Source organism: Furipterus horrens, unplaced genomic scaffold (assembly GCF_987537825.1).
Source record: "Furipterus horrens unplaced genomic scaffold, mFurHor1.1.pri manual_scaffold_3, whole genome shotgun sequence".
NCBI classification, from domain to species: Eukaryota; Metazoa; Chordata; class Mammalia; order Chiroptera; family Furipteridae; genus Furipterus; species Furipterus horrens.
Window position 1 is genome coordinate 56,040,471 of NW_028327173.1, and position 1,056,436 is coordinate 57,096,906.

The following is a 1,056,436-nucleotide window of genomic DNA, read 5'->3' on the forward strand; positions in this document are numbered from 1 at the left end:
CATCCTTTCCCACAAGCTATCTTTCCTCAAAGGTTCTGTTCTTTAGATAAATAGCACTAAAGAGTGTTCACAGTGTCAGGAATTGAGGTGGATGAATTTACAAGCACTATCTTATTTAATTTTCACAAGGATGGATACTATTGTGTAAGCTAAGGATTAAAGAAACCTGATCAAGATCACCCAGCAAGAAAGTGCTAAGCAAGGTTGCCCACTAGAGTCTGCTGTGTTGTCTCCTAGTCCTGCAGACTTTCTGGAAAGAGAAATGATATGCTCTGCCAACCTTGCCTTCCCACCAGTCAGGTCCAGCCCCTCTTTGCTTAGAGCTTTGCTCCCACTTGGGCAGAGAGTTTACCATGTTATATTATTATGTATCTCTGATCTTTCTCACTTGACTGAAGCTGAGCCAATATTAGAGACCGTGAAAATCATTCTCTAGTCCCTGACTGGTCTTGTAGTATCTCAATAAAGACTTTATCTTCCAGTTAGTGGTAGCTTAAAAAGATATATTCTTCTAGTAGTAACTCAGTAAAAGTTTCTTGAATTAGTAAATGAATGAAATGTTAAGTTTTCCTGGTCCACAAAAGACCCTAAGCTAAAGCAGCAGTTTGAAATATACAGTCCTGATCAAGGAGTTCTTATGGAAAATTAGCAAGCAGCTCTCTGAAGCAGATGGAGAGGCTGGGGAAGGAGTAAAGAGCAGGGTGTGTTCCCTCTGGGCACTGAAAAGAGGAGCTTCCCTTGGGAGTGAGCCGGCAGTTCATCCTCAGTCTCAGACCCTCTTCCTAGGATTTGTCCTGCTCTCATCGCTCTGAATGTTCTCATCAAGAAAACACTAAATCCTTAAAAGCTTGGTTTCTGCCTTGTATTTGTGAGCCCATTTCATGATGTCACTGCCCCCAGCAGCTCACAGTGCTTATCTGACTCCATGTAGGAAAACTAGGCAGGGCTTCTAGCAAGTGAAACCTCTTTTGGGTTAATACTTTGGGCTCTGTTTTAAGATTTCTTTGACAGACCAAGTGGTAGAAATCTGTGTGTATACACAATGTTTTCTCCCTTCTTCTGCTGTGGGTGATGTTACTTTCCTTACAGAATTAACTCAGCTTCTTTTAGCAGGTTCTTACTTGGGAACTGGGCTTTCTTTGTTGATTTCCACTCAAAGACGGGCTGCTGAGAAGGGGTGGAGTGGACCCCAAACATTACTTCTTCCAGAGGCCTGCCTGTTAAGTAGAGCTGCTACATTCCTTTCTGTTCTAGCATGAGTTCAGGTTGTATGGTGAAAAATGGCCTCTCTGGATTTTCAAGTCTGTTCAGATGGAATCTAGTTACTGAAGTTGCAACAGAGTTCATTCAAATTCTAAACTTGTAGCAGGAAAGAGCAATGTCCTGTCTATGCATGTAGACACGCACACACACACACACACACACACACACACAGAGTATATACATATATAATCAATGTATACATATGAGAACGTATTTTCGTATACATATATTCTATTTGCTGTGTTTATATTTACACACATTTTCATAAATACATAAGGTTAAAGGACAAAAGAGAAATGCATTATATATACAAATACACACATATGTATATGTGCACGTGTGTACAAAAATATACAGTGTCAGGTTTATGATATCTTTGGTTAAATTAATAGGTTATTTGTGCTTTTATTAACGGAAAGTTATTAAAAAAATAAAGTCCACCGAGTTTTAAGCAGAGTGAAGCTTTTATCCTTAAACAGCCGAGGAAGAATTTCATTTGCTACTTTTGAAGAACCTTTTGATGATGCCTGTAGAGAGGCGAGTCCAAGCGCATTTAACTTTTTAAAACGTGTGAAATGTGTGCAAGTTTTCTTGACCTGTTAGAGGAAGCCGAATCAAGAAAAAAAGACCGCGCTCTTTCCCCAGCCTGCTGCTGACTTTGCATACACTGAACAACAGAACATTTTCAGAAATAAAAGAGAAAAGAAAAAGTAGCAAGAACCGATGGGCAGCCAGAGCCCGGGATGGCACGTGATTCGGGGGCGGGGCCTCGTGGGCCACCAGCCAGTGGACTGGACCGGGGGCGGGCCCGAGGCCCAGGGGGCGGGGCCTGTGTCCGTGCAGCTCGCTCCACGGTCCCCTTATTTGGATCTGCGGGAATGTGGGCTGGAGCGCTCCTGTCGCGGTACCAGCCTCTAGCCTGTCGCCCGGACTGCCCCTGACTCAGGCGCGCCCACTGCTCGGTGGCAGGAGGGTCAGCGGAGCGTCATGGCCTGCATCCTGAAGGTAAAGACTCGGGTCTGTGGCTCTGACGCGTGGTTGGCCAGCCCCCTACTGCTAAGAGGCACGGAGTCAGCCGCGGTCCCACTGCATCCTCATCTCAGTTGTCTTTTCCTGGCACTGATCTTCTTTTTGTTCCTTTGGCAAACGCTAATGGGGGAGATTCTGAAGCATGCTTCTTGCACAGCCTCTTTTCCCACCATTCCTGTCTGCTCGCGCCTGCATTGAAGGAGCTGCAGACTGTTGGCTCCAGGGGAAAGCAGGGCTGTGTGCCGAATAATGGGGATGGCAGGGAGGAGAGGGGTGCTCCCGCAGGTCCTGGGGATTTGTTGCCTGAGGCCTTTCAGGGGCCACGGAGAGAGGAGGAGTGGCAGTGTATGGGGTTATTGGTGGTGAGGGGTATAGCACTTTAAATGGGGGTAAGAGTGAGCAGAGGGGTGTTCTGCTGAACATTTGATCATGTGAAGACAAACTTCTGAGTTTACAGGTAGTCCCTTAGGAATGAGTTTTCTATGAGATCTGTTAGCTCTATGTACTATTAGCTCTACTTTGGAAAAGTTCACAGGTGGTGCATTTTTCCGTAGAGAATTTCAAACCCTCCTTGTGCTTATAAATTTGAACAACATGATTTTACTCCCTGTTAGAATCTGCTCAGCCATCCTGTCTTTGTTGAGTCTTCTTTCTCCAAGTCTGGGTTCTTAGCCTGGATTGAGCATCTTTTGGGGTTCACAGCCTTGTGGCATCAGGTGGGAGGAATTGGTGTGAGTGCCTCACTTGAGAACTTGACATCCCACAGGAAGAGGAGAACTTTACATCCCACAGGAAGAGAGTTTGTTTGTTTGTTTTGCACTACTGTTCCTACCCATGCCTAATCCAGCTCCTGAATGCATGAATCAAAAACATTCACAGCATGACAGTTTCTTGAGCCTTGAATGGAGAATGCAAAGGCCTATTTGTTCCAAACTTGGGGAAACTGGGTGTAACAGAGGGAAACACCAGAAAACAACATTTTTTAATTGTGTTATTGTGAAATAGTCTTTGTTAAGATGATTTGAAGCCATCTACTTGTGTTTTAGTTACCTCATCTAACATGCCTTGGTGTTAATGATGCAAATAAGAGACTAGTCTAGTAGAGTTTGTTTCCATTTCTTAGAGTAAAGGAGAGCAGATATATCCTCTGACTTTTCTGAGCTTCCTGTTTGGTTTTGAAACATTTTCTGGTACACAACAAATAGTCGCAAGATCAAGAGGAAATAATACATTGTTTTACAATATAGGATTTTTACATGGAAGACAACACAAGGACTGAACTATAAATATGAATCATCTCTACTATTTCTTGTTTTATTAGCTGAAAAGGAAGTTGAGTAGCATGCCATTTATTGTTCAGGCTGTCTTCTTTCCTTTTTGTTTCTTCCCTGCCTTACCTTGTACATATTCCAAACAGTTTTAGTGCACATTCCAAGCTACACATGAATTTGATCCAACCTTTCTAGCACCTCACACTGACCTCACAATTTGGGGCATATCTGAGTCTTCCTTATTATTCCTCCACTGAAACTATTCCGGGCTACCTATAGGTAACCTGCAACGAGCAAAGGCTTTGAACTCGGAAAGACCTTGGTCTGAATGCCGGCTCTGCCAGTTGCTACCTGTGTGACCTTGGACAAGTTTCTTAAATGTCTTTGAGTCTCAGTTACCTCAGTCTAAGATCAAAGTAATAACACCAACTCCACAGGGTTGTTGTGGAGATGAAATAAGATAGCATATGAAAAGTACTTTGTGGTACAGGCATTTAACATGTGCCATTTTCTCATACTTAATAATAACCACAGTTTAATTAATCTGTATACTCATCCCATCTCATATAACTCTTTTATTCTTACATCAAACCCTGCAAGGTGAATATCATTGTTTAAAACTCCATCTTACAAATGAAGAAGCTGAAGCTCCTGAGTTTAAGAGATTTGCCCAAGACAGCAGGGTTAAAGACAGAGTGAACCTGGAGTTAGACCCAAATCTGCCAACATTCCTTATACTTTAATGCTGTTCCCTGTTTTCCCAGGTGATAACTTTCTAAGATGTCTTTATACCATTTAGAGCCCTTACCACCTTTGAGAAACAAAGGGCCTTTGTGCAATGATGGTCTAGATCAGCAATTTTCAACATTTTTCATCTCATGGTACACATAAAATAATTACTAAAATTCTCCAGCACACCAAAAGGTATATGTTTTTGCCAATCTGACAAAAAATAGATATAATTTTGATTCATTCACACCAGACAGCTATTATTGTGTTGGCTATTGTCATTTTTTAATTTGACAATCTAACAGAAAAGAGTTCAGTACCCCTGACTAAATAATCAGGTATTGTATGTTTTAAAATTCTTGAATCACACTGGTTGGAAATTGCTGGTCTAGATGGTCTGTGGTGGGCCATTTCATGTTGTTGTCTTTGAAAGGCCATATTTGATGGAGTGGAGAGTCTGGAGACCTGGATTCAGTGTTAGCTTGATCTCCTGTGTATGGTTTTAAACAGTCACTGCAATTTGAAACCTCAATTTGCTTAGGTTGTAAAATGCAGATAATTATTGTAACTGCCTGATAAGGTTTTGTAAGGGTAAAATAATGGGCTTTTTTTTAAAACCAAAATTTCCCCCATATGCCAACCTTTGACTTGGCATCACGAGATGGATAAGCTATTGACTCCCTTCTCAAGTGGCATATGGTATGGTAAGGGGAATGGAAAAGTAAATGAATATTTATGTTACAACGTGCAGAATAACATAGTGGAAGGCATAATAGAAGCCTGGAGGGAGAGAGCCCTGAACACTCTCATTGGATGCTCAAGAGACAGGCTTCTCATTTAAGATATTGGAGCTCGGTTTTGAAGATCAAATAGTATTTACTGTGATGGAGCTTGGGTTTTACAAAGATAACTTTTGAGACAGTGCCACTTTTATTTTGTGGACAAAAATAGAATCATCTCAATAGATTTTTGAGGTAGACGTTATTATCTTTTACATTTGAGAAAACTATGTATAGACAGGTTGATTAAAGTCTCATTATTGCATACACAATAGCGACCCTAATGATGGGAACATCTGACTAGCTGAGAGGAGAACCCATGCTGTGGCAGCTAGGTGATGGTTTTTGGGGGGCATCCAGAATTATTCCCTCAAGGTATTGTGCATGGCCAGGGCCTGTTCTACCCATGCATAGAGCTGGTTCTCATAACAGAATGTTGATTACCTCAGTAATCATTTAACTGCGGAATTCATACCCACTCCACTTTGCATGGGCTGAGAAGTCAGGAATCTGTGGGTTTTGGTCATAGCTCCACCACTTACTAATTGTATAACCACAAATAAGTTTCTTGATTTCAATGCCTGGGTGCAGATGAACATGCGTCCCTCAAGTGGATTATTCTAGGGGTTGGATGAGAACATCTACATATTAGTAAGGATAGGCTAGTTATAGATGCAGTGAAAAAGTCTTATTAGTAGGCTCAGGGCGAGTACAAGAGGCAACCAATTGATGCTTCTCTCTCGCATCGATGTTTCTCTCCCTCTCTTCTCCTCTCTCTAAAAATAAATAAATCAAGTCTTTTATAAAAAAAAGTCTTAGTAGGTTCATTATTTGCCATGCTCTTGGTTAGGCAGCTCTCCTGGGTAACTGCCATTGTGAACAATCACATCAAGGACCGGTCTCCGTCCATGAAATCTGATAGACAAAGGAAATATTTAATTTGTATTTATTTGAGTAGCAGTGAAGTAAAACTTTTATATCAGTCATTTGTTTTCCTTCTTTTGTAAATTGCAGATAACTTCAAATTTTATATACTAAAACCCGTCCATATTTCCTTCTATGATTTCTACCTTGGATCAGCAGGTATTTTTTGAGTGTAGTATCTTGTAAACTTTCTGTATTTAACAAATATTTGGTGAGTTGTATTTAGTTTTATTTCCTATTCAGCACTGAAGTGAACACTGAGTGAACATATGGGCACAAGACACTTGTAAATCATTTCTGCTTCGGAGAAGATTACGGTTTTGCCAGGTTGTTGACACAAATGTGAAGCAGTTAGACAATAATGACTGGTGCCTGATGAAGTTACTGTTACCTTCTCTGCCAGGCACCTGTCCTTGTATAACATTTGTCTTGATTGATGGAAAATGGGATGAATGTTCATATCAAGTTATGAACTTGATATCTTCTCATTTATTCTTCCTTCCCCTAACCCAGACCTAATTTTTCATCACATCGCATCAATTCTATCTCAGGAGCATCTCTCAAATCTGTTCATTAATTTTTATTTTTTACTCCCTCTACCTTTCCCAGAGCCTAGTATTTGGTCTTTTGAAGCAGCCTCCTTTCCTTTAGGCTCCTCAGAATCTCACCCATCTTCCACATCACTCTCAGAGTGTTGTGCTGAAGTAGAGTGCTGATAAAAACATTTGTAGGCCTAAATGCTTGTCTTTGCTCCCCAACTGCTACGGGATAAACCAAACTATTTAGCTTGGCATTCAAGTTCCTTCAGAATCTGGCTCTGCCCAGGAACTGGCCTCACCACCTACTACTTACCCATGGTCCAGACACTTATCTAAACGTATCCCAAGTCTGTACATGTAGCATCTCCTTTCATGGCTCTGTGCCGTTGTAGCCTAGGAATTGAGAGCATGGTCTCTGATGTCAGACCACACTGTTTCAGCAGTGAGACCTCTGAGCCTCAGTTTCCACATCTGTGAAATAGAAGCAAAACTAATGCTTACTTCTTAAGTTTATGAGAAATAAATGAGCTAATTTAAATAGACTAGAACCTGGCATATGATAAGTCCCTGATGCTATTTAGCTGTGAGTTGTTATGCTACATGCAGTTTTCTCTGCAGGGAAATTCCCTTTCTGTTACTTTTCCTTTCCTGACAGAAATTCTACTCACCTTTTAATTCTTATTACAGTATCACATCTGTATTCAAGCCTTCTCCTGCTTCAGCAGGATTTCTTTGTGCTCCCATGGTCCTAGTTCTTATCTCTGTAGCAGTGTGTATTACCCTGTACTGTCAACTGTTTGGTTACATGCCAGCTCTTTTGTTTGACCATAACTCATAAAGGGCAGGGGCCTTCAGTAGGTCAATGATCAGCTAGTGTTTATGAAGCGTCAGTAAATGAATACTAGTCTTGCCTTAAGTAAGATAACAGACTCAATGAGGAGGCAAATCATTAAACTAGTAATTCCAAGTACACAAAATATTTTGAAAGGCATACCTAGTGATATGGGAGTATATGGATGGGGGTGTTGGTGGTTACCCAACTGAGCCTTGAGGCAGAAAAAGCCTTGTCTTGTGCAGCTTGGTATCAATATGAGCTAGCCTGGCTCTCGGTAAAGTGTTCCCTAAATGTTTGTTGAATGTATACACGGTGTTATTAAATTCTTTTGAAATGCCTATTATGGACATGGGCCTAACCTGTCCTCCTGTTTAAACAGCTGGATTCTTCATGAACATAGCATGGATTTTTCACTCTAACCTGCAGCAAGTCGATTAGAGTTTATCAGTTAATTTGGTCCTTGAGATCCTTCTCAGTTTGTTTTTTGTAGATCAGTTACTGCTCCTCAAATAAAATCTGGAACCTATTTGAAATCTAGGGAAAGGAGAAACAGAAGTGGACTTGAAGGAAGAATGAAGGGAAGAATAGTAGTGGCTTGTCTTTTTGTTGTTGTGATCATTTTGGTTCCTCCAGTGAATGGAAACAAAAAAGCAAAAGCAGAAAACAAAACAGAAAAACCAGCACCCACAACCACAGTTTCTGGTTCTCAAACTAGGAGGTCTCGAAGCGTTTGAAAATAATATGGCTTCACTGAGACTGACTGCAAAGCCACAGAGACCCCACAGGTACACACATTATAAGTCTGAAACTCTAAGAAAACCCCAGCAAGCAGAACAGACCAACCACTTTGTCTAATAAGTATTTTGTGACATTTCTTCCTGCTGCCCAAGAAATGCTGAAGTCTCAGTAGCTGCCTGGACTAATTCTCAGTCTTAATGGTGACAGAGCAGATGTTTTTGCAACCTCCGTTAGCACACCTTGGGGAATGGGTCGCTTGTGTTAAAGCAATGCTCTTTGGGCGAATTGATAACAGTAGCAATGATAATAGTTATTTATTGAATACCTAGAGTGTTCAGGCTGGGTGTCCTGTGCAAGTGCTTTACATGCATCATTTCATATAAACTTTTATTACTAATGAAGATACTGAGGTTCAGAGAAGGTGAGTAACTGACCCCAGGTCCTATGGTTAGCAAGTGGTGAAGATGAGGTTGACCCCAGCTCTGTGTGGTTCTGTACTGTGTCCTTTTCCTTCCGTGCCAATTCAGTGATTGTAGGGGCCTTCAGTTTATGTCACCGTCTACCCCTGCAGTACTCAGTCTAGACAGCTTTCCTAATATCCGCCTGGTGGGAATCACTTTTAGCTGTGTTGTCTTTATTTGTTCCTTTCTCAGTTTCCTTTGTGACAGAGGAACTAGCGGAAATAGAAGGGCCACAGAAACTGGAGAGATAAAGTTTTAATTCTGCCTCTAACTGAATAGCTCTTTGACCCTGGGTGAGTCACGCGACTCCGTCCTAACGCCTTGCCTAAAAGATGCACATGTGTCTTCGGGGAGTGGAGAGGGCTGGTAGAGACTTGGATTTACCCTGACCTTTAGGGTCCCTTCAAGGCTCTGGGAAGAGGCCCTGGTATTCTGTATTTACGACTTTATATTCATTTTCTTCAAGAGACCCACAAGTTGTATATGCTTCAGGCTCCCCAGCCTGGATCCCCCCTGGGGTGGTGTTGGAGTCCAGAAGAAATAATGCTTGTTAATGCACTTAGTAAAGCAGAATGCACTGTGCCCATATGGCAACATTATTATTAGTATTCTTAATAATTAAACAGCAGCTTGAATCCCGGAAATGTATCTTGGGGACTGGTGGGAGAAAGCAGGGTTTAGATTTGGGGAAAGCTGAGGGAAAGTTATGAAAGCTCCTCCGCAGGAGGAAGATGTCTGTTTGTTTGTGAGAATTTCACACATACTTGTGCCCAAGAGCTGGGAGGAAGATGAGTTGTTTTCTGTTTCCTGGCTTCAGGGAAAAGGAGAGGCCGGCATTTTTTTAATTGGAGAGGGTAGATTTACAAGTGCTACCTGAATCCCATTACTAAGAACTGCAGTTAGCTTCTGGCTATTAAGAGGCTCATTATTCCGTTTATGAATTATCCAGATCCTGTCTGTTCCTGGCCATTCTGATGTACACCATGTATGCATTTTACTGCCAATTAGCACCCCTGCCAGGGCTGGGAACGGGAGAGGAGCTAACCCCCAAACTGGTTCATTCCTCTCCTTGTTAGCAGCTCTGGCAGGGAGGTAGTTCTAAGGAAATGCCTCCTAGGATGAGGTGAAGGGGTGATCTGTGCTTTCACTCTTCTGTTTCTCAGCTCAAGGGTTGAGAGTAGGCTCTGGTTCTGATATTAAATGAATTTAAAGTCATTAAATCAGAGAGACCTTGGCCTAGGGTGTCCAGAGACTTCACTAAACAGCAGTGTCAGGGTCGGTAACATTCTCAGAGGGACCAGTTGCCCCACACTCTGAATCTCCTGGCCTGACTCTCATTTCCTGTGTGATGTGGTGGGGTGGGGGCTCACAACATCTGGAACTTGGGACAATTGGGGAACGTTAAGTCCTAAAGTGATTGCTCAGGCGCCAGGAAAAGAGGCATCCTTGTACTTGAGTCACTGTAGTGTTTGTGTAAAATAAAATGTGTGTGTCTCCCCATATGCATAGTGAATATAAATAGAAATATGCACTTACATTCATTCAATCCTATCTTTAGTATTTTCTCAGATTTGGAAAGTTTTGCATGTAAAACCCTTTTCTGGAAAGGACGTCTCTCAAATTTCAAAGGCTATTTTGTTTCGTAGTGAATTTATTAGCTGTGCATTTACCAGACGCAAAGGAAAAACTTATTTGGTCGGTTATGAAAAGCAGTATTTGCATCTTTCTTTGAGAATATCATGATCATAAGGGAATTGGAAATAAAATGTATATGTCCTACGTTGGGAATGAGTCGTGATGCAGGATTAAAATGGACGCAAGGAGCTCATCTTAGATTTTAGGACTGAAGTGAGCAAGTGACTGTCCTGGAACCATTTCCCCCCTTAGGACAAGTGGGGTACACACGAGCAGAGAGCAAGGCTACCACTCCTGGTGCCATTGATTGGTGTTCTTGGTCCCAACAATGCTCTGATCATTAAGGAGGGAGAAGTAGAAGTCTGTATTTGTGAAGGATTTGCCTTATCCATCAGGGGAAATGGTAACCAGGAAAGAAGGGCTGTCCTCCAGGGTGTGGGCAGTCAGAGGACTGCAGGGTGCAGAGGTCAGAGCTGGACTGATTCTGAGTCTGATTCTGTCTTTGTGACGAACATGAATGATGATAATAATACCTTTATTTAATGCTCTGTAGCAGTGCTGTCTAGTAGAACTATAATGCAGGCCACTTATGCATTTTTATATTTTCTAAGAGGCATATTAAAAGAAACAGGCAGAGTTTAATTAAACAATATTTTTACTTAACCCAATATATCCCAAACATTTTCATTTCAACATTTCCATATCAGAACGATTAATGGGCTATTTATATATTTTTTCATAAGTCTTCAAAACCCGGTGTATTTTTTGCCATGATAGCATATCTCAATTTGGATGCTAAATTTTCACCAGAAATACTTGATCTGTCATTGGAGTTTATAAAATTTACAGTAAAAAAAAAATAGATTCACATTCCCAAGTTGCTCTAAAGATGCTTAGAAGTTTTCTACGAGTTGAGTCAAGTATCGGTTTTTAATTGTAAAGTAAAATAAAATGAAATAAAAATGTGACACCAGCCATGTTTCAAGTGCTCAACAGCCACATGTGAGCAGCAGCTGCTGAACCGGACAGCGATTCATCCTCCTTATCAGAGGGGTTTGATAAACTTGGAGGCAATGAGAGCAGTGTAAGGGGGCGGAGGAAAGGATTGTCACGGGTAGGGAACAGGAGGGGAGGACACCTCTGTTGGTCAGATTCTTGGCAGCCAAAGGAAAGCAAATGACGGCTGATTAATGAGTGCTATAACCAAGGACCTATTGGAGCCTTTGATGAGCCTTTGAAATTTCATCTGAAAATGAAGTCCCAGGTTTTTCCATATCCTGAGCCTGGTTGGCCCCCCAGATGTTGAGCAGCTGTGAATTTTCCCAAGGGAGTGGTGCTTTGGTCTCAGTGTGGTAGTGTGAACTCCTGGAGGCTTTGAGGTCAGAGACAGACTTCATACACTTTTATTTGAGTCATTCTTTTGCTCCAGGAGGGTGATCACATATGGCAACAATTTCGATATCCAGAATAAACCACATGTCTTCTTTTAAGTCAAGAGAGTAAGGTAATGGAATTGCTTTGTATAGTTTGCTTTTTTTTTTAAACTGCTTATTTGGGCATATATAAACTCAGCAATATGCTAATAGATGTATGTGCAATGGTGCTTGGAGCAAATCAGTTTGTAAACCTGCAGCTCTGTTTTGCCTATATATCTGCATTGTATTCCTGCCCTGCTTTACCTAGTCTTCCTGGATCATAGAGCATTAGCATTTTTTCATGAGATGAACATTTCACTATAATAATGACAGCTTGCCAGATATTAATTAACTCACAAAATTTTATGTTGGGCATTATTACTTTCACCTGATAGATGAGGACATTGTAGTTCATATATTTCACAACTTTGCTAATGCAAAAAAATTGGGGGGTCCACAAACTGCAGCCCTTGGACCAAACATCCCTGCTGCCTGTTTATTTATAGCCCATGATTAAGAATTGGTTTTGCATTTTTAAATGGTTGAAAAAAATCAAAAGGAGAGTAAGATCGAATGACATGTGAACATGTATGAAATTCAAACTTCATTGTTCACAAATAAGGTTTTACTGGAACACAGCATACTTATTCATTTCCTATTGCTTGTGTCTGCATCCGTGCTGCAGTGGCAGAGTCGAGAAGGGGACATGTGGACTGTATGGCCCACAAAATAAATATATTTTATTTTTTATTGAATTCATTGGGGTGGCATTGGTTAATAAAATCATATAGGTTTCATGTGGACAGTTCTAGAATACATTATCTGTATATTGTATTGTGTGTTCATCACTCCAGGTCAAGTCTCCCTTCCATCACTGTTTATCCCCTTTTATGCCCTTTTCTAACTCCCCCTAGGTCTTCCCCTCTGGTAATCACCATACTATTGTTTATGGGTTTTTTATTTTTCCTTTTTCTTTTTCTTTTTCTTTTTGCTTAATCCCTTCTAAATATTTATCTCTTTACAAAGGAACCGAGCCAACCCCAGTGCTGGACCAGTTCTTTCAGTAGACTGTAGGAGCCAGGGTGAGGGGGCACTGCAGGGTTCCCCATGGGTGGCCAGCACTAGCCCTGATGCCCCACATTGTGAATGTAAAGGATGTTTATTGAGCATGGAGCCAAGAACTCTATGTGGAAGAAGAGACTGAAGCTTAGAGAGGAAAAAAAAAATTCCAAAGCTGCACAGTGGGGCTGGAATTCAGACTACAAAGTCTAGTCCCTAAGTCTGTTGCTTCTAACAGATACGCTGACCACAGTGCTGTTCAGCTTGAAATGTACCAGAATTTCCCCCCACACCCCTCAAGGCCTTGTTACACGGGAGATTGCTAAGCCCCACCCCTGGAGTTTATGATTCTCTTCGTCTGGGGTGGGGCCCAGGCTTCCAGGGCATGTCTGATGGTGCCCTCCATGGACCACATTCTGAGTAGTCCTGACATACTTCATCAGGCTCAATGAAAAGTTGTTGAGTTATGGAAGGCTTCAAGCCCATGCGCTCCCCAATTGACTGAAACAATAAGTCAATTTAGAAATTTAAGTCAAGTGCATTCTAATCGGCTCTTGAGCATTGTAATCATTTGGTTTCTGCCTCCATTGTTTTTCAGTTTTTCATTAAACCCAAGCTTTCTGATGTCACGGAGCTCAGGGCACCATGAGTGTTGAAATGCACGTGACTGTGTGCCCAGGAGGAAGGGCCTGGGGCTGAAACGAACCCCTCGTCAGTGGCATCCATCATGCATTCCTGGAATCTCATTTCTTTCAAATCAGTTTCAAAATCAGTTTTTGATGGTTTGTAAACCAGGAGTTTGGTCCCTCCTGATTGTATGTCAAACCCTTTCTTGTTCTATTGTCCCCCATTTCTCTGCTGGCTAACAAGGAGACCCGGGGGTGCAGGGAACAGCTTCTGTAGTCATACCACACTGCCTTTGGTTGCAAAAGTCAGTGCATTAGTGTTAGTTTACCATCTTAATTATTGGCTTAGGCAGTCAAATATTTAAAAAGTCATTATTTAAGGATTAGGAATGGGGAGAGCAAAGATTGGTGAAAGAGGATAGCTTTATTTTTTCATGTTGATGACTCATAGCCTTCTTGAGATTTTAGTATGTAACAAAAAGGATTAGAAACCTCTGGCATAAAGAAGAAAGTAAATCTCTGAAGTTTTCCCTCTTGCTATCTCCTTGCTCTCTATTTTTATGTTTTTATTTATTGTTCAGCCCATTTTTCTGACCCCCCCCCCCCATGTCTGGCCTCTGGGGCCCTTCCTTAACACAGGTGCCATAGGGATCGTTAGCTAGTCCGTCTAAAAGACCATAATCTCAGCCCTGTAGAAGGGAAGACTTACAGAACTCTGTCACCAAGTAGAGAAAGCCCTCTTGCAGAGGCCCAGGATGTAAGCTGTTTCACTAGGAATTCACAAAAATGTGGCTCATTTCTGTGCCTGGTGTAAAATTAGTGACATGGCCTTTATGACAGCCCAATGATATCCTGCACACCTTCCTCACCACGGCCTGAAGGCTGACTTTACTGCTTACTACCTGTGTTTTCTCTTTTATGGCTGACCTTCCTGACCTTGTTGTCCTCCTTTCCTCTTCTTGCATTTCTAGGAGAAAATTTATTTCCCAGAAATGGCAAATACCTGAACCATTGCCACCTTATGCCTGCTGCCTTATTTATTGTTCCTCTCATTCTTTCAGCTGGGTGTAAGAGAATCTCTCTCTCCTAACCTGGTTTATATCACTTAATTATTTGCTCCTTGGCTGGTTTAATGTGTATTTAATTCTACTATGCTGCTTAACCCCGGAAACCTGGTTGATGGCTTGAGCTGAGCCAAGATTTCTTCACATGACTTTTAACTTGTTGGTAAAATTTGTTTTCCTCTCACCCATCTTTGACCCTGGATATTGAAACCTTATTTAAGAAATGACAGACAAACCACATATTACTCCAAATTCCTGTATTAGAATGATTGAAACTCACTATGTATTCTTCTAGATTTGTATGGGTTAAAGGGGTCTGTGCTTGGCCTTTTTCTCTCTTCAGCAAATAAAGACTTGTGAAAAGGGAGTTTATTATCAAGCACTTGGAGAGAATTCAAGTATTGTAGGTGAGAGGAGGGGGCAAGGGAATGAAGGGAATTAAACGAAGCTTTATTTCTTCTTAAGGGAAGTTAGGGTCATATGAATAATAACATTAATTTTGACCATAGCGTACATTTACTGAGTGCTTCAAGGTATTGTGTTGGGGCTTTATATTTTTGTATTATCATTTAATCCTTACAAGCTCATAGGTAGATACTATTATAAATTCCTCATATAAGTGAGAAAATTAAGGCTTTTCTAATTAACCTCCCTAACATTGTACAGCTGTTAAAGGAAGGAGTAGGATTTGAAAGAAGATTAGTCAAAGTAAAATATACATATGTAATAGAATATATTCCTAGAATCATACATAGACAAACATTTGTAACTTGCCCACATTATTAATAACTTTTAATAAAATAACATTAGTACAGATTTTCTGGGCACTAACTTTATGGTTGGTACTGTCTTTAAGACATACACATGGTTTCCGCAATATTCAACAATTCTGTTAGAAAAATGCTGTTGCTACCATATCTATTTCACCTGTGAGGAAACTGAGGCTTAGAGAAACTTTTAAGTTTTTTGCCCAAGGTCCTGTGGTTAGTGAGTAGAAAGTTTGTGTGACCAATTTATTTTTATAATTATCATTATTAGTAGCTAACATTTACTATAATCAGTAAGGCCTAGGCACTATTTTCTGCACTTTACACTTATTAGCTCATTTAATCCCTAGTTTTCAAGATAAGGAAACTGAGGCACAGAGTGGTTAAAATTGCCAAACTATTTTTAGCAGTGGTGAGATTCCAATACAGGAGGTTTAGCTCTGATGTCTGTGTATGTACCAAATGTGCATATGGACAAAAACCGTGTTTTTTCCCATGTTGGTGGTTACCTCCTAGTGCAGCAAATCATTTGGGACTATTGGAATTCATTTTAATATGAAATTAACCCACTTCAAGGAGCTTGTGGAACTAAAAAAAAATTGCTTTATTAAAAATTTTTTTGCCTTTGAAGAATTTTGAATCGATCCCATTTGAGAAAGGCCCACATGGGTGTTCAGACCTGGTGAAATTAATTTCCTTGTGGAGGTGGTATTTGTATTTGAGCATGAGCTCATCATTCTGCCTGGGTGTTCTTCCTGCTGCCCCCCAGCACCGCCTCCCCCCCTGGGTAACTTCACAGGGCAGCCAGCGTGATCTTTTACAAAGTAAATCAGATTATGGCAGTTCCATGTCTAAACCTTTTGGTGGCTGGTGGTTTTCCAATTCATTTAAGACAAAATCTCAGTTCCTTTTTATGGCCCACAGTGGTCATGGTCTTGGTCCTGCTTATTCTTGACAGAGCATCTCCTGCACCTTGGTCCCCTGCTCATTTTTATTCCATCCAGTTCTTGAACCACGTCAGTTCATTTCTGTAGTGAGGCAGAGCTGTTTGTTTCCCCACCTGCCATACCTTGCTCCCATGTGCTTTTTGGCGCTATTTCTTCCTACCTGTCAGGTCCCAAATTAAAATTGATTGCCTCAGGCAGGTCCTTGCTGGTTGTGCCAATGAAATGTAGCTCCTCCTGATATCCCCTCTTATGCTTTCCTGCATATTGTGTGCATAGCCCTTTCTAATATGTGATCGCATGTGTATTTGTTTGTTTACCCATCAGTGAAAAGACTGAGGAGGTAAGGATCATGATTATTTTTTTCATCACTATGTACCTAGCATCTAGCACAGTGCAGTGAACAAAAAGATGAATGATTGAATGAATTCATTTCAGGCAGAAAGAATAGCCCATGCAAAGATATGGTGGCATGAAGCAACAGCTTATTTTTAAGTCCTTGTTAGTTTGTATTGCTAATGAAGACATGACTGGCTTTTAGAAGTTAAGGTTTTAAATAAGTCATAGAGTGTATTTAGCACCAGGGAATCTTAAGTCTCAGTTCTGACTGACTCCAAAATTGGTGCTCTTATCCCCAGCCCTGTTGTAGACATACCACTATCCTGTAGTCATGTCAGAATCATAGGTAGGAACAGAGAAGAGATCTCTTTTCTTACAGGCCTTAAATAGAAACATCTCTGGGGTCATTTTAACTGAAGCCCATCTTTCTATCTTGCGGTTGTTTCTCTAATTAAAGACATACTTTATTTTACTTAATATTTTTTTTTTTTGTGTGTGTGTGTGAAATAGTATAGATATCAGTCTTTTGTGAACTCAAAATTAAGTAGGAAGTTTGCTATTTGAAGGACCTTGTTGCTAAGTCCTTGATAAAGTAAAGAATTCCTCTGTAATTGAATATTAATGCCTTAGTTATAGTGTTTCATAATAATGCCAAAAGCTAATATTTTTCTGTTGTGTGCCAGGTGTTCTTATAAGCATTTCTTTTGGAATTTTCTAATCTGATCCTCACAACAGCCCTGCAAACTGGGTACTGTTATCCTGCCTTTTCACAGAGGAGGAAACAGATTCCTAGAGGCCAGATTAAGAGATGGCTTCCTGGTACAGGTGACATATGTGATCACAGGACCCATGTCTACAAGAGCCCCACACTTGATACAATGTTCTGCAGTTGCTGTCTAAAAATGCTTCATAATTTTAAAAAGGGGCTCAGCATTTTTGTCTTGCATAGCTGGTCCTGCCCTGGTGAGTTGTCCAAGGTCACTCAATGGTGTGCGGCAGGGTTGCGATTCAAATCCAGACTGCCTGGCTTTAAGCTTGCACTCTTTCATTTACGTTCTTTGGCTTCCTGTATCTCATATTCTTAAAGGAAGGCCCCTCCACCTTCTTTATCTCTAGGCCTGTCTTTAGAGACAGGAGGTGTGACTTATCTTTGTTGAATTCCTTGGATTTAGCTTTGCTTTTTGGGTTGAGTGATACGTATGGTTTCCAATTAGGTTTTGTAGGAAATCAGTAGGGAAGACTTGGATAGGGCAAGAATTGTATATTCTTACCGCTGTGAAAAATTATAGCCTAAAAATAAGCGAGAATTAAGTGGAAATGCTAAAACATTTGTTCTGTATAACTTCACTGGGAAAAAAAAAAGAAAGAGGAAGCTCTCAAGCATGTGGAAGGAAGGCAGTCCCTCAGCCCTGCTTATCTGCACGTGGCACTCTGTGGGCTGGTGACACTTAATTACCCCATACAGTTTTATGGACTGTTTTATGAGAAGCTGCTTTTTAGCCTTTCCTGGATTGCTGTAAAGGGAAATGTAGAAAGATAGGAGAGAATTTCCATCACGTTGGCAAAAAATCGTCCCTCATAATCTAACTGGGGCTAGAACCTGAGACTGCCTGAGTTCTGTCTCTGCATTCCCTGAGAACTTCCTATGAAGAGGCAGAGGTCAACAAGATACCAGAGCTGTGAGTTGGAAGGAGTAAGGACATGAGCATAGTCATCACAGGGGACCCAGGCTCTGACAGAGGCAGACATTGGCCCCAGGAGCCCCAGGGTAGCAGCTGACTATGTTAAGAGGAGTCAAAGAAGCTTAGGGGAGTTACCCAGTTGGGGAAGCGAGGAGAGTCGCAGACAAGAAAAAGTCCTAGGCAGAGGTAACAGTGAGGACAAAAGCGTGGAGCTGAGGGGATCATGGTCAGGGTGAACTGCCAGTCCTTGGCCCTGGCTCAAGTGTTGAAGATGATATGGATGAGGTAGATGGTGACCAAATACCAATGAATTTGTGTGCTAATTTAAGAATGCAGATTTGTAGCCTGAGGAATTAGGGGCAATGATGATAATAGCTAACATTTATTATAATCGTTTTTTTAAAGATTTTATTTATTTTACTTTTAGAGAGAGGGGAAGTGAGGGAGAAAGAGAGGAAGAGAAACAGTGATGTGCAAGAGATGCATCGATTGGTTGCCTCTTGCACGCCTCCAACTGGGGACCTGGCCCACAACCCAGTGACCTTAACGTTCCTTTTGATCCACGTGCCAGCACTCAATCCACTGAGCCACACCAGCCAGGGCAATAGCTAACATTTATTGAGGGCTTCTCCATAAGTTATAAACATCCATGTGGTCTCTGGTCACACTTACACCTGTAGGAGTCACACATGTGCACACCCAGTGATCATCTATTAGCACGTGAGATAGAGGAGGACTCTAGTCAGTTGGGGTCCTCATCCCATTGTTTTTAGCACTAGGATCTGCGGGGCAGTTAGCAAACCATTTTGAAACTTTGTTTCCCTGTTTCTAAATGAGGCAGAATAATCATATCTCCTCCTCTCTTTGTTGTCAAGACCAATGCGAAGGAAAATAATTTTTATTGTTTAAATAGTCTCTGGTGTAAGAAATTTTATTACTCTTTCTTTTTTTAATCACTCATGGCAACTTTATATATCATTTCAGTGTTGGAGAGGTCTAGGCAGACTGTGGTTAATTCGTTACCCTTTGGGGCAATTCCTTGCCAGGACGAGAGGTCAGGAGGGTGGGGAGGATAGCAGTTTTCTGCAGGTGCTCCTCGTGAGGTGTGATCTTGGACACCTCACATGATCTCTCTGAGCTTCAGGTTCCTCCTTGAAAATGAAGACAAAGCTGCCTGCTTGTAAGGACTATCGCGAAGAAGAAGATTTAATGAGATACTTGATGTAAAGTGCTTGGCACAAAGAAACTGTTCAATCAATGATAACTATTATTGTTTTTATTCCTGAAAAGAAAGGAGTTAGTATTCCAGTGTTGAGTAGTAGAGGAGTGAAGCCAAGAGCAAAAGAGATGATTATACAGTTTCCTTCCTCTCCCCTCAGTTGCACCCCCCAACCCCCATCTTCAACCTGTCTCCGCTCAGGGCTGAATGAAATTGGATGTCTGTAAATGTGGTGCCGTCTTTGCTATAGGGCCCTCAGATGTGCCCTTACAACACTCTGACAAATGCATCAAAACGTGAATTTGGAGGGGTGTTAGTTGAATTTTATAACCTTTCATCCCCTCATGTGCGGGGATGGTGCCCACTCTGCCTGGTGAACTCAGAGCTGGAGCCCCTTGGTGGGTGGCGGGTCCCGGGGTGGGGGGGCTTGGTTACCTAAGCGATGATTACCAATGCTGATGATAAAGGCGCTGTCACTGCTGCCTAATGCATGCAGAAGGGATGTATCAGGTGACAGGGGAGCTGGAAAGAAAACAATTTTCTCTTGAAATGAGTTAGATGCAGGTGCTAATTTCTTTCAGCTGCCAGTTAGTTTTCTGTTTTCAGGGAAAGAGGATGAAGATTAAACTTTAACTTTTGCCTGAAAAGACTCAGTTTGTGAACCTGGCAAGCCTCTTAAGAATAAAACAGTCCTGGCGCCGGACTGTTAGGCTTCTTGTCTTTTCAGCATCTTATTGCATTTATTTTACTGCTTTATGGGATTAGAAAATAGTCTCTGAAGGCCATTTCTTTAATGACTTGGAATATTAATGTGGAAAACTTGCTTGTTGGACAATACAGTGAATACTGTAGCTCTTGTCTCTAAGTGACTATTGGGTTCTTTCACTCCCCAAAGTCTTTTTTTAAAACGTTTTCTTTATTGTGCAAGATAATGCACATTAAGAAAAGTTTATGAAACAATTAAGTAGTCCAGTGGGTTATCATAAAGCGAATATGTTTATGCTTGTTACCAATTCCGAGGTGAAGACATTGCAGGTGTCCTGGAAGCCCTCCTTCTTCCCAGTCCTCCCTCTGTCACTCCCCCCAAAGAGACACTGTCTTGACTTTATAAAGAAAAGCAAAGAAGTTGTTCCTACAAGTTTTGTCGCCTAACTATATTGCTAAACATTGTGGTTTGGTTTTGTATCTGTTTGGAATTTCATATAGATGGAGTCATACAGTAAAGTTATGCTCTTCATTTTATTTAAACTCTTTCTGAGGTTAATCCCTGTGGTGATGTATAGCTGTCATTCATTTATTTTACTTGCTGTACTTTATTATTTGAATATACCACAGTTTGTTTATCCCCTTGACCATTGATACATATGTAGGGTGTTTTTGGGTTTAACTATTCTAAATAATGATGTTACGAGCACATAAATGTGCACTGATTGTGTGCCTGGGAGTGAAATTGATAGGGCATAAAACATGTATCTTCAGCCTTAATGATGTTAAAAGATCATTTTTTTAAAGTAAAATCATTGCTTTTATACAAGTATAAAATGAACAAGTGTCAGAGATTTTACTAAACTCATTAATTGATGAAGAAACCAATTGGATATTACAAATAGTTCAAAAAATAAAGGACATACACATATGTAGGCAACAAGGGATGCTGAAATGAATGTATGAGCAGATGCAAAATGAATCTATCCAAAGGCAATAATAATCCATTGCATTCTACTGGCACAATTAATTTGCATTTATAGGGACAAGAAGCATTTGTATTATTATCAGATTTATTCATTTATTCGTTTATTTATTTATTTTACAATTTAAAGAGTTGTAGAATAGCTCAAAAGCAATGAAAAGCAGGGTAACATGCAAGGGTACACTGGACTAGATACACAGTACTCTTTCTTTTCTTCCCTATTCGAAGTTTTTCATGATTTTTCCTGGCAGTAGGTAATACTACATTGTTTTCCAAAGTGATTGCTTCAGATGACTGTCTCACTAGAAGTGTAACTGAGTTTCTGCTGCTCCATATCCTGGATAATGGTTAGTATTGTCAGACTTAATTTTGGCTAGTTTGGGTAGGTGTTCATGGTATACCTTTGTGTTTTTAATTTGCATTTTTGTGGTTAAGAATTAGTTTGAGTATCTTTTCAGATAGTTATTGGCTATTTGACTATCCTCTTATGTGAACTGCCTGTTCTCATCTTGTTCCTATTGTTAAAAATTGTGTTACATGCCTTTTTTCCTTTTTTATTGGTTGGGATTGTTCATATATGTATTTTATATATCCTATATATTATATATTTTCCACTTATGGCTTGCCTGGCTTGCCTTGTCATTGTTTTTGTTTTCTTCGTCTCTTTTTTCTTGTTTATATGTGCAAGCAGGGAATCAGATTGTGTATATGTTTCAAAAGAGCACAAATTTAATCAATAGATTTTGTTTATTTATTTTCTATTGTATTTTTTCTTTTGCCTTTTCATTCTTTTACTGTGTCTTTTGATGGGCAAAACAATTTTTTGTTGTTGCTATTCTATTACAGTTGTCCCAATTTTCCCACTTTACTCTACCCTGCCTAGCCCCTGCCCCCGGCTCCCACAGTCAGTCCCTGCCCCGTTGTCCATGTCCATGGGTCATCCATACCTGTTCCCTGACTAGACCCTTCCCTTCTATGCTCCCTTACCCCACCCCTCCCCCCAGTCACTGTCAGTCTGTCCCTTGTTTTTATGCCTCTGGCTCTATTTTGCTCATTTGTTTTGTTCAATAGATTCCTCTTATAGGTGAGGTCATATGTTATTTGTCTTTTGCCGCCTGGCTTATTTCACTAAGCATAATACTCTCCAGTTCCATCCATGTTATCACAAAAGATAGAAGTTTCTTCTTTCTTTCTGCTGCATAGTATTCCATTGTGTGAATGTACCACAATTTTTTGATCCACTCCTTTACTGATGGCCACTTAGGCTGTTTCCAGCACTTGGCTCTTGCAAATAATGCTGCTATGAACATAGGGGCGCACGGGGTTCATTTGAATTGGTGTTTCTGGATTCGTCAGGTATAATCCCAGCAGCTGAAATGCTGGATCAAAAGGCAGTTCCATTTTTAGTTTTTTGAGGAAATTCCATACTGTTTTCCACAGTGGCTGCACCAGTCTGCATTCCCACCAGCGGTGCACTAGGGTTCCCTTTTCTCCACATCCTCGCCAGCACTTGTTTGTTGATTGTTAATGATGGCCATTCTGACTGGTATGAGGTGATAGATATCTCATTGTGGTTTTAAAGGTTCTTTGGCCATGTTTTATTTTTTAAAGTTTATTTCTAATTTTTAATTCTCTAAATTTTCCTGTTTTACAAGATTTTATTTAATTATTTTTAAAGAGAGGGGAAAGGAGGGAGAATGAGAGGGAAAGAAACATTAATGCGTGGTTGCCTCTTGTGCCCCTCCAACCGGGGAACTGGCCTGCAACCCAGGCATGTGCCCTGACTGGGAATTGAACCAGTGACCCTTTGGTTCACAAGCTGGTGCTTAATCCACTGCGTCACACCAGCCAAGGCACTTTGCCCATTTTTAACTTGGGTTGTTTGTTCCTGTTCAACAAATATATGAGCTCTTCATTTATTTTGGAGATCAATTCATTGTCCAAGTTATCATTGGCAAATATGTTTTCCCATATGCGTGGTTCTCTGTTCATTTTTATGATGGTTTCTTTGGCCTTGCAGAAGCTTTTTAATTTGATGTAGTTCCATTTGTTTATTTTTCACTTTATTTCACTTGCCCAGAGGATATATTGGTGAAAATATTGCTGTGTGGGATATCTGAAATTTTATTGCCTATGTTTTCCTCTAGGACTTTTATGGTGTCACGGCTTATGTTTAAGTCTTTTATCCATTTTGAGTATATTCTGGTGTGTGGTGTAAGTTGGTGGTCTGGTTTCTTTTTCTTGCATGTATCACTCCAGTTCTCCCAAAACTATTTGTTGAAGAGGCTATTTTTATTCTATTTTATGCTCCTGGGATGGGCAAATCAATTTTAATACAGCCCAGTTTATTATTATTTTTATTTTATAGTTAATGATTTTTAAAATCTCTTCTTAAGAAGTCTATCACCACCCTGATTTCTCAAAAATAATAACTTCTAGAAACTGTGTTATTCTGCTTTTTGAATTTAGATCTAAAAACCATTTAGTTTTTTTGTATGATGTAAAATAAAGTGTCTATTACCCCATCCCCATTATGGTATTTAAGTTTCTTGCCACCATTCATTAAAAAGGCTTCCTTTCACTCTGCTTGGCAGAGGCATGTTTGTCATCTACCAAATGTTCATATATGTTTGGGACTATTTCTGGGCTTTTAAAAATATTCTGTAGATTTGCTGGACTACTTTTACATGAGCACCACACCGTAGTGATTTTATAATAAGTTTTGTAATAAGTTTATTTCTGAGACAGCTATCTCTTCCACCTTGTTGAACCTCTTTTAAGGCTATTTTATCCCTTTTATAAAATTTCCTTTTGAATTTAAAATTAGCTCATCAATTTCACAAAAAATGTGAAATTTTATTTGTGTCTTTTAAAACTGAATTAAATACCCATAAATTTTATGGTATTTTATTTCTAGGTATTTATACAAGAGAAATGAAAACGTTTTAAAGCTCAACACCAAAAACCCCCCAAACAATCCAATTAAAAAAATGGGCAAAGGACCTGAATAGACACTTCTCTAAAGAGGACATACAGGTGGCCACTAGACATATGAAGAGATATTCAATGTTACTAATCATCAGAAAAATGCAAATAAAAACCACAATGAAATATCACTTCACACCAGTCAGAATGGCCATCATTAACAAATCAACAAACAAGTGCTGGTGAGGATGTGGAGAAAGGGGAGCCTTTTTTTTTTTTTTTTTTTGGAACGTGTGCTGAATGCTTATTGGCTTTTATTGATAGTTTCATCCCTAAACAATATACTGTTTTATTTGTCCATTTTTCAATTTACATACATGGAATCACACTTTGTGCATCTTCTGAGATTTTTCTCTCTTGCTCAACACCAGGGTTTTGAGATTGTTGGTATTGATGTGTCATTGGGACTTCTTTAGGGCAATGACATGGGCAGTCCTGGGACCGTTGGAGGCTATGCAGGCTGACATTCATAGATAGCAGGCTGACAGCGCTGAGGGGGGATATTGCAGGCTTCAGAAATTGAGCAAAATGGAAAAAGAGGAGAAAGAATTCATGGACACAGACCACAGTGTGGTGATTACGAGGAGGGAGGGCGGGAAAGAGGGTAAAAGGGGGATATGGTAATGGAAAAAATACAATAAAAAATAATGTAAAAAAAAGAAGAAACAAAAACATATGCCGCAAAGAATTATACATCCATATTTATGGCACTTTATTCATAATTGCTCCAAACTTGAAAGAACCAATATTTTTATATAATGTAAAACTACCAGACAATGAAAAGGAATGAAACCAGAAACAAAAGAATACATACAATGTGATTTCATTTAGAAATTTCGTGACAACCACAGCTACTCAATAGTGAAAAATATCAACAGTGGTTGACTAGAGTAGAGGGTATAGGAGATTGGGGCAGTGAGCTGCATAGAGGCACATGAGTGCTGACTGGGGTGGTGGTTACAGAGGTCATCAAACCATAACCTGAAAATGTGTGTCTTTAATGGTATGTATTGTGGCAACATTTCTCCCTTTTTTTTTCTTTGTTAAAAGACTCCATAACTTTATAGATCTTTTTGGGAAGAACTAACACACATGTTTACAAATTAAATCTTTTAATCTATGAATATTTTATATAGCTCCAAACATTATTGCCTTTAAATTCTCTTAGAAATATCTTGTTTTCTACATAGGAGATCTTCCACATCTTTTTAAGAATTATTCTTAGGCTTATTTGTAGATATTCTTGAGTATCTTTTTATGTTATTATGAAAGTTACTTTTTAAAGTTTCATTTTGTGTATAGTTTGTATATCAATATGCAGTTCATGTTTGTTTATTGATTTTATTTTTTCAACCAGCAATCTTTCTAAACTCACTAGTTGTCATTTATCTGTAAATCTTTTTAGATTTCTACATCCTTCATCATATCTGCTAAAAATGAATCTTTTATTTCTTCTTTTCTAAGTTTTTTATTTTTTCACTGTTCAAAGTTTATTTGGTGTTTTAGTTTGTATGACACTTGGATAGGTGGCCGCATTAAATATATGTAGACTTTTCATTTTACATTATATGGCAGTGTACACTAGTCTGATTCATATGGTACACAAAATAAGATCCTTAAGAACAGTTATGCCCAAGATATGCAATATTGGATTTGTATGTTGGATCCCAAGATAGGATTGACTGGAGGAAAAAAAGCTGGACTAGACATGTTGGGTAAAGGAACCACAAGTTCTATAGCACAGAGTGAACACACACCCTGTTTGAAGGGCACCTATAGTATGTGCAACATCGGCAGTACCTTTGAGGAGGTGGAACTATGTCACACTAACCAGGTTAGGACTACACAAGATAAGTACCATCAGCATCAGGAAGCAGATGCAGGGTTTTATGGACCATTATCATTTCTGTCTTCTATCTTTGGGAAACTGATGCTTTTAATCTCAGATCAGATAAAAGGGACAACATGCACAATCTCCAGCTAAAATCCCGTTGTAGCCTAGACAGTAAGGTGGTACAGCATTAGAAGACTTTAAAATTGCAGCTTCTTCTGGATCCCCCAAAGGGTATCTGCACTCTTCTTCAAAGGGGCCTCTTCCTCAGGTGTCAGGGTCACCTTCTCAACATTTGAGATTCCATTCTGCCCTAAGATGCAAGGAACACCAAGGAAGACATCTTCTTTTATTCTATACAGACCCCTGACCATGGTAGAAATTGGATGCACCCCCCTAAGATTCTTCATTATACTTTATAGTCCAACAGCCCAGGATGTGCATGCAGCCTTTCAGTTTCATCACCTCATAAGCACTGTCAACCACCTGTTTGTGAACTTGTTTCCACTCTTCCTTATCTGCATGAGTGCCTAAATCAGGGTGCAGAGTCTTCAGGGTGACACCGGCAACATTCACTCCACTCCACACAGGCACACTGGAGTCTCCATGCTCCCCAAGGACCCAACCATGACAGCTTAATTAATGCGTGAACTGCCAGCCTTTCCCCCATTCGATAACCGAACGGGGCTGCATCCAGATTGCAGCCACTTCCAATAACACAGTGTTGGGGAAAGCCGCTTATTTTCCAAGCCACATAGGCCAAGACAGCCACTGGATTGGAAACAATAAGCAATTTGCAGTTGGGACTGTGTTTTACAACATTAGGAAAGATGGATTTAAAGATGTTCACGTTACGCTGGACCAAATTCAGACGGCTTTCTCCCTCTTGTTGACGTGCCCCAGCTGTGACAATAATCAGCTTGGAGTTTGCAGTTATAGCATAGTTTTTGCCAGAGACAATTTTTGGTGTTCTAAGGAAAAGGCTGTCATGTTGGAGATCCATCATCTCTCCCTTTAATGTGTCTTCCATGACATCAACAAGAGCAAGTTCACCTGCCAAGTCCTTCATTAAGATACTGATGGCACAAGCCATGCAAACAGCACCAACCCCAGCGACTGTAATCTTATTCTGGGGGATTTGTTCTTCCTTAAGAAGATTCACAACCAACTGATCCTTGAGAGCTGCCTTATTGGACTTAGAACCAAAAGGAATCAGGTGTGCACGGCGGGATGGCGTCCATGGTGCGCAGAAATGGATCCGGGCTTGGCGGCAGTGGCGCGGGTTTTTTCTAAGTATTTTAATATACCTTTTTCTTATCTGATTGTACTGTCTCAGACCTTTAGTAAGATGTTGATTCCAAAGAGAAAGCTATCAACATTTCATCACATGTGTTAGGTTGGTATATTTTTTTAAAAGATAGAGTTGAATTATTCTTTTATTGCTATTTTGCTTATAATTTTTAATTATCAATGGATATTGAATTTTATTAAAGCTATTCTTGTATATGTTAAAATTATTATATGTATTTTCTTCTTAATTCTGTCAATGTGGTGAATAGCAATTTTAAAAAACGTTAAACAACCATGTGTTTCTGGTAAAAGCCTGATTGGTCAAAATGGAGTAGTCTTTTTACATATTGCTGTATTTAGTTTGCTAATGTTTTGTTTTGGTTTTTTACCTCTATGTTCATGAGTGAAATAGTCTTGAATATTTCCTTTCTCACAAAGACCATCTCATGTTTTGGTTTTCAGGGTTAGACTTAACATGATTAGGAAATGTTTTCTCTTTCTTTATTCCCTGGAGGTCTTTCAGTATTATCAACATTGCTTCTTTAAATTTCTGGCAGAATTTCTGAGTGAAGCTTTTAGGTGTTTTCTTTGTTTTAAAGTTTTAAATAATGCATTATAATTTTTTTAATAGCTTAAGACTTCAGATTTTCAGATGGTTAATTTTTGTGTGTGTGTGTGTGTGTGTGTAAGTTTTGGTGATGTGGTATTCTAGAACTTTGCCTCTTAACTAAATTTTCAAGGTTATTGGCATAAATTTGTCTATAATATCTTCTTATATAGTTACTATCTGGATGATGTGTAGAGATATCCCCTATTTTATTTTATTTTTCAACACTTCATGGGTTTATCCTCTGTATTGTATGTTTGTTTTTTCTTTACTTGTTTCTAGTCTTTGTCCATTTCCTTTCTTCTACTTCTTTTGATTTAAATTTGTTGATTTTTAAAGATGATTTCTTTAAATGGGATGCTTAGTTCACTGATTTTGAGCTTTAGTCCTATTGTAATATATATGTTTAAATAATAAATTTCCCTTTAAATACTGTTTTTGTTTCAATCCACAATTACATAAAATTATTTTATTATTCAATTAAAGGTATTTATTTGCAAAGATTCCTGAATGCCTGTGTTCATTGCTGCACTGTTCATGGTGGCCAAGACATGGAAACTACCAAAGTGTCCCTTGATAGATGATTGGATAAAGAAGATGTGGTACATATATACAATGGACTACTACTCAGCCATAATAAAAGATGAAATACTGCTATTTGCAACAATATGGATGGACCTTGAGAATATTATGCTAAGTGAAATAAGTCATTCAGGAAAAGCTGAAAAGCATATGATTTCACTCATATGTGGGATATAAAACTGAAACTAAGGCACAGATAACAGTATGGTGGTTACCAGAGGGAAGAGGGTATTGGTTAGTGAGGAAAACAGGGAGTCAAATATATAGTGACAGAAGAGGATCTGACTTTGGGTGGTGGGCCCACAGTACAGCATACAGATCATCTGTCACAGACGTGTATATTTGGAATCTATATAGTCTTATTAACCAATGTTAACCCAATACAGTTTTATTTAAAAATTGTTTTCTAAGTAAAATAAGAATATTTTTGAATTTCTGCTGGGGACTTTCTAGCTGTCATTTTGTTGTTGATTATTTAGCTTCGTTGTATTGTGAGCAAAGAACATATTCTGATTTCAGTACTTAAAAATGTGTTGAGAATTGTTTCGTTTCGTAACATATGGCCCATTTTTGTACATGCTTGCTATGTGCTTGAGAATAATGTGTATTTTCTAGTTGTTCTATTTGCTTATTTGGTCAAGTTTTCTGTTTATGCTCTTTAAATTTTCCATATCCTTACTGACTTCTTTTGTCTTATTTGTCCTATAGGTTTCTGAGAAAGGTATGTTCAAATTCTATACTATGATTGTATATCTGTCTTTTTTTTCCCTTCTTTTCTTTCAATTTTACCTTTGCATATTTTGGAACTACGTTATTACATACATAGCAATTTGAAGTTGTTCTATCTTCCTGGTGAATTGAAACTTCTGTTATTACAAAGTGATTCCATACACCTAATGAGAGTTTTTACTATAAAATACATTTTTTCCGATATTAGTAAAACCACACCAGCTTTCTTTTAGTTAGTATTATTTGCCTAGTAAAAAATTATAAAAAATAATCTTTTTAGTTCTCATATTTCTGTATCTTTATGTTTTAGATCTGCCTCTAATGTACAGCATATTGCCAGGTTTGACAACCTTTATCTTTTAATTAGAACTTTTAGGTCATTTATTTTTAATGTAATTACACACATAGTTGGTTTGAAATTTCCTATCATATTAAATGCTTCCTTTCAGTCTAGGTTGTTATATGTTCCTAATCACCCCCGCCTTCTTTTGAATTGAATTTGCCTTTTTATCATTCTACTTTTTCTTTCTATTAACCTTGAAGTTTTATTGTTATTTTGATGGTTATATTAGAGATCTTGGTATGCATTCTTGATTTAGGCCTCAGAATGCTTGAACGCGATTTATGTCTCTCTTAAGTCCTTGTTGTTGTGTATTTTACCTTGTACATTTTGAATGCCCAAGACATTATTATTGTTTACACAATTATTATTTATTTTCATGTACTTATGTATTTATTCTCATCTCTGCTTTTCATTTATCCTTATATAATCAATCTTCCATCTGGGATCACTTTCTTTTTGCCTGAAGAATAAATACCCTTTAGTATTTTCTTTATTGTAGGTCTACTAGTGATAAATTCTTTCAGTTTTTGTTTTTCTGAAATGTCTTTATTTCACCATCATTCTTAAGTATATTTTCTTAGGGCATAGAATTGTAGGCTGTCAATTATGTTCTTTCAACACTTTAAAGAATTCACTTACTTCTGGCTACCCCCCTTTTTTTCCTTTGGCAGATTTAAAATTTTTGGCTTGGTGGTTTTCATGAGTTTTATAATGTGCCTAGATGAAGTTTTCTTTTTATTTATTCTGCCTGGGCTTTCTAGGGCTGCTTGTCTTACTTAACTCCTGGCAAGGCCAGATGTGATTCTTTAGTTTTATGAAGTCCTCCGCTATAATCTTGTCAAGTATTGCTTTGCCCCATTCACTCTCCTCTCCTGCTTGGACTACAAGTACTTATATTTATATTATTAATTACATGGATTTAATTACCTTCTTGCTATTTTTAATGTGTTTTGTTCTCTATTTTTTTATTCTTTTATCTTCCTGGGATTCACTCTAGTTATTCTGACTATTAATTTCTGCTTTAGCTATATCTATTCTTTTAGAGTTAAATTGATTCATTAAGTTATTTAGTATTAGTTAATATATTTTTAGGTTTTAACTTTTCATTTGGTTCTGTTTTTGAGTTTCTCATATATCTTAATTTTCTAGGGCATTTGTAGTAGTTTACTAAATTACTCAAAACTAGATGGCCTAAAACAACAGAAAATAATTTTGTCACAGTTCTGTAATCTACAACCCTGAAATCAAAATATCATTGGGGTCACACTGCCTCTGGAGGCTCTGTTCCTTGGCTCTTTTGTCTTCTAGAGGCTATCAGAATTCCTGGTTTCGTGACCATATCTCTCTCTGTTCCGCTTCACACTGCATTCTCCTCTGTGTCTGTCTTAAAACTCCCTCTGCCACTGTCTTATGAGGCTACATGTGCTTGCTTTAGGGCTAACCTGGATAATCCAGGATAAACTTCTTTCAGCATCGTAATTTAGTCAGATCTTCTCCCATATTAGGCAATGTTCACTCTTTTGCCACATAAGGTAATATTCATGGGTCCCAGTGGTTAAAACATGGACATATCTTTTGAGGGGCCACTACACTATTCTATGGTGAAAGTCTTAACCTTATACTTCCTACACATAGTAAAACTTTTGACAAAAAGACTGTTGCAGAATATTCCAAAACTGGAGCCCTGTGGGTCTATTTCTATTTCTGTTGTGTCTGCTGGTTTTTATGTACATTTTATTTCTTTATGTGCTTGTTATTTTTAATTCTGTGTGAGACATTATATTTACACAGTTGTTTACAGATACAATTTGAAGCCAACGTTATCCAACCCTAGAAGGGATTTATGTTTGCTTCTGCAAGTACTTGGAATGTTGGCACTCTAGAAGCATCTTACTTCAGATTCAGAGATTAAGACGTTTGAAGTTCAGTTCTGGTCCTCTGCAAGGGCCTATTAGCTTTCTGTTCTCTCTTCCTGCTGGGTGCATGCAACCCTTTGGAGACCCTAATCCAAACAAATGGGTACGCTCATGCCTGTTTCCCCCATCCTCCACATACTGTGAACACAAGTCTCTATTTTTCTGGCCCCTCAGCTCATGCATAGAGAGAAAACAGTTCCAAGATGCCATCTGGATTGCCTTCCCTTTATCCTCACCTGACTCTTCTCCCCATTCCCCCGCCCCCCAATTTTGTTGGCTTTGGATGTTTTTAAGCATTAATAAAAATTTATTAATTTTTTATTTGACTTTGATGGGAAGGCTTATTTACCCTATTGGTTATTATTAGAAGCAGAAGTCTTCCTGCAGCTTTTCTCATCTATTTTAATTTTTTTACGAGGAGAAAGTTCAAACATCAAAAACAGTAGAGAAGAGTTCAAAGAATCCCTTCCCCACACCATCACCCAAATTCAATTATTGTCAAGATTTTATTATATTTGCTTGGACATTTCCATGACATATAAGAAGAGAAAGTTACAAAGCAGGGTTGTATTTCAGCCCCTAGCCATCCATTCATCTGAAGCCCAGCATCAGAGACCGGCATTCTGTCTTGTTCACTGCATGTCCTCAGCACTGGGCATAGAGTGGACCTGCCTTACACTCCAAGACCTGCTGTTGAATGAATGAAATTCTCTATAGACACATGGCCTGTCTGAAACTAGAAGAGTCCTTAGCCTCTCATAATGAAACCAATTTATAGATGGAGATACCAGGATCCTGAGATCTGAGATGTGCTCAAGGTCACACAAGAGCGTAACAGAGTTAGACCAAGGTCTTCGGTTTTTCCACTTGACTACACTCCCTCCTCACTGTGCTAGCTTGTTTAACCATCCCTTTTTCTTTTCTGATAACGCTAAAGTTTAAGAGCATTTCATTACAAGTGTGATGATATAATATGGCATTAAGACAGACAAGGCAAGTTTTATTGGCCATTACTACTTGCCTCAAGTGAGTGGCAAAGCCTTTGACCACTTGAGGCATATAGTAATAGCCCCATAAAATACATCCTGGACTGCTAGTGCTATTATCATCTGGCTATTACATTTCCTAAAATTATTGTACAAATACCACTTTAAACAATTTTCTTTAAAAAAAAACTAAAGTGGGGAGATTAGCCTTCTTCTATGAAAGACAATTCTTCACTTGCTGAAGAAAGCAGAATTGTCAGGTAACTAGGAAAGAGTAAGAGCTTTGGAGTCAGACTGACCTGCATTTAGATGTTTGCTTTGCTACTTTCTAGCTCTGTGGCCTTAGACAAGTTTCTTAACCTCTGTGAGCCTTAGTTTTCTCTTCCATTAAATAACAATAATAGGGGACTCCTACGAGCCCACAAGGAGGACCAGGAGTCCCCATTCCCCATTCCTCATTTCCCGTTCCCCATTCCCCTTGCTCCTACGAGCCCTTGAGTTGGTTTGGGAGCTGCCTCTCCCCTTCCCCCACTTTTCCCTCAATAAACCCACTGCCTAATCCAATACATAAATAAATAAATAAGTAAATAACAATAATAATGCTGTTTCTTAGAATCCATATGCATAAAACACTGAGCCCAGTGCCTTGAGCGAAGTAAGCAGTTAATAGTTCATATATTATTGTTATGATAATGATGAATGCAGATGAGATTTTTTCTTTTAATTAGTTTATTTGTAACATTAAAAAAATGGCTCAGAACACTAACAAATTTAAAATTTGTACTAATAAAAGAGCTAATATGGGTTGAATATTTGTTGTGTTCCAGGATAGGTAAGGAAATTCAAAAGTTAAATAATTTGGAATTTTCAAGCCGATAAGAGACAGAGCTCATATGGAGCCCAGTCTTCCGTTGTCTGTGATCTTAACTATTCTACTGCACTGCCTTGCTCCAGGAGTTGTCGCCAGCCTGATGGAAGGCTCTGCTGAAAGAGCACCGTACTAATTTGGAAGGTGGCAATTGTTAAGCAAAGGAGTCATACCAAAAGGGGTGTTGAGCCTATTTAAGTTAGTAACTGCCCCCTCCTCCAGCATTTTGCCACCTTTTTGCACACAAGATTAAATGATTAAAAATGAATTGTTCTCATATGTTTCATAGCAGCCTCTTAATTTGGGAGAGATGGGCCCTGACTGGCATTGACCCATCTTCTGAATACCACACTCCTTGAAGAGTGGTGGGCAGACTTCACCCAGGCCTTACTTGGTGCATAACACTTTTCCTGTCTGTGTTCATGAGGTCAGCCCTGGGCACGTGCCCTAAGTTGGCTGAGTCAGAGTTAAGCCCAGGACTTTTCTGTGATAGCTGGAGAAAGCAAAAATGTCTGTTTCTCATAATGGTTGGGGCTACCCTTGTGAGGCCTGGAACTGCTGCAGCTATTTTGCTCCCACGAGGGAAGCCAGCCTAAGGATGAAGCAGACATACAGAGGAGGTGAAAAAATTAAAGGGAGACTGAGCTGGAGTACTGATCAATCCATCTCTAAAGTGTGTCCTGCAGGCTTTTTTTTTTTTTTTTGTTATAGGAACTAATGCATTTCATTTGTTGCATAAGCCAGTTTAAGTTGGTTTTCCTGTTTCATGCACTTGAATTTATCCTAATTGATACAATTTCATTGTATACCTTTTCTATAATTTGGAATTTTCAGTAATAGAGATTGAAACCCCACATCAATAATTGCAATAAGTAACATTTAACTATTAAGGCAAAACTACAATACCTGTCAGAAAGCATTGTCCTCTCTGTTCCTGAGGGCCCTATAACCTCTTTAGATGTCATAGTATAATTTTAGATGTATTATATTATAGGTCTTCTTTGTAAGCCTGTCCCTTTCTGGTTTACCCAGTGATATGACATCTCTAACCTTCATTGTTCCCATCTGAAAATATAATAATAGTACCTACTTATTTTGGGATTATTAAGACAAATGAGCTGATTTATATAAAGTGTTTCTCCATAGAGTCTGTTACATAGTGAATGCTTAATAAGTGTTACTTACTGCTTTTATTGGTATTATTGTTGTATGTTTTGTACTTATTAGCAAATCATTTCCTTTCACAATAAATCTTTGTTTCCTCTCTAGTCTTTATCCCTTAAAAATGACCTGAACAACTGTTGATAAGGGCAAGAGGTACAAACAGAACAGTGTTGTGCTAAGTCATAAAATTACCTGTGAAACTCTTTGCCATTTCTCCTCCTGCTCTGTGCTTCCAGACATTGAGCTCTGTGAGTGAGTCTCAGCCTGTGCTTTGACCTCAGTGGTGTGTTTGGGTTGACTGTGTCCCTACTGTGATCTGTTGATGGCCTTGGAGGGCCCTGTGCAGGCAGTGGATGGCGCAGCCACGTTCCTCAAGAACTGAACTAGTTATGTTACCTGGGGGGGGTGAGGTAGAGCAACAGGAGCAAAACCCTTTATTTATTTATTTTTTTGAATTCAGCAAGAAGAAAAGTCCCAATAATTCACATACTAGGAACATTTATTTTTGGATGGGAGAGAGTGGACTTATTAACAATAGAAGCCTGAGATAAAGAATAGTGACTGAAATCAGTGTGCTGACATATATAAATAAATAAAATCGTGGCACTTCTGATGTCTTTTCTTCCCAGGCTTTCTGCCATTGTCATGGGAATGTGTTCATGCTACATTCACTCTGAAATAGGAACAGAAATATTCTTTCTCTTTGGCCAAGATTTGTACATTCTAAAGAGCCTGAAGTCAGTTTCTTGCTATCTTCCTGAGAAATTAACTTAGTCTTTCCTTCCTGTGAGCCCAAAGAGTAATCATCATATATTCCCCAGTCATGCATTCATGGAAAGAAACATGACCTCATTCAGGGTCTTCAACGACTGGGAAGGGTTAATTGGTCAAGGAGGGGTGTTTTCGAGGCCAGTTTGCAGCTGCAGCGTGTGCACATCTTTAATGCACATGGCCCCAGTCCCATGTTCCTGACTAAACTCCTCTGACTAATCCTGTGAGTGCAATCAATGGCTGAGAGAATAAAGACAGCCATGGCTAATTAAGTATTAATCAAGCACATTACTCTTTAAGTGCATTCTCATTTTATCTCACAGTGATCAATAACCCAATGATAGCTGTCCTGTTTTTATTGTCATTTCACTGATGAGTGAAGGGAGGCTTTGAGGGGTCACAGTCTTCGGAGCTAGAGGCAGCACCTAGTCCCAGACTGGTCTGACACTGGAGAACGCATTCTTAACCACTAGACCACTCTGTCTTGATACCTTGTAAGTGTCCTCGTGTGCACTGGTATCCTTGTTTTCTTATTATTCTTGATATGCAGAGGCTTTTTTCTGCTTGCTTGCTTTTGTTTCTAGTTCCCTCCTTATTAATCAGTATAGACCTGTTGTGACTGTGCCCTCTTTCCCTTTGTCTAACTCCCCAGCCCACCTCACGTTCAAAGGTAATCCTGTGAGTGGGCAGCATATATATATATATATATATATATATATATATATATATATATATATACTCACAGGAAGATGCAATGTGGAGAAAAACTGAAACTTCTATGGCAGGTCTGGGTTCTTCCCCCCCTTTTCCTTCCTTCTGCACCCCGATGTACTGCCTTTGTCCATTTGCTCTGAGGAACCCCAGCTATGTGATACACCACATTTCTTATTTAATCACATTCTTAATCTACAAATCAGCGCCTTCTCCATTATGAATGGATGGAACAGTGTTCAGCCAAGTTCTGTTTGCTGCTCCTCCCTGAAACTTTATAAGATGGTTAAAAATGATTTTAATATGACTACTACTACTACTACTACTACTACTACTAATAATAATAATAATAAAGAAACAGATGTAACTCTGCAGAACTACTCATGATCAAAAAGGTGTCCTAATCAAAGATAGTATCTTTACCTAGTCAGCCTTCTGAGCCCTGGAGTCTAGGGACTCTAAAACATTTTATGGGGAATTTGAATTCTTTGATTGAAATAAAGATCCTGGGAGGGAGGAAAAAGAAAATCTCAGTAATGATTAGGTATAGTGGGTTGGGTATTTACAAAAGTGTCAGTCATTTTGAAAAAAGGAATATTGTATTGATACAATGAGTTCTTAAATCTGTTGACCTCCTGTGTGTGTGAGAGAGAGAGAGAGAGAGAGAGAGAGAGAGAGAGAGAGAGAGAGAGCTATCTGAAGAAAATGAAATTTTCACAGCTAAAAGAAAGGAGTGTTTTCCTTTGGGGTTCCTTGTCCACAGCAGTATGACAGCCAATCAGAAAGCTGCCACACTGTGAGGAGTTTCATGGACTCTGTTTTCATGTTATTTAATTAGATGATTTATAGTTTCTGTGACAGGCCTGGTGCAGCCTTTGTGTTGCTGGGAGGACTCGTGCATAGCTTGCAGTCCCGGGACATGTGAAGGGGGCAACTGCTCCCAGCCCTCATTTGCTGTTATGGTTTCCGTTGTTGTCTTGGTATGTATGACTTTCATCAGCATTAACAAGTTAGCCAGTTACAAGAAAGTGAGTGTAGTTTTTGCTGGCTTCCACTCTGGTTGCACGGTCACGGCTCCCTCCCTGTTAAGAGTAATGGGAGAGTCCTCCAAAGAGCCGGGCATGGCATTTTCACGCAGAAAACCAAAGCCTTCTGTAAACCTACCTGAGGCAGGAAGGGCAGGAAAGCCAGGGGCCTTGTTATTAAGAGCTGTGACTTAATTGGCCAAAGGGGTTCATTTAGGTAAGAGCATTCTATAAGTTATTCTGGAATGTTCTGCCGAAAGGACGAAAAGCTAACTCCTGTCTCCGCCTTCCTGAGGTGTTGGGTAGCCCTGTCCACTGAGCAAGTGTGTCCTGCTTGGTGCCTGACTGTCTTGCTGTATAGCATTTTGGGGAAGCCAGATTCTGCCCTGGCCTGGCAGATCTGGTCTCAGGCTGAGCTGGGAGAGGCTGAGGCTGCATCTGTATTGCTTGCTCTTGGCATTACTGCCTGCCAGGGCACCATGCAGAGCCTGGGTTTTCAGGCCCACTTTGGGTGAAGTCATTCTTCCCTGAAAACGGAGATGGGAAATTTCTCCTGACATGCAGGAACTGACTGGAAGGGTAAGCAAAGCCTAGCTGGGAATAAGGCTGGGAGTCTGTTCTTTCAAACACAGGTTCAGGAAGGGATCATGTTGCTCTTACTTCTACAGTTTCCTCTACTAACAAATTATTAAGGTAAATTTCCACTGTAAAAAAATCATAGCCATTTGAAAGTATTTGAAACTGTGCTAGGTTATACATTTATTTTCAAAATTATAAGATAGACTGTGAGAAGACTAGGCAGTGAGCTGAGAATTATCTTTGAAGTTTAATTTGTTTGCTTGTGTATATCTAGATGAAAACCAATAGGGCTAGTCCTGCTCAGTTCTCCTCTCTCTACCTTTCTTCTACCCCAAAGGGCTCATTATAATTTCTTTTCATTCTTTTAGACCTCTTATATTCTTCACATCCTCTCCTCCCCTGGAATCTTGCCCTTAGGGAAAAATCTGATCTCGATTACCTACACTTTATAATCTTAATGTGAATGTAAACCTGGATATTGATATTCCCAGGGGGATTTGAATAATATCACTTATTGTGAACTAGAAGACTTTGCCTCCTTTATGAAGGAGGTAGAAACCGGTACTTAAATATATTTCAAAAATAAACTCAAAACTTATGTGCTTTGCCCTGTTTTTGAATTACCTGGATTAATACTATGACTGTTAATTTCAGAAGTGTGTATAAGCACTTTCTTGGGAGAGATGGAGACCTGGCAAAATGCAGACTTGAGTCTTGAAGGAACAGGCTGTGTAAACAAGTTGCAGTTACCTGCCAGTGGATGGTCTTGGAGTAACAGGGCTGCCAGATCATGGTCTTTGGTCCCTACAAATGCACTATATTCAAAGGAGAAAATATTATAATTTTAGTAGCTGATATCAGACTTCCATTTAGGAAGGGACCTGCCTTTGAGAAAAACACCGTGATAAGTCATTTGTAGTAGAGGGTATAACACTGAAAACATTAGTGTGTGGAGGCCCAAGACACAGATAGAGAATAGAATGGTTAATCTTTTGAATATGAGAAAGTAAAAGGAATTAGTATTTTGTTCAAACCTGGGCAGGAGTGGAGAAGAAAAAGGTGTACAGATGGGCGAAGAAGAGAAAGAGAATCTGGAAAGATGGTAAAAGACTGGTTCCTATGTGTTCTAAAAGGTCAAAAAGAAAACCCAAGAGATATTAGGAACTTAATGAGATTTTAATTTAGTTTGCTGTATGCTATCTAGATTGACCTACTAATCTTTAGTAACTATAATTTTATTCTTAAATGGTTTTTGAGCGGATTATTTTGCAGAAACTAAGGAAGGTTTTGAAATTTTGTTTCTTGACTAACATGAAGTCGAACAGAGATAGCAGGTACAGAAATAAAATCCTATAGGCGGAGTTTCACCGTGAGAGTACAGCTTCCCCAGAAACTGGCAGGTATCTTTGTGAGAGATTTTTGTTGGGAATGGAGTTAAAGGGTTCCTAGATCTTAAAAGGTAGATCAGATGGAGGAGTTTCCAACTGACTTTGTTATGGGGTCTCACCTACAAACCCAGAACTCTGATGAAATAATGGTAGATGAACAGTTTTAACACACGTGCAAGACCCTGCAAAAAAATCTGGAATGTATTCTTATATATGTATGTTCATTCATTTATTTATTTGTCCCAGAGAGAGAGGAAGAGAGGGAGAGGGAGAAAGAGAGAGAAAGAGAGAAACATCGAAGTGAGGGAGAAACATTGATTAAGTTGCCTCACTGATGCGCCCTGACCAGGGACCAAACCTGCAACCTAGGCAGGTGCCCTAACCGGAAACGGAGCTCACAACCTTTTGGTTCCTGGGATTATCCTCCAACCAACTGAGCCACACTGGTCTTTGAGATGTACCTTTGAGATAATGTGATGATGACCTCATCGAGTTCTCAACAGTGGTTCTTTTTTGGCCAGAGGTTATTTGACTGCTTCAGAGAGGTCTGGAAAACATAATTCCTTGGTTTCATCTGTGGTGGTTTGCAGCTCAGTGATCACTATCTTGCTCTGTTGTCTTCTGGAATTCCTGAGGGGAAATTCTGAGACAAACAACTGTTTTGTATGTAGAAGTTAGCTTTGAAGATGTCAAATTGAATTTCCATCATGGGACAGTATGCACTATCCAATCCTAGGTGGATAAAAAGTCTTTATATTTGATGCTTGCTCTGAAAAAATATAGGAAGCATGGACACGAAATGTTAGAGTAAGGGGCACCATTGTAGTGCTCATAGCATCCTATCCTGCACTTCTTCTTTATAGCACTTATCAACATTGAAATTCATTACTTGTATAGTTGGCTATCAATTACTTTCCTAGAACCGGGACTCTTTGTCCTGTACCATACTAGGAGTAGAGTAATCTAAACCCCTGATCAGTGGGATGAGGGGTGCCTATTTTCTGCTTTCTATTTTCTCTAGTTTTGTAGCTTCTACAATGAACCTCTTTTTCCTCTCATTATAAAATACAAATGGTAAGAAATTGGAGGGTGTGTAATTAAGTACTCTATATTACTTATAAGAGATAATATTTGTGTGGTTGAAGAAAATACCTAGCAAATAACTAGCAAAGATACTGACAGATTGAAGAGTGTATGTAGTTGCTGTTTCCTCTCTTGGATCTAAGAGCTTGATTAATAGAGGAGATAATCCCAGAGTCCCAAGTGTTCTGAGATCGAGGTAGCCTATGCCCACAACAGCAGCTAATTGACGTGACAGCTTTGTCTTCACTTAAAACAATGCCACAGTTCATATTTTGTCCTGTACTCATTAGAATTGGGTTTTGTTTTTTCAAGGAAAAAAAGTTAAACAGGACTGCCACTATAGGATCAGTTGTTAGATGTATTTATGTTTCAGGGTATATTTCCAGGCACTCCATGGTGAAAAGTTGGCTCTTGAAGCTTAGGCTTGATTTTTGTATTATTTCTGCATGTCAGTTATTTCAGTATGTCTCTAAGTAAACTGCGTAGCTACCCCTTGCCGCCAATGATTCATGACTGATTTGGGGTAGCTGTAATTTTTTCTGAAATGTCAGTTAGTGGGAAAAGAACTTAAATTTATTACATGCCAGTAGTATTCCAAGGCCACACTTCATGGTAAAACCACAGAAAGAGTCATTGACATTTAACGAGGCCGGTGGGTCTTAGGCAATGGTCGTTTGCTGATGAATCTTTTGATTTTAGATTAAAAGGAAACTTAATGTTTTGATGTCTTTGGTTTTCAGATGAGTGGCTAATAACTCGTTTTTGGAAAAGCATTGGGGATGGGAACATGTACTTGGCTTCTTCGCATGCAGAAATCCTGCTTCTTGGTGGACCACAGTTTGACTCTGTTTTCAGGGTTGCCTTGGTGTAACAAAGCGTCCCTTATGCCTCTAGGGTTTTCCTTGCCAGCCGTCACCTGCCAGTTGGTTGCTGTCTATGTAAGTGTTCTGAGTCAGAAAATGAGGTGTAAGAAATACTTTATTTGAATCTAGGCCACTCCTACCTTTTGGAGACCATTAAATTTGAAAGTTTAGGATTTGGCCTGGTTCACTAGTTGTTCTCCTTTCTTTTCCTACTCAGAAACATGCATTTAAATATTTTTGAGACTTTAGCATTGCAAGGCACTGTATGTGCTAGGCACTACGGAATTAGAATCAAACAGAAGGGTCAGGCTCTGCCTTCATTAAGTTTATAGTATGATACAAAAACAAAACAAAACAAAACAAAAAAAAAACACGTAAGTTTCAAAGCTGCACAGCCCTTGAACTGCAGTTATGATCAGTGTTCTGGTCTGGTCTGGGTGTCATGAAGAAGTCTAGATAGAAGACAGGCTGGGGAGGGGGGAGGTGGCTAGAGGAGAGTGATGGAGAGGATGGGTGGCTTTATTAGGAAAGGCCTCCCAGTGAGAAGGAGCGTCTATCCTTGTGGAGATGAAAAGAAAGTGCAGTGACTAGAGTTCATAGCGGAACGTGTGCCCTGGGTAGGAGGGCTCCTAGCAACACTGAGGAGTTTGGATTCTTTATGACCTAGTAGCTTTCTGTCCACTTAGGCGTCTGCCTCAGGAATGATGTGTAAAAGACACATAGTGTCTTATTAGTCTGTGGCTTGCCCACCACTCCTTTAGGCCCTCCCTGTTCTGGAAGCTACTTCCTTATTATGTGGTCTCCGTGGAGGCAGGCAGGCTGTATTAGGCTGCTGTGTGTCTCAGCCACAGATGATTGATCTAGGGGTTTTCTTATTTGATTCCTTGGGGTATTGGAAATGGAATTGAGAAAGAGAATTTTGTTTCTCTCCTGGTAGCTGGAAGAGAGAGGACTGACAACGTGGAGAACTCTTAGAGGCCATGTTCTGTCATGTGGTGCGAGGCATGGAAACAGCAATTCAGCAATTCCTCAGAGGGCATTTAATGTGAAATCAGAGCGGAGAACCTATTCCTGAGTCTTCCTTAAGGTCCAGGCACTGATTCTAGACTTTTCCCAACAGGTATCTTAGCCTTGGATTCCATGATATAATAGTATTCCTCTAAAAAAATCTCTACTCCTTCCTTTTTGTTCAAACTAGCCAGAGTTACTTTCTGTTCCTCATGTAAAATTACTTTTTCTATGTGTGCTGATATTTATAGACATATATTATAATTCTGCTTCAGGCCCATCTTCTGATTGTAAATGGGCCTCAAAACTTGTTAATTCACAGAAAGTCAATTATCCTTCAGTTTAGTTTGAGGATGCAAAGGAACAGGAGAAGTTAATTGCATCTCACATTTCCCAAGAATGATCCAAGGTAACTGCTGCATAAGCAGAAACACCTTTACAAGATAATTTATAGATTTGAGTGTAAAAACTTGAGAAGTAAAATTTTACCTGTAGCATCCTCTGTCATCTGAGTCTTTACAGCCTACTCTGATCTTATTTCTTTTTGATATAAACAGCATCAGTATTAGCATAAATAAAAATGTGGTTTATTTATGAGCATGACCAACTACATTTTCCTAATTCTGTCTTTGCTGCATCCCCAGCTCTTGGAGTGAGCAGTTTTGCTAATGGCAGCCTCACTCACTCTGGTCTGGCCTCTGGGCTGCTAATTTGAATGAACAGTCTCTGCCAACCACTGCTGAGATTTGAGAAAGTGCTAGCCTTAAAATAGGCAAATTCCATACAATTCCACACTGTGGTGTGATAACCAACTAGTCCAGTTACCTAGTTATAGGCCCCATGGATTCAGACTTAGTGGAAATCCCACCTCTGCTGGTCACAGGCTGGGTGACTTCAAGGTACCTAATCTTTCTAAATCTCAACTTCCTTATCAATAAAATGGCGGTAATAATAGGACTTACTGTATAGAGATATTATGGTTCAGTAAAATATTTATGAAGCCCATAGTAAGTTTGTAACTATTAGCAAGTATTATGGGAATTATTACGTAAATCACTTACCACAATGCCTAGAATTTGATAAATGCTATGGCTCTTTACTCTAAAAATGTACATATTCATGTCTTCAAAACTTCAGTGGATATCTCCCCTGACCCACCTGTCCCTGGAAAGCAGGTTAAGAATCCCTGACTTAATGTGACCTCTTATTTCATAGGCAGGGATTTTGAAACCCAGGAGAGTGGCAATTTCCCAAGGTCAGGCAGTGCCTGGCAGAGTTGGATCTTGAACTCAGGGACCTGTCTCTTAATTCAGTTCTGTACTCACTACATTGCCAGTTCATGTGCAGAAGAACTAGAGCATCCTGAAGCTAAACTGATATTTATATAGAAGGTGCATGTCATTTGTAAAAGATGTTAGAAGCCCTCACAAAACTTCAAACTTATAAATATGGGAATGTTTATATGGATCCTTGTTTATCCCAAGTCCTGTTTCTGTTAGGGATCATATGTTTCCTGTTCAAAGCCTTTTATAGTTTTACTGAGGTATCTTCTCTTGCTTGATGGCAAGTTTTCACCAGGAAGCTGCGTTTGTAATTGTGTCACAAGCGTTACTGCATCTAAGGACAAGGACGGAATTCTTTATTGCCAGAAAGATGTCGGGTCCCCAGAACCTCAATAACTTTCCCAAACGCCAGCTGAATCATCTCAAAGATCCAAATTTGTACTGCAGTGAAATTTCACACTAAAACATGTCACAGATCTTTGAATTGCTGTTCATAAATAATTGAAACAATGAGTGTGAAGTCCTTAAGTGCTAGATATTTACTGGATAACAACTCTGTTGTATTTGACATTGGTCAGACCACTGTGTTATATTTTAAAAGGACCATGGCCAAGAAGAATACTTATAGAACAAGAAGTAAGGATGGGAAGGAATCCTGAGAGTTTGGTTTTCTGAAGGAGGGTAAAGGAATTGGGTATATTTGCCCTTGAAGAGAGGTGAAAAAGAGTAATAAAATCTGCCTTAAAATATTTTAAGGTTGTCAGGAGAAGATGGAAGATTAGTTATTTTGTTATACTGGGTTTTTCATTGAGACATAATTTAAGCTATTTACTAAAAAATTTTAAGTGATACTTTAACAATAATAACTATAACAATAAAGGTAGCCACTTATTGGGCCTTTAATGAGTACTAAGTACTATGCTAAATGCCTTCTGGGGATTATAATCTTTATTTTATAGATGATGAATTTGAGATTTTCGCAGGTTTAGGAATTATCCCAAGGACATCTGTAAGTGGCGGGTCTACAGGACTCCAGAGCCTTGTGAAGAGGGAATGTGCCTCCCTCCAGGCAGATGAGAGGTGGTTCCCTGAGCACCACCCTGCCTACTTCCTCTCTACCTGGTGGTCCTAGAACAGAGCCAGCGCTCAGCAAGTGGTGGTGCAATGAATGAACAAATGAATCCTGCCTTTGGTGGGAGATTGGACTTCTCTACTGGTCTCTAAGACCCTTTAAAACTCATTAATTATTTAGCAGGAAATAAAATACATATCCACATCACTCTGCTGCTGGTTATGAGCTAGTCAGAGTGTGGCAGGTGGTGAGAGAGCGAGGGTGGGATGTTTTCCTAACAGCTCTGTTCTGGGAGGTCTGGTACTTCTCTGACAATTGTGGCCATTTGTTGCCCTTAGTGCGGCTGCCTGTGTTCTCTGGAGCTTGATGGGATGTGATGAGCTTTGTGGAGACAGAAGGTGTTAAGATGTCTCTGAAAAATGATTCTGATTGCCTTTGGATTAGAGATCGATTTATGGGAATGACAAAGGCTTTGTATTAGTGACACACTTTGAACACTCACACAAAATGTCTCCTTTGATCCTTGAGCTACAGAAAGAAGATATAACTCCTATTTTGCTAAAGACACTTAAGTTCAGAGAACTCAAGGTCATATGAAGTACCACTTCCTCTCTGAGCTACAGACTCAGTTGCTGTCTAGCTACTTGGTATTTCCATGAGGGTAGACGACAGGTACCTCAGATCCAGCATGACCTAACAGAGCTCCTGATTCCTGCTCCTTCTCTAGTGCCGTCTCAGTAAAGACATCACAGTGAACTTGGGTGTATTAGTTTCCTATTGCTGCTGTACAAATTGCCACCAGCTTAAAGCAACACAAGTTTGATTCCCTCACAGTTGTGGAGGTCAGAAGTCTGCAGTGGGTTGGCAGGGCTGTGTACATTTCTGGAGGCTGTACGGGAGAACCTGTTTCCTTCCATCTCCAGTGTTTAGAGGCTGCTCATAGTCCATTACTCCTGGCCCTGCATCACTGTGACCTCTGCTTTCAATGTTATGTCTCCTTTTCTGACTCTGACCCTTCTGCCTCCATCTCCCTTCTATAAGGACCCTTCAGATTATATTGGGCCGACCAAGATAATCCAGGAGAATCTCTCCATCCAAAGATCCTTAACTTACACCTGCAAATCCCCTTTGCCATAGAAGAGGACATGCTCACTGGTTTGGAGATTAGGAGATGGATGTTTGGGGGCCATTATTCTGCTTCCCACACCAAGTTCTAGGACCAAAACCACGGCCTTACCTCTGTTCTTCCACCTGGTCCATCAGCAGGTCCTCTCGGGATCGCTGCCATCACCCCCTCGCTCACACCCTCTCTCACCTGGACCACTGATGCTGAAGCCTCTCAGCTGGTCTCCATGCCTCCCCTCCCCACTGTAGCCAGAGTGGCCTTAAAAATGTTGTTAGATCACACTAGTACTCCACATATAAGCCCTCCAGGAGGTTCATATTTTACTCAGGAAAAAAAAAAAAAAATCCAAACCTCTTTCCTATCCGTTGGCCTTGCGTTTCTGACCTCCTCTCCTTTCTTGGCCTACGTACTCCGCTCCAGCCACGCTGCCTTCTTGCTGTTTCTTAAACATGCCTGGAACATGTCTCCCTCAGATTTCTCTGCCTGGCCTACTCCCTTCTTCTTTTGTATGTCTGCTCAAATTCTTTCTCCTCAGAACCGCCTTCCATGTCACCACCCTACCCGCCCTGATCCTCTCTGTCCTTTTGTCCTGTTTTATTTTTCCATTTCAGCATTTAGCACTCTTGACAATATATTGTGTGTGTGCAGGTCACGTGTGTGTGTGTGTAGAGCTTGTATGTGTATCATCTGCCTTTGTTGAAAGGGTAGTTCCATGAGGGCTGAGACTTTTGCATTTTCTCAGAACCTGGTATGGTGCCTTGTGCTTTGAAAGAACTTAGTAAATATATAAATGAAAGCTGGGCTTTAAATCCAGGTCTTCTGGTTCTGGATGGGGTATGTTCTCCCCCCATCCCCCCATGCTGTCTCTGCATAGGTGGATAAAGAAAAGTATGATTTTGTAACATCAGCAAAGGCTGTTTTCCTGGTACCTTTGGGTCACGTGTGTCCCCATGTATGCTGGGAGGTGGCTAGGTGGACAGGTGGATGGGAAGCACTGAGTTGTTTTACAGAGAATTTCTTCGGGTGAACCGAATGGCTCCTTGAGAGCCTCCTTCGCTGGCTCTGCTCCACTTGTAATTATGTGCGCACTTTATGTTACCCTCTCATTAGAGATGGTGACCCTGCAAGCGTGGTGTTTCCACACCCCAGAGTTACTCCCTGACTAAGCACAGATTTTCAGATAAGTTTAACCTGGGGGTGATTATGCTTGAGAAGAGTCACTTGACCCCAAAGCACCTCAAACATTCCCGTTGTGTGGGAGAGCTACAAAGGAGGTGCCTGAGCTCCAGGAACTCAGGAACAGATAGCATCAATTCCAGGCAGTTCAGCCAGGATTTACTGAGCATCCACTGTAAGCCAGGGACTGAGACACCTGCTGGCAACACCCAGAGCAAACAGCTCCAGTCCTTGCCCTGGAGGCGCTTGTGGTCACCTCAGTGCTGCTTAGGGTGTGGTCCATGGACCAGCATTGTCTGCATCACCTGGAAGGAAATTTGTTAGAAACTCCGAAGCTCAGGCCCCACCCCAGATCTCTGGAATCAAAAGCTGCAATTTCACAAGATCCCAGGTGATTCATCTGAACATTAAAAGAAGCAGCGCTGTAGGGAAAGTGACAAACACATAAGCAGATAGTTAGCATACACAGTAGCATTGCATTAAGAAGTGGGGAGAGTAGGAGCACCCCAGGGAGGACTGTCACATCTGAGTGAGTGTGTGACGCATCAGGGGTTGGGAAGCTGGCATTAAAAGGAAGAGTCAGCAGTATGAGGTAATAGCTGAGATAAGCCTTGAAGGAAGGAGTAGGGGTTTTTATAACAATAAGCGTGGCCACTACTTATTAAACACCCAAGAGTGTGTAATAGATGATCCTAATCACTAATATGCTTCTTAGCATGCTTCAGACCCAGTTCTACTCATTTTAATTTCTAATACACTTAGTTTACTACATTAACTCATTTTAATCCTCATAAGCCTCTGTGAGGTTGGCATGGTTATTCTCCCCATTTCTCAGATAAGGAAACTCACTTGCAGAGGTCAAGTTATTTGCACAAATTCAGACACCTTGCAAAGTCAGCAATGGGATTTGGATTTGTCTTCAAAGCCTGGTCTTTTAACTATATAAACACTACTCTGCTTATTTTCTAAGGTGTTTGTGCGCGTGCACGCGCGTGTGTGTGTGTGTGTGTGTGTGTGTGTGAGAGAGAGAGAGAGAGAGAGAGAGAGAGAGAGAGAGAGAGCTGGCTCACAGCTGTGTGTATTACCAGAGTATAAAATAGGTGGGGAAGGTAAGGGCATGTAGGAGAAAAGCGGCGGTGGTGGGGTGGGGTGGGGGTGGGGGGCGCAAGACTGCCTTCCTTTCCTATGTTGAGGTGTCAACATTTCACCCTGTTTGTTTCTCAGGGGTGAGTCTCTGGCTATCAACTTTGGGGGTTGTCTGAAGAGAAAAAGAATGTTTGTCGTTTCATAGGCAGCTGTGAGGTCTCAGAAGCTGGAGAAAGTGAAGCCAGCAAAATTGAGCTGGGCCCCTGACTGTGATGACCGGAGTGCCAGGTGGTCTTGAGCTGGGCGATTCCATTCATCTCCTGTCGGCCCTTCCTCCTTGGGGAGCCCGCCTTACTGCTGAGGAGATGAAGGGAGAGAGCTGGGAAGCCTGGTCCTATTTACATCCCCTTATGAGGAAATCACTCACACCCCTCCAAGGAGATGTGTACAGATGACTAAACGATGTTTGAGAAGTTCCAGATAGAAATCTTCCTAGATGGCATTGGCTGGGCCAGGGAGGAGCCTGTCTCCATGGGCAGGTTGCAGCCCTCCCCTGCCTGGCCTTGCATAGTGCAGCGCGTCCCTGGGTGGTGAGATGCGCGTCTCTGCCCACAGTGCATTAAGAAGCTGTACCAACTTATTCCTAACAGGCCCCCAGCTCTGATCTCCATTTCCCAGCAGCTGTCAGTTTCTGTCCTGCTCAGCAACGAGCATGAGGCCGGCCTGACCCCAACTTTTTTCCCTTTTTTGACAGCATTAAAAAAAAGCTCCCTCATTGTCTCAGTTTTCCTTCATCTGGATTTGACATCCTGCTTGCTACCTAGAACTTTTAGAGAGCACCTGTTGATCATATACTTCTTCAGGTTTTTTATTTGTTTACGATTTGGGGAAATGTCAAGTGTTTGTATACAAACTGTAAGCCTGCATTGTCCACACTGTAGCCACCAGCTCCATCTGGCCACTGAGTGCTTGACATGTGGCCTTTCTGAGTGAGGTGCGCTGGAGGGGCCACGTTCTCCCCGGATTTCAAAGACTTTGTACCAAAACACTAAAATATCTCATTAGAAGTTTTTTATATTGACTACTTAGTGAATGGTAATGTTTTGATAGATTAGATTAGATAAAGTACAATCAAAATTTAATTTCACCTGCTTATTTTTACTCTTTAATGTAACTACTAGAAAATTTTAAATTACAAATGTGGCTGACATCCGTGGCGTGCATTCTGTTTTTCTGGGAGACCCCTCTCAACCTGTTTGACGAGGAAGTGGCCAATAAGTGTTCTGTCTGCTGTAATCCATTCTTAGAGCTGAAGATCAAGTGAATTTTAATTCCATCCCCTAGGACTTTCCCTCCCCACCTCAGCCCTTGCCTTTGTGCTCCTGGGCCCAATTAAGCAGATCTCCTTCAGGTTTTAGGCACTGTGACTCCTGGTCACCAAGGCTGCTGGTCGATGCTTTGCCTCATCCGGCCTTTCTCTGGGACTCCTCAGCAGGGGCCTCTGGGTCAGCCAGCCCCAAATGTGAGTGACCTGACAGTTCTGACCTCAGCCCCTTGTACTCTCCTTGGATGATTCTGAATTTACATCTTCTGCCCCAACCCCTCTGCTGATGTCATTAACTCAGCTGCCTCCTGGATGATGGCTCTGGGTTGCTTGCGTGGCCTCAGTGGGACCCAGACTCTTCCTCATCCTTTGGTTGCTTTGGCTTGTTTTGTCTTCAAACCTTAGAGAATGGTGCTAATATCCATTCACTTCTCCAAGTCTGGTACTTAGGCAAACTGTCCTTGATGACACTCTTGCATTCCCCATGTCCAGTCTGTACCCAGGTTGTGTCTATTCTGCTGCTAAATTCTTTTGAGAGCACCCTCTCCCCTCTGTTAGGGACCTAGCTCAGGACTCCATCATCTCTCCATCTCGTTGGCCCCAGTTGCCCCATTCCCTTCCTCGTTGCCCCTAGTCTTGCTCTCCTCTAGGCCATTCTCTTTGGTATAGCCGTTATGATCTTCCTGGGACACAAAGCAAGTCCACATTCCTCTCCGTGTTGCCTGCAAGGATTTCCGTTTTCCGGCTTCTGCCAGTTCTTCAGCTTCATCTCTTGCTTTCTCTTCTCCAGCTCCAGCTCCCTGCTCACCAACCAAACCAGACTGCGTTAGTGCCTCACAGGACGGCCCTGCTGCCTTGCTTCCTCAGTTTAGTTTAGGTGCTCCATGGTGCTTCAGGCTTCCTCTACCACTGTCCTGACGATGGTGCTGGTCTGCCCTGTTGGTTTAAATGTCGCTCTCTGCCCTTCAGTGTGATTCCAAGAGATCAAGAGTCTTACCTTTCTGCTTTCTCAGCAATCACGAGGGCCTGTGTACTGTGTAACTCTATAAGAACTTCAGGAATCTGGGAGATGTGAAGGAACAGCAAATTCAGCTGTTAGAGGTGTTTGTAACATCGGACAGGAGGCGGAAGTGGGGCTTGTGTCCCTTGCTTGTGGGCGGGGTGGGAGCATGGCCACTAGGAGCTCTGCTGGCAGTGAGGACCAGTCACTGCTACTCACTGTGCTGTTGCTGGATCACGGGGAGGTGCCAGCTCCTGGTGACCGTTTACCCGCAACCAGCATGGCCAGAAGGGTAAATGTGGTAAAATATCTGGTGAGGGAAAGAGTTTAAATGTAACGACTCAGAAGAATTTGTGTGTGTGTGACTGTATGTGTATCCAGGGCTTTTATTTACCCGACCTGTTCTACCTGAGCTTTGTAAGACTCAGCAGCACATTTGGAACACCTTGACATTGAAATATACCTGAGACAAGATCTTTATGGGAGCCCTGCTCTTTTCCTTACCTGGAATACCTGGAAACCCTAAGAAGACATATTTCACTTCCAGACAATAGCAAGAAACAATGGCCAAGTGTGAGATTGAGGTAGTTACATTACAATGTGAAACATATGAAATGGGTTTATTTCTCACCACATTGTGTGTTTCATTGTCTCCTTGAAGGTGTGATTTAGAAGTATGCAGTGAGTTCTGTAATCATTTAGTACCCAGCCCGATCCGTTCACTTGCTTCTCAGCCACCGCCTCAGCTGGAAGACACAGGTGTCGTCCCACTGTATTTCTGGGCTGTGTCTGCACTGCATCGGCACTGTGTCCCACCCAGAGGGTCATGACTTTGGTAGGATCTGAGGATTTGAAAATGTTTAGGTACAGATACAGTGAAACAATGAAACACTGACAGCTTGTGTTCAGAATATGAATGGTGGCTTGGGGCTCAGATTCATATCAAATCCCATTCCACTTGCAATTCAAGGCTCTGGGGTCCGTCTGGAAGGAGCCATAAAACTTCCTTTGTCATCTTATTTTAGTACCTAGAATACCCTCAGAAGATCAAAAGCTAGCGGGTTTCTCTGTGCTAGGAAGGCATGTGTTTCCCATCAACACGCAGCACCCACTTTTGTAGCTGGGTTCAAAATCTCCTTGACTGCTTCTGGCATCTTCTCAACTTGTGCGGATTGGGGATGATATCTTTTTGCTTTTTTCTACCTTTTCTTTAGCCCCGAGATCTACTTTATCCTGATGCACTTTTATATAGCACTGTGTCCAAGCTATGGTATTCACTGACACCCACCACACCAGTCTCCTGCTTTTTATTCCCAGTGTCTCTGTCAGAATCCTAGTCAGATAGATTGATGGAGCCAATGAACAGGCCCTACTGAGAAGCCACATTCAGTTAGTGTAATTCTTCCTGCTGGTGTTGGAGACAGTGAGGCCCCCTGGGCTTCTGTCTGGAAATCTTATTGGATTTGCAAGACTTAAGTTAATATAGAACCCCTCAGGTAGAATTGGGTCTCATTTCTTTGCCTTGAAAGATGTTTTCGGAGGTCTGTCTCAAGAGTTTTGCTGATAAGGAAGTTACTTCTAATATTTCAAGAGGAACAGAACATGAAAAGTCTTCTATTTTTCCAATACTTTTTCTCCCTATGCCCTTCCATCTCTTTAGTGCTTTTTTAAAATGCCTCTCTGCTACATTTCTTTCCCTTTTGCTCTCACTAACTCATTAACTTTAGGCCCCTTTGTCAAATGGAATTAATTACTAACCATGCAACTTGGTAAGTGATGTCCTGGAGGGAAATGTCTTTCTTGTCCCCTGCTCCCCCTCCCCTTTGGTGAGTAATGAATGTCTCTTACACATATAAATGAATACATTGCATGATGAAATACTGTACATTTTTTTCCCTAAACAAATGATCATCTCCTTATTCACATAAAGATACTGTTCTATGATTGTTGCTCTGGGAAGCAACTTGTAATGGAAGAATGTGAGCCTTGGAGTCAGAAACATGAGTAGGAGGCCTCGCTCCACCTTTATTCTGAGAAAATAATGTCACTGCTCTATATTTGCGTAAACTTATCTGTAACATGGGGATAACAATATCTATCTTGCTACGTTATGTTAAGAATTTAAAAAGAGGGTACATCTTAAGTACCTAGCACCCAGTGGACACTCAAAAGGTAGTTCTACACAACTTCATCCAGTATCTGTTACATGTCTTGTCTTGGCCTTCTTGAAGCCGGGAGGCACGTGACCTTCATGCCTTCGCTAAACTGGATCCTGTACTTCCAAATCCCTGTTACGAAAAGAACAACAGAATCCAAAGTTCCTCAGTTCTGCAGTGATGCTTTTAAAAAGGACGTCTTGAGGTAGGAAATAGATTTCTGGAATCATCTTAAGATTTTTGTGTGCTCATTGAGCTAAACTATGTGAAATGCATGTCCTCAAAGATGGGGGTGGATGTGCAAGGGAGGAGGCTAGTGGCACAGAAGCCCAAGTAGAGTGGAGGGACCCAAACAGCTCCCTCAGGAGGGCTGAATGTACCTGGGGCTCGGGCTTTTAATCAAACGGAAAAGCCACCATGGGGCACCGGGCCATTAGAAAGACTTTATTGGCAGAGGAGTGATACTGTATCCACATCATCCAAGAAATAGGAGTTTCCTACTCTTTTAACAGATGCTGGTGAAGAGGTACCTGATAACTATTATGGACTGCATGTTCATGTTCAACCCAAATTTATATGTTGAAGCCTCAATCCTCAGAGTGATGGTATTTGGAGATGGGGCCTATGAGGGCGGGTAATTGGATCATGAGGGTGGAACCTTTATGGTAGTGTTTGGTCCGCTTATAAGGAGAGACATGGGGGTGTTTGTTCTCTCTCTCTCTCTCTCTCTCTCTCTCTCTCTCTCTCTCTCTGTCTGTCTTTGTCTCTTTCTCTGTCTCTTTTCTTGTCTTTCTGTCTCTTTGTTTTGCTCTGTTTATGTCTATCTTTTGTCTCTACCCCCGTCTCTGTCTGGGCCATGTGAAGATGCATCAAGAAGGTGGCGGTCTATGCTGCACGTTGATCTTGGACTTCCTGACCTCCAGACTGTGAGAAATAAATAAATGTTTGTATAAACCACCCAGTCTCTGGTATATTTATTATAGCAACCAGAACTGTCTAAGATAGTAATGTAACCAAAGGGAATAGGGCAAGAACGATGTTAGTCAAAAGGTAGACTTTGTTGCAGATCTGAAATGGAAATAAAGTCAAGGCTCAGTCTTTATTTATAATAAACTTTATGTGTTGCACAGGCTTTTCTGTTCTTATATTTTAGTGTCTGATGAAATAATAAACATGATGTGCTTATAGCAATACACTGTGGTCAACATTTTATATGGATCATCTCATTTATTCTTCACCATGATGCCGAGGAAGGCATCATCATCATCATCATCATTTTTATTTTCAGTAGCATCAAAAAGTTGTTACAAAAATTCTGCAAGGGCACTGCAGAGTTGGTAATATATCAGTGGTGTCAGTCTTCTGAGATGGCGCAGTGATGAGTGGGCTGAGTGCCCATTCAGGAAGGCGGTCTCCCGTTGGTGCCAGGAGCTATGGAATGTGTGCCTGGATGCCGTCCACACAAGGTAGGTGACCATGTGCCCACCCTCCAACTGTATTCATCACATCAGAACACACCTGCAGTCGTTACCTCATCTTTAAGTCCTTAACTGACCCAGCTTCCCCTTCTGTCATTCGGCCCGTGTCTTGGTCCCTGCCCTGCTTTATGTTGCCACATAGTGGTTATTGCTACCTGACATCATGTTATGTGCTGAGCAGGAAGGTCCAGCTAGAAGTCCCAGGTGAGGATTCCCACTGCATGAGGGATGGCAAAGAGTGGGACAGTGCCAACCGCCCTAGATGTGGGCCCACCCCAGAACCTCTGGGCTCCACATTCCCAAGGAGGACTTGGCACACGAAGTGCTGGCGGGAATCGCGCATTACTCAGAAAGGAGAAGTGATGTAGCGAGATCAGCATCTGTCGTGTGTGCTGTTCTCCCGTGACCGGCTGGCCCCAAGCCAGTGCCCCGGCCAGGCTTGTTGAGTGGCTTTTAAAGCTCGTTGTTGAGAAAGGCCCCCAGCGGAAGGTGGCTGCCAGAGGGCACCCGCTCCGTGCTGTCTCCAGTACCTGAAGAGGCCCACGAGCTGCTGTGCTTCGTCTTTATGAGAAGCCAGTGACTGAGGCTTCTATTTAACCTCTGGAACCCCCTGCTGACCCTGCTGGTGTCACTCTGACCACAGGAGAGGCAGTGAGGCTCCTGCTGTGACGGTGTTTCACCGGCAGCCCTGAGAAGGGCTCTCACCCAGAACTGTGTCCTGACAACCATCCATCTTCAGACAAACTGGCTCTCTCAGCAGCTCTCAGGTTTAATAACCACCTTTTACTAAATCAATAAAGTTTTGCTATTATAGAAGTAACATTTTCTTCAAAGAAAATTTGGAAAGGGAGGAAAACTTACTGTAGTATAACCTGACCTCCACGCACAGGTAGAATGGCTAAGAGCCTCGTGCGTTTCCTCCTCCTCTGTTTTATGTTGGGTATTTGTTTGCTCAAGTGCACAGAGCTGGACTGGTGTTACGGTTTTGCTTTTCAAACACAATATAGAAGTATTTTTCATGTTGTTACATGACTTGTTTTAAAATTAAACTACTATTGAGTATCTACTGTTATCACAGAAATGAATTAGGTGTTTCTATGTAAATTAACTCATTTACTACAGCATGCTGCTGAGGTGGACATTATTATTATCCCTGTTTTTCATTTAAGGAATTGAAGGCTTAGAAAACTTAGCAGATCATATAGCTAAAGAGGGCCAGAGTCAAAATTCATCTGACATAGCTGACGTCAAAAACCGACGTTCTTTTGATTGTGCATTTTAATGGCTGCGAATGTCCTATCTAATCGTACCATGCGTTGATTGAACACCAGGTGAGAGCTGCTTGCCCCCAAGACTGAATTTCTCCTTTCAGGGAGCTCTGTCTTCCAGGCCTAACCCAGCACACAGACTGAAGGTGGGAAGGCCGTTGCTTTCCTTCTCGACACAGGTTTCCACCGTGGGGACGCATAATTGATTCCAGGTGTCACATGTGTCCCCACTTGTGTTGTGGGGGAGTACCCCCCCCCCCCCAGCAATACTCTTGAAAGGCTTGGTTCCATTCAAGTTGTGGCCCTGGACAAGTTGTGCCCCAGGCCTCCCTGCTCTGGCCTCATTAAAGACCTCTGCTTGGGATGGGGGCCCTTGTGAGGTTAGGTGTTTGGTGCTGGCCTCTCAGGTAGTCTTCTGGAATCTGTGCTGCACAGGGCAGGGAAGCAGCAGCACCAACCACTAACAGGCTCAATGCAGCATTTTTAACACAAGTGCTTTATTTTGGACATTTATATCCTCCATTGTAAATAGCCAATAAAAAGAAAGCTACAGGCCATTTATAAATGCACTTCTGGAAACCAAATTCAGAGGTTCGCTACATGGCAGGAACTGAGTCAATAGCTGTTTTAGATGCATTTATTTCTATCGGGAGGCAAACTTTCCCCAAAGTAGCTTTGTTGTCAATACACTCTTTGTTCCTTGATGTACAGCTTACAAATAAATGACTTTATAGGACCTGCTAATGTGTGAGGGTTTTGAAATTAGTGCTAAATTTGCAGTCTGTAATATATCATCTAGTCTTCTTTGACAAATTCAATTTTAATCTCATTAAATTGTGTCTTCTATGCTTGTGTGTAGAGATCCCTAAGCTAATTCTATCCTCCTTGTTTTTCACAGGAGAAAAAAAATTGCCAAGGGATCTGTTCACCAAAGAGTGTGTATGTGTGTGCGTGTGAGTGTGCACACACACGCGCGTGCGAGTACGTGTATGTGTGTTAGATGAACAAGCCGCCAAAACATGCCTGGTAATAAATAGCTTTCACAGTTGGTTAAACATCAGACCTTGGGAGGCATCTGACCCCAAAATTATGTGACATCTTTGTGCATGCCAATTCCAGGAATCTTACTGTTGCTTAGAAAAGGTTTAGAATATTTGAGAAAAAAATTTTTCAGTCTTTTGGTTAGGATGACTTGGAATTGCAGTCATTGTTACTAATTTTTTGGTGAGATTTATTTTTTTCCCAAAGCTTACCAAATTTATGCATCTCAGAAATGGCAATTTTCATACAAATTCTAGTAGTGTTCCTAACCATCATTTATCCAGTGTCAGAGTCGGCTCAAGGTGCTGGAAACACAGTATCCCATTTAATCCTTACAGTAGCTTGTGAAGTGGATATTTTTTATTAGAAAGCCAAAACTCTGACAGGTTCGGTAATTTGGTTAAGAGTACCCAGCCAGGAAGTGACAGAGGAGGGACTTAAGGTGTCGTTTGCCTGCCTGGGGGCCTGTACTGTTGGCAGTCCCCTTTGCTGCCTGCTGCTCTTCCACCCTGCTTGCTTATGCACAGAGAAGGTAACTGTTTGGCTAAATGGCCACCTGACAGAAAGCTCTGTGTGTGAAGCTGGTCCTTTCTATTATACTGCATCTGTGTGGGAAGGCTGAGCATTTGCAGAGATTCTTGCTTCCGTTTTGGGCACCTTTAGCTGTTGGCTGCTGTATAGACCTGATGTTTGGGCAAGTTCTTGGGATCCACCCAATGGGCAGTAGAATGAAGATGAGAAGACTTTCTTTAACTTGATCTAAATAAAAATGCTCCAAAGTTGAGGTGTGTTGCTAGAAACATATTTCTGGGAGGCAGGTGATGAAGGTGAAAAGGCAGGAAATAATAGAGATGGGATACAAACAAATGTGATGAAAGTTCAGGACATTTTGTTGAAAGCGGAACTTCTAATTGGGCAGAATCACCACTCCCACCTCCACCTGCTCAAAAGATTTTATTTAATAAGCCTTTATGTGTCATCTTCAGTATTTAAGAAAAAGGTGTTACTGGCTTCCTTTCTATTAAGTTGCAGCGATGCCCCCACAAGGGAAATTGTGGGCAAACATGGGTTTCAAGATGTTGATTCTCTAGGCTGGAAATTCTTTTAAGGGATTCAGTCCCTTACCCAAAGCCAAAATGCTCGTCTAGTTCAGGAGAAAATGCCCATTTGAATGTGCTTTCCTTTCTCTCAGCTGCTGTGGCTCTGAATTCACTGGTACCCTAAGGAATCATATGCTAAATCCTAACCCCCAGCATGATGGTTTGGAAGGGGAGCCTTTGAAAGGTGATTCAGTCATGAAGAGAGAGCCCTCCTGAAGGGGATTAGTCCCTTTATAAAAGAGACTCCAGAGAGCGCCTTAGTCCCTTCACCAAATGAGGACACACTAAAAGACAGCCATTGATCAACTAGGACGTGGTCTCACTAGACACTGAATCTGCTTGGCACCTTGATCTTGAACTTTCTAGCTTCCAGAATTATAAAATATAAATTCCTGTTGTTTATAAGCTACTGGGTCTGTGATATTCTGTTATAGCAGCCTTAACGGACAAAGATATATACATACAAACCCACAAATAAGAACTTCACACACAGACACACACACAACTCTCAGACACATATACATATACTGCACTCTTACACTCATGTACACATACGCATAAAAACAAGTAGACCCATATAAACACACAAGTACATATACTGTCTCCTTGGTAGAAACACTCATTTGATGACAGTGGCTTCTTTTTCTATGCTTGCAGCTTTGATTCTTGGCCTCCATCCTTGCAAAAGCCAGACTGAAAGCTTTTCAACAGCTATTGCTTTTGTCCTGATAGCTATGTTTTGGTGACATAGATTCTCAGAGAGAGAGTGAGATGTATTAAAGGAAAAATGTCTCTAAGGAAGTCATAATCTTTCCCAAATACGTATTTGTCTAGTACCAGGTTTCTAGGCATAAAGTGGGTTAGTGAAATAAGCCCGCAGTCAAGAGAGTTCAGAGCTTGGGTTCTAATCTGGTTTTGTCACTAACCAGCAGGGCAAGGCAGTTGCGTTTTTAAACCTCAGATTCTTCTCCCGTAAAATGAGATGATGATCTCTAAGATTTTAGGTTTGTAATTCCGTAAATGTCTTTTCCCCAGTGCCAGAAGAAGTACAAAGCAGGACAGAATGGGAATAGCATGTGAATAAGCTCTAAATCTCTGCCTGTTTGGATCAGTCACCATCCCAGAACAATAAAATCTCTCACTTCCTCATGACTTGGCTCAGTGTTCATGTTAGATGTATGTCAATCATTGGTTTATTCATATGATGCCTCTCACCATGAAATCCAGGTTCTTGAACAATGTATTCAATAATTAGTCTAATTTTGGTTTTCTGACTGCAGAAGAAGATGTATCCCCTGCTTATTTCTTGTCTCAGCTCTTACTGATTTTGATGGTCAAAGGAATTAAATGATGCTTTGTGAAAGATATAGAGATCTTTTGAGCAGAGAGAAATTTTGGATCCCACCTATTTGGCATTTGGAGGGTATTTCATTAACAGTGTGGGCATTGCATGTCCCTTTTACGTTTGGCTGCCTTTGTAATACCACTGACAGGAGGAAGGCCTTTCTCTTGCCAGGTGAGGGGCAGAATAAAAGGAGTGACTTCAATATCTACCTGGAGTCTGATGTCCCTGGTGACCAGGTGGTCCCCTCCTTATTTTTCTGTCCTCAGCTCTAGCCATTCCTACAGATCATTGTATTCTTCAGCGTAGTGCTTGTCAGATTGTATGGAAATTGCGTCATTATTCCTGCCTCTTTCATAGAACTTTGAAGTTCTTGAGTACTCATCTTCTTTCTTATTGTATATTTGGTGACTTGCTTATAGTAGGTACTCCAATATTTCTTGACATAATTAATGACTTGAGTTAAGCCAGATGAAAGCAGGGATGGATGAGAACAGTTTTTGTTGCCTGGAGACTTGGTTTCAGAGCCCCATGCTGGGATGTCCCTGGCAGCTCCATCTATGAGCTGGCACCAGGGAGCTTGCCAGTCTCCTCTGTGGCAGCCTCAAGCACAGTCTTATTGAGCCACCCTGCATAGCCAGGGATTTCTATGGTGGAGACAAGTTCTAAGAGCTCTCTCATTCCTGGATTAGAGAGAGTTCCACTTGTCTAAACCCAGGGGAGAAGTGCATATGGATGTCTGTCTACGTCAGGACAGGCTGAGAGGGGGCCCCAGCCACTGGCATGCTGGATGGAGAGTATAACACTTCTTCCTGCTAACCCCAAAGCAAATCGCACCTCCTAGTGTCCCATGGCCCTTGGGAGGCTTGTGCTCAAGTCACCTGAAGACCTAGAGAATTCAGGTCAGAGGAGTGGAGTCAAGATCCAACAAAAGATAATGAGTTTTTTGTTTTATTTTTATTTTTAATTTTTAAGTGTGAAAGGCTAATGCTTGCCTTTCATGAACATGGTCAGCATCATGCTTGCTTGTGACAAAACAGACTAAAATACACTTTGGGATTTTTGTGATTTAAAGCATTTATTAAAATCCCTGTTATATGCCTAGTTTTATAACAGAGTATTGGGAGAAATAAATGATACACACAGCTCCCTGTCTGGAAATGAAAGGAACGAGAACAATTGTTTGAACATCTTAATTATGCTAGGCATTTTAGCATGTGCTTCATCCACTTCACAATAACCATGATTTGAGAATATATTCCTTCGTGTCTTCATGGGAGGGGCAGTGCGGTGTCTTCGGCTTTTTGAAATACACTTGCATTGCCCCTCCCATGAAGGTGTGGAGAAATATGCCCATGAGACAGCTAGAGTCTTTTCCAGTCAGCAACTGATCAAATGCCAGCGTTTCAGATTAGAAGGGCACCAGAATGTCTGAGAAAGGGATGTGTTAGGGGAGGATTCTTTAGAGCAGAGGAAGGAGAGTCCCTGCATCTTTGAGAATTAATATATTTGGCAGGAAGAGGAAACCGGGAAAGAGCAGGTACCCCTAAAAGCAAAGACACAAAGTGGGGTTATGTTGGGTAGGGTGGAGAAATTTCATCTTTGTTGGGACAGAGTTCAGGATGAGTTGAATTCCTTAAGGAAAAGATAAACTATTATAACAAAGATTTTTAAAAACAGTGGCTTAAGTCAAATAGAAATTTGCTCTCTTTCAGGTGTCATATCTGAGCCTCCATCAACCTGGCTAACACTGCCCCACCCCGGAGTCCCCTGAGACTCTGTCCCATCCAACTTACAGCTGTTAACAGTGGCTTTTCCATATGAATGGCTGGCCTTGGCTCATGCTTTACAAGTTCCTAAATCCTTTCAAACAAGCAACAGCTGGCCTCAGTGAGCTCTAGGCTCTGCACTATGAGTAGACAGCTTAGAATCACAGCTTGGCTTCACCTGGGAATCTCCAGACCCAGCACAAGTAGCAGCCATCTCAGGTTGCTTTATAGCTCATGCAGAGTGCACTGGGCAAAACACAGGTGGGGGCTGACCTTAGTCTGCACCACCTGGGAAACCCCAAGGCCTGCACACCCAGTGGACAGCTACAGACCATGTCAGAGCATGACCACCCTGCCCCTGCACAGCTGGTCCTCTGTGGAGGGCAGAGGTTGGTGGTCAGTGGTCATAGCCATTCCTTACAGCTGACTGGCTAAGTCCCTCCCATTGACCTGCCAACAGCAACTGAGGCTTAACAACAAGAGGAGGGTGTACTGAGCCCACACAAAGGGCAGACTTCGACTACCCAGCTTGGGTGCTAGTGGAGGCTGTGCCACTGGACCCTACAGGATACCAACTATATTAGTACATGCTACCAAGACATGGAGTCATAGCAGCTCTGCCTAATACATAGAAACAAATACAGGGAGGCTGCCAAAATGAGGAGACAAAGAAGCATGGCCCAAATGAAAGAGCAGATCAAAACTCCAGAAAAACAACTGAACAAAATGGAGATAAGCAATTTATAAGATGCAGAGTTTAAGACGCTGGTTATAAGGAAGCTGAAGGAACTTAGTGAGGACCTCAGTGGTATAAAAAAGATCTAGTCAGAAATAAAGGATACACTAATTTAAATAAAGAACAATTTACAGGGAATCAACAGTAGAGTGGATGAAGCCAAGAATCAAATCAATTATTTGGAACATAGGGAGCATAAAACAATCAGAACAAGAAGAAAAAAAAAAAAATCCAAAAGAACAAAGATAGTGTAAGCAGCCTCTGGGACAAGTGTTCCAACAGTCTCATCATAGAGGTGTCAGAAGTAGAAGACAAGAAATTGGAAATTATTTTTAAAAATAATGAAAGAAAACTTCTCTAATTTGGTGAAGGAAATAGACATGCAAGTCCAGGAAGCACAGACTCCCAAACAAGATGATGCAAAGAGGCCCACACCAAGACACATCATAATTAAAATGCCAAAGGTTGAAGATAAAAAGAGAATCTTAAAAATAGCAAGAAAAAAGCAGTTAGTTACCTGCAGGGGAGTTTCCATAAGACTGTTAGCTGATTTCTTTAAAGAAACTTTGTAGGCTTGAAGGAATTGGTGAGAAATATTCAAAGTCATGAAAAGCAGAGACCTGGAGCCAAGATTGTTCTATCTAGCAAAGCTATCATTTAGAATCGAAGGGTAGATAAAGTTCCTCCCAGACATGGAAAATACTAAAGGGAGTTCATCATCACCAAATCGTTATTATATGAAATGTCAAAGGGACTTAGAAAAAGAAGATAAAAACTATGAACAATAAAATGGCAAAAATACATATCTATCAACAACTGAATCTTAAAACCAAACTAAGCAAACAAGAATAGAGACAGAATCATGGATACAGAGAGTATTTTGATGGTTGCCAGATAGGAGGGATGGGAGAGAATGGGTGAGGAGGTGAGGGGATTAAGAAGTTCAAATAGGTAGTTAGAGAATAGCCATGGGGATGTAAAGTCCAGTATAGGAAAGGGAGTAGGCAAAGAACTTACACTCATGACCCATAGATATGAACAATGGTGTGGGGATTGCCAGAGGGAATGGGGGCTGCTGAGTGGAGCAGGGCAGAAGGGGAAAAATTGGGACAACTGTAATAGCGTAATCAATAAAACATAATTAAAAAAAGAGGGAGCAGCCAGCTTTGGGAGTCTTGTGAGTGCAATGGGCAGATCTCCCTGGCAGACGCCACACTCCACTGCCTCGATCACCTGACTCTACTTTATCCCAATTTTGCATCTATGTCAGGACCAGGTTGCTGCAAGGCACATCCGATCAGTTCACCTGAAGGATTAGGTCTGGGTACAGCATGTCTTTTATTTCTTAGGCTTTGTTCTGTTTGAAAATGTTGGCCTGGAGCCAGAGTAGGGAGAGGGCAAAGGAGGGATTCCTTTCTTATCATAAGGAAACTGGATGCCTAAGCTAGTGATATAGTGAGTTTATTTTTAAACCACTTTTTAGGAAAATTGAATTTATCTTGTTTACCCTTATGGGAAGGAACCTTGTTTTGCACTTAATGAAATGGATCTTGGCAGTAGAGGGTTTAAAACTAACTTTGGGTTTATTTAAAAAGTAGTCTTCTTACCACTAACTTGTTTTCAGTCTTACAAAGAGGAGGATTTTTACAGCGCTCATAGAAAAAGCAGTTTCTTTCCAGTTGTTTGACAGTCCCATTAGCAAACTCATTTGTCAAAGCCTTTTTTTAAAAATTTTACCAAGTCACGCGTGTGTGTGTCCATCTGCGTATATTTGAAATGGGGGTGTTTGGGACATGGCTGTATAGAAGCCTTACTACACCCATTTTTTCCTGTGATAAAAGATCATATCAGGAAGAGGACTTAAGAAGTGAAAAATATATAAATAGAGAGGTTTTGTTGGCATTTAATACCAACCAGTATGGCTATATGGCTATCCCCCCACCCCACCCCTTTATGGTGGAAGAGCTGTAGAAATGTTTTAAAGAATTCAAATATATTAAATCTCTTTGGCTCACTTCCATGTTGAGATAAGAGTTGTTGGGCGAAAATATTGTTACCTAATAGCCCTATTGAGTTATTATTTGAAAGGAAATGAAGACTGTCTTTGCTACTGAGTCAAGAGGGATCTAAGGCACCAAACGTGTGCTTGAGACAAAACTATGAATCCGATGTGTGATGAGGATTGTGGGGTCATCCAGGGCTTCGCTTTGAGAGGCAGTTTGGAGTTATGGAGAGAGGGCTCTGGAGGCAGACTGCCCGGCTTTAAAGCCTGTTGGCCACTTCTAGCTGGCTGACACTGCACCCATCACTAGCCTTTCTGCACTTCAGTCTCCTCATCTGTAAAACTGTGTAATGCCACGTAGCACAGTTGCCCTGAGAACTAAATGATTGCTGCCAATCATGTGCTTTGAGCTATGTCTACCATGTAGAAGTGCTCCGTAAGTGAACCAGGTTTTTAAGACAACAGCACTCATATTTTTCCTACTTCACCATGATCATAGCAGGCTACTGGGCACAGAAGGAGAGGGCCAGGAAGCACACTGCTTTCACCAGAGGAAAGAGGGAGGCCGCTCCCAGCTCAGAGGCCAAGGAAATGGGAGGAGGAAGGAGCAATCAGAACATCAAATGTCATATAAGCCAGAAACCATAACTGTCTTAACAAAGTATTAATTAGGAAAACAGATGTTAACCACTTGTAGTCAGGGCCTGTACCTTAATTGTTTTTACATTCACAGTGCTTGGCCCCTAGTTGGAGTTCAATAAATGCTGGAATGTGTTGGCTTGTTCCTTGTTCAGTCATTCATCAAATTTTTATTAAGTTTCTTTTCTGGACCAGGCACCGTGCTTGCAGCTTGCATTCAGCCCTGGTGGACGGAGCCCTCATTCCGTCTGGAGAGCGAGCCTGTGCTGTCTCCATTAGGAAAACTCTACTTTTTAAAAGTACACCCCTTCTTTCCCCCTCCCCACCCCCAGTTTTGTTAAGCAAATTTATGTATAATTCCTGATATCTTTATTTTTTGAAAATATGACATTGATGCTTTTTCCAAACATTGGTTACCAACAATGGTTTTGGGATCTCCTTGGCAAGTTGTGTAATTTAGAGGAAAACACATTTCTTCATGTCAGAAGACCCCCCTGGGTTTGAGTCTTAGGTCTGTAATGGGTTGGGTGGCCTTGGGCATATGCTGAGTTTCCAATATTTTTATTGAACGATGAGAAGGATGTTTATCTTGCAGTAGCTTCTCTAGAACATTCATGGTCCTAAGAATCATCTGGGTATTTATAAAAATACAAATCTTGAACCTCAACCAGACTAAGCTAAGAATCCCCCTTTTTATTTTTGTTAGAGGCTCCGAGTACAGAGCCTTGCATTACACCACACTATTATTACAATGTCATATTTCTCCTTTGCATTTCTTCTCCCTCATTTTGCACATATGCTTTTAGAACCTGAGCTTTCCAAGTCTTTCCACACAGAAGGGACCGCAATGGTTTTCCGGCAAATCCAGCAGGAATCATCAGGCCAGCTAAAAAATACAGCTCCGTTGCTCTCACCCAGGAAGGTATTCTCTTGCCTTGCTACCCAAAGAGGGTGGGATCAGCAGCGTGGGCACCATCGGGAATTGGTAGAAATGTGGACTCCTGGATGCCCCGCCTCCCGACTTACTGAATCAGAATCTGCATCTTAATAGGCCCCCCCAACCCCTGCCTTGTTACTGTACAAGTAGCATCAGTTGGTTGAACACCTCTGGGTCAAAATACTGTTCAGGTGTTGTTCTTAAATTGTGGTGATAATTAGTGACTTAAAACTGACTTCTGATTCAGGACCGCATGGCTGTTTAAACAGGTAAATATGCATTCCTGTTGTTATATGACATCCCAGATTTGATGGCATTTATGTGCTAGAGAGTAAATTCTATATGTGTTGGAAAATTAGATACATATGAATTATTTTTAATCTGTATATATTATCTCTGCTTTCTCAATAGCTTTTCCTGAAAGTGGGATCAGAAAAGAAATTTGTTAGGTTTTTTTCTTTTTCTTTCATTGTAGACTTACAAGTGATTGAGTCACAAATTTGCACGCTGGTTAGGAGGTGACATTGATAATCTACACTGGTCCTCTAAGACAACTTGGCAAATAAACATAAATGGCTTCCTAGGTCTTTGCTTTTTAAAACTTATTGCCATCTAAAAGTTTTAAAGGCAATTTAATAAATATAGACAACCCCCTTCAGCCAAAGGAGAAAGATGCTTGAATTATAGATGTTTGCGTGTGTGGACAAGCTGTGCTTTTCAGGATTAATGACTTAAGATGTTCTTTACCTTCCTAGCCTGATTAAACAAGGTTTAATTCCAAACAATGCTTTCTCCTTTTCGTGCTTCTTCAAAATTCACCATTCTTCTCTGTCCCTTCAGAATTGATTGCAGGGGTGATCGAGGATGCTGCCTGTCTAAAGCCCTAAACTTCTCTCTTTTTATGAAAGGAAGGTGATCCCTTTCTTAATTCCTTGTGTTCCTTGCTGTCAGATGGGAGGCTTTCAGAGGCGAGTTGGCATTCATTGCGCCTTCCTGGAAGGTGGCTCAGCCTTTGATGGAGATGTTCCTGAGGATTCTGAGGCAGCATCCTCATGGTGCGCTCCTGTCCTCCCTGACTTTGACAGCTCCTCCCTTTCCCTCCTGCCTGCACTTCTGTCCACTCCCTGTCAAGTGGTTGCCAGGGCCTGTCATTCACCAGCTTCTCCCTCCTTCAAAAAGCCATCTCTCATTCCAGTTTAAGGATTTTATTATTTTCCCCCGCGATCAACATTTCACAAAGATGGTACTGCAGGTAGTTTTTAAAAATAGATATTCTGTCGTCTCTCGAACTCTAAAAAAATTAATTGGTCAGGAAAGAGTAAAGAATGCTGACTTAGACAGAATTAAACATGGTTCTATTTGTTGGTTTAATCACAGGTCAACTCAGAACATTTAATATGCTGCCAGGTGGGGGCTGGGTTGTAGCGAGCCTCATTCCCAACTTTTTTTCCTGGAAGGACCCTCTTGGGAAGCAAGTGGCAATACCAGTGTTCAGTGAAATGCACTTTTCAGCCTCTTCCTGGGTATCTCTCCTGTGTACCTCTCTGTTCTGGGCTGTCTAGCGATCACATGTGTTGCTGAGAATTTAGTGTCCTCAAAATCATCCCGAATTAACCATTGTTACCAATAGCCAACTTCTACGGATCACTGACTTTTACTGCCAAGCCTTTTACAAGCATTTTTTTTTTTTCCAGGACAGTTACCTGTGAACTCAAGTTCAAATGCCTTAATTTGATATTCAAGACCGTGCGTGTTCTCGGACCCGCCAACTTGCAGCCACCCTTCCCTCTTCCTCAGCATTCAGTATCCTCCTCTGTGTTTGGTTTTTCTTTATATTCCATACACCTCCTAATACATCATTTACTCATTGATATGTTTGTTTTCTCTCAACTACCATGCAAGCTCCATAAGACTGGGATGTTTGTTTTGTCCAGGTACCTGCAGCAGTGTCTAGCAAGTAGTAGGTTGCTTATTAAATGTTTCAAATACAAGTTGCATTCAGTTCCATCTCCTCCCTGTGCTCAGTGTTGCTTCTCTGCACTTCCCTTGCGTTTGTTCATTCTTTTTTAGCTCATTGTCTTGATCTGTCCTCATCTCTTTACACCCTTCAGAGCTGAATTCTCTAAGTACCATTTCTTTCAAAGTCTTTTCTAATCACCACCCTTCCCTTAATGTAAGAGTCTCTCCCTTTGGAATGCTGTTGTTTGTACCTGTCTTCTCCGTAAGTACATTCTGCCTTGTGGCCTAGTGACTTTTAACTTGAAAACAGGATCATGGGGTATTCATGGTTCCCTCTCACATCGTTTTGGCATATGCTTAATCAATTTATAAATAAATGGAACAAACCCCACACTGTGTTTCCAGGGAAGTAAGCCCTGTTGGGTCCCACGTTGCACAGCGGGCTCTTCACGCATTTGTTCCTCACTTGAGCCCTGAAGGTGAATGCTTGAAGTCTTCAAGAGGCTGTTGATGGGAATTTTTATTCCTCCAAAGGGTTTTTTTTTTTCCTACAAGGCATTTCTTTGGTATGGAACAAAGCTTGGGCTGCAGAAATTTCAGCTTCTTATCGTGATAGGAGAGAACGATCTATGAATTCAGACATGGGAGGGCTGTGAGGGGCTCAGGGAATTTACTTTCTTTTGGGGTTTCATTTTTTCCCCTCTTTGGGCAAACAGCTTTGTGAGAAACTGTTTCAGTCCCCCCCCCCAATATCTTTATTTCTTTCTCTTTGTTATTTGCGTCCCCTTCCTTCCCTCAGAGGGCTTTCAGGTCCTCCCACCGTGCATAAAGCAATGTGGGGAAGCAGCAGTGCTCTTTCTACAAAGCACACGTTCTCAGCAGTGCTGGCGCCACATGTGTGTAAGGCTCCTGGGGCCGAGCCGCAGGAAAGTGTGTCACCCTTTCTGGTCCACTGCGTGGCTCCTGCCCCAGGTGGCCCAGGGGCAGCCAAGCCATATCTGTTCTCTTGCTCATAAACACTTTGTAACCCCCAGGCCCTTCCTAATACAGCTTTTCCATTTATTCGTACCTCATCACCTGAAATTTGTTCTGTTCCAAGGTGTGGATTAACCAAGTGAATAAACTTATGTCTATTTGGGAGGAAGGACAGCCGGAGCTTGGAACCAGGCTGACCTTCATCCCCAGGCTCTCCCAATAGTTGTGTAGCCAGAGTCAGTTTCCTTTTCTAAGCCTCTGTTTCCTCATCTGTGAAACGGGCATAATAACGCCTGCATCAGATCAGATAATTTACATAAAACTCGGAGCACAGAGTGACACCTGGTGCTCACTTTCGAAATGGCCAAGATCCTGCAGGTGCTGCTCTCTACTCTTCTGACCTAGGGTCTGAATTATTTTACCCTTGTGTGTTTGACACCTAATGGTCACATCATTTTTGTTTCAAAGAAAAAAATTCAAGATTTTGCCTTCATTAGCCAGTCAACAAAATTAACTGGGGAGCCGACCATGGTTGGTCTCACGTTCAGACATCTGAAAGACAGGGCTCACGCTGAAGGTCACTCTGTGGTGCAGCAGTGAGGAGTATATTCCGTGGGAGTCTGGCATTTCCTATTGGTCTATCGGCAGACTAAGCAAAGGAGGGCCTGGCGTGTCGGGGACACTTCCTGGAAGATATGGGGGAATTCTTAAATACAGACCCCCCCCCCCCAGAGAAGGAGGACAGCCTGCGTGTGGACTCCCCAGCAGTCATACTAGAAAGGGCTCTGCTGAGGAGAGCAGGGCTTCCTCAGTGGGACCGAGGTAAAGCCTGTGCCTTTCTGGGCTGCGTGTCCTTCTCTGCAGGAAGAGGAGATGGGCTAGATTGACTATAAGACCTCCAGGCACGGAAGATCCCATCTTCAGTTCAGTAAGGGCGTCTTCACTGTTCACCGCCGTGGGGGGTTAGCTGTCACCTCCAGTGCTTCTATGCGAAAGACATGATGCTTTCAAGTTGACCTCAACATTCCTCTTTTGTTCCTGCTTACTGTCTTCTTGAAAGGCGTCAGGTAAAGCCAACAGTGATGAATCAGGTTACCTCTTGCGCTAGCCATGTGAAGTCCCTGAGAGGGAGGTTTCCCTGTTTCCCTGCCTCAGTAGACTGTGGTGCCTCACGATAGCCCTTTTTCTTTTGACTATTTCCCATTTGCTGTCCTGGAATTTCCTTGAAGTTTTAGTATGTTCTCCTTTTGTCATGTCTTTCCTTTGTAATCAAAGATTTCCTGTAGAGAGTGCCAGTGTCTTGCAGCCTGCTGTGGACGACGGTGCTGCTGGAACAGGGTCCAGGCGCCTCTTGGGGTGGGACTGTGAACACTGCCTGTTGTGTGTGTGTGTACAGAGATCCAGGAACAGTATACACTCCCTGCTTGGTTCCCACCTCTGTTTTATCTGGATGATGACCATCATAGCAGTGTGGACCGAGTGCCAAGATGTCTTCAGAGGTGGTCTAACGGTGGTATGCATGTGCAGCAGGCTGGGGACCAAAGTGCTATTTCAGCAGATCTTTGTTGCATTTGAGCCTTTTTCTGCCAGGCTAGAGTGTCAATGGAGCTGGGTCTTTTTTCAGCTTTGTTATATGCCAGGCTGTAACTATGAACTTCCAACTACTCTGAAGAGGAGCAGTTGGGCCTTGAATCTTCAGCTACAACTCCCACTCAGCCTCCCTCACAACCTGATATTCTTGGTATTTGTGCCCCTTTCAAAGCGTGAGTAACACATCGGTGGTCCCTCTTATAGTGCGAGCGGGGAACTGAGGAAGTGGGACAGCAGCCCTACGTGCTGATGCAAAAGGGAGGTGGTTTAGGTCATCACCTTCTGCTCTGTTGGTGATTCCTTGGTGAGGACGACTAGGAGTTGGGAGGAGCTGCTGGAACTGCCTTGAGATGTTAGAGGGAAGATATGAAAGCCAGACTCTTAAAAGTTTGCATTTGGGTTTGTCCTGGAGAAAATTTCCTCCTTCCTACATCATAAGGATTAACCACATAAGGGTAGGCCATTTAAAAATGCTTAGTCCCTGATACAAAGGCATATAACTCCCCAGTTTGGGTTCCTACAGAAGCAAAATCTGAGAACAAGATCCCAGGGTATGTAGTTTCTATGGGATCCCAGCAAACACTGGTGGGGGAGTGGGGGATGAGACAAGAGAGGAAGAAAGTTGGCAGAGGGTCTGTTATCAAGCTGGTAATCCCTGTGGACAACTAGAATTCAATCCCACTGTAAAGCCTGGGATAGAGTGTAGCACAGGCATCTCCAAATTCTCCCACCTGAGAGGTGAAGGACCTGCTGGCCAGAGGTCAGGCTTAGGGTTGGAGGCGAGGCCTGTGGGCACTGGAGTGATAAAGGCCGGGGTAATGTGGGGGAACACCAGCAGCTCCTCTACATCTGTCATCCCATGTTCACCTTCTAAAGGATCCTAGACCTTTTCGTTACAGAGTGAATCCAAAATGCAGAGAGGCAACTGAGCCCCAAGGTCACAGAGTCAGTTCTTGAGATTCAAGGTCACAAGAATCCAGGTTTCCTGATTCTGGTTCTAGGGCTCTTTCCACTTGACTACTCAAGGCAGAAACTTAAAATTGTAATGATTTATGAAGCATCCTGCCCCTGATTCATGGAATGATATTTTGCTTTCCACTGTGGATTTGTTCTTTTTTTCTTGAGTGAAAAATTGTCAAAGGGATTAAGTCCTCTTTGGGAGCTAGAGAAAGCACAAAAAATGGCTGAGTGTGTAAATAAAGTCTCCCAGGAAGATCATATTTTTGAAGGTATTTATTATTCATGTCTTTTTGTCATTGTCATGTCTCAAGTGTTTACTTGGACTTCTAGCTCTTTGCTTTTCCAAGGACACGGCTGATCCTTTCTAGAAGAGCCTAACAGCCGTTGCCTTAACAATGGCTCATTACACTCCTGGTTATTTTAAGACACAAAGAAAATATTTATCACAGAAAAGCAGCTTCTAAGCATGTGTCCCCAGGTGTGATGAGGTTTGTGATGTGTCCACATCGCGCATTTGTGGAGCTCCTTAAGATGAACAGGTCAGGACTGTTTCTAAAGCATTGCGGTAGGTGAAGATGGGTTCTTTCTTAGATTCGGAAATGCCCACAAGCCTTTGGTGATGCTGAGAGTGAAGCATCTGTGTGATTCTCAAGGCTGAGCCCGAGGCTTCAACCAGCCTGTGCCAAAGGAGGGCGTGTGCTAAGGGTGTTGACCATAGCCTCTAGCAGAAACAGAAGATGCAGGCGGACCGAAAATGTTTAAATTGGAAATAAATGTCAGTGTATGACTCTGAATTCCTGAACTAGCTAGAAATTGACAAATTACTCTGAGCTTTGGTCAAAGGTTTCCAATCATGGACTAGCCAAGGACCACATCCACTGGAAACGTGGAAAAAAGGTTCAGAGGTTCCATCGATGCTTTCCCCAATTCTTGGATGCATGTTGGCTGTTGAATGATATCTTGATTTTCTTATTTATCTGAAGCCAAAGGTTCAAGTCCTGTTATGTGATCATTAGTAAACTTTCGAGACAGGGATCTTCATATTGCAAAAGCTCATCCAAGTTGTTGGTTAGGATTCCCAGAACGAAATTGATGGGTCTTATAGTATGCACATTTTTTAAGGTGTTGGATGCATCTGGTCTCCAGAAATGAGGAAACCATTTTTACACTCCCCTTTGTAATCATTTCTGGTGTCTCTTTCCTTAGATCTTGTTTAGTAATGGATCTGTCGTTCTTTTCATTTTGCCAGTGATAGGTGGGAAATAACACAACATTATTGCTTTAATTTGCCTCCCTTGACTACTGTTGTGGATGTTTTTCTGGTGGCTATTGCCTACTTGCATGTCATATGAAGTTGCCTGTATTTGAAGGACACCAGTACTGTAATGGTCCCCCTTCCCTGCCTTTCTCATTTTACTGCCAGAATAACCTCAGTAGGCAGCATGTCATTGCTTCTCCATGGCCCCTATATATCTACAGCCTGGCTAGAGAGTACCTGTGAGCCCCAGGGGAGATGGATCACCCCCTAGAGCTGCTTCCAGCTCAGGCCTCACCTTCTTGTGCATGTAAATTAGACCAAAGAGCAGCATCCAGCTAACAAACCCATTTGAAGGGGGGCGGGATTTCAATTAGGCATATTCCCCATTCACTTCAATAAAATCAAGAACGAGTCCAGGCAAGGAGATCCACTTCTTACTTCTTCAAGTCAACCTGTGTTTTGGTTGTTATAGCTTCTTCTGTGTTGCTAACTTATAATGAAAACTATATTTTGTTTAAAACAATAAATACGGCATTCTTTGAGTCACTTATTTTGCTTTTCATGAGGGGACAGCCATACTCTGTATCAGGCCAGTGACTCTGAGCCCCTGTCTGAAGATGTACCACGATGTTGGATCTGAAAGAAAGGTCTGGTAAAATCAGGAAGTCTTCCCTTTTTGGTCTAAAGCTGGGCCCCTTAGAAACGGGCCACTTTTTCTATTCAGTTATGTTCTTTAGGACCTTTTCTACTGCTTTAATGAGTTCGGTTGGTCTTTGTTTGGTGGTGTAAAGATGTCAGGGTGGCATGTTCAATGTTGAGAATGAGCTATAAACCCATGCAGGTGCTGAAGGGAAGCCAGACCTGCCCAGTCCACCTGAAAACTTGGCCATTTCTCTCAGGAATTTGCGTGTGCTCTGTGGGTTGACAGTTCTCTTTGAGCACCACCAAGATACTAAATGAGAAAACAGCAGGGACCAAAGACATGGTGACCAGCTCAGCAAGCGTTGAGCATGTTTCCACCCTGCATGCAGGGTTCTTTCTCTCCCACTAGAGGGCACTCTCGTCACTCTTACAGCAATAGGACCAGGGAAAAACTGGTGGTTTCTTAGCCGATGTCCCCAGAAGCGCACCGTGTTTAAGAAGCTACTTAGTGTCTCAGCTTCCACTCTCAAGGTGTGTTATGAAAGTAACAACACTTCCCAGCCCAGCCAGGTGTGGGGAAGATCAGTGTCTGGAAACTCCTGTTGTAAATTAAGCACAGTCCCTGCGTGTTTGTGTTTCCTTAATGAAATGTGATTGTAACCCGGAGGCTTCTTCACACTTCCAGGAGCAGATCCACCTTTGGAGGGCTGTGCATCCAGTCTGCTCTTCTCCGTGGCCCACCTGCTTTGATGTGGCTGCAGCACAGTCGTGCTGAGGTTGGGCAAGCGATCCCGCTCATTTCGGGGGAGCCCTGCAGAATGCCCTTGGTTGGTAAGGGTCAGCCTGACTAGAGATTTTCCATTTAGAGAGGACTTAAGACTTCAAGCAAGGGAAATACAAGCCACTCAATACTTCAGGGAATGCTACCGTTGAACAAATCCACTATTCTGACTTCTGGGGGTTCTAGGTCATGTGGCAGCCACCATGTGGGGTCCGTTCCTTTCAATTATAAGCATCTCTTTATTGAAATATTTACATTCCCACTAAGCTTCTCTTCTCTTTTTCTTCTTCTTCTTCTTCTTTTTTTTGGTCAGCTCTCCCAGTTCCTTTGCCTGAGAAGGTATGTATGCTTACCTGTCCTTATTTGTGAGTTGGGGGGTACCTGCTCCCTAAAAAGTCACCAGTATTCATTCCTAAAGCTACTGACAGTGCTATTCCTGTTGGGAGTACAGAGTCTGGGAGGGGCTGTTGCTTGGTGACTAGCAAAGTGACAGTTTATTTTCTGGGCCCGTGGACCTCAGTTTGCACAGAAGACTATAAAGGGCTCACTTAGCAAATCTTTCCCCCCTAGATCCATGAATACTGCTGCCACCATCATTACTAGCTAAAAATTATATAACATTACTGTGTGCCAGGCATGATTTATTTATTTTTCTTTGTTATAATAATCCTTATGTTTTAGAGCACTTTTAGATTCACAGAAAATTGCTGAAGACAATCAGTTTTTATATACCTTATACCCAGTTTCCCCTGTTCTCAACATCTCTGATTAGTACGGCACATCGGTTGCAATTAGTGAACCAATGGTGATACATTATTATTATCTAAAGTCCATATTTTTTTCAGTGTTCCTGAATTTTGACTTCATGTCATTTTTTCTGTTCCAGGAGCCCATCTGGGATACCACATTATATTAGTTGTCATGTTTCCGTGAGATCCTTTTGGTTGTGGCCATTTCCTAGATGTCCCTTGTTTTTGATGACCATGACAGTTTTGAGGAGTACTGGTCAGGTATTTTGTAGAATGCCCCTCTATTGATATTTAGCTGAGGTTTTTTTTCATGATTAGAATGGGATTTTGGAATTTGAGAGGTAGACCATGGAGATATAAGCATCATTCTCATCACATCGTATCAAGGGTCCATATGTCAACATGACTTACTGTGGTTGAAGTTGACCTTTATCACCCAGCTGGCAGATTTCTCTTCTGTCAAGCTACCCTGTTCTGTTTCCACACTGTGTTCTTAGAAGAATGTCACTATATTAAGGGCTAGGGGGTTATGCTCTGTCTCCTTAAGGAACTTGTCTCTTCTGCTCCAGGTATTTATTTATTCAGTTATTTATTTGTATCAGTATAGGCTCATGGATATTTACTTTATGCATCGGGTTATAACAAAATGCTACTTTTTAATTATGTTACTCAGATTGTTTCATCTTTGGCCACTGGAAACTTTCAATTGGCTCTTGGGTCCCTTTGGCATAGCCCCATGATTGCGATGTTGTTATTTTCTGGTACTACAAGATGCTCCAGGCCCAACTTGCATATCTCCTTCCCTAGTCCTAGAATCAGTCATTTCCCCAGGGAGCCCTGGTTCCTTTCATTGGAGAATAAATAGGATTAGAAACCAAGATCTGGGCTACAGGGGTACTTGTTGCTGCAGAGGTGCTGCTGCTTGGAGGCCTTTAGAGCTGACAGAGCAGGGAAATATATATGGGTATACTAAGTGATAAATATACCTACAGTTAACCCTTGACCAACATGAGTTTGAACTGCACAGGTTGACTTACACATGGATTTTTTTCAATTAATACCTGTACTGTTTCTGATCCTTGGTTGGGAGTCCACAGATGTGGAGAGCTACCTGTGCGCATTGATCTATGCCAGTTTATACAGAGGTCTTGAACATTCACAGATTTTGATATTGTAGGGGTTTCTGGAATGAACCTCCTGTGGATACTGAAGGACAACTATGTTTTGGGGTGTTACAACTTATATGTGTATTTTCAACTGCATGGAGAATGGCACCCCTAACCTCTGTGTTCAGGGGTCATCTGTATGGGTAACCATCTCTGTCTGAATTAAGCTAAATACGAGTTTATACTAACATCACCAACTTGAGTCCATTAATTATTACATGGATCATTATAGCCTCCTTCCTTGTTACCTGTAACCTCCTCCTTCAATAGTGATAAACTTGGCTCCTACCATCTGCCATGCGTTTGCTTAGTAATTCAATTCCGGTACGTGTGTATAGCAGTATCAGAATGGTTAAACCATACCCCCATGGAAAATAGCTCTATCAAAGAGAGTATAGTGCTTGTGTACAGTGTATTTTGCCTTTCATTACACATACTACTCTTTTTCAGAGTTACTAAGGTAGCACTTTTTTTTTCCTCCAGCCCCTTTATTGAGGTTGTTTCATACATTTGTAATTAGATAGTTTGGTCACAAATTAGATTGTTTTGGTCACATGCTGCATTTCATTCTGGGATTTCCTGAGTTTCTAAATGATTTTTTTTAAAAGTTTACATATATTAAGTTTCATTCTTTGTGCAGAAAATTTCATTGGGTTTTGCAGATGCCTAGTGTCATTATCCACCAATACAGTGTTACACAGAGTAGCTGGACCACCCTAGAAGTTCTCTGTGCTTTACCTAGTCACCTGTTTAACCCTCCTGTAGTCCCTGGCAATCACTGATTTTTTTTAAATGTCCCTTTCCCAGAATGTCATATACTTGGAATAATACAGTATGATGTCTTTGCAGACTGGCTTCTTTCACTTAGCAATGTGCACTTAAGATTTATTCATGTCTTTCATGGCTTGGTAGCTCATTTTTTTTTTTTTTTTACAAAGGCGTAATATTCCATTGTATGGATACACCCAAGTTGGTGTATTAATTTACCTATTTAGGGACATCTTGATTCCAATTAAGAATAAAGCTGCTATAATATTTGCACACAAGTTTTTGTGTAGACATAGTTCTCAGATCAGTTGAGTTAATACCTAGGAGTGTGATTGCTGGATTGTATGCTAAGACTATACAGTATTCCCTAACTGATAGGTGAAAATTCGTGAAGTAGGAACCTTACATTTATTTTAGTATTTATATATATTTTAAGGCTTTATAAACCCACCCCACACACTTATAAACTGTTCCCAATCCCTTATTAACCTTGCCCCCTGCCTTATTAACCTTTTCCACACTTTTATAAACACTACTTATGTTCTTAAACATATTTTACACTCTTAAACCCATGTAACTTTAACAACATACATATACAGTACCACAGAATCCCATATTATAGCGAAAAATACATAATAAATCATTAAATATAATACTTTAAAAAATCCCACGCTACAGTGAGGCCGTGAAAAGTGAACTGCAATATAGAGAGGGACTACTGAGTTTAGCTTTATAAGAAATTGCCAAGGTGCCTTCCAAACTAGCCATTCCATTTTACAGACGTACCAGGCAAGAATGAGAGTCCCTGTTGTTCCGATTTCTTGCTAGCAATTGGCATTATCAGCTTTTCTTAGGTTTTAGCAATTAGAATAGGTATGTAGTGGCATCCCATTGTTGTTATATTTTGTAATTCCCTAATGACAAATGGTGTTAAATGTTTTTTTTAATACACTTATTTGCCATCTATAATTCTTCTTTGATGACATTCCTGCTCAGATCCTGGCAAAATGGTACAGCCACTTTGGAAGACAGCCCTTTAAGGACATCTTGGTTGCTTCCAAGTTTTAGGAATTTAGAATAAAGCTGCTATAACATTGACATATAGGTTGGGCTTTTGTCCATTTTTAATTGGAATTCCTATTGTTAAGTTTTATGATCTCTTCATATACAAGTCCCTTGTCAGATATGTGTTTGCAAATATCTGAAAACTTCTGTGGCTTATTTTTTAAAATACTTTTAACAATGTCTTTTGCAGAGCAAAAGTTTTAAATTTTAATAAAGTCTAACTTAGATCATGTTTTTGGTGTTGTTTCTAAAAGCTTATCTCCAAACCCAATGTCATCTAGATTTTCTCTTTTGTTCTCTTCTAAAAGTTCTATAGTTTTATATTTTACATTTAGGTCTATAGTCCATTTTGAGTTAATTTTTGTGAGAGACATTTTTGTAAGAGACGTAAGATCTGTGTTTAGCTTCTTCTTTTTTCTTTTTTCTTCTTTTTTTTTTTTTGCATATGGATTGAATTACTCCTCTCTCAAAGGTCAGTTTGTGTGGCTCAGTTTCTGAAACATTGATCTATGTGCAATTTCTTTCACCAATACCATGCTGTTTTGATTACTGTAGTTTTACTGTAAGTTTAAAAATCAATGTGATTCCTCCAACCAACTTTGTTGTTCTGTATTCTTGTATTGACTATTCTGGTTCTTTGCTCCCAGCATGTTTTTAAGTCCTTTACATCTATTAAGTCATTTATTCCAGGCCCAAAGAAGTTAAGCAACGTTTATGAGGTCCCTTTATGCCTACAGTCTGGAGAGCAGAGTCAATGTAACAGAGCTAATAAATGGAGGAAGCAGGACTCAAATCTTGGCAATATGGCTGCAGAGGCTGGTCAAGACCACCTAGCAGATGGCCTCTGAGGGTGACGATGAAGAAATCTTTGTCTGAGGGGGGTTGCAGAGTTCTTGCTTTAATATCACAGCCTTGGGTTGACACCTGGCTCCACCAATGACAAGCCACAGGACCCTGGGCAAACATGAGTTCTAAAGTCACAGTCTTCACCTGTAACATATGAACATAGTAGACCCTTTAATGTTGTCTTGTAGGCTTACTAGACAATCCCCCTTCTCCGCAGTGATGGGCTGTTGGTGCAAGGTGCTTCTGCTTCCTGGCCACAGCAATGGATTGAGTCAGGACAGTTAACTTCTTTAGCCTAGAAATTTGAAACCCATAGAGTAGCCCTTGGCTAGAGGCAGCTTTATGCCTATAGTCACGATCCCTTCTCCAAGATGCCTAGAAGTCATAGAGCACTGGAGAGGGAATGGAAGAAATGATTTCTCTGTCCCGTAAGTGTAAGGTGTAAACCAAGTCAGCGCTTAGCAAGGATGTTATTAAAGGGGGATTCAAACATAGGTAAAGCTTCTGAATTAACAGACCTTAATGATTATTTGCAACCTTAAAGTTTTTCAATCTCACCAAGGTCACAGAGCTAGTGGCAACAGAGTGGGGCTGGCGTCGAGGTCTCCTGACCCCCTAACTCACTGCTTCCATGCCTGCTTCCAGTTACCTCACCTCCACATCCACATGCCAGTCTTTCACCAGGAACTGCAGAACAAATGACAGGTTCCCTGGAGGATGGAACAGATGCTGTGGACTTCCATTTAATGATTGGACTTTCAGAGGCTTTTCTCTCTGTTAATGACCACAGCAGAAAGATGCCTTACCTACTGTATTGAGATCTAAATTCATATAGCAGATGGGCTGACATTGATGTTCTACAGTGCATGTTGGGAAGATAATTCCTAATCTCTTGTGGAAAGAGGTGTCAAATTCAATTTTACTAAGGACCTGATCTGTAATTTGGCTCTTCCATCTCTGGCTCACCCTAGCAATGAGCCACATAATTTACCTTGAAGGGTCCACTTTTAATTTGGACACAGAGTATACAGATGCCAGTTTAACATAGCACCTAATGCTGAGTCTGTGCAATTCTATTGGTTTGCCATTCCTAAATGCTATTTAATTATAACAGTGTTCCATTAATGTTTTAATGAAATATTAATCAGGCTTTTGTCACAAACTCTTAGCTAAAGATCACAGTTGGTTAGAAAAAGATTTTGGAAATTGACATTTGCTAATGTCAATCGGACAAAGGCAGTTAACACTTAGCTTGGGAAACAGACCCAGAAAAAAAATATATTCAAAAACTGCTCCCAAATCCTCTCAAATTCCTTGTGTGTACATTATTATCCAAACTTAACATTTACCATGTAGTTTTGCTGCTCACCAGCTGTGTGGGTGGGCATGTTACTCAGCTTCTCTCAGCCTATTTCTTCATTGTAAAGCAGAGGTAGTAAACCTCAACTCATGGGGGTGATTGTGAGAATAAATAAGATAACCAATGTCAAGGTGCTCAGCCTCCTGCCTGGCATATGGCAGGTCCTCAGTAAATGTTTTGTTTGAATTTGTTGCCTGTACACTACCTATTGTCACCAGGTAAATCTCTCTGTACCATGAAATGTCATTTTATTCCTGCCTCGGTGCTTTTGTTTATGAGCAACAGGAGGGGACAGCCTAATGGTTAACAACATGTCTTTGGTGTTCAAGTACATTTAGCTGAAGTTCGACTTCTCTGTTTTGGGACATGGGTAAATAATTGACTTCTGTAAGACTTAGTTGCTCTGCTTGGTAAAATGGGGTGAATTAATGGTACCTACCTTACAAGGTAGTAATGAGGATTAAATGAGACAAGGCTGGTAAAAAGTCGAGATTACCATAAGTCAACTTATTGAGATCCTATCATGTATAAGTCCTGGAGGTAGACTGGTGAGCAAATTGGACAGTCCCTGCCCTCACAGAATGGCCAGCTTCAATGGATGTGTAGTTGACCCTAAACCACATGCACTTGAACTGCACAAGTCTACTTATACATGGCTATTTTTTCTTTAAATGTAGAGTTTCCTTTGTATTCACGGGTTTCCTATCTTCAGATTCAACCAAGTGCAGGTTGAAAACAGTAATTTTGATCCATAGTTGGAAATCTGTGGATACAAAGGGCCAACTATAATTAAGCTATACACAGATGTTCTACTGCATGAGGGTTGGTGCCTCTAACTCTCACTGTTCAAGGGTCAAATGTACAGAATGGGGTGAAAGTAGATGTACAGTTGTGAGTACACAAAACACAGAGTCTAGTCTTGTACTATTATTTATTAATTATTGCATTATTTCCATATGGACAACTGTAAACCAACGTTTTCTCCATCCTGTGTAACACTAGTAGTTAAAACTTTGAAGTAAGTAGTTACAAATAATTCAGGGGTGCAGAGTGTTTAAGAGAAGAATAAGTGCTACGGGAACAGTCAGCCAGGAAATCCATCTGGGTCTGGGGATCACTTAAGACTTCAGGGAGGACAGTGGTATTAAAGGTTGCTATGAAAGACAAAGAGAAGGTAACCAGATCCAGAGCTGGGAAAGACTGGTCCAGAAAGGGAACAATGTATATTTAATTAAAGTCCGAGCAGGAGAGTATGTGGCTGTGCGGCATGTTTTGAAGAGCTCAGAGACATCCAGATGAGTCAAGTATGTGCCCAGGAAACGGCAATTATTGTTTTTCTAGATTTCCTCACAGACTCCTGAATCCTTATTCAAAACTGGGGTACCCTCTTTAGTCTCATTTCTACCCTCTTTTGATGAAGCTTTCTTTAACCACCTCAGAACTGGTCCTGCTCTACTCTAAAAACCTATATCATTTTAGTCTGTGCTACTTATTCCAGTGCTTAATTATATCCTTAAAAAAATTGTTCCTAAGGTTTATGTATCTTTCTTCCATTATCCTGAAAGATGACTGAAAGTTCTTTGAGAGAAGAGTTTTGATTTCATATTATCTGGGTCTCCCAAAGGCTGAGCACAATGTTGACTGTAGGGTGATCAACAAATATGTAATGCTTGATGTTTGAAATAAGTCATCTAACTGAAAACTTACAGTGTACCCTGGACCACATGTTAGAGTCAGGAGGGTATATATTTTGAATCCAAATGGGTGGGTTGAACCCTGACTTTGTCATTTCCTATGTGTGTGATCTTAGACAATTTACTCTTTTTGAGTCTCAGTTGAATAAAAAATGAGACTCTGCCTATAGTTCACTGGCTGCTAAGAGTCACTTAATTTTCTTCACATTTTAACATTTTTGAAACTTGGATGTATCTTATAATGAATGACATTATGGTTTAATTGTCAGTGTTTTTTCTTTTTTGGTGGTCCTTAAAATAATGGTATGTTCTCCAGCCAGTGACACTTCGGGATTTGATGAAACTTACTTGTTAGGATTGTTGCGAAAATTCAAGATAATATGTGCAGTTCATCAGATACTGACCTGATTTTGCCATAACTGTTAAAAGGTAGCTGTACGTCCGGCCAAGATGGAGGCCTAGACAGACATGCTGCATCTCCCTCCACAACTAAGAAGGAATACAACTACCTTAAAACTAGAAACAACCAGAAGTTCCAAAAAATCAAACTACACGGACGTCCAGCAAACAAAGATATAAAGAAGAAATACTCATTCGGACAGGTAGGAGGGCCGGAGCCGGGGCAGAGAGGACACGGTGTGGTGGTGGCAGCAGCGGCAACAGCAGCAGGGTGGCAGAAAGCACGGTTACATGTTTTAAAAAGTCAGGAGGGACACCTGGGGAGCGTTCCCAGTCCCTCACCAGAGCAGCTCACTATCCCAGCACCGGAGAAAATCAAGCCTCATTGCTTTTGACTGTACAAACCAGTGGGGGTTGGGAAAGAGGCAGAAAGTGCTGGTCTCTTAGTAGAGTCCGCTTGTTAAAGGGCCCCCACGGACTTAGAACATCCGCAGACCCACCCACTCTGGGAATGATGGCCAGGGCAGCAGCTAGAGGGGCGCCAGTCCGGTGCGGAAGTGGGAGAAGTGCCTGGAAAAGGGGCGAGTGCTGGGCAAGTGGCATTGTTCCTTCTCAGACACTTCCCCCGCATCCAGCGCCACAACGTGGTGAAACAAGTTGCCCCTTACTGATGAATCCCTAAGGCTCTGCCCCTTACAATGTAGTAGGAGTGACAGCTCTCCCTGGGACACGGAAGCAAACAAACACAAGAGACTTCTGGCCAAGATGGAGGCCTAGAGTGACATGCTCCATTTCCCTCCACAACTAAGAAGGAATACAACTACTGCAAAACCAGCAATAACGAGAAGTTCCAGAAAATAAATGGAAGCCCAACATATGAAGTTAAAAAGAAGTGGTGCTCGTCCGGAGAGGTAGGAGGGGCGAGGCCGGGGAGAAGAGTTCAAGCTGTGATGTGCACAGCAGCAGCAGCAGCAGCAATGGAGGAAGGACAGCGGTAAGCACAGACACCCGTAGTTAAGGGGAGGTGGGAAGTGCCCGGGGAGCACCGCTGGCTGCAGACCAGACCCATCAGCTTGCGATTGCAAAGCCGGGGAAGGCAGACTTCCATTGCCTTGAACTGTGAGGCCCGGAGGGCATGGGAATGGAGGAGGAGGCTCCCGGTCTCTCAGCAGAGAGTGAACGGCAGGAATCCATCTTGGACCCCCACCCCCGCAGAAAATGCCACAGTGTGGTGAGATGGGTTACCCTGTTGTGACGGGTGCACAGGGCTCTGCCCTCTGTAGCATAGGAGGTGTGACAGCCCTGTCCAGGAAGCAAAGATAAACACAAAACGGCCAGGATGGCACAGATCATGATAGAGATCCCGGTGACGCAGCTGACCAGACAGCAAATATCTAATCTAATGAAGCAGCAGATAGGAAATCTTTCTGAGGCTCAATTCAGAGCTTTGCTTATAAAAATGCTTACAAACCTAACAAGACGGGAAAGGAATGAAAGCTAGTCCTGCTGAAATGAACAAAAACACATATGAAACTAGTGGTGAGGACAAGAAAACCAAGGATCAAATGAACGAATCGGAATATAGGGAAGGAACAGTCAACCAGTGCAGGAAGAGGAAACGAGAAGTGAGGAAAATGAGGAGATGCTCAGAAACTTATCGGACAGCTATAAGCAGACCAATATCTGAATCATAAGGTTGCCAGAAGGTGAAGAAGAAGAACTAGAAATCGAAAAATTATGTGAAAAGATAATGAAGCAGAACTTCCCTAACTCGGGGAAGGAAATAGACTTACAGGTCCAGGAAGCACAGAGAGTTCCAAAACAACTGGACCCAGGGAGAACCACACCAAGACACATTATAATCAAAATGTCAAAAATTAAGGATAAAGAAAGAATCTTAAAAGCAGCAAGAGAGAAGAAGAGAATTACATACAAAGGGGTCCCAATAAGACTCTCAGCTGATTTCTCAAAAGAAACTCTGCACGCGAGAAGGGACTGGCAAGAAATATTCAAAATAATGAAAAGCAAAATCCTACAACCATAATTACTCTATCCAGCAAAGCTGTCATTCAGAATAGAAGGGCAGAGAAAGTGCTTCCAGGACAAAGTAAAACTGAAGGAGTTCATCAGATCCAAACCACTGTTATATGAAATGTTAAAGGAACTTGTTTAGGAAAAGGAGGATCAAAACTATGAACATTAAAATGAAAACTGTATCACAACAACCAACAACAGAAGCTAGGAAATTGAAACAAAGGCAGACTAAGTAGGCAACGAGAGTGGGAAAAGAATTATAGGTATGGGGAACATTTTGGAGGGAGGTCAGTGGGAAGGGGGAAGGGGGAAAGGGAGGGAGATGGTACAGGAATTAAGAAACATAGTAGGAGGTAGTGGAGTAGACAGGAAGATGTTGAGAAGAACTATATGCACAACCAATGGACATGGAGTAAGGTGAGGACAACTTGAGGGAGGGGAGTCACTGGGTGGAGGGGAACAAAGGGAAAAGAAATTGGGACAGCTGTAACAGCATAATCAATAAAGCATATTAAAAAAAGAAGGTAGCTGTAGACTATAAAACCAGTCCTGTGACCCAGGACAAGCTGCCCCAATTAGAAACCGTTATGACCCATGCTTAGGAAAGCACACAGAAGTGCAAAGCCAGCACCCTTAGCCTTAATCCCTCTGAATGTATTAACATTGTTAAGGTTCATGGCAGAATGCTCGAGATGTTGATGTTCTCGTAACACCTTCCCCCACCCCCCCACCCCCCCCTAGCAATGCTCGGTCTCCTACTCAGGTTCTGAGCTAACTGAGAAATGAGGTGAAAGACCTGGCAGACAGAGAACCTAGTTCTAGGTTGGAGGGTGTGGTGTCTCTCTGTGGGTAAGCCAGCTCCCTGGTACTACACCCAGAATTACCTGTGCAATCACAGGTACACCGATAGGGAAGGAGTGGAGGGGCAAAGGAGCTCTTGGGGCTCGGAAGGTCGTTCACTCCAAGGATGGGGGAAGAGGGAGGGCCTGGAGGCTCACAGATCAGATCCTCACTCACACTCCAGGCCAGGAGAGGAACTCTGATTAGGCCCTGCCCAACTAAAGGAAACTTCTGGAATAGGGCAAAACTGCAAAGAGTAGGCTTTTAATAGATGGTAGCTATTAAGGGAAAGCATGGCAGATGATTCCAAAGTTGGCAAGTACTCTATTTTTACATTATTTACCCTGTAAGTAGACATTTAAAGTATTTATGTTTATCTAGGATTCCTAAGCTTTGGCTTCAGTTCTTAGCCCAGCCATCATTCACTTGGTGTGTTATACAATTCACAAATCTGGTGGATTAAAAAATTAATATGTCAGCAATTTTTGCATGCAATGTTTAAATACCTAACGCCCATAATAATAGAATGTGGCAAATGTAGGAATTGCTCTCATAATCTTAATGATTAAAAAATTAGCGTACATAAACAAATTAGGAAGGAGAAAGGATGTTAGTCAATGCCAAGACTGATTTTGTGAAATCAGGATGAAAAAAATAGATTTAATTGAAAAAATGCAGGCATCTATCTGCAAGGCTTTCAAAAATGCTGACAGTAGTAATAAATTGCATTGCCAGAGGGGGCAAGGGTGTTTTAAAAAGAAATTATTTCAGAAGTCCATATAAAGCCTTGGATTCTGTAAAGCCTGGGTTGCTACTGACCTGTCTGTATCTTCATTGGCCATGGGTTGGGAAGAGAGATCCTTAGTGCTGAGCATAAGCTGAGGATGTGGTTTGCACTGTACATAGTTTAGCTTTGTTTCTGTATCAGACAAGCTAGTTTAACTTACAAATGGAGTTTTGATACACTCAGGACTGTGAATAAGTATTGGTGAGGGTCTGTTAAAAGGCAGACAAACCACAGTAGCTCATTTCCTTTTATTGATCTGAACAGAAAGCATTGCTGTTGCATCTTATAAATTAAAATCCTCGATTCACAGAAGAATAGTCTGGTGCAATCTGGAAAGATGTTTTCATGGTCTCTCAGGAGTAAAGAATATGAATTTTTAAATATTCCTCAGGAATAATTTACATGATTTTAAGTGTTTTAAAGGCATCAGGGTGTACAGTATTTCTAATAGTAAAAGGAACAGTTAAATATTTTGGGAAATGTATTGCCAAGGATGGGGTATTTCTTTTGTTCTTAACCCAGTGAATATCCATTGAGGTTAATGTGTGTGTGTGTGTGTGTGTGTGTCTGCGCGCTCGTGCTGGGAGAGTGTTAATTAATAAAAATATTATATAGAGACAAGCTACAATCTCCCGTGTTCAGCCCCTCCACACTTACAACTGACAACTTCTACCTCCCACCCCTCTTGGCATATCTGTAGTGGAGCTATTGCTGTGACTGTTTTTACTGTTTGGCATTAAATTAAAAAAACCTTTTCCTAAGTAATTATAAAATATTTTAGTTAATTTAATGGTTAGTACAGTTTCTAACAGCATAGAGAGTCACAAAGAAAAAGGAAGTAGCTAATCACTTTACATTTTTGTGCATGTCTTTCTAATATTTTATTTTTAAACATATACACATACTATAAAATTATATATCAACTTTATTTAATTTGTATGTAAATATACATAAGTTAATATATTTATATATAATGTAATTTTTATATATATACATAAAACAAAAATTATAAAATATTAAATTGTATATATTCTGTAATGTATTATATGTTTTCTAGTCTACCTTTTTCTTTTACTTAGTAGTCTATGAAGTTTTTTTTCTGTCAATACATATATTTCTGTGATGTGCCACCTAATGGTATCCATATATTCCATTGCCTGGAAGCCCCATTATTTACTTTACAATCTGCTTTTACTGGGTGGGCATTTACTGTAATCAGTAAGTGAATGATTTTTCTGTGTTGTAAAAAGTGGCATCTTAAACATTTTTATGCACATCTGTCTTTGTGTACATCTTTGATTATGTCCTTTGTGTAGTTCTTAGTGGTTACACTTTTTTTTTAATTGAAGAATTTGGACATCATAACTAGAGTACCCTTCAGAGAGGCTGTAAACAGTTTACATTGCCTTGGAGAATTTTTGGAAGTGCACATTTTCCCATATCCTCTCCCACTGTATACTCTCATTCTTTTTATTTCATTTATGTCTTGGTTTGATCCATTTGCTTTGGATCCCTCGTGGTTAGCCACCATGATGGATATACCTTTGGGGTTGGCCTCACCAGGATGGGGACCCAGTTGGGAAAGGAGTGAAATGAAGGTCATTGGAGAAAACCCTGAGCCTTGTGAGAGAAGTACCAGAGGATGCGAGAGAGGATAAAAAAGAACAAACACACCAAAAAATCAGCCATTAAAAAAAAAAAAAAATTCCCCTAGGTTGATGCTTTTCCATGAAAAGAAGGAAGAAAAAAAAAATTTCCTCTAAGCTACGTCACCACTTGGCCACTGTTCCAGACCTCAGACTGTCCTACACTTTGGGTACATGTGGGTGAAATCATGCATGTGTGCTCTTTTAAGAAGGAAGAGCCGAATTGCAATTTTCAATATCGCTTTTCCAGAAGGAATACTTTGTAGGTTACTAACTTTGGGAACATAAATTATTTGGTCATTTGGGGCACTACTTATCCTTTTATTTTTCCAATTTGAACATTAACCAAGGCAATCTGAGCTTTGCCTTTTTTTCTCTTGGATAACTTAATTCTCCAATTATAAATAATGGTTATTTAATGTCTGTTAATTCTGTCACAGTTTAGGGTGAATTCTAATTAGCTATCTAAGATACGTGGTTTGTGGCTTGAAAAGTTTCCTAATGCCTTCCTGCCCTGGACTTAATGACTCAGAACCAAGAAAGACTGACACAGAGCTTCATTTGATGCTGGGGCTGCAACTGCTCCGGGGAGCAGCCCCTCCCTCTCACAGCCCTGCTGCTGGAAGAGCTATGCCTGTCTCAGCATGGGAGCTCACCGAAGGGCTCAGGATGCTCAGTTCTGGGAAGTCATAAGCACTGTTTTTCTGATGAAGTCCTAGTGCTTTAAAGATTTTAAATGTGGTTTTATGGGTAGTCATCTCCCAGATCCTTGTGAAAACAGCTCTAATCCTAATTAATGGTGTAACGTGATTTGGAGGAAGTACAGAAAGATGGCTGCAGTTTCCGATTCAAATTGGGCTAACTGTATTGATTAGTCACCCGTTGTCTTAGTCTGTCTAGGCTTCCATAACAAAGTACCATAGACTGAGTGGCTTGTAAACAACAGAAATTTATGTCGCATGGTTCTGGAAAATGGACGTCCGAGACCAGGGAGCCAGTGTGCTCATGTCCTGGTGAGGACCCTCTTCCAGTGTGTGTTCTGCTTTTTGTTGTGTCCTCACATGATGGACAAAGCTAGCTCTTTGGCTTCTCCTAAGGGCCCTAATTCAATTCATGACAGTGCCAGTATCACACTGGGGATGAGATTAATTTCAATGTGTAAATTTTTGTAGGATACAAACATTCAGTCCATAACACCCATCAGTAGTGGCATGTAAATACTTGAAGATTGAATACAACTTTGTGGAACCAAATAGCACATCTTTCCTGAGCACAATGTATTGGACTTATGCATGAGTTAAATCATAAAATAAATAAATAAGTGTGTGTATATGTGTGTGTATATATATATATATGTATGTATGTGTGTGTGTGTGTGTATATATATATATATATATATATATATATATATATATGTAGAGAGAGAGAGAGAGAGAACTAATTTTACTCTATATAAGAATGAAACCCTAAACAAAATACTTAAAGAATGGAGAGCTTTGCTGAGTAGAATTTTCTGATTAAGAGTTAAGCAGAGGAGGCATGGAGAGTTGTTTAATGGGTACACTTTTTTTTTTTTAATGTGTTTTATTGATTATAATATTACATTTGTGCCAATTTCCCTTCCCTCTGCTCCCCTCCACCCGGTGGCCCCCCTCCCTCCAGTTGTCCCTCCCTTTTAGATCATGTCCATTAGTTGTGCATACAGTTCTTCTCAACCTCTCTCTGTCTATTCCATTCCCTCCTACCATGATCCTTAATGCCTATATCATCTCCCTCCCTCTCCCCATTCCCCCTCCCTGTTGACCTCCCCCCAATATGTTCCCCGTACCTATAGTTCTTTTTCCACTCTCGTTGCCTGTTTAGTTTGCCTTTGTTTCAATTCCCTAGCTTCTGTTGTTTCTTGTGATGCAGTTTTCATTTTAGATTTCATTGTCTTGATCCTCCTTTTTCTAAACCAGTCCCTTTAACATCTCATATAACAGTGGTTTGGATCTAATGAACTCTTTCAGTTTTATTTTGTCCTGGAAACACTTTCTCTGTCCTTCTATTCTGAATGACAATTTCGCTGGATAGAGTATTCGTGGTTGTAGGTTTTGGATTTTCATTACTTTGAATATTTCTTGCCAGTCCCTTCTTGCCTGCAGGGTCTCCCTTGAGAAGTCAGCTGATAGTCTAATTGGGACCCCTTTGTACATGATTCTTTTCTTCTCTCTTGCTGCTTTTAAGATTCTCTCTTTATCTTTAATTTTTGACATTTTGATTATAATGTGTCTTGGAGTGGTTCTCCCTGGGTCCAGTTTTTTTGGAACTCTCTGTGCTTCCTGGACCTGTAAGTCTATTTCCTTCCCCAAGTCTGGGAAGTTCTCCTTTATTATATTTTCACTCAATTTTTCAAGTTCTAGTTCATCTTCCTCGCTCTCTGGCAAACCAATGATTCTTATGTTGGGCCTTTTATAGCTGTCCCAGAGGTTTCTGATCCTCTCATCGTTGCTTCCCATTTCCTCTCGCTGCATTGGTTGACTGCTTGTTCCTTCTCCATATTCCAGTTTGTTGAAATGAACTCTGGATTTTTTTCCCTCACCATCTGTCTCGTATGTGGTTTTGTTCCTTTCGTTATGAGTGTTTTTCGCTTCTTTCTCATCTTTTTCCAGATCTTTTGTGAATTCTGTAAGCCACCTGATAACAATGGCCCTGAACTGAGCCTCTGACAGGTTTCTTATCTGTTCATCTGTCAGGTTCTCCATCTGTTGCCTGGTGAGCTGTGCCACCGGGATTTCTATAGTTGTCTGCCTCATTTTGACAGATGCATTTTGTTTTCTTGGGCCGGCTGTCCAGGGCAGTGCCTGTGTACGCGTCACAAGTCAGCGACCGGCGCCTGTCTGCGACCTATTTCGCAGCCCTGTGGCGCTTTCTTTGGGGGCGGGGGTCCAAGATGGATTCACACAGTTATTCCGCTAGGAGACCGGGATCCGTCCTCCCGCCCCCCTGGGCCTCACCGTTCAAGGCGATGTGGTGGCTGCTTTCCCCAGCGTTGGGGTCGCGAGCTGCCGGGGGTTCGACTGCCTCCGGGCTTTTTCGCCGCCCCGCCGCTGACCGCAAACAGCGCTGCCCTCTTTAACTCTTACCTGCCCAAATGGCACCGCTGGTTTATAACTTCATATGTTGGGCTTCCGTGTAGTTTTATTTTCTGGAATTTCTAGTTATCCTTTGTTTTGAAGTAGTTGTATTCCTCTCTAGTTGTAGAGGGAGACCTAGCGCGTCCGTCTAAGCCTCCATCTTGGCCGGAAGTTCCTAATGGGTACACTTTCAGTTTTACAGGATGAAAAAAGTTTTGGAGATGGATGGTGGAGATGTTTGCACAGCAAAGTGAATGTTTTTAATAATATCACTGAGCCATATGCTTAAAAATGTCTAAGGGGGTAAATTTTATGTTATGTGTATTTTACCACAATTAAAAATAATTCAATGGGAGACTCTCGGAGAGCATTTGATCCGCATTTTAACATAGTAAATATGGGAGATTAAATATAATTGTATGTGTACTGGCTGTTTGAGGGTCATTATTCTGCACACAGTTCTCATTTTATAGGACCGTAGAGGGCAGAATGTGTTTTGGACCCAGGACATATTTGAGAAGAAGCTTAAAATGTCTTTATATTGTTGTGCATTTCTGTGATTCTCTTCTTCTTCTGAATGTGCAGAGAGAAAAATAATTTGGATCCCAGTTAATTGGGTTTTAATTTATCTGTGTTTTAAGTTCTGCAAGACAAGATCAGCTACCTGAGTAGGATTTCATCGTAACTGATCTTGTATGTTACTGCACAGGAGAAAATGAGTTTGAGTGCATTTTTCTTCCTCCCTGTGCTTTCCCTCAACCATGGTGCTTTGTGTTTTTGAGACTTACTGAATTTTTTGGAAGGTCACCTATGGGGCAGAGGAGAATTAATATTAAAATGCATTTAATAAATAAGCTGTCAGATGATTCCCTGAGATAGTGGAGCAGCTGAAAGTCTTTGTTCCTTTTTCTTTCAGATTGCTGCATACAGAGGGAATTGTGGTTAATATAGAGGCTCTCTTGGCATCTCCTAACAGGGCTTCAGTAATCATTTCTACGCCAGTGTTGCTCTACTGATTTCATTACTCTTTGAGTGACGGAGCAATTTTCTCACAGAATACATCCCCTCCCTGGGAAGAACGGAGCAAGGATAGTCATCTACCAGTGTAACAGTAGGAGAATAAAAAGAAAATTATAAATTCAGCCACAAAGGGCTGCACAACCAACCCTGTGTTGCTAGCACTTTGAGTGGGGTTTTGATGTTTGGTTTGAGTTGTCTGAATTATTTAATGCTAAACCTGTGGGATGTTATGAGGCTGTGATTTTGAACTCTGTGCCCTTCATAGGCTCTGCCTCAAAGCACTAATGCTGGAAGATTAAACATTAATTAAAGTGTCCAACAGGAGAACAAAGAGGATAAAGAAGAAGAAAAACATCTGGTCTCCCCACTAGGGAAAGTCATTTGTGAAAGAAAGGTCTTGTATTGGACTCTGGAGATGGATGTAATAGAGCTTCACTAGACCCAAGGGCATGAGTAATTTCTCGGGACAGTATTCTGCCTTTGACTCCTCAAAAAATAAACGGAAAACCTCAGCAGACGTTGGACCATCTAAGGGGCCCTAATGGTTTGGAGAGGAAGAAAAGAAAACCATGTTTAAGATACAGGTCATAAATGTCCTTGATGTTAATTGAGAAAACTTGGTGGTTTCCAAATTTGACTGAGCGCCTTTCCTTCCAGTAGATTCCAATTCCCATGGGCCTAGGAGTCTGTATTTCTAAGAGATTTCCTGGCTTGGTTTGAAAACTACTGGTCAAGGTCACTAGTTTAATTAAAATGACAGAGCGGGTTGTAGGACTGAGGAAAATTGCCAGAGAGAAAGAGGGAGAATACATTTTGAAACTCTTTGTTCAAATATCTGAGGAAGAGGAGTATGTAAATCAGTTCAAAGCAGAACGACTGATTGAATTGGGGGGCTTGAGGGGCAGTGTGAGACCTTTCCTAGGATCCCAGGGCCACAGGAGGGAAGAACCATGCTGAGAATGCAGATTTAGCCCTCACCCGTTGGCCTCCTGTGGTGGGTCATTTCCCTCTTCCCTGTCTTCCGCTGCCTCCTGCAGCCTCTTCAGGCTGTTTTATCCCTGTGTGTCAACTCTCCTGCGCTGGTTTGCCCCTTCAGCCACTTCTTCTGGCTCTGCTGTCCACTTTCTGCCTCAGTTCAGTGGGCTCGCATGTTACCTTCAGCACGGCGCCTGTCTGCTTCCTCCTGGTACCAGAATCTCCGCTTTTCATGCCCTTGCATTTGCTAAGATTAAACTTCTTGGAATCATTCTTAATGCCTTTCTGTCTGTCCCGCCCTACGTTTAAATAGTGAACCCTTTTAACTAAATGAAGAAGCATCTATTCTCTGTTATTCACATCTGGTCCAAGGCACCATCACCTGCTGCCTGGATCATTGCCACGTTCTCCTAACTGGCCTCACAGCTTCTGCCGTTGTTCTTCAAGTCCTTTCCCAACACGGCAGTCCTAACTCAGGTCCCTCCCTTTGCTCAGATGTCTTCTCTCTCCGAGTCAAAGCTGAAGACTTGACAGTGTCCTACAAGGCCCTCCATGGTGTGGTCTCTGCCTTGATCTCTCTTACCTCATCTCGGACTTACATGTCCCTTAGTCATTCTGCTCTGACCATAATTTCCTCCTTGCTCTTTCTCATTTAGCCCAGCAGCTTCTGCTTCGGGGCCACTGTCCTTGTTTCCTCTGCCTGAAGCAACTTTTAATGAAATAGTTATATGGTCTCCTCACTTTCTTCAGGCCTGACAATTATTTTTTGCCTTATAAGAGAGTCCATTCTGGATCAGCTTATGTAAAAATGGGTCCTCTTCATTCATTTCACATTTTACTTTACTTTTATCTTGCTTTATTTTTCTGCATAGCACATTTCACCACCTGACATTCTGCTTATGTGTTTTGTTTGTGTATTATTTACCAAGCGGTAATAAACATTTCAATGAAGCTCTGTGAGGTCAGGGCCTATATTTTGTTCACAGAAGATCCTAGTGTCTAGAACAGCACCCAGCACATGATAGGTATCCAGAAAGTATTTGTTGAATGAATATATTATTAGTAGATCTGGATTTTTGGTTCAGCTTTATCACTTATTAGTTGTGTGACATTCAGCATGTTGTATCTCAGAGTTCAGGTTTTCCTTATTTTAAAAATGAATAATAACTTCTATTTCTGGGAGTTGTTTTGCAGAATAGGACCGATGCTTCCGTTTTTCAACAAAGGTGTTAGATCAAGTTTGCACTACAAATCTAATAGCTATTATTATTATTGTTGTTATTGTTTTTAGCATTGATAGAGCTTTAAGACTGAATTTATTCAGGTATTGGTTGGATTTCAATGGCAGTAACATCCATGAACTGGCTCCAATCCTGTATAACTTTTCCAGAAGAGAAGCTTTGGTCACTTTTATTCCACTTCTCCTAAATGAGTATGGACCACCTGCTGATGGGTCCTGGGTTTTTGCTTGAATGATCTTTGTAGAAGGACTTTCACAATGAAAACTTTTGCACTGTTCTTAAGCAAGTGATTAGAATTAAATACAACTACAGATTGGAGAATGTTCTGTCTTTTTGATTACATAGGAGTGGTAAAGATTCATTTCTTGTCTTTTTATGTTTAATCAACATGCCGTATTTTATATGCTTTTATCTTCCATGTGTTAAGAAGATAATATCTATGGTAGCCAGCTTTTTCTTTTTCTTTTTTTTTTTTGACATTAGCCAGAAAATAAGTGAGTGCTCAGTTCTGTGAAGAGCATCATGCAGATAGTTAGCTTAGTAACGAGGCTTGGTATCATCCACACACTTATAATGTTAATAATTGCTAGCTATTAATATTGTAAATTTAGTTCAAATATTGTAAATGTCTGTTCTTCCAAGACTGAATTTTAAGATTAGAATTTAGAATTTACAAGTGTGTATAAATCATTTCAAACAGAAAAAGATGAATGCAAATCAGAGGCCAGCTGGAGGCAGATTTGCGTGATTATTTTAGTGCTATGACAAGCATGAACACTCAGAAATCTGAATCAGGATGCTTGCTTCTCATACCTGCAAGGCCACTGAATCTCTCTTATGATGTGGTCAAATGTCAGCCTGTGTTATCAGGAAATCCTCCTGATAAAAACAGTCCAGCATCAAACTCACTCTGCCTATTTGTTTTCTTTGTACGCTGGTCTTGAAGACTGAAATGGGATAAGCATTTTAAACTGTGGTGAACAATGCTTAGCACTTACATTGCTGGTGTTTCTTAGAACTGCTCTACAGTTTTTCAAAAGATAAATCATGCCATCTGATTATTGGCAATCATTTGTCCAATCACCATCAAAATGCAGAATGCCCTCTGTGTGCTGAGCAGCCACTCTTCACAGAGAATAGAAGAGAAACAACAAAGCCACTTTTTGCCAGTGAGTTTCAGCATCATCTTTTCTGCAGCATGAGACTAGTATCTGACTGATTGAGTCTTGTTGCCTGCTTGTTCTTCATACATGTACTAAACCCTTTAGTGCTATTCATAAAACTGTTCATAGTGATGGCTTCATAGGAGTTTCTTTTTTTTCAGAGACATGATTATCTGCTTTCAGTTTACCCTGTTGCACTTGAAGTGTGTGTATATGTTTTTGTATAAAATGTCCTCTGGCCTTTTGGGTAATTATTTTCATTTTAGTTACTCAAATGAATTACTGATTGAAAATAAACTTTGATGGTCATGTAGAATTAGAGATGATTCTGGTCTAAAAGGATAAGTAGGCAAGTATTTCTGAAAATTAATAAGGAAGGTTATTGCTCCACATAAACAAAGTAATTTTTTAGGAACAGAACACTTGATATATTGCTTGATGTTTCAATCTGGTATGGTATTTGAGGAGCATAAAGTTATAACATAGATTTTCATTTTAATGGGAGAGTTGTAATACCCTCATAATTTTTTTTACTTCTCATTAGTTTTTACAGCCTATGAATTACCTAAAACAACTTCAGTCATTTGAGTTTTGACTTGCCACTTATTTTCTTATGAGCAAAATTGTCATTTGAGAAATGGAGTCTGTATTTATGGTATTGGTGTCTAAGGCTAGACATGAGGACTGTTACAGAACATGCAGATGCTGCCACGTGTAATGCAGTTCTAATGCTGCCTCTTTAGGGTTCTGTTCAATATATGATTATGGAGAAGAATAGAGAGGAATAATAATGAAGTAGTAGTTACTGTCAATCTTGTGGTAATATAATGAGAATTTAGGAGACTTTTGTACATTGGTATAGCTCTACTATTTTAGACTTGTCTGGAGAACGTTTTTATTTTTTCCTCATCCAAGGACATTTTTTTCATTGCTTTTGGGTGGGGGGGAGAGGAAGGTAGAGGGAGAAACATCTATTTGAGAGAGAAAGATCGATTGGTTGCTTCTTGTACACAACCATACCAGGGATCATGTATGTCTGTACCGGGGATCAAACCCACAACCTTTCAGTTATGGGACAGTGCTCCAAACCACTGAGCCACACCTGCCAGAGCTGGAGAACTTTTTATATGATTTATTTTAAACTTTATTTCTACAGTTTGTTTGTTCTTTGTTATATTGTTACATTATTATTTATTTTTAAAAAATGGTCAGCACCACAAGACTTCAGGTCTTAATCTCATTTTTGTTGTTGCTGTTGTTAATTTCTACACTAAATTTCAGAAATGTCTTTTATTGGAGAAGTAGAGACAAATAATAAGTATGGTAGATATTTACTTCATGTACCTTATTGAATATATATGTTATATCTATGCTTTGGGAGGATAGAGACAAGTAATAACTATATGTGCATATATATGGTATGTAATGTGTTGTATATGTTATTGAAACCTCAGTTCATCGTGATATAGACATATAAATCAATATATGGTCTTATGTATGCAACCGTTGTATAATTATACCTATGGGTTTATGTGTTTTTTCTTGCCACTTCTCTCCCTCTTCACTGAGCTCTCATCCAAGCATCCCATTTTAATAACTATTTATATATTCTTCCATAACTTCCTTCCTTTAGCTCCTTTCTAGTTATTAACTGTGTTACATGATCATCCGTTAGGTGAGCCAAAAGCATCTCCACGGGAGTATTTCTCTGAAAAAAAAAAGTTTCTGCTTCATTTAGATAAGCTAGTTTATCCAGGTCACTAGAAATGAATTAGGAAATGTATGGTCAATCCAGAGAGTTCTAGCTCTTTTGAGTTTGCCTAGGACTAAAACTAGACACATAAAGTTGAATGTTGACCTTTTTGAGAAAGGTCATTAGGAGCAAATCAACTATGAGGCTCATCAGTAGGAACTGATCCTGTTTGGAATTGGACTGAAAATCAGAGCTCATTCTAAGGAGGTTATTGTGGCTGATCAGAGGATTTCTTGTCACCCAAAACAGATTGTATTGGCCTGGAGGGGATCTCCTTTAGATGTGGTTATCAATGTAGGAGAGGTGTTAGGGCCTTATTTTGAGTTAAACATTTTGCAGGTGAATATTTGCTCCAATTTTCTATCCATGCTCTCCAGCTGAGTATGGCCAAGTTCCTGTCTCTGATGAGGAATAATAATGATCGTGATCATGATCATGAGCTAAGGGCCAGTGGGTATCACCTCCTGACCATCAAATCCCCTCTTCCATACCAGTTATTTTAAAGGGATCATGTCTTTTAACCCTCTGCACAACCCCATGAGTTAGGTACTACCATTATCTCCACTTTATAGATGAGGAAACAGGATCAGAGAGGTAAAGTAACTTGCCCACATTTACCAGCCTAGTTCGTGGCAGAGCTGAGACTGCAGTGCTTCCTGACCCAACCCAATGCTGTCCGGTGCTTTTGCTTCTCTTGATGTCTGAGTTGGAGTTCAATTCAAAAAATACATGGATTACCTTTCCTGTGGGCTCACAGGCAACTATGACCAGTACCGAGGAATCAGAAATGACCAAGACACAGGCCTTGCTTGAAAAAGCTCACAGATGAGTGAGGAGACAGACACAGAAGTCATGTTAGTATAACATAACTGAGCATCACTAGAATGTAAGCTCCAGGAGAGGAGGCCTTTCCTTTACTTGTCTGTTTTGTTCCAAAGCACTTAAAAACAGTGCCTGGAGCATAGTTGGTGCTCAGTAAATATCCGTTCAATACATGCACAAACATGCCATGGAGGGAAGCATGTCTTGCCTTGGAAAGGTTTTTGTCTGCGCTCTTGCTGAGCCTTCCTCCTGGCTCCTGATCCCTGGGTGGTGGTGCCCCAAGCTCCTGGCATACCATGCTGCCCTTAACATTCATTCCATAAATGCTCTACGGAGCACATTCTGTGTTCCAGGAATTGCACTGGCATTAGGGACATTAAGGTGGATGGACCAGGCATGATCCCTGCCCTCATGGAGGAATACTATTATACTCAGTCAAACCAGATTCGACTCAGTTCCTCACCTGCACACGACCCTCTGACACCAACCATTCCTGTGTCACCAGCAGGACTGATTCTTAAGTGTCTGAGTGATAGAAAGGACCCATGTACTGCAACTTTTACTCAACCAGATTCCACACTCTATGAGTTTCTCCATAAAGACCTCCTGCCATGGATTCTCATACAATATTGACTTCTTTGTTCATATGGGAATTTCTGTGGTGGAAAGAAGCAGACAGTCAAAATAAACCATTGAGACTGGGAAGAGAAACCTCATTAACATGTCTGAGCCCTCTGCTATGTGCCAGGCAACGTTCTGGGGCATTTTCTCATTTATTTGATTCGCAGAGTAACCCTGAGAAGAAAGTCGTATTTTCTCTGTTTTTCCAGATGAGGCCCAGTGAGGCTAGTGGGGTGTCCAAGCTGAGAAAACCAGGGAGTGGTAGAGCTGGGATGAGGATGAAGCCCAGTCTCCCTGCAAACCTGCTTGTCTGCCATTGTGATGTGGTCTCGCGGCCCTGAGAAAAGATCGAGGAGTGCTGGAGAGTGAGCTTGCCTGGTGGTGCCTATTTATATCCATGCCCTGAAACTTGTACCTGTAGCTCATTACTGCAGTCCTCTGCTTTCGGCAACCTCACAGGGGGCCTTGCTTGTGTTCCTCTGTAGATTTATGAGCTTGTACATGGCACCTCCACTCCACGGAAGTCTTTAGAGTTCCCCAAGGATTCTCATAGTGATCACAATTATTTAGGTTCTAAATTACCCTTGTCCAGTTTTAAGCAGATGAGCAGTATTTTTGCCTTCTAAACAATGATTCCTGAGGCTTATTGCTGCAATAATATTACATTTAGTTTCCAAGGAAACTACATATTTATCCCTTCCTCCATCCCTCCCGCTTGCTTGCTCGAGGCTGAGTTTAAAAAAGAAAAACAAACTCAAAAGGTTGCCATTTTAACCTCCTGCTATTGTTAAAGTTTTAGTCCTGGCACCCATTTCTAAGAAATTCACTTTCTTTCTGATCTTTTTAATGTGTTGGATGCTTTTCTGCAGAATAGCCATGCATTCTAAATGGCACTGCAACAGATTACTCCCTTCATTATAACATAACAATACATGAGTGCACCACACTTCAGAGTCACAGCTATTTTAGCCACAATACTCTGGCTGTTGTACATACTGTAGTACCATTGTGAGGCCTGGGCCTAAAGCACAGGTTAGCCTATGATATCTTTGTATATTATACTCTCAGTATGCATGTGCATTCCAGTGAACTTACTGGACAGATTCTATAAATTTGCATTGTCCAAATAAATTAATTACTGGACCTAAACACTTTTTAATAGATTATACTACTGATGACTAAAAATATCTGTGGACATTGTATAAACCACGGAGTTCAGGCAGCCAGGTATACTATAAGAGACAACAAGTGTGTACTTATTCAAAAGCCCTCTGGGATGCTTTGTAATCATGCTGAGAGGCGGGGGTTAGCCACACAGTGTCATGGAAGGTTGACTTGCAGATCCATTGCTTAGGCATTTGAGCTCTGTTGATTGAAGACTTTCCTCACTCTTCGGTTTCCCACCCTGCACACACCCACCCACGCATCTTCCCTTGTAGCAAAGAGTGGTGAGCATCCTTGTGTTTGCAGAGACCCTCTCCTGGCAGTGTCTACAGGTCTGCAGGAGCTAACCTCTGACCTCTGTCCCAGAGATGCCTCAGGCCTCCATGCTGACCTGCATGCTCTGAGCTTCTGATAGGGATATATCTATATCTTAGTTTTCTTTTTTCTTTTTCCTTAAAATCACTCTGAAACTTAGCTCTTGAGGAATGTGGAACTTGGAATCTAATTTGTTTTCAGAATTGAGTAGTAATTAACAGTGCATGTGTAGATAGCAGTAGATTCAGAAACAATCTATATGTATTTTGTAGGAAAGGGCAAAAAGTGATTATTATCATATGTTTTGGAATGGGAAGAAATTAGCTTATATAGGATTAAATTGTGAGGACTGCTAAGAGATTTTTGTGTGGGGGAAACTGATTTTCTGTTTAAGCACCCAGACTGCCTGGGGTCTTACTGGGTATTGCTTCCGGTATGCAGCAGGTCCGGAGCCAGTTATTCTGAAAGAGGTGGATGGGGCCAAAAAGATGTAACACTTACCCCCACCCCCAAAGGAGAATGGGAAAGGGAGCTTCTTTAAGGGATCCTGGTGCCACCTGGATGTCTGCTTCTACAGAGGAATTTGTTCCTGAACAGGGAGCATATACTTTGTGCCCACCGTCATGTAGGTAAGCTCTTAAATTCTTTTCTTCCACCACCCCTGTGATAAGCCACAGGGTTTAGGACCCCTGAGACCAGCCATGGGCACATAGGGCCTTTCTGCTTCTTTTTCATCATTTCTGTATGCAGTCATTCTGAGCTTCTTAGTATCCCCTCTTTGATCTGGACCGAAGCCTACAGGACAGTAGGCAGTGGAGTAAGCTGTGGATGGACAGTGATTGTTGTGATGAAGGCAGTTAGAATTTTAAAATCTGAGACAAATACATCTTACATTGAGCAGTGAGTAGAATGACTAATTAGAGCTCAGAAGCCTGCACAGAGCAAATCCAACAATAGCAACAAAATAGTGCATATAGAGTTTGAATTGCCTTAGCTGTAAACGGGAACTCGAGCTTAATTTCCAATGAGATTTGTTCCCATATCCGACCCTATGTGGAGAGAAAGGCTCTTGGAGGAAGTACAGTAGTGCCAGTGGAAAACCAAAGGGCTGTGCTGCAGAGAGAGGTGGAGACCAGGTCCAGGTGCAGCTTGTGAGGGGCCTTATGGTTCAGATTGAGAAGTTGGAGCATCATCCTGAAGTCTTGAAGGGCCCTTAGAAAGCTGTTAGTGGGGACTGACATTGTGAGAACCCAGCCCTGAGCTTGGCTGGAGGCGTGGGTTTCTGGTCATTGGAATGCAGTCCAATGTGAATTCTGAGAGCTCAGTTATCACAGATCAAGGAAAGTTCATCTGCTGGATACTCTTCTTTATGAAAACCTCCTTATTTTACAGTAAAGCTTTAACATGCCTCATTTTAAGAAAACTCCTTAGTCTAATTGGTGATTAATGAAACAAAAGTTAAAGTAGCATACAAGGTCTGTCTAGCTATTGTTAATATAACAGCAATGGTTTGCATGACATTGATGTAACCTGGCAGCCAAGGAGAGCAGACTGGAATGTGCATGTGTGAACAATGGCGACTTCACTGTACTAGTCAGTGAGGGCGGTAGTTGTGTTGAGTGAGCATATGTACTGTGTGGCCACCACAGTCAAAATGGCTGAGTGAGTAGAGCAATGAATCTACATCAAATTTTGTGTTAAGCTTGAACATTCCTCTACATAAACTATTCGATGATGCACAAGGCTGCAGCTATGGGCAACTGGTGATTGGCAATTCATTACGACAACATGCCTGCTCATGCATCATGTCTCATGCAGAGATTTTTGGTTAAACATCAAATCACCAAGGTAACTCAGCCCCCCCAACAGCCCAGATCTGGTGCCCCGTGACTTTTGGCTTTTCCCAAAACTAAAATCACCTTTAAAAGGGAAGAGATTTCAGACTTAATGAGACTCAGGAAAATATGATGGGGCAACTGATGTCAATTGGGAGAACTGTGTGAGGTCTCAAGATGCCAACTTTGAAGGGGACTGAGGCATCATGGTCCTATGTACAATGTTTCTTGTGTATTTTATCTTCTTCAATAAATGTACATGGCTGGATACATTCTGGACAGACCTTGTATGACACTCATAACATTTCACCAATATAGTAATTGGTCCAGGAATGTTCTGTGATAGAGAGAGGACTCAAGGACTGTGCTATCTGTTGTTTGTGCTAATATACTGGAGGGTACCTTAGAATGAGAGTCAGGCTTAGAGATGGGAAGGAAAGATTTTCACAGAGCATTGCAAAATTGTTAGAAAAGTACATAGGACACCAAACTTTCAGCCTAGTAATTTCTTGCTGCTTTGAAATAGTTGTTATATCCTTTTTTGCAAGCTTTGGGACATATTCCCAGTGGATGAAAGGATTTTGCTTACGTTATATTGAAATATACAACAAGACAAGCCTAGCAAACAAAACAACATTTAAAAAGCCCACAAACATAATTAAAACTTTAGTGAGGTAATTTCTTACACATTTCAGCTAGAATATACGGAGATTTTTTTGCTTGTGGTCTTCAAGGGCTTCATAAATTTGACCTACCCTTGTTGATCAGATTTATAAAATAATGGTGTCATCACTTATTGAAAAAAGAGCAATTTCTTTGTGCACAGAAGCCTTCCCTTCATGAGATAAGACTTGTTAGCCATCCAGTACAAACCCTGGGACTGATAATGCTATTTGCCATTGTTCTTATGGATATATAAAGACACGAAATAAGGGTGTTAAGTTAAAAACTTAAAATAAGGGTGCTATATTTATTTGAAGCCACAGTGAAGGGAGTTTTCCCCTCGCAAAACATAAGTGAGTTGAGTCAGGCAGTTTCCCATCCCCAGAAGCCCATTAAAGAAAATGGATGTTAGTTCTAGTAAAGAAATAGTGGAAGTGAAACTAGGGTACAGAAACTTATGTCTCCAAGTGTGGCCTACAGACCAGTAGCATCAGCATCACCTGGAAACTTGTTAGAAATTCAGACTCTCTGACCTTCCCCAAGCCTTACTGAATCGCAATCTGTGTTCTACTATGCTCCTCAGTTGTTCTGTTTGTATATTCAAGTCGGGGAAACACTATACTTTCAAGAAGCTTGGCTGTGTAGAAAGTGAAATGGATGTGAAGAAAGTCCTAGCTAAACTTTATGGCATTTTTATTTTTAATTTGGACAAGCTTTGAGCATGTATATATGTACTTGTAGGAAGGATACCTTTTGGAAGAAGAGGGTAAAAAGAAAGAGTGGCTGAGGTCCCCGGGAAATAGGACAAGCTGAGGTGTAGGCACAGGTGGGGTATTAGGTTGAACTGAGTGAGTGAGACTTGTTCTTCTGAGATGAGAGGGAGGGAGGAAAGGATGGAGATGCGTATAAATATGCTTTATATTGAGGAAGAGTTAAGGAGGGACCTGGGAAAATTGAGAGTAGTCATGCTTCGCTTAACAACAGGGATACATTCTGAGCAAAACATCATTAGGTTATTTCTTCATTGTGCAAACATCGTAGAACACACTGACACAAACCTAGATGACAGCACCTACTGCACACCTAAGTTACCTGGTATAGCCTATTGCCCTGAGGCTACAAGCCTGTGCAGCATGTCACTGCACAAAATCACCTTTGATTAAGTCAGCCACAAGAGAACATGATGCAATTGAGAGGTGGTGAACACAGGATGTACCAGGCTGCAGCTGGCATACACAGCGTACAGATTTACAGCAAACTTTTATTAAGTAGAAAGAGTACACACTAAAATAACGATAAAAATAGAATATAGTAAATACATAAGCCAGTAACATAGTTGTTCATTATTATTATCAAATATTAAGCACTGTCCATAATCATGCGTGCGAGGCTTTCACATGGTTGGCAGCGCAGTAGGTTTACACCAGCATCATTACAAACGCAGGAGTGGTGTGCTTAACTATGACATTATGATGCCTATGATAGCAGCAGGCATTAGAAAATTTTCAGCTTTATTATAATCTTATGGGACCACCATTGTGTATACAGTCCATTGTTAAGTGGAATGTCATTATTTGGTGCATGAATGTCATAAAAAATGGTGACTTGCTTTCATTGGCGATGGAGATGAGGTCATTTTCTGAGAGCAAAGGGGCAGATGTGGTCACAGGACTTCAGGAAAGTGCAGGGGCCCTTGGAAAAACAGGTGAGAGTAAGGAGACCTGAATTATAGCTTACTTTGGCCACTTTCTTGGATAATTCAAAACACTTTCTAGATCTATATAATGGAAGAGTTACTCTAGATCTCTCTATATATTAGATTCCAGTGCTAAGCATTATATAACTAAAGAAATTAATATAATGCTGGTCTAAAATGTGAGACTGCCTTGACTGTATTAATACTTCCTTATTTTCAAAAAGTCAGAGTGCCTTTACATAGGAACTAAGTTTCTTCAAAGGCATGTATTCTTATGTGAGAGGTGGAGAATCTTGGGTACAGATACGTGACAAATTTCACCCATAGTCACGAAATGAGGTTGATAGCAGGATCTCTGCTGGCTCCCAGCTAGAGGTTTCTTCCACTGGACTATTTACATTTCACAATTTATCAAGAGCCTGCACTCTTCTTGACTTAGAAAAAGAATTTTTGAAGAGTCCTGCTCTTACAGAACATCTTTGGGGATGCTGAAGAGACACATACTTGAATATGTTATCTCCACGTACAGCCTCAGAGGTCCCGCTTCCATGGTCTCTGCCAACAAGAAATCATGGCTGCTTTTCGTCCTTTTGTTGGCTCCTTGTTTCTGGGGCCTTTGTTTGGGAAAAAGCTGTTTTGTTTCTTAGTCCAGGTGGTTAAAATATACTGCATTCACTGGAATATTCGTGGCTCTGTGCTTCTCAGCACTGTGGAACGTTTCTTCAGAGCTTTTCAATGCTTTTTCTCTTTGATCAGGAAAAACCACTTACAGCGAGACTGGAATCTCCTTTCATATACTCCCATGTGTCCTCGTTCTCACCTTCCAGCCTTTGCTTCTCTGAAGGGTCTGACCTTATGAATTAAATTCTTTCTGATTGTAACGTTAGTCAGATGAATTGGGGAACTGGAGACTTTTGTTTATTGATTCTTTATCTCCTGTTTTTTTGCATGTAAAGGTAATTTTTCAATTTTCCCAGAAGGTGATTCTCAGTAAACACTAAGCTTAAGACATTAGGATAAAAGCCAGAATAAACTAAGTTTAGAAGTGTCATATGAAAACTAGAAACAAATCTTTGTCCTTCGAGTGTAGCTTAAGTCAGATAGGAAAAAAAAATCTAATAAAGTAGCAGATTCTTCCAGTCTGTGTAAAATCCATAAAGGAAAGACAAGGTCCCTTCCCTTTAGGAATCTAGACTTGGAAGACTTCTCCTCATCCTTTGGTGAATGCATAAATTTTACTTTCTCAGATTCCTTTCTTAATGTCTCCTTCCCTTCCAGTCTGCATTAGGTTTCCCTTCTTCTGTCTTCTTTTAATGCTTTGACTTCCTTCACAACATTTGAAACAACTATAGTTACATATATTTTTGATCCCTTATCACTTCCCAGCCTCTAGGCTCCATGATGGCAGGAGCTTTGGTGACTGCAGTAGATACTAAATATTGTAAATTTTTTTGAATGAGTAATAATAATAGAGAATATTTATTGTGCTTACTATATACTAGAAACTGTGCTAAGTGATTTACCCATCTTATCTTATTAATCATTTGTCTTAGTCTGCTCAGGCTGCTGTAATAATATACCATAGGTTGGGTGGCTTAAACAACAGAAATTTGTTTTCTCTTTGCCCTGAAGAAGTTCAAGATAAAGTCTTGCAGATTTTTTTCTAGCTTGTGCCCTCTTCCTGCCTTAGAAGCAGCCATCTTCCTCCTGTATCCTCACATAGCAAGAGAGCGAGAACTAGCTCTGTCGTGTCTCTTCATATAAGGATGCTAATTCCATTGGAACAAGGCTGCAACATTGTGTCCTCATTTAACTTTATTCCCTTAATCCAAATACAGTCTCATTGATGTTTAAGGCTTCAACACGTGCATTTTAGGAGGATACATACCTCCTCTCGACAACCCTAGTGAAGCAGGCACTATGTTATCTCTGTCTTACAAATGAGAATGCTAAGGCTTAGAGCAAGGAGCTTTCCCAAGACCACACTAGTAGGTGAACTAGCCAGGCCACGGTCACAGGTCTTGTTTATTTGTTACAGAGCGAAACGGGGTTCTTTCCTGTGGTGCCTTGGTGTAAACACCACAACTAATATTGAGGAAAACAGGTCTTTATTTACAATATTCCAACCTGGGGAAGGGGCAGTGAGCACTTCAGCTCAGAGCCCTGTTCTCTCATGGGACCCAGCACTTCGCTTGCTCCCCAAAAGGCTAGAAATCAAAATCATGCCCAGATGTTCCCCATCTCTTATCTGTCAGCTCTCTTCTTCAGGATCTGGGGTACAATGCCACCAGCCTCCGTATAACAGTCCAGGAAAACATGTGCCATGTTGGCACTGGATCACGCATGGTTATCCCTCTCCCCTTTCAAAGCCTCATGGATCTCTTTCCTTCTAAAACCACATCGTGCCCTCCTGCCTCCTTACAAACCACATAGGTCTTTCCCCCAAATGGCTGCCACCTTCTTTTTAAGTCCCTGACTGCGTCCTGTGACACAGGGGGCAGCGTAACCAGTTCTGACCATTCACATAACCTTGTGCAGGCTCCCTATGCTCTTTCCGCTCCACTCTATGGTCAAAACCCCTCCCATCTCCTTGGGGCCTTGGAAGAACCAAAGCTATTTGCATAACTAAGGCACTAGCTACCAGCCATAGATATGCAAAGGAATCATGAAAGCTGCCCTCTTCCCCCACTCCTCAACCGCAGGCTCTGTGGAATTTTGGGGACCCTACTCTGTAACATATTGAGACTGGGCTTATCAAGTTGTAAATATCTGAACGATATGAAACTTACAGTGAGAGACTTGAGAATAAAAAGTGATTAGAGCTGGTGTGTGTAAGCCAGGGAAGACTTTTAGAAGAGAAGTAACCTGAGATACTGAGTAGGATCTTAAGGAACTATATGCAAGGAAGAAGCTTTATAGTCTAGTATAGTGCTTCTTATACCTTGTGTGTTAGGACCTCTTTACACTCTTAAAAAGTCTTGAGAACCACAAAAGGCTTTTGTTTAGGTGAGTTATATCTATTCATAGTTACAGTATTAGAAATAAAACCTGGGAAGATTTAAAGATATTAATTTATTTTACAGTAATAATAAACTCATTACGTTAAAGCAAATAATATATTTTTATGAGAAATAATTATACTTTTCAAAATAAAAAATTAGTAAGAATGGTAGCATTGATTTTTTTTTTTTTCAAATCTCTCTGATGTCTGTCTTATGAGAGAACAGCTGGATTCTCATACCTGCTTCTACATTCAATCTGTTTCTTGCAATCAGTCTGTTGCAGTATATTGTATTGGTTGAAGTTGATGAAGAAAATTAAGCCTTACACAGATATGCAGCTGGATGAGGGAGGAGTATTTGAATAGTCTTTCAGATGATTGTGGACATTCTGCTTTGTTACTACAGCAAAACTCCAAGTGGTGGTTTCTTAAAGATTAGTTGCAATGTGAAATCTGAAATCGAATCAATGAACTTTTCATATTCTGTTACATTAAAATCCATTGGGCTTGCTTGCATTTTGAATGGATTTTTTTCCCATGCGTGATTTTGTAACATCTTGTGCTGGTCATTTGAAAATACCGGTTCACTGAATTAATGGAGATCTTTCAAATGTTGACACATTTCATTACACAAGAGCCAAAATTACATTCCTTAATATCACCACTCAAATATCTTATCAGAAAAGACCCTGGCTGTGGAGCTTAGTTGGTTAGAGTGTCATCACAATATGCTAAGGTTGCAGGTTCAATCCCTGGTCAGGGCACGTACAAGCAGCAACCAATGAATGCATAAATAAGTGGAAAAACAAATTGATGTTTCTCTTTATTGCCTTTCTCTGTCTCTAAAATCAATACATAAAAATTAAAAAGAAAAGTCTTTAAGTACTAGAAAGCTCATGGTAGGAGACACAAGTTTTATAAAATGCAAATCTTCATTTGAAAACTGGACTTTTAATATTGGCATCAAATGTTGTAAGGTGTTTTGTTGAAGTGATAGGATCACTTCATTTGTTTTCAAGAAAATGTCTGCCCAATGTCCAAGTCTAAATACTCATACTTTGTTAGTTTTTCCTTTCAAGTAAAATTTGCATTCCATGAAAAAAGCAACTAGCTGAGCATGCAATCCAAATGGATACAGAAATGCTTTTTCTTTGTGCATTTTCCCCTTTCATCACATGGAATATTAAGTGGATATGTACTCAAGGTTTCATAAAATGAATGATTTTTACTGCTTCATTAAGAACACTTTTAATTGAAACCACTATTTATTTTCTTGTGAGTGCATGGCCTTGAGAAACACAGGGACTGCTAGTACATTTGGGTGCCCCAGCCTGAATTCACGCTAAGGCACTTTTACCTACCATTGCTTCTTTGGTGCCAATGTCAACAAAGTGTAAAAGGCAAATAAATGCACTTAGTATTTTTACAAAAAACAGTTCTGCCCTTTTAGTCCACAGTGGGGTCTCAGGGACTATGGCCTCCCTCCCAAGATCTGTGGACAGCATTTTGAGAACCGCTGGGCTAGAGGATTTATGTTTTGGGTTGAGTTTGATAGGGGAGCCAGGAGCAGGCATGCACTGGTTTGAGTATGATGTTCAAGGATTAGCAACTCTGGCGTGAGTGTGTGGTATAAGGGACACGGCGATCTTTAAATGAAGCTGGTGAGAGGGAGACAAGCTGTAGCAGAGTCCTAAAGCATAGAAGCTCAGATTCTGGGGTCATTCCTTCTCAAGGAAAATCAGGGGTTTCTGTAATTTGTAGGGATAGAACGATACTCTCCATGTGTTTCCTTATCTGTAGAATGGGAATGTAATAGGATTGTGTGCACTGAAGTATAAATAGCTTAGAGCAAGGTGTGGTACATAGTAGGACCAATAAATGTGTTGCTATTAGGAAAATGGAGTTTTGTTCTAGTTATAGGATGAATTAGGAATCTGTTCTCATATGTAAGCAGGTGGTAGAGTGCCCTGTAGGGCTTGTTAAATCACAGACTGCTAGATCCCACCCCAGGAGTTCTGATTAAGGGGGTCTGAGATGGGGCCATGAATTTATGTTTTCATCAAGATCCTGGGTGATGCTGATGCTGCTCTTCTGGATAGCTCACTGCCTGAAATACTGAATCAGAGGAATTCACTTGGTGTCCTTTTCTTTCCCAGTCACTCAGCAAGCCAATGCCTTTATTTAGAGATCATTGAATGGGAAGAGATGTCTATTTATTATTCTTGTTTCATTTGGTTCCTTTCATTTAACTTTGCCCACGAACTGAAAATTTCCCTGTGTTTTTGTGTGCTTATTTCTCTGAACCATAACCTGAGACAGTAACTGATTCAGTCATTCCTTTTTTTTTTTAATTTGCTTTGTTTCGGTGCACCTAATTGCTATTAAATCCAGATGACTGGATTCCAAAAATTCACCCAATTGTCAATGGTTTTACTCTCCAGCATGTTTTTCAACAGTTTGAAGCACACTGACTAATGCCACAGGATACTTTTGCTTTTTCTGAACTTGCCATAGATTATTTTTTAGGGGGCTTAGCAGTATAGATGAGGCTCCTCATTTTAAGGCTGCTGGTGAAGATGTGCTAAAGGAAGAGTGTTGATAGTTTGATGATACCAGTGATGTTTAACAAGTACAGGCATGCCAGTTGTGTGCAGTGCTTTGTGCTAAATGCTGAGAACCAAACAAAAGACAAGATAAGCATGAACTGGTCTGGTTCACTAATAAGTCAACAGGCAATTGTAAAATAGGGAAGAATAAAGAGCTGATTGGGCTGCGGAAGGCACCTCATTCATTGAGGGGGGCATGGAAGATTTTCAGGATAAAGTGCTATCAGAGTTGAAGCTTTAAAAGGGTCTTTGGATTAGTTAGGTAAAGAAAAGGGGCAAACAATATGAACAGATTTCTAGGCTGAATGAATAGTGTGTAGGAAGACCTGGATGAGTGTGAGAACACTGTGTCTGAGAAGTTGAACCAGGCTGGCTCACTGAGGTTAGGTCACGGGGCGGGGGTTGGGGGCAGTATAGAAGGTAGGAGGTCACAACGAGGTAGAAAGGTTAAGCAGAGCCCTCGTTGCCTTTTGTGTTTCTCAGCCTCAATGCTACTGAGATTTTGGGCCACATAATTCTTTGTTGGGATAGGGGATGGAAACTGTCCTGTCTTGGCCTCTTTCCCAGATGCCAGTGGCAACTCACCCTCCCCTGGTTGTGAGACTCAAAAATGTCTCCAGACATTGCCAAATGTCCCTTGGACGTGGTGAGTAAAATCACCCCAGATGAGAATCACTGTTACTGGGTTTTGTTTTTATAAGCAATAGAAGTCAGTTAATAGAATTTTATTCGGGTGCACAACAGGAACAGATTTATATCTTTGGACAGTCACTATGGTAGTAGCATGGAGAATGACGGGGATTTGACAGGACTGGGGACATAGGAACCTGTTAGGATACTGTCGCAGAAGTCTGGGTGGGAAATACCAGCCATCTGACCTAAGGTAGCGGCTGTAGGGATGGAGAGTGGCATACAGACTTGAGATATATTTCAGTGATAGGATTGATAGGCTCTGGTGGCTAAGTACATAGGAACAATGAGGGAAAGAGAGGAATCAAGGCCAGTTCAAGGCTTCTGGCTTGGACCCAAAAGAAGATAGTGGGGCTACTCACTGAGGAAGGGAGCATAGGAGAAGGACCAGTTTTATTTAGGAGGACCAGGAGAGGCTGGCTTAAATTTAGATGTGTCGAATTTGAGGTACCTTGTGAGAGCAAGTGGAGATTTTCATCTGTAGGTGGAGTTTTGGTTCTGGAATTTAGGAGACTGGTATAATTCAATCGATAATGAGGTGGAAGTTGAAACTCTGGGTGAGGTAGGCTAAGGGAAGGTGTATTGAATGTGACAACCAGAGAACTGAGGGCAGGGCCCGGCAAGAATAGGAGTGGCTGATGAAGGAAGGGGTCGTGGAGAGGAAAACCAGGAGGTAACTTCACCAGGACGGTTTAGAAGGGCTTAGGTCTGTGAAGAGGAGCAAACTTTGCATCCATGACTCAGAGTCCTGTCTTTTCTTCAGTGGATCCCAGATGTTCATTAGGGTCATTCTGCAGTGAGTGGAACCTTCAGCAGGTAGAAAGGTGTGCTGGTTATGGAGAGTGCCACGTTTACCCCCAGTATAACGCAAGCAGAAGCTCTGAATCTTTAACAGCCAGAGCTGAAGGCAGATGCTATGTCTGCAGCATTGATGCTGGCCCAGACTGCTGAATTATGTAGTGGGCTTTGTAAGGGAGACGAATCTCCCCAGCCAGAGAGCACTTGCCACTTCCTTAAAGAAAATTCTTTTTGAGTAATAGAACTGTGTTTCTCTTTCATAAAAACCACTCTTGATGAAACAGTAATAACTTTAATTTAGATTTGTGTAGCTATCACTGAAGGGTTATGATGTCCTATAACCAGTCTCCAAGATTAGCATTGTACAATATCATATGATTTCTTTTCCTGAGTGCTATGTATTCCAGATACCTGACCTTTGAAGGCACCAATATATTATTTACATGAAACTAAGATCCTGTGCCTTCCAAATGGCTGTGATTTATCATGACTATTTCAGAATTGGGTCCTGTGGCTATAAGCTAATTTAACTTGAAGGAAATTCTGTGCTATGTATGGTGTGCTGTGTAAAGCATGGATTTCATGCTTTAAAATTTCAGCAATAGTTTCAATGCTCGGTTAATTAAAATAAGATGCTTCATAACTTTTACCACATAGTATGGAATGCACTTGGTAGCTGTATTAGAATTAAAACCCCTAAAAGCTTTACATTTTCTGGTCTGGCAGTCATTGCTTTTCTAATTTACGTGTCCCATTTGCCATGAAGGAGTTGGGAAGTTGAGATTTACAGCCATCCCAACTGGGAGAGTTAAGATTGTTAATTAAATGAGAGCTTGTTTGTGTATTGAAATGGAAAACTGTGGCTGGACAAAATAACACTTGCGCTAAAATTGTAGAGGGTTATCTCCCAAACTTAGTTCAGTCAACCCTTTCCTGGTAATTCCACTTGCCCAACAATCCACGTGGTGCTATGGGAGAAACCAGTTTCGTACTTTAAATCTTTTAGCAATAACTTATTGGACCAGGACTAGGCTTTCATACCAAGCTATGCAAATAAGCCTCTGCATCTGGGACTTTGTAATTGGTTCTACCAGATTCCCTGTATGCCTTGTGAGTGGGGTTGTTTTCTGTTATGTAAATAGGGAAATTGAGAAAGCAGACCTGCAGAAATAGAAGAATAAAGGGAGAGAAGCCAAGGTATGCAATTGAGGGGAAGGACTCTCAGGCTTCCCTGGAGCATCTCAGTCCCTAGTTCCAGTAAATTCCCAAGATCCAGCTCATCCGTTCCTTTGGGGTCTCTTGAGGCCCCCTGTATTCTTCTAATAAATGACCAGGTGTGCTTAAACCAGCCCATGATTTTCTGCATATGGGAGCAATGAAATAGGCAACATTGCTTCAATTTCTATTTTCTGATTGGATAGTTATCATGCTCTGTTTATGTACTTTAAACAAGCTTTTTAATGAGTTAAATATTATTTGATGGCTTTAAGTTGAGCCAGTCTTTGGTTTAAATGTTACTGACATTTTTTGCAAAGTACAGCAATAAGCATAGGAAATGTAACAATTACAGAAGTTTGAAACCAGATTTTTAAAAAAATTTATTGTTTTTTTTTTCCATTACAGTTGTCCCACTTTTCCCCCATTGCTCACCACACCCCCCACCCACCCCCTCTCCCACAGTCCATCCCCACCCTGTTACCCTGTTGTCCGTGTCCATGGTCATTTATACTTGTTCCTTAACTAAACCCTCCCCCTTCTTTTCCCTCCTTTCACCCCCTCCCCACCCCCTGGTCACTGTCAGTCTGCTTCTTGTTTACTTGCCTCTGGTTCTGTTTTGCTCGTTTGTTTATGTTGTTCATTAGTGTCCTGTGTTAGGTGATATCATATGGTATTTTTCTTTCTCTGCCTGGCTTATTTCACTAAGCATAATTCTCTCTAGTTCCATCCATGTTGTCGCCAATGGCAGGAGTTCCTCCTTTTTTTCTGCTGCATAGTATTCCATTGTGTAATTCCATTCCAGTTTTTGATGCACTCATTTATTGATGGACACTTAGGCTGTTTCCAGCACTTGGTTGTTGTGAAATAATGCTGCTATGAACATAGGGGTGCATATGTTCTTTTGAATTGGTGTTTCAGGATTTTTCGGGTATAATCCTAGCATTGGAATGGCTGGCTCAAAAGGCAGTTCCACTTTTAGTTTTTTGAGGAAATTCCATACTGTTTTCCGTAGTGTCTGCCCCGGTCTGCATTCCCACCAACTGTGCACTAGGATTCCCGTTCCTCCACACCCTTACCAGCACTGTTTGTTGATTTGTTGATCATGGCAGTTCTGAGTGGTGTGAGGTGGTATCTTATTGTGACTTTAATTTGCATCTCTCTGATGGCTAGTGATGTTGAGCATTCTTTCATATGCCTGTGGACCCTCTGTATGTCCTCTTTGGTGAGGTGTTTGTTCAGGTCCTTTGCCCATTTTTAAATTGGGTTGTCTGTCTTCTTGGTGTTGAGTCTTATAGGTTCTTTATATATTTTGGAGATTAAACCCTTGTCTGAGGTATCATTGGCAAATATGTTTTCCCATATGGTTGGTTCTCTTTTCATCTTGCTGATGTTTTCTTTTGCTGAGCAGAAACTCTTTAGTTTGATGTAGTCTCATTTGTTTATTCTTTCCTTTATTTCCTTTGCTCTAGGAGATATGTCAGCAAAAATATTGCTACGTGGGATATTTGAGATTTTCCTGCCTATGTTTTGCTCTAGGATTTTTATGGTGTCACAGCTTACATTTAAGTCTTTGATCCATCTTGAGTTTATTCTGGTGTAGGGTGTAAGTTGGTGGTCTAGTTTCTTTTTTCTTTTTTTTTTTTTTTTTCATGTCCCTGTCCAGTTCTCCCAGCACCATTTGTTGAAGAGGCTATTTTCACTCCATTTTATGTTCCTTCCCCCTTTGTCAAATACTAGTTGTCCATACAGCCTAGGGTTTATTTCTGGACTCTCTATTCTGTTCCGTTGATTTATATGTTTGTTCTTATGCCAGTACCAGACTGTTTTAATTACAGTAGTAAAACCAGATTTTTAAAACTAAGGAAGGGTGTATGTGTGTGTGGAAATGATGGTTGGCTCCAGGTTTATGAATCCAAGCCTTTGAAAGTTTGATGTATGGACAAGGGAAAGGGAGTGCAGTCTCTCGGTGGTTAGGAGACACTTCGTTGGGTTGAGCAGTACACCGTTGAGATGAAAGGCTGATACTACACCTTCTCCAAAGAGACTTTGTTTCTCATTTTTTGGTCATATTTCTCTTTGTCCCTTGAAGTGAGTGCTTGGAGATCCCAGCCTAACTAGGACCCACTGATGTCCCAGTGTTTTTAATGATTGGAAAGAAGACTGCTCTTGCATCTTTGACATTTGAAGATTATTAATAATAAATATCTTCACTAAGTTCCTCTGTGTATAAGATTGTAATGCAAAAACAGAAGTGTCCCAATGATCTAGTGTGTTCCTTATTTATTATTCAAAAACTGAATAAATGTGGGGTTATATGTATGTATGTAAATGTATCGGGAAAAGGGAAATCTGGGAATTTGGACCAGGTATTGTTTAATGTAAATATGAGTAAGCAATATTTATAGGTTTTCCCTTGGAATAGTAAGAAGAAATATGTTTGCAAACATGGTGATAAAGAATTATACTTCTTGCCACGGCCAGTGTTGCTCAGTTGTTTGGGTGTCATCCTGCAAAAGGTTGCTGGTTCGATTCCTGGTTAGGGCACATGTGTGGGCTGCAGGTTTGGTCCCTGGTCGGGGCATGTATGGAAGCCAGCCAGTCGATGTTTCTTTCCCTTTCTTTCTCTCTCCCTTTCCCTCTTCCTAAAATTAAAAAAAAAAAAAAGAAAAAAAGATGTACTTCTTGATTCTGTTACTTTCTGGATCTTTGAATTTGAACAAGTTATTTAACTTTACAGAGTCGTAGGTTTTTCATCTTCATTCATTCATTCATTCATTCATTCATTCATTCATCAAATATGGTAGAATACTATGATGATCCAAAAAATTCTTCTTGAGTCTTATAGTCTACATTGCTTCTAAAGTTTTAGCATGCATCAAAATCACCTGCAGAGCTTGTTACCACAGATAACTGCACTACATGCTCAGATTTCTTATGTAGTAGCTCTGTGGTGGAGACTCAGAATTTGCATTTCTGGCAAGTTTCCAGATGATGCCGCCACTGCTAGTCCCTGAAGTGCACCGAGAGCTATCAGTCTAGTGCTTGCAGGCCCTAATGGGAGTTGTCAAATTCTAACTGTACAGTGTCACACAGAAGAGGGGTCTTGTGCTGCAGAAGAACATATAAACTTTGGGCGGTCAGGCAAGGCTTCCTGTGTGACTTGAGATGAAGAAAGAGTTGGGAATAAGTAGGTGAAGAAGGAATGAGACAGAAGTGGTTTCCAGGTAGAGGCTTTGAGGAGGGAACATGGAGTGTGCTGGAAATAGTTTAGCTCTAATCCTGAGAAGTAGGGACGTGGGGTTATGAGATAAAGCTGGGGGGAGGGAGGGGCCCATGCAGAGCCATCTTAAGGATTTAGTCCTTTGTTCACAGGGCAGTGGGAAAGCATTCATGTTTCTGCAGAGAGAGATGGGAGAAGGAAGCAGAGTGGAAGGCAGTGATGTGATCTATTTAGTGTTTTCAGACAAATCATTTTATCACTTGGCCGCAGTGCTGTGAACATGAATGTGGGCAGAAAGGAAAGAAGATGATGTCAATAATCCAGGTGAAAATTGATGGCACCTTTTAAAATAGGGTTAATAATACATAAGGTTGTTAAGATGAAGAAGTAATAGTAAGTATTAGATGCTCAATATTATCAGTAAGTATAATAATGTTAGCTGCTATTATAAATCATAAAAACAAACATTGTGAGGCCCCAAAGTTATCAAGGCCATGGAAAGGGCCTGAAATGTCATCCACAATTGAATTTTTAAGCTTCTCCTGTTCTACCCCAGCTAGAGTGGCCTTTGAAAAAGTGGCAGTGTGCAAAATGAAAACAAAACAAAAAAGACTCAGATATTAAATTTTTATATTCACACTGAGGTTGTGAAAGCAAAAGAGAATTCATCATTGAGATGGAAACTGAATTTATAGGTGGTTGTATGGCTAGTTGGCACTGATGACAATTGTTTGTAGTTTTCTTGTGTGTAGAAAAAAGTAATGGTTTCTTGGCTTAGGAAGCCAGGATATAAGTGGTAGGGGGAAAATAGCTGTTGAAAAAGGAAGACCCCAAAGAATAAACTATATTTCTGTGGAGCTGTTAAATTAAAAGAATAAGAGGGAACAAAAGTGGGTTGGGGACTTAGTGGTCTCAGAAGAAAGGAGGTATGGAAGGGCCTTTGGGCTGTGTCATTTGGGAATCTAACAGGAAGACAAGCAAAAGGTCAAGAATCAGTTCTTGGATGCAGACTGATATTTCCAGTTCATAATTACTAATAGCCCCATGTACACAGCATTTGGCATATGCAAAATATATTGGCAAATGCATTAGTAAAATTTAGCTATTCCAAGCTCTAGGAGTGTTGCGTTGGTAAAATAATGCTATTCCCATTTAAGAAAAGTAATTAACTGACTCAGCACTCTTTCTGGGTGAAGGGACTAGATGTCAGAGATATCCGTGAAGGACACAGATGATGGACCAGGGGCATTTTATAGCTCCCATGGAAGGATGACACCCAGAGAAGCAAAGCTATGCCTATACCTTTGTGTTTCATTTTAACTGGAAGGCAATGTTCTTTACCCAAAGAGCAGAGGAAAAGCATTGATATTTCTAAGGGGGTCCTCTAAAAGGGGGTGTGTGTGTGTACACATGCATGTACAATTAGTTCCAAGGCTTTGAAGTATTTATTGTGAACCTCTTCTGTGTAAGGGCTCTGAAAGGTCTTAGAGAGGATGCAGCTATGGGTGAAGCCCTGAGCTTTGCTTTTAGAAAGCTAGACATCAGATGAGAGGGAAGAGTGCCCCACCTGTACCCCAAGTCCTCCCTCCATTCTCTCCCAGTTACAGCCCCCAGGAAACTCCGTAGTAGGAAGTGATGGATGTGTATGGTGAAGTGCTGGAGAGGGGAGTAAAGGTGATACTTAGACAACATCAGACGGAAGGGTGAAGGACGAAGTGTCTGCAATCAGCGCTTGCCTATTTTCTGCTGATGAAACCAATCAGTCTTAGATGTTTAGATCAATTTTATTTTTCAATGAAAAATTGGCCCGTGGTCTTAAAAAATGCAGGCAAGTCATCTGTGTGTGGCTTTAGTGCATAACATTTTGAGGTATTGATTTATTAGGTATAAATTGATGTGGCCTTTGAGCCGTTGGTGTTCAATATGAAGATCTGAATGTTCTTCATTACATCTTAATTATGAAGAAATTGCCTGTCAAGGAAGGAAATACTTCCTGAGATAATCAGGTCTGCAACTTTATAGGTATTTAAATATGGTAACTTTCAACATATGATTAAAGTTTATTGATTTTGATTAATTGATGAGAAGTTGTAGAATCAGAGTTTAGGCTATTTTAAATGAGATTTTTATTATATATTGAAGTAAACTTAATAACAATCAACCATATGCAAGTGCTGCCCTAGGTCTTAGGGCACATGCCAAAGAAATATAACGTTGTTCTTGGCCTGGAGCACTTCAGAAAAATCTTGAGACCCAGGTGAAACTCAACTCATACTGGAAGCTACACTCATATCAATAGATGTGGCTCTCAGATCAATAAAGGGGGTACTTAGTTCAATGAAGGACACACTCAGATCAAAGAAAGGCACCCTAGGATTAATGAAAACATCCCTCAGATCAGGAGAGGTGTCTCTCTGATCAATAAATGAGGTAGTTAGATCAATAAAGGACACATTCAGATCAATGAAGGCAGCTCTCTGATCAATTAAATTAGAGTCTCTGGAGTTGGACCTAGGCAGCACTAGTTGGTAAAGCTCCCCAGGTGATTCCCCATGTGACAACTAGATCAAAGCTGTGAAGAGCTCTAAAAACTACCCAATATCAATTATATAAAACCTCTGAGGATTGGAGTGTGGTTAGTTAGTTTTACAGGCTCCCCAGGTAATTCTGATGCACATTGAGAATTTAAAACCAGTGGAATGCACCTTGCCCTCCAGAGGATTACAGTCAAATGAAGGGAAAAAAATGACTTATGTGTAAAACTATTGAGGAGAAGTCCATGAAAGTCCATGCTTGAATGTCAGAGATGAATAAAAGGCAAGGAGTGATAGGAAAATATAAGTAGTAAATACTTAATGATGAATAAAAACAATTTGTATTTAGCGTGTTGATTCAGATGGAAATTGTACTTTGAAAGTGTAGGAATTCTTGGAAATCCTTATTTCCATCATACATTTTCACCCTTTATTCTATATTAAAGATTAAGACCTGATCATCTTACCTGCTAGGATTACTCTAAATTCTAAAGTGATAGAGTTGGAATTGAGAACTGCCCCTTTAATTTGGTCCCTAAGCAAGTCTAGATTATGTAGAGGGGAGTAGGGTGGAGCCAGGTGCTCTGGGAGGGTGCCTGTCGGGGAGGAGTCCTTTTTATTCTACGTGGAGATGGGAGGAGGGGTATATGTGTGGGAGAGCTGTTGGCCTGGCTATTCAGGAGCACATTTCTCAAGTGTGCACTTCTCAGAATATTCCGTATCACAGGATATGCGTCTTAATGCTGTAATCAGGCACTAGTAGTCTTTTTCTATGGAGTATGGGGATGTTAACTTAATAGGACTTTCTGAATTTAAGTTTTACTCTCATAATCTTTTAGCCCTTTGGTAACTGCCACTGGTGGCTCTTAAGAAGACCGAGTGAGAGGTGGTAGAGGAGATTTCTCTGGATTTCCACAGCCAAAGCCTTGGAACCTTATTTAATATTAGTATCTTACCTCATAGGGTTCTTATGCAGAGTTAGGTGAATTGATATAACTAAATGTGCTTAGGACAATGCTGGGCACATGGTGAGCACTCAGTAAATGTTAGTAATTCTATAGCTTTCCCACTACTGCTATTACTCCCACCACTTATTTCCTGGGCCATGGGGCCCTTGAGGGCAGGCAAGATATCTTACTTGTCTTTATATGCCAGTCCCCTAGCACTGTGCTTGGCTCAGAATCAGCACTCATTCAATGTGGCATGAGGAAAGGATGAGCCAGCTTAGATCTGATTGGCCCAAAGCACCTGTGCAATTATTTTAAGTGTATTATATTAGCGTTTCAATGCTATTCTCCCTGAGTGAAGAGCTTCATGCTTTCCAAATGCTCCACCATGTTAACACTGTGGAGAATGACTGCTTTAGAAGAAAGGGCTTGTTGTTCACTCAGGGGTCCATGGTCTCCCTGGGCCTTCCTAATGGTGGACAGTCCACAACACCTCCCCGTCTACCTCCCTCCCTGCTCAGCATTCCCCAAAGCACAGGTTAGTCCTTGAATCATCATCACGCCCTATGGAAAATTGACCACAGGGCCAAAGGAGTGGTGGGTATGATAGCAGGAATGGGAGAGGGAGAGAACCTGGTAATGTGTCAGATAGACACATCAGAAGAGTCCCCTTTCAAAAGAGCCTCTTGTTCAGTCTCCTCTGACATCCTCTGAGGGGAAGTTAGTGTGCGTTTATGAATGGGACCCTTGCTGCCACTTTTATGTTATCAGGGAGGAGGGAAATCTACAACAGGGTTGAGAAATAATGAAAGTGCATATATTTTTTTCTCCCAAAGAAATCAAAAGTATTTCCACAGCTATATTTTCTGATGCTGCCAATTTTATGCTTCAAAGAATTGAGAATGAATACCTGGCAGTAAGTACTAAATCTGTGTGTGGTGACTGACAGATTAAGCACTAGGGACGTTAAAGGAGATTAGACAGTGGATCCCCAAACAGTGAATGTCAGTATTATTTTCCTTCATGGAATTGAATGAAGTTGCCTTTATGTTTCTCACCATATACAGTGCCATTATATTCTTCCAGTTTGGTTCTTACATTACTTCTCTCCTTAGAACCCCATTCACTTATTCAAATAGTGTTATAGAGGGGTGCGTGAAGAGGTGAAGGGATTAAGAAGTGCAAATAGGTAGTTACAGAATAGCCATAGAGATGTGAAGTACAGTATAGGAAATGGAGTAGCCAAAGAACTTATATGCATGATCCCTGGACATGAACAATGGTGTGGGGATTGCCTGAGGGAGTGGGGGTGCTGGGTGGAGGGGGACAAAGGGGGAAAAATTGGGACAACTGTAATAGCATAGTTAAAAAAAAAAACAAATAGTGTTTCTTGAACACCTTTCATGTTAGGGCTTGGCACTAGCTACTGAGGAAATGTAACAAAATGGGAGACATGGTCTTTGCACCTTAGTAGTGTATATATCAAGAAACAGAAAAAATGAGACCATAAAATGATCCCATGAGGCCTTGTGTGATGAAATTCTATGAAGCCACAGTGAAGGAATCCTTTGAAACGAGTCAGGGTAGAGCCCAGAAAATAATGCCACTTTTCAGGATGGGTGTAATTGTGTGTCATTTGTTGTCAGCCAGAAACAGCTGAGGGCTGGTGGCTTTTAATTCTCCTCCAGCCTGTGGAAGGTCATGGTGGTGGTAGAAGGAGCATGGTTATTAGAGCTATTGCTGGATTTGAATCCTGACCCTGCCACTTTCCAGTTGTAGGACTCTAGGCAGGTGACTTAATATTTCTGAGCAAAATTAAACACATCTGTGCTTTTCAGAGATGTGTAAGAAGTGACAGTAATACTCACAGCTAGCAAAGTGCTGGCATTTTGAAGGCACTCAATAGATGGTGATGGTTATTAGCAACAATCATAACAGTAAATACATTTCTATTGGGCCACCAAGTGCATACTTGAACGGTTACTTCCAGCAGAACAACTCCATTCACCTTGCTCAAGTTAACTTGTCTTTCTTTATGGTGATGTATTTTAACACTTTTCATTCTTCTAAATTAGAAGCATTAGACCAGCGGTTCTCAACCTGTGGGTCGCGACCCATTTGGGGGTCGAATGACCCTTTCACAGGGGTCGCCTAAGACCATCGGAAAACACATATATAATTACACATTGTTTTTGTGATTAATCACTATGCTTTAATTATGTTAAATTTGTAACAATGAAAATACATCCTGCATATCAGATATTTACATTACGATTCATAACAGTAGCAAAATTACAGTTATGAAGTAACAATGAAAATAATTTTATGGTTGGGGGTCACCACAACATGAGGAACTGTATTAAAGGGTCGTGGCATTAGGAAGGTTGAGAACCACTGCATTAGATAATATATTATGGAACCAAGCTTGCTTTCCTTGAGGAAGCAAAGTGTTGTTTATTTTTTATTCCTTTGACATTTCTTGAGAATTCCCAAAGAAGGAAGCCTCATGTGGTCCCCACCACATATAAGGATAGAGTTAACCCAATATTTGTGATGTCTGGCTCCTCTGTCTTTCAGTCATTTTAGTAGTAACTAGCAACAACTTACTCTTATTGAGTCACTGTGCTGAGTATTTTACATCATTAATGTCTTTTAATTCTCCTAACAGTTCTGTTTCTGTGAGGTAGATATTTAGCCCCATTTTACAAATTAAGAGACTCAGTTGTACAGCTGGCCAGTGAGTGGTAAGGTCAGATTTGAACTCTGGCAATCTTGTTCCAGAGCCTGTTCTTCTCTCTATGGTGCCTGGCTGCCCTGCCCTCCCACCTGACCCACTGAGCCTGAGGCTATACCACCTGGCTGTCTGCTCCCTCTGCTGCTGGGCATATGGGATGTAATACCATTTGGGAGGATAATGGTAAGCCCTCACAGCTACCTGCCCTCCTCCCCTTTCAAATAAATGCTAAAGAATAGATACTAAATTTATCTTCTCTCCGGTCTTGACTCCCCAGTACAAATTAGAGCATTTTCACCCTATGCTCTAATGCACATAATGTACTTTTATAAAACAACCTTGAACCTGTTTCATCAAGAGCAGTACTGTCTTTAGACCTGGGCAAGAGGTCCCAGGCCCTGAACCTTGTCCTTATGCTTCACAGGCACCTGCTTAATGCTTGGTTCCAGCCGCTCCCATGGAGTGAGTAGACCCCAGGGACAAGGAACTGGCTCTCTAGGAAACCACAGCACTCCTTCTATACCAAGAGGCTCCAGGGTCCCAGAACTCTCCACTGAGACAGCCCTTACACTATCACACGGCCTGTTGAGATCCTTTTTCCAGGGTCATCCTTGTGCAGGCTGACCTTGGGTCCCTAGAGGGAGCACTTCTAGGCCTCAGGCCACATGGGCAGTTACTGGGATGTTTCTGCAACTTACAGACTGTCCTGAGGATCATTAAGACAATGATTTCTATATCAAAGTGCTTTGCCAAAGGTAAGAGGATGTCTTCGTCTTTTTGGGCTACTATATCAAAATACCACAGACTGGTTAGCTTATAAACAATAGAAATTTATTTTTCATAGTTCAGAATGCTGGAAATTTGAGATCAGGGAACCGGTGTGGTTGAATGAGGGCCCTCTTCTGGGTCACAGACATCTCACTGTGTCCTCACATGGCCGAAGGGGAAGGGATCTCTCTGGAGCCTCTTTTATAAGAACACTAGTCGCCTTCATGAGGGCTCCACCTTCATGACTTAAGCACCTCACAAATGCCCTGCCTCCTAATACCTTCATCTTTAGGGGTTATGATTTCAGCATGTGAATTTGGAGGGACACAGACATTTAGCCACAGTAGATATTACACAAATGTAGCCATTCCGTCATGCTTCTTTGCACAGTGAAAGCTCACAAATATTGGTAAGACATTTAACTGGAGGTTTAGGATATGGAAGGATTAAGGTCTAGTGGGTCACAATCTCCTGGAAGCAGAACAGAGACTCACACCATGTGCCTCTGTTTTCCAGAGTCTGACTCTTACAGGGGAGTTGCGCCTTGGGATGGAATCTGAGGGATTTTACCCTAACTTTCAGAAGGAGGCATTCAGAGGACTTTTTAGTGTCAAGCTATTGAGTCAAACTCAATGGCTAAGAGTGGGCCCAAGTACAAGTTCACAGTATGTCGGTTGAGAAAGGCATGGGGTCTGGGCGCCCCTGTAACACATACCAGGGTTCTCTTTCCATTATGCTGATAGGATTTCTAAAGTGATGGTTGGTTTACTTTTTTTTAAACATTTGCTGCTGTAATTTTCTAGCCACATTGTACTTGGAGTAATATACATCATAAATGTTTTTCACATTAAAGTTCTCTTCCACTATTCCATAGGCATTCCCCTCCCTCCGCCCCCATATTTCTTTGGAGACAATTAATGCTGAAAAATATTTTATGGCATTTCTCTGTCTCTTTCTTTGGTGTTTTTTTTCTTGGCCCAGTTTTAAGTTTCTTTGGTCTCCAGAAACCATCTGTGCTTCCTCTTTAGAGATGAATTTATCTTTTGTACTTCTCAGAACTTTTCTCTTTAGTGGCTCATTTTGCGTATGTGCTGGAGCTTTCTTGGGTGTTTCATTATTTGACTTAGCAATTTTCAAAGATTTTTTAGAATTTGCTGGGCTGAGACTCTAACGTTCACTTGTTAAATTGCTAAGTTGCATTGTCTTGAGAGTAAGCTTGTGAGGTTGTGCCTATTTATTATGGCTGCTTCCACCCTGCGTCCATGGCACTTGGAGTACTTATGACATACATTGAGCTTATTCTGTGATTAAAGCATGAACTTTTTACTGTCTTGAGTACAGTGGCTCATGAGGCTTCCCAGACTCTGTCTTCTACATCAGATCATCTCATATGATTGTGCACATTGCATCTTGTGGAGTGTGCCAGGCCAAGGGACCAAGGGGCGGCTGACTGCCCGCCTGTACCTCCCTGGCTTCCCTGGCCACGCCTGGCACCAGGTGCTGAGCTGTACCCCCTGGGCGGAACCTTTTCCTCATATACACATAGATGTCTTGTGGGTTAGCAGCTCGTCTGCTCTAACGAGGTGGGTAAAAGGTGAAAGAGTACATGGTGGTGTTTCTCGTGGGGAATGGAGTTCTTCCTCTCCTGGAATCTTATGCTCCCCAACAGAGTGAAGTCATTAGAGGCCAAAACAAATTGCTTAAAAATTGTTAAAGAACCATTTGGCATCTGCTAGCATTTTACATGCTCTGGATGATTTATTGTGTTCCCTCAGTTACTCTTTACTTAGTGGGGAGTTTGTAGTCAGAGCTATAGATCTGATTTCACCCTGAGTGATTCCTGGAACGTTCTTGCCTGCTGAGTCGCACTCTCTGTAGAGAATTGCCACCCCTAAGTTATTGTCAAGCAGCCCAGCTATATTAAGATAACCCTGTCCTCAGGGGCTCTGACAAGCCAACCTCTATTTTGGTCAATGCCCAGAGCAGCCCCATGTACACCCGGGACTGCATGTTCTGGAAGTAAACAAGGTAGTGCCTTGGTGGCCTTTGCCATGCTGTCGTCTTGCCTGAGAGCTGTGGGCACCTTATGCTTTTTGTGTTTTTCCTCATGTGAACCATAAATACTCTTTCTCCGTCAAGTATGCTGAAGGGATAGTACACTTCCATTTAGCAAATATTTCCTGATGTTGCCTTTGTTCTGAGGTCTGTGACTTGGACCTCACCTATATTGAACTGAATTTGTTATCTGTTCGCCTGGGAACCTGTACTAATGTGGAGTGAGGCATTCTGTGTTCATTTTTATTAGTCTATCAGGACTGCCACAACAGAGTACCACAGACTGGGTGACTTAAACAACACAAGTTTATTTCTCACAATTCCGCAGACTAGATGTCTAAAACCAGCATGCCAGCAGGGGTTGTTTCTGGTGAGAACTCTCTCTGGCTTGCCGGTGGCTGCCCTCTCCCTGTGTCTTCACATGGCCTCTCCTTTGTATGTGCATTCCCGGAGTCTCTTCCTTTTCTTCTAAGGACACCAGTCCTAATGGATTAGGGCCTCACCCTTATGATCTCATTAAACCTTAATTAAAGGCCCTATGTCTAAATACAGTTACATTGGGCGTTAGAACTTCAACAGATGCATTATAGCGGGGCACAGTTTAGTCCATAATAACCCACACTCGCTAGACTTTCTCACTTAAACACATCCGGTAGCTATTAAAACATCAACATTTCAGTGATAACATTTCTGTCCATTTGGATTCATGCAACCATGAGAAAGACTTCATTTCTGTCCTCAAGAAAAACGCTCCATGCATGTACACTAATTACACATTGGATCTTGCCCCTTAGATAGGACCCTAATTGTTATATCCAAAAATCCAAGGCTCATTTTGGAAACTGGTCCCTTATGTTAAATATAGTGAAATGCTTCCAGACATTCTCATTTTGTTAAAATTGAATTGGTGTTTTCTGGACCATATATGTCTCGTAAGCAACATTTTCGAGGGCCCAAGAGGCTGGTACCCCCAGCCTGTGCTTGCAGTAATCATGTTGATTTTTAATCAACAGCCTTATTTTGGCAGCTTCTCTTTTTGGATCATTTGAAAAATTCTTCCTGGAGGGTTGGAGTTTAAATTCCCCAGTATTGGATCATAAAGGGGAGTTTGAGGCTTTAGTTTTCTGGGAAAAAAGCACCTGTCTAGTATGTAATATTAATGGGTAATTTTGTTAATGATGGTAATGAGGAGGATTTGAGTATTCACCCGATTCTCCAAATACTTAGGAAGTATCAAGACATTTTCCATGTCTACCATGCAATATTTAAGAAATTCAACTATTTTTTTTTTTTCTGGGGGAAAATGATTTCCATGAGAGAGGGTGTTTTTTCAGACCATTTTGAAATTCAGGTGTATAATAAAAAAAAATGCAAATTCTTTGGAGACTAATTCTGAAATGTTTCCATGTTGTTATAAGGAAGCTTCAGTGTAGTGAAATGAGGGCCACTTTCTTGGTTATGAATTTTCTGTTTGCACGATTTGTTCAGTTACTCAGTGGGTGAGCTAGTATCTGTGCATGCAAGTGGTGGGTCTAAGACACAGGTAGGGAGAGAGAAAGCAGCTGAGGCTTGTGTCGTGAAGTCCGGCCTGCTCGGTGCTGGAAACATTTGGTAAATAGTTAAATCGACTGCCGTGCTTGGAATGAATAAATGACTAAAGAAATGAATTAAGTGAATGACTTCATTAATTCAGGGTGGACTGTTTCACAAATAATTAAAACTAGTGGTAGTGCCAAAGACGTTGCTACTTGCTCCTCAAACCCCTGTCCTTTTTCCTCCTGGCACATGGCTGGAATTGCATTATCTCACTCTCTTGTTCAGTAGGGACACGGGGTTGAATTCTGGCCGATGGGGTTTGGCAGAAATGATATATGGCACTTCAAAACCTGGTTCCTAAAAATCTTCCTGCATGATCCTTCACATTATCCCTCTTGCATTATTCAACGACTGGGTGTGTAGGATGCAGTGAGGAAGCTAGGAGGTGCTGGAGACGTAGATGGAAGCATGCAGGGCCCCGAAACCCTGTACGGAGCGGAGCCCTCCTCAACCCACATGGGAATGCGATACGATCTGAGCAAGAAATCAATCTTTGTTGTATTTTAAGCCACCAAAATTTGTTTTTGAGGTTGTTAGAGTACCTCGTGTTAATTATAATAAAGATTTTTGATTCTCAGTATTATTATGCTCAAAAGTATTTGACCTGAAAGCAATGAATGCTGTAACCCGATGTACCAGTTTCTTCCCTATTAAAAATAGATTCCTTTTGCTCTATTTATTCCTAGTTGGTGTGGACGCACAGACCAAATGGGTGTTTGTTTGTCAGGGATCTTGTGAAGTCACTTGCACATTAAAACAGCATATAAACACACATTTTTTTTTTAGAGAGATGAGTAGTGCCAGGTGTTTATTATGTCTCTGAAACTTGTCCAGGAGTCTACTTTCCCTGGGTATAACCCAGCAGGTGAGAACATCTACCATCTGATGGAAGGAAGGAAGGAAGGAAGGCACCAATTCAGGTCCTTGTTCTTAATTGTGAAAACCCCACAAAGGGCAGAGCAAAGCACTTGAATCCCATAATGAACACTACCTAATTTGTTTTAGGTCTTAAGTGAATGCTTACTTTTTATGAATGTATGAATGGACTACTTGCCTTTCAGGATCATTCTGAAAGAAACCCAAGAAAAAGCAATAATCAGAAACCACAAGGAATGAGTTTATAAGCCCTTACCCCCCCACCTCCCAGAGAGGTAGTCATTTTATAACCTAGAGTCCTCTAGAGCTGTGTGGCCCAATAAGGCAGTCACTAGTGCTATGTGACTATTTAAATTAAATTAGCAATTTATTTCCTAAGTCACAGCCACCTTGCAAGTGTACAATGGCTAGTGGCTACCATACTGGATAGAGCAGATATAGAACATTTCCATCATTGCTGAAAGTTCTGTTGATAGCACTAGTATGGATAGTTACCTCTGATACTTTCATCTTGTTATGATGCAAACAAATTTCCAGATATTTTCACTTCTCATAAATACTGTTGAAAACAAGACAACAGACCCAAAATGGAGTCACTTATGCTAAGCCTCATGACCAAACCAAGACTTAATTACAGTTTCAGTTCTCCCAGATATGGGATGTTAAACCAATCAGTCACCTGATTAGTATTAAGCAATCTGCCTGAAAACCCCCTGCCATCCCCTAAAGGAAAGTAACCTTGCAATAAGCAACCTGCCCCCTCCCCCACCTCCACCCCCAGTAAATCTTCCTTGTTTCTGGTCTCTTCTGACTATAAAATCTTTTGCTTTATATATTGTAGCTTTTTGGAGTGCCTTTCTATCTGCTAGACTGGATGCTGCCCAAGTCATAAATTGCTGAATAAAGCCAATAAGATCTTAAAATTTACTCAGTTGAAGTTTTTTTAACTGCACTGTGCTGTTGTTTTTTTTTAAACCTTTATTTCTTTGTTATTGATTGATTCCAGAGAGAGGGAAAGGAAGGGCGAAAGAGAAGGAGAGAATCATTGATCAGTTGCCTCTCTCACGCACCCTGACCGGGGACTGAACCTGCAACCCGGGCATGTGCCCTGACCGGGAATGGAACCTGCGACCCTTCCATTTGCGGGATGATGCCCACCCAACTGAGTCTCTCTGGCCAGGGCAATGGCTGGGTGTTTTTTTTTTTTTTTTTAACACGCATGAGATGTTTTTAAGATTCTTGCGATATAATTTGTGGAAAAGGCACAAAAGAATGATTTTTGAGTACTTGTAAAAGGAAGTTATGATAATTAGGAACTATCAAGGGTTCACGAGTTAAGTTTTGACAGATTCATTTCATTTCCTTCTGTGACTGGCATAACAATCTAAGTTTCATGAAAGAAGGAATTTTTTAATCTCTTTTCTTCATTGCTGGGTTCTCAATATTTTCAGTACTTGGAGCACAGAAGGTGTTCAGTAAATATCTGTTGAATGATTATCAGGGAAATAAAATGGATGCAATTAATTTGGGTTCTCATGATAACTTTGAAGCAATGATTGCTGGGTAATAAGGCAGTTAGTTGGGTGAGTTGCTAATTAGTTAAATGATCATGAGAAGCCTCCGATGAAGAGAACATGAGACTTGAATCAGATATAAACCTACCTTCAATTCTTAGCTCTTTCACCTAACATGGGTAATCCCAGGCAGTGGTCTTACCTCCCTGAGTCACAGTCTCCTCATCTTCAGACTGGACATAATACTTACAATCGTACGGTTGTCGTGTGTATCAAATATGGCAATATAAACAGCTAGCATGAACATAACCTGGAAGGAGGTCTCTTAGCAGAATTTTACGGGTGAGTCTTCATTCTGGCCTAGCCAGTGTTTATATCTCTGACATTAATAGGGTATATTGATTGAATTTGTAGATGACCTAAGCTGAGGTAATAATCAGAATTCTAAGGGACTTGAGTAGACTGAAATTACAAGCTTACTAGAATCCTTTCAGGTTTAAGGAGAAATAATAATGATTTGTACTTGATTCAAAGAACAATTGCAACAGTAGTGAATAAGGATGTGTATGCCCTAAGTTCAGTGTGCAAACGGCCTTGGAGACATAAAAAAACAATCAGTGTCATGCAGCATGGGCCGTGGCTGCCAGGATTTAGTTTTAGCAATAGAAACAAGGCAACCAGAGCTGCACATTTGAACTCCTTGGACGTTAGATATGCTGATGGCTGGGTGATGGGCAAAGGTTCTGATCTCACTAGTGTGGGATGCAGCTTTGGCACTGGGGTTTTTCACTCTCCCCTTTCCCCTGCTCCCACCCCCAGCCAAGTTTGGGGACCACTGGGCTAGGCTGAGGGAGGCCTTGCCCTGGTACTTTATGTTTACACAGCCTATACCTGTTACATGGAAAAGGGCATGCTGCGTGAGGTGCTGAGCGCCCTGCTCAGGCTTGGGGTGTATTCAGGGAGGCGCCGCGATGGTGAGCGGACTGGCAGTGGGAACGTTCCCAGGGAAAGGGCGAAGGAAACAAAGCTGTTTCCTCGGAGAACCATCAGAAGAGGTTAGCAGTCTTGGACATTGCTTGCTTGGTCTTTCTGAGAATTCAGTTCCTCACTTTGCCATTTCGGGGGACAGAGAGAGCTTCACTGACTGAGCGGTAGCTTCTGGAGATGGATATAGAGCCGTACTTGCTGGCAGTGGTGTTTTCTGGGGACAGTGGGACCCCAGACTTTGGAGATTTACAGAGACCTCACATATTTTATTGTGGACTGACAGGGATACAAACATGCTGGTTGGTGGGTTCAACTGCCAGCAGATGTCCTTCATTCCTGACCTCACCTCCTGCTCTCTCACTTTCATCCTCTGCCTCAGCCAAGCTGGTCTCCTGGCTCTTCTCTGAGCGCTCCAAGCAGGTCTCCACTTCAGGGTCTCGCAGCTGCTCTACCTTCTTCCTGAAACGCTTCCTCCGGGTAGCTGCACACTTTGCTCTCACCTCCCTCAGGTCTTTTGGTCTTTGCTCAAGTTACAACGTCTCCCTCAACTCTGTACTCCTTCTAAAAAATATTTTCTCCACACCATCACCATCTGAAGTCTCCCCCACCTCTCTGTCTCTCTCCCTCTCTCTCTCTCTCTCTCTCTCTCTCTCTCTCTCTCTCTCACACACACACACACACAGACACACACACACACACACACACACACACAGACATTTGTATGTCTTTCTCTAAGAGATTTGTCTTGAGTGTGCCCTGAGGTGTCCTCAGTCCGAGAATAGTGCTGGGCTTTCAGAGGTTCCAAGAAATATTTGTTGTTGAAAAAAATCCCCGGAGTCATCCAGTTGTATGGAATCTCACCAATTACATCAGAATTTTCTTTTCTGGCCTGGATGAACTTCCTGAGAAGGAGGCCACGAGTGTGCCTCTTTGAAGGTTAAATTGAGGAGAATGGGTCGAATGACCACTTTCAAGTTTTTCTTTTCTCCTCCCACATCAAGTGGAAACAGCATCTTCTAAAACCAAAACTTTACTCACTGATTAGCAGTTTTCAGGAAACCATTGAATGAAATCCAATGTGGAAAGGAAATATGAAACTTGACTGCGGTGCAATTTGTTTTTTTCTGAACCACTTTGTGTACAGTAAAGGTCAGTAATGCACAGGAAGGCGAGGTTTAATTTCTTGAATGTGTAAAAATTAGTGCTTTGTCATCAATTACCGATGCAGGAGGACAAATACCAGCACATTAAGTTGTTCCTGCTCTATAAATTACAAATCTTGTTAGGAAAAAGAATTAGCCTCATCCCTTGTTATGTTAAAAATGCCAATTGATAAACAGTCAGCCTTGGGCATATATTAAAATGCTTGGATTGTACTAAAATAAATTCAGCCTTTTAAGATAACACCTCATTTTAATTTCATACATGATTAAATCTATCAATTTAAAGGTCTTTAAACATATAAGTTTGGAAATCATAATAGTACCCTTTAACTGCCTGTGGAGAAATATAAAAGTCTCCTTGCTTCTTTAATAACTTCCTCTATTGACAGAAAATTTTAAGAAATCCTCTGTTACTTTGTTTTGTGCTTTTGTGTATTGTTCTCAAGAAGAAGAAATTAAATTGTGATCCTAAATCCCTTTCATTTTTAGAAGTAGATTTTTCTTTTAATCATAGTCCAGAAGGAGGTTGTAATAGCTTTATGAATCAAATATTTTATGTCTATCATGGTAAGATAGTCTAAATTATTGTCCTATATCCTACAAAATCCCTTATATCCAGAAGAACTTCTGAAGTTTTTATTCTTAGCACACATGGTGCTGCCTCACTGCCAGCCAGGGTGCCTGCTTCTCAGCTCCCTTGTAGCTTGAAGGTCTCACTTCACAATGTAAGTGTGAAGAAACCTGAGGTTGGGGCTGGATATGGTTCTGACTGCCAACCAGGCGCACGGGGGTGGGGCTATCTTCAGGCAGAGCCGCACTGCAGCCTTTCTGGAAGCAGGAAGCCTCCATCCAGTTCAGAGACCTTGGAAGCTTGTCATCAAAATGCTCTTGGAGAGGAGACTCTGTCAACAAGAATTTTTTGAGTACCTTCTTCATATCAGAGTCTATGCTCAGGGCTAGGGGTATAGTGGTGTGGAAAGCAATACGTTCTATAAAATACCTGACCTAAAGAACTAACACAACATGTGCACATTACGTCTTTGAGATAAAGAGAAGCAGAACACCAGTTTCTGCAGAAAAAGATTATATATGTAATATATTCATATACATAGCAGTACTTTGGAAATATTTATTTACTTTTTGTTCTCCCACCTCCTTCCTCTCTCCCTTTTCTTCTTCCTCTCCTTTTCCCTTCTTTCCTCTCTCTCTTCCCTCCATTGATTCATTCATGCATCTTGATTTTTATTAGCTAAGTACTGTATTGCAGATGTAAGAATCAGAAAGGCCTATATTTGAATCCTTGCTCTGCCACTTTATAATAATATTGATATATTTGTTGTCACTACTACCATCCATTATCATTGTTGCTGTTTTCAATATAAACAAAAATTCCTGCTGCTACTTATATTCATTAGTTTCTGACCATAATAGGCACTAAGGAATTTGTATGGATTAAATCCTTAAAACAATCCTGTGATGTGGATAATATAATTTTTCCCATTTTTTTATGGCAAAGGAAACTGTGCCTTGATATTTTTTATGAAAGTTGCCCAAGGTCACATAGTAAGTAAAGGAACTGAATAGCTTTGTGATGGGAACTTTCTGTCTCGGAGACACTAATTCCTGTTGTGTGAGTGGCTTGGGATGATTCAGTGAGTTATGAACTGTTTCACATTTGCAGTTTGCTTCCTGGCACACGATAACATGCTAAGCTTTTATGTGGTAGATGGATGACCCTGCCTTGCCTTCACCTGTCTGTTTTTAAGATCGAATAATCTGCTTCCTTTCTTCTGTCTTCTTAGCTATTTCCTAGCCCTTTCTTAAGTTTGGGGCTTTGTTTTTCTCATTATCCTAGAAAACCCAGTGAAGCCTGAAGTAGCAAGAACTAATGAAATGTTTTCAATGTCCCATGTAACCCTTTGGCACATGCAGAGTGAGTACAGATCCAAGTCTCTGGGCTCTTAGATCTGAGGCCTTTGCCTGGTGCTTTCTCCTACGCTGTCTCTGCAGCTCAGCAGGTGCTGGGGGCCAAGTGGGTCTCCAAGGGCAGCCTTCCCCTGTACACAAAAAGAAACTCTCTCCAGATTCGTTACATGGGGGTTTTCTTGGTGACAGTGGGCCGCAAAGAGTGAATGGGAGTCCGGGTTTTGACCATATGTTGCTAAGTGCAATGTTGTAAGTGGTGAGGTAGCTGTGGGATTGGAAATGGTGGACATGTCAATAATTATTTGATGTGTGTGATTTTTTGTCTGTAACCATGGTACAAAGTGACCCATTTGACACATAGACTTTGCCTTCCCTAACCCAGTTAGAGTTCCTGTGTTAAGCAAGCTGGGATTGGGGAGCTGGAATCTGGAGAGTGGTCTGGATCTTGCTCTGGATTCCTGAGTTGCTGTGTGTCCCCACCCTGAGTCATTCCTGTGACTCATGATGGCTGTTGTAGGAAATGTACCTATCAGCAAATGAAGGGGAGGCTTAGTAGTAGTAGTCGTAAGCACCATTTTTGCTTGGAAATCTATAACAGCAAACTCTGCTAAAGTACAAGCATTTTTTCCCCCAATTTTCTCTTTGATATAATTTTAATTTCTGAGGGTTTTCTGGTTCACATTTCATAAAAGCTTACTTAATAGTCTGGTAAATTTTGTCAGAAGTTAGAGAGCAGGGTCAAACTTTATAGTATGGTTATAGACAATTTCTTGAAGAACGATCTTAATTTTATATTTTTGGGGAAACAGACAAAAAAGTTAATGTTGAGGGCATGCATATTATATAAGTAAATTCTTGTTGTTTATAGTTGTTCTTTAAATAATACATTTTATATGGAGTAAGAGTATCTTAGCAGTTTGTTTTATTTTAAGGTATCTCATGTCTGCATACGTGATTAAATGAGTAATGTATTCAATTTATTTAATATATAACTGCCTACCAGGTAATGGAGCTACTCAGGCCTTCTCAGAGGTAGGATCTCTTGGTGGATATACAAGGATACAGTAATCAGATGATTATAATTTAGGGGAGCCCTGGCTAGTGTGACTCAGTTGGTTGGAGCATCATCCCATAAACTGAAACATCACAGGTTTGATTCCTAGTCAGGGCTCATGCCTAGGTTGCAGGTTCGGTCCCCAGTTTAGGTGTGTATGAGATGCAACCAGTCAATGTTTCTCTCTCACATCAATGTTTCTCTCCCTCTCTCTCTTTCTTCCCTTTTCTCTAAAATCAATAAACATGTCCCCAGGTGAGGATTAAAAAAATATTTATAATTTAGGGAAAGGCACAGTGGGAGCACATAATAGGGTGCCTAACTCTGGCTTGGGTGGGTGTGGGGGTGCTGCGTGGTGGTGGCAGGGACTTCATCCCGGAAGAAGTAAGATTAAAGCCAGATCCTGAAACAGCGGTGATAGTTAACCTGGTGAAGCTGTTGGGCTAGGCTAGGGGATCTGGACTAAGGACCTAGCTCATGAAGATTCTTGGACCTGGGAGTAAGCCATGACATTATTGGGGTTTTCTTCTCAGAGATATTTTCAGGATAATTATTTCAGGTTATTCTTGATGGTGACATTTGCAGTTTCAAAAATATTGAATACGCTTCTTGGTGAATAACATCCCAGTCTCGACAGGTGCATAGTCTGATATGTCCAAATGTGGCACTTGTCACACAGGCAGTCCATTGCCCTTAGTTGAGGCAGAAACATGTTGAACATTTTATTCCCACCCAGTGGCCAGATTGGCTTTGGAGTGATTAGTACAGATTGGTGCAACCTGGGCTACAGATTTTCCTGCAGATGAGGCAGGAAATCCTTCAAAATTTGAAGTTCCAGGTCTGCTTCTAATAGAGGTGATGGGTGTGAGATGGAAGAGTAAATATCAGGAATCTCTCTTGTTTCTGATGCTCCCCAATTGAAAAAATTTAGCAGCACATGGATCATAGTTGTGGAGCCTAATATAATTATTTTCTCAAGAAACCTTAAAATTACAAAGTCATAGTGCATCATAAAATTATGTTTTATGGTGCAAAGATCCCTGGACTTGGGAAAAGTCCAAAGGGTTTGGTTTCTGCTTCCAACCAGATGCCCTGGGACCAATTATTTAATCACGTGTAATGAAGGTGCTGTTGCCATGTGCTACACCATGACATGGATTTGGCTGTATTAAGGGCTGCCATTTGAGATTAGACACCTTAAAATTCCATGGAACAACTGTGGCTCTCACCCAGCTCTAACCTCTTTCTGGTCTTCATAGCATCCCTCCCCCAGTACTCCACAAAAATACATTTTATCATATGTCATTCATATCACCTTCCACCCATCATTCTAAATCATAGTCCCTTGCCAAAGTGATTGAGAAATGAGAACCTGTTACCCCATTTCTGCCTGCCTGCCCTCTTTCTTTTCATTTCATTTCCCCAGCCATTCAACACAAAAGAGGAAAAAAGTATGATATGCATTTCTCATCAAACTTGAATGTAAACTTCGGAAAGATGGGCTTTGTTTCTGTTCGTTCCCTGTAATGAAGAATAGATTTCTCACTTAATTTACCTCAAGGGCAGAGATTATTGGTATCAGAGTTACCAAAATAAAAATACTTGGACTCAAGGAATATCACTGCTATTTCACACTTCCTGCAACATTTTATTATTCAGCTCTTGGTGTGAGCTTTGTGTTAAAAGAATGAACTTGCTTTTTTTTTCTTCTCTAATGTGGGTGATGAATAGGGGAATGATTGCTCTGTTGCTGGGTGACCACCCTGCTGAAGAGGAGGATTCTGAAAATATTCTTTTTATCCATGAGTGTTTTTTTCTTTCCATTTTTGACCTTAGCTCTTTCTGTAAGTGTTAACAATTAGGCATTTGAAATCTGCTTTTGGAAGTAACCAGGCCAGGCCAGAGCTTATGCAAATTCATGTTATTATCTTGCAGTTGGTCAATACGATTAAGAATCTGTGCAATGTTTTTTTTTTAAATATTGCAACAACTTTTTGTCTTCCAGTTATTAGGAACAAGAAAATGGTGTTTTCTGGAATATTATAACAGCTTTCTGTCCCCCTGACTCTACTAATTCACCTTTCCAGTCTGTCCTGCTTATTGATGCCAGGATAATATTTTTTCAAAAGAATTAGATTGTGTAAACATTCTGGATAAAAACGTCTCTAGCTTTAGGAATTCTTAACCTTGGGTCCAAAAAGTGCAATCAGGAAGTTGGTGAACTCTGAATTGGTATGCAAAATTTTATGTGTAGAGGATCCAAAATTTTGGTCAAAGTGTCCAAGGCATCCTTAATCCATTCTAGAATATCCTAACTTTTTATTGACAAAGACACCTGTCCAGCTTTATATGCAACCTCCTGCCATCATTGACCTACAGTGTTGTGCCGTACCTCACTGCCTTTGAACCTGATGTTCATTCTGCTTGTAATGTGCTTCTTGTAATGTTATTCTTGGCTTTGCCTGGTAAACTGCTATCTACCTTCAAGGTTTTACTCCAGGGCCATCCTCTCTGAAGAGACTTTATTTCCTTTGTCAGGAGCAAAAGGTTGCTCTCTCATCTCTCTGCCTCCTTTATAACATCATCACATTTCCCCACTAAATTTGAGGACAAGAAATGTATTTGTTCACCTATATATCCCCATCCTAGAGGACAGTGCTGGCCCAAAGTAAATGCTCATTAAATATTTGTTGAACAAATAGGCAAAAGTATAGAAGACACATTCTTTCTTTAGATGGAGTTAAAATAGACGTTACAGAGCCCGAGTGCTGGAATCAACATAGCTTTCCTGCAGGTTTATGTAATCTGGACATCAAGCTGCCTGTCCTCTGGATGAACTATCTTAGTCTCCTATATTAAATAATAATACATTGATTCTTTGTTCAGCACAACAGGTTGTATAATGGATTCTTCTAAGTTTATGAAATAAAGGATTTCTAGTGCTGGAGATTGATTTTGGTACTTATAAGCTTCTCAGTACATCTCCAAGGGGACAGAAAGCCTAGGCAGATGCAGTTTTTTCCTCCATCAGGCTGATAAGTCCTACATGACAAGATAGTCTTTGTCTCCTATGAAAATACTCTGTTTTCTCACCAAGTGCCTTTGGAAGGCATATGAATTCCTTATGAGAGAGATATCTGGTCCCCTGGAGATTCAGTTGATATTGTGGGCATTGGATGACAGCAGAGAACCCAGGAACACCAGCATGTTAACTGCCTCCCTCCCCCCTAATTCCATAGATGTCCACCTGGCATTACAGGGCAGAGGGCTACCTAAGCAGATGGCAGCTTCCTGATTTGTGCATCAGGAACATGGGTTGATCAGTGGCCAATACAGTGGCACTTGAATGCTCTTCTGAAGCCCTCTTTTCTTTTTATCTGAGAAACAGGGTGTCTACCTGCTAATTTTTGAGGCAAAGTCATTCTTATTTCAAAGTATATCTGATGTGATCAGAATCTACTCTGCTCAAAGCTTTCAAGGGCCTCTAAATTTCTGAAATGGGATTTAATCTGAACTTGAATCTTATGCCTTCTATCCAAAGAGAAACCCCTCCTCTGCCCCATGCCTGTTTGTGGATGCCAGAGATTTCATAATTAGAAATGCTTTATTTTAGCTTAAGTCTTGGTCCCCAGTGAAGAATGCATTATGCTTTTTAAGCAATGTGTGCATTAGTCTGAATAAGTCTTTTAGAAGTTCCTTTCCCGAAATTTGCCATTGGTAGAGGTGAGAAAGATTGCTGGAACAGACGTGAGGGGGAAAACAGACTCATTAAAGAGGAAAAGAACGCCCCCCCCTCCCCCCAGCATTCCAGGCCACCCGAGGGAGCCTGGCCTATGTCACGATTTATTCTGGAGGCATTCTCTAAAGGGCCATATGCTTCCCTGGATTTAGAGAGCCTAGTTAATGCTCTCTCATTTTGTAAGGAAATACTATTACTTAAAGAATAGCTTATGGAAAAGTGGGTAAATAGTTTGCTAATAAGTTGCATGCATCCATGAATTGCACAATGGAGTGAAAATGATGACAAATTGTAATGAGAGTGTTGTATGAGAACCCAAGATTTTAGCTTTCAAAGAAGCTGTTTTATTTTAAGAGGCACTTCCCCTTCCTCTACTCATACTAGGGCCCCAGTTTTTACTTCCTTGCCTCATTCTACCCCTCTTCACCTACCTACATAACAGCCACCCCAAATACTCCTAAGAATTTTCCTTTAACGTTATTTTTGTATTTAATCTTCGTGAAGGTTAATAAAGTCTTTGCTCTCTATGTAGTATAAAAGCATAACTGATGACTTTATTGGTACAAATATATTATGGCTGCTTTGACATTTATGTTTTCAGCTCTGATAGATGAATGATCCCAATGAAAGTAAATCAGTTGCACTCAGACCATGGGTATAAAACACCCCACTCTAGGATTTCTTCTTGTTTGGCAGATGGTGGAGGGTGAGAAATATTGAAATTTGACTTTATACTGTATGTTTCTTTTGAAGAAGAGGATTTACTTTGTTTTGTTTCCTGAAGTACACCTGTGATCAGTGTGTGTCCCGACACTTAGTGCCAAACCAGGGACCGATGTCTCCAGTTTGGGGACCTGTTTACTCTCAAGGGAGCTTAGGTGGCTTCCCCAGGTCTAGTTGAAATGACTTTTTTTTTTTTTCTTCTAGAGGGTTTCATTCAATTAAAAATAATTATAAATGTAGTTATGAAGCATCTTGTTCATGTTGGCAAATGGAATTTTATTGGAGTTCCAACAATTGGGAAGATCAGAGAGTAATTCCAGTTCCTGGGTTGGGTTTAACTGACTTTTGTGAGAAAAGAGAACGATTCGTATTTCTTTATCATGTAGAAAAGTGCAGGTGGGTTTTTGCTTTTGTTTTTTTCAAAAGTAATTTGAGTTGACAGTGGAAGTCAAAACAAAATGCAACAGGAAATGTCAGTTGGCAGTGCAAACTGACAGGTAAATTCAGCAAGTATATCCCTATTTTCTTTTCATTCTGTACCCTGGAATGCCCTTCTTTACTTTCCCTCCCTCCTCTATGTTCGGGATTGCTGTGACCTTGAGCAATCAAAACGGACACTGTCTGTAAATATCTAGTATGGCGGTGGTACTGGGGCTGAATGTCAACTTTACCCTTCCCAGAAAAATTAATTGTCTTCTCACTTGGAATGCCTGAGAACTTCAAGGTCAATTTCTCTTGTAGCATTTATCACATAGTATTAAAACTATTGTTTGTTTGTCTAGCTTAATTTCTCATTAGACAGTGAAGTCCTGAAGGCAGAGACTGTATTTACCCATCTTTGTGTCTTCATTACCACTTTGTTTCTTCATCAGTTGGTACCTAGTCCAGAGACAGCACTTAGTAAATATTTGCAAAATGAATTAAGATTGGAGAGGATATAATGCAAATGTGTCATACACCTGTAAGTATTTAAATCTCCTTTACTGGAAAGTATTTTAGCAGCCATTTAGTTTGTCACTCTGATATTGACTGGGTGAATTTCTGGCCTATATTTTAAAAATCTCTAGGTAAGAAAATTCCAAAGCTTTCCTGTTACTCTTTTTAAAAGTTCAGTTACAGTAACAATCAGCATCTACTAAGTAGCTAAGGCATTTCTAGTATCATTTGCTCTCATGTGACTATGTATATATCCAAGCGCTGCTACAGATTTGCAGCTATGACTGTACGGAAACCTTGGAAAATACTGTGCTGGGCAACTCGTAAAGAATGTGGTTTCTAGAATCTGTCTTGGGCGTGGGAGGGAAGCTATCTAAAACCTGAAAGTACTCATTAGTGGAACATATCATTTCATTACTTTTTAACAAAATGTATATTTGGAGGTAAACACAAATCAGCTATAATTAAGCTTCAGGCCCATGAGAATTGAGGTTAAGATGTCAAGGCAGAAAGATGCCTATTGTAGCAAAATACTTTTGTTCTAGAGGAGGATGAGTCGTGCTATTGAAACATTGCAAATAGACCATTTCCCAGAGATTTGCCTACCACTTAGGAGTTTTTAAGAACATTACAGTTTAGGAGTTCCAAGTTGTAAGCAAAGCCTTGTGGTTTCAGTAATACTATTAATCACATCATGACTCCTGAAGTTTCTAACATTCTCACTCTTGTGTTAACCTAAGAAGTTTATGGCACAAATCCCATTCTTTTCCTTACACACTTGTATTAACCAAGATAATCCATAGGTGGTCTGGTGACCTTGTAAACAGAGGTTTGGAACAAATGCATATGAAGCCCCCTTTCAAATTCATCTCTGTTCAACCTAATGTCCAACTGAATCTATCCTGTTTTCTTGTCTACCCTGTGCTTTGGGTCAAACCATACCAGTGCATTTAAAACGCTGTAGGCAGTGGGTCTCAGAACTCCAGAGGAACGATTAGTTCAGTCTTACAAATTATTTCTTAATTATCCATTCCCAGGGCATCCTAGTTGGTTTCCTTTGAGGAAAAATGTTATCTCTGTAAATGAGATGTGGTAAGAAAACATAAAATGTATAACTCTTTATATTTTAATTGAGAGTAAATTTAAATTCAAACCGTTTGCGGTCTATTAGTTTGTAAGTTTGAAATGAGGCAACATGAACAGTGGTTTCGGCCTGGTTAGGGAGAGAGCCCTATGCATTGATAGATATTTGAACAGAGAAGAAGGCAGCTTGGGGAAGGGAGCAGTCTTCAGAGATGCTTATCAGATTCAAATTAGACTCACCAGGGTAAGGGTCACTGCACCTCTACTGGATTTATTTAGGGCTCAGAGACTGAATATATAGAATGACAATATATAAAAATAGAACTATGACTCATGACCTGCCGAAGCTTGTTCAGGCTGTACCCCCTCATTTGCAATAAATAGCCCAGGCAGCCCACCTGCTGTAAATTGGACTTTGGGAATTAAGATGCTGTCTCTAGTAACAACTCAGGAAGATAAACGACTTCTTTAACAACCAGCTCCAAATGCCCAGGACTTGCTTCATGACTGACAACTTCCCTAATTCTTGCTCCCACTCTCAACTTAGTACCAATCAGAGAAAGCGAAAAATGCTCCCCTGATCAGACATACAGGATGTCTTATTTCTAGTTAGCCAGCCTCCAGCTCCCACTTACCAACCGACCTCCAGTCAGGGCACACCTGAAGCCCTTCCTTTTTTCCACGGTGAAGCTCTCCCTCTCCTTGTCCTGTCTTGAGTCTCTGCCAAAACACAAGTGACTGTGGCTGACTCCCTTGCTGCAGTAAGTTCTGAATTAATAACCTGTGCTTGCTCTCATTTGGTTGGTGTGCAGTATTCCCACAGGGCCTGGTTGGACAGGGAACAATATTGTCCAGGAGCACTTTTTAATTCCTGTAGGCGAGTGATTTACATGGATGCTGTTCCTTTGGGTACGTTAGCATTTCCTAGCTCTGAAGAAGGCTGTGGCCGGCCCAAGAGCGATGCACGTGGCTCCTAGTTGCCATTCTGTGTGTGGAAAGGGCAGAGCAGTAAAGCACATTACTAAATGTCAATGCATGCATTAGGTATTACTGTCTGATGGTCTACCCCATTCTCATGACACTGAACAGGGAGGAGCAGAGGGCCTCTTTGTGACAGAGATCAATTGCCAATGGCTTTTCTTCTAATGTTAAGGTATAAAGGAAAACCTTTTCAAATATTATCCTCAAAAGATTTGGAAATAAGAGATCTAAGCTTAGGGGGTCACCAAAGGGCTAGTACGGCTTACAGATGAGTTGGCTTAGAAGCTCCAACTTCCTCATACTCTTATTTGTACTGATAATAGGATCCTGTTCAAGTTATTCCTTTCTCTTTTTCTAATGAAAATTCAATGACGTTTCAACAATGACCTCTCCTTAAACCTTAAGAAGTACATATGAGTGTTAAGATGAAAAGTTGGAACAATTGCCTAAGAACACTTTGAAACCACAGATACCTTATTTTCTTATTGTATTTGGTTTCTTCTGCATTAATTTCATTATCTGTGTTCACTCTTTTATTGCTGTATTTAAAAATTGCAATTATGGAGCTTTAATAAGATGAAAGAAAAGAAAAATGCAAAAATACTTAAATGTTGTTCATGGTGGAACATCTACATTATTTTCAAATTATCTTTTATTTTATTAATTGAGCTTTTAGGCTCCTAGAGTAATATATTAGAGTCTAAGTATTTCTTGAAATAATTTAATTTTATGCTTTTATGATTAGGTAAACCTACTGAATTATATCAGTTTATCAAAAAAGTATGAGACCAGCATTATTAAATTTCATATTCTAGTTTTTGGTTTGAACTTTTTTTAAAAAATAATAACATTTATTTATTTGGTTGTTTACTTACTTATTTTTAGAGAGAGGGGTAAGGAGAAAGAGAGCAAGAGAAACATCACTGTGTGGTTGCCTCTCACTCGTGCCCCCAACTGGGGACCTGACATGCAACCTAGTCACATGCCCTGACTGGGAATCGAACCAGCGACACTTAGCTCACAGGCCGATGCTCAATCCACTGAACCACAGCAGCCAGGGCCTGGTTTGACCTTTTAAAAAGACTTTATTTAACCTCCTCTATATATGCAATATATGTTTATAATATATATCTTATATATTTAGATATACAAATACTGTGAGATATAGAGGCCTATTAGTAACTATGATCTGAAGAAAGGCATTGGAAAGATATCAGAATTAAGTACCATCAGTCAGTTGGCAAACATTTCTGGAATTCAAAGAACTGTAACTACAACAAAAAAACCAACAAACAATAATTGCCTTTTATTGAGTGCTTACTATATACTAGGCACTTACTCTAGTTACCGTAAGTGGCAGTTTCTTTGTGAAGACCATTGTAATAATTACATCATCACTTATGCATGCACGTTGCAATGAAATTTGATATGTACTTCTCCCCACTCTGCTCCGAGGGAGCAATCTATTTTTTCTATTCTTTGAATCTAGGATATCTTTGTGACTTTCTTTGACCAAGTGACTATGGTGGAATTCATGTTTTATACCTTGCAAGCCAAGGCCTCGACAGGACCCACTCTTGCTCTGTCATCCTCTTAGAACACAAAGGGCTTGGACGAAAAACCACATAGAGTGGGAGGTCCTGCCAGAGCCAGCACTAACCCCTTGATATGTGACAGAGGCCACATATTAGAGAAACAGGACCAAATAAAGATATTTATTATAAGAAATTAGCTTGTCCAGGTAGGGAGGCTAAGAAGCCCCGAGACTTGCAGTTTGCAAACTGGAGACCTAGGAGAGTGATGGTATAATTCCAGTCTGAGTTCAAAGCTCTGAGACCCAGGAGAGCCAGTGGCGTAAGTTCCAGTCCAAGGCTGAGTCCAAAAGCAGCAGAAGACTTGTGTGCAACTTGTGTGCAGTCAGAGTGAGCGATACTCAGTGTTTTGCTCAATATAGGCCTTCAGTGGATTGTATGCGGCCCAGCCACTCAGTCTACCAATCCAAATGTTAATCTCACCCAGAAACATCCTCACAGACACACCCAGATTAATGTTTATCAAATATATGGGATCTCATGTCCCAGTCATATTTTATTTGACACATAAAATAAACCATAACAGAGGCCCTCTTGAACAACCCAGGTCCAGTTGAGTCACCACATGGCTGCAGATGAGGCCCAGGCCAAATTGCTGTTCCACAGAACTGAGAGTCAAGAAGATAGTTGTTTTGTAATTTTTATTGTATTATTTTTTGTTTTTAACTGTGAGAAAATACACATAACATAAATTTACCATTTTTAAGTATACAGGTTAGTGGTGTTAAGTATCTTCATATTGCTATAAACCAATTTCCAGAACTTTTTATCTAGTGAATGCGAAGCTCTGTACTCATTAGAAACTCCCATTTCCCTTTCTCACCCATCTCAGGCCACTACCATTTTTTCTGTTTCTATGAGTTTGACTACTTTGAAAACCTCATGTAAGTGAAATCATGCAATATTTGATCTTGGGAAGTCTCGTAGCAGAGTCCAGCACTTTAACACAGCACAGTGTAGTTAGTACTTTACAAAAAACAATGCTCAGAATTGTTTCTATCTGTAGTGTTCTACACTGGACAGAGAGAAGCATAAATAACCACCAACACTGAAAAAATTATGACTCATTTAGTTAAAGGAAGTTCCCAAAATTGATGGTATTTATCTATCCTTCGGTGATTTTAGTCCATTAGGGCTGGTATAACAAAATGCCACAGATTGGGTGGTTTATAAACAACAAAAATTTATTTTTCACAGTAATGGAAGCTGGGAAGTCCAAGATGTATCATAGTATTTGGTGAGCGCACAGAGAGGAAGGGCCAGCTCTCTTCCTTTTATAAGTACACTAGTCCCATCATTAGGGCTCCACTCTCTCCCCCTAATTATCCCAAAGGCCCCACTCTCCAAATGCCATCAGACTAGGGATTCAACATGTGAATTTTTGGGGGACACAAACAAAGATTCCATAGCAGGGCAATATCTCTCCCAAGGAAAAAAATTATACTTTGTTCATGTGTAAACCACCGATATAAATGCAAAATGTAAACAGATTTACAGTATGTCTGCAATATTAAAATTTAATAGGGGCAATTAGAAAATATGTCTAAAAAGGCTCCTTGGGGAGGGCAATAATTTTTTTTAAGTCTAAGAAGTATTGCCATTTGGTGTTATTAGTTTTCTTAAATAGATGTGAAAATGTAAGTTGAGAGGTTCAATAATTTGTGAAGAACACAAAATGATTAGGTGGAAGAGCTGACTTAATCACAGGTCTGTGCACTGCCAAAACGTGTCCTTTTATTTATTGCATTGTGATGCCTTCTTTTTTAAAAAATATGCTTTATTGTTTATGCTATTACAGTTTTCCCAATTTCTTTTCCCTTTGTTCCCCTCCACCCAGTGATCCCCCTCCCTCCAGTTGTCGCTCCCCTTAGTCCATGCCCATTGGTTGTGCATATAGTTCTTCTCAACATCTTCCTGTCTACTCCACTCCCTCCTACTATGCTTCTTAATTCCTGTACCATCTCCCTCCCTTTCCCCTTCCCCCTTCCCACTGACCTCCCTCCAAATTGTTTCCCATACCTATAATTCTTTTCCCACTCTCGTTGCCTACTTAATCTGCCTTTGTTTTGATTCCCTAGCTTCTGTTGTTGGTTGTTGTGATACAGTTTTCATTTTAATGTTCATAGTTTTGATCTTCCTTTTCCTAAACAAGTTCCTTTAACATATCATATAACAGTGGTTTGGATCTGATGAACTCCTTCAGTTTTACTTTGTCCTGGAAGCACTTTCTCTGCCCTTCTATTCTGAATGACAGTTTTGCTGGACAGAGTAATCGTGATTGTAGGTCTTTGCTTTTCATTACTTTGAATATTTCTTGCCAGTCCCTTCTTGCCTGCAGAGTTTCTTTTGAGAAATCAGATGACAGTCTTATTGGGACCCCTTTGTATGTAATTCTCTTCTTCTCTATTGCTGCTTTTAAGATTCTCTCTTTATCCTTAATTTTTGACATTTTGATTATAATGTGTCTTGGTGTGGTTCTCCCTGGGTCCAGTTGTTTTGGAACTCTCTGTGCTTCCTGGATCTGTAAGTCTATTTCCTTCTCCGAGTTAGGGAAGTTCTTCTTTGTTATTTTTTTCACATAGTTTTTCAATTTCTAGTTCTTCTTCTTCACCTTCTGGCAGCCCTATGACTTGGATGTTGGCCTGCTTATAGCTGTCCAATAAGTTTCTGAGCCTCTCCTCATTTTCCTCACTTCTCGTTTCCTCTTTCTGCACTGGTTGACTGTTTGTTCCTTCCCTATATTCTGATTTGTTGATTTGATCCCTGGTTTTCTTGCCCTCACCACTAGTTTCATATGTGTTTTTGTTCATTTCAGCAGGACTAGCCTTCATTCCTTCCCCATCTTGTTTAAGATCTGCTGTTAGGTCTGTAAGCACTTTTATAAACAAAGCTCTGAACTGTGCCTCAGAAAGATTTCCTATCTGCTGCTTTGTTAGATTAGATATTTGCTGTCTGGTCAGCTGCATCACTGGGATCTCTATCACGATCTGTGCCGTCCTGACCATTTTGTGTTTACCTTTGCTTCCTGGGCAGGGCTGTCACACCTCCTACACTGTAGGGGGTGGAGCCCTGTGCACTCGTCACAACCGGGTGACCCGTCTCACCACACTGTGGCATTTTCTGTGCAGGGGTGGGGGGGGATAGGGGGTCCAAGATGGATTCCTGCCGTTCACTCTCTGCTGAGAGACCGGGAGCCTTCTCCTCCATCCCCACCTACTCCGGACCTCAAAGTATCAGGCAATGGAGGTCTGCCTTCCCCAGCTATGGAATCACAAGCTGACGGATCTGGTCTGCAGCCAGGCGTGCTGCCCAGGTGCTTCTCACCTCCCCTTAAATAAGGGTGTCTGTGCTTACCACTGTCTTGCCTCTGTCGCTGCTGCTGCTACTGCTGCTACTGCTGCGCACAGCACAGCTTGAACTCTCCTCTTCCGCTTCGCCCCTCCCACCTGTCCGGATGAACACCACTTCTTTATAACTTCATACGTTGGACTTCCACTTATTTTCTGGTACTTCTTGTTATTTCTGGTTTTGCAGTTGTTGTATTCCTTCTCAGTTGTGGAGGGAGATGGAATGTGTCAGTCTAGGGTTCCATCTTGGCCAGAAGTCTCCTGTATTTGTTGCTTCCGTGTCCCAGGGAGAGCTGTCGCTCCTGTCTGGATGAGTATTTCTTCTTTATATCTTTGTTTGCTGGCCTTCCATGCACTTTGGTTTTCTGGAACTTCTGGTTGTTTCTAGTTTTGAGGTAGTTGTATTCCTTCTTAATTGTGGAGGGAGACGCAGCATGTCTGTCTACGCCTCCATCTTGGCTGGAAGTTTTGTGATGCCTTCTTGCTGCTTGTTCTGATGGTGGGAAACAGCTCACCTTTCACCTCCTTCCTTCCCAGTTCCTCTGTATCCTCCCCTTGTGGTAGCCTATTTACTCCTAAACTGCTGTTTCCCTATCTGGGGTCCGAGACCTTACCTCCTTGGCTTCTTTGTTAGCCCAGGAGTGCTCCAGGAGAAATTTCAGCTGCTGGATTGCAAGAATGGGTATTTGCCTTTTAATGCCATGCTGAGAAATTAGCTCAAGGACTGTCTCTTTCCTGGTAGAATTTCAGGGTCTCTCCTAGTGGGAAGAAATTTGGAACTATGTGCATTGCAGACCCAGGCAAATCACAGCAGGAAGGCAGATCCTGTCACTAACCGAAGCCTGTATGCCACGTGTCTTCATCTGACCCTCTTGATTAGGAATCTCCTGATGCTTTTCTATAAACTAGGCTCTACACCTGAGTGTCTCTGTGTAGCAATTCCAAGAACATTCAGTCTTCAAAACACATTTTATAGTAAACAGAGGCAACCATGAGAAACACTTCTTGTTGCTTTTAAAGGTTGTTGCTTTGAAAGAATTGAATAGCCAGTCTTGGCTTTTTAACCAGGGTTTCTAGCATCAATTTATCAAGAGTGAGTAGATTTCTTTCTCTTCTTCCCAGAAGGCCCATGGAAGATGAGGAATATAAGCAATAATAGTAAATCGATCGAATTTACATTTAAAAGCTTCCTTCAGGAGAGCACACTGGAGGGCCCTACTTAGATAATCAGTTGCTAACACACCTTCCAAGTGTAGCCCAGGTCTGGTAAGAAGCAAGAAGGGTGGGCTTCAGCCTCTCCACAGAGATGCTAGGGATTAAACGTGAGGTAGCAGGGCCTGACACTTGCGCGCTCTTTGCGGGGGGCACCAAGAGTCAGTCCCTCAGCTGATGGTCTTTGGCTCTCAACAGAAAAGCAAAAACTGTTCAAAACTGTTACACAGAAGAGAAAAACTCACCCATGGATGCATGTCAAAGCCAAGGTTACTTTTCTAGAATAAGTAAACAGGTGTATCTCAGTTGATATAGTGATATAGTACATAAATTTTCATGCCTCATTTCCCCCATCTATAAAATGGGATTATCAGAATACCCACCTTATTAGTTTGCTGGAGCCGCTGTAACAAAATACCACAAATGTGACTTAAACAACAAAAATTTATTGTGTTACAGTTCTGGAGCCTAGAACCTTAGATCAAGGTATCAAGAGGGTGGTTCCTTCTGAGGGCTTTTGGTGGTTTACTGAAAGTCTTTGGTGTTCCTGATCTCTGTATACATCTTCACATGTGTTATCCATGTATGCATGTATGTATTTGAGTTTTCCCTCTTTATAAGGACACAAATAAGATTGAGTTATGAGCTCATCTTACTTCAATATAACTTCATCTTAATTTAACATATCTGCAATGACCCTTTTTCCAAATAACATTCTTAGGTACTGGAGTTTAGAATTTTAACATGAATTATTTTGGGAGGAACACAATTCAACCCATGACACCACCTCATAGGGTATTGTGTGGATTAAATTGCAATATTAAGTGCTATGTGAGGGTTTGCTCTAATTATTATTGGTAAGTAGACATCTTAAAGAATAACCATATAAATAGCCATCATTACTATTTGAGTACCTACTATGTGTCAGGGATTATATTGTTATAATTCATTTTAATCTTCATAGAAACCTTCAAAGTACATCCCTTTTCTTCAGTATCCCGAGTTTACAAATGGGTAAACTGATGCTTAGATAGGTGAAATGATTTTGATGTGGCTGAAACCTCACAACTTGTTTATGATTGTAAACAGGACTGTAATCTCAGCCTGCTCATGCAACACTTTGAATAATGGAACAATGTTTCAAAAATTTATAAACCCTTACCTGTTTTTGTATATAAATACAATTTTCCATATAATGGATTGAGTTTGCATAATTAAGGTTCTGCCATAATATTTTAGATATGAGGCTCAGCTGTTGCATAAAAAATGTTAAACAGATATATAAAATAGTCATTTTGATCTTGTCAATAATTTTTTTTAAATAGTGGCAGCTTCCTGCTTTAGTTAACATGCAGTGAACAGACTCCCCCATATGGTGTGAGTAGTCCTCAAATCACTGAAACCTGTGTCCTCCCTTCAGAGAGCTGTGGCCGAATTGGGGAGTGTACTGAGGGATGGGCCACTGGCTGGCTTGGAATTAGCTGGGCTGAGTGCAGTGGGGAAGAGTCAGATTGATGGCAGGGGAAGGGATGTGGAGAAGCTTACATGGAGTCAGTAAATCACTTCAGGTATCGTATTCTGAGGATACTCATTTTCAGTACAAGCATAAGGAGGTGAGGACCTATTTCACTTGTACCATTAGGCTTACTGAAGGGACCAGCCAACAAAGCTGAAAGGTTTGAGATACACTTATCTATATCAGCCCATGCCTGATTTCCAGAAATATAGTGGAAGTTAAATGGGTACCATAGGCATAGAATTATCAGGTAATCAATGTAAATGGAGGAAGAATTAATGATTCAGAGGGCATTTATTCCCCAGCCACCCTCCAGGACCCCTGACAAAATGAATGTTTCTGGAGATGGGGATGCTGCGTTTAGTGCTGTGTGCAAAATGAACATGGTATGGCCCCTGCTTTAGAAGAGCGAGGGGGAAGATGGATGCTTCCAACTTTCTTCTTCACTTGCCTGAATATAAAACAATTTCTGCGTTTGGGTGAATTATGTTGATGTTGATTAATGATAATGGAATAATATTATTTTTCATTTGTAAGATGCTTTTGACTTTCCAAAGTGCTTTGCCCTACTGTTTTCTTGCCAGACTGTCAGACAAGCATGGGTAGGGATGGGGCTGAGCTGAGGCCAGGACAAGCATGGGGCTCCCAGGAGCCTGGCCTGGCTGCCACACTTCCGAGGGCAGTAGCTCTCCTTTGCCATTTCTTCCTAGTCTGTGGTTTCTCTCCTTCCTCTCCATTTCTGCCCTATGCTTATGTTATTCTGGTCTTCCTTGCTGTTGCCTTGGAGTTCTCAACATATCACACTGTGCTCTTTGGAGCAGAGCTATTACAGAAATCTAATAAATAATAAATTTCAGTGCTCAGACAGATCAATAAAATGCATGATAAGAAGAGGCCATTACAGCAAATGAAAAATGCACAAGAGAATGCCCACAGCATGAGTCAGCCTTCAGCCAGGAGAAGCTCAGCCTCATGAAACTTCAAAGGCCAAATGGGCCATAATGTGGCATTGAGAAGCTTTTATTTTTTAGCTCATTCATAGACATTTGTTAAAGGTCTATCCCCTGCCATGCCCGGTGCTGGGCATTGGACATGCAGAGACATTCTCTATCCAGGAGCTCAACAATTTAGTCAAGGAGATAGGTGAAACAGTTATAGTTAATTGTAATGCAATGCTATTACCTCTGCAGACAATAAACAAAGATCTCTTGAGAGCTCAGAGGGAGAAGGAAGCAGCCATGCAGAGGAGGGGACAAGGGATTTCATTAAAGTGATGACATTGGACTTCAACTCTAAAGGATGGGTAGGATTTTTTTAGGTGGAAGAGTTGAAATAGATGAGATAGAATGTCTTCTAAGGGCAGCAAATAGATACACAAATGCTAGATTGTACATATACCGACACATCTAGAAACTTTTTTGTCTGTACTTTTTACAAAGCATGTCAAGTCTTTCTCAGTCTGGGTTAGTATAAATAATCAGCCTTATCTTTCCACTCAGTCTGCTCTAATATTTTGGATTTCTACTTTTTAAGAAAATGTAAGGCCAAGTAAGCACAAGATCAAGGAGACTTGGCCCCAAGGGTGTTGGCCTAGACCATCAGCTCTCTCCTGGGGTTTTCAGTTTGGCACCATAGAAGGAAGAATCTGAAGGGACTGATCCAGCCTTATTATCACCTTGGTCACCTGGAGGAAACACATAGAAGAGGGGGAATTTTTGCCTCAATGCTGCTCTTCTAACCTCCCAGTTTCCAAATACATGGTCCAAATCAGCACTGTGAACTTGACCTGTTAATAACAATACTCTTATTCCATGGGAGAGGGAGGAGGATGTAGAGATAGCAGCCTTCAATTCTCTTAGAAGGAAACGTCAATTTCCAACCACGGGACTGAGATGAGATGCAAGGAAGGCACAGTGCTAATGGAAGATTCTTCTATCAGTATCTTAATCTTTTTCTTCTGGATTCTATTTTCATCTACCTACTCTTTATTTCCATCTTCCTAGCACAGGGTTTTGTTCTCTGCCTCATCTCTTCCTTTCCCTATTAAAGTGGCCATTGATAAATTAGTTCTGGGTAAAGAGTTTACCCTTGAACAATGTGGGGGCATGGTCCCCTCTCAGTTGAAAATCCAAATATAACTTTTCATTTTTCCAAATTCAAAGTCTCTGTTTTTTTGGAAAATGATTTTGTTGAGTCCTTTCTGGCTAGACTTTTATGATAAATCTGTCAGCATAATACTCTTTTTAACCTTAAATCTATACAGGCTACTTATTCATAAATTCTTTTTATTTTTTTAAAATTTATTTTCACATATAACTGTCAAGTCTTTGCATCTGCAGATTCAACCAACCTGGGATGGAAAACAGTATTTTTATCATGGTTGGGAATGCTAAAATACTGTTTTCAATCTACCGTTGTCGGTTGAATCTGCAGATGTGAAACCTGGGGATAGAGACTACTAACTGAGTTTATTGAAAAACAAAACAAAACACTCAAGTGTAAGTGGACCCACACAGTTCAAACCCATGTTTTTCAAGGGTCAACTATATGCACTCTGGAGTCCGAGGTGGGTTCAAATCTAGGAACTATTACTGGTTTAGCTACATGACCTTGTGAATGTTATAAGCTCTCTGAGTCTTAGTTTCCTTAAATGTAAATCAAGCAATAAATTTAGATTTACTGGGAAGATGAAATAAAATAACATGTACAATATGTTACATAGTGCTTTGTAGTCCAGGCATTCCACACATGATAGCTCTGTTTGTTTCACTGTTAGTCCTTTATTAGCAGTGTGGTGTATGTACTGCAAAGAGCTTTAGATTGTGAGAGCATTCTCTCCAACAAGTGCTAGTTCTTGGGCAACTTATTTAACCTTGGCTAGTGTGCTGGGTTGCCCTCAGCCTGAGTCCCTGAACACCTGCTGAGCAGAGCAAATCGTCTACCACCATCACACACACACACACACACACACACACACACACACACACGCACGCACACTGAACTGGGCCACATTTAGAAATAAATGATTATTTTTGAGCCTTTTATTTTATTTTAGGTCTTTTTCTTCTGGCAGTTGCTTAGCCTACCTTAATACTGTTTTTTCTCCTTTTGTTTCCAAGTTTGACTGAAATGGCTAGAAAATCCCAAGCTGTGAAGCACGTTTGAAAGTGCACTGAACCTAAAAACAGAACTGGGTTTGAGACCTGGTTTGCACCTAGCAGCTATATGATCTTTTTATTTACTTATTCAACCCTCTCCTTTTTTTAAAAAAAAAAATTATTTTTATTGTTTTTCTATTACAATTATCCCACTTTTTCCCTCATTGCTACCCCCCACCCAACCCACCCCCTCTCCCAGAGTCGATCCTGACCCCGTTGTCCATGTTCATGGGTCATTTATATTAGTTCCTTTACTAAACCTTTCCCCTGCTTACCCAAAGGGATAATAGTCTAGGTAACTTTATTGGATCATTGAACTTCTTGGGTCTCAGATTATTTCCCTGTAAAATATGTCACCAGTTATAGTGAATATTAATTAGGATAATTCACATCATAACTTTAAATCTGTGAAGTCTTATAGAGCTTCACTGTCCAAAATGGTAGCCCCTTGCCATATGTTGCTATTGGATACTTGAAATATGACTAGTTTGAATGGAGGTATGCTCTAAAATATACACTGGATTTTGTATGCTTGCTACAGAAGTACGAAAAAAAAGAATGTTAAATGACTCAAAATTTTTAATGTTTGATTACATGTTAGAATAATGAAATTCTGGATATATTAGGTTAAACAAAATATATTACTGAAATTAATTTCTTTTTCATTTTTAATGTGGCTACTAGAAAATTCAAGATTACATATATGGCTCATATTACATTTCTGTTGGACAGTGCTGCTCTAAACATCAAAGTATTACTATTTAGTATAAGCGAACATCCTCTCATACCTCTGAATATGGGACCCGGGTAGCAAGGTTTCTATTAATGGAGATGATGGTTCTCATCTTGCAGGGCTTTTTCCGGGATTAAAAGCTGACATGGATTGTGCCTGCCATACCTTTGTTCAGCAGATGGTAGCTGCCCTAACTCTCCCACCTTTGCCTTTCATCCAAAAGCAGCTTCCACTATCACCTCCTGGCTTTGGATTTTCTTACTAAGCAAAACATTATTTTGTTTCCTCTTAAAAACCCTTCTAAAATGTATTGGCAATGTCAAAGATGAGACTTTTTGTTCTCCTTTACAGCCTTTTAATGTCAGCATCTCCCTACGAATGCAGTGATAACAGCTAACCTCTCTCTAGATCTAATCTAAGGAGACTGAGACCAATTCATTTCATTGGAATTAGGGAAATGGGTTTCAAGTCTAGCAATCCCTATTTAAAGGAGGGGGTAGAACTAAATGGCAATTATCATAAACCCAGAAACGTTTTATTTTTCTTTGCTTTTGGTTGAAGAGTTATAATGGACTGCCTACATGAAAAATATGTTTTCCAATACCGCTCTCTTGGAACCAGATACTTGTTTCCTCTTGTCTGTTGTCCTTTCCACTCTTCGCTCCTCTTTCCTCCTTCCTCTTCTCCCTTCCTTCCCAGTTCTCTGCTTTTCCCCTTCTCTCTTCCTTCCTTCTCTTTTATCTGTTCACAAAGGCAAAGATAGAAAGAAGATGACACCTTAGGAAGATTGAGAAACTGTCCCATTCGTGATCATTTGGAAACTAGGAGTTACTAAGATCCAAGACTAGTACATTTCTTTTCAAAGCATTGCTTTATTTTGTATTAACATGGCACTCAAGACACTCTTGAAGCCAGTGTTTCCTTCTTACTTCCTGGATGGAAACTGTTTCTGTTCTCACTTGAGGGAGTGTCCCTGAGAGATGCATGTATTCACAATTTTGTTCATTCTCTTCTTTCCTTCCTTCCTTCCTTCCTTCCTTTCTTCCTTCCTTCCTTCCTTCCTTCCTTCCTTCCTTCCTTCTGTCCTTCCTTCCATGCTTCCTTCCTTCCTTCCTTCCTTCCTTCCTTCTGTCCTTCCTTCTGTCCTTCCTTCCACGCTTCCTTCCTTCCTTCCTAAAATAATAGTTTTGAGAGATAATTCACTTACCATAAAATTAACCCTTCAAAGTGTACAATTCAATGGATTTTAGTATATTCAGAGCTGTGCAACCATCTCCACTACTTAATTTCTTCAATTATTCACCCCCGCTCTGAAAAAGTACTTATTCGTAATCACTTCCCATTCCCTCTTTGCTCAGGCCCTTGAAACTACTAATCTACTTTTTGTCTCTACTGATTTTCCTATTATAGACATTTTCTATAAATGGAATCATACAACATGTGTCCTTTTGTGACTGGCTTCTTTCACTCAGCCTAACATTTTTGAGGTTCATCCAAATTGAAGCTTGTGTGACTACCTTTTTCTTTTTATTGCCAAATATATTCCATTCTATGAATTTACCACGTTTGTGTATGCACATTCATCAGTTGTATTCACTTTTTGGCTATTATAAATAATGTTGCTATGAACATTTGTGTACAGGTTTTTGTGTGAACATGTTTTTAATTCTCTTGGGTATATATCTAGGAGTAGAGGTGCAGATCATGTGATAAGTTTATTTTGCTGAACTGTTTTCAAAAGTAGCTACATCATTCTACAATCGTACCAGAGATATTTGAGGGATACAATTTCTCTCCACCCTTCCCAGTACTTGTTATTGGTCATCTTTTTGATTTTCAGCTATTTTAGTGAGTGTGAAATGGTGTCTGCTGATCTTTGATTTGCATTTCTCTGATGATTAAGAATGTTGAGTACCATTTCATGTATTTATTATTATCTATTTGTGTATCTTCTTTGGAGATAGGACTTTCTGAATCCTTTTCCCATTTTGAAAACTGAGTTGTCTTTTTATCGTAGACCTGTAATAGTCTTTTATATATTCTGTGCACAAGTCCCTTATCAGAGATATGATTGGCAAGTATTTTCTCTCAGTTTATGGATTGTCTTTTCACTTTCTTAATGGTATCCTTTGAAGCACAAACTTTTAACTTTTGGTAAAGTTCATTTTGTTTTTAATTTTGTTGCTTGTGTTTTGAGTGTCATATCTAAGGAATTATGGCCTAATTAAGAGAAGTTTCTTTCTTTCGGGGCAAAACAACAACCGCAGCAGCAACATCAAACACAGAGATGGTTTATAATTTCTCCCCGGCCCTTGTCAGGCCTCAGTGGCTTTCAGACAAAGTTTTGGCTGCGCTTTCAAAGAATCGTTCAAGTCTTATTTCCCTAGCAGGCCGGTGGGGTGAGGAGAACACAGCTGCTAGGCATTTGGACTCCACGGCAATTGCCTTAATTGGACATTCCTCACCTCTTGAGTCGGACTTGTTAATGGCTTTTTAAGTGAGACGCACCAGCCAAGTGCATTAGGCTCCTTGGCAAGTCAATTCCTGCTCACTTGGAAGCGTTAATCCATGGAAAATAAGCAGAGGCCTTCAGCCAGGAGGAAACCTGAATTTCATTTGCGGAGGTGAGAAAGAAAGAGCTGTTGTCTGCAATCTCAGGAGCTTCCAAGTGCACTTTCAAGGGCTATCTGGGAGAACGGTCTTATCTAACTGCCCTCTCTCAGCCACACTTCTCCAGTTCAGCAAGCGTTTATTAGTGCCTGTCAAGCTTACGGGGGAGGTCTGCCGTGGTACCTGTTTTAAGGAGCTTCTACTTGGGAGGAATAAAAAATACACATGTGAAATATTCAGAAATAATTTGCTAATAATGTAAGATACTTTCCATCGACTCCCCAGTTTTGTGTGTCTGGCCTCAGTCAACCACTGTTCTCAGATTGTTCTCTTAGACACCAGTAGCCTACCAGTTGCCAAGTTTGATGAAATCCCACATCTGTGTTTATAGCCTTGACCTTTCTTCCGAGCTCCACTCTGAATTTCCACATGCCTGTCACAAATCTTTACGTAGGCGTCTTAGCAGTGCACATTTCACACATCTAAAATCGAACCTCTTCTCCCTCCTTTCTCACCTCTTCTGTCCTCACTAGTCTGCTCTGTTTTTTTTTTTATCATGACAAAACCACCTACTGTAATGACCATGTCCTCCCATTGCCACCCCCGCTTACCAGTTCTAGTCTGTTTATGTACCGTCCTTTCCAATCTTACTGTCTTCATTCAGATTTTGATGATCTCTTTACGGAACGTGTATAATATAAAGATACTCTATACCCAAGTTTTCCTCTAATTCTTTGTCTACATTTCTGCTAAGATTATGCTTTAAAACTATGAATCTCATCCTACCCGTACTTTGTTCACTCATCTTTAGTGACCCCCATAGCCCGGAGAAAAAATGTTTAAATTCTTTCTGCAGCTTGTGTAGACCTTTTAATTTTTGTCTCAACCTCCTTTTCTTAGCCGTATCTCCCATAGTTCTAAATTCCTCTTCTTTTTCTCATCCGCTCCACACCTTTGTCCACTCTCTTCCCTCTGCCTGGAGAGTTTTTCCTCTTTCATCTCAGCTGGGTGAACTTTAACTCACCCTTTAAGTTCCTATACCCAAAGTGAACTCTGGAAAGTCTTCCTTGAGACCCATGCAGCCTTGCATAGACTTCTGTTATGATTCTTATATGCCTGTGGCTGTTCTCAGATTCTCCTCTTGCTCCAAACCCCGACTCTTGCTCCCTCCAATGCATTCTTTAACCCCTTGCTGTCCTTTCTCTTTTTCTCAATCTCTCTCTATCCCAAAACTTTGCTTATAAACCTGTCAGCTCCTAGGTAAGTAGAAGGCATCTTGCCTGAGCACTTCCCATAGTGCCATTCAGAAGAGATGTTCAATAAAGTTCCAAATGAATGAATTTACTAACCCAGATGTATTTGTAACTACTTTCCTCAACCACTTAATGCCAAACATGTCCAAATTTCAAATTAGTCCACAGTATGGTTTAAGCACTTTTCATGTGCCAATTATTACTATTTTGGATGGTGGGGTGACTTATTATGGGGTGGGGGGAGGGCACAAAACCCAGAAAAACTAAGTGAGAGGAATTTAGTGATGCTGACTTGTCCGTGGAGGGCCAGGGGCCAAGCCTGGAGTGTCTCACCTGGTTCTGCACATGGTACAACAGCTTCTGTAACTGCTGTACGTAGTCCCATAGAGATGACTGTGGGACGGAGGCGGGGCGGGGGGCACTGTGGCATACTACATATGTGAACACTGGCTTCGGAGTCAGAAGGAATTTGAATCCAGGCTTCTAGAAGTTAGGTCATTGACCTAACTTCTCTGAACCTCAGTATCCACCACTGTGATATGAAACAAATATCCCCCTTCGAGGAATAACTAGAATAATATGTTTTGTGCTCAGCCAAGTGCTTGTATGTGGTTGTCAAATGGGAGCTATTTCATGTGTATGTTTGAAAGGGTATGGATGTGTTATTTGACTAGTCTGGAAAAAATATAGGTATTATTTCCAATATAGCTGACCTAGTGCCTTTGACCATGATCCCTTTTCTTAATTTCTTGGACCAGGAACCAGAGTCTCATTCCTGAATGCTACTGGTGCTGAAAAAGATGTGCAGTTAAAGCCAGCAAACTGAAATTGTACAAAGTGAAATTCTTCCTAGAATTTATATCCTTGGGGTTACTTAAATAGCAATGTCCAAGGCTGTAAGCTCAGCGGAGAAATGCTGTTATTGCATTTAAGAATCTCTTTTCTATAATATTAAGACATCTTGATTTAATTGGTAAGGTGCTCTATGATAGCATTCAATTTAAATAAGGTTTGTGGAATGGAGGATCATAAGGCAGCCTCTCATGGATTAAAGATTGCTGATGAAGTCTACCTTATTGCCATGTGTCAGAAATTAAATCACTATCTACTGTCATGAACCGATCGATTCAAAGTTCTTTCTGATGGTAGAATGCTAGTGGGGGGAAGTGGAGAAAGTGATGATACAAACTAAAATTTTACCACTTCTGTAATGTGCCGCTTACTTTGTGGTATTGGAAGTGCCCTGTGTCTTGCTATAGTGGAATATTATTAGCTGATATTTTCATATGAAATAAAATTATGGAGACACATACATGCTCACCCAAAGGGTAGAAATCTGAAGGAAATTTAATCTGAAGAAAAGAATAATTTTGTTCTTTAAAAAAATCCCAGGGGCCTTGGGGTCCTATGTTTAGAATTATTTCCAACTTAAACTTTCTTCTGCATTGTTCTTCCACCAGTAACTTGGTAACAAAGAATATGCCATATTCCCTTTCTGAAGAGGGAAGCAGAAATGAGTGTTTGCTGAGTTCTCTGAAGTCTTGGACAAAATCTACTGTCACTGATGTCTTTTGGCATGCCTGCAGATGGAGGAGCTCATTTAAAATGTGAAGCCTCTTACTAGTAAAGCTTCGCGTGAACCTGAACTGACATAGAATCAAAGCTTTTCTGAGAGCATGACAGAAAGAGATTGATTATGTCTACACACCAGGTGTCAAAAACGTTGTGAAGCATCAGACTTCTTAGTATAGTGTATGACTCTGCTGAAGTGTATCTGAAATGTGGTCCAATTGCAGAATTCTTTTACTGTTTCTTATTTAACATGGGATTTATTGGAGCATACCCTCTATGGAAAACTATTAATGCAATTATATTAACCCTGATCACCATGGTGACATGCAGCTAGAAGCTTGGCTGAAAACACTATAAGGCAGGCAAACCAGCATTACTTAGCACAGGCAGCCCCCACTTTGCAGAGAATTCTGAATTTCTTAGTTTTCAGTGTTCTTGCAGATGGCATGGGTTCTTGGGAAACTGCAGTCCCCTCTGCGCAGACTGCCATCTTCCAGCGGGAGTCCGTGGAGATGGGAGCCTATGGAAGGATAGTGCGTGCAGCACAGATCTTGGGGTCCCTCAAAGAATTCTCAAAGCCCTTCGGTGTCCAATCAGCAGTTAAAGGCAGAGTGGTGGTAAATGAGGTCGAAGGCCTCTGTGCATAAAGTCATGGTCTGGAAGGGGCTGTAAGTTTGGGTTCTCATTCTGTTCATTTTCTCAGTGACCTTGGTGAATGCCTTTATTTCTGTGTTTTTGCAGATAGAAGGGTTCATGCAAAATGGTCATGCAGAACCTAGATTATAAAATTTTGTAGAGAGGCTAACTATTTACCCTCTAGGATGTGATTTTCCTCTGTTCTTAGGACAGTTACTATTTCTAGGCATAAGTGGATCAGAGAATAGTACTCGAATGCTCTAAGGAGAAAACGAGCGTTAAGCTGGATATCTGTGTGCTTCGCGGCAATTAAGGGGGCTGCTGTGGAATTTGCAATTCACCCTTCATTAGGATGGCAAGGCTGTACCGTGCTGAGTTTTTGATTTTTCTCTCCTGTTCAGTTTGCTAGAACTCTCTTCTGTGATAGGAGAAAATGACAATTATCCCCCTCTTGTGTTGTTTCCATTTTTGGTAAGCAGTGGGCAGAGTTTACTTTGGATAAAATTTCAAGGGCTGTTTTTGTGGAAAATCATTTCTTCATGATAGTGGCAAAATGGTAGGGGAGAGACTGTAGTTGGCTTTTACTTCACCTGGTTCAACCATCTGCAAAGGCTAAGTTCAATGACAGTCATTGGGAGCGTCGTTATTGCTATAATCTGCTGTGAATTTCTGCCCTTCACACCACCTTAATGTTAAGTGAAGCTGTTCCTGCCCTATGCTGTTGACTGCTTCCCTGTCTCCATTTCGTCACCCTTCTCTCCTCTTACACCCATTGAATAGTTTGGGTTTGGGATGAATATAAACTATTTTAATGCATGATTAGCTTGAGCAAACTATAGTAAATTGATAAATTTCGTAGGAAAAAATAGTACACACTGAGGTCATCTGTATACAGATTTTGGATTATCTGCTCTTTTGTGTTATTTATGCTATGGTACTTTTCCATTAGTATAAATAAAAAGGAATCAATTGAATTTATGTCTGGAGAGAAATAAAACAGGATTGGGAATAAAATCTTGCAGAGGTAGCAAACTGACTTTGTAAAGCAGAATTCGGCACTTGTTTGTATTCTTTTAGGTTGGTAGAAATTTAAATTCAACTGCACTTAGATGGCTTTCCAGTGCAGTTTGCTACAGTCCCCACTGCTCCTTAATGTATGATACATTGCTTCATTGACACCTGCTCACTGAATGAATTTGAGTTGGCAACTTCTGATTAAAAGACTCATTCCTACTAGGAAGCCATGTGTGTTTATACAAAGCAATTACTCTTTCTGTCTGATATGGCAGGAAAGGATATCTGTACCAGAACGAATTAAAAACCAAAGTGGTTGAGAGAAAAGAATGACAGTGGCAAAAGGCAACAGTGGGGAGGGGAAAGAAGGGGAGTTGATATTCAATAGACATAATGTTTCAGTTAATGCAAGAGGATTAAATTTTAAAACTCTGTGGTACAACATTGTTAATGCCAGATGGTACACTTAACACATCATCGAGAGGGTAGATCTCATGTTAAGTGCTCTTATTTACTGCAAAAATAGAAAGAGCAATATATAAAAGTCAGGAAAATAATGATATAAGGAAAATTAAATAGAAATCAAATGCATTTACTTCTATGAGAACTTCTATAAAGGAAATGGAAAAAACATATAATGATACAATGCAAGATAGTATTAAAGAGTTTAACAAATATCTCTCAATGGTGAAACACACATGCTCAGTAAAGAACAATTAGGAGAAGCTATTAAGGGGTCCTAAGTTTAACTTTTTTAACAAAGTTGAGTAAAACTATAAGTACTTATAATATAAAACTTACAAATTAAAACTAATATTTTCAAGGTAAAAATTAAGGTACTTTAGTTTAAAAATATTTTTTTACTTTGCATACACTTGAGTTGTTATAACAAGTGTTAAATTACCATTGTAATTTGTAAAGAAAAAGAAAAAGGTAATCATGTCCCCTCCCTCCCGCCAATTCTGTTTCTTTGGAACAGCCATTGTTGAATAGATTGCCAGTCCATTCAGTTTTTAAAATTGTAGTAATTTTAAAAGACAATCTTCATGTAACAGAAGGCCGGCTATTTGGACTGTTCCTTAATCATAACAAAAAGAGACTAAACTCAGAGGCAGCAGGAGACCCCCATTATGGGTGCAGAGAGCAGCAGTGGAAAGGAAAGTTCTTGAACGAGTTGCTTTCCGAAGGGGTGGGTGTGTGTTCAAGTAGTTTCCTAAGTGGCGTCCTACGGCTTCCATGAATTTAAATTGTATCCACCAAAAAAGGAAGTGTTTAAAAATTAGAATTTGGAGGATAAATGTGAATAGGTTAAAGTTCTGTTTTTTGATTCTTTTTTTTTTTTTTTTTTTGAGGTAAGATTTAAAAATATATCCTTCACTGGTCTTTATTATGGGTTGACAGTGTGGCAGCAGGTGTCTCCAATGAAATGGTTTGGAGTACATCATAAAGTTCTGAAAACATAAAACTACTTGGGATTTCTTTTTAATCTCCGGGAGACTTGAGAAGACCAGTACTGTGTCAGTTATAAACAGGACACACTGAATAGTGATTTCACAGGAGTGGGAAGAATACCCCAGCCACCAAAGTTGAAATCAGAGTAATCTGTGGCATTCACAGTAGTCTGCATGTCCTGTCCATGTTCAGGGCTACTGATTATATTTCTCAAGAAACTGACAAAACCAAATGTCTGCCTGGCAATTGGTTTTGATGAATCTCTACGTCTCATCGAGGAGAAAATTTGACAGTTATCAAAAGCAGCTAGTTATTATGAGTGAGACAGGGAATTTTTTCATCTGTTGCAAGTATAGAACTATTAAGGGAGGCATCGCATCAACGTCATGTTTATAAAGAAGGTTTTAGAGCATATGGTCTAAACCCTCAATTTTTAAACATGACAGTTAATTTTCTTGGATGTTCAAAGTTATTTTAATACCTATATTACATAAATATGGCTTTTTTAATCACCAATCAAAATGCCTTGATATTTCTTAATTTAAAGAAATTCATTTTATAAGGATTACATTGCCAAGAAGTTATGCCCTGACACTAATGTGGCTTATTAGGGTGGTTCTGAAGCCTGCATGTGCATCTGAAGAACTGAGAGGGACTTGCTAAATACATGGTTGCCCAGGTCCCACCCATGCCTGGTGATTCTGATTTAGTAAATCAGGTTGGAGTCCAGGCACCTATATTTTCAACACGCCTCACGGGCAATTCTGAGCCGTAGTCTGGTTTGAAAAGCACTGCTTTAATTTGCATGTTGCTTTAGCTGTGCTCTTTAGCAACAGTAGCTTCTCATACCGCCTTGTGTATTCCATTAAATCTTTCCCCCATCGCTCTTTCATTGCCCTGCTTGAGTATCTCTCTGCTTCTGCTCTGACCTGACCTCTTGGCACGCATCCAGTGTTCGCTAATGAAAGCCAGTAGCTTCTAAAACGCGCCGAGATTCACAGGTGACATAAGCCAAGAAAGAATGACAGGTATTCTGCTGAATGATGGGGGAAAAAAATGGTTAGAAACCTAATGATGCTGTTATATTTTCTGCCCAGTATCTTTGCACTCTTGGGAGCTTTTCCTTACGTTAAATGGCATCTCATGCAGAATCCCACTCTGTACAGCAGGTGAACGGGGAGCTGCTCTGGCTGGGAGCCCTGCCCGTTTGGCCTTCTCTGCCTCAGACACTGGTATTCAGGCCCCTCTCATGAGCTGAAAACTGCTGTGACCTCTAAGCTTCTGTGTCCCATCTTAAAGCCATAAGCATATTACAGTGGATTTTTTATGCTTAAATTGTCTAATATAACTGACATGTTCTCAAAGTAAAATTGATCCGTAATTAAAATGATTCACATGTAATGTAAAAGTGTTTTCGTCGTAAACCCGTCTCCAACATTAATAGTACAATTCAGTTGTAAGATGAGGTGTTAAGTTTAATTTTTTTTGGAAAAAGATACTCACTTAATAAATATTTATTAAGTAGTTTCTAGGTCTGACACAATTCAGTTTAAAAAATCAGAGTGTACTCCTCATAAAATTGCATAATCTTTAAGTTGGAAGACCAGATAGTCTCATCAGATAGTTCTCAGTCAGGTCCTTACTTCTTTAGCTTTTTAAAGAAATGGGCACCATTATCATAGGCGGGTTTATGTCCAGATGATAATTCCAGAGCCATCAGGCCTTCAGGTGGCTCAGGAAGGAAATCAAGTTTCTCGTCATTTGAAGGCTCCCCTGGATGAAGTAATACTGGCAGAAGCAATGTAATCTGGAATGTCGACTTTTCAGAAGTTTGGAGTTTGCTGGAAAAATAAATGATCTCTGACTTAAACTTCTTTTGCATCCCTGCTATATATGTTACTGTAGGAGGGCTGAGTGAGTATGGTGGTGTAAGATGTGTTTTCAGCCCACAAAGGGCTTACACGTCTAGGTAGAAGTAAAGATCTGTCAATAAGAAAACACAATGAAGGGGTCAGACACAGATGCATAATGTGACTGAAGAAATAGAAAACACCTATTTATACAGTAAACATACAAAAACCGGCATGTTATTTTGAATAGACTTGCGATCCTCAAAATTCACTTCCTCCAGAATTTTCTAGTGAGGTGAGGGCATTAAAGATTTGGAAGCTCTTTCAAATGTGATGGGAATGTCTTATTTCTCTGAGAAGATTTATGTTCTCCCTGCCTTTTCAATCCAGTTTTCCTGTCTTGTATGCTATAAACAAATCCTTGTTCAGGAAAATAGAAGATGAATACGTGTTCTGAAAGAACATAAAATTGTGATGCTCTGCTGAAATGGCCGTGATTTCTTCTAGGAGATAAATATTAAATACGTAGGTGAGAAGCTTAGAATGAAATGTTTTGGTTAGCATTTGTTTACAGAAAAAAATCAGAAACAGTGGCAGCAATGGACATCACATATGGCAAAAGAAATAATACCAGCCACAGTAGGGAATAAGGACTTTAGAGACCTAAAGTGAAGTTGATGTAGTGGTTGAGAGTATGGGCTCGGAGGAGAGACTGCCTGAGTCTAAATCCGGCCTCATCACTGTCTGGAAATGGTAACATAACCTCTTCTCATCTGTTGAATGTGATAATACCTACCACCTGCAGTGTTGGGTAAAGCAGTCAGCATAGTGCCCGGCACCACCAACGGTCAATAATGTGAGCTGTTACCACTATCACCACCAGCACTTCCATCCTTCTCTAATAAAAAGTAAGCCCTTCTTTTTTGCATAAGCCCATAATTTAATACCAATGACTTCTTTTTAAAGTAGTTTAAAAGCAACAAGCACTCATAGGTATCCAGGGGGGAAATTGTAAGTAAAATGGGTGCTCTACCTATGTGGGGCTGACAGTCACACCTCTCTGCTAGAATATAAACACCAGTGCTGGTTGCACATACTCTGAAGCTGAATTTAATTAAATTTGGGCAGTAGCATTTTGCACTGTTGATAAGCTTTTAGTTGTTTGCTCTGATTTACAGAGCATCTGGGGTTGTCCAGAAATCTATAAATCTCTTTCCAAAAGTAAAGTTTGTCCTTTCTCTAGTTGCTCTGGAGCCTACAGTGGCGCTCCAGGGGGGAAATGGAGACTGGTCTGTCTGGCCCCGTTTCTTGCCCTCATTTTGCTTCTTTCTTTTTCCAACTGAAACGTGAATACTGGACTGCATTTATTGAGCTAATGACCTGATTCAGGGCCTTCGAACCCAAAGACCTGTGGATGATCTATGATCGTGGCAAGCAAGAAAACATGGAGGAACATACTTCCCATTGAAATAGTTCTCATTTTCAAATGTGGGAGGGAAGCCGAGCAGCTAGAGAGCACCATGCGGCTGCCTAACCAGAAAATGTTGAAATGGAAAAAAATGTTGGAACAGAAAATCAAATGTCACTTATTCATCAACCCACACTTTCGCAAGTACCTTCCTGGATGCCTTAATGTGTTCTTTGTGGTGGTGCCGGCCTTTTAAATGTCAATCTACAGAAGGATTTCTGTTTTTAGCAAAGGCTGATCTCTAAGGCAATTAGATAATAGTTAAAGTAATAGTCACCACTTATTGAGCATTTGCTGTGTGCCAGGACTGTGCTCAGTACTTTTTTTTTTTTTTACATTATCTCATTCGTTCAAGACAACATCCCTAGGAGTTGAGATATTAGTGTCATCCTTTTTTAGTTGAGGCAGCTGAGGTTTATAGATAAGTACTTTACTCAAGGTCACAGGTAATAAGTCGCAGAGATGGGATATGAACCTGGATCTGGCTGACTGCAAAGCTTGTGTTCTTAACCACTCTTCTATACTCGTTCATGTATGTTTCATGGGGTGCAGTTTCTGCTGAAAGGGTATTTTAGTTTGCAGATAAATCAGGACAGGCCTAAAGAAACTTAGGTACTGATTCATTAAATTTAATGTGTTCATCTCTCTCTTGTTCTCCTTGGGCGTATTTTTTTCATCTATCAAATTTTTTAGGGATTTAACCCTTTGATTGCCGTGCAATTCGAAATTTGGATCAACATGAGAAAAATTGTATCAATATATAAGCTGAGGTACAAAAAAAGAGAATACAACATAAAATAGGAATTATTCCATTGTTATTCTGCCCTGGCTGGTTTAGCTCAGTGGATTGAGCGTCGGCCTGCGAGCTAAGTGTCGCTGGTTCGATCTTCCAGTCAGGGTACATCAGAGAAGGAAAACTCTGACTCCAAAAAACCTCAGCTGCCTTGCGGCATACCTCGTCAGGGGAAAGGCTAGGGGAGTAAACCCCGACAGAAAATCCGGAGCCGGAGTCCCTAAGGCGGTTTGACGTTGTAGTCAACACCGGCAACTCCTGCGGCGCACCTGAAGCCAAGCTGTATCGACTCCGTCTTTCCCTTGGACCCTTCAGCTGCGAAGAGAGGGGGGGTCTGCTGCATGGGCAACAGCAGACCCTCCATATTACCCTGCCCAGGCTCTGTAGCTTCAGTGTCATCGCAAGATGTCTATTCAACATGGGAGGAGACAGATACCATGTCACTCCCGAGTCGGACTGCACAGCCATTCTCGGCGGTGCAGATAGACTCTTAAGAAGCTACACCATCGTCTCTCGAGACGGACGGCTGCCGACAACGATTCCATTGTTATTTACATTTATAGCCATCGCAAAAAGAGTCACTGGGAGCGATGCTGGCACTTTTGGTAAAATTTGTCAGTGTCGCTCACAGTGATGTTGGCACTCAAAGGGTTAAAAATTGAACAATGTACTATGAACATCCATTCAGGTTAATACATATGTGTCTATCTTTTAATGGCTGCATAATATGGTTTGGATATGCCATAAGTTATTGACTCATTCTTTTGTTGATGAGCATTCATGTTATTCCAGGTTTTTGCTAATTAGGTAAATTTTCCATTTGAAAGCTGCTGTTGTCAGCATCTCAGCTGCTGTGAGATAAAAATTGAGTATTGGCCGTGCTTGGACAATCAGGACATAGAATCCCTGTGGCAGAGTCGGTTTGACCCTGGTCCAAGTCCTGGACCTAGTACCCACCTGCTCTGAGACCTTAGACAAGCCCTTTAATTTCTCTAAGTCTCAGTTTTTTCATATGAAAAATGAGAGAAATCATATTATTCTCTCAAGGAATAACCCAAAGGACCAAGGAGCACTGTGTGCAGAGGGCTCTGCACAGAGCCAGCGTGGGGCCAGTGCTACACACCAGTGCCCAGCAGAAAGCCCTCTAACCACACCTGGGACGTCAGCTCTCTGAGGGCAGAATCATGCCATTCACCCATGGCCTGGCAGATAATAAAGGCTCAATGAATATTTGTTGTTCAGATTGTAAGGACATTGCCCGAGAGTGCCTCTGGCAGGGTTTCCCAGGAACAGCATTTTAGCTGACCAATTTGTTCCAGATCTGATCTTCAATCTTGTGAATATTGAAAAGGGTTATCTTCAATTACCCAGTTTGGTCTGTGCCACATGAAAGCTAAATTGGAAGAATGGCATAAGGGATATATGGCTTGAGTTGTTTGCCACTGTCAAATGTGTTTCCTTGGGTAGATTAGTTCATATCTCTTCCCCTTCAGTGACCATGTCCTCTTACTAGCATGGCATCTTCCTTGTATGACATTATGTTGATGAAATGGGCCCATGTGTGTAAGGTACTTACAGCAGTGTTTGGAACATAGCGAGTGCTCAGTAAATATGACATGCTGATATTATCATGTCTGATCTATCAACCAGAATAACCTATGTAGTATGCTTTTTATAGGGGCATCAAATCTTAAATCTCTGTATTTCTTAAGGGCTCTGTACCTCCCTTGTCACCTCCGCTGTCCTCCACCCTCATCTGGCTATTGGGGTTACTGGGAAACTGTATTGTATGATCAGAAGGTAGTTCAGTGAACATGGCGGCAACAAAGAAAGGAAATCATTTAGGCGTGTAAGACTGAGACTCTGGGAAAGTGACAAAATATTCATAACTCACAGTAGCGGTTACCTTTCTGATAATGGAACTGATTTAGTTTTCTCAGCTCCAGTGTCTCATTCTTTTGGGCACTGCTGGGTAAACACATTTTGCCCCATCAGAGCATCACGTTTCTAGTGCTCATTCCTGGTACTTGACATATTCTTTCTGTTGATGTGTTAGCATCTCATTAAACCAAAGTCAGAGTCACCCTTCTGTGGGTCTGGGAAGTGCTCTTTTTCTATCTTTTATTTGTTAATTGGCTTTTGTGCTTGAATGCCATCTTTCAATGGCATACCATTGCAATACCCTTGTTACTTTGGAACACACAGATACCATTGTGTACTCATGGAGCTGGAAGGATCCTCAAAGATCTCTTCTGTCCCCTCATTTTACAAATGAGGAAATTTACTTAAGTAACAGCCTGAAATACTATTAGAACAAGCAGAGAATGTTTCAGGAGGGAGTTGGGGCTAGCTCTAGGCAGCTGCATCAGCATAATAGTAGTAGCTTCAGTATTTCTTCATACGGCACTGAATTCATTTGTTATAATGAATCTATCTAGCTATATATATTATAGCCATCACATTACCTTCAGTAACTAGATAGGTGTTATTAGTTCAAACCTTTAAGACCCATGAAAATACTTTGGTTCACCAAGCACGTCTGCCATCTGCACTTAAGGAGATTCTTTGCTGAGTGGTAATTGCAGTAACTGCTGCCCTACTCATGTAATATTTTCTATTAAAATAATAATTTGTGCTTCAAATGTCTCTTTCTGTGAGTTGCTCAAAGTACTTTGCAGGACTCACTCATGTCAATCCATCCTTTGAGATGGGCTGCGAGATCACCTACGTGGAGCGGCTTATAGGAGGAGGTGGGGAGGAGTCCCAGGAGCTCTTAAAAGTCAAACCAAAACCTGATCTTGTCCCGACGTGATCTCTATTTATCACGTTAGAATAACAACTTAGGCGTTCAAAGATACTTCATATTTATTGAGTTAATTCCACATTAAACTCCTGAAATAGTGGCGGTAGATATTGCGTTCACTGATTAAAGGAAGATGAAGAAGTACTTTTGGGCCCTAAAAACACCAAACGAATGACTGATGAAACCATGGCCTATGCCTCTGTAACTGTTAATGCCAGTGCTTTTTCTACTAGACTATATTACTTAGGGATGTGTTTTCCTTGATAATGCAGTGGTGCATTGAAGGGCTGGCCTTTATCCCTCTGGATTACAAAAAATAAATTACTGAGTTCTCATTATATCAAGTAGCGCTTTCAGGACCATCAGGAGCCCATTTTCACATGCAAAAGAAAAAATGCAATGCCATTTTGCTCCAGGGGTACTCGTGTAAGTGATGTTTGAGTTCCACAACTGCTTTGAAGGGAAAATAAAAACAGCTGTTTTGGTTAGAGTAAGCCCAATTAAAAATTGATGTGGTGGTTTTCAATGAGTCATGTTTTCCTTTCTTTCTTTCTTTTTTTTTTAAATCACAATTCAATTTTTTGAGGTCAATTATGGCTGCATTGACCATCCAGGTTGCCTGGAGGCAGATTGTGGTGGCTGAGTGGGATGGTGATATTGGTCCAGTGTCATGCACAATAACCCAGCATTGTAACTGTCCTTAAACCATGACTGTGAGATTCAGTTGTAACACTTCACTTCAGCGCACAGACATTGCATTGCTGTCGTGTTGCTGCTGTTGTCCATGTTCCTTCTCCTTATGTTTCTCCTGTTTTTCCTGCTCCTCACATTGATAGGCCGAGAAAACCGAAGTGCCCACAAATGTAACCGTATTTCAGTGCCTCACCACAAATATATACTTTCATCAAAATTGAAGTAAAATAAGGCTGAAAATGGACACAGAGCGTTCTGTTTATTACCGCTTCTGTGGGTGTTCAGTGAGCTCACATCAGTGTGTTAAGAGCAGGGGTTTAGAAACACTTGAGAGGGATCCTGGCTCACTTAATTATCGGCTGTGTGACCTCGTTCAAGCCAGTTTCCTTATCTATGACATGAGGAGGCTAATTAATACTTGCCCCGCAAAGTAATTATAAAGATTATATAAAATGTGTACGAAATCTCAAGCTTAGGGCCTAGAATAGATATTTCTCAATAAGTGTAAGTATCTGTGTTTCTCAAATGATGCTGTGCTAGATATTACCTGTGGTACTTATGAAAGCTTCACGTGCTTGTGCTCACAGCCACCCCTCCTCCGAGGGTTTTGGTGCAGTAAGTCTGGGTAGAGCCCAGGAATCTGCAGTTTCACAGGCAGAAGGTCTAATGGTCGTAGTTGGCAGAAACAGGCTTGAGGTTCTAAGCAAATGGGCTCTGTAATGAGTTCTTCAGACCTGTCTGGGTTATGGTCAAATTCCCTCAATTTTTCTAAGAAGAAATTGTAACTTTCAGGGATCACTTAGCTTACTGCACATAGCTAGTAGTAGAAAATTGGATGCTGCGGGAATCATTTATTCATTCCCCGTATGTTTTCAGGCACCTTCTCTCTGGCAAACCCTCTCCTAGCTGCAGAGAATGCAATGACAGACAAAGCAGGCGTGGAGGAAGAGGGCATGAGATGAACACTTCCCTTTCCTGGGAGCCCAGGGCTCTTATTTCCCAGGACATTTCCTCCTCCGCATCAGGATGACTCCATATCAAGTAGATCTGTGGATCCTTTCAAGTCCCCACTGCCAGGACTTCTGCCCTTGTTCCAGAAAGATGTTGGGTCTTGAAGGAAGCTGACTCAGAGGAAGTAGAGCCTGAAGCCTCTCCTTTGTTGGGACCAGACCTTGGCTCCCTGGCTAAGACCTGATTGACTTGTTTTCCTGGGACAGCAGATGTGGCCTCCCGCCTGTGAAGGCAAGGCCCTCTAAAACCTAGAGGATGAGACTTCATTGCTTTTAGGGCCTAATCTAACAGCTGGCTCAATAGACGGCATCTCCAGTTCTCATCTTCCTGCTCTGTCTTGATGATGGCCACCCATCTGAGCTTCTGACTGCTACCCGCTGGGAGCAGAACAAACTTGTCATGTTGGGAACTCTCTGACCTCTCATTTCCTCTGCTCTTGAGACTTGTGTTAGCATCTGTGACCACCCACAATCTCAGGCTCAGCTGCTCTGTATGACAGTCACAGATGGCTCAGGGATGCATTTTCTTTGGGTCGAGTCCAATGCAAGGTCATGCTCAGGTCGCTGAGAGGTGGCACAGTGATTGGTGAGAGAACTGAGCTGGGAGCCAGCAATTCCAGCCTGAGGCTTCTGCTACAGCCTGCTCTCTGACCATGGCCAAGTCCCAAGTCTGTCTAGTGAATCCCAACCCTCTTTCCAGCTCTGGACTGCTGTGGGACAGTGTCGGGCAGTGGCTGTGTTAAGACCTGTGTTCTACATTCTGACCTCTTTGACTCAGGTTCCTGACCCCTTGACCTCAGTTGCCTCCTCCTGATTGTGGGTCCTCAAGGCCCGACTTCTTGATCATGACCCCTTGCTTGATGGACCCATGGAACTATCTGCCTCCTCCTTTCAGCTCATGCTGACTTCCTTTGGTCTACAGTCTGCTTTACTTTGGGTCTTGCTAGGCTGCCTGCTCTGTCCCTCCTTCCCATCCTGCCCAAGCTCTGTCCTGCCACTGGCAAAGTCAGACAAGGGAGAACTGCATTGCTCACGGTATTTGTTTGACTCTTTCCCACTGTGCTTCTCTGTTCCAGAGCGGAGCACCAGCGTTCCCCTCACTGTACTTTTACCGCCTTTTCTTCAGGACTCAAGTGAAAATAGGAAAAAGGTTCTGAAGGAAAATATGTCAGTAGTGAGGCTGAAATGAATCTGATCTTCGTAATTGTCAGATTTGAAAAATACACATATTTTCTGAAGAAAGTAAACTATTAATTATCACTTCTGTAAAATTGTTCATGGTCGGAGGCCCCAGAAAGGGATTTGCTTTACATGTGATATGCAAAGGAAATGAATTCATGGGAGCTGAGATCCCAGGTTTAAAATCAGCTCTTTGTGAACTGAAAGCAGCCAATATTCTGTAAATCCTCCCCAGACAGGGTTTCTTATAGAAATACTGGCAGGCTCTGTAATGACTGTGGCCACTTTGATATGAAGATGTAGTCAATACCTCATGAAAAATGATTTCAGCTTTCTACCTTCTGCAGTATAGAGAGGAGGGGAGGAAGTACTCGATGTTCTCATGTCCATCTGAGTCAGCGACCAAAATGCTTTATAATTTTTTAATTGATTCATCTGGAAAGAGTCCATTCCCTGAAGAACTCGCAGGTCTCCATTTATGTAGGGAAGAAGATTGTAGTCCTATCCCCATGGCTGCTTGAAATTCCATTATTGATGCGATGAGCTCATTGTTTCTTATTTTGATACAGATAGGATATTGAACTGAATAAAATGCCCAAAATATATCATTCTCCACTAATAAACTGAGAAGTAGTAGTGGTGCTGTTTGTTAATTCAAGATTTGTTTTGCTTCGCCAAATGGATTTGCCATTAATTTCACTCAGGCCACACGAAACTCTACATCAGCAACATACAGAAATGGTGGTGGGATGGTGCCGAATCGTTGCCAGAATTTGTCTTGATGGCGCTTGATACAGGGTAAGAGAGAGAGAAAGCCAAAGTGCCAGAGCCAGGAGGACAGTGACTGCCGCTGGGGCAGGACCCTTTCCTTTGTGGGCCCTGCCTGGTGCCCGTCAGCCTTCTCTTCAGATCCCACACCAAAAAAGCCAGGCAAGCCACGTACAAGCGATCAGATTTGAAGAGAGAGAAAGAAATTGAGTCCCAAAGTCTCAAAGCTGAGATACTTAGGCAGTAAACTCTAAGAGGCATTTTATTTTTGACTAGCTTAGTGTTTCCCATAGTTTGACAACACCCCAAATAAAGAAAATACTTCAGGGAGGAAAGTAGAGCTGCTGGAAATGAAGCGCAGTACCTGATGCCTGCATGAGCTAGACCCTCTTCTGCTGTTGTTTTGATGCTATTGTGTTTTTCTTTATATAGCCCGTGTGTGCTGCTCTGCCTCACTGTGATGTACTCCTCTTCCAAGGCCCAGCTGAGGGCTTCTTTGTCAGACACCTCTCACTCCAGCGACCCCCCTGATCACTTTGCCACCAATATCACCCATTTTGGCACTTCATGTTGCCTTGTAGTGCTGTCTCATGTTAATTTCTTCATGGGATTCAATGTTGTTTTTCACTAAAGGGAGAAAAATTACATAGCCTCAGTCTCAGACTCTAAGTAATGGTGAGCTGTGAAGAAACCAAAACCAGCTGAGTGCCTAGAATTGTGCAGCAGACGCTCTAGGTTCATTACCCTGTTCCTAGCGTTGCTTCTTTTCTCTCCCGTTCCTTCATGTTGTCTATCTCTTCCAGGCTTCTTTTTAGGAATTGGGTGGAGTATAAATAGCCTCCACATGCTAAGCCAGGGCTCAGCCAGGGATCCGTTCACACGGAATCTTGCAGCCCCCAGGTAGTTAATGAAATGACTCAGCCCAGGGAAGAGAGCACAGCCTGTTGCACCGCTCAAGGCCCTGGCGGTCACACTGGAATGGAGACAGGATACTGAGAAGGTAGGAAAATTCCCTGGCAATTGGAATACGGAAACGGAGACAAATAGCTGAACCCAATGGCCCAGCAATTTACAGCCAGATACAGAAGGTCACCTTCCTAGAGATAACATCTAGGCCTCAGTTGTACTTCAGCTCCAGGTGCAGAAAAGCAGCAAAACGAGGTGGGGGATGCCTGAGCCAACTGCAGTGACTAAGAACATCCTGCCCTGGCACTGACGGATCAGTGGAGACCATGACTCTGAAAAGATACACCTGCAGAACTGATGAATATTCAGCTGAAAAAAAACCCTCCCCTGAGACCTCCCCGAAGATTCCTGGCTACGAGAAAGAGGGGAGCAGCCAGCTCCATTCCCTTTCCCCTCTTCTTCCCTCACTTCTTCCTTCACAGGAACATGTCTCCTAAACACTAAGGCAATGGGCAGCTGTCAGCTTGTCCCAGGCTGATCCCCTGAACCTGCCCCCAAAGTCTCCTTTCCTTTGACTTCCTAGTGAGCTACAACGGCCCAGCCTAGGCTCTCCTGTTGCTTCTTCTGTGCTAAGCCCTTCCTGGTTTCTTTGTCCCCAGCTTTAATAAATGTATCCCTATAGTCACCTGGACTTGTGTTGTGAAATCTTTTCTATGAGAAGTCAAAGACCCACACACTACAGCTGGCCTTGGGCAGACCTGTTCAGGGCCGTGCTCCTGTCTGATAATGGAATGAGTGCTCATTTGTGCCAGATTTTTAGATTTTTCAAGGAAAGTCAGAAATCCAGTCTTAAGTGAACTTCACAGTCTTTGAACACAGGTAACTAATGAGTGTGTGTATAATATTATATATTACTATATAGTATCATAAATAAGTATAATATATATTTATATGTGTTTATATATATATATAGATATAGATATAGATATAGATATAGATATTCTGAATTCCTCCCCCCCCACCAAAAACAAATGTTTGACTGCCATATCTAGCATGTGCAGCACTGGTTTGCACTGTCTGCTTTAAAGTTTTATTTGATAGTTGGCTAGTTATGATGGGATTGACTATCAGACCGTCACTCTCAGTATGAGACCATGTATATTTGGTCAATTGCCAAGTGCCATTTGCTGATCAGCAAAAGCTGTTGGAGGATTCTGAAAGGAATAGAAAAAAAGGAAAGCTGGTTGCTTAGTCCTGAACTGACCCTGGCCTGTGTCATGTCCTCTGTGAATACAATCTTCAGAATCCAGGACCTTCCTAGTGAGCCGTCATCTCTCCCAGACCCTCACTACTTTAGAGCACTGTGACTTACAGGGGCCCCCAAGTGTCTGTGTGCTGAAGCCCAGTGAGACTGAGTTCCTCTCTTGGTCCTTCTGTAAATCATCACGTTAGAGCCATAGCCATGCTCCCCACTGGGAATCACTCTGAGGTTTTGTCTTCCTGGTAAGGGATTTAGGGGCACTGACATGGTGCCCCTCAGTCAAATGTTGGTGCCTGACCTACAGCTCATGCATGGGGAAAAGCCCTCAAGTGTTTCATAAATTAAAATTATTAAACTTACGTGGAGATTATGTACCTACTATTTCCTGTGAGTTTCAGAATATCTTATGGAGGAGGTATTTTTTTATAAAGTGCATTTGCTTGACACAGTGAAAAGTTGGCAGCCTTGGAATGGTTCCTCCCGTCTCTCATTATTTCTAGACTGTGTGGGTCTGTGCCACACCCTCAGTTAGTGACAGGTGGGAAGAGGATGGGAAGGATCAGAAGGACCCATAGCTCCAGGTGCAGGAAGAGCTTGTCCATCTCAGCGAAAGTGGTCACCTTTGCAAGGCAGCATGTCATCATTCAGTTCACGTTTGAAGGAGTTGTATTGCAAAGTTGTTGCAAGCAGCTCATGGATTTTTTGAGGGTGGGACAGGTTTGACCTTTTCTGGTCTTTGAAAGAGAATGTATCACTCTTGAGAAACAACAGATCTTATTGTCAGCATGTTTGAATTTAGCAAACAGACCTGGAGATGGCCCTGAGGGATGATGGGCTCAGAAAACATGGATGATTTCATGTAACTTTGACCTATTTCATATGAGCATCTCGGAGCCTGCTTTTGGGGACTGGCTGCCTTTCTTTTATGAAATGATTCTCATATTGATTCCTTACTCGATGGCTGTGGAAGAGAAGCCTCTCTCCTGTTTGAACTCATGTCTTTGTGGGCTGTTTTTATTAAAGGACTGATTTACTTATAACATGAAAATCTCCTCAGCCCTTGTTGATTTAGCAAGTGACTTCCTTGCTGAGAATTTTCTCAGCCGTAGAGTAGGTATAAAGTGGATTTCTATAATGGGAAAGGTTAGCAGACAGGATGCTGCATTCGTTTTGAAATGATGCTTAACTGATGTTATTTCTTGGGACCAGAAGAACTTATTCTAGGAGGGAGATAAATTATAAATTTATAATTATTCATAATTATTTATTGAGTACCCCCTCTGAACCTGGCTGTATTCCAGGTACTGGGACTATGGCAATCATTAAACGAAATAGGCAAAAAAGAAAAAAAATGTGTATCCTCAGTGATCTTATGCTCTACTATGACAAAATAGGCAAAAAGAAAACAAAACCCACACCATAGAGTTACATTATAATGTATGTGAGAAAGGGACAGTTCTCTGTGGAAAAATAGAACTAGATAAGGTTGTTTACAAGCATATAGGGATTGTTATTTAAAACAAGGTCATCAAAGTAGGTGTCCCTGATTAGGTGTCATTTGAGTGGCAGCTTTATTTATGATTTAACAACACTACTCTGGCTGCTTTACTGGGAAAAGACTCAGAAGAGCTAGAATGCAAACAGGGAGACCCATTAGGAAGCCACTGTAATAAGGGTGGCGAGAGATGCCTGTGGCTTGGGGCAGGGTGCTGGCGGTGGATGTGGTGACAAGTGGTCAGGTTCCAGTGTATTTTGAAGGTACAGTTAACATGGATTTCTGATGGATTGGAAAAATTTGTAAAGTTTGAATGGGCTTTAGGAATCATTTAGACCTCTTTTGAGGCCAAGTAGTGAACATCGGTGTGGGAAACTAGTTGAAGGACAGTAGGGGCTTTTAGGAACAGGATGCTATTCCCTACAACCAAAACAAACAAACAAACAAACAAATAAATAATAAAATAGTAATAATAAATAAAAAATAAAAAAAATTAAAATACACTGTGAGCCAAACTAAGTATATTTGCACAATAGCCCTGTGAACTTCCAAACTGCATCCTCTAATAGTGAAGTCCTTCATTTTATAGATGAGTGATCTAAGGTCCTAGGAAGTTCATTGAGTTTGTCCAAGGTCATTAAAGGCAGAATCAGGATCAGAGCCTCAGACTTCATCTGCGACTGAACCAGGAATAGCTTTTTCACTTTGATGTTACTCTCTGAGTGAGTGCCCACAGAATGGAATAATATATATTTTTTCCCACTGAGGCAGCATGCTGTATTAATTTTACTGTCCCTCTCATCTCCACCATTGAGTGTCATCTTAAACTTGCAAGCCCTTCCCTGTCGCAGCCACCCCCATATAATGTCCTTGGGAGTGACTGACCCAATGTGTCTGTTGAGGGGATGGGGTGGCTCTGCATCCTCAGTAGTTTGGTGGGCACTGCAGGGAGGGAAGAACAACAGAGAGAGCCTATAGGAAATGGGAACAGAAGGCTGTACTTTGGGCAGCGTGATGGATGGGTCAGAGCTTATTTACATAACAGATGGAAGAGGTAGGCATGGGAAGGCATGGGAAAGGAGAGGCTGTTTAAGAACTGTTGAAAGTATTCACTGTAGTTCTCCCAGTGTCAAGATGTCCATTGCATTCATAAACTTAAAAAAATTATAGACTTTTCTTTACAAAATAAATACATCCTGGTATATAGGATAATTTAATATATTTGATAAAGAAAGTGTTTTCAGGAAACGATGTTGAGAAAATGAGTTATCTGGGGAAACATCACGTCATATTTTCATCTCATATTATATACAGAAATAAAAATCTCCACGGATTAGAACTGAAATGAAAAAAATTCTTATAAATCTCTAAGGAAATTAACTGAATGCTTATTTAATCTCTGAATAAAGAAGTTTGAAGGTTTAAAAGCAAAGAAAAATAGGAAAAAAGTATATTTATCCCATAAAAAATTAAAATATGACCAGAAAGCTATTTACAATACATATCTGACAAAAGGTTACTAAACTTAATATAAAAAGGAAATATCCCAAACATCAAAAGATAATGGAGTTGAGAGGAAGAACTCACAATTCGCAAGAGAGGAAACACAAATGGCACGTAAACTTATGAGAAGAGGTATGACCTTCCTAGTAATCAAAGAGAAGGAAAACAAAACTAAAATGATACACCATTTTCTGTTAGTTAAATTGTTAAGGATTAAATAAAATTTTTAATACTTAAAGCTAGGAAATGAATATAGATTTGTTTGTACATTTCTGGTATAAATACTTCCTGGTATGTCAGTCTGGAAAGCAATATGCAACATGCATTGAGAACCTTAATGTATTAATATTCATTGATCCATTAATCTTACTTTTGAGACTTTATCCTAAAAAAGGAAAAGCTAAAATTGGAGCAAAGACTTACATCACAGCCTTATTTACATTAGTGAACAATTTGAAATGACCTAAATATCCATTCGAAATCTCCCAATATTCATATGCGGAATGATGTTCCTGGAAGTTTACTTCCCTATACACATAGTCCTTGTGCATGCTTGTGCTTTATATACTATGGAAGTAGATTGTTAAACATACCTGGTCACTTCCGAAGCCATAACTTCTTAATTCACTGGGAATATGCTATATAGCTCAGAGGTGAGAGTCCCACTTACCATGGAAACTTTGGAACATACATAAAACTAAAAAGAAGAAAAAGACCAGCCATAACCACAACATTCAAAGTCAGGCATAGTTAATATTTTAGTATTTTTCTTTTAAAACTTTGTTAAACATATTTCTAGTTAGAGGGGATTTTTACCTGGTTGTCATCTCTCAGTAATGAAAAACTTGAAACTGTGCATAGATTATATATGTGTGCACTTTTGATACATATATATTAAATATATGTATGCAAATTTTATTCTTATTTTCCAACTTAATACTGCACCCTGAACCTATTCCAACTCATATTAAATTTTTAAAATTTTTATAAAAGTTGTAATTTGCCTACAGCATTTTGAAAGCATACTCGCTGTGTAAACTGAAGTTGTATGACTCCACTGTGAAATCTGTCCCTGTGGCCCGGACGAACATGGGGCATCTTTCATGGGTTTGTCCCCAACCTCTTCCAACCTCCAGCAATTTAGGCATTTCACTTTGCTCAACCTTACCTCTGATCAGCCTCCTCCAGGTATTCATATTCTACATCAGGAATTCACAAGTAAGCAGTTTAAGGTCCTTCAGTGGACATGCGTTGAAGCCATTTCTGCAGCCCAAACTTCTTCAATCAATGAAAGCATGTAAAAAAGTTCTGTAGCCAGATGTTATTACATTCTAATATTATTCTGACATTATTTTTAAAATGCTAGCCCCAGTCTTCTTGTCTGATTGCTGATCTCTGAAGGAAACAGTAAATGCAAACATAGGCATTTTAAAGGAATGAGGGTGTTAAAGGGAATGCTTTCCCAGGCTGAGCTCTTTCTGTTTACTTGAAAAACTCATGGGATTTGACAATTGCAGGTAGAGATTTTCACCTACAGTTTGCTACTGTGACAGCAGAAGCACTATGTCCAACTTCATCTTGTGGTGAATTCAAACCTGGTGGAAGGCCATTGCTTCACTAGGAGATAGAAAAATGTTGCTCTCTGATAACACAATAAATGCATCCCTGAGGCATCTCTGCAGACTGAGAGGCTGACCTATGCTATATGGAGACAATGTTTCCAAGATGTGTTACGTGCAATTTCAGTTTCCTTGGCTTGTGATAGCTGTTCTTCTAGAAAGTTCATTGCTCAAATGCATTTCAGAAAATATTTGTAGCAGGACTTTAATATTCTAAGGTGCATATGAATCAGTAAGAATAGGTTGTAGCATAAACATTTCCTAACCCTGTATCAACATGAAACCTTTCTTCACAGAGACTAGTGTTTCCTAAAGCTTAATTTGGGAAATTCTATATTGGGGCTTTGTGGATATAGCAGATTGGAATCTTGATCTATAAACTCAGATATACAAGAAATAGTGCATTTTATTTTTTGAATATTAAATTTTGATTTTAAAGCACCTTTTCCTCCCAAGTAGCAGCAAGTGTGACCTTGGCCTGTCCCGAGGCTCTGTCCCCTACCTGTTAGTGTTCTGCCAAAGTTTGGGTCATTGCTCATTCGTCTATACTAGATGAGTTATTTCCTGTTGCAGACAGTGCCTAGAAGCCATCCTGAAGTCTTTTCTGGGCAATGCTTGAGTCACACTGCTGGAGATAGGGGTGATCTTTTTTTTCCCTCCCTGATTTTGTCTCTCTCTCTCTACACCCCAAAAGGTTTTTTCTGCCTTATTCTTGATTGTACCTAGTGTTAGTTTCTACAGTTTTATTTTATTTTTTGAGTGTGTTCTTAGTATTTAAGAAAAGTATCCCCTCAGCATTTGTATTTTTTCAAGAAGGGGATTTCTTGGCATCTATCAGGATGGTCCACAGCTGAGCCAACCTTCAGGATTGGTTTGTTCAGCAGTTCAACAATGTCATCAAGGTACCAGTTTTCTTCTTCTATATTGTGCTGACTGTGATATGATATTGATCCTATGATGTATTCCTTTGCTGGAGGAAAACAGCTAATGTGGTTCCAGGCTTTATGTTTAACATACCACATCCTCCAGAAGGAGAGAGAGACAGATGGCTTTGAGTAGCTTCTCAGAATCTGAAGAATCCTTTCCTGCGAATTACTTCCATCAAACCTCTCTCAACACCTTACTGGTCTTCATTAAATCTCACATGTTCACTAAAATTATTTTGAAATATTTAATACATGTAAAAGAATATATGTAGCATGTAAGATATATGAAGAATAATGTAATGCAAACCCATGTACCTACTTACCACCCAGCTTACAAAGAAAGTATTACCAGTTCTGTTGGAGGCCCCTTCTAGGCCTCCCTAGCTGTGCCTTCCACATTCATTACCAGAGGTCAGGTTTCTTTGTGTTTACTAATATCTTTTCTGTATAATTTTACTTATAGATACCCAAACAATATATTGTATAGTCTTGTGTGATTTTGAATTTTATATTAATGATATCATCCATGCATATTCTTCTGCAACTTGCCTTTTACATTCACATGGTTTATGAGATTTGTCTATGTTGATGAATGAATCTGTTTATTCATTTTCACTGTGATATAGCATTTCATTATGTAATTAAACCACAGTTTATTCATCTTTCTCCTGCTGATAGACCTTTACATTGGCTTCAGTTTGAGGCTGTCATGAATAATGCTGCCAAAAATATTTTATGCATTCTGGTGCCTGTGTGGAAGGGATTCGCAAAAGTACATATGTATTAATGACACTGCTGAATGAGATCATGAGCAATTTTTAATGTTACTAGGAATGCAAAATTATTTTTTGAAAGAGAATAAAATTATTTGCAACATGAGTAGAATATCACTCAACATCTTTTCTAGAGTCTTGATTTTATCAGAATTTTAAGTAGTTGACAAATTGGCCCAAAGAAATTGTGTTTGTGATTAAGTCAGTTTGCTTTTTTGACAAGTTAATTATGTTGAGGAGACATTTGTTTATTGGTATTTTTATTTCATCTTTTGTTAAGGATCTGTTCATGCCCTTTCCCCATTTTGCTTTTGGATTGTTATTCTCTTCTAAATTGACTTGAAGTTTCTATATATTCTGCTTACTACTCTAGCGTCAGTTATTTATGTTGCAATATCTTCTCCTAATTTGCAATTTATATTTTCACTTTTAAACATAATGTCTTTTAATAAATTTTAAAAAATGTTAAGATGGTTGAATCTATTAAACTATTCCTTATGATATATAGTTTGGTGTCTTATCATAAAAATGATTTCCTACTCCAACTTTATTTAAAAACATACAGAGACAGACACACACATGTGTTTAATTAACCTGGCATGAAGGAGGGGTCCTATTTCATTTACTTTCTGAATGTGGTGATTAATTATCTCAGCACCATTTATCTATCAAGTTTTCATGTGTGCGTAGATTCCTTTCTGGGCTTTCTGTTGGTTGCCCATTGGTCTGTTTGTCTGTCATTGTGTCAGTACCTCAGTCATTGACTTTAATACCTTTATAATAAGCTTTAAATCTGATTAAGCAAGTTCTTTCCACCTCTCATATCCCAAATCTTGTTCTTCAGAAATATCTTGGCCATTCTTGACCCTTGCTGTTCTCCATAAATTTTATAATTGGCTTGGAAATTTCCAATATTTTTAATTGAATTACATTAAAATTATAGACTTAGGGGAGAATTAACATCTTTGTAATTTTACAACAGTGAGTCTTTCTATGTCTTTATTCATGTCTTTACTTAGTTAGGTCTTTGTGTCTTTAGTTGCTATTATAGAGGGTGTCTTCCAATATCACGTTTTCTCCAGCTATTGCTGGGCATTTTTTTTTTCCAAGTAGAATTTAGTGTTTACATAAGACAAGAAGAGCCTTTGATCTGACAACTTCTACTTTTTGACCAGCCCAAATCCTTGAGCCAAAGAATGACAGAGTTTGCCTACCTACTTGAAAGGAGAAGATAGGAAAACATAAAGGCAGAACAATACAACTTAAAAGTAGTTTTAGTAAATTTGTCTGCCGCACCATATGACCTTATCACACCTCACCTTTTGTGGAAGGTTTATTTTAATGGCATGTAAGCCAAAGTTTCGAGAAGCCGTGTAATTTGCTCCAAGTCATGTAGCTAACATGTTTATGGCAAAGCCAGGATTTGAAATTAGGTGGGTTTTCACTCCAATGTGGTTGTATTAATCACATTATGCTTTCTTTCAGACAAAAAGAATATTCAGAATTTTTTTAGCACCAAGTACAGTGGCCAGAATGGGTAAATCCATTCTATAGCGCTATTTATGTGACACTCTGCCCACCCAAAGTCAGCAGAAGTCTGATAGCACTTTATCCTACTGCTCTTGTCACTGTTGCTGGCTGAGAGGGCAGCTGCTCCCCTGAAAAGTTTTTGCACACCTGAGGAAGCAGATAGCAGATATCACATCACAGCGTGCTTCCCCTGAACTGTATTTTGATGCACATAGCCATGCTGGGGAACAGATATTGTAAAGCAGAAGTGTGTGCGGTGTAGAGCCTTTTAATATTTTCTAAAACAGTCAGTGATTGAAAACTCCGATAACAACTCAAGTAGAAGCTTATGGCTGTGAAAATTCTCCTCTGTGGATTCGACTAGAAAAGATTCTCTGCTGAATATGGTCTGGATGCCTGAGCCCACTCTTCTTCGGTGAGAAAATTAGTGCAAGTCATCTTGCCATCTGTGATCCTCACGGGGGGAATCGTCTGCTGGAAGACACAGTTGTTACCAATCAACCCGCACTATCCAAGAGGCCTCCAGAGCTTCAGCAGTGTTGTCACAGAAGAACCGGAAGAAGGTGTCTTTTGTGGGAAAGAGATGTCAGTGTAAGAAACGTCCAAACCTGTAGGAATTTTTATGAAATAATTTGAGCCAAACTGACGACAATTGATGGGAAGCAAAATCTCAATGGACTGAGAAAATGCTCCAGAGAATGGCAGTTATGCACCTTATTTCATACATTACAAGCAAAGGAGGAGGTGGAAAGGGTTTCATGAAATCCATTGATGATAGATTAGGGTGGTCGGAGAAGGCAAAGAGGGGAAAATCTCTGGGATTGGATAAAAAGTAAAAGGAATAAACAGCATATTTCTTTTGTACTGGTGGGTATAGGATAGTTAACAGCCAAGAATTAACATGATAATGATAACAATAAGGGGATTTGTGGCTCCTACTCTAGTATGATAGTTGTGCTTTGAGGGGTCCAAAAAAATTATTTTAATACTTTGATATTCCAAAGGTTTGTTATCAGGTACATTATTGTAGATGAAAAAAAAAAAAAAAAAAAAGAACGGTCTCAGTTAAGGGGAAGATTGACTTTTGTTAGAGACAAATACTGCCCTAGGACATGATTGCCTGCCATGAGCTGCTTTTACTTCGGGAGTTTTCATTTCAGACCATCCTGTGTGGTTACTTGAGGTGTCTGGGTTTGTAAGGCCACCACGGAGACCTCCCCGGTGCTCTTCAGGTTTCCTTTGTGGCCTCTTTTTTGTCCACAGAGATGACTGGTGTTGTTGATAGCTTGTCAGCAGCAGGTGGTGTGATGGGAACTTGAGAGGCTGGGGTCAGCTGTGGCGCTTGGAGGACTGTCTGCCAGGGCCTTCAGCTCTGAGGCAGAAATGGTGTCCACAGAGGACATTGCTTCTGGCGGCCTCCCTGCTTTTTGGAGCCAGAGTGCGGCTCTAACATCTGTAGCAGGCGTGCTGACCTCGGGAGACGCCAAAAATGAAATATGAAGAATTAGGAAGAAAGGTGCCAAGACTTAATAGAGATCTTCTTCACAGATGTAATTTTAGATACACAGTACAGTTACAGGTTATTCAGCTGGAGCAATTCTAAATATTTTCCTATCATAAGGACAGAGCGGGTGCTCAGTGCACATGTTTTTCTGACTCTCGTCCTCTCTCTCTCTTGCCTCTCCCCTCACCCTGCTCCTTCTTTCCTCTGTCATTCTTCTTTTTGTTCCTCCCCCTCCACTTCTCCTTCTTTCCTCTTTTCTGTTGCTCCCTTCCTCCACCCTACCATTTCTTATGTTCTGAGCCAGTGATGCCGAAGTAGAAAGTTGGAAAAGATTTCAGAGCTTCTATTTATATTTGTTTTATTTCATCTGTTGTATATGTCTATTTTGTGTGTGAGTAAATTGAAGATATGTTCTTAAAAATATACTGCTAATGAAGTAAAGAAATACTGGAGATGGCAGTTTCAGATGTTTCTGTTTTCATCCTAGAACTAGTATGTCCTTTCCAGTTTTTATTGTTGGACTATATTTCTTATGTGGTCCTTTTAGTAGTTATTATTCAGGGCACATCAGAGAAGGAAAACTCTGACTCCAAAAAACCTCCGCTGCCTTGCGGCATACCTCTTCAGGGGAAAGGCTAAGGGAGTAAACCCCGACAGAAAATCCGGAGCCGGAGTCCCTAAGGCGGTTTGACATTGTAGTCAACACCGGCAACTCCTGCGGCGCACCTGAAGCCAAGCTGTATTGACTCCGTCTTTCCCTTGGACCCTTCAGCTGCGAAGAGAGGGGGGGTCTGCTGCATGGGCAACAGCAGACCCTCCATATCACCCTGCCCAGGCTCTGTAGCTTCAGCTTCGCTGGAGAGGACACTCCAGCGTCATCGCAAGATGTCGATTCAACACGGGAGGAGACAGATACCGTGTCACTCCCGAGTCGGACTGCACAGCCATTCTCGGCGGTGCAGATAGACTCTTAAGAAGCTACACCATCGTCTCTCGAGACGGACGGCTGCCGACGACGACGACGATTCTTGGTAAATGAATACCTAGCATGCCATTTTGGAAGCTAACTTCACAACTGTTTCAGTCAGGGGCAAGAACTGTCACCTTTTGTCAGCAAGTCTGTTTTTGCTGCCACTAGGGACAGAAGATCGAATTGCATGTACCATAGCTAGTGGCAGGAGCCTGTTCTTTGTACTATCACAAAGGATTCTTGTAATAATTAAGTGCAATAATGGACATGGAATTGAAAATTAAATAAGATTAGCTGTTACCACCATTAATATTACGTGCATGGTGTGGTTCAAAGATTTGGACTCAAATCAACTTCTGTTTAAATCTAAACTCAATTACTAGCTATGTAAATTTGGGTGAGGAACTTTATTCTATTTGAGCCTGTTTTCTGTGAAATGGGATCAATAATACCCATTTACAAGTTGGTCATAGAGACAAGTGAGATAATATATGAAGTCACCTAACACAGAATAGATGCTCAATGAATATTGCCTTCCTACTCACCCTGGTCTATTTCTTTGGCCCCATGGTATGTATATATGCATGTATGTACAGATCAAACATTGATCTAATGCTTACTTTGTGCCATGCACTGTTCTAAATTTGACTCTTCGATATCATAGTAACCCTTTGAGTACCTACCATTTTTACTTCATTTTGCAGATTGGAAAGCTAAAGCAGAGAGAGGTTTAATAACTTGCCCAGCACCACATGGCAGAACCACTAACTTGTGTGAAGACACCTTAATGGGAGCTTTATTTCCTTTTTAATTGAAGATATTATTACCTTGAGATAGTGCCTAGAAATCAATATAGATTTTTCTCTTGACTCTGCAAATTTTCTCTCTCAGAGGCCTTAGGAAAACACAAGAGGAAAGAAACGTATACCTAATTATGAGTTTATTTTCTGTATGAATGGAGTAAAGGGGTGAACGCATGCCGTTAAACACACTCTCCTTTGGTGCAGTCTGAGGGATGTCAGAGGGCAACCCCGGCAGCGTCTCAGAGCTGAAGCTGGCCAGACGGAGGTGCCTGCAGCCTTCTGGGGACAGTCGGTGCCAGCTCCTCCAGCAGCGCGCCTGCCTCCTCATCTGCACGGAGCGCACACAGTGTTCACAGGCCCACAGATGGCAATTCAAGTGGGGCCAAGTTTCCTGGGAAAAGTGTTAGAAAGTGAAACTTGGCCAACAGACAGCACCCTTCTGTTTAGCCAGACTCTGCAGCCGGATCCAGAGAATAATGACTACAAACTGGCCATGGTTTGGGTTTATTCAGCATCTTGTTCTCATTTCAAATGTTTGGTCCTTGGGAAGGCCCCAGACCTCACTTTGCCACTCAGTCATACTGTCTGTTTCGGGGTTTTCAAGGGAAATGTCTATTCATGTGGCTTCAATTTATTATTATTTAAGATCGCTAACATGTATTTAGGCATAAATGACAGTAAGGAAAGGGAGGAACAGACATATATCGAGGACATACTAAGTGCCAGGTGCCCATGCTAGCTTAAGTGATGACAGCAGAGCAGCAGAAATAACCTTCAAACTGAAACGGACAAGGTCGGAAAGAGTTAATGGAGAAATCTGAGGGCATGGAAATGAAAAAAAGCAGGAGCCATCTAAGTCTTTTTGATTCCAAAAGCCATGTCTTCAAGTCACCTGAGGTGATTAGACACAATGTATGATCACTTTGTGTGAGGAGACACAAATTATATTATGTGTGTTTCTCATCTTTTCTTCCCTTCCACTTGCTGCAGGAGTTCTGGCTTCACTGATTCAGTTCCTTTCCTTTCTTTGGTTCTGCCTTGAGAGATTGGCGATGTTAAACTTTGGAGTTGGATTTCAGGAGGAAGTGGGTGGGAGGGAGCAAGAGGCTTATGAACATATATACATATTCATAGCTGTATATGTATTTATATATATAAAGTTTTTATACATGACAAATACAATGACAATATAATGTGAGATTATGCCATAATTACTCTTTTTCTTATCTGTTTTAAACCCTTCGAGTTTATTATGAACATTTCTCACACCAAAATGTTTAAATCTACAATATCATTTTTATTTATTTATTTTTTAAAAGTTGAATTTATTAGGGTGATAAAACTATTAATCAATGTCAGTTCTGTACCACATCATCTGTATATTGTATTGTGACTTCACCACCCCAAGTCAAGTCCTGTCTAGTATACATTTGCCCTCCCCCTTACCATATTCTGTGTGACCCCACCTACCTTTCCCTCTGGTAATCACCATACATCATTTTTAATACTGGCTAAAACTCTATACTAAGTGTATGCCAATATTTGATTATTGGATATTTAGATTATTTCCAGTTTTTAGCTTTATCAACACTACTGCAGTGACATCTGGAAATTTTTTTTTTAATGGCACAGATTCCTATTTCTCAGGAGAAAGCTTTATTGTATTTTTTTATCTGTCAGAGGAATTACCTATGTTTTCAAACTAATTTCTTGAAGAGTAGAGTCATTCTTGTGGCAGTGTCTCATGGACACCCACCGTGAGGAACCCACAGAAGGAGCATTTGTTTCCATGGACTTGCCACCCCACTTCGGTGACCCATGACCTCCACAGTGCCCCAGAGCACCCAGGGCAGTGTGGTAAGTACCACTGAGCTCGGTGCTAGCTTTGTTGTTCTATGGCTGATGTTACATAGTACTGAAATCTGTTTTTCCCTTGAAAGGAGGAAAGTCCATTTTCTTTTTCTAACTCATATTGTGTTCTGATATACCCCTTTACCAGCTGAATTAATAATAATTTTTATTTTTACTTTTTATCTGCTTTTATATATTATAATAGAGCATTTATAGGTAAACAGACTCAGACATATGCAGGCAGTCTGGGGTAGAGCTCATTGAAGTATTATGTATGTCTGAGCAGGGACATGAGGTCCATTCAGTGATAATTGCCACATTAGCTCAGGGAAGGCACAAATCATCAGGACCTAGAAATCAAGAGTAAAAAGAAAATCCAACAGTCCTTCTCTGTGTCTTACTCCTTTTGATCTTCTGCGTCAAGTATGGCCTTGAAATGTTAACTATTCATCTGTTGTGATTTCAAATTATCATATATATATTTTTTTCTCATCAAAGCCCCATTCTTCCTATGTTTTCTATGTTTCTTCAATGATGCTAAGATAGGAGGAGGAAATAGGAATACAGGCATCAGCCTTACTGTTTTCACTGCAATTCTTTCATTTGTGCCCTCAAAGGTGAACCTCAGAGTGAGGGGATTCACAGCTAGATCATAAATAAATAGGTGACATCTTTTCTTCAGATGTTGGGGTTCCAACTGGAAATTTCACATATTCAGCCTAACTTATGGACTTCATGTGACCGTGCAAAAAGGAATCTTCATGAATATGTTATCAGAAACCCGATCTCTTTGTCATTTATCCTTTCTGTGTCCTTGCCTGTTGGAAGATGAGAATTTCCTCAGTGGTTCAAGCCAATGGAAATGTCAGGGAACTGAGTTAGATATGCATAGGATATTGAAAGGACAGAAATTTATGCTTATAAGTATTACCATTATTAGATTTATAATTTAAAATTTTTCCTCTAGTCTAAGGTAAGGTGAATTGTTGACAAGTCTCAGAGACCAGAAGAAAATTAGAAGGTAAATGTGTGTAGGTAACGCCAAAGGCTCAGAGAAGGAACTCTGTTAGCAAATAAAGGCAAATAGGAAGAGGACATTATTGATGCAAAAAACTTGCAAAAAGTAAGGGTTTGGGTCTAGAAATGGTCAGATTATCCTACTAAAAGTGAGAAATCTTTTGACAAGAGCACAGTGGACATAATTTTTATTCTGCTGGTGGGGGTAAGAAAAATAGATAGGAAAGTATGATTGAAGCAGGTAGGATTTAGTTGTTTTTCAAAACTTTAACAGGCAAAAAAAAAAAAGGCTTTTTTTTTTTTTTTTTTTTTTTTTTTTGTACCATTAGTAGCATTAAGATAAATTTAATGTGCTGGCTTCCTGGGATTTTTGCCTTTAATTTATAAGTTTTGCTGATAAAGAAGAAAATCAATTTTATTTTATTTTATTTCACAGGGAGATAGCAAAAAGCTTAGGGATTTATTTCGAGGGTAGAGGGCTTTTTAATTAGGACTATTATGGAAACAAGTTAAAGAACCAAATATTGAACCTGAAAACTATTTCTTGGAGGTAGAATGTGGAAGATGGTTAGTTTGGAGACAAATGATTAGGAAGGGTTCTTGTATGAGGTTTCTCAGTGATCAAATCCAGTTGTTCCCGATACATACCATGTGCCTGTCCTGCCAGACCTCAGAGCAGGCCGATCAAGCTTTATTATGCATGAGATGCTAAGGCATCCTCCAATGATGGCATGTGGAAGCTGTGTCACAACAGGGTTCCAGCACATGTTTGTGGATAGGGAGATAGATGGCCACATCCTGCCGCGTTCATCCAGCCAGTTCCCCCAGTGAGAGAGGCAGAAAACCAGGCAAGGACAGGAGCACAGGAGTCCAGCTTGGGGCTTCAGCTGCAACCCTGAGGCAGATGTCTGTGGACCAGACGGCCGCTTGGAGAACTCTTTGTGACTAGCCTGTAACCAAAGCCGCAGACACACATACTACGCTTCTTTCTCTCCTGAAGTTCTTACCAGAAACTTAGAGTTTTAGCATTCCGGCATAAGGACAAGAGTCACCATCTTAACCTGTGAGAAGTGAAAGAATGTGAGGAAACTGAACAACATGAGCCCCAAAGCTTAGAGCAGAGGTAGACGAAATGATCTAGCCTGCGCTCTTCTAGGCTGAGAAGGCAGGGCCAGTCCCCTGGTGGGAAAGGCGTGGTGTGTGTGTGCACATGCAGGCGTAGGTGTGTGGGGAGAGAAAGAGAGAGAGAGAGAGATGGGTAGAGGGGGAGATACTGACACTGAGGAGCAAAGCCCAAGGTCTCAGGCTCGCAGTGGTTTTAGGTATACACAAACATGTTTTTATTTTTTTAATCAGGAGGAAAAAATTGAATATAATACTGATGAATATATAATGATGGAACCATCCTGGATTATATTTGCCTCTATATTATTGCTGTCATTAACTGTTTATACAAGGAAGGAGCCCGTGAGGGTAACAAAGCCAAGGGCCCGTGAAAGTCCTAATGCAGCCCTGACTGACAAGAACCATTGTGGGAGAGGCACAGGGGCAGACAGGCGGAGCAGAGAGAGAAAGGTACAGGAAGATGAACTTGGAGTGTGTCATGCCCAGAGGGAGAGACAGGCAGATACTCACACGTGTACATGCACATAGAAATAGCCTGAAAGATGCAGAAAGAGTCAGGGAGAGTGAGAGACATAGACAGATATCACAGGGCGCATTCGTTAGAAGGTGGTAACGTTCAGCTTAGTCTGATTTCTTTTAGCCTCACGGGAGCAAAGGTGTCTAAAGAGTTACAGGCCTCTCTAACCATTCCTTTATCTCCAGCCACAGAGAATGAGGTGAGAGAGAAGGCCCTCTGTTATTCCCATGCCCCTCGGTACAGGCAGTCCCAAGAGAAAGGGTCTTACCGGTCTCTGGCCTTTACTTCGGCCTGCACTCCTCTGCAGGTGGAATGAGATGCAATGGCCTTTCCCGTCCTCCAAAAATTGTCTCTGCCATTGCTACAAAGCCACCAACCTCATGGCTGTGCTTAAGCCAAGGCAGCCAGGAGTTGCAAAATCAAGACTGGGTGAGGGCAGGAAGTGCCCCGGCTTGAGCTGTAGGACTACTGCCTTGATTGTGAATGCACTGAGAACGTGGGATAGTTGGAACATGGAGACCTTGTCACTTAATTCAAAGTCACACTGTTCCATTTCACTTCTATTGTCTCTGGAAAATAGGATTGGAGATTGTTTATAAAAAGGCTCAATAAGATAAATATCATTTAAAATGCCCTACAAGAAACCCCAGTGAAATGAAATAATTTACACTAAAAAGTATAATACTTCAAGCTGCTCTGAATTCTGGTCTTCTAATCTTGCCGGAGATGGTTGTAGGAAGAAATCAATAAGAAAAAAAGAGAGAGTGAGAAAAGTTATCAATCCAGACAAGCTCGTCCTTCCCACTTTTCAGGGCCGGAGAGGAAGCAATAGGCAGTGGGTATTTTGGAAAACACACCAGCCTTGAGGAGAAACTGCTCCTATGTCCTTGGCTGTGGAAAGTGTTTTTAGGTGGGAGTGATTTCTTATTTTGCACAAATGATCAGAGTGTGTGTCTGTTTGAAAATTCAGCCCCAGCCAATGTCCAACATCATTATGGAGATAATTTGGTCAGCTAAGAGAATAAGGGCAGTTGAAGTTATAATTTATGTTTGTTTTTTGCCAGTTGTGGGCTATTTTTCTGCCATTTGTTGACACCAACAGCAGAGTGCAGGATGGTGCATAAATCCCATCAAAAATGGAGTTCTGTGGTCACATTAAACTCAGTCCTCTCCCTGCCCTGCAAGCTCACAGAAATTACTTTGGCTTCATTTTTGTAAGCGTTGAAAGCTCATCTGTTTAGAAGAGGAATAGTTTATTTAGGATTAACTGGTAGCAGCAGGTTAATTGAAGACTGACTCCATCATCTCTAGCTGGAATCACACGCCTCCTAAAAGCAAGCCTGCTCTGTGATTGTCTTGTGAGAGATACACAATGATGCCCAAGGAATTTAAGCATTGTTAAAAGTGAGTCCATTGAGTGAATTTGTTCTTCTTCCACATTAAACAGATATAAACAACTACTTTCTTCTTTCCTGTATAGACACTTTTTATAATATAATAAAAAGGTGTTTTGCAAACAATAGTATAAGCTAACATGTTTCTAAGTGTGTCACGTTTTATTGTTATGACAAGCTTTGAGGTAGTGATACTGCTATTAACCCAGTTTTACAGATCAAGAAACTGAGGCACAGAGATGTTAAGTAACATATCCAAGGCCACACAGATTGTGAGCAGTGTTAGTAATTGGCCTGTGCTCTTAGTACCTACAGGCCACTGTCCTCTGAAGCAGCAGCACAGGCAATTACTACTTCAGCCCTCTGTTGGTAGATGTTTATTCATTATTTAACTGATGGGACAGCCTCATGTGCTAACCAGGATTTCTGTCTGCTACTTTTTAGCCTTTGGGCTGAGCTATGATTGTTGTCTAGAAGCTTTGGGGAAAAGGAAGGTATAAAATCATATGTAAGCTCGGAACTGAAATGTTGATTATTTTATCTTCTCCAGTTTTATATCTAATGATATATTTTTTTAAGTCCCATGGTCCAATTTCTGCTCTCAGAGTGACCAAAACAATGTTTCCCCTCACACCTCTTTATAGTTTTAATATGCACATTATAGATAGCAGACTGTGTCAGACCCCAGGCCCCCAGACATGCTGACCCATCAGTCACTCTGCGGGCCACAAGAAAGCACCTAGAATTGGAAGCGCTAGCCAGTCCTCCCCGCCAGGGAACAGGTCTAACAGAGGGACTGGCACGGCTGGCTATCAAGTCAGCCCTTACTGCTAAGAGATTCAGGTGGGTGGCTCACTCTGCAAACGCTACAGAAGCTCGGATGAGGAAGGAATCAGACCTGGTGAGGTGGGTGCGGTCTCTGAGGAGGGGCAGGGTGTGGGTTTGCTGGCAGTTGGAGAGGAGGTTGGACCCTCGAAAGTGGAGGGGACATAGATGACTGAAGAAAAGGAAATTTCACTTAGAGAGATGTGTGAGCAAGCCTCTGGGAGTATAAGATATAGGCAATAAGTAGAGTCAGGGAAGAGAGCACTGTTTTGGGAGTCCCAGATGATGAGGTTGGGAAGCTAGTAGCTGACATTGGCTTCCCTACAGGAAGCAGGAAAATGAACATGTTATACTTTGCGCATGGGTGCAGGGAGGTATCGGTTGAAAATCTGATTTTGTGTGTGGCGTGTGGAACCAGTCTTCACCCTCCAAAGTATGTCTCATACTCTTGGATGTTCTCATCTTGTCCAAGAAGCTATATTTTTAAGTGCCATGAACTCCAATAAAAACAGGGTTGTTTTTCCTCCACTTGTGTTCTTGAAGCCTTTGTGTACAGGGCTGTATGTTACTTGCACTGTGGTGTGTTACCTTTAATCTCAACCTCTATTTGCTCCCACACTTTGGAAAGGTGATAGTTTCATTTGGAGTAAACTCCATTGGTCTCTGTGAGGCAAGATATTTTTCTCAAGAGTTTTGGGACACATTTGCTCTGAGAGGCAGCATGAGCACAGTTGGAAGTCAGAACGGGTTAGGATTCTAGCTTTGACACTTACTAGTGTGGAACCTCTGGTAAGTACTTAACTTCTTTGTGCCTCTGATTTCCATCTGTTTTTGATTATTAAATATGTTAATTCAGGTCCGATGCTTGAAGTAGTACCTTGTACATAGTAAAGAATGCCTAGCTTAAATCATGCATTCTAAATAGATACATGCCCATGGAATGACTATCCCATTATTTATGTAGTCATTTCACCTTCTAGTAAAAACTTGTTATTTTAATTATTTTTTCATTTACCACAGTTAAGAGTGCTGCCTCTTTGTGCATGTGGATATATTTCTGTAGCTGCTCTTTGAAACAAATATTATTATCTCACAGCAAAGGAAACCTAGGCCTGAAGAGGCTTCACGGGCAAGTGAGTAGCAGGTCTAGGACTAGAGTCCAGGCCTTTTTGTTCCAAATTCAAGTTTGAAGGGTTTTCTTCCCTTCCCATTCCACAGCTAGTTCACATTCTCCCCAAATGGAAACATTTGAATTTTCTAATACAATTATGTGTCAGTTAATGATGGGTGTCCATTCTGAAGATGCGTTGTTAGGTGATTATGTCCTTGTGCGCACATTACAGAGTGCACTTCCGCAAACATAGGTGACATGAGCCTGCGACACACCGAGGCAGTGTGGTGTAGCCTCTTGCTCCTAGACTGAAAGCCTGTACAGCACGCTGCTGTCCTCAATACTGCAGGCAGCTGTAACACAGTGGTAAGCACTTGTGCATCTAAACATAAAAAAGGTACAGCACAGAGATGGTATAAAAGATGAACAATGGTACATTTGTGTAGGGCACTTACTATGCGTGGAACTCGGAGGGCCGGGAGTCGCTCGGGTGAGTCAGTGAGTGAGTGGTGAGTGAATGTGAAGGCCTAGGACGTCACTGTACACGACTGTAGACGTGACACACGCTGCCCCGCAAGCCCTCTCCCCGTTTCCTCCCAGCAGGGTCAGAAATAGAACATCGAAGTTGTCAGTGCTGCTTGGTGAACAGGGATGTGGGCTGGGCTGATTGGAAATATTGCGGAGCAACTGGCTGGGTAAGGTGGACGTCACCATAACAGTGACTGTCGAGAGCGAGTGAAAAGTAACCTGAGCATCAATAGAAATAAGAAATCAAGATGGAGAGAGGTAAAGGACAGAGATATTGTCATGGCAATGTGGCTTTGCCTACTGCATGTGGGAACAGTGGTCTGATTAAGAAACTTTGTGATATTAGTTAAAAAGAAGAAGAAGAAGAGAGTGTTTAACATTAGAGTGTGGAACCCAGGGCTTAATATTTTGACTTTGGAAGTTAGTTTTTGGTTCCACTGACCCAATCTGGCATAAAGAGCTCTCTCTGACATTGAATTGATAGAAAAAAAATTTTTATCTATGCTTTACGTTGTTACAACCTGAAAATATTTCCCAAGTACAGGGACAGGCTGACTGCACGCTACCACAGAAAGCTTTTACTAAGGTGGCAATAGCTGTTAATACCTGCTAAGGTAGCTCCTGTGGACCTGTGTCCTTGTACAAGATCTTAGGTCCTCAACAAAGAATTCATAGCCATGTACTGTGAAGCCATCAGGTTAGATCTGGGAGGGCTCTATCACCCTTGAATATATGGTGCAGAAGGGACAGGTTCCTCTGTGCTCAACAGGTCAGTGGTGACTGATTGGGATGTAATCTGTGCACTCAACATTGGGTTGCTGTGAGTAAGAGGAAATCTATTACCAAACCCCATGAATATTGCTCTTATTAGAGGAAAAAGAACTCCTCCTGAACCACATGTCCTTCCATTTCTTATTGGGAATTCAGTTCTGTTATAGTCTCATGGGACAGCCATTGTATATGCTGTCCCTCATTGACCTAAACATGATTGCAAAGCTCATGATGTACGTAGTAGCATTAGTATAGACACAACTGTCCAAACCTGTTGCTGCTTTTCTCACTTGTGATATTTCAATGGATCATCTCCTCTGTGTTCCCTGAAGGAAGGTGGCTTTTGGGAGGAGAACAGCTATATGTGAATAAAACATGGAAGGAGGAGGTTGCACAGAATGTCCGGCCTGCCCTGTGTACAAAGCTATTGTGCCAAAGCAGGCAGTTTTATCCACCCATGGATGAAATTTGAAAGCTCTGGCTGAGAAATCTCAGGATGAAGTAACACTTAAATTGTTGAGGATGAAGGTACTGTATGAAAGAGGCTGGAGAATTATAACCTATGGAATCTGGCTTATTTTGAGCAGGAAGGGAAGAGGCAAATGTTCTAATAGACTGTTTTACTTTAAAATTAAAAAACAAAAATTCCTGGGCCCTAGTAAAAGGTTACATTTCAGAGGACTCTGACCTCTTTGATGAGATTTCTTCAATGTATGTATTTTTTACAATGGCATATTAAAAGAGTTTCTTAATTAAAATCCCCCAGTACATCATTGGAGAAGATGCAGATCAAGATGGTTGGACCAGCCCTTTCTCCCCTGGCTGATTCAGGCTGATTCTGGCCTGGAGCCAGAATGCCACCTCCATCAGCTCCCACAGCCAAGGGGACTCCCCTGCAGCCCTTCCAAAGAGGGTGCCAGCTGGGGCGGATCCTGGCAGAGAGCACGGAGTCTGGCGAGCTCAACATGGCCTCACTGCCCCAGTCCATGTGGACGCTCCCTTGGACCCAATTAGCAGATTGCAAATGGCATCCAAGTGTGCTGCAACCAGCAAGTTTAAGAGGAATAACAGACATGAAAGAATCAGACGGGAGAGAACATGTTGGATCCTGAAGGAGCAAGTTGCTTGTCAAATATGTAACGAACTGGAACAAAGCCTTTTTTCTGAACACTGCTGTGATTCATTAGTTTGGTGAAAAGCACCAAAATTGCAAAAGAGAAAAGAAATACTTATTGTTCCTATGTTCAATATCTTATTTAATATAACTTTAAAAAAAGGATTTAATAGAAAAGGGAGGGCATCATTAATTTTAGAGTCTGCAAGAAATAAAAATGAAAAATGATCTGCTGATTAGTGATATGCAATTTTTTTCCTTGCATGTCTTCAATAATGTGTGAATGTCACATTACATAACACTTATAATGATTAAACCAGAAGATGAAATAAGATAGGATAGATCCTGTGTTCTCCCCTTGACTAGTGGACAACTCATCTAATCAATCTCTCTGAGCTTGCAGCCTTAAATTGAATAAGTAGTGTTATTGGGGGAGATTTATCACCATAAGACTTAGCAGCCACACTGAGGAAACCTTACAGTATTATTTTGAGAAGCCTCCAAGGTAATTCTTGGGATTTGTATTCATTGTAGCCTGTCACAAAACATCACCTGAACTGGTAATGAGTAGTGAATCTTCTCGGGAACTTGATATGCTGACAGCAACATTGAAAATGGGCAGTTGTTGGTGCCCCACCTCTTGGGAAGTTGAAGTATTCTCAGTCCTAATTTAAAATTATTTTTTTCAGAAATGGTGGCTTCATTATAATGGGAGATTATGCATGGATGGCACTGGGTCCCGAGAAATGCTCATGAGAAAACAGTGAGCTTTCGACGTCACAGGGGCAGCCCTACACAGAGCAGATATGAGGAGACCCTAATGAGTTGTTTGTTGAAAGGATGAATGAACTGGTAACCATTAGTTCTCTTTCCGTTTATCTACTCCCTGTGACTGAAGCTCTGGTACTTGGTATATAAGTACAATTAAGTAAGACTGGCTTACTTAATACAATTTTTAAAGGTAATACCCTGTCACACCTTGAACCAGTAGCCTGGAATAAAAGTTGAAAGGAGTTTTTTTTATGTTTCCCCCTCAGCTTTATTGAGGTATAATTGACACATATAACTGAATATATTTAGAGAGTATAAAAAGATGATTTGATAATATGCATACATTGTGAAATAATTATCACAAATAGGTTAATTAACACACCTATCACCTCACATAGTGGCTATTTGTGTGTGTGTGTGTGTATGTGTGAGAGAGAGAGAGATAAGAACACTGAAGATCTATTTTTTTAGAGGAAAGTTAAAGTATGTAATCCAGCATTACTAAATATAGCCACCATACAGTACTTTAGATCCCCAGAGTAGATTCATCTTATAACTTGCAGGCTTACATCCTTTGACCAGCGTCTTCCCATTTTGCCCATCCTCGGCCCCCGGGAACCACCATTCTGTTCTTGTTTTCGTAGTTTGACTTTTTAATTTCTTGGTTTTAGATTCTGCATTTAAGTGAAATAATACAGTATTTGTATGACTTATTTCACTTAGCATAATGTGTTCTAGGTTTATCTATGTTGTCACAAGGGGCAGAATTTCTTTCTTTCTCATGGCTGAAAGAAAGAAATTTTATTTATCTATTCATCTATTGATGGACTCTTTAAAAAAGGAGGTTTAACTTAACAAATCACTCAGTACAGGATTTCCCTTTAAAAGTCGTCAGTAACCCTTTCTGTGCCTACCTCTTCCTTTGGAGTGTTCACTTCCTTTCAAAGCAGCCCGTTGATTACTGGCCCATGAGCTCCTTGAGCATGAGTCTGTACCTGTCTCTGTAGCCCCACATCTTGATTATTCCTGAGGCATAGTAAACATCCTAGAAACACTTTCGGATACTTGAAACAAAGTTATTTGTAAGAAGTCAAAGTCTATCTCCCTGACCTTCCACTTGATAGACCTAGTTCTATCTTTTGCTCAAAACAATATGCCTTGTCTTTCTTCTATGTGATGATTTTGATGCTTAATCAATTCTCAGATATTGTCTGCTCCAGATTAATCTCTAGTTTCCTCGATTATTTCTTTTCTTTAGCAGCTGTGTCAGTCATTTTCAGCTTTCTGGTCACTGAAACCTAAGGCCTTTTTTCCTTCAACTCCTGTCCAACAAACATTTTCACCCATCTTTTATTGAAACAATGGCTTTTTTTAAAGCTGAATTTATGACCTATTCCACTTATCATTCTCAAATTTAATCACTAGTATTTACCCATCTTTCTACCTTATTGAGAGTTTTTCAAAATGCTGATTTTTGTCAACAATGTCATTGCCACAGTATTACATCTTTGTAGATCTCTCACCAAAGTCGGTGACAGAAAACTGTGAATACTTTGGTAGATACCCCTAGGGTTCTCTTTTCCCCCTAGGGTGGCAATAATCTATCATTTTCCCCTCTTGTGTGATCATTAGGCCTACACAAATTTTAGAGATAACTTTAGAAAATATTAAACATATTCACCCTCTCTACCAATTTTGCATATGAGAACACTTCTATGAGAGACCGTGGCCACCTACCTGGTTAGTAGAAAGACCCAGACTAGAACTAAGGCACACTGACAGCCAAGGCAGGTGTCTTTTTCTCTTTATCACACCTGTCACTTAAAAAATACACTTAAACTTTGTTATTAAAATGTCTATACCATCCAAAGCAATCTATCAATTCAACACAATTTCGGTCAAAATACCAAAGGTGTATTTTGATACACCTGCCAAAATGACTACCATCAATAAATCAACAAACAATAAGTGCTGGTGAAGATGTGGAGGAAAGGGAATCCTCCTGTACTGTTGGTGGAATGCAGACTGGTGCAGTCACTGTGAAAAACAGTATGGAGTTCCTCAAAAGTTAAAAATGGATCTGCCTTAATACCCAGTTATTTCAGTCTGGGAATTTATCTGAAGAAATCCAAAACATTAATTCAAAAAAATATATGCACCCCAATGTTAATTGCAATGTTATTTACAGTAGCCGAGATATGGAAGCATCCCAAGTGCCCATCAATAGACAAATGGATAAAAAAGGTGGTGGTACATATACAATGGAATACTACATGGCCATAAAAAAAGAATGAAATCTTACCATTTGTGACAGCATAGACTGAGAGATATTAAGCTCAATGAAATAAGTCAATCAGAGAAAGACAAATACCATATGATTTCACTTATATGTGGAATATAAAGAACAAAATAAATGAAAAACAAAATTGAAACAGACCCATAGACACAGAAGCAAACTGGTGATTGCCAAAGGGGTGCAGGCTGGTTGGGGGACTGGGTAAAAGAGGTAAAGGGATTATGAAGTACAGATTTGTGGGTGATATAAGCAAATTGTAGGGAATGTGGTTAGTGGTGTTATGATAGTTCTCTGTGGTGCTGGTTGGGGTGCTGGAGGATTTGGGGGAGCACAGTAAGGAGTGTATGACTATGTGGCTGCTGGGTTGTGCACCTGAAAGCAACAAAAATCAGATGGAAAAAATTTAAATAAAAAAATGAATGCATTTAAATATTTAAGAACAGTTTTAAATTTGCAGCAAAATGGAGCTGAAGGAACAATGATTTCCTATATACTCTCTGGCCCCACACATACATATTCTCCCTCACTTTTGACATCCCTCACCAGAATGGCACATTTGTTACAAATGATGGACCTACACTGATGCATCATTATCACACAGAGTCCATAGTTTACATTAGGGTTCACTCTTGGTGTTGTCATGCTATAAGTTTGAAGAGATTAATAATGACATGGATCCACCATTATAGTAACATGCAGAATAATTTCACTGCCCTAAAAATCCTCTATTCTTCACCTATTTATACCTCCCTCCCCCATCTCCTGGCAAAGACTGGTATTTATTTTTACTTTCTTCATTGTACACCTATTGTACAATAGGAATCATATTGTATGTAGCCTTTTCAGATTGGCCTCTTTTATTCAGTAATATGCATTTAAGTTTCCTCTATGTCTCTTTATGACTTGATAACTTCTTTCTTTTTAGTGCTGAATATTTCATTGTCTGGTTGTACAACACTGTATCCATCCACTCATCTACTGAAGGACATCTTGCTTCCAAGTTTTGGCAATTATGAATAAAGCTGCAATAAACATCCATGTGCAGATTTTGTGTGAACATAAGTTCTTAACTCCTTTGGGTAAATATCAGGGAGCATAATTGCTGGATCACATAATAAGAATATTTGTAAGAAATCACTGAACTATCTTCTGCAACTACCACTTTTCATATTTTCCTCCAGTTCAATACAAGAAATATCAAACATCTCATTGAAATCCCAACATATTGTGGAACATTTCCTAGTCTTTTACATGAAGGTCATATACTAATGTTAATTTGGAGATGAAGCAAAATGGTGGTCTTTTCCTCTTTCTTCTTCTAAGACCTTTGGTAACATTCTTCCTGTCTCTAAATATAAAACTTTAAAACACAGTATGATAGTGTTGCCTATCACTGGTGCATTATAGGTAGAAGTAAGCGTGTGTGTGTGTGTGTATGTGTATGAAAGAGGGATATGAGTGTGTGTGTGTGTGTGTGTGTGTGTGTGTGTGTGTATAGGTTGATGTACATTTGCTTTATACCATAATTAAGGAGTAGTAGAAACAGGATGATTTATTTATTGGTCAATGAAAACTTTTCACATAAAGGCAAACTTGTCACTTATGCACAATTATTTGGGGGGCATGTAGCCTTGCTTTGTGCTCACTAAGGGAACTCTATTTTTGATGAGGGACTCTACATTTGTTCAATGAAAAGAAAGTGGCTCTTTGCACCTTGCTAGCTGAATTGCTGAATTCTGCCACTGGTGTCATTGTCCTTATTTTTCAATATTTAAATACATGCAATGTAATGTCTTTACTGCCATTGTCAAAGAGCTTTTTTTCTTAAATCTCTTGAAACCCAGGATCAAAGAACACTTTCCTCTTAGGTGTATTTTATTATTGATTAGACTAGAACCAATCTGAGTTTTCAGAGTTAAAAAAACACTGAGAAACGGTTTCCCTTAGAAACTTCTTAGAACTTAACTTTAGTCCGAGAGTGTTGTTGTTTGTTTTTTTATAAACCTTTAAAATCTGTTGTTCCATCAAGACTATTTGTAGGGCAAAGGTTAGCCTCCGTATTGTTTAACTGCAGTCCAACAGAGGACTATCATATTGCACTTCTAATCAAAAAATAAATTGAACATAGTGGTAGGCTTACAGAAGGAGAGAGAATTAGATTTGATTAGATTAGCTTTAACCTGCCTGGAATAAAAACTGTCTGCCTTTCCTGTTATTTGTCAGTGTTTATAGCAGGTTTCGTCTACAATGCTTTCACTATTATTTCCAGGCGGTAAAAGGCAGTGAAGCAGAAAAGATACTCATAAATGTCAGAAAAGAGTAAGTTCTTTTTACATTTCAAGGGCTTTGAAGGTCGAGTTCAACCCATTTAAAGGAAGCAGAGAGATGGGTATATGGTAGCACATTGTTAGTTGGTATATTTAGGCATAGAATTTATGTGAAGTTAATGCACTTGTCTATTACTCTAAGAAAATGAATATCCTGGGAAGACTCTATTTATTTTATACATTGTGTTCACCTCCTTGAAGATAAAATAAGTCAAATTTCCATAACATGTGTGATGAGGAAGGAAGGATGTTCAGCTTGTCAAAACTGATCAGGTTATGGAGCACTGTGATTCTTTTTCTTGTTCCTCCTATTATAACTCAGTTCTTTTTCCTGGCAGCTTCCACACTCCATGATATGAAGGGGAAGAGCTCTGTTAAGAATTCTTGCAAACTAGTGAGAGAGGTGATTTTCCCTCTGGAAGCCTATATTGAGATGTTCTATTTTTTTCTTTTTCTTTATAAGGCTTTATTTTTTTTCCCACTAGGGACCCTGCACAATTATAGTTTAAAGCTACCAGAAATAGGTATGTTGTATGTTCTTCAGTATCAAAGAACTTCTTGAAGATTTTTCAAACTAAAGAGACCCAAAGGTTGTATTTCAAGGTGCTACTAGCATTGGTCTTTGTAGTTAAAAGATCTCAGAATGTTCTACCAAGTATACTATTCTTTGGAGATATTAAACTTTAGTACTATTACATTTGGGAAAAGGTAAGGTGTTTGAGTGTGTGTGTGTCTATGTGTGTTTCCACCTCTGCTGAATTGAGTCTCAGTAGTTACAAACTATTTCTTATGGTGTAGGATGAATAGAGAAAGGATAAGAGAAGTAGGAAGTGCAATAGATAGATGTTTACTGAGTACTCACTATATGCCACATATATAATGTATATTTTTTCAGTCCTCACTGTTACTATGAGAAGTGGTAGGTTACTATTCTCATTTTCCAGATTAGAGCTTCAGAGAGGTAAAGTTTACTTGTCTGGAGCAAACACGAGTTTCTTTAATGTTTATAGTTAGCTCAGTATTGAAGGCTCCAGAGAGGAGGAATTAGAGGAAAGAGAATGGAGAATAAAACCTGCAGATCAAAGCCAGTTTCTTGGTAAAGTGTATGGTGTGTGTGTGTGTGTGTGTGTGTGTGTGTGTGTTTGGGAGGGAGAAAATACACTTTTATGCATTAATATGCATTGAGAACTGTATATACCTATATGCTAAAAGTTTGAGTGTTCTCTTTTCTTTCTAAGGAAATGTCTTGGTCACCCCACTTAGGTCCCATTTGCTCCTACTTTCCTGGACTTCTTTTCTTTTATTATACTCTTTCCCCTTTGTTGTCAGTTTTCGATGCAAAAATCTCTGTTGATTTTCATGTATGGAAAATTAATCTCTCTCTTTGCTCTTACCCTCCATTTCTACACCATGCCTTATCTTAGAAACACAAAGTGTCCATGATAGCATTTTACGAGACAATGAGTTATGAAAGTGTATTCAAGAAAAGTTTGTTGAGTGCCACATGTGTGAGATATTATACTAGGATGATGTAGTGGCAACAAGAACAGACAGTTCCTGCCCTTATGGGATTTCTTCCCTAATGAGAAAGAGAACTGATCACTCGACATTTATAACACCACAATAAACACTACTTTGGTATTTATGAATGAAGGGCTTTTTATAGGCTTTATCAGAGTTAAACTTCATAAATCTGAGAGGAAGAAACTCTTATAATCTCCATTTGACAGTTTAGAACTCTGTAGATGGGAATGTTGTCCAATATGGAGCTGAGATTAGAATATAGTCTACCTATCCCCAAATCTTATTTTTGTTCACATTTCTTCTTAAAAATAACTGAAACAAAACATCAAGAGATAATACAAGCATCTTGATTTTTCACTTACACTGTTTTTTTCACCTGAAAGCCTCAGAGGCAAGTTATTATATTCATTTAATTTATTGATTCACCAACAGTTGTTAAGCACTTAATATGTGCCAAAGAATGAGTTTCAAGGACTAAGGATCCAAGATGTAATTCTTCCTTTAAGGCATTATAATTTATTGGAATAGATAGACATATAGCTAAATAAATATATGGCCAGGAAATAAACTATCCATAAGGTAAAAAGGCATCTTGATTGAATCTTGACATCACTACTTATTAGCAATTGCCCCAAGCAAATCATTTATCCCCTTTGACTAAGTTTCTTCAACTGTAAAATGGGGGATAAGAGTATTTACATGAATTGCAGTTGAAAGTATTAGAGGAAATGTGTTTAAAGATGCCAGGATAATTCCACACACATAGTATGTGCTCAACTAATGAGACTATAATTATAACATATATCTTTGTATAATATTTGTGATATGTCTATATCTATTTTATCTATCTGTTGAATACCTATTCATTTATGGACTCCATAAGAATCTAGGGACTGATTTCATGATCAGACAATAGAAAGGCTAGGGAATACCATGAGAGGAGGTGAAGCTTTCAGAGTCTGAAGACAGATTATTTTGGTTTGGTTTTGTTGGCTTTAATTTTTTTCCAGAACTGAAGTTTTGGGTAGAAGGAATTATACCAACATACGAAGCCATCAAAAAGCAGGAAGCCTCCCAAGAACCACAGGACACCTACAGTAGGTAAGATAAGACTACAGTAGGTAAGATAAGAATGCGGGGAGACTGAGAAACAGGCTGGACAAGTAGTCGGACATCAGATCATAAAGAGGCTTTTATGTCATGCTAAGCCACTTGGATTTTAACTTATCGCAGGCAACTTCCTCTTACCTAAATAGAAAATGATAAGCTGGAAATTAAAGCAGTTAAAACAACTTAACTTCGTTTAATTGCATGGAAAGAATAGGAAACCTTCCAAGAAATTTATCTGAAAAACCAAGACATGTTATATGTTGAACAAGAATCTTCCTGATTGTTGGACAGTGGTGAGGTGAGATTTCTGGTGTTCTACACCATTAGGAAGCATCTGAAACCAAGTCCTAGAAGGAGCACACAGCACTGAAATGTTACAGGCCCATGCACCCTGAGGCCATTTTTGTCCATTAAATGGCAAGTTCTAAAACAGCAGGGACAGGGCTCAGAGTGCCTGAACCCCAAAGAGAACACTTAACCGTTTTTCCTGAAAGTCAGCATAAATATTTGATAATGTCTCCCCGTCTGGGAAGGGGCCCTCCCTCTCTCAGTGGGAGTGGTACATGTTATCCTTAGCAGAACAAAATTATTTGTTTTCTTAAGTTTTTCTTTATGTCCTTGAGGTGAATTCTAAAAGCTCCTAAACTATTTTGATTTTGAATTCTCACAAAAGTATTTTTTTTCTTTCACAGTAATTCAATATAAAAGACAATAAAAGTGATATATTCAGAAGCATTCAGGACCTGCTATCAGTGTCACATAGGAATAAACTATCTTGCCACTTGCACATCTCACAGGAGAAAAGAATCACAATTCACATTTTGGAAATATTGCATGCGGTTGCCTCCGTTTTGCTTGCGTATTGTCTGCTCTGCTGAAAAGCAGATTTTTTTTTGCAGATAAAAGCTGCCCTGTCTTGCTGAACTGCTCATCTATTTTGCTCAGGGAGAAAAGCCTTTGTTAAAATCAAGAGCAAAGCCAGATTTGCGAAATAACAAAACGCAGGAAAATGTGAAAATATGCGAAGGCCATCAGCCAACTTCCTGCCATGGAAAATTACCTAACACATTCAGCAAATACTGTTTTCAAGTGAAGATCAATTATGTGTTTTCTAAGCACCTTATGAATGCATGGTTAGGTGCTTGAGAATAAATGAGGTGTGGCCGTAGGTGGTCTTGCCCTGTTGCTGAGTTCTGCTGGTGGATGCGCCTTTGAAGGACTCGAATAGGTCTCCCCAACTGTTCTCTGATGACTCATGTGTTGCCGAGGTTTGTGTACATGAGGCTTCTGGCTTGGCTGCTTTTGCCAATGGGAAAGTATGGGTGAATACGACAGATAACGAGTTTCTATTTTTCAAGAGCTCACAGTTTAGTAGGGAAAGAGATACTAAGCCCGCCATTGCAACAGTGAACAGAGATATACAGGGGAGGTTCTGTGTGTCGTGGGGTAAGCCCTTTAGGTGCTGTGAAAGTTCAGTCATCAGGACCTAATTCTACAGAAGAATAACTACCTAGGCTGGGTCTTGGGCACTAGAGCAGAAATTTTTAGTTGAAATGTTAAGATTTAGCATAAGTGTACTTCCCATCGACTAAATATGTTTCTAAAATTTGGAGAAATGGCTTTTTGTTTTCTCACAACTATTTATTGATAACTTCTTCCCTGGAACAGCCTTTGTATATAATGTTATGATTGTGTTTGCTGATTAAACCTGAATGTTTGGCTTATAGAATGAGCCAATAATCTTCAGAGAAATCTTCATTTTTATGCAGTCACATATAAAAAAAACATTTTGTTTTTGTTTTCTTATTTTAAGAAATGTGCATAGAAATGAAAAATTTCAGACTCTTATTGCTTTTAATTCAGGTTTTCAATAACTAACTCAGTGGACATTTAAATTATGAGTGCCAGGGCTTAGTGGCAAAAGTTTGACCAGGTGCATTAACACATCAGTGTCCATATATATATGGGAGATTGAACCTGATCTCATTCTGTACAACTGGGTAAAAAAAAAGAAAAAGAAAAATACGTGCTCTTCCTTTTAGACAAGGGTTAAAAAGAAATAATCTCTTTTGCTGCAAAGTTTTTCTCAGCAGGTACAAATAGGTGCAATCAGATAGGCTTTGGTAAGTGACAGCTACTAAGTACCAAGTTGAAAAATGACAAATTATCACCCCATTTCTATTTCTATTTCATAGACACTGGGCTCAATTTGTGACTGTCTGAAGGTACGCCTAACTCTGTGACAAGAAATGGCCCTGGACCCAGAGCAGAAACCAGGTACAGAGCTGTGCTGCAAACCTTCCTTGTAGTGACGCCAGCTCTGGCCAGTCAGGGTCCCTGGGTCATCACTATTGAGTCTTAGATTTGAGAGCCAGCTGGGATCCTAAAAGCATTCCATCATACAGATGAGGAAATCGAGGTCTAGAAGGGTAACAGTCTACCCTGTGGTCACATGGGTTATAAGATGTATCAAGACAGCCTCTGGCCTCAAGTTGTTAACTGTTTTGTGCAAGGGAGGTGATACACCAGGTTGCATGATTAGTACCACTACTGCCTGGAACATGGAGTTGAAAGGATTCTGAAGTTGCATCCTGACTTAGGGGAAAACAGTGCTGTGTTTGATCAGCAATGTTTGTGCGGGCATGGTGTGCTATGTGTGAATTTGATTGAATGATGAAGGTTGATTGGTAATCAAATAATTATCACATGATGTGATGTATGCTTTAGAATTAAGTGCTCTAAAGTCTTCCTGGAGAGTCAGGACCACTTCACAGAGGAGATGGCATTTGGATTTGACCTTAAAGAAAAAGTAGCAGTTTTCCTGACAAAGAAAGGAAAGAAGACATTTCTTGAAGGAAGAACACCTTGTGTAAGGGACATGATATGTGGAGATAAGAAGGAAGTTAATGACCTATTATTGCCTGCTGTGTGCTAGGCACTAAGATGGGTCTTTTGTGTAATAGCTCATTATTTGATTTTCATAGTGACTCTGTGATTTTACAGATGAAGTACAGGGACAAAGAAAGTTTAGATGCCTGAGGTCATATAGCTACTAAGTAGAACTGAGATTTTAATTATTGGGACTCCAAAAGTAACTTCAGTGGTAGCTACTCAGAGTGACAGTGTCGATGAGAAAGACTGGATTGGAGGTGGAGGATGTCATTGGTTTGGTTGGATTTGGACTACAGTAGTCAGTCACTCGATATATCGCGGGTCACTTATTGCGGCCTCACTGAATTGTGGGATTTTAAAAAATATTATATTTAACTATTAATCACAGATTTTTCGCTATATTGCATGATTTTGCAGTACTGTATATGTATGTTGTTAAAGTTACATGGGTTTAAGAGTGTAGAATAAATGTAAAGTTCCTACTTCACGGGGGGCTCTAGAACGTAATACCCATGATAAGTGAGGGAATACTGTATTGAATTGAGTTGCCTCTGGGCTATTTAAATAGAGGCGGCTAGTAGATTGTTAGAATATGGCACTAACTGATCTGGTTATGATAAAAATATGTCAAAGACTCACTGATAACAGTGTAAGTCTAGTATGTACATTTTTAGGCTTCTGCTTAACAGTGGAGATCTTTCTGCCTTTGCTATTCTAGCACAGGAGACTATAAGTAATAAACTAATATACTTTATGTTGCATGAGCAATTCAAATTACTGTCGATGCAATATTAAATCCAGAATTGATAGGAAAATGCTCTTACTTAGAAATTCAAGTGTTCTTGGCACAATGCTATTTATTATCACCATGAGACCTGTGCTATAGCAAAACTCTGCTTCTGTTCAGCAAAAGACTTTAATTTGTAAGCATTCCTCTGCCAAAGTTCAACTTTGACCTACGAGAGAACAGTGTTTATTCCTTGGAGAGATGCTGGGAGGTACCACAGTTGATGTTTGACCGTGGGGATGGGGTATGATATGCATGTGTATGCAGGGTCATCTAACCATCTTCAAAAAGGGAAGGTTTTTGTTTGTTTTGTTTTTATATTTGTGCAATCTCAACCAGAAAGTAAAGCCCCAAAGGGTTTTTATGTTAGTGAATTCCAATGTCATGGGCAACTCCAGGACTCCTTGTTATCTTTTCTTTATGGATTGTGATTATGCTTTCTTTAAGAGTATAGGATGAAGGATAGGTATCTAAAATAGTCCAGGCCTGACTCTCTTCGTTCCCTAGGATGATGATGAGGAGAATGACAATGACAGCAATGACTATTACTATGATGACAATACAGCCATATTTTATTGATTTTAAAATGTTTTCGCATTTTTTCGATCTCTGAGGTGTGTCTCATACTCAATACCACCTTATGGTTGCTGTTAGCCTGCAATAAAGTTAAATTCTTCCAGATAGGATTTGTGTTATTTCAGTGGTTACCTGGGGATGTTAGTCACCTGAGACCACTTCAAATTGAATTATTTACTGAGTTTTTTCTTAAATCACACTGATAGTGAGAACTTGTATCAAAAACCTTCTTGAGTACCTATATGTGTTTCAAATCTCAGGAGATTTTATTTTCCCTTTCTTCTTGCTGTGCCCTTCTGAATGCAAGCTTTATTTCTGGAATATGCTAACCTTAAGAGAGTAACATTTTGGTGTCTTAGCTTTCTTGCAGAGGCCTCTTTTTAGACTCTCCATCTTGTTTTTCTTATCATATTTAGAGTAATGGTGTGACTAACAATTCAGATATGTTAGATTTGATGAAATTCTGTAATGATAAATTTAATATTTACTGAGCACTTTCCCTTTGCCAAGCAAGCACTTGAAGGCTCTTTTTATCTAGCAACTCATTTAAACAGTCATATTAGCTGGTACTACTGTTGCCCCAATTTCGGGTAAAAAAACAGGCACAAAGAAGTTAAACAAGAACTTGTACCCAAGTTCACATATATTAACTCATTTAATGTAGCCTGACCAGTCTGAGTTGACTGATAGGCTGCTGCTGGCAATCTGTTTTCATTCCTGAAAAGTACTTGGCATAGTACCTGATACTTGCTGAGCACACAGCTCAGAAAATGGGCCATTGTCCTTATTAGAAGGACAGGGTACACTTTTGTTATCCATTTTTCATTCCCTGATGTAGGATTCTTGCTTTAAGTGTTATCTTCAGACAAGGGTTGGTTTTCTAAAAAAATACCAATTATTGTCTTTTCATTATGTCATATAAGGATATTGCTCCAACCAGGTTTACTACCATTCAGGTCTGCATATACTATCTATGAAGAACTTCAAAGCAATTCACAGTAAAACATCCAGTTTAGCAAATACTCTGCTTCTTCTTACTTCACTTTATATTCTCCATCCAATTCCTCTTCCTCCACCTCCTACCACAACCACATCAAATATACACAGAAATCTCCAACGGGGTGAATTAAGAGGAAAAAGAAAAGAGTAATTGGAGGGTTTCCCCCTTACAGAAAAATGTATTTTCCCTAATGATCCGGATCTGATTTTTTTTTGGATAATTTACTGTGTATGTTTAGGAGAGAATAAGTTTTAATTTCTCTATCCTTTTTTCTTTCTCTTCTTTACTATTTTTTTTCATTTCTTCCACCATTATTTACTGACTATCTTCTAAATTCAAGATACTGTATTTGATGTTCTCCTCAGAAGTATTTGTCACACTTTGTTCACATCCTCAAGAAATTTTTAAAGACAAAATTATAGGGGAATCTTTTTCTCCATCCCCCTCCTCCTTATCTCTTTCCCTCATCTTCCTTATTCACCCATCCTACCCCACAGAACCCCATTTCATGAACTGCAAACCAGGGAAGAAGAGAAGACATTGGGGAGGAAACATCATTTGATTTGAGTTAGATTTGAACTTGTATGGATGGGGACGGTAGAAAATAGCAGGGTGCCAGTGAGAAGCAGCCTGGACAAAGTCACAAAAACTAGGTAGCCAAGTGGCTTTGGAGAATGGTGAGAAGTCCAGCCTGAAACATGGGGGGCGGGGCATGAAGAGAGACAAAAAGTGAGACTGAAGCATTCAGCCTTCCCTTCTTACTTCACTGGTTATAGGGAAAATCATGTGAGTGATAGGTCTGAGTGTGCTTGGAAAGATTAATGCTGTTTAATGTAAGGTCATGTAGATTCACAGAAAAATAAGAGGTCCCAGTTGGTGTCATCATCATCGTCCTCAGCAATGCCATTCTCGTCATTGTCATGATACCCCCGGTAAGGACTACCCCCTTAATGACGAGGTGACCATATTTATCCTTACGCTCTACTTCAGTGCCTTGAACACCTCAGAAGTAAGAATTGGACTCTAAGAGACAAACTCATTTCTTTAAAAGTAAAAGATGCCAGCAGATGTTTGCAGAAAACAAACAAGGCCAACAAAGGTCAGGTGGTTGAGAACACAAGAAAAGCACATGGTCTGGTCATCTAAGTACCTTCATTGTCCCTGGTTAGTCTGTACCTCTCTTCCCTCAACAGAATGCTAGGGACACCGAGAGAGGACAACAAGGGGACTGGGACACATTTCTTCCTGTAGTACGAACATTTAATGGAAAAAAACTTTAGGGCCATCTGCCCCAATCTCTGATGTTCTCGTCATGCGCACCAGCTGTTTGGGCTATGTCACGTTATTTTCTACATCTCTTTGTAGGGCCACGTTGAGAGACTGCTTTCAGTGCCCTGCATGCTATATACTCAGTATCTATCTTTTATCTCTTTCTTGTGCTTCTGAAGAACTTTGATTTCTTTCTGCTATGTGAAAGGACATATGCTGAAGCAATTTGATGAAGATGTAGAGGCAAATGAGATAACACTGCTTTTATATAATTTTACAAAATAAAACAAACTCAGTGATGTAGCCATGATCATTTCATTTGATTCTGTAGCAGTTTAAAAGGCAAATCTGGCCAGGAAAACCTAAATCCCCTCTTCAAATAAAATAAGAAAAATACGCAGGTATATTAAAAATGTTTTTCATTATGGTTTTACAATAGATGTCAGAAAGTTCAGTGTAACTTCTTATCATGTCATCAGACAAACTCATAATTCTTATGTTTACTTGAACTTCTCTGTAATGTTTGCAGCTGTAGGAAGTGTCTGTTGGGAAAACATATCCTTGAGGAAAATTTGGGTACCTGTAATTTTTCCCTAGAGCTAGATTTTTGCATGGAATAACTTATGACATTTGTGCCCATGAGGGCTCTATTGCCTTGGTTTTTATTTGTTGGATTTGTGAATTCTTACTGGATTACACCCATATTTGAAAGCGACATGTTGATGAGGGCTTCCAAATCTTAATGTAGGTCACCATATAGATGGTGCTCTACCAGTTTTAACCTTAAGAAAAAATCAGAACCATCAACATTTTGCTGGTTAGCTGCATCTTCATTAAATGAAAGGATCATGGAATCGTGGAGCTGAGAAAGGAAGACAAACCCATTCTATCGTGTTGGTTCCTGCAACCTGCCTGCAATAAGACACCAAAATATTGAATGACAGAGGTCTCCTAATTTTTTTTTAGGAGAAGTGAAAGAATAATTGCATTATTTTCCCTGAGTTCTAACCAATGGTACCCTGTAGTTGTCTTTTTAATACTGGGAAGAAAGGCAAGTTTAGGCCAAATAAATTAAATTTGCCCACAAACTACTGATTTTGACGTAAATATAATTACCATGCTTCGGATCAGCCTCTTCACTTTCCAAATGAATTAAGTATTTTGTATATTGACAATATGTATTGCAAAATCTACTTCAGGGCTAATAACAGTTTTTAAAATTTATGAAGCCGTTTTATAAGAACATCCCCATTGGTATGAGTAACAATTAACAACTTACTTAATTCAGTCACTGGGACACAGGTTCCAGAGTTAGAATATCTGAATTCAATATCTGTATTTACTATGTCCTTGTTCTGTGACATAGGTCAAGTCACTCAATATTTCTATTGACACATCTCTATTTTTTGGGGGGTCTGGAAAATATGAATTACAGAAGTATTTCTTCAACTGATAGCATTCAAATATTTTCCGTTAAGACTGTGGTGATTATTTATACACATACACTCGGTCTGGACTTTATTCCTAGTGTCCCTATTAGTAGAAGAAAAGCTAACCTCTGAAAGCAACAGTTACACTTTTCATATTGATAATTTTATAGTGGTATGAAATAGGGATGTTTGATGAAGAGGTCATTGTTGCTATTGTCATTTTTTTCCCCTAAAGGGTTTTTTCCACCTCCCCATCCATTGAACACACCACTTCCAATGTGAGCTTTCCAAAATCAAGTCTGATGCCTAAGTCATTCTCGGAGTCTACAGTGTAAGTTCAGACTCTATGGCATGATATACAACTTTCCATAATCAGATCTCTTCTTGCCTCTCTAGCTCCACGTTGTCTACCTTCAAAGTCTGCTCTCAAAATCTGTTTCTTTTACCTTACCACATTTTCTCCATCAGCCTCCTGGATTCTGAAATGCTGCTTATTCTCCCATGTGGACCTTGTTAGGCATGCACTACTCTCTTCTTGATGACTTCAATAATTCTATCACCAGCTGTGGTATCTAAGACTACCCTTGAAAAATCCTGTATGGACGCTATCATTCTAGGACTGCCCACCTTTTTATTACCATCCTTTCCTTACCCTCCCAACAAGTGAGTGAGAGTTTTCCCATAGTTCAGTATAGTTTAATAAGCAGGATCCAAACACTTTGTTGATTAAATAGGTAGAACAAAACAAATAAAGACTTCATTTATATACTCTGAGCTTCACTGATTTATCCCGTACAAATGGAAAGTATCTTTATTGCATTCAAGGAGAACCAGACTTGGAGCTTGACCAATGACACAAGGTATAATTTCTTTGATTATACAATTTTTTACATGGGAGAAGAATTTATATTTGATAATGTCACAAATAGGCAATGGGTAAGGGCTCATCAGTGTGTGAAATGATTGAGCACTTATATAAATAATACATATGACAGCAAATGACTTCAGTCATTCAGTAATACTATTTAAATAGAAAAATACACATTTATACTGTTTTTTGTAAATATGAAAAAAACCAAAATCTAGCAACTGATTACATTATTAGTTAAAGACAGTGGTTATAGATGAACTCTGTGGTAGAAAAAATAAGACATACAAATGTAAATATAGCTGTCACGTTTGCTAGGTCCAAATTTATGCGATTATTTTCTCTCTAAATCATGAATTCTCTGTGGGTTTTATTTTGAAATAGGTATTTCTACTATAAGTCTGATAAATGATATTTCAACTCTAAAGAGCAAGAAACTGGAATGCCACATTTTTGATGCATATTTTTGCAGCACAGAGGGGACTAAATTCTAAATGTCTCAGCTTTAAAGGCCCCTTCAGACTTACCCAAAATGAAGAATCAGGAATGAGAAAGCTTTCCCCAAAGCAATTCATCAGATCTGTCCGGGCACAGTGACACCCTTTAAGAGCTTGTGTGGATAAGTTTCACTGAATAGTTCAAGGGTTTGCAGCTGCTTGGAATATTTGAGAGAAAGATACCTCCAAGTTCATATCATGCATCTACATGGACTGGCCAGTCCTTACCAGCTGGCTAATGTCCACCAAGGCTCTGATAATTAGTAGTTATACATAATGACAACATCTGGTTATTGTATGCACACTGTGTGCCTGGAACTATACTCTGCATTTTCTACATATTGTTTCATTGAATGTTCATGCTTTTGATGTTAGGGGAATGACTTACTAAGTTTATGTCAGTTGTTTTGCAGTATGAAAGTTCGTCAAGCTGAGTCTTCTATATTATGAACTTGACAAGTCCTTACTGTTATTTTCACTTACCTAATTTTTGGTTGTTGAATCTAGGGGATGCTCTGATTACTTCAATAGAAGCATCAGTGATCCCTTCCAGAGACAAACTGTTAGACACAGAACACATGTATAAACAAGTAGCATCTTCTAATTTGCTGAGTGTTGTTAAACTGAAAACAGTTACTAGAACAAGTCACTGAGGGAATAAACTTAAGTCAAACAATTGGAAGCAGGGCATTGTGGTGTGTTAAATGGCAATTTCCAATAAAATTATGTGATTGCTACATTTACATGTGGTCGGAAAGTGAAGAATATTCCAGAATGATAAAACATGGCACTTTTATACATTTATCGTTTTGTTATCTTAATGTAACATAGATAAGACAGATAATTGCATCTGAATTAATGTACCTGTCTTATGTTTTGTTTTATGATTTGAACCCTGTTGAATTCCCTAGCATTATGCCCGGCCACAGATAGTCTACATACTTTTCTTATCAGATGACTTTCAGGTTTCTGACCAAATTAAGGCCTTTCAAGATTCTGTGCCTTAGTCTATGCTGTTCCCCCTGCCTGGAATGCCCTTCCCATTTTCACTTGTCTAACTCCCCCTCCTCATTCTTCAGGACTCCATTTGAATACCACCTCCTCAGGTAAGCATTCCCTAAAATTGTTCATCACCCCTGATACATACTTCTTCTGGGCTGCCATAGCACCTGAGCATACCTCCTTATCTTATTTGATATGTGCATTCATATTTTTCCGTTTACTTGCCAGCTGCACTAGGTTGTGACTTTTTGGAAGCATAGTCTGTCTTTTTGGTTTTATTTCTGTTTTTCTGCACCTCACCAAGCCTACACAGAGTCTACACAAACTTAATGAGCAAGTGTGATTTGAAGGAGTGAATACATTCATATAAATCCTGCATATCAGTATTTTGTTGCTTCCCCAACGCACACTACTCTCTCTCTGTCTGTCTCTGTCTCTGTCTCTCTCTCTGAATTCTGGTGTGTTTAGACTTGGAAAAGTCTGTGGTTTTTGTTTTAACTGCTGAAGCTCAAGGTCATGATCTGGCAGAAGTGACTACTAGAAAACGCACATTCATGTTCAGTGCTGTCGTCCTGGCCACCTGGAGTACAGAATGTGCTTGAGTTATACTGTTTTGAGTGAAGTTTCAGGGCAGTTTTATATCCACACTATGAGGATGCATTCATGTTAAACAGGAATATGGAAGCATGAAGAAAAGTGAAGAATCAGGTCCGGACAACACAGCAGAAATTGGGCTGCAAGCCTGAGCTATGGAAGGAACACCTCTGCCCATTTCAGGTTCAAGCACAGAGGAGTCAGTATCTGGCTTCCGCTCTCCATTTGCTTGCCTCACCCTCTCTGTGCTTATTACTTGGTTCCCTTTTATAAGACATGGAGGCAGACATGTATTACTAGGGAGCAGGCTTTTATAGCTAAGATTTCATCCCATATTGAAGTTTCTCTCAAAATGATTGATTTATTTTCTTTTCATGTATGCATTATGTATGGGTTGCTGTGCATGATCAGACAATTCACAAAGGCTCTCCACACCTTTGTCCCCAAACCCCCAGCCATGCAGTGCAGTGTAACAGCCAAGAGAACCCGAGAGCCATGCTGGGCTCTGGAGTAGATAAAGGCACAAATCCCATCTGGGGCGCCTTCAAAGCAAGCTGCTGTTTTGTAACAAGCTACCAGATGGTGATAAAAAAAACGTTCTTACCTGTTTACTCAATGGGTGACTGGCCTCTCTGCTTTTATTTAGCCATCTGTTCTGGTCTATGTCCCTTTAAACTTGTAAGATCCATCACCTCATTTAAACTGTTACCTTGACACATTGCAACGTTGTGGACATAATGATTCCACGGAGGAGCGAATTAAAATGGTTTTTTTTTTTTTTTTTTCATGATTAGAAGCTTAAATGAGGTAAGGCTGTAGTAGTTAGTGGTGAGATAAGGGGTTTTGAAGAGGCAAAACTCAAGGGACTGTCAGGTGGTTGAAAAATTAGGCTGCTAGGCAGTGGGCTGGGACATTACAAAGCACTGGGGGTGAATAAGAGCCAAAAGTTCCTTTGGGGTTTCTGATTTCTGGGGTCTTATTCTTCTGCCCACAGAGACACTATAACCATGGGCCCAGAGAGGATACAGGGGCTAGATCCAGGTTTCTTTTCCCCTTTTGAGACATTTTATAAAGAGCAAAAAAATAAAATAAAAAGCTGATTACACCAGGAAGTGGTGAGCTAGCAATAACCTCAAAAATACGTAGTTACTCTCAGAAAGACATTTGGCTTCCCTTAAGTTTAAAGAAGAATCAGAAACCAAGCCCAACTTTATGGAGGAATATTTCATCATGTCTTCACCCTGGACATGAAGGCAGAGTTGTTCCTGATGTCTGCCGTCTGCTCCAAACTTGACCTTCCACCTGACTCCTTGACAGCTCCATGAGATGACCAACCAGTCCCTGAAAACTAGGATTTTGAAAGCCAAGGGCTTTATCTTGTTACTCTCTTATAGCATTTGTTTCTTTGAACTCTCTGGTGTTCCCTAATATGACCAGGACTGTTACAGTTACTGAGACTCAAAATACCAGGCATCTCTGAATTTTCTGGCTGCCAATTCTATCCAATCAGTAGCCAAGTTCTCTGCCTTTCACCTAAATGGAGCTTCTCGTGTCTTTTTCCACCTTTTTTATTCCCCCTGCCCCTGCTCTGTCCTAGCCAGTTGGAATAACCTCCTAAGTAGTTGCTGCCTACCTTTAGTTTCTCCCTGATCAAAGCATCTTAAATGCCAGTGTTTGATTATAACTTATAACACTTACCTTTTAAAAACTAAACAAAAGCCTCCTTTGGTGTACCATCACCTAGCAAACTCAATAGACTTTTCAGCTTGGTTTCTGAGACAGTCCATCAAGCTATCATTTGTGTATCTGGCCTTTTCTTTTTTTCTGTGCCCCAGTATGACAAAGTGCTATGTGATTAGGCATAACCCCGTGTTTCCTGCCTCTTTGCTCTGAGTCTTCCACCTAGAAAGCTCCTCTCACACATCTTTACTGATTAAAACTCATGGATTTTATCAAGCTCAGTCTCAAATACATCTCTGCTTTCACCCAGCCCAATCAGAGCAGTTGCTCATGGCAACACATTTAAGGGTGTGTTCTTATGCTGGTTGGCATGCATTTTTTCCTACCTTTATTGTTAGTTTTTTTTTTTGTTTTGTTTTTGTTTTTTAAGTCCTCACCCGAGGATATGTTCACTGCTTCTGAGAGAGAGAAAGAGAGAGAGAGAGAGAGAGAGAGAGAGAGAGAGAGAGAGAGAGAGAGAGAGAGAGAGAGAGAGAGAGAAAGGGAGAGAGAGACACACAGAGAGAAAGAGAGAGAGAGAGACTTGAAAAACATCATTCGGCTGCCTCCTGCGTAAATCTGAACTGGGGATTGAACCTGCAACCCAGGCATATGCCCAACTGGGGATCAAACCCACAACCTTTTGGTGTATGGGCCAATGCTTCAACCAACTTAGCCACTCAGCCAGGGCACTGTTAGCTTTTTAAATCTTACTTGTGCATATCCTATAGCACAGGTTAAAGTTTCCTGCATGTCAAGGGTGCTAGATAAAGACAGAGGATAATGATTGATAATGGGGCTTTGTCTATAAGAATGCAAAAAATTTATCCATTCATTCATTCACGCAAGTGCTTGTTGGATGCCTATAGGATAGTATGTAAGGTAGTGTATCGAGGACCTGGGATACAGACATCAGTATGACATAGCATAACCCAGCTCCCAAGGAACTCACAATTACTTGGAGGAAAAGTCACATAAATAATTATGTGGTGAAAAATATACAGTAGAAACACCTTCAAGGTATGGGAGTGGTAGGACTTCTTACCTCTAATAGAATAGATGTGTTGGGGGTGAAGAGATGATGGTGGAGAGGGAATGGAGCAGTTAGCAAGGGCTTCCTATAGTTGGGAATGTCTGTTTTGGGTTTTGAAAACTGAATAAGAGTTGTCAAGGAAGATAGGTAAGAAAGGGTAGGAGTGGAATGGAAAGATAATCTAAAAACAATGCTCTGCTTGCTCTCAGAAACTCAGCACACTAAGGCAACCTAGTCACCAAATAATTATTTTCTGTTTCCAAATAAAAATATCCCAAATGACAGCATCCTTTGATATGTTTGAAAGAGAAAGGGAGAGGAATAAAGGAATCTCTGTAACTGCTTTTGATTGAAAGTCACTCATTCATTTTTCTTCTCTCTTTTTAAAAATGTCTTATAGAGAAAGTCTGTGGTTGCAGTGAGCTTCATAGCAGCGTTTCTCTTCCTGCTGATCGTGCGCCTTGTGAATGAACTGAATTTCCCATTGCTACTAAACTGCTTTGGACAATCTGGTACGAAATGGGTACCGTTCTCCTACACCTTCAGGCGGCCCCTTCGAACTCACTATGGATACATCAATGTGAGGACGCAAGAGGTAAGACCTCAGAGGGTTAGCTGGGATTCAAGGGTATCCATGGTAACCGCTTTTCTTTAGGAACAAGACGACCTCCAATCACTGAACATACTCTCTGTGTCCCACCGAGCTTCTCGGTGTCCCTGACATTTTCTTTATTCTCATTCTTAGACATTTACTGACATATGTTCAAGTCTGCTGCCCTTCCTACATCAGATCTTCTGATTCACTGGCTTCATGTAGAGTTGAGGAAGCAATTACCTGTTTTCCTAGTGCTTTGTGGCTTAGCGTACATATCTTTCCATTTATTAACTCTGATCCGCAGTTACCAGCTAGAGAACTGGCCGGCTTTATTTCCTGGAGATCAGCTGGTTGGGGACAACTCTTTGTAGAATTGCAGAAAAGCATTTATACTTTTTAAAACACTATAATTCTTAGACCTGGAGCTAGAAAAGGCCAAGGTGATTTCAAAATTCTTCATTGGTTGCAGAGATAATAGTATTTAAAGGGTTTCCAAATTTAAAGGGGTTAAAATAATTTAAATTCTATAATCACAGAACCTCTAAATCTTTGTAGACAATTGATGATACAGAAGAGAATGGAGGCACATCGACAACTAGAAAGTGCACACTTCTGCAAGCAAGGGTTTGTTTCACAAAGTGAAGGGAAAAAATAATGAACCTCACAAAATGTATGAAGTATGAAGTGTATAGAAGTGGTTAATAAAAGCATTTTCACTGTTTGTTATACAGTCGGTTGAATGTGAGGTTAATATTCTTAGAGGCTAAGTCCAAGCCTGTTTGAAGTTGTTGGTAACAAACGTGCAAGTCTTCAGTATGTCTACATCACTGAGAGAGTTTTGGATCAGATCCCATTGAAGGGTCATTTCGTGAAGATACCAGAGAGGAGAGTTACACACAGAATGCTACTCCTGTTCAGAATTTTATTGTTGGCATCAGGAGGGGTGTTGAAAGCTGGCTTGGACCATCCCCTTTTGCAGGCAATATTATACCCAAGTCTTTGCATCTGGTTAGTGTGATTCCTTGAAAATGATTTCTGTGTCTGCAGGATTTACACACTTTTTATTAGACCTTTATAGTTTAAAAAAAGGCACTATTAATAACACTTAAATTCTTAGACGTCTTACTTGATGTTTGTCCTTTAATTGGCTTTAAGTTTTTTCGAAGTGTCCATTGCTTAAGTTTGTTGGCATGCCCTAATAAACTGATCAGTTGTATAAAAACGATCTGAAAGGAGTTTGTTTCACTCTCAAGTTTTGTTACTTTTATTTCTGGCTGTCATTTAATATTCTGTAACTCTGCTGGGTCGTGTTAATCACCTCACAAGTGCCTGTCACAGGCAGAAAGTGAAACATGCAGCTGAAGTGTTTCACAAATTACTCTCATGAGGGAAGTCCCACCAAAAATCAAGGACCCCTTCATTTGTTTAAATATTAATGAATTGAATTTTGGAGTGTTAATGGAAAAACTGACCTAGGGAGGCTGTTATTAAATAGCCATATTAACCAAGCTACCTTTCTTATTCTTTTGGTGCAGTTTTTAATACAATGTCTTTACTACAGGGTATTGATCATTATTTTGATTCTGCAGATGCTATTTCTTAAGAGGAACTATGAGAACTAGAAAGAGTTTTTTAGGCTTTAAAGGCACATGGCATGGTTTGAGTGAAAATTGGGATAACAATCTCAACAAGCAAGGTTATTATGAGGATTATATAAAACAGTGCATGAGGTGGCCAGTTTCAAATTGATGCTCAATGAATGAGTTTCTTTCACTTCTCCTATACTTATTAGTTATGACTTGAAGTGCTTGGTATGAATTGCACTAAAATACCAAAGTCCAGAATGACAGATTTTGTATTTACATTTTTAAAGAATCTGGATTCAAGGCAGTAAACATACAAGGGAGTTCGCAATCTCATTAAAAATCAAGGTTTTGCCACTTAAAGCCACAATGAGAAGAGTGGAAAAAAGCACAAAAAAAAGGTATATCACTGCACACCAAATACCAGACTGGCAAAAGATTAAGCTCTGATAATGCCAAGTGTTGGTGAGGATGTGGAACAACACGAACTCTTGTATACTGGTAGGTGGAGTATAAACTGGCACAGCCATTTTGGAAAAAGCAGCTTCCTGTTATTGCATAAAATTGAAGATCTATATATTCCATGCCCAGCATTCCCAGTCATCGATGCATTCAGTGAAATACACTCAGGAGCACAGGCATTGCTGGGCATGGGTGGCGTGTATGGTGACATTGTTCATAATCACCAGAACCTGGAAGCAACCCAAGTCCATCAGTAGGTGAATGGGTTAAAATTGTGCTACATGTACTAGAATACCATATAGCAATAAAAATGAAGAAATGGTTGATATCTGTGACAAGATGTATAAATCTTACATGATCATAATTTTGAGCAAGAGATGCAAAAATAAAAGAATACACAGAGTGTGATCCCTTTATAGATCACAGGAAGAAGCAAAACTAAATAATATTGGTTAGAGGCATATATAGGAGGTAAAACTAAAAAGGAATAAAAAGAAGTAAGGAAATTATTATCATATAAGCAACAAGAGAAGTTACTCTGAGAAAAATATTTGGTTTGTGAGCAGTGTGGATTCCTGGGATATCTCTTGATCCAGTTGAAAGTTACATGGGCGTACACATTCTAAATATTTTAAGTATACCTTTATGTTGTATTCACTTTTCTGCATGTCTATTTTATAATAAAAATTAAAAATATATTCTGAGCCCAGTAGAATATTTAATGACCAGAAATCACACAAAGCATTTCACCTAATTTAACAGCAAAAAATAACTAAAAAGAAGCAATGAGGCATTAAGCTAGCTAAAACAAACTAGGAATACTTGAAATATACAATTTCATTTTCTGCAAGGACTAGCAGATATGCAGCTAACCTATTCTAGCCTATGCATGATGGTGAGGCCCCATGTTGTAACAGGAGTGAGGTGATGATGAGCAGAAAATTTTGCATGGGGGTTGAAAAACAACATAACACCTAAATGAAATGATGGGTTTTCCTCCAACTCAAATAATTCTAGGCTAAATTGACAGGACAGTAAAACTTTGGGGGCTCTCTACTTCCCTCCTCATTGACTTTATTTTTTCTTTGCGAACCCCCACCCCCACCATTGGTCTTCACCAGATAATAGCTTCAAGTGCAGTCCTTCCCAGAGATAGCTGCATTAAATAAAATTTAGGAGGAAAATGTTTTTGAGAGCCAAAGTAATATAGCTAATATTATAGGTGGTGGATTTTATATTCTGGGGCCAATAGCTTCAATAGTGACCTTCAAACCTTGCTCCAAAGTCAGCCACACACTCCTATGTCCCTGTTCACCCTATGTGTATCAGAGAAGGGTTCATAGCCTTGCCTGAGCTGAATCAAGTGAACACTAAGCTGATCCATTTATTTTAAGGTCTTGGTTCTTGAAGTTTGCTCAGATGTTTTTCAGAAGAAAGCACATGCTTGCTAGAAACCAGCAGGCTTGCAAGAAACTTTTAAAACATGTAGACATGCATGCAATGATTTCCAGATCTAGAGTAGCTGCAAACACAATCATTGTTGATGGTAGTTTTACCAGCTGATGCTTCATCTGGACCAGGCATTGCTGTCACTAGACAAAGATTTTATGAGTGGAAACGTTTATAAGAAAAAAATGTTTCTCCATTACTGTCAAATACAAGGTGGGGGTGGAAATGGGGGTGGCTGAATTAGGTTGAAGATTTCATAGATGCAGTAGAGAGCTAGGTTGCTTGGGAGTAAAATGATTCTATGGTTATCTTTTTTAAAAAAATGAGATGAGTTCTGGCCCTTTGGTTTGACCCAAGTGGAAGACACGCAATCTCATGAATCTGTGACAGTCTGCCCTGAAGGCCTCACATATAGTAAATTGTATCTAGTTCAAGCTCAGCTTCATTTTATCAATTCTCCCAGTTTTTGAACGACCTGTTCCCAAGGGAAATACAAGAAGTAAAAACACAAGGAACACAGAAAAGAGAAACAGGTGAACTGGTTTGCATTTCACATTGCTACAGTAGTCTCTTCCTTCCGGGTCCAGACCCGTAAAAAGGAATATGTGGTGAAAATTATGAGGACTATTCTAGAGGAGTTAGAATGAAAAAATTAAAATACCTCTCCCTCTCTATGACAACTTAAATACAAGGCAGTTGGTGAGGTTGGCTCCCAGGCTTTGCCCTGTCTCTTTCCCTTTCTTAACCAGCATGGGTGAAGGTCCATATATTCGGGGAAGGGGAAGTCTTGAGAATCAGGGAAGCAACATGAGTACCAACTAATGGGATGAGTGCTGAAATCCTGAATTTTTTCTGGCCACAGAGCCCAGAATTCTTCATCAATACTATGTCTTAGCTAACAACAGCCATGAGGGACCATCAACACAAAGTTTGGACCAGGGGTGGTTTTGATTTTGCAACAGGGTCTACACTTCCCTTTGCTTCCCACCCCCATTAATTTCCTGACTCACTAGCTGCTCAGACTTGCCCTGCCAAGTCATTACTGCATTAATAATGCAACCCTCCATTTAAACATGACTAATTTTGGGGGACCGCACCTATAACATTAAGACAGAGTTACTGCATTATTGACTGACCTTAGACACAGTAAAAAGAAAGAAAAAAAATCTATGCTTAGCAATATCCTGTGAGTTCTGCTTTCTCCTTAACACAAATTTTAACTATTCATTTTAAAATAATTAATTGTAGTGGATAGAGAAGGTATAAACTACTGAAGTACTGCAGGGTTTTTTGTTCAAGGTGATCATTGTTTCTCCCTGTTGTGATCATGGCAATTTTTGAGGAAAGTGAGGAAATTAACTTCAGGTTAGCTTTTGTGTGTAGCTTCCACATCATGGAACCAGTTATCCTGTTGTTTTTGTTGTTGCTGTGAAGGGGGTGACCTGGTGTGAAGACATTGCTCAGAGCAAGTAACTTGCAACTTATCTGCAATAACCGCTAGATAAGAGAATCAAGCTCTGACACGCAATAGAATGCCACATGCACATCTTCTGATAATCAGTGGGGATGACAGATGTCTCCCTCAGATCTGATAAGAGACCCTTAACATGCTAGCGATGTGGAGGTTTTCTGGTATTTAGGGAAGAGTGACCTTTCAGATGGTCTTTAAACGTGCTAAGTGAAGCACAAGATTTCTAGAACATAGCAATCAAACTGTAGGGCTGGGTATTGATTTGCTTAATAATTTAATGAGGCCAAAACACACCTCTTTAAAAAATGAGAACGTTTTAAAGTAGACTAAATAAGAATACTTAGGATCAGTTGCTGTGACAGACAGGCCGCACAAGCCTAATTAAAGATGTGCATAACATATTGATGTTGCAATAGAATTTCCCAAATTGTGGTTATAGCCATAATTAAGGAACAGAGCTGACATGCTTGGCAATAAAAGCACACAATCCACACATTCAAATAAATGTCCACATGTGATTAAAGCTGACATGAATGGGTTTTTTATATTTGGGAAGTATAGGCTTTGGATTTTACATAAGTATACTGAGAACAATTATATGCAAATATATTTCAAAAGTTTAAAATTCATCAATTTGATTGTTAATTAAAAGCTGAATACTCACATTTGTATAATCGTAAAGCAAAAGAAATTTCAACTGTTAAATTGCTATAGAAAAGGAAACAACTAAATTAACATATAATAAAGATTACTTACTTGGCATGCGCATATTGGATTCATCATTTTTAAGATAATTTATCTTTTTCCTAAGTGTGAGGGCATATATTTGCTGAGTGGAGAAGAGACTGTTTTTCTCAGTCCAGTTGTGAAATAGCAACTTCCAAACAATGGCCTTATCCCAAGGCAGTCTGCGCCCTTGTGCCAAAGGAGAGGGATGGATATCACTGTGGGTTAAAACAATTTCAGAAACAGTTTGGCGGAGAGGTGAGACGTGTGGGAGAAGAATTTGGATGGGATAGAAAGAAGAGAAAAAACAGAGTTGGACATGTAGGAAAGGTTTAATTTTCCCTTGTTTCCTTCTAGGTTTTTTGACTGGTCTAATAATTAAATTGACGTAAGAGCGATTACCGGGAAAAAAACCAATCTGATTTCGTGTAGGACCCCTACAAAAATACAAGACTCAAAAGGCAGCCAGGCGATTGTGGCTTCTATACTACCCTGAGCTAAGGAAAGGAGTAGGAGTCTGGGGCTTCAGAGGAGAGGAAGGCAATTCACAAGGAAATAAGAAGAGCACACGTTTGGTATAATATACGAATGTTTCCCCTGCCAGGCAGATAGGTTTCTCAGATGAAAAAGTTTTAGCTCTGGTAATAGCTCTCTTCCCGGTACAGGCCCCCTTTCTAAAGTAAATCTCCCTTACCAAAAGGTAGCTTGTACCTTGTTCTCAAAGTTCCTCCTGTGTCTGTAGCTCCAAAGAATCCTTGTTCCAAAGAGGCACATCTTGCAGTGGCACATTCTGCTGCCCTTTCGGGAAAAGAGCAAAAGCAAAAGTTCAGAATACAAAGGCCTGTCCAGAAAGTATCCAGCCACGCACTATGGAAAATAGAGGCATTTACTGAAGAAGATACAAGAAACATTGTACATAGGACAGTGGCACCTCAGTCCCTTCAAAGTAGGCACCTTGGGACCTCACACAGTTCTTCCAGCATCTCTTCTACTTTTCAAAACACTGCAAAATTCTTTGTTGGAATCATCATCAGTTGCCTGTCATATTTTCCTGAATCTCATTGACAGTCTGAAATCTCTTCCCTTTCAAAGGTGATTTTAATTTTGGGAAAAGCCAGAAGTCGCAGGGCACCAAATCTGGGCTGTAGTGGTGCTAAGTCACGTGAGTGATTTGATGTTTCACAAAAAAAAAACTGCATGGGACGTGATGCATGAAGAGGAGCATTGTCATGATGAAGCTGCCAATCACCAGTTGCCCATAGCTGTGGCCATTTTTATCACATTGTATTTATCAACCGTCTCAACTGATGAAGAACACTGAGGTAGTGCTACTCATTAATTGTTTGGACTGCAGGGGCATACCCGTGACTGACACCACCTTCCCAATCAAAAAACAGTTAACATGGTCTTATTCTTGCTGTGATTTTGCTGCACCTTCTTCGGGTGTGGAGAACCAGGTGACTTCCATTGGGACAACTGGACCTTCATTTTCAGATTATAGCTATAGACCCACCATTGATCTCAGGTTATAACCTTCTTGAGGAAATTTGGTTTATTTGTAGTGGTTTGAATCAAGTCATTAGCAACTACAGCACAATGTTCTTTCCGCTCTGGTAGCAGATGCCATGGAATGAATTTTGCCATGACACTTTTCATGTCAAGATCCTCTTTCAAAATTTTGGACACAGTAGTTTTTGGAATTCCCAGATTAGCCTCTAGTAGTCTCTGATCTTTGTTGGTTACAGCCCTTACATGTTCAACATTCTCAGCTGTTCTGCTCATTGTAGGCCTTCTAGAACTGGATCACTTTCAACAGATTCTTGACCATCTTTGAAGCATTTGTATTACACTTTTATTTTTGCTGCAGTCACTGCATCATCCCCAAAAGTCTTCTGAATCATCTGAATTGTTTCTGCAGAGGAATGTTCAACGTAATGCAAAGTTTGATGCAGATTCATTGCTCTACTTGCTCAGTCATTTTGAATGTGACAACCACACAATACACATGCTCACTCAATGACCTCTACTGCCCCCACTGACTAGTACAGGGAGTCATCATTGTTCACACATGTACATTCCAGTCCACTCTCCTTGGCTGCCAGGTTACATTGATGTCACACAAACTGTTCTCATTATACTGACAATGGCTGGACTTTTCTGGACAGACCTCATATAAACTGTCCCTTTTCCTTCTGCTCCTACCACTCCCGGCAGGCTGGTGGTACTACACCCAAAGTCACAGTGAACTCCTGCCTGCACTGGTGGTCACCACTGCCTCACACTCCATTGTTTCATTTCTTACCTTTTGCTGGGCCCATTACCCTTTATTCTAATCTCTGGGCTCCTGGTTTTATTTAGCTGGTTATCCAGTCTTGGAGAGCTCTTACCTTGGTGTTGCTGACCTGAAAACTGCATAAGAGGCCAGGCCACTTATAATGCTTCCCTCTGTGTACCCCAACATGGAAGTGGCACCCCATGCCCAAGGGGCCCTGAGGCACTGCCACAAGAAAATCAGACATTTAGGGGTAATCAACTTACTCTGAGGTTTAGAGGACAGAATAGCATTGCTGGAAAGGGAAAAGCCATACTCATACTTGCAAAACAGTAATACATATTATATATATATATAGATAGATAGATAGATAGATAGATAGATATAGATAGATAGATATATAACATCTATCTATCTATCTATATATATATAGATATATAACATCTATCTATCTATATCTCCATATCCATGAACCAATGTATACAAATATACAGAAAATATATACATATGTACATATATACATGCATGCAGTATATATATATATATATATATATATATGCATGCTCACAGAACAATTTATACTTTCTTAAATATAAACATGCATAGGCTATATATCTATATACTATATTACATAATAAAATGGTTACTATATTTATAATTGGCCAGTTAGGTATATATAGTGCCTCTTGTGCTTGCCTACTCTCCACCATCCCTTTATTACAGAAACATTTGCTACCCTCATGACCGCAGGCTTGTGCAGAAGATTCAGGCTAGGGATTGGCCAAATGAGTGACTGGTCAGGAGGTGGGTGCATGGCCCAAGATGAGCCGTTCGGAACCCTTCCCAGATTTTATTGTTCTAAGTAATGCTGTGGGAAAGACCCTCTTTTCTTTAGCGGTGGAGTGTTGAGATGTGGTTCTCTGGGTGTCAGTGGCTGCGGTCCTGGGAGAGAATGAGACCAAGACACTGAGAGAGGCACTAAGCAGCTGCAGAGCCAAAGCGAGAGCCTGGGCAATCACGAAGCCAGTCTACCCCTCCCCCTGTGGTTTGGGTATAAGCCAGTAAATCTTCCTTTTTCATGTCTGCTGGTTCGAACTGTGTTTTGGTCGCTTGCCACCAAAAGAGTCCTAATGCATATGTACATTATACATTACAGTGATTTTATAACAACCATCATCTAACATTCTGAAACTCATCTTTAGACAAGGTGCTGCCTAGAGGATGAGAGGAACCACCTTTCTGAATCCGTACTTGAAAGCTACTGGGAGGTCAAGCATGGGAGGTCACATCTACCAGTCCACCAGCCGGCTCAGGTGTCCATAGAGATGCATGCTTTCTATCTTCCTGCAGAGGGACATATATTTGGGAAATTAGCTTATCTTTTGAAAAAAGAAGTAAAGATCTCAATTTTCCACATAAAGCCAGAAAAATGGCTAGACAAGACCGATAACTACTGAATGTCTAATCTTATTCAACTGATAAATCACATACTTTTTAATGTTTAATTATTCAGAAGAAATCTTCCCTATTGCTATGAGGTATCATCAGTCAAAATAGATTGATTTTTACTTTACAAATCATATTTGTTATTGATGAAAGATCCATTATCATAGTTTTCAGTGTAGTAATTGGTTCCCCAGGAAGATATAAGGGGATTTTATTCATTATAGAATCTCAGGTAGAAAAATGCATATTTACCAACTGTCATGTTAATACACATGACAGGGGCCTGTTAGAAATCCAAAAATCAAATTACCTCGTTTGAGACAAAGTAAAACAAAACAGAGCACCTACCAAAGAGCACTCTGATCTGAGAGTTGAAGATGATAGAATTAGTCCCCCAACCACCGATGGTAAGAGTTTTTGTTCAGCATTTCTAAAGTTCCAGTTAAATAACCTGACAGATTAGCTAGAACAAAACATTCATCAAGTGGCAGTCAGCATTCACTGTGAATATCAGTCAGTCACCAAATACTTACAAGTATTTGCTCTGTTCCAGATAATGAACTAAGGATTAGTAATGAACCAGTAATGAACCCCACTTTAAAGGAAAATTAAAATTGGGGTTCACCAAGGAGGAGAATGAGACAGACCTGCTTGCTAGTGTCCTGGAACAATACCACAGAGAGTGTGTTGACATTTCAGTATCACAGATTCATTCTGTTGTTGTTAAGAATAGTAAACATTCACGTAACTTGAATTAACAATTGTATCAAATGTCTAGGAGATAATTTGTTGCCAAGTAGGTGCGCCATCATATCGTGATTTGTCATTTTCAAGAGTAGGCTTACAAAGGCTTACTTATAGAAGAAAAATAGTCATTAAAGAATTTTTACCTCAAAATTAGCTATAAGCTTCTATATCAAATGTTATTCCACAAGGCCTGGTTAATTTAATATTGTGGCTTATAGAAATGTTTTAAGTAGTAAAAAGAAAATGAAATTAAAGAGTTCTGGTGTGGCAATATAGTGGTCTAAGATAACCTGACAGTTCTCTAGCTGTATAACACCAAGGCATGCGGGATAAAATAGGATATATGATTTAATGCCCACTTAGTTGGCCTTGTCAGAAACAAGGGAAATCTTCAGGCACCAGAAACTGAGAAGGTGTGGAAAGAGAAGTAAGCAACAAAGGTGATGGTGTGCTTTCCTGGGGTTTGTCAGTATCAGTAACTGAGGGGATGGGTAATGTCAACCCTTCAAGACAGAGTGCAAGGCCTGAGTTCAGCAAAGGCAGACAATGAGATACCTGCCCCACCACCAACCAATCAGACCTGCAGCTGAACTTTACAAGCTCTGCCCTAATGAAAGGGGATGCTAGGAAAGAAACCATGAAAACTGGCACAGTGAACAGATAAGGAAGATTATTTATATCTTTGGTCCTTGGATAACAACATTTCTCCTTGGAAATTAGAAATGCTAGATCTGTACCCTGGTGATGAGTTTGAATTTTACTACTTGCATTTTCTAGGAACCCAGCAAGCTGGGGAATCAACCAAAATTCTGGTCACTGGCTAGTGATAAACTGGGGCTAAAAGGACTGAAACTCCTCTGGCGGGTGTTCTCACAACCCGGACACAAGAGATTCTTATAATGCACCATGAAAAATTATAAAACTCAAGGAACGGTCTGTTTATTGTGGTTATTCTCATGCTTTGCTATAAAAATGCTTTACTATTACTGTTGGATTACAATGTGTTTGCTTATACCCAGCTGTGATGTTTCATAATACAACTGTACATTTGCTCTATTATCTTCTTAATTTGAAGAATTTCATGTTCCAAAATGTAACTGGTCCAAATGATTTGGGATAAAGGATCATTGAGTGAACCTGTGTGCTTAAACACTTCACATGTTATTATCTCTTTTGGTCCTTACAGACTGCGTACTATTTTACTGATTTAACTAATTTTTCAAGGCACCCAATTGGGGACTGTATTCCAGTGACTTCAGTTGTTCTGTGAGGGCAAAGGAAAATACCAAAACTATCTTGGTCAACAAGTTCCATTAAATGGTTTCATGGAGGGTTTGCCAGTTCATCAAATCAGAAAGTTCATTGGATCACATTTGTTGAATCCACTACGTGCTGAGCACTATGCTATGCTCTGGAATTGTAAAGAAGAAAACACTTTCTGTCTAAAAGTACAGAATAATTTTTCACAATGTTAAGTGATAGTAAGCAAGATAGAGAAGTATATGTAGAGGTTTATGTCAACTCTAAATGTAGACATAGAAGATTTGGAGAGAGTAGCTAAAGAAATTAAATGAAGTGGTCTATGTTTGGGTGGTAAATTTTAGGTGACTTTTCCCTTAAACATGTTTCCCAATTTTTCTTCAGTGAGTATCTATTACATTTATTACTAGAAAAATTACTAAAATTAAGTAGTTTATTTTAAAAATTATATCTGTGAACACTCCAGAGCTGTTTCCATCACCAAAAAATAAAAATAGAATTTAAAATGTCAAAACATATATTGTTTGGAGTTCTTTTATGTTCTCTTGGGCCTCCAAATGATAAGGCCCACCCACAACATGGAGGATATTCTGCTTTACTGAAAGTCTAAAGTGTTAGTCACATCCAGAAAACAACTTCACAGACACATTCAGAATGATGTTTGACTAAATAGCCAAGCATTATGGCCTAGCCAAGTTGACAAATAAATTAACCATAACAGTGTGTGTATAAGGCTTTTAATGAACCACTGAATTTGAAAATTTCTCACAAATACTCTATGGGTTATGTAAAATTATTTTCCCATATTGTATATGAAGAAATCAAGACTAGAACAGGTTATACGACTTGCTCCCAATCCCACTTGTTCAAAGTGGCAGGACAGAGCCTTGAAATCCAGACTTTGGAGCCCCAGGTTTTAGTAATATATTCAAGCACAGAAAAAAGAGCATCCGGTATCTTGACGCATTATTCTCCACACTGGCTCTGCTTCCTTTGCTCAGGGTTCAGCTGCCTGTATCTCTTATATGTGACTTAATCTTTATTGCTTTTGTTGAGTTGGGTGATGAGCTGAGATTTTACTTACTGGCACGAGCTGCTGTGAGCTGATTATGGTGTTGCAGTCCACATCTGGACTGAATACAGCAGTGAAGCTGGCCTCCTGACTTTTACTCTATTGTTCTGATAGTCATAACAACCACAGCACTACCATTCTTGCTATCTTGCTGATGAATTGGCCTCATATTTCTCTCTTTACATTTTTCAAAAGATACCGTGCTGTTTTAGGACTTACTTAAGCCTTGTTTCAAAAGCAGCGTGGTTGATGGCTGTTCTGCATCCCTGGCTACACTGAGCCTTTTAACCCTTATTCTTGAGCTAATATGCACTTTGAGTCGGGATGTATTCAGGATAGCCTTTCAGAGTGAAAATGTTGACTATCTCAGATTAAAGATCTAGTGGGATATGATAATATATTCTCTTGATTTTAAATTAGGTGGAAATACAATGATTGTCAGAAATCCACTGAGGATGAAAATGAGGGAGAGTTTTAGGTGTTGAGCCATATGCCAGATAGTCTGTGTGTTTCTTTCTTGAACATCTACTTTAGAAAAGCAAATGTGTCTTTGATATCTCTGGGAGCCACACGAATATGATGTGACTCCAACTGCCCTCATCATCTTCAGAATTTATTTATTTATTTATTTATTTATTTATTTATTTATTTATTTATTTATTTAATGCATTGGTCTGTGGTCAATTTGCTTATTTACATCTCGAAGCTGGCATGATCATCATAATTCTTTTTTTCATTAAATAAGCCGCTCTCAGGCTCTTGTTAGTATCCTCACTTAAGAGTCTGGGAATGGGGTCACCTAACAGGTCATTCAGCCCTTCGGTGAGGGGTGTGCCTATGTTAAAAAGTCTTATGCTGACAGAAACACGGGAATCATGGCAACAGAATTCATATTCACCATCTGAGCCACCTTGACATTTTCCTGCTGGTGGGAAGCTTTCTGTTGTTGTTGTTGTTTTCGCTTTTAACATAGCAGAATGCATCTTAAATTCTGTAGGCTATATAATCATGCCCATGAGCTTTCTCTTTTCAATGCATCTTGCCCTCATAACTAGTTTTCCCTGTAAGTGATGTTAAGTATGCAGAAAGCCAATTAGGAGATTCCACTTAGGATTCCTTCTCTTAACTGTGTCTCAGAACTTATGTGGTATAACTGCTAGAAAAATACATGAGGAGAAGAATAATGAATTCTAGAGTGGTCCTTCAGTATCTCAAATGTATGCCTCAGTTCAAGCTGACAAGCTTCTCTCTGCTATCTCTTCATGTAGAAAATCTACCCATTCCTCAAAGCCCTGCCCAAAGTCTGTTTGCCTTATTGATGATTTGCTAATTCTTCTTAGAAGTCACAGCTGGTTCTTATGAACCCTTACAGCATTTTTTTTATGGTAACTAATAATGCTAAACACTTGTAGTATGCTTTGCAAAAGTTATGGACATTATTCCATTTAATAAATAATTCTTTGAATTTGATAATACCCTACATTTTATCATGAGAGCATTAAACAAATGGAGCAAGGAGAAGTTAAATCATTTATTATATGCCACATAGCTGTCCTCTGTCTCCACCATTAAATCCTTTTTTTTGCCAGGTATATCCTATTGGTTTCAAGTCATCATCATTACAGCTAACCCTTATGGAAGACTCCTCTTTGTCAGGCATTCTTCTAAGTTGTTTATATGCAGCAGAAATACCTAACACCTCCTTGCCAGATACTCAGTTTTCAAAGCAACTCTATGCAATGGGTACCATTATTTTTCTGGAGTTTACAAATGAGTAATCTAATAAAAGTTGGAGAAGTTAAGTAACTTATTCAAGGTCAAATAACCCTAAGAAACTACTGGGAGCATCGTTGTCTTTCCATATTACACATCTGGTGTCGTGTCTAGTCAGTGAAAGTGCTGCAAAAACTCACCATTGCCAGACACCACCCTCCAGTCACCATTGCTACAGAAAGATTGAGCTCATCTCCTTCTGCACTTCAGGTATTTAAGGAGTGCATTCCATTGGCAGAGTCTAAATAGCATTTGAGACCTCAGTGGCAAGAAGCTTTGGGAAATGTAGTTAGCTTTTCAGCCCTTGCGACCCAGGACTGGGAAGAAAGAGCCCTGAAGTTAAAAATGGATACTGAATACCAATAGAAGATATCAGCATAACTATGATAATGGTGTGAGACTTGGCCACTCCTTTTGAGTAAGAGCCTGTTAAGATGGTCATTGAATATTTAGTCACTCATCAATGGGGGGAGATGAACAATGGCATAGTTTGATGTTAGCAAGAAAGATTGCATGTTTTTTTTTTTTTCAGATTTAATGTGTTTTATTGATTAAAATATTACATTTGTGCCAATTTCCCTTCCCTCTGCTCCCCTCCACCCGGTGGCCCCCCTCCCTCCAGTTGTCCCCCCCTTTTAGATTATGTCCATTAGTTGTGCATACAGTTCCTCCCAACCTCTCTCCGTCTATTCCATTCCCTCCTACCATGATCCCCAATTCCTATATCATCTCCCTCCCTCTCCCCACTCCCCCTCCCTGTTGACCTCCCCCCAATATGCTTCCCGTACCCACAGTTCCTTTTCCACTCTCGTTGCCTGTTTCGTTTGCCTTTGTTTCATCTCCCTAGCTTCTGTTTTTTAAACCAGTCCCTTTAACATCTCATATAACAGTGGTTTGGATCTAATGAACTCTTTCAGTTTTATTTTGTCCTGGAAACACTTTCTCTGTCCTTCTATTCTGAATGACAATATCGCTGGATAGAGTATTCGTGGTTGTAGGTTTTGGATTTTCATTACTTTGAATATTTCTTGCCAGTCCCTTCTTGCCTGTAGGGTTTCCCTTGAGAAGTCAGCTGATAGTCTAATTGGGACCCCTTTGTACAAAGATTGCATGTTAATGAGCAATGGAATACTGGACTGACAGAGGAATGGGTAGAGGTGATTAGGAGAAGTTTATTCTACATTTGATGAAAAATTAATCAGGCAAACAAATATCTGGAGAGCTATATCCAGATGCCTTCCGATTTACGGTCACCCAGTGCACATGCAACTATCCAAATGCTTTGTGGATCCTTCAATTTTTAGAGTGATGACTGAATAGACCCTTTGCTCTCCCTTTCCTGCTCAAATGCTAATGCATTGCTTCTTGTCCAGATCATCATGTCCTAAGTGTTCTGCAGCTTGTTTATTTAAATATTGGATGAATGGACATCAATTCCTTATCTGACCAATTGCTTGCAGGTTCCCCTTTTAGTAATGGCCCTAGCATGAAAATGCCCATCACGGTATTTCCCCCACTGTTTCCAACTGATTAGGGCAGAGTTTGCTCTGAGTGTCTGTCTCATGTGGGCCTTTGTTGGAAAAAGTGTCCATACTCCTTTTACGAGGAATAGATCTAAACATAGACATTTATGTACCAAGAAGAGTACTTAAACATTGCTAGCTAGTCATTACCTTGCTTTTCAGTGTAGTGTATCTTTTCCAATTATTCCTCTCTTTTTAGGAAGAAACTTGCCTAGAGCATCTCATGGTTTTTTCTCCTTCAAGTGTGCTTTCCTGAAGTTTCCTGCAAGACTGATTGGAACACAAGGATTTCAGTTCTGGCATCCTGCTAATCAGCTCAGATTTGTAGTCATTAGTGTTTGAAATTTTCTTGTACTCACAGTTTTCCTGACCCAGAGTTAATTCTGTGGGAGTGTATTAGTGTGGGCATGGTATATTCCACCAATTCAATGTTCTTTATGAAGCTTACCACGCTTAATGACAGAGGGATCCCCATAGGGAAAGTAAGGCATTTAGTAGGAGCTGAACCTGCTGGAATGCTCTTCCGCGGGTTTCATCACTGTTTTGCCAACAACTGGAGCCTGGATCCCATCAATTCCTCTTCGCTGAAGCCTTGCCATGTGGCATACTTTGTTTATCCAGTCATTTACTTTTTTTTTGTTTCCTGATTCATTAAAGAGACGTGAAAACATTTGGAAATGTTGGGACTCAGCAAACTGTTCCATTAATTTCCCTATGTCGGTCCCCATAGTGTTCAGATTGAGATAAGGTACTTACCTTCACTGAGCTCTAACCTGCCTTAGAACAGTAGATACCACTTCCTTGGAAAGAGATGAGCCCATGATGAGTCAGGTTTCGCCATGTTTAGGCTGTGCTACATGTTTCAGAGCTAATGACATTCCTTGAGAGAGTGGATAAGGTGGTTATAAGGTTAGAATTTTGTGTTATGAATCAATCCATGTACAGTTTTTAAGACCATTGGGTCTATAGTATCTGACATCTTCCCGTCTCTCAGCTCATCTCTCATTATACCCACTCCCCATGGTGCCCAATGCTTTGGCCATACTGAATCAGTTTGAATTACAAAATAACAATACATTTTATACCTTTTTGAATTTTCAAATGCTTACCCCTGCCTTCATTTACCTAGTGAACTACTCACCCTCTAGGCCTTTTCTGATTATCTGCATTTTCTTTGTGTGCTTGTATTTGTAGTATAGCTTCCACCTAGTCCCGTCAGAGCACCTGTAACCATTTATTCCCATTACTGTATGTAGAGCTGACTTCCTCTGCAAACTATGTGTGCTTTAGAGGTGGAATCCTCTTTATATCTCAAGTCCTTTACATTTCCTTTCTGCCAGTAGTGGTGCCTTTACTCAGAGAGAAGCACATCCAGAAATACTTTTAAAATGTGAGAATTTCAGTGTAGTATTTATTTCAGCCCTATCAGAAATACAAATGAGTTTGTCCAGAGATGTGGGTTTTCTCAATTATAATATATTCAGTAGGTAGGAATACTCAGCAAAATTTGCATTTTATAAAATCACAGGAAGAAAGACCAGTGATTGGAAGGTATGAAGGCAGATTTGATCTCAATATAAGTAATAACTTTCCGGGCATTAAAACGGTTCAAAATTGGAATGTGCTATCTTATCAAATAATGAGCTCTCAATGACTGAAACTATTCGTAATAAGACTCACAGGGATGCTATTAAATATATATTCTTATATTGGTTTGGAATAGGTGCTTGCCAAGATCCTTTCTAATCTTAGATTTTATTTTTATCTCTTTACTTCAGTTCAGATATCATTAACTTCTAATAATTGCCAAATTATGGAGTCAATATCTATCTATTTATCTAGGCCTTCATTTAAAATTTTTTATTAATCCAAGTCAATGGAAGAAATTATATTCTGCCTTACTTCCCAATTAATCTAGCTGTCCTCGTTTACCCATATTTTCTTTCACTCCTTGTTTATGTGTATCAAAAAATTCCTAAGACTTTTAGAAATATCTTTCAATTTGAGTTGACCATTACTTGAATGATAGGCCAGATGCAGTAGAAGATACAAAGAAGACATGGTAACAATTGTGATAGAGAACATTAATCAAGTGCTTACTGGCATTTTACATATATGAACACATTTGTTATGCATAACAATGCCACGTGGTAGGTACTCTTTTTCTATTTATAGGTTAGAATACTGAGGCACAGAGAGAATTAATTTACCCAACATCATGGAGTTACTAGGTGGAAGAACCCAAGCAATCTGATATAAAATATGAACCTGTAACCATTAAGCATTACTGACTCTTGATGAATAAATTTAATAAGATACTATATCTTACCTTCAAAGATGATTTTACATGGTAGAATTATGTGTTTATTTTTCAATAGACAAGGTAGACAGTTCTTGCTTTTACTTTTCCTAAAGATTCCTGCTTTTAAGCTTCTCTTTATTGTTGTTGCTTTGTAGGATTCTGGCAACGGCCAACTAAATCCATGTATGTTTAATCCATACCATTTCTGATTGGCTATCTAAAAATATATCTTCTGTTTGAACCCACAGGGATATAATTCTATCTTCATATTATGTTAATTATCCTCCACTGAGAACCCTCCATTCATATTTTGCCTTCGTGGGAAAGACAATAGTATACAATAATCCAGTGCCAAATTAACTTCTCCTATAAGTATACCCAAGTCCTTGGAAAGTATAATTTAGAGAAGCAATGTTCAAATCTGAATATGTATCAGCTTCACCTGAAGGATTAGGTAAAACACCAATTGTTGGGCCTCAACCTGAGTGTATCAGATACAGTGAATATGAAGTCAGTTTCAAAAGTCTGTATTTGTAACATATTCCCAGTTAAAGCTGCTGGTTCTAGCCCTGGGACCATACATTGAGAGGCTAGGCTTTTTAGAGGTTAGGCTTGGTCATAGGTATCACAGGTAAGTTTAGAAAGCTTCACAGATTATTCTAATGCATACCCAGGAGTTACACCTATTCATAGTATTACTCTAACTCTTTCAAAATGCTTGAGGTATTACCAGTCCTCTACTCGTGTTGTTTATTCTAGAGCACTGTATTTTTCACTATTTGATAAAATGTCTTCACATACAGTACTTGCTTCAAAAGATCATTTAGGAATAGAACTCTGCCTAAAATGTACCTTAGTAAAGACCAAGCAAGTGATTAATTGTGGCTTTTAATATCCCCTCTTCCAATTTATGTTTTCCAGTTACCATACGTGGCCCAGCACATAGTAGATGCTCAGGGATTTTTTAAAAATAAAAGAATATTTGACTAGGCTAGATTGAATGACCACATACCGCTAACCATGCCAGAATAACTTTTTTTTTTCTGATAAAAATTATTAATTTTATTGATCCAAAAGAGCCATGCCAAATTGTTTTCTTCTGCTGTTTTCATTTTTTTTTTTCCAAATTGGGCTCAGCCAGCAGTGCCACAGCTGAATGGACTGCAGAGATTTTAATAAGGGCTCCTATTTCTGAGAAGGATAATAAGCAAGTCTGGAGGGCAGGGTCAGACTCTCAAAGCCTGCCTGACATGGCAAAGATTGAAATGCAAAGGCAGGCTGAGAAAGCTGGGAGGAGGCTGCAATTTCTCACTGTGGATTTCCTCAGAGTGCCATTAGCTCACCAAGTAGAACACAGGGTAGATTGCATTTACATGAGGGAAGCAAGTTAGAGCTCAGTTCTCTTAATTTATTTTTCTGGCATCACTTCAATTATTTGTGGCAGTAATAGAACTTTGATCCAGAATATGTTTTTTAGTATTGTATTTCTTAGTATTGCAAGGCACAGAATATATCCTGTTTTTCCCTGATGATCGTCATGGATGGCCCTTAAATCTACCGGTAAGTGAATCCTAAAAAGGGGGTGTGGAGAGCTCCAGTTCCAAACAGCAGTTTTCTTTGTGGTGTAAATGAGGCTCTTGTATCCTTTACAGCAGGATACAATTGATCATGGACTTCAGCATATGGGACAGTTTACAACACAGTCCTATTCTAATTTGACCTTCACTAGAAATTTGTGAGATGATCATTGGGATATTAACCTTATTATATAGGTGATGAAACTGAGTCACCGCAAGTTTAAATGATTTATTCAAAATAAAACAGCCAGTGAGTTGTGAGGGCTGGGACGACCTCTCAGGTGTTCTCACCCCTACCTTCATGCCTGATGCAAGGCACTGCACTGCCCAGCACCTCTGTGAAGAGGCGCTACTCTTATTCCCACTTGACTGATGAGAAATATATGAGGCGGGGGAAAGGTAAGTGAGTTGGTCAAGGTCAAAGGCGAGCGTGAGAGATGATTCTGGAACCAGATCTCCTGAATTGAGGCAGAAACGCATCCCCTCTTTCCATACCAAATAGATCCCTTAGTTAGTCCCCTTCCCATTGGTCTGCTGCATGTTTGTGAACAGCAGCGGCTTTAACCCATAGCCAGGGCTTCCTCCAGATGAGCTCATGTGCTGCCAAGGCAGAGACCAGCAGGGCTCACTTCACAGGCCAAGGAGGACATCTGTATTTGCCTCTCAGCCCGGTTACTCAAATCTGCTCACAGCTGGAGGGTTGACAGGTCCACAGAGAGGCCACTGTCTGATCTCCAGACTCCCTCTCAGCCAATCCATCCCCTCCTCTTGCTTAAGCGGAGGATGGGCTGAACTCCCTTGGATGAGGAGTACAGTAATTCCCATGGTCCCCAGGCACCCTCTGTGTCAGCAGCTGGCTGCTCGCCCAGGCTCTGCAGGGCTCTGGAGTCTGGAGCCTGCTGGCCCAGAGGCGAGAGGGCTACCAGATGTGCATACTAGCAAATGGCAGGAGCTGCTGTGCAATTCCACTGGTACAGAAATAAGTTGGGAAATTATCTCTCCCACTGGCTTTGGAATCAGAGTAACTGAGGCAGCAAACAAACTTCTCTTTCTGTGTGAGATGGAACTGGTGTACTTCCGTTCAGGCCAAGAAGAAATCCAGTGGCGAGCTGTCTAAAGGGTGAATGAAGGGTTTAAAAGCAGGTTGTCCCTTGGCTGCTGGTTAGAATTGTGGAATCCAGGAACCTGCCCAGACCTCCTGAATTGAAATCTGCATTTTAACAAGATCTGCAGAGGGTTTGCCCACGTGTTTGAGAAACCCTGACCTAAACAATCCTCATGAGCCTGGGGAGGATTTCAGAGGCATGTGAGACACTTGGTGGCTATGACAGTTTCTCTGTACTTTTGTAGCATAACTTGGTCATGTTAAATGGGGGGATATTAATATTTTAGTACTGAGGATGGGGTAATATTAGTCCTCTGGGTATTTTCTGACCTGGAGTGACATTTCCAAAGGGCTGTGTGAAGTTGTACCTGTCCAGACAAGGACTTTGCAGCTGCAGGAGCGCCAGGAGGCTTCGGACCATGTGGTCCTCTGCGGAGCAGCTACTTACTACACTGTACCCTGCAGTCAGAAAAACACACAGCTGCCCTGCGCAGGTGGGCCACGCAGCTAATGGAGGAGGGGTGTACTGAAAATGATGTTGTGGCTATTAACATTTTTATGGGTGGACTGCTTTGCAAAGCTGAGGGAAAGTATTACTCTTCTAGGATTAATATATTTAACAAAAAGTCTGCCAGGAGAGGAGGCTTTTGCTGATAAATAGGATTTCGCTGTTGATTTATCTAGTAATGGAGACTTGAAATTACAGGAATCGATGTGTATGTGAAAGCTATTGTCATTTGGTTAATTATGTTTTGCCAGCATTATGCGGAAGCGCTTTATGCTTGGGGCAGTCAAATGTATTTCAGCCAGGATCCTGTATTATGAATGATGGGCTGTAATGGAGACAAAGGCAAAAGCACCTACAAAACTTTGATGTTTTCAGAGGCTTGACTTCCCTACCCCCTGCACTGGGGCAGTGGCGTTTAGGTCTTTTTCCTCTAGTTCAGTGGTTTTTCACTTGGGGTGATTTTGCACCACCCCATTACCTCCATGGACCATTCATGACTATCTGGAGATAGTTTGGTTGTCGTAACTGGTAGGGCGGCAGTGTGGGTGGATGCCAGGGATGATGCTGATGCTAAATATCCTATAATGCAGAGGACAGTTCTCACTCTCACTCACACAAAGAATTATTTGGCCCAAAGTATCAATAGTGCTAAGGTTGAGAAACTAGAGCACTCCTGCTTGGGATTCTGACCTGAAGAATTGGGACCAAGTCCGGATCCAGTTTGTCAACAGATCTAGAAATTAGGTCTTCAGGGGTTATAGTTGTTTGGATTATATGCTAGGGTAACCATCTAGGATGGGGTCTAGATGAGCGCATCATTGAAGAGGCTAGATGGTTTCCAGGGCATGGCACCAGTCTGTCGTTGGTACTTATGCTCTTATCAGGATCATTCTCAGCTTTCTTTTTTGTTGTTGTGACAGATCAGCTGTTGGTTTGGAAGGCCTAGCCTGCACTATAGTCTCAGCTCTGCTATTAAGTAATTGAGTGACCTTGAGCACGGGAACAGAATAACAGCCCCACAGATATCCTGGCACCTGTGAATACATTACCTTACATGCAGGACAAAGGGTACATGCAGATGCGATTAAGTCAAGGATCTTGCAGCAAGGAAATTATGTTGGAATATTGGTGGGGCTCCAAGTGATCACTAGGGTACTCTTAAGTGAAAGATGGAGACAGGAAAGGGTCAGAGATTTAAAGATACCATGCTGCTAGTTTTGAAGATGAAATAAAGTTGGAAGAAGGGACCGTTCACCAAAGAAAGTGGACCACCTCTAGAAGCTGGAAAAGGCAAGGAAACAAATTCTCCTCTAGAGTCTCCAGAGAGAACAGAGCCCTGTCAATACTTTGATTATAGCCCAATAAAGCTCATTTGCATTTATTTCCATAACTATCAGATAATGAATATGTGTTGTTTTAAGGTACAAAGTTTGTGGTAATTTGTTATAATAGCAATAGGAAACTAATATATTGAGGCAGACGTTTTTCCTCTTGATGTCCCACTGTAAAATGGACCTCACTCATTCATTCATTCAACAAGTATTTTTAAATTGCCTGTTATGTGCCAGACCCTATCTTAGCACTTGCGATAGAGCAGTGAACAACACAGACCAAGCCCTATTCCAATAGGTGACAAGAGATCAACAAACAACAAAAATATTGTGTATGTATGGATGATATATAAGTGATAAGTCCTATGAAGGAAAGTTAAAGCAGGTAAGGGAACTGGCGTCCCTGTTTATTTCTTAGGAGGTGTTCAGGAAAAGATTCTGTGATAAGGCGATTTTCAACAGAAATCCCAATCAAGGGAGAAAACTGTGGAGATATTCGAAGGAAGGATTTTCACAGCAGAGGAAAAGCAAGAACATGTGGCCTGAGCTAGCAGCTTTAGGGATTTAATGTACAGGGAGGGGCCAGTGTGGATAATGATAATAATAACTATACAAGGCTGTTGTGAGAATTCTGGGCAACATACGTGAAACACCTCGGTTTATTTAAAAGCCCTTTGCAAATATTAGCTATTATTATTGCTGTGGTCCCTTAAAGTATATTTGTGGGGCTGCCAAGTGACCCTGAAGGTAGCCTTCATTTTTTGTCTGTACAGAAGTGAAGAGGAAACATCTTTTGGCCCAAAGCCCTGGAAATGGGGCCCAGAAATAGCATTATTTTCCCAACATGGAGCTGATGGTGATTCTTTGTGCGTGTTTCAGTTGGCAAACCTTTCAGAGAGGGTGAGGACAGGTAAGATGGATGGCAGATTGTTGCCACTGGGCCAGCCTCACTTCTTATACCTGGGTGGTCCAGGAGGCCCACAGGCCAGGTGGGGCTCAGAGCATTCAATTCGTCTCTCACTTGAGTGCATGCCCTCCTGGGAGAGAAATCACAGAGGAATTTACAGATCTCAGCCCCTGCCTAGAAAGAAGCTGGTGAGACAGCCTTTGACAGCCTAGCCTGGCCAGTAGCTAATCCTCCAGGAGGAATCAAACTCTGTCGGAGGATGGAGTCGAAACACATCCAGATTCTTCTTTTTTCAAGTCAGATGGTGAAATGGTCTAGTTTTTATCAAAAGCTGAGAAAATTAAAATGCTTAAATGCTGCACATGGCATTGTCTTTGGGAACAGGGGCTGGGAGGTTTGAAGAAAGATCAGGGTGCAAGGCACCCAGAAGGCTCTCAGAGTCTAGGGCCGGCCTGTGTGCCTACACATTAGCATCTTTGGTTTAAGGGTTTTCCCCCAGTGCATTTTGAATCTCTAATCTCAATGACCAAAGCAAGGTCACAGGGATGTGTGAGGATCACATTCTTCTTTATGCTGAATGATACACTTGTAGCTGAAAGGCATCTCAGTCATTAATTTGATTGTCCTGTTAGATTTTTTTTTTCCTAAATGAGTTTCTCTAAGCTGTCTTTCTCTGCTTTTTGACAGATAAATGAAATAGCTTCAGAACTGAAAGATTAATGTGTGTGCTTTATCATCTGAGTGGGGAAGCTTTCTCTTTTTAGACACATAGTCACAAAAGTAAAGTGGCTATCCTCAGCCCTACCTCTCTTTCAGGGAAAGAACTGCTTTGATAAAAGCTGTACTTGGATGTGTTTGCTCTGCAGTCCAGAGGGACTCTCAGAGGAAAGGTCAAAGAAGGCTAAGCAAGGTGAGCAACTCCAACTCAGGAGGGATGAAAATAACAAGAGGGGGAGATCAGTGTGTGCTCCGTTCCATGGGAGCTGAATCTGTGTCCTCAAATGCTTGGGAAAGAAGTCCAAACCAGACAGAAACCAGGCATGCAGCCAGAAGGAGCAGCTAGGAAAACTCCCAGGAACCGTGGCCAGTCAACCAGTGAGACGCAGGCAGCTTCCCCTGTCCTTCAAGGTCAGAAAAAATTCCTACATTACTTTTCCTTTCTTATGCTCAACATCTAAAGCAAAAACCTACAGAATACAGAGGAGAAATGAGGACCAAATACATCCTCCTAGCTTTGAAGTGCTTTGATAGTCTTAGCCTTTTATTTTCTTAAAGCCTTGATGGTGTGTTAATGTCATGGAATAGCAGGGTTCCCTTGTATTATAGGACAAATATGCTAGTGAAAAAAATAATTGTTAAACAAGTTTTTACTGAAAGATTAAGGCCGCCTATGAGAATGGCTTCAGGTAGCAAATTCATTCAATTATTCATTAAAGAGTTGTTGTGCTTACCAAATGTCAAGCCCTGAGCTAAGCATTAGACATGGGGCAGGTGTAGGATAAGACCTCAGCCTGGGCCTCCTGGAAATCCTAACATAAATGGTGGGAAAGCAAACATATAAATACACAAATATGCAATTAAAGGACAAATTGTCTAAAGTGTTATGAAAGAAGCAGAGATGATATTTCGCTAGGGCGTTATGACTTGCAGGTGGATGACAAGGGACCCAACTTCGAGGATCCAAGGATGGCCTTCTGAGATTTTATCAGAGACCTGTGATAAAAGGGAGCCAGGTAATTGTTATAGGCCAGGAATGGAGCCAACTGCCATGCCAACTATTTTAGGGAGATGGGAAGGCCTGTGTTTACAAAAGGAGATATTGATTTATAGTCACAAGGCCTAGGAGGAGACTATGACCCTTCCCAGGTCCCCCTTCCTACCCTGCTCCTGCCTCCTGAAATTTATATTCCCCTTCCCGGCATTTCCCCCTAGCTACTACCAATATCTGACACACTCTCTAGTGTCTCCCACACTAGAATGTGAGCTCTATGAGAACCTGCATTTTGCCCATTTTATTTGCAATGGCTTTGTCTCCAGTGCCTAGAAGAGTAACTGGGTGTTTGGTGAATATCATTTTTTACTACGCTAAGCCATTTCTTTTTGTCCCTCGAGAGGAGTATGATATAGAAGAAATATCAAGAATTTTGCAAACTGCCACACCGTCACTATATCGCGTTTCACTTATTGCGGCCTCACTGTATCGCGAGATTTTAAAAAATATTATATTTAATTATTTATCGCAGATTTTTCGCTTTATCGCGGGATTCTGCGGTACTGTATATGTATGTTGTTAAAGTTACGTAGGTTTAGGAGTGTAGAATAAGTGTAAGATTCCTACTTCACAGGAGGGTCTGGAACGTAATACCCATGATAAGTGAGGGAATACTGTACTTTACAGGGCTGTTGTCAAATTTACATGAGAAGATGTGCCTAAAAAATGAGTTCCATGCTGGTATGTGATCCCTCGTCGTCGGCAGCCGTCCGTCTCGAGAGACGATGGTGTAGCTTCTTAAGTCTATCTGCACCTCCGAGAATGGCTGTGCAGTCCGACTCCGGAGTGACACGGTATCTGTCTCCTCCCGTGTTGAATCGACATCTTGCGATGAAGGTACAGAGCCTGGGCAGGGTGATATGGAGGGTCTGCTGTTGCCCATGCAGCAGACCCCCCCTCTCTTCGCAGCTGAAGGGTCCAAGGGAAAGACGGAGTCGATACAGCTTGGGTTCAGGTGCGCCGCAGGAGTTGCCGGTGTTGACTACAACGTCAAATCGCCTTAGGGACTCCGGCTCTGGATTTTCTGTCGGGGTTTACTCCCTTAGCCTTTCCCCTGAAGAGGTATGCGGCAAGGCAGCGGAGGTTTCTTGGAGTCAGAGTTTTCCTTCTCTGTGGTATGTGATAAGGACTGAGTAAATAGTCTCTTGCGGCTCCCCTTTTCCTCAGTGCGCTCAGTGACAGTGAGCGCTACAAACACTGTGAAGTAGGAGAAGGTAATACCTACTGTCCCTCCATTCCCTTGTTGGGTCCCCTCATCTCTTTCAGTGTCTTTCTCTGTCACACTCCTGAGCTCTAGCCTTTTATTGTGCCCGACCCAGCCCCACCTGTTTGTCATCCGAGGCCCTCAGGATCCTTGGCTTCTGTTTACAAGAGAGTCCTGCTAAGTCTGCAGCCAATTCATGCCAAGCCCGTAGTGGGCTAATGCCGTGCCAGGGCCAGGCCGCCCTCCTCACCGTGTGGGTCAGAGTAGGTGGCGCAGTCGGAGGTACCGTCCCCTGCTGCTGGGCTCAGCTTCCCGCTGCCGCCGTGACGAGACACTGCCACCGTGTGCCTCCGCCTGTGCCGTGTCTGTGCTCGCTGACCGGCCTCAGGTAAAGTCTGTTTGCATCCCTTTTCCTCAGAACAACGAAATCAGGCGTTCCCCCCTCATTCACGGGGGATGCGTGCAAAGATCCCTAGTGGCTGCCTGAAGCCACAGATAGCACTGAACCCTACATACAATATGCTTTTCCTATACGTACGTACCTATGATGAAGTTTAATTCATAGGCACAGTAAGAGATTAACAATAGAAACTAATAAAGCAGAAAAATACAAAAATTATAACAATATATTATAATAAAAGTTATGTGAATATGGTCTCTCAATACCAGAGGGAAGGGAGGATGGAGGAGGTAGAAGAGGGTGTAGGGGGGATAAATGGTGATGGAAGGAGACTTGACTTTGGATGGTGAGCACACACATAATATACAGATGATGTATTATAGAAACCTACACCTGAAACCGATATAATTTTATTAACCAATGTCACCCCAATAAATTTTTAAAAATACCTTTTTGTACTGTATTCACCCTCCTTGTGGTGATGTTAGTTACAGTGCCTACATGAGGCGCTGGGGCATTGTGATGTAGCATTCAGTTACTGTTAAGTGTTACAGTAGCACACGCATTGTGATACCACGACAGTCCCCCTGATAACGGACATGGCTAGTAAGTGACTAACGGTTGGGTAGTGCATACAGTGTGAACACTGGACAAAGGGTTGATTCACATTCCAGGCAGGATGGAGGGGTACGGTGAGAGATTTTATCACGCTACTCAGATTGACATGCAATTTAAACTTATGAACTGTTTATTTCTGGAACTCTCCATTTAATAGTTTCAGGCTGCTCTTGATCACAGGTGACTGAAACTGAAGAAAGTCAGACTGTGGATGAGGGGGCTACTGGTGTACAGAGGAGGGGAAAGAGCAAGGCTGGAGGTCAGAGCATAGAGAGAAGGCACAGTGTAGGAAAGAAAAGAGATAAGAGAATGAATGAAATAAGAGCAAAGGGGAACAGAGGCAGAGGGTAAATAAGCCTGTTACATGCTGGCAGGTCTTATACCCATAGAGCAGATGTTAACACCAAGGTCTGAAAATCCTAGCAGGATAATATTTCTACATTGGAATACTGTATCCAATGATAAAAGTAATAATACAGTAACATTTATTAAACACAAATACAATAACATTTATTAAACACCTGCATGTTCCTTTCAATTCAAGGCAAATCTTGTGATTCCTGTGCTCAGAAATTTTCAGACAGGTCTCATGTTACTCAGAGTAAAAACCAATAGCCTTGTGGGATATTCTCCCCAACCTCACCTCTCAGTATGATCCACTTCCCACCCCCATCTCTGAAAGGATTACCTCCCACTCTCGTCCTTGCTCTCACCATTCTGTTGACTTTGGCCTCCTTGCTATTGTTGATCAAATTGCCCTACCTTAGGGTCTTTGCACTGGCGTCATTTAGCCTAGAATGATCAGTTTCCCAGGTCCTCATGATTTTATCCTTACTTCCTTTGGGGCTCTTTTTTCTTCACTTCTTAAGCAAAAGTTCCCAGTGACAACCCCCTATAAAGTATCAACTTTCCATGGCTGTTACTTCCTCCTTCTATGCCTCTTCCTCACTTTGCTTAATATTCTTTATACTATTTATCACCTGCCACATAATATTATTTTGTGTCATTTGTCTTTTTAACTCTAGTAGATTTATGAGTACTACATCCTCACATTAGCCCTAAAAGATGGATACAATTTTTCATTACCCGTTGTACAAAAGAAAAACATTAAACTTATATCAGGTAAGTCAATTTTCTAAGGTCACCAATAGGAGGTAGTAAAGCCAGACTTCAAATAGAAATCTGCTGGTGTCCAGAGCTAATGCTATTAACCACTGTGTTAACTGGTTCCCCAAGGAATTTCCATACTGTCAAGGCACCTGCCCCACAGGGTAGATTAGCACAGTACCTGCTCATGGTGACAGTTCAATCAGCACTTAAAAAATTACTATCGTCATAATCATCATGGAATTTATTTACTACCTATATGCAGAGGAAATTTTGGTTGAAATGTTATCTGTTCATAAGTTCTCTGTTTATTTTTAAAGAGCTTCTAAATTTGGAAATAAAAAAAAATCATGACTGCATCTTTTTCCCCTGTTATACCAGAAGGGTTGTCTGACTCTGTCAGACAATATACTTTTGTTTAGCTTAATATGTATCATTGATTATAGTCAAGATTATAAAGTTGATTTTAAGATATAGACAGCTAAGAAGATGAAAATCACTATTGTCCAACAGACAGGCAAATGATTTCTAAGTAGAGAAGATAACCCCAAATATTAGGGGTTTACTTCTCTCAGGACCATTAAGCAGTTTGGGATATATATCTCAGAAATATAATTCCAGAAAAATTTTTGCCCATCCATCCATCCATCCATCCATCTACCTACCTATCTACCTACTGCCTGTCAGTTTTTTTATATTCTCTTTTAAATCAGCTTTATTGTCTTGCTGATTCCTTCATTAGTGATTTTAGTATAACTTTGGCATATGCCCCTTATTTGTATGAGAATAATTATGTCATGTATATATTATAATAGAATGATAATATGATGTAATATCATCTCCTAGCAAGGAATTGGTCATTTTCTACACTATTTAAATCCTATCAGCTGTCTAGTTCCTATGCTGCTACTCCTGATGAAATTAACTACTTAAATAGTTTACTGTACTTCTGCTTACTAGATATGAGGAAGGTATATCATAGTGGTTAGGAACCAGAGCTCTAGGGTCAGACTGCCTGGGTTTAAGCTCTTGCTCTGCCACATACTAGGCTCTGTGATTGTGATGGTTAATTTTACATGTCAACTGGACTGGGCCATGACATCCCCAAATATTTCATGAAACATTATTTTAGGTATGTCTGTGATGATGTTTCTGGATGAGAATAAACATTTGGATCAGTAACCCGAGTAAAGCACAGTGCCCTCCCCAGTGTTGGTAGGCCTCATCCAATCTACTGAAGGCCTGAACAGAATAAAGACTCGTTAAGAATTCTTTCTCTCTGCCTGACTGTCTTTGACCTTGAACATTGAGCTTTTCCTGCCTTTGAACTTAGATTCAGACTGGAACTTATACCATTACCTCTTCTGAGTCTCCAGCTTACTGACTCTAGATCCTGAATTTCTCAGCCAAAATAATCATGTGAGCCAATTCCTTACAATAAATTTCTCAATATATATCTATATGTGTGTCTGTATATCTATATCTGTCTATCTATCTATCTATCTATCTATCTATCTATCTGTCATCTAGTATCTGTCTACCCATCTTATTGGCTCTGTACCTCTAGAGAAGTCAGACAAATACAGTGATCTTGGACAAGTTGCAAAATAGGGTCATATTAGTACCTCTTATCTCACAAGATATTTTGAGGAGTAAATGAAGTAATGTGTACGAAATGCTTATCATGGTGTCTGGTACATGGTGTTTAACAAATATTAGTTATTAATATTAATAGTAATATTAGTTATGACTAACCCTGGCTGGTTTGGCTCAGTGGATTGAGCGTCGGCCTGCGAGCTAAGTGTCGCTGGTTCGATCTTCCAGTCAGGGCACATCAGAGAAGGAAAACTCTGACTCCAAAAAACCTCCGCTGCCTTGCGGCATACCTCTTCAGGGGAAAGGCTAAGGGAGTAAACCCCGACAGAAAATCCAGAGCCGGAGTCCCTAAGGCGGTTTGACGTTGTAGTCAACACCGGCAACTCCTGCGGCGCACCTGAAGCCAAGCTGTATTGACTCCGTCTTTCCCTTGGACCCTTCAGCTGCGAAGAGAGGGGGGGTCTGCTGCATGGGCAACAGCAGACCCTCCATATCACCCTGCCCAGGCTCTGTAGCTTCAGTTTCACTGGAGAGGACACTCCAGCGTCATCGCAAGATGTCGATTCAACACGGGAGGAGACAGATACCGTGTCACTCCCGAGTCGGACTGCACAGCCATTCTCGGCAGTGCAGATAGACTCTTAAGAAGCTACACCATCGTCTCTTGAGACTGACGGCTGCCGATATATATTAGTTATGACTGATATTTGATTTTCAATTTAGAAATTTATTAAAGAAAATGGAACTTCACAAATCTGTTGACAATGTTTAATTTTAATATTCTCTCTGCAATCCATGGCAGTGCTGGACAGCCTTTTTCCTATTTTTCCCTAGAAACCTACCAACTAGAAGCTCTGAAAACAAGTGTTTACATTAAAGGATATTTTATTCTTAGAGAACCCTACAAACCACAATGACCCATGCTAAATGCATTTGAAAAATGGCCTTTGTTATTTATCTTCTAACTTTCTACACTGTTACAGAGATAACTTATTCTTTAGCACTGACTCTCTAGTCTATAGTTTTAGTATCTTGTGAACTGACCCTATTGATTTGCCCTAAAAGTCTTATTTAAAGTGAGAGACCATCTGCGATGTTTGTACATTTCAGAATGTGGATGTATCTTTCTCAACAACTATTGCATTCTGGAGTCCTTTGTACATGAGAGCTGATGTGGAAAAGGCAACTGAACAGAGGTTGGCAAGCTTTCAGAGTGCTCTGCCAAGTCTCTACGTATTCACTCTAATTTAAGGTTTTCTGTGCCAGGAAGAACCTCCTCTCCTCCAAACCACTGGAGACCGAGAACTTCCAAGACAGAGTGAGGCTACAGAAATTGTACCATCTTCTGATAGTTTTTTTCAATTCTTTTTTCTTTTCTGAAAAACAAGAACTTTGAAAAACTTGGTATAAATTGTAATATTCAGGTAGAATTTTCATATGAAGTGGTTAGTGGACAATATTGGAGTTCTGAAAATTTTTGAAGCTTTTCATGAAATATGTTAATTTATACAAGCACAACTGTAGACATGCACAGTGTAATAATTTAGTAATCCATTAATTAAATTAATATTGAGCCCCTGTGGGTACAACTGGAGGAAGGGGGGTCACTGGGTGGAGGGGAACAAAGGGGAAAGAAATTAGAACAACTGTAACAGCATAATCAATAAAGCATGTTAAAAATAAATAAATAAATACTTTAAAAAATGCATGAATGCACAAACATACCAGAAGATTGTGTTAGAGAATTAGGATTTATACTATGCTATTTAAACTTCCAGAGATGGACTGGTGACAGCTTACTTTATAACATTTTAGCCGCTCTCTAAATACCAATTTGTTCACTTAGCAACAGTAATCAATAATTTAAAATTTTGATTTGCAGTTTGTTTTTATCTAATAATTAAAGTGATATAAAAATAATTTAGCCCCTGACTTTACATGGACAATACTTAATTTTTTAATATAATTAACATTTTTTATTTTATTTTATTTTTTCATCATCATTTATCTCCCCTATAACCTCTTCCACCTCCACCTACCCCCCGACCCCCTGCAAACACCACACTGTTGTCTGTGCCCATGAGTTCTCTCAGCTCTCTCTCTTTCTTTTTTTCTTCAATCCCTCTACCTCCCCCAACTCTGCCAGAGAAGTAAAAGAATGTATTTAAACTATCTAACATAGAGCCTGGATTGTAGCAGGTATTCAGTAATGAAAGCTATTAGTTTTAATCTTCTCTTTAAATTTTACAAAAGCAATAAATGTACTAGTAAACAATGGAATCATAACAGAAGAGTTGAAATAAAAAGCAAATCCTCCGCTGCTTCTGTTCTCCTGTTATATACTCCAGAAACTTAGCTTTTTAAATAATTCAGTTCTTTTGATAGTTGCTTATATAGTTTTAAATAATACAGGCACCGATGGAGATGCATCTGCCACTGTACTCTCATAGGGAAATTCTTTGCTGGGTCCATCTAGATTTCACCTTGGTCAGGAGTAATGCACCCTCATACCCTTTGTCAGATTGGGGGATCTTACAAGTGTCTTTGATTATTGAACACTAGACCAGTTGTCCAGAGAATGAATTGGTATGGGAGGAGTCCAAAGATGGGGATAGCACATCTTCCAGTCCCTTCTGACCTGATTTTTAGACCTCTGTGGGAGATGGCTTCCTTCCTGTCCCTGGAGGATGTCTCCCCTCCCCTCCCCTATCTTTCCCCCCTCCCCTCCCCTATCTTTTCCCCCTCCCTTCCCTTCCCTTCATAGTGTTGTCCTTTGCCTTCTTTCACATTTTTCTCCATGTTCAGGCTATTCAGCCTCTCCAGGAAGAAAAGCTCTGCAAATCTTAGTCTGGCTCTTTGATTCTGTTTAGCCCCATAATACAGACTGGGGCTTAGTGTGGAAGGAGACAAAAGATCTGGAGGAAAAAGCACAGAGAGCAACTAGATTAACATTTTGAGACAGAACCATCCTGCCTTATTTCCTTATTTACCATTCCTTGATTTCTCAATTTTAGACATTATTTATTGACGCCCCTCTATGAATAAGGGTGGTTTAGCTCATCTCTTTTCCCTACCTTTTTTTCTCCTTCTGTTCTCAAAGTTGTAGGCGTTATATTTGTATTTTGCTTCTTCCAGTAGTTTTCTTCTTAATTTTAAATACTAAGACTTCTGGTTTTTGTTCCGTCACCTTTAGGCAGCCGCTCTTGTCTCTCCACCAAGATGAGCATAGCAGCCCTCTGCCCTTGTGTCTTCTTTTATGCTGTCAGGTTGCTAATGTCCTGTTCTATAACTGTATTTAAAGTCCCCAAGTTTCATACGAAACTTGATTATAAAAGACTTGAAAGCCAGATAACAGGATTTATGTTATAATGTTGATTAGCAAGATTTGAAAATGGACTATATATTAGAGAATATTATTGTTTCACTATTAGATTTCCTGAATTTGGTAGTTATATTGTACTTACATAAAGGACTATCATATGTGCAGTATACATGCTAAAGGACCATTGTATTAATTTATATAAATAGTTTAGCAAAAATATGTATGTAGAAAGATAGGTAGATAAAGACATAAAGTCAGTGTGGCAAGATGTTAACAGCTACTGAACCCAGCAGCAGAGGATACACATGTTCATTCCCTTATTCATGTTGGTTTAAATTTTTTCAAAATAAAAATTTGAGAACAAAAATTACTAGTCCATTTCAAAGTCCAGAAATTTGAACCAGTTTAAAGTAGATTTATATATTGAATACTTATAAAATATAACAATATTAATGTATTGAATGCTTACAAAATATCCCTAGCAAAATATACCAACTATTGAACCCAGAAAGGAAATTTAAGCTTCATTTTTTTAAGTTATACCTACTGAGAGTTAATAAGATTAAGGAAAACACGAAAATGTCCTTTGAGTGACATATTTTAAAAGCATTAGTTTTGAATCAGATTTCTTCAGCTCAAGTTCAATTAATACTCTGATAAAAGGTTCATCAATAAGATAGGTGAATGTGTGAATCATCTCTTAGATTTTTAAACCAAGACAGGTTGAAAATAAACACATTTTACAGCATCTTAGATAAGCCTTCTACTATACCAACCCCGTGACATGGATTAAAATTATGATAATGGACCAAAAGTATTATTTTTATCTCATCTAAAAATGAAATACAGTGTCATAAAGCCTTTTAGTACTTCCACTAATATAGGGGCTGACAGTTGTAAAGCAAACACCAGGTTACTGAAGCTCTCCTAAGTATCATTACTCTGATATATGATCACACTATTTTAAACACCACATCTCAATTTTCTGACACATTTTTTACTTTTATAGTTCTAAGGATTTGCAGCATTACATTCTTGTCTAACTCCTTGCTCATGTGACTAAGAAAAGTGTTAAACTAAGTATGAAAGTTCAGAATGTAACTTAGCAGATTTTTGTCCTGGTTCATGCATATAGTATTTATTCTGGATGTACATGTCTATATTCATATGTGAGATTACTTTTTTGTGTATTAACTGTCAAGTTTTGGCTTTAGGTTTATGCTGGCTTTATAAAATCAGTTGGATAACTTTCTATCTTTTTGATCAGCTTGGGAACATTATGTAACATATCTTAAGTATTTTTTTGAATATTTGAAAGAATTTTTTTCTAAAGAAATGCATGGACTACAATTATTTTGGAAATATATCATTGATAACATTTTAAATTTTGTTCATGATTACTTGTACTGTTTTTAAGTCCTTAAGTACATTTAAAAAATTTATACATTCCCAGAAAACCTCCTTCTTATCTAAATTTTCCAATTTCTCAGTTTAAAGTATAGGTGGTGTTCTATGAAATATTTAAGTCTGTTTAATACCTATGTTTTTATATTATTTTTATAACTTTGTTTGCTTTGTGTTTTATTTTTAAATTTTCCATACTTACCCATTTTGTTCATTTTCTGTGAAACCAGCTCTTAGATTTATTAATTTGTACACTTTAGAATTTATTTATTGCTAATATTGTCTGTAGTTTTTCTAAGGATGTTTCACCCACAGAAGGGGTGAAAATTGATTCTGAGGAATTTCAGGTTGGGCAAAAGTTCTTTGATATTATATGATTTGTAGATGTTCAAAGGGCCACAGTATGTAGATAATAAACAGTCTATCTGTGGTATTAAAGTTTCATGTGGGTAGGAGTGCAATTAGAAAAGCATTGTCTAAACAGGCTACTTAGACAACAACGAAGAAAGCTTGAGAAACTTTGTTGTAAAGCTGTTTGAATATTGCCATCAATTATTTTATTTCCTTTTTTGATTTAATAGTTATTCAGGTGTTTTATCATCTGAATGTAAGCATAGTTTCTGTTTAAACAATAAATTATATATTCAGTACTGACATGCTCTTGTTGACATCATTCATGACATCAGTGTCATCAATACAGTTGTTTGGTCCTTGTCCTTGGCTGACCTCACTTTTCAACAGGGGACCCAGCTGGCTACTTTCTTCTTCCTTCTCACAGCATGAATGTTACTGGTCTCACAGGATTGGGTTAGTGCTCAAAGCTGGTTTTCCCTCTGTCTCACTGGGTATTTTCAGACTTGTTTGATTGCCTTTTCACCCCTGGCTCATACCTAATTATGGGAGTATAAAAAAGCTGAGCTTGGGTTCTCTTTTCTTCTCTATATCTCATTTCCAGGTAAACTTCACCAATTCCTTTGCCTAAAATCCTCTTGTATGACTTTATACCTCCAGCCCAGATGCCTTTCATGAGTTCCTAACTTGTATATCCCATTGCCTGCTTGATACCATACTTCCATGTGGCTGTATGATAATTATTTCAATTAGGTGCATGTTCACAGGAGAGTTTTCTCTGCACACCTGGTTTTTCCTATTCCTTCTCATCTCAGTAAATGGTATAGCCATTCACTCAACTTCATAAGCCAGAAACCTAAGAGGCATCCTAGAGATTTAACTGCCTGCGTCCCTCCCCATCCCATTCATCATCGTGCCAGCCAGTTATATCTCCAAACCTGTCCACTTCTCTTCATTTTCCTATTAATCTCTAATCCAGGCCAACACCAACTTTCACCACAGAGCTGCCAATGAGAGCTCTTAAAAATATAAATCAGATTACTTGGCTCTTCTTCTTAAAATCTCTATTGGCATTTTATTATAGTCAGAATAAATGCCAAGCTCCATATCATGGCCCATAAAGAACCCTGTCTACATCTCCCCTTCAGCCACACTGGCCTCGAGCACATGTCTCTGTCAGGGTTGCTGCTGGTTCCTCTATCTGGGCACTTTTCAGGCCTTGGTCTTCATGTGGCTGGCCATTCTTAACTGAAAAATCTCTACTCACTTGTCACTTCCTCAGAGAAGCCAGGCCTTCCCTTCTGGCCCTGTAACTAACAGTAGCCCCTCTGATTTAGTGGCTCTTGAGTTACCTGGTCCAGTTCTCTTTGTTTATTTTGAACCAGAATTATTATTGCAGATGATGGCTAAGGTTCCAGTTGGGTGGCTCCATTTGATTTTGGGCTGGGGTCAAGACGGAGCCAGTGGGGCAGGATGAGGTAGGAGGAGAGCATCTGGGTATGGACCTTAGAGCTGCAAGATGATGTTGGGCGCCAGGTGGTAGGTGTTGCCTGTACCCTTGGGCTTCATGTTTAGAGCATTCATGGTGTCATCATCTATCACCTTGGAGAACCTCCTAAGGCATTTATCTCCAAAGAGTGGCAAAAAAGAATTATCTAGTAATACATTGGTCTCCTTCCCTATTATGGGCTCATTCCCACTTACCAGTCACAGACAGTCACACGTGGACTGGAACCTCCTTGGCTGTAACAGCCTCATTCTGTTCCAAAAATACCACCACACGGGTGTTAGGACATCCCAGGGCAGAGGCACCTTCTTGATCTTGTACAGCTCTGTCAGATTCACTGTTCTTAGGCTTTCTTCAAACGGCACCAAGGACAGGATGGCATCTCGCACTTTGAAAGGGGCTGTGGCTGTGGAGGTGCTACAGAAATGTGGGTCCTCCCAAGTGTTCACCCTCCCCCTTCTTCTGGTTGCTGTCTGCTCCTGCTGTTGCTGCCACTGCAGACTCCCAGTGGCTGCCCCAGTGAGTACCAGGCCAGTTTGACAGTCCTGGGCTGCTTGGTTGACCCTGCCACTTCCAGTCCAGGCCTTGAGTCTTCAATCCACCCCGCCTACCCACAAAACTGCTGCCTATCTTATACATTGGTTTTAGAGTTTATTCTAGTTTTGAGTGGCTCTTTCTTTCTTATTGGCCTTCCACTTGTATCTTGTCAGCTCCATGAAATAAGGGACCTTGTTGTTTCATTTATAATGCATATACTAGAAGCACCTGTCCCACAATAGGTATTTGTGTGCGGTGGACTTGTGACTTAATTCTCACAGATTCAAATGATGAGTCTTAGGTTATTTGTGCTGAGGATATGTTGAATTTAGACATTTTTGTTGATTGATTGTTTCTTTAATTGTTGACATGATTATAGGTGTCCCCCATTTTCCCTCACCACCCCCTTTGCCCTCTTCCACCTGATTGGATAGTTTTTAAATCAGACCAGGTTTTATATATGTAAAACTTTATGGAATTTGGTGAGGTATGTGCCTGAGTGGATGGGTATATAGGTGAGAGGTTTCTTTTTTGTTTTCTTACAAATGATTAATAATACTTTGCCAGAGTTTCTCCAGAAAACCTCCATGAATGTTGGTTTGGGGTATGTATCCAGCACTGACAATCCTACATTTATCTATTACTGTCAGGTTGATTATTTACTTCTGATAGCTCTCCTGGTTTTTTAAAAATAATGGTCCCTTAAAACAAAGCTAAGCAAAGCAAAACAAAACAAAACAGTTTTTGTAGACTCATTGATGGAGAGAGAAAATTTAAGAGGTAAATATTAAATAATCGGAAATAATTTTTGGATGAAGAAGGCTAACTTTACTGGCTAAAACAGAATTTAAGAAGTAGAAATGAATCTAATTTAATTTAATGTTTTTAGCGTCTCCTGAGGGTGATTAGAATTGCCTGTGCTTTGGCTGTTTCCAAAACAATCACGTGAATGCTTTTTTGCTTAAGCTTAAAATGATTTGGGTTGATATAAAAAATTCTCTTCCTCCCCACCCCCTGATTGATTTCCTTCTGTGGTGGAGGTGCTGTGCTGTCAGACAGGAGCTTACGGCCAAGAAGATTGGATCAGTGATCAATATTTTAAAATAATCCTCTCATTTATTTATTTTCTAATTGGAGATTAATATATATTCACTGTAAAGGAATAAGATGGAAATTATGCTTGTTCCAAAGACAAATCCAGTTTAGTGTATTTCCTTTCCTGTCCTTTTTCTGATATATGGCCTTTTCTCTCTTCCACTGTGAGATATGCTTTGTGATTTCCCTTTGTGATAAAGAGAATGAATCTGCTGGCTCATTTCCTTTTATAGACTGCCACCTTCTCCACCAACCAAGGAAAAGTGTATTCGGATTTTGCTTGGGTTGCAGCAGTTTATGCTGGAAGAATTATAAAATGTAGAATCTGTAATCTGAATTTGGCCTACTCTGTATTGGAAAAAAATAGCTACCACCCCAGGCGGAGAGGAAACTACGCATCACCCAGAGAGCCAGTGCTCTGGATACATATTTCATGACCTGAGCGGAGGCTTTTCCAAGCTCAGAGTGCAGTATCATTCATTTCTTCTTTTAAACTACAAGATTATTTTTGGCTCTTTGTGTTGGCATGTAGGATTTCCCGTTACTGATCTGCATGAACCATTTATCAAGTCAAGGGTTTAATCTATCAAAGTCAGAATTTCTTTGTTCTGCCTCTCTCTGTGTTGCCGTCCCATATGGTCTTGTCTCGTGTGTGTATATTGTTGGCTTAAAGACGGTTATTTGGAATGCAAGGATTGATCATATTTCTCTGCTTTTGCAAAGCAATATATTATGGAGCTAAGTGATATTTTATCGGGAGTGATAATTATACTGTAAATCAATTTCGAGAACATTAGATTAAATCTCCAGACCTGCTCCTTTGCTAGTCTTCCTGGTTTTGTTCTTGCCAGTAGCTTCTACTTTTTCTTCTAACTCATTCTGAAAACCCAAATCTTCTTTGATTTCCTTCTCTCCCCTCTTGAGATATTTATTGAATTATCAAATTCTGTGGACTCTACCTCCTGTATACTTCTTGAGTCAATCCTTCCTTACCTTTATTTACCGGATTCTTGATGCTGTCTCTTGTCTTCTAAGAAGCAAGGCAGTCTGTTTAGAATGCTTTTGATGGGATCCAGATATAAAGGACAAAGCAAATTAAGTAATGCATTCAATAACACTGAGTACATGCCATGTGCCAAACCATTTTTAAACTCTAGAGATATAGTGGTGAACAATAGAGTAAAAGAAAAATTTTTTTATAAAGCTTACATTCTAGTGGGAAATAAGGGAGAGAGAGACAGAAAATAACATAAATAAGTATAGTATGGTATGTTGGATGTTGTTAAGTGCTATGAAGAAAAAATGAAGCAATGAAGGGACATAGGGAAAGCTGAGGTGGACAAGGAAGGCATAGATATAAAGCAGGTGATAGAGATGATAATGGAAGTGAATTAAAACTGAAAGGAGCATCATGAACAAAAACCATACAGCAAAAGCCATTCTAATTTTAACTTTTTCTTGGCTCTCCTATTCATGATGCCAAACCATGGTGATAATCTGTGCCTGAGCAAAATTCCACAAGAACCATTACCATAGTCATGAAGCCATGGTCCCTCTCTCTGAGGCACCCCTGTCGTAGGTCAGTGCTTTTAGTGAAACATTATTGAAATGTAAATATAGAAATTGTACTGACAATAAAAAGGAAGGAAAGAAGGGGGAGAGGGAGGAAGGAAGGAAGGAAGGAAGGAAGGAAGGAAGGAAGGAAGGAAGGGAGGGAGGGAGGGAAGGAAGGAAGGAAGGAAAAGAATTGTATCTGAGAGAAGGTGCTGAGGTTGATCCAAAGTGGCCTGACCTAATAGGTAACTCAAGGGGCGCTAGGTGGGACTTCCATGGCTCAGAGTGAGACACAAATGGGAATCATGAATAATATTTAGTGAACCCCCTTACTGCCAACAGAAAAACTCTAAAATCTTTAGCTTAATATTCACAGCCTTCCAACTACTAGTTTCCAGTTTTTCCCTAGTGCTTCTCGTCACACTCCAACACCATTTTCTGATTTCCTTCCTTGCTGCCTTTGTGAGTTTGTTTGTTTTAGCTGGAAGACCTTTCTCTACCATCTCACCAGTGTCTAAATTCTATCCACCCTACTGGACTCAGCTCAAATGTTTATTTTTCCATAAAAACATTAAAAATAATTATCTCCTCTTCTGAATGTTAATAACAAACAGCTTTTTTTTCTCCTGCATTTTGCATTATATTTACTTATTTATGAGTGTGCTTCCACATTTCTGTTAGACTTAATGCTCTTTGAGAGTGAGCTTCTGCTCTGACTGGTCCGTTTTCCTTCCCCGTGCCCAGCAAGTGCCCTGCAGAGATGAGGGAATGGTTAGCAAGGATGCTCAGTGACAGTGTCAAGGAAAATGCTGTCATACAGAGTGACTCCAGGTGAAGTTCCTGGAGATGGAAAAGTGGGAAATGCCTCACAGGCAAAAGACATGAGATGATTAGCTTGGGGAAGAAAAGTGTAATGAACAGTAATGATCGGCAAGTGTTTCAGTCTTCGTCTTTTCTTCTCCTCTCCTCCACCTTGTTCTCCTCCTTCTCCGTTTTTTACCTCCGTCCTTTTCTCTTTTTCTTTTAAAAAATTTACTGTTGTTCTATTACAGTTGTCACATTTTCCCCCCATTGTTCTCCCCTTCCCCGCTCACCCTATCCCCTCTCCCACAGTCAATCTGCACCCCATTGTCCATGTCCATGGGTCGTTCATACTAGTTCCTTGACTAGATTCTTCCCCTTCTTTCCCCCCTTCTCCACTCAGTCTTTTTTTTTTTTTTTTTTAAACTAAGCTTCTGGCAATATTCATCAGTGTTTACTACTTTTTTTTTTTCAAACATTTTCTTCCCTCTTTGTCCATGATATGTCATGATTCTTTTCATCTCTTTTATGGACTTCTCTTCTCCTACCTACTGTTTCAGTGTTAGAATCTAACCTCAGTCTTAGATACACTCTTCTTCTCATTTCTGATTTATTGATGCTTGTGGCTTCAGTTACACTCTACAGGGTGGAGAATCATTAAATTATATTTCTATTTCAGATGAGGCCTCTGAACCCCCAACTGTCCTCTCAACTTTTTTTTTTTAAGATGCCTAAAAGGCTCCTGAGACCCAACATGTCCAAGCAGAACTCATGATACCTTTTGTGCTCTTTATAGGCTTCCCATGTGCCCAACCCAGAATTCTAGAACTCAACCCTGATATCCCATCTTCCTTCACTCCTTATAGCCAATTCACTTCCAGGCTCTCAGTTTTTACCTCCTAGTGTAAGTCTAGAACCTGTTAGAGATAGACGGCTTTCAAGCCAGAGGACACCATCATCTCTCGCCCAGACTGCCCCAATAGCCTCTGACTGGGCTTCTCATATCTACATTTGCCCCTTCCATTCTGTTTTCTACAATTCTCTACCGTGACTAGAGGGATTTTTTTTTTTTTTTTTTTTTGAAATGCAGATTTTATGGCCTTATTTCTCTGGATAAGACCCTCAGTTATTACCTGTGCCTCCCCTACACTCCTACTGGATATGGCTCACAGGGCTCTGTTTTATGGGGCCCTCCCTGTCTCTCCAGCCTCATATCACACCATCCTCCCTTCTCCTTCCTTCAGTCCATCCTTTAAGCATGGAGGGCAAACTGTCTCTTCTAGTTGGGATGATCTTCTCTCCCTTTTTTACCTACCTATCCTTCGGATATTTCACTTCTCAGATCAATCATCCTTTCCTTGAGGAAGCATCTTCTGATCTTCCTGATTAGGTCAAATCCACTTTTAGAATCTCTTACAGCACCATGTTATAAAAACACATATAGGAATTATAATTTTACATTTATTGTTAATGATAATTGGGTCAAAGGTAGGAAAAAAGAATTTTAAGAAATAAAACAAGAGACTCTATGGGCCAGATTATGAAGAATTTAGTTTGTTAAGACATTTTAGACTTTTTCTTATAGACAGTGAAGAGCTATTAGATTATTTGAAGAGAAAAGAAGAAGATCACGTTTACATTTTATATGTTATTGTTTGAATTATGTCTCTCCACTCCTCACTCATGTATTGAAGTTCTAACCTCGTACTCAGAATGTGACCTTATTTGGAAGTAGAGTTATGATAGAATTAGTTATGATTAGGTCATATTGAAATAGGATGGTCCCCTACTCCAATATGACTAGTGTCCTTCTTTTTAAAAATGCCATGTGAAGAGACAGTCATGCACACAGGGAGAATGCCACGTGAAGGTTGGTGAAGGTTGGAGTTATGCTGCCACAGGTCAAGGAACCCCCAGAAGTTAGGAAAGGCACCTGGAGCAGATCCTTCCCTAGCTCCGTCACAGGGAGAGTGGCTTGGTCTCACCTTAAAATCACCACATTGATTTCAGACTCCCAGCCTGTAGAACCGAAAGACTATAAATTTCTGTTGTTTAAAGTCACTTAGTTTGTGGTACACTGTTAAAGCAGACCCAGCAAACAAAAATAGTAAGGATAAATCTGGCTGGGCTGTGGAGAAAGGTCTGGACATGTGCAAAACTGGATGAGGGGGGACGACTTGAGGCTCTTAAAAGAAGAAATGATAGGGACGACGGGAAAGGTTCAGAGCTAATCTGGGAGTAGAACTGACTAGGGTGGGTGAATGGCTGGACTTGGATTGTTGAGAGAAGAGAAGAGAAGGCTTGAGGAATTCTGGAGAATTTAAAGCCCCAATTATTGGTTGATGACTCCCACATATACTCTAGCTAGATTTGTTTCCAGTCTTCCAGATTCTCGTAATTAAATGCCAAGTCAGCTCCACTGAATTTCCCACAACCACTTGGATGAATGTTTAAATGAATGTATTCATTACTGGTAATTAATAAGATTTACCATATAAATGAAAGAGGAGAGACTTAATAATTGTATACTAAAGGGAGACATACTTTCATTTTATCTAAGAAAGAATTTTTGATCAACCAGAACTCCCCAAAATGGAATATATACTCTTGGAAGGTAAATTTTTATCTTCAATGTCTTTAAGTCTATGACTTCAGGCTATTTTTCTTTCTCTTTTGCATTCCTATAGTTCTTTGTTTATAGCTCTCATATTGTTCTTTTTACACTCTAATTATATAGAAGCCTAACTATCTTTCTCATTTTATTATGAGATCTCTAACAGCAGAATATGCTTTGTTCAATTTTCCAGGACCTGTAGCCTAAAACTAAGCTGTAAACATTTATAACTGCTGCTTTGTTGAGAATTAACAAGTTTTGACCCAATTTTAAATATTCTCTAACCCAGCTAGTTCTTTCTATAGTTTAAAAATAAATATACGTGCATACTTCCTTGCTTAATAATAAAATTACAAGATGTTGAGATGAAATATTTCTGGTAGCTAATCAATATTCCTGGTATCAATTATCCATGCTAGATTACATTAGACATTAATTTGATTCCATGCTCTGCAGTGTAAGGTATGTGTGTTGTGCAAAGACGTAATTGCTTGTGTTCATACATAATAAGTAGGTTGGGGAATTTGCCTGATGTTATATCTTAGCTATTAATAGTGAGCGTCAAATGTACATTTCAAGTTTAGAACCTCATTGGCCTTTTGGGAGTCAGCATCTCAATTTCAAGGAAATATTAAACCTTTCCTTTTATGTACCTCTGTTCATTTAATCCTGTCAAAATAGGAGCTTTTGTGTCTAAGAAAAAAGAGCTAGCGGCTAATTAAAGGACTCATGGTAAGGGTTTCATGGCTCTCTGATTTCTCTGCAAATGAGTGATGAATTAAATGTAAATGAGTCAGAAACGTACCTTATGTTTTTCCTTTAGTTATGGTAAAAAATACATAACATGAAATTTACTGTTTTAACCATTTTTACGTGTAACAGTTCAGTAATGTTAAGTACATTCATATTATTATGCAACATATCTGCAGAACTTTTTTATCCTGCAGAACCGATTCCCTATACCAGCTAAACAACTACTCCCCATCTCCCTGCCTCGCCAGCCCCTGGGAACCACCACTCTACTTCCTGTTTTTTGAATCTGACTACTTTAGATATCTCATGTCAGTAGAACCATACAGTGTTTGCTTTTTATGACTGGTTTACTTCACCTAACACAATGTCCTCTACATTCACCCATGTTGTGGTATGTGACAGGATTTCCTTTTAAGGCTGAATAATATTCCAGTGTATGCATATACCACATTTGGTTTACCCATTTCATGTGGCAATGGACATTTGGATTGCTTCCACCTCTTGGCATTCGTAATATTTTTAAACTAAGTGTATTTTAAAATATGAAGTTTCTAGATCAGACCTGTTTTTAATTTTTCCTATAAAAAAATAAATGAAGAACATTTTAGTACACTGGAAAAATTCTCAGAAATATTTGTTACTCTGACAAAAATGGTGTCAGATATTTCTAAAGACAGAAAAAAATATTGTGAAACCCAGTGTAAGGAATGTTTAAAGTTCTAAAAACAAGTTTTAGATGTTTTGTCAAATAGGTGCATAAATATGTAAAGGAATGACTTTTGAACTCCTGAAGGTTTGAGGAAACTGTAAAGAATTAAGACAAACCCATCATTTTAAAACACTTTTAAAATAAAATTCCTTTCCACACTTACTGAAGATAAAGCTGTTTTTTTAACACTACAGTGAGTAGAATCTTCTGTGATATCTTAAGTAATTCCACGGCCTAAGAATCTGTGGCTCAGAGGTTTGTGCCAGTGAAAATCAATGTGTCATCCACATAATTAAGATCTTTTCGAAAAAGAGTTCTCAAGAGTTTTGAGTATGTGTGTAAAAATAGGTCCTAGAATTCTTTTAAAATAATGACAAGCATAGCCTCCTCATTTTTCCATGTTCTGAAAATTGATAAACTAACAGAGCCATTTACACTCTCTAATTTTCTGAAAATTAAATTCATTAGTTTGATTCATGCTTATCATTCTGTGTCAACTGCATGGATGTATGCATCTGTAAATATATTCTTCTAATTTACTAGCTTTCTCTCAAGTCCTTTTATTATCCACAATCCCTGGCAAAACATATATGTTAGGTGTGAAATTACAGAATTGCCAGCATCAGAAAAAGCTATTGCCTTACTACTTCAGACTGAGTCTCTCTTGTTTCTCTTTTCACACTGGATGGTTTCTTTATTTTGAATTAACTTCTTGAATTCTTTTTATCTAAGCTGATTCATAATCCATCTTAAAATTCCTTATCCTTAGTCATGTTTTCTTTATAAATCAATCTGTGCGTGAAATATTCAATTTTTAACTCAGCTTAAGTTTATCCAATGTACCATTTTTGTTGTTGTTTTTAAAGAAGGCAAGAGATTTGTTAATTCAAGTCCATGATCTTTTTTTAAAAACCTAATCTGATTGACCCCTCCAAAATTCCTTTGTCCCTGACTTTTAATTTAGCTTCTAAAATAAATGATCAACTATTTATATTTTTAGACATTTGAAAGTAGTTCTTAAGTGGGAAAAAAAGCGTATAGTCTATTATGGCTGATTTCTGAATTTGTCAAAACATCATCTGTTTGCTTTTATTCACATAGGTTATCTACTTACCAAAAAGGTAAATTATACAAATAAAAATAAATTTAAGGATACAAGACTGCCGTATGTCATGAGCTTTCTCCCATTTTGAACATTTTACTTCACTGAGCAGTTCTAGGTCCTTTCTATCTGGCTTGATTCCCTCTATGTGATTGTAGATGAAAAATGATTAAACAGAAAGTTCCTACCATGCAAGTATCAGGGTACTCTGATGTCACAACTTGAAATCAGTCAAGAAATCACTTCTTCTTTAAGGTAAAGGTTGCCTCCTATCTCCCTGGTTTGGCAGAAAATACAAGTGTGGAAAACTCTAGCAGATAAATAGGACCATCACTAGGCATAAGATTTGGGAGCCAGCACTTTGTAGGCTCCGTAGAAATACAGTTAACTGAATATATGAGAGATCAAGAAATCTTTATTCTAAAGTGTTAAAAATTCTGACATAAGGAAGCAACCATTGTGGCAGACCAGTATTAGAAAATGATGATGCCTAATGTCCCTCTCTGAGGCAGAGCCTCAGGGGGACTGCAAAACCTGGACAAAGAAAGACAGAATAAGATAGAAATTCCACCAGAAGAGTACATCCCGTGAAGGATATGGGTAGTGCTAGCAGAAACATAGGGCTTGTCATTCAGGTAGTTTGTGCTTGTTAACTAAAGATTAACTATATATAAAATTAGCATTCTGTGGTATCAATCCAATCATTATTACTTTTTTTTCCTTTTCATGTATGTATACATTAAGTAAATATATATTGAAGACCCACACATGTCTCAGGCACTGACTTACAATGGTGAAAAGAACAGAGCTTTGCCCTCAAGAATCTTATAGGAAATGGGGTAGATGACAAGCAACAAAAGGACCCTGTGTCCTAAGCATAGTGCACTATGTGAACAGGAAGTGGGAGTATTTATCTCAATCCTCCTGGGCAAAGGAAATACAATTAACTAAGAGCAAAGGATGGGAGGATTATAGGAGGGTTGGGGTAAGGTTCCAGGCAGAAGCATGTACTAAATTTTAAATGGAGCCGAAGTTCAGTGAACTGTTTGTTGTCATTAGAAAACCCCCAAAGTGAAGGTCCTCTGCTCAGATATTATAGATAGTTCTCTGAACTGGATGAACGCCACATATGATTTCAGTCAAGAAATGATGGTGTGGCCAAACTGGGTGTGCCTCCCCTTCAGCATTTCCTTTAACAGGGCTTGTCCTATAGTTTGTCAGTTGCTGTATTTATTCTGCATGTTGCTAGAAATTTGAGGCCATAATCTAGAAACACAGTTTTGACCTCTTCTGTTCATTGTGCCACAGGGGCAATTGCTGCGTGTTTGACTTGCAAAGTGCACCATCATAGTGCACCTGCCGACTCATTCCATTTTGCTTTGCGTTGGTGTCCAATCCAACACCAGAACAATGCCGATGAAAGTTTACTGGAAAATACTCACCACTTTGCTGGCGCTCTCTGTGATCCAGTCCTGGGGCCAGCCAGTTTTTTTCAGCAAAGGTCCAGATAGTAAATATCTTAAGCTTTGCAGACCACACAGTCTCTTGTCACAACTAAACTCTGGCAACGGTAGCATGAAGTCAGCTATGGACAGCGTGCAAATGAACGAACATGGCTCTGTTCCAATAAAATTTGATTTGCAAACACAAGTGGTGGCCTGCAGCCTGCAGTCTGCAGTTTGTTGACCCCTGCACGAAAACAGTTCTCTAAGCCAGTGACCGGACCCTTCCACATACTGTTGCTGTGGCTTGGAATGCTCTGCCTCTCTCTCCACCTGGCTAGATTTTAGTTCTTCTTCAGCTCTCAGCATAGCAGTCATTCCTTCAAAGTAGCCCTCACTCCCAGAAATCCAGGTTGTATGCCCCTCATGCGCTCCCACAGCACTGTGTACCTTCCCCTCCAGGGCAAGACCGATTCCTAGTTGCCGGGGGACTTGTCTCTCCACTCCAGTCCATGCCAGACTGTGAGCTCCGTGACGGGGTGGGGGTGGGGGGGAAATCTGCTTGCTTTATGTCCTCTTTGTATCCCTGGTACCTAATACATAGTTCCTAGGACATAGGAGGGGCTTCATAAATATTTGTCAAATGATTAATGAATGAAGTTATTTATCCCTTTCTTGACTGTTAGAATTGTTGTTACAGAACCCCTGGGCTGCTCCAATTGAAAACAAACCCATGGGCTCTTCAGTTAGGGGCCCGATTGCCCGCTGCCAGAATTGTAACTCTCAATACCAGAGTTTAGTGAAAAGAAAAAGAATTGTTTATTTAACAGTTATATAGATTTAGTTATTTGCGGATTTCTGTTGTTAAGTCTTATGCTCTTTAAAACACCCATAAACACATATCCTTGCCTCCCCTCTAGCAAACCAGGCTAGTTTTAGAAAAGTTAGAGAAACCCTTTCCCTACTTTCCAAACACAGTTCAGCTTTACCAGTAGCTGCCAATCATTCAATCCTGATTGAGGAGACCTTGTCTGTGTTATGGGGTCCACCAGCTTTTAATCCAGAACCTCATGGATTCTCAGCCTCCTTGTAAACTGCATAGTTAGTCCTTTTGTAATCCACATGGTCAGTCTGTTCCTTTTCAAAGCAGCAAGGTATGTCCCTTCCTTAAAACTGCATTGTCAGTCCCAGTTAAATTCACATGATCAGCCTGTCCCAAGTTAAATCCGCACAGTCAGCCTCAGCCTCAGTCAAATCCGCACAGTCAGCCTGGCTAAAATGTCTGCCGCTTATTTTTCAATCCCTGACTACGTCCTCTGATGCAGTGGGTGCGGTAACCAGTTCTGACCATTCACAGAACCTCACGCAGGCTCTGTGTGCTTTCTCCATACCATCCCCTGGTCCAAGACCCCTCCCTTCTACCTGAGGCTTTGGATGCATTAAAGCCATTTTGCATAAAAAAGACACTAGCCACCAGCCTCAGGCATGTGGAGGCATTCTAAAAGCTGCTTCCTTTTCCCATCCCCCAGCCGCGAACTCTGGGGTTTTTTGGACTCCCGTTTCTGTAACATTCTCAGTCAAGAAGGTGAAATGTATTTATGAGCTAGGTCACCATTTTTAGTCTCGTCGTCGTCGTCGGCAGCCGTCCGTCTCGAGAGACGATGGTGTAGCTTCTTAAGAGTCTGTCTGCACCGCCGAGAATGGCTGTGCAGTCCGACTCGGGAGTGACATGGTATCTGTCTCCTCCCGTGTTGAATCGACATCTTGTGATGACGCTGAAGCTACAGAGCCTGGGCAGGGTGATATGGAGGGTCTGCTGTTGCCCATGCAGCAGACCCCCCCTCTCTTCGCAGCTGAAGGGTCCAAGGGAAAGACGGAGTCGATACAGCTTGGCTTCAGGTGCGCCGCAGGAGTTGCCGGTGTTGACTACAACGTCAAACCGCCTTAGGGACTCCGGCTCCAGATTTTCTGTCGGGGTTTACTCCCTTAGCCTTTCCCCTGAAGAGGTATGCCGCAAGGCAGCGGAGGTTTTTTGGAGTCAGAGTTTTCCTTCTCTGATGTGCCCTGACTGGAAGATCGAACCAGCGACACTTAGCTCGCAGGCCGACGCTCAATCCACTGAGCTAAACCAGCCAGGGCAAACCATTTTTAGTAACCATACTGTAACAAAGGGAATGTTAATATCTTGGTTGGAGTAGCATTCAGTGGGTTGTAGAAATCCACGGTTTTAGCCTTTCTTTTGCTAAGTGCCATTTGGGCAGTCTGTGACTGTTACAGAGCAAAGGGGGGTTCTTTCGTGTGGCGCCTTAGTGTAAAACCCAACAACTAGTGTCAAGGAAAACAGGTCTTTACTTACAGTATTCCAACCTGGGGAGGACAGTGAGCACTTCAGCTCAGAGCCCTGTTCTCCTACCCGATCCAGCACTTCCCTTGCTCCCCAAAAGGCTAGAAGCCAAAAACATGACCAGAAGTTCCCCATTCCTTATCTGTCAGCTGTTTCCTTCAGGATCTGAGGTACAATATCATCAGCCTCCGTATAACAGTCCAGGAAAACACGTGCTATGTTGCACTGGATCACACATGGTTCTCCCTTTGCCCTTTCAAAACCGCATGGGTGTTCTCCTCTGCCCTCCTTGCAAACCGCATGGATTTCCTCTCCTCTTCTCAAAACTGCATGGAGAACCCAGCTAAAATGTCTGCCGCCTATTTTTAAACCCCTGACTGCATCCTCTGACACAGTGGGTGTGGTAACCAGTTCTGACCATTCACAGAACCTTGCACAGGCTCTGTATGCTCTTTCTGCACCATTCCATGGTCAAACCCCTCCCATCTTCTTGGAGCCTTGGAAGAACCAAAGTCATTTGTGTAACAAAGACACTAGCCACTTGCCATAGTCATGCAAAGGAATCTTAAAAGCTGTTCCCTTTTCCCCATCCCCCAACCCTCAGGCTCTGGGGATTTTTGGAGACCCCCACTCTGTAACATGACCACTATGAGTTTTGTTCTCCTTTCTGTTCTCCCTTTGACTGCTGCTTTGTTGAAGTGGAAGACAGCACCTCTCTGCTCCCTCACTGTGTTACTTTTTTTTTTAGATGGGGTCCCAGAACTTGGCTGTCTGTTCTCCAGTGTCTTAGAGAACTTTTAGTAAACTATGTCTTTCCTTTTTAATATAGCTTATTATCTCCTAAAAGCAAATGAGTTTATTTAACTTATAAGACCAGCTTGGAAACACAACAGATATAATCAGAATAACTCTTCCTCCCACCAAGACCAAGTCTTTGTTACTGGGTCCAAATTGTGGGGCTCAGCCTTTGGAAGAATTATTTCCCAGGAAGCTCCTCTACTCCTTACAGACATACATCAAGGATCCCACCCTCCCAGTTTGTCAGCCTGCCCGTACATCTCTTTGAATCCTAACCAGAGCAAGCTGGGGCCTTGCCCACAGAAGAATCTCTTTCTTTCCTCTTCTGCTTACAGGAAGAACAACTAATAGCAATATTTCCATGGAACTCATAATGCACCAGGCATTTGCTATCTATAAGCTATTTGCAGATAGTACCTTATTTAACTTCTATGGCCATTTTATTTTACCAAAGAGGAAACTACAGCACAGAGAAATTAGCAACATTTCTCAAAGTCACACAGCTAGTAATTGCAGAGCTGGGAGTTGAACTTGGACAATCTGATGTCAGAACATTAACTCATGTCACTGATGCTGTGATCCCTCATTTCCCATCCTCAACTCCACCCCCTACCCCCCACCCAGTCCCTGTAGCATATTCAGCCTCCATTGTATCCACTTCCTTATTAGATCTCAGAAAATAGGAATAAAGGAGGGGTGGGAAACAAGTAAGGGTGCATGACTTACAGAAGGGGCTGAGGCTGGAGTGGCAGTGTGCAGAGACAACATTAGATGTTAGGCAATACTGTCTCTACCTTGGTGGGAAATTCCAAATCCAGGGAACTCTGAGCCTTGGAAATCATAAGAGAGAGGAGAACGCCCTTGAATGGCTGTGCTGCTTTCTCTTTTCAAAGAGCTAGCTTGGAACATTGGAAAGATGTTCTTACTCATTAAGTGTTTTTCACTGAGCCTAAAGTAGAGTTTTAGACACAAATAGATGTTTTCCTTAAAACTGAAATGACTGTGATATAATGTAGAGAATATAATTCTTGTTACTGTTTTTCCCAGTGACAATTCAGCAGACACCAAGCATGAGAAATGCAGCGACCCTGTTGGACAGGAACTCTCTTCATCTCTAGAATGGTGACACATGAAATGATTCTCACCATTGCGTATTGCAAATAAAGATTAGTAAATTAGTAATAATAAGCTCTCTTGTGACACAGATACTGGCCACTATGGGTCTGAAGGTATCAGATCCCAATTGTTTTGTGAAAACTGGCTTCATTCTAGGGTTACTTCAATTGGCATAAACATAACTCGGACACTTTTCAATGTAAAAAAAATTCTTTCTCCTTCCAAACTTTTGCCTTTCCATATCTTTATCTTCAGTGGCTAATTTTCATTTGGAAAGATCATTCCTTTTATAGGAGTATTCCCAGCCTAAAACATGCTTTAAAAAAAATTCTGTACAGCTGTACAATGTATTTGTGGGGTTTTTCTTGCATTTTTTGATGTTGTTTAATACAGCTGTCCCAACTTTCCGCCATTGCTCTCGCCTGCCCTGCCCAACCCCCTCTCCCACAGTCAGTTCCCCTTGTTGTCCACATCCGTGAGTCATTTATAAATATTTCTTGACTAGACGCTTTGCCTTCTTTCCTCCCTTCTTCCCATCCCTCCTATACTCTGGCCACTGTCAGTCTGTTCCTTGTTTCCATACCTCTGGTTCTATTTTGCTCATTTGTTTGTTTTTTCATGAGGTTCCTCTTATGGGTGAGATCATATGGTATTTATCTTTTGCTGCCTGTCTTATTTCTCTTAGCACAAAACTCTCCAGTTCCATTCATGCTGTCACAAAAGGCAGGAGTTCCTTCTTTCTTTCTGGTGCATAGTACTCCATTGTGTAAATGTACCACAGTTTTTTAATCCTCTCATCTACAGATGGGTACTTAGGCTGTTTCCAGCACTTGCCTATTCTGAATAGCACTGCTATGAACATAGGGGTGCATGGGTTATTTTGAATCGGGGTTTCAGGATTCTTCGGGTATAATCACAGCAGTGGACTTCTGGATCAAAAGGCCGTTCTACTTTTTTTTTTTTTTTTTTTTTTTTTTTTTTTGAGAAAATTCCATACTGTTTTCCACAGTGGCTGCACCAGTCTGCATTCCCACCAGTAGTGCACCAGGGTTCCCATTTCTTCACATCCTTACCAGCACCTGTTTGCTGATTTGTTAATGATGGCCATTCTGACTAGTGTGAAGTGGCATCTCATTGTGGTTTTAATTTGCATCTCTCTGATGATTAGTGATGTTGATAAAACATGCTCTTTTTGACTCTAGATCACCAAAAGTGACTTGTTTGTGGGCACCTGACATCAATATAGCAATAAATTGAGAAATCAAATTCTTTATTCTTCATTTTTCTAAAGTTATTGTGGATAAGGTGAACATCCTTTTTGGCTGCAGCAACTGATTTATATAGAAAATGGAAAATGTTTTTGGAATTTTTTTTTTCTCACTGATAAAGCTAGTGTTTTACTGTGCAGTGGATCCCTTCGTCTAGGCATCCATCCACACCTCCCGCACCCACCCATCCATCCATACATCTATCCATCCACCCATCTACCCATGCGGCCATCTACCCAGCTGTCCAATCTAAATTTTCAATTACCCTAATCCATTTTATCTTTTTTCTATTTATTACTTTTCCTCTTTGCACTTGTAACATCTACTGTTCCATACAAGTTACTTATTTTGTTTAATGTCTGTTCTATACTCTTGAATGTAAATTCTATTAGGTCAGAAATGCTAGTCTCTTTTGATTATAGCATATCCCCAGACTTAGGACAGTACCTGGCTGCAAGTAGTAATAAATGCAAGGAACATTTAGTGAATCTTTATTAGATAAATATTTATTTAACATCTAATACTTTTCAAAGTACTAGACTGAGAGCCAAAAAGGATCTAAAATAGAACAGATATAAATCGTATTTTCAAGAGATCCCAGGCTAATAAAGCCATTACCAAAATACAGGGTGTCCCCCAAAAATGTATACACACTTTAAATAATTATAAAATCAGAGTTTATTAAAATACATTTCATTTTCAAAATGTAATAGAATCCACAGACATTATTTAATTCTTTTGTCAATGCCTGTTTTCAACCTGATGTCCATTCTGGTCCCGGCACTGCTGACAGTGCGAAGCAATGGAATTGCAAACATCATGAAACAGCAAGGTGGGGCCCTCTACACTACGTATATATAGGAGATGGAAAGGCAAGTATTTCAGTTTGGAAGAGGCTGGGAGACCTGAAAAATAGTAATGGGAGATCTCTTTGGAAAGAGTAATTGGGTGAAATGATGGAGAATTTTGATGTCACTTGTTGGCAGTGCTGAGTCCAATGTTCTTTTTCTTTTATCTGAACCCCTTCATCTCCCCTCCATTATAACTTTTGAGTGACAATATTGCGTAATTTATGTTTTGGGGTTTAAGTCAGCAGTTGGTCCAGCTAGAGCCTGGAATGAATTTTGTGTGAAATGCAGATTTAATCTTTGATCTACATTTTGTAGGTCAACAGCCTCGAGTCACTAGGCAATAATTACAGGGCTTACAAGGATGATGTTCTTGAATAATTTACCTAATGCATTAGAAACAAACAAGCTTTCACCACTGAGCATCTCACTACCCCTGCTCCTACTTTGCAGTAACGAGCTAGGAATTGTTCCCACTTCCAAGAGACTGCTCTAAAGTCGATCTGGAGTATGCATTTCTACCTTCACAAGTGTTTCAGCCCTGCAGCTGTGTAATAACACATAGCATCATTTAGGGAGGACACCAGAAATGTGTTTTTATCTTGGCGTCTGAGCCTGCCGAGTGTGTCCTTGTTCCATAAGTGTACTTTGGCACCAGGAAGCGGAGACAGCAGCTTTCAAGTGATGAGAAGCAGGCTGATTAAGAGCTCTGCATGAGCAGACAGTACTAAAGCTGCTTGAATAGTCCTTGCCCAGCAGTTTGGGGGGTTTATTGCAAAAAATTACAATTTTGGATGTTTTGGTAGAATTTATCATTTTCTTCACTCCCAATTCCTTCTCCTCTAAGTTCCCTCTCAGTTAATGCCACCACTTTCCTGTCTTTCCAGGTATTCGGGTTTGAGACTTCAGTGGCACTAGGGAAAATGGTAATAACATATTTTATTTAAAATAATTTAAGTAATTTAATTGTTTACATTTTAAATTTAGTTAGCACTGACAGCCAGATCTAATTTCCATGGCATATGGGCATTTGTTCTTTCAGTTTGTTGTCCATTATTTTCACTGCCTACCTCTTGAATGCATTCTGAAATGTGAATAATATCAAATGCTACCATGAGTTGGTGATATAAGAGTGTCAGTTCTCACACTTTGCTGGATTTAGCGAAGCTACCTCTTCATAAAAGCCATCAGAGTCACTTTGCCAATGACTTCTCTGATCATACCAGCCAGGCATGCGTCTTGCCTTGTCTACCTTTCTATAATAATAAAATTGTTACAGGAATAGTGGTTTTGTACCACTATTCCAGCTCAAATGGCTATGGCTTTGAAGTGTTAGTTTGTTGATAGAGCTCAGGTTTGTGGCCAGGCAAACCTGTGTTTACATTATGACTCCGCTACCTATGGGGTAGCCTGGCTGGCGCATGTCACTTGAAATGACTAGGCCTGTTTTCTCACCTGCGAGATGGAAACAATAAGTAAATAAGATAATGTGTAAGGCACAGAGCATGGGGCCAATGAAAGTTATTACTGTTTTTTTTTTTTTTTTTAATTAAAATGGAAGATTCTCAAGGACAGAAGTTGCATCTTATACATCCTTGGAGGATAGTGTTTTCAGAGGGAATTGTGTGTGGGCTGCAGGTAAGATGTGAGCCTTGAACTGTGAAGGCTTTCTTTGCCTTTTACTATTTATTTTAGTGGATTTTCTTTAGTATTCTGCCTCCTGGTACAGAGGATGAGGAGAAGGCAATTTATATATTTATTTGCTTCAGGCAAGTCATTTTTTGTCTCTAGACCACGGGTATCCATTTGTAAGGATACATTCTGTGATAACAAAATGTTGCTTTGTTCTCCAAAAATCAAGCTACCACAAACAAATGTAGGCTTGACTGCCAAAAGCCCTTTCAAGAAAGAGGGTCCTGTAAATGTTTCCATTTCTCAAAAAGCATTCTAGAGCCTGAAAACTATAATTCCTTACCATTTCCCATCCCCAGCATTCTTCCTTTCTGGTGCCTGGAGAAGGTTGCCTTAAGACATGAAAGAAGGACAACTGTAATTGAATAACAAAAAATAAAATTAAAAAATAAAATAAAATAAAATAAAATTTGTCTGCAAAAAAAAAAGACATGAAAGAACACTCCAGAGTGCCCGGTTGGGTACCGGGGCCACCGCTGAATTCCTAAGCTCTTTCTGCTGTGATTTATGTAGCCTGTGGTTTGACTACCACCAGTAGCCAGAGAGAAGGAAAGCTCACACATTTTGCAGTGAGCCAACGTAAGAACTCTTTTGTCAAGGTAATAATAACACTTAGCACTTATACAGGGCTTTTTATCTTCAAAGGGCTTTCCAAACATTAGCTAATTAAGAAGTCTGCTCAATGTGCAGCAGCTGTTGAAAAAATAAATGGGATGCTTGGGTGTATTTTTAAAAAGGAGCAAAAACACGAGGACATCCTATATCAAGCAGCTGTGGCGCTCTAATTTGTTTGCTTCACCTGGTGGAATAGATCAGATGTTAAAATAGTCCTGCTGTGCCGATTACTAATGGTTAGGAATAAGGCAGAGCTTGCACGTAATGGAATATTGCAAGGGCTACAGAATATTTACCTGAAGAGGGAAAGCTTCATCTAACTTTTATTAAACTTTCATACTCACAGGGATGTGCAATACTAATGAAATAGACATCTGACCATGCAGACACAGATGCTCTAAAGAAACCACGGACATGAACATTCTCATTTGTATACTCAAACCCACTCAACAAATATGTATTGAGCACTGACTAGACATTGGAGATACACATTTAAAACTTACATGGGAACAATTTTTAAACAATCATGTATCTGTCATGGTATGTCATTTACTTACTGTACCTTAATTTTATACTAATAATGACATGCATGTGGATTCATGCACACACATAGCTGATTCAGTTAGCATGGTCTTTGTTGACACACACTGACAGAAATGAGCAAACATACCAGTGCACGGGCTAAGCTATGACTTTGGTTATGAAAACAAACTAACCAGAAAAATGCTTTTTATTGTGGTTTTGTGCAAGAGGCATTGGGAGGTGGCCAACTTTTCTTTTTCTCTTTCTTGTTTTTCAAAACAAAATTCATTCATCTAAACCTGCCATTCTGTTTAAAGTGTGCATTTGTGAGATTACAAATGTTACAGAGATGAGGGGAGGTGGAACATGGAGAGAAAAGGGAGAGGGATCATATGATGTTAAAATATGAGTGCCTGCTTTCCCCTCAGCATAAACACTGCGCTATTTATACATGTTTATACACCTGCAAGGCATATTAGAGCACCTTAGTTCTGTTGTACTCAAGGAGAAAGGGTAATTACCCTTTTTATTGAGCTTCTTGTCAAAATGGGGTTGTAAGAAAAATTAGTTCCTCATTCAAGGAGGACAAGTCATGGGAGAAATGGCAAGGGGTGAATAAAGAAGAGAGGGCATTCTAGATATTGAGAGCAAATTGAGAGGGAACACGTTCATAAAGTGGAGAAAAAATGTCTGCCGAAAATTATAAATAGGTTTACTTGTGCTAAGGAAAAGCTGTAAGTCTAGAGTAGAGTGAAATAGCAATGAGAAGTTGAGCAATGAAAATCCAGGGACATGGTCATGAAGACAGATGAGCAGCTGGTCAGCATCTGCCAAGTTGGATCCCAGGAGCCCAGGATCAAGGGTCATTTTTGAGGGTGTGAGTATGAGGTAGGACTGGTTAGAAATGGTTAAAAATATCAATTCAGTGATCACAGGCTCACCTTGGAGCATTCTTTATAATAGGAACAACTTGGAGACAAACTAAATTTCTGTTTTTTGTTGGATCATATTGTTCTGTAAAGAAAGGACTGATTAAATCAATAAGAATTTATTCATAGGATGGAGTACAGGGGCCTCTCTTAAAACAAGCTCTATCACTACTGGAAGCTCAAAAATAAACTGATAAAGCAGTGTGGGAAAATAAAAAGTGTATGTGGCATTCAAATTTGTGCAAAAACTCTACATAGGTGTGCCTTCACACACATTTCTATGTGGAGATAATATAGATTATCTCTGAAAGGATACATAAGAAAAAAGCCACAGTGGTTATTCCTGGGGAAGAGAATGGAGGAATTGGGAGACAGAAGTGGATGGGAGACTTCTTTCTCAGAGTATACTGTAGATTCATACCAGTTGTAAGAAATAATACAGAGATCCTATATACCCCTCACCCAGTTTCCTTCAATGGTAACATTTCGCTATTGGAGAAATATAGTTTAATGTCATAACCAGAAACTCACATGATCTAATCCACTGAGCTTATTCATATTTCAGTGGTTTTTCACGCACTTGTATGTGTGTGTGTTTATCACACGTAGAATTTCGCATTATCAATATCATAGGCAAGAACAGTTATATCACAAGGATCTCATTTATAGCCATAGCCACCTCTCTCCTTTGCTCCCCCTCCTTACTCCTGGCAACCACTAATCTGTTCTCTATATCTATAATTTGATTATTTTTAAGAATGTTGTATAAGTAGGATCATACAGTATGTAAGCCTTTTGAGACAAGCTTTTTAAACTCAGCATAACTCCCTCGAGATTTATCTAAATAATATTATGTATCTATTTTTATAGATAACATATTGTTGGATTGTTTCATCTTCTCTGCAAAAATCGCTGACTTTAGGTTGGTGTTGTTTGACCATTTATATGTGAGGTAATTATTGATATATTAGGCCTCAAGTCTGCCATATCATTATTTGTGTTGTGTTTTCTCCATTTTACATCCTTCTGTTTGTGTTTTCTCATCTTCCTGAGGGTCACTTGAACATTTTTTACGATTCTATATTTATTATTTATAATGTTTTTGAGTATATCACATTGTATATTTTTCTTAGAGGTTGCTCTTGGTATTACAATAAACATAAATTAACAAAGTCTGCTAATATCCTATTCCTTTTTTAGCTTTCAGGTAACTTTTATTGATTACAAGTTAAAATAAAATAAAACAAAACTTTCCCCACTAAACTGGCTGTGGTACTAGTTCCGACGTGGAGGAGGACACCATTTGGGTGTCCAAAAATTCACCTCAATTCAGAAACTCTGTATCTATTAGGAGATAGCATCAGGTTCCATAGGTTAAGAATTTAGTCCTACGAGACTCCCCCTCCTCCCCTCCCTGTCTTCAGAAGCCAGGAGTAAGCCCACGTTATTACCTGTGCTTCTAACTGACTGGCTATAGATTAGAAGTTCTTTGGAATATAGACACCAGTCACAAGTCCAGGTTGTTACCTGTACTCCTGACCAGTTGTCTATAATTTCCCACGACCTCCTACTTGGATTTGATCAATTTGCTAGTGTTGCCATAGAACTCAGAGAAACATTTTACTTATTGATTACAGGTTGATTAGGCAAGTATATAACCAGGAACTAGACAGAAAAGATGCATAGAGCAAGGTGTGAGGAAAGGGCACAGAGATTCCATGCCTTCACAGAGAGTGGCGTACCATTCCCCAAATCTCCACCAACCCTAATGTTCTCAGAACCCTATCTTCCTTGTTTGTTATAAAGGCTTCATTACATAGTCATGATTGATTAAATAATTAGCCGTTGGGGATTGATTCAACCTTCAGCCCTACTCCTCTCCCCAGAGGTCAAGTGTGGGACTGAGAGTTCTGAGCCACTAATGATATGGTTGATTGTCCTGGCAGCCAGCCCACATCTAAAGGTGAGGTCTCTAAGTCACCACATTAACATAACTTTGTTTAGTATCTAGTCCTTGGGTTTTTAGGGATCTGGCACTCATCACCTAGGGGACCTTGTTCCATTTCTTAAACTTTCTAAGACCCAAGTGTAAGAGGAAGTTAATAATGGAACCAATCTCTTAGAATTATTGTGAGGATTTGCTGAGAAAATATATGTCAAATCCTTAATGTCATGTCTGGCACATGACAAAAACTCCAACGAATTATTGCTATGCTATAACTGAACTTTCCTCTGAGCGCTTACCTGTGTACAGGGGTTTCAGGTGTACTGCGACATGTGTCATTCTTCAGGCTGTGGCTCACTCATTCAACTGCATGGATATCACCCTATTCCCACCTTTTCCCACTAAAACAAAATCATAAAACCATGTTTGGGGTGAAAAGGGCTCACTCCAGGCCTTTGGCTCATTTCTGTACCCTTAAATTGATGGTCTTGGTATGTGGTAGTAGCTGAATGTGAAAAAAGAGAGTGAAGAAAGTTGCATATGGATTCAAATGTTCTTATTTAAGGAGGATGAAAGGAAGATGTCAGAACTGATAGCATTGTCCCTAGCATTAAGTTACCTGATCATTTTTTTCCAGCCTTCCATGCATTCTGTTGACAGATCTTTTCATAGAATCTCTTGCAAAAAAATGCATGCTGTTTACTTACTTTATACAGGACCCAGAATGTTGTAAATGACTCTTAGAATTGCAGTTTTAGTGTTTTCTGTAGTATGAAAGATTGTCAAGGTCTATTGAATGCTACTTCACACAATCAGAATAGTCATTTTAGGTTATTCTAACCATGTAGAGATCACTTCCTTTTATTTCCCTTATTCTTTACATGATACCCAATTTTAATGGTGTAAAGAGTCGGTTTCATTTTCAGATCAGCAGAAAAATTATCACCAGACATAAGAATATTTTTCTTTCTTTGTGCCTCTTCCCTTCATGAGTACCAATCCTTTCTTTAAACAATTTCTGTCCATACATTTTTTTTCCAGGGATTTTTTTTCTGTGCATCTTGCCAATAGCCCTAACCCCATCTCACCCTTCACCAGACCTTGCTAAATCTCCCATAGTGAATTTGATTCCCAGATTAAAAGTTTGGACCCATCTCCCATTCTACCGATTAAACTGCAAGAGATTAAGACTAAGGGCAGTTTGGAGTCAACAAGAACTAAAAAGACTTGCAGCTGGTGGTACAGTACCATCTGTGCCTGTCAAACTGTGGCCAAGTAGTTTTACATGGTGGAGGAAGACAGAGAATCTAATAATGGCTTTTCGTTTGAGGTTACTGGGAGATGAGCCTGCCCTGGAGGAATATTAGAAGAACTGGTAGGCAGCTCATTTTCTTTGTAATGTATGACTCATCTCCCACAAAAACAGGCTTCTCCTGGCAAATGGTCAAATTTGACATGTGAGACTTTTGAGTGGCCTCCTGTGTGTGTCCTTTCTTTCCTCGCCCATCTGCAGAATTCAGTCTGTGCCAGGTGCCCAACATGGCATAGGGAAGTCATAGAGTCTTGAGAGGACATTAAAAAAAGTTCATACAACTTTCAGGAAACTTCTAAGAAGAAGTTTCCCTGGCTTTAGGTGATGGAGAAAAAGGATGATGGTAGAGAGTAGCACCAAAGAGAGGAAGGGGAAGGATTCTTCTGGCTGCATCCCAGGTGCTCCTGCACTGGGGAAAATTGTATTGGAAGAAGCAAAGAGATAAGGATTAAAGTATGACAACTAGGTCAAATCATTCAATATTAAGAAAAATAAATGAGAGGAAATGAGGGAGCAAGAAGTGTGTCAGATCAGCCACTTGAACTGGGAGAGGGAGAGACTTCTGAGAGAAAAGGGGACGGGCATAAGGGGATGGGGACATTCAATAGTGTTCTTAAAATGGGAAAGAGAGTTGAACAGACACTTCACAAAAGAGGATACTGAAATGAATAAAAGTGAAGAGATTATCAATCTCATTACCAATCAGGGCAATGAAAATTAAAACCACAGTGAGCCCTGGATAGTGTGATTCAGTTGATTTGAGCATCATTCTATATCTGAAAGGTTGCGGATTCAATTCCTGGTTAGGGCACATGCCTGAGTTGCACATTCCATCCCTGGTCCCAGTGCATGTGATCCCCAATCCATACACGTACAGGAGGCAACCAATCAATCTTTTTTTCTCTTATCAATGTTTCTCTCTCTCCCTCCTTCTCTTTCTAAAAGTAATGAAAAAAATGTCCTTGGTTGAGAGTAAAAAAAACAAAACAAAACAAAACAAAAAACCCACAATGTGCTTAAAATACTAGCAGAATGGCTAAACCAAAAATGACCAACAAAACCAAGTACTTACAAGGATATACAGGAATTGGAAATCTCTCACACTGCTGGTATAAACCCTTTGTGGTAAATTTTTATCACTATCTGTTACAATTGACATAGATATATTCTATAACCTAGCAATTCTATTTCTAGCTATATACTCCAACAGAAGCACTGAGCATCATGCACATCAGTGTCTGTAGCAGTTTTATTCATAATAGTCACATTTGTAAAGAAATAAAATGTCCATAAACAGTGAAATAAACTAAGTATATATTTACATGATGGAACACTATATAGCACTGAAAAAGAATGGAATGTGGGCAAGTCTCACAGAGGTAGTAACAAAAGAAATTAGATATTAAAAGCTATATACTCTTTGATTTTATTTATATAAAATTCAAAAGCAGACCAAGATAATTTATGTTCGAGAGAGTGGTTGCCTTTGGGGAGCACAGAAAGAGAGAGTAGTAATTGGAAAGGGTATGAGGGGTTTCTGAGGTTCTTAGAACCTATTTCATGAGTTTTGGTAGTAGTTATATATACATGACTAATCTGAAATAATCCATTAAGCTATACAATTATGATTTTTATCTTTTTCTGATTATATATTTCAATTAAAAAGTTTTTAAAGAAGAAAGTTGGATTTTGAACTAGATCTTATATATTTACCTGTTTACCTACCTACCTACCTATTTATTTATTTATTTTTGAGAGATCAAAATAAGATTAGAATTATTTTCAAATTATTGCATGGTTCAACTCTATTCCTTTTAATATGACATTGTCCCCAGACAATAAAGCACATGAGACTTAGGAGATTAACTTTCCTGTATAACATGCTTGGCTATTCATCTTTTCTCTTTCCATGTTCCTTCCTAGTGCTTTCAGAGTGTACACGTCTTCTGTCTAGTTCTCTTCTAGCAACACAGAGTCTAAGACTGACATTTAGACCATTCTGAGTCAGGACTGTCTTTGATTATATGAGATGTCTCTGCTGCTTCATCTGATGCTTGCTTATTCTGGATGATGAACAGGCATAGTACTTAGGCCATGATATGTTTTTAGTGCATTAGGGAGTAAATATAATAATAACTTGAATTCTGGGAAGTACTCAGAGGTGGAGTGGTGTGTAAAAATCACCAGACATTTTGGTTGAGCCGTGCAGGGCTTTTTATAGTGGGACCTAAAGGGAATAAAATACTGGGCAATGTGTTCAAAATTAGGGTATAAATGCTTAAGCATTCTTTTGTTCTGAGAGCTACAATGTCCAGAAATTATCCCTATGAAAGTATTTTTAAACTGGGTTTCTCAGAGCTTTTCAGTTGTAAGACTATCTACCTCCAGTGTGTCTGTCTAGCTATCTATGTATCTATGTATCTATATATCTATCTATGTATCTATCTATCTGCCTGTCTATGTATCCATCAATCAAAGGGAGGGTTGAGATGAGATAGCAGAATAGGCAGCTTTGGATCTATTTATTGGGTATCTACATAAGATTTTGTTTAAAAATAGTTTGAAATGCATAAAGAAAGACAACCACTTTTTAGAGTACTGTTAGTATCATGATAAAAGATTACTGGACACTAGGAAAATTTTGTGTATCAGACAATGTAACCCCAGGATAACCTCTGTGAGGGTCAAGCATTGGGAGAAACAGCACTTAAAATTTGGGGTTTGGAGTAGGACTCCCAGGAACATTACACTAAAAGATGCTCCTGAACTAAAAGTAAGCTAATTTGTAGGAATAATAACAGTAGTGAAATTTTATTGAGTAGTTACTATTATTTAGTAATGTTAGCTATTTTTATGCATTATTTAATCCTCACAAGAGCACACTGCTTGCAGACAGAATAGAATAGATGGTATCCGACTAACTCACTCACTAAGAAGCTGCATAAATTACTACTCGAAGGCATCAGAGTGTACCTGAAAGGACTAGAATTTGAGATGTCAAGACCACTGAGAAAAGGAAATGCATTGAGGTGAGCAGCCCTTCTTTGTTGCTATTCTCTGTGACGCCTTTGCAATGCATTAAAAGGAGTATAGGGGTCGAGCAGAAAATAGTGGCCTAGATCTTAACAGAAATTTTAGTGGAATCGGGAGACAAAAATTCATGTTCAAAAATGCCATGATAATGAAGGACCAAGATCACTGATAAAAGGGAACTAGAAATATCCGAGCCAGCTTTCTGCATGTGACTTTCTAGGAAGAATCTGTAGACTCCTACAATGTGCACAAGAGAAGCCAAGAAGAATGCAGTGGTTAAGAAGCCAATAGTCTAAGCAGGGATTTCAGCAATCCTATTGAACTGAAAAGGCAGGAATTGTGGTCCAGAGCTCCCCAGGGAGGGAGGATCCTGGCAAAAAAAAATGGCAAACTCTTATTTGAGACTAAAAAGAGCTATAGCAAGGGCATACTGGAAATAGACAATTCACTACTGTGCCTATGCTCTATATGCAGAAAAATAACCCTAAATGTAGGATGATTATATCCAAAGCCTATATAGCTTTTTACTTAAAATGTACCTTGGTCAATAGAAAGCTACCAGGCATGTCAGGAAACAGGACCAAATATCTGACTTTCAGAGAAAATAGAAATAAACTATAGGTTATTGATCTATTAAGATTATTGGATTTAAAGAACTATGATTAGCCCTGGCTGCTGTGGCTCAGTGGATTGAGCGTCGGCCTGCGAGCCAAGTGTTGCTGGTTTGATTCCCAGTCAGGGCACATGACTAGGTTGCACGTCAGGACCCCAGCTGGGGATGTGAGTGAGAGGCAACCACACAGGGAAAAAAAAAAAAAAAAGAACTATGATTGGTGCTGCAGGAAACCCAGATGCCTGAAGCCTGAGGCCGACACCCCCAGGTCCATGGGAGAAGAGGGGATCAGCTGTCCTCATTTTACAATAAAGATTTGGTCTAAAAAAAAAGAAAAAGAACTATGATTAATATGTTTAAGAAAATGTACATACAAACTGATTATTTCACAGCAGGACTCTGTAAACAAGGATCAAATGAACATCCTAGGACTGAAAAACATGAATTAAAAATGCAACAGATATGTTTACTATTGCCATTATAAGACATAAAAATAATTTCATGCTACCTGAATAGACATATTCAAATATCAGGACACAAAGAGGTTAAAAAATAAAAGAATGAAAAAAGAAATGCCATGTAAACACTAATTAAAAGGAAGAAGGTGTAGCTGTAGTAATATTAGACATTGTAGATTTTAAAGAAAGAAGTAACACTAAGAATGAAAAGAGACCATATCAATAGTGATAAAATGGACAATTTGACAGGAGTATCCAATAATCTAAAAAGATATGCACTTAACACAATGTTTAAAGCAAAAACTGACACAATTAAGAAGAAAAATGGATGCTCTGACAATCACAGTTGGACATTTTAATAGAGCATTCCCACTTTAGTTAGCATTAGCAGACAAAAATATAAGTATAGAGCAGATTTGAATAATACAGTTAACGAACTTGACCTAAATGACATACCTAGAACTCTGCACCCCAAAGCTGCAGAATACACATTCTTTTCAATTGAACATAAAACATTTAATAAAATTGATTACATACTAGTCAATAAAGTCTTTAAAAATTCAGTGGATTGAAATCACATGTAGTATTTCCTCTGATCACAGTTTAATTAGGTTATAAACCAATAACAAAAAGATAGCAAGAATATATACATATCCTATGACCCAGGAATTCCATTCCTGGATACCTAACACAAATGCGTACATTTGGCAGGAAAGGAAATATATACTAGTGTTCATGAAATTGAGAATAACCCTTTATCTATTAAGAGTGGAATAGAAAATTTTATGTTGTATAATCTATTCATGTAGTGGAATAATGAATGAACTTTTGGTATTCACAACAACATGGATGAGTCTCACAGATGTAATTGTGAACACACAAAACCAGACACAAAGAATGAATTCCGTGACATTCCATTTATAAATCCCAAAACAGGTAAAAATAAGCTATAATGATACTAGTCAGAATAGTGTTTTTTTTTACTGTATACATGTTGCATCTCATTAAAATGTTAAAAAAAAAACAAAAAAACAAACAAGCAAAAAACCCTCCAGATTAAAAAAAAAAATGCAGACCTGCTTTCTAGGTGAAAAAGGTGGGCAAACATTGCAAACAGGGAATTTTGTTGGTTTCCAGTCTGTATTTTCCATGAACCTTCCTCTACCTAGTAAACTGTGGCTTTTAATCTCTATTAGCATCTTGTCTTGTTTATTATGGAAATAAATATACTAGCTAATGGTATCATTTAATTGTCTCAGATCTTTTTCCCCCCATCATGTAGGACACATAAGGCAATATGATGTAGTGGTTAAAGACACAAATCCTGGTTTAACAGTTGGGCAAATCACTGAAACTCTGTGTTTAGTTTCCTGACTATGAAAGCAAGGTAACACGAATGCTTGTGTCATAGTGCTATTTGGAGAATTAAATGAACCAGTAATTATTTAAAACTATGCCTGGCGTAAAAGTCAGCACTCTATAAATGTTTGTGATTGTTAACGTCATTACCTTCGGCATCGCTTATATTTGTTTTAAGTCCCTCTAATACCTAGAACTGTACTGAGCAATCAGAAAGATGGGATTTCTGGACAACTGGGGGCAAAGATACTTTGGGAACTGACTGTGTTTTCTCTCTATGGATAAAGATGAGCTTACAATAATGACAAGTTTTGCTCATGAACAAGAAACTTAAAGAGAGCTGCATAAGCTAGGTGTTAAGAATAAGATAGAAGGAAGTAGTTTTCTACTGGCAGGACTGTACTACAACCCTGGAGAGTGACAAGAGTGGCTTAGCACTGTGCTGGGGAACCAAATGGTGAGTGCCAATGGGTGTACCGTCATCCCGTCCCTGTGCAGTCTCCTTGTTTCCACAGCATCCTTCATTCATGGCCAAAGAAGCTGGGGATTCTAGGAAGGATATGTGTATGTCATTTTGTGAAAATGTGTAAGCTACCTGAACTCTGAAAGCACACACACACACACACACACACACCACGTGTATATATATAAAAATTCACCTGCTTTTGAAAGTTGAATTTTGGAATAAATAAATAAATAATAGCTGTTATTTTGTCCTAAGTAAGTTCTAGCACTAAGCTACTTAGGAAATTTCAGACGTAAGGTTTTCTGTTGATTAAGGTCATAGTATATTCTTAAAATTGGCTTTTTGATCTGAGATGCTGTTTTTCACTCATTGCCAGATTATATATTATAGAATAGCATTTGCTATAAGTAGTCATATTTGATTTTCCCTAATAGGACATTGGGCAGCCTTTTCTAACCACCCCCTAAAAATCCATGAATGAACCAAGCCAGAAACAATAAAGCATTAGCCAGCTCATAGTGGACCTCTGGCCAGGTCTCCGGAGGACTCGGGACCAGAAGTCACAATTTCCTCCGGACTCCAGGCCTGCCTGAAGCTGTGGTGGGGAGTAGGAGGAGTCTTGCTCTGCCTCCCTTCTGTGCCAAGGCAGCTGGAGAAGCTTTTAATCCACTCTCTTTCAAACAGTTGCAAGCAAAGAAAAGATGTCATGGGACTATCCAGACTAGGACAGATAACACCCCTACTCTTTATAACGCACTTATTAATCCGTAGGAAGGAAGGGGAGAAACGGTCTTTGAACGGTCAGCTATCCGTGCACAGTAGTTGGAGGCTGAGCCCTTTTCAAATGTACTCGGAATAAAAATGAAACCCTACTACTTGTTTTGCCCATTAGATAGCATTATCTCCATGGAACGCCAATTCATATCTCTTTGTGCTGTGTGTGGTTCTCACATATGGGATTTTAATAACCTCCATGCTGTGCTATGAATTTATAAGCAGGGCTGATAGAGGAAAAGCACCACAGGACTTTATTTTTTCATTATTACTCTTTTGAAAAACAGGGCTTGCCTCATTTCTGTAAGGTGCTTCTGGCAGCACTGGCAATGTTGCAGCTAGAGGTATAGCTCTTAGTATGGAGAGAAATAAGCTCCTTATTTATTTGTTATCTGTTTTTTCGGACTTTCTTTCCCACCTGCATCCTGCCTTTAACCACCTCCATAATATCCTATGGCATTGTACTTGGAGCTTCAGTGAACCAGCTGCACAGAAATAGGCCATGTTCTGTAGCTCGGTAGTTCATCGTACATTCTGATTTTTTTCCTGCACATCGTTTTTAATGTGGTTGCATTTCTCCTCTGTGCAGTTCTGCACGTCCAAGGAGACTGTTCATTGCAGTGGGTAGGAAAGCAGGCTCTGTGGTCAACTTGTCCTGGTTGGGAATTTTGGCTCTGCTGTCTGATCTTAGAGAAATTATTTGGATTTTATCAACTCCTTCTTCCTATTTGGATGCAATGGTTAATTGCTATGTTATCTATGAGCTGTTTAGCACAATATTTGACAATATGTTTTTAGGAGTTGCTATTATTGTTATTATTCATTCAACATTTACTGATTGCTTGCTAGATGTCAGAGACTATTCTGCATGCTGGAGTAATACAAAGAGCAAAGCCATTTGTTTGTTTTTATAAAACTTACCATCTAATTATTAAATAACCTTTAAAGTTGCAGTGGAAAATTACACTTTGTACCTTTTTCCAATAACACTTAAAACTTACTCTTCTTTCCTCAATTAAATGTGGAGGTTAAATGAGTAAAAACCTACTGTACTTTTATACTTTATTTTCTGTTTTCAAATCCCTCTTCCATTTTCATGTTGTACCTATTTGGACTGACCTGCTTAAACAAGAATAATCCCATGATCCTGGCTTCTCCAGCTATAACCTTTTTATTACAAATTGCAATCTGTTTTACATTTAGTCCCTCTAACTCAATATGGTGCTTTATCTTAAATTTCATATTAGACTTCTTGGATGTTATAATAAAATGTAGGTTAAGAAAGCAAGTTTTGAAAAGTTCAAGAGAAGAAGGAACTCAGGGACTAAATCCTGACATATTGATACCAGGGAAGTCTGTACACCAGGGCCCCAGACTAGGAATCTGTTTATATGTGTTTTGACACATGGGTACACATGTGCTCATGTACACAGACATATATTTGTGTGATTTAGGCACCGACTACACTGGGTCTATTTTTATATGGTTTCCCAGTTCAGTAGGAATTGGTTAAATTGTATGTTGCACTGGTACCAGAAGTCTCCATGTTCTTGGAGATTCCGTATAATTTACTGAAGTCAAACAAATTTAAGTCTTATGTTATGAAAAATATAAGATTCTGTGCAAATAAAGTAGGACCCTACTGAGCATTAATATTGAGTAATGGTGCTAATACCGCTCTATCAGTAAACTACAGCTAAGTCCTTTAACCAGTGTGATATTTACAGTGCATTGAAATCTACTTCTATGCAATCAAAAATATTTATTAATACCTGCTTTGGGTCAGGCAACTTGTTAGTGTGATTGATATAGTGAATATCATAATTTTCTCTTCCTCTAAGAAACACAGTGATTAGTGGGAGATTCTGACAATAAATGAATAAGTGAATTAATAAATACACAATTATAATTAGAATAAGTGTCTCTGAAGGTACAGCCCTGTGAGTTGTGTATGTCTGGGCCTAATGGGGAGGACTTACTTTGACCTTGACTGAGTGATCAGGAAGGTTTCTTTGAGAAGATGATATTTTAAGCTGTGTTCCACATTATGAGAAAGTTCCTGCAAAAATGGGAAGTGGAATGGAGGGCAAAGTATTCTAGGAGAAAAGAAACAGAACGTCCCAAGTCCTGAGGCTGAGGCAAGAATATGGCATGGTCAGGAAACTGGAGGAACTAAGGTTGCTGGTTGACTATGACGGAGAGGGCCAGGGTCCAGGATTCCTGAAGCCACAGGCAGGGTTTGGATTTTCTTCTCCACACAGTGGGAACCTTGTTGATTTGGGGTTAACAGAAGTTAAAGCGGTCTCCTTAGGGTTTCTTCTCCCAAGGAATGCCAGAGGACAATGTCTTGCTTTCTGTAGTTAGGGTTTTGATTCAGTTACTTTCCTGGACTTCTAATGCCTTGTGAGAGTATGAGATGAGGATGCCAAAGCTTAGAATTTCCACGTTTGTTTTGAGCTAATTACCACAAATATGTTTTTAATTGACAGCTGTGTATTTTAGACACACTTCATTACATATATGTAACCTTTGAGATCACTTTTAATTCATCCTTTTAAAAAAAGTTTTCTATTAAGAAAGTATGGTACACATCAACGTTTTAATTACTTTCCTCTGGAAGATTTTTGTATTGGACACAATTTATCTATCAAGGAAGAAGTGAACAAATGGTCATACTTTAAGAAAATAATGCTCAAGTGTCAAACATCCCAAGGCATTTAGTATTCTGCTTCTACAGAATACTGTTTATATAGATTTTAGGTACCATTTATTAAAAATATATGTAATTTAATTTTTCATAATAAATAACAACTTAAAGCAGTTGGATAGTTGCTTTTTCCCCTGTCAATAATCTGCTAACCCTTCCTATCATTCTATAATACTGACCCTTAATCCAGCCTTACTCACAAACTTAGTTATATGTATGGTTCTGTTTCAATGGGTTTTGATAGATACCCCTGTGCTCATTTAGCTATAGAAATGATTTGTTATTTATGTTGCTTCATGATGGTTTTATTTCTGTTTTGTTTGTTTTGGTGGCAGCATCTTGTATTCTAACAAATATTTCTTCATTGGTATACATGGATTTTGGGCAAGTTGTTCCATATAAAAAAAGTTCACAGTTCTTTTTGCCACTCTATTCATCTCTTATTACTTAATTCCTAAGGTTTTTCTCTCTCACTTCTGAAAGGAGTTTACTGAATTAAATCTGTTGTAATGAGAGGGACTTTCTCCCCCCGGCATCTACATTATCGATACTTTATTGACTACCCAGCTTCTATAACACTAGTATCTTTCAAGTTCTAAAACTTTGCTAAGATTTGGTAAAGATTCTGCTACTGGTAATCAGCCTCTTAGCTAATGGAGCGTATGTTGAGTTAGGGAGGATGGTTCCCTCCCAAGGGCTTTTGGCTTCGAAGGCTCAGTGCTGCTCTGTGGCTTTGGCAGCCTCAGAGGGGCCCGGCTGCTGGGCACGGAAACCCTTGGAGCTTGCCAGGCCCAAACCACTGTGTTCCTCGCAGCTCTCTGGTGCCAGGACTCTGTGTGCCAAGAACACAGAAATCTGTGTTGAAAATAAACTGTTTTCTCTTGACTTTTTCTCTAGGAAGACTAGAAGAGGTTGAATCGGCAAGTGGTTACAAAATGATTTAGGACTTCATGTTGGAAGTTGACTCCTACAGTTTCATATAGAAAACAAAATAGGTACATTATTTGTGCTCTTCAAATCATTTTACTCCCAATTTTTAAACTGTCTATTAACTTTTTGAAGAGATTAATGTAATTGTGGCGGTGACAGTGTGAAAGGCCCCAGTTGAGTGTGTGTTAGGGGTGTGTGACAGGGGTGCTGATTATCTCAGTTTGCGATTGTATGTAAAGGAATGTGGGTAGTGCTGAAGAGATCAGTCGAAGATAAATTCACTGGCTAACAAAATGTTTTGCAGGATTATGTGTTTTGGACCCATAACATTGGAATTGCCTTTATTTACTTTATTCCAACCATTCCTATCTCTTCTTTTTCTTATTTACCCTAGATTTCTTTTTCAATTCTTTCCTGTTTTTCCTCCATTACATATTTTTCTCCATCCAGCTTTCATCAAAGGAAAAAAAATGTCTACTCAACCTAGCACAAGACTGAGATATGTATGTGGGATCCTATGAAAATAGGGCTTGACCTACTTAGAATAATTAGTATTGTTCTAAGAAGTTAGACTCTTGAAAAATTTGTAAAACTTGGAACACAGAAAATATTAAATTCATAGCACTTATGTAGCCTAACTTCATAAGCCTATTGCCTAATTATATATTTAAATTCCTTGATTCCTTTTAAACCTAAATTTCTCAACCTTGGCACTGTTGATTTTTTGGGCTGAATAATTCTTAGCTGTGAGGGACTTCGCTTTCCATTGAAGGATCTTTACGAGCATCCTTGGCTCCTACGGACTAGATGCCAGTAATACTCCCTCAACCGTAATAACCCAAAATGTCTCCAGACATTGTCAAATGTCCTCAGGGGAATCCCAGTTGAGACCCACTATTTTAAACCCAGGTTTTTGGACAAACAATGATATAAATCAATACATTAAAAGTAGTACTTAAAAAATATATACTGGATTTCTCCATTTTATCTCATTATTTCCAACAGCATTCAAATTCAAAAGCTGTTGCTCAGTGCTAGCAAAGTCTGAATGAATAGTAAGTAAACATCTTCCTTTTTATTAGATAAGATGTCCAGCAATGAAAATTGCTGGATTTAAAGAGCTTGTTAAGATGTATTATGTCAGATGAAAAGTGCTATTTTAATAACTCATTGTTATTCTTAGCATGGACCTTTTATTTTAGAAAAATGGATAATTATCATTTTGGCTTATCAGTTTCTCTCCATGAATACAAATAATTTGATAGACAGACAACCAAGAGAGATTTCATCAAATAATGAGTCTAATCAGTCATGGAGTAGAGTAAATTAGAGGTTAGACTTCCAGCTTGAGAGTTGTATCTCGGGGTTTGGTGGCAATGTCATCTCATTTATCCAGGATATTTTTGTTGATGGACCTAATAGTGCAGTTAGAAACCAGAGCACAGGTCAACTGGGTAGAAATAAAAGTCAAAATTCAGCTCAGAAAGCCACCGGCTATTCTGCATTTAACTTGCAGCTGGATAATTGCGAAAATACTTTCAAAGCGTAACTACAAGTCCTATGGTGGTTGTACTTAGCAGCTTCAATTTCTAGATAATGGCCCATTATTAATGTGGAAGGTGTTAGAAACTTTTCCAAGGGAAAAAATATTGGCCTGGAACCGTTCCCCTTTGTATCAATTATACACTTAACTGCCATCTGTGGTTACCCATACTGTGCATAAAACCTTACTCGTTTTCCAAAAAGGACTATCCAGAGCACTTTCTTTTTTTGAGAACAGTCTTCCTAATACTCAGCCAAAAAGTCCATTTTGAAATTAATTTTCTTTAAAAAAATTTTAATGTAAGCTATCTTTTTGTTTCTAAGAAACAAAGCCTAGTGCTGGGTTTGATTCAGTACTGTCTTCCTGTGGCTCAGAGGAGCCAGATAACAGTCAGTGGACTTTTCCAGGCCTTGGTTGTCTTTTGAAGCTTGCAGTTCAGTGTTAAGAAAAGATCATGATTATTACTTAGACTTCCTCTATGGGGCAGTGGGAGAACTTACATCTGAGAAATTATTCTCATCATGAGATAGAGGAATGATTTTATGCACAATTCATACTCTACATTCATGATCTAACCCACATAGAAGCATTTGCTTTGTGTATCCTTAAGCTGCATCTGACATTTTACCTCCTGGTGTTTTCTAAGTAGCATTTTTCTACCAAGCCAACTTGTGTGGAAAAAAAAAAAATGAAAGTAGCAAACATCCGATGCTCTGAAACATATTTAACTTTATTACCAACATCTTCTAAGAAAAATAACAAAGAGCTGAAGACAAAACAGAATGATTTTTCAAGTCCTGAAGGGAATCCTCACATGATACAATGCAGGAAATGAAAAGGTCTTATTTCCCCTTGTAATATGTGTGTATGTGTGCTTTTATTTATTAATCACATCATTTGTTATGGATACATCTCTTCTAACCTCTAAAGAGAGTGGATCCTGCTAACTAGGGTTTAGGCTGTGAGATTGATAATTGTGAGGATACAAGGTTGGGGAAACCAGGAAAAATATACTGCTTTATGAAGAAATGGAAAGAAAGAATCTGGGGTATGTCATTTAGAGGAAACGTAGGCCCAGAATGGGCAAGCCCTCTTTCATATCCCAAGTCATCTGCTAAATTTACATTGCCTACTAATGCTCAGTGGGGTGGCTTTCCTTTTGTGGTGAAGGAGGAATCGTGTTTAATTTTACTCACATTTGCCTTGGGGCAGAGACAGAGCTTGCTCACAGGTAACTAGGAAGTGAGCTGCAGAAGTTAAGAAAATAGAGTCAAGAAGTTGGGAAATCTATGCAAAAGTACCCAGCTAGAAAGTAGCAGAGAGGGATTTGAATGCAAGACTGATGAAAGAGCCAGAGCTTATTTGTATTGCACTCTGCTGCTAGAAACTGGCCTATTATAATTTTCTCAGATGGAAGTGAAATGTGACAAAATGTTGAAGGTTGACGGTATTGAAATTACTCTATACAAATATGTATTTTTATATACCAAATTTATATATTAAGCTTTCAGTGTCCTGGTATTAATAGCTTTCATTTTTAATTATGTCTTAATTGCTTAATCCGTATGGAAAAAAGTGGTTTATGCTTTTGGCACCAAAATGATTTAGAAATGATGTGGCCATGGTATGATAAACTTTTGATCTCCTCTAACAAGAAGTAAACATTTACTTGGAACAAGTCCCATGTTCTGACGTATCACCTATACTTTGCCTAAAATTAGCACTTTGTTGTTTATGGCATTTACACATACACATAAAACATTTTCATAAAAATTAGAACTACAAAAAGTATTTGGCTTTTCTCAGCTTCCCCTCTCTGCTCTACCTCCCAGATGAATTATATGGTATCAAAAATTATTTATTTTATGGTCAGGCCAGTCAATAATATATTCATATATAATTCATTGGCTTGTTAATTAGACCCTATGCTTCAGATCCATGGCTGTGGCTCTGAGCCCAGGTGTGAGGCAGGGAAGCTGTGGTGATGAGCAGTGTCTCAGCTGCAGTGGGGCCAGGACTCTTATAAGGTTCACATTTCCTTCAACCCATTTCTTCGTGGCCTATCAATAATCCTATTTTGTAAATGCAACAAAAATAAAAATTGGTTTACATTTTGGATTGGCTATGCTTTAACATTTTATGGCAATTGATCCGGTTTGACTTAGGGCCTTTTTTTTCAGCTTTAAAATATGTAAAGTTGGTATAATATCCAGTACTTGAAACATGTCCAAATTGCTCTTTATGAAATGATCCCATGAAGAGTTCTAAAGTCCAGTTAAATAGATTTTGAAGAAAACACTAAGAAAATCTGAAATCTGCTCTCAAAACCATGGCCAAAATGCACCATAGTTTTTCATAAAGCATTTTGATTCATTCATCCTGTGAATCATTATTTATTCATTGTCATCTTTTGGTCTTCTGAAGTCTGAGTGGAGTCTTAAGTTTGTCTAGTTTCTACAATCTTGGATTCTGGAAGGGTGGTAATTTTAGTTTTAGCTCTGCAGTCCTTTACATGGTCACAGGGACAGAGCATTTTAGAAAGCCACTTTATTAAAGCATTAAAATACTATGCGCTCTGTAATTTCATTTACTGGGTCAATAACCCATGATATCTAAAAGAAGATTTAAAATAGTTTAAAAATAATTATTCTAACAAGAAAAGAATTTCAAAAATTACCATAGCAATAAAGGAGAGACTCCAAAGCAAGTATAAATATTACTATATATTTAAATCTTAATATTGAATTCTTATAATTCAAGTGGTTTAGCTTGTCTAATAGTAGACCACAAGATCTTAGACCTTCAATGAACTTCAGAAAGCATCTAGTCCAAATGTAGAAATTCAAATATTTTTTTCTTAATAACACTTATAATTTAATACCTGGATTTACAGTGTATTGCAGTTCATTCTTATGTAAGGCACTCATTTGTCTTAAAGCATTAACAGATTTTTTTTGTTCAGTTTTTTTCTCTAGGTATTTGGCATTTTGCTTGCTATTGTGCATGAGATTTCTTTTAATTGCAGATTCATTTTTCCCCCCTGCGGCACTGTTGATAATTTTGTATATCCACATTGCAGCTGGCTACCATGTTTAAATTCTTCTATTAGTTCTAATAGTTTTCTATGGTCTGTTATATCTGCAAGGAAGACTATCATGTCTTCTGCAAATAATGATGATTTTTTCTTCTGTTCCAGTATTAATACCTTACCACACACCACATCTGGGCTCCAGCTATTACACTGAGTAGAATTCAAAGAACAATGGTGAAATAATAATGGAATCAGTGGCCACTCATGTCTTATTTCCAGTCCTAAAAGGGCTGTATCTAGTGCAGAGTTTCCAAACCATGTTCCAAACCATTATTTGATAAATGATAATCATTTTTCCTATTACAAATGACAATGAGTTTTCCAAATAATATTCTGTAACTCTGAATCAAACAAAATGACACAGACGTAAGTGAATAGCCTTTAGTATTTAGTATTCATTAGCAATCCCAAAGAGGGGAAGAACATACAGTATTTGACTTTTCCCAACATAGTTGTACAGAAAACACCATTTTTGAAAAAAGACTTAACTACCATTTTACAATACAAGATGTCTGTGCCACTCTGGGAGAGCACTGGTACGTGCAGTGCTGGTTTTGGTTTCAGAATGATAGTCCTTATCATGTTAAAAAATTATCCTTCATGTATCTTCAAGTAAGCAGGATAATGCTATAGTTTTTTGAAGCATTAGTGTAAAGTCCACACTCATGCCAGTTAGTGCATGAAACTTGCAGGTACTGTACATTCTTTTTAACACTTGGGATTGTCAAATATTTTAATTTCAGGCAACTTGGTAGATATATAGTAACAGCTCATTGCATTTTTCTTATTACTAATGATAAGCACTTTTTCTGATGCTTATTTGCCATTTAAATTTCTGTTATGTAAGAACAATCTTTTATCCATCTTTCTATTGCTTTGACTGGCTGCTGTCTTTTCTTATTGATTTGTAAGGCTTTATTATGTATTTCTTATATTATTTCATCACACACACACACACACACACACACACACACCCCTCCCTTACAGAGAGGGAGAAAAATGTCTGTGGCTGCCTTGTCACTCTCTTAATGTTGTTGTGAAGGACAGCCATTCTTAAATTTAATGTATTTCATCAATCTTTTCCCTTACTGTTAGTGCTTTTATGTCTTGCTTAAATTTTTTTTCCTTGTCTGATTTTATGCAAGTTTTCTCCTATATTTTCTTCATAATGCTTACTGTTTTGTCTTTTAGTTATAGGTTTTCAATTCCCCTGAAACAAATTTTATGTATATGTAAGGGACAACATTTACTTTTTTCCATGAGATTATCTAGTTCTTCCCATTTCACTTTCTTAAAAGCCTGATTTTTTGCTCCAGTACTCTGCTTGGCACTTTCATTACAAATTATTTGGGCTATTTAATGTGTCTATGGACCCATTAGTCTGTCTCTGTGCTAGTACCATCTTGTTCTTCTTCAGTGTGTATTACCTTAAGTAACCCTTTGCATTTTTACATAAATATAACAATCAGCTTTTAAACACCGACAGAAGAAATTTGTAGTGTTTTGAGATTTTGATTACAAGTACCTTGAATCTATAGGTCAATTTAAGACAATTTACATCTTTATTATATCATTAAGCTTTCTATTCCATGTACATGTTATATCTCTTCATTTGTGTAGCTTTTTAAAATGTTTACCAAAAAATTTTGATATTTTTCTCCACAGAGGTCTTGTGCATATTGTATTAGATTCATTCCTAGGTATTTCATATTTTGATGCAGTTATAAATTATATACTTAAATTTTTATTGTTGTTGATATATCAAAATACAGTTGATTTATATTCTGATTTGCATCTAGCAATCCTACTAATAAAAATATAACAAATTATATGTGGATTATTATAGACCATCATATCATCTGTGAATAATTATCTTTTTGTTTCTTCTTTCACTACCCGTATAGCTTTCATTTTTTCTCCATGCCTTATTGCACTGGCTGGGATCTTAGTGCATTGAATGACAATGGTGGTGGTGGAAATCATTGTTCTTATCAATTTTAAAGTGACAGTTTCCAACATTTTACTATTAAGTGTGAAGTACTACAATAATTGATACAGAATTTTTGTTTTGTAGAAACATTTTATTAGATTAAGGAAGCTCCCTACTTTCCCTTAACTGAGTTTTTAATCATTAGTTGATATTGAACTTCATCAATTTTTTCCGCACCTATTGAGATGATCATATGATCATTTGATTTTACTTTTGAAATTATCATGTGATTTTACTGTTAATATTGCAAAATACATTGATTTCTTTCCCTCCCAACATTTTATTTTTTAATTTTTTCTAATTAATTTTATCAGTGTGACATTGGTTATTAACATTATATAAGTTTCAAGTGTATAATTTGATGATACATCTTCTATACATTGTACTGAACGTTTACCACCCCAAGTCAAATCTTCTTTTGTCACCATACATTTGACCTCCTTTACTCTTTACTATCCAATTTTTTATTTTGAAAAACTTCATGGGTTCTAAGGTCATTAAACATCATTTTCATTATGAATAGCAGCCAACAGACAAATGATGAATATTTATATATCAGTATTTGGCATACATTTTCTAGAAAATGAAGTGAGGCTGTCACTTAAGGAAAATAGAAGTCAGCGTATTTCACTAGTGACAAAAATTGAACTTTCAAGTCAAAATTAGCATGTGTTTGACAAAGTTGTATTTGTCATCATCAGCTTTCCAGTTTCTCCAAACTTACAGGTTTTTCTGATGAGATCAGTGGCAATGTTATCTATAAGTGTGTTTAAAATACACACTAGAAATTTTCAACATTTAAAATAATTGTATGGCTCATTGGACTAACATTTTTCAAATGACCAATGTGTGATGTTACAAAATCATACATGAGTTAGAGATCCATGCAAAGCACAAGATAGAACAATGGATTCTAATGTAACAGTAGAACAGTTTATTGATATGATTTCAGATTTCGTAGTGCAAATAAACTTTAAGAAATTGCCACATGTCAAATTTTGGCATAGATTCAAAGAAAAATATATAAAATTATCTTCTTTTTCCCACTACATACCAGTGTGAAGTTGGTTTTCTTAAAATTTACTTTAATTGAAACAACCCACTACAAGAGAGTTAGAGCAAAAACAGATATAAAAATTCAGCAATTTTCAATTAAATATATTTGCAAAAATGAAATATAAATAATGCCACTCTTTTCACTATTTTGTGGGAAAAAGTTACTTGTCAATGTTAATATGAAATGGGCATGTTATTGTTATTTTTAAATGAATTAATGAGTATTTTTAAATTTTCTCATTTTCAATTTTTAATATGATAAATATTGACATATATTCAAATCACATAAACAAAAGATCACTGGAGTCCTCAATAATTTAAGAGTATAAATGGGACATGAGATCAAAATTTGAGAACTGCTCCCCTAGAAATAACAGTAGGCATCCTAAACTTAGGAAAATATGATATTATTTGGCACATTTACCCTCTTTCCATGACAGTGTAAGTAGCTTAAAATATTTTATCTTTATTTACCCCCACCCAGGTTAAGGTTGACCCTTGAACACTATAAGGGATTATGGCACCCCCCAACCCTATCCCGGTCTAAAATCCAACTATAACTTAAGTTGGCCTTTGGCATATGGGGATCCCAACCACCGATGGAAATGTTGTTTTTGATCAGTGATTCGTTGAATCCATGGGTGTGAAACCCACAGCTACAAAGTGCCAATTGTATGTTTATTGAAAAAAGTCCACCTATAAGTGAACCTGCACAGTTCAAACTCATATTATTTGAAAGCCAACTATTTTTGCTGTTATGGCAATTTTTGATTCTCTAAGTTCTTCTTTGTTTTTGTTTTATGAAGTTTCACTGTATGTTTAGATGTGGATTTGTTATTATTTATTTTTCCCGTGAGTCTCATCAACTGAGCTTTTTGATTTATGGACTCTCATAAGTTCTGGAAAGTTCCCAGTCATTGTCTTCTGTCCATTTCATCTGTCCTATCTTCTGGTATATCAAATAAATTTATTTTAGGCATTCTCATTGTATTCCCTCTGTCTCTGATTATACTTTGGAAAATATTTTATGTTTCATTCTGAACACTTGCTTTTATCTTCTAGTTCATTAATTCTCTTTAGCTCTGTCTAAATTGCTGTTAAATACATTCATTGATTTCTTCATTTTATCTATTATATTTATTATTTCCAGAGTTTCTAAGTGGTTCTTTTGCACATACGCTCCATCACTTTTTATAGTTTTCATTTCCATCAACATTTTCAGTTGGCTTTTATCTCCTTCAACACGGTAAACACAGTTGTTTTGGTGTGTGCCCTGTCATTCTGTCTGTAGGGTTCCTAAGGCACTGTTTCTGTTTGTTTTCTCTAATGGTGTTTTTTTTTTTCCCTTCAGATGTCTGGGTTTTTGGATTGTGTGTTGGGTATTGTACTTGAAAATTTATTTGTAGCAATACTTTGAGGCCTAGGATGATGCTATCTTCCTCTGAGAAGATTTTTTTTTTTTTTTTGCTCTCCATAAGTGTCCAAGGTCCTTAGAAGTTCAGGACTAGATAATGCAATTTTCAAAGTTGAGGTTTTCAGAGGCAACCTGTGTTGACATGAAAGAGGGTAATAGATTTTGCCACTGGTTTATTTCAGATGTATTCTTAGAATACATTTGAGGAGTCCTAGTCTAAAGTAGATGTTGATTTACCCATTTGGGGCTCTAGATTATGATTTTGATACTCCTAGGTCCTGGAGACAGCTCAACTACTTGTTCCAGAGCCACAAATGCCTCCAGGGCAAAGGCAGTTCTTAGTGTTGGTGAGCCTCCCTGAGTTCCCGACTTTCCCAGGTTGACAGGTCCTCACTATCTTGTTAGGTCTTGAATGATCTTAAAGAAATGGGTTTTAGATTGTTTTTAGCTCTTTCAGTTATCTTCCATGGGAAAGTTGGTCAGAATTTTTTTAATTAACATATTGAAGCAGACATTCCAATGCCAGTACTTTTTAACAATAATGAATTTGAATATCCTCTATATTTCGGTTTTGCATTTTCAAGCTAGAAGGAATGACAGACTACAGCTTCTTCCCTAAAATCTGTTCCAATTAGAATCACTGACCCTTAATTTAAAGCTTGATAAACCACATTTTTGCTACTTATTTCGAAGATAAACACGGTCTCAGGACATACAATGCAAACATTTCTCTCCCACTCTCCAATTAATGGACATAACCCCATTAAAATATTCATGTTTCCTTATCTCCTTTGTGTGCTCATTTTGCCATCATTGCCTTTCATTTTCAGCTTGACGTCCATGTTACTAGTGCCCATAATTATTTCTCAGTTTTGAACTTTCAGTACGCTGCTCACCACAATCTCCCGTCCTCAATCAGGCTGGCACACTCCTTTCTTCAGTCCTGCTTTGGTGCTCTTGAACCATCCTAGAAAGAATGCATAAGCTTTCAGTAGGCTAATCAAAAACCTATAATGGCCAGCTGTGGCGCAACTGGAAATCGTTTTCATTCTTGCTCAAGATATTCTCTTTCTCAAAAGTTAATCCCTCTCCTGAAGTCTGCTAACTTTACCTCTCAATATACCATCTCTAGACAGTTAACCCTTACTGCTGTAGAGAAATGTAAGGAAATCTGGAGTGAACTTTAATTGCAGTTCTCTCTTGTAAAGTCATCTGATTCTCCTCTGATTCTTAATTTTTTTTTTTATGTTTTTACTGTTTCATAGAAAGAGCTGTCTCTACCTTTTCAAAAGCTATCCATCCAGCTACCCAATATATTCTTTTCTGAAATAAAATTATTTTTATTTATTTCCTGTGTGTTCAATTAATCCTCATTTAATTTTTTATTTTATTATTGAATTGATTTGGCTGGATTTGGTTAATAAAATCATATAGTTTTCAAGTGTACAATTCTATAATATATCGTCTGCATTGTATGTTCACCATTCAGAGTCAAATCTTATTCCATTACCACTTATCCCTCCTTTACCCTCTTCTCCTTCCCGTCACCCCCTTTCCCTCTTATAATCCCCATACTGTTGTCTGTGTCTTTGAGTGTTTTTACTTAATCCCTTCATCTTTTTTTACCCAGCCCCCTAACGCCCCTGCCCTCTGACAGCTGTCAATCTGTTTTCTGTATCTATGGGTCTGTTTATTTTTTTTTAATTGCATTTATTGTGATGACACTGGTTAGTAAAATTATATAGGTTTCAGGTGTACAGTTCTATACTACATCATCTGTATATTGTTTTGTGTGCTCACCACCCCAAGTCAAGTCTCCTTCCATCACCTTTATCCTCTCTGTACCCTCTTCTACCAGCCCCCAACCCCTCTTTCCCTCTGGTAATCACCATACAGTTGTCTGTGTCTGTGAGGTTTTTGTTTCTTAATCCCTTCACCTTTTTCACTCAGCCCTCAGTCACATCCCCTCTGACAGCTGTAGATCTGTTCTCTGTCCCTGAGTCTGTTTCTATTTTGTTAGTTTATTTTGCTCACGAGGTTCCACATATAAGTGAGATCATATGGTATTTGTCTTTCTCTGGCTTACTTCACTTTACATAACGCTCTCCAGGTCCATCCATGCTAACTTTTCAGAGACTACCGATCCAACTATATTCTGAAATTATTGATGTCTCTTTTCCTTTGGTTTTCACTCCATTAGTGTGACATTCTCTCATATTCACAATCACTATATCTCCACCAATCCTTTCCTCTCAAACTAAAGCATCCTTCAGCCTTAAAAATAAAACAAGATTAAAATGTATTGAATGCATGTCAACAAATGTTCAATTTACCACAACCCTTATGTGCTGGCAGAAATTTCTCATGACACTTAAGAGGATTCATAAGGTAACATGATTTTCCTGGATCCCAAAGCAAATTCTAGTTAAAACATCCAGATGACCTCTAATGCTATTTAGTTAACAGTAACTTTGTGGGAAATAAAAATTCTCATGCTTGGTACTACATGCAAATTTCCAATATTTTCTCCATTTGCTCTCCATAACCTCTGACTTCTAGGGCTAATTTCATGTTGTTGAGTAGAGGGAATTCCCCTTTCTACCCTTCTTGAGTTCTTGTGGCTGGCTATTAATAAATCAGCAGAAGGCAGAATAACAGGAGAAAATCCCAAGTTTTGTTATATGTACACAGGAAGATTAAAATAATAATTCTCTGTGAGAGCACACTGTTTATGTATCTTTTAAATAAAGAAACAGTAAATTTCTGGAGGTTTGACAAGACAAAGGAAAATAGGTTTTGGGGTATATAGTAAGGAATTTAAGTACAATGTAGGCTTAGGGCAGTAAATTAGTAAAATTAACGAGAGCTTGTTTAAAAGGCTTCTCATCCCTGGATTCTTAAAATCCGGGATATAGCTGTCTCCTCCTTAGTCTGATTGTTCCTTAGCCGTTTTATAGACACTGAGGAGAGTCAGAGAGCTCTTCCCAGTCTTGCTACTTCTCGAGTGATTTTCATTAGAAATAATCAGCATGCCACTGTGGGATATTTGGGGGTGCTTGTCCTAGGCCCCAACAATGTGCCACTCACCAATGCGGTAGTATTTGAGGGGTAACTGGAAAGTTTCACTACCTGGGTATCTTTCTCACTCAGGACCCAAGGATACAAATTGACCATTTTGCTGCTTTTTCCTTTACCCGTGCATTATGAGCTCCACTCCTATTACCACTGATTCCTCTAAGACAATGTTTCTCAGTCCTAGATGCCCTTTGGAATCATGCGTGGAACTTACAAGAAAAATATTTATGTGCAGGTGCCTTCCTCATGAGCTGTCTGATTCATTTGGTCAGGAATAGAGTCCAGCCATTATAATTTTTTAAAAGGTCTGCTGGTCGTTGTACTGTGCAGCTGGTTGAGAACCATGTCCCTAGTTGAGTGACATGTTAAGATGCTAATACCATAGCATACATCAGTGTTTTCTCTTAGCTGGATGGTATCTTAGAACTCAGCCCTGAGCTCATCTTCCTGAAAGGAGAGGAAAGTAAGCTTGAGGAAAGTTAGTCACAGAATTAGTCAAATTTTATTATGACCTAATAGTGATAATGAAGTAGAATGACTTGTTATTCCAGTGCATGGGAGAAAACTCTTTCTTGGTTTAGGGAGACCCATTTTTTTGCCTTACAGTCCAGAGAAAGCAAACTGCTATTTTGGGCATGCTTACATGATTATACAAATCCATTTCTCTCAAGGAACTTTCAAATAAAGAGAACACATTATCTGTGGTAACCGAGAAGCACAGGTTTATGTTGCCTGTTTTAGAATTATTTCTTAACATTAACATTTTTATGTATCACCATATTAAGTTTTATGCTTGGATGTAATGCCACCAGGCAGGAATCAAGGTAAATGCCATATCCCAAATCCACAGAGAGTCAGAGCCAAACTATAGGTTATCAAATCTGTCTTTTTATGTGCTGTTATTTGTAGTGTGTGATTTATACACACTGCTTTTGAGAGCTGCACCAACTGAAAGTCGCTGGTTTGTGGAGGGGCAAAGAAGTACATTTACAAGCTGGCTTGGCTGAGCTGTGTTGATTTCTCCCTAAAACAGTCTTCACAATTCTTTGCTCACAGTTAGAGGTCTGCTGAAAGTGACTCCATATAGATGGAAACAGCTTGCTTAATCATTCCTGAAACACGGGAAAAATTAAAATACATTTTTTCTTTGTCAAGCAATAAAAACAATGCCAGATTGTTAATGCCTCTTTTGTACCTTTCACTTGAAAGACCTCAGAAGCACATCAAGGAGAATAAAGGCAAAATCTATTCCCCAATGGCATCATTATACATGTTGAAGCCTCTAAAACTAAAACTCTAAAGACATTCAGAAAGACTAGAGGAGTAAATGGCAGCCAACTGAAGAGCGTGTCTCTGGAGCTTTGTTCAAGCTGCTTTGTTCAAATCCATCCAAATTGGATGATGAAAAGCAAAGATCTCATTTGTTTCAACATTAAAGTAGTAAATTAGTGAGTGGTAAGTTAATTGTCCTGTAAAGTATTTAACATGCCAGGAGTACCCCATCCCCAGTATTTTAAATGGTATTCTTATGGTTGAAACAAAAGCAACCATTAGGGTTGTGTAAAACAATGTTTTTAATAATTTAAGCTGGTTCGATTCAAATGTGGTTTTTGTCCTGAAATATTTATTGAAGCTCCTGTTTTGATTTGAGATGAGAAAGTTGCATTTTAGACTTTAAGACATCAACTGGAAACTCATTTTCCATTTGGGGCTAAAGCAGGGAGGTAGATGAGCATATTCAGTGTTGTGTTTCACCCCTGGCTGTTTCTGTTTGCTTCCAGGGTATAGCATTAGCAGGTTTGGTTAAATTTTACTTGCGTTTTTGGTGACCTTTTCTAATCCTGACTGTTCATAATTTAATGTCTTGACCTTCGTTTTCTGTAGAGCCACCTCAGTGATAAATGCAAAGATTTAATAACTAGAACTAGTTGACAGGTGACCTTTCATACATGGCCATTTCTCTTTGTTGGGGAAACCACATTGTTTTGCAAGTTTTAATTCACAGATTTTAATTATCTATTCTATTGTCTGTAAGTTTTTTCACAAAGTAAAAAGTAAAGGTTAAATATTTCATTCTTCTTACTGATTAAAATGTAAAGTGCCTGGCAGTTTTCCCAATATATCATTCCAAAAGGATAGGGCAATTTGTCAGGTCCTTACCCACAGAAGAGAGGAGAGGAGCTTTCCAGAGTGGTTGGTAAGGAGGAGGATAATAAAAGTGGATAAGAGAGTGAGCTATTTCATCAGCTGGATGAGGGTAGCGAAGTTTGTGTACAGGTGTATTTGTTTGTGTGTGTATAAATTTAGAACAGAGAAACAGAAGAGTTCTTTAACTATATGTTTACTAATTTGAAAGGAAAAGTGACTACTCAACAAAAGTCAGAGTAATTGATCTGTTAGTTTAGGTCATTTTTCCTTTAAAAAAAAATAAGGCAAGAACCAATTGGATATGTCATGATAAATTGATTTCTAGGGTCTACACACAAATACCTAAACACAGAAAACTAAGGCTGACTTAAAATGCTGCAAACTATGAAAAAGCAATGAGAATATACACATCTTCCATCATGCCCACCCCCATTGTATCAGAGAATACAGGATTTTCTTGATTATCTTGTGCTCACATTCTTCAGCATTTTTGCAAATACTCATTTGTGCCAAATACTCATGCTTATAAGAAATAAAAATAAGAATGACCTATAGTATGAGCAGAGTATCTCAGTCAGCCAATGCCCTGGAGTTTTTATCCATATGGAGAGAACAATGTATGACTTACAGAATGACATGGCAATCTTAAGCAAACTTTGATTCCCAAGGACTTGAAAACAGCCATTGTGGGTTTCCAAAGTGAATTTACCTCAAGGAGGTTTATATGCAGGGAAGAGGTATTCCCTTTTGCCATGGAAATAAGGTTATTAAAACATTATCTGCCATGATCTTTTTTTTTTTTTTTTTTTAAGACATGGACTGTAACCATTTAATGCTTTAGAAAGAAAAAGAATTCACTGCTGTTGTAAAAAATATTTGAAAATCAAATTGAGTAAGATGCGAAGGAGAATTTTGAACCTAATAAAACTGGTCATGATTAGTTTATCTGAGACAGAAATTGCAGCCATATTACAAACTGAAAATATTAAGAAAAATGTATACATAATTTCTTATTTCATGGTAACACCATTGCCAGAAAGGACAGGTAAATCCCACTCACACACAAAGCCTAACATTCCTGAGGAGGCTTTCATCAACTTAAAAAGTTTTCTTATTTTGTTGAAATTCTTGGCCACCAGCATGTTTAGAAGCATTAATTTATAATTTAATACAAATAATTTTAATATAATACTAGATGAGATTTGAAGTATTTGCTTATATGTATACTAGGAGTAGTGCAAAATAATAATAAATAGTTTCGTTATCTCCCACTTAATAGTGATGTCAATGCATTTCATCAAACATAACATGCTCCTCTTTTGAACATGAACAATATCTAATGTCCACTGGACACCATGTTCATCTCAATTGCCTCAACACTATACTGGGAAATAAAAACTTAACTTTTGAAGAACTTATTATGAGAACTGAGTGGAATAATGTGTGACTGGTCCATAAGGGATGTTCATTCATATTTTTACCAATAAAAATAATACACTATACTTACACATCTCACTCACATTGCTTCTTTCCTTCCTCCCTCTCCCTGTGTGCCCCAGACAGGAAGATTCATTTTAGCAGAGAGAAAACTCGATTTTCAAGGCAGTCTCTTCAGCCTTTAAAATAGTACAATATATGAATTGAATCTAGTTGATCAGATACTGAGGTTAAAACTCCCACTGATTAGACTTCTAAAATTATTTTACCCTTCACAATGCTTTGCACAGAGCAGGTATTAAGTAAAAACTACATGGTTGTTTAATGGATGTCATCCAATTCTTAACTTTCCTCAAGCCGAGTGTTTATAACCAGATATGGAGGTCAGAGTTAGTATCTTTTTACAGAGAGAGAAAATACCCAAATCAAATATAGTGATGTTACCATAAAAAAAAAATCAATATTTTAGACTTCAAATGAAAATAAGTGTTTGGCATTTGTGGGCTTTCTTGTAACATGGACACAGTTGCTCAGACAGGCTTTGCTGTATATTTTCAGGGATCTCAGTTTATAGACACAACCCAAGCCCCACAAAAGCATTGGCTTGATGATATCTTGAATATATAAGAGAAAAAGGATTAAGAGGTCAAGTTTGTTTGTAATGAAAACAACAACAACAGAAATAAGGAAAAATCAATGAAAAAGGAGAATTTAGAATAAAGAGAGGGCTTGATAAAATAGAACCAGATAAATCTTCCCAAAAGCCTGAGAAAATCTAGGGCCTCAATCTAGAAAGAAACTGCTTACTGAGGTAGAACCGAGTGAGTGGAAGCACATGGAATGAATTCTCAAGCAAGGACCCCAAGTCAAATAATATAAATGAGTTCAAGAAATAGCAGTGCATGTTAACAAAGGAAGTTGAGATCTCAAGGTGCAAGGATAAAGCCAATAAAAGGAGCTGAGATAACCAGGAAGCGCAGCTCTTGGGTCAAACCATCTATTTGTGACTAGGTATTTCTTTCTTTTTCATCATAGCTTACTGTAGTTTGAAGGTGCCTTCAAATGTTAAAATGAGTCCCTTGGGCCTTAGCAAGCACCTGAAGCTTCAATTAAGATAAAGAATGTTTCAGTCATCTAGCCCTGCAGTCCTATCACACTGTAAGGATGGTTCCTCCAGGAAGTGGTAAATGGAGTAGTCACCACGTGCAGCCATGTTTCCTAGTACCTCATTCAGAAAGTCACAGCTAGGTAGGACTGTGACCAAGCAGTATGTAGAAGTTCCTTAAAATTCAGACCATGGTGGCAATACAGCCAAGTGAAGAGTATGAAAGAAAGAAGCAATTAAAAAATTATCATCTACCCTCCAAAGGCATTGCATTCATAGTGCTCTGCCCAATTACATATTTGTTACTTAAATAAAAGGATGTTGTTCCCATTGTTTGCCTCAAGATGTTAGTCAGCTGGTGACCCCATAATTGTCATGAAACAGATTGTGATATCTTTTTCTTTCTTTTTTTAAAATTTATTTATTGTTTTTCTATTAAAGTTGTCCCACCTTTCTCCCAGTGATATTCTTTTTTTTACTTTTATTTAACATTTAAAAAAAATTTTTTATTGTTTTTCAATCACAGTTGTCCCATTTTTTCTCCCTTTGCTCCCCACCACCCAGCCCACCCCTTCTCAGATTGTGATATCTTATTGATTACTTTCAGAGGTTACAACTGTCAAGTGAAACTAATATGATGATTCTTATTAATTTATAAATTAAGCCTTGTTACAGTAGGGCCAGCTAATTCTCTCTTGTGGCTGGGAAATCCAATGCAAATTGTTGCATTTTGCAGATCAGAATACATCAAAGGCATTTTCTTTGTATCTTCCTTCTTCTTTTTTAATTTTAAAAACTTTATGGAGTCCATACAATCCCCCAAGTGCTTTTATTATACAGTGAAGCAAGTTCTTGGAACAATAAATTGAATGTAACTTACCCACATCATGTGCATCTTGGTGACAAGTCCCATGCCATGGGACACACATGATTTAAATCAGGCATTGATTTGCATGGTTCCGAGTGAGTTTGGAGGACTCAGCTAAGTGTAATGGATGCTGTGCCCTACTGCAAATCGCCTGGCAGAACGAATATTGTGTTCTTCCTTATCATCCAAAAGATTGTAGGCTTCTAGATGCTTTGGGAAGGGTCTTAGAGCAATGCTTGATCTCAAGAGACACCTTCTTGGGCTTCCATTTGGTCATTAATAAAGTCTTCACCATGGCACCAACCTTCAGAACCCCATTTTCAAGTGTTCCAATATACGTACCTACCTTGAGTGAACCTATTCTAATCTGCTGCATTTAGTTCAGAAATCTTACTGTAGCAGGTGTGGTGGACAATCCTTTTGATAGCAGTTTTAACATACCTCATAAATGGACTGTGTGGCCTCTACAAGTCAAGGTTTTTTTTTATTTTTGTTTTTTTTGAATTCTTAATTTTGACATCTCAAATGACTTTCTCTGGCATATTTTATAAGTGTACAATGAAAACTAAATCAAAGAAATAAAGTTAAATTGATTTATAACTGTTAGCATTCAAAGTACAAGGGGAAGCACAAATATCTTCTTCAAAGCAGTTTTTTTTAATAGTAGAAAAAATCCGGTAACTAAATGCCCAACAGTAGGCAAACACTAATGGTATGCCCATGTAATGGAATATTGCATAGACATTAAAAATATCTCTAAGAACTATTTCTTGACGTGGAAAAGCTTAAGGTGTGAAATCAAATGACAACTCAAGGTTGCCAGACGTGTAGGAGGAAAATACAACAAAACATTGTAGCAATTATCAAGTGGTAGATATATGAAAGTTTTTCATTCTTTTATCCATTTTTTTTCAAGTTTCCCATAGCAAGTCCATATTACTTTAATAATTAGGAAAAATTTAAAGCAGTTTGTGTGGTCTCATTATGACCTTTGCTGTGGAAGTCTGTATTGAAGGCAACTCAAATCTAACAGGTCTGGGAATGAGCTCCTCTCTTCCTCCCCTGGTTTTGCTCCTCCTGAAGCCTTTGCTTTCTGAGCGCCAGTCTTCCAGTTGCTTAAGCTAAAAATTAGAAGTTATCCTTAATCGTCTTTCTCCCATATCTTACATCCCATCTACTGGCCAACCTAGGCAGCTTCTTGACCACCTCCCTGCTACCCAACCTGTTCTAAGGCACCAACTTATCTTGCCTCAGTTGTAGCAGGAGCCTGTTCTCTCATTTTCTGTCTTTGCCTTCTTTGTGTCAGTTTTCCACACAGTAGCCAAAGTTGTTAAACACAACTCACATCAGTCCCTCCTTTGCTCGGAGCCCCACAGTGGCGTTCCTAAGTTAAAGGCCCTCCGTAATGGCTCCCTTGTCATCTCTCTGGCCCTGGTGTGCTCGCTGTCCTCTATGCTCTGCCAGACTGGTCCTCTCCTCCCTTGGGGAGTTGGCAGTGACTTTAGCTTTTGCTTTTCAGAAATACCTTTTCCCCCAATATATCCCCACAGCCATCCTCTTCATTCAGGTCCTTCCTCAACTATCATTTTCCCCCTGAGGCCTTTACTGATTACTCTACCAACACACACACACACACACACACACTCTTCTTAAACCCCCTTTCTCACCATCTAACATATTATATACCATGTGGATTTACTTACTGCCTTTCTCCCCTTGAATATAAACCCTATGAGGGCAAGAATATTTGTTTAAAACTTTCATAGTGGAATCCCCAACCCCTAGAACAGTACCAGGTGCATAGTAGTTGCTCAGTAACTATGTTGGGTTCCAACCATTGATACAAAAAATTATCTGTTACAGCTGTGTGATAATTATCCTGGTGACTTTTTTGAGACACTTTTCCCACCAATATTTGACCTGTTGGTATGTTGATGTGTTTCTTTTAGACTGATTTTCTCTTTTCATCAAAATTAACCATCCTAGATGAGTTGGAAAAGTCCTTTTCTTACGCTAATATCAAGTTCAGTGTTCAGACTCCTAGTAAATTATTTTAATTTAATTGCTTTAATGGTAATTAACTACTATATATTGAGTTCCTATAGTATTCCAGGGACTTTTGGAGAGTGGGGTTGAAATGAAGACAAACATTGACTCTACTCTTACAGAATTTACTGTCTGGTGGACAGACATAATTAGGTGATTATGTCTGATTGTGGGAAGGGCCACTGACCAATAAGAACAATCAAAATCTAGAATCAAATGTCAGATATAAAATGTAGAATCTCATAGAAGGGAGATGAGAAAGATGTGTATCAAGAAAGCACATTGCTCTGTTATCACTGCCTTAAAAGATAGGGTGACTTTTCTCCATGTGGGAAGGAATCAGCAAAAGGGATTTACTTAGTTTTAGAGGAAAGAATCAGAGAATAATGGGAAAGGCAGTGTTTTCAAAGTGAGAAGATCTAGACTTGAATCTACCACTGCAACTTCAGTCTAGCAACAAGTCCTCAAAGCTGGTGCTCAACCTCCGTGAGTCTCTGTTACCTCATCAGTGTGAAAAAGGGAGGCTAGGGTGGTGGTTCGAGTAACTTTAGAGACTAGCTCTGCACATGCCTGCCCTGCGTTCATAAGAGAAGCCTTTCCGTATCCATCTAGAATAAACATAAACCCAAAGAAGCTCCAACCTGGGGATACAAAAAAAGTTCTTAAGGGTCTCTGTAATAATTTTGCCCACTTGAGACTTGTCTTGGGTAGTTCTGGATTGCTCAGTTTTCCATATTTCCGTCAACTGCTACATAACCATTCATGCATATAAGTAAAATATAGAATTGATGCCTGGATATATTCCTTTTGCCTTCTTTCTAGCCATCATCCTTATTAAAGAGATCAAATCTTTTCCTATTTCTTTATTTCATTTGAAATTACAGTTTTGAATGAAAAGTCATTACTTAGAGTGGAGAAAAAAAAACAATTTTTCTGTTTAAGTTTAAACCAACACATGAGGATAAAATTTAAAATTATTTCTTAATCATTTGTATTCACTTTTTTTAAAAAAAGCATTCCCTTAGCTTGATAACCTGTGACAGTCATTGTAGGGCTGTGTATACATTCAGATATTCCTATGCTCAGCAATTATACATAAGATCTGAGTTTTCTGTTTTCTCAGAGAAACTTGTTTGAATAGGTGAACCTCACTAATTTACACCCGCCCCCCCATCTTTTCTCTCTGTTTTTCAGCCTTTGCAACTGGACTGTGACCTTTGTGCTATAGTGTCAAACTCAGGTCAGATGGTTGGCCAGAAGGTGGGAAATGAGATAGATCAGTCCTCCTGCATTTGGAGAATGAACAATGCCCCCACCAAGGGCTACGAAGAAGATGTTGGGCGCATGACGATGATTCGAGTTGTGTCCCATACCAGCGTTCCTCTTTTGCTAAAAAACCCCGATTATTTTTTCAAGGAGGCAAACACTACTATTTATGTAATTTGGGGTCCTTTCCGGAATATGAGGAAAGATGGCAATGGCATCGTTTACAACATGTTGAAAAAGACTGTTGACGTCTATCCAAGTGCCCAAATTTATGTCACCACAGAGAAGCGCATGAGTTACTGTGATGGGATTTTTAAGAAGGAAACCGGGAAAGACAGGTGAGTCCTCTGAGAAGCAGCCTTATTGTTCTTTATGCTGAATCTTTGCTGAGTCTTTTAGTCAGCTATCAAATGAACAGAGTTATTTTTCAAACTGATTGCTGTGTGTTTTTGACTATTATGATGACTTGATGAGCCAGCAACTAGGTCCCATTAATTCCACCTACACCACCTTCTGTTCTCTCCATTTTGATTGGCTTGAGGCTCCAAAAATCACTGGATGCTTTCCCAGGATATCTTTAGCTTTGTTCTTATTTAGCTCAATTTGCTATTGATTAAATTGGACTTTAGCCAAAAATTTCTTAACATTTCTGTTTTGCAAGTGAGGGCAAAAATTTACCTGAGACCACAAAACAAACAGGCTATTGATTCTCTAATAAGATTGTGTAGCTTCATGCATGCATTTAATTCCTATGATTGCGAACACCAAAACTTGGTATTGAACATTTTAATCATATGGAAATTATGCATTACTTAAAATCATTAACTGTGGATTCTTAAAATGAGGTTTGAATACTATTTACTCAATTATTAAAAAATTTATTTGCATTTTTCATTGCATCCATTTTCCTATAGCATTTTCTAAACCACCCTTTCCGCGTCCTTTTCTTGCGCCCTGCTCCCCTCGTGTTTCCCTACTCCTTACTTCCCCTGTTTCCTCTTCACTCCTCTCATCGTCCACATAACTCTTTTGCCTGCCATTTTTTCTTTCCCCTTAGAAAGGTAATGAGTATATGGGAGAGAAGTGGAATTATACATCAATAGCTCTTAGTTCACATATCTAGTTCTAATAAAGAACTGTTGAAGGAAAATATTGAAAGTAATTGCTAAAGTTTTAACTTCGCTGTGAATTTTGCTAATTTATGTAATACTATGGATAAATTGACTATAATTCCAGTATTAACATTCTGATTCCTCAAAATGAGTACCGTTTTCTCTTCAATATTATCAAATGTAAACTTTTAACTATATTGGGGTATGTGCTTATAGGATGCAGTTTCTAATGGGTATAATTTCAATGCTGATAATTATTTTAAAATTTTATCTCCTATTGACAATGTGGGTTGAATTTAATGTTTTCTACTTCTGAGCACCAAAAACACACAGCTTCTAATGAGATGCAAGACAAATATAGCCATAATACTGTCCCCTTTTACTGTTAGAGTTAGCAAGAAGAATCCCAATGGTTAGATTTAAATCAATGTAGCATAAGCTGTTTACAGAGACAGGCAGTAGAGATAAAAGGAGAAGGCATATGCTTCAAAGAAGTAATCTTACATGTAACAGCATTCTACATAAATATGACCATTCTCCAGGGGCTTTGGAAATGTTTGGTCTTTCACTAGCCCAGAGCAATGCAATTAATTAGGCATATTTGTTTTTTTCATTAGTCACAATTAGCACTTGGGTATCCCCTAGTTATAACTATAAGTCCTAGAACCATTTGGGGTACTAGAGAAAAACTTAGCATGTCATATGTTTCTGTGTTTATATCTAATTGGCTGTTACTGTGAGCTTTCTGTGAGACAGCACTGTGACAGATGTGTGGATTGTACAAGAACTAGGAGAGAACAGTTTTGGGAGATGCATTTCTCTACTGGCTCTGATGAGGAGAAGAACTATTTGTATAGAAGGAAAAGCTCACCTGATAAAATTGATTTCCAAGTATCAGTCAATTGATAGAGTTACTAAAATAAATATAGGGGATAAAAAGCCAAACATTTTTGATACTTTCTTACTGTCTTCTTCATGAGTCTCATTCTTCTGTTTGCTTCCCTGAGTAATACAACCAGACTGAAGAAGATAACTGTGCTAGTGTTTTAGAAATGAGCAGAAGATATGGTTTTGGTAAAATCTAGTTTACAAAGATTGACCAAAATGACCTCAAAAGTTGCTGCCATCACTATGATTTAAATCTCTGTCCTAACTTTGGTTGTGCAGATTTTATTGTCTAAGGGTTTCATTGTTAAATTTCAAAAAAGAGTATTTTTTAATCTTTTTATAAAAGGAAATGTCAAACTCATAAAACAGAGAGACTAATAGTGTAATGAACCTCTGTATACCCACTGCTCAGATTGAATAACTATTAACTCATAGCCAACCTTATTTCATCTATACCAATAGCCACATTTTCCCTCTCCAAGGATTATTTTGAAGAAAATGCCAAGCGTCATACTATTTCATTTATAAATATTTTAGCATGTATCACAACACCTTTGGTCCTACATAAGAATCAGCAATGCTTCCTTCATGGCGTTATGTATTTAGTCTGTTTTCAAATCTCTCCAGTAATCTCATTAATATTTTTAACAGTTAATTTGAATCAGGATTAGCATTAAAGTCTATACATTGTTCCAATCAGGATTAGCATAAAGTCTGTAGATTGCAATTAATTGATATATCACCTATATTTCTCTGAATCTTGAGCTTCTCACCTCTCTTGCTCTATTATTTTTAAAAAAATAGTTATTTGTTCTAGAGAGCTTTCTTCAATGTAGATTTTGCTCATTGTGCCCCATGATATTCCTTTTATGTTGATATTTTTATATTGAGTCTTTATTATTAGCTTCAAGGTATTTTTTTCCCTCTAAGATCATTGGACCATTGGGTGATACTGCTATCAGGAGGAAGACTGTCTAGTTTTCTCTTTTTATGTAAGCTATCATTAATGATCATGTCTAGGCCCAATAGTTCATTGGAGGTTGCAGAATGGTGGTATTTCATCATTTCTGATATGCTTTATAAAGAGAAACTTGCCCTCATTAACCATTGGTTACCACGAGATAGTACCAATCCTTTTTATTGATCAACTTTAAGACATTGGCTCCCTAGCATCATTTAAAAGTGACCAATGAGTTTATTATTATTAATATTTACCTGCTGACTTATGTACTTGAACATATTTGTTATATTTCAATTCACTAAAATTATGTCCTTTTATTCAAATTATCCTATTTGGGGATGTGGGAATCTCTTCAAACTGACTTTTGAGTCCTTTTAAAATGTATTTAGTTGTCTTGAATAGCTTCTTTCCTTCCTGGTATGATAGGGTGTTTCACACTCTTCTTGTACATATCATGATACAAACGTGGATTCAGATCCTTCTCCTTTTAGTATTTAAGAGAGCACAATCTTGGTGCTACAGGTGCTTATTGAGACTGGCTTGCTCTTTGTTTCTTGGTCTTTTCATTTGACAGAGCTAATATATAAACAGCGTGTGCTGTGTATATTATTTAAAGATAAAATTATTCTAAGTTTAAACTGAAGCTTCTAATTCAAATTCAGAACTACCAGGTTTTTATTTACTGATCAATCTTACATCTTTTTTTTTTTTTTTTTTTTTTTTGCCATATTGACAACCATAGGTCCTAAAGACAACAACATAAATTACTGATCTGTTTTATCCCACAATACACACACAACAATCTTATGAGAATAACAGCACAATCTGAAATGTTATTACTGGAAGCATTTTCAGATAATTTTGCATCAAAGAAGACATTTTAATGGCAGGGAATCATGTGGGTCCATTAGCACAATTGTCTGTTGGTTATATCCTAACAAAAGTTGTAAATATTTTTCTCCTAAGTACATGAAAGTAAGTGGTATACATCATTGTAGGCATGAGGAAGTCAGGATGGAGGGATGCCTATTTAATTTAACATTAAATTAACAAAATATTTGTAAAGCAATTTTTATTTGCCTGTGCTTATGGGGACTTTTATCAAGGGCTCGTTTTTTCATCCAGTTTTTAATAAAGAGGTTATGTCAGCATTATGATGCATAAGTTATAGAATTTTTTAAAATTGTGTCTTTAGTAGTTAAGTGATTCATGATAGGTAAATTATTAAATGAAGTTTCTCAAAGAACGTCTTCAAATTGTCAAATCTTTTCTAAAAAAATTTTTTTAATGACGCTCCCTCATTTTCGGTGGGTGTCATTTTTATTTTTGTTTTAAGGTATTTCTCATTGAGAATACATGAAGTAGTATAAGAAATATGTGTTTTATTAAATTTCTTAGAGTGATTTTAAACCAACTCTTAGGCATATTAGAATACTTTTACAACCAAATGAAATTTAATTTATTTCTTATCAGTTACTGACTAAAATTATTTGGCTTCTTAATTAGAAAGTGTGACCTTGCTAGAAAGGCTGGGAGAAAAAAAAGGGAAGGCCATTTGCCTTTTCTTCCTTTATGTTCTGGGACCCAGTTTCCTTTGGAATTCTAGGTCCTTTGAGCAGTGTTCACTTTCATATTTTCACTTACAAACTATTTTTTTTTTCTGGGAAACAGCAACCTTCAACAAACCAAAAATCTTGGGAATTTAAGGTCTTATATTCAGAATAATCTGGGCCACAAAGGATCTCTGTTTCCCATTTGAATGATTGGTATACATATATAATATTAGCTTGCTGTCATTTACACATTTTCATTAATACATCTGAAGCCTGACATACCCTAGAAGTGCTGTGGGGCTGACAGTGTTACATGGTGCCACATTCAGCATTTGAAGAATATGATTTGTGCCTGGCACAAATGTTAACTCTCCTGGAGAAGTGACACAGCCAGTGTGAGATACTCTGCTCACCTCTGGGCAGGTAGGCAGTTGCAGCTTGCGTCCCACTTTAGAAGTATGTTGGCAAATGCATACACATTATTTAATCAAGTAGTAATTGAGAAACTATAGCCCCCATTAAAAGTGCAGAGCTAATACAGGGCTGATAAAGGTCCCTGAGCTGCCCTAAATAGGTCTTGATTAGCTGTCACCAATGTGGCTTCGCCTTCGGGGATCGGTGAAATTAATGAAAGCTAGTAGTACACACATCAGTGTTTCAAGATGTTATTGCTTCACGCACAGGTATGAGGAGTTAGAGAGTTACTTTTAAGGACCATTTAGGGAAAAAAATACATAAACGCCACTTTTAAAAAACACTGTCAAAATAGGAAAGTGATGGGAAAATACCAAGATGGCTACATGGCTAATCTTTGCCTGTGTGCTCCGTCCATTCCCACTCAGTCTTAAGGAGAGAAAAAGAAATCAGTGCTGTGTCATTTCCCTCTGCCTTCTGCTGGAGTCACTGCTGTCATCTGACATGGGTTTTAAGTGCAGCCTAGGTTTTGCTATCTGAGCTTGGACATTTTGAAAGTTTTTTGTGCCACTATGTGATCAACTTTAGGGATTAAATTGGCTCACATACCATAGGAGGCACACATGTAGTAGTTTCTAGAATGGGAAGAGTTTTCAAGCCTCTCCTGTGAGAATTTGGGAACTCGCCGAGTGCCCTCTGTTGGGGCACGTGGCAGGCAAGCTGCCTCAACGAAGGCAGTGCAGCAAGGTGGGGTGGCAAAAAAGGAACAAACAGCTGTGCTAGCCCAGGTCAGCCACAAGGCACAGAATCCTGCCTGGGTCACCCATAGAAGTAAACTTGCTTTACCTAGACTCTGAAAACAGAGATACCTGGTTATTTCTAATTCAGAATAAATAGGTACTTACCCCAGGGATGCCTGGACCAGGAGAAAATAGGCAAAGTACAATTTCTTGGATTGAAAAATAGACAGGACACTATTAAAAACAGTATTTTTCCCCTTTTTCTTTCTTTTGGAAGGCAGTCTTTGCAAATACAGCCTCTCAGCACCTCTCTGAGAGCAGCGTTGACATCCAGCAGATGTATTTGGCAGGAACAGTAAGTTCACATAGCAGTCATAGGCAGGCCCATAGGACTCCTGAGTCAAAAAGCGTAAGAAGGTATCCAGGGCTGTGTTTTCACGCTAACAGGCATTGGGAAACAGCAGTCTTCCTTTTTCCCATTATGCACAATGGCATCCCGTTACCTATATTAGGCTTCCTCTCTTAATACACGTGCACTGGAAATGAAAAATTCAATAATAAAGAGGAAAGAATCTAGTTTAATAATGAGAAGATGGCAAGGATGTTTGTCGTTTATCAAAGTATCAATACTAACCTGTCATGTGTTTAAAAACCCACACATGCACACACAAACACTATGCTCTATTTGAGAAGACAACTTAGTTTAGGATTAAAACAAGCAAAACACCTAAGATTCAGTGACTATATTTTAAATAAAAGGGAAGGCTGTGCAGATCCTGGCTGTAGAAATCAGGACGTGAACAACTAGTCTACTTAGGGAAATAACGTTCTCCTGGGCCTGAGAATGTGACCTGGCACAGTAGCTGGATACATAGCCAGGTTGTAGTGTGTAGAAAGAAAATCCCGAGAGACCCTTACGTTGAACATTTCCTCAATGGTAAGGCTTCAGAGCAAAACAAAGGATGTGAAACTCAAAGGCAAATCGACCTGAAATTAGAAGCCTCATTAGAATATGTTCATACTTTTAAAGTTTAGAAAAGGCTTTAAAGGTTTTTTCTCTTTTCTTTTCCTTTTTGCTTGCTTGTTTGTTCAAAGTCATGTGATTTACCTCTTTAGTTGATTTATTTCTCTGTAATTTAGATTTTTCCTCTCTTTTGATTTTTTAAAAATTGACCATTTCTCTCTCTCTCTCTCTCCCTCTCTCTCTCTCTCTCTCTTCACATTTATGTCAAAATTAAGAAAATTAAGACTAGTTATACACTTGTCCTTTAAAAATATGAACCAGGGGCAATCTCTTTCTCTTTTCCTTGATTCTTGCATGCCTTGATTCTTTTTAAAAAATATTTTATTTATTTATTTATTTAGAAAGAGGGGAAGTGAGGGAGAAAGAGAGAAAGAGAAACATTGCTGCGTGAGAGAGACATCCATGGGTTGCTTCTCCCCCTGACCAAGGACTGGGCCTGCAACCCAGGCATGTGCCCCAACCAGGAATCCAACTGGCGTCCTTCCACTTTGCAGATGACACCCAATTCACTGAGCCACACTGGTCAGGGCACCTGCCTCGATTCTTAAGATTTTGGTTGTTTTGAGAATTTTTATCCTATACTATGTCTTTCTTTTTATACTACAGTAGTTTTCAAAGTTGAATGTGCATACAGTCACCTGTTGATTCAGGCGATTTGGAGTGGAGCCTGAGAATTTGCATTTTGAACAAGTTCCCAGGACTGGCAAATGCTGTTAATCTCCAGATGATGCTTTGAATTGCGCTACTTTAGATTGCTTTGAATAAAGGGACAGGACAATAGTGCATTGTTCCTTAAACCAGAGAAATGCATAAGGGTAGCTATTTCCAATATAGTCTTTTGTTGTACCCTAATTTTGTCATTATGCCCTGTTCCTGGCCATTTAATTGTGGGCCCAGAAGTCCTTAAGAAATCAACAAGGGACTTATTTATCTTACTTTATCATTTTTATGTGTCCACTTCTCTCATTGGCAATACACTTCTTAAGGATAGGGACTGTGCCCATATTCATTTTATTCTCAGACATAAAAGAGGAGGGTTTGCCAACAAAGTACCAAATGTGTTGTTTACACCCAACTTCTTTCAGCTAAATGTCCCATGGACATTTTAGGTTTTCTTGAAATGGCCTCAGCAATAACTTTTTTTTCCCTCTTTCTTTTTTACCACCTACTCCTGGGCTAGTTTAGGCGGTCTTTGCCTCTTACCTGGGAAACTACTAATACAGTCCTGCCTCCATGCCTTTGCAGATTGGTCCCTCTGGCTAAACCGCACTCCCTCCCAGCACCATGCACATAAATGCACCTTTGTGACCAAATCAAATTTACCTCTTCCATGATGCCTTCTGCAAAATCTCTAGTTAGAGCTTTATTTTTTCTTCTCTGAAATCCATAGCGTTTGGACTTTTAAAAAATAAAAATCATTGTTCTCTGCCATGCATTATTGCTATTTATGTGTCTCCAGGTAGTTCATGGACTCTTTCAAGGAATACGAGCACTTATATATGTGTTTCCCCAGAACCTAATATAATGTCTAACTCTAACAGGTATTTAGTAAATATTTGATGGATGAATAAATAAATAAATGAGTAAATGAGTTAAAGAAATAATACCTGATAATTTTTTTAAGTCTACAACTCCCTTTCCCACCTGCGAATTTCAGAAAAGTTCCTCCAGTACTAGAGGTCACAGTAATACCAAACAAAGCAAGTTCTAGGATTGGATTTTGATGGAAAAGTTTCCACAGTTCTGCTCAGATAGACTACCCCTTGTTCTGTTTTACCAAAAGGTTGGCAAATCTATTACCTTCTGTAGAGATTTTGTGGACTGGGCACTGGGTTTTAATAAGTCACTGACAGAGCCATTCTTCAAATGCAGGTTTCCATTTTAGTTTCACTTCGATGGCAAATCAGGTTCCAAGATTTCACTCATAATTCTGTTAGCTGTCAGTTGCCTGGTGAAAAAACAATCTAAGCACCCCAACCCCAGGTTATACTCTTGGGCCTCAGGAAGCAAATACAAAAAAAAAAAAAAAGACATTGTGAAAGGCAGAAAACAAGACCCAAGTAAAGGAGAACTGATTGTTATCCAATGCTATCTTCTAATTGTCTCCAAGAAATCCTTTTCTTCTTTGTTAACGAATAAAGTAACTTACCTTAGTGAAAATACATTTAAATAACTTCATGATGAACATACATAAAAGGGAAAAAAAATGGTTGCAGTGTCTCCTAACCCACTGCATAAATAGTTGATGAATTTGTACATAGGCTTAGAGGAAAATTAATGAAAATGTTTTGACATAATTCAGATCATGCCACTCTTCTACTCAAAACCCTGAGAGAGTCCCTGTTTCCCTAAGAGTAAAAACACAGGTTTTTACAATGACTTTCAATGACTTCCAGACTGATCTGACCCTGTTTCCTCTAGGACCTTCATTTATTAAATCCTCGTTGTGTTCACTCTGCTCCAGCCACACTGACTCCTAGTTGTATCTCAAACACACTAGGCATGCTCCCTCCTTCAGACCTTTACATTACTCTGCTGGATCACCTGTCCTTCCCATATATCACATGATCCTCTCCATCAACTCCTTTAAGCCTTTGCTCATTTGTCACCCACTCAATGAGTCTACTGTGATACTACTTAATATTGAAATCTCCACTTCCCGTAATCAGCATTTCCAATTCTTTACCTTGTCCTACTCTTCTTTTCCCCCATAGCATCGTTTGCCTTCTAAGATTCCCCATAATATACTTATTGACTTTATCATTTGTTGTTTTTGTCTATCTCCCCCACTAGGATATGAGTTTCTTTTCTTTTTTTTTTTTTAAGTATATTTTTTTATCAGGTTCTTACAGTAGTCCCAATTTTTCCCCCTTTTTCTCCCCTCTGCCCAGTACCCCCCTTCCCTCCAGCAATCCCATCCGTCCTTAGTTCATGTCCATGGATCATGCATGTAAGTTCTTCGGCTTCACCCTTTCCTATGTTTTTCTTAACTTCCCCCTGTCTATTTTGTACCAACCAATTATGTTTCTTAATCCCTGCATCATTTCCCCTTTTCTCCCCCTTCCCCCTCCCAGCTGATAACCCTCCAAATGATCCCCATACCTATGATTCTGTTCCTATTCTGGTTTGCTTAGTTGGATTTTGTTTTTATTTTTTAGATTCAGTTGTTGATAGTTGTGACTTTGTTGTCATTTTAGTGTTCATAGTTTTTATCTTTTTTTCTTAAGTAAGTCTCTTTGACATTTCATACATTAATGGCTAGGTGATGATGAACTCTTTTAGCTTTACCTTGTCTGGGAAGCACTTCCTCTGCCCTTCCATTCTAAATGATAGTTTTGCTGCATAGAGTAATCTTGGTTGTAGGTCCTTGCTTTTCATCACATTGAATATTGCTTGCCAGTCCCTTGTTGTCTGCAAAGTTTCTTTTGAGAAATCAGCTGATAGTCTTATAGGCACCCCTTTGTAGGGAACTCTCCGCTTCTCTCTTGCTGCTTTTAGGATTCTCTCTTTATCTTTTACCTTTGGCATTTTAATCATGATGTGTCTTGATGTGGTCCCTTCTGGGTCCAGCTTGCCCAGGACTCTTTGTGCTTCCTGGACTTGTATGTCTAGTTTCTTTGCCAAAATTGGGAAATTTTCTTTCATTATTTTCTCACATAAGTTTTCAATTTCTTGCTCTTTATCTTCTCCTTCTGGCACCCCTATGGTTTGGATGTTGGCACGTTTAAAGTTGTCCCAGAGGTTCCTAAGTCTCTCCTCATTTTTTTCAATTCTTGTTTCCTCATTCTGTACTGATAGGCTGTTTTTTTCTTCCTTATGTTCCAAATCCTTGGTTTGAACCTTGGTTTCCTTCCCTTCACTATTGGTTTTGTGTGGCTTCTCCTTCGTTTCATTTGGCATAGCCTTCACTTCTTTCCTTATGCATTTGCCGTACTTAAACATATATGTCAGCCTGTGAGCATCTTTATCGCCAGTGTTTTGAACTCTTCATCTTTTAGGTTGGCTATCTCCTGGTTTGTTAGGTTGGCTATCTCCTCGTCACTTAGTTCTCCCACTGGGACCTTGATCCATTCCCCCTTTTGGGCCATACTTCTCTGTCTTCTCATCTTGACAGCCTCCTGTTTGTTTGCCTCTGTGTCTTAGGCGGAGCTGTCATTCCTGTTACATTGTAAGGGCCAGAGCCTTGGGTATTTGTCAGTACAGGGCAACCCGTTTCACCTTGTTGTGGCACGGTGTGTTGGGGAGGGGTCTGAAAGGAAACAATGCCTCTTGCTCAGCATTTGCCCCTTTTCCAGGCACTTCTCCCACTTCCATATGGGCCTGGTGCCTCTCTAGCTGTTGCCCTGACCATCGTTCCCATGGTCGGTGTGTCTGTGGATGTCCTAGGACTGTGGGGGCCCTTTAAACAAGCAGACTCTGCTGAGACCAGCAGTTTCTTCCTCCACCCCAACCCCCACTGGTTTGCACAGTCAAAAGCAATGAGGTTTGATTTTCCCTGGTGCTGGGACTGTGAGCTCTGTGGTCTGGTGAGGAGCTGGGAGTGCTCCCTAGGTGTCCCTCCTGATTTTAAAACATGTGACTGCACTTCCTGCCAGTCTGCTGCTGCCACCGCTCCTACTGCCACCACACTGCATCCTCTCTGCTCCGTCTCCACCCCTCCTACCTGTCTGGATGAGTATCTCTTCTTTATATATTTGTTTGACTTCCATGCAGCTCGATTTTCTGGAACTTCTCGTTGTCTCTAGTTTTGAGATAGTTGTATTCCTTCTTAGTTGTGGAGGGAGACGCTGTGTATTTAGGAAATGAGTTTCTTAAGGGAAGGGATCATTGTTTGTTTTTGTCACTGATATATATGTAGTGTATGACATGTAGTAGATATTTAATATTTTATGAATGAATGACCAAGAGATGAAGAAACAATTAGATAAATGATTCAGGCAAACATGTAAAAGTCATCTCAGTGGGTCCACCAAAGTAGCTGAAAAAGAAGAAAATGCATATGTTCAGAAACCATGCAGTTGAGGTAGGAGTTTAAGGCAATTTTTTCCTCTATTGTTATACCAAAAAAAAAAAAAAAAAAAAAAAACAGGATGACAACTCTTTCTCATAATCAAAGAGATCATCATGTCACTCAACTAACTGGTCTGACTCATTTTTATTATTTAGCACATGGACCCAGTTGTTTAAACAGAATTTACCAAATTAGCTAATTTTTTTTGTATCCAGCAGAAACAGAAAAAAATCTCTGACTCTTAGCTGGTTTGGTAGAGCAATGGTTTCCAAATATGAGCTTCTGTCAGAATCACTTTGAGGGCTGGTTAAACCACAAATTGCTGGGCCCAACGTGAGAGCTTCTGAGTTGGTGGTTTGGGGGCAAGGACCGAGGGTTAAATTTCTAACTGATTCCCAGGTAATGCTGTTGCTGCTGGTCCCGAGACCACACTTTGAGAACCACTGGGGCAAAGAAAGATTTGAACATACCAGGAGCTGTATTTAATTATTTTGAAAACATTTTGTTCTTTCATCTTTATACTATTGCTGAAGTGTTATATAAACATCTAAAATTATTTTAATTATGATTATTTTTTAATGGTGAGGAATTTTTAACCTCCCACAAAAACCTACTGCAGCTCTGTCATTTTATTTGCCACTTTCTTAAGATCTAGTTCCTTTATAATCATGCCAGATGGTGTTGCTCATTAGCTTATGAGGAAGTGATGCTTCATCATTCTAGACAGGGAGACAAATCATTCTGTTCTCTGATTTTGAGTCAAGAATCAACATTCGGATGTATGTTCAACCTACTATTTGCTTTACAATTTTGCTCATTAGGTATTTATTACCTTGAAAATATATGAGCTAGTCATTATTCCTCTGTCATGCATTTCTTTCAGATTATATTCATTGAAAGTTCATATTGGCACTGGTTGACAGTTGTCTTCATCACAGCATTGCCTCCACTAATATGTAATGTCTCTTTTGCCTGAATTTTCTGGGTGATGTGGTTATCTAGGAAGTATGTGCATACAATTAAGACACCGGATAATATTTCATTCTCTGACTCACCATGTTCTAAATGGATAACTGGAACAATCGGTATTACTCACTTGTGAAAAACAGTAAAACTTTAGGACAAAAAGTAACATGACCAGAGTCATCAAATTCTTTTACATTCATTATATGTTTTCCTTATAAAGACAGCAGAATGAGCGAAGCATATAATTTAATTAAAAGTATAAAACAAAACAAAACAAAACTTGAAAGACACTGGCAAGGTGATGGTGAAAGTTTTCCCATATGAAGTGGAGAACTGATTTGAATTCAGGATCTGTAAGAAACTAACATATTTAAGATATTTAATTCTTGCAGTGAAAACCACACTTTTAGACATTTCTAAATTTTACTAAAAGAATAAAGTTAGGGCTAGATAATTGATGCAAAGGCACTATTGCAGACATATATGTACCAGTCTCTTGATGTGAGTAGGTAGTTTATTTTCCAAAAAAATGCTCTATGCAGCTGAAATGTTAACCATGTCAAAATTTTTTTAAAATTGTTGTTGATTGGAGTGTAGGCAAAAGAGAAGCTTCTGGGAGAGGTTGTCAATCTATCTTAATTCTTCTACCTGGTAGAAGATTTTGACGACGAAATCTTTATTAACTAAGATAATATCCTTATGATGCAATAAGTATCCCACAGCATAGTTATATATATATGATTGTGAAGACATAGAAGTTTTGAAGATAAATGCAAAACAAATGATAGTTGCTTTTTCAAGGTGAATTTTCTACTATATATTCTATATTTCTACTACTTACATAGTGGCCCTGGCTGGTTTAGCTCAGTGGATTGAGCGTCGGCCTGCGAGCTAAGTGTCGCTGGTTCGATCTTCCAGTCAGGGCACATCAGAGAAGGAAAACTCTGATTCCAAAAAGCCTCCGCTGCCTTGCGGCATACCTCTTCAGGGGAAAGGCTAAGGGAGTAAACCCCGACAGAAAATCCGGAGCCGGAGTCCCTAAGGCGGTTTGACGTTGTAGTCAACACCGGCAACTCCTGCGGCGCACCTGAAGCCAAGCTGTATTGACTCCGTCTTTCCCTTGGACCCTTCAGCTGCGAAGAGAGGGGGGGTCTGCTGCATGGGCAACAGCAGACCCTCCATATCACCCTGCCCAGGCTCTGTAGCTTCAGTGTCATCGCAAGATGTCGATTCAACACAGGAGGAGACAGATACGATGTCACTCCCGAGTCAGACTGCACAGCCATTCTTGGCGGTGCAGATAGACTCTTAAGAAGCTACACCATCGTCTCTCGAGACGGACGGCTGCCGACGACGACGACGATTCTATATTTCTAATATGTTATGTAGTCCTAATGTGTTCATCATAAGAAGTACAGCTGAGTTTTCTTACATGTGCATTAACTTTTTTTCTGTCAATGGAACGAACTTCACTTATGCTTTGTGGTAATCATAATTAATGTGCCCTTTGTCTCCTTTTTATCTTTACTTCTCTCATAACTCCTCTGATAGCGCACCCTTCCACCTTCATTAGGAGAGATGAACTTTCCAAAGAGTGAACCTTTGGCCACTCTACCGCCTGGAAAGAGTTCCATAAAATATGTTAAAAACAGAAATGACTGCATGAGTCGTTCATTATGTTGTCCTTAGCAGGTGGATTCTTGCTGGGCAGAGAGCATATTTCTGATGTTTTTGCTGCCAAGCACATTGCAGGTATTTAATATATATTAAATAATAATAAGAATTTCATAATTACGATGAAGGTTTTTTAGAGTAAGCAGATGGTGCTGAATGAGAGCAGCCCATTATTTACAAGTATGACACACAGTGCTGGCAATTGTCTAGGAAACATGGCTCTCCCTTCAGATGCTGATGGTATGTTAAAGCAAACTTTTGTGACAAACAGCTTGGTCAATATTAGTTAATGTTTATGATAGAAACTGTGAATAGGGATGGACTTTGTGTGTATATGTCTCTACTTCTGCTCTTTTGATTATTGATATTGGCTTCAGTTGTAGAAGTATCTCTTCCTATTTGTTTCAAGGCAAGTTTTGGCAAATAAGTGTATATCTAATTTTATCCCATAGGCTCCCTCTTTGATTTGAATTATCATTATTGCTTGATTTCTAAAGAAGTTTTTCTTTCAAGTCCTTGGAGTATTTCTTTGTGGTTACTAAACCTAAGTGTGAACACCTCCATGATATTTGCAATGCTTATGTTAGTAGCTGAAACCTCAGTGGAACTAACGAGACTTAATTAGGCATTCCCAAAATACACATCATTTTATGATTTTGCAGATCATTCCAATGAAAATAACAGTCTAATTTCGTCGAGTCATGTAAATTATACTGAGAAGGATGATGAGAGGAGGTAATTCTCAGCTCTTCCAAGAAGTTAATTTTGTTGTCAGCACATCCACATTTCCAAAAATGACAAACCACAGGCAGAACTTTCTAGCATAAGTGAGATTTGGTGGTCATATACTATTTCCATGTCTAACGTCTGCCTTCTATATAAGATCTATGCAAATAGGGGCTTTCAAGGATGTAAAACTAGCAGCTTCCTCTCTTAGGAGCCCAGCGAACAGCTGCCATGCTTTCTCATAAAGTATAGAAAACATCCTGTTTACTAACATACGCCCACACACCCTCATCCACATACACTCATGCCAAGCTATTCCATTTAAGCAGAGCTTTTATGTTGGTTTGAGATGGGCAGCTTAGAAGTGTGGCATTGTTTAATTTTTTTTCCAAACATTTCACTTATTCTTTAAGCATATTCCCTGAGTGCTAACCAGGTGTCAGACAGTCTCCTACTCGTGGGAGATCCACTGATATTTGAAACATGTTCTCTAGTTTCATTGGGAACTCCTGAGAGGTTCTGGCATGTGCTGGCAGGTTCTTTGCATTGGTCTCACCACTATTTTTAATATTTATAAATCATGTTTGTCAGGCTGCCAGTAGGTAGGAAATGAAGGCAGCTAGGAAAACCTGCCAAGACAAAAAACTCTCAGAGTGAAATAAAAATATGTTGACCACTAGGATGTGTGGCAAACCAAGGTGTGTTCTTGAAGCAGCAAAAATAGGTATTGTGCGCAAGTACAGGCTTTACCTCACTGGCAGATGATCTGTGAACTAGATTTCACCTGTGCTCTCTACAAGCCCTGTTAAGAACTCACGACATGTGCTTTCCTACAACCTAGAATCTGCTTAGACCATAAGCTCATAAATATATGTGCATTAGCTTAAGTAAGGCTTATGGTAATATAGAAGAATTATCTTTCTATTTGAAAAGCATTCATTCTACAAGTCAATATGTCTGAGTCCCCCCAGATAGCTATATGATTTTTCTCCCTCATTTCTTTAAGTCTTGATTCAAATGTTGCCTTAGCAGAGAACATTTTCTTGACAACACCCTCTGCCTGCCCCCTCCCCGCTCTGCTTATCAAACTCTTGTCCTTTATGTCACTTGTCAAGGTCTGATATATTAAGTATTTTCTCTCTTCTTTCAACTCTGACTAAAATGTGATCTTTGTGAGAGCATTCCCCCCAGTGTTGTATTTCTTCCCCCTTAAACAGCACTGGACACAAAGATGGCACTCACTGCCCAGTTGTTGAGTGTATGACCTGAGGCTATTTGGAACAGTTTCTTCATTTAAGAAGCAACGTCAGTGAAGAACTATTAGGGTTGGAACAGAACTTAGAAATCTCTATCCCATTGTGTCCCAATGTTTTTCATAACAATATTTCTTTGTGCAATTTTACTCCTGTGCACTCGTGGAAATGGACAAGAGCATGGGGACTGCCTGCGGGGGGGGGGGGTGTGGCTGCGTGAAAGGGGACAGGGAGAAAATTGGGACCACTGCAATAGCATAAACAATAAAATATAATTTAAATTAAAAAAAAATGAATGGATAAACAAATTGTGATATATCCATATAATGGAATGCTAGTCAGCAATAAAAAGAAGCACGCTATCGTTATGTTCAGCAACAGAGATAGTGCTTACAATAATTTTGCTGAGTGAAAGAAGTCAGACAAAAAAAAGAATATGTACCGTGTATTGTATGTAATATCTGAGAAAATGTAAACTAATCTATAGTGAGAGAAAGCAGATTAGAAGAGTGGCTGCCTGAGGATTGAGACAGAGGAGGTAGAAGATTAGGAATAGATGAGAAACAGGCAGGATGAAATGGCGGGGGGCGGGGTGTCATTATCTTGACTGTGGTGATAGTTTCACAGGGATATACCTAAGGTATTTCAAACTTGCCAAATTATACATATTATATATGTGGAATGGCATGGACTGTAATTCAGTTATACCTAAGTAAGTTATTTTTAATCTAGAAAAATTGTTCACAGCCTTTTTTCCATCCCAACATACTCCCTCATTATTAACGAGACTATCTATGACAGTGATCTTAACCAAAGTAGAGAAGTATCCATGTACTTGGGCAAGCTTCTAATAAGGTAACTCTGATAGACCCCTTTCAGATAACTGGTCATTGTTTTAGAAAATAAGAGTTTCAGTAAAAAGATATACATTCTTCTTTGAAAACATTATGTTAAGTGAAAGATGCTAAACACAAAAGGTCACATATAAACAAATCTATAGAGACAGGATGTACATTAGTATTTGGCAATGACTTGGGGGATGGGGCATATGGAAGTAATAAAATCTTCTGGAATTAGATAGTGGTGATGACTGCGCTCTCTTGTGACTCTATGAAAAACCAATGAATTGTACATATTTAAAATAGCAAAACCCAGCAAAATGATGAATTTCATGAATTATATCTCTATTTTTAAGAATTTGGAGGGAATTAATACCGATGGAAGTTTCCAAGAGCTAGAAAGTCAGTTAAATAGTACCTGTGAAATTTATTACTTGTCATTAGATTTAAACTTTTTCTCAAAAAAAAAAAAAAAGCTAAAAAAACAAAAAGAAAGATGTGTTCTACATTTCTTTTTTTTAATTTTATTATTATTGTTTTCCTATTACAATTGTCCCACTTTTTTTCTTATTGCTACCCCCAACCCAGCCTACCCCATCTCGCACAGTTAATTCCGATCTCATTGTCCATGTTCATGGGTTATTTATATAAGTTCCTTTAGTAAACCCTTCCCCGACTTACCCCCTTCTCTTCCTCCCCCCTGATAACTGTCACTCTGTTCCCTGTTCAGTTTTGTTCATTTGTTTGTGTTGTTCCCTAGTCTCCTGTATTAGTTGATGTCATATGATATTTTTCTTTCACTACCTGGCTTATTTCACTAACCATAATTATCTCTAGTTCCTTCCATGCTGTTGCAAATGGCAGGAGCTCCTTCTTTCTTTCTCCTGCATAGTATTCCATTGTGTAAATGTACCACAGTTTTTTTGATCCACTCATCTACAGGTGGTCACTTAGGTTGTTTCCAGCACTTGGCTATTGTAAACAGCGCTGCTATGAACATAGGGGTGCATAGGTTATTTTGAATTGGGGTTTCAGGATTCTTTGGGTAAAATCCTAGCAGTGGAATTGCTGGTTCAAAAGGCAGTTCCATTTTTAGTTTTTTGAGGTAATTCCATACTGTTCTCCATAGTGGCTGCACCAGTCTGTATTCCCCACCAACAGTGCACTAGAGTTCCCGTTTCTCCACATCCTCGCCAGCACTTGTTGTTTGTTGATTTGTTGATGATGGCCATTCTGACTGGTGTAAAGTATTATCTCATTGTGGTTTTTATTTGCATCTCTCTGATGGCTAGTGATGTTGAGCATTCTTTCATATGCCTGTGGACCCTCTGTATATCCTCCTTGGAGAAGTGTTTGTTCAGGTCCTTTGTACATTTTTTAATTGGGCTGCCTGTCTTCTTGGTGTTGAGATACATAAATTCTTTATATATTCTGGATATCAATCCCTTATCTGATGTATTATTGGCAAATACATTTTCCCATATGGTTGCTTCCCTTTTCATCTTGCTGATGTTTTCTTTTGTTGAAAAGAAGCTCTTTGGTTTGGTGTATTCCCATTTGTTTATTTTTTCCTTTATTTCCTTTGCCTTAGGAGATGTATCAGTGAAAATATTGTTATGTGGGATATCTGAAATTTCCCTGCCTATTTTTTCCTCTAAGATTTTTATGGTGTCATATCTTACATTTAAGTCTTTAGTCTATCTTAGGTTTATTCTGGTGTATGGTATAAGTTGATGGTCTAGTTTCATTTTTTTGCACATCACTGTCCAGTTCTCCCAGCACCATTTGTTGAAGAGGCTTTCTCATTCCATTTTATGTTCCTTGCCCCTTTGTCTAATATTAGTTGACCATTGAGGCCTGGGTTTATTTCTGGGCTCTCTATTCTGTTACATTGTTCTATATGTCTGTTTTTATGCCAGTATTAGGCTGTTTTGATTACAGTGGCCTTATAGTTTGATATCAGGTATTCTGATTCCTCCTATTGCATTCTTCTGTCTCAAGATTGCTGTGGCTATTTGAGGTCCTTTTTGGTTCCATATAAATTTTTGAAGTATTTTTTCTAGATCTGTGAAATATGTCGCTGGTATTTTAATAGGGATTGCATTGAATTTATAAATTGCTTTGGTTAGTATGGGCATTTTAATGATGTTGATTCTTCCCATCCATGAACATGGTATATGCTTTCATTTATTTGTATCTTCCTTAATTTCTTTCTTCAGGGTTATGTAGTTTTCCGAGGTCTTTTACCTCTTTGGTTAAATTTATTCCTAGGTACTTTATTTATCTTGTTGCTAAAGTAAATGGGATTTTTTTCTAGTTTCTATCTCTGATATTTTATTGTTGGTATAAAGAAATGCCTTTGATTTTTGAATATTGACTTTGTACCCTGCTATTTTGCCAAATTCACTTATTAGGTTGAGTAGTTTTTTCATGGAGTCTATAGGGTTTTCTATGTATACTATCATGTCATCTGCAAATAGTGACAGTTTTACTTCTTCTTTTCCAATTTGGGTGCCTTTTATTTCTTTTTCTTGTCTGATTGCGGTGGCTAGAACTTCCAAGACTATTTTGAATAGGAGTGAAGAGAGTGGACATCCTTGTCTTGTTCCTGATTTCAGGGGGAATGCTTTCAGATTTTGTCCATTGATTATGATGTTGGCTTCGTGTTTCTTATATATGGCCTTTATTATGTTGAGGTATGCTCCCTGTATTCCCAGTTTACTGAGTGTTTTCATCATAAATGGGTGTTGTGCGTTATCAAATGCCTTTTCAGCATCTATTGATATAATCATGTGGTTTTTGTCTTTCATTTTGTTTATGTGGTGTATTACATTTATTGATTTGCAAATATTAAACCATCCTTGCATCCCTTGGATGAATCCCACTTGATCATGATGTATGATCTTTTTAATGTGTTGCTGGATCTGGTTTGCCAATATTTTGTTGAGGATTTTAACATCTATGTTCATCAAAGATATTGACCTGTAGTTTTCTTTCTTTGTTGTATCTTGACCTAGTTTTGGAATTAGAGTAATACTGACTTCATAAAAAAAGTTTGGGAGTCTTCCCTCTTGTTGGATTTTTTGGAATAGTTTGAGAAGGGTAGGTGTTAGTTCTTCCCTAAATGTTTTGTAAAAATCGCCTGTGAAGCCATCTGGTCCAGGGCTTTTGTGTGCCAGGAGTTTTTTTTTTTTTTTATTACTTTTTCAATTTCACTTTTTGTTATTGGTCTGTTCAGGCTTTCTGCTTCTTCTTGATTCAGTTTTGGAAGATTATATGTTTTTAGAAATTTGTCCATTTCATCTAGGTTGTGAAATTTCTTTCCATATAGTTTTTTTGTAGTAATTTCTTACAATTCTTTGCACTTCTGTGATATCAGTCGTGATTTCTCCTCTTTCATTTCTGATTTTGTTTATTTGGATTCTCTCTCTTTTTTTCTTGGTGAGCCTGGCTAAAGACTTGTCAATTTTGTTTATCTTTACAAAGAATCAACTCCTACTTTTGTTGATCTTTTGAATTGTTTGTTTAGTCTCTATGTTATTTAATTCTGCTCTGACCTCGATGATTTCCTTCCTTCTACTCGCTCTGGGCTTTGTTTGTTGCTGTTCTAGTTCTTGTAGCTGTAGGGTTAGATTTTTTTATTAGAGATTCTTCTATCCTTTTTAGGTAGGCCTGTATTGCTATAAAATTTCCTCTCAGGACTGCTTTTGCTGTGTCCCATAGGTTTTGGGCTGTTGTGTGCTCATTATCATTTGTTTTCAGAAACTTCTTGATTTCTTCCTTAATGTCATTGTTAACCCATTCATTATTTAATAGCATGATGTTCATTCTCCATGAGTTTGAATGTCTTTGAGCTTTTTCCTTGAGGTTGATTTCTAGTTTCAAGGCATTGTGACCTGAGAAGATGCTTGATACAATTTCAATTTTCTTGATTTTTTTGAGGGTTGTTTTGTGTCCTACCATGTCATCTATCTTTGAAAATGTCCCATTTGCATTTGAAAAGTATGTATATTTTGCTTCTTTGGGGTGAAAAGTTATATATATATATATATACAATTAAGTCCATTTGATCTAGAGTATTGTTCAATGCCTCAATATCCTTGGTGTTTCTTTGCTTCAAAGATCTGTCCATTGTTGACAATGGGGTATTAAAGTCCGCTACTATGAGTGTGTTGCTGTTGATATATTTTTTGTAGTCTTCTGATATTTTCCTTATATATTTCAGTGCACCTATGTTGGGTGCATTTATGTTTATCAGGGTTATATCTTTTTGATGGATTGTTCCCTTAAGTATTATAAAATGTGCTTCTTTGTCTCTTTTTGTAGCCTTTGCTATGAAATCTGTTTTGTTGGATATAAGTATTGCTACCCCAGCTTTTTTTTTCATGTCCATTTTCTTGGAATACTTTTTTCCATCCCTTCACTTTCAGTCTGTGTAAATCTTTTGTTTTGAGGTGTGTCTCTTGTACACAGCATATATGTGGGTCATATTTTCATATGCATTCCGCTACCCTATGTCTTTTGATTGGAGCATTTTATCCATTTACATTTAAGGTTATTATTGACAGGTATTTATTCATTTACCTTTGTACCTGTGTTCCTCTCCTTTTTTTTTTTTTTTCTTCTTCCTTTTCTTACAGCATTCTCTTTAGCATCTCTTGCAATGCTGGTTTGGTGGAGATGTATTCTTTTAGTCTTCCTTTATCTGGGAAACTCCTTATTTCACCTTCCATTTTGAAAAAGAGCCTTGCTGGGTAGAGTAGTCTTGGTTGTAGGCATTTGTTCTTCATTGTTTGAAATATTTTTTGGCATTCCCTTTTGGCTTGTAGTGTTTCTGTTTAGAAATAAGTTGGTAGTCTTATCGGAGCTCCCTTGTATGTTATTTGCTGTTTTTCTCTTGCTACTTTTAGGATTCTCTCTTTGTCTTTGAATGTTGCCACTTTAATTATGATGTGCCTTGGAGTAGGCTTTTTTGGGTTCATCTTCATTGGGACCCTCTGTGCTTCCTGAACTTGCATGACTTTTTCTCTCATGAAGTTAGGAAATTTTTCTGTCATTACTTTTTCAATCAGGTTTTCTATCCCTTGCTCCTCCTCATCTCCTTCTTGAATCCCTATGATTCTAATGTTGTTTCATCTCATGTTGTCCTGAGTTCTCTTAAACCTGCTTCATTCTTTTTTAGTCTTTTTCATTTTGTTGCATTTTTTGGGAATTTTTTTCTACCTCCTCCTCTAACTCACTGATCCGATCCTCTGCTTCATTTAGCCTGCTTTTGGTTGATTCTACTGTGTTCTTCAGTTCAGAAATTCTATTCTTAATTTTTCTGGTTCTTATTGATAGTTTCTATATCCTTTTTTTATGCTGGTGTAGTTCTCAGTGAGTTCCTTGTAGCTTCCCTGTAGTTCTTTGTAGTTTCCCTGGAGTTCTTTATAGTTCCCCTGGGGTTCATTGTAGTTTTCTTTGAGTTTGTCGAGTTCATTGAGCTTGCTCATTACTATTGTTTTGAATTCCCTGTCTGATAGCTTGTTTGCTTCTATTTAATCTATCCCTCCTTCTGGGAATTCCTCCTTTCTTTTTGGTGGAGTGTTGTTTCTGTTTGATGGGGTGTTATTCTGCCTTCCCATTTTGGGCACTGGTCTTGTTTCTGTTTCTTAGATTGATATGTTTTTATTTTCTGTCTTTATGGTGTGACCTTCTTGTATACAGTTGTTAAGCCTCCAGCTGAAGCCACTTGGAGGAGACCAGTCTGCTTTAGTGATTTCTCCAGTAGCACTTGGGATGATTCTGTACTCGGACCTAGTCTGCTGCTTTCCCAGCTCTTTCTCAAGAGCCAGCACCCAAAACTTAATACAAAGTGCCTCTAGTTCATTTCACTGTCCTTTGGCCTCAGCCAGAGGTGAGTGTATTCCCTCACGCAGGCCAGGGTTGGGTTGACGCGTTGCACACCTGGGCAGGCTGATCCAAAGCAGACTGGTTGTCCTCCTGTTCCGCTGGAGGGGGGAGGCCTCTGCGTGCTGGTGGGCAGGTTTGTTGTGGGCCTATTGGGGTGGCCGGTGAGTTAGTTTTGCACCCATTGGGGTGGGGCCACGGGCACCTGTGCACGGGGGAGGTGGGCGTCTGTGGCTGGTTGCTGGCGCATTGATTTTGTGCCTTTTGGGAAGGGCCCCAGGGGTGCCTGGGCACAGCGGCCAGGGAGTTGGTTGCGCGCTTGGGCGGGTGGATGGGGACACTTCTGTGTGCATGCTTGTGTGACCCAGGGGGTGAGTTGGGGAGTGAGTGAGTGCACTTCTGCGCCTGTGCTCTTCAAGAATCTCATCCCACCCCTAGTGTCTCCTCCCCTCTCTGCAAAAAACAAAAGAGAAAAAGAAAAAGGAAAAACACATTCATACACAGCAGTACACTGTTTCTTGCCTCTCAGAGCCAGATGCCACCTGGCCACTCCTGGCTCTGCCAGCGGGCAGATCCCCACTCTCCTCCCGATTCCCTTCTGGGGAAACAAGTGGTCACTGAAAAATCTTTGCATACTGCCAGCCACAGCTCAGAGAGCCAACCCAGTCAGAAATCCCATCTCATCCCTTTCTCCTCTGCTATCCTCACCAAACCGGTTGCTCCCAGACGGTCTTCTCTGATCCAGCAGCGCCAAGGCTCAACTCCTCCCAGTATCCAGATGTTAACTGAGATGTTCTGTCTGCAATTAGTCCAAACTACAGACAGGTCTCAGGAGCAAGCAAGCACAGCCTCCCCTCACTCCTCCGCCATATTCACAACTTACATTTCTTAAGTAGTATTTTCTCTATCTTTGTAAATCTGAGACAAATATAACTGCCATCATAAATTCTGATAACCAGAGAATATAATTCTAGCCAAAAAAAACTAAAACTGGATATGTCATTAGACTTTTGGGTATTTGATAAGTAAATTATTCTTATTTGGCTTTTGAAATTTTATGCGTAGCTCAAGAATCTCTGTTGCTATCTCCATTATCCCCCTGTGAAGAAATCTCATTGAGGAAACTCTAAAATGAGCCCAAAACACATCTCATGGGTGAGGAAACCTAAGACCAGTATAGAGGTAGAGACTTGATCAAGGTCACACCACTTATCACAATGAAGCTTCAGTTACAGGATCTTATGAATCCAAGGCTAGTGCCATGTTTACTTGTCCAGGAGACTTCCCCACCACTGAACTGAGCACCAGTTACATGTTTCTCAAATGTATTCCATGACCACCTGTTTCAGAATCTTATGAAGTGTCTTAATAAAAATACGATCACATAGCTCTGTGGACCCTGAACAATAAGAATCTCTGAGAACAGAACCTGGGCCTCTGACTATTAATCAGTTTTCCAACAGTGTCTTACTCATAGCAGTGCTTGAGGACCATATGATACTTCAAGGCCAAGTAACACAACCAGCTAAGGTCGGGTGTTTCCTAGGCTGTATTTCTAAGTCTGTGTGCATATTCCTGGACATCTTTCCAAGTCCACCAAATAATTTCAGCCTTCACACACAAAAAAGAAAAATAATGAGGGGATCAGTGAGTTCTCAGAAATCGTGATTAAAAGCAAAAACTAATAGATGTTATTATTGTTATTGTACTAGTTTTCAGCACCCAAATCACTGTCCAGTCCCATCTCCCCTTGCCTTTGTTTTAGTAAATGTCCCCCACTCTTCATCATCTTTGGGGATGAATCACACAGTTCATCCACATTTTACCTCCTGATGTAGAACCTTGAGATTGAACAGTTCAAAACCTTTCTCAGAAATGGCTTTGTGGGATGTTAATTTAATTCTCTGAATGGTGAAAACTGTTGAAGACATTTTTCAAAGGTTAGGCTATTGAATATTTCATGCCATGGTAACTGTTTTAGGAAAGAGAGACTAAAGGGCACAAAAATGAGGGAAAATATACTTGAGGAAACCTTAAAAACAGAACTTATGAGAATATTAATAAATTATTTTTCTCCATCTTGAAATGTCCTCGGGCATGTGGCGAATGAGCTGACTTCATGGTTGTAGTTTTGTTGTTCTTCCCATGTTGTTTTGCAATTCTCCCTGTGGCCATCATATTGATTTCAGCACTGTGGTCATCATTATAGGAAAATGAAGGCATTAATAACTTGGTCTCTATGGACAGATTGTAATAGAAAACCTTATAAATAATTACCTACTAATGGGAAAATTGAAAGTATGCACTGTATTATACTGGTCATAATATAACCATTAAAATTACAATTATGTGACAATGAAGTAACTCATTATGCATTAGTTTATCTTTACATAATGTTAATAGCTAATGAAAGTGTGACAATTACATCTAATTAAATTTAACAACATTTCTGCACTTCTTGTAGGACTACATTTTGCTCAAAACAGTGTATGTGGAGACAGTAGTGAAGCTGAAGTTCATCTCTGTTATGAGTTTTGAAACGTAACCATCAGTCCTATCAGAAACTTTAACTTCATGTCTTTTTGATAAATGAACTGGAAATGTAAGTTCTTACCTAGGGTATTTTTATTAAGAGGATTCCTGGACTGTTTCATTGGTATAATTAAAATACCCATTAGCCATTTCCCTCTCACAAATTTGTTGGGGGGAAGGGTGTCTCATTTATGTTTTATCTATAACCATAGACTTGTTATAGTAAATTTTCAAGTTAGAGGAGTTCATCCAGAGTTGGACTATAATGGCGGATGGGAGCAGGTCTTGGTCCTTTGCCATAGATTACAAAACGTGACCATTCTCCACATCCTATCTGTGTGGCTTTGGCCAAGTTTAAAACTCTCAAAGCTTCCATTTTCCCATGTATAAAGTAAGTCTGGAATAATGATATCTGCCTTCTGTACTTTAATGAGAATTAAAGTAAGTAATATTTATAAATTTCATAGGGCCTGGCACATGGTAAACATTGGTAAGTATCAGTTATTATTATAAATTATTTTATATCCATATTGTAATATCAAGAAAGCAATTAGTGTCACTTTTCCTCCCATCAATTTTAATGATTTAGGTAATCATTTAAACTTTGTTCCCTTCTTAAAAAAAAATCATTACATGTATCATATTGAAAATAGCATAGGGAACAAATGTCCCCAAAATGGAGTTTTGAGACCCTTGAGCTCTGAAAGGCATTGGCCAAGCCACCAGTACTTTCAGAATGGTGGTCAATGGGATTCCTGCCCAACCCTTTGCTAAAGTCATCAGTCTTGGGTTATTAGGAAGCATCAGGAGGCAGAGACTATTCAAGGAAATCCAGGTAGAAGTTGTCAGGCTTGGTCAGTTGCTACTATAATTCCAAGAATTTATGGCACTGGCCTTTATTTTTTCTTCTGTTCCCTTTATATTTTAAGCATAAATGAAATATTCCCTCTTGGAGAGGACTCATTCACTCCCAGAGTATCAACCATCAATATTACATGTTATCTCCATCTCTCTGGTATCAATTCTAAACGTTGGTCTCTAAAGTTAGGTTAGCTATTAGGCATTCTCTGTGTGTCAGAGTTTGTCTAAAACTTGGCTCACCTTTCTAAACCAAACTCTTATTGTGTTATCAAGACCACCATCTCTTGATTCATAAGATTGATTATAGTATTTTGTGCTTTATTTCTATATTAAGGTTCTCATCATCTCACGTCTAGACTATTAAAACTGTTCATCTATTGTTTCCTCTCTTTTGTCCTTTAAGTCACATTTTATACTTTTTTCCAGATTAATTATCCTAAATCACTTTTGCATTTCATTCACCTACCCACAAATCTTCGATGACTCTTCATTGTCTATAATATCTTTCATCTGACAGTCTTGTCCTGAGGATCTTGCCCAATCCACTCTTAAAGTTTTTCACCAACTAGTCCTTACAAATATTCTCTAGTCTAACCAAATGAGTCTGCTCATAATACACCACCCCCCATTACACTTTGAACTTTGAATCTTTGCTGACCCTGGTTTCTCATCTGAAATGTTCTTTCTTTTGTATTTTTGTCATATAAATTTGTTAAGGCACAGCTCAAGAGTCAACCCTGTCATGGAGCTGTCTCAACAACCCTGTTTACCTGTTGCTCTATAAATTCCTCAGGCATTTATTTTCCTGCCCTGGATCTTGCATGTTGTATAGACTGCTTTGGCTGTTTCTTATTTATATATCGTTCTGGCTGGCCAACAAGATTGGCAAGCTTGGAAGCCCCTCGAGGCTGTCTTGCATCTCTCTGAACAGAGGACTCTCTATATATATTAGGTCGTCAACCAATATTTGCTGATGAGAATGTCAAATTTGCAAGCACTCAGACACAATACTCAAAAGCCATTTTGCAACTACTGGAATCTGCCTAGGGCTGATTTCATACTTAAAAGTAATGTTTTCTGAGACTCCTTCTTATAGGAATCTTATCAAACCTCTTGGCAGAATTAAGCACAATCCCCTCTGCCCTAAATTCAAAGACCATTTGGGGGAAGTCTTCTCTTCACTGAGAGTTTACAGGAGAGGACAGACACTCAGGGATCAGGATCTCAGCCCTGGCAGCTCCTCTCCTGCTGAGGGCAGCTGTCTCAGTCTCCCATTATAGAAGGGCTTTAAGTTACCTTGTTTCACAAAGAGCAGGTGCTGTGTCAGCAGTAGCTGATGCTACTTAGCAGGCCCCAGAAACAGAAGCAGGTGAACAACGAGTGTGCTTGTTTAATGCTGTCACTCATTAACTAGATATGCTTGGATAAGTCACCTCCTACAGTCTCGAGTCTTTATTTCCTCTACTCTAAAATGGATGAAGAACTCCAACATTAAAATTTGATGATTTTTGTTTTTTTAATCAGAAGATCCCAACAAACTAAATTGCATTTGGTAAAAAACTAAAATACAAGGCAAATCCACTTGATTTTTTGTAGCTCCTCATTCCATAGAGGGAAATTCATTACACATTCTCTTCTCCAGTCTCTCTCTCTCTCTCTCTCTCTCTCTCTCTCTCACACACACACACACACACACACACACATACACAGACACACAATTCTCTATCAATTGTTTTTTTTCTCAGAAATCCCTTGCACACTGGGCTCTCCTCTGTGGAAAGAACTGCCAGTCAAGTAGGACATGGGAATAGGATAAGAAGCTGACTTTCTTTTAGAATGTTTTATTTGGTACACTGAAAAATTTCTGGCTGAAATATGTAGCTTGCTTGCCTTACCTGATTTTTTTCTTTTCTAATGGTGAGTGATTTACCTTACCTGACTTAGGGATACTGAATATATCTGGAAGTCTTTCCTTCACTTGTACTCTCTAAAATACTTTTGTTTAAAAAAATAAAACAAAGAAATTGAATGTTTCACAAACTTACACAGGTGGTCTTTGAGGGTGAAATATAGGGGGGCACATCTTCATTCTTGTGTTGCTTTTCTCCTTGTGGTGACACCCTTTGCCACCCTTACTGCCTTGTGTTCTCTGTCCTTCCTCCTGGTACCTGCTCGCTCTGCTTCTGTGTGTCTCTCTGTGTTCTTCCTCAGAGCTCTTGCCTCTGCTACTTATGCTTTTTAGTGTGTTGAGAAAAGCTGATTTGATCACTGTCTCTGCCCCTTTAAAAGCTTTCTCTGCCCTGTGTATCTTCTAGATTTCTGCTAATGCCATCATTCTTGCTGGGTTTTATTCTTGTTTTGCTTTCACTTTCCGTAAGTTATTTTTTAACTCTATGAGAGAAAAAGAAAGAGATTTTACCCTACCTCTTATTCCAGAATTTTCTTTCTGTTGCATTTTGTAACACAGATATGCAATATGTCTTTTCTCGGATATATATTTTAATTGAATTTTGGGGGGTGACATTGTTTCACAAAATCATACAGGTTTCAAGCGTACAACTCAATAAAACATCATCTGCACACTGCATCATGTGCCCATCACCCCAAGCAAAGTCTCTTTTCATCCCCATTTTCCCATCTTCACCCACCTCCACCTAGCCCTTACCCACCTTTCCCTCTGGCTATCACCACACTGTTGTCTGTATCTATATGTTATGGATATAGGCTTTTTTGGCTGATCCCTTCACCTTCTTTATGTCTTCAAGTCCAAAAGATTAGTCAAATTGGGGTTATTCATCATTTCTACTTTCTTCATGACAGTATTCTGTATTTTCTGAAATTATTTCATGGTACATATGTACAAATAGCTATAGTTAGAAAGAAATTGCAATGAAACTGTTTCCATTTTAGCTAGGAAAAATAATGTGTGCCTAGCTTTGGATCTTGTGTCTAGCTCTCCATCAAATGTCCTTTTCCTCATCTGTCTTTAGCACCAAGCACTGCTACAATGGCTGGCTGAGCTGGAGATGGACAGCAGTCCATGGGGATTGTGGAAGTGATCCTATGGTTAACAGGCACCTACAAGACTGCAAGTCATGGGTCACGTCTGTTGAATTCCCAAAGCTAGGCTCTTGCTGCCAGTTGTTCCTAAATGGAAGAAATGCAGGAAATAATACTGACTGCTTTCTGAAATCCAGCAACTTTAGTCTAGTATGGCAGTTATTTTTTAAAGCTGTTGATGCTAGGAGATAGAGGTGAGATGTGATGAGGCTTATTCATTATAATAGCATCACATTGTGATTACAGAGGGTTTTTCTTAATTTTACATTTTGTCTCTTTATTCATTCATTTAATTATGTCAGCATTCTTATCGATTGCTCTTATTGATTGCTACACGCTCATTTAAGTTGCATGGCGAGAGTGGCTACTTGCTCACTCCTCACAGATATCAACCTTGAAAAGCAAACCGTGTCAGGCCCCCAGAAACTAAGGTGGCAGGGGTCAGAGACAGAAAGTAGGTTCATTTGTACATGCCCATAAAATTGTTGCCACTCAGTGCGTACATGTAAACATAGGCATGGTATTTCATGACTATTAACTGTCCCATTCTAACCATTTTGGTCTTTCAGGATGTTAACTAGAACACTAGCCTCTATCCTAAGGAATCAACTCATGTAATACAACAAATCAGCATTTCATTTATTTACACAAAAAGCATTTACAGCACAGCTATGATATACTGAAAATCCTTCAGCCACAAGTAACATGTAAATATAAAGCTCTTCAAGCACCTAATCTAGTGAGGGATGCAGACATGTTAACAAATAAATGCAAAACAAGATTATAAAATAGTATTTTAGGAGAAGTAGCTATTTATAGGATATAGTAGAGAAGTTAAAGTTATAATAAACCATTTTTTATTGTCATGTGAACAAAATTGTCTTTGTATTGAATTCACTGCAATTGGTTGATAAATATGTACAACTGCATATATGAGCTGTCACTGGAAGATAACTTTTTATTGCCATTTTATATTCTGGTAATTCATATTTAGTACTCTTATTCACTTAGTTTCTCAATATCTCATTTTCCCTGTGTGCAAAGTTCAGTTAATAATTCATGTATTCAATATTCAAAAAGTATATAGGTTAGGGATATTTTTAAAATATGTTATATCAAAAAGTTGATTGAAAATGCCAAGTAAGGCTATGAATCTCTAAACAACTTGAGAATATATATATAATGAAAGATATTATAACTGTTATTATTAGCTTATGTATGGCAAAAACAGGTGATTAGATAAATATACACATATTATGGAAGACAGATTTATGAAATATGTGCATGTGGCAAACAGTGAGAAAAATCTAGTATCTTTTCTTTAAGAAATAAGAAACATTCTTATTCAGTCTCTAGAGCAAAAGTTAAAAGAAGTTTAGAGGTTCAATAGTTTCATGTTTTGTAGATCATAGATAATGATCTTCCTAAAAGGAGGGTAAGTGGATAAATCTAAAAATGTGAAGTGCATTGTTTGTGGCCCTGGTAATATTTTCCCTGAATAAAAATACTTTCCCTTAACTATAAACCCCATAAAATTACTATTTTCTCTTCTTGAAAAAGTAGATTCCATAATATTCTGGTCAGTATTTCAGTGTAGCTTGAAAATAAAATTAGTTGATGTATTCATGATAGTATTGGTTAGTTATTTCCCACTGATGATTGAATAGCTATAAATTTTGTCAGTTGACAACATACCTATTGCTTTATGCTTCACCCTTTTCTAAACCTCAAATTGGAGTGAAAACCAAAATGACTTTCTTTGTTTTTAAAACTACTTTAATTGAAATTTGAAATAGAATCTTTTGCATTACAGTATTTGACTGCAAAAAAGTATAAATTTTCTCTGTGTCAACATGCCATTTTCTAAATTTGCTTAAGCACATACTGCTAATAATCATATGAGACCAAGTTCCAAGCTAGATTATAGGACAGTTGATTGAGGATGGCAATAATCCTGAAGGACCTGATAGTCCATCAGAATGTCACATTTGGGTCAATAGGCTATGAGTTATAAAGTTAAGCCTAAAGAGATATTGTTTTCTTGTAGAATGAATTAAGCAGTGTCATTATTGAGCTGTCCTGAGTCATACTTTTTTCATTTAATGAGGACTATGTAATTCTTAAGAAATCTGGATCAACATTTTTCTGTTTTACCTGTTTGTGGTACCTCAGCCATTATTTTTTTAAAATAATTTATTTATTTGTTTGTTTATTTATTTATTTTTAGAGAGAAGGGATAGGAGAAAGAGAGGGAGAGAAACATCTCTGTGTGGTTGCCTCTCACTCATGCCCCTAACTGGGAACCTGACGTGCAACCTAGTCATGTGCCCCGACTGGGATCAGCCATTATTTAATACCTTAAGTATTGGAAATAAGCCCTTAAACAAAAATATAGTAGGTATATGAATGTGAACCTTTTTTTCCTCTTTTTTTAACCATTTAACACATGCTTGGCTTTGTACTAGACATTGTGCCAATTATGTTTCTTGCATTATCTTATTTTATCCTTATAATATCTTCAGGAGAAAAAATAGCATTCTCCCTACACACACAGACAGATAAGGGTATTGAGACACAGAGACATTATATACAATGCAAATTTATTTTGTCTAAGATGACTTGCAATACATTTGAGAATTTTTCTTAATTGTAAAAATTATTCCCATTTTGAAAACTGACACAAATATTGATTATGGCATCACTATTTTAAGAAAGTGAACAACTGCATATTCTATGAAGTTTTTCTCCAATCCCCAACCAGGAGGCATGATGAAAAGTGTACTCATGTTTTGACCAGAGTTTCAAAACATGAAATTCTGTTTTATGTTTCATGTGAGCACTAGGCTGACCTACTCTTGCTATTATAACACAGGGTACTTAAAACTTCCTTTACCCATAATCCCATGTGACTGTGCACCCATGCCAATAAAAAGTGCACTATCACAAAATAAGCAAAACTTTCTTCTCAATTCCTTTGTTTATTTTTTTTCAAGTCTCTACATCCTCAAGAAATAGACCTTATAAAATCAAGTCCAAAAGAGAATTCAAAAGCCCCACCTAGCAGAAAAGAGAGCACGTCCTTGGAAGTTGATTTTTTTAAATTCAGTTTTCTAGGTCTCAGAATACTGGCTCATGGCCCTCTGTCTGAAGCACAAGATTCTTTTTTCTTTTTTCTTTTTTTTTTTTACTGTTTTTAAAAATTATTTTTCAATTACAGTTGTCCCATTTTTCCCCCATTGCTCCCCCCAACCCAGCCCACCCCTTCTCCCACAGTCATATCGCACCCCATTGTCCATGTCCATGAGTCATTTATACTTGTTCTTTGACTAAACCCTTCCCTTACTTATCCCCCTTCTCTCTCTCCCCCTCCCCCCAAAAGTGTTATTCTGTTCTTTGTTCAATTTAGTTCATTTGTTTGTGTTGTTCCCTAGTTTCTTTTATCAGGTGATATCATATGGTATTTTTCTTTCATTTCCTGTCTTATTTCGCTAAGCATAATTCTCTCCAGTTCCTTCCATGTTGTCTCAAATGGCAGGAGCTCCTTCTTTCTTTCTACTACATAGTACTTAATGTGTAAATGTACCACTGTTTTTTGATCCACTCATCTACAAATGGGCACTTAGGCTGTTTCCAGCACTTAGCTATTGTAAACAGTGCTGCTATGAACATAGAGGTGCATAAGTTCTTTTGAATTGGGGTTTCAAGATTCTTCGGGTATAATCCTAGTAGTGGAGTCATTGGTTCAAAAGGCAGTTCCATTTTTAATCTTTTGAGGTAATTCCATACTGTTCTCCATAGTGGCTGCACCAGTCTGCATTCCCACCAACAGTGCAGTAGGGTTCCCGTTTCTCCACATCCTCGCCAGCACTTGTTGTTTGTTGATTTGTTGATGATGGCCATTCTGACTGGTGTAAAGTGTTATCTCATTGTGGTTTTTATTTGCATCTGTCTGATGGCTAGTGATGTTGAGCATTCTTTCATGTGTCTGTGGACCTTCTGTATATCATCCTTGGAGAAGTGTTTGTTCAGGTCTTTTGCCCATTTTTTAATTGGGCTGCCTGTCTTCTTGGTGTTGAGATGTGTAAGTTCTTTATATATTTTGGAGATCAATCCCTTGTCTGAGGTATCATTGGCAAATATGTTTTCCCATATGGTTGGTTTCCTTTTCATCTTGCTAATGTTTTCTTTTGCTGAGCAGAAGCTCTTTAGTTTGATGTAGTCCCATTTGTTTATTCCTTCCTTTATTTCCCTTGCATTAGGAGATATATCAGTGAAAATGTTGCTTCGCAGGATATCTGAAATTTTCCTGCCTATGTTTTCCTCTAGGGTTTTTATGGTGTCACTGCTTACATTTAAGTCTTTGATTCATCTTGAGTTTATTCTTGTGTGTGGTGTAAGTTGGTGATCTAGTTTCATTTTTATGCATGTCCCTGTTTAGTTCTCCCAGCACTATTTGTTGAAGAGGCTCTTCTCACTCCATTTTATGCTCCTTCCCCCTTTGTCAAATATTATGAAGCACAAGACTCTTAATTTGAGTAGCTCTGATATGTTTCATGTCATTGCCTCTCAGCAAACCTGTTCAGTGAGATTTTCTATCGTCTGATTGTTCCCACAAGCATATGTGCTTTTCTGCTTTCTGCGGTGAATTTGTTCACTGATAAATACATCACTGGCTTACTCTTAGTGTCCAATGAAGTCTTTTTTTTTAACTTGATGAATTACTTATTACAGAAAAATATAACTAATATATTTTATATAATATAACAATAAAATTAATATGATTTTACATTAATAATAAGATTGACTCATTTAGTTTCATTTTGTATTTTCTAAGTTTCTTAAAATCAATTCTAAGAATTTAGTTGGTAAGTAATAGGTTTTCAATAAGTATTTATTTAAAAAATTAATGTGAAAATTTAAAGACCTTAAAATTCTAAGTGTGACAAATGCTCAATCTAAACTAAATTTGCTTAAGGTAATTTATCTTCTTAATTTTTGAACCAAACCTTGATGCTAATTTTTCAAATATTGATGACTTGTGGCCGATTTATGAAGGCCTTATGATTTTTCTTAAGTAATCTTAATGTCATTAAATGAGATACTATCAAACAACATATTCTGAACTTTCTATTAAATCATTTAATTGCATTTACTTTCTGTAGACCTCTGCTTTTCTTCTTCTTAACATTCTTGCATAAAATTCACAGCTACAGCCTCAGTCCTCCTTATATAAAGAAGGGCAAAGTCTTTATATTCTCTCTCCTCTTTTATATTATTAACCAACCCATGCTCCAACAATACAATATTTTAAGCTTCTCTTCTTGTTTTTATGCTTATAAATGCTTTTTATTCATTGTGAATTCTGGATCCTACCTTGCTTCCCTTACACCTCTCCACTGGGCCAAATTAGGGGTTTCTTTGAAAAAGTGGAACCTCCTCTGTGAATTCTTCCTGCTATGGCCATACCAAGGCAAAGTGGGTCTGTCTTCCCTTTGGGCTTTCATACTTCCTGAGTACTGGTCAGATTGTAGAATGGAGTAGCTGTTTGAGTGGAAGTCTTTCTGATCAGCTAGAATGTGAACTTCCTTTTGAGCAAGGAACAGTTTTATTATTTCTGTAGCTGCCACACTGTGCTAAAAAAAATTTAACTTGGAAATCAGAAAAGTGGTGATAGGATGATGAGCTAAAGTCCCATGGCCCTTCTTCTTCTTTGAAATAAGACCCGATTGTTCCTTGCTAATATACCTTTCTTGAAGGCTGAGTGGATACTGACATGTTGTTTTTGGAAATGTCTGGAGGTTTTCCATTGTAACGTAGTAATTCTTCCATAGTAATTCTCCCATGGTAACTCTTCACCTAAACTGCTGGTTGAAGTAAGTGATCACCAAGGGAGGGCATGAAATGTCATATATTATTGATTTTCCTGTGACACCTGAGGGGAGAAGAGAGTTCTGGGAAATGGTGTAGTAAAGTCTTTGCAAAAGAGTTACTGTCAGAACTAAACTAAGCTGTTTCAAGAGACTCTTAACTCTCTCTCATATGTATAGCTTAAAATAAAACCTAATGTATAGAAATGAAAAAGAGAAGTTTGTTTTAAAAGGTTTGGGGTTTTGAAAATATGCTTTATGCTTTCAATTTCCTCTTATATGAGTCAGTAACTCTTCAGATTTAGGAGTGTTGAAGTTATTGCTGTAGGTTGAACAATGTGCTTTTACAAAAGTATACCGTCTCTGAAACTCTTATTTTCTCTCATCTACCAAATTTCATTTCTCTTCAGTTGCCGCTAAACCCATTTTTGCAATCAACTAAAGGTATGATAGCATACATGATATATTATGGAAATCTGCAAAGAGCTGTATTTTTCTTATTTGCATTCACGCAGTTAGTAACCATTAGTTAGGTGCCAACTAAATGTAAGACACAGTGCTAGACCCTGAAACTACAAAGGTAAATGCTAAAGAAAGCCTGTAACACATCAGACTATAACAGGCACCGATGGCCTAAACAAGTTACTGTGCAAGAAAAGAGGACAGAATTAATTCTGACTGATCGGAAGTAGCTTCTACATTACCAGCAGTGAGATAGAGGAACATCATTTAACCTCTGTGTGCCTCACTTTTCTGTAAATCGAGATAATAATACCCCCTTGTAGAAATTAATGGGGATTGAATTAGTGACTATGTTGTCAGTGCTAAGGACAATAGCTGATAGCCAGTATGTGCATAATAGAACATAAATCTGATTAGTTTCACAAAAAAATATTCTGAACCTTTTAGGAGGAAAGATGAGAAACGACTTCCCAGACAGAGGTAACAGTCTGAGTAAGAACAAAGTCATGGAAGTATGAAGTATGCGTCAGGGCTCCAGCGTTGCTAGAGCTATCTTTTAATGGGAAATATTGAGGAGATGTCTTGGAGACATAGTTAAGCACCAAATCAGAAGGAGCGTTTTATGACAGATCAAGAATTTCTGACTATGACATTTGTATTCTCAAAAATGAGCTTCATGGCAAAAAACAAACGAATTATGCTTCGTAAAAGAGATACAGCCAAAGATCCAAGTGGGGGTCACTAACTAACTGGTTACCACAGCAGCCCAAGTTAGAGACGATGTGACTAGGACAGGGACATGCTATCCTTGGGAAAGAACAAGAACCAGGACTTGAAAGTGGAGATTATACCAGGGACAAAATACCCACTACAGTATATTATTTTCCTTTTCTATAAAATAGAAGTGCACTTGATAAAATCTTATTGTTCTTCATCAAATTCTGTTTTAGATTTTTACCCTTAAACTACTCAGGAACATTATAGCCCCGTGTACAAAGTTAATGGAAATTTCAGACTTGTTTTTTATCATGAGAGTCCCTTTCTGGCAATAACTAGGTAGAGAAAATAAAAGATGGGACTTTTATTAGGAGTTACCACGTAGAAAGAGAAACAAGAAGCAACATGGACACCAATCCAAAGGAAATATGAGAGGATGTGAATGTGCTCAACCCAAAGGTTGAACAAAGGCATATGTACCTATAATTACTGTTTTGATGATAATGACTATCTTTGTTGAACCCTTGCTAAATGCCAGGCCCTGGGCCATGTTTTACATCACCTTATTTGATCATCTCAAAACCCTATGAGGCAGGTACAATTATTATCTTTATTTCTTCTAACAGAATGTGACCTTCATTCCAAGTGTGTATTTCTTTTTTAAAAATAGTTTATTTTTTTATTTTAGAGAGAAGGGAAGGAAAGGAGAAAGAAAAAGCCACAAACATCAATGTGAGAGGAAAACATCAAGTGGTTGCCTCTTGTACGCGCAACCCAGGCACATGTCCTGACTGGGAATTAAACCAGCGACCTTTCGCAGAATGGACACCCAACCAACAAAGCCACATCATCTGGGGCGCAATTTCTTTACTGTGTTTCTTTAATACTCAAAAATTTGAGTGGATACAACTCAACTCTTCCACTTTCATCAGATTCCTGGGGAATTCAGCCCTCATTTTTTCACACACAGATCTGGTGAGGAAGATCAAAATGGTCTCCTACTGTGTGTAAAATCTTTCCTCTTCTCCCTCTAAATTACAGGCTTTCTGCAACTTCCTTCTGTGATCTCTGATAGCTATAGCATTACCATTTTGATAACTCAATATTTCTTTTCCCTAAGCTCTCCATCTCTGAAGTCTTGAGTCCATATTTGATTCTAGAGCACCCGCACTTAGCTGTCCTATTCTGAGAACACCCAAAAACTACTGGCAAGGAAACACTATGAAAAGCTGAACAATTTCACACTGAGACAAGTAACATCATCCTTCATCAAGTCTGGTTCTTTCTTGGCCAATGCCACTGGTACACACCTTGGAAGGGTATGTTTCCCTGGATGTCAGTCTCAGTCTTCAAACCACTTAATTTCTCAACACCTCTTTGATGGTCTCTCACTCATCAGGTAATCAAAGCCTTTGTCACCCATTTATGCTCCAGTAAGTATTAATATGCAGATGCATTAAGCAAGTAGTGTGACTGAGAGGGAAAAACCTCAGCATCAGAATTAAGAGACTGGGACCTCTAACTCTGTGTCCTGGGTTTGGGAATGTAACGTCAATTATAGTTTTCGTTACATAAAATGAGTTGGTGTCTATTCCCCTCTATGATCTAATGATTCGTTAATTCTAAATTTTGCCACCTGGAGTTTATCTATAGAAAAACTGCATTCCAAGCTGATTTATTCCTCCTACTCCGATTATCTCTTCTACTAGTTGATGTGTACTTAGAGGCTACACACTAATTTTCACATTTCCACAAGCAAAACAGACACAAAGGTAAATTTGATATCCCCCAAATAATACAGTATATTCTCTAACCAAAAACAAGTGATTTTTTCTTCTTCTTTCTTTTGGAATAGTTCCATCTGTGTTTGCTTTCATTAGCACAGCACAATTCAGAATTTACTAGATTGGTTTTACTCCATGAATGTCTAAGAGGCAATCTGTCTGTGTTGTGGTATAATTCATCTCAGTATTTAGGGAACCATGGTGTGAACTGGAAAAAAAAAGTATTAGGTACTTCTTTTGGCTCAATCATCCAAGAACAAATTCTTACTTTTTTCATCTCTTCCCAACAACAGATCTGTTAACCAGTGAGAAACTCTAACGGTCACCTTAGCCAGACATTATTCTCACCCCACCCAGCAGGGGGCCTGACTTAGTGGACATCTTGATACTCCCCCTTTGGGGACCTCTGTTTTGATTTGCACCAAAAGAGCATGATCTCTAACCCAAATATTGTTTCTTTTTTCTCTTTAAATCACTGGCTCTCTGCAACTTTCTTCTGTGACCTCTTGACAGCTATAGCATTATAATTCTGATTACCCCAGACTTATCTTTCTTGAAGTCTTCTTCTCTAAAGTTTTGAGAGCATCGACTTGATTTTATTCCAGCACATTTACTGGTATACTTTTTAATTTTAAGTGTCTTGGGCAACCCAAACCAAAGGCAGACTTGTTATTAATTCGGACAGTTCCTGGAGAGGTTAAGGCAGTGTGAAACAACGTGGCCTTAAAGAGTGGGAGCTCTTATCAGTTCATTCAGTCTAGAACAGGGAGTGCTGTGCCTCCTGTCTGTAAGGTTCTGTTGTGGAGTGTAAGACAGGGCTTCTTCTTACAAGTGCTGGACAGGGCCAGGTGAATTATATCTCAGTGTGGCCCTCTGTGATCCCTAAACTTGCTTCCTCTTTTCTACCCCACTCCCACCAAAAATCCCTATATCAAAAAGGATCTTACTTTCTGTTTTTAATAGCTTTGGCTGTAGTGTGAGGGAGAAGGCACTTTAGTTTTCTTGGCCTTTTCAAGCTTTTAGAGTTGGATGATCTGTAAAAATTATTTTATAGATTTTGAAAGAAATGATTTGAAAATGAAGATATTATGATAGAAAGTAGCCTTCTGAACTTGTCTTATGCACTGTAAGAATGTCAGGCTCCCACCCAGGAAAGATAGCAAGAGAGTTATATTTCCTGTAAATACTGTTTACTCTTACTGTCTAGGAGACCCTATAATGGTTGCAATTTGGCATCTTAGCTGTGGAAGTGTAGAAAACAGTGTTTCCAATTATTTGTCAACACAAATTTTCAGTAGAGTAGTTTTATTAGAGAAGTTGAGACAGTGTTTCAGGTAACTGGAATTGACTTTCTACTTGTCACAGAAAGAGAAGCATAAAAGGATGACACCTTTTTGGAAAAGGAGGATTAACTTTTAATTTATGATGACTTGGCCAACTTTAGGCTTTCTTGTATTCCTTTCTCAGTGAGGCAATTGACAGCCACTTACATGGCATCCCATCTTTAACGGTCGTCTCTCCAAAAAGGATCAGATTATAGACCCTTAGAGTTAGATGACAGAATATTAGAAGATTCTTTCTCAATTCATTCATTTCCTGAGGCTGGAGGCGAAAATCTCCATATATGTTCTAAATGTTTTGCCAATTTTTTCAGATAGCTTCTACAACATTGGTTTTACCCATTTATGACCAATTTTTACTTGTTACCCATTCTGGGCCATGCATTCACTGTTCTAGGTACACAGTCTAGTTAGAGATAGGCAAGTTCATAAAACACTAATGAAACTGGAAAACTTTTAGGGCCCAGCTCATGAAAAGCTTCATATGCCATTCTAATTTTGAAAATAACAATTTTAAAAATCTCTGGCAGATAAAAATGGTAATAATGTTACCATACACTCATAAAAGACCTTTATTTTTCAAACTGTTTTCTTAGTTTTGAGTCCATTAGAGCTCTGTGTCCACCCTGTGAAGTATGGACAGGGGGTCTTCCTGACTTCTGATTACAGATAAGGGAAAGGAGGCTTGTCCAAGGTCACACAGCTAGTGAGCAACAGAGCAGCCAGGAGAACCCAGGCTGAGGATCCCTATGTCAAAGATAGTTCATTGTTCAGCCTCTGCTTCCACACTCTGCGTGCAGGTGGTAGTATTTCCCCCAACAACCTGTCTGTTCATGGGCAAGAGCTTATGTTATCTGAAGATGACTGAGTTGTCTCTCTACCCTAGGTAATTAATGCTCACCACAGTGGCTTCAACTCAATCAGTGCTCAGTAAATGACTTTCTGTGTGATGTAGTTTATGTTGTCTGGATTTTACATTATAAGTCTCCTTTATTTTTGTCCTTAGGGGAAAAGAAAGTTATAAAGAAAACCAATGAGGAGAAACTAGTTGACCAGCATGTAAGCAGAAATTAGTTTTTCTGATGCATCTTTGCCATCCTAAACACCTAGGGATGCCCTTACCTTACAGGGAGTGTCAAGTGCGTAAGATAGGGTTGGGGCTCTGGTAGGGTGTCACTCGTGTTAGTCATCCATTTCCACTGTTCCTTTTTCTCTGGGAAAATGAGCAGGGGAACAGCATCTAACAGTGAGCAGAGTCACAGCAGGAAGTAGTCCTGGGTTTCTTCTTAACCAGCTGGTGAGTGTTGTACCCTCTGTTTAGTTACACTTCATCAGGCCTCTCTTCCTCTCATCATCAGAACCCCTGAACTAACTTGGACCCCTCCCAGTCACCTTGAGCTCAGAAGATTTTGGTAATCAAACTACAATTCTTAAGCAATATTTTTTCAATTTCTCCACTTTGTTAATCAAAGGCATATAAAAATGTTAAGCAGAGCTGCTTATTTGTCAGAAATAACCAATACTGACTAGAGAAAATTAGTCCAAAGCAAGAAAACGTGATGACTGTAAGTTAGTATGTACAGGCTTAGCATTGGTACATCCAGAATGTCCATTAAGCTTTGTCAACAGTTGAAAATGGTTTTCCACCTTGGTGAGAACTTCAGAGATTCCTGAGAACCATTTAGGATGTGAGGTGGGAGCATCTCTTCCAGGAAGACTTCCCTGATGCCCATACTGGGCCAAGTATGTAAGAGAACTCTGCATTTAACAACCTCAGTTGTGTTCAAAGTGTGATCCCAGACCAGTACCACGAAGCATCATTGAGAGCATGTTAGAAATGAAATTATTGGGCCTCACTCCAGACCTAATAATCAGAAGCCCTGACATGGGGCTCTACAGTCTTTGTTGAAATCAGTCTTCCAAGAGATTCTGATGCACACTCAAGTTCGAGAATACCTACCTCATATTGGCAAACACATCATACAAAAACTTTCTGCTTCAATGCATGCCTCTGTACTGGGCTGGAAATTGTTTGACAATAGGGACCATTTGTCTTTGTATCCACATGATATACATGTTGTGTGTGTGTATGTGTGTGTGTCTATTTTCAAAAATGGGATCATACAATATATACTGTTGTAACTTGCTTTTATTTGCCCGCAACAATGTATCATGAATGTTCTTTCTTTTGGATACAGATATTTTGTAATATGGTATTTGATGACTGGGTAGTATCTTATTGTATTGGTTACATTAAAATTTCCTTAATTTGCTATTATTGAACAATATAGAGTTCTTTTTAAATTAATTTTTCTGAAAATAATGCAGACATATACTTAAAGATCTATTGAATGATAATAGTTCGCTCACTCCTCCCCATTGCTCATTCTTGCCTCTAGTAGTAGTCACTTCTTGCCCCTTTAGATGACGCTATTTATATCCATGTTTCTAAATAGCATACACATACTTCCCTGATGTCCCAATATTAGACATTTTCTATGAAGTTTCTGTGATGGCCAATGCGAATTTCTCTCTCATATCCTGACACACATTCTTTGCCCATGTTTCCAATATAGATTTATCATATATTTTAGTTAATGCAAAAGTTCAGCCTTTAAAACTGTAAATACTATTCACTGCAAAGCCAAAAAGTATGCTATCACTGTATTTCTTTTCTTGAAAAAAGAATTTTTTTTTTTTAGTGTTATTAGTCACTCTGTATTTTTACTTGCACAGTTTTCTAAATGGTTCATCAACACTGCCAGGTACTTGCCAATTTTTTCCCTAATATTCAGACATACTGCCTCATCGGGGCAAGTTGTTTTCCAGCCTCTTCCGTTGATGTCATTACAGGGTCCCTGCATCACCTTTGTTGTTGGACTTGTGGCTCCTAGATCCTGTCTTCCTCTTTCTTGGATAATGCCCCCATTTTGCTGGATCACATCTTCTAGAAGCTTCCTAAGAAAGAATGGATAAGAAAGATAAGTTTTTTGTATTATCGTCTGAAAGAATCTTATTCTACTCTCATGCTGGATTGATAATGTAGTTAAGTATAGAATTTAGCTGCAAAATCATTTTCTTAAGAATTTTGGAGAATTTCTTCATCATTTTCAAGTTGGAAAATCTGATTCTCTTGATTTTTCTGCTCCTTTGTGCCTGACCTGATTTTTTCTCATTAAAACTAAGAATTTCTCTTCATCACTGGAATTATGATATTTCAATGTGATATACTAAAGTATGGGTCTTTTTAAATGAATTGTGCTAAGCTTCAGTGCACAGTTTGAATATGGAGATTCTAGTTTTTCTCACAGTCTGGTAAATTTTCTTGAATTAGTTCTTTGATAATGCCCTACTTTTTTTTTTTTTTTCCAGTTGTCTTTGGAACTTCTTTTAATTTTCTATTAGATGGATTCTTTTCTCTAAGCTTCCCCCCCCCTAACTTTTATCTCTGTTCTTTTATTTTGCTTTCTGGAAGACTTACTTAAATGTATATTCCTGTCATTAACTTTTTAATATTCAGCTATTAATTTTTTTTATTTTCAAGAGTTCCTTTGCATTCTCAGAGTGCTTTGGTTTCATAACAACCTGTCCTTATTTTATAGATGCAATATCTTTTCTTATTTACAACATGTTATTACATTTTCTTCTGTTTCTTGCACATACTATGTATGCATATTGTTTTTTACCATTTCCTTATTTTCTGTTCGTTTTAATTTTTGGCTTTCATTTTGGAAGCTTGCCTCAATTATGGCAATCTTCTGCTGCTGATATATACTTAAGAATAAAGCAATGAGGTGACTTTAATATAATAAAATTATATAGGTTTAAGGTGCATAATTCTATAATACATCATAACCAATGTCACATCAATAAATTTAGTAAAACAAACAAATACATAAAATAATACATTCTTTCACTGTTAAAAATAGAGCAACAAATAAAGGCCAATAAAAAGTTGTGTTGTGTGGAGGGTTTTGTACACACTGTAATTTGGTCTTGGTTAGCCAGATTTTTTGGAGGATTCCTAGTTCAGTATATGTAGATTTTTACTCTAGAAAGATATTTTATTTCTTCAAGATATGCCCCAATCTGCTAGGGATAAAACCTTGGTTGCTAGGATGCTGAGGTCCTTGCCAGTCAGTGTGCAGGTTTGGAAGTTTTGGCTGTAAGGTCTTACTCACACTTTCCATTGTGTCTACTGCTCTCTTCACTTCTATTACTCCAGAGAGAACACGTTGCCTGCTCTCTCAGGGAAGATCAGAGTTGCATGATTATTCTCTAACTCCTGACTTTGAACCAAAAGTCCCTCCCTCTCTTAGCCCAGCATTTTGCTTTGCCTTTCAGGGTACCTTGGGTTCTTGGCCTGGCTGTTACTATCCCTGTACATAAAAAATTGCTTAAATTTTCAGAGCTTTCTTACCCTTCTCTATAAAATGATAGCCTCACAGGGGCGTAATAAGGATTGCATGTGACTAACTGTAAAGCATGATACAGTTCTGCAACAAGATTGTAACTTCTCTGCGTAGCACTAGCTGGGTTCCTCATGCTTTTCCACCAGCATGCCCATTGCTGCAGGTTTTGTATGGTTTGTGCAGTTTACAAAGTGCTTTTACACATTCCTAAAGGCAGTGGAGAATGAAGTTGCCCTTTCAGAGCCTGGAAGTTACTGAGAAATTTCTTTTAAGTCTCATATAATCTTAAAAATGCACGTAGTTGTTGCATCGTGCTCCATAATGTATCTGTTTTATAGGAAAGTAATGTTCCAAAATCCCTTGTTATGAAGTGAAACTGACAATTCAGGAAGATGTACCGTATTATTTCTGGGATTTATATACCTCCTAGCATGTCAGTAAATGCCCCTGTGAGTACACATACCTCTGCTTAAGTTGTACAGAAACAACCTCTGAACCATTATTTTTGAGAAATTTGGTTCCTTCTGTTTCTTGTTTCTAAAGTTAGATTTAAGATGCGCTGACAAATTAACATAGAGAAATACGGGAATAGAATGGAATTGATTGTGGACTGCAGAGGGGAGTAGCTTATTACAAGTATGTAACTATATTTGCTCCCCATTGCTACACAAAACAATAAAAATTGCCAGGGGAGTGAAGCAAATTAGCAGTGTTTCCATATTGCAGGGGAGAAAAGTGGTGAAACTGGGAGCAGCAATTATAGGCTATGCTCATTTAAATAAATATAGATAACAAAATTTGAACTGTGTCGAATTAAAATATACAAAGTCCATTTTAATTTTTTAATTCTCACCTGAGAATGTTTTATTGATTTTAGAGTGAAAGGAAGAGGTTGTGGGTGGAAGGAAAAGACCAATATGAGAGAGAAACCTCAATCAGTTGCCTCCCACATGTGCCTGGACTGGGGATTGAACCCTCAACCTAGGCATATGTGAACCTGCAACCCAGGCATGTGCCCTGACTGGGAATCAAACCCATAACCTCTTGGTTTACAAAATGACACTCCAACAAACTGAGCCACTCAGTCAGGGCCACAAAGTCTATTTTATTTCCTGTGGGCCCACTAGAAGGAATGGTGTATCCCATATTAATGATTTTAAAATGGAAAGATTGTCTGCTTCTATAGGTGTTTCAACGTTGTCAGTGCTGTGGGACACTTTCCATAATTTTCTCCCTTCCTCCATCTTCCTCAGCCCCTTACTCCTAAGTAAATAACCAGTGTAAGTGAAAACCATGCTCATACTTAGCAAACACAGTTTGGATGCAAAGCTTCTAGACCCCTTTCAAATATGTTTCTCCCCCTAAACACGTCCCTTAGCTCTATACAGAACTTTTGGAGCTGCCACGGCATGTGTGTGTATTAAAATACACATAATATGAAATTTATCATTTTAACTACTTTATAAAGTATACAATTCAGTGTTTAGTACATTTACAATGTGCAGGCCTACTATTTAGTTTCAGACCATTTTCATCACCCAAAAGGAAAAGCCATACCCATTAAATAGTTACTTTCCCTTCTCTCTTCCTCAGCCCCTGATAAAAGCTCATTAGTCTGCTTTCTGTATCTGTGAATTTGCTTATTCTGGATATTTCACATGAATGGAATCATATAATACATGGCCTTCTGTGTTTGGTTTTTTCCACTTAGCATCATGTGTTCAAGGTTCATTGACATTTAACACGTATATTTCATTCCTTTTTATGAGCAAATAATAATATTTTATTGTATGAATATACCACATTTTGCTTATCTATTCATCAGTTGATGGATATTTAAGTTGTTCCCACCTTTTGGCTATCATAAACAGTGTTGTTATGAACATTCTTGTACGAGGTTTTGTTTTTTTGAACACTGGTTTTCTGTTCTCTTGAATATATTCCTAGCCGTAGAATTGCTGGGTCAAAAGATAATAATTTTGTGTTTAACTTATTGAGGGAACACCAAATTGTTTTCTACAGTGACTGTACCATTTTACATTCCTACTAGCTATGTGGGCTCTAATCTTTCTCTCTCCTTGCCAACACTTGTTTGTTTATTTCTTTAAATAGCCATCCTAATCCATGTGAAGTGACAACTCACTGTGGGTTGGGTTTGCATTTCCATAAAAACTAATGAGATTGAGCAACATTTCATGTGCTTGTTGGCTATTTCTATATATTCTTTGGAGACATGTAAAATCTTTTTCCCATTTATGAATTGGATTGTTCATCTTTTTGTCATAATGTTTTAAGCATAAAACTTGAGGTAAATTGGAAGCTACTGGTTGGTTTCTTTTTTATTAGAAATCACACAACTTGTAAAAGTCTTAAGGGTAAATTTTGCTAAGTTCTCTGTCCACTATTCACTGAGAAGTCCTTTCTCATTTCTTTCCCTTTGATCATTGGTCCTCTGGCTCCATCTGTCAACCTTTGATTTCAGCAAATAAATCAGACACTGCAGAACCAAGTCGTCTTATTACATCTGAAGTTTCATCACTGTGGGTATCCAGGAGTCAGCAATGCCATCAAAGACAATTACTAAATGACTCTGACTTCATTATTCTTCATTTGCATTAGTAATTGCTCTAAGCAATAACATTGTTATAACCCAAAACAGCATCCTGATATTTTTCACTTATTTGATTTAATACATACAGATGGAGTCTTTTAAAGAGCATTTACTTTTCTTCTTCACATCTCTCAATGGAAACATGTAGCCTGATAATATGGATGAATTCCCTTTTAGATCTAGTGACTAAGTGGGAGTCAGAATTTCTGATTTTATTTGAGCATTTTGGGTAAATGGGTAAGAGTAGGAATGGTAGCAGATTTTACTGTGGCTGTGTTAGGCTTCTGTGAGCTTTAATCAGGTGAATAGTAGTAATGTCTTTTAAATGTCATAATTATTGAAGATCATAGCACAAAAAGATCCAACTTAGGATGTGGATTTAAATCTTGGAAGTCACGCCCTGGCTGGTGGCTTAGGTGGCTGGATTGATGTCCCGCACACCAAAAGGTTGCTAGTTCGATACTGGTCAGAGCACATGCCTGGGTTGAGGGTATGTTCCTCAGTTGAGGCTCATTACAGAAGGCAACCCATTCAATGTTTCTCTCTCACATCGATGTTTCTCTCTCTCTCTCCCTCCCTTTCTCTCTAAAAATCAATAAACATATCTTTGGGTGAGGATTTTTTTAAAATCCCAGCAGTCAAGGTTGGTCATTATCTTATTTAATCAGGCTCTGCTCTTTTTCTTTTCCCCTATAACATTGTTCTTTATGATACACTGTATCTGCTGGTACTTCATATCCTCTGTAGGTTTCTCTAGCTATGCAAAACACATAGAGATCAGTGATTGCTTATCATTTGAACCTTCATACAACTTTAATAAGCTGTGTTTTATATTTAAGTAGTTTCTCCCTCGGTGGTTGCTCATGGCAGACTTTGGAGTTCGATAGCTCTTCACTCCTTATTTTACATTTCATCTCAAAGTAATTATATGCTGTGCCCTTAAGTCTCAAAGGCATCAAAATATTTAAAATTACACGATTAAACACTTCAGATAACAATGTTAAAACTTCAGGAAAAAGCACTCCGAAGCAAGGTGCTTCATGCTGGAATCTTAATTCCATTTCCTTCTTCTCTAAAATCTTCTACTCAGAGTGGGCATCTGTCCTGCTTGCTACAAGTTCAAGGGGACCTGCCTTGAAAAGTCTGATCATTCATGATGCCATTTTGCAAGGGAGTTCTTGCCTCACCAGGTCCAAGAGGCGAACAGAATGATGACAGTGATAATGATCAAAGCAGTGGGCATGTCTTGGACAACCAGTGCTGTGCGAGGCTCCTTATTGTACATCACCATGTTTGAGCCTTACCACAATGCCACTGGGCGGGTGTTACTACCTTTTCATTTTACAGATGGAATGACTGGGGCTCAGAAGGTTGTTTAAGGTCATTCAGCTAATAAAACACAGAATAAGGAATTAGTCCCAGGTTTCCCTGATGGTGGTCTGGAAAAAGCACAATGAGTAAGTTCTTGGAGGTACCTAGCATGCTTGCTCTTTAGCATGAGCTCCTCTGGGCGATGTGCCTGACTTTCCCGGTCAGACTGGCTGCACAGACTCCTGTTTCCTCCGCACCCTGCTTCCTCCACAGAGTAATTACCTCCATACTTTTCTGTATCTTCCTGGACTGTTAACCTCTGGAGGGCATGGAAGCTGTGTCCTGCTTCAGGACACAACACAGAGCAGGAACTCAAAATTTGTGGAAGGCATAGTTGAATTAATGAGAAAAAAAAAAAGTGTGTGTGTGTGAGTGAATTGATTGTTTCCTGATCTTCTCGCAACTCTTAACATAAAATGGGCCCAGCTATCTCCATTGCTTCCTGGATAAATTACTCCATTATTTTTCTCTTTAGATTCTCCAGTCCCCATCATTTCTATTTTAGGCTGCTGTGTGCTTTCTTCTTTTCCACAATTGGCATTCTATATGCGCTAAGCCAAATCAAGCCTTTTAAAACTGGAGGTGTCTACCCATTAGTGAGTCTTGAAATTAATTTAGTGGGTGGCAGTCAGCATTTTTTTTAAAGAAATAAACAGACTAGGAAAGAATACAATTTATCAGCATGCACGGCACATAGAAAGACAGTTTTCATTTCAGATGAATGGATAAAAAGAGGATTCATGTGTATCAATAGTACTGATTAAATATCATACATTAAGACATGTTTTAAGCAGGGAAGCTGCCATTATGGCATTTATGGCAGTGTATTTCAAAATGTTTGGCCACTATCTACACTAAAAAATACATTTTACATTGTGACCCATTATACATCTGAGTGTGTACTAGATTGCTATGTGAAGTATGTTGCTTACTGTTTGAAATACATTGTCCTAAATGATATCCCCATGTATAACTTGTAGCCAAACGTCACTTGTCCTGCTTAAACAGTTCCTAGAGTTTTATATTTAGTCAGCTTTTGTAAAAATTATGGCCAAGATTTAGGAAATTTAATCCCAGTAAAATTATTTTAATATCGGTTAATCAAAAAAAAAAAAAAAAAAAAACCTACAGAAAATTTTAATAGAAAAAATATGAAGTTAAAAAAATTAATAGTGGAAGCTTAATTTTAAAGTTCACAGAATTCTTTCATTTTGTACTCTTCTTTAAATTTGGTTCTCCAAATGTTGCTTTAGGTAAATCATGGGGCCTCCATTTATGTCAGTCAATAGCATTAATATAGGATTTAAACTTGAACTTGCTGTGAGAGAGCCAAACTTTGCCGTGGAATGCGTTCATGTTCAGAGCTGCCTTGCACAGCTCAGTGGAGATAAGACAGTTTTTACTTCCCATGCCAAGCTTTTGCCACTTTGTATTTTCATATTTCTCTATGACTCTGCAGAGACAAGCTTTTGATCGGTTTAGTAGCAAATTGAAAATGTTATTCTTAGAAAAAAATCTAATACTGAAGTAAATACCCAAGCAATGCTGCTCTTCCTAAAACAAGTATTTGTTGAATGCTTACTCTGAGCTAGGCAATTTTTGGACAATAGGTTACTGAAATGAGCGAGATACAATCCCTGCTCTAAAGGAGCGTCTGGTCTAGGAAATTTCCCACCTTAGGACTTGGTTTCATCTTGCCTGGTTCTATGGGTAGACTGAAGATCCTCCCACTTGCCTGTCCCAGCCCACCTACACCCGTCACCGTGCTCTCTGTCCTGGGAGGTTGACCTATGTGGATGGCAGCCAAGGGCTCTCTTGCTGGTTGGCCTCATCAGAGGGAGGGAGGAGAGTGGGGTTGAAGTATTTATTGCCCCAGCTCCCTCCTTGCAAGGTGACTGCCGGGCTGGCTCTATGTGTTCCAGTGACCACGCTCCATCCTATTGTTTCTCCAGTCCCCAACTAGTACCAGGCTTGGGTTACAGCCCTTTCCACCATGGCTTCTCTACACCCTGACTACACCTTTGTAAATCCTCCCATTAGCATTGGGTACCTTGACTGAGCACCACTTTAACCCTCAACCTTTTCCTTTAAGACATCCAGTTCTCCTGACATACGCCATAGCTAATTTTTCAACATACAGAGTTGAAACAATTTCAAAAGACTTATGTATATTTATATGTTTCCAGGAAGCCATCTTATTAATCAATGTGGAAAGGCATTTAAAACCACAACCCCTGGTTCCTACAACTATGTTTTATATCTGCCCAATTGATACCTGGAAAGCTTCATAAATATTTGTTATTGTGGGTAATTGATGTTGATCATGACCCAGGAAGCAGTGTAGCCTTCATTGTTAATTACTTGGTTCACTAGGCTTCGTGGTAAATAATCCTGAGAGGAATAATCTTGAGGGAGAGTAAGAAATTACCACCTTGCTAACAAATTTGCCACGAGACCCTGTTTTGTGAGTCCTAGTTGAGCATTGCTACCTGTTCTTAGGATGAATGTAAAAGAATGAGGTAATAGTTTAAACCACTGGCAACTGCAATAGCAGAATCAGTGGCCACTTATTCATTGCTCATTGTATGCCAGGCATTGTACTGGACCAGCATCATATTAAATTCTCATCTTGCTTCATCATCACAGCTACTCTCTGATGGAGCTCTTAATTCCATTTTATAGACAAAGAAGCTGGGAGTTAAAGAGAATAAGTGACTTGTCCAGGATTGCACAGCTAGTTTCAGAACTAAAATTTGAACTTAACCTCATTTAACACAGAAGTTTTCTTTTTACTGTCTTATCTCATCTTCCAAAAGCCTCTTTGATTTTGTCACCAAGTTTGCCAAAGTGTTTGATCTCTTCAAAGTTTCAAATATTTGTTTAAATTAGGCATTCCATAAATTGCAGAGAAAAATCTGATTTGAATTAATCTCCTTCCCTTTCTGTGGTAAAAGAGTAGAGAGATGGAATTTGAGGGAGAATGAAGAAGACTAAATGAACTATATATTAGCAAAGAACCTGGGGAACCCTCGGGTGAATAATATTCGAACATTGACTTTTCAGCATTTTAAATATTGAGTCATTTTCCCTACAACCCAATGAAACTTTGTCCTGATGCCAAATTTTGAACTTATGGTGTCCTTGAAGAATGACAGGTTTTACCATTGACTGGCTCAGTCACTTCTATGTGGTTTTGGAACAACACTACCTACACTTTACTCCCTTGGAAGCAGGTATTTTCCAGAGTTTCTGCACTAAGATGAGGGACTGAGCCTAAAATAAAAAAGAAAACCAAGAAGTCTATCTAAAAACTGTCAGTATCATCACAATGGGGAGTTATGATGTTTTGACTTCAATGAAAAAGCAAAAGAAGGCAAGCCAGCTGGTTATAAGTTTAATTTATGAAAATAATACTACAGGCCTAAAGCATTCCAGAGTACAACCATTGATTCTTCTTTCTCGTTCCTTGGTGAGTCATTGCTATATTTGATATGGTGAACCTCAAATAGTCTTACTTTATCATTTAAATGTCTTATCAGCCATACAGGGAGAGCAACTGAGGAGTTGTACGCTTACTGGGAAGAGACAGGAGAGTGTTTTTCATTTCTTTAGGGAAAAGAAAATTACTTGGTTAACAGCTTTTCCCTGTTGGTAAGAATTGTTGTTCTTTTCCTCTTCTTTTTTGTTTCTACCACAACCTTGCATTTCCTCAGGTCAGTGTGAGGCACTGGGAAAAGGTAAATCATAATGTTCCGATCTATGGTTGTTCTTAACCTCTGGGATTATTTTCTTTAACATAGTTGTTGGAAAGTCAGCTGTTACCTGCCAGAAAATAAAACAATCAATTTTTCATCACAAGTTAAATAAACATTGAAAAATAAGCATTCTACAAGGACCATTAGCTTATGTATCACTGTAAAATATTTTATGAGTCTTGGTGTAAAGGGTGCTCATATAAAAAATAAATTGTGCCATAACAAACATTTCTTCCTGTCATGGTTTATAATAGCCCTAATATCAAATAAATCTAAGTTGAATAGTGTTAGTCTCCAGAAAAACTGACCTTCAGTTTCTAATAGGTGGGTTAAATCACTGTGATGATGACACAGTCTCGGATATAAAGAGATACAAACTTGTTTTAACTCCCTGGACATCTTTTATTTAGAAGAGGAGAGACGTCTCAGTGAACTGAATTGCTCTGTAGTGACCCATTATATTTATGTATCTGCTTATTCTGACTATCACTTCACACACATGCCAAGGAGAGTTCTGCCATAGTCCCCTAGGGATCTTCAGAGAGCAACCCATAGACATACATAGGTTAAAAACCATGAACAGTTACATCCATCAAATTAGAAGTAATTTTTAAAGTGTAATAATCTCTGCTGGTACAATATCAGTGAAAGTGCTGGACTCATATTGTATTGATAGCAACGTAATTGCTTTGAAAAGCATTTTGGCAATACATAAAGGTGTCCATATTTTTTGATACTATATTTGCACTTCTGGGAATTTAGCCTTAGAAAATCCTTTAGAATAATTTTTTTTAAAAAAAAGATGTTCATTGCAGATTTTTTTTTATGTTAGTGAACATTTAGAAACAACCCGAGGTACTCAACAATTGAGAAACTTTTATTCAATTTTTAAAAATTTATGTGCATTTATATATATATGAAGTCTAATTGGTGACATGTGAAATTTTATTATATAGGGCTCAGAGAAAAAATTCTGATTATGAGGATATAAAATTATTGGATACATAGAAAGTGGGATTTGGTAAAATGTGTTCAGATTTAGCTTTTAAATTTTATTTTAGTTTTGCAGTATTGTTTTGCCTTTAATAATAATTAAGGTCTAAAAGCTACTTGACTATGAAGATTAATATCAATGGAAAAGGTTGGTTATTTTTCTATTGGAACTTTGTTAAGTATATTGTAGTTGTTCACATGTAAACCTTTGAAGCTTGAAAGGGTCAAAGATTTTGGGAAATTAATATTTAAATGGTTATATTTAAGCAAAAATGAAACCAAGTATATAATAAACAGAAGAGTTAGACATCTTTCCATAATAATGAAACCTGCCATTCTTGTTCTTTTGGTGGTTTTAATGTTGGTACCTGGAGTGAAAGTTCTCATCAGATGATTTAGACAGAAGTCATTTTCTTCCACATGTTGCAGCAGTACAGCTTTGGCCATGACCTGGCAGTGTTTACTTGATACAAGGGGTTTGGGGAGGGAGCTCTAGTCCAAAGAACCACAGAACAGAAATAGAATATCCCTTCACAACTTGAATCAGACCTGAAGAACATCCATAGGAAAAAGCCTATTGAAATAACCTAAATACCCAACAGTAGAGGGTTGCTTCAATAAAGCATACTGTATATACAGAATGGACTATTAAGTGGGCACTGGAAGTAAAGTAGAAAAAAAAAACTTAATCTGAGTAAAGTCTACAGTAAAATCATGTGGGAAAAGGGAGATGCAAAACTATGCATAGACCATCACCCCAATTTTCAAACTCACTCATAAAAAAAATTAAAAGTTGTGAACTTGTCAATAGCGATCATCTGAATAGTGGGGTAATGGGTAATTAATTTTCTATTCATGTCCATGTTCTCCAATTTCTTTCTCCCTTCATTAGGAGAGTTGTTTGTAAAAAATTGTTTCTTAAATTGAGTTTAATACAGGCACTCAAATGCATATTGATTGAAATAATTTTGGAAAGAGGTAATATAAATTAAAATAAAATGAAATAAAATAAAATGCCATTTTGATTGCATCAATTGACTGAGAATCTACAGCAGTGTTCAGAAAAGGTTTTGTTTTTATGTAATTCCACCAGTAAGTAGCTGCATTGTCATGCCAGATATTAATATTCATGCATATGCAAGCTCTTGCTGAAGTTCTTATTTTATTCTGAAAAATTTGTTTTATTAGAATTATGTTATATATGAGATTCAATCAATTCTTCCTTCCTTCCTTCCTACCTTCCTTCCTTCCCTGCTTCCTTCCCTCCTCTCTCTTTTCCTCCTTTTATCCTTCTTCCTTTCAGTTCTACAATAGTAATCAGAGGAAGTGAGGATGAGTTTAGCCCAGTTTTTGCATTTGTGAAAAGTCTTGGGTTCACTAAATCTTTACAAAATGAAAGTAGCAAGCAGCAAAAACCCTCAGTTAAGTAATAGTTAACAACTAGATAAAGCTTTTACGCAACAAATACTTTAGTGCCTGTGATCTAAACAGCTCTTTCGGGCACATTGAGGAGGCTAATGTTATCCTTCTGGATTCATATAGTAAGAAACAAAAAGATCCCTTAGCCTTGAATCTTACTAAATAGAACAGCACACAAAAAGACAATGTATGTTTTGTTTGTGAATATATTGTGGGCAATTTGCCCCCAAATTTGCCAACTTCTCATCACTGAAAGACCAGCCCTGTAGTTAATGAAATGCTGTAAACTCTCAAGGCTACTGCCTTCACCCACCCCTCTGAAAGTATTGATAAATGAGGAGTTTAGTTATAATTCTGTTCCTGATCATTAGTCATTTTACCCAAAGATTTTATCTTTGCTTGTAGCACATGAGGCTCTAGACTCCTATCATTTGAGGTTGAGGGGCTATGGAATTTCAGGTCAAGAGTGTGTGGTGGACCAGTGTAGTTAATCATTAGGAAGGATTTCTAACTAATTTTACAGTAGCAAAAAAAAAAAAAAAACAAAACAAAACATGGAAATAGTTTTTAGTGGTTTTCAGTAAATAATTATGAAGTGGAAAGATGGAAGAAAGGAAGGTGGGGTAAAGAAGGAAGATAAATTTGTCATCAAACATGAAAAAAATAATAGTCTTTTCTTGACCACTTTATCAGCTGAGGAGGAAATGTTTGCTTTTCCTACCTTGGTAGTAGAAAAGAGAAAGCCTCACCAAAGGGTAACCTATTGATTATTACCATAGTATTAGCTAGGTAATGAAATAATGTTATTTATGCTAGAGACAATTTTTGCTTCTGTTTCTTTTAAACTACTGTGGTTATGTGTTACAAAAACTTAGATTGGGAGTTAGCCAGAAATGCTTTTTTCTTTTTTCCTAATAAAAGACTACCATTGAAAGACTTCTTTTTCCCTATTTATCGCTACCCTAATGCAACATACCTCCTTCTGTTTCCTCCTTCATGTCCTCATCATTTAATTTTTGTTACTTTTCTATAGATGTGAAGAATGACATCTAATAATACAAAATATCAGATTGCCCCAGGACCTAGCACAGTGTCTTGCATAGTATAGGCGCTCAGTAAATATTTAATGAATTCAATTCAGAACCCTGGGGAAAAGTCACAAATTTATCAAGTAATTCACAAAGAGACATATCCCTGGCAGCTAATCCAGTTAACTGTATGAAAGTAAGCTGAGTCCAGAGCATGTTTCAAATCACTTCTCATCTTATAAAATTTTTGTTTTGTGGCTGAAATACTTGTTTCCCAGTATGTTGATCAAATGTGACTTGGGCCAGAGAGAGTCGCAATAAATAACACCAGGAGGCTTATGAATGATGTATAAAGCCCACCAATTTAATGACAGGTAAGGCAGAGAAGAGCAATTACTTTATTTCAGAACAGCCAAAGTCTTGGTAATGTAATGCCACCATGGGAATACTGAGTGGCTGTGACCAGTTTGGAGTAAGTGCCTAGAATTTTAAAAGTTTGAAATGTTCTGACGGGTATTTGATTTTTGGGGCATTAATGGAGCCATTGCTTCAGGTAAGCACAAATGAAAATAGCCTCTCTTGCTTCTCTAGCATTTGCCCAGTGAAGGTTACCTGGGCCAACTGAATGACATTTACAGTATTAATCACATTTTACTTTCAGTGAAACTATACCTTTTTTAAAAATAGCGTTCTTCATGACTTGCTTTTTCCCTAAAGCCTAGGCTCTGCAGCAAATCAAATGATTTATTGAATTGCTACTGTGTGCCTAGAACTGATTCTCTGTCATTGACTTGATGGAAACATAGATCATAATATTATGGAGTGGAAATGACTCATAGTTCATAGGTGAAAGAGATTTTGAGTGAGACTAATTGACTGTTGGCATCTAGAGATGAGTAATGATATGGTTGATTGGCTAACCAAAGACTGGTCTCCTCTCATACTAGATCTATTTTATTTCTACATATAAAAACAATCAATCAGTTCTTTATTTCTTATATGCTTTATTGATTATGCTGTTACAGTTGTCCCAATTTCTTTTCCCTTTGTTCCCCTCCAACCAGTGATTCCCCTCCCTCTAGTAGTCCCCCCCCTTTAGTCCATGCCCATTGGTTGTGCATATAGTTCTTCTCAACATTTTCCTGTCTACTCCACTCCCTCCTACTATGCTTCTTAATTCCTGTACCATCTCCCTCCCTTTCCCCCCTTCCCCCTCCCCACGGACCTCCCCCCAAAATGTTCCCCATAACTATAATTCTTTTCCCACTCTCGCTGCCTACTTAGTTTGCCTTTGTTTTGATTCCCTAGGTTCTGTTGTTGGTTGTTGTGATACTGTTTTCATTTTAATTTCATAGTTTTAATCCTTTTTCTCCTAAACAAGTCCCTTTAGCATATCATATAACAGTGGTTTGGATCTGATGAACTCGTTCAGTTTTGCTTTGTCCTAGAAGCACTTTCTCTGTTCGTCTATTCTGAATGGCAGCTTTGCTGGATAGAATAATTGTGGTTGTAGGTTTTTGACTTTCATTACTTTGAATATTTCTTGCCAGTCCCTTCTTGCCTGCAGAGTTTCTTTTGAGAAATCAGCTGATAGTCTTATTGGGACCCCTTTGTATGTAATTCTCTTCTTCTCTCTTGCTGCTTTTAAGATTCTCTCTTTATTCTTAATTTTTGACATTTCGATTATAATGTGTTTTGGTGTGGTTCTCCCTGGGTCCAGTTTTTTTGGAACTCTCTATGCTTTCTGGACCTGTAAGTCTATTTCCTTCACCAAGTTAGGGAAGTTCTGCTTCATTATTTTTTCACGTAATTTTTCAATTTCTAGTTCTTCTTATTCACCTTCTGACAACCCTATGATTTGGATGTTGCACTTATAGCTGTCCCTTAGGTTTCTGAGCCTCTCCTCATTTTCTTCCCTTTTCGCTTTCTCTTTCTGCACCAGTTGACTGTTTGTTCCTTTCCTATGTTCCGGTTTGTTGATTTGGTCCTTGGTTTTCTTTCCCTCACCACTAGTTTTGTATGTGTTTTCATTCATTTCAGCAGGACTAGCCTTCATTCCTTCCCTGTCTTGTTTAAGATCTGCTGTCAGGTCTGTAAGCATTCATATAACCAAAGCTCTGAACTGTGCCTCAGAAAGATTTCCTATCTGCTGAGCTGTTAAATTAGATATTTGCTGTCTGGTCAGCTGCAACACTGGGATCTCTATCATGGTCTGTGCCATCCTGACAGTTTTGTGTTTACCTTTACTTTCTAGGCAGCGCTGTCACACCTCCTACACTATAGGGGGCAGAGCCCCATACACTCATCACTACTGGGTGATCCTTCTCACCACACTGTGGCATTTTGTGTTGGTGTGGTGGTCCAAGATGGATTCCTGCCGTTCACTTTCCACTGAGAGTCTGGGAGCCTCCTCCTCTGACCCTGACAGTCCAAGGCAATGGGGGTCTGCCTTCCCCGGTGTTGGAATCACGAGCTGACAGTTTTTGTCTGCAGCCGGGGGTGTTCCCCAGGAGCTTCTCGCCTCCCCTTAAATATGGGTGTCTGTGCTTACCACCATCCTTCCACCATCGCCACAGCTGCTGCCACCAGCCGCCAGCTTGACCTCTCTGCCCTTGCTTCGCCCCTCCTACCTGTCCGCTTGAGCACCACTTCTTTATAACTTCATACGTTGGACTTTAATGTAGTGTTATTTTCTAGAACTTCTGATTATTTCTGGTTTTGCGGTAGTTGTATTCCTTCTTAGTTGTGGAGGGAGATGGAGTGTGTCAGTTGAGGCCTCCATCTTGGCTGGAAGTCCGCGAGCAATGTTTAATGACCACCAATCTCTCAATTCTTATTCATTAAATAAAGTTCTTATTATATCATTCAGGATATTTTTCACTTGCAAGTTAAAAGAAAATTCCAGCCAAAAATAGCTTAAGTAAGTAGGGAAGTTACTATATCACAAACATGAAATACACTCTCTCCTGTGTCATCTCTATTTTCAAACAGGTTTTTCCCTCATGCTTACCCAAATCTAATAGGGCGACAAATCAAGGGATTTTTGTTTGTTTGTTTGTTTGTTTTTTCCTAAGAATTTGGACAGAAACTCAAGGCTTGATCCCTTGAGTCCAAGGTGGGTCACATGTCCATCTCAAAATTCATCACTAAGGTCATTGCCTTGCCTGGGTCACCTGCTCATTCTTGGAGCTCGTATCAGCTCCATACGAACTGGTCTAAGCATGAGACAGGGATGATTGGCTCAGGTTCTTTTACCAGAGGCAGAGGCTGGATGCTGTTAACAGATGGGAAATGTTCAGTATACTTACTAATAGTCAGGCGTTGTGCAGGTTGTTGAAACAGAGACAAATTAAAAGACTTCAGACCTTATCCAGGTGTCAGGTAATGAGCTGTCAAGTACAGAAAGTGAAATAGGGGAGACCATGTGAGAGAAAAGAAGGCTGCACAGTTCTGTATGACCTAATGATTGAAAGGGGTTTGGGGACATGGGAGAAAGGGAAATAAAATATTATGATGGAACTCTGGGAAATAATGTTGTGGGCAGCAATGTGTCTAGGTAAAGAACCGGGTTCTTGAGGAAAGTAAGTCCAGTTTACAGTTGTTATTTTTTAATGTGCTGGCACAGCTTCCATGTAGTGATGTTCCCTTTGCAGCTGAAGACACGGATCTGAAGCTGAGCGGCAAGTCAGAGCTGAAGCCTTTAGAGGTTTCAAACAAAAAATGCAACCAGGCCTCCTTCCCTTTTGTTTCATTCTAAGGGGTCTTTTCTCACTCCATTGTCCTGTACTTAGTAGCAAAGGTGGTGATATCAAGCAAAGGCAGAGAGGAGAAGGAGAAAACAGGGAGAGGACACACGTGGAGAGAGAAAGGCAACGTGGAATCCTGTGGGATTGCGCCTCATTTTAGTCACACCTCTTGGAAGGCTGCACTGACTAAGGAAAAATAAGGAACACAACATACACACTCAACTAAAATTATCACTGTTCAAAGGTTCTCCCTTTAAATAGACCCAAATGAAAATAAAAACCCTAACCTCAGCTTTTAAAATCATCATGAAAGGGCAAGAGATGTTCTCCTTTTACAGATTCTGCAGCCTTTGAAAAGGTACCCTTGTGCCCTGAGCAGGTTGGCTGATGTCTGTGTGTGCACACAGGGAGAGGCTGAGGATGCTGAGGTGGTGAGGTTTCTCCAGGCAGGCAATGTCACAATGTCCCATGCCACATTGTGGAATGTTCATAAAAAGAGTGAAAAATAAAATATACTGTCTGCCTTCTAAGGGAGACAGTATAGTGTAAAAGTTACATGCTCATGCTCTGTGGTCAACTAGAATGGCTTCAGATCCTTGTACTGTCACTTACTAATCTTGTGACCTCAGACACACTATTAACTCCTCTGAGCCTCAATTACTGCAGCTATAAAATGGGGAGAATACTGTCTACCTCAGGGGGTTGTTTAAAGAGTCAATGTGATACTGTGTGTGAAGCATTTAATCTGGTAAGAGCGCATAAGTGGTTCATACAGTCATTGAAATTACTGGTAATTTGGGGCTCTTATGTATTTGGACTATCATTGAGATGATTTTTCAGGAATATTTACAACATAAGGAAATGAGGTCTGAGTGCATTTTAGTTAATGATTTATATGTAACAAATGTTTTTAATATAATGATAAGTCATTTTATAATTTAAAACTATCATTATGGTTTCTCTCCCAGAGACAAATTCTGTTGTTTCACAAATCTTTGTAAACCTTAAAGCAAATCAAAGATGACGTGCTGGTTCCTCCTTATTTCAGAATTTTGAATGTAATAAAATAAGCAACGTTCTAATGTAAGGTTTAGCAACTTTTTAGCAACTTTTTCTGTGAAGAGCCAAATAAATACTTTTTCCTTTACAGGTCACATTTGATGGCTCTCTATCTCATATTTTTCTTTGTTAATGTTTACAATTGTTTTAAAATACACACACCACCTGGGTGGCGTGTCTCAGTGGATTCAGTGCTGGCCTGCAAACCAAAGGGTCGCCAGTTTGAATCCCAGTCAGGGCACATGCCTGGGTTGTGGGTCAGGTCCCCATTTGGAGACGTGTGAGAGGCAACCGCACATTGATGTTTCTCTCCCTCTCTTTCTCCCTCTTTTCCCTCCCTCTAAAAATAAACAAATAATATCTTTAAAAAATAAAAAATAAAATAAAATGTACACACCATTCTTTGCTCATACAAAAGAAAAGCCACTGGTTGAATCTGACCATAAGCTGTATTTTGCAGAGCCCTGTTCTAGTGTCAACTAGTGTTGTTTACTCTTAGGATACTTATGCCAGTAAGCGCTGAAAAAAGAAAATGAGAAAACGCATTAAGTAAACAACATGTAAGCAATTCTGATTCTGATTTGGATATATGAGTATTCTGGACTGAAGTCACACCATTCATCGCTGTCCTTGATGGCACAGGACCACTTTCGTTGAGATGCAATGAGGTTCGGTGTGACTTTGAGGACTGAGGACCATTGAGCACATTAGTTCTGAACAATATCCTTGTGCTTTGCACAAATTTCTTTCTCTTCCTCAGAGGAGCAGTTTAGATTCCGGGCTTTATGGCATCAGACATAAGCTGCCATTAAAATCCTAAAATGAAAATTTGCGTTGCCCTTTATGAAAATGAGCAGTTGGTCAGCCCCAGACGATTGCCGCCCTCAGATGTATTTGTGTTGTATACAATTAGCGTGAATATCCCTTCATGATAAGGGGTGTTTAGGATGTTTCCTACCACCTGTTGGGAGGGAAATGCTCGCCAGCACTGAGTGTTTCTCTCAGCCCCTGCACCTGCAGGTGTTCCTGTCTCTCTGTGGACTCAGGACAGAAACATCTTCCTGGAAGTCATGATCCAGGACTGCCTTGGTCTTTTCTTTTTTACTTCCTGTCCCAAGATGCTTCCCTGGAGACACTAGCAGAGTGTCTTTTTTCCCCTTCTTTGCCCCATTGTTCTGCCTACCTTTCTAATTTCCATTGACTACACAAAGAGAAAGGGGAGAAATTATTTTAAAACATCTAAGTACCCCAAAATATTTATCCCTTGACATGCTGAGAGCAGACTACGTTCTTATTTTTTAATACAACATGTTCCATGAGTTCTGTCCTTGATCACTTTTCTTCAGCGTTGTGAAACCTGTGGGCCTGTGACCAAGGACAATGTCTTTGAACCAGACTAATCCCTAGCACAGTCGACTCTCTTTGGAAGAAGGGCAGACTGGGAGGAGTGGTGGAATGGGAGCTGTGAGCTCCTTCGGCCCTACTGTGGATAATGACCTTTCCCTCCTAACTCCCTCTAGGTCTCGACAATCTGTGCAGTCCTGCATGTTTCATCTCCTAACCTAGTCTGATTCTATTCTGTTTGTCTGGTCATGGGCTAATTGCCATTGAGACTACATTGTGATCTGTAATTAGGCTGCAGACCCAGGGCTGTCACGTTCACCTCACAGGTGTCATCTTTATCATGCCATGGCAGTCAAAGCCTGTTTTGATTGGGACAGAGAAGTTCTTTTACTGGATGGAGACCATCTGTCCTGAGCTTTTGCAAACACATCCTGTTTTTTGTTATTGTTTGTTGGTTTTCTGGAGTGCCCTCTAGTTTATTTTCTAAGAACATTCTTTTGACTCCCAACCTGAACGAATGTTTGTCCTTTGTTTTAATGTATCTTGGCCTTTTTGTTCTGATTTATCAGTGAAATCGGCTTTTTTGACATATAGGCTTAGTGTCTCTCACCCATTCAGACAGAAAATAAGCTTTTATTAACCACAACAGAAAATGACATTTTTCCTCTTATAAAATCAACATACTCCTAGTATAATTATTTTTTCTAATCACGTGGCTCTAGGTTTTTTTTCCCTCTGGTTGACCTTCTTTATGATCAGATTTGTCACTGCAGCCCTTTCCTTAGTTCATTAATTTGTTATACCCTTTCCAGCATGGTAGCAATGTGCTTAAAATGGTATTTTGGAGACATAGAGTAGAACTGAAACACTGTCCACTTCACATATATCTTCACATCACTAGAAAAGGTTACTCCAGGAAGTAAGTTTTTGAGGGGTTATTGTAACATAGAGACAAAGTCCATATTCTTCCCTTTTCCCCAGACCTCTCATAGCCTCAGAGAGTCAAACAAGATCTTGGCTACGTATTGTCGCTTTCCTCTTGGCCTGAGCGGACTCTTCTGAGTATGTGTATGTCAACCCATTGTTTTTCAGATGTATCCCTTTCCTGGTCAATCCATCTGTAAAAAATTCATTTTTTTTTTTTTTTTTTACGTAACATATAGACCTGAAAGTAGTAAAGTTGTCTGTAGCTGTTGGTTAACAAAAGCAACAAAAATGACAGCTCCCATGACTGTAATTAAATGTGTGAAACTAACAAATGAAAATAATAGAGAAAGATATTTTTTTTACTTTGTCAGTCGTGTTGTGACATCAATTTGTATTAAATAATGAGAGTGAGAATTAGCAGATTTGCTTTTCATTATGGTGTAAATTAGCATTCAACCGCTGATCCAAAATAGATTTGCAAAACGTGACCGCTATCAATAACGACTTAGGTTCATTTTACCCAGATAAATTAGAATCTCCAGTGCTAACAAGCAGGACTTTTCTTCTATGTTTCTAGGGGGAAAAAAAAGATTAAAATAATAGCTATTTCTTACAACTGGATCTTGAGATTGGAAACAAATCATGTACATATGGCTTTCTATATCTGCTCTTAAAGTTTCCGTTAAGTGTAATCATGAATAAATACTTTATAAAACTAAGAAGATAAGATAGAATTCAAAAATAATGTTGGATAGACAAAAGTCACAAAATCATGGGTTTGAAAGATACCAAGATAGATGCTCATTCCCCTGCATAGAATTATTGTATCTCTAGCTGTTATCATACTTAATGATCTCCAAGGAAGGAGGAAGAAAAAGATCCTTCAGTATTCATCTTTAGGAGTCTCTTCAACCCTATCCTAAATACTATTTCTTCAAACTCTCTTTATAACTGTAAATTCTTATATGTGCGTATGACTTAAATAAGATATTTGTTAGATGTGATACAGGTGATGATAGCTTATAATTGCTATCCTTTTTATTGCCCTGCAAATATGATATATAACAATAATATCAACCACAATCACATCACCACATATTGAATATTTAAATGGGTTACTCTTTGTTTCCTTTTTAAAAATATTATTCTATTCCTTTTTTTTTAGTATTATTCTATTAGTATCTATTACTATTATTGATAAAGAAATAGAAATGTAGGAAAAGTAAGTAATTTGGTGAGTTCCACAGTTTATGAGGGAAAGAGTTTGAATTTAGACCATATACTCCAAAGCTTCACTCTTAACCTCCTGATCCTGCATCATTGTATTGTAACTATGAACCTAGTGAAAAACTCTGGGTAGATCCCCTGTGAGTTTTCTCATCTCTGGGTTAATTATTTCCAATTTCTAACATTTTGTCATAATGTCATGTTCTAGCATTAGTCCCTAATGGACATATATGGTATACCGTTAATTTAAAATCCACACACATCAAGAAAATTGGCCTAATTGGAGGAAATTAAGGTAGTTGCAATTTCCTGACCATTAAACATGAGAATATGTTGTTAGAGGAAGTTGTAGAATTTTCTCTTTTGAAAATCTGAAGGGAAAAAGCACAATTAAGGCTTTAATAAACTCTAATTTGGACGCCAATTTCCTGATTTTGTAAAATGAATGGTTTGGAGCAGGTGATCTTGGGTTTCTCCCAGACCTAACATCCTGAAAGTCTGTAACTTTAGGTAAAGATTGGATGTTTTAATGTTTCAAGGTCCTTTTTAGACTTCTGCTTTTATGCTTGAATGGGTCTTGGCTCTCTTTGATTTGGTTCCATATTCTTCAGTCTCTTTTAAAGGAAGATCTCATGTGCATTTAGAACTTCAACAATCACAGTTCATCAGTACTATGTGTTCCTTCTCCTATTTGATTAAGATTAAAAAACAAGATGATATTGCCTCATTGGGTAACATTTTAAAATGCATTGTGCATGTGACAGATTGAATCTTATAAATGCATGAAGCATGCTTATTTTAATATCTAAGCATACACAAAAGTTCTAGAAATATTTCACATGCAAATGTCTGGGGATCTGCGAGGGACTATAATAGAAACCCATATTCTGTGACTTCAAAGCCTTAGTTTCGACAACTAATCACTTGACTATTTCCAAATCAAATTTCTTCAAACAAACCAAAAGCATTTATCCTACCCAAGAGCCAAGTTCTGTGGCAAGTTTGACATTTCAAAATCAAGCTGCTTATTGAGATATTCATGCACTGAAAAGGGTACCCAGAATTTCTTTCAAGGGATGAGAAACACCTTTTTTCATGCTCCAATGACTCAGAAATTTGTCAAAGATAATTTTATCAAATTTTCTTCACACACACCAAAAAAAAAAAAAAAAAAACCCTCACCTTTTCAGTAAGAGCCAGCATTTGGAATTTCAGCCCAAGAGCTCTTTCATTTTCTCAAAGGTTATGAATCCCTGAGGTTTCATTCCTTTCAGAGCCATAATCTTGGTGTTGCTTCAAAGCTGTTAACAACAACACTGATTAAGAGCGGGGGGAAATGAGACAGTCCACATAAAAATATTAAATGACTTCACAGAGTAGGAATATTTTAAACATCATAGCATTTGTGGTGAGTAGAATAAAGTGCCCAATTTCCCAGGGAGCAGTGCAGAGCAGAAAAGAAAAGAACAATAATGATAAATAACTAACCTTTATCTAGGGCTTTCTGTGTTCAAGGAACCATGCCAATTCCTTCGCATGCATTGTTTTATTGAATCCACTCAACAACCCTCCAAGGACTTACTTTTGCTGTAGCATTTTTACCCATGAGGAAGCTGAGATTCAGAGAAATTGAATAACTTGACTGGAGTCACCTAGACAAAATCCAGACAGGGTTCATTCCAAGACTCTGTTCTTAATGGCTCAACTATGCTACTATCTTCTCTAAGACAGAAGTAGAACAGAAGCAAGGGTGGGATTCCAATGGACAGTTCTCCGGAACCCACATCACAGAGCCTATATGGGCTCATTCCGAGCCAAAGCTTAATAAATATTTGTTGAATGGATAACAGTATGATTGTCGTCGTCGGCAGCCGTCCGTCTCGAGAGACGATGGCGTAGCTTCCTGAGAGTCTATCTGCACCGCCGAGAATGGCTGTGCAGTCCGATTCGGGAGTGACAATCCCTGCCGCACTTGGTACAGGTGAAGGCAGATGGCTGTTGTTGCTGCTGCTGACGCTGCTTCCGCCTCGATCTTTTCTGGACCGCCTCCTCGTTGCACGCAGCCTCTGCGCGTGACGCACCTTGTCTGACCGCGAGCCTCCAGGCTAGGCGGTCGTCTGCTTGAACTTCCCATGTGTTGAGATTGATGGAGCATTGTGTCATGTCCTTTTTGCAGATGTCTTTGAACCGCAGTTTTGGGCGCCCTGTCATCCTCTTGCCTTCTGCTAGCTCGCCGTAGAGGAGGTCTTTGGGGATACGGCCTGCATCCATTCTTTTGACATGGCCGAGCCACCTGAGGCGTCTCTCGCTAAGAACTGCATGCAAACTGCTCACATTGGCTCGCTTCAGCACCTCGGTGTTGGGGACCTTATCCTGCCAGGCGACATGCAGGACGCGTCGCAGGCACCTCATGTGGAAGCTGTTGAGTTTCCTTTCGTGCCTTGCGTAGGTGGTCCACGTCTCGCTGCCATAGAGGAGAGTGCTGAGTATGCAGGCTTGGTAGATGCGCAGTCTGGTTTTCTCAGTGAGGCTGGAATTGTTCCACGCTCGCCGGTTCAGTCTGGCCATAACTGTGGCTGCCCTGGCGATTCTCCGGTTGACCTCCAAGTCGACTGACAGAGAGCTCGAGATGGTGGACCCGAGGTAAGTGAAGTCGTTGACAACCTCCAGGGTGTATCCGTCGATGGTGATGCATGGGGTAGTCCCTGTGCCTTGAGCCATAACATTTGTCTTCGTCAGGCTGATGGCTAGTCCGAACTCCTTGCATGTGTGGGAAAGGCAAGTGACTAGCTGCTGGAGTCCCTCTTCGGAGTGTGATGTCAAAGCTGCGTCGTCGGCGAAGAGCATCTCACGGATGAGCACCTCTTTGACTTTGGTCTTGGCTCGTAGACGGGCCAGGTTGTAGAGCTTGCCATCGGATCTGGTGTGAATGAAGACACCCTCGCTGCAGTCCTTAAAGGCGTATTGGAGGAGCATGGAGAAGAAGATTCCGAAAGTATGATTGAATGTAAGATAATTTACAGGTCATTCTGGCTCTTTAACAACTCCCTACCCCAATCATGTATTTGAGCCCATTCTAGTGTCTGTCAGTTGTGCACAATTCTGTAACACAACCTGGCTTTCACTTCCAGAACCAGTGCTGCACAAATTTGTGAAGAGAGCAAAATTCCTGTTTGGCATCCTCTGACCTTTCTCATTCTTAGCTGATGCTGATAGTTTCCAAGCACATGGTATCCTCTGTGCTGACTGTTTGCTGTCCAGAACTCAGCAAGTCCAGGAAAAACCCCATTAACAGACATTTTGTGATCATCTTCCTCCCGCTTTCTCTTCCTCCCAGTCAAATTTCAGACTTCCTGGAAACAATCATTATTTGCTTATCTGTCTTCCTCCTTTGAACAGGAGCAAGCAACATCATTATTATATTTCCAGTGCCCATGATGGTACTTTAAATAAAGCAGCTGTTTAGTCAACATTTGTTATCTAAATTAGTGAATGAATGGATGACTGTGTTCCATTGCAAATCTGGCTTATAAAGATTGCAGGTAATTGGATACTACTGCCATTAATAATTATTATAATAATGTACTTATTTATAGGTATTACTATAGAAAGCTTTATAGTTTCCAGAGATGTGTGTGTGTGTGTGTATAAAACTAGCATGTTATCCATTCATATGTACAATAAATATTTACTGAGTACCTAATATTCTACTGTATGCCAGGGCTGTTTTAGGTATGGAATATATTGCAGTTCACCATTACACAATTAAAATGCAACCTTTGATTTTTACAATCTCTTTAAATTGTTTTTGGAGAAGAGTTCTTTTCTTCTGCTCCTGGATGCAAATTCTAATAAGCTCTATAATTTCTCTGCTCACTCATGGGTAAAACAGTCATAGAATGCCTTGAAGTCACAAATACAATCTCAATTCAGTAACTGTGATTTCCAGTACTGTGGAATAATCAAAAGTCTGAACTTGAGTGAGCATTAAGCCTTCTCTCCTCCAGCTAGAACTCTGTAGTCAGGGAGGGGATCATGGGCTTAGACTCGCTCTCTACTCGTTCCTTTGTTGACCTCTTTTCTCACCTTTATATTTGCTGTTTCTTGATCCCCTCAACTCAGGACTGAGCACAGCCTGGGAGGGAAGTTAAGGGGGTAATACCTTAGCTTCACCAGTTCTTACTTGGCGGTTCATTCTGAGTTTGGCAGACAGTTCAAGATGATTTGTATGGCTAAGGAAGCTTCATGTGCCCTTCAGAGGTTCCCCACCGGGCTCCTTCTTCTGGGGACCCTTATCTTAAAAATGTGTCTCTATTCTAGTTTGTGATCTCTTGTGGCTCTTCTCTCAGCCCTTAGGAGCTGGATGTATACATCCTCAGTGTTAGCCTTCTAGGCTCTTTGTCCATATGACCCACATCTATCTGCTCCACGAGAAACATTCACATCCGTACCCTGACTAACTGGGAGTGTGGGCTGTTTAATCAGGGATTAATTAGGTATCAGTCTTCTCTATCTCCTGACCGGGAAACAGCCCACGGATCTCCTAGGGATCTTCTTGAGGATCCCTTACCAGACTTGGGGTAGAAGTGAGGAGGTGGAGATTCAATGAAGCAAGAGGTGTTTCTCCCTTGCACCACACTTTAGACCTTCTTGGATTCTCAAGTTGGAGGTTAAATTCTAGGACTGGGAGTCTTTTTTTTAATCTGCACATGCTGGGTTGGCCTTGGAAATTACCATCTATTTTATATTGTGATTTGTAGACACTGTAATTTTTAGCATAATGTTGTGTAGTATATGTGTTTGTGTTGTGAATGTGTGTATCTTAAGTACACTGAACACAACTTGTGGAATGTAATGATAAAGTTATTTTGTCACCACTGTCTAAAATATATTCAGTTCTCCTGCTCCTGGTTTGTAAACTTAGATATTCACCTGGTTTTTCTGATATTTCTTAAGTAATAAAAAATATTCTTATCACTTTAAGTAACACAATACTGTCACAATTTGGTACTATAATTGTCTAATTTCATGTAATAGTTAAACCTTCCAACTTTATTCAAAATTGCAGTGACTCTCTCCTCCTCATGGGCACACAGCCTGGAAATGTGATACATTTGGTTTCTTTTTTCTTCTTGCCCCTCTCTGCACTAGCTAGCTGTTATCGACCATTTGGAGTTGGAGCAAAGGGTAAGGAGAAAAGGCAAGCTTTTCACGGGCAGCTCTGAGATAAGGCAGCCTTGTGCCTCTGGGCCTAACCTGTATTAAAACTCTTTCTTCCATGGAATGCTTTCATGGGTTCTTTAGAATGCCCCTCCCACCCTTGGTTCTGGGCACCTCTAGCCTGCACAGTGCTTTTGATATACCAGATGGTGCATTTTCCTCTGACTGCTTCCTTACTCTTTCCATGAGGAACAAGGGGTGGGGTTGGGGGGTGTCTCACCTCCAGCTTCTGTTTTGTGAGTTTTCCCGTTTCAAGGCATATTGAACAGAATGGAGCTATCGCCACCTCATTATGATTCCCCTGTTTATATGGCCTATGTCTAATCTAAGGCACACACTCACAAGATTTGTCCCAAGAAACTCTGGGAAGCACTTCTGAGCCATTGTTGCCAGTGGAGGTTAGATGCCAATTCACTCCACAGCCTCAGCTGCAGGGAACAGGTACTACATTTCCAAGTGGTCCTGTCAAAGTCTCTTTTACCTGATTGGATCTGAAGGGGCAAGCACCCCCCTGGGGAAGAGACCTTCTAGCATAACTCTTGCTAAAGAAATTCCTCTCAAATATTTTCCTCTCTCAAACCTCTTATAGTATGTGAGGCTGACTTGCTTGAGACCAAGCAATTAGATTTAGTTGTCTACTTTTCAGGTCTTGAAGGTTGGTCTGTCTCAATAGTACCTTTGGTATCTGATATCTGTGAGAGCTGAGTGTTCAGTCAAAACTTTGAATTTAATATCCTGGTATAAATATACAGTCTGATATACACAACTATTCCATGGCATTTGCAGCATATATTATCATTCCTGTTTCACAGATGAGGAAACTAAGGTTCAGACAAATTAAGTAACCTTCACTGTGGCTAGTTAGGTTTTCTCACTCAATGATCTTTGCGCTTTCCCTGAAAATGAGTTAACTCATTGCCCTTCTAAATATGGACTGGAAGTTCAGTGAGTTAATGAACAAAAATAGTCTTAATTGGTAGTCCTACAGTCCTACAGTCACCAAGAGATCCTTATACCAAAATTTTTAAAAAGCACATAATGGCAAGTAGAATAAAATAGGTTTAATGATGCTGTAGAAAAGGTAGGCTTAGTTGAGAAAAATAGGCTTACATCAAAAAAGAAACAAAAGTAGCTAAAAATATGAGCACAGTAAAAATTATAAAAGAAAAATACATCATTTATTATTGCAAACAAAATGTCTGATTATTTGGTAATGAAAGCTAAATGGGGTTTGCCCACACTTGAAAGAAAACCAATTAGACATAATTATCAAGAATAATGAATTCCATCCATGCCCTAGGAAGTGTCTAAGGAAACCAAACACCCCTTCAGATTGTAATGCCATGGGGATGCACACAAGTAGTCATACAAACCTAACTTGGCCATGAAGAAATACATGGTGTAGGACTGCCCGGTGCATAGTATAAATGACTTTGGGAAGTTAGATAAATATGAAAGACTAATAAGCACCTGGGTTTGAGAAGTTTTTGAGTACTGCAGATCTCTTGTGGAATAATGTTAGTAACATCATTGGTAAGTCATATTTCATCCCCTGTTCTACCAACTAGCTTATTTTCCTGAAAGGAAGGGTCATCATCTCCTGGTGTTCTGGGATTGGGCCAGTCTATTTGTTTCTAACCCCACAACCTTATTTAGCGTGAGGGCTGGGCTTGTTGGCGGTGGGGGTGGTGATATGAAACAGAAAGTTGACATCATCTTTCTTCTGTTGATTTATTTTAAAGTAGCAGTAGACCCACTTTTATATATCATTTTACTGCCTATCAAGTTCAATTTTAGATCTCTTTTTTCAATTGCTTATATCATTCAACCCTTCAAAATTGAATACTGTCTTTGGAAGTAAAGAATATCTGTCATAAAACTTGTGCTGGAGTTTTTCAAGTAGGTGGAGAGACAGATGCTGCCCGGGGGGTTGGCATAGGTGGCAATACATGGGTTATAGGCACACCAAGCCTGGAGAAACTGATGGGGGGACGACAGTGCACAGCAACTTTTGGAGTGCGACTTTTAGGGCAAGGGAATTTAGAGGATACCAGAGTGGAAATGTGAACTTCGTATGAAAGACAAAAACTACAGCTGTAATCCCTTTGCTCCAGATTTTGCATTGTGATCTCAGATTCCTGATTCCTGATTTTGATGAACTGTTTCTCCAGGGTGCTCTGTTATTTGGAAATACACTTTTGTGAAATGTGAGCCTTCCTAGACTGTCCAAAGGGAATGGCTAGCTCTCTGTTTGAAATGAGATCACAGATATAGGTGTGTTTTCAGCAATTTAGAATAAGACAGTGCAAACATTAGGTTTGATTTCTCTATTTTTATTGTACAGTTTAGTCTTTTCAAAAGATGTTTAATATGTATTGATTTTTTCTCACATTATCATTTCAGCATTTGTATATAGGAAGAAGAGTGTTAAGTTCAGTCATTCAGAAATTTTTAAAATTGATAAAAACTAAGTTATCAAGAATCTCCATAATCTGAAAATGTTGTATATGTTCAGGGCCATTTTCTCAGAGCGTTGAGCAGGTTCATATAGATGTGCCACACCTTCCGATTTGTTTACCTTTCTCATTAGGGCTTCATTATCATCTCTGCCCAGGCCCTGAGTAGTGTTGGGTTGTGTCCATATCCTGGTAAGTCTCTGCAATTCTATGACGTTTTTAAAACAGTAGAATATCTGTCAAAATATCCTATTGTCTTATCAAAAGTTTGACTCAATCATGGTAGCAGAATTTCTAAACACATTCCTGGTGCCACTTTCCTAATACATTTCTTATTCATTTTGAGTGCTAAATGATATCTTGGATACATCTTATGCTTTTTAGAATCCACCTCATCTTAAATATCTAGCATCCCATTTCTGACATTCTACTAAGATTAAGTTGCTTTTCTTTCTTGGAGGATATGTTGGTCTTATCAAGTCACTTCAGCCTCTTAAATTACGTTTCTAATCCATTTGTTAATTTACAAATATTCAAGTTGTACATTTGTATATAATACAGCATTCTCCAGAGGGAAATGTGTGTGTGTGTGTGTGTGTGTGTGTGTGTGTGTATAAATAACTTGATAAATTGGCTTACTTGATTACAGAGGCTGACAAGTCCTGAGATCTGCAGTTGGCAACTGGAGACCCAGAAGAGGTGATGGTGTAGTTCTAGTCAAGTGATTTTCACCTGGTATGCTGTGGCACATTGGTGTGCCACAAGAATTTTTATAAGAGATCAAGAAGTGTATGTTTTAAAAATTCTTATGGAACATTGTTTAAACATTGCCATTCTAGTTCAAAGGCCTGTAGATTTGAGAACCAAGAAGAGCTGATATTGAATCCATAAGCAGGAAAAAAATATGTCTCCATTTAAGGCAGTCAGGCAGAAGTAGTTTCCTTTCGCTCATCAGATGGGTCTCTCTTTTTTCTTTTCAAACCTTCGACTGATTGGATGAAGCCCACCCGCATTGTGGAGTACAATCTACTTTCTTCAGTCTACAAATTCAAATGCCAATCTATTCAGAAAAACCTCACAGACAGACTCCGAATAATGTTTGAACAAATGTCTGGGCACCTTGTGTCCCAGTCAAGTTGACACACAAAATTAACCATCACTGAGTATATGAAGTCTGGGAAGTTTCCAGGCATGTGGTATGAAAAATAGAAACATTTATTGAAGAAGTTATGAGATACAAGAAACATTGTACGTAGGAAAATGACACCTCAGTCCCCTTTTAAAGTAGGCACCTTGGGACCTTGCACAGTTTTCCCTATCATCATCAGCTGCGCCATCGTATTTTCCCGAATCTCACCAAAGGTCTTAAATCCATTCCCTTCAAAGGTAATTTTAGTTTTGGGAAAAGGCAGAAGTTGCAGGGCACCAAATATGGGCTGTATGGGGATGAGTCCTGGGTGATTTGATGTTTTGCCAAAACACTCTGCATGAGATGTGATGTATGAGTGGGCATGTTGTCATGATGAAGCTGCCAATCACCAGTTGCTCATAGCTGTGGCCTTCTGAATCATCAGAATAGTTTCCACAGAGGAATGTTCAAGCTTAATGCAAAATTTCATGCAGATTAATTTCTCTACTTGCTCAATCATTTCAAATGTGATGGCCACACAGTACACATGCTCACTCAGCAGTGTCTACTGCCCCCACTGACTAGTCCAGTGAAGTTGTCATTGGTCACGCATGTGCATTCCAGTCCATTCTCCTTGGCTGCCAGGTTACTTCAATATTGTGCAAACCGTTTTCATTGTATTAACAATGGCTCGACTTTTTCCAGACAGACCTCATATGTATATAATGCGTGTCAGGTACACAACAGTACTAATTTAACATAACATTACTATTATTAGAAAATAAAATTATAAAGTTAATTTTACTATTATTAGAGAAGATTGCTGAAAACAGCAGTATATTTGTTGTAGTATTTTTGTATATGACCCTGGCTGGTTTGGCTCACTGGATTGAGCGTCGGCCTGCGAGCTAAGTGTCGCTGGTTCGATCTTCCAGTCAGGGCACATCAGAGAAGGAAAACTCTGACTCCAAAAAACCTCTGCTGCCTTGCGGCATACCTCTTCAGGGGAAAGGCTAAGGGAGTAAACCCCGACAGAAAATCCGGAGCCGGAGTCCCTAAGGCGGTTTGACGTTGTAGTCAACACCGGCAACTCCTGCGGCGCACCTGAAGCCAAGCTGTATTGACTCCGTCTTTCCCTTGGACCCTTCAGCTGCGAAGAGAGGGGGGGTCTGCTGCATGGGCAACAGCAGACCCTCCATATTACCCTGCCCAGGCTCTGTAGCTTCAGTTTCACTGGAGAGGACACTCCAGCGTCATCGCAAGATGTCGATTCAACACGGGAGGAGACAGATACCGTGTCACTCCCGAGTTAGACTGCACAGCCATTCTCGGCGGTGCAGATAGACTCTTAAGAAGCTACACCATCGTCTCTTGAGACGGACAGCTGCCAACGACGACGATTTTTGTATATGAAATAGATGCTTAAGGGAGGATATCTTATAGTGGTTGGGAAATATGCTTATGGCTGCCTTTGTAATTTCAAACAATGGTGTGAAAAGCCTTATGTGTTAGAGAAAGTAATGCTAAGAACTGTAATAATCAATGCCTAAATTTTTTTAGCTTAATAAAATGGTTATTTTTCATATCCTGGCTAACTCACCTTCAATGTGTAATATCCAGTTTCACAACCCTTCCATATGTTTAAGTTTATATTTTAAAATCATTATATATGTCACTTTGAAAATAAGAAGATATAAAGTTAACTCCAAAACTATACATTTAATAAATTACTGGATCCTATAAATTAAGCATTGCATAATCTTGGACAACACCCTGGCTGGTTTAGCTCAGTGGATTGAGCGTCGGCCTGCGAGCTAAGTGTCGCTGGTTCGATCTTCCAGTCAGGGTACATCAGAGAAGGAAAACTCTGACTCCAAAAAACCTCCGCTGCCTTGCGGCATACCTCTTCAGGGGAAAGGCTAAGGGAGTAAACCCCGACAGAAAATCCGGAGCCGGAGTCCCTAAGGCGGTTTGACGTTGTAGTCAACACCGACAACTCCTGCGGCGCTCCTGAACCCAAGCTGTATCGACTCCGTCTTTCCCTTGGACCCTTCAGCTGCGAAGAGAGGGGGGGTCTGCTGCATGGGCAACAGCAGACCCTCCATATTACCCTGCCCAGGCTCTGTAGCTTCAGCGTCATCGCATGATGTCGATTCAACACGGGAGGAGACAGATACCATGTCACTCCCGAGTCGGACTGCACAGCCATTCTCGGCGGTGCAGATAGACTCTTAAGAAGCTACACCATCGTCTCTCGAGACGGACGGCTGCCGACGACGACGAATCTTGGACAAATCGTTTTTCTTCACTGATGATCTTATATAGAACCCAGTGGGAAAAGACTGCAAGTTTAAATAGCAAATTAATCTCTCAAAGAATTGCGTTATTTTAGAGTCTTTCTTAACAGAAAACTTTGGAAATAAGGACTTGTTAGGCTGGTGTAGCAGAGGGAACCCTTCAGTTGAATTTTAGATTCAAGTACCAATTGTCCTCCACAAGCTGGAAATCTCGGCAAGTTAATTAACTACTCTGGGCCTCAGTTTCCTAATCTGAAACTTAGGATGTTGGCCACACTGATTTTTCTAAGATCACTTCTAAAAGAATTTTCAGTTATTTCAGTTGGACAATCATCTCCTTAGATTTGGCTTATACATGAAATCTTCTTGGAGGTGAGGGAAGGAAGTGTTAAGATGTGAAATGATTCCTCCATCCATATGAAATAGTCTCCCTGACTCTGACTCGCTGAGAAACACCCGTGGTTTGTATGAATGATGTTAAGGTCACAGGTCTCACTTACAGAGTATCAGCTGCTTGTTAGCCATAGTGTGCCAGAAACTGAGCTGGAAAAGCTGAGGCCAAAGGCAGTGCTGGAACTCCACCACTATCACAGAGAGTCACAGGGGACCCACACAAGGCATTCTGGCTTCCGGTTTGATCTGAGGTCTGGATGAGACATCCTTATTTGAATCTTCCTCCCCTGTTTCAATTTATTAGCATTGTATTTCTGAGCTCCACACAAAATGCATAGTTGCTCAAAAGAATTTGCAAGAACTGGTAGCAGGAGCACTTAGAACCATCCTGGCAGACCCTGCTATGCCATACATATACGGTAGTCCCTCTCTATATCACGGTTCACTTATCGCGGCCTCACTGTATCATGGGATTTTTAAAAATATTATATTTAATTACTTATCGCAGATTTTTCGCTATATTGTGGGATTTTGTGGTACTGTATACATATGTTGTTAAAGTTACATAGGTTTAAGAGTATAGAATAAATGTAAGGTTCCTACCCCGCGGGGGGGGGGGGGTCTAGAACGTAATACCCGCAATAAGTGAGGGAATACTGTACACATCCTTCTCAGGGAAGCATATAGACACTGCCTCAAAGCCTCCCCACCCACTGCCACTTGGCTACAGTCTCAGGAGAAGCCACCCATCTCAAGAGGTTTCTTTCCTGTGGAGAAAGAGGTGTAATTAAATTGTGTCCCTGCAGTAATGGTTCCTTAATGATGATGAGCCAAAACTAATTGTATTGATTGGTTTATTACTGGCTTAGGAGGCCCATCAAACAAATGGACTGAGACCGTTTCCATATTCTTATCTGTTGGGTAAATGAGAAACAAATGACCTCTCCATATGTCTGCATCTTGAAGTCACTGCCCTCTACAGCTGACTGCTCTGTGGCCTCGGGTGGGAGCTTTCCCCGATGCTGGGGCCATTCTGCTGCCCATCTTCTTCAGATGGGTGAAGGAACTGTAAAGTTTAGGATTTAATTAATTTATGGGGAGTTTTTTTAATGATTACAATTTGGAACCTTGCCAAAGGTGCCAGATGTAGCTGCTTTCTTCAGGAGACCTAGGCATGAGTATTTATAATCCTAATGTGGGATTCTCTGAGGAAGGGGTGGGGGGGGCTGTAATATCTGGAATGGCTAGAAGTGAGGAGGATTCAAAGCATGAACCAAACCCCATGAATTCAAAGAAAGGGAGTCTCCAGTTCCTGGTGGAGAGTGAGGCTTAACTGTGGGAAGTTTTGGAGGTTGAGAGGAGGGACAAAGGAAGGAAGTCTGTTGCCGGTATTACGTCTTTTGGATCTTCATGGTCTTGGGGAGAGGAGCCTACTGCCCAGTCCACTATCCTACAAATTAAGAGAAATGAAGAGGATTATAGGGGGCTCTGAAGAGATGCATAGTAAAGTTCAGAGTTGGGAAATTTTGCCTAGGTGTGGAAGAAAATAAACTAAATGGTTTTACTTAGCTTTAATATCATGAAGCCAAACCATGAATAGAAGGTTGACCTGTAACTATTCACTTTCATTAAGGTGAAGCAGATGAACTAAGCCTGGTCCTTAGAAAATATTTCAGGGGATATAAAAAGAAAACCAGCATTTATTGAGTTCAAGTTCACCTCTAGTTACTTTAAGTACCTTGCATGTATTATCATTCTTTCCCTCTCCTACCCCATCAGGTAGGTATTCATGTCCCATTTTAGAGAGGACTCTGATAGTTTAAGTAACTTGCCTAAAGGTGTCCATCTAAGCCCTGATTGGTGGGACTCAGTTGGTTGAGCATTGTACCTCAAAGAGTTCAATTCCCAGTCAGGGCACATGCCTAGGTTGTAGGTTCAGTACCCAGTCAGGGCCCATATGAGAGGTGACTGATTGATATTCCTCTTTCACATTAATGTTTCTCTCCCTCTCTTTCTCCCTCCCTTCTCCATCTCTAAATATTAATAAATAAAATCTTTTAAAAAATAAAGGTGCCCATATAGTGTTGGTAGCTTCAAAGCCAAAGCCATTCACATCAAAGCCATGATCTTAGGAGGTAAAAGCAGATCTCTCTCTCTTTTATATTTCCAGTAGAAGTCATGGGAGTTCCCTCCAGCACCCCTACATGGGCAATATTGAAGAGAATAACACTTTCTGTCTGTTTCTCAGTGCCCTTACTCGCCCCAAGGGAGGGCCACATCTGCAAGAAGACAATGTGGAGAGCCTGAGTGTCTTTGACCATGTTGGTCAAGGGCAAGACCACAACACAAACCTACCCAGGTCACCATCAGTCTGACCTTTCTCTTGTCACCTGTACACCATCCTGTTCTGCCCTACGGACCTTGCCCCGTATCTCACCCAGAAACAGGCCACACAGGAGCTGCTTCTAGCAGTCCAGCCAGGGCTCTGTCCTCTTGGTCTCTGCATTTCTGCTTGTATATGTTGGCTAAGTCAGAGGCATGTGGTCTGAACAGAAAGTGGTAGGGGCTCCTTCCACATTCCCCAGTCCTTTTTATCATCAATACACTGATGCTTTATTGTGATTACCAATTGGCTCATTCTTTCTATCCTCAATTGGTTAGAACCTCTAGGAGAGGAAGAGTGAGTGACTCAGCTTTTTCTTAACCACCAGTTTCTACTACTGACAAGACACATGGAAGAACTTTCTAATGTGAGGGTCATTAAGATGACCTGATAGGAAGCTACAGCGTCTGGGAATGTTCAGGGAGAGTCTTGAACCACAGGGGAAAGAAGTTTTAACAAAACCTCTCTCAGCCTTGCTTGACACCTATTAAGTGATCCTACAAATTTGCATTGTTTTTTTCTAATTCAAGGTTTTATTTTAGAGGAATTCATCTTCGAAAAAAACTTAATATTTTAACTTTCCATTTTCAGACCTAAACTACTTTGCCATTCATGTATACTGTGTAGGGTCAGAGTCACTGATAAACGTCACCTCATTCAATTCTCACAACCATGGAAAAAAACAGAGGGAGATTGAAGATAGTTTTCTTTGTATAAAGGAAGAAGTGTATTGGTTGTGTAAGTGATTTGCCCAAGGTCACTTGGCTGCTAAGTGGCTAGATTGAGACTCAGACAGCGTTCCTGTTTTCTGATACATTAACCAGCTGGCCTAAAACTGTAATAACACTTCACAACAGAAGGCATAAGAAAATCAATTAATAATTTGATTACATAAAAATATGTCTTCTGCATAACAACATTAATTCATTTAACAATGTAAAAATATAAATAAGAAATTGAGCAGTAATTTCCCCCTTTGACAAAGGATTAATTTCCATAATATAAAAGAAATTCTTTACATATCAATATGAAATACATAGACATCCAAAAACAAAATGGACAAAGAAGATATATAATTGTTCAATGACCATGAAAACATGCTTAAACTTATATGTGATTAAAGAAATAATCCAGGGTGGAGCAGTGGAGAGCAATGGGGGAAAATTGGGATAATTGTAATAGAACAACAATTAAAAAAAGAAATATATTAAAAAAAAAGAAATACCCTGGAGATATCACTTTTCACTAATTGGCAATAATTTAAAAGTTTGATCATGCATAACATTGGTGAGGATATGCGTGAAGCTCTTGGTGGGAGTATAATTTCAAACAGCTTTTCTGGAGGGCAGTTTGGCAATATTTATAACCTCTTAGTAGTGCTCATATATCTGGTAGAGGGTGAAAGTAGAATCCCATTACCAGAAATAAAGTATATATGAGGCCCAGAGGACATGTTGTTTGCTGTGTCCATTGGGTCACTTAACAAACAGAGGCCAACTCAGGTGAAAGTCAGGGAACCTCTGCTCTGATTTCCTTTTCTATGCCCTCTCTCTGCTTCTCTTTACCTGTTTCTCTCCCTTCCCAGCTGTTCTCTTTATCATTCTGGTCTTCTCCTGGATTTCCAACTCCTAGGCTGTCAATTCTATTAGGTCCCCTCCACTGGGGTCCTGTTTTGTCCTGGGCTTTAATGGAGGGTAAGAGACCCTATGGACTTAAGAGGAAAAATATGTAAGATCATAGAAATATCTCCCTTGATGATTTTGACCTCCCACTTATGGTGTAACTCAAATGTAGTATGCTAATAGAACCTCCCTCTTGGTGAGCAAAAGAGAAAATAAATAAGGATTAGAAAATTCCATTCAATGATAATATAAATTGACCCAGAAATTACACTTGGAGAAATTTATTCTGTAGGCATACTTGCAAAAGTACATGAAGATACATTTGAGGAAATTTAATCACAACTTTGTAATTGCAGAAGATAAAATACATAGACAACTGGCCAAATAAACCATGGTGCAGTGCATCTCTATTATGGAATACTAGCCAGGAGACCATTAAGAATGGGGTAGAGCTTCCATTACACTCTCACAGAAAGTCTCCTAGAATATAAAGCAAGCTCATATTCTCCAATGTAAAGGTTTTTAAAAAGACTTTGGCCAACTTAATTGTACATACTTAGAATTATAAGAAAAATTATCAAATGTCTGTGTATTTATTAATACATTATACATTCACATTTAAGATCACGTATACAAGTGTCGCTGGTTCGATTCCCAGTCAGGGCACATGACTAGGTTGCACGTCAGGTCCCCAGTTGGGGGCGTGAGTGAGAGACAACCACACAGTGATGTATCTCTCCTTCTCTTTCTCCTTTCCCCTCTCTCTAAAAATAAAATAAATAAACAAATAAATAAATAAGATCACATATAATACATTACTTTGGAAAATTTTCCACTGTTGCATATTTTTAATTAATATTTTTTAATATCTCACATGTATCTTTAACAGAAGTTTGACCAACTGGAGCTCCTTTCGGAGTCACTGACACATTTTTCAGCAGACATCTGACTTATTTCTAGCTGTTACTTGAGATGTAGCATTTGTTGTCTCACATAAGATGCTTTCACTAGAAAGTTTATCCCAAACCACAAGTACCCAACATCAGAAAAATCGCCTTATTTTCACTCATTCTGAAGAGATATGTGCAGGATTTCACATTATAACTAACTATTCTGTTGCTTTTTTAAAACCAGGACAATCATGAGAGGCTTTCTTTTCACCCAGCATAGGCAGACCACGGTGATGTCGCTTGTTAAATGATCCTTGAAAAGCTCCTTATACGATCTTGAGCTAGACATTTTGAATTCTTACCACCAGCAGTAAAGACTAATCTGTGATGTATTTCTTTGCCACCTTTTAATCAATTCTAACAGATAATCTCAATAAGCATCCAAAACTGCTTTTGATTGAGGATGTTTCAGGCTAATACATCTTTCCCAAACAACAATCTTTTGTTCAAAATCAAGTGATGAGGAAAACTTCCCAAAGATAAGTATCCTTCTTTCCTAAAGGATAATTTTGGTGAAATAACTTCACCTTTTCTTAGGCAACTATGAAATGTGTATAGGTGTGGAAAAATATCCAGGTGTATTTTGAAATAAAAGAACATGGTACAGAATTATATTTATAGTAACTGCATTTGTCCAAAATAAAAAGGCTGTACAGGTAAACTTTATAATTATATGTGACCACATATCCATAAATTATTTTAGGAATAATACAATTATCACAACCACAGGAAAAAAAAAAAAAAAAAAAAAAACAGAGGGAGATCGAAGGTAGTTCACTTTTAGGATGGTCGGGGAGGACCACAGGAGGAGGAGGAAACCACATACTTTTCTTTCTTGCCTTTATTCCAGTGGTCATTGACAGAATGCATTAAATAGAAATTAGTTTAAAATGCACTCCTTTCCCCTTTGCTTCCTCCTACAAGCCATTTCTTATTTGGAGTTTTGCTTGCTATTACCTTGAGCCAAATTAAACCACTGACCTCCCGGTGGAAAAGGCCAAAGCCTGTTCCACAATTCTCGCCTCTTTGCCATCCATTCTCTACTGTCAGCAATCACCAGAGCCCTGGTCGTGCTCCATCGTAACCTGTAAATCCCAATATATATAAATGTATCCAGGATGCCTTACAAGGCAAATGATTCAAAAGGCAAAGTCGTTATCCCAGGAGATTATATTCCAACTCACACAAAAACAGTCACCAGGAAAGAGTACATCTTTCTGTTTAGCTGAAACAGCAGGAGAAGAGATCAGTTGGGGAAAAGCTGACTGAGGGAGGAAACTTTTAAAAGATGAGTAAAGGAAAAGAAAAAAAAAAAGCTTGATGAATAAGCTAACTGCAGTTTTTCCAAATTAATGAAAGCAAAGATGGAGAAGCAGGATATCAAGACAGCTTAAGCCAGTAAGCCTCAGAGGAAAGAAAGAGGAACAAAGCTACAGGAAGGGACAGGGAAACCAGCGTTAATGAGTGCACACTATGCAACAGGAGCCTTCTTGCTTCAGCTCAGTACAAGAATCCCTGGCTAAGAGTAAATAAACAATAGAATTTTTTTCTACTATAACAACCAGTCTGGATATAGGCAGTCACTGGAATTAATTCCATCAATCAGTAAAGTCAGAGTTCCTCATGAGTTTAGCATCTTTGTGATGTTTTTCCCTGTGCCGCCCCCCATTGTTCCCACAACCTGCGACAGCTGCAGCAGTGTCTAGTATCACACCCTCCCAGAACCCACTCCATGCCTTGAGCTAGAGAGTTACGAAGGGCAGTGTTTCTCCACCTATGACTCCCTTGTCAGGGTAAACATATCTTGCTTAGTACCCCTAGCCATTTCCCCTCACATCTTATTGGCTGTAGATGTGTCACGTGCTTACCCTACTCCAGGCACTGCATCTGCATAGTTGAGATCAAGGGCTCTCTCTTATTGATAATTTTTCTGAAAGAAAAATTAGAGCTCTAATTTTAAAATTAGCAAGTAAGGAAAGGTGTTGTTCTTTGGAAGGGTGAGCCCCAATGTCTGCCATATTATTTAATCTTCTCAAATAACCTTTTGAGATATTATTATCACTTTTATTAGTTTGTTAGTACTGCCATAAAATGGACCACAAAGTAAGTGGATTAAATAACAGAAATTTATTGTCTCACAAGCCTGGAGGCTAGATGTTCAAGGCTTGGGCAGGGTTGATTCCTTTCTGAAGACTGTGAGGAAAGTATCTGTTCCAGGCATTTCTCCTTGGCTTTTAGATGGCTGACTTTCCCAAGTCTCTTCGTATTGTTCTCCTATGCATGTCAGTGTTCAAATTTCCCCTTTTCATAAGGACACTAGTGCAATTGGATTAGGGCCCACCCCAATGACCTCATTTTAGCTCGATTACCTCTGTAAAGAACTTATCTCCAAATAAGGTTATATTCTGAGGTTCCAGAGGTTAGCACTTAAACATATGAATTTTAGGAGGGCACAATTCAACCCGTAACACTATTGAATAGAAGTAATGAAGGCCAGTAGAAATTAGGTAACTTGCCCAAGACTGTATCTCCAAACCTAAGTCTGTTTTGTGACAAACTGGTGTTCTTTCTACCATAACACAGGAAACCAAAATTTAATATATGAAAAATAGAGGGAGTGAACAATATTGTAATGTTTCTAATGTTAATGGTAGAATGTAGGACTATTATATGGATATGTGAAAAAATACACATTTTCAGCTAAAATATTTGAATCAGTTTCCCAGTGTAGATATAGTTTAAGATAGAGCTGTAGGTCCAATAACATGAAACAGAGCACAGAGCCTAGAAGTTAAGAATACATTAAGCTTTATATACCAAAATAGATGAAGTCAGTAAAGAAATTCAAGAGGGGCAGAAGGAAAACCTAGCCCACCAAACACTATCAGCAAGCAAAATTTGCCCAAAGAAAAGCCATCCAATGGCACCTTGGTCACATCTGCAAAGACCCTTATTCCATGTAAGGTCACATTCTGAGTTTCTGGGTAGACATATTTTTGGAGGACCACAATTCAGCCTTCTAAATTATTGAATAAATATCTGAGGGAATAAGTGAATGAATAAAGTAGCTTCAGTGTTTAGTGTAAAGAACTGGTGTTAATATTACATGAGAGTAATCTGTATTTAAAAGTATATGGAACTATAAATGCAGATCAAACATACAGATAGCATAGGAAACCCAAGAACGGATGCTTAAAGAACATTTAGATGCTGTGTTGGGGGTAACACCATGGTATTTTGGGCCTTCACTGTGTGGAATCTTAGATTTGAAAGAACCTAATGTAACTTGTGGTTCAGCGGCATAATAGATAAGTCAGTGAAGTTTTACTGTTGCTGGAGTTACAGTATTTATGACTTGAGCTTCTCTAAACTATTAAGTACTACTATCTGTTAGCATTGATATTTGAAAAGACAGATTGTGGAAAGATGTTCTGATGTATGGAAACATTTTAATAAAATCACATCCACTGTCAATTTTTTTTTTCTAGCATACTTCAGGTGTGCCATTGGATAAAAGCTCAGAAGCTTCCAGTCCTTCTCTCCCATCTTGTAATTTCACATATGAGACTAAACATGGCCAGTGAGAAGGTGGGCTTCATAGGCATACTAAACAAAAAAGAATTCTCTATCAGGTAATATGGCTACATTCTTTTCCTGATATTTAGGAGAAACATTATTATTTTCAGTAGTGATGTGCTAATTAGCATATTTAGGCAAGAAATGGGCAGCCAAAACTATTATAGAAAAACTTGGAAATCCAGGTAATATGTCAGATAACATTTAGACATGTAATCAAACTAGGGCTTGTCCTACATCATCAATTATTGACACCACAGGGAGTCACTTTATAAATAGATCCAAGTACTTCACTTTATAAATAGGTCCAAGTACAACCTAGACTGAGGCACAAATCAACAAGACTCAGTCAGTCTAATTGGAGAATTTTATTTCCAAGAAGGCAAGGATTTCAATACGTTTAGATGTAGAATCACCTCTACATCTCTGGAGAAGCAGAACTAGTCCCTCTGGCTGTACATTGTTTGCGATGCAGTGTTGTCTATCAAAAGCACTGAAAATAGAGCTCAGAATGGAGGGCCTTAGGCTGCACTATCATGAATCTTTCACCTTTGCTAATCTTAACAATCAGAAATAATTTTACAAAGGACATATGGGGCAGCATATGCATGGGGGGAAGAGGCACCACTTAATTTCAGTGCCAGGTACAGCATTGATTTGACCGTTTGTACTCATCAGTAGCCGCTAACGGCAACCTCCTTGTTTAGCAGCAGTGGAAAACATGAAATATGTTCAGCTCCTACCTTGAGACATAATCATTACTTAATAATGTGTTGTATATAAAACATGGGGGTTTTATTGGGCACATCACATGCTAATAAACTGCAGGGTGTTGCTGAGGCTTCTGTGAGTTCAAGATGGTCTTTTGCTTGTACTAGGTGGTACCCTGCACCCTGTTGAATCTTGGGGCTCTTGAAAATCTTTATTAGCTGATTAATACGCAAGGGGAGAGGACACCCACTTCTACTACCACTGAAATATGACAGAAGTTCAGTGCACTGCCGTGATACTCCATTGTGTTGGAATAAAGAAAGACCCTTGTCTCAGGAATGAAGAAGTTGGGGCTGTCCCAGGAAAAATTGGGAATTGAATGGAAGAGCTCTTACACTGAAACATCACCCTTCCTTTAATGGTCCCTTTCTCTCTTGCAGTGACCCACGTACACAGGTTGTCACTGTTCTGAGGCCTCCATGGCTGTGTGCCTCTACCCAGCGCTGAGGTCCCAACACAGCAAAGAACCTCCTAGATTGTGTCACATGCCCCAGACCTTCCCAGCTCGTTCTTTAAAACTATAATCAAGCAACTGTTGTGTTTGACTCCATCTTGTGGGTCATATGTGGGAATTTACCAGTACGCTTTCCTTTCCAAAGCACATTTTGAGTTCAAGGAGGACTTTGGTGTCTTATTCCAAAGGAGAGATTGATAATGAGAGTTTCAGTTCCAAAATGGGGGACTTAGCTATTGAAAAGAGAAGGCTGGAGGCAGTTTGGTTAAGGAGGCTTGGATCAGATTATGTTAAAGGCAATCAGCTGTCACCTTTCTGTGGAGGGCAGCCTCCAGAGAAATGACTAGAAGTAAATATATATGAATGTTGACATAGTGGAGTGGAGCCTTGGAGCATGAGTGGAAGAGAATCGAAATAAATATTTAAGGTGAACACCTCTTTGGAAATAATGAAAAATGATGTGTTTGGTTTCTGGCAGGAGTTTTCAGGAAGTTGCACCAAACAGGACTAAGCAAATGACCCTGCTATTCATTATTTCACAAGCGAAACAAGACATAAAAATCTGGCCAGTACCACACCGTGCCGCTCAGAGCAGCTGCTGGTTTTGATCTTAGCAGTCCTAGGTAAAGAGAAGGTAAGGCTGGAGGTTTGCGTTAGACAACCAGCAACACAGCTCAGGAAATAACTTGGTGGGAAATATTCAGTTGTTCCAGTTCTAAAAAATAAAGCTTTGTTAATATATAATTCACATGCCATATAATTCACTTATTTAAAGGGTAGAATTCAGTGACATTCAGGATGTCTGAGTTGTACAATCACCACTGCAATAAGTTTTAGCACATTTTCACCACCTCAAAATGAAAACCCACACCCTTTCACTGTCACCCCTCAGACTTCCAGGCCCTGCTAGCCTAGGAAACCATAATCCACTTTCTGTCTCTCTGGATTTGCCTATTTTGGCTACTCCACATAAATAGAGTCATTCGGTGTGATTCTTTTACTTAGCCTAATGTTTTCAAGGTTCATCATGTTGTAGTAAGTATAATTATTTTATTGCTTTATCTGCTCTAATACTATTCTATTATAGGACTATAGCATATTTTATTTATCCATGCATGAGCGGATAAAACATTTGGGTTGTTTCTATTTGTTGGCTATTATGAATAATGCTGCTATGAACAGTCGTACACAAGTTTCTGTGTATAATATGTTAGTTTTCATTTCTCTTGGGTATAGACCTAGGAGCAGAGTTGCTAGGTCATAGGGTAACTCTATGTAGAGTTTTGAGCAAGTCTTAAACTGTTTTTCAAAGCAGCTGCATCAGTTTACATTCTAGCTGCTCTGAAAGAGGGTTCCAATTCCTTCACGTTCTCACCAATACTTGTTATTATCTCTCTTTTTTGCTATAGCCATCCTAGTGGCTGTAAGTAGTATCTCACTATGGTTTTGATTTTTATTTTCTGATGGTTAATGATGATGAGCATCTTTTCATGTGCTATATGGCCTCCTTTCATTTCTTTAGCTTGACTAGTAAACTTGCCTTAGCGAGAGTTGGCCCAGCCCATTGAACATGAAATGGCAGAAAAATCTCAACACTCTAATGTCTCAACAAACAACCTCTAGAGTTTCTGCAGAAAGACTTAGAAAGGCTGCATCAGGTTTGGATTTTGTCACCTGGGCCCCTGAACTGCTGAAGCATGACATCCAGAGGTCTGCCACTGGAGCGCACATGTTGCTGAGAAAGACATCTAGAATTGGCTCTTGAAAGGGTCGTAATGGACAGAGGAGGGCTTCGCAGCAGGCACCAGCCAGGGACTGAGCTGGGTTCCAGGGGAAATCATGCAGCACACACTCCACAGTCCCCTTTCATTCTCTCCATTTTATCTTCTAAAATTTCAGATTGTGCAACACAATGTCACTTTCATGTTAATGAAAATTTGAACATGTTCAGGTGATATCTGAAACATTGAGCATATTTCTCATTCAGGAACCAGTAAGGACGATTTTTGTTTTTATGTTTTTGTTTGTTGTATAAAAATAAACTGCAGTTGTCAGGATAAACCAGATGGTGAGCATAGGGTGTAAACTTACTAAGGACAATATACACTTAGAATAAATGTCTTACCAAGTAAGCCAGAATCTTCTAGGTCTGAGATGCTTCTAATGTAAGAGTCTAAGAATTGAACAGCTTGTCATTTTTAAGTTCATCAAGAAATAGGAATGGGGTCATTTATTCTGGAAAAATCAACAGAGTTATTCTTTAGTTGTTGGTATAGATCTTGTTGATATGAAATTATTTGAATGATGGTGGTCTAAAGTACTGTCATTTTTCACTCAGTCAAGTCTAAGAAAATAAAACAGGCAGAAAAACAAGTAAACACAAAATGAAAGATAAAAGGGACGAGATAGTTTCTGTCCAATCTGTATTCAAAGGACGGTTTCAAAAATATTGGCACGAATTCAGAGAATTGGCTTGGGTCAAATTGACTTTCATATTAAGAATAGATGGAAATGTACAGTATTTGAGGTTCTTTGGGCTGATGCTATAGCAATACCTTGGTTAGAATCATAAAAAGAATGAGAAGCCATGCTTACTCTGACACTTTTAAATGTAAGCAGTTTTTAGGCTAGTGGGACTCCATCAAAGAGAACAAATAAACAGGAAATTATTCGTACCAATGAGATTTGAGTTAAGGGATATATTAGGTTCCCAATGCTGCTATAACAAATTACCATAGACTTAGTGGCTTAAAACAACACAAATACATTTTCTTACAGTTCGGAAGCTAAAAGTTAAAAATGAGTCGGCAGGGCTACATTCCTTCTAGAAGCTCTAAGGGAGAATCTGTGTCCTTCCTCTGCCTGCAAAGAATGCAAGGCTGTCCACATTCCTCGGCTGGTAGCCCCACATCACTCCAACCTCGCCTCTATTGCTGCATCTCCTTTCCCACTCTTCTCTCTCCCTTTTTGTCTTCTAATGATCTGTGTGATTACATTGGGCCTGAATAATCCAGGATAATCTCTTCATCTCAAGATCTTTTATTTAATTACAGTGGCAAAATTTGCTTTGCTATGTAAGGTGACATATTCATGGGTTTTAGGAATTAGAATGTGGACATTTTATGGGGCCATGATTCTTCGTACCCCAGGGAAAAAGGGATTTCTCAACCCTTTGAATATCAGTATGAAGATGGTGGAGGGTGTGGGTTTTTTTGTGAGGATTGAACCTGACTCTCTAGGGCACAGTTAAAACTTGATGAGCTGTCCTGAAGTGTCATCTGCTGACAATAAAATCAAAGGTTTAAATGGTATCGGTGTTCCCTGTTAGAATAGAGTTCACAGCATAAATATATAGGACATGAAACTATGCATACAAGGAGCTGTGGACAGAAACTTTAGAATGAGTGTTCATACTGAATTTAGTTTATTTACATCCAGAGGCATGTTTTTGAGCTAAAAATAGTGTATATAAGATATTATGGGCTTTGGCTCCTACCTGTCACCAAAAATGTCTCGAGGACCTTATGCAAGGTAGCATGCTGGTTGCTGGGCAAGATAATACAAATGAGACACAGGCCCTGCAGTCCAGCAGCCTGAAGCCAGCGAGAGCCCTTAGGGTATCAGAAAGCATTAGGATGGGAACTATAGAGTGAGCCATGGGACCAAAGGGAGGGGGCACTAGAAGTAGGATGGTCCAAGTGGGAGCAGGAAGTGTAAAGGGGCAGAGAATGTAGTGGATCCAGGAATAACAATATCTAACAGTTACATGGTGTTTACCATCTGCGGTTAAACTGCCCTGAGATCTTTGTGTATATGAACTAATTTAATACTCACAATTCAAGTGTGGTGAATTGACATGCTAGCTAGTTTCTCAGACACATCTCCCCTTCTCCTACCTACTGTTACCACTCTGGTTCAGGCACTGAAATTTTTGCCAGTGTTTTTCAACTGGTGTTCCTGCCCTCTTCTCTTATCCTACACCAGAGTGATCTATTTATAAAGCAAATCTCACTTCTGCACTTAAAGTCCTTCAAGTCCTGCCCAGAATAAAACATAAATTCTTTTACTCTCCTTTCAAAGCCTTGCAGGTCCTGACCTTAGTCCACTCCTTTGACCTCGCCTCCACATTCTTTCCCCACTTACTCTTACTATATACAATCCAGAAAGAACGGATTTCATCTCTCTGCAGACAGCTGTGCTGTTTCCTGCCCTTGGACCTGCTCCTCCACACCTCCTTCCCCCAGGTAAATCCTGCTGTTGTTGAAGCCTCACCTTAAATGCCTGCCCCTGCTCAGAATTTCTTTGCCAGTCCCCTGCATCCTCACCTGTGTCCGGTACCCCTCCCCTCCCCTCCCTCTCCCATCCCTTCCCATCCCTTTCCCTCCCCTCCCATCCTCTCCCATCCCTTCCCATCCCCTCCCCTCCCCTCCTCTCCTGCAGTGACCCCTGAGCACAGCTTTAGCGTTTATGTCCCTGGTTCCCTGAGCAGATCCTTCAGGACAGGGACGTAGACCTTTTGCCTTCCCCAGGACTTGGCACAGAATTGCCATTCAGTCAATGATTGTTAAATTCAACTAAACACAGCAAGAAAGCATCTCCCTTTAGTGTGGTGCTTTGGTCTTTTTGACATTCAGAGAGCAGCGGTACAATCGTGGGTGACTTGAGGACGCTTAAACATGGAAAGGGCTCTTGAATGCAGGGAAAATGAATATCCAAATCAATATGCTGTTCAATATAGACACATGAATAAATGATTTCAAATGAATTGAATTTTCCTCTCAACATTAAGTGGTAGAGCAAAATGAATTATTAGGTAACATATTTGAAGTAATAGCTCTCTCCTGATTTCTCCTACAATTTGCTCTTACTTCTCTTCCAGACCTATTCTATGCTTGGGTCCTGGCAATCAGAGAATATCAATATTTATCTCTCTTAACCTCCTAAAAGGCAGAGATGGTATCACAGGTGCCAAATTCAGAATTATATTCTCGCATCAGTCTCCTCTTCCTTTGTTTCACCATCACATCATTTCTTCTTCAATGATTATTTTTACATGGAAAACCTCATACTTAAATTGTAGGGGTTTTGTAGGCAGGCCAGGAGTCTAATAATAGGCAAAACAGCATTTAAAAATGCGAAGATTGCCTCCACTTCTCCTTCAAACCCATGCTGTTTCCCATGGGTAACCTATAGCATAGCCTTTTTCTATGCATACACGTCCACGTGCACACCCTGCCTGAGGTGGTCTTTGTGTTTCTGTTTCTTCTTGTTAGATGTAATTCTACTCTCAGTATTATGCTGCTGCTTGAGTTGTATTTTAAATGTCATTTAAAGACATATCTTGGAAAATCCCTATAGATACATATAAATATGCATATCTATATATGTATAAACATATATGTACGTTTTCTTATGGTTTTTCTTTTGTTTTTTGCTTAAACTATTTCAGTTGGGTTTCTATCACTGGCAATTGAGAAACATCCTCTCTACTTTTTTTTTTTTTTTTTTTGCTATTACTATATATGACATTTGTTCTTGTTATCTATGACTTTTCTATCAAAGCAAGATTTTTGCTAGGAGAGATTCCTAGAAGTGAGGTTACTAGGTCAGGGAATATGTGCATCTTATATTTTGATAGCTACACACTGACATATAGCTTCAAGGAGAGCTGTGCCTGGATAGTATCTGAACTTGCTCTTTTCACCACATTTTCAAAAACGCTATTGATATTTTTAACATCCCCAATCTAATGGGCAAATATGCTATCTTCTCATTTTAATTTTTATTCTCCTATACTAGTGAGATTAATGAATGTTTCATAAGTTTCTTAGCCATGTGTATTTCTGTATTTCTTTTCTTATGAATGGGTCTTTGCTCAGATTTCTGTTGGCTTGTTTGTCTTTATAATTCTTTTCAAGTACTCTACAGAATGAAGAGTAAGCTACTGTATATTTCACATTTTTTAAATATTTCCTTCTACATGCCTTTCAACTGCTTATTATAGCTTTTTCAATATGGAAATTTCAATATACATATATAATAAATATACATCTCTATGACTGTTTTTATAGTTAGCAATTTGCACAACTTAATCCCTGCCCTTTTTTTTTTTTTTACCTATTCCTCAAACTAGTTTTTGTTTCTAATTAGCACATTTAAGGCTACAGTTTTTCCATGGAGTTTTATCTTTGGGTTAGCCCATTTTGATCTGTATTCATTACTATTCACTTCTAAACAGACTTTGATTTTAATTTTGACTTCCTCTTAATATTAAACATTTATGAAAAGGGTTTTTTCTTTGCATTTATAATTGGAGAGTTATCTTATTGTTTTTCTTTATTTGCAGGAAGGGGTGGGGTACTTGTTTTTTACTCTAGTTAGGAAATCGAGACTGTAATTTCTACTTTTAAAATGTATGAGATTTTTTGTGGCCTTATATAGTCAGTTTTTATAAATGTTCTATGGGTATTAAAAGTAAGTCATTTTTGCTTATTGAAAATACTTAGTTGTATTTATTTTAAAACAGACTTGTTTTGAATATCAAATAATCTGTATTCCTGTTTATTTCTGCGTACTTTCTTTTGTTGATTTTTGAGAGAGCTGTACTTTGTTCAAATGTAATTGTAAATTTACTTCTCCTTATATAATTCTAATAAGTTTACCTTATGCTTTTGATGTTATGTTGTTAAGTACATAATCATTTTAATTCTCTTCATTTTAAACTCAAGAATACTTATAATTGCTAAGGCTAGTCTTGATATATTAGTGAAACTTTATGCTCAACTGTTCCGTGCTATTTTAATAAAGAGCATATAGATGAAATTATTTTGTTTTCCCCAGTGAGCTTCTATTTTAAATAAGGTGTTTTAATGAATTCACATTTATTGTAATAAATGAAATATTTAATCTTTTATATTCTGATGGTTTCTTCTCTTTTCTATATTAAATTGGTTTATTGTTTTTTATTTTGCTTGTAGTAATTATGTATTCAATTTTTAATATAGTGTATATTTAAATACATTATGTAATCTTAGTTTTCAATTTTATATTGACATTAAGTAATTTGCAAAACAACCCCTCCTGAACTAGACCCCATCGTATGTTGCATTTTCACTTTCCTTCCACCTTCCTTCCCTTTTCTATGTTTTGTTGAAATAATCAAATAATCAGCAATTTCCGTTTAGTTTGTTTTTTGTTTTAACACCTTCTTAGGAGTTATTTCTGGAAATTGCCTTAAGTGTCACATCCTTATTACTGACTGTTTTTGACATATTGATATGCTTTCTGGTTAACTTATTTAACTTATTAACTATCTTTTCTTGTCTCATATCTTTACCTTTTTTTTTATGATTCTTTTCTTTTTATTCTGGAGCATATCCTCAAGTATATGTTTCAAAGAGAACCTATGGGATAATACATCCTGAAAACTTGGGTCTGGAAATGTCAACCCAGTCTTCAAATTTGTAAGATAATTTAAATGTAAAAATCTGGGTTGAAAATTGTGTTCTCTCAAAACTTAAAATCTTCATCCATACAAATTTTTTCTGATGAAGAGAATGATATCAGTCAGTTCCTTGTTCCTTTGTACATAATCTTTACTTACTGCAATTTTCAGAATAGTAGCCACGTATTATATGTGGCATTGAGCTTTTGAAATGTGGGCAGTACATTGATTAACTGAAATTTTTATTTAATTACATTTTTATTAACTTAAGTTTAAATAGCCATAGGTAGCTAATGACTGTTGTATTGGCACAGCTCTGCAATCATGCAGATACATCTAGTTGTTTCATTAATCTTTAGTCATACTTAGTATGGGCTTCCATTCTTTATGAGTCATTATTTCTTTTATATTCTTCAACCCTTTGTGCTGTTTTTTAGGAGAATCACTTACTCTGATCTTATATTTTCAAGTATTAATGTTAATTATGTTTATAATTTCCAAGAACTCTGCTCATTTCTTTTTCATAGCAGCCAGTTGCTTTTATTATAGATAATATATTTTTAAGTATTGGAGATTTAAAAATATATATGTATATACACATACATACCTTTTTTCTTATTTCCTCTGTTAACTTCTGTTTCCTTAGTGGTTACATCTGTTTTGAGTCAGTGACTTTTTTATGCTATAGTTTCCCTCAGATGTTTAGTGATTCATGTATAATTGCTCATATTTGTATCTGATTACCATGATTGAAATATATTGGTGGTAACACCTTATTTACTTAGCACAAATGAAAAATCTCTTTTGACCTTGCAGCAGATACAGGCTCTAATAACAGAAGGCTCAGTTTCAGGTACTAGGCAAAGAAAGAGACATGTAAATCTAGAAGGGCTCCATTTTTAAAGATGGTTCATAATTTTTGATCTTTGCACAGGAGACCATAAGTTACCAGAGGTATGTCTCTGAATTTTCACTTTATAAAGCTATACTTAGAAATTGACCCCAGAAGTAAATGTTGGAGTTGGATGATCTAAGAGCAGGGGATTGGCGTAGTACACACACACACACACACACACACACACACACACACACACACACAGATATAAATTACCAGACCAACCACCCACAGTCTACTGCTTTCAGGCTTCATTACTACTTCTAATCCTGTGGTTAGTTGGGGTTCTTCTGGAAAAATTGCATATTGAAGGCTCTTTCTTTTCTGTATATAGCTTAGAGATTCTGGAGCTCTCCTAATTTTTTTTATATTGGATGCACTTAGATTTATAATTATTATATCTCCCAGGTGCACTGGTCCCTTAATATGATATGACCTTGTTTGTCTCTAGTAATCCTTTTTGCCTTAAAGTCATTTGGCTTTTATCACTATAGCTATACCAGTTTTCATCGTACATGGTATTACTTCACTATTGTAAGCACATACAAGGTCTATCCATAAGGTATCCAGTCATGTAATATGAAAAATAGACACTAATTGAAGAAAATACAAAATACAAGAAACATTATACTTAGGACAATGACACCTCAGTCCCCTTCAAAGTAGGCACCTTGGGACCTCACACAGTTCTCCCAGTCATCATCAGCTGCCCCATCGGAGTTTTCTGAATCTCATCAAGAGTCTGAAATTTCTTCCCTTTCAAAGGTGATTTTAGTTTTGGGAAATGCCAGAAGTTGCAGGATGCCAAATCTAAGCTGTAGGGGGGCTGAGTCACCAAGACAATTTGACATTTTGCCAAAAAACTCTGCATGAGACATGATACATGAGCAGGAGCATTGTTGTGGTGGAGCTGCCAATCACCAGTTGCCCGTAGCTTCAGCCTTCTGAATCATCAAATAGTTTCCTCAAGAGGAATGTTCCAGCTTAATGCAAAATTTGATGAAGATTTGTTGCTGTACTCGCTCAGTCAATTTGAATGCAATGATCACAAAGTACACATGCTCATTCAACTGCCCCCAATGACTAGTACAGTGAAGTCATCATTGTTCACGCATACACATTCCAGTAGAGCAAACCATACTCATTATATTAACAATGGCTTTAGTTTTTTCAGATGGGCCTCATGTATCATTTTTTGGAAACCTAGGCTGAAAATATTAACCTTTTGCTAAACTATTTAGTCTCATTATAATTATATTTGGATTTACATCCACCATTTTATTATTTGTTTACAATGTTTCTTATCTGGTTGGGAATTTTAAATGCTTTTTGCTTTTTATTTTTTCTTTCAATTAGGTGACTTTTGCACAATTTTTTCTATCACTTTGTCAGTTTTACATTTTCAAATCATTCTTAATGTTTAAGAGATCAAAATATTTATTCATGATTTATTACAACCTAATTAAATACCAATGATTATTTTTACCTGTCGTAATAATGATAAGATCTTAGAAAACTTAAACTTCATTCACCTCTTTTGTATTATTTTGTCATTCATTTTAATTCTATAAATATATATTTTAAAAAATTTTTAATTCTACATATATTTTAAATTCCCAAGACATAACCATTGCTGGTTTGTACTATCTATATTCAGTTATATTTGTCCATCTATTTATCTTTGTACTGTTTCTGAATCCTTTCTTCATTTTTATATTTTCCTCTACAATTGTATTTCTTTTGCCCGAAGAACTTTCTTTAATATTTCCTTTAGTGCAATCCTACTGACAATAACTCATTTAATTTTTTGTTTTTCTGGATATGTTTTTATTTCCTCTTTATTTTTAAGGTACATTTTCACTATCTGTAGAACCTATGTTGGCCATTTTTAGTACTTTTAATGAATCATTCCACTGTCTCTGGCTTACATCATTTCTATTGAAAAGTCATCAGTTTTGTCATTGGTATTTTAATGATGTATATGTCTTTTCTTCCTCTGACTGCTATTAAGATTTATTTTATCTGTCTCTTTTATTAAAATCTATTTTTCTATGATGTGCCTTAAGTAATCACTTTAAAAAATCATTTTATAATGTGCTTAATGATTTTTAAAGTATTTATTATGCTTGTAGTTTCCTGGGCATCTTGAACATGTGAATTCACTTTTTACTCTAGTTTAGAAAAATGTTTGCCATTATTTCTTAAAATAGTGTTATTTTCCCATTTTCTTTCTTTCTGATGTATCAATTACATATATGTTTTGTACTATTCATCTTCTGCTTTATTCTTGTGCCCTACCCATCCTTTTATCTCTCTGTGCTTTCATTTGGATATTTTCCATTGTCTGTCTTTTTTTTTTTAATGTTTTTTATTGATTATATTGTTACAACCGTTCCAATTTTCTCCCCCTTGCTCCCCTCCATCCAGCACCCCCCTCCCACAGCAATACCCCCCAAGTCCATACCCCTGGTTCATAAAAATTAACTATCCCCCCCCCCTCAAATATTAGGACCCTTTGTAATCTTGTAAAGGACAATGGGCGAAGGTCTCAAGCTCCTCTAGCTGCTTCAAGCTGGACATGGTCGTCGTCCTACCTACCCTTGGGTCCAGAAAACCCTAATAAGAGTGGGGGTGTGGAGGGGAGGGTGGCCTTCCCACATGGGGAAGGATCGTGCAGACTCCAGGTCAGTTGGCTGTCTCCGGTCAATGGCGTGCTTGGTTTAACAGGCTGGTGTCCTTGTTGTGTTCTGGGGGCAACAGATTTGGCGAAAAGGGTTAAAAGACATCATTCAATCCATAACTACTAGATGACAAAAGGCAGGGATTAATTTTTCAATGTTCCATATTAGGAAAAGAAAAAGAAAAGGGGCTTCTTTGTAAGAAGGTGTGCTAGGCACATCTCACCTGTCCAAAACCCTTTTGCCCATTATACTTAGTTTGGGCTGAGGTAAATAGTTCAGGTTTTCCCTCTCTCAGACCTCTGGGCCTTTTCTGTCCAAGCCATTAGGATAGAAAAGAGAAACCAGTTTTAAAGTGAAGCCCACAGACCACCCCATTCTTCCCCACCCCAGCCATTTAGTTCAGCCAAACCGTTGAGTCTCAGGAGGCAGCGCTGCAGAGAGGATTAAGTGAGGCTTATGCGTACAGATAATCACTCAGGTAATGCGATCATAGGCTTATGTCCTTTGAAAACAGAAAACACGTGTTAATTTATGTAACATAACCCACAAACAAGTCTCTAAATCTGTAAGACTGTCTTATTGGGAAGACATCCAGTTGCAAGGCACTTGAAATTCTATTTGCCTGCAACTTGAATATCTTTGATGATATCACAGACATGGTTTAATTTTCAAGTGAAACCATATTTTAAATGAGAAGAAACTTTTAAGACGGTTAGTTGCCCTATTTTATACTCTACTACTGATCATTGTGATTTTCCTTGAATAATAATTTTTCTCCCTAAGGTTACCCTCCTTGTCTTTAAAGGGACTACATTAAGTCCATTTTTAATTTATCCTGTTCGTTTGCATAAACATAACAAGAGCAGCAAATGATCACTTATGATCTTTAGTTCTGCTTTGCTGGAACTTACCCAAGGAATATTTGGGGTGACCCTCAGTCTGTTCTCCATTGTCTGTCTTCAAGTTCACTAATTCAGTCCTCAAATCTGATCAGTTTGCTGCTATATTCATTAATTCACTTCCTATTTTAAGATAGAACACTTTTTACTTCTGCAATCCTTATCTAATTATTTGTATAGATTCTTTGGTGACTTTATATTATATCAATTAGTTAGGCTAAACTACGTTTCCAAGAATTCTTTTCCTTATTTGTTTTGAATTCAAGTGGGCCACAAAAGACATTATTTGTGACATTTGTAAGGTAGATTTGAATCAGTAGCCATATTTACTTACACTTGGAAGTTCATACAGTGATATCAGGTATGCTATTTCATCTCATACACATTTTCACTGATCTATTGGTTTATCTCATTGATTGAGGGCAGCAGTTAGGTCTTCAGCTTCTCCTCCTATTTTCAGGTTTTCTGAATTCTCAGCCAAATTTGTGTTTGACTATGTGATGAAAGTTAAGAACTTATTTTGTATGACAGTTGCCTTCAAAGTTAGAGGTAGTAAGAGACTGGTAGGGGTTTTAACCCATCCTTATTCCATGTGTTCTAGCTTATTCATTTGTAATCCAATCTATCCTCATTGTTCTGAACTTTATATTTGTCTTTATATCCCAAATGCCTAACCTTTTAGACATGAAGCTCCAAAATAAAATGCAAAGATCCACCATATAGTGAATTTTAACCAGCTTTCACAGTTCTGTAAGGACAAATCTTATAATGAATCATATTATATTCATATATATATATATATGATTTGTTTTTAATTACCTGATAAAAATCTTTTCTTTGCTATCATTTTTCTTTTGGTCATAGCAATGTTATATCATAGCTCTTATAACACCAATGTCTTCATCCCATATGAATCTCTTTGTTGCCTGTTTTTTCTTGGTTTTCAGACACATGACCCTGTGTCTTGCCTTGCCTAGCATGATTTTAATAAATGAAGAGCAATAAATGTAAATATGGAAGAGACCCCAGGTATTGTAACCTTGCATCAGAAAAGGATTACTTTTTCCTCTGCTTGGTAGACAGTGTGAGAAGCTACTTTTAATCATTTAGGAATGAGCCAATTTTAGGCTGGATTGAGGTTTGAATTAAACTAAAACTCAGTCTCTCACTGGTTTTCCTTGTCTTTAGTCCAGAGGCCTCCATGGTTTGCAATTAAGAGCTTCTTGTATTTACTAGGTCCATTTACCCAGCAGGTGTTTGTCTTCTCAGCACCAGGAGACTCAGAATTTTTGACTTCACTTCTCAGTTTGTCACTTAGCTCTTTAGCCTCTGTCTTGTATACCTCCATATTTGGTACTAATTTTCAGAGGGAATCATTTCTGTCTTGAGGCTTCTCAAGTATCCAACTTATGACTCCATCTCATCTAAGTGCGACAATATCTGCTGGTTTCTCTACCCACAACCATTGCCCTGCCCAGTGAAAGCCCAGCTTCCCAGCCTAACCCTGCGAGAATATGTACAAGCTTTCATAAAACATGCAGGTGAAAATCATCATTACACCTTTCCAAGAGTTCTCCCTATCTGTGATTTTATCCTCATTAGTTTTTGTTATCTCTGCAGCTGCGTATATCTTTAAACAGATGGTTTTTAAATTTATTTTGCTTTTTAAAAATAATTATTCTCAGCAGGTGAATTAGTCTACCTGTACCCAAAACTAATCTAAATGAAACAACAATGCCTGTCAATCCATTATTATTTTATTTATGTCTTCCCAAATTTCTATCATAGACTGCATTGCTCTTAAGAAGTCCAATTTTCCTGTCTTACCATGGCTTTTTATTATGATTAGTTATAAGCTTATGTCAGCACTAATTTAAGAGGGAAGACAGGTTAACATGTACCTTCAGTAATTCATTTTAAAATAAACATGTCATACATTTTGAACCTTCTACCCTATACTATAATTATCTGATTATGTCTGTCTCTACTACTATATTGTAAATTTCTTAAAGGTAAAGACAATAATTATTCACGTTCATGTTTGCCGTAATACTTAGAAAATGTAATAACATATAATAGGTGCTCATCATTTACCTGTTAAATAAATTAATAAGTTAATGAATAAATGACCTCATAATGTTCATGGTCAATGACTTTATTGGTATGTTGCACATGAATAGTATTACTTTTAAAAATCCAAAATAGTGTATATAATACTAGAGAAATAGAGACAAATATTTTGTTTTTTGTTTTTTGTTTTTTTTATAGAACCTGTTATATTCTATGCTCCTAAACAGAACTTAAACAATAGCCAAAAAAAATTTCTCCAACTTCTGGGACTTCTCAAAGAATTTTCTAAAAATGAGCAACTTTAATCATCTGGTCCCTTTGGATTTTATTGTAGTTCAAGAAATGTATTTTTTATACTCCTGATATATATTTGTGTTCTCTTCTAACACTTATATTTCCCTTTAGAAAAGATAAAAATCACATGAAAAAAACTGAAGAGAAATACTACCTAACACAAAAAATCATACTTTTCAAAGACTGTACTTCCACTTCTATATAATCTACTCTCATTATGAAATCATCAGTGCTCATTTTAGTCATAAACAGGGCACTGAAAAGAAAATGAATAGCAATGTAAATGACTTCCTGAAAGTGACATCTATTCCAATATCAGAAAAAACAATTAACTCTCTGAAATATTAATTGATCATAATGAGGCCAAACTTTAGATAAACAAAGGATCCAGGGAGACTTTCCCAGAGGCCTACAGCTTGCTGTGAAGGCACCTGTGAACACTGGCTTTGAATTTAATTTTTTTTATTCTTATTTATTCTGTTACAGTTGTCTGAATTTTTCCCCCTTTTCCCTCCTCTGTCCAGCCCACCCCCTGCTCCCACAGTCAATCCTCACACTGTTGTCCATGTCCATGGGTTATTCATACATGTTTTTTGACTAGTCCCTTTCACTTCTTTCCACCATCCCCCTCACCACCACCCCAACCCCCCAGCCTTTCCTCTGGCAGCTGTCAATCTGTTCCCTGTTTCCATGTCTCTGGTTCTGTTTTGCTCATTAGTTTATTTTGTTCATTAGATTCCTCTTATAAGTGAGATCATATTAGTATTTGTCTTTTACCACTGGCATATTTCATTTAGCATAATAGTGCCCAGTTCCATCCATTCTGTCACAAAGGGTAGGAATGTCTTCTTTCTTTATGTTGCATGGTATTCCTTGTGTAAATGTACCACAGTTTTTAATCCATTCATCTGTTGATGGGCACTTGGCTATTGTAAATAGTGCTTCTGTGAACATAGGGGTGCATAGGTTCTTTTGAATTGATGTTTCAGAATTCTTATGGTATATTCCCAGCAGTTGTCCCTGGCTGGTTTGGCTCAGTGGATTGAGCGTCGGCCTGCGAGCTAAGTGTCGCTGGTTCGATCTTCCAGTCAGGGCACATCAGAGAAGGAAAACTCTGACTCCAAAAAACCTCCGCTGCCTTGCGGCATACCTCTTCAGGGGAAAGGCTAAGGGAGTAAACCCCGACAGAAAATCCGGAGCCGGAGTCCCTAAGGCGGTTTGACGTTGTAGTCAACACCGGCAACTCCTGCGGCGCACCTGAAGCCAAGCTGTATTGACTCCGTCTTTCCCTTGGACCCTTCAGCTGCGAAGAGAGGGGGGGTCTGCTGCATGGGCAACAGCAGACCCTCCATATCACCCTGCCCAGGCTCTGTAGCTTCAGCTTCACTGGAGAGGACACTCCAGCGTCATCGCAAGATGTCGATTCAACACGGGAGGAGACAGATACCGTGTCACTCCCGAGTCGGACTGCACAACCATTCTCGGCGGTGCAGATAGACTCTTAAGAAGCTACACCATCGTCTCTCGAGATGGACGGCTGCCGACGAGACGATTCCCAGCAGTTGAATCACTGGATTAAAGGCAGTTCCATCTTTAATTTTTTTGAGGAAATTCCATACTGTTTCTCACCGTGGCTGCACCAGTCTGCATTCCCACCAACAGTGCACTAGGGTTCCTTTTTCTCCACATCCTCACCAGCACTTGTTGTTTGTTGATTTGTTGATGATGGCCGATCTGACAGGTGTGAAGTACTATCTCATTGTAGTTTTAATTTGCAACTCTCTGATGACTAGTGGTGTAGACCTTTTTTTTTTTTTTCATATGTCTGTGGGACATCTGTATGTCTCAGTTGGAGAAGTGTCTATTCAGATCCTTTGCCCTTTTTTTAATTGGATTGTTTGTCTTCCTGGTGTTGAATCATGTGAGTTCTATATTTATTTTGGAGATTAAACCCTTGTCTGAGGTATCATTGGCAAATATGTTTTCCCATATGCTTGGTTTCCTCTTCATTTTACTGATGTTTTCTTTCACTGAGCAGGAACTTTTAGATTGATGTAGTCCCATTTGTTTATTCTTTCCTTTATTTCTCTTGCCCTAGGATATATATCAGCAAAATTATTGCTATGTGTGATATCTGAAATTTTCCTGCCTATGTCTTCCTCTAGGACTTTTATGGTATCACAACTTATATTTTAGTCTTTTATCCATTTTGAGTTTATTCTGGTATATGGTATAAATTGGTGGTCTAGTTTCATTCTTTTTGCATGTACCAGTCCAATTTTCCCAAAACTAATTATTAAGAGGATATTTATACTCCATTGTATGCTCCTATCCCCTTCGTCAAATATTAAGTGACCACAGACACATGGGTTTATTTCTGGCCTATTTGTTCCATTGTGTCTGTTCTTATGCCAGTACCAGTTTGTTTTGATTACAGTGACCTTGTAGTTACAGTTTGATATTGGGTATTGTGATCCCTTCTACTTTGTTCTTTCTCAAGAGTGCTGTAGCTACTAGGGTCTTTTTTGGTTCCATATAAACTTTTGAGGTGTTGTTTTAGGTCTGTGAAATATGAGTGTGCCATTAGTATTATAATGGGAGTTGCATTAAATCTATGGATCACTTTGGGTAGGATGGACATTTTAATGGTTTTAAATTTAAAAGTAAATAAAAATACTCTGTATACAGGATTCTATCTCTGTTCTACTTGTTTGCTTTGTTTTTTAGATTCAATTATCATTTTATTGTTTGTAGTTTTGATCTTCTTATTCTTAATTAAGTCCCTTTAACATTTCATATAGTAATGGTTTGGTGATGATGAATTCCTTTAGTTTTTTCTTGTCTCAGCAGCTCTTTATCTGCCCTTCAATTCTAAATATTTTTGCTGGGTAGAGCAGTCTTGGCTGTAGATTCCTGCAAAGTGTCTTCGAGAAGTCAGCTGACAGTCTTATGGGAACTCCTCCATAGGTAACTAACTATTTTTCTCTTGCTGCTTTTAAGATTCCCTCTTTATCTTTAACCTCGAGAATGGGTGAAAAGGTGAGCAGATTAAGAAGTACAAATAGATAGTTACAGAATAGGCATGAGAATGTAAAATACAGTATAGGAAATGGAGTAACCACAGAACTTATATGCATGGCCCATGGACATCAATAATGGTGTGGGGATTGTCTGAGGGAGCGAGGGGGCGGTGCTTGGTGGAGGGGCGAAAAGGAAGAAAAATTGGGACAACTTATAACATAATCAATAAAATATAATTTTTAAAATAAATAAAAATAGATCAGACTGTCAATTCAAAGAACTTCAACTAGGAATGTCATCCTGTTTCTTTGTAATTTAAGCACAGAGTAGGAATAAATATAATTGTACTAGAGAAAAAAATCGCCACAAATCCTGGTTATTGGAAAGGAATTTTAGGAAGATCAGCCTCCGTTCCTTTCTTCCCTAACTCATATATGAGTTAAAGGTGTGGATGACCCCATGAGCCAATGATCAAATGGACAGTTGTTTTGGCAGTATTCCAACTCTGTCAAAAGAATCTTAATTTAATGACTTTTCATAACTGGTATGGGAGACAGCTCCACTATCTACAAACTTCGTAAACATTTGTCTTCATAGTCTGGGCTTCTCCTTTGATGTTATGCCTGAGTATTTCATTTTTCATGAGACTATGATGTATGAAACTTGTTTGCAAGGAACAAAACGACTTTTTCAGCACAGTTTGTTCAAACGCCAGACCTTTATTACCAGAGGCTTCAAATGGACACCTCTCTGGAGTGAGCCTAATATGTAATGGGATTAAATATGGAAGAAGACTGTCAAGTCTCAGGCTGAACGGCAAATGCCAGAAACAATGACAAATTCAGTCACTGTGCAGTGCTTCAAACATTCATAAAGATGCCTGATCTTTGTTCATCTTTATTGCTTTCCAAATTGTCAGCACTGTACCTGGGATAGCGTACCTCAGAGGAATGAAAGCTCACCTTCCCCCTCTCTTTGCACATCTTTACATAATAGCTCTTTCTCCTCTCTCCAGCATTTACCCTGTCCCTAGAGTTCACACCGCTCCCAGCTCTTTGCAAGGGATTAGTGTGCCCACAACTTCCATTCCCAGCGGTAGACTATAGAACCAAAGTGAGGCAAAATTGTTTAGACTCTGGTCTCAGAAACCTAACATGCGGTGGTTACAACGTCAAGTAGTTTTTGCACAGAGTGTGCGATAGCGTTTTCCAAATATTCATGCATGAAGCTCGTTAATAATTTTTTTCTCTCAGTAACTGAAGATGAATCCTTTAATTTGAAGTAGCCTTAACACTAATGAGTCATGTCATTATTCTGGAATCCTTTAAGTTGTTTTATTTTTTCCTCTCATTGACTCAGTGAGGTAGAGATTAAGGACAGCTCCCATTCGGTCCATGTATTTCCTGAAGCTTCTGCTCATGGTTGCAATTTGATCCATCCTAAATATTTATTTGTCTATGAATGCCATGGAGTCAACGCTTCACTTTAGACTTTTTTTTCTTTTCCAAACACAAAATTTCTTTTAAAAGTTCTGTCAGTAACATCATTTGCAATTTAAATTATTTAAAAATATGATCCTTCCTGCTGTGTTTTTGAATACCTCCTTCATATTTAATTGCTGTAGACACTTCAGTTGCTAATTAAACTTTATTGTTTATGATGTTGCAGTCATTAATAGACATGGAAGAAAAAAAATGGCTAGTTCTAGAAAATTTTTTGAGTGCTAATCCTAGTCATAATCTTATTACTTTGCATAACCATAATGAACTCATGGGGCTGAGAGGAGGATGGGTAGAAGTGAGACAAAACTAGTACACAGTTCAAGTATGTGAGGATTTACTACACATTTTGGACGACAATCTTGAATTGAACTTGAATTGAATTGGACTCCTTGATTTGTGGGAGAGATTAGCTTAGAAATAGTATCTCAAATACTTGCAAGATAAATATCCTCACTTTTCAAGGCTCCTTTCTCCGGCACATCCCCAGGTTTTGCACTGGTGACAGAGAGGAGCATATATTGCATGCACAAAGCTTGCCCGAATCTCCAAGCCTTAAAAGACTTTTATTGTGAGAGAATGGAGACACTTGATGAATCTGATGGGTTTCATGGAGAGATTTGCTATGAACCATTGCACCAAGGTTGAAATGCCCAAGAGGCTGACAAGCTTATTGCCCATTTCAGAGATTAAATAGTTTTGCAAAAATTTTCTCCCCTGGCAGTTGTAATTGTGTCTGTGAAATAAGTATTCATTCTGCTTGAGCACCGTGGTTTGAATGCTTCCTTCTATATTTTCTGCCAGTGGATTGATTCTAAAAAGATCTGCTTAGATTTCCCTGTACCAATCCCAGTTAACCCATGAACTTGATAATACCTCTCCCTAACCCCCAACATCCTTGCCATGTCTCATGCTAGTGAAAAATCAGAGACTTTCAAGTTCCTTTATTATGAATTGTCTTTATAACTCTTTGAAGGGAGGGAAAGGAGCTGACAAATCTTCCAGGTTAATAATATGCTTGTAGGAAAAAAAAGCTACTGTTAGTAATCTTGTTGGTCTGAAGCTGCCAGAGTAGCACTCATCAGTGGGTAAAGTAGTCATCTAGATGTTGGAACTTCCAAGGAATGTTTGTTGGAGGGCCTCAATTGCGCCAAACAAAATAAGGTTAGGATAACATCTCAAGACGAGGGAAGAGGGTACAAGGAGGAAAACATAGGCTCATGACAGGTTGTTTATTCCCTGACTTTGCCCAGGGTCAAACATTGAATATTACTCTGCTAACTGTTGGCAAGTGGTTGACATTTTGGGTGATTTTGAGCATTTCTGTTTCTAGCCTGGGTGGATAAAGGCCATTACATGTTAACACGGGCCACAACATATTGTTCTCTCGTAGGCAATCATTATCTATAATTCTTATCTTTGTTATTTTTAAAGAGGCCTCAATAGCATACCTCAAAATTGAAGGTGAGAATATCAAAGAAACCTGGAGACAGTAATATTTGTTTCTGAGTATTTACTATATCCCTGGCACTGTGCTAAGCCTATAAGTGAAGATCTTATTTAATCCTATAACAATTGTATCAGGTAGATTCTGGTATTATCCTGTGGAAACTGTACTCAGAGAGATTGAGCAACTTGCCTAAGGTCATACAGTTAGTAATCAGTGCAATCAACTTGAACCCAGGTCTTCCTAATTCTAGAATTTGAGCTCTGCTGTCCTTCACTTCCTTTCCTTTATTTCTCAGTACCTTGAGAATGCAAGGTGAACCGATGCTAAAAACAAGATGATTCTTTACTAACCAAAAATATGTACTCTGTGTGGACCTGGATTGGGTCTTTTTATGCTGTTGTGTTACTGGGGATGCCTTTTCACTAATTTCATAAGTGTTGATTGTGGTTCCAAAGCATCCTAGGATGGTGTTTTTAGCCCTATTACCTTGTTCAGGTATCTTTCTCTCTCTGCTTCTTTGAATTGTCAGTGGTGATCAGCATCCATGTCTGAGAAGAAGCAGAGGTAGTCCCAATATATGAGTGGAAAAAGTGGCCAAGAACATCTTTGTTCAGGTGACTGATGGGCTTAGCCAGAATCATGTCCTACCCTAAAAACAACTGATAGCCAAGTGGCCAGAGAACATGAAGTAATCTCTACTGAATATGCCAAAATCATACTAGATGTGAACATTAGGCATGTCCTTTTTGGGAAAAGTAGAAATTGGAGTGGGCAACAGAACTTGGAATATAAGTATGAAAATATCATGAAACTTTACAATTAGAAGCATATCTTAATCAATGGAAATTACCACTAATAAGGTCAGGTTACTGTTGTACAGGCATTTGAAGTTGAAGATGCAGGTTGATTACTGTTTTCTTACATTTTAACCTACCAGGAGTGAATGATTATTTTTAAATGGATATTGTATGTTGTCAGTTTATGTGTCAAGGGCAAAACTCTACCAAGTCAGAGTCAGGGGATGTTCCTTTCCATTCAGTGCCCACAAGTCTCTATTATTCTTGGCTGCCTGTGATTCATTGCTTGGTTTATCTGATTTTTTCTTCCTTCCCTAGTCCACTAAGTACTTAGATGCCAGATGGCAGGGAGATCAGAGACAGGTTCAGGAACCTTCTCTGTCTCACATGGATGTTGTAGGGATTAATGAACTAACCTATTCTAAAATGATTTTCAAAGGTGAAGTGCTATATAAGTGTCAAGCATGATTAACTAGAAGCTAAGTTATTAGGCACCTGAATATTATACACCTTTTCTGAATTTCAGAAAAATGGATGTACATATTCATTTTCAAAACCACTATTATTTGAATGATATTCAGGCACTCAAATAAAAGTCTAGCCCAATCCTAATTATCTCTAATTTTCTCAAATCAGTCATGTAGACCTTAAGAGAGGCATATTTATGCAAGTGTGACTAAGATAGACACAATTACCAATCTTGTGGGGTTTTCAGTGCATCAAGGAAAAGACACACAGCATAACACAAAATAATAGTTGCCTTTCAACTTACACCCCATACTTCTAGCACAGGAAATACTGAGGCCTAGTGGTTGGGAATGTAAACTCTGGCCCAAACTGCCTGGGTCCAAACCCTCACTCCACTGCCAGTCAAGCGACTTTGGGCAAATTACTTTACCTCTCTTTGCATTAGTTAATTTATTATGTAAAAACTGGGAACAATAAAAGTACCCATGTCATAGTTCATACATCTAAGGTTCTCAGAAAGCAGGTCCTGACATGCAGTAATGGCTCCTTCATGTTAACTATTATCACTATAATTGTCACTAATACTGGTTTAATCAGGTCCCACCCTTGGATAGCTAAATAATAAAGAGAATTGGTAGTTATTTTGCTAAGATTCACACATGACGTCTGGCACTTTACAATACCCATTTACTTATAATATTAACCTATGGCTGTTCAACACTTGCTGTGTGTCTGGATCCACAGAAGAGCTTGCTGAGATTGGTTGTAGAGTGGTAGCTGTTATTTTTGCTCAGTGAAGTTTTGATCCCCCTTCTTCTGGTAATTCACTCTAGCCACTACCTTTCCCTTGAGGTACGGGGTGGGCATGACACCATGCCTAGCAGTCATGGACGTCTCATCCTCAGGTAAACGTGGAAGCCAGCGTGGTCTGTCTGAGGCCTCTCCTGGCATACTAAAGAAAGATTGGATTTGAAAGTGAAGAGCACCCAGCTTTGACTCTGGGTTTGTGATGTTGGAAGAATGTGAAATTGGGGTTAAAAGTAACCTACTTCATTCCAAGTGAGGAAGGTATAGCTGCAATAAGAGTGAAAGAAACCAAGCAGAGTGAGCTGCACTGTGAGATTGAGGAGGAAGGGAGTGCTGGGGGCTTTTAATTTTAATCCTAGAATTTGAGGCCCAGGTTCTCATCCTTTCATTTGGTCAGATAGCCCAGCGTCCCTTCCAGCCATGTGAACTAATAAACTTAATTTTTGTGTTTCACTTAAAGTAATTTGAGTTGGTTTTCTGTCTCTTGAAACTTAAAGAGTCTTTTAAAAGACAGATGCTACAATTCACCCGTTTTATGGGTAAGGGATTGAGGCTCTGAGACATTCGTGAAAATCACATTACCATTGATTTTCAGCCCCAGAACTTCATTCTCTATTTAATGACCCCAAATGCCATAGTCCACTTAAGGGAGCAAGGCTGAGGAATTTGGGGAGGGAGCTGGTTATTAATGAAAGGGACAGAAAAGTTTTAGGACCCCTTGAGGTCATGGCTATCCAAATAACTAATTCATTCACTGGTTCATCAAATATTTGTTCAGTTGCTAGGAAACAATATAAGGCAAGTTGTTTAGGTAGAGGAAGTGAAGTATCTGTAGGTAGTCTTGGCTCTCAGAGTAGCTGTCTGTTCTCAGCTGCTGTTGACCTAGCGAGGGGTAGGAAGCCACAGAGCAAGCCTACCTGTGTTTCCCAAGTTGCTATTCCACTGAATAAAATGTGTGCAGAATATATCAAACACTTGGGCCTCTTAGAAAATTGGTTATGGATCTTGCCCCTTCCTTAAAAACCAACCTCTTGTTTTATTAGCCTGTGTGAATATGAAGTAACTTTTGAATGCAAATATGGACGGCATTTTATTTTTCTGACATGTTTGGAAGCAGCCTGGGGCAAAGTGGCAGTGAATCAGTAAACATTGCGGGTCCTACACCAGGAGTTCATCAACTGTGCACACTATTAATGGGCTTACGCCATATGTTCCATAATGGCATGTTTGCTAACATGGACTTGGGCTGCCTGGTTGTATGACAAAGCTGCCACGTCAGTTTCTTGATGTATAGAAACAGGCTCTGCTTAGCCAGCTGTAGAAATTTACCAAGGTCATTTTAAGAGTAATTTCCATTTTGTGTGCTTTTTTTCCCCCTCATTGACTGTAAGAGAATGTGATGTGCCTCATTACAATGTGATTCCAGGTGCATAACACAATAATGACCTTTATGCCAAAGACTGAAGTTCACATAATTGATAAGATAGACTCCCAGCAATGTTGGGAACCATTAGCTGGAGGCAGGAACCGTGTTAACTTCTTGACATGGGAGGTCAGATGATCAAGGTGAAAGCCCAGGATGCAGCCACGTCTGGACAGATGATAAAGGAGAACAGTGTTGCCTGGTGGCATTGGGTCCGCAGCCCTTTCTCTGAGAGTCAGTTGAGGGACAGCCTGGGGATCACGGTAGGAACTGAAAAGGGAGCAGCAAGAGCCCAGCTCCACAGCAATGGCTGGAGTGATGGGCCTCCAAGCAGGGGTGCTGTGATTACCATCACCTCTGCTTCTTCTTCCAGGTCCTTGCTGATTTCCTCTGCTTTTCATCTGACCCAAATTTATACTGTCTCTATGAAGGAATTATTTCTCTTTTCTGAATTTTAAAATTATTGGTATGCAAGTGGAAAATCAGGGATTTGCTATGAAGTCTTTGCAATAACTTGGAAAACTTGAGGATTCAATTTGCACACCCACTCAGGGATGGGTTTCCCACCAAACCATGTCTGACTTCTGCTCTTTATGGAAAATAGCCAAACAAATCAAGTCCTTCACTTGGTGATTATGGCTAGTGTATTGACTGCCATTTTTAAACACACATTTCCAAATTGTACCTAAATACATAATGCTGCTGCAGACCTCAGGACCCTTCCCAGTGCAGCTTTGTTGGAGCTACTTAGAGCCAGTTCTTGCTGTTCTTGCTCATTCTTCTGATTTCACTCTGACTGAGAATGTCCTGTTTCCTGCCTCTTACAAACTGCAAGAACCTAAACCTAATGTAGAAAAATTGGCAGTGAAATGGGAAGGGAAAAGGTCACATGGTATCTGAAACCTGAAGCCTGGAAAGGAAGGAAGGAAGGAAAGAAGGAAGAAAGGGAGGAAGAAAGGAAGGAAGGAAGGAAGGAAGGAAGGAAGGAAGGAAGGAAGGAAGGGAGGGAGGGAGGGAGGGAGGGAGGGAGAGAGGGAGGAAGGAAGGAAGGAAGGAAGGAAGGAAGGAAGGAAGGAAGGAAGGAAGGAAGGAAAGAAGGAAGGAAGGAAAGAAGGAAGGAAGGAAGGAAGGAAGGAAGGAAAGAAAGAAAGGAGAACAAAGAACCAGAATGAGAATGCATTTGGTCAGAAGGAAAGAGAAGTGAGACCTTGCAGGTGTTAAGCAGAAGGAACAAAATTACTAAAATGATAAATAAAATAACTGTTTACATCCCTGGAGTTATAAATATCTCTGTTTGACCATGGATTAATAGTTGTTTAGGAGGGGCCTATTGTGCATGCTTGGATAATGCACATTTGATTTCCAGTGCTTCTAGCTCAATCAGGGACAAAGGCTCTTATATTCCACTAATGCTTGTAGACGAATAATGTCTTTTTAAAATATTGCCAATTCTGCTGTCATTTCAGGACCCCAGAGACTCTGCTTAATAGGATAGCAGGTGAGGGAAGAAATGAGTTGGGCATAGAGGTGGCAGGGGTTAATTTCTTATTTTTCACAAGATCTTGCATAATTTCCCTAAAAGATATTTAACTTCCACTGGGCATAATAACTTGCAGCTGTCGGAATATGGTGTGTACTAGTGGCGAGTTCTTGTCTTCAGAGAGTCTTGCAAGTCGTTATTTAAAAATAGAGATCCGGGAGTTACAGCTGGCTAATTAATCTACCCCTAAGGAAAGCTCAGCAAGTGACCCACTTAACTGTTTTCAGGAACCACAGCTACACTGAAACAAACTTTCAAAAATGTTCTACACAAAGAACCAAAGTAATACATCCGTGTGGTATTTTTGTCTGTTTCTCTTCCTCATCTCCCTTCCTTTCCCATGGACACCACTAATTCAGATCATCATCCACACACATGTGAGTTCCTAGATGCTTCACCACCTGGCTCTTCTACCCAAAGAGGCTGGCAGGCTCCCCTTTATCACCTTTCTCTGGATCACCCATCTGCTCAAGAAATGTCCCCTTCGGTCCATGTTTTCTACCACAGCAGCTCTCAGGCCTCTGCCTGATTTCTGAGGGTTTTCCTAAGAGACCCAAGGTATACATTTGCCCATATTTCCCCTAACCCCTCCTGGAATAATAGTCACATTCTTGTGCTGGAATAATGAATGGCCTCTTCCCTCTCATACTGTCCCCTCACCCAGATCACCTTTTCCATTCTTCTCTCAGCCTGAAAAGTCTATACATCCTGCAAAGTCCCATCGTGTCTACCCCAGGCCACCTTGAGTTTTTAGGGGAGGTAGTTTTGGATTTGATGGCAAAGAGTTGACATAATCAGGTCACGACTCATTTTCATCATTGGTCTGTGAGGGCCCTGATATTATTTTTAAATTAATCAATTAATTAATGTATTTATTATATTTATTCCTATTCCCTTTTCCCTCTCAGTGTAGGCACACATCCTATTATGTTTAAGTTCATCTTTTTGATTGCATACATTGTTGTCAAATTATGATTGTTATATATGCATGTATTTTGATATACAGATATGACAGGTGCTAAGTTTCATGTTTCTTACTTTATTAACTCAGCCCTATATATACCTTTTAAGTCCATCTGTGTCTGTAAATCTGGCAGCTGCATACATGCTCCGTGGTGGACAACAATCACCTTTACATCTGCATGTTCATGATGTACACCCAGATTCCTCCCACTATCTGGATCTTCCCTTCTGTGAAATCCTTCCTATTCATCTACCATACAAACAAGCTCTCAATTATATGCTATTTTTGTATTTTTCTATGAGAGTTTCATGTTTTTATCTTGTCTTTATGTAACTCCTGGGAGATCAGGGACCATCTCTTGTAGTCTTCTTTCCCTCACTCCACCCATCCCTACCTCTGCTCAATACATTTTTGTTTGTTTAGTGAATTCAATAGCATGACTTCATGAAGGTGGGTATTTTCTCTGTTCCTATCCATGTCCCCAGTGTCTAAAATGGTGACTGGCATGTTGTAGGTGATCAGGAAGTATGTGTGAAGCAAATGGTTATCTCATCTTTCACATAAGAAGTTTGGAAAGTAGGATATTACAGGGATTGGGATACTATGTTCTAATTTCTAATCTGTCACCAACTAGGTGTGTGACACATGACATGTCAGGTAGCTTCTCTAGGTTAAAGCGAATGATTTCCTGGACCCTTGTCTACTCTCACTTGCTCAACTTCTGTGACTTCACTAACAATTTTCAACATGAAGTAAGAAAGTATTCAATATGAAATTATCCCCATGGAATACAGAGTAATCCTACTCAAAGCAGTAGAGCATGGGGGAGTTAGTATTGGGTAGAGGTGAGAACATATTCTATGGGTTCCTCTCTTAGGCTCCCAGAGTGATTGGGAGGACCAAATGATTATTACCTGTAAAGTTCTTAGAAGAGTGTCATGGCACATAGTAAGTGCCAGGTAAGTGTTTACTGTCATTTTCATAAATTTATAAATACCTGCTAATTATTGTGACAAGTTCTTGTCCCACATTTGGAGTCTGTTTTTCATCCTGATATGGAAACAAAGCCCCTTGAATTCTAATATCACTGCTGAAATTAATAGTTTTCTCCTATAGGACAATAATCATCAGACAACAGTGTGCTTTCTTTTAGGCTCAAACTGTTGTCTTTCTAGTTACAGGCAGGTTCTGGTTTTCACGGCTTTTGTAAAGTGAAACAAAGGAATATTGTCCTTCATGATTATGTAGCAGCCAATAAAATTTTTGGGACAAGAATTCTGAGATCTATATATGCTATCTATAAAATAAATAAATAAAACAGCTCCTTCTATGGAACAGTCACTTAGAAATGGAAACAATATGAATGTATTAATATCTTATGCAAATAACATTTTTCTCTTTAGTAGGGATGTAGTAACTAATCTAATTTGCTTTCTCTTATCTATAGGGAAGTGAATTCAAATATTGGACAAACCTTTATTAAAATTCTGAACAACATTTCAAGTATGAGGTTATGTGTTGCTGTCAGGCTTCTTTTTCTCTAGGTCAAGAGGTAAAGCTATTTGTCTTAAAGAAAAAGAACAGAAAATGGTATTGGTAACGGGCTCCAGGTTTTATAGTTTAACTATATTTGTTTCATAAGCAAAAATAGCATTTGATAACTATTTTATTCTACTACTGTGCTGGGCAAAAGAAGTCTTAAACAGCATTTCAGTTTAATGCTTTTACATACAAAATCCAATTTGTGAATTCATCTGCTGCCTAAAAGTTAAAAAAAAAAAAAAAGGTAAAAATACAAAATGAGAACTTGAGACTCCATGTGGACTAGAAATGTTGGGGCCAAGAAAGGAGTACAACTTCTACTCAGTAGGCTGGAGAAATAGGTGAGCTAAATTATGAATTACCAACAACAGCATAAGAAAATGACCAAATTATTTGTTTTAGAGCTCAGAAACACTGGAGTGAACTCTAAGACTTACATAGTAGGTGGGGATTAAAAAAAAGAACACCTTAGTTTTTGTTTGCTTGTTTGTGTTTTTACTCATGAACTTGATTTGGGAGACCCATGGTTTTCAATTAAAAGAAAGATGGGCTGTGTTTAATGTCTTCCTGTATTGTATTTCTCAAGTAGTTCTCAGCTAAAACTGTCATTTATTTCCATGTGGTATACACTGAAATAAAATATGCATTTTGAATAGCTAGGGAGCATTGCCATGAAGATTAAAGGAGAAAATATATGGGAAGGCAATTTGAAAAATCTAAAGTCCTATACATATATTAATTTCTGTTACTATTGCATTCAATAAAAACTAGAAGCATGCCTGTGGTGTACCAGGAATTGCTTTAGGTACTGAGAATTTAGAGAAATAATAATAATGATCTTTACCCTTAAAAATTTATAAGTGCATTAGGGAAACAAACATATTAATTAACAGAGAATGTCAGTGTATTGTGGTAAGTGCAAGGATAGAGATAGGGCAGGTGGTTGGGAACATAGAAGGGGATTCCTGACTGTTTTCAGAATCGGGGAGGTGAGGGGAAGGTAGGGAGAGGAGAGAAAGGGAGTCCCAGGGCAGAAGATGGTTTGAATATAGCCTTGAGGTGAAAAATAGTGCAGTGTATTCCAAGTCAGTAAAGGGATCTGTATGACTAGAGCTTAAAATAGCAAGCAGAGGATAGCAAAAAATGAATCTTAGGAGGTTAGCTTATAGAAGGCCTGTTTATTATGTTAAAGATTCAGATTTCATCCTATTGGTAATGGAAACCCAGTGATGCTCAGGCATAACGTGGTCACTCTGGAGATATATGGAGGGTAGGTCTGAGGGTCAGTGAGGAGGTATTGCTGTGGTACAGATGGAAGATAGTAGAATGGATGGGAGTTGGATAGAACCAAGAGGACAAATCTGAAAAACAGTGAAGGTGGGAGGAGCCTCAAGCTTATGGTTTGACTGATTAGGTTATTTGCAATACAATGTATATACGAAACACTGAATGCAAATCAGATATAGGGGATAAAATATATGTTCATGTTTTTGTCCATGTTCATCTTAAGACCTTTAAGTAAAGATATCCAGTAAGCTCTGAATTGTAAACAACAGATCTGGGTAGGAAATTCAGACTTGTAAGTGATAGCGTATATGTAAGTGGCAGCTAAAACCCTCAGAGAAGAGAAACAAGGATGAAAGTTGGGACACCAGCTTTTTGAGGGTGAGCCAAAGAGAAAGCCAAGAAATACACATCTTTCTTGGACAGTGAAATGGTAGAAAGGGACACAATTCACTGTCATGTCAGAGAGACCAGAGGAACAGGGGTTCAGGCAAGTGATGGGATCCAAAGTGAAATCAAAGCAATGAAATCCAGTGTAGGCACTGAAAAGAATCCCCTAAATTTAGAACACCATTGACTTTTGATGCCTTGTTCAGAGTGGTCTCACTGCAGGAGTGGCAGCAGGAACCCAACTGCACTTAGTGGAGTAGTGAATTTGGAGGAATTAAGCATGGAGTTTTTCTTTACAGAGAATTTTGGATGGGAGAGAGAGGGACAGGATGGCAGCTGGTAGAAGTGCAGGGTCAGGAGCAGGGTATTTTAACAGGTTGCATACTGGGAATTTAAATGCCTTTTAGAAATGACGAGAATTCTCACCACCCGTACACAATGTGTTAAGAGGAGAACTTTAGGTAAGATTGGAGGCTGAAGAGAAGAAACCAACAGCAGGAAAAGTGAAAATGCATGGGAACAATTGATGTAGCACATTTCCAGATGGGAGAGGCGGAGGAGATGGAATTTATAGGAAAGGGTGGCTTTAAGCAGAAAGGACTTAAATTCTCAAACCTCTGAGTCTGGGAGGATGAGTGGAAGGCAGAGAGTGGGGCACACACAACGAGGGGGAAGTGGGTCATGCTTCACGGCTTCCCGACAAAGGTTGTCGGTGTTTACTCATTGCCCTAAGGACCAGGTACAAGGAGTTAGCAGGTGAAATAGTCTACCGAAGCCTTGAACAATCCTTCCCAGGGCTGCTCTCCCACCAGCCTTTAAAGCACCCCCTGAAGACCCTCACTTCTTATGCTGCTCCTCCCCCACCTCCATAACTAAGCTTTAATCCAGTAGTTCTAAATTCCCCACATACATACTGTCTCCCTCTTAAAACACCCATTGATTGTCTCAATTCAAATGTGTTATAAACTATTTCATGCAAAAAGATATATATCAGATACCCAGCTACTGGCCTTACCTTCCGAGGACACCCCGGCTGGTCAGTGACCTGGCCTTATTGGCCCTGACCCTGCTGTTCCACTTGTCCTCCCAACTCCATCAACATGCACCCTCTGCTCTAGTCGCGCCTTCTCCGAAAATGGAGTACATGGTATAAAAATCAGGTAAATGGTTGGAATAATAATTAGGGGAATGAAGATTTTCTGAGGTGTCCCCGTTGTCTCTCCTAACAGAGGAATGCCACAGACAGCTCTGTAAAGAAGGGTGCTGCTGCCCCCTTAAAATGTCATATGAAATTTTAATATATGTTACCTCCATTCACTAGAAATTTTAGGCTATAGATTGGGAGTACTATTCACTTCTTCTATCTTAATAGAAAGTTAGGAAAATTTGAATTTGGGCTACATTTAAAAAATTAAGCTTTACTGTTATTTGCTCCTTAATGTTACAATCACAGAAGCAATGGTTATATTTTTTCTCCTAAAAAAATTGTGTTTTTCATTATGCATAAACAGTCTCCAAATGAACAGAATAAGAAAATGCTCACAGGAACTCCTTGGGCTCAGTATCAGACGTAGATGCCCGAACCCAAGATGTACTGGCTATGCCCATGCAGATGGGACGGCTGTGCTCATCATAACAATACCCCAGAGGCTCTGTTCTCTACTGAGTCTGGATCTAGCATGTATAACTTTATGGTTAGGGGTCCTGGTTTTAGAGACAAACTGATTTTCTTCCTGATTACCACTTAGAAACTGTGAAACATATCTCATAGAGTTGCTGTGAGGATTAAGTGTGATCGTGAATTTAAAGGATTTAGCTTCATTGCTAGTACATAGTAAGTTCTCAATAAATAGAGCCTGCAACTGAATTATTACTATCAATAATTCATGCTCTAATTTAAGAAACTGCCTGGTTTAACTAGCTCCAAGCAGAGGCGGGGGCTGCTTCCTCGTCCAGCCTCAGCTGTATGGCTATAAAATGGTGAGTTTCCTTTACAGCTGTGCACGCATTCTTGCTTTGCTCTCATCTCCAAAGCCTACTCTTTGTAGTCAATTAATATGATCAGACACTTAGGATAATCGTTTCTCTAAGAACCAAATGTGCTTACGTTCAGTGGCATCCACTGTAATGCAATTAATTTTTTCCAGTAATTTTCATCTAGTAGATAGGCACAGTATAAATGAGCCATCGTGATAAGCTACCTCATGTTTGTTCATTGTGAAAAGACTCATTAGGGACAGTGGCCCTCAATGTTAATGAAATAATACAGTCTAATTAGAGAATTACAGTTATACACACTAGTGCTAGAATGAGAGGAACTGCTACCTAACAGGTAATGTCACTGTCTGCACCTCGCTGTTGCCCCCTTTTAGGGTGCTTCCAACATGGTCCACATGCCATCCTTTCTTTGGGCCCATTTTGGAATTCAGCTCTCTCCTTGATGATGGTAGAGGCCTAAGCTATAAATAGCTGACTTTTCTGTGGAACAACCCATGGCTGAAAAAGTTGATAATGATTTCAGAATTTCTTTTAATTGAGTTTTTAATTACAACACAGATAGCAAATATCCCATTCATATGTAATTTTGACAAAGAGGACAAGCAATTTCAGATTCTTTGGAGATAATTTGACAACTGTGGAAGTCTACAGTTAAGTACCAGCTGCTTTGCGTTTGGACAGGAATATCTGACAACCACTCACTTGGGGAAGATCAGGATTTGGAGCATCTAAATCTCAATAAATTAAGTGGTAGAATAATCTAAGTGCCAAACACAAGCTGCCACTGAGAAGATAAATATGATTGGCTGGCTTAGAATCTTTTCTAATTTATTGTCTACATAATATGAGTTAGGATAATATATAGCCAATTAGTGTATGAACAAGGTTTTACCGTAAATAAATTTTTTCCATCTTCAGACTTTATCAGTATATCAGGTAAAATATGCAAATAAATTTTTATAAAATGCAAAGCGTAAACTTGAGATGGGTACCATGTTCCTTTACTCTTTTTATCTTTTGATACTTCCCTAAGAGTTCCAGAGCTTCAGAAGTGGAATTATACCAAAGGAATTGATTCACCTCAAAGATCAAAGAACCAGTCTAACATTATCTGGTCTCTACTAGCACTTCCAAAAGCTTTCAAAAGCCATGTACTTGCTTTATTAAAATATCCAGAGGCCCAAGCTAATGTATCTTTTTTAGTCACAGGACAGTAATTTTCAGAACTTTGATTTCAGAGACCAGGAAAAAATATTCTCCTTAATTGTAGTCCTACAAAGGGCAGTCACCTTTTTATTTTACCAAGTAAATATGTTTAACATTTTTTCTTTTTCATTTATTTACTAATTCTTGAATATTTATTGAGCACATATTATCTGCAGATGATAAATTATGTCCTGCAATGGAAAACGAAGCCAGATACAATCTATGCCCTCAGTATCATACCAATCTATGCCCTCAAGTATCATATGGTCTGATGGGTAGACAGTTATTACTTAGTTTACACTAATATACAGAAAATTCACACTGAGATAAATACTATGAAGGAAATGAACATGGTTCTCAGAGAACATGTAACAAATTAATGTGATATGGACAGAGAGGGTCAGAGAATTCTTCCTCTTAAAAATTAATGCTTGGACTTCAGAGGTCTTAGACTGTACAGGACCTTGTAGGCCACAGTAAGGACTTTGAACTTTATGCCAAGAGTAATAGAAAGTAATTAAAGAATTCTAAGCCTGATTCATGTTTTTAAAAGATTCCTCTTGATGCTTTTTGATAATGGATTGGGGGGAAACAGAAATGGAAGGAGTGAGATCAGTTGGGACAAAATTTCAGGGATGTAACTCTGACTAGTGTGATGGCCATGGTGATGATCAGTAGTTGGATTTGAATAATAATTTGAACCTAGAATTGCTGAAAGTCATTGATAGGTCAGGGACTAGATGGAAGAAGAGAGGGGTATCAAGAATGACACCTATATTCCTGGCTTGAGCAACTTGGCATTTAGTATACCATTTACTGAGATAGGAAGACCAGGGAGGGAAAGGTTGAGGCAGAAAGAAATAATCAAGGGTCCCTTTTTCTTCTTGTTAAATTTAAAATGCCTGTGAGATATCTAAGGCAGGCAGATATATGATTCAGAAATTTAGGGGGAGTATTTTGCTACTAGATATACTTTCGGGAGATATCAGCATTTGAATGGTATGAAAATCATGGGAGTAGATAAGGCTTCACAGAAATAAGCAGTACGGAACTTAGAACATTTTGAGGCTGATACAAGAGGGCGAATCTTCAAAGCATCTTTCTATAAAAGGGATGACATTTTAACACCCATAAAATAAAAAGAACAAAGTATCACTTCTTTAAGTTAAGGACATTTAGTTGCATAAAATCTTCCCCTCGTTGTCATTCTTGTTATGCTGCAGGTCAGTGAGAACACTGTCTTGGAGCAGCAGTTGCAAACCACTGACCTAGAGTTTCTGCCACTGCCTTAGACAGAAATGACTTCATTTTCACAGCAGAAGGTTTTATCCACACCCAGCTTCACCAGACCTCTTAGACTCTCCAAGCAAAAGGCACATCTGGGGGTTCTGAATCAAAGTAGTACAGGATTGAAACAGAGAGTAGCACAAGATCCTGAAACAGGACATCAGTTCTGTCCTATCTTGAAACACCAAGTCGGTTACCTCCTGTGTACTTTTTTTTAAAGATTTTATTTTTATTTATTTTTAGAGAGAAGGAAAGGGAGGGCGAAAGAGAGAGAGAGAAACATTGATGTATGAGATAAATATTGATTGGTTGCCTCTCACACACCCCCAACCTGGGATCCGGCCCACAACCCATGCAAGTACCCGGACTGGGAATCGAACTGGTGACCTTTCAGTTCTCAGGCTGGCGCCCAATCCACTGAGCCACATTCCTATGTACTTAAAGTTGCAAAGAACTTAACACTATTTTAACACTGTCAAGGCTTTCAGTTTATGACCACAGAACAGCTCTTTATTTGTTCAGATCTCCTAAGTAAGAGGACTGACCGAATTGCAAATTGTAGTGTAGTTATTTGTGTGCATCAGGGTCAGTTAACACTTGCATAGCTGTCTCCTCCTCCCACCCATCATAGTATTAGCATCTGTCACAGCATTCTTTTCTAGTGGACCTAGTAATGGTTTCAGAATTAGCCAATCACAGCCTTGACCAATCAGACTGAATGTGGAAGATAACAATAACAATAATAATAGTAATAATAGCAATAATAACCATTTTATCCTTATACGTCCTTATAACTATGATTATTAATAATAACAGTCTTAAGACTTTGTGTCATTCACTGTGCTAAGCATTGTCCATAACTCATCTTATGCAAACTCTACAACTTAGAAAGTTGTTGCCATTTTATAGATGAAATAATTGAGACTGAAAGATTGACATCCCGGGTATATATTTCATGACTGTTTTTACATTGTATTGTAACTAACCATATGTCATTATCTGCTATAATGGAAACTCACTGGGACTCTATACTTTTCCTATTTGAAATCTCAGCACCTAACAATTCTGGGCACATGTAAGGTGCTTATTAAATGCTGAAGATCGTATATACTTTATAGCCACAGAAGAAGCCTTTTGAAGGGCAATGATTATGTCTTACATGATCTGGGATCTCTCACAGTACCTAGCATAATTCTCAATAAATATTTGGAAGGTTAAGAACGTGGGTTTTAAATCGGCTGAAAAACTCCTATAAACTCAGAAGGTCCTGAGTGGTGCTGCTAGTGGACGGATTACTAACGAAGAGGATTAAGAAGATGTGCTGCCTAACGTGCTGTTTTTGCAACTGTGGCTCTGACTCTTACTTAAGCATTCTTATTCATGACCTGGGTGGAAAAAAGAAAGAAGCTGCTCGTTTTTGGCATTCACTAATGATTCCAATTTGGAAAGTATTGCGAGCAGCTCAGGCAACAGAAATAAAATGCAAACGACCTTTGAGACTGGAGGTATGCAGGCTGGGAATAATAACTTAGTGAGCATTTGAAAAAGGCAAGGCAGTGAATACACCTAGGGGAAGAGAATCCAAACACAGAGCAGTTCTCTGGGAAGCAGATGCCAGAGCGCAGTGATGCCAAAGTAGGCCCAGGGGGCATGGTGGTCTGCAAATTAAATCAGGCCAGCCAGGCAGCCTGGCAGGATGAAAGGGAAGTCCAGGTTGAGGCTGCCTGTGCAGAAGGGCGCGGGATAACAATTCCTCTGTGGACCTTTCTAGCTGAGCGGCACCTGGCACCACACATCGTGCTCCCACCACCTCATTACTAGGGAAGCTCAGGCATTTTGGCAGGAGTGCAGAGAATAGCAACAAGAGTGAATGAATTCAGGAGCCTGAGGAAAGGACAGGGATAAAAGATTAAAAGGATCAGAAGCTATAGTTTAGCTGCAGAAAGCGAAGGGGAAGAGGACTGGGAGGCCCAGAAACTAATAATAAATATCCAGGTCTAAAATAGCCAGGTGGAAACTTGCAGAATACCCATCAAATTAAGACTTTTCAGATGAAAATGAACATTTTCTTCCAAGCTATGGGCTTCTTGCCTGAATCAGCCCTCTGCCTTCCCAGGTGCTCAGTAAATACTACCTTATAAAGAAACCTTCGTTTGCCAAAAGACTATGAGCTCCAGGAAATAGGCCAATAGGAAGCACATTAGAAAGTCAGCCAACCCTTTCCTTGGTGTCCAGTGAAGACAGGATTAAAGGAACTAGATTTTTGTTGTGTTGTTTAAGTCAAATTCTTTCAACAATGAAGCGTCCTCTTCCCGTTCAGATAAACACAAAACAAAATAGAAACCTTCATAGCACAGGGAATGCCTAAGACACGGTTGAGTGGGCTCTGGCTAAATCCTATTGTTGCAATTTACTTTCTCTCCAGGGGACTGGTGAAACGGGCATCTTTCCCCTCCCAGGCAGAGATGGCAGAGGTAGAGAAGGCTGTCCCTTGGGACTAAAGGTGGACATGGTGTCCTTCACATTTAAAAGATCAAACACAAATATTCAAGTAGATGGATTTGAGCTTTATTCTTTGTTTATAGAAAGGAGTCTCTGAAACCAGCAACGGCCCTGGATGCCATTGCATTCACCTTTGTTTGCAGGTCGGAACTCCACTGTTCTTAACCTGCAACCTGAGAAAGAGCCAGGTACTCAGATCCCAGGCAGCTGCAGAGCAGTCATGCCCCCATTAACCAGCTCCATGCACACTGGGCTTCCCTGAGCTCCCCTCTGAAATATGCCCTTCCCCCTGAAATGTGCCCTTCCCCTGAAGAGTATCCTTCACTCTGAAACATGCTCTTCCTTCCTCTGCTGGTCACATTTACGCTCCCATTTCCTTGACCAGGACTGGCTCCCTATTATTCCTCTCCTCTGAACTTAAATGTTACCTCTTCTAGAACGTATGAGAAACTCACAATAAAAACTGGGACACAGGACTTGAGCAGTAAAGCGAGGCGTTTAATCGTGAGGCATTTATTCACGAGTCTGCAGAGCCGGGTGCACCCTCAGCCAGGAGAATGTGCGAGCCAAGTAGACAAAGATCGCTGGTTTTATAGTCTTAGCTTCCCCACGCTAAAGCTTCCCCGCCCTTAAATTGCCCTGAACGTGATTAGCTTCCCCACCCTAACACAATTAGCTCCCCCCCACCCCTCTCCTTCTTCCCCTTTTCTCCGTTACTGGTTACTTTGGAGTTACAATCTAACGCAATTATCTAAATGCCCCTATTGTGATTTGTGAACATGCTAATGCTGTCAACTCCCCTCTCAGAGACCCTTTAATTACTTTTGCCCTTTGTTATTACTGATTTTGTACTGGTTTGGGAGTCACTATTTCCTTGTTTCCTACAAACGTATCTGAAAAGATTTTGGCTGCAAGTAAAAAGAAATCTTATTAATAGCGGCACAAGCCAGTAGATATTAATAACCTGATAAAAAGTTTAGAGTAAATGTTCTAGGGCTGGTACCCCAGCTCAACCATGTCAACAAGGACCCAGGAGCCTCTACCCCCCAGCCACCCACAGCACGTAGCTTCCATCTTCATCCTCTCAAGATGTCTGTGTTCCGCACAGCATCCTGTCTGTGACTGGCGGAACTGCATTAGAGAGTTATGGGGAGAGAAAGGCTTTCTTCAGTGAGGCTTCGCTTTCTCATTCAGAAAGGACCATCATCCCCAGAGACTCCAAACTATATCTAATTAGTTAGAACTGTGTGACATGCAAGGGAGTCTGGAAAATCATGATTAGCTTCCCAACCTCTAGAGTAGAGGAAGGCAAGGGAGAATGGGAGGGATAGGTAACTTTCAGGCAGCCAGACCTCAGCGTCTGCCATGGTATGTGCCTCACTCACACCGCTCCCCACCTCAGTTCATCTCTCTCGTGAGCCCCTACTTCTGCTCTTCATGGTATTTATTGTGGTGTTAAATGTACATTTATAATCCCACTAGAATAGATGCATACACTCATGGCTGGCTCTCTCACCACTGTATCGCGGGAAACTAGCTTTGCACCCGACCAATGGTGGGCACTTAATAAGTATTGCTAATTCACAGGCTGGTTGGCTGCTGGAAGACAAGCTACCTCTGAAATTAATATAATCACAACCTCCAAGGAAAACAGGATTCTGGGTATCAAAGTCTGATCTACCATATCTCCTTTTTATCTGTTAAAAACTCTTTCATATATAAAGAGGTACATATATGTGAAATAAAATAATGAACATTCAAATATACCACCTAGCATATCAGATTTGCAGATTTTTGCCAGAGACCTTGTGGTCTTGTTGATGTTGTTGAATTTAAGAATCAAAATAGATGCAGTTGAAATCCCTGTGTCCCTTTCCCTGGCTCCATGTTCCTGCTCTTGCTTTTCTCTCGCTGAGACAACCACTACCATGAATTAGAGTTTATTAATCTAGTATGTGTTTTTATACTCTAACTATCTAAATACATATCCATAAGCAAGGGATGTTACTTTTTGTGTTTCCAACTTGTATATAAAATTTTTGTATAGTCACTAAACAGATTATATAATTACTAGAAATATTATTTTCCAATCTTTTTTCATCTAGTTTATTTTTTAACCATATTTTTGTATATGGTTGTGTATAGTGTTTTATTGTATGACTATGCAATAACAATTTAGTGATCCATTTTTCTCTTGGTAAACATTTTGACTGTTTACAGTCTTTTCCTGTTACAAATAATGCTATATACAATTAACATGCTTTACATATTTCTTGGTCACATGTGTTAGGGTTTTTTAGTCTGAAGTTATACCTAGAAATAAAGTTACAGGGTAAAGGAAGTATATTTCTTCAATTTTCTTTGACTTTGCCAAAGTGTTCTACAAAATATTGAATTAATTAAAATTTCCACAAGCAGTAGATGAGAGAAACTGTTTCTGTATTTGACACTGATTATCATACTCTGATTTTTCTTAATCTGTTGGTGTGAAATGGTATCTCATTGTTTTATTTTGTGTTTTCCTGACAACAGCAAAGGTTAAGGATGTTTCACTAGGTATGTTGGCCAATCACGTTTCCTTTTATGAAATTGTCTTTCCATATCCATTGCCCTTCTTAGAGGAACAGGGACTTGTGTTTTCTTACTGCTTTGTAAAGTTCTTTATATATTGTGGGTAGCAATTTTTTCATATTAACACACATTGCAAATTTATTTTCCCAGACTGTTGCTTAACTATTTATGTTGTTTATAATGTTGCTTTGTGAATAGGATTATAAAATGTAAATATAGTAAAATCTACCAACCTATGACTTTGTGGTTTGTTCATTTCATTTTACATAAGAAATCCTTCTCTACCTCCAAAACCTTAAAAATATCTTCCCACTAACTTATAAAAACTTTAAAGTTTCTGCTTCCCACAATTAATCCAGCTGGAATTATTTTCATGTAACATAAAGGGATCTAATTTTATTTTATTTTTTTCCAAATGAATTACTAATAATTTTGGTCACGTTATTGAATGCTTCAATTTTTGGTCACTAATTGATATCAAATTTCCACTGATGCATAGGTCACCACAGCTTCAGTGAAATTATTGCGTAGGGCTGGGAGCTAGAAGCTCGGGAGCCACACTGCTTAGGTCTGATCCGACTCTGCCATTGCCTGGCCATGGTACTTTCAAAGAGACCCTCAGTTTCTCTGTGCTCCAGTTTCTTTCTAATCTGTGAAATGATGACAATGATTATACCAAGCTCATAATGAACTAAACATTTTAACTTGGCATATAAATGCTCAATGAAAATTAGCTGCTGTTATTTTTAGTTGTAGTCGTCGGCAGCCGTCCGTCTCGAGAGACGATGGTGTAGCTTCTTAAGAGTCTATCTGCACCGCCGAGAATGGCTGTGCAGTCCAACTCGGGAGTGACATGGTATATGTCTCCTCCCGTGTTGAATCGACACCTTGCGATGACGCTGGAGTGTCCTCTCCAGTGAAGCTGAAGCTACAGAGCCTGGGCAGGGTGATATGGAGGATCTGCTGTTGCCCATGCAGCAGACCCCCCCTCTCTTCGCAGCTGAAGGATCCAAGGGAAAGACGGAGTCAATACAGCTTGGCTTCAGGTGCGCCGCAGGAGTTGCCGGTGTTGACTACAACGTCAAACCGCCTTAGGGACTCCGGCTCCAGATTTTCTGTCGGGGTTTACTCCCTTAGCCTTTCCCCTGAAGAGGTATGCCGCAAGGCAGCGGAGGTTTTTTGGAATCAGAGTTTTCCTTCTCTGATGTGCCCTGACTGGAAGATCGAACCAGCGACACTTAGCTCACAGGCCGACGCTCAATCCACTGAGCCAAACCAGCCAGGGTTTTAGTTGTAGTATCAGTATTATTATTACTAATTGTGATATCTGATAGGTTAGGGCACCTCTTACCTTTTCTTCTTCAAAATGGTCTTAACTGTTGTTGATTTTTTTCTCTTTCAAATGAATTTCAAGATTGGTTTATAATGTCTCATGAAAAAGCCTGTTGAAAATTCAAATATCATTGCTTTGATACATGAATTAATTTGCATTTTATTATCCTTAAATTTGGTATACCTCTTTGTCTAGTTAGTCCTTTTATGTCAATCAGAATTAATTTCGTAATTTATTCTGCAAAGATCAGTGTATATTTGTTGGTTTGATTCTTACTACACTTTAGTTTGTTATATTGTAAATGAGGTACTTTTTAATATTATTACTACTGTGTAAAATCCTATTATTTTTTATGTTGATCATGTATCTAGCCACCTTGCTGAACAATTACTCATTCTAATGGTCTGTAAATCATCATAGATTATTTATGTAAGCAGACTGACCATTTATACAAAAATACAGTTTTGTTTCTATCTTTCTAATATGTAACTCATTTTATTTATTTATTTTCTCTTAATTGTTTTGACTGAGACCTCCTAACAGCATTTAAGAGCAGTGATAGCAGGTATCCTTGTCTTATGCTAACTCTAATGGTAACATTGTTAACTTTAATAAAGTTTGATTTTTGATAGATAAAAGTGACCAATTTAGTTAAGTTCCCCTTGTTTCTAATTACTAAGAGTTTAAACATAAATGATTGTTAAAATTCATTACTCTTTTGGATATGTATTGAGTTTGTCATGGATTGTTTATTCTTTGTTCTGTTAATATTGTGTAATGTATTAATAGGTTTTCAAATGTTGAAACATCATTTCATTCCCTAGATAATATACTACGATATTTCAGACAAACACCTGGGTCTTCCCTTTAATGTTTTTAAGCAATTAGTTTTTGATTTGACTTCATATATGTTTATTTTTCTTAGGTCTTGGTATGTTTAGTTCATGATTTTTTTATTTCATTTTTTTGGCATTTCTACATTTTAGAAAATGAAACATATAGTAGTAGCAAAAGACAAATAGTGAAAAATGAGGAGGGTAGAAGCGTCAGCTGTACTTATTTTGGACCATGAAGGAAAGGGATAGAGGAACTTCCTGCCAGCCAGGGATTTCTGGGGTAATTTGTCCAGCGTCCTAAGTTCTTTATTTGCCAAGTAGGTAAATCATGCTGGCCATTTGTCTAAAAACTTGGTGACACCTGTATCCAGAACATTTAGGAAGCAGACTCTTAACTTTTGCAGGCCCACAGGGTACTTCTTGTGAGCTGGGAGGGCTTGTCTTCCCCAAAGCTATCCCTGGCAGCACTGATGATTGCTGGTAACAGACAATGCATCTGCTCAGTCTTTTGCAGCCACTTTTGTCTTTTCTGTTTTTATTCATCTTTGGTAATTGCATCATTTTTTGATACTTATATACATGTAAAACCTTTTGTAGTTCTGATGCTCAGTAAAGAAATTATGTTGTACTCAATAATTAGAGTATCCATATTACCAAATTATTTCAATGAAATGCTCTTGGTGTAACATGCAAGGTCAGTGTAGGCATATAGTTTTGATGGTTTTTGAGCAGTCCTATTTCTGAATATCTGTTCTCATTACATGCACACATTTATACAATTACTGAGAAGTTGCTGTACCAAAAGAACTGTATATGAATAGTAACAGTAGTGTGATGTCCTGGTCTGTTAGCTTTAAATTTTTTTTCAGAAATTGATTAAAGCATTTAATGTTAGTTTTTGATTCAAGCTTTTGTGAACTGAATACCTTATTCCAATTGGAAGTATGTTAAAAGAGAATATTCTTTTCTCCTTCCCTCCTCATCATATAAAATATAGGAAGAAAGACACTCAACTCCTGGGAGTTATTTCCTTGATTAACTGTGAAGTAATAAACTCAGGAAAGCAGCAACAATTCATGTGGTCAGATACTAAATTTCCACCTTTATGGCCTGCATTTGCCAACTGTGTCTATATTTGACAGGTAAAGTGCATCTGTGAATCTTAAGCTTCTCAGGTTACAGTTAAGATACGTAATTAGATTTCTGAATATACATCTTCCACCAAAACTTCTGCTACAGGGAGAAAAAAGCCAATTAAGCCAGCTTTCCTCAGCTTCAAAACAAAACTTCAACTTGAAAATTGATGGAAGAACTTAACTAATGAGGACACTCCACTTGGGGCATCTTATTGCTCGATGCATGCTGTGCACTCTGGGACACAGGCTCTTCTTTGAAGTCTGGAGTCAGGAAGTTTACTCGGTTAATAAAGCTAGTTCCTTTAGACATATGATTTAATGTGGGGGCAATTGGTAGTTAGTATTTTCAAAATTTGTTTTGTATAGTTTTCTAAGCATTTATACTTACTGAATGAAAGCTACCTGAGAAACTGTATTAACTCCAACAGGTAAATGAAGAGCTATGTCAATGCTCTGAAGCAAAAATACATTCTAAATGAGTTTTCTGGATTCCTAAGGACAAAGTCCAGGCTAGAAATACTTCCAATAAGCGTAGTGACTATGACGATAAGTGTAACTAATGTTTCCTGAGCAGATACCACACACAAGCACTCCCTAAACATTAAATAAGCATTAACTTATTTAGTATTTATGAAGAATATACACGAGAGTTCATTTTACAGTTAGAAACTGAGTTTCAGGAAAGTTGAGCAATTTGCCCAAGGTAACCTGTCTCCTTTAGCAAATTAAATTCTTTATCTTCTGTGAAATGGAAACAGACTTGTTGATTATTGCCTTTTATAAAATAGCCTTAATGCCCTTAAAAGTAAAAGCTTCCTTGAATAATACAAGGGAATTCAGGAAGACACTAGATATGTCAGCTTATTAAGGTAAGCATATATTTTATTGTTAACAGGCACAGGAAATTCATGCGGGATAAAATTACTATATATCTTCAAGAAGATCATAATCTAATCAAGCCAATACAACAAGTGCATGAGGAATTACATGAAATAATTAAAAAACAAAATGTCAACAAATACAAGGTATAAAATACTTGGAATTGAATTCTAGTTCCTCTGGACAGCATTTGCATCAGCTATAAAACAGCAGGGGTGGGGTGGGCAACCACTTCCCTTAAAGGTTTCCTCATGCTCAGAAACCTGAGTTGGTGATTCTAATGAGTGCATGTGAACAAATCAATGTGGAAAACACAGCAAGTGCCAAGTGCTCACCGAACAAAGAAAAGTGGGGCTGGTCGTTAAAGGTCTCCTGGAGATGACATTTGAACCAGATCCAAAGAGGGTGAGACATGGTGATTAGTTTAGAAGGGCTGGGGTCATTCTGATTTGGGGATAAGACAGAGTGAGGTTATTGATCAACTGAAGGAAGAGTGAGAAAATAGTAAGTATAAAGAAGGGGGCAGGAGTGACAGGTTAAATAAATTTTTCTAAAGTAGATGAGTCAGGAAAATTGAAGGAAGAAGTTGATAAAGAGCACATTAAAATTACCAGGAATCTTATTTTTTTAAGGGCTTGGGTGCCAGAAACACTGAGTCAGAAATTCTGGGAATAGGACAAAAATTTTTAATGGCTTTATTGAGATATATGATTTATATAAATTACCCATCCAAAGTGTATAATTCAGCATTGTTAGTATATTCATAGTTGTGCAACCACCATAACAACCAATTTTAGAGCATTTTCATCATCCCCCAAAGAAGTTATACCCATTAGCAGTCACTCCCTAGTACTCCTAATCCACCCCCAATTCTAGGCAACAACTAATCTGTTTTCTGTCTGTATAAATTTGCTTATTCTGGATATTTTGTATCAGTGGAATCATGCAATGTATGGTCTTTGTGACTGGCTTCTTTTACTTAGCTTAATGTTTTCAAGGTTTATCTGTGCTGTGCTATGTATCAGCACATCATTATTTTTCATGATGAAAAATATTCCATTACATGGATATATTATGCATATACATTTTCTGTATTCATTTATCAGTTAATGGATATTTTAGTGGTTTCTCTTTTGGGCTATAATGCTCACAAACAAGTTTTTGTGTGAACATGTTTTTATTTCTCTTGGATTTATACCTAGAACTCGAATTTCTGAGTTACATGGTAACTTTATGTTTGACATTTTTGAGAAACAACCAGACTATTCTTCAGAGCAACTACATCATTTTACATCCACAGCAGCACTGTATAAGGGTTTCAGTTTTTCCATCTTTGCCAAGACTTGTTAATATCTTTCTTTTTGATAATACTCATCCTAGTGGGTATGAAGTGATATCTCATTGTGAGTTTGATTTGCATTTCTCTGATACATAATGATGTTAAATATATTTTCATATTCTCGTCAGCCATTTGTATATCTTCTTTGAAGAGATGTCTATTCCAATCTTTTGCCAATTTTTTTAGCTTGGTTATTATTTTGGGTTTGTTTGTTTGTTTTTGTTATTGAGTTATAATAATTCTTTACACATTGTAGATACAACTTTCTTACTAAATATATCATTTGCAAATATTTTCTCCCATTCTGAGTCATCTTTTTACTTTCTTGACAGTGTCCTTTCAAACACAAACTTTTTTTATTTTGATGAAGTCCAGTTTACCTATTATTTCTTTCATCATTTGTGCTTTTCATGCCATATCTAAGAAGTCTTTGCCTAGGCGATGGTCAGAAATATTTACTCCCGTATTTTCTCTTAAGAGTTTTCTATTTCAGCTCTTACACTTAGGTTTATGATCCATTTTAAGTTAATTCTTGTATATGGTATAAGGATCGTTATTCTTTTTCATGTAGATATCCAATTGTTCCAGCACTATTTGTGGAAAAAAGTGTTTTTCCCCCATTGAATTGTCTTGACACTCTTGTCAAAAATGAAATGATCGTAGATGAATTGAGTAAATTTTTAAATAAAAAAATGTGAGTCTTCTTTTTTCCCTTCTTCTTTTTCAAGATTATTCTGGCTATTGTAGATCCCTTGAATTTTCATATGAATTTTAGGATTAGCTTGTCAATAGGATGTGGAATTTTTCAAACTCCCCAGGTGATTCTAATGTATAGTCAAGGTTGAAAACCACTGATAAAGGTGAAGGCAAATAACATTTACTGATAACTACTATTCATCTAGCTTCTGCACTGGATAACTTACATTTTTTAAATAATTTGGTTCTCACAAGAACCCTATGGGACAGATATTATTATCTCTAATTGCAAGTAATAAATGAGACAAATAAAGGCCAAACCTCATCCATAGTAAGTGTTGACAATGAAATTTAACTTAATATTTTTGCATTAATTTTTCTAACTCCCTTCCCAGGGAATGTAAATCAAATAAATTGGAAACTAACCTTTACATTCCTGTGGCCTTTGTATCACTATTATAACGTTCATATTGTATGAGAGTTTATACATACGTTTCTTCCTTTTGGAGAACGGAATTGGGTGGAGGTGTTATAACCAGCAGAAAAGAGAATAAGAAAATATGTCACATTTGCTCAGTATGGCTGAATCATAAAGGTGTGTGGGAGGAATATGACAAAAGACGAAGCTTTTTAGGCAGGAGGAGCCAAATGACAGACTGTGATAACTATTTCCACCAGTATACATGAACATGAAAAAAAAGAAGGGCAATCTGCTGAGTCTTTAATAAGGCTCAATTCACTTAACATACTTGGCTTCTTAGATTTTTTTTTTTCTGGTGTGTACATCTATATAAAATACAGTCTTGTTAAATTCTGTAGAGAAATTATAAACACTATTTACTGCTGTCCTGAATAATAATGAAAGGTTTGCAATCCACCATAAGTCTCCCCAAATTATTTTACTTTGCTGGTTCATGAAGTCCAAGTTTAGAAACCACTGCCATACACAATAGTGAATTACTAAAGAATTTTGATTGTGAAGTCAAATGAAACCCTTAGATTCATGTGTAAGAAAGATCACTCTTTCAACAAATGGTGCTAGAACACCTGTATCCACATATAAAAGAATGAAGTGGACCCCTTAACTCACACAATACACAAAAATTAACGAAGTCTATTATAGACTTTAAGAGATTGAGCTATAAAACTTCTAGAAGAAAAGCTAGGAATAAATTTTCATGATCTTGGATTAGGCAACGGTTTCAACACCAGAAGTACAAACAACAATAAAATAAACTGGACTTCATCAAAATGTTAAACTTGCCCTAGCTGGTTCGATTCCCAATCAGGGCACATGCCTGGGTTGCGGGCCAGGTCCTCGGTTGGGGTGCGCAAGAGGCAACCACACATTGATGTTTCTCTCTCTCTCTCCTTCCCTTCTCCTCTCTCTAAACATAAATTAATAAAATACTTTTTAAAATGTTAAACTTTTGTGCTTAAAAAATCACTTTCAGGAAAGTGAAAAGATGGCCAACAGAATAGGAGAAAATATTTATCTGATAAGGGACTAGTATCTATAATATGTAAAAAATTATTACAACTCAATAACAAAAGACAAATAACAACTAAAAAATAAATAAAGGATTTGAATAGACATTTCTCCAGATAAGATATATGAATGGTCAATGGCACATAAAAAGATGTTCAGCATTATTACACATCAGAGAAGTGCAAATCAAACTCACAATGAGATCCCACTTCACACCCATTAGGATGACTATTATCAAAAAGATAACAAGTGTTGACCAAGATGTAGAAACTAGAACCTTCACACGTTGCTGCTAGGGATGTAAAATGGTGCAGCTGCTCGGAAAAGCAGTTTCTCAAAATGTTAAAACATATAGTTGTATATGGTCCAGTAACTTCACTCTAAGACACTGAAAACATTTTCACACAAAAATTCATACATCAATTTTCACAGCAGTTTTATTGATAATAGGCCAAAAGTAGAAACAACCCAAATGCCCATCAAGTGACGAATGGATTAAAAAAATGTGGTACATATACACTATAGAATAGTATTCAGCAATAAAAAGTATTAAGAAATGCTACAGTTTGGGTGAACATTGAAAACATTGTGCTAAGTGAAAGGAGCCAGGTACAAAAGGCCACATGTTGTATAATTCCCCTTATATGAAATGTTCAGAATAGGCAAATCTACAGAGACAGAAAATGGATTGAATTGTTGTTTCCTGGAGCTGAGGCAGGTATGAGGAGTAACTGCTAATAGGCACAGGGCTTTTGTTTAGTTTTCTTTTGTTTTTTGTTTTGTTTTGTTTTGTTTTGGGCTTATAAAAATGTTCTAAAATTAGTTTTTGATAATTGATATACAACTCATTGACTATTCTAAGTAGCACTGAAATGAATACTTTAAATGATTGAATAGTATGATACATAATTTATATCACAACAAAGCTGTTAAAAAGAAAAAAATATTATTGTGTGAATGTGGAAGACAGGATGTTAGAGGCTGAAACTGTAGACAAGGAAACAAGCACAAAAATGTTAACATAGCCAAAGAAAGTAATAAGCAAGACTTGAACAAACATCGTGGTAATGGGGACGGCACAGCTGGAACAAATGCAGGCAGGCTATCCCCACATCATCCCTGATTTAAAAACACCCAAAGCTGAGGCCTCTGCCCATCACCTTCTATTGTCTAGCTGGCCTAACTGGAGAACCCCTTTCATCCACATTACTATTTAGGGGCAAAATTTGCTCGTCTGCAACATTTACCCATTGTCTTTAATTCTGCCTTGTCAAAATAGACATGTTGCTATAATAACTTCGGAAAACTTTGTTTGGTAAATAACAAGGATCTGTTGTGGATTATAGAATGTATAAATGTTTGTATAATAAAGGTCAGAGAGATTAATTCCCAAATTAGAATCCTATTTTTGAAAAACTAAACCATTAATCAGATGTGCAGATGAAGAGATCAAATCCCCATGTGGTGTTGGACCTGCTCTCTCGCCATAAACACACTTTGGGCTGTGCCTAAAATGCATAGATAGCAGTCCTGATGCTACGTGGAGTTTTTACTGAGGCATCTTTCTAGAATACCGATTAGGTACTATTGATATTCCTGACATTCAGCTTCATCAAGATGTGACCCTTTCACTCAGCCTCACAATATGTTTACATTGCCCAGACAGAATTTTTCTCTTAAGATTCCATTAAATATTTAACTAACACTGCTAAAGGAAAACACAACCAGTAACATTGCTTTATCAAAATGGGAAATCAATTCGTTTTCAATCCTGTTAGGCAACCTCTCATTAAACCAACGGACAGGAGACCTGGGGAAAGGGAAGAAGGGATCTTAGACCAGGAGCCAGAGGTGAAATGAAATCTTTGCCAGTCCAGCTACTTTACAATCTGCATCACTTTCCATTTGCTGACCCAAGGACAGACTTGGAGACGCCCCTGCCTGCCACCTCTGCTTATCCGGAGAATCAGGACTATCTCTGAAGTCATGCCAAGTGTTTCCAACACTTGTTTTCTTTTGTGTGTGTTAATGATTTTTATTGTGGTTCTCTTATGGTTGTCCCAGTTTTCCCCAGTTGCTCTCCCCTGCCCCATCCACCCCCGTCTCCCACAGTCCAGCACTTTATTTAAAACGTTGCTGTTTTCTCCCATACGATTTTCCCCAGGATCCCCCAAAGGAAGTTAATACTAGGATTTCAGAGTTTCAGCAACACCCTAATGACACAGTTAGGAATATTTACTAACCAATTTAACTTTCATGCCCAAAAGCAGTAGAAGTAATAATAATAACTATAATAATTTTTTTTTACATTTATTTAACACCAAAACAATTACAAAGCACTTTCCATGTATTGTCTTATTTAATTCATCCACTGGGGTAAAAAACCTGTGCTCTTCAACTGTTCGATATATGTTTTATTTTATTATAAAAAATATGAAGCAAACCATTTTCCCTCCACAGAAAAATAAAGGCCATGGAACATTTCTTAGCACAGCTTCTATGAGAGCGCTCAGAAATGTTTTTCGCCCTCTGCCCCTCTATTTACTTTGTCTAAGAGTAAATGTTCCCAATACCTCCAGCAGAAGTAGACAGTAGTAATACTTTCTCCCATTTTGTGCGAGAAAGATCCATGAAGCGTCCCAAGTCCAGGGAGAAGTTATAGGAGTGAAATGAACTTGACCACATTTCTTTTCTCCAAAAAAGGACAGTCATAGCAAGAAAGCAGGCTATCTTCTTCTGGTCTGCTGGTTTACCTCTAGTTGGACCACAGACTTAATCTTACAGCAGAGGTTGTTGTAGAAAACAGGATAATCTATTGCGAAAAACTGAGAGTTAACATGATCCTAATGAAGAGTGAGCACCAGGCCCCCATGAGAGGTAAAGAGATCACAAACAAGAAAAGGAACTAAATCTTCAGGTCTCCAATAACTTGTTGTGATTTATATTTTTAGTTTAAATATTTACTTTTGTACTGGATTTGTATTTGTAAGGTTATTTTTTCTTAGGGACCCTCACTCTCCCCCAATTACACCCTTCCAGAGGACTTAATTCAAAATAGTACCACAGCACCTGATTTCAGCCCTCACAGCAAGGCCAGATTTGGATTAAATGCCTGACTAATGGCAAATCTGCTGGCAATACAAATAAGTGAGTTAAAAATGTAAGACACCAGATTCAAATATGCAAAATAAATGTAGCATTTTTGTTTTTCTGAAAGTGATCTAACCTTCATGAGTTGTCCTCTTCTTTGAGGGTATTAGAGAATCTTCAACTTGACGGTATGTTTTTTTCTTTTTCTTTCCATTTAAATATACTCCCTTTCAAGAAAATGCCTGGCCATTTCAGAGTTCTTCCCCTTCCTGCTTTCTGTTCCCAAAGATGGTGTCTGCATATATGAGGATGGAGGGAGTCCCTTGGCCTTGGGAACAAGGGACAAGGGCCTCTCTGAGCTCATTGCTGGGCTGGAGCATTGTTCTGGGCTCTGCTGGGTGAACCTCCCAGGGACTTGCCTGCCATGTTGGAAACAGACTGACCCCAGCGGAGGGCACAGCTCCTTGAGGCTTACCACACACGCCACCTTCCTTCCCCTGCCTTTCAGAGTTGGGGGGGGGGGGGGGAGATTCGCCATACCCTCTACATCACACAGCAGCTGAGGAAGATTCCAGAGAGCCACATGCAGGCCATTTCGTTTTGATGGGATCACCTCAGCAATATCTGCCCAGAGCACAGCTGTCCTCCTTCCCTTCCCACCTGCTTCACCTGTTTCTGTCTCCACAGAGGAATTCCTCAGAGAAAGTGGGGGCCCTTCCATGTCCACCTTTTCTCCTTAAGGGGCTTCCTCTACATCATCTTCTTCTTCCTGGGACACAACCTCCCAGCTCAGAGGTGCCTGATTTGTGCTTCAGGCCTCATTTTTGACATATTACTGAAGCTAAAGAGTTGAGAAAATCCTTTTTTATTTTCAGTAGAGCCTGTTGTTGAAAACTATTGTCTTGCTGCCTGTGCCAAAGATCTGGATATGCAAAACTGCACAGCATCCCTGCCATAGCCTTTGCGATCCTGCCCTCGGGGTCCCAGTCCTCCCTGGGGCAGACGGCTGCCTCCCAAACGGTAGGCAGGTGTGCACAAGGCATCTACCCTAAGACTATTACAAGGCTATTTTTTCAAATTTTCTTTTCAGAGTTTTTATTTTGAGTAATTTTATATTTTTATTTGATTTCAGTTACTTTTCTAAGTAACAGTTTAGCATTCTGTTATCACTTAGAAAGTAGTCAGATAAAGTATTTAATTCATATTTGGTTAACAAAGAATTTGTATTGGATAGTAGATATTGGTTAATAGTGAACAATGGGTGCCAACCCGGATCCCTGGAAGCCAAACTCCAGCCAACAAGTAAAGTATTTCCCAGATTCTAAGCCAAAATAGTGACATACTCTCTTTTATGTCTGTCTGTCTATTTATCTATCATCGATTCAGATATATAAATTTGAATATATGTAGATATATCTTTATATATATTTATATGTATCAGGCATAGCTTAGTATATACAGTAGCATTTAAAGGGTCCGGCTTAATGACTAGAATATAAAGAGCAATTCTCATTGAAAAGATCCCAACAAAAGAGAGACTATAGCAAGAGCTTCCTAACTAGCCCTCCTGCTTCTATCCTTTCTCCCTATAGTTTACTTTCTACACAGAAACCGGAAACTTTCATATAAACTGAAATAACCCTCAGTGGCTTCTCATCGGACTCAGACTAAAAGTTCTAGGGCTTTCAGTGTCCCAGTGTGTCCCGCATCTCTGCCTCCTGCCTCCTGCCTCCTTTCACTCCTTTCCTGCAATTCCTCCAGCCCTTCCCCGCGCTCCTGCCGCAGGGCCTTCGCCGCTAGCAGAATCCTCTTCCCTGAGATCCTCTGGGTCCCGTTCTCACATTGCCTTCACACCCGACTGAAATGTCTCCCGAAATGTTCTGTTGGACCACACTAAATAGGAGTAGAGTCCTCTTCTTCCTTACCCATGGCTCTCTGCCTCTGACCTTGTTTTATTCTTCCTCGTACTTACTCGCACTGTCAGAATTCATTTTCTGTCTCTCTTCATTGGCAAGTACAGAGACGGGAGCGGCTTTATTTATTGCTGCATGCCCAGCACCTGGAGTAGGACCCAGCCCAAAGGAGATCGTCTGGTACACGGACCAACTCACCTCAGTTTGCTTGGCAATTTCTCATTTTTAGCAAAAAATTTCACAGCCTTGAAATCCACTGGGTCCCAGGAAATCCCAAACTGCTGGTCACCCTACTACTCTCAATAAATAGTTGTTAAATGTGAGAAAGGGAAAAAATCAAAGAATGAAGACAGAGAAAGAGGGAGAAAGGGAGCTAGGAAGGAAAGGAGGAAAAGAGAGGGGAAAAGGATATTAAATCGTTCCCTATTATATATGTGGAAAGCAAAAGCAGTACTTTTGTACTGTTTTCAGGAAATGGCTGGATCAAATTAAATATGGTTTTAAAGCTGTAAGACCCTCTTAGTCTTATTTTTGACGTTTCACGGTGCCATAATACATCTGATTGGAATTTCAATTCCAGGTTTAATATACTGTGCAAGCTGGCTGGTGTAGGTTCTATAATTATGCATATTCATGGGAGCAATCATGCCCTTACTTTTGATATTACTGGCAAAGTAAGGTACCGACAAGAGAACAATAATCAAAGGAAAAGGGAGAGTACCAATTGTTATTTACTTATGACACTTTACTAGAAAAACACAAGCAAAATGACTTTTCAATGTATACCAAAACCAACAAAGCAATGTTACAAAATGCCGTTTTTTCTTTTCTTTTATACCATAAAACATTTGAAAGATACACTACTAGACAGCCACCTGACTGGATGCAGTAATATCCAAGTGTGAAGATAATAATATTGCAGTTTTAATTTCTCTGGTATCTCAAAGAAATCCTTTGAACATCCCAAATCAGAACAAACTGGTACTTAAGGGAAATAGGTAGTTCTCATGGATCCTTATATTGTGGTCTTAAGAACCGACTGCATCTCTTCTGGGTGCATTTCAGTTATTTACCTTGAAAATACTTCAGCCTATCTAGGGTGGGTGTGTAAATTTGTAATCGGTTGGTGGAATAAAATAAGGGAACACCTGCCTTCCTAAGGTTGGAACTGTCGGTTGAGTATCAGGACCACAGGCTCTCTATTGAGTATCTGTGTTATTTGACCTAAGCAAATAATTACATATCTCTGTGCCTCAGTAGCTGCATCTGTGTGGCAAAAATGAGATTGTTGCTGCTTGAGGTCCATAAGAATGGGAGAAGAGGTTTTAAAATCAAAGAAAGGAAAAAAAAAATACTTTAATCTCAAGACAGGACTCACATCTTATTATTCTGTATGCCCCCATGCCTGGCTGAGTGCCCAGCTAACTCCCCGTGGGCATTAGGAGGTTGCTTATGTATTATATATTCCATCTTGTAAGCCACCCTGTGAAGCGGGTGCTATCACGCCCTGCTTGTAAAGCCCAGCGAGGTTCAGTGGCTTGCCCAGGTTCAGGCAACAAGGGCATGCGGAGGCACGGCTCAAACCCTGCCTTTCCTACTGTAACCTAGTACTCATTCCAGGTCACCTGTGCATTTTCTTCAGTAATTAAACTGATTGATATGTTAAGCATCCCACATCTTTTTAACACACCAATTTATATGTTAAGCATTTCATGTTGTTTTAACACAATACAGAAATATTATGGAAAGTTTGTGCCCAAGCGACCATGTGTGTGTCGTTTCTTCCTGGCACTCTCTTTGCAGACCATCTCCATCCCAGCGTGAAAGTCATCTCTAGACCCTGTGCAGTCACATTGTAATTTGGAATCTCTACAGGAGTCCCGCTACATTGAACCAGCACGTGGATTAACACCTGCTTCCATACACACGACCGTTCCCCACCTATACTGGCAGTTTTTACCCAACCAAACAGTAGCAGACTGAGGTATTTCACTATGGAGGGGAGGCGATGGACATGCACAATGAAAACAGCCACACACTGTACATGACTTAGCGTGTTGGTGCATTAATGAGCCCTGTCTCAAATCCCTGGTTTGCCACGTGCGTCTCTGCTCATGTATCAGAGCAAAGTCATCTTGGGTGTGAGTGGAAATGCCAGTAGTATTCGTTCCTGCACTAAACATTTCCTGGAACCCATTACAAAAGATTCGTTTTCCAAATGGTTTTTGTTAATTTAATTTATTTTGTTCTCATTGTAGCTAGAGACCTAGAGGGAAATTGAGAAAAATAAATGGGTTAAACTGCCCCGGGGGATGGCTTGCCTGTGGAAGCATCCCAGGCGAATGGGCCTTAATGAGTACTGCTTGTCAAAGGATCTGATACGCCTGTTTTGCAGAATAAAATAACTTCTTTTCCAGCAGTTGATAAACCATTCTCTAGGGAAATGAATGAAGGGCCATATATTACTGTCTCTGCTGTGAAGGCAACAAAAACAATACAATAAAAAATAATTAAAAATACTTACTTCTCTCTTTTCAAGTTACATTTTCCTTCCCAGATATATTTTGTTGTATTGGTACAAAACAGGTTCAGTATATGCGGAGGAGAAAGTATTCCAGCCTGACATGGAATTCAGCCTGGCAAGAATGAATTCATAGAAACAGGGCCAGTCACTTATTTAACCCAGTACAGAGGCTGCCAAATTAACCTTGGGCGAGCTAAGACAACTAAAGAAAATTCTGTGTTTGTTCTGCTGCAGAAATAACCCAGGCACATCAAAACAAGGCTCCTAGGGAAATCAAAATGACACATTCAAAATAAAATCATGTTAATGTGGGTTGTGAATGCAACTTTATTAGCAAGTCAACTTCAGGAGAAGTGTAGTCTGAGTGTGAAACCTGATTACTTGAAAAAAACACCTCCAAATAAATATTCTCCTAACAGGACTACAATTAAGATCACATAGGACAGCTTCTTCCTACTTTTTCTCACCCTGTATATTATTTATGGCTGTAGGTTAGGCTATACCCCCAAAATCTTATTTCTCATCAGAAACAGCACTGTGTTATTGTTTGTTATAGGGCTTAATGTTCAATATGAGTCATTTTGATGATCTCTTGTGCTATCAGCATCAGAGGATCAGAGGTTTTTTGTTTTTTTGCCATGAAACTTTCGTGTTCTTGGATATGATATTCATAAAAGTAAGGAAATCAGTTTCTAACATACATGTACTCTTCTGTTAAGAATCAAGTGACTTTGTGTTTCGTCCATATCTAGATGGTCTGAATTACCAATCATTTTCTGTCTGAGGCTAGATATAAAGCTAATCCATTTTCTGTAATGAAGCAGCAAAAGTAAAGAAGATCTGGGGCACATTCTGAACTATGGGAGTAATGGATTTAATTGAGATAGTTAAATCAGCCATTTCTGAATAGTGTGCACCCATGTTGATTGAGCTAATAATGTTCACTTAAATCAATATGAATTTTAAACCTTATGGAATATCTTTATAAAAATATCTTTATAAAATAGAAACGTTTATGAAATATTATTTAAAATGTATGTGTAGTAATGGGCAATTCTTCACCTGTGCTTGGGATCCTCTGGTCTCACACCAAGAGTCTTTATTTTCCTTTCCTCCCTCCCTCTCTTCCCCATCCTTCCCTCCCTCCTTCTCACTTCCTTCCTTCCTTCCTTCCTCCCCTCCTTGCCTTCAGTTATTTCTCTGAACTGTTGATTTTTATTCATGCAGCCTATGAAGTTGCTTCATTCCCTCCATTTATTCTCATCTATGATTTTCTCAATCCCATATTTTCCTGTTTACTATAATAAAACTCTTCCATACTTCATATTAAGCTACTTCATAGGCAGGTACTTTCAATGTCTCTTTCCCTAAATTTTCATTTACCTCTTTAACTCATACAGCTGGTTTTTTGCACTACCACACCGGTAAACTTAGCAATGACATTCTATGTTACTAAAGTACATGCACATTTTGTTTGTTTTTATTTATCTTCCTAGGCATTAGTCACATTCCCTTTATAAAAACATTCTCTTCTCTTGCCTTGGAGGACACCACTCTTTTTCTTTTTTCATCTTTTTAATTCAGAAATATTTGCCCCAGAACTTTTTTCTTGCTTCTCTTCTTTTAAGTCTATGTATAATTATTAGATGACTCCACCCATGCCCATGATTTCAGATATCATTTCTATGTTCATATTCTCAGCCTATGCCTGCTGAGATCCAGACACAAATATTAGTTATCTACTAGATGTCTATAATTCAATACCCTGTAGGCAACTCAAGCTCAAAACTGTCCAAAAGAACACATTCTCTTTTCTCCCAAATTGCTCCTTGGCTTATTTTCCTAAAGATGATCAAAGATGATATCCATCCTTGGTGATGGACAAGGCTTCTTTCTATCCAGATCTAAAGCCAGAATCTCAGTTATCTAAGATTCCACCCCCCATCTTCCAAATTAAATTTTACACCAAATCTTATCTATTTTACCTCATATCTGTATACTTCTCACATTTCTACTGCCTTTTTATTGGCTCCTTTCCACTGAATTTTTAATAAATCTTCTGAAATATAACCTTATGCTATGGTCTGTTCTAAAATGTGAATGCAATCATAATCGTCGTCGTCGTCGGCAGCCGTCCGTCTCGAGAGACGATGGTGTAGCTTCTTAAGAGTCTATCTGCACCACCGAGAATGGCTGTGCAGTCCGACTCGGGAGTGACACGGTATCTGTCTCCTCCCGTGTTGAATCGACATCTTGCGATGACGCTGGAGTGTCCTCTCCAGTGAAGCTGAAGCTACAGAGCCTGGGCAGGGTGATATGGAGGGTCTGCTGTTGCCCATGCAGCAGACCCCCCCTCTCTTCGCAGCTGAAGGGTCCAAGGGAAAGACGGAGTCAATACAGCTTGGGTTCAGGTGCGCCGCAGGAGTTGCCGGTGTTGACTACAACGTCAAACCGCCTTAGGGACTCCGGCTCCGGATTTTCTGTCGGGGTTTACTCCCTTAGCCTTTCCCCTGAAGAGGTATGCCGCAAGGCAGCGGAGGTTTTTTGGAGTCAGAGTTTTCCTTCTCTGATGTGCCGTGACTGGAAGATCGAACCAGCGACACTTAGCTCGCAGGCCGACGCTCAATCCACTGAGCCAAACCAGCCAGGGGCAATGCAATCATAATACATCCCTGATTAAGATCACTCAGTGGTTCCCACTGTATTAGGGTTCTCCCAGAGAAAGAGAACTGATAGGATACACACACACACACACACACACACACACACACACACACATATATATATATATATTTATTTGTCATAAGATGTTGGCTCAAATAATTATGGAGACTGCCATATGCAAGTTGAAGACCCAGGAAAACTGGTGGTGTAGATTGAAGGCTGAGGCCTGGGAAAACAATGGTGTAGATTCCAGAATGACCTGACTGTACAAAATGACTCTGAAGGCGTAAGAACCAGAAGTGCTGAGAAAGGAGAAGATTGATGTCCCAGCTCAAACAGTCAGGCAGAGAGTAAACTCAAACTCCCTCTGCCTTTTTGTTCTATTCATGCCCTCAGTGGATTAGATAATGACCACTTACATTAGGAAGGACCATCTACCTTGCACAGTTCACCAATTCAAATGCTAATCTCTCCCAGACACACCCAAAAATGTTTAATCAGTTATCTAGGCATCTCCTAGCCCAGTCAAGCCGACACACACACTGTTTCTATTGTGTAACTTCTATAGGGTTTTTTTGTGTGTGTGTGGTTATCATGATGCTTACATAAATGTAACTATCTGTTTTAAGCTGATAACTTAATTTCACTTATGTGTAAAAATTTTCCACTTTCACCTCTTCCCCTCTGCATTGTTATTGATACCACAGTTTGCATCTATTTGTATCATATATTCATTAACTAACTTCATTTATAGTTATTTTTAATATTTTTTATTTTGCCTTTTATACTAGGATTACAGTATCATAATATTTTATAATTGTTTACATATTTACCTTTACCATTAAGTTTTATACTTTTTTATGCTAGCATGTTACTGTTTAGTATCTTTTTCTTTCAACTTTAATAACTCCTTTTAAGATTTCTTGTCAGGTAGGTCTAATAGTAATGAACTCCCTCAGCTTTTATTTTTGGGGGAAAGTCTTTCTCTTTTATTTTTGATGGACAGGCAGTTTTGCCAGGTATAGAATTCTTGGTTGGATTTTTTTTTTTTAGCACTTTGAATACATCATCATACATTCTTCTAGCATGCATGGTTTTTGCTGAAAAATCTATTGATAGTCTCATGGAGGGCGGGGCTTCCCTTGTACGTGACAAGTCAATTTTCTCTTACTGCTTATAAATTATCTTTCTCTTTGACTTCTGACATTTGATTATAATGTGTCTCAATGTGGATTTCTTTGAATGTAGCAGGTGAGACTTTTCTTAAGAAACCCATCCCAAAGTTATCTTCTACCTACATAGCTCCTTCCCCCAGAATAAATGACTTTTATTTTCATGAGTACATTATATTTTGTTTTGTTTTGTTTGTTTTGTTTTTCACTACTCTGTGCCTTTACTTTGCCCCCGAGGTAACTCTCTATCTCAGCCCCCCTTTTTATAGCTATCTCCTACTTACTTTTTAAACATTAGATCTATTATCACCTTTACTGGGAAATCTGGTTTAGACTTCCCTCTCCAATTCCCATCCCTTTCTCTTAGCACTTACTAAACTTCACTGTAGCCATTACTGGTAACATTCTATTTGCCCTCATATACCTTGAGCTTATCATGATGCCTCTTATCAGATGTTCAGTAGATATTTTTAGAATAAATGAAAAAAATAATGAAAGTGAATAAATGATTGAGGCCCTCTTGATCCCTTGGACCAAAAAAATGTAGGCTACCTCTATATCCAAGAGGTAACGTACACATTTATAAAGGCCAGTAATCCTTGTACCAGCGGAAGGATTTTCACAGCCATGATTTTATCATAGGCTATGGAACTGAATCCTCTTTCATTCAGAAAATTATGTTTTGTTAGGGAACTCTGCTCAATTCTTTACCTCCATTAACCTCTATTTTAAACCTTCAGAGCACTAGATGTATTCACTACCTTACAAATGCAAACATTTCTTTTTCCTGGATAAAGAATAGAATAGGATAACTAGAATTGGATATAGGAAAAGAAGGCCCGCTGTACCTGAGTGATTTGGTGTTCTTTATTTATCATATATAAAGAGTGACTGATTCATTATCACCCTATTATGTGTGTCTTAATTCAAAGCCATTATGCCATTCATTGTACTTTGTACTATTTGGTTCTCATGGTTTGTAAGATAACAGCTCATTTAGCATCCACATGAGTTTTCTTTTTTTTTCTTAAAATAAAGAAGGGACAGTGCCTATGTTCTCTTGTAGTAACTTTCTTAATGGAAATTTTTGCCCTTTTGATCAAAATACAGAAGGAAAACATCACTTTGTATCTTCTGTTGCTCTCAAATATTAGGCATTTTTATTAAGTGAGTTATATATTTCTTATGGGAAAATAATCCTTAAAAATTCAACAAAAACATCAACCAAAATTTCTTCTGTAATTTCTATTCTTTCTTTGGATTTACAATTTCATACATGAACTATTTTTTCTTACTGATTTCAGTAATATCTGAGTATCTCATATATATTTGAAATAAAGTAATGGTATTTTCTTGACAACATAGCATGCTTTTTCCTCTTTTTATGATAAAAGAAGATAGGTGACTTTGAGGTGACTGAAACAGTGCCTGCCTGACACAAGTAAGTGCTATTAAATGCTCAAAAAAAAGATTGCATGTATAAATGAACTCAAATCCAAGTAAAACATTAAAAAAAAAGAAAAAGAAAAGAGTGAGACTCTGATTAGTAGGTTTTGTGTTTATTTGTTTGTTTGTTTTCATATTCATCACCTTGTGGTAGTTTCCCAAGAATAGTTGATTGTCCATATGACAAGGACATTATATCCTTACGTCACCTGCCTCTACTCCCTTCCTCCACCAGTTTTTGAAATTATTGTTACCAAAGCACCAGATGCACACTGTTAGCTACTGAAGAATCTCTTGTCTGTCTCTTTAGCTTCTCCATAAATGCACACATTTCTTCATTTGTTTTTAAGGCGATGCTGTATGTGTAATCATGTGTGACTCTTCATTGAACACTTATGGAATGAGCCACCTGTTCTTACAAATTAGCTGAGTTCTCAAGAAGGCCCAAATTAGTAAATTAGTTGATGAAGGAAATTTGTTGCACAGACAGCAGGCAGCTAAGAATTTTTCAGCTTGTCAAAAGTATTGTTAGTCTCACAGCTTGGCAGAGACAACAAGATACCAAATTTGAACAATTCTAGGTAGTGACTTAGGGCCTTAAACTCACTAGAGAAGAAAATGAAATTGCTTGTCTTATCACTTAAAAGAAGCTTTGCTGATCTCAGACCATAGCCCAGAAAGTTAACTAAGTTTTGTAGAAGTGGATAATCTTTTCTCTGTGATCGATGTGGCTAGATTAGAAGTGTGTTGCCAGGGGAATCGTGGGGAAATAGGCTTTATCATTTTAGTTGTACTTCTGGCTGAAGGCAATGCTGAACAAAACTCCAAAGTCATTTGGCCAGGTCTCACCCAGGGACAATGCAAGGCACCTGATGATTCCTACAGGCACTTTTTAAAAGTAATTACCAATCCTGTGAGTGAAACTGCCTTTTGGGTCTTCTCACAAGCATCTAGTTATTTGTTGAAATGTCAAATGCAATATGAACCTTCTGACAGGTCATTGTGTTCCCCGTCTCCTCCTTCCACATTACAAATCCTGTTGTTGAGTGGCATGCAGCAACATCCATCTTATTTATTTATTTATTTATTTATTTATTTATTTATTTATTGTTTAATGATATGTTTACTGCATTATCTACAATATATTGAAATGTCAGAAAGACATCACATATATTTTAAGCATTCAGAATCAGTGTTGAATTATTTCCAAGTGGCAAGGTTCTGTGTGTGTGAAATGCTCAGTAGGGTGCGACCCAAGATTGGCACCCGCCCTGATCAAGGGAGTCTAAGTGTTCAGATTGTTCTCTGCTCAGGTCTCTGTGTGACTGTGTGATCTAGGTGACTTTGTTTATGCTTTACCTACACAGAGTGAAAGGAAAACATCCTCTTGACTTCATCCGTGATTATAGAAATATTGGCCAGATTTGTATGAAGGTATCGCCATCATGACATATTCTTTCCTTTGTCTGTCCTTTTCTTTTTGTGTCATGCTGGTGATAAAAGCTCATTGTAGAAAAAGTGTTCAAAATGAAAATACATAAAGAAACAAACACATTTATAATTTTCCTAGGTGGCATAAATGCTGTCAACATTTTGTATTTATCCTCTGGTCTTATAGTTCTAGGAAGCAATACATGGTCTGGTCATGCTCTTTGGTACTTAGAGCAATTATGAGTAGGAGTGGGCAGGTGACAGGGACAATACAAAAGAATCCAAGGAAAATATTTGCTCTAGACAGATATCTTTATCTTTTTGTTGTTCAATCTTTTCAGTAAGAAACTGTTCACAATTAGATAATATTAATGGGAAACATCCTATGTACCACGCACTGTTTTAGATTGAAAAAAATCAATGAATAATGCAAAAGTGCCATTGAAGAGGTTATAATATAAAGGAAAAGAATTTTTTTAAAGCCAGTGCAAAACCTGAAAATGCAACAAATAATTTGTAGCCACACTGTTCTAAATAAGCACTTATAGGAAGTGTTATCTGGCAGAGTTCTGAGTGACGATGTGTTAAATTCATGATCAGGAATTTTTATCTTATCTGTGTGTCTAAAATAGTGGATTACATAAAAATGAGACAGTCATATCAGTCTTATTTCCAGATAATTTTTTATAGACTTTTGACAATTATTTAAGCCTGCACATAGATCAAATTTATCATCACTTGAGTTAAATCTATTAGGCTGATAGAATCTCAGAGATGGAAGAGTCTTGAATATTATATTGCCTGCCCTCTCCTGCCTACTCTACATGCCTGGTCCCCACAGCTGAATCCTCTCCCCAACATATTAAACAGTAATGACCCACCCCTTTCTGAAGTCTCCAGGCACTGGAAGCTCTCTACTTCCTGAGGCAGCCCATTTTACCAGCCCATAGCTTCAGTTTTTAAAATGACCTTCCTGATATGAAGCTGAAATCCACAATCTATATTTTCTTCTGTTGAAAGTAATATGTGAGTCTCATGAACTGTCTTAGGCAGTAGAGTTGAGGCATGAGCGTATTTCTTTCCCAAGCTACAAAGGCCAACCAGCCAGGAACAGCCCTGTGTCTAAGGTGCTAAACCGTCTTTCATAAAACCAATGAAGAAGATAATGGAGTACATAAAGAAACAGCAGCAGTATATGGAAGGACCAGGGGTGAGGTGGCCTGGCTTTGATACCGGTCACTCCTTCGTTAGCAGGGCTGATTTAATCTGACTTAGCTAGATGGAAGGATGGTACCTTCCTCCCTCACTGTGTGTGTGGCCTGCTGGAAGCTGTGTGCTGAGGCAGAGATGGATCTCTTATTCTCTCTCTGAACTCTTCTTTGGACAAGGGTACCTGAGTTATTTTAAGAGAAACTCTGAATGTGAAATTGCAGTTTGAAACAGCCCAAATACCTATTTTTGTAGCTGAAAAGAGACTCTGACATGCAGGGTATGCTGTCATGGAGAGGCCAGTGACAAACCATATTGGTTTGAGCCCTAACAAGAGATTATCTTTATGTGCAGAAGAAACGAAAATCCACTATAATTACCACTGGAAAGAATAATTCTTAGGTTTCTATCCACCATCCATTGAAAACACACTGTTTCAGTGTAAAAATACAAACAGTTGAGCTCTGTCTCCATCTTGTGCTTTCCAGTAGCACCTAAAAGCTGTGGCCATATCTTCTAATGCCCTTTGCCAATCAGGAGGAAGACAGGCTATTCATTAATTGTATCACAGATTCATTCACCAAATGTATATTGAGAACCTAGGTTGTGTCAAACACTTGCATTATGCTGAGGATTCATAGACCAATCAGAGAGACATCCTCCTATCCCCCAAAAGAACTCATGGAGACAGTCAATTAAGCAGACAGGTTATTTTAGAAAAATGCACAGGATATGAAAGAAATCTACGAGACGTGTTCCCAAGAACAAATCAGAGGTACTTAGAAGAAGAAGGGGTAGGGCATTCCAGACATTGTTGACAAAAGGCTTGTGCATCATCTGATGGTAGTGGAGAGCCACTGAAGGGTTTGCAGGAAGGGAATAATAATAGCAATTTGCACTTAGAGCAATCATTCGGACCACAGCGTGGAGAAACAATTAAAAGGGGAATAAGGATAAAGCCAGGAGGGCAGGTGGGACTAAGAATGGATTGCTGCCTATGTGCTGTAACCTGAGTGAGCAATCATGAGAGGCTAAAATAAAGTAGTAGAGTATGTGTGGATTGGAGTGGACTGGGTTAGAAGATAGGAGCAAAGAGGTTTGACGGTAACTAAACATGAGAGTGGTGAAGGAGAGAATGGGGAAGGCATCAGGAGCTCACAGGTGTCTGACCTGGGGAGTTTAAGTGAGGAGCGGCATACTGAAATCTGCAGGGAGGAGGAGGTAGGCAGTGATTCTCCTGGTGTTTGTGCACCAAGGTCTGGAAACTTCTCTTCAGATACAGAGCCCCGAGCTTGGTGGTGTGGTGGTGGACGACACGGTATATAACTTGCATCATTTCTCTGAAACATCAGCTGTCCTCTTTTAAATTAGAGCTTCTGGTTAAAAGCTGTATGTCAGACTCCTTATGGGGGCTCTGAGCTCTGATTTCACTTAAGGACTCCAAGGCACAGAGGCTGGCCAAGAATTTGAGAAGATTTCAAATAAGAATCTTGATACCAATGGAAAGCAATTTTCATAATGAGGAGGAGCATAGCACCCCATATATCATCGTTAGTCTGAGACGAGGAACAGACGGTTGGGGGTGGGAACGGATGGTTTCTCTAAACAGGGAACAGGTGGCCAGTATAGTCAGGGCCAGCTACAGAAACCTAGGTAGCTCGGCTCAAAGAATTTATCTGCTGCTCCCCTAGAGACTGTCAGTGCAATGGAGAACAGGATAATTAGCTGCTTAGCAATGGATGTTTTTCTTCACGATGGTGCTTTTATTGTTACAGCAACACAGGCAAAGGCCAAGAGGTTGACCTTGATGGAACCAATAGACGCTATGGAAAAATGAAATGTTTTTTAATCTCCTGATAAACCTAAGTTTTGGTATCACAGAATGTCCAAGAAGAAAGTTGGCTCTCATTTGAATTGCTTCCTGCAAGTTAATTATTTGCTCCCAATCCATAATTGATGCTAGCTTTTCCCTTGCTGCAGTTAGACCAAGGAATTGGCAGTCCTGTGCTGTGGAAGCCAGACACAAACAGGTAATAACACCCCAAGTGGAGCTGAAATATTAGTCTCCCAAGACACAGGCTGTGCAAATGTCGCTGGCTTACAAAAGAGACATCACTCACACCTTAGAGCCTGTCTTGTAGACTTAGTTTCATAAAAGTTGTATAATAACTCTGGAATATATAGATGACATGTTAGAAGAAGTGCCAGAAGGATGATCTTGGCGGAGCCCGATTAACCATTTCCACTGTAGTCTCAAGGAACAAGGGTTCTCATAACTAAAGAAGTAGATTAGCATGTGTATCTAATCCATTTTCCTCTGTCTCTGTCTCTCTCTACACACACACACACACAATTATATTCCTCTGAAATTACCATACACACTTATTATCTGGAGGCTAGAAGTTCCATGATGGATCAGGTAGGGTCCCTCCCCTGTTAGGAGTATCCCTCTCGCCATAGTTATCAAAGTTCTGTCCTCATTCAGGTCCCATTCAAGCCCTAACTTATTATCTCCTCTTCATGGAGCCCTTTCTGGTTCACTGTAGATGTCCTTGATTTCCTTTGTCCCTAAACTATTTATTTAGTCTGTAACATAGCACAGTGTAATTCATCCTTTTTGACAGATTGTTCTGTAACAGTTACTCTCTCCTCCCTACTTGGACAACGAGACCAAAACCAGTTCTGACATTACTTCTCTACTCTCACCAAGTCTAGTACACAGGTGCACATGAAGTGTTGGTTGATTAAACAACTGCCACCACCACCACCACCACCACCATCCTTGGAAGGAAGGAAGAAAGGGAGGGAGGGAAGAAGGAAGGAAGGAAGGAAGGAAGGAAGGAAGGAAGGAAGGAAGGAAGGAAATATTTTTATTTCTATGGCTCAATATTTAAATTGTGTCTGTACACAATTTGTTATTCTTTTGTTGACATAATGCAAAATGATTGTGATATATTGGCAAAATAAAAGGAAAGGAATTTGTGCTATGTAAATATTTTTAAAGGTTTTCTGTTTTTTGAAATGTTTTATCTAATTTGTCCTCATGGAATCTTATTCAAGCAAAATATGTCCATGCCCCCATTACTCTGAATTTGATTAGAAGACCGTAGAATGGAGTGCTTTATGATTACTCCAAGGGCATTGTTTTCTAGAGAAGGCAACACTAGATTTCCATCACCACCATGTCCTTCTGCTGGGAAGGTAACCTTTAGTAAGAGCTATGGCCTCTTGCCTTGACTGCTGTAGCTCAATGGGTCGGACATCTTCCAGCAGACTGCAAGATGACTGGTTCGATTCCACTCAGGGCACGAGCCTGGTTTGTGGGCTAGGTCTCCTCTTACAGGCTTGTGAGGGGCCCTCAATCAATGTTTCTCACCCTCTCTTTCTCCCTTCCTTCTCTTCACCCTAAAAGTAAATAAATAAATATGATCTTTAAAAAAAAAAAAAAAGGAAGAAGAGCTATGGCATCTTGGTCTTTTAGGTGAAATTGCTCTTGTGAAAATGGGGCCTGATACTATCTTGGCTCACTAATTCATGCCATCTAGGCCAAAATTAAAGCATTAAAATTTCATAGATATAATATCATTTATAAATCATCTCATAAAAACATTCCTTCCCCATAGAGCTTGAAGAGTGGGCATGTCTTCCTCCAGCTGTTGCTTAAAGTTCCCTATAAGCACACCAATATTTGTCAAAAATAAAGCTGTGGTAAAATGGGGGAATATTCTGCAGAGATACCTTCAAAGCACCAAAGTGTATACAATGCCCTCCCAGCTCTGCCCCCCCCCCATGCACATACAGCTCCCATTTGCGATCATGGAAACTGCAATCCTGCCTCAGTGCAATGACAGAGCCACAGAATTGCCTTTGTAAAACACATAGTTATGAAAGGGCAGCTCTCTGATTGTTTATGACCTTATTCTGTATAGAGGGAGAAAGAGACTCTTTACCTCTTTCCCCAAGTTTCTCTTCTACAGTATTTCAATATGTTTAGTGCATGAAAACTGTAGACTAATTAAGTAGATGGTCAACATTTGCCACATTCCAAAAAATGACAGATGCTCCTTTTTGCCATTTAGCCTCAGAAAGCAGATGGGGAGTTGATCATTGTTTAAGTTACATAAATAATTTGCCTAGTTTACTACTCAATTTTTTAGAATTATCTTTAGCTAGACTTGGATAAAATTCCTTTTATTCTTCTGAAATGGTGGAAATTAGAATATCCACATTGAGGTGTTTCCGGGACGTACATGACACATATTGTTTGTTTGTTTGTTTGGCTTGCAGTTGCTAATGGATATATAATCACATTTGTGAACCATAAAACCCCTGTTGGTAAAACATTTGTCTGCAATAATCCACTGCGTTCTCGAGACATGCTAATTTGCTATAATAATACAGCAGCCCTTAAGGGTTTCTATGTTGTGTAAACAAGTTGTGGTAAGCAATCATACTGCAGAGGCCATTATATAATAATCTGGACTTTGTTGCTTTTCAGGAATTTGAGGGTTCGGTTTGTTTGCTTGTGTTGTGTTGTTTAGTGTGTTAGCATTTCACAGTGTAATATTAAGATGGATGTTTTGACCTTTGGTATGAAAACTAGGTGAACCGTATTCTTATTGCTTGATTTGTTAAATTGGAAAAGATACTCTCTGTATTTAGTTTTAAAAATTAGTACCAGGAAACTTGGAGCTGCTCTGAAGTGTGAATTCCTAGATCTAGTGTCTAGTCTACAGGATGAAATTGACCTAGACACACGCACTTAGTAGTGCAGAATTTCCTTCATCTTTGAGGCACAGTGTCTGTGTGCTCATTCACATGGACACACTTTATATATGTTACCTACCCATGCCACCACCAACACCATTTGTCTGGTACATCATCTGAAATATGTTTCTGTGCTAATTGAAATATTAGTTTGTTTTCAGCCTGATCTCAGCCTTCTCCAACAAGGCTGAAAACAGTGTCAAGCAGAATATCAAAAAGATGCAGCTGGGGCTATGTCTATGTATGAAAACATTTGTGCATATGTGGACATACACATATTCCATACAAATGCACACACGCACACACACACACACACAGAATTTCTATTTTCTTCCTGTCATGTCATATTCTTCCATGTGGATATAGCTTTGGTCCTGAGAAAACCAGACTATTAGATGTATGGTAACTTGATTGGAAAACCTAAAAGAGCTTAAGTTAGCCAGTTTCTGCTGATCTTTTGAGTTTATATGTGTGCTAATATTTTTTGATTTTTATTGTGAAGAATTCCAAACATACACAAACACAAACACCAGAGTGTAATGAAAGCTTCAGATATGCATCACCAGCCCCAACAAACATTAACTCGTTTGTCTACCCTGCCCCATCTCCACCGTTAGCCACATCTTTCCCAACCCCATCCTCTATATTACTTTGAGGCAAATCCAAAATCATATTATTTATATTTTTCCATTTCTAAATATTTCAGTATATCCTTCTAAAAGATAACAACTCTGTTTCTATATATGACCAGAATACCAATGTCACACTAAAAATTAACCATCTTTGCTTATATCGTCAGATATCTCCAGTTATCTCATAAGTGTCATAAGTATTTATACTTTTAAAAAATTACACCTAATCTATGGACTTAAATAAAGTCCATATATTGCAATTGACTGATATGTATTTAAAACCATTAAAATGTATAGGTTCTCCTCTCTTTTTTCCTTGCAATTCATTTCTTGAAGATCCTGGCTGTTTTGTGTGTGTGTGTGTGTGTGTGTGTGTGTGTGTGTGTGTATAACTTTTTACAGTATAGCTTTTGCTGATTGCATCCTCATAGTGTAGTTCAATATGCTCTTTAATTCTCTTCTTTCCTATCATTAGTAGTTGAGTCTAGAGATTTTGTCATATTCAGATTTGATTTTTTTATAAGACAACTACATATGTGATATTGCCTACATAATACAAAACACCTAGTATCTACATCTCTCTTTTGGAGATGTTAGCCATTAGTGTTCAATGCCTAGATCTATTAACTCATTAGAAATTATAAAATGATGATATTCTCATTTTCTCATGCATTCATCATTTATTTGATGAAATATTTCTATAACCAAAAAAAATATATCCCCTTGTGTCCTGAGCTATTTAGGGGAAGGACTTCAACAACAGAAGGCTGTCCCTTGTATGGAAAAGCATTTCCTGTGCAGTCTTTCTCACATCGATTTGGCAAGCATCAAAGAAAGACACATGCTTTGGAGTGCTTTGGAATTTTATGCCAAGAAGTTAAAATAATTCAGTGAATCTGAAGGGGGTGAAGGTGGCATAGAATTTTGATTGTTTTATCCATTTCTTCTGATCTGTTTAGGTGACTTATCTATTCTGATTTCCCTGAATTGTTTAGTGCTGAGGTTTCATGGAAATAGGTGTTAAAAAAGCCACTAAATATTGTTTTTTAATTACCTCACAGACTCAAAGGAGCAAGTAATCCTCATCTTCTTTTTTATTGACACTAAAGTTCTCTATAACCACCAGCTCCCAAAAAGATCATTCTTTTTAAAGCCTTGTTTCTTCTTAAGGAATGTTGGTTTTATAGATAGATCACTGCGGACTAGAGTCAGGCAAAGAATAATCATTGTCATTCAAGTGAGTGCTTCACAATATATCTTGGTATTAAGAGTCACTCTAATTGGAAAGGGTCCATATGTCATAATGAAGTTATTTATCCCCGAGACAAAAAAAAAAAACAAAACAATAATTTTATAACACATCATGTGTCAGTGCTCACATATACACAAGAGGTATACACAGTTGGAGAGCAATGGCAAACAGTTTCCTGTGCATTTGTAAATCCATGCTTACTACATACTTTGTTCCATAAATCACTAGTCTACATTCAATTTTTTATTGCCCTCAATGGTAAATAACTTTTGAGCATTTAATCTCAATAAATTAGTTTGAATCATGTGAAACTGAATTTTGTATGTAAAAAATATTTGAGCTTTGGCAGTTTCATTTTTCAATCTCTCTTTATATCTATTATTTACAGATATGCATATATGTGCTTGCTATCACCACTAATATACCAAAGCAGAATTCTTAAGGTGAGATGTAAATCTGTATTTCATATATTCTCCTGGATAATTCCTAAATTGTTGCTTCTGATCAGATCATTACAGTTTTTATTCTGGCACTGTGGCTGGCTAAAAGCTTGATCTAGGAGGGGCAGGTGTCAATTTCTTGCATGCATGTGTTTGCATTGTTAGTATTTTCTTTCTTTCTTTTTTTTTTTTTTTTTTTTGTCAATCTGTGGTTCCTTTGCAGGAATCTCTTTAAGCCCCTTGTCCATTTTAAGAGAACTAATTCATAAGTCAAAACTAAATGATATGATAAATATATAAACCAATTTGACTAGACCACCTAAATCAGAGTATGTCACACTATGCTGAAAAAGAATGTTTACAGTGTTAGACTCTTTAACATATGGGTTTATTGTCAAGTAGAATATTATTTTTTAATAGAACTTAATTTATTTCTGTTTTTCAAATGATGAAGTAACTATAAATGAAATTTTAAATTAAATTTGAATTTTCCTTCCCACAGGAGGTCTTTCCCTGTGGCTTAGATTTCTCCCAGCATGGTGGCTTGGTTTTGAAAGAGCACCTCTCAAAAGCGAGCTTCCCAAGAAAACAAGGCAGATGTTGTCTAGACCTTTATGACCTAGCTTTGGACGTCACATAGTGTCAGTTACAATGCTTAATTAATTAAAGCCATTACAAGCTCATCCAGATCCAAGGAGAGGGGACATAGACACCATATTTCTATAGAAGGAAAGTCAGATTGTCAAATTGCCAATTTGTGACCATTGTTCATAAACCACCACACTACCCCATTAATGAATCACATACACAGCGTCTCTAACAGACGGTTATCTAGTGACATGGAACTCATTATCACAGAATGCAAACTACTTCTGTGAACAGAAAGAAATAAAAATATATTATCAAGCTGAACAAAAACATGCTTCTTCATAATTTCCAGTTTGGGGTCCTCATTCTGTCTTCTGGAACAGGACAGAACAAGTCTGCTTCCCTTCTTACTTAAAAGTAGCTTTCAGGTAAACTCTGTTTCCTTTTGGAGGCTCACATCTCTAGTTGCTCTAACCATTTTTCCTATATTCCTCCTCACCTAGTTATTCTCTAAGCAAACAATGGCTTATCCATACTCTACTTAAAGTGCTGCTCAATCAAAACATGCATTCCACTTAACACTGCCTTTTGCTGTCTTGGTCATTGCAATACTATTTATATATAAAATCATTTCCCAAAGTAAAAAATTATGCATGTTTAGAACAATTCACTGTAGTATCCTATTAATATATAATTTTTCAGATCCTCAGAGTACCAGCATACCTTAAACCAGTGAGAGCTGGTGTGGATGACTGTTCTATAATCTTTCAGGCAGCAAACATTTGCACCCCATATGGCAAATATCCTCAGCCAGTGAACACTCCACTGAACCATACTGAGTTGAAAGTGTTCAGCAATGCGTGTTATATACCCCTTGGGAGCCTCTCTTTTGCCATAGATAGTTGTGTCCTGCTGCACTGCTTCAAACCATAATGGCAGAGAAACTGTATGCAAGTAGTAGTGCTGAGACTGAGGCCAAAAAAAAAAAAAAAAAAAACCATAACAAAAACAAAAACAGGAAGATGATCATACTGCGTGTTAGCATGCAGGGTTTCCAGCAGCGTGAGAAAACTTTGATGGAAAGGTCAAGGTAAAGATCAGCAGGAAATTAGGGATTGGTGTAAGTCCTTTTGACATTCTGAAGAGTATTATAAAGCGTCACTGCAGGAGTGACTAATATTTGTCTGAAATATTTCTAGAAGAAACTAAAGCTAGAGCATGTCATGACTCCTAGTGATTTAACACAAACGGAAGAGTGCTTGCCAGCATGTAATTCTGGGAACTTCTCTTATAGAGATTATGTTCTCAGAACCATGTATGATGCAGATACAGTCGGTACTGCTTTTTCAGATATACGAGCCCCACACCAGAAAGCAGATTTCTGTATTCTAGATGAGCTTTTTTTTTAACTTATTGAGGTGACATTGGTTAATAAGATTATATGTTTCAAGCCCACATTTCTATGATAAATAATCTGTATATTGCATTGTGTACTCACCACCCAAAGTCAAATTGTCTTCCATCACCATGTATTTGACCCTCTTTACCCTTTACTATCTCCCAGCCCCTTCCACCTGGTGACCACCATACTGTTGTCTCTGTCTTTGAGTTTTTGTTTGTTTGTTTATTTGTTTATTTGTTGCTTTCAGTTTTATGTCCCACATATGAGTGAAATTATGTGGTTCTTAATTTTACCTGACATTTCACTTAACGTGATTTTCTCAAGGTCCATCCATGTTGCCACAAATGGCAGTGTTTTATCTTTTCTTATGGCTAAGTAGTATTTCATTGTATATATGTTTCAACATCTTCTTTATCCAATCATCTGTTGAAGGACACTTTGGTTGTTTCCATGCCTTGACCACCATGAATAATGTCAATGTCCATACCACCCTGAACAAGCCCAATCTTGTCTAGATGAGTTTTGATTAAGGAATTCTGAAATATAGCTCTTGCTGGTGTAGCTCAGTGGATTGAGTGCTGGCCTGTGAACCAAAGGGTCGCAGATTTGGTTCCCAGTCAGGGCACATGCTTAGGTTTCAGGCCAGGTCCCCAGTTGGGGGCGTGCTAGAGGCAACCACCTATTGATGTTGCTCTCCCTCTCTTTCTTTCTCCCTCCCTTCCCCTCTCTCTAAAAATAAATAAATATAATATTTTAAGAAAAACCAAAGTAGAATTAATTTCACTATAATATGGCATTTTTCATCCATTACTTGAATTGGATTTAGCTCTTTAAAGATCTACATTACACAATTGACCCATAGTAAAGTGTTTTAATAAAGACATCCAGATCTTTTTCAGATGAAATTTTGCAGAGCCAGATTCTCTTCCACACCCCTACTCTAGCATTTTATCTGGTCGTGATTGTGAAGAGGCCCATGACTAATGTTTATTGGGCACTTACTATGCTCCAGACACAATGAAGTGTTTTTCATTGTCTTAGGAAACCTTTATAAGAAACTTCTGAAGTAGTTATTTATATTCTCCCCATCTTAGTTTTGAGAAGATTACAGAAGCCAGATAGGTCTTAGAGTCAATAAGTGATAGAGCTGGGATCAGTGTAGCAATTGGGATGATATCAGATGTGGAATATGCCATGTGTGATGTCAACTATCCCTCTTTTGTTAAGTTGTAATTGTAAACTCTATGAGAACAGGACTTGGTGTGTCATACTGCTTGCCTGGTTCACAGTATATGCTGGACAAATGGATGAATAAATATGTTATGGGTTAGTCAATCTATGAACCCATTAATAAACATCTATGATACAAAGTCAAATTTCTGTTGATGCAAACATGTCTAGCACTCTTAATGTGTACTGCAGATATGTATTTTTAAACCTATGATTTCACAATTACAGGATTCCATAAAAATGTCCTCCTGGGATAGTCAACAGGACAAAGGCAGAGCAGTCCTTTTGTTCAGGACATGCTAAGTGTATCTGCTTTCCAAGTATCTTAAAAGCTAGTAGCAGTGTCAGGCACAAAATTATTTAGTGGGCAATCCTAAAAAGAAAAACAAGCTCTAAAAGAAAAACATACAAGAAAACATACCTTTGGTTCTGAGTCAAAATTAGCATGGATCATGTCAACTCTAGAGAAATATGGTATCCTCCATTGAAAATACATGACAACTTTGGGCCAAGATGGAGGCCTAGACTGACATGCTCTGTCTCCCTCCACAACTAAGAAGGACTACAACTACCACAAAGCCAGAATAACCAGAAGTTCCAGAAAATAAAGCTACATGGAAGTCCAACGTATGAAGTTATAAACAAGCACTGCTCATACAGACGGGTAGGAGTGGCGAAGCCAGGGTGGAGAGGTCAAGCAGTGCTGGTGGCTGCAGCGACAAGCAGCGGGACAGCAGTAAGCACAGACATCCATATTGAAGGGAAGGTGAAAAGTACCTGGGGAGCACCCCAGGCTGCAGACCAAACCCGTCAGCTTGCAATTCCAACACCAGGGAAGGCAGACCCCCATTACCTTGGACTGTGAGGCCCAGAGGGCATGGGGACAGAGGAGGAGGCTCCCAGTCTCTCAGTGGAGAGTGAACAGCAGGAATCCATCTTAGACCCCTGCTCCCACACAAAGCGCCACGGTGTGGTGAGAAGGGTCGCCTGGTAGTGTTGAGTACACAGGACTCTGCCCACTATAGCGTAGGAGGTATGACAGCTCCGCCCAAGAAGGAAAGGTAAAACGAAAACTGTCAGGATGGCAGGGATAATGATAGAGATCCCAATCACACAACTGACCAGAAAGCAAATACATGAATTAATGGACGAACATATAGATAATCTTTCTGAGGCTCAGTTCAGAGCTATAGTTATACGACAGCTTACAGAAATAACAGTGGGACTTAATCAAGATGGGCAAGGAATGAAGGCTAGTCCTGCTGAAATGAACAAAAACACATATGAAACAAGTGGTGAGGGCAAGAAAACCAGGGACCAAGTCAACAAATCAGAACATAGGGAAGGAACAAACAGTCAACCAGAGCAGAAAAAGGAAACAAAAAGTGAGGAAAATGAGGAGAAGCTCGGAAACCTCTGGGACAACTATAAAAGAGTGAACATCCGAATTATAGGGTTGCCAGAAGGTGAAGAAGAACTAGAAATTGAAAAATTATGTGAAAAAATAATAAAACAGAACTTCCCTAACTTGGGGAAGGAAATAGACTTACAGGTACAGGAAGCACAGAGAGTTCCAAATAAACTGGACCCAGGGAGAACCATACCAAGACACATTATAATCAAAATGTCAAAAATTAAAGATAAAGAGAGAATCTTAAAAGCAGCAAGAGAAGAGAATTATGTACAAAGGGGTCCCAATTAGACTGTCAGCTGATTTCTCAAAGGAGAATGTAGGCAAGAAGGGACTGGCAAGAAATATTCAAAGTAATGAAAAGCAAAAACCTACAGCCATGATTACTCTATCCAGCGAAGCTGTCATTCATAATAGAAGGGCAGAGAAAGTTCTTCCAGGACAAAGTAAAACTGAAGGAGTTCATTAGATCCAAACCACTGTTATATAAGATGTTAAAGGACTTGTTTAGAAGAAGGAGGGTCAAAACTATGAACATTAAAATGAAAACTGCATCACAACAACTAACAACAGAAGCTAGGGAATCAAAACAAAGGCAAACTAAGTAGGCAATGAGAGTAGAAAAAGAATTATAGGTATGGGGAAGGTATAGGGTGGGGAAGTGGGGAAAGGGAGGGAGAAGATGCAGGAATAAAGAAGCATAATAGGAGGGAGTGGAATAGACAGGAAGATGTTGAGAAGAACTATATGCACGACCAATGGGCATGGACTAAGGTGGGGGGCAATTGGAGGGAGTGGGGTCACTGGGTGGAGGGGAGCAGAAGGAAAAGAAATTGGGACAACTGTAACAGCATAGTCAATAAAACATTTTTTTAAAAAGAAAATACATGACAAAAGAAACAAATCTGATATTGTTGAGTTGAGCATTCTCAATGGTCAGGGAGAGGGAAAATCTAAGCAATTAGTTAGTTGTAGGATATTCTTTAAAATATTGCTACTCCTTCCTATGGACCCTTTCCTGTGGAAAGATGATACACCACCCCCCCCCTATTTGATGTCAAACTTGGCCAGTTAACTTCTTCTGGCCAATGACATGAGAGCAGAAATGATGTGTGCCACTTTGAACAGAAAGTTTTCAGAATCTTTATGTAGTACAGTGCCATATGTCTTTTGCCCTCTCAGAAAGCCAGCCATGTCCCAAATAAGAGAGTTCCATTAGCTTGGGTCCCAGAGTGAAGAAGACATCTAGTCAACCCATTGTGGTTAGGTAACACTAGCAAGAAAAAAGGGATTATAAGATATTGAGGACTTGGAATAATTTGTTACCACAGCATGCTTAACCTAAGCTGACTAATAAACTAGTGAATATGCTTGAGGAAATATGAGCTAATGCTGGAGAAACATGCATAAAATGAAGAACAGCACTTTGCAGTCCCAACTACTTCCAGCAAAGATGGCAGAGCTGGACAGTTTGGGGATAGGGATGTACACAGTGTGGATGCTGGGACCAAGCCCACAGCTGAGCAACTGACAATAATGGGGGAAAAGGTGGTATCTTTCTAAAGAGTAGCAGAAATTAAATAACATTTACTTCTTATAATCTTATTGCTTCTTCCCTATCATAATCAACCCATTCCATAAGTCCTTCCTTTGAAATACATAGTTCTCTGCCATCTGTCAGTACTTAAAATCACTACAGTACTTTAAAATCACCACAATACTTTAAAATCAATAAAATACTGAATGGATATTTATTTTACTTATTTATGGGTTACAATAGTAGTTTTAGGTTGTGTGTCTGAGTGGCATTGAACAGTCTAGGATCTGGAACACCTTGGCCCCAGCCCCATGTTCATAAATCAACTGACCTACTCCACTTCAATCCACTGGTTCTGTCACCAAAAATGTTTAGAAAACCACAGCCCTCAGACAAGGCCACAAGATCATTTCAACAATTTAGAATGATTATCATCAAATTCTGTTGACTCTGTTCTGGTCTGTCCTAATCTCAGCCCTTCTTTTCTGAGCATGTGGCAGAACAATCATCACTACAAAGGTAAATATTCATGTGCATTGCATTTTGCTCACAGGCACCGTATAGACTATATTTAGAATTCTGAATGTTGAGATGTGCTGTGCCAACATTGAAGTGTAATTATTGTGATGGACTTTAAATCCATGTACCTTCTTGCAATATTACCTCTTGTGAGTATTACCTCCTGTGTTTTTTTATTCTCCATTCTGTTCCTAAAAGAGAGGGTTGCAATCTGTCTAACCAGAGCATCCACAAGCCCTTCTCTTCCAAGTGAGTAGAATAAACTCTAAGTTTTATGGCTGTTTTATCTTTGTATTGTGAAAAAGAAATATTCTCTTGCTAAACTTTTGGACACTTCTCAATATGTGATATCTCCTTTCTACCCCTTTTTATCAGCCATCCTGGTAATAAATGATGTTTATTGCTAGAATTTGTAAAGCTCTGTCATGTTAATCTATTATTTTAAGCTCAGGTTAAGGTAAGGATTTTAGATTTATATAAGCCTGGTACAGTTTCATGAAGAGTCAAAGACATTTTAATTTTTTTCTCTCTTTACCCAAGGGACTTGAATTTCTTAATGTTACATTAATCAGCATTTTAATATTTCTTTAAAAGGTATCTATTCTCTGTATTCTATTTACTGACTATTCCAAAGTCAATGAACAAGTATTATAAGTATCTACCTTATAATACAGGAACTACCACCTTCTTGGCCCTTATGTAATAATAGGTAAATGGATGCTTTTAAAAATGAATCCATCCATGATACTTTTTCTATTCCTGTATAGGATTTTGATTTTATTTAAAATGAATGACATAAGCCCCAGGTCTGAAAACTAATAGAATTTCTGCATTTACCTGCTAATGCATAACCTTTAGGTTAGACTGTGTGTCAGTTTGCAGTCAGCTGATTGGATAAAGAAATGCTTTAAAACCCAAATGAAAGGATCTTTGTTATACACCAGCAGGCGCCAGATATGAAGGCTAGTTGGGTTGAATTATTATTAGAATGATCTTACACTTGTCTTGGTAAGTGATATAAAGTAGGCTATAGGAAGTAGATACAGCCCTCTGAATGAGAGAGACAAAGAAAGAAATGTGTTTGATTACCCGACACTCATTCACTCTGTGAGACGGAAGGCTAATAGGAGTACGGAAATGGGGAGAGCATAGTGCACAAGTCCTGGGCAGTACAGTGTGAGCATGTACACCGTCATTGAACAGCCAGGTGTCTAGAAGATGCAACTGCCCATCCAGTTATATGCAGTTCTTGTGTGTGTGTGCGCGCACGCTCTGGGCTGCCTGGGACAGTGTAACAGAGTACAGTAGTCCCCCCTTATTCACAATGCATATGTTCCAAAACCCCTACTGGATGCTTGACCCTGTGGATAGTACTGAATCCTACATATATACTATGTTTTTGACACACATACATACCTATGATAAAGGTTAACTTACAAAATAGGCACAGGAAAACGTTAACAATAACTGATAGTAAAATAGAGTACTTGTAACAATATACTGTAATGGATGTTGTGTGAATGTGGCATTATTAAGTAAAATAAGGGTTACTTGAACATAAGCACTATGATACTGTGACAGTTGATCTGATAACCAAGAGGGCTGAGTGACTAACAAGCCGATAGTGTATCCAGGTTGCATATGTTGGATAAATGGATGATTTATGTCCCAGACAGGGCAGACCAGGACGGAGTAAGATTTCATTGCACTACTCATAACAGCATGCAATTTAAAATGTGAACTGTTTATTTTTTGGTTTCCCATTTAGTATTTTTGGACCATGGTTGACTGCAGGTAGCTGAAACCGTGGAGAGTGAAACCATGAATAAGGGGGGACTGCTGTATATGCTTGGACATGGAAGTTGGTTGAAAGCCCACTTCTGTGACTTACGGTTTGGGTGACCCTGGGCAAGTTATTTAATCGCTGAATCTGTCTCTTTATCTGTAAACTGGGAGTTGCCATGGGGATTAATGAAATAGTCCAAACAAAGTGTCAAGTCCAATCCAGGCACATAATGGGCCCTGGGTAAATAAAAGTTATAAAGAGGCCCTGGCCCGCAGGCAGTGTGATTTAGGTTGAATGAGTTCCAGAGGGACTAGAGAAGTGTCATGTGGGTGGCAACGCCTGGAGCTGGGATTGGTGAGAAGCAAACTCATGGCCTCCAAAAATGTGGACAGATTCTGCTGCTGCCTGAGGCACCACGGGCTCCCCACAAGCATCCAGGCCTCTAACAACATGAGGAGGCCCTGGGCGAGCCATGCCCAGCAAGCCTGGGCTACGCCAAGGGGGTTGGAGGTAGGAAGCAGGGATGATGGGTACGTAGAACACACTTTGCCCTTTTTCCACCCTTAGCTACTCTGCTTCTTGCTGCAACACAGCTCAGCCTAAAACTCATCTCTCTTTGTACTCTGTATGACCCTAAACCCACCCTAACGATGAGCAGAGGACCAAGGAAATGTTTGATAGTCATGCATACTTTTTTATTGTGTACTCTATCAATAGAAACATACTCTTTTTTAAAAGAGCATTTCACCCAAATCTTTTTTAAATGAAGCTATATCCAGGTGAACTGTGTGATGCCTTCACCACTCACTGGTCTACTCCCTTGGCACATCCCTTCTGTTCGCTGCTTCTCTTTCACAGCAAACTCCAGCATCTGTGTGTTGCACAGGGCACAAGAGATGGGTTATAAAAGTCACTAGGAAATATAAGGAAAAGAGAAGAAAAGTTAACTGAATTGCAAAGCTTACAGCACAAAAGGAATGTGCTTGATATTTGTCAAGGATGGGATGCTGGAGGCAGCATAGGTGCCCTGGTTGGCCATTTGCCTGTTTGTTCTGAAGTCCTTTTTCCTCCTTTCTGCTGCTCTGCTGTCAATCACACGAAACACCATTCTTAAAGCATCATTGATAACCAGCTTCCTGTAGTTTTGGCCAGCAAAAGACTGGAGGGTGAGAGGAAGGAGAAGTCAAGGTATTTCTCCCTCTGCCTTTGATGGTTATTTGTAGCAGAAGCTGTATCCTCTGGCTTCACTCCCACTGGATATCCCTGCCCAACTTCTGTTATGAAGTCTTCAAAGTGGTACTGGTTCCAGCCTGAGTGTACTGGTTTCTGAATATACCACTTCTAGGGGTCATGGCTTCCTGCTGCTGCCTCTTTGGGATGCCTCATCTTTCCCTGATTGGTTTTTTCAGATCTTCCATCATCTGTGCAACCAATTCCAGTATTAAATTTTCTCTATTTGAAGTACCTAGAGTGGTTTGTATTTCTCATCTAGACCCTGAGGGATACACTATGTGTGGTGATATGAACCTACTTCCGCCTAATGATTTCATTAGAATGGGAATGTTAATGTATTTAAGCAGATGTGTGTCTCTATAGCTCTGAATAAAAAACAAAGAGGCATGAATAATGCACCAAGACACTCCATCACAGCAAAGCACTGTTTTGGTCTCTAATATCACTTGCCATTTGCAAATATCTTCCTGTTTGTTAGTCTGGGGGTTTGTCATTAGAGCTAAACTACTTCACATGACAAGCAAAAACACCTCGGGCAGTAGTTTGCAAAACTTCTGCACTATTCCAGGTGGGACGAACAGCTGTGAACTGAATTTTCCCTTCACCCTGTGCTTCCTGACATAGAGCCCATTTCTGCTCACCAGAAGGCCTGCCCTTGGTGTAAAGAAACTGCCTGGCCCATGAGACGAATGTGCCCTGACCTCTTTCCATTGTCCCCTTCTGAATGAGAAAAACTGAAAACCTGAAGAAGGATTTTATTAAGTGGTTAGAAAATAAAACTTGTTATTTTTTGTAAGAATTCAGACAGTTGCTCCTAAAATGGGCCATTAAAATAATTCATGTCTGAAATTCAGCCTTAACATAATGCAGCGTGTCAGGTGGGGGAGCTGACTCCTCAGAGCTCATATCCTTTCGACGTGGCTGCTTGAGTGATAGTAGAACTCATCTGAAAGAAGTGGAAATAGCAAAACTGGCGTGTTGTTAAGGATAGCTTAAATTAGCTTTGAAAACAGCAAGATCACACTAGAAGCAGATGACATTCTGGTACTTAATGAGTTGGAAACCAGTTCTTCCTTGACAACCAGTACCCCCTCACACATACAGCTTGTTCACACCAAACTTGGGAAGGAGGGGACAATGATAGTCCTTACTCTCTCCCTGAGGGGCAGAAGGGGGGGTTTCAGTTCTATTCTTTTTTTTTTTTTTTTTTTTTATCCTCACCAGAGGACATTTTTTTCATTACTGATAAAGACAGAAGAAGGGAGACAGAGAGAAAGAGAAAGAAACATCAATGTGAGAGAGAAACACTGATCGGTTGCCTTCTTGCGTGGGCCCTGACCAGGGATCGAACTGCAAACCTGGGCATATGCTCAGACTGGGAATCAAACCTGTGACTTTTCAGTCTATGGGATAATGCTCCAACCAACTGAGCCACATCGGACAGGGGCATTTCTATTCTTATAGTTTATTTTGTTTTCAGCTGCGGTAAGTACCCTGCAAACTGGGAAAGTATCTTAGTCGTCTCTGGCTGAGTCCAATGGCAGCTAAGGGCAGGATCAGCAAGTGGCCTTAGAAAATGTATTTGTTTTGTGTCTAAACTATACTTATGTAGTATGTCTATATTCAAGATGTGCCTCTGTTTCTACTCCCCGTTCACTGGGGTCCGTAAAACTTCATATACTTAAAACCAACACTTTCTTGAGGTTTTGAGCAACTGCTCAATGTGACCACTTTTTATCTGCCATTACTCTTCAGTGTCTTTTAATATTTAGAAAAGGATATATCCATTCTATAAAAGAAATAGGATTAGGATTTTAAGAAGGCTATAAAATAATACAACCATAAATTCTTCAATACCCCGTTGTCAGATATGTTTCATTAAATTGAAAATATCAGATTACTTTTTTAATTATTTCAGACTCACACCGGGAATTATACAAGAACTACATAGTGGAGGAGAAAATAGGCTTACCTTTCTATTGTCAGACTCCAGGCACCCGCATGGATATTTATGGCAGTGATTCCAACAATACTGTTAATACTGACTTATTTTCAATCAGAGCTGAAAGATCCAAAACAACAAATCCTCTGTGGATCCACTCATATTTTTTTAATTCATGTTTAAAATTAATAATTTCCTTAGCTATTCAACAGTGAATAATAAAGCTGAGCTCATTTATTTAAAGTTTTAAAATAGCTCTAGATTAGTTCTCTGTGATAAGGAAGTCAGTATGCAGAAAACTAGAAACTGTCCCAGGGTTTCATCCCTAACTGGGTGACCTTGGGCAAGTTATTTAATTGTTCTCAGTGTCCCTTTTCTCTAGAAAATGCCTATGATAATGGTGTTTACCTTGGATCATTATTATGAGAATGAAATTAGATAATTTGATTATTATTCAACAAATATGTCTTGAGCCTCTTATATGTTACAAGTAGACGTGGAGCCTATCTTTGAAAGGTTTGGAAAGAAAAATAGGAATTAAATAATTACACAAATAAACATAATTATAGGTTGATAAATGCTACCAAAGGAAGATATTTGATGCTATAAGAATAAATGACAGGGGGACTTCACTTAGTCTAGGGAGAGGAGAGGACCAAGGAAGGCTTTTGAAGCAGTGCAGGTGAATTGAGATACAAATGATTTGTAAGAGGTAAATAGGTAGAGAGAGAGAAAGAGAGAGAGAGAGAGTGTGTGTGTGTGTGTGTGTGTGTGTGTGTGTAGGAGGGTGAGGTAGACATTTTAGGCAGTGAGAACATATGTTTAAGTTCCCCCTGGAAGTCTACCATCCTGAGACAAAAATACTAATCCTTATTCCATATTTATTTATTTATTTATTTATTTATTCATTTATTCATTTATTTATTTTTAAAAAGCTTATTTTGATCCAGGAAGGTGGGTGATTACTATGATAATAGGTGTGTGTGTGTGTGTGTGTGTGTGTGTGTGTGTGTGTGTGTGTGGCTGGAGGCGGGCGGTGTCCTCTGGTGATGCACCTGTATTTTATAAATGTGCATAAAGTAGATTTCTCCTGATTACACATGATGGGTACCTACTGTTATTCATTCTGCAAACACTTATCGGACACTTACATTATGCCAGGCACTAAACACTAAAAACACAGAGATGATTGAGACACAGCCTGTGTCTTCAAGGACTTCAACCCTAGAGTTTAGCGAAGAAAGGAGACACCAAAGCACACAGTCATAACAGACTAGGGCTGTGGATGTGTGTCATGGGAAATGACCCGGCTGCCTCTGCCTGGAAGGGTCCCTGAAGAGCCTATGGAGGAGGTGATGTTTCGTGAACAGAATTTTAAAGGAAGCCTAGGATGGGCCTTTCAGAAAACCATGGGCAAAGGCACCACATCTGTATCCCCCAGGACCTAGGGAAGTGCTTGGCATCTACTATCTTAATAAGGTATATCTGTTTAATTTACAGATGGCACAGGAAGGAGTTCTACAAGTTATTCTGAATGACTCAAACATAACATACACATAGAGAGTCAAGCTTTCAGATAGGAGTTCAAAATATACACTGGGGTAAAAGAGTGAAGATTTTTAATGAAAGGTGAAGAATACCAATTTTTATTCTCCAGCCTATCTGGTAGGAAGCAATTTAAGTATTTTAAACCAAGAAAATGATAATCTGCTTTACATTATGGAAAAATCACCGTGACAGCCGTTTAGATTATGGATAAGTGGGGGGAGAAAATGGAAAGCAGAAATATCAGTTAAGAAATGGTTATAGTTATCCAAAACAGAGAAGATGAGGTTCTGAGTGAAGGAAGAGAGAGGGAATGAACTGGAGAAATACAAGTAAAATCCAGCAGTGGTATGTGGAGTTAAGGGAGAGCAAAGAGATGGAGATCATGAGGAAATGTTTGTGGACTACGTGAGGGCTGAGGCCATTAAGTGAGATGGAGATCCAGGGATGGAAAAAATATTGAGAAAATACACAAAGATCAATTTGGGGCATGGTGTACACATGGGGGAAATGCCCAGATGGAAAGAATACAGGGCTTCACGGATAGATTTGAGGATCATAAGCGTGCTCACTCACCTACCCAAGGAAGCAAAGACATCAAACAGAACCTTGCAGGCTTCGACTCTTGCCCTATCATCCTCCATCCTTCTTCACCTCAGACCTCCTGGTCACTGAAGAACTTGTAAGTTGGCTCATACCCACCCTCTGCCCAAATCCCTGCTATTACGTAGCCCTTGCCCTTGAACAAATTAACTATCACGTGTTGACCTTTCTGGACCAGAAAACCAAAATATTGCCAAGAAATATCTTGTCCCTCTGGCACACCCATCTTGGGGTAAAGAGGAAAGAAAGGCATATATTATACCATTTGGAATTGTGTGGGGTTAAAGAATCTTATAGAAGAGTAAAAGAACATTTTAGAGAACAGATCTATTTTTCAACAGACTATTCATTTCCACACATAGAGAACACAAAATATTTGTTTTGTCTTCCCTTTTAAAAAAAGTGCATATCCACTCACAGTTGCTAAGTTGCTGAGTATTAAAACTGTCATCTTGATTTCTTCTAAACAACTCCTTGGGAAAGCACTTAGAGCCTTCATTTATTAATCCAAATGTAACTTAAAGACAAGAATGGAAGAATTATTTCTGAAATAAAATAATCAATGAATCATTTATCAGTTTTCTTGCCCTCTGAATACCAAATAGTAATTAGTATGATGTCTTTGTTGGCAAGTGCTTATCAGACAAAATGCAGTGTAGAAGCAAACGAAGATTCTGTAAAGAACTGTGTTGTTTAACAGAATAATTGTGATGCTATCGCTGGAATTTTTATGTGATTGCATTGTTAATATTTAAATAATCTTGTTGCTTTTAAGCACCTACCTGGAGTTCTGCGTGTCCACATTAGATAACATAATCCTGGCGATAGTGAACATTTGGAAATAAACATGTGTCTAAGATAGAAAAGAGACCCAGAAGTCTGTGATGAACTTAAACAGGGCACAATTTTAAAAACTTGAATTTGGCAGAATGAAAGGATATTTTACCAATCATCTTTCTAAACTACTTTTATGTTTTCTTTTTTTGGTAAACAATGTACCAAATTCTGTCCAGAATTTTAGAATTGCCTGCCAGACTATCTGAGACTGTTTGCTTACTTCCCTAAAAGTTTATTTTCATTCTAATGCCTGCTAGTTGTGATACTTGCTGGAAAATCAAAGATAACTGAGACCCAGTCATTGATCTCATGGTACTCACCCTGGAGTCTAGTGGAAACACAGGCCTATAAACAGATGTTTTTAGTACAACATAATAGGTCTTAGGTGCAGGGAAGGTAAATGAGGTGGGCTTATTCATTTGGGATAAGCCACCCACTCACCTATGGAATCTATAAGAATTCCCAGATTCAAACAGAACTCATCACATCTAGCATAAAAAAGAAGCCTGAATGGAAGGGTGTCCTCCTGCTATCTCTTCTCCCAGCATTTCATCCAGAAAGAGGTCTGAGATTGACTCTGAACATGGGCTGGGGGATAACCTTGAGTGGCCGCAGGAAGCCAGTTATATGACCACATGATTTTAGTTGTGGCTCTTGGAAATACATATATTTTTCTGACAAATGTAGAAAATAAAAAATACTATTATAAAAATTAAGCTATTAAAAAATAAAGCAATTTCTACACATCCAGAACTAACTTTGTTTTCAGTTAGAGGGCTAGCTGCCCCATAAGTCAGTATTACAAATATGATATCTCATGATTTCCATTTGCAATACTATTCATGCATAAATAGAAAAGAAGAAAGACATATCACATCTACCCAACTCTTGAAAGGTTTTGCCCTCCTTAGAAAAAAAATAACATGTTACTCAATATTGTTCTTGCCTTTTAGGACCTTCAAAATGACCAACGATTTCTAATACCTTCTTGTTATAGTAGGTTTTCAAAAGACCTACTATAAAATTATACTCTATAATAAAATATTCTTTATGTCCTGATATTGTTATCTCATATTGGAAAATCTCAATAACTATAGATAAGTAGATGAATGGATAAATGGATAGAGAGACAAATAGACAGATAGATGATAGAGATGGATGGACAAACAACAGACAGACAAAGGTGCTTCTTCGGGTCCTTTACTTCTTTTCTTTTATCATCTTTGAATCAACTATGATTATACAAAATTAGTATGAACAAGTACCTATGCTACCACCAATCCTTAAGTTGATTTATGTGACCAGTCAATAGTTGTATGAAAGTATGTCTGTATGTATGAAAGAAAATATCATCCACCATTTCTCACCTGTCTAGAAGTTCTCTGAAAAACTAATGATACAGATATTCAATATCCATCAGGCAATGTTTCTCTAGTAGACTCACAGGTCTCCTATTGGCCACACTTTGCAATTTAGTTACTCAGAAAACTCTAGGGAGTGAAGCATCAGCTTCCTCCTCTTTGGAGGACACCTTGCAGAATCTATGCAGCCTTCCAGAAGTTATTCTCTTAGCATCCAGATGACAGCTCAAGTGTAAGGCAACGAGTCTCATGCCAGGCAGGTGTGAAAGTTGCCTGTATTAGAAGCCTCATGCTTCATAGGAGCCAATATCTCCTATAACAACATTATAGGCATAGCTTCCAAGTCCCCCACAAAGGTCATCCCAACTAAAAGGAATCTCCACATTCAAGTGAGCCTAAAACTATGGCCTCCTATCAGGTGTTTATGGTTCTCCCAGCTCAGATGCAATTTATCAACGAGGTGTCATTTTTATAAGTAATATTGGCCTAGTAACAGATGATATTCTATCTTATTAGGTTATAGAGGAAAAGAGCTAGAAAGTTACTGAGGGTCAAGTTCTCATGCAGAAATAGAGGGGTGACATTGAGTGATGAATTTCAGCTTTCACTAGAAAAGGGAGAGACTTTTTAAAAAGAAACTTTAAAAATTTTGAACGGTTTTAGATTTGCTACATATTGCAAAGATTGTAGTATGGCCTTTCCATTATAAGCCACACCCAGTTTCCCCTATTATCAGCATCATATGTTAAGGTTTTTTATTTGTCACAACTAGTGAACGAGTATTTATGTTACAGTATCATTAACTTATAATTATCCCCATTTTAACTAGAGTAGCTCCAATTTTTTTTAGTATATTTTATTGATTATGCTATTTTTTAAAAAGGAGAGACTTTTAATTGGTGATATATTCTATGCTTAATCTGATGCATTCTTAAAATGTTCAGAAACCACTCAGAATAGTTTGAGACAGGAATCATTGCAAGTACTTATAACCCAAAATGTTTAGCATGTAAAAGTCTTGAGGTCTACACATTGAATTTTCATTCTCAGTGCCCAGTAACTGACTGTGATAAACATCATTTATGTATTGTAGGCCACTTTGGATTTGATTTTTATATTAACTACAGATAGATGTACAAAGGTAAAGTTGTGGATTTTAAACCTTGTTTTATTCTTATGTTGCCCCTGTGGCTTAGGACAAAGAAGGTGTCCTATGGCTGATTACTATGAAAAAGTTGTTCTCAGACCTAGTCACATAATTTGAATCACCCAGAGACATTTTATTATGGCCAGTGGCTGAGGCTCACTGCAGAGATTCTGAATTATAATTTCTATAGTCCTCTCATCCCCCATTTTTAAGAGTTACCCAGGTGATTCTAGTGCACGACAAGGCTGAGAACCACTGCATTAAAGAACACAGAATTTATCTTTTTTAATTCAGATAAGCATATGAAATATGGGCCTTGTTTATTAACAAGAGGCCTGGAGGACTCCTAGAAAATCCTTCAAGGACCTCCTCCTTTAGCTTTTGTTTCCCCTTTGCCACCAAGCAGAATTAATTACTCTCTCCTTAATAACTTATGCATGCCTCTTTTATTTTACTTATCATATGAAATTAAAATTATTTGTCTGGTGCCTGTCTCTCCAATGAGACTGTCAGTCTCTGAGATAGAAAACATGTTCTGTTTATGTGAGATAGCCTCAGCTTTTAGCACAATTACTGGCACACAGTGGTTGCCCAATAAATGTGGTAGGACAGGAGGGTGGGCATAAATCTGTAAAAAAGACATCAAGTATTGTGTAGTATGAACTGGGAAAAATCTTTTTTGGACAAATACTGACTTAAAATTGAAAAAAAAATAAGTGGAGACAAATCTGTACTTGTACGATTACTAATATTTATAAGGCATATGGCAGCTATCAGAATTTTTATTTAAATAATTTAGCCTAGCATCTCATTTTAGAAAATAAAGCAACATACAGTAACATAGGGATGGCTAACAAGCAAATGACTAGTTCCATGAAGCCATAACAAAATTGAAATAGCATCAGCTGGGACTTTTTCCCTGTATTTCACATGTCAGAATATTTGTTATTACTGTTGCTATCATTGAATTGTATGCTTGGCCAGCCACAGTATGGGGCTCCACACACAGAGGTGTGTGGGATGTTGTTAGTTGGTCTCTATAGTCCTGAATTCAATTTTGATTGAACATGTTTATACTTGTGAGCTTATAATCATTCCTGAGTTTAAGAGATAGTTTAAAAGGTTTCTTCGTATTATTTTTTTCCTTCTTGCTAACTACTGCTGTGTTTTTCAGAGACATCTTCTACCCTGAAAGATTTCTGAGGACATTAATAAAATAAAGAAAATCCATTATTTAGTCTGAGCCTGAAAACATAAAGCAAAGATATGCTAGGCAGTCATACTCAGTAGTTTTCCCATTTGATCATTGTAGTAGGGCTGCTAAAGACACTCCTACCCAGAACTGTTTGTGAGTGGAGAGAAGCTCTAAAAAAAAGCAGAGAGCCAAGATATTCCTATTTTTTCATTGATTTTAGAGAGAGAGAAGAAGGGAGGGAGAGAGAAAGAAAGAGAGAGAGAAACAGATTTGTTGTTCCACTTATTTATCCGTTCATTAGTTGTTTCTTTTATGTGCCCTGACCGGAGATTGAACCTACAACATTGGCATATCAGGATGATGCTCTAACCAACTGATCTACCTGGCAAGACCAAGATGCTCCAACTTGACAAATCATTCATTTTGATTCATCTTCTGTTTATTCAATAAATATAAGTTGCTTGCTTACCATACAGTTGATATTGGTGAATTTCCTGACCTTTTTAGTGGGAAGCTATAACCACCTAGTAACAGAAAATTCAGACACACACACACACACACACACACACACACACACACACATTCATTCATTCATCACCACTTTACTTCTTTACTTCACTTTAGCTATATGAAACATAATAAAAGCTCAAAACACAAATTAAGAAAATTGTATGCCTTACACATTTGATTTTGTGTCCTGAGATTCAGATGCACCCTACATTAACCTAGGAGTGGTCACGTTGGACTTGAAAAGCATGGGGAAAATAGCTGCTGATAAAGCTGTTCTCCTATTCAAAGGATGGTTCCATAGGTTCATAGTCTGTTCACCATTGCACCATGTCAAGAAGTGGTCTAGACACTGAGTGCAGATACTGGAGCTAGCAGGTTCCCTCCAATCACTGTGGGCATCACCTGTGGTGAGAAGGCTTGGGGAAGATTATTTACCCTTCTCTTCAGATTTTCAATGAGCAAAAGGCCTCTTTCTAAAAAAAGTTATCCCTAACATTTACCACTAAGAAGGAGAGAGAATGTTCCTGGTTTTAAACTTTGAAGGACCATCTTAGACTGCCATTTTCAAAAATATTTAAAAATCAGTTACTTCAGACTTAAGCAAATAGACCTCTGAACTGCTGTTGAAAACCTGAAGTATTAATGAGTAGAGGGCTTCTGTATTGTTATTGTCACTTTACTAATGAAGGACTGAGACTCAAAGAGATCGCGTGATGGGCTCTAATTCACAGTGCTAGGTGTCAGAGCTGAGACTGGAGTCCTGGAGTCTATGTTCTCTTCACTGAACCATCCCCAAAATAATGCCTTTGCACATGCTTTTCATTGTCTGATATGCCTCCTCTCCACTGGGCCCTGGGTTTAGTCATCAAGACTCAGTTTAAGTATACACCATCAGATGCCTCCTCAACCGAAATTCTTCATGACCAGGATGCCCATCATACTCCAAGAGGTCAGATGCATTTCTGCCCACCCAACAGCACTGGGACTTTCAGAAAGATGAGCTGCCCCAGGATACCAAAGGTGTCAAGCTGATAAGAAGAAATATTTTGCAAAATGTTGTTTACAACGGTGAGGCTGTGAAAAAGAAGTATTAATTCTAATCCTATTTCAATCTTTCTGGATCAAAAAACTTTTTGTATCTACGCTACTATATTCAATAATGGGGAAAAGTAAAATACCTTTTCAAATTTCCACTAATCCCACTGGTCTCTTTTATACTCATGATTCAGGTATGCTTTATAAACAAGCACAGAGCCTCATGGCTCATTCATGCCTCAAATTCTTCACAAATTAAAAAATAAATGGAAAGCCTCTGTTAGACTGAAAGAGAAAATTTCTTTTACTAAGCGCTTAAGTAAAGACTGATAAGGCATTTCTTCAAAAACACAGGGGAAGAATTTTTAACATAATTTGCGTCGAGTTCGATTTTTCAGCTGTTTTAGACTTAAATCGGCAAGCTAATTTCAAAATTGCAATCAGTGTTCTTCTATCACGTCAAGTTTTTTCTGTACAGCTTATCTTAATGCGACCACTCTAGGCTGGATTGAGCCTGGATCTAGGGAAGCACTAGTGCTCTCCTATTGGCTGAGAGCAGACCTCCCTCAAGTGGGGAGGGGGGAGGGGTGACCTTGGAGACCAGTGACAGGTTCATACTTGTCTTGGCTATTCAGTTACACATGGGACAGTGTGGTGAAAGGTTGTATGCTGCTCTATAGAGTGAATCATATTCCGATGTACAGTCCAAGTTCTTGTCTGTATACAAGGAGTTAGCAGAATTTATTTTTTTATTTACATACGTACTTATTTCCTTTCCTTCAGATCATAGCTGCCTCTGCTATTTCTTGTCGTAAGTGCCTAAACAACCCTGATTTGTTGTTATATCTGTGGCAGTTTACCATTCCCAGTCAAAGGACAAAAACATCAGTGCATTTGTCAGGCAAGCCTATTTTGCATATTTTAAAGTAAAATTTGGTGATCAGAATAAGTCTTGGGCCCCTCACAAGGTGCGCAAGCAGTGTGTAAAGAGTTTACGGAAGTGGATGAAGGGAACACATGATAAATTGCCATTTGGTATACCTATGGTTTGGCAAGAGCCCAGAGATTATTGAAGTGTCTGTTACTTTTGTATAGTGAAAATGTCAGGATATAACAAGGAAAAAAAATGAAAAATAGAGCATCCTAGTCTACCATCAGGTAAACGCTTAGTGCCTTATTCAGCTGAAATCCCAGTGCCAGTTTTCAATGAACTCGTCGTCGGCAGCCGTCCGTCTCGAGAGACGATGGCGTAGCTTCTTGAGAGTCTATCTGCACCACCGAGAATGGCTGTGCAGTCCGACTCGGGAGTGACAATCCCTGCCACACTTGTTACAGGTGAAGGCAGATGGCCGTTGTTGCTGCTGTTGACGCTGCTTCCGCCTCGATCTTTTCTGGACTACCTCCTCGTTGCGCGCAGCCTCTGCACGTGACGTACCTTGCCTGACCGCGAGCCTCCAGGCTAGGCGGTCGTCTGCTTGAACTTCCCATGTGTTGAGATTGATGGAGCATTGTGTCATGTCCTTTTTGCAGATGTCTTTGAACCGCAGTTTTGGGCGCCCTGTCATCCTCTTGCCTTCTGCTAGCTCGCCGTAGAGGAGGTCTTTGGGGATACGGCCTGCATCCATTCTTTTGACACGGCCGAGCCACCTGAGGCGTCTCTCGCTAAGAACTGCATGCAAACTGCTCATATTGGCTCGCTTCAGCACCTCAGTGTTGGGGACCTTATCCTGCCAGGCGACATGCAGGACGCGTCGCAGGCACCTCATGTGGAAGCTGTTGAGTTTCCTTTCGTGCCTTGCGTAGGTGGTCCACGTCTCGCTGCCATAGAGGAGAGTGCTGAGTACGCAGGCTTGGTAGATGCGCAGTCTGGTTTTCTCAGTGAGGCTGGAATTGTTCCACGCTCGCCGGTTCAGTCTGGCCATAACTGTGGCTGCCCTGGCGATTCTCCGGTTGACCTCCAAGTCGACTGACAGAGAGCTCAAGATGGTGGACCCGAGGTAAGTGAAGTCGTTGACAACCTCCAGGGTGTATCCGTCGATGGTGATGCATGGGGGAGTCCCCGTGCCTTGAGCCATAACGTTCATCTTCGTCAGGCTGATGGCTAGTCCGAACTCCTTGCATGCGTGGGAAAGGCAAGTGACTAGCTGCTGGAGTCCCTCTTCGGAGTGTGATGTCAAAGCTGCGTCGTCGGCGAAGAGCATCTCACGGATGAGCACCTCTTTGACTTTGTTCTTGGCTCGTAGACGGGCCAGGTTGTAGAGCTTGCCATCGGATCTGGTGTGAATGAAGACACCCTTGCTGCAGTCCTTAAAGGCGTATTGGAGGAGCATGGAGAAGAAGATTCCGAACAGCGTAGGCGCGAGGACACAGCCCTGCTTTACTCCGCTGCTGACTGGGAAGGCCTCAGAGGTTGCGCCGTTGTAGGACACCGTGCTGTGCATGTTGTCGTGAAAGGACATGACCGCAGCAAGCAGATGTGGTGGACAGCCAATCTTCCGTAGCAAGCTGAAGAGACCGCTTCGACTGACCAGATCAAACGCCTTCGTAAGGTCGATAAAGGCGAGGTAGAGTGGTTTATGCTGCTCGTGACACTTCTCCTGCAGCTGGCGTAGGGAGAAGATCATGTCCACTGTTGATCGGCCAGCTCTGAAGCCACACTGGGACTCTGGGTAGACGCGGGAAGCAAGGGTCTGCAGGCGGGCAAGAGCGACCCGGGCGAATACTTTGCCGACGACGCTGAGGAGAGAGATGCCCCGGTAGTTGTTGCAGTCGCTGCAGTCTCCTTTGTTCTTGTACATGGTGATAATGTTGGCATCTCTCATATCCTGGGGGATGTAACCCTCCTTCCAGCAGCGACAGAGTAGATGGTGGAGCGGCTGTAGCAGGACTGGTTTCCCGCTCTTTAGGATTTCTGGAGGGATTCCGTCGCTTCCTGGTGCTTTCCCGCAAGTGAGGCGGTCGATGGCTTTGCTGAGCTCTGCCGCAGTAGGTGGGGTGTTTAGCTCCTCCATGACTGGTAGGTCTGGGATGGCGTTAAGAGCAGTGTCTGTTACGGTGTTCTTCGTTGCGTACAGCTCGAGGTAGTGCTCGGTCCACCGCCGCATTTGCTGTTCCTGGTCAGTGATGACCTCACCTGTCTTGGACTTAAGGGGGGCGATCTTGGAGGGGATTGGGCCTGTTGCCTTCTTGATACCCTCATACATTCCTCGTGCGTTGCCTATATCGGCGGCTTCCTGAATGCTTCTGCACAGGTTTAGCCAATAGGTGTTGGCACAGTGGCGGGCGGTCTTCTGGACTTTGTTCCTGGCAGCCCGTAGAGCTTGAAGTGTACTGGGAGTGGGCGTGACCTTGTAAGCCAGTAGGGCCTTCCTCTTAGCCTCGATCACGGGTTCCATTTCTTCCCAGTGAGCCTCGTACCAGTCAGCGTTCTTCCGCTCTTTCTTCCCGTAAGCAATAATGGCGGAGTTGTATATGGCGTCGCGGAGACGTGGCCAATTGGATTCGATAATGTCATCTGCCGCCACTCCCTCGCCGAGTGCATCTTCCATCTTGTTGATGAATTGCTGGGTCTTAACTGGGTTGCTGGCACAACTGGTGTTGATGCGTGGGCGACCCTTCATCTTGGAGTGGTGCAACCTCTTCGGCATTATGCGCACCTTGCTTACCACGAGGCCATGGTCCGTGTCGCAGTCTGCACTGTGGTAGCTGCGGGTGAGGAGGGTGCTGCCAATATCCATTCTTCTGGTGATGACGAGGTCAAGCTGGTGCCAGTGGTGGGAGCGGGGGTGCCTCCATGACACCTGGTGGATCTCTTTGCACTTGAAGAATGTGTTTGTCACGCACAGGCCGTGGTGACACAAAAGCTCAAGCAGTCGCTGACCATTCTCATTGATCTTTCCTCTCCCAAAGTTTCCAAGGCAGGTGGGCCAGGCCATGTGGTCGGCTCCTACTCTTGCGTTGAAGTCTCCAAGGAGATAGAGAGCGTTACTTCTGGGGATCTTGGATAACGCTTCGTCCAGTGCATGGTAGAACTACCCTCTTCTGAAAAACAGGAGTATAGCAAAGAACTAAGTGATAGCAATGATGAAGATTTTGAAATTGAAGATGACTCAGTTCATAAGGTATTTGATTGGCATGAGTTGAATGATTTGGCACAAGATTGGGGACTATCCAAAAGGCTTCAGAACTCCTAGCATCAAGACTGCACAAGAAAAACTTGCTTGAAAAAGGAGCAAAGGCATCCTACTTTCAATCAAGAGAAAGTGCATTTCTGCAGTACTTTCGAAGTGACGGTGGCTTTGTGTATTGCCATAATATACATGGTTTAATGGAGGAATTGGGAATTCCAATCTAGAATGCAACTGAATGGCGATTGTTCATCGATAGCTCAAAGCAGTGCTTGAAATGCGTCCTCCTCTACAATGGCAATTTATTTGGTGCAATCCTAATTGGCCATTCAGTTTGTTTTCATGAAGAATATGAAGACTTAAAGAGAGTCATTGATCTGTTGCAATATCACAAGCACAATTGGATTATCTGTGTTGACCTTAAAATGATCTGCTTTCTTCCTGGTCAGCAATGTGGATATAGCAAGTATCCCTGTTGGCTGTGTATGTGGGACAGCAGAGCTCATGAGAAGCATTGGGTGGAGTCGAATTGGCCTCCAAGATCTGACCTCAAACCTGGTAATTAAAACATTCTACGTGAGCCACTTGTTGACAAAAAGAACATTATATTTCCACCTCTGTACATAAAACTGGGTCACATGAAGCAATTTGTTAAAGCTTTGCCAACTGAAGGAGACTGTTTCAAGTATCTCATTTTGGCATTTCCTAGCCTGTCATTTGAAAAGATAAAATACCTTAATATGTATGTTTGGTAGCAGAACTTTACTACTTGTACACAATTTGACTTACAGTAATAATATATAGCCTTTATATGAATAAAATAACTCTAAATAAATAGTATATTATGGTAATTTTTTCTTTATTTTTTATTTTTTGTATGTCCATTTTGTATGATTTTTAGGACAAAGGGAGGGTATCCTGTACCTTAAAAAGTTGACGTGATAGAGAAAAACTAGGTTATTTTTGGATTCAGGTGCCAAAGGTTAGTCAAAAACAAGTGTCAGATCTAACTCAATGAAAATTATGTTCCCCAGTGTAATACCAATGTCTACCATATACTTCTTATACCTACATAAAAATAAATTTGTAACCATCAAAAAAACAAAAGGACAGCCTACTGAATGGGAGAAAATATTCACAAGTGATACATGCAATAAAGGATTAATATCTAAGGAACTCATACAAGTTAACACCAAAAAAAAAAAAAAAAAAAATTCAGTTAAAAAAGGGGCAGAAGACCTGAAGAGATATTTCTCCAAAAAGGACACAGAGATGGCCAATAGACATATGAAAAGATGCTCAACATCACTAATCATCAGGGAAATGCAAATTAAAACCACAGTGAGATATCACCTCACACCTCTCAGAATGGTTATCATCAATAAATCAACAAATAACAAATGCAAGTGAGGTTATAAATTGGTGCAACCACTATGAAAAACAGCATGGAGATGTCTCAAAAGATCAAAAATAGAGCTGTCATATGATCCAGCAATTTCATTGGGTAGTTTTCCAAAGCAAGCAAAAACAATAATTAAAAAAGACATATGTACCCTTATGTTCATTGCAGCATTACTAGTAGTAGCCAAGCCCTGACCAGTGTGGCTCAGTTGGTTGGGCATTGTCCTGGTGAGCAAAGGGTTGCCATTTCAATTCCTGGTCACGACAATATATCTGGGTTTCAGGTTCAGTCCCAATCAGGGCACGTATGAAAGGCAACTGGTTGATGTTTCCCTCCCCCATTGATGTTTCTCTCCTTCTTTTTCTCCCTCCCTTATCCTCTCTCTAAAAAATAAGTAAATAATATAATTTTTAAAAAGATATGGAAGTGACCTAGATGTCCATCAATAGATGGATGGGTAGTCCTGGCTGGTATGGCTCAGTTGGTTGGAGCGTCATCTTGTAACCGAAAGGTTGAAGTTTGATTCCTGGTCAGGGTATGTACCTAGGTTGCAGATTTGATCTCTGGTCCTGGTGCGTATGGAAGCAGCCAATCGATGTTTCCCTTTCTCCCTTTCTCTCTCCCTTCCTTTCTAAAAGCAATGAAAAAAAATGTCTTCAAGTGAGGAAAAAAGTAGATGAATGGATAAAGAAGATGTGATATATAGATATATATATATAGATATATAGATATATATATAGTATATGATGAAATATTATTCAGCAAAACAACAAAAAAAGAAGTCTTGCCATTTGCAAAAACATGGAGCCTTGGCTGGTATGGCTCAGTGGATTGAGCACCAGCCTGCAACCAAAGGCGCTGGTTCAATTCCCAGTCAGGGCACATGACTCGGTTGCTGGGAGGTCCCCAATTGGGGGTGCATGAGAGGCAGCCACACATTGATACTTTTCTCCCTCTCTTTTTCTCTCCCCCACTCTAAAAATAAATAAAATCTTTAAACAAAAATAAAACATGGATGGACCTAAATGGCATTTGCTAAGTAAAATATGTCAAATACCATATGATCTCACTTATATGTGAAATCTAAAAAACAAAATGAATGAATATAGTGCTAAGAGACAAAATATAATTATAGTCATAGAGCTAGAGAACAAGTCGATGGTTGCCAAACAGGAGGAGTGGAGAAATGAGGGGGGAGAGAATTCAAAGTGAGGACCAGGATCAGACTCATGAGAGCTTCATTTAGGAGACAGGCTTCACACTTCACTCAGCTGGTTTTGAAGATGAGTAGAACTGATGTTAGCATGGGGCAGATAAGTAGTTTTTTTTTTTTTTCAGAAAGATCCAATTCCTATTCAATAAAATAAATAAATACATTTCTAACAAAATTATGTAAAATCTATCTATGTATACTTAATTCTCACTGCATTTCTGTGTTTTTTGTGGGAAGTAAAAACACTTGATGAAGCTTATGAGCTTTGAAATATTTATTTTTCAAAAGTAATCCACTTTTACTAGTATTTGCTTCTGTTTGGGTTTTATTTTATTCTATTTTACTTTTATGATGGTTGTAGGCTCATTGTATTGCTTCTTTCCTTACAGATATTTTTACAATTGTTGATTTCTGTAAAATTGGTAAAAGAAACACCATTAATACTTCTCATCTATTTTTCATTAGCTGCTCACATTAAAACAAGTCATCTTTGATCATTCTGTTCTACATAACATTATTGAAATGTTTATGTAAAATTTAGGAATTGTTTTCAGTTTTAAAGTATGAGCTTATTATAAAGGAACTATTATGGAGTACATATTTCATGGTGAAAAGGAAGTGAGCGATAGAGCTACAAATGAAAAATCAAGTCTAGTATAATTCAACTGAGATGCATGGATTACCTGGAATATTCAAGAAATTATAATAAAATTGGTTGTTTGATTATTTTATTACTCCTTCCATTTTTTTAGCATGTTTTTGTGTGTGTGTATATGTGTGTGTGTGTGCGTGTGTGTGTGTGTGTTTATGATGAGAAGGCTGTTTATAAAGTACTTTCATTTTCAATCATGTTTTATTATTTTGGGTGATGCACACCAGTGAGATTATGATCATTAATACACAACTTTCAGTACACACACTTTGATAGCTTATGTGCTGTGTTTGTTCTCTGCAGCTGGAAAACTGATCCAGGGGGAAGAGAGAAATAGGGATTAAAAATCTATTTCAGAGCAAAGGTTATTTTAAAGGAAATGGTTTCACCTTCATCTCTCTCAAATGAAGAGTCACATCTCCAATCTTCCCTCATTATGTAGTCCAACCTTCTGAGTACCCACTCGGAGCACATACACTCTGCTGGGAGCTAGGCGTATAAAGCCTGATAAGACAGGAACCCTGATCATTTTTCTGTGCCTCCTTTACCTCCAACAATTCCTGGATCTGAGTGTAGTCAATCACTACCTCACCTGGTGCCTGAATCTATTCGACCTCTGTGGATATTTCACTGTGCTGAGAGAAGATTGTGCTGTGTCTTAAAGATGGTCTCGTACATTTTAAAACATGTGAAGGTTATTATAAAATAAATGCATCAAAGCAACATTTTTTGCCAGCTTTCAATTTATGAGTATAGATTGACTTTAATAATTAGATTACAATACTATTTCAGGAGCCATTTACCTAATGTATTTTTCCAAATCTGATTTCACTGGAAAACTTCCTGGAAATGTTCATCTACAAAAAAGACAAAATGTATTGAGGCCAAAGTGCCACCTAAAAACTTTTCTTTTTCAGGGAAACAGCATATTAAAGTTTACTAATATGTTATTTTTGCTTCTCATTTACTTAAATATAACTGGATAAATGGTAAGAATAAAACAAAAAGAGTAAGGTAATTTGAGGGAAGTGTATAGTTATTGTCAATAAATAAAGAAATTAGGATATTGGGTCCTGGTTAAAAGAGAAATTATGAAGTAAAAGTATTTCAATCAGTTCAAGAAGAATAGTAACTTACTTTTCACAGGTGAAAGAGGAGATTAAAAATACAAGTAAATTAAGTTTAAAAAAGACAATTTACACACATAGAACTCTTATCGTGTACTAGCATGAAGCTCATTTTCAAAGACTATGTCTTCTTTAATCCTAACAATGACCTAATGAGGTAGGAATAATTATTCTCATTTGAAAGGATGCTGTAGTTCAGAGAGAGTCCTCATCTTTATTCCTAAGATTGGAAAACCCACCAGTGGGAAAGTCAGGATTCAAACCTAGGTGTCCTAAAAAAAAAATCTGGAGTCCATGTCCTAGAGACTGAATAGAAGCCAGTTGGCTGTGGAATAAGCAAGGAATGGAGTGGGAGTAGAGATTAGCACAGGCGGTGCTGAAAAGTCCAGTTGAAGAAGAGATGAGAGCCCTAGAAAGATTGCAAAGCAGCGAGAGAAAGCCTAACTAGGAGTTTGTGGGGGCAAGTTCCAAACATTGGGTTCCAGTAGGAGCATCCCTCTTCCACAAAAATGAATGAAAACAGATAATAAATACAGAAGAGTTCAGAGGAGGTAGAGAAGACAGCAAAGAAGAAATTTCAGAGATTTTTTAATACTCAATTATTTTGCAAAGTAAGAGGTGAGGTCATGTCAAGAGGAAGGACGTTAATAGGCCTTCTAGAAAGAGAAATGGAAGTCAAATGTACACTTGACTGCTGAGAAATCCATAGCATGGACATAATAATGGTTCAAAATTTATAAAATAAGATACTGATTTTGGTATGAGAGTTGTCATTAGGCTCTGTTGAAGTGACTTAACTATATGGGATATTGAATATTCATTGAAATAGATTTGTTCAGCCACTTATGTTAAGGAGTGTTTACATGCAACAGATACAATTTTAGGTGATTTATGAATGAATAAAAATGCTACTGGAAGAAAGGACAAAAGAGAGAAGGGGATTGGAGCAAAATAAGAATCTTAACTACAGACAGCTTAGCTAAGGATTGCATTTAGCAAACACATAGGAACAAACTTATGTGTGAAAAAAACTTCAGTGAGGAAGCAAAACTGGAGATGTAAGTGGAGAGAGAAGAAGAAGGAGGCATAGGTACGCATATTTGTTGTGTGTGTGTGTGTGTGTGTGTGTGTGTGTGTGTGTAGAGACAGGGGGGTAGCAGGAGGCAAAGCACAGAAGTACACTTGAGGCCTCCTAAACCATTTTGTATATTGTTAGTATAATAATACTAAGTTAGTATAAAACAGGTTTGTGAATTTAAGTTATAAGGCAAATAAAGATAATGTGCTTTTTTAAAATTTGATATCCTTTTAGGAATAGATTCCTTAAAAATACATCCCAAAGCGCGAAAGAAAGACTGATAAATTTGATTACTTTTATCACCAGTTCAATTAACTTTAAGTTAAAAAGTTTTAAAGATAAAAGCTAAAAAGATAACCTGTAGTGGGAGAAGGTACTTGTAACGCATGCTGATGGGAGTATCATACAGGATTCCTAAAAAGTCATTAAGAAAAAGACAAATACCCACTGGGAAAAAAAAACAATAACCTGAACAGGACTTTCACAGTAAAAGAAACATGAATAGCTGATAAACATGTGAAAATATTCTTAGCCTCATTAGTAATTAGAACAATGCAAATTCAAACCAAAATTAAATACCATTTTGCACCCACCAGATTGGCAAAAGTGTTAAGGTCTGAAATTTATAATATTATTGTGAACAAAGAGCATCAGAAGCTATTACATGCTATTGATAGGAGTGTAAATTGCTCCAAGCCCCTTGGAAAACAATTTGGAATTATCTTGTAGTTGAACATTTGCTTACTTTTCTACCTAACAATTCTATTCCTAGATACTTCTCTAGAGAAACACTGGTAAAGGTGTGTGAATGTTCATAGTGGTAATTTTGTAAGAGGAAAAAGAAAGCTGGAAACATTTCAAATATCCATTGACAAAAGAATGGATAAGTAAATTGTTATGTATTTATAAATGGATTTTACTATGGTAGTAAAAAAAACAATGAACTATAGCCAAACATTCACAGAGATGAATCTCACAGACAAAAATATTGAATGAAAAAGACAACTCACAGAGAAATATGTACAAAATGATACAATATATATGAAATTGAAAACTCACAAAACTTGTTCATGGACACATGTAGATTAAAACTATACTGAAAAAAAAAAGTAGTAATAAATCCAAAAACTAAAATAGTGATTATTTCTCCTGGGGAAATAGGGGATTGGAACACAAGGATCTGAATTGATTATACTCTATTTCGTAAGGACATTACCTCTAGTTCTTTGTATATATGAAATAGTTCATAATTATAATGAATATAAATTTGGGCAAAAATTAAATGGGAAATGAAAAGTCGAGCACATAGAAGAAAACTTGGTGTTGGTCTGTAAACATACATATTGTGTTCAAATGTATAAGTCTTTGTGACTTTCACTCTGAACTACATAAAGAATTGGCTGGACCTTGCAAAGTCACAGTTCTTTGAAAGACTGGTTGAATATTTGAATTATGAGAACAGATCAATTCAGTGTTTCATTTTTAATAGGTAAGAAGTACTTTATTACAATGAATCTCAGCTTAATTTACATACATAACACAAGTTTACAAAAAGTATCTAGTGTAATATTTTCTAGAACATGTGTAAAAACATCAGTTGTTAAGTGTTCTGTAATCAAAGCATTTGGGAAATGCTGGATACTATACAACTCTTAGAAATTCATAAGTGAGCACCTAATCTGGCTGCTAAATTAGTTTTTTTTCTATTAAAAATTTAATGAACAGAAGAGTATGCATAATTTAGATATTCTCTATGAGATAAGAAGAAAATATAAATGTAATCTCTATCAAGGTCTAAAAGAATCATGCACCAAATGATATCTCTCACAGTGTCTCCTCCATCTCTTACTTTGGCCCTTGCCCTATCTGCATAGGGCACATCAAATGTTGGAGTTCCTTAAAGACCCATTCTTCTTCCTCTTCTCTCCTTGATTTCTATTGTTCCCCTACAATCAATAATCTGACTATTTTAAGGTCCCTCTATTCAAACCTGACTTGCTCAAACTCATATTTTAAATTCATCTTGGAGCATCCCAAGTGGAGGTCTCAGAGGCATCTCAAATTTAAGACTGTTATCTGACACCCTAAAATAACTTGGTACCTGGATTCTCCACTTCCATTATAGTGTCATCACCCCCCCTAGTTGTCAAGTTAGAAATAACCTCAATTTGACTGCTGAATCTTCTTGCACCCATTTCACAATTTTTCAGGAATGTTCCTCAGCTCTGGCTACTCTTCATAGTAATTCTTTGTCATGCCTTAGTCTATTCATTATGTCTTAACTAGGCTTATCTTGTCATTCTATCATCAGTATCTCTCAAACTTCATAATCCACATAACTTATTATTATAAAATCAAATCATTCTATTTCCTAACAAATATCTGCTTGCTGCCATACCTTAGAAGATACAATCCAAACACGAACTTAGCAAAAAAAAAGCTTTTAAATTCCCACACTTCAAAATCTGCCTCTTTTTTCTGCCACTCCATAATACACACTCTATATTGTGGTGATATTAAACTCCTCATTACTTCTCTCTTAGCATATACTGATCCCTGTGTTAGGAATGCTGTTCCTCTTCATCCTACATGCCAACACCTATTCATATTTTAATACCCAGAAATACCACCTTCTGTAGAACATCTTTTATCAACATTCCCAATAAAAGGTTACTTTCTTTTTAAAAATACAAAAAATCTGTTTGGATCTCCACATAGCACCTAACACATGGTACTGTATCCCCACCCGCACTCTGTCCTCGTATTTTTCATAACCTGATGGCACTTGGGAGAATCTCACTAATGAATTCATGAATAGAAGGCTAGGTAGTACTTCTGTAGTTAAGTATTTCTTATTATCAACCTTACTGAGATAAATTTTGGGTGTAAACTTATTCGGCGTCTTTTTTAAGTTCATGTTTCCAACATTCTTCCCACTTTGATCTCTTTGTTTAAAAAATGTTTAAATCAATATTACTGAGATTTATTAAAAGAGACATTTTGCTCTCATAATTTTACTGAGTAGTGGCTCTCCCCAGGACCATTTGTTTTTGTTGGCGTTGTTCATCTATTTTATTTTATTTTTTTCCATTGCCATTTACCCCCTTTACCCTTTTCCACCTCCACCAACTTCCCTCCCACACAATCACCACACTGTTGTCTGTGTCCATGAGTTCTTTTGTTTTTTCCTTGGTCCCTTCACCTGCCCCACAAGCTGTCAGCCTGCTCTCTATCTATGAGTCTGTTTCTGTTTTGCTTGTTAGTTTAGTTTGTTCATTGTAGTCCACAGATGAGTGAAATTACATGGTATTTGTCTTTCTCTGACTGGCTTATTTCACTCAACATAATGTCCTCCAGTTCCATTCATGCTGTCCCAAAGGGTAAAATTTTCTTCTTTTCAACCCAGTAGTATTCCATTGTATAAATGTTTAAACATTGTTTTACTCCCTCACCTACTGATGGATAGTTGGGCTGCTTCCCAATCTTGGCAACTGTAAATAATGCTGCAATGAACATAGGGGTGCTTATGTTCTTTTGAATTAGTGTTTTGTCTTTCTTTGGATAAATTCAGAGGTGAATTCCAGGACCATTCTTTTTTTCTTCGCTGACAAATGTTCTAGCTGTGGAATCTCTGTCTTCTGAACTAAATGGTTGATGTACTAAGGAAGTCTTTGTTATGATCAGGCCCAATACTATTGTAGCCCTAGCCTTTGTTACAATAGGAAAAGATGCCGCCTGTAGGTGAGGAATTACTAAAATGCATCCCTTTCTCTGGGCTGATGTAGCCAGAACCAAGGAATAAGTCTTAGCAAGCAGAACAAAGGCCGATTTCAGGCCCCATGAGTCTCCAGCCTCCCTCCTGGTCCTGTGCCCTTGTGTAGAGGACAAGCTGCACAGCCATGACCTATAGCCCTGATTCTGACTCAATAGTCTTGTACCTTATATGGTCCTATAACTGCCCCAACCAAGCATAGCATTTGCCTAATTATCCTTGGCAGCCAGCCTGGGGCTAGGTGACAATTCTTCTTTAACTATAATACTTCCTTTATAAAAATCCTCTAATACACTGATATGAGCCCATCAGTCAACACAAATGGGAATTTTCATAGGCCTGTGACAGATTCCGATTAAAATGTGATTTTGTCCAAAGTTTTAGTGCCCTTTTTTATATGAATTATAATTTCATTACAAAATAGCTAGTCGATCCTAAGCCAATGAGCTAACCCTAAGTACATGAACCTAGAGCATAAAAATACTGATGTGAATAAAAAAGAACCATCACTCATAAAATAAATGAGTCAAAATGAATAAATTTCAATGAATTTAGAATATACTTAGAATAAATAGAGGAGACTAAATGGTATTTATTCATTCAGTCAATAAATATTTATTGAGCCCCTACTAAATGATGAGTATTACTGTAGATCCTGGGTAAACAGTTTAACCACACAAATGACACTTGTGGAATTTATAGGAGTAAATGAGAGAGAAAAGACAATAAATAAATAAATCTCTACTATGTCAGATGTAGATAAGTGCTGGGGGGAAAAATGAAGCTTGGTGAGAGGACTCGCGGTGAAGAGGCAGGCCATTTAATATTGATACAGGTGGTCAAGGAGATCTAAGAAGGGACATTTGTAAGAGAGAAGGCTGGCAGCCCCTGAGCTGGAAATGTGTGTGTGTGTGTGTGTGTGTGTGTGTGTGTGTGTGCACCTCTGCCCATTTTCTTCAGTATTTGCCTTTTTCCAATCATTTTTAAAGAACAATTTTTATATTAAGACACCAACCCTTTGAATTCCATAGGTGGTACCAGTGTTTTTCCCCTACTTTGTCAATGTATTTTACCTCTGTGATTATTCTTGTACCAATGGAATTTTGATCAGAACTGCATTTGAACTTATTTGTGGAGAATGGACATGTGTGCAGACTTCCATCTTTTCAGTCAGTAAAATATCTGGTCCAGCCCTGAAAGTTTCACAAATTTTTGTTAACATTGTTCTTTAGTATATATTATATTTTTGCTATTATTATGAATTTTAAAATTATTTTGGTACATTATATTTTCTAACTATTGGTTCTGGTTGTAAGAGAAAATCACTATTTTTAAAATACATTGTTTTTGTACCCAACCATTTTCTTAAACTCTCTTATTCCTATAGTTTTATGCTTTCTTCTACAATTTTTACACAATTATTTCATGTTGATATAAGATCTCTAGTTATCCTTACTATTAACACTTCTTGTCTATTCCATTCACAAAAATTTCCAGAACAATGTTAAAGAAAAAAGAGAACAGCATACGCATTTTTCTTGTTTCTGAGTTTAATGACACATGCCTTCTAGCATTTTACCATTATTTATGATTCTGGCCCTTAGTTTAAGAATGGTGTTGATTATGTTAAGGATATATCCCTTTAGTTATAGATTAAAACAATCTTATATGGATTGAATGTTGAATTTTTTCATATTCTTTCTGGCATCTGTTAAAGAAATGAAATTATGGTTCCCCTTTTAATAACTGATACAATGAATAAAATTAATATAAGATCTACCAACAATGTTTCCAGAGAACACTGTTTTACAGGTTGGTCCATGAAAAAAAAATAAAATGAGCTATGGGAGGAAATTATCCTCTGGTCAAATAACTTAGAGGACTTTTGCATAGCATATTTCATTGTTGGAGATTCATTAGCCAATTATCATATGAAAAATGAGTAATCCGGCAGTCAAAAAATTCAGTTAAAATTTAAAAATGCATGTGTCTGTATTAGATCTTAAAAGTTCTTATACAAGAAAAAAAATTGGGGGTAGACAGAGGATCTCAATAGACACTTCTCCAAAGAGAACATACAGAAGGCCAATAGACATATGAAAAGATTCCCAACATCACTATTAGAGAAATGCAAATTAAAATCACAATGAGATATCATCTTACACCTGTCAGAATGGCTATCATCAATAAATCCACAAATAACAAGTGTTGGTGAAGATACAGGAAAAAAAAACCCTGTGCACTATTGATGGAAATACTGACTGGTGCCATCACTATGGAAAACAGTACAGAATTTTCTCAAAAAATTAAAAATGTATCTGCCTTATGACCCAGCGATTCCACTCTTAGAGATTTATCTGAAGAAACCCTAAACACTAATTTGAAAGACGATATGCACCCCTATGTTTATTGCAGTGTTATTTACAATAGCCAAGATATGTAAACAACCCAACAGACAAGTGGATAGAAAAGTGGTACTACATATGTACATACAACAAAATATTACTTTGCCATAAAAAAAGAATGAAATCTTACCATTTGCCACAGCATGGATGGATCTAGAGAGCCAAGTAAAATAAGTCAGTCAAAGAAAGATTTGTCACATATGATTTCACTTGTATGTGGACTCTAAAGAACAAAATAAACAAGCAAACAAAATAAAAACAGACCCATAGACGCAGAGATCAAACTTGTGGTTGCCAGAGGAGAGAAGAGTTGGAGGACTGAGGGAAAAAGGTGAAGGGATTAAGAAGCACAGATTGGGGGTTACAAAAGAGTCATGGGATGTAAGTAAAACATAGAAAATATAGGTAATAATATTACAATAAATATGTATGGTTTGAGGTCAAGTACTAGAAACATCGAGGGGAACACTAGGTAAAGTATATGATTGTCTCACCACTAAGCTGTACACCTAAAACCAATACAATGTAAAACTGAAAGAAAAAAATAATTTTTGTATCTATATAAGATGATGGATGTTAATTAAACTTATTGTGGTTATCATTTTGCGGTATATGCAAGTCATCATTCTGTCCACCTTAGACATACATAGTGCTGTTTGTCAATTATATATCTCAACAAAACTGGAAAAAAAGAAATGCAGTTAACTTTGTTAAACCTACCATTTCCAAGTATTACCGTACCCTTTCCTCATAGAATACCTATTAACATTCCCCAGAATTAGAGTTCATTCAATGCAATACACTTGAGAATTACGATGTTAAATGCTTTTCTTATATTAAATGGTCCTTGCACTCTTGGAAAAAACCTGCTTGGCCATGGGTATGTGTGTTTGATTTAGTGGGTGACTGGTTTTAACTGAGGATTTTGGAGTCTGTAATTATCAATGGGATTGTCTTGTCATTTTTTTGTCCCTATCCCCTTTTGACCTTTTCCCAGATTTCTGTATCAGTGTAATGCTGAATTGGTAGTATGAACTTGGGAAATGGTTCATATTTTTCTGGGCTCTGGAGCAGTCTATGCAGAATTGGAATTATCATAGGATTTTGTTTTCTTTATTTGAAGTAGTTTCTATAAAATAGCCAAAAGAGAGGTGAACCCAAACATAGCACTACCTGGTTGTCAGCAAGCTTGTAGTTGAATCTCCATTTCTTTTTACTGAGGCAACTTCGAGTATCTCCATGTTTCGTCACTGTGAGTAAACATGATTGCTCTTTGCTCCAGAAGGTTAACGGTTCAGACAGCCTACTCTGCTTAGAAGCAATAACTCCTTCCTCTTGTCACTCCAGTTCAACCCAGAACAGGGAAGCATCAAAGTCAGGTCAGGGGAGCAGGAAATGATAGAAGCCGAGAAAGGAGAAGCACACTTCACCATAAGCATGTTGACCCTGATACTGGGAACAAAGTGAGGTGACAAGAATGAAGACCTGAGGGAGGGAGGCAACAGAGCCAGGTGAATAGTGAGGGCTAGAATCCCAAGAAGAGGGTCGAGGAGTATTGATCCTATTTTTAAAACACTTGCTTTGAACCAGTGTAGGGATGTGTAAGGGGAGAAATGGAATATTAGAGCCACTTTTGAAATCAATTCTTCCCCAAGCCACAAAACTCCTTATTCAGAGAGCTGCCATGTTGTTATGCACACAGTACCTCATGGGTCTGCTAAAGGCTTGGGTGTAAAAACACACAAAGATGTTTACATGTTTTCTTTTCTAATACAGGGATTACTCAACATTAAATAGCAAAATCTTTTAGCTATGCAGGGTCAGATGCCTAGCAGGCACCTTGCTGTGCTTGGTATTTGTTAAATAAGTGCATATGTGTCTCCCTCCCCCACATTATTATGCAGTTGATGTGCTCCTAGAACAAGGGGCATAAATTAAATTGTGTGAAATAAATCCTCTTTCCAGGTTTTTAAATATATAATATAAAATATATAAGGACTCCTTAGTTAGTGTATTTCTTAGCATTGAAACTTAAATTTCATCTTCCTTTATCCCAATACTTTCTCAAGGTATAAAAATGATCTCAGGTATTTTAACATATTAAAGGGAACTTAATACTTAAAATATTTTTTCTAAATATGCTAATAAGTTACCTTTTTTTCTATTTATATCTTCACATGCTGATAGCATTAAAAATAAAAATAATTTTACCTCTGTCTGAAACACAAATTGCATATGATACTGTTCTTTAACCATACCCTAATGTATTTCTTTAAAGACAAAAAGAAACTGCTAAGATTGCAGATCTCTTTGATATTCTCTGTAACGTGATGAATGCCAAAAAAGAAACATGTATGTTAAATGAAAATAATAGCTATCAATGGAAAAGGGATTCCCTCTCTTCCAGGTCCCACCCTTCTCATCAAGGAAGCACACCTGTCTAGGTAAATTGTTGGGAGACACTAATTCATCCATTCATCCATCCAAAGATCCTTTCACTTCACAATGCTAGACCTGTGTCTGACATGCTTATTAAATATTCCTGCTTCTGTAGTGGTATATAAAAAGAAGAAAAAAATCATCAAAAGAAGATTTTGATGGTATGTTACAATATGAAGTCAGGATTTAAATGACTATAATATTTTAACCAACACTGAGTTCTTTGAAGCTCTTTATCACAAAGCTAAAAATCATTCCATACCCTTGATTAGAGGAAAAATCTGATTTTTCTGTTGAAAAGCCTTCTTGAAAGAGATGATGGGGGAAAATGCCGTGGTGAAGAGCCGAGACTGAATCAAAGAATATTGATTTGGTGCCTAACCCAGCTTGTGCTTTTTCAGTTCCAACACCTCACTGGGAAATACATAGAAGCTGTTTCTACAATAGTCGCCTATGACTAGAAAAAAATATTGGATGGAAAGATAGAAAAACATATCTTTCTCCTTAGCAATGCTTGAGTGTTTTCCTTTTTTTTTTAATTGTTCTATTACAGTTGTCACAGTTTTTCCCCCATTGCTCTTCACTGCCCTGCCCAACTTTGCTCCCACGGTCAAACCCTGCCCTTTTTGTCCATGCCCATGAGTCCTTTATATTTGTTCCTTGAATAGCCCCTTCCCCTTCTTTCCCTCGTTGCCCCCCTTCCCCCCTCCTCTGGTCACTGTCAGTCTGTTCCTTGTTTCCATTGCCTCTCTTTCTATTTTGCTCAGTTGTTTCTTTTGTTCGTTAGTTTACCATTATAGGTGAGATCATATGATATTTTTCTTTTGCTGCCTGGTTTATTTCGTTTAGCATAATACTATCCAGTTCCATCCACACTGTGAAGGTAGGCGTTCCTTCTTTCTTTCTGCTGCCTAGTATTCTACTGTATAAAAAGGTACCACAGGTTTTGATCCACTCATTTACGGATGGGCGCTTAGGCTGTTTCCAGCACTTGGCTATTGTAAATAGTGCTGCTATGAACATAGGACCTCATAGGTACTTTTGAATTGATGTTTCAGGAGTCTTAGGGTATAATTCCAGCAGTGGGATCACTGGATCAAAAGGCAGTTCCATTTTTAGTTTTTTGAGGAAATTCCATACTGCTTTCCACAGTGGCTGCACCAGTCTGCATTCCCACCAGCAATGCACCAGGGTTCCCTTTTCTCCACATCCTCGCCAGCACTTGTTGTTTATTGATTTGTTGATGATGGCCGTTCTGACAGGTGTGAGGTGGCATCTCATTATGGATTTTATTTGCACCTCTCTAATGGTTAGTGATGTTGAGCATCCTTTCATGAGTATTTTCCTTTTAAAAAAAAATGTATCTGCCTTGACTGGTATGGCTCAATTGGTTGGGCATTGTGCTGCAAAGCAAAAGGTCACAAGTTCAATTCCCAGTCAGGGCATATGCCTGGGTTGCGGGTTTGGTCCCTAATTGGGGCATGTATGAGAGGCAACAATCAATGTTTCTCTCTCACATGAATGTTTCTCTCCCTATTTTTCTTCTTCTTTATTATTCTCTCTAAAGGTAAATTTTAAAAATCTTTTTAAAAAAATTATCACTTTCCCTGCTTCCTGTTTTTGTGATTTTAAAGAAAATGCCAAGATTTGTACATCTTGAGTATTGATGATGGTTCCCAGGGACAGGGGTCCTATCACTGTTGCTATCAGCTCAGCCACCTCTCTCATTCCCTTTTGCTAAAGGTGAACATAGATCACAGATGAACCACAATGGTTGGATGTGCTAATCTGAGGCCAACACTGAAGCTACCTTGTTTCCCAGGGTCTTAAAATTGCAGTGGGATGTAAAGAAAGAAACAGAAGTGAGAGACAATGTGAAGAAAGAGATCACATGACTCAGGAGTGGGGCATGAAGGATGAGAATGAAAGCCAAGTCAGGAGCAACACACATGTCCCGGAGAATGATGCACTACCATCCAAAAATGTTATGAAATAGAATAGTTCAGAAGCTGGTGCCACCTATTATCTGAGATGTCCTTTGGCTGCATTAATATCACCATTAATTCCTAAACCACAAGTGGAAGAAAACAGTATTCACAGCAGCACAGTTGTGAGCACTTTGTTTTTCTTTTCCTACAAAAGCAAATCACCAGCTTGGGTTTTAAAAAGCCTTCTCAATAAGCCATGGCACAGGCACCATCCTGAATATAGACAGTAGTCCTCTGAACAGCATGCTAGTAGTCCTGGAGGATTGCTCCAGGCCCAGCCCAAGGTGAATGGCAAATGCTCTTATAATCGGGGTTGCTCAAAGTGAAAGGTTCAAAGCCATTTAAAAACTGGGACGTGGCCTTCTGATAAATAAAATGACACTTCTGAGGCTGAACATAATTGAAAGAGCTTTGTGCTCACATAAAGACTTAAGAAAGCTTTGCTACAAGAGGCTAGTATGCAAATAGCGCTTTCTAAACTTCATTGATTGTGTAACTGGAGGTCATAGCAGTAAGAGATGTGCAGGTGGCAGCCAAAAGGGGGGGGCGGGGCGGGGTGGAGCCTTGCCAATGTCTGTAGGATGACCTAAGACATTAATTGCCACAAGATCCAATTAAGTATGTGCTTTACAACTTCAGGAAAGTACAAATGACACTCAATCTTCTGAGAGTTTCCTTTGTGGTGAAAATTCAAAGGACTAAAATTAATTTAGTTAAATTGATATTTTACCTCATGATTTCAGAGATTTAACAGTGAATATGCCTCTTGATATCTACTGTGGGTTCATTAAATTACCAAATCACATGTTCCCACTTTGGGGGGGGCCCCATCTTTGTTTCTCCTCTTTTCTTTGACACACTGTATGTAGCCAGCCCTTTGCTATGATTTATTATTTATAAAAAGTACAGGACACATTTCAATCCTGAGTGATGAAATTGGAATTTGGCTGAGCTATGAGTCAAGTAATTAAAATTAAAATTTAATTTAAAAAATAAAAAAGAGTTTAAAGCCTAATTCTGTCCCAGATGTAAGATAAATAAGAAAATAAAATCTGGAGACCTGATAGACAGCTTGGTGACTATAATGAACAATACTGTATTATGTAAATTTCTAAGAGAGTAGAAGTTGAATGTTACCAATACACAACACACACACACACACACACACACACAGTAATAATGTGAAGGGATGGAAATGTTAACTAATCTTATTGTGATAATCATTTTGCAACACCTACATGTATTTAATCATCACATTGTATACCTTAAACTTATATGTTATGTTGTTAATATCTCAGTAAAGCTGGGTTAAAACTGATTCTGGAGGTAAATGGCTACTGTGTGTGCATCTGAGGCTGACCAAATTTTGAGTGGTGATTTTGGTTGTGTCCTGACATGTGGTATACCCTTAGACATATCAGCAAGTCTCTCTGTTACAGCATCAATGAGAAAATATTGGCAAACTGTTTAAAATCCCTTGGGGGAAAATATTTGCAATTTTTTACCTAGCAACAGCCTACATTCCAAAAATTATGTAACCAAGTTGGGCAATTTGAGTGCCTATACTGTGTGCCAGACATACTTACCCAAAATGGGACCTCTTTGCCAACCAGCGTCTCTTTACTGGCAAGTTTCCAGTCAGTTTGCAAGTCAGCTATTTATAAATTGGGACACATTTTCCTAAAGAAACAGATTTTAAAATAGCAGTTAGGTTCTCAAGCCAATCCTCAAAAGCTTTTTAATTCATGATATAGTGGAACTCAGCTTCTAATAGAATCCTCAGTCCTAGCCACTATGTATAGCAATGATTTTCCAACCTGGCTACACATACCACACTATCATCACCAAGGAATTTTTTTAAAAAATAAGTATTAATACTGAAACTATACCCCCACGATGATAGAATCAGAATGCATTATCAGTGGCAGGGGTGGGAAAGGGTGGAGAGGACTGGAAATAATGCATCTAGGGAGCATGGGATCACAGCTATAGCTAGGAAGTGGAGGCCAGAGCTCCAGCATATGGAGGCGGGGCCAGGGTACTGTGCATTGATGGCTAAAAGAAGGAAGAGAATACTCGTGAGAGAAGGAATTGAGTTGTGGACTCGTAATTGGATTTGTGGAACTGGATTAAGAGATGTGGTCTTTGATGCTCCGAAAGCACTTTGGAGTGGGGAAATGGTGGAGGGGTCTAGAACATTCAGGTCTAAGAGCACACAGATTGTTGCTGTAGTGATGGGGATGGAGCTGGTAAGGACCCAGTAGGTCAGCATCTCTCACCACTTCATTTTGACCAGTTCATGAGGAACGGAGGCAGCCACCTTCAACCTGCTTTCTTATTTTGGATTGAGACTTTCACAAAATTTTATGTCCCTACATAAAGCAAATCTGTATTTCTCTTCATCCTCTGGGGGCATGATGATGGACCTTTGGGACTAAGCAGAGGTAAAGGAAAGGGAAGAGGAATGAACGTAGAGAATCCAATGAGTGAGCTCCAAGCTAAGAGCAATTTTGTTTATTTACTGTGCTATGCAACAGCTTTCAGAGTTCAGTAGCTCTTCTAGTCATTTTTGCAGCCCCTTTCATCAGAAGCATGGGCATAAACTGTTATCAACTGGTGAAAGCAAATATGCTAGGTGGAGGATGTCCTCAAACATTTTCCTGTATCCTCATTTTTCTAGCTTGGCATGGATATTCGACATTCTGTGATTGATGCAGTGTAGAAAGAAAATCTGTGGAGATGAACAACATTCTCACATTTCAATTGGGGTGTTCGCAAATAAAAAACATTTTCTAAGTTCTACTCTGTATTTATTCTTGGTATTTTCTAGTATGTATTGCTTTAGCTCTGCATTCTGGTTCCCTCTTTGTGTCATTTTGGCTACTCTGGGTCAATGGAATTACTGGGCTTGGGGAATTCTGGGGACATCTGAAAGCTGTCTCTTCTGTGGCAGGTACAATCTTAAACCATCCCTCGGCCAGGCACTCTCACCATCTGCCTTCAAAACCCCTGAGAGCATCTTCATGCATTTGTCCTGGACAGAGTCCCCTATGAGATAGAAGGGTTCCAGGGGGCAGATGGAAGAGGCAAAGATGGGCGTCTAGGGACGACTGGGTTATTTGATTTGCTGCTGTTTGATCTGAAGATGACAATCAGTAAGAAACATTTGACATTAAGCAAATAAAGAATTTATTGAGCACACAAAAAAATGTTTATTTCCTCTGGTTGAAAGAAGAGAATTATTACCATTATCTCCTCTGATCAGAGAGATGGTCCTAAATGCTGGAATTAATCTCTCTTCTTTACAGTTTTGGATATTTCTGGGTTGTTTGTTTGTTTGTTTGTTTTTCCTGATTACGAAAAGAGGAGATGCTCCGGTTCTTCAAGTTTCTGGAGTTTCTGGTATAGAATATGTTCTCGTATGATGACAGTGTGCATAGAAGGTACAGATTTACCGTAAGCAACAAACTCACAAGTCCTTCCCACATAGATTTCCAGCTGAGCTGTGCAGCAATACTCTGATAAACATACCAGCTCCCTGAGAAATATTCTTCATTACACTAAGCAAGGAAGCTAGCTCAATCAGATAATCTGAATAGACATCAAAGGAAGAATTTTCTTTTCTCAAACCCCATACCATCTCCGGAACAGAGAGAAAAAAAAAAAAAAAGGAGTTTTTAGGACTGAAACTCCTGGGCAAAAGTAAATAATATTCTACCTTAGTGGATCCAAACAGCTCCTTTAATAGATGAGACTCCATTAGCTACGACTGTTTCAAGGTCATTTGACTTGAGATGTCCTGGGAAGCAGACAGACTGTCATTTTAGGAATTTGCTGGGGCCAGAGCAGAATTATATCAGCACCTGCTTTGATACGCAGCTGATAACCTATTGTTTGGCCCAGAGGTAGTGTGCATATGGTCGTCAATAAATGTCAGCCTATTGGAAAAAGCGACAAAGAAAGCCTCCTTCTCTAAGTCGGAGACTAAAATTCTCAGGGCTTGAAGGCCTGTACGTCAGTTTTGCTGTTGATCTTTTCTAATTGAATTATCCTTCATTAGTGAGCCAGATACAAACAATTTTAATAGATGTGGGAAATGGGAGTACAGCTTTGCTTTTGCTATTAAAAATAAATATTCCCCTCGAAATAATTTATTTCAGGACTTACTGAGCCATGTAACTCAGTCAGAAAAGCGATAATAGATTCGGATAGGCAGGAAGTGGCAGCAAAATTAGTCTTTCTTAACCAGAAGAAGGTCAGAGCTGCTTTGTGTTTTTTTAATTTTCTCTTTCTGTATAGCTGATTGCTTGGGATGGATCTGGCTGAGGCTGGTTTAATGATGTTCTCAGTGGTCCTGGAGACCTTAGCAACAAGACTGGGCACCCCATATCCTTCAGTGGGGTGAGACCACTTCAAATGTCTGTCTTAAACCCTTGTTAAAACTTAGTTGTTTAAAAGTTAGTTTTAAGTGTGAATTTTCATTTTGAAAGAGAAACAAGGGCTCAGAAAGCATTATTTGTCAGAAACAACTTTGAGTCCGTTTATGTACTAGAACTCTTTCTAAAGAAAAAGAGCTTGGATTAGCTCAAGTTCCAGTTCAATAACAAAGTTAAGGAAAAGTGAGTCATTTCCCTTCTAAAAAGGTAAAGTGCCAGGAAAAAGTCTTTTATCTATTCAGATATACTTTTGCCTGATTAAAATCTTTCTTTCTTTTCTCTTTTTTTATTTTTTATTTTTTATTTTTCTTCTCTTCAATCTTAAAGCAAGTATATGCAGAAGGAATGGCTGATAAAAGAACTGGAAGAGAAGCCAAAACTTTCCATTAATTACCTTTATCAGGTTAACAGGGGAACAGGCACCTGTGCCTTAGGTAGAGAAAGGTGATTAGCATTCAGAATACTGAAACACACATCAGTGTAAGGAAGGGCTTGATTTCAAGATAAGTTGAAGGGTAAGTTAGAAGGAAGCAACTTTTTAAGCCTAAGTATAAAACTAAAATCAAATCAAAGAATGATTGTTAATAAGAGTTAAAGATTAGGTAGAAGCAAAGTCTAACCTAGAGTATTTAATAGACATACTGTGTTGGAAAGAATCTTAGAGGTCAGCCAATCCAGCTTCAATTCTGTGGTTGCAAGGAACAGATACTTCCTTTAGCAGACACAAGCCATAGAGGAGAACTTATTAAAAGGTCATAGAACCTAAGGGCTGGAAGGAAGCCATGCCTTGATCTTTATTTCAGAACTTACCTTTTATTTCTTTTAAAGTCAATGCATGTATCCGCATCAGTGGTGTAAAGCTATTATTTGAACATGACTGGGGCCGAAATTCTAAAAAGTGTTTTGAATCCTGGAGTTATAAATGTAAAATCTATAAGGTAGTGATAGTCAGTCTGTTCTAAAAATACATCTGCACACTTATAATCTTTCTAATATGGATTATGTTACTATAACGGTGATTACAGAACATTAGTGATAAAAGATTCTAAGCCTACCTAGATCAATCCTCTTATTCTGCCATTAAAAATAATGTGGCCTAAAGGAGGATTTCCTAGAGGGTTAACAGTAGAACCAGAAGAAAAGTTGAGGTCCTTTGATGGCTGCTCTATCAGAAATGTGGTGCCTGAGACAATACTGAGAATGATGATGACCAAGAAAGAATTCAGTTAAGAGGTTGAGTTCTGGTGTCAGACTGTCTTTGAACAGGTTCTTTATACCTCCCTGAACCTACATTTGTAAAATGGAGATATTAGTACTTCCTATGAGATGGACTTGTTGTAAGGATTAAATGAGATGACTTCTTGGTACGATGTCTAGTTCATGTAAATGTTCCATACATAATAGTAATTATTACTATTAATCAAAAAAGTTTATTTTGTCAACTTTTTGCTGCATAACAAATAATCCTGAAACTCAATAGCTTACAGGGATGTTATTTCCTATTCACAGGCCTGTGATCAGCTGTAGTTGTAGTAGGCTTAGCTAAAATTGGCTCCAATTTTGGACACCTATCTGTTGCACAGGTTCCTCATCTCAGGACCCAGGCTGAAAGAGCACCTGCTACCTGGGATGTGTTGTTCCCATGATGGAGGAAAGAAGTATAAGAAATGGGGACCCTATGATACTTCTTAATATCTCTACTGGGAACTGTCACAGTGTTCACTTCTACTTATGATGCATTAGTCAAAGCAAGTCATTTGGCCAACTCCAGAGTCAATGAAGCAGGAAAGTTACTGCGCCCATGAGCAAACCATGTCCAGAGAGGGAATGAGCAATATAGTCTAGTACAGAAAAGTTGAAAGAAAATCTATGTCCATTGATAAAGGGGGAATAAATGGTGATGGAAGGAGACTTGACCTGGGGTGGCGAACACACAATACAATGTATGGATGATGTGTTTTGGAATTGTGCACCTGAAGCACATATACTTTTATTAATCAATGTCACCACAATAAATTTATTTTTTAAAGAAAAAAATCTATGGCCATTGAGACAAGAGCTGAAATTAGAACCCACACCAGCTGTCCATAAATCTCATGTCTTCAAAATTATGGGTCATTCTTTTAAAAAAGAGATCCAGGGAAGGCAACAGAGTTACTTGAGGTAGAGATTGGGTGTTAAGGTACATAGTATCACCCATATTCCCAGAAGCTTTACAAGGTGGAGGAGAAGTTGCTTTAGAAGTCATTTAGCTCAGTGTTTCTAGACCTGAAAGGTATTTCAAAGGGCTCCTTAAAGCAGCAATGGTATGTTTCCATTTCAAATAATTTTTAAAAACTCAGTAAATTAAATGTTTTTGTAGAACTTATTTCCCTTTTACATAAAACAGGTTGAGAGCCTCCAGGTGTGCATTAAGAAAGCTGGCTTGGTGATAAATGGAGATTAGATGAGTTCGCTCATGACTTGTAACTTAGTTTACAACACAAATGAACACTACTGGTTGCATCCTAGCATCACGTACTTTTAAATTGTTTTTATCCTTAGTCATATTTGTTTACATTTGTTCTCAATTCAGAATTAATGAGTAATTTAATGAGAAAGAAAAAACATAATTCTTCCAATTTCCCCCTAGACATTTTCCTCCAGATCCATAAATTTCCATCATCTGAAAAGCTAGCTACATAGAACATCAAGCTATCTCTAATATTTCAAAACATAATGTAAGGGAGTAAAATCAATCAGTATTATTTATGCATCCTGTCTCTAACCAATAATCTATTATGGCAATAACACTGATGATGCCTTGAGGTCCATCCCATGTTTGAGGACATCTGAGAACTATTCTGTATTCCCATTATTCTCATAGCTCCGTACGACTGCACAGGCCTTTACCTCTGCCGAAAATGCTCTCCTCCTCCTTCTTCCTGCTGTTCTTCTTTAGCTTTAATTAACAGCTCAGTTCCTAGTTCCCATTAGGGAAGGAATGATCTTCCCCGATTCCTTCCAGCTGTGTCTGTTGCTCTTCCCTTGGTATCCCCATAGCACTTGCAGGGGAATTGCCTCCTTGATAGCTCTATTTTTGAAAATAGGAATTGAATCTGTCTTCACTTGACCCTGAGTTGAGATCAGTGCTTGGTACAGGCACTGGTTATTGAGTACCGTGTACTCAATAATTTTTTTCTTGAATAAATGAGAGTAAGAAGAACTGAAGTTTAGTAAGACTAGAAACTGGAGAGGACATGGGGGAAAGTACTTAAGGAAGATAGAAAGTGTACACAAGTAAAGGGACAGAGGCTGACATTCATAAGAAGTATTGGAGGTCAGCAAATGGACCGACATGACTAGGTGAGAGAGTTTAGGAACAGAAGTCCTAAAAGACACAGTAGGGAGTTTAGGTTTGTGTGGGGACAGCCTTGAAAGACAGTCATTGTCTTAGTATGTTCAGGCTGGCATAACAAAATACCATAAACTGGGTGGCTTGACAACAGAAATTTCTCACAGTTCTGGAGGCTGAAGTTTGAGGTCAGGGTACTAGTATGGTCACTTTCCAGTGAACACTTTCTTTCTGGCTTGTAGCCTTCTTGCTCTGTCCTCACATGGTGGGAAGAGAGATACCTCTGGTGTCTCTTCCTCTTCTTATAAGGACATTAATCCTATCATGAGGGCCCCACCGTCATGACATCATGTAAAGCTAATTACCTTCCAAAGGTTCCATCTCTGAACACCATCACACCTGGGGTTAGGGCTTAAATTCAAGGCATATGAATTTGGATGGGACAGAAGTCAGTCAACACTGAGCGATTAAGGAACCAGTTCTGCTTTAATGAAGTAGCCCCCAAAGATCCCCATCACCCATCCCTGCCATTCCTGAGGTTCCATTGTTCACTTAAGAAAGTGAATGAAATCCCACAAATCAACATTTCCAATTGAAGAGGCTTTGTAGCCCAAGGGCAAGAGTGAAAGAACCTTTTAATTTCTGAGATGAATGCATGAAGTAATTTTTGTGAGTGGTATCTTCTATTTCTACAGCAGTCATAAATCATACCTTTGGGAGCTGTACCATTTTACTTTTAAATGTACATTTTGAAAAGGATACAGTCGTTTCTTATTATGCTCCTTATGTACTATTTCATTGCATTCATCACAGTCAGAGTCCTGTTGATTCTATGGCAGGAAAACTATTTGTTATATTCACAGTCTAAGAGCCTCCTGATTAGCACAGGCATTTCACATTAGCTGCTCAGGATGGTAGTACAGTCCTCCACTAAGATTTACTGCTTTTTCCATTTAATCAGGATCCATTTTTTTGTTATTTTCCAGGCCTGGATTCCTTTCATTTGGAACATTATTTTAAGAGTCACCATCCACAATATGATATTTTAGCCATTTGAAAAGTTTATGTCCACTTGCAAATGATTCAAGCCAAGAATGAGAATTCTGCTGCCTGATTTGCAGAAAGTCTTTACTGTTTAAAGGTTTGCCGGGCATGTCCTATTGATAGATAGTACAAATATATAGTGTTAAGATAAAGGACAAACTCCACAGCATTTTCATCTCTCCCAACAATCAAATGATATACAAAAATATATGACTTGGGGACAGCTAAAATTGTTGCCACACTTTGAGCTTTGCTTCCATTGGACTGACTGACATCATTAGATCGAACACCATGATGCTACTGATAATCATCAGCTGTTTTTCTTACCTAGTCTCTTTGTTTAAATGCATTCTTTTATTATCCATGTGCTTTCAGAAAAAAAAATGGGGGAACAAATGTTTTTAATTGAATAATCTATATTCTGTCATGTATTCCTTCTCCCTAGGAAGGTAAATGGAAACTTACTTTGCCATTTTTATTTATTTATCCTGCCACTGTAGTATATTGATGAGTTCCAATAGTGTTGAAACAGGGCATGAAATATTGATTAACTCTTTAAGGAAATTCCCCTTTTTCTCCTGAGTATAGCAGATTTCAGAAGGCTGCCAATATTGTGATGTCCAATAAACCTCCATTATTGGGAGGGTCTTGATCCCCTTTTGGGCTTTGATAACTAATTATTATGCTTTGGAAATATTAGCTCAGAGTGCTCTAGACCCTGTTTTTATCAGTTTATGGAAGAAATGAATAAGAAAGAGCAGAAGTTAGCCTGCGAAGTTTGAGCCAAAGGCCACCAGAAGAACCATTCCCTGAAGAGGAGGCAGCCACAGAAACTGCAGCTTCTGGACCCCTCATTCTGTTCCCACCTGACACTTTCTTTCTCCCCATTGCAGATCAGGACTTGCCCTTTGGGTCTAAGCCAAGTGGGAACTGTAGATCAGGAGAACTTGTCTTGTTAGAGTTAGGGACATCTCAAGGCAAACCACTCAAGCTAAGTGTAGGCACTGAAGAATCAAGAAACCTACTGAACTTTGAGTGCACAGGTGAGCTTGGAACAGGGGACTCTGGTGAAACATGAAAGACAACTTCCTACACAGCAAAGAATTATCTGAAGTGTCAATAGTGCTGAGATTGAGAAACCCTCATGTTGAGAAAGTGCTGTTATTTTACCCATCAAAGTATAAGCTTCTTGAGTTCAGAACCTAGGTCATAGCTAATGGTGTTCAATAATTAGAACAGTCTCCTGTGAATAGACAGGATCTATGTAATACAGTTTTCTTTTATAAAGTAACGATGTCACTTCCCTCAGTTCCTCCCCTAAAATTATCCAAAAGGGAAAAGTTCCCCCGTTAGCAAGACACAGGTGAAAAATGTTTCACTATATGTTTCCAGAAAAGAGAAGATGAGGGAGCATGCTCAGAAGCAGCAGTGCAGGCAAATGAAGGATGCAAGCAGCCAAAGTGCTGAGACTGGTGTAAATAAGGGCAGTTTGACAGAGAACAAATTTCTGTGGACTTGAGATGGCCTTTAGACATCAAGGAATGGGGGTAAACATCAAAATATCAAGGGGCGAGGTAGCTTATATTTTATTTTTATTAAACTGGATGAAAGATAATATTTTAAATGTTATGCCTTCAAGCATGTTCTACATCAAGGTGTTGACAGCATCATTTTTCCAAGAGATGAGCAAGTAAATTTAAGTAGTTTCCAAGCTGTAAGTATCTTGATTACTGAGGAGCAATGGGATGCAAAACTTGGCCGGTGGAAATAAATGATTGATAGCTTCCTCTCACTCTCCCGCCTTTATTTTTTCTACTACATGGCTCATTATTCTGCTGCATTAATTTAAGCTTTCCTATTGTACTGAATTAAGGACTTAAATTCTCTTATCACTCCTATGGGACTCTTGATTGTTTATTTGTAGATGACAATAATTGTTTTTATCGATCCCCAAATGTGGAAGGTATAAAAAAGGCTATGGCTGATGGCCAGCTGGTACATACTTAGTGCTGCATGTGTGAGTGACAAATTACAAGACAATATTTGGCCCCAGAGGACACCTTTTAGAATTTTTTAAGGCATCTGATAATTATCACTGGATCTTTTCAAGCTTAAAAGCATGAACAATTTCATGTACATCAGCTTAAGTCATCTTGTTGTTGTTGTTTCTGAACCTCAAAAAGTCTGCTTGGGTGTGATTTATACTTCCTCATTTCTAGTATGCCCACACTGCAGGAGAGTGTGAGGCCGGAGCATCTACAAGAATTCTCACAACCAGCACCATCCAGGCCAGTGCGTTCCCTTAGGAACCCCAATCACCAGGACATTTATTCAGAAGAACTTCCTGAATTAATCTACCAGTTGCCATTACTCCACCACAAGCCTCATTATATGGACATTGGCTCACACCATTTCTCATCCCAAATATATCAGAGGCACTGGGGAAAGAAAATGCAACTATCTAATTAAGTGCCATTTGTAGGACAGGGCACTAGGGCAGTACAAGCCTCCCAGGCTGAATCAGATGCAACACAGCTCGCTTAAAGAGCTTTGGGGCTAATTATCGTGATCTGCCTACCCATGAGCAAAATAAATCAGATTAGGTTTAAATATAAACAAGTATCAGAAATATGGTAAACATTTTCTCATTATGTGATGAAATGTAAAGATCTATGACCGTATGCTAACTCTGAAATTCCTGACCCTCTTTTCCTGTGGTAAAGGGAAGATAGATATGCAGAGGAGTCATTTTGACAGTTGTACTCTATCCTTTGAGGGTTCTGCTCTGAAAATCCACTGTTGAACTATCAGAAATGACTATCTGGGGTGGACCAAAATGACCCGGGAGAGCTAATTCTGCAAAGTAGTTGCCCATGTGTCACACAAAAAAAATCCCCTTTTTATCCTGGGGCTATAATGTTATCTTGGTCCTTGACAGTTAGCAACTCCTGGGGGGGGGGGGGTTGGGGAACCACTTAAGAATAAAACCTTTTCTTTTCTAATTTAGATTTATTTTATCTCTCACTCAAAGTAAGCTTTACCCTCAATATTATGGTCCAGTTGTGTCCTTGATGTTGCAAATCACCCAAAGTCAGTGAAAACAAAGGTTAAAATATCCAGTTATTAACCCCCCACTCTGAGTTTCTGTTGTTCCTGAAATGATTGTATGCTGTAAATAACTTGATACTAAGCACTGCTTATTTATTTTTTAAAAAATGAAAGGATTCAGGATCCTGCTTATAGCACACTGAAGGCTTGGTGCTGGAGAAATGCATCAACCATATCGGACTTCAGTGGGAGCCACTGCAGGCTGGGGTGGTGCACCCGGAGAGTGGCTATCAGGAGGGGAAGAGCTAGCTGGCTGTGCTCCAGTATGCGAAGAAGTCCGGATGTAGGAGACTTAGTCTTTTTTAGAAGTGGTGCTACACAGATGCCAGACAACCTGGGATGAGTCAGATGCCACTCTGGGGAGAAACTTCTGGAGACAGGCAGTCATGTTTTAGATGGATTGGGTCAACCTTGGCTAAAGACAAGTATGGAGATGCTGCCTGTCATCAAACATCCCCTTGAACCATTTGGACCTTGACAGATGCCTCCAATCAGTACTGCATCTCTACTTGCAGTTATCCCTCCTCCCACCTCTTCCTTAAACATACCAAGCACACTTACAAATTTATGATTTTGCCCTTAGTGTTTCCTTTTTCTGAAATACTTTTCTTTCATGTTGTCAATCGAGCAAGTAGCATCTGTCACCTTTCATCAGGAGTATATATCCAAACTCTTCTGCCCATTGCCTCTTGGTATCGGAGCTGCCAAGGAAAACAATGCAAACACTAGATGGAACAACACTTTACTCATGCAGTGAAGAAACAGAACAAGATCAGTGTTAGTAAGGGACATTGGTGCATTGGCCCTTGCCAGCAGCTAATACAGGGCCACTGGCCTGCATGCAACCCTTTTGTGCCACAGAATGAAGGACCTCATCCCCTGTTTTCAGGAAACAGATAAAGCAGTGAGGTTGACCAGGTGCCATATGACACACACACGTTTAAACAGAACAAAGAAGGACACATTAAGCTAAGTAAAATAAGTCAAAGAGAGAAAGACAAATACCCTATTATTTCACTTATACGTGGAATCTTAAAAACAAAATAAATGAACAAACCAAACAGGAACAAACTTATAGATACAGAGAACAAACTGGTTGCCAGACAGGAGTTGGGTTGGGGGGCGGGTGAAAAAGGTGTAAGCATTAATAAGTACAAATTGCCAGGTACAACATAGTCATGGGGATGTGCAGGACAGCACAGGGAATACAGTCAATGATATTGTAATAGCTGCAAGTATGTACGGTGTCAGCTGGGTATTAGATTTATTGGGGGGTAACCTCAGAAGTTATATAAATGTTTAACCACTGTGTACACCAGAAACCAGTATAATAGCAAATGTCAATTGTAATTGAAAAAAATAATTTTAATCTGAAACGGGTAAGATAGCCCCACACAAGGCGGCAAGCCCAGCACAAGCTGTGAGAATTCTTTACCCTTTAGTAAGGAAGTGTTCCAGGCCCATGGCCCATTTTTATGTCACCAAAAGGTGGCCAAAAGACTACACACATGAGCTTGTCTTTCCCAATATAGTCTATGTAGCTTATTCCCATTTCCCTAATTCCCCTTTCCCCCTTTTAAGATCTTTGTTCCCATTATCAAAAAAAAAAAAAAAAAAAAAAAAAAACCTTCCGTGGCCAACCTTTATAACCTAGCCATCTCTAAATCCAATCCTTTGGTCTTCGTGAAGAGAAAAGCTTTGGTTGTTTTGGTAACTGCTGTATCCTTAGCATCTCCAATAGTGATGGGTACTAGTAGGTGTTCAAGAAAAATATCTTGAAGAGATTGGTAAGACAGGTCTTACAAAGGAAAAGTTTTGTCTCGTGATGCCTGGAAAGCAGTGAAGGAGAACTTTACAGATGGTTTCATCGATCAAGTGTTCACCTACACTGCATCCAATTTACACATAGAAACCCAACAAGCCTTAGAGAAAGTGATACGTCCAGGATAGCAGATAGCACTATTATCATTCAGCTCCCATCAGGGCTCCAAGCAACTTGTAGAAAACCTGTCTTCTGATATACAGCAATAATTTATGTCATACGGAAAATCAAACAAATTATTTTTCACCTGAAGGGAGTAGGATTATTTGACTTCAAAAATTTGCCATATGGCTTCTCTACAATACAACATAGCTTCTAGGCTTAAGGTAGTATGAGCGAGAGCATGTCCATAAATTATTCAGCGATAATTCAAAAGAAGTGTGAATCTTTGACAGATTGTCAAGTTTCTTAATACTTTTTCCTGATCACAAGGGCTATGTTTTTGACAAGTGGCATGTTTCTCACCATACTTTATTGTCGCTCTGTGTATGTTGTCTGTGTTGTTTTGTTTTGTTTGTTGTTTTTGTTCCCTCACAGAGTCCAGTCTGGCTCTTACCTCAGCACTGGTTGGTTCACATTCATTCTGGCTATGGATGCTTGTTACGGCATTCACGTCTACGGGATGATAAATGACACCTACTGCAAGTAAGATCACAGGAAATTATTTTTATGCATCTCCAATTCGGATATCTTGTCAAAATATCACAATTCATTTTAAAAACATAAATCTGAAAAACAGATAAAGCAACAATTATTTCCCAGTGTTCTTCGCTGACATGACATTTCATTGTCAGTGCATCAAGTGGTGACTTTTAGGAGTGATAAAAAGAAAAATATTTACCACAGTCTAATGTCAAATGTCAGAAGAAACAGTTTTCCCTTAATCAGTGGCATATCAGAGACTTGTGGCTTAGAAATGCAGACAACTTTTGTGATTATTTAATTTGCAAAGCAAGTTTGTCATCTCTGCTGTGCTGATGACTTGATAGATGGCTATCTGCTCAGTGGTTATATTTGATCATGAAGGACAAAATGTCCTAGAGCCTCAGAGAAGCTGATAGCTTAACAAGACTTTCTGGAAATAAATGAGTAATCTGCCAGATCCTTATTTAAAATGGGTGTCTTTATCTATATATATCCCTGCTGGAGGGATAGTTTCTAATTAGATAATAAAACAAACCTACCATGCTTCATCAAGGTAATGAAATATATTTCCCTATCAACAATTGGCAAGATATAATTCAGAGAATGTTTTCATTGTATTTTCAAAATGGCAATTAGCCACCATCTTCATGATCAAACATTTCTACCCTAACTATAAGCATATTAGAGCACCAAATATCTTACTCTGAAAAATCACAAGACTTCTTCAAGCTCTGTAAGAGTATCAGGTTATCCAAAGTTTGCTCCATTATGCACTATTTCCTCCTTCAAAGGAGAGCTATACGTTTGAATGTAATTGGTGTGATATATAAATTTTATTTGATTTATTAAAGCACTAAGGACTTGGTACATCTTTCTAAAAGCTTTTATACATAATAGTTTTAACTGAGTTCACGGACTAGAATCATGCATAGGTTTGCAAGTAAATGCGTTTACTCAGCACATAAATGGATTCTTGAAAATGAACACTTCATTCTTCATTTCAATCTTTCTCTCCCTTTTTTTTTCTTTTCTAGGACAGAGGGGTATAGAAAAGTCCCCTACCATTACTATGAACAAGGAAGAGATGAGTGTGATGAATACTTTCTTCATGAACATGCCCCATATGGAGGCCATAGGTTTATCACTGAAAAGAAAGTGTTTGCTAAATGGGCCAAGAAACACAGAATAATATTTACACACCCAAACTGGACAGTGTCTTGATATTGGTTTCTCTGATCTTGCTACACCACTTGACATGATCATGATACTGCAACTGTGATGCTAAGGATACTATGACGGTGATAAAGACAACAATGGTGATGATCAAGATTCTGTACATTTTCAGATATGGATGATGACTCTTCCAGGAATTTGAACTTGGGATTCCATGGAGGGTGGTTGTGCTCATTACATTATTTTTGAAGGTTCAACATTATATGTTGTACTTTATAATTTAACTGGAATTGCAATGAAGGCCAGTAATATGACAGCATGACTCAAGAAATTAGGTTACCCTTCAAATAGCTTCCGAGAATTCTTGAACAGTGAGTAACTTTCCAAAGCCATGGGATTTGTCCTCTTGAGGTAAGGCTATTTACTCTGTGGTCTCTTGCACCTGAGAGGCTGTGCCATCATGAAGAATGTTTGATTGTCAAGCACTGGCCCAAGGGTTACCCTCTGGGTACAAGTATTTTACCACAGTCACTGGTTAGGCTGATGGCAGGGAAGGAATCCCTTCCTGACTTACCATCTTCCTACAGTACTTTCTATAGCCAAAGCTTCAGGCCATTTCCTAATTAACAATGAAAATATCATGGCTATCCTACCCATAGAATTACTAGACTATCTCAAACATTTAATTCAAAATGGGCCAAGTAGCAAATCTTGATGAATTTCCATTCTCACCACTCCATTCTTACACCCCAAACAATATACTAAACAGGATACTAGAATAATCTATATTAATGTTAAGTTATTTTTTGGTTAACTCCTAAATGTTTCAGATGGCTATTTAACATGTAAGATTTCAGCACTGTAATAACATATACTGTGAAAATACTTCTTTAACAGAACCAGAAAGGTTTACTAACTTTGCTTCAAAATAAAACAACACAAAATCACGTGCTTTTAAACTTATGAAACAGGGAAAGCAAAACATATTTTTGCATTCATTTGTATTCTACCATACTTCATAATATATATTTGTATATTCAAATTTCTATTTTATAGGCCCAAGGTGTGTCTCTCCATACATTACATTACCATTGCCAAGTGCCAGCTATCAGACGTGGAAAGGAAATGATTCCTGATTCCTTATATTAAATCTGACCAGACCTTTTGCCTTCTTAAGGTTTACTATCCCCACAGTGGGTCAGTTGTTATACCATGATAACAACAGTAGTAATGACCTTAATGTCCAAAATGTTCTGCCATTTAGAGTCCTTTCACATATGCTGTCCTATGTGTTGCCCATGAGTACCCCATTGATCCACTGCCTATACATTCTGACATCTCCTTAGCAGATGATCTGTAATTTGTTGATTGCTCTGATGATTGTTCTTCCTTGCTAACATTCATATAGAATAGTATTTATGTAGTCTAGTCACCAATTGATTTCAGTGCCAAATACAATATATAAGAATTATTCAAAAAGTATTACAAGGATTGTTTTGATCATGGACTTAAAAACATAGGTACATTTGAAATTTTTTAAATGACTATTTAAGTGGGAAAAAGATGAAGAAGCAGGAACAATAGAAAGGAATGAAAGCAGAGAAATACAGTTTCTTATTCCAGACTTGAGATGACTCTGTTCATAACATACTTATTGCTCATTAAATATTAGAGTGTTCATTTGCTGAGAGGCTGAAACCATCTTTGCAAATGATTCAAATGACAAAAGCCAAGCTTAACTTACAGAATGTTCTGGAAGCCAGAAGTAATGATGCATTTCACCTCAGGAGCACCTGGCAGGTCTTTCCCAGTGCTCTGTCTCATGATTGGTTTCCATTATTGTAGGCCATCTTGGGTAAAAGCCTCTTGCCTGTTCTCTTCTGCCATTTTGATTCCCCAGGACTCATACCCACAAAAAATGACCAAGTGTCACTTCCGTTGTTGAAACTGGTAGTGTTGTTATCCTTTAGTTGTTTCCTTACATGATTTTTAGTTCTATCTGTGTTAGTTATTTAGAGTTAATGATGGATAGTAATGCCCACTCCAAGAAAAAATAAACAGATAAAAATGTTAAAATTGTAATAAGACTGCTTTTCCCCATGTGCTATGAAAGTTCCATTTTTAAATAAAAAGAAATCCTTGATTATCAGAATGTTTCAGGGAATGACGTAATTTATTTAATTTTCTGATCAATGGAGGACGAACTATTTGTCTTAGCCTTTACTTATGAGAAACTTCTGAAAACTGCCTTGCTCTCCTGCATCACTGTAGTTTTCTCTGATGGTGGCTTTTGCAATCCCCTGTATCCCGCATTCTGTGGCGGTAGGTGTGTGTGAAATAGGCAGCAGTTTGTCTGTCTGTTTGTTTGTTTGTCTGTTTTGGAGAGGCCACAATGCATTCTTTTCCCTTGCCTCCTCCCTTACTTTGGTTTTTTTCTTAGTGAAACCCTAACTCTACATTTTTTATTGTTTTTGTCTCTTTTTTCTTTTTATATAAACGAGAAACAAAAGACACATTACTCTCAATTTGGAGAACTAATTAGATGATTTCCAGTGTAATCAGTATTTTGATAGAATCATATGACTTATTTTTCTCTGTATCCTAATGTTCTCTGCTTCCATTTCCTGTTTTTCTTTATCCACAGTTTTCTAATTCTAGTGAAAATACAAAGTCTAATTTCTCTCATGTTGAGGAGAAATCTATCTAATATTTACTGATAGAGAAGAGAATGATTACAGAACAATTCAAGAGAGTACTTGGTCATGCAAATTTCCGGTCAATTCCACAGATGCTAGTCAAATGAAAGAGATTTCATCCAGCATCAAAACATTAGGAAAGTTAAGTGAACTCACTCATTGCTAATGTGTATGTATCCCAGAAGTTAATCAACATCTGTAAAAATAAAAATATTTCCATACCATCACGTCGTTAAGCAAATGAACTACGAAAACTGGCCACGACTGCTGAAATTGGCAGGAAATCATGCAAGCTAAGAATAATAAGTATTATTTTTAATTCTGCAGGATCCTAGGAAATAAAACAAGGAAATTTAAAAAGGGTTTTAGAATAAATGTTTTAATTTTTTCTAAAGTAATCTAGTGATAAGTAGTAATGATTTACATTATTATCATGGTAATATAAATAAACATTTTAGAATATATGGTTTTACATTGCTATCAAACCTATCAAAGAACAACCAACATGGAGAAATGTTTGTATGTAAGTACAGAGAGTCCATTTGTGTGTGTGTGTGTGTGTGTGTGTGTGTGTGTGTGTGTGTGTGTGTGTGAAATGCATATAAGCAATCCTATATTTTTCACTGATGTGTATGAATCACAGAAAACCTATTTTAGATGTCATCTGAAATTTGTTGGGTTGCATTTTGCATCCTGATGCAAAAAATGAAACAAACATCAAAATTAAATGTACTGATTGCTAAGAGTACATCGAATCATATTCCACGGCTGGCCAGAAGAATAAAGCTAGAGAAGCTGCTAAATCTAGAACTGGGAACACAGATGCCACAGTTGCCACAAATCAGACCTGTAAGTATAGCCATCTGTATTGTAGGCTCCGCCAACTGCAGCTCAGCTAAAGTCACACTGAAAAACATCACATCAAGCTTCATTCACACTGAAGTGAATGAACATTGGTCTCTCTATTCAAATAAGCCTGTCTTTAGTGTAAGCAAATTCAGATTTGCATGATTTTTATTATATGGCTAGAGAACTGTGACCATTGTGGAAAAAGAAATTATATAAGGAGAATGCTCTTTGAGGATTTGGAATGAATCAGCCAATGTGGGAGTAAGAGCCTAAATTGGAGACTTTGCTGACCTTTCCAAAAGTAAAAAGCCATCAAAGAGAATCATTCAATATTTCCTTAAAAAAAAAAAAAAGACAACACTAAAGTACTTCACCTGGTATTGTTAAATAGATATTAATTATAAGCTCAGTTTAATTTTAATAGGCAAGAAAATATAATCAGATGGCTTACTTTTTATTTTTAACGCACCCGTCTGGGGTTTAATGTGGCATGTCAAATGCAAAGAACTATGTTATCCAGTGTCAGTTGTTTGCCTGTCTTAGCACAACAAATGATTTACAGTCCCAGGGCTGTGAGAGAGAAAATACTTTTTCCTTAACTGCATTTTTGAAAGGCAGACCTCATCATTTTAATAGTATAAGTAGATCTAATGACTGAGGGAGCCAGTACTAGCCTTTGTAAGCCGTCTAGACTTTTAGAGCTACAAGAGGCTTTAGAGACAGTCGATCTAACCTTTCAATCTTCAAATTGAGGAAACAGACCTATAGAGGTGAAGTAACTTGCCTGTGCCTGGATGGAAAAAAGATTGATGGCACACTCATATCTCTTTCTTTAGTCCCTTTTTCATTATTATTTTTTAAGCACGGAAGAGTAGATGGAAAAATGCATAAGTGACTTTACTGGAAGAGTCTATTCCTGGAAACCATGGGTACCAATGAGTGTTGATACTACTCATGATCAGAAAAATCCCCACACTGAAGTATACAAATATTCACATAATTGAAGGAAACTATCCCAGTACTTGTCAATATTCTCTTATCTACATTTGTTGCTACCACTAAGCCATATTGTGTTATCATGAAATTCTAGGATTAGTTTAAATGATGTAAAAGGGAGTTTCTTAGATTTTTGGTTATTGAGGATGATGAAGTCATTGATACTCCTACTAAGAGCTACAGAGTATGGAAGTTGCCTAGTGTAACTGGCAGGTTCCGTCTCTGCATTATCCCCAGAGCCTGATTATCCTCAGCCTCTAACCAATTCAGCTGCCTGGGTTAGTGGAACGATACATCTGCATTGATTGGTGAAACGTTAGCCTTGTGTTTCACACTCACCTCTGCACTGCACATGATCTTTGAGCCCAGACACTCTCCTAGAATGTAAATCAAAGCCCCAAATGCTCCACAAGACTCAATTACCATGCAAAATTGAAAGGCTATTCTTTGCAGTCCACTCATATGATACCGTCAGAAGAGGAAATTTTGAAACTATGTGCACTAGGCTCTGAAGGTGGTTCTTGTGGCTCAGAGAGAGCATATTGTTTTTGTTGCTTGCTTTTGCTGAAGCTTAGGGAAACCACTAGAGCAAAATTTCATGTAAATTGCTACGGCAACAAATCAGAACTGTCCTTGGGCATTATAACAATGCAGAAAACCACACTTTGCTTTTTTTTTAGGTTCTCCACTTTTTTTTTTTTTTTTTTTTTCTTTTCAGAATAGGCACAATTTGTTTATGGAGCTGAAAGCTCCTTTTTTTCATAGATATGTCTCCTTTTGTTCATCTTTGGATACTTCAGAAAAATAAAAGCTCACTTTCACAAAAGTGAAAAATGTCTTGATGAATAAATAGACAACTGCTAAATTCATATATTTGCCTAAAAAGTGAGCAGTTTCATCTAAGAAAATCCAAAGGGACTGAAACCAGGGTATTTCATGGTTCCTTTTTACGAAACTTACAAAGTACTAATTTCCTAGTTTTTAATTTTGTTGTCGTTGGTACTGAATAAATACCCATTTCTGTTACATAGAGTATATTTTATGCTTCACTCATTTTTCTGAGTTCGCACAATTTTTGCTGTAGTCTCATTCACTTTAAAAACCTGTAATCTTCATCTATTTATAGACGAAACTGTAAAGGCACAATTGTGCATTTGGTGAGGGTTTTTTGTTGTTGTTGTTTTTCCTGGCATCCGATTGCTTTATTTATAGGCACCATGCCTTAGAATCAAGCTTACTACGTGGCAAAGGGCTCCTGGTTTATTTTAGTTTGGTTCACTTTCACAAGACAGCTTGAGGAAATATAAACAGCCAGAGAGTATTTGTCATTGAAGGGGAAAAAAGTCAACGCAGCAGTAGTGGGGGGGGGGGGGGGGCGGGCAGGAGATCCAAAGCAGAAAGATGTCCAGGAAACTCCTGCAGACAATAACGAGTAAATGTTGTCGGCAGCACTCTCTGATGCTGAGGGATTTTTACTTCCGTGCTGCGTCAGACTTGTAAGCAAAGCTCGGTTAGTACGAAGCTGCTTAAAAGAGAGCAGTCTTCATTCTTTCCTCCACCATCTTTCTTCTTTCCTCCTTCTAGTCCTCATTTTCTCCCTTATTTACTTTCTAGAAAACGCAGCATTCCTTTAGTTAAACATCATAAGTGGTTAGTTTTTCATTTTACAAATCATCTTACAGTACTCTGCCAAACTCTATAAGAGACCCCTATTTGGATATCATCCTAAAATGAGAGTCTTCTCTGGGAATAAAGTAAGTTATCCTTATGTGCCAAGTTTATTAAAGGGCTGTATACTTCGTTCCACCCTCTCAAATACTCTATGAAGTAAGTAAGGTCACTATCATCATTCCACACACTAGGAAACTGAATCAGGTTAAGGAATCTGCACAAGTTTGCACACCTACTGATGGAATGAGATTTTTAACCCAGGCAATTTGACCCAGAATCCATACCTAGCTGAGGCAGGCTAATAGATGTAACCAATAACTACAAAATTTCAGTGTCTTAACAGAATAAAGTTTCTCTCTAAAAAGAAAGTCCTATGTAGATGTTCCTCTCCAAACATCTTGTGTCCAAGGAAGACCTAGTAGAGCAGGTCTTGCATCATGGGGCTTTCCTCCTCTGCATCCTTGAAGACTTCTCTATTTAGCCTGCTAATGGGGAAAGAACATAGAGAGGGCTTTGTGGGCAAGTAAGTCAAAAGCAGGGTGCATCATTCCACTTGCAATCCATTGACCGAACTCAGTCACATGGCCTGGTGGTGAGATTAGCAATGTATTCTGTGGGGGAGGAAAAGAAACAGGATTTGATGAAGATGAATCCATGAGATCTCTGTTATAATATTCTTAGTGATGATGACATATAACTTTTAAAAATTACTCAGTTTTGTGTAACTGGTTTAATAAATTGTTGATGTTGATAATTCTTATTAGGAACACACAAAACATTTCTTTACATGGATGTCGGTACTCACATCTCAAACAAAACAAACTAGGGAGCAAAATACTGTCTTACATTCTATTATGCCAAGAAGAGAAGATATAATTTACCTTAGTCAAGGAAGGAATGAGAGAAATTAGTACTCTAGAAACACTTTTAAGTGATTTAATTCTACCAGCAGTAAAAGTAACATGACTTTAAATGTCTTAATGATTTGTGGTTAAAGTAAGATACTAGGTTGGCCTCACCTCTCATCAATCCAATTCCTGTTTGCCTATTTCCTTTTCAAGATGTTACAAAGATTAGACTCCCTTTTCAACTTTCCTTCTGTCTTCAGGTCTATGCAGTGGTTGTGATAATTTTTTTTAGGTAAAAATAATACTGCTGGTTCACGTATCTTAAAATTACAAATATATCTCTTGCTTTCCTTTCTCTATTGACATTAATGTATGAACTTGCTCAAGCAAAAGGTCTGAATATTCCATGAAAATAGTTGTCCATCACCAAAATATTACAGGCATAATCTTATGTAGAAAGGCCCTTCTTGTTTTTCTCTCTTCAGCTCTCAACACTTTTCTTACCGTCCCCATACTTTTTTTTTTTACATTATTTTCTTGAAGATATCTACAGATCTTTTGCTCTTAAATTTATTCCTAAAATGTACATCCTAAAATTCTTTTTCACCTAATAGGAAACTAGTTGCTGTCTTGGGAAATGTGCTTTGTATCTTAGCATATAAATCTTCTTAGTTTTTCTATTGAGAAAAATTAGTTGAGACTCTAAAAACAAAATAAGAGAAGGGAATCTGCCAGTTCTTCCCTTCTTTCAGATCAATCTGAAATTTATTTTAAGGACCAGAAAATATAACACCTGGTTGGTGCATGACATAGGTTGAATATCTTTTTGAGAGTTTTAACCAGTGATAAGAATATTTTAAGTTGCCTTACAGGACTAAATTGAGGTCTTTACTATCCTTTAAATCCACAGCTAAAATGCTTGAAAAGCGCAAGCATACAGTGTGTGACACCAGCTGCCTCCTACACCACGTTTTGTTGAGTTCTTGCATCTGTCATTGATAATATTTTTCTGTGCTTACAAAATCACTTAAAAATATATATATAATCTTTCAAAATATTTTTTCCACATACCTAAATTTCCCCTGAAGTATAATACATACAGTGGAATTCACTTAAAATGGTTTTCCATCTTCAGGGGCACTTTGACTTCAAATTAAAATGAATTATCTGGCATGTCTTTTGGTGATGTTAATTATAATGGGTTTCATCTCTAGTAAAAAAGGATGTACTCCACAATCTTTGATGGATAAAAGGACATTAATGTTGGATGAGGACATTAGTGTCATGCAAATGGATCTGTGGATCATGCAAAGCTGTGAGTGGCTGTTCAATATGAAGCAATAGGAAAAAGTGGGGGAGGGGAGCATTCAACTGTGCACCATATGGATTCAATGAAACCAAATAAAATTTGACAGGAGCAAATGTAAAGCCTGATGCTTAGGTTCAAGAAAGACTAGAGCTTGACTAAACAGCACTCATGAAAAATATTTGGAGGTTTTAGAACACTAATATGAGAGGTCGCAATTTAAAAGGTCACCATGACCTAAGATGCATGGAAGACTTAGAGTAAGAAGCAACGTTCAGGATTACTTAGAGAACTTCTAGGAGTATTTTTTAAAACTTGTTTTTACTTGCTATCTGATTGGACACATACCCAATTTTCACTGTCAAAAACAAAAGACAGAAAAATTTGATACCTATTATGACATTGGCCAGTATTCATTCAGTCATTGTCTATAGATATTTTTAAGTATATTTTATTGTTTATGTTACAGTAGTCCCAATTCCTTTGCCCTTTGCTCCCCACTTCCCAGTACTCCTCTTACCTCCAGCAATCCCACTCCCCTTAGTACATGCCCATGGGTCATGCATATAAGTTCTTTGGCTTCACCCTTTCCTGTACTATTCTTAACTTCCTCCTGTCTATTTTGTACCAACTGATTATGCTTCTTAGTCCCTGCATCATTTTCCCATTTCGCCCACTTCCCCCTCTCATCTGATAACCCTGCAAATGATTTCCACACTTATGATTCTGCTCCTGTTCTGGTTATTTGCTTAGTTGGTTTTTTTGTTTGTTTGTTTAGATTCAGTTGTTGATAGTTGTGAGTTTGTTTGTCATTTCAATGTTCATAGTGTTAGTCTTCTTTTTCTTAAGTAAGTCTCTTTGACATTTCATATAATAATAGCTTGGCGATGATGAACTCCTTTAGCTTTACCTTGTCTGGGAAGCACCTTATTTGCCCTTCCATTCTAAATGATAGCTTTGCTGAATAGAGTAGTCTTGGTTGTAGGTCCTTGCTTTTCATCACATTGAATACTTCTTGCCAGTCCCTTCTTGCCTGCAAAATTTCTTTTGAGAAATCAGCTGATAGTCTTACAGGCACCCCTTTATAGGTAACTCTCTGCTTTTCTCTTGCTGCTTTTAAGATTCTCTCTTTATCTTTCACCTTTGGCATTTTAATTATGATGTGTCTTGGTGTGGCCCTCGTTGGAGTTAGCTTGTTTGGAATTCTCAGTGCTTCCTGGTCTTGTATGTCTATTTCCTGCACCAAATTATGGAAGTTTTCCTTCATTATTTTTTCACATAAGCTTCTGATTTCTTGCTCTTCCTCTTCTCCTTCTGGCACCCCTATGATTTGGACGTTGGCATGTTTACAGTTGTCCCAGAGGTTCCTAAGCCTCTCCTCATTTTTTTCAATCCTTGTTTCCTCATTCTATACTGGTTGACTGTTTTTTTCTTTCTTATATTCCAAACCATTGATTTGAACCCCAGTTTCCTTCCCTTCACCATTAATTTTGTGTGGATTTTCATTTGTTTCACTTAGCATAGCCTTCACTTCTTCCCTTATGCATTTTCCGTACTCAAGCATATCTGTCAGGACTGAGAATCTCTATCACCAGTGTTTTGAACTTTGCATCTGTTAGGCTGGCTGTCTCCTCGTCGCTTAGTTCTCCCACTGGAACTTTGATTTGTTCCCTCTTTTTGAGCCATGCTTCTCTGTCTCCTCATCTTGATGGCTCCTGTGCTTGTTTGCCTCTGTGTCTTAGGTAGAGCTGTTGCACTTGTTACATTGTAAGGGGCAGAGCCTTAGGTTCATCAGTACAGGGTGACCCATTTCACCACGTTGTCATGTTGTATGTGGAGGAGAGGTCTGAGGGGGAACAATACCACTTGCTCAGCACTCGTCCCTTTTTCAGGCACTTCTTCCACTTCTGTATTGGACTGATGCCTCTCTAGCTGTTGCCCTGGCCATTGTTCCCAGAGTGGGAGGTTCTGTGAATGTTCTAGGACCCTTTAAACACGGGGACTCTGCTGAGGGACCGGCAGTTTCTGCCTCCGCCCCAACCCCCATTGGTTTGCACAGTCAGAAGCAATGAGGCTTTATTGTCCCTGGCAGTGGAACTGTGAGCTGTATGGTCTGGTCTGGTGCTGGGAGGGCTCCCCAGGTGTCCCTCCCTAGTTTTTAAAACATGTGACTGCATTTTCCACCAGCCTGCCTGTGCTGCTGCCACTGCTGCTGCTGCCACCACACCTCATCCTCTCCACCCTGGCTCTGCCCCTCCTACCTGTATGGATGAGTATCTCTTCTTTACATCTTTCTTTGTTGGAAATCCATGCAGCTTGATTTTCTGGAACTTCTGGTTGTCTCTAGTTTTGAGGTAGTTGCATTCTTTCTTAGTTATGGAGGTAGACACGTGTCTCTCTAGGCCTCCATCTTGGCCGGAAGTTCCTCAATTTTCTATCTATATTAATAAAATCTTACATATGTAATGTTATTTTATAACTTGTTTTTGTCCTAAGAAAGTGTAAGCATTTTCCCAATGTCACTAAATTATCCTAAACCATTTTTAGTAGCTGGATTGTAGCATGATCTATTTAACCATTTCTCCATTGTCACTTTTCACTATGTGAGGAACAGATTTATTCATTAACTTTTAAATCTTCCTCTGATTTTTTTTTTCTTTCACTGTACCAACAACATGCAGTGGTGCCTGCTTTCCTGCGTCCTTACTAAAAGTTGGTTGTTTTTTTTTTATCTTTACCAACTTTATATATGCTAATATACTATCTTGATTTAATTAACATTTAATTTATGTCTATGTGTATTAAACATTTTTACATATTTATTGGAAATTTCTATTATTTTATGAATTATCTCTTCCAATAATTTGTCCATTTTTTATTGAGTTGGGAGTCAGAGTACTTTAAAGACACAGGCAAATAATTCATTCATAAGAAAGGGAGCCACAAAATAAAAAAAAGAAGATTTAAAAAAAAAAAAAAAAAAAAGGGAGCCAGGTTAAGAGTGACCTGGATCAGGAGGGAAATGGAAGCCTTTTGCACCAGGAATTGAAAACATTTAGCTAACTTGATATAATGTGCTAAGAAGAATTAAATTCAAACATTTAAAAGGCATTAATTCAGGCACAAAATTAGTTATAAATGCTGTGATTCCATTGGATGAAACTAGAGCCAATGGATGAAATTTCAGATTTTATCTCAGGAGAACCTTCAGAAGAGTCCAAAATTAGAATGTAAATTTTAGAATGAGTGAATTTGTGTGATATATTTGCATATGAATCAGACCACTTATTTGTTTAGTGTTTCATGCAATTAGATAGAAAGTTGAACTGAATGGCCCCCGAAGTCCACTCCCAAGCACACTTGCTGTGAAATAGAATGCAACTCCATGTGGAAAGGTAAGATTTGACACTGAAACTCTGAAAAAATTAAGCCTAGAACGGTTGAGCTTCTGGAGCCCCTTGCCTAAGCACTAACATATTCAGATGCTCTCCTATGACAAGTTATTTCTGATGATGGCAAATTTCACCAAATTCACATTCAGAGTTGACTCCCAAATTCTGGGAGTACATTCCATTGCTGGTAGATACACAGACCACCACCCCCACCCCCAATCGCATCACTGCCTATCAGTGACTTTGTTCTAGTAATGCTTCATAAGGAGCTATAACTTTGCTTCTTCTCAGTGGGGACCATTTTCCACATTTTATACAACATATTTTTATATAGTTGCCATTGTGCTATGTCTGTGAAATGTAGTGACTCAAGAAAATTACATTTGATATTATAGCATTCTTCATGTTGGTAATTTACGATAATGGATGCCACTGTAGATTTAGGAGTCATTAATATTATCCACCTTTTTCTATTTCTTCTAGATTAAATAATTTCTTCATATTGGGTTTTGCTGCATTTTTCAGTTTTCTAGTCTGTACCACTTACTTTCAGTATATTTATAATCCTTTTATCTAGCCTTTGTAGTTTCAAAATGATGTCTAGGATATTTTAAGTTTTGAGAAATTCATGCTCTTTTCAAATTGCCCTCTTAAGGTTTTTGTAAAAATAATATTCTTCATGGTATAACTTTAAATTACCTACCTTTGCCTTTACTGAACTTAATTTAAGATGGCTAATGAACATTAAACATTTTAATCATCCCACACTGTCAAAACTGTGTTCTCATTACTGAGACTTGAATAGGCTATGGGCTTAATTGTGTTCCTGGCTATGTAACTAGAGTGAAAGCTTAATAATATGATTAGTATATAACTATGAAATTAGTCCTGGTCTTTAATAATACCTATGCAAAAATATTTCAACAAACACACATTGAATATAACCAAATTCATGGTACTTTAATTCTTTATGGAGTTTACTAGAGAGCTATAAAAATAAGCCAATTCTAAATAATACAAGATGACCCAGAACAAAGTAATAGCAGCAAGAGTAGTGCAAATAAAGATGTCATATGTTATAGTGAAGTATAAGAAGTGTAAAGAAATAATTCAGATATAAAAATGCTATTACATTATATGTTCAAGGAAAGTTCAAATATACCTATAGGGTAATTCAGACATTCAGGATGATGTAGCATGTGGTGGATCTAGGGGAGTACATCTTGAACTTCTATCAGCAATTTCTTATAAAAATGGCTAGTACAGGAGGCAGCCACCAAGACATAAAGATGCTTTCATCTAATGCAAGATGAAACTTCCTAACAACAGCATCTTGTAGAAGACAAGCAATATTTATTTGAAAATGTAGGACTTATCTTTGAAAAATTAAATGAAAATGTCCATGGTATAGTAAATGCTAATAACTCTTTTCCCATCCTTCCTGGAATCTGCTAGTGGACACCAGGGTTCAGTCAAGGCCCTGGTACTATTTTGAAATGCATTCATTGAACAAAAAGCACCTTTCAAAGACATTTCAAAGTTAACTGTGAACTCAAATATCATAAGACGTGGAACCAATGTAGGTGTAAATATGGATCAATTTTATCCCTTTTATCCATGTAGATCGATTAGTCTTGTGTTATTATACTTGATATGCATTTACTCTCAGCTTTAGGAGTTACCATGAATGTGAATTAATCTGGTTATATTTCTTCTTATGACAGTCTCATCTATACTTGTATATTGAGATTTAATGAAAATTTTCTAATGTAATGTTAGCTACATACATCTAGTTGGAGACTTGAGCAGGGATAAGAAATAGGCTGAGAAAGCAAAAATTATAATTTGCACCTCTCCCAGCTTTCACTTGTTGTCTACAACTTCCAAAGACAATCCAATAGAGGAATTACATTCTTTGATGTGATTAAATGGCTTTGATGACCTGAAGAGCTTACTTAAATCTTCCTGGAAGTGACCTGTTCTAGGACAAATTACTGTCCCATGTGGTAGAAAAACTATATACTGGGTGGCAATTAAGGGTAAATGGAGAAGAGATAGCTAGTTGTAAGATCATATATTAATATTCTCCCATGTCCCTTCTCTACCTCAGTTAAAATTTTACAGTCTTTTCTAATAGGTTTTTCTTCTTCATTGTATATTCACATGAGAGAGCTACTCAGGTGGCCTCATTAGCTGTTGTCATTGAGTCTAGAGAGAGATCTACATGTATTTGGTCAACTGGTTTTCAAAGAGATGCCAAAATAATTCTATGGAAAAAGAATAGTCTTTTCAGTGTATGGTGATGAAATAAATGGATATCTATATGAAAAAAAATTTTTTTAATTCTTACCCTCACCATAATTTAGAAAGGAGGCATGAGAACTATATAAATTAACTAAAGTCAAACAAAGTTAAGTCAGGGGCCTGCTTCGTGCTGCCTGACATGGAACACAGCAGACCAGAGAAGGAAGCAGATGACAAGGAGCCTCTTGAACAGAGGAAATTCTTGCAAAGATGGGTTAAGAGCTACTCACCAATACTTTATTGCTTACCCATACCATAAAAGGAAAACACAAGGCCACAAAATATACCTTGTAAAGTTAAAGTTAATCCCAATGTTTTTTTCCATCCTCTATTTTCTCATATCAGCAATTTTCCATAAAACTACAAACATATAAGCTCAACCTCTAGAGACCTTTGTGGTCTATCTTCCTTCTCCTATGAGGAGACTCCACTACTCTGTTCATGGTGTGGCTTTTTCTGCTGGTCTCCAATGCCTCAGTGGCAAAGAAGGACTGCTGCTCCATCTGTGGAGTAGCCAGTCTCTGTCTTAAGGCTTCACTAATAAACTCTCTTTCACTTTAAACTCAATGCTGATTAAAATATGAATTCCTTTCTGCACAAAGCCAAGAACCCAGAGTGGTCATGGACCTTCAGGTACCTGGATCCCTAGACACCTGCATCAACCATACAAACAAGTTAATCTGAAATGGATTAATAATCTAAGCAGGAAAGACAAAGCAATAAAAATTTTAGGAAAAAGCAGTATAAATTTTTCATGACTTCAGATTAGATTTTTAAAGAGTGTCCTATGATACAAAGAGCAAATATCATAAAAATATTAACAACTGGGATTTAATCAAATTAAAAACTTCATTTTGAAAGACACTATTAAGAAAATAAAAATACAAGCCATAGTCAAGAGAAAATATTTGCAATACACATAGCTGACAAAGGACTTGTATCCTGAGCATGTAAATAATTCTTACAACTCAATAATAAAAAGATCAAACATCTCAATTTAAATGGGTCAACAATTTTAACATATGCTTCACAAAGAAAGATACGTAAATGTGCAAGAAGCACAAGAAAAAAATGCTCAACCTCACAGTGAACAGAAAATACAAATTAAAACTGAACACTCTACTAGGCTTAGGTGACTCATGGATGAAAAAATTCAACATAGATCTCTCCTTCATGAAGTTTACGGTATAATGAGAACCATGGGTAAGTTAATAGGCATTCACAAAGAATGAGATAAATGCTGGGATAGGAAAAATACAGGTGATTTGGGGTGATAAAGGAGAAGATCCTAACACAGACAAAAGGCTAATCAAGGGGATTACCAAGGCAGGCTTCCTGGTGAAAGAGGACTTAAACTGAGTTGAGAAGGATGAGTGAAAGCAAATTGGGCAAAGGGGGTAGTACAGACAAGAAGGGGTACAATGCAGTGAGTCCTGATGAAGAGAGAAAGCATGGCAGTTCAAGAATCTAAAAGAAGCCCACTATGGCTGTTTGGAGAAAAAACACAGGGGTAAGTGGTACAAGATTGTGGTTAGAGAGAAACAAGCAATTTAATCAGAGATCAGATTATATGTCTTACAGACTGTCATAAGGAATTTAAACCTGGTTATAACAGCAATACATGAAAAGCATAGAAAGATTTTAAACAAAGGAGTATAACTTGCTATTTAAAAGGATCACAAAGAGGGCAGAGAAATTGAAAATAATTCACAGGTTTTTAACTTGAACAATGGGCGGGCAGTAGAAGAAGCAATTGAAGGTAAATTAAATTTTAGACATTGTCAGTCTGAGGTATGTATAGGACATTGAAATGAAGTTTTACATATGAAGCTCAGGAGAGAGACCTAGCCTAATGATATAAATTTGGGAGTCATCTGTATAATAGAGGATAGAATGTGATAAGTGCTATGAAAGAAATATGGACAGAATATTATAAAAACACAAAGATTATCAGTATAGAGCTTGAGAGAATCAGTCAGTTGATTTTTCAAGGAATACCAGGACAAAGGGGAAACCAGACTCTGAGGAGCTATCCTGTTTAGAAATATATAAATGAATGGAGAAGAAAATATTACACATTTAGAGTGGTGGTAAAAATAAGCATAGCAGAATGAGTAGAAATGAATGAAGGAGTGCTAATTAGTCATTATTAAGAGTTAAGGAAATAGCCCTGACCAGTGTGGCTCAATTGGTTGGTCATTGTCCTGCGAAGGGAAAGGTCGCCAGTTCAATTCCTGGTCAAGGCACATGCCTGAGTGGTGGGTTTTGTCCCAAACAATTGGTGTTTCTTGCTCATGTCAATGTTTCTCTCCCTCTTTCTCCCTCTCCTCTCTCCTCTCTCTAAAAATAAATAAAAACTAAAAAAAAAAAAAAAGAGTTAAGGAAATAAAATCTGTTTCTAAGAATGTGTTGTTTGTGATTTGGCTTCCCAAACAGGCACAAACACATTGAGGACTGAGAATCATATTGGCCCTGGATAGGTTTTGAAATGGGGAGGAAAGGACAAAAGAGTGAAAAATGCGTTCAAGTTTGTAAAATTGGTGTGATGTCAGGAATACTCCTTTCCAGAAATGCATAAGCCATAGGGTAAAAAAGGAAAACCTGAAATCACATTTTAAAATTAGGCATAACATGCATCATAAATGTGAAGTATATAGAGGGGAAATTGTAAGGTCTCAAAAAAAGACAAAAATCTATTTGATATTCAAAATGAGCAATACTTACCAGGTTATTCATTTATCATGTATTCATTTAACAAATACTAAGCAATAGTTGAAAGTTTAAGTAAAAATAGTTTGGGACATTTTTTAAAGTAGGAAACTATACTACCTCAAATTAATACTCGAGCCTGGTGCTAGGTTATCTATATCACAGCTGGAATGTGGCAAAGGAATAGAGAAAAACTAAAATAAAGACCTTTCAGATCTATACCACCTATAGCTTAAATGGAGACTTTCTTTCTGGCTGTAATGATAGAAAATATTTCTGACTTGGGGACACAAAGTGACAATTCAGAACTCTGGACAGAAAGAAGTTAAGTTTATACTATTAAGTAATAATTTCAGGAACTTGCCTGATTATAATCCTTCTTAAAGGAAAAGCTTAGTAGATGATATAGGTATGGGATTGAAGAAAAAAAAATGAGATACCCAAATAAAAAGAAATTACCTCAGGTGTAATATTTGCTTCTTTTATTGCATTCCATATTAATGTTGGATAGCTGTTATTTTCTTTTCCCAGTACACATTATTTTTTTACCCTGTCTCTTTATCCAATAACAAAGTATGTTTGTATATGTGGGCCTGTAATCCAGGATGGACCAAACTTTATACCATATCACCTTGTCCATAGTGATTGGTTTGGAATGGACGTCTTTCCCAAGCAAGTATAATCAGATCCCTTTTCTGTGACTGATGTATAGATTCTGGAAGAAAGAAACTGACTCTTCCTAGTGAAGTTGCTACATGTGCAGGCTAACTAGCTAATAATTCCTTTCAATGGAAAAAAATGGACATGCTGCATAGGAGTGCAGAGTTAAAAAGCTAGCTGCTTGGTGATATCTTGAAACCCTTAAGAAGTTGTGATTTATGCCTATTCTAGTATGATTTTCATAATTACAGTAGTCAATAAATACCCCTTTTCTCTTTTGTTTCAGACAAAATATTGAAATGGATTTTTTGCTATTTTGTTATTTGCTGTCAAAAAAAAATCTAATAAAATCTGCCAAAACCAGAAAGACTCCATGTTTTGAAAGATATTGTCTATTATATGGCACTTAAGTAAAAAGCAGTTTGTGGTCCTGGCTGGTGTGGCTCAGTGGATTGAGCACCGGCCTTCAAACCAAAAGATCACAAGTTTGATTCTCAATCAGGGCACATGACTTGGTTGTGGGCCAGGTCTCCATTAGGGGTGCATGAGAGGCAACCACACATTGATGTTTCTCTCCCTCTCACCCTCCTTTTCCCTCTAGAAAAAAATTAAATCTTTTTTTTAAAGCATTTTGTTTTACATTTTTGATAACATAAAGTTTACATCTATTCTAAACTCATTTTTAATTTTAATTTTTATTGAATTTATTGAGATGAAATTGGTTAATAAAATTATATAGATTTCAAATGTACAATCTTGTAGTACACCACTTGCATATTATATTCTGTGTTCACCATCCCAGTTCATGTCTGCTTCCATCACCATTATTCCCTCTTTACCCACTTCCGCCTCCTCCCACCTCTTTTCCTTCTTGTAATCACCATGCTGTTGTCTGTGTCTATGATGGGTTTTTTTTTCTTCTTAATCCTTTATGTTTTTCACCCAGCTGCCTAACCACCCTCCCCTCTGACAGTTGTCAGTCTGTTCTCTGTATCCATGAGTCTATTTCTATTTTTTTGTTGTTAGTTTACTTGGTCACTGGATTCCACACATTACTGAGATCATAGGGTACCTGTCTTTCTCTGACTGGCTTATTTCGCTTAGCCCAATACTCTCCAGGTCCATCCATGCTGTTGCAAAAGATAAGATTTCCTTCTTTTTTATAGCTAAGTAGTATCTCATTGTGTAAATATACCCTAGCTTTTTTATCCACTCATCTATTGATGGGCACTTGGGCTCTTTCCAGATATTGGCTCTTGTAAATAATGATGTAGTGAACATAGGGGTGCATATATTCTTTTGAATTGGTGTTTCTGGTTTCTTTGGATATATTTCCAGAGGTGGAATCACTGGGTCATAAGGCACTTTCAATTTTAATTTTTTTTAAGTGACTCCATACTACTTTCTACACCAACAAGCACAAGGGTTCCCTTTTCTTGAAATCACTTGTTGTTTGTTGACTTATTGATGATAGCCATTCTGACAGGTGTAAGGTTATATCTCATTGTGTTTTTAATTTGAATTTCTCTGATGATTAGTGGTTTTGAGCATTTTTAAAATATGTCTATTGGCCATCTGTATGTCCTTTTTGGGAATTGTCTATTCAGGTCTTTTGCCCATTTTTTAATTGGATCGTTTGTTCTTTTGGTATTGAGTTTTAGAAGTTCTTTATACATTTTAAATATTAACCCTTATCAGATGTATCGCTGGTGAATATGTTCTCCCATTCAATGGGTTGTCTTGTCATCTTGTTAATGGTTTCCCTCACTGTGCAAGAACTTTTTAGTTTGATGCAGTCCCATTTGTTTATTTTTTCTTTTGTTTCAGGGAGCTACATCAGAAGAAAATATTGCTATGAGAAATGTCTGAGATTTTACTGCATATGTTTTCTTCTAGAATTTTTATGGTGTCCTTATGTAATAGGTGTTCTGTGGGACCTAGTGGCTTAGTCTCCTTGGTGCCTGAGCTGAGTGCTCCATAGATGTCCTCTGTGTATGTTATATGGACCAGTTCATGCGTGGAGTCAACCCTAAGATTGATTGACTGTGAGGCTCAACCCTGACCACAGCATGCAAGCTGCTGTGCAGGTGCTGACCAGGAAGCAGAATTCACCTCAGCAGGGTCTGGTGCCTGCTGAGATCTCCTTTGAATATGCCACTTGTAAAGCTATCATAATTGGATCCTGCTTTGATGCTGTCTGAAGATGGCCACTGAGCATGTTGGTTCTTGGGCCTCGTAAAAGGGACTCTGGTACAGACCAATGTCAGATGCTGCCTGTGTCTTGTTCTTGGCAATCTGTTTGAAGCTACAAAGCGATCTACTGTTTGTGACTGCCTCTGCATGGTCTGGGTGGGCATAGGAAAGACCAAGCTGCACACTAAGGCTGGCTTTTACCAACATGGGGCCTGAGGTCAGAGGAACTGAAGTCCCAAGGCACCCTTAGATCCACCTCCATCGGCTTCTACCTGTTGGTTGCTTATTAGGCTCAGTCACAGAAAGAGCCTCGGGCAGTACTCAAGTTGTCTAAGATCAGTCGCCGTGAGTCACCAGGTAAAGCTAAGTGGTATTCACCAGATTGATAAAGGTCAAACTCAGTTCCAGTGCTGGGTCTAAGACCACTCAGCAGATGCCCCTTGGTATATAAAGTCTAGCTGCCCGCTGCTGGGTGCTCACACACTTTCGTGGTGGGGCAGGAACTCAGAGGCTCATCAGAGTGAGGCCAGCAGAGTTTATCAAGCCCAAACTGACCAAGATCTGGCCAAGTCAAGGGAGAGCTCTGCACCAGTCCGGTTTGTAAGTGCCACTACAACTGCCCTAGAGCCACACAACTCAGTCTGTCCCAGATTCTTCCCAGACCTCAGCAGGGTGGAACCACTAGGAGTTGGGAGGGTGAGAACACCAGAAGCCCAGAGGGTAGGTTTAGCAGACCTCCAAGGAGGATAGGTGTCAGTCAGGTTCATGGGAGTTGGGGAATACTCTTTGCTCTCAATCCACACAACTCAGTCACTGAAACCCCCTGAGTCTGCCCAGACTTTTACACTATGGCCCAGGCAGCTGACTCCTCAATAGAGTGCAAGCACCACAGGGTGGGGCAGGAGGTATCCCAGAAGGTGGGGATGTTGCTTTCTCTCAGGCTGATTCCCTGTGGAGGGGGGGTGATCCACCCAAGGAAGATGGCATCTGCTGTGTGGGAGAATGATTAAGCACAGAAGTCGTGGGAACTGTCCCTTCAGCTCTCTCCACTGAGCCACAAACCTCAGTTCCTCCTCAAATGACTCTAGTCCACTAAACCTTTCCTCCGCTGGAGCCCAGGGTGAATGTCTATGAACAAGATTTTGTGTGTTGGACCTTTAAGAGTGTGCCTCTGTCTCTAGCAGACTGCTGTCTCTTCCTGAAGGGCAGCAGAATCCATGGTGATTTATACTGCCAAGGGTTATGTCGGTGCCTCTTCCCAGCTCTGGTGCTCTGGCCTGAGGAGCCAGGCTTAAGGATAAAACCTCATGCTTCTCAGAGGAACCTTTGCAGCTGAGATATCCCCCTGGAATCTCAGCCACCACCTGTAGGAGTGGGACTAGCTTTTTTTTTTTTTTTTTAATGTCTGCCCTTTCTTCCAGTCTTGATGTGGCTTCTTTTACAAATCCTTGGTTATAAGAATTCTCTTCAACTAGTCTTCAGTTAGTTATTCATGTTCCTTGCTCTATATTTTTTGTTGTAATTTCATTCTAAACTTCCAATCGGGATGAGAAAAATAGAATTACTAATTGAGTTGACAGAATTTGAAACAAAGAAAAGATTGTTATGCTTCACTAACTTTTAGAAACTAATCAAAGGCATGCATATAAATTCTGTGAAGTTTTTCAAAATATTACAAGAGTTTTAGGACCTACATGATTACCTTCAGTGTGCCCCAGGTTCCAGAGATTCCAGTGTGGAAATTATGCTCACATAGACAAATCTCTCTATAGCATTTACAATACAGTAATGTAATATATGGTTTATAAGCCAATCTCCTCTGTTAAACCTAGGTAAGGAAAGTGGAGCAGAAATAGGTAGATATTCCCTAATATATATTTTTTTATTCTCTTATGGTGACAGAGCCTCTGCTTTTGACTGGGCAAATGCCCACACACCTTTCCAGGTGGGTATTGTCATAATATTAAGTTCTGGTTAATGACATGTAAACAGTAAGCTTAGGTGTTGTATAAGCTTGAAGTTGAAACTTTAAGAAACAGCTGAGAGTTTTCTGATTTTATTTAAGGAGTGAGCACAATCTACCCTATCTCCCACTGAGTACAGCGAAAATCCTTAGTCAAAAATATAAAGAAACTATCTGAGAACTCTGAAGGGGTTGCAGTTGCACTGGGCTTGCAAAGAATTTATTTGTTTTTTCCTTTCATGTTTCCTGGATTAAATCCTAGGTATCCCAAATACTGGCATGATGTTTCATGCATGGACTGAAAAAGTTCTTTCTCTTTCTAAACAGCTAGAAAGACAGGGTCCTATAGGTTGGAGCCATAGTAATGAAGGTGCTTTTCTACAGTAGTGGTGTTAGAAACAGGAGTGATACTAAAGGTTCTTTTATCTGAATTCTGCACTTCAAGGTGGATCTAGTGGGGGAAGTGCAAAGCAACTAGGGGGGCCAAAGGCCAAGATTTATAGGACAGAACACCAGAAAAGGGTGCCTCTGAGGCCCAGAGTATGTGGGAGAAAGAATCCCTTAAACATATGTATTAAAAGTAACATCTTGAAAAGCTTACAACCTAGTATCACTTTAAATGGTGAAAGATTGAATGCTTTTCTCTTGTTTGGTAACAGGCAAGAATGTCTGCTTTCACCGTTTCTGTTTATTATTGTACTCAAAGTCCTAGCCAATGTGCTAAGGCAAGAAAAACACACAGAGAGCATAAGATAGAAATAAAACTCTCCCTATTCCTAGCTGTCCCCCTGGCTGGTTTGGCTCAGTGGATTGAGCGTCGGCCTGCGAGCTAAGTGTCGCTGGTTCGATCTTCCAGTCAGGGCACATCAGAGAAGGAAAACTCTGACTCCAAAAAACCTCCGCTGCCTTGCGGCATACCTCTTCAGGGGAAAGGCTAGGGGAGTAAACCCCGACAGAAAATCCGGAGCCGGAGTCCCTAAGGCGGTTTGACGTTGTAGTCATCACCGGCAACTCCTGCGGCGCACCTGAAGCCAAGCTGTATTGACTCCATCTTTCCCTTGGACCCTTCAGCTGCGAAGAGAGGGGGGGTCTGCTGCATGGGCAACAGCAGACCCTCCATATCACCCTGCCCAGGCTCTGTAGCTTCAGCTTCACTGGAGAGGACACTCCAGCGTCATCGCAAGATGTCGATTCAACACGGGAGGAGACAGATACCGTGCCACTCCCGAGTCGGACTGCACAGCCATTCTCGGCGATGCAGATAGACTCAAGAAGCTACACCATCGTCTCTCGAGACGGACGGCTGCTGACGATTCCTAGCTGGAAGGGATGTTTACATCAAAACCCCCCAAAGTCTATCATTAAAACTCTTCTAGCATTAATTAGAGATTTTTAGCAATATTGCAAGAAAAAGGGTCAAAATGCAAAAACAAGTTTTATTTATATGTATTGACAATGAACAACTGGAAACTTTTTAAAAGACCATTTACAAATTTACAATAGCTATAGAAATAAGAAATACTTAGGTACAAACTTTGGGAGACAATTTTTTCATAGGTTTAACATTCCTGCATGTTTTGCAAGAAAGATATTGGCTGATCTCTGGTCCAAACTACCCTCTCGAGAACATCTATATGTTCAAAGAAACATAAATTAAAAGTGACAGCAGGGCTTCTTATAGACGTAGACAAATTTATTCTAACATTTTATGGAAAGGCAAAGAAACTAAAATAACAAAAATGAATTTAAAAGAGAACAAAGTTACAGGACTCCATCTAACCAACATTAAGACTTAAGCTGAAGTGGTTTTTTTTAGTGTGATAAAAGTTATAGAAACAAAGATCAGTGGAACAATTCAGAATCTATAAACAAAGCTATACAAATATGTTCAACTGAATTTTTTCAAGGTGCGATGATAACTTCGTGAAGGAAAATAAAAAAACAATAATCATTTCAATCAATGGTATTGGAACCATTGAACGTCAATATGTAAAATGATACAGAGAATCTAGATCTATTCTTCAACACAAAACAAAAGTTATTTCAAAATGGGTTATAAACTTAAATCAATAAAAGTCTTAGCTGAAAATGTCTATGGCCTTGGGTTGAGCAAATGTTCTTTTATATTACATCAAAAGAACAATTCATAAAAGAAAACTTTGAAAATATTTATTTTGTAAATATTAAAAACTTTTGCTATGAGAAAGATACTCTTAAAGAGAATTCGTAAAAACCGAGCCACAGCTTGGGAAATATATTTGCATATTATATGTATAACAAAAGATTTTTATTCAGAATTGTCTCAGTCAGCTTGGGCTACCATAACAAAATACCATAGACTATTTTACTTAAATCACAGAAATTTATTTCTTACAGTTCTAAAGGCTGAGAAGTCCAAGATTAAAGTGTCAGCCAATTTGTTTCTTGATGAGGACTCTTCCTGGCTTGCAGATGACTGTCTTCTTGCTGTGGTCTTACATGGTGGAAGAAGAAAGAAAAATAGAGAAATAGAAAGTGCTTTCTGGTTCCTTCTTATAAGGGCACTAACCCCATCATGAGGACCCCACCCTTATGACCTCATCCAAACCTCTCAAAGGCCCTATCTTCTAATATTTTACTATCATATTGGGTTAGTGCTTCAACATATGAATTTGGGGGCACAAACATTCAATTCATAACAAGGATATATAAAGACTTCTCAAAATTCAATAATGAGAAACAAAACAACTTGATATAAAAATGAGTAAAAGAGTTGAATGGTATAGTAATCAAAGTTCTAAGAGAAGTCGGTCCTTTTCCTTAAGGACTTTCACTCTTTGGATGAAGCCCGCCCACATTACAGATGATAACCAGCTTAACTCAAAGTCTCCTGATTTAAATATTCATCTCATCGAAAGCATGTTTTCAGAGGAACACCAGATGTGTTTGACCAAATATCTGGGTACTGTAGTCTATTAAGTTGACATATAAAATTAACTGTATACAGACATTTCTCCAATGAAAATATATGAATTAAAATAAGAACTTGAAACAATGGTCAACATTCATTATTATGGAAATGCAAATTAAAATGACATTGAAAGACCACCATATCTGTACCTGTTAGGGTGGTTTAAAAAAATCCAAAAACAAAATTCAAAAGCAAAGCAACGACAACAAAAAATCTCAATATTAATTGTTGGTGAGGATGTGTAGCAACCTAAACATTCATACATTGTAGAAGAGAATACAAAATTATACAGCTACACTGGAAACAGTTGGGTAGGCTCTCATAATGTTAAGCATATACTTACTTTATGACCCAGCAATCTTACTCCTAGGCATTAATAGAAAAAAATGTATGTTCAAAACAAAAATCCATACATGACTATTTAAACCACTGTTATTCCCAGTCACTCCAGGTTGGAAATAGACAAAATGTTCTTCAATAGGTGAATGGATTAATTGTGGTACATCCATACAGTGAAATATTATGCAACAAAAAGAAATAAACAATCATGTATACAACATAGATGAATTTCAAATTCATTATGTTATGTGAAAAAAGCCAGAACTAAAAAGTTACATACTGTATGATTCCATTTAAATGACATTCTTTAAAAGGTAAAATTAGGTCAGTGGTTGTCAGGGGTTGGGTTTGCGATCATGGGTAACTGAAAAGGGGCAGCATGAAAGAATTCTGGGAGCTGATAGAATTATTCTGTACCTGTTTGTGGTGGTGGTGACACAAATCTATATATGTGTTAACACTCAAAACTATACACAAGAGTGAATTTTTTGTAAGTAAACTAAAATAATAATTAAAAATATTTCAGAACGGAACAGCTGACACTCATCTTTCATCCTTTTTACGTGAATGCCAGCTTGGATCATGACAACGTGCATGGTGGAAATTATCTGGAAATAGACAATATACTAGCCCTGCACTGCCTATTATTTGGGGTTTTTCTGTTAGTAGCAATCAAACTCTTCAAGTTATGTGATCAGTATCTTTCCTTTATGGTCCCCCAATAACCTAGTAATGTGTATGTATTTAATAAATAACTACTGGACAAATAAATATTAATTTAATAAAATATTATCTATGGATTATCAAATATTGTTTTTCTCAGCTTGGCCAGCTACAAAATATTATTAGAACCATTTCACTATTGACTGGAAAGAGAAGTTTTACCATTGTCATTTTTCTCTGGTAAAATGAAGGATTTGGTTGAGTCTATCCTGGATAAGTCAGGCATTGTATGTGTGAATTTACCACACCTAAAATTCCCTTCAACTGGTTTAAAACTATTCAATCTAAAACAGTTAGACTCTCTCTTGGCTCAGGCTTCTAGGGCTCTTACTGCAGAAATCTCCTGCTCATATTTTTTAGATTAAAATCCTGTTTTAGAAACTCTGAGTTCCCAAACACTCCTATCTGTTGGAATCTTAGAATTCCTTTTTACATTGGCAAAAATAAACAAAAATTCAGAGGTATTTTTATTTTGAAATAACATTTGCTAAATTCTGTCAACCCAAGTTACCATATTCCTGTGAACTAAGCTACAAGGACTTCAGATCTAAGCACGTTCTGTAGCAATCAGAACCTACACTTAAATAATTTTCTTGAAGTTCATTTGTTCATTTAATAAACATATGTTTTTCACAGTAACCTTCAATGTGGAATTTGGAAGCTGGTTCTAGTTTCATCCTAAGTTGTCTGCTTACTTCAACATATATATCATCACACACACACACACACACACACACACACACGCACACACACACACACACACACTCCTGTCTCTCCTGTTTCCTGGACAAGGATTCTATTTATATTCCTATACGCATCCATCCAGCCCTACTATTTGCATTGTATTTAGCCCATAGTAAACACATACAAAAATCTCTTAAATAACAATAACAAAAACTGTAATTAAAAGGCTGGCAAAGAAGAAATAAATATTGTTATGTTAAGTAATCAAAGAAAAGGAAGAAAGAAGTGGAGAGACAATTTCAGCAGCACATTTATCAGTTGTTTGCCCCTTACTGGGCCTTTGGTCTATGCATTATGGTTCCTCTGGTGCCATAGCTGCTGCTCAACTTTAGAGATGATCTCTTTTCTGCAATAGATCAAAACCTGATTATGGTTTTCGATCAAAATCAGAAGAGCACTTTGAGGCCTTAGGGCTTCTGAACTCTGACAATACGAGGATGTTGGATCAAAGTGTCAGTAGCAGAACACTGATTTTGTGTAGCATGAATAAATCCTGGGGAGTTAAAGGTTTTCAGAATTTCTATGTCTGACATTTCTGACATTATTTTAAAACTTTGATGTGGTTTAGCTGGCTCAGTTTTTTAAGTGTATGTTCATTTAGCACAATGACTCTTCCATAGTATCTTAATGGGGAATTTTAACTCTGAAATAAAATGAGTTTAGTATATTGTTTTAACTGGGGGACTCCTAATCAAAAGTTTATTAATTCAGTCAGTCAGTAACTATGACTATATAATATATGTAGGGCAAGGTGTTATACAAGTAAAAAAAAAGTAGAACTGTCTCTTAGAAGTTAACCATCTAGTAGTAAAAATAAAATATGTGCATCAAATATTAAAATTTAAATAGCACAATAAGATTCTGATCCCAGTGATAGCATACTAATGTGTACAAGACTAACTTTTACTGCCAAGTACTAGGAAGGCTAAATAAAATATGAATCAAAAAATTTGTTGGAAAACATTGGGGAGCAATCAAGGAAGCAAGTATATGAGGAACCAAGATCCTTAGAGAAGGGAAGTCCAAAGAGATAAGCCTGACATTTAGCTCTTCTTTTCCCTTCAAAGCATTTTCTAATTTGTAGGCAGCCTGTGAGAGTCTGGGAAGTTAAGCAATGTTTTAAACTAATGGGGTTTGGGGATAAGAACTTCAAGTTTAAGGCCCGCCAAAGAGCAGAGGCTATGGTAAAAATATCCATGGTTTTCATTCGAGACCCACGTCAAAAGTTACGTGGAGAACAGTGGCACGGGCACCCAGGAAGAGGGGGAACGAGCAGTACCTATCAGTCTCTGGTTATACTTCCTTCCCCTCCCCGCAGCAGGCTTCTGAAGACTTCAGCCTTTAGGCTAAAATTGGAATCTTCATGCTGAACTCATGCCTGGGATGAACATTGGAACTTAGCAAACGGGGCACTGACATTGGTTTCACATCTGAGCCTCTATCTAAGCTCCAATATCCTGGGGCCCACCTGTTAGCCTGGTTCTTTGCTTTGGGCTCTGATTCCCACTCATGCACCCTGGGGTTCACAGTCCTGTTCTGAAACATCACCCGGTAGTAGGTTCCTCTCATGGCCTCCCCCTGGCGCTGCTTTCAGCTTCCCTCACACTCTTGGAACAGGTCCACCTGAGCTTCAACTAGATTTCTGGGGGACACTGAGAACTGCTGCTGCCAGAAAACTCCTCCAGAAGACTCTGAGTTCTCCATGGACAGAACTCATTAAGAAAAGGCATGGCCCACATTGGAGTTAGTTTGGGCACAGGGGATTAGGATTGCTGGCTTTCCTCGGAACATGCTCTCTCTGATTGGCACTTTTTCTCATTATCTCCCCATCTCACTCTTAGTTCTTCCTCTCCACTCCTTTTTCATGGTAGTTCCTGGTACACAAATAAATTTTCCTTTCAGAAAACTAGAAAGAAATCAGTGTAGACAGGAGAAAGTGAGTCTCTAGTTAATGTAAGGAAGTGATGGGAGCTTTCTGAGAAAAGGTGGTGTGTATCAGAGATTCTGAACCACAAGGTCCTATTTCTTGACCAAGAACGGGTTACATGGATGTTCATTTTATAATTTACTGAACTATATACACTTACATGTCTTGTACTTTTTAAAATGTTTATTGTACTTAACAAGAAAATCCATTTTTTAAAAAAGAGTATATAGAGGAGTTTCTTTTTTATAATACATGGACATGGAAGAAAGGATGATCAGGAGGAAGAAGATAGTTGACAGAGTAAAGAATGAGAAAGATAGGTGATAGGAATGGGGAAGAGAGGGACTATTAATAGATAAAATTAAAAGGAACAAGAGTTAAAGAGTGTCTGTTATTTGAAACATAAAGACTTCAGAGTCCTCTCTTTTTATCCTCATATCAGTTCTGTGAGATAAGTGCTATCATGGTTACCCTTCTACAAGGAAGAAGTGCAGTTCAAAGAAGTTAAGTAAGTTACTCGAAGTCACATTGCTAATACGCAGCTAAACAGAATTTTACTCCAGATCTAGCTGACTGTGAATCCTGAGTTCTTTTCAAGTTGTCAGGGAGCATAAGGTCTAGAGGGAGAGGTGGAAGGCACCTGGAGGGACAGAGGAGAATCTAGCTGACATTTAGCGTGACGTTCTTTCAACAGACCAGCCCGCAATAGCCTGGATTCCACGGCATCCCTAGGGCTCCTGATCACTTCAGGTGCTTGTGCACCTGTTCCAAAGCCTCAACCTTGCCCATTCTGGGAATTCTGCCCGTTGTGTGACCACAAGGACATTTGCAACAGGTAAAGGACAGATAAATTAAGAAAAGGGATGGGAATGGCAGTTGGCTGACAATATTCAATATGTAAGTAAAGTGAAAAAGACACTGAGGAAGATATTGGAAGTCAAGGAAACAGTAGAATAGAGGCTCAATAGGAAAGGAGTAAAAGACAGTCAATTAAGTGGGAGGGGAAAGCGCAGGTAATTCCCCAAGTAATATCCACCACTCATGATCAGCTTTGTGTGCACTTGGGTGAGTTGGTTCTGATTAAAGGACCAGAGTTAGAGTGCGGTAGCTACACACCCACTACTACTCTTATTACTGCTACTGCGTCTCCTCCTCCTCCCAACTTATCTCTTGGCTTGATGCTTTATTTTTTCAAAATTTATATTTTCTTCATTCTCCTATTTTTTGTTCCTGTGCTCCCTAAAACCACCTGAAGACTTTGAGGAATCCCAGCCTTGCCTGGCCACATGGTCACAAGGTCCATGACCATACAGGACACATCTCTCTACTTGATCTTGCTATTGATTGAGCTGACCAGGGAAGACTACTCCTGCATCTGATCATTTCAGGTTTGCAATTTGACTGATATCCACAGCCATTTCTGACAGCATCCCATGTATTCTTCTTTAGTTAGCAAGTCATCTACTCATTTTAGCACACTGTCTTGCCTCACGTTTGAGTAGACAGGAAAAGCTTCTACTGAGCCAGCGTTTCAAGAAGTTGGCTCCTCTGGAAATCATGAATCTCATCTTCTATGATTCTACCTTGTTTCTGTTCTTTTAAACTTTCAATAAATAAATAAATAATAAATAAACTTTCAATTTTGATACCATGCCTCTGATCACATCAGATCTTGTATAAAATGGATTATTATAATACTTTTTAAATTACAGGCATGACAACAGTGGTTAAAAAATTAGGCTCTGGAATCAGGAGAAATGATTTTCAAATCCTGGCTCCAACTTACTAAGTGTGTGGCCTTGAACAATACCCTGATGATAACGAGGGTGGTGCCAGCCCATCACGTATTGAGTGTTTAACCAGTGCTAGGCAGAATAGTCAAGAAGTTTTCACATATTATCTCATATAGTGCTATCACCAACTCAGGGGAATCCAATAGAGACCTATATTGTCAGATGAGGAATCTGAGGCTTTTCAGATTCACCACTCATAAAATGTATGACTTTGGGCAAGTTACTTCGCCTTTCTAAGTCTCTTCTACAAATATTAAGTACCTGATTTCTAAAAAATTGACGTGATTAAATGAGTTAATGCATATAAAGTACTTGGCCTATAGTGAGCCAAATACGTGTCATTTGCTGATACTATTATTACTACCCTTCACTCTCCCATATGTGAATTATTTATAATGATATAAAGAAACCAAAAAATTACCCAATTATATCAAAGAGATACAGCCAAATTGAGTTGTTTTGACCAAAATCTTTCATTTTGGTGATAGTTGATGGTATTCACTTCAATCTGCATTATAAAGTCAGAATTAAAGATATAAGTGTCTCGAATTCTGAAGATTAGATGTCAGGTTGAAGATAAGTAAAAAAATCTGGGACTGCTTAAAAAACAAACAAACAAAAAAACCCAGAAATGTCCCTAGATCACCTAGTGATAATTAAGCAGACAGATGCCCCTTCTCACCTGCTTCCTCACTCTCATCTCCACACTTAACTATTTGAAGAAATTCCAGATTCCACAGCTCTTGGCTCACTTTAAAGCCTGTCTTGTATTATATGGAGTATCCAAGCTCAGCTTTCCCATCCAAGACCACACAAATGTAAATACTCTTGCTTAGTGAACCTTTTGTTTGTCACTCTGGACATCCATGGTCTCACAGCTCCAGAGGAAACAATCAATGCCATCACTATTCATTTCCATCTATCATGACACCTCAAAGAGATGTCCTTCACAATGACACCATCTTATTCTAATGCTTTACACAGAGTCTTCTTTTGTCTCATTAATAATTGACTGACAATGATAAAAGATGCCCTGAAATCCAGCTTGCCTGTCAGTGGTCCTACTTTTTGGTAATTTTAATTATGTCCAGATGTTTTCCTGCCCTTTCCACCTCCAGACACTCCCAGGGAAAACAAAAGCTTGCTTTAGTTTACTTTTTGTTGCCAGTGGTGTGGTATTTATAGAAAATATGATTAGTTCCACGTTTTCATGTGGTTTCTGGTTCCAAATTCTAAAATTTATTATAAAAAAGTCAAACAATATTGGCCAGCACACATCCCAATAGTGGCTTTTCCCAATCAAATAAATTTAAGCACTCTAATCTTTCCTGTGATACAGACATTATACATATATATGTAGATATATGCTAATTAAAGGAAAAATTAAAGACTTCCTCTTCTAGTCATGACAAGAAAAAACTGGATTTATTTTTTTGCCTGAAACAATCGAACAGTAAATTAAATATATAAACTCTTGGTTTGCAAAATACTGAACTCCAAGCAACAAAGAATAATAATCTTTGAGAAATGAAAACCAAATGAGGTGAGTTTTATGATTGCCTCAGTATACTACTTGAAAGAGTTTCCATGCCGTGTCTCAGGGAGGGCGACCCCAAGTAGCCTGGTGGTTTCCCTGAGTAGAGAGGATAAACCTAGGACTCTAGGGAGACCAAGGTGACCAGAGTTGGCAGGACAGAGTACCAGAAAGGAAACAGATGCAGAGAGAGAACTTCAAAGATTTGTATAGCCTCCCCACCCCCCAGAATCTTCAGATGAGTATCAGTTGAGACCAAGGAATTAACCACTCAAATGAATTAGAAAAATTAACTACCTAAAGGAATTACCAGAGTTAACAAAGGTGCAATTTCTCCTTAATAAAATTGGAAAAATCTCTTCATTTATAAGGCACTGAAAACAGTACTCAGAAAGTTCTTAATAAAGTGATGAGGAATGATTAACCCTAGCCTTAATACCACTCTGGTACCACCTACAAACCTTAAGATCAAGACCTGAAAGGATTAAATAAATCCTAGTAACTTAACCATGTCTCAAAACAAAGGTCAAGAATATTTATAAAAATACAAAGATGTCCATTTCCCAATAAAATAAAATCTACAATATCTGGCAGTCAATAAAAAGTTACTAGAAATAAAAATAACAGGAAAATGTGAAAAGAAATCAAACAAAACAAATTCAAAATTGACAAAGATGTTAGAATTAGCAGACAAAGATACAACAACTAAAACAATTATTACAATTGTTGTCCATATGTGAAAAAAAGTTAAGATATGAAAGACATCTAAAAGACTCATCAAATTTCTAGACATGAAAACTGCAATGTATGGGATTAAAAATACACTGGATGAGCCCTGGCTGGGTGGCTCAGTTTGTTAAAGCAACGTCCTGTACACACACACACACACACACACACACACAAAGGTTGTGCCTTTGATTCCTGGTCAGAGCACATGCCTAAGTTATGGGTTTGATACCCAGTCAGGATGCATATGGAAGGCAACCAATTGATATTTTTCTCTCACATCAATGTTCTCTTTCTCTCTAAAATCTGTAAACATATCCTTGGGTGAGGATTAAAAAAGAAAAAGAAAAAAAAATCACACTAGATGAAATTAACAGCAGATAAATTATTTTTTAAAAACTAGTGAATCTGAAGACATAGCAATGAAAGCTATTTAGTGAAACAGAATGAACAAGTAAAAGTGTGCTCAGGCGAGGTCTCACTGATAAGGGGACTTTTAAGAAAAAATTTTGAAGGAGGCAGGGACATAGCCATATGGATAGCCAAAGGAAGAGTACCCCAGGCATTACTGAAAATGATGAATCCAGAGGCAATCGTCGTCGTCGGCAGCCGTCCGTCTCGAGAGACGATGGTGTAGCTTCTTAAGAGTCTATCTGCACCGCCGAGAATGGTTGTGCAGTCCGACTCGGGAGTGACACGGCATCTGTCTCCTCCCGTGTTGAATCGACATCTTGCGATGACGCTGGAGTGTCCTCTCCAGTGAAGCTGAAGCTACAGAGCCTGGGCAGGGTGATATGGAGGGTCTGCTGTTGCCCATGCAGCAGACCCCCCCCTCTCTTCGCAGCTGAAGGGTCCAAGGGAAAGACGAGTCAATACAGCTTGACTTCAGGTGCGCCACAGGAGTTGCCGGTGTTGACTACAATGTCAAACTGCCTTAGGGACTCCGGCTCCGGATTTTCTGTTGGGGTTTACTCCCCTAGCCTTTCCCCTGAAGAGGTATGCCGCAAGGCAGCGGAGGTTTTTTGGAGTCAGAGTTTTCCTTCTCTGAATCCAGAGGCAATAATTGTAAGGTAATGTAATATTTAGCACTTAATAAGCACTAAAAAGATGAAAGTTATCACAGCTGCTATTATTGTTGTTCCCATTAAACCCTGAAAGTCTAGGACAGAGAAGGGGAAGGGAACTCATGTCTATGGGGCTTCCTTTTACCAGGAACTCATGTTGGCATTATATATATTATATAAATATCGTCGTCGGCAGCCGTCCGTCTCGAGAGACGATGGTGTAGCTTCTTAAGTGTCTATCTGCACCGCCGAGAATGGCTGTGCAGTCCGACTCGGGAGTGACACGGCATCTGTCTCCTCCCGTGTTGAATTGACACCTTGCGATGACGCTGGAGTGTCCTCTCCAGTGGAGCTGAAGCTACAGAGCCTGGGCAGGGTGATATGGAGGGTCTGCTGTTGCCCATGCAGCAGACCCCCCCTCTCTTCGCAGCTGAAGGGTCCAAGGGAAAGACGGAGTCGATACAGCTTGGCTTCAGGTGCGCCGCAGGAGTTGCCGGTGTTGACTACAACGTCAAACCGCCTTAGGGACTCCGGCTCCAGATTTTCTGTCGGGGTTTACTCCCTTAGCCTTTCCCCAGAAGAGGTATGCCGCAAGGCAGCGGAGGTTTTTTGGAGTCAGAGTTTTCCTTCTCTGATGTACCCTGACTGGAAGATCGAACCAGCGACACTTAGCTCGCAGGCCGACGCTCAATCCACTGAGCTAAACCAGCCAGAGCTATATATAAATATATAATGTATGTAATCCTCCCCAAACCCTTGTAAGATGGGTAACCCTATTTTATAACTAAGAGAGCAGAGACTTTGAGGAGTTGAGATATTTAAGAAAAGTCACCAAGAGACTAAGGTAAAGGTGATTTGACTTCAAATCTTAGACACTGTCCATTACTCCACACTGCCACACATGAAATTTGGAGACTTGGGATAGTCAAATGTTCCAAGCTCCTATACATCTCTGTTTTCCCCACCAGTCACAAATTCAAATGAAGTTGCGATAATACATGAAATGGGTGAGAGGGAAGATAGTAGCCAATATTCAGCTTTGAGTTAATATTGACATGATGAAAAGCAGACCTCACGTTGCTTGGGCTTCCACATAAGTTTTCTTGAGAGAACCCAGAAATGTATGAAATTTTTTAATTTTTACATTGTTTATAAAATTTCTTTATTTTTAAACTTTATCTGTGGCCATTCAAAAGATAACTATGGTCCCAACTACGGACTTAGAATCATTTATTTGGCACCTCTGGTTTAGGTAATTAATTAATTAGTTTATACGAATGTAGCATTATTGTTTTCCTTAATTATGAGAATGATGTAAATAATATTTAACAAGGGCCCCAGTGGGGAAAGAATAGTCTCTCTAATAAATGGTGTTGGGAAAAATTGGATAACAGTATGGGGAAAAAATGAGGTTGGAGATATAACTTACACCATATACAAAAATCAACCCAAAATGGATTAAAGACTTTAACATAAGACCTGAAGCCATAAGCTCCTCCAAGAAAACAGGGACAAGACTTATGACACTGGTATTAGCAATGATATTTTTGGACATGACACCAAAAACACAGGTAACAAAAGCAAAAACCAACACATGGCACTACATGAAACTAAAGTTTCTACATAGCAAAGGAAAGAGCAAATAAAATGAAAAGACAATCTACAGAATATATGTATGTGTATGTGGGAGGGTGTGCTTGTCAACCATATATTCAATGGGGGATTATTATGGGATATGTAGAGAACTCGTATAACTCAATTTAAAAAAATAACCCAGTTAAGCAATGGGAAACGACCTAAACAGACATTTTTCCAAAGACACATAGATGGTCAACGGGTATATATATGAAGGGCTGCTTGACATCACTAATTGCCAGGTACAAATAGAAATCACAATGACACATTGCCCCATCCCTTCTGGGATAGCTATCTTCAAAAAGTCAATAGATGATAGGTATTGGTCAGGATGTGGAAAAGGGAAAACCTTTGTACACTTTTGATAGAAATACAAATTGGTATAGTTATTATGGAAGCTAGCAAGGAGTCCCCTCAAAAAATAAATAGAGCTACCAGAGTAGCAATTCTGCTTCTGAGTGTATGTCCAAAGGAAGTAAAATCACTATCCTCAGGAAATATATGTACTCCCATATTCACTGACGCACTGTTCACAATAGCCAGGATATGGAGACAACCTAAATGTCTACTCATGAAAGAGTGGATAAAAAGAATGAATGAATAAAATATTATGTAGCTTTAAAAAATAAGGAAATCTGGCCTTATTTGTGACTAGATGGATGAACCTAAAAGATATTATACTGGGTGAACTAAGCCAGACAAAAAAAGATATACTGTGTGATCTTACTGATATGTGGAATCTAGAAAGGTCAAACTCATGGAAGCAGAGAGTAGTAGGGTAGTTAACAGGGGATGGGCTGGGAAAAATGGGAAGTTGTTAGTCAGAGGGTACAAATCTTCAGTTATAAGATGAATATGTTTCAACAGCCTAATAAACAGCATGGTGATTATAGTTAATAATAATGTTTGTGTACTTGAAATTTACTGAGAGAATAGATCTTAAGTAGTCTTAGCACACACAAGAATAACTCTCTGAGTTGACAGATGTGTTAATTAACTTGATTATGGTAATCACTTCAAAATGTATACATATATCAAAACATCAGATTTCATACTTAAATATAATACAGTCTTTATTTTTTTCAATTACACATAAATAAAGCTGGATGAAAAAGTGCATAGTCAATAAATGAAATTTGCTAAAAGGGTGGATCTCAAGTGTTCTCACCACCCAGGCACACATACCAAGGAACTATATGAGGTGATCGATGGTTAATTACTTGGTTGCCATTGTCACTTCATAGTTTATAGGCACATCAAATCATCACATTGTACACCTTAAATAATACAATTTGTATTTGTCAATTATACTTCAATAAAACTGAAAAAATACTTTAAAATGGAGAAAAAAATACATAGTAAGTGAATGAGACAATTTGTCAGTATCTCTAAACATCACACTATCCAGGTCATATTTACTCTGCAGCCCTCACATGTGCCCTCAAATTTCTCAGACTAGTACTTCCACATAGACCCCAGACTGAAAAGCATCAGAGCCATGCTCTCACCAAGATGCAGCTCGAATGTCATCCTGAAGCCTTTTCTCATTCTTTCTTGTGTTTTCAAACTCATTTCTGGGCTTCTCCAGCTTGAACTAGGGTCATTTTTGTATCTGTCTCATCCTTTCCATGAAATTGTTATTAATCTGAGAGAAAAAAACAGCCTTGTATTGTTGTTGGTTTTTTTGTAGTTTTTCTTTTACCCTACACAACACATAGGACAATGTTCATAAAAACATTTTATTATGAAAAATTTCAAATATACACAAAAGTAAAAAGAATCATGTAATAAACCTTCATTATTCATCACCAAACTTCAGCAGTGATCAATATACTGCCAAACTTGTTTTACTGTACCCTTTACATTTCCTGATTATTTTTGACAACTTTATTTAAATATAACATGCATACTATAAAATTCATTGATTTTAAGTAAAGAGTTCAATGATTTTTAGTAAACTTATTAGTTGTGCATAGCCACAGTCCAGATTTTTTTAAATTTTTTATTTATTTTTAGAGAGAGGAGAAGACAGGGAGAAAGAGAGGGAGAGAAACATCAATGTGTGGTTGCCTTTCATGCTCCCCCAACTGGGGACCTGGCCCATAACCCAGGCATGTGCCCTAACTGTGAATCAAACCAGTGACCCTTTGGTTTGCAGTCTGGTACTCAGTCCACTGAGCTACACCAGCCATTGCTACGGTCCAGTTTTAGAACATTTCCATCAGCTCAACAAGTTTCTCCATTGTCAGTTTAAGGTCAATTCCTACTTTCACTCCCAGTCCCATGCAACCACTAAACTATGTTCAACCTCTATAGATTTGCCTTTTCTGGACATTTCATATATATTGTCACATGATAGGTAATCTTTTGTGTCTGACTTCTTTTACTTTGCATATTTTTTGGAGGTTTATTCATGCTGTGTTATATAACACTATTCTGTTTTTTTCTATCACGAAGCAGTATTGCTTTGTATGGATGAACATTTTATTCTCCATGTCCAGTTGATGGACATTTGGACTTTAGAACTCAATGTTTGTATATATGATTTCATTTCTCTTGGGTACATTTCTAGAACTGGAATTTGGGGGGAATATAGTGAGTGTGTGTTTAATTCTTTGGGGAACTGTCAAATGTTTTGCAGGTGGCTGCTTCATTTTTCATTCTGACTAAATGTGGATGAGCATTCTGGTTTTTCTTCATCTTCTCTGACACTTGACATTGTTTGCTTTATTGATTATAGCCACTCTGTTGGGGGTGTAATGGTATCTCATTCTAAATTTTGATTTGCATTTCTCTAATAATAAATGATATTGATCATCTTTCTATGTTCTTATTAACCATTCATATGTTTTATTTGATGAAATGTGCATTCAAATATTTGGGCCATTTATTAAGTGTTTTTTACACACTCATGACTGAGTTGTGGGATTTCTTTATATGTTTTAGATGCAGGTTCATTGTTAAGTATATGGTTTGCAAATCCTTTCTCCCACTCTATAATTCCTCTTATTTTATCTTTGTGGTTTTTCTTTTTATTATTTATGACTCATAAGCCTAAATGTAAGAACTAAAATTATAATAAATCTAAAATAAACAAAAACAAAAACAAATGATGCAAATCATTGTAACAATATTTAAATAACACCAAAAAAAGATAAAAGAGGAAACGAAAGCAAAGCTTGCTGGAATTTCTACAAGTAACAACTACTATGCCTTTTTAATGTATTTTTATGCATATATATATTGTATTAACTGGATACTTCTACATCAAAAAAGACTTGAATAGACATTTTCTAAGAAGACATATATACAAATGGCTGATAAATACGTGAGATGTTCAACATCACTAGTCATTAGGGAAATGCAATAAGAAAATAAAAATAAAAATCACAGTGAGATACCACTTTGCATTTAGTAAGATGACTATTGTAAAGAAAAAAAAAAAGAAAATGGGAAAGAAAAGAGAGGAGGAGGAAAGGAGGGAATGAAGGAAGGAAAAAAAGAAAGAAATGAAAGAAGTTTTGATAAGGATGTATAGAAATTAGAACCTTTGTGCATTGCTAGTGGGAATGTAAAATTGTTCAGCAGTAGCAGAAAAAAAGTCTGGAGATTCCTCAAAAATCAGAATTATCATATGATCCATAAATTCCACTTCTGGGTATATACCTCAAAGACATGAACAAGAAAGAAGGGACTTACATAAAGATTTGTATACCCATATTCATATCAGCATTATTCACAGTTTTCAAAAGGTAGAAACAATACAATTGTCCATCAAAAGACAAATAGATAAACAAAATATGAAAGAAAAGCAGTTTTGACACATGCTATAAGATAGATGAATCTTGAAGATATTTTGCTAAGTGAAATAAGCCAGCCAGAAGAAGACAAATAATGTATTATTCTTCTTATATGAAGTTCTCGGAGCAGTCAAATTCATAGAGAGAGGAAGTAGAATTGTAGTTTCTAGGGGCTGGCAGGAAGAGGAAATGGGGAATGTTTAATGGGTCTCAGATGGGGAAGATGCAAAAGTTCTGAAGATGGATGGTGGTGATGGTTTCTCAAAAATGTGACTATACTTAATGACACAAAATTATATACTTAAAAATGCTTAACACAGTAAATTGAATGCTATATGTTTACCACAATAAACCCATACATTCCAAAATTCAATGGCCTACTATAACATTTGTGTTCACCCTCACAAGTCTGTAGGCAGGCTAGGGTTTGTCTGGAATTCAGCTTATCTAGGTAGGGCTGGGCTCCAGTCTGAGGGCTGGGACCAGGTCAGCTCCACATTTCCTTTCATATTCCCTGGATTAGCAACTGCCTGGGGCATGTTATTCTCATGGTCAATGAAAGACGAATAAGAGAATGAGTATATAAGCACATGATGCCTTTTGAAATCTTGGCTTTGAGCTGGGCCATTTTCATTTCTGCCAACATTTCATTGGACAGAATGAGTTATATGGCAATGTCCCATATCAATGGAGCAGAGAAATATACTTTGGCCACTCTTGGGAGATATATTGCAAAAATAACACAGCAAATTATAATTATAACATATGGACAGTAAAGAGAACAAGAACCCAATATACACACAGACATAGATATATTTATATAGTTTTACACAAAAGGCCATCAGGCATATCTAGCTCATTCTTGTTAAGTCACAGAAATAGAAGAGCCTTGTTCCTGGATTTAAAACTGCCAAACACCGCAAAGTTTATTAATAAATTGAGATATAAGAGAAGGGATAAAACTGACAGCTTCTTTGACTTTTGGTAGAAATCTAAATTCTTTTTTTTTTTTTTTTTTTATTTGCTACTCTAAACTTGTGAGTTTCCCCAGGAATCAACAACAGTATTTGTGATACAAGTAACCTAGAAAGTAAATAAGAAACACTGTAAGTAGGTGGCTTTCACTTTCTAGAACCTATAAAGGTAGAGTAGTCATTCAGGGAGGGAAATGATTTTCAAACTTCCTCTGTCCCCAGATAAGGTGGGCCATGTAGAGAAAATGGGCTGTATTTTCAAGAGATTCTGTAACCAAGGTATCTTGCCCCAAATGAAATAATTATTCTGAAAATAAAAGAGTCGACAAGTAGAAAAGAGGTAGAAAGATGACATTTTCTACTTAAGAAGGGGACTTTTATAAAATGCTTTCATTTGCCCAAGGTCAAAAACAAAAGAGAATCTCAGATCTAGTATATTCAGGCCAAACAAGAGCTTCTTTAAGCTTGAAATATTTATTTTCCACTTAGATTCTAAGACACCAGGATTCAGAAAAATAAACGTTCTGTCATCAGATAGCCATGTTCCTATTAATATGCAATATAATGTATTGATAAAAATAAATTCCAGTTTGGGGTCTGCCAGGTGCCTGACCTTTGCCCTACTTAGGGAATTTTATTTTATAACAGTGGTGCTGCAACCCTTATCTTCCCAATGCTTTTGACACAAAGACCATGGAATTAATTATATACTGTGAGCAACAACTCATGAATATTTAACATACTCATCTATACTTAATGCATAAATTTGCATTTTGACACTATTATTTAATGTGCTTTAAGGAAATACTGCTCATTACCTTTCAATTTTTAGATTAGTTGACTGTAATCAGAATGATAAGGCAGGAGAGATATAGTATTATTTAAATAACATTGTTTTTTATTACTGCTTCTGCATCTTTGAGTTCCCCCACCCTTTTCTTTTAAAAGCAACTTGGTTTATTCTATTCTGGCTGTTCTGTCTTAATCATTTTGCATCTGCACTCCTTGCAGAAGGGAGTTTCTTTATATTCATGAAAAAACAATGCAAATTAAATAATCAGTGTTTTTGCTTCCCTCTGTGTGTTCTGTAACAGGGCATTCTCCCACACAAAATATCCCAGTGCAATCAGCAATCACTGCATCCTGCCTGGGCCAGCAGGCTCAGGGAGGTGGCTGTGACCTGCACAGCAGGCAGAGGGAGCTAGGTCAGCCAATGCCATGAACCTCTAACTTTCCTCTGAAAAGTAGAACCCCAAGGAATCCTGGCTCAGAAAAACTGACTCACTGGTAAGGATGCTGCAGAAAATAAGCTTTTCTGTTTGTTTATTTGTTTTATAAGCTGGTTAATTGTGTAGTTTTTTGTTTTTGTTTTTTTCATAATGAATGAATCTGGATTGTGAGGTGGACACCTCATCTACATGCCCACTTTAGGGAATATGGTTGAGAACAAGCCTCTAACAATCCTATTTGCCTGAAGTCACATGCTCTTTCCAAAAGGAAGGGGACTTTGAAATGAATGACCAAGATTTTAAGAATTTGAATTAAAACTTCCTGACAAAGATGAAGGACAAAAATTGGACAAGGGCAAGAGGAACAGAAAAGAAACTAAAGTCTAGATGCCGGACACTGCTAAATACTTCCACATATAACCTCATGTGAGCTTTATCTTGTGAGGTCTCCAGCAGCATTATTCCTTTATAAATGTGAAACTGAAGTTTAGAAAGATGAATACAGATGCTAAGAAATGGAGCTTGGATTTGAACCCAAGTCTGTCAGAACTTAAAATTCACATGGTTTCACTAACTGGGCTTTAAAGGGGTTGAACTAAAACCTCCCTTCCTCTGGGAAGCCTTCCTTGTCCCCAATCCTTGGTCAGGTTCCATGTTGAATACACCATGTGATTATGTGTGTATATGTGTGTGAAAGAAATGTATTCTCTTCCACTCCACACACTTGACCGTAAACTCCAAGAGGGAAGGAACTACTGATTGGTCACTGTGAGGACAATAGAATGTGTTAGGCTCTGTGATCCCGGATACCCAGGTGTGGGTTGATTAGAGATAGTTGATTCACATGTGCAGCACACTCGCAGTTATATACGCATCGATGTCATAGTTTGGCTAGTAGCTGGTTTTGTCTATGCACAGTATATAAGGGGCAGAACCCCCCCAGGAGTGTTGCATAGCGAGCAGTGAGGTTTGCACAGTAAGCAGAGGGAGCACGGTTGGTAGGCTGGTAGTTCAGTGCATGCCTGAAGTGGAGGGCACCGATGAATGGTGTAATATCTGCAATAAAAGAATGTCAGAAATCCCAACTTTACCTTGCATATTTTTTTGATTGTCAGACATAAAGAACCTGCATTGGTTCCATGACACTCACCATTCTATCCCTAGCAATAACAGAGTTCCTGGCACAATGTAGGGGTGTGTGTGTGTGTGTGTGTGTGTGTGTGTGTGTGTGTGTGTGTGTGTGTATGAGAGAGTGGGAGGAGAGAGAGATTTTCTTCATCTATAAAAATGTGGAGAAAAATACTTACTTCGTGGTGAGAATTAAATGAGCCAATTTATGTAATGTAATCATCACAGAGCCTAGAAAACAGAATGTTCAATAAATGACCGTGTTAAAAAGTAAAGATGTGTAAGCTACTCTGGGCTTGTGGGAAAAGGCTGAGGCCAGGTCCGGAGTTCTGGTAATATATTGAGGTCTTCCTGGCCAAATGCAGTAGCTGTTCATTATCCCCAAGACTAGGGTGACCTAGGAAACCAAGTAAAGAGAACTATGAAAAATATAGGAAGATCAGATATAAGAAGCTTACACTTAGGGCAAGATGGGAACAGATAAAATAGCTTAACAGGCAGTAATGACCAAAGATCAGTCTTCGTGTAGCTTGGCCCACTGCTCACTGTGTACCACAACCTGAGTTCAGAAACACAAATGTAGTGGAAACGGAAGAAAACCTTTTCACAAACTGCCACCTCACACCCCCACCACACACCCTCAGACGAAAGGGTTCTAGCTTTCTGTTGTTTTAGCTCCAGCATGTCATTAATAGTACTTTAGAATTGTTGCCCCAAGAACCAAAGATATGAGTAGAAATGTATTATCTAATCAGGTGGCATTGAAATGACTTCAAAATTATAACTGGTTGCTAACGAAGTTCAAAACTCAATCAAGGATTGAAAAAAGTTAACTAAAATCTGAGTGAAAATATATAACCCCTATTATCCAAATTGCAGAAAAGAATTAGGAAGGTTTTGACCTTTGAGTCCCGTATTGACACAGAGACTAATTTTTAAAAAGAACTAAACATATGACTTGGATGTATGCAGTTCTTATTTCTGTCCCATAGTCACAAAATCTTGACCATTAAGTAACACTATCACTATAGCCTGTCCAACATGGTGAGTGTAACATGCATATGAATTACTGATCCAGTGACCTTACCTAACCAGAGATAAAACTGTCCCACAGCTGGGTGTCTTTTCAACCCTGGAAACTTTTGTAAATAAGTACATAAAAAAATAAGCAACTCACATCTAAGCTTAAACAATGTCAAGTTAAAGTTGAGCTAATTCATATTCTCTACTTAAAGTGCTTGTAGTGTTTAAGATAACTTGGCATATTGAGTCTGAAAGATTAGCCTTCTGATGCCAAATTTAAATTAGTAATTGATTTTATATTTATGATTTAAATTGAAATCTAAAAGAATTTGATTATTGTAAATAAATTGGAATGCTCACGTGGGTTTGAAATTTCCTATTTTTATAAGTATAACATCAAATTATTAGGAATATTTAAGTATTCAGGAAGATTTTGCTTGTTTGGGACTTTAAGTATTCTTTTTCATACATTTTAAATGCTTAAAGAGAAAATTAAATGTATTAACTATATATTTGAAGTTTAAAAGTCTAAGCATGTTTAATTAATTATGTCTATAAATGAGGTTGCTTGTTTAAAGAGCACATATCATTTCAGGGTCCAATCAGAAGACAGAAATAGAAGTCTCACAGCAATTATCACAGGGAAAGTTTACTATGAAGATTTTTTTACCTAACAGTGATTGGAACCCTGACTAGTGTGACTCAGTGGTTTGGGCATCATCTGGCAAAGTGAAAGGTCAAAGGTTCAATTCCCAGCCAAGGCACATGCTTGGGTTGCAAGCCAGGTCCCCTGTTGGTTTCATGCAAGGGGTAACCCATTGATGTTTCTCTCACACATTGATGTTTCTTTCCCCCTCTTTTTCCCTTTCTTCCCCATCTCTCTACAAATAAATGAAATATTTCTATAACAGGGATTGAAGTAATAAGGGATTGTCTAGTAGGAAGTAAAGAGAACTATGAAATATATGGAAATAAAGATATAAAAAGCAGTCTTATATTTAGGGTGAGAGACCACCCACGGTTGAGATCAGGACCTTCCTGGAAAAGGTTCATTATTCAGAGAAGCCTCTGTGTTGCTCTACTAGTAGAACTTTCTGCAAATCCACTCCTCTGGCACTTCCTGGAAATCCACTCACTAAGATGCCAGGGAAAGCTGTTTATAGAGTGTCTTGCCAGAGGCATGCTGTGAAAAACCTTCCAAGGGGAGTGCTGTGGGAAGTTGATGGCTGTCATGAGCTGCTGACCTCTGCAAAGCACAGGTAGCATGTGCTGAAGAAACTGCCCAAACTGCCAGAGCCTGGAAGGGAAACAGCCAGCTACTTTGAAAGACTTCGGAGAAGCCACTGATGCCATAGTAGGTGGACCACTTGGAGAAGCTGCACATACTGCAGGAACCCTCCAAGATGAAGACATTGGAATCAGGAAGAAAAAAAACTCTTCTTGCTGTGGTATCTCTCCAGCACCTGCTAAGGACAAAACTCGATATCATGCCAGGAAACAGAATCAGGGCTTTTAAGATCAATTTTTGAAGAGCAGATAATGAAGGGTGGACAGTGCAGCTGACAGCAGTCATGGAGAATTGAGTCTGTTCATTTGAGTTAATGGACATTAATCAATTGTTTTTATTTAATGTTCAAATTACTAAATGCATAAATAGATTAACAAGACTTTCCAGGTAAACTGAAAGGCTTAACTTAAGGAAAACTGGGTTTTAAAATTACGATTTTCATAAAGTAAGATTAACTTTAAACCCAGGTAACTATAAATAAAACCAATTTTTTTCTATGCTCAAAAGCCAACCTTGGATATTAAAATTTTTCATATTGACACTGAGATCTCACTTATTCTGAAGAATAAGATAAAGTACAAAAAATCTAGGTCAATTTTTATATAAAAAAATAAGAATGGGGATCAGGGAAAAAACAAACAAATAGAATACTGATGAGGATACTCTAGCAAAGTTTCGACCACAAGGCTCAGGAAGCAACTAGGGCTGTGGAAAAAATGCAGAGGAACAAACAGAATTTTTGAATAATACCACTTTTATTGTCTTTCAGGAGATGCGAAGAAACACTGGAACCACAGCACTTTTTCTTTATTTTTTTGTTCCTGAATTATGTTTGCTTCCCTAAAACATCATGAAAAACTGAGTTATGTGAAACTTTGTAATTTATCAGGATATCGCTTTAAAAATGAAGTCTAACCAATAATCCAGTTGAAAAGCAAATGCATTGCTCAGGCTCCTCCCAAGTCAATGGCATCACCAGCCATCCAGAATGGGGCATTTACTCCGTCATCCATACATTATATGATACAACCTGGGCTACAAGAGTGAGAAAAAGGCTCCCTGCTCTCACATATAACAGGTATATTCTTTTTTACAACATTGAATTTATTTTTCATTTTAGAAAAATAGCAACATATGCAAGATAATATGAGAGATGGGATAAAAAAGAGGCCTATTTGATTCAAATGAGGAAAAATATATCAATATAGACATGTCATTACATATGCAATGGGATAAAAAGCAAAGATTGCCGTAGGGTCCAGAGCTTTCTTGGAGAAGACTCTTACCCTTGTTCAGTCTCTACCAATACCCTATTTATGGAGGATGGGAAATCCAAGATCGAGTCACCAGTAGATGTGATGTTTGGTGAGGACCCATTTCCTGGTTCATAGGTGGTTGACTTTTAGCTATGCGGTCACACGGCAGAAGACTCTCATGTATAAGAGTTTGATAGGGTTAATCCTTAATACTTCTCTCCCTTCTGGCTTAAGTTCAGAATCAGTAAAGACTGAGACCTAAAAGTCAGACAGATTATTGGTAAAACCTGATTGTGGAGTCTCATGACTAAGATCTACTGGCCAAGTGAGCCTGCTACTACTTTGCCTTCATTTAAATAGATTCCCATCCACAATCTTTGAAAGTGCTGAACAACCATAAGCTTCCCCTGGAGGGGCAGAGCAGAGCATAATTTATACTTCCTGCCAATAACTGCCTCCAAAGATCCCAGGGAAAGGAAAGAACTGGTCTTTGTAAACTTAGTGTCTCCAAATGCATCAATTATTTGAGTTTTCCTTACATGGAAACATAAAGCTGGAGAAATTCATTTCTCCCCCAGATACTCCCTAATCTAAATGTCCATCAAGGGCATATTTTATTCCCGTGAGGAAAGAAATCAATCATTTCCTAACCTCTAGTGGGCAGTTTAGATTTGGCCCTGAGAAGACTCTAAAGTTGGTCAGAACAGTACAGGATAGGATAGTACAAGCTCATTCTATACTCATGGCTAAAATTTCACTCTGCCATTTGGTTCTGCAAACTAAATCATGTTCAGTCACAATGTCTGATTCAGCTCATTAGTGGTTCTGCAATGAGATAACAAAATGAAGACTGTGACGTATTTGATTTTAAACCATCTTCTTTTATGAAATTCCCGAAGAGAAATAGAAGTTCAAAGATTAAAGTCACAAAGAATCGTGCACATTCTGCACTGAACACTGAAGGCTTTGACCTCCCCATCGTGCCCCTGTAAAACTATGGACTCAGAGAAACAGAGCAGATTGTGAACTTCCTGAGGGCAGCCAGCTCCCAAAGAGAAACTGAAAGCACCAAGTCATACCTGCCCTCTCCTTCTCCTAAACTCAGCAATCAGTGGGACTCTAGCAGAGCTCCCCAAGGAAGGAAGCGCAGAGGGGTAATTACACAGAATGGAATATTATTCAGCCATAAAAATTAGTGAATTTCTCATACATGCTACCATATGGATGAACCTTGAAAACATGGTAAGTGAAATAAACCAGACAAAAAAAGAACAAATATTGTATACTTTGATTTATATAAGAGATCTATAATAGGCAAACTCATAAAAACAGAAAGTAGATTAGTGATCACTAGGGACTGGGATCAGGGAAGAGGTGGGATGCTGAATTATTGTTTAATAGTTACAGAGATTCTGTTTAGGAAGATGAAAATGTTTTGGCTATAGACAGTGGTGATGGTTATACAACATTTTGACTGTAATTAATGTTGCTGAATTAATTGTACCTTAAGAATGATTAAAATGTCAAGGTTTATATTATCACCACCAAAACAACAGAAGAGTAAATAAATGGCAATTTCTTGTAAGACTTCTGGGGAATAATGATGATGTAATGTAGTTTTCACCAAACACATAGGCTTACATGTGGAGACCATCTCTATTACAAGAATTCTGTTAGAGATTTTCTTCCATTGTCACGTCTAAATGTTCAACTTCCTCATGCATCAAGCCAGCCTCTGTTTAACTTTGGTTTTTCCACTCCCTTCCGGGTGCCATACCCTTTCTCTTCTGGGTCCTTTGTCCTGCTGGATGTTGACATTTTTTTATCCTGAATGATGCTGAACATCTCAAATCTCTTTTCTGATTCCCTTAGTCTAATATTGAGGACCTGGGACAAACTAGAATAGGAGACAAGAAGTATTTTCAAAGGACCTGGGGAAAGTAACACAGAATTTCATGTGGGTAGTAGACTCATTGCCAGTTCTTCTGTTCTTCACTTAGGAGAGGGAGAAGAGGAGGAGGACTATGCACTTACAAATATTAATAGCTTAAAACTCCAAGTTACTGCAGCCTTGACTGAATCATTTTCAGCTCTAATACCTTCCTTGATGGTCTCTATCCACACACAAGAGTGCTCCTGACCCTGACTCCAAATGTGAGGACTACACTGGGACCACCATACTGAGCAAGGCCAGAGGACCGCTCACTCCCAACCAGAAGTGACATCCCTCTTGTGTTCCCAAGACAGGTTTTATTTTAAGTGTTTGTAAAATCTATGCTGAGAAGCCATATACCTGTCTCAGAAGCAAAAACCAAAGAGAGAAAAGATGATTGCAGGAGTCAGTCTTATCAAATAAAAGCCCTGGCACTAAAATTTTTCCTGAACTTATAACGAGCACCCAAAATAGCCTTCAAAACTGTGAGGAAGAAAATTCCTTTAAACACAAGGAGCTAAAAAGAATAATCTTCGTGCTAACAAATGCCTTTCAACTTTCTTAGATAAAAATACAAGGCTTGATTTGCTTACCCGCTTACATATATTTTTCTTTTTTAATCTTAATATCAGAAAAACACAGAAGCCCTCACATAAATCTATCTCTGACAAAGGAGATTTATTATTATATATGCTGATGCTGGACCACACTGTGGTTCCTGTAATATCAGCATTTCAATGTTAAGTAGATTGTTAGTCATTGAATTCTAAAAATAAAAATGATATTTCTTAAAATTTATCATGTCTTTCATGCAGCTGAAGGTAATTTTCTCCAGATTTGTAAGGTTCTCTAGATTGGTATTCTACTCACTGACCTTAAACCCCATGGGTGATTTCTAAGCTGCAGGATTTGTTGTTTAAACTTTGCAGCTGGCTCTAACCAAGATGATCTTTCTCCCATGTAACCTATTAATGTAGGGCATGGTTGCAAATTCATCACCCATAAGCTGTGGGGTTAATAGGGTATTCTCCCTGGTTCCAAGGGGAAGTTAGTTCTCACCCAGCCCCCAATTTCATTTACCAAAGAAGACTACCTGAACCTGGCTATTGAATCATCATTTTGGAGTCCACATCTTATAAAATTTACCAAATTGCTGAAAGAGTAACAATTTTATGAAATAAGTCCTTTCCCAGAAACACTTTATTTTTCTGCTTAAATTAAGAATCTTTTTATGACACTTCTCATCCTCTATCTCCTTTCACCCTCTTCACAACCCCCCACATACAGCTACTAATTAAGAAATTGTTTTACATCCTACTCCTTTGAGTGCTTTTGTATGACAGAGACACCATTCAAATGCAATATGTGTCAACCCTGCTTCCATTTTAAGTTCCTAAATCTCAGGGTGGGGGGCTTTAATACAATAAATATATCCAGGGCGATATCAGAGGTGATGTCCCAGTGATGGGTGCTCGGTGGACAGAATAATTAAAATTATGCAAAAAGGCTCAATACATTTTGGCAGAACTAGAGAACCTTGGAAATCATTCAGCATTTTTAGACCAATTTCTCCATTTTGAAGAAGAGGGTTGCTGAGACCTGAGTAGTGGAAAATCTCCTAATTCTAGTCTGGGCCAGACCAACATGCATTCCTTCATGGATAGGACCCCACTGTGGATGGTGCGTCACTCAGTCTCAGCCCCCAGCCACGCACTGCCTGCTATTACTTAGGTGACACTGTAACAAAAGGAAGATGCAATGAGACAGAAGTGGAACATCACTGGGCCTTTCTTTCCTCACCCTCCGGGATAAACAGGTCACTTAAGGGGAGCCTCTTGCATAGCCGTATGGTCTGAAAAATCAATTTTGGCTTCGGACACAGAAACGTAGTTTCCAACCTTGTCTTTCATACCCTGTGCTCTGCCTATTCTCTCTGCCTAAATTTTCCCACCTCAATGTCCAGCATCCACAGGCAGAAGGCAAGCAAGCAACAGAGCATTTGCTTGCGCTCATACGAAAAATAATTAAAATTACCGTTGTTGAATAGGATGATGAGAAGAGACAGTGCTGCTGCAGAAATCCAGGGGAAAAAAGTTCTTTTATATGGTTTAAACTGGGCACAATGACTCCATTCTTGCACCAAAGGTTGCATTAGAGAGTTTCATTAGTACAGTTAAAGTGGGTAAGGAATTAGTAAGTGTTGGTAAAGTTTACAAATTTCATTGGCCCAATGAGCTCAAGAAAGAAAAGGAGAGGAGAAAAAGGAAAAAGGGATGAGGAGGGTGGAGAGAGAAAGAGGAGAAAGGAAATTTCTCAAATTTTAAAATCCAAATGCTGATTTTTAAATGCAAGACACTTATTAAGTTGTTTTTTCATTAAATAGTAAGTGGAGTGCTCACTCAGTGCTGCCTCCACCCATGCTGTGGGCCTGCCTAACTAGGGGACAAGTTCTTTATGATGCTTGATTAAGATAACATTCCTGGATAGGCTATTTAACTTTATGCTGATTTCTAAACTGTGGAAGGTTGCATCACAGTGATATTCCACAGTGATCATTTTCAACCAGCCCTTAAAGCATGAAGCAGTCCTGATGAATCCCAGGGGTGGCCCCACTCTGGTCTGTCATCGTCATGCATCCCCATCCAATCCTGCTGCTCTTCTCAGCACAGAAGACTGGTACCCATGTCCGAGTATCATATTCACAGCAACACAATTGTCTCAAGTGGGATTCTTCCCTTCCAGCATTCATTGAAACTAATTTTAGACTCACATAGAATTCCATTACCAAACACAAAGGAAATACCAGGCCGACTGTGACCTGGCTGTTTGTTTATTCATGACAAGGAGGATGGTCAGAATGACAGAGTTCCTAGCACCTTCACACTAGCATTGCTCTGATGTGATTGTTCAATAGCCAAACATTGCATTTCTGTTTCAGAGAGCACATGTCAAATTAAAAATGCCTTTTCTCTGAGTGCTCATTAATGAAGGACATTTAAGAGGGAAGTGGATTATCTATCTTAATGGACACCACATTATCTTTGGAATGGAAGGTTGGATTTGGATGTTGTCTTTCATTCATGCAATAACTATTTACTGATGGCCTACTGTTTTTCAGGCACTATGCTAGGAGTTCTGTCACTTACAGACATGGGCATGTTATTTACTATTTTCATGCTTTGCTTAGACCAGGCCCCTTTTGCAGGACCAAATTCCAAGTCTCAGAACCCCCAGTGCCATCCTTCCTGCAAAGGTGTGCGTGTGTGTGCATGCATGCGTGTACACGTGCATGCGTGCTGCCATTGTCCCTTGTCTAATACAGGCACAAGTCAGCCTTCTAGAGCAATTCCTGCTGTTAAGTCTCTCTTTCAACCACCTTCCCCATTACATACTGTAGAACAATCCATACTGATTTAAGATGGATAAAGAAGTGAAATCCTTTCAGCCCCCTAAAACTCATATCCATGTCAATAGTCCCCCTTTTAAAAGTTAACCAGAAAGGCAAGTGGGCTGGGGAAATTGAGTGTGAACCAATCTATGCACATATAAAACTTTTGAACATCTACATGCTCATCCCTTAATGACCATGAAAATCTGTCTCTCCCGTACTAGTGACCCAAACCAAGTCACTTAACATCCTCAGTAGATGTTGATCTTACTGATGTTTCCATCATCATCATCACTATCATCTGAATCTGGACTTCCTTGTCAGAAGAACATGATTTGGAGACTACCTGCAGGCTGTCTGAGGCAGCCTTTGTGGGTAGTCAGATTGCCTGCAGAAGGTAGGAAACTCCATCTTTCATTGATTGCACTCTTGAACATGGAAAGTCTGTCTGCTACAAGTCTGGCTGTGTGAATGTCTCCCTGAACCAGCCCAGAAATTCAGTAATGAATGGGAGACGACCTTACACACACAGCCTTATTAATTGAGCAGAGCCAGAGCTCCTCATTTTTTATAAGTAAATGACTGCTGGGCTGGTCACTAGACCTGACAAAGAAAACCATATGAGACCCCGCTCCAAAATAGTCCCCAAACACAGAGTCCTCTGGATGTAATGGGGGAGTCGGAGGGGAGCGAGCAGTAGGGCCTCACTCTAGTTCATGTTCCGTGGTGAAGCTGATGATAGAGTTCCAAGCTCTACTCCTGCTCTGAGAAAGTCTGTCCGGAGGCCACATCATTGTCTAAATCCTGGACCATTTTCACACTTAGGCAATACAAGTAGCTAGGTGCCAAAAGGAAGAGCATTTCCAATTCCCTTCTCTATGCCAATGACACAAAAAATTTATTTTTCCCGAAAGATGGTATCAGGGCATTACTGGTCAGAGAAGGGAGCTCTGATCTCCTCCATCTGGCCAATGAAGTCTTTATTTGCAATTGGACATGTGAAAGGCTTGTAGCATTTTCTAAGTTCTGAGTGGTTGCTTGGGCTTATACAACCAGAAGGATGTTTCTGGGAACATGTTGCCATGGTCTAGTTTCCAGTTTTCACTGCTAGTAACTGGGAAGAGCCTCTTGGAGAACCGAATCAGAGTCGGAAGGGTGAGCATCAAATGGGGGGAGTGTTGTGTGTAGGATCCCAGATTGTACTCCATTTTGTGAGGGTATATATTGGGCAACCTAAGTCCCTGTAGTAAAAGTATATAGAGTGAAATAGCTTACAATTTAATGAGGCTCAGTGTCTAGGCCCCTTTTTCTGGCACATCAGAAACCAGTTTGTTAGTCTTGAAAATTAATAAGGCTGACATAAAATGCATCAGATTGATAGATAAGATTTCAGGCAAGAGATTTGGTAACCCACTGAACTAGCCTTTTTGAGTAATAGCCTTCTACTTTCAGATAAAAATGATTCTAGAAGAGACTATAATGGCAACCCACACACACAACATGCCCTCACCTAAGCAAGGTATCATTTACAATGCCTGTGCCATCCAATCCCCTTCTCAGGTAATCTGCCCCAGTCCACATCTCTCTCAACAGGCCCAGCCATGCCCTGTGCCAGCTGACCTCAAACTGGCCACTGCTCTCATCCAAGGGTGGGCATGTCTCTCAAGAACAGTCCAAAATAAAGAGATCACTGACCTATGATGTATGTGGCCAGATTCAAAATGTTTAGATGATCTGGGCCAATGAAATTTCTTAATAAGTATTTGGAATTGGGAAACTAAGAGCTATTTTGTTAGCTCATCTGGGCCACAGCAAGTGGGATGATGCAGGTTCAGGGAGCAGAAACATGAGTAAGTAAGAAGGTGATAGTGGGAGAGGGGACTGGAGCACCTAAGAGCAGAAAGAAAATGCTGCCATGAGGGAGAGAGAAAATAAAAGAGAGCCTTGAACTATTCCTACACCCACAATGTTCCTGGATTACAGATCCTTTCAGCCAACTTCTCTGTTCCTGTAATGAGCACACACAAATGTTGTATTTAAAACAATATCTTCGGTCACTCCAGGGACTGGTGGGCTGGCATTTGCCAGGTGGCACATCGGAGAGGTCTGGAGGAATGTTTCTCTTTCAGTTCCAGGCCAGGTAGGCGGGACTAGTCTCTCACATTCCCCGATTTTATTTTCCATTCTGCACAGGTGGAAACTTCTCTGCTAGCACACTCTTGACATTAAATATATGGTACAGGCTTTCAGGTCTGCTGGTGCAAAGTAGTGGCCTTTACCCCAGACACTGATTGTATGATCACAGACTTATTAGAGTTGGAAAATATCACATTGGAAATAATTTTTTACTGCAGCCTCCACAGCAATCTCGTTTTTCTTCCTGAGGGACACGTTTTAAAGAGCCAGATGGTGTCTATGGTGCTGCAGAACTCTGTGTTCTCTCCCCACTCCCAGAGACTAGCTTCAAACATTTTCTTTTTATCCAGAGAAAATATTTATGTGCATTTGTTTAGCACTAGTCCAAATATCTCCCTTGGTCCTCACACAATGGGGTGATGGAAGTACATAATGTCTCACAAATTTAAAATAAGGGACCTAAGGCACAGAGATATATAGTGACTTACAGAAAGTCACACAGCACTGAAAAGAAGTAGGGAAGGCTTGAATCAAGGACTTCTGAGGCATATCCAGTGTCTTTTCTGCCACAACAGAGTTCATCTCTGATTCTATTTTATACCCAAGGTTTTTCCATTAAATTTAGGTCCTAAACAGTATCATTAGGTTAAACCAAAAGCCCTTTGCTTTTGGATAGAGTATCTTTAGGGCACAAGTGAATGCTGAAAAAATAGTACACACCAGAGCTCCTCTCTACACATCTGCATAAGCCAACAAAACTCAAACCCATGACCATAAATTTTCAATACATTAAAAAGCATCGAAGTATTGATAGTGTTAATTATATACGTTCAATTATTCATTTATTTAAAATATACTTATTGAGTAACCAGTACATGTCAGACATTGTACCAGTTAGGGGAGAATGCGAATAAAATGAGACAAAGTCCCTATCTTCATGGAATTTTCATTTTGGAGGGGAGACAGACAGTAATAAGGAATTAAATAAAATCACATATCGATTAGTGTTATGGGAAAAGAGTATGGGAAACAATAGAGAGTGACAGGGAGGTCATAAGATCATCAGTCAAGCCCTGGCTGCTATGGCTCACTGGATTGAGAGCCAGCCTGCTAACCAAAGGGTTGCTGGTTCGATTCCTAGTCAGGGCACACGCCTGTGTTACAGATCAGGTCCCCAGTTGGGGGTGTGAGAGAGGCAACCACACACTGCAGTTTCTTTCCCTCTTTCTCTCTCCATTCCCCTCTCTCTAAAAATAAAATCTTCAAAAAAAAAAAAAAAAAAAAAAAAAAAGATGATCTGTCAAGGACTGAGGATGTGACCTTTGGGAAGAGACCTGAATGAGGTGTGGCAGCAAAGCCTGTGACGACATGGGAAGAGAATTCCAAGTAGAAGGAACAGCAGGTGTGCCGCCCTGAGCTGGGAGAATGCCCGCTGTGTTGGAGGAAGCACAAGGAAGCCAGCGCCGCTGAAGCTGCATATTTGGGGAAACGAGTGCTAGGAAATGAAGAAGGAGACAGCGGGCAGGATTGTACAGGTCATGGTGAGGACTTTGGATTTTATTTTAAATTCGATGGGAAGAGAGCATGACATTATTTGGTTTATGATTTAAGGGTATCGCACTCAGGGATGTTTGGAGAAGAGACCGCAGGATGCGAAGTGAATATAAGCAAACAGTGAGAAAGTCACCACAGAGGTCGAAGCAAGAAAGGGTGATGCTGTGCATGGTTCCCATTAACGCACAAATGTACCACTATTTCTTTTATGTCTCCTGACCTTATGACCCCCACCAGCTATGGTTTGGCATCCCTGCTCCTCTTCGCAGCCAGCTCCTCCAGAGGGCAGTTATATTCACTGTCTCCAATTTCTCTGCTCTCATTCTCTCTTAAACCCTTAACATTCAGGTTTCTGTGAACCACTACCCCGCTGAAACTCCTCCTGTTGAGGCCATTATTGACACCCACGTTGCTATGATCAATGACCAGTTCTTGGCCCTTACCTTGCCCAGCAGCAGTGAGGGTTACCATGTACAGTTGCGCAGGCTGTGCGTGCATAAGGTGCCTGGAAAAGGGTTTGGGCGGGGGGTGAAATCCAGTCCACGCTGCACCTATTGCCTGCAGGTTTGCAGGAGCATGTCTCCTAAGAGAGGGTGCCTTTTTCTACGGCGCACAAGGCACTCTACTGACCAGCAGCAGTACACCTGTCAGCAGCAGCTGACATAGTCAATCACCGTCCTCCCTCATACACTTCCGTTACCTGGTTTCTAGGTCCTGCACACTTGGTTTCCTCCCACCTCACTGGTTGCTCCTGTCAGTGTCTTTTACTAGTTCTTCACCTTCTCTTGGTACATATAGTCATGTTAGAATGCCTCAGCCCTGTAGTTTCTTTCCCCCCCACACACTTACATGTATGTGATATCACCCAGTTCCTTGACTTCAATGCTATCTCTGGGTTCATGACTCCCCAAATTATATCTCCGGTCCTGACTTATACTTTCTGAGCTCTCCCTGAATTCCAAGCTTTTAAATCCAACTACACCCTCAGCATCTCCATCTGGATATTTAGTAGACAACTCAAATTTAACATGCGCCAAACCAAAACCTGAGCTCTGCCTCCCAAAATCTGCTCCACCCACCATCTTCCCACTTTAATACCAAACAACTTGACTCTTTCATTGACTCAGTCTAAACACCTTGAGTCCTTTTGCAGACTCCTCTGTCTCTTTCAAGCCATACCCCACCTAACAGCATATACTGTAGGCACTACTTTCAAAGCCCATCTACGGTTGAACTGCTTCCCACCTTCACTGCCCTGGTGTGCGCCATCCTCACATCACTTTTGCTTGCTTCACTGCAGCAGTCCCCTCTCCCACCTTTGCCCATCCGTTCTATTTTTGACATAGTAGTCAGGCAGAGCCTGTAAAAATGATATCACTCCTCAGTTCAAAACGTCCCAGGATTTCCTAATTGCCCTCAGAAACAAAACACCAAAACTTTTTATCTTTTCTCTTTGCTTCTCTGATCATGTCCTACTGCTCTTCTCTATGGAAATGCTCCAGCCACCTTGCCAGTTCAATTACTTTCCAACTTTAGGGCCTTTGCGTTGGATGTTTCTTTTGCCAGAAACACTCCCCAAAATATTTATGTGATTAAATCTCTCTCCTCCTTTAAGACCTTATTTAAAGTTTGTCTTTTGAAATTGCTACTCTTTTTCTACCCTGCTTCCCTGATATGTTCTGTTCTCTTTATCCAGCCTTATTCTCTTCCACGGTGCTTATCATCCTCAAACATTTAGTTATTATGCTTCATTTGTGGTCTGTCTCCCCCAAACTACAATTTAACTCCTTTGAAAGCTACAATTTTGTCTGTGTCCTAATGAAGGTCTAGAATAGAGTCTTGCACATAATAAGTGTTCAAAAAATATTTATTGGATGGATGAAAGAATGAGACTCTGTTATTAAATTCTGTCTAATTTTTATTCCAAATGTGTCCCAAAGTGTAATACTAAGCAGTCATGTAAGCTGTTAGAATATTTAATGACTTGGAAAGCTATTTACAACCAATGCTAAAACTTCCTACAATCAAGTTTCAGAAGAGTAGGTACAATATGATACAATTTTTATTTAAACAATGTATATATTTGCATATAAAAACTGGAAGGGAATATGGATTTAACAAATTTTTCTGAAGTGCCTACTATGCACCAGGTATTATGCCACTTAACTGTCCTGGTGTGAGATTATAAATTGCTTTTATATCTTCTATGTAATTATCTGTCTTTTATGTACTTAGATCCTGATCATCTATTAATTTTATAATAAATATAATTAAGCTGAGTGTTTTTATTTGCTTATGTGCTTTTGAGTGGTCTCTCTTTGGGCAGCACATTTTCAGGATACAGCATTAATGGAAGAGGCTACAAATGGAGTTTTCTCTTAAACCCCACTAACTAGAGAGAATCCCAGATCTTCAGTGCCTGTTCAAACAACTGCAGGAATAGCTATGACATCAGCAATCAACATCCCTCCAGCAACAAAGGAGATAGTCTAGGCAATTTGTAGACAACTGGGAAAAGAGTACACGTTACACTGTTGCCACCATCCCTGGTCTTAGCATTTTAATTGCTTGTTAATAAGACACTTTGGAAAGCCTTGAGCATAAGAGAGACAATGCATGTTAAATTCCAGTATAATTGTCTTGTATTCATTAAATCACCACCAACTTGAACATGATTTCCTTTGTAAGAGGGTGCACTATTATTTGAACATTAAATTCTATGCATAGGTTTGAAGAGCAAACTTTACCTGGTGTCTATCCCCTTGGGGTATTTCTATAACATGCTATTTGAAGATTCCTCTATTTCAATTTTTAAAAACCTCCGTCTGCAGATGTTGAGTCAGGTTGTGAAATTCTCAGCGTTAGAGTGGGACAGATGTTTTTCAGTGCTGATTTTTTCACTGTCACTTTGTGCTTTGTTATATCAGTCAGATAATGAAATGATTAATTAGCTCTTTTCTTCTTGCCACAGGATCATTTTATAAAATGGTAAATGAAAGGCTTTGAAAATGAGACATCTGCATTTGGCATGTAGGTCCCTAAGACCACATGTGTCTTCTAGCCACATTTGTTTCATTGAAATGCAGAGGCTTCTGTATAGGCATTCATTGCCGGGGATGGTGGGCACATCACCTCTCCTTCCTGAGCAGCCCAAACATCACTTATTTTATCTGTAAATAACTAACTGGGGGCAATTCAGCAGCAAGGTCCTGGCTTCCGGGAAAGCATTTCCAGGGAAGTTCACTCTAGGCTAAGCTTTGTCTCTCAGATGACATCAACAGTGAAAGTCTTCACCCATGTAGACTATCCCATGGTGACAGAGCCAATTAAAGAGGTAATACAAATTCAATTCACATTATTAGGTGTAATCTAGTCCCTCAACTTCTCTAATCTTAAAAAGAAATCATTTTTCTTTACTCTGTCTACCTCATCACCCCATGGCTCCAGCCTTTGCAGTTTGCTCATTAACACGTAGTGTGCTCAACCAGCCACCTGTCCAAGTTTCTTTTTCGCTTTAGCCTCTTTGGTTCTCATTGTGAACAAGAGCATTTTCTGAACAAGAGAAAATTTTATTCAGTGTGAGCTTCTTCCCCTACCCCCACCCCATGGCTGGCAGATAACTTGTTCAGAGAAAAGCTAGCAGACAAATCAGCTGACATATTGCCTGAAGTGACCGGTCAAAAAATTAGACTTTCTCTGGATGTTGCTATAACTACTATGTTCTGTTAGAAGAGACACTCTTTCTGCTAGTAAGGACATTGGGTTGGGAGATGCCACAGAAAGTAAGAGCTCAGTGATGATCACTATTGTGCAGCGCTGGATGACTGGGCATGCGGTGACCAGCTGATTACACTAATGCATTAGAGCATTTGTTTAATTTAGTCAAGGTCAAGGAGGTCTGCTGCATGGTGCTGCTAGACAGGAAACTCAGAGTATTATGTATGCCAGCAACAAGTGCCATGATTGATTTTTTGTTATGGAATTAATCTATCGAGAGTTGCAGTTTCAGGTTTGCTGCTTTGAATTATATGTCTGGTTCAGCTGGAAGACAAGAGTGCTGGAGAAAAGGGCTAAGCTGTCTTTGGCTATTTACCTCCATCAGAGTTTTGTTAAGTGCTTGCTGCTACTACTGTTGATAGGAGGTAGATGTGAGGCCTGGGGCCAAACATCCTTCATTGAAATTGCAGTGAAAAATAGACCACCCCATGTGGCAGCAAGACCAGATGGGGCAGAAATAGTTGGGTTGAGTTTCTTAACCTCTGGGTCCAGCTTGCAGAGACTCTACTTTAATGTATCCGGGTGGAGCCTAGAGAGCTACATTTTAACAAAAAGCATGTGTGATCCCCAACCTCACTTGAAAAAGAGGTGTAAGGTGTTGGGACTTCACCGTGGCTGATGAGGAGTCATTAGATAAAGAATTATCTTGTCATATTGTAGACGTGTGGGAAGCCCTTGAGAACTGTTAGGCAAGGGTGAATTGGCATTTTAGAAGTAAGAGTCAGGCAGCAGTATACAAATGGATTAGAGACAAAGAAGACTAAAGTAGTGAGAATGGGGAGGGAGCTGTGTGCATGGGAATTACTGTATTGCATTATTTCAAACATTGAACCAGGCTGCCATCCTGTCCCCCTCCCCTGCAGCTCCATGCTCAGAGCAAAAGGATGTATTCACTGTAACCAAAAGCAACCATCCTTTATTTTGTGTACATCACACTGTAAAATCATCTCATAGACTGGATTTTTATGAAATAAATTTAATTTTTACTCCCATCTCCCTCTCCTTTCCTCCCCTCTCCTCGCTGCTGCTAGGTGCCCAAGTGCTAGTTTGTGGGGAGTTTTTTTTGGGGGGGAGTCAAAAAATAGTTGTATGAATAATTGTTAAAACAAGCTATTCATTACTATCTGAAAGAGGATGGTCAAAAAAACTTTTTAGGGAAGCATGAGTTTTTGCTGTTTTGTTTTCAAAAATGCCTCAACCAATGCTCAGTCAATTGGCAATATTAATCCCTTAAAGGGAGGAAATATAAATATAGAGAATCATGAGGTCTCAGAGGAAGCAGATCTGTTACAGATTATCCAATCGAACTCATCCAAAGCATAATTTCCTTCTACAACATCCCCTCCAAGAAATATTACCACTATGTCTAAAACTTACATAGCACTCAGGTGTTTACATCTGTTAATTACTTAATGCTCACAACAACCATATGAGCCAAGCATTGGTTTTATCTCCATTCTAAACTGAGGCACAAGGAAAGCACAGCTTGTAAAGGGGCAGAGCTGGGATTTCAACCCAGGCAATCTGTCAGCAAAGGGTGTGCTTACCCATTATGCTATATTGCCTCCAGTGGACGTTTTGCTTAAATTCTTCCAGGCATGGGGAGTTCGCTAGGCCCAGAAACCGCCTACTTCAGTCTGTTTGTTCTGGTGTTCAGACATATCTTCCAAAGGTCTAAAGCTTTCTTTGCTAATATTTCCATCAATTGAGTCCTCTGGAATAATATGAATGTTTAATCTGTATATTACCAAAAATCTTTTCCTGGGAGTTCAGATTTGTCCTTCAAGACTTATTTCATATGTTATTTCTCTGTAAAGTTTTTGGTTTTGACAGTTAAAAGTTGGTGTATTTTTTTTTCCTTTTACAAGTTTTCTGTTGGTATAATTATTGCTGTTTTGGTGTATTTGCTGATGTAATATTTTTAAATAAAAAAGCAAGACTTCATATTTTCTTATTTAATTTCATTCAAGATTGAGCTTGTTGAGATATACTGCCATCCTGAGATATTGCACATTTGTCCTGGTTTTATGTTAACATTTAATAAAACATAAAGAAACCAAGACTCAAAAAGGTCAAGTTACCAAGGTGTTAGTAAGTGAACTTGCACCCAGTTCTCTCTGACTGAAAAATACATGCAAAGGCAATTGCTTGCTTGGCTCTGCTTTTCACTACACCTGTTTCTGGCTTGCTTCATATTCAGTCTCTTACCCTCCCCACTGGTCTGAAAGGGGCGTGGCTTCAGGGGACTTCCTTGTTTCAGCAGCCACCTCGCTCTCCATTGTTCATTTTTATTTGACTTGAATTGTGAGAAAATGTATTGTCCTAATATATTGCCTAATCATACTGTAGCTTTTGGCTTAATACTAACTTTTTAAAATCATCTCAACTGTATTACCTGTGATTATGGTCTTTAAAAACAATGTAAAGTCATAATGAAATTAATTCACCACTTCTGCTAATGTACAAAAAAATTATTCTGAAGACTAATGTGAATTAGTGAAAGGGTGTTTAAAACTCTATTGTTGGTCTAGGGGATGATACAGAGTCAAACATGTCAGCATTATTTTTTCTAGACAAAAATAATGTTTAGAAAGGTATTTACAAGTTTATAAACTAGATAGAAATATACAACTGTCAAGCAGTATGACAGCTTGTACTAAGAGGGAAGGGTGCAGTGACAGTGGAGATCACCTCAAAAATCACTCCAAATCCTAAATATAAGGGCAGTAGTAGGGAAGAAAAATAGCAAATTCTCACTGTAGGATCTTAGATAATTTCTAATCTTCTTAATTTTTCTTTCCCTTCCTTATTACCAAAATACATCTGCAAACACAGGACATTCTTTACCATAATTTTCAAACTACCTGTTTTTATTTTCATCCTAAATCTTTTTTCCACATCCTTTCTTCTCTAATTAGCCTAACAAGGTATTATTAGAAACCAACTATGCTCTTAAAACTATGCAAGTTACTCTGAAAGAGTCATAGAAATATAACTACACTATCCTTTTTAGAATTTTAAATCAGTGGAAAGACAGACTACACAGAGGGGAAGCAGCCCTCTTGCTGATACATTCAGTATATCTTCCAGAACTAAATCCATCATCCTGGATACATGTGCTATCAGAATCAGAGAATTTATTCATTTATCCTGAAGACATTAGGCGAATGCCTGCATGTGTAGTATTCTGGAGGAGGCCTGGGGAAATGAAGATGAGTGAGATATGCTCCCTGACCTCAAGAGCTGAAATACAATACTGTTGGGAGAGACAGAAAAATAAAGAGATAATCAGAAGTCACCGAGGTTCGGCTTTGTGTTCAGCCTGGAAAGACAAGTACAATTTTACTATATGCAGAGCAGAAGGGAGCTAGTGAGGTGGCACAATTCAGCTCAGCAACAGGACAAGAGAAATCCAGGAGTTGGTAAGGCACAGAGCCTGTGGAGGAAAGTGGCTTTTTATCTGGAGGAGAATTGGGGAAGGATGAGGAGCCAGCCTGATTAAAAGAGTGCTTTGTGGGTGTGGCTGTTACGGTGTTGCTAGGACCTTGTGTTGGGAAGAAATGCAGCAAGAAGCTGTGCCTTACTAAAAAAGACACCTAAAGCTCTGTTTGTTTTATTTATTGATTTTTTATTTTACGTATACATGATTTGTTTTATGACATTATTTTATACACACACCAGACTTAATAGAGTCCTTCTACCCCTTGCACTCCATCCCTAACATCTATAGGATCCAGAATAAGACATATAATATGTTTAAATATTTATAATTTATAAATAGCAACGTTAAATAAAAGCTGTTCTACCTTCCTGCCTTAACAAATATGACTTCAAAATAACCTGGAGGATCAATTTTGAATTTCAGAGTTCTTAATATCTTCCAAGTTCCATGCTAGAATATGGCGGTTCGAGAAAATCTCACTGGCTGCTCACTGCCCACTCTCTCCACACAGTGGGATGTTCAAACATATCTGGACACTTCTGTCCACTTGACAAGCTCCATCATACCCCTACACTATGGCAACAAACAACTACTCAGGGCCTAGAGGGATGTTCGTTTGAGGTATGGGCCACTCTTGGAAGAATATATTCAGGGAAGAATTCTGTGTAAACCTTCATAATGGACTTTGAGCCATGGATTATGGGCACCCAGAATGTAGCCTATAAGTTGGGGCTGAGGGAGATCAGCTGCTGGTGGTCCTATTTCTTTGCCCCTGGCACTCTTGCTCAGTAAGGAGGGGTATGGAGAGAGGAAGGGCCACAGTTGTGTTCACTAAAGTGCAGGACACAGGGCAGGGACCTCTCTCTACCAGCTCTAAGGGCGGCATTTCTCTCTCTCAACTTGTGCTCATTAAGTTATCTTGAGTTCTTTACCTGGATGGTTAGACCTGAAGACGTTTTTGCTGGATATTCCCAAAGCTTCTAAGTAGATGAGAGGTCTATCTATGGCAGCCATCTTCCTCCAAGCCAGAGACAATAACCCATTTGCCTGTGTGTGTGAGCTGGTGTTGGAGGGAAAAGTGAAAAGGGAAACTCATCTTTATTACAGGTCAAACGTGATGTATTAAAAATTATCAACATTAAACTCTTTCTAAACTTCTTTAGCTCATATTTTACATGTGCTTCTCCACCAGTGTAGAGAAGAATAATACCTCTTTTGCCATTGAGACTGGAAAAGGAATAAAATATACATTGCAGGGAAAGTAAAAAGCCCTGTGCCTTCTGGCTGCAAAGAAGTGTAGGCAGAGAAAGAGGTGGGGATGGGGGTGCTGTAAGCATATTGTGCTGTGAGTTCTATCCTGGGAGATAGTGGAAGGGCTTTAGATAACGGGTCTGAGGCCACAAGGACTCTTATCCCACTCTCTTTACAGGCACCTGGAGGAGGTGGTGCCAACCACAGTGGAGACAGCCCCATGAGAATAAAGGTAGATGGTAAGCAAGGTTAACAGAGAGTAAGAGCCTGAGTGCTCTTATCAGACTCCCACTTCCCCTTGACTCCTTGATGGCAAAGATGAGACCCCAGCACCATGAATGCTGGCAGCTGTAACTACATTGCTGTATGAATGACACCTCTCATATAGACTTTTGTTCCCATAAATTGAGATATATAGCTACAAGAGACTTTGTGTTTGTTTTTCAATTGTTAGTCCTCATCTTACTTGGCCATTCAGCCACATTTGACATAACTAACCAGTCTCTGCTCCTTGAAAAACTTTCTTCACTTGGCTTTCAGGCGATTTCTCTGGATTTACTTCCTACTTCAGGAGCATATCCTTCTCCTTCTTCTTCCCCTTCTTCTCTTCCTCCTCCGCTTCCTCCTCTACTTTCTCCGCCTCCCCCTCCTCCTCCTTCTTCTTTGGGTCATTTTTTTGTCTGCTCCTCCCCAGCCCCCTAGCTTGTAAGCACTGGAGTGCCCTATGGCTCAGTCCTCAGACTTGTTCGCTTCTTTCTTGTTTTTACTCTTTGGTGATCCCATCCAGTCTCTTGGCCTGAAAATCATCTATATGCAAGGATTCTGAGATTGGCATTTCCACACTGGACCTCTCCTCTGAAATCCAGACTTATATATCCACCTACTTACTTAGCAGGTTATTTGAAAGTCTGTTGTTAAATTAAAATTGGATATTGACAGTCCACTTTTGTATGGGGTACTTAAGCATAATACTCTTAATAATTAATAAAATAGGCTGGCACAAGTGAATGATAGATAATATTTAAACAGCACAATGAATGATCTAGAACTAAGAAGAACATTGTACCCAAAAACTCCAGGGTACACAGTCTCCTCTGGTACACATGGAATATTCATGAAAATTGGTAATGTACTAGTCCACAAAGAGAGTCTCAATAAATTTCAAAGATTTAGTACCCTTATAACTTATTTTCTGATCATAATGTATATCATTAGAAGTTAATAACAACAAAACTAAAAATCTATAAATGTTTGGAAATTTTTTATTATACTTCAAAACAACTCCAAGTAGAAAAAAAAATGGAAATTCAGAAATACTTATAACTGAACATTTTTTGAAACAGTATTTATCAAAACTTGTGGTATGCAAATAATACATTGCATAGAAGAGAATTTATAGCCTTAAATACTTATACTCATATACAAGATTTCCTTTGGGTACACGTAGGAGTAAAAATACTGGGTCATAGGTAATGGGAATATTCAAATTCACTGTGGTGGAGTACCAAATGTTTTCAAAGAGGCTGAACACATTTACAATCCCACCAGCTGTACATGACAGTTCTTATTGTTCCACATAATCACCAGCACTTGATATTTTCCTACAGTTTATTTGTGATACTAATCTATTATTGGATAAATGTAGTAAACAACTTTTTGCCAGATTTTGGATTCTTGTGCTTTTCTTCATGGCTTTTGTGAATAAGAGTATAAAACCTTCCATGTAACAAAACTCATTATTTTTGTTTATAAATTAAGTTTTTATATCTTGGTTTGGAAATACTTACCATCCTGAGATCATAAAAGAATTCTCCTATATTCTGTTTTACAAGGTTTATGAATTTTTCTCACATGCAAGCATTTAAACTATCTGGAATTGATTTTTGTGTCTAGCATGAGATAAGGGCCTAATTTCACTTTTTGTTCAGTGAAGAACCAATTTTCCCAATGCCTTTTATTATATAATCTGTCAGTGCCACACTAATCTGCAATGCCAGTTTTCACATATATCATGTTTCTGTGTATTATAGGTTTATTTCAAGATTCTTTCTGGGTTATTTATCTACCCATGAACTAATAAAAATGTGATAATTGCTAAGGTTTTATAATTTAAAAAATATCTTGTAGGGAAATTTTATCTCATTTCCCTCTGTAAAAATCAGGCAACTTTATGGCATCAAGTTCTCTTATCTCTTATCTGTGATTACAGCTTTCCATTTATTTACATATTATACGTAAATGTCCATAGTAATAAAACTTAAGAACAACCCACTCTCCATCAACAACAGAATACATAGGTTGTGATATATTCAAAATATGGAATAATATAAAACAGTTTAAATGAGTGGAGAATAGTAACATGGATGGTTTTCAAAAAATAATTTTGAATAAAACAAAGTATATTATAGATATCCTGTATAATTTTATATATATATATATATATATATATATATATATATACACAAAATGCATAAAATAGCAAAATAAAACAACATATATTTTCAGGAATATATATACATTTGGTAAAACTAGACAAGGAGCAAAGAAAATAATAAACATTGAATTCAAGGTACAGTTTTCCTCAAAAGAAGGAGAAGAGTGGGTAGTATGTTGGTGCAGGGAACAGAGTAGGGCTTCTAGTGTATAAGCGGTGTTCTATTTCTAAAGCCATTGAGTGAAAACGTGTACTGTGTGGCCAATGCATTCAAAATAACTGAGCGAGTAGAGAAACAAATCTGCATCAAATTTTGCATTAAGCTTGAACATTTCTCCACAGAAACTATTCAGATAATTCAGAAGGCTGTAGCTATGGGCAGCTGGTGATTGGCAGCTTCATCACAACAAGCCTGCTCATGCATCACATCTTGTGCAGAGTTTTTTGGCAAAGCATCATATCACCCAGGGGACTCAACCCCGCTACAGCCCAGATTTGGTGCCTTGAGACTTCTGGTTTTTCCCAAAACTAAAATCATCTTTAAAAGGGAAGAGATTTCAGACCATTGATGAGATTCTGGAAAATACGACAGGGCAGCTGATGTCAAATGGAAGAACTATGTGAGGTCCCAAGGTGCCTACTCTGAAGGGGACTGAGGCGTCATTGTCCTATGTTTAATGTTTCTTGTATCTTCTTCAATAAATGTCTCTATTTTTCATATTACATAGCTTGATACCTTCTTGATAGACCATATATATGTATGTATATAAATGTGTGCATGTGTGTGTGTGTATATATATATATGGTGTGTTTCACTGCAAAGGAAAAAAATCAATATGAAAGTCTTAGAAAATTTTATTAAAGATAAATATTTTTTAAATGACTTTCAAATTAGTTGTGGGAGAGACAACTGTAAAAGATGGAGTTGTAAAGTTGTATAGGTAGCCAGTTCACGTGGCAATGGTGAATGTAGCTCAGCCCTGGTTCAGAAAACCAACAGGTACGAGGTGGCACATAGGAGCCAGGCCCACAGATCAGCTTTCCCGTGGGAATCAGGCCTGCATTGTATCTATACTGTTTAAAAACTTGCTTTTGCTAAAAAAAAAAATCCTCACTCTGAGCTGAAAAACAACAGACGTTTAATGTATAACTTTAAAGTAACTTCTCAAGGTCTATTTTGAACTTTTTTTTTTTCTTCATATCTATTTTGAACTGTTTTAAGGACAGGATGTGGCCAGATCTCCCATCTTGATCATTTCCTTGCATGTGCAACATTCTTTTCTTTATTATCTGTAAACAACAACCGTCTAAAGCAACCTTCGTAAAGAGATTTGTAATTTTGTTTGATGTGATCCTCCTAGAAAGGAATAAAAGCCTGTCCAGGCAAGAGTCGTGGTGCTCTCTGATTTAGAAAGTGGCTGTTCTGTCTCTTTTCTCCACCAAATTAGTGCAGTCCCTGTGATTTTGTTCATCCCATCCACAATGCCGTGGACACTGTTGGGCGGAGTCTGCAATGAATTTGCTCCTTCTTAAGAAAATCAACACTGAAAATTATAGAAAAAAGTTGTCATTTATGCAAGAAGATAAAATGCACTTTAATCAATTCATCCATACAGAAATGAAGGTTGGCATTTCTATTAAAAGCCTACAGAACAATGTGTATTTATATGTTTAAAGTTATAATCCTTAATGTATAGATGAATCTATTTTTATGACGTCTTGCCTTACTAAGCTTGCCAAATATCAATAATGAGAACATCAGATAAGAAGGCTTCTATGGTATGGTATCACTCAACCAAACTAAAATCTAATTTCTTTTCTCTTCTCATTACCGGTGGTGGGGGCTTGTGAAAACGAGTGAATAGTTAATAGATAAAATGTGTATCTGTGTAGTGTGAGTAAAACTTTTAAGTCCTGTTAATGTATCTTATATTTTCTGGAAATTAATATCTAGCCTCATTTTTCGATCTCTCTTGCAGCTGAATATGGTCAAAGAACTGAATTTTAGCCAGTGGAATATAAGTAGAAACAGCCTATTAAAAAACTACCATAAAACCACCCATTGTTCTTTCAGCTGAATAGAGACGACCTGCAGTAGAACCTGGGAGACACAGGGGAAGACAGTGCAGCGTTCAGAGGAAAGGAGCCGTAATCACTATAACATAACTGGCAGAAGAGACTGCTCTACCAGGAACACCTGTGCTCAATGCCATGCATAAGCAATAAACTTCAGCAATAAGATACTTACAAGGTCTTGGGGTTTGTCTGTAACAGCCATTAGAATTTACCTTAATCAATACCAGGAAAGCTATTTAAGAAAGAAGAAGAAGAAAGAGGCTACAATTGGATTTCTTTTTCTTCCCTCAGGAGAACAGATTTGGAGCAGTTTCATATATATATATATATATGCTGGCTGGCTGGCCAGAGCCAAAGAAGGAAGATGACAACTTCAATAGCTTTAAAAATTGTGGCCAAATTTCTATTATTGCCAGTGGCCCATCAGCCAACGAGTGCGGGTATGCAAAGCCTTTAAAGGTTTGGCTTGTAATGGCATGCATTTATGGATTCAAGAAATATTTGTTGAGCAACTGTTATGTGCTGGAAACTGTAAAAAGTTCTGAAGATACGATACTGTAAAAGTGTTTTCCAAAGTGGAAATACCAGGCATTGCTAATGGAATTATTGACATTACTGAATGTTTAGAATTCATTTATCCATAAAGCCCTCCACACTTTTGGAGAAAAGAATGATTTGTTTGGTTTGGTTAGCTAAACCTTGAATTTTGTTCTTCCCTCTTCCCAATAGGGTTAATTTTAATTTTTCTTAAGATATGGTTGAGGGTGCTGGTACTCACAAAGTATCCATGTGCTTCACTGTATTTCTCTGTCCTGATGTATCTGGGTGAACTCATGTGACTAATTCCTGCTGAGGGAAAATTAAAGAGAAGTATGAATCCTTTCTGATCTGAGGCAGATAAGAGTAGATATGTCTTCTCCACACATGCTCTTTCTCTCTTCCAAGCAAGAGGCAAAGGATCTGGAGATTCCTGATTTGCGAGATAGAAATAGCCTGGTCCCCAAGTCATGCTTGGATGAGGGCCATACAGGATTGCCACATGACTCACACTGAATTGTGCCATGAGTGAGAAAGAAACATTGATTATATTAACCCAGTGAGATGTGGGTCTTCAGTAAGCAGTACCCTGATAAATGCAAAAGATTGTGCTATGTATTAAGACAAAAAAAAAAAATAAAAAAAAAAATAACAGTAAAAGAACAGGATTTATTAAAACATTAGAAAAGAAACCAAGGTAAAAATATATTCTCAATCTCGCTTGTATGATACTGAAGAAGAAGGCTCTTGTGGAAATTCTCAGCCTCTTCTAACACCTCTGGAGCTTGCTCTGCCTTTCCTTATGACTGATCACAAAAATGACACAGGATCACAAAAAAGTTACTCTATCTCACAAAAAGTATGAAAAGTTAATATTGAAATAATTAGAAATTTTTATGAGTCAACATTGAATTACTAATGATTTTTTAGCACAAGGGAATTGATTTAATTGGGAAGGAGAATTAAAATACTTTATTAATGTTGCTAATATAATATTAAATATTATTAATACACCAGCAGTGATATAGGCAGGGATATGATGTTATAGAGAGAATAAATGAGAAAAAAAACAAAGACATTGCAACAGTGTGTTAGAACTGAAAGGGTAGAGCTATTCCCTGGTGCAAGAATTTTTATATTGTATTTGTAAAAGAAATGTGTTCTTTTCTCAAAATCTGCTAAAGATGAAAGAAGTCAAGAGAAACGCACATTGAATGTAAAAAGCTACTTCCTTCACCATGAACAGTGAATGTTAGCAAAGAAAATATTGATAAGATGATATTGCATACTGATAATACAAGTTTCTGTGCTCTTTTCTCTAAAATACAGCTTACCGAGAGTAGCATAAGTTGGAAGAGTTTCTTCTGAAATTTTTTCCTTGATGTTTTTTAAATAAACCTTCACTACTTATTAAGAAACAGCTATATTTATTCTTTAAGCAACGTATGTATTCACTAAGAATTACACTACTATCATTCTGTTGATAGCTGCATTTATGAGCCAATTCAAATCCAAAATATTTGCCTCAGATATTAGCTACATGAAATACACATTCATAAAGATATGTTGTTGCAGCATAATTTCCCTTTTCTTATTAATCACCTGTCTGAGCTCCTTGTTAGCCAGACTTCAGCTTTACTTCTGTATTTTCTAATCAGCAAAATGCACTTCCTAAAGAAAACAGCTTGTGTGATTACTGCATGGCTGAAAATTCTAGTGTAAGAAAGCACAGTTGGTTGTTGGTTTCAACCACCTCCCACTGTGATATGATAAAATGTGTCTAAACATGTAATCATAATCTCCAGAGGTAGGCTAAGGCTGGCATCATACTTTTAAATTTTGAGTCTAAGTAGAGACTGGGTTCTGTTGAGAAATTTTCATAAGTTTTTAAAATAATCACAAGCTTTATTTCTTCATTGGTCCTTAGACCAAGTTTCTATTGCCTCTGTATTGACATGCCAAGTGAAAATAAGCTGCTGATGTATTCAGGAAAACAAGGGCTCCATGGTTGAATGCATGGATAGAAATATTAATTTACATTAGAAATGTTGATACACTGAACTCAGACAATGAAATAGGTAGGGTTGAATTTTTGTGTCATATTCTATAAGCAGCAGCATTTTGAACAACAATTCAAGTTACAGAATCACAAATATTTAGATCTGGAAAACATCTCTCACACTGTCATAATTTAATGTCTTCATTTTCAGAGAAAGAGACAGAGCTCAGAAAGGTCAAGTGATTTACTCAAGATCACAGAGCTGTTTAAAGATAGAGCAGCCTTAGACATTCAGATCTTTCAAATAAATGGATATTTCTTTTGTACATACAATGAACAGGTTGACCAGGTAAGTTAGGAGTGAATGGAAGCCAATGTACCACCCAAATGATCCAGAGTGACACCTGTAGATAGAGCTATTAACTGACTTGCTACAGATATTTGAAGAACTTGAAAATACACCACTCTCAAAGCTCACTTGAACTCAATATAACAAATGTTTATGGCAACCCTTCTATGTGTAGTCACAGAATTGGGGAATTTGGGCACTTGGCCTGTTTGAGCATCTAATAGAACCTTTTAGGATATTCTCATGGAAGGCACACATGTCCTCTGCATTGTTTAATTTGCATGTGTTCATCAGTACACAGTCAGGGATAGAGGGCAATAGGGAGAGGGGCATTTCTGTTTTTGTGGGAAGAGATGGAGGGCACAGCAAAGAGATCCTGAGGAGAGGGAGACTAAATCTCCTCTGCACCTAACCTGGAAGCCTGGTCGTGTTTTTGTTTTTGTTTTTTTCTTTTACTCTCTCTCTCTCTTTTGCCATTTTTCTTTCTTCTTCCTTCTCCTCACCTTTCATTCCAGGGCTTCTCAGAAAAAGGTAGAAGGATGGGATATTTCAGAAACACATAGAGGTCTTGGGATATTTCCCCTTTTCAAAAAAAAATTTTGAGGCCCCAAGTATATAAAAATAAATGACAAATAAAGATATGTATATTAAGTGTTTTCATTTAACAAATAGAAAAATTTAATATACACACAAAATAGCATTGCACTCTTCATAATATAATTACAGTTTTTTAAAGAATTATTTCACTGCTTAATAGGCACTGTGATCCTAAATGGTGCATGAGCCTAAAATTGTAGGAAAGATGCCTTCTTTCTAACCTGCCTTTCTATCTTCTTTCTCTCACCTGTCTGTGTGATTGGATAAAAAAAACCAGAAGTTCAATTATGAGGACTTTGATGTATGTGCCAACCAAGAACCCTCTTCTCCCTCCCTTCCTCCCACCCACTTTAAAAACCACCATATTTTCCCTTCTTCCACTGCCTGTGCCAGACAGGGCAGAGTGCAGGGTTGCAGGAAACACAAGATCAGGATCTCTCTGAGGCCTTTGCACTGGGTTTCAGGATTGGACAAATGGAGATCAGGTGGGCAGCTGCAAACCAAAACGAGAAGTTCACTTGAGGAAGAACCAGCAACTGTTCTGAGGGGACAAAATTTAAGAACAAGCCAATGGGAAAGGAGATGGGGTAAGCATTATTTTAATTTTGAGACTCAAAGTCCAAGGAGACACCTGAACGAAGGATCATGGTGGGTGGGCTGAGGGGGGCAGCCATTGAAGTTAGAGCAGGGCAGGTGAGACACTGGAGTTCACTGTGCAAACTCCACATTTTTAGTGGCCCCACTGACAGAAGGGGTTCTTGTTTTTTTGTATCATCTTAAACGTGGACAAGGAGAAGTTTGGTTCAGAGGTTAGGCCAGAGCTGGTGGAAAAATATGAACAAAACCATCTTCAAATCTTTCATCTCTTCCCTATATTAGACTAACAATCAACTTCATTACTCAGGAGCTGGTCAGCTAAGATACTTTCTTGATTTACACACTAGACATTTGTTCTCCTTGTTCCTCTACCAGAGTAAATATGGGAAGAAAGAATAGGTGAAATTCCAACCGTTTGGCATCTGACTTGGTAGGAAGATAGGAAAAACATTCAGCTATAATCACTTTTTAAAATTACATTAATTTCACCACTAGCATTGGCCTCATTGAATCAAATGTTTGAGAACTGGCAGTTACATAAGCTTCATCTGGATTAAGGGCTGCAGAAGTTGATACTGGCCACTTCTTATATGTAGGTTTCAATCTAAGACTACAAACTTCCCAGGTTTATAGCTCTGGAATCCGTGCAAAATTAGTATGTATGTACACTTCCCTGGGTTGATTGTCCATAGATTCTATTAGATCCTCAAAACAAGTCTGACCTAAAACTTTAAAATAACTTGTTGTTTTGTAGCCTCACATTCATTTCCTGTCCTGAGCAAATTTCATATAGGTCGAAAGATAATTTAGTTTGTTCTTCCTTTTTCAGACATCGGAATGGTTCAGGACCAGACAGAATACACCCTTACCACCTAAGCTTGTTATCTAAGGCACACTGAGCACAGCTTGCTTGAGGCTCCAGGCGTGTGACCCGATTGTTGCAAAATGCAGTGGAGTGGGCGGGGCATGTGTTCAGCATAGTTTCCCAGGGAAGTTGAGGTTCAAGTCCTGGTCACTATGCTTTAATCCTGTCCTATAAAATTACAGAAGAGAAATAGGAAAAGGGACCCAAGCTTGAGTTCCAAGCAGACTTTTTCCACAGAGAGATACATAATTATTTTCATTATCGTAAACATCCAGTTTTCTTCAGGGAAGGTCAAAATGGAGGATTCGCTCCATCTGCTTTGATTGGATTGAATATGGTCCTGCTAGCAAATAAGGACTTCCCCAGGACCTCGGAATTTCCAGCACCTGGGAAGTTTAAACTTCTATCTTATATTCCTCTACTCTACTTTGAAAATGGCCAGAAATGACGCTTTGTTACAAGAATGTATTTTCCCCTCCAAAACCAGTTTCTGCGCAGGTATCGAGGTCTTGACAGAGCAAGCCCTCTCTCCATTCTGTCAAATGTACTTAGGAAGCACACTTTTCTTACACTTCAACTGTGCTCCAGTGCCTGACCTTTAGTCCAAATTATTGTTGTCAGCCAGCCTGGTGTTTGGCTGACTCCCAGGGTTTTGATAACTACATTTGGAAGGATAAATCTGGCCATGGAGAGGGCCATATAAATTGTACTTAGAAGTGTACACATTTGAAAATTTAATGGGATGCATCCATCACTCTTGGACACCAAAATGATGATTTCATAGATCACGTAATTGTTCTGAACACTTTCTCTTGACAACCCTCATGTTTGAACTTGTACCTGTTTCATTTATTGCAGCTATTTGAATCATTTAAAATTTAGCCTACTTTTTTCCAGGTGATTTATTTAATGTTTATAAGTTCATCTCGACATTTTCTTTCATTTCTTCCACAAAAAAAAAAAAAAAAAAAAAGGGAATCTCACCCTTGTGGTCTTAGTGGAAGCATCATTTACAGCTAGAGAAGCATATCTGAAAATGCATTACCTTTAAATAGTAGGATTCATCATCTGAGTTCACGTCTGATAGCCAAAAAGCCCCATTTCATTTCAAAAGAAAAATTGCTTCTGTCAGTGTAAACAGAATGCATTATCCTCTTTTAATAACCATTCTTAAATATTCTGCTGTATTACTTTTTCACAGCTGTATTCCAATAAGCTGTAGAGTAATTGCCAGTTCTCCTGTCTAATAGGTTCATTATTCTTTTGCCATAATTGCAGCCATTAAATGTTCAATTGTTAAATTTCCACTCCTACGTTTACTTAGTGTTACATTTTATAATGGGGCATGTCATTACAGCACCCCAGTGGCCATGGTTGTTGTTCAAAGTATTTCTAAAAGTCAGTGGGATCCCTGTGAAATATGTCTTCATTTTTCATTTGTTCAGACATTCCCCCCTACCCTGCCCCAAACCTTCCCTTTCCTTTTTTAGACTTTCTAAATAGGGCCTTACAGATTGGTAGATTTTACTAGAAGTTTAAGGACCTCACCTAGGCTGGGAGACATAAAGCTAAGCCTTCAATGCTTCTGAGCACTGCTTTCTCACTTTTGTGTCATGATTCATATGCAACAAGGTGATAGGGTAAAGATTTCACTAAGGAAATTAACACTTAAGACTTAATGGTTTTTTCAAGAGCTCTGATTTATCTTTTATCATGTTAAATTTGTGGGGATTTTTCATCAACTGAAAGATACATTGGTCAGAAGTTATGGCAGTTAAACCTGGTCTATGACGCTCCTGGTAATAAAGGGAATTTGCTTGACATTTCTGGATATTTCACATCCTCAGGTCTGGGCTCATCTTTTATGTCTAATGCAGTCAACTGTGATACTTTAGGAAGCTATACTGATGAAGATGTATAGGGAAATAGTAAGATATTTTAAGTCACTGTATACAGTTAAGCATCTCCTTATTTGCTTGTTTTGTTTGTTTATTTGCTTTGGCATCTCACTATAGGGCTACAAGTTCTTTTATAAGATGTCTGCTATTTCCTAAACACTTGAACATGAACTGCATTTCATTTTTAAAGTTTTTTAACCATCTATTTATCAGTTAATCATCATTCCTCAGGGTTATTTTATTTCACTTTCATTTATTGCTTTAGCTTTCATTTCCTTCTGGAGCTGAAAAGTAATTTTTATAGCCAATGGGTTATTTGGTCTAACTCATTTCAGCTCTGAATTTTTTGGGGAATCTTATGATTTAGAGTTGACTTTATTTTTTTGGGGGGGGGTGTTGTTTGTTTGTTTGGTAAGAACAATAGAAGCCTTTTAAATAACATGGTTCATGATACCAGACGTGATGTAGATCAAGTGATACTCTCACACCATAACCACTTTTTCCATACATATACTTCTTCTGCTCATTAACCCCGATTTTAGCAACAGCAATACCTATCATTTGTTGAGTATTTACTCTCGTCCTGTCTCTGTACTATATGATTATATATATTATCTAATTTAATCCCCAGTAGATGAGTACATTTATGATGCCCACTTTACAGATGAGGAAATCGATACTCAGAGTTTACATAACTTGCACAAAGTTATAGCTAGTAACTGAGTCCAGAGCCCACACTCTCAACTTCTACTCTACTCAGCATTGTCATAGAGGGAATATTGCTATAAATAGTGAAAAGAACTTAGATGTATTCATGAAGCAGCAAATGTTAAATAACTTGAGAATTCTGCCACCTACCTAGGAAGATAGATTGAGATAACAACTTGTCAAAGGTTACCAAGCAAAAATGAATATCTAGGACAAAGTTCTTCCACTATCAAGTTTTCACAATAAGACTGCTCACAAAAGAGACCAAAGGAAATAACTATAAAATTGATCTGAGATTGTTGTATACTTTATTAGTCCCAATAACTTTCCTACAAAGAAACAGTCTTAGCATATTTAACATAGTTGTATCTATCCCAAAAACTCTAAGATCAAAGTGTCTCAGTGTGACTATCATATAAATTTTGTAGTGAGACTTAGATATAATTTATTTGCTGCTGATGAAAAAAAAATGACACTTCTCTTTTTCTTCTGGTTATATTGTCTTTGAAACAAGCCCAAAAGTGAACAATTGCTGTTGTCAATAAAGCAGTCAGCTGTGTCACTTGGGGAAGAGAAATATGAAGTAGGGTGGTATTATTTTGACAATCACTTTCTTCCAAAGAAATACAGTAAATGTATCTTATTTTCCTCATTTACCCACAACACAAAGGGGAAATGAAAAAAGAAAGCACAGCATAGATAAGGTTGATAAGAAAGCCATATTGTGTGATTAACAAAAAGAGGCACATTACCTGATGAAGTCAAAGGCATCATCCAGGGAGAGTGACTATAATGGCTACAGAAACAATTGGAGTGGAAGTGAAAAGATAAGCGTCCTCATGGCTGAAAACAGATTTTCTTACCTGTCTCATTAGGTACGTAATCTTTTGGTGGTGCCATAGTTTAGGAAATGGTAAGCTACCAAAAATAGAACTCATAAAAGATTTGCCAATCATAAAGTAAGTATCATTAGAGTTAATTCAGTACAAGATAAAATTAACTGATCAAATTTTGGAAGTTTTCTGAAAGGACTGAGTACATACTAGTTGAAGAAAAGGCTGTCATTTCTGCTCAAATTCTCTTTTGATTTGAGATATCACAAAGAAATGACACAACTAAAGAAAATACATGCAAGATCCATCACTTGAACTACTTAATATATTCAAGAGCTCTTATCAGATCATTGAGACTTAGCTACAGTAACAAATTGTGCAAATTTATTTAAATGAACTATTCTAGATGAAAGTTTGGTAAAAAGTTCTTATTTCAGATATACACATATGAAAATTATAAATGGTGAAACAGAGAAAGGGATCATATGGTGATTTCTTTTCCTGTTCTATAGAAACAATTATTTCAACTTCTTTCATATCCTTATCTCTTAAAAGAAATAAAAGCACATATATCACATATGAGACATTCAGAGAGGTTTAGAAAAATCTAAACTAAATCTTTCTGTTAAATGGAAACCTACCTAGATGTGATTCCACTCTTCCAGTTCAATCCTGCCAATGTCCAGAAACCATAGAAAAATCCATGGTGCCAAAACATTACAAAAGCAATTCATAAACTTCCTGGAGAAACAGAAAGTAGTTGGCTCTGGAATGTGTGGTGGGTGGAAAGGGGTTGGGAAAGCACCTAGAGTGGAAGAGGAGCAGGGAAGGATTGGGGGAGTTTTCTTGTAGTGCATTTTCCTCTACCTTACATTGCCCTCAGTGAAGCAAAAAACTCAGTAACTCTAACACAACTAACTGGGTATTCTATCTACTGCTGGTAAAGAAATGCAATCTTTTTTTATATTAATCTTGTATGCTGGAAATCTACTCGGTTGTTTTACATTTAAGCAACTCCAAAGTGTACACTTTTACACATTTTAACATTAAAATAAATTTTAAAATCGAATTGATAATCACTATTTTCTAAGTAGTTGTCATTATTGACTCTGAGTTAGTGAACTTGATCATAGCTATTGTCATCATTTCAACTGAATTGTGTGTATAGTTAGTAAACATGTGGTGAGTTAACTGTCAACTAAAGTGTCTTTAAAATGATTACACTATTAAGTTTTGGAAATAAAAGTTATTGAGTACACAAAAAAGGCACAAAAACAGAGCAACAGATCAGTAAATACTCATTCTGGGAGGAATAATCAAAATATTATATTTACTTGAAAAACAATAACCAAGTGTTATATAAGAAAAAAAAGAGGAAAATGACCATAAGTTGATAAAGTTGTGTTACACGTATTTACTGCAAGGAGTACATAATGATTATCTATAATACATCAAGCAATAAAACTGAGGGCAGAACTTCCTTAAACTCTGGGAAGATGAGGGAAACTAGGAAATTTCTCTGTATAAATAAAGACTAATTCAAGCAGTATGCATGAATATTGTTAAGGCAATGTCAGAATTTAATTGACATCTTTTTTCTTAGCAGAAAATAATTATGAGTCTTTCAACTGATAAGAAATTATAGACTCAATGTAAAGTAATGAATTTTAATAATACTAAAATCATAGTTGAAGAAAGACAGCTGAGTTTCTGTATAACCATACATTAAATTTAATCCTTATTATATTTTCCCCATTAACATTTAGTCCCCTTATACACCCCGGCCCCCCAGCAATCACCATACTGTTTTCCATGTCCATGAATCCTTGTGCTTTTTTGCTCAATTCTTCCACCCCCTTATCTCCCTCCACAGGTGTCATCCTGCTCTCCATCTATGAGTCTGTCCCCATTTTTCTTATTAGTTCACTTTGTTCATTAGATTTCATATGAGTGAAATCATATGCTACTTGTCTTCCTCTGACTGACTTATTTCACTTAGCATAATGTTCTCCAGGTCAATCCATACTATTGCAAAGGGTAAAATTTTCTTATTTCTTATGACCCAGTAGTATTCCATTGTGTGCATGCCCAATAGTTGTTTTATCCACTCATCTCCTGATGGACACTTGGGTTGCTTCCATATCTTGGCAATTACAAGTACTGTAATACTGTAATGAACATAGGGGTGCTTGTGTTCTTTTGAATTAGTGTTTTGGGTTCCTTTGAATATATTCCCAGAAGTGGGATTGCTAAGTCAAAAGGCAGATCCATTTTTTAATTTTTTGAGGAGATTCCACACTGCTTTCCACAGTGGCTGCACCAGTCTGCATTCCCACCAACAGTGCACTAGGGTTCCCCTTTCTCCTGATCCTTGCCAGCACTTGTTGTTTGTTGATTTATTGATGATAATCATTCTGACAGGTGTGAGACAATATCTCATTGTGGTCTTAATTTGCATTTCTATGATGATTAGTGATGTTAAGCATCTTTTCACATGTATGTCTATTGGTCATGTGTATGTCCTCTTTGAAGAAGGGTGTATTCAGGTCCTTTGCCCATTTTTAATTGGGTTGTTTGTTTGTTTGGTGTTGAGTTTTGTAACTTCTTTATAAATTTTGGATATTAACCCCTTATCAGATTTATCAAAATTTTTATTTATTCTTTCTGCCTTATTATGTTGGTTTGAATCACCAACAAATTCTAAAAGAAAGGAAGATAAGAGCCTGTTGTCTTTTAGTGATTTCAAAAGCAAAGCTTTCAACATTTTACTTTAAACATAGGGTGTAACAAAAATTGTAAATATATTATGAGATAAATTTCCCCCATGTTTTCTTACTGTTTTAATCACAAATAAATGTTAAGTTTTATCAAATAAATTTTCCACATTTATAAAAATAATTATGTATTTCCCTTTTATCTGTTGATATGATAAATTGCATCCATTAATTATTCTAATGTTAAATGAATCTTGAATTCTTAGATTGAACCCAGTGGCCAAAATGCATTATCATCTCTCCTTTATATTGTTCAATTCAGTTTAATATTTTGTTCAGTTTTCCCATCTACATTTAGTTCACATCAATATTTGATATGTAATATATTTACAAATGACCTATTTTTCTTTCTTGACTAATCCTCTTCAGTTCTTAATATCAAGTTTAAGCGAGTCTTAGAAAGTGAGTTAGGGAGCATTCCTTCTTTCTATACCTTGTAACTTGTTTGCTGAGTGTTGGAAGTACTTTTTCCTTGAAGGCTTTTTGAAAGTTCCCAGTGAAGTCATCTGGTCCTTGAGTCCTCAATGTGAGAAAAAAGTGTGATAACTAATAAATTACCTTAAAATTTATAGTTCTACAAGATTTTCTGTTTCCTCATGAATTGGAATGTTGTGTATAACCTATTATCTTAAATTCTGTAGCTTCTACACTTTTACAATCTTAATATAGTTTGTGCCTTTTTTTTTTTTATTTCACTGTCACCCACAGGTTTGTCAATTATATTAGTCTTTTAAAGAACAGTTTGTCTTTTTTAATTCTCTTTATTATCTGTATTAATTCTCTATATTTTAACTGTATTCATTAATTTCTACCCTTATATTTATATTTATTTTTGGTTCTTAGATCTTATATCACTGTTAGTTTTTTTCTAATTCTAGTTTGAATGATTAGTTTATTCATTTTTTGTTTTGTGTTTCTACCCTTCAAATGTCATCATTGTTATGTTAAGGATATATATTTTCTTCTTGTTTTTGTTAAATTCCTCAGTATTTGATATGTAGTATTTTCATGTTTGACAGTTCAAAATACTTTCTAATATCCATCATTTTTAATTGATCTATGGATTTACTTTAAAAATGTGTATTTTACATTTATATATATATGTAAATTTTAAGTTATTGACTCCTAGATTAATTGCATTGTAATTAGATTATGTCTATATGATTACAACCCTTAGATATTTGTTAATATTTGTTTTTTGAACAAGGAAATGTTCAAATTTTGCGTGTGTTTGAATAGAACGTTTCTTGTAGTTGTTGGGTGCAATGTTCTATTTGTGTCCATTGCATGAATTTTGCAAATCACATCACTTAACTCCAGGAAAACGCAATTGTTATTAATCATGAAACCATATGGCTACACGTGGTAATGATGAAACCATATGGCTACAAGTGGTCTAGAAATCAGGCACATTTTGTGAATACACCCTCCAGTGGTGTATTTAATCTTCAACAGTAATATTCTAGAATTACTGGTCATAAACAAAATAATGTTGGACCACTTCCATTATTCTTCTCCCACCAAAGTCAACCTACATGACACCCAAGAGATTTTGAAACACTCGTATTGAACTTACACAAGACATTATTTTTAAAATCAGACATTCAGCTACTACATGTTAAGAGAAACAAAAACAAAAGCTTTAATACTATACATTGTAGCAAACAATATCAGCAGGATGTGTTGGAACACAATGAAATAATTTATTTGCTGTAAGCTGCTGAAATATCCAAACTCATGTGTTTTTAAAAAGCAAGTATATTTCACCTGATGCCTGCTGAAAAAATTCCCCCATCATTCTACTCAAAATAAAAATCTGAACTTGTGCATGCAATGAAAACTGAGATGCAGATGGAAATTTCCACATGACTCTTTAAAATCTTGCTAACCACATTGTTGCATTGCCTCTTTCTGAGCCCCAGCCCTACACTGGCAGGGTGGGTGAAATGGTAATTTGCTTCTCACCTGACCCTAATTCCAAGTAAGCATCTAGTGCTAACATACAATATGATGGCTATAGCATCATCAGAGCTGATGGGATCAACAACACTGAGAAATCAGTGTATCATTTCAAATGTTTAAATGTGATCACTAAAATTTTTAATATTTTAATTATGATAACTACATATTTATTCAAAATCTCATAGTTTATTCTTATAGAACAGATAGTAGGATGGCATTTATGTTTGCCCTCAACTTCAGTTAAATATTGATTTCAATGCTCTGGTGAAGTGTACTTTTAATGTACCTCCAGAATAAACCTACAGAAACTCCTGTATGTGTGCATCCAGAGACTTGTTCAAAATTGTTCATAGCAGCACTGTTCATAAATTTTAAAAACTGGAAACACGAATGTCTATCAACATTATATTGAATAAATAAATCAGGGTATGTTTATACAATCAAACACTGCTTAGAAATAGAACATAAACTAGAGACAGGGATGAATCTTATACATTTTTGTGAAAAATCAAGTCATTGAATACCTGTGGTATAATTCCACCCATGTAAACTCAAAACCAGATAAAATTTAAACATATATTATCTGAAGATACATACATAGATATTAAAACTATTTCTAAAAAGAGCAGAAAAATATTAATACACAATTTGGATTTCTGCCTACCTCTGGGGAAGAAGCAGTAGGATTAAATAGTTGAGGAGTGCTTAGGAAGCTGTAAGTCAGTGGAAATGTCCTCATTCTTGGGTTAGGTGATGAGTTCATAATTTCATCATATTATCATGAAATGGAATGGAAATTACAGTCTGTGCTAGACCAATTATAACAGTGTGCCTTGAACCGAGAATCATGACTAATACAATTCTGTGCACCTGGGACCCACAGAAAAAGCAAGCAAAGCTAGAAAATTATTATTTCATAAAGTCATGGTCATGCACCCTGACCATGCCACCCCTGTGGGTGAGAGAAGGGGCCATGACTGGAGCCTGTAAGGTACTTGCCACATTCCAGGTCCCAACTGAGAACTATCAACAAGACTTCACTTCATAATTATTTCTTAAACTGCATCTATCGGTCTCATGCACTTTCTGTATGTATAAAACAGTGTATAATTTTTAAAAGGTAAAGTAAATATACAGACACACAGATAGATACATATTACACATTCAATTGTAGGTAGGAAGCCCATGGAGAAGTTCTGGTGGAAGTGGACAGTGGCAATAGTTACTAGGGATGAAGAATCGAGAGTCAGCACATCTGTTCCTAACCATCTCGTGGCTGTGTCAGTTCTGCTTATACTTGTCTCTGTAACTGATAGTCATGAAAAGAAAACTGCACTTACTGCCAAGGCTTAGAACAGCTCCATTGAACTCACATCACCTGGATAACCATTTTTACTACAAAAGATCATTTATATTACACATACTTACAGTGATTTTCCTCTGCTGAACCAAAGCAGCAAAATTTCCATAGGCATCAGATATCATCGCCTTATATAACTTCTTCCAGTTTTACTCCATTATTTACCATTTGATCGCCCTTGACAGGTTCTGTTTCCACTGTACTTTATTAAAATATATTTATCATCTATTAACCACAATTTTGAAAAAGAAAATAAATCATCCACAAGTGCACCAAACTAAGATAACTGTATGAAGTTCTGCATATTTTATTTCCACTCACATGTTTTTGAACAGAAGCAATCCTAATACACATAGTATTTTAATTTCATGTTTTTCTTCTAACATCATAGTGTAAACATTTTTCCTTCTTATTTATGGCCTTCATAATTATAATTTTAATGGCTGAATAATATGCTATAGACTTAATGGTTCATAATTTACTAAACAATTTCATAACTGTTTTATACATATGATTGTTTTTCAGAGACATTTTGTAGCTGTTATCAGGAAGCTCCTGCAATGAACATTTTCCTGTATGCAGATATTTTGCTTCTGTAGAATCATTTCCTTAGAACATAGTCCCCAAGGTGAGATTCCTGGGTTAAGGGCTATGACTGTCGCTACAGTTCTTGCTTGGTGTTGTCATACTGCTTTCAAGAGGATCATAATAATTTACAATTGTCACCAACAATGTACAAAAAGTGCCCATTTGAATGTAAGCAACCGGCATTTGTGGGATTAATTATTTCTGCTATCCTAATTTCCTTCTCTCAAGATAGTTTTTGAAGCTTTGCTCTTCTCCTTTCTCAAAAAATTAAAACTCCCCTGAATCTGTCTTGTCCACAGTTTCTTCACCAATCTGATTGATCGCCACAACCAGGCCATGCAAATATTTGTGACAAAGAATTTATGTTGCACAGGCTCCTGCCTTGTCCAAGTGTATTTCAGCAGTTTCTTGAAGATATTTTTAAGATATTTATTCCCAAGTGAATATTCTATATTGGATAACATGCTTGTTTTTCTGTCTAAATCTTGGAAATTTACCTTCCCTCTGCTACTTCACCATGTCCTGTTTTTATTTTATCCTTTTAAAACTTTCTATAAAGCATTTATGTTGAAAGGCAGTCTCCCTTTCCACCAGCATTTCAACATGTGCAGGACAGTTGGATCTGACATCCCATCAGTGTCACTTTCTGCTGTCCCCATTCTGAAGCACAAGAATAGGAGAGGCCAGACCCACGATTCATTGAGTAAGCCCAGGCCTCAGCTTCTCTATTCCAGTGGCACCTCCATACACCAGCAATCTGGTGACATCAGCAATTCCCGGGCCACCCAAAACACTCCATCAGGGAGTTCACACACCTGCTGGGGTAGGCTTAGAGAAGTCGCCAAGATTAACACCAAAAATGTGGCCATAGTTTTAGCCTATTTTTTATAGTTAATGCCTAAATGTGTATTCTTTCATATTTTCTTTTTTTCTTTCATACTCTCAACATCTTTTTGCATATTCTCCCCTGCCAAAGTGTATAATTGAACTCTGCAACTTGTCCAGAGCCCCTGAGGAAACAAACCCCTAGTAAATGAATTTCAGCCCTAAGAACACATACTTGACATGGAAAATAGTTTGTTTGACTACCACAGACAAAAACACCAATAAATATTATTAATCAAAGTATTAAATTAATACTTTATTGTACACAATGTTAGAATCCTGAGAAAGTAACTTTCTTCTCATCTTCCATGTGTCTATCAAACATTTATCAGAGTATGCTACAGTAGAATGATATTGAAACTTGCAATTCATAATCCATGTTCTTACAAAAAATATCTACCCCAGATATTATCCTATTTCATTTCTCTCTCTTTTCTGCTGAATGTTTGGGAAGGGAATTGCCATTTTTATATTGTATAACAGCAGACATGTTAGGTTAAAAACAAACACAAAGGCAAAGCTGTTTCAATGGCTTTTAGTCAACAGTGGTGGCCTTCCATAGGCTGACTTCAATTTTAATGACATAACATAATTTGAGAACAATTCACAAAATGAAAAAGAGCATTGCAATGTTCACTTTAATACATTAGCACCGCTAATATAATTCTCTTGTGCCTATTTAAATCTCAAGTTAATTTTTATAGGCAATAATATTTATCAGTAAGTATATGCCAACTCCATATTGGAACTTTGGTTTCTACCTGAAACATTTTTCTATTAGATGTAGCTGCAAAGTTGATATACCTAATTTCATAACATTTGTATACTGAACTGTAAAACCCTATACATTATAGCAGATAACTTTCTGAGCTTTAATTTTTTATAAGAAGAATAAAACTTTCAGACTATGTTTCTATGTATAGCAGAAATTATTGCAAACTAGTAATACAGGCTTTGTTCACAGGACACAAAATAATCCACTTAAGTAGGCAAGAACATAGTCAACAATATTGTGATAACTTTTCATGATGACAGATGATTACTAAAGTTAGTGAAATGATCATATTATAAGGTATAAAAATGTAGAATCAAAGTGTTATATACTTAAAATTAATGTAACTAATATAATATTGTATACTGATTATACTTAAATTTTTTTTTAACCTAAGCAAGCCCTGGTTGGTTGGAGCATTGTCCTGTACACCAAAATTTGCAGGTTTGATCCTGTGTCAAACCTAGGTTGTAGGTTCAATCCAAGTCTGGGCGTGTGCAGGAGGCAACCGATCAATCTTTCTCTCACACCTCTCTCTCTCTTTCTGTTTTTCTCTCTCTCCAAAAAAAAAAAAAAAAAAATTGTTAAGCATATCTTCATGTGAAGATTAAATTTTTCTTTAAAAAAGTAAGCAAGAGCCATTAGCAGTGTGGATGAAGAAATTTAAAGTAATAAAGAGGATGTAAACAGGAATACTGGGGACAAAGGTAGGCCTGAGGCATCAGAGAAAGCCATGTAGTTGGGAGCTCAAAAAGATCTTAGGGGAAAACACATAGTTTACAATTTAAAAAAATTCATAATGCTATATTTAAAAATTATCTTTCCATATCCTCATCCCATCAAATCAATTGAGTTTTGGTTCATGGAACACACATACCTCAAACTAAAAAAAAAAAAAAAAAAAAAAAAAAAGTCACAGACAACTCTACAATGTTTCTAAAGAGGTGAAAACAAACAAATGAAAACTATCAACAAATTGGTATTAGAAAGCTTATATGAAACACTAGATTTTGGAAACAATGGAGCAAATAAAGGAATATAGTTGCAGACATACAAAGGTTCAGAAGCATCCCACCCAAGGATCCCTCCTGCCTGAATATACTTCTGTAAAATCAAAATAAATACAAACAGAAGAAAAGCCTGCTCAGGGCTATGTGTATGTCAGGAAAGACTTTAGAAAGCTCTAAGGTCTTATCTGCTCCAGACTTTGAGGTTTTGCAAGAGCAGGAACTGAAGACTAAGGCAGAGTTGTAAACTGGCTGAGTGTTGAAAGTGTGCCCAACACACAAACATAGTCCATCAACAAAGACTGGAATATTTTATGGTTCCAAGAGTTTAAGTAAATCTCTAGCCAATCATTAGCTGACTACTAAGCTAATGGAACAATGACTTCAGGAGCCAGACACAAAGGTAGAAGATTTATGTTACCTGACTTCAAGATTTACTAAAAAAGTATAGTAATCAAGATATTGTGGTTAAAAAAATAGATGAATGAAACAATGGAAGAGAAGTCCAGAACTAGACCTGTACACCTACGGTTGTTTGGTTTCTGAGAAAGTTACCACAGGGAGGTGGAAAAGACTGAGTGAAAAACTCTCCTAGGAGGAGTTCAGGGGTGATAAAAATGTTCTATATCTTCTTTTTGTTTGTGGTTATACAACAATTTATATTTCCAAAACTCATTGCATTGTATTCAAAAGTGGTGAATCTTATTTGTGAATTATACCTTGATGAAATTGACTACAAAACATGATAAGAAATAAATATACTAAAATTGAAAATTTCCCAACCATAGCAATTTGAACTTTGAGTTCAAATTATATATATCTATATTATATAAACAAGATTTTGTCTACATTTATTAACTTTCTTAATGTTTCATGTAAATATGTTCTAAAAATTATTACAAATTTAAAAATTTGGTTTCTTAAAAGAATACAGGATTAACAGGGATAAATATCTAGAACTAAAATATCAAGTTATTTGAAGACAGCATGGGAGTAATTAGAAAAGTTATAAAATTATGTTAAATGCCTTGTTTAGAGTAGCGAGCTCTGTAAAGATTAAACATAAGTAAGAAAATTAACCCTGAAAATTAACCCTTAGAAGGAAAGAGATAAGACACATGACTTCAAAACTCCTAAGGAAAAGGAAGCAAAGGGAACAAAGAAAAGCAATCTGGGTAAAGATATAAAACAGTTATAATAAATCTAACTAGTTTATTATTTTAAAAAAATAGAATAAATGAATACATACTTAGAGTGTATTTTAATGGGAAAAAATCTAAAAATAGTATATCTACATTATTATAAGTGTGAGTATACATGTGTGTGCCTGTGTATGTGTGTGTACAGAATAAATATTAAAGTAGCAAAAATAATACCTGGCTATCTTTAGGTTATTATAAAGTTTTATCTTTTTTCCTTTTATGTAATGTCTGTAACTTATAAATGTTCTTCAGTCATTATGGAATGACATGGGACTATCAGGCAAGATCTTGCTCCCCAATATTTTTATTGAGTCTGCTCAGCAGTGTAAAGCGAGGGCCAGCCCACCCCTTCATAGTCCAGTAATTCCTTCCAGCTCTGTAAGTTATGATACCTGGAGTTTCATTTGTTAAGTTGTTCCCTTGGGTCTGTAGTTTGTGTGAGAGTGTAGGTGACACAATAGCACACCATGACAGCCATGGAATTAAGCAGAAGTCTAGCTGATAATGAAATGCCTACCCCAGGACACTTCCCCATGGCACTTTACGTACAAATGGAAACAAGGTGCATACAAATCACATAAAACCACAGCACCTAGCAGAGAACTGGAGACGTGTGAACATTCCATACACCCCTATTGACTAGAAAAGAATATTACAAGGTTTATTGTTTACACTGAAATAAGAGGCAGACAGTAGAGCTGGATATTTCTATCTCGAAACAACACTGGGGCTGTTGCTCTTGGCAAAACGACCTCATCAACCTGTAAACTTTGTGGTTGGAAGAGGATAAAAATCACAAAAGAATGTGAAGGTGGCCATGGCCTTGGTATTATTTTATTGTCACTTCTGAGACAGTTTCTCCTCAATTCACAATGAAGAGCTGGCAAAATGGCTCATCTGGAAAAAAGAATTAGATGAGTTTGTCCTTTGCCTCTCTGAAATAATTCTTCAGGGGCACATGGCATTCAGCAACAACCATTGTCATTTTCCCCTTCTCAACAATGACAGCCAGATCAAGTTCAGTTATGTAGTTATGTGGTTATGCAAAATCAATTGTTCAATAACATAATTATCAGATATTCTATAGAAACTGAATTTATTGATGAGAGTCAGCAAGCCCAATGCACATATCAGGGAGAAAAGCACAAGTTGCTAACTGTTCAGTGAACACACTTGGGCCTCTGCAATTTTCATTGTGACAAATTGCTGACCCAAGATAGATTTTCGGACCTATCCGCCATCATATCGTTCTGCTAGGGCAATTCTGTTGAAGGCGATAGTAGATGTTACTAAAACTTACATGTGGAAAATGAAACGAAATATGCCCAGGCTAAGGCACAGCATGTTTTCAGATCAATAATCAGTACCTATGCAAGTGAAGTTGGAATGTAGAGAATGAGCCGCTCTGATTTGTTTTTATTAAGGTGAAGTGGATTTTATTGCAGCTGTTATGATCAATTGAAGGTGAAAAGGAGAAGGAAATCTACACAGGGAAAAGGAAGGGCTCCTCTCAAGGGCAGCTAGAAATCTGTCATGTCAGGCTAACCGTGCCTGATACATTGGGCTCCTGGTGATTCCTTAACCAAAAGGGTTTCTATCTGGATACAAACAAAGGAAACAGTGCATGGTTTTGTGAGCTTCACAGTTGTTGAACGTTCCCTGTAATTTCTCATTCCCATAATTTTACTTAAAAGTGTTGGGTACAATAACAAAATGCACAATTTTACGGCTGAAGTTGGAATCATAATCACATGTTCTCTACTCCAGTTCAGTATAATTATGCACAACTCTGCCTGTGGGGAAAAGGAAGTGGATCTGTAAACAAACGATCCAGATTCATGATGTGAAATTGAAAAGCAGATGGGAAATGTATGATTATTTCCACAAACATGTCAATGAGGTACCAAGAATGGGACTATGTGGCTCACATTCTCTCTCCTTCAACATTTGTGCCACCTCAGCTTGAACTTATTTGTGGAGGGAGTAAGTGGTCGGGTCAGCAACAGCTCAGCGCAGTAAAGCCTCATTAAATCCATTGTCAGTTATTTGAAGTGTTCCAAGTTCCATAGCTTTTTGTTTTTGACATTCTCTTTCCATCCTGGAATGCCCTCCTTTCTGGCACTGCTGAATCACTGTTTATGCTGCCTGCTGCACACTGAGAATATGCCTCATTGTTTGTCCAGTGGCCACTGTCCTGCCTCACCTGTGGCCCCCCCACCCCTTCCATTTGCCTCTGGGTGGCTCTCCCTGGGCTCCTCAGTCAGAACTTCTCTTCCACTCCCCTGTCCTCACACTGACCCCTGTCCTTGATCCTCACCCAACATTCACGTGAGGGTCCTGTAGTCATTCTAAGTGACTTTAACGGTTCCTGGAGAACTAGCCACTATTCCCATCACCCTCCACTTCAGCGCCTCACTCCCACCCACAGCCTTAACGCCAGCATCACTTTTATCAGTAACAAGTACAACCTTTCAATTCATCCCACTCTCTAAATACTTTTTGTTCTCTTCTAGCTCTCTTACTCTGATCCCCCCAAGCCAACTCTCTTTTTCCCCCTACAGGGATGATGAATTTATGAACCCTCCCCACCATTTCATTATTTTTCTATTTCTGAATCTATATCACCAGTCCTTGACCCTATCATGAGCCACAGACATACATTTATGAATACCTGTGAGACACCCCTATTTGGATGTCTAAAAAGGTACCACAAAGATAATGTCTTAAACTGAGGTCTTGATTTTTCTCTCCCAAGCTTCTTATTTTCCCAGTGTTCCCGTTTCAGTAAATGTCAACATCATCCAGGAATTGCCATGTTTAATTTTTCTCTTTTTAATATGTCCTTCATTTAGTCCTTCAGCAAGTAATGTAGACCCAACTTCCATTTATCACTTATCACCATCTCCAACTTCTAAAGCTTTAGTTAGCTCTTGCTTAGAATAATGCATCATCTCTTAATTGTTTTCCTGTTTCCTTTTTGTCTCCCAATATCCATGCTCCAAACTGCAGCCAGAGTGATCTCAGTGCTTACATTAAATCACATCACCCACCACTGTCTTTGCATTGTCAAGGCATCGTGGAAGGCTTAATCTCTCACTGACCTCATCTCCTCCTCCCTCTCTACTTAATATATTCTAGCCACACAGGCTACCTTTCTGTTCCTTGAGCACATCACTTTCTATCATGCCTCAAGGTCTTTGCACATGTCCTCCCCTCTGCCTGGAGTCCTCTTACACCCACATATTAGTTTGATGGTCTTCCTGTCATCGTTGAGATTTTAGATCAAATAACATAAATGTAGAGAGATGTTGCCTAACATGATAAAGTATCCCATTTCCCTAGGCGCTCCCTTTTCCAACTCCCAGTTTAGTGCGTGTGTGATACTTCATGATATGAAAATATGGTCTTACAATAAATCTGCCTCACCATCCCACCCCCAAAAATAAATAAATGATCCATATGGTCAGGAACATGGGACACATAGTTTATTCTAGGTCTCTTAGACACAGGACAGTGCTGAATGTAAAGCAAATTTTCAATAAGTGTTTGCTGAGGATGAAATCAATAAAATTACACTGATAAATGGGCTGCAATTTAATTTTGTACTAATAAAGATGAAAGTGTTGTGTTTCCAGAGCAATGAAATCTATAAACACGATTTCAAAGAGGGTGTTTGGCTATGTCATGGAACAAAGCTCTCAAACATATTAGAAGCACCTATTTTCATAAACTTTGTGATTGTCTAAATGCTTACACCAATACTTTAATTTTATTTCTGTGTTAGGACAGCTGTCCAGCAACACATTGATGTAATTTATGACATAACACAGAGTAAGAACAGTGATGTTTATAATTGTTTTAAAAGGACCCACAGTTCATACATTTTACTAATTATTCCAAACTGGAACCAAGATCTTTGGGCTGTATACCAATGTGACAAGGTTTATGTTATGTAATCAACACTGGGAATGTTAAAAGAACATTTCAAGGATGCACATTCCACGAAGTTCATCACAGATAGCACACCAAATATTAGCAGCCACCACAATTTTAATCTGTCCTTTTTTAAACACATGTCTATAGAGACATGAGAAAATCATGAATTGTTGGAAATCATTAGCTAATACTTGATAGAGCTTGACTGGAACTCTGCAGAGTGCAATTGTACTGTCTCTAATCATTGTTTGAATTTACTTTATACCAACTGTGTTTAGGTAATACTAGAACATGCTTGACAATATTAATTTTGTTTGGAACCTGAAGAAAATGTGAAAATATTGGGAAGAAAGCAATTGCCTTCTTGTTAAAAATTATATCCCCTAAAAAATAGGATCAAGCTCCCATTTAGTGTTCTCCTCCTCCCTCTGATTACTATTCACCACCATCAGATCACCCAGGCTGAAACCTTGATGTCATTAGAACTTAGCTCCCTCCCTCCTGTTGCCTCTTAAGCTCAGACTTCTTCCACTTCATTGGTTCTACTCGAGTTTTTTTCTAGCATTGCAGATATTGTCTAATTAAATCACCTCCCTACCTACTGTACCCAATTCTCTCTATTCCCAGCACTGAGGAATGAAGAGTGGGGGTGAAGGAGCGTTGCAGAGAGACAGGACTAAATCCCTAAAGGCATGCACAGTAATTGGCTAATGCCCCACAGCCTCATTAAAACTATAAGGTAAGAGGACCCAATGAAAAAGGCCCTTCCTCTTGCCCTCTGAAATTCATCATTGAATGATCAGACCATCCATGTCCAATAATGCCCATTGAAGAAAAACTTTATGACATGCCATCCCTACTCCTGTGGGAGATTAGGTACCACTCTCCTATCCTCCCTTAGCACCTAGGCACATCTTCATAGGGACTTGACTGCCACATTTGTGGAGCTTTTGAAATTAAAGCTTTGTCTGACCCATTTGAACCTCCAACATCAGATATTTCCTTTGTCACCATTTTATCCTTTGTATTCATACATATTACAATGTCTAACACATAATAGGAGTATGTATACGATCACCTGCCATGTTATAAGCATACAATAATTCTTTGGTTAACCAATTAATTAGTTATTGCATGACTGATTAACCAGGTTGCTCCTGGGGCTTGAGGATATGGCATTAGAGATTTAATAACGTATTTTTGGGGAACACAGATGTTGTTACTGAACAGTAAGTTGGGTTCCTGCTGCCCGCTGCCACCCTCTAAGCAAAATTTCAAAGGCAAAGATTTGGTGATAAAGGAAAGGAGTCTTTACTTAAAAGCTTTTCAATTTTGGAATACCAGCTTTCCACAAGATTTAGTCACCTAAGCCTGTCAAGTAAGGCTAAAGTCTTTAACTCTTTAATTACAGCTTTAATCACTTAAGCCTATCAATTAAGGCTAAATTCTTAACACCTGGGTTCTCCTGTCATTTTCCCCTGCTAGTTTTTAATTATCTTATTTCCATAGTGTTAGTTTACAAGCTAAAACAACACAAGATAAAAAAGTTACACAATTTTGGAAGAATTGCAGACTTCTGCCTCAGAGGTCATCCCTTCTAGAACACCCCAAAAATAAATCTGCCACCTTCTGCCAGGCCAGCCCAATCCTAGGCTGTGCCCAGAGTTCCTTCCCATCCAAAATACCATCTGTTGGGAAACATAGGCAGTTGCAGCACAATCACCCAGGCATCCCTGGGAAAGAAGAGCCCAAGAGCCAGAGAGAGCCTGCCCAGGGGCCAGAGAGCCCAGAAGCCAAAGAGCCAGCCCTCTTTTTATCTCCATTGGCTCTAGAGGCATTCAGCTGCTCAGCCAATCCCATTCTAGACTACTTACCATTGCCTCAGCAAACTCCTCCTATGGTCTCTCACTACTTCTCCTCAGTGATCTGATCAGATCTCTCTGTATCAATGTGGCATCAAGAGTTCCAAACAGAACTCAAGCGGTTGATGATTTCAATGCTTATTGTGAGAGAAAAACATTAGTTGTTAAATGCTTTGTTTTTCTGCTCCTCATATGTCATCATTGTTATGTGATACATCAAGAAACATGTGCTAAACCTACATAGAAGTAAGGCCTTAATTCTTTGCATTCATACTGTGCTCCTTCAGAGCTTTGTGGATGGTACTTTATGCCTGGACTCTGATTCAAGCCATGTCCTTGAAAATTCAAGCTTCCTTAATGAGCCAGCAGGAGAAAGATATTACTTTCTTTATAATCTCACCATCTCCACCCATTGCTCTTTTCTGAAACATTAGGTAAGCACATCCTGTACACCAGGCACTGTAGTCATTTCTTAGATGCACTTAGTCATCACAACGTTCCCATGAGGAAGGTTTTGTTTTCATCCAGATTTTACAGACAAAGAAGCTGAGGTTTAAGAAAATGGAATAATTCGCCAAACTCACAAAGTTAATTAAGCGCAGAGCAGGAATCCTAAACCAGTGTTATCTAACCTGTAAGTCATGTCTTAAGTACCACAATATTCTGTTTCTGCACCAATGGTGAAGGTAAATATAGAAAAGAGAAGTACTTCTAGGTAGTTTCTGCATCATTAGTCAGACAAGGGCTAACTTCCGTGCCAACTAGAGGAGAACAGGATGGTAGCTACAGTAGGCTGGTCAATAGTGAGTCACACACATGCCACTTACATTTGCCTTAAACATGTATCTGTGCGCTGTAAGGAACAAAATCAGAAAGACATGGTACCCGCTCTAGAGAGTGTGTTAATGTAAAAATGAGATAAATGTATGTTAAAAATTCTCAGGAAGTACAGGAACAAACACTCGGTCCAGTATGGATTCTAGAAAGACTTCCTGGAGACACCAGTGCTAGAAGTGAAAGATCAGAAGAAAAATAAGAAAGGCTTTCCAGGCTAAAAGAACAGAATGTATAAAAACTCAGAAGACTGAAATCATATTGTGGGCACAAAAACCTGAAAAAGTGGAAATTAGGAAGTAAGCGGATGAAAAAATGACAATATACCCAGATTTTTCTGGGATGGGAAAGTTTCAGTAGTCCCTCACTATATCGCGGTTCCCTTAACGCAGCCTCACACTGTATGGCGGGATTTTTAAAAATATTATATTTAATTATTTATTGTGGATTTTTCACTATATCAGGGGATTTTGTGGTACTGTATATGTATGTTGTTAAAGTTACATAGGTTTAAGAGTGTAGAACAAATGTAAGGTTTCTACTTCCTCGGAGAGTGGGGCAGTCTGGATCGTAATACCCGCGATAGGTGACGGAATACTACTATTCCTGGATTTATATCCAAGTGTGACTATCCCTCAAAAGTATCCTGGTTTGGGTGATAATCTATATGGCTACCTTTCAAATGAGGTTACAGGTGAAATAGAGGCCAGAACACAGAGTCATTTATTTCATATTGAGAAGTTTTCAAAAGTATACAAGGTTTACCATAAATATAAGGAGGTGATTTTAGGTAATATACAAACTTTAAAAAATTTTAATAGTTGTCTATGTAAGAAATATCCAAACCTATACAGAATTTTTATAAGAGTTTATTTGAGCCCAAACTGACAATTACCAGGAAGCAAATGCTCCAGAGGACAGTTTTGCCAGTTTTTTTTAAGTGACCCTCCTCTCCAGTTTTGCCATTTTTGTATGCATTTGAAATTAAAGAGGAAACATAAGGAAGATTACATGAAGGTGGGAAAAATCAAGGCAGGGATTGGATTACAAAATAGTTAACAAGATTATGTGCTCTTTTAGGGCGTATTAACCTAGATGCACAGAAACAATAGACAGGGATTGCTTAAGGCAAAAATTAACCTTTTACTAAAGATGTTATAAGCCTGGGCATGACTACCTACCATGACCTGCCCAGTTAGGAATTTCTAATTAGGTCATCCTGTGAGATTACTTTTCATAGAACTTCTTTTTCATCCACACAGTTATATACATATGTTAACATATATTGGGGGGAAAATATAGCTAGCACATCAAACTCATGATTTCATGGATATTATTGCCATGGATAGACTAAAATAGTTACTGCTCTGGTGATCCATCCTACCTGGACTCAGGCCCAGTGTTCTGGCAGAGATGTTTCAGGCCTTGAACAACTGAAACTTGTCTTACAACTCTTTGTAAGGTTAGAAAGGGTGCACAATATGGGTGGGTCATATGGCTTCTTACATATTGAATAGTATGGGTACCAATGTATTCTTTTCAGAAGTACACAGGATATCGCCTTCAGTGGTATAAAGCTACAATAACAACAGGAAAGGACTATGGAAATGGCTGAAATCTAGGAAGCACTGCAGTAGGAGACAGGGAGCTGATGAAGGGCTCCAGGGACTTCCATGGGAATATTCTTATTTTACTCTCTTGCTTAAAGCTTTTCACTTTGGTCCATGGTTGGAGTTAGGGAAGCCATGTTAAAAGGAGAAAATCTAGGAAGAACAAAATTATTTTCATAATTTAAATAAATGGTGGTGAAGACAAAACTAAAAGGTGGTGGTGGGATGGAGAGAATGTAATTTTTGAGATACTGTATGTTTTGGAGCTAAAAATCAGTAAGACTTGATGATTGAACAGAAGCAGGGAGAAAAAAGTCTAGTTTGACCCCAAGGCCTCCGACTACAGTAACTAGAAAGTGATTCCACCAACCAAGACCAGGACTATTAGTGAAACAGCAGGTTTGAAGGAGAAGACAGTGAATTTACTGGTTCTTCAGCCACAGCATGACCACATGGAAGTGGGAGGTAGATGAGATGTTCAGAAAAGAGCATCAGATTCAGATTAAGAACTTGGTTCAAAATTTATTTTTGTTATTTACTTCTAAAAATGTGCATAATGCATTAGGTTGTGAGAATTAAATTACAGGCTATGTGTGAAAGCACTTTGTAAATTGAGAAGTGTCAGTTGTTATTTTGAAGTAAATAAGCAAAAGTGATAATGAAGTCTAAGAGTTTAAAGATTATAAAGCTCAAAGGCACACTTAAGGGAGCGACCACATGGTCTGTTCTTACTGTGCTGCACTTAAACCACCTCCCACACGTAGACTCTATCTTATTTTTTAAACCCCCTAGAGAAAGAAACCTGAGTCACCCATTTTAGAGTTAAAACCCTCACTATTTTTCAATACTTAGCCTAATTTTTTTGTGCTTCGACTCCTTTTGTTCTATATCCTTGGGTTCTTTACATTATTGAAAACCCTTCATGTGGGCTTTCAATCTTGTCTTCAGGAATCTAAATGATACCTTACCTATTAAGCTATCTGTTCGGCTACTGAATGTATATATTTCTCAGAGCAACCAGCTTAAAAAAAAAAATAACAATTCCCCACCTCCTTAAGTCCTTTTTGGAAAAAAAGTAGGTTATAAATAAGAAAGACTATTGTGTAGTATTTTTTTCCAAGCCTAAACATTAAGAATTGCCCTTATAGTTTACCTGAGATTAGATCAGTTACAAGCCATCCTAACCTTAGTTTCTTAATCCTTCAAAAGTGGGTCTCGGGATACCTGCTCTCACCCCATCACAGGTGAGGGGTGGAGCTGTGGTGATTAGAAGGACTAAGCAAGAGGGATGATGGTACTGAAAGCATTTTACATTGTAAATATCTACACTGGTTAAGAAATGTTTATCATGTGTTATCTAATTTGACTCCTCTATAGCCCCATTAGGCACATTTGCACATGTGATGTAATCATATCAGAGAAGGAAAAAGGCAGACATGCAATGGTCAAGTCTCAACCTCAAGATTCTATAACCATTCAGTGATGGAGCCATATCCTGGGTCTACTGACTTTTGCTCATGCATTCACTCATTAAATGTGTTCTTTTAAGCACTTGATATCGGTGACATATTAGATGCTTGGGGAGTAAAGAAGTGAAGAAGAAAAATATACATCTTGCCTTCCCCTCCTGCCTTCCCCACAAGAGCTCACAGTCTAGTAGGGAAGAAAAATATATAAGGCCTTTGAGACTGGACTAATTTTCACACCACTACTGCTTCAACAAAAGTTTGTCAGAATTTGGTTATCTGTTTGCTTCATATATTATAAGCTTGGAATAACCTCTCTGATGAATCGTTTGGAGTATCAAAAATTTTTGATGAATTTATAAATAAATTGTATCCCATGTGTTATAGCTTGAGGCAAACACAAGTTGTCTAACCAATGTCCATACCGATAAAATGCTCCCTATATTTCTTACCAACACAACCCTGAATATGTTTGAAATAACCTCAAAAATACTAATTCCCCCACTTCTTTTGCTGCTAATGGTGGCTGGTTGGTCCTGTTTTGACTAAAGATGCAGAAGTAAAAATCTATGTAGTTAAGATTTTAGGAAAATTATTATTTTCCTAATAAAAAGGGACAGACTCAGCTAACAGATCTCTTTTGTCCTTTATCTACCCTCCCTTATGTCACCCCACCCTGTTTCTTCATGAAATTGGATGTAATGCTTAGACAAGAAAAAGCTGTTGTATGAGCATAAGGAAGTTAAACAATAGATGAAGCCTGGGTCCTTGATGACATCATGTAGCCAACACATAGCACTGGACTCTCTACTTCCAAACACCAGTATGTAAGGAAAACAAAACCCAATTGCGTTAACCCCCTAAGGTCAGTTTTCTGTTACATGCATCCAAAAGCAATTAGCTATAATATGTAACCTTTGTTTTATTAGCACTGAGAGACACCAACCAGCATTCTTTGACATAAAAGAGCATAATGTCACAGGGTAGCCTGAACTTTGGCTTTTTTTCTCTACTATCTTAGCAGTTTGGAAGCAACAAATGAGAGTCATCTATGACAATAAGTGTTCTTAAATGAGTTTTTAAAGTTTTCTATTGACATGTTGCTAGAGCACAATTTTAGGAATAGTGTAGACATCTCTAGGGTGGTTGTGTGGTGTCTGTTCCCTGTGTGATATTCCACTGTTATGACACAGAGAGTTTGTATTTGAGATATTAGAGACATGGTATCTTAGAACAGATGCCTACATGGTCTGATGACAGTGATGCAATACACATTCTCTTCAAGACTAGTCTATTTACATGGATTCTAGAGTCACACCATCTCTATGCAAACACAAGCAATCTTTACCACCTTAGTTGTACTAAGATCCAGTGCAAAAGAAAATGGAGAATTCCTGCAAATGAAGAGATTAGGCTTCAAGTTTCTCACCATTTTTTATGATGGCCACAGATCCTCTGAGATCAGGATGGCTTCATAAATGGGTCCTAACAGGTACGATTGCAGCACTGTGAGCTGGCCGTGCCCTACTTCCTCAGGCTGTCCTGGGGAGTTGGCCATAACGTCTTCCTCTTGTAAGGCCAACTGAGAATAGTTGCCCTGGCCCTAGTAAGGAGTAGCAGGACTTGCAGAGACTGGGCTTCTATTTTCATCAATGGTGACTAGGTATATATATTTTGTACAGACCATTCAAAGTGGCCAGATATTGAAGAGCTGGAGACATGAGATGAAAACAACTAATAATTCTCTAGCCTTTTAAAAGCATATACCTAAAAACCAGGCACACGTGGCATTTCAAAAATAACACTGGCACAAAAGTTAAAACTGAACTATTAAGTTCTGGCTGCAATAGCCGGTTTTGTACCAAGACTTAAAAACAGTTTTGTTTTGTTTTTTTTTACTCTCCCAGGGTTCCATTTGATGAGAAGAAAAAAATAAAGAAGAGAATCTCTGTGCCTCCTTGTCAAGACAGCACTTAATAAAAATTAAACAATATTGACTAAACCTTCTGCAGCTTTCCAATGAAATGAGGAATCATTACTTTAAAAACAAGAAAAAAATTCTTTTCATTCTTTCAACAAATATTTACTGCATGCTGACTTTATTGGCCTGGTGCTTTTAATTACATCAATTAATTATATAGTTCATTCCCCAGTGTGCACATAGAAGTTTTGTACCATGCAGGTCCATGTGGCAAATTTGACCCTAACCTGAGCTTCCCAGCCAGCCAGCATGCCCCTTGGCCACTTTTCTCCTCTTATACTTTTCTTTTCTTTTTCTCCTACTCTTCTGCTGCCAAACATCCTTCAAATGCAGACAGCATGCAAACAAATTTTACTGTTAGCTTAAGCAAAGCAAATAAGACATAAATCCTCTGCCAAAGAAGTCATACAGTGCATTTTAAAGCCCAATTTTACATACAGTTCTTAAAAGATCTACTGTTTGGTGTGACTCATGACACTTCTCCTTCCATTAACCCAGAGTTAATTATGTGACCTCTGCTTTTCACCACCTGAGATTCTGGAATTGAATCCAGCATTCTAAGAGGCCCTGCTTCTCTTTGCGGTGGTTGACAGTCACAATTATCACATTGAAACACACAGGAAGTCACTTCAGATCATCACTACCTCCACCCCCAATCCATCCAGAAGTTCACTGTGTGCTTATATAAGACCCAGGAGGACTTAATAGAGGTTCCAAGCTACAGGTAACTTTCTGGATTGTTGTGTCTATGTGTCAATACAAAGTTTTACAAAAACAGGTGAAAAGATGGTAGAGCAGCTCTGAAAATAACATTATAAGGGCTCAAATTAATCTCTGGAGGTAGAACATTTCATAACACAAAACTCTTGCCAAGAAATTCTTTTAGTCTGTCTAAGCTTCATTGCCTCTTCAAGTCTCTCCCTGCCATTGAGATGTACCTGTTTGAATGTTGGGAGTTAATTTTCCAAGGCAGTTGTTTTCACAAACTTCTTCTTTCTATGGTTTCTTCCTTCCTTTTTTCCTTCCTTCCTTCCTTCCTTCCTTCTTTCTTTCTTTTTTTCTTTTTCTTGTTGTTCTTCTAATCTGCAATTTCTCCCATTCTCATGGCTTTATTTGTCCCAAATTACATTTGCCAGGATTCTCAATTTAAGTCCAAAGCTACCAGAGTGTCTTTCTAACATTTAAGTCTGATCATGTAACTCTGATGCACAAAATTTTTCAACTGCCTTTATTATGCACTCAGAATAAAATCAAACTTCCTAATCAAGGCCTTCATTTATGTATTCAATCAAACAAATAGGGTTTTACTGAGAGAGCTGTGTGCCAGGTATGGCTCTAGTACACAGATTCAATGTTAAACAAGATATCATATATCCTCATAGAATTTACATCTAGTGGGAGAGAGTGAGACAATAAAAAAGAAGTGACTAATATAATTTCTGGTATAAACTCTGAAGAAAATAAAGAAGGATAATTGGAGAGAGTGACTGGGGGAGGGGACTCCTTAGTTAAAATGCTTAAGGAAGGCCTCTCTTAGGAGGTGACATTTGGCCTGATAACCAGATTAATAAACTCAAAATCAAAGTGTTAGTTTAAAGATGAATGTAACATTTTTAAAAGAAATATTTATTTCTAGTTGATAATTGGTTTTAAGAAATTTTAGGACAATCAACTCACTTGACATTACTGACACTCATATACTTCTGCACCATTTTGCAAGGGGCCAGCTGGGAAAGGAGAAATATGTGTGTGTACAGGGAAGAGTACATTCTATCTGAGTCATTGTGCTTGGTGCACATTCTTAATCATCATGAAACCCTATGAAGGCTAAATGGTAATGGAAAAATACAATAAAACTTTTTAAAAATATATTAAAAAAGAAAAACTAAAATAAACTTCATGAGCACAGAGCAAAAGAAAAAGAAAAAAATAAGAACAAAAGAAGGAAAAGAAACCTATGAGACATGTATTACTGTCACTGTTTTACAATGAAACTGAAGTAAAGAAAAAGTCCTTTATGTATTTCTAAAAGGCTTTATGCATTCATCACATCATAAGCATAGTATTAAATGTTAATGTTGTAGAGGATTATGTTGGCCAGAAACTCCCCCAAATCTTTCAAAAAGCTTTTAGGATAATCACACTGATAAAGTGTTGGTTGGCAAGACAAGAGAAAATCTAAGATAGTCAAATCTCTCCAATGAGACTTAAGAAAAATAAATAAAGTGTTTGTTACCTATGAAATTCAGTTATACAAAATGTATTCCTCTATATATGTATTTTACTTTGTAAGAATTATTTTTGAATAACCATCTAATTTTACATCTTTCTACATTGCTCCCTTGTAGACCAACTTTTTGTATTTTTGTGTCCTTTAAATTCATAAACTCTTATTGGGCTTGAAACCTCTACAGATGTGAGACTTTAGGCAATGGGATCCTTCTCAGGTAGATAATGAGAACGTCTAATATCCAAGTCCTCTTTCAAGTCTGTACTGTTTGAAATGCTATAATTCCATTTTTGGTTCCTCTAAAATTCCAAAAGTTATAGTTTTAGAGGACGTAATGAATGGTCTTGTCTCTGCAGTTTCAAATGGGATAAGCAAAAGGAAAATTGGATAATAATTGGATTACATTTATTGAAGTCTTATTAAGATTCATGTTTTAAGTCTCCACATGTAAAAATTGACTTATACCTTACAACAAAGCTGAAGTAGGTTATTATATTGATTTTACAGACGCGGCATACCTCTTCAGGGGAAAGGCTAAGGGAGTAAACCCCGACAGAAAATCCGGAGCCGGAGTCCCTAAGGAGGTTTGACGTTGTAGTCAACACCGGCAACTCCTGTGGCGCACCTGAACCCAAGCTGTATCGACTCCGTCTTTCCCTTGGACCCTTCAGCTGCGAAGAGAGGGGGGGTCTGCTGCATGGGCAACAGCAGACCCTCCATATTACCCTGCCCAGGCTCTGTAGCTTCAGCGTCATCGCAAGATGTCGATTCAACACGGGAGGAGACAGATACCATGTCACTCCCGAGTCGGACTGCACAGCCATTCTCGGCGATGCAGATAGACTCTTAAGAAGCTACACCATCGTCTCTCGAGACGGACGGCTGCCGACGACGACGACAGACGCAGAGTCAAGGTATGGTTCTTTTAATAGTGTAAAACCATTACATAAAAGAACTTGGATTTGATTTGCAGTAATCTGCTATCAGAAGCTATAGCTTTAACTATTACACAATACTACACTCTTAATCCCTGGCTGGTTTGGCTCAGTGGATTGAGCGTCGGCCTGCGAGCTAAGTGTCGCTGGTTCGATCTTCCAGTCAGGGCACATCAGAGAAGGAAAACTCTGACTCCAAAAAACCTCCGCTGCCTTGCGGCATACCTCTTCAGGGGAAAGGCTAAGGGAGTAAACCCCGACAGAAAATCCGGAGCCGGAGTCCCTAAGGCGGTTCGACGTTGTAGTCAACACCGGCAACTCCTGCGGCGCACCTGAAGCCAAGCTGTATTGACTCCGTCTTTCCCTTGGACCCTTCAGCTGCGAAGAGAGGGGGGGTCTGCTGCATGGGCAACAGCAGACCCTCCATATCACCCTGCCCAGGCTCTGTAGCTTCAGCTTCACTGGAGAGGACACTCCAGCGTCATCGCAAGATGTCGATTCAACACGGGAGGAGACAGATACCGTGTCACTCCCGAGTCGGACTGCACAACCATTCTTGGCGGTGCAGATAGACTCTTAAGAAGCTACACCATCGTCTCTCGAGATGGACGGCTGCCGACGGAATCCCTGTACTGAAAACCCTAGCTACATAAAGGCAAATTCACAGTTAACAATTGGGCTATGAGGGGGAAAAAAAGGGAACTAGGGATGTTTCGGGGCCTTTTCTTTTCTTTCTTCCTTTCTTCCTTTCTTTCTTTCTTCCTTTCTTCCTTTCTCCTTTCCTTCCTTCCTTCCTTCCTTCCTTCCTTCCTTTCTTTCTTTCTTTCTTTCTTTCTTTCTTTCTTTCTTTCTTTCTTTCTTTCTTTCTTTCTTTCTTTCTTTCTTACCATGAGAATGTATAACTCACTTAATTCCATTTCTTAATCATTACAATACTTATTTCTTCTTTTTCTTACAGGGTGGCTAGAGCAGGAGTGGAATTGCTAAATCAGAAGGTTAATGGAGGATCCACATTTTGTGGTAGAGTTTTGTGAATTTAAGTCACATGAGCAATAGCAGTGGTGAGCAATAGTGAACGTGGTAGGAGTGTGAATATTGTGTGGTTTTTTTGTATTACATGACACATTAGCTGCACTTTCGGAAAATTATATTTATATGTTTTTTCAGGCTTCATTATTTGACACTTAAACATTTAATAAATTCACCTGTTCTTTTTTTTGTTTTAAGGGATATAATTTTTTTCCAGTTTTACTGAGAAATAATGGACATATATCATTGTATAAGCTTAAAGTATACAGCATGATGGTTTGATTTACATACATTGTGAAATGATTTCAATAGTTTCAGCTAACATCCATTTTCCCATATAGATACAATTTAAGGAAAAAATTTTCTCCTTGTGATGAGAACGCTTAGAATTTATTCTCTTAAGAAGTTTCCTATATATCATACAGCTGTGTTAGCTATAGTCATTATGTTGTACACTAGCTTTTCATGATAAATGGGAATGTATGGTCTAGAAATTATTTTACTCTAAGAATCCTTTAAAGGATCTCTCTCCACCAAAAGAAATAGTATTATCTTTAGAGAACAGGGCAATTATAGTATATAATGACTCTTGGGTAAATCACAATATACAGGTAAGAAGAGGGATAGCAATGGAATTCACATGCCTTTAAACCCAGAGTGTAGGGAAGGGATTAAGACCACAACTCAAACTGCAAAAGAATTACATGATAATGCTGATAATTAACTTCACAGATATGGGGTTAAAGGGAAGGGAGTTCAATTCATGTGCATGCTAAAATGAGCTAGATCAAAGGTCAATTTCAGATTACTGAGCACAATTTAGTAAAGATTTGTGCCCTAGACTCAGTTCAAATGGCAGTGAAATATTGCTGCAGGTACTATTTTATGTGTGTGTCCAATAGCATTATGAAAATATCAAGCTGGTAGTCATGCATATATAAAAAAAAGTGATTGCAACTTAATATAGAGTTTTCTTTCATAACCATAAAGGAAAGTGAGATCCTGAGAAATAAAGACAATAATATAGAGCACATGTTGCTGATTCTAGGGACTGCTCCCCCCCGCCCCCCGCCCCGTTTAACAGGAAAGGAAGCTTTGCTCTACCCTGCTGAAAAGAGAAATTGTATTGGGTCCACTATAATAACTCACTAGAAGACCCAATAGGCTTTGAGATGTGCACTATTATTGCTCAGTGAATACACTCTGATGGGAAGTTCTTAGAGGAGGGATTACTGCCATTACTGACCAGTGGCCTGGGCCTATTAACAGGCAAAACCTCATAGAGAGTGCCTCATTGCCTAAGTCTCGACCGTAAAAGATACCCTTTGACTGTTCTCCCTGGTGTTTTTCAGAGTTTCACATTCTACTCTCAAGGGAGAGCTTAGCTTATGTTGTTTTCTTTCAGACATAAAGGTCTGGTATATTTACAGCTTGCTCAAGTCAATTTTATTAATAGCCTTTACTATGTGCAAGGCATTTGGGATGAGGCATTAGCAGAAAGCTTCAAAGATGAATAAGATATAGTCTTTGCTCTCAAAAATCGGATTTAAAAAAACATGTAACTACAATACAAGGCAAAATGAAATTCATTCTAAAGACATTTTAAGAGAGAAGCTGTAGGAGGACAGAGTTTGGGAAATCCTTAAAATTTAGTGTACCACATAGATTTGGATGCATCAATCTCTTTAAAGCAACAGAGAGCATATCTGGCTAATGTGAGCAGAAAATTGACTAAATAAAAGGGTATTGGGTAGCTCACAAAATTTCTAGGAGGGCCAGGCATGGAGGCTTTGCAGGCAAAGCTAGTGTACAAAATCACATAGCACAAAGTTGGTCTGATGAAGACACCATTGCCACAAGAGACCAACACAGATTCCACAACATGTAGTACCCACTCAGAGACCTTGAACATAGCATCATGACCCCAGAACCACATTCTGAAGTCTCTGAAAATTGGATGTTGCAGCTGCCACTCTCACTGGAGTGAAACCCACACAGTCCCTGCTTCTCCACGTCACCAGCATGCCGCTCAAGCCTGCAGTAGCTATCTCCCATTGCCACAGTCTGAGTCACATTCCTGCACCATAAATTCGAGTGTCTGGTAGAACAATCGTGATATTTTCAGTTTCCCTAGGAGGCTCCAGTTCTTTATTACATGGCAGGGTGGGAAGTGATTCACAAACACATGAAAAGTATTCAGATGCTGAGAAACCAACAGTTCACCTACATCAAGCAAGCTATTCTGGACACCAGTTTAAGAGGAAGAGATCTGTAATCAATCACTTTTGGCTTGCATGTCCTCTTTCCTTTGTTCAGTGAGATAATGCTTTTTTATCACTTACTACCATCCTGTATTCCCTTTCATCTTAAAGCATTTTACAGTGTCTTTGGTGAGACAGTAAGAGCTGGTACTCCTAGGATTTATTTAATTGCAGTATTTTTTATTTGTGCCCAGGATTATAAATAAGACTATATTGATGGGAAAAATGCTTAATTAAAAAGAAAAATAGTAATCTTTCTAAATTAGATGGTGGTTTGAAAGAAAAATAGATATTATTATAACATATTTGCAAAGAGACAGTTGTAGATAAGTCACAGAGGTGGATAGTTCATCTGACAATGGAAAGAAGTTTGAAATGTAAAATAGAGATGACACAATCAGCTATTTGTTTCCTGACAATGAGCAATATTCAATACAAAATGTTTAAGGATGCAGAATGATTTCAGGCAATGAAAAAATATAATAAAGTGGAAAACTTTTCCTAAGCATTTAATAGGATAATGTAGAACAGGTTTTCCTAAGGGGCTCTGGTTCATTAATAGACACTCCCTTGATTTCCTCTGATCATTAAGTGGAAAACTTTTAGTAACTATAAAAAACTTTAAATCAAATAATTACACAACACAAATAACTATATTGAAGATATAAGGCATTCCCTCTGAATTTCAGACTCATCTATACAAACGTCTACTAGAAGTCTATTTAGAAACCTCAAGTACATAACACTCAACACCCTTCAACTGAAATATATTAGCTACTAGCCAATCTCTGTTCTCTTTTTAATACTCCCTACCAAGTAAATGATGTCTCCATATTCCCAGGCAACAAACCAGGAACTAGAATGTCACCAACAAGTTTTCCCCCACCTAATCTCCTACATCTAATTCATTACAATATTCCTCAAATTTTAAATTGTAAATAGGTTTCCAATCTGTCTGCTTCTCTCTATTACCATAATCGCTACATCTGAAGTGTTAGTCATCTCTCCCAGGAATCATAGCCATAAGCTCATAGTTGTCTTTCTAGCTCTGGACCTGCTGCCCTCAAAACCATTCTCCATGCAGCAGTCAGAAGGGCCTTCTGAAAAGTCCTCTTGGCTCCTTGTTGCACAGATGTTTGCATTCAGATGAATCCGGTTTTAAATTCTGACTTTGCCCCTTATTAGTAAGTTGGTCTTGGGAAAGTCACTCAGCCTCTCTAAGCCTCAGTATCTTCATTTCAAAATGAAAAATAATGCTTTCTTAAATGAAGATTACTCTAGAAATTAAATGGTAAAGTGTATTGAAAGTGTCCAGCACAGTTGCCAGCATAAAGTAAATCTTTCTGTGAAATTTTCTACAATCATTATCAAGAATTAAAATCTTTTTGTGTAGATTTTTCTACCAGAGGAGGATTCTAATATAAAGCAGATTCCTTGTTTAAAATTAGGAAAGAGAAAGGACAATGCATAAAACATTATTTGCATGCTCTACAGAGTACCTTGTAACAAATGACACCCTTGAAATCTCCCAAGGGCAAAAGGGGTTGTTTACTTCTCAGTGGGAACAGAGTGTCATGCAAAAAGAAACTTTTTAAAAAATCCACCAAGATGCATGAGGAGTGACAGCAGCAACAGCTGCAGCACTGTTTAATGTTTTCCAGGTATTCATTCATTTATGTATTCATCAAACATTTATTAAGCACCTAACATGTGCTTTGTGCTTCTTGCTGGGAATACCAAGAAGAGAATTCGAAGTGTTATTAAAGGAGCTCACAGTTAATGAGAACCTTGTAAGTTAAAGTGTTTTATATGATAATAGAAATATGCACATCTTTTGAGACCTGTAAGACATGCATTGCAAAGGAAAGGAACTAAAAAGAGTGACAAGAGAAAGAGGAAAAGGAGGGGGAAAAGGGCATCGGAAACAGAGCAGGTCCTGATTGACGAGTCAGTGGTGAACCTTTTATGATGGGTGTAGCTTTTGTGTCTGGTTATGGCAGGCCCTTGCTTTGCCCTGGAACACCAACCTACCTGGGATGGGACAACATTAAGTTGAATACTATTGCCTTCAGATCTTAGCATCACCTGAGGTGACTCCTTGATCATTGGTTTCTCTAGAATCCGAATTTAATTCATTCAAAAGACCTTCAGCCTATTCTTTACCAAAATGCACAAGAAGGAGTTAATTCAGTCCTTCTTCCAGGCTACTCTGTCTATCTACTTCCACCTGACCATATGCTCCAAAAGATGCAGTGGCTCGTGGCTTGTTGAAAGAAAAGCAGAGGCCAGGAAAGAAGAAATGGAAGGACCCATTTTAGTCAACTGAGTTATATCCTTATGCCAAAGTGGGGTTTTCCAGACTCTCAGTGCCTCAGAGGAAAGGCCACAGAGGACTCTCATTCATTTCTAATTCTTTCTCTCTCTCTTTCTTTCTCATCTCTTCTTTTTTCTCCATATCATATCTCTGTTCAGTCACCTAAATTACTGTTTAAGGAAACTAAACTCCTGCCCTCAAAATCATGTTCTCTATGGTCCTGCCCAAGTTACTCATGGCATTTTCTTCAGCCCAGTCGTTGAGGTCCACAGAAAAAAAAAGGGGGGGGGGGGGGAAACATGGGTTTCCCCAATTCTAATTACATCTTCTTCTCAATGAGACCTGCAGGTCTTCTGACTTCCTTACTAAGATTGAAGTCATCCAGTAGCTTAGGCAACTGGGTGGGTGGCAATACCACTAGTTAAGACAGGAAATAAAGAAATCCAAAGGGAGGGTAATAAGCCTTCAATTTGACCATGTTAAGTTTGAGGGGTCTCTGAATGGAGGTGCACAGTAGGCTGTTGGAAATATGGATCTGTCTCTTGGTAGAAAAGTCCAAGAGATAAAAACCTTGGAGAGACCTCACCATGTATATGAGTGCCAAAGTCACCAAAATTGATGAGATTTCCCAAAAGCAAGATACATAAAATGGACCAAAAACAAAACTTTGAGGTCCAAGATGAATAAAGAAGATCAAGTGCAAGTGAAAGAAAGCATGGTCAGGGAGACAATAGGACCAGAAGGTGTGATGCCACAGAAGCTAAGAGATGAGAAACATTCAAAAGTGTTTGCTCAATCCAACACTAATAAAACATCTACCATGTGCCAGGTATTTACCATAGATACTGAAACCTTACCTGAAAAAAGAAACAAACAGAAAAAAAAAGTTTTTTCCTCATGGAATTATATTCTAGAAAAGACAGATGAGTAACAGGTAGGTAGTGGTACAGTGATATAAACTATGAAAAAAATCTGAAGCAGGTAAAGGGATTGGAAGGAGGTGATAGTATTTTCAAGGAGGGCTTCTTTAAGAATGGGCATTCACACAGTGATGTGAATGAAAAGGAGAGAGCCATGCAAGTATCTGAAAGAATAATATTCTAGAGGGAGAGGCACCAGCACCAGCAAAGACCGTGAAACAGCACTGCCAGCTTGTTTGCAGAACAGTAGTTCAGCCAGTGTAGTTGTGGGGATTCAATAGGCAAGAGATTTGGCCTTGTACCAAACCATGCAGGTTCTCACTGAGAGGTCAGCTGTGATGATTGAGCAGATGATGATTGAATTCAACAATTAACAGACCATTGACGTCCAGCAGGAGAGAATTCAGTCAAGTGTTTTGGAAAGAAGCCAAATAGACTGCAAGAGTTGCAGAGTGGATTACACAAGATAAAGGAGAGATATCTCTTTCAAGATGTGTGTCCATAAGAGAGGAGAAAGGGTTGGAGTCTTTTGGTATTGCTGGGTTGAGACAGCATTTGCTTTAAGATGGGGAGAAAAAATGAGAATCATGGACAAAGGAAGGCCCCATAGATGAAAAAATGAGATGAGAAGCACCAGGGTAGTGAAGCTCTGAAGAAGAGAAAGGACCTCTGTTTGCAGACTGCTGTGCATATGCTGACATGATGGGGCAAGGAGAGCCATGGAGCTTGTGTGCCCTGGCCTCTATTTCTTCTGAGAATAATGAGATCAAGTCCTGTGCTAATATGAGGAGACTGGGTTCAAGTGAGAGCCTGATCAGTGTGGGGAAAGAAGATACAGAGAGAGAGGTTGGGAGAAGGACAATCCACCCTGAAGACTTTGACAAAGAGGGAAACCCATGAGTTTGAGAACCCCAGCATCTGGAGAAACCTGGGGGACTGGGGGCGGCAAGTCAGGCCACAAAGGATCCCAGAGAGTAAATGGAAAGAGAAGAGAGGCATAAGAGTCATCTGGGAAGCTGAAGCCCACACACTCTAGTGCCAACCCTAGTGCAAAGACAGTGGTAGCTGACAAGAAAGTCCACCCTCTACAATCTTTATGCATCTAATGGGGCATATTCACAGCTAATTAAATCCATGCACAATCTGTTCATATCCAACTACTGTGGTACCTCAATACTCGTCATTAATTCATTCCAGAACTCATGACAAGTGCCAAACTGATGAGTACTGAATGAGTGATGAAGCAGTTTCTCTTCTGGGGCAGCCTTGTGTCTCATATGAGTTCTAGCAGGTGCGACGAGTTCCGAGCAAGCGCCGAGTGCTGAAACATTTTGTTTTCTCATAAAAATGCGATGAGTACAGTGTTTGACAAGTTCTGAGCCAATGAGCACCAAGGTATAACTATATTTCCTTTGTTTCTGAAATTCTGGGAAAGCACATCTTTCAAGTATGATTGACTAATACTTAATATTGGAAGTATTTCAAAGCCAGTTATCAGTTACAGAATAGTGTCTGAGAGTGTTGCCTCTAGCACCAAACCTCCTGGATTTGACCCTACCTCTGATGCTTACCAGGTCTGTGAGCTTGAGTAAGTTACTTAGCCTCTCTATACCTTATTTTCCTCAACTGTAAAATAAAAATCATAATAATACCTACCCTTATGGAGTGATTCTGAATATTTATTAATCACTTAAAACAAAGTCTGGCAATATAAATACTGTATGTGTTTAAAAATAAAATTCTCTTTTGGTCAGTAATAATGCTAACCATTAAACATGAATTAGCTTAATTCTTATTTAAAAGCTGTAAGATATGTTTATTGTTACCATTTCACAAACTAAATAAGCTGAGAAGAGTCAAATGACTTTTCCAAGATTATATAGCAAGGAAGAATAGGAACTGGGATTTTTTTGTCTTTTTTTAAAAAATTGTTTTTCTATTACAGTTGTCCCACTTTTTCCTCCATTGCTCCCCCTTCACCCTGCCCACTCCTTCCCCCACAGTCAACCCCCACCCCGTTGTCCATGTCTATGGGTCATTTGTTCTAGTCCCTTAACTAAATCCTTCCCCTACTTATCCCACTTCTCTCTCTCCTCAACTTCCCCCTTGTCTCTGTTATTCTGCTTTTTGTTTACATGCCTCTGGTTCAATTTTGGGAACTGGGATTTGAACTTGTGTTTATCTGCTTCCAAGGAATGTGTTCCTTTAACTAAATCATGCTACACTGTGAAAGTTTATACTTGCAAAGGATACATCTGCTTGGTAATTTCCAGGTAGAGAAAGCCACTATGTACTTGATGTTCCCTTTTGAGTGGCTTATGGGGTTTGTTTTCATACGCATCTCAGCTACAGAATCAAAACCATATTATATATACCATATTATATATACCCCACACACAAACACACATAGCCTCCAAGCTTTCTATGAATCACAACTCAGACTTTGAGGTTAAGTTTAAAGTATTTTAGTTTTGGTTTGGTTGTTTTAAACCTTTAATGACATTTGATACATTAACTTTCTGCCACCCTAAAGTATTTTTAAAACGTCAGCTGAAATGATTGACTCATACTCACCTTTTATAAGGTTGCACAAGCCCAATCACAAAACGTAGATGACTGATCAAAGAAAAATGTGACATTTGCCCTGCTTACCTTAGGAATTCCCTCCGTAAACAGCATAGCTCATTTCATTCTGGATTCCTTGCTGGTGCACAGCCTTTGGCAGTAGCGTAGGGCTTCCCCGATGCCAGTCCAACTGTTCTCTGACAACGTCGTCACCGGTCTGCAGCAACAGGGTAAAAATAGACTAGAAACAACCACGCACACTCATTTTGCTGTGGCTTCTCTTTTGGAACGAATTGTCTTGTTTGAGATGCAAGACATCCAAGATCACAACATCACAAACTCCAGAGCCAGACATGTGGATTCAACTCCCAGCCTCACCACGTGCTAGAGGGTGACCCAGGAAACTTTTAAACCCAGTGTCTCAGCTTCCCCTCTTATAAAATGAAGGTGGTAAGTTTCTTTTCTTTACCTAAGCTTCAACAAAGCCTTTTATTTTCATTTTTAAAAATTTTTATTGTATTTTTTCTGTTATGATTTAATGCCCTTAAACCCCACTCCCTCCAGCAATCACTACACTGTTGTCCATGTCCTTGAGTCCTTTTGCTTTTTTGGTCAGTCCTTCCACCTCTTAACCTCCCCCCATTAGCTGTCCTCCTGCTCTTTATCTATGAGTCTGTCTTATTTTGCTTGTTAGTTCAGTTTGTTCATTAGATTCCACCGTTCAGTGAAATCATATGGTATTTGTCTTTCTCTGACTGGCTTATTTTACTTAGCACAATGTTCTCCAGGTCTATCCACACTGTTGCAAAGAGTGAAATTTTGTTTTTTATGACCAAGTAGTATTCCATTTTGTAAATGTCCCATAGCTGTGTTATCCACTCATCTACTGATGGACTCTTGGGCTACTTCCGTAGCATGGCAGCTGTAAATAAGGCTGCAATGAACATAGGGGTGCTTATGTTCTTTCAAATTAGTGTTTTCTGTTCCTTCAGATATACTCCCAGAAGAGGAATAGCTGGGTCAAAAGGCAGATCCATTTTTAATTTTTTGAGGTATCTCCATAGTGCTTTCCATAGTGACTGCGCCAATCTGCATTCCCACCAACAGGGCAAAAGGGTTCCCCTTTCTCCACATTTTCTCCAACACTTGTTTGTTGATTTATTGATGATAATCATTCTGACAGGTGTGACATGATATCTCATTGTTGTTTTAATTTGCATTTCTTTGATGATTAGTGCTGTTGAACATATTTTATATGTCCATTGGCCATCTGTGTGTTCTCTCTAGAGAAATGTCTATTAAAGTCCTTTGCCCATTTTTTAATTGGGTTGTTTGGTGTTGAGTTTTGTAAATTTTTTATAGATTTTGGATATTAACCCCTTATCAGATGTATTGGTGAATATGTTCTTCTATTCTATGGGCTGTCATTTTATTTTGTTGATAGTTTCCTTTGCTGTTCAAAAACATTTTAGTTTGATATAGTACCATTCACTTATTTTTTCTCTTGTTTCCCTTGCCTGGAGAGATATATCTGATAAAATATTGCTATAAGCTATGTCTGAGATTTTGCTGCTTGTGTTTTCTTCTAGAATTTTTATGGTTTTGGGTCTAATGTTTAAGTCTTCAATTCATTTTGAACTTATTCTTATGTGTGGTGTAAGAAAGTGGTCTAGTTCCATTTTTCTACATGTATCTGTCCAGTTTTCCCAACACCATTTATTGAATAAACTATCTTTAGTTCATTGTATGTGCTTGCTTCCTCTGTCAAATATTAATTGACTATAAAGGTGTTGGTTTATTTCTGGCTCTCTATTCTGTTCCATTTATCTATGTGTCTATTTTTATGTCAGTACCATGCTGTTTTGATTACTATGGCCTTATAGTATAGTTTCATATTAGGTAGCATGATTCCTTCAACTTTGTTTTTTTCTCAGGACTGCTAATGCTATGCAGGGCCTTTTGTGGTTGCATATAAATTTATGAAATATTTGTTCTAGTTCTGTGAAATACACCATTGCAATCTTGATAGATTTAACTGATATCTAAAAAGCAGAATATACTACTTTTCAAGTGCACATGGAACGTTTTCTAGAAGAGACCACAGATTAGGCCACAAAATAAGTCTCAATAAATTTAAGAAGACTGAAATCATATCAAGCATCTTCTCTGACCACAATGCTATGAAACTAGAAATCAATCACATGAAAAAACACTGCAAACATGCAAAGACATGAAAGCTAAATAACATGTTATTAAACAATGAGTGAGTCACCAATGAAATCAAAGAAGAAATCAAAAGATACCTTTGAAACAAAAATGAGAACATAGACCCAGACGGGTGAGGGAAGGCGGGCGGCTGCAGCACGGGAACAGCGGGCTGCAGTGACTCACAGACGCTCACTTCCACTGAGCACAAGTGTTGGGGCCCCACCCTAAGAGGCGAGAGACCGACTCCCAGAGCTCAGAGCTCGGCTCAGCGGGACTAAGGGCACGAGCACGCCAGTGCGAAAACACCTCAGCCAGGGGACAATAGGCGCCAATCGTGGGGCAAGCTATCGGGCCGCCTGCGTGTGCAGGGACGCACACACGGGGACACCTCGGTGCGAACGCAGAAACACCTTGGCTCGGCCCGGCAACAATAGGCACCAATCGCGGGGACATATCGGCTGGCTCCAGCGGGCAGCAAGGGAACGCGCCATGCCGGCAACCGCGGGTGCACACCAGTGCTGCAAGAAACAAGAACCTCTGAACCGCCACACTAGACCAGCTGCGGACGCAAAAAAAGAAGGCGACACACCAAGGCTAAAATGGAGTAAAAACATCCTTTTTTTCTTTCTTTTTTTTCACTTTTTTTCTCTCTCTTTCTTCTTTCTTTCTTTCTTATTTCTTTTCTCTCTTCCTTTCTTTTTTCTTTTCTTTCTTCTTTTTTATTGGGATTTTTAAAAAAAATTTTTTTTAATTTTTTTTCTTCTTTTTTCTTTCTTCTTTCTTTTCTCTCTTTCTTTCTTTCTTCTTTTTTTGTTGGTTTTTTTTTTTCCTTCCAAAAGAAAAACAAACTTTATCTCTAACATGTTGCATATAACCTCTCCTTCTCATCATTTCTCTTCAATCGTTGTTTATTTGTTTGTGTGTCTAGTTTAGCCCCCCTATCATTCTAAATAATAGAATATAATTACTATATAAACCTAATACAATACAATCCCACTTTCTTACTATATTATGCATTTTTCCATCCTTTTCTTCTATTTTTATTAACATACAATGTAAATATTACCTACTGGCTTGCGTAGTCTCAACTATTATTAATCTATCACCCCCTCTATCAAAAATTATATTTTTCCTCCCTAAAAACAACTCTTATCTATTCTTCTTATAGTATAAAAGCTCTAATCTCTTTACATTTATATTAACATGGGCTCGTTGGCAGATGATAGCGGGATAGAGGGTGGGGGATATTTTTTGAGGGTGTGGGTCTCCTGCCTGGGCTGTGTGTTTATGTTTTTAACAGCATCTCCACAAAAAGAACTCAAGACAAAGTGGATAGAGTGACTCCCAACCAACTAGCCAGAAGGAAGATCCTACCAAAGAACATCTGAAATATAACCAGACAGCATAAACAAACGACATAAAGGGTATCCCAAGAACATCAGGCTCAGGAGATCAAAGAGACTCCACCACTGAAACCCCCAGATCTCCCATAAAGAATCTAATACCACAAAGGAGGGAAGTCAAAGTAACACCCCCCCAAAAAAACAAATAAATAAATAAAAACAAACAAAAAGAATCCAACATGGTAAGACGCAAAAATAACCTCTCAATGAAAAGAAAAGAGGAATCCTCAGAAAGAGAGATAGATGAAATAGACATAGCCCAAATGTCAGACATGGAATTCAAAACAAGAGTGGTAAAGAAGCTCAATATACTCAACATCCTTAAAAACAACTATGACAACCTCCAAGGAAGTTACCAGCAGCTCCAAGAAAATTACAGGGAACTTGCAGAGAACTACACCAGCATAAAAAAAGACATAGAAACTATTAACAAGAACCAGGAAGAATTGAAGAATTCAATCTCTGAACTGAAAAACACAGTAGAATCAGTCAAAAGCAGGCTAAACAAAGCAGAGGATCAGATTAATGAGTTAAAAGATAATGTAGAGAAAAACTCCCAGACAATACAGCAAAATGAAAGAAGATTAAAAAAATATGAACAAGATGTCAGGGAATTACAGGATAGCATGAGAAGAAATAATATCAGGATCATCAGAATTAGAGAGGGAGAAGAAAAGGAGCATGGAATTGAAAAACTGATAGGAGAAATAGTGACAGAAAATTTTCTGAACCTGACGAGAGAAAAAGTGATACAAGTTCAGGAAGCACAGAGAGTTTCAATGAAGAGGAACCCCCCAAAACTCACTCCAAGGCATATCATAATTAAAATTGCAACATTTCAAGACAAAGAGAGAATCCTAAAAGCAGCAAGAGAAAAACAGCAAATAACATACAAGGGAGCTCTGATAAGGCTATCAACTGATTTCTCAACAGAAACATTACAAGCCAGAAGGGCATGGTCAAAAATATTTCAAGCAATGAAAAACAAAGGCCTACAACCAAGAATACTCTACCCAGCAAGGCTCTCATTCAAAATAGAAGGTGAAATAAGGAGTTTCTCAGACAAAGGAAGACTGAAAGAATACATCTCCACCAAACCAGCATTGCAAGAGATGCTAAAGGGACTGTTCTAAGAAAAAAAAGAAGAAAAAAACAAGAGAGGAGAGGAACAGAGGTACAAAGGGAAATGAATAAATACACATCAATAATAACCTTAAATGTAAATGGATTAAATGCTCCAATTAAAAGACATAGGGTAACAGAATGGATAAGAAAACAGGACCCACATATTTGCTGTCTACAAGAAACACACCTCAAAACAAAAGATTTACACAGACTGAAAGTAAAGGGATATAAAAAAATATTCCAAGCAAACGGACTGGAAAAAAAAAGCCAGGGTAGCAGTCCTCATATCAGACAAAACGGATTTCAAAGCAAGGACAATAAAAAGAGACAAAGAAGAATATTTCATAATACTTAAAGGAACAATCCATCAAGAAGATATGACATTGATAAACATATATGCACCCAACATAGGAGCAACCAAATACATAAAGCAAATACTAGAAGACCACAAAAAGGATATCAACAACAACACACTCATAGTAGGGGACTTCAACACTCCATTATCAACAATAGATAGATCATCAAAGCAAAGAAACACCAAGGATATACAGGCATTGAACAACACACTAAACCACATGGACCTAACTGATATATATAGAACTTTCCACCCCAAAGAAGCAAAATATACATTCTTTTCAAAGGCACATGGGACTTTTTCAAAGATAGACCACATGATAGGATGCAAAACAAGTCTCAACAAATTCAAGAAAATTGAAATCATATCAAGCATCTTTTCAGATCACAATGCCTTGAAACTAGAAATCAACCTCAGAGAAAAAAATCAAAGACACCCAAACTCATGGAGATTGAATAACATGCTATTAAATAATGAATGGATTAACAATGACATCAAAAAAAAAAAATCAAGAAATTTTTAGAAACTAATGATAATGAGTACACAACAGCCCAAAACCTGTGGGACACAGCAAAAGCAGTCCTGAGAGGGAAGTTCATAGCAATACAGGCATATCTGAAAAGGATAGAAGAATCTCAAATAAAAAAGCCTAACCATAAAGCTACAAGAACTAGAACAACAACAACAAACAAAGCCTAGGGCAAGAAGAAGGAACGAAATCATCAAGATCAGGGCAGAACTAAATGACATAGAGACTAAACAAACAATCCAAAAGATCGACAAAACTAGGAGCTGGTTCTTCGAAAAAATAAACAAAATCGACAAGTCTCTAGCCAGTCTAATCAAGAAAAAAAGAGAGAAGATCCAAATAAACAAAATCAGAAATGAAAGAGGAGAAATCACGACTGATACCACAGAAATACAAATGATAGTTAGAAATTACTACAGACAACTGTATGGCAAGAAATTTGACAATCTAGAAGAAATGGACAAATTTCTAGAAACATACAACCTTCCAAAACTGAATCAAGAAGAAGTGGAAAGTCTCAACAGACCAATAACAAAGAAAGAAATTGAAACAGTAATCCAAAATCTCCCTGCACACAAAAGCCCTGGACTGGATGGCTTCACAGGCAAATTCTACAAAACATTCAGGGAAGAACTAACTCCTATCCTCCTCAAACTGTTCTGAAAAATCCAAGAAGAGGGGTAAATCCCGAACTCTTTCTATGAAGCCAGTATTATTCTAATCCCCAAACCAGGTCAAGACACAACAAAGAAAGAAAACTACAGGCCAATATCACTGATGAACATAGATGCTAAAATCCTCAATAAAATTTTGGCAAACAGGATCCAGCAATACATCAAAAAGATCATACATCACGATCAAGTGGGCTTCATTCCAGGGATGCAAGGATGGTTTAATATTCACAAATCAATAAATATAATACATCACCTACACAAAATGAAAGACAAAAATCACATGATCATATCAATAGATGCAGAAAAAGCATTTGATAAAGTGCAACACCCATTTATGATGAAAACACTCAGCAAAATGGGAATAGAGGGAGCATACCTTAACATAATTAAGGCTATATATGAGAAGCCTGAGGCCAACATCATACTCAATGGACAAAAACTAAAAGCATTCCCCCTGAATTCAGGAACTAGACAAGGTTGTCCACTCTCTCCACTCCTATTGAACATAGTGTTGGAAGTCCTAGCCACAGCAATCAGACAAGTAAAAAATAAAAGGCATCCAAATTGGGAAAGAGGAAGTAAAACTTTCATTATATGCAGATGACATGATAGTATACCTAGAAAATCCTATAAACTCCACTAAAAGACTACTCGATATAATAAGTGAATTTGGCAAAATAGCAGGGTAAAAAATAAATATACAGAAATCTAAGACATTTCTGTACACCAACAATAAAATATCAGAGACAGAAACAAAAAAGAAAATACCATTTACTATAGCAACAAGAAAAATAAAGTACCTAGGAGTAAACTTAACCAAAGAGATAAAAGACCTGTACTCTGAAAATTACATAACATTGAAGAAAGAAATTAAGGAAGACACAAATAAATGGAGGCAAATGCCATGTTCTTGGATGGGAAGAATCAACATCATCAAAATGGCCATACTACCCAAAGCAATTTACAGATTCAATGCAATCCCTATTAAAATACCAATGATATATTTCACAGACCTAGAACAAATTCTCCATAAATTCATATGGAACCAAAAAAGACCCCGAATAGCAAAAGCAATCTTGAGACAGAAGAACACAGCAGGAGGAATCACAACACCAGATATCAAACAATACTACAAAGCCACTGTAATCAAAACAGTATGGTACTGGCATAAGAACAGACATATAGATCAGTGGAACAGAATAGAGAGTCCAGAAATAAACCCAGGCCTCTATGGTCAACTAATCTTTGATAAAGGAGGAAGGAACATAAAATGGAGTGAGAAGAGCCTCTTTAACAAATGGTGCTGGGAGAACTGGATAGGGACCTGCAAAAAAATGAAACTAGACCACCAACTTACACCACACACGAGAATAAACTCAAGACAGATCAAAGACTTAAATGTAAACTGTGACACCATAAAAGTCCTAGAGGAAAACATAGGCAAGAAAATATCAGATATCTCACGTAACAATTTCTTCACAGATACATCTCCTAAAGCAAGAGAAATAAAGGAAAAAATAAATAAATGGGATTACATCAAACTAAAGAGTTTCTGCTCAGCAAAAGAAAACATCAGCAAGATGAAAAGGAAACCAATCATATGGGAAAACATATTTGCCAATGACATCACAGACAGGGGACTGATTTCCAAAATATATAAAGAGCTGATACAACTTAACATCAAGAAAACAAACAACCCAATTAAAAAATGGGCAAAGGACCTGAACAAATACTTCTCTGAAGAGGACATACAGAAGGTCCATAGACACATGAAAAAATGCTCAACATCATTAGCCATCAGGGAGATGCAAATAAAAACCACAATGAGATATCATTTTACACCAGTCAGAATGGCCATCATCAACAAATCAACAAACAACAAGTGCTGGCGAGGATGTGGAGAAATGGGAATCTTACTGCACTGTTGGTGGGAATGCAGACTGGTGCAGCCACTATGGAAAACAGTATGGAATTACCTCAAAAGACTAAAAATGGAACTGCCTTTTGAACCAGCGACTCCACTACTAGGTTTATACCCGAAGAATCTTAAAACACCAATTCAAAAGAACTTATGCACCCCTATGTTCATTGCAGCACTGTTTACAATAGCTAAGTGCTGGAAACAACCTAAGTGCCCACCTGTAGATGAGCGGATCAAAAAACTGTAGTACATTTACACAATGGAATACTATGTAGCAGAAAGAAAGAAGGAACTCCTGCTATTTGCAACAACATGGATGGAACTAGAAAGAATTTTGCTTGGTGAAATAAGCCAGGCAAAGAAAGAAAAATACCATATGATATCACCTAATACAGGAAACTAAAGAACAACACAAGCAAAAGAACTAAATAGAACAAAGAACAGAATAGCAGTCAATAGGGGGGAGGGGGGAGGGAGAGAAGGGGGATAAGTAAGGGAAGGGTTTAGTCAAAGAACGTATATAAATGACTCATGGACATGGACAACGGGGAGAGATATGATTGTGGGAGAGGGGGTGGGTTGGGTGGGGGAGAGAAATTGGGAGAAAAGGGGACAACTGTAATTGAAGAACCAAAAATAAAAATAAAAAAATGAGAACATAACAATCAAAATCTTTGGGACAGAGGGAAAGCAATCCTAAGAGGGAAACATTATAGTCCTATTTCAAAAACAAAACAAAACTAGCTCAAATAAACTTAAAGAAACTTGAAAAAGAACAGCAAACAAAACCCACAGTGAGTAGAAAGAAGGAAATAATAAAAATCAGAGCAGAAATAAACAAAATAGTCTAAAAGAATGATACAAAAGATCAATGAATTCATGAGCTGGTTCTTTGAAAAGGTAAGTTTCAACTGTACAATTCCTTTGTGAGAATTCATTGAGTTCATGCATTTAGAATATGCCTGGCACATAGCACACAAAACATATAACCCAATAATATCATCGTGACATTTTGTTCTTTCTACCTCCTGAGTTTGAAAAATAGCCTTTACTCTTATAAATAGTATCACTAGTACATGGTTGTTATAAATGTTGGTTTTATTTTGGGGTATTTTTGGTATGTTTAGCTGTTTATTGTTTTCATATTCTTACTTTGCCACATTAAAAGTTTAAAAGATATCAGTAGCACATGGTGGTTGATTCTTTTTCACTTTGTCTTTTGTTATTATTTTAATATCCTTACTTGATAAAACACAAAGTTTACAAATCATGTCAGTCCCCAAATTAATTTTTAAAATTTATTGGCCCACAAAACACCCAAATTTGGATATTACTATCACCCTTAGGAATTTTTTCAATAAAATAGCTGCACCACTAGCTCCTGTGCAGCTGCAAATTATAGGACATTCCATTTTAATTCCAGCAAGTGGGATAAAGGAATACTATAAAGACAGCTAGTGTAACTCCTGGGACATTTTTGCCAACCCATCTAATTAAAGGCTACGGTGATTACTCAGGCAAGGCAGAAAGATTACCCTCAGCTTAAGTAATGAAACTACTTCTATAATTCGAGCATTTGGAGATGTAAGAGGGCAGTGTGTCCATTTGCTTTACAAAATATTTCACGTAGTTGACCCAAGATTTTTCTTTTAAATGTGAAATAATATCAGTGTAGTCAGAATGACTCTACCCACATATATAGAAAAATCTTAAATTGAGCCTTACATTTCTTAAAATCTTAGACTTCTACAAATATGTTCTTAGACTCCTATAATTGCTATTGTGGGATGTCTGTTAAACAGCATTTTTCAAAGTAAATTTTTCAAAACAGTATTCACCTGAAGATTGTGTTAATTCCCTGGCACTGCCATAACAGAGTGGTTTAAGCAACAGATATCTATTTTCTCACAATTCCAGAGGCTAGAAGAGAGGGATTGAGGTGTCATCAAGGCCATATCCAGCTGAAGGTACTGGGGAGAATTTGGTCTTGGCCCTCTCCTAACTTCTGGGAGTTCCTTGGCTAGTGGCAGCACAGCGCATCTTCACATGGCATTCTCCCTGTTTTCACGTGTGTCTCTGCATCTTTTTATACGGATCCAAGCCATATTGGATTAGGATCCCAGTTTACTCCAGTATGACCTCATCTTAAACTAATTGCATCTGCAATAACCTTAATTCCAAATAAGGTAACATTCTGAGGTACTGAGATTGAATGTTGCTAAGGACTGAATGTTTGTGTCCTTCAAAAATTCATATGTTGAAACCTGATCCCCAATGTGACGATATTTGGCAATGGAGCCTTTGGGAGATGATTCGGTCCTGATGGTGGAGCCCTCAGGAATGGGATTAGTGCCCTTATACAAGAAAGCCCAGAGAGCTTTCTTGTCCCTTCCACCAGGTGGGGACACGGCACCAGGGTGGCCGTCTATGAACTAGGAAGCAGGTCCTCACCAGACACCAAATCTGTTAATGCCTTGATCTTGGAATCCCAGCCTCCAGAACTGTGAGAAATTAATCTTGTTTAAGCCACCAGTCTATGGTATTATTATAGCAGTTTGAACTTAAACAGGGCTTCAATGTATGATTTGAGTGGTAGGGGACACAATTCAGCCTGTAACAAATACTCTTCCATAAAATGGTTCTAAGGCTAAAAAACTGGGAAAGTAGGCCAGCTCCACTCACTACCTACATCCGTAAGGCACAGCAGCTTCTTTAAAATATGAGCCTGTGTGTAATAAAGAAAATTTGTACAATAAGAAAATTTATAAAACTCAGTGTGTCTCCAATTGAGGAGACTCTGGAGTCTGTTTTCTTAAGTGACATTCACTTATACCCTCTATTATTCCATGAAATGCCCCTCAGAAAATGCAGTCAGATTTCAAGCAGGACAGCATCCCGAGGCTAAAACCATGGTCATTGTCCATAACAACTGTGAAAACAAATTCCAGGCAAAGCAGCAAGCCTGTAACAGTCCACAACCCTCTGGCCTCTTCTTGTCTCATTGGGAGAAGAGTGGGAGAGCTACACATCCTAGACATAGAAGCTCTTTGTGGCAATTATGACAGGCTCAGAATCAAGTGGCCCCAAGGAGGAGGGGGAAACAGGGTGCTGACATTCTGCCAAAGCTCTTAAATGAGGTCATGCACTTGAGCACTTGAGCGCACAGACTATGGCTGATAAACAGCAGGGCAGGAAGAGCTGGTAGGAAACAATAGAGCATGGTGGCGGCTGTTTTATGAGCAGAAAGGAACAAGGAGAGTGAGAAGGAGCACTGGGGCTGTGTTGTGGCTGCCGATAATCAGATCCACAGCTGGCTGCCTTGGGCAAGCGCTCAGCCAGTCTCTGTGCCTCAGCCCCAGCGCTGAGGCTTGTTGCCCTGCTAATCCCACTCTGCACATCCCCCTGCTCAACAGGAGCAAGAGAGAAGTCACTGTGCAGGGGCTGCTGTGCTTTCCTTTCCAAGCAGATGTTGCTTTCTTGGACGCCTGACTTTGTGATTAACTTTGGCTTATTTTTTGCCATGTCTTTCTCAAAGCTGCTTTAGTTCCCGGTGCAAGCCGAGCCCCTGTGACTTTATTAATCCAGTACGGCCGCCGCTCTGCGCAGCTGGTTCACCCACTGGGTCTGTGTTTGGCATTTTGTTCGGCCCCTTTGGCCTGGCTAGAACAATTGCTGGCCTACTTGCCTCCACAGGCTCATTATCAATTTATCCTATAAACCCATATCAGATACTGCAGAGCCACAGTTGTCATTCAGAACTGAAAAGAAAAATGTGCTAAATATGACAACACCTGTAGAAATCTTTTTGAGGCCTGATATAAATAGGGGAGAAATGAACAACTGTAGTGCAGAGAGGAACAGGGCAGCCAACCAGGGGCATTTAATTGGAAAGCAAACTAGCCTCAGGTATGTGAAGATGTGGAAAGTGATACCTGAATTTTCATGAGAAACAAATACTAAATAAAACATTTGAAAACAAGGGAAGCGCATGAAGTCTGTTTTTTAAAGGAAACCCACTCAACTGAATTCACACAAAAGACAATGTCATCTAGTAATAAAAGGCAATTGGCCCTGGCCAGGTGGCTTAGAGGGTTGGGGTGTCATCCCATACACCAAAAGGTTGCCGGTTTAACCAGTCAATGCTTCTGTCTCACATTCTCTCTCTCTCTGTATGTCTCTGTCTCTGTCTCTGTCTCTGTCTCTCTCTCTCTCTCTCTGTCTCTCTCTCTCTGTCTCTCTCTGTCTCTCTCTCTCTCTCTCTCTCTCTCTCTCTCTCTCCCTCTGTTGCTCTAAAACTAGTGAACACATCCTTTGGTTGAGGATTTTAAAAAAGTAATTGGCATCCTCTGGTCTTCAAAGCTTCAAAAGCCAATTTTCAGGACTTTCAATTATAGTCTCCAAATTCAAAACATAGGCCTTTGTCCACATGAAACAATTACTTAGCAGGTGGAATGATTAGCTGAACAATAAGATCAGAGATTAAGATGCCAATGCTATGTTAGTGGCATGAAACTCAAACAGTCAGGGTCTGTAAGGTAAGCCCAAGCTCCCATTTGGCCATTATTGGAAGCCATAGAAGACAATCCGTTTCCTTCCCTGTTATCACACACTAAAGGACTTGGGTACATACCACAAACACATGCACGTAAACAAACAAACACAACTAGAGTCTCTGCTCCTCCTTTTAGAAAGAGGAGCTGAAACCTCTGCACTTGTGACCTTCTTTACAAAGGCATGCATGTTTACCTGCTGTCCCTCTCCACTTCATCTTGGGGACATGAAACTAAATACAGATAAGCATACAGTATTGATAAAAACTGTGGGAAAATATTAATTCATTCTCCTGGTGAGAAATTGAAACCCAATGAGACTGTTGAATAAAATGCAATTGTTCAGTCAGCAACATATCATCGATTCTGCCTTACAAACCAAAGCAAAGGACTACAGAAAACTTGGAAACCAGGAAAGAAAACGAAACACAGGAGGGTGGTTAGTGATTCCCCACAGTGGTCTGGGTGTTCTGTGTAAAACCACATCATTATGACAGGCTCCCTGCAGGGCTCTTTCTAAGCAATTCCATCTAAATGCCCTCCAAGTGGAAACATGTTGTAAGTTCAAGGAAGAATGAATTTCTGAGATGGAATACGCAACATCTTTGGGAATTACGAAACCAGAGGGGGGTGCACGAGGGCAGTTTGATGCTAGAAATTAGAATTGCTACAAGAGATATAATATGGTGGGAATCCAACTTTGTTTTGGCAAAGTTTGCAGTATTTTGAAAATTTTTCACAAGCAGAAAAAACAAAATCAAAGTATTTTATTTCTAACATTTTTCCTTCCTCACCCCAGTGCCACCCATTTTTATTGTTATTTCCACTAATAAATCAGTTTAACAACAATGTAGAAGCCCTCAGATAGTAAATGTCTATTCAAATGCCCTTTATTTTATTGTTGAGACTAAAGATAAGACAGGTGTGCCATGGCCCCTCTGCTCCCTTTCTGGAGACAGTATGTCCTCTAAACATTGAGTAACCCAATGTTCTGTATTTTGGATGAACACTGGTATTACCTTGAGAAGTTTTTTTTTTTTTAAATCCTGATGCCTGGATCCTCCCTCCCCAGAGATTCTGGTTTATAACTTGCCTGGGCTTCAGCATGGCACAGGGATATTTTTAAGCACCTAGATAATTCTAACTTGCAGCCTTGGCTCAGACCATTGTGAAACTAACCCATAGCATTAGGTTTATTGTTTTTTCAAATCTTATTCTCTAATATTCATTTCTTTTCCTGCCCTTCCAGAATTCCCCATGGGCCTCTCTCCTGAACCACCACTGACTGATCCTGTAAGTCCGAGTTGTAGCCCAATGAATGGATCTGATGCCCTTTTCTGCTGGAAGATGAATTTTAAAAGCTCCCTTTCCTCACTATCTGACATGTGTGTGTGTATACACATATATATCACCGGCAGCCGTGCGTCTCGAGAGACGATGGTGTAGCTTCTTAAGAGTCTATCTGCACCGCCGAGAATGGCTGTGCAGTCCGACTCGGAAGTGACACGGTATCTGTCTCCTCCCGTGTTGAATCGACATCTTGCGATGACGCTGGAGTGTCCTCTCCAGTGAAGCTGAAGCTACAGAGCCTGGGCAGGGTGATATGGAGGGTCTGCTGTTGCCCATGCAGCAGACCCCCCCTCTCTTCGCAGCTGAAGGGTCCAAGGGAAAGACGGAGTCAATACAGCTTGGCTTCAGGTGCGCCGCAGGAGTTGCCGGTGTTGACTACAACGTCAAACCGCCTTAGGGACTCCGGCTCCGGATTTTCTGTCGGGGTTTACTCCCTTAGCCTTTCCCCTGAAGAGGTATGCCGCAAGGCAGCGGAGGTTTTTTGGAGTCAGAGTTTTCCTTCTCTGACACATATATATACGTAATTTATATATATATATATATATATATATATATATATATATATATATATATATGCTTAGTCAATTTATATATATATATTTGTTTGTTTGTTTATTTATTTATAATTTAGTCTCCCCGGATTCAGTGCACCAGACTGTGCATCACACAGATTGAAAACTTAGTGGAAGGGTTGGGGCAATTTGAGAAAGAAGTTACAAGAACAGGGCCTTTTACAGAAATGGACTTTCCTGAGCCTCAAAAGGAAGGGAGCCCTCATGGGTAATTCTCTTACTATTTTCCAGAGCTCACAGTAGACTTGTGTCACTTAGCATAATACCCTCTGGGTCCATCTATGTCATCACAAATGACAAGATTTCATTTTTGTAATGCTGCATAATACCCCATTGTGTAGTTCTTTATCTATTCATCTACTGATGAGCGCTTAGGTTGCTTCAATATCTTGGCTATTGTAAATGATGTTGCAATGAACATAGGAATGAGTCTATAGTTTCAAATTAGTGTTTTTCTTTTCTTTGGATAAATACCCAGAAGTGGAATTGCTGGGTTGTGTAATCCATATCTTCTCCAGGAAAACTTCATCTCTTCCCACTCCTAGCTCCTCCCTCCATACACATATTTCAAACTGGATTTCCTCAGTCGAGAGGAAACCATTTGTGTCAGTCAGATGCGCAGTGATGCTCTTAGCCTTCCATGTTTTTTCTCAAATTGCCAAGAGGGACCTGGGGTCCAGGCCCAGGAACAAGGGTTGTCCTGGATGGTCCAATTGAGTTTTCTTTCCTGTAGCTCAGCACTAGAGTTATAGTCTTACCAATGCCTTCAGCTAGAGACTCTAATAAGTTAACTAGGCAACTTATCTCGAGTGGGTTATTTGTCCCTTCCCATTCCCTACACACACCAGTATAGTCTTTGCTAGGAATCCCAAATTTAAATAACTTCAGAGGTCAGTGAGTTACATGGGTATAAGAGAGTAGAGAAGATTGGTGACTTAATTTATTTAATGCTGTTCCATATTGTACTACTCAGTTTTCTTCAGAGAAACAGAATCAGTAAGATATTAATATGTGTTTCCACATATGTATAGAAATATAAATGCATATATGTGGAAATATATACTAATTTATTATGAGGAATTGGCTCACAAATTTACGGAGGCTGAGAAGTTCGATGATCTGCTGTCTGCAAGCTGGAAACCCAAAAAAGTCAGTGAAATTCAGTACAAGTCCAAAGGCCTAAGCACAGGGTTGCAATGGTTTAAACCCCAGTGCAGGGGCTAAAGAGGATGAGATGAGGTGTCCCAACTCAAGCTGGAAGTCAGGAAGCACAAAAGATAAATTCCTCCTCCCTCCACCTTTAGTTCTATTCAGGCCCTCAATGAATTAGATGATGCCCATCTACATTGGGGAAGGCAGTTTACTTTACTGGGTCTACTAATTCAAATGCTAATCTCATCCAGAAACACCCTCACAGACACACCCAGAAATGATGTTTAATCTGGGTACCTATGGCCAGTCAAGTTGACATATAATATTAACCATAAATATTAAAGGCATTGAATATAAAATTGTAAAAATTTCTGTGACAACCAAACAAAATACATTTGAGGATATAAGTCAGCCAACTGGTCGCAGTTTTTGAACTCAGGGCTAAATCTATACTGAGTAAAGAATATTTCTTCATTCCTTCTTTAAGGCATATGTCCTAGCCTAGCCATTATTATTAAGCTAAAAAAGATGTACTCTTCTTTGCAACCCTACCTGCATCATCATTGAAGAGCTATATTACCACTATTGGATGCACTCTCTGTCCCCCTACTCAACAGTGTTGTGTTAATTCTCACATTTCCACTTTTAATCAATCTGCTCTTCTTACCTCAACCACTTTTTCCTCCATTTCTTCACCTGGTTGATGCCCATGTATGCCTCAAATCTCAGCTGAGGTGAAACTTTTTCAAGGGAGCCTTCCCTGCCACACCACCCAAGTTAACTGGGACCTCCTTAGGCATCCATGGCACCCTGTATTTATTCGTTCAGAGAATCCTTAATAACTTTAAATATCTTCTCTAGGCACACTGACCAGATTGGAAAGGATTGATAAGTCAAATGATATTGCGTATTAGTGAGGTTGTGCAACAAAATGAACTTTTTAACATTACTGGTGGGAGTAAATATCTACATAATATATAATCGTATGGAAATTCAACTCCTAGGGATCAATCCCAGAGAAATGATTTCCCATGTGTACAAGGAGATATTGTTGATAATGTACATAACAGTATTTTTATAACTGACATCATTAGGAAAATGGCTAATTAAATTGTATTAACTAAAATATATTTATAAAATGGACTGCTATGAAACAATAAAAATGAAGATATTGAAGCTACATGTATCAATGGATGAATCTCATAAACATAATTCTAAGAGAAAAATTCCAGTCATAGAAGACCACCTGCAGCATGATATAGTTTGTATAAAGTTTTGAAATACTTAAACAAAATTATAACTTGTTTAGGGAACACATAGTGAGTGGTATTAGCTTGTTCCAGCTGCTGTAAAATGGACCACAACCTGGATGACTTAAACAACAGCAATGTGTCTCACACTTATGGAAGCTATAAATCTAAGATCAAAGTGTCAGCAGGATTGGTTCCTTCTCAGGGCCCTGAGAGAGACTGTTCCATGCCTCTCTCTTAGCTTCTGATGATTTACAGACACTCTTTAGTGTTTCTTGGCATGCAGGTACATCATTCTGATCTCTGCCACCATCCTCACGTGGCATTCTCCCTGTGTGCATGCTTGTCTCTGTGTCCAAATTTCTCCTTTTCATGAGGACACAGTTTTACTGGATTAGGACCTACCCTAATGATCTCTTCTTAACTTGATAATTTTCAAAGACCCTATTTCCAAATAAGGCCACATTCAGAGGTACTTAGGGTTAAGACTTAAACACGTTTGGGGGGACACAATTCAACCCATAACATAAATACATAAAGAAATGCATGATAATGATAAATGGTAAATTAAGGAGAGTGGTTACTTCAGGGAACAAGGAAGGATATATGTTCAAGAAGGGGTTAACTGGTACTTCAACTGCCATAATAATGTTTATGCTTGAAGTTGATTATGAATAAAAAAATGTTCACTCCATTATTCATTATAGTTCCTTTTATGTCTAAAATATTTTGTGATAATTATAAAGTACATATCTTATGATAATTAAAATTTCTTCTCCTGTGTTGGTCTTCAAATTATACCATAAAATATATGAGAGCAGAGCCTGTGTTTCACAGGCCTAGTATGATGCTGGCACATTGTGGGCATCTAATAAATCCCTGAATTAATGACTGAGGTGGACATATTATACTACTTGGAGATGAGGAAATTGTGATGCAAATGAGAATACTTGGAGATAAGGAAATTGAAATGTAAATGAGAAAACTGAGGTTATGATCACATCATTGTATGGACAAACAGCAGAGTCAGGGCTTGAACTCAGGTGCTCTGACCTTCCAAATATCACTATCCCCTTTTCTTGGCAAGTATGTAGGTAACCAAGAGCCCCAGAAATCAAAGAGTTATTGGTTCTTTTTTGTTGTCATTGGATACTCAATAGTTAATTGGGTAGAGACACTCAGGCATTAACAGGCCTCAGCACCTTTAATGACAAAGGCACTAGTTAAGAATTTAGAGACCAACATATGTGGAGATCCATACACACTGGAATTGCCTGGATGCAAGTGGGTAGCTTTGAAGAATTACAGTGATCACATCTTCTTTGTGTCAAAAGTAAATAAATAAGAACCGGAAGAATCTAGAAGGAAAAAAGCAAATGATATATCACATTTCCGGGGATAAGGGTATCTTGAAAGTCTGCCTGTGTTCACAAATATTATCCCTTATTTGAGAGTTGTCTCTTGGCCGACCAAAGTGCATCTTCCCATTTGTTTATACTGTGTGTCCCTGCTCCTCTCATCATGGTTGATTGGACCAGAGATCATTATCAGACCAGAACTTACCAGTCACTTGTGACTTGTGGATGAAAAACAGTGACTGGGAAGTTTAGTCAGTCTCTGCAACTGAATGGAAACATCACATCTGAATTTGCATGCTGTGGGCTGGTCACATTCCATATGTTAAAGAGGAAACCTAGAAAGAGGGTTGAGAGAGAGAGAGAGAAAGAGAGAGAGAGAGAGAGAGAGAGAGAGAGAGAGAGAAAGAGAAAGAGAGAGAGAGAGAGAGAGAGACCCCATTGAATCATGAGAAGCAAAGACAGATAAGGAATAAAAAACAGAGCCAGAGACTTTCCAGGTGCTCTTACAAATCCTCCCTGAGGGCCATCTGTCCTTGGGTTCTGTGAAAAATCCCCTATATCCTTAAAATAAATGTCCATTTTACTTAAGTGAGATCAAGTTAGTTCATGTTATTTGTAACCAAAAGACCTGACTGGTATAGCTTGGCAGATGGTGGGGACCTTTAAAGCACAAAAGAGAAAGGAATGAATTTCTCAGCCTAACAGTTGGCAGAAATAACGCACCTGGTCCCATTCTTCCAGCCTCGCCCACCTGCTACCTTTCCATACCACTCAGCAGACACATTTTCATTCTTTCAATCCAGAATGGGAAACAAATGAAAGAAACAAAACGTTCTAAATTATTAGCATATGCCAAATGGAGCTGGACAGCCTCCAGCCACCCACTCAGCCACCCTCAAGCAGTTGCCTCCAAGAGCTTAATGGGAACAACTGAGCCAATAAGAATTCAGCTTTGGGAGCACACAGGAGCCTATCCCAGGGCCAGGGAGGTGGGACAATGATGTAGTCATGGGAGTGGAAAAGGGTTTTAAGGCTGAGAAGTTTGAGTGACAAAGCTGAGAACTGACAAAAAGAGAAACTAGAGTAGGTAAAAGCCCAGACAACTTCTTTAACCTCTTTAAGGGCCATATTAATCAGTATCAAATAAGTCAGTAGGTTTGTAGGTGAGAAAGAGAAAAAAAAAAAAACTCATTTATTGGAATATGTCCATGTCTACCAATTGCCCCTCACTGGCTACATGCATATATAGTATTAGATGAGCAGCATCAAATTTAAGGAATTACACAGAACTAAACTGTATCCAGACCCCATGAACATGAATAATCATGTCTTTATTCAACTTTGTGTCACCAGTAAAAAGAATGGTGCCTGAGTAAATGTTGGCATTCAACGCATGCTTGACGAAAAAAGTGAGTTGAATGTGCTGTCAAGGTTATTGTGTTGGGACTGAAAGTTGGGAATATACTCTTAATTATTGCAACCAGAGGTGTAGATCCAATATTAATACCCAAAGCCATGTTTCTGCAAAAAAAACTGAAAATCAGAAAGCTACTTTTCTATTAAAAAAAAAAAATTTCAAAGCAGTGTCTCCTACACTATAGCATAACTATGAAGGCAAAATGTAGACATAAGGCCTAAAGCATTCAGATTATAAAGAGACAGAATTTCAGCTTCAAGTAAAGTAAGGCAGTGAAGCATCCCCTGGCTGGGTTTCTCCACTATGTAGCCCACCCATGTTCCCTTCCACACTGCCACCATGCTATCAGCATCAAACATTTTCATCATTTGATGAATGGGTTTGTGAGTATGCCACAGAGGGATTTAAAAAATGAGGGGAGGGCCACTTGGGATAGTTCAGATGGGGCTCAGCAAATCCTCACTTCCAGTGTGAGACGTGAACAACCCACTGATGACAGGTATGTTGGACGCCATTGCTAAAAGGAACTCACCAGTCATCAGGGACATCATGAAGGGTTAATATGGATTCCTAGATCAGATGATGAGCAGCACCTCCCAGCATACTGGTGAATGTCCTGCAGGATTGGACTGGCCTCCATGAGGGCCTAAAACATTGGCGGTCAGTGATGTTTTTGCTGCTGATACTTTCCCCTGACTGCAGTCCCCTTAGGTATGACACCTTCCCCAACTCTCTTCTAAGCCTCTGCCCCATTCCACTTTCAACTTCCCTCCACATCTCAGTGATCCTCACTTCAAGCCCCTGAGAGGAAGATCATCTGGATCTTCTTGCTTCCCTGTACAGTATGATATGCTGGCATAATGTTTAGGCCCTGCATGCCTGAGGGCTGCCTTCAAGACTCTCAAATCCCCTCCATTTTAAATGAATCTCTTCTAACTCAGAAGTTTTACCTCTCAAAACTTATTTTTGCTTCAGACTCTAATAACCTATTATGGAAGTCAAAAAAACAAACAAAAAACCTTCAACTGCACTCTTTTTCCTCCTTGTATCTCTGCTGCAATAATTCTCATTCTTTTCAAGGCAGTAAGGATGCCTCCAACAATCTAAGGAATATGTCATTCACCTTCAAGGAAATGATGAGACCAAAAGTATACATTTCTTGGCATTACTTTTATGTAATATATTAATAGGAATAAGGTGGCCATTATTTTGCAAAATCTTTTCGAGAAAGAACACTTAGAAATATTATCTCTAAAGATTGTACCTAAAGGGAACTAACAGCAAGGCCATACACAGGGAGTTTTAAAAGCTGATAGTACTTTCTAGTTTCCTAGCCAAGATCTGAAATCCCTGAATCCCACCCCCTTTGCCCCCTGCCACTAAGCTTCTGATGGATAGAGACCCAACAGAGATTCCTCCCAAAATGAAAACTTTTAGCACTAGCTAGGCTTTTGCTCCAATTTTCTTTCGGGTCTTCTACCCTGGTGAACTGAACTAGTATGTGTGAGACCTGCTCAGGTTCTACTCCCTCCCACCTTCACCTTAGGGCTCACTTTTGAGTCCTCAAAAAATGATAAAGTGGATAACTCAGGGATTCCCTCCGTGTCAAACTATGTGAGATGGAAGGAAGAAAAACAAACAAGAGGCAAAAAAAAGGAAGAGAGGGAGAAGATAACTTATTAACCTTCTCTCCTTCAACTTAGCTATACCCTTTTCAGAGAAAGCTTACTGCATGTGACTAGAAGACTCTATGTTGTTCTGTATCCAATCAAAGTTCCTTTCTATTGGACTTGCACTGTACAATATGGTAGTCACTAGTCACATGTGGCTATTTAACTTTGAATTTCAATGAATTAAAATCAATTAAAAAGTTCATTTCCTCACTCACTCTAGCTACATCTCAAGAAGTCAAGAGCCTGTGTGATTAATGGCTGCTCTTTGTACAGTGTAGATATAGAACATTTCCATCACTGCAGAAAACTCTAATAAACAGCACTGTAAATCTAGACAATGGAGAGAAGGGGGCAGAGCTAGAGTTTCTTACAGCTTAGTGAGTATGACCAATAAAAGTGACATCACAAAGCAGACTCAGATAGTGGTAATGGTAGGAGTGGTGGAATAATAGCTTACCATTTATTAAGCAATATCCAGGTCAGCTCAGGACTTCTTTCCATTTTATAGAAGGGAGCAGGATAACTGTAGTATGCTCAAGTTTATACAGCTGTAAGTGATGGAGCCAAGTCTCAATCTAGGAAGTTGGGTTTTAAGAGTCAATTCTCTCAGCCACTATGTGGGATATAGAAAAGGATCCACAAAACCTGAAAGAAGAGTTACCCGTACCAGAAAGATGGAACGTAATCCAGTGATGTTTGAAAAACAAATAACGTCTCCTTTTGCAAACACTGGCTATAGCTTTCCATCAGCTACTCAAAGGGAAGGACTGAAACAACAGCTCCAGATTCAGCAGTGTGTCCTTTGTCATATTTGAAGATGTTCTTATATTGTAAAATGTATGTTCATTATTATTCCATAATCTTCAATGATTCTTTATTTGTCATTCTAGATTATAAGCTCCATGGAGGTGGGGATCATGTCTGTCTTTCATATGACTGTAACACCAATATTTAACACCAGTATTTAAAATAGTATAACGTTTGTAGTAGGCTCTCAATATATATTCCTGTGTGAATGATGAAGAGATAAATAAAAAAATAATCTCTCCAGTTTTGTTATACAGTAATATGCGGACTGGTGCACTTTACCTGATTATCAGAGTTAGGACTATGGTGCTGCGGATACAAAGTACTCTTTCAGAATGTCTCACACAGTGGGATTTTTAAATTTTGCAATGGAGCGTGCATTCTCCTTTCCTACGGTGCAGTGCCCCAATTTCTATCTGGGGAATGACTCTTTCCCCACTGTGCACAACCACAAGTCCTGCCAGTCAAGGAGATCTGCTCACCTCTAGCCACATGGAAGCCAAGGTGGACCAAACCAACTCCCCTTCCAGTCTGAGGTGGCGGAATGGAGCTGCACAGGCAGAGACAAGCAGGTGGGACAGACTCACTCCAGCTGCAATACCCATAAGACTGACCTTTGGAGCTTTCCTTGTTCCTGCCCTTTCTGAACCTGTTTCCTCAGGTGTTCCTTCAGCCCTGTGAGCACCTTGCATCCTTCCCAAACAAAACAGAGGAAAATGAAACACCAATGCTCTTGATTAAGTTAGCCAAATTGGTTATGATTTCTTGGAACAAAAAACAAAACAAACAAACAAAAAGCAAACAAAGAACACAACCACCAGTGCATCAAAGGAGGCTCTTTCCTACTTGCATGTGCTCAGCGTCTCGCCACCATCATCTCACTCGGGGCTGGCTACATCATTTGTGAGCCCAGGGAAAAACAAAAATGTGGGCTCCTTACACAAAACCGGGGGGCGGCGGAGGGGAAATGTTATCAAAATACTAAAAATAAAGCTTCTTCTTTCTTCCGTGGGCTGTTTTTCATCTCCTTGTGCAGTTTCTCTTTTATTAAATGTCATTCTAAGTTTAAAAAATTAAGAATTAAAATGATCATGATAAACTTTACTGTTTTTATTGTCAATGTCTGTTTTACACTGAAATATCAGAGCATTTAATTGATATGCAGAATCACCAAAATTACACACACTGTATTTTATAGATCATATATACATATGCATTTTGTTCTTACTACAACAGTGGGGACTCTGCAAAACTAACTCAGCTGCTTTACTTCTCTTCTGGGTACCTGCACATTTCATCTTCACTTACTCATAATACTTTAGGGTGCAAAGGCATAGAAATGACAGGAACCTTCTTCTTTTGTCATCACGTTCAGCACAAGTTTCAGGGTAGCAAGCAGCACAGCAAGAAAGGATATGATAAGGTTCCTTGGTCATTCGTGTTTCTTAGAAACCACTGCCTTTCTGCATTAACAGCAGAGTGGGAAGCATGGCCTCGTGGGGCTGTGCACCACAGTTACCTTATGTGGCTTTGAGTCTCACTGAGCCCCACACACCATGTAACCTCTGGAGTTCTGTGCTCGTGATGTTGCAAAGACTATATGTGAATGAGGTGGCAAATTACAGCAGTGAACATACACGTTGCCCACACCCCTTCTGCTCACACCCCCATTCCATCATCCCATTGAACTTTACTTATATAAGCTAAAAGATAAAATTATTAACAATTTCAGGAGAGTGACAGCAGACAAGCCACTCCCGGCTATGGACCCTGTGTGACAGCACAGTTGGATATGATGAAGCCAGCCCTGATTGCAACACAACTTGGATTTGGAGCAATAGCAGTCACACCACCTTCCCTGCCATCAGCCTCAGCCCTGAGGTCCACTGGTCTGTGGACTCCTCATTACAAGGTGGTGCCTCTGAATGGTAGCTCACCCTAGGGTCCCTTCTGGAAGATTTGGGGAAAATAAGGAAAAATCAAATTTCAAATAAGGGTTTTATGATTTTCCTATTTAGGTGCATTTCAGAGAAACCTATATAATGCCACTGAATGAAAGGGGAGAAATAAAAATCCCTGAATATTATTCTATTGCATCTCATAACCATACAAGAAGGGAGCTTGTTACATAGAAGGGAAGTATCGAATAGTGACTGTCTACTAGAAAAGATGAGAAGTTGCTGGAAACATTCTCAGAGAGAAGCCTTGAGAGCGACCCTTTTTATTCCCAAAGATTCAGCTCCTCCCTTCTATTGTTTTAGTTCAGATGTGAGAACATTTGAGTCATGGAACCATAACAATGTTAAATGAGAAGGAATCTTTGAGATCATCAGATCTACCTCATTTTACAAATGGGATTTGAAGACTTTCTTTTTTTAAAAAATAATTTATTTATTTGTTTGTTTTATTTTATTTTTTAGAGAGAGGGGAAAGGAGAAAGAGAGGAAGGGAAACATCACTGTGTGGTTGCCTCTCGCTTGTACCCCTAACTGGGGACCTGACATGCAACCTAGTAATGTGCCCTGACTGGGAATCGAACCAGCGACACTTTGCTCTCAGGCCATTGTTCAATCCACTGAACCACAGCAGCCAGGGCTTTGAAAACTTTCTTGAGGTCACTGCACTAGTTAAGAGCAACACCTGACAAGCACCTGACTTTCTAACTTTTATGCCTATCGTCAGCCACATGGCATTCTTTCTCCTAAAGATAAAAGCAAAGACTATGCTGCACAATTCTAGTTACACAATGTTTTTGAAATAACAAAATTATAGAAATGGAGGACAGATTTGTGATTGCCAGAGATAAAGGGGAATAAAAGCAGTAGGTGAGGCTGTGACAGGAAGCAAGGAATCCTTGTGGTGGGTCTGTGTCTTGACTGTATCAACACCAATATCCTGGTTATCATATTGTGCTATACATCGTTTGAGAGGATGCTCGTCAGGGACACTGAGTAAAGGATACACAACGTCTCTCCATACTATTTCTTATGACTGCACGTGAATCTACAATTATTTCAAAATAATAAGTTTAATGTGAAAATTTAGTAAAGAACATTTAAAGTTTAACTTTAATCACTTGTGATAAATAATAAAGTCAAATACTAAATTAATAAGAATGTTATTTTCTTACATGAGTAACTTGAGGTTGTACCTGGCTCCTCATATTGCACACTATTTCTAATTTGCTATTATTATTATTAATTTTTTATTATTCAGCTTTACTCTTCAAAGATTTTTCCTGACATAGGTTACTTGACAACACCCTTCCAAAAATGCAAAATGTCACAGTCCCAGAACGCACACAATGAGGTGACACTGGTGTCACAGGTAACCAAGAATGTTTACATTGTTTAGAATTCAGAGAGGTTATGAACAGTAGTCAGCACCTCTGGACAACATGGTTTTATCTCTTCAGGATGACTCAATGGAGAAGCAACATTTTTAAAAGAATGCCCATCAAATATAAAACCATCCAAAGAAGACTAATAAGGCCATTTGGGGCTATTAGAGCCCATCCCAGGATAACAGAGAAATAGGATGATTTAAACGGACCAGCTCATCTTAAATTATACAAATGGTTCAATGATGGTGCCAACTTCTCTGAGTAAATACTGGCCTCCACTCGGCATCTGTACTAATTACCATCAGAGAAGAATTATTTGTGCTTTGGTCAGATATGGCCTCCGTAGAGGTGTTTTGGAATGTAACTTTAAGGAATGAGGGGGTAAAAAAGGATAAAGACATTGAAATTCATAATAAAGATAATGTATTGTCTTCAAAGAAAGTTCTAAAAAGGGAAGCTCTTTGTTCTACAGAGCTCCCAGTGGGTCCAAGTTGATTCCATTTGGGGTTAAAGCTAAACACATTCAGCAAGAACCAGAATATTTTCAAGGGTGGATATGAATTGCCTTTTCACAGATAAGATTGCCTTGTAAACAACCATGAAACAGAAGTAATGTATATTATTAAAATTATTAAGAATGTGGATACATGAACAACAAATATTAATGTACCACCACTTTGGGCATTTTTCCTAATTTTGACTTTATTCTAGCATTTGGAACAAAATAAAGGTAGTTTGGCAAATTTAAACTTCTTAATCACTTAAGAAAAAAATTATTTTCAAGAAAAAAATGAAATGAAATTTTTGTTTCACTTATTTATCTATTCATCCTTTAAAATAATACTATTCTATGTAAGCACTATACTAGCTATATAGTATATCATGGAGATAAAGCCATGAAGAATAATTATAGCAGCAAAAGTTTATCTAGTTTACACAGACACTAGGCACTATTACAACAAATATTAAATCATGTAATTTTTCGAATAACCCTGTGAAATAAGATTCACTATCTGCCTTGCTATCTTCAGTGTGATGCATCCAGAAACTTGTAAATTCTCCATAAGGAACATCATCTCTGCTCTGTGGTAAAGAGCAAAGCTATAAAACTTGCCTGGCAAACCAGGTGTCAATTTTCTAGCTACTTCTTGTGGGCATTTAAAAAAAAAAAATTTGCTGTTGGTATTTCATATTTCTTGCTGCTGATATTTCCAATGAAAGCAATTTTATTAATGTCAGGATTCAAAAGGACAACATGAAAGGAAAATTAAATAATTTTTTCATATTACAAAAAGCATTCATGTGGGAACTGATGGTTAGAGCTCAATCTTTGCTCATTTCTGCCCCAAAGCCTAATTAACACTGGCTTGCAGTCAAAGCAGTTATTCTAGCATTACTTCCTTTACGGACCTGCCACCACAGCACTTCAGCACTTCTGTCCCTGCTTCTTGTTTTCAAGTTCACACAATAGATCTTTTCTAAAATGTCTCTTTTTCCTTTATGAGACTTAAACTAACCATATTAGCCATCTCCCCCATTGCTTTTCTTTGGAATCCCTTTTAAATTTTTTTTTTTTTTTTTTAATTTCTAGGGACCTCTCTGGAATGAGAGCACTTTTTCTAGTTTGCAAAGGCCTCTTTTCACACTAGAAAAAAAAAGAATGTGGTACTCAGAAAAGTGGAGGCTCTCTGACAGTAAAATGATTTGAAAATACTTGGTTTAGAATTTCAATCCCCTGCCCCACTGTGAGTGTGGGATCACTCCCCAGAACACACTGGAGGGGCCTGCAGGGAAGTGGAAGGACACAGGCTTTGGGGGTAGATGGGTTTAGTTGAAAATTCCAGCTTCCTCACTTTCTTGGCTCTGTGGCCTTGGGCAAGTTAGCTGAGCCTCAGTTTCCTCATTTATAAAATACAGACAATAAGATGTACTTTGTAATGTTGTTTTAAAGGTTTGTAGGCACAGAGCAGTGTCTACAGCAAAGTGTGTCTTTTTCTTTTTTGTGTGCGGGAATGTGGGGGCATCAAAGTCAAAGCAAAGGGGCATCAAGTAGAGCATTAAAGGAAGACAGAGTATGCTCTTAAGAGTCAGAGTCTAGGAGTTAGTGATGGAGAGAAAGCAAAGCCACAGCGGAAGTTTCAATGGGCACTGCAGTATGGGGGTCAACAATGAAAACCTTGTGTTGTGGGGTCTGGAGAGAGACCACCAGGGTGAAGTCCAGTCTTCATCATTTACTGATTGTAATCCTTTCTTCTTCTGTAATTTGGGGAAATTAATACTTATTTCAAAAGGCCATTATGAAAATTAAATTGCATAATATTTGCCAAGTGCTTAACCCCAGTGCCTGGCACATAGTAAGCTCTCAATAACTGATAAAATTTTTTATTAATATTGGTAGCAATTAGATGTGACTTTAAGTGAATTTCTAAACCTTTCCAGGCCTTAATTTTCTCACCTGTAAAATGGATGCAGTGGAAGGTACCCCATGTGGCTATTGTTAGAATTGAAACAAACCATAAAAAGAGTTGGCAAGATACTTGGCAACTAATGGGTAATGGACACATGTCTTCTCTCTTGCCTGCTATGATCATCAAATAGTAGCTGAAAACTACACTCTTGACTTTCTGAAAATGTACTTCCGTGAATGAATATCCTATTACTTATACCTACTTCTCATAGCTCTCTCTTCATATTTCTCTGCACCTCTCTGAACCTTGTTTATCTTCTGTCATTTTCAGAGCTGACCCTTGATGTGCAATCATTCTTGGTTATCTGGGAGATGTGTCTGATATTCCCCTGGAAGACCCTCCTTCCAAAAAAAGTCTCTGCTATGGCTCCCACATTTTTATTGTCAGCAATTTATTTCCTCATATTCTCTATAAAATAGAAATTCATTTTAACACTTCAGTTGGAGCAACTTAAAACTTTCCTTCTTGACAGGAAAACTAAATATCCTAGAAGGGATTGGGTGATGGAGTAAATGAAGAATGTTAACACAGAAGCAAAAGCTTTAAGGATAAAGGTGGGGGAAGGGTTCTCACAGAACACAATCTTCGTATTTTCACAGCTCTTTGAGAGAAGGACTAAGGATTTTTAGAATTAGCTTCTGTATTTTCTCTCTTTCTTCCCCTCCCTCCCATTTCTCTCCCCGTCTCCTTTTTCATCTCCCTCTTTTCCATTCCCTCCTTTTCTTTCTTTTCTGATTCACATTTATTTTTGTCCATTTATACAACCGTACCTGCTTTCTCTTTTTCTACTCAGAGTGTTTTAAATTGTTTCCCATTTCCCTTTCTTAGTCTCAGGTACCACTTTTATTGCATTTGCAATCTCCATGCTGACACAGCACCATTCCCCGCCTTCCCCTGTCCCATTTATACCAAATACTGTGCAGAAAATTCATCCTGCTCAGTGTCAGATGCCAGATCCACTTTGGACATGCATTATTTTTATTCAAGGTAGGCTTTATTCCAATTGTCTTTACCATAACCTTCATCTCTCTCTCTCTCTCTCTCTCTCTCTCTCTCTCTCTCTCTCTCTCTCACACACACACACACACACACACACGCACGCACACACACACACATTCCCCATCATTATCTGATCAGTAAATTTTTTTAAACTATTTTTATATCCTTTAAAGATATGTGGAAATATTAGATGGTAAAACCTGTATCAGTTGAGAGTGAATTAGTGCCCAAAAGCTAGGAAGCATGGAAGGTTATCTGATCAGATTTCTTCTTCTTTTTCCTGAAACTTATCCCAGCTTTTGAATTTGAAAAAGTGAGTGAATAATTTGGTGAAAACAGAAGATTTGCATTATGTCCAGCTTTTCTGTAGGGCTGAATTTTCTACTAAGAACATTCTTTCCTTCTGGCAACTGTAGAAATTCATGTCCAGGGAAAGAAAACACATGTGCTCTTAAAAATATTGAGTCTATAGTCACTGCCATTTGAGTCCCATTTTAGTCTAATACAGAGATCAGTGTCTACTCGGGTGTTCACTTTCATTGAGCTGAGAATCGAACATGCAATCTATGACCAAACTGTTGGAGATAACGGCCTGCAGAAATGCTCCCACCCCCTGATCCTCAAAACATAATTCTTTGGGGACACCGATAGTAAAATGATTTAGGATATAATAGTAACCCACTAGATTATTATAGTCTCTTTGGGGTTCTTGACTCCAGGCCCCCCTAGCACAGTGCATATGGCATGCCCTCAGTAAAAGTGTTTTGAGGTGAGCTGAACTGAGTGGATATTAGTTAAGCCCTGCTTAATCAGTGAAGCACAAGATGAATAGATTTAATGTTCAAACTACCACACCTGTTACCACATTCCGTTAAACAGACCCAGCCAGATTCAACACAGGTATAGTGATATAGTGTTCAATTTAAAGGCTGAGACAGTGGCCAGAGAAGACTGCCTTCCTCCCAGGCTCTTGTTTGATTTTCCCTTTGTAACAGTGCTCTATACATATTCCATTTATTTGGTTTGTTGCTTCACTGATTTGTGTATGCAATACAGCAGTATCACCAGACGATGAGTTGATATGGTCAATTTATGTGCAACCAGAGAGATCCTAGAAAGCAGTCATGTTGCACTGAAAGTTTTGTCCTGACAGAAGGCCATTAGCGTTGAGCTCCCTCACCCCCTGGAAGACTTGACTTTCTAAGACCACAACACAGTTACTCACTGAAGAATCACTTCTCATAAAACCCTAGAGTGCAAATCAGGAATTCTGGTTTCCATTTCTGCCTCTTCCCACACTTGGTTTTCGGACCTCGGACAGATCATTAAACCTCTCTAGACTCATGCAACAGCATCTTAAATTTGTCTTTGTACATGTGTCATCTTATTTTTTCTTAATAGAGAATTTTAGGTTAGATGTTGCTTTCTTTGTCCTACAGATTCTTTCAACAGCAAACATTTGTTGGGCCCCAAACATGTGCCTTATACTGTTCTAGATTCTCGGGATAATGAATCTTATGGCTCAGAGAAGTTTTGTAATGAGGTCACTACTTAGAAATTTATTTTAATGATGTAAATCTAGGTAATTTTAATCAACTTGTAACAATGGGGAATTATAACCCACCTCACCATTCATTCTACATTGTTTCTGTAAAGGCTGACTCTGACTAATATGTAGCTTGTAGATAAACACTATGTTTGTATAAGCACCCTAGAGACTTACTTCAAAAGACAGGTTCCAACCTTCATTTATCTCAGCTTTGGGAGATTTGTTGATGCTCAAATGAAAACCAGGATGATGTAAAACCAGAATGACGCACACTGGTCCAATGCTTAACCAGTTTTGACGTCCTAATGGGAATGGACTGTGCTGGTCGGCACATAGAGAATTTTTCAACCCCCTTCCCCTTGATCTCTTTGTTCTGCTTCTCCTCTCCCACCTTATAAAAACCTCTGCCTGCACATAGATGTTAAGAGGTACTTTGGGACAAGAGTCTCTCATCTTCTCAGATTGCTGGCATCTGAACAAACTTCTTGTCTTTGCACCAGCACCTGTCTCATGAGTTTGACTTTTATTGCAGCAGACAGCCAAACCTACATTTAGTTACAAACTCCTGGGCTGGATACAACAAAAAGGAGGGAAGAAATATAAAAAGCATCTTCTTAAAAGTGCCTAAGAACTAACAAAACCCCAAGAATGACTCAGCCAGTCTAGGAGGAGCTGAGGATCTCAAGAATTAAACCCAGCACTCAAAGCTGCTTTTGCCTGGTCACACTTGCCTGTTTAGAAGGAACAGCTACAAAAGCGAGTTGTTATTCTGGTGACTTTGAAAGAAGAAATTGAAAAATTAAAACCCCAAGACCTTCCAAATCTAGGGAGTATGACAGCTCACCACATTAAGGTGGGACCCCAAAGAGTTATTGTCTCAAGACTGAACCAGAAATAAACCAACTCTTGCTTGACTTTCAGACTATGTTAATGGCAACTATGGGTCCAAGGATCTTAAAGGCTTAATCTTTGATTAATGTCTGAGATGAATATTGTTTAAGCCCCTGGAAGAGGCCAAAAAAATTCTCTTTTGATAAAAGTATCATTATCCTAGGCCTCCAATTTTTAAAAATATAATATCAAGTACAGATATATAACCAGACATCAAGGATACCTAAGTTAACAGGAGTATCTTCTCAACTCACAAAGACTTAAAGTGCTTGAATTATCAGACATAGACAATAAAATGACATACTTTGCTTACTATGTTTAAAGAAGTAAAAATTATCCGATAAAATATCTACAAATAATGAGAAACTATAAAGTTACATAGCAGGTTGGAATAAGGACTATTTAGAACTTTTAAAACAGATTAAAATAACAAATTAAAAACTAAATTGTATTTAACCTATGTTAATCCCAACTGAAGATAGAATTGGTGCAGAATGTAGCACAAAGAATTAAAATACAGGGTATAGAAAAGGTAAAATATATAGAAGTCACTGTGAGATTAACACACATTTAAATCAGGTTTCCAGGATGGGAGCAAGAACTTGATGGGAGAAATATTTTAAAAGACAATGGCAGATAATTTTCAGAATGAAAAATTAAACTCAAGGCTTGTAATTCCAAATTATATGTTCTTTCCTTGTGTTTGGAAAAGTCGTAAATCTCTTTATGCCAGCATTTTTTGTTGTCTGACATTTATCTTTCTCTTCTTTGATTTATTCTTATTATCTGTGTTTATCCTGAAAAAATATTTTATAATATTACTTCTCTTGAGAAGAATGGTGATGATTCTGATTGCCAGCTCTTATAGGAAGAAATAAAGGACTTAGTGGGTCCTTTTATTTCAAAAAAGATCTCATTATATTGCCAAGGGATTGGTACTATGGTGAAGTGGATTTTTTTGTTTGTTTTTAATAGTGCTATGGGGATCATAGAGCAGGAAACAACTAACTCAGTCATGGGAAACTTGAAATGCTTTCTCCAAGGAGATGACATTTCAACTGGGTCACAAAAAGTCTTGAGGGAAGAGTGGGAGTTTGTCAGACAGATAAGGTGGAGTGCTCATTCTAGGCAGGAGGAAGAAAATGTGTGCAACCATCAAGATATTAACATTCATGGAATGCTTAAGGAAGCAATCCATGTTACTTGAAGACAGAGTATATGATAGGAAAGGAGGGAAGGAAGGTCTTCTGAACAATTTGGATAGCACTAAAATGGAATAAACACCCCTTTAAAGAATTTGGTCTTATCTTATAGGCCAATGTTCTTAAAGTGGAGCTCATGGACCCTTGGAGAAAAAGTGAAGGTACACTCTTGGGATACAAAAGTTCTTCCAGAAAAGTGTTTCCCCTCCTTTTTGATGAGAATCTAAATAAAACAATACAAAGAAACAAACAAACAAAAGCCTTAAAATGAATACAGATATATTCTGGATTATTTGGGTTACTACCATATATATCGCCTCTGGTTACATGTCACATTAGATTCAACATGGGAGATGAATACACAATAGATTCCATTTTTCAAATAGATAATCACTTTGTCTATAAGACAATCAAGAGTGATAGAGACCATCATATATTACAGATTCCATGCCTCACTTTTAAGAAGTATCAGAGTGTGACTTTAAAAGAAATAACTCTGTGCAGTCCAAATAAAATACAGTACCATTAGTTTTCAACCCTGACCTAAAATGACAGTTTTCAACTTTTAAAGTGTTAGTAAGTGCATTTGATTGGACACATCCTAGTGGAAAAATGACAGTTGTCCTACACTGAATTCATTGTATTCATGTGGAATTATTTTACCCATTATTATGAGTAATGTTTATTTCTCATTGATAATGAACATAAAACACATTTTTCTGACTTTTGTTCCTTAAGTTAGAAAATAAATTGAGACTCTGAGGTGAGATCAGGAAAACAGCATTGCCCAGGAGTGTGACATTCCCTTTATGGGTCTCTGGTTTATAACACATGATTAGATGGTTTTGTTAAGAAAATTTTTGTTTATGTCAAATAAGGTTCAAGGAACATCATGGAGAATCTGCCAAAAGATCTTTGGCTGTAGTTTGAATATGTTTTCTTCCAAATTTCAGACAAAGTGAAAACAATGATTGAAAACTTGATTTAAAATTATTTCAAAATGGTCTGAATATCATTTCCAGCATTTACTGACATCTTTCCAATGGCTCTGCATTTCAGCCATGAATATTTTTCAACAACTCTAAGAAGTAAAAAATAATTTCAGATATTATTTTCCCATCCCCAGGTCCAGTAATAATTGGATTAGGTAATCATTTACTTTAGATCGAAGTATACCATAATGATAACTTTGTCTTCAAGTTACCAAGCTAGTTCCATAAGGATCAAGAGAAAGCTCATTACAATTGGCATTTGATGATTATTCCATAGAGAGAACTACAATAAGTAGGTGGTCTGAATATCCTAAAATAGTAAACAAAACTGTGGTGCTACTTAATACTCTTATGAACAATATTCTTAAGTTAATAATGTTGTCCTCTTCAGTAATTTTAAATTTAAGACACAGAAACAGAATAAAGGTAACACATAGAAATATAGAAAAATTTAGCTTTTTTATTCTACTATTAATCTTTCACATTCAATTAACATTGTTAAGAATTTTATTGGTTTCATACTTTTGTCTATATTTGATTGCATATTTATTTTTTGATTTAGATTTGTATATTATCTATGAGGAAAAGGAGTTATTATACTTCATCTTTTGTGTCTATAGATTTTGTCCTTATTATAATAAAATTTTAAGTCAGCACTATGAATCTGAAAGAACTTTTCTCCTTTAAAAGAAAACACCATTACAGGCCCTATGTTGCCTCTGAAAGTTTTTAAAAAGAGAGCAGCTGATCAGGTTTTCATTTTATATCTACCTTCAGACAGTATGTGAAGGTTAGAATAAAGAGGGGCAAGCCCTGAGGCATGGTCTAGTTAGGAAACAGTAATCAAGTTGAGAGATAATGAGGACTTTAATAAAAAATACTACTTTAGGATGGAGAAGCACTGTGACATGCGGGGTGGGTCCCTTGTGGCTTATTTCCTATTGTGCACAATGGTTTAAGTTATATTATAGAAGGGCACATGGTAAGGATTGTGGAATAGGCTTTTGGGGGAAGAGGATAACTTACCAGCTGAATCAAAAAGTCAAGAAAAGGTTAAGGTCTCTGGCTCTTAACATTATTCCACAGAAGGGTGTACTGGGGTTGTAGTCTGGGATAGCCATGAATGCGGGGTCTATGTTCCAGGGGAAAGATGTCCCCACTCAGCTGTGAATCACTCTTTCTTTAAAAAAAAAAAAAAAAAAATATATATATATATATATATATATATATATATATATATATATATATATATTAGTAACCCTGGCTGGTTTGGCTCAGTGGATTGAGCGTCGGCCTGCGAGCTAAGTGTCGCTGGTTCGATCTTCCAGTCAGGGCACATCAGAGAAGGAAAACTCTGACTCCAAAAAACCTCCGCTGCCTTGCGGCATACCTCTTCAGGAGAAAGGCTAAGGGAGTAAACCCCGACAGAAAATCCGGAGCCGGAGTCCCTAAGGCGGTTTGACGTTGTAGTCAACACCGGCAACTCCTGCGGCGCACCTGAAGCCAAGCTGTATCTACTCCGTCTTTCCCTTGGATCCTTCAGCTGCGAAGAGAGGGGGCGTCTGCTGCATGGGCAACAGCAGACCCTCCATATCACCCTGCCCAGGCTCTGTAGCTTCAGCTTCACTGGAGAGGACACTCCAGCGTCATCACAAGATGTCGATTCAACACGGGAGGAGACAGATACCGTGTCACTCCCGAGTCGGACTGCACAACCATTCTCGGCGGTGCAGATAGACTCTTAAGAAGCTACACCATCGTCTCTCGAGACGGACGGCTGCCGACGACGACGATATATATTAGCTTTTAGAGAGAAGAAAATGGAGGGAGAAAGAGAGGAAGAGAGGGAGAGAAACATCAATGTGTGATTGCCTCTTGTGCTCCCTCAGCTGGGAATCTGACCCACAACCCAGGCATGTGCCCTGACTGGGAATCAAACTGGCAAGCTCTGGTTTGCAGGTCAGCACTCAATACACCGAGCAGCAGCAACTGGAGCTGAATCACTCTCTTTACAAGACAAGCATGAGAAACCAAGCCGGCCATTGGGGGAATACAAGGTCTGCCTAGACTAAGACTGTCTGAATTTGAGGTGCTAGCAGTTTTGGATTTGACCAGGAATGCTAGATCTTCAGAACCTAGAAGCTTGAGCTCATGAGATATTAACTTTACTAGAGGGAGGATACCTCCTGACACATGGGAAGTGCTGTTTCTCCCTCTGAGAGAAGAAGAATCCCTAGCTTTTTGTTCTGACAATGAAGACGAGCCTTCAGGGTCAGTTGGAGACAATTCTGCTCATTACATTGCAATCTGAAAGTTATTTTATAGTTAGAATTAATCAGAGCTGGTGATTAAATTTTGGGGAGTCAGTGAGAGGGAAAGAGGAGTCAAGAATTGCTCTGAAGTTTAAATCTTGGATAGTTGAGTATATGATGATTTCTTTAACTGAGATAAAGGATTTGGAAGAAGAGAAGGGCTTTATGGCAAAGAGAGAAATGATACATTCACATTTGAATATGTTGAGTTTGAGATGTCTATCATATATTCATTTGAAAGAAAAGGAAGCTAGGGAATATTGATTTGAAAGTCAGATGCTCTGGTTATACTTGAATCTTAGGAGGTGAATAATAATGACATTTTTTTTTTCTGTGTAGACTGGGAAGAGAAGGGAAGGGAATTTTCACATTTAAAAAGCAGCTCAGTATAGTAGATCAATTGGAGAGTGGGACGAGGCTGGGGGCAGAAAGAAGAAAAACACATATAAGAAGCCCAAGAGCTTTCAGTATAATGAAGCATTCAGACAATGTGAGAATTTTTAGGAAAGTAGTGAAAGTACATTTTGCCATTGTTTGAGAGATGGTTGAGTTTAGAAAGCAGGTGACATTTTTTTCTGGAAGCTTGCTGATGGAGAGGAGAGAAAGAGGAGAGATAAAATAGCAATCAATGGGGAACCAGCAGAGAAAGAGTAGTAGGATTTATTATACTATAAAATTATATTGAAGACCTTATGAGTTGGGTTGACATTATATAAAATGTATGTAATAAGGCTGGGTCATATTTGTCCATCTCATGTCCTTTATTTAATGATCATTATTTTTAAGGTGTTTAACAGAAGAGATTTTACTTTAAGTGTAAAGCAGATCTGCAAAATTGTTTCTCTATTCCAATATCCTTATAGCATTTGCCCTGACTTCATTTTTAGCCGCTTTGTTTCAGCCCTCCCCTCAATTCCCAAGACCATAGTAATCTATCAAAGATAAAATTCCATTCACATTACTCACTTGCTCATGCATTCCATGATCTGGTCTTTGCCCAAATGCAAATGTCCATTAAGCCCATATTCACTGCATACTTCTATGTGCAGTCTAGTGTGGGAGACCAAGCAGTAAGTGAGGAATCATAAAATAGCCTGGTACAAACTATTGTCACAAGCGTCTGTTCATGATATAGTCTTTCCTATAAGTCAGCTGGGCAGCTGCTCAGCTAGCTGCCTGCTGAGCAGCCTGGCACCAAGGAATAGACAAGAGTCACACACAGTAACTATGCTATTCATTCAGCTTTTATTGAATGCAGGTTCACTCCAAGTAGAACATCAACATGCATTAGTATCCTACTCACACTCTAACAATCTAAGAGAATTATAACACACACACAGAAGTCAATGGGGGATAATGAACCTGAGTTTCAGAGTCTCAGTCTGCAGGTCCAGGAGACAGCATGGTGGGCAGAGGAGTTGTCAGCATATTTCAAGGAAGGATCTCTGAAGCCAGGTAGGCAGCAGGGCAGGTTAAATCCTCAGTCTATCAGGGCAGAGCCTCGGGCAGCCGACGCCAAGGGAATCAGCGTGGCATGGAGCAGCACTCTGGTGTGCAGAGCTCAGCTGTCTCAGCAGTGGTTTGAAACCTGCCTCAGTTATACCTGAAAAGTGGAGTACTCCACCCTTCTGGGTCCTTTCGATAAATGCCTTGGCACCCCGATGCCAACTTTGGGATTTGTCCAGGGACCTATAGATGGTACATGGCTGTTTTGCCTGACACCCCTTCTAACAAGAGTGGAATTTCCCCAGGAGCCTATCTATGGGTGGTCCCTCTGCAGACATGGCCATTCTGATCACAGGGGCAGATATCTTAGCTGCGTCTCCTTGCCAGACATTTCTGTCCTGACCATATGAGTAGATATCTTAAGTGTGTTCCCTTGCCAGTGTGTCTTTAATCACTTTTCCTCTTGAACCAAAGTGTCATGGTTTACTGAAAGCCATTTTAGTTGACATGAGTGACTCCACTGTTTTATGTACTTCATGCTATCTCAGTTGGACCAATGTCATTTTATTGGTCCTGCTCTCCACAACTATAATAGGGAGAAACTTGGCACACCACATCTAGAGAGTTCCTCAGAATGGTGATGGCTAAGCTGAGTCCCATGGAAAGTCAGGAGTTGACTGCCTCTCTCATAAATGCCCCATTTTGCTCTAGCCTTTCTCTTTCAACTTCTGTGTCTTATATATGCTGTTCCTTTCATCTAAAATACTCGCCCTCATGCCCATCAGCCTGTGGAACTCCTATTTATCTTTTCTTTGAAGTCATCTCTAAGACTCCTTTGTTGGGCCAGGTGCCCCAACTTTGTGGTCCCTGAGGAAGTTACACTTACTTTTGCAGAAATATTTGTCTCCACATCTATCTATGTGGGTAGTCTTCAAGGGTAAGATATGTCTTTCATTTCTAGTACCTCCCTTCTAGCATAGTGCCTGGCACACAGTGCATACTCAATGTTTGTTTGTTAAATGGCTGAATGAATAAAGGTGCTTGACAAGTGAATAGTTTAATTCTAGAACTTTGTAGGATCCTGGGCAAAGAGATGCTATGACTCTTGAAAAATTCATTTAATTTTCCTGATCTTTTCCAGTGATGTGTTTGGATACTGATAACTAAGGTCCTTTATCACAATAAAATTTCATAACTCTGTTTGGCTCTCTGTGCCTATGAGCACACATAAGATTTGATTGCTCAAATATGTCTAATAAATTCATTTATTTAACCTTCAACCAATAATTATTAAACATTTACCATGTGCAAGGACCTTTGCTCAGTGTATGTATCAACCATGCAGATAAAGGCCCTGTCCTTCTTGTTCTTATGGATTTCAAGATGTAATGAGGAAAACATAGTAAAGAAATATGCTTGCATGTAAATACAATCTGGGATAAGAGCTCTGTAGAAAAAAATAACATGCAGCAAGAGAAATTAACATATCAGGCTTACTCTAAATTATGGGGCCAGAGTAGGCCTGATATGGTGAAGAGATATTTAGAGACCTAATGGGTATATAGGAGATGAGGACAGAGGGAGACCATTTTTGTCAAGGGGAGACATTTGAGAATGCCTGTTGATACAAAAATTGGTGTGTCCAGAGCCTGGTGAAAAAGGAGGTAATTTTCTTGAATTGGCATTGGAGAGATAGGCAGATGCCAGACCATGCTATAACTTAAGGGTAAAGCTAAAGATTGTAGAGCTATTTCTATAATGAACAGGAGATTATTGAAGGGTTTTCAATAAGAAAATTATATAATCATTTTCATTTTAAAAGATCTCTTATCTATGGTGTAGAAAATGGATTTGAAGGGGCAGGAGGGAGTATGAGAGACTAATTAGAAGACTGTTTGGTTAGAAATTTAGGTTTGGTTGCTTGTAATGGAAAACCCAGAAAACAGTGACTTGCAAAAAGCTAGGAGCCAACTTTCTTCTCATGTATGAGGAGGCTTGGATGAGTAATCCAGGGCTGGGGCAGAGGTTTTTATATGTCAGAGCTGGGCTTCTATGACTATCTGGGCCTTTACCTCATGGGGTGGTCACAAGATGGGCACTAAGGCACCTGCCTGCACATTTACATTTCAGGCAGGAAGAAAAAGGAAGCTCTAAGGCAAAAATAGAACATGTCAGCACCTGTTCCCACCAATTTTAAAAGACTTTCTCAGAACTCCACCCAAGAGCTTTTGCTCACATTTCACTATTCAGGACTGTGTCATATGGCCAATTCTATCTGCAAGAATGGTTCAGAAATTTTTTAAAACTAGGTCTATTACCAGTCCAGACAAAATCAAGCTTAGAAAGGAAGAAGAGGAAAATGAATATTTGATAGGCAAAAGCTGCCTCTGTCCCTGTCTACACATTTTCATTTCTTGAGGGGACAGTAAACATATTTGCTTGTATGACTGATGGCTATGCTAGGTTTGGGAGAACAATGCTGTTGTTTGTAAGTGTAATAACAGGAAGAACAATGTGCCCTGATGTAAAAGGGCTGAAAAGGAGGCCTGGAAGATACTGTAAGCTGGATCACTCAAAACCCAACCAGCCCTCTTCTAACTTGCTTTCCTGAACTATGTTCCTAGATTCCTTTGCTACCAGCATATTATCTTGTTTATACCCATCATACAAAGTCACCCAACTTTTGGATGCAGAAGTGAGAAATGTGTGGTGGCATATCAATATTCATACAGATGTCAGCTTTTATGGCAATAAGTTGACAAAGATGCTTGTTCTCCTGGTAGAGCCAGAATTCTGAAGTCCTGTCCTTAAGCTTAATATGTGCCAGGGATATAGTTGGGTATTTATCTTGAGTGCATTGACCCTAGCTGTGTTGCTCATGGCTATGTAGTATCTAAAATTCAAGGGCTTTCCAACCTATTGACCATCTGTACATGGCCCATCATCTTTTCTTTGCTCATTTCTAACTGCCTGGACCCTGGAAACAGACAGCAGACAGAGGTGTGAATCTTAGTGCCACAGGCTAGTAGTTACATAAGTTTGGGAATTTTATGGTTTCAAGTCTTACATTTAGAAGTCTGGTCAAGATGGAGATGTAGGTAAACATGGCTCACCTCTTCACGCAACCACAGCAAAAATTACAACTAAACTATAAAACAACTATCATCTAGAATGATCAGAATATCAAGCTGTATGGAAGTCCAACAATCAAGGCATTAAATAAGTCATATTCATCCAGATGGGTAGGATGGGTAGAGACACACAGAGATGCAGAGACTTGGAATGGGCAGTCCCACACCCACATATGGTGGATAAAAATTAGCAGAGATATCTTAGAAGTGAGGGATCCCAGCCCTACACCAGGCCATTAAGCCCAGGGTTCCAGTGCCGGGGAGATAAGTCTCCATAATGTATAGCTATAAAAACCAGTGGGGTTTGTGGCAGCAGAAGAAACTGTGGGATTCTCAGGTGTCTCCTCTTAAAGGGACCACAACAGACTTAGGACTTATGCAGACTCGCTCCCTCTGGGCTCCAGCACCAAGGCAGAAGCTGGAAGGACATCAGTGGTGTACAGGGAGAAACTGAAGTGTCTGGTGTCAGAGTGAGTGCCAGGAAACAGCTTTCTCCTGGACAAAGTTCCAGAGGCCAGGCAGTGGCATTATCCCTTTTCTGAGCCCTCCCCCACACAGAGCCACAGAATGTTGACACCATATTAGAGAGTCCCTTGACTTGGTTCACAAGAGTGGCCTTACCCTAGTAATTACCTAAGGCTTCACCCCAACCAACTTACTGGTGCACTTTTTTACAATAGGCCACATTACTTGTTAAGACAGGCAGTCAGAGCAGCTCTACCTAATACACAGAAACAAACACAGGGAGGCTGCCAAAATGAGGAGACAAAGAAATATGGCCCAAGTGAAAGAACAGAACAAAACTACAGAAAAAGAACTAAATGAAGTAGAGATGAGCAACCTATCAGATGCAGAGTTCAAAATGCTGGTTATCAAGATGCTCAAGGAACTCAGTGGGTACTTCAACAGCATTGAAAAAGACTCACGCAGAAAGGAAGGACATACTAAGTGAAATAAAGAAAAATTTACAGGGAACCAATGGTGGAGTAGATGAAGCATAGAATTAAATCAATAATTTGGAGCATAAGGAAGAAAAAAACATTTAATCAGGACAACAAGAAAAAAATAACCCCCCCAAACAAGAATAGGCTATGGACCATCTGGGACAACTCCAAATGTACTAACATTCAAATTGTAGGAGTGCCAGAGGGGAAGAGCAAGAGCAAGAAATTGAAAACTTATTTGAAAAAAAAACTTAAACACTTCCTTAATTTGGTGAAGGAAATAGACATACAAATCCAGGAATCACAGGGAATCCCAAACAAGATGGACCCAAAGAGGACCACACTAAGAAATTGAGTAGGCCTTGTAGATAGTTCCCTCGGTGAACACATTCATTCCATAACGAAGTTCTATTCTGCTACCTAAATGCCTAGATTTTATCTACTTTTCTATATTTCCCCCATCATAATTAGATAATCCTTCTCCTGAAGTACTAAATTGGTCTATTAACAAACTTAACTGCAAATTCTCAAGGTTCCCTCTAATCTAGATTTTACAGTTTTTTAACAATTTTCAGTACAAAATATTATGGACTGAGACAAACTTGTTAATTCATCCAGAAGTATCTGCAAAGTCTGGCCCTTGCCCTCCTTTCTAGGCACACCTGTCACCCTATACCTTGTTCTCTGTCCTGCTTCCTTGCAATAATCCCCAGCTATTGTATATGCCTATTCCTCTTCTAAAATGTTCCTCTTTCCCCTCTTTCCCTGGGGAACTCTTGTTCATTCCTCATACCTCAGTGTAAGAACAACTTCCTATTTGACTAGGATTATAATACTAGAACACTTATCACATTAGCAATTTTTAATTTATTTGTTATTATTTGATGAATGTTTATCTAAACACTCTCTAGGCTGCAAGTTCTATGCAAAGAGGAGCAATGTCTGATTTGGTTATAGTTTTAACTTATATTTCTTGATTACTGAGATTGAGCAAGCACAGTGCCTTTTGAATAGTGAATAACAGAATGAAAAAAAGGTAGTTACATATATAATTGCTCATGTTCATACAAAAGCTGAAAAGTCACCAGTATTTCTAAATTTGGAGATAGGTTCCCAAAGCAGAGGCAGGATTAAGTCCAGGACTTTCTGACTCCAAAGCCTGAATTCTTTCCATTTCACCATGCTAACTTCCTCTCTTAAACGAGACAATGCATGTGAGAGCACTTTGTAAGAAATATTAATGGGTGTTGGGTATTTTTATCATTATCATCTAGGCTAGGAGAACAAACAAAGCACAGTAATTCTGCCCACCATCAATATCAAATGCCAAATGATGAAGGGAAATGTCTAGCATACTCTGTTTGCACAACACCAGGCTATCAGTGTTCTTGCATTTTGGTTTGGTTGGCAGTCTCAGGAATTTAGTATTTTGTTAGAAGTCTTGTGACACCACTCCAAAACACAGTTCATCTTGATTATTAATGTCTCTTGAAATTTTTTATAATAAATATAGTGTTCTGATCTGAACCAGATAGTAAAACTAAGACTTTATTCAACTCTCCTTGTCTTAGAAACCCATAACTCATCAAGGATGTAATTCTAGAGACAAAGAACAAAGGAGGAGGAAGATGAGTACAGACAGAACTAACTCATCATTTTTCTTATCTCTGAGGAATGTGTCCTCCCTGTGTTTCTGACCCACTCCAGCCAATTACTTTGATTTGTAGCTGGGAAATGGTAGCTTCCAGGTAAACACATGGTCTGCTCCTTCAATTTAGCAGCATCTGAGGAGAAAAAATTCATAGTCATTAGGGTCTCTAGAGGACCCCAGTCCTTAAGGCAATAATAAAAGCAGACTGGGATCTGGGGAACATTTTAAGAGCAGGAGGAACAGGAATTTTGAGGACAATAAATGTCACAGCTTTCTGATGACCAGCTAGCCCAGTGTCTCATCTCAAATGAGAACAGGAAGGAAACAAAATCAGGATAGTTTTTTCAACATATTGAACATGACCAAAATAACTTATAGGCAGTGACAAATAGTATGAATAATGCTCTGGTTTGTTGCTCTTTTACAAATAACACTTAATGTTTTGCTATTGAGGATGTGAAGGAAAGGCTAATGTAAGAAGTAGAAAGATATCAAGTAAATATCAGCCAATAATGGTGCCACTTAGAAATAACCTCTGGGAAATTTTGATCATATATATTTACTGTCAGCATTTTATATTAAGTTTTTACACAGCTATTAATGATCTAAATATACAATTTTCTACTCTTTTTATAAGATATTATATTATCATCTTGCCATGTCATTAAAAGTTCTTCATGAACATAATTTTAATAGCCAACATAGACCTTCATTGTAAAGATATACGTATTTTACTTAACCCCAATTGATTTTCTTCTTTTTTATTTTTGTTGTATAACATCATAGTAAACATTTTTATTGTTAAATTTTTGTTTGTATATGTCATTATTTCCTTAGACCAGACCCTGGAGGGTATATTTGTATATCAAAGGATATGAAAAGCAAAGTTTTCAATACATATTTGCAAGTTGCTTTCCATTGCCAGCCTAAGTTCATTTCAGCATATATTCATCAGCTTTAGGTATTAGTAGTTTAAATTTTTTTTAATATTCTAATAACTAGTGCTATTTTAATTTATATTTCTTTGATTACTAATAGGAGTCAATTTGAATTTTATATGGTTTTATATTTTTTTCTTTTAAAAATATGTTTGCATATTCATTTTTCTTTTGGGCAGTACTTATTTCTTAAAAGATTTATGCAAGTTCCTTATATGTTAAGGTTGCATATACCTTCATGAGACTAAAGTCTATGAGTTGTTGTTTTTCCTAAAATCAATAGAGTTTAGCAATTTATCTGGCTCCAATTCACATAAGTTACTATTAATATTTTGAAAGATAGGCAAAGAGATCATGAAGATTAAGAAGACTAACAATGAGCTTAAAATGTTTATCTGTAACCAATGATTGTTCTATAACAAGAGCTCCAATAAAGCAGACATTCTTAGGAGAGGTTAGCTTCAAAGGTTCTAATGACTTTAAGGAAATTAGAGTATTCAATTTTAAGGTAGAAATTTTATTTAAATTTCTATCTAGATAGTGATGGGTTATGGGTGTTAAAATTGCAAACCGATAAGCAGGTAGTCAAATTAAGGTAAAAAGACTTAAAGAATGCCTTCTATGCTGCTTTACCTTGCTGAGATGATGGGCCAATATACAAGACAAAATAAATTATGCAGGAGTTGTGCCATAAAAAATATTCAGATGTGGAGAAAGAAATAAAAGTCAAACATTAATAATGACCTGGAAGGTAGAAATAGGTGTATTCTTTATTTCCATCCTTATGCTTTAAAAAAAAAAGTTTTTTCCTGTAAATATATACTATTTTAGTCAGATATAACAATAAACCTATACAAAAAATGGCCTGGACTATTGTCAAGTTCAACAAATTATAAATTAAGGGAAAACAGTCTCACTAGAACTGTAATAAGTATATGGGACTATTTATGGAGTGAAAATTTGGAAACAGCATCTGTACTAACACCAAAAAAGAAGGGCATGTATTAAGTAATAAGATAAGTTCTCTTGCAGTTGCCAAAGGGCCACCTAAGAGTTTGAGATTTAGAAGAACACAGACCTAGACCTCCACTTTTTGTTAAATGATCATTAAAACATCCCTTAATTTCTGAGCCTCAGCCTCCTCATCTGTAAAACAAGAGTTAATAATATCCACTTGCAGGATAACTGAAAATTAGTGACAAGTTATATAAGGCATTTAGCACAGGTTGGCACAAAGTAAGTACTCATTAAATAGATAAATGCTATTTTTATTATTATCATTGTAACATAAAAATGGCATTTTATTCTCATTTTCAGATAGAGACAGAGAGTTTAGATGACTTGCCTAAGAGTTGGAAAGTACTGGAATGAGATTGAATAAACATATGTTTAACTTTATAATTTCTCAGAACCACTAAATTGTTCAATACATGTTATTTTATTTGAATGAATGAATGAATACTGAATATAATGAGATCTCAAAAGCCAATGATGCAATAAAAATAAACATGTATTATATCTCTGGAGAGTTTAAAGTTCTAGCTAGCAAACAGGCAGACTTCGGGAGTCTACATGCTATTTTAATAGCTACCCGCAATAAAAATGTTCTCTTTGTGTAAGAGAAGGGAGCACATTGAGTCAAATAGTAGTATACTGGGTATTAGACTAACAGAATTTAGCTGTTAGACACAAATTCTAGCAAGAAATAAAACACATATCATAAAATCTAGGGAAAAGATATTTGCAAGAAAACTCAGTAACCTGACCAACAGTGTTTTAAACTGAGATGTGGACAAGAGAAATGTAAATAAATAAAACCACAAGCCACATTCTATAGAGGATGGCAAATGTGACTAAGAAAGGTGCAATAGTGAGGGTACAGCTGACAATTCTCAAGAAAAGACTGTGAGGAGACTCTGGTCAAGATGGAGGCCTAGACAGACATGCTGCATCTCCTTCCACAACTAAGAAGGACTACAACTACCTCAAAACTAAAGACTAGAAGTTCCAGAAAATTGAGCTGCATAGAAGTCTAACAAAGATATAAAGAAGAAATACTCATCCAGACAGGTAGGAGGGGCAGGGCCAGGGTGGAGAGGACTTGGTATGGTGGCAACTGCAGTGGTGGCAGCAGCAGGCTGCCAGAAAATGCAGTCACACATTCTAAAAAGTCTGTAGGGACACCTGGGGAGCACGCCCAGCAGCAGACCAGACCGCACAGCTCATGGTCCCAGCCTGGGGAAAATAAAGCCTCATTGCTTCTGACTGTGCAAACCAGTGGGGGTTGGGGCGGAGGAAGAAACTGCCAGTCTCTCAGCAGAGTCCACTTGTTTAAAGGGCCCCCACAGTCCTAGAACATCCTCAGATCCACCAACTCTGGGAATGACAGCCAGCCAACAACTAGAGATGTGTCAGTCCCATACAAAGTGAAACAAGTGCCTGGAAAAGGGGCAAGTGCTAAGCAAGTGACATTGTTTCCTCTCAGACCCCTCACCCACACACAGTGCCACAACGTGGTGAAACGGGTCGCCCTGTACTGACGAATCCCTAAGGCTCCACTCCTTACAATGTAATAGGAGTGACAGCTCGACGTAAGATACAGAGGCAAACAAACACAGGAGCTTGTCAAGATGAGGAGACAGAGAAGTATGACTCAAAAGGGGGAATGGATCAGGGTTCCAGTGGGAGAACTAAGCGACGAAGAGATAGCCAACCTAACAGATGCAGAATTTCAGGCACTGGTGATAAAGATGCTCACAGGCTTGATAGATATGCTTGAGTACAATAAACACATAAGGGAAGAAGTGAAGGCTATGCTAAGTGAAACGAATGAAAATCCACACAAAACCAATGGTGAAGGGAAGGAAACCGGGGTTCAAATCAATGATTTGGAACATAAGGAAGAAAAAAACAGTCAACCAGTACAGAATGAGGAAACAAGAACTGAAAAAAATGAGGAGAAGATTAAGAACCTCTGGGACAACTTTAAACATGCCAACATCCAAATGATAGGATTGCCAGAAGGAGAAGAAGAAGAGCAAGAAATTGGAAGCTTATGTGGAAAAATAATGAAGGAAAGCTTCCCAAATTTGGCAAAGGAAATAGACATACAAGTCCAGGAAGCACAGAGAGTCCCAAACAAGCTAGACCAAAAGAAGACCACACCAAGACACATAATTAAAATACCAAAGGTTCAAGATAAAGAGAGAATCTTAAAAGCAGCAAGAGAAAAGCAGAGAGTTACATACAAAGGGGTGCCTATAAGACTATCAGCCGATTTCTCAAGAGAAAATTTGCAGGCTAGAAGGGACTGGCAAGAAGTATTCAAGGTGATGAAAAGCAAGGACCTACAACCAAGATCACTCTGTCCAGCAAAGCTATCATTTAGAATGGAAGTACACATAAAGTGCTTCCCAGACAAGGTAGAGCTAAAGGAGCTCATCATGACCAAGCTATTATTATATGAAATGTCAAAGGGACTTACTTAAGAAGAAGAAGATCAAAATTATGAACATTAAAATGACAACAAACTCACAGCTGTCAACAACTGAATCTAAAAAGTAAAAACCAAATCCAATGAAGCGAACCAGAATAGGAACAGAATCATAGGTATGGGGATCATTCGGAGGGTTATCAGCGGGGATGGGGAAGGGGGAGAAGTGGGGAAATAGTGCAAGGATTCAGAAGCATATTGGTAAATACAAAATAGACAAGGGGAAGTTAATATAGGAAAGGGTGAAGCCAAAGAATGTATATGCATGATCCATAGACATGAACTAAAGGGAGTGGGATTGCTGGAGGGAAGGGGGATAGTGGGCAGAGGGTAACAAAGAGGAAAAAAACTGAAACTACTGTAACAACATAATCAATAAAATATGCTTAAAATTTTTTAAAAAGAAAAGAAAAGACTGTGAGAAAGTAAGTTGCTTGCAATCCTCACAGCATCAGGGGAGGGGGTTATGTGTTCCAGGAAAAACAGTCATACATGGACTGGAGGGAAGTGAGGGCATTGTATGGTAAAGGAACTGCAAGTAGCTCAATATGGCTGGAAGGAAGGATGTACACAGGGACCTATGGGAGGGAGTCTAGAAACACTGGCCAGATCCAAATAGGAATATCTAGCAATTCATGCTAGAAATCTTGAGTTTTATATTGAAGGAGAAAAGAAGCCTCTGTCATATGTTAAGGAGGGCAATAATAGGATCAAATTTGTGTCTTTTTATGGCAGATGGGATGGAGAGAGACCATGCCATTTGGCCATGGCAATTGCTAGGGTGCATACAAAGTAATTAGGGCAAGAAAGCATGATGTCCTAAACGCAAGAGCTTGCAGGGAAACTGGAAGGAAGGAGACTGTTTCATGAGCTACTTAGGAAATAAAAACAGTAGTCCTGGGTTTTGTGGGATGCCTGAGAGCATAGCATTGCAAATGACTCATTGAACTTGAAGCATCTGTACTTGCTTTTTCTCTCTTCATCTCAGGTAAAATGTCATTTCTTCAGAAAAGTAGTCCCTAACTACCTTATTTAAAAAAAACACTTCCCAAGAAAAGATGAAATACCGCCATTTGTCACAACACGAATGAACCTTGAGAATATCATGCTAAGCAAAATATGTCAGTCAGAAAAAGCTAAGAACCATATGATTTCACTCATATGCAGGATGTAAAACTAACACTCAGAGAGACAGACAGACAACACTATGGTGAGTACCAGAGGGAAAAGGGGTAGTGGGTGGAAAAGGGAAAGGGGGCCAAAAATACAATGACAGAATATGATTTGGCTTTGGGTGGTGGGCACACAGTGCAATATACAGATCATGTATCATAGAAATGTACACTTAAAACCTATATAATCTTGTTAACCAATGTCATACTAATAAATTTAATTTAAAAAATAACATTTGACTTTAAAAAAGACCCTTCCCCAACATCTATCTATTATATTATCACATTACCTTGCTAATGTTTTTTATAACAATCTCAGTCAGGGATTATTTTACCTATTTGTTTCCAAGCTTTTGTCTGTCTTCTCACTAAGTCATACACTCCATGAGGAGAAACTCAATATTTGTTTTGTTTATCAGTAGAGAGCCAGACATATACTAGGTACAAAATAAATGTTAGCTCAGTTCATGTTTTTAACTTGAGCAATGGAGAGGTGGTGGTGCCAATGACAGAGTTAGAAAACACAGAAGATATAAGGGATTCTGTGGGGATGGGGGAGAAAAGGGAGAAAGTCTGCTTTGAAAGTTTTTAAGTTTGAAGGGTCAGTTTTAAGTTTTTGGAGAAATTACAATTGGGAATATCTAGTGGCCCATTGTTTACAGGTACGTGAAACTCAGGGCACAAAGGTGGGCAGGAAATGTGGGTTTAAATAATATGTAGTTGACAGCAGCACTTGAAACCATTTGTATGACAAGGTGCTGTGCACACCATACTGACTCAAGGGCACAAGTAGGGGCTTAAGTCCAGCCTCGGTCTGGCTTTCCAAGCTTTGAGCCCTAGAAAAAATGTGAGGTCCCTGGAGAAAGGAAGATTTCTTCTTCGCCAAAAGGTGCTATGTTCTGGGCAAGCCATGTGCCCAAGAAACTGTGACACCCAAAAAATCAAGGAGAAACACCTTTTTCTAACTGGCACAAATGCACTGTTGGCAAACAACATGCTTAACTATGAATGGAGAACACCAAGGAAAGAAGACAGAATAGCAGCAAAAGACCTGCCACAGTCACATTCAGCTGGGCTACATTTTGATGCCTGGTTGTTTATAGTTCAGAATATGAGGAAGGCCTGATATGGGTTCCTGGGTATGAGTCCAAATTCCAGCTCCTTTGATTACTAACTCACCCCAGGAAAGTCACTTTACCTCTACAGGACTCATGTTTTGTTTTTTGTTTTTTTTTTAATGGGGGAAATAATGGTGCTTATCCCATAGGACTCTTAAGGAGGTCTGATGAAAATGTCAAGAATGTCCATAGTGCAGTGCTTAGCAAAGACCAAGCCCTAGAAAAATGCTGATCATCATTATGATGATTGTAGTGGACACCCATGCACCATCACCCAGATTCGTCTTGAGGAAGAAAGGGATTTCTCCTCCCAGTGGAGAATGCTGCCAACAGAAAGTTCTTAGATGTCAGCTTCTACCGAGATATTCTTGGCTGCAGAGAGCCATGTTGCGCTAGGTCACAGACCCTTTCTGGAGCAGTAGGTATCTAATGACCAATCCACTTGAGATCTAAAGGCCAAGTCCCTTCATCCCAAGTTGAGACTACTCTGAAGGCTTATTCCAGCTTTGAAACTGTCCCGAGGGTCAGCTCAGCCTCCACTGAGGCCAAGGAGGGAATAAAAGGTAGGAAATAACACATGCAGAGAAGGAAGCTATACCGTAGATACACTATGCAAGGCTAAAAAACTAGCTAGAGGGCTTTGTTCCATGCGAGAGCCCAAATGACACATCAATCACCAAAATAACAAGAGACACACTGGTGCGATGGGTGCGAGTAACACTAAAAAGTGCAATGGTGGCTCTTCTTTTCAGATCAGAGCTGCAACATGGAGACTCTATGGTAGATTAAACTTGCAAATAGCAGAGTGATGATAAGACCCTGAAACATTGAAGGCCAGATGCCAGAAGCCCAATGGATGCAATTATGGTGAGTGACAGAGGCAGAAGTGCAGACAGTGGTTGGAGTTCTGACCTACAAAAGATTATGGAGAAGGCTGATTACATATGGCATGCCTGTGTGGGGCGGGGGAGGCAGAGAATAAATGGGCAGTCAACAAAGGTCCTGTCAACATACATAATCAAAAAATAAAAAAAAAGATGAAAAAATACATTACAAAGATGAGACTCAAAGGCAGTTACTCTAATATAAAGTCATAATTCCTTGCCGAGTTTCCAGGGTTAAACTAGGTTTCAGACCCAGATCCTTTGACTAAAAGAGAAGGCAGACCCCAGAAAAATGCACCTTCTAATGCCATACAAATGTGCATAGTAATAATTCTTCCAAAAGTGACCTACAGCCATGTACTTGAGAAGCTGTGCAGTGAAGAAAAGGGATTACCCAAACATTGAGAGGACTCTTGGACACAGGGTCTAGGTTGACAGTGACACCTGGAGACTCAAGGTGGCATCATAGTTTACCATTAGTATGAGGACATAGAGGAGCCAGGCAATAAATGTAGCCTGGACAGATTTAGGTAACACTGGGTCCCCTGAGTGCATGGACCCATCCAGCATTCAGTTCCAAGGTCCTCAAATGTATAATTAGTCTGAAGACATCTAGTAGTTGCACAACTGACACAGAGTGCTTTGCCTGTGGGGCAAGAGCTATATTAGTGGGAAAGGCCAGCAGAAGCCTCTGAAATTGCTCACACTCTAAGATAAGGTAGGGAGTCAAAAATAATGTCACATCTCAGGAAGAATGGCAGAAATTAGTGCCATTCTGACATAAGGTGGTAGGGATGGTGATTCTCAACATAGAAGCATTTAATTTGCATGCCTAGACCCTATAAGGGTGGTGGAGGGTGACAACATGCTATTGCAAACTCAAAAATCAGGAGCCCCAATTGCAGCTGCCATGTTAAATGTGTTATCTATGCTAGAGCAGATTAAGAACCTCAGATACATGTTCTTCAGCTCTTTATCTGGCAAATGAATTCTTTCCCATCCCTATCAGAAAAGAGGATCATAAATAGTTGCAGTCACTTGAACAGACAGCAATATATATTTGCAGTCTTGCCCTAGGGCTTCGGAGAAGAGACAGACCATGGGACATCAAACGACCATGTGGCCAGAGTTGTCCATCATGACCTAAATTCTGTCAGGCTCACCAAGTCATAAAATTGAATGGGCCCAGCAGCAATCTATCTTAAATTGGAAGTGCGATTCTGGACTAAACACACTAGCTTCAAGAGGAGGCAAGACAGATCCTCATGTCACCCACCAGTTTTTCCCCAGTGCTTCTCCCTCCCCTGTACTTCAACACTGGGGCCCTCTGGAAGATCTCTCATGATCTCCAAGCTTGGTTCATGGATCGGTCAGTTTGCTATACAAGTGAAAGCTGAAAATGAATGGTGGCCACAATATCGTGTAATTCAGAGGTGTCCTTGATAGACAGTGGTAAGTGGAAATTCTCCCAATGGGCAGAGCTTTAGGCAGCTTACTGGGTCACTCACTTTGTGTCAAAAGAGAAGTGGCCTAAATTAAAAGTATAAGTGGAAAAAAATAAATAAATAAAAGTATAAGTGGACACATGGGCAAATGTCTTGGCTAGTTAGCCTAGGGTCTAAAAGAAGAAAGAAATCTTTGTAACAAGGAGTTCTAGGGAAAGGGGATATAAGTATGAGCAAAAAATTATTATAAACTACTGAAATTATAGGCAGTTTACTTTCCCTCTCTCCAATTCTTTCTACCTTCCCCATTGTTGGAGTCAAGAATGCCATCTAATAAATCTCTATTTCAGAGTTTCTAATAAATCTCTATTTCAGAGTTTGCTCTCTAGAGAAATCAACCTGAAAAAATTACCTAAGACATTAAAATCATACCTTTGTTGTATCCCTAATGCCTAGTTCTGCCTGCCACATATGAGGTTCTTAAATATTTGTTGAATAAATGATTGAAACTTCAAGGCAGCTGATTAGACAAGACACACCACAGAACTATTTCTGAACTCTGTACCATTCTGTAAATTCTTGCCTTCTTGGTTCTATTGCAAGTTTCAGTAGCCTGAGGAAGACATAACATGGTAAGGGTAGGAGGACCATCTTGCTATGCTTTGTCAGACCCAACCTATTATGACTGCAAACACACACACACACACACACACAAACATGCATGCACGCATGCACACATGCACCCTAACTCAAATAGCTATACCAAAACACACATTTTTGTCTGAATTTTGGACAGCTAGAATATAAAGTAATAATTTTTAAACCCATCACTAGCACAACAATATCATTAAAAAACAGTTAATAAACTTCTCAGTAAATTGTCTTAGAGAAAAATAGCATTTCATAGAATAGTATATTTTTTTAACAAAAAATTATTTCTTATTTAACACTCCTGGCTTAAATTTTATGGATGTTTAAATGCAATGTATCACTAAAGTTGAAAATGTGGCTTGTATTGTGGAACTGATTTGTTTTCAAATAATCAAAATAATAGAAAGAAAATTTTATTCAAATATATATAGGTCATATACCAAGAAGAAAACTGGAGGGAGCTTGAAAAATATTCTTGGTGAGATTAAATGTCATGTATAATAGCATCCCTTCTAAAATGTGAGGAATTCACTACCTGCGTTTTGTCGTATTCTCTTCCTAATTTGCTCTCATATTCCACTTGCTCAAAGAGAAAAAGAACTGAAAGTTCTGCTTACACCATTTGTGGGAAAATGAAAATTCTAATTTTTTATCAAGATAATTTTCTATATAGATGCAAAACAACTGAATTGATTATGAAGTTTAAGTCCTCACACTATTTAATAGAACTGTGTTGGTCCAACCTGAGCGTAGAAAGTGCAGGTGACTCCCAAGGTGTCCACAGGTTGTGGTAGTAGCAGCAGTAGTGCAGCCTAACTTGCTATTCTAACATACAACTTCATTGTTCGGGACACTGGGGTGATAGCATTTTATAGTCAGTTGTAGATGATAGGTGGTAACTCATGTGTCCTAATATTTTTTATCTGAATCATAGCTACAATTTTAAAGTAATATATTGTTGTTTATCTTTCATTTATTTTAGTTTTTTAAGTTTTGATCATGTTTACAAAATTATAAAACTCTTACGTACTATAAAAATACTAAAGATAAAAAGTTATAGTCCTTTTCTTCCTATTTACATTCACATGCCATCATTTGGAACAGGTAATGTTTGTCTGGATGAGGAGATGGAATTGTATAAATATTTTTATATGCATTAAATTTTATATGCAAAGTCTGTCCAGAAAAAGTCCAGTCATTGTTAATATAATGATAATGGTTTGCAACATTGACATAGCCTGGCAGCCAAGGAGAGTGGAGTAGAATGCATATGCATGAACAATGATGACTTCACTGTACGAGTCAGTGAGCATGGTAGACATCATTGAATAAGCATGTTACTGTGTGCCTGTTGCATTCAAAATGATTGAGCAAGTAGAGCAATGAATCTGCTTGAACATTCCTCTACAGAAACTATTCAGATGATTCAAAAGACTGCAGCTATGGGCGACTAGTGATTGGCAGCTTCATCGTGACAACATGCCCACACATTCATCACATCTCATGTAAAGATTTTTGGCAAAATATCAGCTCATCCAGGTGAGTCAGCTCTGCCATGGCCCAGATTTGGTGCCCTGCAACTTTTGACTTTTCCCAAAACTAAAATCATCTTTGAAAGAGAAGAGATTTCAGACTTTTGATGAAATTCAGCTGACGGTGATTGGAAGAACTGTGTGAGGTCCCAAGGTGCCAACTTCGAAGGGCACTGAGGTGTCATTGTCTTATGTACAATGTTTCTTGTATCTTATATCTTCTTCAATGAATGTCTCCATTTTTCATATTATGTGGCTGTATACTTTCTGGTATAACATCATAAAATCATCCAGATTTTCATGTCTTTTCAAGCTTTTGCTAGATGGTCAATATTTTGGTTATATTTTGTTTTGTATATTTTCATTTCTGATCTGCTTTTGGTTCTTCTCATGTTAAAAATGTTAAGGAGAAAAGAAAATGGTGGAGGAGTAAGTGGAAGCTACACTAACCTCCTCCCAGAACTAGTCTGGATTTACAACTTAATTTTGGAGAAATTATCTGGAATACCCAACCGAACACTAGCTGGAGAGAAGTCTTATAACCACGGAGAGACAGAAAAGGCCGCTACATCACAACATGACCGGTAGGGAGTGTGGAGACGCGGAAGGGCTGGCTGGGCTCACACGGGTGGCAGCTGAAGGGACTGAGAAACAGCTCAGCAGCTGGGGATTCCCCCTGAGAAAGGCAGGGTCTAAACCCCCAGCTGAGCTTCCCAGCCTACAGCAACAGAGTGGAAAGTAAAATAGTATCCAACTGAGAAAACTGAAAAGCCACAGGGGTTCTTGCTAGCCGGAGAGAAACAGCTGGAGAAAAAGAGCTCTTAGGCAGGTCACATATGAAAATATTTTGCCCCCACTTACCCTGGGCTCAAGCAGAGGGAAGGCAGAGAGGAGTAGGACTTGCGGAGAGTTTGGTGTGGTGGCTTTGAGGGGAGAGCTGGGGAAGTGGCTGGCCGGGTCCCAGTGCTGACTCATCCCCACACTGCAGGCAGACCATTCCCCTCCAAGTGGCATCAGCCTGAGGGAAAGCAAAAGCCCTGCCTACAGGAATTAAGCTGCCACACCCTCGGTCCTTAAGCCTGACAGCTAATCACAGATTTAATAGATTAACAACTAAAGAAGACAGACAAAGGCAGTATATCCCTGGAAGTCTCCAACAGGCTGCCTAGGCCCAGACTGGTACAGGATCTGATGCCACCAGGGGCAGATCCAGGAAGTGCAGATCATTCTAAGAAGCACCAACAAACAATAGGAGTCACAAAAATGGGGAGACAGAGAAACAACCCCCCATCGAAAGGAAAGGTAGAATCCCCAGAAAGAGTGCTAAACGAAATAGAGGGGAGTAAACTATCAGACATGAATTCAAAACATGGATTATGGAGAAGCTCAATGAGCTCAGCGGAAACTACAAAGAACTCCAGAAAAACTACAGGGAACTTACTGAGAATTACACCAGCATGAAAAAGGACATGGACGCTATCAATAAGAGCCAGGAGGAAATGAAGAATACAATCTCTGAATTGAAGAACACAATAGAAGGAATTAAAAACAGGCTAGAGGAAGCAGAAGATCGGATCAGCGAGCTGGAGGACAACTTAGACAAAAACTCCCAGACAGTACAACAAAACGAAAAAAGACTGAACAAGTCTGAAGAGGTTCTAAGACAGCTGCAGGATAACATGAAAGGTAGTAATATTCATATCATAGGAATTCCAGAAGGAGAAGAAGACGAGCAAGGGATAGAAAACCTCTTTGAAAAACTAATGACAGAAAACTTCCCTAACATGAGGAGAGAAAGTCACACAAGTCCAGGAAGCACAGAGGGTCCCAATGAAGATGAACCCCAAGAGGCCCACTTCAAGACACATCATAATTAAAATGCCAACATTCAAAGACAAAGAGAGAATCCTAAAAGCAGCAAGAGAGAAACAACTAATAACATACAAGGGAGCTCCAATAAGGCTATCATCAGATTTCTCAGCAGAAACACTACAAGCCAGAAGGGAATGGTAAAAAATATTCCAAGCAATGAAAAACAAAGGCCTACAACCAAGAATATTCTACCCAGCAAGGCTCTCATTCAAAATGGAAGGTGGAATATGGAGTTTCTCAGACAAAAGAAGGCTAAAAGAATACATCTCCACCAAACCAGCATTGCAAGAGATGCTAAAGGGTCTGCTTTAAGAAGATGAAGAAACAGAGAGAGACAGAGAGGAACATGAGTACAAAGGGGGAAAATGACAATGAATAAGTACTGAAAGAAAGAAGGAACTTCTACCATTTGCAACAACATGGTTGAAACTAGAGAGAATTATGCTTAACGAAATAAGCCAGGCAACAAAAGAAAAATACCTTATGCTATCACCTATTACAGGAAACTAATGAACAACACAAACAAATGAGCAAAGTTGAACCCGAGGTATGTAAACAAGGAATAAACTAACAGTAACAAAGGGGGAGATAGGAGGGAGAGAAGGGGGTAAGAAGGGGAAGAAGGATCTAGTCAAAGAACATGTATAAATGACCCATGGACATGGACAACTGGGTGGGGACCGAATGTGGGAGAAGGGGGGGCAGGGTGCAGAGAAGCAAGAGGGGGAAAGAAGTGGGACAACTGTAATGGGAAAACAAACAAAAAAATTTAGTGGGGGAAAAAATGAAAATATAAAAAATAGAAATGCAAGTTCAGTGAATATTAGAAGGACAAGGATTTTCCTTCACACTGTATAATTTTCTCCTTATCTGATCCCTCCAGAGTTTGACATTCTAAAGAAGTAAGTTAATGACATAAGTTTCTTTGCATAAAACTAATAAGACCAGTTGTTAATAGAGGGTTGTTTTTTTTTTAACTAAGACTTTGACTGGAATGTCATGCCTAAAGGAGACATACTTGGGCTTTGGTTGTTACCAAAAAGCCCTGAGGAACTGGGATTGACTTTCAAAGGTAATAAAAGTCCACGAGATAAAAGGCCTGGTACCTTGAATGGATGCGTGGACCATGGCAATCTTTCCAGGGAAGGAATGAAAGTTGTTTTCCTGAAAGATGGCTAGATGGGACCTTAAGGCACAATGGAAAACCAGAAGGACTTGGAAAAGACAGGTGTTTACAGGCAAGGCTGAATGCCAGGTATGTGGCTCAGCTTCTGTGCCCTGAAGGGCAGATTGAAGGTCACCCTAAATGTTCCTTGTGTAAGTTCCAGCAAAGCAGAACTAAAGATCATAAGTGATCATTTGCTGCTCTTGTTGTGTTTATGCAAATGAACAGGATAAATCAAAACTGGACTTAATGCAGTCCCTTTAATGACAAGGAGGGTAATCTTAGGGAGAAAAATCACGATTCAAGGAAAATCACAGTGCTCAGTGGTAGACTATAAAGTAGTTCAGCTAACCGTCTTTAAAGTTTCTTTTCATTTAAAATTTGTTTTCATTTGAAAGTTAAACTATGTCTGTGGCATTATCAAAGATGTTTAATTTACAGGCAAGAAGAATGTCAAATGCCTTGCAACTGGATGTCTTTACAATAAGACAGTCCTACAGATTTAGAGACTTGTATGTGGGTTATGTTACATAAATTAACATGTGTTTTCTGTTTTCAAAGGGCATAAGCCTATGATCTCATTACCTGAGTGATTGTCTGTACATATAGGCCTCACTTAATCCTGTCTGCATTGCTGCCTCCTGAGACTCAATGGTTTGGCTGAACTAAGTGACTGGGTTGGTGAAGAATGGGGTGATCTGTGGGCTTCACTTTAAAACTGGTTTCTCTTTTCTGTCCTAGAGGCTTGGACAGAAAGAGCCCAGAGGTCTGAGAAGGGGGAAACCTAAACTATTTCCCTCAGCCCAAACTAAGTATAATGGGCAAAAGGGTTTTGGACAGGTGAGATGTATCTGGCACACCTTCCTCCAAAGAAGCCCTTCTTTTCCCTAATGTGGGACATTGAAAAATTAATACCTGTCTTTTGTCATCTAGTGGTTATGGACTGAATGATGTCCTTTAACCCTGTTGCCAAATCTGTTGCTTCCAGAATACAACAAGGATGCCAGCCTGTTAAATCAAGCATGCCATTGTCTGGGGACAGCCAACCAACCTGAAGTCTGCACGATCCTTCCCCATGTGGGAAGGCCACCCTCTTCTCCACACCCCCACTCTTATTAGGGATTTCTGGACCCAAGGGGAGGTAGGACGATGACCATGTCCAGCTTGAAGCAGCTAGAGGAGCTCGAGACCTTCGCCCATTGTCCTTTATAAGATTATAAAGGGTTTTAAGTCTGAGAGGGAGAGATTGTTATTTTTTATTGTTAAAGTAATTAATTATTTAAAAAAGAAGAAGAAGAATATATGAAAGGGTGAGGCAGGAGAGCTTATATGTATGACCCATGGGCATGGACTTGGAGGGGGGATTGTTGGGGGATGGGTGGTGCTGGGCAGAGGGGAGCAAAGGGGAAAATATTGGAACTATTGTAACAATATAATCAATAAAATATACTTAAAAAAAATTTTAACTATAGAAAATGAACATAAGTCCCTGTTTCTTGGTTTAACAACATTTGTACTGAATCTGTTGAGTCTCCAATATGAAAGTTGAAGATATTGGTGCACATATATCTCTCCTTATTTCTTTCCAAACCTCTACTACTTCACATATTAGGGTTTGTCAATTTATTATTACTTTACTTTGTCAAGTATAACAAGATCTACATTTTGGTGTACAACCATAATCATAGTTTATTGGTCTCTTCTTTCTTGTATAGCTTTCTAATGCCACAGGCCTTCATTTGATTCTCGTGCTTAACTTGATTTCTTCATCAATTATAGCACAATAGTTGATAATACAGGGTGGAGCAAAAGTAAGTTTACAGTTGTAAGTAAACAAAACAGAGTTTATTCTTAGACTATTACTTATTAATTATTGTATCATTTTCTATACAAACAACTGTAAACCTACTTTTGCCCTACCCTGTATGTTTGTTTTATCTTTATTAATAAACAACTTGACTTGAAATAAGTTCTTGGTTTACCCTTTACTCTCTCTTCTTAGACCACTGGGGATATTGCTCCAATATCTCCAAACTTTGAGGCCAATCTCATATTTTGTTTCCTGAATTTCATTATTCTTTCTACCTAGTTATCAAAAAGGCTCTTTTAGATTTTCCTTGAGGTTTGTTGCTTTAGAGTTTTATTTTATTTTTAAAAAATGTTTCTTGTATTGTCATTCACATCCACCCTTTCTTATTCTTTTTCTTTTTTCTTTTAAACCTCACTTAAGGACAAACTGATTGATCTTTGAGAGAGGGGAAGGAAGGGAGAGAGAAAGGAAAGAAAAATCGATAAGAGAGAGAAACATCTTTTGGTTGCATCCCAGACATGCCCCAACCAGGATGGAACACACAACCTAGGTAGATGCCCCAACTGGGGATCAAACCCACAACTTTTCTGTTTACTTGAAGACATGCTAACCAACTGAGCCACACTAATCAGGGCTAGAGGTTTTTGATTTTTTTTTTAAGATGATTTATTTTATTTATTAAAGAATTTTTAAATCCTCACCCAAGGATGTGCTCATTGATTTTTAGGGATGGGAAGGCAGAGAGAGAGAGGGAAAAGCATCAATGTTAGAGAAACATCAATCAGTTGCCTTCCTGTACATGCCCTGACCAGGGATTGAACTCACAACCTAGGCATGTGTCCTGAGCAGGAAATGAACCCACAACCTTCTGGTTTACCAGACCATGATAACCAACTGAGCCACATGAGCGAGGGCAGGTTTTTAAAAAATATCTTTTGTTGTTATTTCTGAAACAAACTAATGGGAGGGAATAGAAACATTCCCAAAGATCAGAAGATCTGAGCTCCAGAACTTGACATAAATAACTTTGGATCTCTCATTGATGTTCTCTGGGACTTAATTTCTAGATAGTACTACAGCTTTGTGCAATATTTACTAACTCACTGAAACCCTTGATAAGCTAAGAATATTTTAAGGAATGTAAATTAATATAATAAAGAAGAAAGAACAGATGTGAATATTTCCTTAGCTCTTCCTCCTTGCTACATGTTCAATGAGCTACATTAAACATAAATAAATGTTCATATGATGTTATAAAGATATAGAAGAATTAGTAAAAGAAAAAAAGCAGTCAAAACTTCACAGGGACCATGTCTACCCTTGCTTGGAGGCATCATGGTGAGTTGGAAAGGCACTGAGCTATGGGTCAGAAAATCTGGATTCTAGTATGAGTTTGGGCAACTGATTCAAGTTTGAACCCTACCTTTGCCATTTTCTAGCTGTGTGCTTTTGAACAAATTATAAAGTTTCTCTTAGCCCTTGTTTTCTTGTATGTAAAATGACAATAATTATCTCTACTTTCAAGAGGTGTTGTGGGTATTAAATGAAGTGTATTTATTTAAATGCATGTTTAGTTGTCTACCTTCCAGCCACTTTCTCTCTGAACTATTTTCTCATGTTAACATTCTATGAGTCTAATTAAAATTGGGATAATGCTGTATATCATTCATTTCCCCCTATTTCTCTGATATTTTTGTAAGGTACTTGCCATTATAGGTTGGGTGTAATATTTTTCTCTTACTTGGAAATCTCATTTAAAAAAAAATATTTGCTGAAGACCCATTTATAGTTCCTAATTAAGCATGACAAATGTATGCCTGAGACCACCATTTAGTAATTGCAAAATACACATTATAAAAATACATACAAAGAAAGAAAACTGCCTGAGCAGCCAGATTCTTTTATTTCCCTACCCAGCAAATTTTTTAGATTTAGGGAATTCTCTGAGGTCAAAAAGAAATTAGGTGGAAAGAAATTTGACATTTTATTTCTAAACATCCATCTAAAGAACCTGAATTTGACATGAAATCTTGCTCTATTAAAGAAAAGAACAACTTAAATATAGTATTTTGCAAATAACAAACAGGTGTTGGTGAGTACACTGTAAAAGTGCAAAACAGAAATAAAATACATGCTTAACTGCTTTAGCCCCTTTAATTTTGCCTCCTGAAGCCAGGCATCATCTAGGTGATCGCTGATATCATTTAAATTCAATTCTTGAAAAAGTAGCCTATTAGATCACAAATAAAATTGTTATATTTTTCCTTACAAAAACAAAATGTAGGATATAAATAAATTAGTAGTCTATCATCTCCTGTTAGGGGATCTGGCAGAAAGCCTTTTTAAAGTAATGAGCTGTGTGGTAGAATCAACATTGAAATCATCTCTATTTATTAACAGTGTGACCTTGGGCAAATTTCTCAACCTGCTCAGGGCCTTAATCTCTTTGTCTCTAAAGTAGGGGTAAAAAAAAACCAAACCCTCAAATTGTTGTTTTGAAAGACCAGGTTATAACACATTGTCGACCAGTCACAAAAACACTAGTGTTTTTAAACCCAAAAGTTGTTGACCAATAACGAGTTAACTGGTGTTTGCACTTGCATTAGCTCATACAATTCTTAAAACTGAGAGTAATATAGGATTTTGTAAATGTTTATTTAGATTGTTTCATTTTCATATTCAATTACAAAAAATAGCCAGTGATATGGGATAGCTTTTGTATAAAATTGCCGATCAACAAAGAGAGCAACCTTACATAGCATTGTAAAACAAAATAGCATTAATAATAATAGTTAATAATTAAAATAAAAGTTGTGGCATTTTTATTTGTTTTGTATTTTATTTCTTCACAATCCCAAATCTAGAATATTTTATTTCTCCTCTTTGCTCAATTTTTATGGAAAAGTATGAATTTTAAAAAATTATCCTATACCCCTAGATTTGACCTTCAAATTTAAAGCAATAATAAGTCCTCACCTAATGAAATCAACACACCTTTGTTGAGTCTCTATATGTGAAATTCATTTCATTAGGTTTAAGGACCGAAGACATTCAGCCCATGTTAGCGTATGGGACTTAATGTAATCAAATCACATTAAGCAAAGCTTGCCTTCCATATAGGTAGTGCCAAACATTTGAGTCGTCCTTTGAAGGGATTTAATCTTCTCTTTTTCTCTATCCCCATGTTCTAAATATCTTCCTTTTGCTTCTATGGATTCATCTTCCTGCTTTGCCACCTTGTTCTCTGCCCTCTGGGTGCCGATCTGCCTGGCTACACCAGTGACCACCCTTACCCCAGCAGCCTTCAGTGGATACGGGGCCACACATGGAGAGGGGAAAGAGGGTGAGGTTGGGCCATTTCCTCCTGTAAGCTGGCTGTGTCCCTGGGGTGAAGGTCACTGCTTCTTTTCTGTTTCTATTCTGGGCATTACTTCTTTCTCCATGCTTGCTAACCTAGAGGTATTCATGGAACCCTGACACTATACTTCCCTTTATGGTTTTCCTTCACCACCTGCAACTTTGTAAATACTCTCTTTAGAAAAGTCTCCTCAAGTTACTCAACTTAAATGGTCTTCAATTTGCTGCCAACACCCTGACTGACACACCTTTCTACCCCTAAATTCTCACCCCCCTCTACCTCTTACCCACCTCCAATTCTAGGTCCTGCTTGGCTTGGTATCTCTAAATCAGTGTTTCTAAACTTAGGAACTTGCAGACTCTAAAAATATATGTATGGCCTCTCATGAGTTCATGGACACCAATGTGAAAAGCATTGCTGTATCCAGTATTCAAACCCCAACTCCCAACATAAAAACCCCATGGGTTAATTCTTTTTCTATTTAAAGGAATCTGACCCTATTAGAAATGAGTCAAAATAATAATTATATGTTGTTTTTATATTTTATTACATATTACAAAATCCCAATGGTCTATAAAACTTATAGTTTTTAGAACTAAAAAGTAACCATAAAGAGAGTTTAATCCATTGCTTTCATTTTATAAAAGAACTAAGATTTAGAGAAGTTAAGTCACTTACTGAAGGCCATACAGATTTTATTGAACAAGTTACAATCTCCTCCCTGTGTCCTAATCCAATGTTATTTTCTGCCCAACACATTACCTAATTTACACTATCTTACATAGAAAATAGTGAGAAATAAAATGTTCTGTGCCTGAATAGGAACACTTTTCTAAGAATCTGTTCCTAAAAGCTGAAGAGAAATTATAGACTTTTGAGATATTAGGGACAGAAGATATTTTCAGACATTCCCTGAGTTTCTAGACAGGGAATCTGAGCCCCAGTTAAGATCCGTATCTTGTGTTCCTCATATTCCCTGAAGTATTTCCGTAGCATTTCCCCCATCACTTTCAGGATTTCTAAGGGGACTCTGAATAATTTCATACCCAGAGTGTCTCCATAAATCTATCATTTTCCCTGATGATAGGATTTTTAGATTCAAAGAGATTGTAAGATATGTATAGAATAATGAAAAGGAAAATATGCCGTCTGATGGAGACTATCACAAGAACTAACCTGTAAATTGAAATATGAGTTAGTTAGCAGTTTCCTTTACACTAGTTTGAAGGCAGCTGACAAAGGTTCCCTGAAAGAGGACATACTTGCCCGGTCAGCCCTCAAAGTCAAGGTGCTTATGGCAACATGCTGTTCAGTCAGCATGCACTCGGGCTAACATTTATACAGGATGCCAGCACCAGTGCAAGACATTCCAGATAAAGTTTTCAGCCTCTGTCTGAGGAAGGCATGACTGCGATTCGGTCCACAGGAACATGTCAGAAGGTAGTATTAACACTGGGCAGACATAATTTTTCATCTTAAAGGGGATATTAAGTAAGCATAGTACATTCATACAGGTGAGCCTACATGCATTGACCATAAAACAGCACATTGTTCAGGTTGGATTCTTTTATGAATCCTTATGCTGCGAGTCAAATGGCCAATAATTTTGACCAATTGTTAATATCTATATTGAGGAAGGCCATGAAACTGAGGCCCATGGCCACCATCATGATAAAATCTACTCCAATTTCCTTCTTCTGCCATTATCAATGGGTATATTGGAATTTGAACAAAGATGCTTGAGATTTGTCTTTAGATGTTCCTTTCAGGAAACCCAGGGCCAGTGTTGGGTCATTACCCTTTGCTTACGTGTAGAACAGAAAGATGTTTTAGAACACAGGTATTTTGCTCAAAGTAGAATTTCTTTATTAAAACAAGAGATGGGAGGGAGAAAACGAAGCGAGGAATTTCCAAGTCAGTGATCCTATTGAGGAAACTCATAGATTAAGATGATCCCCAAGGTCCCTTTAAATTTTCTAATCTTTTGGTTTAGGACTGCAATATACAGGGTGGGGAAAAAGTGGTTTCACGGTTGTGAGTACAGGAAGCACAGAGTTTATGCTTGTATTGTTATTTATTAATTATTGTATCATTTTCCATATGAACTATTGTAAACCTGCTTTTATGCACCCTGTATGTCTCTGCCATGGTCTGTGGATTGACAGCAGCTAAATGTAATCCATAGAAGTTTGCTGCAGAATAAAGTAGACTTTTGCACCTCAAGGAAAAATAGTTCTGCCCTTCTCTTACTCCACTTTCCACTGCAAATGGCAGTACCATTTGAGCTTAGTTGGCCAAAAGAGGATCCTTTACTCTTTAACATGGCAGAAGATTTCTCAAGCCTGTCCGTTTATTTGAAACCCCTAAATTGGCTGAAAATCTAGAGGGTCCAGGAGTACCTCCCATGAAGCCTGCCGGAGTGTTTTGCCCAGTTTAGTCAGAGTGAAGGGCTTGAACTCAGTCTTGAGTCTGAATCCTGGTGTAACCCTGGCCCAATTCATTATCCTCTCTGAGGGGCAGTACTGTCGTCTATAAAATTGACAACAGATATTAATGTGGTGGGATGGATGGAGGGTTAAAGAGAGACTATATGGGACTTACCCTGAAATTCAGCTTTCAGCCCTGGGATTTAGCCAAAATCTGGTAGGCACTTGGCTTCAACTTTGGCCTTGATCTTTGAAAGGTATGATAAACAATCTACTTACTTTATCATCATTTCTGACATCCCCTAGTTTGAAAGTGGTCAGTGATTATGGGTTGTCACCAGTTATGCAAGATCAATACAACACATAACAATATTGGCAATAAGACTCAGCATTGACGTAAGAATATTCACCTTCTAATATATACGTTATTCTTGACTCTGCTTTATTTTTCTACCTAGTCCTTATCATTACTTGACCTATTAATATAATAACATTTATGTTTTCTCTATATTGTCTGTCTCCCTAGCTAGTATGTAAGCTACATCACGGAGTAGTTTCAGAATTTCATTTGTTTACTACAGTGTCCCTGGTGCCTAGAACAGTGCCAGCCTCTCTCTCCATAGGCCCTCAATAAATTATTGTTAAATGAATAAATGAATGAATAGAGAAAGAAAGAAAGAATGAATGAGTGAATGTGCAGCAGATCCTAATCTCTATCCCCATACTTAAGTCTGCAAGGACAACAATTTTCTTTGTGTATGTGTTTTTTTTTTTAACTGATGAGAGCTGATCTTCCTGGTAGGTTAGTTCATCATACCTAAGGTCCGGAGCCTGACACTGTATCAAGGTGGCAGAGGGTGGGCACTGTAGTCTCACAGTCTTCTTGCCATGCTGACTCCCACAGAAATATCCCCTCTGAATGTCTCTGAGTTGCTCTTCCTACTCCCCCAGATTTCTTTGAATTTAGTGGCTCTTTCTCAGCTACTTTTGAACCACTCCTGGACACACACAAGAATAATTTTGCAGCTCCCACACCATGCTAGAATTCAGAGAAATTCTGAGTTCATTCACTTTTCCAGGACTCTACATAGGAGAGGGCTCAGAGACCCTCTGTTTTCAGGTTCTACAAACTCATCTGGGCTTTCCAGTGGGCCCACCCTTCTTGGCCTGGGGCTGGGCCCAGAGAACAAGGCACACAGAACTTCTTTCTTGGGGACTCACAAGTGCTTCTTGTGGAACTGTCCTCTCTCTCTAGTGACAGATATTGTTTCCAGTCTTCATTGAAAAACCTGAGAATCTTCTCAGAGCCTGTGCATAATTACAAAATTCAAATATGAGGACACTGCCTTTTTCTCTGCTCTATGTAGTCACTTTATTCTTCAGAGCCAATGAGAGCAAACTAGTTAATTGGTCAAATGTGGGAGAAAGTTTAAAGGATGAAAGGAAATATGAGAGAAAAAACAATTATTAACATTTCTAAAACATCATACCACACACTAATACACATACATGCACATGCACACAAACAATGAGTATATTTAAGCCATCCAGCTATTTAAGCCTCCCTGTGAAAATCTCTAACCTTGTCTTATTCAGTAAGTGACATCAATCTATAGAAGAGCTCTCAAATCCTCTTTCTAATAAGCTTGTCTAGGTAATGCAGACAATATCTATAAATAGAGACAATACCAAACAATAGAGCACCATGTCAGGTGGCAGGCCCTGTACTCATCCACCCTGACCTGCTTATCATCACCTCCTCTGAGAAGCCCTTCCTGGTATCCCCATAAAAAGGTCACCAGTTCCTCACTGTATCCTGTATCCAATTGTTAGGCTGCAAGTTGCTGAAAACTCTAAAGAACAATGGCTTAAACAACAGACATGTTTATTTTTCTCTCAGGTAAATGAAATTTTAAGGTAAGAAGCCCAAAACTGGAGGCTGGCCTCTTGGTCACCAAGGATCTGGATACAGTGGTCAGCTTGCTTTCACTGCAGCCCTCATCTCTCCCTCCATGACTTCCACCTCAGTTTCAAGATGCATGTTCAAGCTCCAGCTACCACATTCCAGGCAGCAGATAAAGACAGGAGACAACATCTTTATCTTTGAAAACATCCCAGATGTTGCACACAGAATGTCTGCTTATTTTCTATAAGCTATAAGTTAATTGCAAGAGCATGCCTACCTGTAAAGTGAAATTTGGTAAATAGTATTTTAGCTGAAGGGCATCAGCAGTTTCTTCCGCTCCTTGTAAAAATGGTTACCACACTTGTTTACCTGTTTTTTCAAGCAGCTGGTAACTTCCTTGAAGAAAAACAAAACAAAACAATACAAAACAGTGTCCCATTCATCTTTTTTTCCCCCAGATTCTAAGAGGGTCTGACTGGAGTTATACTCAATAAATATTTGTTAATAAAAGAGAATTAGAAGTACCTTCAATATATCAAGTACTTGATATATGTGATCTCTAGTTCTTAATTAAAATACAAAACAAAAACCACTAAAAGTACACTTAAAAAGAACCTGCTTGTTTCAATCCCATTTTTGAAAAATAAGAATCAGGCTCATAAATATTAAGTAACTTACACAGACCTCATGTCCTGTAAGTGGCAGAGTTTGGACTTAAAGAAAGCTCTGCCTGACTCCAAAGTCACACTTTTTACTATGTGGGCTCCCCTACTTGCTGCTTCTATGGTTTCCTTCCCTGTCACTAATGTAACATTACCAGGGAGGTAACATGGGTTTCCAAACCTTGGTTTCTTGACCCGTATCATGGCCATGCTAGTGGAAAAAAATGACTGGCAATAACAGTGCATCCTGGCTCTTGAGGATCAAAGGTTGGTACATCTCTTTCACTTACCATGAAATCCCTTCCTCATTTGATCTCACACTTTACCATTTACCCCAACTTTCCTTCACTCCAAGCTCTACTCCAAAAGCTAACTGATAAGACTATCTTCTGCTCTGCCTTGATGACTGCTTAATTACTTTGTGTAGATTTTTGCTCATCATAGTAGAGGGACTCACTCCCTGGATCACCAAGAATAATGGTTGCAAAGTTCATTCTTAGCTAAGATTTCTGCCCCTCTTAGTGAGACTCTGATTGCTGTCCTTGGCTCTCGCCATTCCTGTGGTCAAGAAAACATAGATCCTCACAGTGCCCTCCCTCCCTGCTCCATCTTGACAGGTCCTTAAAATAGCTTACCATCTAAAAATCTGTTTCCCCAAATGCACTGATGAAGTATATTCTATTTCTATTACTACAACACAAATTATTTCTAAGCATATGTTACCACATAATTATATCTTTATAAACCCTCTAACTAAATACATTTTATGTACTTATTAATTAAACTATTCAAATTCCCAATAAAATTTCACACTGATCTATATTGCACACCATATTACACTATTTTGCCTTTCAAACAGAGAAATTCTTAAACACTGTTAGCATATGACTATATAAGTAGAATTAGTCACAGATCAAGATTATAATGCAAGGCCTTTGGAGAAATGGACTAATTATGTGTCTTAAATTATATTTCCTGGCCCTCACCTCGCCATGTATCATACCAACTATCACTGAATTCTCAGAATCATCTGTGTGGAATAGCAATGTCCGTAGCCTGTGAATCAGGCCCCAGCTCTAACTGCTCACTGGACTATATTCAGCAGCAGATTATCTCCTCCTAACACAGCAATATTATAGCCTCATGACCAACAGTGTTCAGTTTTTTTTCATGATATTTTCACGAAACCAATCTGACTTAGGAAAAGTCCTCTGTGGGCCCTACATTTTATGACCAAACTAGGTGGTAATAAATAGCACTTTAAGAATATTTGTTTAACCAGCATATGGCCTACCCAGTAGTGGCCATTCCTCGTTTTCCTCAGGACATGTTGAGGAGCCCTGCCATCGTCCCACCAAACTGTTTAGTACAGCCAGCGAGGGACAAGTGCAAATACACTGGCCTCCCTTAGGCACAGGGTTGGGACACAAACTTCAGGGGCTTTCAAGGGACTGGGTGGGACCTGGAACAGGTCTGGAAATTCTGGAAATCTTTTCAAAGAAGACTATGAAACCTTAAAAAATACAAATTCTATTTTAACTAAACTCAAGAAAAATTTACTAGTGCTGACTACATACCAAGAATAATATGAGGCACCATGGACACGTAGATCACAAGACACACTTCCCACCCTCAACGGGCTTTCGGACCACAGAGGGAGATACAGTTATACCTACTTAGCGCATGCATGTCACATTGTGTCCTAGATTCCAATAAAGGCATAAGAATAAGAAGAATAACAAGAATACAAATGTAAATGCAAATGCAAAACAAACACAAATATAAGAATAACTAATATTTGCTGAGTGCTTACTGTGAGCTCTAAATGCATTACCTCCTTTATTCCTCCTAGCAACCTGTCAGGTATAAGTCAGTACTCTCCATTTCGTAAGCAAAGAAATGCTATTGGGGTGAGCAGACTGAAGTAACAAATTCTGCCTCCAGGCACTGGGGAAGGCTTCACAAAGGAAGCAACATTTGTTAGGATCATCAAATCTGGTTCCTGGTATAGCCCCACCAGGCAGCAATGGAACTTCATAATAAAGTCACTAATAGAAATTACATACTGGGGGATTTCCTATGCAGTTGCTAATGGGGAAACTGCCTATACTAGATGACTAAATATGTTGTTCTAGGCCATTAAAATTGCATTATGCATATGCTGAGGTTGGAATTGGCTAAAACATTATGGAGGGATGCTAATCTGATCACTAGACCATGTTTAGTAAATTTGTTCAGGGATGAGCCAAAGTTAAAATTATAAATCCAGCTGTAAATAAGGAAATAATTGGACTGCCTGCATCAGTTGATGGGAGTTGGTGGCCAGCTATAACCTTTTTAAGAATTTATTTTTTATGAAATATTCTGTGAATTAAAAAAAAATACATCTGGTGAATAGCTAAGATATGAAGAATGATTAATTGAACAGCCATGTGCCCAGCTTAGTAAATAGAAAATTACTAAATCTGGCAAAACCCCTGATATGCTTCCCCATTAGTGTTTTTCTTATTTCACTCTCTCCCCACCAAAGATTGTGGCTTTTTAAAAATGGTTTTACAATATATACATGTAACCCAGAAATATATGCTACTCATTTTTGTACATTTGAACTTTAATAAGTGAAATCGTAGTTTGTGTAGTCTTTTGTGATTTGCTTTTTTTCACCCATTGTTTTTGAGTCTCATCCATGTTGAAGCAGAGAGTTACATTCAATCATCTTCACTGTAGAGTACACAAATTATTGATCCATTCTCTTGTCAATGGACATTTATGTAAACCCAGGGTGAATATTTTTATACATTATTCACATCAGCAGGAATTCGTCTACAATCTACACTTAAGAATAAAATTGCTTGGTGATAGGATGTGTTTTCTTCAAATTTGAAAAATAAGAGCAAAGAATTTTCCAAAATGGTTGTGCTGATTTATACTCTCACAAAGTCAATATGTCTTGCATTCTCGTCAAGATCAGCATTGTTCAACCTTGCCAGTCTGATGGATGTAAGACATTAATTTATTGTAGTTTTAATTTGCATTTCTCTGGTCACTAATTAGTTTTTTCCACAGTTATTAGCATTAACATTTCTTGTTCTTTAAAATGTCTTTTTCATTTCTTTTGATCATTTTTTTCTCTCTCAGGTTTTCTTTTCAGTTATCTGTCTTCTGATAAACATAAAATGTTTATGTTAATATATCACAGATTACCTTTTCATTTATAGTTTATAGGTTGTACAACTTGTGTAAATTATGTTTCTACGTGAAGTAAAGATTTTATTCATATTCTCTTTTAGAAACTTTAAAGATTTCTTTCCCTTTTAAATTTTTCATTCACCTGAAATAAGTTTGTTTAGAATATGAAGCAGAAATCTTGCTTTAGTTGTTTCCACAGGGGTAGCCATTTATGGTATAGTGCATTTCTCCCCTTGGTTTACAATGAAGCTGTGTATATAGGAGGCTTTTATATAGGGTAGGTCTGTTTCTGGCTCTATCCTGTTTAGCTGATCGCTTTATGTACCAATACATTAGGCTAATATAGGACTTTATGACAAATTTTTTATAGTTAATAGGTCAAATTCCTCCATGTTTTTTCTTTTTTCAAACTGCTCTTGGCTGTTCGTCCTTTTCTGTTTTACATACATGTTACTTGCTATCCATCAAGTTTCATCAAGAGTTCAATTGCTATTTTAATAGATCAATTATGGGAGACCTGATCACCTTATCTACAAATGTTATACCTCCATTTATTTAGGTCTGCTTTAATGTCTTTGAGTAAAATTGAGTACCTTTCTATATAAGAGACTTAGACATAATAACTTTTGTTACATTTATTTATTAGTATTATATTCCGTTGCTATTTTAAATGTTTTATTTTGAACTATGTAACTATTGGTTGCTATTGTATGACTATGCAATTGACTTAAAAATTGATCTTGCCCTGGCTAGTGTGGCTCAGTGGGTTGAGCAATGGCCTGTGGACCAGAAGATTGCTGGTTCGATTCCTGATCAGGGTACATGCCTGGGTTGCGGGTCAGATCCCCAGTTGGGGGTGTGTGAGAGGCAACGGATCAATGTCTCTCTCCCTCTCTTTCTCCTTCCTTTCCCTTCTCTCTAATAAATAAATAATATACACAAAAAATTGATCTTATATCTGGCAATCTTGTTAAGCTTGCCTAATGTGTGTACATGTATTATAAAATAAGACTTTTACTTGGACAATTTTCATGTCATTTCTAAACAATCAATTTTATTTATTTGTAATCATTTCAACTTTTATTTATTTTTCTTGCCTTACTCCAATGGCTAGAGCCTCCAGTACAATGCTGAATAAAAGTCAAAACACTCGGCTTTCAAAAATTGGAATGTTACAATGACCTTCTTGCACAGAAAGCCATGCCGATATTCTTGGGCTCATTCCGAAGAAGAGACAGCTGAACTCTGCTGTTCTGGGTGGCAGTAGGCCTCTCCTAGGTGGACATACAGAGAACCAAGGAGATGATTGCACAGGTGATGTCTGCCTTCAGAGGAAGGAGAGACTGTTTCCAGGACAACAAGTTTCAGCCCTTGGACCAGAATTATCCCTTTGATCATATCTCCCTCTAGCCCATCTCTCTGAATAAAGTCTTCATCTCGTAAACAGCCATGTCTTTTTACTATATTCTCTTTACTTCAACTACCTAAAAAAGTGAGGCAACATTTTTGCCACAGGGTGAGCACAAAGAGATCCCAGGTGAAAGAATGGCCAGACTTCCAGGAGACCAAATTTGCACTGGTACTAATACACTTGATTATCATGGCAGCCCGGCATGTGTCATCTTTATCATCTCTGTAACCAAGTGAATGTGCCCAGGCATTTCAGCATGCAGTCTCATCTTTTCTTCTAAATCTCCATTAGACAAATTGGAATTTCAGCAGCCAGTGGCAGATTTTGGTCCATACTACTTTTTGCTGGCTTATGAGAGTGAAATTGAGCATTTCAGTTTTAACTCCAGTAGATATACAATTTGTTGCATAAACTGAGAATAAAAAGGGGTGATAAATAGATAAGGTGCCTGGGTGCAGGTGAAAACTGAGACTCCCTGAAAACACCAGATATATAACCACTCCAGGTACACTACTTTTATAAGTGCCATTTCTATCTCTAGCTCCTCTCCCCAACGATGCTTCTTCCTATCATGTTTCATCTCTAATTCAAATGGTTATCAGTTCTATTTTGTGAGGGATTCAGCCAACCACCATCCAACCTACCAGCCCCCTTGGAAACTGTAAAACCACAAATGAGGTGTAGCTGAAGTACCTCGTGAAAAATCACTTGAAAGCACCTCTGACTGACCTCAAATGCTGTGTTTCACATCCTTTGTGGTATTGTAGGAGATAAGACTCTAATCTTCTAATCTATACTTTTCTTTCTGAGTTACATTATTGAAATTTTCTGTTAGATGGCATACATTGTTTAATACATGCATATACACATAAAATATAACATTAATGGTGTATTTGTCGTTGATCAAGGAAATTTGCTGTAAATAACACTACATCAAGATGCTCTTTGGTACGCTTTTTGTGCTTTATTGGTGATACTCAGAGGAAAGCATTTCAGTTATTTTCAAAGAACATTTTAACAGATTTCCAGTTTATTCTGCCTACTTGACAGACCTGAGTGCCTTTGACACAAGACAACATCACTTCATACCAGAGTTATCACTTATTAATTGCATTTTAATTAGTTTCAACTACTGGCAGCTTACAAAAGGAGATGACCATCAAATGCAGTAACTATGAACTTGAAAAAGGGAAGAGAGACTCCTCCAATTGAAGAACTGTTTTACCTAAAACAGATAATATATGTTCCACAAACTACATTTCCTAATGCTCCAATTGTCTCCTGATAGTCTCCAGTTTTATGTTTGCATAAGAAATTAATAATGTGTACCTGTAAAGAAAGATGGTCTTAAGGGCTAGATTCAAGGCCAGCACTGAGTCTCATCTTAAGAGTACAAGGAGATTGAGATGCTCACAAAACCGTAATGATAATAATAATCAATATTTATTGAATTCCTACCATGTGTCAAGTTCTTATCATGTTAAGAGCTTAATAGTTATTCTCTGAATCTTCGTGCCCCTGTGATGTAGGTACTACTATAATTAGCATTTTATAGATGAGACAACTAAGGAACTCATTTGAGCTCATAACATAGAGTGATAGAGCTAGGATTTTATTACAGATATGGCACTCTTAAATACTCCAGTATGGCTTGCTGCATGTATGAATTAAGTACCAAACCTCGATGCTTGCTTTCAGAATCCCTTGTCACCTTACCCTGCAGACTCATCCAGCAAGCCTTTTTACCCAGGCTCCATGACTATAGTAAGAAACTTATTTACTCATCTGTACATCTATTCATTCACCAAGATATATACTGCTACAGCTATTCAAAGAAAGGAGCCTTGCTCTCTGACTGTGATAATAAAGAAAAATTTTAGAGGTGAGGCTACGGTTGACCTATTTCTTCTAAAAGTGAGGATGAGAATCTTTCCAAGTTGGAATAAAGAGAATGTGACCAGACGTAGAGTTAGGAAAGGATTGCTTAGGAAACACAGTGGTTCCATGTAGATGTAGCATAACATAGTGTGATAGGAAGTTCATTTAGAAAGGTAGGTTGGGCCACATCACAGAATTTATCAGATTAAGTCAGGAAGCCACACACAACCCCCCCAAAACTGATAGTTTCTTGAATAGAGGGCCATGACATTCATTTTAGTGACCCTCTCTCCCACAAAGGACTTTTCATGGTGTTTTGCTCATTATAGACACATAAATATGCTAACTACAAAAAGAAATAAAATTTCAATCTTCCCAAGGCAATGTGCTTAAAAAAAAAACATGGATCACAACCTTAAATGAAAGGAAGTATCATATATTCAAGTGGTGTAGCAAGGCTCACATAAAAAGATAGAAAATAATTTAAAGAGTTAGCAGCATCTCAATAGAATTTCTAAAATTGAATGAACTGATTAAAAACTAACATTTTCCACGCTTGGGCTATGTGCCAGCCAGTGTCCTCGGTGTTACATTTAGCATCTCACTTAACAAACTTTATGAATACATACAATTATTATATCCACTGTCCATTCAGAGATATTGAGGGTCATTAATAATCTCTGTAACATTAAACTAAAATTAGTGTGCAACCAGAATTTATGGAAGCCTCTAATTTATGATTCTATTAAGTCTGACCATTTTTTCAAGGCCTGGCAAAATTAAAAAGCTTCTCCTTCATTGAACATGCACACATACTTAAAATATCCAGTTTAGGGGAAGAAAACTTGTTATTAGAATATGATTTGTGTTGTTTTGATCAGGTGCTATGCTTGTTTTAAATTACTACTATTATTTTAGTTTCAGTATTTTTACTTCAATTTTTACAGTTTAATAACTCTAAAACTGGTAATGACTTTTGGGGAGCTCTATAATTTTTCAGTAACTAAGTGAAAGAGTGTGAGTATGGTTTTCATTATTTTAATCTACACACCCCTCTCTTTTTTTGTTACTGTAGAGTACTTTTTCACTAGAAAACTGGGAAGGGGTAAAATAGGTGTATCAAAGAATTTTTTCCTCCACCTGAGCAGTCAAAAAAAGAAAGAAAGAAGAAAAAGAAGGAAGGGAGGGAAAGAGATAGGGAGGGAGGGAGAGAGGAAGGAAGGAAGGAAGGAAAGAAAGAAAGAAGGAAGAAGGAAGGAAAATTAACCTAGAAGAAGAATGTTTAATAAAGGTCATCACTACTGCTGCTCTCACAGCTTACATCTCTAGAAGTCATTTTCCTCTTTCCCAATGAGCCAAGATGAAACTTCAGAACTCTTCTTAACCCAGCATCCCAAGGGGTAAGTGAGCAGGAGTCAAACCCTATTTGCAATCTCTACCCTTATACCCTAATCTTCGGTGGGAAAAGAGTCTGCAACATAATTGCTGCTTGTGAGTTATTGCTTTGGATTCACCCACATAGCCATGCTTAGGCTTCACGCTAAAGGCTTCATACATTATTTCATTTAGTTCTCATAATAGTAGTATGAGGCCAGGACAACCAACTCCCATTTTGTAGTAGTTTTATAGTTTAAGTCTCAGAGATAAATCTTGTTTCCAAGCTATTCACTTCCTAGTCCCCAGATCTTAACTACTAATGGCCTCTTAGTTTTTAGGCAAAGGAAGGAATCTCTGTAAGAATATTCTAGAAAGTCTTCAAAAAGCAAATATGTAAATGATCTTGAAGAAAGAATGCAAGTGCAATGAACCAAGTATATTCATAAAAGATATGGAGGCTACATAGTGGAAGTTTTTCAAGGCAGACAAAGAAGAACTGAAATTAAGCCTCTAGATATAATAAAGATAAAGGACAAAAATATTCTGCAAGAGTATGCATTATGTCAGGGAGTTTGACAGCTATTTTCATCACAGTTTATCCCTGCAACTACCTGGAAGGTGAGTATTGGTAGCCTGTTCTACAAAGAAGAAAAACAATATTCAGGAAGATTTAGTTCCTTTCAAAGTCTCACCTCTAGGAACCAGGATTCAAACCAGGTCACCTGAATCCAAAACCTAGACTAGCCCAGATCAGGCAACTGGAGAAACAAATCAGTGTCCATCCTAAAGGGCTTTGGATGGAGCCCAAATGGCACTGCCACAGAAACTCAAAGCAAATGGGTCCTGCAGTTTTAGACTGGCCGAGGTTTGGGACAGGCTCAGAAACAAGATCTAAGCAATTTTAAGGTTAAGTGCTAAGGAGGAAAACAGAGTTATGCACACATGTGAATAACTGCCTTATGCAATAGCTTTTTATTTTAATCAAGTATTTCTTTTCTCTACCAGGACAAATGCTTTTCCTTTCTCACCCAAAGTGCAGGTGCCAAGGGCCGTCATCATTCATTTTACCCGTTGTACTGCCATCAGACAAATCATGCTAGTGATTATTTCTGCTCAAGGCTTGCCAGTGAACATGCATCAGAAAATGTCAACCTTCCATTTCTCATCTTAAAGACGACAACATAAAATAAGAACCGAAATCCACGCAGGTGAACCCATCTGTGCTAAATGTAAAAGCACACGGTCTTCAGGATGAATTATTTCAGTGTTTAAGCATTTTGAGTCAGATGGCCAGCTTTGCCAAATTATTGTGCTGTGTGTTTTTACTTTCTCTCAGATAGAGACAGTTCAGAAGGAAGTTCTCAGCCACGCCCCCTTATAATCTTAAATTTAAATCAAGGGTTTAGCTGGCTCCATTTTCTTGGCATTTTCAAAGCAATCTGGAGTTAGAGACTTTGCACCCCCTTTTTTTCCTTCTAGTGCTTCATTAAAAACATGTGTCTCTTCATTCATTAACCAGTGGGCAGCTCCCAAAATCAAATATGCCTCCTCATCTTCCCCCATCCCCACTAGGATAATAAAATTGGTCAAACTTCATTGAAATCTCACTCAGTTGATGTCACAGACATTACAGGGAAGTGGAAGTCAGAACTTGGAACTTGCTAGTATACCTATGGCTCACTTGGCCTTTACTTTTTAAACAAAAGTGAAGGGAAACATCCTTCCCTACATAAAATATTTCTCTAAATGGAGTGTGACTTATGCACCAATAAAAAGTTTGTAAGTTTCTCCTTTATCAAGCAAATTAAAAATATAATTACTTCTATATGTATTTAAAGAGAATTTTATTTTACTATTAAGACCAATGTTTTCAGAGTTATTTGCCATCTTCCATTTTATGTCATGTCTAATAAGGCTAAAAATTATGAACTTAAATGTAAACATGAGACTTAAACATAATTACCCAGCACTTATCTCCTACGTAAATACATTCTTTATTTTTTTTCTTACTACAGGAACAATAAATGCTTTTTGAAAAAGTTTTACTAAAAATGAAATAAAAATAAAATATAATTTAGCCATAGTCTACCACACCTCCAGAGTTCAGCTCTACTGTTATTTAAATGTAGATGTCCCTGTCTTTGATCTTTCCCTATACATTAATATGTAGGTAATGCATTCATTGAATCTGAGCAACAGAAACCTAATTAAAGAAATTAATGAAAAAGGAAGGATTTCCATAAGGATAGTAGGATGTTTCCCTGAACTCACAAGAAGAAATGCAGCCAGGCCTTAGAAACAAACTAAACACTGCAGGGGAATTGGGAAAATCTGTCCTCTCCATCCTTCATCTGTTTCCTCATCTTGAGGCAGAAAACAGTCACCAACACCTTGTGATTTTAAATCTCCTCCATTCAAGCAAGCAGCCAAACTGAGAGTAGTCACAATCCCAAAGGTCTCTGTGAAAGGAATGAGGATTTTTTTTAAAGAACCCATCCTGATCTGGTCAGCCATGGACAGGGGCATGCCTATGTTCTATAAACACGGCTGCTTCCGCTCTAACTGCATGCTTGAGTTGAAGAGGGACAGTAACTTGAAGAAAGGACTCACTGGGGTGGCCAGACAGACACCATATCTATTTGGGGTATTTTTATTTTGCAAAAGTAACAATAAACTATACATATTGTTTTATAATTCTCTCCCCTCAATAGCTATTGGCTAACGCTCAAGCAAGTTTCCTTTCTTTTCCCTTTATTTCCATTACTGACCAAACTTTCTCTGCATGTTTGTCTGTTTCCCCAATACAGTGATTTCTCAAGTCTTTCTTTGACATTATGACACACACAGAAAACAGTACTTTTGTTGCACACTCAATAAACTGGAAGAAATATGCAGTCATCTATATGGAACTGGGTGCAAATTTTATTTTATTTGTATTATAAAGATATGGTTAAAAAGTAAAATCTAGAAACACATTAAGTATTAAATTTGTATAAAGCTTCCAAATAAAATATTCTTAAGATTTAACAAAAACTTGACCTTGCTTCCTCTCTTTTGTTTATATCAGATTTTATGCTTGAAATAACGACACAAAATTCCTGATGAAAAATTTTTATGAGGATATTATCAAATTCCTTATAGGCACTATCAATGAAAAATTTTGCACAGGTTGGTGATTTTAAAATTTAAAGCATTTTTGCAATTATTCAAAAATGTACACTTAAATTTTATTTAAAGAAATTAATAGCTCCTCCTTTTCTTTTTATCTATTAATGTAATATTGAGATTTCTTGTGATGATGTCAATGGACTTTGAATCAACTGAATTTTTCTCGTATTGAGTATTTCAAAATTAAATATATGGGGGATCCCCCAAAACACATAGAACTATCTTCTGGAGGTAAGGTCCTGTGTAGTACAGGCTTCCTCCATAAGGTGAGTGTTCTAGGAACCCATCTGTATTAGGGTACCAGCTGGCATTTTGGTGAGAAGCTGTGTTTGGCTTCAGTGAATATTTTTGGAAGATTCTTTCAAAGCATTTGCCCATTTCGTGATGGGTGATTTATGAGCACACCTGCCCACACTGAGCTGAGAGTTCAGCAATTTTTGACCAAAAACAGCATGACCCCCATGCCCCACCCTTTCTATTCACTGGATATCTCCCCGAGTGACTTTTTTTTTTGGTTTCCTCAGATGAAAAAAGTCCTCAAAAGGAGATGTTTTGCCCATGTGGAAGAGGTGAAACTAAAGAACAGCAGAAGCACGAAAAGGCATCAAAATCAACAAGTTCAAAAACTGTTTCAAACAGTGGAAAAGTCTCCATAGTTGTATTGCATCACATGGAGAGTACTTTGAAGGTGACTAAAATTTGAACATGTAAGAATACATAATTTTTATACATAAATTCCATTTTTGGGAGGTCCCCTCTTGTGTGCATGTGTGCACGCACATATACATAATGCTCTAATTTTCAGAATGAGCGTATATTCTTGAAGAGTCCATCCTGGAACTAAGTTGCCACTAAGAAGGACATTCGGCCACAAATGAACAGAAGTTTCCCACATACATGAGGAAGGGAGCTGCACTCACCCAGAAGCCCCCATACTGGACCAGCCTCACCTGGGGCCAGTGCAGTATGCCCCCTAAAACATCTTGCTAACACTAGCTGTTGAAAGAGACACCCAAGTGGTATGAGAACCTCCTTGCCTGCTCTCTGCCAGTATGGTGAAGCAGAGTGCCAAGGAGAGACAACACGATGCCAGCCTATGGGTACCAAGGGGCGCACTATCAGACCACTGCCCCCTCCAAGGAGCCCTCGATTAGGCAGCTCTGAGAGAAAGGCTGTTGAACTCCAGCAGCTTCAGGCCTACCCAGCCATCTACCTGTAATCCATTCATAGTACTGGGGCAAAGTTGGGATCCAGTGATATGGAAGTTCTATTCACTTTATTCTACTAGTACAGTGGTTTTCAAATTTTGTTCAATGAGCTCCAGGATTTTGTTACAGGGCCTCAGAGCCCTCATGTGAGAGAAGGGATAGTGAAGGGATAGAACTACATGTTTGCCTCTCTGTCTCAACCAAAGCAGTCTTCACTGTTACCTCTTATATTCAGGTGTGTATATGGGGAAAGGGAAGGACTTTAACTGCTCAAAACGAAAATGTTTTAGCTTGCAATATTAGTGTTTATCTTTAAAACTTTTTGAAAATGTATATGAAAATATATCAACTAAGAAACAGTCCATTCTCTAAAATGTGTAATATAAGCTCCTCCCTCTTAACCACTGAGTTTTTATTAAAGTGATCTAGGATTTTGGATCTCAGTCTTTTTAATACATTGTTTGACATCATTTATCTCCTTTCCTTTTATTTTTGACACTTGCAGTAAGTTTTATTCATATATTACCAATAGTAATCTAAATTTAATGTTATTTCCATCTTTTACTACAGTTTCTTTTAGAAAACTTCCTGATTTCTAAATTCTTTATTATGATTAATTTACTGGTTCACTGGGGCACTTATTCAATTTTTTTTTCAGGAAAGGTACACTAACAGTAAGCTTTCTGAAGCCTCATGCATCTGAGATTGTTTTTCCTCTGTCCTTCTATATGAAGGTTAATGTGGCTGTGTTAGAACTCTGGAAACACAATATTTGATCCTTGAAATTATGTGGACAATATGCCATTGTTTTCTGCCAGTCTTCATTTTAAAGAGAGTTCTGATGTCAACTAGACTATTTTTCTTTACAATTTATCTGTTTCATTGTATTGAGAAATCAATGAAATAAAAATCTTTTCCCTGATATGCTTAATAATTTTAATTATTTTAAGACTAAAATTCAAGTTTTTCCTCCACTTAAAAATATTTTTCTTTTGTTATTTCTTCTATTGTTACTTTCCTTTACCTATTATGTGCTCTCTTGAAAGCATTTCAGTTATGTAATATCAGCTCACCTAAACCATGTCCCATGCCTTTTCTCTCATTGTTTCCATTCCTTTATCCATTCCCTTAGTCTTGGTACAATTTGTCAAGCTTATTTTTGTCCATTAATTCCATTTTCCTTTGTGTTCAATTTACTCTCTGCTTCTTGCCATTACATGAATTCAGAGTTCATATTATTCATCTCCGAGAAATATGTTGGCTTTCAGACTATTTCCTTTTCAAGACTGCCTATGTTTGCTTCATTAATACAACATACTCTTATTGAAAACACAAATGAGAGTTTATCTGAGAGATTTCCTTCTTCCTGTGACTTGAAGTGCAACATCTGCCCTTGTTCATCAGTGGGCCTGCTGGTTTGCGAGCTGCTGCTGCTTCTCAAATATCCAGTGAATTTTGTTCATTTGCGCATTCTGCAGAGGGGCGGTTATGTTTGCCCAGAATCGAGAGTTCAGGCAGATTTTGCCACAGAGAATTTGGGTTCCTAATCAAATAATTCAGGCTGAAGACAAACAGAAACAGAATGAATTCAGATTTGCCATAGCTTTAGCTTTGGGATGTCATGGCAGCTAGAAAGTTAGCTGGACCTTCTCCTTCCCCTCTCCACTTGGCACAGCTGCCTTTATTAGGAGCCTGCACAACTTAACTTATCATCTGAACCAATTACAAATCCTTAATGAGTACTATGAGGGGGCCAATTTCCTCATCTATAAGACAGGATGCTACTACTAACCTCATGGCGGTGCTGTGGGATTGAATGAAGATCACACACACACACAATCACCTGTCACACTGAGTGCTCCTGCTAAGTTAGAGGTTGCTGGGGACTTTCACTGTGTCTCCTCCGGTTCACCCACGCGTGGACTTATCCTCCTCACACAGCAATTTCAAAGCTGGACGGCACTTCCCTCAGCCTGGGCTCAACATCTTTTCCAAATACATGAACTTGCTCGTCTCAGTGGGAATTTAGAGGAGGGAGTAAGTTTTTACCCCATTCCAACAGTACTTGGCACAAAGTCAATTCTTACTTTAGGTTTGTTAAATGAAAGACTATCCATAGCATCAACCCCTCTCTTAATTCTAAAACTTTCCTGTTTATAAGTGTGAGGCAATGATATAATGTCCCCTCTAGAATGCCAAGGCTTACTGAAAAGAGTTTTATCACAGTTGGCAGCAGCTGACACCAATCAAAGTTCAATTAGTCGATGAGAGTGTCAGAGAGATGATTTTAGACTCCTTTAGAGCTGGGAGTTGGAAAGGCAATCGGTCAGTTGTGTTAGACAAGAGGCTTGGAAATTTACTGAAGAGATTTTAAGAGTTGGAACACCTAAATGAACATATCCTAATCAAAGATACAGAACAGCTGAAATCTGTTCAGAGACATTTAGAGCTTCAGCACTGAGCTAATTTTAATCACCATCTTTAGATAAGAGAGATATAAGCAGGTCACTTTGATACATTTAAAAATTCTATGTGAGTTTGGAAACTGAGAACAAGGAGCTGGAATACTAAGTCTCACACCAAGATCGCAGAGGCTCGAGTAGCTCTCTACATCATGAGACCCATACTCCTTTGCAGATTCTGGAATAAGTTCAAAAGAATATTGAATTTGGAAAATAGAATGGAAATCATTTTGGAGCCACAAAATCAATCCTTCTTTAATGATTAAAAACATGGTTCATCCAGGACCAAAACAAATTTCAAAATGGCAAGAGTTGAACTACATAAACAAGCTAAGAGGATCTGAAGGATAAGAAAATAAAAATAAATATTCAGACCTTTATGAGCTTCCATCCTAGTGGATTTGATTATATTGATACAAAGAGAAGTTTGTTAAATAAGATCAAACCCGTGGTTGTTCATGACGATTTACTTAGCAGTGCCTAAAAGGAGGCTGCACCCCCCCCCCAGTGGAGCTTCTTCCACCCCACCCTAAAAAATTATAGCATTAAACTCTTTTATGTTAAGCCACTCAGAATTTTGGATTTATTTATTACTGCAGTATAGTCTCGCTGTTTCAGTTAGCTCTCACTAAATAATGCTGTCAAAGCAAACAACCCCTAAATATCAGTGGCCTAAACATTGTTGGATGCTCTCCTATTAAATGTGGTTATAAATTGACTGTGTCTATGCTTTATGAGGCTTCATTCTGGGACTCGGGGTGAAGAAGCAGCCCTCGTTTGGTGTGCCGTTGTTCTCACGGCTGAGGCAATAAACTTGGTGGAGCCATGTGATGACTTTTAAACCTCCTGTTCGGAAGTGGCACACAACACTTTTGTCCCCATTCCATTGCCCAAAGCAAGTCACACAACCGAGCAAGTCACAGTGAGGCAGGGCATTAGAATCCCTTTATGGGGGGGGGGGGGTAGCAAAATAATGGGGAAGATTAATACAATCTACCACATTACCTCACCCTGGTCAATACACACTTTGGGAATGGAAGGGGTGAGCTATGACCAAATAGTAAAGCAAAAACAACCACCCACCAAAAACAAAAAACAAACCAAAAAAACCTATAATATGTGACATTGGTCTAGCAGTGAAGTGTTGAGGAGACTGATATCAGGAGTTGAAGGGATGGATGGATATCAATGTAATATATTTGGCGAAACTATCCCCTGAGGTAACATGGAAGGCAGATCATATGTCTTCTGGAGAGACATCTTTAGAGGGAGAGAGAGCAAAACTGAAATTTAGTTTTATGTTTGACTCTGTTTGGCAATATTACGAGACAAACAATATGTCAGGGGAAAATTGAGCAATTTAAAGCAGAAATAAAGTGGGTACAGAGTTTAGAAATGGGGGGTCTTGCAAGATGGAAAAATTGACTGCTTCCAGACCCCAAACAGTAAGAGATGAGATGTAAAAATAACCTTTAGCGACAAACTAAAAAACTTGTTCTTTGGAGAAGAACTCCCTACTCACCCTGGAACATGTGTTCATATAACTCTGGATTGATGCATAAAAGATAAACTTCTGTCTCATTTGAGTTGGTATGTTTTGGAGTTTTTTTTTGTTATAGCAGGCTAGTTTGTACCCTGACTAGCATCACACAACCATAAAAACACTCTGAGTACCACTGAATCCAAGATTGGGTTGTATAGTAGAGCTCTTGAGGCCAGAACAATTGTCCAGGCTTCTTTGACATCTAACCTAACCTTGAGTAACTTTTTGCTCAGTTAATCTTTATAATTACAAAAAATATATAATCTAATTTGTCTTCCTCTTATTATAAAGTGTCACTCAGGCAACTATCAAGGAATTCAAAGACCTGCAAGAATTTATAATCTGGTTTAGAATTTACACTGGATATAAGGAAAGGTGAATAAGCAAGATCAAATCTAGGTACTGACATTTTCTCCAATTCTCTTCAGTTCTTCAAACATTTATTGCAAACCAAAGAGATTGAGAGATAAGCAGTTTTTGCCCTCAAGAAGTTATAATTGATGAAGGGAAATTATCAATACACATAAAGCTGTAATATGGTCCAGTGAACCCTACTGCAGAGGAAAGTAAGCATGGGGTACTCTGGGAGCACAGATGTGAGACACCTATCTCAGTTGGAGGCAAGGCCTCAGGTGCGTTTTGCAAAAGAGGAGATGCCTTAGTAGAGTTTTAAAGAAAAAAGTGAAGGAATTATGCTTGCAAAGAGAGCAGGAATAGTGTTCCAGGCAGAGAGCACCATGGGAACTAAGTCAAGTATGTGAAAGAGACACCTTTATTTCTATTCCAGAGTCTCTGGTTGAGTATTTTATCCAGAACTGTCACTCATTGTGAGTACAGGCCACTGGGACTCTGGAAGCTACCTGTTGTGTTTGCCTTTCTTTCACTGGTGAATTCTTTCAGATTCAGATTAGAGAGTGTCCTTACATATACTTTGGTCACATGTGTAAAGTTGTAAGGGCATAGTATTCTTTCTCTTTCGTGTTGGTTGACAGTTCTGCATGGTGTCTCTGCATGTCTTGAATCAGCTTTTCAAGGATGTTTATATAACAGACAACCTTGAAGACAGAGATAGTATTCCCCACCAGGACAGAAGTCACATTTGTTTCCTGATACCAGATGATAAAGATAATGTTTCACTCCAGAGATTATCTCAAGATTGCACAGAGGTTTACTAGCAACACCCTCTCAAACGTAAGCATCTCCTCAGCTGTGATGCAAACCTACTATGTGCACATCACTTAAGTGCTCTGTGGAAATAGGAGGCAAGAGAAACCAATGCAAACAGGAAACTCATGCATGTGCTAAGTCGTCGGTGATAAATTCTGCTGTCACTGACCCAGGGGTCTTATGTATCCTGCTAGCACCTATGAAATTGTGGCAGCCTAACTGGTTAGCTTGAAAATGAATAAAATCTCAGATTCCTCATAGTTATTGACATTCCAGACATATTTTCACTTGGGGTCAGGAAATATTCTAAACCAAGAGGATGAATCTCTAATAAAGAACTTCAGGCATTAGCAACAGATAAAGCAATATTTTAAAACAACAGGCATTTCCATCTTCACTACCTTGTCCACTGTGTGTTAGGATGCCCTGGCTGCACACTGGCATTGGCTCCACCTCCGAAGTGAAGGAGTGGGAAAATCAGGGTGAGTGGAGACTTCAGAAGATTACTGATGCTTCTCGATGTAGTGCAAAAAAAAAAAAAGAAATGCTTTAGAAACCCAACAGTGATTCGTATGTGTGTTAATACCTTTTATATTGTTGAATGTACTGTGTCATGTTCTAGAGTGTGGATATGAAGTTAAATCAACTTTATGGGAAAGCATACATGTCAAACTCATTGCCTTCTGAACCATCAGGGTTCTGCCATCTCCTAGGGATTGGTCCTGATCATCAAAACTATCACATCAGCATGGTGTCCATCTCCAGCCTGTGGGAAAGCAGAAAGAGAGCACATGGGAGCCAAGCAAATTTCTTTAAGGCAGGTGGCATGAAAGTAAGAAAGTTGCATGCTTTCCTTCTAATCAGCCTCTTCTGAGAGAGCTTGGTCAAGTGACCATACTGAGCTGCAAGGGGAGCTGAGAAATGTTGCTTTTGGCTGGATTGCTTCTATGTGCCCTGCTAAAATTTGGTGGGGTTAAGTGGGGGCTCTATAACTACAGAACGTAAGGAAAAAACACTGGGAGGCAGGTAGTTTTCTCTTTCACAGACTGAAAATATGACAACTCACTGTCCTGTGCTTCCTTGCAATAAGTCTAAATATCAAAGGTAATCTAGATGAGTCAGTTCCTTAAAAAGCCTGACCAATACCTGTGTAGGCCCTCAACAAATGCTTCTTAATTAATGTGGTGTGAGAAAAGAATGCTTTCTCTCTATATGTGCAGAGTGATTACAACAGCACCTGCGACTGACCCTGGTAGGTCCAGGGTGGATGTTCACAGGGAAATGAAAATCTCCTGTGTGCCTGGCCAACTGCACTTACTCAGTGGAGAGAAGTCAATACCACTCACATGGACGAGTAACAGACACTTCTCTCTCACCACCTTACTGTTGATTAAAAGACAGTGGTGGGAAGGTGATGGGAAGGTGGAATTTATCTTCCCTTTCACTCTGAATGAGGCTGCTCCGAGGAAGACGCTATGAGAACAGGAAAGGAGGAAATCTTTCTCCCCTGGACACAGACGGTTTTAGAATAAAGAAGAGAAGCAATGTCCAGGTAAGGTTGGGCTGTCTTCTTAGTGAATTATCTAAATAATTCAGCAAACTATTTCCTTGCTTGATGTAGGGATTGCAGTTAAAAAGGTGCCAACCAGCATTTTATTCACTATTTCTAAGACATTTTGGAAATGAATTACTAAATTTTTTGAATCCCAAGAGCGATTCAAATAAAAGTTAAAAACAAAACAAAACAAAAACAAACCAACAAGCCCTCCATCAGTATTTATGTGTTAAATGAAAACACACTCAACTAAGTAAAAACTAAGTTGGGAGCCTAGTGTGATCAGCATAATCTCTCCTTAGCAGCTCATAGCCTGGGAGAAGGACCTAGCAGCCTAACCCTTCCATAGATATCACCTGTGTCAATGGAACATGTGCTGTGTACTTGTACTTCTACTATAGTACTACTTACTCCTCCACCTAATTCCCTCCAGTAGCTTCTCATGACCAAGGACAGTGGTTCTCAATGGCTTTCCCACTGAAACACATAGGACAAATGTCATTAGATGCAAGAACTCACCCACTGCAGACCAAGGTAAAGAAGCAAAGTAAATGTTATCCTAAATATTTGTCAAAAAATATTTGTACATGGTAACAGCTAAACATCGCATTTCATGAAAAAAAAAACAGCTAAACATTGCCAATCTTTATTTTTAAGGAGAGTTTTATTTTTTCTACCAAAACCCTAAGGTACTTTCTACTTCTGGGTCTTTGCATTCCCCCAAATCTTTACATGGCTTGGTCTCACTTCTTCCGTGCCCTGCTCTGTTGCCAGTTCCTTAGGAGACATCTCTCATGGCCCTCAGTCAGTTAGTTATTCCTTTACACTCTCCATTGCATTTCTTAATTTCTTCTTCATTGCATTTTTGTTTGCCTATTTATTTATATTTTCTCTCTTTACCTAGGAGAATATAAGCTCTATAAGGACAATATCTTTGTTTACTGCTGTAGTCTCAGTAACCACATGAAGAGTGCTTAAATATATTTGTTGAATGAACGAATAAATGTTGATGCACTAGTCATTGTCTCCTAAGCTAGAATTACTTTTATATTTAAACTTATTATTATAGTATAATATACATTCATTAGAGTACATTTATATATCCTAAATGTAAGAAAAACATGTTACGTTGCACAAAGACATATCTGTAACCAGCACCCAGATTAAAAACATAACATTACCAGCTTCTCTAAAACTCCCTCACACTTTCTTTCAGTCACTAGCCCCCACCGAAGGTAATTATTATCTTGAGTTCTACAACATAAATTAATTTTAAATATTTTTGAACTTATGTAAATGGAGCCATAAATATACTCCTTTTTGTCTGACTTTCACACAATGTGATGTTTCTGAGATTCAGACATATTGTTGTGTGTAATTGTATTTTATTCATTGCCATTGCTATATAGTTTTTTACTGTATGAATATACGATAATTTTTATCATTATAATGTGTTGTTGATAGCCATGTGGATAGTTTCCAGGTACACGCTGTTACAAATAGTGCTGCTCTGAAGCTTCCAGGACATGTTTTTGGTACACATGCACCTGTACTTCTACTGGGTCTGTACATAGAAATAGAATTGCTGGGTGATAGGGTTTGTTATACATTTATATTTAATAGACACAACCAATTTCCCCAAGTATTTGTACCAATCTACACTTCTATAAGTGGTGTATGAGAGTTCTGGGTGCTTTTGAACTATTCATAATTTCAAATGATCATACTTTTTCTAAATGTTTCTGGTTGTTTTTGATAGACTCTTGTTCTTGCTTTACGTTTTTTATTTCTTTGATATTTTACACAAAAGTATGTTACATTCTATGTAACACAATACAAATATCTGTAGTAGTTCATTGAGTTCAAATATGTGATTGGTTGTTTCTGCTGATTTCAAACATGGTGGCTTGTTTTGTCAAGTGTTGGTAAGCTTGTTAGTTTTTTTGTTTTGTTTTCTTTTCTTTTCTTTCTTTTTTTTTTTTTTTTTTTGCCAAGCAAGTAATGTCATTTACTGAAGAAATTGTGAAGTTAACACTGTACTAAACATGTACACTTTCTGTAAGTATTCCATCAGTTAGAGCTTTCCTTTCATTATCATAATGTTGATATGTTAGTTTGTTTTTTTAATCAGAAGCTCATATTTGCCTTAATTAATTTTGGGAAATTTAAGTAGCCAAGGTTTGAGATGGCTTTTTCCATCTTCAAATTTTAAAAAGCTTTAGATGCCAGAACTCATTTAATTTAATGTCTTGGCTTGATATTTGCCTAGCTACAGAGGTAGTAAAAATTTAAACCCCAGGCACCACACAGGAATAGGTCTATGGTAGCAAATCCTCAGGAGAGACCTTTGTTTTTCTGCTTATCAGATATAAGCCAGTCTCACTGTTAATTTCTAGTTTCCCTTCTCCATAAGGGTGTGTCCCAAATGTATGTAAGATTCACCTGTTCAGCTGCTTGCATTGCAATATTCTGTATTCCTGTATGTAGCATTAATCCCCATATCTTTATTTTACTGGAGACTGCATTTTTCTCTCCTTCCTCACTCAGGACAGGACAGCCCAGCTTCCTGTGTCTACTTACCACTCTGGTTTCAGCTCCTAAGTAGTATAATTTTATTCCTGTTTTACTATGTTATTGGGTGTTACTGGCCTTTGAAAATTTTTCTTACTCTCTTGCAGATTTGGTAACATATTTGAAGTTTTTATTGTTCTTTGACTTTAATTTATCCATTATCTAGGTGTTGGTCAGTTAAAAATTTTTTCAGAAATCTAGTCTGTCATGCTCTTAAATGCCTACATTTGACTTCTTAATTTTTTTAAAAAAGAAGCATTTCTTCTTCTTCCACTTCCCTTCATTCCTTTGGAGACAGAGGCATAGCTGAAGCTAAGGAAGGTGTGTGGCTGAAAGACAGCAGAGCCAAAGGGAGGGGGCTGCAGGTGGGGTGACAAGGAGGCAGTGGCGGGAAGAAGGTGGCTCTGGGGCCAAGAAATCAGCAACAAGGCCAGAAAGGCAGCAATGGGGTTGAGGATCAAAGAGACAGCTGACACGATCTGAGGATTGGTGACATGCAGCAGGACAAGTAAATACATATGAGGGGGGGGCAAAAAATCCAGAATTATCTTCTGGAGGGCAGGCCCCTTGTAGTACAGGCCTCCCCCACTGAGTGTTCTAGGAGCCCATCTGTATCAGTGTACTATCTGGCATTGTTGTGAGAGGCTGCATTCAGCTTCAGAGACTCTTTTTTTTGGAAAACTCTTTCAACACATTTGCCCATTTCACGATGGGTGATTTACAAGTACACCTGCCCACACTGTGCTGAGTATTCAGCAGTTTTTGACCTAAAACAGCAGGATGGGTGTGCCACACCCTTTCAATTTACCCAGTCTCACCCCCAGTGACATTTTTTGTTTCCCAGGATGAAAAAAAGTCCTCAAAGAGAAATGTTTTTCCTTGTGCATGAGGTGAAACCAAAAATAGAAGAACCACTAAAAGGCATCAATATCTATGAGATCAAAAACTGTTTTGAGCAGTGGAAAAAACATCTCAATATGTGTATTGCATCAAATGGAGAGTATACTGAAGGTGACTGAAGTTTAAACATGTAAGAATAAATACACAACTTTTTATAAATAAATTGTTTTGGGGGGGTCTCCCCTTTTATAGTCATAATAATAGGAGCCAGGTTTCTCACTGTCAGAGAAAGGATTAAAAACATAGCTAAAAGGATGACTAGTAATAACTCTGGGTGTTGGAATTAAAGATACCAGTGTGAACTCATAGATTTTTAATCGATATTTAAATAAATACTGATGTATGTGTATATAAAATATGTGTATGTATGCAGCTCTATATGTCTTGGTTCATCCAGAGACCCAATATAAATCACATACCAAAATCTTGGTTTCTAAATATTGGGCTGGCCAAAAAGTCTGTATGTCTTTTTCTGTAAAATAAAAAGACACTTTTTTTTAATTTTCACCAATAACTTTATTGATTTGTATATTGTGAGTATGTTGGCTATTTCCCACGTGGTAGAAAGTTGATTGTTCTCAATTAATGTCTCTATTTGATCACTATTAACTTCAACTGGTCTACCCAAATGTGGAGCAACATCCAGTGAGAAATCTCCAGTACAGAACTTTGCAAACTACTTTGACATATTTGATCAGTCACAACACCTTCTCCATACACTGCACAAATTTTTTGTCTGTTTCAGTTGTGTTTTTACCTTCCTTGAAATCACAAAGCATAATATGATAAAAATGTAGCATATTTTCTTCTGTCTTCAATATTAAAATGGCTACACAAAAATACACCAATTTTAATGGTTTTTTTTAAATGCACATATATATGAAAGCTGTCACAATGCAATCTAACAAAATTGTTTTGAATGAATTTAAAGACAGCTAAGGGCTACTAGAACCATCTTATAGAAAAAAAATGAACAAATATTTTGGCTAACCCAATACTATCTGACATTAGAAGGAACCAGGGCTCCTTGGGAAAATAGCTAATTTTAAGGGTGAGACAGGGAAAATAGGAGATGAACATGGAATATCTCATTGACTGGAATCTAAGAAATACTCAAAGAATGACAATGATACTTCAAAGGGACAGAGAAGTCAGCTTGAAAAGACTTCCCCTGGTCAAATCTGGGACATTATAAGCAACAAAATAAATACTGACAGTAATAGATTAAAATCTATTATTGAATAAAAAAAATCCATGAGGCCACACTGAGGAAGGAAGGAAGGAAGGAAGGAAGGAAGGAAAGAAGGTAAGAGGGGAATAGAAGCAAGGAAAGGTTTTTCCATACAATGGAAAATCAACTAATAATAGAAAACACTATCTGGCAAGCAATGTACTCGCAGGTGATTTAAACAGAAGTTGTCTTGGAAGGAAAGGCTGGTAGGTGATGATTTGATGAGGAATAGGATAAATACTTATCAATACAAAAGGAAAATGATATTTTTGCAGTAGAGAAACCTGGAAGACACCATCATGACCAACAGACCAAGGTAACATCAGTAGTAATGAGTCAGGTGAACACTGTGCCTTCTGATGTGATAACCACAAAGAGCACAGCTTTAGTCCTACAAAGAATGCATTCCCAGCCTGGTCATGAGCACACACTAAGTGGACCCAGACTGTGGGACACATTAACTCTGCACTAGCTGGAATGATAGCCACTTAGCCATATATGACTCTTGAGCACTCGGAATGTGACTAGTCTTAGCTGAGATATGCTGTAAATACACTGAATTTCAAATACTTTGTATGGAAAAATGTTTCGTTTCGTTTCGGCAGCCGTCTGTCTCGAGAGACGATGGTCTTAAGAGTCTATCTGCACCGCCGAGAATGGCTGTGCAGTCCGACTCGGGAGTGACACGGTATCTGTCTCCTCCCGTGTTGAATCGACATCTTGCGATGACGCTGGAGTGTCCTCTCCAGTGGAGCTGAAGCTACAGAGCCTGGGCAGGGTGATATGGAGGGTCTGCTGTTGCCCATGCAGCAGACCTCCCCTCTCTTCGCAGCTGAATGGTCCAAGGGAAAGACGGAGTCAATACAGCTTGGCTTCAGGTGCGCCGCAGGAGTTGCCGGTGTTGACTACAACGTCAAACCGCCTTAGGGACTCCGGCTCCGGATTTTCTGTCGGGGTTTACTCCCTTAGCCTTTCCCCTGAAGAGGTATGCCGCAAGGCAGCGGAGGTTTTTTGCAGTCAGAGTTTTCCTTCTCTGATGTGCCATGACTGGAAGATCGAACCAGCGACACTTAGCTCGCAGGCTGACGCTCAATCCACTGAGCAAAACCAGCCAGGGGGTTGGAAAAATGTAAGTATATAATTTTATACTGATTATATTTTAAAATGATAACATTCTGAGTACATTGGATTAAATAGGTATATTATTGCTATTAATTTCACCTGATTCTTATTATTTTTTTCTAATTGGCTACTAAAAATTTTTTTTAAATATATGTGGTTCATATATTGAGCAATGAGGTCCTATAAAGTGGAAGGCCTGCACTGTTTAATATTATCATTTAATATTATCATAGATGTGAAAGACAAAGAAATATTGAAGAACTACTCTTGACTGAAGGAGACTAAAGTGCAGGACAATTAAATGCACAAACTGGGTCCATCCAGTCTCCTCAAGACCTGACTTTGGCATACATCTTTGCAAGAACACCACAGAAGCAAATGGTTGGGATGAAATTCATGGAAAAAAATTATTGTATCTCCTGGTAGAAATTGAATCCATATTCATAAGGACAGAAAACACAAATGTTGCTAGGAGGCATTAGATGCAATCGTGCATGGCAGCACTCCTCTCTATCTGTTGGTTCCCAGATGTCTGTATCTTGGTCATAAAGAGGAGAAAGAAAAAAAAACAGGGCATACATTGATCTCTGATTTATATAATAGCAACCTATAGGATAGCATACTAATTCTATGTGATATTGGCTTCAATCAACAACAATAGTCTTTAATATTCCATTCCTCCACTGTTGAAGAGGAGCTGCTTTGGGGAATTAAAGGATATCATAGTACCAGTGATTTCCATAAGCATTCCTCTTACTGACTTTTTACTGCTATATATAATGTTTATCCTTTGGTCCAATGTTGCATTACCATCATAACCCCGCATAAGACATTGGTTTGCCCAGAGGTGCTGGCAGAGACATGATGGGGAGGGCTAGGGGACCAAATTCAAATACTCTTATCAATCCTATGATATAGATATTCTTATCACTTCCATTTTACAAATGAGGAAACTGAGAGAGAAATTAATTAACTCACCCGAGGTCACATAGTAAGTGGCAGAGGCAGGATTCACATCCACTGTCTGGATACAGAGGATGATCTTAGCCACTGGTCTCTCTTTGGAGAATTTAGGTGACTCAGCCAATAGAACAAGCAGCACATCGGTCTTCTAATTACTGCCTTATGACTCTGTACTCTCTGCTATACTACCTGCCTTCCTGGAGGGTGTTGGAAAGAGAACACTGAGGATTTATAACCCGTAGGAGAGAAAGAGTAAACATTCCTTACATAACCATTGAAAGTGCAAAACATATCATGTTGTTTATCTTACAAAGATGAAATGTGAAACCTCATTAATTTTTAAGTAGCATAGATTTAGTAGCATAGATTTTCACCAAACAGAAGTAAACTAAAATCATTTGTCACCCTCATATGTAAAACCCTTCAGTTATTCCTCACTACCTTTCAAATATAATGCAAATTCTTTAGCCAGGCAAACTTCATACACTAGCTCCTGCCTGCACAACCCCCCCACTCCACCCACAGCCCGACTGCTCAAGTTATATCCCCTCACTCCAGACTCCAGACAAACTAAAATACACACATATCCTTCCATGGCCCTTGGTATTTGCATAAGCTGAACCCGCTGCCTAGAAAGCTTGTCTCCTCTAGGTTGAGGCCAGTTCTCCTGGCTACCCTGGCCCCATGTGGTTGTATTAACAATGTTTTATTATTTTCTGTATTTTGATGCCTTAGTATTTGGGGCCTTGCTGGTTCTGGAGGGGCTGCCTCTCTGAGGGTTTGCTAATTCCTAGAGATAACAAACAACTAACCTAGGAGCATGCCTTTATACACAAACTAAGCAATCCAGGGCCCATAGCCTCAAATGCCTTCTTTTTTTCAGCTCTCACCCACCTACCCTAATCACCCAGAAGACTATGGACAGCCATATGCTTCAGAGCCCACTGAAATTATTCAATTTGCCAATCCTAAACCTGTTTACCCTGCCTTGCTCAACCATAAGAAAGGCTCTGGCCCATAACCTTCTTCTCTCCCTTCACCTCCTGACCAAACCTGGCCCCTTGGGGTATGGCATGCCACCTCCTCCTAGGATCCCAGAGCATAACCAACTATGTTTCAATGGACATCCTCTCCTGATCTTTTGGCTTCACCATACCTAAATAACAACCAATTTAATAACCAATAGTTTAAAACTTGATGGTTAATCGCTCTTGCTCTTTTGCTGCCACCACATCATGGACATGCTGCTATTATTGCACTTTTCACACACCCCACTGCAATCCTTTATGGAACTGTCTCTACTGAGACACCTAGCATGCTGTGTGTCACAGTGTAGGCTCTCAATAAATGCTTGATAGATGAAGCATTTAATTAATTCATTAGTCCTGGAAGCCACAGCATGTCAAGTCACTTAGATACAAATCTCATCACTTTTCAATTAGTCTTTCCACTTACGACACCTATAAATCCAGATACCAAATTTATACATCTAAAATTAAAACTCAACTAACTGGTACATATCACTAGTTAGTGTAAGTATGAAACAATCCCAACCATAGTAGCAAATAATCCAAGATGAAAAAATGCTTTACAACTGCAAAATATTATTATTAGGTACAAAAATGTGTGTGAAAGAAATTCCGAGCAAAAGTATGAAATGGAGCTTTATTGCCTCAATTTTATACCATTCATCCAGACCCCATAAATCTGAGGGTTCATAAATTCTATTTGATGATAACTTACAAAAAGAAAAAATGACTTCTATACATTTAAGCCCTTCATGTATAACAATGCATAAATTTTAAATGATCTCACAGTATATAATTTCAGCTACAGTGTTCTTAAAGAGGAGGGGAAGTCACATATAACTGAGAGCCTACTATGTGCTAGGTATTAATTGAATTACAGAGGTTAAGCCTGATGATAATCTTGCAAGTTAAGCGCTATGACAACACTGTCCCTTCAAAGACATCCTTTGAAGGTGATCCCAGCCTTCTATCTGACTTATAAAGGGAAGTAAATTCACATAAGAAGTTATCCCTGGTTGAAAAGAGAGTGGAAGGGAGGGTCTGAAAATACAGAATAAAACAGTGCATACCTCTACAGGAAGAGAATATAGAAACATTACAAAACATGTAAGTATACACGGGGAAAGATGTCAGTTTCCGGAATGAAATGACACAACGAAGAAGTGGTCATCCACACCCACAAAGGATGGAGTGCGCATCGTGGGCCAAGTGCAATGACTTAGAGGAAGGAGGCATAAGCACACATAGCTTGGGTTCTGCTCCAGTCCCTTGAGCCCAGCTAGCAATTCCTAAATACAAGAACCATGTCTGACATGTACTTTGTATTCTATCAATATTTAATGAATAAATGAAAAAATGAGTGATTATTTTAAAAATAGTTTAAGCTGTATTCAAATACAAATATTAATGCAAAGTCATTTGGTAGTGCCACTGACATACCCATGTTCTGAAGCTAAAGAATCTATATGCGTGACCCATGGACATGAACTATGTTGGGGGGGAGGGGATTGCTGGAGGGAAGGGAGGTACTGGGCAGAGGAGGGGAAAGGGGAAGAAAAATGGCACAACTATAACAATATAATCTGTAAAGTATACTTTAAAAATAAAACTAACCAGAAATCCCCCAAAAATAAGTAAATAAATAAAATTGGAGATTAAAAATCCCAGCTCCCTAAAGCCTGCTGTCATGGCTCTTGTCTATCATCTTAGGAGGTGCAGCTGTTTATCTGAGAACTAACAGAGAGGTTTTTACTTCTGAAATATCCAATAGGCCACAGAAGGCATGAGAAACAGAAAATGTGTGGGGATTCATCAGCTTGTGTTCATTTTTTATTAATGTTTGCTTTTCTACATCAGCATTAGAAAGGCCATTGCTTTCCAAGTTATGCTCATTTTCTAAGGAGGAGCCTCCAGGGCTGCTGCCTCAGGGAGGAAAAAGAGATTTGAGCTTCCCACTTCCAAATGGGAATAGCTCCAATTTTAATTCATACAGTGAGCCTCCAGATAAGATTTGATTTGATTTGATTTTCTTAAGTATATTTTATTGATTATGTTGTTATAGTAGTTTCAATTTTTCCCCTTTGTTCCCCTCTGCCCAGTACCCCGCTTCCCTCCATCAATCCCACCCCCCTTAGTTCATGTCCATGGGTCATGCATATAAGTTCTTTGACCTCACCCTTTCCTATATCATTCTTAACTTCCCCCTGTCTATTTTGTACCAATAGATTATGCTTCTTAATCCCTGGACCATATCTCCATTTCTCTCCCTCCCCTCTCCCAGCTGATAGCCCTCCAAATGATCCCCATACCCATGATTCTGTTCCTATTCTGATTTGCTTAGTTGGATTTTATTTTGATTTTTTATATTCAGTTGTTGATAGTTGTGAGTTTGTTGTCATTTTAGTGTTCATAGTTTTTATCTTTTTCTTAGGTAAGTCCCTTTGACATTTCATATAATAATGGCTTAATGATGATGATCTCCTTTAGTTTTACCTTGTCTGGAAAGCACTTCATCTGCCCTTCCATTCCAAATGAGAGCCTTGCTGGATAGATTAGTCTTGGTTGCAGGTTGCCTTTCATTACATTGAATACTGCTTGCCACTCCCTTCCTGCCTGCAAAGTGTCCTCTGAGAAATCAGCTGATAGTCCTACAGGCACACCCCTGTAGGCAACTCTCCACCTCTCTCTTGCTGCCCCCAGAACTCTGTCTTTATCTTTCACTTTTGGCATCTCAGTCATGATGCATCCTGGTGTGGTCCCCTCTGGGTCCATCTCACCTGGGACCCTCCGTGTTTCCCAGACTTGTATGTCCATCTCCTTCACAAAATTTGGGAAGTTTTCCTCATTTTTTTCAATTCTTACTTCCTCATTCTGCACTGGTTGACTGTTTTTTTCTTCCTTATGTGCCAAATCATTGATTTGGACCCTGGTTTCCTTCCCTTCACCATTGGTTTTGTGTGGATTTCCCTTCACTTCACTTTGCATAGCCTTCACTTCTTCTCTTAAGCATTTGCTGTACTCAAGCATATCTGTCAAGTCTGTGAGCATCTTTATCACTAGTGTTTTGACTTCTTCATCTGTTAGGTTGTCTATCTCCTGATCTGTTAGGTTGGCAATCTCCTCGTTGCTTAGTTCTCCCACTGGAACCTTGATCCGTTCCCCCTTTTGGGCCATACTTCTCTGTCTCCTCCACATCTCAGATAGAGCTGTCACTCCTGTTACATTGTAAGGCTCCACCTTAGGGATTCGTCAGTACAGGGCGACCTATTTCACTATATTGTGGTGCTGTATGTGGGGGAGGGGTCCGAGAGGCAAAAATGCTGCCAGCCCAGCACTCACCCCTTTCTAAGGCACCTCTCCCACTTCCACACTGGACTGGCATCACTCAAGCTGCTGCTCTGGCCATTGTTCCCAAAGTGGGTGGGTCCTCGGACTTTCTAGGACCATGGGGGCCCTTTAAACAAGCGGACTCTGCTGAGAGACTGGCAGTTCCTGCCTCCACCCCAACCCCCACTGGTCTTCACAGTCAGAAGCAATGAGGCTTGATTTTCCCCAGTGCTAGGACCATGAGCTGCTAGGTCCCGTGAGGAGCTGGAAACGTTCCCCAGGTGTCCCTCCTGACTTTAAAATGTGTGACTGTGCTTTCTGCCAGCCTGCCACTACCGCTGCTGCTGCCACCGCTGCTGCCACCAACACACCGCATCCTCTCTGCCCCAGCTCCACCCCTCCAACCTGTCTGAATGAGTATTTCTTTATATCTTTGTTTGCTGGACTTCCATGCAGTTTTATTTTCTGGAATTTCTGATTGTTGCTAGTTTTGAGGTAGTTGTATTCCTTCTTAGTTTTGGAGGGAGATGCAGCTTGTCTGTCTATGCCTCCATCTTGGCTGGAAGTTCTAAGATTTTATTTTAATGACAATAATAATTGACAGTAGTTTTTGTTGTTGTTTTTTTAAGTTCATTATGTGAGGGACTAAATATTGACATTGCCACTTAGTAACTGCATGATGTTGGGCAAGATACTTTGCCTCTCCATGTCCCAGTTGCCTTATCTATAAAATGGGCATAGTAATGGTATCTAACTGAGAGGGTTGTGATGAGAATTTAGTACATAGAAAATGCTATTTACATATTAGGTATTCTCATTATTATCTCATTTAATCTCAAAGTGGCCCCTCTGAGTAAGGCAGTATTACCATTATCCTGGCATGAATAAGACAGCTGGAGCCTAGGGAGATTTAGTATCTTGCTCAAGGTCACACTCTACAAATGGCAGAGCTGGGATGGAAGCACAAATAAAATAAAGCCTATATCCTCAAATTTACTCAGAGGCAAAGTGTCATTTCCATAGATTAAAAAAAAATTGAAAATGATATATTCAGGTCTTTTAATGAAGAGACGAAGTTCAAGTTGCTTTCTGGTTAAGATGGCAGCATAGGTAAACACAGCTCACCTCCTTGCACAACCACATTAAATTATAACTAAAATATAAAATAACCATCAATCAGAACCATCAGAAATCAAGTAGAATGGAAGTCTGACAACTACAGAATTAAAGAAACCATATCCATTCAGACTGGTAAGAGCACCAGAGATGCAGAACAGGCTGATCCCACATCCACCTGTGGTAGATAAAAATTTGGGAGGGATATCTTTGGAGTGAGGAGTCCCAGATCCACACCAGGATCCCCAGTCTAGCATTCCAGTGTCAGGAGGATAAGCCCCCATAACTTCTGGCTGCAAAACCCAGCAGGAATTGAGTTGGTAGAAGAAACTACTGAAGTTCCAAGTAGTTCTCCTTAACAAACCCACACACAGACTTATACAGACTCACTCCCTCTGTGCTCCAACACCACTGAGGTATCAGCTTGAAAGGCACCAGTGCATACAGGGAGGAACTGAAGTGTCTGGCATCAAGGCAGGAGCTGGAGGACAGCTTTCTCCCAGACAGAAAGGTGGGCAGAGGCCATGTCACTTTTCTGAGCTCTCCCCTCACAGAGTCACAGGGCTGGCAGGTGGGTACCATATCTGAGACTCCATCAAACTGGCTAACACTGTTTGCTCTACCCTGGAGATTCCCTGAGTCTCCATCCCACCCAACTCATGGGCTCACCCAAACTGTTAACTGTAACTTTTCCATACAAATGGCTGGTCTTGGCCCATGCTTCACAATTTCCTAAATCCTAGCAAACAAGCAACTAGGCCCAGAACTAGCAGCAACCAGCCGAGATTCCCAGCTTGGTTTCTCCTGGGAATCTGCAAGCCCAGCACAAGTAGCAGCCATCGTAGATTGTTTTCTAGCCCATGCAGGCTGACCCTGGGCAGAATACAGCTGGGGACTGACCTTGGCCTGCACCACCCAGGAAACACCAGAGCCAGCACACCTAGTAGACAGCTACAGACCATGTCAGAGCACTACTACCCTGCCCCTGAATAGCTGATCCTCCACAGAGAGCAGAGGTTGATTGTCAGTGGTCACAGCCAGTCCTTAGCTAACTGGTCTGGGCAAATCCTTCCCATTGATCTGCCAACAACAATCAAGGCTCGACTACAACAGGAAGGTGTATTCAGCCCACACAAAGAGTGCACCTTAAGTACCCAGCTTGGGTCATAGGGGAGGTGTACCAGTGGGTCCTACAAGACACCTACTACATAGGCCATGTTACTAAGACACTGAGTCACAGCAGCTCTACATAATACATAGAAATAAACACAGGGAGACTGCCAAAACAAGGAGATAAAGAAACAGGTCTCAAATGAATGAAGAGCAAAATTCCAGAAAAAGAACTAATTCAAATGGAGATAAGCAATCTATCAGATGCAGAATTCAAAACACTGGTATTAAGGATGCTCAAGGAACTTAGTGAGGACCTCAACAGCATAAAAAAGAGCCAGTCAGAAACAAAGGATACACTAATTGAAATAAAGAACAATTTACAGGGAAACAACAATAGAGTGGACGAAGCCAAGATCAAATCAATGATTTGGAACATAGGGGAGAAAAAAATAAAGCAGAATAGCGAGCGAAAAGAAAAATGAATCCCCAAAAAACAAGGATGGTGTCAGCAGACTCTGGGACAATTTCAAGCATTGCAACATTCGCATCATAGTGGTACCAGAAGAGAAAGAGCAGGAAATTGGAAATCTATTTGAAAAAAAAGTTGAAAAGACCTCCCCTAATTTGGTGAAGGAAATAGACATGCAAGTCCAGAAAGCACAGAGAGTCCCAAACAAAATGGATACAAAGAGGCACACTTCAGCACACATCATAATTAAAATGCAAAAGGTTAAAGATAAAGAAAAATCTTAAAAGCATCAAGGGAAAAGCAGTTAGTTACATAGAGGGGAGTTCCCATAAGACTGTCAGCTGATTGTTCAATAAAAACTTTGCAAGCTAGAAGAGATTAGCAAGAAATATTCAAAGTCATGAAAAGCAGAGACTTATAGCCAAGACTGCTCTACCCAGCAAAGCTATCATTTAGAATAAAAGGACAGATAAAGAGCTTCCCAGACAAGAAAAATAACTAAGGGAGTTCATCATTATCAAGCCATTATTATATAAAATGTTAAAGGGACTTACTTAATAAAAAGAAAACCAAAACTATGAATAATAAAATGTCAATAAATGCATATCTATCAACAATTGAAACTAAAAAACAAACTAAGCAAACAGGAAGAACAGATACAGAATCATGGATACAGAGGGCATTTTGATGGTTGCCAGATGAGATAGATGGATTAAAAAGTACAAAGAGGTAGTTACAGAATAGAAATGGGGATGTAAAGTACAGTATAGGAAATGGAGCAGCCAAAGAATTTATATGTATGACCCGCATGACCCATAGATGTGAACAATGGTGGAAGGATTACACAAGGGGGTGGAAGGATTGCACAAGGGAGTGGAAGGTTCTGGGTGGAGGGGGATAAAGGGGAAATAATTGAGACAACCGTAATACCATAATAAATAAAACATAATTAAAAAACAAAAGTTTAACATTTCAAAGCTGCTTAAATAAAATCAGCTATTTTACATGGCATAGGCAACATTTTGAAACCAAAGAAGACATGAGAATGCTATAAATTGGTGTGGGAATAGAGACATAAAGGTGCATGTAGATCAATCACGCCTAACATTAGCAGAAATATTGCAAGGACACTCAAAAATGCACTTTCCAATTCATTTTGAAAACTCCTTAACTGGTTTCCCCTCTTGCAGCTGCCACCCCTTATATTGTAAGCTGCTTTAAAAGGCTAATGAGCCTGCCCTTGCCCATGTAGGCCCAGCATCACCCTTGACTTTCAGGTGAGCCAGGGGCATAGGGAGCTTTGTAGCACACGGCCTCACTCAGCTGTCAGATCGTTACACTGGGTCCTGCAGGGATGGTCCTTTATCTTTCATATTCGGAGGAAAATTTTGCTTTCTTTTAAGAGTTCACTGGTATTTGTCTTACCCCATTTTCCTTTGAGATATTATAAATAATAAAACAAAAATCAATTCGTAATGTGAAAAGCTTCCTCTCCTGAATTTTTCTGGTCTTCCTTTATCGCTATTGGCCTGTCCTTAAATACTCCAAACTTCATAGGTCTGGAGGTTTACGAATTTCCAACAAAGATTTGCCACATCCACCTCACTGAACTATGTGTATTGTGACAACAAGATTGCTCCACAGGAAGGTGGAAGAGCTGAGTCCAAGTCCTGTCTCTAACGGTCTTGTGACTTTGGGTGAGTGGCTTTAGTTCATTCTCAATTTTAACAAAGTTCAAACGGTGATGATGATAATCATTCATCCACTCAATCACATTAGCTAAGCACCTACTGTTTACCAGGCTCTGGAAAAACAAAGGTGAATTAATATAAAATTTTGAAATTCATCAGCTCACAGTCTACATCAGGAGACAGACATTTAAACAAATCATTGGTGAGGAAAAGGGGAGGGATCCTGACAAGAGGTGTTTCTGTTTGGAGTAGCAGCTGTGGAGGCAGGAAGAAGTGGCCATGAGTAAGAGGTGCCCAACCTTAGTGGCAAAGCACACATTTTTCTACTTCACAAGTTTATTGGTCTGTTCAAGTGACAAAAGAAATTTGAATCCTTTGAAAACTCTAAAGAGCAATTTCCATGCATGGCAGATGCTGTGGGTGCCCTGCCCGCGTCCCCTGCCTTTGCCATTTTAATGCAAACTGGGGTATTAAAGTACTAGCACCTGTGAGTCTCTGTCTGAGGGATTTTTTCCTGCCTCCAGAATCTGCCGTCTTTGCCACATGTGTGGCAAGGGGCTCATGCCAAAGAATCAACATCCACAGCCCTGCACCCAGAGCAGCCCTCAACCAAACAAGTAACACTTTCCCTCAGTCCTTGGGTGGGATAGCCAAGGCCTGAGTGTCACACTGGCTGCCAGGATTTCCTTAACGGGATTGAGTCCCAATTGTCTACAGTAATATCATGCCTTATAACACACCCCAGTAGCACTTTCCCCTCCTGGGCCCCTTCCTTACTTCCCCCAACAGGGTTGTTTTCCTCACCTGCAAAACAAATATAGCACAAAGTTATATGTCAATTACATCTCAATTTTAAAAAATAAAAATAAGAAAAAATGAAAGAGTGGAGCATAAAGTGTCAGTCCTGGGCTCACCTCAGGGAAAAAAGAAAAAGGAATGGTTGAATGCATAGTCAGGAAGGATCCTGAGTGCTAAGCAAGGATTTCCAATTTTATTTTGAAAACTGTTCAAAAACAAAGAGATCTTTAAAAATTGAACATACCAAGTGCTCACAAGGATGTGGAAAAACTGGGACTCTCATTCATTGCTGGTGGGAATAAAAAGTGGCACAATGACCTTGGAAAACAATTTGATGATTTCTTCTAAAGTCAATCATATACCTATCACATGACCCAACCATTCCTCTCCTAGGTATTCATGCAAGAAAAGTGAAACTATACACCTACAAAAAGATGAGAATATTCTTAATAACTTTATTCATAAGAGCCCCAAACTAGAAATAACCCAAATGTTCATTAGCAGGAGAATAGATAAAAACAATGGTACCTTTTTTCAAGCAATAGAATAGTACTCAGCAATAAAAGGGAAAAAAAACTATTGTTTTTAATTAGCCATGGTTTCCCCTTATCTTTATTTGTTTCTTTCTATAATATGTTTTTTGTTGTTGTTGTATTTTTACCATTACCATTTAGTCCCCTTATACTCCCCTCCCCCGGCCACAATCACCACACTGTGTCCATGTCCATGAGTCCTTTTTCCTTTTTGCTCAATCCCTCCACCCCCTAACCTCCCCCACCCCTTAGATGTCATCCTGCTGTCCATCTATGAGTCTGTCTCTATTTTTCTTGTTAGTTCAGTTTGAAAGGAACAGACTAATTAATACACTAAACAACATGATACACCTCAAAATTTTATGTTAAGTGAAAGAAGTCAGACTAAATGCATACACCATATATTTTCATCTGTATAAGTTCTAAAGTGGGCAAAAATAATCTATAGTAATAAAAATCAAAACAATGTTTGCCTGCTTGCTTATTGGATGTGGGTTAATATGAGTAGAAGATAGCATGCGGGTATTGTTTGGGATGATGGAAATGAGCTATTTCTTGATAGTGGTAGTGGTTAACAGATGTATAATTTTGTCAAACTCATCAAACTATACACTTAAATTTTGTGTATTTTACTGTATATAAAATATATATTGAAAAATAAAATAGAAAAAATACATCACAATAAAAGCAAGTGCCTTTGGTTATATTACTTGTAGACTGGGTATAAACTATATATATTCTTTTCATCAGACCAGTTTAGAGTTCAGTAGGACTTGATTATGGGAACTCTTACAAAGCCTTTATTCATTCAGACTTTAACAAATATTTATTTATTTTTAATTTTTTACTTTTTTAGGGAGAGGGGAAGGGAGGGAGAAAGAGAGGGAAGAAAAACATTTATGTGAGTGAGAAACAGCAATCATTTATCCTTTGTGTATGCACTGACTGGGGACAAACATGCAACCTAGGCATGTGCCCTGGCTTGGAATTGAATCCACGACCTTCTGGCTCTGACCAACTGAGCCACACAAACCGAGTCCAAGTTGTTTGTTTTTTTTGTTTGTTTTTTTAACATATATCTATTTAGCTCAATGCTACCATTTGCTTCTCTGGGTGACTTTGGAGAAATGACTCTCAATGCCTCAGTTCATTCATTTGTGAAATGGAGATAGTAATAATACTTACCTCACGGGTCATGTGGGACTAAAGGAGCTAATACAGGTAAAACTCACACCAGTTATGGCATATAATAAGGGCTGGATTAATGTTAGTGATTAATATTATTACCCTCAGTTATGTGCTGGGCTTGTAGGGTATAAACAGTAATAGGACATAGTTCCAGTTCTGGAAAATTTATGATCTAGAAGAAAGGATGAACAATAAATACATAAATGAATGTGCTTAGTACAATAATAGAATTTGAAAAGTGCTTTGAGGACATAAATGACTAACTGTCTTGGAATGGAAAATCCATTCAAAATGACAGTAATCAGCCACCTAAATCAAATCAAGTTCAGAGAGTCATTTTTTTGCTTTTCAGTTTTATCATTATTATAATGATGCCTCCTAAACTTGGCAGCATCTGAAATTTGGAGCTCCCAGGGATCAAGCCTGTGACTTCTTTCCTTCTGTGTCCTGGCTTATTCCTAGGTGACCTCATCCTTTCATGACCTGTCATGCCCAGTTCATGTCTCTTAAGTCTAACAGAATGCCTGAACTCCAACTGCCTGTGACATCTCATACTGAGTACATCTAAATCCAAATACTCCATTCTCAGCCCCAAAATAACAGCTCCATTCTCCCAGCTGCTCAGTCCAAAAACCTTGCATTTGCTTGCCTCTTTTTTTCTCATATCTCCCACCCAATAATCAGCAAATCCTGAAACCCATCACTTCTTCTCAAAGTACTATGTCCACCTTCTACCTGGACTACTGTAATGGCTTCCTAAGGGGTCTCCCTGCTTACACTCGTGCTCCCTCCCGTCCCAAATCTTTCCCCAGACAGCAGCCAGGTGATCTTTTCTTCAAAACATCAAAAACCCATGTCCTTCCAATGCTTTAAACTTCAGCTGGTTTCCTTCACATTGCCCTTTACGTGGCCTGTGAGGCCCTAGACTACCTGGCCCTGGACTACCTCCCTGCGCTCTTTCTCTACCAGTCTTCTCGCTCTCTTGCTCCAGCCACACTGACCTCCTTGCTGTTTCTTCAATATGGCAGTCAAGCTCTTACCTCATGGCCTTTGCACATGCTGTTCCCTTTGGCTGAAATTCCCTTCTTCCAGCTAGCTTCATGGCTCACCCCTCACTTTATTCAAATCTCTGCTCAAATGTCACCATCCTAGTTTACAGAGCACATATATCTCCTCTCCAGTCTCTAACTGCTTTAACTTTCTTTTTCCCCTGGTGCCTGACATTCTATTATAATTGATTTATTGACCTAGCTTGAAATGCAAGCTTCATGAGGCAGAGTCTTTCTGCGTTGTGGTCACATTCTCAGGGGCTAGAACAGTGCCTGGCATATAGTAAATGCTCAATTGATACTTGTTGGATGAGTAAATGAGTTACTATTATTATAGCTATTGCAGAGCTTCATAGTATACAAAACAGTCACAAACACAATATCCTAATAAGCTCTTTAACAATGTGGGATAGGCTTTATTGTACACATTGAAGAGGTATGTTAAGAGTCTGCTTAATATTTTTTAAGTCTATTGCTAAAAGTCATGCAGCTCTTAGTCACACAGGTCAAGCCCTAGTCTTTTGCCTTCAAACCCATTTTACTGTGTTAATCATGATCATAAAATATTATTAAAATAGTTAACAATCTCTCAGTACTCCTCTTGATATTTCACTTATAGTATCTCATTTAACCTTCACAATAATGTTCTGAGGTAGGTACTCCTATGACTGCAGTTTTACAGATAAGGAAGCTAAGGTACAGCTAGGTAACTTACCCAAGGTCACAGAGCTTGTAGATGGCAAATACAGAATCTGGGTCTTGGCAGCCTGACTCCAGAAATTTGTTCTCAACCAACCAGCTCACTAGGCACAGACTGTGAAGCAAGCTGAGTAAACTGCAGAACACCAATGGACAAGTGTCACATTTGTTTTAGAACTTGCTGCCATAATAACCTTTTTGCTTTTGCTGCATATGGCAGAATCTTCCTCTTTTCTTTTAAGATCATAAAATAAATAACATCTGTATCTCAAATGCAGTTTATGTTATGCTGTTTTCTGATTTTCATCCATCTTTGAAATGTTCAAAACATTTGTTTCTAAATTGAGAGGTCACTTAGGAGTCATGGCTAGGGCTCATGGATTTCCAGCAGTCTGTCTTTCTGCCTTCTTCAGTAGTTTCGTGGTGCCTCTGTGGCTGTGTGGACGAGCTGGCCCTCCCTCTGGGCTTCAGATTCTCCCTCCTCACCCCTGACATGTCTTGTCTCATAAACTCTCTCCTTTAGTTTATCACATAATCTACATTGTGAAACACTCAAATTCTTTTCCTTTAAGTAGAAATCTATTTGATTGGATGTGATGGCACTGGAGGCAGAAATGTGGCAACATTTTAAATGCTAAGAAATCCATCTCAGCTACCTGAATTTTGAGAAGCAAATTGTGATTCCCTGACTCACTTTGTATTAAACTGGACAAGTTAGATGAACTGAAAAAGCTTTATTGACCTGTCTACTTGCCTCCAAGTCAATCAAATGTCTGTGAATGCCGCCTACTCTCTGCTCTTTCTGGCTATTCAATTTATTAACTTAAATGTGTGCATAAAGTTACACAAACATAGGTGGATAACCTTAAAATATCACACACCTCAGATCTTCAATAAGCAAGCACTCAGAAGTTAAAAAGTAAATCAAGTGTTTTGATTGTTTCCTAGTTCTTTGTAGCATAAAGTTTCATAGCACTTATCTGGGAATAGACTGTGAGTTCCTGACAGCTAGTGTGTGATCTATCCTTCCAGGTATCCCCAATATCTGCCACATAGTAGGTGCTCACCAGAATAGGTGATTATCATGGTAGGTACTTGATAAATATATGTTGAATCTCTAGTACTGTCTTTCATTGCCTACCTTTGGACTTGAGTCACACACACACACACACACACACACACATGCACACACTCATGCACACAGAGTGCTGGGCTCTTAGAGAAGAAGATGTGTCCTATACACTTTTGTGTTCCTAAATATAGGACCACCAGATAGCAAGCAATTATTAAATGGTCACTAAATTGAATAGCACAAGGATTTTAATTTTTGTTACTGGTTGTATTTGCCCTTCTCTCACCCCACCTACTCCATTTGGCTCTCAAGCAAGAGTACCTAAAACCATTGCACTAATCTAATTAAATATTCAAATCAAGTTCAGAATTATATTTTTAAATTTACCCTGGCCATTTCATAAGTAGCTTTAACAACTAGCTAACTGCTATCTCAGGAGAGGGAAAGAAAGCATAAGCTTAATGTATTTGGTCAGACATACTGTGTAACAGATGTCCAATGTGCTGCCATGAGCTTAAATCATAAATACGATGGCTCTGTTTGGCATGGCAAAATATATTAGAAGTGCTTTATCGGTCACTGGGAAACTTGCTGGATGGAAGGAGAATAATCCTGAAAAATGCAGGAGCTCAGTCTAGTAGCATCTCAAAAGGAGCTCTGGAGAAACACAGATAATCTGCCCACAATGATCCATCAAGTTGGTCCTTTGATTCACTAATTTGAGTGTCAAGTGCAACCATACAATAAGGAATTGCCAAGACGTGATAAGATTCTCTTCTGCCTGCTGCTTTTCCTGCTTTAACAACTGGTACCATTCATGCCTAAAGCACAAATAGAATAAATAGCTTAAAGGCTGGAAATGTTGGACAGTGTTTAGAATTTTTTGTTTTTCCTTGTAAGGCTAAATTCTATATGTTTCTTTCCCCAAACACATTACATTGAGTGTCAGTGTTGCACCAATAATTTTAACTATCCTAATACAAACTATGGAAGGATGCCTTGTAAATTAAAAATAATTCCTGTTGTATCATCAGTCCAGCCATGGATTAGTGAAGATTAAAAAAGGATTATAATGCCTTTTTTGGCCTTGAGAAAGCTCTTATTATGCCCATGGTTCAGTTGGCCTGCTGATCATTTCCATCTTAATGTAATCTTTAACATTATACTGCTACAGGTGAGGTATTAAGTAATATATTAATACAACTATTTTCATTGAGCTGTTTCACAAGAAATATGTTTTTAGCTAAATTAGACATTTAACAAATTCCATTTGTAATTCAATGTGGGGAGAGGCTCCTTTAAACAGGCTATTGGTGTGACTTTCTAAACATGAAAAATAGTTTTTAAATTTTTTAATTGAAGTTTTGAATGTGAAATTGTGTACTGTCAGTGCAATAGACTAACACAAAAGGAGCATCACGGGTTTTAGAAGTCTTATAAAATAAGCAGTTCTATCTCTAGGAGCCAAAAATCTTTCATTAGAATTAGGAAGACTGTACAGGTCCAGTTAATCATGTGGATATGATGTATAGAATGTTTTCACATTTTAAAATCATTTACATGAACACTAAAGACCTCAAAGTTCCAAGAACAATATAAATTGTAATATTTAAAGCAAGTATTGAATGAAATAATTTAGATGAAAATTAGGGTATAAAGATTGCATGAGAATAACTAGATTTGAAAAGTAAAATTAAGGGAGAAGAGAATATAAGGAAGCTTACAACTGGAAAACTGAAACAATAAATAATTTTTTGGAAGAAAATGTTCTGTGATAGATTTCCCCATGCTACGAACATAAGTGCAAAAGCTATAAAGAGGACAATTGACATTTGGGCAGTTGACTTGTTTTCATCAAAATCACAAAAGAGAAAATTTAGTTTGCAAATTTTCAAATGGAAATCATGTTCAGAATCCAGATGGGCTCTCCTTTCTTTTCTTTTTTTTTTTTTTTTAATTTGATGATTTCATAAAAGATAAATAAGCCTTCGGACCAAGAGGTGGGTATACTGGCACGGTTAACACTCTCGCCCCAGAAATTCCACTAGGTTAAAAAGAATATTTGGGGGCGGGAAATGGGGATGAAGAGGCCTTTAGGACCCAGCAGGCGGCGGCAGGCAGCAGTTGTGTAGATCACTGAGAGACTACCAGGGTCCGGTTCAGTTTTAATTCAGTCTCTAATCTCTGCAACAGCGGCGCTTCCTGGGTCCCGAGGCTCCCTTGTCCACTCAGCCGCCGGGACCACCTGGCTAAAATCAGATCCGCCCGAACCCCATCACCCACCATGGAAACCCTCCAACAAAAAGTAGCCCCGGACGCATGTGCCTGAGGATTCCGCACAAAAGAGGTGCCCAAAATGAAGACCCTAATGGTGAGTCATTTGTTGCAACTCCTCTGGGCAGAGGCAAGGACCCCGGGCACCGCGTCCCCGGGGTACACGGGAGAGCTCAGGGGCGCCTAATCAAGCGCCGCTAGGTCGCCGGTTACAAATGGGATAACTTTCCACCTGCTCCGCGTCCCCTCATGATTCCCCCGGTAGGAATTCCAGAGCCGGATGGAACTCGGGTTGCCTCGGCTCCTGGATCTCGGCAGGAAGTCCGAGGGACCTTCGGAGAGCTGGAGTGGTGGGCGCGTTGCTCGGGGTGTGGGGGATGCTCAAAAGCAACCGCCTGGCAAAAACTAAGAGGGGTGAGAAAGGGGGACCTTTGCAGACTTTCTTGGTTTTCTTGTCGGATTTCAAACTTACAAGGACCGCCGAGGTAGAGCCCCACGGGTCCAGAAAGGTGAGGGCGCAAGAGCTAGAGATTCCAAGCAGGCGAGTTGGCGAAAGGGCCCCCTTCCCAAAGTGCGAGCCCACCCCTGCCTCACCGCCGCTGCGCTCTCCCTCCAGGAGCCAGGCGCCGCGCACCACCTGCCCTCTGCCGAGAGATCTGGGAGGTGGCGCCGGCCGAGAGCAGCTACACACCGGGAGCATCCCCAGCGGTACGCACGGAGACTGTGCCGCCTCTGCCCCAGTTGCGCGCGGCGGAGGCTAGGACCCTGGCCAGCTCCCCTTCCGGGACCTCCCCGGGGCCAGCCTGACAGTCTTGCGGGTGTTTCCAGCGGGCGCGCTCCTCCCGGGTGGGCTCTGAGCAGCTCTCTGCTCTCTCCCGCCTGCCCGCAGCGCCATGGTCTGGCAGTGTGTTTAGCGCTCACCACCATGTGCACCAGCTTGTTGCTCGTGTACAGCAGCCTCGGCGGCCAGAAGGACCAGCCCCCGCAGCAGCAGCCAGCAGCGGCGACCAGCAGCGCGCAGCCGTCGGCGGAGAGCAGTCCCCCATCTCGCCCCGGGCTCCCCGCGGGCCCGCGACCGCTGGACGGATACCTTGGTGTGGCGGACCACAAGGTGACAGCTCGCTCGCCAACCCACAGGCCACTCAGCCAGGAATCCCGCACACCTGAGCCTGCCCTCTTTCCCAGGGCTGGGAGGTGCCGTGAGTAGGTGCCGCTCGGAGGCCAAAGGCAGAGTGGAACCCTCTGGGGTGGGGTGGGAATAGTTCCTACTTGATATGAATTCCTGTTTGAAAAAGGATGCAAAGTTTTTCAGGGAATAGGGATGGGATGAATGGACCCCAAAGTCTTATTTCCTAACAGGAATGGGCCCTGAAGCTAGAACCCTCTGATCCCCAGAATTTCAGCTGCCGGGGGTGCTGGGTTCCTGAAGCCTCGGGTTTGGCCGCCAAGTCGTGCCCCTGTGGGAGGAGACCCAGGATGGTGCGAGTATCAGCCCTAGCGTTCCTCCGACCAGGATCCGGAGGGTGAGTGGCAGCCAGGCCACCGCCACTGCTCAGGCTCAAAGATTCCCCTCAGACCTCTGCTTCGGATTGCTCCAAGCAGAAGTGCCACAGCCCTGGGGAGCAGTGCCCAGACAGGCGCCGAAGGCTGGAGGTGCAAACTCAGCTTCCATTGGCTTGAAACTCATCGTTGAGGGCTTCGCTAATAATTAATAAGAATTTTTTTTAATTGAGCCTCCTGTCCCTGAATAATGAATCTCTGGTTTCAATGTGTGAAGCCTCTGGGAGAATCCTAATCAAATTTCCTGATTCTGAAAAGACAATTTAGTACAGTTTAAATGTATTTCCCATTATTTGAAGCTGCAAATATATTTTGATTAAAACACAGTTCCACTCTGTGTCTTCTCTATAAAGCTAGAAGAGTCCTTGAAGCCACCCAACTATTCTGCTTTTTATATTACTAGACTTCACAGTTGTGAACCAAAGTAACACTTAGCAGGTGCTCCTTTTGTGTGGAAAGATTGCTCTTGCCATGCATGAAAAAGTCAAAGTTTTTAAAAGCACCAATCAAAATATTTCCATTCATTTGTGTAATGAAAAATGCTAAGGATTTTGGGAGGTACAAAAGAATTTAAGGTGGGTCCCAACCTTTAGGGATCTTTGCCTGTGGCAGGGTCGGGGGTTGGGGGGTATGGAGACATACCATGAAGTATAGATAGATAGATGATAGATAGATAGATAGATAGATAGATAGATAGATAGATAGATAGATAACAGATAAATAGATAACAGACAGACCGATAGATATAAATGTATAGGAAATGCAAGATATAAGCTGTTGGTACTATTGGGTACAGAGGTGAAAAGGATCAGGGAAAGTTTCTTCGAAAATGTGGAATTTGCCCTGGGAAGAATTCAGAGGTGCCAAAAAGAGGAACGGATTTCATTAGGAAGTGATTTGTGGGAGGGGACTGGTGGTAGACCCAAAATCAAAAGTGGAAAGGGCCATCAGTTTTACAAGTACAGCTTCAGTTTTCTAAGTTGTTGATTGATTACACACTTCGTATCTGCATGTGGAGCAACCAATAAGGGCTGGAGTTCTAGGAAAGTTTAGACATCAGCCTCTGACTGTGAATGGATGTGGTCTTTATGTGTAACTGATATATGATAAGTATATTGAACTTAGTGGATTTTCACGGCTATTATTTAGTAGATATGGCTATGAGCATGGGTGGAGTTTTGATTAACAGGGGTGTCAAAAGGTTCATTTGCTGAAAGCTTTGATGGGCCTTTGGGAGCATATTCCTAATACTTTCCTTCCCTGTACTCTTCTGCTGGACAGACAGACACCAGCTAAGAATGTTGATAGCCTAATGCAAAATATGATGCCCTTGTATTTGTTTTCAAAACAGTGCTTATTCACACAAATATATTGGGTTCCATTTTCAGTGTATCAGAGCCTTATTTAATTAAAATGAAAAGCAGCTCATTTTTGGAAGGAAAGTTGAAACTATATGATAAAATTAGATAATCTGTAGTAAAGGGTTTTATAAACTGTGGAGTATTATGTATATGATAAATACGTGTGAATGCCCTTGGAATCATTAAGAGAATTATAAATGTGACCAGGAATATCTTTGCAGATAATTACTAGTAATGAAATTCTTTCATAGAAAACCTACATCTCATAAAATTCCATTTCTAAAGGATTCAACAGGATTTGCCCCTCCCCAAGCAAAGGAACAAATGCAAATTTTAAAACCTATGCCCTCTTTCTAGGTACCATCTCAATTGTCCCACTGAACTATATATAAACTTCTGCTCAAAATGCAGTCACTGACCTCTTTACTGTTACTGTTTAGCTGGCTAGAAATCAGGCGGAGTTCCCTTTCTAATGGCTGTCTGAATGTGAATGTGTAAAATGCTTTTGTACTCTTCAAGAGGTGCTGCTTAATCTAGTTTATTTGGAATCTTCCTATAACCTTGCTTTGGCAGAGATTTGTTAGAATATTACTAAGAATTTTTTTCTGTTAACATTGGGGAGGGTAAGAAATGAAAGCTTTTCTATTCTTGTTATGTTATCAGATGATACTCTTGATTACTTTTTTTGTTTTTTTGTTTTAACTCTCATATCAGGCCTTAGAATAATTATAAAATGTGCTGGATGTGATGACCACCAAGCCATATGCTACTGCATATTGAATCAGAATTCTAACAGACTTTTTATTTGCCGTTGATTTACAGAATCTGGAGAGAGTTACAGATACCATTTAGGAAAATATTCACATCTCTATGGCCAGAGGTCCCAAAGTCTGCTAAATATGTAGTGTTTCTATTCAGTTATCTGGTGGTATTAACATTATAATTCCAAGGTTAAATTCAACAGGTGGTCCTAATCCCAAGCCCCTGAATTTCACAAATTACAGCCTGTCTGCAATGATAGTCTTGTCTCATATGGCTGCAGACAAAATTACTGTTGAGATTAAATCACTATGTGCTTTTGTTGAAAGACATGCTGCAAGTCAAGTCAGTGATGAGCAATACGTGTTGAAGCTTAAAATATCACTTTTCATGGTCATATTTCCTACTTCCTCTTTTACAGACGATGTGAGCTGAAATTGTAATTACTAGAGGACCAAGTGAAGGGTACTTGGAGTTCTTTTGGATAGTGAAGGCATTTCATTTTCTGTTACATTCTTTCTCTCCATTTCCAACCCCTTTCCCCCAGACCTTTCCTCACACGTTTTCACCAGTTCATTTCCATCTTGCTTCATGTCTGTCATTGCAGCTACTTGCATCTATATCTTGCCATTGATTTCTAACCTTATTGGCCAGGCACAAACAAAGAAGCCAATGTTCATAGCTTTGGGAACCTTCTGCATTTAGAATTGCAGCATAATACATGACCAAACTGAAACACACACAGATGCTCAATCAAGCAACCCACTGAGGAAAGCTCCAAGTCTCCCAAGCAGAGTGGAAGGGGCATGGAGCACCATTATATTTCCAGTCTGGATCTGCTCTGGGTAGATAAAGTCATTTGCCATCTGGTGGACTCTGTGAAATGAAACTGTGAGCTGATTGCCATTTCCAGTGGACAGAAGCCCTTATCACAGAAGGCCCATTTGTTACCTGGATTGCCCTTTTCTGAGATGGTTCAGGAAAGGGCAATGATCAATGGGGTCTGAAGCTGTGCTGCTATCTCCTTGCTTCAGTAGTAGCTCCCAGGAATGGATTTTATACATACCTATAACATGTTTCTTGCTCCTTTCTTTGCTTCTTTCCTCCTATAAGTCTTAATTATTCAAGTGAAACAAACTGCTTAGAGGTAATAGTACTATCATGTTAATTGGTAGATGTCTGATTGGAAAAAGACAAATCAATGCCAGAGTTGAAAAAATAATTTAAAACCAGAAAAAAAGGCACATGCTATGTAATTTTCTTTGAAATTATGGTATAAGTATTCTTCCTTTAGAAAAGAGCATGTAAATTCTCAAATACAAGTTTATACCTTTATTAAACTCTTATTTTATAGTACTGGAGTCATCCAATGAATTATAAATAATTTGGATCTTCAATAAATTCAAAGTGAGCTCATTATCAGTTCTCTGGTATAGCAAAATATAATCAACTAATGATAATTAAATCCTTTTTTTCACAAAACATCAACCCAAAGGAATTATGTAATAGACTTTTTTTCATGGGTGAGGAATTGTAATAATGTGTTTTCTTTGGGAGAATTGTTTATATAACATGTATTAAAATATTTAATCTTCCTTAATTTTATGAGAGCCAGGAGTATTTATCCAGCTTCCCACAGGAGGAATCCCAAGATACCTCCATGCCAAAACCTAGACCACATCTGGGAGATAAATCTGACTTTGCTCCATCTCAAGTATCAGGTATTCTGGTCTCCTTGCTGATCCTTAAACACTTGTTTTGCCTCAGGACCTTTGGACTTGCTGTTTCCTCTCTCTGTAAAGCTCCCACTTGAGATTTTTTGCATGGTTTGTTTTCTTCTGGACAGTCAGCCCTCATATCAAATGTCATCTTCCTGTGGACCGCCCCTCAACAGTCTCCTCCTTCACAGTCATTCTTTCTTTTATCAGCCTGTTTTATTTCCCTTATAATTCTTGTTATCTGAAATAATCTTAAGGTTTATTTATCTACTGTTTTTTCTCTCTCCAAGAGAATTTAAGCACTATGCTAGCAAAGTATTTGTACATCTTGTTGACCAGTTTAACTTTAGGCCCTAGATCAGTATTTGGTATTTAACAGGCACACAATAAGTATTTATTAAAGAAGAAAAAAAGAAAGTAGTGTGTGTGTGTGTGTGTGTGTGTGCATGCGTGCATTGGGGGGATGCCAAGAAGGACAGATCTAACTCACCTTATGTCAAGTCCTTTCTCTACAAGAAACATAGTGTAGTCCCAAGGCCTTGGTATGTCTCATTTTTCTCAAATTTGGTGTAATAATAATATAATAACGGGAAGGAAAGAGAATAAATTATTTAAAACATGAGAATCTTTGGGAATGAGGTTTAGGAACCTATACTTAAACAGGCTTCCTTTACAATTCTTGTGCACATCAAAATTTGGAAATCATTGTTTGAAACATTTTTAATCATCACGATGTGTAGTTCTGTAGCCAATTTGTTTCTGGTTTTTGAATTAGTCTTAGCCCTTAGTAAATATTCCTTGAAGTCCTAATAGTTGCAAAATTGGGTATTCTGGAGAAAGAACACAGTTCCTACCCTCAAAGAACCTTTGATCTAATTGGAGGGAAAAGACAAAAAAGCAAGAAAGGTTAAATAATAAAGCAAGTTCTGAATAATAATATGAAACCAGGAAACAATAAATCAAGGCACTGAGACTAAAAAAAGGCAATTTCTGTGATCTTCCTCTTTTATAAAATAAGTTCAATACTATTATTACCTTAGAAGTTATAAAAAGTTCCAGCTAAAATTTTGTTGCTTATTAGCTCTTTTTAATACATACATGCTTGTATTATACATATATAATTATATATAATTGAGCATACATATATAATTTAGTATATGACATCCAATAAATAATTAGTAAGCAACTTAGATATCAAAGCAAGTTCAAAGTGGATTGATTTTATTTAAAATAAACAACCTCTTTATAATTTTTCTTAGGCATGGCATAGGGTCTCCCAGACTCTTAAAGGGAGCTAACCCAGTTACCCTGTTCAACTATCTTTGTAACATATTGTGACTGTATTTTCCAAACCGAATCTCATAACCTGTAGCATGAGGAATTTGAATGTAATTGTGCTGGCTGCAAGACAGAATATTTGCAATCAGACCTGTCCTGGAATTTTGGCATTCATTTTAGAGAGAACTCTTTATAACCCCAGGGTCAAGTGGTATCACAATATAATTCCTGTCCTGCAAATACTTGGATAAAGGGAGATTAAAGATAAAAAAGATTTTGAAAAATTAAAAACCATCATTAGTCAACAAATCATTTCAAAAACCTCCTATACACCTACTATATGCTTTTTAAGCAGCTGTGAAGGATCTTAAGGATAGAAAGACAAGGAATGATTATATCTTAAATAATAATATTATTACCTGTACCTTATGAACTTGATTCAAGAGAATTAGCTTAGGAAACAGTAAATTTATGATCAAAAGATTGATAAAAATTTGGGGATAGGGACATTTATGAGATGTACTCACATTGTTCTTAACAAGCTCTTTCAGTCTTAAACTCTTAGTCTGGGTCTGGGAGAAATAAATATTTTTATTGCATCCTACATTCAATGTGGTTTCCCAAATAAAAGTCACAGGCATGTATATTCTCAGTTTAGAGAGCATAACAGCAGGGAAACCTTTTCTGACTTGTAGCCCAGGCTAGGGCTGAGCGGTACATTTTGTCTTCATAGCTAGGATCCCATGATAATACTTATTCTGGTTTATTGTCATCTCTTATCTAAAATTGTCTGCCTTCCCCACTTGACAATCAGCTCTTGGAGGCTGGGGATTTTTTTCCCTCCTTTTTGTCATTATATTCTCAGCCTTTAATAAAATAGCTCTTCAATAAATATTTGTTAAATAAATGAGTATATCTATATAAATATTCCAAATTTCTTGCAAAACAAGCCTGCATTAAGAGTTTCTGACCGTTTGGAGTTCCTGAAAATGAATAGCTACATACCCTAAATAACTATTTCTCCTGCCAAAATTTGTAGTTCTGTAACTATTTCATTTCTGCTTTCTGATTCTTATCAGATCTCTAAAAACATACTCAGAATTTTAGAACTAAAAGAAAAACTTAAAAACTATCAAAAGGAATTCATGAATGGACATATGTTTTGCCCAAAGTTTTGGGTTAAGGCAGAGCTGGTGCTGAAATGTGGGGCTCTGGTATGAAAATCAATATATCATAAGGGAAATTCAGTGACAGTATATTCTAAGCAATGACTCAACATTATTTGAACAGAATTTATTGAATTAAAGAGCGTAGGCCGACCCAATTATTGGGAAGATATAAATATTTAAACATCTTATTCTGAAATGAATATGAGACTATACCTCTGGATGGTTAAAAAGAGTTGCTTCCACCAACCACTGACTTAGCAAAGGGTACACGCTAAAGGCTGCATAAAATGTATGGTACCCATGTAAATGGAACAATTTGGAAATCAGGGAGAATTTTGCCTTTAAAGAGTAACCAAGCCAAAAGACGTGTTGTATTTAATATTTGAAGACAATGTCGTGACCAGACCACTCATTTAGCTGAATTACCTTCCACATAGTGGGGACGAAAAGAGACTCAGTTAACCAAGGATTTGAAGAACTGCCATTCTGCAAGCAATCATCCACTCCTCCTAAACTCTGCAATGTAATACTTACTCAGAGATAGAATCACTTCGGGCAACTAAGAAACTGTTTTATCTATAGTGGGGAAAAGTAACCTTGATAAGTTGTCTCTCAGCATGAAAAGGAAACTTTTTTATTTTATTCCCTTTGAATGGCTAAGAAGGTGTCCATAATGTTCCTGGGAGCCTCACAGATTCTGCGGATGCTCTGGCACAATGAAATGCAGAGTTAAAATGTTTTTTATGAGAAAGCATATTCTGGAAATTAATTGCACGTATGGGACCTCTCTACTGACTGAACTGCAATCTTGCGCTTCTAATTTACAGATCTCTTCATGTTCCTTGCATGCTTCTAATGGCTTCCCATTGCCTGGAGCACCAAGTTCAGGCTCCATAGGAAGGCTCCCAAAGCCCCGACAGTGTCTGTTTGGCCTAATTCTCGAACCTCACCTCCCACAATTCCCCTCAGCCCAGGTTCCACGCACCCTGAAACACACCTTTCTGTTTCACACTTACCTGCTTTTCCTCCATCAAGCAATGCTCTTTCTCATTTTATCTACCAGATAAAGAACTAATCATTCATTAAGATCTAGCTCAAGCATCTTCTTTCTAAAGTCTTTCCAGATATAACCCCTGTGCAGGGTAGATCCCACATTCTCTCACTCTTGCCATGTATCAGTTAGTCAATCACATATTGGTTGAGTACCTACTCTGTGTTAGACTCAAGGGAGAAAATGAGAGGAAGGATCTAGTTCCTACCCATAGGAAAATCACAGTAGAGGAAATACATATTACACTTACTGTACTTTTGTAAGTGCTGAAGTATTTTCTGTATCTTAGACATGACTCTAATGATACAATATTGTGATTATTTGTGTGTTTGTCTCCTTGACTAGCTGTACCTTCTTGAGGCCAGGAACATAACTTACACATCCTGGTATTTCCAAAATTTAAAACTGTATCTTACATATGTCAAACTCAATAAATCTTTGTTGAATGTTGAGTGAACAGGGCCTTGCTGTAATTATATGTAATAGGAAGAGATTTTAATAAATCTAGCTAATAGACTTACTAAACATAGAAATGACAGAATGATAAGTAGGGGCAGAAAAACTTCACATGTGTGGCATATAATTATTTGTGGTTTCCCTTTAAATACAGAGCAGCATTTGCTGACCTTTCCAGAGCGGTTGACCAGGTGTGAGATACAGGAATGTCCATATGTGAGGAAAGTATGGTGTTGTAGGAGGCAAGGGACATGATCAAGCTTTGTACTTGTGAGCTTTTGTCAAGGCATGCAACTTCTTGGCCTGAACTTGTCTGTAGAAAAGGAGTTTAAATTACGGGGTTGGCCAAAAAGTCCGTTACATTTCTTCCATAAAATAAAAGACACACTTTTCATTTTCACAAATAGCTTTATTGATTTGGCTATTTAGAGTATGTCAGCTATCTTCCACTACTGGCTTCTAAGGGTAGAGGCCAGGGTGCTGCTAACCATCTTCCAAGGCATAAGACAGCCCCACAGCAAAGAATTATTTGGCCAAAATGTCAATAGTACCAAGAAACTTGGCAAACCACTTTGACACATCCAATCAGTCACAGCACCTTCTCCATACACTGCACACATCTTTTTTGAGTTTCAGTTGCATTTTACCTTTTTTTTTAGAATGAAGCATGATATGCCAAAAATGTGTATTTTCTTCCAATCTTCAATATTAAGTGGCTGCACAAAAATTCATTAATTTTGATGTTTTTTAAATGGATGCTGATATAACAGCTGTCACAATACAGCCTAATAAAACTGTTTTGAATGAAGTTAAAGACAAATAAGTGCTACTAGAGCCATCACAGGAAAGAAAACGTAATGGGCTTTTTGGCCAACCCAATAGATTCATTCATCCCTTCATTTATCAAATGTAGCTACCATATATATGTAGCTACCATGTATTTCCCATTGTACTCAGGACCCAAGAGGCAACAATGAATAAGGTGTGATGTTTGACGCCACCAAACATACAGCTCTGAGAAAGGCAGATAAACACCTAAAAATACAGTGCAGGTTTGTCTATTTATGGGCTATGGAGATCAGATTTTATCCTGAAAGTTTTGCGGAAGTCTTTAAAGGATAAACTAGAGATATACTTCAATGAATCACCATGGTTTTGGTGTGGCATAGGTCAGAAAAGTCTTAGGTTATCAGAAGAAGGACCAGTTAGCAGACTGTTGCCATGATCAGGGTAAGTGATGTTGGTGGCCAGAAGATAAAGGGACCTAAGGTTTCTATCCTGGCTGATATGGCTCAGTTGATTGGAGCATCGTCCCGTTCTGTAAACCAAAAAATCCAGGTTCTATGTCCAGTCAGGACACATAACTAAGTTGTGGGTTCGATCCCTGGTTCAGGGCATTTATGAGAGGCAATCGATTGATGTTTCTCTCTCTCTTTCTCTCTCTCTCCCTCCCCCTCTCTCCCTTCCCCTCTATCAAAAGTCAATAAGCATGTCTTCGAGTGAAGATAAAAATAAATAAATAAATAAATAAATAAATAAATAAATAAAGAGACCTAAGGTTTCTGCCAACCAAAATTTTCTGTGATTGCCCACCCCAATGTGTGACAGCCTAAAGACAGCTCTCAAACAGCAGAAGGTCAGTGGTTTCAGACCACCTCTCAGTAATTAGTGAAGAGAGTTAGAGGATGATCCCAGATGGCACTCCACCTTTGTCTAATTTTGAGCCTCGCTGTGCATCTTAACGCCACATACTGACTTGAGCAAAAACAATGGTGTTATGGTTAGGGCTGAAGCAAGCTGTTAGCAGAGATTCTACAATGTATGGTAGCTATGACAGGAATTAAACCCGCCACCTGCATCAGAGCCAGTGGGGTGTGGAATGAATGTGTTAGAAGAAACTTTATTATGCAGTAGTTCTACAGGGGGAAACTTTATTCAGAATGCTCTTGTCAAGGGAGACTCTGTCACATAACAAATCTTACCCAGTATAGATCTGTTGGAAGTATGGAGTGCAGCGTAGTTTCTTCTCCTTTCATTTCCCACGTAGTTATAGAGAGAGCAGTTATCATTCTTTTAAATCATTTAAGTTTGTTAACGTCTAAGAAAACTAAAGTTTCTGTTTCCCTTGCATCAGAAGGAAATTGGCCATAAAGTAATATAAAATTTGTCAAGAGGGAGTCTGATTCTTAATTCATTCATTTAGTTGGGAGCAAAAATACATATACTTGAATGAACCTTGGGTTTATGGTTGCTTGGCAATGTCACACCTGCTAGACTGCTGTTGGGGATTTCCAAGTTGTCCCGAATTACCTGAAGTGGTATCTGCTTCTGCTCTGTACTGCAAATCATCAAGCTGGTTCATTTCATTTTTATTCTTCTTGTTTCAAGCTTTGAACAATCAAAGTGCAAGAAATGATAACATCCTGCTGTATCCCAGATCCTGGAAAAGGGAAAAAGAATTGTAGGAACTTGTGTGTTCCCTGCACCCAAAGCCCCAATCCTGAGGCTCTAGTCATCACTAATCCTTTGAGGAATTATGCCCCTTACCCTTATTAGCAACTGACTGTGGTTTTAGACTCAATTTGTAAAGTGATGGGTTTTTAATCCAAAAGTTCAGAAATAAAAGTTAGAGCTGTCATAGAAAAAAGGATTTCCTTATTGAATGACCCTGTAGTAGTGAAATGTTAAGATGAAATAATTGGGCCCAAGACCAAGACTAAGAACCAGAATGAGAGACAACATCAGTTGCTCCTTCGCTGTTGTCAAAGGAGCTCTCTGTCTGGCTATACAGTCATGAAATGCTGACTGGGTGTTAGGAAGGCAAGTAAGGGAGGGTTATCATGGGATGTGCAGTGCCCACAAAGGGGTCACACTTACTGACATTATTACACTTGAATGTGACTTGAGGTGTCGTTTGATAACAGAACAGGTATCACTTAGTAAAAATTAAGTTCCTCTAAGAGTCACAACAGTTGTTTTATGTTTTTGTGTTTGTTTTTTTGGAATGAGCACCATAGTGCCCCTCTTAGATGAAAAGTCTCAGGTCATCCAGGGAGTTATGAATAGCAATAACGACTAGTCTGGCAAGTAAAGACTATTCTTAATGGGCCCAAAGAACATTCTGATAATGTCTCACTGTCTAGAATTTCAAATTATGGAAAAGGGTGAAAACTTACTTTATGTACCTTCCAGGGTATTCTGCCAACCTGCGAACACCAAAACATAGTAGTATTTCATGCAAACTATGCTGTAGATGATATTTGAGATTGTTAAATGCCTTCGGTCTGGAAAAGACTTCCTCTGCATTATCTGTACTATAACATGTTAAAAAATAAAGAAGGGAACAGAGAGCCAGAGTGCTAGTTCTGAAAACAAACTTAACTCCCATTCAGTTGCTAATGCATAATACTGATCTTCTCAAATGTTAAAAGGTAGGAAAAAAATAGTTCATAAACCTACCACAAAGACATAATTACTGCTGGTAATTTAATGTATTCCCTTACAGATGTTTCATACATATTGAATGTGCGTATATGTGATATTTTAATGTACTCCCTTTCCATTTTTCATTCACATATGTTGAGTCTGTGGGGATCCATGCAGATGTTGTTTTACCAACAAGATGCGGTCCATGTAATAAAGAAGGGCACGAAGCAACACTTAGATCTTAGTGAAAGACCTATCTTATTTAATAGCTTAAAATCAAAGTATATTCCAGTTAGAGTTAGAATACTTAGGAAATGTGTGTTGATAATTTTGGTGAATTTTCCGCTTATTAATCATTAAGCTATGTACAGCTCTGCACTAGCTTAGAAAATACCTTTCTTCCCCTGGTGTTTACCACCCTCCAGATCTTTAATTGTGCTGATGCCTCTGTTCCTACCATTCATTCCCCACCTATTTGCTCAGCTACAGACTGTGTTCCAGAATTTGTTTTAACAGTTATTCCTAATAGTCCCTTAATCCTTCTTGTCACTTTTCTCTAAATTTCCTCCAACCCATCAGTAGCTATTTGGTGGTTTAGCCCATGGGTTTCAGGGAACAGCTCAAGATCATGATCTCCATCTTATTCGTCCTTGCGTGGGCCCTTTCCAGAACTATGCCTCATGTTTGCCTTTATTTTCTAGGGTTTCTCCCTGGGATTTAATTCCCTGTCCATATATATAGTACAGCTCTAACTCCTTATTTCTATACTGTACAGTTTTACTTTGACATAACTGTCTTTCCTAAGAAGAAATTTTACAGCACAAATAATTATCACATTCTCCTTAATTAGTAAACTTTTATGCATTTCTTGTTCATTTCCTAGGTTTATAAAACACTTTTTACTTCTTTTATCTTTTTTTAACCTTCCACTTTCTGAATTCTATGACTGCTCTTTTTTTCCCTTGTGGTATTCAATGATGTCTCTGAGCAACTCTATTTCTTAAATTTTTCAAATATGTACCACCTGTTATTTCTTGATTTCTCATTATTCTTCCACTCCATGGATAGAATATTTCTGTTATTAGAGACATCAGGGCCTACTCTCTCATGGCAGCCAACTGGCAGGGGATGTGTTCTATGCATCTTGGTTGGTGGCTTCCAAGTAAAGGAATGTGTCTGAAAACATGCAATCTTTGCCAAAAAGCTCCTTATCTAATCAGCCCTTTGTTTTGCTGCCTTCACTCTCCAGGTGGAAGCATCACTCAATCCTTCCCATCCATTGTTTAAATGCTTTTATTGTGGTGACAAATACATAACATAAATTTTGGCATTTTACCCATTTTAAGTGTACAATTTAGTGCATTAATATTCACAGAGTTGTTAACCATCACCACTATCTCTATGCAAACTTTTCATCACCCCAGAGTCTCAATAACCTTTAAGCAAAGCTCGCCAATCCCCATCTCTCCAGCTCGTGGTAATCTCTATTCTACTCTATGAATGTGCCTATTCTTGATATTTCATTTAAGTGGAGTCACTCGATACTTGTCATTTTATGTCTTGACTTATTTTATAATGTTTTCAAGATTTATCTATGTTGTAGCATGTATCAGAAGTTTGCTCCTTTTATGGCTGAATAATATTTCATTGTATGGCTAAACCTCTGCATGGATTTTGTTTATCCATTTATCTTTTGATGAGGACTTGCGTTGTTTCCACCTTTTGGTCATTAGAAGTAATGCTGTGATGCACATTGGCATTTTTATTCATTTTTGCAAGTACCTCCCTCATTTTTCCCTCCTTCCCTATCCTCATGGCAGCAGCCGAGTCTTTAGATCCCTCACCTCACACCTGTGCATCCCACCCTAACCCTTAGCTGTTCCCACCTCCATAAAAATATATAAAAGTTAAAAAATGAAAGGGAGAAGAGAAGTCATTAATTATAGTAATTATATTTCTTTATCTCAAAATAATGTAAACATTTTGAAAAATAGGAGAGAGGAACTATTACCATAATCCTGCCACTTTGGTGTAATGTAATTTTGATTTATTTCCACCAATACTTTACATTGCACTCCTTATTTTTTTAATCTAAATGTGAGCATATTATGTATTTTTTTAAAGTGATATGATTTTAAGTCTGTTTTGTTTCCATTTTGCTGATTTTAAATAGCGACTAAAATTTCATTTGGTTCTCATTTGCCTTTTATATCTTTTTCTATCCTATAATTTTCACTTATCCTGTGTACTTACATTTTATGTTTGTCCAGACCTATCCCAGGTATTTACTAGGCCTGACACAAGAGTACAAATGAAGGCTGTCATGCATCCTAATGGGTTATCAATAATTATGTCTTCATTTAGGAAAGATTTTCAAGTTGCAAAGGTTTTCATCTGACACACTGGATAATTTTTGGAATAATTTTCTTGCTTATTTTGTTTGAACAGTAATTAAATCTTTACTAAATAAAAAATGTATAGTTGTGCTTGAGAATTTTATTAGGTAATACTTGACAAAATTGACTCACCTGAATTTTTTCCAGTGTTTAAAAATGTAAGCAGACTACCTCTTCAAAGATTTTCTATTCATTTTTTTTTCAGCTTTCCCCCTGCCTGAGGTTCCTTTTCATAAACTCTACTTTATCAGAATTTCACATTCTTCTCATTCTACCCCCTTGTCCCCATACATGCTCTGAAGCAGTGACCAACTTTACCTTAGTGGTAGCACAACCCACAAATCTTCATGGCATCTGAACACAGTGGCCTTTCATTTCTAGGCTAGAGGGTAAGAAATGTGGATGAGTGCTTTTTCTGGGGCCTCAATGGTGTTAGACATGAGTGGATGTTGACAGTAATGGCAAAGGCTGGGACAGAATGACGGAGGTGCCCAGATAGTCTTCAGTGTAACCTGTGCATTGCTGGTGTCAAGCTGTACCCTGTAAGCAGTGTTCCTCAAGTATCAGTGTGCATATGAATCGACTAGGAATCTTATTAAAATGCAGATCCTGATTCCTGAGGTCTGAGCTGGAGTCTGAGAATGTGCATTTCTAACAGACACCTTGTGATGTTTTGCTATTGGTCTTGATAGCAGGACTCCAAAGCATAGGGACCTGATCAGGGGCCCTCTCATCTGATGTTATGTATGGGTAATACTGTGTATGTCCTGTATGAATAGCATATAGCTGGAATTTTTCATCTAAACTAGCAATCACTGTCTTTTAAGAGTTTAGTCCATTTAAATTTATTGTGTTTTTTACTTTTTATTACTAAAATTTTGAAGGGTTGTCTTTTCTTTTTCTTCTAAACATTGGTTTTGCATTTGTCTCTTATTCTATGCCTTTTCTTCTTTTTCCCCTTCTTCTGGGGTGGTGGAGTTTTGTGGGTTTTTTTGTTTGTTTGTTTTGTTTTGTTAGTCATTGTGTTCCATTTTAAAACTATATTGTCTTGGAAATTAAACTCTTGGTTTCTATTCTTTTAATATTATTCTTATTTTTAACATACATACTTACCAAAGTCTTGATTAGTACCTTTATCCTTCTTCCAGATAATTCAGGGACCATAGAACACTTTAACCCTAGTCAACCCAAACGCCAATCTTACATGCTATTCCAATTGAAGTATTTCAGTTCTTTTTTTCTTAAAGACCAACAAGTTAGATATTAGCATTATTGTTGTTTTAGATAGTTCATTTTTATATATATTTACATGCATATTACCAAGCCCTTCAATTGTTTTGTTCATCATTCCTTCTTACAACTTAGATTTTTATCATTATTTTTCCTGAAATAAATTTTTAGAAGTTCCACTGATGTTTTGTTGGTGGTAAACACAATTTCAGTTTATCTGAAAATATCTTTATTTTGTCTACATTCTTGAAAGAGAATACCATTCAAGATCACCATTATTTTCTCTCACAGTATTTTAAAAACCTAATTTCTGTGTTTTGTCCATGTCATTGTTGATATTGAGCTGTTTGGCATCAGGTGATTTGTCATTACACTGTAGGTAATCTAAACCATTATCTCTTTAAATATATATTCTCATCTTTATTTCTTCAGCATATTTTATTTGTCTAACTATGTTGCATTCCGGGTATTTTCTTCTGATTGTTCAGTTAACTAATTCTTTATTCAGCTGTGTCAAATCTTTTATTTAACTCATCCACCAAGTATATTTCTCCCAAAGCCATTTCTAGATTTCCCCCCAAATTGTTCTGATCTTTTTCCATAGTGTCTTCTTCCTTACATATGAGTACACTTTATTTCTGTATTTGATAACTCCAGTACATTAAATCATTGGAGGTCTAAATATTTTTTGTTATTATTTTATTCAAGGAAGCTTATCCATTTATGTGTATTATTGTGTTTATGTATGTGTGTATGTTTATCATGACTCCATGTTCATCTTACCTGCGTCTGCAGAAATCTTTAGCGACCTCTGTTGAAAATCCATGCCTTGAAAGTAAGCTTGCATTTATTTCTGCCAAGAACTACCACTCTAAAATAAGCCTGACCTCTGCACACATCTCAATAATGTGGATGTAAACCGCAAATTTACCTGATTTTTATAAATTGTTAAGGAAGATTTTTTTTTTACTCCCTTCACCCAGAGCCAAGGGCAGAGTAGACAAGTTTTCTCAATACTTTCCCTGTGCTACATGGATTTTCCTTTTCTAGTTTACTTTTTCTTGGAGGGTTTTGGCCATTCAGGGTATTCCTCACTTGCTCAGGCTTAACACTGTGCCTTTTCCATGTGGCTATTGAAATCCAAGGCTCTAGGCAAAGGATCAACACTTATTCTTAAATAGCAGCTATATATAGTGTCTACTCAACAGGCCTACTTTTCAACCTTTATATATTTACCTTACTTTGTTGTTAATTTACTTAATAAAAATATTTTAAAATATTTTATCTAGCTTTTTAAAGGAATTTTAGCTAAAGTGCTTTTATCAATGGCAAATCTTAAACTATTATTTTTAATTGATATATGGCTACCGTGGAATTTTAGAAATATATAAAAATGGAATAATAAAAACCTCCAGGAATTTTATAAACTGGAGATAGCATTAACACTGTAAAAATTTTGGAATGATTTCTTATGTGTGTGTGTGTGTGTATATATATATATATATATATATATATTTTTTTTTTTTTTTTACATAGGTCAGACCTATGAATTTGAGATAACTAAAAATATATTCAAAAGTGGGAAAGTAGAAGATTATATGAAGAGGTTGACAACAAGTAATATCAAGTCCTTTCAAATAAAAATCTCAATTCTCATGTCATGCAATCTAAGTTTTAAAAATATAATAATTCATGATGGATAGTTTTTACAACAAAACTTTCTGTTATGCAGATTTCTTTTGCAGAAGGCAGAATATATTTTCATTTAGTAATTCTTCTAGCACAGTGTCCCAACCATATTTTTCAAATACCATTTATAGCAAGTGTTAGAATAAAACAGTATCAGTATTTTATTTAAATGGTCATTAAACATGGCAAGAGATTTCATCTAAAGCATAGAGTTAAAAATAATAATGAAATATCTGGTTCTGTGAATGGAATGAAAACCATAAGTGGAACAACTGAGTAAGAAAAATAATTTAAGGGCAATCTTACCCTTAAACCAAAAAATCCACAAGAAAATGTAATCCATAACTGGATTTCTAAATTTGGATTTAAATCATATAAGAGAAGAATTTCCTGTTGTTTTCACCCAAACTTTCTTCTTATTCTGTTGGAATATACATGAAAATCACTTTTTCAGTAGGAAGAGGTTAATGGATGGACTTTCTGATTTGCCCAGCTGACATTCTTAGATATTTTTTATTTAGCTGTCAAAAAAATTTGTGTGGCATTTTATTTCCAAACTCTCAACTGAGTGCACTAAGGGAGGCAACAGAACTCTAACCTGGAGTGCCCAACATGTTTAGAAAAAGTAGATAATATAAGAAATGTTCAATGAGTATTTTTTTATCAGATTAGAACTTTAATAAGTTTTATTCACATATCATTTACCCATTTGAAGTATATAATTCATTGGTTTTTTTCAGAGTTGTGCTATTATCACCACAATCTAATTTTAGAATACATTCATCAATCCTAAAAGGAACCCCATATTCATAGTAGTCACTCCTCATTCTCTTCTCTCCCAAAGTCCCTGGAAACCACTAATATACTTTCCATCTCTGAATTACCTATTCCAGACATTTCTTATAAATGAAATTATTCAGCATTTAGCCTTTTATGATTGGCTTCTTTCACTTAACAGAATTTTTAAAGCTTCATTCATGTATCAGAACTTCTCTATTGTCAAATAATATTCCCTTGAATGTTGCCACGCCTTATTTATCCAATTATCAGTTCATAAAAATGTGGGTTTTTCCAACATTTTGGCTGTTAAAAATAAAGAATAATGAACATTTGAGTACAAGTTTTTGTGTGAACATATTTTCATTTTTTCTGGGTATATATCTGTGAGTAGAATTGCTTGATCATATGGTAATCTGAAGTTTAACGTTCTGAGGAAATGCCAAATTGTTTTTCATTGAGGCTGCACCATTTTACAATCCCACCAGTAACGTATGAGGGTTCAGATTTACCCATATCTTTGCCTACATGGGTTATCACTTTTTTTTATTCTAGCCTACCTAGTGGTTGTGAAGTAGTATCTCATTATGATTTTTATTTATATTAACCTAATGATACATATTTTTTTTAATTTCAATCATGCTAACTTGTCTATTTTTTAAAGCATTTGTGTTTTTAGTGCCGTATTTAAGAAACCATTGCTTAATCAAAGTCCATGAAGATTTGCTCCTGTGTTTTCTTGTAAGAGTTTCCTAGTTTTACTTCTTAGGTTTGTGGTCCAGTTTAAATTGTACATATGATGCTACATAGAGGTCTAACTTCATCCCTTAACATGTAAATATCTAGTTGTCCCAGCACCATTTGTTGAAAAAACTATTCTTTCCCCTATTCAATTTCTCTGGCATCCCTGTCAAAAATAAATTAACTGCAAGTATCAAGATTTATTTGTGGGCTCTCAAGTCTATTCCATCAATTATGTTACACATATAGTCACTAGTCATACCAGTCATCACATGTTCTTATGTGCTTAAGACTGTCATGGACAATGATTGTAAGTTGTCATGGATAAGAACCATGATCTTTTTTTTTCTAAGTCCTCACCCAATGACATTTTTTCATTGCTTTTTTAAAGGAGGGAGTTGCCCCCCCAAACACACCCAGACCAAGGATTGCATCTACAGCCTAGGTATGTACCCTGACCAGAATTGAACCCACAACCTTTCAGCTACAGAACGATGCTCCAACCAATTGAGCCACATAGGCCAGGACAAAGAATCATGATCTTTTATTAACAAAGGTCATGTGAAGATGCCTGTGGTGCAGCCGAGAATTTGTTTGGTTTATATAGACAAAAAAATAGGCCTGCTTTTTACACCATTGAGTAAGTAGTAAAAGGTTGTAAAATTTCTTTGGTCTCTCGGAGCTCACACTTGTAGAGAGCTTGATTTCACAACTCTTACATGACAGTAGGGAATGAAAGTACTCCTGGGAGAGTGTTACTATGGACAGAGAAATAGATTGTGCCTCTTTTATTACTGCTGTTGTTATTTAGGGCTTCTTTATTTCTTGCTATTGTTTCAAAAGAATGCACTTTGCAATAAGCCACAAAACCATGATAGATCTTAAATAGGGAGAAACATGTTTAGGAATTTCATTTTCTTTAGTCACAGTGATTTTCCATTTACTCTGGGAGGCAGTCACCATTATCTGTAAGCAGCAGAGATAAATGTGGTTTCTGATGATACTTGTCTTTATGAATAGAGCAAAAGCAGTATCTCAACTTTCCCTTCCATTCTAGAAACATCTGAATGTATTTTAAATATTTCACTCAAATTAATCTTATGCCTAAATAAAATATTGAATGTCTGAGGTGAGAAAAGAGAAGACCGTTAAGCAAGAGCACACAATTACATCATTTTTTTTTTTTTTTTTTTAGTAGGAGGGTCACTTGTACTGATAGCTGATACAGCAGAAATTTAGGGAAGAATAAAAGAATCAACTTTCCTATATCTGGAGTCCTTTAAGCAACAAATAAATGAATCAATACAAAGTGCACATATAATTCAAGCTCTCACTTTAAATTTTTGTTTTAATCTGTCTAGTTGTGCAAAGAAAGGAGGATTAAATATGCAATGAGTAGTGAATGTCTCTAGCTGCCTCATAAACTCTTCCTCAAAATGGATCAACATGTGTTCATCATTGATCATAACTTATTTATTCTCACCAGCAAGTATCATTTGTTAGAATGTCCAGATTCATTGCTGTAGCCCCAAGCAGGTAAGGTTATCAGAGACCAGGGTTTAGAACCAGAGTTCTAAATATCAGTCATGTATTTACTCTAAATTACAACTGTAGTCTTGGCAAGCACAGGAAATAACACAAAGAAAAAAAGAGTAGATCCTGCCCTGAAGGATTGTGTGAGATTTGGAGATCCAGTGCTCAATATATAGCTTGGTATAGAGTGTTTAGTAATAGTTGATTAATAAAGAAAGAGAGAAAGGGGAGAGAGTTTGGAAAGATGGACAGGCAGATGGATGGACTGGCTTGGATTTCATACCTCATAGCAGTGAAAGATAAAATCATATGATGGCACATTGAGACACAAAGTGATGTAAAAGACAAGGAGAGGTGAGCTAACAGAAGGCAGAGCACCAAAAAGGAAAATTATGACATAATGCTTAAGGGCATCATCTTTGAAGACAAAAGGGACTGGATTTTAATCTCAGATCTTCCATTCATTGACTGTGTGATTTGGAACAATTCACTTAATTATTTTTGAACCTCAGTTCCCTCTATATTGTGCATGGAATAACAGTATCTACCTCATTGGATTATTGGGGTGGACTTAATAAGATAATAAAAATTAATGTTATTCTTTTAGTGCAATACCCAGGACACAAGAAGCACTCAGGAATTATCAGCCATTAATGGAAGATGCAAGTTATAGTTTTCTCTAGCCCTGAAATGTGGCCATGGTACACAAAAGTAAACATTTGCAAATCAGTATAGATGGAAAGCTTTTAGATATTTCCCCTTACCTTAGAAATAGGTTTAAGACAATGCTGTTATGAGAAGCATCTATATAAGAAGCATCTTTTTGTAGCACTTGTGTTTCTAAAATCAATTAAATGCCCAAAATTTCCACCTTGACTTTCCTGAAAGTTGAAAGAAAAACTAAATCATCATAAACCTTTTTGAGGATTGTTTTGAATCTACTTTGGAGCAACATGAATGAGGTCTCTTCTTAATTGACCTTCCGTCAGCCAGAGGTCTTATTCCAGCATGCAGAGTGTGTGCCCCCCTCCTGGTCCCTGGCCCTGTGGCAGCAGTGTTTTGGATCCTAAGGACTTTCATGTGGGAAGTAACAACAACAATCAGCCAAGTAAATATAATGATATCAGGTTATATGAGTTTGGAGCACACAGAGGCAGGGGAAACTTTAGGTAAGGAAATTTTGTATCCAGCTGTGCCCAATGCACCTTCCCTATGGACTTTAAGGGCACCCCACTGCCACTGTCATTTGGTAATTGAGGCCATACTCCAATGTTCATTTGTTCATTGCAACATTATTCACAATAGCCAAGATATGGAATAAGCTAAGTGCCTACCAGCGGATGAATGGAATATATATATATATACATATATATAACATACATTAATAAAATAGATGTTTACATATATAATTATATAAAATATCACATCTGTGTTGGAGGCTAATAAAGTTTAACTCATAGAAACAGAGAGTAGAAGGTAGATATAGGGGCAGAGGGTGGAGTAATTGGGAAGATGTTGTTCAAAGGGCACAAAACTTGCTGTTAGAAGAAGTTCTGGAGATCTAATGCACAGCATTATTATTATAATCAACAATACTATATTGTATACTTCAAAGTTGCTAAGAGACTAGATGTTAAATGCTCTCACCATGAAAAATAAATCACAACTATGTGACATTATGGAGGTGTTAGCTAACATTACAGTGGCAATCATATTGCAATATATAAATGTACCAAATCAACATTTATACACTTTAAACTTACACAGTGTTACATGTCAATTATATCTCAACTTTTTAAAACATCACTCATCTAAAAAATTAAAGTAAATAAATAATAAAATAAAATTATACTAAGTACTTTTCAGATGGAAAGTGGATTGGAATGAGATAAGTATTGAAATTTGTTTGAGATGTGAAATTATAGGATTATGGTTTGGTGTTCCCACCACAATCTTAAGTAATACCCAGCATCTCATATTTATTCCTCACTTCAATTAGGAAAGATTGTCTATGTCACAAGAGAGTGGAAATATTCATTTATCAAAGAAATATCTGGTGTTATCCCAGAATTAAACATACTTTTGCAGGAGAAAATGTTTATCAAACCTGCCATAAGGAGGAGTTGGTTATTTGCATTATTTCTAGGACTTTAATAAATTCCCCTAATACCTGGTTAAAACTGTTGAACATGCTAACAATGAACAAAATGAAGGTAGTAAAGTGGCCAGTCTAATTTCAAAAGTGGACAAACTGATAAAAGTAGTTGTCATCTTTATACTTTGTGAGTAGGAATAATTTTTCTTAAACTCGTGTTTCTTATTTCTTCAGTGATTAAAAAATCACATTTAGATACATTATTGCTAATAAATATTTTCCACAAATTAGTAACAGTGGTTTGTTGAGAATTATCTGGATATATAATTAATTAAGATAATGAATTGTGAACAGACTTACAGATTAATAACTGCACAGATCATTTGGTATCTTAGGAAATAACATGATATTTACAATCAGCACATTATTAGCTTCATTAGATGTCAGTGTAGTTCCAAGTAAATGTTTTATAAAGTTCCTTGGTAGTCTTGAGTGAGCAAATGTTTTTGCTTTAGAACATAGAGCTTGGGGAAATGAAATAGTAGTAGTATTTGCGGTACATGAATTCCAGTATCCTCTTCTGCTGAAAATAAATAATTTATATATTCATACACATCAACAACAGGACCACAAAATACTTTAAGGTCATAAAGAATTGTGTATTCATGCCATACACCTCACTTCCTTAGTCTGCAATGCCCTTAAAATAGAATAAAAGGGCTTACTGTATTTCAGGTGTACTGGTCAACCTTTCAGGACGTTTCCCAATTAGGGTTGAAAGAAGCCTGGTTAAGCCTGGTTGCTGCTGCTAATAGGTTGTACCTAACCTATGTCCTTTCTCAGCATCTGCCTCAAGGGAGCAGTACTGAGATTGCCTCAGCCCACAGCTGGGTTTGCTTCCTTTTACAGTAGAGCAGCGTTTTTCCTTATGATTATAGTTAAAACCTAGGTTTTTATGTGGAAGAATCTGGGCCAGGCTATGCTGATATATGTTCTTATAGTTGACTATAGTATCATTTTAGCTCTTTTATTACAAGTCATCAAACACTATATCTGGGAAACATGAAAATAAATTATGGTACATTCAGAAACTGCTGAGAAATAATAAGAAACAAGAGAACAGAACACTTTGGGAATATAAGACCTATTGAATGAGAAATATTTTGTGCTGGCTATAAATGGATTTGCTATTGCAGAGAAACTCTATTGCATTGGTCTTCTGAACTAGCTAACTTTGTTCTAATCTTTTGCCTAGTGCAGAATAAAATCCTATTTATTATTGAGAAAGGTTTTATAGTGTCTTTATCGATTTAAATTTCACTTTATCACTTTATTATACAGTTGATTTTTAATTTCTCTTCAGTATGTTCATGAGGTGGCAATATAAAATGTAATATCTATTTCTAATTGCAAAATGTTACACACGATTATTTCCCCGAGCCCAACTGTATAATCAACTGAGAAAGCAGAATGCATTTCTTCTCCCCCAAATTCCTTTGCAAGATATCTCTTAGGGTCAAAGGATGCTATCTTCCCATCTCCAGAAAATTGCTAGAAGATGATATATTGAGATTAACTGGTTTCCTTTTTATTGTGATTATGTTTCTTTATAAAAAAAGACACATGATCTTTTATAAAGTCCTCAGAGATACACTAAAACTGGTAGAACTAATAAACAAGTTCAACAAAGTTGCAGGTTATAGATCAATATATAAAATCAATTGTATTCTGTACAATTGCAATGAAGAGTCCAAAAATGAGGTGAAATAATTTTGTTTACAAAAAAGAATAAAATATTTAGAACTAAATATAACAAAAGACTTTAAAATTTATACTCTGATCATTTTAAGACATTGTTGAAAGAAATTAAAGAAGATCTAAATAAATAGAAAGACATTTCTACTTCATGGATCAGTTTACTTAAATTGACAATACTCCCCAAATTGATCTTCAGATTTAATGCAATCCCTATTGTAACCCCAGCTTGCTCTGTATAAATTGGCAAGCTAATTCTAAAATTTATATGGGATTGCAAAGGACTGAGAGTAACTAAAACCATCTTGAAAAAGAACAAAATTGGAAGCTTCCAAATTTCAAAACTTACAATAAATAAGTAAGAGTAATCATGACAGGGTGTTACTTCATAGAGATAGGCATATAGATCAGTGGACTAGAAATGAGAGTCCAAAATGAAACCCATCTGTCAATGGTCAACTGATGTTAACAAGGGTGCCAAGACAATTCAATGGAGAAAGAATAATCTTTTTAACAAATGATACTGAGATGATTAGATAATTGCATGTAAATGAATGAAACTGGACCCTTACACCTGCTAATAATTAACTCAAAAAGGGTCAAAATACTAAATGTAGAAATGTATGTAAATATAAATCTATAAATTTCTTAGAAGAAGATTAGTAGTAAATCTGCATGATCTTGGACTTGGTAGCAGATTCTTAGGTCTAAAACAAAAGCATGAACAACAAAAGACAAAATAAATTGATCTTCATCAAAATTAAAAATTTTTATGCTTAAAAGGACACTGTCAAGAAAGTGAAGGGACTTCTGGTCGAGAAGGCCGTGTATGCAGACATGGCTTGCCTCTTCCCTCAACCACATCAAAATTACAACTAAAATATAGAACACCCAGCACTCGAAAATCAAGTTAAATGGAAGTATGACAACTGCGGAATTAAAGAAACCACATCCATCCAGACCAATAGGAGGGGCATAGACATGGAATGGGCTGGTCCCACACCCATATGTGGTGGAGAAAAATTCAAGAGGGATATCTCAGGAGTGAGGAGTCACAGCCCTATGCCAGGCCCCCCAGCCCATGGTTCCAGTGCCAGGAAGATGAGTCCCCCCAGCTTCTGGTTGCAAACACCAATGAGGATTGAGTCATGGAAAAAACTGCTTGAGCTCTAAGCCGTTCCTTTTAAAGAACCCACACGTGACTCACCTACTCAGATTCACTCCCTCTGAGCTCTAGTACTGGGGAAGCAACTTGAAAGGTACCAATGGCATACTGGGAGAAACTGAAGTGTCTGGCATCAAGACAAGTAGAGGCCATTGTCCCTTTTCTAAACACCTCCAACCACCACCACCACCACAGAGCCATTGAGCTGGCAAGCTGGTGTCATATCTGAGACTCCACCAACCTGGCTAATGCTGTTTGACCCACCTTGAAGATCCCCAGGGACTCCGCCCCACCCAAATTAAGGGACCATGCATTCCATATGAATGGCTGGTCTTGGCTTATACTATACAGCTTCCTAAATTATCTCGTATGACCAACAACTGGCCTCAGTAAGCCACAGGCCTGGCACTAGCAGCAGCAAGCCTAGATTCAAAGCTTGGCTTCACCTGGGACTCTCCAAGCCCAACACAAGTAGCAGCCATCTCAAATTGCTTTATAGTTCAGGCAAGGTGGTCCCGGGAAAAACACAGGTGGGAGCTGACCTTAGCCTTCATCACCCAGGAAACTCCAAAACCAGCACATGCAGTGTACAGCTACAGCCCATGTTGGAGCACAATCACCCCGCCTCTACACAGCTTATCTTCTATGGAAGGTGGAGGTTGGCGGTCAGTGGTCACAGCTAGTTCTAACAGCTGACTGGCCTGGGTAAATTCCTTCCACTGACCTGCCAATGGCAACCAAGGCTCAACTACAAGAGGAGGGTGTACTCAGCCCATATTAAGGACACACCTCGAGTACCCTGCTTGGGTGATAGGGGACCCTGTGCCACTGGATCCTACAAAACAGCTACTACATTAGGCCACACTACCAAGACACAGAGTCAAAGCAGCTCTACCTAATACTTAGAAACAAACACATGGAGGCTGCCAAAACAAGGAGATAAAGAAATATAGCCCAAATGAAAGAACAGATCAAAACTCCATAAAAAAAGTGCTAAATGAAATGGAGATAAAACAACCTATTAGATGGAGAGTTCAAAACACTGGTTATAAGGATACTCAAGGAACTTAGTGAGGACCTCAACAGCATAAAAAAGATCCAGTTAGAAACAAAGGATACACTAATTTAAATAAAGAACAAATAACAGCAAAACAACAGTAGAGTGGATGAAGCTGAGAATCAGATCAATAATTTTGAATTTAAGGAATCAAAAAACAAGCAATCAAAACAGCAAGAAGAAAAAGCAATTCAAAAACATGAGGATAGTATGAACAGCCTCTGGGACAATTTCAAGCATTCCAACATTCGCATCATAGGAGTGTCAAAGAGGAAGAGAAAGAACAAGAAATTGGAAATTTATTTGAAAAGAATAACAAAAGAAAGCATCCCTAATTTTGTGAAGAAAATAGACATGCAAGTCCAGGAAGCACAGAATTCTAAACAAGATGGATGCAAAGAGGCTCATTCTAAGACACATCATAATTAAAATGCCAAAGGTTAAAGATAAAGAGAGAATCTTAAAAGCATCAAGAGAAAAGCAGAGAGTTATCTACAGGGGAGTTCCCGTAAGACTGTCAGATGATTTCTTAAAAGAAACTTTGCCGGCTAGAAGGGGTTAGTAAGAAATATTCAAAGTCACAAAAAAACAGAGACCTACAACCAAGATCGCTCTACCCAGCAAAGCTATCATTTAGAATGAAAGGACAGATAAGGAACTCCCAGACAAGGAAAAAAAAAAACTAAAGGAGTTCATTATCACCAAATCATTATTATATAAAATATTAAAGGGACTTATTTAAGAAAAATAAGATCAAAACCATGAGCAATAAAATGGCAAATATACATATCTATCAACAGCTGAATCTAAAAATATAAGCTAAACAAACAAGACCAGGGACAGAATCATGGATATGAAGAGCATTTTGATGGTTGCCAGATAGGATAGGGGGGTGGGAGAAATAGGTGAAGAGATAAGGAGATTAATAAGTACTAATAGTGAGTCATAGAATAGCCATGGGGATGTAAAGTACAATATAGGAAATGGAATAGCCAAAGAATTTATATGCATGACCCAAGGACATGAACAATGGTAGGGGTATTGCCTGAGAGAGTGCAAGGTGCTGGGCGGAAGGGGGCAAAGAAGGAAAAATGAGGACAACTATAATAGCATAATCAATAAAATATAATTAAAAAATAAAAAAACTTATCTATGTAAAAAAAGGAAAGAAAGAAAGTGAGAAGATATCCCACAGAATGAGGGAAAATATTTGTAACTCATATACACCGCAGTTTGTCCAGAAAGTATCCATCCATGTAATGTGAAAAATAGAGACATTTATTGAAGAAAACAGAAGAAACATTGTACATTGGACAACTCCTCAGTCCCCTTCAAAGTAGGCACTTTGGGACCTCACATAGTTCTCCAAATCGCCATCAGTTGCCCATTGTATTTTCCTGAATCTCACTGATGGTCTGAAATCTCTTTCCTTTCAAAGGTGATTTTAGTTTTGGGAAAGGCCAGAAATTGCAGTGCACCAAGTCTGGGCTATAGGGGGGCTGAGTCACCTGGATGATGTGATGTTTCACCAAAAAACTCTGCATGAGACATAATGCATGAGTGGGTGCATTGTCATGAAGAAGCTGCCAGTCACCAGTTGCCCATAGCTGCTGTCTTTGAATCATCTGAATAGTTTCTGCAGAGGAATGTTCAAGCTTAATGTAAATTGGATGCAGATTCATTGCTCTACTCACTCAGTCATTTTGAATGTGATGGCCACACAGTACATATGCTCACTCAACAGTGTCTACCATCTCCACTGACTAGTACAGTGAAGTCATCATTGTTCATGCATGCGCATTCCAGTCCACTCTTCTTCGCTGCCAGGTTACATTGATGTCATACAAACTGTTCTCATTATATTAACAATTGCTGGACTTTTTCCAGACAGACCTTTGATCTCACAAGAAACTTGTGTCCACAATAAATAGAACTCTTACAACTCAATAATAAAAAGACAGATAACCCAATTTTAAGTGGAGAAAGAATTTAAATGGACATCTTCCAAGAAGATATACAAATGGACAGTAAGTACACAAAAAGATTTTCAGCATCATTAGTCATCAAAAATATAGACCAAAACCATAATGAGATAACCCCGTAGGGTATATCTCATACCCAGTAGCATGGTTATATTAAAAAATGAAATGATAATAAGCGTTGTCAAGGATGTGAATCAATTAGAGCCCTTACACACTGCTGGTAAAAATGTAAAATGGTGCTACCACTCTGGAAAACAGTCTGGCAGTTCCTCAAATAGTTACACATAGAGTTACTGTATTTCCCAGAAAGTCCACTCCTAGGTATATACCAATAAAAATTTCTAGCTAAAAAAACATACATAAATGTTCACAGCACTATTATTCATAACAGCCAAAAGGTAAAGACAACCTAAATGTCGATCAACTTATGAATCAATAAACAACATGTAGCTTGTCCATACAACTGAATATTTTCGGCTATAAAAAGAATGAAATACTGATACCTGCTACAAAATAGATGAATCATGAAACCAAGGAAGTCTTATGGTAAGTTAAAGAAGCCAGCCTACATATTATATAATTCCATTTCTATGAAATGTTCAGAATAAGAAAATCAATTGAAACAGAAAGTAAATTAGTGGTTTCTTAGGGCTGGGGGTAGGCAGTGATTGGTATATAAGTGAGTGATAGCTGAAGGACATGTAATGAAAATGTTCTAAAATTGATTGTGGTGATGGTTTCACATATCTATGAATATAGTAAATACCATTGAATTATGCAATTTAGACAGGCAAATTGGTATTCTATCTCAATAAAACTGTTATAAAAATGAAACAGAAATGTGGTGCTCTAATTGGCTTAGACTCAGGCCACACACTCTTGCCTGTTTGGTGGGAAGAATTCTATCCCATCTGAATACATGAGTTGTAAATAGTGAGAAGGCTATTTTCCTGGAAGAAGGATGGATAAATGTCAGATGTTAAAAAGACAAAAAATTTACTACACATGTCCTTGAGGTGACTAAGAGACCTGTCTTTATAAAGGGAGGGTTATATTAGAGTCTTTGTTAGGAAGAAGGAAAAGAAGCAATTCAAATGCACAGTTATTGGGTGCTATGACAGGTATTAATATATTTATTAAAAGACATATACAAGAATGTTCATAGCAATGCTATTTATAATAATCACAATATCCATCAATCTTTAAATAAATTGTGGTGTATTCAAAATGGAATACCACATGACAGCAAGAGTGAATAAACTACAAATGCACATAATATGGATGAATCTAGCAAACCTAGCATCAAATGAGAAGAGCCATTTACAATGATGAAAACTATATGATTCCGTTTAAATAAAGTTCAAAAATAGGCTGAATGAATCTGTGTTTTATGAAGACAGATTAGTGCTTATCCTTGGTGGCATGGCAGGAGGCTGTGAATGGAAGCAGAGGAAGGGCTTCTGGAGTGTAAATAGTGTTCTATTTCTTGATCTGGATGCTGTTTATATTGGTTTCTTTATTTTGTAAATATTCATTGAGCTGTACACTTATTATTTATGCATCTTTATTTGTTTATCTCTCATGCCAGGGTAGAGACTTTCTCCAAGGCTGAAGTGGGTGGATAATAATCACTTGCAGGAATCAGAGTGGTGGGGTACTTTCTGAGTGTGGGAAGAAAGATTCCTTCCAGCTTAGCCATTTCATTTTTATTAGCTTAGAAGCAAACAGTCCAGCGGTTTTTCCAGTGTCAGGTTGGTAGTGATGGTGGGCATCCTCTGCCACACCGGTCAGCTGTCTTAACATCCTTCCTACCAGCTTCACATAACGATAGGGGACATGGGTGGGGGTGCAGGTGGAGTAGGAAGCAGTATATATCTCTATGGCATGCTTCTGTCCAAATTAGAAATCACGCTCATTCTTTCATTAAGAAATGTAATTATTCATTATGAGGGCACTTTTCTTCCAACTGTGATTGGGAGAAGGGATCTTTCTTTGAGTTCTGTGCATTGATAATAAATAACATTTTCAAGTTATAAATAAAAAATTGCTATTCTGCAGTGAAAAGTAATTTTCATAGAATAAAACTCTAGTTTCTTAAGTCAGTTCTTTGTTTTTGTTTTTTGGTAAATTGCAGTCATATGTGTGTTATCAAGGAAATCTTCCCAATATATGTACTAGGGCTTGTTTCAGATTGTTTGATGTAGACAAGAAGCTTTGGAGAAGCTGATATGTTCCTCTCTCTCATTTACTGTAATCGTTTCTTACAGCAGAATGATTTTTTTGCCTGGTGTTAAGATTGAGAAAGGTACCTTTTGTAGTGTGGCACAATCTCCTTATTCTCATAAGCATAAGGAAGTTATCCTGACCTAAGTGCTTCTGAAAGAAAGCAACATGCTCTTGTCTTAAATGTATGCATCGTTTTGAGGTAGGAAAAGCCATAAGGAGTCTTTTTTTCTTTTTCTTAACCAAACAGCAGCACATGCCATTTAGGCTATTATCTAGTAACAAAAAAATTCCAAGCTAATGTAAAATAAATTACCTGCCAAAATTCTCTTCTTCGGGGCTGTGATGTAGCCAAGTTAAAAAGCCCTTTTGAGATGGAGAATATAACAAAAAAAGTGACACTGCCCCTAACCAAAGGGAGCTTTCTAAAGGCTTCTAGAGCAACGCCACTCGCATTAATATTTCTCACACTGGTTTTCATGGGCAGCCCTTCTCAGGGATCATTCTGCATTGGGGAAATCAAGTGACAGAGCTGTTCATGAATGTGCAAAATGTGAAGTAAGATTTAAATCGAGAAAGGCATTTCAACTATTATCTGAACTTTTGAACTTTCTGATCAGACAATTATCCTTAAAAGTATGTACATGACGGGAAAGAGAATTAATGTCACTTAAAGTGTTGCATTTTAGAGATATACTGTCATTAAATATAATACTTTTCCCATTAGTTTTTGATTGTTGAATACAGACATGACAAGAATTTTAAGAAGGTACTTCTGATTGATAAGATGGAGTATAAACAGAAAATTCCTAAGTAGTAAGGCAAATATGTTTGGAACTTGTCTCTTTTGCTAAGAAGTGTGCAGATGAATGCAAGACATCTGCCTGTATATATCTCCACCCCAGGTCTCTCTCCTGAGCTGCAGATCTTCATATCCAGTTCCATACTATATACATTACCTTGAATGCTCCACAGGTACCCTAATTCAACATGTTCAAAAACTTACCGTATCAGCCATAATTGGGCCTTTACTAAAATTTCCTAGTTCTATTTTTTACTAATCATTGATAAATCAGATTCCAAAATTATATGTTTATGTACCATCCCTGATTCCACCATCTCAAATGCTATGCACACCAATCAATCACCTCTCACATATCTCTTAAAGCCACCTACTTCCTGCATCCCCACTCCTGCCCAACTAGAAGAAGCCAATGTCATTCCTGCCCTGCTCCCTCAACATTATTCTAACTAGTGTTGCTTTGATCATCCTTTCTTTTGCCTCCTTTGTTCCATTACCCTCAAAGTGATCCTTTTAAAACTCAACGTTCATATCTTTTCTTTACCCATTCATTGTGTTTCTGCCCTTAGAGTAAAATCCTTAACATGGCTTATAAGATTCAATTGTGATCTTGACCCTGCTTACTAGCCTAGCCTCTGTGACCTCCGCATTCCTATCATCTCTGAGTGTGCCCAACTATCTTTGGTGGTAGCCAAGGACAGAAAGTGCAACTGAGGCAGCAGGTTTTCAGATCTGCTACTAGCTCAGGCTAACTCATAAATGCCACAAAGTCCAAGACCAAGTCCTTTTTGTGGGGTGATGGTGACAAGACATTGAGTTGGTTTTCACTAGTGTAACTACAATGATGAGAGGAAACCCTTCTCCACACTTTCTTATACATCGCCAGGCTCTTGGCAGCTCCTTTCATTTACCAAACCCAAGTGCTTTGCCTGGTGATTTTACTCTTTGTCCTGAACTCCAATTCCTCCAACTTTCCCTGAGGGTCCACTCCATCTTATTCTATTCTTGGTTACTATGTGCTTCATTTACAGGAGGTTTTTCTACCTACCCTGCCTGGGGAGAGAGATCTCCTAGTTGGGGCCATCAGGGTAGATGTTTAAACATAGCCTTTGACACTGCTTTACTTAGTGGATTCCGGCCAAGTGGGTAATCTTAGCTCACCTTACTTTTAGTTTCAAAATAGTCCCAGTCTCCTTTATATTTTGTTGTTATTTTCATATAGCTTATTAACCAGGAACACTAAAAAACTTAATTTAGTGCATTATATTTCTGTTAGTGTAATATACGGGATATTTCCTACATGCTAGACTGTCGCGGACTTCTGACCAGCAGAGTCCCTGGCGTTGTGGGTGAGGGAATAAATGCACATGGACTGCAAGAATCCTGTGGAGAAGAGGAGACAGAACTGGCCACTCTCTGGAGGAGAAAGCGCAGTTTGCCCCTGCCTTAACAGGGTTTTATTAATTTCTTAGGTGGATTACATCCAAGAAAATTGTGAATCATAGTGCCAATCATTGCCTTATATGACTAGTACTTTTACATGTTAGAAAAAAGAACATCACACATGCATGGGTGATAAGGATAACTTGTCTAGCCTCATCCTGTTCTTAGAAATTGGCCCAGAATAGTCTCTAAGAGACTGGTTCAAGGCTACACGCTGAACATCTGCTGTTCTTAGCCCAGGATGAGAGGGTTCTTTAGCAGAAAGCAAGGTTTTTAACTATTATAGAAATGCAGGCCTGGTTCCCCACAGGAAAACCAGTGTGTGGAGTGGGTCCTGTGTGCCGCCACGCTCCTAGTGGTTTTCCACTCTGGGGCTGAGCTACATTTGCCATCACCAAGCACCCTGGCTTCCCATACCAGACCACCTGCAGAACCTGCAGAAGTGTTCATTTTGCATACCCATGATTAATCAAAACCCCTATTTTAATGCAATAAGTTTCCTTTCTGATGATCCTGCCTATTACTCACATCTCACTACTTCCCTTCTTCCCCACAGCTCCCAGCAAAGTATACTCTCAGGTTCTGATGTTCACCATGTTCTCTTTCTTCTCAAGGCTTTTACACTACAGATTGCCTCTGGACCACTGGGGTCTGACCCTTTCTCTTTGCTCAGCTACTTTATAATCTCAGATGAGACCTTATTTTCTCCAAAACATCTGGGTTGGAAGTTTTCCATGTGCTTCCACGGCACAGACTTCTTCCCTTCATAAGCACCCCACACACTCTGCCGGGTTGGTTGGAGGGTCTATACGCTCCATTATGTCAGGATTCTTGTCTTTCTGGCTTATTCTTGCATCCTCAAAGCCAGTTGCAGTACCTGGCTCTGAGCAAGTACTTAGTGATCTTTTCTTAATGAATGAATAATAATAGATCGCACTATTAATCATTTAATCAGTGAATCAATGAACTTACAATTTTATGCAAATCCCTGATGCTCTAAGAGATTGAAATTTTATTTTCTGAAATTATATATTAGTTTTTTTTATTAAAGAATTGTATTTCTCTCTACCTTAAATCATCATTACCATTTTTATTATTGCCAGGCTGCTATATGGTAAAATACATGAGACATCTAATATTGCCTTAAGAATCTTGTTCCATCGTAAAAGCTCTTTAGGCCTCTCTCAGCACTTTCCATTTTATATTGAAATTGCTCATGTTTGTGTCTCTGTGACCTGTAAGACATCAAGTGCCTAAAGGAGATTGACTATGTCATATTTATTTTTCTTCCCTCACAACCTCATGTCTAGTCAGTGTCAGTAGTCAGCAAATGTTTATATAAATGCTTAAGATAGGCCAGAATTCAAATATTGGCTTAACTACTTTCTATCTCTGACATCTATCTCTGTACTTAAGTGTTCAAGCCTCAGTTTGAGTTTCTTCATCTGTAAAATGGGGATTTGACTAACATAAAAGTTTATCTTGCAGGGTTGTTATGAAGTATTACATGAAATATAATGTGAAGAAGGGCATGAAACATATAAAAATTATAAATAAGCTAGATTGAAGGGTAAATCTAAGCTGCTTTGTGAAGAATTCTGGTAATTTTTCACTGTCATAGGCTGGCAAGACACAATCTCATATCTAATAAAATCTTTGCAAAAGAAACCAAGGAGGCAAACTTCCCAATTTTTGTGTTAAGAATATTTATCTGGAGTAGAAAAACAAGTGAGATGTTAGGATGCAAATAAAATACACAGTAAGACAATGCATAGAGTGCTCAGACATATCAGTTGCATGATTTCCCTTATGACTATTCTTTTAAAATAGGAAAAGGAATTGGGCAAATAATATTCTCAGACTCTAAATCCTTGAAAATGAGAGGTACACTTGGGGGCAGCTTATAGAAAAAAGTAAGAAAATCATAGCAGAACTTGCTCTTCTCTAACTAAAATTCTACAGAGTTGTCTGTATTTCCTTGTATTGGTTTGTTTTAGGATTTTCATATCATTTAGTGTAATTGTAGTGAGAATTTGTAATTTTTTCAATTGTTGCCTGTTCCTCTGCAATTATTGTAGTTGTATCTTATATAATTTGTGTAAATATATGCAATCATGGAATTAGAACATACGGGTGATGATATGCAGTATCACAATTGCAGTGGTTGAAGATGCATAATTGTTTTTAATCTTTGGGGGGAAAAGCTAAGTAAATATAGTAATTTCAGGGTAGAGAATTTTAGCTGTCTAAACTGATTACCCAAAGAAGTCAACCAAACATTTTTATTTAGATGTAGATAAGATGTTTTGTTTTTGCATGAGATAACTAAGGGATTTGGATATTTTACTGGGTTGGCAAAAACAATCTGTATATATATTTTTCTGTACAATGGCTCTAGTAGTGCTTAGTTGTCTTTAACTTCATTCTAAACAATTTTGTTAGACTGTATTGTGACAGCTGTCATATCAGCATGCATTTAGAAAACACTTACCAAAACTGGTGAAATTTTGTGCAGCCATTTTAATATTGAAGATGGAAGAAAATACACAATGTTTTTGGCATATTATGCTTTACTATTTCAAGAAAGGTAAAAATGCAACTTGAAACACATGCAAAAATATTTGTGCAGTATATGGAGGAGATGCTGTGACTGATCAAATGTGTCAAAAGTGGTTTGCAAAGTTTCTTGGTACTGTGGACATTTTGGCCAAATACTTCTTTGCTGTGGGGCTGTCTTATACATCGCAAGATGTTTAGCAGCACCCTGGCCTCTACCTGCTAGAAGCCAATAGCAGGACATAGTCAACATCCTCAAAATGTCCAAATCAATAAAGTTATTGGTGAAAATGAAAAATGTGTCTTTTATTTTATAGAAAAAAATGTAACAGACTTTTTGACCAACCCAATAGTTTTAAATAACAACTCTGATACTCAGTGAAACACTTATAAAGTTTCAATATTAACTTTAAAACAAGACACTGAGGACCATAGGCTTCTAAAGACACCTTTTCTATATGTTATTCATGTATGTTTGAAGACATATTTATTAATACTATGTACTGGATGTGTATTATCAATATTGACTTTTAAATCTATAAAGTTAAAGGTATTGATGCTGATGTAGATAAAATACAGATGGTGGTGATTTGTATGCCTTTCAATATCCCTGTAACTATAAAATTTATTTCTCTAATTACACATTAGGTAAGTAAATAGTATCTTTAAATAAGTAGTCAAGGCCAAAAAATTAGTGTAATTCAAATTTAACACCCACAGAAATCCTAGATGATTAAAACCATGCTTTATTAAAGCTAACCCCATTAGCTTTAAGATTCCCTGTGCATCAAGCGAGCACAGTCCATTCAGCTACATTCATCATTAATTAAAGAACTGCGCTTGCTATTAGATGAGGGACAAACAAGTAAGCAAAGATGCTGACTCAGAGAAGACTTGAGGCTGGTAGAGATCTTTGTTAAGATCTTAACATGTTTATAAAAAATTCCTTGGTGGTAATAACAATTATTTTGTATATTTGAGAATTTGGAAAGTGAAGAGAAAACATGTTTTCTACCAAAATAAAGGCAAGAGTGATCTAGTTATCTGCATTAAAAATTTGTTAAGCATTCATGTATAATAGATTTACCATTTATTGGCTGTATTCATAGTTTCGGGGATGAAAATATCTTTTGCCTTCAAACCAAGAAAATAATCCAAATTTGGATTTAAAACAAAATGTCCTAAGTAAATGTTTCTAGGTAAGTGTTTCTGAGGCACAGAAGTTACAGGTGGGAAGTTACAGGTGACATGGAGGGGAGAGGTGACTCAGCTGCCTCACACAGCTGTTTTGCATTGTCTCTATCAACCCACCCCTTGCTCAGAATCTGAAGAGTCGTGAATTGCCAGAGAGACTCTCAGTCTTCTTGTCTCTTTAGTTCCTTTGAAAAGAAAAGAGAAACAGCTCTCTATGCCCTATGCAAATGTCACGCATTGGTCTTAGGGACTGGAACTAAAAACCTCATGATCCAGAAATTTTCTCTTCCAATTTTAACCTTGGTCTAAATTTTATTTTTAGGTGATAGTAAAAGCAAAGTTGCTTTAAGCATCATGATTTTGGTATACACTGGAAAATGAATGAAATTATTAAGGGATAAGATTTTGAAATAATCTTCAGTGCTCAGTAAGGAGAAAACCACAAGACTTGAATAAACCTTTTCATATATCTCTTTTAATGCGACAATTAAATCTAGCTGGTGTTTCATTGGCTTTGTGAAAAATAGGATTAATCTGTCAATACACATTTTGAGACTTTTTCTTTACTTTTATGTATCATACTTGCATTTGGGGTGTACCTTAAAGGTTACCTTGGCTAGAGCTTCATGGTTCAAGCTCTGAGTTTTTCCTTATGTTCGGTTAAGCAAAAATGTTAGCATAGGTTCCTGTAAATTAAGCTTTGTTGTGTTGAATGCCACTAGAATTTAGTATAGATATTCACAAAGTACTTGCTAAATAATTGTAATGAACAAACTAAAACAATTTTTAAAATCCTAAGTAAAATTGCTGTATTTCTGCACAACTAATTCCTCCTAGATTCAGTGTAGAGTCTCCCCAGTAGCCCCTTCAGGGTGTGTAGAAAGACAAGGGGGCAGGGCTCTGAGCCCTACTTCCTGCAAGGAAATTTTGACTTCATTAGTTGACACTGCCTGTAACTGACACCTTATGCATGTGCTTTACTAATGAATGTTACTGGTATAAATAATCAACACCAAACAAAACTAAAAAAACTAAAAAAGCACAGAGTAAAATTTTTGATAGACAAAAACTGACATGTTTCCAATATTGAAGATTACTAAAAATCAAACTAGGAAAACATAGGCTAAATATGAACAGCAGAGTCAAATGTCCTATATTTGTTTATGATCTATTATTGACCTAGTATCACTAACAGATCTCTACAGTGTGATTCAATTAAACTGCCAAGCGACACACATACACACATGCATATTCCTGTTGCCTCTAGTTAATGGGGTTATAAAACACTTAAATTTTGGTTTCTTATGTTGTAATAGATCACCAGTTATTCAGGTAACATATAAGAAGTTATATTTTTTAAAAGACATTTAATCAGTTAGATAAAAATTACCTCTTTTCTGAAGGATAGAGACACAGGTAAGAGTTAAGTTGGTGGTGTAATGAAAGCTCTTTCCTGGCTTCTAATAAAGTAGGAAAGTGTGAGGAGGCCTTTCAGTAAAATGTGTCTAAATATAAAGGCCATTTTTACCCTAGAATCAGTGTTGGAGAAGAATGAGGCCCCATGCCAGGTATTGAACACTCCTTGTCCTTCTCATTGTTTAGTGTTTGTGAGTGTTTGATACTTTGGACCCTATGGAACGTTCTCTGTAGCTGGACAGCAACACACATAACTCTGTTAGGTGGAGTATGTTTACTACACAAACACACACACACACACGCAGATTTTTAAATGAGGTTATTGACATGAAGTGACCTCTATAACTAAAGAATCATAAGGATTCTATTCTGCCCACTCCTTGTTCTCTTTGCCTTTTTTTTTTTTTTTATTCATGTTAGGTTTACTGGGATGTCATTAAAATATTGTAAAATAACATTGAAATCCTACCTTTTAATTTCCTCAGGTAAGTACCTTCTACTCCTTAATTTACCTACACCTTTCAGAACTGATTTGCCTGCTTCTGGTTTTACCCCTTTAAATTAATCTATCATGTAGCTGACCAAGCAATCCTTCTAAAGAACAATGTGACCACAGCACTCCCGATTTAAATGGCTTCTGAGTTTCCTTGGTGCCATGGGACAAGCCATTCCATCTCAGCCTGCTCACCTCTCGATTCCTCTACTCCCAGCCATCCATGTCATTCTCTGGTAGTAAACAGTCTGTTTTTCACACTTAGTAATTGTCCACAGTATTTATTCTCACTCCTGGACTGCTCCCTCATGCCACACCTTGCAAATCCCCATCCTCTTTCTTTAATAAGTTTCTGTTACTTTTTCAAGGCATGGCTCAGTCATCCTGCTGGAACCATTTTCTCTGACACCCTTTCTCTGTCCCTCAGAACAAGATGCTTTTCCTATGTCATCCAGAGGAAATATACCAGTGGTCACATAGAGCATAAATGAACCTTATACCTAATTTTTTCATCTGCTAGTCTGTGAGGTCTTTGATTTTAGAACCTGTATTAATTCATCTCAACATCCCCAGTGCCTAACAGAGCGTCAGTGCTGAGTGAACATAGGCTGAACTAAGCTAAGTTCCCAAAGATGAAACAAAGAGCTCTTAGTTACATCATAAAACAATAATAAAGTCCTGACCTTTTTCATTATAATCCTGGCAAACTCAGAATACCTTTATCCTAAAACAACTGTAACCAAAACTTGAAACTAGAGTGAGAGGGAGAACTGAAATGTAAAGTTTGAAATTTTTATCATTGTGCAAGAAATCACAGAAAAGACCCATACCAGTTTCTCCAAGGACTGTTAATAAATATCAGAGAAAGCACTGTAAATACGGTGATAAATAAGGTGGAAAACTCTGCAGAAGCTGGGAAATGGAAATATTTGTGGAAAAATAAGGCAGTGAGAAATTCATTGTTTTGGTGATGGCTATATTTTACATGTAAATTAAGGAAAAAAGAGGAATGGGAAAATGTATGCATGTCGCATCCAGGAGAGGAAAGTCAGGTACCTTAGAGGAGCTTCTCTAGTCAGCTCTATATACCTGGCCTTTTGGTGTACTGGTGATTTTTTAAAATCTTGTCTTCTAGGAAGAAATAACAAAGTTTAGAAATTTAAAAACCTCAGCTGCTACAAATTCAGTGGCTTTTCATAAATCAACCTCATTATTCTTTGACATCTTAAAGGTAAACAGCCATATGACGATAATCTTTGGTGAATTTCAGAATCATATGCTGCAAAAACTGTGAAGAAATTTAAACAAAAGGTACTGATAAGCTTTATTTAAAAACCTACCAATTCAGATATAATGAAATTAGGAAATAGTTCACCTATCCTCTTTATTAAAAATGTCCAGAACCCCAAACTAACACAAATTTTAAATTGTGGTTTACTCTGAGTGCTTCGAACACCCCTACCCCAGCTCCCTCTGACAAGTTCCTTATATGCAGTTACCTCACTTTGCACCCACACTACCGTGCTGTGCTAGCCAGAGCTGATTAAATCAAGCCATGAGAATAGGAAGCAGCCAATATAAATGGGAAATAAAGTGCTAGTAGCAGAGAATGTAGACCACCTAGTTGAGATGTTTGACGGTGAAGGGAAGCAATAGTTTAGGGGGAATTACGCCTGAGGGACTTTATTAAGGGTGAGATGGAGTGGGCTGAGGAGAAGCTTGAAGATAAAAAAGAAAACAAAGTTATTGAATGTGGCATTGCCCTAGAGGAGAAAACTGAAACAAATCTGGGGACAGATGGCTCAGCCTTTGAAAAAAGGAAGAAGGAGCCTTCCTCTGACACAGAGGAATGAAGAAAGGAGACAGGGCAGGGGAGACACTGAGAACTGGAAAGAAAATGGAGAGAGAACAAGAGCTCTTCTCTTCCTGTCATAGAGACTTGATCTTCAGTATAAAGAAGAGTGAGGAATTGAAAACAAAAGATCAATAGAAAAAAGCAATGAAGCAAAAAACTGGTTCTTCAAAAAACAAAAACAAATCAGTAAAATTGATAAGTTAGCAGCAAGACTGACAAAGATATAAAGAGAAAAGACAGAAATTACCAGTATCGGGAATAAAACAGGGATATCACTAAGTTCTGCAGCCATTACAATGACAGTAATGGAATACGATGAGCAACTTTATACTTATAAATTCTACCACTTAGGAAAAATAGAGCAATCCTTTGAAAACCACATACTACCAAGCCTCAACCTGAAAAGCCATATAACCATTAGTGAAACTGATTTTTTTATTTAAAAGCTCCAGAAAAGGGAATATCAAAGTGTGCAAAAATAATTCATCATTTGAAAAACCAATCAATGTAACCTACCATATCACAAGTTTAAAGTGAAAGACATATAATAATATTAATTGACACAGGAAAGCATCTGACAAAAATCTTACACCCACTCATGATCAAAACTTTCAGCAGACTAAGAATAGAGAGGAACTTGATTAAAAATCCGCCAAAAAACTATAGCTAACACCAAATGTAACAGTGAAAGACTGCATATTTCCTTCTAAGATGGGGAACAAGGAAAGGATATTTAGCATCATTCCTCTTAAGCATAGTACTGGAAGAACCAGCCACTGAAATAAGGCAAGAAAAAAAAAAAATGTTTTAAAAGCACGTGTATTGGAAAGGAAGAAATAAAACTATCTCTATTTGCAGATGACATAATTACCTACTCAGGAAATTCCAAAGAATCTACCAAAAGCAAGAACCTAGAATTGATAAGTGAGTTCAGTATGGTCACAGGATAAAAGATTGTTGTGCCCAAATCAGTTGCATTTCTATATACTCACAATGAAATTAAAAACTCAAAACCATTTACAGTCACTCCAAAGGAAATGAAATGTTGGGTTGGCCAAAAAGTCCATTTAGTTTTTTCCATAAATTAAGAAACACATTTTTCATTTTTACCAATACCTTTAATGATTTGGATATTTTGAGTATGTCAGCTATCTCCCATGTGGTAATGTCTCTATTTGATCACTGTCAACTTCAACTGGTCTACCTGACTGTGGAGCACCATCTAGTGAGAAATCTCCAGCACAAAAGTTCACAAACCACTTTTGACATGTTTAGTGAGTCACAGCACCTTCTCCATACACTACACAAATCTTCTTTTGTGTTTCAGTTGTATTTTTACCTTTCTTAAAATAATAAAGCATAATATACCAAAAATGTTGCATATTTTCTTCCATCTTTAATGTTAAAATGGCTACACAAAAACTGACCAATTCTGATAACATTTTTAAAATGCACACTGATACGGCAGCTGTCACAATACAATCTAACAAAATTATTTTAAGTGAAGTTAAAGACAATAAGTGCTACTAGAACCATCTTATAGAAAAAAACAAATTAATTTTTTGGCCAACCCAGTACTTAGTATTGACTTAACAAAAACTTGTGCAGAATATGTATGCTGAAAACAACAACATATTGACAAAAAAAATATCACAGAAGACCTAAATAAGTGGAATGACCAAGTGTGTTCATGGATCGGAAAATTTAACATAGTAAAGATGTCAACTTTCCCCAAATTGATCTGTAGGTTTAATGCAATTCTTGTCAAAATCAAACAAGGTTTTTGGTGGCCATATACAAACTTATTCTAAAATTTATGTGGAAAGGCACAGGCCTTAGAATAGATGAAATTATCTTGAAAACAAGAATAAAGTGAGTAATCACTCTACCTGATATTGAAGCCAACTATATATAGGTATAGTAATCAAAATAGTGTGGTACTTCTGGATGAATACACACATAGATTATTGGAATAGAATCGTCGTCGTCGTCGTCGGCAGCCGTCCGTCTCGAGAGACGATGGTGTAGCTTCTTAAGAGTCTATCTGCACTGCCGAGAATGGCTCTGCAGTCCGACTCGGGAGTGACACGGTATCTGTCTCCTCCCGTGTTGAATCGACATCTTGCGATGACGCTGGAGTGTCCTCTCCAGTGAAGCTGAAGCTACAGAGCCTGGGCAGGGTGATATGGAGGGTCTGCTGTTGCCCATGCAGCAGACCCCCCCTCTCTTCGCAGCTGAAGGGTCCAAGGGAAAGACGGAGTCAATACAGCTTGGCTTCAGGTGCGCCACAGGAGTTGCCGGTGTTGACTACAACGTCAAACCGCCTTAGGGACTCCGGCTCCGGATTTTCTGTCGGGGTTTACTCCCTTAGCCTTTCCCCTGAAGAGGTATGCCGCAAGGCAGCGGAGGTTTTTTGGAGTCAGAGTTTTCCTTCTCTGATGTGCCCTGACTGGAAGATCGAACCAGCGACACTTAGCTCGCAGGCCGACGCTCAATCCACTGAGCCAAACCAGCCAGGGACATATATATAGAATAGAATAGGGAACCTAGAAATAGACCTTCAAAAATATGCCTAACTGATTTTCTACAAAGGTGCAAAAGCTATTGGACATCCATAGGCAAAAGAAGTGAACATTGACTTAAACATTGCACATTATAAATCAATAACTCAAATATATCATGGACTTAAAGTAAAATGTAAAAAAACAAAATTTCTAGAAAATAACATTCAGAGAAAGTCTTCAAGATCTAGGCCAAAGCGGAGTTCTTAGATGTGATGCCGAAATCATGATCCACGAAAGAAAAGAATGATAAATTGTACTTCATCAAAATTTAAAATTTTTGCTCGAGAAAGACCCTATTAAAAAAATAAGATATGATTTGGAAGAATATTTGCAAGCCATATATCTAACAAAAGATTGGTATCTAGAATATATAAAGAAGTTTCAAAACTCAGCAGTAAAAAACAAAAAATAAACTATTCAGTTTATTCAGCAAAGATGTGAACAGACATTTCACTGAAGCAAATATAAATTTGGCAAGTAAGCACATGAAAAGATGTTCAACATTATTATTCATTAGTTAAATGCAAATTAAAATCACAATGAACTATCACTGCATACCTACCAAAATGACTCAATAAAAACTAGTGACAGGCCAAATGCTAGCAAGGATACAGAGAAACTGAATCACACACACACTGCCAGTAAGGATGTAAAATGATACAGTCACAGGAAAGTTTAGCACTGTCTCATTAAACTGGTTATAGCACCCAGCAATAACACTCTTGGTAATTTAGCCCAGAGAAATGACACTGATATTGACAAAACAACCTATCAGAAATGTCCATAGCAGCTTTATTTATAATGGCCAAATACATTGAAAACAAGCCAGATGTCCTTCAGTGATTGGATAAACAAACTGGCATAACCATGCATGAAATAATACTGAGCAATAAAGAGAATAAGCTATTGATAAAATAACTTGTAGGAATCTACAGGGTATTACACTGAGTGAAAAAAAAAAGTAAATTTTAAAAGTTAACCTACTGAATGGTTACATGTATAATATTCTTGAAATGACAACATTTTTTAAATGGGGGACAGATTAGTGGCTTTGAAGAGTAGGAGGGAGGGTTATGAAAAAAGATTGGGAGGAGGGAAAAGAAGGTCAGTGTGCCTTTAAAAGGGTAGCATGAGAGATCCTTGTAATGAAAAAAAAAAAAAAAAGTTTTCCTTGTTGACTATATCAATGTCAATACTCTGGCTGTGAAATTAGACTATAGTTTTTCAAGACGTTACAATTTAGTGCATAAGTTCTTTTGAATTGGTGATTTGGGATTCTTAGGGTATATTCCCAGCAGTGGAAAAGTTGGATTAAAAGACAGTTCCATTTTTATGTTTTTGAGGAAATTCCACACTGTTTTCCACAGTGGCTGCACCAGTCTGCATTCCCACCAACAGTGCACTAGGGTTCCCTTTTCTTCACATCCTCGCCAGCACTTGCTGTCTGTTGATTTATTAATGACGGCTATTCTGACAGGTGTGAAGTGATATCTCATTGTGGTTTTGCTTGGCAGCTCTCTGATGGTTAGTGATGCTGAGCATCATTTCATGTCTATTGGCCATCTGTATGTCCTCCTTGGAGAGTGTCTATTCAGGTCCTTTGCCTATTTTTTAATTGGATTGTTTGTCTTCCTGGTGTTGAGTCACGTGAGTTCTTTATTTATTTTGGAGATCAAACCTTTGTCGGAAGTATCATTGGCAAATATGTTTTCCCATACAGCTGGTTCCTTTTTCATTTTGATGATGACTTATTTAGCTGTGCAGAGCTTTTCAGTTTGATGTACATAGTCCCACTTATTTATTTTTCCTTTATTTCCCTTGCCCTAAGAGATATATTTCCATGGAATATTGGAAATTTTACTACCTGTGATTTCTTCCAGGACTTCTATGGTATGATGACTTATATTTAAGTCTTTTATATATTTTGAGTTTATTCTGGTGTATGGTGTAAGTTGGTGGTCTAGTTTCTTTGTTTTCTTTTCTTTTTTTTTTTTTTTTTTTGCATGTACCAGTCCATTTCTCCCAACATCATTTATTAAAGAGGCTATCTTTACATTGTATGCTCATGCCCCCTTTGTCAAATATTAATTGACCATAGAGACTTGGGTTTATTTCTGGCTTCTCTATTCTGTTCCATTGATCTATGTGTTTTTTCTTATGCCAGTACCACAGTGTTTTGATTACAGTGGCCTTGTAGTATAGTTTGATATCAGGTATTGTGATCCCTCCTACTTTGTTCTTCTTTCTTAAGATTGCTGGGGATATTCAGGGTCATTTTTGGTTCCATATACATTTTCAAAATCTGTGAAACATGTCATTGGTATTTTAATAAGGATTGCATTGGAGTTATAGATTGCTTTGGGTAGGATGGACATTTTAATGATGTTAATTCTTTCAGTCCATGAATATGATATCGTCGTCGGCAGCCGTCCGTCTCGAGAGACGATGGTGTAGCTTCTTAAGAGTCTATCTGCACCGCCGAGAGTGGCTGTGCAGTCCGACTCGTGAGTGACACGGTATCTGTCTCCTCCCGTGTTGAATCGACATCTTGCGATGACGCTGGAGTGTCCTCTCCAGTGAAGCTGAAGCTACAGAGCCTGGGCAGGGTGATATGGAGGGTCTGCTGTTGCCCATGCAGCAGACCCCCCCTCTCTTCGCAGCTGAAGGATCCAAGGGAAAGACGGAGTCAATACAGCTTGGCTTCAGGTGCGCCGCAGGAGTTGCCGGTGTTGACTACAACATCAAACCGCCTTAGGGACTCCGGCTCCGGATTTTCTGTCGGGGTTTACTCCCTTAGCCTTTCCCCTGAAGAGGTATGCCGCAAGGCAGCGGAGGTTTTTTGGAGTCAGAGTTTTCCTTCTCTGATGTGCCCTGACTGGAAGATCGAACCAGCGACACTTAGCTCGCAGGCCGACGCTCAATCCACTGAGCCAAACCAGCCAGGGTCCCATGAATATGATATATGCTCTTATTTATTTGTATCTTCCTTAATTTCTTTTTTTGTTGTTGTATAGTTTTCTGAGTACAGGACTTTTACCTCCTTGGTTAAATTTATTCCTAGGTATTTTATTTTTCTTGTTGCTATAGTAGGTGGGATTTTTTTCCTACTTTCTGTTTCAGATATTTCATTGTTGGTGTACAAAAATGGCATCAATTTCTGAATATTGACTTTGTATCCTGCTATTTTGCCAAATTCACTTATTAGGTCAAAGTTTTTGGTGGAGTCTATAGGGTTTTATATGTACACTATAACATTGTCTGAAAATAGTGACAGTTTTACTCCCTCCTTTCCAATTCAGATGCCTTTTTTTCCTTTTTTTGTCTGATCATTGTGGCTAGGACTTTCAGTACAATGCTGAATAATAGTAGTGAAAGCAGACACTCTTGTCTTGTTCCTAATCTGAAGGGAAAGCTTTTAGTTTTTGCCCATTGAGTATTACTGTTGGCTATAGGTTTCTTGTATATGGCTTTTATCATGTTGAGGTATGCTCCCTCTATTCCCACTTTGCTGAGTGTTTTTATCATAAATGCATACTTGATTTTATCAAACACTTTTTCAGCATCTACTAATATAATCATGTGATTTTTGTACTTCATTTTGTTTATTTGGTATATTATGCTTACTGATATGTAAATATTGTACCATCCTTGCATCCCTAGGATGAATCCCACTTGATCATGATGTATGATTTTTTAATGTATTTATGAATCTAGATTGCCAATATTTTGTTGAGAATTTTAGCATTTATGTTCATCATAGATATTGGCCAATAGTTTTCTTTCTCTGTTGTGTCTTTACCTGGTTCTAGAATTAGGATGCTACTGGCCTCGTAAAAAGAGTATGTTCATAGCAGCACTATTTACTCTATTTACAATAGCCAAGTGCTGGAAACAGCCTAAGTGCCATCAGTAGATGAGTGGATTAAAAAACTGTGGTACATTTACACAATGAAATACTATGTAGCAGAAAGAAAGAAGGAATTCCTATCTTTTTGCAACAGCATAAATGGAAATGGAAAATATTATGCTAAGTGAAATAAGCTGGTCAGTGAAAGACAAATACTACATAATCTCACCTATGGGAGAAATCTAATGAACAAAATGAGCTAATGAACAAAATAGAACCAGAGGCATGGAAACAAGGAACAGGCTGAACGTGATCAGAGGGGAAGGTGGAAGGAGATAATGGTGGAAAGGAGGGGAAGGGACTAGACAAAGAACATATATGAATAACCCACATACATGGATAACAGTGAGAGAATCAACTATGGGAGTGGGGGCGAGGGGTGGGATGGGCAGAGGAGGGCAAAGGGGGAAAAATTGGGACAACTGTAACAGAGTAACAATAAAAAATGATTAAAAAAGAGATGTTACAAGTTGGGAAGTATTGGGTAAAAGGCACACAAGGTCTTTGTGTATTATGTCATATAACTGCCTGTGAATCTACAATTACTTCAAACCAAAGTTTATTTTAAAAAATTAAATAATACTACAAAATGAAAAAGAGTGAATAGAGATTGGAGACCTTCAGCCATAAGATAGGATTAGAAACAGCTCATGTGGAAAGTATTTGTCAACTAGAGATGAATAAAGGGAATATCCAGTTCCATTACCAGCCCCATTGAGGTTAGATTTTATGGATGTGCAGCAAAACAACTGATGTAATTAGTGTCTTTGGAATATCATGTTCCCAATATATGGCCATTCCTATCACATTTAGTAAACACCATGCGGATATTCACAGAAACTAATGTATTGGCTCAACACTTCAAAAAATTAATGCGCCATTTCACTGAAAAGGTACTGCATACTGTACTCCTGGGCTTTTGCAAATGCATCAAATGAAAGTCCAACTGAAAACATGGTCAGATAAACACAGCATGATGGTACCAAAATGAGCATGAAAACTGGGTACAGAAAAATCAGCACTGCTGTGGTACCAAAGAATAAGAGAGATAGATTTCTGTCCAGTGGTCTTAATGCGGCGTGTGTGTGTGTGTGTGTGTGTGTGTGTGTGTGTGTAAGTATGTAAGTGTAGATGAGTTTGTGTGGGTGTATAAGTCTGGATGATTTGAGTCCTGAATTAAAGACCTTTTCTTCCAAATCGTCGTCGGCAGCCGTCCGTCTCAAGAGACGATGGTGTAGCTTCTTAAGTGTCTATCTGCACCGCTGAGAATGGCTGTGCAGTCCGACTCGGGAGTGACACGGTATCTGTCTCCTCCCGTGTTGAATCGACATCTTGCGATGACGCTGGAGTGTCCTCTCCAGTGAAGCTGAAGCTACAGAGCCTGGGCAGGGTGATATGGAGGGTCTGCTGTTGCCCATGCAGCAGACCCCCCCTCTCTTCGCAGCTGAAGGGTCCAAGGGAAAGACGGAGTCGATACAGCTTGGCTTCAGGTGCGCCGCAGGAGTTGCCGGTGTTGACTACAACGTCAAACCGCCTTAGGGACTCCAGCTCTGGATTTTCTGTCGGGGTTTACTCCCTTAGCCTTTCCCCTGAAGAGGTATGCCACAAGGCAGCGGAGGTTTTTTGGAGTCAGAGTTTTCCTTCTCTGATGTGCCCTGACTGGAAGATCGAACCAGCAACACTTAGCTCGCAGGCCGACGCTCAATCCACTGAGCCAAACCAGCCAGGGCTGTTCTTCCAAATAAAAGAAATAATATTTATATCTTCAACTCCTACAAACTAAGGTCTTTTCAGTGGTATTGCTTTTACTGTCCACTAAAGTCCTCTCACTCCAATTCCAACTGTGAGATGTGAAAGGCAGAACATTGAAGGGATGCTCCACTGCTTAAGTATCCAGACAATGTTTCCACTTGGGGAGGTTCATTTATATCTTGATGGCAGGTCTATCTTGCATCTTCCTATTTCAACAACAGTTACTTTTATGTGGGGCACAAGTATTCATTGAGTGGTTCGATGTATCTGTACATTCTCCTGAGATCAAACTTTATTTCTAATAGTTCCTTGGACTTTATGGAGGATACCAAAGTTTTTTTTTGTTTGTTTGTTTGTTTAACTAAAGAGATTTATTTTAAAAGAATTCCAGTGTTTCCCTGACTGGCATAGCTCAACAGGTTGGGCAACATCTTGCAAAACAGAAGGTTACTGGCTCAATTCCCAGTCAGGGCATATGCCTGGGTTATGGGCCCATCCCCCGGATGGGGGCACATGAGAAACAACTGATTGATGTTTCTCTCACACAGTATTGATAGTTCTGTCCTTTTCTTTCTCCCTCTATTCCCCTCTCTCTAAATATAAATTTAAAATTTTTTTAAAAATAATTCTAGTGTTTACCCAAGGGTTAGTAGATAGCTGATCTAATAACCAACACCTTTTTTTAACTTTAATATTTTTTTTATTTTTGAATTACAATTGACATAAAATATTTTATTAGTTTCCAGTATACAACCCAATGATTAGACATTACATAACTTATTAAATGGTCTTTCCAATAAATCCTATACCCAGCTGAAACTATATATACTTATTACAATATTATTGACTATATTTTCTATGCTGTACTTTATAGCCATATGACTATTGTGTAATGACTAATTTGTATTTCTTAATCCCTTCACTTATTTTCCCCCATCCACCTAAATCTCTTCCCATCTGGCATTCATCAAATATTCTCTGTATCTATGAATCTGTTTCTGTTCTGCTTGTTCCTTTGCTTTCTAGATTCAATTGTTAATACATATGCATTTATTGCCATTTTATTATTATTCATATTTTAGATTTTTTTCTTCTTCTTAAAAAAGATCCTTTGACATTTCATGTAATAGTGGTTTGATGGTGATCAGCTCCTTTAGCTTTTTCTTGTCTGGGAAGCTCTTTATATGTCCTTAATTCTAAATGATAGCTTTGCTGGTTAGAATAATCTTGGTTGTAGTTCTTTGCTTTTCATCATTTTGAATATTTCTTGCCAATCTCTTCTAGCCTGCAAAGTTTCTTTTGAGAAATCAACTGACAGTCTTATGGGAGCTCCCTTGCAGGCAGCAAACTGTCTTTCTCTTGTTGCTTTTAAGATTCTCTCTTTGTCTTTAACCTTTGTCATTTTAATGATGTGTCTTGGTGTGGGCCACTTAGGTTCATCTTGTTTAGGACTCTATGCACTTTCTGGATGTATATAACTATTTCCTTCACCAGGGTAAGGAAATTTTCTTTCATTATTTTTTCAAATAGGTTTTCAATTTCTTACTCTTTCTCTACTCCTTCTGGCACCCCCATTATGCAAATAAAGCTACACTTGAAGTTGTCCCAGAGGCTCCTTACACTATCCTCATTATTTAAAAAAAATTTTTTTCTGTTCTTATTTCATGTGTTCTGCTTCCATATCTTCCAAATCTCTGATCTGATCCTCTCCTTCATCTACTCCACTGTTGATCTTTGTAATGTTTTCTTCATTTCAGTTAATATATTCTTCATTTTTGGCTGGTTCATTTTTATGTTTCCTAGTTCCATTTTTATGTTTCTTTTTTCTTTGTTGAAGTTCTCACTAAGTTCATCTACTCTTCCCCTAAGTTCATTAAGTATCTTTGTAACCAGTGTTTTGACCTCTGCATCTAATAGATTGCTTGTCTCCATTTGGTTTAGTTCTTTTTCTGGACTTTTGTTATATTATTTCACTTGGGACATTTTTTTCTTCTCATTTTGGCAGCCTCCCTGTGTTTGTTGCTATGTATTAGGCAGAGCTGCTACAACTCCCAGACTTGGTAGATTGGCCTTATGCATTAGGTGTCCTGTAGGATCCAGTGGCACAGTCTCCTCACTCACCGGAGCTGGGCAGTCAAGTTGCTCTCCCCACCCCCAATGTGGGCTATAGTTGAGACTTGATTGCTGTTGGGACATCAATGGGAGGGATTTATCCCCAGGTGGATTATCTGCAAGGATTGGCTATAACCATTGTGGAGAATCAGCTGTTCAGGGACCAACCCCATGGAGCAGGACTTATTTCAATGGGGCTCTGGTGCCTGCTGAGTCTTCCTCTTGAGTGTGTTACTTGTGGAGGTGGTTGGGTGGTGTTTTGACATGGTCTGAAGCTGTCTACCTAGTGCACTGGTCTGGGGTCTCCCAGGAGGTGCAGGCCAAGGTCTGCCACCACCTGTATTCTAGCTGGGGCCACCCAGCATGAGCTACAAAACAGTATGAAGATGGCTGCTACTTGTGCTGGGCTTGCAGGTGCCCAGAAGAGTCTAAGCTGCTAACCAAGGCTGGTTGCCACTACTGCTTGAACTGGGGCCAATTAGCAAGACTTATGGGGCACACTGAGACCAGATGCTGCTTGTTTGAGAAATTTTAGGCATGAAGCATGAGCCAAGACTGGACATTTGTATGGAAAAACCATTGGAAATGTCTTGGGTGGGTCCACAAGTTTGGTGGGGTGAGGTCTCATGGAATCACGAGGGTGGGGCAAACAATGTAAGCCAGGTTGATGGAGACTCAGATATGGTGCTGTCTTGTTGGGGGAGGGCTCAGAAAAGGAACAATGATCTTTTCCAACATTTCTGTCAAGGAGAAAGCTGCCAATCCAGCTCCTGTCCTTATGCAAGATAATTCAGGTCCTTCCCATATATCCCTTGTTCCTTTTGATCTGCTGCCCAGAGCTGAAACTCAGAGCAAGTGAGACTGAGTAAGTCTGTGTGCAGGCCCTTTGAAAGGAATGCCTGGGACTCCAGAAGCCCTCCATCTCGACCAGCCACAATTCCCACTGGCTTTTACAGCCAGAAGATGCAGGGACTTCTCTTCCTGGCACTGGAATCTTGGGCTGGGTGCGGGGTGGGGAAGATTGTTGGCTGGAGCTGGGACCCCTTGCTCCTCAGGGGAAACATTATAACCAAGATAACCCTCCCAATTTTTATCTTCCACAACGTGGGTGTGGGATCAGTCTCTACTTCTCTTACCAGTCTTGATGTGGCTTCTTTATATCCTTAGTTGATTCAGCTAGATTTCTGGTGATTCTGAATGATGGTTGTTTTGTAGTTTAGTTGCAATGTTGATGTGGTTGTGGAAGGATGCAAATATTGCATTTACCTACACTCTCATTTTGTCCGGAAGCCCAAAGTATTTAACACTATCCTTTTACTAAAATTTTCACATCTTATTTTCTCTGCAATGTCAACTTTACTAATGGACTAATGCAGACATGTTTCTTTAACTTCCTCACATGCGTACCAAAGTTCGTCTCTGCCCTAACGTGGTGTTCAATAAGGATGGGAGCATCTGCACTTCTATTAGCTAAACATCCAGGGTTTCAGACTAATGGCAACTTCAGCCAAGGGAACTGAGAGGCTCTGAGAGACTTTGAAGGATTAAGAGATGTGTGGTCTTTGGCGTTCAAATATTTCTAACCAGTATATTCTCATGAGCAATAATAAGATTTTCTTCCCGCTTTTTTGAAACTAAAAAGAATAACTTATTCTGGCTGTCCTGGTTTTCTTAAAGATTCCAGCAATCAATTTGAATTTGCCAATTCAAAGCTAAAGTCATATTTATCTTTGTCATTGAAATAACTTACATTTGAAGATCATAGGTCTGAACAAACCAGAGCAGAGTCTATTTTTCTGTCTTCAGTCAATACTGTACTCACATTAATTCAAGATTAGAGCAGTCTGTCATTTGTTTTAAAATTTCAAGTGACAGAGCTTTTTGTGGAATCGCATTTTGGAGTTTTAAAGGTTCCATAATTAGGAACAGTCATCCAATCCAAATATTTTATACCTAAAGAAGATAAGTAATAAAGAGGTCTGTGTGTCCTACATGATACATCCCATCATTCGTTTTGTGTTTAGAAAACAAATATGTAAATAAAAACCTAGATTCAAAATTTTTTCTGTAGTTTCAGTACTAAGTGTAAACATTTTTTTCTGTTCCTTGCACCTGTGGGAGATACAAATTTCCATTTCAAGCAACTCTGCATATTTTGTTATTGTCAACTTTAACAAAATAATATTTTAAAAGATAACTAGTGATACAGTTTTTTGGCAGAGGTGCTCTGATGTAGATGGACACATTTTAACCCATAAGCCAGGAATGCTGAAACCAGGGCTTCTAATACACATGCAACTTTTATGGGCTGCCTATTCCTGAAGCCTGGCCAAGTCAGGACACTGACACCTCCACACCTCCCATTCCAGCTGCTGCATGTGTGGGACAGCTGAGCAAATGGGCTGCCTCGTAGGATCAGGGGACTTAGGCATTAACAACTCTATGGTTCTTTTCATTCTTTCTAGTTATTTCATTTTTTCATATTTTGAATATAAAGCAAAGTCATAGTAGAAAACTTAGAAAAGATCAAAAGCTCCAAAAAAGAAAAATATCCCATAACCCTGATATCAAGTGATGATCACTTTTATCTCTGTGTATATTAATTTTCTAAAATTAAAGTAGCATGTTTATTTAGAAAATTTAAGCAGTATAAAAGTATCCCATTACCTAGAGGCAACCATTGTTAATGTATCAGTGAATACTCAGTCCTCTCTATTCATATGTATGCATACAGCTATCACTGTAATTTATGTAATTTATGTAAGGGGTCATTATCTGTATCGTGCCCCTGCTTGGCATTTTTTCATTCAATTCAATTTCAGCGAGATCTTTAGATATCAGGAAATATAGGAAAACTTCCTTTTTAATGAATACAGATAATTCTTTTAAATGGGTGGATGGACATTTTAAAAATTATTCGGTATATCCATTACTTATGAAAATGTGGGTTGTTTCTAGTTTTCTGTTCTCCAAAATAATACTTCAGCAAAACTGTTTGTATATCTCTTCTTGCACTAAACTTAATAGCTCCTTGAGATAAATTTCTAGACGAGTAATTATTGGGTCAATTTTGACATATGTTTTAGGACTGCCAAAAGGAAGGTTCTGAGAGTGTAGGCTCATAGTAATGTATCAGGTTCTCATACCCTTATCAGTATTACTAATATTTTCCAAATTTTCTAAGAGAAAATAAAAGACCCCATTCATTAAGTAAAAATAAGCCACTTTTACAAGTAGTTTTTTATGAATAGTGCAAACATTTTTCATATATTAATTGACCATGTTATTTCTTTTGTAAACCACCCATTTTCAAATTGGGATTTTTGCCTTATGTTAAACTGCTTTGCAAATATTTATTTTATATTGTAAATTCATGCTTCATTTATTGCAAATATTTTCCCAATTTGTTGTCTCTTCATTTGTTTATAATGTTTTTAAGTTATATATAAATTTTAATCCCATCAAATATTGTAGTACCTAATATATAATTTTATATCTGGTTCTTACGTTTTTAACACTGTATTGCTTTTACTTTTCCTTACTAATAAAAATTCTAGTAAAATTGCTTAATGAATGTATAAAGTGTATTTTAAAAAGATACCATCATTTATCTGTTTCCTTAATATGGGCTATATTTATATTGCTCCAGCTTTTCACCACTATAAATAATGCTGTATTGCAGGGAAGTTGGGTGATAAGCTGACAGAAAATAAAGTAGCTGTGATCTTCAAACTTTTATTAACAGCAGAAATTGAAAGTGAAGTGAGACTATTTTTCTTTTATTACTCTTGGAAAAGGGACAAGGATTTAGCAAAGGCCCAATTGTGATACCTTAAAAAAAATGATGAGATTCACGTTTAGAAAAAATAACCCCAGGGTAAAATAAATAAACAGAGGACAGCAGCACTTGAAATTTAACTATTTAAGTAAACTTACAATTTTAATTGAGCTTTAAGGTTTTGTGTTGTTTTGTTTTGGCTTGGTTTTTTGCACTTGTCCTGTTTGTTTTATTTGGACAGGAGGCCTTTTTTTTTTTTTTTTTTTTTTTTTTTTTTTGTAGACTCCTTTGTGATTTCCATTGCATTTTGTTACTCCTGGCAACAATAAAATGTGTTTATTCTCTTTAGGCTTTTCTAATAAGTGACATTATTGCATTATTCAAGCATTTAAATTTGATTGATGAGTTTATCCATAACGGTTGTTCATAAATCTGTTAAAGTCATTTATTTGTGATTCCAGTATAATTGTGTGTGCCAGAATTAATGATGCTTTCCAGAAAATTAACCATGTGTTATAGGCCTAATTTGGGGTTCAGAGTGAAAAGTGGTGATCTTTTCAATGTGTGATTTATCGAAAGAAAATGAAGCTTGATGTGGACAATCTGGGAGCACACAGTTAGGAGAGAATCCCCAAATAGACCTCGCATTACCTGGCTGTTAATCAACAATTTATGTTGTGGGACTTCTAGCACCAAACAGGGTGAATATAGTTTCACATTTCAGTACCAGCTCTATTGTTTTTCTCTCTTCTTTTCACTAAGACCAAAGACTAGAACATAAAGGTCGGCAGCTTCATCCTAATATGAATTGTCTTAATACTGTACTTGTACCTTCATCCTTCATTGATCTTTAACGTGATGTGATGTATTATAGCTATATTAATTACATTGTGCTGCACCAAAATTATGTTTTTGGGAGCGTTACTTTTAATAAAAGGAAATACTTGTGAATATTTGTGCCAATCAACTGTGTCACATGAAGTTCTTAGTATACTATAATTCAGTAGGGGCGTATTTTCCAATTTCATTGCAGTAAATGCAGCACATTGGTTCCATTGCCTTGCCTGGGTTTTAGAGATGTTCTGAACCACTGGGGATTTTTCTTGTAGTTTCCATAGCATTTCACCTAATTAAATCAGATGGGTGAGTCTGCTCCAACTAGTAAGTGTCAAGTGCATAATTGGATAGCTCTAAGGGAGAAAGGTGGCTTATTATGGAAATGTGCATATTTACTCTTGCACAACTTCAAAATTTGTCATCTTTGCTTTTGAGGATGGGACCTCTTGCCATCCTCACGCCCCTATTTCCACTCCCTGCTCAGGGTCAATTAATCCCTCGCAAGGCTGTTAGTTTTGTTCCCTGTTCATACCCACACTATATTGTTAACGTAACTGTGTCCCTTGTGTGCATCTTCATGGCAGAATTTGAACCTGTCATCTGTATATTGTCAGGGCTTGGTGTCTATCATGGGCTCTAGCACAACATGTTATATTAATTTAATTACATGAACCCAGTTTTACCATCTAAATTCTGCCAACAACCAGATTGAGTTTAGAAGTCGATCCTCCTCCAGTAGAGCCTCTATTAAGACCACAGCCCCTGCCTACAACTTGCTTGCATCATTGTGAGACCCTAAGCAGATGGTCCAGCAAAGTCATGCCCAGATTCCTGACCCATAGAAACTGTTATTATAAGCTGCTAATCTGTAGTAGAATTGTTATTCAGCAATAGATAACTAATGCACTGACGCTTTGACTTATCCAAATTTTAACCTATAAGCATATTTTGTGAGTAAAGCAATATATATTCTTTGCAATTATTGGAACTTGTTTCTTTTCCTCATTTGAGTAGCTTCTTCCATCTTAGCAAGCCTGGTTGAGAGATTTCAGTGTAAGACATTTAACAATAAATCAGTTATTTTATAATATTTTATAGTATTTTAAAATTTACATGTAATAGACTTTTGGTTAGTAGATGATAATTCCATTTTCACATGTTGGTTTGACCTGATTCTGTGGCTGCGAATGTAACAGACACGTATATCTGGGGTTTCAAAGAGAGATAGGCATCAGAGAGAGATTTTTTTTTAATCATTAAGATTTTTCCAGATGGTAATTAGAGCTACTGAAATAGATTAAATCTCTTCATCATCTGTAGAAGATAAAGAAGACTAAGGACAAAGCCCAAGAAAGGAACAACAATTAAGGGGTGTAAAGAAGAAAAATCAAACAACGGGAAAGCAAGTAAGAAAGGTAAGTAGAGCTATAGGAGAGAGTAATGTCAGAGATGCCAGCAGTTTCAAAGTGAAGAGAGTAATAAAAACAGTAAAATAAGACGTAAGTTAATTGAATTTAAAAATTAAGAAGTGATTGCTGACCTTAGTGTGGTGGGAAAGAAGTTGGATTTCAATTACTCACTGAATAACATAGAATGAGAAAGTGGAAGGAAATATTCACTTAGGTAATAGCTAAAGAGGAACATTGAGTCAAGGAAAGACTTTTTCTTCTCTTTCTTTTTTAGGTATATTTTATTGATTATGTTGTTACAGTAGTCGCAATTTTTTTCCCTTTGCTTCCCTCCACCCAATACCCCCCATCCCTCCAGCAATCACACACCCCCCTTAGTTCATGCCCATGGGTCATGCATATAAGTTCTTTGGCGTCACCCTTTCCTATATTATTCTGAACTTCCCCCTGTCTATTTTGTACCAACTGATTATGCTTCTTAATCCCTACACCATTTCCTCATTTATCCCCTTTCCCACTCCCAGCTGATAACCCTCCAAATGATTCCCATACCTATGATTCTGTTCCTATTCTGGTTTGCTTCATTGGAAAATGTTTTTATTTTTTAGATTAAATTGTTGATAGTTGTGAGTTTGTTGTCATTTAATGTTCATAATTTTTATCTTTTTTTCTTAATTAAGTCCCTTTGACATTTTATATGATAATGGCTTGGTGATGATGAACTCCTTCAGCTTCACCTTGTATGGGAAGCATTTTGTCTGCTCTTTCATTCTAAATAATAGCTTTGCTGGATAGAGTAATCTTGGTTGTAGGTTCTTGCTTTTCATCACATTGAATACTTCTTGCCAGTCCCTTCTTGCTTGCAGTTTCTTTTGAGAAATTAACTGATAGTCTTATAAGCACTCCTTTGTAGGTAACTCTCTGCTTTTGTCTTGCTGCTTTTAAGATTCTCTCTTTATCTTTCACCTTTGGCATTTTAATTATTATGTGTCTTGGTGTGGTCCTCTTGGGGTCTAGCTTGTTTGGGACTCTCTGTGCGTCCTGGACTTGTATGTATATTTCCTTTGCCAAATTAGGTAAGTTTTCCTTCATTATTTTTTCATATAAGCTTTTGATTTCTTTCTCTTTCTCTTCTTCTTCTGGCACTCTTATGATTTAGATGTTGGCATGTTTAAAGTTGTCCCAGAGGTTCCTAAGCCTCTCCTCATTTCTTTCAATTCTTGCTTCCTCATTCTACAATGGTAGACTGTTTTTTTCTTCCTTAGGATCCAAATCATTGATTTGAACACCAGTTTCCTTCCCTTCGCCATTGGTTTTTGTGTGGATTTTCCTTTGTTTCACTTATCATAGCCTTCACTTCTTCTCTTATGCATTTACCATACTCAAGCATTTCTGTCAAGCCTGTGAGCATCTTTATCACCAGTGTTTTGAACTCTATGTCTGTTAGGTTGGCTATCTCCTCATTGCTTAATTCTCCCATTGTAACCTAATCCATTCCCCCTTCTCTGTCTCCTCATCTTTTTTTTTTTTTAGTATATTTTATGAATTATGTTGTTACAGTAGTTCCCTTTTTTTTTGCCTCTTTGTTCCCCTCCACCCAGTACCCCTCTTCCCTCCAGCAATCCCACCCCCTTTAGTTCATGTCCATGGGTCATGCATATACGTTCTTTGACTTCACTATTTCCTATATTATTCTTAACTTCCCCCTGTCTATTTTGTACCAATTGATTATGCTTCTTAATCCCTGCACCATATCCCCATCTCTCCACCCCCACTCCCAGCTGATAACCCTCTAAATGACCCTTATACCTCTGATTCTGTTCCTATTCTGGTTTGCTTAGTTGGATTTTGTTTTGAATTTTTTAGATTCAATTGTTGATAGTTGTGAGTTTGTTATCATTTTAGTGTTCATAGTTTTGATTTTCTTTTTCTTAAGTAAGTGCCTTTGACATTTCATATAATAATGGCTCCTTTAGCTTTACTTTGTCTGGGAAGCACTTCATCTGCCCCTCTATTCCAAATAATAGCTTTGCTGGATAGAATAATCCTGGTTGTAGGTTGCCTTTCATCTCATTGAATACTGCTTGCCAGTCCCTTCCTGCCTGCAAAGTGTCCTCTGAGAAATCAGCTGATAGTCCTATAGGCACCCCCCAGTAGGCAACTCTCCGCCTCTCTCCTGCTGACCCCAGGACTCTGTCTTTATCTTTCACCTTTAACATCTCAATCATGATGTGTCCTGGTGTGGTCCCCTCTGGGTCCAGCTCGCCAGGCACCCTCCATTTTTCCCAGACCTGTATGTCCATCTCTTTTGCAAAATTTGGGAATTTTTCCTCATTCACCAGTGTTTTGAATTCTGCGTTTGTTAGGTTGTCTATCTCCTCGTCTGTTAGGTTGGCTATCTCCTTGTTGCTTAATTCTCCCACTGGAACCTTGATCTGTTCCCCTTTTTAGGCCATACTTCTCTGTCTCCTCATTCTGACAGGCTCCCGTGTTTGTTTGCCTCCGCATTCCAGGTAGAGCTGTCACTCCTGTTACATTGTAAGGGGCAGAGCCTTAGGGATTCGTCAGTACAGGGCAACCTGTTTCTCCACATTGTGGCGCTGTGTGGGGGGGAGGGGTCTGAGAGGGAACAGTGCTGCTTGCTCAGCACCCCTTTTCCTGGCACCTCTCCCACTTCCACACTGGACTGGCGCCCCTCAAGCTGCTGCCCTGGCTATCGTTCCCAGAGTGGGTGTTTCTGCGGATGTTTGAGGATCATGGGGGCCCTTTAAACAAGCAGATTCTGCTGAGAGATTGGCAGTTTCTGCCTCCACCCCAAACCCCACTGGTCTGCACAGTCAGAAGCAATGAGGCTTGATTTTCCCCAGTGCTGGGACCGTGAGCTGAGCAGTCTGGTGAGGAGCTGGGAACGCTCCCAAGGTTTCCCTTCTGACTTTTTAAAACATCTGACTGAGCTTTCCACCAGCCTGCCACTGCTGCCACTGCTGCCGCCACCACACAGCATCCTCTCCGCCCCAGCTCCGCCCCTCCTACCTGTCCGAATGAGTATTTCTTCTTTATATCTTTGTTTGCTGGACTTCCATGTAGTTTGATTTTCTGGAACTTTTGGTTTTTTATAGTTTTGAGGTAGCTGTATTCCTTCTTAGTTGTGGAGGGAGATGCTACATGTCTGTCCATGCCTCCATCTTGGCCACAAGTCCTCCTCTTCTTGACAGGCTTCTGTATTTGTTTGCCTCCATGTCTTAGGTAGAGCTGTCGCATCTGTTATGTTGTAAGGGGCAGAGCCTTAGGTATTTGTGGGTACAGGGCGACTCGTTTCACCACGTTATGGCGCTGTATGTAGGGGAGGGGTCTGAGAGGGAACAATGCTGCTTGCTCAGCACTTGCCCCTTTTCCAGGCTCTTCTCCCACTTCCGTTTGGGACTGGTGCCTCTCTAGCTGTTGCCCTGGCTGTTGTTGCCAGAGTAGGTGGGTCTGCAAATGCTCTAGGACTGTGGGGGCCCTTTAAACAAGCAGACTCTACTGAGAGACCAGCAATTTCTTCCTCCACCCCAACCCCCACTACTTTGCACAGTCAGAAGCAATGAGGCTTTATTTTCCCCAGTGCTGGGATCATGAGCTGTGTGGTCTGATGCTGGGAGCGCTCCCTACTTTTTAAAACATGTGACTGTGCTTTCCGCTGGCCTGCTACTGCTGCCACTGCTGTCTCTGCCACACCACACCCTCTCCACCCAGCTCCACCCCTCATACCTGTCTGGATGAGTATTTCTTCTTTATATCTTTGTTTGTTGGACTTCCATGCAGCTCAGCTTTCTGGAACTACTGGTTGTCTCCAGCTTTGAGATAGTTGTACTCCTTCTTAGTTGTGGAGGGAGATGCAGCATATCTGTCTAGGCTTCCACCTTGGACAGAAGTCAAAAGACTTTTTCTTAAATGATAACAGAGACTTTTATGTTTGTTAGCCATGAAGAGTTACTAGAAGACAGGTTGTCAATATGGAAATGAAGGGGATCACTTTTAAGACAAAGTCCAGGATTGATAAGAGGGCAGGGATGAAGTGAATGGCATGAAGAATTAGCCTTAGATGGAGGAGAACAACTTTCTCTCAGACTAGAGGGAAAGAAATTAGCCTATGTGTGGAAGTAGATACATTCCTATGTGTGAGGTGCAAAGTCAGAGTGTAAACATGGCTTCAGTTTTCCATTCTGCTAAGTGTAAGTGGGGGTGAGGATGAGTTGAAGGTGAAGGGATTTTGGTTTGTCTACATCAGTGAGGAACCTGAACTTGAGCAATAACTTGCAGCCCAGTTTTTAAAGCTGTTGCCAAGGTCATCCCTCTTATACTCTTATGAACTATTTTCATATCTCTTAGACGACAAAGAATGCTTTTGTTTCGTTTTGTTTTTTTAGCATAATCACAAAAGAAAAAAAATTAGATCTTCAGGTTGAAATTAAGGAATTCCATTTGTAGGACATGCTCCTTGCAACAGGTAGCATGCTCACCTTCCTCACTGGAAGGAGTAATACTACTTTATTTTTTCAGTCCCCACCTCTTTCTTCCCCTGATTTAAGTGAAAGAAGGTCAGTTATCCCTCATTTTCTTCTATGACTGTTTCGTCTGGAAACTATGCATGAATTACAACCTTTTAGAGGTAACTCATTTTTTTCTTCAGTAAATCCAAGATCATAAAACTAGAATTGTTTTCCATTTCATTTCTTTAAAAAAAATTTTTCCCCTTATTTTTAGAGAGAAGGGAAGGGAAGGGGATTGAGAGCGAAATAAACATGAATCAGTTGTTTCTTACAAGCCCCTAACTGTGGACCTGGGCCACAACCAGGCACGTGCCATGACCAAGAATTGAACCAGTGACCTTTCAGTCTGCAGGCTGATGCTCAATCTACTGAGACACACCAGTCAGGGCTATCTTTTTCATTTAAGTAGAGTCTTAAAATTTTGTTCCTAGAGAAATGGTCTATAAGTAAAGCATCCTCCATCTCTAGATAGGCTGTGTCTAGATGGAGTGCTGGCAATGTCTCCTTACAAAGGATCTTTGCAATTCATTCTTTCATTTAACATAACCTATTATGTGCCTGGTGCTACTCTAGGCTCCAAATAAGAGCTTCTGTTCATTCATATGTACATATGATGGGGAGGGAGAGGGACAGTGAAGCTGAAAATAAACAATTAAATATGTAAAAAAAATACATCAAATAGTAATAAGTGAGAAGGAAGAGCAAACTGAAATATGATAGATAATGACTGGAAAGAGGCTGGCTTTAGACATCTAGAATATACAGAATTCAAAAGATTATCAGATTGCAATCAGACAGCTAAACAGTTTGCAATTACCTTGGCAAGAACATAAATGGCATAAGACCTTCTGTGACCATATTTTTAAAAAGCTGAATCTAAGTCAGGAGAAATAATTCCCATCTGTGAAAGTGGGAGCCCAGAGACAGACACAACCCTGACATCAGTGGAGGATTGTACGGCCAGTCCGTCCTTTCTTGAGCACCTCCCACCCTCCAAATCCCTGTAAGCCAGAAAAGAAGAGGCCAGGAAGTGTTACAGATGAGGGAAATTATCTTTTAGAAATTCAGTCTCTTGTCAATAAATAGTTCTCTTAATGTACTGGTTTGGGCTCTCTCCTGTTATTACTCCTTTGTCTTACATTTAATCAATTGATTATATAATGATAATAATAAATATACCACCACCCCTTCTTTTCCCAGTCTTCACATGGATGGTCTCAAACCATCATCTTTCTTTCCTTTTGTTTATACTTTGGGTTCTGAACGTACTTTAACTGCATTTAGTCTCCAGAAAATGGAGGTTTCTGAGGTTACATTTGAAAGATCTTTGAGTGACAGGCTCCCTTTGGCCACACAGAATTGCAAGAGTGGGATAAAAAATGCGGATTTAATTCAAACTCCAGTAGCTTTTTTCACCTCAGAAATGGAATCTGGCAGTGGCTAGCCCTAGGGAATGTAAACAGAACCTTACCTGTAATTAACCCCGGGCTTCTCTTGTTCTTAATGCAAATGGAGTTATAATTTATAACTGTATTTCCTTTAGTAGAATGCAAAGCTTATTTTTCAGAGGGGAAGTGGCAGTTGAATAGAGGACACACTGCCTGTCTGATTGTGACAGCTTCCTCCTATCTCCTATAAAACCTGAAAGATAATAAAACTGGAGTTGCCTTTGAGGTTAGACATATGGTAATTACTATAATAATATTATCACCCGGGTTTTGCGATAGTTTTGTCAGTGAGGTGCAATTTTGCATACTGTCTGCGATAAAATCCCCGTTTTTGGTTATTGATAGCAATGCCTTTCTAAAACGGTAGAGGTGTTTCGTGACAGCTGCAAAGCTCCTGCTTTATATCCAGGTAATTGGGTTGAGAATGAGGCCTGCATGCTAAACTGGAAGATGGTGAAAGCCCAAGGAATACTGAGCATATTTTGGTAGTTAATAACAGGCCAACAGGAAAAAAAACCTTTGCTAGTCAGTTCTTCTGAAGCAATCCTGAAGGAAAAAGAAGAAGAAAGAGAGCAAGAGAACCTCCTTTAGAAAGCTTCTGTGGGGTCTTCAGAGATGATTTTTAAATTTGGAGCTAACTAATTATATCATGAATTTATAGGTAATATTTTAAGGTTTTTACAGTATTCACAAACTATACTATAATTATGTTCATTCTGTTATTGGTTGTTTCATAAGTCAAATTTTACTTTGCTTAATTGTTGATTTAATAGAAATTTCTTCAACATGATAAGTATGTGGGCATATAATAAGTACTTCCGTCACAGAAAAAAAAAATTTGTTCTGTGGTATGTTATCCTCAACTAGCTGTATATATTATACAGCTACTTCCAGGTATCAAACTATATTGAAAACACTAACAGTATGCTAAAAAGCACTACTCTAAATTCTTTTTTTGGAATATGTAGAGAATAAATAATAAATAGCAAGAGTATGTCAAAGAGATTATATTCTTAAATTAATAAAAAGAAACTAAACAAGTTAAGAAAGGGGGAAAATCAGATTATGGGTTTTTCCCTTTTTTAATGTCATTTCTTGTGCAGAATTCATTTTTTTAAAATCCCTCTGAAGACCCATAAAACAGTGAGCTCCATTCAGGAGTTATTATTTGGGCACAAATGATCATTGTGGCAACGTTCAGTGAGTGTGGTGTTGCATGCTCTTGTTGAATTGAATAAATATGTGATGTAAATGTGTGGGTTGGCATGTTAATTCTGCTGTGAAGTGCTAAATAACTAGAAGTAATATTAATAATTTGAGGATGAAATTGTATTGTTTTAGTTGGTTATTATGATTTAAATTCTTTGGTTAATATTTTTATTTGTAAAGGAGAAATTGCCTAGATGTCAAAGAACTGAATTGTAAAGGTAGTAGTACAGAAACTAAAGACCTTTGGCCTTAACATTTATAGCTATGTATTTGGGGATTTGTATAAAAGATCTATAACAAAGTGGTAATTCAAATCATTTTGATGCAAGTTAATTCAAGAATTATTATTGTTAACTGCCTGAAAAGCCCAGACACTTTCTAGCCACCTGAGAATAGAACTGTGAACATAATTAATTCCTGCTTTCATGAGCTTACACTTATTAGGTATGGATTCTGTGCCAAACCCTATGTATAACATCTCAGGTAGAACTGCCAATAAATCTTTGAGGTGTTGTACCAATTTCTGACCAAATGAATTTGAGACCCTGAGCAGTCATTTTTTAGTCCAGGGGAGAACTAGGAACACTAAGAACTGGCTCCTATCTGACTCCCCATGCACTCTGAACTTGCCTCTAGGGCAACAGAAAGGTTATCTTCTGCAGATGTAAAAAACATTCTTATTTTTTCAAAGGAAAAGTAATAGGCAATAAAGACACCTCTACAGGGGTTAAAAATGTGCACATTTGTTTGCTCATTGTATTATTTCCTTTTGTAACTTGGTCTTTGACTATTTTCCAGGGGCTTTAGTATTTTTTCATTGATTTGAAGCTGCTTGTATGACTAAAATAGTATATCTTTGTTTTATATACTATGAATAGTGTCCTTGTCTATCACTTTATTTTATTGGTACACAGCTCTTTAAAGCAAATGTCTGATTCATTGTCTTTTATTTGAAGCAACAGATCTATCTTGAGATTGAAGTAAGAACCAAACTTGTAGTTTATTTGATTTTTCATACTTAAAAATATAATAAGAAAATGATATACACCAAAAAATAATGGCTTATTTATTCTTGTGAATGAGCCTTTCATCTTGGAGAAAAGTTCATGGGCAAGTTTCATTGAAGGATGTTCTTTCTGAGAGATATTGTGTGAATGTGCTGTTGGAGTCTGAGGGAGAAGGAGCCCTTTCTATGGAGTATTTCCCTTTGTGAGGTCAATCTTTAACTTGGAGAACTTCATTATAAGGTACTTACATAGTATTTGTGAGGTTGCTCAAATGAAGTAAATCTGGGAGATTTATTTTAAATTATATAATCACTTCTTTTGAAATTGCATTAATTGTTGTACTATTGATAATGAGTCTTAGATACTAAAGTTTTTAAGGCTCATAACAGAGGTCATGTGGTCGCATAATGGAAAGAACATTGACTGGACTTTGTATCAGAAGATGTGAGTTTTTACCTACACATGAGAACAGGTACTAGATGATTCCAAGGTCCTTTTAGGATTGTGCAATTCTAGAACCACTGGAAAAGTCTTTCATTTATAAATAGGAGCTATTTTCCTCTTTTTTTAGTGCTTTCTCTTTTTTCTTCTTTTTCCCAGGTTTAGAGAAGTTCAAGAATTCAGTTGTACATGTTGAGTCTTAGATATCTGAGTTAACTCTAGTTGTGTGGATTTGAAGTCCAAATAAAAAACTACAACTGAATGTACATATTTGGAAATTGTTAGTAGACAAGTATTATTTAAATCCATGGAAACAGGCAACATAGAAAACACATGAAATTAGAAGAACCCAGGATAGAATCCTGAAAAAACCCAATATAATGGTTCTATAGAAAAGGAACTGGAAAAGAAGGTGGGCCACCATGTCCAAGAATTGGAGGTGCCATTTTGTTGTCACATGAGATACAGAATTGATTAAGACATTATGGTCAGTGCCAAGAAATTAACATAGACAATAAATAAAAAGCAGAAAAAATCTGTAGCAAAAGTGACAAAAATAATCAAGGTATTGGAAGGTCCGTGTAATAAACCTTATTCATATCATTATTGTTTGAATTCCCATATAATTTTGGATTAACAAGAAAGAGGCCTCATATCCTGTTTTAAAGGGAAAGGGGATCAGTAAACTTTTCATGAAGGAGGAAATAATTAATCTGGGCCTAAAGGGATGATGGGAGAAGGCAATGTTGAAGACATTTCAGCTAGAGGGGAAAAAACTAAGCCAAAGTAAGAAAAGGGCATAAATAAGACATGTTCAGAAAACAAAGCAGAGCTGAGTGTGCTCCAGCCAGTCCTTATGTAAGTGAATTGAGGGCTGAAGGTGGGCAGACAGGTAGATAGTTTGATGGAAGGTGGCATAAGGAAGGGTTGAAGCTGCTGAGTTTTAGAGGAAAAAGCAAAATGCATTAATTAAGACAAGTGCCCAAGTGGCACTTACAAGACAGAGTACAGCCAACTTTAAGGAAGAAGGAATGAATTACATTGGGCTGGTTGGAGCACTTAGGGATCAGCTGCTGCTGCTTGTTGGTGCAAGATATTAAGATAATGAGAAAACCAGTGTAAAATCAACATGGACATGAACCTGATACTGATGTCAGTCCTATCACTACCAGAGGAACACATAAAAGAAACCTGCTTTTTTCTCCTCAGACCTACCTGGTGAATAATATTTATGCTCGTAATTCATTGTTCTCAGTAAGGCCCCTGAAGAGATCAAAACTGGCTGTATTCCAACAGGAATGCCTTTAGGACTTGGGTATTCAATATCCATTTGCCACAGGCTCCATCACTCCCTATTGTCTTATATACTCTCATCTCCTAACCATTTTACATATGTATGTTTCCTGCCTTGTGTCTTTTGGGTTTTGGTTTGCAGGCCCTTGTGTAGCGAAGAAAAGAACTTAGGGAAAAGCTCATAATTAAAGGCTAGGATCTAAAACAGTCAGAGAGGTAGATGGAACATCTGGAGAAAATTTTATAGCTGAAATCAAAGGAGGGAGGGATTTCAGAAAAATAAAGTCAGAAGTATAAGAGGCTATGGAAAGGTTCTAAGAGATCATTGGATTTATCAGGTAGTCTAGCACTGGTAACTTCGGTAAGAACAGTTTTTGCTGGTGGGCTTGCAGGGCCAGGCTGCTGCACCAGGAAAGGGGTCTGTGGAGGGTGAGGGAGGGAATGTGCTTCATTCTTTCAAGAAGTTTGATGAGGAAGGAAGGAGAGAGGAGTGCTGCTTTTACAAGGAGGCGTGTTGAAAGAATTCTCTTTGTAGAGCAAGGAACACTTGAACATAATATTTTTAGACTGAAGAGAAGTAGCTACTGGGAAAGAAGAGGGAAATGATTGAAGATGAGACAAGAACAAGAAAAAAGACTAAATGGGACAACTCTCTAGAGAGCTTATTTCCAAAACAATTCACTAAACAAATGTGGATCCATCTTTGTTTCATTTCTAGCTCCTTCTGACTGGAAATGAGATTTCTGGCAATATCTGGACAGAATCTCCCCTGCTCCCCCCTTCACACACACCCCAATAGCTGCTTTGTGTTGTTCCTTTGAAAAGATAGGTGAACAACAGTCCTTCCTACAGGAAGATGTTCACTGACAGTACTTTTTGCGAAGTTGGAGTGAAGGGTTGACTCCCTAGAAAAGTAGGAATTGATGCAGGCCCTTTCTGCTGTGACTGAAGGTGGTGAGCAGAGATTCAGGATGAGTGGACCCCCTTTACTGCTGATGAATTGCCTGTCTCATTATGCTTCACATTTCAAACATTATTAATTTTAATTATTTACATTTAATTATCTGCATTACTTAAGCATCCAAATTCCACAGCTAATGCTTTCAATGAAATGTTTACTAAACAATCAACCCTCCTGGATTCCACAGAGCTAAGTGTTTTCAATTTGCAGCAAATCTTTCCTCCAGGAGGCTTCCTTTGCACACAGTGTTCTGGAAGTGACTGCGCTCCAGGCTCTTCTGGCTTCAGCTGCAGCATCCACTTTGTCTCAGGGACGCTCTGTCAACTCTAATGGAACCGATTGCCCTACTAGGCATTGGTGTTAACAGGTTGAGTGCCATTGGGACACTCACGCCCTCTCCCTTCTCATTTCTCTTCTGAAAGGACTGGAAACACATTAACAAGGAGCCAGTTCTGGTGATAGAAGAACAAAACAATCTTCTTTGTGGTCAAAAGGCAGAGGCATGGTGAAAACTAATCATAGCTCCCACAAGAGATGGTCAGTCACACAACTAACCGATCAGCCAGACAGCTTTTCCAAAGCAAAACCAAGACCTGCTCTCAATGGGACTGCTCTCATTTCCATTACAAAGCCCGAGGGAAACAGGCTTATTCACATCCCTGACACAAAAACCCCACAGTTCCATTATCCTTTGGGCCCCAGGTCAACAAAATGTGAACTGGTTTCAGTTGGTTTTCCTGGCGTGGAGATATATTAAGTAATGCTCACTGGAGGGGTCTCCCTTGTCACCACTTACAAGACCACTAAGAGAGTTGGTTAGGTTATGCATACAGCATAGTTGTTAAGAGTGAGGCATGGGAATTTGACCTCCATTTATTTCACAAGTATTTACTGACCACTTGTGTGCCAGGTAGTGCACTAGGCACTCGGTACCAGAGAGCAAACAAGACTGAAGCAAACAAGACTGATGTAGTCTCAACCTTCGTGACTGCAAATCCCCAGGGTTTGAGTCATGACTGCCATCTACTAGCTCAATGGTTTGGGATAACTTAATTAACATTTCTAGCCCTCAATTTCCTTATCTATAAAATGGGAATAATCAGAGTACCTACCTCATAGGTATTTAATTATCTACAGAGTACCTACCTCATAGATATTTAATTATCTACATGAAAATGGAGAAATCAGAAATCGTAACTGGCGCTTGCAGCTGGCTTCACTGGATTGTTGCAGTTCAGTTACGCATGTATAGTTGCATTCAAAACTTGTATTTGAGGCATTTTACAAAATTAGCATTTTAATTATGAATATTAAATTAAAAATTGTTACTGTGCAAAGCTCTAGTTTAAGTACCAGTTGAAGACAGAATACAGAAGAAGTGACTGTGGTGACCAGATGTTAGAAAGGAAATATTTCTGAATTCAAGTAATGTGTGAGACCATTAGTATAACAGCTGGCATGAAATAAGTTCTCAATAAATGTTTCTGTTGTTAGCGTTATTATGATTATTAGGCCCTGAGGCCTTCATAAGTAAATAAGACTGATGTCATGGAGTCCAAATGTGGTGCTTGTACATATCAAATAATTAATAAACATTAGTTGACATTCACATTAGTGTGAATTTTTAGGGCAGGCTATTTCAAGCACGTATGAAATAGAAGAGATCTCGAAATGATGTAATCTGGTTCCCTCAGGATGATGAAACATGAGATCCAGAGAAAGTAAAATACCTTGCTCAAGTCACAAAGTAAGTGATGAACTGGGAACTAAAATCTGGCCTTCTGCCTCAGCTGAGAAGGGTCTGCTAGAGCCCATACTGCCCCTCTTCTAACCACTTCCTCCTGTATCCAGTGACAGTGATGATGATAAGTACCATCACACCGCAGGGGCAGACTTCAAACATCTTTCCTCTCATGCCAAGCTTAGTTACAAGCTTTGGATTGCACCCATTTCACCTCCTCTGGCTCCTCACTTTTCTGCTACCTGTGTTTTACCAAACAGAACTTTCTCTTTTTCATATTGTATTATAATGAATATTACATCTCTTAGCTCCAGATCATCTTGACCTGTAAAGTATTAGCTGTGGAAGTGATGTAGTAGCCATCCATTTCTCCCTTTTAAAAAGTGAAAGTAATTCCAAAGTAATTATTGCCAAACACAAAAATTGTAGGACTGACTGTCATAGCTGGTTTTTCTTGATCGCTGTGGCTTTGTTATACTTGTTTAGATTTGCTGAAAACTTTTGTTTGGAGACTCACAAAATTAGCATTTAATTGTGGGTATTAAATAAAAATTACCACTCTGGGGCACAGAGCTAGTTAAGTAGCAGTTAGAGACAAATTATAGATGTGGCTATGGTGACCAGATGTCAGGGCTGAAAACTCTGTAAGCTCAGGTGATGGCTCAGACATTTTGTAATTTCTTGTTATCGCAGAAGCTTCTTAAAAGCCACCTTAGTGCATTCTTAAATATCCAGTGTGGTGCTCAGCTCCTTGCACTGAGCATGGAGCAGGCAGCATTCGGGAAAGTTAGTCAGCAGCTCCTTCTAAAGTGGACCTGCATTACTCTTTATATCCCATGCAAAGGAGTTCACATTATCATCCACATAATAGGCACTGTCATCATTGCCTTTGTGAGAGGCAGTGCACTGAGTTTTGCTTGAACCCTAAAAATCGAAGTAAGAGAACTGGCTGCTGGCCTCACTTGCAATAGCTGGTTGAATGGTGGTTCCCAAAGAGAGATGTCCCCTTCTTCATCCCTGGAACCTGGGAATGTGACCTTATTTAGTCAAAGATCTTGAGATGAGCTCATCCTGGATTATGTGGATGAGCCCAAAGATCCAATGACAGGTGTCTTTGTAAGAGACCGAGAAGAGAAGGCTATGTGAAGACAGAGGCAGAGACTGGAGTGAGGCAGCCACAAGCCAGGAATGCCTGGAGCCCCCGGAAGCTGGAAGAAGCAAGGAATGATTCTCTCCCCATAGTCTGGGGGGATCTCAGTCCTGCAGACAACTTGATTTTAGGCTTCTAGGCTCCCGACTATGAGAGAATAAACTCTTCTTTTTTTTAAGCCACCAAGGTTGTGGCGATTTGTTATGGCAGCCCCAGGAAAGTAATACACATGCTAACTGCAAATCCAGGGCTCCCTGAATGAGGTGTTGGCTGGGCCGGTCGCTCAGAGTCACTCCTGAAGAACAATTGTTACGTGGGTGAAGCGATGAACAGACCTAGGAGGCAAGAGATGGAAGTATTCAGAGGCTTGACCAAGATTCTGAAGAAAGTACTTACATATTCTTCTGCGTGGTGCATTATTTCTATAAGGATTGCTTGTTTGTTTGGTTTCTTATACATACTTCCAGTTTTCTCCTCCTCATATGTGTGTGGAGGAAGAAAACCCAAAACTTGCCTTTTTATTCTATCCTGCAGTATAAGAACAATTTGGACTTCAGTGCTAGCCACTTTAGCAAGCAATATTTATTAAATTGTTTTGAACTATTTCTATTGTTTACTTAATTTAGCATTTATTTTTCCTTTGCCATTCATTCACATGTATCTGCCACATGATGGGCCAATGTTCATTTGGAATTGGGAGATTCATTATGATAGATAAACTAGTCAACCTGGAGCCATCAATTTACTCTTCAAGATAATAGGAGCAAGTGATATTTCATCTCTCAGTCACTGAGAGCATCTGGAGAAAAGCCTGCTTATGTTCACACATCTGCGAACCCTTCCTTAGGGTTGTGGAGCCATTTGTCAAGGCCTCTGTGTGTACCAGACTCTGTGATGAGCACAGACCACTCAGGTGCACAGAGCTGACGGGTGCTGCCTTCCGGAAGCGTTCAGCACAGCCACACAGCTGGACCTTGGCAACTCTGGACTTGGTGTTGTCTGGGATTCCCTCTGAATCTAACTTCACTGATTCACTCTCAGACCCTTCCTCCCCCAGCCTGAATCAGAAAAACTTGGACTCCCACCCCCGAAAGTCCTGGAATTTATGAGGGCATCCACAGAGCTATTGAGAATGTGGGATGATGAGTTAGGCAGATGTTCCCTCCCCTCTCACCCTCCAGCTCCATATACATCCGGAGAACCTCTCCCCAACCTAAGTCAAAACAGAACTTGATGCAAATCCACTACAACAGCCAATTTGCACTGGACCTTTCACAGATAAAGAGCAATTGAATAGTTACCCCTCTAAAACGCTATCTTAAGTCATTAGGAATTCCTTAAACTCTCTTACTTCTGCCCTAAAGAGTCACTTAGTACACATTTCAAATGGTATGGGATTTCTTTGGAGCAAAATGATACCTGAATAGTGCATTCTTTAACAAAAGTAGGGTGTGGGTTTGCACATGTAGGTGCAGCAGGACTGTACTTGCCCAGCAAGCAATTTATTTAGCGGTCGCGTGGTGGCGTGCTGAGGAGCACAAGAGTCTGAGTGCAGGCCTGCTGCTGCTTCTCTTGCCCTAAGGCCACCCAAGGCAGCAGTTTCCATCCAAAGTGCTTCACTGTTACCCGGTGCACGAGGTCTCAGAGTAAACATATCCTGGTTCTCTCTGAACACTGACAACAGCTCCTTTAGAATTGCTTTCATTTCTTAAACAAGAGCAGTAGATGGCTATTATATTATTTCAATGGCTAATAGTTTACAGGTCAAGATGATCTGGAGCTAAGAAATGTAATATTCATTTTGATACAGTATGAAAAAGAGAAAGTCCTGTTTGGGAAAGAATTATTGTTCAATTGCACTCCCGAAGGGTATAAGTATAAAAGTGTATTTAGGGTACTAAAAATAAATTAGATTGTCTCCTCTCTATCTCCTTTTCTTATCCCCTATTCTGCACCCTTTACCCATTCCCAAAAATGTGAGCCTCATGAAGGCAGGGACTTTTGTCCACCCGCTCATTGTGATATCCCTGGTGCCTTGCACATTCTGGCATACTTGGTATGCAATATATATTTGTTGATAAACAAATGAATGAACAAGTGCATTGCAATCTGAAGAACCACCCTTTCAAAATAATTTATTTATCAAAATAAGCTAGCACATTGCTTTTAAGGCAGCCTCCTTGATTAAGGACAGGCTTTAAGGTTAACATGAGATAGAGTTTGCGATTTTAGCATCCTGCCTAATGGCATTGCTCTTCCACAGAAACTATTCTCTGCTTCCCTCCACCAGCTTTTCTTCCCCAGCATTTGTTTTGGATCTATAGTTATAGCTTTTTCTCCCCAGAATTCACCTGAGGAAAAATTGTATTTTCCTTACATTTAACACTCAGCAAATTAAGACCACCTTAGATAAATATTTGGCCATCTTTTGAAATTTTAGAGGCCTGGAAGCTCGAGACAGTTGCCTTGGAGATGCATGGCAGCATGGGCCAGGCTCAGAGTGGATCTCCTGGATCGGGACTGACTCAGGATCAGTCCTGGCTCACCCGAACAGCAGAGGCAATGCCGGAGTCACTGGGTAGATTGATTTTAGGGTGCGGGTCTACAAAACCCTCCTTACTGGCCTGAGTCCCACCTGCCATTCTAAGATATTAATACTCATCTAAACCTGATAAAAATGTCCAGAATGCCTGGGGTTAATGAAAGTTGTTCTTTAAGTACAAGATTGATTATGGTTTCCAATAATATGGATCTGTGATGCCCGAGGTTATGGTTTCCAATAAAATGGATCTGTGATGCCCGAGGTGATTTTTCTTTTTGGAGAAAAATAAGAAGATGAAAAAGGCTGGGTCAAAGCAGTGTTTTGATTAGACCAACAGCATAATTTTAGGAAGTTGAAAGTACCAGAAATGTAGGAGAAAATGTGCTTGGGGCCTGCCCTCCTGGGATGAACCAAGGTCATAAATTATCCCCTATTCTTCCCAGTTTTTCAAGTATGATGTGTCTACATTCGTCGACTTAAATTTTCTATGTTGTGAAAAAATAACGAACACCCAATCTCATATATTTAACATTGTTTTATTATATTTACCATCTTTTAATTTTTGGAAGATATTTCATTTACCATTTTCTGGAATAGATACTGATCTTGTGTTTTACTTTCTCATGAAGGAAAGAGAGTAAAACAATAAGCTTTCTGGGTTTGGAAGAACTAATTAGTAAATTTCCCGCTAGTTCTCCCAGCCTGTAGCAACTAATGTCTTTCTTGACTACTGAACTTTACATCCCTGCCACCACTAGTCTTAATAGACACCATGCATTCTCTCCCCCTCGCTGTGATGTAAGAATAATTTTTCCTGGGTGTAATAATGGCTGTGAAGTCAATTAGGTATTCACGGAAAAAAAGAAATAGCCTTTTGTTGTTGTTTTTATTGATTCCAGGAACGAGGCTAAGAGGAAACCCTGCTCCATTTTGCCATAAATACTATTAACCCAGATATGAATTCTTTGTGTGCAGAATAATTGATTTGAATTTAAATGAGCTACTACTCAGCTTCCATCTAGACTCAAATATAACAAAATTATCCAGTCTCTGTAGCTAAGTTGTAGAGTTGCTCCTTAGATTGCCTAGACAAAACTTTTATTTTTAATGCACCAACTATGACAAAAGAGAGTAAAAGCCACATTGTACAATTCTGATGTATATTAGTTCTTAAAAATAGTATATCCTTCACCTCCACCATTTTTGATTTATTCACTCCTGACCTCATTCCCAAGGCAACTCACCCATATCTTCCAGCAGGTCCAAGACAAATATCTCACTGTAAGAATTTTTCACTCGGAAAAATAAGTTGACTTTTGAAAATGACAAAGTAGAGATTAGAATTACAGTGCTGTTTTAAGAGAAGAATTGAGGTCTGATTCCAATCTACATAATAATTCAATGGAATTTAAGGCTGTCTTTAGCACTTTGCATTAGCAGCAAGTAATTACCTCCAACTAGAATGAAATGAGGGTCAAGAATGGTTTCAAACAATCAAGTGTAAGTGTTACTTGCTTTATTGGGCATGCTAATACAAAGCTGTGTTTGGAAGAGTAGAAGAAGAAAATGCCTCCAACCCAAATTGCCTTGTGAGCTTTTTCGCAAGAGTGAGCCAGAATGTATTGCAAATGATAAAAAGTTTAAAGTGTTTAGTTTTAACACTTTAAGTGAATTTACCTAGAAATTTAAGTGATTTTGGATTTCTGTGTTTGTGCTTAAACTTAATGATGTATATGTATAAAAGCATAAGCACACATACTTTTTTTAATACCCTCAGGGTTTATTAACATGGTATACAAATGAGTAATTTTTTACAGTTGGAAACTGTGCATCCATTTTCACTTTTTTAAAATCATATTTCAGTTCTTTTTCCCTCACAGAATTTTATGTTTCTTAAAGAAATAGCACAGATGGCACTATTGATTGATATTTTATTGATGAACTAAGCAGATTTCTTTGAAACAACATATGTACATTAATTGAATTAAACACTTTTTTTCAACCAAAGAGCTTTAATTTTAAAATAATACTCGTGGGATGGATTATCATTAAAATAGTAATAAAGCAAATGATCAAAGCATAAATCTAATAACAATTTTGATAATTATTCTTTAAAATTATTTTTTAGTGATTATGCTATTACAATTGTCCTGATTTTTCCCCATTTGCCCTTCTCCACCCAGCACCCCCACTCCCTCAGGGTAATCTCCCCACCGTTGTTCATGTCCATGGGTCATATATATGAGTTCTTTGGCGGCTCCATTTCCTATACTGTAATTTACATCCCCATAGCTATTCTGTAGCTACCTATTTGTATTTCTTAATCCCCTCACCTCTGCACCCATTCCCCCACCTCCCCATCCCATCTGACACCCAATGAAACATTCAGTATCCATGATTCTGTTTCTATTCTTCTTGTTTCCTTAATTTGGTTTTTAGATTCAATTGTTAATAGATAGTATTTCTTACCCTTTTATTGTTCATAGTTTTGATCTTCTTTTTCTTTTTTTTCAAATTGTTTTTCAATTACAGTTGTCCCATTTTTACCCCATTGCTCCCCCTCACCCAGCCCACCCCCTCTCCCACAGTCATATCCCACCCTGTTGTCCATGTCCGTGTGTCATTTATACATGTTCTTTGACTAGACACTTCCTCTACTTATCCCCCTTCTCTCCCTCCCCACTTCCCCCTGATGACTGTTATTCTGTTCTTTGTTCAATTTTGTTCATCTGTTTGAGCACACATAAGTTTTATTGTACCTATAACTTACCTATTTTCAAATGAGTGCTTCTATCACTGAATAGATAGGTTGGCATCCTACCAGATGTGAATTATATAATTTTAGAATGTGGAAGTATTAGCTGAGTCTGGTTTCCTCTTATGAAATAATAGGCCTATGAAACATACTTATTCAAACTCGAACACATTTTTATTCACTCAACGATCCATGATTCCAATCTACATGGGCAACAATTCAACTTTTAACAATAACTTATTTATTAGCAAGAGATTAATTTCAAGAACAAAAATCTAGCCAGGTCCGGAATTCATGAAATAGGTTTTGTTTATTTGTTTTATATATTAGGATGAATATATTTTATATATATATAAGTTGATAATAATATAAATAATTCTGACCTAAAAGCCCAATCTTGTAGCTTTTTTAAAAAGTTCTATCTATTATATAGCAGGAACTAAGTAGAATTATGTTATTTAAACTAAATAAGTAAATAATGGATTATAAAAGTTTAAATTAGGTTATGATTATTAAAATATTACAAAAGTATTCAAAACCATCTGAAGCATTTAATTCACTTAAAAGTTTTATCTTTTATCTTAAAAGATTATTTTGAACACATTAAAATAAACAAAAAAAGGAATAATTAGGGAAAAACTAGGACTTTTAAAATGCATTAAAGCAGAAGAGAAAATTTAGCCATGTGTATAATTTCTTCTCAAATCCCTCCAGCCTGTGCTGACACATTTATATTCCTAACAGGACAGCAGGAAAGGATCTATAGACAAATGCAAAATTGTTAATCCTACATAGATCTCTCCTGAATTCTGATTCTCCCACTCCCATCCCCAACCCCATGTCATCCTCAGATGGGGACTTGACAAATCAGAATAAAAGTCAGAGTAGAACAGGCTATACTTCGGTAATAAAACAACAACAAAAACCAAAACAAAAACCAAAGAGTAAATTGTTAAACACACTAAGGGTTCATTCTGCACTAACTCAAAGTCCAAAATAAATGAGGTGGCCTCTTCCATCATATAGCTTTCAAGGTTGCTGTGTCTAGAAAAGAGAGCTAAAAGTTTACTCCAAGTCTTTAGAAGGGCCAGTTTGAAAGCGCCTCTTGTCAACTCCTCTCACATTTTACTGATCATAAGTCAGCCACCTTATTCAAACCTAATGCACTGGGAGGTTGTGTTACCAAGCAAAGTGGGGCTCGTTCACGTGGCACCTTGGTGTGTGACCCAACAGTTAGTGTTGAGAAAAGCAGGGCTTTATTTACAATATTCCAACTTGTGGCGCTGGGAGCACTTCGGCTCAGAGCACTGTTCTCCCATGGGACCCAGCAATTCCCTTCCCCCTCAAAAGTCTAAGACCAAAACCAAGCCCAATAGCCCCCCACCCCTTATCTGTCAGCTGTCTCCTTCAGGATCTGGGGTACGTTGTTATCAGCTTCCATATAATAGTCCAAGAAAGCATGTGCCATGTTACACTGAATCATGGTGAAGTCCAGGAAAGGCTTAAGTCCTAAGAGAGTGTCCTCTCCATATGTCCCAAGTTCCAAGAGCCCAGATAGAGTCTGGGTCTGCAAGGCAGAGTCCTTGGTGGTTTCGGAGTCAACTAGAGTGGGCACGATCAAAGCAGCAGCGTGCCTGCTTTCTTACTAGCCCAGGCTGTGTGGCCAAATCCCGACTACAAACTGCATGACCGCTTGCTGCCTCTCACATGACTGCTACAACACCCTCCTGCATCATGACCTGCCTCCGTCATGCTCCTCCAATCTGCTCCTTCTCTCAAGGCTGCCCACCCTTCCTTTTAAATCCTGAAAGTCACATACCCCTTTGGCTGCAGGGCAGCAGCCCAGCTATTATCTAACTATCAGCTTGCCATAGACATGCTAAGTACCTTAAAGCTGTCTTTGTCTCCCTCCCCATCCCAAAACCACAGGCCGTGGGGAATTTGGGGGTCCCTCCCCTGCTCTGTTTCAGATGGAACATGTGGGTCCAGCAAGAGGACATGGGAGTAGAATTTACACTGTCTACCACAGGAGACTTTCTAAGTCTGTTAAGCTCATCCTGCCTGAGCAGTCAGCTCCCTCAGGACCAAAGTCCTTCAAGAGAAATAAAACTTTCCAGTGAGAAAGAAAGAGAAAGATTGAATGAAAACACAGGAGCCAACAGCGTGGAATTCCAGAATGGTACCATATTCCAGTGTTAGAGACTCCAGGTCACCCTGTACATCATTTTCTTAAAGAGTAAAAAGAAAGAGATAACTACATGAAATAAAAATATAGTGAAATAAGTAAAAGTGTAAGAATTCTCACTCAACTTCCCTTCCTCCCATAACTACTCCCATTGTAGTGAATATGATCGAATATGTCTGATTTCCTTACTCGAAAAACATATCAAGAACCTTACACTTCATTAAGGTTAAACTACTCATTATCAATCTTATCTTCATTTCTTTAAAGATAGCTACTCCTGAAGCTATTTCATATTCTACTGAATATTCTGTGACACTGTGTTCATCAGCATGAGTGACACTTTCTGGACTCATCCAACCAACATTTTGAATGTCCTCCAAGTGCCAAACCTTGTGCCACTTGATCCTGAGTCTGTACTCTTCTCCAGAGCTCATGGTTGTTACAGAGCAAAAGGGGGTTCTTTCACGTGGTGCCTTGATGTAAAACCCAGCAACTAGTGTTGAGGAAAACAGGTCTTTATTTATAATACCCCAATCCGGGGAGGGCTGTGAGCACTTGAACTCAGAGCCCTGTTCTCCTACAGGACCCAACACTTCCCTTGCTTCCCAAAAGGCTATAAACCAAAAAAATGACCAGAAGTTCCCCATCCCTTATCTGTCAGCTGTCTCTTTCAGAATCTGAGGTACAATATCATCAGCCTCCGTATAACAGTCCAGGAGAACATGTGCTGTGTTGCACTGGATCACGCATGGTTCTCTCTCTCCTCTTTCAAAGCCGCATGGATCTCTTTCCTTCTAAAACTGCATGGTGGTCTCTTCTACCTGCTTGAAAACTGCACTGAGGTACCTCTACTCTCTTTCCTCTCTCCGCAAACCATGTGGTTCTCCCTCCAAAATGGCTGCTGCCTTCTTTTTAAATCCCTGACTGCATCCTGTGATGCAGTGGTCAGGGTGGCCGGTTCTGACCATTCACAGAATCTTGCACAGGCCTTGTATGCTCTTTCCTCACCATTCTATAGTCAAAACCCCTCCCATCTCCTTGGGGTCTTGGAAGAATCAAAGCCATTTGCATAACTAAGACACTAGATATCAGCCATAGATATGCAAAGACATCTTGAAACCTGTCCCCTTCTAGCATCCCCCAGCCATAGGCTCTGGGGATTTGGGGGGACCCCGTTCTGTAACACTGTCTGAGTGTAGACACACTACAGGAAAAACAACTACTGTTTCTTGTAACCCACCCCTTCTGGTATGTTGCTGGGTTTTTGCTAAAAACAGGGGGGATTATGAGGTATCAGTTTCTCACTTCTCCCTAATAACCACGTTTAGAATGGTGGGGCGCCTACATTAAAAACGAAATGTTTGCTATTCCCATGGAAGTTAAGAATTGGAATTAGTTTTTCCCCAAACTAATGCCAGCTCTCCCCAGTAGTCTGTCTGACTTTATTTGAGAATAAGGGGGCAGGAGAGAAGACAATGTCTGTCTGGCATATTGCTTGTTTGGGGCAGTTAGGGCTCACTTTTGCCATCAGAGATGATCCTTGCTGATGGTGGGTGGGACTGGAATGGGCGTGGAGCTGTAAGCCAGGACCCCAGAGTTGGGCTTCTTAGACCCAGCTTTTCTGTTAAGTGGCTCTGTGATCTTGGAGGAGTCCTTCAATTCCTCTGTGCTCCAGTTACATCATGTGTAAAATCAGCTGCGACACCCTGTTCTTCTGGGCATCTGTGCTCCTGCCTCTATGATTGAAGTCACCAGTCCTGTGTTATACAGGGTCTGCAGGGAGGATGTATTGGAGTTGTGTTAAAGCAGTCTGCCTCCAATGCTCCAGCCCAGTGGGAAACTCCCTGTCCAGCAGGGAGTTTCAGAATCGTGGATGAGAGAACAATCTTACCCAGGACACTGTCTTTTGTCTGGAAGGAGGAAAGGCGGCAAATCTCTCTAGTGGAAAAGTACGTTGAATGCTTTCTCCTGGTCCCTTTTATTGAGGAGAGGATTCAGGAGATACAAGGTCAAGACTTATGAATCATCAATAAACTTCAGAGGCTTGGGTTACAGTTGACAGTCACTGATTACAGATATCAATGGAAAGACACAGTGACAAGTGTGTCAGGGTCTGTTAAACATCCTGATGCCACAGACATCAGGTACAAGGCTTCAAACATTTTTAGCTACACACTGTTTATAGTTAACTAAGAGATAAGAAAAGCAGAGCAAGCTCTAAAGCATAATATGCATTTTTCAAATCTAATTCCCATGGAAACCTCCTGAGTGTCCTTCGAGTCATGTCTGCCACTAAACTTCCTGGTGTTCTGGTCTAGTCTGACAAGGCTCTCAGAAGCCTGGCTCACGATTTGGGCTCAATTCTTGAAACCACACAGAACGGTCCCCTACACTGCGTCAACAGAGGCAGCCTTTCCACAGTGACATACCAAGAGAAAAACCATTGGATACATTACCTAGGAATTCTCTGGCATTGATTTTTTTTTCCTTACAACTTCCAAGTACTCACTATGGTCACAAACTACAGAAGAAAATAATCCTTCTTAGCTAGTAAAGTCACACTGTGGGATGTCTTGGTATCTTTTCACCCACTACTACATCACCAAGACAGCCTTGCCAAAAGGTATTTAGCTCATTGCTGAGAGAGAGTCCATGGGTTTAGAGAGAGGAAGTTATAGAAGGCAGAATGCTGCCTGCTACTAAGAGCCCCGCTCAACCCATACAGACCTGTCATACGTCACTGTGGAAATATAGATCTTCTCCCCACAGTCACATACATTTTTCAGATGTGGGAATTGAAGCTCAGAGAGGTTGACTAAGCTGAGATCATGAACAGTAGGCAGACCTGAAATGGAAACTTATATCTTCTGACTCCTAATTCACAGGCCTATGTTCTTACACCATAGTGTGCTAGAGAATTCATAGACACACTCACTGAAACCTGAATATGATATCAAGAACAATAACATGATAGTGAAGTACCAATAATGGTAATTATATATATTATATATTTAAATTGTATATATATCATATTTATGACAAACACAGACCATTTATTGAATAGTCAACATTAGCCAGATGCTGTGCTAATTATTTTATATGCCTTAAGTCTATTTCTAACAATGAGAGATAAACATTCATCTGATGACATAGAACTCACTCATTCCCTTGAACCAACTTTTTAAAGCCTTTACTATGTACAGGCATTAAGCTAGTCATCATGGTAGAATTTAGAGAGAAATGAGGAAAGAACTGTGCCCTCAAGGGGATAATAGTAACACCTGACATAAGCCACAGACATTTGTGACAGTTACATAGGGAGAAATAGAACTGATGTCAGAGGAAAGGTCTGGCTATATTCCAAGGGGATTCAAAGAAAAGGGTATATATATATTTTTTCATATCGAATGTTTTAGGGGAGGAAAGACAAAGGAGGAGGTTGCTGAGATGAATCTCATCAAAAGGGTAGGTGCTGAGCACTGGAGTTGGAGTGAGAGGCACTCCAGAATAAACAGAAGCATAGAGCCCAAAAGTCTCTAATCATCCCCAGAACCAAACGAATCGGTTGGGAAGTTTGATCTCTGGCAAGTACATAGCCACAGTAGAGGGGCAGTGGCCACAGTAGAGGGACAGTGAGTGTAAAATGTTTGGTAAATAAATACCCAATGTGATTAATCTCATTAACTACCTCCCATAAAAAAATTTTTATATTCTGATTTTGTTATACCAAAAGAAATGGGAAAACCATTAAAACACTTGTAAACTTGGTGTCTAAACTCAAAATGGAACTGACCTAACCCACTGTGAACGTCTCTTCATGGAAGAAATTAGAGTATTTTCCTGGGAAGTCAACAGGGTTTACAGTTGTAATAGGTGGTTGAGGTTATTGATTCTGTCAATCCCTGAACCTGAACATGTTTTGGGTCAAATCAATCTCCCGGAAACAGAATCTGCAAAAGGTAAAAGGCTATTACAACACAATAACTTGCATCTCCACTTTAGAGAGAAGTGGTGAATTGTCTTCACTGGAGAACAAAAAGAGAAGATTGGGTTTAAACCTATGCTGATAAATGTTTAAACACTAGCACTCTTTTTTTTTTTTTTTTTTTTTTTTAGATTTTATTTATTTTTATAGAGAGAAGAAGGGAGGGAGAAAGAGAGGGGGAGAAACATAGACATGAGAGAGAAACTTCAAGGTTGCCTCTCCCACGCCTCCAGCTGGGGACCTGGCCTGCAACCCACTCATGTGTCCTAACTAGGAATTGAACCAGCAACCTTTCAGTTCACAGGCCTGCACTCAATCCACTGAGCCACACCAGCCAGGGCTAGCACTCCTTAAAAATATGTACTTAGACATGCTTAAGTTTATTTTGAATTTTACTGAAATAAAGTAGCACCCAATTTACAATGATACATAATACTCTTATTATAAATTTCATATAGCCCATCAGTTCACACAGAATGCTTTCATTGATTTTTGTGAAATTCTTATCTCTAACCAACCTGTGGTTGCAATTCATGGATGAATATAGTTCCAACATGAATGAGGTTGTTATTTTTGGTTACTTAATGAGTAACTTGTGTTGGAACTTCACTTACTCTTCAATAACATGAATGACTTCTCTGCTAACTCAAACAATAGTTTCAAATAATAAAAGATGATTATTTCAATTTTATGCTATTCATGATGTTATGGTTACAGATATGGCACACTTATAAGTTTAATCCAAAATATTAACATTTTTTCTATGATTTTCTTAAGCAAGAGCATAATAAGCCAAATTATGATCTGTAGAATTTGCTTATTTCTGTGATATAAATGCTCCCATATGGCTGGTTTCCAGCTCCCAGTGAGATATCACTGAATGCAGAGTAGGGAAGAGAGGCACAGTAGCAGACATTATATGTTTTCCACTGGTATGGACTGAATCTTTATGTCCCCCTAAAATTTCTATATTGATGTCTCAACCCCGAGTATAATGGTATTCGGAGGTAGTTAGGTTTAGATAAGGCCTTGAGGCTGGGGCTCTTTGAGGGTGTTAGTGTCCTTAGAAGAAGAGGAAGACAGACCAGAGCTTACTCTCTTCCCGCCATGCGACGGCACACACCCAGAAGCCAAGAGAAGAGTCCTCATCAAAAACCAAATATGCCCCGTATCTGGACCTTGGGTTTCCCAGCCTCCAGAGCTGTGAGAAATAAATGTCTGCTGTTGTAGGCACTCAATCTATGGTCGTTTGTTATGGCAGCCTGGGCAGACTAATATATCTAACATATAGGCAAAGTAAATAAGCCCATGCCATGATTAATAGTAAAATGTGGTAAAACAATTTGAAAATGATTAGTTTTGAGTATTTGTTTCTCCTATTTTGTTCTGTTTACTTTTTATTTTGAAATAATTATAGATATATATAAAGTTACAAAAATAGTACAAAGTCCCACATACCATTTACCCAGTTTCCCCGATGCTGACATCTTATATCACAAACAAGAAACTGAGACCGCTAGACTAGAGAATTTAATCAGTTATCATGATTTTTATATACACTCATTTGTGGTGTGAGTGTGTGTGTGGTACAGTGTTACCCCGTGTGCAGATTTGTCTAACCACCAGCACATTCAGGATACAGAAATGTCCCATTGCCACAAAGGAATGCCACTGTACTTTCTCTTTATATTATCACCATTCCCTCCTTGTCCCCTGATAACCATTAATCTCTTCTCCATTTCTATAGTTTTGTTATGTTCTGAATGTTAAAAAAATATATAAGCAGATAGTTGTAAACTTATGAGACTTGCCTTTTGCACAAAGCCTAATTCCCTGGAGTTTTTGCACATTGTTCTGTGTATCATTCCTTGTTATTTTTGAGTACTGTTCCCTTGTGTGAATGTCCCAGTTTAGCCATTCACTCACTATGGATATTTGGGTTTTTCCAGTTTTTGCTATTATGGATAGAGCTGCCATAGACACTCCTATACAGGCTTTTGTGTGAGTGTAATTTTTTATTTTTCTGCGATAAGTCTCCAAGACTGTGATAGTTGGGTCGTATCGTAAGTGCAAGAAACTTCCAAATTATTTTCCAAAGTGGCTGTGTCATTTTACTTTCCCATCAGCATGTATGAGAATCACGCATCTCTGCATCCTTGCCAGCATTTAGTTTTGTTAGCATTTTTTATTTTAGCTATTTTAATATTTGAATACTGATTACCTCATTGTGATTTTAATTTGTGTAACTCAATGGGTAATGATGTTAGATGTATTTTCATGTGCTCATTTGTCATGCATATGACCTATTTGATGATACATACGCCTCTTTATATTATCTCCCCAGTTATTAATGTGTTGTTTGTTTCTTTGCTGTTGGATTTTGAGAGTTCTTTACATTTTATAGACATAGAATTTTGCCAGATATGTGGTTTGCAAGTTTTTTTCTCCCAGTCTGTAACTTACCTTTTTATTCTCATAAAAGTCTTGTAGCACAAAAATTTTAAATTTTGATGAAGCTTAATGTATCATTAGTGTTTCTTTTTATGGATCATGGCCTTAGTGTCATGTTTAAGAACACCTCATACACATTTAAATCTTGAAGATTTTCTACTAAATTTTCTTATGAAAGTTTTAAAGTTTTACATTTAAATCCATAATCCATTTGGAATTAATTTTTTATAAGGTGTGAGGTGTTAAGTCAAGGTTCATTTTTTTGGCCCATTGGTGTCTTAATTTGTCCAGCACCATTTGTTAAAGACTATTCTTTTTCTATTGAAATTTCTTTTGTTTCTTCTATGATTTATCTCATTGTAAGTTTAATTTTTAACAATATCTAACTCACAAACTCCCTGAAAATTTAACAGTCAGTTCTGGGAGCCAGCACAGGTTAAATTCTGCACACTCTTGGTTTAAACTCCGCTGCATGGTTTTGATTAGAGGGGAAAGGCAATCATAGGTATGATTAAGGATGTTAAGTGTGTGTAAACACTGAAGCATATAACATAAAACATTATAAAAGCATCAAGCCCAGAGGCAGCATTAGTACCATCTTACAGAAAATTAAAACTCAGGTTTGAAGCTTACACTTTATTAGCTTTGGGGAGAGGTGCAGGAATCGAATGTAACTCATGCTATTAATTTGAAATTGATTAATTAATAGGTTTCCTTCAAACTAATTGGGTGACCAGGAAGCTTGGTAGAACAATCATGGCCTCTGGGGCCAAATAAAGCTGGGTCTGAATTTTGGTTCTGGCATTCCAGCTTTGAAGAAACACCTCATTGACCTTTAGTCTCCCATGGCAGTCATTCATTTAACAAACACTTGATGACTTTCAGCCTGTGTCGAAGGGACTGGGGATACAGCATGAGCAAAGTCATCATGATTTTGGTCTTCGAAGAACTTACAGTCTAGTGGGGAGCTGGACAGTGACCAAATGAACCCATAAGGAAAATGGTATTACAATTGTGATGATTGGCATAAAGGAAAGAGAAAAGCAAGTGCTATAATTCAAACAAACAAAAAAACTCAGCATGGTTTCTAGCACACAGAGGTTGCTAAGTGGTGCCTATTTCTTTTTAATTACAGATTTAGGTAAGATCCGTGTGGTACACTTGGGAACCTCATCTGTGGGCCTGCCGCCTGTCATTTAGGCTGCACAGACTAATGCCCACTTTGCATGTAAAGCTGAATTGTATATACTTTACAAGCCCTCTCCTGCTCTAGGAACCTGTGACCATCCTATGTGTCAGGCAGGCATTTGTTTAATGTGTTTACATAGAGACACAGATAAATTTAGCAATTAATGTGCTAATCATTAGGTCAGATGTTATATGTATTTATATTTTTGATAATACTTCTACCATACTCCCAGTCATTGTGCCCTTTTGTAACACGAACTAAATTATGAAAAAGCATTCAGGGAGCTGGAGTCCTGAAACCTGGGACAATGAGATGACTGCAGAAGTGTTCGCTAATTTTATTTTCCACTATCATGTGCATTGGGTTTTATTTGGTAGTAAGTTATTATTAATCAACTTTTGTCATGAAGTCCATAAATCTACATTAAACATCCAAACTTGTTAATGTCCTTGGCTTTCCCATGTGAGCTTCTGTAGTTCCATCAGAATAATTTACTGAAGTCAATTTCAGATCCTTTTTTTTTTTTTTTTTGCTGGTTTTCTACTAAGTCTCTCTTGACTTATTAATCAACCAGCCCCACTGTTGGCCGCTAGGGCAGGGGCTGTGGAGGCATCTGAGCACTTCTACTTCTCGGCTGATGGGCTTTATTATTTTTCTTATTTAGATAGAATTGACATAAAGCATAGTTTCAGGTACACAACATAATAATTTAATATATATACATAAATATAGAATGAAATGATCACCATAAGTCTGGTTAACATCCATGAACATTCATTATTACAAAATTTTTCCTTGTGATCTTAGCAACTTTCAAATATACAATGCAGTATTATTAACAATAGTACTTTAAACAATAGTTGCCAAGCTGTATATTATACCCACAAAACTTATTTTTTAGCTGGAAGTTTGTACTTTTAACTCCCTTCACCTATTTCACTGAGATGTTTTTTAAATACATGTTAGTGCTTTTTTAATGGACATGTAACTCAGTTTAGGAGTTGTGTTACAGTTTTCCTCTGTTTTATAGTTTTTTGGAGGGAAGAACTTTCAATCACTAAAATATTTTTATTCTCATTTTCCAAGGTATTACAGTAACTTTGTGGGATGTTATCTGCTGTTTTAACTTTGAAATGGTTTGTATTTTCCTACACCGACAGTAACAGGTGATTCTGTGTAGACAGTGGTAGGTTTTGTAGAGGCTCATTTGACGTCTTAGTGCAAGACCCCTGTCTTCTGCTACTATAGTGAAGTGTGCTTTCTTTAAAATAGATGGCATCTTTGTTGGGGTGGGGGCTTCTTCTTTTTTGATGAACCCTAAACCTTAAACATTCTATTCCTTCTTCTGCTCCACCACCTAGGCTCCAAGGACACCGCTCCTCTTCCAAAAAAAGGTACCTTTCCAAGATTGGCATCTCTGGACCTGTGCACTTTCAAAACTTCTCCTGTTGTTTCCCCAGTAGCAGTGTTCTCTGGTCCAGCAGGTTAAAGATCTTTGTGTTTACCATCTTGGAGCATAGCTTTTACTGAGAATGAATCTGTCTGTGCTCTGCCAGTTCTGGGCTCTGCTGCCTCTCCTCTTTCCAAGCTTTCTCCACCTGACTCAGCTCTAGCAAGGGCTTCAGTGCTGGTTCTACTGGTTCCAGGTTTACATTTTCCTTCCTCTGTGTAAATTGAGATTTGTAGCATCCTCTGTTTCCTAGTTATGCTGCAAACAGGATCTGTAGATGCTTTTATTGGCTTTCCTTGTTCATCTCTACAGGTATTGGAAGATGCGTGTGGAGAGATCCTAAGTTAGTTAATGTCTAGAAACTTAAAGCCTATGTATTTTCTTAGTGTTTTAATATAAATACAATGATATATTTTGCGTTTTTAAATCTATCATGGCAGCACAATAGTATTCATATTTTTCTCTTTCTTGTGTTTTTTTCTTATATGTAATTCTTTAATTCTATAAGTATCCCTTGCTTTTGGCTTGTTCATTTCTCCCTTCTGTTCCAGCCTACGGACACAGTAGAACATAAGGAATCATGGCCTAGTTTGCCTGGAAATGGACAGATGCTTAGAGAAATGAGGGGCAAGTGAGGCCCTTGTTCAAATGCGGTCAATTATTTCTGAAGCACAAAATAGACAGGCGCAGGAGTGGGCTTGCTTGTCCATTTCTTACAAAAGTTGAGTGCCAACCTCTTGTCACTTTAGGCTCTCATTTCTGCTGAGTTATTTTTGTTGTTGTTGTTGTTGTTGTTTTAAGATCAACTGCCCTTCAAAGTTGTTTTTTTGTCGGATTTCTCAACTGTATGGGTTGTCAAATTCATCGTCACTGCTTTATGTCATCAATTCTTCACTAAGTTTCAATCTGCTCATAAGCAACTATTACTTGGAGGAAGTAGTAGTTGCTTGTGAGTCCAAAGTTAAGTTCTCAGAGACTATTCTGTCACCTTTGAAAGCCTCTACCTTGAGATCATAAGAGGTGTTACATCAAAAGCAGCTTATTTTTTCTTTGGAAACTTAAAAGAAAGATGCCTAAACAGAAATGAGTATAGGAACATTTGTGTGCTAAGGAGTGCCTCTGAGGCTGACTCTGTAACATGGAAAGCCCTCTTTATTTTGCTGAAGAAGTGGTGAAAAAGCAAGACCATCAATTCTGCCATCTTAAGTATATGTTATATGGGTATATCCAACAACAGCCACCCGAGTTGCTGCCTGGATATTGCCCATTAAATACTTTTTGAGGGACAAGACTATGAATTCAATTAAGAATCTCTGTATTGAAAATTCAAAAGGTTATTAGACCTTCATAAAGTTCTTTGAGTATCCTGTTTACAATTATTATTCATGGTACACACATATTCTAGGATATAAATAAATAGGAAGGGAAAAAGAAAAGAAAGAAAGAAAGAAAGAAAGAAAGAAAGAAAGAAAGAAAGAAAGAGAGAAAGAGAGAAAGAGAAAGAGAGAAAGAGAGAAAGAGAGAAAGAAAGAAAGAAAGAAAGAAGGAAGGAAGGAAGGAAGGAAGGAAGGAAGGAAGGAAGGAAAGAAAGAAAGAAAGAAAGAAAGAAAGAAAGAAAGAAAGAAAGAAAGAAAAAGGAAGGAAGGAAGGAAGGAAGGAAGGAAGAAAGAAAAGGAGGAAGGAAAGAAAAATTGAATGATATCACCCTTCCTTGAATAAGCCCTCCATTAGTTTTCCTTGTTTTGGGATGAAAAACAAATTCATAGGGCCCCTAAGATCATCCATTGTCTGCCCCGTGCCTGTTTCCCCAGCATTATCTGTCATGCCAAATCCCCTGCTCTCTGTGCACCAACCTCACTGGACTCATTTCAGTCTGTTCCCTCTCCCTGGCTGTGCCTGTTCCCTTGAATGTACCTGTCCTGTCTCTTCCTTAGACAATACTCATACATCTTTCAGATCTAAAGTCAAATATTACTTCTTCAGAAAAGTCTTCCTTGAATGTTTCATCACACATTTTCATAGTAACTTGTACTTCCAGAGTAATTATAATTGCATGTTTTTTGCAAGATCATTTCACTAACAATGTTCTCCTCCACCAGATTATAACCTCTGTAAATACAGAAACAGAGTTCATTTTTGCCACCATCGAATCGCATATGCCTAATTCACAGGCTGATACACAGGAAGAGCTGAGTAAAATTTTTGTTGGATGCTTGAATGGATTAATGTAGAGCAAATGGTGCAGATTTACTGTCCAAAATGAAACAAATACAGCATTGAACAATCATTTAATCATATAGACAGTCAGCTAATTTAAAAAATCATTGTAATCTCTGAAAACAATGCGGAAACAAACACATACATAGATGGAAAAACAGATGGAATAACAAAGAGGGAAAGTTGAGGAAGAAAGGTGAAGGAAACATGATTTTAAAAATTCAGGGCTACTTTCTGGTTCCATCTGAAAGCACAGTGTTCATTTCTAGTCACATCACTGCTACAAGGAGCTTAAAGACACACTGAAGAGAGGACCCTGGAAAGGGCAGCTTGGATGATCCCTGATCAAATGTCAAGCAGCTCACAGAAAGTTTAAAGACTTACAGTGGAAAGTCAAGAGGACTTGAGATATAGTTATAGATCCAAAGCTCAGTCGCTGTGTATGATCATGTCTCCTACTCTCATTTTAACAAAGACCTGTTTATGCAATGCAGAGCCTAGAGTGGAGGCCCAGAAAATTCATGTTAGCTTGATCTTTTAAACAAAAATACTACACATTATATTAACACTGCATTTTAATCAGATCTTTTTTCTTAGTCTAAAAGAAACAGAAGTATGGCTGTTGTTTTTCATTTATTAGTGCATTCTATTGACTCAAAAAGTGAAGGGAAATTTATAATCTCTTACTGTTTACCAAGGGCTTTGTAGGGAATAGCTGAACATTGACTTTTTTATGGAGCTGTTCAAGTTATGCTTCACAATTGTAGAGATGGAATTGGCTTCTCCAAATATAGTTCTTGAAACATAGTTCTTCCGTCCTGCGGAAAATTTTTGCATAGGATTATTAGGGACTTTTTTCGAAGACCTGGTGAGAACAGAGAAGAAGGGAATTGGTATAATGACTGGGAACAGACAGAGTTAAAGAGGGACTAATGCAAAGATTAAGATAGTAAGAGCAGTATTGCCCATTAGCTAGACCTTTCTAATTACTTATCACATTAAAGAATGTGGCTAAAGACTCAAAAAGCCATGTATTTTTTTCTAGCTAGAAGATAAATCAAATTGAACATCACTAGCCAATGCTTTACTAATAACAAGCTAAGATCACACAGTGAGTGCTCTGGTTAATTGATTGTTGTGCATTTACAACCATTTCTATTAGAGCAGATACAATTCTGCATACAAAGCCATCATGAAATTATGCATAACGAAAAGACTTGAGTTGGTCTGAATGTTTTTGACCTTGAGAAGAGAGAGGGGACAAAGGAACAAAAACTCAGGACAGGCCTGAACTGAAAAGTGAGGTGTCTTAATTATTGTTGGCCTGGTTTCAATGGTCATCATATAGAAAAGTGGGTTGGGGATCTAATTCAGTAGGTATGCAGAGGCTACCAGAAACACCTAGACTGCTTCTCAAAGGCAGATGAATACTGTATGTCCTTATCTCTCCATTTTCACATTTACCTCTGTGGTAGGCAGACTAAAAGCCCACAAAGCCCTGGCTGGTGTGACCCAGTTGGTTGGAGCATCATTGCATAAAACGAAAGGTCACAGGTTTGATTCTCAGTCAGGACACATGCTTGGGTTGCAGGTTCAGTTCCCAGTCATCACGCATGCAAGAGGCAACAGATAGATGTTTCTTTCACACATCGATGTTTCCCTCCTTTTCTCTCTCCCTCCCTTTCCTCTCTCTAAAATTAATAAGCATGTCCTCTGGTGAGAATTAAAAAAAAAAAAAAAAACCCACAAAGATGCCCTAATAGCTCTTAATAGCTATCTTACTCCACAGAATTTGTAGATATGTTGCCTTAGAATTCCTTACCTAAAGGGACTTTGCAGATGTGATTAAGGTTAGAGATCTTCAGATGGGGCAATTATCCTGCATTATCTAGATGAACCCAATCTAATCAAATGAGTTATTAAAAGAGGACAGACAATCTTTCCCAGCTAAAGTCAGAGTCAAAGGCAGATGTGACTATAAAAGAGGGATGACAGAGATGCAACATTGCTGTTGGGGGTCATGAGCCAAAGAATGTATGTAGTCTAGAAGCTGGAAAAGGCAAGGAAATGGATTCTTTTTAGAGTACCCAGGAAGGAACACAGTTCTGCCAAGTCCTCAATTTTAGCCCAGTGATACCTGTGTCAGACTTCTGACCTACAGAATGTAAAATAAATTGTGTTGTTTTACACTCCCCAGTTTGTGGTAATTTGTTACAGCAGCACCAGAAAACTAATACAATCCCATAATCTCAGCCATCAACACTACTCAGCTGAACTATAGCAGAGTCACCTTCTAACTGGTTTCTTTTTCTGCTTTCAAGTCTGTTCTCCCACTACCTACAAATGTTCAGTTGTCCTCTCGAAAAATGCCAGATCAATAGTATTTTCAAGCTTAAAAATGTTCAATAAATCTATCACCATGCGGACAAAACCTATAATTCTTAGTGGCCCCTCTCTAAGCTCATATCATACTGCTTTCCCTCTCATGACCCAGGAGTTCCCCCTCAGAGGTAAATCCTCTGACTTATAATTGCTTCCTTGTTTTTATTTATAATGTAATCATCTGTGTTTATGTCACTAAATTATATAATTTAGTTTGTCAGTTTATTGAACATTATATAAGTGGAGTAATACAGTAAGTTTTCCTTTGAGTATGGCTTTCACTTAACACTTTGAAAATGCATGTAGATGAAATTTGTTCATTTTCATTCTAATAATTTCTGAATTCTTTTGGATTTGCTGCATAACCAGTCATATCATCTGTAAACCAATAAAATTTTGTGTCCTTCCAAAACTACTTAAAAAATTTTTTTCACTTACAGTTAGCATACAATATTATATTAGTTTCAGGTATACAACATAGTGACTAGACATTTATATACCTTATGAAATGGTCGTCCCATAAATCTTGTACCCATCTGACAAAAACACTCCTTTTATTTCTCATTTTTTCTTTAGTGAACTGTTTAGGACTTCCAATACAGTGTTGAATTAAAATAGTAATAGTAGCCATTCTTGTCTCATTTCAACTTAAGAAAGGTTTCAGCAAGTTATTATTAGGTAAGAAGTTATGTTGAAAGTTATTGTTTTGTTTTGTTTCTGTAATAGCATTTGTCAGGTTAAATATGTTCTCTCCTATATCTAATTTGCTGAATGTTTGGAACATGGGTGGATGTTGATCTACTGGTGTGAACATATTATTAATTTTTCTTTTTTATGCTGTTAAGAAGGTAAATTATATTAATTAATTTTTGAAATGTTAAACCAATCTTGTATTCCTAAATAAATCCCATTTGATGATGAGAGGTAGGTGTGTGTGTGCAGGGGGCGTTCTTACTAGATTAAGTTTGTTAATATTTTATTCAGGATTTTTTACAGTTATGGCCATGGGTGAGATTGTGCCATAATTTTCTGTAGTGTTTTGTTGTGCTGATTGAATTTATTCATTTACTATATTATTCAGCAGAACCAGACTGCTTTAGTTATTGAAGCTTTCTACAACATTTTAATTACTTTTCTAAAATTTTATTTAGTGATCTTAGAAAGGGATAGAGAAAGGAAAAAACAAAGAGTTGTTGCTCTACTTATTTATGCATTAATTGATTGCTTCTTGCATGTTCCCTGACAGGAGATGGAACTGTAACCTTGGCATATTGGGACCAGCGCTCCAACCAACTGAGTTACCCAGCCAAGGCCTTTAACATTTTAACTTCTAATAAAGCTAGTTCTTTTGTCTTATTTGTTTTTCGATAGTTCTAGTTTATAAAACTAAAAATCAGCTTATTGGTTACAGGGAAAAACATTTTGGTGGTTTTATTAAATTTATAAATTAAGGAAAATTAACATTTTTATGATTTTGTTTTGGAGGTTTTTTGTTTTTGTTTTAAAGGCATGTAGTCTGCCTTTTCATTTGTTGAAGTCTTACTTTCTATTCTTTATGCCTGTTTTAGAGGCTTTTTTTCCCCTAATAGAAATCTGTACATTGTCTTGGTAAATTTATATATAGATATTTTATGTTTCATTGCTTTCGTAAATGGAGTCTTATGTGGAGACTATTGATTTCCATGTGTTAGTTTTATAAATGGATACATTACTGCATCTCCTTATTGCTAATATAGTTTTTAAAATATAAAATCTTATTATTTCTTCTCCTTTCCAATTTTATACCTCTCATTTTTTTCTCATAATTTTATGAGATTGTAAGTCTGTACATTGTTAAATGATCATTTTAATACTAGCTATCCTTTGCTTATGAGGATATTTTTAGTGTTTATTAAAAATGGCATTGACTTTGAGACAAAGACAGATACATTACTTTTGTTAAGCAACTAACTATTGATAACTGTTTTGGTGAATGTTAATCAAGAATGTATTTGCATCTATCAGATATGTTTCTGTATCTATGTATATTTTCATATTATTTTCCCTTTTGACCCATTAAAATGATAATTAGATCTACAGATGTCCCCATATTGAACCATCTTTGCATTCCAGGGATAAATTTCACTTGGTCATAATGATTTTTTATTCTGCAGGGCAAGAAAGTTTAGAGCAACATCATTTATAACATTCAAAACTTGGAAATAATGGACAAGTTTATTAACAGAATAACAGACAAATTGGGGTACTTCTGTGAATGAACTATTACATAGAAATGGAAGTTAAACATTACAAACCTATGTGCCAAGGTGAATAAATTTCACAAATATGACATTGTATCTCTCACAGTTCAAAAGAGCCAGAAACAAAAGAACATATTGCATGATTTTATTTACATAAAGTTCAAACATGGGCAAAACTAAACTATAGTGTTTAGGAATGCATACTTAGGTGATTAAATATATCTAGAAAAATAAATTATTACCACAAAAGTAAGGATAATAGTTACCTCTAAAGAAGAGAGAGGGGGATTAGAAAAAGTTAACTGAGGGGCTCTAAGGTGCTGGTGATGTTCAAATTCTTGACCTAGGTAATATTTGCATAATAATGTGCTTTGTAATATTTTATGGAACTTTCTATTTATATTTAGTTTTCATATGTGTATATTGGATTATGATGAGGTTTTCTTTCTAATTAATTGCTAATAATTTACTTAAGACATTTACATAGCTATTCAGAAGAGCGGTATCTATAGTTTTTCTTTTTCAAGGTTTGGTATGCTGATTTCATTTAAAAATTAGAGATTTTTCTTCTTTGTCTAGATTCTCAGAGTGTTAAGATCACTGTACAATGACCCATTTTTAAAGGCTTAAGTGTAAGACTCCTAATTATAAAACTACTAGAAGAAAACATAGGAAAAATTTCTTGATATTGCTCTGGGCAGTTATTTTTCAGATATGACTGCAAAAGAACAGAAAACAAAAACAAAAATAGATAAAATGTGATTCCATCAAACTAAAAATCTTCTGAGTGGCAAAGAAAACAATCAACATAGTGAAGAAACAACCTACAGAATGAGAGAAAATATTTGTAAACCATACATCTGATAAGGGGTTAATTTTCAAAATAGCTATGAAACTCAATTCAATAGCAAAAATAATAATAATAATCTATTTAAAAATGGGTAAAGATGCTCGACATCATTAATCACCAGGGAAATGGAAATCAAAACTGTAAGGAGCTATCACCTCACACCTGTTTGAATGGCTGTTATCAAAGACAAAAGATAACAAGTGTTGGTGAAAAGGGAATCTTTGTACACTCTTTGTGAGAATGTAACTTGGTACAGCCACTAAAGAAAACAGCATGGATGTTCCTCAAAAAATTAAAAATAGAACTACCAGCAATCCCACTTCTAAGTATATGTCCAAAGGTACAGAAATCAGTATCTCAAAGAGACACCTGCACTCCCACTTTTCTTGAAGTATTATCTACAATGGCTAAAACATAGAATCAACCTAAGTATACATGGGTGAGTACATGGTAAAGAAAATGTTTTATATATATATATATATATATATATATATATATATATATTCCAAAAAGGGATCAGCAAAATAATATTTCTCTAGCTTTAGCATCTTAAAGTTCTTGTTTGTAGCCTTTGTACTTGAAGAATTTGCATGTATATACAATCTTTATCTTAAACTTTCTTTCCTTGAGAATCTTGTAGATGCTGTACCTGATATTCAATGTTGTAAGAAATATGAGACTAGCTTGATTTTTTCTTTGTATAAAATTGGCTTGATCTTTTCTCCTCTCAGATCAGAAGATTCTTTATTTTAAGCTCAGTAACTTTACTGGATGATGTCCCATTGGTCAGTCTGGGTCTTTGTTTGTTTCTATTCCACTGCATTAACTTACTCATTCTGATCCTCTGAGAATCTACTCTGTTTTCCATGTATCTCTTCACTCTTGTGCTCTTTTTTGCTTTCATTTGTTTAATCTTTCTATTTTTTTCTTGTATACCTTTCCTAAGTTCTGCATCTTATTTTCTACTTCTAGTCTATCATATTTTTTCTAAATTCTTCTATTTCTGTGTTTTTGTTTTTGTTTTCAACCAGGTGATTGCTTCATTTTGGAATTTCTTCCATTCAAATTCATGGCAAAACCTTTGTTCACAATTTTTATCATGGTAATATTTTACAAAAGGATGTGCTTTATTCAAAAATTTTGCCCCGTTTAGCTGTTGTCTTAGCGTATCTTTGTATTAATGATGTGATTGTTTCTTTTTCATTATTCAGCACTAAATGATTATTTTATTTTTCTAGATCAAGCATTTCATTAAGACGTCTCTTGAGGCAGGTCCTGATTAACATTCCTATCTAGCACAGCTTCATAATGCAAAGGTTCTCTTCTTTTCAGAGCTTCAACAAAGATACAGTACCTCCTAAAAATGTGCTCTGTCTGTTTAAAACTTCATTTGCCCTCGCTTCCTCTTTTTCATTAAACTCACTGTGGTTGTGTTGGGGATGGAAAGTGACCTGTTTCTGTACACACTTTTGTCAGCAATGGGTCCAGATTCTGCCTCTCAAGACACACCTTGCACTTTTTAGAAGTGATTTTTTTTGTGGCATTTCCTGAGATCTGTCAAGGCTGGGGTCCTACCACTTAAATCATAAGATTTTCCCTCAACATCTCTCTAATTCCTCCTGGGAGAACTCAGTTGTTTTTAGAAAATATTAATAATATAATAAAATCTGTCTTAAAGTTTTATTAAAAATTGAGTTTGTGTTTTGACTTTTCCATTCTTCATTTGCTTTACGGTGGTTTCCAGATAGAGATGGTATAAGGCTGCACTACACAGCCTTGTGTGTGTGCTGAGAGTTTCTACTCCATCCCCAAACTCTACCAGAAGGATATTCTTTTACAGAGTTGAAGATTCTTTCTTCTACCACCTTAGTTTCTTTGTATAATCACCAAAAATAGTACCAGAATATCTATGCAAATGTAGGCATTGTTCATCATATGACAACCTGATTTATGAAACTTCACCACAGAAATGAGCATGAACTCAAATAGCAATTACCTGAAAATCCAGAAACATGAGGTTGCATCCCCCAATTTGTCAGATTTGCCGGGGTGAAATGTGGACCTTCTCAGCTTTCTGCTCAAAATGCAATGGAATAGAAACAAACAAAGAAGTGCCCCAGAGGAATAATCTCAGTGCTAGTTCCAAGGCTCTGTGCAGATAGCCAGACTCTGAAAATTAGACAACCTGTGCCTTCCCAGACTTATTCCTGCTTCCTCTCCTGCCTCATCTTCTCAAATACTCTTCATTTATGGTAGGAGCCAATGGAAAAAGGAATCAGAGACCATTGACCAATTGTTTTATGAACTGGCCTGTTCCTGGCAGCAAACTAGAGAGCACACTAAACTGGGTGATTTGATAACTTAATAAAGGAATGACTAAGTAAGTCTGTGGGACTATATACCCTCAACCAGGAATTGAGGAAGGAAATCAAGCAATAGTGCACCATCTTGAGGTTTGTGAATGGCAGGAAGGCTTGGACCATCTCTAGGCCTGACAGGGCCAAGAATGGGGGTAATACAAGAACCCAAAAAAGGTATTGTGAAGAGATGGATTCCTGAAAGACCTTTGGCCTTCAACAGGGGGGGGTGTAGACTGCATATGGAGGAAAAATCTCACTCTTCTCTCCTCTCACTCTTCAGCTCCTGCAGAGTCTCTCATTGGCCAAACCCAATTAAAAGCCAGATGACAAAAACAGCTCATTGATCAATTCATAATGATCAGCCTTCCAGAGCCAAGGGGAGGAGAGCAGAGAGTAAATCTGGGTGGGGGGAGAAAAAAATCAACAACACTCTATGGATACACCAATTGATCAGACAAAATTCAAAAGGAACTTTATTCCACAGCAAACATGTTACGAAGATTCTTGGCTTACAGAAAGAAAATACAACATTATTCTAAAAATAACATAAACCTCAGGCTACATGCCAATTGGAAGGTGAATTTTAGGGCTCAATACATATACATCATTTTGTGCTAATGAACAAATATCTAGATTTAAAAATTAAGGCATAGAATTGTTTAAACACACGCCCACTGAGCATTATCCGAAACTCACTGAGTTTTTATTGCCATTTTACCCTGAATCACTCATGGCTTCTCACTCATTTCCCATAAACACTTCTTTTCTTCCCAACTTAATTTTAATCCCTGGGTTTCTATCTTAACCTTCTTCTCTGCTAGATTTACTCTTTCTCCTGGGCAGGTTTGTTCTGTCCTTTGATGTTGTTTCTACATCTTCTCTAACGACACTCTAAACTATTGATATTTCTCCAGCTCAGCTGTGTATCCTGAGCTCCCCGCCAATACAGCAAGCTGCCTACTGGACACCTTCACTTGCATGCTTTACAAGCACCTTAAATTTACACGCAAAAAATTTAACTCATTATCTTAAGCCATTCCAACACCCCTCTCCCAGCACACACACTTATCCAACATTTTGTGCCCTCCTTAATTTTTGTTTGCTAACAAAACATAGACAAACTATGAAAGGAATTCCTTTTGTCAGAGAAATAAGGAAATTTCCAAAGTTTTCATCAGTGCTTTGTATAATGAGGAAGTAATCAGATATTTCTATAAACTGTGCAGGGATCAATTTCCCAAAAGCACGTCTCAGAGGGAATCTTCAACACCTGCTCCTTTTGTTTTCCATATGCAGGTGGTCATAAGTCTATGGCAAAGACATATAGCTGATTCTTTCCCTCTTGGTACTGTATCCCCATTTAAGTGAATATTTCTTGAATGAATGAATGACTACATGTCTTCTAACTCTCCCCTCCTCCATCTCTGCTGCTACCACCCTGACATGGATCCTCATTATCCTTTTTCTAGAGAACTGAAGAGCCTCCTGAAAGTTGTCAGTCCTCCACATGTTCCCCTTGTCGATCCTTTCTCTCCACTGCAGCCAAGTACCTTTCCAAAGTACCATTCTGCTCTCATGACTCTTTTTTAAATAATAAAAGAAAGACTGCCATTAGATCTCTCCTGTTTGCTGCAACCACAAATGGTTCCTGGGTGTTTTCCAGCAGTGTACTTTACATCTGAATTTGCATGCTTTCAGGCAAGGCAAGCCCTCCCTAGTTACCCAATGACCTCTGGCGACACAACAATTTGCTGCAGCTTATCGGTAGGATAAAGTCCCATAGCCTTAGCATGGAAGTCAGCTTGCTTTTCTAGCCTCATCTTTTCCCACTTATCCATCCACTCATTTGAAACTTTTGAACCTCAACTTTTGCAGTTTTCTAAAACGTTTTCTGTGTGCCACATGCCCGTCTCTCTTTCTGGGTAGTTCCTACTCATATTTTTAAGAAACACCTCAAATTTCCCCCCTACCTTGATGCCTTTGTGAACGCTCTAGTTTTATTTGTTCCTTTCTCTGTTATTTTGTATTTTTCTGTCTATCTCTGCACTGCACAGTAATTACATTTTTACATTTATGTTTACTCAGCTACTTCAAAAGCCTCAAAGGCCTGGATAGATTGCAGTTTTCCTGTGTGCAAAATTTGGAAAATAGCAAGGGCTCAATCGATGTTTATCAAATTAATGAACATTTTATTAACCTAATTGATTGAGCATCCTTAGTACTCATTAAATGGTACCATCTCTATTATATTTCACTGAAGCTTTCTCTAATGAATTTTGAGATAAATATGGAATATTGCTGCACTATCCTTTGGACACATGGGAATTTAATTACTATTTATAATTTTCTTGTATTACTAGAAAGAATAACTTTCCATTTAATGGCAAATCTCTGAGATTTCTGTTTAAGGAAACAGCTACTGTTGGAGAAATTTGCAAAGCCCAAATTTGCAGTTTCTGTACCTTGTATCGAAGCAGTTCATTTTCTACTGAATTATGTTTAGCTTTCAGCTCTGGATCATGCTCCTTGTTCATCTCCTTTGTGTGGATTTATCCAACTGTCGTCTCCTCTTTCTTTCAGTAAGCTCTCCCAGAAAAGCCATATTCTTTCTTTTTCCAGTTCTGAATTTCTCTCCACTGTGGCTTTCTGACATGAATCCATCTGAGGAAGTGTTGGTTGAAAAGGAGAGAGAAAAAAAAAACTTGCTTTTAAAGGTTTCTGCCTTTTGCCAAATATTGGAAGGAATTTCTTTAAGATTAAGCTAACTTGTTATAAAATAACATACGCTGTGAAATATACATGCAACCACAATGTCATTATAAATACATTTTTCTTATCAGAGAAGGCAACAGGCAAATCAGCCACTGTTGCAAGGCAATATTTCACGGAGACAGCTGAATTCACCCACTGTTGAATTATGTTATAAAGCCAGTGATTTAGCATTGTCATCTATTTTGATTGACACCAAAAGCCTTCCAGGACAGTAAATGGAAAGACATGAGTAAAAAAATCACTTACAAAATGGCTTGATAGCTCCTGTTAATGAGTTTTAAAATGTAGTACAACAACTTAATCAAATCAGACAGCTCCATAAAAGAATTAATTTGGTCATTGGCTCTCTTTCCAAAATGACTTTGTTTTACTCTGTAAGGTGAGAATTTTTCTGTGACTAAAGCATTCACTACCAAATTCAGAATGATGTGACCTAGGGTAGGTGACAGATTTCCCCAAGTCACTCAGAGCCATTTGCATTGTGGTCTCCTGTTGAACAAGCTGTACACCTTTCCTTAAGTCTCATTTTCATGGAAGAGAAAAAGAATGTGAATGATGTGTATTAAAAACCATGAGCGCACACTTAGCACCTCCATTCTGAGTAACTTGTACATTAAATTATAGAAATTGGAATGACACTGAGATGCTATTTATGGGCCACCAATGGGAGAGGATTCAGGAATATATCTTCATCCTGCCCTAGACCACCGCAATCATTTCTTGCGATGTCAAGAGAAAAAACACACAGAGGACAATAATCAGCCAAAAGCAGGAAAGTCTCACTTTATTTTTTGCTCGACTTCCAGCACAAACTCCAGAAGAGATTGTTATAAAGGTGGTCTTGGCACCTGTAGAACTGTGGGTTTATGCCTAGAGTAGAGGCCTAAGAAGTCTCATTTCCTGTTTACCCCAGCTCAAACCCCAAACTGTTTAGTGCACCTCAAAACAGAGGTTAGTTCTGAAGGCAACCTTAGGAAGAAATTACATATGGTCAGAATTACCCAGCAATTTGTGAGTCACCTGCCATTGGTATGGATCACTGTGTCTTGGATTCAGTCCCAGATTAAGTAGTCAGTTTGCCTTTAGGTCTTGTTACATAAAATCTAGTATCCTTAAATACTAGGAATTGTATTTAATTCAACATGACATTGAGAGGCAGGGAAATTGGAATGAAATGAGGAAAGAGTAGATTCAGAGACCCTTCCTCAAACTTATATTGGCCACATTCTTGCTGATGGCCAAGTTACCTGCACTTTTCAAATTACTGTTTTTTTCTTCTCCCCACTGCTTCTCTATGCCGTCTCTCTCTCCTAGCATTAAATCCCTATATGTAGCACTTACCGCCATCTCTGTTTGACATTTATATGTGTCTTTATTAAATATATGTCTGTGTCATCTATGAACCTGTGGACTCCATGAAGGAAGGGTCTGTGTCTCTTTTGGTTCACCGTTTCATTCTCAGCAAATAGCAGTGAGCCCAGGAGGAACAGAATAAGTATATATTCAATGAATGGATAAATAGAAGAGAGAGACCACTAGGTTTCGCTGTCTTTGAAAGTTCTGCTCTTAGTACTGCAGAGCTGTAGGCCTTTTTTTCATTTACAAAGAGCTTCCACAAACATGTCCTTGTTATAGAGGTGACAGGCATGCTGACCCCACCCCATTTACAGATGAGACTGAGAATGGAGAGGTGAAGCAACTTGCACAAAGTTGCACAGCTAACTCTTGGCAGAACCAGGCTTTGAACCCCTGTCTTCTACACCCAAGCGAGGCCAGTTGGTGTTCCCCATACTGGGTAGCCTCTCCTACATTATGGGGTTCCTCTGTATCAGAGAGTATAGACAGTGATTACATCTTATCCCTCACTCCGCACAGGCATTTGTGTCTGCCCAGCACCAGACTTTGCACAAAGCTTTCAGGTGGCAAACAGGACTGAGATGCAGTCCTGGCCCTCAAAAACCCTCATGATCGCATACTAACATAGTGTTTTGAACATGCAAATCTCCAACTTATATTGTTATATTGTGGAATGCTTTTGTGGTTGAAATCCTACCCTGCCCACAGTTACAATAACATTCAGTGACATGACAGGAAAAGTAAAGCTTGGCAGTACACAGGCAGGAATGACTATTGCTTCAGGTTTGAAAGAAGAGTTTAATCATTCTGCAGATGGGTTTGGAATCCTCATGATAGGACATGCTTGCAAAGCTGAGGCCAGAAGGCTTAAATCTGTAAAATGACTGTGGAACTTCTTTCAGCATATATGGTTGGAACCAGGGTGGCATTGTCAGGAAATTGGTCTGGAAAATATAAGCAGAAAGTACTTTTCAAAAAGAATTTTTTTTCCAGGGCTAGTGTCTCCACAGAATCCCAAGTGAGAAAAGATCCTACCAAGGTGTGAAGTGGAAATCATATTACAGCATTCAAGCAGGTGAGATCATCAGAGGTGATGGGAGAGAATATGGCACTCTAATGTGTGAGAGTAATCTTCCAGGCTTTGTGCCAGGATGTGTTATATTTTAACAAGAACTGTTCCCAGATGGGTCAGTGTCAGGAATGTCACCTGAGCCCTGGGAAAGAACAGATAGCTGATAGGTTGCCACTCTCCCTGGTAAAAGGTGTGGTCCTGAAAAGAAGTGCAAATTACAAACCAAATCCATTTTTTTGTTGTTTCACAATGGATGAAATTGAAGCAAAAAGAAAAATAAACCTGTAAATAAGTAGGAACTCAGGAATTAAATTAAGTATAAAGGATTTGTTCTCACGTGTAGGAGCTACACAGGGTGTGTATGGTTTTCTGGAGACAATAATGCCCTGTTTCAAGAAAGGGTAGAAGAATACTCCAGAGGAAACAGCTGTGAACAGAGGTTCAGGGCATGACGGAACGTGGTGAGGTTGTGATGTGTCCAGAGGGAGTAGTTTTGCATGAAGCATGGAGCATGGTAGCAACAGATTAGGCTGGCTTGGGCTCGAAATGGCCTGAAAATCTTGTAAAGAAAGTTTCCAATCAATCAGTGCTTTACTAGAAAAGACCCTGACATATGGATTGAAGCTTTTCTAGGACTTTCATCAGCTGATCCCTCAAATAGGATCCACATGGCTAAATTCCCACTCATTGAATACTATGGTGGGTATCATGTCAAGATTTTACCTTTTGTTTTGTACTAAAGAAATAAAATTAGATACCTATAATACAGGTTACATTTGAGTCTAACAATGTTTGGGTTGTACCTAGCATAGGTATAATAAGGGATCTCCTTTGAATTTTATCTGAAACACTCTGTAAATGATATTTTCAAGAGAAAATGTTCAGGACAATTGCATACTATAATTGAACAAAGCGTATTCTTATTTCAGATCCAATGACAATCTGCGAGGACTCTGAACAAGGAGTTGAATTGTGGTCTGTGCTGAGCAGAATGAATGGCATTATTCACAGAAAAAGAAAGTCTAGTTTTCTTTACATACCACTGGCATATTGGATTTTTCTCACTATTAGCACTTATACTTTTAAAGTTTAGAGTTTTAAAATTCTCCAGAGACTTTGAACCATCATTGAGTAATCCATCAAAAATCCAGAGGCATTAAAAGTTTTGTGACTAATACATGTGAAATGTTTGAAGATGAAACTCTCTTTTGTAATTATACACTGCAGAATATGGAATAGTTTCAGTCATGTGAATTACCTACCTGAGGATACTGTTTGAAAGTTCTTTCTTGCATAAATAACACTTAGTCTCCTATAGAAGAGGAGCAGTGTTTTCATATCTGGAATGAAAATTACTTTAGAATCCTTCTCATGCAAGATTTTTTTATTATTACTTAGATCTATTGACTGTGAAAGGGAAGTAAACTCACACAGCTGGCTCTTTTCAGAGGGTGATTCAATTTATCCCTGTTCCAATATTGTAGGAAAATAAAAAGGTTACAATTACATTTTGGATTCAATGTGGTATTTCTCCTTGATACCTAAACAAATGGAAGATGGGCAGCTTTGCAAGTATTGGACTCTAGGCTAGTAAGGGATTTCTCTTGTGTTTTATCTGAAATCTGGTGCTTTTCCATAATAATGAGAGATTTAGATACTGAGCTTAATCCTTCAAGCAAAGCCAATGCCTTGTGACTTTTCCAGAGATAGTCTGGCTCATAAAAAGGAAGAGACTTCTCTAATTCTGATTTTGTATGCAAGTATGTTCTTTTGAATTATACACTCAAACAGTCTGGGAGATGGGATTGTCTAGTACAAACATGCTCCTGCCCCGGAGATGGTGACTTAGTAGGTCTGAGGGGTGGTCCAGAAATTTGTAGGGGATGTTTTTCTTTATTGTTGTAAAAATTACATCACATTCAATTTTTTGTTTTAATCACTTTTTGGTGTACAATTCCATGGCACGAAGTACACCCACGCTGTTGTGCAACCAGCACGATTACCCATATCTGGAACTTTTTTGAGGCTGCGTAACCATTAAACAATAACTCTTCATTGTCCCTTTCCCCAGAATAGTAATCACTATCCTACTTCCTGTCTCCAGGAATTTGATTGTTTTAGGTACCTCCTCTAGATGAAATCATATAATCATACAATATTTATTGTTTTGTATCTGAATTGTTTCACTTAGCATGTTTTCAAGGCTCATTCGTGTAGTGTATCTGAATTTCTATCCTTTTTAAGGTTGAATATATTTCACTGTATATATATATATATATATATATATATATATATATATATATATATTAATTACAGTTTATTTATCCATTCATCAGTCAATAGACATTTGGGTATTTCTACCATTTGGCTACTGAAAATAATGCTGAGATCATTGGGGTACAAATATCTGTTCAAGGCTCTGCTTTCAATTCTTGTAGGTATGTATCTGGAAGTGGAATTACTGTATCATATTGTAATTCTATGTTTAGTTTTTCGAGGAACCACAAAGAATTTATAGTTTTGAACCAATGCTGCAGGTTTGTGATCAGGTGATTTGGGAAACACTTTTGTATCAGTTACAGCTCAGAAAAACAAACCATCTCAATAATTAATAGCTTCAAACAGTAGTAACTGTGGAGGGCACCCCCAACGGGTATGGACATCAGGAAGCAGAACGAGAACTGGGACCATTATTATTATCACTCCCTCACAGCTTAACTGCTGAGTTCAATTTTCTGATGAACGCTGGGTTATCTGAAACTTTCTCCTGCCCTCATAAGTCAGTGAGTGAAACAAAATAGTCTCTGAAGTTGCGCGCGGACCTCCAGAACAACATGTCCCTGCTGCTCTGAAGTGCTCCCCGTCTGTGTGCTCATTCATTCATTTAGCAAATACTTGTTGTGCACCTGCTTATGTCTGGGACTCTCCTAGGCCCTGGGGACAAAGCCATCAGTGAAATAGTCCAGGTTCTTATTCTCTCTCTTTTTTTTAAAATGTATTTTATTGATTATATTGTTACAATAGTTCCAACTTTCTCCCCTTTAGTCCCCTCCACCCAGCATCTCCCTCCCCCAGCAATCCCCCCCCCCAAGTCCATACCCATGGGTCGTACATACAAGCTTTCCCGCTTCACCCTTTCATATATTCTTCTTCTTCTTCTTCTCTCTTTTTTTTAAGTAAATATGTGATTAATTATTTTAACAATAAAAAATAACTATCCCTCCCTCTCAGACATTAAGACCCTTTGTAATCTTATAAAGGACAATGGGCGAAGGTCTCAAGCCCCTCTAGCTGCTTCAAGCTGGACATGGTCGTCGTCCTACCTCCCCTTGGGTCCAGAAATCCCTAATAAGAGTGGGGGTGTGGAGGGGAGGGTGGCCTTCCCACATGGGGAAGGATTGTGCAGACTCCAGGTCAGTTGGCTGTCTCCGGTCAACAGCGTGCTTGGTTTAACAGGCTGGCATCTTTGTTGTGTTCTGGGGGCAACAGATTTGGTGAAAAGGGTTAAAAGACATCATTCAATCCATAACTACTAGATGACAAAAGGCAGGGATTAATTTTTCAATGTTCCACATTAGGGGAAAAAAAAGAAAAAGAGGGCTTCTTTGGAGGAAGGTGTGCTAGGCACATCTCACCTGTCCAAAACCCTTTTGCCCGTTATACTTAGTTTGGGCTGAGGGAAATAGTTTAGGTTTCCCCTCTCTCAGAGCTCTGGGTCCTTTCTGTCCAAGCCATTAGGACAGAAAAGAGAAACCAGTTTTAAAGTGAAGCCCACAGATCACCCCATTCTTCACCAACCCAGCCATTTAGTTCAGCCAAACCGTTTAATCTCAGGAGGCAGCGCCTTATTCTCTTAGGACTTATATTCTACTGCAGGTGGAAAAGTTTTAGAAATAGGAATAAATGTTTTTGGATCCCTACACATATCCAGGGAGTTGTTTGTTTGTTTTTAAGCCTGGTCAATATTCTTCATTTCCTATTCTCCACCCCTTTGTGCTTTTATAAATATTTCAATATAGAAAACAGTTTGTTTAATTAAAAGTGCCAGACATTTGAATGCCAAAAAGCAGATGAAAAACTCTATAAGGACATGAAAATTGACTTTTAACTTGTAATCTTTACCCAAGACAGATGGATTTGTTTCTCACTTCCTGCAAGGTTTTACTCCTAAAACGTTGGGTCTCACTGCTGCGTGTGGGAGGGAAGCTGATCTTCACAGCTCAGAGGGCACTGAAGCCTCACATACAGCTGACTACTGATAGATGTCTAGGGCACACATCTTCTTTAGACATTTCTTTTCTTATTTTATTGTGCTTGTTTAGTCCTATGGGAGTAGAGTGGAATTCTGTATTTTTAAACTAACATTACTTTGTTGGAAAGGTTGACTTTCATAGACTGAAAGTGTCTTGCAGCCTTTCAGCACCTGGAGATGAGATCAGCTTAATGCCCAGCCAGCGGTTCAGAGGTGCTGAGACACTCAGAACTACGTACCTTGGCCAACTAAAACTCACTACATGAAGAAGAACTTTCTCTGGGTAGCAGCCAAGCTTCCTGTTTCTGTGTCATCAGACATCGCAGTGGGGAGAATTGAAGTCTGCATGGGGGAGAGTTCTGAAGCGTGCACTTTAGAGGCAGACAGATGCGTCCATTATCAGCATTGACCTTGGGCAAATGACTTAACCTCTCTGATCTCAGTTTGTTTATCTGTTAAATGGGATGATAATATTATCTACCTCAGGAAATTTGGAAATATTAAGGGAATGCTTGTAGAGATCTTAGCACAGTACCTGTAGTAGGCACTTGATAAAAATATTAGCTAAAGATTGCTATCTTCATAAATGCTATTATAATCTACAGTTTTATCACCACAAAGAAGTGTTTCTGGCCTGGCTCTTGGTGCCAGAATCTAAGCTTCTGTGAAGCACCCTAGCTCCATTCAAGCTAAGACAAAGACATTTATGAAACTAAATTTTGCTGTTTATCCATAGCCAGTCAGGTATTCCCATTTGGGCTACTGCCCACTATTTTTCTATGACTTGGAGTTGTCACAAAAGCAAAAGCAAATCAGTCTTTCCTTAACAACAAAACCCAGCACTTCAAACACCAGCACCTTGCCTAGAATGATTTTAGAGTTTATAGATAGAAACTCCCTTCCCCCTAAATATCCCCTGAGAAATTTTTCACCAGACTTTCAGGAAGAGCCCACTACCAAAGTGTGGATTTATTCAATCCCATGTTTTCCAGTTTGAACTCAGCTGAAAGTAGCAGCTAGACCCAGTGGGAGTTTGGTTAGGAGTTGACTCTGATGAATGGGAACAGGAGTTTTATGATGTAAGAGAAGCAGGAGAGAGAATTTTGGATTATGGGTACAGAAACCATGCTACTCACATTATCTGGAACAATCCGATTTCACCATAAACATGAGACACTAAGGAGAGGGTCAGACGCTACTTCTGGGCAGCCAGGGAGATTGCGTGTCTTTGGTGCTGAGGAGAGCAGGGAGATAAAGAAGTTAAAGGTAGGAGAGGAATCCAGAGAGGAAATGAACAAACGCTAAGGGAAAATTTTCAACTGAGTTCTGTGAGCCACGTTAACTGTACTGCAGTGTGGGAAAATACCACCTTCCTGTTCTCCTCCCTGTGACAGGAGGCAGCTGACCCGCCTGCCTAGATTTATGTCTCCCTGGGGCCATGTTTCTCCCCTCATTCTTTTCTCACCCCCTGCCTTCTTATAGGGTGATTCCTCCCCCTCCCAAGGAAATCATAATTCTGTCACGATGGAAATTGAGGTTTCTTCTAGTTTTACTAGCCTTAGAATATTTTCTTAGGACAAATTGTCCATTTCCTCTTTTATGGAATATACTAAAATACTTTTTTTTTTTTAAATAGTGTGACCTTGATCCTTTCCCATGTGCTTTTCTTTCTAATTTCTAGACTGGAGCTAGAAACATGAATTGAAGGGGTTGTCTGCCTGATGGCAATAGCCACAGTGACAGCATTACAATGTTTGCTCCAAGAGACCTTGAAGCAAAGTCCTGGGTCATTTTTATCAGTGACCATCCATGAAGTGACAGCACTATAGACATAGGGCTTTATTGTGTCTGTCTCATCCAGGCACAAGTACAGGGCCTGGTGCATAAGCAGTGCTCGATAAATATTTCTTCAGTACCAGTTGGAGAAATGGTCTCTGATGTAAAATAACAACGTTGCCAAATACAATGGAAACCATTGGGATTAATACCTCCAACAAGTGGTCCTTGGCAGCTCTGCTCTGGGAGATGCCTTTCTCCTTCCCTTGGAGCACTGTGCCTCAGCCTGAGACACCCCTCATCTCAATGTGTGGCCTGTGGGCTCAACCCTCAGAAGCCAGTGTGTGACCGACTCTAGGACACCTGGGCATACTTGACTGAACACCTGTCCACTCCTCACCTTAAATATGTCAAAGATCATGCTCTTTTTAGTTTGGGAAGTGGAAATTCTTAGGCTATTTCTAAAAGCAGCTGCAACCTGGGACAAATAGATTCATCAGTTCTTTTGAAAATGAAGTTTGAAAGGAAACTTGAGCTGCCTCTATCTTCCCAAAGAAATGTACATGTTACTCAGGTGTTGAGAACCCTCAAGAGCTAGAAGGTTTTTTCATCCCCTGATATTTCAGTGCAAATAAGAACCTTTGATCACTTTTCTTGAAGTCTTTAAACCTGGGAACAGGACAACGTAGCACTATCTGACTGGCAGGTCACTGCTTGCTGGGAATAAGCTCCAGCTTTTTTCCAAGGTAGTGCATGAGTGTAACAGTAACTTAGGAGTGGACTCAGTAAGGACAATGATGACTAGAACAATGCGAGCTTTTACTGTGGGAAACATTGACTCCCCAGACAGAATTAAGAGATGCAGAAACATTTTACATGTCTTGATGACTCTGGCCTGTACAAAGTCACCCACACATTCAAACAAGAGGGGAAACTTAGGTATGAAAAGTGCTCTCAGTAGAAACAACACCATGTTTCCCCCTGGAGTTGTCAGGGGAAGAAAAATTATTCGGCATTAACCATTAGCCTCCAGGAAGGTAGCCCAGTTATTTTCGTTTCTTACAAAATACCCCAAATGATTCTAAAGGTTTGAGACTAACTGTCCCTGAGAGCACATGCTCTCTGGTAGTTGATATAGTTGTACCTCAGACTAGTTGAACTTGTTTAATTTTTATTTTATATACAATAATGTTTTATTTTCATTTTGTTTATAAAATAATTTTATTTTTATATTTTGTATATGCAGTATATATTTTTGTACATAGTATCTCTACATTGTATTTTTAGCTTATAACATAGTGATAAAGGTAACATATTAACTGTGTATATATAAATTGCTTATCATACACACAATATTGTTCCAAGTGCTTTATATGCACTATCACCATTAATCTTTACATTTATTTTTTGAAAGAGGTGTTATTATTATCATCATTTTACAGATAAGAGAAGCTAAGTGATTTGTCCAAGATCCTATAGCTGGAGAGAGATGGATCTGAAATTTACCCCAGACCTGGTGATTCTGGTGCCTGAGACTTTTAATTAACTACCCCACTGCACTGATCAGTGACCAGAAACTTTTGGAGATTGGACTGGAGAGAACTGCACCACTAGGCAGTAAAGAGATATAAAAGTCGATGGGAAGGGGAAAAAAAGATGCCTTCTCCGCAGAAGCAATTGTTAAGAGCTTTTTGAGCCTTAGATAAACTAAGATCATCTTTTTGTGGCATGGAACACACTTAGTTGATAAATATCGAAACCTACAGAGATACAGACTTTGCAGAACCTCACCAACCAGTTGTCAAGATGGTATGGAAGACACAGGAGTTCCAGGTCAGTAGTCACTCTGGAAATCAGACTGGCAAAGCATCAACATGAAGTAGCTCGTGGGCTGCACCCAACCTGGCAATGGGAGGAGGTTTTGCTTCTGGATGCCGGTTAAAACTAGAGACAGTAGAAGAAGGGGTACAAAATGCGATACAATAACTTACATTTCTAATTAAAAGTCATCAGGTTTTGTTTTTGTGGAAACCCTTCTGTGCTGGGGAGCCCTTGGCCATTGCGAGCCAGTGGATGGGCTTTTGTCTAGATGCTTTTAGCTCAAGTTCCAGATGATTATGGGTAAATTAGGAGAGGTTTCTAGTACATCTCAGGATTCATTTATTCATCCATAAATATTTATCGAGTGTTTTTGATGAACCAGGCAGTACTGTAGGGAATACAGAAAGGGATATGGTGGAAGGGGATATAGAAATAAAGAAAAAATAGTCCTTTTCCCCAAGAATCTGATAGTCGAGTGGTGGAAACAGACAAGAAAACCAGCACCAGCTTTATGAGGTGTTTCCATAAACACATGTGAGAGTTATTCTAGGGGTAAGAAAGTCAAGTCCAAGAAAGCCCCCTAAAGGAGGCCTTATACTATGTCATGAAAGATTTGCAGCTGCGCAGGCTAATATGGAGAGCATCCAGGCAGAGGGAGCAGTGTATGCACAGGAGAACATAATGCAAAGGTGGCCCCACAATCCTGCAGTTGCATTGGGGACAGCTGGAACTAGCCAGATGGTCACCCAACTCCTTTGTACTCTTTGTTGGAATGTGGAAACCCAGTTCTGGCACCTCAAGAACCACACATCAGGCTCTATATTTCAATATGAAGCCAGAATCCTTGATTCTAGAGCCTCATCTGGGATTCTGTGCATAATTTCATATGGATACCACCTGCACAGCAGATGTCCCTTTTGTGAAATTAGAACCGCCAGGGAGGAAAGGAGTAAATATTTTTTGAACAGTCACTATGTTCCGGGCATAGGGGTAGGTGATTTTTGGTACCAGGGGACAGGGTGTAGTCCTTTATTTGTTTTTTACATCATTACACTTACCAGCAACTCTCTCACCAAACTGCAACTGCTAGCTTTAATCAATCACTGAGCAGCATCTTATTTTAAAAAGGGATGAGTTGTGACTTGTTTTCTCTTGGGCTTCTATTTGCATTTAGATGCATCTTCCTCTAAATCCTAATGCTACATTGTATTTCAATAAGTGACTAGCCTCACGGCTGCCATTCAGCCTTTAGGGACTCTTACAATTATTTACATCGATGTGTGGCTCACCACCTTAAGTGAAAGGATAAACAATTAATGTCCCATCTCACGGCTGCAGAGTGGCCTTTTGGGGATGCCATAGGACTTGTCTTGGAGAAGGCTGTGCAAAATGGCTGCTCAGACTGAACTTCAACTAATTATTCAATCAACGATTTGGCAGGTCAGTCAATGGGAAACAACATACAGTCGGCTGAAATTGATCACACTTCATTTCCCATCAATTGTCAGGCCAAATTGTGGGTAAAGTCGTAAGTAAAGGATCATTGCCCATCATTTTTGGGACTTGCTTTCCTTATCTTTTCTATTTACTGAGATCCCAGACTGGTCAATAAAAAGCAAATATTTTGTTCTTTCAGTGAGAACCAGTATAAAATGTTTTCCACCTTGAGAGATGCAAGGGGAGGCAAGAGTATTTTCTATTTCATAATTGATGCGGCTGCAGCCCTATAATCCCCTAACCTTGTCAAGCAGCTCAGATATGGAAGTTGGTTTTTAAATCCCATGATCCATTATGCATCACTTACTTCTACATCTATTACCATTCCATCAGCTAAATGACAGGATTCCCCATCAGGGCCTCTGAATGTGTAGGGCCCTTCAACGTTATGCCTGTGGATAGGCATGTGGAACTTCACACATGGGTGATTTACAGGCAATTAGTGGGAGGCAATGGCAGATTTAGTGTAGCTTTTCTGGGAGTTATGAATAAAGGATGCAAAGAGACAGATTTTTACCCCCCCAAAAAATGGCTTGGATCGATCTAAGTGATGAATTTTGTGACTTTAACCACTGCCCTCTTAGAGGATGTTGTAAAGTGGAATGTATTCTTGGTAAGTTGACTGACAGCCTCTAAAATCCACTGCTGGTCCAGGTTGGTAGAGACCTACTTACTGGGTAGACCAGCGAGTGGGTCCTGGAGAAAAGAGAGATCCCACAGACCCCAATTTATATACACGCTTTCTCACCCTCACTGTGCCCCCAAACCAACTTACCTCCTTCCTTATACCAGAGGACTGATGGATCCATAGGCAGAGAAGGCCTTCAGGATCTGGACCTCAGACACCAGGCAATAACTGGAATGGAGTTTTCTGAGAAACATGGCCATGTACAAAAATTATCACATTTTCCTCACAATTAATTGTGAGAAAATAAAAAGGGTAGAGTTTTTAAAGCTTTACAATTTACAGCATAGGAAATAAAAGTTTAGAAACTTGAGTGGCCTCCCTAATATTGCATAGCTATTTTATGACGAAGCTGGAATTTGATTCCAGATCTTCAGTGCAAGATTTCTTTCTTTTCCCTAAACCATTTTTTCTTAATCAGTTGATTTCAATTTCCTGATTTTTGCATGTACACATCATTTATTATCTTGTTTACTCAACAAAAATGTATTGAAAAGTCATTATGAGCTATGTGCTTACTATTTGCACCCTGGAGGAGCTCACAATCTAGGGAGAGAGCCAGACCAGCAAGCAAGCAATATGATACAATGTGGACGTCACTAAAGTGGATGGAGGGTGGGTGGGTGGTGAGTGTGGAGGAGGAGTGCCAACGTCCATCTTTGGGGTGGTCTAGCAAACTATTTCCTAAGGAAATGGCTTAAGGCCTCAAGGGTGTGCAGGAGTGAGCCAGGTGAAAGGACTTCTCAGGCAGAGGGAATAGCTTATGCAAAGTCCCAGAGGCAAGACAGAGTTTGAGGGGTAAGTGGCTGGAGTTTAGAATACAAAGTGGGAAGAGGAAAAGGTGGGCTGGAAAGACTCCTTGGCCTATTCATGGAGAAACTTGTAAGCCTGAAAGTGACTGTCTCCATGGAGCCAGGCTTCTCCTATCTTCTTCCTCTCCTCCCCTCCAGGAGGAAGGACTTTTGGTCACCGTCAAGAACCTCTTGGAGTGCCTACAGCAGAAGTAATGTTTCTACTTCAAAAAACACAATAGTGAGTGCTCACTCAAACATCTACCACCCTCCCACCCCGCCAATGCCAGAAAAAAACTCTGAGCTAAAGGATTTGATCAAGGCCACTCGCTGCTAGTCAGGGAAGGAGCCTAGATTTGAGGCCCTCCATCCACAAAAGGGGTTTGGAATATTGCACTAAAATTAGGATCTTCAACAAATTCTTAAATGTTACCTTTTTAATTGAGCGCAAGTAATATACTCACAATTATTTCAAAAACCATATGGTAAGTCTCAGTATTAAGACCTCTTAGTTCTGACTGATACAAACAATTCAAAAGGAAGGAGAATTAGCCATGATATGAATAGGACACTCTGTGCTACTGATCATTCAGAAACAAGGAGTCTGGGCCTTCCTGTAATACTCCAGAGTCAGTGAGCATGAGCGGAGCAAACTTAGTCCAAGCTGTGTAACCAGGAAAGGGCATAAAGAGTGTGGGGACTAGTACCTCTCCACTGCCTTCTGAGCAGTAAATACTGGGCACTTGCAGTGAGAGCCTTTCTTTAAGTACATGACACCAATTTCTATTTCCTTCAGTGTAAGAATGTCAATGAAGTAAATGAGATGTTTCCACAAGATATTAAAATGACAGATATTGTTAGTTTCTGTTCACTGGAGAAGAGAAATGGTAACTACCCAGTTGGTATGGTGTTAGGGGTGCAGATACAGATGCCTCCAGGACCCAGGCAGGAGCTATGAATGTGCAGGGCTGGCCTGGTGAGTGCCAAGGGCACATGGCAAATGCCCTCTGCATGTATCAGCTCCACAGGACTGCGATCGTGAGGAAATGAGGACCCAGTGATCCAGATCCTCTAAGTCTCTGAGGAAAACTAAAATTCTGGGTTTTGTGGACTTCTTTTATATTTTTAAATTAGAAAGTTGCTGATTTTGAAATGTCGCAACCTCTGGTTTGTATCCTTATTTACTAGGAGGAAAAGTGATTGTTTACTATATATTATTGAACATTTCTACCTGGGAACTTTCAACAGTATGGAAAGAGGTGAGCATGAGATCAGAGAAGCAGGAAAACAAGGAAATCATACAATAGATGAATACGACATTCCCCCAGGGAGCCAGAGATGGGCCACGGGAGGACTCAGGGGGCCTCTACCCAGTCCCTTGGTCCTGTTGACTGGACACATTGATCCCCTCAGGAGGAACTGAAACCGCATGAAATCCCTTGAGCTTCCAGGAAGGAAAAAATCTCATCTCTACTTAAACTGTTCTAGTGTAAAGCAGCGACCTTCTCGGAATGACAGACAGAGGGAGAATACACCTGGATCCTCCCAAATGTGATTTGTTAGAGGCAGAAGTATTAAAATGTTCCCCCACAGCTCAGTGACACGGAACAATGAAAAATACCTCCTTTATCTACACAGTTATGTGTGAAAGGAGAAGGAGGTCCTCTTCCTGCCAGCTGAGTGGAGCCATAGTGGCAGCATTCTATGTTGTCACCACTGAAGTGTCTGAGCACAGGTGACATTGGCCAGGAGAAAGCCCTTCAGTGCAGTGAGGACCAACCCAGCCAGGTTTGCTTTGGCTGCTGTGTTCATCGCACTGTGGCACAAGGTGTTCACACCTCCATGAGTTCTCACGTAGGTAGCTGCACCTTCGTAGCTAAAGGGGAGTAGAGAACTAGAAGCACTTCCTGCAGACACTTCTGGCAGGAGGTTCCCCACATTGTCCAAAGCACCATTTCTATTCTCCGCTCCATGTTAATTCTAAAGCCCAGCCTGGGGGGCGCTTCGGCACTGACTTTGAGCCCTTTGTTCACAATGAGCCGACTAGCGGAAGGGTTGCTGAAAGTGCTTGCCCAGTTGTGACTGTAATGTTTAGGAGGTTGCTTCCTTTTGCTAGAAAACTCACCTTGGATGTGCCTGCAGCCTTGGCACATGTTTTTTTAACAATGTGCTTGTCACATAGAAAAATTTTCATTTCGCTCATAATTGTGGGAATGTAGGAGAGTCTCCTGTGTCATTTCCCTCCTCCAGATTCCTGTCTCAGACTTTACATCGGCTTGAAAAGGCAAAGGTCTGGGAATCAGAGCACAGTCATCAGGCTATGGTGTGCACACAACAGTTTAGGAAAAAGACCCAGACCACATTCCACGTGAAAACCCTCAGATTGCATTTATATTGTCAAAATAATGCAAAGAATTGAGTCAAGTATCTGCGTTATTTTGCTGATGAAGAAAACTTTAATTGTACTAATAGCATTGAAAAAGGCTTCAGCAATAACTTTGAACTGTAAACTGGGGATGCTTTTTTCAACTGCGGCGTACCTTTATGATCCATGTAAAGATGACCAGCTGGCCAGGGAGGGGTTCTCGTGTTTTGTGGATAGTTTTAAGTGCCTTGAATGTGGTTTTAAGGCTGTGATGTTGCACTCATGAGGCAATCCCAAAGGATTTTCAACTTCCTTCTCATTATAGTTCTATAGTTTGGGAGGAGGAGGCAGTGAGTTTACTGAATGAATCAGTAACAAACTAGCCCAAATTTGGTGTAAAACCACGACTCATTTATTATTATTATTATCATTATTATCATCATTATCATCATCATCACCTATCAATTCTGAGGATTGATTAGACCCAGTTGGGCAGATCTCCAGTGATGTCCATCATATGATTCATACCGTTTCAGTCAGTCTGTGGCTGCAATCGTTAAAGGCTCTGTCACATCCCTTGGGGCCGATGCTGGTTGTTGGCTGGGACCTCAGTGGGTGCTGTTGGATAGAACTCCTACAAATGGCCTCTTCATGTTGCCTGGACTTCCTCACAACATGGCCACTGAGTTCTAGGGTCAAGCACCATAGAACTCAGGCAGAAGCTATATCACCATTTCTGATATAGCCTCTGGAGTCACCCAGGGATCCTTTCTAGTACATTCCAGTCATTAAGGTGAGGCAGTAAGGTCAGCTCATAAGACAATTAAGACTGTACCTCTTGATAAAAAGAGTGTCAAAGAATTCTGATATGAAAAACTTCAAATCAGTCTTTTCAAAATGTAGTCAGATCAGCCTCCTTTTAAAAAAGTGGTTATACCTTTCCTCCATCCCCTGTTTACCCACTCATGTCCTAAGGAAAAACAATTCAAATAAGTCTACCAGAATCCAACTAACCAAATTGGCTGGGGCTGGAGAAGGTTGCTTTTTTCTTTTCCAAGATGAAGTTATCTATTAAACTAGGATGACGGTTCCTCTTTTAGAAACCTCTGAAATTAGCAAATGGTCCTCCAGCAGGACAGATAAGGCTCCTGAGTAGTAATGACTTCATTACAGTTTGGTGCCACCCTGCCCAGAGTCAGACTGTGATATGTAAGTCTCCTCACATTCTCCTTAAGCTGAACAGTAGGCAATATCCATTGTTTGAGAACATGCATTGTTCACAGGAGCCTTTGTCTTGGATAACAGCTCCTGTTCATCAATATAATACATTGCGCTCTGATTTTCTACTTCTGTCTTTCTTTTGGGATATTTCTTTCTCCTCTCTGATTGCTTTTTCTTCTTAGACCATTACTCTAGTTGATAGTGCTAGGTTATCATTGGCTTCCATCTCCCTCTCCAATAAGCCTGTGATTAATACTAATCTTCCTCATGGGACACATTTTATAGGATGCACAGTGCAAACCACTCTCTAAATCTGAGCTTTATATGGGCTGACAGTTTACAAGGTTGCACCTTACACTCATCTCAGGAAGCTTAAGGGGAAATCTGAGAACTGTGTAGTCAGATTCTCTCTCTAATAAGAACAGAAATGTCTTTCCTATAGAGACACTGTCATGCCATTCAGCAGTCTGTGCTTTACCTCTATTTGTCCTTTAAAAAATTTTCCAGCCAATCAAATACTGGATCTGAATTTTTAGTCAGTGCTATTTGGGACAAGGCCAGTTCCTAGAAAACCAGCATACATCATTTCTTTCTTCTAGGGAGAGTAATATTGATTACTCTAATGAAAGCTTTCCCTTACAATCCATTCCATAAGATCAGAAAATCAAGCTGGTTGCAAACACCTCACTGAAGCAGAAGCCGTGCTTCATAATATAAATGCAACTTTCCTAGGGAAACTGAGCTCCTGAAAGATTTACAAACACATCATGTTACCCTCACCATTTGACACATGCTTGGGTTGACATTTTATTTTTCCAAACCAAAGAAAGTGTCTTCTGAAAAATTTTGATTCCTCCTATGAAGTTTGTACCCCTTCCATATGTAAGCTAAAGAAGCCAATGCAATACAGTGTTTTCTTGCAACTGTGTTAGACCTAGTGTGTTCTCCAAATGAATGCTTGCATCCAGCAAATGAAGGCACTTGTCTGACTCAACGCTTTTAAGGAACATGAGCTAGATGTAGGATTTGTTAATTGGCTTACAAGAAATTCAGAGAAGGAAGCTCCTCTCTCTTCTACTTCAGTATGGTCACACAGGGCACCAGTAACATGAATAGTTATGAAAATTGAGCTTCACTGGTATTTTAACTTAAAAATTCAGACCCAGTTATATGCATCGACGAAAATGAACATACAAAACCTAGTTCTTTGGGGTAGTTAAATTTCATTCCTAATTTTGTTCTCACATCTGCATATGGGATACTCCCCTGGATTGGCCCTTTTAGAAGTAATAATATATCAGAACCCTTTTGTTTTTCTTCTTCTAACATGTGTTCTTTTCTGAATACAAAAAAATATTTCTGGGGACATTGGGCACAATTACAGGTTGAATTGTGTTCTCCCAAACCACATATGTTAAATTCTTAATCATCATTACCTCAGAATATAATTTTACTTGCAAATAGGGCCTTTAAAAAGGTAATTAAGTTAAAATCAGGTCTTCAGGGTGGGCCCTAGTCTAATATGATGATGTCCTTATAAGAAGAGATCAGGACACAGAAAGCACAGGACAAGAGGCACCCTCGTGACGACACTCAGAGGGCAGATGTCTGCAAACCAAGGAGAGGGGCCTCGGGAGAAACCAACCCTGCTGACACCTTGTGCTTGAACTTCCAGCCTCCAGAACTGAGAGAAAATCAATTTCTGTTATTAAGCCACCCACTCTATAGTATTTTGTTATGCAGCTTTAGTGAACTTTTTTCTTCATACAACAGGAACTCATTATTCTGGGTAACTAATGAAAAGTACCTTGCACATTTCTAAGTACAGCTCTGAACAAGGCAACAGTAGCCCAGTCTCCCTTTTAGAGTGTCAAAGATAAAGTTGGACCGTAGTTAAAATGATAAGGATGGATTTGTATCAATAATATACAGATTATATAGGGAAACAATAAGGAAGAGTCTAACATGAACTGAACACAAGTTTAATTTGTACAGAGGCAACTGGGGGTTTTAAAGAGAAGATGAGGGTACAGGAGGGGGAGGGAGCACAATCAGGGAACTGAATCATTACAAAAATATAGAAGTGCGGAGTGGTCCATGGGAAGCCCATCTGGGCTTGTTAACTAGCATTTGTCAAATTTAAGTCCCTGTCTTCCTACAGAGACTGGCAGACAGGGGCCCTGTCTTCAGGTGTTGGCTGGAACAAACTGGAAAGCCTTGAGTTTTCTCAGACAGGCACTTTAAGGGGAGCTAGGGTCATCCTAGGGACACAGCCTTGAGCTGTGCTGGTGTTTGTTCAAGTCTTCCCAGGCCAAGGTTCACAGGCCTAATAGAGAAGAAGGCTCAGAGGAGCTGAGATAGAGTTTGATAGCAGAATCTTTGTCAAAGGTCATCGGAGTCAGGCAGAGCCTATGCACTGACAAATGCCTTTGACCCCTTCTAACACTGAGAGGCACAGAAAGGAACCAGAGGTTTGTGTTGACATTCTCAGCATTCAGTCATGGACTCCAGAGCCATTCTGAATTGTGGGATGACATAGGTCTAGGAGGAAATTTCATAAAACCATACCTGAAATCTGGGGCAGGCTCAGAAATCACAGCAGGGAAGGAGGCAGGAGCCTGCAAAGTGAGACTATAAGGTTGGCATTTCTTTTCTGTATCCACTGCACTTGATTATGCTGTGTTTACACAACACAGGCAAAGAAGTAGGAGGCTGAGTGTGGGACTGTGGTGGAATTGGGCTGTTGCAAAAACAACTTGAAAGGCCTGAGCTACATAATGAGTAGAACAGTTTACAAAAGGGGAAGTGATTTGGGTGCCATAGGCGGGTGTCTTGTGCTAATGCTGGCTGGATATAGGGCTTGAAAGCTTGGGGGGGCTTCTCAGAAGCCAGGGCCACATCATGATTCTGACACCACACACCAGACTGGATCAGCTCCCTTCCAGAAATATGCTACAGCACCCTGTGCTTTTCTTTCCTAGCGTTCATTACAGTTTGTAATTACATATTTGTGCCATTATTTCATTAACATATGTCTTCCCAACTAAACCGTGTTTCATAAGGGCAGAAACGGTGACTATTTTACTTTCCATTGAATTGCCAGTACCTCACATGGTCCCTGGCAAGAGCTAACACTCAAGAAATACTTGCTGAATAGATGAATAAATTGATTTATGTTGATGCTCCCAAGCTGTCAGAACCTCACTTCCTTACAAACATTGCGGGATGCATGGAAGGTCAAGGACAGAAAGTAATGTCCTCCCAAGGGCCAGCTGACAAGACTGTGCCCTCAGCTGGCCTCAGGGTCTCAAATGGCAGATGCATCAATGTGGCTTGAGAGAGCATTTTACCTCTGAAATGCCAATGAAGATCTCAGTGACTTACGCCAATCCTTGGATTTCTGAAAGGACTTTGACATATGAGGCAGAGAACTCTCTGCAAAGAAAAAAGAGGCAGTGGATCTTCCTGGGGAAACCAGGCCGGGATATGACCTTTGTCTAAAAAGTCTATGGTCCTTGCAAATAGAAGGATGTACCACATAGACAACTGCTCAGCAGCCTCCAACCTTGATGTGATAGAGCAAACAAAGACCATCACAGTCCACGAAGCATAAGATCCCCTGCTGCCCAGTGCAGGGAGTCACAGACGCTTCCTGCCCCTGACTCCACCTGCTGTGACCCCCCTTTCTGAAGCAAATACTGGTCAGGTCATCTCCCAAGCCCTTGCCTCTGCCTCTTCTAACGTCTTCTGTATCTACCCGTGGTCCCCTTTTCTCACTCTGTGGATTCCATTTGTCCTAGGCATAAACATTGCAGGCGTTAAAAGGTGCTGGAAAATCCCATCAATTCTGAAACCTCCTTCCCACTTCTTTCTCGTATACATATACCACACAAGCACACACACCTCATCCCACGCCAAGGACACAAAAATGCAGGCTATTTCACTTGACATGGTCGCTCCTTTGGCTCAAGGAATTAAAGACATAACTATTAAACCATTCCTACACCTGGGCACAATTTACTTGGTGAGAATGAGCTTTCTCTGTGTACCTGAAGTAGTCTTGGGGAAAAAATAGGTCACGGACTAGATGAATTGTTGATCAGGAAGTATCATTTAGAAAGGTCTGGAACACGGGGTCCGTCCTTCCATAGGCACAGTGGGATCCTCGCATGGCCAGGAGGCAGGCAGCTGTGACGCACTGATTATGTGGTAGGGTGAGAAATGGGTGGGCCATAGGGAGGTGATGCAAGGAGGAGAGGAGTGTTAGAAGAGGCCAAAGGAGGCAGCCAGTTCACAGCTCTACCCACTATGTCAAAGTCACTGACCCTACCGCAAGCCTCCCTTCCTCATGCTGCCCCTTTCCCCACAAGAAATCTCCTTCCTAACTACAGAGTCCCTACCTACCAAGACCACATGGCTCAAAGCCCTAATTCCCCTGGTCCTGTAAATACAGGTAGATGAGCTCATTCCTCTGTCACAGAGCCTATTTCCATAGGGATGCCAGCACTTGTCCAAACTGTTGTCAGGAAAGAATACTATTACATGCCCCCGACCCCCCACCATCCTTTCTGTGAAAATGCAGCATTGCATCACGGGAAGGGAATTTTAGTCCATTGTTGACACTGAGGCACTGTGTGACCGTGAGCAAGTTCCACACCTGGGGCTGCTCTTTCTTTCATGTAAATGTCATGCCACCTTTGGCTTGTTTGCTGCCAATTTTTGTGGGGAAAAGCATCCTGGGAAATGTGATTAAAAAGAGACTCCTGGCCTCTTAGCCATGAGAGGGACCCTCATGCTCAGACCCCGTGGGCTCTTTGGATCAGCCTCAGCCCCTCTGGTGTTAATATCCTCCTCCTTTTGCCAACCCTGTTGTCTCTGTATAAGGGCACAGCATGGCTGATTGCATTTAAAACTGCTTTCTAAAAGGCACATACATGCAGCCTGGCCGAGCTGACTTTGCATAGAGCTGGGATTGAGTCATCTCACCGGCCTTGGCATGGGCTTCCAGAAATGTCAACGAGAGAGGTTCAGAAGGCTAGCCTTAGAGATAGACTCTTCAGGGCAGGGGAACTACAGTCCTGGCTCCTGTGCCAAGGAACAGCATAATGGCCAGGCCTCTTCAAAGCCAGCAGAGAAGGGACAGCAGGTGTCAATCTATGCACATGTTTTATTTACTTACCAGTTCACTCTCCATCTCCTAAGTTTATATGTAGCCTACATGATGGCAGCGATTCTGTCTTGTTAGCACACAGAACAGTACCTGGAACATAGTCAACTACTAAGAAATAGATTTTTGAATGAATGAAAGAATGAGGTGGTGCAGAACACATTCTTGCAGTCTGGCCCTCACCCTACAGACCACCCATAACTTGATCAAAAACAAGGCAAGCAGAGGTCCCAGGAGAGGCACAGTGGTTTGCGTCATCAGCTGTCCATGAACTCTGCTCCAGTGTGAGTGTCCTCCCAGGTGATAGAAGGGGTTGGGGAAGAGTAGTGCTGACAAAGAGTGCCTTCGCTTCCACTCCAAAGACAGAAAATTATGCAAGTTAATGGCAGAGAGGAGAGCAGAAGGACGCCAGCTGCACAGCTCTGACGAGTCCTTTTACAGTTCTATAGCATAATTAATCCTAAAAATATCCCTGACTGTTAATTACTTACAATAAAAATAAGTGTTTTCCTTTATATTGAAGATGAACTGAAATGTGTTCGGGTTTCTTTATACATGGTTGTGGCTTTATGACTCAGTCTCAGGGGACCTACACTTGTGAGCAAGGGTAAAGGTCTACTTTAGTTTCTCATTGTCCTCTTCCAGTGGCTGGAAGTGTGAGCCTGAATGAGCATTTATTGCGCATTTATTGAGTGTCGGATACTGAGCTAAGCTCCGGGGATAAGACGTCATCCCCCAGGCACTTGTGATCTAGCATGGGCCCCTGACAAATAAGCCACAGTTGTAAATAGTTGCAGTAATTCAGGTGAGAAATGATAGGGAGCTGAACTCTGGTGTTAGAGTAGGAATGGAAAGAAGTGGACAGGGTTGAGAGAAACTGAGCATGAAGCACAACAAAACAATGCTTCTTTGGTTGAGGGAGAGAAGAAAAGGGAGAGCTTAAGTATGACTCCCAGGTTTGGGGCTTGGGCAGTGGGGTGGGGATGGAGCCCTCACCCATTAAGAGGAAGAGTGGCAGATTGGGGAGACTGATGATGGGTTCAGCTCCAGATGTGTTGAGGGCAAGGGTGCTATGTGCCATCCAACAGGAAAAGTCCTTTTGGAAGTGGAATAATTTAAGACAAAATACCATTTAAAGAGTGGTGGAGTTTCCCTGTTTAATATTTTTAAACACCGATGATGTTCTAGACAGACATGACCTCCTGCATTTGAGGACTGATTTGCAGTCCTGACATCCCTCCTAAGAAAGTCTTATTTTTGAAACAAACACCACATCAGCCATGAGTGCAGCTGGAAGTGAGTCAGGTCAGACCAGTGGGGAATACAGTCTGTCAGGCTCTGTATTTACCATGCCTTCCTTTGGTGACCCCTGCCCTGATCTCCTGCACTGTCAGATTTGAAGGATACTTAGTCCTTCTAGCCTCAAATTACCTAACCCTCCCATAGACTCTCAAGACAAATCCTGGGCGTCTCAGACACAGACACGTCAGGCATGTCCAGGAATAAGTACAAAAGACGAAAGTGTCCACCTCTGTTTATCTAGCCAGAGCCGTTCACTAAGTCTCGTGACTTCAAAGCTGAAACAAAATTTCTAGTAAAATAGGTCCCCCACTCACAGGGTGGACTATTTTATTGTAAGTCAGAGAAATAATCAGGGCCTTGTTGTTTTGTGATTAAAATTCAAGCTGGAGGAAAACATCATAGTCCTCTGAGAAAATCACCAGTAAAAGAATAATGAAACCCAATTCCTACAGCTTTGGAAATTCATACACTAATTCATTCAACCAACAAATACATCTTTTGTATTTAAGCCACTTTGTGGGACAGTGTGGGACACAAATATCAGTAAAAAATAAGATATGAAGGGTCACTTTTAGTAGACTTTTTCTATGTAGGTAAGAGGGCATTGCGAAAGATCTTTCAGCAGGACTGATATGATCAGAACTGTACATTAGAAAGAAAACACAGTTCCTGCACTCTGGCCATTTAGTAAAATTAGTGGGCAAAAAAGGAAGTTTCCTGGCTGCCTGGTATAATAATTACTATTATACTGCCTGCTTCATAAACAGATCCAAAATCTGTATAATTGTTCTTGCTTACATAGTCAAAAAAGTGAGAGTTCCTAATATCTCTCACCCAAGCAATCAATGACCCAGGGACTTGGTCTTTTTCCATTCTTTGGCTCTGCCACTTGGACACATAGCTTCCAAGTTCACTGTACCATGTACATCAAGGCCTCCAAAGAGAAAAGAGTAGAGAAGACACCTGTTTCTTAAATTCTCCAATGTCTCTGTTCCATCAGGAGACACACAGTTGCCCCTGGAGGCCTGGGGATGAGGAATGTAGTCTTGATTGAGCAACCTGTACTATGGAAGGGAAGCCTGAATTGTGGTGGAAAGTCTATTAACACCTGAGTGAGGAAAGAAAAGTTTATTTACCATTCAGCAATAACTTTTCAATATAGTCTAGCACCTCATTTTGAAGCATGGTTGAGGAATGAATTTTATGAGCAAATGAGGCTTAAAATAACATAAAAGCACAGTCCCTTTTAGCACCAACTCCTATTTGTCTAAATTATTTTTGAAGGTTCCAAATTGATTTTATACTTCCTTATCTAAGTGAACAAAGCTTAACCTAATTTAAGCTTTTCTTGATGACTTAGGATCCCCATTACAAATGTCACTTATGTGCAGTGTGTTGTATACCGATGGCTTCTGAGTGGTGTGGAAATGTTTGCTCCTGCACTGAATGCCTCCAGAATTCTAGGCTGTTTTACAAAATTTTCTCTTTATCTTTTCTGGCCTCCTAAGAATCTTTATAGTCTCTGTATCACCTCAATGCCTGTAATTTTTGTTTCTGAAGTTTTCTATGTTTTCATGCCATTTTTTTCTACTGGTCCCTCTCTTCTGTAAGCTTTCTCTTTTATTCTTTTACTCTCTAATCATCTTTTATTTGCAATCCTTCCTCTTCAATTCTGTTTTGCCTGTTATAGCAAAAGCTCATGCACACAGTTGGGAATGGGATCAACATAGGTGCCAACACAGGCTGTGTCTCAGAAACTTTATGACCTTGAGCAATTTAACCTCCAATTTCTGTTTTCTCAAATATGAACAACATTGTAATACAGATCTTACTGGCTTACTTTAGACTTAACTAAGATAATAATAATAATAATATAACACATTTCTCTATAAAAACTGGTAGCCATTATTATTTTCATTTTGGTACTTATGAAACCTAGTTTTTATGGGAATCCTCAATAGAAATGAAAACAACCCACAGAACTCCAGAAGTGAAAACCCAGCAACAGATGGAGAAAGAGTCTGAATATGGGAGACATTTCCATGTAGTAGATGAGTGAAGCCATGGATCAGTATTCTTGAGAGTCTCCAAGGAATATGGATTTACTCATGTAGTTGAGCATGATCTGAAGAAAAATCTAATATAGATGAATGAAGCCAAAAGAGGAATACCGAGAGGAAAAGAAGACCGGGTAAAAATCTTCCCAGTTTCTAAAAAACAAAAACAAAAAACTTTCTAAACCCTGAAGCTATCAGTTCTCTCTGCCTTCATCCACTCCCAGGCTTCTTGAAGGAGCTGGGACACCTATCTCTGCTTGCTAGGAATCAGCTTCCTTGCATTTCAGAACCCCTATCCAAGTCTGGGTAGAGCCAGAGGAGTGAAGGCATTTGTGTATTGGGCAGCCTGCCCAAGGGGTTCTACTACACAAACAGTAGGTACTTAATAACTATGTGTGAAGAAAATGAAATGGAGAAAGAAGAAAAAAGGTGTTCTTTTAATTTTCGGTTTTTCAATTACAGTTGTCCCCTTTTCCCCCAATTTCTCTCCCCCACCCAGCCCACCCCCTCTCCCACAATCATATCCCACCCTGTTGTCCATGTCCATGAAAAAGGTGATTTTTCACTAAGATAGAATAAGTCATTCTGTGGCTCAGAGGAGGAGTCATGTTTAGAAAATAAAAGCAGGTGGCAAAGTACCTCCCCAGTCTGTACATCACAGCTAATGTCCATCAATGGTCAGCAAGTGAGCAGACTGGGCCTGCATTGATAATTCTGTTCTAGCTTTGTGTTTTATTTATTTAGCTAATGGCTGCCTCACTGGTAGCTCATCACTAACATGTTTACCAAGCTTGGCAAAGTGAAAAATCATGATTTTGTTTACTCATGTGTTTCCAGCTGGGGTGCTGAGTTGTTATCCAGGCTGCTGATGGCCAGTCTCTTATTCCCAGAGCTCCTAAAGTAGGCAGCTCAATAAACAAACCACCAGCTTGAACCAAAGTATCAACACTGACACAATCTGGTTATTTGCTCCTTGGCAGCAGTCAGTGTCCAGAACATCAGATGATCACTCATTGGAGAAACTTTTTTATTCTTATATTATAAAGTGAATAGAAACAAGGTCTCAGTGTAATCAGTTTAGTTTATACTTCTCAGTCTTCTATGAGAAAAATGAATACTTGCCCCAAATTAAATATACTGTTTTGAATGAGTTTGTCTCGGTTCACAGGTGGGTATATCAGATGGAAATGGAAACCTGAACAGAAAGCCTGGGAAAGGCTATGGTACTGGAATGGCCCTCACCTGCATGAACTAATTTAGTTACTATTGCAGCAAATATTTAGCAAACACCTATATATTAGATCCTTGGGATATTTTGTTGACCAGTGTTTGGTGACCCCATAGAGACACGAACCCTGTTCTTAATAACTTTGTCATTTTGTGGAGAAGACAAACAGTGAATCAATAATTGCAGATGTGATGAGAATTATAAAGGGAGAAACAGGATGCTAACCTGGTCTTGGAGTTTAGGGAAGAAGGTTCTCTGAGGAATTGATGCTTTAAATGAGCAATGGTGAGTTATAAAAGTTATAGATGGAGAGAGGAGAAAGGGAAGGGAAACTTTGAATGTTACTATTATCTCACAGAACTCTGGAAAGTAGATATTATTGTTCAGGTTTACAGCTGAGGAAAGTCAGGTTTCAGGAAAAACTGGAAAAGTCTCTGAGGCAAAGCCTTAGGAATAGCGCCCCCCAGAGCTACATGGAGCTACAGAGTCAAACAAAGTCATTGTGACAAGTGCAGACCGTGACAGGGTGGCTGTGCAGAGAGGCCTTGGCAAAGTATCAGGGTCTGGCAAGTCACTGGAAAGACCTCATTCCCAAAGCAACAGGAGGTCATTTAGGGATAATAAGCAAAAGTTTATTTGGTGTGCATTTTAGAGAGACCATTCTACCTGGTGTGGAGAATAGATAGAAGTAGATGTCAGAGGATGGGCTATGAGGCGTGACAGTGGCTGGGTGAAAATGTCAGGCTGAACCAGGGGTGGGTCAGGGGGGGAAATGTAAAGATGGATAAATATGATCAAATTCAACAGAGTTAAAAGAGGTTGAGATAGCAGGCTCAGTGAGTGATTGGACATGAGGGGAAAGGAGGAAACACTTTATTCAGGAGGGTTCTTGTAGCATCTGTAATAATTAAGCTATGATAGTCATAATAGTTGCTCCTTACTAAGTATTTACCATGGTCGTTTCACAGATGAGAAAACTGAGGCTGAGAATAGGAAAGTATCAACCAACAATTGACTGAACTGAGTTTTCAACCTGAGTCTGACAACCAAAACAATGCCTTTTCCACTCTAACATTACAAATTTAATGTTCTGTTAGTTAAATTTTTTCTCATTTGTTCAACTGAAACCTTAGCCTACTCCCCTCTCCAACCCCTCCCATTTAATATAGCGCTATATGGAACTTACAAATTCCCATAATTCCTTTGCCTTTGATCATCAATTTTCAGTTCTCTTCCCAGAGTTGGACCATGTTGTATTTATTTTAGGACCCTTTCAAATGTAGCAGAAGCCAAAAAAAGCCGGTTTTGTGGAATTAGGTCTGTCTGGCAGCATTCAATATCACCTTACTCTAATGAAAATGCATCTTTTTGTTTGTTTTAATGAGCACAGGAGGCCTTTATATCTAATCTCTTCCTAGAGGAGGTAATTGCACATGAGTGACCTTTGATGGAAATCACATCAGGGACTTATTTGAAAGGCTACGAGGTGAGCCAGAGTGCAACATCAACCATTGTTGCAGCATTGCAGAGAAGAAACAGGCTCTGGAAACAGGCCTGTCTCACTGACAACTCATCCATGCCTGTTTTGGACAGAGAAAAATCACCTACTGCTTGCCAAGAAAGCAGTGAGTAGTAAGAGATTTCTTTATCTCTTGAGCACCTGCTATATGCCATGCATTTATCATGACCCCTGTCCCTCTGGCACTCATGTTCTAATGGTGAGGACAGACAAGAAATAAAAAATGGCCCATCCAGTGGCTCAGTTGGTGGGAGTGTTGTCTCATACACCAAAGGGTTGTAGGTTTGATCCCTGGTGGGGCACATGAGGAAGGAAACCAATCAGTGTTTCTCTCTCACATTGATCTCTCTCTCTCTCTCTCCCCCACTTTCTCTCCTTCTAAAACCAATGAGCATATCCTCAGCTAAGGATTAAAAATTAAAACAAAAATGTACATCATTAGAGATTATGATATGAAGAAGATAAACAGGATCATGACAGGTGATTAATTTGTGCCTCTACTTCCTCATCTGATAAAGTAAGGAAAATGGTAGAACCTGCCTCTCAAAGCTCTTTTCAGGACTAAGTTAGATTATGTCCATATCATGCTTAGAACTGTGCCTGGCACATTAGTTGAACATTTTATAGGTATTATTAATGATTAATATCTTTGTTACATAATAAGTGAGGAAGGCCCATTTCAATGAGGGCAGTCAGGTGAGCCTCCTGGAGGAGAAGGCTTTTAATTCGGCACTGAGAGATGAGAAGGGGCAAAGCATGTGAATAGCTGAGGAAGCAAAGAACCAGAGACAACAGAAGAAGCACCCAGTCTCTCCCAGGGGCAGAAAGGAGATTGGTGCTCAGTGGGACTGGAGAATGGAGAGTAGAGAGAGCTGAAGCAGGCAAGACCCCGGCCATGTAAAGAATTTGGATTTTATTCTTCAAGCAGGTAGGGGAATGGCATTCTCTATGCTTGAAAATCTCACTCGGACAGCTGTGCAGAGAATGAGCCATAAGGATGAAAGCTGAAAGACCAGGAAGCGGCATTGGTGGGTGGGGATGCTGGTGGGAGGGTAGGTGGCAGTGTGTTCATTACCCACAGCTGCCAGCTCAAATAACCACAAACTGGCTGTCTTAAAACAACAAAAATTTATTCTCTTACAGTTCTGGAGGCTAGAAATCTGAAATTGAGGTTTTGGCAGGGACATGCTTCTTCTGGAAGCTCCAAGGAAGAATTCTACCTTACGTCTTCTAGCTTCCGGTGGTTGCTTCCATTCTCAGTGTTCCTTGGCCAGCAAGTACATCACTCCTGTCTCTGCCTCCATCATCCACAGTGTTCTCCCTGAGTGCCAATGTCTCGGAGTCTCTTCTTATAAGGACAACAGTGATTGGATGTAGGACCCATGCTGATCCAGTATGACCTCATCCTGACTTATATCTTAATTACATCTGCAAAAACCTTGTTTCCAAATAAGGTCACATTCATAGGTGCTGGGGTTTAGGATTTCAACATACCTTTTGAAGGGAGAACACAGTTTAACCCACAACAGACAGGAGGGTACTGACTAGCCACACCTCTAAGAGGTTTTGCTGGCTGGAGAGAAGCTGCAGTAGCCCAACTTCTCAGGCAAGAACAGCCCCCAGCCATGCACAGAGGCATTCAGTGTCTTCCCTGTCATAAGGGGTTTAGATGCTATGTGGCTGTTCCAAATAAGCTTATTCAGAAGGAGCAGGCAGGGTGTGGAGAGGCAGGCAGTCCTGCTGAGTGTGGCGTGTCAAGTAAGGGAATTTCTTTCTTATTTATCTGTCTCCACCAAATCACTTCCATTTGTAGGTTCCATCTTAAGGGCACTTTAATTTGTGGTTCTTTGGTGAGTCCCCAGTGACTTTGAACAGTCTATGGACATAGATGGATTTTCTTGGGGATTTAGGAGTGAAGAAATCTGGGGGGCTTGGGGGGGGGCGGTTTGTTAGCATGTGACCTTAAGCAAATCACATAATCTCCTGAGTTTTAGCTTCTCCTTTTGGAAAATGAGAATACTGGCCTGGTTTAGGGTTTCTCAACCTGGAGGATACATCAAAGTCACCGAAAGGACTTATTAAAACACAGGTTGCTGGGACCCACCTCAGAACATTGGATACAGAAGGTCTACGGTGGGACCTGAGGATTTGCATTTCCAGCAAGTTCCTAGACTTTCTTGCTGCTGCTGGTCTGGGAATTATACTCTTAGAATTATTAGCAGAGATAATCTCTTAAGATTTTTGCTGGTAATGCTATTCTATTATTCTGTGAAACTCATTTTAATTTAATAAACTAGGTAAAGTAAAATTTCTAACTCGAGTTATCAAAATCTGTTTATTTTTTCCAGCTTTATTGAGATATAATTAACAAATAAAATTGTATATATTTAAAGTGTACAATGTGATGATTTGATATCCGTACACATTGTGAAGTGATTGCCACAATCAAATTAATTAACACATTTGTCGCTTCACATTATTACTCTGTGTGTGTGTATGTGGTGAGAATGCTTAAGATCTAGTCGCTTTTCAAATTTCCATGCTGTACATTACATCCCCAGAACTTATTATTTTATAAATAAAAATTTGTACCCTTTAATGAACATCTGCTCATTTCCCTCACCTCCAGCCCTGGCAACCACCATTATACTCTCTTTCTATGAGATGACTTTTTTAAAGATTTTTTTAAAAAGATTTTTGTAAGTGAGATCATGCAGTATTTGTCTTTCTGTATCTGGCTTATTTCACTTGGCATAATGTCCTCCAGGTTTATCCAGGTTGTCTTAAATTGCAGAATGTCCTTATTTTTTACGGCTGGGTGCTATTTAATTGCATATATACAGTACATTTTCTTTATTCATTCATCCATAAATGAACACTTAGATTGTTTCTATATCTTGACTATTGTGGGAAATGCTGCAGTGAACATGGAGGTGCAAATATCTCTCCAAAATACTGATTTTGTTTCCTTCTGATATGTATTCATGAGTCAAATTGTTGGATTATATAGTAAATCTGATTTATAAAATCTGATTTAAATATAAAATCTGACTCAAGCATCATTCACTTTATTTTACTTTGGATTTACCTCTCTTGACTTTAGGGTGTTAATTAAATGGCTCCTCTTTCTATTTTCCCTAGACCATCAACCCTCCACCAGCAAGTGGGTTCTGTACATACAAGGCACCAGCAGAAATCAACAGAATGTTGATCTAGAGTTCAAAAGAATCACCTACCCTTGCTCTGATTTATTTAGGGCAGAGGTGGCATGATAATGGATGGAATTAGAAACCTGAAAACTAACAGCATAGATAAGCCATGAAAAGATTCTCAACGTCATTAGTCATTAGAAAACTGCAAATCAAATACACAATGAGATACTTTCTTTCACCCATTAGAATGGTTGTGATCAAATAGGGACAATAATAAGTGCTGACAAGGATGTAAAGAAATTGGAGCCCTTATATATTGTAAGTGGGAGTGTAAAATGGTATAGCCACTGTGAAAAGCAGTTTGGCAGTTTCTCAAAATGTTAAACATAAAGTCATATGACCCAGTAATTCCACTTCTAGGTATCTACCCAAGAGAAATAAAAGCACGTGTCTACATAAAGCTTTGTATAAGAATGTTCATAATACCATTATTCATAGTAACCAAAAAATGGAAAAAACCTAAATATCCATTAACTAGTGAGTGGATAAACAAAATCAGGTATATCCATTCAATGGGATATTATAGCAATAAAAAGGAACCAAGTACTGATACGTGCTATAACATAGCTGAACCTCAAAATTATTATACTAAGTGAAGAAGGCAGGCTCAAAATACTATATGATTCCATTTATGCAAAATGTCCAGAAAATGCCAATCTGTAGAGACAAAAAGTGTATTAGTGGTTGTCAAGGGCTGGGCATAATAATGGAGAGACTAAATATGGATATGAGGTTTCTTTTCAGGATGATAGAAATGTTCTAAAATTAGATTGTGGTAATGGCTACACAACTCTGTAAATATACTAAAAGTGATTGAATTTACATTTAAAATGGGGAATTTTGTGGAATGTAAATTATACATCAAAAAAGTTACTTCAAGCATTTTGAAAATAGAATGCAAATAAATTTTTAAAAAGAAACTTATGAGATTTCCTGGGCCTCTCTTCAATGGGCACTTAGTGCTGAAGGTGGTACATATGCAGGAGAAAATATCATTCTGGTTGCCCAGACAGAAAAGATCAGAAACTGGTTACCAGCAGACCGGGGATACTTAAATATAATATGCATATCTCTTTCATCCTCTTTATGTGCAAAGCACTGTGGTAAGTTCTACATGCCTTTCCATTCATTCATTTATTCAAAAATATTTGTTGAACTCCTTCTTTGCACTCGACATTGTTCTTGGTGCTGAAGATACAGTGTGAACATGATGAAGGACCTCCTTTCACATGTAAACACACAAGCCATCATTAAGATTATTTAGGTAGTGATGCATGAGTTTAAAAAATAAATCTAGATAATGGATAGAGTGACAGGAGATAGGAAAGGAGGGCAGTGTGGGTTAAAAAGTGAGAGAAGGCCTACCTGGTAGACCAAAGGTAACACCTGAAGAAGGTGAAGGAGCAGTTAGGCAAATATCAGGAGAATAGCGGCATGGGCAGGGAAATAGCTAACATAAATCACATTGGACAGCAGACAATAGAGAAATGGAGTAGTTCTCTACAAGGTGATGCTGGAGAGATTGACAGGATAGAAACTACAGATCTTGAGGACCATGGTAAAGAGTTTGATTTAGAGTCTGGTTTCTCATTCTCAGTGCAATAGGAAGCCACAGGAGGATTTAAGCAGGTGAGTGACATGATCTGATTGATATATTAAAGGACACCCCAGAAGCCTCATGGAGACAGAAGGAAGAGAATGAGGGAAGTAAATTTGAGAGCTTGCATCAAGAGCTAAACAAAGATTCCGGTGGCTTAGAAGATGGTGGTGGCAGCAGGAATGGTGAGAAGTGGTAGAACTTGGGGTATATATAGGAGGATAGAGCTAACAGAACTGGATGAGTTGTAGTTGGTAGAGAAAGGGTAGTGTCAAGAATGGTCCTTGAACTTTGTCTTGACCTACTGGGTGGGAGGTGTGCCATTAACTGAGATGGCAAACCTTCCCGTTGAGGTCAGCTTTATGAAATTCAAATTACAGATGAAAAAACTGGGCCTCAAAAGCTAAGCCACTTGGTCCAAAATCATCCACCTAACAAGTGGAAGAAGCAGGTTCAAAGCCCAGTGATGCCAAAGGCTGTATTTTAAACACTGCTCAGTACTGCCACCTGCCAGTGGAGCACTCTCATCCTTAGCCCACCAGTAGACAGAAATCACAGAAGGTGCATTGCGTGGAGAGAGGAGGACTTCCTCGCAGGAAAGGCTGGAGGGTGGGCTTGTCACTGAGTAAGAGGGAAAGGAGCAGCTTAGAGGGGTAACTTTTTATTCTAGTGAATCACATTAAATAATCAGAGTTGCTTATACCCAGTGTCATGCTAAACTGAGATTGACAGCTAATAAAAGGCCAGTAACTACAGGAAAACAATGGATTGGAAAGTACAGTGATTCTTGAAACACCTGAAGCCATTTAATATATCTTATGCTTGCTCCAGACCAATAGGCAGCTCCCAGAGCAAGACTGGTCTCATTACTGAACTAATGGACATTATACTCTGAGGTATGTTTCCCACTGCCAAATAAATCAAAATTTTGAAAAGTGAAGCCTAAGATTGCCATGCCACAAATGTTTGCAAGGACATCACTGGGTGTTTTAGGTGTCAAGTTTAATCTGACTTGGCCTGCGTTGTTCTCTTAAGAATAGCTCCGGAAACATCAGCTGGGTCACAGGGAGAATTCCTCTGCTCTTGCTCTCTGGGCTGTGACAGAAATCAGACCTTGATTTCCTGAGCATGCTTTGTCATGCAGGGATTGCTCCTGTCACCACAGCCCAAAGGAAGGAGTTGTGATGAAAGTTGCCATCCTCCACTATTCCCTGATTTTTTTGGCAAGAAGGATTGGTTGAGGGGGGGTGGGATGGCAGAAGAAGAGACTCATTCACAACTTCTAAAACATTCTAAAGCCCCCACTAAGTTACATACACTGTCCTAGGTACAAATGCTTACACATTATCGTAAAGCAAAAGCTAGAGCAAAAATAAAATGTTAAGCTTTGTGTTTGCATGTGTGTGCATGTGTGCGCGTGCTCCCTCCAGAGAGCCAGCCCGCCTGCCCCCCAGAGGCTTCTGTACCTTACACACTTGGGACATGGCCTGCAGCTCAGAGCATCGGTGGCCTGGAGAGCGGGTAACTTCTCTGTGTGCTGTAGATTTTCCTGGGCATTTTTCACCTCGCAGCAGCTCTAATGACCTTGGCATCAGGCTCTTACAGGGGATTAATAACTGGCTGGGCTTAATGGCCCTTACTGTGTCCTGGGCCATTTTCCCAGCCAGCCATTCATTTCAGCAGTTCCCTGGGCTCTGGTCCTTATGGTTCCCTGGGCCCAGTGGCTGCCCTGAAGCAAACAGCAGGAGCCTGCTTCTCTGCCCACAGAGGCTTCTTCTCTCCATGGCATTCATACAAAGGGCTGGGGTCTGAGGGCAAGTTATTGTCCAGGGCACCACGTTATGTCTTCTTTTTATGACTCTATGTCTCGGGGACAGAGCAGTCAGGAGGCTGGGTTTCACTCATTCATTTATCAATCCATCTATCTATTCAATATTAACTGAGTATTTTTTGTGGGTCAGAAAGCAAGAGAGATTATCAAGATTAGAGTGACCTAATATGAGTGCTCATGTTTCCTACCAAAGGATGGAACACCTCACCAAATGTGGCTTCAAGGAAAATGTCCCCAAGAGTCAGGGAGGCTGAATTTGATAAGGAAGAAGTCAGAGAGAAGGCCTTGCTGGGCAGTGAGTTCGCGGGGAGCCACCTCCCCTCGTTGGAGCTTTATGTCCCGGGCTGCCTAGAGGAGCCCTTCCCGCACACCACTGAGTGATTCAACCCAGGGTCCAAATCCTCAAAGGAAGAACATGCAACTACTACAAGGAATCTTAACCCACCAGGGCAGGAGTGTTCCTACCCATGTCAGTAAGATACTGCGGGTTATAATGGTATGGAGATGAGGAGGATCACGGCCCTCTCAGAAGACTCTATCACATCCCAACAGCAGTCACACAGTTTGTATAATTTGTAATCATTCTGCCTCCCAAGACATCATTAGTCCCTCCAAACAGACTTCATTTCCTCCTTTGTAAGTGATTCAGCCTTTGGCACATGCTCTTTTCAGCTGCGGGAAGAGTAACATTATGCTTAGAACAGCTATTGTCATTTTATTGGCATCACTTACCAAAAGACACTTAACACATAATTCAATTTTTTTTCCATTGTTTGGTGCAACTACACAACTCAAAGAGTGGGTGTTGGTACCGAGGTAATCAATACCTCAAAGCTAAGGCAGATGGGCAGGGGTTGTGAGGGAAAGCTTTCGGGGACTGGGTGGACCCCAATATATTTGAGTGGTGCTCACTCCTCACACAGGGTCAGTACGGCCCAGCCAGGAGCCTTCCCTGAAAGTGTCCTCACCTTAATGCACATCGGCATAGGATAAAGAAAGCAAGAGAAAGCACTGGAGTCTCCATAAGGTGTCAACCAGCCTGTTCTCTGAGAATTTCAGCAGAATACTTAATTATGAGAGAAAGAGGTGCTGGAAACTTTCTTCAGATTGTCTCCTCCTATAAAAATCAGCACAATGTCTTGAAATTATACATCAAACCGGAATATTCAGAATGCTAATTCTAGGTGAATCTGATGAGAAAGAGCAGGTTCCAATGGTCTTAGGGTGCAGAGAAATGAAATCTTACAAAATGACCTTATTAAGCAAATGTACTGAGTTACATAGTACCTCAGGAGTGTATTAAGAACTAGGGAAATGTGTTTTGAATGAGTGAATTGAATGAATGAATTGAATGTCATTTGGCCACAAGTATCTAGTTGGTCCTCTTTCTGTTTTACAGGTGAGAAAGTCAAATGGCTGATTTGTGAAAAAGTCTGCTTCAGACCCTGGGTCTCCTGACCCTAATCATCATTGAGTAACATGCTATTTGCAGATGCCCCTGTCATCTTTGTAGGAACTTTTCAGTGGGCTTCTCCATGAGTAGAGTTTTCTTGGGATGCAGGACTTACCATGCTAAAATGCAAACAACCCCTAACAAACCAGTTCAACTGGTCCCCCTAGTGTCAGAGTCTGTCCTGGGGATCTTCCCTGCTCCACCACCAAAACCCCATCAGCCTTCTGCAGCTGGGTTTCAGCCTCTACTTCCTCACACCCAACAACTGTCAGACCCTATCACCTCTGCTCAATTAAGTCTGTTTTTGCCGAGGTCATCAAATCCAAAGAATACTTTTCAAGTCTTGTTTCCTTGTCCTATCACATTTTATAACACCATTGAGCACTCCCTCTTTTTAAAAAAAAAAATTATCTGTGCAGGAGGGCTCGCCTCTGCACCCATGTGTGGTGGCTGAGAAACAGAAGGATATCTTGGCTGCAAAAGTCCCCCTTAAGGAGCACGGTGTGTGAACCCCATGCTGGGACCCCCCACCCAGAGCACCAGGGCTGGGAAGTAGAGCAGAGCCTGCATAGCATCAAACAGTGAAAATCAGCAGGATTCTGTTTGCCTGGAAGAGAAAGGAGTCTTCTAGAAAAACCCAGGTGCTCTCTTAAAGTGCTAACACACAGGATCTTGCTCTTGGGCACTTACTCAAGGTTCCAGTAGAGGGAAGGTGACTCAGAGTATACAGGAGTCATAAAGAGAAGATCTGGGTGTCGTGGCCCTGAGAAGAGATCTGGAGGGTCAGCTGCTGAGGTTCCTGCCCTGAATCAGTATCCCACACTTCCCTCAGGAGCCATCTTCCAGGGCCGGGCACTCCTATCCTTACAGCGCCAGCCCGGGGAGTGCACTAATCCAGTCCTCCAAATAATGGTGACACAGTTCTGCTAAACTTGAATCCTGCAGAAAGGACTGTTGGCTGCACACAGTAGGGACATTTGGTACACTCTTTCTCCAGAGAAACTACAGGCAGACACTTAGACAGACATTGAGCTGTGAGGCTTTGGAACGGGGGCCAGTCTTCCTCCAACCTGCAGGCTCAGCCAGCATCATTCCCAATGGGAGACTGTTTTGCTCTATTTTCCCAAGTCCCAGTCGCTCCCCCCCCTGCTGAGTCAATTGCTTGGGGAAATGAAGGGCCATTAAAGCTGGGAGCTTCACAGCACATCTCTCAGAGGCTCTAGTCTGGGGCTCTAGCAGGCAGGGCTATGCAGTTAAGGGGAGGTATAGAGCTCACTCTTCTCTGGCAAGCTTAGTTGGCTCCACCCCCAATGGAAGACTATCTTGATCTGTTTTCCTAAGTTCTGGTGGCCCTACCCTGCTGAGCTTGCTCCTGCAGTGAGGACAGCTTGCTATATCCACCCTGAACCAGTGATACACTCCTCTTCAGAGAGCCAGAGTTGGAGACTCTAGCAGACACTGAGTGGTATGGCTCTGGAGGGGAGGCCACACTGAGTAGAGGGCTACATGGAGTGCCTGACCACATTGCTCCCAAGTAGGGATTCACTAGCCCCATTCCCCCTAACTGATCACCCCACCTTAACAAGCTTGCACTGTGTGGAAGAGACAGTGGGACATGGTCAGCTTGGGGCCACCATACAGTCTTTTGTCAAAAAGCTCTGGGGAAGTCCAGGCAACCTCAAGGGGTTGCCAAGTAGCCAACAGCAGAGAACCTTGCACCTTTTACTGATCTTCCCCCAACTCAGAGCTGCAGAAAGTCAATGCTTGTACACATCTTGTCCCCTCCCGTGCACATCCAAGCCCAACAGACACAGCCACAATCAGTGAATAGGGTGGTAGCCCCAGACAGGTAGTCCAAAGTGGGTTACACACAACCTCTGACACTGATTCACACTGGAACCCTATCCAAGTGGGCCCAGAACCAACACAACCAGTGGTGGGCTTAAAAGCTCACTAGGGCTTGACCCAACTAGCCACACAAACAGCACAGCCAAATGGGGCCTCTGACAGGGACCACACCTTGATGGGAACAGCTTTACCTTGGGGTGAAGCCCCTGAAGAGCAACTCCTACACAATGAATAAAGTCTATCTTTATAGCCAGCCAGTCTGAGGGTAAACTCCACCCACAAATGGGCCAACAGCATTCAAGGCTCAACTACACCAGGAAGGGCCACATAACCCATGAAAAAAAAACTTTCCTGGAGCACCTAGCTCAGGTGATCTAGAAGACTGGGCCACTAAGACCCATAAGACACCTACTAACAAGCTTAGGAGTCATAGCAGATCTACCTAATACACAGTGTCAAACACAAAAAAGGCAGACAAGTGCTGAGTGGTGTGGCTCAGCTGGTTGGGCATCATCCTGCAAACCAAAAGGCTGGCAATTCAATTCTCCATCAGGGCCTCTGCCTGGTTGCAGGTTTGGTCCTCGGTTGAGGCACATATGAGAGAAAACTGATTGATATTTCTCTTATATCAATGTTTCTCTCCATCTCCTTCTTGCTTCTTTACCTTTCTAAAAATAAATAAATAAAATCTTTAAACATAAAGGGAGACAAAATGGGGGGTCAATGAAAGAAGAAGAGAAATCCCCCAAAAAGATTTAAATGAAATAAAAGGAACCAAGATACAAGATGCAAAGTTTAACACAATGGTTATCAGGATGCTTCAGAATCTTAAAGGAAGAATGAATTATTTCAGTGAGAACTTAGAGATAGTAAGCATTAAAAAGAATATAAAAACCATTAAAAGATAACCAGTCAAAAATGAAGACTATAATATCTGAAATAATACTCTAGAAGGGATCCACAGCAGGTTAGATGAAACAGAGGGTCAACTTAGTGATTTAGAGGACAAGCTAACAGTAAGCACCTAAGCAGAGCAAGAAAAAGAAAAGAGGGACTTCCAGCCAAGATGGAGGCCTAGACAGACATGCTGGGTCTCCCTCCGCAACTAAGAAGAAATACAACTACTTCAAAACTAGAGACAACCAGAAGTTCCAGAAAACTGAGCATCATGAAAGTCCAACAAACAAAGATATAGGGAAGAAATACTCATCCAGACAGGAAGGAGGGGCAGAAGCCAGGCAGAGAGAATGCGGTGTGGTGGCTGGCGGTGGTGGCAGTGGTGGTGCAGGAGCAGCGGCAGCGTCAGGCCAGTGGAAAGTGCAGTCACATGTTTTTAAAATTGGGGGAGACACCTGGGGAGCATTCCCAGCTCCTGACCAGACCACACAGCTCACAGTTCCAGTGCCAGGGAAAATCAAGCCTCATTGCTTCTGACTGTGCAAACCAGTGGGGCTTGGGACAGAAGAAGAAACTGCTGGTCTCTCAGCAGAGTCCACTTGCTTAAAGGGCTCCCACAGTCCTAGATGTCCGCAGACCCACCCAATCTGAGAACGACAGCCACGGCAATAGCTAGAGAGGCGCCAGTCCCATACGAAAGTGAGAGAAGTGCCTGGAAAAGGGGCAAGTGCTGAGCAAGTGCCATTGTTTCCTCTCAGAGCCCTCCTCCACATACAGTGCCGCAATGTGGTGAAACGGGTCACCCTGTACTGATGAATACCTAAGGCTCCACCCCTTACAATGTAACAGCAATGACAGCTCTACCTAAGACACAGACACAAAGAAACACAGGAGCCTGTCAATATAGGAGACAGAGAAGTATGGTCCAAAAGGGGGAATGGATCAAGGTTCCAGTGGGAGAACTAAGCGACGAGGAGATAGCCAACATAACAGACAGAGAATTCAAACACTGGTGATGAAGATGCTCACTGGCTTGAGAGGTATGCTTGAGTATGGCTAACGCATAAGAGAAGTGAAGGCTATGGTAAGTGAAACAAAGGAAAACCCACACAAAACCAATGGTGAAGGGAAGGAAACAAGGGTTCAATCAATGATTTGGAACATAAGGAAGGAAAAAACAGTCAACTACTACAGAATGAGGAAACAAGAATTGAAAAAAATGAGGAGAGGCTTAGGAACCTCTATGACAACTTTAAATGTGCCAACATCTGAATCACAGGGGTGCCAGAAGGAGAAGAGGAAGAGCAAGAAATTGAAAACTTATGTGAAAAAAAAATGGAGGAAAACTTCCAAAATTTGGTGAAGGTAATAGACATACAAGTCCAGGAAGCATGGAGAGTCCCAGACGAGCTGGACCCAGAGGGGACCACACCAACACACATCATGATTAAAATGTCAAAGGTAAAAGATAAAGAGAGAATCCTAAAAGAAGCAAGAAAGAAGTGGAGAGTTACCTACAAAGGGGTGCCTATAAGACTATCAGCTGATTTCTCAAAAGACACTTTGCAGGCAAGAAGGGACTGGCAAGCAGTATTCAATGTGATGAAAAGCAAGGACCTACAACCAGGATTACTCTATCCAGCAAAGCTATCATTTGGAATGGAAGGGCAGATGAAGTGCTTCCCAGACAAGGAAAATCCTAAGAGTTCATTATCACCAAGCCATTATTATATGAAATGTTAAAGGGACTTATTTAAGAGAAAGAAGATCAAAACTATGAACACAATGCAGTGTGCAGATGATGTTTTATTGAGTTGTCCAGCTGAAACCTGTATGGATTTGTTAACAAATGTTACTCCAATAAACTAAATAGAAATAATTTGCTTTAAAATCAGAAAAGCATATTATGTCATCTGTTGGTTGCCATCATGTAGTCCCACCCTGGCTTTCCTCCCATCTCTCTAACTCAAATAGCCCCTCATCTTTAGTCCCATGGCCCCTTTGTCTAATCATATTATAGCACTTCCCACACGATCCTGCAGTTATTTGTCTGGGGGCACCTTCACTTTAGACTGCATGCCCCTTGAGAAAGACAAGTTCTCTTAACTGTCTTGTTACTTGCATCACCAAATTCAGTGCCTGACACGACATAGGAACTCTGTCATTGAACATATTGTTGTTGAACTTTTCTTCTTCATCCTTTATGTACAGGATGTGCAGGCAAAACAAAGAAAAGGAAAATTAAGTATTTCCTTCTCCTTTGGCTGATGAAATTGTCCCTCACTCCCTGCACTTCACCCAGGAAATTCAGAAGAGCTCCCTAATCCGGGTTCCAACAGTTTGGGCGGGAATAGCGCCCACTTTCTGGGTGTCTGTAATGAGGCCTTTCTTCAAAGGGAAGGTTTGGTCTTCACCACATGTCACCATTATTAACTTAAGTCTCCAGTTGGATGGGCCTACAGTGAATGTGCTTCTGAAGAATGCAGATGTTAGATAGAAGACCCTCGCCACTTTGTTGCATCCACCTAGCCTAGTGCCCTAAGGACAATGACAACATTACTGATTAGGAAGTAGCATCACTGAGTTTCTCGGAAGGAGAGAAGGAGGTATGCAATGAGTTAAGCGGACATCCCATGATACTTATTCTACTTATTCCACTGCATTGCAATCCATAACATGGACTCTGAAGTCAGATTTCCTGGTTTACGACCTGGCTCTGCTGCTTCCTAATTGTATTGCCCTCATTTTTCGATGCCTCAATATTCTCATTAGTAAAAAAATATCTTTCTTGTAGGGTTATTTGAAGAATTAATGCAGTTATAGAAAAATCTCAGGACAGTACCTGGCATATAGAAAATATAAAAAAATATTAGCTAAAGCAACCACTCTTTCTTTTATGCCAGAGTCTTGGTGTGCTCTACATAGCCCACTTTGCTAATACTTTAGCACGACCCCCTCCTCATCCTGTTATACTTTATTGCACACCTTTACTGACCCACTGTCCCTCACTAAAATACGAACTTTGAGGGACTCTGCTTTTCTATTCCATTTGCATTCTTACTGCCCAGCATAGTTCCTGTCACCTAAGAATAATCAGATGTCAAATGAATGATGAATGTGCAGTGGAAGAATCTCCATTTCAGAAGCCCATGTGTCAATTACCAAACCAAAGTGATCAGTACTGATTTAGTGAGTACTCTACTTGGGCTAATAATCCCTGTAACAGCTATCATTTATTGCATGATTACTGTGCCTGGTCCTATGGTCCCCTGTAATTGCTATTTTTGCAAGTCAAACAGTGGCAATTTCAAATGGCTCAATCTAATACTGTATTTTAATTTTATCAAGGTAAAATAGGGGACATTAATTATCTTAAAGATGAAAAAAAACAGACTGGTGGAGATTAGTGGCTTGCCAAGGTCATGGCTAGTAGGTCAAGGTCAAGGCCTGTGCAGTGAGGTGGCTGTCCTCAGGTATTCTGGTTCTGAAGACAGAGCTATGGCTCGGTAAACTCCCAGAGCAAATGTAAGACCAAATACATTGGATCTGATTTCCTGAGACTGTACAGGGAGCCAGTGTGTCCTGTTCAAAGTGAACAGCGAAGAAGGGCAGAGGTCTGGGAGAAACCCAACAATGCAACTTTCCTTTACAACATCTTTTTTTTAAAAAAAGATTTTATTTATTTATTTTTAGAGAGAAGGAGAGAAACATCAATGTGTGGTTGCCTTTTGTGCGCTCCCATCTGGGGACCTGGCCCACAACGCAGGCATGTGCCCTGGCAGGGAATTGAACCTGCAACACTTCGGTTCACAGGCTGGCGCTCAATCTGCTGAGCCACACCAGCCAGGGCCCTTTAGAACATTCTTGATTGTCATTTTCTTGTGCACTTGCTGGCATTGGCCTCAAGTCTTAATTACATTATCTTCAAACTAAGAGATGTTTCTCATTACAGACGAACAAGGGAATGTTTAATGTGTTAGCATGCAGGTGTCTGGAAAGCAAATCGTTGATTCAGGGTATTGAAATGAGTACTGTCATTGCAGCTGTCCCTGATGGGCACTCTATGGCAGGGCTTCTACAGGACACACATGTGTTCACTGGATGAGGTCTATGGCTCTTAGCTTCAGGCTTTCTTCACATTTTAAAGATAGACCAATTCAATTCCCCTACCTCTCCCCTCAAAACGGGAGAAACTGCCTAACTGTCATTTCAAAATTACAGCATGTGAGGGATTACAATTTGCATGACTTTTCCCATGTGATTCTTAGACAATGTTTATTTGGGATAAAGGTATTTGTACAGCATCCAGGAATACTGATAAATGCCTAACTTTCGATAAGGTAAATTAAGAGCATTAGAGGTGATGTTACAGCAATTTGTGGTGTCGTCTTTTCTTTGATTTGGGGGTAACTTTGGATTCAGAAAAACCTGGGTTTGAAAGCCTGACTTCATTACTTGCTAGTTCTACATTTTGGGCAAATAGCTTAACGTCTCTGAGGCTGAGTATCTTTGCCTGTAAAATGGCTGTAACAGCATCCTTACTGGGTTGATGTAAATGTTTGGTTACTTAATATCAGCAAAGCCTGGAGCCCCGTGTCTGACAGGTCAGTGCTAGCTCTCTTTCCCTCTTGTCCAATTCTCTCTGTCACCAATTTAGAAGAGAATATGAGAATGAGAATGTCAGTGAGGTAATAGCAGGAGGAGTATATTATAGCAGGAAAGGGAGATGGGCAACCTTGTGAGGCAGGGGAGTGACCTCTGGTGCCAATGGAGGGTTGCCGCTGAGGGTGTTTTCCTCTTGCCTTTCAGCCCCTGAAAATGCACTGCAGTGACTGTGCCCTGGTGACAAGCTCGGGACATCTGCTGCGCAGCCGGCAAGGCCCCCAGATCGACCAAACCGAGTGTGTCATCCGCATGAATGATGCCCCCACTCGTGGCTACGGGCGCGATGTGGGCAATCGCACCAGCCTGAGGGTCATCGCACATTCCAGCATCCAGAGGATTCTGCGCAACCGCCACGACCTGCTCAACGTGAGCCAGGGAACCGTGTTCATCTTCTGGGGCCCCAGCAGCTACATGCGGCGCGACGGCAAGGGCCAAGTGTACAACAACCTGCAGCTCCTGAGCCAGGTGCTGCCCCGGCTGAAGGCCTTCATGATCACGCGCCACAAGATGCTGCAGTTCGATGAGCTCTTCAAGCGAGAGACCGGCAAAGACAGGTACAGAGGCGTGAGGTAGGGGGTCCCTCAAAGGCACCCGGGAGGGTGAGGAATTGTTGCTGGCTGATTTCACCAAAAGCAAAGTTTTTGCTAAGGGATTTTGTGGTTGGTCCCCTGGTTCATGCCTTTGACAGAACTCATCTGTAGTTTCCTCTTGGAAACTGGGTTGCTCGAGCTGAATTTATAAGGCGAAGTGAAATGAAGAAATGAAACAATTATATTGGATAATCCAGAGCCAGATCCCTATTTTGGAGGAAGAGGCCACACAGCTGCTGGTTTACACTGGTAACAAGTGCAACATAACAGCTGTATTGCATTTCATCTGACTTGTGTGAACACTAACCAAAAAGAGGTATATGGGTGTATTTTTCCTTTTCAAAGGCAGTGTTTATTGAGCAACTTTACTTCACTGCACCAGGCACCAGGGATACAGTCAACACCAAGACGGATCTAGAGCCTGCCTTCCTGGAATAGAAAGCTGACCAGGCAGGCAAGCATGTGCCAAGCAGGGGCCAGTGTGCTGAGTGCCAAGTGAGGGGAAAAAAATGGTGCTGTGACATGCAGGACAGGTTGGCCTGCCATAGTCTAGGAAAAGACTTTCCAAACTGTTAGTTACAACTCAATGATGGGACATGGCGTCAGTGTACTGAGTCACTGCCTTGGACATGTTACCTAACTTTTCAGTGACCTCACATGTGAAAAAGGCATAGGGACTAGGCCTCATAGGACTGGTCTAATAATTAAATTCCCTTGTTTCCTTAATTCCAAACTTGTACTTTCATAATTCATATGCATTTAATGATGCAATTTAATCCTGGAAATATTGTGACCCTTGAGAACTGGTCCAGGCAACAGTAGGCATGACATCAGATGGAAAGAGGGGAAGGAGAGCTGGCTGCTGGCCTCCTTCCCTGGTCAGCTTACATAGGGGATCCTGGCCATCACTATGAGCTACATGAAATCCACTCATGTATTGCCCTTTGAAAAACCACAAGTAAGAGAGACTGTCACTCATTCGAATGAGTTATTTAACCAAGAGAGCATTCTATAAGGGAAGAAGAATGAGGGGAGTTATTTATAGTTTCATTTTTGACTGGTTGGAAAACTCTAAATAAGTGGAAATTCTTAGATGGAAAACACCTCTCTCTTTTTAGTTTAATGGTGTTTTTGCTCAATTTAAGTATTCCTGAAACACTGCTGCAGTGTTTGCTATTTAGGGTAATTACCCATTACTCTGGATCTTCTTAACAAATTATTTTAAGTTGGAAATTTGGAGACCAGTCATTGCACCCTTTGTTCATTTAGATCTCTAGGAAACAATCTCATATAAAAACATACCTCACTCACTAAATTAAAATCTGACCAGTGGAAACCTTTTATTCAATAGGTCTGTCTCCCTGATGAGCCCAACTGGAAGGAGGACATCAAATCTTTGCGGATTGGCTAGTGGGCCCCTCATGTGCAGACATCCATCTATGAGGGTACACATAGTCAGGGGAATCACATTTATGGACTTGTAAGGTGCCAAAGTACCTTGTGATTTCTACAATCATTGTGCCTTTTAGCTTTAGAGAGCTATCTTAAAGAAGATAATATTGTATCAATTCAATATTCTCAGGTGTCCATATTCTTATCTTGCAACGTACCCCAAGTTAAAAGAACCAAATCTAAACAACCCTTTAGAACAAAACTACATCTGTAAATTAAAACATAAAACATTTAGAGTCCTACAGTATTTCCTATATGTAAGCTTTTCTTGAAACTCAGCAAAACTGTAACATGTATTAAATATAAACAAAGTGTGGAATACCTAACTTTGTAAATCTCATGATCAGGACATTCTTTTCAGGCTAATATTTTGAGAAGTAGAATAACTCAACAGATATTGAATAATAGATGTTTCACCCTACTTAAAAGTGGAGAAAAAATGACTCAGGAACAATCTGCAATTAAGAAGCATGACAAATGGCAGAGATGGCCAAGTGGTGTTCTTTAACATTAGAAAGTAACTGTACTTGAAAATAACTTTATAATTGAATAAGGGTACATTAGGAAAATATGATTCAGAACCAATATTATAGTAATTAGATAAAGGAAGCATAAATGAAATAACTGCAGGAAGAATATTTCCATAGAGATTATAAATGAGATTCTGGTGGAGCAGAAAGGCCTTTAATTGTAATTTAGTATGCACTATAGAATTATCAGCTCAGTGTGTAACTTCATCATATAAAAGAATATCTGATAATTTTCCCTAATAAGCACATGACAGCTCTTCATATTCCTTCATTACAGCTGATTAAGTGTGAAAACAATAGCTATTCCTTTGTTGGAAAAAGAGTTCAAATCTTTTTAAGAAAGATAGCACAAAGCAGTTGCATTTTTATAGCACATGATCCCCTAAGACTATTATTTAGAAAGTCTGGGGAATTTTAAGTGGCACTTTAAAGAACTCTTCATGTTAGTTTTTTCAGTCCCCCACTTTGTATTATTCCCATTTTTATACCCCTGAATTCTTTTTCTGTAGAGCCACATCCTCCTGTATTTCAGGCTTGTGATCTCTACTAAATCACAACGAGAAAGCCAAAGTTATGGCGGAATGTCCGCCACTGGGAAAACCCTCTTGGTGTTCCTGACAACTCTAAAAGCATAGGGATGCCGGTGTGATTCCCAGATCTGGGTTCCACATGCCCCCAGTTATTGACTCACCCTCCTGAGTCTAGACAACTGGCCATCACACCCATCACATCGTTGTAGCCACATAGGTGAAGACAAGCTCTAATTTGAGGCACTGCAATTCCTTGCCTTCCCCCTCCCCATTCAGTCATTTCTGCTCCATCTCACCTCCTTCGTTCCCAAAGGTCTTATGAATGCATATACCCCAGGTGAGAAGAAGAGGGGATTGTTAATATCTGCATAGGCTGGAGGCTCCGGAATTTTGTAATTACTTCCCTGACTACTGATGATCGCTCCCACGCAAGAGTGAGTAGCAGTTTCCTTGTGGCTGCTAAAAAGCACTGAAAGGAATGACTGAATTATTTAGTTCATTTGCTCCAACCTGGCAACTAAGAGAGGAAAAGGGGGTCTCAATGTAGCACCATGTCAGACTAGATATTTTTGTGGTGTTCTATCATGTAGTCCTCAAAGAGCCCAGGAGGACGAAGTTTCCCGTGCCTGCTTTACAGGTAGGAAATTAGGGTCCAAAGACTAGCAATTTAACCTGCCTCAGGTCATTCAGTGGGTTAGTGATAAAAACTGGTAAGATACAAATCCACGGTATTCTCATCTTGAAGAGCTTCTATATTATTTCCTGGGCTATTAATATGTCAAGATACAATGGAATGGAAAACAAAAATGGGTAAAGGGATTAAGCATTAGAAAGTTGAAGCTGTGAGCTCAGGAATGGCTAAATCAATCATTCCTGTCAGATATTTGACAAAACAATGGACTTCTGAAAATGCCCCCCCCCCTTTTTGTTCCTTATGTAAAATGGAAATAACTCAAATTGCTTAACGAAAAGCATTCCTTCTTGAAGAGTGGTGCCACACAGTGCAAAGAGAAAAGCCTTTCTGTGATCCTGTGACTCACATCACATGTGGTGCTATGGCTGGGAAAGTCAGACAGTTTGACCTTGGGGATGGGTATTTCAAACTGACTGATGAGACATGCCCTAAACACTGAAAAAAAAAGTAAAAGTGTAACCCCAAAGACTTGAATTAATATCCACAGTAGCATAGTATGGTAGACTGAGTTTCTCACAGGGTCAAATTAAACCTTGATGTGGTGTCTCCGCAGTTATCCTTAGGCTTGGCACATACATGGTTGGAGCTCAATACCAATGTTTGAGTGGACAAATAAATAAATGTTGGGATGCAAAGATTCACTCCTTAAAGTTTGTCAAGTTTTGGTCTTCTGATAGAAATTTTCAGAGGGTCCTAAATGTTCTGAGGTAATATAAAGCAAATGCTCATTTAAACATGAGCATTCCTTTGGTCCTTTTTCCTCTGGTCATTAACCCCCCTCAAATGAATGACCAGCAGCTTCTCAAATAATGTTGTCTTGTTCAACATGCTTTGTCATAATGTTAATGAGGGAAAAATTGATTCCCAACCAGAGCCACTGTGTATGTGGAGTTTGCATATTCTCCTCTTGTCTTTGTGAGTTTTCTTCAGGTACTCTAGTTTCCTCCCACATCCTAAACATGTTCACATGAAGTGAATTGGCACATGTGCAAGTCCCAGTGTGAGTGAGTGTGGGTGTGATCGTGAGTGTGCCTACAATGAAAGGGCATCCTGTTCAAAGTTGGTCCCACCTTGTGCCCTGAGCTGCTGGGACAGGCTCTGGCCACCCAACACCCTTGACTAGAATAAACAGGTTGGAAAATTATCACCTTATTTTTTAATTTATCTTTCTAAAATGTATGTATAACTCATTTATTTGAATGTTTAATATTAAAAGTGGTTTAGGTCTTTATTTAAATGTCTGGTGATGTTTTTGTTACCAGAAATATTCCATAGGACCTTAATTCTTGTTTATATCAGTTAACCTATGGTAAAATTGGTTTTGTGGTAAGTCATTTTGCTTGAAGTGGCAGTTTCCAAGAACCTATTGTCAATGTTAAATGAGGATCTACTGTACTCCTAAGGAAAGACATTCATTTGGGATGTTGGTGTTAGTCAAGGCAAGCTTCAACTAGATGGATAAATCAATCAATTGATAGTCAGACAAATCCATGTTTAATCGTATTATCCACTCTGCTTGGGGAACAAGGAATATTTCTAGTTAGTCAAGTATCCTAGTTAATAAAACATTGACACAAGGGGGTTATCATATTACAAGAAATTGAGTTGTGGTGATGTGCACTTGAACATTGAAAGACAGATCATTATCTTTGATGATGAAAAAAGTCCTTTGAGCATCCTTTAATGTCACAAATCTACCGTGGTGGCTTGGCAATATCATTCAACATCATACCATGGAACATGATGGTGTTGGTAGAGATATCTTTCTGGTAAAGTTTCAGCTTTTGTCAAATGGAGAAAGAGTAAGTGTGTGTTTATAGTCAGCCTTGCTCCAAAAAGGATTTAAAATGGTAGTGGGCATAATGGATTATTTTACCAATTTTTCAGACTTAATTGTTGTTCCTTTCAGGAAGATCTCCAACACTTGGCTCAGCACTGGCTGGTTCACAATGACAATTGCACTGGAGCTATGTGACAGGATCAATGTTTATGGCATGGTGCCCCCAGACTTCTGCAGGTAGGATTTATTCTGCAAGTGTAATTCATCAGCAGAGCAGTGCAAGGTTTATAAATATCTGATTCCAAATATCAACCACAGAACATGTCTGTCTTCTTGAAGCAATTAATTAACACATCCCAAGTTCTGGGTCTAGAAATAACAAACAACATTTAATTATGTGATATAAAATATTGAAAGTTTTTGTTTGTACATCTGGAGAATTAATCCATCTTGTGGGCTTCATTTATCCTCTGAATATTTATCAACCAAAAGTTATGCAATAATTGGCATAATATTCAAGATGAACAGTCATTAAGAAATATTTGTTTTCTTTTCATTTGAAAGGAATGTGGTAATTTTTAATGAATTAAAGACAAGCTTTTTTTAATGATAATACCTGTTTCCTAAAATTGAAATATTACTTTGACCCTCTTTCCCTCACCACCAAGTAGCCTCAGTTTGTGTTTCTAAGGCCAAAGTATGGGCATAATTATTTTGATGTATCACATTAAAGGGAACATACAGGTATCTCTGTTGCTACCTTAAGTTACTTCCTGGCATGTGTCCAGGCAGCATTTGGTGTCCTAACACATGCACTGATTTGAGGGAGCTCGATTGAAAACTCCTCTCTAATTTAAAGTTGTGACGCCTATAAATTCAGAAAGTGGCCTAGTTTGCAGGCATGCCTGATGCCCATGGCCTCAGTCCTGATCTTCAAATGGTAAAACCTGGGGTGAGGGGGTGCTTTAAAATTTTTCAGTAAAATTTATGCTTGCTTCATACGTATTAAATATTTAAACCTAACAATTTCTCAGAGGCCATAAGCTTTTATGCAAAAATCTACAATCTGGAGGTTTGACACAAGGATGAGAAAAGGGTATTTAATCATGTTGTTTCCAGTTGGCCACTTCTCTCCCACCCTCTGTAACCCAAAAACCCAACAGCAGCAGTAGTCATTTGTGTAAGAGTCAGGTCACAGAAGAGGAGGAAAGGTGTGGATAGAGCAGGCCTTTATTATGTGCCTGGACTCACTCGTCCCCCAGAGTGACATACGTAGTAAGACAGGGCGTAGTGTCTGGAGCCCGACTGCACAGGTTCCATGCTCGGCCTGGCCATTTGCTAACCTAGTGTGACCTTGAGCTCATTACTCAATCTCTTGGTGTCTGAGCTTCCTCATCATTATAAGTGGAGGTGATGATAATAATAGACTCTCCCTCATATGATTGTAGGTGGATTAAAAATGTTAATACAAAGAAAGGGCTTAGAATAGGGCCTAGTTCATAGCAAGAGTTAGCTTAGATTCTCACCCACTTCCTCATCACCTGATTCACTGGCCTTGTTTCCATGTTTAAAAATCTATGTGCAAAAAGTAGGTAGGATAGTATAAGAAAGCAAACTGCCTCTTCAACAGGCTAACAAAGACAGTGGGAGCGGCACTTATGGGCATGCAAAGAGCTATCAAAGTTGATGGTTATATGGAGCATATAATTATGTAATATTGCCATTAGGATGCCAGAGAGAAAGCGCATGAATAAATTGAAATGCTAATGACTAAGGAAATATTCCATTTATTATGGAAAACAAATGAAAGGCAAGTTAACCTGTCATTTCTCTTACTCAGAGTTAGTTCACCAAGACTTGTTCACAGATGGAAACAATTCATGGAATGACACTAACAAGGAAGTCAAGATATGCCAACGCACCATATGTTGTCACCACCTCTAGGTTTCTGTTCCTCAGCCACCATCCCAAAAGTTCGATAGTTGTTCTCACAAGATGCTTTCAGCAAGAACTCTTCAAAAGGATCCCTCTGCCCAGTATCCTGACAGAAAGTGGAGAATTGTGCTGGGTGTCATCTGGAGGAGAGGGTCAGGATGGAGAAAGCATCCTGCTCAGTCATAATGCCTGTTTATGAAGGGCAAGAAGGACCAGGAACAGCACAGACTGATGCTCAAGTTTCTTTCATCTTCATTACAGAACATATTGGTTGAACCACCAGGCACCCTGTTCCTAACTGGGTGACCTTGAGCCTTGCTTTCCTCATCTGCGAAATGGTGATAGGAAATAATAAAAGCAAGCAGGTCATGGTTGGGATTAAATGAGGTCATGAAATTTGAACATCTGATATAGTGCCCAACACACAATTAGTGCTCAGAAAAGATCGCTATTATTTCTAATACATTAATATGATACTATAAATATATGAAACTATTATTATTACTATTATTTTATCCTAAGTACTTGAGATTTACCCTGACAGGCATTGAGAACTTGGGGAAGTTAAAAGAACAGGACACAGCTCTTGCATAGTAGAGGCTCACAATAAGCCTTACCCACGTCCAAAACTAATGAACACAGCAAAGCCTCTTAGAGTCAAATGACTCTTTCAAACAGTATCTGCAACAAAAGAATGAAAAAGCAATATGTAAGTCAGTTCCTCTACTAGTCTGACCATTTCCACCTCAACTTTTTTTTTTTTTGCCTGCTTCTCCTAGCTGCTCAGCCCATCTGTTCTCCAGTGACAAAGGGGTGGGCAAGGACTCCCAGCACCCAAGTGCTGGGGGCCATGTCTTAACTATGTAAGGGGCCATGTGTCATACAGGGTACATGTGTCATGAGCTCTAGGACTACAGGAGGTAAGATATCAACAGGGCCAAAGGTGGTAAGGGAAGTTTCGGGGAGAACAAAGCCTCTGGAAGAGCTCAAGGAAGTCAAGCTCACCAGGATGTAAACTCCACATGGGCAGAGACTTTGTGTGCTTGGTTCCCTGCTGAAGCCCTAGTGCAAGGACAGCAGACGCTTACCATCCAGGCCTATAGCAGATGCTCCGTAAATGTTAAGCGAATGAATATTCTTGTCCTCTACTCTCTCTTTAGTGCTGTAGTAAGAGGACGCTGATGTAGGTGGAAACAACCACTTCTGCCTCTCAGAAGCTGTTGAACTTGATGAAGTTATTTGACCTCACTGAGTCTTAGCAACTTTGGGCAAGTTATTTAATGACTGTCTCAGAAGCCTGAGCTTCCATATTTGTAAGACAGTGATGACAATAGTACTTAGATCATGGATTTATATAACAGTTCCATGAGGTAACAGGTGAGGAATGCTTGGCACAGCCCTGGTGTATGTGAAGCACGCATATATTTACCAGGTGCACTGGCTCACTAATCTGCAAGTGCAGATAGCCATTGGCACATTTTAAGGATGTGTCCCAAGAGCACTAATGAATGATGTGGAACTGGTTGCTGGGAAGGGAAAGACACACATGCCTCCTGTGTGAGCTGGGTCCTTTGTCTCTTCACTCTTGAGAATTGGCCTCATGTGACCTCACGGGCTCCTCACCGTGTACTTACTATTGCACTGCTTCCTCCAAGTGCCCAGTTTCTTATGGGAATGAAGCATTAGCCACATGGGGCCAGATTTCAGCAAGCAAAAAGAGAGCCAACTATTTATTTTTGGTAAATTAACCTTTTTGGAACTTAGAACACAATTAGTACCCTCAAAAGAAGTCATTTATTAAATTAATCAGAGAGACAAACAGACTTTCATTTATTCAACTCACTTGTGTTAGGCACTGGGGACATAATGAAAGATGAACAACAGAGGGTCTTTGCCTTCAGTCACCTGAGTGTCACAGATCAGATTCTGTTACTTAAACCCCTCCATCATCCCCCAGAGCTTTTAGAAAGAGTTCACACTCCCTAGCTTAGCACACAAGTCCTCCAGGATTTAGCTTCTGTGTCCACTTTAGTCTCATCTTCTCTGCTTACACAGACTTATTTTAGCCATATTGAAAGTCTTAAAAGGACCTCGCCCTGCTGATATTGGTCCCTTTGCCCTTAACTTGGAATGTCCATCCATTCCTTCTTAATCTGATGATTACTACTGGCTCTTCAATAAGAATACTAGTGGTTGATGTTTTTTTCTGCACATACCACATGCTGGCCCTACACTTAGTATAAATACCCATGCCATTTCACTGAACTTTTATGATAATCCCACGAGGTACACATTATTATCATCATTTTATATAGGAAACTTAAAGACATGAAACAGCTGGCCAAGCTTGTAGAGCAGAGAGTGGCAGGGCTAGAATTTCTATCCAGGTCTGCAGGACGCAGGAGCCAAAGCTCCTGACTTCACTGTTTCAGATGCAGCAGGCCCTCCTCCTCTTCTCTGACCTCCTGTCTGAACCAGACCTCACCTGTGCACTCACGGGACCCTCTGCCTCCTTCACCCTGCCTCACCTCATTGGTTGTTCATTTCCTTTAGTTGCCTATAGGCTCCCTAAGAGGAAGGGTTGTGTCCACATTTGTATCTTTAGCACTTGTCATTGTGTCTTGCACATGATATGTATTTAGCATGGATTGGCTTAATAAATAAATTTTAAAATCTCCCTTTTCTTGGCAATGTTTAAGAGACTGATTCTAAACATATCTCAAGACCAAAAGTGGCAGGTGAATAAAAAGTATAATCACAAATGGCAAATTCAGATTCAAGGGTCCTCAGAAGTCACGGGTGGGCACCCATTTCATTCTCAGTCAGGACTGGCTTTGGGTCCTCCAAGTGGGGCCCAGGTATCAGGCATAGATCTCCACTTGCCTTCATGCCCAGACTCCAGGCCCATCAGTGTTCGGAAAGTGGGAGATTATTCCCGTGCTTCATCTTAGACAGCATCAAAATATATTATTGTGTGGACAGTAGCCCCTTAAATCATGCCATATCCATACAGGAAGCCACGTCCTTTCTCTCTAGGTGGACTATAAATTGCAGTAAAAAGATCTGTTATCCTTGCTTTCCAAACTAAGTTATGTTAGGTATTTTTAATCTCATTTTCCATTGTAAATTATTGGCAATAATAATGGGCTAAGCATTTAAATTCTATCTAATAATCTTATTTCTGGTCATACTTAACACATTACCAAGTTTACAACTCTCAGTTACCCATTATTTCTTCAGTATTAATTAGAAGAGTAATGACTCAGAGAGATCACTGTCGTGGAACTAAATTAATATCTCATCCATAATGTGAAGGACATCTCAAAGGTATCATGAATATCAGAGAGTTGATTCTGCTAGAATTATTAGCTAGTGCACATTAATAAATCTGCTGGCATAACAGAATAAGTTTCTACATGGCAACAGTGCACTGTGCAGAATCTGATGCTTACAGAGGACAGATGTGGCATGACAAAGCACCCATGTGGTTCACGTTTTAGGAAGTAGTCTTTAAATATATAGTTGTATTTCTTCCTAGATGCTTATTGTTTCTTCTTTCTTTGCTGTAATTCGACCAACTCTTACCTTCCTTCTCCTTCCTGTGGGTACCACTGATATGTTATAAGATGTTATGGCACCCCCTGAGGTGCCTGGGTTGTCGGGGGTGAGTTCAGGTGACACTTTGGCTCTTTGCCTCATGACGGGTAAAGAGTTGTAGTCTCTTGGTGCTCAGTGTGCCCCAAATATACAAGTATTATTCTGCCCGCTTCCAAGGTGTGCTGCAGTTTACCTTCCAGGCAGACCTCAAAGACAAGAAATCAGGCAGCAGAATAAGGTGGCTCAGTGGGTCTTCTCAGCCTGAGGCAAATGTTTTGGAAGGCCTGTTGGAGGAACATTTTCTTCTGAACACTGCATAGTGTTCCCAAAGACCTCCCATGCAAGCCAATTTCAGAACAAGGAAGACACTTGACAGCTATTGATTTCACTCCCTTCCTCAAACATTTCCTGACTACTTGGTCTATGCCAAGTATCGCACCAAGAATAAAGGTGTGTTTAGAGAGTGTTTAGAGAGGAGCAAAGGCACCATTCTTTTCTTACACATAATCTAGCCGCATTCCCAGAGAGCAGGGTTAACCTAGATCATAGCAGGAAACGGAGTTACCCGGGTCCCTTGCTTGTTAATGTTATGAGGTTTCTTTCCAGTTGTACACCTTCCAAAATGAGACATGACAAACTCCGGCTGCCATTAACAACAGCGGGCAGGACTGTGAATGAGCATGAAGCCTCTGCTCCGCAACTGGACCAGCTGCACCAAGCATGGGGCACCTCTGTAAATAAGTGGTTGGGAAAATGCAGCAAGGACGAAGTTGTCCCCAACCATGTGCTGCCAACCCCAGTGGGGACCTAGAGTGCCGTCGGTACAGAGATCCAGCTGGTGGGAAAGGAACTTTTCCAAGATACAAAGCCTCACTCTTAAGAGGACAGCTTTGATCCAGAATTGGGCTCTGAAACTTCTTCAATGTCTCTATGCATGAGTTTTTGCATATGTAAAATAACAAAAATGACAGGGCCTTTCTCACTGGGGCTTTGTGAGAATTAGATAAGTCAGTCTATGGAGAGTGCGGAGCACTGGGGTTTGGGGTCGAAAGAGTCAAGTCTAGCTTCTTGGATGGTCCATGAATGAGGCTATGTGCTGAAAGCCAGGCACAGGACTTGACCTGGCTGCCAGGTGCTCACCTATCCAATGGAGCAGCGATACTTACCTGAGACTGATGGAGAAGTAAAAGCAATAATGCAAGTTAAGAACAAGGCTTAGCAGGTATTTAAATCAGCCATCTCAAACCTGGCTGCATATTAGAATCCCCTAAGGAGCTTTTTAATGTTATTGTATTTTTAAAAATAGGGTTTTATTAATATAGTTTTAGACTTCCTGAGAAAGGTGCAAAATAAAACACAGAGTTCTAGTATACCTTTCACTTAGCCTCCCCTAATGTTAATGTTTTGCATAATTATGGCTCAATTATCAAAACTCTGAAATTAATACCAGTACACTATTCTGAACTAAACTACAGACTTGATTTAGATTTCATCAGTTTTCTTACTGATGTCTTTATTTTGTTCAAGACCCAGAATGCCTTTGCATTTACTTGTAGTGTGTCCTTAGACTCCTCCAATCTGTTACAGTTCCTTAGTCTTTCCTTATTTTTCATGACTTTGGTGATTTTGAAGAATTCTGGTGCCATTATTATAGGATGTCCCTCACTTGTATTTCTGTGATTAGATTGATGTTATGCATTACTGGACATGATATCACAGAGGCAATAAGCCCTTCACAGCATCTTATATCAAAAGTTACATAATATCAAAATATCTTATTACTGGCCATGTTAACCTTTATCACTTAGTTTAGGTGGTGTTTCTTCTGGGTTTACTCATTGTAAAGTTACTATTTTTTCCCTTCGTCATTTATAAGCACCTTGGGGGAAGATACTGTATGCAAATAACCTACTTCTCCTATCTATATCCACACTAATGTTCTATTCATTGGTGCATCTTGGCTGCAACAATTACTATGCTCTTCTCATGGTGATTTCTGTTCCTTCATTCTTTCTAGATTTATTAACTGGAATTCTCTAAGAAAATTCTGTTTCATTTCCCTCATTTATTTAATTATTCAGTTGTTTATTGAGGTCATCATGGACTTACGATTATTTATTTTATTTTATAGGTTTTTTAATCCAATACTGTTGTTATTTATTTTGATACTAAAACCTAAGACACTTTTGAAAATGCCTATGCCTGGGACCTTCTCTAAATCAATTAAACCCAAATCTGTGGAGGTGGAACACCTGTGTGCACTAAATGTTAGTTCTCTCACTCTCCCCACCTGCTTCCTTTATAAAGAAAAAAAAAATCCATCTTCACATTATTCTGCAGAACTTGCTCCCACACTGGCCCATGGAGTGCTGGCGACAGGCTGTGGCCCTCTGGGTTACTGGCTCTGTGATGATCATACTGCCCTTGCCCCGAATACAGACGTGGTGCCCGAGTCCTCCCTTCACAACAGTAGCCTCCTGATGTGGAAAATCTGCTGATACTTATTGTTGTTTTCACTGGGATCAGGGGAAGGAAGAAAAAACCACAGCAGCCTTTAGAAAGTTAGGTTTGAGGAAAGAACTCAGGGATTATGACCTTAACCTGCGAAGGGCTTTCTGAATGGAACGGTGACTATACCTGATGGCAGGCTCATGACCGGAGGGCTTTCCTGCCGTTGCCTCAGCTCTGCCTTCCCAGCCCCACAAAGCACGAACCTGCCATTTAGACAGAGTTTTAAAGGATGCAGACAACCCCCACTTATTTGGACACTTTTGAAATCAAGAATTAAATTTACCAAATATGTAAATTTAATTCTCTCTTTAGGTGATCAATATAGAGCCAGATGAGGTTTCATTCAAAGAGATGGTCATCTTGAATAAGGAAATTGATCCTATAGCAGCCTTCGGCTGGTTTCCAATTTCCCTCTATTCGTAGGTGCCAAATCAATCTCATGATTATTTTTAGAAACGTAATTGTTTCCTTAGTCAGACTGATGCCAAGAATATGTCCGAAACAGATTAATCAAATTTAAAACCTGACCTGTACTAGAATAAAAGCTTAACCCTGAGTATACCATGGCACCATGAATTTGGCACAGTTCCCCAAATTATACCACATGAATCTGGAGAGATTTGTCTCACAAGATTCTATTTCTTTGTATTTATTTATTTCTTCATGTGGTAGTTACAACTTAATTTTTTCCTGACACGCATTTTCTGTATTGAAAACACCTCCTATTAAAGTTTTAAGGGGACTTCAATATTTAGGATAAGTAAATAAATGATATCTGTAATAGACAACTGTTTCATAGTAGAGCACAGAGATACTTCCAAGACAGGCATAATAGAGATGCAAAGTATAAATTCAGCACGGTTTCCAACCTGAGATGAGGAAGGTTTAAATGCTGCATGACAGAAATAAATCTCTCTTCCTGGAAGAACTTCAACCTCAGAAGAGAGGCAGCTCAAAGGTTTATTGTCATTGGAGCCACAGACTCGAAACGCTTCTTGATAAAAGACCTGTAAATTTGCTACTCTAAAAGCCATTTGTTTATTGATCTCCCCAGAAGAAAACAAATAGGCGTTTAGCAAGATGCGCATCTTTGGGAAACAAGGTTACTGCGCTTACAGTAGAGCCCTAGTGACCAGAGGGGAAAACCCAGGACCTTGGGCCTGGAAAGTGATTTGCAGGGACACTTGGTCCTTTTAAGAGAAGAGCTAGGAAGAGACTACGAAGAGCATTAGTCTCTGCCAAAAGACGAGTTAGTGGATGTAGCTCAAGGTAGCAAGATTTATCTACTGGGATATCATAATCTTACCATCTAGACTGCATGAATGAAAGCCAGTCTGAGACCATGGCTCTTTGTGTTTCAGATGTGTTAGCTCTCTTAGTAGGCCTACAATAAGAACACACACCGCCTTCAAGAAATGAGCCAGTGTTTCTTGTTTGAAGCAGAGACGGGAATATAGAGACATGAAGATGTGCCTGTCAGGCTACACAACAGGGATTGAGGATTTGGAATTCTGGATTTAGACTCTAGATTTGAGTTTATTGTCTATCTAGATAACAGGAGGAAAATGGTGGCATCATGCCTGCTATCTTCTTTCTCTCCCATGAAATCAACTAAGATCATCAATGTTCCATACCTGGAGAAGAAATTGTCTTTAGAGGCTTGTTGTGTAGCTTCTAACTCCATATAAATTTCTTCCAACATCAAACATTTAAAAATTATTTTTTGAGCACCTACTAGGAACAAGACAAAGTCCTGCCTTCATGAACAGGCAATAAGCAAGGAAACACCAACAGTAGCTTCAGACAGTGATGATGCTATAGAGAAAATAAATCTGAGCGAGAGGAAGTGAAAGGGGTGGGCATCAGGTAAAGCATCTCTGCAGAGAACACATTTGAGTCAATCACCAAAGGTGCCAGGAGTGAACTGGTGAGAAACTGTTCTAGCCAGGTGGCTGTCCTTAAGTGCAGAAGCCTCAAGGTAGGGACGAGCTTGGAGGTGCTGATGACCAGAAAGGCCAATATGGCTGGAGCACAGGGGACGAAGCTGGGTGGGTTAGGAGAAGGCTCAGGAAAGGAGTCAGATCATGTAACACCTTACAAAGTCATACTCTTAGTATAATTACAAGTCTCTGGATGATTTGGGAGTTGGGATAGGAAAGGAGAATGATCTGTTTTTGCTCTACAAATACTTATAGACATTCTCGTAGTAATGAGACTGTATGGGTACAAGAATAGAAATAAGAACTCTAATTGGGTCTTAATATATACAGGTTTTGCACCCCAAAATTCTGAACATCCCACAGCACACTTTGAATCTTTTTGTTTGATAATAACGGTTAGTGCTTTTATTACATGGCCTCAAAACCTCTCCACTTGCTTATTGCTTAAACAACAGAAACTATTTGTTGACATTTATTTAACTTGAAAATATGATTTATGCTTATCAGCTTTATTAAGGATAACATCTTACCTCAATCAGTCAAATGATTTTTTTTTCCTTAACCAGTTGTCTTATTTGTCCCCTGCAGAGATCCCAGTCACCCTTCCGTCCCTTATCACTATTACGAACCTTTTGGACCAGATGAATGTACCATGTACCTCTCCCATGAGCGAGGACGGAAGGGTAGTCATCACCGCTTCATCACAGAGAAACGAGTCTTTAAGAACTGGGCACGGACATTCAACATTCACTTTTTTCAACCAGAATGGAAACCTGAATCACTTGCTATAAATCGTCCTGAAAATAAACCTGTGTTCTGAGAAATGAGTGTGCCAGACCGAAGTCCCAAGCACCCACTGCATCAGACACCAGGCCGCTGAACTTCCTGATACACCAGACACGCAAGAGGAGCAGAACTGGCACGAAATCGCTTCACTCCTCAACAAGTACCACGTGCACAGATGACCATGAGATGTGGCTGCAAAGCAGTGCAGTTGGCTTACAGGAAAATCCCAGAATTAGTACATTCTAACGAGTGTTCTCCCTTTCAAAAGAGAACACATTTCAGTAATGCTGCCCCAGCTAAAGACATTTTGAATCTCTTTAAGTATTGCCTTCAAAACTGAAACACTAGCAACTCAACAGTATTTATTAGTTGTATTTCTTTATAGAACTGCCACGTCAAAAGACATTTTTCTATCAAGCTGTATCCTGACCTGACATAGAATCCTTGTCATCTGCTGGACCCTGTGTGTGTGATTTGTAAAAAGCAGCCTGAAAGTGTGGACATGGTTTCTGAAGAGCACATCTCCACTGACTTTCATAAAGCAAATGCTCACATTTATTTATTGAGAGTTTTGTAGTGTATTCCAGGCCAGTATTTTTATAGATTGTTGTGTAGTAATGTGTCCTTATCTTTACTTAGGTAATTTATCCTCACTCTTGAATCCCGAATGCTGGTCAGAAAGGGCCTGGAATCAGAGGGTGGGTGAGATCCTGTGCCCGCAAGCTCACTGTTAGCATGCAGTTGGAATTGGGCTTGGAGATGTTGCCTTGCTTTTTCTGAACCCTTGGGCTTCAAGAATAGCTGTAACATTTTCCGAGGTGCAGAAATGCTCCGAATGAGAAAACTGAAAACCAAATACTGTGTCATGAACACAAAAAGATACTTAAGAAGGGAAACTTAAAGACAGATTTCTTTGTTAATAATTGATGTAGGTCACTTCACTGAAGCCCTAGTTTCCTCTTCTGCAGAATGATGTCGCTGTACTACATGACCTCTTACGTTTCATTCCAAACTTAAAATTCTATGAGCCTCTCGTTGACCCATTTGAGGACTTTGAACTTAGTAATGGGGCTCCCACAACAGCAGGAGCTTTCTTTAGGGGGCCTTTTATATTGCCCTACTATCTGTGTCTTGTGGTTAAAAACATACTTTCTCCTTGATCCCCATTAACTAAAAATCTACTCCCTGCTTTTTGAGAGAGGGAGGGAAGGAGAGAGAGAGAGAGAGAGAACTTCCATGGTGATGATGGTGTCATCAGGCTACAAGAGCAAAGGCCTGCACTTGTGTGAGTCTGTCAGGAGAAGAGATTGCAAGGAGATTCCCTATCATACCACTCATTTATCCTGTGAACTATTTATATTCACTCACTCTGCATTCATCCCCTGGTGTTAAGTAGTATGAAGGACTCGTTTTATTCAGAGCCAAGATCAGTTGGTATGGATGATTTTTATTTAAACAAGTAATATTGTTCAAAAATATTCTTTTAAAAAATATAGGAATGTTTTATTTACTCATGGCTTAGGAGACATTAGTTTCTCTAATGCCAAATTTGAAGGCACCAGCAAATATCATTATGAAGACTGACATTGTTTTACAGAACATGACCTGGCTTGTGATTAAAGAAGTTCTCTCACATTACCACTTTCCCCTTTTCTTACCTAGTACTAAGATTCTGTGCCTTTGCACTAACTGGTACTATTAATTATATGGAGTATTGTTGTTGAGATGCAAACACAGTCTAGATATTTATAATGCAAAATGAAGTTGGTATGATCATGGTGTGGCCTGAGCTGTTAAAAGCCAGTACAATTGAAATGTCTGTCCAAAGCATACTGGAATGTGTTCTATAAATTTTCTCATAGTTTGTAAAGATAATTTTATTCCAGTAAACCTTTCTGTGGCATGAACTAAATATACAATACTTTATCAATGTATGAAAAGCCTATAAATTTTAGATAATTGAATTATAGGCCACCCTCACCAATACTTGAAGAGATTATGTTGTTCAGATGTAAGTAGCTCCTTTAACTATATTTATTTTTATGGAAAATTGGAAAGGCATACTTGAGAAATGCAAAAAGGTAGTTATATTGCTAATCTAATAATATCTTAAATGTCTGTGTTATCTTCAAGTTTTAGGATTTGTTTGTTTTTTAAAGACCTATGATAGCTTCATTGTTTTTGTAACTCCTCCCTCTTGAACACTCAAAAGCAACCAGATTCTGAAATTTCTGGCTTCGCTGGGAAATATTTTAAATATACATGTAGCTAGGACATGTGAGTATGTGAGTTTATATTTTTTTTAACATGGTATAAATAAATGTAAGAAATTATCACTTAGGCAGTGGTTTTATTACAGCATTTCAAGAAAATGCCTGGAATTCTGATAGGCTGTGCTGATGGACCCGGATGTGGGCAATTGAATTCTTATATTGCCACTATTTCATAACTATCAGTCTTAACACCATTCAACACCACTAAACATATAAAAGGTGACTATAAAACCATGTTTACAGACCTCAGTGATTTCAGTATCTGATTGTGTTTGAAGCCAGAGTCAAACTCATTATGCTACGTACCTTTTTCTTCTCTCCTCAGCTGTGTCGTCAGCTTCCCCTTAGCTTTAAGACACAGTAATACAAAGCCACAGCTGGACGATCCGTGGTGTTTGTTATTTCAATGCAACGACATTTGGCAGAGGCCATTACAATAGATAGCCATTATGGGCAAAGATACAGGAATTCACAAACAAAATCAATCACTTCAAATGGCCCATGAAAGGAGGAATCTTACATTTAATATTCTATAGTAAATATTCACCCAAGAAAGCGTACATTAAAAGAACATTAGGAGGTAAATAATTCAGAGTGCTGCGCAGGGACTTCACAGTGTGGTTTCCATTCAGGTTAATGGGTGTTTGGTAACTAAGTCCCTGTGCTTCAATGACCCTGGTATGTGTTCCTAAGGGCGACCCAGGAAGTTCCTAAGGTTTCAGAGTTAGAGCTTTTCTTCAGAAAACTAGGTGAAAGTAAAACTGTACCTAAAAGAGAAATTTGTGTATGGTCTCTTGGAATCTTAGATTACTACTAAATAATGTGTATCAGATCCCAAACAACACCCCTCTAAACAGATTACCTTTGTTTTCTCAAATTCTCTCCATTACTGATCTATTTGAATTACATTTAAATGGAAGGATATAATCTCATTTTGAAATCAAAATCCCCCTCAAAGATTTTAAATATTGATTTAGAAGCTAACTGAATGCTAGGTAAAAGTGTAAAGAAAAATTAAAGTTCATTAAGACTGAGACAGTATTATTTAAACATCCATGTATTTATGTATAATAGTCCCAAATATTTGCCCTTATGTAGGCATGACCTTGTTTCAGAAATATACCCTGCATCCCACAGGGGTAATGATTCAAATTGTCCAAAAGACCTACTCTGAGAGAAGGGTTTCTGTTCCCGTTCTCCCTCTCTTCGTTATTAGGTGATGTTAACGCACCTGCGTCATACCTGACCCAATCATTTCTTCCACCTTCACTGCGTCTCTCTAGAACATCATTTCATCTTGTTGCTATCATTCTCTCCTGATTGTCTCCTTTTGTCTACGGTGTGCTCTTCAACCAGCAGTCTTTGGGGGCTGTTAAGATCTCCTTTGTAGTTTATTCAACTAGAGGTTTACCTGGGGAACAGATTTGGGACGGCTTCTGCCAGAGTCATGACCATGTTCAATGAGAGAAATGCATCTGGCTACGGGACAAGGTACTTTAGAAGTACCACCTTGCTTTCCCCAGGGCCAGGGCAGGAGCAGAGGGGAGGATTTCCAAGACACAGACTTTCGGTGCTAAAACCAGGATAGTGAGTCACCAGGCAACCTCAAAAAGAACTATGATACTAAAGCCTTGAAGTGAAAAGTGAGCCCACCGCCTACATTCCAGCACATACCAGAAGATAATTTGGAGTGGAAGGAGGTAAGAGAATGTCCACAAGGCTCAAAAATGAACAAGAATAACCCCTCTGTTCTAGTTCACTCACTCCCACTGACTCAGGGTATTGAGCCATCATAAAAATGCAAAAAGTAAAAATAAATAAAGGCTGCACTCCTGTTTGTTTCTCCTCAGTGCCCTAATGTGATATGCTACCTTTTGTTATCCGTTGTCTTTTTATGATGTGTCCTGTTAGCCTAATTAGATTGTAAGCTCTTAGAGAGCAGAGGCTGTTTCTCTTGTATCTTTGTAGCCTCATGCCTAGTACACAACCTTGCACACATAGGCACTCAATAAATGTCTGTTTTTGATGATAATCTCCTAATGTTGACCTATTGGTTTGGTCATTGATATCTATTCTTCTACAATAGAGGTACAGGGGACAGAATAGGTGGTGAAATTTACATTTTAAATAGGTGTTTATAAGGTTAGTCCTTAAACTTACAATGTTTTTACTCATCAGAGCTGACCTTGATTTGGGTAGGGTAATGTACTGAATTCATTTGGTTTACAATGCTGGCTGTACTGAACACACAAATGAAGTGAGTTCAGCAAGTTTTGTGTCCTCACTGTGAGTGGCGCAAGTTAAATCTAATACTCATAAATGCTATGCCATACGTAGGAAGGAAGAAGGGCGGCTTGAGCTCTGACTTCTGTGGTTCAACTGTAAAAGGGAAGCCAAATGAGATGAGTTAGAGCCTTCCTTGAAGGCTTTCAAAACCTACTGGGAATCCAACTGGTGGTTCCTGAGGGTCCTTAAAAATTAAGTATACATTTATCTTAAAAACAAACTGAAACCAAAAAACAAAACTCTTGTGTTTCTATGAAGCAGATCCAAAATAGTTTAATCTCTACCAGAATGTGAGGGGAAAGAGCTCATGGGAAAAGATGGAGCATCTCAGCCTCCTTAGTTCATCTAGTCAGCACCTGGTGGCCAGTGACTTCCAGGTTACATGTGAGGGCAAGATGGCATAGGTCAGCGAAGGTGAGCAAGCAGCCGATTGCTGTCTAGCCAAGGGACCATAAACATTACTTTCTTGAGCATGGAATTTCTTTCTTTCATTGTCTACTCTTCCACATAGTTAATTGTGTAATATTAATTTCCTTCTGTAAAGTGTAGGAAAAGTGCTAGAAGACAACACTACAATGATAAAAGCGCTTATTTCTGAATGAATAGGATTAGAGATTTTCCCACATTTTCAAAGTTTTTATTATAATCACATAATGTTACTTCATAAAATATTTAAAAAGACACGAGAGCAAGATTTCTAACAGAATCCCAACAGGGAAGTTTGGAAAAATCTAGTATATGCCATGTCTAACTACACATTAAAAGAGTATCTTTGCTCACTAAATAAATCATCTCAAGAGTTAGCATCTTTAGTTCTTTACCATGTGGCTAGTTCTTTAATTTCAAAACCAAATACAAGAAATCCATGAGATTGAACCGATATCTTCCACTTATATTTTAGCTACCGAATGTCTGCTGGATGCTGTGCACGTATCATTTGCTTTGCATGTATTATTTCACAACAATTCTATTATTGTGCAGATAAATACACTGAGACTAAGAGAGTTTGTGTATCTGGCCCCCAAGGGTGATGAACAAAGAGTGGACACAGGGCTTGCTACATACCAGGTGCTGTTCTAAGTACTTGACATACATAAATGCATTTAATCTTCACAGTTGTCCAAATAAATACATAAATTCTTTTATTATTCCCTTTATACCAATATGAAAACTGAAGTGTGGGGGACTTCAGTAACTTTTTCTTTCTTCCTTTCTTCCTTTCTTCCTTTTTTTTTTTTGCTTGTCACACGCTATTTTATTTTATTTATGGGGGTGACACTGGTTACTAAGATTATATAGGTTTTCAGTGTATCATTCTCTGATACGTTGTCCATGTATTCAGGCAGCTGGTTAGTAAGAAAGTCAGGTCAGAAGCCACAGGGTCTCGCTCCAAAGTCTGTCCTCAGTCACTGTGTACTTCCTGGCAGAAGTTTAACCCTACAGGTAGCAATTTCTATTAGGGTATTCATCATATTCTATCACAACATATTTGCACTACATACACATATTTGATACATACCAAATAATAAGTGACAAGTATATGAATTATGAAGCAAACATAAGGAGAATGTTACCACTAGCCCTTAAGCTACTTGAGCGTTCTTCCTATTATCCTGGATTTTCTATTTACTATTATCTTGCTTTTAAATAATTTTATTATATCCAGATATAAACTTCAATAAACATTGTAAGATTGTCATAACTTTGTGTTTGGTCTTCTAATACTTGATTTTTTTGCAAGATTTATTCATTTCTTTTACATGTGACTAGTTTATTTTCACTATTGCACAATGCCATTGTGTGAATGTCATATTTTATTTTTATCCATTCTTTTTTAGTGAACATTAAGGTTTTCAGTGCGTAGCTAACACGCACAATGCTTTTATGAACATCCTTGGGAAGTTCTCTCAGTGCATGTGTACAAGAATTTGTATACGGAACATGTGCCAAGGAATAAAATTGATAGGCCCTTGAGGAAAAATGCCCACGTATGCGTGATATTGCCACATTGCTTTTCCTAAGTTGCTGGACACTTTATATTCCTAACAGCAGTTGTCCACATTTTTGCTAACACTTGGTTTGGTATTTTCAGATAACAAACTGTGCCCACCTGGTACATGTAAATTTTATTTCATTGTGGTCTCATCTTGCACTTCCCTGACCCCTTGTGAAGAGAGCATGTTTTCTTCTCCCTTAGTATTACCTCCTGTGAAATGACTATTCATCTTTGTCCACTTTTCTGCTGGTTAGCTCACTTTTTTCTTTTAAAGAATTCTTTTTTTCATGAGGAAAAATTTTATTATCTGTAATGCTTAATTTGAACAGCTATAACAGAATGCAGTCCTTTCACTTCTTTCTTTTCTCTTCTTTTGTAAATTTATTTTTTATTTAAGTATAGTTGGTATACAATTTTATATTGGTTATATTAATTTCAGGTATACAATATAGTGATTTGACATTTTTATACCTTATAATGTGATCACTCCACTAATTCTAGTAACCATTTGTTACATTATTACTTTTTAAGTATATTTTATTGATTATGTTGTTACAGTAGTTCCAATTTTTTCCCCTTTGCTCCCCTCTGCCCAGTACCCCACTTCCCTCCAGAGATCCCACTCCCCTTAGTTCATGTCCATGGGTCATGCATATAAGTTCTTTGGCTTCACCCTTTCCTATATTATTCTTAACTTCCCCCTGCCTATTTTGTACCAACTGATTATGCTTCTTAGTCCCTGCTCCATATCCCCATTTCTTCCCTCCCCACTCCCAGTTGATAACCCTCCAAATGATCCCCATACCTCTGATTCTGTTCCTATTCTGGTTTGCTTAGTTGGATTTTGTTCTTATTTTTTAGATTCAGTTATTGATAGTTGTGAGTTTGTTGTCATTTTAGTGTTCATATTTTTAATATTCTTTTTCTTAAGTAAGTCTCTTTGACATTTCATATAATAATGGCTTGGTGATGGTGAACTCCTTTAACTTTACCTTGTCTGGGAAGCACTTCATCTGCCCTTCCATTCTAAATAATAGCTTTGCTGGATAGAGTAATCCTGGTTGAAGGTTGCCTTTCATCACATTGAATACTGCTTGTCAGTCCCTTCCTGCCTGCAAAGTGTCTTTTGAGAAATCAGCTGATAGTCCTATAGGCAGCCCCCTGTAGGCAACTCTCTGGCTCTCTTATTTTAAAGAATTCTGAATATGAGGTCTCTCCAGAAGGTATTCAGCCATGTAACATGAAAAATAGAAACATTTATTGAAGAAGATACAAGATACAAGAAGCATTGTACATAGGACAGTGACACCTCAGTCCCCTTCAAAGTAGGCACCTTGGGACCTCACACAGTTCTCCCAAACACCATCAGCTGCCCCATCATATTTTCCTGAATTTCATTGATGGTCTGAAATTGCTACCCTTTCAAAGGTGATTTTAGTTTGGGGAAAAGCCAGAAGTCACAGGGTGCCAAATCTCAGCTGTAAGAGAGCAAAGTCACCTGGATGATCTGATGTTTCACCAAAAAACTCTGCAGGAGAAGGATTTATGAGTGGACATGTTGTTGTGATGAAGCTGCCAATCTCCAGTTGCCCTTAGCTGCAGCCTTCTGAATCATCTAGTTTCCACGGAGGAATGTTCAAGCTTAATGCAAAATTTGATGCAGATTTGTTGCCCTACTCACTCAGTCATTTTGAATGCAACAACCACACAGTGCACATGCTCACTCAATGGCATCTACCACCCCCACTGACTAGCACAGTGAAGTCATCATTGTTCACACATGCGCATTCCAGTCCACTCTCCTTGGCTGCCAGGTTACATCAATGTTGTGCAAACCTTTCTCGTTATGTTAACAATAACTGGACTTCTTTCATATGTGGAATATGCTATATCTATACACCCGTGTAACCACTACCAAGATTACAACCAACACCCTGGAAGGCTCACTCGTGCTCTCTTTAGTCAATCTCTCTGTCAACAGTAACCATTGACCTCTATCAATGCAGATTTCTTTTGCCTGTTTTTAAATTTCATATGAATAAAATTATATGGTATGTATTTTTTTGTAACTAGTTTCTTTCAGTCAAAGTTATGTTTGTCTGATTCATCCCTGTTGATTCACAGAGTAGTTCATTTTTGTTGTTGTTGTTGTTGCTGTGTAGTAGCTCTTTACGTTTGAATGATCAATTCTAAAGATGGTGGTCTTTTGGGTTGTTTCCAGTTTAAGGTTGTTATGAATACACCTGTTATGAACATTGTGGAATATGTATTTTTGGAAGATATTGTGCTCATTTCTATTGGGTATATGGTAAGGAGTGGAACTGCTGAGTCACAAGATTCACCTGTGATTGGCCTTACTAGATACCGCCAAACAGTTTTCCAAGAGAGTTTTACCAGTTTATACTTTCCTTTCCTCAGCAATAACTGAGCTCCAGTTGCTTCACATACTTACCAGCTCTTGGTATTGTCACTCCTTATAAATTTAACCCTTTTGCTATCTATATAGTTGTAAATCATTATGGGTTTTGATTTATATACCCTTGATGAATAATGATGTTGAGTATCTTTTTATTGCTTATTGACTATTTGCATATCTTCTTTTGTGACATGCCTCTTTAAAGCTTCCCCCATTCTTTGAATTGAATTGCCAAGTTTTTTCTTATATAGGGGGGTCTAGATTCAAGTCATTTGCTCTTCTCTCTCTCTTTCTATACATATACATATATATATATAAAATTCTGCACATATATACATATGTGGCTTGCCTTTTCACTGTCTTAATGGCATACTTTGAAGACTAAGACTTCTTAATTTAATAAATTTAATTTTAATTTATCCATATTTCATGTATCATTTGTTTTCTATTTAAGAACTCTTACCTAGCCCAGTGTCATGAAGGTAATCTCCTATTTTCTTATAGAAACTTACTTTTTTTTCCTTTCCATGTTTGGATTTATGATTCATCTCAAGTTGAGTTGGGGATATGATGTAAGGTAGAGGTCAAGGTTTTCCCCTCATAAAGCAAGGGTCACCAACCCCCAGGCTGTGGACCAGTACCTGTCCACGGCCTGTTAGGAACCAGGCCACACAGCAGGAGGTGAGCGGCAGATCAGCAAGTGAAGCTTTGCTCACATTACCACCTGAGCTCTGCCTCCTGTTCCCTCCCCACAACCCCCATGGAGAAATTGTCTTCTACCAAACTGGTCTCTGGTGCCAAAAAGGTTGGAGACTGCTGTCTTAAGGAAATCCAATTGACACAACACCCTTTATTGTAATTATCACCTTTCTCCACTGAATTACAGTGTCACTTAAAAGTAAATCAGGTTACCATTTATATGTTGAATTTATAAATGTTATTCTGGTTTCTCTTGACTCTAGATTCTGTACTTTTTATTCTTGCAACATTATTATGTTATCTTCATTATTATAACTTCATAAGTCTTGATATGTGGAACTGGAGAGTATCCAGCTTATTTATCTTCAATATTGCTGTCACTATTCTTGGCACTTTGTAGCTCAACCTACAATTTTAGAATCAGAGTTATCACCTTCCACATTTAATAAAACCTTCTGGGATTTCTATTGAGATTGAAGATCAGTTTGAGGAGAATTGACAATTTAAAAGTATCGAGTCTTCCAATTCATAAACTCAATTTTAAGTTTTCCATATAGCAGGCTTTTACATTTTTTCTAATATCTATTCCTAAGTATTTGATGGGTTTGTTTGGTGCTATTTTAAATAATTTTTCATTCAATTTAAATTTCTGCCTGTTTGTTGTTAGTATAGAAAAATAAAGGTTTTTTTGTATATTGATCTTATATCCAGTATAACCACTAAATGAACTCAGTGATTCTAAAAGTTTGTATATTCTTTGGGTTTTTTTCATGACCAATTATACTTTCCTGAAAACTGACAGTTTTATTCCTTCCTTTCCAATCTTATATTTTTTATTTTCTATATAGTACTATATTAAGTAAGACTCCTACCCAGTGTTGATTAGAATTGATAAAAGTAGTCATCTCTATTTTCTTCCCAACCTCAAGGAAAATTATTTAATGTTTCACCAAAAATAATAATGTTAGTTGTAGGCTTTTGGTAGATATACTTTATTAGATGAAGGTGGTTTCCTTCTATTCATAGCTTGCTAAGAATTTTAATCTTTCATATGTTTTAGATGAAAATAAATACTTATTCTGTATCTATTACTGTGAGCATATAGATTTCTCCCTGATTCTGTAATTGTGCTAAATTACATTGATTTTCAAAAGTAAATGCAAACTTGCCTTACTAGAATAAACCTCGTGATGCAATATCTTTTCTCTGTATTATTGTACGTGCATGCTAATATTTTAAAAGGATTTTTACATTAGTGTTGATGAAATAGCTTGACATAGTTTTTCTTGTATAGCTTTGTTATGTTTTTCTATAAAGTTTATGTTCGTGTCATTAATAAATTGGAAAGTGTTTCCTCTTTTTCTATTTTCTAGAAAAGTTTGTATAATATTGGTATTATTTCTTTCCAAAGTGGAAGAATTTAAGCCATTTAGAATTTTAATTTTCTCTGTGAAGATATTTTTAAATTACAGCTTAAATATTTTTAATACATATAAAGTTATTCATATTTTCTATTTTCTCTTGTGTCAATTTTGGTAAATTGTGTTCTTTAGTAAATTTGTCCCTTTTAGCTAAATTGAATAAAGTTTTTCATGATATTCTCTTTTAATTCTCTAGGATATCTAATATATCTCTTTCTCTCATAATTTTCCAGAGGTTTCTTGTCTTTATTGTATATTTGTATAATATGTCCTTAAATTTTTTATTTTTATCACTTTCTTCCTTCTCCTCTCTTCAGTTGAATTTACTCTGCTTGTTCTAGTTTCTTGAAGTAAAAGGTCAGATTGTTGATTCTTCAAGCATTCTTCTTGTCTTGTGTAATATCTGGGTTTAGAGCTATAAATTTTTCTCCAAATTCTGCTTTAGAAGCATCCTACAAGTTTTAAATATGTTGAATCTTCATTATCATTCAGTTCAAAACGCTTTCTAATTTCCAATGTGTTTTCCTCATTAATGCATGGATTATCTATGTGTATTGCTTAATTTCCATATACTTAGAAATTTTCTAGAAATGTCCCATTGTGGTCAAAAATCATACTCTGTGTGCCTCATTTTCAATGCCATACATTAGAAATTATTTTTATTTTATGTAATATATAGTGTAAATTTATAAAAATTTTAAAATATAAATTTGTTTACATTTATACTTCGTTAACTTATTTCTATGCTCCATGTTCCTTTTGGCATATCAGAAATTTTACATGAGGTTTTCTTTTTGTTTTTGGATTTTTGGTTTGTTTGGGTTTTTTTTTTTGTTTGTTTGTTTTCTTTTGCATTTTTCTTAAATCCTTTATAAGTTCCATTGGTGAAGACTTATTTATAAGGAAAAAAATCAGATATGTATGCCTGAAAACTGTTTATTTCATCCTTGCTTTTCTGGACACAAAGTTCTAGGTTAACAGTGATTTTCTCTCACCTCTTTAAATATATTATTCCTCTGTCTCCTGATTTATGTTGCTGCTGAAAAGCTTTCTGTCATTCACTATTATTACTCTGTTCATCCTCTGGCTGTTTATATAACCTAGTTTCTGTTAATGGAGTTCTGAAGTTGTGCCACAATAAGTTTATACATGAATTTTCTCTACTTATTTTGCTAGGTAAACAGGTTGAAAAAGTGGTTCATAAAGGTGCAGGTATGTAATGGTGACACAGGACAGATGAACCCAAAAGTTCTGTGGGATAAGAAGAAGAGGAATTGTGACCAGAGTGCCCTAGCGTGGCTTCTGGAGCCTGTCTGGGGAGTCAGTACTGTCCTTATTCCATCTCATTTAATGCAAAGTAATTTGACCATTTGATGAAATAGACTTCTATAATGAGTTACATCATAATTGTGTTTTTTTCTCCCATCAGGTAGTTTCTTCCCTTTTGAAAGTAAAGCTTTCAGGAATTATTTGATCTTTGTTGGAAACTGATGAAATATTACAGGATCTCTCTTCCTTTGCACAAGCTAACAGAACTGGAAGTTCATTTTACGGGGTTATGAGATAAAGGGCACAGAGCTTTTGCACCAGTTCTTCTCCTCTCTCCCTGTTAAGTACTCATACTACTCTTGCCTGGACTACCATGGCCTTCCAGGATTGCCTTTCTCTAATTCATTCAGTCCCTAATGCAAAATGAGTATCATAAAGTAGGGTTGACCCTTGAACATAGCGGGGATTAGGGGTACCAACTTCCTTCCCATGCAATCAAAAATCTATGTATAACTTCTGAGTCTTCCCAAACTTTGATTGATAACCTACTGTTGGCAGGAAGCCTTACCAACAACATAAGGAAAATACATTTACTGTATTTATTGAAAAGAAATCTACTTATTAGTGGGCTGACACAGTTGAAATCCATGTTCAAGGATCAGTTGTACTGATTTCGCCCGGAACCGTCCTCTGATTTCTGACCACAGTCAGTTCTCATTCTGTAGCCTGAATCCAGACCCACGCTCTCCCTCATTAGCTCTAGTACCATTTCTCACAACACCTTCACGTGATCTGAAGCTCTGGCTGCACCCAGTGATTTATGGTGGCTCCAGGCTTCACTCATGCCACTCCTGACACCTCAAGTTGTCATATGTCCCCATCTAGTGACAAGACTTTCCACCACAAGTCTTTTCTCTATCTTCACACAGCCTCCAAAACTCAGTGGAGTAAACACTTGCAACTGGCGGTCCAGCTTCCTTTTTCCCACCTTTTAAGCCAAAGTTTCCTATATTTTCTCTGAAAAACAATCCCTTCCACTCTTAACCATGTGGTTTATGGGGGCTTAGCTCTGTATACTGCTCCAGGAGTAGGCCCTGACTGACTTAAACCTACTGACATATCCTGCCCCCCACCTCCAACACAATAATTGGTTCAGGGATGGAAATATGACCCTATGCAGGGATACAAATTCTTCCCCCAGCTCATGGTGCTTTAGAATTTGAGAGTGCTAAAGCCATATTTGCTACCACAAGGAGCATCACCTTGGGAATGGAGCCATCATAGGAAGCAGATGTGAGAGCTAGAGCTTAAGATGCCATTGAGTGCTAGATCAAGCTGAGCCTGAAGACAAACCTCTTCGGAACATTTAGCTCTGTAAATAAATTCTATTTTTTACCTAAGCATATTTGTGTTGGATTGTCTATCATTTTGAAAACAATTTGTATCCCACCAGTACTCTCAGTTCAGTAACACTGCTGGGAATTCTCCTGGAGTTCTCTTCACTATCCCCTACTGTGAGCACCTTACAGGCTGTGTCATTCACATAGAGGCTATCCAGGCCTGACAAATATTGGAGGACTAAGGAGACAATGTACAGAGCAGATCAGCACCAGGGAGCAGTCAAGTGCATTGTCAGTACAAAAATGTTTGCAGTTCTACCTCCCTGTTGGACATTTGTCTTGGCTGCAGTTCTCCATACTCTCATTGAGCCTGTTTTGTAGGAGGCTTAGAGATACAAATAGCACCAGATATTATCCAGAATCCATCACCATAATTACAATACAATAGAAGAAAAAATTATATAAGGGTCAGTATTACTTTATAAAACACTTAATTATATAGATACATAAACATACATGTGCATTAAGGTCACAATGTAAAATGTACTTCTTGGTGCAGATGGAAGTGAAATATTTTTTAAAACCATTAATTCAGCTCCCACATTAGATAATTCTATAATACAGAATACAAAAGAATAGAACACTTAGGGTACTTATTTTGTAAAACTTCTTGTTTACTTATGCAGATCTATACATACATATATACTGAGCGACACTATGAAATGTATTTCTTGCTGTAGTTGGTACCCAAAAGGACTGAAAACCACTGATGTGCTCTCCAACTGAGGCCAAAAATATTACAGAACAGTGATTGTCTAAGCTGCAGCCAGCAATGTAAAGAGAAGGAGAAAGGGCCTGTAATCCCCTCATAACCGAGAGCTATGCAGGCAGGCGATATATAGCTATAGAATGACTGCTGGTCTTCTAGGCAATCGGGGAAGAGCATGTCCACAGGACTGTGCACAGAGCCAAGGCTGGCACAGGGCTGGGTCAAGCCAGCGTGGGTGTCTTCGCATCCTGTTGCTGATTCTGGCTCTTCAAGGTATCGCATATAATTAAAAGCCATGCAAATACAGGCCTTTGGAGAGGGAGGCTCACCATTCTAAACCGCTTCTTACCTTTAGCTTTTGTCCTAAAGGAACCCCAAGGGTACTCTGCAAAGAGCCCGACCTTGGAAACCAGTTACAAAGATAATCTACTGGAATTTGTGGCTGCTTGCATTATCCAGAGAATAACAATAACAAAACCAGGTGTCTCTAAAAAGTAGGTTATTTGCTTTACAAAAAGAAAAAAAATGTTTGCCCTTCTCATGTTTTAAATTGTTCATCTCTTATCTTCTATATTTAGTTCATTTGGGTCTTTAAATCTTTAGCACTTAGAGAATGTTATATTCCTTTGACTTCTTTTAGCTTTATTTTAATCTTCCTTTGAAATAAATTGTTTCAGCTACCTGGCTTATGCTTTATATTCCATTTAATTTTTCCTTTCATTGCTTCCACTTTAAAACATTTTTGTTCTCTGTTTCTACATCAGCTTTATTCACAACTATATACTTGAAATTCTAAGCTTTTGATTTTAACACCTAAAAATTCTATTTCTTTTATCTAATTTTCCCTATTTATGCCTTATAACTTCTGAATATTGGGTTTTGTTTTTAATCTGTTTAATAATTATTTTTATATCTTTAGTTTTATTAGTTTATAAGTGTATTTTCTTATTTGTAACTTTAATTATACTTTTCCTTGTATTATGTGCATTTATCAGACTGACAAGCAACAGAAATGTCAAGCTCAGTTTTTAACCACTACACTATTCAGCCTTCTTAATCTGTAAGCACTTTTGTAACTAACCAAACAAGAACATTTCCAGTCTGCCTCTAACATGTTTTATTTTCCTTCTGACCAATCTCCATTCTTGGCAGGGTTACAAGAAATCTCTTTGCCGGAATCTTTCCATGTCCTTACACTCATTACAAGGAGCAAGGAAAGCTGCCTAAAGCTAGAAGAATCCAGGATTTTTAAAGCAGAGTCAACAGGACCCTTGGCAGGTGGCTCCCAGGTGTGTGTGCGCCACCTGGGCCAGCTTTGGGGCAGACCGTCAGGGGAGGTGCCACCTCCATCTCCTCCCCGTCAGTGGGAGGCTCCCAGACAAGGCTTGGGGTTAGGGGAAGGGGGTGAAAAGGGGCTCCAACCTTTTTTCTTTCTCTCTGGTAGTGGGGAGGACTTTCCCTTGAACTCAGAGGCATAATATGAACAATATAAATGCCTGTGGACAAGAATCTTACCATTTAATGCCATCTTGTCTCTGTGAGAGGTATATCAATGAAAACTCAGTCAGGAGACAGAAATCACTTAGTAATGTGACCAAGGAATTAAGATAAGGGGGAATTTGCTAGTGAGAAAGAGAACTCCAAAGAACAGAGGAATGCCAGGGATTAGGAGCAGCCACCACGTCTCAGGCTGAGACAGAGGACCCAGGGAGGAAGCCACCCCTCCCAGTGCTGAGGTCAAGACATTGTTGGAGACGGTGCGGCAGGGATCGGTGAAAGCAGAGAGGTTCACTGAGATGCTGGTTCAGTGGATCTCACTAGAAAGCTGCCTCCTGGAGCGCTAGAGAAGCCTGCTCAGAAGGAAGCTCTGCCTCAGAACTCATGGAAAAGCCACCTGAAAGGGTGCGGGGAAGTTGCTTGGGGGGAGATGCCCTGCCAGCAGCACCCCAGCGTGGGCATGCCCAAGGAGGGGTCCTGGGGGAGGGTGCCTTCTATTTGTGCTTCACCGCAAAGCTGCTGCTGGCAGGTGGCCTGGGGCATCCGTGTATGAGGGTGGTTTGCTGGCAGCCCTCTGCTATGAAGCTGCCCACAGAAACGGGCTGCAAGGCACAGGGCACTGTGGGCAGACACACACACACACACACTCACACACTCACACACACACTCACACTGCAGGAGACCTGTGGGAGAAGCACACCAGAAATAGGACAAGAAGCTCCTTCTTCCTGCCATTCTCCCCCGGAACCCTCTATTGACAAAGCTTAGCGTCATATTCACTATAAAGAAGTTCTTAAAAGAGTTCAGTTCCATTATTATGGATCAGTATTGAGTGCATTTGTAGCTAAGACAATGAATTGATAATGGGAACAGTACACCCCGTCTTCTACTCAGCTTCCGTATTCCCTTTTCTCCACACTGAACCCTGTGCAATGATGACTCAGCTCTATATTTTCATCGATCATGATGCTGCTATTCACCTTACAAGTGAAGAAATTCTCATCCTTCATCAAAATAAGATGTACAGTCCCAACTGTTACAGTATGCTAGCTATAATAATTATTCCTCAAATTCCATCACAGTCCCACTGAATGTTTTCTTACATAAAGACTGTATTGTAAGCATAGGCATCACCAACTTGCAAGAAACAAAAGTGAGAAAAAAGAGAACATACACACATAAACATGTAACAGGCAAAGAGACTATGTGAAGCCACTACAGCCCACATTTCAGTAGTTGGCCATGAGCCATAGACAGTTACCCAGGCTTCCTGCCTCCCTCCACCTCCTGCATGTCCCCCCTGCTCTCAGGCAGAAGCTGAGCTGTTCAGTTCTTTATCTGGTGGAGTGGCCTAACGCTTCATTCAGAAAAGTCAGTCCTCAATCATCCTGCATTTTTTGGATTGTTACTTTTCATTAACCTTTGCTGTGGTCATGGAACTAGTAAGGGGCACCCCAGGGAGACCCCTTGCTGCACAGTCCTTTTTGCTTTCAACATGCAGCAGCTACTCAATTTCTGTTTGGTTACTGGGATCAATCTCTCCAGCCAGTAGAATAAGTCCTAATTTGTGGCATATTGGTTCAGTGATATAAAGAGCCCCAAGTGGCCATGGGGCAATTTTCTCTTCAGATTCAATGGAACCACTGTCATGTCCCCTGAGGAAATCATTCCTCTCTATACTAGCAAAGCTTGAAGTTGCCAGGACAGGAAGCAAAGATTCTGTGAATAGACCGTTAGATGTAATGACGAGAGGAGTCTCTTCGGTTGCTACTCCTTGTTCCCAGATCTATGCATTCCGGCAGAGGTGGGGGTCAGGGGGGCAGAATAACACCATGTAACAGTCTCTGATTCAAAGCCTATACCCTTCTGCTGGATCCTCCCAGGCTCTGACGAGGCCCACCCTTTTCCCTTGGCTTCTAGCAGCCTCATTACAGTTTGTTTGGAGGCTAATTTGCTCCTCTAGAATTTCCAAATGATCCTTTCTACTTCTGGGCTTTAATGATATGATGAATCTGTAGATATGATAGTTTATGAATGCTACAGTTACTAGGTATGAGGAATTTTAGCCTGGTAAGTGACCTGGTCACACTCTAAGGCAGTTAGGGCTCACAGTGATTATGGTCACCTGATTAAAAAAAAAAAAAAAAATCCCACAAAGGCTGTACCGTACCTTGTGAAAGAGAATGTGCTCCTTTCAGAATATTGTCTCCCCGCCAGAGGCATAACTGGGTCTTCAATAAGCCATCCCATGTTGAGTTAGGCAACCAGTTCCAGATTATGGGCTATATGGTAAATTTGATTGATTCCATGGGCATAACCTCATTGCCGCACTTCCCTTGCTGTGAAATGAGTTCCTTGATCAGACTCAATACTTTGCAGAATGCCATGATGAGGAATAAGGATTTCTGTGAGCTCACAGAGGGTGATGTGATGTTGGCAGAAGTTTGAAGGGCAGGGAATACAAATTCATACCCAGAATATGTGTATTTCAGTACAGACACACTCTGCCAGCTCTGTGATGGTCAATGTAATCATCCTACCACCAGTCAGCAGACTGGTCCCCTGGAAAATGGAGGCACCAACCCCGTTAGTGGCTAAGTTCTAATGTAGGTCTCCGCTGTTGCTAAACTAGACACTCAGTAGTAGCATTAGCCAGATTCGCCTTGTTAAGGATCTGCTGAGCCCATACATAGCCTTCATCCCTGCCACTATAACCGCCGTTTCTCACGGACCCATCAAGCAAGCACTGGGATGGCTGGGAAACGAAGCTAAGTGACATCCACAGAGCACATCACCCCACCCCCACCCCCGGCCGCCGCAATTGTGAAGAGCTTCATCTGCAGAATGCTATGGTGAGCATTTGCTCACCATATCTTCACAGTGTGTACCCATTCAGAGAGGATTCAGTATATAAAATTAGAAAAAGAAAATAGAGAAGGAAGAGCTGGGTAATGCGGTGATAAGGAAAGATGTTAAGTCAGTTTCGGGTACGCTGACTGCGATTTCTGTGGGGCTTTCCAGCCCAAAGGGGCACTTCTGGAACTCAAGAGAGAGACTAAGACACAGAAATCTGGCTGTAAATGATGCAGAGGTAATAGTAGAAACCGCAGGTGGGGAGGAAATATTCAGGGACAGGGTTGAATTTGAAGAGTTGGGGACAGAACTGGGCAGAACATCTGGAGCGGCTGTCAGAGAAGCACTTGGAGAAAACTGAAAGGAGACTCCAAGGGAGAAAACCTGGCCAGAGCAGTGCCATGAGGGCAGAGATGGAAACGTTCCTAAAAGTACGAGTAACCAACAATTGTTACATATGAAGGAGAGATAGTTAAAATACAGGCGAAAAAATTCCATCGGGTTTGGCAGTTAGATCATTGCTATCAGTACAGAAAACTTTCGGGTGAGTGGTGGGAGCAGGAGCTATATTCACAAAACAGTTCACGAATGAATGCCAAGCCAGGGAAACTGAATCGGTGAAAACTGCGCATTCACCCAAGACAAAAACTAGGCGATGAAGTGATAAGAGTTCTATATAGCATTTCTATATTAGCGTTTCAAAGGGGATTGCTCCAGATTTCCAGAGGATGAGAAAGCTTGAACATTTGATAAAAATGGAAGTAAAATGGAAGGCACTTCTATGCAACTGGCATTGCAGGACAAGAAGAGAGGCAGTATCCCAGGAGAGGGACCAGATTAATGACTCACTCTCTATGACCAAAGGTATGGGGGCAAGGATAATGGAATGGGGCGGGGGAGCAGTAAATTCATAGGAGGTAGGGAAGGAAGTTGAGTTGGTTACCTTCCCCCAACTTAACTTTCAGATTACTGAGCATATTCTTCTGATGACAGTGAAGTCTGAATAGTTGCTTGGACAGGACTGAAGAATATTTAAAATTTTGGAAGAGCCATAGAGGGAAATGAGAGGGGGAAGGAATAGAGAAATCTAATACAAATGCTCAAATTCCACTTCTTTCTCAAAGTCTTCTCTGACACTTCCCATGAGAGTAAATACACTATTAACAATGTATTTATATAGCAATTAAAATAGTTCCTTTTAAAATCTCTATTCTACCATTCTTAAATGGTACTTGTCATTTTCTGGTATGTAGTTAATTCATCTTTTCATGTGTGTCTTTCAAGAATTTGTAATTCTTTTTTAAAAATCCCATTTCTTTGTATTCCTTATAGCATCTACTAGACTAGGTGACATATTAACTCAGTATTTCAGTAACTATCCCTGTACAAAAAATCATCCTAAACTTAGTAGGATAAAAATCTACTAATTTTTCAAATTATTATTTCTTACCATTCTGGGTAACAACTAGGTGGTCCTCACATGGGGGTCTCTCCTCTGGCTGCAGTCAGGAAACATCTGGAACCTCCCTCCCTCAAATCCCTGGAGACTGACACTGACTGTTGCCTGGGACCCAGTAGGGCTGTGAACCAGAATACACATCCCTGGCTTCTCACTGTGGTTTGGGCTTCCTCAGGGGAGGGTGGCTGGGTTTCCAGAGCAAGCGTCCTGAAAGAGTCAGGCAGACACTCTGTCACCTTTTAGGGCCAACCTTAAAAGTCATGCAGTATTATTCTGCCACATTCTATTTATTGGAATTAAATCACTAAGGCCAGCCCTATTCAAGGGAGAGGAACTTAGACTCGACCTCTTGGTGAGAGGTGTGTCACAAAAATTTTCAGATACTACATACAGTAAGTGCTAATTAAATGTCTGTTTAAGCATTAAACATGTTGAAAAAAGCATCAGAAGGGAAAAAAAGTAATAGTGCACATTCAGCCCTGGCTGGTGTGGCTCAGTGGACTGAGTGCTGGCCTGCAAACCAAAGGGTCACTGGTCTGATTCCCAGTCAGGGCACATTCCTTGGTTGCGGGCCAGGTCCCCAATTAGGGGTGTGGGAGAGGCAGCCACACATGGATGTTTCTCTCCCTCTTTCTCCTTCCCTTCTCTCCTAAAAAGATAAATAAAATTTTAAAAAATAGTGCACATTCTTAAAAATTCTTAATAGAAGTTGGTGATAACGGAGAGTCAACTAACCCATAAGACATGCTACCCCTGGCTGCCTGTTTGACAGTGAGTACTTGTAATCTTCTGCACACTCCTTAGGAGATGAAACTGAGCTGTTTAATCTCAGCAGATTCTGATTCAGTAGTTGAGGTGGGGCCTGATACTCTGCATTTCTAGCAAGTTCCAGGGTGATGCTGCAGCTCATGGACCACCCACTGAATAACCGGGTTAGTAGAAAATATTTGTAAGAGTGACTGCCTGGCTCCTGTGGTCTCTCCCTTCTCTGGCAGGGTCCCAAATCAACAGCAGTGTGCCACCAGAGGTCCTTAGGTGCTTATAGGACCTCAGCCCTCTGGCCAGTGAACCCTTGGTACAGACAAGGTTAATCAATTCTTCTACAAGCCGTTCAGAATTGGAAATGAAGGAAGAAAATAATTTTCCTCTTTCTCATGGTGAAGCACAGGATATGAGGCTCTGGAGTTACCAGGCATGTGAGGAAGTCAGTGTTCTGGACGGATAAAGGAAACAGGCAGAGAAGAAAATCCAAGTGACATTCCAATCCCGATGAGCCTCAGACCACACCCCCCTCTTGAAAGATTATGTGGGGTATCTTAATGTCCTCCAGAAAATCCTCCTCTTGTCCCAAATCTGTTTTGTTTGGGTTTCTATCATTTGATACTTAAAAGTTCTGACTAATGTGGGGTGCAGGGGAATGTCTTCTCCTGGAAATGCAGTAACACGCAGTGAAGGAAGAATACAGGAGAAATTCAGAGTGGATTGTTACCCAGACATCTGGGACTTGCAATGAATGAATGAAGGCCTGTCCATTTAATCATGCTACAGGTATGTTTCCAACAAAGTGGATAGGGCACTGAGAGAGAAGACAGTAAGAAACTGAGGATGAAGGAAGACTGAGAAAAGCCTCCAGCTATCTAAACAGAAGGGAAAAGTAGAAGAGACAAAAGGGTCAGTGGGTTGAAATTGAACAGTGTTGGAAGAAAGTGAAAAGAAGCTGTTACCCCCCAAAAAAGACATCTGCTAAAAACAGGAGGGGACAGGACAGTTTAGGAGCACCAAAGCTAATGTTCTTTAAAGAGAATCCCCCAGGCTGCGTGGAGGTTAAAAACAAGAGCTGGATAGAGTCCTGCCTAGCAAAGGTTAAAAGGTTGCACTTCCCCTGTGCACCAGGCTTGTACAATGTGCTTTACATTTATGATCTTGTTTAATGATCACTAAGGAAGTGTCCCCCATGTTCCTGCCAGCTGTCCCTGAAATCTAGCAGTCAGAGCTGGCCCTTCCACCATCAACAGAGGATCACAGAACAGGGGTCATATTGTACGAGCCCCCCGCCCCCGGTAGACCCCATGAATGGGTATTCCTCAGGCGAAGCAACCCAATGAAACAAGAATGACAGTGACCACCTTTCCATGTTTGAAGTAACTGAATTTTTAATAACTGGCTTCATAGTCACACCTTCATCTACTCAACCCCATTATTCAAAAGTCCAGACCGTTAAACCAAATATTTCATAGCATATTGCCAAAAGAGTAAAAATTTTACACTGAAAGAAAAAAATAACAGACAGGTTCCTACCAGTGTGTACTGTCTGTGAGTTGAAAGACTTATATTTACACAGCAGGTAAATATGCAGGTAGGGCAGGTGGCAACAGAACAATATACTAGAGACACTTTCTTTGTGACAAATGCCCTAGGGAAGGAGATGTGGAAATGAGGTAATGAGGCTGAAATGGATACCGGTCTCATTTTAGCCATACCTTGTGGTATGTTTATAAAATATTTCTTTCACAAGTTAAAACAGTATCTGTTACAGATGGATTTAATTTTGGTAAAATCAATGAAAAAAGTTCTATGTTAATGCAACATTTGTTGTAAAGATTCCAGAAACACGAGTCAAAAATTCAAATTATGATTCCCACAGTTACTGTAACTCTGCTATACAACATACATAATGGAAGAAATGTTATCACATATACCATAGTACAAAATACTCAGTAAGCAGAAATAAGCTGAGTTATGCTTGTTGTGGGAATCATCATTTTCAACTAGCTGAGAATATATAAAAATTGAAACCATAAATGCATGCATTATTTTATGTACTTAATTCAAATTTTTCTTGATCCAATTTAATCAGTTTTGCATCCAAACTACATTTGCCTTTCATAAACTTCAAATGAATGTCTTTAATAATTTTAAAATCCACATCACTTGGTCTCTTTACTCATGCTGGCTGCCTTTGCAGAATGGCATCAATACACCCTGTCCCTCCCCCCACAGGTCAGGACATGTCTGCCAGCGTCCATTTTTCTATACTCCTTTTCTCCCTGAAGGACACCACAGAGGAGGGGGAAAGAACACCAAGGAGACAAGAATCACGTGGAACAGCTTAGAAAGGTAAGTCAGTGCAGCAGGAAAGGGGGTCCTGGCACAATTACCTCCCCCTTAGCACCTTCCTAAGCAAAAACAAGAACAATAACACCACCATGCATTTAAAATTCCCATAGCAGTTAGTCATAACATGATTTATCTGATCCTCACAACAGAGACAAAAAGAAGACCTTTTGGTTGTCAGCTCTTTGTGACTCAAGTGGAATATATTTAAGGATGTGCTTTTATGTTGTCGTGTAAAGTCTAAGCCATTTAATTGCACTTATAATATTACCCGCTTACTATATGCAGAGGATGTACTTACTATTGAAGGCAGAATATACTTTATGTAAAAAGATTATGGTTATGAGCTAAACATTTAACATATTTAAGTTTTTACTTTAACTATATTCCGAATTCAATAATGAAACAGAAAGAGATATAACTGTCCTTTGAAACTCCACCTGGGAAAAATTAATCCTGCGTATTATATCCAGTACTACTTTTCCCAGTTTGGTTTTAACTAGAAAGGGCACCTTGTACAACCTCGGAAGCGGAATCCTTTTATTCACCAGCAGCCTTTACCATCAGAGTATGTTTCATTACAGTCAAACTAAATTACACTCTGAACACTATTTCCAGTTATTAGACAGTAGGAAGATGGCTGGTAAGTGATGGAGATAATGAGCCCTTGCATATTGTCAGAGACCAGGAAAGGGGCTTATTTGCTGCCTTATGTGATACATCAGTCAGACATGAAGGCAGGGCTAACACCTAAGTTTTCCATCCAGTCCATCCATGTTAGGGGACTGTCCCAGGAAAACTATGGATCCAGCAGAGGGTAAGGTTTACCTTAAACAGAATTTAAAAATGTCTCGTTGAATATGGAAACTGAAGCAAAATTGATCAATTCTAGAGGACCACAGAATGAATGAATGCTTAGAAATATAAAATGATAGGGCTTGTTTCTCTTGAACAGTCACTATGTAAACTTCCCAAAGGTCTAAGTTTTCCAGATAAACTCACAGCCAATAAGGTCCTGAAGATTGTCAGTACCATAGATTAAGAAACTAATTTTTCATATTTACTTATAATTAAAGACACAGAATTCCATTAGTGACTATAGTAAAATATTCATACAGTAAAGAATGAAGCAAGGGAAAAATTTTGAAACAAGGTAAGTGGTCCAACAAAAGAACACTTAAATAAACTATATATGTTCATAAAGTGGGCACTCTGTAGCCATTCCCAATGTGTTCCTGAAGAATATCCAGGAAGAGGAAAAGGGTTAACATACTGTAAAATGAAAAGTGAGGTTACAAAATGGTATATTCTATATAACTTCTAGTTTAGAAAAAAGTTAAGTACATTGACAAACAGACTGGGAGGACATACACAAAAACACTACAGTAGTTACCTCTGCTGGTGAGAATTTAACGTCTTCACTTTTTTTTCTTTTCCAAATGAAGAGGGGCTAAGAGGAAATTCTTATTTTCAAAAAGAATCAATGAGTATACAGTAGTCCCTCTCTATATCACGGTTCACTTATCATGGCCTCACTGTATCACGGGATTTTAAAAAATATTATATTTAATTATTTATCGCAGATTTTTCACTATATCGTGGGGTTTCGTGGTACTGTATACATATGTTGTTAAAGTTACATAGGTTTAAGAGTGTAGAATAAATGTAAGGTTCCTACTTCACAGAGTGGTCTAGAATGTAATACTCGCAATAAGTATTCTGATATCTTTGTGCCATCTTTTTAATAACACACCGAAAGAAAACAGAAATATATCTAGTGCCACTTAGCACCTGCATTAACAGTTATTTTTCTGTAAGTTAAGAAACAACAGTTCATCAAATTTACAGTTTCCTTATACTTTTTGCCAATTCACACAAGAGCAATGTATTTTTAAAAAGATATGACATAAATTTTTATTCAAGGTTGTAGTCTTCCATGCAGTCTTCTTTGTACACCATCACATCTAGAAAATAAACTTCATGTGCTTGATTCCATAAGTTTTGAAGAAAACCATGATAATGAGTGCCCACAATCCCAGAATAAAACCCCCAGGAGGATGCCAGTCTTTCAGTTTGGGTTTCTGCAAAACAAGGAGGACACGGTACATTTAACCAGAGGTAAATAATTTAGCAAAGGCTAAAGCAAATACTGATTGAAAACAGAAATTTAACAAGTTGTGTTGTAAGAGGGAGTAATTTAGCTAAATTAAGTGTCTTAGGATACCAACAATGGTAAAGACCTCAAACAGGGTAAATATCTCAAAAGTGACTCTTACAAACATCAGTTTCAAGTGATATTTTGTTCCCTCAAAGGGCCTACCCTACCCAACCATCTCTCTTCAGACAAGTTATTCACTAGCCTAACAGTCCTCACTTTGAATTTCCATGTTCACCAGTCTGTTGGTTTTATCTTTCCTATTAGACTATAGCTCTGTGAAGGGCATCTTGTTATATTCCCAGCACTCACCTGCACAGTGCCTGGCACACAGGAGACATTCATACAGTACACTGAGCAATTCAGTGGAAAAACAAAAGCTACCTGATTCCATTTATTCTAATATTCAGCAAGGACTTGTTTGGGGCCAGTGCCTTTGGTCGTGTTACTCCCTGAAGTAGAACGTTCCTCACTCCACTGTGCCTATTGAAAACTCACTAACTCAAACGCCAACTCCTCCAGATTTTCCCAGCTGATATATTCTTTTCTTTGAATCTTTAGCTCCTTCTACTTTTACTCCTATTTACTACTATAATTACCTTTATTGCTTATCTCCCTGAAAACTTCCAGGGGTCAAATTCTGGCGGAGCCCATTTTATATGCCCTTCTCCATTCCCAACGCCTCGACACTCAGCCAAGTGTCTTATATGTTTCCTTGCCCAGCAAGGAAAGGCAAACAGTCTTCCCCTTTCAGTTGTCATTTCAACAGTTATATTATGGCCCTGAAATTGGAGGTCTGTAACTGTGATCTCTTCATGAGTTCTACTTCCTGAATTACTCGCTAAGATTATACGGGTAGTTATGATAAGAGTCATATTTTAGAGTAGACTAGAGTGAAGAGAAACTGTAATATGACCTTTGCCTCAGTCATCATGTAAACTAGATCCAAAAAAGGTTCACAAACCTCTCAGCTGAATCCACATCTTTGAGTTTGGTTTTCCCTTACATAACCAGGACCTAACGCTCTTTCCTCAGTCTTAACTAACCACTGTAACTTTCAGGTGGTGTCTAAAGCAAGTCATGTTAAAAATAAAAAGGGTGAACAACATTTAAGTTCTATGATTCGTTAGAGATTGCTTAGATAATATTGAAATTATTTATTTAAATAATGAAAAGAAATCCTTTTTCTGCAGCTGTAAAAACTCTAGTTACTTGTCAATGAGATGAATTTTCTGATACTGTAATTTTACCATTTGATCTTAAATTGAGTAGCCAAAAAGAGTTGCCAGAGATAAGATAACTATGGCTTCTTTGGAAGTAATTATTCCCAAAGATTGCCCTGGGTAGCTACTTTGATCTGCTATTCCAAAAACTGGCCCGGAGAGTTCTGGAGGCATGCTTCCTGGCCCTTCGACTAGCTGTGTCCCACAGTTACTCCACCGATGCCCAGGAGAGGACCAGAGAGAAGAGCGAAGTGCTAGAGCTGCAGTTTCCAACAGCAAACTTTGGAAAGTAATAACGGGAGACTAAGAAACATATGTAATTGCTTCAAAATTAAAATGAAATGGTGCATTTCTTCACATTATAATTTGAACAAGCTAACAAAAGCAACAAATCTCGGCCTTTTAAAACTGTTTGCAGTTGCTATTTTTTTTTATGTTTATTATATATTTCTGATGAACAAAAAATGGAAAATGAATGACTCATTAATTACTCTTTGGACTCCAGTCTTAACATGGCATCTAAGTAGAAGCCCCAGTGCAGCCTGTCCTATCTTTTCTGAAAATACAAAGGCCCAAAAAAAGACACCAGAAAATAAAATGGCACGAAAAATTAATTTAACCTCTAATGAGAAACCTTAGACACTTTCATTATCTGAACGTCCTAGAAACCAGGTCAGAAACAAATTTATGTTGGCCCAGTTTTATGATAAGTACACAAGAGGCAAAGTACTGCTTTGCTCTGGAAACACAATGATTCTGTCAGCTCTCTCCCGTTTTCTCCCTGCAGTTTAAAGATCATGTCAGAAGGTACAAGGGTACTAACATTGGTTCACTACATCCAAGAAGCTCCGATGGCCACAGGAGAAGCTCTGCAGAGAGGGCAAAACACCAAAAAACAAACAAACAAACAAAAAAAAAAACATACATATATATATGAGTAATACATTAAGAAATGTGTTTTTTTCATATACTTCATCTTTTTAAAGTGCCCCCAAACGAGGCATATGCAGCATTGTAGGAGATGATCCTAGTTTAGTTTAGCAAAACCACATTTGATGCCTGCCTGCCAGTCACTGGGAAATGTGTAACCAGCCACCTATTCTTCAGATGCAGATCTGAGAAGGCTGTTCAAATCCAAGCCGATAGTGAGAAGCAACCACGTGCTCTGTTGGCAAATACCAACAGTGTTCTAAGAAAAATGAAAAAAAAATAAGATGGAATCCATGAGTAAAAATACTCCCACATATGAGAAAGAAGTATTCTGAAGATGCAAAGAACACATCTCTGAATGAGATTCAATAAAGAAGTAAAAGATAATTTTAGAAAAAGTTTATTGTGGGCTTGAATAGAGATACACAAGGAACCAAAAAAAAAAAAAAGTTTTAATGCTATAAAGACAAAAAAAAAAAAAAAACAAAATACAAGGTCAATAGGCTAGATAAAAATGGAGCTGGGCGTTGGCTGATGTGGTTCAGTGGACTGAGCACCGGCCTGCGAACCAAAGGGTCGCCAGTTTGATTCCCAGGCGGGACACATGCCTGGATTGCGGGCCAGGTCCTCAGGTGGGGGGTGCATAACAGGCAACCACACATTGATGTTTCTTTCTCCCTCCCTTACCATTTCTCTAAAAAGAAAGAAAGAAAAGCTTTAAAAAAAATGTTTTTAAAGGGAGCTAGGTGATATAATTTTTGTAATAGCAAAATTAAAATCTACACTGATGAAAGAGTGTGTCCTAAGCACATCTTTGAGTCCTTCACTCACCTAATTGTGATAGACTGATAGCCAAAAATGACACTGATTCTCCATACTTCCTCGTGTCCATCCCCTTTGCAAATACACTGCTTTATAGCAGCTCTCATTAAGAGGTGGAATCTATGTTCTTGCTCCTTGAATCAGCTGACCTTGTGATTTCTTTTGGCCACCACAATACACACACGCAACAGTGTCCTAGTTCCAAATTTAGCCTCAAGAGGCTTGGCTTCCTTCAACTCCCTCTCCAACCTCTGCTACCACTACAACAACAAAAACAACAAAATCTAAGCAAGGCTTGTGGAGGAAAAGGTGCCGTGTGAAGAAGAGGTCAGGTCCCCCAGCCAACATCCAGCCAACTCCCAGAAGCAGAACGACCCAACCACCCAGGGTTGACCATGGACTCATGAGGTCAGAACACGTTCTCATGGGCTAAGAACAGAATTGCCCAGAATTCAGACTAAATTGCCAGCATGTAGAATTATGAGCTAAATTAATGATTGATGTTTAGAGACACTAAGTTCTGAAGTGATTTGTTATGCATCAAAAGCTATGGAATACATCCACTGAGGTAACAATGTAGAAGGAAAAACCCTGAAACTCGATCTTCCTAAGAAAATTAAGTTCCCATCTACACACTTGAAGCTTTAGGTTTCTGCAACAATGGTAGAAATAAAAACGAGTGAAGGGCAGCTAATCAACCCCTTGTCCACCATGAACTTTGTTCAGGTCAGGGAGATCTGTCAAGATAATCCTCTCTGACCCCCCTAGAATGAGAAATCCATCCCCATTAACTCATTTGAGCTAAATTTCACAAAGTAAGAACTTCAACAACCACTTGTTGCATCTGAGCAGTATTTACAGACAGCCTCTGATAAGGCTGTCCAGGAAAAACACAGTTATCCTGTCTGCTAGAGGTAAATTTCACATGTCCTTTACCACCCACCGCCCTCACGCTAAGGGAACTGCAGTGAGGCTCCCTTCCAGCTCTCTGATACAGTCTTCCTGGAAACAGAACGACTCCACTCATCACCATGCCAGGAGCTGCTCTCAAGGAAATGAAGTGGGGGAATTAGAGACTAACCCCCCTAGATTCCCTCTAACCTTCCTCCTCCCAATTGCAATCTAGAGCTGAGGTCTAGTTTCATCTGAAGTTAGCAATTAGTGTTAATCAGATGTTGCCCCCTTCTGGAGAAATGAACATCTCCCAGGATCTTGATGCGCCTTACCCATGGTAAATTTGCAAAGCAATTACTCTAACCTAGAATAATTAAAAATGATTTGTTTTTAACTGTGATTTTATTTTTAATAGAAAGTTAACTGTAGTTTTTACTTAACCATGATTTCATTTTTCTGTGATAAGAATACTCACTATGAATATTATTAATATTGCTGTGAAATTTCTGGCCAATTCAGATATTACATTTAGGAAGGAGAAGTAAATTTTCATTATCTGCAGATAGTCTAGTTATCAACTAACTCTATAAAATCAACTTACAATTATTGAGAATAAAGACTTCAGGTTTGAAATCAACATATTTTAAAAATACCCTTCCAATATGCCAGTAAAAATAATCAGAAAATAGAATAGAAAAAAATACATTCACAATAGTAATGAGAAACATTAAATAACTAGGAATAACAATAGCATGAGACATAAGGTAAACTATATGTGAGGGGTAAACAGTACTAAATATCAAAAAGAATATGATAAAGCAAATTTATAATGTTGTTCTGATGAAAAATACATTAATGAAACAGAAAAGAAAGTAGGCAGTCAGCCCAGGATCCAAGAATTTAGTATGCAATAAAAACTATTACAAGTCGATAGGCAAGGGAATATTCTTACTGGTGCACCAACAATGGATTCCCATTTGAAAAAAAACTCAAGTTTTGTTTCTAACCCAACACTATAAACCAAAATATACTTTATGTGATTTAGAATTAGATGGGAAAAAATCTTAATTACTTTGGTGCAGTGGCACCCAGGGACACATCACCATGGAAGCTACGTCAATCGTACAGAAGGAGGGCTGTTACAAAGGAACTCTCTGTGGAGAGCAGAGCACAGGGGTCCAAGGGCCAAGAAGCTGAGGGGATTGTCAGGTGGGTGGCTACTCAGGAAGGACTTGGGCGGGCTGGCCTTGAATGAGGTGTCCTAGTTGGGTCAGTGGAGGGGAGGGGACAGCTCTCACGCAATGGCCCATGGAGCAAAGTCATGGTGATGAGAAAAGACAGGCCATCAGGAAATGGTGATGCCCAGACTTGCTGGCAGAAGAAGGTGACAAAAGCTCCACAAGGGTAGAGATTTGCATCTGCTTTGTTTACCACAGAAGCCACAGGACTCTGGAGCTTAAGAAATCCTGTTGAAAGAAGTAGCAAGTATGGGGGTAGCAAGCATCAGGCCAGGAAGAGTCATTCTGTGAATGTCCAGCTGTGTACTGGGATTTGACACAATGAGGGCCCTCTGAGAGCTGAGCCAGCAACCAACCGTAGGTAAATGGGGTACAAAGGTATAAAATGTAGGAGAATCTGCACAGTAAAGGACATTTAAGTTTAAAGACAATGAATGAGAATAAGAAGAAAAAGGTAAAGAAAAATTTTAATAAAAACTTTTTGAAAAATCTGCATTTTGCAAAATGTATAAATCAAATTAAAAGGCAAATAAATGGGATAATATGACAGAAAACAGAATGAATTTAGTACATTAAGATATCCCCAAAATTAATAAGACACAAATATTTATCAATAAATTGGACAGGAAAATGAAATTTTTCAGAAAGGAATAATACAAGTGGCTAACTACATTAGAAAAAATTTCATTTTCTTGATCTTGAAAACAAATTAAAAATGATATATTAATTATTTCTTCCTCTTCTTAAAATTAAACTAGTAAATGTTACTAAGGTTGGTCTGCTTTTCAGGAAAGTAATCTATTACCATTGTCAGAGGTCTTTAAAATGGTCTTATGTTTATGTTTTCATTTTTGGGGTCTATTGTACTTCTAACTAGGATATATATTAAGAAAGTCAGAAATGCTGACAAAGATTTCACACAAAGGTTTTCTTCTGTGTTACTTACATAATAAAAAACAGGAAATAATCTATATAAATAATACGAGAAATATTGTACACCCACATAATTTGTCATAAGAATGTTTTCAAACAATATTAATGATTTGGGAAAATACTCTGTAATAATTAGAAAACAAAAGCAAGATGTAAAATGAGTATTAAAATATGATCTTTCTTCTTCTTTCTTTTTTTTAATCCTAACCCTAGGACATCTTTTATTGCTTTTTTTTAGAAATAGAGGAACAGAGAGAGAGAAACATCAATATGAGAGAGAAGCATCTATCGATTACCTCTTGTACACACCTGGACAGGATATCAAACCTGCCACCCAGCTATGCACCCTGACTGGGGATCGAACTCTCAACCTTTTGGTTACAGAACAATATTCCAATCAACTGAGCCACACGGGCCAGGGCTGATCTTTATTTCTATATAATATTCAAAAGAAGAAAATATACTAAACTCTTAATAGTATTTCTCTGGGAGAAGTAGGATTAAAGGTAGTTTTAATCTCTTCTTTCTATATGTATCTATACTTTTGAAGATATGTTTTCTACAATGGATATGTATAATTTCTTTGGAGAGGGAGGAGAATTTACAGGAAAAACTTGTATTAAAAGAGGCCACTTAGAAAAATCTTCATAAATTCATTTTTCCCAAATTAGGAGAGGTACAGTGATAATACTGTTTAATATCTGACATCTTACTTTAAGAAAAGGTAATAGGCACAGAAGCAAACAAACACAGGGGACTGTCAAGATGAGGAGACAGAGAACTATGGCCCAAAGTGGGGAACGGATCAAGGTTCCAGTGGGAGAATTAAGTGACGAGGAGATAGCCAACCTAACAGATGAGGAGAGAGACAACCTAACAGATGCAGAATTCATAACACTGGTGATAAAGATGTGCACAGGCTTGACAGATATGCTTGAGTATGGCAAATGCATAAGAGAAGAAGTGAAGGCTATGCTAAGTAAAATGAAGGAAAATCCACACAAAACCAATGGTGAAGGGAAGAAAACCGGGGTTCAAAGCAATGATTTGGAACATAAGGAAGAAGAAAACAGTGAACCAGTACAGAATGAGGAAGCAAGAATTGAAAAAAATGAGGATAGGCTTGGGAACCTCTGGGACAACTTTAAACGTGTCAACATCTGAATCACAGGGGTGCCAGAAGGAGAAGAGGAAGAGCAAGAAATTGAAAACTTATGTGAAAAAAAAAATGGAGGAAAACTTCCAAAATTTGGTGAAGGTAATAGACATACAAGTCCAGGAAGCACGGAGAGTCCCAGACGAGCTGGACCCAGAGGGGACCACACCAAGACACATCATGATTAAAATGTCAAAGGCAAAAGATAAAGAGAGAATCCTAAAAGAAGCAAGAAAGAAGTGGAGAGTTACCTACAAAGGGGTGCCTATAAGACTATCAGCTGATTTCTCAAAAGACACTTTGCAGGCAAGAAGGGACTGGCAAGCAGTATTCAATGTGATGAAAAGCATCCTACAACCTACAACCAAGATTACTCTATCCAGCAAAGCTATCATTTGGAATGGAAGGGCAGATGAAGTGCTTCCCAGACAAGGTAAAGCTAAAAGAGTTCACCATCACCAAGCCATTATTATATGGAATGTCAAAGGGACTTACTTAAGAAAAAGAAGATCAAAACTATGAACACTAAAATGACAACAAACTCACAACTATCAATAACTGAATCTAAAAAATAAAAATAAAATCCAACTAAGCAAACCAGAATAGGAACAGAATCAGAGGTATGGGGATCATGTGGAGGGTTATCAGCTGGGAGAGAGGAGGGAGATAAATGGGGAAATGGTGCAGGGACTAAGAAGCATAATGGGTTGGTACAAAATAGACTGGAGGAAGTTAAGAATAATATAGGAAAGGGTGAAGCCAAAGAACCTATATGCATGACCCATGGACATGAACTAAGTGGGGTGGGACTGCTGGTGGGAAGGGGGGGTACTGGGAAGAGGGGAGCAAAGGGGGGAAAAATTGGAACTACTGTAACAACATAATCAATAAAATATACTTTAAAAAAAGAAAAAGTAATAAATAGCATGATAGCAACATAATATACTAAAGTGTTTTTTCAGCATATATTTAATGACATTCCTGGAGTATAACAATATTGCTATTTTTAAAACAACTATAGGTAATATTTTAGACACTAAAATGATTTTATTTATAATTCAATGACTGATATAATTATTATTGCATTTGTACTACAGCTGAATTTGAGGTAAGTTCATATTTAATTATAGCTTGCATTTTCACTTGTGTCCATGTTAGAGCTCCTCATAAAGTGACTTTGTGTAGGTAAGGTACTCTACTGACTGCTATTAAATACACTTCTTTTTATTTTTTAACCTTTCACAATAACAGCTATAATACAAAGGTGAAAAGCATACTTAAAACTGCAATGTGTCATGAGCAAACACTTAAAAGCTTAAGGGCTGCATATTATGTAAATGCATGAGGTTTCAAATTAAAAAGCTAGGTAGCTAAGCAACACTGCACTGCCACTTGTGAACAGTATTCAGTCTCCCCTTTCATACTGCTAGGAGAACATTACCCAGAACTTTAAAATAGTTACAGCACAAATCTAAGTATTAAAATTATGTAAAAAGAGAAAATTAGGGTTTTTATAATTGTATATGTTTATTGGCAAGCAAATGAAAAATATCCAAGGTCTCAATAGGAATTTTTTCTTAAGATATAATGACCATATCAGTTCAGTTAAACTGTATTTTAAGAAAATTAAAAAAAAACTACTAAGGTTACAATGATAATTACTGTAAAAATTACTGTTTTTAACTGTTTAATCAGTGGTAGTACATTAGTATATTTACTCTACATCCTCTCTATAAAATTTGTACTCTTCAAATTGTTTTTATTGAATTTACTGGGTTGACATTGGTTAGTAAAATTAAATAGGTTTCAGGTGTACAATTCTATAATACATCATCTCTATATGTTGTTCTGTGTATTCACCACCCCAAGTCAAGTCTCCTTCCATTACTGTTTGTCCCCCCTTTCACCTTCTTCTACCTCCCCACCCCCTTTCCTCTGGTAATCTCCACACTGTTGTCTGTGTCTATGAGGTTTTCTCTTTGTTTAATTCACCTTTTTTATCCAGCCCACAACCCCCTTCCGTTTTGACAGTTGTCAATATGTTCTCTGTATCTACAAGTCTGTTTCTATTTTGTTAGTTTATTTTGTTCATTAGATTCTACATATACGTGAAATAATATGGTACTTGTCTTCTTCTAATTATATTAATAATATAAAAGTGTGGTCAGTAGAATTCTAGGACAGCCCCCAAGATGTCCTTTCCCTGGTCTATACATCCTATAAAATCTCTTCCCTATGAGTATGGATAGAATTTGTGAATATGACGGGATATCACTCCTATGATTAGGTTACCTTATATAGCAAAGATGAAGGGATTCTGAACATGTAATGAAGGTCCCAATAATCAGCTGACTTTTAGTTAATCAAAGGGAGATTAACTGTGGGAAGGAGCTGACCTAATCAGGTGAGCCCTTTACAAGAGGATCTAGATATCAGAGACAGAAGTCAGAGAAACAGATACACTACAAACAAAAGATGCTCTGCTGTTGTGAGCCACGGGAAGGAATGGCAAGCTGCCTCTAGGAGCTGAGAGCCTCAGTCAGTCCCATGACATGAGAAACTGATTTCTGCCAATAACCAGTAAGCCTGCAAGAGGACCCTGTGCCAAAACTGAGAAAGCAACCTGATTGACAGCTAGCTGAAACTTTGTCAGACCTTAGCATAGGACTAAGCTAAGCTGTATCCAGACTCCTGAACCATAGAACTGTAAGGTAATAAATGCGTTTAAATCACTAAATTGGTATGTTACACAGCAACAGAAAACTAACAAACAAAACTTTAAATAAAACTATTCATTACATATGATCATTATTCCTTGGTTTCCTTGGGGATAATAACTAATTAAAATATTAACTATGTATTTAAAAAGTAAATAGAATAAAATATTCTAGTCTAATTCCCCCATTCTTCCAGATCTATTCTCTAAGACCCTGCTCAAATATCACCTCCAGGTGAGGCGTGTTCTCATACCTCAGTAAGAATTAATTTCTTCTTCTTTGGGCACCAATGACAGTTTATATCTTACACTACAGTTAATTTATGAGTGTGATTCTACTACATTTGGGTCTATTTGTGATATCTTATCCATTTCTACACCTTACCAAGGTCACAAGCTTTGAATAGAGTAATCAACTTGTTATATATTATTTTCTTCTTAAAAATAAGAAATATAAATTTTTCTAATATAAATATTAAATACTAATTTACTAATTTATACTAATTTATGACTTAAGGAAAAGGTAATTTCACTCAGCAAATAATGCAATCTATTTGAAGAATCCCTAGTGAGAACTTAAAAATTATTTCTTTAAAAATGTATAAAACAATTTGAAGTTTGAACTAAATGAACCTATTTTTTAATTCTTAACTAAGACATATAATAACCCACTGTTCCTACAAATAAATAGTAAGGCTTCATTTATAAATAGTACCTACCAGTGTCTGTTAGGAGGTAATCAGAGTTCTGTTGCTGCCAATGTAGGAGTAAACACTACAGCAATTGCTCTGGCCAGAGGGCTCAGGTTATTGGCACATCATTCCATGCACCAAAAGGTTGTGGGTTTGATTCCTGGTCAGGGCACATACCTAGGTCACAGGTTCAATCCCCGATCAGGAGACATACAGGAGGCTACTGATAATGTTTCTCTCTCTCTATCTCTCTCTCTCTCTCACCCCTGCCCCCAAGTCAATAGACATATCTTCAGGTAAGGATTTTTTAAAAAGTTAATACTCCAGAAATTATCTGCCCATTCTGAACAACTAGAAAATCATACAAAAGGTAAGAAAAAAATGGTTTTCGGATTTTTGGACAATTTGCTGCAGTTTTCTGATCCTTAAAAGAAAAGAAACTGATAAGATGAAATAAGTCCTTCAATTACACAAACTTAATGCCTGGGGGCAATTTCCAAACTTAAGTGCAAGGATCGAGTACCAAAGTGGGGCAGTCTTGCTGAGTTGAGGAGACACAAATTAGAACTCCGGAATATTTGAGTAACTAGCATTTGCCGGGTATAACTACTGGAGAGGAGGGAGCTGCACAGAGACAAGAGCTCTAGAGACCTGCAGAGGAGTGTCCTTGAATTCTTGGCAAAGTTCTAATCTGCCCATGCATGACAAGAAGCTGGTAGGGGAACACAAAACAAAACACCAAAAGCAGTAGGCCAAATAATTCCCAGTATTCATAATTTGCAGAGCATCAGGTTACAATTTACAGTGAGGCTAAATCATAATAAACCAGACAGTAGGGCTTTCTCAATAAAACAAAAATAAACCAAAAACTTGATCTGGATCTGCCTAAAACAACCTAAAAGCAATCCGAGAGAGATCAAACTGATTCTGGAACAAAATGCAACAATTGCTACATGAATAAAACAAAAATCTAAAATATAGCAGCCAACAAAAAAATTTTTTTAAATACATAGTATCCAATCAAAAAAAAAAAAAAAAGAAGAAGAAAGAAACAGGCATAAAAAGAAGGAAAATATGACCAACACACAGGAGAAAAATCAATCAACTGAAACTGACCCATAAATGAAAAAGATGATGGATTTAGTAGAAAGGGCCCTGAAGACAGGTGTTATATATTGATGTAAAGGAAAATATAAACATATGAGGAGAGAAACAGAATATATAAGTAAGTCTCATAGAGGATTTCTAGAGATAAAAATTATATAAAAAGAAAAAATACACTGAATTGACTTGACAGCAGATTAAACACCACAGAAGAAATAGCAGAGAACTTTTAAGATAGCAACAGAAATTACTCAAAATAAAGCACAGAAAAAAAAAAAAAAAAAAAGAGCAGGGAAAACGATAAACAGAGCCTAAGTGTGTTGCGGCACAACACCAATCACATTTGTGCAATTGCGGAGGGGGAAAAATATCTAAGAAAATAATGACTAAAATGTTTCCAAATTTTATAAAAACCACCAAATCCACAAAGCTCAACAACAAGCATTAAGAAACACAGAAAACCACAGGGACCCAGCTGCATGATTATAAGCAAATTTGACTGGAACACAGCCAGTCAATAGGCAATATGAACTATTCATTTACATACTCTCTGTTGTTCCTGTCACACTACAACAGAGATGAGTTAATTGCAACAAAGACCACATGACCCATAGCCTAAAATATTTACTATCTGGACCTTTAAGAAGAAGCGTGTAGACCCCTGCTATAGAGAAACAAAGATAAGAATGATTAAAAATTCACTATCCAAAACCAGAAATGCCAGAAGACAATGAAAAGACACCTTTAAAGTACTGAAAGAAAACCACTGTTAACTAGAATTCTAGGGAAAATGTACCAAGTGCAAAAAAAAAAAAAAAAAAAAAAAAATTTCAAGGATAACGGTGAAATAGAAACCTCTTTCAGTAATACAAAACCTTAAAGAATTCAACAGACAAGGACAACAGCACACTTATACTACAAGGTAAGTCTACCAAAACCTATTCTACAAGGCATACCTATAGCAGACTTATACTACAAGAAATGTTAAGTTCTCCAGTCAGAAGGAAAATTATACCAGATGAAATGCAGACTTATACATATATATGAGGAGAGAAAAATGGTACATATGTAGGTAAATATAAAAATACTTCTCCTCATTTTAAAATTTCTTTACAAGATCATTGTTTAAAGCAAAAATGATAATAATATATTATGAGGTTTGTAACATATGTAGAATCAAAACATATAACAACAATAGCACAAAGGATAGAAGGCAGAAATGAGGAATATATCACTATAAAGTTCGTATCTTATACATGAAAAATATATTAGGTAAGGTAGATTATTTAAAGATGTTTATGATAAATCCTAGAGCAATAACAGCAACAAAGTGGGTTCACTAATAAACCAAAAGTGGAGATAAAATGAGATATACAGTTGGCCTGCGAGCCAAGTGTCGCTGGTTCGATTCCCAGTCAGGGCACATGACTAGGTTGCATGTCAGGTCCCCAGTTGGGGGCGTGAGTGAGAGGTAACTGCACATTGATGTTTCTCTCCCTCTCTCTCTCTCCTTTCCCCTCTCTCTAAAAATAATAAAATAAATAAACAAATAAATAATTTTTTAAAAATGAGATATACAAAATAATCAATACAAAAGGCAGAAGAAAAACAGGAAACTAAAAACAGATGGAACAAATAGAAAACAAATAGCAATATGGTAGATTTAAAACCAACCAGATTTAGGACTTCGAGCCAAGATGGAGCCTTAGACTGACATGCTCGGTCTCCCTCTACAACTAGAAAGGTATACAACTACCTCAAAACAAAAGATAACTAGAAATTCCAGAAAATAAAACTACACAGAAGCCCAACATACAAAGTTATAAACCAGCGGCACTCGTGGGATGGGTAGGAAGAGCGAAAGTGGGTGGTGCTGTTTGCGGTAGCAGCTCACGACCCCAACACTGGGAAAAGCAGTCACCGCACTGCCTCGGACAGTGAGGCCCAGAGGGCGGGAAGACGGATTCCGGTCTCCCAGCAGAGAATAACGGCAGGAATCCAACTTGGACCCCGCTCCTACACAAAGTGCCACAGCACCGTGAAAAAGGTTCCGGATCGCCGCCAGTCGCCAGGTTGTCACGAGTACACGGGCTCCGCCCCCTATAGCCGGCCCAAGAAGCAAAGTAAAACGCAAATCTGTCAAAATGAGGCAGACAACTATAGAAATCCCGGTGACGCAGCTCACCCGGCAACAGATGAAGAATCTGACAGATGAACAAATAAGAAACCTATCAGAGGCTCAATTCAGAGCTATAGTCATTAGGTGGCTTACAGAATTAACAAAAGATTTGGAGTAAGACAAGAAAGGATTGAAAGCTACTCATACTGAAAAGAATGAAAACACATACGAGACAAGTGGTGAGGAAATAAAATCCAGAGATCAAATCAACAAACCGGAACACAGGGAAGGAACAAACAATCAGTGCAGAAAGAGGAAACAGAAACCAGTAAAGTGAGGAGAGGATCAGAAACCTCTGGGACAGCTGTAAGAGATCAAACATATGGATTATAGGATTGCCAGAGGGTGAAGAAGAACTAGAAATTGAAAAATTAAGTGAAAATATAATAAAGCAGAACTTCCCAAACTTGGGGAAGGAAATAGACTTACAGGTCCAGGAAGCACAGAGAGTTCCAGAAAAACTGAACCCAGGGAGAACGACTCCAAGACACATTATAACCAAATTGTCAAAAATTAAAGATAAAGAGAGAATCTTAAAAGCAGCAAGAAAAGAATCATGTACAAAGGGGCCCCAATTAGACTATCAGCTGACTTCTCAAGCAAGAGGCAAGAAGGGACTAGCAAGAAATATTAAAAGTAACGAAAATCCAAAACCTACAGCCACAAATACTCTATCCAATCAAATTGTCATTCAAAATAGAAGGGTAGAGAAAGTGCTTCCAGGACAAAATAAAACTGAAAGAGTTCATTAGATCCAAACCACTATTATATGAGATGTTAAAGGTACTGGTTTAGGAAAAGGAGAATCAAAACGATGAACATTAAAATGAAAACTGCATCACAAGAACCAACGACAGAAGCTAGGGAATTGAAACAAAGGCAAACTAAGTAGGCAACGAGAGTGGAAAAAGAACTATGGGTATGGGGAACATATTGGGCGGAGGTCAGCAGGGAGGGATAAGGGGGTAAGGGAGGGAGATGGTACAGAAATTAAGAAGCATAGTAGGAGGGAATGGAGTAGACAGGAAGATGTTGAGAAGAACTATATGCACAACCAATGGACATGGACTAAAAGGGGGGGACAACTGGAGGGAGGGGGGCCACCGGGTGGAGTGGAGCAGAGGGAAGGGAAATTGGGACAACTGTAACAGTATAATCAATAAAATATATTTTAAAAAAATAAAACCAACCAGATTTAAATTTATTTAAATATTGATAATTACATTAAATCAAAATGTTTTAACACTCCACTTAAAAGGCAGAGATTGTCAGGTTGAATAAAAACATAATAGTCAATGATATTCTGCCTATAAGAAACCTATTTGAAATTTAAGACACAGATGAATTATAAGTAGGCTAATGGAAAAAGATATACCACCATGAAAAAAGAAAACTGGAGAGGCTATAATAACTTCAGAATAAAGTAGATTTTAGAACAAGGAACGTTACAGAGATAAAAAGGAACTTAATATTGACAAAGGGACTGATTCATCAAAAAGATATAATTCTAAATATGTAGTAATTACTTAAACAGAGCTTTAAATACACAAAGCAAAAACTGACAGACCTGAAAGGAAAATTTTTAATTGTATATTTCAGCATAATCTCAAAATAAATAAGCAAAAAAATCAGTAAGAATATACAAAACTTGAACAATGTTAACCAATTTGATGTAGCTGATATTTATTTCATTCCACCCCAAAACCAGAGCATACAAATTCTTTGCAAGTACACCATAACAAACCAAATTGTGGTCAATAACAGTCTCAATAAAGTTAGAACCAAAATTACACAGAATATTCCATACTGTGGAATTAAACTAGAAATCAGAAAGATACTTGGAAAAATCCTCAAATACTTGGAAATTAAGCAATACATTTTAAAGTAACTCAAGAAGAAATCAGATGGGAAACTGGAATATATTTTAAACCGAATAAAAATGAAAAAAAAAATTAAAATATGTGGATGCCCATAAGACATGCTTGCAGTAATATGTATACCTTTAAATACTTATATTAGAAAAGACATTTCTAAAATCAGTGATCTAAAATTCCACCTGAAGAAAACTAGAAAAAGAAGAGCAAATGAAATCCAAAGTGAGCAGAAAATAAGAAAATAAAGAGTACAATTCAATAAAAGAAAAAAGAAAGGAGAAAAAGATCAATAACCAAAACCTCTTCTTTGAAAGTTTAATACTGACTTTTTTTAAAAGGAGAAAAAATGAAAGAAGAAATATCACTCTAAATTATACATTCAAAAGATAATAACAGGTTAAAAATTAACTTTATGGAAATAAATTTGACAATTCATGCCTTGAAAGTTTAAGCCAGAAAGTAAAAAAGACATATTTCTGTAGAGTTTATAAAAATATCCACATCTCTTAATATAGATTTGGAAAGGAAGAGAGACTCAGTCTAGAAATGGGAAAGGGATTTCCAGTAAGAATGTGAAAACTGATAAAAATGCCTAAGGAAAAACCCAAGAGTTCAGCAGAAATTGCAGATAACAATGCTTAATATTTTTCTAAATGTTTATCATATGCCACACACTTATTTTAAGAATTCTAAATGTGTTAACTCATTGCCTTTAAGGATTATTACCCTGTGTTACAGAAGAGGAAAATTGACAATTGTTACAAAAACTACTACTATTACCCACAATCATGATTATCATTAATGGAGTGCTAAATAAAAACTCCACCCAACAGTAAGAACTTCATATACCTTATCTAATTTAACCCTTATAACAGCATTGTGCCATAATTATTACTATCTTATTTTAAACATTAGAAAACTGATTAAGTGATTTTGCTAGGATTGAAATAAGGTTTAGTTTGATTTCCAAGTCAGTGCTCTTTTTTTTAAAGTTGTTTTTCTATTACAGTTGTTCCATTTTTCCCCCCATTGCTCTCCCCTACCCTGCCCACCCCGCATCTCTCAGTCAATCCCCACCCTGTTTCCATGTCCATTCATCATTTATACTAGTTCCTTGACTAGAACTTTCCCTTACCCCTTTCTCTCCCTCCCCTCTCCCCCCTGGTCACTGTCAGTCTGCTCCTTGTTTCCATGCCTCTGGTTCTATTTTGCACATTTGTTTGTGTTGTTCATTAGTTTCCTGTATTAGGTGATATCATGTGGTATTTGTCTTTTGCTGACTGGCTTATTTCGCTAAGCATAATTCTCTCTAGTTCCATCCATGTTGTCGCAAATGGCAGGAGTTCCTTCTTTCTTTCTGCTGCATAGTATTCCATTGTGTAAGTGTACCACAGTTTTTTGATCCACTCATCTACAGGTGGGCACTTAGGCTGTTTCCAGAGCTTGGCTACTGTAAATGGCGCTGCTATGAACATAGGTGTGCATAGGTTCGGTTCTCTGAACCACTATATAATGCTACTAAACTGCAGAATTCCTCAGTGGGAATGTGTCCAGATCTCTCCTCCTCCACACAACTCCCCTCACAGATACTGTGGGACAACTAAAATATGCCTCACAGATATTGTGGGGCACTAAAATAAGACCAATGACCACGTATTGGAGACAGTTGGTGTTATGATTTGTGAGTAAAACTAGGGAGCCAGGTTTGGTATATCAGCAGAGAAGGAGCTATGGAGTATGAGTCAGAGCACTCAGAGACGGTGGCTCTCCTGCCCATTCAGGGTCAAGAAGCAAATACGGCATTCACGAACGCATCTTCCTATGTCTCAGTCTCCACTTTACACCGGCACACAGAGGCAGGCACAACTGACTGGAGTGGAGAGGTCTGTGTATCATATGCCAAATTGATCACTTAAATCAAGAAATACTTCCATACCTATGCCCTAATTTTTATGTCTACACATAAACGACAACCTTGAAAACTACTATGATTTACGCTTTTTGTAATCCATGTAGCAGAAGATATTTTAAGTGCATAATAACAGATATAAAGATACTTTCTCATCATTTTCTCCACTTTTAATGTGTACATATCTATTTCCTACACATGAAAGATATACTTAAAACATTTTCCTAATAGGTTGACAGATGTTTTCAAAATTCAGAAATGCTGTTTTATTTCAAATCTAGAAGAAACCCAGTGTACTGTATTATTATTCTTATATTTTTCTAGATTTTTCATCAGTAATAAATTCGGCAAATATATACTAAATGCCTGCTGTGTTCAAGTCATTTTAGCTTAAGTATGGTTATTCTTTCTTGTAAAAGTAAAAATGTATATGAACAGTTTCTTTTATATTTTTATTTGTAGGTCATGAAAAAGGCCATTCTCATTTACATTAGTGTAAGAAAGTAGGCAAATTCTTACTTCTTAAGTAAAATTAAGGTATATGTAAGTATTATAAATCAGCAATGTTCATAAATAGTGATGATGATGATGATAATGATGATGATGATGATGATGAAATGATTTCAAGGTATTAGAGCAGGGCAAAAAGTCAGATAGTAAATATGTTATGCTTTGCAGGCCATATAATCTCTGTAGCAAGTACTCAACTCTGCCTCTTCAATTCTGCCTGGTAGTACTTAATTAGCCATAAATAATATGTAAGCAAATGGACTTGGCTGTGTTCCCATAAAACTTTATTTACAAAAACAGGTGGCAGGCTGGATTTGATCCTTGGGCCATTGTTTGCCAACCTATGCTCTGGAGAATTGCTGCTGAATGGGTTCAGAACATGGCATCCCAAGTATGCCATTGATTATTTTGAACTGAAAGTGCATGAGAAACAGCACATGTGGGAAGGGTTATTTGACCTCTAGCTTTCTACCTAAAAGTAGGTAATAAAATTTCCTTTGAGAAAGGTGCCTTTGCTGTACCAGGAAGAGAACATTTCTTATCATCAGAATCTGGAAGTCAACACCGAAGTGAATCTATGCAAACCAACCTATTAAAATAACCCTCATCTTCCATTAGTTTTCCCATTTATTTCCCAGTCACTTCCCACAACTGACTGCCCCAAGCCCTTGCCCCGTCCCTTTGTCCTGTCATTTCTCCCTAAACTTACTGTTTCTTTATTAAAGCACATAAACTCTCAATCCTAACTGCTTGAGTTTTCATTTTCCTTATGAAGACACCCATGTGCACATAAAAATATTAAATAAAATGTGTATTTTTTCCTCCTAGTCATCTGTCTTACATCAGTTTAATTCTCAGGCCCAGCGAGAAAACGTAAGAGAGGAGAAGGAAGATTTTTCTCCTCTAAACATATAGTGATTTTCTTTTAGCCTGTTTATTTTGACTGTGTGTGTGTGTGTGTGTGTGTGTGTGTGTGTGAATAAAGCATCTACTCAAAAGTTAGAATAGTGTATTAAACTGCTAATAACCTCACAGCACATATCAGCTTATTAAAGATAATCACAAGTCCTACAGTAAATTTGTTTAAGCATTTCACTAACTTATACTATAAAGCCCTTTTAACTTATTGACTGTTAACATCCTGTAGAACTAGTACTTCAGGTGAACATACTAGGGAGAACTCAGAGTTGAGCAAATGTAAATCCTGTGGCTACAAATATGAATATAAATTTAAATTGTATAGTAGAAATTATACATAAACAAAATTGGATATCTGGACTCTAAGGAACAAAATAAATGAGCACACAAAATAGAAAGAGACTCATAGATGCAGAAAACAAACTGATGGTTGCCAGAGAGGTGGGGGCGTTGGGCTGGCAAGTGAAAAAGGTGCAGGGATTAAGAAGCACTAATTGGGAGCTATAAAACAGTCACAGGGATGTGGGGAACAGCATGGGGAGTATGGTTAGTAATATTGTGAAAATTGTGTCTGATGCCAGGTGGTACTCGAAATATCGGGGGAATTGCTGTATAAAGCATACGACTGGCCATTTTGCTGTGCACCTGCAACATACAAAATAGTGTTGAATGTAAGCTCTAATTGAAAATTTTTAAATTTTTTAAATAAATAAACAGGTAAAAATTTTTTAAAAAGAAATTTGTGCATAGATTCCTTTCATCAGCGTGGTTGCTTGCCATTTGTACCTTTGACATAAACAGAATGAAATAGGTGCACACTCCCAAAACTTCTTGTTATTCAAGTATACCACTAGTTGTATTCTTGTTAAATAAAAATTTTTACATGTATACCCAATTTTACCAATCAGATGCATGGATCAACAGATTAGTCACTCAATCAAAATTAATGGTTATAGGGAAAGGTGTGTCAATTTATTCTCCCCTCTCATTAGTCAGTGATTCCTTGTTTCCTTACTTTAACTCATTCTCTGCCCCAATAATAAACTGTGCTCTGAAAAACATTCTCTTAAATATGGAGGGGGCTGGTGAAAAGAGATGAAGAGGAAAAGAGTGAATATTTGTCAAGAACCAAAATTTGTTAAGTATTGAGAATGTGCCTGGTGTTCTATATATTATATTATCTTATAAAAATTCTTCATTAAAGGTATTACTACCCTGTTCTATATATGAAGAACTAGACCATAAGAGGTAAGTAAATTGTCCTAGGTAACAAAACTATTAATTAGCAAGCCTTGATTTGAGCCTCGTCCTGACTCATTCCAAAGACCAAGGTCTTTCTATGGTATCATGTCTTCCTTGAGACAGAATCTTGGATAACTGAGGAGAAAAGTAATAGCCTTTCAAGTTTCTGATGATTAGCAGACAGAACCAGGATTGGACTTGTTCTATGTAGCCTTCAGTGCTAGAACTAAAATGAAGGGGTAGAAAGTAAGATACATTGTTTTCAATTAGACATAAAATTTTCCAACCAGCAGTTCAAAGAATGGGTCGCTTTAAGGGTATGAGAGAAACTGTCTTATCGAGTATCCTTGACTGAACAACTGTTTGGTGGGACGCAATCTAAGAGGTGTAGGGATTGGATGAATTTTTTAAAAGTCTAGAAGATCTTCTAACATTGAGATAATATAATTCTACAAAAGCAGTGACAAATCAGTATATGCTTACATTATTTTATGAGTTCAAGCCATCAGGTAAATTTTCTCCCTCTGATATGAGAAGGGTCAACTAGTTAATTATCACAACTTACTCCATCTGAAAATCCAGAAAGTACATCTAAAATGTATTTCCTGTTGTACCAAAGGAACAAAAAAACAAAAACCCCACTAATACAACAATAATGAATATTCTTGTCTCCAGTTGTAGCACAATTTCTAAATAGGTAAATTAAAAAAATAATTTTAAAAACTACTGTAATAAACTTTTACTTTTTAAAGAAAAAGTTAAATTCCTGCTCCTTGTTTTTAGGCACAATTTCTATAACTGCTAAACTGCAGATCTCCCAAAAGAATCATCACAATGCTTTCAAGTGTTAAAGTCTGAAGACTGGCATTTTCTCTTCTGAAATACAGTCTGAAGAATAAATGAGGAAGCCCCCCCTCTGAACTTAACTGAAGTCATTCTTCAGAGACACAAGTTAATTTTAGTCAAATTAATTTTTTGAATACCATTTGCTTGTACCTAAAAGGATTATAAACTAAATTTCTTTTAAAATAAATAATCTAAGTGTGACACTTTTTTAAACAAACAAGCTGCTTTCAGTCATGGTAGTCATTACAAAAGTGTTTAACATATTTGCACAAAAACAAATCTTATGATTACTTATTCCATACTCTACTTGTAATGGTCTTTCCCATGGATAAAGGCCCTCTATGTGGTGTAATCAGTGAGAGTGCTCTGAATCAGCCCTTTTCTACTTCTATACGAGCTGAAGAAGGCAGGCTAAGGTTTACAGTCTATTACAATTAATATCTTATTTGTTTTTGGCAGAAACAGCCGAATGAGATATGCTAAGAAAGAAGTAAAAATCTGAAACTCTTAAAAATGAATTGTTAAAATGTCAGTTAAATCAACTCTATCACAAATTTTAACTATTTCAGGTATAGCAAACAGAGCTATTTAATAGGGGAAAAAATTAATTAGTGCTAGCGTTTCCACTAATAATTATTACATCTCTCTCTAGCAACCTAATAGATTTAATAACACTACCTAAAAATAAGTATGTTATTCCACAAAACTAAGATGTCTACTGACACATTTTAAACTAGCAATCTCTTAATCAAAATTAGGTAACATGGATATTATTCTGTTTTCACAAAGTATTAATAACGTCGGAGACAGAACTGGTAAATAAAACACACACAAACAAAATCAAACAATTCAATTCCTTGATTAGAGATTGATAAATATATCTGAATATATGATAGTAAAAATAACCTTTGCAAGAAATCTGTGCCTATCTATGTTATTAGAAATCATACTTGAAATATACTGCACTAACTGCCCACCAACATGATCTGAACAATAAGTTAAATCTGAATGTTAAAAACCTGTTACTAAAGATATAGATTCCTTTATTATAAAATATGACCTTTTGACATGCATATGTCAGTTTTAAAGTAACTGACAATGTCAACTCTTACTGGGAAGCACATTAAGGTGATTTCAGGTCAATTTAGATGACAGATTAAATAACTCCTAGTTATACTATTTTGATCTGTTGTTAGTACGTAACTACTGCCAAGTATACAGCATGAAGCTGAAGGGTGCTGTATTTTAATATGTCTGTATCTAAACAGTCAGTTTCTAGATCTGTATGAGAAGGGATCTGGTTGGGATTCATTTTCTCTCCCTCTCTCTCTCTCTCTCCCTCTCTCTCGCTTGCTTTTCCTTCCTTCCTTCTTTCCTTTTTTTTTTTTTCTTAACCCCATGGTGCTTCTAAAGCTGTTTTTGGTGAATACCTGGGTTTAACTGCTGTCAGGGTAATTAGGATAGGCATATAACAATGACAACCAATTGATAAAAACTAGAATGTATTTTCCTCACTTTTTAAAACTACAATGGTAACTTACCTTACTGCACTATAAAGTAAAACCTTCCTGCCAGAAGCACAGGATGTACTGGGCATGAGTTTTCTTCACTGTATAATGAATCTTCCCTTCCTTTTATAGATTCTCTATCTTAAAAGTAGATAGAAATATCTAGCTAGGAAACTAGCCAAGGAACACAACACTTTTCCGTTTCCAGGACCTGGAGTGAGGACCCTCACTTCCAGTACTGTTTGCCTCAACCCCCAAAGTCAACATTACTCAAACACCAACAATCCTTCACCAGAACACTCCTGCCCCTAATATTATGGTCTGAACTTAACCCTTAAGACAAATATAGTTAGAAAATCTAAGAATACACCAGAAGCTAAGTGATAAATTTTGATGAAATGTAACATAGAAAATGAAAATATCATTTATATTGGGCACATTTACAAAATTACAATTAAATTTAAAAGACGAGAACTCAATTTACAACTGCCATCAGGATATGAAGGTATGTTAATAATATGAAAATACATTATAAATTATATTAGCAAGTCTTTACTATTTATACAAAGTATATTTTAAAAGGAACAATTCTATAATGTGTTTTCAATGATGTACCAAAAACTTTTCTGAAAGCCTTTTGTCTTAGTAACTAAGATGACAAAGCTGTAATGCAAAGGGAGTGAAGTTAATTACTACCATGATCTTAATCTTCAAAGTAACACAAAGGGTCAAATGTTTAAACTCATTTGGGATGTTTTCTTTCTAAATGTGATGAACTCTAAATTACTTGACTTGTGAAAGAAATGTGTACTTGTCTAGTTGTTTTTAATTACTGCTTGTTTACTTTAGTCATGTGTAGCTAATTCTCAAGTATTCAAGGTCCTCTCATAAAAATTAGAGAACATCAAAGCTCTTGGACACTCATTTTTCCTACAACTTTGTACAAATCACTATCCAGCTGCCCTCAGGGGTGAAGAACAGACAAATAATTAGTACAGGCAAATAGGGAATTAGTTATTTTCCAAATGTGGTATTTATCATCAGTCTTATGAAAATCAGAAAAGATATTTCTGAAATCATGTGATATTGTTAGATTATCAAAATAGTTCACAAAAGCCTTTAATTCCCTAATGTTGCTGAACTATTGGAACTAAATATGGACACCCCCCCCCCACCCAGATTAGGTGACCACACAGAAGAAACTTTTTTCTTGAATTAAATGAGTCAACTATTGGTAAAATTTTAAATAAGCAAAGATAACCTTTAGAACTCCCTCCTATCCATTTTTGTGCCCATATTCCTTCAGATTGCTACCTTGTCTCAAGTCCTCATGGGGGAGCCAAGGACAACTGGGGTGGAGAAGGAAATCAAGAACAGAATTGTAAAGAATGTAACTCTCTTTAGGACATACTCTATAAATAAATGGGTACTCATGTGCAGAATATTGAACTAGCTCTGTTGATATTTAATTCTTTCAAAATATGGTTTCAATTAACCGTAACATGTATTACATTTGTTGACATCTCATTCATCAAATTTGCTGGGGACCAGATCCTTCATAAAAATTTTACAACGTTCATAGGAGGAACTACAGCATAGTAGAGGAAGGGCTTTGAATTCAGACCTACATCCAAAATTGGGCTTTGCCACTTACAAGATAGAAGATCTTAGGCAAGTTATTAAAGCTACTCTGAACCTCAATTTACCCATACATAAAATGAGTAATAACTTTTTCAATGGAACTAATTATTTATGATGATGATTATGATTAACTGTGAACTATGGTGTTTATAGGTACATGACAAATAATAAAAGGAGTAGATGAATTTCAGAAACATTTAAGAAATAGAATACAAAGGAATTAAAAACAAATTATATGTAAATATTAAGTGAAGGAGAGGAAGGAATGAAGATAATAAAGGAGCAAAGGGGGAAGGGAGGGAAGTAAAAAAGGAAGGAAGAGAGACAGAGAAAGAAAAAAAGTCCAAGAATCTGAACCAATATTAACTAAGGTTATAGTGACATTAAGATATAAAACATAGCAGAGGAACCATTTAGTAAAGAGTTACATTCTGCTTTAGACAATGTATTAAAGATCCAGGTGGAACTGTTTTACAGGCAATTAAATATTGCTCTGCAACCCAAGAAGATGAGAATATTTGGGGGTCACTGGTATGTAAGTGACAACTGAAAACCATTATGGTAGTTTCAACAGTAGGGAGTGCATGCTCAGTAGGAATTTATAAAAAGAGACAGAATCCTAAGGATAGGTTTAGGAGATCAGCAAGTTATTCAAAGGAAGAAATGAGAGAGATAGAGCAGCAAAAGCAGTACAGAGTGGTGGTCCAAGAGCAAAAGAAGTTTTCAGAGATTAGCAGAGCTCAATATCACAAAGAAGTCAAAGATTGGGATGATACAAAAATTGAGAAATTTTACTAAACTTTGCAAGAACAGTTACACAGCAGTTGTTGGGATACAAACTACCATAAAGTAGATTGGGGGGAAAAAAAGTGAAGAGGTGAAGAGGGCTAGTTTACGTTTTTATTGTGGTAAAATATATATAACATTCACCACAGCAATCATTTGTGTGCACAGTCAGTGTCTTTAAGCACACTCACACTGGTGTGAGGCCATCACTGCCACCTGTCTCCAGGACTTCTTCATCATCCCCAACTGAAACTCTGCCCATCAAACAATAACTCCCCAGATCCCCCTCCCTCAGCTCTTGACAATCACTATTCTATTTGCTGTGTCTGTGAACTTGGCTATTCTAGGTGGAATGATACCATTTTTGTACTCTGGTATCTGGCTTACTTTGCTTAACAAAACATCTTTAAGGTTCAAGCACATATCAGCATTTCCTTCCTTTTTAAGGCTGAATAATAGTCCACTGACTGTATATGCCACCTTCTGTTTATCCATTTTTTCATTCATGGACATTTGGGTTATTCCTCCCTTTTGGTTATTGTAAATAATGCTACCGTAAATACTGGGATACAAGTATCTGTTTGAATCCCTGCTTTTAATTCTTTTGGGTATGTAGTCAGAAGTGGAATTGCTAGATTATATAGTGATTCAGGTTTAGTTTTTTGTTTTTTTTGTTTTTTTTGAGGAACCACCATAGAGTTTTCTAGAGTGGCTGTATCACTATGCATTTCCACTAGCAGTGCATACGGGTTCCAATTTCTCCACATTCTCAGGAGCACTTGTTATTTCTGGATTTTGTTGTTGCTGTTTTGGTAATAGCCATCCTAATGGATATGAAGGGGTATCTCATTGTGGTTCTGCTCTGCATTTCCCTATTGATTAGCAATGCTGAGTATCTTTTCATGTGAGTATTGGCCATCTGTATATCTTCTTTGGAGAATGACTACTAAGTACTTTGCTCATTTAATTGGCGTGTTTGTTTTTCTGATGAACTAGTTTATTTTTAAAACATCAGAGAAAAAGGAGAAAGTGAAGCTGGAAAGGAAAGCAGGATTGAGGAAGACATTTTAAGAACTAAAATCACCTAGGTGAGCAGTGAATACTGTAAAGACAAGAGAGAAATGTGTAACTGATGTTCCTGTTGTCTCTGATACAATTCACACACTTTTTCCTTTAGGATGAACAGAAAAGATAGACTCATAAAGATATAAATAAGTTGGAAGGTACCTTGAAAGTACATTAAAGGGTTTTTGCCTAATTACCTCCATTTTTTCCATCTTAGGAGGTTAAGTCATGAGCTAAGCATTAAAAGGGATAGTAGTGAAGTAGAGGCATAAAAACTGTAGCAAATATTTGGAACACCTGCTATAGAAAATTGGAGAAGGACCTAACTGGACATATACAGCATCATTTAACCCAGATGAAGCTGTCACTGTCTTCACTGTTCTTATTATTGTTACTGTTATCATCACCATATTTCCAATATATGACTTAAGAAAGAAAGACTAAGAGACTTGCCCAAAACCAGAAAGTCATTATATGATGAAGGCTGGATTCAATTCCATTACACTATATTATGCTGTTTCTAAGAAATGTTATCATGATAGTTTTACTAAATGTAAGCCTTTCTGTCCTAATCTAATCCCGTCTTCTGAATAAAGTCCTAGATGTAGAGTTACTATTATTATTTATAAATATACAAACTAACTTTTAAGAAAGGTTGTATTAACTTACATTCCCATCAGCAATTTATGAGCATGCCCCTTACATCAGTAATTGCATATTATGCTTTCCCATGATTTGTACTTTATTTTAATGTAAGACCACTAGATTTCCTAAATTGTTAATATAATTAATCTTTTTTTTTTATTTTGGTTTTTCAATTACAGTTGTCCCCTTTTCCCCTAATTTCTCTCCCCCACCCAACCCACCCCCTCTCCTGCAATCATATCCCTCCCCGTTGTCCATGTCCATGAGTCTTTCATACAGGCTCTTTAATTAAACCCTTCCCTTACTTATCCCCTTTCTCTCCCCCTCCCCTCCCCCCTATTGACTGCTATTCTGCTCTTTGTTCTATTTAGTTCCTTTGTTTGTGTTGTTCTTTAGTTTCCTGTATTAGGTGATATCATATGGTATTTTTCTTTCTTTGCCTGGCTTATTTCACTAAGCATAATTCTCTCTAGTTCCATCCATGTTGTTGCAAATGGCAGGAGTTCCTTCTTTCTTTCTGCTAAATATAATTAATCTTACAATTTGCATACCTTCTTATAAATATTTAATAAATACTGCCATTGTTGGCTATGAAGGAACTTGAATATCATAAACAAGTCTGTCAACCAATTAATTTCATCAAGCTCTCTGTAACCTTTAAAGATCTCTTAATTCTCTTTGCTTTTTAGCATGTCAAAGACCCCTAAATTCACAATTAATGATCGTACTTACCTAGCATGAAGCAGATACTGCACTTAATTCACTTTCCACTGAAAATACTAAGTTCACCAACATTTGGGAAGAATTCACATAACTTGAGTTTACAGAAATGAAAGAGATGGAAATACACAGGAATGGGGCAAGAAAAGTAAGAAAGTCAGAAGGGAGAGAAAATAAGAGAAGGAATGACAACAAATGAGGAGCTATTTTTTTCCATTTCCTATGCTGTTCTCTTCCTTTAACGTTGCTAGAGCTACGCAACTGTATGGTTATTCACAGATGTGCTCTGCACACCAGTTATCTCAGGGACTGACAGAAGAGATGGATGCTCATCCAAAACCATATAAAAGTACATCTGAGTGGAGAAACATATTGAATACCTCAGTGCCATGAAGCCATACAACTACCTACACCTACTATCTAAGCTGCAATTCCACAATCTCAAAAAGGAATGGAAGAGGGAGAAAATCCTGTGTGGGGGTGACTTGATTAAATTTCCTACCATTAGGAAAAAACAGAAGGAGGGGAAAGAAGTTGGTCGATAAGAAAATAAATCCAATTATAAGAAACTATAATTCCTCTACTGCATTGTGCCTTCTGAAAATCATACACACTATATCAACTATGCTGAGGGGCATTCCCATTGTTTCCAATTTGCTGTAGCTATAACTAAGGCTGATATAAATATCATTATACCAAGATTCTCATTCTTAACTCTTTTATTAAGATATTAGTAGTACAGTCTAGATACTCATGAATGGAACCACTGGGCTGAAGGATATATGTATATATATATTTTTTTAATATTGAAGAGATGTTGCAAAATGGCTTCCAAGAAGGTAAAAATAATTCAGATATCTACCAATCAGGTATACAAGTACCTTTTTCCTAGCATCTCTGCTAGAAATGAATGATTTTAACTTTAAAATATCTTTATTAAGATATATCAATAATTCATTTACAATAAAACTCACTCTTTAAGTGCACAATTGAATGGTTTTAATATATTCTCAGAGCTATGGAATCACCATTATCTAGGTTTAGAACACTTTCATCACTCCAAAAAACAGAAACCCCATGCCCATTTAGAAGTCAGTACCATTCCCCCATTCATCTAAGTCCTAATCTACTTTTTGTTTCCATAGTTTTGTCTACTTTGGACATTTCATATAACTGGAACCATACGATATGTGTTCTTTTGTGACTGGCTTCTTTTAGTGAACATACTGTTTTCAAGGTACATCCAAGTTGCAGCAAGTATCAGTACTTCTTTCTTTTTTACCATTAAATAGTAGTTCACTATATGGATATACTATATTTCATTTATCCATTCATTAGTTGAGAGACATCTGAGTTGTTTCCAACTGTTGGCTATTATAAATAATGCTGCTGTGATCATTCATGTAAAGGTTTTTGCATAAATGCATGTGTTTTATATATCTAATTGGAATCATTGGGTCATACAGAAACTAGGTTTTATTTTTTAAGGAATTACAAAACTGTTTACAAAGTGTAATTTTAATTTTTGCCAATTCAATGGATATAAAGTAAGCTCACTTTATATATATTACAGATTTAAAAGGTTTCGTGGGATTGGCTGAACCTAATTGTCACATACAGCTAGGGGGGAAATTGCTCAAATAGCCACTTACAAGTGAATTTCTAGCAACATAACTCATGTTTCTTAAAGACCAGTTGGACAGATAATGTTAACAGTCCAAAGCTGTAGTACTGTCAGTAAAGGGAAGTAACAAGAGGAATAGATAAGCCTGGTTTAGCAATGAACTTTTCTGATTGCCCCTTGATAACAGAATTTTATTCAATTAAAAATAAAGAAAGAAAATGAATCCCTATCATGTAACTTTCTTAAAAATTAGAAATTTATAAATCCAGGTACCACAGAATTATAATGGTCATAATTCAGTGCTTAAATTAGTACAGGATTTTATACTACCAAAAATACAATAAAAATTTTCACCAGGGTCAAAAATTTTCATCTTTGAATTCATACAGTATATAATAGCAAAATGCAGTTGTTACATAATCCAAAATTTATTGGATCATTCCTCCTACAAAAATATAACTGACATTTCCTCTGGCCAACCCTCTTAAAGTTTCATTCTTGTTTCCTGTTTCAGATTTTATTCTAGGTGAACTGTTCTGGGCAGAATCTATTTACCTATTCTGAACAAACCACAAACTATTTCATTGCTCACTCTTACTGTTAAGAACATATTGACTTGCTGCCTGCTCTGCTGTTTAATTCATTTATGCTGAGAGTCAGGCATGAAGACAGAATTTAAAATGTGACATTTGCAGGCTGTTGGGTCATTTAGGCTCTGACAACACTAGGGAATTCCTGACGTATAAATGTGACCCGATTACCAAGTACAGATAGGCTTCCCAAAGGGGCAAATTTCTGACCATTGTTTTGTAATTTCTCACAAAATTTCAAAATAAATTTCAATGTCAAAGAAAAGATCTACATGGCCAACATTTTAAAGTAAAAGCCTGCTTCTTTTACTAAGTTCAAACTGGCAAATCTACTCAACCCATATCAGCTGAAGAAAAATTCTTGTGATGCACAAAGACATATAAAAGGACACATAATAATAACTAACATTCAATGAAAATTCTGAGAAATTCTGACCTCCGAGAACTTTTAATATTTCCTATAATCTATAAATTCTGAAAATTCTCATATGCCTAAAGGCCGTAACTCTTGTCAATAGACCATTTAAAATTCTTAAATTCTAGCCCAGCAGGGCAGACTTTATTTGCTGTCAAAATCACAATACAAAATATGTTTAAATACCTACCACACTGCCTTCTCTAAGCTTACAGTTATATAGAAGGGATGATACAATCATTATAATTGGAAATGAAAAAACTGGCCACATGACACTTAAAATTACACTTCACAAGAGATGATAATGGGGTGGGGTGGAAGAAGTAAGGAAATAATGTTTTCTCATTTTAGCTAGTCAAAAATTACTCCAAATTATACTTTTTCAGCTCTTTTTCCTTGTCAGTAACAAGTATTATATACAATGGTTCCAATGAAAGTTTTCTGAAATTAAGTCTTGTTAAGTAACACACAAGATCATTCTGATTTTACCCTGTGTTTTACATAAGTAAGAATTCTACTGATACACAGCAAGTAGCCCTTTAATATTGTGCTTTGAATGAGACTTCCAATGTAATAGGTGGAGTCTCAACAGGGATAGGTGGCCTGGAATGCCTTCCAGCTATAGCACAATGATTCTGAAAAACCTACCAAAAGTACTGGTAATTATTTTTCAAGGATTAAAAATCTTGTTTCTTTCAAAAGAATAAACTGGAAAGCAAACCTGGTGTATTATTTGAGCTACAGGAAGTTGTTCAGCATATTTCAGGGGTTCCATTAGTTCATCACCCATCCAGTCTTCCTTAGAGCTGGAAAAAAGAAAATAAAAAACACAAAGAAACAGTACATACTATTTTTAAATATTTCAAATATTTAAATATGCCAAATACAAATGTATTGAAATATATTGGTAGGTACAAAATAGACAGGGGGATGTTAAAAACAGTAAAGGAAATGGAGAAGCCAAAGAACTTATATGCATGATCCTTGGACATGAACTAAGTGCGGGGGTGGAGGGGGTTGCTTGAGGGAAGGAGGTACCAGGAGGAGGGGGTGAAGGGGGGAAAGACTGGGACAACTGTAATAGCACAATCATAAAATATACTTTAAACATATATACTTAATGTATTTTTAAAAATCAGTATTTATTAATAATCTATGAAAAAGCACCTAATGGGAATTTTTAAATGATATAGTTTTCAGTGCATTCAGATTGCACTTAATTACTATGCAATAAGATCAGTTAACATTACCTAATGTTCTCAGGTCCTGTCTTTCACTCTAAGATGTAAAAATGTCTAAGAACTCTCTTTTCATAGGGCGTGCTTTTTATCATATGTAAGGTCTTCAAGACCTGTGCTCCAACCATGTTCAAGCCTCATCACTAGCAACTCTTTCACTATGTACCAGTCCACTGTTTCAACCACATCCAACTACTGCCAGCCTCCCACCAATGGGCCTTGCAGATCCTCAACTCTGATTTTCTCCATTCTGTTTTCTATATGGACCAACCATCAATTCCTTCTTTATTTACTTACTTTCAGGTATAATAATTTTGTAGGCCCATCTAGGTACATTTTTTACCTCTTTAAAGACAAAAACTATGTCTTATTCTTCTTTGTATATTCAATGTTTACCATATAATAAAAATTTAATAAGTGTTTACAGAAATATATGAATAAAGTAAATAGTAACTCCAAGAGGTTATGGAACTATTTTAATATCTACATTTACAGTAAGATGTAGAGCTGACATAATACATATCTAATACAGTATGAAATAGTAAAGTGCAGAATAGGAATAAAAACAAAATCTCCCCAAATGAAGAGAATTAGAAAAATTTTTAAACTTATCCTTTTCAAAATAGCAAACAAACATGACATTACAAAAACAGTAAGACCTAGATCCAGGAAGTGCAGATCATTCTAAGAAGCACCAACAAACAATAGGAGTCACAAAAATGGGGAGACAGAGAAACAACACCCCATCGAAAGGAAAGGTACAGTCCCCAGAAAGAGTGCTAAATGAAATAGAGGGGAGCCAACTATCAGATATGGAATTGAAAGTATGGATTATGGAGAATCTCAATGAGCTCAGCGGAAACTACAAAGAACTCCAGAAAAACTACAGTGAACTCCAGAAGAACTATAAGGAACTTACTGAGAATTATACCAGCATCAAAAAGGACATGGAAGCTATCAATAAGAGCCAGGAGGAAATGAAGAATACGATCTCTGAATTGAAGAACACAATAGAAGGAATTAAAAACAGGCTAGAGGAAGCAGAAGATCGGATCAGCGAGCTGGAGGACAATGTAGACAAAAACTCACAGACAGTGCAATGAAATGAAAAAAGACTGAACAAGACTGAAGAAGCCCTAAGACAGCTGCAGGACAACATGAAACGTAATAATATCCGTATCATAGGAATTCCAGAAGGAGAAGAAGAGCAAGGGATAGAAAACCTCTTTGAAAAACTAATGACAGAAAACTTCCCTAACATGAGGAGAGAAAGTCACGCAAGTCCAGGAAGCACAGAGGGTCCCAATGAAGATGAACCCCAAGAGGCCCACTTCAAGACACATCATAATTAAAATGCCAACATTCAAAGACAAAGAGGGAATCCTAAAAGCAGCAAGAGAGAAACAACTAATAACATACAAGGGAGCTCCAATAAGGCTAGCATCAGATTTCTCAGCAGAAACACTACAAGCCAGAAGGGAATGGCAAAAAATATTCCAAGCAATGAAAAACAAAGGCCTACAACCAAGAATACTCTACCCAGCAAGGCTCTCATTCAAAATGGAAGGTGAAATAAGGAATTTCCAAGACAAAAGAAGGCTAAAAGAATACATCTCCACCAAACCAGCATTGCAAGAGATGCTAAAGGGTCTGCTTTAAGAAGATGAAGAAACAGAGAGAGACAGAGAGGAACACAAGTACAAGGAGGAAAAATGACAATGAATAAGTACTGAAAGAAAGAAGGAACTTCTACCATTTGCAACAACATGATTGGAACTAGAGAGAATTATGCTTAGCGAAATAAGCCAGGCAACAAAAGAAAATTACCTTATGCTATCACCTGTTACAGGAAACTAATGAACAACACAAACAAATGAGCAAAATTGAACCAGAGGTATGTAAGCAAGGAATAAACTAACAGTAACAAAGGAGGAGATGGGAGGGAGAGAAGGGGTAAGAAGGGGAAGGGTCTAGTCAAAGAACATGTAAAAATGACCCATGGACATGGACAACTGGGTGGAGACTGAATGTGGAAGAAGGGGGGGCAGGGGGCAGGGAAGCAAGAGGGGGAAAAAAGTGAGACAACTGTAATGGAAAAACAAACAGAAAAATTTTTAGTGGGGGGAAAAATAAAAATATAAAGAATAGAAATGCAAGTTCAGTGAATATTAGAAGGACAAGGATTTTCCTTCACACTGTATATTTTTCTCCCTATCTGATCCCTCCAGAATTTGGCATTCTAAAGAAGTAAGTAATGACCTAACTTTCTTTGCATAAAACTAATAAGACCAGTTGTTAATAGAGGTTTTTTTTTTTTTTTTTTTTTTTTAACTAAGACTTTGAATGGAATGTCATGCCTAAAGGAGACATGCTTGGGCTTTGGTTGTTACCAAAAAGCCCTGAGCAACTGGGAGTGACTTTCAAAGGTAATAAAAGTCCACGAGATAAAAGGCCTGGTACCTTGGATGGATGAGCGGTCCATAGCAATCTTTCCAGGGAAGGAATGAAGGTTGTTTTCCTGAAAGATGGCTAGATGGGACCTTAAGGCACAATGGAAAACCAGGAGGACCTGGAAAAGACAGGTGTTTACAGGCAAGGCTGAATGCCAGGTATGTGGATCTGCTTCTGTGCCTTGAAGGGGAGACTGAAGGTCACCCTAAATGTTCCTTGCGTAAGTTCCAGCAAAGCAGAACTAAAGATCATAAGTGATCATTTGCTGCTCTTGTTGTGTTTATGCAAATGAACAGGATAAATTAAAAATGGACTTAATGCAGTCCCTTTAATGACAAGGAGGGTAATCTTAGGGAGAAAAATCATGATTCAAAGAAGATCACAATGCCCAGTGGTAGACTATAAAGTAGTGCAACTAACCGTCTTTAAAGTTTCTTTTCATTTAAAATTTGTTTTCATTTGAAAGTTAAACTATGTCTGTGGCATTATCAAAGATGTTTAATTTACAGGCAAGAAGAATGTCAAATGCCTTGCAACTGGATGTCTTTCCGATAAGACAGTCCTACAGATTTAGAGACTTGTATGTGGGTTATGTTATATAAATTAACATGTGTTTTCTGTTTTCAAAGGGCATAAGCCTACAATCTCATTACCTGAGTGACTGTCTGTACGTATAGGCCTCACTTAATCCTGTCTGCATTGCTGCCTCCTGAGACTCAGTGGTTTGGCTGAACTAAGTGGCTGGGTTGGTGAAGAACGGGGTGGTCTGTGGGCTTCACTTTGAAACTGGTTTCTCTTTTCTATCCTAATGGCTTGGACAGAAAGAGCCCAGAGGCCTGAGAGGGGGGAAACCTAAAATATTTCCCTCAGTCCAAAATAAGTATAATGGGCAAAAGGGTTTTGGACAGGTGAGATGTACCTGGCATACCTTCCTCCAAAGAAGCCCTTATTTTCCCTAATGTGGGACATTGAAAAGTTAATACCTGTCTTTTGTCATCTAGCGGTTACGGATTGAATGATGTCCTTTAACCCTGTTGCCCCCAGAATACAACAAGGATGCCAGCCTGTTAAACCAAGCACGCCGTTGTCCAGAGACAGCCAACCAACCTGGAGTCTGCACGATCCTTCCCCATGTGGGAAGGCCACCCTCCCCTCCACCCCCCTACTCTTACTAGGGATTTCTTGACCCAAGGGTAGGTAAAACGACGACCATGTCCAGCTTGAAGCAGCTAGAGGAGCTCAAGACCTTCGTCCATTGTCCTTTATAAGACTGTAAAGGGTCTTAAGTCTGAGAGGGAGGGATTGTTATTTTTTATTGTTAAAATATTTAACTAATTAATTATTTTTAAAAAAGAAGAAGAAGAATATATGAAAGGGTGAGACAGGAGAGCTTGGATGTACGACCCATGGGCATGGACTTGGGGAGGGGATTGTTGGGGAAGGGGGGTGCTGGGCGGAGGGGAGCAAAGGGGAAAAAATTGGAACTATTGTAACAATATAATCAATAAAATATACTAAAAAAAAAAAAAACAGTAAGACCTAAAATTACCTTTTTCCTCTGTAAATTACACATCAACTTATAAACTTAATAAAAACTGAAACCTTGAGCCCTGGCAGGGAGGCTCCATTGGTTAGGTTGCCAACCTGTAACCTGTACACAAAAGGTTGCAGGTTCAATCCCCAGTCAGGTACCTAGGTTGAAGGTTTGGTCCCCGATTGGGGCATGTACAAGAGGCAACCAAACGATGTTTTGTTTTGTTTTTCTTTTTCTCTCTCTCTCTCTCTCTCTCTCTCTCTCTCTCTCTCTCTCTCTCTCTCTCTCTCTCTCTCCTTCTTTCTTTCTTTCTCTCTCACTCTCTTTCTTTCTCTTTCTTTTTTGTCCTTCCTTCCTTCTTCCTTTCATTCTTTTCTTTCTTTCTTCCTTCCTCTCTCTCTCTCTCTCTCTCTCTCTCTCTCTCTCTCTCTCTCTCTCAATAAACATACCCTCGAATGAGGTTTTAAAACAAATTTTTTTAAAAAATTGAAACCTTGAATTATCTATCCTAAAAAACTAATCAAGCCAGACTGGCCCAAGTCTCTAGGGTTATAGTCAAGGAATCTGATAATGAGAAATCTGGAATCTCTTCCAGAAACAATTTTGCTATACATCTGAAACTAACACAGGACAACACTGAATGTAAACTAATTTAAAACAAATTTTTTAAAAAAGGACAAAATTTTGCCTATGATTTCAGAACTTAAAGAGCCTCTTAGCTATGTAAAAGTCTGTTTATACCTGGCAGAATTAGCATAAAAATAATTAACTTGGGGGTACTTTGAAGAGTCTCACTAATCAAGAAAAATTTGTCTTGATATAACGTTTTACAGAAACAGAAAGTATCATAGAATGATGGTTGCCAGGGACAAAGAAGGGGAGGAAGGGGAGTTATTGTTTAACGGTTTCAATATTGAAAAATGAAAAGAGTTCTGGAGATGGATAGTGGTGGTGGTTACACGATAATGTACAGAGCGCCACTTAAATGTACACTTGAAAGTGGTTAGAATGGTAAGTTCTATGTTATGAGCTGAATTGTGTCCTCCTCAAATTTGTAGTTGAAGCCCTAATGTTGAGTACCTCAGAACGTGACTATATTTGGATAAAGGGTCTTTAAACCTTTGAGTGCCAATATCGCTGTGAGTGACGCTGACAAATTTTCCCAAAAGTATCAGCATCGCTCCCAGAGAGAGACTCTTTTTTCGATAGCTATAACTAACTAACAATGGAATAATTCGTATTCTATGTTTTGTTCTCTTTTTTTGTACCTCAGGTTATATATTGATATAACTTTTTCTCATATTGATCCAAATTTTGAATTTTTATGCTTATTCAAATACTGATATATTAATTCTGTTATAATTTTTACTTACATTTTAAACAGTCCTTTTAATTTCATTTATCTTTGCAATGATCGTTGAAACTCTATGCAGTGTGCATGATAAGGAAGCTTTTGCTAATGGACATTTTCATTGCTTCATGGTATAGTGTTAGCATTTTGTTTATAAACTGTTTTTCACTGTTTATATCTATTGATATATATCTCTAGTGTGAATGCCATTTGTGTTCATTTTTTTTGTACATTATGAAGGCTTTTTTTTTTCAAAAATGTATGCAATATTTGGCATACTTCTTGCTTGTTATCCATGTTGCTATGTGTTTCTTCAGATTATAATCATAGGTTTTATATTATGCCATATATTATACTTCAAAAGCCATATGTTTTCTCAATTGTTATAATAAAATAATTTTAATGCAATAAGTTTTTTGCTAAATTGCATCAAAGAACACTGCTCACAAAAAAAGAGTGTATTTACTATATGTCGTGAAATTTTCAGCAAATTATTATGAATAATGTTTTTATAGACTTTTTTTATAAACTGCATTTCTCAGCAAAATAGCTTGGCATTTCTCACATGAATTTTAGCAATTACGCATGGCACTCAAAGGGTTAAAGAGGTTATTAGGGTTAAAATGAGGTCATTAGGGTTGGGCCCCTATGATAGTGTCCTTAGAAGAAGAGACTAGGACAGAGACAGGACAAGACCATGCAGAGACACTGTGGGATCTGGCCATCTATAAATCAAGGAGAAAAGCCTTAGAAGAAACCAATCCTACCAACACCTTGACCTTGGACTTCCAGCCTCCAGAATTATGAGGGAATAAATTTCTGATGTTTAAGCTACCCAGTCTGTGGTACTTTGTTATGGGAGTCCTCATGAACTATTACAGTATATTTTACCACGATTAAAAATAAAATGAAATATTCATTGACATAAGAAAACATTATTTTAAAACACTTCACAATGTACATTTTAAAAGTCTATCTACATTTTTAGTTACATATGACATATACAAAGCAACAAAAGGACATAGATGTACTGAATATCATCAAAATTTGAAAGTTTTGTGTTTCAAAGGATACAATCAAGCAAGTGAAAAAAAAACCCCACAGAATGGGAGAAAATTTTTGCAAATCACATATCTGGAAAAGGATTTTTACCAAGAAAAAATATATACATATGTATATTTTAAGTGAAACTGACATACAGTGTTTGTTTCTTTTTTACCACTGTCTGTGGTGGGGAGGAATACAGTGACTAGTCAGTAAGTACAGTTCGGTGCCAGCACCTTGATTCCTGTTAAGGCACCAGCAGCTTCAATAAATATCTGCTAAAAAATAAAGATTAAATCACTGAAGTAATTCTGAGAGTATACAGAAATATGAAAAAGACACTTTTTGTTATTTATTCCAAAAATCTAAAGTAACATGTATAAGATGGAAAACTTTTTCATCACAAAATGTCTCTCAGTCATTATAAAGGATTAAAAAAAAATAGAAATTTAGCTATTTGAGTGACATTTTTTAAATGCCAAGTAGCTATTGTAAAAAAATCCAAACATATCTGTTTTCTTTATTTTGTTGTTGTTGCAGATACGACAATTCACATCTAAACACTTCAGTGTGCATCAAACAAAAATAAGTCTGAAAATGTTCTTAATAACAGAATATTTTTTAAAAGTCATACAAAGCAAAATTCACAAGTATTCTTGGGTATCTCTACAAAGGTATGAGATTGTTTGTTTTCTCTTTACTTAATGTTTTACAATAAATTAAAATTATTACTTATTTTTAATTTCTTGAAAATGTCTATCATTTTCTTGTTTTATATGTTGTAAGTGTGATGTCAAGCTAATTTTCTTTCCATTTTAATTAGTTTTATTTTCAAGTTATTTACTTGTTTGTTTATTTTTGACTTGAAGACTTAAGTGGTCTTTCTTTTCCTTTTATTTTAAGGTCTAGTACTAAGTTAGATATAGCTAAATGTTAGTTATTCTAGATCAGTTCTCCCAGACACATAGGAGTCCTTTCAATGTGGAAATTCAAATCTCCTTTTATCTCCGAAAAGTTTTTTTTTATTGTAATTTGAAATACTGTTTCTGTTCATTTTTCATTTGTTCTTCTAGTTCAAGTTCTTGAACTAAATATATTAGATTTTCTCTATCAGTTCTCTCTGATCCTTTTAGTGTGTCTCTCTTATTTCAGTTTCATTTTCTTCACTCTTTTTCATTTCTATTCTTTATGTCTTACTGAACTTTTGGTAATATCTATCAACCCTTGGGTACCTTGTAATTTCGTTTTCATTTCTGAATGCTTTTAGTCCTTTTTCATCAATTTCTTTCTAGAGTTCAGTCAGCTCCTGTTTCATACATCTTCCTGTTTGTCCATTTCAATTGTGAGTATTGGAGTGTCTCATTTATGCGGTCATTTCATAATGCAATTACTTGTTTAGTATAGGTTATTCAAGTTTGAGTATGTGTTTCTGTTTTCCTGTTTTGTGGGGGTTTTTTTCCTTTTCTTTTTCTTTTTCCTTTCATTCTCTCTCTCTCTCTCTCTCTCTCTCTCTCTCTCGTAACTTTGTACAAATGCTCCCTTTTTTTTGTTGTTGATGATAGTTTTTAATTTTTTTTTCAGAGCCAGCAATAGCTCTTGTTTTGGGGGGAAGAAGGGTGATAAGTTGACTTACTATGTTTCTCAGTTCAAGAGTACCCTCCTCTGTGACTACACTGGTGTGTAGTTTCTTTAATAAATAGTACGTTCTGTTATAGCGGTGGGAACAGAATTTGTCCTTTTTTTCCCCTTTACTTTATTTCCTTTGAACACAACTTCAGCTCTTCTTTCTTTCTCTTTACCACTGAGCCTCCAGGGTACACCCTCTGCCTCTGAAAGGTACCTTCCAGTCTCTCAGAATCAGTGCTTTCCCAAGATTGTCACCTAAGGTCACCCACGCTTTCTGAGCCCCGTCTCTCAGGTCCTCAGTGGCCAGAGCTCTGATCTAGTAGTTCATGCTTACAATTCAGAAACTGAGAATACTAAAAATGCTAATTTCAATTTATATGTGGCGGCCATTCTGAGGGACCCTAAATTTCTTCTCGCAAAATAGTAAAGTTTTATTTCTTAAAGTCATTGATTAGTGATTTCATTTAACAATTTGAGTTTCTCCTAAAAGGAAAGACTTAATCTGTTTTCAAGGTCCTTCACTAAGATGATATACTTAAATAATTTAATAAGGGAGTAATTTCTGGATGGAAAAAGCTATGTATTCTTTTTTTTCTTTTTACTTTACTATTTTTAACTGTGTTTTTATAGAAAACAATGATAAAGCAATTTGTTTATATTATAAAAGGATTTTGGACCTAATACAGTGATGTTACCATTTTAAATCAAAATGCAACTGAAGTATTGCCTAAATCCTCTGCATAAGTAAGGAAAATACTGCTGGCCAAATTCTGAAACCTAAGAAGTTAGTCTTTACAAACCCTCATTTCCTTTGTTTTCTTTTCCTTTCAGAGATGCCTGGTGTCCTCACAACTTTTTCTTCTCTGGGCATTTAATCAACCCTGAAATTACACTGTAAAATAATCTACTGTGCCCATGTATAAGGCCATCTCTGATTCAGAAACAGGTGAAATTTTTATTCTATATTGGGACACTGAGATTAGATTATCATGTATAAAATAGCATAGTTTACTGTGTGCAGAAGGCCAGAGAATTTTTTCTATCACTATATATATATATATATATATATATATATATATATTCCACAAAAAGTAGAGATACTGTGCTGTGCCAAATACAAATTAAATATTAATATCAATAAATAATTCAGACACATCATCTAGGGTAATCCAAAATTATCAAGAAGAAATTATTTAAACATATCAAAAAAAAAAAGCTAGCCAAAGTTAGTGTAACCTCTTAAACATAACTCAAAAGAATTATTTAAAACTAAAAGTACATAGAGAAACAAAATTAATTTAATTAGATCTGGTTGGGGAAAAAAAAGGATAGAACAATTTCCACTCCTCAATGGTATTTTTTAAAATGTCCAAGCATTCATATAAGTGACGACACATATTGCTGTACAAGATATACTTGACAAACCTGGGACCCTATGACATTCCTGAAAGTTTAAAGACACTCTAAGGAAGAAGAGAATTCCATTTTATTGGTCAATAGAGACAAACACAAAATGCTATAACAATTCCAGACAGGTCCCAAGAGTTACTGAAGATTATTTTTGTAAAGATAGGTTTTACAGCACTGAGACAACAATCTTATGCATCATCTTCCTTGAAATAAGATCCCCTTCCTAAATTCACAGCATAGCCATTCTGCTAATCATCAAATTTAAAAATTTGTGAGAGAAGATACTAAAACATAACTTTGAAGAAGCATAAGGAAGATGATGAGACATAATTTGATGCAGAAAACAGAAAGTTAAGTCCTAAGGGAAAGTCTGTCTGCCTGTTCCTGATTCTTATACCTCCTATTCTCCCTGTCTTTTTGCATTAGCTGGGATTTCTCAGCTACACTGAATAGATGGAATTACAGTATAGTATGTATCCTTATCTTGTCTGACATTCATTGAGATGCTTCTACGGATTCAACCTAAACTATGTCTGGCTTTAGACACATGGCCTTTATTAAGTTAAGGCAGCTCCCTTTTATTCCAAGCTTGCTAAGCCATGTTGCTTTTTTAAATCATTAATGATTGATGAGTTTTAATAAAATGCTTTCTCTGTATCTACAGAAACAATAAGGAAATATGTAACGATATGATGAAATACATTAATTTACTTTCTAATCCTAAAACATTCTTGCAGTTTTCAAATAACTTCTACTTGGTCTTTTTTATTTTTTTGAAGTACTTTTATTTACACATTACTAGATTTGAATTTTATTTGATGTTTGTACATCTATTATCATAAGTATTTTTTTCATACTGTCATCTAGTTTTGGTTTCAAATTAATCTATTCCATCAGATAAGTTAGATAACATGCTTTCTTTTTCAGTTTTATCCATGTATGTCATCCCCACATGAGTTTGATGATGTCACAGGTAAAAACCATCTAACCTACTATTTGTTCGCAGTTTATTGGGAGAGGGTAAATATTTTACGAAAGAAAAAAAAGGCAACTTTTTTTTTTACTTTGACTTAACAGTTGTTTAAATTACTTTTTTCCCTAAATCCCCTCTAAGTATTACTTAAGCCACATTCCAAGTAATATCTGTACCCATTTATTGAAGATGTTGCATGCGAACAGCACATTTTGGAATTTTGTTTTTGATTTAATATAATGACAACCTTAGTCTTTCAAATACCTATTTTATCTTTCCCATCTACTTGATATTCCTTTTTCTTTCCTTTTTTCTTTTGACTTAACCACACATTAATCTTTTTTTCCCTTTATTAACAAAACAGTTACACATAACTATATCAATATTATAGTGGTTATCTAGGACCCCAGAACATCCATTTTTTACATATTGATCTAATCAAATTGATCACACCATTTCTCCATTTATCCCTGTCTTTCACATTATTTTTGTAATACAGTTTAATCCTACAAATATTTTTAACTCAATAAAAGATTGTTTTTATTTATTTTTTTGTCCAATCAATATTTAACTTTCAGGATTAGGCATTACAGCCCCATTAAAGTGTCAAAAGCTATATTTTAAAAGTTCATTCTATCCCCCGTAGTGACCCTTTATCAGAGGTCATACCCAGATTCTTCTAGCATATAGGTGAACATTTTTTTTTTTCTGTAAAGGTCCAGAGAGCAACTATTTTAGGCTTTCTAGCCATACATTCTCTGTCACACCACCCAGCTCTGCCATTATGGCATCAAAGTACCCATAGACAATATGTAAATAAATGAAGGAATGAATATGGCTGTTTTTCCAATAACACTTTATTTATAAAAACAGGCAGCAGGCCAGATTTGGCCCAAGGACTGTAGTTTGCTGCTCTTGCTGCACCCAAAATCAAAAAGTATAACCAAGGGGAAAAGTAGCTGGAAATTGTCAGGTCTGTTTACCACCATCTCCAGGACTGTCAACTACTCTCACCTGCTATGTTCTTTGGTATGAATTTGTCAAGTATTTTGAAAGGGAAACTGGTTTTGTGATTGAGTGACCACTGTGTCACTCTAGACTTAACAATCACCAAGCATTTTGCCCACACTAAACCCGGATTCTAACCTTGGGCCTACTCCCAGAATCAGTATAATCCCACAGAAAAGTGTCTACAGATTTTCAGCTCATCTCTTGTGTTTTCTCATATCTGGAGTTTTAGCTTTTCTGTCATTGCTTCTGCACTTCTCTGGTATCTCTAAAAATAGAATTTTTGTTTTGCTTTTGCAGTTGTTCTTGGTGGGAACATGAGCCTATTGCAAATTATTTCATCCTATCTAGAATCAGAAACTATATCCTACTACTTTTGATACTTAATATTTTCATTATCACTCAGTTGTATTTTTAAAATTTCCATTGCTATTTTTATTCCAAGAATAACACAAAAATTTTTTAAATTTTCACACACATATATTTTAAACAATTATTCATGCTATTGATTGTAACAATTATATTGTGATCAGAAAAAAAAATGTCCCATAAGATTACAACATTTTAAATTGTGAAGATGTGCATTTTTTTTTTTTTGCCCAACTATGGGTCATTCTTAAAAATATTATGTTTGAGGTTGAGGAGAATGTTTGTTTTCTAATTGTTGAATCTATCAGATCAAGCTTGTTAATCATGTTGCTCATATCTTCAATTCCAAAGCATTTGGAGGGATTCTTAAAAACAGTTTCTAATAATGTCGTATTGTAATCTTCCATTACAATGGTGAATCTATCAATCTCTTAAGTTTGTAAATTTAAAATATATATATATATATATATATAATGGGTATTCTATTAGGGAATTAAAAGTTTAACATGCTTTTTCTTCCTGGTGAGTTAAACCTTTTACCATAAATTGCCCTGTTTATGCTTGCTAATGCCCTTTACTGAAGTCTATTTTGTCTAATATTAACATGTCTATAAAAGCTTTCTTTTGGTTAGCAGTTGCCTAGTAACCTTTCATTTTTAGCTATTTAATGTCAGTATGTTTTCTGTCTGTAGTTAGATTTCTTTTTATCCTAACACAATGATTATCTCTGTTTTAAACTAAGATTTATTGAAATTTATTGTTATAAGCAACATAATTATAACTTTCTTCATACTTTGTAACTTCTGTTTCTGTTTCTTTTTTTTTTTTTATGTTTTACCTTAATGCCTTTGCTGCTTCATTGATTTTTTTAATTTAATTTTTTTTCTGTATTTTTATCTTATTTCCTCTAGTTCTATTCATTTAGTGGGCATTCTCAAACTGTAAAATGAACACTAACTTTACTGTCTAAAGCTACTAAAACTTACTACTCTTCTATTCTCCCCCAAAAGAAACCCTCAGAACACTTAAAAAACAATCATTTCCTTTCCTTACGTAATACTGTTATTAGATACACCAGTAGTTTATCCTACTCCCCAAATAATTATCATCATTATTGTAATTATAAAATACTCAGTTTTTGCTTAAACTTATATTTTTACTAATTTATGAGCACAGCAATCATCCTTCTACTCACACGTCTCTTCCAGCTCCTTTGCCTTCTTCAAAAAGCTTATCAGTTTAGGTGTTGTTTAATTAAGGGTGTATTGGTTCAAAATACTCTCAACTTTTGAATGTTTGAAAACATTCTTGCTCTGTCCAGGTGGCTCAGTTGGTTGGAGTTTTGTCCCACATACCAAAAGGCTGTGGGTTTGATTCCCAGTGAGAGCACATGCCTGGGTTCAGGGTTCAGTCCCCCATTGAGGCACTTACAGGAGGCAACTAATTGATGTTCCTCTCTCACATGGAAGATTTTTTCTCTCTCTCCTTTCCTCTCTCTCTAAAATCAATAAGCATATCCTCAGGTGAGGGTAAAAAAAAGAAAAGAAAAGAAAGTCCTTATTCTTATTTATTTTTAATGACAGTTTAGCTGGGTAACCAATTTTAAGATGACAGAAATTTTCTTAAGCCTAGCTACCCACAAACAGACCCACAGCCTTGTGTCCAGACCCTCACACAAGGCCATTCTAACTTAAAACTCTACATTTCTCCATCATAATTATCCTTTGGGGAGCCTCGCCTGCCATGTTTACTTACCACGTAGGTTTTAGCCCCTTACATGTTTTTCTCGAAGAGATTTCCCTGCTACTGAGAAAAGTGGAGCTTACAAATGAGAGCCACTGTTCAGCAATGGGCTCCTGCAAATACTTTCTGCCTTACAGATACCAGGGCCTGCAGCAGGATAAAGCACATGATCCCTGGTAAAAGGATGCTGGGATTAAGGCGCTGCTGGACACATCATAGGGAGCTCTATCAGAGGGACCCCACACACAGATACTCTTTTCACAGTAAATCTAAGCAGGTCTTACAAAGAGAGACAAAGAAAAGAGGCTAAGCTCACTGTCAACTGCCTAGGGAAGCTGCGTTGTGGGAAGTTAAACCTGTACAGCCCCTCCTACTGAAGAAGAGGGTGCCACAACCTCTGTTTCAGTCTGGAAATGCCATTCATCAAACAATATTGTTTGTCTCCATACTACTACTCTGTTGGTAGCTTACGTATATATTTTTAAATTCACTTTTGGTGATTTATAGAGTATCTAGGTATTTCATAACAGAATAGTTTCTAAGAAAAATCCAGTCAGCGACAATACCAAAAGTGAAGTCAATTAATTATTCTTTATTATTACAAACCACTTCTCTAACTAATTTATATTTCTTGCTCTGCACATAATAGGATATCCTTTTATTGAGAAATGTTTCCTTCTAATGAAATCTCAACTTATGAATGCCAAAGGTCATTAAAGGCAAGTTGTGTTTTTATATCTAAAGTAAAAATGGGATTTCTCATACTGTGAGTGAACTCATTGACACCTTTCAGGTACTCTTTCTTACTAGAAGTTACCTGATTTCTGAATACCTGAGATTTTATTGTGTCTGATTGGCAAAGAATTAAAAAAAAAACAACAAAAAAACACTATCCTTAACACTAAAATTCTACAAGACATATTTTAATCATTTTCTATGATTTAGAAGATATACATTGTACTAGAGAGAAATCATTACGAATATCAATTATTTTTAAAGCCTAAGTTAGAGCTTTCCTATTGTTAAATAAAAAAAATTTAATATATACATCATGTTTATGAAAAGCAGTTACAGCAGTTACAACTCCTTCTATTATAAGAACCAAAAATTGAAGGTGATGTCTCTAAGCCAGAGATCGCCTACGCTCATAATTTATTTATCACCATATAGCTCATTAGTACCCATCTCAACATCTTAAATCAAAAGTGCAAATAAGTGTCCAAAAACATGCAACTTTAAATCACCTAATAGAAACCTAAAATACTGTGTTGCTACTCATTTTTCTCCCTGTCTCTCTCTCTCTGTGTGTATAAATATATATATGCTTAACATACATATCTTTGGTATAAAGAAATAAACATCTTAAAAATTAGATGTACTAATTTTAATGCAACTCAGTTTAAACTGCTCACCAAGTGTCTGAACCTCTGACTGGCAATGTCATTTAGTTCAATTAAACTAGGTCAACCAAAGTAATTCTCAGCCATCATCCACACTTAGTTTTCATGTGAAAAATTCAAGTAGTATGAGGTCATAAACTTTAAACTCTTGTATCTCATTAATTTGTTTGCTTTCACTTTTGAGAACCCATACTAAAAAAATATTAACATTAGAGACTAATCCCATCAGATAAAAAATAAAAAAGGCACTTAATACAGAAGTTAAAATGAAGTTGATCAATCTTATTGAAAAGACATTTCCCTTTCAAAATACTATGTGACAATTTCATCAAATTAAGAAAATGAGAAATTTAAACTATCACTGAGTATGATAAAAACTTTGTATACATGAATTTCACCGAGAAAGCTGAAGAACAGAATTAGTCATTAATGTCTGTTTCATGAAGAAACATGTTCCCTTTCTCACATTAATATTTAATTATACTTATATTGCCAAGACATGGCCAAAAAAATAACATGACTTTTTTCAATGTCCTGACTTTTCTTTATTGTTAAGAGAAAATTAACTTTAAAATGAACTTTTTATTTATGTGCCCCCTCCTTGGCAGAAATATATCTATTGTATTTGTAGAAATATATACTTTAAATAACCCGGGCTGGTTTGGCTCAGTGGATTGAGCGTCGGCCTGTGAGCTAAGTGTCGCTGGTTCGATCTTCCAGTCAGGGCACATCAGAGAAGGAAAACTCTGACTCCAAAAAACCTCCGCTGCCTTGCGGCATACCTCTTCAGGGGAAAGGCTAAGGGAGTAAACCCCGACAGAAAATCCGGAGCCGGAGTCCCTAAGGCGGTTTGACATTGTAGTCAACACCGGCAACTCCTGCGGCGCACCTGAAGCCAAGCTGTATTGACTCCGTCTTTCCCTTGGACCCTTCAGCTGCGAAGAGAGGGGGGGTCTGCTGCATGGGCAACAGCAGACCCTCCATATCACCCTGCCCAGGCTCTGTAGCTTCAGCTCCACTGGAGAGGACACTCCAGCGTCATCGCAAGATGTCGATTCAACACAGGAGGAGACAGATACCGTGTCACTCCCGAGTCGGACTGCACAACCATTCTCGGCGGTGCAGATAGACTCTTAAGAAGCTACACCATCGTCTCTCGAGACGGACAGCTGCCGACGATACTTTAAATAACATTTACTATATCAATTTAATGAAAACTCACATAAATTATTTTACTTGCAGTTTTAGATACAGTTTGACTTTATTAAAAATAATTTGTCATGAAATTTCAAATTATTGATTACCTCTGAGAAAATCAAAGTATTCCAATTCACTGAATAGGTGTGCTCCAAATTAGATATCAATCCTGAAGGATATTGCTAGCAAAGACCTCATGGCCCTGTCATTTTTCCGCGTTCATGTTTGCCCCCCACAATAAAACCTATAGATAATTCAATGCTAACATTATGATATCAGAATGAGCATTATAAAAGACTGATAGGTTACAGTAATGAATTAAAACTTCTAAGATGATTATTGGTAAGAAAAAAACACAACGAAATAAGCATAAAGCTCTGACAAATTTTTTTTAATTTTTAAATCAACTATATAGATAAGTATGGCAAGGCCAGAATGGGCAATATGCAGTATGGATAATAAAAATGCAAACCAAGCTTTATAAATAGAGCTGTAGTACACCAAATAAAGATGGTAACACTGCCACTGTAACCTCTGCACCGGAAGACGACTTTTGCATGGCATGCTCTTAAAAATACATTGATAAAGTATGCTCACTTTAGATACATTATCTCCAATCCTCACAATAACTCTGAAGGTAGAGAGTGGGTCACCCTCTTCTAGATAAAATATCTGAGTTTCAGAGACATTAAGTAATAGGCCTGAAAACATAAAGCAAGAAACTAAACTAAATTTGAACCCATGTCCACTCACTTCCACATTCTCTCTACTATATCAAATTGCCTGAGGGATAATTTGGCAGTACCTTACCTATAGAATACTTGAAAATCAGGTAAGAAAGCATACCATGATTTCAACAAAAACGGCAATTTCTGGAATGGGATTACAGTTTTATATGATTAAATGTAAATGTCTTCTGCCTCTTGCTTCCCTTAACAGCCAGAATCCTGAAGTTTATATACCAATTTTTAAAAATTTCAGTTGAGTTTTCCCCACTGATAAATAAGAGCAGCAATTCAAAAAATCCTGTAGATTTACCTATTTTATAACCTAAGTTCTATATTATTAGGCTTATTAAATCAAGACAATTACATATAGAAAGAAATTTTTATCATCTCTTTTTAAACTGACAATTCAATATCAAAAGTTTTTCTTCTGTCAGTGGTCTGAAGAAACAAATATCATGATTTATTTGGTGGTACAATCTACAATCTTCACCATTAAAAAAAAATGAATGTTCCGTATGTATAAATATGTAATGCTACTGCCATCTTCTGGTAAAACACAACTTCCCAATTCACAGTACTCCAAATGAGAAACCTCCAGATATGAAATAACTACCTTCTAATACTAGAATAATAAAAGCAGAATAATTTTTGCATCTGGCCAAAAATTTACTAAAAATAGGGTTGCAGGAAAAATTTAATAATTTGCCTCAGTACATGTGCTATGTTCTTTCGATAATGCTGAACACTTACTGAACATGTTACTATATTTGAGGCATAAGACTAAGAGCTTTAAAACAAAATGAAAATGAATTTTCCTGAAGTAGAGTAATTATTCCCATTTTATAGATGAGGAAACAGAAACAAAGAAGTCACGCAGTTGGCCCAAGGTAACACAGCTAGTAACTGGCAGAGGCTCTGAATTCAGGAGAGCATTCCAAGGACCCTGACCTTGATTATTATGCTGTAATATCATCTATAATGGTATGTGATAGGCACACAGTTGATTTAACTCATTTAGAACATTAAAGCTTAATTCAGTGTAGAGCAATAATATCATAATCAGTAGGTAGACCAAGAGAGTCACAGAACATAGAATGAAAGAGTTAAAAGAAACTTTAAAGGTCTCATAGTCTACTTTTCCATGTAATTCAGACCTTTATTCACTAAACATCCCAATGGATTAGGTTCTAATGTCCTATCTTATTGAGATTTTTCAAAATTTAAAAATTTAAGGTTCTATGTGTTTAGTGTTTAAATTAAAATTAACTTTGCCTTGATACAGTTTAAATTTTAATAAACACTGATTGGAAATTACTATCCCTGATAAACATATTTACTACTTTATATTCATACAAGGGATATAGTATTATGTCCTGCTCTACTATTCATATGCACTTATTCTTTAAAGTTATAAGCCAAGTCAATGGATATTTTTGTTAATTGCAGATGGTGAAATAAATTACTTTAGAAAATCTTACCATGAAATGATGAACACATTATTTTGAAACTATAACAATAAGAATTTTATGTGTATGTAAATGGAAAATGCATCATTTAATTATCAGTTTTGATTTCTTTATCAATCAAATAATCACATCTAATTTATGCTCTGAAAGTCTACTTTAATGAAATCCTGACTAACTTAAGTGACTAACCGTTATAAATAACTATATTTTTAAAAAGTGGCCCAATAAAATACTTTCTTTTTTAAAGATTTTATTTATTTATTTTTAGAGAGCGAGAGAAAGGAGGAGGAAAGAGAGGGAGAAAAACATCGATGCATGACAGAAACATCGATCAGTTGCCTCTCATATGTGCCCCAGTCGGGCACCTGGCCCACAACCCAGGCATGTGCCCTGATGAGGAATAGAACAGGGAACATTTCAGTTTGTGGAATGATGCCCAACCCACTGAGCCACACCAGTCAAGGCCCAATAAGATACTTTATATATAAATACAAAATTGTACTGATAAGTAAATTCATCATTTTGAAAAATATAGTAGTATGTAGAGTAGTAGGAGGAAAATCCTGTCATCCATTGTTTAAGCCATTTTGGTGAACCTTTGGTTCATAAAGTTTTATAATCATATCAATTTGTTATAAGCAATTTTAAGTGAATAATTTGACCACAAAGTTTCATATTTATCACAATCAACTTTGCCCAACTCCAGAACAGATGTTTCCACTGATTATGTACATTTAAATTTTCATTTCCTAGTAAACATTATAAATAGTGACTAAAATTCATATATTCAATGATATAATAAATACTGTAGGGTAGATCCTTTATATTTTCATATAAATTTTGCTATCAGTTTATTAATCGTCACCACAAAAAAAGCCTGCTGGGATTTTGATTGGGATTAAATTGATAAACAACAGAATCAGTAAGGTTCCAGAATGCAGTCAATATAGTAATTAATTTTTCTATATTTGAGCAATAAATGGAAAATAAATTTTTTAATGTTAGCTAAAATACCATCAAAAACAAAAATACTTAGAAATAAATTTAATAAAAATTATGAAAGACATCAATACTGAAAACTATAAAACAGCACAGAGATAAATTATAGATCTAAACAAATGTAGAGAAATGTTCTAGGATCAGAGGACTCAATACTGTTAAGGTGCCCATATTCCACAAATTTATAATATATAGAGTCAATCCACTCCCATTCAAAATCCCAGAGGTTTTTATTTTAGAAATTGACAAGCCAATTCTAAAACTTATTTGGAAACACAAAGGATCTAGAATAGTCAAAAGAACCTTGAAAAGTAAAAACTGGGGGACTTCCGACCAAGATGTAGGTGCAGGTAGGTGCTGCATCTCCCTTCACAACTAAGAAGGAATACACCTACCACCAAACTATAAAAGACAACCAGAAGCTCCAAAAAGTCAAAATGAAGGGAAGTCCAAGGAAGAAATAAAGAAGAAATACTCATCCAGACTGGTAGGAGGGGCGGAGCAGGGGCAAAGAGGACATGATGTGGTGGCCCCGGCAGTGGTGGCGGTGCTGGCGCAGTGGCTGGGGCCAGTAGGTGGAAAGCACAGTCATACATTATAAAATCAGGAACTAAACCTGGGGATCTATCCCAGCCCCAGAGCAGACCACACAGCTCATGGTCCCAGCGCTGCCGGGAGAAAATAAAGCCACATTGCTTTTGACTGTGAAAAACAGTGGGGGTTTGGGGCAGTAGAAGGAACTGCCCCTCTCTCAGCACAGACTACTTATTTAGTGGAAAAGGGGCAAGTTCTGGGCAGGTGGCATTGTTCCCTCTCAGACCTTTCCCCCACATACAGCACCACAACGTGGTGAAACAGGTGGCCCCCGAACTGATAAATACCTAAGGCTCCACCCCTTACAACATAACAGGTGCAACAGCTCTACCTAAGACACAGAGACAAACATGGGAGTCTTTCAAGTTGAGGAGACAGAGAAGTATGGCCCAAAGGAGGGAGCAGATCAAGGTTCCAGTGGGAGAACTGAGCAATGAGGAGATAAGCCAATCTAATAGACACAGAGTTCAAAACACTGGTGATAAAGATGCTCACAGACTGGACAGACAAGATTAAGTATGACAGGGAAGAAATAAAGGTTATGTTAAGTGATATGAAGAAAAATCCACATGAAACCAGTGGTGAAGGGAAGGCAACCAGGGTTCAAATCAATGATTTGGAACATAAGAAAGAAATAAACAGTCAACCAGTACAGAAGGAGGAAACAAGAATTGAAAAAAACAAGAAGAGGCTTGGGAACCTCTAAGACAACTTGAAATGTGCCAACATCAAATCATAGGGGTGCCAGAAGGAGAAGAGGAAGAGCAAGAAATTGAAAACTTATGTGAAAAAATAATGAAGGAAAACAGACATACAAGTCCAGTAAGCACAGTGTCCCAAACAAGCTAGAGTCAAAGAGGACCACACCAAAATACATCATAATTAAAATGCCAAAGGTTAAAGATAAAGAGAAAATCTTAAAAGGAGCAAGAGAAAAGAAGAGAGTTACCTACAAAAGGGTGCCTATAAGACTATCAGCTGATTTCTCAAAAGAAACTGCAGGTAAAAAAGAACTGGCAAGAAGTATTCAAAGTGATGGAAACAAAGGACCTACGACCAAGACTCCTCTATCCAGCAAAGTTATCATTCAGAATGGAAGGGCAGATAAAGTGCTTCCCAGGCAGTTTAGCGCTAAAGGAGTACATCATCACCAAGCCATTATTATATGAAATGTTAAAGTGACTTATTTAGGAAAAAGAAGATCAAAACTATGAACATTAAAATGACAACAACCTTACAACTATCAACAATGGAATCTAAAAAATAAAAACAAAGACAAACTAAGCAAACAAGTAGAACAGGAACAGAATCTTAAGTATGACGATCATTTGGAGGGTTATCAGCTGGGAGGGTGAGGGGGAGAAAGAGGGAAATGGTGCAGGGATTAAGCATAAATGGTAGACTCAAAATAGACATGGGGATGTTAACAATAGTACAGGAAAGAGTGAAGCCATAGAACTTATATGCATGATCCATGGACATGAACTAAGGCGGGTGGGATTGCTGGAAGGAAAGGAGGTACTCGATGGAGGGAGGCGAAGGGAAAAAAATTGGGACAACTGTAACAGCATAATCAATAAAATATACTTTAAAATAAAAGCTATACATACACTTAGCATATACCCAGCAATTTCCACTCCTATGTATACACCCAAAAGAAATAAAAATATACCCACACAAAGGGATGTTCATACAACTTTATTCATAATAGACAAAAAAATGAAACCACTCAAATGTCCGTTCACTGGCAAATGGATAGACAAATGTGGTCTATTTGCACATGGATTACTATTCAGCAGCAAGCTGAATAGTAGGAACAGGCTGCTGTCCATGCTACAGTATGGATGAAGCTCAAAATCGTCATGCTAATCAAGAGAAGCCAGACATTTATATGAAATGTGCAGAAAGGGCAAATCTATTGAGGGAGACAGAAGTTCAGTGGTTTCTGGGGCTGAACGTGGAAAGGACTGATTGTAAAAGAGCTTGAAATGGAGGAAATGTTCTAAAACTGAGCTGTGGTGATGTTTGGACAACTTTGTATTTTTCCATAAAAGTCATTGAAGTGTAAACTTAAAATGGGTGAATTTCATAGTATGTAAATTATACCTCAGTACAACTTTAAAAAAAAAAAGGAAAATCCTGATTTCAAAACTTAATATAAAGCTAAATAATCAAGACAGTATAAGAGTGATATAAACAGACATACAGGTCAATGAAAACAAAAAGTCCAGCAATAGACCCACACGTATATGCTGTGTGATTGTTTTTACAAAGGCTTTAACATAATTCAATAAGGAATTCAATCTTTTCAACACATAGTACTGGAATAACTAGATTTCCATATGGAAAAAAAAGGAACTTCAACCCCTACCTAATACTATACTCAAAATTTAATTCAAAGTAAATCACAGACCTAAACACAAAAGCTAAAACTACAAAACTTCGAGAAGAAAATAAAAGAGACTTGGCCAGTGTGGTTGCTGGTTGGAGCTTTGTCCTGTATCCAAAAGTTTGCAGTTTCAATCCCTGATCAGGACTTGTTCAGGAGGCAACCAATCAATGTTTCTTTCTAACACTGATGCTTCTTTCTCTCTCTTGCTCTCTCCCTTCCTCTCTCTAAAAACATTGATAAACATGTCCTTGGGTAGAGATTTAAAAAAGAAAAGAAAAGAAAGTCTTTGTGACCTTGTATTAAGGTTAAGAATTCTTGCATAAAGGGACTGACATGTGATTGTCCAAGTGTATGCATTTGTCTAAACTTAGAAATGTATACTAAAAAGGGTGTTTTTCTGTATAGAAATTATACCTCAATTTTAAAAAACTTAACAAAATGAACAAATTATGATTGCACACAACATAAGTGAATTCCAAAAACATAATATGGGCAAGAGAATCAAAACATAATCTTTAGGTGATATAACTAAGATGAAGAGCAAGAAAATAAACTCCATAAAGGTAGCACAGTGGTTAACTCGGAAGCAATGTAAGAGGGTAGAAACTGGGAAGGGGCCCCAGGAATCAGGCATCTTCAAGCCTACCTGCATTTTTCTAATTTTTTTTTTCTGGTGGTTACATGAGTGGTTACTTTGTGACACTTCAGTGAGCTATCATTTATACTTTATATCCTTTTAAAAGAAAACAAGTAACTCAGGGTAAATTATAAAAGAATAATATAAGAATATATATATTTTCAGAGGTATGAGGCATTCATTTACTGGCTATATCATTTATTAGATGTGTGACTTTAGACAGATTTATTAACTTTCCTCAGCCTCAGTTTACTAATATATAAAAAATGTATTCTGTTTTCTCTTGGGCAATGCCTAAAAAACTTATTAGACTTCTATATTTTGTAACACTACAACGTGCAAATATTTTTACATCCATAGGCTGACAGCTATTTTCCCTATACAGTAAGAACACAAAATTGGTAATCTGAGTAATTCTGACATGGATTTATGACTAGATTCTAGAAAGCACAACTCTTTCAGGAGGGCAGGCAGTTTATTTGTCTGCATACTAATCAATTCAACCTATATATACTCAGATGAAGAAGTTAGAATCAAATTATATAAGCCAAGATTGTTATAATCAGTCCTCACTTTACCACACTTATTCTTGCAAAAAAATTTAATGACACAATTAGTAAAACACATGCAGAAACACAGTGTTGTTACTAACTATATGACTGTACCTTGCTCAGTAGCTAAGTTTCAGAAGACATATAAAAACAATTATTTCATATAGATACTTCAGTCAATTTTATGTACTAAATTATTCATCACATCAGGTTTTAGTCTAGGATACTCTAGTACACAAAATATGAAATACAGACAGTCTGAAGAAATCAGGTCTGTTGGTTCTCTAATAAATGTAGAAAGTAATATTTTTAAAAGTATAAATGTCAACTGCTAATTTTAACACCAGTGACTGTATTGATATTTTTAAATTAATATCTGAAAAAATACATACACATTCTAGCCCATAATTTTCTTAATAAGTTTTCACAATATCTGATCTCTCATGAATACACTTTTCCCAAAACACTGTCACTCACATTTGCATATAAATAGTACCTACATACAAGATGATATTTGTAGCATCCATGTAGAAATTCCTGAAGCATGCTGGAAACTTAATTTTTCTAAATTAATTGGATAACCTATACCAGTGATCAGGAACCATCTATAAGCAATATTCTAAATAAAATTTATTTATAAACACTAGAGGGTGCTCTAATTCAACAGTCCCTGGTATCTCTGGCTTTGATGCTTAAAATGATTTTCTTGATTAAAGATATTCTTCAGCACCAATTATTTTTGCATCTGAAATAGTGCATGGAGATAATTTATGAGACAAAATTCTTCCATAATATATAACAGAACAGTAGAATTGAACTGAAATCATTTTTTTATTATACAATTATTACATATTTAATATTTTGTTAGGTGGAGAGAACAGAAAATAAGTACAGAAGAAGCATAAAATGGTCCTTGACTATAAAATAAATTAATGCAGAATTCATATGGTAAGATAAGATATATCTTACAGACTTAGGTTCAAGAAAAATTACAAAATGAATTTCGTAAAAGACATAGTAAGTAGCTCAATTTCAATTTTAGTTGCTAAGTATTAAGATATATTCAGCTATTTTACAAAGGTATTTTAAAAGTCATTATTTAAAAAGTAAATAAAAGTGATATTGCTGTAGGATATTGTCTCCTGTCTTAAGAAAATACTTTTTAAGGCAATAGCTCCAGAAAATTGAAAAAGAAAAAATCCAAGACCTTGAATATCCAGAATAGAAAATAATTAACAATGACATCAATTTTAAATTTTTTAAAAGATGCATGTGTGCTAGTCTTAATTTATTCCTAAAGTATTCATAAACTCAATTACAAATCTTTAAATATTTCAAAACTGAGTAAATTATATTTGTTGTCTACTGGCTTTCCAGAAAGGTTCCCTGGAGTATGAGTTTTCGACAGACAGCATTAGACAATCACAAATAACAAAGCTGAATACCTAGGAAAACATATCACCTATGTATTTCGAGAAAGTAGCTATTAACTGAGACACTTTTTAATCCTAACAAAGTATTTTGCCTTTAAAAATGTTTACAGAGGAAAAAATAGAACATTATAAATATTTCTAAAATTTACATACCCCAAATCAACCAATTTCTCTCAACTTCTCTCACACTCACACACACACACACACACACCCCTACGCACATATGTATGAGCACACACTCACTACTCACACACAATCCACTCCCCAAAAAGGGAGTACCTGGGTTATACCTCTTCTGTCATCTTTTTTCCCTAATGAATTACCAAGAGCCTCCAAAACAAATCCTAAACAGTGGCACTTGTTGATGGAGGGTCACTTCAAATTTACAATAGCCCCAGATAAACTGTTCCAGATTAACAGAATACAGCACTAGGGAAAAGCCAGATATAATTGAACCAAGCTCACAAACCACCCACACTCTAGATACCAAAATACATAGCATTCAAAGAACTAATCAGATTGCTAGAGCCCAGAGAAATTCTGAACATAGAAGCATTGTGTCATAGTCTGAAGTATGTATTTGACACCTATATTCTTTTGGCACTCACTTCCCCTTTTATGTTTATCTGCCTTGCATTTGCCAGATTCCTAGGGTCCTGATTACTCTAAATGCCCAGCTGCCAACTTCCCTATTCAATGTCATATCAATTAATACCTTCTGCTCAATAGGTGACAGCATACACATTTATTAGAGATTAATGTCTGAAATGTTCATGTATCTGCCCTTTCAAGAAGGTCTTCTGAACCATTATATACACCTCCATCAACAGAAAAATATGGTTCAGAGACAGCCTATTACAGGCGACATTTTAGTCCTTTTCAGCAAGTCTCAAATCACACTACCACAAACACTGTATTTTGAAGTTACGACATAATCCTAATCATGATCATAGCTTCGCACTGATATTTATAGCTTTTGTTATAAATCTGAAGAGCATAGGACTTACATCAAGTGAAAACTGGGTAGTAATCTCTTATGTTACACAAAAATTTACAAATTGTAAGACTAAAATACTCTATTCAAATAATAATTTAAGAGGGATACCTGCTTTCCATGATTCCTAAATCCGGCTGCAAACTAATAGTCTCTGTTGTAATTTCCACTTTCCGTACACTTCCAAAGAAATCAGTTATCAGGACATTTTTAGGATCCCTCTGAAAAAGATCAGTGCGATGTCCAGGAGTAGACACACACAGACTCTTCGGACACACCTGAAACTGGAAAAAAGACATAAGAGTAATAAACACATTTGTGCCTACATATACATACAACTTTTATTAAATCCAATAACATAATACAGTAGACTACAGTGTATTTTGATAGCTTTCCCAACCTAAAGAAGCTACTGTTTCTAAAGATAAAAGTTTCACTGCTATTGCACTGACATTTAAAAAAAGCTACATAGACATAAAAACAGGTGATAAAAAGGAAAGCTGCCAGGGTAGGGGAAAACAGCATTTATCTTTTTTAATCATATGGTACAAATTGTACTTTGAACCCTTCAATCTATGAGAAGTCCCATGCAACACTATGACAAGGGAATTGCTTTTCTGTGCATCTACATCCACCTTGGGGGGAGGGGTGCTCTATCCAGGTGGCTTTTTAAAACATTTTGTAATCATAACCCTTCATTCAAATTTTAAACTCAAATAAAAAATTACATGGTAGCCCAGTACAGAAAGAGATGAAAGCAGAGGAGCTATGGCTCACAGGAACTTCAAGCACAGCCCCCTCACTACATATGCCCCTTGCTGTCCTGCTGTGAACCTACGGAAACCAGTCCATAAATCAAGACACTTTTAGTTCATTCAGGATGAAAATAAACCCACAGTACCTTCAGACACCAGTGCTCTACAGAATATAGTAAAAAAAACATGACTTCATTGCTACACAGCTGTAACAAAAATTTTTAAGTTGATCTTACCCCTGATATCTCACATCAGTGAATTACCAAGGACATACATACATTCATTCACTCAGCAAAGCACAAGAAGTACCTATCATTACATACACTTCCCACTGTTACCATCCGGAAGAGACAAAAATTGATAACACATGGTTCTGTCCTCCAGGATTGAAGTCTAGTCAGAGATGAATAAAAATAGCAAGGTAGAAAAAAAGGTGACAGGATCTAATTCAGAAAAGAATAAACTTCTTATAGTTGAAGGAGAAGAAAAAAAGAGGGAGTGGGATTTAAGCTATTTTCTGAAGGAAAGGAAATATTACAGATGGGGTATAAGAACATTCCTAACAAAGGTACAGCTGCAGAGATGTATATGGCAAATAACCTAGTTCGGCAGAAGCACAGAATATATGAAGAATGCCTTCCAGGCCTTCTAGTAAGGGTCCAGGGCTATAGCACTTGCCCACCTGTGTAGACAAGATGTAGACAAGACCATCTAAATAGGTAATCACAACCATGACAGGAGAGGGGTGGGGAAGGGCAGAGCAGCTATAATTGATGAAAGTGCTCCAAGCACTGTGTTAAAGAATTTGTAAATATTCTCATGTGAGCTTACCAATAACTTTGAGGCATATAAACATTATTATCTCTACTTCAAACTAAGGCTCAAAGAGATTAAGGCATTTGCCTAATATCACATTGCCTTACCAGTTCAGGAAAGAAATGAAGAGATCAGGATATAAATTAAGAAGCAAAGAAGGAAAAACGGTTGGGGAAAACTCAAGAAAATAAAATGCCTAACAGGAAGGATAAAAAAAGTGAAAGTTTGAAGAAACAAAGTAAAAGATAAAATAAACAAAGATAAGATTGAAATCCTAGGTATACTGAAGGCATTCCTGTGTGAGCAACTTGGTGGGCTTTATTAGGTACCAGAAGAAGTAAGAAAAGTATAGTCGAATTAGCTTCGGAAACACTAAATAAGTATTGTCTTCTTCTCTGCTGCTAAAATAATCATACTTTGAAGTCATTCCTCCCTTCAAGAATGTTTATCACATCGACTTGACTTTCTTGTCCTCAGCAACATTACAACCCACAGGTCCAGTAATTATTCATTTTAAATTTCAATAATCTTTCACTCTAGCCAGCTTCTATGTTTATCACCAAAGACAAGGATCATCTAGTAGTACAACTTCTGTGCCTCTGCAGCTATTCCATTTTCCTAGACTATGCTACACTCCTTTCCTTCTTTCAAACCTGAAAATCTACTACCTCCAAGAAAAATTTTAATCACTAATTCCACCGTATTCAAAGGAACCATAAAAATGTGTACTGTTGTCATGTCCTTCATTCATTCAATAAACATCCACTGAACAATTACTATATGTGTATATAGTAATTGTATAATAAAACCAGTTACTATATGTAATTAAGTTCTGTGGGTGTAAGATGTATAAAGCATGATGATGCTTATAGTGCTTATTTAAGAAACTCAAAGCCTCAAGGGAGCCTTACAATTATAAACAATTACAGAGCAATATTATGACAGAAGCATAATACAGGTGCATAGCAAGAATTACATGTTCAGAGAGTGCAGAACTGCCTGGAGGATCCAGAGCCATCATATAACAGGTGATACTCTATAAATGTGCTCTTCAACTGCTACCAATGACACTACATTTTTAAGGGGCTAATCAAGTCATCTTCTAATTTTTCTGTTCCTGAAGCCCTTAATATACTACTCTGGATACAGTTGATACGCAACAAATTTTACTACATACTCATAATCCAACAGAAAATAGGGATTATTACATAGTATCTAGAGATATGTCAAATCACTATATGAGTACTATTTAACTTCAAGGAAACAGATCATTCTTACTAAACAAGAGTAAAGTAATCATTCAACTAAAATACAATTAAAGAACCAAGGTGGAAGAGCCAGATGAAATTAATGAGGAATGTTTATTAAAAATTAAATATTTCAGAGCAATAAAAATAATGCAGTCTTGCCATTTGTGATAATATGGATGGACCTAGAGGGTATTAAGCTAAGTGCAACAAATCAGACAGAGAAAGATAAATACTATATGGTTTCTCTTACAGGTGGAATCTGAAAAAGAAAGAAAGAAAAAAAAAGAACAAAGAAAACAAAAACAGGCATATAGAAACACAGACCAAAGGCATAGTTGCCAAAAGGGAAGATAATCAAGGGATGAATGAAAAAAGGTGAAAAGGAATACAGTCAATAATATTGTGGTAAATTTGCACTGTGAAAAATGATATTCAGAATTAGTGGGGTGATAACACTGTAAAGTATAAAAATGTTAAATCACTAAACTAATATAACTAATATAATATTGTATACAGTAGTCCCTCTCTATATCGCAGCCTCACTGTATCGCGGGATTTTAAAAAATATGATATTTAATTATTTATCACGGATTTTTCACTATATCGCGGGATTTTTCGGTACTGTATACGTATGTTGTTAAAGTTACATAGGTTTAAGAGTGTAGAATATGTTTAAGAACATAAGTAGTGTTTATAAAAGTGTGGAAAAGGTTAATAAGGGAGTGGGAAAGGTTAATAAGGGACTAGGAATGGTTTATAAGTGTGTGGGAAGGGTTTATAAAGCCTTAAAAATATATATAAATACTAAAATAAATGGAAGGTTCCTACTTTGCAGATTTTCACCTATCGCGGGGGGGTCTAGAATGTAATAACCACGATAAGTGAGGGAATACGGTACTGACTATACTTAAATTAAAAGAAAAAGTAAATGGCAATTTTGAGAAATAAAAATTATCAGCTTCCTCAGTCTTTCATATATAAGTTCAATGGAAGAAGTATATTTTTATTTCATAAGACATTTAAAGTGTGAGGTGCATTTATTGTGAACTTTTGAGAGAGCATGTCACTCATTACATAAAATATACAATGTATAATCCAAAAAATAAAGTAACTGGAATTTAGGTGACTATAATTTTCTTACCGTTAAAGTAGCATTAACACAAATTTTGTTTTAATATTCAAATTCATATTAACTGTAACAGGCATAAAAAAACAGATAACCTTAAAAATGTAATCAGTATATAGTAGTCCTATATTATCAAATCTGATAGCTTGTAGCAGTGGTTTTCAGAATTTTCAAAACCCCTTTAATAAATAAAAATTTACCTAAAAGATTTCTATGTAATAAGAGAGATCCGTGCAAAGCTACTTGGCTATTCAGCACACCCTTCACTCTGAAGCTACGTGAAGGCAGGAACAGTGTCTGCCTCTTTCATTAGGGTACAGCCAGTGCCTGGCACGTGGCAATAACTCAGGTAATATTTGAATGAATAAACAAGATATAAATTAATGAGGAAAAAAGTGTGAATGGCACTGATGCACAGTAATTATCTAATCTAGAACTGTTGTTCCAAGCTTTTTGTTAGGTCTACTTTCTACAGCAACCTCAAAGTAGATTTATTTTTTAAAATACAGCTAGTATAAACTAGTCAGGGGAAAAAGTGAGTTAAATTCTACAAGCCACAACAAAACACTGTATTAGATATTGTAGGGTGCATAAAGATATGTAAAAGCGTGTCCCTCTCCTCCAAGAACTTCACATTAAGAAAGACACTCACACTCAATTATTAAGTTCAAAAAAAGATAAGACTATGATAAATGGTTTAAAAGAGGAATAAAGCCCTGAAAACAGGAAAGAATTTGAGAAGACCTGGAGAAGACAGAATCTGATTTGACTCCTGAAAAATAGGTAGAATTTCAATATGTGAACTCAAAAAAAGTACATTTCTGGTAGGGAAAAGAGCAGAACAAATGAATGAAAATAGAAAAGTACCTCAAGGAACAGCAAGTTAACCAGGCTAAATTGTTAGGTCCCTGTAGTAAAGAAACAGATATTACTGTAAAGGGAGATTCAAAAGTTTTAAAAGGCCACCATTCAGCATATGACACAGTACCCCAGCAGTACAAGGAATAATAGACTTCACTGACCATCTAAAGATTAGCATACCTATGTGCTATAATCAAATCAAGCAAATACTTACAAGGTCATTCATATTAGTTTGGCTAGCTGGATTAATTTCTTCCAAAAATTCCAAGACATAAAATGTGTATCTATCCATAAGGTGAACTCCAATTGCAGGATCAGGCTGATGCTATACAAAGCAAAGCATATACAATGGCATATTATTCAGCCATAAAAAAGAATGACATGGATGAACCTTGAGGGTATTATGCTAAGTGAAATAAGGCAGACAGAAAGACAGACTGTGCAGGATCTCACTGATATGTGGAATAAAAATAATAATTAAATAAGCTCATAGATACAGAGAACTGACTGGTGGTTGCCAGAGCACGGGAGTGGGAAATGGGTCAAATGGTTGAAGAGAGTCCAAAGGTAGAAACCTCCAGTTATAAAATAAATAAGTTATGGGTATGTAATTTATAGCAAGGCAACTATCATTAATAATACTGTATTTCATATTTGAAAGTTGCTAATAGATCTGAAAAAGTCTCATTACACAAAAATAAATTCTGTAACTGTGTACAGTGACAGATGTTAATTATACTCCTCCTGGTGATCATTTCACAATATACAGAAATATCAAATCATGTTATACACCTGAAACCAATATAATGCCGTATGTCAATTATACCACAATAAAATTTTTTTAAAAAGCAAAGCAAAAAAACAAGTTAATATACTAATAGCATCATTATAGAAAATGTTTTAAATATAATCAAAATTTCCTTCTGAGGTGTTAAAAAGCCTAAAAAATAGCACATGTGCTCATTAAGCATATAAGCAATTTGAGAAATAGCTACACATTCCAAAGACAGTGCAGTTTACAAATGGGAAAAATGCACCTACCGAGAGTGAATCTTCTCCCACTTGGCTACTAGCTAAAGCCATTATGTTAGGAGAATAAAATCGCTCATACATGGAAGCTCCTTGACAAGTATCAATAATAAACAGCAGCTCATTGTAGCTGAAAGAAAAGTGGTAATATCTTTGACATAAATCATGCTGTTAATCATACATTGACTAATATTTTTACAATACTTCCATAACATAACATGTTGAAGTTATATCTTAGTCATTTCATTCGTTAAAAATTGAGATTTTTCAGTAGTTTCCAATACAAATTTGGTATTATAAATATTAAAGGTATAATCCTGTCCAGGAAAACCACCTCAACAGAGTGGCTTTTGTGCCCTAACCCTTTCCCCTTCCCTTACCTATGCCCCATAATTCAGAATTTAAATGAATACTGAATACAATGAACACATATTTGGTATTCACTCTGCCCTAGAAATTGATCGACATTCAGCCAAAACAACAACAACAACAACAACAAAAAAAAAAAAAAAAAACTCAAAGAACTTAAAATCTAACTGGAAGACAGACTCTTAATCTATGTAAATGTTAAAAATATTTATTGAGAGCCTACAATGTGCCTGGTACTAAGCTGGGAACACTAAGGCTTCATAGTGCTTAGCATCTAACAAAGTCCAAGTGCTCTAAGAGCACTGAGAAAGGAACAGAGAGAAAACTCTAAGGAAAGACAGGTCAGAAAAGGTGATGTCTGACATGGGCAATGAAAAGTAAGTGCTGTTTTATCTAACAAAGAAAGGAAAAACAAGACTCTAGCAAAGGAAAAAGCTTGTACTAAGGCACCTAAATATGAATAAGTACAAATGTTCGGGGAAAGGGGAATAGCTCTGTGTAGCTAGGATTTAGAGTAATTTAGGGAAATGGAGGGAAATGCGTGTCAGAAAGGTAGGTAAGGTCAATCTGTAAGTAAAGTATCCCATATAAAGTTTGGATCTTATATCCTATAAGTTTGAGGAAGCCACCAAAGGTTTTTGCAAGTGAAAGAATAATATAATAACTCTATATTTTAGAATAAACTGCCTAAATAGTGGAAGTGAAAGTAGGGAGCAGGTAAGTTTTTGCAGAGGTTTCTCTCAGTCACTGGATCTAAACAAATAGCTAACGTGGCACCTAGAAAATAAAGTATGTAATCTTGAATCACTATATCTAAGCAGGTGACAGAAGGCACAATTAATACGAAATTTCTTCCAAGACAAAAACGGTGGAGGCCCCTGAGGGTCAGAAACATCTAAGGTTAAGTGAAGCAGCACAGTATTGAACCACTTGGGCATGAGTCCTAGTGCTGGCACTTTCTAGCTTTGTAAAATTTTGCAAGTAACTTAATCTGTTTACCTCAGTTTACTAATTTGTGGAAAAACAGTAATAATAAAAGCATTTACCTCATAGAGTTATTAAAACTAAATCAGACAATACATGTAAAACATAGTGCCCAGCACCTACTATATATTCAATAAGTATAAGTTTTGAATAAGATAAAAGCAGTAACTGGCAAAATCTTCCTCCTCAATAGTTCCATATATTCTGCTTATGCTTATAATTCAATATTTACAATTGGCGGTGACGGTAGGATTCGAGCTAAACAGGAAAACTCAAAACATTCTCCATTCTCTTCCATTCTCCCCAGAACTCTCAGAGAAAACAATAGCCACAAAATGGAATTTCTCTTTTCCTCTGTCAAAGGTGATAAACTTTCGCCTCATCCTGGCCCCTCCCCACTGTTATAACAGAGGAGCTGCCCTTCATCTTAAGGTTCATGTAGCTCTTCTTGCTTCGGTCCTCTTCTACCTTCTTGGGAATCTCACACATTCTGCTTATGTTTATAATTCAATATGCATAAAACTGAATTTATAGCATAATTGTGTATACATATATCTCTGTTCTACTATATTTTAAACTCTTTCAAGGCAAAATAAGCATCATATTCCCCTCCATTCCATATGTTTAGAAGGTAACCCACTGGTGTTTATTGAAGGTACTCAAGTTGAAAGCAGTTCTATTGCTATTTTAAATTCACTTAATAAGTTCATATGACAACTTTTAACCAAAGGGATGCTTACCATTAGATTACTAACAATATGTCATCCTTAATGTGAGTCAAGTTACAAATTTTATACTAACTGGAATTTTAACATGTTTTTCAAAGAAGAAATAATGTATTGTTATCGCATGGAGGGCCAGAGAATGTGCGAAAAGTGAGAATAGGTACTAGTTGGAAAATAAATATACAGTATGTTCATAATTCCCCCTAAGGAATGAGGCACTTGGTTAATCTCTTATTTCATCCAAGAAGGATGCTAAATAACAAGGTTAATTTTTTTCATGTTCTTTAATAACCCTGAGTTTTTCTTTTAAAAATAACTCCAGTAGAAATAACAAATATAAACCTAAAAGAAATTATTCAAATAAATTAAAATATCATAAAATAAGATCTACAAATCTACTAACCATTGAAAAATTAGGTACTAACTTATCTTTTGAAAAGTAGTTATTTGCAAATTACCGTCTTTTCTGCCACATTTGTTCAAAAGCATCTGCAAGCTCTATGTTGGTAATTTCTTCAGAATCTTGAAATTTCAAGAAACCATTTCCACCATGTCCTTATAGGAAGAATCAAAAGATCAAATAGACACATTTTTTTTAATGCAAACTGCATACATGCAAATATAAATACTTCATTCATGGCAATTTTAAATATCATTTGTTATTTTATACTCTAAAGTAAAAAATACTGTAAAACAAATAAATTTAATTTAATATCAGTTTGAAAGAAAGTAATGATAGACTGTATAAAAATAGTAGATACAATATCTAAAAGAGTTTTTCTATCATTCAATTACAGAAAACCACATTTATATTTTTCCACTGGCTCCATTATGATGTCAGAAATGATTTTCCATAAATAAAAAGTTCTCAAACACCAGGCAAACATTTTTGGGTGAGAACGGAGTGGAAGACACTAACTAGTCCCATGGTATGCTAATACTATTCACAGCATACTTGTACCTGGAATGTTATACTAAGAGGAAGTGCAGTTATCACTTAAAAATTGATGTTTTTCCTACTATCAAACACCATCCCAGGACAGCTGACCAGAAGACTGTGAAATTTAGACTGTATTACAGAGCAAATCTGCCTGGTTTCTAATACTAGCTTATACACCTAATGACTGTGTTATCTTGAAACAAATTACTTAATCTTTCCATCCCTCAGTTTCCTCAGCTGTAAAGTGAGAAATGCATCAGCAAAACCATCATTAGCACACCTACATCGCTCCTTTGTACTGATTTTATAAAGGTACCTCCCAAAGGGCAGTAAAGTAGAAAAATTTTCTATCTTAGTGCCCCCTCTGAATACATGCAGCCCTGTGAGCTCAAAAGTGGTTAGTGGCTATGTGTTTGTGGGTGGGCAGAAAACAGTTCTCCCTCTCATTAGACAACTCTATGGCAGGGTACATAGCTTAGTAAGTCTAACTATATACTGGATTCCAGCTCCCACTCACCTCTCTACTAAGACATTTACATGCAGTGCACAACCCACACAACTGTGTTATCAACTCTGAATATCGGCACCTAAATCTTCAGGTTATTGTGAAGATGAAATGAATTACACACAATGGTTTAGAATACTGACTATGTACAGTCGTCGTCGTCGTCGTCGGCAGCCGTCCGTCTCGAGAGACGATGGTGTAGCTTCTTAAGAGTCTATCTGCACCGCCGAGAATGGCTGTGCAGTCCGACTCGGGAGTGACTAGCTATTATCATTTTTATTATCACATTATAATTATCAGCCCTCCCATTCTCTTCCTTGGGTTGGCAAATTTTTCTGTAAAGGGCCAGATAGTAATGTTTCAGGCTTGTGGGCCATATGGTCTCTGTTGCAACTACTGGATTCTACTGCTATAGTATAAAAGCAGCCATAGACAATACGCAAAACAAACAGAAGCAACTACATTTTAATAAAACTTCATTTCCAAAACAGGTAGCCCTTCCATGGGCCATAGGTAACAAAATCCTATTTTAGACTACTGGAATGTATTCCATACAAACCAACTCAGAAAAAAAAATGTTGTAAAACCTCTAGTTTAGTACATCAAATAAAGCTAAGTTACAAGACTATATACTTCTTCCTATTTGCCAAAAAAGCTTAAAATTTTCTTGTAATTGTTAAATTAAAATACAATTATTTCCAACTTCACTTACTCTGATGAGTTAATATATAAAGTTTATAAAGTGACTGAATTTTAAAAGCTATAAATAATGGCAGCAAGATAAAAGTAAACCACTAAGAGGGGATCAGTAACTGCCCTGCTATGACATCTAAGAATCATTCCGCACCTCTTTTATCCTGTTTTATCATCAGTTGAATGGAATACCCCCAGGAAAAAAATTTAAATACCATTTGACCAACATTCATATTTACTGAATACTACTATAAGACAGGGCACTGGTGATAAAAAAAAAAATGAAAAAACACATTATCATTGACACCTTGGAGCTCAAAAGCTAATAAAGTCAAAAATGTTTAAATAGAAACTACAGATTAATATGGCAGTGCAAAGAGAAGGGCCTACACCAGCCATGGATATGAAAATTATCTTAGGGCAATTATAAAATATACTATACACACCAGGAAACCTCTGAGGAAGAAAGGAAGCACTATTAATAATTACACTGGGATAACAGGTGTAAACTAGAACTGTCCCAGGCAATTAGAAACATAGATTACCCTAGACTTAAAAAGCAAAACCACTTAAACTAAAACGATAAGGAATAATCAAGTAAGAAAGTGAACTGAGAAGACATCAATTAAGCAAAAGCTATTGCTTAAACAAATGATATGAGGCAGAAACAGTCCAATGCTTGGAATGGAATTATAAAAAGTGTAAGAACTAAAATTAAATAAATAATAGAACTACAAATACTTATATATTGCATATAGTATAACTCAATCAATAAGATAACTATATTATGGAGTACTTCACCCACAATAGTCTTCAAAGTAGAAACAAAAGACTACAGCAGCTTGTATTGGGGGAGTATATTTAAAATGTATTTTCCTGAGCCCACTCCAAACCAAAACCAAATCAGAATTTTAGAGAAAGGCCTAAGTATCTGCATTCAGGTCATTCTTATGCACACTAAAAACTGAAACTCCGCCATTAGAAACCAGAGTTTTAAGAAGAACAGTGACACATTTGCAACATCTATTATATACTTTAGTAGGATGGTTAACAGGAGACAAAACTGAAGGCAAAGAGGCTATAGCAGGATGCCAAGTAAAAGGTAATAGTAAAAAGAATAGAAATAAGAAACTAAGGAACAGCACAAAACATTATACTGTTTTCAAATATTATTTTAAGTTGTTATATATTATGAGAAAAGAACACTACATGACAAACTATTTTAACCAAAAATCACTTAAGGTATGTAAATTTCTTTCCATGCAAATTTCTTGTTGAAAAGAGTAACAATATATTCTATTATTAGGTATATAAATTCTGAAATTACCTGTCATATAAATAAGAATATTGCTTCTATCATCAGAAAGAAGACGTTTTGACCGAGGAGTACTAGGTGGAATTCTCCCAGTTAATACCCGTAAAAAATTCTCCACGGTTACCTGAAAAAAATAAAAAAACAGAGAGAGAGAGAGATCAAATAAAATAGAACTTAGGGAAACCTGATAATTTGTCTTGACTTTCAAAAAGATTGTTTCTCTATGTGTTACTCAACATAAACTGAAAATAAAACACAAACAAAAATAAACTCAAAATATATGTATTTAAATAGATATCTCAAAGTAACTGCCTCTACTTAAAAAATACTACAAACTAACAAATAAAAACTACTTGGAGGAAAATAAAAGTTAATTCTAAATTTAAAACTTTAAATGCTACGCAAAGTTTTAACAAAAACTTTAATTTATAAGTCTGTCTTCATAAACATTTAGGACAATTTTAAAAAACAGAAGTTTTAAATAAATTCAACTACATAACTACTGCAGTTAATCTGTGCATCTCCTTAATCAATTCTAGATTAACCATGAAAGACAGGTCCATAATAAATCACAGAAATAAAACCATAAGGAGAGGTCCATAAATAATCACAGTTATTATGTACCTTTATTTTCTTTTAAGGCATTTTGTTACTTAAATTTCACAAAGGGTAGCTTAAACAATGTGGTGAAGGCAATTGGGGGTGCGGGCATAGAGGATGGATGGAGGGCGGGGGAATGGTGGACATGTGTAATTGCGTCAACAATTAAAAAAAGAAAAATATGGTGCATGTTAACCGTAACATATTTTCTCTTGATGAAATATCCCTCCCCCCCTAAAAAATCATACCACTTTAAACAGATTTCCCAACCTGGAATTTCTGGACCTCTGGGATTTTTTGAAAGCATATTTAAAGTTGTGAAGAATGTAATGCTAATTCAAAGTTATATTGCACAGAAATAAATTTAAAAAGCAGAAAATCTGTCTAGCTTTCTTGTTTGACTTTTCTCTAGATCATGGGTATATAAGTGTGTGTGTGTGTGTGTGTGTGTGTGTAAGATGTTTGGTTTACATTTTTCCCAGGAGACAACAAAATGTTAAGTGTTTTATTAAGAACTTCTTATTGGCTAACAAGAAAGGAAACTTTTTGGTCTACATTTTAGTAACTAAATAAACAAGTAAAAATTCCAACATTTATACACATTTAATCACTGAACAACGTTTTTCAATGTCTTCAAAAGGCTATACCTACTTACTACGTCTAAGACACATAAAATATAGACCATGTCCTCAAGGAGCTTACAGCCTGGGAGGAGACAGACACGCTTTTACAATTGCTTCAGAACAAGTCTGGAAACACAGGAAATTGTGTCTTACTTTTGGTAGGCTTGGTAAAAGAGGAATTATTGAGGAAGATTTCATCAAACACTTCAAATTTTAAATGTAGTCACAGTCTATTAAACTTAAAATGAAGTTTCAAGGGAGAAAATATAATATAATGCTATTATTCAAATTTATATTTTTAATCACATACCCATAAAACACTAGAAGCATATTAAAAAGTGGTTACGTCTAAGTAGTGAAAATATGGGTTAGTTTTTTGTTAGTCATTCAACTTTTCCTCAATAAACATATTTACTAAAAATATAAAACTTAAAATTTTAGAACAAAAAATAAAAAATAATACATTTACTGTAAAAGTAAGTTAATACATGAAACCTCACTAAAATACTCTCATTAAAGCCAAGATAAAATTGTTTTATCCTAAATACGTATTTAAAACATTTATGTTGTGATAGTTTTACTTATATAGTTTCCTTAAGATGAACTCCAGAAACAGAATTATATCAAAGCTTCAGTAACAATTACGTACAAAGCTTAAAGACAAAGAATAAGACTATTTTATTCAACCACTATTTTAGAGCTTAAAAGTAACTATAACTATATTTCAAACATGTTGCTAAATCAAACAATTTACCTCGTAACTTCTATAATCTACTTCCACATCATCTCCATACACATTTAGTTCCATATTCTTGTGACTAAATACTGTAGCTGGTTTGGGATTCCTAGGGTTGCAGGCCATATCATCTGCAAGCATCAGAACAATGTGACTAGAAAAAAAATTCCAGAAAATATATTATTTAAGAAAAACCAAAAAGTTAAAAACAGACACATTTTGTTTATATCATGTAGCAATTGTGTTCATTCTTTTCTTCATAAAAAATAATTCAAAATAATTATTTAGTGCATATTTAAAAGAACTATTTTTTCACATCTTTATGTAGTATGTTTTAAAGTATTTGGAGCAATCTAGCATAAATTTCTGTTATTAAATTTGAAGTTATTAATTAAATTTTTTTCACAACAGAGTATACTTTATGCCACACGTCAGGTAGCCTTGCTCTGAGAAATCATGCAGAGACCATTCTAGGATTAAACACCGGTTTATTGAAGGAAGAGGGGGAAGGGGGTTGCAGGGAAGTGGGAACTCCCCTGCCCTTCAACTCAAGGGCCCAAAGGAGCAAGGGAAGAAGGGGGGTCGGGGGGCAGTGACTCCCAGTCCACCTCACGGGCCCATAGGAGAAAGGGGAAAAGGGAAAGGGGAAAGGAGAAGGCGGAAGGGAGAAGAAAGGAGGAATGGAGACTCCAGGTCCCACGGCCACTCTGCAAAAATTGCCTGCAGGCGCTGTCTCCATACTTTGCGAAACACACATTTCAGTTAGGGTGAATTTACCCATCAACACATTCAGCAGGTTATTTACATCTCCCTGCTTTCCCCCCACCAGGCCAGTCAATATATTGTGCTAGGTCCATCAACATTTCTTCTGGGAACAGCAAAACCCATTTTTCCTATGGGAGGAGCTAAAACCAGGTTAATTTGCATATGGCTCATTTCCATACATCAAAAGTCCAGGCGGGCAGTCCAGCTGCCTCCATGTTCTGACACCACATAGCAAGGGGAAGCTGTAGAAGCTACAATGTCCTCCCCAAACATTTAAAAACAAATTAGTAATATCTGACATTCTCAGGACTTACACAGTCCACGTTAAACTATGATATTCCAAAGAATTTGTGTTTCAGAAGCACAAATGCTTAAGTATAGGAAACATGCAGTCCATCAGCACATACAATCAGCATGTCACAGGAACACATCTCCAATCCAATCACTCTTCACTGGCTCCACTCCATCTCCCTATACCAGCCGGCCACCATCATCTCTTGACTAGATGCTATTAGAATAGCTCCCCACATGGCTCCCTGCTTCCATTCACACCTTTTTACAGTTCATTCTCCTTGTAACCACCCGAGTAATCTTCCTTAAGAAAGTCAAGTCATCAAACTGTCTTACTTAAAACCCTCCAAGGACTACTCACTGTGATTAGAGAAAAATCAAAACTCCTTATATGGTCAAAAAAGCTCAGTTATGTAGTCTCTATCTGTCTAACTTCGGCCCCTACCACCCAGAATGCTTATCTACACTGACCTTTCTGTTCTATGAATACACCAAGCCTTTTCCACTTCAGGGACTACTCACCAAATTTGGTTTCTCTCCTCTCAAATCTTCATATCATTCTAATCTCAGCTAAGGTACTCTATACTGAGTATGTGCTTTATTTTCTCTAGGTCATTTATGTATCTGAAATCCCCATCATCTCCCACCACCACCCCCATTAGAATATAAACTCTGAGGGCAGGGCTTTATCTATCCTGTTAACCACGGTAACACTCAGGCTTAGTAACAGGGCCTGACATATAGTTGGTATTCAGTTAATATTCGTTGAGTAAATGAAGTATTTTCATTTTTGCATATATTTTAAGAGAAAATTACAAAATTTCTCTTAATACTTATCTCGATATTACCATTAAAACTGCTGAATATGAATCAGGCAATTCTCTACAATATAACTGAGCTTCCCAAAGATAAGAGGAAAATTAATGTGGCATATGTAACTAGTTTGGCAGGAAATAAGAAGAAAATGTTCTGCTACATATGTTCCAAATACATTGAAGTTCAGAACTGAATCATTGTGATTTTTCTTGGAAATTGGCTAGATCTGTATTTTGAAAGGGTTCCAACTCTGCCACATTCAAAGATCAGTTCTTCAGCTGCTACTGATTCATATTCTCATAATTATGGAAGTTATATCCTTAAAGTGGAAAATATATCTTCTCTTTTTAATAATGTAAGATGATTAACTTACATTAAATTATTATTAATCATTTCTTTTTTGTAATAAGCCATTATTAAAACTGAGCTGACCTCCTAATGTCAGTATAAATATGAGCATTCCTTTAGGCCATATTTTTTATTTAAAATTCAATATCTATCCAATGTCAATATCATAAAGAAGCAGTTTTTCAGTTTCAAATTATAAATTCAATCAACATTTTTCCTAAGATAATTTTATTAGAATCTATATTTCAATTACACTTGACATAAAATATTCATTTCAGGTTTCCCTACAGATAATTTTGAGTCCCAAGATAAGCACTATACCCCTCTGTTAACATAATCAATACATCATTTAAAAATCATTACACCTGTGGATAATAAATCAAAACCACAAAGGAAACAGACTGGATTTCAAAGGTTTATTAGTCCAACCACACATTCTGTTTACTGTTTTTAAAACTTAAGAAATGTTCAGAACTGTTTGGCAAAGGAAAAGAAATTCTCACTTAGTCCAACTGTTAAATTATTTGTATAATGATATTTAAATATATACACGATGGTAAACTCCTTAGGCTTATAGTTTTTATAAAACTATAAATATAAAATTATCAATTAAACTAACAAAACTATAATCTGAAAACATTAATTCCATGGGAAGGATGATTTTTTTGCTAAAACTAAATGACTACAGTTATATTTAAGAAGAGAAAGCAATAACACCAGGCTTGGCTCTATAGTTCACTTTTTTCTATATTTTGACATCCACACTACAAAATAATTTGATGATAGGGTAAGTCTAGTCACAAAAAATATGTTGTATAAAATGCAATTTGTAACTTCCAGACTGTTTACTATTCTGGAGAATCAGATCTTATATTTAACTGCACCTATGCCAATAAACATTCATTGCACACCAGTTATCATGAGATATAACTTGACTTCACTTGACTATCAGGTTAGCATCACAGCAGTTATTTAAGTCTTCACTGAGTGGGCATTAAATCACTGCTGCAATTAAGACCAAAACAATCTGCACTGAAGACAAACTACTACATCCCAATAAATAATAGTAGGTGACTCAATTTTCACACTTTATTCAAGCCCCTGCCAAACCTACATCATACAACAAGGTATAAGGTAATAAGGCCTTCTCTCAACACAAAACCGAAAGAACAAGTGAAAACTGAAATTGTATGAAGTTCAAACTGGGTCTGAATCCAAACAATACAGTGGTTATTTACATAGGCAGTTTTCATATTTTTTAAATCATGTACTCCAGTAAAATAAAATTTTAAAATGTGAGGGCAAACCCATCTATATCTACTAATTTCTAAGTCACACATATTTGCTACTTTAGATACATATATTAGTGAAGCATAATTTCTTTTCATTTTTTGAGAAAAAAGAGTAACTGTTAATATTTTCTTCCCTTACCACTCTTTGGATATAACCTAAATAGAATACCTTGATCATGCTTATAATAGATTTTAAAGATCATAAATATAAAAATGAAAATTTAAACTTATCGAAAAAGAAACATATGTGGGGGCAAATGGTCTAAAATACTTTCCTATTATCATGTTTGACAATCATTGAAGGAACAGGTAAGCCCTGCATCAGGACTGCTAGGGCCCTTTACCCACCTCCCTGAAATTCTTCCTTGGTGCATTCAGGAACGAATAAACAATAGGTAAATATATATATATATATATATATATATATATATATATATATATATATATATACATTTTACATGGATGAATAACCTTTTATTACAATAAACCATTAGAGTGTAAAATTTCAACAACCATAACTTTTCATTTATGATAGAGTGGTATTACCTTAATAAAAAGTTTGCCAAATAAAATTTAAATAAATTACTGCATTAGTTAAAATGTCCTTAAACTGTTCACTTAAATTGTTATACAGCCCTGATTGGTGTGGATCAGTAAGTTGGGCATCATTCCAACAAATCAACAGGTGCCAGTTGTATTCCCAGTCAGGGCACATGCCTGGATTGCAGGCAGGTCCCCATGGGGGGCATGCAAGAGGCAACCAATCAATGTTTCTCTTGTATATTGATGTTTCTCTCCCTCCATTCCCTTCTCTCTAAAAATAAATACATTTAATCTTTTAAAAAATTGCTATCCATTCTACAGTGATGCTACTAATCAGAAAATACTATTGGATAACATCATTAGCTACCAGAGCTAGGATCACCAGGTTTCTTCTTTTCAATAACATCACCATTCCAACCTAGACCAGTGGCTGAAGATGAAGTAGCAGATTGAGGATCCCTGGTTTCTGCTCATAGGTTTTGCTTTTGTTTTCCTGAAATAAATTATTCAAGATACTCTGTATATTATTGCTTCTTCAAGATTTTAATGACTGAAGAAGCAATAACATGCAATAAATTGTGTTATATTTTCATTAGCTGGATGCCAGAGTATGTAATTCACTTTTAGGCTTTTCTTTCTCCTCTTCCATGTCTTCAGGAATGTCACCACCATTGCACTACGAAGCTAATCATAGCAAATCTATTAGCTGCAGGTGCTAGCTAGACCATTAAGATCTTACGAATTACCCTTAACTCGCCAAATGTCACACAATTGGATTACTAGACTATATGATGCCAGGTATTTTGAACTTACATTATTAGAAATAAAACTAAAAAATACTACACAGCAGAGACAGGAACTCAACAGGTGCACAGTCACACATTCGAAGTCACATGTGTTTTAGTGTAATATGATGATAACTAACATTTATTGAGAACTTGATATACCTCAAGTGCTGTACTAATAAAATAAGCACATTATAAGCATTACCTCATACATTAATTCCAAGATATACAGGGTGGGGCAAAAGTAGGTTTACAGTTCTGAGTATGTGAAACAGTTTATTCTTGTATTATTATTTATTAATTATTGTATTATTTTCCATACAAACAACTATAAACCTACTTTTGCCCCAACCTGTGTATTATTATCATCCCTGTTTCATAGGATATTAAACTTAAACACAGAAAAGTTAAGGAACATGTCATGGGGTCACACGGCTAGTGAAGAGTGGAGTTTGGATTCAAACACAGTTTCTTTAATATGAACATTTGGTTTAATTTTAATTGTATATTTTCCATTACCATTTAGTCTCCTTATACACACCCGCGCACCCCGGCCCCGCAATCACTACACTGTTGTCCATGTCCATGAGTCCTTTTTCCTTTTAACAATTCTGTATTACCCTAAGACTATGTGAATTGGCATCTGAAAGGATTTAATGATGTGTTTTTGTTTGATATTGATAATCTAATCAACTCAGGTGATTAAGTTAAATGCAGGAACTCATTATTGCTGTTTAATATTTATGGTCTATAATATGACATAAAATAGGCCCTTGAAATTCTAAATGGAACCATCCAGAGACCTTAGCAAACTGTCCAATTGAAGAATAGCACTAGAGCACATAATTTCTTCTTTATATGCAATAAAGTATAACTGAAAATTCTAAGTGCTCACATAAATGCAAAAATTGGAGAACAGAACTTCAAAGAAATACAGAGGCTAATGTTCTAGACAGTCTCCAACCCATTTCCCAAAGCCACTGACTCTTTCCTACAGGAAGGCATTGGTTCTTCCCTCTCCATCTCTTCTCAGCCACCAAGCCTGCCATTTTCACCCTCAACCACCTGCCTTGCAGCCTCCACCTAAGTCGTCACTGCTTCCAGACACTCCCCAGTATTAACCACTCTTCCTACAATAGGGGAGGGGCAAGCAGCAGAAGTCAGCCACCACTCTCTTCCCCTTTCTTTTCAAGGTTAAAATTAGTATTGTGTAGACAAGTTTTCTATCCCTTTCTTCCTGTTTTCTATTGCTCAACTTCCCACTAATTAGTTCACTGACTTATTCAAGCACACCAGCCTCAAGGATTGGAATTCAAATCTGTGCATTTTATTACCAAAATTACAAGTTACTATATTTTGAACATTTTGGATGGCTCACAGAAACAATCAAAATAAAAAATGCTGCATTAATGAATGCCACTGATTTATTTTAACTTATTTTTATCAGATAATAAAATTTTTAAAATTTTGATATATCACATATAGTCCATTATAATAAAAATCACTATGTGCAACCTTTCACATATTCTCATGTTTAACAAAAATTTGACTTTTGCTAATTTTTCCAGTAAAGAACTGTACTAATTTAGTTACTCTCCCCAACTCACCTACTTTCATGACAAGTGCCTTGGAATTTTTCTTAGCACTAGTAGATTTTAACAGTCCATATGTAATCTCTTTAGAATGCTGTAAGTAGTTTCTTAGGACTTTACCACAATGCCTGAATTACACTTTTTGCCAGAAAAACACACACCAACATCACTAATATGCCTTCTCTGGTATATTTCAATTCTCAAATGACAAGAAAATCAAAAGGTTCTTTTATTTTTCTCTGGGGATTAAGCAACATAGTTTAGATATTCTTCTCATTAAGAGGACCTGGATGGCTTTGCTTCTTCTGAGGTATCACTTTTATTATATTTTTTAAAAATCGATTTGGCAAAGGAAATAACATAGTGGTAGTGAAGAGTATTTTGCCACCACTTCTGCTCTTCAGTTTAATCATAAAAGTCAACTGGACAAAAAGTAATGGGGAATATACAATGGAGACTATCACAGACAAAAAGAAAGAGTAATTAACTGGAAAACAGTAAATCTCAATTGAAATGAAATTCAACAATTTATTTTTTAAACCAATATAATGGTTTTCATTGACATTATTAATTTGACTTAACCATTCTATATTAAATTGTGCAGGCACTTACTATAATATTTTATTCAAATTATCAAATTTGGATTCCACATTTCAATAAGATTATGAAAAAACAAGATTAGAAGTTATGAGAAAAGGGAAACAAAGTAAAATTACAAAATTAACCACTGTACTTCATTTCTAGAGAGTAAAAGAGAAAACGGGTTTAAATTCAGGAAAGACAGGTTAAACAATATGGTAGAACTTCCAAAAATATATTTGAACATACAATTTGAACATACAAAAATAAAAGGGAAGGCAGGACTCTGGGTAATAAACTTCTGAACTATCCTCTGGTTCTAATACAGTAGTGATGATTACTAGTATTCAAAATATACCTATAATATGAGGTAATGGGGTGAGGTACAAGGTGGTGGAAACAAGTACTTGTTGAGTTTACTATGGGACAGGCACTGTCCTATAGGACCTTCAGACAGTTCATTCTCACTGAATCCAAACAATCCTGTGAAGACTATTACTGTCTCCATTCTAAAGGTAAGGAAATCCAGTGAGGCCCACACACTTTCCATCCACCACTACATTCTCTGGTACAAAGGAATGCATTGCCTTTCACACCACTCCCACGAAGTGAGCAGGGTCAAAAGAAAACCTTTCATAATTTCTGTACTCATAGCAACAAATATTAAAGGGACATCACTTCTCATAAGAACATCATCTTAGTATTTCCATTTTCCATGGTTCAATACCACAGGTGTAAGCAGAGCAGGTTTACAGTAGTAAATTAATAATATAAGAATAAACTTTCGCATACTCACAACTGTAAACCTACTTTTGCCTACTCCTGCATTTATGCTTTAAACTTCATTACAAATATTTCTTAAATTTTAAATAAACAAATCACTTAATTTTATAGCTATCAATTTTAAGTCTGTTTTTATCGTTTAAAAACCAAAATATCTTCCTAAAATCTTTTTTTAATTATAATAAAATCTGACTAAGAATGCTTGAGGAATGGAATTCATTCTTTTTCAAAACTCAGTACCAGCCTGGTGCCTCTGTCAACACCTGCACTGCCTCCACCCTGCAAGTGAGCACCGCGGACCCCTGCCCTTCAGCCACAGGCACTGTGCCTTGTCACTGCCACCTCCGTATCCACTGTATGATTAAACCACAATTTTCAACAAGTAAACATATTCCTTTTGTCATCACATATTTATGGAGTTTCTGAAGGACAATGAAGATTACTGCCAAGCACAGCATAAGCTTTACGAGGACAAGAGAACTGTAAAAATTCATTAAAATACCACCAAGAAGCTGCCTAAGAGCAGTTAACCTGTACACAGAAGTGTTGCATTGCAACACACATAGCCTTTGCCAGTTCTGACCTCGATGAAGGAAGCCTCCGTGCACTTCCTTTCTACTGCTCAATACGTATTAGATTGAAGATTTGCTTCTTATTAGGAGGTTCATTTCATTTCCCATTAATCCCAACTTCAAAGCACTGAGAATTTCAAGTGAAGTATGTTGGAGTTTCTTTACATCATTTCTGTATTCAATTTGTTTAATTCTTTAGTAACCCTAGTATTTTGTAACTAAGTTAACATGCCTTGAATGAACTGCCTCCCATGAAGTCACATACAAACACACACTTTTTTTGATATGCAATACAACCAATGAGACCTTAAACCAAGTTATTAAGAAACTTAAGAAGTGTCGAGTTACCACAATAGTAAGAGTATATAAAGCAATGTATGGCATTATCTTAGGAAAAAGAAGGTATCCATGTTTTTGACTGGCTCTTGATGAAGGTGCACCACCATCCAACCAGTTTGTTGATGACTAGTTAAGTCTTGTAAAAAAAAAAAGAAGAAGAAGAAGAAAATCAAGTTTTGTGAAGAACATGCACCTTGGTAGAGCTCCATGCTTACTGCCCAAGCATTAATAGAAGGTAGAATGAAACATGAAGATGCAGTAAAAATCCTAAGACAAAAGCAGCATGGAGCTTTTAACATAAAGCAACTTGTGTATGTAGAGAAGTATCACCCTAAAATGGTCTGTGCCGCAGTCTTCAATGGGCAATAAAACTGGGGTGCCAGATGCTACAGACTTGGAAGGGAAACTTCAGAGATGATTACTTATTAGCCAAGAAATTAAGTGAATAACTCTAAATAAGCTTTTATAGGAGCACTGAAAAGCAGTTTTCCCAATTTAAATGCTTGACAGAACCTCTGTTTGTGTTACGATCAACCCACTTAGACACCTAGTGTAAGGTTCTTGCTGTTCTGTATTTAAAATGTGCTTATCATTTGTACCAGTTCACATTTCCTGAAATCATGCAATACTGAGTTAAAAGTCTTCTTTAAATATATTCCCATGCCAGAATCTTATCAATACATAAGACATGTAGACAGTTTAGGTACCAAAACATCCAGTATAGAACTTATGTTTAGTATCATAGAACTAAATCCCTAGGAACTATAAACTCTCTAGATCCTATGTGGTTTATTCCTTCAGTCATTCCAAATATTGAAACAGAACCTATATGGTTATTTGCTTTCTCACTTTCTGTTTCTATCTCCCATATTAACACCAAGTATACACCAGGTTTGCACAACCAGTAATTTTTGTTAGATTTTTTACCAAGTCGTATGGTAATTACTTAATGTCTCTCAATGAATCTCATTGTGTGCTGTAATGGAAACCTCTATTTTGAAAATCTCCATTGAAGAAAAGTACACCTTTAATGCCTCCAGACCAAAAGAAGGAGGAGGGGGAGGAGAGGGAGGGGGAGAAGAAGCTTTAGAGTTAATGTTTGCATTTTTGGGTGCAACTTAACAACAGGTATGGCTACTATTTCTAGTAAGATATTGCTATTGTCTTATAAAGAATATGTGGAATATGCTCTTTAGTAAATATTTTTTAAAGGTAAATGCTTTCTTATTATAGCTGGAAACAATGCTTAATCATAAATTTCAGAAATTATTATTCTTTTTCCATACCTATTAGATGTTGTTTACCAGCTACTATTCGTCTGTTCTTTTTTCCCTTCTCTTCCCAACCTCCCTTGCAAAAAAGAAGTGGGTTTCTGCTAGTAAACTGAGCAGATATGTAATTTTCATATGCCTCCTGAGCTATGGAACTCAATATTTGGATACTTGACATTTTATTATATAACTGATCAAATGTTCTAATGTTATTTATTTATATTGTCTTATAATGTGTGGTTACAGTTCTGTGGGAGAAAAAAAACTGTCAGTGCTCACCAGCTTGTAAAAATGTTGTGCAAAAGCTAAACATCTAAATAATTAATGAAATGCAAAAAAGACAACATAAACTATTTTCTTGAATAAGTATAATTTGCTAAACAATCTTTATCAGTATATCAAAGCTGACACATGAATATCTATTTTTTATTAAATATAACTATGTAAATAAAGTGCAGGAAATTAAGTAAGATTTTATTTGCCCAGAATAAACCTTAAAATGTAGTTGCAGAATAATCTTCCTAATAAGATCCTATTTGATTGTCCTTTGCTTCCAGTATGGTTGAGAAAAATGACAATTTAGGTAAATTAAATTCTGTTTAATAGGGGTTTTACTTTCTAAAATAACATATCTGAATTTCATAATTTGAAGCCTTGGAGATAGATGTAATCTTAAAAATAAGTTAATGGGCATAAAGATTTAATGTCAGGGTACATTTTTCCTGAATTGAGTAATGTCTCATTCATACTCAAGTCAAATTCTTGGAAGCCATTAATATAAAACTCTGAAATATCTTCCCTCCAAAGAAATAAAATTAGATTCACAAATGTTAATTTTACTTATCCTTTTAACACCCCTGAAAGAGTCAGACATAACATGACAGGATTATGACATCGTTTCTATCAATTCTCCATTAGAAATTCTCAGAACTTTTTAAGAAATACTTACTGCTATCACCACTTTTCACAGTGAAATGTCAAGTTGAACCTGACTTATTCTGAGGTTGCCACCACCCAAGCACTTAAGTTTTTTTTTCATTGGAGGCTATTTACTCCCCTGCCTTTTTCTCTTCCCTGTATCCCCATTTCAGTTGAAATTATATAAGCTGGCAAGTATATTCTAGCACCTAAGTCATATGACCTCAAAGGCATTAGGATCCTTTTATTGGTTCCCCAATATTTTTCAACCTAGTTGAGAAAAAATAAAAACCATAAATGGATGAGCCAATGCAGATACTAAGAACCGCCAAATTAATTTTAGTCCTTGTCTTCCTGTTTTTATTCTCTCTTTCGAGATCCTCCCCAACCTATAAATTCCTTCTATCTCAAATCCAAAATCTGCCTAAGTCCCCTCAGTCTATGCTCCCTTTTCTTTCTCAGTCAATATCCTCCACTTTTTCTATTTCTTTGCTTTCCGTTAACTCTTCAAACTACTGTAATCATATTTCTACTCACCTGATTCAAAAGAAACTGTGTGTACCTCTTTTACAACATTTCTATATTAACAGTTAGCTATCCCCTTGTCAAACTCCTCTCGGGTTTCACGACTCCTCACTTTTCCAGTATTCCAAATAGTTCTCAGTGACACCTACCAGATGTCTTCTAAACAGAACCCATTAAACTCTCAAACTTAAAAGATGACCACAATGGGTAACAAATTCAGTTAGAAGATTATAAAATAGCATAGCAAATGATGTTTGCCAGTAAAACAGTGTGGTAGCCCCAAGAAGGTCCATGTCCTAACACCCAGAACCTATGAATCTGTTACTTTTAAAGATTCAGAGGAACTTTGCAGAAGACTAAATAAGAATCACGAGATGGGAAGATTACCCAGGACTATCTGGGTAGGCCTTATAAGAGTCATTATAAGAGAAAGGCAAGAGGGTCAGAGTCAGAGAAGGCGATGTGTCAGCAGAAGCAGAGGGGAAGGGAGAAACGGGACAACGGAGGAGTCACTGAAGATGCTATGCTGCTGGCTTTCGAAATGAAGGATAGGCTTGAGCCGAGGAAAGCTAGCAGCTTCTAGAAGCTGAAAAAGGAAGGAAATGGACTCACTTGGTGACCACTTTGGATTTCTGATCTCCAGAACTAACCTGTATCATTTAAAGCCACTAAATTCACAGCAATTTGTTATAGCAGCAATAGGAAACTAATTCAGGGTGGGGCAAAAGTAGGTTTACAGTTGTTCAGCAGCATGAGGTATTCCTCTTCCATGGGAGTACGCTCACAACAATCTACAAAGCAACACATACAGCTGTCCGGGAATCTCTTCCATGAGGCTGTAGCTGACAACCTGGCTTAAGTGTATGTATGTGTGTTTGTGATCCTCCCAAGCTCTCTCGTTGATGCTCCATGTGACAATCAAGGTAGGAGGAAGTGAGATTTATATCCACTTTGGCTTAGAATCCTCATACCCCACTGGAATTAATACCTTATGCAATAACTCCAGAGACATAGTTTTCAGGGCCCCTAAATGGAATAAGCCCAATTACAAGAATGATCACATTCAGAGAAACCCAGAGGTATGGCTTTCTCCTCAAGTATTTATGATTTACTTATCCCAGCCCATGTGCAGTTATCTAATCAATAAGAGAATATTTTTACCATAAGCAATGTTGACTACCTTTATCAGATATCCACAGGAACAGTTACAAAGTAAATAAAAGTCAAATTCTTTTGTAGAAGAAAAGAGTTTTGATAACCCCTTACCCACACCTTATTATGTATTCTAGTTAGGTTCTCTTAATTGCAAGGAATCACTAAAGCCAGTTCAAATAAGGAGAATGAATATTAGAACGGCACACAATTTTACAGAAATTCAAGAATAAGACCTTACAGAGAACAGAACTCAAAAGTAGTTTTAGATATACCAACATTAAAAATCTGTGGAACATTAGGGATTCCAGTGTTTTGTCACTAACATGACTTTGCTGTTCTGCAAGCACCCGCTTCTTTCTCCTCTTCATACTAACAGATACTCCTCCTGTCTAGTCGCTACACAGGCAACTGATGACTGAAAACGGCTCAACTTACAAACCTCTACCTATTTATGACCTTCCCTATGATAATTCAGACTGTCACAGTAATAATAAAACTAGTATTTAGAATCATTAAATTAATGCTAAGTCAATGTTAGAACACTGCAAAGAAAGTAATCAGGGAACATGGCAGGCTGGTTCCAGAGATTATGGGACGATGCAAGGAAAAAAGGAGCTGGGAATTAATCCCAACCAGAATGATGAACCAAGAAGATGCACCTCATGCAGGTGTTGTTTCCCCATCTTAAAGACAAGGACACTAAAGCTGAGGGAAATTCAATAATTTGTCCAAGACCAAAAAACTAGCAGTACCCTTCTCAGGCCATATTCAGGTTTACTAAAGGCCTGATGATATAGTAGGAAGTAAAACATGTAAGTAAAATGGGTTTTCCATTTGTCCACATCCTTGCCAACACCTGCTATCAAATCTTTCTGATAACAGCTATTGGAACAGGTGGGAAGTGATTATCTCATTATTTTGATTTGCATTTCCCTGATGATTAGTAATGTTATGGACCCGTTGGCCTTCTGTATGTCTTCTTTGAAAAATATATATTCAGATCCTCTGGATTGTTTGTCTTTTTGCTATGTTGTGTGAGTGCTTTATATATTTGAGATATTAACCCCTTATCAGATATATGATGTACAAAAAATTTTATAGTCAAATTATTAAAATTAAGAAAAGTTCAGCAAATTGCTAAAACAATATACAAATCTAACTTCACACACAACAGAAGAAAATGTATATTTTTAACAGCTACCATTTACAATATCAATAAAAATATAAGAAACCTTAAAATTCTACCAAAAAATGTTCATGGAGAAAAATTAAAATTACAAAACTCAGTTCCAAGATAGTCACATAATTAAACAAAGGTGTATATTGCTCATAAATTGAAAGATTTCATACCATAAAAAAGCCCATTCTCTCTAAGTTAATCTAAAAGTCACTGCAATGCAAATGAAAAGTGAAATGTGCTCTAAAGACAAGCATAATGACAAAAGTAAAAGGAGCATGGTTTTAAGAACTTGACAAGCTGATATGAAAGAACAAGACCTAAGAATAGTAAAAGTGATTCTAAAAAACAATCAAGTCAAGAAAACCAGGTTACCAGAGATGAAGAATATGTAAATATTAATGAAGGAACAAACATCTCCCGTATCCAAGATCCCAAAACCTTCTTGTCCACTTAAAAATCAATGAAGATATTTATCCTTTGCACCATAAAACACTTCACCATCTTCTTAGTCTTGCAAATGGTTCTATTTATTATTTAAATGTAAGAGCATGATGGCCTTGGCAAAAATGCTCCTTTATCTTTGTCATTATTCTCCTCCTTAGAGCACATTTCAACTTTTTAACTATTCTAAGTACCTGTATTCAAACATTACTACTTATATTCTTATACAGTATATGAGAAAAAGACTGTTGAGAAGTGACAGGGACACTAACTACAATAATATATTGCAAATTATTTACAAAGCACATTTACTACAGTTCCAGTTCTTCTATTCATAAAAAATAAGGCAAAATCATAATAAAAATAGTAATAAAATAAAACTGTAAGTATATATTTAATTTAGAAAATTTTATAAAATGTGATGATTTTTTAAAATCATTCAATTAGCTTCCTGTACAGAGTGCTCTACGAAGTTCTACACAGTGACACAAAGGAAAGAAAAATATACAGGTAGGAAAGGAGAGCACAGTGGATAATCTAAGTGTTCTAGGTGGGGTAAATAGTAAAAAACAAAACAAAAAAGGAATGGGAGTGACTAAATATTATGTAGCAGATGTCATAACAAAAAAATGAACATAGTAAGTTGAAATTAACAAAACAGTAGTTAAAAACAAAAGGCTGGTTGAAAAATTTGGATTTTATGGAGAGGCAACAGAGTCATTGCAGGTTCTTGATGGTGGGAGTAAAAAGACAAAAACCATGTCTGAGAAATAGAATTCTAACAGCTGTGTGAAGGATGAACCAAAGGGGAAAGAGATTAGAGACAGGGAATAAACAGCTACAAAGCTCCTGATAGAAGCATGTTATTACAGTTACAAACATGATGAAGTAAAGAAGCATGAAGTACATGAAACGTGAAATAATAATGGCTTAGACAATAATAAAACTATTAAAAAAATAAGGTATTGGGAACATAGGAGAGGCATTCCTTATATTTATTAATATTAACCATTTCACAACCCTGCAGCACTATATTCATCATGTAGATACTTTTAATTTAATAGGGTATTAAATGTTTGGTGTGCATAATTATACCAACCTCTACAGAAATGCCATAAGACTAAAATGAGATAATTTTTTAAAATTTCTAATTATAAATACCATATAAATATTAACTGTCATAATTTCCTAGGAAGGAAATATTTATGATAAAATAAAAATGCTCCAGTCATAAAGCCAAAAGACTTGAATTCAAGTTCTGTTTCTATTATTTAATGTTAGCTTTATGGGCCTTAATTAAGTAATTTAACAATTCAGAGTAACTATTTTTAATACATAAAATGGGAAAAAATACAATCTTTCACAAAGGCCTCAAAGAATAAATGAAATAGTTCATTATAAAATCTCTAACATAGTGCCTGAATTATGGTGGATAATAGATGTTTGGTACAAGGCAAGTAAAGGAGCAGGCCAGAAATAGGGGTTCCTTTCAGCTGACTTCATTACAGAAAAAGCCACAAGTATTTTCAAAGAACCACAATAGTCAGGCTCTTCTCCATATTATTTTAATAAGTACCCCCCAAAATTCCTGAAATATCTTATTAATGCTCTACTTTAGAAAATACCCCCAAATGTATATGACATAATCCACATCAGCATAAAAAGCAATGTAAAAAACTATATTACTGATGTAATTTTAAAAACAATAGGCAATTAGTAGTTTTTTCTTTTTTAATTTACAAAAAAATTACCAGAGTTCACATTTATAATTCCAATGTTTATTGCTTAAGAAAGAAGTTAAAACAGACAACAGGCCAAAAATAAAAAGTGCATCCTGAGGGAACTTAAACAGCAGGAAGGTAGGAACAAGTAAAGTTGAAGTTACCCTGTCCTAGGCATGACTCTTATGACTCGTATCTGACAGAAGGAAATGAATTAAGTGCCGTGGTGAGACCATCCCACCCATGGAACCCTAAAGCAGAAGCTGGGAAATAGTCTATAATATCAACTACAGAGCACATTTAGCTCAGTACAGTTTGAGAAACCAGATTTAAAGAGACTATAAGTGTGCAGTATTTATAAATATTTCCTGTCTAGTCTAGACCAACCAGGTTTCACTTAGCAAGGGATCTTTAGCATACTTTCTTTCATTCATCTAATTGTGTACAATATACCAAAGCATAAATTGTAAGGAATTAGAACCAGCCTGAAGAAATAAGGCCAATACATACAAAAAGATGCCATGGTACAAGTATAAATAAAATATTATTTATGCAAGAAGGACCAAGACAGCTTTAAAAAATGCATGGATTGAATTCAGTGAGGGACCAGTGTAAAGCAATGACAGGGACTAATACAAGGACTTATAAGAAATCAACTGGATTGAAATTAAATAATCAGAAATTCAATGATCAGAATATCATATCTGGAACCAGACTGGAAAACCTTGTGTACCACCATAAGGGATTTGAACCTTATTTTGCATACACTAGAATTTATGAATAAGGGGAGATAAAGAATGAAAGGTTTAAATTAGGAATATTAATTTCATATGATGATTAAAATGTAGAGTAAGGGAAAATAGTCCAAAAAGCTGCTGGGTTTAACTACAGAAATAGTTTATCAGACAGGGATCATTATAAAAACTCACATCCACCCAACTTGTAGTACAGGTAAATCATATTAAAAAGAAAAAGAAAAAAAAGAGAGAGATCCCACCTACGATAATATTCAAAGTATATTCTCCAAAGTAAACATGAGGCAGGAACAATGATTCTACATTCCCTCAGGCAATCTCAGGTCCTACTGCTGCTCACAACTTGAGCATCACAATTCTAGTATTAAACATATGTATATTTTTTATACCCTAATCCTAAGTAAACCACTTCATCAAGTACTCCATCAAAGAAAACAGTAATCTGCTCTAGCACTGGAGGAAAAAACAGGCTGTTATTTTTGATGAAAGACAACACTATATTGTACTTCATGTGCTATTTAAGAAACTTTTAAGAATAATTTTGGCTCAATTTTTGCTTCACATACTGACTTTAAAACTAATCCCTACTTAATAATGTCTTTGCGCCTCCTCATCTTAAGTATATTAAACATACTGGAGGCAGTGAAACAGGGGTTTAGTTCAAAACAATTATTTGAAGGCAAAAAAATTCCTAAAAACAGTGAAATGTTTCAGGAAGCTAAAATCACGCAAATAATTTAACAAAATCTTTGAGGTTGGGTAGGGTTACCAAAAGTATGGGCACAAAGGGCAAGACACCTGTCCTCCATGGAGCTTGGGTATAAAAATGATAATAGGCAGGAGGGCAGCTGTTAAGATCTTAGCAGCATATCTTTTTATTTTCCCACTGTAACAAATAAAATCCCCTCTCCCTGAGTCAATATTTTGAAATAGTATTATAAAATTATGGAAAACTATTAAAATGTCTCTTGTATCAGATTACCACTTGCTAAAAATCAGACTAACATAATTTTTGCAATAGAAATGTTTTTAAAGTGCAAACTTGTGTTTGCTTTGCCTAACTGATGAAGTATTTCCCAGTCATGTGTTTATTCATCCACTACTTACTGAGCACCTACTATGTGACAGACACAGTGCTAGATGTTGGAAGTGCAAAGTGAAATAAAATATAATCCTCATTCCTTTCTAGGAGTTCATAATCTAATAAAGGCAACATACTAAATTAGTACAATCATATTATAATCAAAGTATATACAGGATACCATAAAAGCAAAAAAGGCAAACAGGAAATGCTTTTTGAACTATTAAAGTAAAGTGAATTTGGAAGTCAGGTAAAAGTTAAAGCTGTGCTTCCTAAACTTGACTGTATCAGAACTACATAGAGAGCTGATGTCTGGACCTGACTGCGTATTTAGTATATCAGAATATTCAGAGGTGAAGTTAAGAAATCAGTATTTTCAACATACACCACAAATGATTCAGAATCACAGCCAGGTTAAGGGAGCACTGAGCAAGAAGTATAAACAGCCATTCCAGGCAGAGAGAATAGGTCAATATGGTCAGAGTATGTGAAATACAGACAGAAGATCAGGGAGAAATCAGAACAAATGTAGTGACATAACTAATGGGACATTTCAACAGGATCTATGGAACTATCAAATTGATGTGAACTTTCAAAAAACGAATCACATGTGACATGTATTTTAGTAAATGATTTTTGACATGAACTAATTTCTCACTGAAATGTATGGGAAAACGAAATGCAAATACTTTGCATTTCAAAACAAAGGTAAAATGCTCCTTTAAAAAAGCAAACAGTTTTTAAAACTTACAGCTCTACACCAAATTGTCATTAAATATAGTGACCAACCATTTTTCTCAGGATACATACAGCAATATGAAAAAGTTATAATAATGTTTTAACTTGAAAATTTTCCATAATGTATAAAATTCAAACCCTATTTTGAAATTCACTATTCTTAACAATGTTAAGTTTTCAAACGGTTATTTCATAATAATTTCCTATTTTCTAAATAAAAATTTACTTATAATTATATTTTTATACTTAATTCCAGGTGGAAATGAGAGAATTCACCAATAAGAGGAGCATTCACCATAACAGGTGAAAAGCCAAATAGACTTCTTTCTTTGATTTGTTTGTTAAATAACAAACTGTTTAAAGCCCCAATTCATTCCCCAACAAAGATTTTATAAACAGAGATATAAACAGGCAATTATTTGAAATAAGAATAAGCTTTTAAAGAATATTCTTCAGAAACCTAGGAACAAACCTACTAAGTTTAATATATAAAATATATCCTACAGTTATAGTCTACTTCTAAAAAATTCATCTGAAACTTACTTAAACCATTTAAACATTTCCTAATGATTTATTCAGCAAACAAAGATTCATTTACCAAAGTGAAAACGATTGCCAAACCATACCCAATAGCTCCCTGGAGTAGCACATAGTGTATAGAAGCAACAAGCGTTAAAAACCAAAGGATTTAACCATATGATCTACTAAGGAGAACCAACTAGCAAATTATATTAATTGGCTAATTTATAAGAATAATACCTGTATACTTGATACAACAAATCATCCTTTCTCAGACTTAATTTAATGCACTTTTTAAAAAATGGTAATATTATAGAGCTGCCTTATTTTCTACTTAAAATACAGGAATTAAATTAGAGTTCTTGTCAGCCTCTTAGGCTAAAATGATCTATTTACATGGAATAGAACTTTGTGTTCTGAGTCATTCACTGCTTTTCTGCTCCTGCAGCACTTTCCACATGGCTCTATTTGCTTTCATTACAAGTACCTGATTTATGAAAAAAAAAAAAAAAAAAGGTACTATTATTACTACATAATAGCTGAGGAAACAGGCTTAGCATGGCCGAGTGCCTTAACCAAATCACCACTAAACCCAGATTTCAAGATCAGTTTGTCCGACTGCTAAGTTCTTTCCAAACTGACTCACAGGTAGGGAGGAACATAGGACTAAATAAATCAAAGTTAAACAACTGAACTGACTGCTCGTTCTTCTATAACTGCTTTGGTAGTGGCAAAAACAGATCTATCATATCTGAAAACCAAATGCAGAGGGCATGTATCTGAGGGTGAAGGAGCGGTTGATCTGCCTAGTACCTGAACTCCCTCACATAACTAGGAAATACCCCACTTTGTGAGTCCTCATAGAAGGCAGAGCCCACTTCCCTATATAGCAGCTAGCAATGCCATACAGCTGTTCTTCCTATCATTCCCTCAATCCCCAGAGTACAGACCTGAGAACTTAAAACTATGCTCTGCCAGTAAACCATTTTCTACAACCATTATATCAATATGTGACAAAAGAATATCTCAAGATTTATGTATAGGTTTTTCTCAGTTGAAACTGTAGCCACTCCTTGAAATCATATCTTGAAGATTATTTTTAGGTGTAATATTAACTGTAATTCTTATGTTTTTTCAAGTTGTTAGAAATCATTGATAAACATGTGAGTAAAGATTAAAATAATTAATAATTATTAAAAAAAAAAATCTATGCTCTGCCAATGACATCCCTCCAAGGGCTCTAAATTAAGAGCTAGAAGCTATAAGAAGCTGGGTCAAGAAAAGTTGGATTTTAGCAGTAGGCAGCAGTACCAACATTAAGTTTCCAAAGTTAATGGCAGGAGCTATGCAGTAGCTGAGTCTAGGCTTCAGAAATTTATAGCTGCACTACTGTCACTGGACTGGTTTTATATCATAATTTTTAGATATGTTTTATCTGCTACCTAGTCTTCCTTGTTCCTATTTAAAGCTACAGTCTTCCTATGAATTTGATGTAGTAATCAATATGGTTTCAGTAAATTCCTGTTCTACTTGAATCAGTCAGAATCGTCTTCTGTTGTCTGCAATCAAAAACACACACTGAGGCACTTAATGATTAAATAAATGATACTAAACAATTGCACTTTATCAAATCTTTTTACCTTAGTATTGACTGATATTTTATATGATTTGCCATTATGGCCTTAAGCAAGTTACCACGTACATGGCAGTATGTTCTAGCAACAACAAAAAACCTTCAAGTTTCCTTATCTTTTTCAGAAGCAACACAAAAATACAAATATAATAACAATCATCTAACGGTGATTTTCACTGAGGTTCAGAGTTAAGCTTTATTAAGAATTCTTACCTGTCAGGAATACCTAGCCTCTTCACACTTCTATAAACAGAAAGAGTATTTGCAACATGTCGATAATTAAACCAGAATCGGGATGTACACACCTAAAGTATTAAAACAAATGAATTATCTTCATGAATCAAAACAAGCCATGACATTACAGAATTATTTCTCTTTAGGTAGGACATGGAGATGCCTAAAGAAGGAGTATATCACAATTCAGGCTTAGAAACAAGAAGGTATATAAAGAATTGTCAATAAAGCCAATCTCTCTGGGAAGAGGTCTTTCAAAACCAGTATTAAATAAAAAGATCACTCAGTTTAAGAAAAAGCTAACCTTTGGGGAATTAAATCAAACAGTGAACCAACTTAGTTACCCTCAGTTATGTGATTCTATAATGTTCCTGTTTCTTAAAAGATTAAATTCTCTGAAATCAAAGACAGTGCACATAATCTCTTCACAGAATAGAAAAAAAATTAGCTACCTTGGGTTATATAAATTTCCTTATACTCTAGATTGCTTCCTAATTTTAGTTGTAAAAATGTAAAACAGAGATTAAACACAACATAGAAAGCAGCTTTTAATGTACATAAGAAAATGCATTATAAAGTTGTTGAACTGAACAGAAAATTAGAAACAATTCAAACTAGTTTTATACTTAAAAAAACTTCACTAGTAGAATATTTCACAGTTATTTTGTATATTATGATATAGCAAATACAAGTTCTAAAGTGACACAAAAGGGCATTTTTAAAAAAGAAAGAAACATTTCTAAAATCAAAGGTATTACAAAAATCTACCACCAGCCCTCAAAAACCAGCCCCCTTGAGAATCCATCCCCAGAGAGGCAACAGAGATTGAGGTCAGTGGCTTGGATTCCTCTATCTACCTCCTTCACATTCCCATTCTTAGTTCCCCAATTTTCCTCCTTTTCCAACAAGAGTTACTGGCTTTGAAACGCTATACATTCTTTGCTCCCTTCCTTTTTCACAATAATCAGCTTCCTTTCTTGCCTCTTTATTTCCTCGCCCTTTCTTCCAGTGAACCCTTTTATACATTTTTTCCTTAAGTGAGATTTATTGTGTCTTCTAATCATGTAAATATCATTAAATGAATATCCAACAGAGAAACTATTACCCAAATACTTTCCAAGCACAAGAAAAACAAAATCAATTATATGTATTCTATTTGGGAAATTTAAAATGCAAATATGAATCCAGATAAATTAAAGATAATACACACCAACAACAAAAAAAAAGGCAGAAGAAAAGAGTCACTAAGCAAAACTTACTAAGAATCTAAATAATGCAGATTAAAACAAAATTTAATCTGTAGCCCAGTGATCAAGAAGAAAACATAAAAATTAATAATACACAGTTGACCTGGGATTAGAAAAAGAGGTACAGCTTCTTCAGAGGGTAATTATGCTCCTTGACTTCTCAGCCTTATGCCTAGGCGTTTATCCTAAAGAGAAAAATCAGTCAAGTTCCCAAAGATGTATGTATAAGAATGTCCAACACAGCCCTGTTTAAAATAATGAAAAATTTAGAATCTAATGCTCATGAACTAGAAATTATGATACATTTTTTAAAAAAAAGAAAGAAAAGAAAACAATTCAGGCTTTGGAAAAGATAATGTATCTCTGTATCTACTAACAGGGAAAGATTCCCCAAGATATACTGCTATGAGGTTGTAAAACAGCAGGTGTAATATAATCATCTATCTTTATGCTTATATATGAAAAGAGAGAAGTTTAGAAGAATATTCACCAAATTGTTAATTGTGGCATGAGAGACTTGAAGACATTTTTCCTGTCTTTTTTCAATTGAGGTGAAATTCACATAACATAAAATTAATCTTGTCTTCTAAGCTTTTCTGTATAATTTGAATTTTCTACAATGATCATATACTTTTGTAAAGAGAAAAATATCTTTAATAAAAATAAAATAGCCTAAGTGGAGAGTATCTATAAACTAATATTGTAAATAAGAAACACAACTACTGCTTTCCATCATTAAAATGACTCTACATTTTACATAATGCTTCTTTTAAACAATAGCATCCCTAATTTATTGTTATAGTTATTAACATCACCATTTGACAGATATATGAAGGCAAAGAATATGACCAATTGATATGGTCAAGTTAAACATAGCAAACCAAAATAAAGAATTTCTAGTATAAGATACAATAAATTGTATTTTCAAACACTTGACTCACACAAAAATTTCTGAGGCACATATCTAAGGAACATACTTACCAAAACAGCCCAGTTGTTTGTGTGGCCACTTCTAAAGAACTGTTCTGCTTGATCCTATCAGTCAAATAATAACAAAAGATTAGAAGCCACATTTCCCAGAATACAGACTGGTAAAAAGTTAAGATTCATGGAGTTTTTACAGTTGTAATAACAGTAAGTCATCGTTATGTAAGGTTATAAAGACTCTAGTTTTTGACCTTATGAAGCACCAATAGAGTTTTATTTTTTGTTAGGGGGCATTATTTTGGGGAGAGGCTATTTGTTTTTAAACATTTTGTCCCAGTCATCTCTTCCTTATATACTTCTAGCTTTCCATTCAGTCCTCAAATTGTGAATGACTTTATTTCATATCTTGATTCTACACATAACAATTAATACCATTCCTGCTGAAATTTCATTCAATTTATTCATACACTGTGTGGGGGGGGGAGGGGGGGTGCTTCCAATTTATTTGAACTCACCAATATATTTTATTGAGTACATTATCTAGCATACTGCCATGTACCATTTCACTAATAGGCTAAAGTGAATCTGAATTATATTTGCTGGCATGGAACATTAAAAATCTCAGCATCCAGATACCTAATTAACATGATTTTTACTATATATTGAAATAATAATGAATATAAACCATAATGACCTCAGATCTGCTCCTAAGCGGTATTAATTACTAGAACAGTCAAACTGCCTGGATTCAAATCTGGGCCCTATTATGACACTTCACCTGTATAAACTTAGGAAAGCTGTTTAACTTCTCTGTGCCTCCATTTCCGCACCTATAAAATGGTAATGTTACCTGACTCACAGAATGTAGAAATGGTAAATGGAACCCAGCAATTGTAAAACAAATATTAGCTCTTTTATTTTTCCACTGGCAAGAAAACTTCAAGAATTCAGTTAAAAATTCACTCAAATGTGTGTCATATATATATACACACAAACACATACTTTTTAAAAAAATCTTTTTCAACAGCTACCAAGAAGCTTTAAAAAAGCAATATGCTATATTGGGTAAAGTACTGGTTTAGGAATTTGAAGATTTGAGTGTTGACTCAGGTTATATCCCTCACTTGGCTGCTAGACCAGGTTAAGTCATTTAGCTCTTTAAACTTGACTTTCCTCATGTAGAAAATGAGAGCTGAATGTCCGTTCCAGCTCCAAAACTCTTAGATCGTTAGGACTTTAGTGAAAATTCTGAGATGGCAAAACTCTTTTGTGATTGTTTAGACAATAATACAGGCACTGTAAAGTTACTTCTTCATTCTACTTATTATGTGCCAGATACCATGTATCATACAGAGACAAAAATCACTGAAAAACTTGCTTTCTCTCAAGAATCCCAGAGTGCAGTAAAGAACACAAGCATGCAAATACATTACACAACAATGTAACATTCATTCATTCATCACTTCATTGGGCGCCATGTGCCAGTCACTGCCCTGAGTGTTCAGAATGCAGTGATTGGCAAAAACAATCAGAGTACTTGCCTCCAAAGAGGCTACTGTCCAACTTGCTAGACTACATTAAGCAGGTAAGGACAACCTATAAATTCTGTAAAGGTGATATGATATACACAGTACAATGAAAAGAGTATAACATGGGGAAATGGGGGAGGGGGCAGTTGAGGGAGGTTTCTTTAGAGGAGTGACATTTGGGTTAGGATCAAAAAGGTGAAGAGAAAAGAGGTCCAGGCAGAGGAAACATGGGCCCTAATGGCAGATGGGGCTTAAAGGTTTTGAGAAACTAAAAGATTAACATAAGTAAAAGTTGGAAAGAGACAAACAATTGGAGGTATAGGCAGGGGCCAACCAAGTACGCAGGGCCTTGTTTATGGGTCATAATAGATTGTGTTCTTTATCCTGAAAGCAATATTAAGATGAACCTAAGTGACATGATCAGATTTGCATTTTTAAGTTACTCTAGCTGCAGCTTGGAGAACAGATTGGAAGGAAGAATGACTTGACACGGACTAGTTGGGGAACTATTGCACTCTAAGTGAAAAATAATGGGATAATAGAGAATACAAACCATACATGGGTTATAATCAGTAAGTGCTATACTAACTTTTTTTTAAGTATATTTTATTGATTATATTGTTATAATAGTTCCAATTTTTTCCCCTTTGCTCCCCTCCGCCCAGCACCCCCCTTCCCCGACAATCCCCTCCCCAAGTCCATGCCCATGGCTCACCCTTTCATATATTCTTCTTCTTTTTTTAAAAAATAATTAATTAGTTAAATATTTTAACAATAAAAAATAACAATCCCTCCCTCTCAGACTTGAGACCCTTTACAATCTTATAAAGGACAATGGACGAAGGTCTCGAGCTCCTCTAGCTGCTTCTTAATGTACAAATTACAACAGTAAAATCAAAGGAAAGGGGTAGGGAAAGGTTCTACAGAGGTTATGCTTTTATGCATCTTAGTAAATGGACAGAAGAAACAGGAGGTATAAAACATGGTAATGTGAAAAAACACAGTAACAGTCAAAAAAGGTAGGGGGAGGGCAGGTAATGGCAATCAAAATGAAGTATACAACATGATCCACTGGAATAAAGGAGAAAAATAGAACTTCCACTCGTATTTATATTATCTCAAAAATATACTTTATATATATTGAATAAATTAGCAGTAATTCCTGAATAGAGAGAGAATGCATGCTCAATATCCTTTTAAACTGGTGGGAATTGTATTTAAAAAGTTTGGGAGTCCACTGATCTATGGGCAGGATTGGGCTCCAATAAGAAGACTGGAAAAGCAGGCAGAGGCCAGATCATGATGTTAACTTTATTATGTATGCAATGGAAAAGCACTGAACGGATTCGATAAGAATAACCTGATCTAGTTTACATTCTATGAAGACTAATGTAGCATCTAAGTGAAGGAATTTAGAAGCCTGGGGAAAAGATAAAGTGATTGCAGTAGCCTAGGCAAGAAATGACCAGCCCTGCATTAAGCCAGTGCAATTAAACAGGTTAAAAGCAATTTTACAAGTTCAGAACACAGAATTTAGTTTTGATTAAAAAGTAGGACAAAGAGAGGAGTTTATTTTTAAAACCGCAGGTTTCTAGCCTGTGGGTAACCCCAGAGGAAATGGGGTAGACATAAGATAAAACTTGGGACACAGATTTTCGAATGTCTGGACTACACGGGCCCCTTAACCAGCTTGATATGCAGGCCTGAAGTGATGCTAGAGATCCAGACTCTAGAACTGGACTGAGGTCTTATCAGAGTGCAGGGGACAGTAAAAAGCTTTCTGAAAGGCCAGAACCCCCTGTGAGCCAAAAATAAAACACCATGCCCACCTGACTCCCATCCAAGCGGAGAGCTGTAGTTCAACAGCAGGAAAGCAAGTGCTGCACCCTGCGCTCACGTTTCACCTACTGGGACTACACACTCGTCCGCGCAAAGGCTCAGGTCCTCCCCCGTCCCCAGAATTTGATTCTTTTAATACACCGTTTTAAAAGGCTGAAACAGACCGACAGTGTCCTAACCCGTCCCCTGTGACTCCCTCGCCAGAGTCCAGTCAGCCTAGTTAAAAGGCTAATGACTCCAGGAGGCTTCCCTCTGCTTCTGCGTGTCGGACATCTGCTGGGGCGCTCACGGCCACAACAAAGCTGTCCTCCCAGGGCCCGGTGGCTCAGAGGGCCTGACTCCTACCTCAATCTGACTAGTGGCCAAGCTGCCGAAGGACAAGAGCAACAACCCTGCCAGGGCAGTCACACCCCAGCTGAAAAAAGAGGTGACGACCATGTTTGCCGGCTTCAGTCTCCCGCACCTGGAGGGGGCGGAGCCAGTGCCGTAAAGCAGCTTGGCGGGTTTTGCGTGTTTTTTTTTCTTTGCGACACCAGCCCCACCTCCCTGAGGGCGACCTTCGCCAGCGCTTAGAAAGTAAGCGGTTCCCAGAGCTGAAGCTTTCCAGGTTACTGGGGGAAGATAGAGGGCGTTGGTCCTTCATCTTTGCTGCATTTTTAGTTTTTGCATTATAAAATAGTTACGTTGAAAAAAGTTTTGAAAGGTGAGGAAAAAAACCCTGTAATCCCATTCACTTAAGAACCTAATTCCTTTTTTTGAGTAGGGCTGCCAATTCTTTGTATGAAGCAGGAATGTGGTGGAAAGAGCAAGGTGGGAAAAGCATGATTGATTGAGTCAGTTGCTACTGGAAAGATAGGTGGGTGCTGCAACAGGTTTGGGGTCTGTTATTTATTATAAGTATGAACGTGTAGAAATTAGTTACATTTTTGTGTCTTCCATAATTGTCAAGCTAAAACTTCTCAAAGACAGTCTGAGGAGTTAATAAGATCGTGTATGTTTGTTCAGTGATGTTCACTTTATGCATTCAATTTTAAATTCTATTTTTCAAATGGCATGACATAAACATGTGTTTATTCTGTGTCAAAGTAAGAAACGTCGAAACCTGTAAAAATTTTTATGAATTTATTTGAGCCAAATTGATGACAACTGTCAGGAAGCAAAATCTCAACAGATTGAGAAAATGCTCCAGAGAATGGCAGTTGTGCACCTTATTTTATACATTAGAACAGTGGTGAAGGCAATGGCAGGGCGAGGAGATATGGAGAGGAGTAAAGGCAGTAGAAGGAATAAACTATAAACCTCCAATTATAAGATAAATCCTGGGAATGTAATATACAGCATGGTGTCCATTGTTAATACTGTGTTGTATACAGGAGGCTCCCTTTATTCATGGTTTCACTTTTCCCCGTTTCAGTTACCCACAGTCAACCACAATCCAAAAATATTACATGAAAAATTCGAGAAATAAGCAACTCATAAGTTTTAATTGCATACCATTCTAAATGATGAAATCTGATGGCATCCCACTTCATCTCACAAAGGACATGAAATTATCCCTTTGAGGTAACGACACTGTAAATGCTCCCTGCCTCTTAGTCACTTAGTAGCCTGCCTTGATGGTGAGATCGACTGTTGCGGTACTGCAGTGCTTGTGTTCAAGTCACCCGTAGAGTAGCTTAACGCAATGTCACAATGCCTACATCATTCATCTCGCTTCATCTCACCACGTAAGTGCTGTAGTATCTTACATCATCACAAGAAAAAGGGTGAGTACAGTACAATAAGATATTTTGAGAAAGACCACATTCATATAACTTACTACAGTATACTGTTATTATTATTCTATTTTATTACTTATTGTTGTTCATCACTTACTGTGCCTAATTTATAAATTAAACTTTATCATAGACGTGAATGTATAGGAAAAATAGGATATTTAGAGTTCAGTACTTACTATCTGTGGCTTCTGGCATCCACTGGTGGGTCTTGGAACATATCCCTGTCAGATAAGAAGAGACTATTATACAGTAAGTCCTCACTTAATGTCGTCATTAGGTTCTTGGAAACTGACTTTAAGCAAAACAATGTAAAACAAGACTAATAATATCATAGGCCAGTGATTTTCAACCTTTTTCTTCTCATGGTATACATAAACTAAGTACTTAAGTTCTGCAGCACACTAAAAAGTATACTTTTTGCCTACCTAACAAAAAATATGTATAATTTTGATTCATTTACAAAAAAAATAATAATAGTAACTACCTATCTTTTTTGTTCCAAAGTTACTCTAAAGAATCAGATAACTTGTATATAAGGATTTCTGGTACCAAGAATTAACCAATCAGGCCCAACTTTATTGTGCTACATGATCAATAAGATGCAACTCTATTATATGGTTGATATATTTATGTTTCAAGACAAGGCTTTCACACTGGACAGCTATTGTTGTGCTGACTGTTGTTATTTTTTTAATTTGACTAAGGCAAAAGAGGTCAGTGCCTCTGCCTAAATAAGTATTGCATGTTTTAAAAATTCTTGGGGCACACCACTTGAAAATCTCTGCTATAGGCTAATCAATATAAACAAGAGCTAGGTTCCTATGGCATATTTCTGGTCACAAATAACATCACCAAACTTCTACATAAATACCCAAAACACTTCCAATATTAAATATTGAAATAATGTGAACTATACATTCATTTAAGAAAGGTTACTAAAAAAACAAGTAGGATCATTACTTTCCAATCCGCTTATTCCAGTTCAGTTCGCAGGTGGCTGCAGCCCACTGGGGTGACTCAGGGTGCAAGGCAGGAGCCCACCCTGGACAGGATGACCTTCCATTTCTGGGTGTACTCACACCCTCAACCACACTCACTCAGACAGGGACAATGTAGATCTACCAATTAACCCCACATGCACATCTTTGGGATGTGGAAGGAAACCATAGTTCCCAGAGAACCCAGGCAGACAGGCAGAAAATGTGCAAACATTACACAGACAGTAGGCCCAGCTGGGGACTGATATTTCCCCCCCTAATCAATGTTATAATGAACTGACATTGAATAAAACAACTTTATTTAAGGACGTGCTATATTTGAAAGTTGCTAAGAGTAGATCTTAAAAGTTCTCATCACAAGAAAAAAGTTGTAACTATGTGGTGATGGATAGTAACTAAACTTATTGTGGTAATCGTTTTGCGATAGATATATTTTGCTATATATATGTGTGTGTGTGTGTACACACATATATATGTATATAATCATTACCTTGTATACCTAAAACTAACACAATGTTATATATAAATTTTATCTCGGTGTTTAAAAAAAAGAAAGAATGGTTAACCAGAGTTGGCATTTAGACTACAGTTCAATTCAGTAATTCATTAAGTGAATAATTGAATTAACTTAGCAACTAAAAGAGAAGAGATAAATTTGACTATCAGATCAAAATCACATATCCATACACAGCCATGGCTTCTCTAGTACAAGTTTTTATACCTGACCCTCACCATAAATACACCATGAAGTCTATTCATGCTATCTTTACTATTATTCTTCAAGTAATAACTCAGTGATTGTACTTACTCTAGTGTCATATCACTGTTGATTTTTGCTCTTTCCTCTTACTTATACAGCAAATATATGGGGTTTTGTTTTTCTTTCTCTTCATCTCTCTCCTCCTTTCTGCACCAAGGATACCATAAATATCGGTAGATATTTATTTAACATCAATTTAGCTACCATATACTGTGCTAGTCACAGGCAAAGAAGAGAGCAAAAACTAAGCAAGTCCCTGCTCTCATGGAGCTTAGAGTCTAAGAGAGGCAGATATTAATAATAGAAGCATTTAAACAAATGTAAAAGTCTATCAGAACAATTCCTAGTTGGGGACCCACCCTGTAAGAAAAACCCAAGTAGGTTTCCTTGAAGAAACAGATGGAACTGAAGTAAAGATGGCAAAGAGAGAAGAGCTTTCAAGGCAGAGGACACAGCTCTTGCTAAGCACCTATGGCAGAAGGAAGGGTGGCTTATCAGAGAAACTCTTATGAATGACTTTGTGCTTGCAGTGCAAAGAACAGAAGAGAGAGTGCTGCAAGAAGAAACTGCATTGCCAAGCAGGGGCCAACCCCGCTTCAAAGTCTTGAGGGTCAAGTCATGGAAAGCCTCAGAATGGTAAAGATCCAATGAGGAGAATGGCTACAGGCAGAGCATTTTGGAGGTCACTGCTACAGTCCAGACAAGGGTAGCCTGAGCCAGACTGGTAGGAGTGGAAATGATGAAAAGTGGAGAGAACCAAAAAGGGCTTGAAGATATCAACCTATAGAACATAATGATGGATTATATTTTGGAAAGTAGAAAAGGAGACAGTTTCAAGAATGACTTTTGGATATCTAACTTGTAAAACTGAATACATGTTAGTGCCTTTTAAAAAAAAATCTAAGTATCACAGGAAGTAGACAAGGTTTAGGATTCAAATACAAGTGAGGTCTGGTTTAAGTATTTACCCAAAGTAATTTGGACAACAAACTTCCATAAACTTATTATAAATACTTTTGTGACTCTAAATAAATGTTCACACAAAATAAAGTAAGTGGAAAAGATAAATTTAGTCAGGATCAGAACATGGTGCCAAAGAGAGATTTTAGAATGTGTTTCATACTATATAGTTTCATTGCTGTAGGCAATCTGTTTGCTACAAGAATCAGAACCACAAGTTTTTGATGGAATTATTTCATATCTAATAGTCAAAATGTTTCTTTGAGCAAGATAAAATTCAGTAAAAGGAAATTAGATGTACAATAAAATACAAATAGAAAAAAGCAATTAAAATAAAGCAAAAGGGCTTTCTTTCCAGTACATTTGTATCATTTCCTAGTAGTGATTTTAATATTGAACCACCTTAAATTCCATTTCAATTTGGCCTCAAATTTTGTTTCCTCCTTCCAGTAAGCCATTTAATAATAGTTTGATGTTTGCTGTAATCAATTTCCATCTCATGACCTTCTCATTAGCTTCAGAACTAACTCATAATAACATTGCTACAATGCTAGAGTAGGGCAACTGCCTTCAAAGTCTGATTTTTTGAAATCCTGTGTTATCATTAAAATGCCACAGTGACCTAGACAGAAAGTCATGTTGCACTCTTTACTGCTGAAAAATTTAGTGTCTCATTGGTAGTGTGATCCTCCCTTGTCAATCAAGAAGCCACTACTTCTATTGGTATAAAGCTAATTGATAGAATTCAGTGCTCCATGAGCTGAGAATTTCCTACAAGTGCAATTGATTTAATTCAATTGATTTTTCTTCAATTGTATATTGCTTTTATCCATTAAGCATTTCATGAGATTCTCTGAACTCCCAAGGACATTTAATAAACGTTTCACTTATCACGTGTTTAGTAAAGTATGGGACATCCTAAAAGGCCTCTCTTAGGAGGCTATTAGAGCGGTGCAGAGGAGATGGAGTTGTGTGTTTCATACAAAATTGCTAGAAAGGTACTGTGGTAGGCAGACCTGTGAATATGTTACCTAATATGACGAAAGGGACTTTACAAATGAGATTAAGGATCTTGAGGTAAGAAATTATACTGAATTATCCAGGTAAGCCCAATGTAATCACAGGGGTTTTTTTAAAAAAGGAAAACCAAAAGGTCAGTGAAAAGAAGGAGATGTAATGACAGGAGCAGCGGCCAGAGTGATGAAGGGCCACCAGCTAAGGAATGTGAACAGCTTCTAGGAGCTGGCAAAGGCAAGGAAATAGAGTCTCCTGTAGAACCTCCAAAAGAAACTCAGCTCTACCAACAAATGTGTTTTGGACCTCAGACCTCCAGGACTGAAAGGTAATACAGGTGTTTTGTTAGAAGCCACTGAGTTTGTGGTAATTTGTTACAGCAGGTACGTAACACTCATAGTAGTGGTTATCCCCTGAAAATCTGAGAATGAAGACTGGGGTGTTAGAGGACTTTTATTCTCCACTCTTCATTGTTATTTCAATTTTCTGTTTTAATCAGTTTATGTATCTTTTTAAGTAAAAATAATAATTAAAATTAAAGTTGGTAATATAATGCTAAGTGAATAGACAGTGTAGAAAATTGTATGCGGGATCATTTTTCAACCTTGTAAAAAATAGACAAAAATAAGGACACCAACTGAAATACCAGGATATTTAAAACCAAAACAAAACATTTCTTTGGCTTAATGCCAAAATGTATTATGAAGAAAATAAATATGAGACTATATCTCCATCCAATAACTCCAGTTCACAATTTTAAAACATAAAATAATACAATATCATTCAAAGAGTGAAATAATTTTGTATAGTATAAAATAAAGGTATGGCTCTCCTCAGTCCTTATCTGTCTTTCCAAAAGTTACCATCTTCATTGGTTTATTGGGTAACCATCCAACCAGGAAAAAATATTTCTACTGGTATATATTATCACTTTTTGAAAAGTACACATCACACAGACTTAATACAGATTTCCCTCATTTCAGTTCATGGCTATATCATCATGGACTTAACCCGCACCTTCTTGATGGATGTTAAATCATTTCAAATGTTTGTTTGTTTTTTTAATTTTATCTGTTTTGTCCTGAGTATTGAGATTGTGAACATTCTATTTTCATGTATCCATTCATCTCTTAAAAATTATTTATTGAGATTCTACTCTGTGCTAGAGAATATGTTAGGAACTGAGAAAACAGTTGGGAATAACACCACACAATCCCTGCCCTCATGGAATTTAGACATAGTAGAAAAGGAAGATATTAAATATATAATTCCACAAATTATTAATTAATTGTGATAAGTTCAACAAAGGAGAAGTACAAGTGACATCATGTTTTTAGGGCAGCCTAACTAGTCAGGGAATGCTTTCCTGAGAAACTTCACCTAAGAACTAAAGGATGAATGGGAATTTACTAGATATGGGAAATAAATTTCTCTTAATTTCTTAAACAAGATTAAATTTCACTTTTATATCATAAATAATGAATACTTCTAGTGTTTTTTAAAGGAAAAACTAACATTCCTCCCTGTCTTTATATCTGGTAACGGCATCTGCTCAGTGATGGAAATGCTCTGCTCATTCTCCTTGATTTAGCCAAATTTAATGATCAGATTTTCTCTCTCTCTCAAATACTTCAATCAAATGAAATATTTAAGTTAATAAATTGAAGCCACTAGACAAAAACATAAAATAAAGTAATGGTTAAATAGCCTTCGTGTCCAAAGTTTGCATTAGGAAACTATTAGATATATCACCATTTGGTAATCAGTCTATCAAGAAGAGATTGTGAGCTCTGGCCAGGTAGCTCAGTTGGTTAGAGCATCATCCCACTATACCAAGATTGTGGGTTTGATTCCAAGTCAGGGCACATATAAGAAGCAACCAATGAACATGTAAATAAGCAGAACAGCAAATCAATCCCTCCCTCTCTCCGAAATCAATAAAAAAATTTTATTTTTAAAGAAGATCTTGTAAAATGCACTTAATGTTGGCCTTGAGGGAAATAAGACCCAGCTTCTTTGCCAGTTGAAGTTGTATTTTTATCAGACTGAAATTAAGGAGCATACATAAAGGAACAAAAGACAAAGTATTTTGAAATTAACACAAAATGTATTATTAAAAGAATGTTTCTCAAAAAAATTCACAAATGAAGTAACTAAATATTAAAAAATAAAACTCCAAATTTTTAAACATTAGAATCTTCTATTACAATTTTCAAGTGAGTGATAATTTTCCACACTATAATTTGATATTACATTTGGAAGGGGAGAGAGGAGAATGACATCACTGTAATAAATGTGCCTGAAAGATATTTGGTAGTTAAGGATTAACATCACTAGGAAAACCAAAAGGAAGAAAAATGAGCCTATTAATAAATACCATGCTACCAAAATTGTTAAATAAGTAAAATATTATCAATTTTGAGTGATGATTTTTAACTGTCTGTTTGCTTGCTTGCTTCCCAGTACACTTAGGTGCCTATAACATTTTGAATGGTAATGCTCTTTAAACAGAATCAACATAAATGTGCCTGTGTTTGACAAATAATACATCACAGTGTAGAAATGACTTACAACAATGATGACATAATAAGAAGTTGTGTTTTTTGCAATAGATTTATATCAGCTGAAGTGCAAATAAGAGAAACTATATTTAAAGTTATCAATGAGAATGTCATAAAAAGTAGACTTAGAGTTCAGATATTCCTAAATATGAAATAAACAAAATGTTTGGATCTATAATATATTTAATAATGTTCTTTCAAAATTTATGAATACCTAAAGTCTCAAAATGTGAACTTATTTTAAAAGAGGGTTTTTGCAGATATAATCAAGAAAAGGATCAAGATGAGATCATACCGAGTTAAGGTACACCCCCCAAATCCAATAACTTATGTTCTTATAAGAGGAAAGCACATAGAGACACACACAGAGACAATGTCATGTAAGATGCAATGTTAAGCCAAAAAATATCAAGGATTCCTAGGAGCCACCAGAAGCTAGAAAGAGACAAGGAAGGATTCTTTCCTACAGCCTTCAGAGGGACCATAGATAGCCTTGTCAACGCTTTGATTTCAAATCTCTATCCTTCCAGAACTGTGAGAGGAAATTTCTGTCATTTTAAGCCACCTAGTTTGTGGTAATTTGTTATGACAGTCATAGGAAATAAAACAGGATCTAACATAGCTATTTTTATCTAACATAACATTTTTAATATTATGTTATCTGCATTAATTATTTCCTCCACTTCTTTAACTTCTTATATTGTAAAAATAGAAATCAAAGAACAATTTGTTTTGTGATGATTATAGCATTCGGTATTTACTCATTCAATACACATTTGAGGACAACATAAGTGAGAATGATTTTGCCCAAAAGCAACAGGAACTCCCACTAAAAGTGATTTAAGCCAAAAGATATTCAATTATCTAGTAAGATCAGCAGCCCGCCAAAAGATGGTTTCAAGGTTGGTTTGCAAACTCAATATATGTCTTCAAAGACTAAGGGTCTTCCTGTTCTATACCATCTCAGCGTATTGACTTTAGGACTCTGATTTGTTTCTTGTGGTAGTAAGTGGTTGTCGAAGCTCCAAATATCATATCCTTACATATCAAGAAAGACAGACTTAGTAGCCTTCTACTAGACTTCCCCTTATGCCCAGTGTATGCACATTTCCAGGCCTAATAAAGAGCACAGAATTGGTAGGACTAGCCAAGATCAATCATTGTTTGTCACCCTGGCTGGTAGCATTGCATTCAGAAAAAAGAGCTCAAGTTCTGTGAGTAAAGAAGGAGCAGGGTCACTAGGCAAAAGATATTTAATTTGATGAGACACAGCCAGGTTTCTCTCCAAAACAGATGCTCCATCTAAACTATTATACAACAGCAGTGCATATGTATTCTCATGCCCCCACACCTAGCATTTCCCTTTCCCCCCATTCTAATAGTGTTAAACTGAATAGTGTTAAACTGAAAGCTGCATTTCTCTTAGTATTAATACTTTTGAGCATGTCCTCATATTCATGTTAGCCTTCTGGATTACTCTTGTAAATTGCCTTTTCATATTCTTTGACCATTTTAAAGTTGAGTTTTCTAGCTCTTCCTTGTTTATTTGCAGGAGGTCCTTACAAAGTACAGATATTTAATCCTTTACTGGTTTTAGATATTTCAGATTTGCTCTTTCTTTCCTGTCATTGGTTTTTCAACTTTGTCCATGTTGTCCTTTATTGAACAGAAATCCTTAATTTAATATGATTAAAATATTCCTACCTGATATTTAAATATGATCATGTATACAAAACTCTTGGCTATGGTAGCAAGTACAAAATAAGGGATTAATAAATAAATCTTAGATATCATTATTGCTATTGTTATTGTTATTCATTTGGCACTGTCTTTCCCTGAAGAGTCACAACTATATTTTACTACCATAATACCCTACATGTTTTTTATTGTAGCAATTTTTATACTCTCTCTCATTGTAGGAAGATTGTACTCTGAAGCCAAGGACCACTCATACCTTATGCATCTTGTATTTTGAATATGTATATAAACAAAGGCTGGGATTTAAAGTTTTCAAATAATGAAGAATACTAACTGAGGAAAAGACTAACTCTAGAAATCATGGGAAAGTTTTATATTTCAAAAAATAAAAGAGGGAAAAATACTTGCAAAAGACACATTTCATAAAGGATTATTATCCAAAAGATGCAAAGAACTCTTTAAAACTCAACAATAAGAAAATTAATGAAGAGGGTCAAGATTGCAGTATACATAAACACAGCTCGCCTCCTCACCCAACCACATAACAATTACAACTAAACTATAGAACAACTGTCACTCAGAACCATCAGAAATTGAGTTGGATGTAAGTCTGACAACTACCAAATTAAAGAAACCATATCCATCCAGACTGGTAAAGGGCAGAGATGCAGAACAAGCTGTCCCCATATCTGTGTGATGGATAAAAATTAAGGAGAGATAGCTCAGGAGCGAAGAGTCTCCACCCCACACCAGGCCCCTAGGCCAGAGTTCCAGTTCCAGGAAGATATGTCTCCACAACTTCTGGCTCAAAAGAGCAACAGGGAATTTAATCAGTGAAGGAAACTACTGGAGTCCCAAGAAGTTCCTCTTAAAGAACTCATACATGAACTTATTCAGACTCACTCTCTCTGAGCTCCAGCACTGGGGTGGCAGCTTGAAAGGCATCAGTGGCATACAGAGAGGGACAGAAGTGTCTGGCATTAAGGTGAGAGCTAGGGGACAGCTTTCTCCCAGACAGAAAGATGGGCAGAGGCCATTGTCCTTTTCTGAACCCTGCCCCCATGAAGCCACAAATGTGGCAAGCAGGTGCCATATCTGAGACTCTGTCAACCTGTTGAACACTGTTTGCCCTGCCCTGGAGATCCCCAGAGATCTCACCAATTAGAGACCCACCTAAATTGCTTTTTCATATGAATAGCTGGTCTTGGCTCAAGCTTCACAACTTCCTAATTCTCTCAAACAAGCAGTAACCAGCCTCAGTGATCCCGCAGCCCCCTCAGGCCTGGTGCTAGCAGCAGCCATCCTAGATTCCAACTTGGCTTCACCTGGGAAGCTCCAGGGCCAGCACAGGTGGCAGCCAAACCTGATTGCTTTATAGCTCATTCAGGGTGGCCCCAGGCAGACACAGGTGGGAGCTGACATTGGCCTGCACCACCTGGGAAATCCCAGAGCCTGAGCACCAAATGAACAGTTACAGATCACATTGGAGCACCACCACCCTGCCTAAGAAGAGCTGATTATCCACAGAAGGCGGAGGTTGGTGGTCAATAGTGACAACGAGTCCTTGCAGCTGACTGGCTGGGTAAATCCTTCCCATTGATCTGCCAACAGCAACTAAGGCTCAAATACAAGAGGAGGATGTATTCAGCCCACATGAAGGGCACGCCTTAGGGACCCAGCTTAGGTGATAGAGAAGGCTATGCCACTGGACCCTACAGGACACCTACTACATTAGGCCATGCTACCAAGACAGGGAGTCATAGCAGCTCTATCTAATACATAGAAACAAACACAGGAGGCTTCCAGAATGAGGAGACAAAGAAACATGGCCCAAATGAAAGAACAGATCAAACCTCCAAGAAAAGAACTAAACAGTCCCTGGCTGCTGTGCTCAGTGGATTGAGCGTTGGTCTGTGAGCCAAGTGTCGCTGGTTTGATTCCCAGTCAGGCCACACGACTAGGTTGCACATCAGGTCCCCAGTTGGGGGCACAAGTGAGAAGCAACCACACAGTGATGTTTCTCTCCCTCTCTTCCTCCTTTCCCCTCTCTCTAAAAATAAAATAAATAAACAAACCAATCAATAATTTTTTTTTAAAGGGAGATAAGTAATATATCAGATGCAGAGTTCAAAACACTGGCTCTAAAGATGCTCAAGGAACTTAGTGAGGACCTCAACGGTATAAAACAGATCCAGTCAGAAATGAAGGATACACTAATTAAAATAAAGAGCACTTTACAGGGATGAAACCAAAAATCAAATCCATGATTTGGAATGTAAGGAAGCAGAAAACAACCAATCAGAACAAGAAGAAGAAAAAAGAATCCAAAAAGTGAGGATTGAGTAAGCAGCCTCTGGGACTACTCTAAGAGGTCCAATATTCACATCATAGGGGTGCCAGAAGGAGAAGAGATATACATGCAAGACCAGGAAGCACAGAGAGTCCCAAAGAAGATGGATGCAGAGGTCCACTTCAAGGCACATCATAATTAAAATGCCGAAGGTTAAAGATAAAGAGAGAATCTTTAAAAAGCAGCAAGAGAAAAGAAGTTAGTTACCTACAGCAGCATTGCCATAAGACGGTCAGCTGATTTCTCAAAAGAAACTTTGCCTGCTAGAAGGGACTGGCAAGAAATATTCAAAGTCATGAAAAGTGGGGACCTACAGCCAAGATTGCTCTAATGAGGAGAGATATTATTTAGAATCGAAAGGCAGATAAAGAGCTTCCCAGACAAGAAAAAACTAAAAGAGTTCATCATTATTATATGAAAAGTTAAGGGGACATTTTTAAGAAAAAGAAGTTCAAAATTAAAATGACAACAAATACATATTCATCAACAGTTGAATCTAAGAAAACAAACTAAGTGAACAAGAAGAACAGAGACAGAATCATGGATATGGAGAGCATTTTGATGGTTACCAGATGGGAGGGAGTGAGGGAAAATGGGTGAAGAGGTGAGGGGATTAAGAAGTACAAATAGGTAGTTACAGAATAGCCATGGGGATGTAAAGTACAGTATAGGAACTGGAGAAGTCAAAGAACTTATACTCATGACCCATGGACATGAACAATGGTGTGGGGATTGCCTGAGGGAGTGAACTGTGCTGGGTGGAGGGGTGCAAGGGGAGAAAAGTCAGTAAAGTTACTAGAAATAGTTGGGAGGCTACAATAATAGTTTCTATGAGAAAAGTAATAATAGCTAACACATAATGCTTACTTTGTGCATATGCTAATTGCTTTCCTAATTTATGTGCATTAATCCCTATAAGAGCCCTGTAAGGCAGATGCTATTATTATCTCCATTTTATAGATTATAAACTTAGATATACAGTTGTTAAATAATTTGTTTAAGTTCCATACCTAGTGTTGAGACTAAAATTCAAACCCAAAAAGTCTTGCTCCTGAATCTGCATATTCAACTACTATTCTTCATGATTCTTAAGAAATAGAGTCAAGCTAGAGAAAAAGCAGTAAGAATGGAGAGGGAAATTTTATTCAAGAGACATTCTATTCTGAGAGGAGAATCAATAGACTTCGATGATTGATTTTTAATTCAATGAAAATTTATTAAGTTCCTACTACACAGCAATCACTTCCAGCAACAACAGTAAAAATAAATAAAATAAAATAAAAGACATGGCACTGTTTTCATGAAGCCTATTTGCCAGTGGAAGAGCAGGCCATGTGTCATTCATAGTAATAACAAAGACAGAAAGAAATAAAATGATGGGTAATAGAAAATAAAAGAAAGTCAGCTACTTCAGTTACGTCAATTCGTTGACTCTGAGAAAGTTGTCTTTGAATTAAGATATAAATAATTTTAATGAGCTAACCACAGTGAGGAAGAAAGAAAGAAAGAAAGAGAGAGAGAGAGAGAGAGAGAGAAGGGAAGGAAGGAAGGAAGGAAGGAAGGAAGGAAGGAAGGAAGGAAGGAAGGAAGGAAGGAAGGAAGGAAGGAAAGAAAAAGAAAGAAAGAAAGAAAGAAAGAAAGAAAGAAAGAGAGAGAGAGAGAGAGAGAGAGAGAAAGAAAGAAAGAAAGAAAGAAAGAAAGAAAGAAAGAAAGAAAGAAAGAAAGAAAGAAAGAAAGAAAAAGAAAGAAAAGAAGAAAGAAGGAAAGATCTGAGTTGTTAGAATTTGGCAAAAGGATACTAGTGCCATGAGACAAGTTTGGAGAATTAAGAGGAGACCAGCTTGTGAAGAACATTTAAGGCCATAGTAAAACTTTTTATATAAATCTGAGTGTAATGGGATGGTCTGAAGGGCTTCAAGGAGAGGAATGAATTGGTGTTGAGGGAAGAGAAGGAGCAGTTGAGGATTCTTTCAGAATGAGTGACTGAGAAGATGAAGCTATTTTCATCACAGATGGCAAATACAGAGGAGAAGCAAACTGGGGTTGTGGGGCCTAATAGTGAGTTGGATTGGGATGTTTAGAGTTTGAATTACTTACAGAACCTCCAAGTTGGAAACATTGGTCTAGATTGACCTTATAAGTAGAAGAGTTAAAGGTCGGTGTCAATATGTGTGAGCCACAAACTGATATGGAGTCAATGGTTATATTACTCAGGAAACATCTGCAGATCAGGGTTTGGGCAAAGATGGAAAAACAGCCTGAAAAGAAGCAGTCATTGAGGAAGAAAGAGGACCAATAAGGAGAGAAGGAATTGGGGGGAGGGGGAGGACTTCAGAAGGATGCATGCAATAAACATCAAATAGGAAGAGGCCTAGGGAAATGGCCAAATTTGGGGATTTAGAGGTCATGGTGGCCTTTGCTAGGTAAATTAAAAATCATCTCTCATTTTCCACAGAAACCCATCCAGACACTGTCCAGTACAATAGCTGTTACAACCTGTAACATTACTTAAATGCAACTGTTATATATAGATATCTTTATATTTTATGTTTCTGTTTATTTGATTATAATAGTTTATTATTTCAGCTCTTGGTATTGTTTTGTGTTTCTAGTAGGAGACATACAATAAGCTGGGAAGGAATTTAAGATAAAATTTGAAACAAAGTATGTTTTCTTTAAGTGAGAGTGGGGCAGGGATTTCAGATATCTGAAAAGACACAAAATTGCAGATGTCCAAAAGCAAAAAGTGCCAGAGAGATGGTAATTAGACCAATTTAGTGGGGCTGACTAAGCATTCTTTTGACAGTCAGTAGCAAAGCTAGAAAGCTGGTTGGTCACATAATGTGGAGGAATTTAAATGCAAGATTCAACATGTTTGACTCTTCTGTAGAAAATGAAGAATCCCTTAGCACTAGAAAGAAAGGAAGAGACAGGGTAAGACTACCATTATCTGATGATTGTGCCCTGCACACAGGCAGCAAGGTGAGCTCATTGGCCACTTTTCCCAGTTAGGAAGTGATCAGGTGAGGACGAGGCTCTATCAAGTGGAGTCCTCATCCGTCAAGTATTGGCACACAAAACTGAAAAACAAACCCTGAAAGACACTCAGTAACAGAGGCAGGCTAGAATATCAAAAATCTATTCACTCACCTAAAAAGCTAGACAGAATGTGAGATCCAAGGGATAGAATCAAAACAGTAAGAGTAACCAAGAGATCTGAAGGGGATGGACATAACAGGAGAGGCAAGGCTAAGTCAGAGTGCAGGGTCTGAGATTATAAATTGCCACAGTCCGGTGGTGGGAGTCAGAATGGGATGGGGTTGCAAATATAAGAGGTATTTCAAAGTAAGAATATGTGAGATTTGTTGACTGTTTAATGCCAAGAAGAGAAGTTTTGAATATAGTGACTCTGAGAATGATGATGTCATTGATAGAAACGGGAAGAAAAGCAGGGACTAGGTATGAAAGGTGACAGCAGGGTAAAGAATTTGTTTTTAGACATGTTATTTTGAGGTGAGGCTAGGTCTGAGTAGAAATGTGAGATTGAAGGTCAGGGCTGGAGTCAGGCACTCTTTGTATAGCTACACCAGATGAAGGTGTTGAAATGCATTAAATTTCAAAAGGTTAAGAAAAGAGAAAGATCAGAAATTTAAACCAGAATCTCTGTGTTTGAGGCAAAAGTAGAAAGGGAAGAAAAGGAACTAATTGAAGAGGTAGGAAGAAAATTAAAATAGACTAATGTCACACAGCCTAGAGAGGAGCACTATACAAATGGACATGGTCACTAGGTCAGAGTAGATGCAATGGGATAACAGCTTCAGGCGCTCACCAGCGTGTCTACTACTCCTCTCTACATCCTCCTCCTCTGCCCATTTCCCAGCACTTCCACAGATCAGTAGCACCCTCCACGTGGTCAGAGCATCCGTTGTCTCCAGAGGATAGCAGGGATGTTAAAAAAAAAACACTTATATTTTGAATTCCAAGGTAGCAGTTTCTTAAAACTAGTAAGTTTTTGAATTTTAAAAGGCTGAGCTCTAGAAGAATGGAGGCCTAAAATACATGAGCCAGCATAACATCCACCAACCATCCTGTGAGTAGAAGAGCTCCCAGAGTGGAAGGAGAGTGCTTAGATTCTGGCAGGTCCTTACGAGAGGCCTTATCCCTGCCCCCTCCAAGAGCTGGCCCTGGGTCAGGCTAGTGGATTGTAACAGGCCCATCACATAAACACTGAGGGAGAGGTCCTTTAGAGGGGACTTGTGTCTGCTTCACATCTGGAGCTCTGGAAGTGAAGCTCAAAGAATCCTAGAGAAGTACCTTGAGCCACAGTGGGTGATGACAGTGGGACAGAGAAGCCCAGTGACAGCTGTGGGTTGCTCACAACCTTAGAGAAGTGATGAGCAATGGCCAAACCTCCTGGCTTCAGAGAATAAAATAAAAAAAGCAGAGAGCCAGAGGGCCCAAGGGTCTGACAGTCCGTAAGAGAGGTACCGTCTGCAGACCCCAGAGTGGACTGTGCAAGCAGGAAAGCACATGCAGATCTAGTGCATGTCAACATGAGTGATTACCAGCCACCTCAGAGAATTCCAGAGCAGAATTCTCTAATTAATGCCATATATGACTGCCCCACCACCAACTTCTGCACCCTCTTCCTCTCCCCCCTTAAATAAGAAGCCAAATAGGAGACAAGAAGAAGGGATGGTGCTCTGGACTGGACTACATTTAAACCTAATGGACTGAAAAATTACTATGTTTGCCAGAGTTTAGAAGATAGTGCTTTCTTCCATCCATCAGAAATGAAAGCTAAGAATAGACATTTGATTTATTTATGGGAAAACAAAGTGAGTTGTCATCTTTTGCACACATTCATTTGTCTCTGAAATTTGTACCTGCTGCACATACAAACCTGGCAACTGTGTTGTCCCTTGAGTAATTATCGTCTTTGACTTTTGATGCAGATAAAAAAGGACACAAAACTACTCAGAATTAAGGATAAGATTATACCTAAACAATATGTAATAGGGCCACAGGGGTTATATGAGGTTATGGGTAGCAGAGAAAAATAATCTTTTTTATTTTGTTGTATATAATTAAATAATACATCCACACAACTTTCATTACTTCTAACAAGAGCTAGAAAATAATGTCAAATACAATATGTACAGTTTAAGTATGTCAAATACCATTCAATTTCTATTCTAATGTAGAAATGGAATGTTCCAGAAATGATTCAATTAAATGTTTTTGAAATTACTTGGACACAGGATCAATTTTTACCCCAGAATGATGCATCAAGGGAGAAAGTGCTCCTAAAAATCCATTACTTTATTCCAATTGATGGTTGTGAGTGAAGTGTAGTGAAGATGCATTTTGATAACAAAAAAAAAAAAAGCTTTATGAAGAATATCTAACTTAATGGGGGGAAAAGGAGCAGTATTCTGCTTTAGTACAATGCATTTTCAGATTTGATCAGTTTAGATGTATGCAATCCTGGCTTTGTTAGGCACCCCAACCAGGTTGCAGAGGTCAGGGGGTGAGAATAACAAAAACAAGGAGTTAAATACAGACTTTGGCCCTGAACTTTTATCTCACAGAATTGCTTAAATCTATCAGTATTGCACCACCAAACATTTCAGGACCCTCAACTCTCTTCTGCCTTAATGTTTGTTTGTTTGTTTGTTTGTTTTGTTGTTGCTGTTGTTGTTTTACCAAACTGGGGACTTATTGAGAGGTTCAGGAAGTCTCTGTTCCTTGATATTTGCAGAATAGTCTTAGCCCTATGGGGCCATCATCCATCCAAATGGGTCTTTTCTCTGTTTTTGATAAGTTCCTTCAGATGCTCATTACAGAAAATCTATAGTAAGTATGTGGATGGCTCTACATTTAGATCCTCATTAGAGTAAACAATGTGCATTAATTCTAAAATGCAAAAGGCATTTCCACTTTTAAAATCCCAAAGAATGCATATGCTGCTAACACAGATTCATGATTTACCAAACCCCAGAAAGCTTATGCCCACCGAGAGGGCTCCTGGAATAAGACCACCAGGCTCCCAGCCTCTACTTTCCAGGGTCAGCAATGAGAGAGAGAGCCCTCTGCCCTCTACAATTCAGGGATCATCATCATCAAACTCTCTTATTTTCTCAGTTTCTTCTTGCAACATTTCCTTCACCTTCTCACTTTGTTGTAAACCTGGCCTGCTTTTCCTTTTTCAGGTCATTTTGTTTTTTTATTTTCCAGGTTTATAAGATTGGGACAGATGTCCCCCTTGCTTCACCTCCAGGTCATTCTCCTTTCCTTCTCCCTAAAAATTCTCTGACTTTGTATTTCATACCATCTGACTGTACCATCCAGTATCTCTTTATTTTTAGGACATCCACCAGATTTTAATTCCTGACTCACTGTCACTCTCTTCAACACTGTTACTATCTTCTTAGTCACTTCAAATTCCAGGTGGATGATTCTTTCAATACTCTAGCTTCTAAATTTCTTTACCTCCTCCACTCCATGATCTTATCCATCACCTTACAGCAGCCACTCATTCTTGTGGTATAGATTTATCTATTTTATTAACAAAAATTGCACCTGTTGAATAATGTGAATTCTGAGCATCCGGCTTCCCACCACCACCTGTTTTTCTGGCTCACTGTCTTAGAACCCTATCTCCAAATATCTCTGACCATATTAAAATCATAATTCACTGATTCTACCAACTTTTTACTTTCCTTCACCTCATATCAGCTGCTCACATACCTCTCCAGCTTCCATGTTCAATCATTACGATCAGTTGTCCTTGCAGTCATGCTCATTTCATCATGTTCCATCATATAGCATATATGTGCCTAAAGTCTCACCCTTGTTAAATCCAGTTCTCCATCAACAACATACTCAAACTCCACATCTGATCAAACATCCAGCATGTCTTCAAAATATATTCCTATTACAATTGATTTTTATCACCTCTACCTATCAACATCACACCTCACCATCCTCTCTCCTCTCTCTCTCTCTCTCTCTCTCTCTCCTCTCTCTCTCTCTCTCTCTCTGTCTCTCTCTCTGTCTCTCTCTCTCTCTCTCTCTCTCTGTCTCTCTCTCTCTCTCTCTCTCTCTCTCTCTCTCTCTCTCTCTCTCTCTCTCTGTCTCTCTCTCTCTGGGTTATTGTAATGGCCTTCTAACTGGTTTCTCTGCCCTTACCCTCTAGACTCTGTTCTCCATACAGTAGCTATAGTAAATCTGTTAACATGTAAATCAAATCATCTCATGCTTCTGTTCAAAAAACTCTAATCCCTTCCATCCCACCTAGAGTAAAAGCCAAAGTCCTTACAATGGCCTACGGACCAAGTATTTGTACTACGTAAATATTTGTTGAAAGAATGAATAAAGAACTATTCTAAAAGTGTATCCATGATATCTAAGGATGCCCTCTCTACTCTCTCCTCCCTACAAAGTCAAGAGTTTCATGTTCAAAGTGGGTTATACCTGACACACCCCTCCAAACCATTAGTGGAAGATTTTTCTTAATTTGACTTTAATTCTGTGAGATCAAGAACAAAGGGTTGGGCTCTGGCTGGGTATCTCAGTGGGTTAGAGTATCATCCCCATATGCCAAGGTTGTGGGATCAATCCCTGGTAAGAGCACATTCAAGAATGAACCAATGAATTTTCTCTCTCTCCCTCCTTTCCTCTTTCTCTAAAATCAATAAGTAAAAAAGAAAATTTAAGGGTTGGTTATAACCAGCCCTTTACTTACTATAATGCCTGGCACAAAGTAGACATTCTTATGTGTATATTTGTTGTATGCACCATAAATTACCGTATGTGAGGGAGGAAAGGATTGACATAGAATTAGTGAAACTGCCCAGGGTAGCCTGAGAAATTCAGTAACCAATGTAACTAAATAAATTCCTGCTGCTACTCATTTTAAAGGATACTGCCAAAACATCTTATGTGACAAAGAGCTTCATCAGAAATCACCTTCAATTTGAAGTGCCTTCTGTATGTGAATTTCCAGTTGGAAACCATGTCTAAAATCTCAGTATGGCTTCTCTGTGTTTGATCTTTTAATCTGTCTAGCACTTCTTTCCAAGTTGGCAGCACACAGGCTTCCTGTACCACAGTGTCAGTTGCTTTAGAGGATAATTGCCTCCCTCTTTGGAATGACCCAAAAGACTCTCCAAAGTGACTGTCATCTCAGGCAACACTCAGTATTTTAAGAGAAACCATCTTCAATGAATTCCTCTCAAACAGGATGGAATCTTCCAATTACTGTTGTATGATATAGCAACACACAGAAAAACAGGCATTCTATATATATATATATATATATATATATATATATATAATAAAAATAAATATGCTCCTGTATTTATAGATAGTTTCTGGATGGAAAAATAAGACTATTAACAGCAGTCGTCGTCGGCAGCCGTCCGTCTCGAGAGACGATGGTGTAGCTTCTTCAGAGTCTATCTGCACCGCCAAGAATGGCTGTGCAGTCCGACTCGGGAGTGACATGATATCTGTCTCCTCCCGTGTTGAATCGACATCTTGCGATGACGCTGAAGCTACAGAGCCTGGGCAGGGTAATATGGAGGGTCTGCTGTTGCCCATGCAGCAGACCCCCCCTCTCTTCGCAGCTGAAGGGTCCAAGGGAAAGACGGAGTCGATACAGCTTGGGTTCAGGTGCGCTGCAGGAGTTGCCGGTGTTGACTACAACGTCAAACCGCCTTAGGGACTCCGGCTCCGGATTTTCTGTCGGGGTTTACTCCCTTAGCCTTTCCCCTGAAGAGGTATGCCGCAAGGCAGCGGAGGTTTTTTGGAGTCAGAGTTTTCCTTCTCTGATGTACCCTGACTGGAAGATCGAACCAGCGACACTTAGCTCGCAGGCCGACGCTCAATCCACTGAGCTAAACCAGCCAGGGCTATTAACAGCAGTAACCCTTGGAAATGGCATGGAGTGTTGGCATAGATGATGAAAAGGCAGCATTTTGCTTTTCACTTCTATACCTTTGGAAGGTTTTAAATCCCTGAGTCTATGAGTTTATGAGCTCAAAATCAGACCTCCCAGCTAGGTTTATCAGTCCCTTCTGCTTCTCAGCTTTCACATCCTTGCAATCTGGGTTTCTCTTCTTCTCCTTCCCGAGTGCTAACCTAGAGCTCTACTCAGTTTGGGGAAAAAAGGTTCTATTGTATATATATTTGAAAATATCTTAAATTAAGGGGAAAGCTGTATAAATCTTTACAGAAAGTCTATAAATGCACTTTGTTCCTGTGTTGGCCTATCCAATTGTTTCATTCAGGCCATTTCACAATACTAATAACAGCTAGCATTTATTGAACCCGACACAAGTGCTTTACATGTATTAACTTCTTAAATAGAAAAACTCTCTAAGGTAGTATTAATTCTATCTGCCTTGTTCAATGAGGAAATTAAGACACTGAGAGCCTGGGTAACTTGCCAAAGAGCTTAAATAACTTGCTGGAAGGAGCAAAACCAGGATTCAAACCCTGGCAGTCAGACTCTAGAGCCTCCCTCTTAACCTGTAAGCTATACTGTCTCTTTTCATGCAAAAATTCAATATTTTTTGTAAATTAAAAAGAAAGAAATGAATGGATGGCTTTAATCTAGTTTGTTATAAATTTTTCAAAGCAAAATTTTAACTAGCTAGTTTCTATCCCCCATTATTTTATTATGAATTCCTTTCTTTTTCTGCTCTATATGATACTTAGGGAATCATTTTTACTTTGGGAAAGTGGGTATACAAGTTACAGAAGATGACTGCTGACTAGGGCAACAGTTCTTAGTCTTGGATTTTAAAAGGATGGCTGTAACTATAGTCCAATGAACATACTATGTCTAGTGGTTCTTCTTCATGTGTGCATTCTCTCTGATCTTTGAAAATTAGAGTACAATTTTTGTAACTTTTGAGGCTTCCTCTTTCTCCTGAAGAAGTTATGGACATTTGGCTTGATGTCTTAATTTCAAGGCTTCTGTGATACAGGGCCCTTTATATATCTTTCCTATGTCTTCGCTCAGGTACCTACACCAGGGCACAAAGTTCAAGCCCACCAGTGGCCTCCATGAAATAAAAACAAAATAAAACCAATGAACTGTAATTTTACTGAAGGCTTGGTGTTGAGCAAGCAGCATCTGTTACCTATTATTATGAGTAGAAGTATAGGCACTTCTGTCCACTGCATCCTGGTATCAGAGTCACCAAGGAAAACACGGTGCAGTCAAGCACTAGATGAATAGTGATGCTTTTCTGATGTGGAGAAGACACAAAGCAAGATCAGCTCCAGCGTGAGAATAAGTCTCCCACAGTGAGCAGATCCCTCTCAGCAGCCAACACAGAGCAACTGGCCTGTACAAACCCTTCTTATGCTGCCACAGAAGGACCTCATCCCTTTCCCACAGGGGACAGATATAGTTGGGGGGCTGGCCAGGTGCCATATAGCACACACACTTCAGCCAAACAAAGAATGCACATTGAGTCTAAAACAGGGAAAGACATTCCCACACAAGGTAATAAGTCGAGAACAAAATTGTGAGTGTTTTTTATCTCTTGATAAAAAAAAGTAAGTGTTCCAGGCTCAAGGCCCATTCTTACTCAGCCAAGTGGTAATTGAAAGACTGCCCTGTGTGTATAAGACTGCCTTTCCCAACATTTACAAATATCACAGGGGGATGATCTCAAGATACCATATAGTGCAATCCAGTTCTAGGAGGCCTAGAGTAGATTTGGGGTGGTGGTTAAAGCAGGAAGGCAAGGGGGAGGGGTAGAAAAGGATAAGTGGATGTGGTGAGAAAATGGAATTTTAAGGTTAGAAATGCTTGATCTTTTTCCTAATATGAAACAGAATATATCATTACTTATCACATCTGAAAACGTTGAGTTAGTAGCAAAACAGGGGAGAAAATAGTCATTCTAAGGAAGTTTCTATATCAAACCACAAAGATATTGATAAATAACATTAGTTTTTAAAATAAATGATTATGTCTATTATAGTAAGCAAGAAATTCAACCAGAATCTGTAATTAAATAAATAACTCACTAGTAGTTTTGGACAAGATTTCACTTTTTTTTCTTCCAACTTTATTGAGATATAATTGACATATAATATATAAATTCAAGGTATAAAACAAAATAATTTGATACACATCTATATTGCAAAATGATTACTACAATCAGGTTAGTTAACACATCCATCTGTCATGTTATTACTTTTTAATTTTGTAGTGAGAACATTTAATATGTATTTTCTCAGCAACTTTCAAGTATACGATGTAGTATTGCTAACTATAGTCACCATGTTGTACATTACATCCCCAGAACTTACTCATCTTATGACTGGAAGTTTGTACCACTTGACCACCTTCACTCAATTCCACGATTCCCCAGCCCCTGGCCACCACAATATACCCTCCGTTTTTATGAGTTCAGCCTTTTCAGATTCCACGTATAAATGAGATGACACAATATTTGTCTTTCTCAGTCTGACTTATTTCAGTTAGCATAATGTCCTCAAGTTTTATCCATGTTTTCTCATAAAGCAGGATCTCCATCTGTTTCATGACTGAATATTTCATTATAATATACCACATCTTCTTTATCCATTTCCTTATTGATGGATAATTAAGTTGTTTCCATATATTGTCCATTATGAAGAATGCTACAATGAACTTAGGGATGCAGATACCTCTTTGAGATAATGATTTCATTTCTTTCAAATATATACTGAGAAGTGGAATTTCTGGATCATATAGTAGTTCCATTTTTAATTTTTTGAGGAACTTCCATACTGTTTGCTGTAGTGGCCATACCCATTTACATTCCTACCAATGGTATAGAAAGGTTCCCTTTTCTCCACGACCTTTCCAACACTTGTTATCTCTTGCCTTTTGATAAGAGCCATTCCAATAGGTATGGCATACCTCACTGTGGTTTTTCATTGTATGTTTCCCAGATTGTTAGACCACATGGTGTAAGTACCATCATTTCTCACCTGCATTATTGCAGTGGGCTCCTGACTGGTCTCCCTGCTTCAGGCTCTGCCGCCCACCCCTATTCTCAACACAGCAGCTAAAGTGATCCTAGGTGCGGGGGTGCTGGGGAAGAGTTGAAGTTCTCAGGCTTCAGGTCCTCTGCTTCCTCTGATCCCTGGGTGAGGTCCTCTGTTCAGCTGCTGCTTCACTTTGGGCCTCTGGAACCAGAAGTCTGCTGCTGGTATAATTCTTGATCTGGAAGCTGTTGCCTTGGTCAGGGGCCAGTCCTTCTCACTGACTAACTAAGCCTCACCTCAGGCAAGAAAAAAAAGGCAAAGATTTCCTTCCTCAACTGCTCAGGCCCACACTATTGATTTCATGTTTCTTGGATGCAAACATTATTCCCTTTTATGAACATATCCACTTTGGTGGTAGAGTTGTTATCCCCTTTCCATGGTTATCACCACTGATCTGACTTCCAAGCTCTTGTCCCAGTATGGAGTGAGTAAGGCTACCCAGCAGACCCCACTGGTAAAGTACTAAGATCCCTAAAACTCACCTCAGTCACTGGTGGCATCTTATGAAACTGGGCCTGCCCAGTGGGAGGATCTCTAGCCTCATACTACATCTCTGTTATCGGTGTGCAATTCACCTCAGGCTGCAGCAGCCCCCATGAGTCTCTTCCCCACCCCCATCTCATGGACACTCTGTGGTGCAGGTGAGGCCCATCTCTTCATAGAGATGTGCTGTATCTCTTGGGAGCAGTGAACTTGCAGAGAAAGTGCCTGCTCCCAGGCCACCTGGCTTACCGAAATCACATCTTCTCTTCCCAGCATTCTTTTTCTCCCTCTAACAGCCCAAGGGCAGCTCAACAAGCCATAAGTCAGCAGACAGCCACCAGGCTTTGAGATGCTAACTATTCTTTGACCAGCTCCCAGGCAAACTTTAGGAGGGAACTTCTTGGGCTGTCTTCCCTCAGCTTCAAGTAAGAAAAACATGTGAGCACCTCCCTTTCTTCCTCCATGCGGAAAATAAGAGATAACCCCTAAACACTCTGCTCTCCCAGGCTTCCACACCCTTTGTGTGTCTCACTGGTAAAGGTCATCAATTCAGTTTTCCTCTTTCACGTGGGAACAAAACAGGAGTCTCTTGCCAAGAACCAGGCCCTTTAAAACACAGCGTTGGCAAATTTAGTCACTTTAGTCTCAGAAAAATGTTATCCCTTTTGTAGTCCCTTCACTATTTGAAATGATCCAAGAAAAGATTTCAGTTAATACTTCACACTGCCCCATTACTCATCCACAATGACACCAAGATAGTTAAGATTCAAGACATTTCATTCATTTTACTCTAATTCTTAATGTAACTGTGTTTTTGTTTTGTTTTGTTTGCTTTTTATTTAGTGGATTCTGTACTTCATTTCTTTCTGTGTGGTGAAGTTCCCATTATAGTCATAAAGAGTTTGACAATTTATAAAATGAAGTTTTTCTGATGGTTACTAGTATTATTATTTTAATGAATAATTTTAATCAACTACTCTTTATACAAAACATTTATTTTCACTAAGCAAGTACAGAATCATAAAGCTCAGGCCTCAGAAAGACTTTAGACATTAACTCATACAAATCTCTTAGTTTATAAATGAGAAAATTGAAACTTGGAGATGTTAAGTAATTTGGCCAGTGCTACATTGCTAGTTAACTAGAAGAATTTGATGAAGACTTCCTAGGCCTTTAGAGCACTTGTGAACATTGGAGCTAGAATTATTTGTATAGTTTTTCACATGTAACCCAACTTCCCCACCCTTGACACACTAAATCATCATCTGTTTTTTCTCTACTGCATCCCCGGTGCCTAGCACAGGCTCTTGCAGATAATAGGTACTTAATCAATATCTGTTAAATAAAGGAATGAGTGATTAAATGGATGGCCTCGACAAATAGGGATGCATATTCTACTATGACTTAGACACCAATGTTTGATTTGGGAGCTGCAAAGGTAAATAAGACAGGGTCCAGAAAAGAAGTAGATATAGAAACCAAGGGCTACAGGAGCTCCAAGGAATGATTTGCTCTGGGAGCTGTGTTTATTCTTCTCTTGGATTGGGAAGGCAGCCCCTCATCAGTTCCTGAAAGATCCAGGACATAGCTCTCCACTCAAGACCTTGAACACCATTTCCCTCTCAGCAACTGCATATTGCGTTTCTGCTCTTTTATTCTAGAAGAGTGGCTCATAGTAAGTTAAAAATACACCAATGTGTCCACAATTTCAGAGGAACAGATGACTCACAGTTCAAAGCACATGAAGGGAAACGATTATAAGTCAGCTGTAAACATACTGGTTCCAGAATAATGTAAGGTACTAGCCTGCTTGGTTCCATGAAGACAGTGGTGGAATCTCTTCTATACTTGGTTCATAATCAAGTGTAGAATTCACTTCCCAGCCTCCTTAGGATCCTTTTGATGTTGCCATGGGGTGCTGCAACCGTAGAGAGGTTATGTAATTTTCAAGTCGAATTCTGTTTTCCATCAAGGAGGGTAGCGCAGGATAGAAGTGAGACTCCTTCTCCGTGTGTTCACACCCAAAACTTCCAGTCATGGGGAACCAGAGGCCATGAAGAAGGAAGTGTTCCGAGCTCATATTAGATATTCAACAAATTATAACCAGAGTCTGTTCTTCTCACCATTACTGAGAAAGTGTAAGTGCCACTTAGAGAAGACGAAAACACCCTCCCCGATGTGGCATCAGTTGACCCACCCATTAGAACTACCTCCTCTCTTCCAGGAGGGTGCCGAGGCTGGGGACTGCACAGCACAGCTGAGGTGAAGGTGAAGATGAAGCTCCTGGTTGGGAATAGAGCTGAAACAGAAAGCAGGTTTATATGATTACATCACCAGTCCCTGACATTATCATGGATCAAGTATTTCAAGCTGAAACGTCTGCCTTGTATGGACAGTCAGCAGTCCATCATCCGTGGGTCAGTTGAATAATACAGGCCTTTTGTATAGACTAAAGTAAGTCAGAATTATGTTTAAATAAAGAGATTGGATAAACAAGAAAAATAGTATGTCAAAGAATGTGAAAAATATGTAGTAGAGACATTCAATACAAAAATCTTTTGTTATTAACAGAAATAAAAAAAATTCTAAAGGACTTGGAAAGTAAAGAACTTAAAAGTCTGTGGCTGTCTCAAGACATAAAGAAGAGGAAGTACTTATGCTATGTCATCTGCAGCCTTAATGACAGAGACAAATAAAATGATCAAGATTTGGAAATTTAATGTATAGAGAGGCTAAGTGAACAGCGTTTTCAAATTTCTAGCAACAAACAAGGCAGAAACTGTAAAAAAGAAAGCAAACAGAAAAGGCTCATTTGCTTCATTGCATGGAGTGTGAAAGTCTATCTGTGAATTAGGATCAATAAGGTAGAGTTGCTCACAGACTTCATCAAAACCATTTTTACCTTTTCATATTCATATGTACATTCATATTATACATCATAATTCATAATATTCATATTAATGAAAAAGTGGAGCTGATGGCCACTCCTGCAAAGGGAAGCACAATTGACAGTACCACTGAACATGTAAAATGACACAGAAAACTTAATGAAGAAGATTATATTTCATCAAGAGCCTTGAAGCAGGAAGAATTTAGACTTGCTGAATTGGGGAGCCATTCCAGGCAGAAGGATGAACCTGAGTAAAGGGAAGGAGGCATCAGGCAAATGTATCCAAGGAACAGTAAGCAAACCAGTTAATCTGAGCTTACTATGTGGGAGAAAGAACACTCAATAATTAGAATCAGCGTCTTAAATGATAGAATAAGAAATTCAACAAACAACAAGCTGGAATTTGAAGGCAGAGGATTAAGTTAAGTTTTAACTCTGCATTTACCAGCTCAATTAACTCTCACAATAACTCAGTGACTTAGAGAATACTGTTCCCATTTTTATAGAAGAGAAACTAAAGTTCAGACTGGTTGAGAACTGGTAGGCATCACAAGACCCTCTGGGTAGGAGAGACAAGGCTGAAAACTGATCCCACAACTTACGCTCTTTCCATTCTGTAATGTCCCTTGTTGCATTGTCGTCTTGGGTTTAGGAGCTTTTCCTTTGTGGAGAAGATGAGCATTTTGCCATACTGGCTATGTCTTTGTTTCTGAAAAGAACTAGCATAGAGCTTAGCATATAGTGTGTGATAAATAAATGTTAGCTGAATGAAAGAATGGATATCTAGAAAACCAGTTTCATGGCAGAACTGGAGCACAAGAGAGAGGCCAAGTCTGGAGATATATAAAGGTAGAAATCACCTGGTGTAGGTATAAGATAGATGAGTTGAAAGGTATTTATAATAAATGTAAAGAGTATATAATGAATACACTGACTTCTGGGTGAGCATAGAATACTTTTTCTTCCCATTCCTATTGAATGGCAGCTATCAAGCTGGAAGATAAGAGGATGACTGTCCCCATGGAGCCACAAGCCACGTTAGGCAACACCTCTTGAAAACAGATACTCAGAATAATAGAGATATACAAACACTTCCTCTTCTCATTCGCAAAGGTAGTTCCAACATCAGGACTTGAAACACTTTCATTAGCATGAAGTAATCTTCACAAATAACATTTGCCAATTTCTGAAAATTACAAATGAGAATGTTGTGAAAAACAAGAGAAACACAATTTTGAAAACTCCATTAAAAGAATACCCCCATGGTCTTGTGCTGTATTTTCTGCAGATGAGAGGAGCAATGACCTCTGGGATTCCATTTGGAATTTAAAGTTTGAAAGTATAATAGATTAACTAATGAGAGGCATTGTTTTGCTTTAAATAATGGATGTGTAGCAATGGTCAATCGTTTTTTCAGAAAGACATGAACAAGGTCACAACAACCTTTTTCTGTCCTGATGATTATGATTCTGCAAAACCAGTGACCACAGGCAGCTGACTGGAAAGACATCTATTACCTAGAGCCGATTATCTGGGACTAGCAGACACTTTGATTTAAATCTCATTCTGTTTTCTGGCAACAGGCATGAGGGATAATAGCTAAGGCAACTGAAATGCTCAGGAACTGAATTGCAGTCATGAAAAGAGAAAACTTGTAGCTATAACTTGATGCAATTGGTACACCCCACACCCCATTTCCCCTCTAGGCTAGTCAATGTAGATGGGATTTGAAAACAATAATCCTAAAGAATAATGGAGCAAATACATTTACAAATTCAAAGCACATCAAACAACAGGGCTGCAAATGCTCACAAAACAGAATACTTAAATTTACAAGTTACTTAAATCACCATTTTAAAGTATTTATTATGTCCGTGACACTGATAAGTTGCATAGGGGTACAATCATGAAATCACATTTTGGAGGAGAGAGCACATAATAGAAAAAAAACATATATAAATAAGGTACAATATATGATAGAGATACAAGAACATTCCAGAAAGCACAAAGAAGAAAATACTTAAATCTTTTAGGGCTGAATAAAGGTGGCCTTTTTGAAGAAGGTGCATTTAAGTGGATCCTATAGACATGGAACTATTTCACTAAGTGTAAAACAGAGAAAACCAACTTTAAGCTGAGGGAATCAAATAAGTGAGGGCTCAGAAAAGAAAAAAAAAAGTATAAGGTGCATGGGTTCCATGTGCTCAGTATAGTAATGAAAACTGGAATGAAATTATGAAGAGCTTGAAAATCTATGCTAAAAAAAATTGCAATTTACTCCCTAGACCATCACTTTCCAATAGAACTTTCTGTGATGACAGATATGATCTATATCTGCACTATACAAAATTGTGGCCACTGGCCACAAATGGCTATTTAGTACTTGGGATGTGACTAGTTTAACTGAGAAACTGAAGTTTTAATTTTATTGTATTAAGCTATTATTAAATAATTAATGTATACAATTTAAATAACCACATTAGAGAGTGGGCGCCATATTGGACAATGCACAAAACGCTCACTACTAAAATCTTTGCACAAAAGAGTGACACGATTAGAGACATGCTTTAATATTAATTTTCCTTTGCACAACCTAACATGTTGATTTAAGAAAGAGACCTCTTTAAATTAATCACTGCTCATGTACTCTCCACTAGATTTTTAGCTTTATGATTTAGTCTAATTAGAAAAACAGTGTGATGTTGATTGTATCGCAGAAAACCAATTAATAGAGGACACATGGCTAAACGGGATAGATTTTTTAAAAAACAGTAGCAGATGGTGAGTTCTTCTAAGTTTTTAAAATTTCTAGCACAAGAACGAGTATGCCTTCTGAATGTTAAGAAACAACACATTTCATTCCTTGGGCGGAATGATTATATTTTACTCATCCTAAACTGATCGATGCATGTATTACTAATAGTTCATGAGACAGAGTAAAAACACAAAAATTGACCAATGTAGACACTCAAAAAACCATAATGTTTCTGATGCATATGTGTGATTTAGAAATACTAGGCTCACAGAATTAGCATTTGTCAATAATGATAAAAAATAATAAAAACTCAAGTATGTTATTTTCTACAAAAACAAATTTAAAAAAATAAGTTGATGCCATATGCTTGTTTTTCTCTGAGGCTTATAATGAACTAAAAAAAACCTTTTATTTCAAAGCATATTTCAGAACAATTATTTAAATCAAGATAAAAATGCTTCTGTATGTATTTTACTTGTAGCTTTTAAATGTAGAGTCTTCTCAGAGTTCATGTTGTTTCCTTATTTATGTTTATTATAGCCAAGTTAGGTTGACATGATAGACTAGATTTGATGGAATTATAGATTTTCCATTGGTAAGTAAAATATTTATTCATATGGACACAAATTCTAACATTAAATTTCAAGTATATTCCTGAGATAAGTGGAAATTCCTCCCTTCTACTTGTATGAGAGGTTAACTTGTGCAACATGAGCGCAGATGGTTGCCAAGAGTCAAAGGCTGTGGTTGCAAATGAAAATGTGGTCAGTTAGTGGTAGGGAGAGCCCATCCTGTGCCAGATGCCTTCAGAACAAGTTAAAGTTCTTTTCTGTGTATCTGCCTTTGTAAGTTAGGAAGCTACTTGTGGCCAATTAGCTAATAGTTTCCTACTATCCTATGGGCAAAAAACATGAAGCCATCCTTGATGTTGTCTATTCCTCTCATAAACCACATTCCAATGTGTCCAGAAATCCTGTTTGTTCTATCTTCCAAATATACCTAGAATCAAACGAGTTCTCATTGCCCCTACTGACTTCATCACTGTGAATCACATGGCCTCCAAACTGTTTTCTCTGCTCCTACCTTTGTTCTCTTACTTCTTCCTAAATCATCAGATAGGTGTTCCTTTTAAAAAGTAAGTCAGATCATGTTAGCCTTGGCTCGAAACCTTTCACTAATTTCCTGTTTGGTGCAGAGTAAAAGTCCAAGAACTTGCCACAATTTACAAGGTCCTATGTGATTTGGCCTCATTCCTCCTGCCCTTCTTTACCTGCTCCAGACACATGGGTGGGCCTCCTTGCTGTTGCCAGAACATGTCAGGCACCCTTCCTGAAACACTCGAACTGCCCGCTCCCCAAGATATTGGCTGACTCCCCACCTCCTCAAATCTATGTTGGAATGTCATCTCTATGACACCTTCCCTCCCCACTCTATTCAAAACCATAACCAGCTTCTGCCCCTCCTTACTCTCCCCTATTTTTTCTTTTTTATGGCATTTATCACTTTCCAATATATAATGTACTTAATTATGATATATTGTTTATTTTTTCCTCTCCTATATATACGGGGTGGGGCGAAAGTAGGTTTACAGTTGTGAGTATGAAAACAGTTTATTCTTGTATTATTATTTAGTAATTATTTCAGTATTTTCCATATGAACAACTGTAAACCTCCTTTTGCCCCACCCTTTATGTTCCATGCATGTGTTTTATTTACCTAGATGCCTTGCAGTACAGCAGTGCTAGCAATGCCTGGCACATAGTTAATACTCAAGAAATAATTGACTAAATGAATCATCATAAAACACTATCTTCTTTGTAATTTTTTTATTCTCACTTGAGGGCATGCTTCTTGATTTTAGATTTTATTTATTTATTTTTAAAGAGAAGGGAAAGTAGGGAGAAGGAGAGGAAGAGAAACACTGATGTGAGAGAGAAACATCAATCAGTTGCCTCTTATATGTGCCCCAACCTGGGGACCGAACCCGCAACCTAGGCATGTGCCGTGACTGGGAATCAAAGCCATGACCTTTCGGTTTATGGGCTGATGCTCCAATCAACTGAGCCACACCAGCCATGGCTCACTGTAATTTGTGTAACCTAATCATGTATTAATAGACCATTATGTTTCTAGACATCACAAAGACATTGTTTGAACTAGATTTTCCCAGCAACTAAAGATACTCCCACATGGTAAATCAGAAATCCTTGTAAGTAGCATTAACTCTTTCAGTTCATCATAATATAATATTAAAAAGACTTTAACATGTTTGTTTGTTTAAATATTAGAAATTTTACTTTTTCCTTCTGGGTTATCTTTTTAAACTTCTTTGTCTGAGTCCTAAGTACTCTATAGATACAGATATAGAGTTCATTTCTGCATTCATGTGCATTTATTTTAGGACAAGATCTGTCTAAATCTTTGGGAAAATAAAGATTTCTAGGACATGGTCCCTGCTTATGAGGAGCTCAGAACCTCAGAATGAGAGAGGCCAAGCTGTAAATAAATGATTACTTAAAAGCAAGGAACATAGTGTCTCGAGCAGCAATTTGATTATAAGTGCAATAATAAAAGCACAAACAAAGGACCATTGATTGCAAATTCACTTCTGATCTGCTTATTAAATGATACAATAGCAAGAAACAGGAGGACATGGTATTTATTTATTTATCAATTTTTTAATTGTATTTTTTTCCATTAGGACATAGAATTTAAGAACGGGCTGGTTTTGGGTTTGAATACCATATTTCACCATCTTTTACTATTTAACATGTCTCTTTATTGAAGTATAACATACAGAAGTGGCACATCTTATTTGTACAGCTGAATGAGTTTTCACAGATGGGATTACCCATGTAGCTTGTACCCAAATCAAGGAACAGAACATGTGTTTTATCCTCAAAACCCTCCTTGAGCTCTCTCTCCATCAATTTGCTCCCCTATGAGTAATCCATTTTCCTGATTTCTAACAGCATAGGTATGTTTTGCCTGTTTTTGTACTTTATGCAAATGAAGTCATATAGTGTATATTTTTTGTGTCTGGTGCTTCTTGAATATCATATTTGTGAGACCCATCCATATTGTTAGATGTAGCTGTAGACTGTTGATTCTCATCGCTTTGTAGTATTTCATTTTATGAATATCACACAATTTATGTGTTCTGTTGGTGAATGTTGGAGTTTCTAGTTTGGGGCTATTTAGAATAGTGCTTCTGTGAAGATTCTAATACATGTCTTTTGGTGAATACAAAAATATATATGTTCATCTTTAATAGTTATTTCGAAACAGTTTTCCAAAGTGGTTATGCAAGTTTATATTTCCCTAGTAGTGTATGTGAGTTCTGATTATTCCACAGCCTCATTAACATTGATAGTTACTGTTTTTTGTTTTATGTTTTTTTAGTTTTTTCAGATTAACCCCTTTGGTATGTAGTATCACACTGTTTATTTTTCATTTCCCTATTAACTAATGAAATTATTACCTTTTAATTATTTACTGGCTGTTTGAATTTGTGAAATGTTTGCTCAAATCCTTTGTCTGTTTTTCTATTTGATTGCCATTTCCTTACTGATTTGTGGAAGTTCTTTATATATTTGAGTCCTTTACTGGATATATCTATGGCAGATAGTTCTTCCTACTTAAGAGAGTGCCTTTTCATTTTCTTTATGGTATACCTTTTGAGGAACAGAAGCTCTTACTCTTAATGTAGTCTGATTTTTGTGTATATATTTCCATTAATTTTTACTGGTGTGATCTGTGACTGTTTCATTTTCTTCTTATCTAAAAGTGGGGAAAAATGCCTAGTTCAAGCTATTGTGTGAATTAAATGAGACAATGTAGTAAAGTACTTCATACATTAGGCCTCACAATGTGTAAGACACTGCACTGGGCACCGCGGCAGCTACAGAGATAAATCCTTCTAAAAAGTGCCGATAACCATTCTATAAGGCACAATATGACAAATGCTATGATAGACTCATAAACAAAAGCATGATCATGGGAGAGCAGCATAAGAATAAATAATGGAAGAAAAAAGGAGTTAAAGAAAAGGACTCAAGTTAAAAGGAAAATGACAGAAGGTAGGACTTAGCAAGGTAGATAAGAATTAAGATATGATGGAATATTTTAATATGTAATTTTAGGATGTCTGGTCAAGATGGAGGCATAGGTAGACACATTTCATCTCCTCACGCAACCATAGAAAGAATCCCAGCAGATATCAAAGCTAGTAACACCAAAAACCAACAGAAAATTGAGCTGTATGAAAGGCAGAGATGGGCCAAGAGGCCTTGTGGCTCAGAGAGGTGGCAGTGGAGGCAGTGGTGGAATGGATGATCCCACTTCCATGTATGGTGGATAAAAATTGGGAGTGCTAGCATCACCACCTCAGCTCCACCTCAGATCATCAGGCATCAGATTCTCATAAGGAGCGCAAAACCTAGATCCCGCGCATGCTCAGTTACCAGCAGGGTTTGTGCTCTTATGAGAATCTAATGCCACTGCTGATCTGACAGGAGGCAGAGCTCAGGTGGAGACAGGGAGCAGCTGTAAATACAGATGAAGCTTTGCTTGACCACCACTCACCACCTGCAGTGCAGCTCAGTTCCTAACAGCCAGGGGTTGGGAACCCTTGATGTAGAGCGTGGAAATGTATGTGATTGTATGTGTGACAATGTTTCTCAAAAGCTATGTTTTTGGGATGGGGAGGTGGGGACTGGAAGGGAGAACAGCTAAAAACTGAGGGTG

At 38.5% G+C, this 1,056,436-nt stretch overlaps 4 protein-coding genes and 1 pseudogene across 4 annotated transcripts; 3 read left to right on the forward strand and 2 right to left on the reverse strand.

Annotated features, from left to right (window-relative positions):
• Nucleotides 1-2,149: 2,149 nt before the first annotated feature.
• ST6GALNAC3 (ST6 N-acetylgalactosaminide alpha-2,6-sialyltransferase 3) lies at nucleotides 2,150-520,170 on the forward strand. Its single transcript, XM_090271687.1, has 5 exons — nucleotides 2,150-2,268; nucleotides 215,622-215,816; nucleotides 307,914-308,323; nucleotides 516,447-516,554; nucleotides 517,589-520,170. The coding sequence occupies exons 1-5, from the start codon at nucleotides 2,251-2,253 to the stop codon at nucleotides 517,773-517,775; spliced, it is 918 nt and encodes a 305-aa protein (XP_090127813.1). The 5' UTR covers nucleotides 2,150-2,250; the 3' UTR covers nucleotides 517,776-520,170.
• On the reverse strand, nucleotides 26,025-26,932 carry LOC150015126 (L-lactate dehydrogenase A chain pseudogene; annotated as a pseudogene).
• A 217,834-nt stretch (nucleotides 520,171-738,004) lies between the features above and the next one.
• On the forward strand, nucleotides 738,005-739,958 carry LOC150015127 (alpha-N-acetylgalactosaminide alpha-2,6-sialyltransferase 5-like). The gene is made up of 2 exons (XM_090269633.1): nucleotides 738,005-738,217; nucleotides 739,010-739,958. The coding sequence occupies exons 1-2, from the start codon at nucleotides 738,203-738,205 to the stop codon at nucleotides 739,325-739,327; spliced, it is 333 nt and encodes a 110-aa protein (XP_090125759.1). The 5' UTR covers nucleotides 738,005-738,202; the 3' UTR covers nucleotides 739,328-739,958.
• Nucleotides 739,959-882,581: 142,623 nt separating this feature from the next.
• On the forward strand, nucleotides 882,582-899,334 carry LOC150015128 (alpha-N-acetylgalactosaminide alpha-2,6-sialyltransferase 5). Its single transcript, XM_090269634.1, has 3 exons — nucleotides 882,582-882,985; nucleotides 888,137-888,244; nucleotides 898,579-899,334. The coding sequence occupies exons 1-3, from the start codon at nucleotides 882,585-882,587 to the stop codon at nucleotides 898,808-898,810; spliced, it is 741 nt and encodes a 246-aa protein (XP_090125760.1). The 5' UTR covers nucleotides 882,582-882,584; the 3' UTR covers nucleotides 898,811-899,334.
• A 21,847-nt stretch (nucleotides 899,335-921,181) lies between these two features.
• On the reverse strand, nucleotides 921,182-1,021,854 carry PIGK (phosphatidylinositol glycan anchor biosynthesis class K). The gene is made up of 11 exons (XM_090269635.1): nucleotides 1,021,732-1,021,854; nucleotides 1,018,073-1,018,126; nucleotides 1,015,824-1,015,915; nucleotides 994,987-995,122; nucleotides 993,022-993,133; nucleotides 990,015-990,111; nucleotides 987,491-987,608; nucleotides 986,664-986,774; nucleotides 981,753-981,925; nucleotides 955,225-955,309; nucleotides 921,182-924,249 (listed from the first exon to the last, which is right to left on the reverse strand). The coding sequence occupies exons 1-11, from the start codon at nucleotides 1,021,822-1,021,824 to the stop codon at nucleotides 924,133-924,135; spliced, it is 1,188 nt and encodes a 395-aa protein (XP_090125761.1). The 5' UTR covers nucleotides 1,021,825-1,021,854; the 3' UTR covers nucleotides 921,182-924,132.
• Between the last annotated feature and the right edge of the window lie 34,582 nt (nucleotides 1,021,855-1,056,436).

Excerpts from the sequence above, each read along its gene's own strand:
- ST6GALNAC3 (XM_090271687.1), top strand. Across the intron at positions 215,817-307,913 it reads TCAATGTGAGGACGCAAGAG|CCTTTGCAACTGGACTGTGA; the intron begins GTAAGACCTCAG and ends TCTGTTTTTCAG. Across the intron at positions 308,324-516,446 it reads AAGGAAACCGGGAAAGACAG|AGTCCAGTCTGGCTCTTACC; the intron begins GTGAGTCCTCTG and ends GTTCCCTCACAG.
- LOC150015128 (XM_090269634.1), top strand. The coding sequence starts at position 882,585 with ATGCACTGCAGTGACTGTGCCCTGGTGACAAGCTCGGGACATCTGCTG. Across the intron at positions 882,986-888,136 it reads CGAGAGACCGGCAAAGACAG|GAAGATCTCCAACACTTGGC; the intron begins GTACAGAGGCGT and ends TGTTCCTTTCAG. Across the intron at positions 888,245-898,578 it reads GTGCCCCCAGACTTCTGCAG|AGATCCCAGTCACCCTTCCG; the intron begins GTAGGATTTATT and ends TGTCCCCTGCAG.
- PIGK (XM_090269635.1), bottom strand. The coding sequence starts at position 1,021,824 with ATGGTCGTCACCTCTTTTTTCAGCTGGGGTGTGACTGCCCTGGCAGGG. Across the intron at positions 1,015,916-1,018,072 it reads CAAACAACTGGGCTGTTTTG|GTGTGTACATCCCGATTCTG; the intron begins GTAAGTATGTTC and ends TTAATACTTTAG. Across the intron at positions 993,134-994,986 it reads TAGATTATAGAAGTTACGAG|GTAACCGTGGAGAATTTTTT; the intron begins GTAAATTGTTTG and ends TATTTTTTTCAG.